At 41.1% G+C, this 1,153,433-nt stretch overlaps 17 protein-coding genes across 56 annotated transcripts in view; 7 read left to right on the forward strand and 10 right to left on the reverse strand.

Moving 5' to 3' along the window:
• Window positions 1-955: 955 nt before the first annotated feature.
• twr (signal peptidase complex catalytic subunit SEC11 homolog C twr) lies at window positions 956-4,179 on the reverse strand. The gene is made up of 5 exons (XM_022063390.2): window positions 3,988-4,179; window positions 3,052-3,161; window positions 2,707-2,856; window positions 2,323-2,500; window positions 956-1,371 (listed from the first exon to the last, which is right to left on the reverse strand). The coding sequence occupies exons 1-5, from the start codon at window positions 4,033-4,035 to the stop codon at window positions 1,321-1,323; spliced, it is 537 nt and encodes a 178-aa protein (XP_021919082.2). The 5' UTR covers window positions 4,036-4,179; the 3' UTR covers window positions 956-1,320.
• A 285-nt stretch (window positions 4,180-4,464) lies between these two features.
• LOC110829555 (ELMO domain-containing protein 2) lies at window positions 4,465-7,557 on the forward strand. Its single transcript, XM_022063387.2, has one exon. The coding sequence runs from the start codon at window positions 5,140-5,142 to the stop codon at window positions 6,076-6,078; it is 939 nt and encodes a 312-aa protein (XP_021919079.1). The 5' UTR covers window positions 4,465-5,139; the 3' UTR covers window positions 6,079-7,557.
• A 1,191-nt stretch (window positions 7,558-8,748) lies between these two features.
• LOC110829550 (diacylglycerol kinase eta) lies at window positions 8,749-74,046 on the forward strand. 3 transcript variants are annotated; one of them, XM_022063366.2, is made up of 28 exons: window positions 8,749-8,901; window positions 12,628-12,738; window positions 44,067-44,147; window positions 46,061-46,165; window positions 47,795-47,894; window positions 48,383-48,519; window positions 48,763-48,854; window positions 49,263-49,393; window positions 49,620-49,788; window positions 50,274-50,376; window positions 50,537-50,682; window positions 51,247-51,408; window positions 52,931-53,114; window positions 53,985-54,074; window positions 54,382-54,603; window positions 55,025-56,245; window positions 57,210-57,366; window positions 57,652-57,882; window positions 58,450-58,552; window positions 59,169-59,337; window positions 59,546-59,646; window positions 60,027-60,214; window positions 60,571-60,677; window positions 61,068-61,231; window positions 61,603-61,720; window positions 62,219-62,314; window positions 63,248-63,376; window positions 63,767-74,046. In XM_022063366.2, the coding sequence occupies exons 1-28, from the start codon at window positions 8,752-8,754 to the stop codon at window positions 64,058-64,060; spliced, it is 5,061 nt and encodes a 1,686-aa protein (XP_021919058.2). In that variant the 5' UTR covers window positions 8,749-8,751; the 3' UTR covers window positions 64,061-74,046. The 3 variants fall into 3 exon arrangements, with proteins under 3 accessions (XP_021919058.2, XP_087202345.1, XP_087202346.1); XM_087346219.1 differs by having other exon boundaries at window positions 50,540-50,682; XM_087346220.1 differs by lacking the exons at window positions 8,749-8,901; window positions 12,628-12,738 and adding an exon at window positions 23,351-24,451.
• Window positions 74,047-75,147: 1,101 nt separating this feature from the next.
• On the forward strand, window positions 75,148-80,096 carry LOC110829549 (uncharacterized). The gene is made up of 6 exons (XM_022063365.2): window positions 75,148-75,346; window positions 76,367-76,552; window positions 76,875-77,013; window positions 78,003-78,164; window positions 79,130-79,255; window positions 79,541-80,096. The coding sequence occupies exons 1-6, from the start codon at window positions 75,196-75,198 to the stop codon at window positions 79,704-79,706; spliced, it is 930 nt and encodes a 309-aa protein (XP_021919057.1). The 5' UTR covers window positions 75,148-75,195; the 3' UTR covers window positions 79,707-80,096.
• Window positions 80,097-80,230: 134 nt separating this feature from the next.
• Window positions 80,231-100,951, reverse strand: LOC110829548 (carbonic anhydrase 7). The gene is made up of 7 exons (XM_022063364.2): window positions 100,834-100,951; window positions 90,138-90,206; window positions 89,870-90,034; window positions 84,676-84,814; window positions 83,206-83,311; window positions 82,289-82,516; window positions 80,231-81,271 (listed from the first exon to the last, which is right to left on the reverse strand). Exons 1-7 carry the CDS (start codon window positions 100,880-100,882, stop codon window positions 81,074-81,076), a joined length of 954 nt encoding a protein of 317 aa, XP_021919056.2. The 5' UTR covers window positions 100,883-100,951; the 3' UTR covers window positions 80,231-81,073.
• An 18,330-nt stretch (window positions 100,952-119,281) lies between these two features.
• Window positions 119,282-132,447, forward strand: LOC110829547 (F-box protein dampened). Its single transcript, XM_087346221.1, has 7 exons — window positions 119,282-119,507; window positions 119,771-120,059; window positions 123,556-123,804; window positions 124,298-124,493; window positions 124,865-125,042; window positions 126,249-126,405; window positions 127,679-132,447. Exons 2-7 carry the CDS (start codon window positions 119,808-119,810, stop codon window positions 128,189-128,191), a joined length of 1,545 nt encoding a protein of 514 aa, XP_087202347.1. The 5' UTR covers window positions 119,282-119,507; window positions 119,771-119,807; the 3' UTR covers window positions 128,192-132,447.
• Window positions 132,448-133,046: 599 nt separating this feature from the next.
• bigmax (helix-loop-helix-leucine zipper transcription factor bigmax) lies at window positions 133,047-137,241 on the forward strand. 3 transcript variants are annotated; one of them, XM_022063367.2, is made up of 6 exons: window positions 133,047-133,175; window positions 133,513-133,710; window positions 134,545-134,756; window positions 134,984-135,151; window positions 135,610-135,723; window positions 136,344-137,241. In XM_022063367.2, coding segments are annotated over exons 1-6 (768 nt in total). In that variant the 5' UTR covers window positions 133,047-133,174; the 3' UTR covers window positions 136,419-137,241. The 3 variants fall into 3 exon arrangements, with proteins under 3 accessions (XP_021919059.1, XP_021919061.1, XP_021919060.1); XM_022063369.2 differs by having other exon boundaries at window positions 133,513-133,656; XM_022063368.2 differs by lacking the exon at window positions 133,047-133,175 and adding an exon at window positions 133,259-133,276.
• Window positions 137,242-138,604: 1,363 nt separating this feature from the next.
• Window positions 138,605-142,121, forward strand: Urm1 (Ubiquitin-related modifier 1). The gene is made up of 5 exons (XM_022063370.2): window positions 138,605-138,751; window positions 138,934-139,004; window positions 140,204-140,285; window positions 141,045-141,093; window positions 141,591-142,121. The coding sequence occupies exons 1-5, from the start codon at window positions 138,714-138,716 to the stop codon at window positions 141,657-141,659; spliced, it is 309 nt and encodes a 102-aa protein (XP_021919062.1). The 5' UTR covers window positions 138,605-138,713; the 3' UTR covers window positions 141,660-142,121.
• A 33,270-nt stretch (window positions 142,122-175,391) lies between these two features.
• Window positions 175,392-270,667, reverse strand: LOC110831307 (LHFPL tetraspan subfamily member 6 protein-like). 2 transcript variants are annotated; one of them, XR_015534454.1, is made up of 6 exons: window positions 269,548-270,666; window positions 229,867-229,982; window positions 214,954-215,120; window positions 181,812-181,910; window positions 180,437-180,673; window positions 175,392-180,013 (listed from the first exon to the last, which is right to left on the reverse strand). XR_015534454.1 is itself a non-coding variant. In XM_022067155.2 (6 exons), exons 2-6 carry the CDS (start codon window positions 269,647-269,649, stop codon window positions 180,555-180,557), a joined length of 603 nt encoding a protein of 200 aa, XP_021922847.1. In that variant the 5' UTR covers window positions 269,650-269,882; window positions 270,471-270,667; the 3' UTR covers window positions 180,433-180,554. The 2 variants fall into 2 exon arrangements, 1 of the variants encoding a protein (XP_021922847.1); XM_022067155.2 differs by lacking the exon at window positions 175,392-180,013 and having other exon boundaries at window positions 180,433-180,673; window positions 269,548-269,882; window positions 270,471-270,667.
• A 6,156-nt stretch (window positions 270,668-276,823) lies between these two features.
• Ipp (inositol polyphosphate 1-phosphatase) lies at window positions 276,824-284,347 on the reverse strand. 6 transcript variants are annotated; one of them, XM_022067150.2, is made up of 8 exons: window positions 284,330-284,347; window positions 282,833-283,047; window positions 282,212-282,346; window positions 281,263-281,407; window positions 280,791-280,959; window positions 280,041-280,134; window positions 278,805-279,193; window positions 276,824-278,570 (listed from the first exon to the last, which is right to left on the reverse strand). In XM_022067150.2, exons 1-8 carry the CDS (start codon window positions 284,334-284,336, stop codon window positions 278,552-278,554), a joined length of 1,173 nt encoding a protein of 390 aa, XP_021922842.2. In that variant the 5' UTR covers window positions 284,337-284,347; the 3' UTR covers window positions 276,824-278,551. The 6 variants fall into 6 exon arrangements, with proteins under 6 accessions (XP_021922842.2, XP_021922843.2, XP_021922844.2 ...); XM_022067151.2 differs by lacking the exon at window positions 284,330-284,347 and adding an exon at window positions 284,131-284,199; XM_022067152.2 differs by lacking the exon at window positions 284,330-284,347 and adding an exon at window positions 284,039-284,158.
• A 921-nt stretch (window positions 284,348-285,268) lies between these two features.
• On the reverse strand, window positions 285,269-294,074 carry LOC110831306 (mitochondrial glutathione transporter SLC25A40). Of its 2 annotated transcripts, XM_022067153.2 has the most exons (8): window positions 293,138-294,074; window positions 292,830-293,023; window positions 291,820-292,090; window positions 290,891-290,989; window positions 289,113-289,210; window positions 288,543-288,624; window positions 287,688-287,744; window positions 285,269-287,287 (listed from the first exon to the last, which is right to left on the reverse strand). In XM_022067153.2, exons 1-8 carry the CDS (start codon window positions 293,247-293,249, stop codon window positions 287,082-287,084), a joined length of 1,119 nt encoding a protein of 372 aa, XP_021922845.2. In that variant the 5' UTR covers window positions 293,250-294,074; the 3' UTR covers window positions 285,269-287,081. The 2 variants fall into 2 exon arrangements, with proteins under 2 accessions (XP_021922845.2, XP_021922846.2); XM_022067154.2 differs by lacking the exon at window positions 287,688-287,744.
• Window positions 294,075-297,878: 3,804 nt separating this feature from the next.
• trio (trio Rho guanine nucleotide exchange factor) lies at window positions 297,879-620,906 on the reverse strand. 8 transcript variants are annotated; one of them, XM_087346228.1, is made up of 48 exons: window positions 620,738-620,906; window positions 570,461-570,529; window positions 534,506-534,695; window positions 515,224-515,416; window positions 506,903-507,016; window positions 505,852-506,051; window positions 505,540-505,768; window positions 505,124-505,246; window positions 504,821-505,012; window positions 503,898-504,029; window positions 502,604-502,711; window positions 501,563-501,655; window positions 499,050-499,082; window positions 496,685-496,894; window positions 496,423-496,545; window positions 443,153-443,344; window positions 439,893-440,062; window positions 434,855-435,188; window positions 433,805-433,987; window positions 432,241-432,360; window positions 431,695-431,886; window positions 430,159-430,462; window positions 429,452-429,690; window positions 428,669-428,814; window positions 428,039-428,206; window positions 427,284-427,530; window positions 426,477-426,701; window positions 425,168-425,428; window positions 424,961-425,062; window positions 424,411-424,550; window positions 422,533-422,632; window positions 373,331-373,595; window positions 328,658-328,736; window positions 319,745-319,865; window positions 314,233-314,493; window positions 313,417-313,500; window positions 312,231-312,661; window positions 310,347-310,506; window positions 309,700-309,927; window positions 308,526-308,717; window positions 307,927-308,159; window positions 305,410-305,875; window positions 302,703-303,411; window positions 301,417-301,951; window positions 300,933-301,074; window positions 299,991-300,196; window positions 299,085-299,280; window positions 297,879-298,525 (listed from the first exon to the last, which is right to left on the reverse strand). In XM_087346228.1, the coding sequence occupies exons 3-48, from the start codon at window positions 534,682-534,684 to the stop codon at window positions 298,412-298,414; spliced, it is 9,474 nt and encodes a 3,157-aa protein (XP_087202354.1). In that variant the 5' UTR covers window positions 534,685-534,695; window positions 570,461-570,529; window positions 620,738-620,906; the 3' UTR covers window positions 297,879-298,411. The 8 variants fall into 8 exon arrangements, with proteins under 8 accessions (XP_087202354.1, XP_087202348.1, XP_087202351.1 ...); XM_087346222.1 differs by lacking the exons at window positions 570,461-570,529; window positions 620,738-620,906 and adding an exon at window positions 542,599-543,475; XM_087346225.1 differs by lacking the exons at window positions 502,604-502,711; window positions 570,461-570,529; window positions 620,738-620,906 and adding an exon at window positions 542,599-543,475.
• A 26-nt stretch (window positions 620,907-620,932) lies between these two features.
• LOC110832152 (U6 snRNA-associated Sm-like protein LSm5) lies at window positions 620,933-622,523 on the forward strand. The gene is made up of 3 exons (XM_022068910.1): window positions 620,933-621,038; window positions 621,723-621,919; window positions 622,410-622,523. Exons 1-3 carry the CDS (start codon window positions 620,993-620,995, stop codon window positions 622,440-622,442), a joined length of 276 nt encoding a protein of 91 aa, XP_021924602.1. The 5' UTR covers window positions 620,933-620,992; the 3' UTR covers window positions 622,443-622,523.
• Window positions 622,198-626,964, reverse strand: Mos (proto-oncogene serine/threonine-protein kinase mos). 3 transcript variants are annotated; one of them, XM_022068905.2, is made up of 6 exons: window positions 626,290-626,964; window positions 625,479-625,780; window positions 624,805-625,039; window positions 623,939-624,116; window positions 623,166-623,315; window positions 622,198-622,816 (listed from the first exon to the last, which is right to left on the reverse strand). In XM_022068905.2, exons 1-6 carry the CDS (start codon window positions 626,433-626,435, stop codon window positions 622,646-622,648), a joined length of 1,182 nt encoding a protein of 393 aa, XP_021924597.2. In that variant the 5' UTR covers window positions 626,436-626,964; the 3' UTR covers window positions 622,198-622,645. The 3 variants fall into 3 exon arrangements, with proteins under 3 accessions (XP_021924597.2, XP_021924599.2, XP_021924601.2); XM_022068907.2 differs by lacking the exon at window positions 623,166-623,315; XM_022068909.2 differs by lacking the exons at window positions 622,198-622,816; window positions 623,166-623,315 and adding an exon at window positions 623,673-623,848.
• Window positions 626,965-627,041: 77 nt separating this feature from the next.
• Window positions 627,042-705,966, reverse strand: Ae2 (anion exchange protein Ae2). Of its 7 annotated transcripts, XM_087346240.1 has the most exons (24): window positions 705,914-705,966; window positions 689,532-690,050; window positions 654,178-654,334; window positions 652,753-652,886; window positions 652,035-652,141; window positions 651,763-651,923; window positions 650,380-650,673; window positions 649,800-650,141; window positions 649,048-649,253; window positions 648,063-648,140; window positions 642,357-642,497; window positions 641,845-642,042; window positions 641,166-641,270; window positions 640,802-641,006; window positions 639,570-639,788; window positions 638,615-638,763; window positions 637,881-638,075; window positions 637,095-637,276; window positions 636,733-636,913; window positions 635,681-635,925; window positions 635,217-635,431; window positions 634,221-634,429; window positions 633,776-633,946; window positions 627,042-633,136 (listed from the first exon to the last, which is right to left on the reverse strand). In XM_087346240.1, exons 2-24 carry the CDS (start codon window positions 689,712-689,714, stop codon window positions 633,059-633,061), a joined length of 4,155 nt encoding a protein of 1,384 aa, XP_087202366.1. In that variant the 5' UTR covers window positions 689,715-690,050; window positions 705,914-705,966; the 3' UTR covers window positions 627,042-633,058. The 7 variants fall into 7 exon arrangements, with proteins under 7 accessions (XP_087202366.1, XP_087202368.1, XP_087202371.1 ...); XM_087346242.1 differs by lacking the exon at window positions 648,063-648,140; XM_087346245.1 differs by lacking the exons at window positions 689,532-690,050; window positions 705,914-705,966 and adding an exon at window positions 684,537-684,812.
• Window positions 705,967-712,051: 6,085 nt separating this feature from the next.
• On the reverse strand, window positions 712,052-834,888 carry DIP2 (disco-interacting protein 2). Of its 10 annotated transcripts, none has more exons than XM_087346231.1 (29): window positions 832,330-834,888; window positions 805,752-805,829; window positions 760,117-760,191; window positions 752,283-752,366; window positions 748,808-748,930; window positions 738,222-738,350; window positions 735,868-736,203; window positions 735,147-735,260; window positions 734,855-735,060; window positions 734,543-734,666; window positions 734,027-734,232; window positions 733,602-733,829; window positions 732,836-733,097; window positions 730,003-730,237; window positions 729,195-729,334; window positions 728,837-729,054; window positions 728,337-728,549; window positions 727,686-727,917; window positions 724,399-724,511; window positions 723,816-724,062; window positions 723,549-723,688; window positions 723,010-723,137; window positions 721,853-722,017; window positions 721,008-721,123; window positions 720,598-720,821; window positions 718,959-719,153; window positions 718,425-718,752; window positions 715,824-715,947; window positions 712,052-715,263 (listed from the first exon to the last, which is right to left on the reverse strand). In XM_087346231.1, the coding sequence occupies exons 1-29, from the start codon at window positions 834,011-834,013 to the stop codon at window positions 715,011-715,013; spliced, it is 6,720 nt and encodes a 2,239-aa protein (XP_087202357.1). In that variant the 5' UTR covers window positions 834,014-834,888; the 3' UTR covers window positions 712,052-715,010. The 10 variants fall into 10 exon arrangements, with proteins under 10 accessions (XP_087202357.1, XP_021924570.2, XP_087202356.1 ...); XM_022068878.2 differs by having other exon boundaries at window positions 718,494-718,752; window positions 724,399-724,529; XM_087346230.1 differs by having other exon boundaries at window positions 724,399-724,529.
• Window positions 834,889-977,684: 142,796 nt separating this feature from the next.
• Egfr (epidermal growth factor receptor) overlaps window positions 977,685-1,153,433 on the reverse strand; it is a 212,264-nt gene continuing 36,515 nt past the window's right edge. For 2 of the 5 annotated variants that reach the window (XM_022068885.2, XM_022068883.2), the window contains exons 2-15: window positions 990,141-990,476; window positions 989,641-989,966; window positions 988,657-989,392; window positions 988,330-988,462; window positions 987,561-987,843; window positions 987,018-987,356; window positions 986,637-986,776; window positions 985,183-985,462; window positions 984,604-984,889; window positions 983,226-983,456; window positions 982,706-982,998; window positions 981,968-982,349; window positions 981,552-981,737; window positions 977,685-981,216 (exon numbers count right to left, since the gene is read on the reverse strand). In XM_022068885.2, coding sequence (XP_021924577.2) covers window positions 980,891-981,216; window positions 981,552-981,737; window positions 981,968-982,349; window positions 982,706-982,998; window positions 983,226-983,456; window positions 984,604-984,889; window positions 985,183-985,462; window positions 986,637-986,776; window positions 987,018-987,356; window positions 987,561-987,843; window positions 988,330-988,462; window positions 988,657-989,392; window positions 989,641-989,966; window positions 990,141-990,453 — 4,254 coding nt within the window. In that variant the 5' untranslated portion in view covers window positions 990,454-990,476 and the 3' untranslated portion in view covers window positions 977,685-980,890. Of the gene's footprint in view, window positions 981,217-981,551; window positions 981,738-981,967; window positions 982,350-982,705; window positions 982,999-983,225; window positions 983,457-984,603; window positions 984,890-985,182; window positions 985,463-986,636; window positions 986,777-987,017; window positions 987,357-987,560; window positions 987,844-988,329; window positions 988,463-988,656; window positions 989,393-989,640; window positions 989,967-990,140; window positions 990,477-1,016,382; window positions 1,017,005-1,052,604; window positions 1,052,682-1,074,906; window positions 1,075,301-1,153,433 lie in introns of those variants that run through there. The other 3 variants (XM_022068884.2, XM_022068879.2, XM_022068882.2) reach the window with 3 other exon arrangements.

Genomic DNA, 1,153,433 nt, shown 5'->3' on the forward strand with positions numbered 1-1,153,433 from the left:
GAAATTTGCTTGGCATGGTTTTTTGTATCTTTCGCTTGGCCATGTTATGAACTTACCTTTGAATGAGCTTTACACGACCACAGTTTAATGTTCAAGACTTTCACCTGTCCCAGGGAGACATTCGACATTATTTTACCTGACCTTGAAAATTGAAATGCCTCTATTTAACGCAGTCTTGTCCTGACCTTGGCACGACCATGACCTAAACGTGGTCTCAGATACAGAGCAAATTAAAAAATTACGGAATCTGTTCATGTTTCCTATGAAGAACTGTTTTGATTTCCAGTGTCTCAAATTTTCTGAACGTAACCTGAAGTGTATCAGTGCTTATTATTTTAAAATACAACATTTTTCAGTATCTTTCTGTCGCCACAACAAAGTGATTGATCAGTCGACATCATGAAACAGAAATGAGATACAGATTTATGTAATTACTCTGTTATTTTACTCTCCCCATTAAAATTACACTCACAGAAACTGAAAACTTTAATATTATCCATCACCAACAACAGGACATTATATTTTCAGTGGTGCTAGCGTTGTTTGCACAAATCTGCATTTTTTATTGCTGATGCAAGGGGTTTGTAAATGAATTACATTTATATGAAATTTCATGAAAATCACCCAACTGGTTCTTTCTTAGTTTATATATAACAGTGATCAGTTGTTACCAGAGGTGCGGTCAGATATATGCGATAGGACACGTCATTTATTTTATTCTTGGCAGTATATGTATTTTAAAAGTACGAATACATATCACGGTTGGAACCCTGGACAGAAAAGCATGTTCAAGTAGGACTGCTGTCTTCCGAGTCATTCTTAACTCGTAATCTGTGATCGTTTGCGTGTCTTACAATTATCTATTGGTGCAAAGTATCTGCAGAGGGCAGGCAGTGGGGAGACGGATACAGTAAAGAGGAAGCTGAGGAATTATAATAAAATTAAAAAGATGACATAATTACAAATGTCTAATCCACAACGAAGATATTGTGAAGAATCTGATTCAGATTTAATGTAATGAACATTTGGGTGCCAAAGAAAAAAAAAATCAGAAAACATTTTGTACTGATTTTGTCATCATACCAAAACAACTACGTACATTCACGACAGAAAATAAGTAACTTGCGGCATCTCTCACTTATAGTGGAGGGAGCAGGGCAGATTCCACAGATAAATACAACCAGTTCTCTTTAGAAGATGTGCTGAGAGACTACACACGTCTTTGTGTAACGAAATGAGAAACGTTTTCTTCTGGTAGACACTTCTCGGAATGAAGATGCTGAAGACGTCTTGCACACACGCGCGCGCACACACATACTACTATTCTCGATGCACCAACACATACATTCCAAGGCAAGCCAGAACGGCATACTGCAAAAACAAAATTCAAATGAAATTGTCTTGTGAAATATATTGTAGTACTGTAAAAAATTTGTAATCCTATAATCATTATAATAAATTTGTTTCTTTATGGCATTTCAACCAATATTACTCTTCCATCATGGCTCAAGAAACTAGTGAAGTGTTACGTATGGAGTGTCGCGCTGTATGGAGCAGAGACTTGGACACTCAGGAAGAAGGAACAGAAATACCTGGAGAGTTTTGAAATGTGGTGTTGGAGAAGAATAGAGAAGATCAGGTGGACGGATCGAGTGACCAACGAAGAAGTATTGAGGAGAGACAACGAGCAAAGAAACATTCTGCAGGCGATTACACGAAGGAAAGCTAACTGGCTGGGACATATTATGAGAAGGAATGGGTTACTGAGTGATATCACCGAAGGCCAGGTTGAAGGAAAGAGAGGACTGGGAAGAAGATGGATACAGCTAACCGACGACCTTAAACAAGGAAAGAAGATGAAGTTTCAGGAATTAAAGCGAGAAGCCGAGAATAGGGAAAACTGGCGAACTCTTTTTGGGCAGAGCAATGGACCTATCGTCAGACAGAACACTAAATAATAATAACATGGCTCAAATATCAGCTCGATTCAATTTAAAATTGAGGGTCTAAATTTTCCTGGTGATTTGTTGAAATATCACAATTCTATTTAAGGCTGATGACACTAATATATATCACTACCTCAGCATATAATTTTAGCAGCCATTTTAAAGATTTTTGATGTATTAAACTCTTAACTTGTAACCATACGTAAAATAAATGATTAAACCAAGATCACCTCTCCATTCCTAACACCAGTAAACACTTACAACAGCAAAGTATAAAAGTATTTTTCTTTATCAATATATCAGTTCCTTTTATAAAAAAAAGATACATCAAGCCTACTGTTGCACATTGTACATTATCATGTGGTTTTCGACTTACTTTAAATTTGGGGTATTCATTCATGTAGATGGTGACCATACCAACATAAGGTAGGAACCCTCTTGCACGTCCCACGACATCCTTCTTGGTGAGCCACAGCTGTCCAGGGGCATACAGTCCCCGATCATCAACACTGTTGTTGTCGCCCTTGGTCAGGAACTTTACTGCTCCGGTCTCCCTGGAAGAGGTATTCATAATTTTAAATGAAAATATGGGTTTCTCTATACAGTCTGAGCTATTGACGACACATGCTGACGAGTTAGCACCTTGTAAATCACATATCTGGATCATGATAATGTAACTGCACGGCAGCGTTCAGAACACAATTCTGTGGTTGCATCAGTCAAATAATATGAGGGTTACATGCAGCATAATTAAACTTACTTTTCATGGAGTTTGAGGACTCGATGTACAATAGGGATGTCTCGTCCTTCCACTTTGAACACGACAATCTCACCAACCCTTATTGGCTCCTCTTTATAGTTTGTTAGAAACAGCAAATCTCCACGATGAAATGCTGGTTCCATACTCCCACTATATGAACGAGAGACTCAAAATAGACCTTAGCAATATTTTATTGAAACAGTAAATTACAATATAATCTTGAAGCTTACACTTTATACTTATAAAATTTTTAAATATGGTAAATGTAATTTCACTTTTAATTTTATAGTCATTATCAACAACAACACTTAATATAGTAAAAATACTTTAATAATGCATACAAACCTTAGTACAACAACAATTGGGCTTTCACTTCCTGTTACAACCATAAGGCCCTTCCATATCATTAATGCTGATGAAACTATCATTCCAAAGCTCAGAACCTGATACAGGAACTGAAAATGAGAAGTAGCCATTACATTAACAAACACATGTGTGTTATTTTCAGTCTGATTGGTATGATAGCACAATCTACACACAAATATATTTTATTCTAATAAGAATTAAAAGTGATTATGCACTGTTATGCCAATGGGGTGGGATCATGTCTCTGTGGTACAGAGGCTGCTAATGGGAGCATTCTCCATCCCACAGAAGAAGCAGTGGTGGAATGATATGGCAAGGGAAAATGAAAGGTCTTACAGAGAAACCTACCCATTGCCATTTTGTTTACCAGAAATCTTACATGGACTGCCCATGCACAAACTGAAGTCTGAGGATACAACTGGCAACCAACAGCCCTTGCTATGGTATGGCCCTACGTAATTATACAATAAATTGCAAGAGAAAAATAAAAATTCTAGAAACATGTTTTGACTGGAGTAGTTTCATGGCCCCAAAAAACCAAGAGTATGAAAGACTGTAGAATGCATGAAGTAAAGATATTTAATTATATAAAACTGGGAGGGGGGGAAGCTTCACCGCAACGAAAGCACCGGCAGGCGTGATGCCGACAACTCACCCCCATATATCAAGGTCAAGAGCCAACAGGGGCTATAACACCTATCCACCTTCCGTGGCGTAGAGACATAGCTTTGCTTTACTTTACTTAGCGTATAATTACCGTTAATTTATAAGAGAATAAAATTTTGTTATGCAAACGATGTCTTCGTACTAACAAAAATACCATCGAGAAGTCACTGCAACAGGAACATTCGATATATTCTATGCACTATAACCATATGCCTGTCAAAACATCCACAATGAGTTAAATAATTATACCTGGCGTTTGTTCATCCGCTGCACATCATCAAAGAGATTTTCAAACATATTGACAGCTACTGGTACCTGAATACTTTATAACGTATTTCTATTACACCTACAATACAACACAAACCCGTCACGTCCACGTCATTCACAAAACCTAATCGCAGCCGACATACGGATATACGATTCCATTTGTTTTTACCTTGTTCTTGACTACTTCGCGCAACTAGCAGGGGCACCAATTGACAGGAAATTAATTTCTAAGTGGCTATAGAATTGAAGGCATATAATGATAGCATAATAACGTATCGAGTTCATTACGCAAAATCACCTACTAATGCAACTGTGTAAAGTTTTTGTCGTTTACGTAATGTGCATATTTTATTATATTCAGAAGTTTTTCAGTACAGGCACAGATGTGATATGTTGAACAGTTTTCACATATACCAACGCTCTGTATGTACCTTCGTAACGTTGGTCACGTACAAGGCACACGGTGATACTAGCCAGAGTACCAACATCGACATTACGTTCATTTTGTATCATTGAATGACATTCCTTGAACTCCAGTTTCTTTAATTTCTACATAGCTTTGAACGTCATACGAGTATAAAGTTTGCATAATATAATCATAGTATAGGGAGACGTATTCAAGTAGATAAATATAGTTTCCAACAAGACTATTGTCATCGAAAGTATCTTGTGAAAATATTGGATGTAGAACCGCGATAACTCAACAGGAAACCAATTATTTTAATTAGTGCTCTCATATTCAAAATTTGAATTGTTAAACTCGAATGTAGGTACTAGTGCATACATTTTCCAATTATTTGTACTAATTTGCAGGTTCGGGCTATTGGCATTTGTGATCCATCAGTAATGCCAACACATTCATTAGAAATGCTCTTTGAATTGTGAAAGGAGCGATCAAAGGGAAGGCAGTAGTAGTGTGCATTGATTTATGTATAACAATTTACAATACACGTCGCTGATGGATGTGATTTATATCCATTAGAACATATATTTGAAAGAAGTTTAGTAATTCAGGGTTGAGTTAATTTGAGTCCATTGGTTTCGCTGTGACAGGCTGAAGTAAGGTTATCTGCATGCTTCGGAATTTCTATTCATTTATTACAGTTCGTAAATTTATAGGTTGCAGTGATAAATATGTTTCGGTCTTTATTGGGTATTATTTTATGGTATTTAAGGCCTCTAATGAAGTGGTTTTTGAGAAAAACGACAAGATTGTGTGAGCTGCAGAGACTATGTTATGGTGAAAAAGCTGGTGCTCCTAGATCTCTTCGCGTCGAGAATTCGCTTCTTCAGTCCAGGTCTGGTGATATAAAGAACCTCATCGTGTTTTTGGATAGAATCAGTGATGGCAGGAAGTTCATAGGCACGAACAAAGATAGTATAACTCATTATGCCATCCACACTGTGTTGAGGGTAAAAAAGATAAATCCACAAATCCATCCCCAGTTTGGGATATCTTTCGCAAAGTGCATTGAACATATATGGGGATATCGTCAGTTGATTCAAGAAGTGGAAGTGCTTCGTACTACTCCGTATGATGCCAACAACGAAAGTCATGAAACTAAATTGTTGACCTTATGGGAACTTATGATGCCATCAGTTCAGCTTGAATCAAGAGTCACCAAACAGTGGCAAGACATTGGTTTTCAAGGTGATGATCCAAAAACAGACTTCAGGGGTATGGGACTTCTGGGACTGGAGAATCTGTTGTATTTTGCACAAGAATATCCTGGTCCTGCCAGTCATGTGCTGTCACATTCTCATCATCCTCAGTATGGCTATGCATTTGCAGTAGTGGGCATAAATCTAACCAGCATGGCATATCATATGCTGAAGGATGGGTCTGCAAAATCTCATGTTTACAATGTTTCACAAGGGCTACCAACTATAAAAGTTTTCCACCACTTTTATTGTTACTTGTTCTATGAGTTTGACAGATTTTGGATTGAAGCAAAGCCTCGTAATGTAATGGATTTTTCACATATAAGAGAGAAATTTGAAAATACTATTCGTTTGTCACTTTCTAAACCTGCGTCCGTATTTAGGATAAATATATCCATTGATAATATATAAACATTTCAGTGCAATTGGTGTTTTTTGTGATCTTACAGTATTTTACACACACACTGGGCACTGGATATTGGATCAGGGCTGCCTACATAAAGGTACCCAGATGTGTCTTATTTGTTTCGCAGTTGTATTATTATTTATTGTGTTTGAATATACACTGGGACCAACATTTCAATTGTTGCTAATGCTGTTGCATATTCAAATTTGAAAGGTGTCTGTATGTTTGGTGGATTTAGATTTTATTTATATGTCAAGAAATATCAATCTCTGACCTATATCTGAGGAAGAACGTGTTAATGGAGTTGAAGCTCGTAAATATTTCACTGTTGCGTAGTATCTTTTGGAAACGTTTAATTCCACGTAAGAACGCTACAAGCAGAAAGTATGCCCTGGTACATTTTAGCAATGCTGCAGAATATGGCTTCAATTTTTAAGGACTGTTTTCCACTCGTCAGCGTGTGTCGTCCATTTCTTTTGTAAAATCTAATTGTATATGATAGAAGTCAAAACAGATGGTTAAAAACTGGCCAAAGTTTGTAGAATTATTGATGTCATGCATGTTAAAGTTCACCGTTACAAATAGAGTGTCTTTCTGAAGCTCACATGTATTGCTTATTGTGATGGAGGTGTGTATGAGCCATTTTATCTCATAATTTATGTACCCCTGAGCTTGTAATTAGATGTAATGTTGGCGGCTGTTCTTTCAGTTTTTCTGCCAGCACATAGTGACTTACTAATTAGCGTAAGTGTTCAAAACTTATGTTGTAATATGTTTCCAATACCTGAAAGTTGTTATATGTAACCTAAATATGATGAATAGCAGCACATTATTATGTGTGTCCTACTAATAAAGCCTACCTCAAGCACGTGCGTTGGCAGCTGTTCGGATGTGTTCACTTGTAGGGATATTAATTATATGAAATTTAAAATCTGCTTTATGCTCACTGCCTTAGTTAGCACAGACTTTGTCATTTCATTCACATTTAGCAGCATTTAAGTTGTGAAATTCTGTTGCAGTGACCGAAAGGTCAAAGCTAGTGTAGTATTTAAGAAACTGGTTTCTACGTCTGCATAAACACTATATTTATTATGAAAGTCTGTTCTTCTGTAATGTAAAGAAGTTAAGTTATTGAAACAAGCAATAAAAATACAGGTGATTTTTAATAGACATGGAGGTTGCATTTCTAAAAATTATTGTGTATATATATATATAAAAATGCATGTGGATTTTCTGAGTGATACACCACGAGAGGCCTTAATTTGTAGTCTCCAAAGTCAATGTGGGGTGATTCAGATAAACTGCATGCACAATTCAGTAGGCCATCATGGCAGCAATTACCATGACCACAGATATGATATTGATGCTCCTCGTGGTACTGAAGTGAAACTGTGTGTAGTGAAAGCATGTATAATGAGAGTCACCTGTAGTTGTCATTGTGCTATGAAGATAGAAATAAATTGTGCAAATGTTCTCATACTTTCCGTATGTGTTGGGACCGTACTTTTTACTACTGTATCCCATTGCATCTATGGTACTGCACTTATCATCGATACCAATGTGTGAGATTTCAGGTTTTCGTAGGAACAACATGACAGCTTTCTGGGATATTGCATCATATATGTAGTCTGATTGAAGTTGACTGGCATTTCAGAGACATGTAATGATCACCCCTCTGAAATGTCAGCCATCTTCTATGAGGTTACAAAATGTCTGATTTGCAAGAAACTAAAATTCTTACACTTATTTGGTTTGACAGATTTGCATTGTTAGTCTTCATGCACCAAAATGTAACTATTTGTATTTCTTTGTGGAATAACCTTTCTGGCATGTCATCGCACTGTTTTATGTTGTTAAACCAAATATCTCTGATTATGCAAATGTGTTTATATGCCCTTCTGTGTGATGCTCTCAAAAAGGACCAGCAGTTTTGTTATATTACTAATATGTTTGTGAGGTGTTTTTTTAATGATACCTTGAATTTTCTATAATGGCCAAAGATGATACAATTTGATTTTTGCATGCTTGTTATTTGATTTTAATCACAGGAAAGAAATTAATTTTTGTTGGGTATCATTTACTTGTTTCTTTAAGTTTATGAATAGTGTATGAATTGCAGTGGACATTTGGCATCAGATGGTAAGTTATAACATAATAATGTGGAAGGAAGCATTTATGTTTGGGACAAAGCCATAGTTACCATTCACTTGATTGAGATTTGAACCAGGCATATTTAAAAAATGCAGGAAAGCTATATTTTGGTGAAGTTAGACCTGCAAAAATAGAGTGGGGCTGCTGGTATTGGAACATTGTAGTGAGAGGACAAATGAGATGCATCCACAAGTTCATAAAATAGGACAAAATAATTAATGGGCTGTCAAGAAACAAGGAGTGTGATTTGTGCTAAGGCCTGTCATTTGACTGCAGCCCCACAGCAACTGCATAGGAACACTTGGTTGGTCTTTGAGTAAAGCCGAAGTTCATTAGTGTGAGAGGTGGTTTATACTCTAACGCTAGTGTAACATGCCCCACAATGTCTTAAATTGTAACAAATTCAGATCATTTCCATGTTCGTGCTGCCATCGTGTGGATGAGCTAAAAATAATTTTGTTCGGTGGTCGTAACTCATAACTAAAGTCATCCATTTTCGCTCAACATATAGATGGTCAGATTCAAATATGGCGTCTGGTTACAATCACAGTGGAGGTATTTCTGGCAGGGTTGGTAGCGAACAAGCAGGTGAAGAATCATCGGAAAGCGATGGTGAAGCTGAACCGGACAAATCGTTTCGGCGCAGATTATCAACGAGTGGTGAGATCAAGCGTGCTGTAAGTTTTGTTTGTAGAATTTGTATTGATCATTATCGTGCCGGTTCTGTGTTGATGGAGCGAAAGAGGCGTGGTCTTTGTTTACACACACCAGAGTTCCACTTCTATTTGTCGACTCAGCGTTTATGTTTTGCAACCTACCTTTGGTTGCATGCATTTTCTGTTTTGTATCACAAAACATTCGATAAATTATTAATTTGTGTAATATTTCGTACGTAACAAATTTCGTTCTTGGTTGTGTATAACGAGTTTGTAATGCTGTAATTTATTATTCTGTTGGTCGTTATTGAAAGTCTGTTTTGAGTATAACCTTAAAATCGGTTTAGTTACAGAGCTAACATTCCAGATCTCTAATTGTGGTCTGCAAGGTTATGATGCTGGATAGTGTAAGCGATTTGACGTGAGGTGTGAAATCCACAGAGATGTAGGTCACTGACATACTTTTTTATTAATGATGTCACGAGATTATGCCTGTGCCGAATGGGAAGAGGGGAATGATATTGACAGAGGGAAGACGAATGACAGATGAAAAACCAGTCCCAGTGCCTCGGTGGTGAGAAGTTGGTGACTAAGTGCCTGAGCCAAGGCTTTGAGACACAAAATGAGAATACATAAAAGCAGTTTTTAGATTTTAGAACGTGAATATCTAAAAGGGGTCAGTATTTATGTGGAAATGATTAAGATGTTAATGATTTTTTTGTAAAAATGGATGGTACACATATTAATCGTAAAATATTAATCCCGTAACAAGATACATGGAAGGGATAAAATTTATGTTTGCTAAGACATGCTATTTATATTTTATATATTGAATATAGAATTAATATACGAACTTTAAAATGTAATAGTTTTGGGACACACATAATAACATGCACAGCTTGTGTGACATTGAAGATAATGTAAAATGGACTGAAATATGAAGGGTAAAAAGCTGGTTCTAGCTTTTGATCTGGAGCTAATCTCCATCTACAAACTTGAGGATATGCTGTACTGTGATGACAAAGTACATCCATTCTTCTGACACAGAAGTCTCGACATATGTTGCAAAATCCATTTCACACAACTTCATTTTGCTGTGAATTGTGGTCTTTGGGTTATGACACTTGTAGTTTTGTGGTTGGTTACCTGTGGTTTTGACTAATCCTTGTTTCCACTACCCTGAAAGTTAATGACGGCAGGCTTTTTGTGTTCACAGTTTAAAGAAAAAACATATGACAATTGAAACAAATTTCTGAACACATTAAAGTAATAATCAGGGAGTTAAAAAATGTTTCCAAGTGGTTTTACTTCGAGTCCAGATGCTTTCGATGTTAAAGACTCAATTCGTGGGAAATTTCGTGCCACGTAGTCTACGTGAAACACAAAGTTGGTAAAAATCTTCTTTAACCACAGTTAGTAATTCAGGATAAGTTCAGAATGTCTTGTGAGGGAGAATCGATAAAAGGTGTTGCTAAAACACGTGGGCAGTTTTCGACACCCTTGTATGAAACCGAAACACTGAGCTTGGAAAATAACATTTGCAGCAGATTCAGATAAGCGAAACGGAATTTCCATGAGTAATCGACTTCTGTCAGTAAGGCCTGTCTGTTGCTGCTTCAGAGTATTTTGGTGGTCATGACAACAACCGCATTTTGGAGCGATGGTGACAGGAATACTGGAATCTGTAACCGTTTCCTGGCAACGGGTTGCAGGTTGCGAATCTGAGGTATTGGCTAGACGAAAGATGTTTCTTTGCCTGATGGGTTCATTCCAACCAAGTACCGTCACTCAAAAAAAATGTTACTCGTGCCTTCTAGGTCATCATCGTTGTCCAATTTGATCTCTGGAATCATTACGCAGTGGTGTTCGCCTTCAAATGGCATCGCCCCACCGTCGTGTGGTTAAGAGTGCCTCTAGACATCGCTGGTATGAGTTCTGACCTCCTCAGCCTTGCTACGTTTGGAGTTAAAGAGCTGACAACAACGCTGTATTCTTACGGCCGTGCTGAGGCTTTCTACGTCACGCAAGGGGTTCCAGGGATCGTTAAATTCCCGACGGTACTTTGTAATATGGGAGATGTGAGCACGTGCTACGTCATATGGTTATGCAATCAAAAGGTTTCCCACTCCGCTACGTTTGTTTCCATACAGAGAATTTTTCATGGTGGATATCCTACTGCCGACGAACCTGAAAAGCTTGTTACGACTTCGTTATGTAACGAGCGAAACAAGGAATTTCCAGTCTCGACGTGGGGCAACAAAGTAGAGTGGATGCATGCCAGCAGCAATTCTGCGGGCGTTCTGTAAGAAGGGCTTAAGTAAGAACTGCATTTTACTTGAATCCTTCTTACCGATCACCAAAGATTTTATCTGTAAATAGTCTTATGTCTTACGTAATGCTGAGATCTGGGGTAGGTTATTCAGTGTAGTGTCTTGACTACGGGCTGGATGACCGAGGTTCGATCTCCGGCATGGTCAAAGGATTTTTCTTCTAGTCTCTGTGTCCAGACCGGCTGTGGGGTCCACTCAAATTCCTTAAACAGTGTTTGGGGGGGGGGGCATTCTTTCCCCTGGGGCAAAACGCTGCCGGGGTGTAACGCTGATAACTTCCCCTATCCGGTGCAGAGGTCAGGAATAAATAGGACCTATACGTACCCCCGCAGCACCGCCATGGCATTTAGTGGGACAGTTTTTCTTCACATACGCCCTGATGACAGAGGCAGTATGACCTCTGAAACGTTGGTTAACATAAACCATACTACACAGCGCAACAACCCAGAAGACGGAAATCTTCATACTCTGATGATGGAGGCAGTATGACCTCTGAAACGTTGGTAAACATCTACCAGACTACACAGCGCAACAACCCAGAAGACAGAAATCTTCATACTCTGATGACGGAGGCAGTATGACCTCTGAAACGTTGGTAAACATCGACCAGACTACACAGCGCAACAACCCAGAAGACAGAAATCTTCATACTCTGATGACGGAGCCAGTATGACCTCTGAAACGTCGGCAATCTTCTACCAGACTACACAGCGCAACAACCCAAAAGACAGAAATCTTCATACTCTGATGATGGAGGCAGTATGACCTCTGAAACGTCGGTAATCTTCTACCAGACTACACAGCGCAACAACCCAGAAGACGGAAATCTTCATACTCTGATGACGGAGACAGTATGACTTCGGAAACGTTGGTTAACATCGACCAGACTACACAGCGCAACAACCCAGAAGACAGAAATCTTCATACTCTGATGATGGAGGCAGTATGACCTCTGAAACGTTGGTTAACATCGACCAGACTACACAGCGCAATAACCCAGAAGACAGAAATCTTCATACTCTGATGATGGAGGCAGTATGACCTCTGAAACGTTGGTTAACATCTACCAGACTACACAGCGCAACAACCCAGAAGACAGAAATCTTCATACTCTGATGACGGAGGCAGTATGACCTCTGAAACGTTGGTTAACGTCGACCAGACTACACGGCGCAACAACCCAGAAGACGGAAATCTTCATACTCACCGCTGTGAGAACCTCAAGTCTTACAAGGCAGAAATTTACTTTGCTTTATCTCGTTTTAGTTGAAGTTAGAACAGCACAAACAACTCTGTCATTTTCCTTTTTATGTTTCGTATTTTTATTCGGTTTTTATTTAACGGTCATTTCCTGATATTTTTTCTTGCTTGCCCAATTCTGCGTATTCATGCGACACCCGGTATATACATGTTGTAGGCGGCGACCAAGGAAGGCTTCCTGATGAAGGAAACATGGTCGTTCCAGCGCTGGAGACGTCGTTACTTCAGAGTCAGGAAGGACAACCGCTACCACGGAAAGGGCACCAAGGTAAGACGATCTTCATAATATGTAGGGCAACTGTTCGCCAAATATTATATATCAGAGTGATCACATCGAGCAGGGCGTGGGATGTGTAAGCGATGAGGTGTTGCAGGGCTTCAGTTCCTACGCGTGAAGGATGGAGTTCATAGGCTTAGATGAGAGGATAATATTAAAATTGATTTTTAGTAGGTTGGAAATGTACGAGAGATCTAACCTAGTAAACAAACGCGGTCATGAATTCTATCCCGTACGACCCAAAATCACTTACCAGCATTGCCATGGCAACGGTTATAACAGCACGCCCATTCATAAATACGTCCCTTGAGGCCGAAAATTATCATCAAACAATACTTGCTTGTTATAGAAGTAATATCAGCTCACTGGGATATTCGCTTCATGCCGTCATTTGCCTCAACGTTCCACAAAATGAAAACCCTTTTTAATATGTCCTATACTTTTAACGCTGGCCTTGTAATCCTGGGGACTCGGGTTCGATTCCCGGCGGTGCCCGAATTTATAACTTGTGTTGGGCAAGGCCGTGGTCTAGGCAACACGGAGTTTTCCTCCGTGGCATCCCAACAATTACTCCATTCATACACAGAAGAAGGCAATGGCAAACCACTTCTGGATCATCTGCCAAGAACGTATATGAACAGGTCCCAGTCCGAGAAAAGGATGGAAGGATCCTGTTCATATGGACCTGTCGTTAGACAGAACACTAAATAATAATAAGATGAGGTGGTCTAGCGGTTAGAACGCTGGCCTTGTAATCCTGGGGTCTCGGGTTCGATTCCCGGCGGTGCCCGAATTTATAACTTGTGTTGGGCAAGGCCGTGGTCTAGGCAACACGGAGTTTTCCTCCGTGGCATCACAACAATTAGTCCATTCACACACAGAAGAAGGCAATGGCAAACCACTTCTGGATCATCTGCCAAGAACGTATATGAACAGGTCCCAGTCCGAGAAAAGGATGGAAGGATCCTGTTCATATGGACCTGTCCTCAGACAGAACACTAAATAATAAAAATAATACTTTTAAGGAATAAGACTCATTACTTCTGTTTCTGTTCTTAGACGTCTTGAGACTGCATTGATTCGATGCAAATGTGTGTTATGTGACGCAGAATTTGTGGTTATTAGTCAGAGTTGACTTTTCACAGTACAAGTTTCTTCAAATTTTCCAAACACAATTTCGTGTTAACATTAAAAGTAGGATAATCGCAATGTAACGTAAATTAAGGCGCGTATATGAAAGTTCTTACCGATATTTCACAACTTTGCATGTGGAACTAGTACATTCACTTTTTAACTTCGGCACGACATTGAGGTGGATCAGCTTCACGTTTCGGGTGACTTACTTCAGGGAGACAGATCGCGATACCCAATTGATTTGAAGCTGGGTGAACCACGGTCAAATTTCAATCGTTTAACTTTCTTAAAAATTTACGAAATTCCAGAAGCGTCTAGTCTCGTCTTCATTACGAAGTAATGGTTTCTTGAAAGGGATTTTTGTTTTAAAGTTGTTGTTTGCGTAGAAACGGAGCTCAGAGTAAGTTCATTTTTTATATTTACTATCCTTATTGTTTCAATTACGTCCAAAAATCCAGAAAGACAGCGAAATACATTCGTTATTATTGTTATTGGTATAACACTTGAGTTGCTAGGATACTACAAATCATATGCCGCGATGTTGACGAATGGCCAGGGGTGTCCAAAAGTAAAACTGAGGTTTAATTTAAAGTTACACTGTTCGTGTTATATGTTAGTTTCGTCATCTTTTGCAACTCGTGAAACTCTCATTTGCAACCAGGACGACATTAACATACATTTGTAACATTAAAGCGTAAGTGTAAATAAAATGGTAGCTCTACTTTTTGGCAGGTCTGTATTTCTGTGAAAACGTAGCTAACGAACGATGCATCCTAGGAAAAAAAATATATGAAACGAGAAAAGCAGACTTTTTTCGCAAGACTGGTCACAATAAATTAGTAAGAAGGAGTTTTGTTTCTTAAAAAAATATATATATGAAATTTAAAGTCTGCCTTGTAAGGGTAAGCTACTCGGTGTCTAAAAAGTGGGATCTGTTCCTAGGGTGAATGATAAGGTACCCGGTACATATGTAAAACTGCCGCGAAATAGGATGGCACTTCGTGGTAACCTTCAGGGTGATGGGTGACAATTTTCCTTAGCGAGTCGAACCCAGTACTACGGTCAGATCGTCGGTTCTTGGCGTTACATTTATATGATCTTAGAAACATACTTCTTCTATAGTAATTATTACATTTAATGTGTAATTTTATATCTTTCAAATATTTTATTTTGTTTTAAAATCGAGGGTTTGTTTTCGAAGTTAATATGTTCAAGTTTAAAAAAAAATAGAACAAAGCTGATAATGCTCGTACAGACGTACAATTCTAATGGCACGAAATCGAGTTTAGTGTTGTTGCAACATTCAGAACATTAGCGTCGAGTCCATGAAACATGTGGTCTAGCGGTTAGAACGCTGGCCTTGTAATCCTGGGGGTCTCGGGTTCGATTCCCGGCGGTGCCCGAATTTATAACTTGTGTTGGGCAAGGCCGTGGTCTAGGCAACACGGAGTTTTCCTCCGGGGGCTTCCCAACAATTACTCCATTCACACACAGAAAAAGGCAATGGCAAACCACTTCTGGATCATCTGCCAAGAACGTATATGAACAGGTCCCAGTCCGAGAAAAGGATGGAAGGATCCTGTTCATATGGACCTGTCGTCAGACAGAACACTAAATAATAATAAGATGAGGTGGTCTAGCGGTTAGAACGCTGGCCTTGTAATCCTGGGGTCTCGGGTTCGATTCCCGGCGGTGCCCGAATTTATAACTTGTGTTGGGCAAGGCCGTGGTCTAGGCAACACGGAGTTTTCCTCCGTGGCATCCCAACAATTACTCCATTCACACACAGAAGAAGGCAATGGCAAACCATTTCTGGATCATCTGCCAAGAACGTATATGAACAGGTCCCAGTCCGAGAAAAGGATGGAAGGATCCTGTTCATATGGACCTGTCGTCAGACAGAACACTAAATAATAATAAGATGAGGTGGTCTAGCGGTTAGAACGCTGGCCTTGTAATCCTGGGGTCTCGGGTTCGATTCCCGGCGGTGCCCGAATTTATAACTTGTGTTGGGCAAGGCCGTGGTCTAGGCAACACGGAGTTTTCCTCCGGGGGCTTCCCAACAATTACTCCATTCACACACAGAAGAAGGCAATGGCAAACCACTTCTGGATCATCTGCCAAGAACGTATATGAACAGGTCCCAGTCCGAGAAAAGGATGGAAGGATCCTGTTCATATGGACCTGTCGTCAGACAGAACACTAAATAATAATAAGATGAGGTGGTTTAGCGGTTAGAACGCTGGCCTTGTAATCCTGGGGTCTCGGGTTCGATTCCCGGCGGTGCCCGAATTTATAACTTGTGTTGGGCAAGGCCGTGGTCTAGGCAACACGGAGTTTTCCTCCGGGGGCTTCCCAACAATTACTCCATTCACACACAGAAGAAGGCAATGGCAAACCACTTCTGGATCATCTGCCAAGAACGTATATGAACAGGTCCCAGTCCGAGAAAAGGATGGAAGGATCCTGTTCATATGGACCTGTCGTCAGACAGAACACTAAATAATAATAAGATGAGGTGGTCTAGCGGTTAGAACGCTGGCCTTGTAATCCTGGGGTCTCGGGTTCGATTCCCGGCGGTGCCCGAATTTATAACTTGTGTTGGGCAAGGCCGTGGTCTAGGCAACACGGAGTTTTCCTCCGGGGGCTTCCCAACAATTACTCCATTCACACACAGAAGAAGGCAATGGCAAACCACTTCTGGATCATCTGCCAAGAACGTATATGAACAGGTCCCAGTCCGAGAAAAGGATGGAAGGATCCTGTTCATATGGACCTGTCGTCAGACAGAACACTAAATAATAATAAGATGAGGTGGTCTAGCGGTTAGAACGCTGGCCTTGTAATCCTGGGGTCTCGGGTTCGATTCCCGGCGGTGCCCGAATTTATAACTTGTGTTGGGCAAGGCCGTGGTCTAGGCAACACGGAGTTTTCCTCCGGGGGCTTCCCAACAATTACTCCATTCACACACAGAAGAAGGCAATGGCAAACCACTTCTGGATCATCTGCCAAGAACGTATATGAACAGGTCCCAGTCCGAGAAAAGGATGGAAGGATCCTGTTCATATGGACCTGTCGTCAGACAGAACACTAAATAATAATAAGATGAGGTGGTCTAGCGGTTAGAACGCTGGCCTTGTAATCCTGGGGTCTCGGGTTCGATTCCCGGCGGTGCCCGAATTTATAACTTGTGTTGGGCAAGGCCGTGGTCTAGGCAACACGGAGTTTTCCTCCGGGGGCTTCCCAACAATTACTCCATTCACACACAGAAGAAGGCAATGGCAAACCACTTCTGGATCATCTGCCAAGAACGTATATGAACAGGTCCCAGTCCGAGAAAAGGATGGAAGGATCCTGTTCATATGGACCTGTCGTCAGACAGAACACTAAATAATAATAAGATGAGGTGGTCTAGCGGTTAGAACGCTGGCCTTGTAATCCTGGGGTCTCGGGTTCGATTCCCGGCGGTGCCCGAATTTATAACTTGTGTTGGGCAAGGCCGTGGTCTAGGCAACACGGAGTTTTCCTCCGGGGGCTTCCCAACAATTACTCCATTCACACACAGAAGAAGGCAATGGCAAACCACTTCTGGATCATCTGCCAAGAACGTATATGAACAGGTCCCAGTCCGAGAAAAGGATGGAAGGATCCTGTTCATATGGACCTGTCGTCAGACAGAACACTAATAATAATAAGATGAGGCGGTCTAGCGGTTAGAACGCTGGCCTTGTAATCCTGGGGGGTCTCGGGTTCGATTCCCGGCGGTGCCCGAATTTATAACTTGTGTTGGGCAAGGCCGTGGTCTAGGCAACACGGAGTTTTCCTCCGTGGCATCCCAACAATTACTCCATTCACACACAGAAGAAGGCAATGGCAAACCACTTCTGGATCATCTGCCAAGAACGTATATGAACAGGTCCCAGTCCGAGAAAAGGATGGAAGGATCCTGTTCATATGGACCTGTCGTCAGACAGAACACTAATAATAATAAGATGAGGCGGTCTAGCGGTTAGAACGCTGGCCTTGTAATCCTGGGGGGTCTCGGGTTCGATTCCCGGCGGTGCCCGAATTTATAACTTGTGTTGGGCAAGGCCGTGGTCTAGGCAACACGGAGTTTTCCTCCGTGGCATCCCAACAATTACTCCATTCACACACAGAAGAAGGCAATGGCAAACCACTTCTGGATCATCTGCCAAGAACGTATATGAACAGGTCCCAGTCCGAGAAAAGGATGGAAGGATCCTGTTCATATGGACCTGTCGTCAGACAGAACACTAATAATAATAAGATGAGGCGGTCTAGCGGTTAGAACGCTGGCCTTGTAATCCTGGGGGGTCTCGGGTTCGATTCCCGGCGGTGCCCGAATTTATAACTTGTGTTGGGCAAGGCCGTGGTCTAGGCAACACGGAGTTTTCCTCCGTGGCATCCCAACAATTACTCCATTCACACACAGAAGAAGGCAATGGCAAACCACTTCTGGATCATCTGCCAAGAACGTATATGAACAGGTCCCAGTCCGAGAAAAGGATGGAAGGATCCTGTTCATATGGACCTGTCGTCAGACAGAACACTAATAATAATAAGATGAGGCGGTCTAGCGGTTAGAACGCTGGCCTTGTAATCCTGGGGGGTCTCGGGTTCGATTCCCGGCGGTGCCCGAATTTATAACTTGTGTTGGGCAAGGCCGTGGTCTAGGCAACACGGAGTTTTCCTCCGTGGCATCCCAACAATTACTCCATTCACACACAGAAGAAGGCAATGGCAAACCACTTCTGGATCATCTGCCAAGAACGTATATGAACAGGTCCCAGTCCGAGAAAAGGATGGAAGGATCCTGTTCATATGGACCTGTCGTCAGACAGAACACTAATAATAATAAGATGAGGCGGTCTAGCGGTTAGAACGCTGGCCTTGTAATCCTGGGGGGTCTCGGGTTCGATTCCCGGCGGTGCCCGAATTTATAACTTGTGTTGGGCAAGGCCGTGGTCTAGGCAACACGGAGTTTTCCTCCGTGGCATCCCAACAATTACTCCATTCACACACAGAAGAAGGCAATGGCAAACCACTTCTGGATCATCTGCCAAGAACGTATATGAACAGGTCCCAGTCCGAGAAAAGGATGGAAGGATCCTGTTCATATGGACCTGTCGTCAGACAGAACACTAATAATAATAAGATGAGGCGGTCTAGCGGTTAGAACGCTGGCCTTGTAATCCTGGGGGGTCTCGGGTTCGATTCCCGGCGGTGCCCGAATTTATAACTTGTGTTGGGCAAGGCCGTGGTCTAGGCAACACGGAGTTTTCCTCCGTGGCATCCCAACAATTACTCCATTCACACACAGAAGAAGGCAATGGCAAACCACTTCTGGATCATCTGCCAAGAACGTATATGAACAGGTCCCAGTCCGAGAAAAGGATGGAAGGATCCTGTTCATATGGACCTGTCGTCAGACAGAACACTAATAATAATAAGATGAGGCGGTCTAGCGGTTAGAACGCTGGCCTTGTAATCCTGGGGGGTCTCGGGTTCGATTCCCGGCGGTGCCCGAATTTATAACTTGTGTTGGGCAAGGCCGTGGTCTAGGCAACACGGAGTTTTCCTCCGTGGCATCCCAACAATTACTCCATTCACACACAGAAGAAGGCAATGGCAAACCACTTCTGGATCATCTGCCAAGAACGTATATGAACAGGTCCCAGTCCGAGAAAAGGATGGAAGGATCCTGTTCATATGGACCTGTCGTCAGACAGAACACTAATAATAATAAGATGAGGCGGTCTAGCGGTTAGAACGCTGGCCTTGTAATCCTGGGGGGTCTCGGGTTCGATTCCCGGCGGTGCCCGAATTTATAACTTGTGTTGGGCAAGGCCGTGGTCTAGGCAACACGGAGTTTTCCTCCGTGGCATCCCAACAATTACTCCATTCACACACAGAAGAAGGCAATGGCAAACCACTTCTGGATCATCTGCCAAGAACGTATATGAACAGGTCCCAGTCCGAGAAAAGGATGGAAGGATCCTGTTCATATGGACCTGTCGTCAGACAGAACACTAATAATAATAAGATGAGGCGGTCTAGCGGTTAGAACGCTGGCCTTGTAATCCTGGGGGGTCTCGGGTTCGATTCCCGGCGGTGCCCGAATTTATAACTTGTGTTGGGCAAGGCCGTGGTCTAGGCAACACGGAGTTTTCCTCCGGGGGCATCCCAACAATTACTCCATTCACACTCACACAGAAGAAGGCAATGGCAAACCACTTCTGGATCATCTGCCAAGAACGTATATGAACAGGTCCCAGTCCGAGAAAAGGATGGAAGGATCCTGTTCATATGGACCTGTCGTCAGACAGAACACTAAATAAAATGGAGAAGTGCTGCGTTTTCTCCTTTCCTTCGTCTTCGAATTATGTGACGTTGCCCTCGGGTGCCTACTGGTCCGCCTTTGCGCAGTGCTTCTCAGGGAGGGGGGTGGCCAGTGGACCCCCTGGGGGGTCTGCGAGTTAAGTAGATTGTGCTGTTTGTTTGATGCTGTTTTGCTGTAAGTTGTTTTTATAGCATTTCCGCTCTCACACTGAAGCAAAATATAAAAAAAAATATATACGAAAAATCTGTATTTCGTTTAATCAAAATGTGTGAAATAATTTTGGGAAGGCGGTCCGCGGTGCCAGAAGGGCCGAGATCAAACTGGGTCCGGCACACTAGAAAGGTTGTCTTTGCTGACTTTAAAAGTAATTGTGCCGGAGATAAATCTAGACCTTCCTTCAAGTGGCGAAACTGAATTTCCAGTCACGAACACCGATCAATTTGATGTTGTTACAAGAGAAATCGCGCAAAAAGTCAGAGTGTTTACGCGGACAAATATACAAGACTGCTGACTTTAAGTGGTGGATGGAAAACAAACAGAACGTTATATAGAGCTTACATTTCTTATAGATATTATGGTACATAACAGATAAGGCGAAAGGAAATTAGATTTTGAAGTGGGCCTTGGTTACCAGGAACTGATGAAACGTAAGTTAGTTCGCAGGATTTGATGATCTCACGGCGGTGAGTACGAAGATGGCTGTCTTCTGGGTTGTGGCGACGTGTAGTCTCATTGACGTTCACGTCCAGCGTTTTTGGCCGCTGAACTTTTGTGAATTGGAACCTCGGAGCGAGTCACTTATCAGAAGTTTGCTGGAATGGATGGCACGTTATGTAACACAGGAAAGTCGATTTCACTACACTTCACATAACGAGAAAATTAGCACTGCGGAGAGTATTAGATAATTTTATCTCCTTCACAACTCTTCGGTCCTCTTCCAATTCTTCCACTCCTCACAAACATTCGCTTTCTGACATCACTCGATTCATCACTACCGCTGTTACCGTCCACTCCATTATCTTCAATTATAATACGTTCAATAGCGTCTTAGATTATGCCTTCTTGCTCGTAATAAATATATTCTGGTTTCTCCACATGCTGACATATATTATCCAATTCCTCTAGCCTAATTTCTTCGAATCTCTGGCGACACAGATGCTCGACGTCCGTAATTTAAAATGTCGTGTTCTTCCTTGCAACCCATTGTTTTGCATCTGCCCAAATAAGTTTAATGGCCTTTAAATCGGGATGGTAGGGCGGAAGTCTCAGCACGGGACGTTCTTTGTCTACTAAAATCTGATCAATTAAATAATATTTGTGCTTTGACTTATTTAATTCGTTTAAATCGTACAGTTGAGCATTCAATACTTTGCCACAAAGCGTGATATTTATTTCCAATAGCCAGGCTTTCATTTCGTCCTTCTTTGATTAAGACGTCGTTAGTTCTGTGTTACGAGGCGTTATTAATTACCTGGAAGGAGCTTTCAACGAACAGGTGTCATGTTGTTAACACAGCACACTCCCTACAAGGTCAGCGGCCATAATCTGTGGATCCAGTTCTACAGACGTGCTTACTGGCCCCGATGATGGAGGCAGCAAGGACCTCTGAAACGTCGGTAAACTTGTACCAGATTACACATCGCACCAAACCAGAAGACAACCATTTCTTTAATGAAGATGTCTGAGTAAGACTCATCGCCTTGATGATGGAGGCAGCAAGGACCTCTGAAACGTCGGTAAACTTGTACCAGATTACACATCGCACCAAACCAGAAGACAACCATTTCTTTAATGAAGATGTCTGAGTAAGACTCATCGCCTTGATGATGGAGGCAGCAAGGACCTCTGAAACGTCGGTAAACTTCTTCCGGACTACACGGCGCTACAACCCAGAAGACGGCCATCTTTAAAACTTTTCAAGCGTTGCCTGTTATTTTGTTGTGAGACGTAGAATTCTCCACCAGCAAGGAATGTTCTGTTCATAGTTTATGCAACACGCCAGTCGAATAACGTGGTATTTTATAAATAAAATTAAATATCTTGCGGCCTCTAACAATCAAATAAAACCCGCCGTTAACAGTTCAGGGAAGAGTAATCTTATATCTTTGCGCGCACAAAGAACGGCAGTGAAAGCAAGAGTATTCACTTTTGTTCGTGACTGTACTCCGTTTCATCCCCTCTCCAGGCTTTCAATTTGGCGTCAGCTATACGGGACAGGGTCTCTAAAAATGAGCGTCTCAGACTTTGTGTTTGTCATGCGAAGTAATTAACCAACTCCGTGGAGCAAAGTCCTTCAGGAACGAAGTGTCCGAGAGGAATGCAGTAGGCAGGATTACGTACGTGTTCCAGAGGTTCTGATATCTGCCACAGTTATAGAGAGCATGTGCGAGATGCTTCTGGCTTCTAAATAAGGAGCACGAGGGCAAAGCTGGAGGGAACGAGTCCCGTAAAGGTATTTATATGTACCCACCTGTTACGTAATCCCTCACTGGAGTGCATCGAGCCCCCCCCCCCCCCCCCGGGCTGCCTTTACCTGTCCCATGCGCGCGCATATAAGGGTCATCCGATCGAATTCCAGTCGGGTCACATTTTTCTGTTGCATTATTACTATTATTAAAGGACAAATACGTAGCTTACGTGTAGATTATGACAGACGTTTACGTAAGTAAGTTATTCTTACCAAAAAAGGCATAGAAACTCACAAATATTTTCTTGCTACCTGTTTCGCCATTTCACTGAGCTGATGCCTTCATCTCCCTTTGTATGTACCATCGGCACCTGACCTTTAATATACAGGGTGTCCCACGAAACTTGTAACCCGTTCTACTGCCAAGCGACGGCTGTGTGTCTGAGTTTGTAGTTTGTTCGAGGATGTTCCGGACTGTTGTCCTGGCGGGTTATATACTAAGTGGGACACTTTATGTTGGAAGCACTTATAGGCTCCGAAACGTCGGTAAACTTCTACCAGGCTACACCGCGCTACAACCCAGAAGACAGCAATTTTAGAGCTCACTGCGACAAATACGTAGCTTACGTGTAGATTATGACAGACGTTTACGTAAGTAAGTTATTCTTACCAAAAAAGGCATAGAAACTCACAAATATTTTCTTGCTACCTGTTTCGCCATTTCACTGAGCTGATGCCTTCATCTCCCTTTGTATGTACCATCGGCACCTGACCTTTAATATACAGGGTGTCCCACGAAACTTGTAACCCGTTCTACTGCCAAGCGACGGCTGTGTGTCTGAGTTTGTAGTTTGTTCGAGGATGTTCCGGACTGTTGTCCTGGCGGGTTATATACTAAGTGGGACACTTTATGTTGGAAGCACTTATAGGCTCCGAAACGTCGGTAAACTTCTACCAGGCTACACCGCGCTACAACCCAGAAGACAGCAATTTTAGAGCTCACTGCCTTGAGAACCTAAGATCTTACTTGATATTACTAATTTTACACGAAGTTTTGTAAAAAAAAATGTGTGCAATTCTGTAGTTGAAACATACGGGAATACGGACACGAACACACTTGTGGCATGCACACCGGAAGCCGACGGAAAATAGATCACAATTAAAATTTTAATTTTATAAAAATTATAACATTGACAATGTAGATTAAAATGTATTGTATAGCATACCTTTTGCAGTGTATGAGACGAAATTTTTGAAGAAAAAGTTGCTTAACGTAATGTCTCGATGAATTCACGTTGAATTTCAACGGACACTTTGCTTGTGACAGTACAGATTCAGAACTGTTAGTGAAGGTGTAGGTATATAGACAACATGTAGGTAAAACTCCACTCATTCACGGCTTCGCACAATAGAATAATGAGTGATAGATTTGTAGAAACTTGTAATGTACTGCCAGTTTGTAAGCGAGCTGCCATTCAAGAAGACTTATTCAGTCGTACCCCACGTGGACTGACCTGGAATCGATCCCAGGTTCTGACCACGCCCTCCTCATCAAAAAGTCTGGGTGGGCCAAGGTTTTGCAATGCTTATATAAAATTATGAAGGTGGGGCGCAGGGTTATGATAGCACGCGCATGCGCGAGGAATTGATTACAACCCCTTCGCTGGGGGAGGAACTTTACACTGCAGCTCGATCGTCGCTTTCGTCTGGATCACCGTAAGAGGGGCTCCGACTTCTTATCCTGTGTCCTGGGCACCCCGAGGTCCTGCTGACCATGTGCACTGCTCACCTGACGGACGCGCGTGAGTACCCTCGAGCCAGAACCCAGTCTGTGACGAAAGTTGCGTTGCTTCTTACTACGAAACTAACCCCCAGGAACTGTTGTTCAGCTGATTAACCCTCTGAAGCCCGAAGCTCGTCTAAATATTTAAGAATCCAGTCCGTACCGCGAAGAAAACACCACACTTCACCGTTAAAATAATCAGTTGGTTGACGCTGGTTTTAGAAATAATTGCTGTTTACGCTGAGAATTTTACACAGCCCTTAAATAAAAATTGAAGCGTTAATGAGTGTTAAAGCAGATATTTACCAATTAGATTAAAGACTTAATCGCTAGGATGGCACCGTCTACCCGCAACAGTATTTTATTATTCTTGTTGCAGAATGTCCCAAGTAACTCGGAACCACTAGCATGCGACGTTTGTGATCTGCATTCTGGCTTGACTTAAAATAATCTTCGTGGCTCGTGAATATGAGGAATTTGAAAGGCGCTGAATTACATGAACGGAGTGTTAAAATCTAGTTACAGATAATGTCACTTTGATCTTCGGGGTTGAGGCGTTCGGCATTACAACTGAAATAGTTCATAGTTACTCGATGACGAGAAGTGACGTCGCCCGTAGTTCGCATCACGTGTGACGCTGTTAGTGATTGGTGCGTTATGTGCAAAGTAGCCTAGTGTAAGACTCGTCAGAGTTGACGGGAACGAACTTTTTCTTGTTGAACAGTGGTACAGTTCATTGTGGCATTATCTCTGAATGTCACATTGAAATGACAACACACACACACACAAAAGTTTTTCGTAGAGTAAAGTAATTATGAAAACATCTTTGTGACGTATGAAACCAAATTCCTGCCAAACGCAGACTCCGCCAGACCCCACCGTAGGTGCCACAGTAGCATCGTGTGTATTTCTTGCTACCAGAGTCTCCACCTTCAGAACTTAATTTAAGTTTCTTCCGCATCTAACGGCGTACTTTTAAAGTCGAGGATGAACATTTTATTAGATGTGGGTATACGTAGAAATTTGTTTGAAGTAGGTACAAAGTATAGCCACGGTGGTCTAGCGGTTAGAACGCTGGCCTTGTAATCCTGGGGTCTCGGGTTCGATTCCCGGCGGTGCCCGAATTTATAACTTGTGTTGGGCAAGGCCGTGGTCTAGGCAACACGGAGTTTTCCTCCGTGGCATCCCAACAATTACTCCATTCACACTCACACAGAAGAAGGCAATGGCAAACCACTTCTGGATCATCTGCCAAGAACGTATATGAACAGGTCCCAGTCCGAGAAAAGGATGGAAGGATCCTGTTCATATGGACCTGTCGTCAGACAGAACACTAAATAATAATAAGATGAGGTGGTCTAGCGGTTAGAACGCTGGCCTTGTAATCCTGGGGTCTCGGGTTCGATTCCCGGCGGTGCCCGAATTTATAACTTGTGTTGGGCAAGGCCGTGGTGTAGGCAACACGGAGTTTTCCTCCGTGGCATCCCAACAATTACTCCATTCACACACAGAAGAAGGCAATGGCAAACCACTTCTGGGTCATCTGCCAAGAACGTATATGAACAGGTCCCAGTCCGAGAAAAGGATGGAAGGATCCCGTTCATATGGACCTGTCGTCAGACAGAACACTAAATAAATGTAATATGTACAAAGTATATCTGCATTTACTTTTTGCATTGCTGGAACTGCGTCTGTAGGACCCCCCCCCCCCCGTAACCTCATTGATTTCACCTCGCTGACCTGGTGACCTCAGCATTTTCTTTACAAGCGTTTGATGTTCCGCCCTCACATATAAATTATTTTATGAAATGCCTGACTCACCCCATGAAGCACATCTGCTTCACAATTTAATAATCGTTCAGCTAATTAGATTCAAAGTCTAATATGGAGCTGGAAGGTTAATTAATTTGTTCACAAGAGTTGGATTTTATCATAAGCCAGGTTAATGAAGTCTACACCTCTCATCCCATTATTCTGATATACGTTTTAATATTATCTTCGCTGCGCTTAGATCTCTTTAATGGCCTCGTACTGTTCTACGATTAAAATCTGTTGTGTGTTTGTTATCCGTTTCCGCGTTCTGCCCGTCTCGTCCTCATTCATTTGATCTCCGCGATGGTATTTGATAAAACGTAAAAATTGTGAACCTCTTCTGATGTAATTTTCTCCATCTTGTTAGGCTCTCCGCCTTAGATCCTTATTTTCTGCTGAGCGGAGTTGTCAGACAGCCGTAAGTGAAAGACGACTTTCCTCTTCATGTGGACCAGCTGATGGAATGCTTGTTTGATGTTTACGTGTGTGGGCGTACTAATACGCGGATGCGACAGTGTGTGTGTGTGAGAGAGAGCTTTTCGTATTTCCTGTAGAATGCGGCTGTTCGCTTGAAATGCGTCTCACTGGCGGGTCATTGAAACATAGCAATAACACGAAAACATTTTCCGTAAACACTCGTCTCTGTTCTGCAGTTCGTTTACTCCGGCTGCCCTGACGTCATTAGATGCAGCGTTTCCATTCGATCCCAGGACTCTTCGAATACGACCTTAATTTCGAACGAGAAAGGCGAGGCGATGTGTTGTCTCGGCGTTTAAAGCACTTCACGTAAGGAAGACGTGTGGGATAGTGGAAGTATTGCTTCACACATCCTTAACCTGGGATGTGAGTGCTTAGCTTAACGCTCCGTCAGCTTTATTCCGGAGAAAGATACCTCGGTATTACTTAGTAGATGTGTCCCAAACTCGGTCTTCACACGGTGTACAATAAAAACGCCTCTGCCCGCTTCCGGGAACAAACCGTGTCGTTTACCACGTAGTCTGTTCACTGTTTCCGGTACTTCGAGGAACGTAGATCTACGTTTTGCCCACACAGAGGATTTATGTGTTCGGTCCGGTTCTTTGAATGAACAGCGATTATTTCTTTTAAGACTTCTGACCAACTAATCGTAGTCATGGAGACGAGTTGTTTGTTTTTTGAGGTACGAAGTAGGTTTTTAGATATTATTTGGATGAAGACTTGAGATTCTCACAGCGGTGAGTATGAAGATATCCGTCTTCTGGGTTGTTGCGCTGTGGAGTCTGGTCGATGTTAACCAACGTTTCGGAGGTCATACTGCCTCCGTCATCAGAGTATGACGATCTGTGTCTTCTGGGTTGTTGCGCTGTGTAGTCTGGTCGATGTTAACCAACGTTTCGGAGGTCATACTGCCTCCGTCATCAGGGCGATGAATATGAAGATTTCTGTCTTCTGGGTTGTTGCGCTGTGTAGTCTGGTCGATGTTAACCAACTTTTCAGAAGTCATACTGCCTCCATCATCAGGGCGATGAGTATGAAGATTTCTGTCTTCTGGGTTATTGCGCTGTGTAGTCTGGTCGATGTTAACCAACGTTTCAGAAGTCATACTGCCTCCATCATCAGGGCGATGAGTATGAAGATTTCCGTCTTCTGGGTTATTGCGCTGTGTAGTCTGGTCGATGTTAACCAACGTTTCGGAGGTCATACTGCCTCCATCATCAGGGCGATGAATATGAAGATTTCTGTCTTCTGGGTTGTTGCGCTGTGTAGTCTGGTCGATGTTAACCAACTTTTCAGAAGTCATACTGCCTCCATCATCAGGGCGATGAGTATGAAGATTTCTGTCTTCTGGGTTATTGCGCTGTGTAGTCTGGTCGATGTTAACCAACGTTTCAGAAGTCATACTGCCTCCATCATCAGGGCGATGAGTATGAAGATTTCTGTCTTCTGGGTTATTGCGCTGTGTAGTCTGGTCGATGTTAACCAACTTTTCAGAAGTCATACTGCCTCCATCATCAGGGCGATGAGTATGAAGATTTCCGTCTTCTGGGTTATTGCGCTGTGTAGTCTGGTCGATGTTAACCAACGTTTCGGAGGTCATACTGCCTCCATCATCAGGGCGATGAATATGAAGATTTCTGTCTTCTGGGTTGTTGCGCTGTGTAGTCTGGTCGATGTTAACCAACTTTTCAGAAGTCATACTGCCTCCATCATCAGGGCGATGAGTATGAAGATTTCTGTCTTCTGGGTTATTGCGCTGTGTAGTCTGGTCGATGTTAACCAACGTTTCAGAAGTCATACTGCCTCCATCATCAGGGCGATGAGTATGAAGATTTCTGTCTTCTGGGTTATTGCGCTGTGTAGTCTGGTCGATGTTAACCAACTTTTCAGAAGTCATACTGCCTCCATCATCAGGGCGATGAGTATGAAGATTTCCGTCTTCTGGGTTATTGCGCTGTGTAGTCTGGTCGATGTTAACCAACGTTTCGGAGGTCATACTGCCTCCGTCATCAGAGTATGACGATCTCTGTCTTCTGGGTTGTTGCGCTGTGTAGTCTGGTCGATGTTAACCAATGTTTCGGAGGTCATACTGCCTCCGTCATCAGAGTATGACGATCTCTGTCTTCTGGGTTGTTGCGCTGTGTAGTCTGGTCGATGTTAACCAACGTTTCAGAGGTCATACTGCCTCCGTCATCAGGGCGATGAGTAGGAAGATTTCCGTCTTCTGGGTTGTTGCGCTGTGTAGTCTGGTAGATGTTAACCAACGTTTCAGACGTCATACTGCCTCCGTCATCGCCCTGATGACGGAGGCAGTATGACCTCTGAAACGTTGGTTAACATCGACCAGACTACACAGCGCAACAACCCTGAAGACGGATATCTTCTTATTTGGATGAACTTTGGGGTTCGAAGGGCTGGCGCTAGAGTAGAAAACTTCGTATTCTGGGTTACGAGAGTACGTATGAATGGCTAATCGCGTCATAAACACAGCGTATAGATTATTGGGAAAAGACTCCACTCATTCGTGACCTCGGCATTATATGACGGATGTCAGATCGCTAATATTAGAGTCGATCTGTGGCCTTTTACGTTCTTGCAGAAGATGTTATACCACTGACGTTAACGTTGTATCACCGAGGTCTACGAAAATCGAAAGGTCTAAAGGTCTAGAACAGACGTTCCCAAAGTGTGGGGCGCGGACCCCTGGGGGGGGGGGTTGGTTCTCTAGGGGGTCGTGTTGTTTGTATGAAAAACTTTTTAACGAAATATGGAGAAACATTTTTAACATCCTTCAGCAGTAGCAGCAGCCATCAAAACAAAGTATCGTTCTACGATGAACCTGGAAAACGACCTTAGAGCGGTCATTTCAAAACATCCATCCCACTAATCCATGTATGAAGCGTATATTTTATTACAGTTTTTTTTATTAAAATTAAATGTATTGAATAATATATGCTAAATTATAAAATAAATGTGTACTAATAGCTAAATTTTATGTGAAATCTGTTTGTTTGTACTTGTTCTGGAAGGGGGGGCGTGAAATTTATTAAATGTTTTAAGGGGGGCGCAAGGTATAAAAGTTTGGAAACCTCTGGTCTAGAATGTAGGACGTAGTCCGGAGGTTGGGGACTAGCTGTATCGATTGGTCCGAACAGAGTAGGTTTTTACCTGAGGACGGAGAGAGATATATCAGTCTCTGAAACGTCGTATTTTGGGGGGATGGGGGGGGGTAAAATTCGAGACGGTGGATGAAGTGTAGGTATTTCTTTGTTTTTTATTTTATTCAGAGTTATAAATCAGTAGTATTTGACGAATAGTTGTCTTTACTCACTCTTTCTACATTTTGTTTGCTGTAAACTTTGTTTGTTGTTGAGTAATTACACTTAGTCTTCTTTCATTATGTCAAAAAAGAATAAAAGAAAACTTGTCTGTTCAAAAGAAAATGAGAAAACTGTACTGTCTGCTGCAGACTTGAAAATTAATTAACGTTATTGTGTGCTCTGGACGTGATAACATATCGGTTTATGAGTAAGACTTTCTTTCGTTTTACATTGGGCATTTAGCCTCCGTGCCGTACCTCAGTGATTGCAAAGTTGATGCTGACGGTAATAGACCTGAGGATATTGGCTTTCAGATCCGTGGCAAACGAATCAGGAGACAACATTTAATTAGGTTACGCTTTTATGAGATTTGAGGTTCTCACGGTAGTGAGATTGTGGCGCCGCTAGGACCCTGAACATGGAGGCAGTAATGTCCTTCGAAACGTTGGTCACACGGCGTCACAGTTCAGAAGACCGACGTGGACAAGTGACGTTTATCCGCCTCGCTTTTTGAAATGTTTGCAGATGCATCGGAAGTACTTTACGTTCGTAGTAGGCTTGGGTAAAAGCTGTTTTGTGACGTCATTGGCAGTCTTAAAACGGGGTGGGGTTGAGAGGCGGCTACAGGATTTTCAAATAATCCGTGGTAAACCATCACCAAGTCGTTTGACCTGTTTACGGATGAAGATGTCTGATTAAAGCAGCAGCATATCTTTCTACCCAATATTTTTACTGCTTGTAATCAGTAAACTTGAGTTTTCTTTTTCTCAGGCAGTGTTTTGCTTGTCGAACCTCAGGTTGCACCGAGAATATTTGGTCTCTGTGGAAGTCAATTAAAATTAACGTACTTAATTAGGCCTGCTATGAGAATATCGAATAAGCAGCTCCATACGCCGTCAAGCAGTCTTTAGCTCTCTCTCGTTTGTTTATAATTGTTTAATTTTAACCGTCTAATCACAATAAAATATTTTATTAAATATTAAAATATTATTACACAATTAACATTTAATATTTAAAATATATTAAAATATATATTAAAATGATGCTCTTTTATCGAAATGTTCGATTTACAATTAGAGCATCATCTTTTTTTTCACGACAAGTTTCGGTTTTCAATTAACCATCTTCAGGTGTAGAATCGATATAAATTCAAATGTAATATTCTAAATGAAATCCTTCGTCAGATGTCCATTAAATATCGGAAAGTTATCCTCTTCTAGATCAATTGTACTTTGTTATCACATTCAATGTTGTTTCGTAAATGTATGTGATCTTGCGTGGGTGAAATGTTTGTAGTGTTTTTTTTATAATCGCTCTGTAAATTAAATAATAATGTTATAATGATTAAATGAATATTATTATTATTTAGTGTTCTGTCTGACGACAGATCCATATGAACAGGATCCTTCCATCCTTTTCTCGGACTGGGACCTGTTCATATACGTTCTTGGCAGATGATCCAGAAGTGGTTTGCCATTTCCTTCTTCTGTGTGTGAATGGAGTAATTGTTGGGATGCCACGGAGGAAAACTCCGTGTTGCCTAGACCACGGCCTTGCCCAACACAAGTTATAAATTCGGGCATTAGAGATAGAAAACAAAATAATATATTGAGAAATTTTAATTTAATTTAAAAACATACCAGATAGTTTGTAAAATAAATCTTGGGGTAAGGATCGCGATGATGTTGATTTCCGTGCCCCGATTTGAGGACCTCGAGTTTGAGGTCGAGTGGATCTCGAAACAAGTGAACACGGGAAGCGTTGCTTAGCGACAAGTGGAGACCCCTATCCCTCCATTGTCAGAGTTTTCTTCAGAGAGACCACTTTAGATATTCTTTTCGCAGCTTTGTTAAGCGCTCCTTTCCGATACCTACAAAAGAAGTGCATACACTCATAATAGTGATGTTACATTTTAGATGTTACCACTCATTGACTGATTCTTTATTTCAGTCAACTGGTATACCGTGACATCTGATTCAAATACGTGTCTACGTAATTTAAGAATCACTTCATAAATTGTGGTGAAAATATTGGAATAATTTGCGGATTTACAACGTTTGTGGTGCGCGGTGGTAATTTTGTTGTGAGTCTTCACACTTAAATATAACCTACACGGAAGTCTCGAGCAAATATAAGAACGTCATGATTAAAGTGACATATTAACGACATTCCGTTTCAGAAGAACGCCTAGCTCACCTGTTGATTTACAGCTACACAGAATGGCAGTAAAACACGTTGAGAAGTTAACTTCACCACTACAAGGTAGAAGCACTGAACAGTCTCTTTAGAGAATAACAGGAACATTGTTTATATGATGCTTATTTATTATTAGTGTTCTGTCTGACGACTGGTCCATATGAACAGGATCCTTCCATCCTTTTCTCGGACTGGGACCTGTTCATATACGTTCTTGGCAGATGATCCAGAAGTGGTTTGCCATTGCCTTCTTCTGTGTGTGAATGGAGTAATTGTTGGGATGCCACGGAGGAAAACTCCGTGTTGCCTAGACCACGGCCTTGCCCAACACAAGTTATAAATTCGGGCACCGCCGGGAATCGAACCCGGTACCCCAGGATTACAAGGCCAGCGTTCTAACCGCTAGACTACCTCATATTATTATTATTTAGTGTTCTGTCTGACGACAGGTCCATATGAACAGGATCCTTCCATCCTTTTCTCGGACTGGGACCTGTTCATATACGTTCTTGGCAGATGATCCAGAAGTGGTTTGCCATTGCCTTCTTCTGTGTGTGAATGGAGTAATTGTTGGGATGCCACGGAGGAAAACTCCGTGTTGCCTAGACCACGGCCTTGGCCAACACAAGTTATAAATTCGGGCACCGCCGATATGATGCTATATCATCTTAAATGTCCACATTTACTCGTATGTAACATTAATGCTTATCACCCATCGTATTCTGTGCTATGATAGTAGCCTACTAGGAGAGGGTTATGCGTAATTTTATACATTTCCCGTATCAGTTTATCACAGCATCTCAGAATCTTCAGACAGCATGAAATCTTTAAAAAAAAAGTCGAGATGGCCGGTCACAGGACCTTCCGATTGCGCCCAGAGAGGAGGTACTTCTCTTCGGACGTACAGGAAAACGCTCAGATGACGTTACGAGGGCGGCCGGAGATTTCCATTGTTATTTTCCTGAGATGTGGAAGGGACCGGAAACGAATACGGGGGTTGAGGGTGGAAGGAGATAAAAGTACGAAAGGGACAAAGAAGAGTGTAAGGGACTATAATGGCGGCGGGTGTAGGGAAAGGTAAACATCTCTGCTTAAGTCTCTTTGATGGATGTGCGAAAACACCAGTTCCTGCAGCGCTGGGATTTGGATTTGTGTTCTATCCCCTTGACTCAGTTGCAGGCATAAACGCTAATCGATAGATTTTCGTGATCCCATCGCTATCTTGAATATTTTAACCCCGTCTCTTTGTCGGTGATACTGTTGTTGAGTAAATCGAGTTCTCGAAGTTTTGAGTACGAGTTGGTGCCTGTATTTTTATTATTTAGTGTTCTGTCTGACGACAGGTCCATATGAACAGGATCCTTCCATCCTTTTCTCGGACTGGGACCTGTTCATATACGTTCTTGGCAGATGATCCAGAAGTGGTTTGCCATTGCCTTCTTCTGTGTGTGAATGGAGTAATTGTAGGGATGCCAGGGAGGAAAACTCCGTGTTGCCTAGACCACGGCCTTGCCCAACACAAGTTATAAATTCGGGCACCGCCGGGAATCGAACCCGAGACCCCAGGATTACAAGGCCAGCGTTCTAACCGCTAGACCACCTCATCTTTTTATTATTTAGTGTTCTGTCTGACGACAGGTCCATATGAACAGGATCCTTCCATCCTTTTCTCGGACTGGGACCTGTTCATATACGTTCTTGGCAGATGATCCAGAAGTGGTTTGCCATCGCCTTCTTCTGTGTGTGAATGGAGTAATTGTTGGGATGCCACGGAGGAAAACTCCGTGTTGCCTAGACCACGGCCTTGCCCAACACAAGTTATAAATTCGGGCACCGCCGGGAATCGAACCCGAGATCCCAGGATTACAAGGCCAGCGTTCTAACCGCTAGACCACCGTGGCGGTTTGGTGCCTGTACTGAACGATAATTTAAAAAAAAAATCAGCAGATTCTTTTCGGGCGTGTATTTGCAAAGAGAACAGTGTGGCAAGCGAGCGAAATGTTTCGGTGTTATAGTTTGTGGACGTTCTTACTTAATCTCCTCACGTACACCGACTCGTGTTCTGAAGAGGTTTGCAGATTTTGATGAAACATTTGTGTCGTCTTCTCTGAATCAGCGTGAGTAAAATTTACTAAGAGGAGAATGACGCTGACCCCCCCCCCCCCCCCCCCCAGATGGTTCGTCACAGTCGCGGTGTTGACCCTTTGTTTAAGGCTTTCCTACTTTAATACCAACCTCGTGTTCCCACAGTAATCCTCTTTTTTTTTTACAAACGTGGCTCTGACCATCGAGTCACAGTTGTAAAGCCTTGCATTTTACGTAAGGGAGTGTTTCAGTTCAAGAAACCTTATGACGAGTGTGGTGCCAGGTAACCTGGTGTACAGTAAATTCATTTACCATATTCAAGAAACCTAATCATGACGGCATTACCATTACATCTCGTTTAGAGGAACTGTTTCTTACCTGATACAAGAAGCCAAATCAACGATTATGTCATGTATAAAGTTTCAGTCAAAGAAGTTAATTTTCTTATTTACCAAATGTTTAAACCATGAAAAAGGCCACACCACTGTCATTTTGATTTGTGTTTCGTAACGCGTAGCAGTAAAGTAAAGTTTGTCCCACTATACGCCATGTAGGCGTTTGGGGGGAGTGGAGGTATAGCTCCTCTCTTCCTTGACCTCGGCACTAGATGGGGGTGAGTGGTCAGGATCACGCCCCGGCCGGCTTTATCCCGGGGAAAGGACCCCCGGTACCCATTGTAGAGGAGGCTGGGTGGGCCCCAGAGGCTAGAGGAAAAAATCCTCTGCCCCCGTCGGGTATCGAACCCCGGTCGTCCAGCCCGTAGCTAGTCACTATACTGACTGAGCTATCCCGGCTCATACTCGTAGCAGTAATGAAGTATTTATGTTGATTATGGCTGAGGAAAGCCACGATGGCGCCGGGATGCTGCACGGTGGACCATATTGAGCGATCCGTGACGTCAGCTCCGAGCCGTAGTACACACAATGCAGCCCGTTGGGCCCAAGGGGGGGGGGGGGCTGACCGGAAGAACAGCATTGAATATCGGCAGCTGTTATGTTTCGGATATCAATGCGGACGTATTTAAAAGCGCCCGTGGTTACTATGTCCGCATTGTGCTTGGCATTAATGCGTCGGCGAAGTGTCTCAAAGACTCCGGAAACACGTTAGTTGAATGCGCCGATTTGAAACGTAAGCGACTAAAGCCGATAGAGACAGTCTTTGCCTAAAGCCAGGAATGAAGAAGAATATTGCATTGTTTGATATACGAGACTCTCACAGCGACGAAGATTTTTTTTAGACTGTGACCCCGTGTGGACTTGCAGGTAGAACGAAAAACTGTGCTCCACTTATCAGGAAGTCTTCACTCGGACCAACATCCGTCCACCCTCATGTTAGAGGCAGTTAGGACCTCTGAAACGTCGGTCAGTAAAAATTAACGTTTAATGCAATTTCTCACAAAATAGTTACGCCATACGAGGTGCGATCGGAAAGTTTCAAGACTGCGCGTATAAAAACCCGTACACTTATCTCAGGTATTAAATTCATCCATCACCCTCGACGTAGTTCCCCTGGGAGTGAACACAACGATCCCAGCGCCGCTGCCAAGCCTGGAAGCATCCCTGGAAATCTTTCTTTGTCAGCCTGTCAAGCACCTATGAAATGCTAAAGCAAGCATTTGGGGAGTCCGCAATGGGTCGTGCACAAACTTTTGTGTGGCATTCACGTTTTAAAAATGGCCGAACCTCTGTCGATGATGACGAGCGTTCTGGACGACCATCTTCGAGCACAACGCCCGAAAATGTTACGAAGATTCGGCAGGCCATTCACGAAGATCGACGTCGTACCATCAACGACTTGTGCGACATTGTTGGGATAGGCTATGGGACCTGTCAGCTGATTCTAAAGGAAGAACTCCACATGCGACGCATCCTGTCTGAGGACCAGAAGCAGAATCGACTTCTCGTTTGTCAGGAGCTCAAAGATCTTGCAAGAACCGACCCCAACTTCCTTTCTAAGCTCCGTGTGACTTCTTCCTCTTCCCAAAGATGAAAATTCAGCTAAAGGGAAGGAGATTTGAGACGATAGAAGAGATTCAGGCAGAATCGCAGATGGTGCTTGACAGGCTGACAAAGAAAGATTTCCAGGGATGCTTCCAGGCTTGGCAACGGCGCTGGGATCGTTGTGTTCACTCCCAGGGGAACTACTTCGAGGGTGAATTTAATACCTGAGATAAGTGTACGGGTTTTTATACGCGCAGTCTTGAAACTTTCCGATCGCACCTCGTACAAATCTTCACTTTACGAATTATTTCCCCCTTGCCGAGTTACCTAACTTTCTTTAAGCACGACGTTTTCCATTTACGGCGTGATATTAGCCGGACAATAAGGACGCGTATTTAAATCTCATGTTCAAGTTGATTAGTCGAAGTCGTAGCAAATTATATTCTAACTTTCTGTTTCATGACGTTTCTCGGTCTTTCGCGGGGGCGTGTAGACCTCACGTCCCGTTTACCGAGAACGCTGTTCTAGGTCAGGGACGGATGAAGGGAATCTCAGTATACGGCATTTCACTTTCAAAAGCAAAGTAGAAGAAGGAGGAAATAGTTTCTGTTTTTATATTACCTAGGAGCGACAGTAACTTAACTCGTATTTCCACCTGTTCCCTAAGAGAAATTGCCTGTTGTTCCTGCGGTGAGTCGTGCATTCCTCATTAGTCAGAAGTGATCTTGAATATCCTCTTGATTCGTGGAATGCACGGACCACGAAGCTTTTGGCCTGTGTTGTGATCGTTTCTGCCCTCAAATTCTTTATGGTTACGATAATTTCTTAAACACCTAAATTTCCGTACTTTAAGCGAAAGGATCCCCTAAATTCTTCTCTTATTTGCTTGAAACATTTAGAATTCTCGTACCTTCTCGAAATTTTATACATTTGCCTTTGTTTAATTTTAATTCTTCTCGCAACAAAAATTGTTCCTCCGCTAGATTTGTATCAGCTTCAAGTACTGTGTGTGTAAAGGTGTTAAAATATTTAGAAATCGTTTTGTCATGCTTAGACGCTTGTTAAACCAATTACCCTTTACGTAGCTTCATTATTTAATATTTATTATAATTTGTATTATATGTATTTAATTTTAAAGTTTAAATGCGTCATGTTTGTGTTTTATAATTAAAATATATAATATAATTCAGGTCTATACACAAACTTTATTTACAGATGTTAAAATTTAAAATTTAAAATAAATAACTCATATGTTAATTAATTTATTCACAGAATAATGGAAAACAAACATAAGATACATAAAATCAGAAGATCAACAGAACACATACTATAATAATTTACAAAACAGATGAATAAATTGAAAAACTTGCGTTGTAATATAAAGTAGTTTTAAAGGAAAAACCTGAAGATGATGCTACGCATCGAAACATGTAGAAAATGAAGGCGCAGTATTGTAACATCGTAGTAACGATGAATAGCGCAAATTTTAAATTTTAACATCTGTAAATAAAGTTTGTGTATAGACCTGAATTATATTATATATTTTAATTATATGTATTTAGTCCATGTTTGTTCTTACCTTTGTTATCTGTACTTCGTACTTATTATATCATTTCGTATCTTTTGCTGTGACTCTGTAATTGACTCCTGTAGCTGTTGAGTCAGCAAATTAAAATTAAGAATTGAATTATTATTATTATTATTATTATTTATATTTCTGTTTTCACGCTTGTTCCTAGTACTTTTTCGTCTTGAACCCTCAGTTTTTAAGTTTCTGGTTGTACACTTTCCTTACTACTACTGATGCTTTGAAAGTTCAGAAATTTTTGGATTTTCCTCTGGATATTTCAGTTGGTTTCTTGGCTGGTTTGAACATTATACACTTTACTGAATATGTGCTTATGATGCAAAATGTTCTTATGCGTAGTGCAGATGTACATGGAAGTACGTTTATTATTATTATTGTTGTTGTTGGTGGTGGTGGTGGTGGTGAATAGAGAATTGCTGCGTGGTGGAAAATATTGAGTAATAAGATGGTAAAGATAAAGCTAATGGAATGGAAAATTAGAGGCGATGCTACATCACGAGGATAATTTATAGTCTTTGAGAACAACTGCGAGGAGCGTAGGGTATCCGAAAGGAGGAGGCTGAAAATGCAATACTCGGTTCATAAATGAATCAGTTACGTAGATTAACGTTAAGAATTTGTGGAAACATATCAGAGATACAGTGAGAAAAAAGGATTATCTACCAATTTTACAGGCTGATACAGTTTGTGGTGATATTACAAGAGTTGTGGTAATGAAAGGCATTTACACAGGAAGTCTCGACCATCTAGGACACTGGTATTCAAACTTTTTTGTTCGCGTACCCCCAGATATAATTTATCTTCAACTTTGTACCCCCAAAGTTGTTGGTGTATAATTCAAGTTATACATAGTATATAATCTACATCTAAAATAAATTAAACAAATTACATTACTGATTATTCAGTGTTTATCGTAAAAAATATTTTTTTAAAAAAAAAATTCACGTACCCCCGGGGGTACGCGTACCCCAGGTTGAATCACCACTGATCTAGGGGACTGAATTTTACAGGAAATAGGACACTTCGTCGACGGAAGAGGACAATACATCGCCAGTAAAATCTTTGAAAATGTTTTGCTCGCTTAATGTAGGGGTTTAAATATTGTTAGACGTGTAATAATAATCATCATAATAAGAATAATTGAATATTCCCGTCACTGGAAAATTGCAGTCGTCCATTCCGTTTGTGATGATAAAAGCAGTTACTGGTAGTTATGGAGGTGTCTCGTTGGTACATGTTCTGGGTAAAATTGTTTGTGTGATGTTGGCTATGCGCTTAAGGGCACAAATTACTGTCCAGATCCCATATGGGCTTTGTAAATGGTAAAGGACTATTCGTATTGGTTTAGTAATTAAAACGCGAGTGGACAAGTCTTTAGGTTGAGGACTCGGACAATGCCGCCAGATACGGAGGTAGTTTTCAACAATTTCAGGCTTTTCACTTGCGATTTGGAAAACCTGAAGGAAAGAAAGCATTTGGAAGATCTAGAGTTAGACGGGAGTACAGACTTATTGTTGATATCTGAGAATATGGCTCAGGTCAAGGACGGGTGGCGGGATTTTGTGAATACTTTAGCGAACGCCAGTTTCTGAAGTAGGGCTGTGCTCCGTGTAGTTGGTTTAGTGTTTTTTAGAAAGCCGTTCGCTTCATTGAGAGGTCTTTTGTCCAAAAAAATGAGAATTGAATTTGTAAAAGTTACATGCATGATATTAATTACTGCATGTACGAAAGAAAATGTAACAAGTTTTTGTGTCAGAATTAAACAGCTGATTTAATCGATCATATACGCGACGTTAAACAAGGACGAACCCTATGTCACATGTCCTTTTTAGTTAATACGTTTATTGATTACGTAATCAACCAATGAACAGCGGGAGGAATATTCATACCCAGATTGTTGGGGGAAACCGTTGGTTACACGCACGCGATCTGGCGGTGTCGTCCTACACTACAAATCGGTTACAACAATATTCAATAAAGCGGAAAGATACTATTTCAAAGGCGAAATTAAGTTAGGAAGAAAACTGATTATGAAGCCACAATTTGTAATATAAACGGTGAAATAAGATAGTATAATTGCGTCATATTGTGAATCAAATATTAAATTAATTATTCGGTTTTTGTCCGTCTAATCACAATTATATTTAAAATTTATAAAATAAGATAATTAAAATATCATTTTATGTTCCACATCGAATAATCGATTTACATTTGGAACATTTTTACAACATGTTTCGGTTTCATCGAACCATCTTCAGGTGTAAAATTCGACATATCGACACCAGAGGCTATAAGACGACAATAAATATTATATGTTTGGTTATGCTGAGGGAAATATTGCTTCTTGTGGATATCAAATAGGAGGATTTGGGTCATTGTAGATGAGGAGATGTGAAAATTGTGAAGGTGTGGAGAAGAAAATTGGTCCCACCCTGCGTATCGTCCATGCACCATGACCAGAAAGCACGTCGTGTGACATAACTTAGTCGGTGTCCCAGGAAAGAAGTTAACTTGATTTTCACACGTGACTACTTCCCTAGAGCACATCAAATACTGTACTGTTAAACTTCCCCTGCGTGTTCCGCTTGTCCGCACACCAGCAGTGTCCGCATGGTGACCTTTTTGCTTTCCGTCTGATCTTCCCACATGAGTCTCATTCTGTAATGTCATGGGGTAGCTATCGGTTGGCCGATAATGACGTTACGTAAACTATTTTTTTTTAACTAACAGATCTACGAGGTGCGATCGGAAAGTTTCCAGACTGTGTCAATAGATGTAGTACGAGCTTCTGCCGCTAGGGGGTGCGGCCTACATTCATAGTGAATCAGTGTGCCAGCCGGCATCATCGAATTAGCATTTGTTTCTTAGTTACGGGCGTTTTGGTAGTGCATTACACCGACCCTCCTGCGATTTCGGAATGGCGTGTGCATCAAATTTTGCCAAAGACTCGCCAAAACGGCTACGGAAACCTATGAAATGCTAAAGCAAGCATTTGGGGAGTCCGCAATGGGTCGTGCACAAACTTTTGTGTGGCATTCACGTTTTAAAAATGGCCGAACCTCTGTCGATGATGACGAGCGTTCTGGACGACCATCTTCGAGCACAACGCCCGAAAATGTTACGAAGATTCGGCAGGCCATTCACGAAGATCGACGTCGTACCATCAATGACTTGTGCGACATTGTTGGGATAGGCTATGGGACCTGTCAGCTGATTCTAAAGGAAGAACTCCACATGCGACGCATCCTGTCTGAGGACCAGAAGCAGAATCGACTTCTCGTTTGTCAGGAGCTCAAAGATCTTGCAAGAACCGACCCCAACTTCCTTTCTAAGCTCCGTGTGACTTCTTCCTCTTCCCAAAGATGAAAATTCAGCTAAAGGGAAGGAGATTTGAGAAGATAGAAGAGATTCAGGCAGAATCGCAGATGGTGCTTGACAGGCTGACAAAGAAAGATTTCCAGGGATGCTTCCAGGCTTGGCAGCGGCGCTGGGATCGTTGTGTTCACTCCCAGGGGAACTACTTCGAGGGTGATGGATGAATTTAATACCTGAGATAAGTGTACGGGTTTTTATACGCGCAGTCTTGAAACTTTCCGATCGCACCTCGTATATGATTACCTGTACAACTTTCATTGGCTTTTGGTATCTCTTCATTGCATGAGATTCTTGATTTATTTTTGTTGTTGTTGAATCTCTTGGAGCGAAGACGTTCCAATTGAACTTCGGAGAGAAATTCTGTAGAAAAGCCGACACTTAGAATGGGTTATAACGCCAACAGACACACATTAGCGTTAATCAATTAATATTACAATATGCAGTTCCTTTATCATGGGTGTGAAACTTGGTCTTCTTGTGACATCTAAAGAGAGAGCATTTGTTGAGGATGTCTGAGAACAAGACGCCGCTTGGAATACCTAGTTATAAGTGGAATTATGATTTATAAAAAGTAATTGTAAATAAAGAGTGTGAGGATGTGGTCTGTTTTTGTCTTGTTGAAGATAAGAACCGTGGTAATGATCTTCATGTTTTCTGAAGGAGGATTCTGGTCTTTGGCAGTGAGAAGTGAGGGTTGCAATGTTAAGTTACTGCGCGCACTGGAGTTTCTGTTAGGCAGGAACGTTACAGCGTATTTGGGGGTGGATCGCAATCAATGCCGAATGTAATGAACGGGCTTGGCATCCCCATAACATATGAATGTCGACAGGCATTATTGCGGAATCAATCGCATGACCTGTGACCTTTCCGAGAAGCTTCTTGAATAACTTATTTTCTCCGTCTGAAAGCGGTGGAAAACGCGGCGACGACATGATTTCCTTTCGTGTAAGGAAGAAAGTCAGAAATTTTCCCGGTTGACCGATTTTCAAAATTGAGACGGTATTTCCGAAAATGGGAACCAACATGGCGAATGCATGAAATCCATATTTTTATACTTGTTCAATTTTATCAGTCTAATCACAATAAAATATTATTAAATATTAAAATATTACAGTTAACCATTTAAATATTTAAAATATATTAAAATGACGCTCTCTATCGAAATATATATTTTAAATATTTAAATGTTAATTGTAATATTTTAATATTTAATAATAATATTTTATTGTGATTAGACTGATAAAATTGAACAAGTATATATTCAACACAATATGACGCAACATTATCATCTCATCCATATTTTTACTTCAGTTTGATGGCTGTAACTCATTATTCTCGGAGTTAGGCGTTTGAAATATGGTGTGAAGATGTGTCGTACTACAAATTAAAAATTAAAATTGTTTTAGAAGTAATTTAAAGCACAGTGATGGTATGAAAATTTGAGGTTATGTCCGATAAATTTTTACGTACAGAAAATCTGTACTTCTAACTTTAGTTCCTTGCGATAAGAAATCGAACTCTGCTATTACGAAGCCAACAACAGAAATTATGACGACGAAGATGGTGATAGTTCATTTTCGAATGTTCCGAGTTCTGACTTGTCTCGGTAGTCAAGGCCTCGTTTGTATGATTTTGCCCCTGGCCGTTTGGCAGCGTGTCATACTGCATGAACGTCATCTCAGTTTCTGTTCCGTTAATTTGATATGCTGCAGATACAGTTTCTTTGTTTTTGCAGTTTGCAACTCAGTGGTGTGAGGGTGGGACAATCGGCTTCCTAGGCTTTATATGTCTGCCTCGCTTGCGCTGTGACGTCACCAGCGTGATGTATAGTCTGTGCAAATTAAAAGGAGAGGCTTCGAACTACATATATCCACTGAGATAAATATTTATCGTCGCCCAAATAGTACTTAAAAAGTTCAGTCCGTACCGCAAAGAAAACACGACGCTTCTCCGTTCAAGTGGTTCAAGGCTGCCTAATTAAATAATGGCTGTTAATTCTCAGAATGGCACGAAACTCGTACATTCTCTCGAGGAGCGAACTGGAATTATTCATAAAAAAACTCATGTTTTCAGGGACATTCTGTAGCTACCACTGGACTTAAAAGGTAACTGAACGACAAAGGCTCTGTTCCCGTTATACCTGGGACAAAGGCTGGTTAGCTTAATGTTAAATACGTATATTAAGACGTAAAGAATGCGTGGAAGGCTGCCCCGATGCCCGACATACGTCATTAGAGCTTGTGGGCACAGTAATTTTTCTTTTGTCTGGACACACACACAGCAGTTACAAAAATATGGAGTTTCGGCAGGTCATCTCAGCGGTAACGTCTCCCGCTTCCATCATGGACGTTTTTATTTCAAGTATTGGCCTTCAGCATCCATGCGCTGAGGTTTTAAGTGGTTCTGTTGAGTTCTTACGTAAGATTATCTCCATAATATTTTACAATACGCTACGACTGCCTCAGTTTTAAAATTTCTGAACGTTTTGTTACAGTTGTTAACGCATTTCCGATATTCCTCAGGCCTTCCGGTCAAAAATCTGTAGTCGTATCTGAAAATATGTTGCTACAGTTTACTTTCCGATTCGTGATCCATCGCCTCTTTCGTCCTCTCCATCTAATCGTCATTCCACCGTCGTTGGAAGCTGATCTTTGACGGCCCCACGAGGTGTGCCTTAGCCCTGACCAAGCAGCTCATAATCATGCCGTCGGTTCTAAGTTAGGGGCCTTCATCTCTGACCTGGCGCGTCTCCCCTCGGTCGATCCCTCATACATAACCCATGAACCATCTCATCTCCCAGGATCTGGCCTGGAATTTTAACAATACGCCAATGTCTTTCAGGCTGTGACCTTTGACGACACCGACCTCAGTGACGTCAGCTTCCCAGAGTGCAACGTCAAGACCACGAACCACAGCTTCCAGGTGAGGCGAATCCTTCAGAACCCTTTGTGTGTGTCGTCGCAACCCTAGTTCTTTGCCCAAGGATGAGAAGCTAATACTGCTCTGGCTCGTTCCCGTTCAGAATTATATACCATCTTATGAAATTATGGGGTCCTTTCTAACCAAAAATTGCCAGCCATTTGCCCGTAAACGTTTTGGTGCCCCCGGAAAAGTTTTAGGATTGGGTAAACTATATATAGTTTTAACCGGGAATACTCTCCATTGCTCAGGATGGCGGGAGGGAGTGGTCGCGTTCAGATAAAGTTGTTCAGTACTAGGAACTCCCAGTTGGCAGGTTCATCTTCACGAGTTTATGTGTAGCCGCCTCATTACATTGGTGTTTTCGGATGAAATCCGTCGTCACGTCTTTCAGATCTTGGTATAGGTTTCAAGAAGTGAGGTTCAGGGACCCAATACCAGCCGCAAGGAACGCCCTGAGGTGGTATAATTTCTGCCGATTATTTACGAATGCCTGAATGGTGATAAGTTAAAATTGACGGATATTTATTAAATATATTGCCAAGATCATGCCATTATAGACCATCTCACCTCGGTACTTATAACATTTTTCCACCAGTAATAGCAATATGACTCTCAGTAGAACTTCTGAGGTGGTAGCCATCATTGGTGTCGCTGGTAGGATGAAGGCCTTGAACGTTTCTGAGTTTTTCAAAAGTATGCAACTTTTATCAAGGTGATTGCTTTGTAAAATGGAAATCAGAATGTCAGTATACAAAATTGTAGTTGGAGGGCCTGAAGAAATAGGTGTAGATAGGAGGATAATATTAAAATTAAAATTAGGTTTGGAAGGCGTGGATTGGATCGGGCTTTCTCAGGTTGAGGTCCATTGGTGGGCTGTTTGTTCTTTGTGTTTAACAAAAACAGAGAAGATTTCCGTCTTCAGGGTTGTTGCGCTGTGTAGTCTGGTCGATGTTTACCAACGTTTCAGAGGTCATACTGCCTCCATCATCAGGGCGATGAATATTCACACAGCGCAACAACCCAGAAGACGGAAATCTTCATACTCTGATGACGGAGGCAGTATGACCTCTGAAACGTTGGTTAACATCGACCAGACTACACAGCGCAACAACCCAGAAGACAGAAATCTTCATACTCTGATGACGGAGGCAGTATGACCTCTGAAACGTTGGTTAACATCGACCAGACTACACAGCGCAACAACCCAGAAGACAGTAATCTTCATACTCTGATGACGGAGGCAGTATGACCTCTGAAACGTTGGTTAACATCGACCAGACTACACAGCGCAACAACCCAGAAGACAGAAATCTTCATACTCTGATGACGGAGGCAGTATGACCTCCGAAACGTTGGTTAACATCGACCAGACTACACAGCGCAACAACCCAGAAGACGGAAATCTTCATACTCACCGCTGTGAGAACCTCAAGTCTTACAAAAACAGAGAAGTTCAGTGCTTGTAGGAGAGGTGAAAAGTCTTTCCCAGAGCGTATTTTAATTCCAGAGAGAAAGGAGTAACCATTTTGTATGTCATGAGGAAAATGTATCATGTCTGTCTGTCCCTAATTAAATTTGAACAAGTTAGACGATTGTTTTGGAAATTTATTTGAATTCAGTCACTGACAAATCTGATGTGGGAGGTCATTAACCATTTGAAATAGGACCTAAGCTAAATACTGTTTACAAATTTAGCCCATACTACGAAGAAATCACAATGCTTCTGCGTTACAAAGACCAGTTGGTTAATATGGATTTGGGAAGTAATCGCTGTTTATTTTGAGAATCTTATGAAACCCACAAAACACTGGTGAAACTGTGGAGTTGTTGATTTTCTAAAACACATGGTACATATACTTATTGCTGTGCGTATAAGGGTTAAAGGTAAGTAGTATTCGTTCTTGTATCTACAGGTGATCGCCCCACCCCGACGACCGGTCCCGTGTGCAGGGGCTCGACGTGAGATGGAAGACTGGACCTCTGCGCTGAAGGATGCCGGCAGTAAGGAGAATTGTGAGGTGGGTGGGTCTGTCTGTCCACTTGTAGTGTCATTAGATGCTTGATTTTGTTTTAATCTTGCTGTTATCCGTATCTTTATTCTTTCTGGTTCAATTTCTAAACTTTACTTTTGTATGGAATGAAAGTAGTCTTATATGACCTCCATACTGTCTGCTTCCCTGCCCCCCCCCCCCCTCCTCCGCCTTTCCAACTTTTGAGACGATATTCTTGTTGACGTATTATCACAGGATGCTAGGGAGCTGATGGGTTATGCAAGTGTTCGCTACGTATTCATTGATTCATGTTCCCTGGACTAGTATTACCAATCTCCAGAGTAAACTAATTCTTGTGGTTATTTGCGCTGTTGACTGAGTGCATACCTACTGGCGATGACAACATAACTAACCCTCCAAGTGTGATGTCCGTCTGTATACACTTAATACGTGTATTGTGTGCGAGAATTTTAATTAAATGTGGTTTGGGCGTAGTGCGTCAGGTGACTGCTTTAATGTTAATTTTAAACTTTCCACACTCTTGTTATACGAGACGGTGGTTGAAATAGTGGAGGTGAGGTGGAATGTCGTGACGCCATTACGCATGCACATCAGAATGTCCGTCTGTACGTATTTCAGTAGAGAATGACCTGACGGAAATTAATGAAATTCGGTGTTAAGATTATGCCACCGGTGAGTCCTGCAGAAACATGATTTTTAATTTACTGTACTCTATAATGAGACAGTTGCTTGACGTCGTGAGGTGGAATGATGATGAAGCCATTGCACTTGATGATCTGCGCATGTTCATCACTAACTCAACCTAACCTAGTACAACCAAACTTCACATATTTCATAATTATAGAATAACTGCACGGAAAGTAATGAAATTTTGTATGGACGTTGTGCCATAGGTGAGAGCTGCATACTCTAATTTTTAACTTTCTGTGATAGATACTACTAACGATACCGTTACTTGAAGTCGTGAGATGGAATGTCGACGCCATTACGCATGTTTCTCTGCGCATCACACATAACCTAGCTCTTAATCCGTGATAACCTTCTGTACGCATTCGTTATTGCATTGTGATTTCAAGGCTTTTCATGAAATTCGATATGGACTCGTAGCTCATACTTTTTAACTTTTACAGTTAGTAAATGCCCACTTGATGGATGCTCGAAGACAATTAACTGTTCATGAGGTATATTCTTAAATAAATGGTATAAATAAATAACAATGTAACACAATGTGAGTCAGCTGTGCTGTAGCACACTGGGCTCGTACACTTGTGTTAATGAGTTCGAGTTCCAATCGAGTACTTTTTTCATGCAACCACCGCTTGTTCCTTTGCATTGTACAAAGAATTACTTTCCTAATGTCCTTTTTTATTTTCCAAAGATCTGTAACCATGTATGATTGTATGACCTTATTGTAAATGGCGCTAGTGTGAATCCCACCTCACAAGTTCGTTCGTACACCATTTTCTTATACTGATCATAGGAAATTGGCCCACATGGCTCAACACTCATACTAAATTTATTCCTAATCCGTCCACTGTTTCTCAAGTTAATTCTCTACAGACAGACAGACGTCAGTCATATATGTGCTAGTATCGCCAACCCCATCACTTCTACATTGTTTCTTTCTCCTTTCAGGCTGGTGACCCTCGTGACTTCCTGTCAGGGCATCACTGCTGGTATGCCACATCACATGCTCGACCCACATACTGCAATGTGTGCAGGGAGGTGCTCTCAGGTGCATTCAATGCCCCAGGGGACTCGGGCCTGATTACAAAAGTAGACTGGGCTGGGGGAATTAATTTATTATGTTAATAATGTCAATATGTATTAAGACTGTGCCGTACTGATCGATAACGAGGAAAGTTTTGAGACATGGGTAGTCTAACAATATCCTTATTCAAAAAATTAATTTTTTGTCATTGTATTATTCCCCTTATTCCATTAATTTCTAATGCCAGATTTTAAAAAATGATGTCACTCATTTTGTGATTTTGCTGTAACTTTGTTTACGCACGCTTCTAGGACTTAAAAATTGGTGACTCTCAAGTCATGGAGTCACTATTGGAAACAAAAAGCTGTCATAAAATATAGTGTTTACTGTAGTCTGTATTGTGGGGTGCTTGCACTTTCTGAGTCTGGTGATGGGTTAATACAGCTGGACAGTACGGTCGTACATTCTGCATAGATATGTTGATGAAACATCCCTTGATGTGATTGGTGCAGGTGTGATGTCTCATGGACTGAGTTGTGAGGTGTGCAAGTATAAGGTACACAAACGATGTGAACCCAAGGCCATCAACAACTGCAAATGGACCACCCTTGCCAGTGTCGGCAAGGAAATCATCGAGGACAAGGACGGGGTGTGTGCTTTCGTATCTAATTTTTTTATCAGTACACCTAAAAATACTAGTGTAACATTTTGTGTCTCGAGTTTTGCGTTAAAGCAAATTTGTATAAACGTATGTGTATTTTTGAAAATATTGTACAGAAAAATAATTGTAGTTTTAAAAGTTTGGTACAGGTGCCAAACAATAATTTTCCCAATCTGTGTGTCTTTTGTGCTTTGCCGTTGAGTATAAGAGATAAAATTGCTTGTATTCCAGAACATCACAATGCCCCACCAATGGATGGAGGGGAACCTGCCTGTATATGCCAAATGCTCTGTCTGTGATAAAACCTGTGGTTCAGTGTTGAGGTGAGGTTATAATGCTAGAAAGTATAACCAATTATAAGATTAGTGTCTTCTCAGAGTAACTCACTCATCTTATCACCGTCAAATAAAATCCCATCCACCACTGGACCTAATCCTGAATCAGGTTACAGGTTCACAGCCTATTTTCTGTAACATCCACTCTAATATTATCCTCACAACTGTAGCCTCCTAAGTGGTCTCTTTCTGTGGTGGAGTCAAACAAAAATTTTGTAAGAAGGATTTTTCTTTCAAATGTTATATTCTCTCTCCCTCCCCCCACTCTCCCTGTGGTAAGATTTTTGTATGAAATATGTTGAATCATGCCAGTCTTCAGTGTGAACGTCATTGCCAGGTGACAAATTACTGACAAAAGAAATTCCAGTGATACATTGAAGTGCTTGTGCGTTTCAGACTGCAGGACTGGCGGTGTCTGTGGTGCAGAACTACAGTGCACACTGCTTGTCGTCCGCTTCACCCAATCTACTGTCCGCTGGGTCCCTGCAGAGTTAGTGTCGTGCCTCCTATTGCCCTGCACAGTATTGGTATGTTCTTCTATTTACTGTGCATGAACTTTTAAGTAGATTCCAATCTTTGTTGAGGAACATACTGCAAAGAAAGAGGTAGTATGTTCCTCTAAGACATTGGTATCTATCTACAAGTCCACACAACATCGCAACCCAGGAGGTAACATTTACATTTTTGCCGAGAACCTAAAATGTCACGTGGTTTAAGACACACTCATACATATGACGTGAATTTGCTTGGTAGGCAGTGATGAAGCTTGGGAAGCAGTGAGGCCACCTGACTGTTCCCCGTTGCTCGTGTTTGTCAACTCCAAGTCCGGAGACAACCAGGGGGTCAAGTTTCTGCGACGCTTCAAGCAATACTTGAACCCGGCTCAAGTGTTTGACCTCATTAACAATGGCCCAGGTTTTGGGTGAGTCAGATCATGGTTGCGTTATGGTACTGTGCCGGTGGATGGTCGGGAGAAAGCCTTTTCTCCACGTATACTTTTTTATATGCAAGAAACTGTGTTAAAATGCTTGTTGAATGTGCTGTAATGAATTACTTAGTAAGTGACTGAATAAGTAACTAAGTAATGAGCAATAGAACAAAATAATAATTAACTGTGGGATTAATAACTTACTAACTAAATAATTTTGTTACTAAGCAACCAACTCTTTTGTATTAGAACCTGAAGATTTAATGCCATCAATATATAAATCCGTCATTGGATTCCATAAGTGGTGAAGGCAGAAATCTCGCCATATTTGTCAGAAATTGAACTTTGTTCATGCAACCGAGAGGCAGTTGCTTAAGCGATTGAGATGTGGGGCGTATGTCGACATGACATTTTCTCCATAAGCCTTGCAGAAAGTATGTCTGGTTAGGTTACAATTGTGACGTCTGTCTACTCCGCAGTTTGCGTCTTTTCCGGCACTTCGATCCGTTCCGCATCTTGGTGTGCAGTGGGGATGGTTCTGTGGGGTGGGTCCTGTCTGAAATAGACTACCTCAACATGCATGTAAGTGCATCTCAATTTTGAATCTTTCTCCTTCAATTTTCTTCTGTTTTGGTTTAGCATTTATGGTGAATGTGTCAAGTGTTTTAGTGATTTTTTTCAGTAGAGAATTCTAACTTACATTTTGCATCAGAATTCTTCATGTCCATTTGCATGTTGACAGAAGCAGTGTCAGGTGGGCGTGCTGCCGTTGGGAACAGGCAATGATTTGGCTCGAGTTCTGGGCTGGGGCAGCTCCTGTGACGATGACACTCATATTCCGCAGCTCCTAGAGAAATATGAAAAGGCATCTACCAAAATGCTGGACAGGTGTGTGCCATAGAGCAGTTACTGTCGTGAGCCAATTCAGGTCTTTACCAAAATGACGACCCATTCTGTGAAATCCATTCTCATTTCCACAGCATGCTCCATTCTGCAGCCCACATTTGTTTCACAAATGTTTTCTCTCTCTCCATGGAGGACGTACAAAATGAAGTATACTTCTTATGTAACTGAATGTTTCCTAATTTTATAAAAATTTTGAAAGGAACAGAAGTATCAACAAGTCTCGTTTATCGTGAATACAGCACATTGTGTAGGCAAGCCCAGTATAAGAATCCAATGCAGTACCAGTTCCTCATCGTACTGCTCGTTACATGCTCCAGATTATAATGTCCCTTTGTTAGAATCATAGACAAATTTGGCTTGGAATTTAATTTTTCCAAACATTAAATTTGCTCAGTATAACCAGACATTGCTGGTCTTGCAGTGAAACCTCATTGAGCCATGAAAATAAAAATTAAGTGTCAAAACCTAATATTAGAGAATCTTATGGTGTGGCACGTGATATCGAGGTTCCATGTTTGATTCTTTTGTTGTCCAATTATCTTGCAGATGGAGTATCATGGTTTTTGAGAAAAGCATTACGATTCCAACCCGCAAGCTGTCGCAGACAGACCCAGCACTTACTATTGCAGCATACGAGGATTCAATGGTCTCGCTTCTTGCCAAGATTTTGCAGTCTGATGAATATTCTGTTGTCATCTCAGCTGCCAAGTTAGTCACGTTGTGTATTGCTTCATAACAGTGGAGGGCTTTGTTTAATTTGGGTCCCCTAAGCCAGCTAGTTCGTGTGTTGCTTAATAGCTCAGACATTCTTAAAGAGGCTGAAAAAGTGGGTACATCTGACACAAAGATTAGAAACGCGAGAACATAATAAGGTATACAGGAAAACTATCAGCTGTTAGGGTGTGTCTACTTTTGCAGCATATTTATTAATAGTCGCGGGAATCACTTCTGTTTCATTTTTTGCAATGAATGATTGTTTGACACAAAATTTTGGTTGGATAGCCCACTAGGAAGACCTAGGCATAGATGGGAGGATAATGTTAAAATGGATCTGAGGGACATTGGATTTGGGGGTATGGATTGAATTTTTCTGGCGGGACATGTAGTGCGCATGGATGGGACAAGAGGTATTGGTTGGGAAGCCTAAGGGGAAGAGACCGCTGGGGAGACCTAGACGTAGATGGGAGGATAATCTCAGGCGGGATCTATGGGAGATAGGAGTTGAAGGAGACTGGATTTTGTTGGCCCAGGACAGGGTCCGGTGGAGGGCTTTGGTTGATTCGGTGATGAACCTTCGGTTTCCCTAAGCCATCTGGTTGATTGGGTCCACTATTTGGGAAGCCTGAGGGGAAGAGACCTCTGGGGAGAACTAGACGTAGATGGGAGGAAAATGTCAGGCGGGATCTATGGGAGATAGGAGTTGAAGGAGACTGGATTTTGTTGGCCTAGGACAGGGTCCGGTGGAGGGCTTTGGTTAATTCGGTGATGAGCCTTCGGGTTCCGTAAGCCATCTGGTTGGTTGGGTCCACTATTTGGGAAGCCTGAGGGGAAGAGACCGCTGGGGAGACCTAGACGTAGATGGGAGGATAATCTCAGGCGGGATCTATGGGAGATAGGAGTTGAAGGAGACTGGATTTTGTTGGCCCAGGACAGGGTTCGGTGGAGGGCTTTGGTTAATTCGGTGATGAACCTTCGGTTTCCCTAAGCCATCTGGTTGATTGGGTCCACTATTTGGGAAGCCTGAGGGGAAGAGACCTCTGGGGAGAACTAGACGTAGATGGGAGGAAAATGTCAGGCGGGATCTATGGGAGATAGGAGTTGAAGGAGACTGGATTTTGTTGGCCCAGGACAGGGTTCGGTGGAGGGCTTTGGTTAATTCGGTGATGAACCTTCGGGTTCGGTAAGCCATCTAATTAGTTAGTTAGTTAGAATAGAGGCCAGTGGTGGGCTTGCGTGAAGATGGTAACAAACCTTTAGGTTCCATAAGAGAAGCCAAATTTGACAAGTTGAGCTTGCTGGTAGCTTCTCAAAAAAGGATCTGCTCCTTGGGGGGTAGTTAGGTGTAGAATTTCAAATCAATTCCCTAAATGGAAACTGTGCTCATGTTGTTACTGTATTTACTTGTATGACTCTTGAAATTAACACTGTCGTATCATCTCAAGAGAATCTTTTCATTAACTTATTCCAGGTAAGCCAGATACAGGAAAATGCAGAGTGGTTTGTGTTGCAGAATTCTGTTTGAGACGGTAAAGGACTTCATCATACGGGCGACAGAAGTGAGCCTGGGTCAGGGGGACCAACAGTTTGGAGACAAGTGCCAGATGCTGAAGGAGAAGTTGGATTGCCTTCTGCAGACGCTGCAGCACGAGGAGGATGGAGCCGGATTGTTGCGACAGGAGGAGCTACAGAATGTGGTGAGGTTCATCCACTGTTTTTATGATGTGCCGGTCTGGTGTAAGGCAGTGGATTTCTATGTGAATGGTCTTCGGTGCAGTTGGATCTAGTACACATTTTCTGGCTTGCCTCTAGTAATATTCATGGATTTTGTCGGTGGGTGGGGACAGAAATATATATACACACACACACACACACACACACACACACACACACAGACAGACATACACCATTGTTTGTTTTACTTTATTTTCTCTGACCTGCAGGTTTAGAAAATAAATTTCTCTACAATATATTAATGAGCACCAGACAGCTTGTATAGACTCACTCACTTTCATAAGTTTTATAATGTCAGAACTTAATAAAGGATCTTAATTTGATTCTGAAAATTAATTAACATTAATTTGTTTCGATATGAAAATGTTTCCAGTAACTTGCTAGGGAGGCCCTACCAGTAGCTCTTGGGATCACTGAGGTACTCAAGCCCCACCACCACGACAACGTGCAGGTACCATTAAGTGGGGCAAAAAATGTTTAGGTTTTCATTTAATGGAGAAGCCTCAGGATTATATTATTATTATTTTAAACTGACCCAGGATTGTGTCCTGCTACGGAATTAGCTGCATTTAACTATCTTGTCTCACAGTTAGTTATATGTAACTGTGTGTGCATATGCACATGTGTGTAAAGTTGTACGAATTTTTTAATGCTGGTGATCAGTCGAACACATACAGACATTTGAATGCTTTTGTCAGTGGTGCAAATAGTTAACTGGAAAGCAGATGTTCCTGAGAATGGGTCCCAGCTGGGTGACTTCTGATGTAAAAAGGAAGAAGTCGATTAACGTTTTGTGATCAGGGCAAAGATAGGTCGTGTGTCAACATTTGCAGGTGGAAGCTGATGTGCTGCAGGAAGGGGCAGAGAAAAGTGTACTCGAGAAGTCAGAGAAGGACCTGACAAACATCCATGAGTCGAGGAAGGTAAATTACTCTACTTTTTTCATTGAATTCTCCTAATAAAATTCTCAAAATTTACCAAATGCGTGTTCTCTGTACCTTACCATGAAATATGTCTTTTTGTCACCAGTTTATCCTTAGTTTGGACATGCACTTGTTCAGGATAATAGTATTAAATCAACAGCATTTCAGAGTGATATGTATATCATCCTTTGAGATCCCCCCCCCCCTCCTCAATCTTCATACATGTGTGTGTATATATTGCATGAAACTGAAATTCAGCCTCTTTTAGCGACTGAATGCACAGTGCTACCATTATACCATGTTGCAGTCAGAGTTTGTACAGCAGGAGGCCCTCATGAGTCGGGCCAACAGTCTCAAGAAAGCAATCCGACAGTTGGTGGAGCACACGGAGCAGGCCGTGGATGAGCAGAACAAGACACGTGCTGGTCCCAGCTTCCTGATCACGCCACCAGCCCCTGACCAGCAGCAGCGTCAGGCCAGTAAAACGCTTGACATTCCGGGCCTCTCTCGACCCATCAGCACACTCAAGGTATCTTATGACAAGTTCGTCTTGTAATTAATTATTCTGTGAAAGGTTTGATCGCACTTCTGCAGTTTTAAACACTCGGGTATTATTCTTCAAGGGATCTTGGAAAGTAAATTATATCACACTCGTATGTTATCATCAGATTCTGTAGACAGTTCATTCTCCGAATTAGCAGACCATATGTGTTGGACATGTAAATTATTATAATTCAGTAGTGATTATTTGTTTTAGTTAAAAGTAACTGTCTAAAATTCTTATTGTTCACATTAGAATGATGATTGACCCCCAAAGCTGCCCTGAACGCAATAGTAGTGAAGAGGTCATGAATGCAGTTGCTGGTTTTGTATAGTGTTTATGTATTGTCACACAAAACATTTGTCTACTTGTTTTGTTTCATGGTGAGACCCTGATCTTCATGTTGCAGGTATTACCAACTGTTGAATCTTTATCCAGCACAGAAGCTAGTCCCTGCTTGTCCCCACTCATGCTTTCACACTCCCCATCTCCCGACCTCACATCTTACTCAAACTTCCTCACAGCCATCTCACCACTGCCAGACCTGCGTCGTGACTCAGGCTGCAGCGAGGACCTCTTCACCCTACCTGTTCCTGTTGAGTTTGCAGATGAGGAGGCTAGGCGTCGCAGTCTCATCCCCCCTGAGGATGGCGACAGCCATTTTCCCAGTTTCACTCCCTCACATACAGAAGTGCAGGCTCTTGTATTGACATCTTCTAAACCTCTACAACATTTCCTCTCACTTCCCATTGATGCGATCCCCGATGTGAAAGACGAGGCAAAGAGGTCACTACCATCTAAAGAAGAGAAGGATAAGGGGAACCGCCTTGCTGCTGGAGAAAGCGTTCATAAGACTTTTGATGAACAGTTACAGTTAGCTGTAAGCCAGTTACATGAAAACTTGAGTATCAGTGTTAGTGATAGTGGACCAACAGCTCTCTCTTCACCACAAGATGTTCAGGGCAAAGCCCCCACAATGGACTTATTAGTCATTTCAGACATCCATGAAACAAGAAGATCTTCGACCGTTAGTTTGAAGGATATGGAGAAAGATATGTGCCACATAGACTCTCCTGAAGCAATGGAACCGGAAGATGAGGATGAAGACGCAGCAGTCCCAGGGTTACACTTGATCAATCCGAACGACGAAGGGGCTACAGATCTGCAAACTGAACTTGCCACGGCAGGATTTGTGGATATCAGTGGGACACTTATCACACCTTCTTCTACAGAAGATGATCAGGACGTTATTTCTCCTCTGTCACCGAAGGAGAAATCTGATTCGGAATGGGAGGAGGATAGGGAGTGGAAAAAAGTTGTGAAAAGTTGCAGCTTTGCTCATTTTGAGGCGGGCAATGACATTGCACGACGCTCATTCTACAAGCAAATAAGATCTGCAGATGGAAGAAAGGAAAAAAGTGCAGTGAACAAATTTGTGTCATTTCAACACAGTGATGTCGTAACAGAACCCAGCGAGTATCTGGATGCTGTTAAAATCCAGATTCAGGGATCGAACAATAACCTGAGTGCTGAGGCAGTGCCCATATCTCGTTCTGCCCTGGCGTCACACAGACCAAGCCTCGCGGCCTCTGAGGCAGATGACGAGGAGTTATTCCAGTATCACATACAGGTGCGTGTTTCAGTACATCTTTGTAGGGCATTGCATGCTGTCTGTCTCTCTGCCTGCATGTTTTTTTTTTTATTTCTGTGAAGTCAATTGAGAAGCTAATAGGATAGACAAATGACGGCGAACTTTATTGTCAAGATTTTGAAACAGGATATTCAGCGTGTGTTAATTACTTGCTGATGCTGTTAAGCATAAGAAGAGGCAGCACAGTAGAGAGGTCCAGTCATGCTGTATTGTGATCAGCCTGTGACATCACAGGGACTGTTCAGTACTGCATTCTGCATATAAAAAGTGATAGTGGAACCACGGTTCCGGAGAATCTGACGTAAATACGTCTATATGGAAAGGAAGTTTATATATTGGCTTTATTCTAAATATTTCCTTTATACATGCTTTACAATTGAGATAAGTTTGATTAAGACTTTGCTTATTTAACTTGAATTAGTTACGCTTAAGATGGGTCTGTGGTAGATGAATGTAATGTAATGTTTTATAGGTAACAACAATGCCATGTAAAGAATTGACATTTGCTAGGTAACATAACAATGCAGTTACACTTTTTTGTTACATTTTTGCCGAATGACACTGACCCTAAAATATAGACGTATTTACGTCAAAAATGGTTCTTGGTCCCTTTTCAAATTTGTTTTGTTGTTTACTTTCATGTTTGCATTTTGCATAATTTAGGTGTGATTTATAATTCTAACCGCAGTGGGATTTGTCCTTGACAGTATTATGAAAGGTGTTTGTTTCTGTAGGCTTTTGTGAAATATTGATGAACATATGGGTTCTATAAATGTCAGAGAATTCTGTGGCTAGGGCATCGTTGTTCGGTTCTGAAGAAGACTTCTCCGTGGCGTTTGTTAATTTGTTTCTGAGTTTCATGTATCCGTATTTCAGCTACTCATGTTGGCATGGGTGATGATTGTGTGTGGATCATCGTAACACTTACTTTTCACGTTGTCAGGCAAAGCAAAGGCAGGCGTTGGCTGCAAGGCAACCCAAAATACCAATGGAACCATTCCCTCCTATGATCAGCGTGATTGTGAACCCACCATCACCTGTGATGTCAGACGATGGTGACGAGATGTTACAAAGATTCACCGAGGACAACATGTGTAAATGTGAGCAATTTCATCCAGGCAGATGACGCAGTACAACTTATAATTAGTTATGGGTGCTCTTACATTCTTTCCAACTCATTGTTCATAATCATCCTGTTATTTCTTGTCTGCGCCATATAACCATCGACACAGTTGAATCTTTGTTTCCCATCAGGAATATATGATTACTCATGTAATTCTGTTTACCAAAACTAACATTTCTCTAAAAACCAGGTGATAAAGCATCATTTATTGTACACTCAGTTTGATTTGTGGGTGATCTTGATGCTTGCTGTTCTGTTGTAGTATCAGTGACATCCCCAACTTCAGGATTGGACTGTTCCTCCGCTCCTCCTCGGCGTATTTCAAGCGCATCTCTACTGAAGGCCCCAGATGCTGGGATAGCGACTGGTACCTCAGTTGCTTTAGGCCGGAACAGGTCATGTAGCCTTGGGAAGGACAACCGCTTTGAGGTCAGGGCCCCAACCAAGAGACTGCCTATCATCAACCCTCTCGTCCGGTTGCCGATGTGGCCAAGTAAGTGCGCTGAGTTAAGATGGATATTGCTCTGAGCCATCTTAAGTGCATTTACAGAACATGGCTTAGTATGTCTGCAGCTGTTATAAGACATTCTGGCAAAATTTTGTACTGGAAATCTGAACTAAATCTTATGATATGAAGCTGTTTTTATTCTGAACTGGACCAGTGTGATAGTGTTCTGTGTCATGTTGTATGTTTCTCCATTTTTTAATTTAAAAATAAAATAAAATGACATTTACCATTGTCATTATGTCATGCAGTGATTTTGAAAGATGTGGTGACCGGTTGCGATTGCATCTTGGTTTACTTAACTTCTAGGTTATGCGTAATATAACTGGTAGGATAATTTGTGAACAATAAATTGGGAAGGAGGTGGAAATAAGCAGTTATGGCCTATTTGAGATAACAAAACCTTTCTTGAGATACTGAGAGAAAAAAACAGAATTCCTGAGTCAGGATATCCAGCCTTCAGGTTGATGTTTTAACCGAGGACCTCCCTAATATGAAGCAGGAGTGTTACCCACTCAACCATGACATTCAGTAAAGTTGTGAGCTTTATTGCAGATGTTAGTAGAGGTGTCGGTCTCGTAAGCAAGGTGCTTCTTGCCAATGCTGGTGCACTCTGTGCTTCTGCCTCGCCTCTGATGGATCCTGAGGATACGTTGCTGTAAGTATTACCAAGAGATGAGAACAATCTGTGTTAGATTTGAGGTTTTACAGCGGTGAGTATGAAGACTTCTGTCTTCTGGGTTGTTGCGCTGTGTAGTCTGGTCGATGTTAACCAACGTTTCAGAGGTCATACTGCCTCTGTCATCAGGGCTACTTCATTCACATTCCGGCACCTATAAACATAGCCCCACACACCCTATTAACATCTACCAGACTACACAGCGCAACAACCCAGAAGACAGAAATCTTCAATCTCTGTTAGGTTAGTGACAGCTTTTGGTATTGATTTGCAAAGGAAAAATTCTTGTGGTGATTTGAGGTTTCTATGGCAGTGAAGATATTATGATAGTCTCATAGATTGTGACACCATGTAGTTTTGTTTGTCATTACCAACGTTTTGAAGGAAGATGCTACTGTAATCTTCAGGAAACCACATGGCATCACAGTCCAAAAGACCACAGTCAGCAGTGAATGCTTGCCTGATTGTTTTCTGTAGTTCATCATTCATTTGCAGATATTTAAGCAATTCTCTTAGGAATAATAATCTTAGAACAGAAACATTAAAATTGTGTGTTTGAGAGCGAGAAGAGTGATACATTACCGTCATGTTACAGTGAAGGATACTATGAAAGTGCAGTGATGAACAACTATTTTGGAATTGGTATTGACGCGAAGATCTCGCTCGACTTCCACCAAAAGCGAGAGGAACATCCTGAGAAGTGCCGCTCCCGAGCCAAGAACTACATGTGGTATGGTGTGTTGGGGAGCAAAGAATGGCTGCAGGTATGGTTCCAGTATTTACCTCGATGATTGAGGATAAACTAAGTGGTTCCTGACTTTATATTTCCACTGTACTGAATTACACTGAAATATGCTCCTATCTCAGAAGCTTATTGAATAAAATTAGATATGATGATGGTGATATGATTCAGTTTGCCATAGATGAATGTAGTTACAGACTGTGTAGTGACGATTAATGAAATTGTTGCAGAAAACCTGCAAGAACCTAGAGCAGAAAATACAGTTGGAATGTGATGGACAACAAATCCCTTTGCCGTCTCTTCAGGGCATTGTCATTTTGAACATTCCAAGGTAGGTATGAAGTAGGATTATCTTCGCTTGTAATTTTTAGCGCTGATGGAGGTATCATACACCTCTGAAATGTTGGTAAAATTGGTAAACTTCTACCAGACTATGTGGTGCAACAAATTGGAAAACAGTCAGAACCTGAAATCTCACCTCAACACATAATGTTAACCTTTTAAAGGCCAGTAGTATCTACGTGTAGCACCAGCTCCAATATTCAGTACTTCTGTTGTTTGCCCATAATTTATTTATGGGTTTTGTAAGTCTCTGAACAAACTGATAAAGGCATGCTATGTTTTCTTTGAGGTAAGAAATTAATTTTTAAATAATATTTAGACAAGATTCGGCTTCACAGGTTAACTAACTGAGCTTTTCCTCTGCTTCAGTTTTATGGGTGGGACCAATTTCTGGGGTGGTACCAAGGAGGACGACTGTTTCCTCGCACCAAGTTTCGATGACCGTATTCTTGAAGTAGTGGCTGTGTTTGGCTCTGTACAGATGGCAGCATCTCGCCTCATCAACCTGCAGCACCACCGCATCGCCCAGTGCCAAACTGTTCAAATTACGATTCTTGGTGAGTGGTCCACACTTCATATCTAGCTGGTACAATGATATAGTTTCTTTCACCATTCTTATTAACTTGAACTTTAAAAGTAAAATTTCATTTCATTTCTCATGAGTAAATAAATTGTCAAGAAGGTACAGGTGGGTGCTTCAAAGTGTGATTTTTGTTAGAGCTGTTGTTATTAAGGTTAATTCGCTCTATTAGTAAGCCTATCATACACCATAACTTCATCTAACATTTGTAATCAATGCTTTCATCCACTTGACACTCTGTAATCTCTGCATTTGAAGTAAACTGGAAACAAATAGTAAAGAAGGATAAATTGTGTTATTTGCCTTCCTATTCGTGTAATTCATGTCTTGTAGGAGAAGAGGGTGTTCCAGTCCAGGTAGATGGGGAAGCATGGATACAATTGCCAGGTGCGATCCGCATCATCCACAAGAACCGCATGCAGATGTTGTGCCGCAACAGAGTGAGTGCAGCTAATATGAGGATATATCTTATACCATCATAGTCTTATTCTGCTTTTATGGGATTTTCAATCCGTGCTCTTCCGTCAGAATGAAAAATGAAGTTTTATGCTTATATAAGTAATCAGATAAAGCTGCAGTTATAACATTTGGCTTTAATTTCTTTCATGATTACTGTCCAGGAAACACTCTGCCCCAGAATAGTTAGTTGGCTGCTTATTGGGCCAAATTTTAAAAGATTTTCATATTAAAGACACTCGTCAGTAAATAAACAGGCCAATAATATAAGCATTTTTATATTTGTAACACTTTTCACTTTCCGTAGGGTACGGTTAAGACGTGCAAAGGATTCACAGAATTCAGTAGCTTCATTCTGTTTGTTCACTGGGCAGGACCTGGAGATGTCACTACGTGCATGGAAGGAAAAACAGCGCCACCAACAGTCAGTGTCGCACTCGCAGAGCGGTGTGGAGGGCAAGCTTCAGCTGTCACCGTTCAGTAAGGAAGAGAAACAGCTTCTGCTCAACTTCATTGAGGCTGTTACCATGCTTCTCGAGTGAGTCACTGTCCTCGTTGGCATGCTGAAGTACGACATTGCGTTAATCAGTGCATCTTTGGAAGCTGATCTTTTTGTTTTGAGAGAAGAACATAAAATTAAAAGTGTTTTAAGTAAATCGCTGTGGAAAATTTTCAAACCTGATTAAGATGAATTGAAACATTCATCCTGGGAACTGTCACATGTCGTATACATTACTATCTCCCACCACCTGGAACCGTAACATCACCATTAGGTGCGGTATGGTCCCTACATAGTATGGATGTGGTTACGCTTTCTTCTATCTCATTCTTTCTTTCTACTTACAGAATGTGACATGCCGTTAATACTAAATTGTGCGCGGATTGGTTATTATATCCTTCTGGTTGTAGGTATTTGAAGATGGTGACCAAAAGACATCACATTATTGCAGTGGAGCTGTGCAAGCTGGCAGCAGAGACTGCCGTTCACATTGAGAAGCTACATCCAGGCAGCAAAATTGTTGAGGGGGTAAGTCTGCCTGACAGACAGTGTTCACACGGGAACCACATGGTACAAAAGTTGCATGTTAATGCGTGGATTCGGATACACCGCATTTAAAGATATGCGTGCCCATCAGAATAGAGAAACGTATACACCGTGAATGATCTCTTTCCAGTTCGCCTACTGAAACATTTAAACAGCCGTTGTAGTATTTCTGTAGTTGGTTTTTGTACACAAATTTAATAAAATTGGGATGTTTGCTCGTATGTGTGGTTTGTGTCTGAAACTTGTGAATGAATTTCAGTGTAATTTGATATTGGGGTCTACATTAGTTTTATAGAAAATTTTATTTCAGTCAGCATCGGTCCCATAGAGAACTTTATTTTTTCAGAGGTCACACACAAATTTGTTACATTACTTATAGCGTACAGCTGCTGTCAAGCACAAGCGTTAATCAATACTTCTATTCCAGAGTAACTTTAAGCCTGTAATTAAGATTGTACGGAGTTTTCTTTCCTGTTTTAGCCAAATCTGCGATCACAAGTGACAGAGATGGTGTCCAGCGTACGGCGGCTGTATGATGAGACGTGCAGGTTTTTGCGTGAGAAAGGCCACAACCTCGTGAGTATAAGTGGGGGAACTTTCCAGTGTTCCGCACTTGTTGATAGGCTGTTGTTTCTTGAGATGTATGTCATACCTTCAGTATGCAGTCTTATGGAAGAAAAGTTATATGTGCCCAACAGGATCCACTGTTGGTTCTCTTATTGCTGTGTTTTAACAGTTTATACCAACATTCACAAAATTAACCCTTTGTCTCAGAGATTTAAAGTCCGAGCTTGGGGTAATACGTTCTTAGTGTCCCTTTAAATTTTGCTCTAAAATACTATAATTATCATAACTTTGGAACTATATGAGATATAATTAAAAAAATTTCACTGAAATCCTCTTAAAAGATGGTTTTATTATCTTACCTTATAAGATGAACGCCCTGTGTGTGAGCAGTGTAAGGATGTGGATCAGAAGTTGAGCTTCGTGTATTTCACCGCCACCACTTTTGTCACTTTCATTATCACTAACTCCAGTTGTCACCAACTGTGTATAATTAATGTCTATTATTGCACTGTCAGTGTCCGAACTATACTCACAGTCACTTTCATCCAAAACTTCTTCTAGAAGTGCACGTCTTTCTGCTTCTGTAAGTACGCGACTAGACGAAGAGACATCCATGATGAGAATGAGAAGGTCAGGATATTATTTTTAGATTCCCAGGTAGAACTCAATGGAATGTGGCGGTGTTGCCATATGTCCACATACAGTTATCTTTTCAGAACAAAGCAGTGCAAACCGCATTCCGCTGGCGTTATTCGTTAAAAAGTTATGGGCTACAAAAATTAAGCTTGCAGCCGACGTACACTGTACCGATATCCACTAGGGGTTATTTATGCCTCACGAATTTTCACGTCGGTCCGCGCGGAGAGGTTAATAACATGTTTATATTTTTACATAACATTATCATTCACTGCCTTACAGTTGATCGTAATGTTTTGTCTACAGAGGCTGAAAGCAGACCTGGAATGCGAACTGTGCACAACACTATGCGACTTAGAAATGGAATTGCACAAGTGCGTGACATATGACAGTGCAGGCTTTGTGCACTTTCAAAAACACACGTCAGACGAACAGGTAAGAACGTGTGAAACAGACCGACAGTTGCATACAGGAATTCTTCCCTATTAACCCTTTAAAGCTGGAGCAATCTAAATAATAATATTATTATTATAATGATAATATAAATAAATAAATTCAGCTCCTCCCACAAAGATAACTGCACTTCACCAATGAAAGGATTATCTGGTTAATAATATTCGAAGAAATAATTGCTGTACATTGAGAATTATACGTAACTCTTAAATGAAAATGTAGAATTGCTGATTGTTAAAGCAGCTGGCACATATAGTTACCACTTGCCCTTAAAGCAGATCTAGCTTTCAGATGTGTTTAAACAAAAAAACAGGATGAAGAAAAACGTCCGAAAATACGTTTTGGAATACTGATATATCCTTGTGAATGTAGGTGTACAGTGAAAGGAAGGGCCGTGCTCGCGGGCCTTTCTGGCTTAAGTTTCGACGACGTGGCAGTGGAGGTGGCAGCAGAACTGCGCGTGATGTAGCCACATGGGGCGTTGCTGAGGTGGCAGCGTGGCTGGAAACGCTGCAACTGTCCGAGTATGCTGAAAGCTTCACGCGCCATGACATTCGTGGACGCGAACTCTTGACTTTGGGACGTCGTGACCTCAAGGAACTTGGTGTCACCAAGGTTGGGCATGTGAAAAGGATATTACAGGCTGTCAGAGACCTCACCATGTGATCCAAGAGTGTGTAAGTGAGCGCATCAACTCTCACTTACACTGACCAACCACACGAAGGAACCAGGCTCTGGTTCATATTAGAAAATGGGTGAATTATTACTGGTAACATGGGGCTATAACAGTGGAGTGTAGTTGATGTGAAGTCAAAACAAAGAATAACTATGAACTCTAATTTTCAGGTACACGTTGTTGTATCTACCATACTTTAACGCAGCCCAGTCTTTCATTATTATTTTTTTGGTAACATTTTCACTTGTTCAGTTTGTGTACATTTGTACAGAACATTTTTAGTGTGAGAACTATTTTATGGCAAACACCCATAGCATAAGCGAGCGTTACTGCTACATCAGCAGCTGAAGCTACCTGAGAATTGAGGTTCATGTAGCAGTGAATATGTCAGTACGTGGTGTTGTGGGTTTTTACTCCATGCAGACTTGTAGGTTGGTACTAGTGTTTCAGAGGACTTGGCCCCGAAGTTGGAGTCAGTATGTTCCTGTTTTGGTACTCACAAGTATACGTTGAATCACAACCTAGAAGACTGCAGTCTACAGGTGAATCTACAAGCAGTGTGGAGTTTCATAGATCGGACCAGGTATTATTTGAAGTAGGAGATACCCGCCATGCCGTAACTTAGATGGTTAGATGACTTGTGTTTCTCGGACAAGTACTACCTGTCATCGCTACTCATTTAGCTCTGCTGCTGATGTTTGTGGCAGGCCTGACCAGCTAGTACATTATCACAAATGACACTTTGCTAGATCCACATTAAGGAGGCGTAACACCCGCTTGCAGGAGAGAGGTACTGGTCAGGAATGTGACAGAGAAACAAAGGTGGTTCGGTAATTTGTTTCCGCCACCTTCTATAAAGACCAGACAGTTCCAGTAATAATGTACCTGTGTTAGCATCAGAGTGAGGTGTTGCTTATGGTCTGTCGAACAGTATTACGGTTTGTTATTTTAATCAACGGAAAGCAATATTTTGGACATCTAAAATAACGCATTGTTAGTACAACTGTGAGAACACATCTGTGGCAATTTGGTCTTCGGTCTTTTTCCTGTGCCTTGAGTTTGTTTGTAATGTGTTTGGCACATTTTAGAAATGTGTTTCCAGTTGTACTCATTTGGAGTTGACAAGTTGTGATTTGGCGTTTATACAAAAGGTTATCCGTGGAAAATTGTTGTATCAGTCCTAGTCAGGACAGAATGTCTCATTGTATTGAATTCAAAGGACCACAAATGACGAAGTTTGAAAAATTTGTATAATGAGGCAGTGTACCACTGTATGAATGATGCTACGGAGGGAGGAAGGGAAGCCAACATTACTGTGTGCATCACAGAGCTGTGTACTTAGGCAATCAAGATGCTGTCTGTCATCAAGTTCCTTTAAGATATAGGTTAAGGAATTTTTATCATTGTGGGGACCAAATTATTATGTGGATGAGGGCTGATGTTTCTTGTTTGTATTGTTCAAAGTTGGCAGCTCTTCCTTGAAGGAACATACAAACTTTAGTCAGCAAGTGTCTCGAATGTGATTAACGAAGCCATCAACACTTGGGGCCTACTATCAACTGTAAATTCCCGATATTTGTTGTTGTTTCTCCCGTTGTCGTACTCTTGCGAAGCAATACTTCCTGATCCACTTTCTGACAGCCACACTCGGCCTTAAGCTGTTGAACCTGTATTCCTGTTGTTATATCTTTAAAGGGAAGCTGTTTTTTACTAGTTTTGTGTGTTAGCACAACTTTTCTAACCTGTTGCACTGTTACAAGTTGTCTTCTGCCATGCATATGCAAGGCATTTGTTGTTCATAACCCATGCACCAATCCATACCTTGTTATCACCTCACAATTGTGCAGTACTTTTTGTCATAGTATTTTATTTGTGCTGTGAGGACAGTAAACATATTCTTTAATTCATGTACAACAAACTTCGGAGACTGCCTTATAATTTACAAATTTCATATGCGTCAGTTTGTAAATTGTATTTAAAATTTTCAAATGGTAGTCTAAAAAAGGATCACGTGGAAATCTGTGGACTTTAGATGTTTCATGTCTGCTTGCCCAGCCACAGAGTTGTAATTACGTAATGTGTTTAGATGCGCTTCAATAACATGGCTGTTTGCATCTAACCACAAAGTTATCATTCTTTTTAATTTTATTCAAGCTTGACCAGAAAAAGACAATTCAAATAAATAAGTATGTATACTTTTTTTCCCCCGAAAGAAATGTACTACATCATTGTGGCCCAAAGGGCTTCATTTTTGTGCCAAATTTTATTAAACCCAGTCATCTGTTAAGGGATGATGAGTTACAAAACATTTGAAAGTTTAGCAGTCTCTCACTAACAGAGGGTTTAAATATCCCATTGTTATAGCTATTTCTTGTTGTACCCATGTGAAGGTTTAGAATTTTACAAAAGCAGAAGAAAACATGGTAAAGTAGAAAAGTTTCAGTTCTCTTCTTGCCGTTAGGTCACTATATTGCAAGAAATGTGAAGCAGATTTACAGTTAACAAAGCCTCAGGCAAGGACACAAAAATAGTAAGTTATATAACATTGCCAATTTACTGTTGTTAACGACGTTGATATCCTGATTTGTACTTCCTGCCACCTTCGCTCCAGTTTTCGCTCGTACTTATTGTTTGAAATTCTGTTTGTATGTTCATGTCGTTGCTTTTCTTAAGTGCATCATACTCAATTTTGAGGTGAAGCAGAATCAGTCTGCCTTTAAAAGGATGGATACCATTCCAGCCTTAATTCTGTATTGAAACAACAGTTATTTCAACAAATTTCCTCTTTCTGTAAGAAAGTTTTTTAATTACATGTATGAGTTCAAATACGGATTTTCCTGGGACCATGGTTGCTTATACGAGTTTTTCCTGTTGAAAGAAACCTTACTTGGGGCCTTGGTTACTTCATACAAGATTCCTTTATTCCTATAGCTTGTACAAGTTTTCCTATGTGGTCACTTGTAAATGTCTCCCCATTAAAGGAAACTTATCATAGGATTACATTGGCCCCCTATGCAGCATCAAAATTCAGCATTGCAAGGTTTAAGCTGTTAACATATTATGTGGTTGATGTTGATGATAGTAATGTATTTTTTTTAAATGATCTACCTCTATACATTGTATGTATGTTTGTGTTACAGATTTTTTTAATAAGGCATCTTTTGCCTCTCCTTTCTTATGAATTTCTTGTATTTAGTGGACTAGTAGAGGTAGGCATTTTGAAAACTGTTTTACACTGAACGGCAGCGATCCCCATATAAGTGAAGTTAAAGTGATTAAGCCGGTTCACGCTGTTTAAATGATGTTCTGATGTATGTGTATATTTGTCAGTTGATTTTATGTTAAACAAGGTGAAACCCCCAGGATTCAGAGGAAAACCCAGTTATATCTTGTAAGATGTCATATGTCTTCGCTATTTCTCCACAACTAGACTAGGCTGTGAGTGTTTCGAGCATTGTACTGGCTGATTCCATGATTAACAGTACGTACTTTACTGATAATAGACCTTGTGTATTATACACTAATCTCACTTACACCTGAAACACACAATATTGGCTGTCCTAACTGTTCTTCACAATAATTTTACTCATGCGGAATTCATTTTGACAGCATGTGTTAAAGTTTTCTTTACTTTCTTGATGAAGAAACATCAGGTATCACGCTTTATGATGTAAATTCTTACTTCTGTGGGAAAACGCCTTGTCTTGCTGAGTCTAGTGGAAAAGAAATTGTTAAATCAGGTGTCAGAAGTGCACTTCATGTCACAAAGGAAAAGGTATCTGTTTTTCAAGCCTTGTATCTTGAGATAAGGAACAGCTGTTTTCTCACTTGACTTCACAAAATCTTGTAACAAAAGATTCCTGTCCCCAGTCACAAAGTTTTCTTGTTTTGAAAATCTTTGGATGTTGGCAGGAGCAAACTTTATACATTTCTATTTTCTATGATGATGAAACCACCTTGTCATAAAGCATCCTTCCCTTTCCAGTATTGATACCATCACCTTGTCCTCTTAGTCGGTGGCTCTCACATTACATTTCAATCAAAAAGTAGATGTGACGTGAACTGAAGTACAAATGTACTCAGATTTGGAATGCAGACAACAATCTTTTCCAGTTTCACAGTTCAGAGGTATGTACTGTATATGCAGGTTATCTTGGTATCCAAGTGAATGCCAAGCAAGGAGGAGAGTCGTAGCAGAAGGAGGTTTCTGTATGAGTCTGTTAGGAAACATTTGCTCTGCTGTGATCCTCCAAATACTTGCTCATAATATTGTGACTTGTGACACTCGCCAGTGATGGCTAATGCCATGACAAGCAGATTTGAGAAAGTTTATACATTTCTATCAGATTGGTGAAATGTAGCATGTATGGGAGTGATCAGAAATGCATACAAAATTTAGTTATAAATCTTGTAGGGATTTGGACGTTTGGGAGAGATGCTGGATATTGGGAAATGTGGGTGTGCACTGGATTTTTCTGGTGCAGGATAGGGTTAAAGGTGTAATTAAACTTAAGGTTCCGTGAACTGTGAGAATTTTCTTGACTAGCTGTGTAATTATTAGCATCTTAAAGTCTTGGAGTTGGTTAGTCTTACATTCCTGAAAATTTTGAAAAGTTTAGGCATGAAATAATGCAAACTGCAAAATTACAGAAATTATCAGACTTCATAATACTGTGACTGTGTACTTACTACATATTTCTTTATTAAATATGTATTCCTGTATCCAGAAAATTCTGTCTGAAGTTGTGGTCAAGACCTAAGGCTTAAATAAGTTCAACTGTTACCATTGGTTGGAAGAAATCCAGAATTTCTCCTACAGATTTTTGAACAACTCTTCATTAAAAATTGTGGGAGCCACTGTGGAGATGCCATTTTGCAAATGGTTAATAAATGTCAAACTTGATGGTCCCTCTTGCCCCTTCCCCCCCCCCCCCCCCCCAATTCCCCACTTGGGAGATTTTAACAATTTACGCTTATTAATAAGGAATATAGTAACTGTTTAATAATTTTGACATTTTCAAAGGACTACATTGTCCTTAATTATATCTGTGTGTATTCATGTTTGTTATTACAATTGTATTACTCATGTAGTAGTGTGAGTTTGTGAGTGCAAGTTATGTATTTCTGAAGTGTGTATAGGGATTTTCCATCTTGCTGACATTGATTGTAGAATTCTAATGCTAGGATCACATTGCTTTCTGTGATAAATATTTGTAGAGTTGTAAAACTTTTTAGACAAGCTCCTGGTTCCTATGCCAGCCTGACAGTGGAGGCACAGAATTATTTGAATGGTCACACAGTTTAGTTGTTTACCTTTTCATATCAGTTCTTCCATCATCACCCTTTATTCCCCAGATTCAAATGATCTCACATAATTGTTATCATCTTACTGGACATTATCATAAATTTTCTACAGCTCATATATTTTCATATATCATAAGTGTTTATAATTACATGCCAGTTTTAATAATTGCCTTATGACTTTGTATGCAGTTATTCAGGTTCATCATAAAAGTTAATTGTATCCTGTCCTGGGTCAGTTCAGTCCAGTTTACATGTCACAATCTGTTTCCTGAAGATGCATTTCATTATTACCTTCCAGTAAATGCCTTAGTCTCTTTCTTTCGGCCTTTATTGATCCTGAATTTAACATGGCTGTCACCTTTGATCCCTTAATCCCATATGATAAATGTTAAGTTTTTCAGCCAGTTTTATATCCTATTTTTTCCTCAGGTATGAAACTGAAAGTTTAGTCAATAAGTTGACGTTCATGGACTGTATAGTCAGAGTATGTTGGGATTCTCTTCTCTCCTGCCATATCCAGTTTAGCACTCTGTCGCTTAGCCAATTGATACTGAGGGTTAGAATCAACTTGAAAAGACCACTGACCTTTGTCTGATACTCAGGCTAAGAACACTTACCGTCGTACCTCCATACACACTTTCTGTGTTCAGCGTATGTTTCTTCAGCACAGGGATGATATTATGTTAATCCTCAGTCCACTTTATTTAAGCTTTATTGGTTGCATGTCATGACTTACGCGTGGTCTAAGAACTTGCACTGCTGTAAACCCTCCCACAGTTAAAATCCAACTGGCAGTGTAAATCCCTTATTACTGCATGATGAAGGTTTCCAGCTCTTGATCTTTGAAGCCTGTGATCTATTGATTTTGTCCAATTCTCTGTCAGTATAACTTCTTAGGTCTAATTATTCTCGTCAGATCTTTGTTTTTAATAATATCCTCAGTCTTTGCCTTTTCTCAATTTTAGAGGTAGAATTTTATGCATAGGGAACAGTGGACAAAGTTGCTGTTATGTATTGCAACACGTACTTTCTTCCTTGGAAAGAAGGCATGATGACAGAATTATGAACCGTATGAGTATATGCATTTTTGCTTTTATTTTTATCATGAGTATGATTTTCACATGATACTGTTACTTGCAAGTGCCAGGAGTGTGCTGTGTGTTAACATTTGTTTAACATAAACAATCATACAGTTCTCAAAAGAGCAAATACTTCAGACTTTTGCTTGGAAAGTAACTGATAATGTGCAGTGTAGCCATCCTATATTTTCTGTTTTTGTGTACTGTCAAGGAGTGATTGGAACCTGGTGCTTTTTAATATCATGTCGTCTAGGTTAGTATCTCTCATCTCCTTTCCAAGTGAGCCAAACAAATGACTAGTTATGTTTACATATTAATAATGAAGAGTGTAAACACAGTGCCAATATACTGTCATTTTTAACTCACACAGGGGTTTGCTGGAGCCCGTTCCCACCAGTTTGGCCAGACCAATACTTAAAAAATTTAAAACTACCATTTCTGATGTGAAGACACAGTTGAGAAGTTGTTGGTCACCTGTGGGTGCTCAGGCCAGATAAAGTACATTTGAAATTCCTTTGGATAACTGAATAAATTTGGCATGTGTATTGACAAAATGAAATGAAATTTCTTTAAAGCTTGTCTTTTTCTTTGATGAATTTTAGTATTTCTTTTGTTGCCTTACGCACTTCTTCATTTCATTGCTCTGCACTCTTTATTAAGTATTTTTTTCAATCATATAACTTCAATGTTTTTTTAAATATAAAAGTACAAAAAATTATGTCTCAAAATTGGTATACTTTGTTTTATAACTGCTCCTTTGCACACTAGAGTCAATCTCTTTTTCTATTGCTTATAAATAAGTAAGAAGTGATCAAACTGGCAGTTAAAACTTTGTGAGCACACCCTTGGATGTGCACTCGCCAATTAAATAGATGTACGAATCGTCAAGCTTTCCCAGCATTTTAGGGAAACGCCAGGATTTGCTGGGCTGAACACGGGGGAAGGCAACCCCTGATGCAATTGAGTAGGGGAAGCATCAGTTTTGACAATCATATTGTATGCATTATTTATCTTTACATTATGGTAGGGGTTGTAGTAATGCCAGTATTATGTTTGCAGTGCTACTTATAATTTGTGTTTCTTCCAGAATATCCTGCAGTTAGTTTACATAAAATTCCATGTTTTTAACAACTTTCATCGCTTTAAGGCTTTTGATACAACCTACAGTATTTGTATGAAGTATAACAACTGCTACTTCGTGCGGTATTTTGGTGTCTTATTTTTAAGTGGGATAGCTAAGTGGCTGTACATAGACTGGATGACCAAGGTTTTGATTCCTGAAAAGAGCATCCAGTCTTTGTCTTCATGATTACATTTACGGTGGCTCTGGGCCCACTCAGCACTTTGTCAAATTGGTATCTGTGTTAAGCGGTAGGGCTGAAGCGTGAATCTTACCTCCTAGTCTCAAAATTCAGCGGAGATTTATCCCACAGGCACCTTCATGCTTTTTCTGGAAAAACTTCTTGTTTCACTGCAGTCACAGCTGTAACATTCCTACAAAATCATATTTTCTTTTTTTGAGAATTCTTCGTACTGTACACAAATCTATGAAGTGGCCTTTGTACTGACTACATTTTTTTATGGTTTTATTCTTGAATATTCATACCTTTTGTCATTAGTTGCAAATGTCTGAAACTTGGAGGTAGGAGAGTGATTAAAGATCGGGATAAGGCAGACACATTTGTCTTTAGAATCGCAGTATTTTGCAGCCCTACTTAATGCACTAGCAATGTGACATATTTGTGATTCAATTTTCCTGTATTGAGTTCAGTGTTAATATTGGCAATACTGTGATTTAAACATAATTCACTCTTGTGAGAATAGGTGTACATTTACTTATAGAGCAATATTACGTGAATAATTCTATTCACGTTGGACCACTCGTCGCATTGTTCTTCCCTACTATTTCATAAGGTTTTAAAAATATTGCTCTAGGAAATGAAGAATGTGTTACTGTTATGGAAATGTTTGAGTCCGATGTGAACAACCATCACACGTGAGACACATGACTGTTCACTGAATTAACTCGTGTTATTATGATCACACTCGGAGTATTTAAAGTTGAAAGATGTCAAGCCACAAATTGTAGGAAGCATATGAACAAGTTTTTTAACTCAGGAACAAGTACAGAAACTACATAAAACTTCTATTATTTTGTGTGTTTTAGATTGTAATGGACTTGAATTTAATGTCCTTGAAAATGAAAAGCAACAATTTTAAGAGACCTATAGAGATGAATTAATGAATTTAAGGAGGGTTACTGACCTATTTTGTCAGCTGTTGAATGTATATGACATTCATGAATTAAGGCAGACTGAAATGCATATGGCTGAGCCAATAGTACCTGAGCCTAGTTTTGTGTATATATGTATATAAACATTGAGATTTCTGTTGAAAAATTAAAAAGATTTTTCATGTGGGTGTTGAACATGATCTCTCACAGTAAGAAAGAGCGTAGATTAAGGTCATATCCTGGTATATGCCTGGAGAGAAACCATGATAAACCTCAGCTGGGCTAGCTGGCCTCTAGGCCAAGATTTGAACCTGAGGCCTCCCAAATATGAAGTAGGAGTGCTAACCGCTCAGCCATGATGTTCGGTAAGACACGCTATTATCTCCTTGAAGAGTTAAGGTACCATCCCATCATGGTCAAAGAATTTCAGACAGGCCACATAACCAGAAGTTGAGCTGCGGCTTCGATGTTAGACATTAAGAGGAACGTCTAATTTCTTAATGTCGCCTTAGTGACATGAATTTGTGCAGTGTGTTGTGAAGCAACTCGTGTTCACCTTGTTCTGAGTTTGAAACTTGGTGATATGTTTTATATTCTAAGGAGTGAACATGTCAACATGGCCATTTGGTTTATGATCAGAACAGGAAATGCAGTTTTCTTCAAAATATTTCTAGAAGCATTTACAGAAGTTAAGTTCCACCTACCATATTATCTGTGTGGTTTTCCACATGAAAAAACTCCCGAATGCAAATTTTCATTACTTATTTGGAACAGAAGATTTACTCCACAGCTTGCAAAGAAAGTTTGATTTTGAGCCACAATAGTCTGTCAGTGTTGCCACCTCATAAATATAAAAGTTTCTCTCTTGTCTTTTGCAGCTCCTAATCTTATGATGAAATTCAAGATATTAACCAAAATTAAATCTTGATGGACAATTTTTATTTTGATCCACAGCATACAGTATTAGTAGATGAAGCAAATTCTGTAGCCACCGTTTTTATCAACTGAACCATTTGTCTGATTCTAATTAAGTTTAAAGCATTTAATCTACATTAAAAATTCATAAATTAGATTTTGAGTCACATTGGCTTGTCAGTGTTGCCACTACAGAAATGTTGACTATGGCAGATAATCCATTTATAGTACACTATATATTTTCAACCTTAAAACTGTGGATATATTAACACTAAATTAAACTGTCGTTGTCATCACATCTGAACCAGCTGGCCATCTGTGTCTCATAATTATTCTTGTTCCTGTGCTCTTTTAATTTTACATTTTGTGTATTTTACTCAGAAACATTCCCTTGTGATCACTGTTGTTTTATTCTGTGTGCTATTTGAAATAAATGCAAACTGTATTCCAAGTGTTTCACTTGTCTTCTCCATCACAGAAAGGTTTTAACACAGGCCTACAAAAGTTCAGAGCTACATAAATACAAGATAAAGAATGTAAGAGACAAATATGGGTTGGACATGTATCATAATTGAGAAAAATAGTTGTTATGGGTAACTTGCCAGTTGTATGAACATTATAGGGTTGGGTGCCTATCCAACCCTTGCACCATGAACATTGCTTGATCTTTTGTGCATCCCCGTTTGCATCAATCTGCTAGCAGCCCCATACCTCTGAAGTAGCATAGCAGGATTTCATGGTATCTTCTGTTCTCTTGCAGGTTGTGAAAATAAGATAATGCCAAGATATTTCAGTAGTGTAGACTGGATTAATGACAGGGTTTTGTGTGCGTGGTGCAAGGTAAAATATTTTTTAACGGGAACTATGATTTGGAGCGTCTTATAGTCTATCAGCAGACTCTGGAAGTGGCCTGAATAATGGTATGGTTTTGTCACATAATGTGATTGAAAATGGGATAGAGTAGAATGTATTTCTACCCAATTAATTTTGTGGCTAGTATATGGACACAGAGTCTAACACACCCTGTGAAGATTTTTACCGTTAGCAACATGACTGAAGAGGCTATCACAATCTCTTGGTTAGGTTAGTTCTGCAAAGACTTTGTTTATATGTAAGTGTTATCAGTGGCAGTATGAATATATATTCTTTAAGCAGGGTTGTTGACAGATATTAGACTAATTCATGCTATTCTTAGTTTTGGTCAATGATGGGTGAAATGTTTTCAAAAGATATATACATAAGTCTTATGTATTTATCATCGTAAATTGAATGACCATATTTAATGCTGCGTGTTGGCATATTTATAGCGTTGTTTCTCTCGAACGTAGTTTATAATATTGGCAATAGTACTATTGAGCTCATTAATATTTTATATGTGCAATAACACAGCATATTCGAAGACTTCTTTAAAAAGAATTCGAGTTAAATTACTATATATACACAACGCTGGAAATATAAATACTGTTCATATATGAAAGAAATCTATTTTACGCTTTTTTATCATCAAATTTAATAGGAAAATTAATCGTGCTGATTTGCACAGTTGGCGGCAATGTGTAGTTGAAACTTGGAATGACAGGTTGTACGGTTGACCATGCGACGTTTGATGAAAATGAATTTAATCGTAATTATATCATTGCTGTTTATGTCCATGAAAAGCGTCGAGTCGGCGTCTTTGGAAGTTGTAACAGATGATGAACTTTTAAGTCTGTTTAAGAATGAGAAATATGTTATCGTTCTGTTCAGTAAGTAACTGAGTGCATTAGATATGCAAAATCATATTCTTGTGTTTTAAACAGTAATTATGTTCGAATTGATTCTAGAAATATAAACAAATCAAGTTAAACACGAGGTGTACGTCAGTGGTTAGTAACATACGGTGGATATCAGATGTCTTGTGATTACAGTGGCAATGCTGTTAGTATTACTTGCGCATGTGGAACAGAACATCTAACCTCACTTATACTGTCAGCGAATTTTGTTTAATTGAGTTACTGGCTTTAACGGTAATCATAATAAGCAAATGGGGTGTAAAATGCATCTGTTAACCTTTATGACCTGCACATGACCAGCTCCTTGCCCATTCCATGCTAGTTGACATTTTGACCATGTGGTGATGTTGAAAACACTATTTCTAAGCAGCATGCAGCTGATGTTGCTATCAGGACATTATACTAGACTGCTAATAGTCTTCATATAGTCAATATTAATGTTTGTTAGTCATAATGTGGATGTCTGCTCTGTGAGAACTTAATGGAGAGACTGAGAAAAATCTGTAGATGGGCTGTCACCAGATTTGGATTTAAACTTAGAACGCCTGAATATTGCGGAAAGTGTAATTTTAAATTTCAATTAAATGTTATTTTTAATACTGCTATAGCAGATATATAAATTCTGTGGGGAAACATGTTGACATGTGTGAATATTGACTTTTGTATAAGCATTTAAATTAAATATGTCCAAATACCACAGACATGATATGGAACTGATGAATTTCACTTCATTTACTTAATTTCATTTCATTTGGCATTTTCTGTCTTGGTATTCTTTACCCTCCATTTCATTGTAAATTCTTTTTTATTTCCAACAGGAAGTTTTCTGTTTTCTTGCATTAATTATCTTTTCCATTTAAATGCATATTTCGAGCTAGTTGTCACACACCACAGGCTAAAATTGTTTGGCGGAATTAGGTAGAGCTTCACTTTTGTATCCTAGACGTTAGAATTGAGGACAGTATAACTAATTTAAGTGCTCTTGTTTTACAGCCAAGAAGGACTGTGACCAGTGTGATGATTTTGAAAATGAATTGATTCATTTACGAGAAGACGTGGTGGACACTCTCAATGCTTGGGTGGTAAAAGCAGTCAATAGTCAGTTGGTTCGACTTTACAACCCAAACAAGGAACCAGCTCTTGTTTTCTTTCGTCATGGTGTTCCATTACTTTATGATGGTAAACATGGTGTATGTTGTTAACATATTCAATTAGAAAAGATCTTTGATATTTCATGTGGACTGATTATGGTCTTCTGGGTTGTGGCGCCATGCAGTCTTGTATGTGGTTACTAGTGTTTTGGGGGGAGTAAATTGCCTCCATTTTCACAGGGACGTTTATGATGTTGGAGTGGCCTCCTCTGACATAGTTCATACCAAATTTCATGGAACTTCTTTGTGATATCGAAAAATTGAAAAAATGTGTTCATTAAATTCATGCACATTATTTTGCCGTCTTCTTTTTTTCCCCCTCCTTTTCAAATTTGGTTTGGTCTCAACAGGACCTGTGAATGATGAGCTGATTTTTCACACATTTACTGAAAACAAGGAACCCACAGTTCGAGAGCTCTCCGACGACAACTTTGAACACCTGACTCAGGCGTCTAGTGGAGCCACAACTGGAGATTGGTTCGTGATGTTGTAAGTTGATTACCGTTATGCATATTTATATTAAGTTCTCAAAACCCCTGCAGGGACTGTGATGTGAACTGAGAAGGTGGATTAGGACCTGTACTCATACAGATTGATTGTATATGAGAGTGAAGTTCTGAAAAGTAAACGAAGGAACAGACAATAAGACATCAGATTTCAGAGTTTCTTAATTTATACTTTTTTCCTGCTGCTTTTAACTTTTAGGCTGGGGCCGCACGACCGTACAAAGTACGTCCTTTGTCCGGTCGTGTGGCCCCAGCCTTATTCTACAAGAATAGGGGGTTTAAACCCTCATACTATGAGACTTCCAGTTGGACGTAACCCTGACGTTAAGTGGTTTAGCTGTGTGCTACCAAAACACATGGCCAGCTGCTGCGGCATATGTTCAGTAAAGGTTGAAACAATTAAATCATGGAGGAAGAGATGAGTGGGATATATCCCAGAGAGCAAGAAACCTCATCTTAGGTACCACTTTAAAAACCTTAAGCATAATTAAGAGGGTAATAAAAGTAAAGTAAAGTTTGTCCCACTATACGCCATGTAGGCGCTTGGGGGGAGAGGAGGTATAGCTCCTCTCTTCCTTGACCTCGGCACTAGATGGGGGTGAGTGGTCAACATCACGCCCCGGCCGGCTTTACCCCCTGGAAAGGACCCCGGTACCCATTGTAGAGGAGGCTGGGTGGGCCCCAGAGCCGGTCTGGACGCAGAGGCTAGAGGAAAAATCCTCTGCCCCCGTCGGGGATCGAACCTCGGTCGTCCAGTCCGTAGCTAGTCACTATACTGACTGAGCTATCCCGGCTCATATTAAGAGGGTAATATTAAAGTATATTATAATGTTGATGATAAAAAAGAATTAAAACTTAGAAAAGTAAGCTGTGAAGATGTAAATTGGTTTGAATTAGATGCATTTGTTCTAGTGGTATTAAACCCTTGATTCCGATACCGCTTGATAAGCACTATTGGTTCTGTGTTTATAGTTACAGTACAGACTGTACTGAGTGCCAGCGGCTACAGGCTCGTTGGGAAGCAGTGGGTGCTAAACTCAGAACACGTCTCAACGTTGCTAGAGTGAACAAACAGACAACGGGAGCCGTGACTGCACGACGTTTTGGAATCTGGGAAGTGCCTGCCTTCATCTTGTGAGTTTGTCTTATACTGTATCACTTTATGTGTTTTCCAGACTAGTCATGCAGCCCAGTGCGCTGTACTGATGGAAAATTTTAATTGAATGTCTTGTCGGCTTCATTTTTTTCTTTTACATGTTGTCAGCAGGCCAGGAGGGATAATTATTTATTTATAAAATAGGTTTCTTACCTGATCCCATCCCCCTGTTGTCTATGATCTACCACAAATACAGTAAAAATATTCCAAAGACTTATGAAGTTGTTTAATTTGTTATCCAGACTTGCTTCGTAATCCAACTACATTAATCTTGTTTTATGAAAATTTGATAACGTACACTCCCCTTGTGCTATTCTAAGAATAATAATATATAGGCAGGTAGTAATTCCTTTAAACACGTGGCAGAGTTTGATAATTACAGTATGTTGGAAAAAAAAGGTAAAGAGCAGATTAAATTCTGATATTGCTATAATTCAATTCAGAATCCTATGTCTTTTATGTAAAGATTAAAATATACAAAACTGTATTTTTATCTTTTGTTTGTGTCGGTGCGAAAGTTGGTTGATCGCACTAAATGATGAAATTAAACAACAATTAAGAACGGGGTGCTTAGGATATTCGGACACAAGAGGGAGGAAGTAACAGGAAGCTGGCGATAATTTCATAATGAGGATCTTCATAATTTGTAGACAGTCGTCTTTATCTTCAGTTTTATCATGCACATTTCTGTATGATTGACTTTGGAAGATTCTACAGAATTTCTTGTCATCGACAAACTATACTTCTTTAGTAAAACGACATTTTCCAAATGATATTCCTCGTTTCCGTGTTGATGGTAAAATAATTAGTTCCCATTTTCATTCCTGCTGTATCTGACACCTCAACAACCATCGACCACCCTTCACCTCTCTTATTATATAAGACATTAATTATTTGAAAAATTGCTGGTTGTGTTTGAGTGTATTGTTTGGCGTTGTTTTAGTTTTCGCCAAGGATCCATGTACCGTTACAACATCCACAAGTACGATGTTACGGCTTTCACCTCTTTCGTGACTGACTGGTACAAAAATGCTCGGAAAGAAACTGTTTCCGCCCCGAAGAGTCCATTGTAAGTGAATGGTTTTTCGTATTTCCAGTTTGGTATTATATATGTCAGATGATTTAGTGAATCTGCAGTTACGGTGTCAAGTTCAAAATATTGTATTCACAAAAACAAATACGTTCTTTTATAGTAACGGTGAGGGACCATGTGAACACATTTTTTATGTGTATACCCAGTCACGGGCATACGAGTGGTCTCTTCCCTTGTGTCCTCAACTGTTGGTAGTTAGGGTTTGGTGGTTTCCCCCCCACCCCCTCCTCCTCAAAATACTGTCATGTGTTTCTGTTACAGTGATGATTTCCTGCAGATGATAGTGGACTACTTGCGGGACAGTCCGTGGATATGGAAGATTGGGTTTGGATCAGTGGGATTCACAGTTTTATCTATCTTCATCATAATTTCAAAACTGAAAGCCAAGAAGCCACCAGTAACAAAGAAATCAAAGAAAAGCAAATAATTTTGTTGTTTTAACAAACTTTTAACTTTACAAGACAACTAAGTGTGTGATGGGAACATTGAAATGAAATATATTCAGTGCCGAGGTGTTCTCGGGTTTACCGTTTTTCACGATGTATGTTTGTGATGTTCTCGACGTTATTTTGTCCATGCCTCAATTTTGTGGTATGGAAATGCCATGTAAGCAAGATTGTCAATTTTGTATGACTTTTCATCTAGTACGCTACAGCTTTCATCTGTTTTCCCTCGTCGCAGCGTCAGTAACATCGTGTTTTCCTGTGAAGTTGTTAGAACTGTCGGAAATATCAAAAGAAACATGCGTTAAGAGCTTCAGCCTGTAATGAAGGGAATTGTTTTAAAATTAAACACTTAATATTTCTTATTGGATAAATATTTGCACACAGATTGATCATCTTACAAAGTGGAACAATTCTTCCTTTTCCCTGCAAATTAGATGTTCAAGCGAATTTTGAGACTACGTACAGATTTGACCTGGGATGTTGTCTCAAATCAAGAATCAGAAAATAAATGCAATACATTTATTTCTTGCACATTTACAGATCTGATGTGATGCTGTGCATCCACTGATACATCCTTTTTTTTTTAAAGACGTGAGATATTTTCGATATGACCGTATGGTAATAGGGTTATTAAATGGGATTTAATTGTTATCATTGCCTTAATTGTAATGCTAAATTACACATACATCATACAAGACACTGTTGCCACATGTATATGAAGCCATACCTAAGAATCTTTATTCTTTGCGGTGACTAACCAGAGTAGTCTTTCAGGCAGTCAGCTGTCTACTGTTGTTCCCCTTCACGTCATACAACTACTAAACAAATTCTTTTAATTTTGAGAAATGTAAGAACTTTCATACTTTTATTAGCAGAGGTTAAGAAATTTTACCCTATTTGATTTGCTCCTTTCAGTGTTACGAGATACACGTTTGTGTTTAGATATCTAATTATATTCTTTAAACCGAAAAAGTTCAGTGTCAAATGAGGCGGGAAAATGATTATGTACAGTGAAATGAAAAGGATTGGAAAGAATGTAGTCACGGTTTATTTCAAGCATTATCTTAGAGGGACTGAGGAAAACCATGAAATGCCTAAGGATAGCCATTGCTTTAAACTGGGTACCTCCCACATGCAAGTTACACTGCCTGATTGGTGACGTATCCCAGGGGAACTTCTACGAAACCAGTAAAAAGTTAGACGGAGAGATCAGAATAAATAGTTACTTTATGGACATTTGAAATGAGCGTTTTGGTTCTCACTGCCCTCGAGTGATGTCATCAGATTAACTGTTTTGTAAATACTCTCTCGGTCTTCCATACAAAACCATCTCGTTCTAGTAACTTTTTCATCGTTGTGGCGCTGTTAGCAGTAGCACGAGGAATGTCACAAGGCCGTAATTTATCGTAAGAGGACCGGCTGCATTTTGATGCCTCGTGTCATCGGCCACATTGAACCAAACGGGTCGGCCACTGAGGGGCTGGACCGGACGAAAGTTGTGTGTCAGTGAACCTTCTGTTGACTTCAGTTTGCGGAATGCTTCAACCTGAAATGGAAAAAAAAAAATTGATCTCATACTGCCGGTTCAGTTCTTCACGCTAAATAAAAAAGTCTTTCTATTTGTACAGATATTAAATTATGTTTAACTAATTTCATGCAGCATTTTCCTGGATTATTGTGGCGGATGGCACTTCATTACCTTGCATCATAAATTTAGTCAGTAATAAAATGGAAAGTCTGTCTTGTTTTGTCGCACAATTCGTTTGTTTTATAATAGGAGCCGAGGTAGGCGAGCCAGTAAGTCAGTCTGACTGAATGATTGGGGTTTGATCCCCGGAAGGGGCAAAGGATTTTTCTTCTAGCCTCTGCATCCGGACCAGCTCTGGGGTTCACTACCCTCCCACCCAATGGATACCAGGGTCCTTTCCCCAGCACAGCCAGGGCATGACACTGACGACTAACCTAACCGCATGTGCCTCCATGACGTGTAGCACGACAGCTTTAGTTTACTTCGTTTCGTAAGGTGAACCTTTCTACTTTTACATACTTCTTGCCTTTGAGTATTTTTACATTTTTTTGTCTGCTTGTCTTCTCTGTTCACAGGCATCGCATGTGCACAAAATTAGGTTTTATTTTCTTTTTCTTCTATGGCTCTCCGGTCCGTATTCGGTCCACGGCCTCCTCAATCCTCCTCTTCCATCCGGTCCTCTGTTAGGTCCGTATGTCCGAGGCTTTGATCGAGGTCTCGAAACATCTTTCTTTTTATGGTGCGAGGTTGTTAGCCTTGCGACCAACCCCCAACTTGGAGGAGGTTTTATTTTACCCTCGCCAAATCTTCATATTAATTTTTTCATTGCCAATTACTTTTCTTTTCACAGCAAGATTAACCAGAGCAAAGAAAAAACATTGACTGTTCCTTTGATACTGCACAGAAACAGTTTTTATGTTGAATTCATATGTGTGAGGCTTCTCGTGAATGATTTGATGTTTTCTTTTTCACTTATGGCATCTGCTGGTAGCACGTGGATGCCTCGTACCACAGTGAATCAACGTGGTTACTGACCTGGTGATGAGACAGTAGGATGGCCTGTTTGAACTCGATCCACGTGACGACCTCCAGACACGGAGGCGTGGTGAGTGACCCATTGTACGTGAAGTAGAGGTGCTTCGTCGTGGGTAGCAGCGAGGACAGTATGATCGGCTTCTTGAGGTGGCATTGCGAACTTGGCATTGTCACTAACGGCAGCATCTGAACGATCTCCGAGTACGCTTCGTTCTCTGTATCGTAGATCTGCAGGCAGAAGGCGAGGTCAGTATAATGAATTATACTAAAATAATTACTTATAATAAACTAAGTGACACTGAGTAAGTTGCGACCACAGAAAATTTGCAGACGACAAACCGCTCATTCGTGTTTTTGACAGCAATCGTACGAAAGTGGTTGACTTCTGGGATGTGTTACTGTGCAGTCTGGTAAACAGTGATTGAAATTTCAAAGGAGTTTACTGCCTCCATCATCAGGGCGTGATGAGTTATTATGAATACTGCACACTAAGGAAGCCGTAGCGTATGTAGCAGAGACAATAAATGCATATAAACTTTCAGATGGAATACCCTAGGATAAAAGACCACTTGGGAAAATTGGTGTACATGGAAGGATAATATTAAAATATGTATTAGAGAATTAGGATACAACTGACGTAGGAGTGTCTAGTGATAAAAAAATTAGGTTCCGTAAAGCAGATAATTTTTGATTGGTTAAAAAAGCAGGGAGGTGTGCCTTCATTCTTCCGCATGTCTACATCGTTAGATGCTTAAGTGACGCGGGTACAGCTTTACCGGAATAACTATAAATTGACGAAGGAAGATCACTGTGGAGTTAATTTTGCTAGTTTGTTTGTTTGCTTGTTATGCGTCAATCGCCATTGCCTAGGATGTACCAAAACAAAATCATGTCGTGTGGTTCACTGTTGGTCTCACCTCGTAGAAGACGGCAAGTACAGCGAGGCCATCTTTGTAGCGCGTGGCATTGTCGAAAGTCCCGTAATCCTTTTTGTACATGACGATGTGTAGCTCCAGGGGAAACCTGACAAAAAACGGGGATTTAATTCATTCACCACAAAGTGTTTGGTTGGTACCTCTGCACGTGGCTTCTGTTTCACAGATTTCATAGCAGCTGTACTCGTACACAGAAGAATAAGAATTATTTTTACTTTTTTAAAGTAGCCATTGGCTTATCCTGGCTCGATCACCTAAATCCTACAGCTTGTAGGCTATGAAAGTTTTTGAAACAGCGTGATATTTTAAAGTTTTCTCATTTCTGCAGTTCAGGCTAGTAAATTCAATGGAGACTGCGCAATGAAAGAGACAGAGGACACTTTAATCAAAGACTTTGTAAACATATTCAGAATCTGTGGTTCTCACGTCATCGTGTACAAACATTGGCTGTCTTCTGGGCTGGAGTGCCACTTAATTTGGTAGAGGTCATTCCCCCCCGATGATGGACCTCGGAAATGCTGGTAAACTTCTACCAGACTACATTGCGCTACAACCCAGAAGACAGCTGTCTTAAAATTCAGAATTTTTCCATTCAAAATACATGTGAGTAAATATGACTCCCCTTCAATAAGAGGTGTTGTGAGAAATATGACGTTACTTCAAAGATCACGTAAGTGAGAAAAATGCATTATGGTATGTGATTTTATAAATGATTTTTCTTCTGATTAAAATCGTGAGTAATGGAAGCATATACGACCACTCGTTAAGGAGCTAATGTAATCCTCATACAAGGAAAAAAAAAACCTGTTATAGGTTAACATGGCAGTGACTTTTTTTTGGTAGGGTTGGTAACCCATGTTGCTGCCATGTATGAGAATATATTCTTTTGTTTTTATGTATTGTTTTCTAGTTTTGTGAATGGTAATACAGTGGGATATTGTTTTGACCTAGATATGTGAAGTGTAATTAGTATTTAACACTTAAAAACTCATTATGATGTAAGAGATTTTACGTTCTCATGGCGGTCATCATTACAGTAATCCAGAACAGTGTAATTTCACAGCGTCAGGTTTTTTTTTGCAGACATGTGGGTGACGTTAACTTTTGAATTAGTGGTTGTTCATCCCTCTAAGCTCTGAGGTTACTTACCTTCACCTGCCACCGACAGTTTCATTCATCATTTGACGCCGTATAGGTTGAGTTACTGACGATGTCGATAACTGAAGCGTAGCCAAGGCTACTGACATTGGCTCAAGCCCTCGATTGCGGTCATGAGTGCATGTGACCCTACCATGTCCCTTAAAGACAGTTACTGGTCAACGGAACAATTAAAATTAAAATTTCATAAATATCTAGGAAGTTCCATTATTTTTAACCTAGGGGCCATTAGTGAGTCCCCAGACAGTCATCTGGATGGATATTATTAAAATGAATCTCTATTCAATTACTTACGTGTGGTTATTGATCGTGTCCTCACTCCCCATAGAGTCGTTGCTTCCCCAGTGGAAATGCAACTGTGTGAACAAATAATTCCCCTTGAGAGGTCCTCCAGAAACAGACGCTCGCTGGGACATGTTCATTTGTAGCATGACTGAAATGTTACGAGAACACAAGGCCGATTACATGCGCTAGCTAGGTTTTCTCGACGCCAAATTGTTACGTGTTTTGAAATTTGTCATGTGAAGTTTGTGGGAAAAGTAATCTGTGTCTGTCTGTCTGTCTGACTCATTCATAGTGCAAGAAGGCACCACAGCAGTTCATATTTCAGATGTCACAGAAAATGTTTGCTGTTTCGAAACGGAAAAAAATCTTGTAATTGAACAATAACTTAGTTCATTCCGTGACCTCGCACCAGGCTTTTGTTAATAAGGAGTATTCCGTTTGAAACGTGTTATGTTATTATCTACTTCGTCAGTAAAATGCTTCACGAACAGCAGCAAACTATTTCCTTTAACTCGAGTGTCACGGGACATTTTGGGAGATTCTGTTAACACGGAGGCAGACCTGCTTCTGATGTCTTATGTGATTTTTGTTGAGTTGCGTCTTAAATGATACACCCTGTATTATCCTCCCATTAATTACCTGTTCCATGACAGTTTAGGCTGACATGAGAGACCGTGACTTTGCTGGATATTGTTTTTTATCGACATAAAACTTTTTCTCTACCCCGAAGATCGATCTGGGGCAAGGTTATACTAGTTTGTGTACCGTTTATGAAAATTCTGTAATGATCCTACGTTAGTCTGAGCCTGTAGTGGACTCTTCTCTTCACAAAAAATTATTATACATTTATCTTCGCCGCTAACACATCATAACATATAAAGGCGCGAAAAGTATACATATTTTTAATTATTAATGCACACATGCCGCCACGGTGGTCTAGCGGTTAGAACGCTGGCCTTGTAATCCTGGGGTCTCGGGTTCGATTCCCGGCGGTGCCCGAATTTATAACTTGTCTTGGGCAAGGCCGTGGTCTAGGCAACACGGAGTTTTCCTCCGTGGCATCCCAACAATTACTCCATTCACACATAGAAGAAGGCAATGGCAAACCACTTCTGGATCATCTGCCAAGAACGTATATGAACAGGTCCCAGTCCGAGAAAAGGATGGAAGGATCCTGTTCATATGGACCTGTCCTCAGACAGAACACTGATAATAATAATAATTATGCACACATACCGAGTTCAAATATCGTCTGAATATGAGAACAGCGTAGTTCAAAGAAATGCTCATATTTTGCAACCAAAAGTAGGACAGTAACTTATACGAAGACGTTATTGTCTTCGGCCCTGAAGATGGAAGCAGTATGCCCCTCCGAAACGGTATCTACCTACAAGTACACGCGGTGTCGGAACCCAGAAGATACATATCGGTATTCAAACCGCAGTGAGAACTTCAAAAGTCAGAAACGTGGTTTTATTTTAACGCTGGAACGTTTGGAAACGAAGGGATTACGAGGAAAACGAGGAGAAACTTTATCAGTGTTCAGGTTAGTCATGTTTCGGTGTTAATTTTGTTAGGTTTTCCCTGTTTTATGTCGCGTTGGTGTATGATTATGCCAGTGTGCACCCAGTAAGACATTTTGAACAGTCTATCAGTTTTCATGAAGGTCGTTATATGAGCATTGGGGCCTTGCGAACGTCTGAGGTGGGACTAATTTAGCTTCATTCAATGCGTGTTGCTTAAATGTTATATGGTAATATCATAAAAAGAATTTATTGCGTGATATTTCTTGTCGAATGTTTGCCATTCAACGTTTGAATTTATTTTTACGTTTGAATATAACTGATAAACCACTGCCAAATGAATATGTGCGACCCGAAATTATAAGCCCTCTGCAGGTCATGTGTTTTGTTGCGTTTAAAAGTGCTAATATGGCGCCTGCGCGAATTTCTGACGTCGACTTTTGTTTTTAAAAAGAAAGTCGATTAATAACCGTTTCTACGCCAGATCAAAACATTGAAAAGGTTAGCCCAGATTAACTTATACTTTTTCATTGTAGAGATCAGCTACATCTGTTCTTAATCTCGGGGTCTGTTGATATATATACATTCTCGTTACATAAACTCGGCGTCATCCTTCGGAACCACAACCACGTAGCCATCTCTCAAGCTTCCCGATAACACACAAGAAGCACGTGTTAGTTCTGTTTATTCATCAAGGCTCCGCCTTCCGACCATTGTTTATTGGCAGCGAATAGTAAACGTGTTCAGATTATAAATCCTGGCTCCTTCCTCCTGGTTCGTACATCCGTACAAGAATCTTATTATTATTATTATTATTAAGTGTTCTGTCTTACGACAGGTCCATTGCTCTGCCCAAAAAGAGCTCTCCAGTTGTCCCTATTCTCGGCTTCTCGCTTTAATTCCTGGAACGTCATCTTATTTCCTTGTTTAAGATCGTCGGTTAGCTGTATCCATCTTCTTCCCAGTCCTCGCTTTCCTTCAACCTGGCCTTCGGTGATATCACTCATTAATCCATTCCTTCTCATAATATGTCCCAGCCAGTTAGCTTTCCTTCGTGTAATCGCCTGCAGAATGCTTCTTTGCTCGTTGACTCTCCTCAATACTTCTTCGCTGGTCACTCGATCCGTCCACCTGATCTTCTCTATTCTTCTCCAACACCACATTTCAAAACTCTCCAGGTATTTCTGTTCCTTCTTTCTTAGGAAATGTAAATTGTACGTTTAGGCCAGCGGTGGGCTCCCCCCCCCCCCAATAGGTCACCGTAGGTGAAGCTCCAAATCGAAGAGTCATACGAAGAACAAACTGTACCTAGAAACTTGTTGCGAACATAACTTGCAAAATACAGGGTGTTCTATTTAAAACGCAAATCTAACTGCACAAAATTTCGAAACTATTTGAAGTACTGTATCCCATTTTAAGGCTGTAATTTCATCTGTTTTGTCGTTCGGTGGCTCTGTCCTAAAATTTTGTTACCAGTCCACGTTTCTTTGCCTTATTCGGCGTTGCTAGATGATTCACTGGCACCAGCAAACGAGTGTGATGCGATGTAATGGCTGAGAAGGGACACACGTGCGCTTGTGCGTAAGTTTGGCGCAAATGCACTGAACAGCGGCCTAGCAACTAGGATGACCTTGATTCGAGTGTCATGGAGGAGGCTGGGGGAGTCTGTTACGGGCGGATGTGTGTTCAGATTTCATTTTTAGTGGAGATGCCTCGTGTATGTTAAGTATACGCAATTATACGAATTTTAAATTGAAACTCAAATTAAAAATTTAAAATTTCGAACATTCCTGCTCAGTTTAATATGAACAGGATCTCGTATCATCGCATCCTAACAATATATTATCGTAATTGTTACAGTGGAATCTGCTGAAATGTTGTGTCAAGGCCGCTTCATGTTCTAATGGGAGACATAATGATCCATAATAGATCATCAAATATAATTTTGCGATCGGCCCCGTGGAACGAACTTGCATCCGCACTGAAAGGTATGGAACAACGCTTTTAACCACTGAGACTCGGTTTGCTTTCAAGGCTTGTACTACGTACAAGTCAGTGGAAAAGTAGCAGTGGGACGGGTTTTTATTTTTTCTGACTTCCATAAACTTTTTCGTGGCAGGTATTATCGATATTGATACTCGTATATCGCGACCCGTCACGTGTGCGACAGGTCGGAACACCTGACATAGTATAGAGCCTACAGCTTTGCTCCACACGTGTAAAGTTTGCGTCATCCTTGTACGGAGATAGTTAAACTAACGCATTAGATTAGATTTCACGTCCTCACGGCGGTGAATCCGAATGTGGCTGTCTTCTGGGGTGTTGCGCCTGGTAGACGTTTACTGACGTTTCAGAGATACTTGTTACATCCATCATCAGGGACCTCTGAAACTTTCAACCAGACTGCACGGTGGAACAACCCAGAAGACAAATCATTTTCATCTTATGTTATCTTAGATCAGGTTCCTGTAATTATTTCACAATACGAATTAAAATAATGTATAACCTATAATTAGCGGTCTGTTATTAATTATGTAAGATTTTGCAAATTATAAAAAGAATAGATTATTTTAATGCTAATTAAACTGTCATCTTTTAGCTGATACCATCCTAATTATTATTGAAAAATTTCTGTCCGCCCGCCCGCATGTTTATTTTCAAAAGTTACTAAATTAATTTCTTATAAATTCGGGGGTTAGAAGTACAACATGAAAATTTGTTGGGCAATTTTTATTTCAGTCTGTTGGCGCAACGTGAAAGTCAATCTAGCGTTTTGAAATAAGTAAAAGAACGAAAATGCTTTTCTATGACAGCAGCAGAGTATGGGTTAAGAGAATTATATTCGCTGTTATTATTAATATGGGTCGTGGTGGGTCTCAGAGTCTTGCTGTAAACTTATGATGCCAACCGCTCTGTAACCCAAATTGTGGCGCAGGCTGTAATATGTCTGACGTCCATCTGACAGATAAATTTTGGCCAAATTACGTCACGGTGACATGAGCTCGGAAGCGATCCCCTGAATTACCAAGAGCCGTGCTCTCAGCGCAAGTCATGACTAGAGAGCATCTAGGACGTAATTGGTAACTTAATACACAAAGATGGTGAAGAAATGAGGATATGGGAGTTACAGACGAGTTTGGACGCACTGTACATCAAAGAGACCTCACAGGGCTTTCGGCGATGTTTTTGTACGGTACCCTCACGGTGGAAGTTCGTGGACCTGAGAGGATTGTCCGTCGTAGCTGTCGCGTTCTTATTCAGTTGTCTTCCCCGAAATATCTTCTTCAGGCAGAAAGTGCGACGCGTGGACTGACAGGTATCTTTGGAAGGCGATGTTATTTATTACAAAGATGGCGTCCTGACGTCATGTTCTTAAATTCTTAACGTCAAATTTTTCGCAATTTCAACTTACGAACTGTTCAGGTGGGATCCAGTTCACGGGTCTTTTCCCCTAATGGTCCTTGAGAACAGGGTACTGACCAGAATATTTTGGGGTCTCTCACCCTAAGTGGTGAACATACACTGACGGTGTTTGGACAATGACCTTCATAATTTGGAAAAAAACTTTACATATCGTCAGGTTCATCAAATCACGTAGGATGAGTGGAACATGTAGCAGACTTCAGAATCCCAAACACGTGCAAGACACGTGTCCCCACCACATACGTGGTTTCTCTCACCGGTATGTCCATTGTTGGTTAGCGTGCTGGTGGTTGGCTCGCTGTCGAAGGCATCAAAGGTCAAAGGTGGGAGTCGAACCTGCGTCACCAGATGTTCCTCTATGTCAATCGGGGACTGAAACTTTCCGGCGCACGTCTGGTAATCCTTCGCCCAATGTGAGGGACCTGTGGCACACGCGGTATAGTCACAGACTCGTTCTAAATCCAGAATTATATAAACTACGTTTGTGTGGAAAAACGAGACATTTGGTTCAATAGGAATACGTACCAGTTTCTCCGTCGTACCCGAAATTGTGTCCCGTCTTATCTTCGGCTCGGACGAACACCAGACAACCGTCTGAAACAACGAACCCACGAATAGCATTGCGAGCATCATAGCGGCTGTGTTAAGGTGGGAACACTGCAGACATTCACAGGGCGTTCCTCTACGCTAATCGTTTTAAAAATAGGGGAGGACTATTTATTTACGATATGAGGACTCGTTGTAATCGAACATGTGCCTATAATAGTTTATTTCGTCATTTTAATATTATGTGATTTAATAATGGTCATTATACAGGGTGATCCAAACGCTGGTTAAGGAAATAATCGGTATAATCCGAGAATTATACGGAACACGTCAGTGCACTGTGGGCAGAATGCAGAGTTATTTAATGTTAGTTTAGTTTTTAAAGGATTTTGGGAAAACCTTGCGGTCTGTTGAAGTGTCTGGTCTGCGGAAAATTCATCTTAATTTTATCGTTTTATTCCGCGTATGTTCAAGTAACTGGTCACTATCAAAACGGTATTCCCAACAATGTTTTGGTCTAGCGGTTAGAACGCTGGCCTTGTAATCCTGGAGTCTCGGGTTCGATTCCCGGCGGTGCCCGAATTTATAACTTGTGTTGGGCAAGGCCATGGTCTAGGCAACACGGAGTTTTCCTCCGTGGCATCCCAACAATTACTCCATTCACACACAGAAGAAGGTAATGGCAAACCACTTCTGGATCATCTGCCAAGAACGTATATGAACAGGTCCCAGTCCGAGAAAAGGATGGAAGGATCCTGTTCATATGGACCTGTCGCCAGACAGAACACTAATAATAATAATAATAATAATAAAAAAAATCCCAGGGGAATTCCTGAAGAGCTGAGCATGTATCAGGGGAAACAGGAAGCCTGTCACGTAGAGTGCGCCGTCAGTGTATCGTATAATTTCAAAATCGAGGAAATTGGAGCATGCGCAGTGAGTGTTTGAGGCGTAATGCGGTCAAGACTGTTGGTCATAAGAAATTGCCTCTAGATTAAAAACACGGATAAAACGCTGATCGTGACTGGCCGGATTCAAACCACGGTCGCCTGACAGGTCGGCCAGTTCCAGTTCTCAGGTTTAAGGTCTGACGGTGTCCGTGACGCATATCAAAGAGTAAAACTGGCCCCTGACGCCCGAAATTCGAACGAGGTTCATCAGAATATAAACCTAGGTCGTTACAGGTGGACAAACCTGCTCTGGGTGTCTTTTTTGTTTGAAGTTTCACCATGGTCGTCCACTGATTTGGCACTCTGAGTCAGAGGAAGATGGCTGTCATCTGGGCTCTAGCGCCGTGTAGTGTGGTAGAAGTTTACTAGCGTTTCAGAGGTCCTTTTTGCTGCCATCATCAGGTCGATGTTCTACCAGACTACACGGCGCTACAATGGGAACGTTTCTAACCAGTCACTTTGATATTTTTGTTAGTGATTGAGCAATGTTCTCACACGTAATGGATGTGTCAGTTTGATTCTGAGGAAGAGAAGTGTGCGTCATGAACTGCTTTACGGTAGTTTACATAATTCCTGCTACTTCAAGGGCAAAAAATGAATGTTTCTATATGAAATATTTTCCCAAATTGCCTACATCAGCGATGTCACTCGATTATGCCATGAAATGGCAGATTGTTTCTCAACAGAAATTACCAGCCACAATGAAGAGGTTATGTAAGTAGCGTATTTTCCATTTTGTTGTGGTTACTCAACAGTTGGCAGGCCTGTCTATAAACTAGAATAAACGAAGAGCGAAATGCAACCATTGCTGCTCGTAATTTATGGGTCTCGTATGGTAAAAGTGTAAACAACGATTATTACCTTAACCAGCGTTAACTAGTTCATCTTTGTAATGGTAAAGTGTTGTGTTTTCTTCGCGGTACGGACTGAATCTTTAAATATTATTTAGATGCCTACGCACTGTATCTATGAGTTTCGCGTGATTCTCAGTGTAAACAGCGATCATTTTCTTAAACAGCGTTAACCAGTTGATCTTTGTAATGGTAAAGTGCTGTGTTTTCTTTGCGGTACGGACTGAAAAGTGATCAGCCCGTCGCAAGGCCTGTATCTACATAGGACAGCACAGAACAGAATAACGAGGACACGGGTTCGTGCCCCAGATGGAATTAGAACCCATGATCTCGTACGCCGAGTTTTATAAGGTTTAAAATTTAAAATAGTCCAATTCATTTGACACTGTAAACAACCAATACAAGAGAGACTCGGAAATCCACAAAGAAGACTTTTCACTTTCTGTATTGAAATCACGTCGCTTTGAAAATATTAAATGTCTTGGTTCGTTCCCACAAGTTAACATGTGTCAAGTTTTTCTGTACGAAGTACACACACTCTGCAACTGGTTTCTATTTTATTACGCGTGGGACCTTGTGAGACTGCTGTTTTGTTGTCAGTTGTCATGACAACGTTCTACCGGCCAGGAACTCGATTTTCTGGTCTATCTTAGTTACACCATGTTAGGGGACTCACATCCACAAGTCAGAAATTTTAAGTGCCGGCTGTCCTTTGTAAGAAAAGAGACCATGCTTTCAGAGTCTTCGTCTATTACAAATTTGCCGAGAAGCCTGTAGGAAGATCGGCGTTGAATTGACTGATTTTCGAAATAAGAAATCAAAAACTTTTTTTCCGACGATTGCCTTTTGGGATCTAAGGCCTTGCGGGCATTTAGATAGATACCAATGTTTCAGAGGAACATACTGCCTCCATCTTCAGTGCGTCTTATAAAAACAAAATTTCATTTAATCCAGGTTTCATACCGAGCAGGATTTACTATATCATGTTTTCTCCCCCTTCCTATGACAATTCAGATCTTTTTTCCCGAATCGTTAATAAATAATCACGACGTTCCCCATCTTTTATGGAAACATTCGACACCATTATCCTATATCAGTAATACTCTTTTTAATATTATCCTCCCATCTACGACTGTTTCCCAAGTGGTTTATTACCCTTAAGCTTTGTCGATAAATTACCACGTTTCATGATTATTCCTATTAAGCGATCTCACTTTTATTATTATTTTAAACCAACCTGTGTGCCGCGACGTTTCAGGTGGGCCGCGATTTTTTTTTTTAAGAAATTGCTCATTCGCTCGTTACAGCCAAGAAAAGGACACGTCTTATCTTTCGTAAACAATATTCGTAATTTTTAATACGATTTGAGGTTTTCACGGCGGGGACTACAAAGATGGCTGTCTTATGGGTTATGGCAGAAGTCATCGCCCTGATGATGGAGGCAGCAAGGACCTGTGAAACGTCGGTAATGTTCTACCAGATTTCACGGCGCTACAACCCAGAAGACAGCCTGTTTTTATCTGCCTGCACGTCGTGTACAGATGAAAGGATGGCGTAGTGGTTATGAAGCTCCACTTTCGGCACGATTTTGACCTCGGCCTAGGCTAAGAGACATTAACGCCTCAATAAGGGCCTTCAGTGTAAGAGAAAGTGCGTTGTTCTGTTGTGACACACAGTACGAGCTACGTTTTATTTGCTGTTGACAAACAATGGCGTTTTTGTCTCAGCTGATCGTAACCTCTTTTCGTTTGATTATAGTGTCGCCTTAGTTTATCTGTCTGAATAATAGGTGTTGGTGATAATTTGCTGTTAAGGGATTTTGGACCGAATGTGTGGTGATTTATTTATTTAGTGTTCTGTCTGACGACAGGTCCATATGAACAGGATCCTTCCATCCTTTTCTCGGACTGGGACCTGTTCATATACGTTCTTGGCAGATGATCCAGAAGTGGTTTGCCATTGCCTTCTTCTGTGTGTGAATGGAGTAATTGTTGGGATGCCACGGAGGAAAACTCCGTGTTGCCTAGACCGCGGCCTTGGCCAACACAAGTTATAAATTCGGGCACCGCCGGGAATCGAACCCGAGACCCCAGGATTACAAGGCCAGCGTTCTAACCGCTAGACCACCGTGGCGGTGTATATGCCACTGATAGAAGAGATTATAAATATACAGAGTGTCCCAGAAACATGTTTGCACACAAAGTTAATATTCCATATTATGATGTAAGTATGTTTCTGGGACACTCTGTATATGAAGTGTTCGTCGGAAAACATGAAAGGAAGAGACACTTTGGAGGCCTAGGCGTACATGGGAAGGTAATCCTAAAACGCGGCTTACTGAATCGAAATATGAGGGGGCGAAATGGATTCGTGTACTTCTGGATGGGATCCAGTGGCAGGCTTTTGTGAACACGGTCATGAACCTTGATTTTCTTAACGAGCCGGGCTACTGTTATCATCTCAACTAGTGCTCTGCTCTATAGAGCTATTTGTTTGATGATGCTTAATCAATTGCGTCACATTATAAGATGTTGGAAATTATGAATCTGGAATTGAAAGCGAAGCCTTTGAAGCTACCAACTTTGCATCAATTAAAGACGTCACGTGAACTGAGACTCGATCCCGGGTACGAAGCAGGACTGCCAATGCCGCGGTGAGCGGCATTATAAATTTATTGTAGTTCGCATGTTTGTTTCTGATAAGGTTGTAGCACTGCCGGTTCGAAACCTAACCTACGCGTTCTGGAGTTCGCTCTACTCAACCAACCGTGCACGTGGGACAAAACCCTACGTCACAGTCCAATGGTGAACTCCTGCTTCGTAAACGGGAGCTCTCTGGTTCAACTCTCGGCCCGCAGACCAGTTATCTAGCTGACGTATTTTGTCCGGCTCGCGTATACTTTGTATAATGACCAGTTTCCACTTCTGCGTATGACGTAGGAAGTCCCAGCTTGGGCGTAAGAATGAAGTGCTGTTGTCAGTTCTGTATGGTGGGGCTACCTTATATCAGAAAACAGTATTTGTTAATGTAATCAGTATTTAGCGTTAACTATCTGTAATCAAGAGACGGACATGCGAATTGCAACACAAATTACAACTGATATCGAAAGATTACTCGTGCTAAAAATTTTATGGCTTAAATAAAATTATTAAGTAATATTTGAACCTGTTGGCTTCATCATATGAATTGTGACTTCAAGTCTGAAAATGATTGATAATCCGGGATTTACGCATTCACTCAGTGACAGAATTATATATTTTTGTCGTCAAGTATCGTTGTACAGATGGAAGCATTAAAATTAAATCAAGCATTTTATATTCGTAGAACTCGTTGTTCAGTTTCAAATGTGTCGTCACACACTTTGTCATGATTTTTGTCCAGAAACGTCTCAGCGGTTTCCTCGTCACCCCTCGCCCTCGACCATTCGGTGCGATTTGATAATACAGACGTAGTAAGCCCCAACTCAGGCGGAAGAACATAGCACTGTTGTTAAATCATTTAACGCGTGTAGCCGCTTGCAGTGGAACAAGCCAGCACATACCAGCATGTCTAGAGGGAGGTGATTCACTCGAGACGAACAGCGCTGAACGGAGGGACCTCACACGGCGGTGCTATCATAAAATACGTCATCGTGTTCAAATTGATACTTCAGTGCGCCCTCTGTCCGGGGTCCCGCCGTTATCCTTGGTTGACGCGGCTGTGGTAAAGACGTTTTAACCTCTAGGACACTAGAGACGTGTTAAAAAAATCGATCTTTCGATTGAGAGTAGCTGACATGCTGCATATCATTTGTATACTAGAGTGATAAGCAGTTGACAAAACAGTCAGTCTCTGACGATCCATCACTAATCTGTGGCAGATGACACAGATGCCACAAACATTATATCTCAGTTTACACAAAAATGGAGAGGAATGGTTATCACACGTGTGATGAAATAGCTGTCTGGTTGTGCGTCTTACGTTTTTTTTATTTTACGTCGATATGCAGGGAAATCTTTGCAGCCTGCATCTGGCGTCCCCCCCCCCCACAAAGGGCACATTGGGGCCATAGACCCCAAAAGCCCCCTTCAGTGCGGCGCGATATTTACTTCCAATCTGTGATTTTTCATTTAATATAGGCCTTAAATCACCAAATTTTTAAATAATTATAATGTTCCTGCGTAGATCTGAGCTATTGCGCTTAGTGGTCTTGTGGTTGTAGACGAGTGTTTTAGGAACATGTTGCCTCCATCTTCAGGACTGAAATGGGGGACGTCTAGGAAGTTGATGGGTCGCGTAGACATGTGGAGGATCAGGTCAGTCTTCATGTCATCCTAAACCATGAAGATGGAAGCAGAATGTCCACCCGAAAGGTTGTTAGAGCTTTGCTTAAGGTAACAGGGAAGACTAGTTTTGTTCCAAAATGTCGCTCTGTAATATTATTCTCGTTGTTATTGTTTAATTTTAACCGTCTAATCACAATAAAATATTTTAATTAAATATTAAAATATTATTACTACAATTAACATTTAATATTTAAAATATTTAAAATATATTAAAATGATGCTCTTTCTATCGAAATGTTCGATTTACAATTAGAGCATCATCTTTTTCACGACATGTTTCGGTTTTCAATAAACCATCTTCAGGTGTACAATCGATATAAATTCAAATGTAATATTTTCAATGAAGATGGTTCATTGAAAACCGAAACATGTCGTGAAAAAGATGATGCTCTAATTGTAAATCGAACATTTCGATAGAAAGAGCATCATTTTAATATATTTTAAATATTAAATGTTAATTGTAGTAATAATATTTTAATATTTAATTAAAATATTTTATTGTGATTAGACGGTTAAAATTAAACAATTATAATCATCACAATATGACGCAACATTATCATCTCATGAATATTATTTTCTTTGTCTTTAAACGGAACACTGTCGGAAAGATTAGTAGGTTTCTCTGCTCATAAACGCGTCTCATCTCCAGCGACGCGTGGAAGCTGGCCTAGGCCTAGTGTGATACGATTAATTCTGCTGATGAAAGCTGTCGGCATTCCACTGTTTTTCTTCGCGTAATTTTAAATTGCCAGCAGCTGTCACGTGACGCCGCCATGTGTCTGCGGTTTCCTGAGAGCTGGTTTTTCCCCCCTTATCTCATTATTTCGTCCATCACGAAGGACGTCGTGAGTGTACTATTTGCTCCGGCGTGTAGGGATTCTGGAGGTAAAGCTCCACGCTTTCTAGACTGCTGTTACGTGAAGGTGACTAAGTCGGCTTCACGCCTCGGTCCTTCAACTCCTGCAAAAATTTTTCCCCCGTCCATTTGTACCTCAGACACTGAATGTGATATTAGTGTCTGTATTTGGCGTTCGTCTAAATTTCTGTGGATTAAAGCTATAGTTAGATAGTATCTGAGTCAAATTTGGCAACGCTAAACTAAAACTTTTAACTCGCTAGTTTGGCGTAGCTGGATTCCAAGTCACGGAGAAGTTAGAAATGCACGTAAAATTTTACTTAATAAGCCTATAGGAAAAAAAAAATACCACCTGCGAGATCTACAGTTAAATGAAAATAGATCTTTAGGAAAAAAAAATATGTTGTGACGATGTTGAACTGGATTCATTTGCCTCAGGACATGATCCAGTCTCGGGCTTTTATGTACGCGGTAAAGAAATTTTTGGATTTCTGCGATTTATTGACTGGCTGAGCGACTGACAACTTTTGAAGATGTACCTTCTCTATAGAATTAGATGTGTGTGTGTGTGAGGAGCGTTGATCCCACTTCGATCCCCGTTATCGTACCTTATGATCTCGCACGTGAAAGTAATTAATTACGAGCTGATCGGATGTCCACGTTAACTTGAGCCCCCCATCGATTAGTCTTTTGTTTATCACGATATGCGTCGGCTACCGGTTTTGGATCACGGATGTGGTAAGTGGGCGTTCCCCTTCCAAGAACGACCGCAACTTTGCTGACGAAGGCTTATCCCTGACCGGAACCAGTTCGCGTCTTCACACATAATTGCCGCCGAGATAAACTGCTTATTACTATATCGTAACCAGGTGTTAATATGCTATAGCCTTGGCCTGAGGACCGCTCGTCCCGACTGAAAATTTTTCTGAGTTTTTTTTTTTTTTATCGTTTCCTCCAACTTGCGTCCTTTCGCGTTAATCACACTTTACTCAGGAACGAGTATAATCTTTTACACCTGGCGTGGAGGAATTTATATTGTCTAAATCCAGGTTAAATTATTCCAAGTTTACATTTTTGTTTCTAACTTAGACATCGACAAGCAGCGATTTAATCTGAATAGTCTGTATTAAACAACCATTCGACACTGAATGATCAAAACAGCAGATTGATTGCTGTTAAATAACTCGCGAATCACCATTTTGAAAATTTGTTTCACTGAAAGTCTTCTTTCTGTATAGTGAACTTAGCTCAGTTGAATAAAAATTTTTTTGTATATTATCCATCGTCTAGTAAATATAAAACGTAAAACGACGTTTCGGAGATGGGGCTCTATCTCCGTCTTCAGGTTCCTACACAGTTGGGCCCACTAGATAGAGCGACGTTTCGGAGATGGGACTCTATCTCCGTCTTCAGGTTCCTACACAGTTGGGCCCACTAGATAGAGCGACGTTTCGGAGATGGGACTCTATCTCCGTCTTCAGGTTCCTACACAGATAGAGCTAATCCCTATCTCCGGAGATAGGGATTAGCTCTATCTAGTGGGCCCAACTGTGTAGGAACCTGAAGACGGAGATAGAGTCCCATCTCCGAAACGTCGTTTTACGTTTTATATTTACTAGACGATGGATAATATCCAAGGAAAAAGTCCGGAGATAGGGATTAGCTCTATCTAGTGGGCCCAACTGTGTAGGAACCTGAAGACGGAGATAGAGTCCCATCTCCGAAACGTCGTTTTACGTTTTATATTTACTAGACGATGGATAATATCCGAGAAAATTTTTATTCAATCGACTCTTCACCATCGTCAAGAAGTTTTAGATTTGATAAACTTAGCTCAGATTGATTCGTTCATATTATGTTTCGATTCATTTCAAATGTACGCCTTCGAAGACGTTTTCCCACCAAAGCTACAAAGGTATTTCCGTTTTATTGTAAACACATGATTACTGAAAAGCGGCGCGCAATCATTATTCACTTGTCACCGCCCCCTTCAAGAACACATTCGTTATCTGTGTATTTAGCTTCGGAAACTGGAAGTGGGTTTCATAAAAGATTGGGGATTAACCTCTCAAGAAGGGCTGGGCTGAGTTCCGTACAGTTATTTCTGCTGAAAACCACTCTTAATGGTAATACCTCCAACGTCACGACCTAGTAATTTGCCATCCCTGAGTCCCCGCTTCAAAACTTTCTATCCTGACTTGAGGCATTTTTTTTTGTGATTTTCCTCAGTCCTCCCAGATTAAATGCCGAGATGGTACATTAAATTACATCCCATGATCGATTTCTTCAGTATCCTTCCAAATTCAGTATTTATCAGTCAACCTATCATTCGACATTGACGTTAAATAAAGCATTACTTTCTAGTTCTGGATTTTTAAGGCTCCTGACAGACAGATATTTTATTCTTGTATCCAGAAGCCCATGTAAAATAATACTTAAGAATAAGGCTTTATATCTAAATATATTTATTTATTAATATTTATGTTTTACGTGTGAAATCGACCGGAGGATAAACAATTCTTAATTTCAAGATCGTCAAAATTCCGCTAACTTAATGTGTTCTTTAACGTCGTGAATTTTGGTGTCAGAGATAACGATAAAAATATATTTTGGATGTTACAAAATATAAACGGAACCTTTCTTTATCTTCGAAGGTGGCTGTCTTCTGTGATGTTTCGCCCTGTGGTCTGTGAGAAGACAGCCATCTTCATAATTCGTCTCCGTGAGAACCTTAAATCTCAAGTTATTTTTTGTTCATAACACTGTCGTAAAGTCTTGCAAAAAAGGACAGAACCAAGTTTCGAACCCATATCCTCATAAAATATTCGCTGTTAGATAAATGTTTAACGTCGTATTTACACTGCAGCGGACCGTAAGTGACGCATTGCAGCTCAGAGCTGGTCCCACCCCCAAGGCGTGTGAGAAAATCCAGTTGAAATTAATAATTTTAAATGATGTTTAGTTATCATCAAGTTTACTTTATGGGGTTTTTTTTGTTATAAATCTGATGCGATGACGTTTGGCAATAACCATTTCCGTTTGAGCACACATGCAGTCGTAGAATGATTAATTAACCTAACCTAACCTGTAATGAACTTGTAAGTGGTTTGCTTTTTGTAATTTTAAGTCTTTACTGTACTTTTTATGTGGTTGGTTTGTGGGTTGTTGAATAGAATGGCTTGTAGGCGGCGTACAAAAACTGGCCGCGTATTTAAGAGTGTCTGGTGAGTGTAACGAAGTTTCGAACTCCCGTTCTTTTGTATGAAGTGTAAGAAAATTATACGTGATTGCCAGGACTTTTTAAAAAAAAAATTCTTCTGTCCAGAAACAAAAATGGAAACGTGACTCGTGGGTTGACCACTGAGTCACGTAAGCCTAAAAGAATGACACTAGATAAAAGTGTTCAGTATTCGTAAACTTTCCTTATTATGAGTCAGGAACACTTTTAACTTACCTGATAGAAGAGGCTTTTAACAAGGGTATGACCACTCACTTTTATTTTTCGACTAAACGTATCAAGAAAAGCGTTTTTAAAATCGTCTTAATTGACTTTTCGCGAGGTTGTTTGCACTATCGAGCAAGATAAAGACCTTGTGTACTTTATAGAAACGAGTTTTTGTAAAAATTGTTGTACTTTGGAGCAAGAAACGTGGCTTCGGAACTGACCACGACGACGACGACGTCTGTGTTTACCTGGTAGCAGAGCGCCGAGAAGTATTGTCCACGCGAGAAGGCGCTCCATTCCCTGGCAATTGTCGCGAGTTGACTGATCGCCCGCGAGTCGCTGCCAGCGTTTTAAGCCCGTGCAGAAGGATACTTACTACTACCTTTGATTCCTCCTTTGTTGTGTGACGTCATGTACAAGGTCGTGGCAATGACGTCGGAACCAGATTGCTAAGGGTGCACCACAAAACGGAATTAATCAACCGACTCTGGTGTTGTTATTCTTGAACTCCGAATAACCTACACGACGCCCGTGGTTAGACTCTAACCCAAGCTAAGTTGGTTATATCCAAACACCGAAAATATGATTTTATAAGACCCATATTAGTATTTTATTTTTCCCTCTAGTCAACGTCTTGATTTTCAAGTAGCATTTATACTTGTGTCTCATTTATTATACGAGCTGTTCGTCCAGTTTAATATTCCGTAAAACACTGATAGTGCCACGGTGGTCTAGCGGTTAGAACGCTGGCCTTGTAATCCTGGGGTCTCGGGTTCGATTCCCGGCGGTGCCCGGATTTATAACTTGTGTTGGGCAAGGCCGTGGTCTAGGCAACACGGAGTTTTCCTCCGTGGCATCCCAACAATTACTCCATTCACACACAGAAGAAGGCAATGGCAAACCACTTCTGGATCATCTGCCAAGAACGTATATGAACAGGTCCCAGTCCGAGAAAAGGATGGAAGGATCCTGTTCATATGGACCTGTCGTCAGACAGAACACTAAATAAATAAATAATAAAAACATTGATAACAATACTCTTAACAATGCAACTTCCTCGTTTGTGTCTTATTATTACTTTCTGTAGCACGCGTTCTGAATACATGGACCACGTTCCCAAGTTTTACAAGTGCCTTAAAAATGTGTACACACACATCGTTAATAATCCGTATTATAATGTGTATACATATTTTTGGCACATCCTATATATTGAAATATGGCAGTTTTGAAATGTTGACATTCTGTCGCATAGAATTATACTCGATAACTCTTTTTCAGATGCCCTCCCTCTACAATAAACACACAATTATAACATTTTATGGGATATTTATTGTGTGTTTAAAATATTGAAGCTAGAGATTGTGTGAATTTATCTCTCGTAACTATCAGATGTGGTCAGTCTGCAACAATGAACATCTGTGCACGGATGGAAATCCTCAATTGAACCCGGATCGTAAGCTGTATTTTTTGTTCTATAATTTACTAGTTACATCATTGGCTCTAGTCTGGTTATTTAATAACTCTGCAGTCAACACTCATTGTTGTTGTCTCGTCCACTTTATAGTTCAAAACACGAGCCTGACGACATTACGCGATGTTGAATTCAGCTGTCTGCTTGTTTTTACGGATTTAAGTTACAAGGTCGGCTGACCTAAGAGACATAAATTTTACGTTTTACGTTTCTTTCTTATTATTCCAGTTCTACCTTGGCTTATTTTTAAGTCGGTTAAAATACTACTGTGTTTTTTTTAATCCCCCCTTCAACTGCCTGTACGTTTTACCCTTCAGAACTTGGCGATGTGGGAAATTTTTTTAAACATTCCCGTTCACATTTCTCCAAAAGTATCTCTTTTTTTTATCGTGTTGGTATTGCAGGCCTGTCCGATTTTAATCGACATGACAAATCTACCTGTTTTGTTCTCTATAATTTTGGTCAGTGCTGACTCAGTGTACAGTTCTTACAAAGTATTTTGCATCCTTCCCAGATTCTCAAAACGGCTTGAAATACTTGAGTGGTAATCAGAAACATCAATTGGTCTTAGAAATATCATAACTTTCGTCAAATGAATCTACTCATTACGAGTAACAGTGGCATAAAGTGTTAGGAGCTCTAAAACATCTAAACCCAAGGCATTGCGCGAGTGTATAATCCGATGCAGGAGAATTCAGGTAATTCGATCGATTGGAGACACTGGTTCAGCTCTCGGGAGCTAGAGAGAGAATATTTGAAAGACGAAATTTATATTCTTGAAGATAACAGTATTAAAGATTATAATCGAGATGTGTTTTGAGTCATAATTACTGAAGGGCTACCAACCTACAGTATACTTATTTAAAAGGTGAGAATTATTCTGTTTCCCATTGTATTTTGAATGGATGAGAAAAATTCTTGAATCAACTCTTAAATATGCGTTGCTGTAATGGTAGACGGGCAGCTGAGTCATTAGTACTTGAGTGTAATTTTGCTGACGTTGAAATTGCCTGTTCTAAACCTGTAAGTCGTCATATTCTGATAGAACTGATCCAAGCAAGATGTAGAAAAAAATATTTGCTTTCTAAGACAGACACACACGAAGCGTTGTATTTTGAACAAGTAAAATTTCTTTGTGACAGGAATATTAAAAAAAATAAGATTCGATAATACTAATTATCAAACAGTATACTTCTTATCAACTTGAGTCAGAATTTTATCTCAAGGTTAACTCCGCTCGTCGACATAATTATTGCAGATTAGTGTAGTTTCGTCGAGAAAGGTCTACAGTTGATAAAATATTATGCATTTGTTACATACTCGAGAGAAGAAAGGGACTGAGGACAACAGTAAATTTCCCGTCAAAAATTACGGAGGAAATCTTAAACACGTATTTATGAATTTTTTTGTCATAAGGACCAAAATCGGTTAACATCAAATGATCATCAACCACCTCTGGCGCCTTATATTGTCGCTGAATTTATTATGCTCGTGAAATTAGTTGTAATAATTAAATTGCTTAAACGAAACCTATAGTAAATTCTGTGTCACTGTTATTTGTATCTTTTCTTGTAGCATCTCGTCTAGAAGGATTGCATGTCGTGAAACTGGATTCATCTCTGTTGTTTGTCTGGTTTCCCCTTCTCTTGCTCTGATTCTCATTGTTCGTGCGAGTTAGCACGTAATTCAGTACTTCCTGTAAATCATCAGTTCTTCTTTTTTTAAAAAAAAAATTGTACGGAGCTGAACGCGTCTCGTATGTATTTTAAAGTGTGTTGGCAACACTGTGAACCTTTCAAGCCGAAGTTCGCCTAAATAACATTTAAGAATTCAGTCCTTACCGCAAAGAAAACACAAAACTTTACCATTACAGAGATCATTTGTTCAGCGATGTTTATTTTCCTATGAAACACGTAAATACAAAACGTATCGTAGCGTTACTGAGTGTTAAAAGAGGTGGTTCTTATAGTAACCACTAATTTTTGTATTGTTTTGGCATACATGCCTTGTGGAAGATGATATAAAATGTCATGTTCTCGTGTACGATTGAAGTTTGGTTCACTGAGAGGCGTTGCCGCTAATTTATTCCTTTCTTGAGATCTAATTGGCTTCCCTTCAGTGCTTTAACGTCACTCTTAGAGCAGGTGTACAAAGTGGCTTACAATAAAGAATGAAAGAAATATACATAAAAGTCGGGCTAATAGGCCTTGAAGGTCCCTTTGCGTCATTCATCATTCCATCAACAGTGACAGTAATCCGTGTGTGATAATCGCGTACTCTGAAATAAGAGGCTGTCGTTTGTACGTGCTCTGAATTAAAACTTAAAAAACGAAGAACATTGGCAGAATGTCTGACTTTTATTCGTACCGTACACCAATCGTCACTATAAAATGTATTTAACGTCCGATACAGCGCCCATCTGTATACCGCCAACCTCGGAACATAAAATTCCCTAAATTTAAAATTAAATCTGCAGCTTGGAGGGGGTTCTGATTTTAAAATGTAAAACATTTCCGAGAATAAACTTTGTGCAGTGACAGGCCAAAATATGAGAATTCTTGTAGAATAATAACAGGTCCACTCAATTTTTGCTGTTTGACAATTATTTCCAAATATTTCTGTCATTCATGTAGTAAATCCGGTCGCTGTTTTGTTGATATTCTCAATGGGTAGTGGAGGGGAGGGACAGAGAGTAGAGAGTAGAAAAACACGTGAAAGTACGAAATGACTGAAGGTTGTCGTATTTTAAGACCTTCAGGAAGTGTTAGTTATTGGATATGACAAGTGTATTCGAACGATGTAAAGCAGTTGATGAAGCTATTATGGAACGAGCCAGGTTAATATGACGAATGTTATACAAAAAATTGGTATTTTACTTCAAAAAAAAATTGATTTATAAATATGAATACCGTATTAATATCCTGCCATGTTAAGTTAAAACAAAATAATTCACAAATGTATAGTTTTCTTTGTCCTCAAGATACTAACTACAATATTTAGCAATTTATTTGTTTAAATCTTGTCAGTCTAATCATAATAAAATTTTCTATTAAATATTAAAATATTACTATAATTAACATTTAAATATTTAAAATATATTAAATGATATTCTCTATCGAAATGTTCGATTTACATTAGAACATCACTTTTTTACACGACATGTTTCAGTTCTAAAAGAACCATCTTCAGGTGTATAAAATTATATAAACTTAAATATAATCTCTTAAATGCAACTTTTTAGTCAGATGTTTATCAGATTTCAAATGATGTTTTCTTCCAGATTTTATTGTATTTTTTAAATATCGTATTTCGAAGTTGTTCTGTATATGTACGTCGTGCTTAACATGATTTTGTGTGGGTGAACGTTTTGTTGTTGTTTTTGTATCATCCTGTAAAGTAAATAATATAAAGACTAAATGAATATTAATAAATTAGAAATAGAAAATAAAATAATATATTTGATAAATTTAATTTTGAAACATACCAGAAATGAAATTGTGGAAGAGTTACGTCCGTTTGGAAGTATTGCCGTGTTTGAACTGAATAGTGTTCATTATTGATCGTGGTTGTTTGTAGGGGGGGTGGTAAGTGAAAGGAGGTTGTTGGGGGGTGGAGTTATCATCTCAGTATTTAGCAAGTTATATGTCACTTTAATATAATGATAAATAAAAACGCGTAATAATGTAGTTTAAATTTACCGTCTCCCCCGATTTAACGCCATTCTTCGCGGTATCCGAAATAGTTACACTGTGATCTTGTCGTCATTTGCCCACCTTTCAGTATAAACGACATTGAGGTTGGAAGCCGATAGCAATTGTTATCTCATTGTTGGAGTACTTTTAACAGAGAGCACCCCAGTTATTGTTGAATAATATTTTTTTCGCCATTGTTAACTGGGGCATTGTTACATAGCATTATTGCAGATGTGACCTTGGATATTGTAGGATATTAAAATGGGTTTGGAAGATATTTACTGAGTCGAGATAGGGTGGATGGCGTGTTCTACCAGGTCAGTATGAGGCCGATTGTGCATACTGCAACTCAGACCTTGACCCAGAGCCGCATACCGGTTTCAGGAGCAGCTGATGGTCGCGTGTATCAGCTGACGATAAAGCCACTCGTTGTATCTTTTCAGTAACCCTCTGAACCATTACCCGCACACACGAAACTGTCCACAGACGTGTCCGTGAACTTCCTCAGGTATTGTTACTGACCCCACCTGTTCAGGGAATTACGGTACAGGACTTCGGGGTAAGAAATACAGTGCGTCAGACTACAAATACTGACTTCTCCACCCAACCCCTCCCTCTCAAAAAATCGGACACATTTGAGAGCGCACAGAACAGTAAACCTGCCTGTCCGTATCGTTCCAGATCTACTATAGAAGCTCTCTGATGAGTATAACCCATGACTGGGGCGAAGACGTCACACCTTTCTCTTTTAAAAGTGATGTCCGCGATTGAAAATAAGTTTCTGACGTTATTGAAATATCAAAAAAAGGAATAAGCCTTCGAAAACATCAAATCTGATTCTTCAAGGTCACGGCTAACTCGTGCAACGGCGGGCCCAGTGCGAGTGAGGACAGCTCAGAACTCGCAGCGTAGCAAAACTGTTGACTAACAACCGCTCGGTGGTCGTTGCGTGGCCTTGGCTGCTGCTGTGTGTATAATTTTAAACAATATGAGGAAACTGCCTCCTGGCACACGACGACACGTAGGGTATGGGGCATTTAGACGTCTCTTGTTAATGAGCTGTCTAAATGTAATTATGGGCAGACGGTGAGTTATGTTCCGTACAGAACATTTTCTTTTTTTTGCGTATGACTGTGGAGGAAATGGATGTGAGATAACATGATGATGATGATAATCGCAATGTTTGCTGAGTTAATCCGTTAGGCCCGCTATGCATTTAAGACGAAAATATTGATTTCCTATTATAAAGAAATACGTTTTGACTAGTGAATTTCACAGAACATGTCTTCAACGTGGTTTGTGTCTCTGTGGCCAGTTTAAAATGGCGGGTAGGCGCTGAAAAATTGTTCGTAACAACATTAGTGACCAGGTTAAAATACGCTACACTCTCTATATATGGAGCAGAGTCCTTCACGAGAAGCTTATGCTTATAGTCGTTCAGCTTGTCCAAAAATAACTCTTTTATTTGGATCTAGAAGGTTTATTACCGTGTTAACAGTAGCCTGTCAACAGCCTTTATCCTCAGCATGATAAGTCTAGTCCACAACATACCACCCAGTTTTAAACCACTTTAATATTATCTCCCATCTACAGCCTTTATTCGCCACTGGCCGGTCTCGTGGATCACTTTCATTGTCAACTTTCACCGATCATTCGGAATTATTTCAGCTTCATTTATAACGCGCTAAATTCTTAAAGAACTTTCAAGATTTAAATAGTTGTCAAAAACAAATAATATTATATAAATGTTATTACCTATATTTATTAAGTATTAAGTGTTTTGGCATGTAAGTTTTAACTTAAGTGTCGTGTTCTTTATTTTAATTTATAATTTATGTATATATTTATTCGCGATGCCGAGAATAGAAAGTTATAATCCATGTTACATGTTTGCACTTTTCTTTGAAAACTACGCCTGTACCATATTATTATATTCTCAATTCTATTTCTTGATCTCTGCTGTATTCATTTACATGCAAAGATATATAGAACGCTGGCCTTGTAATCCTGGGGTCTCGGGTTCGATTCCCGGCGGTGCCCGAATTTATAACTTGTGTTGGGCAAGGCCGTGGTCTAGGCAACACGGAGTTTTCCTCCGGGGGCTTCCCCGGTTTCTCCGTGGCATCCCATTCACACACAGAAGAAGGCAATGGCAAACCACTTCTGGATCATCCGCCAAGAACGTATATGAACAGGTCCCAGTCCGAGAAAAGGATGGAAGGATCCTGTTCATATGGACCTGTCGTCAGACAGAACACTAAATAATAATAAGATGAGGTGGTCTAGCGGTTCGAACGCTGGCCTTGTAATCCTGGGGTCTCGGGTTCGATTCCCGGCGGTGCCCGAATTTATAACTTGTGTTGGGCAAGGCCGTGGTCTAGGCAACACGGAGTTTTCCTCCGTGGCATCCCAACAATTACTCCATTCACACACAGAAGAAGGCAATGGCAAACCACTTCTGGATCATCTGCCAAGAACGTATATGAACAGGTCCCAGTCCGAGAAAAGGATGGAAGGATCCTGTTCATATGGACCTGTCGTCACACAGAACACTACAAATAAAAATAAAAATATATAATTTAAAAATAATCTTTCGGTGGGGGGTTTAAAAGCATATAACATAAAATACATAAGCTACCGCGCCCATAAAACATCCACTGATAATAATTAATAATTAATCGAACGGGTGAGATGGACGGATTATTAAGGTTACCCATAATTTAATTGAATCTTTGATCTTGGTAAAGAACTGTCATGCCCATATCTATGTAGAATATAAATTAATATATATTGAGATAAATGTATGAAGCATATATCAGCTTTCTGTCTGTTAATCGTAGTCTTCACACCTTGCAAAAAAAAAAGGATCTGACAGTCCTTGAACATGAGTTTATCTTTTTATTTCAATGTCCCTAATGGATTGACAGCCGTGGACACTATTTGAGATGAGGACAATTGGGGTGATGACGTGTGTGTGTGAATGTGGCAGTTCGTATGGACGCCATTGAACACGGGGAATGGCAAATATAAACCACAACATAAAAGTCTTATTTTAAAGATGTGTTCGAAGTGATAAATAAATTATGATGTCGACCATTATAATTTGAGAGTTCAGTTCGCATTCCAAGACTAATGGCCGCGTTCATAACTGCAGAGCGTCTGTTATGGTTCCCTGTCTGTCAGATCGATTTCGGGGCTGATCGTATAAACTAAAGAGAACTACGAGGCTCGTCCTTAAAGTAAGTTTCCCTGGGGCCGTTTACAGAAACAAAACACAATTTCATGGAAATATTTATTGCAACAGATACAGCAAGTGTCCAGCTATTTTTCAACATATTCGCCACCGGAATTGAGACATTTGTCATACCGTGGGACCAACTTTTGAATACCTGTGTCGTAGAAGTCTGCCGCCTGGGATTGGAACCACTGTGTGACAACCATCTCCGCCTCTCTGTCATTCTCAAAACGCTGACGCTGACCGGACAGGAATTTCTTGAGGTGTAGGAAAAGATGGAAATCACTGGGAGCAAGGTCCGGGCTGTAGGGTGAATGATTAAACACCTCCCAGCTGAACTCCTGCAGGAGACTTGCTGTCCGTCGAGCCGTGTGCGGCCTAGCGTTATCACTGACCGCACTTCACAGTCGGCGGGAGCTGGAATAAGAACCTCCATCTTCAACAGCTGCAACGATGCTACTGTGAGAACGCGGGAAGTTCCGTTAGTGCATGCGCCATGCTACGTCATTGCTCTATCACGTACGCACAGTCGCTTCGCGCAATATAAGGTTTGCTAGCTGTGGGACGAGTGGGAAACTTACTTTGTGGACGCGCCTCGTATCATGAAAAGTTTCTCGACGAGAGAATCATCTGTTATCACGCGTTCAATGTCCTGACGTTAACTATACGTCTAAGAAAGTTAGTACAGTGGAAATACCTTGCAAGATGGCTGCCAGATGTTCAGCTCTGCCGTAGGAGCAAGATTTCAATTGTCCCCCATATCATTTTAGATTTTGACCTCACGAAAGTTCCTGATAAGTGGGCACTTTTCGAAACAGTGTCCGTGTTCCGCACAGGCCCGTTCACAGTGTTCGCTCTGGGAAGTCCCTTCTTAAGTGGCATACATCAGGACATCGCCAATGAAACTTGACCGCTTGATATTTTCAGACGTTTCAGATGAGACATAATTTTCGGAGTTTTGTCAGTCTCGGAAACGTCCAGAATTACCATTTCTTGGATTTGCGCCAACGTGTTTCGAGGAAATTAAGTGTTACAAAATATATAAATACAAAAAATAAATTTGTCAATTTTTGAAAAATTATGTCGGGTACGGATGACAGCTTGACGCAAACACTTAATCCGGTTTGCACAGCTACTTATGAGTACGTCGAGGACATTTTTCTGTCTGCCCCCGGGGGAGGAACGGCTGGTTGCGATCTATGCGAAGCTCGGTTTGGAATGATGTCAGGCATTGGAAGAAGGAAAAAACTTCTGACTTTCGATGATGAGCTTCGTCAAACATTGAAAGTTATTCAAATTTCGAAGTTAAGCAATACACACTCTCAACATAAAAATAATAATATTTAAAATACGTTTGCTTAACGCTAATTACACCTATTTTTCAACACGTCTATCGGGTTTTATTAAGACTAACATTAGTCAATATAGATGATAAGGCAAGAATAAATTGTCTAGGTACCACCAGTTCGGCACACGCCTTGAATAACTGAGGAAAATCACGTGTTTGATTAGGCGTTTCCGCAGAAAAGACTGAAACTTGGTACATTTCGAATACAAGATGACCGCAATATTTCTTCAGCAGTTCAGTTAGGCCCGAGATAACCATGTGAGGATAATATTAAAATCGAATATACACGTGCAACAAGTGGAACGCAGATCAGAACTTTTGTTTTTGACATGACAAATCACATGCCTGGAGGACATAGTGCAGTTTCTAACAGAGCAAAATCAGCCTTTTTCAGAGAAGTGATAATGAGATTTAACCCCAAAGCGGCGTAGACTCGGGTTGAAAGAGCAAACTATCAGAGACGGTGGCGTTAGATTCAAATGCATAACGGCACATCCACCAGTGCTAGCTTGTGGTGGTAAGGGACTTGTGATTTGTCCTGTCCGCATACAGTAGTGTCTTAAGCCACAGAGGAATTTTAAAAGCCTCTATTTCGAAAACCCACGGACTGATGTTGTTGAGACCATGACATGACGATGACCTGTCAGTGACCTCTATCTGACGTTAATATTGCCACTCAGATTACTACTAATCGGCAGAAATATGCGTTTGAAAAAATGACTTTCGAATGGCCTTGAAAATTTAAAAGACCCCAATTAAGAAACCCCACGGACTGATTTTGTCGAAACCATGACATAACGATGACCTGTCCGTGACCTGAAAGTGACATGAGTATCGCCACTCAGACTCCTACAGTTCGGTAGAAATATGCCTTTGAAAGATTTAATTTCGAATGACCTTGAAAACTTAAAAGGCCTCTATCCGGCAAATCCTCTGACTGATATTGTCGTGACCTTGACATTAAGGTAACCTGTCCATGACCTCAAACTGACATAAGTGTTGTTTCTCAGGTTCCCGCAGATCGGCAGAAATATACGTTTTAAAAAAATGACTTTAGATTGACCTTGAAAATTTTAAAACCCTCAATTCAAAAAACCCTGGGACTTATATTGTTGTGACTGTGACATGACCTTGATTTGTCTGCAACCTCAACGACACGTGAGTATGTTCACTAAGATACATAAGGTTCGGCAGAATTAAGTGTGAGAAAGATTCGTCTTAAAATGACCTTGGAATTTTTGAATGTATTCATTCAGCAATACTTGGGGTCGATATTGTCCTGAACTTTAATGACAGTGACAGATACGTGACCTCAACAGACCTATCATATAATAAGAAAAGCTAAAACGCTACAAACCTAACAACACAACGCAACTTTACGGTCCCTAACATAACCTAACACATCCCATCCTAACCTATTCTGAAGGAACAGAGAAAGAAATGAACTTCCAGGAAAATAGTAGTAGGACGAGGAGGAAACGGAGAGGAAAACGAAAATTTAAAAAAGGACGAAGAGGCTAATTCAGGCTGCAATCAGGGGCGCCTCTTCTAGGCGTTCTGAAGTCCTGGAACTGTCGAGTCCGGTACAGGTAGAGGAGGACTGCTGGTAAATCCTTTGTTAATAAAAAATCGATCAGTTCTCATGTCTAAATCGTAGTTTACATTAGCATTTTATAATTCCAGTAGGATCTGAAGTTCTCACGGCGGTGACCACGAAGATGGTCGTCTTCTGGTTTGTAGCGCCATGTAGTCTAGTAGAAGGTTACCGACTTATCGCCCTGATGATGGAGGCAGTAACCTCTTCTGAGACGTCGGTCAATTTATACCATACTACGCGGCGCACAGTGATCCATGAATGACCACACCTCAAGTCTGTGTTCAACGAGGCATTCCTTTACGGTTAGCGCAGGAAACAGCATTCTTTTCTACCTGCCGGAGTTCTCTTTTATGATACCCGTTGCAGAAGGGATTATTCTACAGGATGTATCAGTTTTACCGTAACACTGCTCATGAACCGAAAAACAGAGGAATGAAAAGTAAATGCATTTGAGGTTTATAATTCGTGCCACCCTCGTTTCCAAATCTTTCCACCTGAATCACTGAGTGTAGTTCGTGTAGCTCGGAAACTACGCACTATAAAAAAAGAACAACGTCAAGACCAAAGTTGTTCGTTTCGGCAGAGAGGCCGAGAGGTCAACGGCCACAACCCCGGAAACTTCTGAATTCGAGTCCCCGTGAAGATGTGTAATTTAGGGATATATTTATTTTTCTTGTGACATTTAAATGTGCGTATCGAATGATCTGGCGCACAACAAGCTTCCAGGTAAGAAAGACTGAGGCAAAATACTAAATTTAGTCGAATTTTTGCACAGTTAAGTCTCACGGCATTCTGTTAGTATACACGTGAAGTCCTCTCAGTGAATTTCTTATAAACAAATAACACAAAACAGAACGACCCAAATGAAGATTAGATGGCTGTTTCAGAGGTCCTTGCTGCCTCCGTCATCAGGGAGATAAGTTGGAAAACTTCTACCAGACTACACGGCGCAACAACCCAGAAGACAGCCATCTTCATACTCACCGTTGTGAAAACCTCAAATTCTAAATTAACTTAAGACCTTTCAACGATAGTAATACTGACCGACACAGACGTCTTTATCGGAGCTATTCAGAATGGAAACGTTCAAGGAACACGCCTGAAATCTGTGTCTTCGACGCGGATTGCATCTTTGTGATCTTTTCATACAAGCGACGACCGGCTTTGCGTTTTGATTACATGCTTCTATGAATGTGAGTAACACCACATCTTTTTCTGTTCCTGTTGAATATGGTCACGTGATACATTTTTGTCCCCAATTACTTCAATTTCAATCATTATTTTCCACGTCCTTTGATGTGAACGGTTTTATGGTCTTGCCACCTTTCTCTGTTCGAAAGGAGGAAATCGGACAAGATGCATGGCCAGTCTCTTTGAAGGTGGCGAGTTGGCGTTGTTCTCCTTCTATAAGAATCAGTCTGAGACCTCTCCGGCATCGAACGGAATTCTTCAGAGGTGGAGGTTGAGACACTGACGGTAAAGGACACAGGGCTGGCGCGATGCCAGTCAGTGAGCTCCCTCTCGTCCCCCGAACCAAACTCGTTTTGAAGGTCCACCCAACCTCATAAATAATATGGCCACCATTCGATCTCGCTGCTGAGGTATTGACGCCTTGAAAAAAAATCTTAATTTTAACCTGTATTACCTCACCCCAGAAGGGAAACAAGGATCATGGCTCTGTCTGTGCTTAAGTTAAGCGAATACACATCGGTGTGTTACGTGTGACGAGCTTGCTTACATATTAAGTAAATCAGTACAGTCTCATTATTTTGTGGTGTCCTCTGTACTGCGCATGAGAGGAAGGTATACAAGAGTATTTGTATAAAGCAAGACTATGAATTCACATATCGATATCAGAAGAAGGGGTAATGACAGTATCGTTATATATCTGTTACGGGAACTCTTAACTTTTGATTATACTGAACGAAAAGCATGTTTTTTTTGTGTTGTGCTCCATAACCTGTCAACACTCGTCATATTTTGTACACTGTCAACAAATTAACCCATGCGCCCCAATTAGATTTAAGGTTGTGAGACTGGACCAGACTAAATTCGCTGCGCAGAAATAGATCAGTGGAAACTGTAAAATAATGTCACTGTACTTATGCACGTTACTGTCTCCCGGTACACCCAGCGTTCCGATGTTTTATATCCTGTGTCGGCAGTGCTTCGCTGTTACCCACAAGCTAGTGGCGTAGGTACAACGCACACACTCTCCCCGACTACAGTTTATGTATGCTCAGGCAACATGGCGATCTCGCCAGCACTGGCCGCGTGACCCAATTATGCAGCAATGCAATCGATAAGTGCAGGGCGCTATCCCTCGTCCCACGTAGCAGTGACTGAACGAACACACGAATAAAGAAAAGTGTTTTCCTCAGTTCCTGCGTCTTTCTTATTCCCTGCCGGTAAATTTGGTTTTATGTAGATGGCACCATTGGAAGAAATAACCTGTAAGATCATCAGTATGTTCGTAAACTCTGGATGTTACGTAATTTAAAGAGGGGAGTCTCAAACCGCAAACAGGGAAAATTTGTCTAGTATATTTGTATTTCTCTGTAGTAATCTTTGTTTGTCTCAGACAAATTTGTCAAATTGTCAACAAGTACTTCTGTTCATATCTTTATATGCTGTGTCATAAAATATAATAAGTGAAATTGGAACAAGGCTGAAAAAAAATTGTAGGACGTGACAAAAGTAGATGAGTTCCTTACACCAGTGACTCTCAAGACTTTCTCTGAAGACTCAAATACAGTCACCGGTTGTTGATAATCAGGCACGTCGGTTCTTAGCTGTGATTGTCGTAATAAGTATTCATAACACTGTCTGTTGGTCAACTTTGTTTGCTGGTAGCATAGCTCATTTGAACAAAAACACGTTGCAGAATTGGAATTTGTAAGTAACATAAATGCCCTTGCGAATGTCTCAATACAATTTAATTTGACCATAAACTCAAATAAGGACAGTTTAATAAGAGGAACAAACTGGCTACCACGAAAAGCTTGTTTCACACGTGCGCGCTCTTCTTTTGTTTTCCGTTGCTCAGTTGCGATAGAAATCAATATTTGAAAAAAATAATGACACATTTTAATAAGCTTGGCCAGAGTGATTAGTCAACTGTGTGTGTCTCTTTAATGAAATATTAAAAATATGTAAAGTGGTATCGAGCACCGTTTTAATTGCCGAGTCTACAGCCAATTCTTTTCAAGTGGGAAACTTCCAAACTTCATGTGGAAAGCATCAGAATATCCAGTCGATATCCAGTCGCTTATATTTTATATGCCTATATTAGCAACAACTCATATAGGTACATCCATAGCGAAATATTAATTCACTCCAGATGGAATCAAGATATGAGACCCCCATATTTATTCACAGTGTGATTAGATGACTTTTCAGGTCCTCACTGCGATGAACATGAAGCTGACTTCTTCTGGGATATTTCGCTGTTTCGTCTGGTTGAAATTTACCGACGTTTTAAAGGTGCTTACTGCCTCCATTATTATCGCCCTGATGATGGGAGCAGCTTCTACACGGCGAAACATCTCAGAAGAAGTCAGCTTCATAGTATGATTATTTACAGATTATATATATGAGCTACTGGCTTACAACCGTCTGTCTACACATGGGCAGGTGTTCGTTATTTGGTCGTAAGGTAGTTGCCATGGTAATGCTGTTAAGGGATTTCGGGCGTTATGTGATAATATTTATTACTGTGGAAAGATCATTCTCTTAATTTTAGAGAAGCAAAGGGACATATAAATAATAATTTTAACTTAAATACGTCCATTAGGCCCTCTCCTTTTGCGTTGAAACGACGGTAAGTGTTGGACTGCGAACACCACTAATTGTTCTAACTGTGCTGAATCTTAAGACACACAGGTGTGTGAGGACCCTGGATTAGCATCGCTACGGAGGATTCGAAACGCAAACTTAACATTACCGAGAACTCTTCACTCTGGGTTATACGGAGCGGGTTCTCTTAGCGTTACTGCCCCTGGCTTGCAGGCTTCATGTACAACATTTATTTATTTAGTGTTCTGTCTGACGACAGGTCCATATGAACAGGATCCTTCCACCCTTTTCTCGGACTGGGACCTGTTCATATACGTTCTTGGCAGATGATCCAGAAGTGGTTTGCCATTGCCTTCTTCTGTGTGTGAATGGAGTAATTGTTGGGATGCCACGGAGAAACCGGGGAAACTCCGTGTTGCCTAGACCACGGCCTTGCTCAACACAAGTTATAAATTCGGACACCGCCGGGAATCGAACCCGAGACCCCCAGGATTACAAGGCCAGCGTTCTAACCGCTAGACCGCCGTGGCTGTTCATGTACAGTACCGAGTTCTAATCTCGGCGTAAATACCTGGTTTGTACGTGTTTGATAATAGGCTCCTTACACTTCGTAGCTAATGACGAAATGTTGCATTGAACGAATATTGGAACGTAATTATGCGTAATTTTCATTGTCTACCGGTTTCGGCTCTCCCGTCTCAAACACTTCATTAGTATTAGCTGTCAGACTGACAGTTAAGGAAGAATTCATCTCTGTTACCAAGTTATTATTTTACATTCTACAAAGAAGCAATTCAAGCAAAATTTACATATTTTTTTCGAATATCTATTACCCTGCATCATATCAGAACTCAGTTCTTAGTGATGCTAATTGCACACCCAGCTCAGAAATTCGTGAATCCATCATGTTGTTATGGACTGTATGACATTAAAAAGTGTGATGTTGGAATAGTCTCTGATATCAAGTTTCATGAAATTCGGTCACCGGGCTGAAATATATATAGAGTGACATATATAGATATAGTACAGTGGTTTCATAAGCCTGTTTCTTTTATTTAAGAAGGGAAAGCTGTCTAGCTGCATTATTCCTTAACACTGAAGACACACACGTGTGTATGTATATAATTTACAAGTGCTGGAACGTTTAATGATGATCTTTTCTTTTAACTCTACATTAAATTGTATTATATTATTTAATTAAGCATAAATAAGTACTGGTTTCAGTTTGGTCTAGCGGTTAGAACGCTGGCCTTGTAATCCTGGGGTCTCGGGTTCGATTCCCGGCGGTGCCCGAATTTATAACTTGTGTTGGGCAAGGCCGTGGTCTAGGCAACACGGAGTTTTCCTCCGGGGGCTTCCCCGGTTTCTCCGTGTCATCCCAACAATTACTCCATTCACACACAGAAGAAGGCAATGGCAAACCACTTCTGGATCATCTGCCAAGAACGTATATGAACAGGTCCCAGTCCGAGAAAAGGATGGAAGGATCCTGTTCATATGGACCTGTCGTCAGACAGAACACTAAATAAAAAAAATAAATAAATCGTTCTTGATGGGTACTGTAGTAGTTATTATATAAATCGATAAGCGTGCGCTTCTACAGTCGTGCCTCGCGATTATTAATGAGATTCTTTACTTCTTTCATTTTCATTCTGCTTCATTGGTTTTCCATAACCGTTCATTATATTTGTTACGTATTCACTGTGTTCAATATTGTATGGTACGTAATTCTCCAGCGTGAAATAATTGGTTCGCCGTTCTGATGCGGCAACTTATCCAACACTGCATTGTGGCTTGTAGTCTAAACATACCTTGGCAGGCGTTATGCATATCCTATCGTAAATGAAACGGGGAGAAGCGCGCTGTTGTTTTTGTTTAGTGATTGTTGGTTTACGGCAGAAGACTTTGTAAAATGAAATACTGGTCCTGCCGAAACGTCATTAGGTAAAATTATGAGTATAAAAAGTAACGTGGTGGTTATTTTAAAATAGTCTGCAGGAATGTAATTTATAGTTTCGGGGATGAATGTTGAAAGTTATCGACGTTTCGGCAAACATTTCAGCGTAACTCGTTCGGCTTTTTTTTTAAATTCAGTTGTTTCTGGCTTCTTTTATCTCAGCTGTATGTCAAATATACCATAACATTTTTGTGTTATATATCATCCGAAAATTGTTTAAAATATAAAGTTTATCCTTATCAGCTTTCCGCCATTTTATTCATGATTTGCGTGAACATTTTCCTCTGTATTTTGTTTTAATTTCCTTAGATGCAATTTATAACAAATAAATACCATCCTGATTAATTAATTATACGATTATCTGTGACGTAGAAGAATTAAGTTTTTACCTAAATAAATAACTTTCATAACGTTCATTTCACGCCGCTGGGCGTCTGGTCGAACAAGTAAAACGCAGTGAGGCGAAAGTTAAACCGGCCATGCATATCACCTGCGAGGCTTTGTGACTGAACGCGGCACACCAATGTGGACACGTGGTAGAAAGTACCGTCGAGTATAAAAATATATGCGCCTTAAAGGGCTTCTGTATACATTTTTACAACGTTGTCAACGTCGAACAATTTAGCCCGTGAAGAATACATAACGCGTTTCACGCCATAACACGGGCAATTACGAAAACTCAACTTTACTTATTACGATTTATATATATATATATATAAAATATAACCTAACCTAGTTCTCAGGAAACACGTCACACAGACAGACATGGACGGCCCCATACAGTTTTCTTTGTTCACTGCTCGCGCCAGAGCGTGAAGAACGGAATTCGTTGCCATTGCCTTGTCCACAGCAAAACCGAGGATTACACGTCGTTTTTTTGGAGCCCACACAGCTCAGAATCCAATTGGCTCTATTTCAAACCCATCTCCAGGACACGAGAAGTCGACCACTGCGCCATCTAGTACTGATTCCGAGGTTACGATTGTGGCAGACTTCTTTGTCTTCTTGGCGTGGTGTTTGGGTTTTGTGGCAGTTGTATAGTTTACCTGATAATCTCGGCAGTTCAGTATGGAGACTGAGGAAAATCAAGTTAGCCGGTACCCGGTCAGGATTTGGACCGAGGACTACCTCTCAGAATAGACACAATGAGTCATAGAAAATTACTGATGGAATCCACCTTTACATTTACAGTTTTATGTCTCGCAAATTTTGTGGGCTTATGAAGACATTGATTATGTGGAGGTTATAGAAGTGAGAATACTAGCCTATTTTAAAGTATTGCCCCAATGAAGATACGGAGAAAAAGAAAGAAAGGGGAATGAAGGGGCGGTCTTTCATATTATGTAATATTTATTCGGAGATCCTTATAATGTATCTGAAAGTAACACTTTGTAGTATTGCCTATAAAACTGACTCCCGTATTCAAATGTTCGTAATTCTTGCTACTTTATCTTTTGTCTCGAACTTACAATAAGTTTAAAAAAGGCCGTCGTTTTGTTGTCCATTGTTAACGTTCAACATAATTGACGCATTCACCACGGCACGTCGCTAGCTCTCAATAAGATTTAGCGAGTTCGAGTGTGCGCTCTTCGATCCTGTGGAGTTAGTCGAAGTTCTTTGCTTTTGGAAACTCTAGGGAAGGTGAACTTTCTACTGCATATTTCAATTTTTCTTTGTGAATAGCACAAACCTTGAGGGGTGAAATTCACATCCGAATACGAGAAGAATTAATCAGCTAAGTGGAAAACATAGGAAAAAAATACGCTTTTGAGCAAAATGCTGTTTTATTCAGAATCGCAAATGTGCTGAAGACTCAACTCTGTTGGGGTATGATCATCCATTTTTTTGATGTAGCAAAGCTTTACTTCCGTGGCGTAGGTTGAGAATAGTTTAATTTTTCATTACTTTGATTGATTTCTTAGCGTTAGTAACATGGAGCTGAAGTATGGTTAAATGTGTCCATAATGATATTTTTTAAAAATAGGTTAATTAATTTTAAGCAGACCTAATTTTTGTTTAATGGCAGTTCTTTGAAGAAAACAAAAAATTGGTGCAACTGAAATTATTTGCCGTACTCGTATTTTTTGCAGATTGTACTACAGAACAAGATATAAATTCTCTGGGACCATGGTTTCAACTCGACAGTCCAGCAATGTTGGGGGTGGTGGGGAAAATACAGCTGTTGTTTCTGAGGCAGGTCCCTCGAGAACTTTACGCCACAATAATGCCCCAGCTCCTTCCTTACCAGAATCGAGCACATCATCACACGTTGCAGAAGTTTTGCCTACACAAGCCATAAACTTGATGGATCTGCCACCAGAAATTATGCTGAAGATTCTGGGAAGCCTATCATACAGAACTATTGCTTATTTACGTCCGGTGAGATTTCGATTTACGCTCATATTTTGTGTATGCTGTTGAATTGCCTGTTGGTGTAACCATATTTGTGTATTTTATACTTTGTGAGTAGATACCAGTTGCTCACGAATCAATCTAGACGCTGGAAGATTAAATGTGACTGAGGTAAGTACCATTGTTTTCTGAGAACATTGAGAGATTCCATAAAAGTTGGAAGCCATAAACATTAACAGAGGAATAACCTTACATTTTAAAATAATTTGTGCATGCTGTATATTCTGGTAAACCTAGTTGCGTGAAACTCGATGCATAAGATTGGGAAGCTGGAAATCTGGTGGCTTCTCCCACACCTTTCCATCTCCCTTCTTCCTCTTTGACCGAATGTTGTGGTTTAGTGGTTAACACTCCTGCTTTATATTTGGGAGGTCTCAGGTTCATATCTCATCCTGGAGACTGGCTATCCTGACTGGGTTTCTTGTGGTTTTCCTCATTCCCTCCAGGCAAGTGCCAGGATAGAAGCTTAAATTAGGCCATGACTTTCCTTCCACATCCTTGGAAGAAACCAATTTACATGTCTGCAAACTATCATATCCATGAATATTTGATGAACTGGATTAACCTAACCTAATTTCATGCAAATTGAGAATAACATCTGTGCTAACACATTTTATCGGAAATGGTGTAATCTGATGTAACATAACACTGTTATGGAACTACCACAAGGGCCGTTTGGACCATCTTTTAGTCTAATGCATCATGACCTGCAACATAGAACATGGGTTGTGTGGAAACATCCATTACTCACATGTAATCATTGAATGATTTCTGTAATCTAAAATTGTATCCAATATTATTAACTTGTACATCCTTTAAAATATATTTACACTTCTCACAGTGTTTTGCAGTAGCTTCAGTTGAATAAATTTGTCTTCCTATCCAGTCTTTTGATCCATATGGAAGATTAGGTCTTGCCAGTGACTTTTGTTTGAGAGATTTGTTCTTTAATGAATCATGCTGTTGTTGTAAATGTTCAGTGTCAGCTAAAAAGTACTTAAAAATGTGACAAGTTTAAATTTATGGGAATGACAATTATCAAATCATAATTAATCACAGAGAAATGAAGAGTGGATTTACATTCAAGGAATTGTTGTTGCCATGCAGTTCAAAATATTTTGTTTTTGCTATCTACACAAATTATTAATTTACTAGTTTCCTATGAGTGCAAAGTGTAGTCTCTCACCCTGAGAGAGGGCACTTGAGGTGGGGTAACAAGAAGAATATTTTGACCTGAAGGAAGTAAGAAAGTGCAGCAAAAATCTGCATAATGAACTTCATAATTTGTTCCCACTACCAAATACTAGTATAATAAAATAAAGGAGAATGAAATCAACAGGCTATGTAGCGTGCATACGAATTCAGAAATGCATACAAAGTTTTAGTCAGATGAGCTGAAGGACACACCACTTGGGGGAGACGGGCAAATACGAGAATATTATATTAAAATGGATTGTTGGTTTTGAGTGTATGGATTAGATTAATCTGGCTGTGGACAGGAATGAATACACCAATAAACCTTGGAGTTCCACAAAAGGTGGTAAAATTTTATGACTATCTGAGGGAGTTGATCTTTTATTAGTCAATTTACATAGTTCATCAACATGGCTCTCCTTTATGATAAAACTGCAATCTTCCAGGTATTTTATCCTGTAAATCCTCTTTGTTATAGTGACCCTGGATTATTATGTAAATTTTTGTGTCCAGTGTTTTGGCATTAATGAGAAAGGTGCAAGTGTGGCCTGTGCGTTTGCAAAGAGGATATAAAGTTTCGTTGTCTATTGAAAATAATTTTCCTTCGTACCACCCAGAGATGGGTTCGACATCACAGTCAGTATATTGACTAACAACCCGATGGATGATTAGGGTTCAGTACTTGGCACGGGCAACGATTTTTTAGGTACAAGTTGGCTGAGGGGCCAACCTAACCTGTACAGTGGGTTCCATGTTTGTTTCCTCAGGGGTGAAGTGGTTGGAGCATGAAATTGACCACTCACCTTTATCTAGTCCAGAGATAAGAATATGTGGACCTGTACCTCAACTCCCCCATACATCATCATGGTGTGGTGCATAAATAAACATAGGGATTCATATTTGTGGCATGGTATATATTTATACATAGAAAATGGTTGTTCAAATCTTTTAGTTTGAAAAGTATTGTATAGAACGCTGTCTTTTCACGATTGTCTACAATTTTGAGGCAGTGGTTATTTTATCTGTGTTGGACATTGTCTGACGTGTTCTGGTATATATGATGTTTTGTGAGTTGACTCTGATTTCTCTCCTTTGTTCAGTTCTCTCATTAACTGCTTTGTCATTATAGAGACAGATTTTCTAGCTTTTTTTTTTTTATTTTAAGATTATCAGAAATGTATCAGTATGTCGACCAGCCAGTCATCTGAAGACGGACACACACAAATCCAAAACGTAGACAGCTATCTTTGAACGTCCAAAAAATTGTCAAATATATCTTTGGCTGTGTGCAGTGTCAAATATACGAGGCGCGTCCACAAAGTAAGTTTCCCTGGGGCCGTTTACAGAAACAAAACACAATTTCATGGAAATATTTATTGCAACAGATACAGCAAGTGTCCAGCTATTTTTCAACATATTCGCCACCGGAATTGAGACATTTGTCATACCGTGGGACCAACTTTTGAATACCTGTGTCGTAGAAGTCTGCCGCCTGGGATTGGAACCACTGTGTGACAACCATCTCCGCCTCTCTGTCATTCTCAAAACGCTGACGCTGACCGGACAGGAATTTCTTGAGGTGTAGGAAAAGATGGAAATCACTGGGAGTGAGGTCCGGGCTGTAGGGTGAATGATTAAACACCTCCCAGCTGAACTCCTGCAGGAGACTTGCTGTCCGTCGAGCCGTGTGCGGCCTAGCGTTATCACTGACCGCACTTCACAGTCGGCGGGAGCTGGAATAAGAACCTCCATCTTCAACAGCTGCAACGATGCTACTGTGAGAACGCGGGAGGTGCCGTTAGTGCATGCGCCATGCTACGTCATTGCTCTATCACGTACGCACAGTCGCTTCGTGCAATATAAGGTTTGCTAGCTGTGGGATGAGTGGGAAACTTGCTTTGAGGACGCGCCTCGTAATAATGCCGTAACCATGTTCTTCCTCATTCCACTGGTGCCTGAATTGAAATTTTTTATTTTTGTATTTATAAATGTTTTCATCCTACTTACATATTGTCTGTTCATGACCCTTATAGCTTCTAATTAACAACATTGCATAAAGGTGAAAATTGAAATTTTCTTGGAAAGGTTTTATATTCAACTCTCTCAGCGAGGTTATGTTTGGACTTCTTATATATTGGAGACCAGTAAAACATTGGGAATTGTTTTTTGAAGGTTAATAACATGCTGAAAACTCGTGGCATATGCCTAGTTTTTGTGGTGGTCACAATGAATAGAGTCAGTCTCCATGAAGGCACATGTTATGTCACAGGTTTGTCGTAAAATGGATGGGATCTGTTGCACCATCCTGAACTCAACTTTCCAGCGTCTCCAGGCTCAAATGTTGCAGCGGTTCCAGGGTATCAAAGCTAAGATGCCACGCCGTGAATCTGCCAGGCGCAACCACCCGCTGGCCTGCGAATCCGACATCGTAGAGACACTCCACATGCGGCTCACACTATTACAGATGACGTTTGGCAAGCACATCGAACGCAAGCATTGCTGCTTCTTCGCAGGAGAGGTTCGTTTGTTTCGTCCTATGGATGAAGGTGTGGAGAGGGTTGTGTAGGATGATCGCTTCTTTCTTATGTGTATATTGGATATTTTTGGTATGTTACGCTGATGGGAAGAAAGAATTGTGAAAATACTTACATGAATATTGGTATCAAAAATTTATTTTCAAACTGTCGTTAGTTTCGAGAATCGTCTGAATCTATATCTATAAGATTGCGCTTGGGAAGACGTCTAAAATGTGAAAAAGGTTCTGTTACGGAAAACCTGACTGTGAAGATGGAGGAAGAAAAAAAGGAAGGCGAGAACAACACAAAAATGAGGGACGGCTGAAGGAATTCAAAGTAAGCTGGAACGTATCGCCGCTTAAGTACAATTTTTGTTGGTCTGAAGACGGTGGCAATGTTTTCCTCTAAAATGTTGGTATATACTTACAAGTTCACGTGGCATTACAACCCAAAAGGCCCTATGAGTTGTCATGAAAATAATATTCTGCGTTTCAGATCCTGGATGAGGTGTTTCGAATTCTTCACTACATCAAAGTGACACAGAAGTTGTCGCGCCCATACAAAGTGACCGACGAGCTATTTGACCTGTCCACCATGGCAATGGAATACTTCAAGGAACACATTGAGCCCACGTTACCAGAGATTGCATATTTTAGTACCGACTTCTTGGACTTCACTGGAACGTTTGCAAGTGAGTGTTACCACTTGGCAGGGACAAGTAATTAATTATTTATGAAATTACTAGTTTAAGAACCAGTTGAATGTCAGTCGGATTTCATCATGTTAAGCAGTTCAGTTGTGTGTCATGAGATACTTTACAGTTATTGATTTTTTCTTGTTTTTAATGTTAAGTTCCTCTTGCTTTCATCAAAGTCCTTCCCTGATGTTCACATATGGCTTCCTGTGACCATTCGACGTGATCTGGAAGACTGTCGGTATCACACTGAATTATTTATTTAAAAAAAATTGTGATTTTCTTGTGGTTTCATTTTTGTTTGTTGGTAGTAATGTTTATTTTGAATTTTAAACGGATTTGGTTGTCATTGTGTTAATTGTTTACAGCGTCCTCCACCCCAAAACCATATCTGAGCCTGGATTCTCCATCTCGCACTAGCACCAACAAGGGAGACGAGTCGCCGAACCTTGCTAATGACATTGAGGAACAAGCACCAGAACCCTTACCCCAGTCAAACATGGTGCTACGGAAGCGCATTCGCAAGATAAAGCAAGGAATGAAAAGGTGTATTTGTTATTGCTTTCTGTTCCTGGTTCTTCTTCTTTCTTGGCTCTACAACCTGGTTGTGGGTTTTCGCCGCCTCCTTTTCGGAGGTTTCCTAGTCTTCAAAGTGTGCGTTTGTGAGTAGTGAGTGACCAGCTCACTACCTCTGCACAATTTCTACTCAATCCTGATTTGACTGCTAGAGCCATCTAGTAGTGAATCAGGAGATACGGGTGAGAAATGGCCGCTGACTCTTTCTTTCGAAACGTCTTGTTCATGCTTGTAACGTTCTTTTACGAGCCGTAAATCTATGACATGGGACAGCCGGCTTTACTTCCCCTCTGAAGGAAGTTGTGCTATGGATTTTATCACCCTTAAAAATTCATCGACGTCAGCTGGATTTGAACCCACGAACCTTGGGGTCCAGTGGCAAGCACGATAACCACTAGTCCACTGAGGGCGAATTTCTATTCCTGGTTAAATGTGATAATCCTGTCAGTGGAAAGTTATAAGGCAAATGAAAAGAAAATTATTGCTTGTCAAGATAAGTTTCTTTGGTTAAGCTTTCCGCCACAGAAGTAACTTCGTTATATGTATATTACTTTATGCATATGCAAGTTTAAAATGCATCTCAGTTACCATATGTCTGTGCATACATGCATATTATTGCATTTCATAACCGCCATGGTGGTCTAGCAGTCTGAACGCTGGGCTTGTAATACTGGGGTCCCGGGTTTGATTCCCGACAGTGCTCAGATTTACAACTTGCGTTTGACAAGGCCGTTGGTCTAGGCATAATGGAGTTTTCCCCAGTTTCTCCGTGGCATCCCAACAGTTACTCCACTCTCATCATTATCTCGCTAAAATGGGGTCACAGCAGGAACGTTAAATGTCGCGGTCCCGATCGAGCGCATGTACTGAGGGGCCGTGAATCCTGCTAACCACCAATGCACACCATTCTGAATGGTGCGTACTGGATACAAAAAAAATTACATTTCATGGATCTATAAGTTAGATGACGATAGGATGTGGAATTAGTCATTACAATACAATTCATATTATACAAGTACAATTCATACTGCTGTAAAGATAATAAAAGTGAAGGGCTCACTTTCATATTGATTTGTGGCCTGCAGGGTTATACGTAATGACCAATTTATTGAAACACCGTGGCATTATAAGTAAATATTTAAAGTGCACGTTGAACATAGTTGAATATATCCGCAGATATAACAACCAACTAACGCTTATGCGCCGTGACCTGCGAAATTGCAAGGGAAAGATTGCAGAGCAGCAGAAGCAGATCTTGGAATATGCGAGCCGGATGGACGAGACCGACAAGAAAAATGAGGAGACGTCTCGCAAGTTTAGCACCTTGCTGCAGGTGAGTGCACGTGGCCAACAAGGAAACAGAATTAAAGTGTGCGATTAGTAGCAACAGAAAGAAACGCGCATATTTATAGCAAACTCGGTCATTGAGCGGCGTTATTAAAGAATTCTGCCTTCTTATTTCTTTTCATTAGTTTCACAAAAACTGGTAACCTCACAAACTTAACAAGATAGCTCTAAAATTATGTAAAATGTCAAAATATATAAAAATGTTCAGATGGGTGTAAAATTATAACCAAGCAAGGCAGAATTCCAAATTTTTACAATATAGTATATCATAACAAACTGTCCATCATTTTCTCTGAAGGCAATTTGTGGCTAGCAGAATTGAAATAAAACCTCACAGGCTTGGGCTGTTTGGTGTAATGGATAGTCTGAATCTGTGAAGAGCCCAAATTTTAGATAATTTTTGTATGTAGATATTTTCAAATTATAGCTCATAGAAACAACTAGATTTATTCACAATTCAAATTTAGATGTATGCTCTTGTGGCAACATAGGAGATGAAGACTTTATGCCCAGATGATTTTAAATTTTGTTTTATGGAGATAGATTCTTTCGGAACAAATAGGATTGAAGAAGTAATGCTTCAGAATTTTTGCTAGAGGACCTTGGGTGAAGAAATCTCTAAGTAGACAAAGATGTAGATGGCAGGATCGTATTAAAATGGATCTTGAAGGTTTCATGGTAGCTTAGGATTAGGTAAATTGGCTGGCTTTTGTGAATGTGGTGTTTAATATTTATTTTTCATAAACTCATAAATGGGGGGTCCGCAGTGGCCGCGCGGTCTGAGGCGTGGGCCTTGTGCCGCTTGGTTGCGTGGACCGTGGGTTCAAATCCCACTCAAGCCATGGATGTTTGTCCGCGTTTTTCTGTGTTGTGCTGTCCTGTGTACAGGTAGAGGCCTTGCGACGGGCCGATCCCTCGTCCAAGGAGTCCTACCGAATGTCCATAGATCAAGCCAACTAAAAAAAAGTTGGGGACCCGTAAAAGGGTACCGGAAAATGTATAAACATTGTTAAAACTGGAAAAAGGAGAATAAACTCATAAATTTCTTTGCCAGTCTAATTACTGTACCACTTAAGGATGATGTATTACGTTGAATTTCGTTATTAAGTGAATTTCATTGAACTGGTTCACAGTTGTTTTGATTGATAGCCTTTTGTGTTGTTAACATTAGGTTATGATAACAAAAATTTTGTTGGCCTCTTTCAAGCTAATACCAGAAGAAACTGTAAGTACTGTTTACTTACTTTGCTTTTCTCTAGGAACTGAACAAGTGCAAGACAGAGCTACAGTATTGGCGATCAAAGTCTCCGGCCAATCCTACATTATGTGTTTCTTGTGGAAAAGTGATGGCTCCTGTTGCTTCAGAAGACCTGATGGCCCTCGCCAACCAGGGTGTCGTGCCAGAGGGGTTAGGCCTCGAGTTTGCAGCAGAAGCAGACGAATGTATTGATTTTGTGCCAATCGCAGGAACCAGTAACAGTGACATGGCTTGGGCTATTCAGCAACAGATCTGGGATTCCTCAATTAAGAAAGAAGAAGAAATTATTGCTCCAGCAACAGTGACATCAGTGAAAGAGGAGGAGTGGCCACAACCACCGTCAGCAGTGGCCACTCAGGTACCTGCCAAAGCAAATGGTGTAGCTTCGAAGAGAAAAGCTAGTGATGAAGTATTACGTAGCTTTAAAGGAGTTGTTTCTGGAAGTGGTCCTTTCCAGGAGACAAAGAAACCGAGACGCAGTCACAAAAGTCGTAGCAAGCGCTCCAAAATCTAAGAGTTAGCATGTTTTTAAGGGTAAAACATATATATGAATACCAAGAAAGAAGTGAATATATTAATAGGCAAGATGTATTGTTATTAGAATTATTTTTTTTAACTTCTCACACATAAATTCGTTACGTAGCATGTTGCAATACCTTATTATTTATTAACATTTGCCATATTAGAAGTGGCTAATTATTGAATTCCATTTGGATGTTATTCACACATGATTTTATATGTACAGCAAAGAGGCAAGGCCTTATATCAGTACGTACTGCCACAATGTGGTGTGTGGACGTTGCGTTCCTCACACCATCTAATCGCTGCAAATCTTCGGATCATACGAGGGTTGGATTGGTAATCAGTTGTCCGTGATGTTTACATTAAAATACCAAACGGTTTTATCGTGATTTCCGATCGTTGCAAGCTGAAGAATGCCTCACGATGTAGAAGACGTCGCTGTACGAAAATTTTACAAATTTCTGACTCGCTTGATGGTGTACCGCACAAAATTCACACAGCGATGTTTTATTTAGAAATTGATACTGAAGCACGCAGAAAGTTTACAACTTTTTGTTGGTTACTCAGAGAAAATTGTTTCATTTTGTATAATTAGAAGCTTTTTTTTGAAATTTTTAATTGGAAGGGTGTAGCATGCAGAAAAATGTTTATGAAATTTGTGTAGTGGAAGGATTTCTCTATCAAATTTTGAAGCATGTATTATTATTATTACTATTACTATTATTATTATTATTATTTGGTAAATGGCATAGATGTGTACCAGAGAGCTTCTATGTCCTATTTTGTAAGTAACTTAGACTTGCGTTTTCATGCATTGATGTCTGTAAATAATAAATATGCCTTACAAACGTGTAACATTTTATGTTGTCGGAAATGGCTTAGGATTTGTTTGAGACACAGGGCAACTGAGCACTGGTTTGTTAGGCAAAAAGTCTGTTTTTGTTGCATCAGACTCATTGTTTGTGGTTGGGAAGATGGCGGATAGAAGCCCATGAGCGTAAAGTACAAAGTCCTTATTTGCTTTGAAACATAACTTTTATCCTCAATCATATTTATTTTCATACTGTTTGGTGCCAGAGTCTTGAGTGATTCGAAGGTATAGGTGGGGGAGGGGGGGGGATGCATTTATTTGGCACAACGTTGAGAAAGCACGTATCGAAACGTAAGTACAATCTCGCAAAGTATAATGAGCTTTGCCTAATGTATTTGTAGGTGTTGTTTGTTGGCAAATTGCAGTGAGTTACTGTCGAGTGTTACAGAAAGAAAAGATTTGTTGTGACACTCGAAAAGAATGTAATTCAGGCTTACTTTGTAAGTTTATGAACATGATAAATGTCATTTGGACTTGGACATGTTGCACCTGTGATAAAAGCTCATGTGATTGTAAGCATCACATTGAATTTGCCACTTCATTTTTTCATTGAAACTTGACCACGAAAGTACAGTTTAGACACAAATTAAAACCTACTGGATGTGTCTTTCTTCAAACCTGACCTGTCCAATAACACTTTTCAGCATATGATTGTGATTAGTTGTGCAGTGAGTACGACAGTATGTACTGGTGGTAAAGACAGTGTCAGGTCTGCAGTTCTGAAGCAAGAATTTATAGTGGAAGCTTTCATAAACAGTCGACTGCTACTTTCAATTTTGGGTATGATTTGTATGTGACTGTTCCAAAATGTACAAAGGGTATTCAGTGTGGAAAGGACATTTCGGTACAGCGTTTGCTTCAGAGTATGCTGAAGATAAATCAAATGAGTAGGATTTGAGGTTTTCACGGCGGTGTGTTCGAAGATGGCTGTCTTCTAGGATGTAGCATCGTGTATGCAAGATTTGTCAAGCTGTTCTGTTGAAGTGTCTAAGATGCTGAAAATCAAATCCTTTTTCATGATTTTGCAATCTGTGAACATATGTGAAGAAACTTGTCTTGCTGGTTCAGTTACATCACTGTAAAACAGAAAGTAAAAAAAAGAATCTAACATTGCATTCTTCATATGTGCTTCAGTATCAGAATCACTAACATGATAAATATTTACATTTTAAAATGTTTTTGAATATGAATATGTTTAGGATGTCTGTACCTATCATATCTTTATGTACCTAGCAATTTCAGCAAAGTGTCATGTTATTTTAATTTGTGATTACCATACAACATTAACTATCTGAGACTATGTATGGTTGAATGTTTGGAAGATTGGTGAATTGGAAATCATATGGAAGTGGTTGTGGCTTAATTTAAGGTTCTCTCCTGTCATCTTCCTGGAGAGACTGACAAACACCTGTCAGAATAGTCAGTCTTCAGGTCAAAATTTGAACCTGGGACCTCAGGTTAGTGGATTGGTCTATCTCTTCCATGGTACCTTGAACAAATGTCAAAGAAATTTTTATGCAATTCGAAAGGTCTTTCACCTTCATTTAGCATCACAGCGAGCCTCAGCCAGTTCAGTCTAGTTCACTGCCAGTTTCTCTGAGATCCAATCAAAGTATTCTCTCTTGTAATGTGGCAAATACTGTTCAGCATCTATGTTTATTCCTGTGGTAGGTCCAGAAGTGATGTCACTTTTGAGAGATACCTAGTTCAGACTTTAGCCTGGAGGTGACTTGAGGTTTTCTTAGTCCCTTTAAAACAAACCATAACTGCTTCCTTACACATTCATAATTTGTAGTCGTCTTACCATCCTACGCTACATAACATTTGCGGTTAAGAAAGTTTAATTAAATAAACCAAGAAAAAATAAATCAACATACAGCGCATGTATTTTTGCATGTGATAACTTTTTGGTTATAAGATATGGTCTCACATTTCCATGTGTTCACTTTCTTGTATTGAAACCACTGACTGTATGCAGTGTGTAACTAAAAGGTCTGGCAGTAATGTAATGGTGGAAGAGTTCCACGTCCCAGAACAATGATATAACTACTTGTGGACATAGATCAAGAAAATTGTCCTTCCTAATTTACAGCCCGCCCCCTTCCGTTTCCAAAATTTCTGTTGCCTCGTCGTATGTTCATTTGCTGCAGCCCACACGTGATGTCAAAATTGTGTTGAAAGTGTTCAGAATGTCTTCTGTGGGCTTCTGGCATCCATAGCATTGCCATTTGCATGCCCATCAAAGAAATTGGAATCTCTCTTCTTTATTGTAATAAATGAACATTAATCTTGAAGAAACACTCGCCAAAAATTGATGTTTTTAACACCATTACAGCCAGACTGTTTAAATGGTGCTTATTGCAAGATTTTTAACATTGCCATTTAATACTATTATTAAAGTAAATTAAATTTATTGGGCGGTCATGGAATTTGGATGTTGCACACTAAGCCGTAAGTGGAACAGGTGCTGTTGATACTAATGTGTGTTGCCAAAAGTTTGACTGTCCTTCTTTTGCTCCAATTTCATAGAGTTGCTCAGAGTGCAGAAGGGAAGCAACGGAATCTCGTAGTAAATTTAAAAAGGGAATAAGAGCTAGGCGTAACTGAGGAAGGAGAATTCTCTAGACCTGTATCTGTATGAAGTGTTTTTCGTTGTTCTGCGTGTAGAACTCAGGCTTATATATGTTGCATTATTCTTGAGGATACAACCTGGGGGTGTTATAGGATGACTAGGACGTAGTAGAACTATATATGATTGTAAATGTAGAAACCATTATTATAATTTTATTTCTAAAATGATATTCCCACAGTTTAAATTTTGTAATGCATAAATATTTTATGTAAATGTTGTTGATTGAAAGATAAAAATATTATGAACGCGAATCGTGACTTTTGTAAAGGGAAACTAAGAGAAAAAGAAAGAGTGGGGAAGAGAATTGTATGTTTAAAACTAAAAGTGTCAAAATAGTACATGGATATATTGAAAGAACTTGTCTAATGTGTGTGAATAGACCAAAATATCTAGAAGTGACCTTGAAATATGATTGTATTCATGTGATTTTTATTCGTGTTGACATGTTTTGAATAACCTGTCTCCCCCTAAAGCCTGCCTCTAAACATATTGTGCAATGTGAGAGCTTACTAATTAATTTTTCTGGTTACTTGTGTGACTGTCTGTGTGTGTAAGAAAAGACCAAACTGGATAATGATTCTTTATATTTTGAAATCTTATTGTTAAACAGATAAATATGTCCAAACGTGTGTCCTTGTTAATTGGGTAACAAAGTGTATGTGTGCATGCTTGCTAGCATGTGTATGTGTTTGTATGAGTGTGTGTGTGTGTATATATCATCTCTAATAAATTGAATAGAATATAATTGAAGTTGCTTTTATAGGTAAAGTGGACTCCTGATTATCCAGGTTGGTTAACTACCTGGTTAATCTGCCCTCATATAATCAGGAATCTACTTTACCTCATTTTTCATTAGGTTTTTCCAACATCATCAGTCCTCAGAACTGATGTTTATTAATTAAACTTTGTAAAAATATTTATGCACCCCGGAAGGAAGTCTTGTGTTACTGAGGAAGTTTCTAAGTCATGTGGATGTCAGTAAAATGACACTTCATATTACCTGAACGATGTAGTACGAATAGGATAGAACTTGTTTTGCATTCCCATAGATCCATCATAGGCCTAAGCCAAGGATGTAGAACATTTCAAGAGTAGAAATTGATTATTTGTTTATAAACAAATATGAATAACGTAGTATGACTAATGTACAGTCAATTTCCTCTGCAATGCCAGGGTTTCAAAATATGTAATTGATACAAGCGCAGGTCGCGTACCCTGGTTGTGATTTGGGCGGTGGGGCATGAAGGGGGCTCTTAAGGTAATAAATGTTGAAGAGCAGGTTGCGTTTATTACCGACTGAACTTTGGCTATTGTCTCCTCTCATCGTTGCCTTAACACTTGCTCAATGATAGATGGCATAACGATAGGCTACCGATCAAAAGTGAGCGCTGTGATAATCCGGTGTAGGTACGACGTGGTCGTACGCAATAACTTTTATAGCGTTTTTGTAGGACGAAATTTTTGTATAAAACAGTTAAGTATTGCATTGTAATATAAAAGTGTCAGTGCTGTTCGTTAAAGTACATGGAGTGTTATAAAATATTGTGCTTGCTACTAAAAAGTTTTACATTCATGTAACCACTTTGTTATGAGATAAACTTTTTATCATTATAGTACTGTTTTTGTTATAAAAGAATTGTATTATATCTGTATTGATTTTTATGCCTGCTAGTAATATTGTTATTTCATTAAGCAATTTTGTCAGTTGTGTTGGCTCATAACCGCAGTTGAAGCATGTGTATTGTCTCATAACCGCAGTTGCAGTCTTCACTGTTTATAATAGGTTATTAAACCGTGGTTTCTTTTTCAGTGTCACTGCCACGTGGAATGATAGACAGTGTCGAAAACATGAAGGTGGAACCATCAAGTCCAATAGATCGAGATCATTATCCATTTTCACGTAGCAGCAGTACTGGATCCCTTCACACACTGTCATCATCTGCCCACAACACAGGTGAGGGCCAAGGAGGTGTGGCCACCGGGAACATGAGTAGCAGCAGTGGTCATGGTAATTCATCTGTCATCAGACTTGTGGAATGGTGCATGATCATGATTGGTTTGCTTGGAGTAGGCATTCTCAACCTTGTTGAACCTGGGACCACTTTGTTATCAGCTTGAGGGCTGGATTATAAATGGCAAAATTTATGACACTATTGCACAGCAGTTCAAATATTACTCAGTAATTTTCTTTAATGAATTGCTTTACTTGTAATTTTTATCACTTCCTTACAACTAAATTTTTTATTCAGACTGTAACTAATTTTTATGCAGGGTGATACACTATTATAAATATGTATGCAGCCCCCACAAACCAGCAGGCACAGGTTGCTGTCCCATACCTTAGATAATGGCTATATAGAGACATACTTATGTTAGTGCAGCCACATGTTAAGAACAATGCAGGGAAAAGATAATGCACACAGAACTTTGAGAGTGTGTCAGAAGGGGTAGAGACCCCTGTTAAAATATCATACCAGTACTTCACTCAAAATAATTTGGACTGTGCTTTGTCTCACTTCACAGTTTGTGCCATTATCACAAAAGGATGTTGAGTGAGTTTTGTTACATAAGGATGTGATTACATATATAAAAGATTCTTATCTTTAGTCAACAAATTGTATTTTACTAGTGGTACACTGCACCATTTTTCATCATTTTGCATAGTTATTAAAATTCATTAGCATTATCTTCTTTTGTTTGTGTGTTTTTATAAAAGTCTTTTTTAAAAGTGAATTAAATTTAAAATCCTGATATTTACCACGAGGGATTGAGGTACAATTGGGATTCATTTTTATTATTGTGGAGTTTTCTGAAAATAATTATTGTGGAATTGTTTTCGTAGATGATGAGGACAGTGACAACAAGAACTCGACAATCAGCTACAAGGAACGGCGTCGTGAGGCTCACACCCAGGCTGAGCAGAAGCGTCGTGATGCCATAAAGAAGGGATATGACTCATTGCAGGACCTCGTCCCGACCTGTCAGCAGACAGACAGTTCTGGATACAAACTCAGCAAAGCCACTGTTCTGCAGAAGTCAATCGATTACATTCAGGTTGGTATTGACTACAAAATGTGTGATATCACATTCTGAATCATCAGACTCGGCATTTAACTTGAATCAGAGCAAAGAAGTTACTTTTAGTACGACGTGTCAGTTGCTGTGTCAAATGATGCGAGCTGAAAGATGAAACGTGCCAGTCGACAGATGCAACCATTATGTGGGAAATATCAGTATTACACTTTAATGTGGTCGTCTGCAACGGGAGTTGTGTGTTTCAGTTTCTCGTGCAACAGAAGAAGAAGCAGGAGGAAGAACGCAATGCTCTGCGCAAGGAGGTGGTGGCATTGCGCATTATGCAGGCCAACTACGAGCAGATAGTAAAGGCGCATCAGAACCAACCTGGTCAGGCTGATATGAGAGTGTCGGATGAAACCAAGTTTCAGGTGGTGAGTCGCACCTACGCCAGCCTGAATGCAGGAGTTTGACATATTTATAATAATGCTTATGTCGCATAACTTACAACACCATAAACTTTGCAAATCAAACAATCATATGTACAGTCCGCGACTGTAATCTAGAGACTTGCGGGGTGAAGGAGGAAGGAGGAAAGATAGCATCTGCCTTTAACGCTACGGACTTCCTGCATTCCTTGCAAGTCTCAAGATTACAGTCGTGGACTATAGTTGCTTTGTTGTTAGCATTGTACTATAAAGATTTGGGGGGGGGGGGGGGGGGGAGTGGAAGCACAGTTCCGTACATTATAAAACCTCGCCAGTAGACAAAAAGTTAGTGGTCAGCTTCGTGCTTCACCAACTTATCCCTGGGAGGGTGGGGGGGGGGGTGGTCCTAGATAACATGGTAAGATGAAAGATTCTTCTCAAACAATTTTGTTCTCTGTTTGCAGTTTCGAGCAATAATGGACCAACTGTTCCTCACTTTCAGCAACATCCCTGTTGCTAACTTCGGAGAGCTGTCAGGTGGCGTTATCAGCTGGCTGGAGGAACACTGCAAACCACAGGTATGAAAGTTGACTGCTTCCTTATCAGCGCATAGTTGATCATAGTTACGGCACTGTCACTGTTTATGTTGCTTTTCAGGTTTTATGGTTTTTCTGGATTTTGAATGTTATGTAGAGGAATTTTAATACAGGCAAAATAAATATTGAAAATGACATGTTGAGATGTGCTCTGTCTTCTAATTTATTAACAATTCTTCTATTTTCAGATGCTTACCATTAATAATATCATTTTACATTCCCAGAATAACTAAGTAGATCGCTTATGGAACCTGAAGGTTCATCACTGGATTAACCAAAGCCCTCCACCAGTCCCTGTCCTGGGGCAACAAATTCCAGTCTCCTTCAACTCCTATCTCCAATAGATCTCGCCCGTGATTATCCTCCCATCTATGTCTCTCCAGCAGTCTCTTCGCCTCACACCTCACGACCAATACCCGGTGAACGCATCTTGCCCCATCCATGCGCACCACATGACTCACCCATCTCCCCCAGTGTCGGTTACTGAGAAGAGTCTGAATTTAAAAGTAGGAAATAAATAGGATGTGACTTGCCTTGGCTGGAGTGGATCTATAGAGTTGCCTGACGGTGTCTCATCATGGTCCCTGCTTCTCTTGTTTTAGGCGCTTCACCAGGTGGTTGTCTCTGTTCTTCGCCAGTTGAATTCACAAGTGATGCAGGGCAACTCGCGAGGATAACTCGTACATACACACGGCATTATGTTCCTTTGTTTTGTTGGCTATACTCATTTTAAGAGACTCGCGTAATAAGAGATTGTTGAATATGGTTCCGGCATATGCTCATTCTTTTTACCTGGTTTTGGAAATTGCTTATTTGATACAGCCTGTCATTGTCTTCATTAACATTCATTTAGATCAGGGGTCGTCAACCTTTTATACCTACCGCCCACTTTTGTGTCTTTGTTGATGGTAAAATTTCCTTACCGCCCACCGGTGCCGCACGTACTGCACACCGCCATGAAAGAGGTACAGCTCGAAGACTGAGTGATGGCCTGTGGTAAGCCCTGCTCTTGTTATGCGTACTAAACTCATGCCTTTGGCTACGGAGCTCATTCGTTGCTCCCTCGTCCACAAGTATACTTCAAGAAGTGTCCGGTGAATTATTATCTATATTCAAAGTTTAGAGATGGAATTCAAAAGTAAATTGCAAAAGCATGTTTTAAAAAGTCAAATTCGCGAAGTTGTTAGCAATGTTTTCGATATATGGAGGAAGAACAAAATTTGTAACAATGGACAAAAACCCCCACCGCCCACCATGAAAGCTTGAATCGCCCACTAGTGGGCGGTAGGGACCAGGTTGACGACCCCTGATTTAGATGGATGGTAAATGAACAGTAAAAGTGTCATTGTCAGTTGTGGTGAATTCTTTGTGTATGTCCTTTTGAAATTGGCATTGAGGGTCGCTTGTCTGAAACATTTAATTTTTCCTTGTATCATATTACTTTATGTAAAGTTAAAAGATTTCCCATTTTCAAAATAAATTATTGTATGACAAAGTATAGATCTTATGTAAGATATAAAAATATATTTTGGTGCAGTGAAATTGAATAGAATATAGGTAAAAAAAAATATATATCCATCCATTTTAAAAGTGCTCCTACTATTAGAAAACTTTTATAATAGTACAAAAGGGATATTAGAATGGAGGGTGGGAGGATGAAGGATGATATGAAATATTAAGGTAATGTAGGTACAGAAAATGGGAAACAAAATGTCAGGGAAATATGTGTTCCATTTGTATCACCTTCCCACTCTTATGTTCGTCTCTGCATCTGCCATTCTACATTTTAAATTCAACTGTTCTCTTTTGTTAGAGGTGATGATAACATTTGATGACATTGACAGTGTTACTTGGACATTCATAATAATTAGCTCTTTGGCATTTTCAGGGCCATGTAGTCTTTGGGACTGGCACTGAAAGCTATAATTAATATTAAATTTTCTGTAATGCAGAGCAGCTTTCAGGTTTCAGAAGAGAAACATTTATGGAAAAAATGAGAGAATGAAATTAATGTATAATTAGTTAAAATAATATGATAGATGGATATAACAGAGCCATGGTATATCTCAGTAGCATGTATCTTTATGAAAAGTGCACTACAATTTGAATGTTGCTGAAGAAGTTTATACTAGAATCTGGAAGTGCAATGCATTGTTGTAATTGTTTTCAGAGGGTCGGCATTTGTGCCGGAAGCTGTACCATCTTTGGAACATACAGTGGTGTAGATGTAACATTGATCTGTCAACCATGAGGCACACCTAAGCAAATTTTAATTGCACATATTATATTTATGTAGGAGGTTGTAAAATAAGAATTTTTGCCATAACAGATTGGTATAAATTACAAAGTGCCCTTTGTGTGTGTCTGTTGTCTGTCTTTTGCTTATAGACTGTAGTTAGGCATGTGGAATGACAGTTTTTTCATGTAATTATTTTACAGTTACAAAATTTATAATCGAATCAAATGGAAAGAATTTATTATTCATTAACCATAATGAAGTGACCCATCCTCTCCACTGCCATTCTATGTCTAAAAGAGCATCAGGGCTATGGCAGTGGAAGCAGCAAAGACGTCTAAAACGCTGGTAAACTTCTGCCAGACTGTGAGGTGCCCCAACCCATTGGACAATGTCTTAGAATTAATTGTTAATTATAGTGATTTTAATAACTTAACATTTAGAATGTGTTGGAAAATGTTATCATTTTTAGACGTATAAAAACAAAACTGTAGCATAAATTAAAGCTATCTCCGCTGAGTTACCGTTGGAAAAGCAAATGAATTGTGTGTTTGGCAAATGTCATTTATTTCGTGAATAAATGGAAAGGCTATCGATGGTGGTTTTGTTGTGTTTCACACGTATAACGGTAGATGGCAATCCTATCCCCATTTTGTTGGTAATCTGTGTGTTTTGGGCACCGAATATGAACAGTTGAGAGGTTAATTTCTATGGTTGGTATTGTCTGTGTTTGAAGATGTCTTCCCAGTCATTACATGTTATTTTAGAGTTTGGGTAAGTTATTGCTTATACATAATTTTATTGGCGTCATATAAAGAATAGAATAGATGTAATTTTGTTCAAATTTGATTTAGTTTTGTGGAAGTATGGTTTATATTTAATGTAATCATAATACTACCTTTTCAAAAATAATATTATTGAAGAATTATATTGGTTGGTTGTATATTTCTTTATAGCGGAGGAGCGGAATTACTGTTTAATAGAGTTAAGAAGCATGATGTTATCCTTCCGGCTTTGGAAGAACCATGTAAGTTCTAAATAGTTTTTATCGTGTGTTTGTGAATTTTAGGTTAGGGTCGACTTTATAAATTGGTTTCTTTTAACAGCTCAGTCATTATAGTGACTAGCTAGGCTGGACGACCGGTGTTCGATCCCCGACGGGGGCAGATGATTTTTGACGTAAATACGTCTATATTGAAGGGTCATTCCGCAAAAAAGTGTTACGGAAAATGTGTAACATGGTTACCTAGGAAATATCAACAATTTGTAAATATGGACCATTGTCGTCGGTAATGTGTAAGATCCGTATCAACAAATCGACAACAATGTGTAAATATGAACCGACAACAATGGTCAGCTTGCGTGCATTGTTATGTTACCTAGGAAACGTCATCTGTTTACTCGGCATTGTTGTGTTACATTACTGCCATCAACAATCCGCTTTCGTAACAAGACGGATGTCATTGAAGATAACATTACATTACATTACAGAGACGTAAATATAATTTAAATACAGAGACGTATTTACGTCATTCTCCAGAACCGTGGTTCCACTGTAACTTTTCCTCTGGCCTCTGTGTCCGGACTGGCTCCCCACCCAGCCTCCTCTACAATGGGTACCGGGGTCCTTTCCCGGGGGTAAAGCTGGCAGGGGCGTGCTGCTGACCACACACCCCCATCTAGTGCAGAGGTCAAGAAAGAGTAGGAGCTATACCTCCACTCCCCCAATGTGCCTACATGGCGTATAGTGGGACGCTTTACTTTACTAAGGTGTTAATATTCAATAGAATCTGAAATTTTACTTGAAAGGAGAAATTCATGGCTGGAGTTCTATGTGTAGCTTCACTTGAATGCTGATAGTTATCTAATGTTTCAGCAGTTAGAAAGAAACTTTGTAGACTGCCTAATAAACATGCATGCATATATTCAATTTTAAGACATAATAGAAAATAATGAAAACTGGACTAATGCAGGAAGAATCATTATTTCTGTACTGTGTTGTCATTTGATTCAGTAGATTTGTTAGAGTGGAGTTAATTCTATGTCGGTGCTGCACATGGAATGACATCATTGTTATTGTGCAGTAGTCCGCAAGGTAGGAACTGTTGTGCTAGGGTATCAGGCAGATTTATGTTAACTTGATAGTAATCACAACTAGCTCCAGTAATGGCATTATGTGTTACAAATAATTTGTTTGAATATGTTTGTTTCTTTTTGTTTTTTCAGGGACAATAAAGACATTACTTGCATGGATTAAAGTTAATTTACTGAAGGAATGTCCAGAACTCTTCCTTCAAGGTGATTCTGTGTAAGTAGAATGTTTTATGAAGATTTCCGTCTTCTGGGTTGTTGCGCTGTGTAGTCTGGTCGATGTTAACCAACGTTTCAGAGGTCATACTGCCTCCGTCATCAGGGCGATGAAGATTTCTGTCTTCTGGGTTGTTGCGTTGTGTAGTCTGGTCGATGTTTACCAACGTTTCAGAGGTCATACTGCCTCCGTCATCAGAGTATGAAGATTTCTGTCTTCTGGGTTGTTGCACTGTGTAGTCTGGTCGATATTCATCGCCCTGATGACGGAGGCAGTATGACCTCTGAAACGTTGGTTAACGTCGACCAGACTACACAGCGCAACAACCCAGAAGACGGAAATCTTCATACTCACCACTGTGAAAACCTCAAATCTTACAGAATGTTTTATGTCTCATGAACGTAGAAATTGGCTGACTTAAATGTTATTACTTTTCTTTTTACTTTATCCATCGTCTTGAAAGTCTTAAAAATCGCCGTTTCAAAGGATGGAGCACAGATTTGGCATATACAGGTTCCAGTACAATGTCTTTGCCCCCTATTTTTTTTACCTGGAAATGAAGGAAGATACATCCTTTGAACAGCTCAGCTGCATGACAGTTCTGTTAATATCTACCTTGAAGATGGTTTAATGGCAGTATCAGGGGAATACTTTGATTTACTTTTGTTATAATATTGTGACCTGTAAAGGTAAGGAATTTCTCCTTGATTTCTGTATTTGTTGATATTCTTTTATGTTGAAGTATTTTTCTGTTTGCAGGAGGCCAGGAATCTTGGTGCTGGTGAATAATGTGGATTGGGAACTTCTAGTAAGTACTAACTCTTCTAACCTCTAGCAAAATGGCAATTCCACTAATGTAATCTGTATTTTTATTTAGTGTTCTGTCTGACGACACGTCCATATGAACAGGATCCTTCCCTCCTTTTCTCAGACTGGGACCTGTTCATATACGTTCTTGGCAGATGATCCAGAAGTGGTTTGCCATTGCCTTCTTCTGTGTGTGAATGGGATGCCACGGAGAAACCGGGGAAGCCCCCGGAGGAAAACTCCGTGATGCCTAGACCACGGCCTTGCCCAACTCAAGTTATAAATTCGGGCACCGCTGGGAATCGAACCCGAGACCCCAGGATTACAAGGCCAGCGTTCTAATCGCTAGACCACCGTGGCTCCTAATGTAATCTGTATAATGTTTAAATGATTTTCCTTTCAGTGAAGGAAGCTTTATTGAACGTGTTATTCTTACAGTTTGTAGCATGTTTAGACTGTGTTGGTACAGCTGGATTTATTTTGTGTTTTCTTTTATAGGGTCACTTGAACTGTCAGCTAAAGGAAAATGACAATATTGTGTTCATCTCCACTCTGCACGGAGGCTAGATACTGGTGTTCCTTCTAAATGAAGGTGTCAAGTGATTGTTTTGTGCCGTTACCACCACTGCAGCATCCATCACGTTTGTGCGACTCACAGATATGTGCATCTTATCTGAAAGATTGACTTGTACATAAGCACTTTTGCAAGAAATGTTGAAAGCGAATGAAGGATGTACCAGGCACCCACCCTACTAAACTGTAGGTTTCCTGTCTTGGCCATCATTGCCATTGTCACCCAACAATCTAAATAAACACTCTCCTTAAGGATTAATTATTTATTCATGACAAAAAAAGGCACAGTCTAAAATGGCAAGGTACGGTAACTTCATGATATCTTGCACTTAGGGTCAAATCTTAATGGTTCGACGTCACCTTAAATATCCGTAATGTAAGCTGTTGCATTTCTTCCAATGTAAACATAGGGGCATAAAGATTAAACTAGCACTACAGGACTACGTAACAGAGTAATGTTCGTGTTTGTTACTTACAGCATGAAAATGCATGCAGATTACCCACAGAAATCGAGGGAAAAGACCCTAATTTGTCAGATACATGACAACACACCTCACAGCACATACAGTGATGCTTTGAACAGTTTTTGTGAGATGTTTCATTAATAAAGAACTTTTTGTTGTCACAGGCGTCTGTTCCTATGCCATGCATCGTTCGTATGATGGCTGGGCTGTGCAGGTTATATACGTGCCTCCACACATGCCTACTGTATTTGGTACTAACGGCTGTCTGGACTGGTCCATACATGACTTGTGTAATGGGTAGACAAAACTCATTCATACATTAAAGGTATGTCTTCATAGGCGATTCAGATCCTGACCCGTGTGACGATTTTTGAAACATCTAGAAAATTTTGAAATTTGAAGATCATTACAGCAGATCCGGTCTGGCAGGGACTGGGTCTGGCAGACACCGGGTCCTTCAGATAGCGGATGTGGTAGAGACAGGATATTTAAAAGATTGAAAATTTCAAAATTTACAAAAATATATAAAATGTTACAAATTGTTCAAAAAGCGCACAAAACCAAAGATTTTTTTAAAAAATTTAACTTCAATTTTTTTTCTCCAAATTTTAAAAAAGTGTTCGATTAATACCTTTTTATGACATTTATGACCTATTTTTAAATTTTTGAAAAATTTTCAAAACTTAAGTCATTCCTCCAGACATCAGGACCGGCACAGATGGGGTCCAGCAGAGACTCGTGCCGGGAGAGACCGGTTCCCTCAGAGAACGGGTCCAGCAAAGACATTGTACGGAAATGAATGGATGGGAGTTTTGAAAAAATTCTAAATATTTTCGAAAAATCCAAAAATTCTGGGAATTGTTCAAAACGGGCACAACACCAAAATATTTGAAAAATTTCAGCTTAAATTTTTGAAATTCGAAAATATTTCGTATAATACGTTCCGTCAGAGACAGTACGGCAGAGACTGGATCAGACATGTAACGGGTGGGGAAAAATTTGAAATTTTTTTCAAACGTTTGAATCAAAAAATGCTGTAAATTGTCCAGAAGGTGCACAAAACTAAAGAATTTCAAGTTAAATTTTTTTTCAAATATTTCGAAAAATTTTGGTTTTTTTCAAAAGTTCCTATCTCAATTTTTTTTAGAAAATTTCAATTTTTCAGTTGTTTTCGTTCTTCACGTCACTTATAAGCACTTCAAAATTTATTAAAAATTTTTGATGAATCAGAAAATGATGGAAAGTGTCTAAAAGGCACACAAACCTAAAAAATTGGAACATTTCAACTTGAATTTTTTTGGATGATTTCTGAAATTTTTGGTTTTGTGCGCTTTTTAGACAATTTCCAGCAATTGAATAAAAATTTTCTAGGATATTATGCATCATCTAGTAATTAAAATAGAAAACGTAAAACGACGTTTCGGAGATGGGGCTCTATCTCCGTCTTCAGGTTTTACTCAGTTGGGCCCAATAGATAGAGCTAATCCCTATCTCCAGACAAAGTAAAAAAGTGAAAGTCCCAGAATACAAGAACATCCATTCATGGGACGTAAGAAAATAAAATAGAAATAGTAGAAACATAATTCGTTAAACATGAAAAAGCCAAATAAAAACAAAGACACACAAAAAGTGGGAATAAATACATATGACCATTAATTTGAAACTCGGTGCACAACTTGGACTTCTTCAGAGATGACCGGAATCCACATGCGAGATAAATCCAAACTAGGCTGGCTGATAGGATTGGCGAGTAGTGCCATGTGTGCCGCCTCCTTGTATTTCCTCCAGACAGTATTAGGTTCTGTTAGTAACACCCTGGCTCCATCCCAACAGACATGATGATCTTCTTCATACGCATGTTGGGCCAATCTAGATTTCTCCAGCAGGCCCCGTCTGAAGTTATATTTATGTTCCTTTATGCGTACCACCAGAGGTCTGCTAGTTTCGCCGATATACCATCTACCGCAATCACAAGGGATCCCGTACACACACTGCCTAGTCTGTCTCTCGACTGTTCTGAGTCTCATGGACATCAATAAACCACGAAGAGTGTGACTGGTTTTAAAAATCGTCCTGATATTGTAACGGTTCCCAATTCTTCTAAATGTTTCTGAAACGCCTCTGACATATGGGATAACCGCCGAACCCAGAGGTGTTCTGTCAGGAGAAGGCCGGATGTTTTTTCCCCAGACTTAATAATCGAATCGATTAACTGGCGAGGATACCCGTTCAGAGACAAATCCTGTTTGATGATCTTAATTTCTCTGTTAAAATTGTTCTTCTCTTGACATATGATCTTTGCTCTATTAACCAGACTGAGAACCACACCCCTTTTTACGTGGAGTGGGTGATTAGATTTGAAATTTAAATATCGACCAGTATGTGTGGGTTTCCTATAAACATCCATAAGTAAACTAAAACCATTCTTCACGACTAAAACATCCAGGAATGGAAGAGTACCATTGTTTTCCACCTCCATGGTAAATTGTATAGATGGACTGAGACTGTTGAGATGGTGAAAGAATTCCTGTAATCTCGCCGGACCATGCGACCAGACCACAAATGTATCATCCACATATCTCAACCAAGTGGCTGGTTTGTGGTCAGATGTGTCTAAAGCCAAAGTTTCAAAATACTCCATATAAATATTACTAACGACTGGAGACAACGAATTCCCCATCGCCATTCCCTCCTTTTCCTGATAGAATTTTCCTTCAAATTGAAAGTAGGTAGTGGTCAAACAAATCTCCAACATTTCTACCAAGTCATCGACCTGTAAAGATGTCCGGTGCGATAAGGTAGATTCCTTACCAAGTTTTTCTTTGATGACACACAGGGCCTCTTCCACTGGTACGTTGGTAAATAGGCTGACTACATCGAAACTAACCAGTATATCTCCACTTTGAAGATGGACATCCTTCAATAGCTGTATGAAATGTTCCGAATTTTTAACAAAAGGTTCCATGTCTATTGGGCCCAATAGAGCCCCATCTCCGAAACGTCGTTTTACGTTTTATATTTTATTTACTAGACGATGGATAGTATCCAAGAAATTTTTTATACAAATGAATCATCAAAATCGTCAAGAACTTTTAGATTTGAATTTTTTAATTTTTAGAAAATTTTGAATTTTTAAAAAAACTATAAATGGTTGCAAATGGCATGAAAAGCGAAAGTAACTAAAAAAAATTGAAATTTTCCTGACACGGTCTCTGCAGGATACCGTCTCTGTATTTCTCGGTCAGCGAAGACGCTTCTCCAAAAGGACCTGTTTCATTAGACACAGGGTGAAGCTTAGAACCAGTCCGGCAGAGAAAGAGGGAACGAGACCGACTCTACCATAGGCTCTGTGCTGGAGAGACTGAGTCCTACAGAGACCTCTCGAAGCAGAGGCAGTGTCTATGCTAAACTCGGTGCTGCAGAGACAGTCCAGCAGAGAAGGAGAGAGGCAGAAGCCTTGGGAAGCAGAGAACGAGTCTACCAGAGACTCCATCTTGCAGAGACCAAGTCCTACAGAGACTGGTCGAAGCAGAGAGTGTCTAGGGGAGACTCAGAGACCTGTTGCAGTAGAGACAGTTTCTATGCTAGACTCGGTGTTGCAGAAGCGGTCCAGCAGAGAAGGAGAGAGGCAGAGGCCTTGGGAAGCAGAGAACGAGTCTACCTGAGATTGTGTTGCAGACACCGAGTCCTAGAGACCGGTCAAAGCAGAGAGTGTCTAGGGGCGACTGGGTGTTAAAGCGATGGAGTCCGACAAAGACCGTTTCTGTCAGCGACCGAGAGTGTGCCAGTGACTGGTTTTCTCACGAATCAGGTAGGAAACTTTTTGAAATTTTTCAAAATTCCCCCCACCTGATACCTTGCAGACCTGGTCTCAGTCGGACTGTTTCTGATGTACTGTCTCTGACGAACGCGGTCTGTGCCTCACACCGTCCTTGACGTGCCGTCTCTGAAATCCCAGTTGCGGCAGACACCACGTAAGGCAGAGACCGAGACGGGCAGACACGTGACTTGCGACTTTTCGCGACTTGGGACAAAATTCTCCCCACCTCATGCCTTGCACAACCGGTCGCTGTCGGACTGTATCAGATGTACTGTGTCTCTGACGACGTGGTCTTTGCCTCACACGGTCTCTTGAAGTGCTGTCTCTGAAAAGCTTAGTTGCAACAGACACCACGTATGCCAGATACCGATGCGGGCAGAGGCACGGTCCTTCACACACCGAGTTCTGCAGAGGCCGGTGGCTGTAGACTCCGAAGCAGAAAGCAACCCGGTGAGACAGAGGCGGAGTACGGCAGAGAATGTGTGACGCATTCACCGAGGCTGGCATGCATCTCAAAAGGAGAGGTTTGAAAAAAGTTGAAAATTTTCAAAATCTTCGAAAAATCATAAAATGCAGGAAATTGTGTGAAAAGCGCATAAAACCAAGTCGTGAGAAGTCGCATGTCCCAAGTCGTGAAACGTCACTCGTCCCAAGGCTTGAGAAGTCACTCGTCCCAAGTCTTGACAAGTCACTTGTCCCAAGCATTGAGAAGTCACTTGTCCCAAGCCTCGAGAAGTCACTTGTCCCAAGCCTTGAGAAGACACCTGTCCCAAGCCTTGAGAAGTCACCTGTCCCAAGCCTTGAGAAGTCACTTGTCCCCTAGCTGCGTAGGCCAGTTGGTGGGAACAACGAGGCAAGAAGCAACAGGGTGAGATAGAGGCTGTCTCCGGCAGAGACAGCATGTGGCATTCATCGAGACTGGCATGCATCTCTTGAGACGTTTGAAGAAAATAGAAAATTTTCAAAATTTTCGAAAAATAAAAAAATGCTGGAAATTGTCTGAAAAGCGCACAAAACCTAAATTTTTTGAAAAATTCTGAATTCAAAATTTTTGTCGAAAATTTCGAAAAATTTAGTGTTCTTCGCGTTTCACGCCATTTGCAGCCATTTTTAATTTTTTAAAATTTCGACAATTTTTGAGAAATTTCAATTTTTCAGAAAATTTTCGAAAAATCGAAAAACGTGGGAAATCGCCCAAAAAGCGCACAAAACTAAGAATTTTTGAAAAATTTTAACTTTTAATTTTCTTTAGAATTTTCCGAAAATTTTTGGTTTTGTGCGCATTTCAGAGCGTTTGCAGCGTTTTTAGATTTTTCGAAAAATTTAAAATTTTTCAAAATTCCACCACCTCATGAGTCGCGGAACAGGACTCTCTCGGACTGTTTCTGATGTAAAAGTCACTTGTCCCAAGTCTTGAGAAGTCACTTGTCCCAAGTCTTGAGAAGTCACTTGTCCCAAGCCTTGAGAAGTCACTTGTCCCGAGCCTTGAGAAGTCACTTGTCCCAAGCCTTGAGAAGACACCTGTCCCAAGCCTTGAGAAGTCACCTGTCCCAAACCTTGAGAAGTCACTTGTCCCAAGCTTTGAGAAATCACTTGTCCCAAGCCTTGAGAAGTCACTTGTCCCAAGCCTTGAGAAGTCACTTGTCCCGAGCCTTGAGAAGTCACTTGTCCCAAGCCTTGAGAAGACACCTGTCCCAAGCCTTGAGAAGTCACCTGTCCCAAGCCTTGAGAAGTCACTTGTCCCAAGCCTTGAGAAGTCACTTGTCCCAAGCCTTGAGAAGTCACTTGTCCCAAGTCTTGAGAAGTCACTTGTCCCAAGCCTTGAGAAGTCATTTGTTCCAAGGCTTGAGAAGTCACTTGTCCCAAGCCTTGAGAAGTCACTTGTCCCAAGCCTTGAGAAGTCACTTGTCCCAAGACTTGAGAATTCACTTGTCCCAAGCCTTGAGAAGTCACTTGTCCCAAGCCTTGAGAAGTCACTTGTCCCAAGCCTTGAGAAGTCACTTGTCTCAAGCCTTGAGAAGTCACTTGTCCCAAGCGTTGAGAAGTCACTTGTCCCAAGCCTTGTGAAAGACACCTGTCCCAAGCCTTGAGAAGACACCTGTCCCAAGGCTTGAGAAGTCACGTGACCCAAGCCTTGAGAAGTCACCTGTCCCAAGCCTTGAGAAGTCACTTGTCCCAAGCCTTGAGAAGTCACTTGTCCCAAGCCTTGAGAAGTCACTTGTCCCAAGCCTTGAGAAGTCACTTGTCCCAAGCCTTGAGAAGTCACTTGTCCCAAGCCTTGAGAAGTCACTTGTCCCAAGTCTTGAGAAGTCACTTGTCCCAAGTCTTGAGAAGTCAATTGTCCCAAGCCTTGAGAAGTCACTTGTCCCAAGCCTTGAGAAGTCACTTGTCCCAAGTCTTGAGAAGTCACTTGTCCCAAGCCTTGAGAAGTCACTTGTCCCAAGCCTTGAGAAGTCACTTGTCCCAAGCCTTGAGAAGTCACTTGTCCCAAGCCTTGTGAAAGACACCTGTCCCAAGCCTTGAGAAGACACCTGTCCCAAGCCTTGAGAAGTCACCTGTCCCAAGCCTTGAGAAGACACTTGTCCCAAGCCTTGAGAAGTCACTTGTCCCAAGCCTTGAGAAGTCACTTGTCCCAAGCCTTGAGAAGTCACTTGTCCCAAGCCTTGAGAAGTCACTTGTCCCAAGCCTTGAGAAGTCACTTGTCCCAAGCCTTGAGAAGTCACTTGTCCCAAGCCTTGGGAAGTCACTTGTCTCAAGCCTTGAGAAGTCACTTGTCCCAAGCCTTGAGAAGTCACTTGTCCCAAGCCTTGTGAAATACACCTGTCCCAAGCCTTGAGAAGACACCTGTCCCAAGCCTTGAGAAGTCACCTGTCCCAAGCCTTGAGAAGTCACTTGTCCCAAGCCTTGAGAAGTCACTTGTCCCAAGCCTTGAGAAGTCACTTGTCCCAAGCCTTGAGAAGTCACTTGTTCCAAGGCTTGAGAAGTCACTTGTCCCAAGCCTTGAGAAGTCACTTGTCCCAAGCCTTGAGAAGTCACTTGTCCCAAGCCTTGAGAAGTCACTTGTCCCAAGCCTTGAGAAGTCACTTGTCTCAAGCGTTGAGAAGTCACTTCTCCCAAGCCTTGAGAAGTCACTTGTCCCAAGCCTTGTGAAAGACACCTGTCCCAAGCCTTGAGAAGACACCTGTCCCAAGCCTTGAGAAGTCACCTGTCCCAAGCCTTGAGAAGTCACTTGTCCCAAGCCTTGAGAATTCACTTGTCCCAAGCATTGAGAAGTCACTTGTCCCAAGCCTCGACAAGTCACTTGTCCCAAGCCTTGAGAAGTCACTTGTCCCAAGCTGCGTAGGCCGGTTGGTGGGAACAACGAGGCAAGAAGCAACAGGGTGAGATAGAGGATGTCTCCGGCTGAGACAGCATGTGGCATTCACCGATACTGGCATGCATGTCTTGAGACGTTTGAAGAAAATAGAAAATTTTCAAAATTTTCGAAAAATAAAAAAATGCTGGAAATTGTCTGAAAAGCGCACAAAACCAAAATTTTTTGAAAAATTCTGAATTCAAAATTTTTGTCGAAAATTTCGAAAATTTTTAGTTTTCTTCGCGTTTCACGCCATTTGCAGCCATTTTTAATTTTTTTAAAATTTCGACAATTTTTGAAAATTTTTGAGAAATTTCAATTATTCAGAAAATTTTCGAAAAATCGAAAAACGTGGGAAATCGCCCAAAAAACGCACAAAACTAAGAATTTTTGAAAAATTTTAACTTTTAATTTTCTTTAGAATTTTCCGAAAATTTTTGGTTTTGTGCGCATTTCAGAGCGTTTGCAGCGTTTTTAGATTTTTCGAAAAATTTCAAATTTTTCAAAATTCCACCACCTCATGAGTCGCGGAACAGGACTCTCTCGGACTGTTTCTGATGTAAAAGTCACTTGTCCCAAGTCTTGAGAAGTCACTTGTCACAAGTCTTGAGAAGTCACTTGTCCCAAGCCTTGAGAAGTCACTTGTCCCGAGCCTTGAGAAGTCACTTGTCCCAAGCCTTGAGAAGACACCTGTCCCAAGCCTTGAGAAGTCACCTGTCCCAAGCCTTGAGAAGTCACTTGTCCCAAGCTTTGAGAAATCACTTGTCCCAAGCCTTGAGAAGTCACTTGTCCCAAGCCTTGAGAAGTCACTTGTCCCGAGCCTTGAGAAGTCACTTGTCCCAAGCCTTGAGAAGACACCTGTCCCAAGCCTTGAGAAGTCACCTGTCCCAAGCCTTGAGAAGTCACTTGTCCCAAGCCTTGAGAAGTCACTTGTCCCAAGCCTTGAGAAGTCACTTGTCCCAAGTCTTGAGAAGTCACTTGTCCCAAGCCTTGAGAAGTCACTTGTTCCAAGGCTTGAGAAGTCACTTGTCCCAAGCCTTGAGAAGTCACTTGTCCCAAGCCTTGAGAAGTCACTTGTCCCAAGCCTTGAGAATTCACTTGTCCCAAGCCTTGAGAAGTCACTTGTCCCAAGCCTTGAGAAGTCACTTGTCCCAAGCCTGGAGAAGTCACTTGTCTCAAGCCTTGAGAAGTCACTTGTCCCAAGCCTTGAGAAGTCACTTGTCCCAAGCCTTGTGAAAGACACCTGTCCCAAGCCTTGAGAAGACACCTGTCCCAAGCCTTGAGAAGTCACGTGTCCCAAGCCTTGAGAAGTCACCTGTCCCAAGCCTTGAGAAGTCACTTGTCCCAAGCCTTGAGAAGTCACTTGTCCCAAGCCTTGAGAAGTCACTTGTCCCAAGCATTGAGAAGTCACTTGTCCCAAGCCTCGACAAGTCACTTGTCCCAAGCCTTGAGAAGTCACCTTTCCCAAGCCTCGAGAAGTCACTTGTCCCAAGCCTTGTGAAAGACACCTGTCCCAAGCCTTGAGAAGACACCTGTCCCAAGCCTTGAGAAGTCACCTGTCCCAAGCCTTGAGAAGTCACTTGTCCCAAGCCTTGAGAAGTCACTTGTCCCAAGCATTGAGAAGTCACTTGTCCCAAGCCTCGACAAGTCACTTGTCCCAAGCCTTGAGAAGTCACTTGTCCCAAGCTGCGTAGGCCGGTTGGTGGGAACAACGAGGCAAGAAGCAACAGGGTGAGATAGAGGATGTCTCCGGCTGAGACAGCATGTGGCATTTCCGATACTGGCATGCATCTCTTGAGGAGACGTTTGAAGAAAATAGAAAATTTTCAAAATTTTCGAAAAATAAAAAAATGCTGGAAATTGTCTGAAAAGCGCACAAAACCAAAATTTTTTGAAAAATTCTGAATTCAAAATTTTTGTCGAAAACTTCGAAAATTTTTAGTTTTCTTCGCGTTTCACGCCATTTGCAGCCATTTTTAATTTTTTTAAAATTTCGACAATTTTTGAAAATTTTCAAAGGGGTACCCCTTTGAGAAATTTCAATTTTTCAGAAAATTTTCGAAAAATCGAAAAACGTGGGAAATCGCCCAAAAAGCGCACAAAACTAAGAATTTTTGAAAAATTTTAACTTTTAATTTTATTTAGAATTTTCCGAAAATTTTTGGTTTTGTGCGCATTTCAGAGCGTTTGCAGCGTTTTTAGATTTTTCGAAAAATTTAAAATTTTTCAAAATTCCACCACCTCATGAGTCGCGGAACAGGACTCTCTCGGACTGTTTCTGATGTAAAAGTCACTTGTCCCAAGTCTTGAGAAGTCACTTGTCCCAAGTCTTGAGAAGTCACTTGTCCCAAGCCTTGAGAAGTCACTTGTCCCGAGCCTTGAGAAGTCACTTGTCCCAAGCCTTGAGAAGACACCTGTCCCAAGCCTTGAGAAGTCACCTGTCCCAAACCTTGAGAAGTCACTTGTCCCAAGCTTTGAGAAATCACTTGTCCCAAGCCTTGAGAAGTCACTTGTCCCAAGCCTTGAGAAGTCACTTGTCCCGAGCCTTGAGAAGTCACTTGTCCCAAGCCTTGAGAAGACACCTGTCCCAAGCCTTGAGAAGTCACCTGTCCCAAGCCTTGAGAAGTCACTTGTCCCAAGCCTTGAGAAGTCACTTGTCCCAAGCCTTGAGAAGTCACTTGTCCCAAGTCTTGAGAAGTCACTTGTCCCAAGCCTTGAGAAGTCATTTGTTCCAAGGCTTGAGAAGTCACTTGTCCCAAGCCTTGAGAAGTCACTTGTCCCAAGCCTTGAGAAGTCACTTGTCCCAAGACTTGAGAATTCACTTGTCCCAAGCCTTGAGAAGTCACTTGTCCCAAGCCTTGAGAAGTCACTTGTCCCAAGCCTTGAGAAGTCACTTGTCTCAAGCCTTGAGAAGTCACTTGTCCCAAGCGTTGAGAAGTCACTTGTCCCAAGCCTTGTGAAAGACACCTGTCCCAAGCCTTGAGAAGACACCTGTCCCAAGCCTTGAGAAGTCACGTGACCCAAGCCTTGAGAAGTCACCTGTCCCAAGCCTTGAGAAGTCACTTGTCCCAAGCCTTGAGAAGTCACTTGTCCCAAGCCTTGAGAAGTCACTTGTCCCAAGCCTTGAGAAGTCACTTGTCCCAAGCCTTGAGAAGTCACTTTTCCCAAGCCTTGAGAAGTCACATGTCCCAAGCCTTGAGAAGTCACTTGTCCCAAGCCTTGAGAAGTCACTTGTCCCAAGTCTTGAGAAGTCACTTGTCCCAAGCCTTGAGAAGTCACTTGTCCCAAGCCTTGAGAAGTCACTTGTCCCAAGCCTTGAGAAGTCACTTGTCCCAAGCCTTGAGAAGTCACTTGTCCCAAGCCTTGAGAAGTCACTTGTCCCAAGCCTTGTGAAAGACACCTGTCCCAAGCCTTGAGAAGACACCTGTCCCAAGCCTTGAGAAGTCACCTGTCCCAAGCCTTGAGAAGACACTTGTCCCAAGCCTTGAGAAGTCACTTGTCCCAAGCCTTGAGAAGTCACTTGTCCCAAGCCTTGAGAAGTCACTTGTTCCAAGGCTTGAGAAGTCACTTGTCCCAAGCCTTGAGAAGTCACTTGTCCCAAGCCTTGAGAAGTCACTTGTCCCAAGCCTTGAGAAGTCACTTGTCCCAAGCCTTGAGAAGTCACTTGTCTCAAGCCTTGAGAAGTCACTTGTCCCAAGCCTTGAGAAGTCACTTGTCCCAAGCCTTGTGAAATACACCTGTCCCAAGCCTTGAGAAGTCACTTGTCCCAAGCCTTGAGAAGTCACTTGTCCCAAGCCTTGAGAAGTCACTTGTCCCAAACCTTGAGAAGTCACTTGTTCCAAGGCTTGAGAAGTCACTTGTCCCAAGCCTTGAGAAGTCACTTGTCCCAAGCCTTGAGAAGTCACTTGTCCCAAGCCTTGAGAAGTCACTTGTCCCAAGCCTTGAGAAGTCACTTGTCCCAAGCCTTGAGAAGTCACTTGTCTCAAGCGTTGAGAAGTCACTTCTCCCAAGCCTTGAGAAGTCACTTGTCCCAAGCCTTGTGAAAAACACCTGTCCCAAGCCTTGAGAAGACACCTGTCCCAAGCCTTGAGAAGTCACCTGTCCCAAGCCTTGAGAACTCACTTGTCCCAAGCCTTGAGAATTCACTTGTCCCAAGCATTGAGAAGTCACTTGTCCCAAGCCTCGACAAGTCACTTGTCCCAAGCCTTGAGAAGTCACTTGTCCCAAGCTGCGTAGGCCGGTTGGTGGGAACAACGAGGCAAGAAGCAACAGGGTGAGATAGAGGATGTCTCCGGCTGAGACAGCATGTGGCATTCACCGATACTGGCATGCATCTCTTGAGGAGACGTTTGAAGAAAATAGAAAATTTTCAAAATTTTCGAAAAATAAAAAAATGCTGGAAATTGTCTGAAAAGCGCACAAAACCAAAATTTTTTGAAAAATTCTGAATTCAAAATTTTTGTCGAAAATTTCGAAAATTTTTAGTTTTCTTCGCGTTTCACGCCATTTGCAGCCATTTTTAATTTTTTTAAAATTTCGACAATTTTTGAAAATTTTCAAAGGGGTACCCCTTTGAGAAATTTCAATTTTTCCGGAAATTTTCGAAAAATCGAAAAACGTGGAAAATCGCCCAAAAAGCGCACAAAACTAAGAATTTTTGAAAAATTTTAACTTTTAATTTTCTTTAGAATTTTCCGAAATTTTTGGTTTTGTGCGCATTTCAGAGCGTTTGCAGCGTTTTTAGATTTTTCGAAAAATTTAAAATTTTTCAAAATTCCACCACCTCATGAGTCGCGGAACAGGACTCTCTCGGACTGTTTCTGATGTAAAAGTCAGTTGTCCCAAGTCTTGAGAAGTCACTTGTCCCAAGTCTTGAGAAGTCACTTGTCCCAAGCCTTGAGAAGTCACTTGTCCCGAGCCTTGAGAAGTCACTTGTCCCAAGCCTTGAGAAGACACCTGTCCCAAGCCTTGAGAATTCACCTGTCCCAAGCCTTGAGAAGTCACTTGTCCCAAGCTTTGAGAAATCACTTGTCCCAAGCCTTGAGAAGTCACTTGTCCCAAGCCTTGAGAAGACACTTGTCCCGAGCCTTGAGAAGTCACTTGTCCCAAGCCTTGAGAAGACACCTGTCCCAAGCCTTGAGAAGTCACCTGTCCCAAGCCTTGAGAAGTCACTTGTCCCAAGCCTTGAGAAGTCACTTGTCTCAAGCCTTGAGAAGTCACTTGTCCCAAGCCTTGAGAAGTCACTTGTCCCAAGCATTGAGAAGTCACTTGTCCCAAGCCTCGACAAGTCACTTGTCCCAAGCCTTGAGAAGTCACTTGTCCCAAGCCTTGAGAAGTCACTTGTCCCAAGCCTTGTGAAAGACACCTGTCCCAAGCCTTGAGAAGACACCTGTCCCAAGCCTTGAGAAGACACCTGTCCCAAGCCTTGAGAAGTCACCTGTCCCAAGCCTTGAGAAGTCACTTGTCCCAAGCCTTGAGAAGTCACTTGTCCCAAGCATTGTGAAAGACACCTGTCCCAAGCCTTGAGAAGACACCTGTCCCAAGCCTTGAGAAGTCACGTGTCCCAAGCCTTGAGAAGTCACCTGTCCCAAGCCTTGAGAAGTCACTTGTCCCAAGCCTTGAGAAGTCACTTGTCCCAAGCCTTGAGAAGTCACTTGTCCCAAGCATTGAGAAGTCACTTGTCCCAAGCCTCGACAAGTCACTTGTCCCAAGCCTTGAGAAGTCACTTTTCCCAAGCCTCGAGAAGTCACTTGTCCCAAGCCTTGTGAAAGACACCTGTCCCAAGCCTTGAGAAGTCACCTGTCCCAAGCCTTGAGAAGTCACTTGTCCCAAGCCTTGAGAAGTCACTTGTCCCAAGCATTGAGAAATCACTTGTCCCAAGCCTCGACAAGTCACTTGTCCCAAGCCTTGAGAAGTCACTTGTCCCAAGCTGCGTAGGCCGGTTGGTGGGAACAACGAGGCAAGAAGCGACAGGGTGAGATAGAGGATGTCTCCGGCTGAGACAGCATGTGTCATTCACCGATACTGGCATGCATCTCTTGAGGAGACGTTTTAAGAAAATAGAAAATTTTCAAAATTTTCGAAAAATAAAAAAATGCTGGAAATTGTCTGAAAAGCGCACAAAACCAAAATTTTTTGAAAAATTCTGAATTCAAAATTTTTGTCGAAAATTTCGAAAATTTTTAGTTTTCTTCGCGTTTCACGCCATTTGCAGCCATTTTTAATTTTTTTAAAATTTCGACAATTTTTGAAAATTTTCAAAGGGGTACCCCTTTGAGAAATTTCAATTTTTCAGAAAATTTTCGAAAAATCGAAAAACGTGGGAAATCGCCCAAAAAGCGCACAAAACTAAGAATTATTGAAAAATTTTAACTTTTAATTTTCTTTAGAATTTTCCGAAAATTTTTGGTTTTGTGCGCATTTCAGAGCGTTTGCAGCGTTTTTAGATTTTTCGAAAAATTTCAAATTTTTCAAAATTCCACCACCTCATGAGTCGCGGAACAGGACTCTCTCGGACTGTTTCTGATGTAAAAGTCACTTGTCCCAAGTCTTGAGAAGTCACTTGTCACAAGTCTTGAGAAGTCACTTGTCCCAAGCCTTGAGAAGTCACTTGTCCCGAGCCTTGAGAAGTCACTTGTCCCAAGCCTTGAGAAGACACCTGTCCCAAGCCTTGAGAAGTCACCTGTCCCAAGCCTTGAGAAGTCACTTGTCCCAAGCTTTGAGAAATCACTTGTCCCAAGCCTTGAGAAGTCACTTGTCCCAAGCCTTGAGAAGTCACTTGTCCCGAGCCTTGAGAAGTCACTTGTCCCAAGCCTTGAGAAGACACCTGTCCCAAGCCTTGAGAAGTCACCTGTCCCAAGCCTTGAGAAGTCACTTGTCCCAAGCCTTGAGAAGTCACTTGTCCCAAGCCTTGAGAAGTCACTTGTCCCAAGTCTTGAGAAGTCACTTGTCCCAAGCCTTGAGAAGTCACTTGTTCCAAGGCTTGAGAAGTCACTTGTCCCAAGCCTTGAGAAGTCACTTGTCCCAAGCCTTGAGAAGTCACTTGTCCCAAGCCTTGAGAATTCACTTGTCCCAAGCCTTGAGAAGTCACTTGTCCCAAGCCTTGAGAAGTCACTTGTCCCAAGCCTGGAGAAGTCACTTGTCTCAAGCCTTGAGAAGTCACTTGTCCCAAGCCTTGAGAAGTCACTTGTCCCAAGCCTTGTGAAAGACACCTGTCCCAAGCCTTGAGAAGACACCTGTCCCAAGCCTTGAGAAGTCACGTGTCCCAAGCCTTGAGAAGTCACCTGTCCCAAGCCTTGAGAAGTCACTTGTCCCAAGCCTTGAGAAGTCACTTGTCCCAAGCCTTGAGAAGTCACTTGTCCCAAGCATTGAGAAGTCACTTGTCCCAAGCCTCGACAAGTCACTTGTCCCAAGCCTTGAGAAGTCACCTTTCCCAAGCCTCGAGAAGTCACTTGTCCCAAGCCTTGTGAAAGACACCTGTCCCAAGCCTTGAGAAGACACCTGTCCCAAGCCTTGAGAAGTCACCTGTCCCAAGCCTTGAGAAGTCACTTGTCCCAAGCCTTGAGAAGTCACTTGTCCCAAGCATTGAGAAGTCACTTGTCCCAAGCCTCGACAAGTCACTTGTCCCAAGCCTTGAGAAGTCACTTGTCCCAAGCTGCGTAGGCCGGTTGGTGGGAACAACGAGGCAAGAAGCAACAGGGTGAGATAGAGGATGTCTCCGGCAGAGACAGCATGTGGCATTTCCGATACTGGCATGCATCTCTTGAGGAGACGTTTGAAGAAAATAGAAAATTTTCAAAATTTTCGAAAAATAAAAAAATGCTGGAAATTGTCTGAAAAGCGCACAAAACCAAAATTTTTTGAAAAATTCTGAATTCAAAATTTTTGTCGAAAACTTCGAAAATTTTTAGTTTTCTTCGCGTTTCACGCCATTTGCAGCCATTTTTAATTTTTTTAAAATTTCGACAATTTTTGAAAATTTTCAAAGGGGCACCCCTTTGAGAAATTTCAATTTTTCAGAAAATTTTCGAAAAATCGAAAAACGTGGGAAATCGCCCAAAAAACGCACAAAACTAAGAATTTTTGAAAAATTTTAACTTTTAATTTTATTTAGAATTTTCCGAAAATTTTTGGTTTTGTGCGCATTTCAGAGCGTTTGCAGCGTTTTTAGATTTTTCGAAAAATTTAAAATTTTTCAAAATTCCACCACCTCATGAGTCGCGGAACAGGACTCTCTCGGACTGTTTCTGATGTAAAAGTCACTTGTCCCAAGTCTTGAGAAGTCACTTGTCCCAAGTCTTGAGAAGTCACTTGTCCCAAGCCTTGAGAAGTCACTTGTCCCGAGCCTTGAGAAGTCACTTGTCCCAAGCCTTGAGAAGACACCTGTCCCAAGCCTTGAGAAGTCACCTGTCCCAAACCTTGAGAAGTCACTTGTCCCAAGCTTTAAGAAATCACTTGTCCCAAGCCTTGAGAAGTCACTTGTCCCAAGCCTTGAGAAGTCACTTGTCCCGAGCCTTGAGAAGTCACTTGTCCCAAGCCTTGAGAAGACACCTGTCCCAAGCCTTGAGAAGTCACCTGTCCCAAGCCTTGAGAAGTCACTTGTCCCAAGCCTTGAGAAGTCACTTGTCCCAAGCCTTGAGAAGTCACTTGTCCCAAGTCTTGAGAAGTCACTTGTCCCAAGCCTTGAGAAGTCATTTGTTCCAAGGCTTGAGAAGTCACTTGTCCCAAGCCTTGAGAAGTCACTTGTCCCAAGCCTTGAGAAGTCACTTGTCCCAAGACTTGAGAATTCACTTGTCCCAAGCCTTGAGAAGTCACTTGTCCCAAGCCTTGAGAAGTCACTTGTCCCAAGCCTTGAGAAGTCACTTGTCTCAAGCCTTGAGAAGTCACTTGTCCCAAGCGTTGAGAAGTCACTTATCCCAAGCCTTGTGAAAGACACCTGTCCCAAGCCTTGAGAAGACACCTGTCCCAAGCCTTGAGAAGTCACGTGACCCAAGCCTTCAGAAGTCACCTGTCCCAAGCCTTGAGAAGTCACTTGTCCCAAGCCTTGAGAAGTCACTTGTCCCAAGCCTTGAGAAGTCACTTGTCCCAAGCCTTGAGAAGTCACATGTCCCAAGCCTTGAGAAGTCACTTTTCCCAAGCCTTGAGAAGTCACATATCCCAAGCCTTGAGAAGTCACTTGTCCCAAGCCTTGAGAAGTCACTTGTCCCAAGTCTTGAGAAGTCACTTGTCCCAAGCCTTGAGAAGTCACTTGTCCCAAGCCTTGAGAAGTCACTTGTCCCAAGCCTTGAGAAGTCACTTGTCCCAAGCCTTGAGAAGTCACTTGTCCCAAGCCTTGAGAAGTCACTTGTCCCAAGCCTTGTGAAAGACACCTGTCCCAAGCCTTGAGAAGACACCTGTCCCAAGCCTTGAGAAGTCACCTGTCCCAAGCCTTGAGAAGACACTTGTCCCAAGCCTTGAGAAGTCACTTGTCCCAAGCCTTGAGAAGTCACTTGTCCCAAGCCTTGAGAAGTCACTTGTTCCAAGGCTTGAGAAGTCACTTGTCCCAAGCCTTGAGAAGTCACTTGTCCCAAGCCTTGAGAAGTCACTTGTCCCAAGCCTTGAGAAGTCACTTGTCCCAAGCCTTGAGAAGTCACTTGTCTCAAGCCTTGAGAAGTCACTTGTCCCAAGCCTTGAGAAGTCACTTGTCCCAAGCCTTGTGAAATACACCTGTCCCAAGCCTTGAGAAGTCACTTGTCCCAAGCCTTGAGAAGTCACTTGTCCCAAGCCTTGAGAAGTCACTTGTCCCAAGCCTTGAGAAGTCACTTGTTCCAAGGCTTGAGAAGTCACTTGTCCCAAGCCTTGAGAAGTCACTTGTCCCAAGCCTTGAGAAGTCACTTGTCCCAAGCCTTGAGAAGTCACTTGTCCCAAGCCTTGAGAAGTCACTTGTCCCAAGCCTTGAGAAGTCACTTGTCTCAAGCGTTGAGAAGTCACTTCTCCCAAGCCTTGAGAAGTCACTTGTCCCAAGCCTTGTGAAAAACACCTGTCCCAAGCCTTGAGAAGACACCTGTCCCAAGCCTTGAGAAGTCACCTGTCCCAAGCCTTGAGAACTCACTTGTCCCAAGCCTTGAGAATTCACTTGTCCCAAGCATTGAGAAGTCACTTGTCCCAAGCCTCGATAAGTCACTTGTCCCAAGCCTTGAGAAGTCACTTGTCCCAAGCTGCGTAGGCCGGTTGGTGGGAACAACGAGGGAAGAAGCAACAGGGTGAGATAGAGGATGTCTCCGGCTGAGACAGCATGTGGCATTCACCGATACTGGCATGCATCTCTTGAGGAGACGTTTGAAGAAAATAGAAAATTTTCAAAATTTTCGAAAAATAAAAAAATGCTGGAAATTGTCTGAAAAGCGCACAAAACCAAAATTTTTTGAAAAATTCTGAATTCAAAATTTTTGTCGAAAATTTCGAAATTTTTTAGTTTTCTTCGCGTTTCACGCCATTTGCAGCCATTTTTAATTTTTTTAAAATTTCGACAATTTTTGAAAATTTTCAAAGGGGTACCCCTTTGAGAAATTTCAATTTTTCCGGAAATTTTCGAAAAATCGAAAAACGTTGGAAATCGCCCAAAAAGCGCACAAAACTAAGAATTTTTGAAAAAATTTAACTTTTAATTTTCTTTAGAATTTTCCGAAATTTTTGGTTTTGTGCGCATTTCAGAGCGTTTGCAGCGTTTTTAGATTTTTCGAAAAATTTAAAATTTTTCAAAATTCCACCACCTCATGAGTCGCGGAACAGGACTCTCTCGGACTGTTTCTGATGTAAAAGTCAGTTGTCCCAAGTCTTGAGAAGTCACTTGTCCCAAGTCTTGAGAAGTCACTTGTCCCAAGCCTTGAGAAGTCACTTGTCCCAAGCCTTGAGAAGTCACTTGTCCCAAGCCTTGAGAAGACACCTGTCCCAAGCCTTGAGAATTCACCTGTCCCAAGCCTTGAGAAGTCACTTGTCCCAAGCTTTGAGAAATCACTTGTCCCAAGCCTTGAGAAGTCACTTGTCCCAAGCCTTGAGAAGACACTTGTCCCGAGCCTTGAGAAGTCACTTGTCCCAAGCCTTGAGAAGACACCTGTCCCAAGCCTTGAGAAGTCACCTGTCCCAAGCCTTGAGAAGTCACTTGTCCCAAGCCTTGAGAAGTCACTTGTCCCAAGCCTTGAGAAGTCACTTGTCCCAAGCCTTGAGAAGTCACTTGTCCCAAGCATTGAGAAGTCACTTGTCCCAAGCCTCGACAAGTCACTTGTCCCAAGCCTTGAGAAGTCACTTGTCCCAAGCCTTGAGAAGTCACTTGTCCCAAGCCTTGTGAAAGACACCTGTCCCAAGCCTTGAGAAGACACCTGTCCCAAGCCTTGAGAAGACACCTGTCCCAAGCCTTGAGAAGTCACCTGTCCCAAGCCTTGAGAAGTCACTTGTCCCAAGCCTTGAGAAGTCACTTGTCCCAAGCATTGTGAAAGACACCTGTCCCAAGCCTTGAGAAGACACCTGTCCCAAGCCTTGAGAAGTCACGTGTCCCAAGCCTTGAGAAGTCACCTGTCCCAAGCCTTGAGAAGTCACTTGTCCCAAGCCTTGAGAAGTCACTTGTCCCAAGCCTTGAGAAGTCACTTGTCCCAAGCATTGAGAAGTCACTTGTCCCAAGCCTCGACAAGTCACTTGTCCCAAGCCTTGAGAAGTCACTTTTCCCAAGCCTCGAGAAGTCACTTGTCCCAAGCCTTGTGAAAGACACCTGTCCCAAGCCTTGAGAAGTCACCTGTCCCAAGCCTTGAGAAGTCACTTGTCCCAAGCCTTGAGAAGTCACTTGTCCCAAGCATTGAGAAATCACTTGTCCCAAGCCTCGACAAGTCACTTGTCCCAAGCCTTGAGAAGTCACTTGTCCCAAGCTGCGTAGGCCGGTTGGTGGGAACGAGGCAAGAAGCAACAGGGTGAGATAGAGGATGTCTCCGGCTGAGACAGCATGTGTCATTCACCGATACTGGCATGCATCTCTTGAGGAGACGTTTTAAGAAAATAGAAAATTTTCAAAATTTTCGAAAAATAAAAAAATGCTGGAAATTGTCTGAAAAGCGCACAAAACCAAAATTTTTTGAAAAATTCTTAATTCAAAATTTTTGTCGAAAATTTCGAAAATTTTTAGTTTTCTTCGCGTTTCACGTCATTTGCAGCCATTTTTAATTTTTTTAAAATTTCGACAATTTTTGAAAATTTTCAAAGTCCCCTTTGAGAAATTTCAATTTTTCAGAAAATTTTCGAAAAATCGAAAAACGTGGGAAATCGCCCAAAAAGCGCACAAAACTAAGAATTTTTGAAAAATTTTAACTTTTAATTTTCTTTAGAATTTTCCGAAAATTTTTGGTTTTGTGCGCATTTCAGAGCGTTTGCAGCGTTTTTAGATTTTTCGAAAAATTTAAAAATTTTCAAAATTCCACCACCTCATGAGTCGCGGAACAGGACTCTCTCGGACTGTTTCTGATGTAAAAGTCACTTGTCCCAAGTCTTGAGAAGTCACTTGTCCCAAGTCTTGAGAAGTCACTTGTCCCAAGCCTTGAGAAGTCACTTGTTCCAAGGCTTGAGAAGTCACTTGTCCCAAGCCTTGAGAAGTCACTTGTCCCAAGCCTTGAGAAGTCACTTGTCCCAAACCTTGAAAACTCACTTGTCCCAAGCCTTGAGAATTCACTTGTCCCAAGCATTGAGAAGTCACTTGTCCCAAGCCTCGACAAGTCACTTGTCCCAAGCCTTGAGAAGTCACTTGTCCCAAGCTGCGTAGGCCGGTTGGTGGGAACAACGAGGCAAGAAGCAACAGGGTGAGATAGAGGATGTCTCCGGCTGAGACAGCATGTGGCATTCACCGATACTGGCATGCATCTCTTGAGGAGACGTTTGAAGAAAATAGAAAATTTTCAAAATTTTCGAAAAATAAAAAAATGCTGGAAATTGTCTGAAAAGCGCACAAAACCAAAATTTTTTGAAAAATTCTGAATTCAAAATTTTTGTCGAAAACTTCGAAAATTTTTAGTTTTCTTCGCGTTTCAAGCCATTTGCAGCCATTTTTAATTTTTTTAAAATTTCGACAATTTTTGAAAATTTTCAAAGGGGTACCCCTTTGAGAAATTTCAATTTTTCAGAAAATTTTCGAAAAATCGAAAAACGTGGGAATTCGCCCAAAAAGCGCACAAAACTAAGAATTTTTGAAAAATTTTAACTTTTAATTTTCTTTAGAATTTTCCGAAAATTTTTGGTTTTGTGCGCATTTCAGAGCGTTTGCAGCGTTTTTAGATTTTTCGAAATATTTAAAATTTTTCAAAATTCCACCACCTCATGAGTCGCGGAACAGGACTCTCTCGGACTGTTTCTGATGTAAAAGTCACTTGTCCCAAGTCTTGAGAAGTCACTTGTCCCAAGTCTTGAGAAGTCACTTGTCCCAAGCCTTGAGAAGTCACTTGTCCCGAGCCTTGAGAAGTCACTTGTCCCAAGCCTTGAGAAGACACCTGTCCCAAGCCTTGAGAAGTCACCTGTCCCAAGCCTTGAGAAGTCACTTGTCCCAAGCTTTGAGAAATCACTTGTCCCAAGCCTTGAGAAGTCACTTGTCCCAAGCCTTGAGAAGTCACTTGTCCCGAGCCTTGAGAAGTCACTTGTCCCAAGCCTTGAGAAGACACCTGTCCCAAGCCTTGAGAAGTCACCTGTCCCAAGCCTTGAGAAGTCACTTGTCCCAAGCCTTGAGAAGACACTTGTCCCAAGCCTTGAGAAGTCACTTGTCCCAAGCCTTGAGAAGTCACTTGTCCCAAGCCTTGAGAAGTCACTTGTTCCAAGGCTTGAGGAGTCACTTGTCCCAAGCCTTGAGAAGTCACTTGTCCCAAGCCTTGAGAAGTCACTTGTCCCAAGCCTTGAGAAGTCACTTGTCCCAAGCCTGGAGAATTCACTTGTCCCAAGCCTCGACAAGTCACTTGTCCCAAGCCTTGAGAAGTCACTTGTCCCAAGCCTTGAGAAGTCACTTGTCCCAAGTCTTGAGAAGTCACTTGTCCCAAGTCTTGAGAAGTCAATTGTCCCAAGCCTTGAGAAGTCACTTGTCCCGAGCCTTGAGAAGTCACTTGTCCCAAGCCTTGAGAAGACACCTGTCCCAAGCCTTGAGAAGACATCTGTCCCAAGCCTTGAGAAGTCACCTGTCCCAAGCCTTGAGAAGTCACTTGTCCCAAGCCTTGAGAAGTCACTTGTTTCAAGCCTTGAGAAGTCACTTGTCCCAAGCCTTGAGAAGTCACTTGTTCCAAGGCTTGAGGAGTCACTTGTCCCAAGCCTTGAGAAGTCACTTGTCCCAAGACTTGAGAATTCACTTGTCCCAAGCCTTGAGAAGTCACTTGTCCCAAGCCTTGAGAAGTCACTTGTCCCAAGCCTTGAGAAGTCACTTGTCTCAAGCCTTGAGAAGTCACTTGTCCCAAGCGTTGAGAAGTCACTTGTCCCAAGCCTTGTGAAAGACACCTGTCCCAAGCCTTGAGAAGACACCGGTCCCAATCCTTCAGAAGTCACGTGACCCAAGCCTTGAGAAGTCACCTGTCCCAAGCCTTGAGAAGTCACTTGTCCCAAGCCTTGAGAAGTCACTTGTCCCAAGCCTTGAGAAGTCACTTGTCCCAAGCATTGAGAAGTCACTTGTCCCAAGCCTCGACAAGTCACTTGTCCCAAGCCTTGAGAAGTCACTTTTCCCAAGCCTCGAGAAGTCACTTGTCCCAAGCCTTGTGAAAGACACCTGTCCCAAGCCTTGAGAAGACACCTGTCCCAAGCCTTGAGAAGTCACCTGTCCCAAGCCTTGAGAAGTCACTTGTCCCAAGCCTTGAGAAGTCACTTGTCCCAAGCCTTGAGAAGTCACTTGTCTCAAGCGTTGAGAAGTCACTTCTCCCAAGCCTTGAGAAGTCACTTGTCCCAAGCCTTGTGAAAAACACCTGTCCCAAGCCTTGAGAAGACACCTGTCCCAAGCCTTGAGAAGTCACCTGTCCCAAGCCTTGAGAACTCACTTGTCCCAAGCCTTGAGAATTCACTTGTCCCAAGCATTGAGAAGTCACTTGTCCCAAGCCTCGACAAGTCACTTGTCCCAAGCCTTGAGAAGTCACTTGTCCCAAGCTGCGTAGGCCGGTTGGTGGCAACAACGAGGCAAGAAGCAACAGGGTGAGATAGAGGATGTCTCCGGCTGAGACAGCATGTGGCATTCACCGATACTGGCATGCATCTCTTGAGGAGACGTTTGAAGAAAATAGAAAATTTTCAAAATTTTCGAAAAATAAAAAAATGCTGGAAATTGTCTGAAAAGCGCACAAAACCAAAATTTTTTGAAAAATTCTGAATTCAAAATTTTTGTCGAAAATTTCGAAAATTTTTAGTTTTCTTCGCGTTTCACGCCATTTGCAGCCATTTTTAATTTTTTTTAAAATTTCGACAATTTTTGAAAATTTTCAAAGGGGTACCCCTTTGAGAAATTTCAATTTTTCCGGAAATTTTCGAAAAATCGAAAAACGTGGGAAATCGCCCAAAAAGCGCACAAAACTAAGAATTTTTGAAAAATTTTAACTTTTAATTTTCTTTAGAATTTTCCGAAATTTTTGGTTTTGTGCGCATTTCAGAGCGTTTGCAGCGTTTTTAGATTTTTCGAAAAATTTAAAATTTTTCAAAATTCCACCACCTCATGAGTCGCGGAACAGGACTCTCTCGGACTGTTTCTGATGTAAAAGTCAGTTGTCCCAAGTCTTGAGAAGTCACTTGTCCCAAGTCTTGAGAAGTCACTTGTCCCAAGCCTTGAGAAGTCACTTGTCCCGAGCCTTGAGAAGTCACTTGTCCCAAGCCTTGAGAAGACACCTGTCCCAAGCCTTGAGAATTCACCTGTCCCAAGCCTTGAGAAGTCACTTGTCCCAAGCTTTGAGAAATCACTTGTCCCAAGCCTTGAGAAGTCACTTGTCCCAAGCCTTGAGAAGACACTTGTCCCGAGCCTTGAGAAGTCACTTGTCCCAAGCCTTGAGAAGACACCTGTCCCAAGCCTTGAGAAGTCACCTGTCCCAAGCCTTGAGAAGTCACTTGTCCCAAGCCTTGAGAAGTCACTTGTCCCAAGCCTTGAGAAGTCACTTGTCCCAAGCCTTGAGAAGTCACTTGTCCCAAGCATTGAGAAGTCACTTGTCCCAAGCCTTGAGAAGTCACTTGTCCCAAGCCTTGAGAAGTCACTTGTCCCAAGCCTTGTGAAAGACACCTGTCCCAAGCCTTGAGAAGACACCTGTCCCAAGCCTTGAGAAGACACCTGTCCCAAGCCTTGAGAAGTCACCTGTCCCAAGCCTTGAGAAGTCACTTGTCCCAAGCCTTGAGAAGTCACTTGTCCCAAGCATTGTGAAAGACACCTGTCCCAAGCCTTGAGAAGACACCTGTCCCAAGCCTTGAGAAGTCACGTGTCCCAAAACTTGAGAAGTCACCTGTCCCAAGCCTTGAGAAGTCACTTGTCCCAAGCCTTGAGAAGTCACTTGTCCCAAGCCTTGAGAAGTCACTTGTCCCAAGCATTGAGAAGTCACTTGTCCCAAGCCTCGACAAGTCACTTGTCCCAAGCCTTGAGAAGTCACTTTTCCCAAGCCTCGAGAAGTCACTTGTCCCAAGCCTTGTGAAAGACACCTGTCCCAAGCCTTGAGAAGACACCTGTCCCAAGCCTTGAGAAGTCACCTGTCCCAAGCCTTGAGAAGTCACTTGTCCCAAGCATTGAGAAGTCACTTGTCCCAAGCCTCGACAAGTCACTTGTCCCAAGCCTTGAGAAGTCACTTGTCCCAAGCTGCGTAGGCCGGTTGGTGGGAACAACGAGGCAAGAAGCAACAGGGTGAGATAGAGGATGTCTCCGGCTGAGACAGCATGTGGCATTCACCGATACTGGCATGCATCTCTTGAGGAGACGTTTTAAGAAAATAGAAAATTTTCAAAATTTGCGAAAAATAACAGAATACTGGAAATTGTCTGAAAAGCGCACAAAACCAAAATTTTTTGAAAAATTCTGAATTCAAAATTTTTGTCGAAAATTTCGAAAATTTTTAGTTTTCTTTGCGTTTCACGCCATTTGCAGCCATTTTTAATTTTTTTAAAATTTCGACAATTTTTGAAAATTTTCAAAGGGGCACCCCTTTGAGAAATTTCAATTTTTCAGAAAATTTTCGAAAAATCGAAAAACGTGGGAAATCGCCCAAAAAGCGCACAAAACTAAGAATTTTTGAAAAATTTTAACTTTTAATTTTCTTTAGAATTTTCCGAAAATTTTTGGTTTTGTGCACATTTCAGAGCGTTTGCAGCGTTTTTAGATTTTTCGAAAAATTTAAAATTTTTCAAAATTCCACCACCTCATGAGTCGCGGAACAGGGACAAGTGACTTCTCAAGGCTTGGGACAGGTGACTTCTCAAGGCTTGGGACAAGTGACTTCACAAGGCTTGGGACAGGTGCCTTCTCAAGGCTTGGGACAGGTGTCTTCTCAAGGCTTGGGACAAGTGACTTCTCAAGGCTTGGGACAAGTGACTTCTCAAGGCTTGAGACAAGTGACTTCTCAAGGCTTGAGACAGGTGACTTCTCAAGGCTTGGGACAGGTTACTTCTCAAGGCTTGGGACAAGTGACTTCTCAAGGCTTGGGACAAGTGACTTCTCAAGGCTTGGGACAAGTGACCTCTCAAGGCTTGGGACAAGTGACTTCTCAAGTCTTGGGACAAGTGACTTCTCAAGGCTTGGGACAAGTGACTTCTCAATGCTTGGGACAAGTGACTTCTCAAGGCTTGGGACAAGTGACTTCTCAAGGCTTGGGACAAATGACTTCTCAAGGCTTGGGACAAGTGACTTCTCAAGGCTCGGGACAAATGACTTCTCGAGGCTTGGGAGAAGTGACTTCTCAATGCTTGGGACAAGTGACTTCCCAACGCTTGGAAAAATGACTTCTGAAGACTTGGGACAAGTGACTTCTCAAGGCTTGGGACAGGTGACTTCTCAAGGCTTGGGACAGGTGTCTTCTCAAGGCTGGGACAAGTAACTTCTCAAGGCTCGGGACAAGTGACTTCTCAAGGCTTGGGACAAGTGACTTCTCAATGCTTGGGACAAGTGACTTCTCAAAGCTTGGGAAAATGACTTCTGAAGACTTGGGTCAAGTGACTTCTCAAGGCTTGGGAAAGGTGACTTCTCAAGGCTTGGGACAGGTGACTTCTCAAGGCTTGGGACAAGTGACTTCTCAAGGCTTGGGACAAGTGATTTCTCAAGGCTTGGGACAGGTGACTTCTCAAGGCTTGGGACAAGTGACTTCTCAAAGCTTGGGACAGGTGTCTTCTCAAGGCTATGGACAGGTGTCTTCTCAAGGCTTGGGACAAGTGACTTCTCAAGGCTTGGGACAAGTGACTTCTCAAGGCTTGAAACAAGTGACTTCTCAAGGCTTGGGACAAGTGACTTCTCAAGGCTTGGGACAAGTGACTTCTCAAGGCTTGGGACAAGTGACTTCTCAAGGCTTGGGACAAGTGACTTCTAAAGACTTGGGACAAGTGACTTCTCAAGACTTGGGACAAGTGACTTCTCAAGACTTGGGACAAGGGACTTCTCAAGTTTTGGGACACGCACTTCTCAGGACTTGGGACACGCACTTCTCAAGACTTGGGACAAGTGATTTCTCAAGATTTGGGACAAGTGACTTCTCAAGACTTGGGACAAGTGACTTCTCAAGGCTTGGGACAAGTGACTTCTCAAGGCTTGGGACAAGTGACCTCTCAAGGCTTGGGACAAGTGACTTCTCAATTCTTGGGACAAGTGACTTCTCAAGGCTTGGGACAAGTGACTTCTCAAGGCTTGGGACAAGTGACTTCTCAAGGCTTGGGACAAGTGACTTCTCAAGGCTTGGGACAGGTGACTTCTCAAGGCTTGGGACAAGTGACTTCTCAAGGCTTGGGACAGGTGTCTTCTCAAGGCTTCTGACAAGTGTCTTCTCAAGGCTTGGGACAAGTGACTTCTCAAGGCTTGGGACAAGTGACTTCCCAAGGCTTGAGACAAGTGACTTCTCAAGGCTTGGGACAAGTGACTTCTCAAGGCTTGGGACAAGTGACTTCTCAAGGCTTGGGACAAGTGACTTCTCAAGGCTTGGGACCCAGTGACTTCTCAAGGCTTGGGACAAGTGACCTCTCAAGGCTTGGGACAAGTGACTTCTCAAGTCTTGGGTCAAGTGACTTCTGAAGGCTTGGGACAAGTGACTTCTCAATGCTTGGGACAAGTGACTTCTCAAGGCTTGGGACAAGTGACTTCTAAAGGCTTGGGACAAGTGACTTCTCAAGGCTTGGGACAGGTGACTTTTCAAGGCTTGGGACAAATGACTTCTCAAGGCTTGGGACAGGTGTCTTCTCAAGGCTTGCGACAGGTGTCTTCTCAAGGCTTGGGACAAGTGACTTCTCAAGGCTTGGGACAAATGACTTCTCAAGGCTTGAGACAAGTGACTTCTCAAGGCTTGGGACAAGTGACTTCTCAAGGCTTGGGACAAGTGACTTCTCAAGGCTTGGGACAAGTGACTTCTCAAGGCTTGGGTCAAGTGACTTCTCAAGGCTTGAGACAGGTCACTTCTCAAGGCTTGGGACAGGTGAATTCTCAAGGCTTGGGACAGGTGTCTTCTCAAGGCTTGGGACAAGTGACTTCTCAAGGCTCGGGACAAGTGACTTCTCAAGGCTTGGGACAAGTGATTTCTCAAGGCTCGGGACAAGTGACTTTTCAAGGCTTGGGACAAGTGACTTCTCAATGCTTGGGACAAGTGACTTCTCAAGTGTTGGGACACGCACTTCTCAGGATTTGGGACACGCACTTCTCAAGACTTGGGACACGCACTTCTCAAGACTTGGGTCAAGTGACTTCTCAAGACTTGGGACACGCACTTCTCAAGACTTGGTACAAGTGACTTCTCAAGACTTGGGACAAGTGAATCTTCAAGACTTGGGATACGCACTTCTTAAGACTTGGGACAAGTGACTTCTCAAGACTTGGAACACGCACTTCTCAAGACTTGGGACAAGCGACTTCACAATACTTGGGACACGCAATTCTCATGACTTGGGACAAGTGACATCTCAAGACTTGGGACACACACTTCTCAAGACTTGGGAAAAGTGACTTCTCAAGACTTGGGACAAGTTGCTTCTCAAGACTTGGGACAAGTGACTTCTAAAGGCTTGGGACAAGTGACTTCTCAATGCTTGGGACAGGTGACTTCTCAAGGGTTGGGACAGGTGTCTTCTCAATGCTTGGGACAGGTGTCTTCTCAAGGCTTGGGACAGGTGTCTTTCACAAGGCTTGGGACAAGTGACTTCTCGAGGCTTGGGAAAGGTGACTTCTCAAGGCTTGGGACAAGTGACTTGTCGAGGCTTGGGACAAGTGACTTCTCAATGCTTGGGACAAGTGACTTCTCAAGGCTTGGGACAAGTGACTTCTCAAGGCTTGGGACAAGTGACTTCTCAAGGCTTGGGACAAGTGACTTCTCAAGGCTTGGGACAGGTGACTTCTCAAGGCTTGGGACAGGTGTCTTCTCAAGGCTTGGGACAGGTGTCTTCTCAAGGCTTGGGTCAAGTGACTTCTCAAGGCTCGGGACAAGTGACTTCTCAAGGCTAGAGACAAGTGACTTATCAAGGCTTGGGACAAGTGACTTCTCAAGGCTTGGGACAAGTGACTTCTCAAGGCTTGGGACAAGTGACTTCTCAAGGCTTGGGACAAGTGACTTCTCAAGGCTTGGGACAAGTGACTTCTCAAGGCTTGCGACAAGTGACTTCTCAAGGTTTGGGACAAGTGACTTCTCAAGGCTTGGGATATTTGACTTCTCAAGACTTGGGACAAGTGACTTCTCAAGACTTGGGACAAGTGATTTCTCAAGGCTTGGGACAAGTGACTTCTCAAGGCTTGGGACAAGTGACTTCTCAAGGCTTGGGACAGGTGACTTCTCAAGGCTTGGGACAGGTGTCTTCTCAAAGCTTGGGACAAGTGACTTCTCAAGGCTCGGGACAAGTGAGTTCTCAAGGCTTGGGGCAAGTGACTTCTCAAGGCTTGGGACGAGTGACTTCTCAAGGCTTGGGACAGGTGACTTCTCAAGGCTTGGGACAGGTGTCTTCTCAAGGCTTGGGACAAGTGACTTCTCAAGGCTCGGGACAAGTGACTTCTCAAGGCTTGGGTCAAGTGACTTCTCAAGACTTGGGACAAGTGACTTCTCAAGACTTGGGACAAGTGACTTTTACATCAGAAACAGTCCGAGAGAGTCCGCTTCCGCGACTCATGAGGTGGTGGAATTTTGAAAAATTTTAAATTTTTCGAAAAATCGAAAAACACTGTAAACGCTCTGAAATGCGCAGAAAACCAAAAATTTTCGGTAAATTCGAAAGAAAATTAAAAGTTGAAAATTTTCAAAAATTCATAGTTTTGTGCGCTTTTTGGGCGATTTTCCCCGTTTTTCGATTTTTCGATAATTTTCGGAAAAATTGAAATTTCTCAAAGGGGTACCCCTTTGAAAATTTTCAAAAATTGTCGATATTTTAAAAAAAATAAAAATGGCTGCAAATGGCGTGAAACGCGTAGAAAACTAAAATTTTTCGAAATTTTCGACAAAAATTTTGAATTCAGAATTTTTCAAAAAATTTTGGTTTTGTGCGCTTTTCAGACAATTTCCAGCATTTTTTATTTTTCGAAAATTTTGAAAATTTTCTAATTTCTTTAAACGTCTCCTCAAGAGATGCATGCCAGTCTCGGTGAATGCCACATGCTGTCTCTGCCGGAGACTGCCTCTATCTCACCCTGTTGCTTCTTGCCTCGTTGTTCCCACCAACCGGCCTACGCAGCTTGGGACAAGTGACTTCTCAAGGCTTGGGACAAGTGACTTCTCAAGGCTTGGGACAAGTGACTTCTCGAGGCTTGGGACAAGTGACTTCTCAAGGCTTGGGACAAGTGACTTCTCGAGGCTTGGGACAAGTGACTTCTCAATGCTTGGGACAAGTGACTTCTCAAGGTTTGGGACAAGTGACTTCTCAAGGCTTGGGACAAGTGACTTCTCAAGGCTTGGGACAGGTGACTTCTCAAGGCTTCGGACAAGTGACTTCTCAAGGCTTGGGACAGGTGTCTTCTCAAGGCTTGGGACAGGTGTCTTCTCAAGGCTTGGGACAAGTGACTTCTCAAGGCTTGGGACAAGTGACTTCTCAAGGCTTGGGACATGTGACTTCTCGAGGCTTGGGACAAGTGACTTCTCAAGGCTTGGGACAAGTGACTTCTCAAGGCTTGGGACAAGTGACTTCTCAAGGCTTGCGACAAGTGACTTCTCAAGGCTTGGGACAGGTGACCTCTCAAGGCTTGGGACAAGTGACTTCTCAAGTCTTGGGACAAGTGACTTATCAAGGCTTGGGAGAAGTGACTTCTCAAGTCTTGGGACAAGTGACTTCTCGAGGCTTGGGACAAGTGACTTATCAAGCCTTGGGACAAGTGACTTCTCGAGGCTTGGGACAAGTGACTTCTCAATGCTTGGGACAAGTGACTTCTCAAGGCTTGGGACAAGTGACTTCTCAAGGCTTGGGACAAGTGACTTCTCAAGGCTTGGGACAGGTGACTTCTCAAGGCTTCGGACAAGTGACTTCTCAAGGCTTGGGACAGGTGTCTTCTCAAGGCTTGGGACAAGTGACTTCTCAAGGCTTGGGACAAGTGACTTCTCAAGGTTTGGGACAAGTGACTTCTCAAGGCTTGGGACAAGTGACTACTCAAGGCTTGGGACAGGTGACCTCTCAAGGCTTGGGGCAAGTGACTTCTCAAGTCTTGGGACAAGTGACTTATCAAGGCTTGGGAGAAGTGACTTCTCAAGTCTTGGGACAAGTGACTTCTCGAGGCTTGGGACAAGTGACTTATCAAGCCTTGGGACAAGTGACTTCTCGAGGCTTGGGACAAGTGACTTCTCAAGGCTTGGGACAAGTGACTTCTCAAGGCTTGGGACAAGTGACTTCTCAAGGCTTGGGACAAGTGACTTCTCAAGGCTTGGGACAAGTGACTTCTCAAGGCTTGCGACAAGTGACTTCTCAAGGCTTGGGACAAGTGACTTCTCAAGGTTTGGGACAAGTGACTTCTCAAGGCTTGGGACAAGTGGCTTCTCAATGCTTGGGACATGTGACTTCTCAAGACTTGGGACAAGTGACTTCTCAAGACTTGGGACAAGTGACTTCTCAAGGCTTGGGACAGGTGACTTCTCAAGGCTTGGGACAGGTGTCTTCTCAAGGCTTGGGACAAGTGACTTCTCAAGGCTTAGGACAAGTGACTTCTCAAGGCTTGGGACAGGTGACCTCTCAAGGCTTGGGTCAAGTGACTTCTCAAGTCTTGGGACAAGTGACTTCTCAAGGCTTGGGACAAGTGACTTCTCAAGGCTTGGGACAAGTGACTTCTCGAGGCTTGGGACAAGTGACTTATCAAGCCTTGGGACAAGTGACTTCTCGAGGCTTGGGACAAGTGACTTCTCAATGCTTGGGGCAAGTGACTTCTCAAGGCTTGGGACAAGTGACTTCTCGAGGCTTGGGACAAGTGACTTCTCAATGCTTGGGACAAGTGACTTCTCAAGGCTTGGGACAAGTGACTTCTCAAGGCTTGGGACAAGTGACTTCTCGAGGCTTGGGACAAGTGACTTCTCAAGGCTTGGGACAAGTGACTTCTCAAGGCTTGGGACAAGTGACTTCTCAAGGCTTGGGACAAGTGACTTCTCAAGGCTTGGGACAAGTGTCTTCTCAAGGCTTGCGACAAGTGACTTCTCAAGGCTTGGGACAAGTGACTTCTCAAGGTTTGGGACAAGTGACTTCTCAAGGCTTGGGACAAGTGGCTTCTCAATGCTTGGGACATGTGACTTCTCAAGACTTGGGACAAGTGACTTCTCAAGACTTGGGACAAGTGACTTCTCAAGGCTTGGGACAGGTGACTTCTCAAGGCTTGGGACAGGTGTCTTCTCAAGGCTTGGGACAAGTGACTTCTCAAGGCTTAGGACAAGTGACTTCTCAAGGCTTGGGACAGGTGACCTCTCAAGGCTTGGGTCAAGTGACTTCTCAAGTCTTGGGACAAGTGACTTCTCAAGGCTTGGGACAAGTGACTTCTCAAGGCTTGGGACAAGTGACTTCTCGAGGCTTGGGACAAGTGACTTATCAAGCCTTGGGACAAGTGACTTCTCGAGGCTTGGGACAAGTGACTTCTCAATGCTTGGGGCAAGTGACTTCTCAAGGCTTGGGACAAGTGACTTCTCGAGGCTTGGGACAAGTGACTTCTCAATGCTTGGGACAAGTGACTTCTCAAGGCTTGGGACAAGTGACTTCTCAAGGCTTGGGACAGGTGACTTCTCAAGGCTTCGGACAAGTGACTTCTCAAGGCTTGGGACAAGTGACTTCTCAAGGCTTGGGAGAAGTGACTTCTCAAGGCTTGGGACAAGTGACTTCTCGAGGCTTGGGACAAGTGACTTATCAAGCCTTGGGACAAGTGACTTCTCGAGGCTTGGGACAAGTGACTTCTCAATGCTTGGGACAAGTGACTTCTCAAGGCTTGGGACAAGTGACTTCTCAAGGCTTGGGACAAGTGACTTCTCAAGGCTTGGGACAAATGACTTCTCAAGGCTTGGGACAGGTGACTTCTCAAATCTTGGGACAAGTGACTTCTCAAGGCTTGGGACAGGTGTCTTCTCAAGGCTTGGGACAGGTGACTTCTCAAGGCTTGGGACAAGTGACTTCTCAAGGCTTGAGACAAGTGACTTCTCAAGGCTTGGGACAAGTGAGTTCTCAAGGCTTGGGACAAGTGACTTCTCAAGGCTTGGGACAAGTGACTTCTCAAGGCTTGGGATAAGTGACTTCTCTAGGCTTGGGACAAGTGAATTCTTAAGACTTGGGACAAGTGACTTCTCAAGACTTGGGACAAGTGACTTCTTAAGACTTGGGACAAGTGACTTCTCAAGACTTGGGACAAGGGACTTCTCAAGTCTTGGGACACGCACTTCTCAGGACTTGGGACACGCACTTCTCAAGACTTGGGACAAGTGATTTCTCAAGACTTGGGATAGTCATGCAGATGTCGCCGTACCTGAAACCATTAATGGCTATACGGACCTCTTTACCTAACTTGCGTCTTCATTATAGGCACCCCCAGTAGATGACACGAATTTTGATCGTTTTTAATTTCTTATTTTATACAGTATTCGTACATTTTGTAATTCTTCAGAATTTAAAAAAGAAATATTTTTTATTTTTTTGCAATTTGCGGACAATTATTCTATCGTCTATGACTTTAAGAATTTCAAAATTTTGATTTTCTTAATTTTGAACAGTAACGAAATTTTATATTTTTCTTAATTCTTATGGTTTTCGAATTTTGTTATTTCTTACATACATTGGTCATTTTTGGAAAATTTTGTAATTGTAAAAGTTTTGAAACTGATAATTTTTCCAAAATTTGATGACACGAGTCAGCCATTTTTGCGTGCGTATGGCTATCTGAGAAGTCAGGCGTGGTGGCGTTTATGTTATTCATGGCTCGTGTGTTGGTTGTATAGACGCTGGCAAACATCACTGGCATGAGTATTTGAAGGTTGAGTGGCTATTAGGTCGATAATGGTTTGTTGGTGGTGTTTGGTGATGTGCAGATGTTGCGGTATGTAAGGTGGTGATTCAGTGGTGGTTGGGTGGATGATTTGTGGTGATTGGTCGGAGGTAGGAGGTTGGGTGATTTTGTGTGGGTGGTGGTGTTGGGGGATGGGTGGATTGGTGTTGGTTGGGGATTGGGTGGGTGGTGGTGAATGGGATTGAGCGGGAGGGTGTTGGTGGAAGGTTGGTGGTGATGGTGGGTGGGTGTTGGGAGCTGCGAGTTAAGTTGGTGAAGTGTGCTGGTTGCTGGGTAGTGATTGAGTGGCGGTGGTGGTGGTGGTATATGTGTAGAGATGGGTGACTGGCTGCGGTCGGGCGGGGTTAAGATCATGGGCGAGTAGTGGGCGGTGGATCGGTTGTGGATGAGTGGTGGTTGTGGGGTGAGCGATTGGGTGTTGGCTGTTTTACAAAAAAAAGCTTTACACAGAAAAGAAAACACATTTTGCTTTCATTTCCTCACTGCATAGTTCATTGTATATTTTTCATCTCTGTACATTTCTTTAACCATACATTTTGCACTAGACTCTTTATTTCACAAATATATGATAATTCAACACCAGTTTCTTCTCAGTGGTCCAGTTAAAGGGAAGTCATAAATGTTAAAAATAAGCTATAATGAACAGCGTCCACTGATTTTCAATGTCATTATGGAAACACATTTTCAGCAACATTTATACAGTGAAAGACAAGGTTTTTAATTGAGACTAGCAATGGCTATTCAAATTCAAGACAAATCCAATTTTTTTCACGATGCACTGTTGAGAAATACTATAATAATAATGTCATAAATAATATTTAAATTTTTTTCTGCAATGCTCCAAGTTTTTCAATACTGCTGTCTAATTTTCGAAGCAGAAATGGTCAACAACTTTTCCAGAGTTCTCTCTCCAAGAGAAACGTTGTTTTTTGACGTGTCCTTTGTAACAGGGAAAGGGGGAGGGGTGGACAGCTGACATAAATGCATGTATAAAATCAAAGTAAAAAGTGAAGCAGCTCCATGTATCATTCAGTTCATGATGAGTAAGAAACAGTGGAGGCCATATTTGTCTTTCATTGTTATTTGTTATTTACAATGGGCAGTGGCGAATTCCTTGTTCGCCTGCAATTGGTCCAACTATTTTTTTGGGGGGGGGGGCATCTATGTCCCTCAATAAGGAAATTGTCTGCTTAGTCTTCCAGTTTCCATTATTATTATTATTATTATTATTTGTGTGTGGGATATTTACACATTTCTATAATCTATTACTTTATAATTTTATTTTAAAATATTTCATTTTTCGTCATTCTGCTGATGATCTGTCTTCTCGTGGCCATCTATATTGCTTAAACTTTTCCTTTTCCTTGCCTGGGGTTTTTTTATTTTTTTATTTCGTAACTCCCACATAACAAGCTTAATACCTCACTCAATATTTCAAACTCATCCACTTCATTTCCAATGGTCTTTCTAGTAGTTACATTTTCTATAATTTTCTTTAAGTATAAATAGTCAAATCATCATGGTATGACAGTGTTCATACAACTTACTTAAATGTACTTCTTATATAGAGGTATAACCTATTATTAATCTATTATTACCTTGGAATGAATGCTTAATTTTCTTTCCAGTATGACACTAGCCCTGCAAACGGAAGGCTATTCTGATTGGAGGTGGTTTCTTCAAATTGCGGGCTACTTCCTTAAGAAATATATTACAATCCTTTCTTCGGTAGCGATGGGCCAAAAAATCAATGAATGAACGTTTTCAAATATTGATGGTGTCTTCTGCGTTGTAACGCAGTGGTCTTACAAGTGGTTACAAACATTTCGGAGGAATGTATCACCCCTATCTTCAGGGCATGGTAGGCGATACCACCTTACATCTACACCGCGGCCAAGACCTCCAGTTCGAATCGCCTAGCTGATCTCACAGAATGGCAAACGACATATCTTCCGACGCTGATGTCTGAAACCCCAACTAAGGAAAGAAAGGTGTTACAAATCGGCCACCTACCGCCCGATTCCTAATGCTACTCACCAAATGCTGAATGTGGGGAGGGCGCGGGTTTTGCAGGAAAAGAATTCAGAAAATTCACCTCATTTCCGGCCAAGCGACTACCTATCTAATCCTCTCCCTAAGTTTCATTCTGCAGTAGGGAATTATGTCACAGGTCATACACATGGCTTCGTTATGTACATACACAATATGATTCACTATACATTATATACAACTGTATGGTTACTATATCCCTGACTTCAACTCATCTCTCACTATTTCCCTAGTTAACCACTTATAACCTGATAATCTAATCCAAAATCATTATGAGCTTTCTATCTGAGCATGGTTTGATCTTCAATTCACAGTTAGGAAGCCTCCGTCCATTGTAATGTGTATCTTTCTCAGTATCAGACATGTCTTTCCTGTCTCATCGACGCATCAATCAGTCTCTCTGTCTGTCTGTCTGTCTCCTGTTCCAATTACCTGGGGGGAAGGTAAATTTTACTTCTGCAAGTCAGCATTTCACATAATTCTGACAATTTATTTATTTATTGCCTCTGTTTTCCTGGTGTTTGCATCCTTACACAATCTTTCATAACAACTGGTGTCGAGCCATTACATCACACATGCGAAAACAATCATGCCATGCCCAGTATACACTTTACATTTCTAACTTAATTCTATCAAAATGTAACTTTTTTTTAAAAAAAACTTTATATCCTCTTAAATACTCGATATGAGCAGAAGTATGACAAATGACGAAAAAATAAGCAATTATCTTAAGATTTATAACCATTTCTATAAAGTTCCTCCATTAGTAATGCTTGATCCAATAAAACTCTTTTTCGAAACACCTATTTTAATATTGATTCTTCAGAAAGAAAAATATACTACAGCGTCATGGCGAAACACCGCGACTACCTACACTCAATTTTCCTGTCTACGAAGCAGATCAAGGAGGTGGTACCACAAATAATATTACAATCAAGCCAATACATTTAAGTGTGCATCTCTGAACCACGCGGGTCGTTCCTAACTCCTCGTGTGCAGCAAATTTGATCATCGATTAACCCAAGTGAACGGTAAAAGGAAACGCGTACGATGCTCGCTTGATTCCTGTCAAGAAAGGATTGTTTAAGTTCCATCTTTCGCCGTTATATGCGCTGAGGTAGCCATTGTTAGGCGCGAAGTGACAGATTGTCTTGCTGTTAATCTTCCTACGTCGCTTCAAAGAAATTAGTTGGAGCATCGTTTCTTCTTTTTTGTCCGAGGGGTGGGTAAAAACAAACGTTCGTGTGACGATAACGTCTTCCCCTCTGTTGACTGACGCTAGCTTGTTCTTTCGACAACTTGGTTGCATTAATTTCCCTTTACACGGGAAGAAAAAGTTAAATCCGCCGCTGACGAATCTATCGAGATAAATCGATAAACTGAACGTCTCATGAAAACTGAGTTTTGTTAAATGATACTTTGTTCTCGTATCTTCGTAATTCTCCTCGATGTGTTAATTACTGTGCGGGTTCATTTTATATGTGGGGTTGTACAAAGAAGATAGTTTTCTGGAAGTGACGTTGAATAGTGAAGTGTGGTAAAGTCGGGATTGGCGAAGTTATGGGTTCTCAAAGGGACCCGTGACGATGAGTATGAAAGTCCCGAAATTCAAAATCCAAGAACTTAACTCAGATTCGAAACGGATACCCGAGTGTCAGAATACAGAAATACAGTCTCAACCACGCCATTATGAAGCTTAAGTGTAGAATGGAAATGCGACAGTTATATGATCAACCAACAAAAATAATTGACCTACAGAAAGTGTTTCCGAGATGGTTTGTAAATCCACAGGGCGAAACAAAAAAAAAAAAAAAAAAAACACTTCTCAAAATGAGACAGCTTTATTTTGAGTTCATAACGTATTCATATTAACTATGATAAATTCCACATTTTCGTTAGATATGTCTGCTTTATGTAAGTGGAACTACTTAAATAAATAACGCCATCAAATAAAGAACTTGGGACCTTCTAACTGCATCTTCAACTTTACCACTGACCTCCAAATAGAAGGCCTACTAAGACAGAGAATGCATGGAGCTTTAATGTTAACCCTCTATACGCCACCGCGAAGCAATGCTAACCTCCAAGGTATTAAACAGTTTCCACTCATGTACCTTAGCATCAATACGAAGTTAAGTGAGGAACTGTGGTGTTCTCCGAAATTCACTGATGGCTCGACAAAGATTCGAACATGATATTCCGAAATGGATGTTTCTAAGTTCACCACTAAATCACTGTTGGTTTCTTGAGCGCCCCCCCCCCCCACGAACTAAATTTCAGTTCTGACGGAGTTGTGTGCTCGTCGTCCGCCGACACGCAAACATCTCCAGAACTTCGCAGTGCACGACACGCCGCTGTCCACAGAGACATCAGCTTATCACATGTGAAACACAACAAAGACGCTCACTGTATGTTCCACGACATCACATCACTTACGCTCGTAATACGCTTCAATAAAACTGTCTTAAACTTGTAAGATTATCCCTTCGCTTAGGAACGACGTCGTTAAGACGTATGGGGGGAGTGGAGGTATAACTAACCTCTATGTTTCCTTAAACTCGGCAATAGACGGAGGTGACGCAGGCACGATTAAGAATTAGTTAAAGTTTTTTGAGAAAAATAATAAAATGTTTCGAGTGTGATGTCTCCGTCATAATATGTGCTGAATGTAAGGAACCTACAGAAAAACACGTCATACGGATAAAGTCTGAATCGTCAGACCAAAGACGAGAACATCCAGTTTACCAGATTTTGAGTTTTATATCTAAAAAATCAACACGACGTATAATGTGTATATGTAGATATCTAATTAATATCATCGACGTCTTGAATTCCCATTCGCCATTCCTCTCTGTCCAACCACCTTGCCCATTCTTCTACTGTGTCGTAGATCCTCTTCATTCGTCTTGTCCTTGTGGTCTCGTGTACCTCGGCACTTCGTTGGGCCGTATAATCTGTTCAGTTCTCACACATAACCTCACATAAAAGTTCGTGAACCCATTTATCTCAGATTACGCATCTTGGGATTTTATTTTCCTAAAAAAATTTCATTCCCACTGTGAAAAATGTTTGGCACTCTTCTTAAAATTCTAGACTTATAAACAATTTTATACAACATAATTTATTGTCTTGTGAATATATTTTGTATATTTTGTGATTCTTTAATGCCAAGATACAGAACAGTTTCTGGTACACAGGACCTCCTCTCCAAAATTATGTCAAATATTTTAATTAAATAGATTAAATATTTAATTAAAATATACGTAGAAGGTATTAGATTTATTCTGTCCTGAATCCAAGAATCAGTACGGACTATTTCAAAATATTAAATCGTAACTTACTGCAATTTACCTTCATAAGGAACATTCAGAAATAGGTTTCAGGATATTTTAAATACAATTTCAATTATACTGTGGGTTGGGAACATGGCAGAAAAGAAACATATCGAGTACATATTACCAGAAATTGCTTCTTGGCATGTTTAAGGTGTCTATATCCCAACACAAACATGCTTGATGTGCTGTGAACGGGTGCCAGAGTCTCACACGCTGCTTGACAGCATGCCGGCACTATACACTCAAATACGGAACGAACCGGGCTTGACTCGCGATGCGCAGAAGCTAAGTCCGAAGCACAGGAGAAGAAGTCCCACTGCACTGCCCAACAGGTACACGGACCACGATAACTCACAGGTACCTGAAACAACAGCGTTCGACTTCACCGCTGTCGTCAGGGTTGTACCGCCGTGAGGTTCGGCAAACTTCTACCAAGACTACACGGCGCGACAACCCAGAAGGAGACAGCCATGTTCACACTCGTCGCCTTCAGAACCTCAGATTCTGCTAGATTTGTCTGTTACATAGACAACAAATTTTAATGAGTTGTATATATCGGAGATGAAACTAATCAATTCTTATGTATTTTCGTCCGCTAAATTCGAAAATGACAATAAAAAGGCTTAGTTAGTTCGCGTTTTGAAGATATTTTGTACTTTGTAAAATATCACCAAAAAATTCGTCCATATGATATGCAAATGTTTAAAAATTTTCACCTACCTTATAGACGTTGTCTTTTGGCCATTCGTCTGTATATTACCTCGGGGGCATCTCTTACCACCGACCAGCAGTAATCAGCTATCATTGATGCGCTCAATTTCCCCTGATAACGCCTTTCAAGAGTAGAAATATCTTGGTGAAATCGTTCGCCATGTTCATCACTAACCAATACAAGATTATCAAGTGACAGTGGAGGAAATGCATTTTAAGAGGCATATTGCACCCCATTTTACTGTATGCTTTCAACAATTTGTCTACTAATTCCCCATTGTTTGGCGCCCTGTTGTTTCCAAGAAAATTCCCAACAACTGACTTGAAAGATATAACAAAAGTTGTTAGGATTATTGACACATCTACGCGACATTTTGTATATTTTATTCTAACAAATATCTCATTTAAGTACTCACAACGAAGTTTTTGCTGTTTACTACGTAAGTATTCTAAGACGAAGTGAAACACAAAATCCGCACTCCACAAAACATTTGTTTGCCAAACAGAACTCAACCAATTTATTAATCATCCCCTAGGGATGTTGACTAGACCTACAGGAAGCAACAAAAACTTCTCCACCCTTGTACAGGTTGTTTCTGAAGTAAGTAGTCCATTACAATTACGAAAATTGAACGAAACAGATTGGTATAAGTATCTTCGAAATGCGAACCAATCATGCAAAATTAACGTCATTTTCGTGTTTAGCAGCTCAAAATTAGTAAAAATTGGCTAGTTTCATCTCCGATATATTTTGTGCTGTTGAACAGTGTTATGGTCGCAGTTCTTACCGAGGTTGTATACGCTCGAAGAGTTTCCGCAGGACTCCAGTACTTCCCTGTTGTCCCAACCGACGGGGTAGACGGCAGCTCCGCTACACACCAGCACCGCTGTGACGTAACAAAAGGTAACATCAGTGTCCGATTCCTGAACGGGGGTCAGTTTGACGGACATCTTTAATGAGTGGTATTTCAGAGGTTCACACAGTTGGGACATAAATCCACCAGTCGCCCTGATGAAGGCAGAAGGCATCTTCGAAACGTTGGTGAACTTCTACCAGATTGTACGGGTAGACAAAAGAAATTGGAATAGACGGTTCGTGGCATTTCCTAAATCTAATCTACTCTTAAGAATATTATTTAATTAAATATCAAACATGAAATTCGAAATCAACGTCGGCTTTCACGGATTATCCGCGTCGAACTCCGCTTCAGCAAACGACACAGTTGCCATCTTAAGTGCGAATACGCACCGTAATCCAGTCAATTCTAACCCAACTGGCAGTTCACACGAAACGAGAAGTGATTTTCAAATTTTACCATTCCAAAAGTTATGCAATGTCTATCACACCTTCTTCGGAAGATTCTCAGTTCGACTAGAATCCCAGAGACCGGCAACACTGACATAGTTGTTCGTGGTTTTCCTCAGCTTCTCAAAGCTACTCTTGTGATTACATCTTACAACAGACCACAGCCTTTTAAATTCATAATCTCGTTCCCATTCGTTGCCACATAACATTCGTAACTGAAGACAGAGTCGTTAAAATCTGGAATCTTCTTCAGTCTCCCCACTCACCCACTGTTAGACGACCCGCAATACGCAAAAAAAAAAAATCCATCTCACGTCCCCTGCATCTCTTTGCAGGTATCTGTTTGAGAAATACGTAAAAAAATTTCGTTGAAAAGCACAGCCTTAAGGGAGGGACCACTCCGAAGACCTAGGCACAGATGTAATAAGAAGAATAATACTTAATGTAAAATGGCGGGTCTTGACAGGGCGATGTAATCGATGGTATCGATAACTCTGGAACAAACTTGGGCGAGAAACATGGAAGTACTTTTTCACCATCAACTAAACCAGTCAGGCCTGCTCTATGTTCTCTCGCTCAGAATATTAATTTCCTGTTTAAGCCCCAGTCAGCGGAGTGCATTCAAGTTTCCTTACCCAACACCTTATTATCATATTCGTGCCCTGAAAACAAATTGACACAGGGGGTATCAGTCTTTGTGCATTAAAATTACAAGACGGTTCTGTTTATTCTTGAAGAAACACCCACAACGTTCTGAACCCATCACCAATGTTCACTTGTTTGCAGCAAGTATCACCAGTCCGTAGCGTCTAATCATTTAAAGAATCTCATTTTACTAAAGTTGTAACGCAAATTTGTGAACAATCTTTAGTAACGACGCGTGTGTTGTGAGGCTGTGCCCTGGAAACAAGATTTGATAAGCTTTTGTTTTAGTGCGCTCTGCGCTAAAATTGAAACTGTATTGGTTTGCTAGGGCGGCAGGTCATTTACTGAGATGGAAAACTGAGTTTCCGAAACAACTTTAATACAAAACCCATTAATCTTCAAATTCGGGACTGTAAGGGTCGGTAAACGATTCCTCCTGACGACTTTGGCAGTTCTGATAATTTTATTTTGAGTCTGCTCAATCGCTCAGTAAAAATCAAATTAATATCGACCATATCGTCTCAAGTCTAGCCATCTGCTGAAATTTCTCAGAAAACGAAGGCCCCCCCACGAAGATGACTGTGTTGTACGAAACGTCGGCCAATTTCCATGATACTACACGCCACTCAACATCCCAGATTCCCTGGATACCAGCGACCCTTGAAACTCGGCAACCCCCAGAAAACGGAAACGGAATCAAACCAAACTTATCCTAAACTAACCTAATCTAATTTTTATCAGAATTATAGCTGTGATTACACGCAATCTTAGCCAGATGAGTGGGTCCTAAATACATTATAATACTCAAGCAAGACAGAGAGTCACTTTATTCTTTAAGTTAATCAATCAACCATTTCGTTCTAAACGTTACTTAGCCAGCTTTCTTATGTAAGTTAAACAGTCGCTTTTGTTCTGTTAGTTAATCAATCAGCTGTCCACCACCTAACAGCTTCGTAATGGCTGCATTCACACTTCGTTTCTCTAGAGCAGTGGTATTCAACCTTTTTTGTTCGCGTACCCCCAGATATAATTTCTCTTCGACTCTGTACCCCCAAAGTTGTTGGTGTATAATTCAAGTTATACATAGTTTATAATCTACATCTAAATTAAATAAAATAAATTACATTACTGATTATTCAGTTTTTATCATAAAATAATATATATATTTTTTAAATTTCACGTACCCCCTAAGATGTCTTCGCGTACCCCCAGATATAATTTCTCTTTTACTCTGTACCCCCAAAGTTGTTGGTGTATAATTTAAGTTATACGTAGTATATAATCTACATCTAAAATAAATTAAATAAATTACATTACTTATTATTCAGTTTTTATCATAAAATAATATATATATTTTTTAAATTTCACGTACCCCTAAGATGTCTTCGCGTACCCCCAGATATAATTTCTCTTCGACTCTGTACCCCCAAAGTTGTTGGTGTATAATTCAAGTTATACATAGTATATAATCTACATCTAAAATAAATAAAATAAATTACATTACTGATTATTCAGTTTTTATCATAAAATAATATATATATTTTTTAAATTTCACGTACCCCCGGTTGAATACCATTGCTCTAGATCACCGTTCACCAAAATGGCAGCCGTGTCCCTCGGCGGGGCGTGAATTTTTATTTTCTGGGAGGGGAAAATGGTCTAATTACAATGCATGGAAACTGATAAGAAAGGGCCATATGAAATTACAAACACAAAATAGCGTACTTGACAAATATATTTAATATTTATTAGTCATTATTATATCACGCTAGTGAATCATATTTAAAGCCATTATTATGCATAGTTTACAGACACCTAACTTTTTTATTCACTGAAGGGAGTCTCAGCCTAAAAGAGTCTCGAAACTATTGCTGTGTATTAGTCCGAGTCCTGCTAGAGGCATTTAAAATTTTCGGGAGATACGAGCATAGACAGATAGATAGATAGTTCCTGTAATTCCTAAGTGGAGCATAGGTCCTCCTATCGGAGGTTTCATAGTCTTTAAAGCGTTCGTTTAAGAGTAGTGAGTGACTAGCCCACCGACTCTGCACAAATTCTACTCACACTTGATTTGACTGCCAGAGCCATCTAGCAGTGAAGCAGTGAATCAGGAGAGACTTGGGTGAAAAATGGCCGCTGAATTTTGCTTACGAAACATCTCGTGATACGACCATATTATTTTTATTTAGTGTTCTGTCTGGCGACAGGTCCATATGAACAGGATCCTTCCATCCTTTTCTCGGACTGGGACCTGTTCATATACGTTCTTGGCAGATGATCCAGAAGTGGTTTGCCATTGCCTTCTTCTGTGTGTGAATGGAGTAATTGTTGGGATGCCACGGAGGAAAACTCCGTGTTGCCTAGACCACGGCCTTGCCCAACACAAGTTATAAATTCGGGCACCGCCGGGAATCGAACCCGAGACCCCAGGATTACAAGGCCAGCGTTCTAACCGCTAGACCACCGTGGAGGTCTTGATACGACAATATCCAATATTAATTCATAAGAACAAAGTTGTGTTGTCGTCACGTGGACGCCTGGTGTCTAGGGGTGATCACTCGTCCAAGGAGTCCTACCAAATGTCTAAACGGATTCGTAATTTCAGAAGTATATTCTAAACTGGCAAACGCAATTAAGGCCTAATCTTTAAAACCTGAAGAATAGAAACACACTCCATGTGTCTAGTACGAAAAAAAATTAAATTGTTAAACGGAATCAATTGCTGCAGTGCAGTTGCTATCCAAACGGCAATAAACTGAACTTGTTTCTCGACACTAATCGTTTGTTGCTGGGACACTTAATTTCCCATGTGAACACTAAATATCACGTGCTGCCAACCCGAGACGGCCAAATTACCATGAACGTCTGTTATTTTCACACAAAAGACGCAGCGCTGTGAAAACAAGTCACGCTGAACTATTTATATCCCTCCAGAGTGCAGCACTGAGGCTGTTTCTTAAACCTTTAGTATAAATCATGTGATGACACACAGGGAGCACTTTGCCTGTATGCTGGTGGTACTGATCATGAAACGTGGATAAATGAATTGAGTTACAGGCTTTAATATATTTCCCAGAATAACACGTTATTCGAGTGTGGTGAATGACGTTCTGATATTTAATCCTTCTGCAGCAATCATTCGAAAGCAACTACGTATAATTTTTCGCCTTTAATATCTACGAATTATCTTTGAAAAATTATTCTGCTTAATTAATAGTAGGGCATAGACATAGAGGTTACTTCAAGCCTAACCTTTCAATTTTGTTTAAAAATAATGCATTTTAAATTCGTACTTTCATTCATTTAACTTTTTCCAATCAATGCTATATGGAAAGGAAAATGTATAATTAATTTTTATTTAGGACTCCGTCTTTGTGTAATTATCCGCAAACTCCGAGGTCATCATTTAATTGAGAACTGACACTAAATACGCACTGTCGGAATCTGACGAAGGAATAACAATCAAGATGTCCTAGATATCAGGATTCAACACAAAGTTGTTACGCCATGCATTGGTCGGTTACTGAAACCGTCCATGTTATAACAATACTGACCATATTTTGCCGTTGTCTTGGTCACAATATCGGGACCGAAGAAGGCGTTTCTACACCTTCAATGTCACCTACGGCTACCGAAATCAATCAAGACGATGCGTCCTTTCGTACAACATCAAAGAACCCTGCTTTAAAAGAAAAATGACGTTGTGAAAGGACGTAGGTCAATGAATTGGTTCGGATGAAAGCCCCCTTGAAACAGGAAGCCAGTGTCTTGACATTGATTTCCTTTGTCCAGCTGTTCCTAATTTGTCTATAAGCGAGCATGTGTTACATTCAAAATACTCTTCCCATACACAATCACTGCTAAACTTCCCGCGAATAATGGCGAGAAAATCTAAATTAATAAACATACATATTATCCCGTACGGCCAAAAATACCTTAAAGATCATTACCATGGCAACTGTTATAACGTTTAAGAGATCACTTATCGCCCTGATGATGGAGGCAAAAAGAACCTCTGAAATGTCAGTAAACTTCTACCAGACCATACAAAATGACAACCCATATTCATGTAGTGGGAGGTACAATAGATCTGTGCATTCATAATTATTTCTAAAATTATTATTAATATTATTACAACGTAAGATCTGAAACCAAGTTTAACACAACTTTTGTCGCGCGAGCCGAGACCTCAGGATTACGCCATCCGCTCATATGTGAAATGACGACGCGAACGATAATGGATAGCGGATTACGGAGGGATTAAACAGAGAGTTATCGTCTAAATACACAAACTCTGTGAGGAAACACAGCTGTGTGTTGCGCTCCACAATGACAGCGCGTTCGAAGACTGTCTCGTCACTTCCGTTATCTTCGATCTCGTGTCCCTAGCGTCTCGTACTGGCGTGAACGCGTCAGACAGTTCCAGAACCTACTCCACGGATCCTCAGAGGCAATAGATGGGAAATTAGCACCTCTCGAATAATTTTTCTCAATAGGGGGTCCGAGGGCTGAGTGGTTTCTATTCTTTTCATTCGTATACTCTATCTCACTGCCATAAAGTGCTAATCAGCCCAGCGTCACCTACAGACAAGCAACCCTAGTTATCATTCTTAATGTGGAAGAAGTTTGACAGAAACGGTAACAAATCAAAATTATGTAAGACTTCATACTTCCAAGGCGCATGAATTACATTCACGAAGAAATAACGAGCAGACTAATCTCAAGTAATTCTTGCTACCCTATTATATTATTCTGTCATCCCTTCTCTTATCAGAGAATGTAAGAATTAAAACATACACAGATACGTTTTTATACGGGTGTTAAACTTGGTCTCTTACATTAAACGAAGAACAATGACGGTGTTTTAGTGCGGCCGTAGAAACATAACAACTAGTTGGGGTGTACAATTTTGTACAGTAGGAGATAATAAAAATATATTCAGATTTCTTGTGACGTAACGATGGTGCCAATAGTCCAATAGTCAAGGCTAAGTTTCTGAAGAAAGCCTATATGACAGCTTGGAGCAGCCTGACAGCAAAAGTGTACAGAAAATATCAATATTCAGGTACGCATTTACATAACCGGTGAAACTTTGTGTCCGAGGGACGCAACATCATCCCATGAATATATACAGCATTATTAAGGGCTGCACAAACATAGCTGCAAAGCTTATCAAGGTCTCGTTTCCAGGAGACAAATTTTAACCAGTCTAAAAACAGTCCTAACATGGCCTGTAGAACAAACAGCACCAGGACTGGCAGCATTTCGAGGGGAAAAAAAACTTCATCTGCTCTCTTTACAGTTTTGTATCACTGCATCCCAAACTAACCTAACCTAACCAAACCTAACGTAACGTAACCTAACATAACCAAACCTAACCTAACGTAACCTAACTAACCTAACCTAACGTAACCTAACTAACCTAACATAACCTAACCTAACCTAACTAACCTAACTAACCTAACATAACCAAACCTAACCTAACTAACCTAACCTAACCTAACATAACATAACCAAACCTAACGTAACGTAACCTAACCTAACGTAACCTAACTAACCTAACATAACCTAACCAAACCTAACGTAACCTAACCTAACCAACCTAACGTAACCTAACATGCCTACAACATTAACTTTCATGTGTATTGTTAAACAATGAGAGATTAACTTGATACCTTCACCTCCGAAGACATTCACTGCATGTTTTATCTCCACTGTTCTCAGATTCATGAGATTCACGGATAGGCCCAGATTTTAACAACACTGTACAGTCTAATGAGGCGGTAGTCACTAAGTTACTGGGGTGCTGTTTCTGCAAGGAGGCGTCATTAATTCACGAAACCATTTTTATCTACGGTGCAGAGAAGCTAATATTCAATCGGCTCACAAGGAAAATCTCGGTATTTTATAGTAGCCAAGAGCTTATTCCCTTGTTCACAAGAGCTTGTCACTGAACTCTATTCTGAACCTAATAAATACAGTCAACAGCCTCGTATCATGACATTTCGGGTTTTTTTTTTTTTACGGCGGTGAGGATGGCGAAATCGTTCTGGGTTTTGGCTCCGTGTAGTAGACTCGTCGGTAGATGCCAGAAACACTGTCTCCATCTTCAGGTCTAAATATAGAAACGAGTCTAGATGGCGCCAAAACCTACAACAACATTACCACCATCTTCTTCATATCCTACATAATTAAGATATTTTTTAATATTACCTTCAAAAATCCTCTTATGTATAAGATAATTCACTTATAAATTGTCTGTTCTCTGTGCTTTTTGTGTAAATTTACAAAACTTATTACGCACTTAAATGCAGAAACGAGTAGATCTAATTTATTTCGTAAACGCTGCAGTAGTACAATTTATTCTCTGCGCGCTAAGAAACAGAACAGGCCCTAAAAAAAGGACAGAATTAATTAATTGATGCATGAATTAATTAATTGGAGCATAGACTTACTTTCCAGCAAACTTGGTCAGGAGGGCCGGAAACTCATACCGACTCCTAGAAAAGGAGTAAAGTTTCCTTTCTCTGAATTATCAACAACTTTCACTAAGTACCGGCGCACAGTTTGATGTTTAAAGTAATCTAATCTGCTTCATGTACCTCTATATCCATAATTTAATCTCATTATGGCTGGCAGGTAATTTCCTCAAGTTCGTGGGTAAGTACATACTACAATGGCTGTAACAGTGTGCCTTTGAAACCCCTGGGGTGTCAATTTGAGTTATTGGTGTCACTACACACCAGCGCACTCTTGACGGCCATCCAATGAATCACCCTCAGGCAGCGATGTTTATTAATCACCAGAATGGAAACTGCCCCCAAAGTTTGTGACATTTATAATTCCAACACATACTCTAATATGCCTAAAAATGTAAATTCAAAAAGTAGACATTCAACTACTTTATTTTATATTTTGTTTTTGTGTTAATATTACTAACACTTTTGAGTTTTCCATACCATAACTGCAAGAATATTCGGTGATACAAATAGAAAATTAAATCTGTTATGTTGTGTAGTGAGTGATCAACTCACTGTCTCTGCACAATTTCTACTCAATCCTGATTTGACTGCCAGGGCCATTTAGCGATTAATCAGGAGATTTTTTGGGTGAAAAATGAATTTTGCTTACGAAACATCTAATTCATGCTCGTAAGGTTCTTTTACATGCCGTAAACCCACGACATGGGACCGAAGTAAGTAGGCTACGGATATCACCCTTAAAAATCCATCGACCCGCGAACCTTGGGTCCAGTGCCGAGCACGCTAACCACTAGTCCACCGAGGGCGACAACTTGCAGTCTTACCTGCTTCAACTCCAGATCTACACGTCTTGTCGAGTGGATTAGGACACGGTTCAATAGCAAGATTTTGTGGTGAGTGTCGTGAACTTTGACATTCTACCTACACGTGAAGGAAAATAGTGAAATAATAATAACGTCACCGCCTCCTTCGTACTCAAGAGGCTCTGGGTTCAAATCTGAGCTCACCGACCGAATACACTGAGATATTCCGTGGTTTTATTCAGTTCCACATCTTCCCCGCTTAATTATTCATTAACCATTCTGACATTTAGAGTCGAAGTCTCAGCTAGTGCGACTGTCGTTCAGTAAACCACAAAGATATTTTAACCGAAACAGCAACTGTGAATATACAATACGCACGAGGGAAGCTCACATTTCAGTCGGGACGCGACAGAAACACGTGATCTGGGTTTGTTACTAATTCATTATGACGATAATCGCATTGTGCGAGCCATATCCAATTGATTACTGTTACTATTAATACAATAGCACATAAAGGATACGCAAACATGCGCAAAACAGCCTATTGTGTGACCACTGTGCACTGTAACAGAGACAGGCAACTCCAAATTAATGCGAACAATATCGCTTACTCAGTGGTTAGGCTCGATTTTCGGTGCCGGTAATGACGGATCTACGGATCTACGGATCTATGGATCTGGGTTTAAATTCGTCTTTCCTCATCCAATTCACAGGGAACTAAATCAACGTCGATAAGGCCGGACGCAGGACCTTCCGGCTGTATACAGACCACCAGCCAGCAGTCTGACAAACAAAGTAACATGATTTACCCCAAGGTTCCCCAAACATGAGAATCGATGTGACTACGTTTAGTAAAATAACTCGTTTGCCACTTACTGAAATATTACATTGGCTTACATTTCTTAGTTTGTTATGTTCTGTCAAGGTTTTCTTGGTTTTCCTCCGTCTTCAAGAAAATATTAAGGTTGCTACTGCATGATTTAAATTAATTAAAACTACCCCTTGCTACGGAGCACACCAAAATCTTTAAAAAAAAAATTAATAACCAGAAAAGTTACTAAATTTGACAACCTTCACTGCCCTTATCAGAAGGACGAGCGGGCAAAACCTGCGAACCTTCCAATGACGTGACTCACTATCCCCCATGAAACAACGCGTGTGTCACGACTCATCATGCTTTTATTTCTGGTCGTAGTGTTCTGAAGTCACTCCTACAGCTTCAAGCAACGGCCTCTTTAACTCCAAGGAATAACCAACAGTAGCCACTGGTCACGAGACTGAATTTTGGACGCAGTGAACGAGAACATTTTCTGCCCTGCCGGGAACTGAATTCTGGTAGTCCAGCCCTTAAGTCCACTGACTGAGCCGCCCCGGCCTCTGTGTACCACCTAAAGGGTTTTCGTAATGCAAATATTAACGTAGGCACAGCAGCTAGTGAGATCTGTCTGCTTCAAGCCCACGGCGGCGTAGACAAACAACGTTTCTGATATGTTAATGCAAGAGTAATATACTGAACCTTGTCACAAAGCATTAAATTAATTTATACATTTATAAAGCAAATACCAGATGAAGCCTGTTAAAATTTGATAAGAGTTACATTAAGCGTAATGATACATAAATATAAAATTTTAAAATTTATTTTTGCGTGTCTTAAAGAAAATAATGATATCGCGTATTAATCCCAACATTATTTTTGTGTGTTCATACATTTTTTTTTAATTTCCAGATCCATGAATTTTGTAGCAGTCCATTTAATGTTTTGGATGTGATGTTACCGTACACACCAAAATCCGCCCTGAACAAGGCAGACAAATAGAAATTCAATATACCGGATTACTGGCGCCCAGGTTTCTAGGGCCCTTGTAGCGAGGAGCAAACGGCCCTTAAGCGGATAGCTGCTTCTAGTTTGTTGCAAGATTTACCGCGCACGTACAAAGATTTCCATGCGGATCCGATGACGTTTTAAAGGGGATGTCCGACCAATGATAGTTCTGGGTTACTTTCGGGTTTGCTGTTTAGGTTCCAACGCCAGTCCACACCATGCGGTTAAAACGTGTTTTCGCCGTCAGAACTTGACAAAAACTAATGACACCCCCCCCTCCCACCTAAATGCTGAAGCTATCAAAAGTCTTTTAAGCAATGCCCACTTTAAAGTGTACTTTATCCTGCGGAAAGAAATTACTTCGTGTCTGTAACTCAGTTCAACTTTAGAAGGAATTGGCCGATTTTAATAAAATTCATTATGAACATTATACCTCTGCTGGTCTACCCTACCTCAAAGGCGAATTTAAACTCCAAAGTAAGTCGGTAATGAAAACATGGCGGACGCGCGAACTTCGAACATGGGAGTGACACTTCATACATGATCGATAGCCTACTAAAATTACGCAACTTTTGTGGAGGTAAATTCTTTGTTGTAGCATAAAACAGGAAGACGGTGGTTTGCAAGATAATAAAGATAACCTTTAGAACCAGTGGAGAAACATCAGTTTGTGGAATATTCATCAGTGTTACGATGTGTCTGCGATTTCGGAGTCTGCCTGCTACGGGATGATCGCAGGTTCTGGCCCCTCGAGTGTCTGACACATGTCAAGGTGTGCAGAACGGAAGACACTGTCGGCCCTGCTCCGAGTCCCAGGGCAATACGCTCTTTAAACATTAATATTTCCAATATGGTTGATTCCACCGAGTCACAATGAGTGGCAGGGCAGGTGGAAGGCAATGAAAATAAAAAAATAAGAATCGCGAAAATTTAGATCTGAGACTGAACAGTTGAATGGGTAACAGAAGAGGTTATAAAGAATGGAAGATAAGGAGGAAATCATAGTAATTCCACGAAGCACAATCTTTCTTGAGAAACTAAAGCTTAGATAGTCAAGAATATCCGTTCTTTTATGGAAACGGATGTTTGCAACAGCCAGCCACAACCACTGTCAGGAGCCAGATAAATCCAATCAACATTCCCAAACCCAATTTACCTTCGGTTCATTTTAATATTGTCGTCCATTACATGTAGTCTTTCAAGTGACCTTCAACTTTCATAATCAAGATTTTTTTAGCGTTTCTCATGATATGTTTAAGTTCATTATATTGTTACATGAAAAATACGACCAAATTTTGTGTAAATCTGTGAAAGATTCTAGCGAGAATATAATTTTTTACACTGTGCCCATCTGTAATAGGCCCTATAACTACAGCTCGTATTCACACAATATTTGATTTCAGATCAAATCTGCGTGGCCTTCAGCCGCTGAATAATGTAATCATTGTCATGACGAGGACCCAGAGAAACCGAGAAAATCCCATCACACAGAAAACTTTTCCTGTAAGGAGCTTAGTGCAATGAAGAGGGGTGGAGAGGGGAACGTCGCTTCGAAACGGATCGCTCTGGAAACTTCAAGCGAAACGCGAATTTCTATTTATCAGAAATGGTATCAGACGCCCGCTGCACAAAACAGATTCAAAGGAAACAGATATCATAACATACATAACAAAAACACCAGAAGTTTTAACACAAGCCGTTAAATAGCCTGCCTGTGACTTCGTGGGGTTAAAATACCGTGTACAGGCAACTGGAGAAAAATACATAATGAAGAACTTCTTAAAGTACACTCTTCCACAAACCAATGCTGTACAACGGTGTTGATATGCTATGAACATGTGGCACGCAGGAGTTTTATTTGTAGTGTTCTGTCTTAAGACAGGTCCATATGAACAGGATCCTTCCATCCTTTTCTCGGACTGGGACCTGTTCATATACGTTCTTGGCAGATGATCCAGAAGTGGTTTGCCATTGCCTTCTTCTGTGTGTGAATGGAGTAATTGTTGGGAAGCCCCCGGAGGAAAACTCCGTGATGCCTAGACCACGGCCTTGCCCAACACAAGTTATAAATTTGAGCACCACCGGGAATTGAACCCGGGACCCCAGGCTTACAAGGCTAGTGTTATAAATAGAGTATGAATAAATAAATACATATAAGATTTTACCAGTTACAGATCTTATTTAGCACGATGATTCTAGAGTTAAAAGAATATATCTTTGAGAAAATATTTATCTTCTATAATGTTTTATTCTTAATTGTATTCAAATGTACAAGCTTTTTAACGTTACTTGAAATAAATGTGTTCCTGTTGTTACCATGTGTCGATACTCTGCCATAATACCCCTCACTTTATCAAAAATTCGACAATTTTTTCTTAAAAACAAAAAGGCGACCTATGAAATTAAACGTCTCCTTTGTTACAGTTGCGTGTAATGTAGAAGTTACCAAGTACATTCAGTGTCTCGTGGAAATCTTCCTTTCATGAATTCGCCACGCTCCTATATAGCCTTGGGTGTTCCTCACGCAATGTACTAATTACCATGGACTGCGATGGCGCCCCGTCCTTCATACTCTACAAGACGATATGAAACGTTTCGTAAAGTTTCTGCATGAAACTCAACGGCGTATCAGAGCAACAGCTAGTAAAAGGAATTTTCGAGACGTAATCAAGATCTGAAATGCTGCCAAAATTTCTTAACAGTAAACGTACAAATTGATACGACCACGCGTGAGGTGAAATCTTTAAACTACGCTTTCATCACCAACACTGTATGAGCTTTGAGGTTCTCACGGCGGCTTTTTTACTCTGGTTAATACAATTCAGACGATCCTCGATACAAGTTATAGCCTTATTTTTTCTGTTACTGAGTATTCTCCAGGTAGCTAGTTAAAATCTCTACCCGGAGAACGGCTAACCTGAATGAGGATGGATGGTGTGGTTATGCCTTTTTATTCTGGGACTTTCACTTTTTAATTTGTCCGGAGATAGGTATTAGCTCTATCTAGTGGGCCCAACTGAGTAAGAACCTGAAGACGGAGATAGAGCCTCATCTCCGAAACGTCGTTTTACGTTTTATTACTAGACGATGGATAATATCCAAGTAAATTTTTATTCAATTTACCAGGAGTTAATTTAACACACAAAATAATGGGGGGCAGAATTGATATACAAGTATCAAAAACCTGGAAAGGGCGGAAAGGTTTTTTTTAAAAATGGGGGGGGGGGAGCGAATGAATTGGGCCTTTCAGATTCAGGTTTTAAATGTATCAGAGTTGGTAAAGCGAGTGTTTCGGAGGGGCTAGTGAACAAAATGACTGGCGGATCGGAAAATAAAAGAGGAGAGAGAGAGAGAGAGAGAGAGAGAGAGAGAGAGAGAGAGAGAGAGAGAGAGAGAGAGAGAGAGAGAGAGAGAGAGGTCTTTCAGCTGCAAGAGCTCAAATCCGATATCGTTTGAGGCCACTACGGTATTCGATTTCACAGATCTAATATCTCTTAGCGTAATCCCACTTTCGGAGTTCATATGAAATTTTAAGAGGGTTGTGTTCCTCCTAGGGGCATGGCCTAAAAGGTAAAACGGCACTGTAATTACAGAAACCAACTTATTTGTACATCACAGGCCGTTGCAAGACTCCGACGACGTTTACATTTACTTTTTCGTATTTAACGATGCTTTCAGTAGGCGATATCATATAGCGTCGAATGGAATTATTAATGAATAATTGTCTTGGAAGGGATCGGTTATGGCCTTATTTAAAGTACCGTCCCGACAAGTGCCTAGAATTAATGAGGAAAACCACGAAAAACTTCTATTAGGCTAACAGTTCTCAGGGCCGAGATTTAAACCCTGAGACCTCCCGAGTACTTAATATCAGAGATTACCCTGTTGAGTTATTCACTAAGGTTAGAAACGCAGATCTCACAGAGTGTGGGAAATTGCAACCGGACCCGAGTGAATCTTTTTTTCCAGATTCCAACCCGAACCTACTCGTACTTTACCACAGCCTCGTGTTCCTCAACGCGACGGAAAGAAGCAAGAAGATTAATTTAACATCCGATTAAATAGGCGCTGTAGGAGCCGCCATCGTGTGCAATGTTCACGTTTAAACAAAAGTTTTACAATTTAATTTCGAGCTCAGCTTGTGCTGTGTACAGTTTTATGCTCAATTAACTCCTGTAAGTAAAACATCAGCGCATCTACGTCTTCATTCAGACGAAAGAGGGGTTAAAAATACTCAATTAAGTTTAACTATTTCATTACAGAGATTTACAAACAAACCATAAACGTGATAATACAATTCTTTTGCCTTCTTCATTAAATATTTATATATTCTAAACCCGTTTATCCAGAAACACTGTCTTCGGCAACAAAAATATTTCAGGTCTAAACCCACAAATTCCTCTTTACAGTACTGTAAAGAACAGGCAATCCCCATTCAAAATACGACATTAAGAATAAGTAAGCAGATAAAAAGCCGCTTTTTTACCAGAATTTCAAAACTTCTCCAATTCCAGCCAGTACTCGCTTTGAAAATTCGCACTGAGAAATTTCGCTAATCCGAAATCTTACGAACAAAATCGAGCACGTGCTAACGAAAACGCAAAGAGAGGTCGAAACGTCGCTGGGTAAGTCAAGAAAACCGGAGGGCAAACACAACGCATTTCACTATACGCTCTGCTTTCGCGCGCATTTTTGAAATTGTTTGCTTTTTTATCTTTGCTTTATATAATAATAATTATAAATGTTACGTTTCGTTTCAGACAAAAAAAAATTGTTGGTTTATACTTTCTGTTACTTTCTGGTGTTCGTAAACGTAACCCCCAATTACGTCGTAGCTCTTATGGGAAATGGCGAATCAGGTTATGAACTCTCTCCACGTGCGTAACTAAACCAACTGCAGACAGCCTCACTCTTAACCTGTCAAATGCCACCTTCATTAGCCCCTAAAACTAATTAATGAGGCATGATGACGAACAAATTACCCGCTCAGAAGTAAAAATGTCCCGAACCGCAAAGAAAACAACACAGGCATCTCAATAATGAATTTACGTGACCTGTAGACATGACATCCGCTATTCAGCTGCATACGTGACGGGCAGAATTATCGGCGTAAACTGTAAGGCGCTATTCAAGTAGCTATTGTTACAGGTTGCCTTGGTAACAGCGTCGCGCTGTTGTTCCGGTGATCAGATTATCAGTTCATTAGCCAAAGGCTAGTCTTCCAATAAAGCAGCAGATGCCTTGCTAATACACGAAACCCTACTCAGTTTACACGGCAATAACTCGACCGTGTGTGCAGAGCGACCATCTGCGTTCATTCACAAAGTTCAACGCAATTTCCACGTTCCCGAAAGGAACTGATACAAAGATAATGGACCGATATTTGACTCATGTCTCGCAGCGCTTGGAGGTGAGTCATGCAGTCCTTGCTGAAAGTCGGGAAGTGACAGTTGCTTTCAATTTTAACAGTGAACGTAATGTATTTCACTGATATGAAGTGATTTAATAGAGAATCAGGGAATATGGGCCTACCTGCATATTAGAAAGAGCACGCTACCCCTCCCCCCCCCACAGGTTAGCCGCTGGGGCATTTCATAATCACGTAAACAAACTGATTTTAAGACATTGTTATAACATGAAGAATATCGTAGGTTTCATAAATTCCTCCAGGATAGTGCGAGAATAGTTAGTTATTCATTTAGTGTTCTGTCTGAGGACAGGTCCATATGAACAGGATCCTTCCATCCTTTTCTCGGACTGGGACCTGTTCATATACGTTCTTGGCAGATGATCCAGAAGTGGTTTGCCATTGCCTTCTTCTGTGTGTGAATGGAGTAATTGTTGGGATGCCACGGAAGAAAACTCCGTGTTGCCGAGACCACGGCCTTGTCCAACACAAGTTATAAATTCGGGCACCGCCGGGAATCGAACCCGAGACCCCAGGATTACAAGGCCAGCGTTCTAACCGCTAGACCACCGTGGCGAGAATAGTACATTGAGGCAAATTGGCTTCACCTTTTCGTTTCATCGTACATAATCATATAATCTGACGGAACGAAAGTTGTTAGAGCATCGTCAGATAAGACACGCGTGAACAAGTAAGTGGTCTGACTGAGGGGGCACACTACATCGAATTTTATAGAAATTCAATCCTCACAGAAGAAGCGGGTTCAGGACAATTCGCTTTCTTTGTGGCTTTATCGCAATAAATCCAGCTTCTCGTCTCAGACACATCTCCTAGGAGACATCGGCTCGGAATCTGTACTGGATTCCGACAGAGACGAAGGGAAATGGTACACGAAACCGCGAATCTACCAGCTCAATATTCCCCTGTCCTGCGTCAAGGAAATCGAGTTCATTTGCGTTTCAAGTAAGGTGGATGCTTCCTGCAGAAACACTCAGTAAACACAAGACTGCTCAAAGAAGTCCATCTTCTGATCCAAATACCCTCGCTATGTGAAGATAGCTGCCTGCTTGGATGCAGAGTCGTGTAGTCTGGTAGACAAAGACCGATAGGGTGATCGCTCTGATGACATAGGCAGTAAGTACCTCTGAAACGTCGGTCAGCATCTACCGTCACCATATTCACCACCGTTAGAACCTGATATCTCACGAACACTACTCTGACTTACATTCTTATTCTTTTTCAAATTCATAAGATGGCTGATTGAAGATGGTTGTCGGCGTGGGAGGAAATGATAAATGCATACAGAATTTTGAATACAGCTAACTGCTATAAACATAACATTCGAATCCATTTCTAACTGCATGATTGATGTTTATGTTTAATTTACAAGGTAAAAAGTGCAAACGTTGTTTTAATAATGAACAGAAGATAAAAGTGATAGTGGAACCACGGTTCCGGAGAATTTGACGTAAATACGTCTATACGGAAAGGAAGTTTATATATTGGCTTTATTCTAAATATATCCTTTATACATGCTTTAAAATTGAGATAAGTTTGATTAAGACTTTGCTTATTTAACTTGAATTAGTTACGCTTAAGATGGGTCTGTGGTAGATGAATGTAATGTAATGTAATGTAATGTAAGGTAAGGTAATGTAATGAAATGTTTTATAGGTAACAACAATGCCGAGTAAACAGATGACGTTTCCAAGGTAACATAACAATGAAGTTACACTTTTTCGTTCCACTTTTTGCCGAATGACAATGACCCTAAAATATAGACGTATTTACGTCAAAAATGAGAATATGGATTACAAAGAAACGATAAGTTTCAAACGAGTGCATCGTCCATCCCTCGCGCGAAGCAAACCGAGACAGCAGGGTAGGCAAACACGCAGAACTGCATTTCGCGTCTGACGCTTGGCAGCAAATCTGCGAGCATATTCTTTGGCCACGTGTAGTTGACGGGTGACGTAAAACGACAGTCCGGGGCGCTCCGCCAACTACTAGCAGCTCCTTCACCAAAAAAATTCTTTAGCCCACCATTTTCGTGGCGGTGACAGGGTGATGTGTGCTCTATACCCCCGCCCCCCTTATAAATCACCACTCCCTTCTGCTAGCAACGTCTTGTGTCTATTACTACAGGGAGTTCCGTCACAGACTGCGCATACAAACGCAGTTTCTCACATGAGGTCACTGCTTCGCCTGAATCCTCTACAACATACCAAGGCAAAAGACCACGAAGCTCTTAAACCAAAGCATCGTCTATATAACACTTTAAGAACTGAGTCCCCGACCTCAAAGAAAACACCTAACTTCACCATTACAAAGCTACTGAAAGATAATAATTCGATAAATTTCCGATCTCCACATAAATTCAAACTACATATATTTCCTTTATTTTGCATTATACCCTGCAGACAAATATTTCGTCATTACCTTACGTCGTTAAAAATTCGTCATTCATTATCATATGACTCATCCAGGTGATGACTCGTAGTTAAATAAATAAATAAATTAACAAACTACTCAGTTCGTCCGAGGCTGTTATGCACATTTTGTAGCGACTGTTTCCTGAACTGACAGCAAGACGGTAAGCACTGTTTAATGTGGCATTAACGCATACACCACTGATAACAGCGTGAAGCAGCCATCCAGGTCATACGAAGCCTTTACATGCGACGCTCCAATGGTCAGATGGCTTTAAAGTCGACCCATATACAAGGGTTAATTAAAAAACACGACATAACTACGCAGGACAGAGTTAAGTCTTGTGAGTCTGGTGTTTCGAAGTGCATTTATTTATCTACAAACGTGCATACATCTCGTCTCCCCAACAACCTCAGACTTCCCACGTGAATTCGACTAACAATTTTCAAGATGCGTGTCACCGCGACAGTGAACACGACTTGCCGGCAGTCTGTAGGCCCCCGACAGCCGCTGTATCATTTTTTCTCAGTTTTGCTTTCCTCGCTATCATCTTTCATATACGTGCATGCCAACAAAATATTAAATTCATCCACACGCGTACATCGGTAGACGCAGGGAGTTTGAACACGTGACAGCATAATGCCATCACGGAAAGTGAGATTCTCTCAAATTCACGTATTTAAGTTCAACCTCCTCGTGCCCCCATCCTCTGTAAATTAAAACTTTTATCTGTATAGCTCGCAGCATATAAAGATTTAAAGCAATCTCATTTCCATTTGAAGATTTACTTTGAAGGAAGAACGTAGATTACAAGTATTTGAAAATAAAGGTGGGCCTATGAAAATTTTGAAATTTAGAATATCGCATAACGAGGAGTTGAGTGAATTGTACGGGTCACCTAGCATAGTGAGGATAGTGAAATATAGGACGATGCGATGGGCTGGGCATGTAGAATGCATGGTGGCAAGGGTTGCATAAAGAATTTTGGTAGGGAATCCTTCTGGAAAACGACCACTGGGCAGACCAAGAAGGAGGCGGGAGAATAACATCAAGATGGATCTTAGGGAGGTCGGCTGTGAGAAAGAAAAATGGATGGAGTTGGTTCAGGATCGTGGTTGGTGGCAGATTTCGATGTTGTCGGTGTTGGGCCAGAGGGTTCTGTTACCAGGGAGTTAGTTAATTAGATACAACACAGACTGAATTGCCCTGTACCTAAATGCGGGTAAAAAAATCTCCCTGCGGCAATAATTAAAGAACAGTATTTTCTATTATGCATCAGCTGCCATAACATTTAAAGACGATTATATTTACAGCTTCAATATTATCCTCACAACAAATAAGGACAGAAATGGAGACGTACTGAGTTTTCTTAGAGAACGATTTTACATTTTTAAATGTTATTTAAATGAGTTTCAGGCTTCTAATTAATTAAAATCTACCTCCTTACTGTAGACATTATTTAATTACTTAACTTTCCTAATTAACATTCTAACACTCATTAATAAAATAAAAATTAGGCAGTCTCTGTCCGAAGCTATCACAACTTATGACCTCGCAAAAATAAAATTTTATCCCCCCCCCCCCCCCCGAAAATGAAGCGTCTCTCACTTGTCTCCCACAATTTTCTCTTCCCTCCCATCCACATATTTGTGCTTCGTATTCAGAAGTTCCGGGTTGAAACCTCGGACCAGAGATCGGCTCTCCTGAGGTTTTTCATAGTTTCTCTGAGTCCATCCGGATGAATGTCGGGGCAGCACCTTCAATTAATTCAGAACTTATTCGCTGCGTATTTCTTTTAATGTATCAGTCATTAATTTCCTGTTTCAGAGCTGCTTAACCAGCTACTATTTATTTATTTTATTTAGTGTTCTGTCTGACGAGAGGTCCATATGAACAGGATCCTTCCATCCTTTTCTCGGACTGGGACCTGTTCATATACGTTCTTGGCAGATGATCCAGAAGTGGTTTGCCATTGCCTTCTTCTGTGTGTGAATGGAGTAATTGTTGGGATGCCACGGAGGAAAACTCCGTGTTGCCTAGACCACGGCCTTGCCCAACACAAGTTATAAATTCGGGCACCGCCGGGAATCGAACCCGAGACCCCAGGATTAAAAGGCCAGCGTTCTAACCGCTAGACCACCTCATCTTATTATTATTTAGTGTTCTGTCTGACGACAGGTCCATATGAACAGGATCCTTCCATCCTTTTCTCGGACTGGGACCTGTTCATATACGTTCTTGGCAGATGATCCAGAAGTGGTTTGCCATTGCCTTCTTCTGTGTGTGAATGGAGTAATTGTTGGGATGCCACGGAGGAAAACTCCGTGATGCCTAGACCACGGCCTTGCCCAACACAAGTTATAAATTCGGGCACCGCCGGGAATCGAACCCGAGACCCCAGGATTACAAGGCCAGCGTGGCTTAACCAGCTACTAGTGTCATTAAATAAAAACGTACGAAGCATTGTGTTCCATGGAGTTTGTCAAGCCGAAATCCGTACAAGGTCCGTAATGTTTTGTGTCCCTCTTACGTTTACTGGGACATTTTCTACCTTCTTAAATTTTAATTAATTCGCTAATTAAATACGTGTAGTCAGAAGAAATAATCAACGTACGCTGTAGCTACGTACTTAATTCAGCTTACCACAACTGAAGGGAATTAATTCACCGTCACTTGAGAAAGAGTTGAACGTCACTTACACGTTACGCTGCTATGAATACGAAGAATTTCGTCTTACCTGAAACAGCAAGGAACAATTACATGAAGTTACACTCAAGTTAATTAATTATATTGTCCATTACATCTGTTAACTACTCCAGTTTGCAAGTTTCATTTCACTTTCTGTCTAATACCTGTGCTTACAAAGTCAAGGGATCCGCAACTTGCTTAAGATACTGACTCTAACGTCTTGTACGAATTACGGGAAGTTAAAGCTACAACATGCGTCGAAATGGTGCGTCCTGAAGTTTGGTCGATTTCTTTTTAAAAGTAGTATTTCGAATAGGGCAAAACTATGACGTAAACCTACGCCCTATCACAATTTCAGACCACCCGACAATTCTTATAAAATTTGGGAGATAATATTAAAATGTATTTTAAGTATACAGTGCTATGAAAGCCGAATGAAATGTCTCAGAACAGAATCCAGTGGTAGTTTTTGTCAACTCGGTCTTGAAAATTCGGGCTGCACCAGCTAAGCGAGTATCAGCTTGTCCGTGGAGTTAATCAACATGGCATTTATTACGCGATGTTACATGCTGCTAAGAAAGTGTGGTTAAACAGTAGAGATTATCCGACGTCACCACCAGAGGTCGGTACGGATCAATGACCACGAAGCGTCACATTCCGAGAAGCCGTCAGTCTTAATTGTAGTAAGACGAAAGCGAAGTCGAATCCAAGGGATTCAGATGTGATCAGGAGGTGGCTGACTCGACTTGCCAGGGCGTACTGCAGACAACAGAGACGTCAAGGTTGGACTTTATACAATCCCTTGTGAAGAAGACTGATCAAAGGGGCTTCAAGCTACAACAACTTGTATGTGTCCTTCGAGATTTTCTTAGCCTGAGACCTTAAGACAAGATCAGTGAGTAGATCTGTCTGAGACTTTACTGTATCACGTTTCCGTTCACAGATAATCCTGAACCAAGAAACAATATCACATCTCCTACGTTGCTGAGGAAACCTAGGGTCGTTCACATTCTGCGCTCCTTAACAGAATCAGTGCAACGATACCAATAACTTCGGAACAAACTTTCAGATTTTCATAAAACTCTGTACTAACATTATGACATTAGAGGAGAATTTTAACCACTGCGACATTAAGACGTATGGGTAGAATTGGTATAGCTCCATGCGTTCTTCACCTTGGCACTACGTGGAGGTGACTGGTCAGCTTCACGCCCCGGCCGATTTACCACAGGGTAATTTATAACTTGTGTTGGGCAAGGCCGTGGTCTAGGCAACACGGAGTTTTCCTCCGTGGCATCCCAACAATTACTCCATTCACACACAGAAGAAGGCAATGGCAAACCACTTCTGGATCATCTGCCAAGAACGTATATGAACAGGTCCCAGTCCGAGAAAAGGATGGAAGGATCCTGTTCATATGGACCTGTCGTCAGACAGAACACTAAATAATAATAAGATGAGGTGGTCTAGCGGTTAGAACGCTGGTCTTGTAATCCTGGGGTCTCGGGTTCGATTCCCGGCGTTGCCCGAATTTATAACTTGTGTTGGGCAAGGCCATGGTCTAGGCAACACGGAGTTTTCCTCCGTGGCATCCCAACAATTACTCCATTCACACACAGAAGAAGGCAATGGCAAACCACTTCTGGATCATCTGCCAAGAACGTATATGAACAGGTCCCAGTCCGAGAAAAGGATGGAAGGATCCTGTTCATATGGACCTGTCCTCAGACAGAACACTAAATAAATAATAAATAAATAACAAGAAACTGGTACAAATTAGACATGAGGCTGGGTGTGCCCCAGAGCCGATGTGGATGCGGTGGCGAAGAGAGAACTCCCTGACTCTACCGGAAATCGAACCCACGCCATCTAGACTGTTCACTAAACCGACAAAAAATACGTGACTTATGGTGCATCCCGTTTTCCAAGAAAAGGACTTGAGGACAGAGTCACTTAGACAGATGGTCATTCACGGCAGCGGCGGAAAGAATATTGATTGTTCAAACACATCATCAACCATTTAACAGGAAGGCGAAGCTTTAGATGAGGAAAATCTGGCGCAGAATGGAGGAAAATGAAAACTGAGATGATAAAAATGTAAGGAAAGGAAAAAGAGAATGACATCAAAGAAAGGATGAAATTGAAACGTGTAATAAAAAGAAACACAGAATCGTACAAGAAAATTAAAGACAGAGAAAAATGTACAGCAAATATAAATATATAAATTCAGAAATACAACTCTTTGACTGGTGACAGGAAAACATATTACATTCCAATTTTTTGATTACAATCAGTGTTACCAACAGTTACGCGTATTTGAAATTCTAAGTTCGTAAAAATTCTGTGAAATGTTTAAACAATGGTTCTGCGATGGTTCGCTCACAAAACGTAAAAGAACTTCGGAAAGAAAACTCTTGCTTCTCACCGTGACCACTGTCTCCGTAGAAACATTGAGTCACACCCGAATCACTAAGCAACAGACACAGCGCATGATTTCTCTGGACGTAGAAGCAACCAAAATATGAAGCTGCTAAGTCCTCTCCATCTGTTGTCATGGTTTAGAATGCGTGGAGCTATCACTACACCCCCCACACACACACTTTTATGCTAAAAGTTTTCATTCAGTGCTCCTGTACGGAGCATGAGAGCCGAAAATCCCTCTCAATTTTTAGTTGAATGTCTGCCTTTACGCTCTAAAAACACCAATTAAAGTTAACATCGTATTCGAATAAACTGTAAATAGTCCTATAATTTTTATGAATCCTGACACGTATCTGTTTCGTATGTGAGAATAAAGATAAATAACACAAACTACTTAAAAAATAACTACAAATTTAATTTCTCGAAGTTCTTGGGCGCAAACATTTCGAAATAACCCCACCCAGTATCGAAAAAAAAAACATGACTGCCCACAGCAGCCATAAATGGAACCTAAAATATAAAATTTCGACTTGCCAATTCATGGAAAAAATACGACGAAGACATTTAAATAATTGAAATATCTTTATTCGTCTCCTTTCTGATTCCTGTGAGTAACTACTAGTTCCGTCAGTAATTATTAGTCCCATACAAACTGAACTAGAAATCGACTGACAAAACTCTATTCCAACAGGGTATCAGCACAGGCCTACACAGTTACAGAATCCGTCTCAGACTAACGTTTAATATTTTATGTTCTTAAAGTGCAGTGCAGACAAAATACTGGTAAGAGCCACAAGAGGCTTTCTTCTGTAAAAGCAAATAATAAAACGATTTTTTTTTGTAAAAATACTACCATTTCTATGTAAGCTATTCAGTTAAAACATCGCCATTAAGTAACTCAACAACCATCCAACCTAGACACAAGAATAACATTGCTAATAAAATACCTGAAAGTAATATTGGACAAAAGAAAATAGCACGACATAACATACGCTTTACCCCATAAGCCGTAATTAAAAAAATGTAAGAAATATTTTAGTTTTATTCAGTGCAGAGGCTACATAGGGCTGGTAGCAAGGAAATGCAATTCAAAAACACAGGTTCAGTGCAAAGCTGCGTTTCAAGTTTAATCAAAATGTGCCGAGTAGTTTTGTAAATTAAAAATAAGCTACGGAAAGACAGCAAAGACATGACCTCCTAATTAAGCGTTCACTTAATTGCCGGTGGGGAAGGAATGAAAGAAATAAAATAAAATTAAGAATAAAATAAACGGCGAAGTACTGCAGTTGGGGCTTCAGACACACGAGGGCCGAATCCATTAGGATCGTTACTCCGAAGAAAGAAAAGTATAAAAGTGACGTTTATTAAATTTACTGAAATTTTCAAAGCAAGTAGTCACTATTGTTTTTTTTCTCGCCATTTGTTTCGATTTTTAATTATGTCACAAGCGAAAAATGAAGCAACAGTAATTTAATCTGCTATACCGGCACAATACTCCACGAGATGAAATGTTTTCAACTCTAAAATACCATAAAAGATTCTACTTTTAACATATCTTGAATACAACAAAACTGAAAACACATTTCCAAAATAATTTAAGTTATTCCAGGCCTTTTATCCCTCTCAATTCTATTATATTTCTGTGTTCTTTGTTACCAGTTTCTGCACAGACAATTGGAGCATTGGGTTTTGTCTTCCATTACCACGCTCGAGTTGCCAGGCAACGCATCACACCGCATCGCATCTCAACATCATGCGTAGTGTTTTCCGAACGGTTCAGATCACTTCCAGATAGAACAAAGCATTCACTGGAAAACCAATCTCTACTACGAAATGTGTCATTCAATATTGTCAGTGACCCCACGCCCCCTTGGCAAACAGAGCATATTGATGCTGCCACAGTACCTCGCGAGGCCAAATACGAATAAAACCACCAGAGAAAAAAATATCGAGTGACCGAATCGTAGAATGAATTGAGCAGGTGACTGGTTCGGAGTAAACGCGAATGAATACGCGGGTGGGTGAACAAGACGCCAAAACAACCCGAACAAACCGAAGACGAGAGACGCAGTGATATTCGACAGGATGCCTGAAACTCGACGCTGAGCGTCGTCAAACAGTCGACTGTTAACTTTTCTGTTTGGCAGAGTAACCTGATCAAACACAATGACTCAACCCAACCTAATCTAATCTATTGTATCCTGTCCTAACTCAGCCTGACTCAACCCAATACAACCAAACCTAATCCAACCTATCCTAACCTAACCTAAAACTAACCTAACCCAACCTAATCGAATCTAACCTAACCTAGAAATAAGATAACCCAACCTAATGCAACTTATCCTAACCTAACCTAGAAATAAGCTAACCCAACCTAATCCAACCTATCCTAACCTAACCCAACCTAATCGAATCTAACCTAACCTAGAAATAAGATAACCCAACCTAATGCAACTTATCCTAACCTAACCTAGAAATAAGATAACCCAACCTAATGCAACTTATCCTAACCTAACCTAGAAATAAGATAACCCAACCTAATGCAACTTATCCTAACCTAACCTAGAAATAAGATAACCCAACCTAATGCAACTTATCCTAACCTAACCTAGAAATAAGCTAACCCAACCTAATCCAACCTATCCTATCCTAACCTAACCTAACCTAAAACTAACCCAACCTAATCCAATCTAACCTAACCTAGAAATAAGCTAACCCAACCTAATCCAACCTATCCTATCCTAACCTAACCTGATTCCACATAAAACACAACACAACCAGATGCATATCGTCGCGACGCCGACACGAAAATTCTCACTGACGAAATATGTGAAATCATTACTCAAAACGTCATGTACAAGTGCTTCGTTTTCTCTTACACACTGTGCACGGGACAGTTTTCCGCCTATATTATGGCTGAAAATTACTGTGCATGAAACAATTTCAAAGTGAAGTTAACATTAAACCAGACAAGGGACGTGCCAGACCCGCGGAGCACTTTTTTACTAACCGGCGCACGTCTGAGTAATGCAGAGATAGAAGGAATGGCCGTGTTCCCATTAATGTTGATGACGTCACTTGCGTTGTGCTCTTGGTTTCGTAAGGACATCCTCCTCCAGCTTCAACCTCTGCACTTGGAGATTCCAAGACGAAAAAGTTGGAAGCACTTTCCATTCACCGCGCTCTTAAAAGCTTTCCGGATCGGTTTAATGTACCACGGAGACGGACCGCAAAGAAAACAACGCTACCGCAGGATGCCGTTGCTAGGAAACCACGAGTCTGCAGGCTACTTTACTCTTTTCATTCTACAAAATGCTTTATGTTACTATTATGAGATTTTAATCTGCTGACGTCAAAGGCGCGGTCGTCCCCTCGTAGAGAGGTGGCCAGCTTTTCACATTCCAGACGTTTTTCCCTCTTCAGAGTCGTCATAGTGGCAGACGTCAAAGGCGAATGTAAATATCACGTGATATCAAGCAAATAGCCAGTCATTTTCTGAAAGTGCACCAACAATTCTTGCTCTAGCGGTTTATGTTTTACATCAGTTTTGGTTTTCATATACTCAGCTCTAAACCCCCCCCCCCCACACACCAAAAGCCAACAAAGTTTTTTTCTTGACTTATCACATAATATGTGAATAAAACGGATTAAAATCGAGCTAATATTCGCAGAGGCTGGTTTCAGAAAGACAACGGCTCGAGTGTCAAGGTTTTAGTCTGGTTACAATTTACGAAATTTCATTTTCACAACTCCGTCATCACCCAAAAAAAAAAAAAAATGCAACTACATAACATCATAAAATTATGGGAAAACATCAACAAAGGCATCTGTAATTGGTAGGCCAGCCTAAACAATTTCCTCGTGAAAGAACAACCAAATATTTGGACGAAGGGAAAATTCAGCTTCGTCAGAACTGAATCTGTAATTAGGATTTCACGTTCTGACGGCGTTGAGTCTGAAGATGGCTGTCTTCTGGGTTGTAGCGCCGTGCAGTCTGATAGTAGTTTACAAACGTTACAGAGGTCCTTTCTGCCTTCATCATCAGGGCGATAAATCATAAACGTTGGTAAACTTCTACCAGACTACACGGCGCTACAACCCAGAAGGCAGTCATCTTGCGTGTCTGAAATGGCTCCAGGTCCACCTACCTTACACCTAACAAGCACTGGCCTTGAAAAACGTTAGGAGACTTGAGATATATCAATGGAACCTATTCCTATGCCCTGCATCTTTTAGATGCTGTATAGGGTTTATACAAAAGCCGACTTTTGAAAAAACCGGTTTTCGAATTTCAGTATTTCCAAAAAAACCGGTTTTCGAATTTTTATAAAAAAAAATACTTCTAAAGCATTTAATAGTTTGGAACTAATTTCAGTCTTTAAATTTTTTAGTTAATTTAACAGAAATTTTTACACATTAATTCTAGAATCTAAAACCGGTTTTTAAATTTTAAAAACCGGTTTTCGAATTTTACAAAATTATCCCAAAAAACCGGTTTTTAAAAACCGATAAACCCTAATGCTGCACTCAGGGATCGGGAAGTTCTCTGTGAGCACTGAGCAGGCAACATGAAGACCAAAGGGAAATTGCTATGAAACTGGCGCGTTATCTGCCGCGAGATGAAATTAATGGAGAGGAACGGGGACCGTTCTATTGTTTCTGTCAGACCAGGGGCTGAGCGCAAAAGTGAAACAAGTCGCTTGGACCCGTTGCTGTGAATAAGCTTTGGGTTTCATACTAGCCGGGATAGGATGGACCGGATGTGACGTTATCGCAGTCTCCGTCCCATGTTGGGGCTCTATCTCGGCTGCACTCAGTGTAAAGAAGTTAAATGAAATCTCTGTGCGTGGCCAGTTACGGCTACAAGCTTTAAAGATCATCTCAAATCCTGATCATATGGCCAACGGAACAAAAACACTGTCGTTAGCAAACTGCACGTGGAAAATTATGCGCTTAGTTTATTAACGACCTGAATGTGGAAATAAATTCAGAGATAGCAACTGGAGGCCGCTTTATTTTTAAAACAGCTGACGCCGAACCGTTTGTGCAGAGACCTCTGGACTGAACTTACAAAGGGACTTCCTCATTTCTTGAACCGAATACCTACTATATTTTGCCGTGTTCATTATAACAGGCTGAATTCGGCGTCTTTCATGTTTGTGATTTTTAACAATCCGAAGTTACACAACAAGACACAGTCAGTGATCCTCTTGAAAGATAAAAGTGAAAAGTTTACGTTGACGGAAAGCGTTTGAATATCCGGTAGCAAAGATAACTAAAAAAAAAATATAAACTTGGGAGAACACTCAACATTATTCTGCTAAAAAGCCGTAAACATCCGATGTATTTAAATAAATACATAACTAAAGATACACAAGCCAGGAACACTTCCTTCCGTACCATTCACAATTAATTATTAATGAACACTTTAAAGCGTAGTGGTAATTATAAGCACCGTCTGCTTTAATAATTAATTCTGCGTGTTGCCCATAAAATGTATTTATTGGTTTTGTATGATTGTCAGAGAGATGCGCGATTATTTCCCTAAACAGCATTAACTAATTTATCTACTCCATGGAGTTAAAGGTTGTAACTGAATTATAATATTTTATAGCACGTCTTTTTCAAGGCATAGGCCTTCCTGTTTTGTCGATGTCGTCTTCTGGGTTGTGACGCTGTGCACACACGTGGGTCGGTGTCAGTGTTTCGGAGAATCACACACTGCCTCCTGCTTGCTTCCGCCTACCTTGCCTCTAGAATCTGTTATATTTTCGAGGCATGTGGGAACTAAAATCAACTAAACTTGGCACTGCCTTTCTTCATGTGAAAAGCAAAAACCATAAATGTTTCCTCCAAATCTCTCCTTCCAAGCAGGCTCGCAGTAAAATTACCTTAACAGGTTAGAAAATGCCTACAGCACGCTGAATACAGCAGATCTTGAAATTGGGTATTGATTAAAAATTTTAACATGTTAATGAAGAACACTTCCATGGAATATCTTCTGATAAGATCAAATGTTTTATTACAGATTGTATGGACATGGTCCATAAAAGCTCTCAGCCATTTGCTAGTAATTTAACGATCAAGTGTTAAGTTCAGGTTATAAATGATATATTACAAAGCACGTAATATCCTTATAATATAAAGCAGCCACGGTGGTCTAGCGGTTAGAACGCTGGCCTTGTAATCCTGGGGCCCCGGGTTCGATTCCCGGCGGTGCCCGAATTTATAACTTCTGTTGGGCAAGGCCGTGGTCTAGGCAACACGGAGTTTTCCTCCGTGGCATCCCAACAATTACTCCATTCACACACAGAAGAAGGCAATGGCAAACCACTTCTGGATCATCTGCCAAGAACGTATATGAACAGGTCCCAGTCCGAGAAAAGGATGAAAGGATCCTGTTCATATGGACCTGTCGTCAGACAGAACACTACAAAAAATAAATAAATATAAAGCATAGAATATACACCTTAATATTAGCATTGTTCCTCTGAGAAAATCAACACAAAATCTTATCCAGTACAAGAATTGTTTGGATTCTGCTCGGAGATGTTCAGGAATATAATCAGTATATCAATGAACTAGCTTGAATGTGACGAAACTAAGACCTGTAAAATTATGCATGGTCTGCAAAGAAATGGATCGTGACGATGACTCGCAGTTGCTATAGTAACGTCCCCCTTAGCTATCAGAAGCGGAACTTGTGCTCGACGGCTATAACATAACGTTTACATTGTGCTACACAAACACAACTTCATACGCCCCCGGGTTCATCTCAAAACGTTCAGAACGATTGCACTGCCCCCAATATACACAGCAGATGAAGTCTTCAATTTTCAGTTATATTTTCATTCAAGAAAGTGCATCGAGTATAAAAGCGGATGAGGACTGCTGTCAAGAACAACAGGCATTGTAGCCGTATTTTATATCAGGTCGGAACAACTCAAGCGAAATTTAGTGGACAGTTCTGGACTTCTCTATTTTTTATTTATTTTATTTTATTTTATTTAGTGTTCTGTCTGACGACAGGTCCATATGAACAGGATCCTTCCATCCTTTTCTCGGACTGGGACCTGTTCATATACGTTCTTGGCAGATGATCCAGAAGTGGTTTGCCATTGCCTTCTTCTGTGTGTGAATGGAGTAATTGTTGGGATGCCACGGAGGAAAACTCCGTGTTGCCTAGACCACGGCCTTGCCCAACACAAGTTATAAATTCGGGCACCGCCGGGAATCGAACCCGAGACCCCAGGATTACAAGGCCAGCGTTCTAACCGCTAGACCACCATGGCGGTCGAGGATGAACAAAATTCGAAGCGGAACCACAGGTCACTGGACTCTTCTCGACAGCGCTTTTGGAAGTTCTCAAACTTCCGTGTAGTCGGACAACCCCGACTGTCAAGGACGTCACGTTGGATTATCAAGCTTGGAGATCTACGTTTATCTACCAGACAACATAGCGATCATTATGTTAATCCAAGTGTTACGAAACGGACATGCCCACAGTTTAAGTGAAGGGAACATTTTCGAAACAATATGGCTGACATTTAATTAAAGCTGACCTTCTGCGTCAGACAGGTTATGAAAAGCTACAGTATGCTCCAAAAAGTAAGGGTCTTCCCAAGTAAATCGATATAGCATAGTGGGTGTAATTTTACAGCTGCAGGTGTGAGCATGGTACTGCTATGGCCTAAGAACTTAATCAACTGCAGAAAGCAAATTAAACAATAAATATTAGGCCAGTGTACGAGGTGCGATCGGAAAGTTTCTAGACTGCGCCTATAAAAACCCGTACACTTATCTCAGGTATTAAATTCATCTATCACCCTCGAAGTAGTTCCCCTGGGAGTGAACACAACTATCCCAGCGCCGCTGCCAAGCCTGGAAGCATCCCTGGAAATCTTTCTTTGTCAGCCTGTCAAGCACCATCTGCGATTCTGCCTGAATCTCTTCTATCGTCTCAAATCTCCTTCCCTTTAGCTGAATTTTCATCTTTGGGAAGAGGAAGAAGTCACACGGAGCTTAGAAAGGAAGTTGGGGTCGGTTCTTGCAAGATCTTTGAGCTCCTGACAAACGAGAAGTCGATTCTGCTTCTGGTCCTCAGACAGGATGCGTCGCATGTGGAGTTCTTCCTTTAGAATCAGCTGACAGGTCCCATAGCCTATCCCAACAATGTCGCACAAGTCGTTCATGGTACGACGTCGATCTTCGTGAATGGCCTGCCGAATCTTCGTAACATTTTCGGGCGTTGTGCTCGAAGATGGTCGTCCAGAACGCTCGTCATCATCGACAGAGGTTCGGCCATTTTTAAAACGTGAATGCCACACAAAAGTTTGTGCACGACCCATTGCGGTCTCCCCAAATGCTTGCTTTAGCATTTCATAGGTTTCCGTAGCCGTTTTGGCGAGTCTTTGGCAAAATTTGATGCACACGCCATTCCGAAATCGCAGGAGGGTCGGTGTAATGCACTACCAAAACGCCCGTAACTAAGAAACAAATGCTAATTCGATGATGCCGGCTGGCACACTGATTCACTATGAATGTAGGCCGCACCCCCTAGCGGCAGAAGCTCGTACTACATCCGGTTCGCCTCTATTGACACAGTCTTGAAACTTTCCGATCGCACCTCGTAGTACTCGTAATAAGTTTTCACTGGCATCTGAAATCCCCACCGGTACACACAGAGAACAAAGTGGGAGATATAAGAAGTTGACATGAAAGGTTCACAACGTAGTGTTGTGTTTTGACAACGAAATGCTTTCTCGCATAAAAAATTACTAAGTGTGTTCATGAATTTTTGCTATATAAAACTTCACATTCGGTCAGTTGTCGGCATAAGATAATATACAGAGTCACTTATTAAATGATTCTTACGATGGTATATTGCGATTAATATTATTGGATTTCTGGGCTTTGTATGCCAATTCTGAAACTATCTGAACATTTCGGAAACTGGATTTTCCATCCTGGAGTGAAAAAAAAATTAACCTCAGTTGGGTCAACGAGAAGAAGTAACCTCAGTCGCACAGGACAACGATTCAGTCACACAAGATTCATAACGACAATTACATTTTTTTATTCTGTATCCATTTGGTGCCATATCAAAGTCAAATTCCAACCTCGGCCACACTTTTTAATAAACTGCTGGCCGATGGCGCGCTTAAGGCAGGGGTGGTGTCACAGCGTGCGGGTCACTAGCAGAAAGAGACTGGAAAAGTTGAAATCGGAGATAAATTCTCCACCCCACGTGACAGCTTCCGGAACTGAACAAGAAAAAAAAAAACGATAAAAAATCCTGACCCCAAAACACACATAATCGACTCGAACGCACGATGACTAAATCACAACACCTCCAGCGCCCTTTATCAAAAGACGGAGGCGGTCACAGAGCGCAACTCCTCACAACTGGAATGACGTAATGAGGAGATGCGATATCGACGACCATTGACCTGACACACCGGTCAACGGGTTAATCGTAATATCCGGTCTTTCTTATCCTTTCAGGGCGTCAGCAGGAATAGCAAAGCTCGGGGAAGTGATGGGTTTCTACAGCGATCAATATAAACCACAAATTTGAGCACCCCGCAAACAGGAAGTTGTAATGTATGAACACTCAAATTAAAAAGGCGATGCGTATTCGGAATATGGTCGTCATATCGAAGCAGCAGTTGCTGCGATGTTAGGTATTAGACCCATGTAAACATGGGAGGACTCCCACAACTCCAAGTTATGAAGATCCTCATTACAGTCTTCTACGATGTTGAATCATGTGGTCTGGTACAAATATACCAACGTTTCGGAGATACTTACTGCCTCCATCATCAGGGCAATGATAAACGGTGAATAGTTAATGCATTGGAAATCCTAATGTGTTCATAGTCTGTAACGCCATTCCCAAACAGCCTGAATCTTGTCTCACCACTGACCTGCAATGAGCTGAAGAGTTCCAGCAACCCTGGCTGTGCCGGTGTGAACCACATACGTAATGCAGCACGCAGCCGTTGCAGTAATGGCTACCAGGAGGCTGAGGGCACTGCCCACCCCTACGAGTACAGTGCTAGCCTGCCACCAGGGGCTCGGGATGTCCCAGAACCTGCAATAAACGTGTCTATTAGTATTTCATGAAACAAACACCGGTAGAAAAAGCACCACCATGAGCTTTCAACCGAGTTAATTGCAAATAGTAAAGCGTATATTATTAGTTTCGACATGTCTGTCGTCTGTTCCTCGTCCGTCAACCCACATGAAATAAGTCGAGATCGGCTGAACGGCTCTCATAAAATTTCATCCATTCACACACAGAAGAAGGCAATGGCAAACCACTTCTGGATCATCTGCCAAGAACGTATATGAACAGGTCCCAGTCCGAGAAAAGGATGGAAGGATCCTGTTCATATGGACCTGTCGTCAGACAGAACACTAAATAATAATAAGATGAGGTGGTCTAGCGGTTAGAACGCTGGCCTTGTAATCCTGGGGTCTCGGGTTCGATTCCCGGCGGTGCCCGAATTTATAACTTGTGTTGGGCAAGGCCGTGGTCTAGGCAACGCGGAGTTTTCCTCCGTGGCATCCCAACAATTACTCCATTCACACACAGAAGAAGGCAATGGCAAACCACTTCTGGGTCATCTGCCAAGAACGTATATGAACAGGTCCCAGTCCGAGAAAAGGATGGAAGGATCCTGTTCATATGGACCTGTCGTCAGACAGAACACTAAATAATAATAAGATGAGGTGGTCTAGCGGTTAGAACGCTGGCCTTGTAATCCTGGGGTCTCGGGTTCGATTCCCGGCGGTGCCCGAATTTATAACTTGTGTTGGGCAAGGCCGTGGTCTAGGCAACGCGGAGTTTTCCTCCGTGGCATCCCAACAATTACTCCATTCACACACAGAAGAAGGCAATGGCAAACCACTTCTGGATCATCTGCCAAGAACGTATATGAACAGGTCCCAGTCCGAGAAAAGGATGGAAGGATCCTGTTCATATGGACCTGTCGTCAGACAGAACACTAAATAATAATAAGGACACTTCTACAAGCGTTATCAACATAATGCTATAATAGAAAAGTGACCACTTACGGCAATGTGCCTGAAAAAGTGTGGCCTAGAACCGAACCCGGGATCCCACGAATACAAACAAGAATTTTACCCCGGGCACACAGTAGAGTTTATAACGGAAATCCTCTTCCCGTCGCTCGTGTCTACTACAGCAGGCAGCGCTGAACAGCCCCAAGCCAAACAGAACGCCGTGCTCGGGCGACCACTTCTCCGACACATTCGTGTCGCGTGTAATCTAAACACATCGCTACAGGCGTTGCTGTGCAAGCTTCCTTCGAATTCGACATACTGCGAGAGCTTTGTGTCAGGCACACAGCCAGTCATAAATCTCAGAAATAGCAGGTTGTGTTGTGACAATTTTTTTTAAAATAATATCTAATGTTCTGAACTTCTTCAATCATATCCCATTTCGTCTGAAAGAATTCGTCTTCGGCAAAGCTTATATCGCATATTGTTCGGAGCTACTATTCGTTTAGATTTTGCACCCTCATAGCAACCAAAGAAAAGCTCGATTCGAATATACGAATGAACAGAACACGAAATTACATTCATACCAAATCCCAAAAAAAATACTCAAAATCTTCAAAAAGTTCCGATATTTGTCTTTTGGTTAGTAACGCCGTGTAGTGGGTAGACACCACCGTTTTGTATGAACTTACTGCATCCATTTTCAGTGCTGAAATCTTCGGAATATCGATGATTCAAGTAGGGACTGTTTAGCAGGCAAAACCACAGACTCGAATAGCCTCATTAAGAACAAACATATTCCAGGACCCGAGAAGAAGCTCACTAATATGGGATTACAGACTGTTACACGAGGCTGCCTGAGTTTTAGATTAATTATTTGGATATACAGGACAGGAGAATGACTTTTACGAATTGCAGACATTGCAGCAGGGTTTTCTACCAAAGTTAAGACATTTAGCAGAGGCAATAAAAAATAAGTTAATTTAAAAAGAAGACATTAAAACTACATTCAATTTACCATTCAGTATCCTTTGTTATCTTCGTAGAAGAATCTTTCGGATGACAGGGCCCAGTAGCGACCTTTTTTAACACAGCAATGAATCTTGTGGTTCCATAAAAGGCGGAGAATTTATTGGCTAACTGAGCAAGTACCAGCTTCTCAAAACCGTCATTGCTCCAGAGAGTCGGTTCATAACACCAACCAGGGATGACACTGTCTCCTTGCTGCACAGACATTATTTTTAATATTCGTGTCTACAAAAACTCCGCCCTGCATCCAGATCTTTTCATAATGGAGATTGGTTATGCACGGGCTCAGCTGCTTTGTCGCTCAAGCCTTTTCGTTCTCTGCGGAGGATTCTTCTCACCCTCTAACCCATTATGTCTGTTACAGTGGCTCCACTTAAAATCTTTTAACAGCATTAAATGTGCAGCCTTAACAAAACTTGCGTTGGTGATGGGAGAGTTAAGTGCCCCCAAGGTGATTATACTGAGCCGCCTAGTTGATGGGGAAGCACGCGCCCTTAGGAGCGCTGTGACACGCGGGGTCAAACTCCCATCGCAAACGATAGCGCACACGGCTGTCATTCTGGAGGTACGAGACTCGAATCCCGAGCAAGCCTTACTTCCGAAAATAAATTCTGGGGCGTTTTAAAGAATCTATGGTCATTTTCCTGGCCTTGTAATCCTGGGGTCTCGGGTTCGATTCCCGGAGGTGCCCGAATTTATAACTTGTGTTGGGCAAGGCCGTGGTCTAGGCAACACGGAGTTTTCCTCCGTGGCATCCCAACAATTACTCCATTCACACACAGAAGAAGGCAATGGCAAACCACTTCTGGATCATCTGCCAAGAACGTATATGAACAGGTCCCAGTCCGAGAAAAGGATGGAAGGATCCTGTTCATATGGACCTGTCGTCAGACAGAACACTAAATAAAAAAAATTCCCTCGAGACTCAACATACCTTATTCTATTACACCTAATTTGATTCTTTTGTACGACATCGCTTGATGGTGGACCTTAAACAGCAAAAACTAACAAATAACTCAAAGATGAACGTCTTCTGGGATTTTTCTCCTTGTCTAAAAGAATTATAGTGACTAAGACTAAATGTTCTGCGCGCCACATGCGCGTAAAGCATTTGGTTAGAAACCTTGAAGAAAACATAAACGTCAGAAGACCTATGCATAAATGTCAGGATAATATTAAAACTGATCTTTGGAAAAGGCTGTGTGGAGTGAGGACTGGTATCATCTGGTTCAGGACATGGCCTGGTGAATCGCTCGTGAACACGGTAATGGAATATTTTTACTACTATTAACTTCTCAAGAAAGATTCTGTTCCATGTAATTAATTACGATATTTATCAATTTCTGAATTTAGTCATTCTTATACAACTGTGAGACTATATACTGCTATAATTATTATTATTAATGTTATAAAAATTTATTCAGTAAAAACATAATTAATGGTGGTGGTCTCATGACTCCACTGGTCCAGGGAACTTCAAAAGTCATTTAACTTTGTTCCAGTCGTGAGTCTGGAGACAGGGATGATAAAAAATGAAAAACAATGACAAGATTTACTTATCGCGTAACTATGAAAACTAGCAAAATGCAATCAGAAGAATGTCATGAACAAGGAATGAAGAAGAATAGATAAAGAAAGATGAAATGAATCAGAGGTTCAGAGAAACATACAAAAAAACAATACGACACACTAAACTTTTTCGTTTTAAAAAGCGCAAAGTACAGAAACATCATCTAGCGTACAAATGATACCATAAAAATCCCCACTACACATGTACACATAAAACAAAAATAAAGCTAAAAATATTTTAGCTGAAAAAAGTTAATATACATTAAACTTACAAACAACTTGTAGGGGAAAAAAAAAATTAACCGTGATATGCATTCTTTACAGTCTGCACCAAAATATTATTTTCTATGAGAACGCGCCGTCTGGACTGGGAATACTAGCAAAATTTTTATCGTCAATTTTCAGACTCAAGCACTACATAATAATCTATTAAAAGTTCAGTCCCTCATCTATTTCTGTACAACAATTATAAGTTAAGTCACCTAAATTCCGGGAACTATGTAACCTTGCAAGATAAAATTTCGTCCTTTTGTAATATTCTTCCTGTAATTTTATCAGGAATTTACAATTTATTCACACTTTATCATGTATGCTGTTAATCAACAGTCGTTAAACAGGTAAAATTTCAGGTTCTCACGGCAGCGAATATGAATTTGACTATCTTATGAGATATGACGTGTCGTTTAGTAGAAATTGGTCCTGATGATGGAGGATGTAAGCACCTCCGAAATGCCGGTCAATTTCTACGGCGCAACACCCCTTAGACAGTCATGATCGAAACGAGCTTGGTCAAGCGTTTATCCCCTTCTGGAGAGCGCGAAATGAGCTGGTCCAATATCCCAGCGAAAGGTCCGTGGATCACATTTCCGTTCGGCAGGCCAGACTTGACTTGACTGACACAGCGTATCTCGTCCTCCGTGTGTGATGATGATGACGGACGGACGGACGCCAGCCCGACACGGAAATTCTATCCTGTCAAATTGAGCAAATCAATCAAGTGTTGCAGTGCGGTTGGGATATTCTATTTCAGATTCTGATTTAGACATTCCGTAGATTCCCGGGGTTTTATTTTCATTTTTCGCACTAAATACACACACACTAACCCGCAATGAACAGAGAGCCCTTCTTGAAAAGCTGACAGTCGTCAGTCTACGACGAAATTCACCTCCCTTTATGGTACCTTCAGAATCTTGAGTCAGAAGAATCCAGTACACAACTTCACATCCTAGTTAACAGCCTATATAATATAATTTACCATCTATGACTATGTCTACCAAGTGGTTCTCTCCTCGTTGTACTTGAGGATAAGCACGTTGAACGAATTGCAAATATAACTTAATGATATTTGCATGCCTCGTCGTCCAAGTGTAATAAATCATTAAACTTGGTGTGTAAATTTTGGGTCTTCCTGTACATGAGCAAAGCATATTGAGGGCAAATGCACCCAGTTTCTATGGTAACGAATATTTATAAAAGCCAAATGACGAAAGTGGTACAGATCATGTCTGCTCTCTATTAGGTCCCCTCTACCGGAGAATAAAGGAACATTCAACCAAGCAGAAAATATGACGAGTAGTGTGGGTTGCGTCACAGGGAACAAGGCTTACACGGTACGTCGCCGGTTCTGAAGCTATGCCTAACTATGAAGACGCTCCACGCCTCTGATGAAGCATCTCCCAAAGTAGCAGTAGCGATCCCCCCAGGGGAACGTAAAACTTTCTTTTGCGAGGGGGGGCAAATGATAAATTTATAACCCAAAAATACTGCTGTGAAGAAGAAACAAGAAAACTACTAACATACAGTTTAACAGAAAAGTGCTTCACATTATTAAATAGAATTATATTATTAAACATAACAATACAATTAATTATTTGGTTTTCCGTCAAATTTACAATGTATTTAAAATAAGATAATTAAAATAATTAAAATATCATTCTGTGTTCCATATCGAATAATCGATTTACAATTGGAACAGTTACAACATGTTTCGGTTTTATTAAACCATCATCAGGTGTAAAATTATATTAAATTTAAAACTCAATTACAATATTTTACAATTTTTCGTAGAGTAGTATTTTGGAGGTCGTGTCCAGATATTTTCAATATAATGGATCAACTTTATTGAAAATATCTGGACACGACCTCCAAAATACTACACTACGAAAGATGATAAAATTGTAAAAAATTGTAATTGAGTTTTAAATTTAATATAATTTTACACCTGATGATGGTTTAATAAAACCGAAACATGTTGTAACTGTTCCAATTGTAAATCGATTATTCGATATGGAACACAGAATGATATTTTAATTATTTTAATTATCTTATTTTAAATACATTGTGAATTTGACGGAAAACCAAATAATTCATTTAATCAATAAGTCACAATATGACGCAACTACACTATCTTATAACAATACAATTAAAGATATCATTAAAGTTGAAAGCCACTTTTAATAAATCATATTTAAAGTCCTAAAATTATTGTCCTGTTGATGCCATATTTTGAAACTTTAAAATTTGACAACAAACTAACTGTTAACGCTTATTTTGTATGTATGCTACATCTCAACTACCTTGCATAGAACACTCCAATGATATTTTGGCAGAAGTACAAAATGAAGCTCATTGCTACGTATTTCTCTCTTCTAATGTTATTATCTCTCTGCTGCATAGAACACACAAGTTTTGTGTCAAAAAAAGTACAGTTCTATATGCGTCAATCCATAGACAAATGCACGGGGGGACAGAAAAAATTCCAGATATACTGACGGGTAGGTATATAGCGTGTTTTCCTTCTAAGTGGCTTAGAAGGCTAAAGGCGAAATCGAAGGGTAGTCCATTTAACACCCCATTTAACATCACGTTAAAATAAACAATTCATTGTATACAGAGGGAGTGAATGGATCCATCTGTCGTTTCAAAAGAACCTACGTGCAATCACTAATAACAAGCAACAACACCTTTCAAATACCGCCGACATGTTAAGAAATTAACTCGCATTGTTTAATAGACTTCCCAAGATCGTATGGCCGTCATGTTGCTATTGGTGAGATGAAGTTAAACAGTTCTGAAGAGGTACTATTTCTTGAAGATTTCTGTCTTCTGGGTTATTGCGCTGTGTAGTCAGGTCGATGTTAACCAACGTTTCAGAGGTCACACTGCCTCCGTCATAGTATGACCTCTGAAACGTTGGTTAACATCGACCAGACTACACAGCGCAATAACCCAGAAGACAGAAATCTTCATACTCACCGCTGTGAGAACCTCAAGTCTTACGTACTATTTCTTATAGCTGATGGTTTTCTGGGTTGCAATGCCATGAATATGGCGGTAATATATTGGTTAACAACCTATAAATCCAGGACGTGTTTGGATTTCCTCTCAAGTTTTAACAGGCAGCCAGAATGTTACACACCGCCAGAATTCATGTTAAGTAAATACCGAGGACAGAGGACTGCAGTCGAGTTAACGTTAACACAGTTTCGAATAATTTGAACTATTCCACAAAAATATAAATAATTACAATAAAGAAAAGCAATTATTTTCTTTCAAAAAATTATGAATTATCAAAATAAAGAAAAACATAATTATCTTCTTCCGCACAATACAGATTTTAAACAGGAAATCAGGACAGCAAACATGTACAGGGCGCTGTGCCTTGTGACGGCAGAACATCAAATCAACAAAAGCCACCTGTTATATTTTCATCGCCGCAGAGATCACCACAAAGCTTTGATCATAAATGAAAATTACTGAACACGCGTTATTTGAAATCGCATTTGATCCATTGGGTGAGTAATAGAAATGAGACGCAATTACGCAGTCAACTCACGCGTGTCTGCGTTTTAAGTGTTTGCAGTGCTAATTCGGTACAATCCCGCAGGAATATTGCCACATAGATCACTGGATAATGGTTTCAAATGGATTACGCGGCACGAGGATTATTGTAGTCCAATTACTGTGAAAGCCAGATCTATTATTAACTTCTCATTGATGTTGGTTCAGCTTTTAGCTGTGTTTCCTTTCATTAGGCCACCTTGTCAATATCATATTAATTTGGAGGCCATCAGTCACGAATCACAGACAATACCAAGAGTTCAAAAATCACAATGTTATTTGGACACCTAATCACGGTGTGCATCCTATCGGCGACGGTAACAGATTGAAATAACAACCAGAGACCGGGAGGTGGTAAGGCCGTAGGATTACAGAGGTTAAAACCAAAATAATATAAATGCAGTTCCAATAATCAAAATATATTAAAAGTATAAATAAAAAAAGAACATACAGGAAAATTTGACTTCAAGTCTCTCTCTCTCTCTCTCTCCGGCGAAGTACCCTGCGCGGCGGGAACACACACAGACTGCCTCATAAGGGCTTCGAAGCCTGTGGCTACAAAGATCGCGGAGATGGGAAAGATAGGGCACTCCAAGTCATTAGGCATGGCATCAGGTGTCATTTTCCCCATTACTGAAATACTTTTATTCACACAAATGATTGGTTTCAGTCTGGATTCGAATCTACGTAAAAAATTAAAAAAAATATTGTTCTTAACTATGGTAATGACAATAATAAATATCAATCTCTCAGTCTAAGACAAGATAACAGTGTTCAGTGTTTGAGGACAGGTAATCGAGGCAGCAAACACCTGTAAATCGTCGTTAAACTATCAGACTACACGGTGAAATATCTCATAAGAAATCCATCTTGAGACCATGTTCCATAGCCATTCAAAGAAATGCATAACGTTAAGATTTCCTTCGTGTAAATGTTTTGTGAGCCAGATCAGATGAACTCCAGAGAAGACATTCTGCCCATCACAAATGCACTTGGACCAAAGCTACAGAGAAGCGCAATGTCTATTGTATCAACGAAACGGATGGCAACTCTGTCGTGGTTAACCTTTGTTATGGGTACAGCGGGAATCGACCGCCTATTGTTCCCTCATTTGTCCCATTACTGTAAATGGTTAGGGAGCCACATAAATGCACGCTATAAATTCCACTTCATTTCGATATATAAAAACGAAATAATAATGAAATGCGTAACATACGATGATGTTTCTATTAACTCAATATACAGAATGTTACAAAGTCACTGTCCCCTCATCACGACGGCCTTCATAATGCTGGACGCGTCTTCTACGTGCACTGCAAATCAGTGCCACTCCGTTCACCGGCCGGGCATGGCTTCCCAGCGAGGTTCGGCCAGCTTCAGGAACAGAAAATATCAAACTACGGCGCGTTCATCGATAAATCATTTCCCGCATCACTTGTTACAAGAATTAGTTTATTTTATTGTTTTAATGGAGCGATACTTGACTTGTATCTGTAAAAATCCTGTAGCTCTTGGCGGTGAGTCATGTAGTTCCTGTTTGAGACAGGAAGTAACAGTTCTGTACTTGATTATCAGTAAGCAAACCTTATTAAAATAATTTAAATTAAAATCATCCTCGAAATTAAAAATCCCTGTGCCAATTTTTCGTAGGCAACAATAATGTAACATCATCTTACTTCCACGATTGTGTCTACCAAGTAGTCTTTTTGCATGAGACTTATCTAATCTGTAATATTATATCCTCGTAACCAAAGTATCAGCTCGGCAGTCGGTTATCACGTCTCCTTTGACAAGAATATCACGTATGAAATCGACTGGACATTGTGAGGGAGTGTAAGGTCTTGGACGGGTTGAGGGAGACGCTATCTGATATGAAACAGAAGGCGAAGAACGCCTTTAAGCCCTACGAAGGTCTTCTTGCGGCCAGGTCAACTACACATGGCATCGGTCACCCTTAGCACGTACCGAATATAACAATGTTCTCAGACTGCCATATAGCTACGACATCAAAGTACGACGTGTATCCTTTTTGTAGTATGTTGTAATATTTACTAACTCACTTAAATTACATTTATTTGAGAGCTCAGTTTTTACCGGTAAAATGCCAGGATTAGTCCTTTAAATTCCAAATGTGGTCTTTCTTCATCCCACATCACAGTCTATGACGTCAACGGGCTCTTTCGCTGATAACCACAGCTCGAAAGAACTGTGGACCTAGAGCACTCTTACTCCAAAGTAACAACTACATCTAAGGTCACTGTTGCGATAATGTGATCGGAAACAACTGTTTTGAGTCCTTTCGTACTAACGCATCTTAGAAAAATATGTATTATTTATTATGTTTGTTTTCCGTTTAAACATAAATAACACGGCGGAATTTTAAATTTGGTTTCCAGTTTAATTATCGCGACGGCCGAGCGAAATTCTGACATTACGGTTGTGTCTTAAAACAGGGACCGGTGCTTATACACCGGGTTGAATTATTCGCGTTATATGAGACTCGATACTTAGTGACAAAAGCCTTGTTCCGTTATTAGATTATCCACCACACGCACAGATCTGGTCTAGGCTGAGTGGTAAATGGTGTCACGAGGGGAGTTCATAGTGGTTCATAGTTGTTAGTTGGTAACCACGGAATAAGTTTCATGATGGAGTGGAGGTGGGGTGTGATAATATCTGCAGTCCGAACTTACAACTTGTAATAACACCATCTTACGACGAAGTTACGGGACACTTCTTGCCCTGGGAGATAAAGTGTCATAACTTGGTCCCTCAGTTTACGCTCCCTCCAGCATTTGACAGATATTTACTTCTTCAAGATGTACTGTGTTCTTATGGAACCCTAAATCCGTCACCATTACCACAAAACTCCGCCGATAAACCCTATCTCAAGCAGATTCAATCTATATATTACTTCAAGACATAGACCCATATCTCAAAGACCCATTTTAATATTATCCTGTGCACGCTTCAGTATTTCAAATCGCCTCTTTCAATAACGTATTCTGACACACATATATTTCGTTCTTTCTGATCGATGTTACACATCTCATAGGTACTTCTTACATGTAATCATCATCCCCTTCCGCAGCTCCCAAAATGTAACCTCTTCTTAATTTAATTATCAATATAATTTCAATTTGCTACCCCTTACCCAATTAGCTGAACTCTTAACGTCGAGAGACAAAATTCAAATAATTGGAAGAAAAAAAAAACGGTGAAATGACGGCATGTGAGCACTTGTTTAAACTGTCAGCTTGTAACTGCCAGCCAATCAGCGACAGTCTCCCATTCATCGGCTAAAATACGCCACTGCGAGTTACAAACGTACAGCGCGTACTGTACGCGGAACACAAAATATACTCTCTTTTTCCTCGGGCCGTAAATCGATGTTTTGAACAGGTACCAGAGCCACACTGCAGACACACATGTGACGTCCATCACGTTACGTATAACATGATTTATCGGGCAGCAATAACGAACAAAAGTAGCAATTAAAAGGATGCGTCTGCCTGTCTTTCTGAATTGTGCTCATATCATGGCCTTCGTGCATGTAATATTTATTGGCAAAGCGCGCAGTTTCAGATGAAAGAGCTCGGAAACAAGTAATGACAATGAAGTCACACCAAGCGAAAAGATACGTACGAGGTGCGATCGGAAAGTTTCAAGACTGTGTCAATAGCGGGCGAACCGGATGTAGTACGAGCTTCTGCCTTTAGGAGGTGCTGCCTACATTCATAGTGAATCAGTGTGCCAGCCGGCATCATCGAATTAGCTACGGAAACCTATGAAATGCTAAATCAAGCATTTGGGAAGTCCGCAATGGGTCGTGCACAAACTTTTGTGTGGCATTCACGTTTTAAAAATGGCCGAACCTGTGTCGATGATGACGAGCGTTCTGGACGACCATCTTCGAGCACAACGCCCGAAAATGTTACGAAGATTCGGCAGGCCATTCACGAAGATCGACGTCGTACCATCAACGACTTGTGCGACATTGTTGGGATAGGCTATGGGACCTGTCAGCTGATTCTAAAGGAAGAACTCCACATGCGACGCATCATGACAACGCGCCAGCGCACACCGCCCTCAAAGTTTGGCAGTTTTTGGCCTCAAACACCATGGCCGTCATCCCGCACCCTCCTTATTCGCCGTGTGACTTCTTCCTCTTCCCAAAGATGAAAATTCAGCTAAAGGGAAGGAGATTTGAGACGATAGATGAGATTCAGGCAGAATCGCAGATGGTGCTTGACAGGCTGACAAAGAAAGATTTCCAGGGATGCTTCCAGGCTTGGCAGCGGCGCTGGGATCGTTGTGTTCACTCCCAGGGGAACTACTTCGAGGGTGATGGATGAATTTAATACCTGAGATAAGTGTACGGGTTTTTATAGGCGCAGTCTAGAAACTTTCCGATCGCACCTCGTATGTAGTCTGGGCCTACATGTATGAAGTGCACTTCAGTGTTTGTCGCACACGCAGTGCACAAAACATAGAACACGTTGCGGCAAATTTCTCTGTCTAGAAAATTTTCCACGTAAAATAAAAACGAAGATAATATGTAAAGAGACGAGGGAAAATTACGAATAAATCAAAGGAAAACATAAATAAATAATGAAAGAAAGGAACACGAAGAAGATTAGCAAATAACTCGGCGCTAAAGTTGGGCCAAACGAACTGCAGTTTTCCGAGACGCCCGATCCACTTCGCAGAAGACTGTAATTAACAGCCGAAAACCTGATTAGTCGGCAGCTCGCGGTAAATAATTCCAAATGAAACCTAACCTAACCTGCTCACGCCGCTGACGGATTTCGAGCGCGGAGTTAATTAAAGACGAGGGTGGTTCACACGACTGACGCCCTGCACTGTGGACCCTCTCGTCCTACTGATCCACTTTGTTCTCAGACGTAGCGGAGCGTGACGTCACTATAACACGACCTACCCTTCTATCGGACTTATTTTAGATTTACAAGATGGCTGCGATGATGACCGTGGTATGCCCGGGCTGTGACGACATTTGAATTTGTGATGACACTTCACCCTGAAGACGGAGGCAATATGTTCGTCCCTAAAGTTGGTAATCACCTACAAGACCATACCGTGGTCGACATTAATGTTGTATCTGAAGTTTATGCAGCAACACGCCATGAGGATGTATGGAGGGTTGGAGGTATAACTCAGCTCTTTCTAGACCTCGACATTGGATGCAGCTGAATGGTCAGATTCACGTTCCGTCCACTTTAACCACATGTAAGAAACCTTCTGTACCCATTGTACAGGATTCTAGGTGAGCTGCAGGGTCGATCTCGGCGAGGTAGTTAAGAAAAAGCTCTTTCCCTTGTCGGAAATTGAACACTGACGGAGCAATGCTATCAGCAGTAGTGATGATGTTTGATGGCCCGCGGACTGTATCATTTGCCTCAACTGTTCCTATTTTTTTATGCTGAATAATCACTTAAGCTCATCTCGGGTTAATTAGAACTCGGGGAAGACCTTCTTAGAAGCAATCACGAGAAGAAAGATAACATATAAAGATTCAAGCGTAAATGTTGCATGATTAGCTACAAATCGCGTGGCTACAGTTGTTCTGTTCTAACCTGGTAGCATGTTTACCTGTATTTCCGCGTGCTCAAATATTTAACACAACGTATCAAATACTTCCACCACACTACACGGCGCTAAAATCAAAAAGACAGCCATCATCGGACTCACCGCCGTGAAAATCTCAAATCCTACTAAGACCAGATTAAATTCAGAGAATATTCACATATCAGTGTTTCAAAACAGTGGTACACAAAATGTTTAAAATACAATTACAACTGAATAACCAGCTGTGCCATCGTCAGGGATTAATCATTCATTACCGCTACTAAATTGGAATGTCATGTTACATTCTAAAAATCTAATTACGGTCTGGATCAAAGCATTGGGGTTCAGTGGTTCTGCATCTAAACTAATTAATAATCACAACAATTTAGTTCTTATGATGAAATGCTCTTCTGATACCTATTCAATATGTAATGTTATATATAATTTTCATTTAATACTATTTAATATTATACTTGAGGTTCCAATAAAATATGCACCACTACATTTTTAGCTGTAGTTTGTGATATTCTATGCGTGCCATCATTTCGGTCCGCTGTGAATGTAACACATTGCTAGGACTCAATATATTGTGTTGAATACAATCAATACAGACTGTACAAGTTAATGCATCGTCGTTAAATAGTGACTAGCAGTAACAGTATAAAATTACGATTAGTATTCACTTTAATCGAGAATTGTTCTATATCGGGAAACAGAACCCCGTTCTTCTGCGGCAACTTCTCCGACTTTGGAGTTACGCGTGAACTATAAACAACGTTTTGCAGGCGTTCACTGCTGACAAAGTATTTCTATTTACAAAGATTATCAAAACTGCTTACAAGTATTGAAAGCGTGGATTGTAGTCCTATTGAGTTCTGACTTCGTGCAGGACTGTAGGTTGTTACCGACGTTTCGGAGGAACGTTTCTCTTCATCTATATAACTACACGGCGTATATCGTATATCACTGGTAAACGTAATTCAGACATTTCGCCACATGACATATTAGTTAATCCTTTTTAAGTCCTCACTCCTGAACGAAATGGAATTAAGGCAGGTCTAATGTTCCCCAAACTGAAGACTTCCAGATGGGAGCAAGACATTCAAAGAATTTTACACAGATAAAGCTCTCCCAATATATGCAGAAATCCCGTAATATTTTCTTGCAATGCTTACAAGAGCAATCGCAATTCAGTATTAAACCTCGACCCGACACAGTAATACTTCTAGATGTCTTCCGCTAGACACGTCATGTCTCTATCAACTCATCACCGACTAATATTGAACATCAGATGAACCACGCCATATATAAAAAACAATACCTTCGTTCTAATATATAAGAGTAATCTGATAAGAACATTTTCAACAAACTGCATAACATTGTAAATGATTGTAATTCGAGTTTTAAATTTTACCAATCTAATTTATACCTGAGGACGGTTAAATATAACCGAAACATGTCGTAAGAGAAACGTTCCAATTTGTAAATCGATCATTCGATGCGGAACGTGAAATGATATTTTAAATATTTTATATATTTTATTATCTTATTAAAATTGTGATTTGACGGAAAATATTAAAATATTACAAGGATTAAGAAAAATAAATAATCAACGTAGCCCAGATGGAACGTGGCGGAAACCTGTCACTAAACTAAGGAATTCTCTGTTCGATCATTTAGTAAACACACAAATTATACCACAGAAAGCATAGCATAACGAACTTACAAGACGAGGCATTCAAAACATACATGGTCATTTCCTGGAATATAAAGCAGAGGGCAGCACTTGCCTTGAGTAGCGACCACATTCCTCCACGATCTCGATGCCGCCCTGCGCCGTGACGCGAGGGTAGTTGCAGCGTCGGAACGAGCTGAAGTAGGCGTCAACTTTGCCGAGAAGACGACCCTGAAACGGAGAGACAGTCATTGAAATACATGAACTAACAATCCAACCGAGCACTTAACTACATTAACAACGAAGTACGTCCATTCTTGGTTAGCTATTTGTTTATTTAAAGACTTTTTTCAGCTATACTAGCAAGCCATTACGAACTTTGCCAGACATCTGTTCAGACCTGTACGTAGATACGTCATATTAAGGCATCATCCTCCATTCTTAATATTTATCATTCGAAGCTATGTGGCATGTCAAGTTGACAAACCGTCATTAACATGTTTTAATTAAGATTAAATGGGGCAGATATGTATGTAAAAATCGAAGAGAATTCAAAAGATTAGAAACAGGAATGAATCAAATTTGTTCTTCAAAAATTGTAGCCCATATACGTCATTACTGTTCCAATCACTAACAACGGCTTTTGTGGATGAGGCCATTTTTATACGTTCTTCGCAGCTCAACAAACATTGGAACAAAAAACCTGGCGTCTGCGTGTCCGCAGATTGTAAGATAAAAGAGCTCAAATATTTGTAAACCCGTTCCTTCCACCTCAGCGGCTACCATCTGAGTTGGTCTAGCTGTTACAACTAGCGATAATCCTACCTACAAAAATATGAATCCTATTTGTGAAATTTATTCAGAAAACTGTGGACTCTATGAATACACGCTGCATCAGGAGTTTTGTCGACAGCAGGGGCGGAAAAAAATTATACTATTCAAAATTCTACACTGTGGTTCTTTCAACATTTTTTTTTTCCAACCGGAAAATTATTCTTCTATCTCGCAGACGGATTACGCACAGGTTACAAAATATAAAACGAACAACAAGGTCAAACCTTCATACTCTGTAGTTTCAATCACATACGTGCATACAATAGCGCTCTCTAATAAAAACGAAAAAATATTTACACAGTAAAAGAACAATACAATGACTAGTTTATTTGGTAACACCTACCTTAATCTCTTCCGAGCTTAGCTTTTAATTAGAATAATTTATTTTGTACTGTGCGTTCATTTATTTGTTTGCAGTTTATTTAACGACGCCTTTTTCAGTAGCTCAGACCATACAGCGTCGAATTTCAGTGAATAACGAATTGGAAAGGACGTGAAATGAAGTGCCTGTGGCCTCATTTAAGAACTATCCCGGAATTTGCCTGGAGGAACTGAGGAAAATCACGAAAAGTCTAAATATTATAGAAGGTCTCCGAGCCGACATTTAAACCCAGGACCTACCAAATACGAAGCAGGGGTGTGTGTGGAAACGCGATAATCGTCCTGATCATGGCGTTAGTAAGCACCTCCGAAATGTCGGTCAGTTTGACTACACGGCGCAACGTCCCAGAAAACAATTTTCTTACTAATTTCAATGACTATGTAGGTTGCTGCCCTGCATAGAATTTCAGGGAAACAGTGCCACAATTATTACATCACCCCTGATAATAAAGGCAGTAGTATCGAAGGGACAATCTAAGAGATATTATTTTTTCACACTGCCGTGCCCGAATTTATAACTTGTGTTGGGCAAGGCCGTGGTCTAGGCAACACGGAGTTTTCCTCCGTGGCATCCCAACAATTACTCCATTCACACACAGAAGAAGGCAATGGCAAACCACTTCTGGATCATCTGCCAAGAACGTATATGAACAGGTCCCAGTCCGAGAAAAGGATCGAAGGATCCTGTTCATATGGACCTGTCCTCAGACAGAACACTAAATAAAATAATAATAAATTCTACATCGTGAGCTACAGGGACGTTACTCTACGGTTAATACCGATTATCCGGGTTGAACTACAAGAACGGAAACTTGCCTTCGTCCGCGTTAAAGCCGCCTAAGAGAAGGACAGAGGCAGATGCTCGTAATTAAAGACCCTCGGGATTCGGGGGGGTTACGAAGGTCAGCCAGGATATCCGAACAGACACTAAATAATTGGTGGTTAGCGGAAGCTCGAAGTGGATTAAGACGGATCGTTCGGTCTCATTAGCCTGCTAATAGTGGCAGCACTGGTTTGTTCCCTCAGACAAGAGAATGGCCGTCAAACCAGCCACTTTGTTTCTAAATATTCCCCCAACAACTTTTATGTATGCGTGAATAAAATATGCAACCTCATAAATCTACCTTACTCCATGCAGATTTGAAATTCAAAAGTAAAGACTGTGTACATAACCAAAAACATGTTTCATGTGTTTCAAATTTAGAGTTGCCCAGCCTGGATTGTTACGCCAAAAAGAGAAAAAAAAATCGACGCCTACGCTGCCGTCAGAAGCTCAAATCTCAGAAGCATTAAAAACAGAACGACTGTGTCATCGTGATGATTCCTGTCAGAAAAAGATCACACCACTCCACACGTACCAAAAAAAAACCCTCCTATATTTAGTGCGAACACTGTCAACGCGTGAAGATCGATTTTATTCATTTGAGAGAGAGACAGTTCGATTTGTGTGCCCTGAAATATCTGCCTATGGGATCAGAGCGCTGGGACTGGCGTGCTCATGAAGATGCTTCACGTTTTTAATTAGTTTATAATTACACGCCCTTATACTCGTGTAATATGACAGCCTCGGGACAGACATCTGCCGGTGACACTGGGAACATCTTCTGAAGCAGACACAACTCATCTGTAATTATTTGCTACGGGGCTCGATCCGTCGTTTCTGAAGTGCACATAATTACACGACGTTCTTTACTGACGTCTAAGCACACTTTAGTCAACGTTTCTGTCCGAAGTACAAAACATTCAGAGCTCACATGATTTCGATATTTCGAGGTTATGTCACGAGACTTTTAAGTAGATTCTTTGTTTTCGCTTTTTAAAAATGGTTTGTGAAACAAAAGCTATTACTTCAAGAGAGAAATTTAAATTTCAAAAAGAAAGTTCTGAGCAAAACGGGTAGACTTACGCGGGACAAGCTTGTTGAGATAATATATTACGTGAAAAGGAACCTCATAAATTGTTTATATCACCCCGCATTTTTGTGCTTATGTAAGCATACCAGAAATGCCTAACCTGTCTGAAAATGGCCACCTGAAAGACCAAAAAGATGAAACTATAATAATATTAAAATGGACGTAATGAAATACGTTCTGAAAATGGGAAGTAATCAGAAATTTTCAATGGCGGGTTTGAGTTTAAAATATTAGCGGCTGTGTACTTTCAGGTATTACAATTGTATATTAGCCATAAAACACAAAAGAATGCTGATATATATACTTTTACAAATGAACGAATACTTTATCTTAAAAGTATCAGAGGATACAGGACAGTAACACTGATTATTCTGAAGAACAAAGAAACGTTACCTTTAGACACAAGACAAAATTAAACAGCATAAATACTTTTTTATCAAAAGAGGAAACTGTTTACTGAAAACGACTGTACATCACTAATTGTACCTTTACTATAAAACAAAGGAAAACAGTAAATAGTTTATACACAAAACCGTTCTTTTCGTCTTTGTAAATCGTTTAAATTATAAAACGACGTTTCGGAAGTTGGACGCTGCTTCCCGTCTTCAGGTAAAAAAAAATCATCCTATCTGATGGGGTCCCTGGTTGAGCTGGTAAACGTTTGAGGCTTCACGTAGCAGACACCACCTACAATCCCAGTTCCCATTACTAAAAAATTGTAATAAGACCATCCATTACACGCGTGGAGATAAAAAGTCACAACGAAACCGGCCCGTTTTATGTGCCCTTCCTACCAGAGCTAATAAAACCCGCAAGAGAAGGAGTTATGACACTGTACTTTCATCAAATAAATGTTTCGCCTATAAAACAGTTCACGAGCAACATAGAAAGATCTCTGGGTTTGTTTCACTATAAATAACAGTGTCTCACTCCCTCACTTCGCCACAGATACGGTTGATCTGCCCATTTACGATAACAAAATTGTATTTCTTCTACACAACCCATCACTGAAAATAGAGAGAGAGAGAGAGAGGAGAAGGTAGCAAATAACAAACCTATAATTCTGTTTCTGTCGTCCTTCAGCTATTTGTCCAGAATATACAAGAAAATGGATTAGGAAATTCCAATTTCGTTCTTCTCCTCTCATTCGCTGGAGCTACAATTTCTACCACACATAAAACCACCCCTCTCGCGGAAAAAAAGAGAAGAAAATCTCATTTCAGCCGTATTCCTTCCTCCCTGTCTACAGCACCTAAAAGGAGCTGCAGCCCCTGGAGATCACAGGAAGTATGCAGAGAAAACATCAAAGCACAAGACAGAGACCAAGTGTTAAAGCGAACTGCTTCGAATTACATCAGGCTGCCACGCGACTTGATCAACTGCAACCGAGGGTAGCACTGCTGCTTCGAATTCATGAGGTTACCGGTTCAAATCTCGTTTCGAAGGCCAGATATCCTGACTGAATTATTTCGTGGTTTTCCTCAATCCGTGCACTCAAATTTCGGCATGGTACTACTTTCAAATAGGCCATACGCCCGCTTCTCTACGAGGTGCGATCGGAAAGTTTCAAGACTGCGCCTATAAAAACCCGTACACTTATCTCAGGTATTAAATTCATCCATCACCCTCGAAGTAGTTCCCCTGGGAGTGAACACAACGATCCCAGCGCCGCTGCCAAGCCTGGAAGCATCCCTGGAAATCTTTCTTTGTCAGCCTGTCAAGCACCATCTGCGATTCTACCTGAATCTCTTCTATCGTCTCAAATCTCCTTCCCTTTAGCTGAATTTTCATCTTTGGGAAGAGGAAGAAGTCACACGGAGCTAAGGAGGGTGCGGGATGACGTCCATGGTGTTTGAGGCCAAAAACTGCCGAACTTTGAGGGCGGTGTGCGCTGGCGCGTTGTCATGATGCGTCGCATGTGGAGTTCTTCCTTTAGAATCAGCTGACAGGTCCCATAGCCTATCCCAAAAATGTCGCACAAGTCGTTGATGGTACGACGTCGATCTTCGTGAATGGCCTGCCGAATCTTCGTAACATTTTCGGGCGTTGTGCTCGAAGATGGTCGTCCAGAACGCTCGTCATCATCAACAGAGGTTCAGCCATTTTTAAAACGTGAATGCCACACAAAAGTTTGTGCACGACCCATTGCGGACTCCCCAAATGCTTGCTTTAGCATTTCATAGGTTTCCGTAGCCGGTTTGGCGAGTCTTTGGCAAAATTTGATGCACACGCCATTCCGAAATCGCAGGAGGGTCGGTGTAATGCACTACCAAAACGCCCGTAACTAAGAAACAAACGCTAATTCGATGATGCCGGCTGGCACACTGATTCACTATGAATGTAGGCCGCACCCCCTAAAGGCAGAAGCTCGTACTACATCCGGTTCGCCAGCTATTGACACAGTCTTGAAACTTTCCGATCGCACCTCGTAATTATCTTTCTGATTCATTCGACGACACAGGCCATAAAATCAAACCATAAATAGACTTACCGACCGCACCTAGCCAATCAATCGCCTATGGGGTTCTACCGTGGGACAGACAGCAGTACAGTTTACAGATGTCTCTGCCAAACACTGGGTAAATTAAAATAAAAGACTGGCGTAACATTCCAGAAGACAACCATCTTCGTATTCATCGCCATCACAATCCCAAAACCTACTAAAAATATCTTTTCTTTACCTTAACAGCATTTAGCAATAGTTTCGTGAGAAGAGTTCAATAACCCCCCCCTAACCTCACTGGCATTCCTGTGTGCTATGCGTGATTCACGAAATGTAATTATATGCACATCAATAATTGCTGACATTTATCACCACATCAACCGCAGGTAGGATTTATGTAACCAGTCCTTAAATCGCATTCAAATGACGGCGATGCGAAAGAATTCCGTCATTACACAATACCTCGTTGCCAGGATACCGATTGTTACCAGCTTAGGAGTTCCAAGCTTGTAAGAATGTTTTAGGTACATCACAACAGGAAGACGTGTTTCAGGAGAAACCATCTTCGTCCATCCAGTGACCATGAAATGTTATATACGTGGCTCTCATTAAGAAAGAAGTCAAAATTAAACTTGTCGAATAACTTAGCCTACAAGAACAGTTATCTATCTTCAAAGCTATAACGAAGATTAATTTCAAAACTAATTCGTGTTAAACTAATCTCAAAATTATTCACATGACAAACTTTTCACGATAAGTAGTAAGTATTTCAAGTCTTGAGAAGTGGACTTCTGGAAATTTCAAACTTACACACAGCTAACACAGCAGGCTGACTGACAATTTGTTCATTTAAAGATGCTGCACCAATTACAACGATTACACAGCGCAGAATGAGAAATAAATAACGATTATGCGTAATAGGAGTGTGGGAAAAACTTGTCGTGACCTACGTATTTTAAATAACTTTTCTTTCGTTCGCTTGAAAGTGCTACAGAATCCGTAATCACGAAATTATACCGTATAATTCAAGACTTCCCGAACGCAAAGCATCTGTTCTAACAACACAATAAACAGTACAGCGCCATGGAAAAATGAGAACAAGCAAACAATAGCAGATTCAAATGTTCTTACTAATTAATCTGGCCTTCCTACCCAGACTTCTCTTTCTTTCACTGTTTCGAGCACAAGCCATTGGTATCAATACCAGAAGAGTCGTAAAAGTACCAGGAAGGATTAATAACTTGCAGTTCATTATAAAAATTACCAAAACAATAAACTTTAATTATTGTATAATTAGCATATCACACACGTGCAATTAAAGTAGAGCAAATATCAGAAGCGGACTAACACACCTAATTAATAATTAGTAATGAAGTACACAAAAACCTATCGATGATATTACGAGGCTCTGACAACATTCAGAAATCTCCATGTCCGTTTTCACGATAATAGAAATTGGAAAACTACCGTGACATTCAATTCTGTTTAATACCCTCAGATAAGCCTACAAACAAGCCAAATATTTCACCAAATTAAAAAAAATGGGTCACAGAAGGCAAATATTTTGACAAAGTGTGTAACACGTTAATATAAACACCACACATTCTAAAATATTTTTTAAGATTTAATATATTATTAATAAATCAAATGTAAAGGAGAATTAAAATCCTCATGTACAATAACGAAAGTAATGAACAGATAATACAAACATTCATACTTTGCCACTGCGTTCACCGAGGGTCCCTCCCATATAAGATTTTAATCAAAATTTGACATAATTCTTTACCTGAAACACGCGATACACATTCAAGACGTGTTTGCAGAATATGTCATCAAGTTACAGTGGGAATATCGCATGGAACATCTCAGTTTACCTACAGTGGCCTGGCTTAGAGATACCTTTCCAGCTTTTTAACTATAACCAAACGAGACACAAGAACGACTGTTCCCAGTTTTGAAAAATCTCCAAAAGCGGGTATACATTAAGAATTCTAGCGTGTTGACAAGAATCCTACCTTTAAGAACGGCGCCAGTGACGTCATCATGGAGGATTCCCCAACGATGCTACGTGAATCCCTGGGGATTGCCCACTGTAATTTACGCTCCCAGAAAAGGACGCATGTCTTCAAATAACGTATCTGGCATTGCTGTCCGATTTTAACCAAGATTTTATTTAATACGTAGACAAATTTTATATTTGTTTAAATCTTGTCAGTCTAATCACAATAAAATTCCTATTAAATATTAAAATATTACTATAATTAACATTTAAATATTTAAAATATATTAAATGATGTTCTCTATCGAAATGTTCGATTTACATTAGATCATCACTTTTTTACACGACATGTTTCAGTTCTAAAAGAACCATCTTCAGGTGTATAAAATTATATAAACTTAAATATAATTTCTTAAATGCAACTTTTTAGTCAGATGTTTATCAGATTTCAAATGATGTTTTCTTCCAGATTTTATTGTATTTTTAATATCGTATTCGAAGTTGTTCTGTATATGTACGTCGTGCTTAACATGATTTTGTGTGGGTGAACGTTTTGTATCATCCTGTAAAGTAAATAATATAAAGACTAAATGAATATTAATAAATTAGAAATAGAAAATAAAATAATATATTTGATAAATTTAATTTTGAAACATACCAGAAATGAAGTTGTGTTTAGTATAATTCCCAAATGCGAAATTTCATGAAAACTCGTTCGGCGATTCTGAAGTTGTTACTGCTAACAGGCTCACCTTTACAACGCTTAGTTGCGACCACGCCTTTAAAATTCTAGTAACTCTGGAGTTATCTGGAGAAAAGCAGCCACTTGTAGCGTTACCGATAATAAATTGACTGAGATAACGTTCCAATAACTGTAAGCTAATAAAACAAAGCTAGCCGGAGGGCCGCAGTTTTCGTATCAATTGTGCTGCTGTGTTAAAATCAAAACACGATTAACACGGTATGGCGTGTAATGTGCAAACATAACCTTTGCAGAAACACGTGCAAGCAGCAGATCTGACAGCAAGAAAGTAGCTGTCACTTGCGATCAATAACCCACAGCTTTTCATTTATTTAACGCAAGTCACGCAGACCCGTGGGTTTAGAACAAGTGACGAACACAAGGCGGGAACTGAAATTCTCTGTCTGACCGGATATAGCACAATTTAGAGACATTATTTAAAGCAAGAACAAAAGTGAAACGCCTCGCGCAGAGGTTGTGCGCGTCGAGTCCTTGGTCTACTGTCAATGCCACTGACAGGCAAGAAATATACCACTCCATCACAGTCTACATCAGTAGTTGATTAAAGCTTTAAAGTCCCAACTACTTCTGCAATCAAAAACTATTTGTTTTGCATTTGTAAGACTTGAGGTTCTCACAGCGGTGAGTCTGAAGACTTCTGTCTTCTGGGTTGTTGCGCTGTGTAGTCTGGTCGATGTTTACCAACGTTTCAGAGGTCATACTGCCTCCGTCATCAGAGTATGAAGATTTCTGTCTTCTGGGTTGTTGCGCTGTGTAGTCTGGTCGATGTTAACCAACGTTTCAGAGGTCATACTGCCTCCGTCATCAGAGTATGACGATCTCTGTCTTCTGGGTTGTTGCGCTGTGTAGTCTGGTCGATGTTAACCAACGTTTCAGAGGTCATACTGCCTCCGTCATCAGAGTATGAAGATTTCTGTCTTCTGGGTTGTTGCGCTGTGTAGTCTGGTCGATGTTAACCAACGTTTCAGAGGTCATACTGCCTCCGTCATCAGAGTATGAAGATTTCTGTCTTCTGGGTTGTTGCGCTGTGTAGTCTGGTTGATGTTAACCAACGTTTCAGAGGTCATACTGCCTCCGTCATCAGAGTATGAAGATTTCAGTCTTCTGGGTTGTTGCGATGTGTAGTCTGGTCGATGTTAACCAACGTTTCAGAGATCATACTGCCTCCGTCATCAGAGTATGACGATCTCTGTCTTCTGAGTTGTTGCGCTGTGTAGTCTGGTCGATGTTAACCAACGTTTCAGAGGTCATACTGCCTCCGTCATCAGAGTATGAAGATTTCTGTCTTCTGGGTTGTTGCGCTGTGTAGTCTGGTCGATGTTTACCAACGTTTCAGAGGTCATACTGCCTCCGTCATCAGGGCGATCTCTATCTGTTTTGCATTTATTCGTTTCGTATGATTCTTCCTGCAAACAGCGATGATTTCCTTAAACAGTATTAACCAGACAATCTTTTTAATGGTGAAGGGTTGTGTTTCCTTTGCGGTACGGACTGAATTCTTAAATATTATTCAGACGAGTTTCGGCTGCAAATTGTAAAAGAAATATGGCTATGGAATCCGAAGACACATGATCGTAACCAAATAGATTCACAACTGGAATTCTAAGCCACTTCAACCTAGTCAATATCTTCATAACCTATTTACTGATAATCCAATCCAGCTTTTATATGCTAAACTTAAAAGCCTATTCAGATGGATCTTAAAGAAACAGGTGTGGTTGAGGATGTTCACTGGGTTCATTTCAAGATGGCTGTCTTTTGGTTTGTAGCGCCCTGTAGTCTGGTAGAAGCTTACCGACGTTTCAGATGTCCTTACTACCTCAATCATCAGGGCGATGTGATTATGGAAGCAGCAATGGCCTCTGAAACGTTAGTAAACTTCTACCAGACTACAGGGCGCTACAAACCAAAATACAATCATCTTCGTATTATTATCCCATCGGATTCATTTGGTTTAATATGAGCGCCTAATACGAGTTCATCTGTACACGAAATTGACCTTAAACTTCTCAAGAAGAACTGTGCTCCGAGGAGTTGGGTACATTTGAGCTCACAAATTTGTTGCGTGAATGGTAATGTGCGTTAAAGATTCCATAAAATTCTAAGCAAGCATTAACTGAGATTTTCATGCGTTTTCTCAGACCCTCCAGACAGATATCTCGATAATATCTTTAATTAGGCTACGACCACTTCCTTCCTTATCCCTTTTCAATTTTGTTCTCTATCATTCGACACTATGTAGTCTTGAATTAAACTACAAATAGACATGGATCTTGGTTGCGTATTATTAACCACAATATCTGTTTCTGCCATCAGATAATGAGGAAAGGATAGAAGAAGTTTAGTCAGGACAACAGGAAGAGACAAAGTTTCGAGCTGAATACTTCTAAACGTAAGCGAAGTGCCGAATTCATCAGATTTAGTTAGAGATACCAACACATGGAGATGCGACAGGCGGTATCCTAGCAACCAGGCTATAACCGCGATTCGTGGAACCCTCGCGGAGATGACTGAAACAATATGTATTGTAAAATCGTTCAGAAAATAATTTACACCTGCTCGGAAATTGCATCTGTACCTGCAGTGACATATAATTTGGTTTATAGCTTGCATTACTACACATTTGCGGTCATACATAAACCGAATTGAGATCTAATTCAGTGTTGTTATATTACAGAGTTCTGTAATAACACAAAGAGAAAACAGATAGTCTATCAGAATGGGATGCTTCACTATCAGTGGGTGTTTTCAACAACAAAAAAGTGCATGGGCATATTTTAAAAGCTCAAATCTTAAAAGTATCCATACGGTGATCATATGTCTGCAGCCCTGATTCGACCAAGAGGTCCAGAGATACAGATTCGTACTTCATACGCAGAATCCCACGGAAATATCACTCGAGAGACGCGCTGGTAATACGTCACGAACAGACAGACGGCGTGCCATTCCAAGATCCAACGACGTCTATTGAAAATTCAGTTGTCACGCCTAGAAATATGTCTTGTTCCGAACTTTCTTACATCTGTCTTCCGGTTTTGACACCGTTTTGAATCAATACATTTCTCCTTTGAAATTTACCCCCAAGAGACAGCAATTACGAGTGGAGTACAGTGCTTTCTGCTTTAAAAAGCAAACAGCATTACAAGAGCGATTCAAGAGACAGTTTAATGTAAGACCTAAAAGGCCAAATGAAAAAGTGATTTTGTAGGATTTGAGGTTTTCACAGCAGTGAGTCCGAAGATGGTGGTCTTCTGGGTTGTTGCGCCGTGTGGTCTGGTAGAAGTTTACCATCGTTTCAGAAGTCCTTACTACTCCCATCATCAGGGCGATTTATTCATTGCCCTGATAATGGAGGCAGCAAGGACCTCTGAAACGTTGGTAAACTTCTACCAGACCACACGGCGTTATAACCCAGACGACCGCTATCTTCAAACAGTGGTTTATTTATTTCTTATATTAGGACTATTCATGTATTAGTAGTTAATATATCAATAACAAGTGTTTACATTGTATAAAACTATATTGTTTACTGGTTCAGTACTTAGAATTTTGAAAGCTGACCATTTAGACGATAAATTATTCACCTCAGAGCATTATAAGCTATTGCTACATATTTATTTTTATGTATCAATTCACCTGAAAATGTATAACTACCATTTCTGGATGTAGTGATTCGAGTCTTAATGACAGCATCCCAGATTTTTCAAAATTAAAAACATAAAATATCCTTTTGCTACATACGGATGGACGAAAGATTGTTTTTCACTTCGTAGTGTAAGCAGTCGGTAACCTAGCAACCAGGCTTTCGCAATGAAACTAGTACACGGTCGTCGGAGCGTATTGTGACACAAAATTCGTTGGATTTACAACTTATAGGACAGAGAAGAAAATGTTTAAAATATAAGGCAGAAGGCGTGCTTTGTGATTGTTAATTAGACAAGCATTTGGAGACGTTCAAGACTGTGGAGCTCTGGAATCGGATCACGTTGAACTGGCCGTCTCGTCGCATGGCTTCAGGTGCGATTTATATTTTAGCTTGGGGCAAAGCGGATTGCAAAACTCTCTCTGCTGCATTTCATTTCATTAAAATTAAAGCCCATAGGAGAATTTTAAAAAAGTGGAGCTCCGCTCAACACACAGAGTGTCCCAAAAAGATGTATACAAATTACAATACGAGATATACGAGGTGCGATCGGAAGGTTTCCAGACTGGGCGTATAAAAACCCGTACACTTATCTCAGGTATTAAATTCATCCATCACCCTCGACGTAGTTCCCCTGGGAGTGAACACAACGATCCCAGCGCCGCTGCCAAGCCTGGAAGCATCCCTGGAAATCTTTATTTGTCAGCCTGTCAAGCACCATCTGCGATTCTGCCTGAATCTCTTGCAAAAGACTCGCCAAAACGGCTACGGAAACCTATGAAATGCTAAAGCAAGCATTTGGGGAGTCCGCAATGGGTCGTGCACAAACTTTTGTGTGGCATTCACGTTTTAAAAATGGCCGAACCTCTGTCGATGATGACGAGCGTTCTGGACGACCATCTTCGAGCACAACGCCCGAAAATGTTACGAAGATTCGGCAGGCCATTCACGAAGATCGACGTCGTACCATCAACGACTTGTGCGACATTGTTGGGATAGGCTATGGGACCTGTCAGCTGATTCTAAAGGAAGAACTCCACATGCGTCGCATCCTGTCTGAGGACCAGAAGCAGAATCGACTTCTCGTTTGTCAGGAGCTCAAAGATCTTGCAAGAACCGACCCCAACTTCCTTTCTAAGCTCCGTGTGACTTCTTCCTCTTCCCAAAGATGAAAATTCAGCTAAAGGGAAGGAGATTTGAGACTATAGAAGAGATTCAGGCAGAATCGCAGATGGTGCTTGACAGGCTGACAAAGAAAGATTTCCAGGGATGCTTCCAGGCTTGGCAGCGGCGCTGGGATCGTTGTGTTCACTCCCAAGGGAACTACTTCGAGGGTGATGGATGAATTTAATACCTGAGATAAGTGTACGGGTTTTTATACGCGCAGTCTTGAAACTTTCCGATCGCACCTAGTATATAAACGTGTGTTGTGTTTACGAGGGGAACCTAGTGTGGCCTACACTTCATAGATGGCACAACAATATATTTGTCCATGGTTCAGACCGATGGATAGGACGCAGAGATCGCCAGATTTAATCCCACCTGACTTTTTCTTATGGGGCTACTTGAGAGACGCGGTATACAGTACAAAGCCAGCAAAACCTCAAGAGCTCCGACGAGGCCGTCCCAGCAGAAACTGTTGTGGCCGCTCGTCGCCGCTGCCACGAAGCTGACGGTGGTCATTCTGAACACGTACAATAGATTCCATAATTCACAAAGTGCCAATGCTGACGTATCTAATAGTTTAGTTTATTTTGAGATACTCTGTACATGTAATGGCTGGTTTAAGCTCAGGATCGCGGATGTGTGGGGGAAGGGTAAAGGGGGGGGGACGGTTGTTGTGACTGGGACGAGTGGTACAGTGCGTTCCGACGGTAATTAATCATTTAGGCTGATTATGTAGATCTAGCGAAGTGGAAATGACAACAGTTGAAAATTATATATATATATATATATATATATATATATATATATATATATATATATACACATATCCCAGGGGTTCATAACGAAATAATTCGAAGTAAAACAGTTAAAATATGCCTTTCTGTTGTTTGATATCCCAAACAATAAACATTTAGGAGGATGAGATGGACGGAACATGTAGCACGCATTGGGATATAAATAGACATATAGTTTTAACCGATAACTTAGCTGATAAAAACATAAGTGAAACCTAGATCAAGATAAGAGGATAATATTAAAGTAAGTTTGGAAGGAATAGGATGAGAGGTTGGGTACTGAATTTGCCTGGTTAAAAGAGTCTCGTGATGGGCTGTTGTGAACACGACAATGAACATGCGGGTTATAAAGGAAGGCGAGAAATTTACTAATTAGCTCAATTTTTTCAAGATGGATTCCTAGGAATTACTTGTTCGATTGGTATACGGCCTACAGAAAGAAAGACAGAAAAAATATATTAAAGGATCGAAAATCATATTACATTATTTTCAGTAACGAGCTTACATGAAACTAAAAGCGTATTAAGTGACGCTAGTGCGTCCCACCTCAGACATTCGTGTATGCATCACGTTTTCAATCGCAGGAGATTGGAAGGCGCGGATATGGAATGGCTTCCGATGGAATAGGTAACTTTCATACCAAATTTCCTAAGTTGGAAGGGATCATGCCAACCCGCATAGAAGGCATGTCGATCTCACAAGCAAGAAACAGGGTCTGCGTCTGAGGCTTCGATATGAAGTCAACACTATTTTGAGGCAGGTTGTAGTACCCACACAAAGTGGCGTTTTGCCGAAACAGTTAGGCCGGGGTCATGCATTGTTTGCATCAGTGCAGGAGTCTTATAATTTATTAAAGTTTTAAGTGACTTCAAAGGACGGGTGCTTGCAAGAGCGGGCTATGGTAAACTACGGGATAAAATCGTCCAGAGCGAGAGTTCTGTTGAGCGCTGTGGAGGGCGAAACCCGCTTTTAAGCTACAGTAGAGGAATAAAGAAACGAAGTTCCCTAAGGACCCTGAGGACGAGGATGAAGAAGGTTCTCGAAAAAAAAAATTAATTACACTTAGTCGCCGTGAAAGCTTCATTTCATACATGTATACATCTTTTTGTGACAACTGTATTGTATGTGCACCAATGTAAACGCCTGTTGAATTCAACGGGGAATGATTTATTCAATATCTTAATCCCTGACCTGTTTCTTCCTGCGTGCTATTATTTTATTCCCTCCTGGAACTTTCGTTACAGGAGAAGTAATATTTTTACGACACAGATACCCGAATAAGACATTCGGAAGGACATTTTCGCCTATGTTGTAAAGAAAATAAATAATTCCTTTGTTAAACGCTGCGCTTAACAGCACCGATAATCATTATTAATATCATAAAATATTTAGTCTGAGACGAGAGGATGATATTAAAATAAATTAGGCGAGAAACATTGCGAATATCCACAAGCTTGTTCGGAACAGACTAAAAGTCTTTTGCAATTTCCTTACTCTTCATATTCTTATTAGAACCCTGTCCTCGAACACATTCCCAGTGCATACACAACCTCGCGATATGAATATAAAATCCGCCACTGAAAAGCGACACTGCTTCTTCCTTCCGCATTTCCGTGCGCACACAAATGCTGGAGAAGAGGGGAGTGGGGTCGCCGAACGGTTTAAATTCCATGCACTTGTCCTCATTCGCTTCCGCTGGAGAACAAGATTCCCTCAGCATCCTTCAAATCCCTCGGTGTCTTACTTCTCCTTCATATCTGTTACAGAGCAGCTTCCTTCCTTACCGACTGTCGATAATAAAGCTTTCTTTAATACCAAAGTATTACAGGGTATCGCATTTGAATGTATCACTTATAATAGTGTTCCCAAATGTTACATGTCTGTGAGGTGTTTTATGTACCCTTATAAGCTGCAAAGGAGCTTATCTGAAAATAAGTTATTCAGGAAAATAATCGTACACAAGTGAACATAACTAAGCCGGATATGATAACGCCCGAGTGCTTTCAATTTTATAAATGTTGCGCCACCTAGCAACCGAAGAACCACTTTGAAATGAGAAACAATTTGGCTCATCGCAAAGTTAGCTCGTTGCTTCGATATTATAATATCCTACACTTTTGTTTTAAGGTTTACAGCGACGACAGGAAGAATGCGTCAGTGGCGAGTCTATTAATGCGTCCTAGTTAGCACTGTGGGTTTTTTTTTTTTAGTGTTCTGTCTGACGACAGGTCCATATGAATAGGATCCTTCCATCCTTTTCTCGGACTGGGACCTGTTCATATACGTTCTTGGCAGATGATCCAGAAGTGGTTTGCCATTGCCTTCTTCTGTGTGTGAATGGAGTAATTGAAACCGGGGAAGCCCCCGGAGGAAAACTCCGTGTTGCCTAGACCACGGCCTTGCCCAACACAAGTTATAAATTCGGGCACCGCCGGGAATCGAACCCGAGACCCCAGGATTACAAGGCCAGCGTTCTAACCGCTAGACCACCTCATCTTATTATTATTTAGTGTTCTGTCTGACGACAGGTCCATATGAACAGGATCCTTCCATCCTTTTCTCGGACTGGGACCTGTTCATATACGTTCTTGGCAGATGATCCAGAAGTGGTTTGCCATTGCCTTCTTCTGTGTGTGAATGGAGTAATTGTTGGGATGCCACGGAGGAAAACTCCGTGTTGCCTAGACCACGGCCTTGCCCAACACAAGTTATAAATTCGGGCACCGCCGGGAATCGAACCCGAGACCCCAGGATTACAAGGCCAGCGTTCTAACCGCTAGACCACCTCATCTTATTATTATTTAGTGTTCTGTCTGACGACAGGTCCATATGAACAGGATCCTTCCATCCTTTTCTCGGACTGGGACCTGTTCATATACGTTCTTGGCAGATGATCCAGAAGTGGTTTGCCATTGCCTTCTTCTGTGTGTGAATGGAGTAATTGTTGGGATGCCACGGAGGAAAACTCCGTGTTGCCTAGACCACGGCCTTGCCCAACACAAGTTATAAATTCGGGCACCGCCGGGAATCGAACCCGAGACCCCAGGATTGCAAGGCCAGCGTTCTAACCGCTAGACCACCGTGGCTTGTGTGTTTATGGTACACTCTTTTAATATTTTTTACAGTACCATACGCTATTTCACGACTCCGAAGCTATTAAAAAGTTAAAAAAGATACATTGATGTGTAAGTTATACGGAGTGTCCCGTAAGTCCAAATCCATAGGAAAAAATAGGTTATTTGGCAAAACGTATAAAAATGTAAAGAGGGTACTAACATGGCTGTCGCGCGAACTTGTGAGATAGGAGAAATGTTATCGTCGTATATTGTAGGGCCTTTACAATGTGTATGCTGATAAACTTGTGGAAATAAAAGTCTCATTTAGGCGATTTTTTTTTTACAAAATTAACAACATGGCAGGAACGCAAATTATTTGCTGCGCTGGTAACTGTAGGAATTTAACCTAATACGTCCAACTATGACGGTATGTTACAAACACATTTACTAGTAATTATAGTTGTATTACGCAACCCGCACATCTAATTAGCTCGAAGCTGCAACATGCATCACGGCACACACAAGTGTTTTACTGATTGATAAGTTGAAGTGGTTGTTAACATACAGAGTGTGGCAGATGCCCCACCACACATGTCAGTTATTTAGGGGAGGGGAGGTGACGCAGACATGGGGATGACAGCTGCCATCATTGTGTGCAAGAAAAATTCTCTCCTGATGAATATAAATGATTGGTCCTTTCAGGACTTATTTATATTCATCAGGATTCCAGATGTAACAACAACGCACAGATTGTTAGTTCCACGATTCAGAAAAATTCTTAAACGTTCACAGCAATGGTACCGTCCAGACACAGGACTTATTTAACCCTGCTGCTCCAGATAATGGCGGCACACAGAAATACTCTGGAATAAAAGTTGTCTATTTTAAACATGCTCGTATTTAAGCCACGTAATAATTTTTCTACGATCAGAATTTTTCATAAATCTATCAAGTTTAGTCCAAATCTGATCAGTAATTCGAAAGCTAATAACATACGGATAGTTTAATATAAACCCATCGTGGGTTTATTTTTATGTATCTTATGCAAAATATACTTATTTAACGCAACATACTTTAAAGGGTCTTACTCATAACTCAATAAATTAATGTTTAGAACAAAACTTCATGTTTCGTCATTTCTGAGAGATCAGAATTGATAAGATACGGAACATCTTGACAAACAATCTTTGTCAGCTCTTCTCAGTACTCCGTACACGGTCTTTCAAGATGTAATATTCTCATGTAAATTAAACAGTTAATACGAAAAAAAAACACCAACTTCTTTTATTCATAATAAACTGTTAATACTTTATCAAAATATATTCATAATCCGGTACAGCGTTAACAAAATAAAAATCCAATTTTTCACGCAGTAAATTGTAGATACATTATCATAAGTCCAAATATATTTACAGATTGGTATAGCGTCGGTAAACACTCACTAAAATAAATGGCAGAATTTCTGTGGTGGTTAATTCGCTGTTCCACTGGATACGTCGTAATTAAAGTATCAGGAGCAGTAAGGGACGCTGAGCAAAACAACAACAACAACAACAACAACAACAGAGGCTTGTAATCGACAGGTGGAGTGGGAAGCCCCGAGCTTTGTCTTAATTCTTCGCGATCGGCCCTGAAAAGGACCATGAGGACAAAAGAGACTCTGTTACAGACAGCGTCACGACCGATTAAGTTCGAGTATAAATCAAATTATATGTACGTAATAATCCCTGAGGGAGATGACTCTTTATTTCACAGATGAACGTGCCCACAGCAACGCGATAACAGCCCAAAACTTCTCTACATCTTACGTGTCAGTGGGAAATCCAATATCACCACGAACAACCAGCATCTCGGTCTGAATACGGTTAATAAAGTTAACGTACCAAGATCAGTAAAGTCAGTCTTGAGAATATTTAAGAATTCAGTTCGTACCTCAAAGAAAACACAAGCCATAACCATTACAAGGATCAGTTTTCAATGCTGTTTAAGGATATAATCGCTGTTTATTCTAAGAATCATATGAACCGATTAGCACAATCTGTGGGTAAAAACCCAAAACTATTCACTGTTAAACCAGGTATTCACTGCCAGGTTGTAACTGGTTAATAACTAACATGACCGCCAACCTTTCTTCAACGCCAAAATAAAGTTTTATCTCATTACAACAGAATTTATATTAATTTATATAAATAAATGTCACCGTACAAAACCTATTTAATGATTAACAGAAATTATTATTCATAACAACAGTCACAGCTATGGAACCAAGGCTTCCCTGATCACACACTGAAAGCAAAACTTGTTAGGAATACTCAACTCCACCGATGGCGTTACAGAGCACCCTTTTTTTTCTCCCTTGGGAATACTGTGCAAGAAATATAAAATTTAAAGTCTTCTGCACTTAGATAATCACCACGCTATACAGTAATATAGGGGACTGGAGGTGTAGTTCCACACATTCTTATCCTGGATTCAAGATGGAGGTGAGTGGCTAGCTTCACTCCGCCCGCCTGTACCGCGTTACTCTAGAAGAATGAACTCGGGTACCCAATGGACAGGCTGAGATGCGAGTCGATTTTGTTATCAAATTAAATTACTTGAATGTTACATACTTTCAAGCAAAATCAAGCTGGGGTTTTCTGTGTTTTCATTTTCAGTAATGTTCACAGGGGAAAATTGTATCAGAAACAATCCAGCGTCAGATTCACTTCACTTTTCTCCCCATAAAGGCGACTGAACTAATTAATAAAGTACTCGTTGCTGAAAGCGCACCTGGGAACGGGGAAAAGCGGATGGCATATAATGCCTTGTTTGCTGGTTGGGAAAAAGAAACTTATAACGGAGCTCATATCAGCGTTCTGGAACGCTCAAAACGTGATTCAAAATGTCTCACATCTGTGCCCTAACTACGAGGTGCGATCGGAAAGTTTCAAGACTGTGTCAATAGCGGGCGAACCGGATGTAGTACGAGATTCTGCCGCTAGGGGGTGCGGCCTACATTCATAGTGAATCAGTGTGCCAGCCGGCATCATCGAATTAGAATTTGTTTCTTAGTTACGGGCGTTTTGGTAGTGCATTACACCGACCCTCCTGCGATTTCGGAATGGCGTGTGCATCAAATTTTGCCAAAGACTCGCCAAAACGGCTACGGAAACCTATGAAATGCTAAAGCAAGCATTTGGGGAGTCCGCAATGGGTCGTGCACAAACTTTTGTGTGGCATTCACGTTTTAAAAATGGCCGAACCTCTGTCGATGATGACGAGCGTTCTGGACGACCATCTTCGAGCACAACGCCCGAAAATGTTACGAAGATTCGGCAGGCCATTCACGAAGATCGACGTCGTACCATCAACGACTTGTGCGACATTGTTGGGATAGGCTATGGGACCTGTCAGCTGATTCTAAAGGAAGAACTCCACATGCGACGCATCCTGTCTGAGGACCAGAAGCAGAATCGACTTCTCGTTTGTCAGGAGCTCAAAGATCTTGCAAGAACCGACCCCAACTTCCTTTCTAAGGTTTCCTCTTCCCAAAGATGAAAATTCAGCTAAAGGGAAGGAGATTTGAGACGATAGAAGAGATTCAGGCAGAATCGCAGATGGTGCTTGACAGGCTGACAAAGAAAGATTTCCAGGGATGCTTCCAGGCTTGGCAGCGGCGCTGGGATCGTTGTGTTCACTCCCAGGGGAACTACTTCGAGGGTGATGGATGAATTTAATACCTGAGATAAGTGTACGGGTTTTTATACGCGCAGTCTTGAAACCTTTCGATCGCACCTCGTACATCAAATTTAATCTGAATCAGATAAACTGAAGAGATACTGAAACAGACGGTAGAAGAATATTCTTCAAAACGTTGGCAGCAGTGGCCAAAAAGAATACACTCTGTCTTCAGATTTAAGAAGCCCTGTTATATCAGTGATCTAGCAACAGAGATAATCAAGGGATGACAGCATCTGGGGCCCAGATTATTTAATGTCTTAAAATAAAGGAGTTCTCACCTGGGGATCAGGTGGATGGAGTGCGAACGTGACCAATCACCTATTTCCGAGGTAAATGCTTACGTTTTTCCTCCATGCCACCCTACAAGCCTTATGGCGTGATGCAGACACTGAGGGAAACTTTACTTCCATTTCCCCTAACAAAATTAGTCAAAATTCCCAATGGAATCACTTCATTTGAGCGTGCGACTGCGGGTAATAGGCCTGCGAGCGTTTTGGTTCATTGCAACGACAATTAATTTCGATAATGTCTTAAAGTACGTAGAAGCCTTGTGGTTTTTAGTCTTGGTTCATTAAAAACGTTGTCAGTCACTGATACTCGCACACAGTCAAGAGACAGAATTATTAAAGAAATTGGAAAGAATGTGGAAACACGCGGTCGTGGCCTAATTTAAGTCAGACATTTATATGGAGAGACTGAGGAAAACCTGTCAGTACCGGCGTCCTCCGGGCCGAGATTTTAAACCTGTCTGATTTCTCTCCGAAAGAGTATTTATCTTCTCAAGAAAGGCTGTTTTCCATGGAGTCAGTTATTCGGAGGAAAAAACGCACATCCGCGCGAAGAGGTCTTTGAACACGACCCCGGTCGAACTACCGAGAAAAGCAGTTGTGAGCCGATGTTCGTGCACGGGAGCGTAAACCGCATTCAGATCGTAATTACAGCAAAAAAGAGACGCAATTCTGCCTAGCCCCAGTTGTTGCAGGTGGTTAAAACAAGATGAACGCGATGTGAGCACTGGATCGTGACGAAATCCGGGTTCAGCCATGGCCACAGGTAAGAGCAACATTTCAAAGCCGTTTCCATCTCTAATCAGTAGCGGTTCGTGAGTCTTGAGCGGTGGTAGAACTGAGCAAAGGGAAATACTCAGAATAGTTTTAAAACACATAACAATTTAGATAAATGAAAGTAAATTTACATCACGAGAAAACCAAAATGTGCTCGAAGATGTTTTAACTATTTGTAAGTCCGAAAGCGGGCGGCTATGATTTTTTACATCACGTTTTTCATTCAAATACAGTTCAGAAAAAGTAATTTGCTGTAACTAAGATGCACTGTGTTGTCTACTATTTCATCTCTGGTATGTTTATTTTACTTTCCTTATAATATTATTTATTTATTTAATTGTTTTCTATATTCATCCATATTCTTTAATGTTTCTTTGAATCATTTACTTCAGAGACCGATGTAAACATCAAAAGCATCACTTCAAACAATAAAGTTGATCCATTATATGAAAATATCTGGACACGACCTCCAAAAAACTACACTACAAAAAACTTTAAAAAATTGTAATTGAGTTTTAAATTTAATATAATTTTACACCTGATGATGGTTTAATAAAACCGAAACATGTTGTAACTGTTCCAACTGTAAATCGATTATTCGATATGGAATACAGAATGATATTTTAATTATTTTAATTATCTTATTTTAAATACATTGTGATTTGACGGAATAACCAAATAACTTAATTCTAATTTAATAAATCACAATATGACGCAACTACACTATTTTAAGATACACTTAATTTACTCATTATCATTATTAGAACAAAAAATAATCAACACACAGAATTATTGAACACTCATCAACAATAACCACGAAACAGTTTGTGATACAGAAACCAGTCTAAAACACGTGGTAACAGGCAAGCGTGTTTACTATAAGCTGGCTGCGGGGACTGCAGCCCCGATACGCACTGTACCAGTGAAATGCCCCTCACTCCACAACCCGCCGCGCACCCTAATTTTGACCGGCTAGCCGCGCTGAAATCCTTGCAGCCGGAAGATAGCCCCGTTCTACTTCGCACACGTCGAACGTGTACCTACTATCAGTTCATCCGATTAGTTGATAATGACAACGTAAGGGGCAATATTAAAATAATGATATAGAGGAAATAAGGTGTTACAAATTATATAAACACAAAACAAACAAAAATTTAAATTTTTGAAAAATTATAGGGGGGGGGGGGGCTGAAGCCCTGCAGCTCTTATGGGCAGGCCGCTACTGTAACCTAACCTAACCCAAATGCAATCTAATCCAATGTAACTTATCCCAATCAAACTTAAACGAATCCAAAATAACCGACCCGCATAGGATCAAACCCACCACAGCTTAAGAATTTCCAAATAACATTCCAGGACTTCTCCAAGATTTCCCCAGGACATCTCGAGGATTCCTCCAGGACTTCTCCAGAATTTCTCCAGCAATACTCCATGACAATAAAATTTCCGCATAACGTCTCCAGGATTTCTCCGACATTACTCTAGGACGTTTCCAGAATTTCTCCAGGAATTTTCCTGGAATTTCCAGGATTCTAAAGCACTTGTCCAAGACATCCCCACGACCACCCGATGAACACGATATAAATTCTCCAGTATAACCCAACCCATTGTTAAACGACAACCTTATATAACCTACCCTTAACTTATCTATCTTAACTAAACCTAACATAACCTAACCCAACCTAATCCAATGTAATGGTTAGCTTTACACTGAACGTCGCTGTATGTTTCCGAAACTACATTCCAGGTCAATCAGATATAGATTTTATCCTGAAGGTATCCGATCAAATCTCACTCACAGTACACGCAACCTTGACAGGCTCAGACCATAAAACAGATCAACACTGTCCTCCATATTATTAAAAATTCGTCAGCGAAATTTCAGGACGACGATGTACACCAGAGTAATGAAGCTCAGAACAGGAGTCAATGGCGGATTCCTGTGAAAAACGTAACGAACCTCCGGGTAGCATGAACAGTGACGAATTTATTAACCAACTGAGCAACTATCATTTTATCAAGAAAGTCGCAGCCGAGTGGTAGCACTTCGGCTCCGTACTGTGGACGTCTCTGCTTTAAATCTAGTCCCAGAAATTGGTTACCTTATATCGTAAATCAGATACTGTTAACGCCTTAATGCAAAGTGTTGTACCAGATGATTTACCATTCACTTAGTACACATTCTGAGCACAGTCATGTCATTATAAAACAACGTTTTTGGAATAATAATTCTGGTTCTGTATTTTGGCAAAAAAGGTGGGGAACGGGAAGACAAAAATCTATCTCTTGGGCCCCCTCGTTGAACAGCCTCAAACCTGGACCATTAGCCATCTCACCCTTGTACAATTGTACCTTCTTTGGGGTAAGGACTGAACTGAACTCCGGGCTTCAAAGGATTAATGATAATAGTATGGACTAATAATTATGGCTGTGAACAACTGTGAAGCTTAATTAACAACGTTAAGTCAAAAACTAGGACGCGACTCACCAGTGGCGCCTAGAAGGACGCGTTCACATGGCAACAACGGGAATTAAACCTCAAAGACTACTTAAGGAAAAATAAGTGTCCAATATCTCACTAATGACTGATTTTGTAACAGAAAATGAGTCACATTTCAACCTCTTTCCAACACCGGTCTGAAGTATCATTTTAATAACCTGCCAAGGCGCTTCAATAACCTATCCTCATTTATAACCCCGCGGAAAGAGACGATGAATTTAGTCTTGAAAAAGCTGAGAACCCCTGGTTCACAGCATAATTCCCACACAGACTACCGCGTGACAAATCCGCGGAGAAAAACTTTCTGACTATCGCGCCACACTGATAGGGTATTTGAAATTGGGGGGGGGGGGGTTCCTCAAAATTTAGACAAGTACATCCATTACCGGAATAAAAGGACAGAGAAAACTTACAGGAAGAGGTCGAGGGTCAGTGCACGAACAGAAATGACCCTAGATATGCTGTTATGTGTTCAGTGGATACGGTGTGTAACAACCACCATTCTTTCCCTACGTGATCGAATATAAGGTTATGTCCATGCTACAAGCATCAGTTTAACGACAATGACGTGTCTTTCCTTGGTTCAGGATTTGTGTAAAAAAGGGACGAACCCTTCCCTCGTTCGAAGTCGCAAGACAAGAAAACAGCGAATTTCTATGCTTCTTAGAGCTGTCCATTAGTCTTCCAGTTTCAGGAAGGAAGCAGGCGGGAAGATTTCAAGTGTTAGGGAAACAAAGTCCCATTTTCTTACATGTAAATGAAATCGTGGATACATGGAGCAGGTAAGAAATGCGTTAAAAGTTTTGGTTAAAAACTATGAAGGAGAAAGAGATCAACCCTGAAGCTGGGTCAAGAGTTCATGTTTCATTTTGGTATATGATAACAAAATTTTTACGAGAAGAAACTTTTTTTATATTTAGTTGTAACGATATCGTAACACTGGCCTGGCGTCGCTTAGACCAGTATTACCCGAAAGTGGAGGACGATGCATTTACCTGACAGGAAAATAAAAACAAGTACTCCCTATCAGGCCCCAAACTCATAATGCTCAAGATGGACTTCCTGATTTCGACTATTTCAAGTAAGGACAGTAATTCCTGCAAGAGAGAAAAAGTTAGGAACCCTGTAACAAGTCTATCTCTCTCTTTGGGTATTCCATCTCACAGTTGACAAAAACATGGCGCTTATTGGAAGCTACCAAATAGCACAAGATTGTACAGAGTGATTCAAAAGTGTCTGTCCTTGTACGTGAACCACCTAGTACACATCACTTCCAGCAATCGTTCTTCCAGAAACAAAGGGACTTCTGAATCACTCTGTATATAAGTTACGTATATGTTTACGTAAGTTCCAATTTTCAGTCATATTTTAGTGGTTCTTCTCAGATCCCAAGGCAAATGCCGAGATGGCCCCTTTGCTGAACCTTGAAACTAAACTTTCAATCATCAGCCAGATGAATCCACATACAGTTCTTTCAGGTAAATCTAAAAATACTCTCATCTACGCCACGGTCTACCAAGTGGTCACTTATTTCAGGTTTTCAAACAAAAATTTTGGATAAAATTATCAACTCCCCATGCGTGCTAAATAATCTGGCCATGTTATTAATATGTTTAACCAACCTAATTAAATGGCGTATTTGGTGAAGGGTACAAATTGTGAAGCTTCTCATCATCGTAGGTTGCCAGTTTGTATTTCTGCCACGCGTCGAACCACGGCCGTCGGAAACCGACTGGGTGCATGAAACGGTGAAGTGACGTGTTTTACACAAAATATAAATTTGTGGCATACTTAACTTCTTGATTGGTGTGTAAAAAATCTCTATACAAAGCAGAGTTAAATAGAAATTTTGTTCTTCCAAGGTTTAAATAAGAGAATGTTATAGCTGCTTCTTTTGAACCCAGCTCATGAAAAAAGAACGTTTGTAAGTCATTTTTAATCTATATAGCCTCCTCACCTTTCAGAGTGTGAAAAGTTGTCTAAAAACGAAATTAAATTTCGTTATCTCGACGCAGGAAGGAGAGACGTCAGGAAATAAAAAATATTATACAAGACAGACGGAAAAAAAAAAAAAAGTTTTACACCGTCTGAGTAACAAGTTCCTTTGACAGAAAGTCACAGAGTTCACGGAAAACTCTGTGCTACTCTTTCACTCGACAAAAAAAGTGGAAAGCAGAACGAAAAGTGGGGAATACAACGCAGAGGAATTATTCGGAATTAACGACAAACATCTTGGTACAGTGGTCACTCGGGACGTTTGGGTTTCAAGGTCGGCCCGGAGACACGATATCCTCAGCCTCCCCCCCAGGCAGACGCTGAATGGGGCATTAAACCAGGCTATGATTGTTTCCTTCCAAAATTCTTTCCAATTCTCAATTCATTAATTATCTTATCACTAGAAGCAAAAATACGATCTACTGACGTCGTTAAATAAACCATAAATAAATTCTCAGTACGGACTACTTGATGGGTGAGGCATATAGTACGCATGTGGAGTATGAGAATTGAGTACAAAATTTTTGGTTGGAAACCCTGAAGGGAGACTACTAGGAAGACCTAGGCGTAGATGGGGGTTATTAAATAAGGTCTAGGGGCGTGAATTGGATTCAGCTGGCTCAGGATAGGAATCGGTAGCGGGGCATTATGAAAATAGTAATCACCTTTAAATATTCTAAAAAAAAATGTAGAACTTTACTTCACTAACTGAGTCTACTATTCGCTTCTTATGAAGAAAATTTGGTACACTGTATAAGTTCAGGGTAATTTCTTAGATGCTCAGCGAAGTCCCTGCCTACATCTTCGGTTTTTATATTCACCCGAAGCGTTGCTGAAACTACCAGGTATAAATTTCATGGATTAGACTGTTTCCCCACCACTTATTAGCCGCTCTCAGGTGGTCTAGAAATTTATCGCCTTTTATGAAACCTTAAAGTTCACGGCGTTCACAAGAGCTCGCAACCTGGTCCTATAATGAATCACTACAACCCCAGACTACACCATTCATCTTACGATCCATCCTACCCTCCCATCCACGTCTATGTCTACTCAGTGGTCCCTTTCCTTCAAGTTTTCGAACGCCCAACTCATCCTTCTTAATTTAATATTAAAATTTTCGGCGAAGAATACAAATTATGACTTCTTCCATCTTAGGTTAGAATATTCTCGTCAGCGCCCTGTTCTCAGGCACCGTCAGTCTGTGTTCTTCTATTTAGGTAAAAAAAAGCGAGATTTCATACTTGAGCAATACGAACCAAAATTAAATTCGGTCGACAACTTAAGAGTTTAAACCCCAAACACCAAAATTTGTAGAAATCCGACCTGTAAAACACAAAATTAGTAGTAATTTCTATCAACAGATTTCAGTCAAGACGAAGGAATAAATCGAATAAATATACATCTTGAAGATATCCGTCTTCTGGGTTATTGCGCTGTGTAGTCTGGTCGATGTTAACCAACGTTTCATCGCCCTGATGACGGAGGCAGTATGACCTCTGAAACGTTGGTTAACATCGACCAGACTACACAGCGCAACAACCCAGAAGACGGAAATCTTCATACTCTGATGACGGAGGCAGTATGACCTCTGAAACGTTGGTTAACATCGACCAGACTACACAGCGCAACAACCCAGAAGACGGAAATCTTCATACTCTGATGACGGAGGCAGTATGACCTCTGAAACGTCGGTTAACATCGACCAGACTACACAGCGCAACAACCCAGAAGACGGAAATCTTCATACTCTGATGACGGAGGCAGTATGACCTCTGAAACGTCGGTTAACATCGACCAGACTACACAGCGCAACAACCCAGAAGACGGAAATCTTCATACTCTGATGACGGAGGCAGTATGACCTCTGAAACGTTGGTAAACATCGACCAGACTACACAGCGCAACAACCCAGAAGACAGAAATCTTCATACTCTGATGACGGAGGCAGTATGACCTCTGAAACGTTGGTTAACATCGACCAGACTACACAGCGCAACAACCCAGAAGACAGAAATCTTCATACTCATCGCTGTGAAAACCTCAAGTCTTACAAATATACATCTTGTCTTAAATAACAGAACATGGTTATCATGCGAATTCAAATGAAAGCAACAGTTGATCCATGCATTGTTAACTAACTAACTAACTAACTTCTGATCAGTGCTCTGGCGAGGGGCACAGTATGCAAACAATCATCTCAGTGACACGTTACAATAAACCTGGACGGAGATAAAGTTGATTAAATCTAGGGCAGGGCGGACTCTGTTCGTATCGGTCGATCGCAAAACTTATGATTAGAAACGGAAAGATTCCAGCCACTGGAATGGAAACAAACAGCGACCCTATAAACAGCGGGCGATTTTCCAATTGAAACGTTACGACTGCGAAGGGAAATTGACTCTTCCTTCGCTATTAGCACAGAGACCAGGACATTAAAACGAAAACCACTGGCACGGAAGGAGTAAGTAGCGTCTCAATTGTTAGGAAACAACATCCACTGTCTCAAAAAGCTTAATTTACTCGCAATAGGTTTTATGGTCTGTGAGTAATGGATTTATTCCAACGTTACAGAAAATAAACATCCCCCCTCAGCAGAAAACGCAATTATTCCACAGCAGCGAGCCCAAAAATGTAAACAGACACTAGGTGACCTTCGGTTTTCTCTTAGGGGTTATGGCGCCGTGTAATAGTAGTAAAGGTTTCCGACGTTTCGGTAAAAAAACATACTGCCTCCATATTCGGTGTACAAGTGACTAATCCTTCATAAATAACATACAGGATATTATGAATATGCGTAGATCCTTATTTTGTTCCTGGAGTTTCAAATTCCTTGCTTCTTTGATCCTTAAATGGATTCTTTCCTTTTTTATCGCAGACCCACAAACCATCTCACATTCGATCTCATTACTTCGCTTCGTACTTGTCGATTATCGTATCACGTATTTATATTTTATTTAGTGTTCTGTCTGACGACAGGTCCATATGAACAGGATCCTTCCATCCTTTTCTCGGACTGGGACCTGTTCATATACGTTCTTGGCAGATGATCCAGAAGTGGTTTGCCATTGCCTTCTTCTGTGTGTGAATGGAGTAATTGTTGGGATGCCACGGAGGAAAACTCCGTGTTGCCTAGACCACGGCCTTGCCCAACACAAGTTATAAATTCGGGCACGTATAAGCTTAGTTTATTACTGAAACGACATTAACCAATGACAACAGATTTCGCGTTCTTTGATGTCTTCTGGAAATCTGACAGAAAGTGGCCGACGTTTCAGACGCGCTTACTGCCTCAAACAGGGCAAGTAGGCAGTAAGAACTTCTGAAACATCGGTCAACTCATAGCAGATAACACGGCGCAAAATCCAAAAAGAAAAGTCATCTTCAATTACGATACTATTATCAGACCCCGGAGCGTACATGGATTGATTTGAAGACGTGAAATAGGTTGGGCAGATTCAGAACACGGTCGAATACTGGGGGTGTTGTGTCAGTGGTTTTGAGCTTTCGGTTTCCATGACAACAAGACGCGGACTTATTTTTGTACCCATAAGTTTGGAGCCACAAAGGCAACGACTCTGCTAACAAACCGAGATCTAAGACCATTAACAACCCCACGTCTCGACAAGATTCTTATATCTGTTCAAAATTAAAAACAAACTAACTTGCATGAGAAAGCAAGGATATTCTAAAGTGAACGTGAAAGAGATACATAATTATCGTGGACACTGAAGTTTACAAATAAAAGCTAAAAGAACTGGGCGACACAGCTTCATTATTTCTGTCGAGACTCAGCTGCAATAAAAAGGATGGAAATTATAAGTCCTCGGGATAGGAAGCAAAATTTAACTGCTTACATTAAACAAACGAGAAGCGTATTTTTTTCCACAATCTAAGCGCACAGCCTGCATCTATTAACTTATTTATAGTTTATGTAACAACACATCCTGCTACTCAGACTTCATGGCGTCTAACGACAGAATGATTAATTAATTAAAAAGAATACGTAAGGATGTAGCAGTATCGAAATTTAAGGTAATGTCCCTGTGTTTGCCTCAAGCTGGTTAGCCAGGCTCCGGACCGAGATTTTAATCTGGGGCCCCCCGAATAAAACACTGGAGCTGTAAGCTCTCGACGCCGACGTTAGGAATATTATTATTTATTTAGTGTTCTGTCTGACGACAGGTCCATATGAACAGGATCCTTCCATCCTTTTCTCGGACTGGGACCTGTTCATATACGTTCTTGGCAGATGATCCAGAAGTGGTTTGCCATTGCCTTCTTCTGTGTGTGAATGGAGTAATTGTTGGGATGCCACGGAGGAAAACTCCGTGTTGCCTAGACCACGGCCTTGCACAACACAAGTTATAAATTCGGACACCGCCGGGAATCGAACCCGAGACCCCAGGATTACAAGGCCTACATTAAATGTAATCCCGCATACAGACTTAAATTTTTAAGGTACGTTTTATTACATGTATTAAAGGGGGGTTGAAACTCATATAAATCTTAACATTTAAGATTTCCAACCGCGACAAACGAAATTCACTAACGGGGATTTCTAAGCTGCAGTATTAAACATGAAACCCTTACCATGGAAGGTGTACGCTGCCAATTATACATTTCTTGTATTAGCATTAAGGCACTAAGCATCAGGCAGGCAGCTGGTCGAAATCAGTAGCTATCTAGAAAGATAACTAGAGAAACGCTGATTTCTCTTTGAGGTACGGACTGAACAGATGTATATTATTTGGACGATCTTCGACATTAACGGGGTTACAGACCTAACGAGCCACTCCAGACCCCCGAAGGCGTAACGTTTGGGAAACTCAGACCCTCCAGATCGGAAAGTTAGATCTGGAAATTATCAGAGGGCGAACCACATCTGTCGACAGTGTGATTATGTGTTTGTATGTTTACATTTGAGCATCTGAAGGTTTATATTACGAGTTTTTCAAACTTCCTGCGGGCGATATAGAAACTTTTCGATTGCTATTTTTACCGCTGTCCCCCTGAACCAAATCCTGTTAAAAGATGCTGTGTTACACAGCCAAAAGCACGTTTTACACAAAAGGCCGAACACAGAAACACCTTAACAAGCACAGGAGCGTGTAAGCATACTTGGAATAGGCTTTCCAAAAGCATTATTTTCTGTTGCCAAGGAAACCAATAGCGCAGCAAATTTTCTTCTCAATCGGACGCTTACAATGCTGAAGCTATCAGACAATTTATGGAGCCCAGAGACAACTTGTTTTCACCGTGTTTTGTTCCCATACGTACTAAGTGATCTACCTATCTAACCATCATTGATTTGATCAACCTAATAATATTCCCCTTTTATGAAGAGAGCAAATGGTGATTTGAGTCTGAGTTGCTGTTTAACTTTTATGAATTTATACGTCGAAAATGAATTCTTGCCGGAGTAAAGCTGCTGTCAATCACTTCAGCGTTCAATGTTCTAGTTTCACGACGGTGCATATTTCAGTATTCTGATAACTGATCACCATTACGTATAAACAAACTGAGTCTCCACTCCATTAGTAAAATAAACAGTCAATGTAATAAAATATTCGTGCATTGTCTAACAAACATCCCAGTCAAATTAAAAACCAAACAGTACAATCGGAATGCATGACTGACCCAAGGAACGCGAACATTCGTACATCTGTTAATTTATGTCAAATAACGCTCTTCCTCAAGCAGCCTCTTCCCCGAAATTAAATCCAGAGTCAAGCCTGAGAACAAGACGCAGAGGAAAACATTTGGACCTAAAAGAGACCAAGAAACAGAAGGCTGGAGAATTTAGCATGTCCTCTTCATGTAATACTATTTATTTAGTGTTCTGTCTGACGACAGGTCCATATGAACAGGATCCTTCCATCCTTTTCTCGGACTGGGACCTGTTCATATACGTTCTTGGCAGATGATCCAGAAGTGGTTTGCCATTGCCTTCTTCTGTGTGTGAATGGAGTAATTGTTGGGATGCCACGGAGGAAAACTCCGTGTTGCCTAGACCACGGCCTTGTCCAACACAAGTTATAAATTCGGGCACCGCCGGGAATCGAACCCGAGACCCCAGGATTACAAGGCCAGCGTTCTAACCGCTAGACCACCTCATCTTATTATTATTTAGTGTTCTGTCTGACGACAGGTCCATATGAACAGGATCCTTCCATCCTTTTCTCGGACTGGGACCTGTTCATATACGTTCTTGGCAGATGATCCAGAAGTGGTTTGCCATTGCCTTCTTCTGTGTGTGAATGGAGTAATTGTTGGGATGCCACGGAGGAAAACTCCGTGTTGCCTAGACCACGGCCTTGTCCAACACAAGTTATAAATTCGGGCACCGCCGGGAATCGAACCCGAGACCCCAGCATTACAAGGCCAGCGTTCTAACCGCTAGACCACCTCATCTTATTATTTATTTAGTGTTCTGTCTGACGACAGGTCCATATGAACAGGATCCTCCCCTCCTTTTCTCGGACTGGGACCTGTTCATATACGTTCTTGGCAGATGATCCAGAAGTGGTTTGCCATTGCCTTCTTCTGTGTGTGAATGGAGTAATTGTTGGGATGCCACGGAGGAAAACTCCGTGTTGCCTAGACCACGGCCTTGCCCAACACAAGTTATAAATTCGGGCACCGCCGGGAATCGAACCCTAGACCCCAGGATTACAAGGCCAGCGTTCTAACCGCTAGACCACCGTGGCTATCATGTAATACTAGGTTGATCAAATTCAGGAGGATTACTTGGGCAAGGCATATACCATGTATGGAAAAAACGATAAATGAATTTTGGTATGGAAATCTGATGGTAAGAGATAATTTGAGAAACTTGGGTGTAGATGGAAAGGCGACCTAAAACGTATTTTAAAATGGTGGACATGTCGACTGAATCAATCTCGGCTGAAGGCGGACCCTTGCGAAAACGTCAATGTAACTTTTGGTTCCATAAGAGACCGGAAATTCCTTGACCAGCTACGCGACAAACAGCTCGTCAATAAGGACTGTGCTCCACAGAGGTACGGAACAGAGATTCTTGTAGGTGTTTTGAGATCTGACGTCGTGTGGACTTGTAGGGTGGTACCAAAGTTCCAGAGAAACATGCAGCCTCCATTTTCAGGATATACCCTGTTCATCAGGTAGTGGTCGAACTGAATCTGCTAATCACTTGCCTTTCGCATTTTAGCGTACTCCATTTCCAATGTTCTTCGCTCTGTTGTTAGTGTATTGTTGATTCTCACACAGACTTTCAATTGTTCATTGCTTGTCTCAAAGTTGTCTGTTGTTAGAAGCGAATCGTTCATATACTTGCCAGTCACCCGGTAGTTATGTTGTTGTTGTTATAAGGACTGATGCCAAGTGCACTGTACCGAACAATGAGTCAGACTGCAAAGAACTTGTGCAACGAACATTCTTCCACGTCTAGTCAGAGAAATGAACAGGATTTCCTGCGTTACTTTGTACTGCGTTATCTGCCCTACATGTCTTCGTATCGAGCAGACCTTGGGTTTGAATCTCGACAGTCATGTCACGTTTCCGCGTGTTTCAGAGTTCACACGCAAATGCAGTGCACACAGACTTCCCTATCAATCATCCAGAATCCTTCTTGTGTAACTCGCTTCGTATAGTGATAACTGTTCTGAAAAGGTTAAAGTTATTCATATTGTTTTTATAAATAAAACAACAAAGAATAGGTCGCGCAAAGTTGTTTCCAGTCTTCGTGTACTGAATAAATAATAAACACGTCAACAGATTTTAAATGTTTTTTCTTTTGTGCTGAAAAATGCAAACATGGCGACAGCGCGAAGATCAGAGATTATGTTGGGACAGGTAGTGAAAATTTATTCTAATGCACAATTTTCGCACAAACAGAGCACTGAATTCTGTGATCTCTACTTATAAAAAACCAGTGTGCATTATGTCTGCCCGGGAAGCTCACCTGCAACTTTACGTGGACGGAAGAGGCCCCGATTAAATTCAAAAGTGAAAATTATTTTCTGTATTCGCGTTCCTTACCCTTCGCCGTTTCGAACCCCTATTTCTCTCCCAACTTTTCCCCGCATTCCTGTCGCAACTTTGATCATCCACACCATAAGTATTTTATTTATTTATTTAGTGTTCTGTCTGAAGACAGGTCCATATGAACAGGATAATTCCATCCTTTTCTCGGACTGGGACCTGTTCATATACGTTCTTGGCAGATGATCCAGAAGTGGTTTGCCATTGCCTTCTTCTGTGTGTGAATGGAGTAATTGTTGGGATGCCACGGAGGAAAACTCCGTGTTGCCTAGACCACGGCCTTGCCCAACACAAGTTATAAATTCGGGCACCGCCGGGAATCGAACCCGAGACCCCAGGATTACAAGGCCAGCGTTATAACCTCTAGACCACCTCATCTTATTTTTATTTAGTGTTCTGTCTGACGACAGGTCCATATGAACAGGATCCTTCCATCCTTTTCTCGGACTGGGACCTGTTCATATACGTTCTTGGCAGATGATCCAGAAGTGGTTTGCCATTGCCTTCTTCTGTGTGTGAATGGAGTAATTGTTGGGATGCCACGGAGGAAAACTCCGTGTTGCCTAGACCACGGCCTTGCCCAACACAAGTTATAAATTCGGGCACCGCCGGGAATCGAACCCGAGACCCCAGGATTACAAGGCCAGCGTTATAACCTCTAGACCACCTCATCTTATTTTTATTTAGTGTTCTGTCTGACGACAGGTCCATATGAACAGGATCCTTCCATCCTTTTCTCGGACTGGGACCTGTTCATATACGTTCTTGGCAGATGATCCAGAAGTGGTTTGTCATTGCCTTCTTCTGTGTGTGAATGGAGTAATTGTTGGGATGCCACGGAGGAAAGCTCCGTGTTGCCTAGACCACGGCCTTGCCCAACACAAGTTATAAATTCGGGGCACCGCCGGGAATCGAACCCAAGACCCCAGGATTACAAGGCCAGCGTTCTAACCGCTAGACCACCTCATCTTATTATTTAGTGTTCTGTCTGACGACAGGTCCATATGAACAGGATCCTTCCATACTTTTCTCGGACTGGGACATGTTCATATACGTTCTTGGCAGATGATCCAGAAGTGGTTTGCCATTGCCTTCTTCTGTGTGTGAATGGAGTAATTATTGGAATGCCACGGAGGAAAACTCCGTGTTGCCTAGACCACGGCCTTGCCCAACACAAGTTATAAATTCGGGCACCGCCGGGAATCGAATCCTAGACCCCAGGATTACAAGGCCAGCGTTCTAACCGCTAGACCACCTCATCTTATTATTATTTAGTGTTCTGTCTGACGACAGGTCCATATGAACAGGATCCTTCCATCCTTTTCTCGGACTGGGACCTGTTCATATACGTTCTTGGCAGATGATCCAGAAGTGGTTTGCCATTGCCTTCTTCTGTGTGTGAATGGAGTAATTGTTGGGATGCCACGGAGGAAAGCTCCGTGTTGCCTAGACCACGGCCTTGCCCAACACAAGTTATAAATTCGGGGCACCGCCGGGAATCGAACCCAAGACCCCAGGATTACAAGGCCAGCGTTCTAACCGCTAGACCACCTCATCTTATTATTATTTAGTGTTCTGTCTGACGACAGGTCCATATGAACAGGATCCTTCCATACTTTTCTCGGACTGGGACATGTTCATATACGTTCTTGGCAGATCATCCAGAAGTGGTTTGCCATTGCCTTCTTCTGTGTGTGAATGGAGTAATTATTGGAATGCCACGGAGGAAAACTCCGTGTTGCCTAGACCACGGCCTTGCCCAACACAAGTTATAAATTCGGGCACCGCCGGGAATCGAATCCTAGACCCCAGGATTACAAGGCCAGCGTTCTAACCGCTAGACCACCTCATCTTATTATTATTTAGTGTTCTGTCTGACGACAGGTCCATATGAACAGGATCCTTCCATCCTTTTCTCGGACTGGGACCTGTTCATATACGTTCTTGGCAGATGATCCAGAAGTGGTTTGCCATTGCCTTCTTCTGTGTGTGAATGGAGTAATTGTTGGGATGCCACGGAGGAAAGCTCCGTGTTGCCTAGACCACGGCCTTGCCCAACACAAGTTATAAATTCGGGGCACCGCCGGGAATCGAACCCAAGACCCCAGGATTACAAGGCCAGCGTTCTAACCGCTAGACCACCTCATCTTATTATTATTTAGTGTTCTGTCTGACGACAGGTCCATATGAACAGAATCCTTCCATACTTTTCTCGGACTGGGACATGTTCATATACGTTCTTGGCAGATCATCCAGAAGTGGTTTGCCATTGCCTTCTTCTGTGTGTGAATGGAGTAATTATTGGAATGCCACGGAGGAAAACTCCGTGTTGCCTAGACCACGGCCTTGCCCAACACAAGTTATAAATTCGGGCACCGCCGGGAATCGAATCCTAGACCCCAGGATTACAAGGCCAGCGTTCTAACCGCTAGACCACCTCATCTTATTATTATTTAGTGTTCTGTCTGACGACAGGTCCATATGAACAGGATCCTTCCATCCTTTTCTCGGACTGGGACCTGTTCATATACGTTCTTGGCAGATGATCCAGAAGTGGTTTGCCATTGCCTTCTTCTGTGTGTGAATGGAGTAATTGTTGGGATGCCACGGAGGAAAACTCCGTGTTGCCTAGACCACGGCCTTGCCCAACACAAGTTATAAATTCGGGCACCGCCGGGAATCGAATCCTAGACCCCAGGATTACAAGGCCAGCGTTCTAACCGCTAGACCACCGTGGCGGTATATCATAAGTATACACTTTTAAAATGTTTATGCCATAGAGTGTTGTCGCTAAGAACTTCATGGGCTCTGGCAACGCATAACACCCACATCGTCTTAAACAATATCATACTGAGTCCACCTGTGATTTACTTTCTGTTAGACTTTTATTCCTAATTCTAAACTGTACTGAATCATTAAAAACAGCATCGTTTGTGTAACAAATGTGGTAAACTTCCCTCAGAAATTTCAACAGGCAATAGACTTATTTTTTTTTTTTAATAATATCCAGTGGTCTCGGGATGTACGAAAGCGCCTGAAGAAATTGGAGCCACGTTAGCTCGTTCCCTTGATTCTATATTTCTGTAATTCATCTTGCGCTGAATTACAAACGAGAGTTGGATTGTAAATCGTAAGATAAACACGAGAAGTCTGTGAACACCGTGAATCACGCAAGATGCTCAAACTCATGATCTGCTGACAAATAGTGATCTATACATCTCTAGGTGTTATCGGCTTTTCGTTTGCCTTGATTAAATTCCGCGCAGAATGCCAATACAGTCTGGAGCCTGTTTCTGCTACAGTTGGGGCCAACACACGGTTTTTTTTACAGTAATATTAATAACAAGTTCACACAGACTCTACATCGAACGAGTTAGCTGGATAAAAAAAAATCCATCTGCTATGTACTGAGTTGTTATCAAAGTCGGATATCGGCGATCCTGGCAGGATTTTTTCCTCATTTAACCCTACGTTCTTTTTTTTTGTAAGCTCTCGTGACTCGTGTAATAAATAACCCACTGAAAATTCAACGGAACATCTAATTCGACGTTTCTCTTTACAGTTTATAGTGCACTTTAATTAATAATTCATCTTCAAACGCCAACACGAAGGTGAGACAGTACTAACGCATGCATATACAGTATCTGTGATAATTTCAGTGCCCCCCGGAGGTCAGTGTCCACATAAAACAAAGACTGCAATAAATTAACACGAAAGTCACACTCATCATTAAATCTATGTTCTGGAAACTAAAGAATGTAGGCTTAAAATCATGTTACTGTATAGGCAGGTTATCTTGGCAACCAAATTATAGAAAATCGGGGAAGAAGGTCTGGTAGAAATAATGCTTGTGGTACTGTGTGCAGTGACAATACCAGTACCAGCAGCTTCAACAAAGTAATTCACAGTAATAATAACAGTATACTCCACAGATGGTTTCTTAACAGTCAGTAGAAAGCCTGCTCACCCTGAAGATGGAAGCAGCAAGCACTTCTGAAACGTCGGTAAACTTCTACCAGACTACACGGCGCAGCTACCCAAAAGACAGCCATCTGTAAGATGAGATGTTTCTAAATGGCTGGTCGGAGGACCTTCAGGATGGATACTGACAACCAGCCAGCAGTCCGGCGACACACAATAATTAACTTCCCAGGGGACTCTTTTATTTCCCCGGCAAAGGTCATACTTTCATGTACACCAAGACCGAGCCTCGCAGAAAAACACAATCTAGCTACATCGACACTGCCAAACAGCTGTTCTTATGTGATTAAATATCGCTCTGACAGCCACATTTAACTCTGTCTTGTGGGCGTGTCATGTGAGATGCGCTAATTAACAACATAAGCATTGCCAACTACATCGCTCACATTCTCAAACATGTCTGCTGTCAGCCTCGTCAACAGTAAAGAACGCCTTCATGTATGCATAACCTGTGAGAACTAGCACTCTGACATCTAATTAAGGTCTTAAAAATCAACTATTAATCATATTTAACTCTTTCAAGCAGCGGTTATCAACTCGCAGACCGTCGCTGTTTCTTGTGGGGCCTGCGTGAATGTTGGTAACATTGTGAAAGCCTGTATGATTAAAAATGTTCACCGTGAAATAATCAGAATACAAAGATTTCTGTCTTCTGGGTTATTGCGCTGTGTAGTCTGGTCGATGTTAACCAACGTTTCAGAGGTCATACTGCCTCCGTCATCAGGGCGATGAATATTCATCGCCCTGATGACGGAGGCAGTATGACCTCTGAAACGTTGGTTAACATCGACCAGACTACACAGCGCAATAACCCAGAAGACAGAAATCTTCATATTCACCGCTGTGAGAACCTCAAGCCTTACAATCAGAATACATGTTTGTGGCATCAGTGTATATTGAAATGAATATTCATCGCCCTGATGACGGAGGCAGTATGACCTCTGAAACGTTGGTTAACATCGACCAGACTACACAGCGCAATAACCCAGAAGACAGAAATCTTCATATTCACCGCTGTGAGAACCTCAAGTCTTACAATCAGAATACATGTTTGTGGCATCAGTGTACCGCACGAATTCTGCAATGGATGCGAGTCCTAACGGGAACTGAACCTGATACTGAAAGATCTAATCAATTTAAAGTAGTGTCAAACATCTCGCTGTTAAAATACTGAGGAGTATGTGAACCTGATGATTACTGTCTTCTGAGATGTTGCGAACATGGCGTATTGACGTGTTCGGTCTCGAATATTGTTACTCGTAGTAAACAAGAAACTGTTGACAGGCGCAAAGCGTTTCTGCAAGTTCTACCCAACAAATAAAATCTAAAAAAAAGTATACTGATGTCATCAAAGTTTCCGTTTTAAACGGAACACACTGTATAAGTGAGAAATCGAAATTTGTTACGACCCCAATTTCGTCAACACTAGAAATGATGCCTGTAACTCTCTGGGCGCTGAGAGATGGACTTAATATTGTGCAGTCTATATTTACAGATCACTGGAGTGTTATTCTGACTGACCTGTATCCAGAAGGGCAGATAAAACCCCGAACAGCACAGCAATGCGGCGGAGAGAGACAAGAACGCCCACAAAATGCCGACTCCAGTCAAAGACGTTGCCATGGTCACAATACAACAATACACACTATAGTCTGACAAATATATCTTGGCCTAACGCTTCCTACAATCACACACACACACGAAATAAAAGTAGAACACTCTGTGTTTCTATTATTATATTCCGGACACCAGTCACAGTTTTCCTTTCTTAATCACAAAGTCTTAGTAAACGGCGATGATTCATTAACGTATCAACTTGCTCGGCGCCTGACGTCTTGCCAATGTGACGTTGAGAACTGACGACAAACAAGCAGAACTGGTAGTTAACAACGAAGTTAAATTAAACAACGGGTTTAAGACTCTCTGATAAGTAATTGTTTCTTTGCTTAAAGGGGCGAGAGTCGAAATTAATGATGGAAACAATACGAACCATGTAATTTACGCAATACGAACACAAGTTTTACTTTATAAACACCCGGTATCACCTGCATGCCGTCATTGTGAATACGGTGAGTCACGCCGACAAACAAAACAAGATTGATAATTCTGTCATCACGTTTCACGTGTTGTAGTTACACAGATTCCATGCCATTTCTTATACAAAACAGGTCCTCGTGTAACTTACAACTTTTAGCCATAACAAAACAGAAAATTGTTTAAAAACATTATAACTTGTCTGAGAATTTAATTGGAATTTAGCTTCGCTCTTTACAATTTAAAATATTCATACTTGTATATCGTCTATCTATTCTTTTATATGTAATTCAAGCTTCTGTGGTCATTTAGAGACCATAGATTCAATACAACGAGAACTTAAAATACTGATATTTTAAAATAGAGAAGACACAGAACACCCTAATTCCAAATTATCACACGTCTCCTACCGCAAAACACACGTTTCTCCTACTGTTTCCAAAAAAAAAACACGTGTTATTCCTTTCACATCACAAGACGTCCTTCTGATTCACTGAATCCGCGTGTATTACGTGTTCTGCACGGCAGTGACGGTCGGAGGTTGTACCTCCCGACGTACCCGTAGGTCTCATGCGACTGATTCATGCATCAGGCACGACGCCTCGAGAAAGAGACCGGTTAGTCGGCGCGGGACTTTCTGCGCAGGTCAAAGAGTTACGACCCTGAAAATGCATCGCTGCCCTCTTAAAACGCGTAGAGAGGAGGAGAGCAATTGCGTCCAGACGCGTGGAACAACGGTTCCTATCCGAGCGATACTAATAAAAAGTTAGGTTTATGATAAAAGGTTACGTCGCTGTGTCAGAATGAGGAATTTCGATGTCTTTGAATGTCTTACCACGGGTTCAACCGCACGGGGCAGTCCACACACAACACATCGTTGGCAAAACTGCGTTTCGAAGGAACCGCCATATGTCTTTTAGGCATCAATCTGAGATGTGGAAAATTCTGAACCTGGTTCATGACCACAGGTAGCAAGCCTGTGTAGCAGAATAGGTTTTTCTTCCGTAGAAACAACCACTTTATTTCACTTTTCATTTGGCATGTTAATATTAACAAAAAAATAATTACCCTAAGTGAAATTTGTATCTTCCGTCAAGAAAGTTAAGTACAACTGCACTCGTGTTATCGAAGCCAGTAACAAAAGCACACTAAAGTAAATTATTACGTAAAATTTAGACGCCACGTGGTGGGAGGGAATGTGATTCATTCCGCTACGTGCAGAGTTGACTTGGTAAAATGGAACGTTCCGACACGGCACGTGAGATAGCCACAATCAGCAAAAGTGTGAAGATAACAAGATGGTAGGCAACTTTAAGACGTATGTAATGGGTTTTGAGGTATCGATATCAGGTTCTATACTTGAGCGATTCTGGAAAACTTGTGCCCGACTTCTGAGGACTGTGAAAAGTTGGGGAAACATCAACTCCGACACAGAGAGGGGACATTCATATTAAGTGCCCTTTCAGAGACCTTGTGCTCATTTTGTGGACCATATTTGTATTACGTAGCATTTTTATTATATAAAACCAAACGACTGCTATAACTCCTTAACCCCTGGAGTTTTCTTTTGCGGTAAACGCATATGTCGGAAGCCTTCTCGAACTTTCGTGGTATTTAAATAAATACATATTTGAAATAAGTCTTCGAAAAACAGTTTCTGATTTTTTTTTTAAAAAAATTCACTGCATCTGTACACTAACGTTGAAACTGATGAAGAAAGTTGTTTTTTTTAACTGTTGATTGTGGAATGTAGCAGTCGACATGAGCGCCTCTAGGCGACGGACAGAAGCAACTGAAGTTCTCATTATAAGAACCGAGGGTAAAAAGAAATAAAGCTGTCAGAACGGGAGATACAAAAACATAAGGGCCGCGGGCGGTCGTTATATCAACAGGATCAGTCAGTCATTCGTTTGCGAAACAAAAGATAAGACAAGTATCAAAGTGGCCGGAGTGTCTTGGGGGGGAAAAAACAGCAACATTTCAGACCGCGTTCAGAGCGAGGAAGGCAGAGGTTGAAGCACACGAGAGCTTTGAAGACAAAAATTCCCCTTTTCTGGATGTCGTGACGAAACAAGCCAGGTTTTCTGCGCCCCAGGCGGACAGATTTTTGATTTCAAAATACGAGGCACGCAAACACGAGGCGAATAAGTACTCTCGCACCCATAAATGGCCGAAAGCACAAACAGGAAACAGCTTGAAGATTGAGAAAAATACGTAAAAAATACCTTCATAGACAAATGAAGTAAGATAAGATGGACGGAGCATGTAGGACGCAAGGGGTAGCCAAAAACAAAGTAATACGTAAAATTTCTGCCTCGACGTCAGATTGGCACGATCAGGCTATCTGTTATCGCCTTTTCAAAAAAAGTTTTAGTAACACAAAATTGAATAAGGAACAAATATTTAAGCGTGAAGTGGCTGGATTTTAATGTTCAAGAACTGAAGACAACTTTATACTTCGCCCGTGTTTTTCAAGTACATCGCGAAAAGGCGTACGCTTTATAAATATGAAAAGAGTTTCCAAAAAGTCTGTGCCGCTCCAGATTATTCCGCAGACGGATGAAAGCGGTAGACGGTGAAAAGAGTTGGAATAATGTTAAGTGGAGGAAGGTAGTAGGACTAACTGGTCCTCCTCACCCTTGCGATATATTTCAGTTAACTAAAAGCCTACGAAAAAGCAGGCACACACACACTCCACCGCAAGTACTGTACGTATTAAAAACATTTATCTAACAGAACGAAAGCAAAACATATGAATTCAAGACCGAGAGTCTCAGCCAAGTAGTTCGTACCACTGTTTTCGTGAATGGAAGGTCCTGGTTTCACGACTCGGCCCGGACTGAGGTTTTTCTTCGTTATTTCCCTCAAAAATTAGATTAATGTGGCTAAGGATAGGAATCTGCGACAGGCTCTTACGAACACGGTAATGAACCTGTGGCTTCCGTAAAAGCACGGAATTCATTAACCAGCTGAGAGGTTGTTAGTTTCTTGGTCTCTGTCGCAGGCAGCTTTTAGTTAGTCATGAGTGTTATCCGTTCTACAAACATTACCACCCAGTTTATTTAATTTAGTGTTCTGTCTGACGACAGGTCCATATGAACAGGATCCTTCCATCCTTTTCTCGGACTGGGACCTGTTCATATACGTTCTTGGCAGATGATCCAGAAATGGTTTGCCATTGCCTTCTTCTGTGTGTGAATGGAGTAATTGTTGGGATGCCACGGAGGAAAACTCCGTGTTACCTAGACCACGGCCTTGCCCAACACAAGTTATAAATTCGGGCACCGCAGGGAATCGAACCCGAGACCCCAGGATTACAAGACCAGCGTTCTAACCGCTAGACCACCTCATCTTATTATTATTTAGTGTTCTGTCTGACGACAGGTCCATATGAACAGGATCCTTCCATCCTTTTCTCGGACTGGGACCTGTTCATATACGTTCTTGGCAGATGATCCAAAAGTGGTTTGCCATTGCCTTCTTCTGTGTGTGAATGGAGTAATTGTTGGGATGCCACGGAGGAAAACTCCGTGTTGCCTAGACCATTCGCTCAGTTTCTATGTCGATAATGTTTTTGGTTTACGTAGTATATGCGTTTGTGTTTCTTCTACCCGCAAGCTAGTGACGTAGGCGAAACTTAGAAAAATAATATTTTTTTTTTCCTTTAAGGTAGGGAGGTAGGTCGATGTTTGTGTACAATATAAAACACGTTACAAAGCATTAAAAATGGTACAGTATGAAAACATTGCGTGTCAAGGCAGAAATCGTGTATATTCTATTACAGCACGGCCTGCGAGTTTGAGCTTCCTTCAACTGTTACTAGGCCGCGTGTCTGCAAACCGAAGGCAGTTTAATGTTTATCCACTTCTGGGATAACGAAAGCAAATAGCCCTAGTTACATGTTTCTTTTTACGCGTTCAATACGCCACTGGACGCGCGTTGATCCCTTGGGACGTGGCTTACGGACAGGTTATGAGATACGAGTTCTAATTAACTTTCCTCTCACAGAGAGAGAATATGGTCGTACGTAGAGAAGTTATTGCTGGGAAGGTTAGAAAAACCCATTACAAAAGGAGGGAAAACATGGAAGAGATTGAGATGTAGAGGAAATGGAATGGAGAAGTGGTGATTATGTTAATGATAACAAGAGATAGGCGCAAAAATATCGACACACACAGAATTGAAAATACGAAGCAAAGACACGAAGACGTAGGAGAAATAAACAGACGGTGAGAGGGTAAAATTGGATCGAGATAAAAGAATATAATTGACTGAAAACAGAGAAGAGAAGATAAAAAGTTATGGAATACAAAACGACATATTACCCATCTGCCAAGCTTTCTTTCTTATTTTCCTTCTGTGGCAATAAATTCGTTTCCAAATCTTGTTAGTTTGTAGGAAGCTGAGATATATATAAAAAAAAAAAAGGCGATGGGGGTGGTTTCCCTTTCCCCAAGATAAGAGTGGCACCGGGTGCAATTTTTCATCTCCGACCTTACTACAGGCAACAGGAACACGTTGCCTTCACAGCGGCAGTCAACGCGACGTAAAACACTGCAACAGATTTGTTTGCGGGCGAAGTTCGGGAAGCCTCAAGATTGAAGGCAACACGAGCCTCATAAGAAATTGATTTAAAGGCTGAAGATTCTTGTAATCTCGACATGACTTCGTTGATAGGTTGTGTGTAAACTTTACACGCAAGTTTTCGAAGAGGCAGTGAAAAAAGTGAACCGAAGAGTGAAAATAAGAAACATTTATTAAAGTTCGGATCCGGGAAATAGGATATTGCTTGAAATTTATAATATTGCTTGGGGGGGGGGGGGGGTTATAGTATCGAGGATCCACTGGGAGAAATATTTTTCACATTTTGTGCCAAGTCCTGAACTTCATGCCGATTTCAGTTTTGGAGTACAGAAATGTATTCCGTTTGACACTACAAGAAGGATTTTAGACAAATGCCAAGTTAAAACTCTTATATTATCGTGACTAATTTACCCGAATTCATTAAAGTAAATTCACGTTGGGTGTGACATCCGACTGCATGAGATTTAAAGACGGAATGTTGTATGCCTGACAATTTCACCCAAAAGTTGCATTATGCCTAGTCCAAGATCTCATGATATCACCACCAGAAAACGTTGTGTTCAGAGACAGATATTAGCACTAAATTTGGTGGATCGATACTGCATTATATACATACATACACGGTAGTTAACACAAACAGCAAATCAGCTTATATTATGTGTGGTTTACTATAACGTCATCTAATTATATTGTACCTCGACACCTGCAAGTAGAACAGAATCGACTAAGTGAAATGAAGTGAATTATATTGTACAGTGCAGTACACATAAAACTGGCAATTCTCAGAGTACAGCCAGACCAATTCAGCATCAGACAAATATTTACCTGGACGGACTTTACTGTAAGTTTTCGTTTGAACACATTTTTACTAACATGACTATGCAGTTTAAATTCAGTTAGAATGTTGAAAAATACGTACTGGTCTCCCGAGTCATTGGTACTGCCAACTTGCTAATTGCTCTATGGAGGTAACAAGTACATCTAAAACGTTGGCAAACTCTACAACACTTCATGGCGTTACGACCCACAATAAGGGTTATCTTAGATGTACTAATTGTTTAACTAAAATCAGTTTGGAAACCATACTAGTCCGTAAAATGTGTAATAACAGATTAATCAGTACACAAATTTCAGTCATGAGTTATACTGCTAAACGAAAGTTTGTTGCTATAAAGAAGTAATGGCGGATTACACATGAGATTAATAGCAATAAATGAAGATTTAGTAAGTACAAGAAATACCGTAATATATTTTCAAGAATACTTACATATTTTCTGCAGATTAATGACAACTCTTCGTAACACTAAGCATTCCATGATCACTAATTTCAAGCACAATTACTCGTTTATGAAGTTTTAAAGACACCCGTATCCAAATACCTCTAAAACGGAAAGAAACACTGAAAACAATGCAACCAATCAAAATAAAACTAATCAGTACACTGCCATCTGTCAACACTAAGTCGAACCAGTATTAATATCTGCGAAACGTTCTCGAATCACAAGCACGTGTATGGGGTAGTCTTAACCTATACAAACCTCCTGCGTTAACGTAAATGCTTCTGCATGTCCTACAAAGTCTCTTTATAGAATTTGGTTTCTGCATTAACACATGTAGCTTCAGGAAACATAAATACGGTTTTATTATCACAAAATCAGGTTTGAGTCAACATTTATATATTGGAACTGAATATAAAACTAGGAAACGAATTTAATTCTGCAAGCTTAGGGTGTAAGAAGCTTGCACATTTGTTCAAATTTCTGTTTGTCATGCTATCATTTTTTGATACTTTCTCTTTGTTTCTTTATGTTCAGATATTTGACTGATGTATCTTACCCCAATTTATGAACCAGCCACAATTTGGGCAAAAATGGATTTATGGAAACAAAATATGTTAGACGCATAAACAGAACGGCAGACAACAAATGGGCCAAACTAGTGCCAAAGTGAATGCCACATGAAAGGAGAAAGATTAATAGTTAGATAAAGGGAATATGGATTAATGTAATGGTAAGACAAGGTAAGGCAGTGGATTAATATAAGTGAATGGGAATCGGAAGATGTTGGTAACATTAAGCAGCTGACATATATTCACATACTCAGAGAGTAAATTTAATGCCCCGTGGCATACTCAACTGAAATGACGCAAATATTGTCATGTAAATAAAAATTCACTGTATCATTTCATATTTTATAAATATATTTATACATCTTTTGTATACAAATGACATGGACACTGCCAGAATGTTCTGTCATTCTGAATTAATTTTCTCTCATGACACTTCTAGATTTGAATGTCCTTCAACCACAAAAGACATAAGAACGGATGTGTTCTGACAGACACAGCAAGAAATATGTTTGCATCTGAGTCAATAATCAAAGTTATTCAACACTGAACATTCAAGTTCATGTCATCAATACAATGAAATCAGTACAAAATACAGATAGTTAATACTGCTTTGAGCAATAATATACATTACATTTACTTCAATAATACAAAAGAACAATACCAACCATAGAACCAATTCATTCAACTACAATTTATTTATAAATTACTGGGGTCCGTTATTGTCAGATTACTCTGGCTGTAGACTACTTTCATATTATCTAAACAATGGTTATGGATAATATTTATGAACATGTAAGTTTACATTAGATATTTCTGTCATTCTTGATGGGCAATCTGCTCATAAGAAATATTAAAGATGTGGACATTTAACATAGAAAAAACTACAAGGTTCCTATTTGATTTAACATACGACTACAAATAATCGTGATTTCTAAGACATGAAAGTGAACTTATAAAAACAGGAACACATTCTACACACTCTACTAACCAAATGAATGTAAAGAAGACAACAAGTTTTAAAAGCGCATCAAGTTAAAGCTAAATTTAAAATGTAACCATAGTGTAGAGTATAAACTCCACAGAGTCTTAAACTCTGAATGGTCATCTTACAGCGGACTTTCTTCTTGCAAATAATATCAGTATCAACAATCTTACTAATGATGCATTCCAAAAAGGACCCAACTTTGAGACCAGTTTGGGGATGTCTGAACTGAAATTAATATGGATAACAACAATCACAGTACCAGCAACAATAGAAATAAAAATAATAGTAACAACAATAACAACAGTTATCTTCATACAGTGAGAACCTGATATCTCACCAAGATTAAATTATCTCTTTTGTCAACATCAAATGGTTTCCTGTGTTCACACAACTGGCAGACTCTGCTGAATACAATAATATAATGACTTAGAGAGAATCACATGTCTTTACATTATCAGCAATACTGTAGTAACTTTGACAATATTGTAATAAGGAATGGAGATTCTGTACATTTCAACAAACAATCTCTAAGGATTAAATACAATTTAATATTGCCGGCGCAGTGGCCACGCGGTCTGAGGCATGGTCCTCTTGCGCCTGGCCGCTGCGACCGTGGGTTCGAGTCCAACTCAAGGCATGGATGTTTGTCCACGCCTCCTCTTCCAGTCTGGTGGGTAAAGACTGGCCACGCAAGGCAAGGCGAAACCACCATGGTACTTTCGCGAGAAGACCCCGAAAAGGGGTCACGACGGTCAAGCTGACCATAGACGATAAAAAAAATTATTATTAACAGTCAATAATATTCTATAAGAAACACAAGATTCAGTACATCAGACGGAGGACATATCAGCATCCTCTTCCTCTGTGACCCGATAGCAGTTACGATAGTAACGTCACAGAATTCTAGACCTGAAATGAATTTTAATTCATTATACAGATTTAAGATATTATACACTACTGATCTATGCTCTACACATGCAAGTAAAAACAATCGTATTCGATTCCTGGTCCTTGAAATATCATTTAGGAAAGAAGAACATCGTGGCCTGCGCAAACTTACATCTTGTCTGTTCCTAATTCTTCCTGGCTTGCCTGGAAAGCACAGAGAAATATTACATAGACACGTGATATCTGTATGATGACATGTTATAAATACACTCACAAATTATATATGACAAAAGTAAAATTATAACATACTGGAAAGATGGCTTCAATTCAAACCAGATATGACACTCCTTTAGGTCTTAGACTATTCAACATAAAACTGGAGAACTGTCTTGCCTAGAAGCTGTTATAAGATTCAGGTAGCATTGCTCACGTACCTACATCTGTCTCAGAACCTGGATCAACTCGCACAGAAGGCTGCCATCCCTGAATGCAATAAGGCCATCATGATTACAGTGCAAAGATCCAGGACTCAGGCTTTCTGCTGTGTGATTTTCACTGTAGTTCAGTTCCGACTCCTCCAGGTTTCCATCTACTTCTAGCACTTTCTTGTAGCTCACAATTCCTCCACCAAGAGCCTGGAGAATTGCGTGAGGTCCACATGTGTCCCACCTAAATGTTGAACCTTTTGAAAGAACATATATGTCAGCATCTCCACGAGCAACACACAGTTGCTTGTAGCCAGCGCCTGTCACCTCGGATACTGTGTAGCCGGCTGAATGCAGCCGAGACTTGAGGTTCGAGCTCTCACTGCCACTCAGTACTACAATCTGAAACAAGAACCAAGGTAACATCAATGAGACGGCTGTTGGCTCATGTATTTTGCAAGTTAATTTTAAGCTGGTTGGTTTGTACGTTACCGAATGATGCCGCACTGCTTGCAATAATTATTTCGCAAGTAATGAGAATACAGGATCATTCAACAGTGTGAATGACTATGAGCTGGAGAAGTGCCATTCAATTGGCAGGAGAGGTATTTTTCTCTCTGTCACCATGTGGCCTACACAGTCTCCTCTCCAAGTTCTGAGGTTCTTTCCTTGAATCGAAATAAGGATGAAGCGCGAAGGTGACCACTCACCTCCAAGCAGTAAGAATGGTGATATTCTTCAGGGTTGTAATGCTGTGTAGATTTGTAGGTAGATACCAATATTTTGCATACACATACTATCATATCCAATCCGTTTAACACCCATTTTAATTGAATCATTATATCTAGACTTGAATCTCTCAAGTGGCTTCTTTCCATCAGGTTTTGCAGTTAAATAATAATAATCCATGGCATAACAGCCCTCTGAGAGCCAACCCGACAAGCTGGCCGCTGGCCCCACATTCACATGCCTAAGCAGAGGTGAACGATCATCCAACCAGATATAGGGTGACGTGTGGTCAGCACGATGAACCCCCGGCCATTGCTGGTTTCCATGACCGGATTACGCTACCCAATTTCCTCACGATGCTGGGTTGGCACCGGTCAAAAATCTCATGAGAAATTTCTTTCTCCGAGACTCGAACCAGCGCATTCCATATCACCAGTCCGAAGCATGATGGCTCAGACAGCGCGGCTACGGTGCGGGACAGGTTTTGCAGTTAAAACAGCTTAATATCAGCCTAGCTCACCTTTGATTTTCCAGGTTTTATATCACTCGGTAACGATGCAGAATACTTGGAATAGTCCCCAAATTTGAAACCCCACTGGCACTTTCCCTGCCACCTGCAAGAAACAGAAAACATCTTCAAGAGCATTATGCCAGATGGGTGTATTTGCATAATTAGACATATGTGGTCCAACAACATAAAATAGTGGGTTAAATGTCATATCAGAAGGGTGTAACACTCATCCTGCTCTGAACAGAGATAAAGACAAGTTACATTTGGGCATGTGAACACTAATAATGCATATCTGTCACACCAAACAAGCATGAGAGTTTAGTCTCCTGTAAAAAAGTAATTTTGTTGGTACACCTGTGTGGCATGATACCCTCTTATAGAGCATGCCATCGATATCATTTGAATACCCAGTCCATCCTTTCTTATATCTGTCATAATTTCTCTATCTGTTATTATGTCACTGTCTGTATCACACAATTACAATTCTGGATAAAATTTGAACTAAAATCATAGTATTTTGTACAGATTTAATTCATATTTGACAATGTCTGAAAAAGAATAGTAGTCCATTGTTTTGAACATGGAACAGCAAAAGAATTACGCTATGGGATATAATATTTGGAACAATAAATCTGCAGTTACGTGCTTATTTGAACAAGTGGAATTATATGTCTGCTAGAAGAGGAGGTCAACTGTAGCGCTCGTCCGCTGATGTCTCTATAAACAACTAGTCTTGATGGGGCTCTAGTATAAATTCACCTGGATCCATACTGTGTGTGGAAGGGTTGATTAACAATTCCTAGGATTGGTTGACCTGTGACCCTGTCAAACACACCAATCAGGACTGTCACACAGCGTAATCCACTCTGGTACATGTCACCCACTGATAACTTCAAATCTTCACCACTGATGTACTCTGAAGTTGAGTCTGAAGAGGAAATATCCAGTTAGATAATGAATTCCGTACAGGCAACCATTACAAATTTCAAGTTAAAAATTTTAAAAAATTATATAATAATATAGTATAATATTAATGACTACTTAAATTATATGAAAGAATATAGAGGAAGAAGTGTTGACATGTACTCTGCAAAGCCATGTGTCTTAGAGTTTACAGTAAATAGTCTGAAACAGTTCTGATTGTAAAACAAATAATTTTCTACAAAACCCAACTGATTTAGAAACATCATAAAATGCTGAGTTACATAAGTATATAAAGTCAAAATCACACCAATAGGGTCAATCCACATGCCACACTGTTCCAGTGGCAGGTCCAACAGCGGCAGATTTGTGTCTGTGTTAACTTCGTCCACACCAATATCTCTGTGGACTTCCGCAGCCAGCATTTCAGATGCCTGAGTATCACCACTCAGAACCTGTAAATAAACCGGGACATAATCCGAACATGTTCTGGAAACATCCATTTTATCTGCTGTAAAAACATTCCATGTGACATTTATGCAAGCAATTGTGCAAAATGCTAATGAATGTGCTGCGTATCAGTTGCTTGTTTATTTATGATTTATTTAATAAAGCTGTCAAAAGCTCAGAGTATATAGCATCAAGTGATAGGATTAATGAATGAATAATGAACTGGAAATGAGCCGGGATAGCTCAGTCAGTATAGTGACTAGCTACGGGCTGGACAGCCGGGGTTCGATCCCCGACGGGGGCAGAGGATTTTTCCTCTAGCCTCTGCGTCCAGACCGGCTCTGGGGCCCACCCAGCCTCCTCTACAATGGGTACCGGGGGACCTTTCCCGGGGGTAAAGCCGGCCGGGGCGTGATGCCGACCACTCACCCCCATCTAGTGCCGAGGTCAAGGAAGAGACGAGCTATACCTCCACTCACCCCAAACGCCTACATGGCGTGTAGTGGGACAAACTTTACTTTTACTTTACTATAATGAACTGGAAAGGATACCCACAGGAGTCATGGCCTAATTTAATGTACAATCCCAGATTTTGCTTGGAGGGATTGAGGAAACCCATGAAAATACTAAGAAAAGTCGGTCTCTGGGCCGAGATTTGAACAAGACACCTTTTAATATGAATCGTGAGTTTTAACCAATGAACCACAAATTTTGGTGAGCATTAGTGGTAGCAGACGAGAACGCAACAAGTGTTTTGCTTGCAGCATGCAAGTGTATGAATAAACTGGGTAATAAAAATATGAAATTACACTTCTACAAACCGTGCTGAGGAGGGTGGCTGTAGCTGTCTGATCTGCCTGCACCTCAACTGTGATGGTGTCTCCAAGAGTATTGCTGAATGTGTTACTCTCCTCCCCAAAGATGTGATCCGCAATGGCAGGAAACTGTAATGTCACAGATATCATTTAAATGAGAGCTAATAATTCATAAACTCCTGAATGCAATGTTGCATCTTAAAACTGTTTGATTCATAGATTTTCTTGATATTTGTTGAATCCTCTGGAAAGAGATTTTTCATGTTCTTAACAATTTCAATAAATATAATCTGCCTGGCAAATGCTTTATCCAATACATAACAATTGCTGTCGTCATCATATAATTCCATATTGGTAAAAATTCATGCCGGTTGCAAGCTTCCCACATCTACACCGTAGCCAAACCCACAGTAAATAGTTTTATGGTTGGCCATCTATGCCTTATTAATTTCACCAATGGAATATGCAAAGATTATAAAATGTCATATTACTTTTACAAAATAACAAAGAAAAGTGGATATTCTCAGTTGAAAATGATAGAGCATGTGTATTCCAGGTGAAGTACACAAAATGTTTGGAAAAATATTAACCAGAGCTTCATAACAGCACAAATACCTGAAGCCCTACATCATGCTTCACTGTTTCCTGTATCAGAACATCTGCCAGTGTTTTGAAGTCTTGCACAAATCTTGGATTCTTCTCTGGCCCTTTCTTCTCTTGGACCAACAACCTAAACAGATGTTCATCCTGCCGAATTACTCTAGCAATGTTGGCAGCCTTTTCTGATGTCTTCAATAGTAATTCAAGGAAACGGGTACTCATACCTTGATCTGTGAAAAATAATTAAAGAAATCACTATCTCAGTGGAGCAAAGTCTTTCTCAAGAAGATAACAATTGCTCTGCATGTCCAAACCAGTTTTCCTCTTGTTTAGAAATGTTAACAAAATTTAATTTGTAAGCTGTTAAATCAAATGTGACATATTTCAAACAGTGACACCTTGTATAAATACACATTCTGTATAAAAGGTAAGTTTTGACATGCACAGATTATTGACATTAGTTGGATAGCACATATAATTCTGGCACCATTTGAGAATTTTATCTCATAATTGTAGAAACCATTAAATTTATCTCATTAAGTTAAAATTAAAAGATTATTTTTACATTGAACTGCTCTTTATATCCCTAATTTCAAAACATTCCTCAGAAACCAATATGCAGTTGAATATCGAGAAACTGTTAGCTTATAAATTTTGTCAGTGGATGCACCATGATTCTTTGATTTACTCACTTTGCGAGCTTCCAAGTGCTGACATTCCTAATGTTTCTGATTTTGGATTTAACACCTAGCATATCAAAATTAGGCACAATGTTCTTCGCTTTAACGATATTTTCAACGCATAATCTATTTTTATCTGTCTTTGTACATTCTGCAACTACGGTTCCAAAGACAGGGCTATGTTCTTACATCTGTAAAAACTTTGTCGTCTTGTTATTGACCACTTTTTAACTTTTCGAGGGGGACATATTAAACAGTGCATAAACACACAAATGAGCGTAATGCAATGTCTGGGAGCCATTTTTACAGTGAGTCAGGAAAAAATTGCAACTATTGTGTTGCTGATTACGGAAAGATCTGTGGCACCAATTGACTGGTGTTATTATAATTAACAAACTATCGCAGCATATTGACCGCCAGCAAACACCGGAAGTTTGCCACCACAGCTGAATTTTATGCCGGAAGATTACACTAATTTGACAATGAAGTAATCATGTTAACTTCGGATTTTAATTTAATGCCATATAAAAAAATTACGTACGCAATATGATGACGAAAAATATGATATACTTCACTGTGAAAATTAATAAAACCAATCGGTCCTAGAAGACATTTTCTGAAACACAGGCATACCTGATTTTATTTACGAGCAAACTTGGTTTCTTAGATGTCAATTTTGGAGTGAAAATCAGCTGACTGTAGCCAACAGAGGAAAAATAAATCCAGAAACCGTAAATAGTAATTAATTTATTAAAATAGAAATCATACTAATTCACCGTTTCTAAAATAAATTATAAACATATTATATTAGAATATAATATTAAATACTTACTTTCCATTCAGAAAATAACCCTACATTTACAAAGAGAAGAGCTAAATGCATTGCATAACCTTTGAAGTTGGTAATGGTTAACGCGGCAAAGTGGTAATATTATTGTCAGTGTACGTTGGCAATACTTTCATCTACGAGATAATTACCACAGTTCATAAACTATGGAAATTATTTCGTTTGCTACTTCCCCAATACCTGACCTAGAATGAATTATTTGCCGACAAGCTGTTTTGGCAATCACCGTTAAAGAATAAGCACATGATAATAATGCTGTGCTATGCTATTTACTTTTGTACATTTTCTGCACTCTCATCAATAACAAATCTGATAAAAGAAAACATATTGACTTCGGCACAATGTAAATGATAATGCAAACCTCAACTCATTTTCTTAATGAGGAATTCTGTGGGGACTTTTGTTTAATGAGAAGTCTTAAAACCATTTAAAGTTAGATGTTTAACAGTGAACTCATACTTCTTTCTCTATACACACCCACTAATACCTGGCTGCAATCTACAAATGAAAAAATTTAATTATCAAGCAAGTGTTACACATGCTTAGCACAATGCATCAGTGAAAAGGGTTAAAAATTATAATAATACTTTCAGTGAGTGTGTTGGAAATATCAACATCAAAATTAGCCGACAACCATCTGCAAATGAACTCAGAATGCCATCCTGTGATCTGCTGTGTACTGCTGAAGGCAGGGCATAATGACTAATGATTGCATCTGGATAGAACTGACACTTGGAATTTCGTTCTATTCAATTCACTATTTATACTTACCTCCATAGTACAGTGAACACATAAAAATAAACTATTAATGTAGGATGGCTGTGACCGGAGCCATCAATGTTAAATTGTTAACTCAATCTTAACACTAGCTCTGTATATTAAATGATTATATCCCTGTGTAAACTGCTAATGCAACACCAGAGGAAAGCCTAAATACATGTAATATCAATAACAAATGCCCATCCATACAATTTCTAACATAGAAAATACAACAAAACTTTGCATCACAACCACAGGAAATAGTAGAGTATAAGAAAAGTACAAATATAAATCCACAAAATTCTGCACATCATACATCCCAACCAATGAAATTATATTCTACTCCTTACCTCATATATACTTAACATTTTTCAATTGTAGCTCAGTCTTGTCCAATGGTGGAGAATTGGAGAGGATCAAGATGGAGGGTTGCTGAGGTTCACATGGCTGTGCTCACACATTACAGAAAGCAGAGGGGAATGCTGTGGTACAGTGCACATCAAATATATATTAAAATCACACTTTGTACTTTAAATAAGCCAATATCACCATAACACATTGCAAGACCACTAGAAGAACACATATTCCTGATCATCATTACACAAAACTAGTTAAATATAAACAAATCAGGAGAAAGAGGCAGTCAAATTGTCTACCAAAACAAATTAAATTAACCAGCATCAGATCAGAGGGTCTTCTGGGAGCAGGCCCCAACAGACATTCAACTGGTCAAAGAAATCACTGTTCATAACCTTGTTCACAAAAGCCCTCTAAAGGATTATTTCCTGAAATGGTTCCTTTCAGTTTACATACTCACACCCTAGCTTCATAAGAACAGTTATGGTCCCTTTCCAAGATGTTTATCAACAAGGTTCGAATGCAATTCATATCAGGACCAGTGGACACAAAGAGGATGGGTAGCCAATATGGATGATGTAAAGATTACAAGTTTTGATATGTGACAAGTGTAACTGCAGTAAGCAGTTCTAGTTAAGAAATTACATGTCTTTTATGGGACCCAGAGGTTCATTACCATGCTCACAAAAATCCACAGACCCTATCACGAGGCAAATGAATCCAATCCACGCCCTCACATCCTACATACACTCAAACAAAAGTTCACTATAGGCAAAATATACACAGTCTTATTTCTATAAGCATATTTTGCTGGTTCCAGGTTGAAAATGTATATTTTCAGAAATCAGGTCCTTTGAATAAACAAGTACAAAAATCTGATTACACAATTTGGTTGTGAACTTAAAGCCAAAGACCTAGGCTTTTTAAATTAGTGTAGTATGGTAGAAGTTTACCTACTTCTACCAGACTACAAGACACCACAATCCAAAAGACAGACATATTCAACTTACATAATGGTTTCTAGATTGTAAACTTTGTGGAATTAATTACTTTGCTCAATCTACAAATCACTTAACAATTCGATTGTCGAGGGGCAATCTGCGATTATGTTTAACTCTTGATCCAAAATTACATGTGTTATCCACCTGCATGCCCTCACCACCATCATGACCATAACATCAATAAACACACCTCTACCCCAAGGTGAAAGAGCTATTTGATACCATGTTTGACAAGCATTATACTACTTTTCATTTGCATTCATTAAATTATACTTTCAGGAATATTTTGTAATAAAACTCCATTTGCAACTGTGAATTTGCTTTCTTCTCACAATGTCAACATTTATTCATACTTTCAAAATGACTCCTCAGTAAGCTTTTCATTATTCATCACTTGTTGAAAATCACCAGTCAAAAGTAATCGTATTTAAGATGATCCCAGCATTCACTCCTGTGTTGGTATATTTTTATCGGAATTCTTTTTAACATAAAATAAACAAATATATTTTTAAACTTCTACACCAAAACACTGTTTAAAACTAAACATGGTAATAGCAAATATATTGTTCATGAGTGTGGCCATCAAAAGTCTTTTGCACTGTTGTATTTCAATCTACTTCCTACAGTGAAGAGACGGACTTATAGTGGTTGTGGTTGTACCTGTGAAAAAAGTATTTGCCATACTCAAAGGTAGAGATCATGATGGCACAGGCTGGTGCGACCTTGACAAGCCGTGGTGCAAGGCCAGTGAACAACCCGCTGATTCCATTGCGACTGTAGATATTCTGCAATGTCTTAAGCATGGAGCTGCTTCGCCCAGGGGGTTCTACAACAGTAATGCAATGTGGGAGCTCTTAGTTGCATAGGTTCCTGCAGGGGGAACCCATACTTTGGAGATAGTGTCGTACAAGGCAGTCAGTATCATGAGTTGATTTATATAATTTCTGAAAGTCATTAATGCAAAATTCATTCTGATTAGACTGCTTATAATCATTAAAGTAATTCAGTTTACATCTCACAACTTCCAAAATCTTGGAAATTTATAGTAGTTAATATTTTTAAAAAGAAAAATTACCAAGTCACACAGTTATTGACATATAACTTATGGTAGTTTCTTTACACTGATGAAAGTATTTGTATAAAGTCAGTTAACATAAGATGGTGTCTGAAACTTCTATTTTCTGTAATTATGCAGCATCTCCCTGATTTCTGAAGGTGTACCATACCTGTAAAAGTTGGTCCAGTGCCAAATATTGAGTTCAGTGTTATCCTGCCCCTCTTGCCTGCAAGCCACCAGTGTCACCACCGAGAATAAGGCACAGGGATGTATTACAGATGACGCATGCAAAGCGACACACACATACATATACACAATCAACCCCATGTGGCACCCTGGGATATACAACCTGTATACTATTACCTTACAGTCACATATATCTAACCCAATCCGTACATACAAGCTGTGTTTTACATCACATTTTTCATTGTTATTAATGCCCGCTACATCATGTACATATTCAACACTGCAGACACTCCTCTAAAAAGAGTGGGCAGTCTTCAGTTCGTTGGCACTTGGTTAGTATTTCATGCAATAATGTTATCAACTGTAAAATTAAATCAAGGCTGATAAATCAAGATAAAATTAAATACAAGCATGACTGTTGTCATTTCCCATATCCTTCTACAAGCAGCTGTCTGGAAAGAACAAATATCTATAAATATAGCTGTGTTGTGGGTTGTTGCATCATGCAGTCTGGTACAAGTTTACCAATGTTTCAGAGGTCCTCGCTGCCTCCATCATCAGTGCAATGATGATGATGGAGGCAGCGAGGACCTCTGAAACGTCGGTAAACTTCTACCAGACTACACGGCGCAACAACCCACGAGACAGCCATCTTCAGACTCACCGCCATGAAAATCTCAAATCCCACAAATATCAGTAAGACATCACTTTATTTTCACCATAATGCTGTTCCACTGAATGATCTATCAGATTACAACAACAAAGGATTAAGTATCTGAAGATTTAGTTATGTGGTTAATTTCAGTCATGGCTGTACGGTAAAGTGGCGTTCACTAACCTGAATATATTTCCTTCTCGCCTAGTTCTATCTGTTGGTGAGTTTTCACAACATCAAAAGGGGTGGTTGCGACTGCAGCAATCTACAACAGACACAGTATTATTGCAAGTACCGCTATTAATTAAAAAAAAAAGATTACATCCATAATACTGCACCTACGCAACTTTCAATGTCTCCACTGAGAAACTGAGAGTACAATGTAACCAGTACAGAGGTAGAACAGTCTATAACAAGCTAAATCATTACCATCATCAATTTATTAATGCGGAGTATGCAGAAGTTGTTGCATGAAACGAGAGTTCTTTTATGACGCCTTTGTGGCATTAAGTGATTACTAACTAGTCACAAATTTCACAAACTGTACCTTGACTGTACTTTTGGCAGGGCTGCTTCTAAAATTATTTACAGATGACAGTCTGCATTCCAAAATCTGAAAGCAGTTCACCCCCACAAAACATTTCCTCTTTCAACTATCACAGCACGATCCAAAAGTCTCTGCAGCAAGCTGGCTAACTGATCTTTCACGTAAAGAAATCATACCAAACATTGGTCACACTTGTAAATACTTACTGAGCCTGCAACTGCTCCAGAAAAAAAGCTGACACCAAATGAAGGCACACCTGGTGACAAAATGCTCTTTATCTTCTCATAATGGAGCCAATAAATACCTGTCAAGAAAGATAGTTAAGCTAAAGTTACACATTAACCAAGCACCCTGAATGTGGCTGCTGGTCCGATGAACAGGCTGCTCAGATAGAATTTCTACACAGAACTATTTACCAGTCTGTGTGAGCATGTGCACACATATGTATATACCATTCCTTTTTAAAGCACTATCCAAAGTCAATAAATATCTCTCGATACAAAAGAAATGTTATCATGTTGTTGTTATTATTATTTATTTTTGACTGCAAATGGGTTTTTACCCGGTGGCAGTGGTCCTACAATAAGACACAACAAAAAAATAAGACACAACAGAACAATGAGATACAACAAAACAATGAGCCAGAACAAAACAATAAGACACAACAAAACAATAAGACACAACAGAACAATGAGACACAACAAAACAATAAGACACAACAAAACAATGAGACACAACAAAACAATAAGACACAACAGAACAATGAGATACAACAAAACAATGAGCCAGAACAAAACAATAAGACACAACAAAAACAAGACACAACAAAAACAATAAGACACAACAAAACAACACACCACACTCAAAATAAAACAACTCATAAGATTACAAAACCATATAACCTAAAGTACATAACTTAAAAATTAATACCAACTAGACATAAGACAGTAACAGTAATGAATTACATACGTCATGAACTGATGCACTCACATTTCATCAGGACCTTCTCTTCACTTCACTACACTTATGAAGCCTTCCCATCCTCACCCCAATTTACCCCCCTTCACTGCACCTCATTTATCAATTTTCTAACCTTCTTCCTAAAAGCTCTTGGTTTACAGGAGAGAGTCCCTAAAACATCAGCAGGTAGCTGTTTCCAGAGTTGGATGGTCCTATTTACAAAGGAATATTTTCCGATATCTGTTCTTTGCGTTCTGTTCCTAATTTTCCGAATATGATCGACCCTGCTCAGATAATATGGCCTTTGCAATCTGTCACCTATAGCTTTCCATGCCCGTTCTCCCGTGTACGCTTTGAAGAGAGCACATACACGTGCTATCTTTCTACGCTGAGCCGGGGTTTCCCAGTTTGAATCGCTCCTATGATATGCAAATCTACATGCTTTCTTTTGCACCCGTTCTAACGCATTTATCTGTCTCTCCCTGCCAGTAGGTGGCTCTGTCAACAACAGTGGTAGTACATCTACCTAATTCTGCTGGTAGATAACTGGGCCAACAATAAAAACATTAGCCTACATAATCGCTGGAAATAGAATATAACATTGATGCTGCTTCAACCGAATTTTGTAGCTGCATACCTCAGTCCTTGTGAAAGTTCATCCTATCCCATAAGGTACTAAATGTGGTCACACCCAGTTGTGAATGGATGCTGGGACTGACAATATTCAGCATGTTATAAAGCAGGATGCAGTTTAACAAGGACTGAGAAATGTATCTACAATATTTGATCACCACCAATGCATAAATATCAGTTTTATTGCAAAATGTCTGGGGGGGGGGGGGGGGGGGGTGTCTTATGAGGGCTAGTCTGTACTACATTTCATATTCTTATTCACTGTGACCCAAGGCACAAAATTCTGTACGATAACCTCTAGCCTAAATATTGTCACTACCCTTGCTGCAGTCGTCAATACTTTTCCTAAAATCAGTGCAACAACAAAAAATTTAAATTAAAACACAAATACCTGAGAACGGCACATCTCGGAGTAGCGTGGAACTCAGACCCTTAAACAGGCCGCGTACGCCATGGTAGTGAAGCATCGTCTTCAATGCCTGACACATCTCTGAAAAAGGAAATATGGGTTATTGATAACAAAACCTACAGGTCTTATGGAACAGGGGTAGAAACTGTAATGACCATACTACCTAAGCATGTTACATGGTTCACATGTGAATATTCTTGTAATATTAAAAAATGTTACAGCAATGAATGAAACATAAGTGTTACCTCTGCATGCCTGAAGACTATGTTAAACACTCTTAGAAACATGAATTTTATTCCACGCATATTAACACAGCACTGCTTAAAATAAAATGCTCAGAAATGCACATACCAAGGTGTCAACTTCAAAAATTATAAGGCCTGTAGACATAAACTATTAATAAGAAATAATGCTAAAATATATGATGACCTTAAACTAAAGATATATTCCACCATTCAAAATTTCTCTTTAATAATATGTTTATTCTAGGCAACATGTTTCGGTCCTGTTATGACCAACTTTGGGACTTATAAGTATAATATCTACAGCTGGATTTGTATTCATAATTATTACATATCAAGTATTGCTAATACATCTATGTTTGGTGATATAAATTAAAATTTTTAATGTTATAAGTGCAAATATAAAATAAAAATTAACTGTACTAATAAAATCTTGATGTAAGCATGTGGCAACATTAAACTGTTTTCTGGAACAAAAGTCTGTGCCAAATTTCAAATTTTCCCTGATATCTCACCACTATAATTAAAACTTATTATCTCTGAAACCACACTGTTCTTCCATTCCCTATCTGTCTTCTAAGTTTAACATAATCTTCTGGTAATGAATGTAAACTGTTCACAAAACTTTGCGGCTCTGAGTACAATCAATTATCTATCTTAATGGCTTACCTTGGTAGCTAACTTTTTTGGACTGCATTTTTGTACGTATCAGCTCAAGGGGGCTAACCAACGTTACAGACCAAACTCTCGCTGTTGCTCCAGCTACAAGGGGACCCCAGTGTGGTTGTATTCCATTATGTCTGTCCTTGATGAGGAGACGAAGATTTTCATATGTTACAAAGTACACAACTGTGGCAGGAACAGCTAACACAAGTGTAGGGCTCAGACCACTCCATAGGGACAGAGATCCCTCATTACGAGCTATCTTTACAAATGCATCCTGTAATTAGAGAAAATAACTCTTCACCTCTTTGGACTAGAAAGGAATCAAGCCAGGGTTAAAGGGCTATGACTAATGTTCCAACATAAGACACAAAGACATGCGGCAAATTATCAACCTACAAGTATCACCTGTCTACCCGATCAAGCAAATCTTATGGTACACAGAGCTCCTAATAAACAGGGCCCAAAATATTCTGAATGGTGAATAGAATTTATTGACAGTCCATAAATCCTTCATAGGCCTAAGCCAAGGATGTAGAATATATCATAATACAAATAAAATACAATAGATTAAATACAAAGTTTTTAACAGCTAATTACAGACATATCTGATATAATACACTATTGTAATAAAGTAATTACATCAAGCAATCATTACCATCATTAAATGTATTTATAATAACTGATAATTATTGTTTAAAGAACATTCTTCTACTATGTAGAAAATACTAAGATAAGAGATACTCTTTAGTGCTGGATTAAAGTACTTTTATGTAATGATTTAAACTTTTTATGGTAGGAGAAAGATTACTGAATAATTTAATTCCAATGTAATAAAGTCCTTTTTGATATTTGCTGAGGTAAGTGTAAGCAGAAGAGCTATTCCTGTATGATCACTCTTTTAAACTAAACTTAAATTTATAAAGATTATGCTAACTGCAGCTGGCTTCTGTGCACTGCAAAACTACAGCTAGAGCTGAACTATATAAACAATATAAGTTAGGAATTTTACTTACAATGGTGCCAGTGAAGTGACTTCTGCGGTGATACCACAACTGTGATGTCTGAGAAGAAGGCTGGCCTGGCCCATTCGGATTAATACATGGACACAGATGGTCCATGAGTCCATTGCAGTACAAGAAACATTTGTTAGAAAGAAGTTTCTTTTGTTGAGTCTGAAGGCGAATTTTTACCACATCAAACGGCGTCACTGAAAACAAACGTGCTCAATTTCATCAATAAAATTTTTAAATTACTTTCTGCATTCTACCATTTTCAGGCATCATGAAAAGCAGTGATGTTATACTTCACTGAGAATACTTACTCAAAAATGAGGTTATTAGAGCCCCAGAACACGCTGCTGCCATTTGTTGGGCCATAGAAATTCGAAATCGTGGGTCGTCCAAGATTTGGCATTCTCGCTCGTATTTTTGCATAACGGTTAAGATAAGAACTACCGGTTACAAAGAGATGACTTATAATTAAGTAAACGTCCACACGTTTTCACAAATAATCACAACAAAGTTTGAAAAGTATTACATAATGGGAATAAGCAACATTATCAAACCTACTAACCTCCATATTTACAACAAAGTGGTCACCACAGCTAATACCAACATTACCACCGATAAAAGAATTATAGATACCAATGTCATACATTATATTAATGTTATTAATTATATTAAAATCATATCGAGATTATTCAAGGAAAACTGTATGGTCATTACATTCAAAGTTGTACTTAATACTGTTAACGTCATCATCATAAGCTATTCGAAACATCTACAGTATCCGAATAAAATGTGCAAAGATACAACGCACGGAACAGCATTCCTTTAACACAAGCAAATGGCGTACTCTTGTGAACACATAATAGACTTTCGTGGCTATTTGCGGATTTTTAGATCTACAGGTGCAAATGCATTTCGTGCTACTCTACCCTTCTAGGACTGGTAATGGAATGGTTGTGGCACTTGTGATAACTGTAGCTCAGCCGGTATCTACTGAAAATGAACTTTTTTCAGGCAACCAGTGAAATTCAATTGGTCTCTTCTCTGGCTACCTTGCCTTTTTGTGTTATATCATCCTGATACAGATAACCTTCACCATGGGTAAACTAACAGGAGGAAGATAGTATGAGCACTGTCATTCCCACTATCAATGGCATTTCTGAGGCATGTGTACAACAGTCAGGAAACAAATTCCCAACTGTTCATTACACTTAACTTCACCACTGGACCATATCCTAAACCCAGTAATCCAGTCCACACATTCATGACTTGTTTCTTTGAAGATCCACTTCAATACTGGCTTTTCATTTACACTATGTTTTGTAGGTTTGTTACCTACGGTCCCAAAGGTTCATGATTATTCTAATGACCCTGTTACTCTTCCCTACCCTGAGACAGACCAATTATGTTTACTTTTACATCTAATATGAACTATGCTCAGAGTCCACACCACTTCAATGTGTAATAAGCTGCCTTTTAAACACAGACATCTCTCCTCTGTTACACCATTTTCTTTACAAAACATTCTGTAGAATCCAATAACGAGGTTAGTTACGGAGTATCCCTTGAAGTCTTCATTTGTATAGCAATGCAACAAAAATTTCAGAGAAGTCAGCTACATTTTATAGCAAGTACACATCCATGCTCCAGTGTGGTTAATTAATGTTAGGTTATGTAGCACCATTCGAGTTGGAAAATTGATGGTAATAAACAAGAAGGTAAGGATTCTAAAGGAAGAGGTCATGACCTCCCCAAGGTACTTCAATAACTGCATGGAGAGATTGTGAAACAATGAGAAACTTCATTTTGGATGACTTGAATTTTGTGTACTAAGCTATACCTAGAGATGGAGGAAGCCTGTTCATCTGAAATGTTGATAACCAAACCACATGACCACATAGTGTCACACCCCAGAAAATCAAAGTCTGTGCAATGGGTACCCTCCAAACATTTTTGCATCCACGTATCACACAGCGCTGTTGAGCTTTGCCCTCAAATTAAATTACTGCAAACATGTATGTATTGCCATCCACTTAAACTTGGCCTTTGAAAAATGTAAATTAATTTCAATGTTCTTTGAATGTTTGTTTATATATATTTACACACATTCAGTCCTATTGTTACATGTCTGTTAGAAACATGATGTATAAAACACATTAACAAGAATATATGTAACATTAAATTAATCTACATACACTATGAGTATTTACAAGTTCATAAGTTTCTGTGCTTTGGAAACCGATGAGCAACCGAACGCTGCACAACTGACTATATCACTGGAAAAATTATTTTCACCCAGCATAATATTTCTACATCACATACTATATTACCCCATCTACCATAAAGATATCACAAACTTTCTTGGCACACAAACAGGTATTTATGCGGTAGCAGCTAGGAGTAATGTATACAACACAATGCAATGTTTGACAATAAAATATCTGCCTTTCATTCACTTTAGTTAGTTATAAACAAAAGAAAAATAATACTAGTGTCAATACAGAAATATGCTTTCATTAAACCTACCTTCATCATTGCCTGTGTAGATGACATGAGAGAGAATAAATATCAAAATATGCAAAAAAGTAAATATCAGAATTAAAATGAAGCCAAGCCAAGATAGAGCAGACAACTGTAATGACTAGGGTTCAGATGTTCATGACATGTCATATTTTTATTGGGGCTTCTATTTTCATTCTAAACTGAAATTAAACACTAATTGGGTTATTTTAATCACAATTAGACTGTATTAATTTTGTATATAAATGCATATTTAGGTCATTCTTTTTGGTAATATTTGTAGTTAAATGCATATTTTGAGGATAAAATTCATATTTGGGTTATATTTTGAGGATAAAATGCATATGTTGGTTATATTTTGAGGATAAAATGCATATTTTGGGTATAAAATTCTTACTTGTAAGTACATTTCTCAGGCATTTACAGTGAATCCTTCAGTTAGTTAAGATGCCGAAAGTGAAGTGTTCTGAAAGTGCGAAGTTAAGAGGTTCTGTTAAAGATTTTTGTGAGGAGTATTTTATTTCTGATGGAATAATTCTGTTCTATAAACTTTGTGAAGTTAAAGTTACAGCTGGTAAGGGATTTAATGTGCAACCACATTGTGATATGGCAAAACATAAAAATAATTTGAGCCAACAAACAAGTCATCAAAGCGATCAATGACTTCTGTTCGATATCACTGCAACACCTTCACCATCAAACAAGACATCGGAGTTTTCAAATGACCTGTGTGAAATGATGGCGTCTGCCAACTGAACAAAGTGAACAATGAGCAGTTCAAATTTTTCTTGGAGAAATAAACAACTCAGTTAATTCCAGATGGATTAACACTACGAAAAAATGAAGATGTTCCGTAAAGAATAACATGAACTGTGGGCGACAATAAGATTTGGGCTTCAGTTGATGAAACAACGGATGTCTGCGGCAGATATGTAGCGAATGTCGTTATTGGCATGCTCTTTGCTGACCATCCTGGTGTCATATTCCTTCTTCATACAGTAAACCACTCCTCTACCGCTGTACTTTTCGATAATGCCATGAAACGTTTGTGATGTCGAAAGGAGCTTCTCACCGTATTGTGCGACAATCTAAGAACATTTTCATTTGAGACCTGGAAAATGCACATCGTTATATATTGTAATGCTGCCAAGAAAGGAGAATGAAGAAATATACGTGATGTTTATAATTTTGTTTTTATTTATTTATATGTAATTAATGAGTTTGATATGCATGAAAGGCTCTTCTTTCAAATTTATCTTCTTTTATAGGAGCACATATTATCAACATTTGATGCTGATCTAAAACGAGGCATTTACAACTTAAAGCGATTGAGATTTTTGATTAAAATTGCTAGGAAATCAAGTAATGTAATAGTTGTACATGCATATGTAAATAAATAACATGACTGAAATACAAAACGATTTTTTTTAAATTTTGGCGAATATTTTTTCATAACAAATTAGGTCATATTTTGCCGTTTTTGGGTCATATTTAGCTATTTTTGGGGGCATATTTGCATGCATATTTCTCGGTTTTTTAGGTCATGAACATGCGAACCCTACTTATTACCATGATAAATCATTCAGGACAGCCAATAATCTGAATCAACATCAAGGTATACATAATGGGGAGTGTCCATATTCCAGCAATGGGTGTTATAAATCATTCAGTAAACAGAATAACTTGAAGAAGTGATACGTACATAATGGAGAGCGTCCATATACCTGTGATTTATTAAATGTATATCACAAGTATACAGATTCCCCCCACCATGGCACGCCTTATGTATCTGTAAGACCAAGAGAAAAGTACGTGAGTTGTGACAAACATTTTACTAGATCCACATGCGATGAATTTCGCGAACAGATATTGAAGGAATCCAGTTCTCTACACATTAGTTTTAATTTTAAAAAGAAAATGAGACATAATTACAGCATCATGAACAGCGAACCAGTGTCAGTCCCAACACTTGACACTCAGAGCGTTTCAGAAGTTAATTTATCTACGTTTCAATCTTTTATTTATGGGTGCGGAAGCCATTATTAGCCGAATGTCTTTCAGCCGGCAGTGCTCAGGAATGGTGGAGCGTGGCAAGCGTTCCCGGATCGTATCCATGGTAACTGTGATCGTACGTCGCGGGGTGGAGCCGTTTTTTGGTCATATTTATCTATTTTTGGGGCATATTTCTTGGTTTTTTAGGTCATGAACATCCGGACCCTAGTAATGACAGTAATAAAGAATCTTCAGTTAGCAGTGACAATATTAATAGTGAGGCTGTGTCCGTACCAAGCCAATTGACTTGGCAACCACATGGCAGAAATAAATCCAGTTTATGTCTAAATAATCATGACAACACTAGAGATGGTACTAAATATTCTCTGGACAGTCTTCTACACTTGCACTACAGTGTTCGTAACCATGTTAGCCAGGCCAACAGTATGTTGATTCGTTTTGGAGCTAAAGAAGTGAGCAAACGCAAGAGATAGGGCAGGCAAGCAGGGTAGCTGTTCCTCAGTGTCTTAAAACAGAAATGAGTCCACGTGATAGAGTCTCGGTTTATTACGAACTGAACACCAGAAGTTCTGGAATCAGTTCACAAAATTAATTCTCCTCCCATGACTAGCAAAACCATGCTCCTTTATACATCACATAAATTATACATATTATACATTAGACTTCATGCTTATGAAAGTGATATTTTAACCACTGGCAGGGCAAGGGGTCCTGGTCTGCACAGTCTGTAATATCCAGCGGCAGTAGTAAATTGGAGACTGTCGTATAATCTGTTGCTAGTAGAATCAAAGAATATTTCTTTTATGCAGTGACTTTGGGGCACTGCATTGGCCAATGGTCAGCCTTCAGGGTGACATGTGAGTGCATCAGGTATAACAATGTTTGGAGACCCAAATTTATATGCTGCACCCCAGAAACATTGCTACACCACAATAATTCCAAAGACAAAGGAACTACGGTAAAAATGTAATGGCCACTTTCCAGAATATAACAGACTAATGGATATTTAATGAGGGATGGTTCTCACAATGCCTCAGATTCTATAAGAAATTAAATCAAATGTTGAAGGCGTGACCAGAATTGGGAGTGAACAGGAGGCGAGCAAGTGACTGTCTTCGTTCCATGAACGCCACCAGCCTGGATGATGGGATGGAACACGTTTTCTGCACCTGAAAAGAATAATGAGAATAAAATGCATGCACTAACTGTAGTACTGTCTGTTTAACACAAAACTTCATATTTTATACTTTTCAGTAACATAGCTTTTCTCCTGAGAAATTCTCATAAGGAGAGTAACAAAATACACAAGCAGTTGTAGGCACACTAACCCCTTCCTCTGTATGAGCCCCATTCAAGACGCTAATTTTCACTTTAACATATACTGACATATTTAAAATTTTTGGTTCATTATAATAAAAAATACAGTGACAGGGTTGTTGCACCTAGTAATATTTTGGCAGTGTGTACACAGCCGCAATGTTGCATGGAGCAACAACCCAGACCATCACGTCTTTTTCACATCACCAAGAAAATGTCAAATCCCCTACACATTAGTACCATGTATTTTAAAATTTGTGTTATTGTACAGGTCAAACCACTGTTAATTATTTGTTTTAAACAAAATGTAAACTCAATTCTGCTAAACACATTTTTTCTCAACAAGCTACTTTCAAGGAATGTTTTCATAAAATAATAATCTAATATATTGGTTTAAACACAGTGTCTTACATTTTCAAACCAAGGTGAATCTAGACACGCCTGAGCTGTCATTCGCTGAGAGGATGTGGCTACTAACAGTCCACTAATCAAGTCCTTGCCTTCATTTGAAATGTCGGTGAAGTATTCATCAGGAAAGCAGAAATCACACTTGAGTATATTTGCTGTAGTCTCTTCTAGAGAGTCATCCAAGAAAGGTGACACACCACTGTAGCGATAATAAACACACAACAAACACTAAAAGATGGTGCACAAACACAACTTTCTTATAAACAAAATTTGCATTCTTAAAGATCCAGTAAGGTAAAGGTGTCCATGATACTCGTTAAGCACCACACTATGAAGATATGTTGGGGAGTGGAGGTAAAGATCCACTTATTCTTGATCTTAATGCTATATCAAAGTGGGTGGTCAGCATCACACTTGGTACAGCAATGGTATGTAACAGAAAAAAAACATTTTTTCCCTTCCAGGTATCAAACCCAGTCATCTGCCCCATAGCTGTCACTATACTAACTGAGCTACCCAGATATACCCCAGCTGCACCTTAGTTTAATGGGATGGAAATTTGGATAAAACGCGCAGAATGTAAATACAGCAACCAGCATGTGATCTATTTATTTTACTTATTCACAGTTTATTTAATGGCACTTTAAGTATCTAGACTAAATACTGTCACATGAGATGATGACAGTAATGAACTGGAAACGATGTATAAGGAAAGCCATGGCCTAATTTAAGGCAATATCCTGGCATTTGCCGGAGGACTGAAAACAAAAATGCCACAAAAATCCTCAGTCAGGATAGCTGGTCTGCATGTCAAGATTTGAAGCCAGGACCTCCTGAATACAAAGCAGGTGAACTAGGACGTTTGGTGGCATGACGATAGTTACACAAGAATATATTGCACAGACCCACCTGAGGAAGGCATACAGGAACACTCCCACACTCCACATGTCTGTCTGACAGCCAAGAGGCTGCCCAAGTACCATCTCAGGAGCAGCAAACTCAAGATTTGAGGGTGGAAGGACTTCCAAATTCCTGATTACATTCACAGCATCCCCCAAATCAACCAATTTGAGCACAGAACTGCTACCTGATAAATCGACCATAACATTTTCTGGCTGAAAAAGAGGAACAACCAGACCGATCACAAACTTATATTACATTTGATATTATACATTGTGTGTGGTATAATTGAAACATTAAAAGTTTTGATTCCTGGTATACTCCACCTTCAAGTACTGGCTGTCATTATAATAATGGCAGATTCTTCATTACTTTTTTATATTTAATAAATAGTAATCTTCATACTAGTCATCCTAACATTACAAAGTAATAAACATTTTCATGGGCAGTACGCTACCAGATGTCACTAGAGTGCTTCTACACACTTCCAAAATATTCTACATGCCTGGTCACATAACAACATTCTCCTTCTTCTACCAGAAATGTACTAAGCTCAGTATTGTGAGCACTGAACAAGTTCTCTCAAGTTAAAATATACTCAGATGATAAAATATTGTTCTTCCTCAAAACATTCACTGCCAACAGAAGCTACTCGTAAGGAATGGAAAGTCCTCAGTGCCACAAGAGCTTGGAATGTCTTAGCTCAGATGCTGAAATATTTCATTTGTTCTTTAACAGATATCATCCAATTGAAATTATTATTGAAAGTCAACATACACACAACAGAAGTGTTTATTTTACCAATTGAGAATGTCTCTCTGCCCTAGCTGCTTGGCTCAATGGCAGCGAATGTGTTAATCTAATGTACACAAACATTTCTTAGGACATACAAATATTTTGCACTTAGAATCTGAATATAGGCCCTGTGGACCAATGAACACCATTTTTTACCTTTACATCAAGATGTGCTACACCCTGGCAGTGCAAATAATCCAGTGCTGATATCAACTGACGTACATACTGGGAAACTGTTGCTTCCCTGTATTCTTCATGCTGCTTGCATATGAATGAAAACAGTAATGGCCCATTTACACTGCAATAAAACATACCATTCTAGAGAGAGAAGTTTGTACAAACATGCTGAACAAACAAAAGGTCACTTTGTTCTAAAAACACAAAATTAAATTAAATTTTTTAGACAGCAATTCCAGTTTCATTTGTTTGTAGGTGGGTTCACATTCCTCGGGTAGCACGCCTATTAAAATCACTGTCTGTCCAACCGTATGTACGAAACAACTCAAGAATGACTTAACATCTTCATGAAATCTAATATTGTTGAGTTTCACTAACATATGTCAAGATACATCCATCACAATGCAAGTTGGTATTGGAAGGAATAAAGGCTTTACGGTATATTATTTAAATAAAAACTTACAGTTCCATGACAATGGTGTCGACACCCAGCTGTGGAGCATTGCTGAATAGCGCAAGAGCCCTCACAATATTGCTGTGTTGCAGCCGTGCCATCAGAGTGTATTCTGCCTGCGTTACATCACGTGACTGTCTTTTGCACACAATTTGCTTCACGGCTACTTCTTGGGCAGTTCCTCTGTCTCGAGCACGCCTCACAACCGAGAACCGACCGCGGCCCAACTCATCCAACTCCATATATCGCCGGTGAAACTGTTCCTGCTGCCAAGTGCTGCAACTTGTTCTTGACTGAACAATTACAGGTGTGGATGGAGGCCCTGAATTCACTCTAAAACTATATTTTACACCACAGTCCAATCCATCCACAACATTGGATAAGCCTTGAATTGGTCCTTCCCCTACAGTCACCCACATGCCAGAGTCATTTCGACAGCATTCCAGAATGTGATGCGTGCCAGGTATTCCGCCCCACTGCACAAGCACACTTGATCCAGAGAGCAGTTGTACTGAAGGAGCACTATTCTGATTATATGATGAACCTGGAACAATCATCTCAGCAGAATAGTGCAAACAGCCATAAACCAAAATCTTAACAAAAGTTTTCTTAAACTGCAGTTTGTACCTCAATGCTAGTACAGTCCCCGGATTTTCATTATTCATGCTGTATAACCTGACAAGTTCAGTGAAGTTATCGTGGACTTACACTCTACCTGGTAATATAAAAAACTGTTTTTGTGCACACTATAAACTGTAGTAATAGATTACATTCTTTTGTGGATCTTACTGACCATTCATAAAAGTAAAAAAGTAAAGTTTGTCCCGCTACGTGCCGTACAGGCGCTTGGGGTGAGTGGAGGTATAGCTCCTCTCTTTCTTGATGTCGGTACTAGATGGGGGTGAGTGGTCAGCATCACGCCCCGACCGCGCTTTACCCACGGGAAAGGTTCCCGATACCCATTGGACAGGAAGGTGGGTGGGCCCCAGAGCCGGTCTGGACGCAAAGGCTAGAGGAAAAATTCTCTGCCCTTGTCAGGGATCGAACCCCGGCCGTCCAGCCCGTAGCTAGTCACTATACTGACTGAGCTATCCCGGCTCATACTGACAATTCATACTTTTTTAAAATTATGGTAAAATCACAAGCGGTCACCAGAAGACAGGAGAAGAACCAGTTATTTTAACATTGTGTATATTAAATACAACTCAGACAATGGAGAATATCAAATACAATTACGGTAAAACAAATTAAACATTTTCAGGAAATTATAAAAATTTGTGTAGCGTATAACAAACCTGTTATACAGAGCCATGCAGAAGTCACACTGCTGCCTGCATCATTTGAGGCTACACACGAGTATTCCCCAGCATCCGTTAGTTGGCAGTTTTCAATAACAAGACTCATAAAACCATCATCCAGCATACTGATCGAGTGCCTTCCACCATTTCGTATCACAGCTGTTTCTCCGGTTTCAGTCGTACACTTGTTCCACGTTACATTTACGTCCCCCACTTCACACTGAGAACTGCATTGAAGTCTGCACTTCAGTTCCACTTTGCCACCATGTGGGACACACACATCACACAGCCTGTCCTGAAATTCTGGAGGTGGGGCAGCACACTCTGGTATTAGTGACTTGTTCCCCCTGCTACTCATAGACAACAAAGGTGAGCCCATAACGCCATCAAACGATCGCCTTTCGCCTCTCTGTCCTCCACCACTAAAGTTTGGTTTGCGAAACCGGAATGACCACGGTTTACGAGGTAAAGTCACGTCACTACCCGTTTGGTGATGGTGGTGATGAGATAAAATGTGAGCTGGTAACCAACCCTCCTCTCCATCCCCCACTCGACGTACCAGGTAACCCCGCACAGGGGAGAATGTTATTATTTGAACTGTCTCACCCCTACTTGCTGCCAGTTCATCACCCTCAATTGCATGGAAGTCTGCTGCTACTTTCACCACAGAACCTGAGGACATCATGGGTAGTGCCAAGGACTCAACCTGCAAATCAGAAATACTGATTAGCAAAAAATGCCACGACAATCAAGTGCCTTCCCATTTTCTGGTGCATGCAGACATTTACATAAATAGTATCTGACATTTCAATTCCATTCTAATCACTAATCACTTTGGTACATACCTGTAATGTATTTTAAATCAAAACTGTACCAACACTATTTTCAGTCTACAGTAAGGTAGAATTCACTGCTGAAAGTGTAAACTATGGTAAAGTGAGATTATATAGTATTAGTAAGCATTTCTTGCACGAAATATATGAAGTAGCTAAAACAGGTTTATAACATACATGAATCTCAAAACCAGATTTCATCTGCAACTTGGATCTTTTTTAACACTGATGTGGCATGCAAATGAAACAGCTTTCCTAAAAATTAACTTGCTGATGTTCCACACAAATACAGGAGATTATACCATTCCAAAGTCCATCAATGCTTCTAGCAATAAAAGAGTTGACCCCAAATTTAACAAAACTATATACGTCTTCCCACTCAATGATAACTTCACTGGTTTCTCTGTTCATGCAGCGATGATTTTCATGAGTATTTGCTACGATATGTCTGGTCAGCCTTGTTGGACTCAGACACAGTGGCTAGTGGCTCGGACATAACATAACCAACCACTTACTTTCTTCTTTTCCTATCATCATTTCAGAGATATATATATGTCGTTGCCATTACCTATTAATTACATCGACCTCCTGAAGATGACACTTGAAATGTTTTCTGAAACATTCGAAGGATCTAAATAAATAGCACGGTTGAAACTCGGAAGCTGATCTTACCCAGACACACGGGAGAAAGAAAGAGACAAAGAGATAAGACTGTAAAGGCAGTAAGAGCCTTCTGTCACTTGTTGATTCCTATTAAAATTTATTCATTTTAAAAATTCTATCACAGAAGAAGCCATATTGGAAGGAGCTATTCCATGTATTGTAAATATTATATTTTGGTAATGTAACTCCATAATCCAAGAATAAATGCAATGTAATTTAGGCTCTGAATATTTCATATTCAATTTGTATGAATGCTTACAATCTACCTTCTTAAGTTTACTCCTAGCGAACACTGTCTGTTAGTTACTGCTGTCATATTTAATGCTAAATAAAAACTGTTGGAAGATCACCATGTTGTTTTATATTCTACGATGATATTACCTAGACATAAGTTGTACATTTTTGACTATTTTCATAGATGATTTCAAGACACTGTACTAAGAGGCACAAGACTTTCACCAACCTCATAAGTTTGTTCATGTTGTTACGTGATATTGCTTATTCACTAAACCTTCCCATTAATGCAACACTTAATTTGTTTAGTACTAACAATAAATGAGAAAGTTCTTCAAATCAAACTACTTTAGATAGGATTCCAGTGAATTAAACGCACCATCCTCCCCTTTGTTAGAAATGAAATGCAGTGATTACTAATGCAATTACAAGGGTAAGTAAAACAAACACTTTGCATCTTACCAGCATTCCACCAGGAGCATACAAGCACCACCAACCCACGAAATGTTGCAAATCTTCTGACCAACACAGTTGAGGATCTAATCCACCCTGCTGTCAGTAAGAAGCAAAACTGTATTCATGGGTTTAAAACCACATGTGGGCAAAGTAACGAACCATCTACCGTCATTTCACAGAACGTTGCATGGCATCAGACGCCTCTTGTTAGTTTAAGTCAGAAAGAACAACCAAAACTGAGTACAGACATTAAATGTTTGTGTTTGAATGTTTTAGCCGAAGGCAGCACACCGTAAGAAACCAAAGCATCGTCACAAACTGCATTACCAGGCACAAAATAAAGAGTTCCAGAAAATGTCATCCGCATGCTCAGCCGTTAGATAATACACATTAACAGAAAAGAATAATTAAGTGGTTAAGTATAGTTCATGGATAGAAGCTCCCGAGATTGATTAGTTTAGACGGAATGTGGTTCCGCCATACATATCATGGATCACGTACTGTTGCTGACATCTTACCAGGTGGGGTGAGCCAGTTTCTGACCACCTCCGCATGAAATTCTTATTATCTTCACTGCTGGAACCATTGGATCTGCAGTTCCAATCACATTCATTTCCACCGCACGCCGGCACTTCATTTTTAGCCTTTGATCGCAATGTATTTCTAAACCCCTCGAAAAGGTTCAATCTGTGTTTTGTGGGGCTGTGCATCTGAGCATTTGCACCCATGACGTTAGGCTCTGGAGACCTGTCACCAGCATCGCAATGGTTGTGCTGTATCGGTGTGACTGAACGGAGAGCGTCAGGAAGTGCAGATATTGTCGAAGTAGTAGTGATGCTAGGGCAAGGAATGGTACTAGCTTTGTGCAATCGCCCATTCACTCTGCCAACGTCTGCTGAAGAATCGTGCTCAGTCTGGGGAGCTGGTTGTGACATGGTCTTCCGGAGCAAGGGATTCCACACTGTACTGAGCTCGGGGGTTGAGCTGAGATAGAAATGAATGCATCAGAAAAAAAAAAAAATTAAAACAAACAATAAAGAAGCAACATGCAACACACTGACCCGACTACCATATGAACACAAATGAAGTAGATGAGGCTTGGCTGAACATAGATTTGAAGCAGGCTAATCAAATTATAAAGCACACATACAGACTGCAAAAAATAAATGTGTATACAAATACAGATTAGAACAAAGTAGTACATAAAAAGAGCAGAAGAAATAAATTATGTACAAAATGCATCGAATCTTGGTGGGATGCTAGTAATATGTTATAAGTACCTACTGCTTCGTAATGCCAAGTCTACTAGTGCTGAAATGTGAGGAGCTACAGGACAGCCCCCTACCAGGAAATGAAGGATGTAATTTTATATGACGGGAAAACTTTCATTATTCCAGTGTTTTTCATTCTATTTAAAATGTTTTGTATTTATTATGTACAAACATACATTTTTATGTACATCATAATTTTCTCACTGTCTTTTTATTCCAAGTAAGGGGGAGTTAGGGAAATGGTGTAAGGAGCAGATTACTGGCTTTTATTATTTTTTTAATCCCACCTGAACTTGTTTGGTCCAGAACAGAAAATATTGACAAAACAGTTTTTGTTGGTGGCTTATTGGCAATGCAACAATCAAATAATGGTGCTTTAATATATTACAAGCATTCTTATTTTAATGATGTTCTTTTGCTCTTTCGTACTGATGGACTGGATTCAGAAAAGAGTAACAGTATTTATTATGCTAATGATCTTCAAGAGAGAGCTTTTAAGTAAAAATTAGATTCATACCCGTGATATTTGTTTTATCTCCAAGGGCACAGCTGAGATATGTCACAGCCCTGTCCGACAACAGTTTCCTGCAAGGCCATACTACCACCACTATCACAACAGGACAAGAATTTCTGGATCCTTGCATTCACACAGAATTACCACTCACATCTTTTCCCTTGCCTTCCAGTAGAAAAAGAACCACATGGAAGTAAAATCTACAATAATACAATTTTTTGTATTTTAAAATGTTCCAGGTGCTTATTGTCTTATGTTGGCCGCTAGGGTGTCACTAGAATGGCAGTTCTACAAAAAAAAAATCCTCGTTCTTGTTTTCCGTAAGTTGTATTTTCTGCCTTCCAGCAAGTAATAACGCTGTACTCGGCATTTTTCTTTCGAGAACTGCCTTGCTCACGGCCAAACAAGTGACACAGAAACAAGATTGCCACTAAATCATACACAGCTGAGGAAATGTATATAAAATACAAATATTTAATCAAAATGGCAGGAGTGTGCTTGAAAGGATGCAAGTACCATTAACATATAAGAACTATTTCTTCTTACACCGTTAATTCATTTAGAGCAACCAAGCTTTCAGGAGGACCTGCATTTTGTCTAATTCATTGTATAATGAATAATAACACTGATCCAGACACACAGAGCACATATTTATCAAGCACACAAAGACCCCTTCATACCCTATCAGTAATGAACAGTTCAGTACCTGCACATTACAGAAGTGATTAAAAATTCAAAGAGGCTTCATAATGATTCTCATGGGAAAATCCATGCATTCTCTGCAAGTAATTCCATATGATCATAATACATTACTTTTTCTTAAGCAGAATAAAATTTGGAGGAAGTCAGAGCACTCTAGTTGAAATAAAAGTTAGTTTCTGATAAAAAATAAATCACAAAATAGAGCTTGAAGTATCACAAAATTGTAACTCATATATTTCCATTGATAAAAATAGCTCAAGTCAAAAGTTGGTGTGTCGGTAACACTAAAATTGAGCAGTGAGAAAGCCTTGATCCATGAAACCCCTGTCCCGAAACAATCCGTACGCACCGGTCACAATCGGACCAAAAGTTCGTAAGCTTGGTTCAAAAAGAAATCTCCGTAGGAAGTTGAAGCCTTTCACTAATGGCGAGGCCTGAAACACTGTACTTTATAAACTCCAGTTGCAGACTACAACCACCATCACCATCTCAGTCACTGTCACCATCTGCATCACCAGCACCACCGGCCACGTATCCTCGATACTTACAACTCTTTTGTGAGTTCTCCCTTCTGGTACGCAATAGGTGACTGGATAGCCTTCAGGAAGTCTTTTTGCTTCTGCAGAATTGATCTAATAGTGGACACCCACTCGTCACCATTTTCTTTGGACGACGGCTGACAGATATATCCAAGATTTGGCTTGCGTGGGTCCGTTGAGCGAATCACAAACTTGCATACATCACTATCATCAACAATCTCTTCCATGCTCATCTTGTTTGCCTAAATCCCAAAGAGAGAACTACTGACAATATTGAAAATGCAAGCAAACATAGGTTATGATAATAGTCCAAAGGTTATGTAAAAATGGCACAAGTAGCTAATATGTATTTTGATACGTCACTTCAATAAAGGCAGAAGCAATAATCAAGACTTCAAACATAACCTTACATTTTTTATAACATAATTTAAAAGTTTAATAAAGTGTGCCAACACTAGCGCAGAATATATAAAATGCAATAAATATTACAGAAATTAACACTTTTTTATTTCAGACAAATACATAAATTATTTTATACCTGCAATTTGCAAAATATTTTGACAAGAAAATTCTAAATTAAGAATACATCAACAGCTTCTCAGACCAACCTGAATATGAGCTTTGTGAATATAGACAGGGTTGGTAAACTGAGTCTTCTTTCCGACGGCCTCACTGAAGATAATGTTTTGCTCAAACAGGAAAACCTGAAACTCTTTGCCCTTAAAATTAGGGCCTGCTGATTCCTCACAGCAGATAAGTGGTCCATGAAGAAGCAAGTTCCCTTGTGCAGTTATCTTGCCCTAAAGATAATAATTGGATATTACTGACTAAAGAGAGTTATGATCACATGCAAACAATATTATCGTGCAGTAGCATTTGAGGTTTATACAGTGGTGAGTACAAGGATGGCTGTCTTCTGAACTGTAGTCTGATAGAAATTTACCAAAATTTCGGAGGTCCTTTCTGCCTATATGGTGCTACAACTGAGAAGACAGCCATCTTAATATTATTGTAAAGGCTAAGGGAAGTTTCTGGTTAATAAATGAATTGTGTTGTTTGCAAGCAAAGAAGCAGTTTTGGAAGCCCACGATATGGAGCATAAATAATCAGAGTTAATAACTCATCACTGATAATATGATGTATTAACTGATATAAGAAAGCAACGACAATTCGGTACAATAATGTTCATGCATCACTGAAATACAGAGTTCAGTCATGTTGGAAATAATGTTTGTATCAGTCTTTAATGAGAAAAGCACTCTTTCCTCCGACAGCGTATTTTAATAATGAATTTTCTTTGACTCGAGGAGAGATGCAAAACGAAGTCTATATGGCAAATATTATAGAACTTTATAATTCAAACATTTCAGTGTATATAAGTTAAAACAAGTTGATTTTAAGTTAAATTGTAACAAAAAATTAAAAGCCATAACGTGGCATTTTTGACCTAACTCGCAGAATAAAAATATACCAAATAAATGCACAAAATCTTCTAAACATTCATCATGTCAAAGTTACATCATCCAACCACCAAAAGAAAATGTGAAATAAAAAAAAATTGTGACTAAGTTTCAAAGTTGAATGTGATTAGAGATCACTAACATCAACACAATTTATGCATTGGACATCTAACAGGATATGATCAGCAGAAAATTTATCAAAATATCTGAAATGAATTACTAAGAATATTAGTTTTTATTGATTTATGCTTACTGTTCTTAAGCAAAAATCAACATGAAGATGGGTGTATCGCAGTAATACTGCGAACCAAAGGAAACTCACATCAAAACCCCGCAAACGGCCCACGTCCATCATATCGTTGGCAGCCTTTGGTACAACTTGCATAACCTCCATCGCTTGACACAAAGACTCTGTTTCACTGCGTAACTTGGCTCGTTCAGTGTACTTATAGATGTCGCGGAGAAGCAGCTGGTACTTCATAATTCGCTGAACTGGCTTGATCAGCAGGTCACATAACTGCAGTCTATGCCCCAACTTTAAACGCAGTTCCTGTAAGAGTGTAACGGAACTTTAGAAAACCATTTAATCACAAGTAAAATAATGTATTAACCTACCGTTCTGTAAGTCAGCATTTTATTTTACGAAACTGATTAATATGTTTTAAAATGAGAATTATTTTACAGCCTTGAGTTTGGCCATCTTGTGGGAAGTTGTGCCATATAATCTTCAGGGGTTCTTACTGCCTCCATCATCAGGGTGATCATGACCAGAAACAATTGCCAATTTCTACAAGACTACATGATGCAACATCCCATAAGACAGTCAACTTCATACTTGCTACCATAAGAACTTTATATTCAAATTTATAAAGCAGTTGGGAAATTTAATATCAAAAAATAAACATGAACGTAGCCCCATTAACTGTTTCTGCTTGTGCAAACCAGAGATCAACAACTAAAATCACAAACCTCAAAATAGGTGTCGATGTATTCCGACACAATAAATTCTGAGACGGGTTTGTTTTGGCAGTAGACAACATACATGTAAAGCTTGCGTTCATATCGTTTGAACAAGGGACCCAATCTTTCTGGATGCTCAGTACATTTTTCCAGTGCCGTCAGGAAAAAACTGTAAAAATAACATAGAAATATCATATTATTATCATAATCGTGCTCCACAATAAACTGATCAAAGCGTCAGACCTACGTGAAAAAATTAATGATAAAACCATTTGGCTGAAATGTGTGTCATGTCACAGATTTCATAAATGGTACGCATCTCCTTTCTATTCCCCCCTCCCCAAGCACCGCCATAGACGTGTTCCAAGACAGCTTAACTTACTTACATTTGAATGGCGTTGCTCGAAGATAAATTGGTTAGTAATAATGTAAGGTGAGGTAGAATCTGACAACCAAACATATCACAAACAAGTGATAATTTTTACAATGTGACTGACAATTATTTAAGGAACTGTAAAAATTACTCATGCATTATGGTACAACACAAATGACGAAATAGAAAAACTCAAGCATTAGTAAAATATGAAAGGAAGACTACCAACAGAGTGAATATTATTAAATTTGGGATTGGTGCCAAAGCTTACGTGACAGCTTTACACCAGACAAAATATCAACAAACAACTGAAACAGTTTAAGAGGACCACAATTTTTAACCTAGACCTATTTTTGGTACCAAGCCATTCTTTTGATGAAACATTACTCAATTTAGACAAAACGTATCAGTGTAGCAGACATCTGTCTCTTATAAGCTTATCCTTTTTCAGTCCGCACTACGACAAAATTAGGCTATGCCCTGGTTATTGGCACGGACTTACCGAAACACAACTCAAGCAACAAGCATTTATGTCCCCATTAAAATTCTTAATGATCCTGTTATTTCTGGAATGCTCAAATGATTCTGTCTGACTCCAAAAAGAAAATGCTTAAAATAACTCTTGATTTCAAACACATGGGCCAGCTGTACAACATCATCCATAACATGTTTCAAGGTCTACTACGCTAAAGAAATTCTGTATTAAAGAATTTAAAATTAGTCTTGTTCTCACAGATCAAACGATAAATTTTGTTCTGATCGTTTAAGTTATATCTTAAACTTCTGGAAAATAAAGCTACAAAATTACATTATTTATTAAAATAAACGTTTCCAAAGTGTATTATGAAAGGTGAGTTAAAACTAACTTGGAAGCCTCCGCTCAGTTAATGAATATACCAGGAAGTGCGTCTTCGTAACTCACACATTTATTTTACACGAATCATCCAAGACAGGACAGAATGATCAGATATATACATGAACGAAAGTAATTCAGGTGTTGCCACTTCAGAAAGACGTCACAAGAAACACAAAGTGGAATGAATTTTTAACAAGTAGTCCCATAATTAAAATAAAAAAGTTTTGTTAAAAAGAGATTACATGGCGATGTAGGTGTATGCAATGTGACCCCTCATCCTCACCCTTTCTGAAAGGACTATCGACTTTCCACTGATGGCTCTACGCTACAGAAGGCAATAAAGTGTAAGAATATAGTATTAAAAGAGCACAAGTTGATAAAATTTTGCATACCTGAAAGAGTAAAAGCTTACATCAAATTCACTTACAAGTGGAAAGATGTCAATCATTTTTATAAATATTAACCACGAAAAAAGCCATATCTATCTCAGAAATGTAACTGAAATTGCTATAGTTCCTACCAAAAATTCATCACACATTATAACAGGCAGTATCTAATGAATACGTTCCTGTCTTGAAATGACAAAATGTTTCAACACAATTTTTCTATCATATTCATTGTTTCACTGCTTGCACAAATGAGCAATTGGGCAGTCAATACTTACTCCCTATGCCACTCATAGATGGCTTCCACATTGCCAAACACCATTTTGTCTTTGCCTCCTCTCAAATCTTCTGGCACGGGAATTTCAGAATCAGGGTCCTTCATTAGGGCCATATACCCTTCTACGACCTCATGGAGGTCATTGACATAGTCCCTTTCTGTATCCACTAGCTCACGGATCACATATTCTCGCTTCTGAATTGCAGTTGATTCGATGGAAGCGTCACTGCCATCGGTGGTACTGCCCCCTGCCACTACCACATCCCCACCGCCCTTATCTGCGCCACACTCGAATGTCCCGCCTAATGCTGACTCCAGAGTTGCACTGACGTTACTTTCCTCCGCATCGCAAATACTAGTAGCAATATCACCCGCTGATTGCAGGGCCCGGTTCAGTTGACTGTGCCTCTCCTGGTTTTCTGTGTGCTGCTCCTACAAACGGAACGAGAAATTTATATATTTACAGCGCTGTCTGAACAAAAAAAGCTGTTTATATGTTCCACAATTAAAAGTGGGAACTATTGTGTTGGGATATTTATCTGTTTTGCCCAAAAGACAAATAAAATACATTTGGGGGGGGGGGGGGGGGGGACAAAGTAACATATCACCAACAACATAATATTTACATATATAAACACTACATCGCAAACACACAAACTACGATAAAAAAGCAAAACTTCAGAAAAATTAAATATACTCTAAGCTACGAACGAACGCAATACGCCTATATTCACTACAAAGATGCGATTCAAGAATGCGGAACAGGTAAGAGAAAAGTTGAAGAGGCTTTCGTATGAAACAAATCATTACCAAATTGCGACAGTAAGTGTAATACATAGTATCTATCACCTTTATCAGATAATAAGAAACATAATCCGCAGTCTATATGCAAAACTAATGATCTTCGCAATACTGAAATATGAAGTACACAAAGCTACAAAACAGAAAATATGACACAGACAAGTATTTCTGGAACCTCAAATCAAGATTAATTTAAACTTGAGTAAGTAATTAAAACAGCTTGCGCTTCACAAAACAGGTGCTCATCTACGAACAAAATTAAAGGTATGTACTTGGTGCATAAATAAACCTACAATCATAACAACATTTCTTTAACGTCATGCAAAAATACTTCATTGCTGGGTAAATAAAATGCATTCATTGAATACTGCTCATGAAAGACACACCATTCGCTCTTTGACGATTTGTTCTATTTCCGCCAAGTCAGCAGACGTTGCTCCTTCCAGTGCTTTAAGGGAGAGGCTGGATGACTGCGAACATAAACCTGTATTCAAAAGCGATGTCTGTCGGCTGCCCGACACCCTCAACTCCTGAGGACAATCTCAATTGTGTATTGACAATTCTACATTCAGACGGACACGGATACTGGCTCGGAACTATTCCGTCAGAATGCCATCAAGCTGTCGATATGACACATTCTTTTATTACCTTAATTTGTGCTAAAACGTGATTAATATTATTCATTACACTGCTTGTCCATTTTTACTACGCTTCATGAATTTAAGTACTGTTCTATGCTAGATATTTACTAAGCAAAATTTCTTGCGTGATATTTAAGACGAATGTTTCAGTAAGATGGCAGAATATAGTACAGTATTCATAAACTAATATTAATCCTTCACCGTAACAATTTTCCTATATTTTTAAAAACATTCGTAACAGTTGACGAAGGTTAAACTTATTGGATATTTCAACAACTCCAGTCAAAAGGTGTAGCTTCTGTCCTAAATTCTAACCTTCATCCCAAAGTTCTGGTGTAAAATGGATTATTTTAATTCAAAACGAGTGTTTTGTAGCTTGGTCATGGGCAAAACATGTGGAAGCTACGGGTCCTGCCACAAAGTTTACACATACATCAAAGAAATCATGTAGACAGTGATTAACGTCCTTAGAGATATTGACTTATGTTCTTTGCTTGCTACGAAGAAACAGAAAATCCTTTCTTGGAATAAATCATGTTGGAAGCAGTTTTAAGGCCGTACCCGCTTGCCCTGGTTCTCCTCAGCGCAGGACGAGGAGCTCCCCGAGGTTACCAAGATGGGCTCCGTGATGGGTTTCATTGGAGGTGGCAGAGGTGGCAGGTCCTCCTCACCCTCCTCCCCATTCTCCTGAGACTGGTAGTTGGAGGTGACAGAGCGAGGCGTCCCTGGGACAGCGGAGATAGGGGTAGCGGCTACACGATCCTCCTCCTCCTCCGACTGACTGTGGGCCGCCTGCTTATTGCCCATGTCTCCAGATGGCAACTGCAACAACAGGGCATTTTGATTGATATCACACGGGCTAAGTCTAAGTCATTAGGGCCACATTTTAAATCCTATTCGACCGTAAATCATAAGATAAATACACTAACAATGTTGATATGAATATCATTACTGTTACTATCTTATGTCTAGTTGGTATTAATTTTTAAGTTATCTACTTTAGGTTATCTGTTGTGTTTAAATACTTGTGCCTTATGGTATTATAATCTTAAGAGTTGTTTTATTTTGTGTGATGTGTGTTGTTTTATTGTGTCTTATTGTTTTGTTGTGTCTTGTGTTTTTTTGTGTTTTGTGGTTTTTTGTCTTATGGTTTTTGTGACTTGTGGTTTTTGTCTTATGGTTTTTGTGTCTTATGGTTTTTTGTAACTTGTGGTTTTTTTTGTGTCTTGTGGTTTTTTGTGACTTGTGGTTTGTTGTCTTATGTTTTTGTCTTGTGGTTTTTGTCTTATGGTTTTTTGTCTTGTGGTTTTTGTCTTATGGTTTTTTGTCTTGTGGTTTTTGTGTCTTATGGTTTTTGTGTCTGTTTTTTTGTCTTATGGTTTTTTGTGTCTCATTGTTTTGTTGTATTGTAGCACCACTGCCACCGGTTATAAACTCATTTGAAATTAATAATAAATAAATAAAAAATCTCTACTCATATAACAATGATTTAAAACGTGTGTTTATTATGGTTGTATTTCCTTGTACAATCTGCTTAAGCATGGTAGTTTTTTTGCACAAAGCAAAGAAAGTATTTACTACAGAAAGAATAAATATTTCAATTAATTTTGTATTCAGAAACATCTGAGTAGTTCTCTGTTTCTATGTTCTGAATTTCTAAGAATGTCATTACAGGCCATGATTTGAAAACCGCATTTCTAGCATGAATATGTAGACACAAATTTCAGTTGCATACATTTTTATCCAAGTGTTTTGCAATTTCAAATTGGATTAAATTCCCATTAAGTGAACCATGGGAGTAACACAACAGAAAGTAGTGAGTACTTTGGCTGGATTATGTACAATCAGCTCAGCTAACCACAAATGACTATAATCTGATAATTATAGTGGGTGAATATTCAGTTACTGCCTGAACCACTTTAAGCATAACTGTACCAAGTGGCAGCTCATGACGTATGAGTATTCAACAATCCCTTGCCAAGGGCATGAGAGCGTTTGTTGTTAAGAGCACCGCAAATGGCAAGACAAAGCCCTTGTTTGAAATTGGGGCTTAGGTGAACTGAACTAAGACAGAAATGCCAGAGCAATGGAAGTGCCTACGATAAGACTGACCCTGGGCTTAATTAACCATTGTAAAACCCAGTGGTAACTATCAAATCAATTTTGCGTTGAATGTGTTCATGTTTCGCTTGTATCTCTGGATAAACGTGAAACGGATTTGTTGTGGTGACGAAGGAAGTGTGGTTTCCGGTTGTCCCAGCAGCTCAGGGACTACGGATCCTGAGTTGCTGTCTTCTGGGTTGTTGCGCTGTGTAGTCTGGTCGATGTTTACCAACGTTTCAGAGGTCATACTGCCTCCGTCATCAGAGTATGAAGATTCCTGTCTTCTTGGTTGTTGCGCTGTGTAGTCTGGTCGATGTTAACCAACGTTTCAGAGGTCATACTGCCTCCGTCATCAGAGTATGAATATTTCTGTCTTCTGGGTTGTTGCGCTGTGTAGTCTGGTCGATGTTAACCAACGTTTCAGAGGTCATACTGCCTCCATCATCAGAGTATGAAGATTTCTGTCTTCTGGGTTGTTGCGCTGTGTAGTCTGGTCGATGTTTACCAACGTTTCAGAGGTCATACTGCCTCCGTCATCAGAGTATGAAGATTTCTGTCTTCTGGGTTGTTGCGCTGTGTAGTCTGGTCGATGTTTACCAACGTTTCAGAGGTCATACTGCCTCCATCATCAGGGCGATGAGTATGAAGATTTCTGTCTTCTGGGTTGTTGCGCTGTGTAGTCTGGTCGATGTTAACCAACGTTTCAGAGGTCATACTGCCTCCGTCATCAGAGTATGAAGATTTCTGTCTTCTGGGTTGTTGCGCTGTGTAGTCTGGTCGATGTTTACCAACGTTTCAGAAGTCATACTGCCTCAACGCCCTGATGACGGAGGCAGTATGACCTCTGAAACGTTGATGGAAATCTACCAGACTACACGGCGCAACAACCCAGAAGACAGAAATCTTTACACTCACGGCTGTGAAAAACCTCAAATCCTACACAATACGGATCCGGGCTTCAGTTGCCAGGAAGAATGATGCCAAGATGGACAGCGTTCTCTTACTGAGTTCGGCTAATTGCATCAGTAATTACTGTGCATTTGTTACTTGCCCTTAAATTACTGCGAGCTGAAATTAGTGCATATTTCATGCAGTAAGGGCCTCTCACGCCCAATTTGGAAGCTTGAATTAGTGAACATTTACGAATTAACAATTCTACGAAACCAGCTCGGAGTCAGTTTATTGTGGTGCAGTGGCCGTGGTTGTCAACATGAGGGGGTGTGGTGGGGGTATTACCCTTTCGAAGAGGGAGGGATACGAACCGTTGGATCAAAACCAAAACTTCAACGCACGAACACGAGCTCTGCTGTGTTCTCGGATCAAACCGAGATTTCACGACAAATCAGAAAAGAAAAACTGTGTCAACTTTCACTGTAACAAACCAATTTCTTCAAAGAGTACCTTAAATTGGGCCACGACCGATTCCATCCACAACCCTTCCAATCAACTACTCGCATATCATCCTATTCAGCGCTATATAATCTGAGATATTTAAATGCGTCATAAAATAAACAATAAAAATAAATAAATTATAAATATACAGGCTGAAGGTACAGACATGAAGTTGCTGATGCATCAATTATTATTATTATGGCAGAATATAGTACAGTATTCATAAACTAATGTCAACGTAAAATCGAAAGGGCAGGATAATGTCCTTCAAAGTTGAAGGACTCAAGGACATGTTAATAAATGAACAGATGAAGAAAACGCAGTACAGAAGGAAAGTAAAAAGGGGGGAAAAAGGGATAAGCGTGCGGTTGTCCAGAGATTCTGAGGGCGTAACAATTTTTCAAAGCTGTTTACATGAATAGTAGAGATCTCTGGGGGAATTGTTGTTTGGTCTCGCAACGATCGGTTAAAGACCTTTTTTTAATTTTATTTAGTGTTCTGTCTGACGACAGGTCCATATGAACAGGATCCTTCCATCCTTTTCTCGGACTGGGACCTGTTCATATACGTTCTTGGCAGATGATCCAGAAGTGGTTTGCCATTGCCTTCTTCTGTGTGTGAATGGAGTAATTGTTGGGATGCCACGGAGAAATCGGGGAAGCCCCCGGAGGAAAACTCCGTGTTGCCTAGACCACGGCCTTGCACAACACAAGTTATAAATTCGGGCACGGCCGGGAATCGAACCCGAGACCCCAGTATTACAAGGCCAGCGTTCTAACCGCTAGACCACCGTGGCTATTTTTGAATAATTTATTTATTTATTTTATTTAGTGTTCTGTCTGACGACAGGTCCATATGAACAGGATCCTTCCATCCTTTTCTCGGACTGGGACCTGTTCATATACGTTCTTGGCAGATGATGCAGAAGTGGTTTGCCATTGCCTTCTTCTCTGTGTGAATGGAGTAATTGTTGGGATGCCACGGAGGAAAACTCCGTGTTGCCTAGACCACGGCCTTGCCCAACACAAGTTATAAATTCGGGCACCGCCGGGAATCGAACCCGAGACCCCAGGATTACAAGGTCAGCGTTCTAACCGCTAGACCACCGTGGCTATTAAAGACCATTATCGTTCTAAATTCGCCTGCTTATCAAGATGACATGAACCGCAATCAGCAAACGGCCAAAGATTAATAAACTCTTGTTCTCCTATAGTGAAAACCACTACGCCATACGCATGCAAACGGCGTCCCAGGCTTGGTGCCATTTGTATGACGACGTTGCTCGTGGCTTTGCTAGATCGTATCGATCCTTTATTTTGCAGAAATGACCTCTTATCACGGGCGGTCGTACCCGGAAACGAACATTTCCGTGTCGGTATCATAAGACTAATATTATTACACTGAAATGGTAAAGGAACGGTAGATCGTTACAAGTTCTACCTCACTTCGCCTTTGATACACTCAGAACTGAACTGCAGAGAATAATCTGGTTTTACTCAATTTGCAGCTGACCTGTTGAAGTAACAAATCTAACAAGCATATCACGCAAACACGAACGGATGGTATGAATTCTCGGAGCCAGACAGACGCGTATAAACATTCAGTTAAATGAACAAGTTCCAAGCCTCTTTGGACACGAGAGATGTTCTTCTCTCATCACCTTCTTGGCACAACTGACCAGCGACGCGGGGGGCAATGCATAAAAGAGTACATCACGAAGGCCAAGCCATGACAAAAGCCAATAAGACTACCACGCACACGAATGTAACATTAGAAACACGCGACGTTGCACTATACGAAAAGGAACATCTTTCTGTGCTTATGGAAGATTCTCAAGAAAGATAATCTAGGTCTTACCTGACACACAAAACACGCCTCATCACCGTAGCAAAGCATAAGATGGTTTAACGACGTTCAGAGAAGCAAAGGATGTTTGTTCCGGAAAACAAATCATGAGCACTCCACGTTTTTAAATAAAGTTTAAAGTACGTAATACACATGGTTACGGATTCTGCCTCGGACAGTTTAAGGACCCACTGGACCAATCGCATTCAGAAGCAGGGTAATTAAAACGTCTATTACCGTGCGATTACTGGGTCATAACTTTCTGCCTTGAACACTTTAAAATAGTAGCAACTTTCTTTCTAACACCTGCTTTAAGATTCTGTGACTTTTCATTCTTCCTACAGAGTCCATTTATTTGGCTTCTCGTGATTCTCAGAATAAATATCGACTATTTCCCTAAACAGCACCAAGGAAATTATTTTAGCCGTAAAAACTGAAGTTTTAGAGCTTCGCTATTAAAGGGCTAAGTTATTACTTGGATTCAATTTAATGTAGGTCTAGGCATGATTTTAAAATTTTACACCGTGATTATGCCTGATAATAGCAGCAGTCACATCCCGTGGTGCATTCTACAGTCGAAATAAAATATGTTTACGACGGACCTACCAGCCACTGTGGCTAAAACTTTCCCTTACGGCACGAAGCTCAGAAACCAGGGGTAAGTAAATTTGCCGTCGTACAGAGAGCACTCTGCTCGAGACTGACGGCAGTAAACAATTGGTTTTATCCATACCTTAAACCGCTTATCGGAGCTTGTCTTCTTGAGAGGCGGTCGGTCGGGGACGGTGGAGGCGGTACCCTTCTCCACTTTCCCTTGGCTCAGCTTCCGAAGAGGAGGGGGTAGCCATTTTCTCCTGAAACAATAAGTACTGTTCGTGAAGAATCGCATACTTGTCTTATCTAATCACAAACATAAAGATAGCGAAGCACACATTTCGATAAAAAAAATGGATACAATGGGCAATGTCTCAGGGTCACAGTCCTCCTTTCTTGATCGGAACACTCCAAGGGCTATCACATACGAAGTATCACATGAGAATTTGCCTCGATAGAATAAGGAAAATAAAAAATTCCAGAAGATATTCAAACTCGGGACCTTTCGAATACGAATATCAACCAATAAACAGCGAAGTTTGGCCGAGAAATTTCGTCATCCAACCTTCGTACCTTGTGCAGACACGTTCTATCTGTGATACTTTTAAATCAGGCTACTGTAGGATTCAAACAACACGGCTGTCATGCGCGCGCACACGACTGTCACATGACAACAGTACGACCAACCAGCCTCCGACGTTTCTTTTAAAGACCGAACGCCCTGGAGCGCCACATTCGCTCCCCACAACAGACTTAGTGTTCAAGCTTTCCAAACCATCTGCACCCCCAACGTCCCTAAACTGAGGTAACATTGACCTGCCAACAAATTTCCAAAATAAATTGCACATTTGTATGACTCAACAATAACTATTTCTAAATTATGATTCACAAACGCGTGAGAATTGTGACGTGGCTAACTGCATCCACATTACTTCGGATTCTTTTCGACGTGTTCTGTTTGCAAGAGACATGTGCCAATTTTATTTCTGTTCTCTACGAACAGTCACCAAGCTGTGTCAGAGACATCAAAACAGCCCCCAACAGAGACGTACACATGTCGGATAAAGCGAATCCTACCGCACGTCAAAGCTCAATAGACAAACACCACTGACAGTTCCGTGATTTTCCTCAGTATATTCATAAAATGTTCGGACTGTCTTAAGCTATGCCATTTCTGCTGCCTTCACATCTTTTCCAAATAGTAATTCACAAAGAAGCTGTAAAACTGAAATGGGAGCCCGTAACTTAAAATTACTCCAGAAACTTATTCAAACCCCGTTACGACAGAAATCTACAACTTTTGGAAAATAAAAGTTTTTTCAGCTTTACATAAACTATTGTTATTCAGTTTTTGTCCGTCTAATCACAATTCATATTTAAAATTTACAATTAAGATAATTAAAATATAATTTTATGTTCGAACATACGAGGCGCGTCCAAAAGTAAGTTTCCCACTCGTCCCACAGCTAGCAAACCTTATATTGAGCGAAGCGACTGTGCGTACGTGATAGAGCAATGACGTAGCATGGCGCATGCACTAAAGGCACTTCCCGCGTTCTCACAGTAGCATCGTTGCAGCTGTTGAAGATGGAGGTTCTTATTCCAGCTCCCGCCGACTGTGAAGTGCGGTCAGTGATAACGCTAGGCCGCACACGGCTCGACGGACAGCAAGTCTCCTGCAGGAGTTCAGCTGGGAGGTGTTTAATCATCCACCCTACAGCCCGGACCTCGCTCCCAGTGATTTCCATCTTTTCCTACACCTCAAGAAATTCCTGTCCGGTCAGCGTCAGCGTTTTGAGAATGACAGAGAGGCGGAGATGGTTGTCACACAGTGGTTCCAATCCCAGGCGGCAGACTTCTACGACACAGGTATTCAAAAGTTGGTCCCACGGTATGACAAATGTCTCAATTCCGGTGGAGAATGTGTTGAAAAATAGCTGGACACTTGCTGTATCTGTTGCAATAAATATTTCCATGAAATTGTGTTTTGTTTCTGTAAACGGCCCCAGGGAAACTTACTTTAAGGACGAGCCTCGTAAAATGATATTTTAATTATCTTAATTGTAAATTTTAAATATGAATTGTGATTAGACGGACAAAAACCGAATAATTAATTAAATTTCACAATATGACGCAACTATATCATCTTATAAACTATTGTGTAATCTTTTGGTTTAGATATCGCATGAAACGCAAAGATTTTGCAACAAAATTTACATTAATAAGCTATTAAAGTTGTTACTCAACCTACAAGACACTTTAACTTGCCAAGCAAGTTTACTATGTGGTATTCCATTCGTTGTGTACCAACATTTTATAAGGAACTTCCTACCAATAATATTAAACTTCTAATAACACATTTCTATCTATTGTTCTGTTATTTCCTCTTACGTCGAAATATTATCATCATTACCCTACTCCGAAGCAAAATTAATGCATACATTCCCTTAGGAACAGATACCACGTTTCAAACCCATACAAAAAGAAACCATAGTTCCCAAATATTTGAACTTAGAGCTTATTGAACATCTTTCCATCTTACATTCAGTCAAGTTTCTTCTGTATCTACTGGCATATCGACCTCCTCACTAGAATCGAATGAGGTCTTTACTTTTCATTAGGGCAAAAACATATTTTCGCCCGTCACAGATCGTAAGAACATTCGAAACACCAAGTCAACTACCAGCAAGTGAGACTGTACTCGTATTTAGAACCGTCTTGCTCAATCAGCTTTACGCACTGCACCAATATAAAGCCGTGGCCGATTCTTTCGGTGGACATCAATATCCAGTGACGTCACATTTTATTATTTTTTTTATTTAGTGTTCTGTCTGACGACAGGTCCATATGAACAGGATCCTTCCATCCTTTTCTCGGACTGGGACCTGTTCATATACGTTCTTGGCAGATGATCCAGAAGTGGTTTGCCATTGCCTTCTTCTGTGTGTGAATGGAGTAATCGTTGGGATGCCACGGAGAAACCGGGGAAGCCCCCGGAGGAAAACTCCGTGTTGCCTAGACCACGGCCTTGCCCAACACAAGTTATAAATTCGGGCACCGCCGGGAATCGAACCCGAGACCCCAGGATTACAAGGCCAGCGTTCTAACCGCTAGACCACCTCATCTTATTATTATTTAGTGTTCTGTCTGACGACAGGTCCATATGAACAGGATCCTTCCATCCTTTTCTCGGACTGGGACCTGTTCATATACGTTCTTGGCAGATGATCCAGAAGTGGTTTGCAATTGCCTTCTTCTGTGTGTGAATGGAGTAATTGTTGGGATGCCACGGAGGAAAACTCCGTGTTGCCTAGACCACGGCCTTGCCCAACACAAGTTATAAATTCGGGCACCGCCGGGAATCGAACCCGAGACCCCCAGGATTACAAGGCCAGCGTTCTAACCGCTAGACCACCGTGGGCGTCACATAAGCACCAAAAAAGAGTCCGAACACGCCCTACGGTGAACTGACTCTAAATGAACTGATTCGTAAGCAATAATATTTCCGGATGGGCTCACCATGATGAATCTTGTTTCCGACGCGCAACGAACTTGCTGGACGGATAAGACACAGAGCGATTCATCGGCAAAACACCAGGAACACTAACACGGCGTCAGTCACACCAACCATCCGCAACTCACAACCTGCAATTCCTTTCCATTGCTTCTCACGTGTAGACTCTCGGAGAGAGGTAAAAAAAAAGCCAGATAAGAAATGAATGCTGATAACGATATTCTGTCAAAGAAAACACGATGAACTTGTCATGTCCTGGCCTCACGAACAGCTTGTGCAAGAGAGACGATGACACTGTAACAGACTTATCCGCCACATTTGGAATTCTCGTGACAAAAGTCAAGTGTAAGTCGGATAAACCCCTACACGAATGGCTAATTAGAAAACGCATGAATTAACAGTAACACCACATCCCGTGAAAACAATAACACAACGTAGATCAGTCGGTTTAAACCTCTGAGACTAGCAAAGCAAAATGTATTAATATTAAGTATGCCCAGCAGCGTCGTATAACGCACAGAGACAAAGCTAGGCTACGGTGGAAAACCAACTTAACTCGAAGTTACAATACATGTTTCGACCTGGTACAGCCATCTTCAGGTGAAGTACATACACATAAAAATCACTACTGAATTAGGGTTGATGATAAGTATTTGACCACACCGGGTTGGATCGATATTTTTAATATGACCAATAGTTTTATTCATATCATTAAAAATTACTAAGTAAACAATTAACGTTTTTTTTTTAAAAAAATTTGGCACTACAATGATGTCGTCGCTAATACAAATGTTTATGTATTTGGTATCAGAACCACAGTTAACTTGCAAAAGTCAGTTCATAAGCGTAATCAGTTATTAAAATATTAAGACGTTGGTAATGGGAATGTTCTTGTAAATATGTATTCTTGACATATGTACAAGAAATATAGTTTTCATTTCTTTATTTGCGGTTCCTTCGAATGAAGGTCTTCATTTCTTTGCGGTAAACCCAAATGCGTGTGCCACGGTGGTCTAGCGGTTAGAACGCTGGCCTTGTAATCCTGGGGGGGTCTCGGGTTCGATTCCCGGCGGTGCCCGAATTTATAACTTGTGTTGGGCAAGGCCGTGGGGGGGGTCTCGGGTTCGATTCCCGGCGGTGCCCGAATTTATAACTTGTGTTGGGCAAGGCCGTGGTCTAGGCAACACAGAGTTTTCCTCCGGGGCTTCCCCGGTTTCTCCGTGGCATCCCATTCACACACAGAAGAAGGCAATGGCAAACCACTTCTGGATCATCTGCCAAGAACGTATATGAACAGGTCCCAGTCCGAGAAGAGGATGGAAGGATCCTGTTCATATGGATCTGTCGTCAGACAGAACACTAAATAAATAAATAAACCAAATGCCTACGAGAAAACCGCACATATGAATTTATTTTAATCCGGTCTCTTTACTCTATGCGGCCAAAAGTTTAAATAAATATGACAGTAGCGACGAGACGCCCTCCTTCAATTTCTCACGTATACACGATCTGAAACAAGTGTTTCCTTTACGCCTTCCAGGAGCGTTTCTATTACGTGTTGTAGACATTAATTTCTATACTGCTTCACATTTCGACAAAGGCAAGTGATTATCCAGCCACTTAAGAGAGCTAAAGTCACTGGCTAATAATAATAAACACGAAGATGAGGTCGCATAGCAAAGTGATGTTCCTCGCCTGATAATCGTCGCCGGCCATGTGATATAGTAACAAAGTTTAAATTAAACGTTAAAACCAACAAACACTTACGTAGGAGTCGGGAGATGTTAAATTCAGGGAATGCTCAATAGGATTAAATTTAGAATGTTTTATTTTCCCGTCTCTTACATAGAATCGTAAAGACTAAAAACACATAAAACTAATGATAACTCCTGTTTTAGAGGAATTGAACCTTTTGTCTCTTGGAATCGGCATGAGAAAATTATGTGGGACGGAACTTATTAATTAAATTCTTCACCAAATACTACCAAGGTAATGAATTCAAGTAGGATGGACTTGTCGATCAAGCAACGCGAAAGAGGTATTTGAGAAACTCGTGTAGCATTTCAACTGGAAACCCTGAGAGGTGTGACATACTTTGGTTAAGACAGGAAGATAATATTAAAATGGAAATTAAAAAAAAAATGGTGTGATGACGTTGACTAGATTCAGTTCGCTCTTGTGAACGATCATGATTCTCCAGGACTTTGCTCCACGGAGTTAATTTCTGTTGCTGTAACAAACGACTGATGATAAATACATAATGTATTTGCGGTTAGCCGCTAATGAATCACATGCAGTCTTATTCATTGTGAATGTGTGAAATGTTTAGTTAACTGTTTATTATGTGTGAGTACGTCATATTTGCCATATTCTCTGCCAGTGAGTAATGTATTCTATAACGAAAACACACATTTATTTTAAATTGCACGATTACAATTTTCGTAAATGTAATTTTTCACCGTCTAAAGAATTACATTCTTTAACTAAAATCCTACCACCATGTGTTCAACCGTTCAGGTGTATTCTGTTTGTTAGCTGAGAGTCAGAAGACAGTACAACTTCCACTTCGGACCTGGATTCTCATTTCTAGGAAAGCCGCCCTGCTTACGTGCATATTAATACCTTATTTCCTGCGGAAAGATCAATCAAAATATATAATAATTCAAGTCGTACCGCAAAGAAAACACCACACTTCGCCATTACAAAGATTGACTGATCTGAACATACAGGACTTTAATGGGTCAAAACTGTTCTGGGGTACACAAGTTAAAAACAAATCATAACAAACCGTAACACGCACAATGAACACGCAAATTATTTAAGTATATCTCATAAGTACTTAAGTAGCATAGAGAGCAGGCATGAACAACGCAAGCAACCACGAACGTGTTCGTAGCAAACCTTCTAGTATAGTGTTATCAGTCATTATGCATGGCAATTACTGCAATAGTCTTATCTGATAGAAGACTGCCTTCGCCATAAAGGGGAAAGAAATCCAGAAAAATACAAGTCGCACATCGAAGCAACAGTCTGTAGCGCCTATATACGTTTAGGTTTTACGATTAAAATTTTGCGGGGCCTTTAAATGACGTATCATTCAATCAAATGACTGACAGAGGATATAAAAAAAAAGACACAGGACTGTCATTTTCTTAAAGGTGTGCAGTGAACAGTTTTTATGTGCATAAAAGCTCCTATTCATTCTCAACCTCGGCAGTGAGTTTACCCCCGAGAAAAGATCCCGGTATCCACTGGACAGGATGCTGGGTGAGCCCCAGAGTCTGCCCCTGTCGGGAATCGAAACCCCGATACGGGAAAGAAGGTTTAATCTCCCACATCAAGAATATTTTAGTGGAATGAACGGAATCTTGATTAAATACTTGGATAGAAATTTATAAAGTCGTCATACAAGACGTCCCATAACTTCCCTATCAGTCGCTCTGCTTGAATGATCTTCACATTACAAAACTTGCGTGTTTACAACACCGTGCAAGAAGGAATCCAACCAATAGAACGAAATATAAATAAAAAGGGCGGCAGATATCGGTCTTAGACGTCTTATCAGGAACGTATAGGGCAACAGAAAATGAGAATGTCAGGAGTCACGTTTATTGTAAACTGCAGCAGGAGAAATGGCAAACTCCAAGTCAGATACGGCGTTAACAGATGAGGTCACGTGGGATAAGAACGGGCCCGAACCATCAGACGACAATAAATTCAAATCGGAATAACAATTAATACACAAAATCAGGATTCTCTTTCACGTACGACCATCACAGCAGTGACCAGGGCACGATCTTAGTAACACAAGCGAATGTACTATTATTCTGAATGCGCATGTCCAAAATGAGGATCAACGTGGTGATACGAAGACGTACCCATCACGAACTGCGTCTCTCTCTCTTGTACATTAAACGAATTTTCCCAGTAGGTCCAACCACATAAAAATTCTGATATATTTCAATACTAAAGCATATATAAAAATATTCTATTTTCAAATCGACAACATGAAACCAGCCTTCATGGTAGGGTAAGTGTAGTAAATTTGACACATAAAACTGAAATAAAAAGGGCGTTAGGCACTGAACACGCAGGTCCCATGAGGCACTGAGGATAAAACCCGCTTACAGATGTGCCAGAACTTGGGAGCTGGATACGAACACATATACGAGGTGCGATCAGAAAGTTTCTAGACTGCGCCTATAAAAACCCGTACACTTATCTCAGGTATTAAATTCATCCATCACCCTCGAAGTAGTTCCCCTGGGAGTGAACACAACGATCCCAGCGCCGCTGCCAAGCCTGGAAGCATCCCTGGAAATCTTTCTTTGTCAGCCTGTCAAGCACCATCTGCGATTCTGCCTGAATCTCTTCTATCGTCTCAAATCTCCTTCCCTTTAGCTGAATTTTCATCTTTGGGAAGAGGAAGAAGTCACACGGAGCTTAGAAAGGAAGTTGGGGTCGGTTCTTGCAAGATCTTTGAGCTCCTGACAAACGAGAAGTCGATTCTGCTTCTGGTCCTCAGACAGGATGCGTCGCATGTGGAGTTCTTCCTTTAGAATCAGCTGACAGGTCCCATAGCCTATCCCAACAATGTCGCACAAGTCGTTGATGGTACGACGTCGATCTTCGTGAATGGCCTGCCGAATCTTAGTAACATTTTCGGGCGTTGTGCTCGAAGATGGTCGTCCAGAACGCTCGTCATCATCGACAGAGGTTCGGCCATTTTTAAAACGTGAATGCCACACAAAAGTTTGTGCACGACCCATTGCGGACTCCCCAAATGCTTGCTTTAGCATTTCATAGGTTTCCGTAGCCGTTTTGGCGAGTCTTTGGCAAAATTTGATGTACACGCCATTCCGAAATCGCAGGAGGGTCAGTGTAATGCACTACCAAAACGCCCGTAACTAAGAAACAAATGCTAATTCGATGATGCCGGCTGGCACACTGATTCACTATGAATGTAGGCCGCACCCCCTAGCGGCAGAAGCTCGTACTACATCCGGTTCGCCCTCTATTGACACAGTCTTGAAACTTTCTGATCGCACCTCGTACATTCACAGGAAACTGGTGATATTTCGTAGTATCTGACAAACTGCTGGCCATAAGCAACATTTTCTGTATCCCCACCCAGCAGCCCATCCCTACAAAGCACAGAGTCCTATTTGTTTCGAACAAGCCATAAAACCTTATCAAACATTACTTTCCTTACTGTCTCACTCGCTATAAAATGACGAAATTTCCTGACTTATCGCAGTATTACTACCGCGTGTTGTCGTAACGTCCAGCTCCAAAAAAAGGCGCGGAATTGGCGACATTTTGAACCTTGTACCACCCGCTTTATCGAGGCTAACCGTGCAATTTGCCTACAAGACGCACTTGTCAGTTTCATATGATTGTCAGAGTAACAAGCGATTATGACCCCAAAACGGTATTAACCAAGCGAACTTGATAATGAAGATGTGTGTTCTCTCCGAGGTACGGAATGAGTCTTTAAATGTTACTTGGACTCTTGAGCTTTAGAGGTCTGACACTCACCCGCTGAAGACCCTACGTTTGTTGACTGGCGAACTGGTGGTCACTGTACCAGCGACGCTGCCATCGCTTGTGCCGGGTTCTGCAACAAGGAAGAACACACGACTTTCAAAACATACCAAGTCATCGAAAATTTAAAAAAAAAAATTCCATTTACCACCTCAAAGATAATTACAAAACAGGCTGTTAAATTCCAATCTCTCAAACAAGAAAATAAAGACGTTTATACATAACATGATGCCACAAGTTAAACAGCACTAACACGACGAAATACGTAGTAACATAAATTATAAAAATTAGAACCTACAGCAAAGTCCGGTTAACTTTTAATTTCTGCACTGAATAATTTTCTTTAACAGATAAGTTATTAGAATTAACTATTTTAATTAAACAGATATACATTGCATTACGCAGTGGCCACAAACGCACAGGTTGAGAACCCCTGCCCAAATGTTAGTTACTACACAATTAATTTTCTTACACGAGGCACAAAAACACGGCGGGAGGGGAAAGGTGTTGGGTGTTGAGATTCTAGGTGCAATGGGTCAGTTAAGTAGCAAGGCTGTGCGACTGAACTTCCCCACACGCCTCTTAATCTCCTTCCTTTTATTAGTGGACTCGTCCAAATATACTGCGTGCGCATCGTGTTGACAGCAGCCACGCTTAAGTAGTTGAACTGTACATTTCACTGAATTCAAAATGACCTACATCTGCTGTACGGCGGAGACCGAACCTCGGGAGCTGCAACGTGACTTCCTGGGACGTTCCAGTTCGTTATTTGCCAATCAAACAGTGCGATAAGCAAAAGTAGACTGCGATTTAGCACACTTCAACTAATAAGCTTATCGTACTTCCTTCAGCAAGCATTTTCTTATATAAAAAACAAACGAGCAACGTTATAAAACGAGACGCACTTTAAACAGAATGGGTTCATTAAAATGTAAAGGGGAAACTTAGAGCACAATTAACGGCGATATCATGGAATAAAACGAGATTTATACTTAGATAAGATACAGGAACACGCAGATAAGGAAGGAAAAGTTGAGAAATACAAAAGAAAATTCAGTGACATGGTCACACAACGCCCAAGGAAAAGGCTTCATTCGATTGAAAATTAATGATGACCCCTAAGGGGAACACTCCTTTATCTTCAGTTCATCAAGAAATTCTTCACCATTTATGGAACCTAAGGGTCCACTAAAGAGTTCGGAAGAGCCAGGCCGCTAAGAAATTACGTACCAGCAAAATACTCAAAAGAGGCTGAAATATTGAAAAGAAACACAATCTGCGAAAAGAACGAAAGCAAAATAACCAAGATGCTGCCTTGCGCTCACTAGTGTGCAATCGTTAGAGGGCGTACCTCATATTCGAGATGTCAAAGAGTTCGAATATCGACCCTTACACCGGCCCCACTGAATTTCTCAACGTTACCCTCAGTCTCCGCAGGCAACGACCTCATCAGTCACCATCTCTAAACCACCATTCACATCAAGCAATTCGAAAAACGTCTTTACGTGACCAAAGAATCGACAAATCAACATCGTTTTAAATGGCATCACAACTGCTAGATGATTCGATGTTACACGAAAAGAATATGTGAATTACGAGGCGCGTCCCAAAAGTAAGTTTCCCACTCGTCCCACAGCTAGCAAACCTTATATTGCGCGAAGCGACTGTGCGTACGTGATAGAGCAATGACGTAGCATGGCGCATGCACTAACGGAACTTCCCGCGTTCTCACAGTAGCATCGTTGCAGCTGTTGAAGATGGAGGTTCTTATTCCAGCTCCCGCCGACTGTGAAGTACGGTCAGTGATAACGCTAGGCCGCACACGGCTCGACGGACAGCAAGTCTCCTGCAGGAGTTCAGCTGGGAGGTGTTTAATCATCCACCCTACAGCCCGGACCTCGCTCCCAGTGATTTCCATCTTTTCCTACACCTCAAGAAATTCCTGTCCGGTCAGCGTCAGCGTTTTGAGAATGACACACACAAAACGTAAGACCCTGGAGTAAAAGTGGGCTAACGCGCAAAGTTGGAAAATCTGAAATAATGCAAAAGAAATGTAACATGGCAGTCGCTGTTTTTTTTATACACACGAGGGTTAAGCAACGTGTGATTCGCTGTCTTAGAAACCTGTGTCTTTCGCGGTCACAAAAGTGGAATTAGAATGATCACGACTTATCTTTTATTTTATTTTAATAAACCGTGAGTCACTGATAGGACTTGAACCTACAGATGAAAGTTTCGCTAATTATTTGCACACTCCAACAGTTTCTGCCTTTCAGAAAAAAAAGTCATGATGATTAATAACTGTTCCGATAACTAGTTTACGACAGAAACACTATCCACCGACCACGTGCTTTGTCGTCATATGGTGCGGGAAGGTGCAGGACGGTGGCTCAAAGCAGCTGACGTCTAGAAGCGCCTCGGAATATCACACTGTTTCGGTGGAATGTAAATCTCATGCAGTGTGCGGACGGGCTAAGGCAAAGTTATCCCCTACACCTGACAAAAGTGTATGAGGCAAGGCTGTCCTTGTGAGCGAAGCTCAAAGTTAAGCTGACTTTGTGATTAACTAAATACCACACAACGAAAACGTTTGAAGGAATGGAGGTACAGCGCCACACATTCTTAACCCTTTAAGACCCAGTGGTAACTATATGTACCACCTGCTTCAAACACTTAATAACTCTGCGTTTTGTATGCATGGGTTTCGGATTGTTCTCAGTGTAAACAGCGATTATTTCCTTAAACAGCGTCAACCAGTTGTCATTTTTAATGGTAAAGTGTTGTGTTTTCTTCGCGGTACGGACTGAATTCTTTATATTCAGAAGAAACTTCGGTTTCAGAGGGTTAATACGGGCCCTGCACTCAGGCGAGTGGTCGTGATCACGCCTATAGAGAAGAAGCCTCCCTGGACTGAGTAGGCCCCGGAGCTGGTGTCTACGCGGTGTTTGTCAACGTGCAAATGCGAAGGTTGGACCATGCAATAAACCTGGTCTATCAACCGACGCCATATTGGGCATCAGTCAGCGGCGCCGTGTCGGCGATAACCTAACTGGTGAGCGCCGGTGAGTTATAACGGTGATCACGAGGACGGACATAACTAGGACATTTAAATAAATAAGAACAGTGATTTCATCATAATCATCGTTTCACGTACGCGCTCTGTGGTCTGTTGCTGTCTCCTGTCGGCGCCTTCAGGGTCACCCACAAACACTTTCCTCCATTTGGTCTGGGACGGAAAATCAAAAACGGGATCCCTGGAAAAGGATGGTGGGTATTCTATTTCAATACGCATCACTCCGTTCCGTTTTAAAATTTAAAAAATTCGGAAAATGTGTTTTGTAAACTGCAATTTCAGTCGCGTTATGTGAAAACCATTCAACATTTCAGTAAAATTTCATAACCAGCGTAACTAAAAATATCTACTACCTGCTTCGACACCCAGTTACTCTCCTTTAGCACTTAAGGGGTTTTCTATCTTTATCAGCGTAAACAACAATTATTTTAAGATGGCTGTCTTCTGTGTTGTAGCCCCGTGTAGTTTTGTAGAAGTTTACAAACGCTTCAGAGGTCCTTGCTGCCTCCATCATCAAGGCGATGGGGGCGACCAGACTTCTACCAAGATTACACGGCGCTACAACACAGACAAGACAGCCTTCTTCATGTCAGTCGTTTTTCTGCGGAGATAAAAAACAAGAATAATGTCCAAAACAGTACTTAAATGATTAACTACTTATGTAACAAGAAATACTACTTCCGTCAATACGAGGCCAACTTGGAATAACCAGACCTGGTTCAGTCACTTGGATAATTACATAAAACACTGAGAAGCGTCTGCAAGCTCTTTCCTCTAATCTGTCGACAGAACAGCAGCTCTTTATTTAGATATGACGCTGAAGTCTAGTTTACGCGAGACAAAACTGACATCATGGAAGTGTTGTAACCATGCAGTTAAGCTGCACATGTCAATATACCACAATTTCAACAAACTCTGTGCACAGGCCCTTCTTGAGAAGCTTCCAGTCGCTCACACCACTGAAGAAATTCGTTGTCGCTATTCATTACGTGTTTATTTAACGACACTAACAGTAGCTCAGTAGAATTGTTGCTATCCTGAACCAGACGAATCCATAAGATGACAGCCTTCTGGTATAATGACTCCATCAACGCCGTCATGACGGAGAAAGCACATTCCTCTGAAACGTCGGTCAATTTCTACCAGACTACACGGGGGCAGTATCCCAGAAGGCTGCCATCTTCATAATCGCTGTCGTGAGAACCTGAAATCTCACCACAGCCTAATTTGCTAATAGGCTAATTACAAGCAGGCCATGAAATTCTATTGTAACAAAAAAATTTAGAACCTAAACTTAATTTGTATGGTAAAAAGTTCCTGCCATAACATTAATAAGCTATTAATCATTACGAGAGAAATTTTATCGAAAGTTATTATGTTCATAACAGCATTTACAAAGTACTCAATATTCGATAAAACAACGCATTAATTACACTTCGTAGTTTCAAGCAGTGGACATATGAAAGCCTTGTGCATCCCTGAGATTAGTGTTTGGGAGTGAAACCCCTGGTACCTACAAAATGGACGTCCGTCTACTTGAAAGCTTCAACGTCAGGTTACAAGAAGGAATTTCGAATGTGAAACAAACACCTTGAAACGACGAAAAGAAACACATTTATAACACAACACGAACACCAACACGTTAACAAACTCGCGCCGTCAGTGATTACACTATTGAGTTATTGAGGCTACTTCAGCTGTTCATCCTATCTCACTGCGCAGACTCGTGAAAGAGGAAATTGACAGGAAACTACAATCCAACATTTTTCGTTGGGTGGAACAAAGATGCTTCACTGGTTCGTGTATGACTGTAAATCATGTATAAGAAAGGAACATGTAGTTAATGCAGAGATTCCTACAATTATCAAAACACACGCACGCTGATTACAGTACGAAATCCGAGGCCTGGCTGTCTTAAGAAATTACATTCTCCAAACGCTTGCCTCCGAACAAAAACCTGGGATACAAGCAAATGTTCACTGAAAAGCTGAGAGTCGCTGAACTAGTCAATCTCATTTTATGGAACATTAAGGTTCGTTACCGTGACCACAAAATCCTTCCATCAGTCCCAATCCTCAGCCACACGACTCCAGTTCAAAATCCCACGCACTTTTGAGGATGCATTTTAATAATATAACTCCCATTTGCGCTTAAAGGTGCGTACACAACGGAATTCGCGAATTGCTGGCGCGTGGGCAGCATTACGAACACCGAAACAATGTTCGCTCAGTGTGGACGCGTTCACTGTTCGTCAGTCTCCATCTTACGGGTTATGTTCGTACCTCTGATGAGCTGAACGAAACAATTTCTTTGCTGTTTTATCTTGCTGTTAATATGTGACGTCGCAGTGGCCGCGAAAGGTCAGAGGCGTTGAAACTGGGATCGCGGGTTCGAATCCCGCTCTAGGCATGGAAGTTTGAACTAGTCTGTCTGTGTTGTGCTGTCCTGTGTAAGTGCAAACATTAGAACTAAAAGGAAAAATTATTACGAAACTCTACTGTCACCTTATGGGGAATTATCAGATTACATGGAGGGGGAGGGGGGGAGAGATAAACGAGCTCTTTTCTACTTTAAACGCAGATAAAGCAGCTTCTGAAAGAAAGACGAATACAATTTTTTTTACCACATAAGATCCACAGATGAGACCGTCAAAAGTGGATAATAAGAAGACTTTCGGAATGCGAAAATCAGGCAAGCAAGAGGCAGACGCCATCTTGACATAAGCCGCGACCACCTCCTTTCAGATACCTAACAACTCGTCAATTGTATTCGTAAAGCTAAATCAATCGATGCATACGCGACGAAAAGGCAGTTTTAAGTAATCGAACAATTAAATAAATTAAAATCAAGATACAGGCAACGGGAGAGTTGTTCTTTCCCGAACTGGGACTGACGGAGCCATTGCCAGATTGGCGGACCAGGCTGGCTCTGCAGTGAGAATGTTTTAAACGCCTTTCATATCGAAGATACAAGCGGTTAAATTTAAATTCCTGTGTGCGCTGTGAAAAAACGCGGAGCAGTGCGGCCACAAAAACTATTACGGGATTTTATGCAACTAAGACTCAAAACTTTTAAACTTAATTTTATTTTCAGCATCAAATAAACAGTAAGGCAGCACAGCCTATTCAAAATAAATACACGCAAGACTGAAATTGTGAATATACGGCATGCTGTTACGTACATGCCATCCACGACACCTCAGAGATCTTGGATGTTCAGTTGCTGCAAAGCTACGATATAAATATGACTTTGCACATGGTACATAAATTATCTTTCCTTCCATTCTGTTCTGTATCTACCATATATAAAATGTTTAAAATAAAAGGTATCTGTATTAATGGCATAATTACGTGCAGACACACTAACCTCTGTAAGATACGTCATTTTTGAGAACGAAACTTTTTTTTTTCAATTTGAGCCTCATGTAAAACAGGGGGGGGGGGGTTAAAACTATGTTTAACCCTTAAGAAGCAAAATTAAATATAACAAGTAATTTTTAGTGTATCCCCCCCCCCCCCCCCCCCCCATCGCCAAGACCGCAAAAGGGAACAAATTTAATCGAAAGTTGGAAGAACGTGACCTCCAAATGTTGAATTCACTTTGTACATTAAGATGTCCGTCTTCTGGGTTGTTGCGCTGTGTAGTCTGGTTGATGTTAACCAACGTTTCAGAGGTCATACTGCCTCCGTCATCAGGGTGTCATCACCCTGATGACCAGACTACACAGCGCAACAACCCAGAAGACGGAAATCTTCATACTCATCGCCCTGATGACGGAGGCAGTATGTCCTCTGAAACGTTGGTTAACATCGACCAGACTACACAGCGCAACAACCCAGAAGACAGAAATCTTCATACCCTGATGACGGAGGCAGTATGACCTCTGAAACGTTGGTAAACATCGACCAGACTACACAGCGCAACAACCCAGAAGACGGAAATCTTCATACTCTGATGACGGAGGCAGTATGACCTCTGAAACGTTGGTTAACATCGACCAGACTACACAGCGCAACAACCCAGAAGACAGAAATCTTCATACTCTGATGACGGAGGCAGTATGACCTCTGAAACGTTGGTTAACATCTACCAGACTACACAGCGCAACAACCCAGAAGACAGAAATCTTCATCGCCCTGATGATGGAGGCAGTATGACCTCTGAAACGTTGGTTAACATCGACCAGACTACACAGCGCAACAACGCAGAAGACAGACATCTTCATACTCACCGCTGTGAGAACCTCAAGTCTTACACTTTGTAAACGGAGTTGGATGCAGAATTTTTACAAAAAACGATTTGGCTACAGTGATCTATTCAGAAAATGGAGGAATCAGCTGACAGCAGTTCCCTCTTGGTGGTCCACACTGGAGCAATCCGCATTATCGATTTCTGTCCTTTAATACACTTCCATCTCATCGAACACGAAAAGCAGCGTCCTTGCCGTCCCTTCCGCCTTGTTGGCCACGTGTGAAACTGCGATTTTTAGAAGCCCTTTCTCTGGGTGCTCTGTGTGGATTTTTAACGGGTGTTCGGACTCGAAACAAAAGCTTAAAACCGGACAGGCGAATCACGCAAACCAGTAGAACTACGACGAAGTGACAGAATCTGAACATCAACATTTCCTCCAGATGGCGGTAAGTGACATCACGAGCTCAGTAGTTTCTGCAACCATACTTGTAGAAGTGACTCTGGACTTGGCATGACTTGATCTATGAATTTCCAAATTTGGCGAGATGCTTGCAGACACAAAACGAAACACGTCCTTATATGGATATAGCATAGGCTTTACACCAACAACAATTATTTATCCTTAGTGCTGGGCGATGTCAGTGTCTTGTCACGCTCAGATTACGAGAAGTTGCCGCTATAAATACTCAATCCACCATCTTGGTAACAAAAAAATATATACGAAAAAGTTTCTACTTGAACAGTAGCACGCGAGCAGCTGTTAACATAACGCCAAATGTCACTCGCCCATTGGTCAGAAGTATGTCATATTGTGCAATGATTGGCTAAACTATCGCGGTTTGCTATCCGTTTAGTTTACATGTCTGAACTGTTCCGCACAAAAAATATATATAAATATTCTGTATTTAATCTGTCGCATTATTAATTTTAACATCTTATTGTATACAAAAGTTTAATATCCTTTCCACTGAAAATGGTGGCATATAAAAAGTTAACGACAAGATTAAAATTTACCAGAACCGCCTAATTTTGAAATCAGGCAACAAGTTCTTCGTTTTCTTGCGTAGTGTAATTGCATGTGGCACAACAAATGTCGCGAAAGACGAACTGGTTCCTGGATTGTATAAGAGCATTGCCTAATTAGCACCTAACAGTAAGATCAGAGCGAATGATAAACCTGAAACATCCGGAAGGTACCGGTATTTTGTTTTAGAGTACCGTTCCAGGACCTGGAGAGCCTGAGAAAACATCGAGAACTCATAATTAGAGAGAGAGATGGGTTACAATCTTCATATTTATCTTACAGAAATATTCCATGAAAAACAGTTTCAATCTGTAATGGTAAAGTGTTGTATTTTCTTTGCGGAACGGACTGAATTCTTATATTATAAATACGGGCGAGCCACGGTGGTCTAGCGGTTAGAACGCTGGCCTTGTAATCCTGGGGTCTCGGGTTCGATTCCCGGCGGTGCCCGAATTTATAACTTGTGTTGGGCAAGGCCGTGGTCTAGGCAACACGGAGTTTTCCTCCGTGGCATCCCAACAATTACTCCATTCACACACAGAAGAAGGCAATGGCAAACCACTTCTGGATCATCTGCCAAGAACGTATATGAACAGGTCCCAGTCCGAGAAAAGGATGGAAGGATCCTGTTCATATGGACCTGTCGTCAGACAGAACACTAAATAATAATAAGATGAGGTGGTCTAGCGGTTAGAACGCTGGCCTTGTAATCCTGGGGTCTCGGGTTCGATTCCCGGCGGTGCCCGAATTTATAACTTGTGTTGGGCAAGGCCGTGGTCTAGGCAACACGGAGTTTTCCTCCGTGGCATCCCAACAATTACTCCATTCACACACAGAAGAAGGCAATGGCAAACCACTTCTGGATCATCTGCCAAGAACGTATATGAACAGGTCCCAGTCCGAGAAAAGGATGGAAGGATCCTGTTCATATGGACCTGTCGCCAGACAGAACAAAAAAAAAAAAAAAATCCGGGCGTCAGCTCTAAAGGGTTAATACAGTCATGTTATGCCATGGTGTCCTGTGGCCTGCGCGCGAGAGGGGAGGTAAGAGAAATGGGGGGGGGATAGCGAGACTACGAACTAGGACATTGGTTGTAGAAGGCGAGTTAAAAAGACAGTGTAGCTATAAATCGTTTGGAGAACACAAACACTTAAACACTCTTGCTATGGAGATTGACGAAAACACACCTACTCAACAAATTTGTTAGATGAAGCAAGTAGAATATTCATTAATGCGTTGACAAGCCCCCTTTCCTTGACTCTGTCCATACCAACCAACCCTATTTTCCTATGATCCACTTAATATCTTAATCTCCATCAAGGCGAGATCTTCCAAGCGGTCTATTCCCTTCAGGCTTTCCAACCAAATCTCTGTACGCAATTCTCACCTCTCATCATGCATATTTATGTAACGTCAAACTAACCACAGATTAAAAACCTTTACGTTCTAAGTCATTCACGTAAGTGACACGTAAATTATGCAGAGCGGGGTCACGCTACAAGTCAGGTCAAGGTCAGCTCAGGTATAACAATAAGACTGTACGACATTCCAGATAAGATGACAGGCGATGAAAACAACGTCTTGTGTGGGGGAATTACTGAGGCTGCTCATTAACCTTGACCCCCAACAAACAATGAAACAGAAATTATATTATTCTCTGTAGCGATGACTATTTGTAGAGTCACATGGCTTGTAATTGTATCTGTTCGAATTTCACACATAAATAATGTTAAATGTTAAATGTGCCCTCAGACACAGGGAAACCCCCGTACGAAGACCACGTACTAAACATGGAATACAAAGAATTACATGTCTCCAAGTGCGGGCCTCGAGACTTCGAACTGACGTCAAAATGAATAACACAGAAACCTATGACGAAAATCTGTACAGTATAACCCACATACACAATACGCAAAAAGAAAAATGCGAAAGCTAGAGCATTAAGGAATTTATCAACACAGATCCTTTACAGCTCTTCAGCAACGGATTTAATTCTGTTTCTTTGACGACGTCGGAACTTTCAAATAAACTGTATCTATGTCCAAGCTTTGTAGAAATAATTAAGTATTTATTAAATGTGGCCAGACCGAACGACGAAACTGTTTTACGCACAAAAAAAAAAGAAAACAGTTTTGAAAGCTCAACATGTTACAGAACCGGTTACAAATTTACAGGTTTGTACCAAGTGATAATATCCCCCCCCCTCCCCGTAGTTTTCTGCAGATAAAAACTTATCGTCAATAACATATGCACAGCAAGCAATCGAATTACATTAAAGTTAATTAAGGAAAGCTAAAAGTAGATAAAACAATATCTGACTGAACGAAAGGATGCCAAGTCATAACATACACGCAGAACAGATGAAATATTACATTAATATTCTTCAAGGACATGCGCATTTATAACCCAGTTTTACAACTACAATCAGAATGTTATGCCTTGCCATTAAAGATAATCTTTTCCTGGCTATTCAAAGCGATATTCTAGGTTTTGATGGTGCGTGAACTTCCAGGTTGGCACCGACGTCTCGGAGGAACATGCCGTCACCATCTTTCAGGCTCTTCCGAAACTTTGGTATCCAAACGGCGTCACAACACAGAACAACATCGAAGTCCTCGCCGTCATGAGACCATAAAACCTCACACAGAATACGCCATATTCTGTAGACAGTATGTAGGCCTCACGTTTGTGCGCCTTAGGGATACGAGAAATGCACAAGAAGTTTATTGGAAGCACCTTAGGGTAATATTAAAAGACTTTAAAGACTCAGGGCGTGGTCTAGATTAATCAGGTGGGACAATGGCGGACTGCTGAATCATTGGGTTCCATGAAATATGGGACGTTTCTTAAGTACGTGAGTGACAGTTTTTCTTTTCAAGAACTCTACTCGGTGAAGTCATAAAACCGAAAATATTCGACTGCAAATTCGAAGAAGTTAGTTAACACACGAGTAAACAGATCAGCTCGTATCCTATTCCAATTCGCAAATATCTGGGGTTATAAATAAGATCGAGAGATAAATTTCCCCACGACACATTTCCTCTTAAACACCACATTATCCGCAAATTATGAGTTGGCATTCTTAAAAACAATATCTTGCCTAGCGTCCCAATTACTTAAAACATTCGTTTCACGTTAAAAATGCCCAGATACAGCTTCTCCGCATTGCTGGAACCAATGTTACGATCTGCAAGGCAGTAATTTAATTCGCCACAATCTACAAATGTAAACATCAGCGTTCAATGTCATAACTGTTAGCATTATGGCACCAATTGTTTTAGTAAAATTACTGCAACGCTTCATCATTAGTTCTCTGGAGTACGCAGAAAACAGAAAGGGCTTTCGATACTGAAGAAACAAGACGTAACTTATAGAATCGAATTCAACGTTATCACATCTTGAGGAAAAGATCCGATGAGTTGATGGTGAAGACAAATTGTACAGTGCAACAAAAATCAAAGATGAGTGCACATAAACCGAGCGTCTCACCAATTTATAAACAAATTCTGCATAGAATCAACAACAGATTACAGAAATTCTCACTCATCGCATTGTGATAAATTTTAAAGTCATAATCAAATAAATACTCCAGGCTTCAAAACACACAAAAATGTTCCAGAGAACAGAAAATAGTCTTTTGGTCCAACGTCTATGGAGCCAACTGACATAGCCCGAGGAAAGCTCAAAATTATAAACGCTGTGGCAGAGGAAACGAATGTTTTTCGAATGGCTAGTACTCGGCAAGGAGGAGGGTGGGGGGATTTCCGCCCCTTGCTAGTAGACAGCTTAGATCAGCGTTTCTCAAACTTTCTGCCCTTGTGGAACCCTTGAAATAATATTCATGTCTCAGGGAATCCCTACATAAAAATTATTATATATCATTATTGATTTTTTTTTTTATAAACTTAAAGTTCATAAGAAAAACTTAATATATTTTTTTCTGATAGCTGGTTTACGCAAAAAATTACTTACGTTTTTTTTTCAAGTTTATTGGAAATACAAAAAAAAAAAAAACTGAAATCGAACTGCCTGTTCAAAAGACCTCATACGGAGGTTTTCATTCACACAAAAAATTAACATAAATAACCAATATCGTATATAACACATATAAACATATATTAACTACTACAATAACTAAATCGTTTACTGACAATGTTAAAAATGCATAAGATAAATCAAAGTAAAATGTCATATGAACAAATATGTGTCAAGGAAATGTTATTTTTGAAGCCAATTTAAATAATAAAATTTACTTGAGTCATAGATGATACGTGAATCCACCACGTAGAGCTCCTGTACACTGACCACTAAAGGCGGTTTCACGCTGGCGCCTTATAGACGTCCCTAAATATATTTCTTATTATTATTATATTTCTAAATGACATAACAGGTTGAAGACTTTATTATAATACCCAAGAATTTTCCGAGAATATGTCGTACGTGTATAGTAAAATTACGAATATGAAATTAAACATAAAAATGACTCAAAAATACATTTACATATGATTAGCCTATTCATCACGATTGCTCGCGGAACCCCGGTTGAGAAACGCTGGCTTAGATGATGCAGTTTCAGTAGCCATGGCACCGTGGACCCGCGAGCATCGGGTGTTTGTCGTTGAAAATTATATCAAAAAGTTGTGAATCCGTAATTGGGGTTCAGCGCCTTTTCCGTGAACAGTTCAATGTGGAGAGCCGTGGAAACATCCCTGATCGTAAGACGATAGATACTCAGGTGGGTCGATGCGTTTAGGACAACAGGGTCTGTGACGAATAGGAAACCACCTGGCCTTCCCGCGTCTGTGCGTACCCCTGAAGACGTTGAGAGTGTGAGATTGGCAGTTCTCAGAAGCCCGAGGCTCAACAATTTCCCGCTTCCAGAACTGCCCAGACGAAGGATAAATATGGGGCAAATGTGGTTCCAACAGGATGGTTCCACGGCACACACGGCGAGAGCATCGATGTAGGTGGTTCGTGGCATGTTTCCCCAACACGTCATCTCCCGCCTCGCTCCCCTGACCAGTCCGTATGTGACTATTTTCTGTGGGGTTACCTCAAATCAAAGGTCTACAGAAACAAACCAAGCAACATCCAGGACCCGAAAGATTCCATTCGTCAGGAAATCGCTACTGTGGGGGAAGAAATGTTGGGAAGAGCAATGCAGAATTTCGAGGAGAGGCTGCAAGAGTACGTGCAGAAGGAAGGGCGTTATTTTTCGGAAGTAATTCAAAAATGTTCAACAAAAACTGCATTGTAAAACCTTCGTTTTTTGTGTAATTAAAATTTTTGTAACTTAAAAATCAACTGAGTTATTGTTATTTGAAAAACACGCGTTTCCTCAGCAGCACCCTATACTTCAAAATAACTACAGAAAACGCTGTCAATAGCAAATCGGGTTGCCCGTAAGTAGTTACTTACATACAATAGACCTATGTGTTTTTAAACCAAACAGTTTTTCCAAAACTTTTATTCTTACATATGACTACTTGTGTTATTTATAAGCACGTGGTTTTCCTTTATTAGTTGGACGCTGTTGTACCGTGTGTAATTAAGTACTTAAGGGCAACCCGATTTGCTACTGACAGCGTTCCCTGTAGTTATTTTGAAGTATAGGCATTTGCCACACTCCTTACAATAAACCACGACTGGCCTTTTCCGAAACCTTACCGCGCACATTCACTAACAGTGTACTTGAAACGTCATTAAATAATCTACACATCAATCAATCAAGACCGTTAGTTGCAGAAATGTATCGATCCAGTCAGAGTGAAAAGTTTCTACGATTTCATATTCATTTGTGACTCATGTCTGACTTTAAGTCATGCTGTAGGTACTGCTTCAATGTAACATGAACTTTTAAGGTCTTATGACCTTAGAACTCGAGGTTAAGCACAGAGTCCCAGCTAATCGACCTTTAAAAACAGAAATATCGATTCAAGTCGAACAAATTTAATTTGCGCGAAATCGAACTCTGATCCTCAATCAACTAAATACACCACTGTTACCACGTTAAGTGCAAAACAATGGTACAGAACGTCACTTAACATCAGATTGCATTGTCACAAGTTACTTGCAACGCGGATAAAATTACCTGAATAAAGAAATGTATAAAACACAAACTCAGAAATACATACTCCTAATTTTAGTGCATAAATTACGTGAAAGTATGGCTGTCTCCTGGGTAGTTGAGCCGAGCAGTCTGGTAGAAGTTTACCAACATCTCAGAGATCTGACGATGGAAACATCAAGCACATTGGTAAACTTCTACCAGACTGCTCGGCGCAACAACCCAGAAGACAGACATCTTCTGAAACACCAATCGCCTTAATGATCGATCAATCAGCTGTTCACACGACAGAGAGACAGAAATCTACCTTGGGCATCGTTCAGTGTCCACCACATCAAAAACGATTAAAATAAAAGTATCTGACCATATTCAAATCTGTCACAATTTATTCAAAAAATTTCGTACGATGAGACATTCTGGAGAAAACTGATATGACAATGTTAATTCAGATCCCAACACAAAATTTAATCGAAATATCTTTTCGAAAGACGTATTTTTAATGCACTACGTGCCACGAACGATAATGCCGCAATATTATATAAGGCTTTTTAACTGGCTTCAGCGGAACAGTTCATTTATAAAATTTGCAACGCAATCTGCAAGCCATATTATGATTAATACTTTCTCCAGACATTTCTTGGTACATACAAAGTGCATCTGTTTTTGCGAGTTCGTAATTCTAGAACAGCAAACATAACACACTGACCCAATTTTGTTTCGTCATTAACCGCGAGACCCATCTGGCCAGTTTCATGTCGTAGAAACCGGTTTAACAATTTCCATGCCGGTCTTTATACAGAAAACCTCCGTCCGTTACATTTTCCAACACAACACAGCATCAGTTTTTGAAAATCCTCGTAGCAGCTTTAAAGTTGTTACATGACAGGAAACATTACGGTAGTATATTTGCGTCATATTGTGAATTAGGTTAATATTTTAATATTTTCCGTCAAATCACAATTTTAATAAGATAATAAAATATAAAATATTTAAAATATCATTTCACGTTCCGCAATTCAGTATTAAACCTCGACCCGACACAGTAATACTTCTAGATGTCTTCCGCCAGACACGTCATGTCTCTATCTTCTCATCACCGACTAATATTGAACATCAGATGAACCACGCCTTCGTTCTAATATATAAGAGTAATCTGCTAAGAACATTTCAATAAACTGCATAACATTATAAATGATTGTAATTCGAGTTTTAAATTTTACCAATCTAATTTTATACCTGAGGACGGTTATATATAACCGAAACATGTCGTAAGAGACGTTCCAATTTGTAAATCGATCATTCGATGCGGAACGTGAAATGATATTTTAAATATTTTATATTTTATTATCTTATTAAAATTGTGATTTGACGGAAAATATTAAAATATTAAGGAAACATTACATCCAACGATATTCTAGTGGATAAAAATAAATCAACTGACCATAGTTTCCTCTGAAATATGTATCAATGAGAATGGAACGTTGATTTTAAAAAAAAACCGAGCACCTATAAGAATTAGTTAGCATTTGCTTCTGAAAGACACACACAAAATGACGTAACGCAGCGCATGAACGGACTATACACAGCGTCGTTGCAAAATACTACCAGTTCGATTCTTTCAACAGTGAACACCTGCCACGCAAAGTCTTCAGGGGCGGTGAAGACGTCAGTGTTGGCCATCTGGGTCTTTTAGTGGCGCAAACTTGTGGGTCCAGACGGCGTCACAGCCCAGAAGACCAACATCGGCATAATTACATAAAGTGTTCGGGTGAGGAAACAAAATTTTTGGACACAGAGTGAAACGGACATGTAACCGCGCATATAGTGTGTCTATTTCTGAGGAAAATCTTAACACTAAAACAGATAATACCTCGGAATTAAAACATACGTCCAAGAGCACCTGAGCACGCGTTCTTAAAATAAACGATCCGTAAGACACAGCTGGGCCCATGTCCGAAATACCCGTCCAGAAAACACTTCTCGGTGAAATGTAATTCGAGACTATTCTTAAAGGAACATTCTATATATGTTTCTAGAAACTGAAATGTGTTCCTGTGTCTGATTTCACATTGTCACGGCAGTGAATACAAAAGAAGTCTGGTATGTCTGACAGACACAGGCGACAAGTGAACGGCTGGGATTGCAAGGGCCGCGGTTCGAACACCGTACCTGTGAGATATCGCTGAACCCGGCCGTAAACAGATCTGATATTGTTAACAGACATCCGACGGCGAGAATGTGCAGGGGACGGTGGAGCTGAGGACACGAGTGGCGTGTCCATAGTTGCAGAATCGTCAGGGTGTCCCGCCCCGCGAGATCCTCTATGCATGACGAGCATTGATGACAGAGTTTCCTCGACTTCCAAGTTCTTCAACACTGGCTTCCCGGGTTTCGTCAGCAACAGACACAGTTAATAATTTTTCCAGCAAACAGAACGAACTCGTATGCCGTAGAAACTGTCAAAACACACACTTTTAAGAAACGCAAACAGATTTACCATCTCAGTTTGAACAGAACTTCATGCCTGATGCCACTAGTGGCAATGTCATTCTGTAAAACAAATGTGTCACACACCGCAAATGATACGTGATGCAGACTTCCAGAGTAAAATAAATTCTTATCTTTCCTGGAACTTACTCGTACCCGCAAACACACGAAGTCAGACCGGAAAGAATGGAATTAGTATCCGCACTTTTCCCGCATATCATGTCCACGTACGTGAATATTATCTCGTTCACTTGATACAAAACGGGATGTGACATCATCGTCTTCCTCTCTGCCTTGAACAAGTTTAACTCTGCCACTTTCCCGTCAGCCGACACTCCAAGCACCTCTCAGACAAGAAAGAGCCCTACTGTACGACGGGGTTGCCTGATGACTGAACGCTCTGTGGCAACCGGCTAGTCCAGTCCAATGCAGTCCAGTAGGTGGGGAGAGCCCGTCCTCAGGGACCACCCACCCACCCACACAGTTCCACAGCGTCAATGTAAGCAGGGCACAGACCCCAAAGTCTGAGAAGTTTATCGCACAGGGACTGAAAATTGATGATGATGAAAGACATAATTCAGGAGTTCCGGCCGGCGCAATTTCTATGATGATTCGTAAGATTTCTACGGGGAACCAAACGAAATATTTCGAAGACGATAATAACAATTACTGTGTTTGAGTAGGGTTTCAGGTCTCCACGGAGGCGAGAATGAAGATGGCTGAATTCTGGGTTGTAGCGCCGTGTAGTATGACAGAAGTTTTACCGACGTTTCACAAGTACTTGCTTCCACCGTCATCAGATCGACGATGGACCCTGATGATAGAGGCAGCAAGTACTTCAGAAACGTCGGTAATCTTCCACCATTATAAACCAAGAATTCAACCGCCTTGTATCGAATGGTTCAGAGGTATGACATTTTAAGAAGAAAAATAGATTTATCCCAGTAGGTACGGACTTTTGGAAGCGATGGGCAAGAATGTCAAGGAAAGACAGAATTCCTGGAAAAATGTAAATAAACCTACAGAAAAAAAGTTTAATAAAATTTTATTTTATAGAAACGCTTTGAAGAGCGATATGTTATTCTCCTATCCGCTCCCGGGTCTCCCAAATGGCACATTCCTTTAAAGTTACAGCTCTTTTACGAACGTCTCTTGGTGTGCACCATTTATTGGTTGGGAAACCTGAGGGGAAGAGATAACTGGGGAGACCTAGACATAGATGGGAGGATAATCTCAGGCGGGATCTAAGGGAGATAGGAGTTGAAGGAGACTGGATTTTGTTGGCCCAGGACAGGGACCGGTGGAGGGCTTTGGTTGGTTCGGTGATGAACCTTCGGGTTCTGTAAGCCATCCAGTTGGTTGGGTCCAGTATTTGGGAAGCCTGAGGGGAAGAGATAACTAGGGAGACCTAGACGTAGATGGGAGGATAATGTCAGGCGGGATCTAAGGGAGATAGGAGTTGAAGGAGACTGGATTTTGCTGGCCCAGGACAGGGACCGGTGGAGGGCTTTGGTTAATTCGGTGATGAACCTTTGTGTTCCGTAAGCCATTTGGTTGGTTGGGTTCACTATTTGGGAAGCCTGAGGGGAAGAGATAACTAGGGAGACCTAGACGTAGATGGGAGGATAATCTCAGGCGGGATCTATTGGAGATAGGAGTTGAAGGAGACTGGATTTTGTTGGCCCAGGACAGAGTTCGGTGGAGGGCTTTGGTTAATTCGGTGATGAACCTTCGGGTTCGGTAAGCCATCTAGTTAGTTAGTTAGTCAGTCAGTTACAACCGTCTCTTATCCCCACGCATGCCACATGCTCCAGACACCTCAACCTTCTTCATTTGATCACCATTTTTTGGCGTCCTATTTGGTGAAGAAACCAAACTACGCTTTGAAATTACCTTGACATCGCCTCAGCGCCCTGTTCTCAAACACCCTCCTTTCATGTCGTTTCACAGCCAAGTAAATATATAACAACGGAAAATTGTCGTCTTATAAATCTTTAGGAGACGCGAATTTTACGAAGCACTCGTGGAATTTAACGTGCTCACCACTTCTTCGTGAACATAATTTTGACTAGTTGCTCGCGTTCCCAACATTGGAAATCTGCCACATTTTTTTAAAAAAAATATCTATTAGCTGCCTTTTATATTATGATTTTGTCCTGCATTCTGGTGACGAGATATGAGCTTATTACTTAAGATTCCTCAGCGTTTATTTTGAGATCAACCTTCTTGTATTTTCCTTTATGGTATTTTTGTCTTCACCCAATAAATTAACATCATCAGTTTCGGCCGCAAGCTTACATCAGTTATGACAACACTCTTCTGAAATAAACACAAAATCTTGTGTGTTTACACACAGTAGAGTCTGTAAATTAATAACATCTTCATGATGTATTTATCGACTTATGTACTTAAGAAATTATAACGGTAGGCACGCATTAACCCCTGGCTATGCATTCAAGGTTAAACGGACCCTTACATTAAGAAAACCAGAAGTAAAGTAACACGTGGTTGCCTATGCATACACACGCTAGATTCAGGTCTTTCAAAGTGGATAACACTAATTGCCTTGACAAATATGAATAAAATCCACAAAATCATGTTCAACCTCAAAGACGCATTCAATCAAAAGTTATAAGAAAGACTGGGTATGTAGCATGCATGGGGGGGGGGGGTGCTTACAACATTTCAATCACAAATCGTGAAGCAAAGAGACAACTTGGGAGACCTAGATGTAGATTTATTTATTTAGTGTTCTGTCTGACGACAGGTCCATATGAACAGGATCCTTCCATCCTTTTCTCGGACTGGGACCTGTTCATATACGTTCTTGGCAGATGATCCAGAAGTGGTTTGCCATTGCCTTCTTCTGTGTGTGAATGGAGTAATTGTTGGGATGCCACGGAGAAACCGGGGAAGCCCCCGGAGGAAAACTCCGTGTTGCCTAGACCACGGCCTTGCCCAACACAAGTTATAAATTCGGGCACCGCCGGGAATCGAACCCGAGACCCCGGGATTACAAGGCCAGCGTTCTAACCGCTAGACCAGGATAATATTAAAATGTAACTGAAATAAAGTGGCTTCAGGATGTAGCCTAGTTGCGGCAGGCTCGTATAGTTCAGTCGGTGTTGTACCACTAAATATAGTTCAGGAGGAATTCCGAAATCTGTCATAACGTAAGACCTCGTAGGAGGTTTAAGGACATAAAACACCTACACGGCTTAAGTGAATCTGCTACTGCGAACTGTGGTTCTTTGATAGCTTAACGCCCGCCCCTTCTTGAACGAACAAAGTTTTATTGCTAGTACGGAACTCTGGACGTAACCGTTCATTTAATAGACGAGAACACAAAGAAGCTATTATGTTAACAAACAGACTGCTAGCTTTTCTATTCCATAAATATTTAAATCAGTTTAGTGTAAGTTACTTAAGTGGGGAGCGATCTGAAGGGAATGGAATTCGTATACTTCTACTAAATTTGATACTGAGGGGGTCTAAACAGAAAGTGAAAGTTATAGTAAAGTTGCGTCCAAACTTATTTAAGCACCATTAAATGAAGATGCATGTAACAGCGAAGGTAAAGCTCCACGAAGTCCGAACTTCGGCACCAGACAAGACGCGACAGGCAAGGTTCGCGGTTCGGCCGTTTTACCCCTCGGAGAAAGCGCCACCGATGTCCACTAGATAGCAAGCTGTGAGCTGATTTAGGAAAGAAAAATCTCTGACTCTAACGGGAATCGAACCCTGGTCACTACACATGTCGAAGCACTTTCTTACGTAAATAAGATTTCTGTCCCAATGAGCGTAATACAAAGACTGCACAAATAATATTTCGAGTAAACATCTGTTTCAGTGGCCGGTTACACCGAGGCTAGTGATTCCTGACTCTCAATGCAAATTGTGGCACGCCATTAAACCTAAAACTTTACCCCTCAAGAATGACTGTAAAATATAAAGTAACCTACAGTCCCCTAAGACCCGAAAATTCTTTAACATCAAACGATCACCAACCAACACACAACTATTATTCAGAACACAAAACTTACTATTGCTTTCTTCCACACTCTTTCCAATTCATGATTCACTCACAGGCCATCCCAGAACCTGGCGATATATAACGCAGGCATTTGAAAAACGTCGTTAAATAAAGAATCAATCATTCCCGCAGAAATATCGCCCGGTTACGTACCCGAGTGTGCGTCAGGGAGGTTCAGCACATGTAAGAGACGAGAAAACACCTCAGAGGCCAATTCCAGAGATCGATCCTCAGCCGTTCAAGCTGGCCACATTTGAGGACGTATCGACCAAGCCACAAACGATGTTGAAACTCTGAAACAAGCGCGAAACGGTACCTTCCCCCCCACTACTCACCAACGAACAGGTTCCACATTATGCCAAAGCGTCTGATTTTTACGAGCGAAGTAAGGGATTCGAAACCCTGCTGCTAAATGTCATCCGACCGTCTCTCTTTTCCTTCCCCAGCCAATTCAGGGGCATGCTGGAATGGTATAATACCTCAGACTAGGGCACGAATTTTAGTACGGATTGGAAATACCAAAATTCGTCCATCGAAAGCAAAGTTACTATGTGCTTACAGTCACACACAAGCCAATATGAACAAAACATAACTGCACCCTACATTAACACACGCAGTTGATACGACTTTGATTAATAATTTACAAATCAATAACACTATATAACATCGACAGTTAATAAAAAGTTGTTAAACCTAAGACACAATGAAATAACCTCGTACGCAATTTGACAATGATTCTCACTGAGATGGAGTAAAAAATTATTTCTTAATCACCATAACCAACTGATATTTGAAACGGTTTTCTTGGCGGTACGGACTGAATTTTTAAATATTAGGACGAGCTCCGGAGGCTGACAGTCCGAACGTTACGCCGTCAAACAAGTCTGGTACAACAGCCCAAAGAGCGAACCTCCTAATTCAAGAGACATCACTGACGTCCATGTTTACGTGAGGAAGACCAGGGAATTCCTGACCTATCTGAGACTCAGTAGAACATCCTGTCTCCGGAATTATCTCAGTGCCACCCACACGGAGTTCCCCGGGATGCCGCTGCAAGACGCCAGCTTGCATCTCCATTAAAAACAATCAGCGACGCCCACACAAGAGTAGACACGTGTCCAACGCATTCTTATGGAAATAGCGGATGAAAGAACTACACACATCGCGCTTTTAAAAAACCTCAATGCATTTCTTTGTTTGCACACCCATCACGGCACATTTCAACGCACAGTTACGAAAGCCTGGATACATAAATTGTTTTGTATTTCGTATCAACAATACTGAAAAAAAAAAGGTTTCAAATAAAATCTGTATCTTAGTAAGATAAATATTTTGTAAAACGCGCCAATATTTTGTATGATGAACCCATTTTCACAAGAGTCCGCTACCAGTCCCGAGCCAGTTTCAACTAAACCACGCCATTCAGATCCAATCTAATGTCTTCGTCCCCCTAATTATAATCGACCTTCTACCATCCTCATCTCCCCATATGTCCATTTAATATTATCCTTTTGCGTCCCAATCAACTCAGCTTCAAGGTGTCGTAGTTAAACGTCCGTTTCGTATCCACGGCGTCCCAGATTCGAGCCAGGTGCAGTCTATCACGACAGGTTACATCTGCGCCGTGAGAGGTCATTACAAAAATGAGTGCACACTCCTCGAAATGTCTCGAACCAGCACAAACGTTCTTAAAAAAGGAGCCAATGTTGATTGGTACGCGAACTAGGTAAGAAAAACAAAATATAATATTAACATAAACAAGTTTTCAGTGAACGCATTTGGTTAGTGGTACATTTAATGTGTTAAATTAGAATTAGTGGTACGACAGAGAAAATGTGTGAGAACTCTCGATCTAGTGGACATTCCGAATTTCGTTCTGCTCAACACTCTGTTATTTTACATTAATTTCGTCCGTGTTACAAAAGCTTCAGTGATGGAAATAACAGCATGAATAATACCAGGAGAGTTTCTCGTAAGTCCCTTAAATCCAGAAAACATTTTCTCTTTAAGGCTCTTGAAACCAGAGAAGAGTCTCGCTTCATACAGTTAAGGCAAAAGATTTTCTTTTAATTATCTTACAGCTAGAGAAGTGTACCTTATTCCCTCAAAACAAGAGATTAATTTATTTTCTAAAGACGTTCAATCTACTCTGTAAGAGAGAAGGTGGATTATATCAGAAATTAAGCAATTGTAGATAAATCATCCAGCAGTCCAGAAAATTATTATAAATATCTTCTTCTATGGCGGTTCAATCACAAATAAAAAGTCGACAGTACGATCACATATATAACATGAAGTTTTCTGCTGAAGATTCAAGCGAAAACAGTTTGGAAATGTGTTTCTATTTGAAGAGAACACATGCTTACAACTGAAAATGTCAATGATCAGAGAACTGTGATTCTGGAACAAATTTTTCACCATGTGTGTCCCATTTCTGTGTCACGAATGGGCCAGCGCTGCCAATGTAATGTTCAGGGTCCCCCACGACGTAATGACGAAATCCCACAGCGCCTTTCAGCTGACTCAGCTTCCCGCCTTCGGCTGATTGTCTTCCATTTCAACACTGACCCCTTCCACGAATACGAATATCACGGCCCGTTGGTGGTCAGCTGCATCCATGACCTTGGGTCAAAGTAAGCATAGTTCCGACTTCGAATAATTATTCAAATCCGAGCTTCCTAATTACGGATGGTGCCACCTGTCGGAAGATTCGGCTAATTATACTGCCAGTGAACACTTTTGATTAATCTCTGAGACGAATATATTCAAAGCAGTTCCGAGCAGCGTCATCGACTGCCGGTATTGATTCTGTACCGAGACTTCAAGATTTCGCTGTTTCCATGGTCAATTTCATAAATTCTGAACGGTTCTAGGGATAAATTTAAATTATCAACTAGTAATGTGCTTAAGACCCTCGACAATGATAAGTATCTGTATGAACCGCGTACAAAATGCGTCTCTCAGAAGGTGTTCGAAACGAAGTTATGTGGCGTGTTCAAAAAGGCGACTGCTAACTTCTAGTCTCTTACGTGATCTCTATATACAAGGTGCGATCGGAAAGTTTCAAGACTGCGCCTATAAAAACCCGTACACTTATCTCAGGTATTAAATTCATCCATCACCCTCGAAGTAGTATGAGTTGTGCGAAATATATCATCCGAAAGTATGTAATATTGTAAAGTAATGGACATTAAATTAGGCACAAGACTTCAATAAACCATCAACCAGTGCTTCAGTACTAATGTGAATATGTTAAGATTATTGTGTAATTTTGTCACAGCGTCTCCATACCTGCACGCAACAAATACATTTTTAAATTTCATTAAAAGATTTGTTGTTCATAGCGGTGCAATTTAGAGTGATACAAAACGTTCAGTACACAGAAGCTTTAAAAACGTAAATTAAAATATAAATTTGTTACGATAAGAAATATTTCTCTGTGCAACAAATCGAAGAAATTAAATTTATCTATATCTACCGACAGTTACGTATCTCCAGAACTTGTGAATTTCGTTGGAACTAATCCAGCCTTTCATTTTTCAAGTATTTTCAAAAATGTAACTTTTACGACACCCGGAATAGGATGGGCTATAAATCCTTCAGGAAGAGTTGTGTAGCCAGAAAAATTGATGTGACACTGTGTTAATGCAGAGACCATGAGAAGCGATTTAGGATTTAAATATCTTTCAAATGAAAAAAAACATTTTCCGAGTCCAACTCAGACCACACGCAGAAGCTGATTTAATAACGGGAGGCTACAGTTTATCGTCGCTTCGATGCGTTATTGCCCTGCACACAATTCCAATTTCTGTACTTCACACGTGATTCCCGTCATATGTTTACGCTTAGCACCTTCCAGGGTAAAAAGTGTCCCTCAAACATGCATGAACTTGAATAACCGGGTTCAAGGATCCCACTGTCTTTTTACGTGTTAGATATATTAAAATTAAATTATTTGGTTAGTCCGTCAAATCACAATGTATTTAAAATAAGATAATTAAAATATCATTCTGTGTTCCACATCGAATAATCGATTTACAATTGGAACAGTTACAACATGTTTCGGTTTTATTAAACCATCATCAGGTGTACAATTATATTAAATTTAAAGCTGAATTACAATTATTTACAATTTTTTGTAGTGTAGTTTTTTGGAGGTCGTGTCCAGATATTTTCATATAATGGATCAACTTTATTGTTTGAAGTGATGCTTTTGATGTTTACATCGGTCTCTGAAGTAAATGATTCAAAGAAACATTAAAGAATATGGATGAATATAGAAAACAATTAAATAAATAAATAAATAAATAAACAAATAATATTAATGTTGTAACTGTTCCAATTGTAAATCGATTATTCGATATGGAACACAGAATGATATTTTAATTATTTTAATTATCTTATTTTAAATACATTGTGATTTGACGGAATAACCAAATAATTTAATTTTAATTTAATAAATCACAATATGACGCAACTACACTATCTTGTGTTAGATATAATCAAATAAACAGAATATAAAGTGGGCCGCGGTCAGCGAAATCAGAAAACACGTCAACTAAGACAGACCCTTCTAACTGAGCAGGTCAGCATTGAAATATATTACCAATAAAATATTTTACTTCTACACAATTTCAATCATATATCCTGAAATACAAAATAAAATACTGATCAGTTACCAGTTTCAGAAACAAATCTGTGAAATTACTACTACAGCAGCAACACAAATGTATTTTCATTAAAGCAGAAAACAGTTGCGCGTCGATTTGTAATTGTGAGACATAATGTTCTCACGTCGGAATAATAGCACAAGCTCCAGACCAAATTTCGTCCAAATCCGTCGTTGTTATCGATGTTAACCGAATGCAGACGCACTTGGTATAAATAGAGACATAATAACTGACTGGTAGATGGGTCGTATTTGAAGGCGATCGTTCTGAAAACAGTTTGCAATTTAGAACTAGCCTGAAAACCGAAAAAATAACGAAACAAGGGCGTGTTAATAATATTTTTTTTCAAAATCTTTGTGTGTGTGATTTTGCTGAGGGCCTAATCTAACTACTTTACATTCGCCCTTGCATGGAACTTGGCTGCCAGCATGTGACTGCCTGAACGTATTTTTCACGAACAAAATGTTCTCTGTAAAGCTGTTATTGATTAATGGAGGAATATAAAAAAGTCTTAGAACTCTCAAGCTATTCTTCTAAGATCAATGTTCATGTCACCCTCATTTGGACTGCTTCCATAATGTATTTTGCATTTATTTCTTTAAATGTCTACGTGCACTTCTAACTCATATCGTCAGCTTTTAAAACTATTCAAAATACGAAATGAAGTCAACAAACCACAAAGATTTTTTTGTTTTCATGTATCCATCTGAAGCCTAAGCTCGAACAGAAATCACATTTACACACTCAGTACAAAACGCAAAGAAACACAATGGGTCAACATTACAAAGAAAATTTGTTTATTTCAGAAATAATGCCTCTTTCAACTGAGAATTGTACGAAACGTGCATACTGTAAGGTAAAAATGTATATTTACTTGTTACTAAAGCAAGTTACGCACACAACTAATGTAGAGTTTTCATACAAAGGGCGCCACCTGCACTTCGACAGGAACCTTCCTCTAACTCCAGTCGCAATTAACCTTTAAACGAAGGGAATTTAAATGGTAAAGTGGTAACAGCCCTACGGAGTTTTTTTTCTTCAGGTTTTTTAAACTTTTGTGCACGCTCTACGGAAAACTTTAATATTATCTAAAGTAAACATGATAAATTGACGAAATAAAAGCCATATTTATTCGAATAGAACAGAGAATACATAGTTTTTTTTAAAAAAAAATGCCGTTAATATCTTAATTGCCTAAATAGGCCTTAGTAACTTTACTTTCTTTTTTTTTAAAGTTCATTCGACATGGTTTTGAACTAATGACCACACAGAATAATTTGTTTCCCTCTACTTCAGTGGATACACATTCTTTTCACAGATAATGCCGAGAAATGTGAGAAGCTTTGATTAGGGGGTCTGAAAGCGAAGCCTAAACCCACTTGACAACAACAAAGTTTATTGCTGTTTATAGTTATATTTCCCGGGTTGACAGCTCATGTTGAACTTATCACAACCCTAGAGAAAGTGATTCAATATTTGCAGCCCCTAAAATAGGCCAAAAGACGTAGCCAAGTCTTCTTACAATATCAAATCTAAAACTTCTTGACGATGGTGAAGAGTCAATTGAATAAAAATTTTCTTGGATATTATCCATCGTCTAGTAAATATAAAACGTAAAAAACGACGTTTCGGAGATGGGACTCTAGCTCTATCTAGTGTAACTGTGAAGACGGAGATAGAGTCCCATCTCCGAAACGTCGTTTTTTACGTTTTATATTTACTAGACGATGGATAATATCCAAGAAAATTTTTATTCAATTGACTCTTCTTACAATGTTGCAAAGTTTTGAGTTCCGCACCGGGAACGTTCGTAGGGCTGAGTACACACACAACTTATGTCCCAGACTGGGAACGCTAGTAAGATAAAGGTTAAGACGGTTGCCAAAATTTTATCATACGCCCTGGTCGAGCAGTGAAGTGTTTTAACCCACCATAAAATCTGACAGGTTTCGAATCATGCGTGAGATACATAGCACAAAGTCACGCAGTTTGGCTAAATCGCGATCTAGCGTGTGACAAATGCACACAAAGACCTCTAGAGATGTGTTTAAGATAGAAAAGCTTCCTCCTTTTATAACGTAGAACTAAAGGACGGCGTTGCAGTAAAATGAATGTTCCGAGTTCGTTTATAAAACCGTAAACGAAAAATGTAAAAGTTTAAAGTTTTCTGATGTCGGTGCGTTATTTTTATTATTTAGTGTTCTGTCTGACGACAGGTCCATATGAACAGGATCCTTCCATCCTTTTCTCGGACTGGGACCTGTTCATATACGTTCTTGGCAGATGATCCAGAAGTGGTTTGCCATTGCCTTCTTCTGTGTGTGAATGGAGTAATTGTTGGGATGCCACGGAGGAAAACTCCGTGTTGCCTAGACCACGGCCTTGCCCAACACAAGTTATAAATTCGGGCACCGCCGGGAATCGAACCCGAGACCCCAGGATTACAAGGCCAGCGTTCTAACCGCTAGACCACCTCATCTTATTATTATTTAGTGTTCTGTCTGACGACAGGTCCATATGAACAGGATCCTTCCATCCTTTTCTCGGACTGGGACCTGTTCATATACGTTCTTGGCAGATGATCCAGAAGTGGTTTGCCATTGCCTTCTTCTGTGTGTGAATGGAGTAATTGTTGGGATGCCACGGAGGAAAACTCCGTGTTGCCTAGACCACGGCCTTGCCCAACACAAGTTATAAGTTCGGGCACCGCCGGGAATCGAACCCGAGACCCCAGGATTACAAGGCCAGCGTTCTAACCGCTAGACCACCGTGGCGGTGTCGGTGCGTTATGCTGTCTTAAATTTCTCTTCTGGACTTTGTCTGGACTATAAAATCACGTTTCGAAAGCCAATTTATCTTCTTCCGTCCTCGACGGAAGAAGATAAATTATCTGTTGGGACCCTCTGACTGATCTCAATACCAGAGCACAGAAAAGAAGTGTATAACCTTGTCCCTGCATTAAGTGCGTTTCCTTTGCCAACTGACCTTCTTAAGCGATAAGGCTCCTCTCTGTTGGCCGGCCATCCGTCTCTCGCGAGCGGTACAAGGATCGGGTGTTTTACCCTGACCCACTTAAGGACTGACCAGAAATCAGCACATCACTACTGAAAAACTTCGCTCCCCAACTGCAGGCTATCACAGCGGTATGACACACTGGTTTACTGCGACCAGCATCTCAGTTGTAACCCCCTTCCAAAGTGACAGGCCAGCAGTTAGTAGAGTGTGGCATCTGCTGTTAGATTTCGATCAGCTGTTTTGTCGTCTGCCCACCGTTACTATGGCGACAGATATATCTTTGTATCTGTTACACAATGCTTTTTTTTTTTTGGAAGCAGCCATTTTAATTCCATCGGGAAAGATATTTAACATGTAATAATTACACCAACGTGGAGTAATATACGTACTTAAGATAAGAATCAGTGGAAGGTTGTTGTGAACCCGTTAATAGACCTTCGGTAACCACAAAAAAGATAATTCATTCTCCATTTGAGCTACTGTTAGCTTCTCGGAGTTAGTTACTTGAAATGGCAATGGTAAATCAAAGAGTTTTTCGCAATTAGAACCTTAAAAAGTGATTACTTACTTAACCATCACTGACCAGTCGATCTTTGCGATGGTGAAGCGCTGTGTTTTCTTCGCGGTACGGACTCGATTCATAAATATTATTCAGAGGAGCTACGCGCTTCAAGGGCGGACTGCACGTGTTCTCTGGAAGTGCTTTCAAAGCCCAGGAGCCAAAAATGAAACCCTGGTGAAGACAGTACCTGATAATCCTTGTTCCTCCTCGTTCGCCGTGTGCAGCGCGAGAATCTTCCTCTTCCAGCGGCACAACGCAGCACTAATACCACCGGAAACGGTCATTGCTGCCATAGCAAAACCGATCACATACACTTATCACCTATTACACAGCACCGGGTATAATATAACTCCTGTCCACCACCGCTTGTGAAACATATGCACTAAGCCCAGAGCCTTCATGCCTTTCTGATGAACGCGAAGTCGCCGTTAGCCGTCGCATCATCCGTGAAAACACAATCCAGTGGGACACTGACCATTGCACCAAACGACAGTCATTGAAGAAACAAGGAGGTAACGAACACCGCAGCTCATACATAACTCGAATGCATTTGTTCCTGTTCATTTATCAAGATTTGTGTAGCTAACAAGATTTGTTACATTACTGTATTATAATTCATCAATTGACTCTGCATTCTACATTAATACGTATCAGATAAATTAAAATCACTGTCCCACAAACAATCCCTACGTGTTGCAGCAACCATTTCTTTGTAAACAAGGCTATCCAGGCAATTCATAATAAACTTGTTGAAGTATTAATCATTTCAAAACATTTTTAAGACTCCCTGGATGAGGGATCGGCCCGTCATATTTTTCATCTAAAATTCTGTGTGCATTTCGAATTTCTCCCAATCTTGATACATGACCCGCCAATGTAACAATACTTGATTTGATCATCTTGATATCTGGTGAAGATCAACTTCCTCGCTATGCAGTTGCTGGTGGTATGCGAAGAGGTTCATCCGATCATTGACATCAACGTCCTTCTAGTCGGGCCGTGACTTGCAGCACCTTTCAGTTCCCCTACCAAACTTCGGGTGGATGAATCCGTACACGCCCTCTGGCACTGTTCTGCACATGAATGAGAATATCAAAAACGGAGCGACGGACGGTAGAGGAGAGTTGAGCGGAATTCTTCCTCCCCAAACGCAATCACCCGACTCGCCGCCGGCCGCGAGCTATTCTTATCGAAACGACGCTACTTGGTGTAACATCGAACACCAAGTGCTTGATCACAGCCGTCGCTTTCAACAGAATCTGCGGGACTTGGGCGATAGCCTAGATGGGGGGCCTGGCATAAAACAAGCGTTCTCCCTGACTACGCTACTTGTAACACGTCCTGGCGAAACTGTATTTACAGTTACTGTCAACAACGTGTCAACGTTAAAACATCTGGGAACTGGCTTACGAGTCAAAATAGCATACACGAGGGAAAACAGAATTCGGGGAACGCTTGCTACCACACGGTTCAGAATCAAATGGACCCGTTCTTCTGGGACGTCGCAACGTGAAGTCTGGTGGTATAACCGATCGACGTTCTTCAGTCTCCATCATCAAGGCTGTATAGCCCTGATATGAAATCACATGGCACAGTTGTGTTTCGCTACCGATACAGCTTTCTGCACTTCATATCTTCAAAAATTACTTCAGCCCGCAGCACGTCAGGACATTTGGGATGCGTAAGACAGAGAAACGACGTGACGTATGAGCGGGTGCCGGCCTGTGAACGACGCACTCACCAACCAAGCCAACTCCAATTTGCTCCAGCACAACTGAATGCAACCTCGACCGTCCTGAATGAACTCACAATCTAAATTAACAACTGCAATTGTCGGTAAATGTAAGATAAGGAAAGTAGCAGGCAATCGAGTGTCATCAGAAGAGATGGCAATGCGCATATGCTGAACCCACACTGCGTGCAACACAGGTCTAACAGCTTGCGTCCCCGCACAACCATTGTATACTCTAACCTGAGAACATCGGTCTTTACTTCGTGTCACAGCTGCTGTTACTAATTCGTCCATTCCTTCATTTTTACACATTGCCCCCCCCCCCATGTCTTCATTTCTGAACGTTACTGTACTCCATTACAACGTTTCTACAAAGGCTGTGTACAATCAAACCAGCAACTGGCTCTTAGTCGCTTGATTCACCGGAAATTGAAATCCCGTAACATTCACCATGTGCATCTGTCTAAATAACCATCTGTCTAGCCATCAATGTAGCCAAAATGTACTGTTTTAAATCCTAAACTTCATTCCAAGCCGCTGGTTCATCGCGATGCTAGGATTCTAAACTACTATTTTAATAACGAAAAGAATCGGCGTATATAATCCACAAACTACGGACTAACAGGAAAGGTGACTGTCCTCTGGGCTCTAGCGTCGTGTAGTCTGGTAGATGTATCAGAGGGCCTTGCTGCATCCATCATCAGGGCGAGGACCGCCTTCATGAAGCAGGTGGTACGTACTTCTACGGTACTACAACCCAGAAGGCAGTCTCATCTTCGTTATAACAGCCGTGAAAACCTCAAATCCTAAATGGGCGAACGACAAATCGATATGGCAAATGGTACCATTATCTATGAAGGCCTTTCGCGGGTGCCATATCTTTGTCTAGCCGTCCTTAGGTCCGATAATCGGGACTCTGCTGTATTTTAATTTTGTTGTTAATGAAACTTTAATTTGCACTGCGGTAACGCTGCTAAATGATCTGGCCATCGTCAACTGAAAATAAAACACGCAAATAGGGTGACAGTTGCAATGCGCAACGCGAAAAACGAGATTCACAACTTAGCTCCGTGTTACAGAATAAAAGTACTGTAAAACATCGAACCATTCGCGGATTTAATGTAACCCCCCCCCCCCCCCAAAGGAAGAGAGATACAGAAATTATATGAAATCTGAAATTCCCACGGCGGTTAAGATGTCGAAGTTGGCATTAGCTTTGAAGATGGAAGCAGAATGTTCCACCGAAACGCTGGTACCTATCTGAAAGTCCACACGGCGGTTAAGATGTCGAAGTTGGCATTAGCTTTGAAGATGGAAGCAGAATGTTCCACCGAAACGCTGGTACCTATCTGAAAGTCCACACGGCGGTTAAGATGTCGAAGTTGGCATTAGCTTTGAAGATGGAAGCAGAATGTTGCACCGAAACGCTGGTACCTATCTGAAAGTCCACACGGCGGTTAAGATGTCGAAGTTGGCATTAGCTTTGAAGATGGAAGCAGAATGTTCCACCGAAACGCTGGTACCTATCTGAAAGTCCACACGGCGTGACAAACCGTAAGACCAAAATTTCCAATAAAAGTCGAAATGGGTTCCGTCTTTGTTCTGTCACTCAGCCCTCGCTTGATTTCAACTAAACCTATTTTTAACATTCGTCTACCCCAGTCATCTTGGCAAGACACAGACCGGGACACTGCCAAGGCCATCAGAAAATGGACGTCCTGGGGGGCTACATTCATATTCTACTCAGAAGTTGCAGCCTCTCGGTGCAAAGCGATTCAGAGACATCTGACCTCTAACTCAGATTACTATTGCTACCCAAACAACCAGCCAGTCTTCACGTCAACAACGTTCGTAAAAGAAAGTGACGTCGGCAAGGAAAATATAACACTTGGAAGAAAGAAAACAAATGAATACGATAATGGATTTAAAGTATGGGCTTCGGACTTATTTTTGTTTCAAAGATTTAAGGTGTTAAAAGTAGTTACGGGGCGAGCCGAACGAAGAAGTTGGAAGGAAAAATAAATAAGAAGGAACGAGCTATATAAATACGAAGAGATTGAACAAAGGCAAAAGAGATAAAAATGAATCTTATTACTTGTAACATTCTCCACTGTTTAAAACGCGGACACATTCTGATACTGTATTCTAAATTACCACGAAGTGTCTACTACTAAAAGTAAAGTAAAGTTTGTCCCACTATACGCCATGTAGGCGCTTGGGGGGAGTGGAGGTATAGCTCCTCTCTTCCTTGACCTCGGCACTAGATGGGGGTGAGTGGTCAGCGTCACGCCCCGGCCGGCTTTACCCCCGGGTAAGGACCCCGGTACCCATTGTAGAGGAGGCTGAGGCTGGGTGGGCCCCAGAGGCGGTCTGGACGCAGAGACTAGAGGAAAAATCCTCTGCCCCCGTCGGGGATCGAACCCCGGCCGTCCAGCCCGTAGCTAGTCACTATACTGACTGAGCTATCCCGGCTCATAGTGTCTACTACTATAATGAGTAATAATAAACTCCGACGATGAATAATCTCCTGTGATTGTCCACATGTATTTGCAAGTTACGTGGTTTAAACAATAAGTATTATAAATTCTTTGCTTGTCTAACAATTCATACGATAAACGGAACCTTAAAAGACGAGACTATCTGATGGCTCACACCAGTTTTATTCTGCCAGAAACCAACAGAATTCTTTGTGAATAAAGTGACATATCCGTCGTGAGGTAAGAGCGAATGAATATTCGATAAAGTGACGGGTTTGAGAGGTGGACAGACAGGAAGGGAGAAACACCAACTTACAATCAATGCAAATTCGGTTCGCGGTCCTTCAACATCGTCGCTAAGGGATTCAATAAAGTACCAACTGGAGGGAGGAGAAGACAGACAATTCGTTTCCCTTCTGACTCGGATCCCTGTCTCCCACATACATGCAGACTATTTCAAGTCGTGCCTTGGAGGAAATACAAATCAAAGCCTTTGTTAAGCACAAATCAATTCTGCACTGTTGTGACTGACAGACACCTGGTGGAACGTCCCTTGTGGCAGGACAAAACGCTGCCACATTACCATCGCGCACCGGCGTGACCTTTAGCCGAGAACGGTCCATTCAAGTACAGCCGGGGTGTCGAGGGGAGGACAATAATCCGATGGCAGTAAAGGATGCGCGGAGAGAAGAATGCTGACAGGGGCGGGGGACATGGAAGGGCTTCTTCAAATGCAGCGGGGTCCCGGTTAATCGGGACACATCGCTACTATAACACTTTAGCCCAATTAAGCGGCTGTCCGATTAACCGGAATCCACTGTACGAAACTGTCAGAAGATTTGACATTAGCGACTTCTCGTTCGGATGACGAGCCAGACGGAGAAGGATATGACACTTCATTATGAAAGTTCGTATGAGCGAGATTTCGTAACGCGAATCTTTCAACAGCAAAGACAAGACTTTTTAAACTAGAATGAAGATGCCGGAGGACCGGAGCCGGGAAGAAAACAGGTGGATGCAGCAGCGGCAGGTCCAAGCGACCATCCGCGGTGGTAGGTCAGGGTCACGCGGAGGAATATCAGGGAGCTAGTTCCTCGTTGCCATATCGATCTCATTGCGGCAGAGACGGGAAGTTGAGAGAAAGCGACACACGGGTGGTAAGGCGTGCCATTCTTCGCCAGCATCCTTTTTCCAAGCTCGGGAAGTACATTTCGTGCCGGAAAACACACAATATCCTCATGCGTTCTTTGCAAACGTGCATTTAGAGGTATTAAATCCTCCCTGTTCAACAGCTCCCACTTTTTCCACTAGATCGCATCACTGCTCATCCATAATTTAATCATCACCGCTCGTGGGATATTCAAGAGTACGATTTTGAGGTCGTACAGGATGGCACAAGTTCCATATCAAATTTCATCCAACTCCGTCCAGTGGTTCTCGAGATATAATCGACCGGACAAATGGGCGGACACGACGAGCTCATAACGCGTTCTCATTCCGGGCATCGTTGATGTCAAACAACGCCTCTAGCCTCGGCCTCTACCTGAACTACACTCAAATCGGTAATCCATCCTTCCAAAGTCGACACTTTTAATACGAAGTTAATAAAAGCCAAAGATAACGATACTTTGACCTTCAGTCAGTACAGTGACTGGCTGCGAGTCAGACGACTAGCGTTCGATACCCGGACAGAGGCAAGGGTTGTCTTCGCCACCGCGTGGCTCACCCAGACTCCCACAAACTCATCTTCATCTGTTTCCCCAAATGGAAAACGGTCTGCGCGTGACGCTGAAAATTTAAAATTTAAGTGGTGCAGAAGTTAATGATGTATGGGGCTACATCTCGACTCCACGTTTCCGTGGCATGGCGTTTATTTAAACACAGTAATAACATCACCCATATCTGAAAGGACTTCCCCTGCGATACTACAGCAGAACCAAATACGCTCACCGTAATGCACAAAAATAATGTGCGTTCGCTGATAAAATTGAAAGTAAGCTCCCGGTTCTCCGCAGGCACTACAACGATGTAAATCGATTTCATTGGTTTTGTGAAGCGATATTCGACTCTCGTCTTAGAGAACCTTGTAGCGCTTGGCGGTAAGTTATGCAATTCCAGCTGGCAAGTGACAGTTGCGTTCAACTTTTATCTTTGGATGTACTGTTTAATGTAATGTATAATGGGGTTACGTCATAGACTGACCAAAACTTTCGCCGATGACTTAGTTGTAAGCTTAAGGCGACAGATCAGTAAATTAACAATTTATGATGACGTTTGCTTGGAACAAGGCAATACTCCCTGTTATTATATTATACGCATGCGCACGTCCTACAGAAAGGCGCCTGTTAATTCGCTTTACCTGTCGCTATGACAATAATTCGACAAAGGACATATTTCACATCGAACAAGACACATTAATATTATTATTCACGTTTCTAATTATGGTCTGTTTCATTCAGCTACAAAATGTTTGCCTGCCATCAATTACAGCCACGCGGTTCTTCAGACAGATACAGCAACGTGGAACAAAGCAAACTCCATGGAGAAAGATGTCCTCCTTGAGAAGAGGCCAAGTCACTCAGTCAGAACACTCCTGGTCCTCTATGACAGACAGAGGCTCATTACCGTGTTAACAAACGCCTGACACTGGTCCCTATCTTAAACCTCATGAATCCATTCTACACTCGATTACAGATACATTTTAATATTATCCTCCCGTCTACGCCCACGTCCTCCATGTGGTGTCCCTTCAGGTTTCCCCAACTAAAACTTTCTACGCATTTCTCAAATCCTCCATGCGCCCCGCCCATCACACTCTCCTTGATTTGATCATCCGCACTTTCTCGATTTTAAGAGCTTTAGTAAAAAAAATAATTTTTCGACATCGATTCTTAGACGCCATCAAATGTAAGACGTACACCGATTTCAGAAAATGTAAAAAAGTGAAAAATTGCGCCTTATAATCGTCGAAATACGGTATCAGGTGACGAGTGTTAAATTATGAAGCTCCCCATTATGATGTTTTGTCCCTCCCCCCGGGGGTCATTGATCCCACAGAGGTCCAAAATTCCCCTCAGCATTTTTCTCAGACGCTTCTATTAAATTAGAAGTCTGTTTATTTGAAACTTTCACTGAAAGTATCAAATCAGATGAAAAATACCAACACCATGAACTTACAAGAAATTTTTGCTTTTTTCCCAAAACGGCGGAGGCACCAAGGACCTCTGAAACGTCGGTAAACGTGTACCAGTCTATATGGCGCTACAACTCAGATGACAGCCATGTTAGTTTGCTCACCTCACACCCAAAACACTGACACATTCGTTCAAGAAAATCACTGCATGTTAATTTCAAAAGCTTTCTTAACTTGTTCTGTATTTATAAATAATTTCAAGTAAATCAGCATAAATTTAACGTCTTACCTATGAATTAAATTAAAGACGTTCAATATTAAGGCATAAATAATTCGGATAAAGCTTTAAAGTAAATATGTTTGGCAGGGAGGATGGTGCAGATGGCTGCGAAATTTATGTAGACGTCTTCTGGGTTGTTGAAGAACAGACATCATGCAGGCAGGTATCAACATTAACACGTAACTTCAGTGCATCTTGTAAAATTAAACTGTGTACACAGACACTTATACACTATACGATTCTGCAACTGTGACCAAATTACAGTAACTAACCGGTTGCAAATTACTTCAAAATTCAGAATTTACAAAACTGAAATGTTAAGATTCTTTAAATATCTCTACACTATTAAAATGATATCCCTCAGAAAAAGATTTAACTCACTATTACCAATATTTTAGGCAATTCCTCGCAACCCACTTTTCCGTCTGAACACCTTGAAGAACACTGGTAACTATATGTACCGCGTATATTAAAATTCAGCAACTCTGCCTTTCCCCAAAGGGAGAATTTAAGATTATCTTCTGATTCTCAGATAAAGCGCGATTATTTCCTTAAACAGCGTTAACCAGACGATTTTTATAACGGTGTGTGGTGTTTTCTTTGCGGTACGAACTGAATTCTTAAATATTATTTGTACGAACGAAAGGGTTACATCTGTACCTCACGTAATATGGTTAAGTTTCAGACCCAATGCTGTAGAAGATAAACTGATGATCATAACGTGATTCAACATTGTAATGACGGGGTTTTAAATATCGAACAAATGTGGAACACAAGCATAATGAACAGCTTGGTATTATTTAACTCAAGACACAAAGTTGATTCAATTTACGTGTACAAAACGGGGAGTACCAACATCACCAGACTTAACTTGAACATTTTATATTTTCTCCATAAAATATTTCGCATTTATAATTTATATAAAGTCAAGGATATATTTAATGCGGACAGATATTTGAAAACTGTCTGTTAATATGTAATCACTCAGAAAATTACCAACACAACGAGACATTTGAAATATTGTTCTGTTTCACAAGACACGTGTGACTTCTGATATAAGGAGTAGCAATATTGGAAGTTGAAAAAGCATCGTTAAACACTACATACCTTACTGGCGAGTAAACATTCTTCCCAGAAAAAAAAAGGTTTAGTAAGAAACATACATTCAAGGAATTGCGCAGACCACTTTCACTAAACACTGCAGACACCGGACAATTAATTGTGAGCCCAATATCGGGCGAAACAGGTAGCTTTGTCACATGGCAGACAATAGTCACACGACAGCTGGATGCAGGTGTGAAGACAGTTCAAGACAGCGGCAGAAACGCACGTAAACAGCTACTTCATCGGTGACAAGCAGCTATCACCGTGGGGGCCAGCGGTCCCGCCACGCGAAATGTCCGACCCGCGTCCAATGCTCACCTACCACTGTCTCACACATACACACAGATATCGACGAAATCTTGCTGCAGGAGCAGCAGCTTCCAGTGAAGGATCCCCTCCCCCCCACTCACCCCTCGCCAACACCCCACTGGAGCGATGAAACTTCTGCCGAAAGATGGCCTACGTACGCGTCAGACAGACCCCGCGTCTGTCAGGGTTTTTTTTTAAGTGGGTGGGCGGGGGTGAAACCCAACCCTGTCTGGAGTCGTGGTTTGTCCCTGGCATTGGCTCCCAAGTTCCAGGCCCGGCAGGATCTGTCCCGCACACAATCGATAACACCGCGTGTTTCGACTACTCACGATTATGCTCTCACTCTGCCCCAACATACCGACCACATTCATGCGTGTCGGCTCGGCCTACTCGCCCCCGCCAAATTTCGAGTCGAAATTCCACTCCGCATTCGCGATTTAATCTCGGGAAGACCGCGGGAAAAGAAATTCTCGGCACGGAGACCTCATGTTCTGGCACGATTCGCTCGTGGCTTTCCTTGGTACTTCCAGCCAAATGCTACAACGCTTCCTGACACAACGTTACCAGTTCGTTATTTTAACCAACTAGAGCAGAGCGCTCCTTTCGGAGCGCCTCGGAGGGATTGGTCAAGTTTCTAAAACGCAACCAACCTTGTGTAAGGAACTAAACTAACCCCCCGAATGGAGGGTTAAAACACTTGACCAACCCCCCCAAAGGGAGGGGTTTGTTGCGTTTTAAAATCTTAAGTAACACACTAAACTAACCCCCCGAATGGAGGGTTAAAACACTTGACCAACCCCCCCAAAGGGAGGGGTTTGTTGCGTTTTAAAATCTTAAGTAACACAATAAACTAACCCCCCGAATGGAGGGTTAAAACACTTGACCACCCCCCCCCAAAGGGGGGGTTTGTTGCGTTTTTAAATCTTAAGTAACACAATAAACTAACCCCCCGAATGGAGGGTTAAAACACTTGACCAACCCCCCCAAAGGGAGGGGTTTGTTGCGTTTTAAAATCTTAAGTAACACACTAAACTAACCCCCCGAATGGAGGGTTAAAACACTTGACCAACCCCCCCAAAGGGAGGGGGGTTTGTTGCGTTTTAAAATCTTAAGTAACACACTAAACTAACCCCCCGATTGGAGGGTTAAAACACTTGACCAACCCCCCCAAAGGGGGGGGGGGTTGTTGCGTTTTAAAATCTTATGTAACACACTAAACTAACCCCCCGAATGGAGGGTTAAAACACTTGACCAACCCCCCCAAAGGGGGGGGGTTGTTGCGTTTTAAAATCTTAAGTAACACACTAAACTAACCCCCCCCCCTTCGGGGTTAGTTAAATAATCAATCCATCACTTAATAAACTTCTTGTATCCGTAGCAGATCACTTCTGAGCACTTCAGCTTTAATGATTGTTCGCGACTAATGGCAAATTTTTCGCTGTTACATTTTACGTCCTACACAGCGGAAAATTCTTGCTGTGTATATATTAAATTAAGTTACAGCCTACTTCAGTCAACACAACGTGCGTATATTTCATCTGCCAACATGTTTCCACGTCATCGCGGCACAAAAGCTGTGTCTCGCAATTCATCAAAGCGCATTCCACCATTTTTATGGTACATTACTCCAACTTGCTGCAACGGAACCATTATGTATTATTTACTTACATTTTCCAACGTCTAGTTTAAAACATTCCTACGCCGACGTTTAAATGGTCGTACTCGAGGGTGTCGCGCGTTATCCATTATTTACAGAATCGCATTCCTCACTGACGTACTTTCCGCTCATTAAGTGTTTTACTCGCTGTTATGTGCGCAATCAGACGCCGTCCTGTTCTGCAGAACAGACTTCCGATGTGTCGCATTTCCCATGTGACGTCCGCGACACTTTCTCGAACTCAGTACCGCAATTTTATGTGTTTCTCGGGTTGGTTCTTGGATATGCACAGTCTAACGGGGGTGCATCTGACTTTCTCCGTCGGCATGTTTCATCTCCCTGAACATTTACACAGTCATTTAACGACGTTCGGCATGAAAGTTCCTCCCCGTCGGGTCCGATACAACCCTTACCGCTATTATAAATAAGCGTGTCTAAGATTATAGAGCAACCTAGTTCTTGCTTAAATCCACAACACGGCCCTGTGTGACTTTATATTCACTGTAACAGAGAAACTTTTGTAGTCGCCACCAAAAAAAGCATGTTTCAAGGTCACAGCAAAATCCTACAACGTTACGTAAATGGACAGTGGAACACAGCCGAGTGAATGCAGCTCAGAACTCTCTGCGTAACAAAGCTATCAGAGCTGTATTGCTGACTTCCAGCAGAGCGTAAGAAGGGGATTATGGCCTTGAAACCTGCAATTTGAAGAATTAATTGATCCGTGCTATTGTTTCACCAACAGATCGGGCGACTTTTCTTTTATGAACGAACCAATAAATCCAGATTTCGAAAAGACTTGAACCACGACGGACGATTTAGTAGTAATAAAAGTTTGAAAGACAAAATTATTAGGCTTATACCAAAATGGTCTTCACTAGAGAGCAAGAGATTAAAATGTCAGCAGCTTATTACGAAATCGGACAACAAAAATGTTGGGTTACATCGTTCAGACGTATTTCACTGTGAGAAGAACGATATTAAGTTTGTTGGTATCTGCGTGTACGTCTACAAGGCGTTACAACCCACAAGACCAACATCGACGCCCGAATTTATCGTCGTCCACGGAATTTTCACTGGAAAAACTGAGAAAAACAGCGCTGTGTTCCATGTCAATCCGCACAACCTTGTCACCTTTCAAGCATTCGAAGCGAATGAATATGGTAAAACCCTCGCCGGCGATCAGCGGCGTAGCTGAATTAAGAACCGACGTTTCAGACACCTGCTCTATATTCATCATCAGGCTTTCTTTCTGTCATCGACATTAACTACTTTTAGACCTCAAAGTGTTCAAATGGCCTCCATCAGAATTGAATTAAAAGAGAAAAAATAACACACACGAAGCAAACAGTAGTTTATTATGTTGAAAAGGAGGTCAATCTAATGTTATTCCGGTACGCGAAGAGTTTATGACACAAGATTGCGTGGAACGCGAGATGACAGTGGACAACACAAAGTACCACACAATTCTTGGTGGAAATACATCCTTGGCGCACGAATCCGCTCGTATACTTAGACGTGGCCAAAACTTCGCCTCACTGCAATGTTTAGTGCAGCGCGTGGTCCTTGGGAGACTAATGTCGGATGACAGGGCAGCTAAAAACCACGAGTTTCAAGAAATATGGCGACCTAAATAACAAACGCTTTTTCCGAATGAGAAGAAGTGAACAGAACGTGGTTCTGCTACCGCTGAATCACCATCTTAAAATACAAATTTCTGCTTAAAGTATATACAGCATATCCTTATGAAACTGTAAATCCTTACAAAGTCGGACAAGAGGATGCAAATGGTAGTCTGAATTAGAATACAATTATACATAAATACGCTCCCGTAGTTTAAAAAAAATAGCAAATTTATTCAAAAACATGTTAACTTCGAAGTATTTGTACACAAACACGATGAAAACAAAAAAAAGATAACATTTTATGAAAATGTTCATATGCAAAACAAAGTTTTTTTTAAAAAAAATCAAATTTAACAGAACAAAAACAAATTAGATACCATACGTGTATTTCAACTGATCTAAGCCGACAGAAGCTGGGAACTGTACAATTAAATTCTCATTTAGGAAAAATCTACGTTCCGCGTAAACAAAGCACACACACAAAAAAAAACATAGTCGAAACTGCAGATGGTCCGAATTAGGTGAGGATTTACTGCATTAAACATGAACCGTTGAAGCAAGGCGAACAACGCATTTTTCATATACGAAGATCATTATACATTTCCAATTCGACCATTTATAGTGTTTACAGCTTCATATACCGAGCCATCTAGCACTGCGGTAACGGGATTGCATGGTCTGATTCCCGGAAAGACACAGGAAAAACCCGAGGTCTTCCGTGCGCTGCTCGGGCAATTTCACACTGTCGACCGGTCGCCGGCGACCCAGTCGCTGAACGACCAAAACCATCAGCGACCAAACGAGGAGACCAGCAGGGCGACCATCTCAGACAGAGGCCTCAGTAAAAAAAAAAAATACTTTGGAAGCAGTCAAGCAGTATGGACGTCGAGGAGATCACTATAATGATAAAAATTCATCAAACAATTCCACAACCTCTTCCCACTGACTTTTTTTCAACTCCCTGTTTGCATAATCGGGACTTGCAAGGTCCGAAATGGCTCTTCGTGACTCTACAGCCGAAAAAAACTTTCAGTATCAAAACGCATGATATACTGATCACTTGAGTGACATGAACAAGACGGGAGAAAACAAGAAACAACGGATATGTCATCTCTCTGAGCTCTGGTCGCTGCCTGAGTCGCCCGCAATGTGAACGCGTGATTGCCATCTGTGTATCTCGTGGTCGTTGGTCTCCTGTGCGTCGCTCACTGCATATTGGTCGACGGCGGCCATTGGTCGCGGTCGCCTTGTGTGTAAGCTCGTACTTAGCTTTTCTACCTAGCGGTCTCCGGCGACCGGTCGACAGTGTGAAACGGCCCTAAACATAAAGCAGGCAAAACCCGCAACCTTCCCGATTCATGAAAATCATAAGAGCTGGCACAGTTCAGTCAGCATAGTAGACGGGCTAACGACTGGACGTCGGGGTTCGATTCCCGACAGAAACAGAAATAATTTACCTTCGCCACTACGTCCAGACTGAGCGGATCTGGGCCCCACCCAGCTTCCCGGAAACGATAACCTTCTATGGGATTACACGGCCACAGCCTTCTTCTTTACAAACTAACTGCTTCTACTGTCTACAGATGACGAGAAAATCCCTGCTGGGGGAATGTTACTTATCAGCTGGACTTGACGGCTGCTATTGGTGGGAAGTGTGACACGTCAGAGTTTTACGCTACTACACAGACTGAAAACATCAAGCAGTTAAGAGTAGCGTGTAGTGAGTGCACCTCTAATGTGTTCTGCGGGTGTTGAGATAATATTCTAGATTAAATCACTGTGCCGCTGTGAGGTAATCGTAAAGCTGTACACATTAGAACACGTGAAAGATTGTCGTCTGTTGTTCGTTCAGTGGTTGTGAAACGAATGCTTTTAGGATGGGTCGTAACTCACCGCGAAATCTTGCGCATGCGCGTATAACGAATTCCTAGCAGGGATTTTCTCCTGATCTGCGAACTGTACCATGTTCCTGCTATTCCCTAAGACAGAATTCGTCTGTCATAACAGAACCTGGTGTGGCAAAATCTATCATGGCAGAATCAAATTTATTAATTTAGTAAATATGGCTGTACAGTCGTGAGCGAACTACATAGACAGAATAAATAGAAGGCAGCAAGGTTAAAAGCTAACACTTGACTTATCTACTAATAGCTCGATTGAAGCTGACAGCTGAATTTTGCTAGCAAACCCTGCACTGCCATAGGGAGACAGTGGAAAAGAAACAGGCCATTCCGATGAGAATGCGCTATCGATCCGGCAGCAAAAAGGAACAAGACGAGAAGAGGAACAGAGCGGAGTACCGAGCGTAAGCTTCACCTCAAAACGCAGTTTCACAGTCTCACTGTTCTCGTACAAAACTCAACGCAAGTCGCATGACGCACCACGCGTTACTACGGATCGTTCGTGGACGAGGTCGCGCGTGACCCAGTGATCTGAAACGCGGGTACGTCTCCTCTGAATCCCGCAACCCACACATCAGAACGTGGGCGCCCCTCGACGGTGAGGAGTTAAAAATAAAACGTCGATGTCCACCACAACCCTTTCGCTCATGGCACCCCCAGCGCAACAGGCGGTTTAAGATTAATAATTGCCTGTTATTAATAACTATGGCTGACCAAAAGCTCAGGCGGGTTATCCGGTGTCCTACGTGAGCGATTAAATGCGTGGGTGAAGCGGAAATATCAGACTGGCTGTTTGTGTGGCGCTGTCCTATGTTACAGCGAAGCGGTCAGCGGACAAAGTCCAAGATCAAATATTTTGATATTTTCGCGCAGGTCGCTGCGCTGGCCAGTAAGGCGCATGCGCAAGGAAGCTCTGACTGTGCAGTACAGGGAAGGGGCATGCGCAGGAAGGCCGTGTGTTTCTCTCACGTAGGACACAACAAGCGATTCCCTTATGTCATATGACACCCCATGCTGCTTATGCAGCTCGCACAGTTCGCTTCTTATCGCTTACCTAGGACATTGCCTTAGTCAGTCCTCGATCATGGGAAGTCCATGTGGGATTTGTGGCGGACAAAATGGCACAAGACACAGTTTCTGTCTACGAATCCTTTGAGCTGTCTGTTCCTTGCTCAGGCCAGAGCGGGAAAGGCGCGTACAAACCCTGACCAAACCTGCGGGGAATCCCATCCCGTCGTCCTTCTAGCTACAAAGTCACCGTACCGACTGAGGTCTTCGGGTTCTGATGACGTAACTTCCGTATTTATTAAAGAAAGCTTTACTCACCAGAATCATGGTCTGACGCTGCTCGTCTGGATGGAGAAGTCTTGAGACCGGGCGGAGGTTGTTTCAGCACAGCCAGGGGCACGAGGCCCTCAGGGGGGGAGTCGACCGATGTCCCCGACGTGGGCATGCGAACGAGACACCAGTCTGGGGTTGACGTGTTCAACTCCAGGACCTCGACCTGTTGACCCTTGTGGACACTCAGCTCCTGGCTGCCCACAGCGGCCACGTGATCGGCGATCACCCACGTCATCTCCACACCGGGAGCCTGAGGGAACAGGAGTAACAGGTAATTTGAGAACACGAAAAAGATCTTACAAAGTAATCTTAAGTCTTAGTAGCACAGTATGGACCACCAATTTTACCAATCAGAAACCCTGCACGTTGACCAAAGAGTATATTTATGAGATTATCAGAACAAACAGCGATCATTCCCCTAACATTAACCAACTGTTCATTGTCATGGAAGTTTGTTTACGAGATAGGAACACACTTTTCAAAAATAGTGAGTTACCAGCGTCAGGCCCCAGAATCTTTTGACTCCGAGGAAACAGCCCTCGATTTAAGAGACTGGGAGGATAGCCCTACTGGTCTCTGCACTGAGGCATTGGACTATTAATACTTCGAGAGCCACATAATTATTTATTTAGTGTTCTGTCTGACGACAGGTCCATATGAACAGGATCCTTCCATCCTTTTCTCGGACTGGGACCTGTTCATATACGTTCTTGGCAGATGATCCAGAAGTGGTTTGCCATTGCCTTCTTCTGTGTGTGAATGGAGTGCCACGGAGGAAAACTCCGTGTTGCCTAGACCACGGCCTTGCCCAACACAAGTTAAAAATTCGGGCACCGCCGGGAATCGAACCCGAGACAAGGCCAGCGTTCTAACCGCTGGACCACCGTGGCTGTTTAAATATTCACCAAACGAATAAAGTCTGGACGGTTTTCATTCAACAAATCAGTACTGGTTTCAGACTTAACGAACTATCCACCAGAGGCATCGCAAACGACATACTGCCGCTCAGAACTTCCCTGACATCTAGTGCAAAATATTGGAACCATTCTAACATTGGACGTGACATCTAGCGGACCGGATGCGATAGTACATACATCTATCACTTGCTTCTTTGAAATTAGTTTCTTGCTTGTTATCGGAAGTACTTAGGTGGAGACTTTTATTTTTGGCAGTGAATGAAAGTAAGTCGTGCCAAAATAAACACCGTTCCAGGGTTTTGCTGAAACTCTACCAATATTCCTGGTAGTGCGAAATGAGGTCTTCTTGCTAACGGCGTCACGACCCGTAAAGTCACAATCCAAATTTTCACCGCCATGAAAAATCTAAAGACTCATATAAAGAAAGTTTATATTCCTGTGTCGTCATTTTTTACATTGCCCGTCGACTGGAACTAGGTAAAAAAATATCTGACAGGTGTAGCAGCTCCCCAAACGCAGGACTGAGCTCGTCATGTTTTATTTGTCTTTCGGGAGTTCGACACGAACAAAAGCTTAGAGGCTAAACTGTTTCGCACACATTTATGAGTTTTATGATCATATCTTAAACTTTGCAGCGTGAAACATAAAGAAAAACGTAAAAACAGCTGACCGAACGCAATCACGTGATACGGATAACTGCCAAAGTGTTGCCATGGTAACGACGTCAGGACACGTACACACATGCGTGACCTTTGAATGATGCGTGCTGGCGACTGTACACGCATCGATCCGTAATTCAGCCGACATAACGACAGACCAAATGATGCAACATACCGCTATTATTATTTTTTATATTATTTAGTGTTCTGTCTGACGACAGGTCCATATGAACAGGATTCTTCCATCCTTTTCTCGGACTGGGACCTGTTCATATACGTTCTTGGCAGATGATCCAGAAGTGGTTTGCCATTGCCTTCTTCTGTGTGTGAATGGAGTAATTGTTGGGATGCCACGGAGGAAAACTCCGTGTTGCCTAGACCACGGCCTTGCCCAACACAAGTTATAAATTCGGGCACCGCCGGGAATCGAACCCGAGACCCCAGGATTACAAGGCCAGCGTTCTAACCGCTAGACCACCTCATCTTATTATTATTTAGTGTTCTGTCTGACGACAGGTCTATATGAACAGGATCCTTCCATCCTTTTCTCGGACTGGGACCTGTTCACATACGTTCTTGGCAGATGATCCAGAAGTGGTTTGCCATTGCCTTCTTCTGTGTGTGAATGGAGAAACCGGGGAAGCCCCCGGAGGAAAACTCCGTGTTGCCTAGACCACGGCCTTGCCCAACACAAGTTATAAATTCGGGCACCGCCGGGAATCGAACCCGAGACCCCAGGATTACAAGGCCAGCGTTCTAACCGCTAGACCACCTCATCTTATTATTATTTAGTGTTCTGTCTGACGACAGGTCCATATGAACAGGATCCTTCCATCCTTTTCTCGGACTGGGACCTGTTCATATACGTTCTTGGCAGATGATCCAGAAGTGGTTTGCCATTGCCTTCTTCTGTGTGTGAATGGAGTAATTGTTGGGATGCCACGGAGGAAAACTCCGTGTTGCCCAGACCACGGCCTTGCCCAACACAAGATATAAATTCGGGCACCGCCGGGAATCGAACCCGGGACCCCAAGATTACAAGGCCAGCATTCTAGCCGCTACATTCCAATTAAATAAACTGAAGTACGGCGATCGCAAAGGCCAAGGACTGTACTGTATAGCGTGTTTCGTTGACGATATCAGTTGTGACTGCGTAGACCACAATTCAAACTAATTTATGCATATTAATCGTGCGGCCAAAGAGGCGACTTTCTGCAGAGATACTACAAGCAAACAATCATTTATATTTGGAAGGTACAAAGCTTAAAAAATCGGTCGATTTATCGACTAAACTTAGTAAAATGTTCCTTTCCAAATCGTAACTCCTTCCGATGGCACTATCGCTTCATCTCATTTGGCATTCCGTGGCCAACGAAGCAATCGATACATTCAGACAGTCTGCCCACATACGGTCAAACATTCATACACGTGTGATATGCAAATCAAATACTAAGAAGTTTTGGCTCAAGTCTTAGCTTTTGATAAATTATACAAAATATTAAATAAGTCGTAAAGCATTAATCACATTTTTGGACTTATAACCTTTCACCCTTACACATGCGAATTATTATGTTTTGGGTGTATAATACACAATGTTATTTATTCCAAACCAACGAACGTGCAATGGCAGACAAAGCGTGTCCCTTTTGTATTTCATGCAGACAGAGTTCCACATTACAGTCACTGAACTCACAAAGCGCAACTGAACATCGGTCTATTACAATTAATATAGAATGGACTACTTGTTCTCTCAACATTACACCGAAGTCTACCACACCACCTGAAAATTTTAATACAGAACCAAGTTCTTTTTTAGCTAATTCAGTGGATTTATTAACTTAATTGACTATACAAAATATTTTTGGTAAACAATAATTAATAACAGGAATATTTTAACAATCTTTAATTAAACACTCCGATCGAATCTAATTTTATGACACGCCCTGTACTTCAACCAGAAGGCCACCAAGGTCGCAAACTCCCAAGTGAAACAAATGCATCCATTAGAAGGACAACCGCCAACCAAAGATAAAAATAGAAAAATCCACACAGAAATTGCAAAGCAAATATTCCTTTAAAAGCTTACACGGCCACTGCTTTTTCTCAGTAACCTATATTATACCAACATTTGCGAAATATAAATAGGATTTGAGGTTCACGCGGTGGTCAGTCCGAAGATGGATGTATTGTGGGTTGCAGCGCAGTGTATCCTGGTAGAAGTGCATCGACGTTTCAGAGGTCCTTGCTACCTCCATCATCACGGCCCTGATGATAGAGGCAGCAAGGACCCCTGAAACATCGGCAAACTTCTACGAGGCAACACGGCGCTGCAACCCACAATACATCCATCTTCATTTGCTTGATATTAATTGAAGCAAAACTGTTTTCTGGACATTATCCATCATCCAAGATTAAATAAAATAAAATACATAAAACCATGACGTTTCGGAGAAGAGATTCTATCTCCGTCGTCAGGGCCCAATCAATAGAGCTAATCCCTACCTCCGGACCAAACTTTCAAAACTGAGTTAATATTAATTGTTCGTGGCGCCATATTTCTTTAAATAATTTTCAACATTCAAAAGTCTAGGCGTACATGATTTCTTATGCCGTGTAGTCTTGCACGTGAATAACCTACAAGTTTCACCCTGAAGATAGGACTTAAATATTTCTTCGAAGCACTGATAACAATCCTACACGACTGCTCGACACCATAATAGAACAGTAGCATTTTTACCGTCTAGCTTTGACACAAAATACAAGAGCGCTGATGATATGAAATCACTATGTTGTCATAGAAACGTCCTGCAGATAACACGCAGGAGAGCAAACGAAACAACTGACAATCCCGGCTGTTAAACGAGAGCGGGAAGTCTCGACTATTTTTTCTCAAACGACCAGCCACTACGTGAAAGTGATCCTACCGAACTAGACCGCCCACAGTGTTAGGCAGCAGACAGTCCTATTACTTTACAATCGGCCCAGTCCAAGGCAAGAAAGGAAGAAATGTAACACCGGCTGAAAAACGTAGCACCAACGAAGTAACAGTTATAGACATTCCGAAAAGTAACCGACGGAAGTAATGAAGTAACAGTTATAGATATATTCCGAAAAGTAACCGACGGAAGTAATGAAGTAACTGTTATAGATATATTCCGAAAAGTAACCGACGGAAGTAATGAAGTAACTGTTATAGATATATTCTGAAAAGTAACCGACGGAAGTAATGAAGTAACAGTTATAGATATATTCCGAAAACCGACGGAAGTAATGAAGTAACAGTTATAGATATATTTCGAAAAGTAACCGACGGAAGTAATGAAGTAACAGTTATAGATATATTCCGAAAAGTAACCGACGGAAGTAATGAAGTAACAGTTATAGATATATTCCGAAAAGTAACCGACGGAAGTAATGAAGTAACTGTTATAGATATATTCCGAAAAGTAACCGACGGAAGTAATGAAGTAACTGTTATAGATATATTCTGAAAAGTAACCGACGGAAGTAATGAAGTAACAGTTATAGATATATCCCGAAAACCGACGGAAGTAATGAAGTAACAGTTATAGATATATTTCGAAAAGTAACCGACGGAAGTAATGAAGTAAAAGTTATAGATATATTCCGAAAACCGACGGAAGTAATGAAGTAACAGTTATAGATATATTCTGAAAAGTAACCGACGGAAGTAATGAAGTAACAGTTATAGATATATTCCGAAAACCGACGGAAGTAATGAAGTAACAGTTATAGATATATTCCGAAAACCGACGGAAGTAATGAAGTAACAGTTATAGACATATTTCGAAAAGTAACCGACGGAAGTAATGAAGTAACAGTTATAGATTTATTCCTAAAAGTAACCTTTAACAACTCTAAGATTTACAGTTGCAGGGATTTCAATGTTACGTCACGAGACTTGGGAGTAGCGAGTGCACCTAAATTCTAAATTCTACCGTACAGTTTGTGTATTACAGCAGCACATAATATCCAGTATGACCAAACGAGCTAGCTGTAAGAATGTGTCGGACCTCCACGGACTTTGTAAGAAGAAAAATATTTTAATTCTTTTCGGAAATATGATTCAGAAGAAAAGTCTGAATGGATCATCACGATATCCAAAGCGGTTCCTTCACTTCACATTTTCTAGCCAACAACTTAACATGTAAACACGGCATAATAAAATGAAGAGTCGAAATATCAACAATTCAGCATCGTTATCTTTGCTAGGGGTATCCGACTTCCAAGCTGACTGCCAGAATTAGGACTACAATTGAGGTCTTTGCCCCATCTTTCTTAGTACAGCTGAAATAAAATGAACACATTATTTATCCACATTCTGCTCAAGATACTTTCTTTCAGATCGATACGTTCCACTTCACCTTGCAACCCTCTCATGCGATTCCGTATCGACCTCTTGGAAGGTACCGCAGAGAGATAAAATGTTTCCGATGTCTTTCTTCGCGATTCCAATACGAAACTCGCAATGCTACCATGCAATCGAGATCGACGCTAGCAGCCACTGCGTCTCTCTCTCACATCTAGCTCATCTCTGGATTTACACATCATCCACTTAATGCACCCTCACCAGAATTCCAAACGCCTACCTACACACAAAATGCTTCACTAACTTGTATCAAACTGCCATCTAATGAACACGACCGTCTTCTGGAATGCTGAGCCACGACGTTCGCCGACGTTTCAGATGTTACTGCTGCTTCTATGATCAGTGCGATCTGATTATGGAAGCAGCAAGCACCTCTGAAACGTCGGTAAACTTCTACCGGACAATACGGCGCAACATTCCAGGAGATAGCCGCCTTCATATTCGCTACCATGAGAACCTTAAATCTCACACACACGGTTAAGTTTGAATTTGTATTACCATTTCATTTTATTTATTTGTAGTGTTCTGTCTGACGACAGGTCCATATGAACAGGATCCTTCCATCCTTTTCTCGGACTGGGACCTGTTCATATACGTTCTTGGCACATGATCCAGAAGTGGTTTGCCATTGCCTTCTTCAGTGTTTGAATGGAGTAATTGTTGGGATGCCACGGAGGAAAACTCCGTGTTGCCTAGACCACGGCCTTGCCCAACACAAGTTATAAATTCGAGCACCGCCGGGAATCGAACCCGAGACCCCAGAACATAAAGACGGATGTAACACCATTCAGTACGTCAATCCTTTCTCATCATAATTTATTTATTTTATTTATAATTTATTCTAAACACTATTTCATTAGAAGTGACGCCAATTCCGTACACTTCATCTTCCTACAAATTTCCAAAGTCGGACACTCATAATTCAGTGCCCTGACTTATCATGCGACGTCTCCTTAAACCCACACAACCCGCACTACAAGCGTTACATTATTAGATCTTATTCAGAGAGACTTTAGTTTTTGATTTCTTCACCCCTTCTGGTCTGTTTTTAAACACCCCCTCGATTTTTTTGTAGCGAGATGCAACAGAAAAATCAGTTTCTGGCACTCAGCCAAAGCCAGGTTTAAGTTTTAATTACAGCTGACATTTTAATTTCCTTTATTGTGGGGGAGACATTAAAAGCGCTAATATTCAGAGCCACTGCCGCCATCAGCAACCCCACTGCTACCACTACAACCACCACTAATAATGAATAACAATAATAATAATATATGCAGGAAAGTAGGGGTACAGTTAGAGGAGACACACTGGTATAAACTCATCCCGAAGGCAACTGAGACTAGTCAGGATAATCAAATAACTATTTTTGGAACCGACAATTCAACAGATAGAACCATTCCAAATATCAAACCAGATAATATAATTAGAAACAAAAATGGAACTTGTCTCTTAACTGATAAAGCAATAGCAACCGATATAAATGTAATTATACCGCCACGGTGGTCTAGCGGTTAGAACGCCGGCCTTGTAATCCTGGGGTCTCGGGTTCGATTCCCGGCGGTGCCCGAATTTATAACTTGTGTTGGGCAAGGCCGTGGTCTAGGCAACACGGAGTTTTCCTCCGTGGCATCCCAACAATTACTCCATTCACACACAGAAGAAGGCAATGGCTAACCACTTCTGGATCATCTGCCAAGAACGTATATGAACAGGTCCCAGTCCGAGAAAAGGATGGAAGGATCCTGTTCATATGGACCTGTCGTCAGACAGAACACTAAATAAATAAATGATGGCCACGGTGGTCTAGCGGTTAGAACGCTGGCCTTGTAATCCTGAGGTCTCGGGTTCGATTCCCGGCGGTGCCCAAATTTATAACTTGTGTTGGGCAAGGCCGTGGTCCAGGTATCACGGAGTTTTCCTCCGGGGCTTCCCCGGTTTCTCGTGGCATCCCAACAATTACTTCACATTCATCATCATTTACTTCCGAATCATCTGCCAAGTAAACGGACCTGTTGTCAGACAGAACACTAATAATAAAATAATAATAAATGTAATTAAGAAGGAAGCTGAGATCTTGAAATACAACGAATCTGGAAAGTGAAAGCAAAAGTAATTCCAATAATTAAAGGAGCAACTGGAACTCCAAGTCACTCAAAAAAATTTTGGCCAACACCACGGGAGAGACGCACACATCATTCGAAAGACGGTGATATAAAATATATAATAAAGCCTCACGCGAAATCTGTTTAATGCATGTAACACGTGTCAGAAAAAATTCATTTCAGAAACAGCTGCTGCAATATGTAACTCAGGGGCAAGGTTTGTCTCAGGCACATTCAAGTAAATACCCTGTAAAATGGTAAAAAATAATAATACCCACGAAAACATGATCTAGTAAATCCTCCTGCCTCCATTTCCATAATTGCGTGTTCCTCCGAAAAACTGGTATCTTCCCACACGTCCACATGGCGTTTCAAGCCAGACGACGTCGTGAGAACCTCAAATCTGATCCTTTTACACGAGTTCCATACTGTAGCTTCCAAATCAGATCCCAGCCCCTATTACTGCTCTTTGTGCCTGACACCCGAAGGATTTGGCACAAATAAACGGATCTCATTAACCATTATGAAAAGCAACCAGCTGTACGGCACTCGATTCCGACCATCTGCCGCACTGCGACAATACTGATAACACATTTCGCTGATGAATAATTCACAGGAATTCACAACGCGACACTGCTGAATCTGGAGATTCACGAGAAACACAGAAGAGGGGCTTGCATTCCCATTAAAATGATTTTAGTCTCTTATTTTCCCTTCGCCCGTGGCTCCAGATTAATTCCCCTCAGATCCTGTTGTTTCACCGCTACATGCATATAAAAGGGGCTAAATTACAGTCCAAAATTAATTGAACTGACGCCATAGTTAATTAGTAAAAAAAAGTTAAAACTACTCCGTGGAATTTCTGATAAAATGCTGGGTGTCAGGGGAAAATTACTATCCCTGAACCACTATCCAATAAAAACAGCGCCTCAAACACAGATTGGCTGTGACAGAAAACCCAACTGACTCCCACGTGCACAAGTGATCGATTTATTTACGGGATGTGCAGTTATCAGACAGACATTCTATTTCGTCCCTCTGAAGCCGAAGCTCGCCTAAATAATATTTAAGAATTCAGTCCGTACCGCTAAGAAAACACCACACTTCACCATTACAATGATCAATTACTTAACGGTGTTTAAGGAAATAATCGCTGTTTACAGTGAGAATCACGCGTATCTCATAGATACAGTGCGTAGGCATGTAAATAGCATTTAATAATTCAGTCCGTACCGCGAAGAAAACACCACGCTTCACCATTACAAAGATCAACTGGTTAACGCTGTTTAAGGAAATAATCGCTGTTTACAGTGAGAATCACGCGAAACTCATAGATATAGTGCGTAGGCATCTAAATAATATTTAAAGATTCAGTCCGTACCGCGGAGAAAGCACCACACCTCACCATTACAATGATCAATTACTTAACGGTGTTTAAGGAAATAATCGCTGTTTACAGTGAGAATCACGCGAAACTCATAGATACAGTGCGTGGGCATCTAAATAATATTTAAAGATTCAGTCCGTACCGCGAAGAAAACACCACGCTTCATCATTACAAAGATCAACTGGTTAACGCTGTTTAAGGATCTGACATTTCATATAGGACAGTTTATTCGCAAAAACTAATGTAATTACACCTTAAATGTATGCACTGCTTACACTTTTATAGTTTATATACATATTCAGTATCAGACTTTTATTGAATCCTGAATTGGATTAAAATACCACTTCAGTTTAGAAAGCTTTATAGACTGGGCTTGGACGTAACCTATGCAAATAAAGCCAATATAATGTAAATGACACACGGCGTAAGATAATTAATGTATAACACAGAATATTAATACCTAAACAGAATTATAAAAATGGACAGAGCTTTGCCGTAATGCATTTCAATTTTTAACGGGGAGTACGTGTGGAGATTACATCTTGTAACAATTTTCAAATATCAGCAACAGCTGTGAGAAAGTACGAGGCGCGTCCACAAAGTAAGTTTCCCACTCGTCCCACAGCTAGCAAACCTTATATTGCGCGAAGCGACTGTGCGTACGTGATAGAGCAATGACGTAGCATGGCGCATGCACTAACGGAACTTCCCGCGTTCTCACATTAGCATCGTTGCAGCTGTTGAAGATGGAGGTTCTTATTCCAGCTCCCGCCGACTGTGAAGTGCGGTCAGTGATAACGCTAGGCCGCACACGGCTCGACGGACAGCAAGTCTCCTGCAGGAGTTCAGCTGGGAGGTGTTTAATCATTCACCCTACAGCCCGGACCTCGCTCCCAGTGATTTCCATCTTTTCCTACACCTCAAGAAATTCCTGTCCGGTCAGCGTCAGCGTTTTGAGAATGACAGAGAGGCGGAGATGGTTGTCACACAGTGGTTCCAATCCCAGGCGGCAGACTTCTACGACACAGGTATTCAAAAGTTGGTCCCACGGTATGACAAATGTCTCAATTCCGGTGGCGAATATGTTGAAAAATAGCTGGACACTTGTTGTATCTGTTGCAATAAATATTTCCATGAAATTGTGTTTTGTTTCTGTAAACGGCCCCAGGGAAACTTACTTTAAGGACGAGCCTCGTATCTCGACCAAAGGGCACACAAATGTTAGTACCCACAGTGAAGAACAAAGACGAGAATGTATTCGGACAGTACAAAAGTAAATTGCAATTCTGCATGAAACACACACACACACGAGTATGAAGAATATTTTTAATCTTTTTGTGACGTTTCAAGTTTCTGGCTACCGGGAATCCAACAAAATAACATCTGTAGCAAACAAAAAACAAATTTAAATGAGAAGATTTCTGTCTTCTGGGTTATTGCGCTGTGTAGTCTGGTCGATGTTAACCAACGTTTCAGAGGTCATACTGCCTCCGTCATCAGGGCGATGAATATCGCCCTGATGACGGAGGCAGTATGACCTCTGAAACGTTGGTTAATATCGACCAGACTACACAGGGCAACAACCCAGAAGACAGAAATCTTCATCGCCCTGATGACGGAGGCAGTATGACCTCTGAAACGTTGGTTAACATCGACCAGACTACACAGCACAACCCAGAAGACGGAAATCTTCATACTCTGATGACGGAGGCAGTATGACCTCTGAAACGTTGGTTAACATCGACCAGACTACACAGCGCAACAACCCAGAAGACGGAAATCTTCATACTCTGATGACGGAGGCAGTATGACCTCTGAAACGTTGGTTAACATCGACCAGACTACACAGCGCAACAACCCAGAAGACAGAAATCTTCATATTCACCGCTGTGAGAACCTCAAGTCTTACAAATTTAAATGACGCAAATCCACAAGGTATAAGAAACAAAAACGCATCCCCCCTCAAGGAAAATTAATCTGACTCATGTTAAATTAAAGAACCTGAACAAAAAGCCAGTTAATATATCATAAAAAGCTACAGCTACCTTTATTCCCGTACAACTTGACGGGCGTGACACTTTCCTACGTTAAACTTCTCAGGACCTGCGACAACCACGTCCTCTCCTTAATCTGTGTTACATAGTTTGTTCGAGTAGATACGAAGTATCAGTAATAAACAAGATAAAAGAGAGAGACAAAGTGTAAAAAGAAATAACACGAAAAAGCAAACTTTAATGAACAGCGAACTGTTAAAAACCACCGGAAGCTGGTGTTACGCACCGAAACGTCGTGATTATTAAACATTGCTGTATTAAACGTGTGTTAGACTGATATTACGCAGATGTTAATATGTTGGATAAACACTGCTGCAGAGATTAATTTTAATCAATATAAAATGCGATACAATAACTGTTGATGCTTCCAGAAACATGCTTTCATCCCATCAAAAAAAAAAAGACAGATTTAAAAATAAATATGTTACATGAAATTCAGCACAGATGAGTTGCTGTATGTAGCCCTGGTCTCATGTACGCTTTTATCGAGATGCATTATCGGTTTTTTTTATACGGTGCAGTTTCAAAAAGCAACAAAAACATGTACCAGTCCCATATACGAGGTGCGATCGGAAAGTTTCCAGACTGCGCGTATAAAAACCCGTACACTTATCTCAGGTATTAAATTCACCCATCACCCTCGAAGTAGTTCCCCTGGGAGTGAACACAACGATCCCAGCGCCGCTGCCAAGCCTGGAAGCATCCCTGGAAATCTTTCTTTGTCAGCCTGTCAAGCACCATCTACGATTCTGCCTGAATCTCTTCTATCGTCTCAAATCTCCTTCCCTTTAGCTGAATTTTCATCTTTTGGAAGAGGAAGAAGTCACACGGAGCTAAGGAGGGTGCGGGATGAATTTAATACCTGAGATAAGTGTACGGGTTTCTATACGCGCAGTCTGGGAACTTTCCGATCGCACCTCGTATCTCCCACTTTCGTCACAAAAAGCAGAACGTACACAAACACAGTTAAGGCTGTTCCGTTGCAGCTATCCTTTTGGGGACAGAAATGGCAAAAAGTTTTAAAAAAACCTGATATTATGGGGGGCGGAGGGGGGGAAGATTTTAAAACACTGAACATCCTCCATTTCTGAGCTGACGCCGCTTCCAAATTTATAGGATTTGAAGTTTTGACGGTGGTGAGTCTGAAGTTGGCTGTCTTCTGGGTTGTAGCACCGTGTAGTCTGGTTGAAGTTTACCGACGTTTCAGAGGTCCTTGCTACCTCAATCATCAAGGCGATCGCGCGGCGCTACAACCCAGAAGACAACCATCTTCCAAATGTGTGTTTAAAATTTGTAAACACACATTAATCTTCAGGTTAAAATATAACGCATAAAAGAATTAAGGAATTAACCACTAATAGAAAATATAAATTCTGCTCTTGGCAAAAATAAATAATTGCAGAAATATCTGAAAACTGAGGTTCTCGGGGCGATAAAGATTTTGAAATTGCTGCACTGGGTTTAAAGCCGCGTGGACTTGAAAGTAGACAGATACCAACGTTTTGAAGGAACACACGATCCCCAAAGCCCTGAAGATGTACGCAATATGTTTCCGCAACGACGTTAGCACCCAGAATACCAACATCTAGAGTAGAAATATTACTTATTCGCTAGTGACACCAGCCAGCAACTGCTCCCATATTTAAAAACTAATAAATTACCCTTCACGAATGATGGAAAAATCAAAATTATTAAACACAGTAATAAATATTATCCCATAATGCCCAATATCCCTTAACAACAGAAACAGATCAAGAATTATAACACACAAATCATAAATGCGGAGAAATCCCTTAACAACAAATGATCACCAACCTAACCTAACCAACCAATCAAGGTGAAACAGCTTATTCTGGATCGAACGGAATAAGACGTCTCACCTGAAGAAGGGTGCAGATCCAGCTCCCGAAACGTACTGGTTTTGATTTCAGTATACTGAACGATGGATCATGTGCAGAGAATCAGTAATTCAGAATGTTAACTCACCCAGTAACACGCAGTATCACTGCAGTATCTAGAACTGAAGTGAAGCGAACTGAACCTTGCCGACAGCATAGGCCTGTTCAGTGTGATAGCGTCATTACCATTATAAAGGGATCACAAAGGCCGAAGACAGCGTGACAACTCCAATAAAAATCAATCACGTGGATTTCACATAGTATTTGTCCGTGAGACTTTATTTTAAAAACAAATTAAGGAAGGAAGATTAAATCATCTGGTGTCAGAAGTACTTTGGGTGGGTGGGGGGGGGGGGGTGTATACGAATTCACGGCAGTTTCTGTACCCAGAACCGCGAATCATTTTTCTTCCCAGTAGCTCATGGTACATTTCATGGTAAAAGGAAATCGCTGACGCAAATACGCCGGCCGCTGGAGATGAGAGTACACAGACAAACAACTCAATACTTTCGCCCGTTGTCTCGATAATCAATGGGAACGAATACAATCTAGCCAAACAGACTGTCACTTACACGACACCACAAAAAACTGCGTGATGCAGAGTTACCATTTTGAAACCACGCGGATTTCGGATATTCTGGGCTATTGAAAAAAGCCTTTGGCACATCTTACCATGGCTTGTCATACATCTTATTCAAATTAAAAATTTTTGGCGACGTTAATTATTATTCATCCATCTAAGTTTGAGGTTAGGAGTAAACGACAACCCGAACCTACTAACATAGATCTGCTCCTACTACCATGTGTGAAAACATGTAAATTCCTCGATTTTGATGGAACCCAAAGGTTCACAGAACCAGATAAACCCAATTCACACCTTTCATCCGTATTTCCTTCAGAACCGTTTCAATATTCTCCCATCTGTGCTTCGATCTTCCAACCAAAATTTCGTACGCACTTTTATCTCCCCGAGGAGGCTAGGGCTCGACTTTGGGATGTTACGCCACAGTAGTAGTAGTTTATCTCCCTGCCTGTACATTCCAACAACATTTGGGCGTAGAGTACAAAGATGGATGGTTACAATGTAGACACATATACCTGAGACTCGGATGGCTGGCGTTGAAGACGCGCATGGATAGAGCCGGGCGTGTCGATGGTGTGCTGGCGTGCCAGCTGCTGATGCTGGGGTGTGAAAGAACCCTGGCGAAACCATGGCAGCGAAATCTTACGCCGAGATTTTTGTGGCTTACTAGTCGCCATAATATCGGTGGCCTTCACTCATTACTGGACACCTCCCGCACTAACATTCTTGCAGGAACCAGCCGCTGGCATTAGATTCTTTCACATTCGGATGACAAAAAAATACGGAATACATGAATAAGAATAATTTCTCGCTTACACAGCGGCAGGGACGACAAATTTAATAAAAATTTCCAGATTTGGCAGATAAACCGAGCTAAAATATTAACACCAGCATATTATTATTATTATTATTCTCACCACCATCACGTTTTAATTCTCAGCTTACGTCTTCACTTAAGTGTGTAAGTAGCATATCAGCTGCTGAAATCATACTGCAAGACTATTACTGTCATGATTATTTCATTTATAACATGGTAGAGCGAAACAAGGGCATAAATTCATCTAACAAAGTGTTCAAACATATGAATGAGAATTGGACCATATCCCATAGGAACCACTGCAATTTACATAGCATTTTAATCTGTGCCTTATTTAGAGATGTTGTTAGTAACTCTGACAATAAAGAGTCGAATTATAGCAAAAACACTCAAGAATTAATAGGAAAGGAAGCGGCTGTGGTCAAAGCTAAGATGCTAACATGACATTTGCCTGCAGAGAGCTATCAATTATTTGTTTTAATCCGTCTGATCACAATATAATTTTTATTTAAAATTTCTTATAATTAAGATAATAAAATATCATTCACATGTGTAAATATTCCGAAATGTAAATCGATCAATCGATATGGAACATGAATGATATTTATTATCTTAATTATAAGAAATTTTAAATAAAAATTATATTGCGATCAGACGGATTAAAACAAATAATTGATATAATATTCACAATATGACGCAATTACACTATCTTATGCAGAGAGCTAGGCAATGATTTGTGATCTGAAGTTTCCGCCCCCCCCCCTGGTGACGAGGAGCGCACGCTAAAAAAAGCGAAACTCAACCGGGCGTTACACTGATGAAAGTGTACTCCAAAACCTGAAAACGGCTTCAGAACTCCGACGACCGGACACAACTGAAAAGCAGCTCCTCACCTCGTCACGTGAGGACGGAAACATCCGGTTTTCGAAACGAAACGATGCACGAAGTTCAGATATCAAGAAATATAAATTGTAATATACGCAGTCAGAATCCTTTACAGGTACTCTCTTAACTAGCTGTAGACTGGCCAATATGATCCTAAACCACGAAGTCAGTTACATCACAAAGGGAATACGTTATTCTATTTCGAGCGCGTGACCTAAGGATCACGAATTTCCAGACAGTGACAGATTTTCACCAGGAAAAAAAGCTAAATACATGAGAGCATTTTCCTTTCCTGACCTACGCAGCCAACGCAAAACGCAAAAGAGACCAATATTCTCGAATACGAAGGCCGGGCACGGACTGTGATCACGTCAACTGTCAGAAAACAAACATCGCGCGCGTGAGACTAGACACACCAGGATCTTACGACAAGCATTCATACCCGGCCAGGGTCAATCCTAAAAACGTATTACATAACGACGCTGTTTCAGCTACAGAGGTTACACAACACCCAAACATGAATCCTGAGGAGTGGGAATCTGAAGTAAGGCAGTCACAGTGTACCTGAAGGTGCTAACATTCATATTCCATTCTGAAAACACTAGGTTAGAACTGGAAGAACTTCGACAGCAAAGCAAGTTCCACGGTTGTGCCATCAGAGGTTAAACAGTTACAGCTTTAAAAGCCTGTCATTAAATCGATATAAAATATCCCTATTAACTGCCTGGAACAGTCACTATAAACACGCTCTTCGCTTGGAAAAAGAGTACAGAGTAATTACGAATTCACTCAACTAACCCAACGGAGCAGAGTCCTTGAGAACCTGACAGCCTTCCAGCTGAACGACAGTCACCACGTTCTACGGAGCCCAAAGGCCTATTTCCGTATTGGAAATGGTCCGCCAATTAACCACATGCTGGGCCAGACGAATCCAATCCACATCTTCAGACCCCCCCCCCCCTTAATAAATATACTCCCACGCACACCCACGTCTCCACGAGATCCCTGCCACTACGTTCCCCAATTAGAATAATGTAATAATTTCTAACCTCACTGTGCGTCTTACATATCCCAACAAACCGATCGTGTTATAAAGCTCCTCATCTCCTTCACCTGCTGTTTATTTGAGTGAAAATTCTCTAATACACACCCTGTTCTCAAATACCGTCGATCCACAACCTTCCCTCTGGATAAGAGACTAGATCCTTACACTTCCACGAAAGAGGAGATAAGATTATAGCTCTTTACATTTCTAAACAGACGGTAGGAAGACAAACAAATTTTAAACACAATAGCTACAAACATTTCACAAATTAAATCCGATGTTTTCTTCGTCGATAAAATTATTTCCATTGGCATTTTCTTCCACAAACACTTTAAATTTGACACATTTTCGAAGGTTATATTGGCTGCCTGTACATTGCTCCGAATTCCGATGACAAGACATCAACATGTTTTTTTAGTAGAATCTGCGTTTGGTTATTTCTAAGAAAACCTCCTTACTGGCGTGAGTCTGCAGTGTTTATGATGTAAGACTTGAGGTTCTCACAGCGGTGAGTATGAAGATTTCCGTCTTCTGGGTTGTTGCGCTGTGTAGTCTGGTCGATGCATCGCCCTGATGACGGAGGCAGTATGACCTCTGAAACGTTGGTTAATATCGACCAGACTACACAGGGCAACAACCCAGAAGACAGAAATATTCATACTCTGATGACGGAGGCAGTATGACCTCTGAAACGTTGGTTAACATCGACCAGACTACACAGCGCAACAACCCAGAAGACGGAAATCTTCATACTCATCGCCCTGATGATGGAAGCAGTATGACCTCCGAAACGTTGGTAAACATCGACCAGACTACACAGCGCAACAACCCAGAAGACGGAAATCTTCATACTCTGACGACAGAGGCAGTATGACCTCTGAAACGTTGGTTAACATCGACCAGACTACACGGCGCAACAACCCAGAAGACAGAAATCTTCATACTCTGATGACGGAGGCAGTATGACCTCTGAAACGTTGGTTAACATCGACCAGACTACACAGCGCAACAACCCAGAAGACAGAAATCTTCATACTCTGATGACGGAGGCAGTATGACCTCTGAAACGTTGGTTAACATCGACCAGACTACACAGCGCAACAACCCAGAAGACGGAAATCTTCATACTCATCGCCCTGATGATGGAAGCAGTATGACCTCCGAAACGTTGGTAAACATCGACCAGACTACACAGCGCAACAACCCAGAAGACGGAAATCTTCATACTCATCGCCCTGATGATGGAAGCAGTATGACCTCCGAAACGTTGGTAAACATCGACCAGACTACACAGCGCAACAACCCAGAAGACGGAAATCTTCAGTGTTTATGATATTTCTAACAAGACGCTACATTAAAACACAGTTTGAGAACGTATCCTTGAATCTGTACATTAAAGAGACCAGTGGTACAAGGACATTTCGGCCAGTATATTAACATAACTGCACTGGCCAGAAACCAATACGCGTTTGTGAAGCTAGATTAAAATCACTCCTGTGTTACCTGGTTTCCGACGAATTAAGATGGACACATAAACTCTGCTATGCTAACAACAACAACAACAACAACAACTATCGATCACACTTCGGGGAACCTACGTTCGTTATAAGCCCGTAGCAGGACGTTCTAGTACACGCCCACAGATTATGTAATAATGAGAGTGCCAATATCATGTATCAGGCAACGAGGTTTACTTTCTGTCTAGCGACTGTGAACACGGCAGGAACCTGCCAGAACAATATTAATCAGGGGTTAACAATTTACTTTCGAAACCGTGAGCCACATTCACCCTGCCTCATAAATGAGTACAGTTAATTTAAATTCCATGGTAATTTACTGATGATGTCACATTAATCCTGTGTCCTGTTGTTAAATTAAAATTAAAATTAAATCCGTGGCGTAACAGCTCCAGAGAGCCAAAGCCGACTAGCTTGACTGCTGGCCTCACGTTCTCATGCCTAAGCAGAGATGAACGATCATCCAACCAGATACAGGATGACGTGTGGTCAGCACGACGAACCCCCAGGCATTGCTAGCTTTCCCGACCGGACTACGCTCCCCAATTTCCTCACGATGCTGGGTTGGCACCGGTCCCATACACTGGTCGAAAGCTCATGAGAAAATTTCTCCCCCGAGGCTCGAACCAGCGCGCCGGTCCGAATCATGACGCCTCAGACCGCGCGGACACGGCCTGTTGTTGCTGGAACTAATACGATTCTAAATATCAAATTATAGTATTTGTGGAAGACACATAGCTAAAGATATTTTTTTTAGTTTTCCTAGCCATTCATCTAATTATTCTCTACAAATCATTCAAAATCACCACGTCGTTGTTTTAAATAAACATGGTAAACGGTACAGTGATATAAAAGTTACTTTTAAAATCACAATTCGTTGGCGAAATAACTTATAGCAATTACGTAATTCTTGGAAACCGATATTCTTCTTTAATCCCGGGGTCAAATTAGAGCTGTCAACACCCCCACCCCCACCCCCGTATCCAACGTGGAAAAAAAACACATGATTATCAGTTCCAGGGGTTATCTAGCGTTAAACGCAGTGGGTAAGATTGATTATATTGTTTCACCGTGAGCGTGGAGATAAAGCAATCCTCGAGTAGACCACTACTTCATGTTTTCTTTCGACAGACCAACAAATATTCCACAGCCAGGGAAGTAGAACATGAATCTGATTTTCCAGACCCAATTTCACGTAACAAATATTATCAGTGGTATAATATACTTTAGAGAATAAAACATCTGTGAACGTCTAACCAATGATACGTATTTATGAGAGAGAACCACACGGCTGGCCTACAAAACACTCGTCGCTTGATTAAGGAGACAGCAAAGACCTCTGGAACGTTGGTAAACTACTACCAAACTACAATGCACTAAACCCCAGAAGGTAGCCATCTTCAATAATAAATCTATTGGCTAGAACATGCAACAGCCAAAGTTTGGGTGGAAAATGAATAATATTATTACAGAATAATAATAATAATAATAATAATATGGAGGTGAATGATAATTTTGCGGAAGGGCTTGTTTTACCCCCGGCAAAATCCGACAGAAAACTGCGTTGTCCAAAAATCCAATCTCCTGGCAGTATAAACAGAAAATGTATTTCCCCTGTCGATAACACTGTTCAACAGCCAAAAATATATCGGAGATGAAACTAACCAATTTTCACTAATTTTGAGCTGCTAAACACGAAAATGACATTCATTTTGCAAGATTCGTTCGCATTTCGAAGATATTCATACCAAGCTGTTTCGCTCTATTTTCGTAATTTTCAGAATTGTAATGGACTACTTACTTCAGAAACAACCTGTACAAGGGTGGAGAAGGTTTTATTTCTTTCTGCAGGTCTAGTCAACATCCCTAAGGGATGATTAATAAATTGGTTCAGTTCTGTCTGGCAAACGAGTATTTTGTGGAGTGCGGATTTTGTGTTTCACTTCGTCTTAGAATACTTACGTAGTAAACAGCAAAAACGTCGTTGTGAGTACTTAAATGAGAAATCTGTAACACCAAAATATACAACATTTCGCGTAGATGTGTCAATAATCCTAACAACGTTTGTTATATCTGTGTAGAAGTGACTTTTAAATCACAAAAACGAAACTCGGCCCCCATCGTTAAGAAAGCGTATCATCTTTATTTTGGTTACATAGTGGGTGGCATGGACACTCCATATTTGCTGTCTGAAGTGTTCTACAAATCTACGTGAGTAGCTAAAAGGAAAATGCCCACGGTGTGGCGGGAACCGGATAACCACGTAAACGAATGCTACTTCTGTATGATTCCTCCTGTCATCGGCATAAACAATAAGAAAAAAAACATGCTTTGATCTATCCAAACATCCCCTCAGCCATTCGTCCTATACCCCACAACCATGAACTACCTGTACCTGTCCCTCCTATCTCCTACACACCTGAAGAATTCTCACCATCACCGCAATTCCTAGATCATCGGCATCTCAAGATAAAGAGTTTGTGCCAGAAACTTTACCTTCTACATCTCACAGAGTAACTCAAAGTAAACTGAATGATCTAGTGAGAGATTTAGATTTGCCTAAGTATAAGGCAGAGTTGCTAGGATCGCGACTTAGGCAATGGAATGTACTTGAAGAAAATGTTAAAATATCCTGTTATCGCGTTCGTCAGATTCCTTTACAAAAAAAATTTTCCATGCAAGATGATCTCGTATTTTGTGATGACGTATATGGTCTTATGGATGCCCTGGAATGTCTCTTAAAATGCATTTCCTCCACTCTAATTTGAACTTTTTCCCCTGATACTCTTGGATCGGTTAGTGATAAACATGGCGAACGATTTCATGAAGATATTTCTACTCTTGAAAGGCGTTATCAGGGGAAATTGAGCGCATCAATGATAGCTGATTACTGCTGGTCGGTGGTAAGAGATGACCCTGAGGTAAAATACAGAAGAAAGGCCACAAGACAACGTCCATAAGGTAGGTGAAAATTTTTAAACATTTGCATATCATATGGACGAATTTATTGGTGATATTTTACAAAATATCTTCAAAACGCGAACTAACTAAGCTTTCTTATTGTCATTTTCCAATTTAGCGGACGAAAATACATAAGAATTGATTAGTTTCATCTCCGATATATACAACTCATTAAAATTTGCTGTCCAATGTAATTAAACTCCGGTCGCCTAGCCCACAGCCAGTAACTTTACTAAGACACCTATCCCTGCTCATATTTTCTTCATAAGTAAGTAGGTCGTAATATAAAACAATTTTAATTTTTAATTCATATACGATCCAATTATTTAATTGTGTATTCACGAGATCATACGCGGTTGCCAATGTTTCGGAAGAGCCTATCGCCACCATCTTCACGTCGCTCCTGATGAAGAAGACTACACCGCATCATAACACAATGCACCACCGTCCAAATTTTCACTTCAAACCTAAAATTCAAATTAATCTGAAGTACAATAAACCCCTAAGCACGGCGAAAGACTGCTCTAACCATCACCCACTCAACGTACTCCGTACCTGACGCCCCAAACGCGCTAACATGAAACCATAAAGGTTTGTCCCTGCCGCTCACACCTCAACATCCTTTAAATTAAAAATTCGATAGCGCGTGACAAGTCATGAACCTCACCAACTGCCACACAAATGAAGGGTGTAGCACCCCGGTAAATCCGACGACATTATGAAGTCCAACAACACTCGGCGACAGACTGTTAAGAACGCAGACGTCACGTCACGTCGCGTCGCGTTCCGGCAGCGAGGGGACACACAGCCGATCCCAAGGAGCGCGCACCTACCGACTGACTGAATGCAATGCACTGGCTGCACAGTGGTACACATCAGACCCGCGCGCCACGCCGGTCCTGGCCTGACCTAGCTCCCAGCAGCTAATGGTTCTAGCGACTGGCAGCACCCAGAACCAGGGACCAAGTTGCAGCAGCTTCTGTGGCCGTCCTGTTGGACAGTTTACACGGCTTACATGACACAGTCGCGCTACACTTCCGGTGTGAGGAAGTGCCCATAATACCAAAACATTTAATTAGTTCAGAAATTCCCTGAGGCAGTGCAATGTATCACTAGCTGATTACACAGCTGTAAGGAATGGGTGCCTGTAAGTCCGTTCCAAGCCTCACAAGCGAAACTGGTTCCTTCCGCCTGTTATTAAAACGTAACTGTATGCCGTCTTCTTCTCAGTTCTACGGCGATAAGCGCACCGCGTGCGGCTTACTCACTGCCCTGATGATGGTGGCAGCAAACACCTCTGAAACGTCGGTCAATTTCTACCAGACGGCAGCCGTCTCCATATTCGTCACCGTGAGAGCCTGAAATCTTACCACACTGTCGTTTTGATGGTTATATACCACAAATCAATTCGTTTTTCAAAGGAGGGATATGATAGATTCGTAACAGAATGTAAACCACTAAGTCTGCTGATAACGATTCACTTGTCAGATCCGACAGCCCGTGACTGTCTCGCGGGGGTTTCAGACCATTAACAAGGAGACTCCGTTCCAGCAATATACGTGACGTAGGAGATTTGGTGAGACTGGTACACGGAGGCTGCGACCATTCGTCTCCCCACTATTCTTATTATCATATTAACAGCTGACTTCTCAGCCACAATGGCGAATTACTAGCCGCATTCTGTACGAGTGATGGAGCAGGGGTGCCCAAAATAAAGACTAAGGTGGGCAGGATGTGGAAGGAACAGACAGCGTAACATATGTGAACGTTCTACCCCACAATTTTTCCGATTCAGAAGCGCAAAATGACGGACGGTCGATTGAGTTTTACTGACGAATGCTCACCTCATTTTGGCAATCCTATATCTGTACCATATCCAGATCTCCAATAGTAACGGCAAGCCTGGCAGTGTTGTCCAAATTACCCCGGAATTAAAATTTGTTCATAAATTATATTAATAACTTGCATTATAAAATCTAATTAAGACCAGTTTGTACAAAGTGTCATGTAAATGATTCCCAGTGTGCAAGAAAGACATAACAGAAACATAAAAGCGAGGTTAGGGCTCACAATGAACAGACCCAACAGGTAGGAAGAAACTGCGTACGAGGTGGAACATATGAGATGAGATCCTCAGAACGATAAATTTGCCAATTTTGGTCCCGTGGGATGTAAGGCCTCGTGTGCTTTGTAGTCACATACCGCCTCGTCTTCAGGGTTCGAAACAGTTGGCTACGTGGCTGTCCACACGACATCGACAGCTCTAATAAGAAATACATGAAACTGGGCAGCCTCCTGCAATGCTGCTCGAGTAACAAGTTCCTCAGACTAAAGGGCCCTGAACGCAGTGCAGAGTCACACAACTGCAATGAATCCGTGCAGGAAACAGCGCATGTAAAATGCATCACGTAACTGGAGCAAGACTATCCGACAGGTACACGTTACAGGACGCAGACACGAATCACAGAAATCAGATTAGGCGTCTCCCTCGTAAGTCACGAAAAGAGATTTCTGCACGGCGGTGCTCAGCAAATACAAATTTAATTCCCGGAACTTCCGACAGAAATGGAAACAGAAGAAGAGTCATCAGGCAGGAATTTCGATTGTGTGCGTTGTTATCACCGTGTAGGAGGAACGCATAACCGTCTGCACCAAACAGGGTTTTACTTGCAATCTGCCCCTTTCAGGGCTTTCTCGAAAGTTGCCCCTTTCAGGGCCTTCTCGAAAGTTGCCCCTTTCAGGGCCTTCTCGAAAGTTGCCCCTTTCAGGGCCTTCTCGAAAGTTGCCCCTTTAAGGGCTTTATTTCTCATTACTACTGGCCACCTGCAAGGCGATACGGCGACATAACGAAAGTTATGGAAGCAGCATGTTCCTCAAATACGTCGCCGATCACCCACAAGGCAACACAAGGCAATATGGGGGCAATATGTCCGAAACGTCGCTGCCTACTTACTGTCCACAGATGACGAGAAAATCCCTGCTGGGGGAATGTTACTTATCAGCTGGACTAGAGGGCTGCTATTGGTGGAAAGTGTGATACGTCAGAGTTTAAGGCTACTACACAGACTGAAAACATCAAGCAGTTAAGAGTAGCGTGTAGTGAGCGCACCTCTAATGTGTTCTGCGGATGTTGCGATAATATTCTAGATTAAATCGCTGTGCCGCTGTGAGGTAATCTTAAAGCTGTAGCCATTAGAACACATGAAAGATTGTCGTCTGTTGTTCGTTCAGTGGTTGTGGGACGAATGCTTTTAGGATAGATCGTCACTCACCGCGAAATCTTGCGCATGCGCGTATATCGAATTCCTAGCAGGAATTTTCTCCTGATCTGTGGACTGTAGACGCCCAAGCGACGTTGAATTCCAGACGACCAACAACGACAATTTGCAGTGTAACACGCGGCTCTAATTTCGAATGTCATGGCATGTTCAGATCGTGTGACAGTCCTCTTCATTGAATTCTCAGAATTCACCGTCTCCAATAATTTTCATAAAGGGAAGTTAACATACAGCTCGTAATACATTTATATGCGCGTCCTGGGACCACAAGCAGCCAAGCTGTGACTCGTATAGTATCACTGAGATTCATGTAATATGCAGCGTGCACCTTTCATTACCAAAGTGATTAGGACGCTTAAAAAAAAAAGAATGCTCTGTGTCATCAGGTCGAATTCCTTAACGTAACAAGATAAAGCATTTTAATTGCATCTTGCGTTTCCAAAATGTACCTACGCAGTGACATTTAAGATTCAGAGTTGAAGGAAAACAAAGTTCATTACATAAGCATTCAAGAAATTCCATTCGTTGCACAAGTTTTGGCTGACATAACATTAAATTCTCAGTAATATGAGTGCTACATTTACCATCAAACACTTCCGTTAAAAGCAAACGTCTTTCGTGAAATCTTCAACTTTTCCGAGGGCAAACAAAATATGTCTACACTTCAAGCTTTCATATTGTAAAATCATTGTAGGCAATTAGACAGTCGTACACATTCTTAAAGATGCTACTCCAATTTTTAAATAATTAATCTGAATTTTGAAAAAAAAAGTTAAAAAAACTGGATCACAGAAAGAAGTGGCTACAAACCAGTGAATTACGACAGATTACAATAGATGACACCAGTAACATTTTTAAACACAGCTGGTTTCAGTTTTTTTGGAATAGTGATTCTGTGCTTAAAATGTTACCAGATAATTTTAACCACACTGTACGGTTCAATAATACGTAAATATTTAGTACCTGAGGATGACAGAACTGTCGAAAGACGTCGCTATAATTAGGGTGTAAGATTCTACAACTGCGCTTACGGATAGAATAAATACATATTTTTACCTGAAAATCCATCACGATATTGATCATAAAGAAACCGCTCACAGTTCTTAGCTCATTCTAAAACACGCTGGGACAGGACATCTGTTTCTAGAGTCCTCCGCCTCCGATAACCGCACAGTGCAGTTCATTTTGTGGCAGCGTTCATCAACAAATAAATACGAATCACCGAGTAAACTCGATCATGTGGTCGAATGGACAGTACTAAGTAACGAGACTACATGAGAAGCTTAGTTACCGACGAGAGTATACGATAAAATGTATCTAAAAGAATGACTGGAATTCCGTCTTAACGCGTTTTAGAGCAATTTATTCCTTCTCCAACCTTTTTAGATTATAATTAGGCCTCAGGCCCATTATATTCACAATTCTTAAGACGTTCTGTAGAATTCCGTGCGTGGAAAATCCACCCCCCATTAAGGAAGACATTATCTGGACAGAAAACAAAATCTGCAAATGACTTTGACAAATAATTCCGGAAAAAATACCGATTTGAGGGGGGGGGGTCTCAAAAATGTTTTCGAAACGAATTTGTTCGGTTAGTATCCTGCTCATAGTGGAAATATGAGCCTAAGCCCCCATATAAATCTTCCACCAACTGGTGATATGCGATGCTTGTATACTATTTCAGCATTTTTGTGAATCCCACCCACAACGAATTTAACGATTAAAGTGTTTGGTGTGTTAAATGCTGAAATACTGCTGTTTTATGTACGGTACTTTCACTGAAATATGATAGTATGTTGCAGACCGACGTCCATTCCGTCATCAGCATATCGATAAAAGTAATTAAACATTGCAGAAATCTTTAAAGAAAACTCACACGAACAAATTTTCTGTACGAGTCAACTTTGAGAGAATCAACCACAAATCGATTAGTCTCGCGTAAAGCAGGGGGGGGGCCATACTCGACCAAATATAAAATAAATGTGAGCGACAACTTTTGTGAACACACCCTCAATTCTAAATTTCGTCGACATTCGTACATAAATTTCGGATCTGAAGCATGCGAACAGACAATGTCCCTCCATTTTATGTCTTTGAGACGAAAACATAACATTACGGAATGAATACGACGCTGTCATCTAACGAGACATCTATGATAAGTAGGATTCCTAATGCGTAAAACAACAAAGTGTGGAGTGGAGTCGTAACAGTTAACTGTTTCAACGATCCTGCAGACAAATGTGGCTGTGGGTCATTACACCGAGCTTTGGCGCCACTCAAAATACGTACTTCTATCGATCTGAGTGCAAGTACGCACAGCAACGCACCGCGGTAAGAGACCAGAGCGTTACCATTCACCACTAAACCAACTGAGTCATGGATAAATGTGTGTGTTTACCAGCAGATAGATTATATACATAAGATAACAAAAATCAAACAAATAAATAAGACCGAAATTTTGCTAACACCAACACGAATTATCAGAAGACTAAATATGACTTACGCAAGCAAAATTTACAGATGACCTTTAGACCAATTCTCTCTACCAACAGACGGTCCGTGGCGTCTTCCCACTTTCCAGCGCTCCATGATTTCTAGACTACTTTTCACCAAACATTATCTGTACGGCCAAATCAGGGAGGATAAGATGGGAGGGGCATGCAGAGCGTACGGTAAGATGTAAAAAAAAAATCGCGTACCGAAATTTATTGGAGACCCCGAAGATAAAAATCCACTCGAAGAATGGGAGGACAATATTAAAATGCATCCTGGATAGCTAACAACGGTACGTCTCGACCAAATCGATCTGGGTCAGGTTAGGGACTCGCGGCGGACTCTTGTAAACACTGTAACCTTAGGGTTCAATAAAGAACGGGTGATTCGTAAACTATTTATTATTATTTAGTGTTCTGTCTGACGACAGGTCCATATGAACAGGATCCTTCCATCCTTTTCTCGGACTGGGACCTGTTCATATACGTTCTTGGCAGATGATCCAGAAGTGGTTTGCCATTGCCTTCTTCTGTGTGTGAATGGAGTAACTGTTGGGATGCCACGGAGGAAACCTCCGTGTTGCCTAGACCACGGCCTTGCCCAACACAAGTTATAAATTCGGGCACCGCCGGGAATCGAACCCGAGACACCAGGATTACAAGGCCAGCGTTCTAACCGCTAGACCACATCATCTTATTATTATTTAGTGTTCTGTCTGACGACAGGTCCATATGAACAGGATCCTTCCATCCTTTTCTCGGACTGGGACCTGTTCATATACGTTCTTGGCAGATGATCCAGAAGTGGTTTGCCATTGCCTTCTTCTGTGTGTGAATGGAGTAATTGTTGGGATGCCACGGAGGAAAACTCCGTGTTGCCTAGACCACGGCCTTGCCCAACACAAGTTATAAATTCGGGCACCTCTTTAATGCATGAGTCGAAAAATACTTGTTATTTTCAATACATATTTCCACCATGCCGTCATATTTAATTTACTTAGTAGTAGGAAATGACCCTGTATATTTGCAGTCGTGTACTAAAGAGTCCAGTATTTTGTTTGTTTGTTACGTAACAGCCTGTAATAAGCTGCAAGCATCAACTGCTCCAATTACACACAGACCTCATTCAGCCTACACAACATGCCTGTTGTTTAAAGTCCAGCAAAATCAGTTATGTAGTTCCTGCTGCAAATCGACGTTCCATGCAGCAATCATTCACGAGATGCCAGAAGTCGCTACTTTTATGGAACCTGAACGTACATTCTGTCACTTTACCTCAAACATGAAAGTCGCAGTGCTGTATGAACAAGGCCCTCGTTGCATCCGAAGTCAGTTTCTGCTCAGTTGCAATGCTAATTTCGTTTCACATCCACGCACAGAGGAGCGTTGTGATTGCATGCAAGTGGTCCCAGAAGGCAGGTGAAGATCGCCAAGACCGGAACCAGTGCCCATGCGCAGTGGATGCTGGTAGTGCAGCTAAAGAAGACAGTTGAATGTCAAGAGTTCATGGCCTCTCAAACTGCAAACGCCATCCCAACTCGACTTGACCTAACCCGCACAACAGTGACAGGCCCCTCGGCCATTCTCGTTCGCTGAACCCGACCAACACGGTTCGCCACTCATAAATAGCCATTCTCACGGGCATCGGCAAATGATCGGAGAACCATATTAAAGACCTTACATTTAACAAATCGGTGTCAAATGTCGCATTGTCGGATAATGAAATTTATACGCGTAAACGTCATATATATATATACACACACACACAGTAAAACCTCTCTAAGTTGGACACTTGTGGTTCCACGAAAATGTGTCCAACTTACAGAGGTGTCCAAGATAGAGGGAAAGAGAAATATCAGATTGTGGTCTAATGACAATATAGTCTATTTACTTACATACACTAATTACTGTAGGCTTACTTAAATTAAGAATTAATGACAATAGTATTAATAATAATCTTTTGAAGCCCACTCCCACACATTGCACATTACACCCCAGCCTCAATAACATTTTCTAAAGTTAATTCCACTAATTTTCGCTTCCCCATCGCAAAAAACAAAAATTCCATTTCTGTTAACACAGTCTGAACTCAAACGCAAGCACAGTACTGATGGAGTTAAAACTGTGTCTTCTGCGATACTGTAGTCCAGTTAAGGGTTCAGCAAAAGAATGGTTAAACACTTGCAATGCATTCCAATGCTGGCTTCAATGTCCATAAGATATTCCTCCAGAGAGGAGGCATTCATCAGTCAGAAATTCAAAATAACAAAATATGTAACTGAAAAACTTTCCCTGAAAAGCATCGAAGTTAAGTGCATGAACCTGTCCAACTTACAACAAAAGAGGTGTTCAAGTTCCAGGATAAAGGGGTGTCCAAGATATAGGGTATTGTGGACATGTAAAATTATAGGATATTCGCCGGTTCCAATTAAAAGTGTCCAATATAAATGGGGTGTCCAGGATATAGGGGTGTCCAACTAGAGGGGTTTTACTGTATATATATGTGTGTATATATATATATGAGCAAGTTTATATAAAATGAAAGAAAGAAAGAAAAGTCATAAAAGGATGATGATATTGAGGGGAAACCATATTCATGACTAAATACTCGCATATAAATGTCACCTACAAAATAGTTACAGTGTAGAGGAATATAAAATTATAATGACAAATACTGGGCGACCGGACGATAACTTTGTTGTGTTTTGTATTCTTCATCTGCAGATGAATGCTGGACTATGTGGTAAGTAGTAGTTCTGAGAAGAACACATAAAGCCCGCTTGTTTTACACGGGTTTTCGTGGAATGATGAATTACTGGTACGAGTTACGAATGTTAGTTGCAACCTTCCCTGTAAGCGTTAACTTGTAATACGTACTTATTTCTAGATAAATATTAAACACAAACGGATCTAGTAACTTCAACAAGGTTTTGCAAATCTTTATTACTAGCAATTCAAACAGTGTTACTTTATAATCCAACATTAAAATGCAATTTAGGTCAGAGGAGAGAGAGAGAAAATGCCGAGTTTGTGAGCAGATGGTCACAGGATCAGACTCCTCTGAAGCTTGCAATTTGTTCACTACACGTACCTGAAAATATGTAATCTACAGAAACTTTTTGTCTTCATGGGAGGCATTTAATATGTAAGTATACATCCTCAGGGCGTTAAATGTAAGCTATATATAGCCACATTGCTGTCCTGACGTATAAACAATACTGTATTTCTAAGTTACAGGTGTGCTTATACTCCATCTCCAAACAAAAAATATTCCTAGCCCCATGTAAAAACGTAAAAAACAGTTGCATACTTATAATTACGTATAATTCGACACCCACCATGTTTTGTCTACTTCAGAAACTCCTTACGTCCTCTATGTTGGTATTACTGATAGCAGGAAATAAAAAAAATGTTGCGATTGTAGGAAACCTTATTTATTTATTTAGTGTTCTGTCTGACGACAGGTCCATATGAACAGGATCCTTCCATCCTTTTCTCGGACTGGGACCTGTTCATATACGTTCTTGGCAGATGATCCAGAAGTGGTTTGCCATTGCCTTCTTCTGTGTGTGAATGGAGTAATTGTTGGGATGCCACGGAGGAAAACTCCGTGTTGCCTAGACCACGGCCTTGCCCAACACAAGTTATAAATTCGGGCAACGCCGGGAATCGAACCCGGGACCCCAGGATTACAAGGCCAGCGTTCTAACCGCTAGACAACCTCATCTTATTATTATTTAGTGTTCTGTCTGACGACAGGTCCATATGAACAGGATCCTTCCATCCTTTTCTCGGACTGGGACCTGTTCATATACGTTCTTGGCAGATGATCCAGAAGTGGTTTGCCATTGCCTTCTTCTGTGTGTGAATGGAGTAACTGTTGGGATGCCACGGAGGAAAACTCCGTGTTGCCTAGACCACGGCCTTGCCCAAAACAAGTTATAAATTCGGGCATCCTTTAAAAACAAAGTTTTTTTAAAATGAAAATTCACAACGTACACACAGAACATTCCAAGATAAACGGAAAGATGCATGTGTGCCTCCGAAAATTGAAGTCACAAAATACGTTCCTAACAGTCTGACGTTGTTCAACAAGCACGTCATTCGTAAAACGAACACACGCACTCGAAAATTATCTTTCAAACGTTTGTTGCTTCAATCATAGTAGTATCAAAACGGGACATATCACTCCCATGACAGCACTACGAGGTCCTAGAATTTCGAAATAACTGCCCACCGAAGCGATAAATGAATATGGAGTAGAAATCTCTGCGGCTTTATTAGAGGGGAATATTCTGAATTGATAATTTCTTCGCTGACTGTTCCATAAATGCATGAGCTCCACTTGGGTTCTCTCGGGAGTTTTCTAACATCTGCTTTAAGCGAAATTCAAACATCTGAAAGAAAAAAAAAACATGGCTCGCGTTTTACGGCGCCTGTCGGGATTTGGATTTCAATTATTCTCTAAGAACACAAAACCCAGATGCATATTTTCGCACATCCATAGAAAGTACACCATTTTTAGGTGAGTTTTCTGCGAACTGAGACTCATTTTAAACACTTTACGACGGAAAACGCATTTCCCAATGCAAACGTTTACTCGACTTACAGATTCAAGCCACTGTCTCGTGTCAGCCATGAAAGCAACATCCAAAATCCAGCCTACTTGAAGGAAGTTTAGACAAAACCTTTTTCTTTCCATGAACAAGACATTTTTTTAAATCGCAGTCCATTTCACCTGACTCAGTGCACTAATCATCGAACCTCTGCATCGCAGACAAGTATGTTTCCCATCATCTGCTTAGACAAAGCGAAATCGGATAACTTTACCGCTAAATAAACTATGTTCAGTACATAATTCAAGCTTACTGTCTTTGAACAGAGGGACTATTGATTTGTGATGGAAATCAACCAACCCAGACCGAACGTTCCTCATCAGTAACAATCCACAACCTTATTCCGCGGGTTCAAACCTATTTACTGACGTTACAGAGGTCACTGCTGCCTCCATCATCAGGACTCACCGCCGTGAAAACTTCAAATCATACCTGACTGATATGCTTCGTGATTCTCCTCAGTCCTTCCAGGCAAATTATGAGACAGTAACTTAAATTAGACTCACTATCGCTTTCTTGGACATCCTTTCCAATTCATTATTCAGTAATCATCGCTATAATTCCACGGAATTTTGTCTGAGTAGCTGATAACACCGCTTAATAAGCCACGTAATAAATTCGCCTACTCAATGTCGGTTTATGCCGTGTTACATGTCTTCAGAGCAGTCAATTCTCCTGTCAATCCACTGATCACTCAGCCTGCGACAGCCGGAGATTAAAAAAAAAAAACGCCCCAGTTACGCACCGCAGTGACAAATGACGCTCATTAGTTTTGTGTCGAAGTCGAATGGAACGCCAGTGACAACTTCATCGTCTCCCAAGCCACTCATCGCTTACAGCAACAATAATTTTCAATTACAATAATTAAGCATCCACATGACAAGTTAATTTACTACTCAATGGATTTTTGGAGTATAACGAATCAGCACGGAGCTTCCAAACAAAAGAACGCCAACATCAACGCATCGCAACTGCAGCTGAAAACCGGACGTCCCGACGCGTCTCGTTTCAATCTCCCAGCTTTTGTCATATGAAGAAGTATCAAATGTGCCAACACGCGTGTACTAGTCCTGTAAAGCAGTGGTATTCAACCTGGGGTACGCGAAGACATCTTAGGGGGTACGTGAAATTTAAAAAAAAATTATATATTATTTTATGATAAACACTGAATAATCAGTAATGTAATTTATTTAATTTATTTTAGATGTAGATTATATACTATGTATAACTTGAATAATACACCAACAACTTAGGGGGTACAGAGTTGAAGAGAAGTTATATCTGGGGGTACGCGAACAAAAAAGGTTGAATACCACTGCTGTAGAGGACGCAGCTGATTTAACAATGGGCCGCATCTTTAAACCTTTAAATCGTAGTGGTAATTATATGTACCAACTGCTTCAACAATCTACAACTATACACTTCAGCCATAGTGCATTTATGGGTTTCATATTATTCTCTGAATAAACAGCATTTCCTTATGCAGCATCAACCAGATGAGTGTCGCTATGGAGACGAGTTGTTTCCTTTGAGGTCCGGACTCGATTTTTAAATATTATTTATAGAGCTTAGGCTTCAAAAAGTTAAACCACGTTTTCATACATATCTGTTTTACCTCGGACGAAAAAGATATTAAATAACCTACTTCCAAATACGATAAAAGCACGTGGAAGACTTTTAACAATATCATTTTATTTCAAACACCAAGACTGAAAGATATTTTCAGCCGACAAAGAGCACTTCATTCGAGGCGGCGTGCCTTGTACAGTTACAGATAAAACGCGTGGGTAAACCAAGATACGTATACGAAGTTTTTTGAACTCTGCCTGAAATTGGTTCAGGTCAATAGAGGCCACTCTGGCGCGTCACCACAAATACCTAGTTTCATTCAGTACGCGGCCTCCTCTCGGTTTATCACCTTCGATGCGACATTACGAAACCCTGGGCTGGACAACCAGCCTTGGGCTTGTAATTACTGAAGCGAACAGAGAAAGAACATGTACATCAAAAGGGAATGCCGGCCAGCACGTCAACTGCCGGGTACACCCGCTTAATATCAACCTCCAATAAGACTGCACCCTAAGGGCGTGTTTGGTTCCCATTAACACGGTGGAGGGCACCATGTAGTACCGTGAAGGGGGCACAACGCTGGGCCCTTCTGGGTTAAGACGCCACAAACACATTTACAATACATTTAACAACTTTATTTCACCGAGAGTGTTTTACAACACAGAAGCAGTCGACTGCTGAGAGAGAGAAACATCACATCGCCAATCTGGGCTCAGGCCTAATTGTTATCAACATTTTACCTAACTAAAGAGAGGATTGTGAGAAACGAAAAATTATCATACGGCTTCCAAATACCAAACAAATCGTTATCTTTAAAAAAATTATGTAATCAATAAACATGCTAAGCATTCAAATTACGTAAATATGTACCATCGTAAGTCCTGTGTCGAGTTTTCATGACAGAAATTTGGATTTCATTGTCATGTAATCAAGGAAACCAAAGAAATACTTCAGACACCACGTTCTTATACGTCATTTCCTACTTCTGAATGCTCGCTGCCCGCACCAACAAGCGAGGAAGACAAACTGGTTAGCGTCCAATCGTTCCCAGGTAATTAATGCTGCCTGGGGTAATCGGCCTCCCTCCCCCCCCCCCCCTGGCTCGAAGTAAACACAAGAAACACTAAATAATGGCGTGTGAGTTACAGCGTTGACCATGAAAATTACATCTGAAAAACAAATCACTTGTTATGTGACGACTTGTCACCACACACAACATCAGTTAAACGTTACAATCACTCCTGAAGACAGTAGGCCGCCATAACTGATCGTAACAGCGATCTACAACACTGAAGTCTACCTTTTTCAGGGCGCAACTATGACCGAAGAAGAGGACATATGTCTTCTGGTAGATGTCCACCAACGTATCAGAGGTCATGCTGCCTCCGTCATCAGGACGATTACAGAAGCAGTACGCTCCTCCGAAACGTCGGGGCACAGAAAATAACCATCTTCATACTCGTTGTCGTGAGTCTGGAATGTCACCTGTGGTCAGTCGCTCGTCTCATCAAGACGATGTCACCCGAGATCACAGCCTGGTTCACTTTACGGCAGCCATCCAAAGGGTCTCTTCAAAGTTTTAAGACTAAGTTTTACACCGGTTATTTCATCTTGCCACCCACTTCCTTATCAAAAGAACAAAAAAGTCAATATTGCGCCTTCCCATCACAGCGTTCGAAAGTCAATCGAGCACCCCAATTTACGGCGATGGACAAGAGCCTGTGTCTCTGCAGATTGAGAAAGAACCTGTTTCACATCAATTTCGTAGTGTTCGACTTCTCACTGATATCATAACCCTCCGCATGTTTCTTACATCACTTAAACGACGTTTATCAACTGTATGAATTACATTACGTCAAATGAGAATCTGTGAATGATAAACGGGAAAGCAAACATCTAATCTATCGCGGCCTATTTTACGTACGGAAAAATCTCCTACCTACTTCAATATTTGAATAAATGGGTCATATAAACGTCAGCGATAGCTGTCCTAGACATTCCCGAATCCACGACAATATTTATCCACAGAAAAAAAAAAGAGAGAGAGAGAGAGAGGGAGGGAGGGAGGGAGGGAGGGAGGGAGGGAGGGGAAAACAAATTTAAACCGTTGAATCGGATAATAAAATGGAAAAGACGAAGTTTTGAATCCCTCGTTCAGAATCCATAAACGGTTCGATACGATGTCTACGTACAGTGGACTCATTACTGCACCATTAGAGAGGATCCATCTGCCACGCAGATATCGATTTTGAATTTCTACAAAATAACATTATAACGATTCGGAACGTTAAAAAAAAAAAAAGAACGTACATTTCCTGTATCCTTAGGGGAATTTGGTAGTTATAAAAATTAATGTGTAGTACAGGTTTACACAACGTGGAATTAGCGTATGTTATATTTCAGCTGACAATCTTGATTCCCCCAGAGAATAATCATCATCATCATAATAATATCCAAGCGCGTTTCTACGAAAAGCGCATAACCAATTATTATATCATCGCTGTCCATCCGTCTTTTGAGGACATAACAGGGCCATCGTACTTGACCGATTCTGGCCAAACACGGTAGAGTAGGTAAACGTATACTAAATTTTGACTTTGTCTTAGTTTCTGTTACCTTAAGAATGATGTAACTTCAGAGACTCGTAGAATTAGTTCGTTCACAGACTATTTATATGTCTTTGTAGTTCGTTAAGAAGAGCCGATACAAATTACATCTAACTTACGGCCTCCTTACGAACCGTGGAACGTATTAGGCGAACATATAAATAAAATGATAATAAACACTAAAAAGCATTCCGCATGTCATCTAAATCAGCAACATCTCTCGCTAACAGAATAACGCGTTTCACGGCTTGACACCGTGAGACTTCCTACGTGTACAAAGTACGTTTACTTTAACTTACAAAACATATCCACTGTATCAACAAACCAAACACAGTCACTGAACACAAGCCACCGGAACGGAAAGACCTTCGGACGCCAGAAGATTTGCAGAAGCCAGATGTGACACACCTCGACAAGCGATTAGCCTAGTCCGGAAGTCGAAACTTCACAACGTTTAGACAAGACGCCTATACCGACTACAATCTAACACACAGGACTTCAAGGACCTCTTGGATGGTTATAAAATAAACATAGAAATACACGAGGAACTCGTCTTGAATGCAGTAGCAAGACCATTCCATACAAAGGAAGAGACAACAGAACATGGAAACAAAACGTGCACGAAGAATATGACTGTCTTCCGTTGTACGCCCTGATGATGGAGGCAGCAAGGACCTCCGAAACGTTGGTAAACTCCTACCACAACACACGGTACTATAACCCAGACGACAGCCATATTCGTATTCGCCGTCGTGAAAACCTCAAATCCTACTTAATGTGTGTAGACAGCAGATCGGATATAACACTCAATTATTAACGCACAGGAATAATAATAAGATAAAGACAAACGTGACGCAGGAAAGAGTTTCCTGAGGCCGGTATAGCTTATCAGACTATCTAATTCGTCAAGCCAAAGGAAATATAAAGGAGACGGCTGCACTTTCGAGCGATGGTATAATATCGTAAATGTTTAATGCAATTCCTTCAAAGTAAACGACTTGGTGTAGGTACAAGTCTCTGCGCTGGCATGTCAGAGGTTCCAGTTTCCCCATTTTGGGCTGGTTTAGAAGAATCCCAACCGAGGCTTCCGCTGTATTCCTCAATAATCCTACCGAATAACCTAACAGTGCGTTAAAACGTCCAACCATCGCCTCCTTCCACACATAACCCATCACCACCACTACCTGCAGCGCTATGCGGACCACCCGTTCATAAACTGTATTAAGTAACCCAAGAATCAAGTAATTTCTTAAACAGTATGAAAATCTGCATTAACTTTAATTCAGTTAACAAAATCGAGGAGATACTGCAAATGGGTAACTGCTGGCATGACCTACTACTACAGTCGAAATCAAATAATGCAGAAAAAGAGATCATCAAATTAGAAATCTCGCTGAAAACTAAATAAAATACTCCGTTCACTCCATCAACTACAATAAATACTCCTTCATCGTGCCTAAAACATCGGGTTCTGGTTTCAGCAACAGCAGCCCCGAGTAACACGTCGTTACGTAACTTCCAGCGATGTGAAGAGACACAGATGTTCCTACGTATTTTACTTCCCAAATGCACGAAAAGGAAAACTGCTGCCACGACATCTGTATTTGATTATCGCCGTCCCGTCTTCGCGTTTTCTTATTTCACTCGACTTTCGAGTGCACCGACATTTACACTTCCAACGAAAACACCCTTTCAGAACGACAACCCCTCAAAGTCCCTCACTTCAATTTCATTTTCTTAAACCATGATGATGTAGGGTTTTTCGGCGAGTACACTCGTCGGTTGGTCCGAACATTTCTTCAAACATTTGTTCATTTGAATCCCTTTTCTGCAGACAAGAAAACGGAACACGAAGCCCCTCACTCGCTCTGGGAAATGAACCGAATGTTAGGTGGTGCATTCTGTTACCACTATGATGTAAAGGCTATATTGTCGACGGATGCTGCAAGATCGGCTGGACCACCGCCAAGGAAAGACCCGGCAGTGCCAAGGGTCTGTGTATTGATTCTTCGGGACGCAGTGCTACGGGAACACGGCTGGGACTCGCTTGGCAGAACGCCGACATCGCCCATACTCAACACAGACCCTTGTGACTCAGCTTAGAGCAGTGGTATTCAACCTTTTTTTGTTCGCGTACCCCCCCAGATATAATTTCTCTTCCAACTTTGTACCCCCAAAGTCGTTGGTGTATAATTCAAGTTATACATAGTATATAATATACATATAAAATATATTAAATAAATTATATTACTGATTATTCAGTGTTTATCATAAAATAATATTTTTTTAAATTTCACGTACACCCTAAGATGTCTTCGCGTACCCCCAGATATAATTTCTCTTCAACTATGTACCCCCAAAGTCGTTGGTGTATAATTCAAGTTACACATAGTATATAATATACATATAAAATATATTAAATAAATTACATTACTGATTATTCAGTGTTTATCATAAAATAATATATATTTCTTTAAATTTCACGTACACCCTAAGATGTCTTCGCGTTCCCCAGGTTGAATATCACTGCCTTAGAGCCTCTGTAAACGAAGAACAGGACTGCACTGGTTATTGAACTGTGGGGTCAACTAATGTCTAAAATTATTATTCCATTTACGTGAATAATAAAAACAGTTGTTTCAGGCGAATTATCGAACTGCCGGTTGATGAAGCACATACCTCTGAAACGTCGGTCAACTTCTACCAGACTACACTGCACAAAATCCCAGAAGGCGGTCCCCTTCATCCCCGCCTTTTAATAACATAGACGTTCATTTCGTATTCACAAAATCCCAATATTCATCCCTAACCATATACATCCAGTTCAAACCCGCAATTTTTATTCCATCCAAGCCTTGGTTTCCCGAATGGCGTCTTCCCCTCAAATGTTACGACTAATATCTGACACACACTTGTAGGAGAATGTTGTGGTTCCCATAAAGTTCTATCAGCTTACACAAAGCAGTTGCATACATAGAAAATGGGCGAAGCCGCCGGGAACGTTGCATTTGGTAACACACATTCATCTTAAAAGCTCATTTGTCACTAATTCACCGCTTATCAAACAATTCCAATACAATTACCATCAATTAACTGTCAAAACATTGAACAAATCAATACACGGCTTAAAAGTGAATGCTTAACCTAAACTGCATTTCGTCAACGCAAAATTTAATGGTTGAATCGTCACGACTCGGTCGTTAGAGCCTCGGTTGTAATAACGGGGTAAACCATAAGACGATTTAACACTAAGGAAGTGCACGGAGAGGGTAAGAGGGCCCCGTAATTAGAATTCTTTTGACGCGTCGGGGTCTGAATAGCTCTGTCTTGTCATTGTAATGAAACGCACGGGAGTGCAATAAATTACCGTTTGTGACGTGAACACAACATTTGTGGGGTTTCAGATAAGCGATATCTCTGACAGAACGACTACATGTTAAGAGCGGGTTACCCGCGAGTACAGTCGGCACACTACTAGAATGGACATCACGTAAAATATGTGAGTCACTGCAGCAATGAGAACTCCTGAAATCTGAGAGAGTGAAGTCCGGTAACGGCTGTGGCCAGGGATCTCCCCAATCAGGTACTCCGTCACGTGACGACTGAAATGTGCGGATTCCCCGTCACGCTGGAAGTCCATCTGTAATTGAGTTCTGCGCCGTTCAGACATATTTAATTTATATCCATAGCTCAGTAACCGTTGAGAATCGTACTAATGTTCATACGAGGTGCGATCGGAAAGTTTCCAGACTGTGTCAATAGAGGGCGAACCGGATGTCGTACGAGCTTCTGCCTTTAGGGGGTGCGGCCTACATTCATAGTGAATCAGTGTGCCAGCCGGCATCATCGAATTAGCTTTTGTTTCTTAGTTACGAGCGTTTTGGTAGTGCATAACACCGACCCTCCTGCGATTTCGGAATGGCGTGTGCATCAAATTTTGCCAAAGACTCGCCAAAACGGCTACGGAAACCTATGAAATGCTAAAGCAAGCATTTGGGGAGTCCGCAATGGGTCGTGCACAAACATTTGTGTGGCATTCACGTTTTAAAAATGGCCGAACCTCTGTCGATGATGACGAGCGTTCTGGACGACCATCTTCGAGCACAACGCCCGAAAATGTTACGAAGATTCGGCAGGCCATTCACGAAGATCGACGTCGTACCATCAACGACTTGTGCGACATTGTTGGGATAGGCTATGGAACCTGCCAGCTGATTCTAAAGGAAGAACTCCACATGCGACGCATCCTGTCTGAGGACCAGAAGCAGAATCGACTTCTCGTTTGTCAGGAGCTCAAAGATCTTGCAAGAACCGACCCCAACTTCCTTTCTAAGCTCCGTGTGACTTCTTCCTCTTCCCAAAGATGAAAATTCAGCTAAAGGGAAGGAGATTTGAGACGATAGAAGAGATTCAGGCAGAATCGCAGATGGTGCTTGACAGGCTGACAAAGAAAGATTTCCAGGGATGCTTCCAGGCTTGGCAGCGGCGCTGGGATCGTTGTGTTCACTCCCAGGGGAACTACTTCGAGGGTGATGGATGAATTTAATACCTGAGATAAGTGTACGGGTTTTTATACGCGCAGTCTTGAAACTTTCCGATCGCACCTCGTATGTGACATTTCTGACCGGGAACATAATCAGGAATGGTATTCCGAAGAGCCGACATCGAGGCACCGAATACTCTGTCGTGTCTTACAGGAATCGAAGTCATAACAGACTAAAATACGAGATTACGAATCACAGTAATAACAGAAGCGACGGAAATCTGATTTTCATACCCTCGTTCTCTCTTCGTTAATTAGTACATGCTAACTCGTGACGTAACAAAGTTTCGAAACAAACAGCTAATTTGTGTCACACATATTCTAAATCTCGGCACCAGGACTGTCGCATTTCAAATTATAAATTACATCAGAATTTACGTCTGATGCTTCAAATCAAAACATTCATCAAATTATTACACGCAAGACCACATTCTAAACTTCGTGTGCAGTTCGATTCAGGTTTCAGTTAAAACTGAGAGTTGTTATAAAACTTATGAAATTCAGCGTGTAACATTACTAATCCAAGCTAATGCTGTCACTTAACATAACTATTAAAACATCTTGACAGGCGAGGATTTGTAGGTTTCCATATGCGTTATCCTGTAACATACAATGGTCTTACACCAACGCAAACCTTTCTCGAGAGAGAACAGACACAAAAAGTTATGAAAAGAGATGAGTACACGTCTTGTGACAAACTTGCTTTATAACATGATTACCGTCGAAGCGAGCAACACAGTTTCCCACTGTCGTGCCTTATTTATTTATTTAGTGTTCTGTCTGACGACAGGTCCATATGAACAGGATCCTTCCATCCTTTTCTCGGACTGGGACCTGTTCATATGCGTTCTTGGCAGATGATCCAGAAGTGGTTTGCCATTGCCTTCTTCTGTGTGTGAATGGGATGCCACGGAGAAACCGGGGAAGCCCCCGGAGGAAAACTCCGTGTTGCCTAGACCACGGCCTTGCCCAACACAAGTTATAAATACGGGCACCGCCGGGAATCGAACCCGAGACCTCAGGATTACAAGGCCAGCGTTCTAACACGTAGTTCCAGGTTAAAATATGTGAGTATGAATTTCAATACGAGACTTTATATTTCCATGTGCAAATTTAAACAAACATATAAAAAAATAACAAAAACAAACAACATAAAACTTTAACAACACGAGTTTCGTATGCTCTCTGACTTGAAAGTTTATACAGAGGCATAGTTTTGTCTATGATATTCAACGATAAGTCTGTGTGTCGAATGATCAGGCGTATGATAAACTTTCGGACACGAAATATTTAAATGACCTTGGAATAAAGAATTTAAAGTTACAGAAGCCAGTGCTTCAGGCTGATGTTACAGGACAGTATACCACGTACACATAATTAGAGACGGGTGGACACCGTTCATAGCCTTTCCCCTCACCCCATCCATAACCAACGGTTGGCATCGATTTCCTTCCTACTGGAATATCTACGCAGCTGAGTCAGTGTAGTGGCAATTCGGTTCATCAGGTTCGATTCAAGGCAGAGAGGCAACAATTCTCTTGTCGTCACTACTGCGTTCAGAAAGGCTCTCGGATCCAACCAGCCTCCTACCCAATTCGTACCAGAGGCGCCTTCCCCGCGGCTAAACGCGGCCGACGAGTACAGCTGATTACTCACATCCATCTGATGCCAAGGTCAGAAAAGCTCCATACGTGTTCATGGAGTGATGCCTAACTGTCAGGGCAAGACGGAAGCTCACGTGTGTAAAGTTCTATTCTATCCATTCAGATATCGTTCGGAATTTATGACACTATTTGCGTTAACAAACACACGGCAGTAAATTAGTTGTATTCATAATTATACCCCATTCACAGAACATTACTTCATTTACAAATATCGGAGTTAAAAAACGTATATATATATATATATATATATATATATAAATATTTTACATTATATAGGATACTATGCGCCACATGAAATTAAGCCTGTACTATTAAATGACGCACGTCTGCATACACGAGTATAAAAAAATCAGAAAATTGAGCGTGTATTTATACCAACATTTACATGGTGGATATTACTGCTATAAACTGCAATGAAATAATAATTTATTCAACTCCTGACCAAAAATCATTCTTTAGAAGCTAATGGTCGCTCAGCTAGTAACCGCCATTTACGAAACCCGAAGGATCATTGCCGAGTTCACAACAGCCAGCTACCAGTCTCTATCCTAAGCCAGGTAAAACCACTTCAAACTCTCCCATCCTATTAAATACCCATTTTAATATTATCCTCCCACCTACGTATGTCTTCCAACTGGTATCGTCCCTTCATGCTTTGCAACTAAAAGTTTTTAGGCATCAGAATTTGTCACCACATACCAATAGCATGTTATTAAGAGTACGAGTGGTGATCGAGACAGCAAGAACCTCTGAAACGTCGGTAGACTTCTACCAGACTACATGCCGTAATACCGCTGAAGACATTAATCTTCATACTCGCTGCCCTGAGAACCTGACAGCTCACATGGAATCCCATTTTACGAGGCGCAGTTCTCAATACGCTCTGTTCCTTTAAAGGTCAGCTGAAGTAGCGTTCCAAAATCATCCCTTTTGAATATTTACACGTAAAATACAACGTACAATTTTAGATGTCAAACAAAACATAGTTTCTCGATTCAATGCCACGGAACCCTGTCCAATCACCTCTCCGCCAATTACAGTAAACTAATGAAAACTGCAAATTCAATACATCCCGTTTATGAACTCAGAACACGAGGGCGAGTTTCTTATTATTCAGCACACGAATGCTTGCATGTGACTGTGCAGAACGCGACTAGATTATGGGGAGAGGGCATCAGTTACTTTGCCCGACTGAATTCTCAATCCGAACAAGCATCTCGGTGCAGACACAAACCAAAATTGTCTTGTTCGAAAGACTGAAGAACAAGGAGGACACGAAAGTGTGTGTGTGTGTGTGGGGGGGGGGGAACTTATAACACGACTGAATCACAAAACGAAACGTGTTTCTGAACACAGACAGCGTGAAGATTTGAGAAATGAACAATTCCTACACCAATCACAGCGATCGCCTTGATGATGGAATCAGCAAATACAGCAATAAGCCCGAACGTCGTGGGAGGTCCCAAAGTTGAAATCTCGACTATTCTGACTGGGTTTTTTCCGTGATTTTCCTCAGTCCCTCCAGGCAGATGCTGGGATAGTACCTTGAATTAGGTCATCGCCCTGATGACGGAGGCAGTATGACCTCTGAAACGTTGGTAAACATCGACCAGACTACACAGCGCAACAACCCAGAAGACAGAAATCTTCATACTCATCGCCCTGATGACGGAGGCAGTATGACCTCTGAAACGTTGGTAAACATCGACCAGACTACACAGCGCAACAACCCAGAAGACAGAAATCTTCATACTCATCGCCCTGAAGACGGAGGCAGTATGACCTCTGAAACGTTGGTTAACATCGACCAGACTACACAGCGCAATAACCCAGAAGACAGAAATCTTCATATTCACCGCTGTGAGAACCTCAAGTCTTACAAAAATATTTCTGTTGTTAAATCACAAATATTGAACGGACGAAGCATTTCACAGAAATAAATAATAATCACATACAATTACTATATTACATTAATATTAATACCATCACACTTAAGAACATTCCTATGGAGTTCCCTCAACCCTCTGAAGCGAAGTCATTACGACATAAACCACTTGCTTTAACATTCAATTACAATTCACTTTTCCCACAGAGTGTATTTATCGATTTCGTATCATTCACTGAATAAGCAATGAACATTTCCTTCCACAGCCGCCAACAACCGAGCTATTATAATAGACTTGTGTTTTCTCTGAGGCAAGGATTTTAATTTTGTAAATAGTATTCAGATGGAGCTTCGTGCGTCAAAGGGTTAATGATAATAGTGGATAAACAAACCGAAGCATTATTCCTTGCCATTATCAAACAAGGAAAACAGTGCAGATCCCACCCAGATACTAAATTACTGGAATGTAAATACTGCATGATAGAATCCCACATCGCCAGTGCAAAGAGACGAGACTAGACTCCATGCACCGATAATTTATCAGCCCTGCAAACTATTACTATACCCCATCACAAGTTTAGTTCTATTTACACAAACACACAGCTTCCCTGTTCTGAAGACTTTATGTCCACGCTGCTAGCTAGAGACGTCAGACTTGCCTGCTGACTGAGGCACTCAGACATACGCGAAAGAAACCAAAAATGTTTAAAAACTCGTTTATTATTATTATTATTATTAGTGTTCTGTCTGACGACAGGTCCATATGAACAGGATCCGTCCATCCTTTTCTCGGACTGGGACCTGTTCATATACGTTCTTGGCAGATGATCCAGAAGTGGTTTGCCATTGCCTTCTTCTGTGTGTGAATGGAGTACTTGTTGGGATGCCACGGAGGAAAACTCCGTGTTGCCTAGACCACGGCCTTACCCAACACAAGTTATAAACTCGGGCACCGCCGTGAATCGAACCCGAGACCCCAGGATTACAAGGCCAGCGTTCTAACCGCTAGACCACCTCATCTTATTATTATTTAGTGTTCTGTCTGACGACAGGTCCATATGAACAGGATCCTTCCATCCTTTTCTCGGACTGGGACCTGTTCATATACGTTCTTGGCAGATGATCCAGAAGTGGTTTGCCATTGCCTTCTTCTGTGTGTGAATGGAGTACTTGTTGGGATGCCACGGAGGAAAACTCCGTGTTGCCTAGACCACGGCCTTACCCAACACAAGTTATAAACTCGGGCACCGCCGTGAATCGAACCCGAGACCCCAGGATTACAAGGCCAGCGTTCTAACCGCTAGACAAGTTAACTAAAAATAATAAGTAACACAAAACATTACTCAACTCTGCGATACAAGATAATAAAAGATTCATCTCCACGTGCTCTAGTTCTTGTTTTGTCAGGTATGAGAAAATCGCCCTGATGATGGAGGCAGCAAGAACCTCCGAAACGTCGGTGAACTTCTAAAAGACTACACGGCGCTACAACACATTCAAACTCTCAGCCCTGAGAACCTCAGATCATACCTAAAAACACTGTCGGTTAGGCAGTTCTACCTGAATTTTGATGGCTTCGTTCTGGACCAGAAAACGTTTTCTTCTGACTCTCTGTCTCAACACTGCATAAACTTAACACCAATAACGAGCGTAATTAAAATTAAAAGTCGTAAGCGGAAAAACTCGAAACATTCGTTTATTTCCTTTGATGCTAAATGGAATTTTCAACTTGTTAAAATACATTCGCGTGTGCGACTTGCACAATCTGTTCCCATGCCAACCCACTGGGTACACCGTTGACTTCAGATCTGTATTAAGCCTATTCCAACGCAGAACTTCGCAACTTCCATCGGTTGCTGAACAAAGACAGGGGTGCCTGGTTTTTAAAGCCTTGCTCGATATTTGTAGTTATAACACCATTAATAATGATTATAATAATAATAATAATTCAAGCAAAAATAATTCCAGTAGTTATAGGGGCAACAGGAACTGTCTCCAGGTCGCTCAGGAAATATTTGGCCAACATCCCGGGCGAACACGACGTCAGGGAACTTCAGAAAACTGCAATTTTGGGAACTTCATACATCATTCGAAAGATGCTGTCGTAAAATAAAATAATATAATACATGTAATACATATTAAAAACAAAATGTATCCCGGAAATACCTGCTGCCCTATGTACCTTAGGGACAAGGTCTGTCTCGGGCACATGAAAGTACATACCCCATAAAGTGGTGAAGAGATGGGATAATAATAATAATAATAACTACTACACGAAACAGTCATTCTTAAGAAGGTTCTTGTAAGGCCGTTGCTCAAAACAGTTGCGCAAAAACTGTGCATAAGCGAACATGATGAATCCACGACTAGAGCCTGTGTTCATTCTAGAACACTACTTGGAATCAAAATCGTCTGCTTCCGTTCGTGAACAATTTAGAAATTCGTATCCTCACAAGACAGCACCGAACAAGGCAACAACACACCGACTGGAGACAGTGTTTACGGCGTCGGACAGCGTCGGCTCCGAAACGTCGAAGAACGCCAAAGAAAACTCATTTGTCTTGTTATATTGACGTCATCATGGTTTACAAATAATGGAAGAATGTTTGCAACCCCCGCGTTCGGGATTACTAAATTCCTGGACTCTGTCCGTCGCCTAGTATTCCAAAGAACACGACGTTTCGGAAACTGGGTCTGTTTCCGTCCTCAGGGTCAAATGGGGAAAGGGGCACTTACTCAGAAAGCGCTAACCTCGGTCACTGGAGCCCCTTTACACCTGAGGACAGAAAAGACCCAGTTTCCGAAACGTCGTGTTCTTCGGAATACCGGGCGACGGACAGAGTCCAGGAATTTAGTAATCCCAAGTGTAACAAATCGTCATAACCATTTAAAATTACCCCCTGCGTTACTCAGCAACCGAATAACATTTTAAGAACATTCCTCCCATCTACACCCAGGCCTCTGAAGTTAAGAACAAAAATATATTTAAGTCTATGCATTACTATTCAAGTTTTTTTCAAAATGCGGAACTGACCGACACGTACCGATGAATCGAAACCCTTTGACAGCCCAGCACAGACAACCAATGGTCGGGTAAGGCAATGAGTGACAGAGGCACTCATTTCTCATAGAGATGCCATTGATTTTCTACTGGAATCTTCAAGGCAGTGTCACGTGGCCAGTAACCACAAAGGATAATGAAAGTAACAAAACACAAAAATGTATGAGAAAACACGACCACATAAAACTCAAAGATGAAACAAAATTATGATGACAAATGACTGGAACAGTATCGCCCTTTCATTGGTTGAATTTCTGGATAAATTATTTTTCTAGCATCGATGACTTTCAAAAGAAGATACATTTTCGAAATCACGTTAACTTCGATGTATCAAAACACACTTCCAGATTAATTTGGAACAACTGAACCAACACGGACATGGTTTATTTTTCGGACAGAAAATCTGTTTTTGTGATAGTAGTGCTGAGAGTAAGTTGGAGGAGGAATATTTTCATGACAATCTATATTTGGGAGCAGATAGATATTTCCTTCTAAATGGCATCGGTTTATTTTTCATCCATAAAGTGTTCAGTTCGAAGCTCTGTTTTAACAAGTCATCATATGGATTTTTTCTCAGCGCTGCTTAGATTCGGCACGTGACACGAATCTCGGAACAGGCATCAAGAAGGCTGTGAAACGGAACCGCCGCTGAGAACGGGCAACCCTCTAAGCGTTGGTGTCGGAGAAGTTGCCGAAGAACCCGGCGTTCTACCCTGCCCGGTGTCTCGTGACACGTAATAAGAGAGAGACTGGTTTCTGAGTTATTTATTACATTTGCAAGTTCCTTATCCTACAAACATTCCTATGCGGTCAAACACTTAATGCCTTCCGTTTTGAATCAATAATACTGTTAACATATTCAATATGGATTAATACAACGCGAAGGTTAAAGGTCTTACTTTGCTTTTTATAGAACTGTGTTTTATTGAACACTGTACCGAATAACGAGGTCGTCGTATGTGATATGAAAAGATGACACTGAAATTAATCTTACAGAGAGATGCGGATTGAATTCAACTGGTTCAGAAAAAAAACCCAAATACGTTAGAACAACCGTTCATTTACACAACAGAACAGTCGTAGACAATCTGAGTGTACCAGGGAGTTAGAATGTGCGAGAACACGGCACATACGTGCGACTTTCACAGAACACAAAGACGCTTTCACAAACAGGTGATAATTCTGAGGTTCTCAAGGGCAGTTAGCTGGACGTAAATAAGTTTCTGCGGCCTTGGTTTCAAGGAACTTAAGTCGCCTGAAAGGGACATTAGAAATACCCCGTTATCTTGGCAAAGAAATGTAAATATTCCACAGTTTCGGTATCAGAGAACCATTCTTGAAGCTGATTCTCGTCCTGTTTCCCAGAATAGTTCCGGGATCATTGATGTTCCATATCGATTGATCGATTTACATTCCGAAATGTAAATCGATCAATCGATATGGAACATCAATGATATTTTATTATCTTAATTATAAGAAATTTTAACTATTTTAAATATTGTGATAAGACGGATTAAAATAAATAATTGTTACCAATAAAACAAAAAAAGTAAATTTCCCACCCAAACACTTATTTTACTTACCACTTACACCGCATATTAAAGAGTTATCTGTGAATATTACTATGAGAATTTCACATAAGCTGCAACTTAATCTTCCATTTATGTATCGACGCAGTAGCGACACGAGAAGAAAACGCATAATCCATCATGCATCAGGTGCAAAAATGGAGAAATTTGGTTTTAACCGAGCCCGAAGATCTCTTAATTGCGCAGCAATAAAGTTAATGGATCAACAGCATGTATTTTGGCACTCAGACATTTATACAACAGAACACAAGACCTGTTACGTCATGAAATTTCTGAATCCACTTCAGTATCGGTAACAAAATAAAGGGAAATGTCAGCCATCGCTATAATCCATGTGATAAATGGGCAATTGTCAAGCTAAAACAATCTTGTATAATGACAAAAAATTACTCAAAAGCTATAATAAAAATATGTTACATTAAAATATAAAATGTAATATACTTAATTCAGGGTCCGCATTGGCCGCGCGGTCTGGGACCGTGGGTTCGAATCTCACTCAAGCCATGGATGTCATTCATTTCTTTTTGGTGAACCTCAGAGCGTCCGAGTTCTACGACGTTCTTTTCTAGTCGATAACTCAATCGCCTAACGTGAAATTCTGCACTAGTCATAATGCCAAGGACTGATTAAGAATTACACGAGTCTCAATGAAAGGTGTGTACTCCCTACCTTGTCGGAGTCGGTGGTGTTGCCCGAGCCGAAGGACGCCAAAGAACCACGGTCCAGGTTTTCCACACTCTCGTCCAGCGACGCAGAATCATCCATATCCCTAAAAGAGGACAAATTTGGGTGCTTCAGATAAAACATCTTCTTCTTCTTTATTACGCCGCCTCCTTTACAGGAAGTTGGCGACATTATGAACAGGATCCTTCCATCCTTTTCTCGGACTGGGACCTGTTCATATACGTTCTTGGCAGATGATCCAGAAGTGGTTTGCCATTGCCTTCTTCTGTGTGTGAATAGAGTAACTGTTGGGATGCCACGGAGGAAAACTCCGTGTTGCCTAGACCACGGCCTTGCCCAACACAAGTTATAAATTCGGGCACCGTCGGGAATCGAACCCGAGACCCCAAGATTACAAGGCCAGCGTTCTAACCGCTAGACCACCTCATCTTATTATTATTTAGTGTTCTGTCTGACGACAGGTCCATATGAACAGGATCCTTCCATCCTTTTCTCGGACTGGGACCTGTTCATATACGTTCTTGGCAGATGATCCAGAAGTGGTTTGCCATTGCCTTCTTCTGTGTGTGAATGGAGTAATTGTTGGGATGCCACGGAGGAAAACTCCGTGTTGCCTAGACCACGGCCTTGCCCAACACAAGTTATAAATTCCGGCACCGCCGGGAATCGAACCCTAGACCCCAGGATTACAAGGCCAGCGTTCTAACCGCTAGACCACCTCATCTTATTATTATTTAGTGTTCTGTCTGACGACAGGTCCATATGAACAGGATCCTTCCATCCTTTTCTCGGACTGGGACCTGTTCATATACGTTCTTGGCAGATGATCCAGAAGTGGTTTGCCATTGCCTTCTTCTGTGTGTGAATGGAGTAATTGTTGGGATGCCACGGAGGAAAACTCCGTGTTGCCTAGACCACGGCCTTGCCCAACACAAGTTATAAATTCCGGCACCGCCGGGAATCGAACCCTAGACCCCAGGATTACAAGGCCAGCGTTCTAACCGCTAGACCACCTCATCTTATTATTATTTAGTGTTCTGTCTGACGACAGGTCCATATGAACAGGATCCTTCCATCCTTTTCTCGGACTGGGACCTGTTCATATACGTTCTTGGCAGATGATCCAGAAGTGGTTTGCCATTGCCTTCTTCTGTGTGTGAATGGAGTAATTGTTGGGATGCCACGGAGGAAAACTCTGTGTTGCCTAGACCACGGCCTTGCCCAACACAAGTTATAAATTCGGGCACCGCCGGGAATCAAACCCGAGACCCCAGTATTACAAGGCCAGCGTTCTAACCGCTAGACCACCGTGACGGTCATTGATCAGCATACTAGTTTATAATTCAAAGGATTCCATAAAAACCTGGGAGGTGCGACTCCTTATTTCCATTAAGCTGTTCAGCACCTAATTCTGCCAGCAGTAATTAGATCATATCATCCAAGGTTATACGGCACACAACATAATGACTTTCATCCCTTCTCTCGCCTCCTCTCCGATGTCTCGATACTGACGAGGTTATTACGGCACCATAATGAGCCAGGCAACTCAAACGAGTTTCACGCAGACTATCTCAACTTCGTAAAGAACTTTTGAAACAAGTGAATGGTGAACTCCTCAAAAACAGACTCCGTGGTTTCGAGACAGAGTAAATACAAGAAATCGCAAGTGAGGGCAGCGAGGATCTGGGTCAAGATTTGAACCTGGGACTTCCCAAATATAGAGCAAATAAAGAATATATATATATCTCTTAGATGGCAATTGAACGCGTTCCGCGGCTACACGCATCTAAAGTTAAGGAAAATGTAATTATGTATGGCTTTGGATAAACACGCACTTCATAATTCCTACTTAAGGAGGCCTACCTGCTGGAGCGCTGACTGCCAGCCTTCAGTTTAGCCGGACTCTTTGGCATACTGAGCGGCAGTGCTGTACTGAAGTACGTCTCTTGGATAACTTCACGCAGCTTCTTCACCCACGTCTGCTTTCCGTCAAGAGACGATGCCTAGAAAAATAAGTCGTTCAGTGCCTGAAATGTGGTCCTGATACCTACAAAACTTCCAGAACGACGAATAAAAACATCAGCAAACAATTTTTTATCAATTAGTCAGTATTTAAATTTATATCACAGAGGACGTGCGGGTGCCGACTAGATTCAACTGCCCTAGGTTGGAATTCTGAATGGGATAATGGACATTTCAGACACTTTAAACTGAAATTCCTAATTCTGACTGAAACTGACAATCACGCACCTAAGACGACGGCGCGACAATAAAATAATTCACCAGTAAGAAAAATTGCTTTTTCACAACATATTAAAATGACAGAATGAAATAGAAGCTGTGCATTTCAAGGTCTCTCAATCAAAGACTTCAAATAAAATGATTAATTGTACAATTTTAACTCGGAACTAACCTTCAGTACAATTCTGTAATCGGAAATGGGGGCTCTCCCAGTCCAAACGGCAAACTTACATTCATCACCCTCAATGTGTTCAGTAACGCCCAGCTCAGATGTCTGCGGAAGAAACAGAAATAAATAAATAAATATTTATTACAACTGCTAATGCTAAAGAACTGTTTGTTCCTGTAAATAAATAAGTACGATATTTCCAGAACTTACCATAAGTTTGTTCTTGTAAAGATACTTGGCTTTGCCACTTGAATCCTTGACCTCTTTACTGAACAGAAGATAAAGTTCAAAGAGGAAGATATGTCGCTCGCGACCCTTCCGAATTATCTGTTTCGGATCCCACACGTGGAATGTATCTTGCAGGATAACTTCCCCCAGTTTGTCGAGAGTCACATCACAGCCATCCAGCAGTGAAAGATGCATCGCGTCATTTGCTTTCTTCGGTACATTTAGCATTACTTCCAGGCCATCCTGCAAAACGAGTACTGTTATTTAAACCACCTTCGGCGAATTCTTTCGGCTCTTTATCGCGCAAACTTTTGTATTCATAATAAAATTGTGATATGAAAGAACAGTTATTAGGTTAATGAAGAATGATTACACCCAAGATTTCTAGTACCTTCAGATCCACAGATTTTATGAAACCTGATATGAGGAATTGATACCATGTAGAAGTTTAATTCACATTAATTCATTTAAAGGGCCATTTTACTGAAAGGCCTAAATTATCTTTAATATCTCATAAAATTCTGCCAACTTGTTGCTGCAGTACACTACCCCCCACTTAATGGTACCTGCACCTTGTCATGGTGGTGGGGCTCGAGTACCTCAGTGACCCCAAGAGCTACTGGTAGGGCCTCCCTAGCCAGATTGGTCGAGGGGGAGAGGTCAGACTAAGACAGGTACCCTGGTCCTCCAGGTTGGGGGTTGGTCGCAAGGCTAACAACCTCGCACCGTAAAAAGGAAGATGTTTCGAGACCTCGATCAAAGCCTCGGACAGACGGACCTAACAGAGGACCGAATGGAAGAGGAGAATTGAGGAGGTCGTGGACCGAATACGGACCGGAGAGCCATAGAAGAAGTACACATTAAATTAATTAAATTAAATCCGTGGCGAAACAGCTCCAGAGAGCCAAAGCCGACTAGCTTGACTGCTGGCCTCACGTTCACATGCCTAAGCAGAGGTGAACGATCATCCAACCAGATACAGAGTGACGTGTGGTCAGCACGACGAACCCCCAGCCATTGCTAGCTTTCCCGACCGGACTACGCTACCCAATTTCCTCACGATGCTGGGTTGGCACCGGTCCCATACACCGGTCGAAAGCTCATGAGAAAATTTCTTCTCCCCCGAGACTCGAACCAGCGCGCATTCCGTATCGCCGGTCCGAAGCATGACGCCTCAGACCGCGCGGCTACGGCGCGGGACAGAAGAAGTACACTATCACCTTTAATACTAAAATAGAAGACAGTCAAGGAAGCTTAAACAAAAGCCGCTAGAAAGAGAAAATCAACTCACTTTTATTTCACCCTGTCCCTCTTCACAGCAGGACTGAAGATCCTTAAGCAGCAGTTGATACTTGGTGATGCGCTGAACAGGCTTTATAAGATACGCTGCAATCGGGTGCTCTACCTTGTGCTTCTTCTGAAGCTCCTCAAAAAAAGAGCCTCCATGTTGCACCAGCAAAGAGTTTGATTCAGGCTTGTTCTTACAGTATTTTACGTACATGTCAAACTTCTGCGCCTGCGCAAACGACACGATGAAAATGCTGTTAAATAATGTCAATGTTTGTTGGTCTGTATTTTAATCAAGAGTGATACGAAAATGGGAACACATGTTCACTACTTTTGGCATAAATTTGGGCATTTATCTCTGACCCAGCACTTGGTTCATCTTAGCGAAAACAAAGTTTATAGTTATATTATGTCATTTAATTATAAATAATCAGTTTTACACTTAGTGTCACTATTTTTCTACACAATGCGATTTAGACCAAGTTCATTTGCTTATCTAGTGTTTTTGAAGATCACTTTCCAGTCCTGAAAGAAATTAATGCTTTAAAAATAAGAGCTTCAGACCTGAAATTATTAAATCACGGTACTTTTACATATGAAATAATGACGCTCAGTAGTGGTCAGTAATCAAAACATAACATCAGATGTGTCATCATCACCCACTAAAATTTAAAACAAGGTCGATCAGCTACCTTCATCACAATCCTCCACAAGAACAGCCCTTGTGCGCGTAAAAGTTATCTAAGACATACATATTCATGAAAACACATAATTACCAATTATGTCCCTTGGTCGATATGTGCGCACTTACCCAAGTAACAAAACAATGACCAACGTCCTCCGGCATAGTCTCATATTTCTCCAATTCCCGGAGGAAAACGTCGTTGTGAAAATCATATATCTCCTCCATGTTGCCAAATATGACATCCTCCTTTCCCTGCAACGGTGCTGGTACATTTGCGCTACCTGAACGCATTTCATCCAAGAAGAATTTTATGCACGTTTCCAGATCCTTCACGTATGTTCGTTCTGTCTGTAAGAGCTCTGCCATAATAAACCTAAACAAAAGAAAGAGTTCCAACTCAGCTGACCCCTTCTGCACTATTAACGTTCACTATTGCTCGATGCTGTCACACTAGATAAATCTCGGATCCCTTGTACGCTAAATTACGAGTTGGAACAGCTCAATCAGTACACTGACTGTTGAAACAAAATGAACAGTAAAATCTTTCCTGTTCAATTCATGTTCTCCTAAGCAATCATTTTCCAATAAATTCTCTTTATGACCAATTTTAGGTCGCTGCTTTTAGTAATGGTGTCGCTTCATCTATAAAACTCCCACATTATATTCATTATGACATATACTTCTAATTACATATTTCCTTTTGAAAGCAGAAACAAAATCATACAAGCACCTACAGATTTTTCAACCCGGTAAATCCCACAATATCAGCAACGGGAGATTAAAATGTGTCAGGTTGTTCCAAGTCCTCCTTATGTCAGATCATATTTCTCAAGTAACAATCTTCAATTTCTGCAAGTGATACAGCAATGTAGAAAACTCACTCTTTTCTACGTGCTGATTTCCTCTTCTCTTCATTCAACTCTTTCAGTTCCTTGTTTGCAGCATCTTTCAACTTAGTTTCCAATAACGGATCTGAATTTCGATCAATCGAGAGATCCTGCCTGCTCTCGCCCTCGGCTTGAATTCCTAATGATCCTTCAAGCTGTGAGCTGCAAAGTAACGACAGAGCATTGACGACCTACAATCCGACTACTCACATAATCATTACTTTGAAAATGGTACAAGTTTGAACAATGAAGTTTGTTTATGTTTACTCCTTAGGATGTCTCATAACGTGATTATGTTAGTATGAGTGTTTAAGTCAAAGAATGAATTAGCAATGCACTCAAAATAATTATTTTGACCGCCACCTACAAGCCAAAAAATGATGCATAATAGCTTCCAGATCTCCTTTTTAACTTGTCTTCCCTATAATGAAAAATGTTCAAAACAAAATATTTTGGACACCAATTAGGAAAATTACACACATTCAAATGTTTCTACGTTGCATTTATTTTTGACACAGCAACCACCAAGAACTCATGATGCTGGTCCCACTCCGATGACAATTTCATAAGTATTTCAACGTGCCGGGGTACAAGCTAAGGCCGCACATCATACGTGGTACTCACCGGTACTTGTCCATTCGAGAGCTGAAGTCTTTGTATCGGTTGTCCACGGCGGCCACCCACTGTTTGATGGTACCAGCATGCGCATGCCCTTTCTCAACAAGACTGTCTGCTAGTTGAATAAGGAGCTTCACGCGCTCTCTAGTTTCCTAAAAGAAGAAATAATAATGTAGAGGCCTACCTACGCCTGCGTCTCCCAGCGTTGTTTTCTCTCGATATTTTCTGACCACAATTTTTCATCAACCTCTGCATGCCACATGTCCAGCCCATTCCAGCATCCTTCATTTGTTCACCTTACTAATACTAACAAACAGCATGAATCTCAATATAAAATCAGTAAACAAACAACTATTAACACTATAAAAAGGACACTATTGCCATACGCGTTTCAACCTCAAGAGGTCATCATCGGTGGCGTCAAGGAAATTAATTCATATAATCAAATGGTTTAAACTGGATTTAGAAATACTTTTGCGTAACACCTTATTTATTTCTAAATCCAGTTTAAATCATTTGATTAAATGAATTAATTTCCTTGACGCCACTGATGATGACCTCTTGAGGTTGAAACGTGTATGGCAGTAGTGTCATTTTATAGTGTTAATAGTGTGTTTGTTTACTTATTTTATATTCTAAATCACTACACGGTATGCAAAGTTTTAAGCATGAATCTCTCCGTTATAAAAATTCCTACATCCTTAACTAACACACTAACATTCTACAGATAAAAAAATTCTATCAAGACATTCACCCATAATCAACAGAATGTACTTGGAAATATAGTACCTTTGCCGTGCCCTTGAACACGTTATGTTCAAACAGAAGAGTTTCCGTCTCCTCCTTGCTCTGACCCACGTTGGTGTGAGTAGACAGATAGATCTCGCCCGTGTCATGGATCCACTCGATTGCCTGCTTGGCCGAACGCTCAAACAGAATGTACTGCTGGCACTGATCGAGCCTCTTCTTGCGTTGTGTCCAGTGCTCCAGCACTCTGTTTTCCTGGCACAACAACTTCTCAAGGATATCTGAAACAGATGAGTATCAAAATGCATGCAGCAAAGTTTGAGATGAAATAAATACGCAGGCAAGATCTCTATTTTATGAACTTAATTTCATGAATTCTATGTAAAAATGTTGTATAACAACCAAATGGACATGACATCTGTGTCCTTCAAAGGATATTGAACAAAATAATATCATAAACATTTCAAACACGTCCGATAAATGTAAATCAATACTGAAATAGATTTGGCTCTGATAAATGGTGCAATATTGAAATTCTACATTTATTTTGTAATGTATAAAGCAGGATAATTTCAAAAGCTTCTGTAAACCTCAGAACATAAAATTCTGCCATGACAGAAAACCTGTTCATAGTAAAATAAGTGTTGGTGTATTTTTATTACGTAACGAAGTATGTATAATAACGTGATAATGCCTTACATAATTTCCTTTTTAGTCAAATACGTATCCAGACCCAAGAACCAACTCACTTTTGACTCTGTTTTCAGAGTTCCGCGTACTAGTTTCCCCTTGATAATTGTAGTATTGAAGACTGCGTCCTGTGTACTTGAGAAAGGTTTCAGCTGTGCGGCGTGCCAGTGTGCAGGCTTTTAGAAATGCCTCTTTCTGTTCCTGGTGTTTGTTGATAAGTTGGGACACCGCCGTTGCTTTATCTGTTCCACTAGACGAGGCATTGCTTCCCAGAGCCCCCATTTTCTCAGCAGGAGTCCCACCACCACACCAGTCTTCATCACGTTTATATTCTCGCTCAAGACTATCCAACACTGAACATACCTGCATAAAAGAATTGACACAGCCAATCAAATGACACTCATGAAGAAGTTAGGAGGAGATTAAATTCTGGAAATGCTTGCTACTTCTCAGTTCAAAATATTTAGTCTTCCCGTCTGATTTCTAAGAACCTGAAAATTAAAGTATACAGAACAATAATCTTGCCTGTTGTTTTGTATGGGTGCGAAACATGGTTTCTCACTCAGAGGGAGGAACACAGATTGCAGGTGTTCGAGAACAAGGTGTTGAGGAGGATATTTGGGCCTAAGAGGGAAGACGATGGGGCGTGGAGAAAACTGCACAATGACGAGCTTAAAAATCTGTACTGCTCCCCCAGCATTTTCAGGAAGATTAAGTCGAGATGGGCTGGGCATTTGGCGCGCATGGATGGGACAAGAGGTGTGCACCGGGTATTGGTTGGGAAACCTGAGGGGAAGAGACCGCTGGAGAGACCTAGACGTAGATGGGAGGATAATCTCAGGCGGGATCTATGGGAGATAGGAGTTGAAGGAGACTGGATTTTGTTGGCCCAGGACAGAGTCCGGTGGAGGGCTTTGGTTAATTCGGTGATGAACCTTTGGGTTCGGTAAGCCATCTAGTTAGTTAGTTAATCAAATGCTACTGAATGGGACTTAATACACAAATTAACATGATCCTTTTCTCACACATGTCTGTGCCAAAGCAAACAGACCAATTTTTTGCGACAAATCTTAATGTTACCAAATTATTTACGTCCAACATCCAACAGAAATTACTCTCTTAAGCACTGTGATGACAAGCAACTCATTTAATCAAAATTACGTTGAACACTATCCATTTCCTGAGGTATAATAAGAAATGTAACATTTCATAAGCTGGTCCCATTCACGCTTTCCAGTATTTCAGTGTCAATATTCTGGTATAACATTTTACTGTATATTACCTGTGCTATTCAAGCCACTGATTACGACTGAATCCAGAACCCACTAAATCCTAAATGTATGCCATCTTGGTTGGCTAGGATTACAAGACGAGAGCAGAAAGAGATACTGAAATGTCGTGTGTATTAAATACGCCTTACTATACAGATGATGTCCAACATTACTGTGGGTATTTCAACACAACGTTAACTCTCCGTATGCTAAAAGCAATTACAAATGCTTATGGGGTTAGGCATACTGAAACAACAAGGTACTGTACTGTCTGTTTTGATCTTGCTTAAATCACCTGTAATCCCAGTATGGAAGATAACTCACCTGTTCAGCCGTCTTATAAAAGTTTATGCTCGCAGTGACCAATTTATGCCTCTCCTCAGCACATGTTACAAGCTGTTGCCACCTCTTTGTAACCTCCTCGGCAATTTCACGGACACTTTGAGGATCATAATGGTTTGCGCTGATCAATGCTTCTGCCCTGTGCTTCACCTGTACTGCTGATGTATGTGTTTTCTGAGATCAAGAAGCAAAACAACATAAGATTAAGATAATTCACCTAAAATACCAGAAAATGTCCTCAAGTGGGTGATCGGCCATGTTTGAATTGCATTATAATCCAACATTTCAGACACTGTCTCTGCTTCCATCATCAGGATTAATATAACGAGTGATCAACCCTGATGACAGAGGCCAAAACAGTCTCCGAAATGTTAAGATACCAATGAGATTTTCACATTACCCTCAAACTCCACATATAAAGATGAACAATCTTATTTGTTTCCGTATTTTTATAACGCAGCTGTAAATTGTGTTCGGCAATCTCAAAATCAAAGCGCATGTTTGGGCATTATGTACACTATACATTACCTCAATAGCAACCTGGAACTGTTCATGCTCCTTCTTAAGCTGCTCCGCATCCTGCAGACAATTTGGGATCGCAAAGCTCGCCATAAGCATTGCTTCGCCATTACGGATCCAACTGATAACCTGAGAAGACATATATTATACACATCAGCAGGATACCAGGACACTTACAGTCAGTCTTACAACAAAAAATATTAGAAACATCAATTAATATGGAATTCCAAACCAATATTGGAGATGTTCATACCAGTATAAAATTCTTTTCAGTCACAGCTGGATGGTTAACACTAATTATTCATATTCCAGAGGTCCCAGACGTAAATATTACTCAGGAGACTGGCTAACCCGTTCGTATTTATCATTCATTAACCATTGTACATCCTATCATTTGACATTAGGGCTGTTTCACACTGTCGACCGGTCGCTGAACGACCACTAGGTAGAAAAGCTAAGTACGAGCTTACACACGAGGGCGACACGACCAGTGGCCGCCGTCGACCAACAAGAAGTGAGCGACGCACAGGAGACCGACGACCACGAGATACATAGATGGCAATCACGCGTTCACATTGCGGGCGACTCAGTCAGCGACCAGAGCTCAGAGCGGTGACATATCCATTGTTTCTTGTTTTCGCCCGTCGTGTTCATGTCACTCAAGTGATCAGTATATCATGCGTTTTGATACTGAAAGATTTATTTCGGCCGTAGAGTCACGAAGAGCCATTTCGGACCTTGCAAATCCAGATTATGTAAACATGGAGTTGAAAGAAGTCAGTGGGAAGAGGTTGTGGAATTGTTTGACAAATTTTATAATTATAGTGATCTCCTCGACGTCCATACTGCTTGACTGCTTCCAAAGTCTGGTCTCCTCGTTTGGTCGCTGATGGTTTTGGTCGTTCAGCGACTGGGTCGCCGGCGACCGGTCGACAGTGTGAAACGGCCCTTATGAACTCTGAGCCACTGAAAATACTGTTAAATAAAATACATAAATCATGTGATGTCAATAATTTTCTCTGCCCCGTGCTTAATGGTGTTTATTACATAAGAAATTGGACTAATGTGACAAATGATGCCGTATCACTACTTTTCAATTGCTCTTTTGGAAAACTTCTAATGTTTCCTTGTAAGTATTCTAAACTTCACCAAAAATGAGGGGGAAGACTTTTAAGGAAGGATTTAACTTCAGCCCATAATGTTATAACCACAAAACTGATACCACATGATCAGGACAATATACCACTGACAAATATTTCAAAACATCACTCGTTTGTGCATGGTGATAACAGCGTAACTACTATACAAATTGCTATCAAACATTCACCAGCCCTAAAACTGGTCTGCCATTTTGTTTATTAGATAGGTATAAGAAGTTAATGGCTCAGAGTCTATGTGAATCCATACAAATACTTGGCAAAGTGATTCAATCTAATATTATTTTGTAATTATATGTCTGAAAGTGGCATCTTCCACACGTGTTCCCACCAAAGTAATGAGTTCGTATAAAAGTCCACACAGTTTAGTCAGAAGTGCGCTCGACAGTGACTATCGATTCCAGGGCGACTGTTACCTGGTTTGCGTCATTTTGAAATTGGCAAAGTTGGACGCACTGCTCCAACTTGACGCGTTTCATTTCGGCCAGGTCCTCCAAGTCCATTTCTCGCTCGTGCAGGAATTCCAGCAACACCTGAACACGTGTCTGTGCAGAGTACTGGCTATCTGCCATCAGAGACATTCCTGACGTCTCAAATGCCTAAAACAATTCATAAACAACATTTTTTGAAGTTTAATTATATTCTCTACAATAAGAATGTTATTATACAGATAAAACCTATGGTGAAAGCCACAGATCATCATCTTGCATCACTTCCATTTAATCTAAGACCACAGATAAAAAGTCTCCCATGATTTTCTTCCACCTGTTCCCTCTCATCTTGCCATCTTCTAGTACATGGCTTGAAAATCTTGTTCAGAGTCACCCATTGTGTTTCTTTGCTTTAAACTGTTATTCCTCTTGTAACTCTTCTTCTGATTTCAATAACAAATTTTTTGATTCCCACTTCTTCTCGAAAGATTTCATTTCTCATTTGACACCGAGAGGAGAAGACGAATATGTCGGAGGAGTGAGTGGGAAGGACAGCAGAGGAAGAAGGGGAAGAGGGAGAGAGGGAGATATGGGAAAGGGTTGAAATGTGATGCTGACAATAATGTCTCATAAGTGAAATTTGGTGTTGGAGAAGAATAGAGAAGATCAGGTGGACGGATCGAGTGACCAACGAAGAAGTATTGAGGAGAGTCAACGAGCAAAGAAACATTCTGCAGGCGATTACACGAAGGAAAGCTAACTGGCTGGGACATATTATGAGAAGGAATGGGTTACTGAGTGATATCATCGAAGGCCAGGTTGAAGGAAAGCGAGGACTAGGAAGAAGATTGATACAGCTAACCGACGACCTTAAACAAGGAAAGAAGATGACGTTCCAGGAATTAAAGCGAGAAGCCGAGAATAGGGAAAACTGGAGAGCTCTTTTTGGGCAGAGCAATGGACCTGTCGTAAGACAGAACACTGAATAAATAAAATAGAAATAAAAGTGACAATGAACAGATCGAGATCACTGACCTGAGCAAGCTCTTGACCCAACTGCAAAACTTGGAATGTGGTATTCTGCATGTGAGAGACACTCTCGTTGTGAAGCCTCAACAACTGCTCCGCCTTCTGAGTGTCACGACTCAGTTCAGTATGCTGCAGCTCCTCGGACCAGAGCTCCAGCTGCGATGACACTTCCAGGGCATCTCGCTCAAACAGCCGTAACCTCAAGCATAAGTCCAGTTTCAGTTTCCGGGTAGCCCAGAGTTCCTGAAGCTCTTCACGCTGCTTGTTGAGCCTGTCTAGTGCAGCCTCCACAGCAGCTACTGACCCTGTAGAGTCCATCTCAGCAGAAACTCCAGCGCTCCTAAAAAAATTACTGCAAATCAGTATTACACTACATCATACCTTCCTTCCATAAGTAAATAACACTCGACGCAGCTCTAGACTTGTCTTCAGGCGACAAGTTGTCTTTATATTGACGGACACTTCATTCCCACCTTTTCAGTTCATCCCCAACTTTAGCGGCAGTGACACGGAGGCAGTATAAACAATGGCACGTACTACTACGTAATTTATTTTGGATTTTGCCCATCGTCCGATGATTTTTTTTAAATTCCTTTAAATATCTCAATGTTTCGAAGCATGGATCTTCCTCTGTTATCAGGTATAAAGGACACGACTACTGTTGGATCAGGCGGACTGATCTGTTCCCAATCTGTGGACCTCGCCCTACCGGATCCAACAAAACAGGTGGATTCTAACAAAATATTCTGACCACGAGATAACTCCCTAATGAAATCCCTGTCCCACTCCACGTATTACATACACACTGATCTCAATCAGATTAGCTTTGAGCGAAGAAAAACAGGTCACCTCTTCACTCTGAATACAAGTGGTCTCAGACATTAAAAAAAAAAAAAAAGGTGTCAACCAATTTCACTAACGCAAACATTTGACATCATGCTTGTACTGAGTTCAGAGGTCCTCATAATAAACCAAGTACAAACGAAATTCTGAGGTGAGTAATCACCGGTAGGTGACCCTCGTTTCTGCTTCATTAGTCTCACAAATTAAACATGTAGCAGGAGAGGAAACAGAACATCTGAAAATAAGGCAGCGTGTCTACAAAAGTCTCTTTCATACCCATTCCAAGCTTCAGTAAACAAATGAAGACAGAAGCCATTTTAAGCCTATTAAAACAAAGATAAAAATGAGAAGAGACTCAGGAAGATCTGAGGTGGGAGAGACGAGAGGAGAGGCTTCTTATTACATTCGACACTAAGTTCTTCTAGAGCGCCTCATTCTTTTTTTGTTTTCCTTGCGATGAAAAAGCAGTCCCACAATCTTAAATAATATCACAAGCCTCTCGAAGGGAATTCAGTAGCAAGATGGTTGGTCGCTATTCAAAGTCTTTCATTCAAGAACATGATAACACGACACTAAGTAAAGAAATCACGAGACGGTAATAAGCCTCTGAGTCTGGAGCATCTGCCTTTAACCCTTTGAAGCCGAAGATCGTCTGAATATTATTTACGAATCCAGACCGTACCGCGAAGAAAACACTTCACTTAACCATTAGAAGTCGAATCAGGCGGTACCACATAAGATTTAACAAAAGAACATCCCGGTCAAAGCCTTAAAGATACCACCCGTTAATTCTTCAGATTTTTATAACGCTGGGTGAGTGTAAGCAGAAGCATACTGGAGGACCTTACAGCCCTATAAAACTGCTATTACCTTTTTATCAAGGTAAACGCAGTGTTCAAAACAAGGAACGGATATGAGCTTCCAACGTGTACATGTACTTAATACGAAAGCGTGCTTTGTATAAATTAATTCCAGCAGTCTATCCCCACCAAGTTACAATGCATCCAGAACCTCCCATTTCTAATCTCCTCCAGAGACAGGGGTTCCATTCTCCTACACGCGTCTTCAAGACGAGATGCCCACGCAATGGGGAAAGGAGAAGCTGACGACTTCATTCACTGTAGTGCAGTAACTACGCACTTTTCGATAACACGAAACTGCAGTTTTAAGTCGATATAAACACGCACAACTCTTAAGCTTTTTCAGCTGCTCGCAGATGAGAGAGAGCAAACGAAACACTTACGGAATCGAAACCAAACGTCACACTGATGTCGGGGAAAACAAAAAAGTTCTGCGATCAGACTCAAGGAAGCTGCCAAATTGCGCTATAAATTTTAAGTAAGAATCGCTCCAGGCAACGCCGACTGAACATCTGCATCTCAGCTTGCCGTGCGGACATTTAACTTCGTCAGGGCTTTGGAAAGAACAATTTGTGTTCTGGGATGTTCCGCCGTGTATTGGGGTGAAAGTTAACGATGTTTCGGAGATGATTAGTGCCTCCATCGTCACTGCCCTCATTACACTCACGGCCGTGAAAACGTTTAATCTCACCAACTGACGTAATCGACCACACTGTTTCTATACAAGGATTATTATTATTATTATTTAGTGTTCTGTCTGACGACAGGTCCATATGAACAGGATCCTTCCATCCTTTTCTCGGACTGGGACCTGTTCATATACGTTCTTGGCAGATGATCCAGAAGTGGTTTGCCATTGCCTTCTTCTGTGTGTGAATGGAGTAATTGTTGGGATGCCACGGAGGAAAACTCCGTGTTGCCTAGACCACGGCCTTGCCCAACACAAGTTATAAATTCGGGCACCGCCGGGAATCGAACCCGAGACCCAAGGATAAGAAAAAGAAAAATACATTCATTTTTGCCCAGTTTTAAGTTTTATACAGTAATTATAACGACACTTGGACCCGAAAGATACAGACAGAAATTTTCCGCAAAGCACGTGTTCGGTGTGTTTTCTATAAGTAAAAAAAAAAGTGTTCACGGAACACTTTTATAATACTATACAACATTCGCTGTTTATTCCAAGAATCAAACCCCACGCGAGATTTAAACTTGGTATTCTTTGTCGGAGATTTAAAATAACAGTTAACAATCACACTTTAAATCAAGGAAACAAGAAATACACTCAAATTTCAATAACAAATAAACTGAGAAAAGCGGGCAGCTAGTTTTGAGTTGATAAATACATCGTCATTCAAATTATGATACACTAAACGGTTACACATAAAGATGGCTGTTTTCTGGGTTGTGGCGCCGTACGAGTTCACCGACGTTTCGGAGGTTCTTGCCGCCTCCATCACCAGGGAGATGAGTACTCCGCGGCGTGAAAACCTCAAATTCTATCAAGTACACAAAGTTCGCAGAAAATGACTTCATACTCTTACACTATAAGATATTCTTGCCGAGACAAATTTCTCGCTAGAAAATCCGTGGTAACGAAGTTACACTTGAATCTAGACGCTACGGAGGACCACACAACTCACTTCACTGCAGTGGTGGAGAGACACCACGTCCCCATTAATCTTCTCAACTTAGCCGGCAAATTACTTGCGCGCTGAACCCCTTTGACCACTTGTAACCGAGTCCAGCCTTGTTAATCCCACTTAATGATATGATCCCGAGGGACTGTGGGGTTACCTCAGAGTGAACTAGTGTCAGGGCATGCGACATGCGTCTTTCCCTGTACAGGCACTGCGCAATAACAATAGCGAGCACACCGGACGAGGAAGGAGGCAACTTGTTCCGTGCAGTTACCTGTCGACAGGCTTCGAATGTTAAACAGCAAAAACGCGGGGTTAACTGTCTTCAGCTGCGTAACTTCCAAGTACGGATTTGTTCCGTCTGTACACGTTCTTTGCGAGAAGAACGTAATAAAACGTTAGCACAATTTCTTCTCCTGAAGTGTTCAACGGATTTCAATTATTAATTTTCGTATTTGGCGGAATATTATTAAAAATGGTTGCGGGGTTGTGGCCTCATTCACATATCCTGGCAGTTACCTACAAAGACTGAAGGAAAAACATACAACCTCAGGATAGCCGGTCTCGGGGGCCTACATTTGAACCCGGGACTTCCCGAACACGAAACACGAGTTCGAAACACCCAATTGCTACTACGTTCTGTTCATTGTGGTGACGAACATGTGAATTCTTCAGCGTTTAAAAACAACTTCCTGACCATGCAGAGAGGCATGCCTGGCACATTCGTCGAAGAAGTTGCCTATCTGGCACGGCGATGCTTTCAGGTTTGAAAGAATGGTCTGTATAAAATTACTAAGGAAAATATAAATGTTACGTAACATTAATACTTTATTTATTCTTCAAGCAGATCAACATCGTCTGTATATTCCTAACACCTAGCTGACTAATTCGGAAAATAACCACCGTTTATTTTGGGAATAAAATGAAACCCGGTTAGAACGCTGGCCTTGTAATCCTGGGGTCTCGGGTTCGATTCCCGGCGGTGCCCGAATTTATAACTTGTGTTGGGCAAGGCCGTGGTCTAGGCAACACGGAGTTTTCCTCCGTGGCATCCCAACAATTACTCCATTCACACACAGAAGAAGGCAATGGCAAACCACTTCTGGATCATTTGCCAAGAACGTATATGAACAGGTCCCAGTCCGAGAAAAGGATGGAAGGATCCTGTTCATATGGACCTGTCGTCAGACAGAACACTAAATAAAATAATGAAGCAACTGTATCCATTTCGAACCAACTTGTGTCGCTCAGCTGAGTCACAGTATGTGGCGTTAACACACTACACAGAGAAACTGAATCCAGGTGTAAACTGTCGTTGAAGTAGCCCTGTCGAGTGTTGCATATCACGTTGACAAGCCTGCTACAGTACAAGAGGGAAAGCTAGGGTTACTTATTTAATCCGAGGTTAACTGTAATTGAAAGGCACTGACACTCACGTTAACACGTCATATCGCTTCAGTGTTTATTACGTCGACAGAAAACGGCGGGTGGTAATGAACGACATGCGAGTTCTCTGCCCCTAACAGCGGACAAGGGCGTAAGAGCTCGATATATATCTGACGTCTCATGGCGACATGGAGCATCTATCGACAGAACCCGCATGGTTCCAATTTCATTTCACGAGAAAACATACGGCTTTCATCTTCAGAAATACTGAAGATGGAGGCAGTGTGTCCCGGTGTATAACAAGACACAACTCACCGTAGCTCCTGCAGCAGTGTCTCGCCCCGCGCGATGGTGCTGACACAAGCGTCCAACGAGGAGTCGCGCTGTTGGCCACACTGCTCTAGTAGCCTCTCAGCTGCCTCGAGGGTATCCGCTGCTTCATCGTTCTGCAGTTCCTGGCGCAGTTCGTCTACCCAGCCGGCAAGCTGCAATACGAAATACTAAAAAAAACCGCCCCACACTGCTTACACATATTATTTGGACAACAGATAATCCCATGAAATCAGCCACAAAACCACAGTGTGTATAGTCCGTCGAAGCTGAGAATTTAACTTAGGCTTTCCGCTAATACGAGAACTCCGATTATGGAATCTCAGCTTTCAAGGATGCAAGTTCCTCAGTGACAACTGCTACTTAGAGAATACATTTGGTTAAAATACCCATTTCCATTTCTTTCTCGAAGAGTAGGAGGCAGAACACGTGTTTCAAAAGCCTCACCATAAAAAAAAACCCACAATCGGTGTACCAGACCCAAAACGACGAGCCTACGCCGTAGCGTACGAAGAAATGTAATTACTCCCCAAAAAGTTGATGTAAATTCTGTTTTTACGATCAGATATGATTTGATTTGTTTCATGATCTCGGAGTAGTTCATAGTTAAGGCAACTCGGTTGATTTTATCAGTCAACTCGTATAATTAAATTTAATTTTTACCTCCAGTAGAAGTAGAATGTTATCTACATAATTCCAAATGACCTACTTGCGTGCAAATGCATCGTCACTCATCCGCCCCGCAGCGACATTAAATAACCTACAAATTAATCAATCATAAACCCACGCACGTGTACAAGCAGCTTATTTACCAGTTCGCCAACTTCTGTAGTTCAACACCTCGTGGCCTTGATAAAAGATTAACGCTGTATCAACTTCCGATGTTACGTAGCGTCGAAAGAGACAAGGGGGAATAATTATGAACCACTGCTGACAGACGACCGGGTAATCGGGCACGGCATGCGACTTCAAGTTCTCAGGACGGCGAGTATGATGACTGCCATCTTCTGGGCAGCTGCGCCACGCAAGATTACTGGTATTTCTGGAGTGCTCGTTCCCTCCATCGTCAGAAATCGGTTTTACTTCTTCGTACGCGGCTTACTAATCGCCATGATGATGGAGGCAGAAATAACCTCCGAAACAGCAATCTTCATACGTGAAAACGCACCCTCGAATGTATAGTTCCCTTTTTACGTTCAGCTCAAGAATAATACGTGCCAACAACACAGCGTTGAATTCTGTAAACATTTAGGATTCATCCCCAACTCAAAACACCATTTCAGGTACACGACTCTGGAGATGGTGACGACAGGTACGGATCGCCGTAACTTCTCCGTCAATGGTGTGTGTGTGTGGCATGTAATCTAAACACGTGAACGCAGACATACACAGCACACGTTGAAATTAAATTACTCCGATTTATGTGGGCACTGAAATAGACTACCACTGTTTAAAATTAGAAATCACGAGGGCGGGGTCACTGAAGAAGGCACATTATTCATGTCTTTCTTTGCAAAGGCAACATGGCGCGGACTATTCGTCAAGCGTAGCAGAGGCATTTGTCAGCCAACTCCAGGTTCAGACATGACAGATGGACGTCGACTGAACGTGGCATAATGCGAGAAACATTAACCGGCAGTACTTAAATCCAGTTAAGTCGGTTATGTAAGACAAATTAACTTCAAGGCTGACATCAAGAAAGTCAATTCTTTCGATGACAACGTGAGGGCGTCAATCAATAATCTCCTTCCACAGAAAGTTCCCCAACTACTGTGAATTTTAGTGTTTTCTACGAGGATTACGAAAGCAAGATTAATTCTTAGGTTACGTAACGATGCCGTATCAACTGCAGATTTTATAAAATGTCCAATGAGAATCTAACATAGTCATGAATGGTGAGTAAACAACGCTTTAAAACGAAGCGGCCGCGTTACAGTTCAACGGGTGTCGCATGAATACCAAGAGAGACTGTGGGGAAAACCACGAAATCACTCCGTAAAGATCGCCTGTTATACGGCCGATGTCTGAACAGGCACGTTTACAAATTCACCGTTACGAGCAAATTACTTGGGGCAAAGACATCTCTGGCGTCTAGGAACTTAGCCTGCGTGGTTACACACTTGAAGCACACAACATTAACCACTTTATCTTTTTTTTTTATATATATATATATCTTAATTGCGTCATGTTTGTGTTTTATTGATACAATAATTTATTTACCGTCTATACACAAACTTAAAAATGTTGTTTAAAATTACTTAAAATCATAACATTTTTTCATTAGATACTGGATCTTGTTACATTTTATATTGACGACATGTTTCGATGTGTATTACATCATCATCAGGTCTATCAATTGTCTTGCAATCTACCGTCCCTTAATATCGGACACACAACACATCACTTACAACCCGATATAAAACATCCAAGCACAACATTTAAAGGAAGAGACTTAAAAATCAAACAAATCAATATACGCAAAGCAAGATGTGCAACAGTTTTTAAAACAGTTTTTAAAATTGATAGACCTGATGATGATGTAATACACATCGAAACATGTCGTCAATATAAAATGTAACAAGATCCAGTATCTAATGAAAAAATGTTATAATTTTAAGTAATTTTAAACAACATTTTTAAGTTTGTGTATAGACGGTAAATAAATTATTGTATCACTTTATCTTTGTAAAGGAGACGCGCAGTTCTCTTTGCGGTACGGGCTGAATTCTTAGATATTATTTAGACCAGTGGTATTCAACCTGGGGTACGCGAAGACATCTTAGGGGATACGTGAAATTTAAAAAAAAAATTATGATAAACACTGAATAATCAGTAATGTAATTTATTTTATTTATTTTAGATGTAGATTATATACTATGTATAACTTGAATTATACACCAACAACTTTGGGGGTACAAAGTTGAAGAGAAATTATATCTGGGGGTACGCGAACCAAAGAAGGTTGAATACCACTGATTTAGACGAGCTTCGACTTCAACAAGCTCTCACTAATTATCGTCCTGACGTCTTCACTCTTTCTCGTTACTTACCGGAAGGGCGAGCGAGCACTGCCTGGGAACCTTCTAACTGTAATCCCAAAGAAATAAAGTGTCACTCACTTCTCCCCCACCAATTTTCGTTTCTTTCTGCTCTCTTGCTCTCCTTCCTAACACCCTCCGTCTCTCAAAGCTTCAAAGAGTTGATGAACGTACAGTCCACATACGATGTAGTTGTTCCGGACTTACCTCCTTGTCGTGACTGTAGAAGAGCACAGCGAGGTCAAGACGCTGGCGTCTCTGCTCGACGCGGGCAGCAAAGCTTGTCACGTGACTTTCCAACTCGTGAGCCACGGAGTATATTTCATCGGCGTTGCACTCGCCCGTCTGTGCTAATTCCTCTGCTGCCGTCAGGAGCTTCTCCGCGTTGGTGTAAGTGTTCTGTGACAAGGAACAACACTGGTACGGTAATTGCAGAATCACGGACTCCATGCAGAAGCTGCACATTCACCGGGGGTGGGGTGTTACCACCACCAAAAAGAAATTATTACGAATTTGTCATAGGGTCTCTTTTGAGACCGCGTATTTGAGACACCAGAATTATGCAACTCTATACCTGACGAGTTTGAATATAAATAAGCTGGAATTTAATTGAAATCGTACTCTAATTTCAAGTAAACTTTCATTCCTGATGACGATAACAAATACGCCAGTTGTGGCACAAAGCTTTCTGTAATATATCGAGCGTACTGATAACATATTGGGGCGGTCGAGGTCTGTAGAACACACGATGAAGATGATGACTGATAACATATGTACATATAAATATAAGCATTCTTTAGGTCCATACAGTCGTAAGGTAGCAGCAGATGGACAAGAGACCAAGCTCATCAACTGTTATCACAATTTTATTAAGTCGAAACTCTGGAGTGGCATTTCAGGTTCTCAAGGCGGCGAGAATGAAGAATAATGTATTCTAGGATGTTACGCCGCGTAGCTTTGTAGAAACCGACCAATGCTGCAGAGGTGTTCAGTGCCTTAGTCATCATCATCCTGATGCTGGGGGAAGTAAGCATCTCGGAAATACTAGTCAATTTATAACAAACCACATGGCGCAACACCCCAGAAGACAGGCATATTTTTCTTTGGGCTGTGGAAACAGTATCGTCACAATTAATTGGTTATATCTTCACACGATAATCGCACAAACTATTGTTGTTATTATTATTATACTTGAATTGTTGCGTCGAGGCTTGTCAGTCGTAGCCGTTTTACACACTGCGAAATGGCCCAAGCTCTGCTTACGAACAAACGAGAGACGCGAGTTGTTCTAAACATGTCTAGATACGGTATTGATTGCCTGGAACGCTCCACTTGGCAGAGACCGCGTATTTCACAGCTGAGCATATCACTTCAACTCGAATCGTTACGTTTCAACGCATTGTTCTCAGCAATAACAAAAAAAAAAATCACCGATATCCTCTACTTACATACAGTTTAGAGATCGAAAACCTACGAGCCGTCGGTAAACGTCCACCAGGGTACACGGCGAAAAAAAATAAGATGCCATGACGTATCCGACTTCTACCATTACGAAATAAGGACACGTCTAAAAGCTTAGCAATAGAGAATGGCCGAGACCCCGAGGTCTATTAACCCTTTGAAGTCGAAGATCGTCTGAATATTATTTACGAATCCAGACCGTACCGCGAAGAAAACACTACACCTCACCATTACGAAAATCAGCTGGTTAACCCTTTGAAGCCGAAGCTCGTCTGAATATTATTTACGAATCCAGACCGTACCGCGAAGAAAACACTACACCTCACCATTACGAAAATCAGCTGGTTAACCCTTTGAAGCCGAAGCTCGTCTGAATAATATTTACGAATCCAGACCGTACCGCGAAGAAAACACTTCACTTAACCATTAGAAGTCGAATAAGGCGGTACCACATAAGATTTAACAAAAGAACATCCCGGTCAAAGCCTTAAACCATGTTTGGCGGGAAGACCCTGCCAACGCGTATCGGGTGCTATTTCCCGGGGTTAAAGAGGCTGGGACATGAATCTGACTACTCGATTCCATTAGTATCGATATTGGGATGTACGAATCTCTACGTCCATTCCTCTTTGTGCCTTCATAGCGAGGTGCTTAATTAAAAAGCAGGCAACTATTTATACTATGAGAAGGCAATTACTACGGCGCAAGGAGAAATTCGTACCTGTTCATCCACGTTTCATCTTCGACACTAATGAACGAATTTAGATTAAATTTCGTATTGGATAAGCCTACTACTAAGAGCCATTGTGCGAATTGCTGCTGGATCGGTCCATCATCACCTTTACCTTACAGGGAGATCAAAAATAAAACGTAATCTAGGCGAGAATAAGGATGTCTTCCGGTAGGTACGATTTGAGGTTTTCATGGCGGTGCGTCCGAAGATGGTTGTCTTCTGGGTTGTAGCGACGTGTAGTCTGGTAGACGTTTACAGATGTTTCAGTCCTGATGATGGAGACAGGAAGAACCTCTGAAACGTCGGTAACCATCTACGGCTCCACAACCCAGAAGACAGCCATCTTCGTCTTCCGGGATGTTGCGTCGTGTGGTCTGGTAGAAACTGACAAGACGTTTCAGAGGTCCTTGATGCCCCCAACATCCGAGATGGTAGTCATCTCGAAACGTCATTCATTCATTCATTCATATCAAGAAAAGGCTCACCGTACAGTTAGTGGGAGAATGTATAACTTGTCAAAAGATTTGTTTGACAAACATTTGCAGGTGGCGTTCAAGCACCAAGTGCTGTCTGATACGTCTCCTTTAAGTTTCGTCGAGACGCGTCAAACAAGTGCTGGCAGAAATGATCAGATTTAATTAAACGGAGGGCGGTTACGATTATCACGCACGCACAATTCGTAAATCTGAGACAAACAATGAGCTCGGGACTACGCATCACATCCCCTGTGGACCGCAACTCGAATTTCCGGGGGGGTTGGGGGGGGGCGAGAGAACAGCCGAACCCACCACAGGTACGAAACAGCACAAACGGCGGAATGTGCAAAGAGAATCCTGATACAGCGTGTGGCAGCTGTCATCAATGAACGTGAACAGCAAAGTCGTCACAGGAGTCAGATAGGCAAAATGAAACTCATGGCCGATCGATGGGTCATCGTACTGCCAGGGGACAGCCACGGCTATACAGTGGGACACTCGGCCGGTGAAGTTTGGCATTCTGAGACGCGAAATAACGACGAGAAATTAAAAACTCCATAGGGAAATAAAAAAGTTCTAGAACGAATGTAACAGGTGTGATACGACGCTCGAAATGTACCAGCAGAATGACGTCCGACTTGTGTCTTCAGGGGTTCCACCTACCTACCGACTGCTTCACAGAACCGAAGACGGACACAAGACAACTACAGCTGTTTTTGTTTACGACACCGTAATCATTCTAAAATGTTACCTTCGGAAGACCTGAAGACAAACAGCTTTTGTTCCCACAGTTAAAATTAACATCTACCAGCAAACGGAGGTAAAAACAGATGAAAATTGTACTTTGCAGTGATGGCGCAAAATGGTAGCGTCTTTCTGAAATGCCCTATACTAATGCCAAAGTTAAATCAATGTTTACAAAGCTGGAATGAAATAATACAAATAATTTGCAATTAGCTAACAGCAAACTGAAATTGTCACTGGGTTTATGTAATGTTATTTTGGGGCCTGAAGCTAGTAACTTTAATTTCAATAACCATTACCGTACATAAAGTTCAAATAAATTTTAAAAACGTCTAAAAAAAATGTTCCATTGAACAAAACGCTAATCGGCCTATAGGTACATATCCCAGCAGAAATAAAACGGTCCCTATTTAGGTGTGCAACATTAATTTGAAAATCGAGACCTTCTTTAACTCTTTCAAGTATAGTGGTACTTATGTGTACCACGTGCTTTAAAATTTAGCAATCCTGCCTTCTGCATATAGAGTTGTGGGTTTCGTATTATCCTTAGAATGTACAGCGGTTTTTTTTTGGTGGGGGTGGGGGGTTGATTCGGAAACTCAATTTATAAATGGTATTTACATGTGAAATGCTACGGTGATCTAGCGGTTAGAACGCTGGCCTTGTAATCCTGGGCTCTCGGGTTCGATTCCCAGCGGTGCCCGAATTTATAACTTGTGTTGGGCAAGGCCGTGGTCTAGGCAACACGGAGTTTTCCTCCGTGGCATCCCAACAATTACTCCATTCACACACAGAAGAAGGCAATGGCAAACCACTTCTGGATCATCTGCCAAGAACGTATATGAACAGGTCCCAGTCCGAGAAAAGGATGGAAGGATCCTGTTCATATAAACCTGTCGTCAGACAGAACACTAAATAAAATAATAAATAAGTGATAAATAAGCATCAATGCCAAAACGGAATACGCAAAATATTAATAAACATATTTGGAAGACACGTGTACTCCACAGAGTACAACATTCCACACTTGTTAACTAAATCGTTACAAACAATAAACTACACGATCCGTATGGGCAACGGGAACTGATTATGTACCTAGAAACTGCGTGTCGTAACGTCGTTTTCGAATTCAGACAGACCCTCCGGCATGTAAGGAACAAGCCTGGCAAGTGGTCACGTGGTACAAGACAGTTTCACGCCGTGATGAGAACACGAACCTACAATAACCCGCGTCATGAATTCCAATCCACTGGAACTAAAATGGTTTTAAGGCCATTAACTTCCGAACTACTCAACCAATTCACTGTAGCTGGGTTGAAAGTACAGTCAGCCAGAGGGGTTGCCAGCTTCGATCGGCCTGCTGTGGTCGGCCAGTGGCCGATAAATAAATCGGAGCATTCTTCCAACGCAAGTTTAATTACTGCCGCCTCAACATACCGTGTCTTAAGCGCTCAGAGTCACGGTTTAAAAACACTGCTGGAACTTCCGCCCGAAGTTCTGCATCACTCGCTGCGATAAATCGACGACAATTCTCCTCTCGTCTTCCTTAATTCCCTTCTTTAGCTTTCAGATTGTGTGAGGACGAATTTTGAGACTCTTTGGGTAGTCCCAAGAGAAAAACTCGGGCGTTGTTACAAAGGGAGACCCTCCTAGCCTTGTGATGTCTCCACGTGTCAAAACGAAATCAGCTCGGAGCTGTCCTTAGGGTATTCATGGTTTGTTTTCTACGTATAACGAACCGCAGTAATTAAACTTGTTTTAAAAATGTTCCGACTTGTTATCCACGTGGCTGAAGCAAGGACGTACGTTTCAGCATAATTCCTCCTTCAGCTTGCAACCAGCTCCTTCCTATATTCAAGTTACTGATTTAAAACGTTAAATTCTTCTAGTGCGAACAACTTCGGCGAAGTCATAATGCCCCTTCCTACGCACGACGGTCTAGTGGTTAGGTTACCAGCGCAGCATGCAAGAAGTCCCGCGGTTTAACACAATCTTTGACACTGATCTTGAACGTGACTACAATGAAAGCCAATGACCTAAAAACGGGAGTGAAATCAATTATCGAAACGTCCTTTCCGTGCGTGTGCATCAAACACAGCAGACAGTGAACAATGCTCATCATTATCTTTCAGATAAACTTTGATAATCGATTCTAACAAACAACTGGAGCAAATTTGCAATGGATAATTCCGGCGAATCGGGTAAAATGGGCCCAACGGCCTGTGAAGAACTTCGACGTCCAACTATGACCCCCCCCCCCACTCCCCGCATCAGAATCCGGTTTCAGCCCAGTCCGTCAGTCAATATGGCGGCGAGTATGTATCATCGTTTACCGGGAAAGCTGGAGCGACAAAGCTCTATCCCTTGCCCGTGACTACAGACCTCAAACCCCATCTGTCAGAAGCGAGTCCACCGGAAATAGACGGAAATGGCGCTCAAGTGGTAGGCAGGAGCTCGAGTGGGTAGTCTGCGCTTACGTCCATGTGGCAGAAATGTACCTTGTGGTCTCACTTTGCGGTTTCCTCGACGTGAATGCAAGTCTGAGGCCATAAGCCTATAAAAATATCTTAAATATGATTAAGAAATTTATTAAAAAAAACAATTACTAATGAATTAACAACTGTGGCCGGTTTGTCAACAATCTGTATCACTAGACCATTTGACCCTACAGCCCCGAAAAATGTTTCACTGACCCCTTGGGAGTCCGCGGCTCCCAGTTTGGGAAACACTGTTATAGTCGACTATAAAAGAGTAGATGAGCGACTTCTAGCTTCTCAAGGACTCGCAAACGACTTGCAAAGTACAATTAGAATAGTTGAGTGCCCAAAGAAAAGCTCACTGCCTTTTGTTCAGGCGCGTCGTAGCTTCTTTAAGTGGGTTTCGATCTAAGAAACAAAGAGCAAAGAACAGCTTTGGTAACACTAGCGAAGCAAAATTTGTCCTTTCTACTCCCAACGTCCGCTCACTGCTTGTGGGCTTCGAGAGGGATTACACAAAGTGGGCCTCGTAAATGTCCTTACGGAGACGGGTTTGAAGTTCCCACGTAGGAACCCCGGCTTAAAGCACGTAACGCCGAAGCCGCGTTCGGCCGGTTATAATAAAAGGTTTTATGTCGTAGTTTGGAAGTCGCATTAATATCGGAATCTCTGCTTCAGATGTTTTTACGTCCCATCTCGCATCAGATGACGGGTTATCGGTATCACGTGACAACCATTTGAAGCGTAAGACAATTAGAACATGCCAGTTCATTTGACAACAGCGCACTTGAGTAAATCACTGAAATATAATTAACATACACAATTACATATAAAAGTTTCTATTTTCACCGCAGCAGCGTTAGTGGGAAATGCAACTGAACACAAAAAGACATTTTCAGTAAACTCTGTTAAAAAAGAGTCCTTCAACTTCTTTACCGGATAATCTGTAACCGGAAGATTCTTTGAAAATTTAAAATGGAGAAGCATTGAAATAAAATATAAAATATATTAAATCCACACAGCTGAATCTGCACTGACATCCTAACTGTCTCTCAGATAGTCAATAAATTCTTCGCGTTTTATGCAACCCCGAAGATTCAATGCCGTGTTCACAAGCTCCCACATCTGGACGTTACGCTGTGCCAGTAGAATCCGGTCCAAGGTCTCGTAACACATTCTTTTACTATCCATTTTAAAATAATATTTCCATCTATGCATGATAGCTCTCCCCAGAGTAATTTTCCGCTCATGGTTCCCGGTATAAAAAAAATAATACGAATTACCATTCTCACCTGTGCATATTACATCCTTTATATATTCATGCTAATAATTTTCGCTCAACAGCTTTCGTTATAAGCTCCCCACCGTTTAATTTCCTCCATTCTCTTTCCATATTCCTCCTGTCTTTTCAGACAGAAATTTCTCCTTAGTACTGCAATCTCAAAAACACCGCGAATCCTAGTTCTTCTCTTGTTGTGAGATACCAAATTTCACACACGCGTAAAGAAAACCCAGTAAAATTACACTTCTGTAAACATTAATGTTCATGTCTTGATAGTAGACAAGAAGATAAACATTGTTTAAATCTTGTCCGTCTAATCACAATAAATTCTTATTAAATATTAAAATATTACAATAATTAACATTTAAAATATTTATATTTATATATTTATATTCTATTTACATTAGACCAATGGTGGTCTAATGTAAATCGAATACTTCGATATATAACATCATTTAATATTTTAAATGTTAATTATTGTAATATTTTAATATTTAATAAGAATTTATAGTGATTAGACAGACAAGATTTAAACAATATATATTTATTATATCACAATATGACGCAACGTTACTATCTCAAGATAAACATTTTAAAAACTTTTGGAACTCACTGTACCACGTGCCTCTACTTTGTCGTTGCAAAATTTACTTACCTAAAGAGGTGACATGAAGAATGCATGAGAGCTTACGTCCCTGGACCTCATTTGCTCATTACAATTTCAGCTGTACTTTAATTTCACTACCACAACGGACCTCATAAACGGAAGCTCCCCCCCCCCCCAAGTGATATTTATGTCGACCGTTGGACCGCGGTTTTAAGTTACACAACGAACAGGCTGGTCCCCTTCCCCCCCTATATAAAAACTCTCATCTGATTCATTAATAAAACGCAGGGTAGCATTTAGAGCTTCGCCCATTCATTTTGTCCAAGCCACACGACCCGCCCGGGTTACGTAAATAACAAGGCCCATACGGAACGAGACAGTTCCACGGCCTACCCCCTACTCTGTATCCGAAAGGTCGTCGAGTCGAACCCCTTAGGAAATTTTGTATGAAGATATCCGTCTTCTGGGTTGTTGCGCTGTGTAGTCTGGTCGATGTTAACCAACGTTTCAGAGGTCATACTGCCTCCATCATCAAGGCGATGAAACGCAGTATGACCTCTGAAACGTTGGTTAACATCGACCAGACTACACAGCGCAACAACCCAAAGGCAGAAATCTTCATACTCTGATGACGGAGGCAGTATGACCTCTGAAACGTTGGTAAACATCGAAGACTACACAGCGCAACAACCCAGAAGACAGAAATCTTCATACTCATCGCCCTGATGATGGAAGCAGTATGACCTCTGAAACGTTGGTTAACATAGACCAGACTACACAGCGCAACAACCCAGAAGACAGAAATCTTCATACTCTGATGACGGAGGCAGTATGACCTCTGAAACGTTGGTTAACATCGACCAGACTACACAGCGCAACAACCCAGAAGACAGAAATCTTCATACTCTGATGATGGAGGCAGCATGACCTCTGAAACGTTGGTTAACATCGACCAGACTACACAGCGCAACAACCCAGAAGACAGAGATCGTCATACTCTGATGACGGAGGCAGAATTACCTCTGAAACGTTGGTTAACATCTATCAGACTACACAGCGCAACAACCCAGAAGACAGAAATCTTCATACTCTCATGACGGAGGCAGTATGACCTCTGAAACGTTGGTTAACATCGACCAGACTACACAGCGCAACAACCCAGAAGACAGAACTCTTCATACTCTGATGACGGAGGCAGTATGACCTCTGAAACGTTGGTCAACATCGACCAGACTACACAGCGCAACAACCCAGAAGACAGAAATCTTCATACTCTGATGACGGAGACAGTATGACCTCTGAAACGTTGGTTAACATCGACCAGACTACACAGCGCAACAACCCAGAAGACAGAAATCTTCATCGCCCTGATGACGGAGGCAGTATGACCTCTGAAACGTTGGTAAGCATCGACCAGACTACACAGCGCAACAACCCAGAAGACAGAAATCTTCATCGCCCTGATGACGGAGGCAGTATGACCTCTGAAACGTTGGTAAACATCGACCAGACTACACAGCGCAACAACCCAGAAGACAGAAATCTTCATACTCTGATGACGGAGGCAGTATGACCTCTGAAACGTTGGTTAACATCGACCAGACTACACAGCGCAACAACCCAGAAGACAGAACTCTTCATACTCTGATGACGGAGGCAGTATGACCTCTGAAACGTTGGTCAACATCGACCAGACTACACAGCGCAACAACCCAGAAGACAGAAATCTTCATACTCACCGCTGTGAGAACATCAAGTCTTACGAAATTTTGTTGTGGGCAGTAAAATTTTAATCTGTTCCCTGTTTTTTTATATGAATGCACTTTCTGTATTCACTTTTAAAATTATTTAATACTTTTTCTTCCTGTTACGACCCGCGTCCTATTTAGCGTACCTCTATTATTTTAATTAATATCAAACGTCAAATTGATAGATTTCTTTAACAAGCGTTTCTGATACACTCATAATTTAAATATAACCCTAAGGCTCAAATACGATTGGTACTACAGAATATTTAATTTAAAACGCAACATTAAAAAAATTACACACGAACTTCACGCATAAAATTACGAAACCAACGGCAATACTGAATTCTTGCAGCATAATCCCGAGCTTCAGCAGACGATTTCGATGTCAACCGATGTTCACAAATGAACACGCGTCCTAGTCCTACTCATAAACTCACCACGTTCTCACCTGCAGATCGTTTGCCCATACGGCGTTCAGATGCGACCTAGTAACCAGGGTGACCTTGAAGCATCACGTGGGAAGTTGGGAGAGTCTGTTACACGGAGGTGTACTCGCCGTAGGACGGCGTTGTTGTAGGTTTGCGTTTTTAATGGTACACCCTGACGGCCTACTTGTGTCAACCTGCAAGTGGGAACCGGACCACTAACCATGCTCTCCGGTATTATTATTAATTCTGGGTCGAGACGTGACCCAGTGACTGTCTCGCCATTCGCCTCACCGTGAAACCGATTCGCCAAGGACTCCCCGCTGTTCCTAACACCTGCCAACAACAGCAACACAGCTGTTTCACTTTGATCACGGCATCCCCAGCCCTGTTTCTGCAAGCAACAATTCCCAACAGCGACTTTCGGCCACTTTAAAAGGTGACCAACCCTACGATGGTCGCCATATTTATTGGGCACAACAGCTATTAATCTTTCCCGTTGTTTCAATTCGCTGTGAAACATTGGGGGAGGGGGGGGCACACACTGAGGGCGTCGTTTGACAACAAACTTCTGAGGTGGATATTTGGACCTCGTAAACAGTATGATAGACCATAAAGAATATTTCATCAGTTAAACCGTTCACCTAACATTATTTCTGTTAAAATGAAATCGAATCAGAGGAGTACCATATATACCCATGCATCCAGAAGATGAGAACAGCATAAAATGATTAAGATGGAAGATGTCACTTGTTGGTGGAAAAATGATGTTGCGATACATAAGACAGCGCGGAGTGACGACACTCAAATGATATACGACAGGGTACAGAGGCGGACTCTCGTAAATTCTTGGATTTCACAACAGCCTGGCATTTCATACAAGACATTGAAGATGAAAAAAGATTTCCTTAGATTGGCATTCAGCATGCGTTTCCCCAAATGAACTCTGTGGACCTCATGTTACTGTCGGCTGCGCATACATAATACGTGTACTGTAAGTTATACATCGCATCAAGTTTCGTGATAAATTTATTTACATCACATGCTATAATTCTCCGTGCAGACAGAACCAGAATAATATTCTGCAAGACCATAATAAATTCCCTCAATTCTTGCAACTTCGAGAGAAAAAAAATCCTTGTTATTATTCTAACAGTCCTCAGTGTGCACGGGTCATCACCGGTTCTTCGTTAAACAACGCTGTTTCAACTACACAAGTCTATACAGCGTCGAATGAGACAATTACAAACGATAATCCATTCCTGGATGTGTTACACTAAGAAACTGTCGTAACCCATTCACAAACCCTCCGGCTGTATATACAGAACAACATCCGGACGTTTCACGTAGGTTACGATGACACAGCGTGGTTAAGATAGCTCGCTCTTCAAAACCCACTTTTACCGTCGTGACACACACAATGGAATGACACTCACATCCTGTTCTATGCCAACTGACAGCTGAGTTTTAAAATTATGTTTACTCGATAACCTGTAAGTTTGCAATTCGTCTAATCAAATGTCATTGTAATTCTCCAGCAGTAAGGCTTGCGAGTTCCGGCGAAAGTCTCGTGCGACGTGGGCTTACAAAAAGAATATGAATCGACATAAATTTAACATCGGTTTGTACTTACTAGTTATGTGGTTCAGAAGTACAATTGGCGAAAGGAAATGCATGTAAAAATGTCTAACAAAGACAAAACCCCGAACTAGTAATTCGAGAAAAAGAATGAATTTACTTTGGACCACGTAGAAACAAAGTTAATTTGGTTTTTTTATTATTATTAGTGTTCTGTCTGACGACAGGTCCATATGAACAGGATCCTTCCATCCTTTTCTCGGACTGGGACCTCTTCATATACGTTCTTGGCAGATGATCCAGAAGTGGTTTCCCATTGCCTTCTTCTGTGTGTGAATGGAGTAATTGTTGGGATGCCACGGAGGAAAACTCCGTGTTGCCTAGACCACGGCCTTGCCCAACACAAGTTATAAATGCGGGCACCGCCGGGAATCGAACCCGAGACCCCCAGGATTACAAGGCCAGCGTTCTAACCGCTAGACCACCTCATCTTATTTTTATTTAGTGTTCTGTCTGACGACAGGTCCATATGAACAGGATCCTTCCATCCTTTTCTAGGACTGGGACCTGTTCATATACGTTCTTGGCAGATGATCCAGAAGTGGTTTGCCATTGCCTTCTTCTGTGTGTGAATGGAGTAATTGTTGGGATGCCACGGAGGAAAACTCCGTGTTGCCTATACCACGGCCTTGCCCAACACAAGTTATAAATTCGGGCACTGCTCTGTCTGTTTCTTCCTGCATGCAGTCTACCGTAAAAGTAAATTTTCTGTCATCCCTCCGTCTAATCGTGCAGCCCATATCTTAAAAGTCGTCATATGAATCACTGTTCGATTTGTCCAATTATGATTTTAGCATCAATTACAAATGTCAAACTTAAAAGCATGAAAACGGGGCTTTATACTTCTTCGAACTGTCCTATTATGACGAAGGCAATGTACTTCCGGCGAAACAGACAGACAGACAGACAGTACGATCATAAGCAGAGAAATCTCGTGACCGGCAACACGAGTTACTGCCAGGTCCAACCCTCCCACTTAACAAAGTTCTTTCAAGTCCAGTTAATAATACCAACATAATTGCGAGCAATGAATCGGCAATTTTAAAGTATATCAGTCATGAAAAACCTGTCAGGACAGCTAGCAGAGGGGATCGAACCCGGACTTTACAAATAAGAAACTTGAAAAGGATAATAAAACAGACGAAGATAGTGGATAAAACCAAGTGTATCAGAACATCTCGACGAGACAGTAATCTCTGGATTACCAGGCTCGAATACCTAACACCTTGCCAGATATACAGACTCGCAGCTTTGGAGATCATCTTCAATGGCACGACAATACCTTCTAATAGGCAACTATCGACTCCTTCCAAATCCTTAGAAATCCATCTTTCATGATAATCTTTAAATGTCGTTCGACGTTAAACAATCCTACTCGTAACCTAACGGACTAACTGAATGGAGCAGAGTCCATTTTGAAACGCTACCAGTCGCTCAGCTAGTTAAGAAATGAACCGTCTGTTATGGAATCACAATATTCATTGCCGTCTTCACAAAAGCCTGTAATTGTTTTTATCCTAAGCCAGATTAATCCAATACACGTTCTCCAACCCAATTTCCATGTAACCGAGTTCTCATCTTATTTTCGTCTGTATCTCCCAAGTCGCCGTCTCCTTCTTTCAGATTTCCCAACGAAAATTGTGTATGCATTTTACATCTCCCCATTCCTGCTACATGCCCGCCCATCTACTCATAACCTATAAACATGAAAAAACTTAAACATCAATTAAAATAACAAAAGAATTTAAAGATTCAAATTATCCCGAAGTCTGCAACAGTACAGCCTTGACTCAAAAACTTGCTACGAAGAAGACCCTTTGTCATTACACAGCCTTCTTTAAATTGAAACCTGCATCTATCGACAAATTAAAAATTGAACTCAAACTAGAACATATTCTTTTACCTGCATACAACCTAGGCGTATTTCAAAATTTTCAAGGTCATCCATGCCTACACACCTTCAATTACAAGAACAGTTCTCAAACATCCGTGATTGAAAGCTCCTCGCCCTTGATGATGACCGGAAAACCAGGATTAATGACGTAGTTAAAACGAATGCTAATGAATAACGACAACTGATCAATTCAAATCCAACCTCTAGTTAAAAAATAAACACGCACTAGCGTCTCAACAGTCGACAACGTCAATACAGAGCATTCTCTCATCACTGGAATGGTATAATTACGTGAAGCCGAGCCACTTGTCTCGAGCTTCACCAGTGGTATGTGGCACTAACTAATGAGTGCTGACCCTCGGGATGAGGTCAGCTTGACATCAATGCCACCCTCTAGAGCCAAGGATTAATTTATTACCCCGCTGTTTGGAAAATGACGGTGACATCCACACGACAAGTAGAAAGGACAGACAGACAGCAGTTTATGAATAAAGAGTAACTTAAACATCACACACAGTGAAGCCGTTTGTATTCGGAAATAAAACGTAGCTCCGCGGTCGTAGTGGTAAGAGGCGTGGAATGTCCCATACTTCCGCCCGCTTTCTAAGAAACCCAACAACGCTCAGCGCCGTCATTCCTACAACTCTACACAAACAAACGGCACAGCAGTTGGCACTCCTGCTTCGTACACCTAAGATCCCAGGTTCAAGCCTCGGCCCAAGGCGGGTTATCGTGACTGGGGCGATCCCTCCAGGCATAATTACTTCATCAGGCCTCATTAACCCACAACCGCTTCCTTCCACATCCCTTCAAATCCATTATTCACTATCGGATCTTTCGACCCATATAATCTGAGACGCTGACAGCGTTGTTAAATAAATCACAAGCCCATGGAGTAGATTTCCTGATTCCCTCACATGTGTGAGTATTAAGTGAAGTATCATGTCGTGTCTGGATTCCATTGATAACTGTTCTAAGTCGTTAAAAGACAAAAAAACATATAACCCAGTAAATAAGTTAATATTTCTCGTCTGAATAAATGTCAGTAGCAATTTCGAAAATTCTTAAATGGACCGAAGACACGTTAAAGTATCAAATGCATTTCGAAAGTGACCAACCAACAGCCAAGCTTATTATTATATATTATTTAGTGTTCTGTCTGACGACAGGTCCATATGAACAGGATCCTTCCATCCTTTTCTCGGACTGGGACCTGTTCATATACGTTCTTGGCAGATGATCCAGAAGTGGTTTGCCATTGCCTTCTTCTGTGTGTGAATGGAGTAATTGTTGGGATGCCACGGAGGAAAACTCCGTGTTGCCTAAGACCACGGCCTTGCCCAACACAAGTTTTAAATTCGGGGACCGCCTGGAATCGAACCCGAGACCCCCAGGATTACAAGGCCAGCGTTCTAACCGCTAGACCACCTCATCTTATTATTATTTAGTGTTCTGTCTGACGACAGGTCCATATGAACTGGATCCTTCCATCCTTTTCTCGGACTGGGACCTGTTCATATACGTTCTTGGCAGATGATCCAGAAGTGGTTTGCCATTGCCTTCTTCTGTGTGTGAATGGAGTAATTGTTGGGATGCCACGGAGGAAAACTCCGTGTTGCCTAGACCACGGCCTTGCCCAACACAAGTTATAAATTCGGGCACCGCCTGGAATCGAACCCGAGACCCCAGGATTACAAGGCCAGCGTTCTAACCGCTAGACCACCGTGGCCAAGCTATCGGAACAAAAACCATTTTAATACCAATGACCTTAACAAGCACTAACGACTTAATTGTTTTCCGCTGACCATCGCACTTGGACAGTGGCGGTAAGCCACGTGAATTAACCTCATCAAGCTCAGTAGAGGACTCGAGGACAACGTGAAGAGAGGAATTTCAGTCATCTGACGGGGTAGAAATAAAGGGAAATGGGAAATGCTTACGGTCAGCCTGGAGAACAGAGGCACTTACTAACGAGGAAAGTGACTTGAAGCATGATGCGTCATTAAAAATTCCTCGGGAGTGGCTCCACAACATACCTCTTCAAAAATAAAGACATGTAACAGCGTTATATTAAAAATCTTACACGGGCCCATTCCATACGCAACCACGCTCTAGCGCGAGGGACGAACGCCTTATGCCTGTCTGTCTGTCAGTCACAGTCCTTTTATCGATAATGGGACCTCGGATCATTGTAAGAACCACTACAGTCACTGTTGAAAGACACTGTTGCACACAAAACTGGCAGGAATAACCCAGGACGTGCACAATGACCTACGTGATATGGCGTGAAGAACATCGTTGGCATGTCGATGTACTCCAAAGAGTATAATGAAGACTGTTCTTCCGCAACGCTGTTGCCACCTGCAAGTGCAGACGGCGTTACAACCCAGAAGACGTTAACATCACGACCTTCACTCGACGTGAGCGCCTCAAATCTCAATTGACCTGATTCAGTGTCTAATACGCCTTCTGGTGATAACGGAGACAGGCCAGCTTTGTACACCCCACAACCTATCCATGAGCTACAGACAACCTAATCCTGACATATAGACTTCAGACGATACAAACAGCATGTATCCACCGGCAGACAAGCGGAACATTCATCTACGGAGACAGACAGAGGCAAGAGGGGATCACGTTGTGACTGTCGGTGGGCACTGACCGACCAACTTGGTCGCCACAGTTACACAAAGCAGCAAGGGTTTTTTTTGTTTTCAATGCTGACACGACAGGAATTTCGCAGTGTAAACGTTGTAAGTCATTAGCGGTTACCCAAATCCTTATTAGCTTTGTTAGCCAGATAGACGAGACGCACGCCGTGAGCTCTTGATTGGCTGCAGCTGGCTAATGATGAATTTTATCTGATCCGTTCTGCTTTGTTTGAAGTAAGAAAGTACGACGGAAGACTTAATTTCCTTCTTTCCGCGTGTTAGCCGGGCTAACACGATCAACATGTCCAAACGCCATGTTTTGATACTGGCTGTGGTACAAATGGGTAAAACCAGTCTGTACCCTGACCCGGGCTACTGAAAAGGCGAGAAATTTGTTAGTAACTGAATAACTATACCGTCTTTTCAAGGACTCTGCTCCATGGAGATAAGAGTTTGAATCATAAGACGGAAAGACATTTCACTTTGCAATAGGAGATTTGAGATGAGGACCCGCGAACTGATATCACGGAACAGTAGGGTGTACGAATAAAACAGGAGATACGTTGTCTCCAGTGGCGAACTGGCGAAGCTCTACACTTCTAGAGATGTAAACAACTTGAAATCCTGAGCACGGATGTCCACGATGCAAGGCGTGAGTTGAGGTGAGAGAAACCTGTCGCCTCTCTCGCCAATCGAAATAATGATAATGAATGTACTTCAGGATAAGTTAGCGAAATGTTTCACGGCAAAGCGAAGAAAGGTAAGATTGTTACTGTACAATTTTAACGAATTGTATTGCATGAAATGTGAATGTGGCGCGTGGTCTGTGAGACAGAAATAATGTTACTTAAGAACACACTTAAGTCAGCACGTACAGTGACGACAGAAATTGCCATGGGCGTTCTATGCATACAAAAATCAAATTTATAGAAAATCTGTGATATATTTAATGACGCTCTCGGTATTGCAGACTATCCTACGTCGAATGATATGATTAATCAAGGATGAATCGAAAGAATTTGAAAGAAAGAGCTCGTAACTTGAGGTACTATCCCGGCAATTGCCTGAAGGGACTGAGGAAAACCACGCTGAATATCAATCACGATAGGCGATCTGCATACCGACTGTTGAACCCCGTACATCTATAATATGACGTGACGTTCGGGTAGCGAGTTTCGGGGCGGGGGGGGGGGGGGGGGGGCTAATATGAAAATAGATTTTCCACTTTCCAACTAGCACTGCCAACAAGGTCGACTAATTTAAGCCACGTCAATAATAATATAAAGAAGGAGAATGTTACGTAATTGTTAAAACAGACCACAATTAAAATTTCATCACAGATGTTAATTACATCAAATGCGTTCACGATTCTGGTCGAAAAAACGTAAGTGGGTGAGACCATCAGAAACGCTTAAACATAGGTAGGAGGATACATTAAAACAAACTTTGAAGAATTAAGGTGGGATGGTGCAAGGCGGTTGAGTGGCTGTCTCTGGTGAACACGTTAATGAACCATCTGGTTCCATAGGCGGGGGAATTTCTTGATTATCTGAGAGACTATTAAACCTCTCAAGAAGGATTCTGCTCTATGAGCTGTTTTACTTAAGTGTGTCCATGTAAATGCCAGTTTTTACAGCCTTCGACTTCATACTGAGAACCCTTCATAGAGTTTTCCTTAATCAGAATACTCACTGTGACACGAATCAACTACAACCAGAATCAGTAAGACAAATGACTCCTATAAAACAAGCTCCTCTTTATATCTCGAGGGAATATTTTATGCAGACGTCAGAGATTCAGAACGAATGATCGATTTGCGAACCCGGGCTCCGGCGAATCGGAGAGTTCTGACGAGAAAGCGGGAATTTGCTGACGCTACATTCACTCAAATACTGTTCAGCCTCCGAGGAATTAGTCCAGAGAATAATAAAAAAAAAATCCCTTTTTTAGACGCACTGGTGCCTTGCAAAATGGGAACCGAAAACCCGTGAACTCCTTCGTCCCCTTTCTGGTTGGTGATTCCCTCTTCCCTACGTCACGGGATAATATATGTTCTCTACATGGACGAAAGTGTACCTCGCCATTGTGTGGCTTGAAGTCAGCTGACCAGTACAAGGGGAGCTAGACCATTGTTCTGTTTACAGAGAGAATGGTCGCAGGTCTCTTTTTCATGAGCACCAGGACATCACAGTGGCGAACTGGCTTTAAAATTCGCGTACTGTAATTCAGTAATCCAAACATGATCCACGTCAAAGTTCTTTCCATCTCTGTACGTCATTAATCACAAAGTCTATCGTCAAATCTCTCTCTTCACCACAGTCTCGCACGCCATAACCAATTCGAATATTACAAGTCCCAGCTGTTGACAACGATAGGCGATCACAAATATCGAGGACAGTGACAAAGCCCATTCCCTAACATCAGTTGTATATTCTTTATCACAGTAAAACACTTGTGTGGGCGGACAGAATGCGAACCGCGAGTTAAAATCCGTCCTACAAGCAAGGCTCGTAATCAGGACAAAGAAAAATTAATTTATAGAAACGGCATTACAGCTGGAACGTTCAGTATTTCTTTCAGTCTACAACGGTATGATCAAAGAACTGCCTTGTTACGATGTGGCCTCGTAACACAAACTCTATCGGTATATTCAATTCACACACACAGAGAGAGAGACAGAGAGAACAAGTTAGGGTTAAAGGATAACTTCAGGAGAACTACGCCGAGCATCGTCTGCTATTCCCCGCTCGTCGGGTACCTAACAGATGATTACATCTCGGCAGACACTCTTTTGTTTTTCAACGGTGTATTGAAAGCAACGGGATTTTTCAAACCTCAACGGGGGACTTCCGATATTTTTTTAACGACGTACAGCCACTCTCTGGGAGCAGGGCCCGCTGCCGATGTGCGGATGGAGGAGACAGCTGGCCCGCTGCCGATGTGCGGATGGAGGAGACAGCTCCAAGAAACAGAGGGTGACTTCGAAACATATTAAGGCTTTGACCGGGATGTTCTTTTGTTAAATCTTATGTGGTACCGCCTGATTCGACTTCTAATGGTTAAGTGAAGTGTTTTCTTCGCGGTACGGTCTGGATTCGTAAATATTATGAAGACGAGCTTCGGCTTCAAAGGGTTAACCAGCTGATTTTCGTAATGGTGAGGTGTAGTGTTTTCTTCGCGGTACGGACTGAATTCATAAATAATATTCAGACGATCTTCGGCTTCAAAGGGTTAACCAGCTGATTTTCGTAATGGTGAGGTGTAGTGTTTTCTTCGCGGTACGGACTGAATTCATAAATAATATTCAGACGATCTTCGGCTTCAAAGGGTTAACCAGCTGATTTTCGTAATGGTGAGGTGTAGTGTTTTCTTCGCGGTACGGACTGAATTCATAAATAATATTCAGACGATCTTCGGCTTCAAAGGGTTAACCAGCTGATTTTCGTAATGGTGAGGTGTAGTGTTTTCTTCGCGGTACGGACTGAATTCATAAATAATATTCAGACGATCTTCGGCTTCAAAGGGTTAAATAAGCGGTAGCGAACAGCCGACAAAGGGTGGTTCTATATTTGGGGGTTGGGAAGAGGTAACAACTCAGACAAGTCCATAAAGCGGCATAGAAATTGTCTAAACGACTATCAGCTTCTCAATGACGCAGTTCCATGAAGTTCCTTAGTTACTAACGTTTATACAGAAATCAATACACAAAATTGCTCACAATTAGGTTCCCATTCAAATAAATTATAACTCTGAAATTAAATAGCGGCTGCCATATTGATCGCTTATAAAGCCGTTACATAACCCAAGAATCAACGCAACCAGAAGAACATTTAGAAATAAATGCCCAATCTCATGACAAATGGATGACACTCTGGCAAATCGCCAGTCGGACGCTGAACAGAACTTGCTGATATAAACGCCAGCCTGCGACTACGTAGGCCTACAACCTTCTTGCGAGTAAAAATCAAAGCCACTCAATGTACCATCACGCCAAGTTCCTGAGGCGGGTACATCGGATTCACAACACGCCCACTTGCACGCCAACCCGCGGGAAGGCAAGAAAGGCGATGGTAAGTTCGTATAATATGCAATTCATTGCTTGCAGCCAGCTCTAACCGAAACAGCGGTCCCCTGCTTAATTAGAGAGAGAACGTTTCTAGCGTGCTTTAGACGTACACAGCAGACATCAGAAACCCTACAACTTGGATTTTCAAGCCATATGTTCTGGTATAAGTGCTTTCCGACGTTTCGGTAGTCCCTGTTGCCTCCACATTTGCTCATGTGATGAAGATAGCAATCACCTCTGAAACGTCGGTAAACTTCTGTCAGTCTATACGGCCCTAGAACCCAGAAGACACCCATATTCTTGTTTCCTACACTGTTTCATTTTCTATTTTCGTAACTCAATTGTAACATAATAGTAGGTTTATCCTAGACGCTCGTGTTACGATCACCTTCATTTGCCTGTATTATTTTTTATTTAGTGTTCTGTCTGACGACAGGTCCATATGAACAGGATCCTTCCATCCTTTTCTCGGACTGGGACCTGTTCATATACGTTCTTGGCAGATGATCCAGAAGTGGTTTGCCATTGCCTTCTTCTGTGTGTGAATGGAGTAATTGTTGGGATGCCACGGAGGAAAACTCCGTGTTGCCTAGACCACGGCCTTGCCCAACACAAGTTATAAATTCGGGCACCGCCGGGAATCGAACCCGAGACCCCAGGATTACAAGGCCAGCGTTCTAACCGCTAGACCACCTCATCTTATTATTATTTAGTGTTCTGTCTGACGACAGGTCCATATGAACAGGATCCTTCCATCCTTTTCTCGGACTGGGACCTCTTCATATACGTTCTTGGCAGATGATCCAGAAGTGGTTTGCCATTGCCTTCTTCTGTGTGTGAATGGGATGCCACGGAGAAACCGGGGAAGCCCCCGGAGGAAAACTCCGTGTTGCCTAGACGACGGCCTTGCCCAACACAAGTTATAAATTCGGGCACCGCCGGGAATCGAACCCGAGACCCCAGAATCACAAGACCAGCGTTCTAACCGGTAGACCACCGTGACGGCCAAAAAATAAATCATTCCCCAAGTAAATAATCTAATCTTGCATGCCAAGTTTTGTAAAAAATAGTCGCAATACTCGCGCCCAGAAGACGTGGCAGACGGATGATCACTGCACACGAAGCGTTCATGACCCTGGTAAGCACACAGGTCATCTGAAAATCGATACAGTTACACATCCGATACTGCTTAGTTTGCAACACGGATGCCGCTTCAGATCCGCATTCGGACAGACTGGTGAGACTGTCCGTGGGTTTCCTCACTCACTCCATACGAAGCTATGACAACGCCTGCGTTCTGTTTGGCAGCAAACGTTCGTGTCTAATTCTGAGGTACGAACAAGCACTTCCTTCCTCAATTATCCAGATTTAAAGTGAAGGAAGAGAATTAATTGGTTTCTCGTCATATATAATCGTATTCCGATCACCTATTTTTAAATCATCACTACTCTAACATAAGAGTACGTCATTTAAGGGGCGGAGACTTAGATCTGATGTTGCTCCATCTATTACCTGCCCTATATAATGCTTCCAAAATGCCCAGTAATTACACATTCACCCTGAAGATGGCAAAAGCGATATTTGTCGAAACGTCAGATAATTTTAAACATCACCGAAGAAGGCCTTCTGTGGGAAGAAATATGACGACATGTATCACTCTCGCACTCAGGTAGGTGCGTGCGTGCGTGCGTGTGTGTGGAGATCATCGTGACTCGAGCAATGCGTGGAGCGACTGCAAAAACACTGACCCCGACTATACGTGAACGTCGCGAGGCCCTATAAGGATCACGCAATGTTCCACACGACGGAGCAAAGACGTCGTAGCGCGCGGAGAAGTCGACGAGAGACGAACTCTACTCGACAGACAAGATACAAGACTTCGTGCAGAACCATTCATTCGCCCTACAGGGTCCGAAGGCTTCTCTTCGTTTGCATAGGGACAGGGAGAATGAGAGACGAAGTTTGTCGAGCGTGATGGCTATTCGGCCGATTGGAAATGTTTCACCCTGAAGGATGGCGTTCTCAAAGCGACAAGGCGGTCCACAAGTCATTCAGGTTCTATCAGTGGCGCGATGTGTGACCGTGAACTCAGATTCCCAGGCTGAGGGGGTCACATCCCTTACAGAACTGTTTAGTGCAGATATTCCATGGCGCATTTCCGCGTATTCGAAATGCACCGGTTCCTAAGTGACCTCAGAGGCCGCTAATACTCGCATCTTTCCTGCCATTCCTCAGTGTTAAGGCACATCAGAGTGCGCCCCGACCGACTACGTATTTACGCTTCAAAATTCATAGTTAACCAATCATCCGAAGCCATATTAGCTTATGCAACTGATAAAGTTTCGTTAAATAAACCAATAAATATTAACAGCTGATTCTCATTTCCTGACCTCCTCAAGTCTCAAAACAATACCTTGGAGCCATAAGTTATCCGAAAGGGTACAACGAGCTCGACCACAACGGAGATCACACGACTCAATTATTGTTAATCGCCTGTTTCCAGTTCAATGCCTCTTCTGACACAGGGGAGCAGTCTAAAAAGAAGGAATCCTTACAAGAAGAACACGGCTACAGTTAACGAGAACGAGAAGAAGCCTTTCAATTCTATAGAAAAGCTTACACATTAAATTTAATTGGTAATATTGGACCAAACACTAGTTTCTGAGCGCTGTTTAGACTTGGCAGCTATACGGAGGTTTCACGGACTGAGGTATTCCAGAGTTCCTCCAGACAAATTCCGAAATTGTACATGGCTGTCCCCTGGGTTTTACCAACGTGTAGTCTGGTAGAAGATTACAAACGTTTCGGAGGTTCTCCGTAATGACGGTGGCACGATATACGACGCAACAACCATCATCGTACTCACCAACTTGAGAAACTATCAAACCCTGTTTAGGTAAGGTCATGGTGTATACATTCGTTCACAAAACACTAACAACGAGGTATCCATTATCACTGCAGGACTTTCGAGGACCATTTCATCCGTACTCCAGAACCCAGGTCGTAATTCGCATTGGGGTGCCTCGGGACAACCTTCGACAAGAACTTCAAAAACCGAAGCCGCCTCTAGAGGCCGTAATTTGTATCGGTGAGAATCGGGATAACTTTCAAGACGAAGTTGAGTGTCGTGACGCCTCGGTGAAAATGACTTTAGGTGTTAAAACCTTGCATACCGTGCAGTGTATTGAAATATAAAATCATGCATACAATCAACTTGAAAGGAAAGGAACAAAAGTAACGTCCATGCATCGTTGAAGTTCACAGGCACAGACGACGCGACCACGGCTCACCGTAGACCAACAACGGTAATCAGGCCAGTGGACATAAAGGCTAAGTACTCAATTTAATACACCAGCTCCTGTGCAATTAACGTCCAGTCAGCTGTTACCATAGTCTTTTGAATTGTATTACATGAGTTCATTTGTTTTTCCACTGACGATGACCTCTTGGGGTGAAAACGCGTTTGGGATTAGTGTCCTTTCAAGTGCAAACAGTTGTTTGTAAGCATGATTTTATATTAACTTTAAGTGTAAGAGTAATTAATTATACATCCAAACTAACGTACGACGTGCGATCGGAAAGTTTCCGGACTGTGTCAATAGAGGGCGAACCGGATGTAGTACGAGCTTCTGCCGCTAGGGGGTGCGGCCTACATTAATAGTGAATCAGTGTGCCAGCCGGCATCATCGAATTAGCATTTGTTTCTTAGTTACGAGCGGTTTGGTAGTGCATTACACCGACCCTCCTGCGATTTCGGAATGGCGTGTGTATCAAATTTTGCCAAAGACTCGCCAAAACGGCTACGGAAACCTATGAAATGCTAAAGCAAGCATTTGGGGAGTCCGCAATGGGTCGTGCACAAACTTTTGTGTGGCATTCACGTTTTAAAAATGGCCGAACCTCTGTCGATGATGACGAGCGTTCTGGACGACCATCTTCGACCACAACGCCCGAAAATGTTAAAAAGATTCGGCAGGCCATTCACGAAGATCGACGTCGTACCATCAACGACTTGTGCGACATTGTTGGGATAGGCTATGGGACCTGTCAGCTGATTCTAAAGGAAGAACTCCACATGCGACGCATCCTGTCTGAGGACCAGAAGCAGAATCGACTTCTCGTTTGTCAGGAGCTCAAAGATCTTGCAAGAACCGACCCCAACTTCCTTTCTAAGCTCCGTGTGACTTCTTCCTCTTCCCAAAGATTAAAATTCAGCTAAAGGGAAGGAGATTTGAGACGATAGAAGAGATTCAGGCAGAATCGCAGATGGTGCTTGACAGGCTGACAAAGAAAGATTTCCAGGGATGCTTCCAGGCTTGGCAGCGGCGCTGGGATCGTTGTGTTCACTCCCAGGGGAACTACTTCGAGGGTGATGGATGAATTTAATACCTGAGATAAGTGTACGGGTTTTTATAGGCGCAGTCTTGAAACTTTCCGATCGCACCTCGTATGTGCACTCAGACCCTCAATATCAGAAGTTGTAATGTAGAATAACAAGATTTATATTGCCCTATCTTTATCAATTGGAAATAAATCGAATGGAGGACAACAGTAAAACAAAAACAAGGAAGGGATGAGAAAAACAGACAACGGAAAGTTTTTCCTTGTCGGTGTATTTTGATGAGAATGGAAAAGGCACTCACCCTGGGGGTGTATGAGCAATAAATCTCTGGAAGAAACAGGACACGGGAAGGGGGGCACCTGCGGCTCTCGGGGCGAGACAAATGCGAAGTCCGGCGATTTGCCTGCGTCCTACGCAAACAGCATTGCCATCAGGACGCCATTACAAATGTGATGGATGCACTAAGACGAACAACTGCAGAGAGGGTCTTAGACCTGGGCCCAAGAGATAGGACCCCGAGAATGACAGCGAAAAACACATGGCACCCATCTTACCAACATCCATTAACGAATAACACAATTTTCTGCACAGATGATCACAATAGACGAAATGCATTACGCTAATCAAATAATTTTCGCCGATCGGAGGGCCGAATGTTTCTGGAACGTTCAAACACTGGGATCATGGGTGGAAAATCATGTGTGTTCGCATCTTTTCCTCTTCCCATGTAGATACAAGTCTTTGGAGTGGTCGAACTCCTGTGTAAGGAATCCAACCAAAACATTTAAAAAATGATTTCTTTCTTAGAATTCATTCTAAACCGCAACAACCCGGAGACACGAAAAAATGCCTTTGCTCGAAAACTTTAGTACTGAATTACAAGTAAGTTTCTAGTCGTATAGGTTCATCTCACACAGCTGCACAATTGAAGCACAAAAGATGTTTTAAATCTCAACTTCTTAATCCTCTGAATTTTTAAACTTTCGTGTGATAGTACATGGAACTTCTTTCCATACTTTGCAATACAGCATCCCGTTGTGCTGTATCGTCACTCTCAGGCAATGTATGTCAGTTTTCATTAAAACTGCACTACTGCATTATTACACTGGTTCACTCAAACAACATATTTCGACAGTTAATTAATTACTCATCTTCAAGTTCATTTTAGCCTCTAGGATAAAGGGGTGCCCAAAATACAGGTTATAGTGAACATGCAAAATTATACGATATTCGCAGGTTACAATTAAAAGTGCCCAATATAGAGCGGCGTCCAACTTGAGGGGGTTTACTGTACAAAAATAAAATAAATCTAAAATTTGAACTTCCTGGTTTATAAAACGTTAGAATTTTGAGTGCGTCTGTCGTTTGAACAACACGATATCTGAAGGTTCTGTAACTTGTCATTAGAGAAAGGTTCTCTACGTAATTAGAGCATTAAACATGAAGACAAACATGAAATAAGGCAAGTTGTCCACAAGTCACCAGTTGCATACCAGCTCTCTCTCTCTCTTTCTCTCTGCGTTTTATAATCATGGCAACGCGTGTTACACATCCACTGACCGACCATTCTCCTTTCTTACGAGGTGCGATCGGAAAGTTTCCAGACTGCACTTATCTCATCACCCTCGAAGTAGTTCCCCTGGGAGTGAACACAACGATCCCAGCGCCGCTGCCAAGCCTGGAAGCATCCCTGGAAATCTTTCTTTGTCAGCCTGTCAAGCACCATCTGCGATTCTGCCTGAATCTCTTCTATCGTCTCAAATCTCCTTCCCTTTAGCTGAATTTTCATCTTTGGGAAGAGGAAGAAGTCACACGGCGAATAAGGAGGGTGCGGGATGACGGCCATGGTGTTTGAGGCCAAAAACTGCCGAACTTTGAGGGCGGTGTGCGCTGGCGCGTTGTCATGATGCAGCAGCCAGTTGTGGTTGCGCCACTTTGACGGCCATCGAGGGTGATGGATGAATTTAATACCTGAGATAAGTGTACGGGTTTTTATACGCGCAGTCTGGAAACCTTCCGATCGCACCTCGTATGTACTTGCAGCCATTACCGTGCAAGCGAAAATTATTTCTCTATCAAACGCTTATGTACAAACCGCATTTTCATAAGTATTAGCGTCAGGATATCAACTTCCACGTGTTTCCGTATCCCTGTACATTTTCTTTCGAATGTGCTTTCTTTGCTTTTGTAGTAAATCAAACAACGCATTTAAACCCACAACACTCTCTTCTATCTCATCCTTCTTAGAGGGAGGATGAAAGTTTCAGGAAATAGAAAGGGATCCATCACAATTTTGAACATCACTTTGCCCCGTAAGAGCTAACCAGAGGGAGGGTGTGACAGACGCGAGGTGCTAGCAGGTGCGATGTGTCTCCAGGTACCAACCCTATGTCAGGCAATTCGCGGAACCTGATGATAGATGAAGCGTATTTGAGAGCACGTGTCCACCGTCACTGTGCATCGGGATATATTCCACTTTATCAACCATAAAACAAACGTTCTTATTCATGGCTTATTCTGTAAGCAGGGATAGACGAAAATCTCTGACGACAAAGTTTCCACGAGATTAAATTTACATGTATACATCCACCTTGTTTCAGTAGTAACATACACAAAATTCTGATAGATTAATTGCAGGTGCACAAAAGCAAATGAAAATAAAATACCAGAAACTACGCGAACATAGGAACACGCCACGCACAGCAACGATCAACAGTACGAGGTGCGATCGGAAGGTTTCAAGACTGCGCGTATAAAAACCCGTACACTTATCTCAGGTATTGAATTCATCCATCACCCTCGAAGTAGTTCCCCTGGGAGTGAACACAACGATCCCAGCGCCGCTGCCAAGCCTGGAAGCATCCCTGGAAATCTTTCTTTGTCAGCCTGTCAAGCACCATCTGCGATTCTGCCTGAATCTCTTGCCAAAGACTCGCCAAAACGGCTACGGAAACCTATGAAATGCTAAAGCAAGCATTTGGGGAGTCCGCAATGGGTCGTGCACAAACTTTTGTGTGGCATTCACGTTTTAAAAATGGCCGAACCTCTGTCGATGATGACGAGCGTTCTGGACGACCATCTTCGAGCACAACGCCCGAAAATGTTACGAAGATTCGGCAGGCCATTCACGAAGATCGACGTCGTACCATCAACGACTTGTGCGACATTGTTGGGATAGGCTATGGGAACTGTCAGCTGATTCTAAAGGAAGAACTCCACATGCGACGCATCATGACAACGCGCCAGCGCACACCGCCCTCAAAGTTCGGCAGTTTTTGGCCTCAAACACCATGGCCGTCATCCCGCACCCTCCTTATTCGCCGTGTGACTTCTTCCTCTTCCCAAAGATGAAAATTCAGCTAAAGGGAAGGAGATTTGAGACGATAGAAGAGGTTCAGGCAGAATCGCAGATGGTGCTTGACAGACTGACAAAGAAAGATTTCCAGGGATGCTTCCAGGCTTGGCAGCGGCGCTGGGATCGTTGTGTTCACTCCCAGGGATGGTGATGGATGAATTTGATACCTGAGATAAGTGTACGGGTTTTTATACGCGCAGTCTGAAAACTTTCCGATCGCACCTCGTATAAGCCAAACGCTTCGCAATCCAAACATCAAACAATTTATAAAACGTCTGTGCACACAAACTATGTTGAGACTACAGTCTACCCATCCGCACCGACAGTAAATGCTTGTAAGCACACGGCACGTTTTGGCCATATTTTAAAGCAATCACCAGGTGTTTTACATAAACTGTATTTTACACGTCATATACTGGCACTGCGTACCTTTTATACGACGAAAATTTCACACGAAATAATAATTTAGTTTCATAAATATTATTAACGTAAAAATAGCCATAACCATATCATAAATCCGTTGCACTAAATATTGACTATTAATTAATAACTTATACCCTGAAAAAACCAAATACTACCAACTTTAAATAAGCACCTAAAACCATATCAAATAACCCGTAATTTTAAAGCTTTGCTGGCTATGAAAGGCAAACTCCGAACGTTCTAATTATATAAATATTAATTCAGTTTCAATGGGATATCGCAGCAAAGATGAGTCCACGAAACAAAGACTAATGAATGAAGGTTTTTCACACACACAGTACGATGTGCTACTAGCAGCTTCCCGTTGCATGTAACGTCATACGAACACGATGTGAGCAACCATGTGAGTAAGGAATATCAATAACCTTATTAAACGATTCATATAAGCCGCTGTTCATAATAAGATTCTGATTTATCGTATGCAAACATAAATATCTTTCTTCTCTCTGCATATTCACAACGTGAAAATCTACAAAACAGTAAGTTTAATCTCGTTGAAAACGTATCTTAAGAGAGGTTCCGTATCCAGGAGATATTATTTATTAGAGAAGTAAACTTTTATTCAATGTGGAAAGTGAAGTAAGATGAAACTTCACAGGATTGTATGCTAAGGAGGCACTGTATTTTATTGGAAAAGTTTCAAAAAGGAAAATAACGCGACCGACATGAAACTTTTGATAATATTGACTTCAGGATTTTCGCAGCATAAGAATAATGTTTTATGAATGCAATATTAACTACGAGATTTGGTTTGATTTCGCAAAAAACCACGTCCCGGAAAGTCTTCTTCCATTAAAAGGACAACCATCTTGTAAATTTTCGACCCGAGGATGCCACGAGAATGTGCCAGTTTCTTCAATACCGTTCCAACAATAAATGGAAAACTAACCGTCAGTAAATTTGAAGTCGAGGCGAAGAAGACGGACTCGTGAATGATTCCCCCCAGCCCATTCACGTGCGATCCATCTAGCACCAACAGGCCGGTAATGGAGTCTGATGAGCCTCCCCAGGGGGGGGGGGGATCCTCAAACAAGAAGCGAGAAGACAATCCACCTCTAATTGACAGACGCAAGAAACGCACTCCCGTGTTACTGGCTCTGCTATTAGCGGGGTAAGTTCCCGTCAGCATCACACTGGCCACCAGAGGGCGAGGCCTCAACGGAAACGCAGACCTCAAGAAAATTACTTATCACACTTCGGTAAATCAAGACACGATAGTTGTCCAAAAGTTTATAACAAGACCTAAGATGGACAATACGTGGAGTCAGAGGAATGTATACTTGTACGCTACGCGATTTGCAGTCGGCTCTACGACACTGAACCTTCGTAGGCATATTCGAGATGCCTGACGGTCGACTCATCTGACCCGAGGTCGTATTCCTCAGTTTAAGAACGTAAATAGTAGACACACCTTTAGAAGCGTCATGATCTCTTCAATTCACACCCTCATACACAAGCTTATAGGCTATACGACGTGGCCGGAGAATTTGCGTCAGTACTACAGAATCTTACACTTGATATCACACTCAATTAGAAACGACATATGAAGGAACACAGGCCCGATTTTCAACGGATGTCTGAGACTCACGCAAAACATCAAGGCTATTCATGCGTCGTGTAACATCGAAAATTTGATCATGTACTCCCTCTCTCCTGTTTCCGTTACGTTCATACACCACATTTTTCACATAACCCTAAAAATATCTAGGGGCGTGAGGTCCGGTAATCGCAGTTGCCACGATCAGGGAACTGCTCATTCAGGTACTCCGTCACGTGTCGAATGAAATGACAATTATTACAGAGGTAAAATTCCAAAGTATTAAAAAAAACAGTCACTGGACATCCTGTATAGGCCCAAACTTAAGCAATTCCTACTAGGAACATTTCTAGCGGTCGTTAAACGCCAAGATCCTATACAATATTTTAGCTCTCCTGTTTCAGAATCGTGAACCCAGAACAAATTTCACATGGAACATTACACTTCATGCATTTCAATTATTTTCCTTCTACCCCGGTTCCATCCTCCATTTTCCTCTCTTTTGTTCTCTTTTCTCATCTCACGTTCCTGCTTCCCCTCTCTTCCATCCTGTCTCTCCTTTCTCACAATCAATAATATGCCCTTTGCAAATGCTGATTACAGTTTCGAGTTATTAGACGAAACTTCATCTCGTGTTGCTTTATTTTATTCTCCGAAGTTGTTAAATCGTTAGGTACCGCGGCAAACCTTCGCAGAGTACATTTACCTATCACACACAACAGAAAAGTTCATCCCCCTCAGGCTATTAGATTATCGATAAAACTTCCATCTGGTATCTTGATCCGGAAACAGGTGGTGTACTGCACGTAGTCTATATCTTATTCAGAAGGCACAATCCAGTACGTGACTTTCCTCGGCATAAATGGAGCTGAATCCCACGTGGAACAAATCTGTGCAAAATGTTGCAGTTTGAAACAACACATTTTCCAGACATAACAACACGAAAATGAAGAGTTAAAGACAAACATAGCACTCCAGGCGAGATTTCAGGTTCTCAAGGAGGCGAGTATAAAGACGACTTTCCTGTGGGAAGTTGCGACGTTTTAAAGATACCTTCGCCCTATTAACGGAGGCAGTTAAGAACCTCTGAAACGTCGATAAATTCCCCCCCCCCCCATAAGACAGTCACCTTCAAGAAAGTCAATTACTTCTTGCATGAAAACAAAGACACCATCAGTGGCTTTGGCTTTCAAGGACAATCAACCAGGTAGGTCCGTCACGTGAACGATGTGTGTGTAGAAATATCTGACCACATCCTTCAACATCACAAATCTGACACGCTCTGGTAGTGACGTATTCTTCCTGCACACACGCTGTTAAAGGCGCGAGATACTCGATTAAAACCACGTAAATCACCAAGCGTACGAGTGAAATGTGATGTGGGAGGGGGGCAGGAGACGGCCACATCCTTTTAAATCCATCACTCTTTCATCTTTTCATTAAACGGGGATTTTCTTGGCCAACTGAGTAATTATCTACGACAGGGGTGGCCAACCCAAATGATCTTTCGGGCCACTTTGGAAATGCATCATAACTCCGAGGGCCACATATAAAATTATATATCCCCATATTAGATTTAGATACACTATAGACATTTTTTGGAGTGAAAAATTGAAACATAATGAGTTATTATTATTGTGTTTACTATTATTCTTACATGTAAACATAGATAATATAATAATAATGATACTAAGCGTACATTGTAAAGAAATATATAGCAATAAAAATTAAATATAAAAAATATATAAATATGAATGAAATAAAAATAATGAAATCATTAAAAAATATTTATTTTACTAGTGCGATATTTGTTTCTCCACTCTTTCACTTAGCTTTTGCAAATCGATCTCAATTTGGGTATTTGCACATCGTAATTGGTGTTGCAGGTTAGCGTCCGTTATGTTTGAGCGTGTTTTGTGTTTGGTCAATTTCATTTTCGAAAAAAAAAACGATTCGCAGGTGTAAGTTGAACCAAAAGCGCTAACAACTTTTTGTGCCAGATTTCTCAAATTGGAAAATTTCTCTTTTGTGACGTAAGTGTTATAAAAATCTATTTTTGATTCTCATGTTTCAAAAATGTGTTTTAATTCAACAAATAATGTATTTTTTTAATACATTGGTTTTCACTACTTTGGCCATTATAAAATAAATATATTTTGTAAAAGTGTGATGAATCTCGCGGGCCGGAAAAATGTTCAAGGCGGGCCACATGCGGCCCGCGGGTTGGCCACCCCTGATCTACGATAATATTTTTACGCGCCAATCATCACATCATCGTTTTATCATTATTTCCAATATCTATGTGCTTATACATGATTTAACTTCCCATTCCTTGTATCAAATTATGAAAGTAACAAAGTTCTATGTCACGTGTTACACCTTCGGGAATACTAAATGACAGACGCAAGAAGGTACATTACACCTCTGCCTTCTCTTGTTAAGTGCCGCCGAACCTGCCCTGTCTCAGGTGCATTAAGTCTGAACATTCTCATGTCTGATATGTCGGATGTGAGCAAAATTCTTGGCGCGTGGAAATGTTTATCTCAGTTTTCAGTTCTGGACAGCAATTCAAATCGTGCCTTCGAGCCCAAAGTGTGAGTTAAAGTAAGCGTTTACTTTTTTCAAGATTTTTTCTTCTAAACTAAATCCATCGTTCTGTATATTAAAATGATGCCACTACGTTTCAGGGATTGCGTCTACTCCTATCTTCAGGTGATAAAAAACCTTCTCTGTTGAGTCCTCTAGAAGGGTCACACCCAATCTCATAATACACAGTTCTATTTGTTTTTCAATACATGGTTTTGTCGACAAAGAGTATTAGCTATATTATTTATTTATTTCGTTTATACAAGTCAAATGCGTTTTGACTTAGTAGTATAATCATCATCCAAGTCCTAGAACTATGACGTCACCCACATATCAATTTGATTGTTCTTATCTGCACCCAGAAGTGCATGGTTAGAACGCTGGCCTTGTAATCCTGGGGTCTCGGGTTCGATTCCCGGCGATGCCAGAATTTATAACTTGTGTTGGGCAAGGCCGTGGTCTAGGCAACACGGAGTTTTCCTCCGGGGGCTTCCCCAGTTTCTCCGTGGCATCCCAACAATTACTCCATTCACACACAGAAGAAGGCAATGGCAAACCACTTCTGGATCATCTGCCAAGAACGTATATGAACAGGTCCCAGTCCGAGAAAAGGATGGAAGGATCCTGTTCATATGGACCTGTCGTCAGACAGAACACCAAATAATAATAAGATGAGGTGGTCTAGCGGTTAGAACGCTGGCCTTGTAATCCTGCGGTCTCGGGTTCGATTCCCGGCGGTGCCCGAATTTATAACTTGTGTTGGACAAGGCCGTGGTCTAGGCAACACGGAGTTTTCCTCCGTGGCATCCCAACAATTACTCCATTCACACACAGAAGAAGGCAATGGCAAACCACTTCTGGATCATCTGCCAAGAACGTATATGAACAGGTCCCAGTCCGAGAAAAGGATGGAAGGATCCTGTTCACATGGACCTGTCCTCAGACAGAACACTAAATAAAAAGGTGGAAGGATAATATTAAAACAGATCTGAAATAATAACGGTGGGATGGCGTTTACTGGATTCAAGTGACTCGGGATAGCGAACACGTTGATTAACCTTCCAGTTCCTTACAAAGAAGGGCAATTCTTTGAACAGCTGTGCGACTGTCAGTTTCTAAGGATGGCTTTCTTGACGGAATTAGTAAGGAGGCAGTAACCCGATCAGTTCGCACGCTGACTCTCAATAAATTACAGTTTAGTTTCGGGTAATATAGAATCCAACGCTTCAGCACAATGTCTACACTGCCCCACGTTTCCATTTCATTTTCCTTCCCACATTCTCCCAGCGGAATTCAAAATATCGAGATGGAATACACGTCAATATGTCGATAGTAAACATGACGGTTTTATCGAACGTCATCGAGAGTCAGGGGCACTGACGTACAGAGAACTCGAACAACCGACAGGACATGCTCCTGACCCGAACGAAAATGATTAACATTTCCAGTTTCACACAAAACTGACTCCTCCACCACAAAGCAGGAGCCTTTGTTCACTGCAATCGACCGTGAAAACAACCCCCGCTGACACCCCCACACACACCCCAGCCAGTATCATTATTATTTCAGTTATAGATTAAGCGCCAGCTGGGCTCACTTTGCTGAATAACACCCACGACTGTTTCAATACAGATCTTAATTCCATACACACACACAGCGTCATTCAACAAAAACGTATTTCAGTCCCTAAAAAAACAACAAACTTCTTCAATATAATTTTGTATGTTTATTCCTCCTAGGGTTTTACCCTCAATATGCACCCTTCCGTCCCACCTCAAATGATCTTCATTCTCTTTTCCATCTGTTTTCATGTTCCCCTAACATTACCAGAATCTCTGACGACCTCCGGAACGTCAAATTTTATGCTGACCACCTTGAAATGTTCCGGTTCATATAACCGAAACGTTGTTATACACCCCCCCCCCCCCCCCCCCCCCCGAGCTTCTAACTTTGGTGCCCTTCGAATTCTGAGCTGTCTTCACTCGCCTCGGCTCCGCTCCGTGTTTCAACGGTGTAAGATTTTTCTGTGACCTTGAAACACGGAATTCGGTGGCGGCTACTATAACCAAGTAACTCTATGGACCAGAGTTCTTCCTAAGAAGCTAATAGTTGCTGAGCTTATCAATAAATTCCTTGATTCTTAAGCTTTTCGCCCAAACGTTAATTACAGCACAAACAACTCCTTTACACTGGACCCCCAACCTGAGAGTTGTAATTAACCCTTTGAAGCCGAAGATCGTCTGAATATTATTTATGAATTCAGTCCGTACCGCGAAGAAAACACTACACCTCACCATTACGAAAATCAGCTGGTTAACCCTTTGAAGCCGAAGCTCGTCTGAATATTATTTACGAATCCAGACCGTACCGCGAAGAAAACACTTCACTTAACCATTAGAAGTCGAATCAGGCGGTACCACATAAGATTTAACAAAAGAACATCCCGGTCAAAGCCTTAATACAACACAAGATACAAAACCAAATTAATTGTCACGTTTAATAACACGCAGTTCTGAGTCTACGGCGATCTAACCTCAACGGGGTAAATAAGGCCCTAATTCACTGTTTAGGGTCATTACAACTGTCCATTTACAGTCTGCGCAGAATTATGCTCTGACCACAGAGGCGATCACACAGCATGGTACAGTTACGGTGGCTGGGGTCCAATGCACCAGATGCAGATTACATGGACAAAGTCGACATGTGCTCGTAAGCGTCGTGTTAAGTACGCTTAATTTTACACAATTCACCGAATGTGTAATAAATGGGCAGGGCATGTAGAACACATGGGAGAAAAGAGCATACAAACGTTTAGTCGGAAAACCTGAGAAGGATAAAGCTTTTCGGAGGTGTAGACGGGACGACAATATTAAAATGGATGTTATGTAAACAGGGTGGAGGGGGTGAGGATTTGTCTGGATGCATCTGGCTTAGGGTAGGTCCTCTACACACGTTCGGGATCCATAAAAGATGAAAAATTTATTGACCACATTAGTGACTATCGGATTCTGAAGAAGGGCTCTGATACCACCCGCAATAATCCCATGCATCTCATCTGTTAAATAAAGATCATGACAAGAAAGGGAGACGAGCAAAATATCGTGGTTCAATTACCTATCTAAACCTTTCGCAATAAATGTGTACTTCAAAAGTGAACGAACAAAATCAGCACAAAGTATCCTAATTAATGGACACGTTCCACAAAGTAGGAGCATAGATTTCAATCACCAAAACCTGCCTCGCCGTGAGTGTCTTCCTGAAATCCAATCTGTGTACAAGACATTCTGTTCAGCGATTCTAAGGCTTTTACGTCATTCAGTTAGAATGAAACCGCGAGAAACACTGGGAGAATGCACCTGGCTCCATCACGATAATGCCAATCCCCCACATTGCGTCGTCTGTGGTGTTGGGCGTCTTTCGAAACGCACGTCCTCCTTTCTCGCTGGATTTCTATTGCGACATGTTCGTCTCCTAAACGGAATTCTCCACGTAAAGGAAGGAAAAATATAATAAGAAAAACATCATTGGAAACGCGGCGATGGAGCTGGCAGCTATTCAGAAACAACACTTCGAACCATTCACAAAAATTATGGTTGGAATCGGATTAGTTAATCTCTGCGAGTCACGTATAAAATAATTATAATTCATAGCAATAAGGAGTAACTTACGTGAGTGAATTACCGGATGAGACTCTTGGTATCCTAATTAATGAATTCGAAAGGTACTTAAATATGATTAAATTACAAGACAATCTTTGCACCTATTACCCACCATATGTACACACACTCACATGCCTTAAATTCATGAGAGTCTAGTATCACTTAATATGACTGCAGTTTAAAAATAAGGAGGCCAAGGTTGGACTTCGGGCTGTCGCGCAATACAAGAAGAGGAATGTTTAAAAATGAGGTCTGAGACTTAAATACAAATTGTTTCGTAAGACTTGAGGTTTTCGCAGCGGTGAGTATGAAGATATCCGTCTTCTGGGTTGTTGCGCTGTGTAGTCTGGTCGATGTTAACCAACGTTTCAGAGGTCATACTGCCTCCATCATCAGGGCGATGAGTATGAAGATTTCTGTCTTCTGGGTTATTGCGCTGTGTAGTCTGGTCGATGTTTACCAACGTTTCAGAGGTCATACTGCCTCCATCATCAGGGCGATGAGTATGAAGATTTCTGTCTTCTGGGTTATTGCGCTGTGTAGTCTGGTCGATGTTTACCAACGTTTCAGAGGTCATACTGCCTCCGTCATCAGGGCGGTGAGTATGAAGATTTCTGTCTTCTGGGTTATTGCGCTGTGTAGTCTGGTCGATGTTAACCAACGTTTCAGAGGTCATACTGCCTCCATCATCAGGGCGGTGAGTATGAAGATTTCTGTCTTCTGGGTTGTTGCGCTGTGTAGTCTGGCCGATGTTAACCAACGTTTCAGAGGTCATACTGCCTCCGTCATCAGAGTATGAATATTTCTGTCTTCTGGGTTGTTGCGCTGTGTAGTCTGGTCGATGTTTACCAACGTTTCAGAGGTCATACTGCCTCCGTCGTCAGAGAATGAAGATTTCTGTCTTCTGGGTTGTTGCGCTGTGTAGTCTGGTCGATGTTAACCAACGTTTCAGAGGTCATACTGTCCAATTATTTTACTTGTTATTTACAAGAGATATGAGAGCAAATATTTGTGACAATTTATGTAGGTACTGTTGGTACAACTGATCCGATTTCAATAACTTTCAATACGGTAATATTCCGACTAATACACGTTAATGCCAATTTAAACGCTTGTTACAGAAACTACATCGTGGATGTACGGGGCAGAATCATACATGGTATTATGCAGACTACAAATAAAAAAAGTAATTAACATTCTGAGCACAAACACTGCCTTTTGGAGCACAACAGAATGTCTCCGTTGTATCAACGACCTCTGATGGGCTACGAACCGAACGCTACAGACCACTGCAGTGGCATTCGACTTCCGGCCTATACATTACGCCAGACCAAAACCTACCCCATCTGATAACAGCCCCCTTATTCATCCAGCACCCTTGTGGCTCTACACAAGAACTCAATGAAATGGTCATACGGGATTCTACTTTTTTCTCTCTTTTGCCCTTGAGGGGGGCTTTAGCTCAACTTAAATGAAATCTACCCTCATGACCATTACGAAATCTATTTCCAACCCCTGTTACAGCACTGGAATATAAACGTCGAATTATCGAGGGGCACCATCCCTTTGATTTCCAACGAAATATTTGTTCCATTGACAGAGAGTCTATTCGATACGATACTGACAAAACAAAATTGCGAACATGTTTGTAATGAGCGCTCAGGCGACGTAACAGGGAGCTGCACGCATCAGCTGTTCGTTGTCCACTGAATGAAACCTTATCACGTGGTCCATTTCATTCTGCAATACGTCACAGAGTAAGGAGAAATGGATGAAAACCAAAGGGTATCGATGTTGGTCTTCTGGGTTGCAACACCGTGTCAACTTTCAGGTGCATATCAACGTTTCGGAGGAGCATACCTCCTCCATCTTCAGGGGGGGCAAACCTTAATTCTCGCATGTTGACCACGTACCTGTTCAGCTATTTGAGGTCTTAATGACGATGATTACAGACGAATCAGTATCATTACTTCGGCTCAGGTCCAAACGCTCATCAAAATATAACTTAAAAATTCAAGAAAGAAAGAAAACGGAGGACTTCACCTACGCAAACATCAACTGGTTAACGTCGTTTAAGGGAACAATCGCTTGTTTCTCTGACAATCATACGAAACCCACAAATACACTCAGGGCAAAATGGTAGGCGGTACATATAGTTACCACTGGGTTCCGTGGTCTACGTCTGGTATCTTCGTCCAAACTCATGGAATTCCACACAGGCCAGATGAGCCAGTCTTATCACCAGGGGTGAGTTAAATGAATCGCTGTAACTTAACGGTGGATAGAGTATTGTAGTTGCTTTTAAATTAAGCTGTCGATCAGAGAGAGAGAGACAGAAATTAGGGTTGGCCTGATCATTAAATGGGGGAGAAAAGATTTAACAATTACGGAAGACTCATTAAGTTGTCTTCTGAGTAACACGTATCAAGGAACGCAATTAATAAAAATATAAAAAGTTTATAAACTTTTTCTAGCAGTTACCGCCGCCTTCTTCACATCTAATTATTTCATTCACTCATTTCTTCCTCGTTTCCTTTCCCCTCTTTCATTATCCTTCATTCAGCAACACGTCCCTCCTTCTTCCACCATGAAGGAAGAGGCAGGTACGTCCTCTGAAGTATCACTTTTGTTTCTCGATCCGTCGGTAATCCAGAAGCAGTCACAACGACAAGTGACCTCCGCGAAAACCTTACATTTCCTACAAATTACGAAAGGACATCATTTTCAGCGTAGCAGCTCACGATCTGTCGGCCTATCTACACTTCAATCCTCAAAAATCGACGGGACTGGATTTCCTTTCGTTTTGGAACGATTCAATTTCATTCTGGTGTTCCTTAACAATTTCGACTTTATTTAAGTTCCTGACGAAAAACACTATCTGAAATAATGATTAGGTTCAAGTAAGGATTTGAGGTTTTCACGGCTTTGATTCCGAAGATGACTGTCTTCTGGGTTGTAGCGCCGTGTGGTCTGGTAGAAGTTTACCGACGTGGGACTAATCGCCCCGATGATAGAGGCAGCAAGGACCTCTCAAAAGTTGGTAGACTTTATCAGACTACACGGGGCTGCAACCCACACGACAGCCATCGAAAAAAAAAAGCTTTTACAGTTAGTTTCAACCGTCAGCAATCCTTGCATCTAAATTAGCCCTTAAAATTCAAATTAACTGGCAATTTATAGAAATTACAGTACAGAAGCAACATGACTGACGATCTCAGCAACGATAAAATTAGCCAATTCATAAATATCAATGCGGACATCGTATAAAACGCTGTAGACGTAAAATGTGACGCGGATTTGTGTTATGAAAAGTGAGTGTCGCAGAAAAAGGGTCTGATGTTCCTTTTGAATGAAAGCAGGTGTAGCACAAGGGAAGGGATAGTGAAATGCATAGTCCGTCTAACTGTGCTCGACGGTGGTAAGGCAAACATCCATTACACAAATCCCGTCTACACTCAAACATCGGCCGGAAAACTCATACCATCTCCAGCATGACAACGCTCCGATGATGGGTGCCTGCCGGATGTTTACAATATGCTCGAGCGGCTTTTGTCAGGAACATCCGATACTTTCAGAGGTGGCGCACGTCCACCACAATGCCGTCAGTGTGACTGACTGTGTTCAAATCGCAGAGAAATCGCCCAAGTAACAGAGGCGGATAAACCAGACCAAAGTTTCTGCACGGATAGACGAATTTATTCGACGACGAAAGACAGATCAGGAGTTAATGAGACGTTCACCACGTTTGTCGAACGTGGAAGGATCTGAAAGGAAGCGGCCATGGCCCATATCAAGATACTATCCCGGCATTCGCGTGGAAGGACTGAGTAAAACCACCTCATCCATGGCATAATGCCCACGGACCGAGAACTGAAACAGGGACTTTCCTATTCAACATTAATCCAGAATCAACTTCCCAACATCCATAAATTTATCAAATGGTTTATTTTATACGCTGCACTAGAGAATAAATTACCATCAAAAGCGGCGACAGAATGACACGTAATCTGCACGGTACAACCAGGAAACGCGAATGATCGAGGTTCTCTGCGTGCCATTTTGCGTATTATATTCTATAAATAAAAATAAATAAAACGCATAAAACATTTGACGTTATAAATAATGCCTGTGTTTGGATAAATCAAAAACAGAAAATGGAAAATTATAAGCTTGTAATTCGGAATTGTTACACCAACGGAACCTAACAAATCCCTCCTCCGAGTTCGTGTGGCCATCGTGAAAACTTCTGAGAGGCACAAAACAAGAACTCAAGTGTGTCCCTGTGTAAAATTTTCTTTTCTCACGGCTGTACTTCCGTAACAGTCTCAAAAATATCCCTTTGCTCATTCGAAATTCTAATACACAAATCCATTTGTTTCTGTTGTTCAAAATCTGAACTCAAGAGTTTTCCATGTAAATTTATGCAAAACAGAAATTATAAATATTTCTTTTTAGAGTTTCAATATTCCAACAGGAAGTACCGTGCAGAAACAGCCACCCCTCATCCATCCCTACCTTCAACTGTCGGCAGAGAACAGGGGGAGGATGGCTTGGAATGGGAAAAGGCGGGGAAAACCAACACTTTAATCAGAGAATGAGGTGTTGAATTTATTGCGTCTCTAGAGAGAGCGCGCGCTCGAATTAGGTCGACATTTTTGTCCCCGGCTGCAGAATTTTCTATTTTTTCATACAAAGAGATGCGGGAATCAAGAATAAGAACATGGTAAGTCTGGTTTCATCAGTCTAAGGTTTAGCCGTGCAGTAACCACCAGTCTGCTCATTCCTGCTTAACAAAAGTCGGTCTCGTGGTGTCTGTCATGCAGAAAAACGCGAGAGAACTTAAGCCACCTCACGATCCGTGGAGCGGAGACCTTCTTCAGAAGCTGAAAGTCGCTGAGTTGGTCTAGAAATTCCCATTTTTCAATTGAAACTCGAAGGTTCATAACCGTGTTCCCAAGGGCCAGATGCATCCACTCCACACACATTACATTTCTCTAAGATCCGTTTTAATATTATCCGCTCATCAACAAATATGTCTCAGAATTTTTTTTAACCATCCGTGTCTTCCAACTAACATTATCAGAGAGCTCAAAGGAACTCGTCATTACGAGTCTGAAGGAACACGACGCGAACCAATTGGAAAAAAATTCCAAAGACCACCAAACTCACGGAATGCATGAAAAGGGCGGAATACCCATTAAATGTAGCGTACAGATCAGCCCGCGCTTAACTATTTGTGCTCTGCAGATGATGAGCTACTGTTTCGATGACATCCACTCGGAGGAGGGGGGGAGGGGGGGGGGGGTAAAGCAAATAAATTCCACAAAAAGCAGCAAAGACGAACAGGCAGATAACACACAATAGTTTAAGCAACTACACTTTCCCCTAAGTGTAATAACACACTACCCCCTACCAAGCCTTCATTATAATGAACAGTCTTTGCGTACCGTGGAAAATATAAAAGACATTCCTTTCGTCTATCATAAACTAGAATTTTCAATTATACCCCCACACACTCAGTACTACAGTCAGATTTCATTTTCATTCGTTGAGGGTCGCAGATGATAGGCTTTAGTTTAGAGGGGAAATATAATTGGTGCAAGCAAACAGGGTGGAGTGTGGCCCGCCTTTCTCAACTTGCGCACAGCACAACTTTTTTTTCTTTCTGTAGCATTAAAAATGAATGGGGGGTTCGGGGGGGGGGGGGAACCTTGTGTTCAGGACAGCACCCACAACTTGCCCTCTGCCTGCGACCCGACTCAACCCGTCAGTCAATGAGCGATGCGGGTCCACCCAACTGCTCTGGGATAACTCCGAAATGTAAGCCGACCCGGCTGCAAGCAAACAGGGGCGGCGTACAACACGCGACAAAATGTTAAACAAAAACGCCACTGTCAACAAAACCAATCCTCGTATTTGAGTTATTTTAATATGTAAAATGAAATGACAAATAATATAATTAACTAACTCGGTTGTACAGAGTCTGTCTTCAAATGTTCACAGCTGTCAATTCAGTCCTCATCCAGATGTCAGTCTTAATACGTTTCTCAAATCTGCATTTACTTCTCATCCAGATGATGTATTCATCTGAGGTTTACTGACAAAAATTTTAACAGCATTTTTCATTTCACTAATACACCTTACATGCCTTGGTCTACTCATTAGCTGAGAACAAATGAGGAAGCTCATTACGTAATTTTCTCCATCTTTGTGTTACGAAATCATCCTTAATATATATGACAAACATTATTCTTTATCAAAGAGAAATTTACAAGTAATATCTACAAAAAATTGCTCTGGATAAATTCCGAAGAACGACTTCCCACAGACAGCCGCCGAGAACAAATTATGGAGCAGAGTGTACACTTCAGAAACAGAAAGGGCAGCATTGTCTGCCAGTTGACTAACTTACGCTTTTCGTTCAAAGCTATTTTTGGCCCTTTCTTTAACTGACGACTGTAACAATAAATGTGTTCTCCCATTTATGAAAATTAATGAAGCAAGTTTTCCAGGCAGTCAGCCAATCCTACTCGCCTTCCTCTCTCTCCAGACACAGAAGCAGTCAAATCGGACTTTCGAGAATACAGCCAACTAAACAAAATGTCTAAAACGTGATTAAATTTATATAAAAAAGTAGCTTTTCAAAAGACAAAAACATGAGACCATATACTAGAATAAAAAGCTGGTGGAGTTCATACAGGCAATTTTGTGGGAAACCACCCGGTACCCACTGGATAGGAGGCTGGGTGGACCCCGGAACCTGTCTGAACGCAGACGCTAGAAGAAAAATCCTTCGCCCCCGTCGGAGATCGAACCCCTGTCGTCCAGTCCGTAGCTAGTCACTTTCCTGTCTGATCTACGCCGGCTCATCATGATAACACGTACGAGAGAAGAATCACAAACAGTTTCCATGACAACATATTTAGAATCAGACAACAGAAATAAATAAATTCGCCTGAGAGCTTACACGCGCGTGTAACATACCCCGGTCGTAGCAACAACACGGTCTACCCACCTGCACCCGCCTACAACGTTACTCAACAGCAGTATTTCATATCAATTATAATATAAACGCGCCGATAATAACGGGTACGCACTCACGTGCGTAAGCCCCCACGCGCGAGCCGTAAAATCTCAGAAATTTGCCGTTTTATTACTAAATGAACAAAGGTGAAATCAGTAATAAAAGTATCAACACTACCGACGTCAGCCATGCTCGAGTTGAAATAAAATATAATGGCGTTAACATCCTAATACAGTTGCAACTCACAGCCGGCTCAAACAGGGGAAAAAAAAGACGTAAATGAAGCCATGAAATGAATACGCGCACTGCAGAGGGTAAATTCTCATAAGCAGAAACATAAATATTTTAACAGAAGCAACAGGTGAGATCAATTATGCTAATAAAACAGACTCCTGCTAGATTGGCCTGAAACGAGGGATCTACTTTCTGCTCTACAATTATACCTACAGCGTATAAATCCACCTACACATTAGGAGGAGTTCACGTTTTCGCTGTCGTGAGTACGAAGACTGCACGGCGCTACAACCCAGAAGACAGCCATCTTCCCACCCACAAGTTGTTTCTCGTAACTCAAAAGGTCAAGTCTAACAACAGCTCAGTAGCTTCAAGATCCGACCGCCTGAACAGGAGACACGAGTCCACATTATTTTCAATGACCTGTGCGTCTGTCTCTCACTGACACATGCACCATTTTGCTTTCTGGTGATAGCAGAAGGCCTATTTTAACACCAACACCACATCAGGGTAAAGTTTTTTATTTAGTGTTCTGTCTGACGACAGGTCCATATGAACAGGATCCTTCCATCCTTTTCTCGGACTGGGACCTGTTCATATACGTTCTTGGCAGATGATCCAGAAGTGGTTTGCCATTGCCTTCTTCTGTGTGTGAATGGAGTAATTGTTGGGATGCCACGGAGGAAAACTCCGTGTTGCCTAGACCACGGCCTTGCCCAACACAACTTATAAATTCGGGCACCGCCGGGAATCGAACCCGAGACCCCCAGGATTACAAGGCCAGCGTTCGAACCGCTAGACCACCTCATCTTATTATTATTTAGTGTTCTGTCTGACGACAGGTCCATATGAACAGGATCCTTCCATCATTTTCTCGGACTGGGACCTGTTCATATACGTTCTTGGCAGATGATCCAGAAGTGGTTTGCCATTGCCTTCGTCTGTGTGTGAATGAAGTAATTGTTGGGATGCCACGGAGAAACCGGGGAAGAAGCCCCCGGAGGAAAACTCCGTGTTGCCTAGACCACGGCCTTGCCCAACACAAGTTATAAATTCGGGCACCGCCGGGAATTGAACCCGAGACCCCCAGGATTACAAGACCAGCGTTCTGACCGCTAGACCACCGTGGCGGTGGTAAAGTTTTATACACAGAGAATAAACGTGGTTACTATAGCTACGACAGCGAGCCAAGCCAGATACGTTATAGTGCGCGCTAAATGGAAACTCGTATCGTTAGCAGACTCCCGTATGCACCGCACTTATTAACTACAAGGGACTCTGCGCTAATTAACCTTGTGGATTGTGGGTTCACTACCCCACAGACAATAACAAATGCCCCCCGTCAGTCATAGTGAGAACAGGGAATGGTTCGTTTTACGCGGGACACATAACCCAGACACCACATCTCACTACAGTCACGTTAACAGAATATGGGAACCTACTCCCGTAATGTGAGTGGTAAAGAGGAGCATAGCGGTAACCAATGCGCTCTTTGCCATTTATATTTGGCTCATATTCACAATGTAATCGTTTTTGTAAGATAAGCCGAAGGAAAAATATTTTGATATCAGGGAGTTTTGTTAGATGTGTTGACGTATTTCCAATTTTGGTTAATACCCGACAAAAATAATTGGCACGCGTTTATGCGCGTTAAAAATCAGCAAACTGCCGTTTCTACCACGGTCGCAGGTCAAAGGTTAAATTCTGGAGACAGCCCCCTAAAAACTGTTACGCTACGTGTACATTTCGTTAACTTGTATTTCTAACTGCAGCTAACAAGTATTACATAAATTCATTGCGGTAGTATTAGGCATCTGCCTTTTTATAAAACAACGTAAAAATTTGAAATTTCCAGCAAGAGAATATTTACAAAAGCAAAGTTTCATCAAGTCTTAACTACTACTTGTTCTAATCACAATAAATTCTTATTAAATATATTAAAATATTACAATAATTAACATTTAAAATATTTAAAATATTAAATGATGTTCTTTATCGAAATATTCGATTTACATTAGACCATCATTTTTCATGTTTCACGACATGTTTCAGTTCCTAAAAGAACCATCTTCAGGTGTATATAATTATATAAAGCTTCAAAACGATAAATAATTCAAATACAATTTTCATACATTATGCTAGCGTGCATTTTTATTAGATTTTTACCGGATATCAGACGATGTTATTTTTCAGATTTTTATTCCATTTTTAATAATACACTCGATGTTGTTCTGTATATATACATCATGCTCAATGTGACTTTAGTGTGGGTGAACGTTTTGTTGTTTTTATATCAGTCTGTAATGTAAATAACATAAAGGTTAAATGAATATTAGTAAAATAGAAAACAAATTAATATATATTGAAGATAATTTTTGAAACATACCAGAAATGGTTTTGAAGCTTTATATAATTATATACACCTGAAGATGGTTCTTTTAGGAACTGAAACATGTCGTGAAACATGAAAAATGATGGTCTAATGTAAATCGAATATTTCGATAAAGAACATCATTTAATATTTTAAATATTTTAAAATGTTAATTATTGTAATATTTTAATATTTAATAAGAATTTATTGTGATTAGACGGACAAGATTTAAATAATATATACTTATTATATCACAATATGACGCAACTTTACCATCTTACTACTTGTTCCTAAGAATCTTCCACTTTAACGGGCAAGTCTTAACTAAGACAAGAAACACATCAATTATTAATGACTAACAAGCTATCACGTGTGGCAATAATAACAGTTAACTAAAAACACTGAAAAAATACCGTGGGCCATGACAATTGTTTAGCCACACGAAGGCGGTGGTTTTACGGTGTCAGCATAAGCCAGAAAATCCGTTAACGGTTGCAATGATAAGTCATGCGTTAACACACACACGAATAGTAAGTCAATAACGAACCGTGTCGTATTAATATATTTAGTTCCGTTACATGCCGCACGATGTAAGGTGCGCTGGCCGCTCAACAATACGATCGTGAGTTCGAACGCCACTCGAGACACGGATGTTTCAGTTTTTATTAGTTGTTCTGTACTGTGTGGAAAGGAGCCTTGAGACGGGCAACACCCCCGTCCACGTCTTCAACAGAGACGGTCAACCTCTTTGGGGTTAGAGATCTTTCTGCCGAACGCCAAGAGCTTCAAAGTCACCATCCACTGCGTTTACGTTCTGCACAATAATCATAAGGAAGATGGCTGTCTTCTGGGTCGTTGTGCCCTGTGGTCTGGCAGACGTTTACAGACGTTTAACAGGTCCTTGCTGCTTCCATCATCAGGGCGCCCTGAAATGTCTGCAAACTTCTACCAGACATGACAGCGCAACAACCCAGAAGACAGAAATCTTCATACTCTGATGACGGAGGCAGTATGACCTCTGAAACGTTGGTAAACATCGACCAGACTACACGGCGCAACAACCCAGAAGACAGAAATCTTCATACTCTGATGACGGAGGCAGTATGACCTCTGAAACGTTGGTTAACATCGACCAGACTACACAGCGCAACAACCCAGAAGGCAGAAATCTTCATACTCTGATGACGGAGGCAGTATGACCTCTGAAACGTTGGTTAACATCGACCAGACTACACAGCGCAACAACCCAGAAGGCAGAAATCTTCAGTCTCATCGCCCTGATGACGGAGGCAGTATGACCTCCGAAACGTTGGTAAACTTCGACCAGACTACACAGCGCAACAACCCAGAAGACAGAAATCTTCATACTCTGATGACGGAGGCAGTATGACCTCTGAAACGTTGGTTAACATCGACCAGACTACACAGCGCAACAACCCAGAAGGCAGAAATCTTCATACTCTGATGACGGAGGCAGTATGACCTCTGAAACGTTGGTTAACATCGACCAGACTACACAGCGCAACAACCCAGAAGGCAGAAATCTTCATACTCTGATGACGGAGGCAGTATGACCTCTGAAACGTTGGTTAACATCGACCAGACTACACAGCGCAACAACCCAGAAGACGGAAATCTTCATACTCTGATGACGGAGGCAGTATGACCTCTGAAACGTTGGTTAACATCGACCAGACTACACAGCGCAACAACCCAGAAGACAGAAATCTTCAGACTCACCGTCGTGAAAACCTCAAATCCTAAATAAGTATATATTCCGGTGGCGGCCTTTTGTGAACACAGTAATGAACATTCAGGTTTCATAAAATCCGCCACGATTCTTAACCTGCTCAACAACTATCAGCTTATCAATAAGGACGCTGCCTCATGGCTGAAGGCACAGAAAACAGTACTGAACGATGTAATCATGTGAAAAAAGTGGTCGTGGCCTATTTTGAAGTAGTGTCCCATACAAACATTAGTTAAGCCCGATGATGTCCAAGCTCAGATTCGAACGTCGGACCTAGCGAACAGGTATCAAAGTACTAACTATTCGGAGAGCGACTTTTGCAAGAACAAAAAAATTTTCAAAAAAACAGACGAGACATAGCTGAAAGATTAAGAGACGATACGGGAGAGATTACATCTCAAATCAAAGGACGAAATATCCTAGAAAACATTTCCTTATACGGGGGTCCTTCTAAGGTAGACACGCAACGCAATTACGAAAACAAAACAAAAACTGAATGTGACGAAATGGATCAAAGTACAAGACAGGCCTAAGTATTCCTGCACTAACGCAAAGATTACACCAGCCTCCTGTCCCATAAATCCGATCATCACGGCAGCCTGACATGACATGACATGACATGAACAAATTGAAGACGATTGCAGAGTGATGTGGGAGGAGCCCTCGATATGTTAACAGCTTAAATGAGCTCGCGCATATATCACGATGAAGACTGGCATCCTATTAGCTAAGTACACAACTGAGAACACCGTCATAATCAATAGCGTGGAGAAATGGCGTTTTCAGATAGCTTCAATAAGCAACACTGAAATAAATTAATGTGACAGGTGTAAAGTAGGGGTGTACAAAACAAGCGTGCAGAATACTTGAGGCGTTAAAGCCCAGTGGTAACGATCTGTACCACCCGATTTAACAATCAATAACTCCTAATTTTATATTTACAGTTTTCGTACGATTATCAGCGCAAACAGGGATTGTTTCCTTAAACAGCGGTAACCAAGTGTTTTCTTTGCGGTAAGAACTGAATTCTTATATAATATTTAGACGAGCTTCGAATGCCTCCCATGCAGCCCTCTCAGAATAATATCAAAATTCCGCTCTATAGTAGCCCCCCCCCCCCCAAAAATTAACGTAAATTATTCCTAATGCCACCCCCAAGGCCAATATCAAAATTCAAAATTAACGCAAAGACCCGAATCAACTCCCCCCCTACCCTATTTCTTACCCCATCCTGTCTCCTAAATCCCTTGTCCTCACTAAACTTATTCATACCAGAAGGACGAGCGGGCACTGCCTGGGAACCTTCGTAGACCACAACTAACTTTATACCCCTCCCCCATTTATAACAGTAGTGCCTATCGCTACTCCCCCCACTTTCTCTCTTCTCTCTCTCTCTCTTCGGCTTCGAAAGGTTGAATAAGGACTGTTGTTAGATGTCATCTGTGCCAATTTTTACAGAGACGCGTGCTTACACATGGACTATGTTTTCATAGGGGGAGACCAACCGTAGACAGAATAATATTAAAATATATCTCAAAGAAAATGAATACGTGGTCTTGATTCACACGGTTCGGAATACGAACCAGTGGTTGATTCCTATGAATTCAGTAACGAACTTTCGGTTGGATTTCAGGTTTTCACGGCGGTGAGTCCGAAGATGGCTGTCTTCTGGGTTGTTGCGCCGTGTAGTCTGGTAGAAGTTCACCGACATTTCAGAGGTCCTTTCTGCCTCCATAATCAGCTGAAAAGTCGGTAAATTTCTACCAGACTACACGACGCAACAACCCAGAAGATATCCGTCCTCAACCCTGGGTTTGCAAATAGTTGCCTACGAAGACGAACCCCGTTCCGCGGATTTTGTAAATTGTTAGTGTAAATATCTACTCTGTACTTGTAGACAACACTGATGACGCAACGTCACACAGGGCGAGGATTATGTTTCGGCATACGACGTCAAAGTAGGAGTTTGAGACTAAATTGGACGACCCTGGAGGAGCTGGTGTAATTTACCACAGCCCCAATGGCGGAAGGAAATTAGTTCTGACAGTTCCTTTTTGTTACTCGGACGAGACTTCATCATCATTACTATCATGAAACCTTGTTCACGTTGAGATTGTTTGCACAACTGAGTAAACTTTAAACAAGAAGCCAAGTGCCTAGAACAAGGATGGATGAGCGCGCATTCACCGACATGCCCGTAATAAATTCCTACACGCGGTATAACCCGTTGAAACACGACGAAATTTTTCTTTATTTTCGGCTAAATATGTTACGCTGTTCTTCGCGAGTTAAATGTTATTCTGTCGAGACACGAAACACAGCAACTAACAAGTCCAGAATGACTCAATGAATTAATTTGCCTGGTTTAGTGAAAAAACATCAGAATGACGTAGCGAAAAAGTTCAAAGTTTCATGCATAATTTATTACAACCCAAATTAACCGAATTATTACTCATTATTCTTTGAGTTCTCCCTTCATTTCTTATAACCTCATCCTCAGAGGTCTTTGACGTCAAACATTTTTAGGTCTATCCTTTAGCGAATGTGAAGAACACCTTAAAGGCCCGACCAAGTCACATCGTTAAACAATGGTCTTGGTCCACAGTAACCTGTGACACGCTGTTGCATTTGTTGTCCTGCTCGCGTCATTGCCCGTGATGTGGCGTAAAGAACGCCTCTGAAATTTCAGTTTACTCCAAACAGGACACCTTTTAATTATGTGGGTGTCGTCCATTAAATTTATTTATACATATACATACATACAAAAAAGAAACAAACAAACAAACATACATTCATATAGTTCGCGACTGTAATCTTGAGACTTGCGGGGTGAAGGATTCCTTGCAAGTCTCAAGATTACAGTCGCAAACAGTACACACACACTTTGCATATTGGAGTCTCGTAAATCCATCGCCACAGAAGACCCCAGGTCCAAAATTGGTGAGGTTGCAACCACTAATCTTACTGAACATTCCGACGACGAGACTATCCTCACACCTTAAACACAAACGCTGTTCGTGAGTTAAAACTCTGTCACGAAAAACGCACTTTTCAATCCATATTACATTCGACCTATCAATTTACTTCAAATAAAAGTACATCCAACGAACTTATTTCAGAAAAAAAAATATTATGACGCTGGCATTTTAAGGAAACCGCTGTGTGTCCTTGGAAGCAGAAGTCGATAATAATCGCTTTTCAGTTCGACTATTCCGAACAGCAGTGTCCTTTACCAAACTCGCGAATTAACAAAAACATGTAAATATCCACAGCGTGTATAAATTCCTCCAACAATGCGTTCCTGTGTTCAAGAATAATTATCCTTGTAAAAAAAAAAACATTCCGGTTCATGAACGTAGACTGCAACGCCAATGTATTTAGGAACAGAAAATCCCCTGTCGATTCTCAAATTATGCAACTATCAGAGCAACATCATTTTCAGCACTTCTTACAAAAAAAAAAGTTTATTTTATTGATTCACGCAGTGATACTTGACTCGAAAAAATCGTTATGGCTCGTTATAATATTTAAGCCATTACGTAATATGAACCTTGGATCGCTAAAATACTGGTATCATTGGTTTGAATCCGACTTAACGCCAAGGAAGGCGGAGGCCTTGCCACGGGTGGATACGTCATCCACAGTCATACAAAGTGTCGAAACGGATTCATAGATTCAAAACTGAATTCTTAACTGGTACGGGCCAGAAGGGCTAATTCATAAACCCTGAAGAAGTAAGGACAAACTGAGGAGAATAAACTTACAATTACAAAACACATGTCACGTAAAAGATATCAGAATCTATTAAAATATTTAAAAAGTAACAGGCAAAATTTATTTTAGACCCTTACATAAAGCGACCTTTTAATTAAACGAGGATAAATTAAACGTACATTCATTCTTGGAAGGACTAAAAATAATACTTTCCCATTTGACACTCGTGTCAGTCAGCCTGACTACTAGGCCGCTGTTAATGCCAGTTGCGCATGCGCTGTGCAGACGCGAACGTGTGATTTCGCGAGCAGAACGAGCAATGATCGAGTGAAACTAATACGAAAATGCAGAAAGACTTGGATAAAAACCTATCTCAATGCCACTCGTTTACCACAAATCCCACACGGACTGGCCTGCTTTGGGGCAAACCCAAACCTACGCGGTGAGACGTTGGCGACTAACCACCTGAGCTATGTCACGGCCAGACACACGTAATTACAATTACTACCGCGCATACATAATCGTAATGTCAAGAACCTCTGTTTCTATAAATAACATCGCTTTGCTTTGCGCTGCGTGACATGGTACTACTGATCTCGCAAGTGACGAGAGTCAGGGATCAATCATTAGTTACTGTTTCCGAAAACAGAGCTAGGATAAGCTTGTATCTTCCAAACATCTCATTCATTGTTAACTATTAGCAGTAATAAATAACACTGATTATTCGTGTCCCTAAATATTTCAATGTAGTTGTCATCCTTCTACAATGTCTGGCGGTGTTCCTTGTAACAATATCCCATGTTCCCAGATGTCACAACATACTTAACAAAAACGCATCAACACATCTTACCTGAGGCCCCGCCAAAAAGGAAAAAAAAACGCAAAGTACAGCAGGTGGTATGAACTTCAGCACTCACAATGCACAAACAAATGTCGACAAACGTCACTTTAACTTATGAAACCACGTGGAGGGCAAGTCAGCTATCCGTTGCACCAACAGCACAGACCAACATCCACTCTTTCACTCCCATACCGGTCAACGACTGACGACCTACCACTGTACAATCCACAGGGCCGGCCCCCTGATGCTGGGAGCTATCAAACGACGCGGTCGCACTCTACCGACATCTGCTAGACAAAGTTGGAACTAATAGCAACACACCTCTATTACTGAATCGATTACACGTCTAAACGATAGATCGTGAACACAACGAATCTATCGATTGGCTGAGAAAAGCAGCTTACGTGAGAAGAATTTCATTAACGTCGGCTCACGGTTTGACTTTTATGATATCAGAATTTTAACACTGGCTGTTACAACATACTTTTAATCCCGAAAAATGTTTTTGTAGGTTATAGAGATGGGCAGCATTTCTGTCTGTACATAATATCTCAAAACGCTACAAAAAAAAATGAAACAGATTCCGACGCCCTTTGTCGTTTGCCGCTTCAAAGTAAATGCAACGAAGAGAATCCAATGTGTATTAGGGCGTGTATAAGGGCGCACCTGAGTCTTTTGATTCAATAAAAGGGTCTATGAATGTAGAAATCCAGGGATACATAAAGTTAGGTTCTCTTCTCAGTCGAGGGCACCGTGGCCATGTTCAACCCTATAATGCGGTACTTAATGACTTATCGCTCGTGGCCAGGCATTGATAATGATATACAGAGTCCAATCAAAAAATGTACCACACTCGCCAGTGTACCACCCTGAAAGCACTGGGGCTGTCAAAAGCACTGTGTAGAAGATTAAGGGTCCCACTTAATGGTACCTGCACGTTGTCGTGGTGGTGGGGCTTGAGTACCTCAGTGACCCCAAGAGCTACTGGTAGGACCTCCCTAGCCAGATTGGTCGAGGGGGAGAGGTCAGACTAAGACAGGTACCCTGGTCCTCCAGGCTGGGGGTTGGTCGCAAGGCTAACAACCTTGCACTGTAAAAAGGAAGATGTTTCGAGACCTCGGACAGACAGACCTAACAGAGGACCGGATGGAAGAGGAGGATTGAGGAGGCCGTGGACCGAATACGGACCGGAGAGCCATAGAAGAAGAAGATGCAGCCTGGATGTTCGGATGCACACAAAAACATTACAACAAATTCCGTACCACACGCTAACTTCACCTCCTCTAATTTCTACGACACTTTGGAATTTAATTTGTAAGCCCTCCAAAAAAACAGCAGATTATTTACAGAAGCCAAATAAAAGAACATGGATACCTTACCTGGGCGACATTCTCAAAGTGTTCGTGGCTCTTTTGGTACACTCGTGCTTTCTGTAGATTTCTCCCGATTCCGACGTTCTTCCTCAAGAAAACTTCGCCGTGGTTTGCTAGCCAATCCAGTACCTGAATTAGGACAAGAAATTTAAGAATAAGATTGATTCATTTCAATTGAAGGTAATATCAATCATCTTTCATAGAATATGTCAAGAAATTTTAACCAAAAAATCAATTAAATTTGGGGAAGATGGGAACAAGCTCACACCTGCTTCACATCCTCCTGGAACAGACGGAGTGCCAGTCGCTGATGAAGCTTGATTTTCTTGCCATGCCACTTCTGTTCAAGGGTTCGATGGTGGTTCAGAATCTGATGTATCACCGCCAGAACATGGCTGGCTCCCTCAGAGTAGTCTGCGGCAGGATTGCCCGTTTGACGGCCTGTCGCTTCGTACACAAGCTGTCCGTCTACCGTGACCTAAAACGGATGTACACAAAAGGTTTTTACAATTATCTGGAATCTGCCAGAATAGAAAATCATTAGTGATTCTGAGAAAAGAGTTGCGTTAATTTTCAATCTTTAAACAAATACAGCTCATAAAAGCTTCGCATTATAAAACTGTAGGTTTATAGTCATCTGAATATTAAATGTAAAAGAATAAAAAACAACACAAGCAGATTCCATATTGATTCTGTGTTAGTAATATTGATAATTTTTAAGTGTCAAATTGCACGTCATATTATAGAACTTCACACGAAATGTGAAGAACTTTGTAAGCAATATTTTTAAAGTTTTCATTTTAACTCTTTAAAAAATATATAAAATATCAATAAATAAAACTGAAGATATGACAACAGGGGGTAAAATATAAGGAGGTTAAAGATAATAATACAAAAATTTATCAGAGCTGATAAATTGTTTCAATTATCTAAGACAAATAATTATACTGATTGAGATGAAAATATAGAGAAGTACAACAGATTAAATGGACATATTACAAGAATTTTGGAAAGAGAAGGAGAAGTAAATATAAGAATGCCTAATGCTCTTTCCAAACCAACCCTGACGTACAGCAGTGAAACAATGGTGTTAATAAAGGAAGAAAAAGAATATAAAGATCAGGAATGAAGATTCTGAGATTAGCAAGACGACCAACTGTGAGACAAAATATTAAATGAAAGAATCTACGAAAACAAATGGAAGTAAAGAGTACAGTGATAGACATGAAAAAATACTACGAAAATGTAGAAATAACAATCCCCCAGAAATTATCATGGAAAGCATATTTTTAAAACCCTAAGAGAAGATGAATAATAGGTTGTCCAACATCAAAATTATATCGCAAAAGTAATGGAAAAAAAAATATTCTGAACTTTGCAAATTCCAATCTTACGTTGTTTCAGGGGTATGTGTCCCTGAGTTACAGTTATCTAATATTGAAGACATAGAAAGTACAGTTTGATGCGAAGAAATATTAAAAACTGTATGCCAAAAAATAAATGTTCATACCCCTTCAATCAAAAAGTGCTGTTGATTTACTTGAAGTCCCAATTATTTTATATATTTACATTATTAAATGTTCGACAAACGGAAATGGGTTTCAGATAAAATCTGAAAGATTAATGAAATAAAAACTAGTGGTATAAACATTTTGGGAAGCATAAACAGCAGTTATTATATCTCATAAAATCTCATCCTAACCTAAACTACATACTTATACCTCGTTAGTGATAAATTCATCGTGTCAACCCCACTCCTTTGAATTATTCCCCAGCAGAATTTATTCTGGAATGTTATTAACTCATGTTCAAGCAATTAATAAAACAAACATTTTTGTTTTCTTCTTCTTTTTCCGGTTTAACAATGTTTGAACATTTTCCGGTACCCTTTACGGGTCCCCAACTTTTCAGTTGGCTCGATCTATGGACATTCGGTAGGACTCCTTGGACGAGGGATCGGCCCGTCACAAGGCCTCTGCCTGTACACAGGACAACACAACACAGAAAAACATCCATGGCTTGAGTGGGATTCGAACCCACGGTCCCTGCGACCAAGCGGCACAAGGTCCGCGCCTCGGAACGTGCGGCCACTGCGGGCCCCGCATTTTTATTTTAAATGTTAAAATCCAGACTTCTAGGACATATTATTGTACTTTTCATTAAATTGCACAAGAATCTATTTAACAGAGAGAGGAACAAGTATTAGACCTACATCACACAGCAAACTACTCAGAAGTATTACAACCCTTAATATCTCTACAACACCATTCATGTAAGTACATAATAAAACTAAAGAGGTTATAAACTAAATATCTACACTTAAGTTAATAGTGTAATAATAGTATTAGACTAATATAATGATATGAAAGGACCATCAGAAATACGATGGATGATATTTTTTTACAGTTGCAACATTTGGCAGACGATCTACGGCCACAATGAATAGGTACAGTAACAGAAGTAGAAAAGAGAAATCAGTATTCTTTCGATGCTCCTTCATAATGAAGTGCAACAGTGCACAGAATATTTAGTAAATTCTAACACAACCTCAGACAGAAGAGTAATGCATATACGGTTTGTCCTATTCAAAGAGATGAGAACTACCAACATGACAGACGAAAACCCACACTTACTGATGTGTGACCCTTTGGCTTTCTTCTCGAGTTCTTAAACAAAAAAAGCGCAACATTCAAGTGTTAAAAATCTGTTGTATGCAAATGTCTTCAGGTATTGTTCTTAAAATAATTTCTTTGAATGTTTCGGTACAGTTTAAATCTATCAGAAAATTGCGATAAATAAATTAGAGAAAGAAAACAAGTGGACACACAAAAGGATTTCTGATTTTACTATATTGCTCTGTCCTAATTTTGTTAGAATCAAATCTGCTTACAAATTTGTACCATTCGCAGCAAATAGGGACCCTCAGTAAAGATGAATAACTAGGATGTAAGGATGAAAGGAGTACACCCTTACTTACCAGAGCATGGGTCCATAGAAATGATGTTGGAAGGAAATCAACAAATATTTAATTTGTAACAGTAAATTCCTTCCATATGTACGAAGTCTTTGTTTACTTCTACATTGTTTCATTTAAGAAGTTTTAAGTAAGTTATATTTTCCTTCTGTCAATGCCTCTGTGAACCCTTGTTCTAACAGGTAAGTGCTGTTTCCATTTCTCACTAGACATAATTTATAAATATAAACATGAAGTGTTAAGTTATTTTAACGCTGTCTGAAAACACAGCTATGAAATGTGTATATATTGAAGTGACACATATTTTTGTCAATTTAATCATTCAAAGTTTTTTTTGTTAAAAACATATTTCTGCTGACTAATCTGTTAGGTCCCATGGATGAACCTAACCTCAATCTCTGGTTTCAGTGATGTAGTGTACTCAACAGAGTAGGATTCACACTATTGTCTGATAATGGAAGGAGATAACAGCTTCCAAAACTTGCTATTAGAAGAAAAGTCAATTTCCAAAATGTGTCAGTTTAATAACAAAATTTCGTCATAAAACTTTAGACTAAGCTTATACTAGTTTTTTGGTTGGGTTTATATTAAAATTATACTAATGCTTACTTGAACAAACTTTTAACATTTACTTTCATGCTATGCCATTTCTGTATCAATTAAAGGCACTTATTTTACACATGTTTTTTCACAGCAGTTTCTTATTAGTATGAGTATTGACAAACATGGGCTACTTAATACTAACAAACAAAGTTAACTAAAACACTGCTCTCCTATATAGAAGCTTCTGGACTATACTTTTAAAATAAATAAAAAATAAAACTCACTCTCTTTCTCTCTGCTTCCAACAAAATGAAAAGGGGATTAAGACCTCAGAATGAATGAAGAAAATTACAATTGAATCACTGATTTCAGAAACAACATAAGTCAAAATCACTATTTTTCAGGATATAAAAATCTGGTTTTGGATGATTCATTATTGGGACTTGTGTGTTCTAAAATAAGGCACAAATTTTCAGAAAGTGAAGGTAAGAACCAGTCATTTTTTAAATTAATTAATAATCTTCCATAAGAAAGTCTTCTTTATTGTGACTTTATATGTTGTTTCTGTTCTCGGTTGGGAATCGCTGTATTTAAAAATTCACCAGAGACCAGCGGGACTTGCACAGTTCTTGAATGCAATGAGTTAACTGTATTATTTATGTTGTGCCTGCAATATTATTACTACCAACTTCATCATTATTATAAACTTTTAATAAAATTTATTGGCATTCATTATCTTCAACATACAGTTCTCCCCACCAGCAATATGCAAACAGTGGTTGTCATTGAAATACATTTTAAAATTCTATAGAAACAACCATTAGAAAATGATTTATGGCAATTAAGTTAAATTGATCACGAAGCTAATACTTCATGCTCACGTTTGTGAGTAATTCTGTGCTTGCAGTTATTCAACTTAATCCCCTTCACACACATCCATCAAACATGTAGTTTTGAATTTGTATATTACTTTAAATGAAATGTTACAAATTTTATTATGAAAAATTATTGAGTTTCTTGGGAGAAACATTTATTAGGAAAAACCAAATTTTTGGAAAGAGATAAATATAACTGAATGAAAGTACATTATTCTTCATTTTGTAAATAAGTACAATAATTTAAATATGTAGTATAGTATGATAAAGTTAGTAAAAGTCTTATCACTTACACTCTAACTTGCAGTCTTGTATAGGATACACTCTTGTAGACTAGGAACAAATCTTTTTAATGCTTTCATCACTTCGGAAATTTGTAAAATTGAGGATGAATCAAGCAATGACCATTTTACAGTAAGTTAAAAATTTTGTATAAATATGGCAGAACAGACTATGATGCATACTGACTATCTGAATCCCCTTTAAAAGAAAATAAAGAAAATATTTATAAATAGATCCCAGTGTTAATGACAAGACCAAAGCACGAAACATACTGCTTCCACCTGTATGTGAGAGATAGCATTAAAAATCAATATTACATAAGAGCCTAGAATTAGTTCATTAATACCATGAATTCCCTGCAGAGACATAAAGTCAGCCCAGCAGTAGGACCAATAAAACTTATCATACAGGTGATATTTCCATATGCCATGGTCTTCTCATCCAAAAAAGAGAGACAGAAAGATTTGCCTACGTGTTTCCGAGCAGTATGTTCCATCCCGGGCTGATTACAGATCTGAACCAGATGATCAAGTTGATAGAGCAGTTTTTTGCTAGTACTATGAACCTGTGGAGGACCCAACACCTCATTAGTAAACTGTCCTATAATCAATCTCTCTACACTCTCCATCACCAGTAACAGAGAAAGGATTAGCTTATGAAGTTTTATGCAGTGGTCCTGGGTTTTTAGGTTTTAAGATTTATACATGGCTCTCTCATTGGCCTAAGCCCCTGTCGACACTGTTTGAGTGCGTATGATGCTCAGATCAAAACAAATAGCAGCTCAAAAAATTGTATTATTTTTATTGATGCAAAGCTTCATAATTCACAAATTTATTTTGTCAGTTTGCAAATGTCAAAATCATCATTCCAAAATGGAATCATCATAATAATGACACACTACTGTTGTAGAAATGAGATAGCCACTCGTAATTTTAATACTTTCTCTAAAAGAAATAAAGAAATTCTACATTTTACAGATTTCATTCACCTTGGTGAGTAATCTATTAGGGTAATGCATTCTGCGCTTGGCAACCGACAGAGAACTGATACATTCAGTTCTCACGACAATACTGCACAAAATTAAATTTCATCCAAAATAAACTAATTTAAATAAAAGAATGTGAGACAGAATTATCATTGAAAAAAAAAACAGTGCAGAAACATGAATTTCTGCAGAGTTCCAGACAATGTACATTTGTGCTTCCTTATGCCATCAGACTTCAAATAGAAACATATGTCCTTCTACGTGTACCATTATGTACGGTACAATTTATGGATGACATCTATCATATCTGAATTATGAACTTTACAAGGCTGTGAAATTTTCTATTTTTATTCAGATCAGGCCTGCCAGGGTATAAGAAATACAACCCACTGCCCAAAACACCACAACATTCCATCACATCCCAAATTATTACCACCAAACTGAAAACTGTAAGAAAGATAGGGAAGGGGATTAGAAACCCAACAACTGTTTGTAAAATAATCATGATAAAATCAAATACTGGCATACATCATTGCTGAAAATACAATCCCTGGCAGTTCCCATCACTGGGAAACAGTGGCACACTTGGACCATGATATCAAGGCCATTGAGCAGAGCCTGGTACGAATTATACACCTGCAAGAACAACAAAACACACAAACATACACTCATGTGCGCATACACAGACAGCGGGTACTACCGACATGGCGGTGGCGGCGGGCGGCGGCGGCAGCAGAAATGTTGGCTGGCTACACAATCTGAGCATTGCACCCACATCAACTGACTACTCAGGCAAAGCCCAATGCCACGAAGGGAAACGGGTAGAGGATCGTACAACACGATGGAACATTCGGTGCAGTAACAAAGCAAGGCACCATTCCTTCTGTATGGGAGCAGCGGTTGGAGGGAAAGAAGGAAGGAATGTGAGGTGGTGACAGAACACAAAAACAAAATAGGTGCAATTTAAAGGTACAGATTTGTGCCAAGATATAACGATCCTACATTATGCAAACAAAACAAAAAAAAAACTGGGAAAATAATTTACTTTACCTAATACTGCTAATTATAGATAAAAAAGAACAAGATGTAACACATAAGAGAGGAAGAATTATCAGCTTGCCTGTGATAATTTTCCATCTGGAACCAAACAGTCCTACAAGTACATACAAAATACCACTGCGTTACAATTTGGAATGTGACAATATAACAACTTTGTTCTGTGGATTGTTACTTTAGAAAGCAGGTTATAGTAAAATGTAACAAATTATCCATATAACATAAAACAATGGTGCACTCTCAAGAATGGGTCTGGTACTAGTAGGTAAGAAAGTAATTATTACTCAACATAGGTGAAACAAATTGTGCAAAACGGGGGAGACAACGAGTGCCACTTAAATACACGAAAATGCCAAAACTCATAAGGATACTTCAATGGCATTTCAAAACTGTATATAGTTCATCAGATATTCTAGTCTCGCTTAATATCGTCAATGAACCAAGAGTATGTAAAATAATTCCTAGTGCATTTATGTTTATAGTGACACTTACAAATGAGACTTGTGTTTAACCACACACAAATATCTTCAAATTATAAATCTCTGAATTATTCTAAAAGCATCATCAAGTCCTATAAAATTAAGCCATTGCGTCCAATGAACACTGCATTTTAATGTTACTTAATTTACTTCTCTTTAAAACAATAGTAGTATAACAATTATTCTTTTTTACAAAATTCTACAAAAAAAAAGGGTTACTAAGGCAAACAGTGTGAGGACGGACTACTCTAAGACACTAACATATTGAGGTGGCATGCACTACTTACTTCAGTATATGCTTGACACATAGACTCGTACAAATTCTGATGCTGATGAATTGCAGTCTCTAATATCATTATTTCACTAGGAATACTCATATTTTCACAAGCCAGGTTCCAGTTGGATACATTTTCTACATACTGAAAAGCAATCGAGAATGCAGTGTGTAAGCAAAGTAATCATTCCAATGCAAGTTACTAGGACTAGCTCAGTTTTTCGACCTTTAACTTTCTGTGAAATATCACAGAGTATAATGTTTTAATTCTTCTAATGTTGCTGTGTAATTTTTAGCCTTGTTTCTTGAAAGGAATGGAGTTTAAGAAACGACGACTCTCCATGTTTCAATAACAAAACAAGCACAGATATGTCTTCTGAGTGTAGATGATCTTGAATACAATGATTTGTAAAATAACATGTTAAAGTTTATCTATAAGGGGATGACACAGGTAAAGTTTCTATCTGGAATAAAAAAAGAAACATAAAAGAGAAATTTCCTGAAAAAACATTTTTAAATGGGGTTCACATTATCCAGTTTCTACCTGCACCTTGTCGTGGTGATGGGGCTCGAGTACCTCAGTGACCCCAAGAGCTATGCTGGCGGTAGCATAGCCACTGGTAGGGTTGGTCGAGGGGGAGAGGTCAGACTGACAGGTACCCTGGTCCTCCAGGTTGGGGTTGGTCGCAAGGATAACAACCTTGCACCGTAAAAAGGAAGATGTTTCAAAACCTCGATCAAAGCCTCGGACAGACAGACCTAACAGAGGACCGAATGGAAGAGGAGAATTGAGGAGGCCATGGACCGAATACGGACCGGAGAGCCATAGAAGAAGAAGATATCCAGTTTAATAAGGGAGTTATAAAAGCTTCTGAATTACTGCCATGTAGAGTAACAGCAATGCACCAAACAAACAGGGCAGTGCCTCTAACTCACTTGTTCTGCTTTGTGATGAAAAAGGACAGAGAGAGCCAACACAGAGGTACGTTCATCTAGACCAGCAGCAAACTCTTTCCATGTCCTGTCAAGCCGTGCAGCTACCGTTCGGATGTGCTGGGCAGCATAATGATTGCTCTCGATCAGTCGAGACGCTACTGTCAAGATACGGTTGATATTAACGTAAACATTCTGAAAAACGAGTGATAACATAATTTAGTCCATCAGCATCTTACATAAAGAATAAGAATTATATTTTAAAATGTGTGCCAGAACTTAAAACAACATTTATTCAGAACTTACTCTAGAACTCATTGTGAAATGGTTGTGTTCTTCCTGAAGTTCTTTCGCTACCTGATAGGAATGCCCTATCTCCACATAATTCATCAGGAACACATCACGATTATGACAAATCCAGTCAAACATCTGGAAAAGACAGACTCTTTTAATACACAAGCATGCAGATTGTTTCAGATTTATGTCTTCTGGGTTGTTGCACTGTGTAGTCTGGTCGATATTCATCGCCCTGTTGACGGGGGCAGTATGACCTCTGAAACGTTGGTTAACGTCGACCAGACTACACAGCGCAACAACCCAGAAGACAGAAATCTTCATACTCACCGCCCTGAAAACCTCAAATCTTACAGATTGATTCAGTTCCAGGCCACTTTACTGATCTCAGGAAAGGCGTTTAGGCGCTCCCTGATAAAAGTCCATACCTTCTCACAGTCCTGTTCAAACAGCCGCAGTTGGAAGCACTGGTCTAGTTTAAGCTTTTTGTGATGCCACAACTGTAAAAGGTGTTGCTGGGATGTACGGATGGCTTCTAAGTTCTGCAGTATCTGTGGTACTGATGCCTGCAGGTCCGGGTTGGCCACTACCGAACTAGCCTCACTGTCCCGTCCCGAGTACCCTGAGTCATAGCCGCTGTTTGAGTCACCTGATAATCTGGACAACAAACAAGTATTTAGTTTCTGGAGAAGAAAGAATTAGTGACTCTGGCTTTATAAGAACGAACACTAAGCACGAACCTCTGCAGTAATCGCTGACCAATATGGTCAATATCCTCTACTGGAGCCTTCATAATCTTCTTCTTCATTTCACAATGCAGATCAATACCATGCTTGGCACCTGCGACATCATCTGCAAAGTCATTCCTACTCAGATCCTCCTGGAGGTCATCCAAGCGGTCAAGCAGATCGGCGGCTTGCCACATGAAGTCCTCCAGAGCCTGTATTCATATATTACAACAAGAAGATCACCTATAACCTAAATTGCTTCCCAATGATGGTAAAGTATACAGAAATAAAACAGTACTTTAGTCTGACACAATACAGCATATCTTACCACAAATTCTTTTATGAAATTACAGGTAGTTCAATGGGTCTTGAGAGGTACTCCCCAGGAAAACTCTGTGATACCTGGACCACGGCCTTGCCCAACACAAGTTGTAAATTCGGGCACCGGCGGGAATCGAACCCGAGACCCCCGGATTACAAGGCCAGCGTTCTAACCGCTAGACCACCGTGGCGGTTACTGAATAAGTTGTAACAGTACGTATGTAGGAGAAATTAAATTCAGCACAGTGAGTAAATTCATTGTTTGAAAATAAATAGTATTTTTTTTATATTTTCTCTACAAAAAAGCTTAATGCCAAAATTTCAATTTTATGAGCTGTGACAGCAAAAGTGTTTAGGTGACTGAACAATTTATTTAAACAAAATTGTACACGGTCACAAAAAAATTCAAACGATATTTACAATTACCTTCGTGTCAGTGCCTGTACAGCTATCGGTTTTCCTAAGTATTTTCTTTCTTCTTCATTTACTTTCCTGACAGGAATTTGACGTAAATTTTGTGAGTGAAAAATGCCAATAATCAACCCAGTACACTTCTCAAGACCTCCACATTCTGAATATTTCGGACACCTCGGACAAACTGTTAGAACTGCACGTTAAAAATAAGCATGAATTGTACGCGTGATTTTTTTTTTAATTTGAAGTACATGATACTATTAAATTAAATACTAGTTGACTACAATTTCTGTTTACAGCATTTTATACCATCTACATGACTGCTCACCAGTCTTATATCAATCCACTGAGAATGATCATAATGAAGAGTGCCTTCCAAGTCTGATGTCAGCTGAGTGGTGTCAATTATCTTTGGCAGGGCTTCCAAACTTATCATATTTGTCTGAAAATAAACAAGTAATAATTACTTACAATATTTACTGGTAAAAAATTTACATCAAGCTACAAAAACCTGCAGTAAACAGAACAAAGCATGTAAGATTTGAGGTTCTCACAGCGGTGAGTATGAAGATTTCTGTCTTCTGGGTTGTTGCGCTGTGTAGTCTGGTCGATGTTAACCAACGTTTCAGAGGTCATACTGCCTCCATCATCAGGGCGGTGAGTATAAAGATTTCTGTCTTCTGGGTTGTTGCGCTGTGTAGTCTGGTCGATGTTTACCAACGTTTCAGAGGTCATACTGCCTCCATCTTCAGGGCGGTGAGTATAAAGATTTCTGTCTTCTGGGTTGTTGCGCTGTGTAGTCTGGTCGATGTTTACCAACGTTTCAGAGGTCATACTGCCTCCATCATCAGGGCGATGAGTATGAAGATTTCTGTCTTCTGGGTTGTTGCGCTGTGTAGTCTGGTCGATGTTAACCAACGTTTCAGAGGTCATACTGCCTCCATCATCAGGGCGGTGAGTATAAAGATTTCTGTCTTCTGGGTTGTTGCGCTGTGTAGTCTGGTCGATGTTTACCAACGTTTCAGAGGTCATACTGCCTCCATCATCAGGGCGATGAGTATGAAGATTTCTGTCTTCTGGGTTGTTGCGCTGTGTAGTCTGGTCGATGTTAACCAACGTTTCAGAGGTCATACTGCCTCCATCATCAGGGCGGTGAGTATAAAGATTTCTGTCTTCTGGGTTGTTGCGCTGTGTAGTCTGGTCGATGTTTACCAACGTTTCAGAGGTCATACTGCCTCCATCTTCAGGGCGGTGAGTATAAAGATTTCTGTCTTCTGGGTTGTTGCGCTGTGTAGTCTGGTCGATGTTTACCAACGTTTCAGAGGTCATACTGCCTCCATCATCAGGGCGATGAGTATGAAGATTTCTGTCTTCTGGGTTGTTGCGCTGTGTAGTCTGGTCGATGTTAACCAACGTTTCAGAGGTCATACTGCCTCCATCATCAGGGCGGTGAGTATAAAGATTTCTGTCTTCTGGGTTGTTGCGCTGTGTAGTCTGGTCGATGTTAACCAACGTTTCAGAGGTCATACTGCCTCCATCATCAGGGCGGTGAGTATAAAGATTTCTGTCTTCTGGGTTGTTGCGCTGTGTAGTCTGGTCGATGTTTACCAACGTTTCAGAGGTCATACTGCCTCCATCTTCAGGGCGGTGAGTATAAAGATTTCTGTCTTCTGGGTTGTTGCGCTGTGTAGTCTGGTCGATGTTTACCAACGTTTCAGAGGTCATACTGCCTCCATCATCAGGGCGATGAGTATGAAGATTTCTGTCTTCTGGGTTGTTGCGCTGTGTAGTCTGGTCGATGTTAACCAACGTTTCAGAGGTCATACTGCCTCCATCATCAGGGCGGTGAGTATAAAGATTTCTGTCTTCTGGGTTGTTGCGCTGTGTAGTCTGGTCGATGTTAACCAACGTTTCAGAGGTCATACTGCCTCCATCATCAGGGCGGTGAGTATAAAGATTTCTGTCTTCTGGGTTGTTGCGCTGTGTAGTCTGGTCGATGTTTACCAACGTTTCAGAGGTCATACTGCCTCCATCATCAGGGCGGTGAGTATAAAGATTTCTGTCTTCTGGGTTGTTGCGCTGTGTAGTCTGGTCGATGTTTACCAACGTTTCAGAGGTCATACTGCCTCCATCATCAGGGCGGTGAGTATAAAGATTTCTGTCTTCTGGGTTGTTGCGCTGTGTAGTCTGGTCGATGTTTACCAACGTTTCAGAGGTCATACTGCCTCCATCATCAGGGCGATGAGTATGAAGATTTCTGTCTTCTGGGTTGTTGCGCTGTGTAGTCTGGTCGATGTTAACCAACGTTTCAGAGGTCATACTGCCTCCATCATCAGGGCGGTGAGTATAAAGATTTCTGTCTTCTGGGTTGTTGCGCTGTGTAGTCTGGTCGATGTTAACCAACGTTTCAGAGGTCATACTGCCTCCATCATCAGGGCGGTGAGTATAAAGATTTCTGTCTTCTGGGTTGTTGCGCTGTGTAGTCTGGTCGATGTTAACCAACGTTTCAGAGGTCATACTGCCTCCGTCATCAGAGTATGAAGATTTCTGTCTTCTGGGTTGTTGCGCTGTGTAGTCTGGTCGATGTTAACCAACGTTTCAGAGGTCATACTGCCTCCATCATCAGGGCGGTGAGTATAAAGATTTCTGTCTTCTGGGTTGTTGCGCTGTGTAGTCTGGTCGATGTTTACCAACGTTTCAGAGGTCATACTGCCTCCATCATCAGGGCGGTGAGTATAAAGATTTCTGTCTTCTGGGTTGTTGCGCTGTGTAGTCTGGTCGATGTTTACCAACGTTTCAGAGGTCATACTGCCTCCATCATCAGGGCGGTGAGTATGAAGATTTCTGTCTTCTGGGTTGTTGCGCTGTGTAGTCTGGTCGATGTTAACCAACGTTTCAGAGGTCATACTGCCTCCATCATCAGGGCGGTGAGTATAAAGATTTCTGTCTTCTGGGTTGTTGCGCTGTGTAGTCTGGTCGATGTTTACCAACGTTTCAGAGGTCATACTGCCTCCATCATCAGGGCGATGAGTATGAAGATTTCTGTCTTCTGGGTTGTTGCGCTGTGTAGTCTGGTCGATGTTAACCAACGTTTCAGAGGTCATACTGCCTCCATCATCAGGGCGGTGAGTATAAAGATTTCTGTCTTCTGGGTTGTTGCGCTGTGTAGTCTGGTCGATGTTAACCAACGTTTCAGAGGTCATACTGCCTCCGTCATCAGAGTATGAAGATTTCTGTCTTCTGGGTTGTTGCGCTGTGTAGTCTGGTCGATGTTAACCAACGTTTCAGAGGTCATACTACCTCCGTCATCAGGGCGATGAGTATGAAGATTTCTGTCTTCTGGGTTGTTACGCCGTGTAGTCTGGTAGATGTTAACCAACGTTTCAGAGGTCATACTGCCTCCGTCATCAGAGTATGAAGATTTCTGTCTTCTGGGTTGTTGCGCTGTGTAGTCTGGTTGATGTTAACCAACGTTTCAGAGGTTATACTGCTTCCGTCATCAGAGTATGAAGATTTCCGTCTTCTGGGTTGTTGCGCTGTGTAGTCTGGTTGATGTTAACCAACGTTTCAGAGGTCATACTGCCTCCATCATCAGGGCGGTGAGTATAAAGATTTCTGTCTTCTGGGTTGTTGCGCTGTGTAGTCTGGTCGATGTTTACCAACGTTTCAGAGGTCATACTGCCTCCATCATCAGGGCGGTGAGTATAAAGATTTCTGTCTTCTGGGTTGTTGCGCTGTGTAGTCTGGTTGATGTTAACCAACGTTTCAGAGGTCATACTGCCTTCATCATCAGGGCGATGAGTATGAAGATTTCTGTCTTCTGGGTTGTTGCGCTGTGTAGTCTGGTCGATGTTTACCAACGTTTCAGAGGTCATACTGCCTCCATCATCAGGGCGGTGAGTATAAAGATTTCTGTCTTCTGGGTTGTTGCGCTGTGTAGTCTGGTCGATGTTTACCAACGTTTCAGAGGTCATACTGCCTCCATCATCAGGGCGGTGAGTATAAAGATTTCTGTCTTCTGGGTTGTTGCGCTGTGTAGTCTGGTCGATGTTTACCAACGTTTCAGAGGTCATACTGCCTCCATCATCAGGGCGATGAGTATGAAGATTTCTGTCTTCTGGGTTGTTGCGCTGTGTAGTCTGGTCGATGTTAACCAACGTTTCAGAGGTCATACTGCCTCCATCATCAGGGCGGTGAGTATAAAGATTTCTGTCTTCTGGGTTGTTGCGCTGTGTAGTCTGGTCGATGTTAACCAACGTTTCAGAGGTCATACTGCCTCCATCATCAGGGCGGTGAGTATAAAGATTTCTGTCTTCTGGGTTGTTGCGCTGTGTAGTCTGGTCGATGTTTACCAACGTTTCAGAGGTCATACTGCCTCCATCATCAGGGCGGTGAGTATAAAGATTTCTGTCTTCTGGGTTGTTGCGCTGTGTAGTCTGGTCGATGTTTACCAACGTTTCAGAGGTCATACTGCCTCCATCATCAGGGCGGTGAGTATAAAGATTTCTGTCTTCTGGGTTGTTGCGCTGTGTAGTCTGGTCGATGTTTACCAACGTTTCAGAGGTCATACTGCCTCCATCATCAGGGCGATGAGTATGAAGATTTCTGTCTTCTGGGTTGTTGCGCTGTGTAGTCTGGTCGATGTTAACCAACGTTTCAGAGGTCATACTGCCTCCATCATCAGGGCGGTGAGTATAAAGATTTCTGTCTTCTGGGTTGTTGCGCTGTGTAGTCTGGTCGATGTTAACCAACGTTTCAGAGGTCATACTGCCTCCATCATCAGGGCGGTGAGTATAAAGATTTCTGTCTTCTGGGTTGTTGCGCTGTGTAGTCTGGTCGATGTTAACCAACGTTTCAGAGGTCATACTGCCTCCGTCATCAGAGTATGAAGATTTCTGTCTTCTGGGTTGTTGCGCTGTGTAGTCTGGTCGATGTTAACCAACGTTTCAGAGGTCATACTGCCTCCATCATCAGGGCGGTGAGTATAAAGATTTCTGTCTTCTGGGTTGTTGCGCTGTGTAGTCTGGTCGATGTTTACCAACGTTTCAGAGGTCATACTGCCTCCATCATCAGGGCGGTGAGTATAAAGATTTCTGTCTTCTGGGTTGTTGCGCTGTGTAGTCTGGTCGATGTTTACCAACGTTTCAGAGGTCATACTGCCTCCATCATCAGGGCGGTGAGTATGAAGATTTCTGTCTTCTGGGTTGTTGCGCTGTGTAGTCTGGTCGATGTTAACCAACGTTTCAGAGGTCATACTGCCTCCATCATCAGGGCGGTGAGTATAAAGATTTCTGTCTTCTGGGTTGTTGCGCTGTGTAGTCTGGTCGATGTTTACCAACGTTTCAGAGGTCATACTGCCTCCATCATCAGGGCGATGAGTATGAAGATTTCTGTCTTCTGGGTTGTTGCGCTGTGTAGTCTGGTCGATGTTAACCAACGTTTCAGAGGTCATACTGCCTCCATCATCAGGGCGGTGAGTATAAAGATTTCTGTCTTCTGGGTTGTTGCGCTGTGTAGTCTGGTCGATGTTAACCAACGTTTCAGAGGTCATACTGCCTCCGTCATCAGAGTATGAAGATTTCTGTCTTCTGGGTTGTTGCGCTGTGTAGTCTGGTCGATGTTAACCAACGTTTCAGAGGTCATACTACCTCCGTCATCAGGGCGATGAGTATGAAGATTTCTGTCTTCTGGGTTGTTACGCCGTGTAGTCTGGTAGATGTTAACCAACGTTTCAGAGGTCATACTGCCTCCGTCATCAGAGTATGAAGATTTCTGTCTTCTGGGTTGTTGCGCTGTGTAGTCTGGTCGATGTTTACCAACGTTTCAGAGGTCATACTGCCTCAGTCATCAGAGTATGAAGATTTCTGTCTTCTGGGTTGTTGCGCTGTGTAGTCTGGTCGATGTTTACCAACGTTTCAGAGGTCATACTGCCTCCGACATCAGGGCGATGGCATCGACCAGACTCCACAGCGCAACAACCCAGAAGACGGAAATCTTCAGAACAAAGCATTATACATGCTCATATCGCTTTTAATACTTTTGTTATTGCTTAATTTATTTAACTACGTTTTCTCAACTGTGTAACATCAGATGTGCGATGAAATAAGAAGGAGGCGACGGTGCATTTTGAGGTCTTATTTCGAAATTTACTTGGCAGAAATGTGGAGATGTAAGAAAAAAGTAAATGAAAACCTCACAGATATCAAAATACCATCACTTAACCTAATCACAGAATTTTACTTTTCTGTGTGTGTTGTTAAATTTTTTTTTATATCATTTCTACACGAAGCTCTAGAAAAGACATTCCTATTAGTGAACTGAAAGACCTGTTACTAAAACACATTTTAGCTCCACTTCCATTATTCCTGCTCACACACTACAGCTTCTCCGACAAGACAATGTGCCCATAATGCAGAAGATATTGTCTGGAAACTGGGTCAACGGAATCTTACTACTGATGGCTTCAACCATAAAGAGAGACATCAAAGTGGAACTCCAGTTCAGAAAAAAATGAGATCAGATAAAATCAGATCTACGTCATGAACAAAATTGGTGATTACTTGTTCCTCGCAGAACCAACGAGTATATCATGAAGCTTGGCACGATCCCATATTTTCACCATCATCATCACAAGAAGAAGCAACACAGTCAGCTATCATATAAAGTTGTCTCTTGTGTTTAACCAATTTATTTCTTAAAGTCATTTTCCTCTGTGAATACACAAATATCTTGTGGTCATATCTTGTTTCGCTGCGCGGTAATTAATTCTGAACAAGTCAGCGAGGAGCCAGTGTGTCTAATTTGCATCTGTAATGATCCCAGACCCAATTTTTGAGTCAACCTATAGTTCCAAATGGGTCCTCTTGGTCTCTCCGGATTGCCAGGCTAACGCCATGTAAATGAACTTCAACAATTCTCATTCTGAAAATGTTTCTATTCTGGCATACTGCGCCATCTTGTCTGATTGATATTTAACCATTGTAATGCGTGCTAATTCCCCAGCCAATCACAGCCTCGTTGATTTAATCTTCTTGCAGCAATGACGACATCAAAGGTGACGAGTGTCGTTTACGTTAGTCGGCTCTGTACCTGTGTGTGTGCTGGCTTGTCAGTTGGCTGTGTGAGCTCGGGGTCTTCGGCGTTCAGACACCACCACGTGTTCAGTCTAAAAGTAGAGCCACTGAGTAAGGGAGATGAGGGGGCGATAGGACGCGAACGACCCGCGGCTAGGCAGAGTTGCATACAAAGAAACTTCGGGAATGGGTAAAAGGATAGATGAAAACCATCACATAATTAACAGACCCGCATAAAGTGTTATAAATACCTTTTTCAGCTTCTAGACTTAGAGAGCACAAGACGGAAAACGATATGTACTATGTTTCTTCCAACAGGAGATGAACTAGAAAAACATCCTTTTCGCAAAACGAAGGTGGTGGGGAGGGGGGTTGGAGATTCCTTCACGAAACTCCGCCAAAGATCGAACGAGTTTACCAGTGCGTCATTACAGACATCGCTTGAGGCAGACACAGTCCCTGTCGGACGTCAATCGTGCAGAACGGGAAATGTGATAACATTTACTCAGCTCGTCAGCTTCTGACAGCTTCAAGGGCGTTCGAAACAAGGAAATCCGTCGAGTAGGAAGTAAAATCAAAACATGGGGGGGGGGGGGGGGGGGGTTAATGTCCTCAGAAGAGTAGAGATTTCATTCGTTTTATTTTCTAAACACCGGAAAACAGATCCTGCTTGGTTCTACGTCCTATCAATCAGTCACATGTGTTTACGTCACTTCGTGGCGGGCAGTTGGTTCATCCGCGACACAGCTCTGAATGGAGCGCGCTCTTCACGGGAAACAGACGTCCTTGCTAGTGGCAACGGCAGCTTGTACAAGATACTGACACATTCAAATACGTGGATGTTCCATGGCACATTGACAGCGAACATAAGACTTCAGCACATGAAAAGAACCCACGTTAGAATCGTTCTAATTTCTGACAGCATCACGTCTGCAAAGATTTACCGCCAGAGATGCTCCGTAAGCTCGAATACTCTGTGGTATTCCAAGAAACAGCAACCGCACAGTGAGTTTCTTCCACTCTTCATCAAATTAGGTTTCGTAACAAGATTAAAAGGCGGAGAGCCTACACAGCCCACACAAGCGTTCTTTATGTTCAAGTCCACGTTATCAAAATTCCTCTTCGCCCATGGGCAGCAAAAATCCGGCTCGCAGAAAAAAAAAGTTACCCGATACCAGGAGACAAAAACAACTTTCTCACACGTAAGTACTGAAATCGTAAAAAAATAATGACTACCACAGTTTCGAAGGAACATATCTCCTCCTTCTTCAGGGCGAAGTGTGATTTAATTACTGATAACATGTGTTTATATTGGGTGTTAGATGCGTGTGTGTGTGTGTGTTCGGTTTATCTGTAGTCAGTAAGAAAAAGCCGATGGTTATTTAACACATTTTAAACTAAACTAACGAACTCCACTGAATTTTACCCCTGAGAAGCTGACAGTCCCTCACACATTAAGGAAACCCTCGCCTTTTATGACACCCAAAGGTTCTCAATACTTGGTCAATATCTACCAGAGTACGAGGTGCAACGTCCATCTTCAAACGCCTCCTTATCTATCGCTCGCGGGACTCACCTCGAACTTGTACTTGTGACTGCCCAGGGAAGTTCGCTGTTTTTGCCAGAAGTTGTCTGGCTTGATGATATAGGCGATGTGGACGGAGCCAGGAAAATGCTCCTGCAGTACCTTCAGGATAGGCTTCACGGTGCTCCAGGTGGAGCCTCTCATGTCGACGACCACCGTGAAGCCGTGCTCTCGGACTTCGTCACTGTAATAAGCACAGGCAAACCAGTCGCAATCAGTGAATTTCTACAAGTTAACGGGCAAGTTACAAAAGACACTAAAGGCCGAGTGTTGTGGTTGGCAATTGTCGAAGCAGAGGGGGACTTATTTTGCGATACATTTACTTAATTTATCATTTTTTTGGTGGTCTAGCGGTTAGAACGCTGGCCTTGTAATCCTGGGGTCTCGGGTTCGATTCCCGGCGGTGCCCGAATTTATAACTAGTGTTGGGCAAGGCCGTGGTCTAGGCAACACGGAGTTTTCCTCCGGGGGCTTCCCCGGTTTCTCCGTGGCATCACAACAATTACTCCATTCACACACAGAAGAAGGCAATGGCAAACCACTTCTGGATCATCTGCCAAGAACGTATATGAACAGGTCCCAGTCCGAGAAAAGGATGGAAGGATCCTGTTCATATGGACCTGTCGTCAGACAGAACACTAAATAAATATAAAAAACAACACGAAGCACAATATAAAGCCCCGTCATCTCAACGAGGTTCACGCCGTTTCACAAACGAGGCTCTGAAAACCGAGTAGTGACATTATAACAATTATATCTGGTGTAGAAGACATGTAATTATTTACTCCAAGACGACCCATTAACGGCGGTATAAACATAACATCTGGTGTAGGGGAAAATTTCACAACGTGTCACAGGTGCTTACTGCTGCCATCATCAGGGCGATGACTGGTTCTGAAACGTCGGTGAACTTCTCTACCAGACTACAAGGCGCAACATCCCAGAAGACGGCCATCTTCGGATCCGCCGCCCTTAAGAACATGGCAAATCTTTTTTCTCAAAATAAAGAAATTGACGTAAATTAAACGTCGGGCGTTTGAAAACAAGCTTAAAATGTAAACACGGAAAGCATAAGTTACAATACATCAGCACAGCTTGCAGTATTAAACAAATCGAACACAGTGACTCATCGTAGATGTATGAATCTGTAACCAACATCAAGAAGCAGAATTTCTTCCTCAAGAACAGACAGTCGCTCAGCTAACAAGGGAAGACGTTGACATTTCACTTCTGGTCTGTCCTGGTGGCTCTGATGGTTCGTGTACAGGACGCCGCTCGTTTCAAAGCCCAGATTATATTCTCAACGTCCTAGGAAGAATGGTATGCATACAAGGCGAGGCACTGGGTGCCCGTATATGTCCATAATCAAATGCTGGTGTAAGAATAATCCCAGCTGAGATAACGTACATCGCGTTCTCTCATAAACAGCTAGACTTTCACTAACAAGGAAATTATACGGTTCTTGAAATAAGACAGAGGCGTGCTATGAACGCGATACTACAATGAGGTACTGTGTTATTAAGTTTTGGATCGTTAAATTTTAATTTCTAGGGACTGGGGGTGCCTTCACTTACAGTGGGATTCGCTTTAGACTGCTCTCAACACCGCCACCTAATATATAAAACCTTAAACCTCGGCAAACAGATTATTCTGAACGAGCTATAAACAGCAAAGCAAGAAATAGTTTACCGTGTTATACAGAGTGTCGCAAAGACGCGATTTGGGGTTCCGTTTTAATACCAGTCATACTAACAACAGGCGTGTTTATGACGTCACCATACACACTTTACACTTAAAGTCACAGTGAGTCGTCATTTATACTTAATACTCATTGAATACTTTACGTGATTAACATATTGTTATTTTCAAATTATCTAACAAAATTTCCGTGCTAGTTAACGTCTGAATGGTACTGGCAAATGTAAAGGAAAAAGACCACTTACGAACCCTGAGAGTAATTGGGAATAATATTAAAGTGGAAGTTAAACAGAAGTGAGAGTGTGAATTGAATTCAAATCGCTTAATATAGGGACCAATGGCAGACTCTTGTTAATATGGTAATGAAGGTTAGTTTCTTGAAGATAATTATTAAAAAAAACAGCAAAGGTATAAATTTGAAATCAAAATGGTTAATATTGTCGTAAATGGGTCACGTATTTTGAATACCGGATTGTAATTCTGGGGTCTCGGGTTCGATTCCCGGTGGTGCTCAGAGATTTATAACTTGTGTTGGGCAAGGCCGTGGTCTAGGCAACACGGAGTTTTCCTCCGTGGCATCCCAACAATTACTCCATTCACACACAGAAGAAGGCAATGGCAAACCACTTCTGGATCATCTGCCAAGAACGTATATGAACAGGTCCCAGTCCGAGAAAAGGATGGAAGGATCCTGTTCATATGGACCTGTCCTCAGACAGAACACTACAAATAAAAATAACATGTTCAAACGGGTGCCTGTGGTTCTCCGTCCGGGGAGACACCCTGAACGAACGCCCTGGGTGCACTGTTGTGCGTGCTGAAAGTCATTTACTTAAGCAGCATCGATTATCGAGGGTCGACGATGAAGTAACTTTTAATCAACAACTAAATTACTGATTAAAATCCAATAAATCAGACACACTGATTGTTTAGTGAGGTACGTCTATATACGAACAGGAGAGCGTGCGAGCAATTTTGATTGGATAACATGCGTATCAAATATGAATATCTATATTCGAACCAAAAACACGTGGATGAGTAGGTATTAAACGAGCGTTAAAAAGGATAAAATGAAACTACAAGTTACAGCATTTACATTTCACTGTTCCATCAGTACATTTCAAAACTGAGTCAGGAAAAAAAAATTACTTAAATAACGTTTGTAACTGAAATATAAGGAAAGCGATGACCTTAGAGAGAAATTTCTGCTGATGTGTTCGTGGGTGTACGAGGTGAGATCGAAAGGTTTCCAGACTGCGCATATAAAAACCCGTACACTTATCTCAGGTATTAAATTCATCCATCACCCTCGAAGTAGTTCCCCTGGGAGTGAACACAACGATCCCAGCGCCGCTGCCAAGCCTGGAAGCATCCCTGGAAATCTTTCTTTGTCAGCCTGTCAAGCACCATCTGCGATTCTGCCTGAATCTCTTCTATCGTCTCAAATGTCCTTCCCTTTAGCTGAATTTTCATCTTTGGGAAGAGGAAGAAGTCACACGGAGCTTAGAAAGGAAGTTGGGGTCGGTTCTTGCAAGATCTTTGAGCTCCTGACAAACGAGAAGTCGATTCTGCTTCTGGTCCTCAGACAGGATGCGTCGCATGTGGAGTTCTTCCTTTAGAATCAGCTGACAGGTCCCATAGCCTATCCCAACAATGTCGCACAAGTCGCTGATGGTACGACGTCGATCTTCGTGAATGGCCTGCCGAATGTTCGTAACATTTTCGGGCGTTGTGCTCGAAGATGGTCGTCCAGAACGCTCGTCATCATCATCATCGACAGAGGTTCGGCCATTTTTAAAACGTGAATGCCACACAAAAGTTTGTGCACGACCCATTGCGGACTCCCCAAATGCTTGCTTTAGCATTTCATAGGTTTCCGTAGCCGTTTTGGCGAGTCTTTGGCAAAATTTGATGCACACGCCATTCCGAAATCGCAGGAGGGTCGGTGTAATGCACTACCAAAACGCCCGTAACTGAGAAACAAATGCTAATTCGATGATGCCGGCTGGCACACTGATTCACTATGAATGTAGGCCGCACCCCCTAGCGGCAGAAGCTCGTACTACATCCGGTTCGCCCTCTATTGACACAGTCTTGAAACTTTCCGATCGCACCTCGTATGTGTGAAGGAGACAAAATTTTTATAACGCCTTATAATAAGCGATTAGTTTCGCTACAACATATTTTACATGCAATTAATAAATTCACAACGCAGCTATTAAAGGTGCGTATTTCAAATTCAAACTCACAATTCTCGCTGTTATTTTTAATCATACACAGACTTTATTCAGCTCCTTGTAGTTCAGTTCACCTGCTAAAAATATTTTTAATTAAAATCCCTTAAAAACTACTACGCCCAGAGCGAAATCTCCACCACAGAAATGTGGGCTTCACGGTTGACTAGTCATAAACGAACCACAAAAGCCAGAACGAAGCTCTGTAAAAATGAAATTCTACGTTCCGCGTGTGATATACAATCCAGGCTGACTTCAGCCTGTCAGCTGATTTCAAGAAAAAGTTACGAGACTGTGATTGCAGTTTAATGGCAACTTAGAGCGAGAACTACTTTTAAAACGCCTCTAAACAGATTCCGAAAAATATTTAAAATATGAGTTTCACTCTTCATTTTCCCATGAAATTAACTCTTTGATGCCAATTGGTAAGTGTACGTACCACCTACTTCAATCTGAATTACACAGTGCATTCATGGGTTTTATATGATCCTCATAACAAACACCGATTATTTACTTTAAGAACATTAACCAATACTGATCTTAGTAATGGAAAAGTTTTCTTTGCGGTACGGACTGAACTTTTATATATCAAATCTAAAACTTCTTGACGACGGTGAAGAGTCAATTGAATAAAAATTATCTCCGGAGATAGGTATTAGCTCTATCTAGTGGGCCCAACTGTGTAGGAACCTGAAGACGGAGTAAGAGTCCCATCTCCGAAACGTCGTTTTACGTTTTATATTTACTAGACGATGGATAATATCCAAGAAAAAATTTATTCAATTGAATTTTTATATGTTATTTGGGTGAGCTCCGACTTCGAAGGTTTGAAAGGACATCCAGCAAATGGATAAAGCCTGTTTGAAGGGATAAAATGTAATATAAAGTTCCGTAAATTCGTTCAGCAGTGCGTCGAATAGCGCCATATTGACCGGGGGTAATAAACACGTAAACTTCTACCAGACCACACGACGTAACATCGCAGATGACAGCCATCTTTAAAGACTACTAGTTTAAGGACAGGGAACTTTATTCACAAGAGACTCGGCAGAACTTGAATGTCTCGCTATTAATGTAAAGTGGCAGAACTATAACACTCAAGATAACGGAGCGCTCCCCAAACCAGACGAGCTTCTGACTTTTGCGAGAGTTTCAATGTATTCGGCCCCATTCAAAACGTCGTCTCATTGTCGTAACTACAGAATCCTCAGACAAGCGAAAACACAGAAATGTTGAAATGCCCGAGGAATCTGCTAACATTCTGTTCAGAATCATTTTTCTATCCGCCCCCTACCTAAAAAATCTTAAAGATAAGATACCAAGAACTGTAAGTAATATCATTGCCCGCTACTTCGTATAGACACAAAAATTTGTCACCATAAAACATTAACATACCTCACGATACTTTATAAGTACGTGAAGATACAAATATTTATATCAAAGAGACAGAACGGAATAATGATAAGCAGGGTCCAGCCCTGCGCCGATCTGAAAGCGGTGGCAAAGAGATAAATCTCTGTCCCTACCGAGAATCGAACCTCGCAATCAATTCAATAGCTCATAAATATACCGACTCAGCTAAAAATAGAATGACAGTTGCCTGGAATCGATCTGTAAAGTTATTGGGTAAGAGTCGATACGATCCTCGTACGCTCGCCGTACACTCGTCGCCTGTTGAGATGCTGCTGGTAGTAGAGATGTTTGTTTTCTGTATTAATCTGTGTTATTCCGTGAATTCATCCTCCATTCAGTCACAGCTCGATCAATATTTATAGGGAAAAAAAACACATTAAACCAATAGAATAAAAATTCCCTTAGATATTATCCATCGTCTAGTAAATATAAAACGTAAAAAACGACGTTTCGGAGATGGGACTCTATCTCCGTCTTCAGGTTCCCACACTAGATAGAGCTAATCCCTATCTCCGGGATTAGCTCTATCTAGTGTGGGAACCTGAAGACGGAGATAGAGTCCCATCTCCGAAACGTCGTTTTTTACGTTTTACATTTACTAGACGATGGATAATATCCAAAGAAATTTTTATTCAATTGACTCTTCACCATCGTCAAGAAGTTTTAGATTTGATTAAACCAATAGATAAAAATTGCTTTGGATGTTTTTCAGGCGAAGTATTAAAATTCGAAACTATTCCGAACAAACTACTATCACAAAGGCATTGCCCCATGAAAAATAGTAGCCCTGTCCATCACAAAGGTACGCTTTAGAAGGAAGCCAAGTGGTTCTTTAAATATTACGGAAGTAACTTCGGTGATCCGTGCAGATTTATTCATCGACCAAATCTGCCGGTCATTTACCTCAGAAATATGAATGTTCATGGTCATTTAGTTGTAAAATGTTGGCGAGCGTTACCCTGAGCACTGACCGCTGCAGAAAGATAATTGTCTCTACTGTGGCAGGTTAAGAAACCATCTAACCGTATAAAAGTCAATTTTGTCATTCACCGGGGGCAGATATGGCCACACAGTTTCACGTCACGTTTTCAATTAATACTTAACAAAACCGACTTCACCAAAAGCGCTGCTGATATGACGACTACCTTACCAACGGTGCAAACTTCGCTGAGAAATTCTTCGCATTCTCAAGGTCTCGAGTTCAAATCTCGCCCGGGGACACGCTTTCGGAATAAAATCTCTCGTGGTTTTACTCAGCCCCTCCACAGAAATGCCGGTGTACTGGTGTAACACTCGAACCGAAAGCCTACCCAAACTCACTACTACGTATAAGTCAAGTTGGAATGTAGGTTTATATTTAAACGTCTCAGAGACTTTCACCAAGAGCGGAAAATGTGAACGCATTTCCTGAACTGCCGAATTTCCTCCCTACGTGTCCGCGTGCTTAATGATTTTTCGCCATTCCGCTCACGGACCGCATTTACTCTGCGAGACTGGAAACGGCGCACAGCAGAAACTTGCACTGCAGACGGAATTACCGCTAGTTTTCCGAATTTCATCTTCATCTCTTCACCTGCAGCACGGCTCGGCCGGCAGATGGGTCCAGAATAAATTCCACACAAAACGCATTACCTTCCTCCTCGACTGCCTGCTATAAAAGGGACGCGCCCAGAGCACGTAGATACCGCGTCTTATAGCCCACAACCAACAGTAATTATATTCTGAGTCTGTTCCTGGCTTCCTTCTCTCAAAGTCGCTGCATTATTATTGCACTTGCCACTGCTCCAAAATGACCTAAATAATGTCGAAACGTATCACTAAAGTGATTAGCTGTTAATGTACAATTTAAGCCACAATTACGAGCTGTGTTTCGAAACGTGTGCCTTGTTACAATTCTCCAGAACTCGGTTCTTGGCTTAGCTCAAGCTAGTACAGCCCATGCAGACATGCAAGACTAGTTGCCTAACCATCACGGCTCAGTTTTCGTGAACCATTTCAGCAGAAGTCTATATGTAATTATTTTAATCGAGAAATGAATTTTTAATAAACAGTACAAAGCCTCAGATTTGATTACGTATTACAAGTCCGTATCACGTGTTTCCTTCCGTCCTGTGTACCTGAATCTTGCTAGGAGACCATATTAGTAATGCATAATCCATCTATGGTGATCACAACATGTCGTTAACTCACACAGCCATCTATGTAATATTTACACAAAATGTGTCATGTCACATCATTTCATTTTTAACGGCTGAATTTAAGAAGTAATAATTTAGAATTTGTTTCTCGCAGTACACTGACATGGAGTGTATATTTAAATGCATTGTTTGTGAAGTTAACAGTTACAAATATTAGATAGAATTGTAATTCATTGTTTCAATAATATCATTTTACATAAAACAGTAGCAAAGAACGAATCATTTACCTACTGATTATATTTGTAATTAATATTCATAAGCCGATGAGATAATGCATACCAGATACATGAACAAAACAATTAAAATGAGTGAGAATATATTAGTAAAGATATTAAGTTCAAATAGTACAAAAAATATTTTATCATTTCGCCCACGTTTAACATGCATGTATATATATATATATATATTTTTTTTTTCTATTATTAAACGCGTACACCCAAAAATTACACACAAAGCAAAAATGAAAAATAAATTATCTTTATAAATCGAAGTGTGCAAACATCTATAAACGCCCAAAGATGACTCGAGACCAATCAACAAAATTCATAATGCAATAACGAACTGTACTGATGGCTGTGAAACGAGGATGTAACCCACGGTAACGTCTACATTTTAGGGTGCAAAAATTACCAATTGCCTTGTTCGGAGAGCAATTTAGGGCAACGATAACAAAATTCGACGTGAGCTTCAGGCAATGTAGTGGTTTACTGGTACTACACAAAATAAAAAACAATTTTTCCGACAAATTATAATGTACATTCCCAACACCACGTTTAATCGAAATGCTAAAAACCACGCAATGTCACAGGATTCTTCTCTCACCTCACTCTCACCCTAACATGCCCAGAATCTGCCTACACATCACCCTGATAATGGAGGCAGTAAGTTCCTCTAAAACTTCGATAAATATATACTACGGTACACAGTTAAAATCCCAGAATACAGCCATCTTCACGATGTCATTTGAATGCTTGGAAATTTTAACATTTAACAATCTGTATTAAAATAAGCAACTCATAAAAGTGTCTTCGTTTCATATGTCGGGTTAGAGACTGTGGTTGAGTCCAGCAAACACCACGATGTGGCGCGATGTATCACCAACGGGCCGTAACAAGTAGAATTCCCTAATGGTACGTCTCATCTAGAAGACACATCACAATGAAGGAAGACGCCTGAAGAGAATTAAGGATGCCACCTAGCCAGGACACTATTCAACCGCCAAACAACGCTGATGAAATCAGGGATCTGTGACGTCTTACCGTCTACACATCTCAGTCCAACGCTCGCGCTGGACATTTCAGAGGATTTCTCTTCTGAATATAATACAGTCCCTTACAAAGCAACCCTCCTGACTTGTCTTTTCTTTCCTGTTAGAAAAAGTGATCATCCACTCTCTCCTCCGCATTTCATAAAAAAAATTTAAATATCTAAATGTATCCACTTCTGCTTCTCAGGAGTCCGCTCAGCGACAAATATTAATAGATTATTAATCGATTGTGAACTTCTACAGCGGAAATACAAAAAGTGACACCAAAGAAGCGATAAATAGAGGATATTAATAATATCCGTTTGTAATTCAAACCCTTGCAACAGCAGAGGCTTCGACTAGTCTTCTCGTAGAACACTAACCTATAGCCACAAGAACACAATTGACATCTTCACTGCCCTCAGAAATCAAATTTCTTTGTTTATTCAACGACTGTTTAAACTGCATACTTCAAGCAACGTCGCACGGCAAGGTGATCTGTGATTATCGAACTGAAACGGATCTGGAAGGAAACCGCAATTACGTATTTTAGATACATCAGTGTTTTCCCAGAACTGGTAGCAAAACCCGCGGGGGTCCAACACCCTCAACACCAAAGCCAACAGCCAGCCATGATCCTGAGCCAACTCCATCCACTTGCCATCCTCACAGCCAACTCCTCCCCAAGATCCATCTTGATATTATCCTCCCATCTCCTTCTTGGTCTGCCCAGTGGTCATCTTCCCAGAACGATCAAACAGAACTACAAAAACCCGCCAAGCTGTCAGTTCCACGAGCTCGCCTTCAAACTCCGTCACATGAATGAACAACTGAAGTTCTGGACCCAAGATTCTGACTTCAATACTTTCATCTGTTATTTTAGTGTAACGTAACTACAAAGTACATAGCCCCAATGCCATTGCTTGGAACGAAACAGAAGTAATGCCTAAATTACATATATTGTATCTTAATAATCCTCGAAATGACCAATTAATACTGAGCGTAAAACCATAAAACAAAGAAGGTGTAACGAAAACTGTAGAGTACGAGGTGCGATCGGAAAGTTTCTAGACTGCGCGTATAAAAACCAGTACACTTATCTCAGGTATTAAATTCATCTATCACCCTCGAAGTAGGTCCCCTGGGAGTGAACACAACGATCCCAGCGCCGCTGCCAAGCCTGGAAGCATCCCTGGAAATCTTTCTTTGTCAGCCTGTCAAGCACCATCTGCGATTCTGCCTGAATCTCTTCTATCGTCTCAAATCTCCTTCCCTTTAGCTGAATTTTCATCTTTGGGAAGAGGAAGAAGTCACACGGCGAATAAGGAGGGTGCGGGATGACGGCCATGGTTTTTGAGGCCAAAAACTGCCGAACTTTGAAGGGGGTGTGCGCTGGCGCGTTGTCATGATGCGTCGCATGTGGAGTTCTTCCTTTAGAATCAGCTGACAGGTCCCATAGCCTATCCCAACAATGTCGCACAAGTCGTTGATGGTACGACGTCGATCTTCGTGAATGGCCTGCCGAATCTTCGTAACATTTTCGGGCGTTGTGCTCGAAGATGGTCGTCCAGAACGCTCGTCATCATCGACAGAGGTTCGGCCATTTTTAAAACGTGAATGCCACACAAAAGTTTGTGCACGACCCATTGCGGACTCCCCAAATGCTTGCTTTAGCATTTCATAGGTTTCCGTAGCCGTTTTGGCGAGTCTTTGGCAAAATTTGATGCACACGCCATTCCGAAATCGCAGGAGGGTCGGTGTAATGCACTACCAAAACGCCCGTAACTAAGAAACAAATGCTAATTCGATGATGCCGGCTGGCACACTGATTCACTATGAATGTAGGCCGCATCCCCTAAAGGCAGAAACTCGTACTACATCCGGTTCGCCCTCTATTGACACAGTCTTTAAACTTTCCGATCGCACCTCGTATATTAAGGAACCGCTGCCAACGATCGATTAAAAGAATCTTAACAACAAAAGACCTGAACACACCTTGTGCTTCAGTGAAAACCTAGGGTCGATAAAATTCACACCGCGTCACGGATTAGCGGTAACCTACATTCTTCGGTTATTATCGACGAAGCTTCCCTGTTAGAGGTGCAGGCAATCCGTCTGTGTGTGAAAGTACTAACTAATGCATGCCACGTTCGGCACCACGGAGAACCAGATCGGAAGGAAACTCTCTATCAGGCGTCGGTCAGGCTAGCTCCATCTCACGGCGCACTGTCAACAACAGAACTGTCGGCAATGTGTGTGGATTTTGTAGACACCGTGGGGGCGAAAATTGGTTATTATTATTTAGTGTTCTGTCTGACGACAGGTCCATATGAACAGGATCCTTCCATCCTTTTCTCGGACTGGGACCTGTTCATATACGTTCTTGGCAGATGATCCAGAAGTGGTTTGCCATTGCCTTCTTCTGTGTGTGAATGGAGTGCCACGGAGAAACCGGGGAAGCCCCCGGAGGAAAACTCCGTGTTGCCTAGATCACGGCCTTGCCCAACACAAGTTATAAATTCGGGCACCGCCGGGAATCGAACCCGAGACCCCAGGATTACAAGGCCAGCGTTCTAACCGCTAGACCAAATGTGCGCATTTCTTAACCTCAGCATTAGACGAGGATGAGTGGTCAGCTTTACGCTCTGGTCGCCTTTACTCCGGAAGCAAAGGCTCCTACACACACACTGTTGAGGATGGACGATCGGAAGAGTAATTCTGGATGTGTAATGAACAGAACTATGAGTACATTAGCTGGGAATCGAACCCCGCAACCCAGTCTGCACTGACAGTGGTGTCCGGATCACTACGAACTACAAACACCCGAAATTTATGAGATCTGAAGTTGTCATGGCAATAAAAATGTCAACGTTGATCCCCTTCTCTGTAACGGCGTGTGGGCTTGTAGGTAGACGCCAGCGTTTCGGAGGGACAAGCTGCCTTCATCTTAAGGGCTGATATCTACACGGTGTTACAACCCAGAAGACAAACATCGACATCCAAAATTTAAACCACAAGATACCCGGACGGGGCATATCTTTTCAAGAAGTGTGACGGTGAATGTTTGTGCTCTAGCCACAAGACGTGAAGAATATTCTTCGATTCTTCAACCTTTAACGGCGACGCCGATAATCGGGCAGAGAACTCGGTAAAGAGTAATCCCTTCAATAAAGACGTAAAACGGTGCAATCTGTTTAAGTGTAATGTACATTCTACGAGAGGCCATATTGGGCGGAACGTAGGGTCTGACCGCATGTAGAGGAGTGAGAAATGGTGAACTGGGGCTTCACCGACTGCAATGCGTTTAGTAAAATGGTTACCGTCTCCACACGAACTGCATCGATCCATTCCACCTATCAAAATTCTTCTCCTCATTCGTTCGCTTCCGTTCCGGAAAGAAAAAAATTACAGTTAACGTCAAACATGTGAGTTGGTTTAGCTTCCGGGCTGCAGTTGCAACGGATGTCTTTCCAAGGTCATTCGCTTCTCCCCTTATACGCATATCTGTTTCCCCTCTTCAACAAATATGGCATCCAGTGTTAGGGAAACACTCTTGGTCTTACGGGGCACTCCTTGCAGTGGGGCAGCCCACATGCAGTGAAACATGTGAACAGACAACAGGCACTGAACTTGTGTTTTCGCTGTCGTCAGGTGTCATCATGATTTTATTCCTGATCGTTAAAGGTGAAGGAAAAGTAGAGGACTCACATGAACACGATAAGAAATCTTCGAGGTTCCAGAGAATGTGTGGAATTTCTTGGCCAACTGACCCACTAGCAGCTTCTCAATAAAAATTCTGTTCCATGAAATCTGTTATTCACAGAGGGAAAATCCCCTACAACTTTTAATATATACACACCTATTTCATAACATCGCTGATTATTGAATCAGAAATAATTAAATATATCAAAGAGAATCACTAACATTTTAACACAATACCTGAACACTAGATCATGCCGAAAGGTATAAAAAGATACCAACTTCCCTCTGATAATGTGGAACAAACCAGGAGTTAATTCGTGGTAATGATAATTCTGATATATGAGTATCCAATTGAGCATCGTAATTGTGAAGCTACTTATTTATGGACAGGAAAATTCACAGGGACACACCGTTGACCACAAAAGGACTCAATTTAGTGTTAGCCCACAAGCAACATAAATCAGCGGGACTGCAGAACTGCACCCGAGGTCAGACCTACCGATGCGCCGCGTAATAAATCTGGGACAAATTCAGATTTATAGAGCAGACTCTTTGATTTCTTACCTGGAAGCAATGTAAAAGCATTCGGTTCGATGTTCGTCGGGTGGAAAACGTGACAGTAACAGACTACTTAAGAGATGTAAGACTTGAGGTTCTCACAGCGGTGAGTATGAAGATTTCTGTCTTCTGGGTTATTGCGCTGTGTAGTCTGGTCGATGTTAACCAACGTTTCAGAGGTCATACTGCCTCCGTCATCAGGGCGATGAATATGCCAATAGGGTGTGAGGAGTTGGATTTATAGGCAGGGAAGTGAAAGGTGTAGCCTGCCCCGAGCCAATGGGAGCAGGTATGGGAGTGGACCAATGGTAGCACGTGGGCGAGAGTGGGAGAGAAAGTAGAGAAAGAAAGGTGAGTTTAGTTGTATGGATAAGGGCCCTGAAAGGGGCCGAGTTAGTGGTCTGGTTGGTTCTGGCGGCGCACTTAAGAGATGTAGGCGTAAATATGAGTATAATATTAAAATGGATATTAAAGAACCAGAGATGAGAGGGTGTTGGGCTGGATTTAAACAGATTATAAAAGGATCCGGTTTATTACAAACACGGTAATCTACCCTCGGATTTAACAGAGGTCAGGAATGTCTTAACCAGCTGAGAGTCTATCTATCGCCTTGTAAAGATCGACTTTCGTATTTGATTAGTCTCATTTTAAAATCCTAGCGCGTGCAACGGGATTTTATGCTCTACAAGAAAACAGACAGGAGCCGTGAATACTCAAAATACTCGGCAGAGATCTGAAGCGAGGCCTGTGAATATCTACTAACACAATATGGAACACGTTGTGTTTCCCCAGTAACAGCTGAAGTACGAAAATATTTCACTACAAAGAAAATTAGTCTAGCGGTACAAATTCAATCCCCAGCTAACGTACATTACAGCCACAACAAAGGAGAAAAGTCCCGGAGTGCTGGAGCAGCTAAGTTACGAGGTGCGATCGGAAAGTTTCAAGACTGTGTCAATACAGGGCGAACCGGATGTAGTACGAGCTTCTGCCGCTAGGGGGTGCGGCCTACATTCATAGTGAATCAGTGTGCCAGCCGGCATCATCGAATTAGCATTTGTTTCTTAGTTACGGGCGTTTTGGTAGTGCATTACACCGACCCTCCTGCGATTTCGGAATGGCGTGTGCATCAAATTTTGCCAAAGACTCGCCAAAACGGCTACGGAAACCTATGAAATGCTAAAGCAAGCATTTGGGGAGTCCGCAATGGGTCGTGCACAAACTTTTGTGTGGCATTCACGTTTTAAAAATGGCCGAACCTCTGTCGATGATGACGAGCGTTCTGGACGACCATCTTCGAGCACAACGCCCGAAAATGTTACGAAGATTCGGCAGGCCATTCACGAAGATCGACGTCGTACCATCAACGACTTGTGCGACATTGTTGGGATAGGCTATGGGACCTGTCAGCTGATTCTAAAGGAAGAACTCCACATGCGACGCATCCTGTCTGAGGACCAGAAGCAGAATCGACTTCTCGTTTGTCAGGAGCTCAAAGATCTTGCAAGAACCGACCCCAACTTCCTTTCTAAGCTCCGTGTGACTTCTTCCTCTTCCCAAAGATGAAAATTCAGCTAAAGGGAAGGAGATTTGAGACGATAGAAGAGATTCAGGCAGAATCGCAGATGGTGCTTGACAGGCTGACAAAGAAAGATTTCCAGGGATGCTTCCAGGCTTGGCAGCGGCGCTGGGATCGTTGTGTTCACTCCCAGGGGAACTACTTCGAGGGTGATGGATGAATTTAATACCTGAGATAAGTGTACGGGTTTCTATACGCGCAGTCTGGAAACTTTCCGATCGCACCTCGTAACGCAACGGAGCACCACCCATGTGCGAAACACGGAAATGCACAACACGAAATTACATCTAACATTAACTTGAACCAGCCGCCGTGTTCACAATGAGCAGGCAACAAATACACAGATTCAAATACGCACCGAACATGCTCGTAGTACATGAAATGCGTAGTTCCTACAGCTTTGGTGCCTGGTACGACTGCAGTATACAGGATGGTTAAATATTCCTGCGAAGAAGAAAAAATGTTGGAAGTGGGAAGTGATTCAGAGGTCCCTGAGCGCACACACGCCCTGGGCGAGGCACGAAACTCGCGTGACTACTCTACAGGAAGTCAAAACACGGGTCATCCAGCCAGCAGCCTAGGGACTTCGCTCACTGAGGGATCCCTGATCCCAAAGGAAGGAAAAGTGTGACAACCGGAGTACTAAAACGCACTGACAATAAATGTTAAACAGCGAACTGGGGTTTACTATTATACGCTGTGCCCAACGAAGGAAAATAGTAACCTTAAGACAGAAGCGTGGCTTATAGAAACCTCCGTCAATAATTACGACCGGGAACTTCACAACTTTCAAAGCTTTGAGATGATTTTGGAAATGAGTTCGGAGCTTTAGACTAACTCGAGGGCTCAGTTCCACCTCGAGGAGTGGCCTCCCGTCGATCCCACCCTTCGATTGTTTACGACGCCAACCCTTCCGCTCAATGCAGAATCTTAACCGGGTCTCGGAATTCATTTCTGAGCATGTTCACGGATACGAAGAGGAAAAAGGCATCTTTTCTCTGCGCCTCGATCAGACCGTTTCCGCTCATGTGTCGCTCAAGCTCATTACCCTGACCCCTTGTCGCATTCTACTACCCTCGCCAGATTCCAGTCAGCTGTTTTCTTCCTAACGTCTCTCTTTCAAGCAGACCCGCAACCCTGAGCTACTGTGTAACACAGCATCCGGACCCAGGCGCCGATGAATCTGTCATCACGATCACAGGAGACTCCTCTGAGTCAGCTGAAATCTAAATTTGCTTTCGCGAATCTTCTAGTACTAAATAATGTTAACAAAATATTCGCTGCAAGCAGCCTGTGATCAGCTTAACACTGGACCAATCACAGAACCTAAATATACTGTAAGGATTTTGAAGGTGATCGTGGCCTAGTTCAAGGTTTAATAACGGCATTCCCACAAAAATAATGAGAAAAAAAATTAAGACAAGTTAGTCAGTACCACACCTCACATTCGAACTGGTCTGAAAGATACCCCCCACAACCACAACTATGACGTTTCTAAGGTTCGCGTTTCATGCAATGACATAATTCTACATCATGAACTGAAAAATTATGCACCGAGGTGGCACTCAAATGTTCTTAATAATAAGATAATTTATTAATTTTTAATTTATCGTAATATTATACGGAAAATGTGACAATCTAAAAAAAAAAAAAATTCAAATCAACGTTTTGACTGAAATAAAAAGCTTAAAATCCCTATTACACTCAACCTATACACAATTTTAAATTAAACTTATAACTGAGTATAAGAACTCTTGTCAACATTCGGTTTAATGCGGGTCTTAACTACTTGAAAACACAAACCAAAGTTTCTGATATCCAGGATGAATAAATTAATTTCTGTACAGGGTTTGAGGTTTTCCCAGCGGTGAGTCCGAAGATGGCTGTCTTCTGGGTTGTATCGCCGTGTAATATGGCAGAAGTTTATCAGCGTTTCAGAGATACTTGATGCTTCCATCATCAGGGCGATGAGCTATTTTTCGCGAAGGTTGTAGGCCCGCTGTCACTTCGAAGCAGACCAGTCCCATTCTGAAAGGGGGGGGGGGAGATTTTTCTCCCATGTTTTACAAGTACTTTAGATTTTCGAATTTATTCGACGTTATAAAGCAAACGAACCCTTAACAACTTGTAATTAGAGGCTACTGCAACATAAATAACCCAATTTTGCAGCAGCATGGCTTCAGAAGGCTGTCTCTTTATAACATTACGCCAACGGGTGCACCACAGAGGTTCCCATGGGAACACAGGGCATGTAAAAACCGAACAGGACGCTGATGGTCCAATAAAGTAGGAGTCACCAAATGTTTCAACGTTGGGCCCCACATAAAAATTCTACTCGCCATTTTCTCCACAAGTGCATTCGGCAAACGACAGAGCACAAATGAATTGCACATCGGAGACGCGTTCGTGTTAACCGTGTCAGCCCGGCTAACACTGAAAAAAAGCAGTCTTTCTTACTCTCGTGGTTACTCCATATACCTATTTTTAAAAAAATAATCTTCTAAACATTTCTCATTTTAGCCCTGAATAAGGAGGCAGTATGTTCCTCTGAAACGTTAATATCCAGCCATAACATACCAGCATCTATATTGTCACTGGGGTGGGGGGTTTACACCGGAAGTTTTTGAGCAATTTTTTGTTTAACTCTTATCCATCTAATACAAAATCCCCAATTCAGCGTTACTTTAAACACGTGACACTTTTACGACACTGCAGTCAGTAGGCCTCGATTCATTGCTACGTCTGGAATACCGTAATGTAATGTGAGTTAATAAACCATTTCAGTTCAATATACAGGCAGATATGAAACAAAATCTACACAGAAAACGTTTATGTAGCTTGGAATTTTGTTACGCAGACAACCAAACAAAGCTGCTTTCAACTTTAATTACATTTCCCCTGCTGCTAAGAGATTCCGGTGCAAGTTTAGCTCTGCTGATTTTAAAATCACCAAACAAGACAAATTCTATGTGGTATAAAACGCCCAGTGGACATAACCAATATAATAAGCAAATTATTCAAAATTAACATAAACTTTAAATTTCTATAAACTGTGGGTAACAGACACAGGGACATTTGTTAAATGAGCGGGGGGGGGGGGGGGGGCTTTACTAATTGTGCCTGTATTTCGTTCCTCCAGTGACCAATAAAACTAAATGACAGCGATTCACAACCAACGCCAATTGTGGTGGAGTGGGAGGTCAAATGAAACGTTGGAAGCAATATGAAGCCATTCAAAGGGCAGCTTTCTATGCATAATGTGTACACATAACACAAACATGGCAGTAAGGCACAAAGACGCCTCAGACATGGTTTTGGTTGTGCAGACCCGCACGGCATAGTAACACTGCAGCCATCAGAGGTATTCTGCGTGACAAACGAAGGCGTGGTTTCAACGAGATGACATATTACGGAGACCGAAGAGACGTTCAAATGCGAGAATGAGCACGCCAACATCTGGGGAAAATATGGAGCGAGTAAATGAAAAATTAAATCTTGTGGATTCCAATTGGAAGAAAAAAAAAACTAATAACTTCAGTACTCGTTTCTCTAAAGGGTGTTTTATAAAACCACCATTTAATCCGTTGTGCAGTGTGGATGGGGAAAAAAATCATGAGATTGAGAGTGTTTGAGAGCGGGGTGATGAGAATATTCAAACCTAACGCTAAATGACAGTTTTTCAAAATTCGTATTACCAGTACGATAAAGTCAAAAAGGCTGAGATGGGCGGGATGAGAAATAAATGCAGAATTTTAGTCCGTAAACCTTAAGGAAAAGTTCAGTTGAGTACATGACAGCAGATGGAGGATAATATTAAAAAGAGATATCTTAAAGAACTAGTGAGTGAAGGTGTGGGCGGGATTCACATGAATGACTGAGTTTTCCAGGTTGTATTCAGTCCCTCCTGGCAAACCGGAATAAGAAGGCTGTGACTAAGAACGTCAGTGGAACGCGTAGTCTGTGTCTTACGGATTTATCTGCCTGACGACACAGATCACAGGTTAGTCGGACGAGAACATCATGAAAGGTTCAGTTACGCTCTGAACATCGATATCAAAATCAGCTCTCGAAAATCTGAACGTATCATTCGATCGGTCTGCTGAGAAGAACTCATACCGTAATCAATAAGTGTAACGGATAAAAGAACTCAATGAATCCAATTCATTAATGGTGTCTCCCATTATATTCAAAGCCTTTCGATATTATCGTATGATTTGCATAAAGAGGTTATCTAAAGATCATATGATCAAACGTCAGTGATCTTAACTCGAGTATTATCGGGGAGGTTAGGAGGGTCTATTACACGGGGTGGGCATACTTCAAATTTCACTTTTATATCGTAGTACATGACTTGTTGCGTTGCGTTGTAAATGGTACACCCTGTATATTCAGCCTTGTGCCGGTCTGTTAACAACTTACCGTAGAAGCTATGAAATTAACGAAATGTTACACATGACATCGGACTTGGCCTCGGTATAAACACAAGCGTCAGGCTCTTATAAACACGGCAGTGGCCCTGTGTTCCATGAAAGGCGGTCTGAATCGACTATGGGCTTGTCGAGCAGTACACGTTTCCACGGCAGAACGGATTCGCCAAGTCGCGTAAGATTTCCGTCCAACTTGTGCGCCAGGACGTCCTACTCACCAGGGTATGGCAAGCAGGTACTGCAGCAGACGGCGGTAGTCGTCGGGTTTGGCTCGCTCGCGACGCGGGGTGGCGGGGAATGAGAGCACCGGACCGCCACGCCGGTCCCTACCGCCGGTTAGAACAGCAATGCGCTCCTGGAGCAGCGCCATCACGTCCAATGCTCGCAGACCGTCCATCCTCCGGGCTCCTGTAACACGACGTAACAACATTGTCAGGCACAGTCTCTCCTGCCTCGGGTAAGGAAGAATTTAGTCATGATAATTAATGGGAAGATCACCTTGTTTCGGCTGCTCTGGTAGCAAATTTAAAACCCACCTGCTGCGTGCGCAAATCTGTAACTGCATACAAGAACGGTAAAGTGTGGCGAGTTTAGCATGAAAACATTAGTCTTGTATACGGACGTGCCACAGTTCAGGCCTTGGTCAATATAATTTTTTTTTTGCCAAAGTGGTATTGTGGGAAGTTTTTGTCCGATGTCAGGTGATACGAGAGTGAATATGGAGCAGCGGAGCATTGATATTGACAGGGGAAAAAACAGAATGACGTCATCGAAGAAAAACCTGCCCCAGTGCCACTTTGCCCACCATAAATCCCATAAGGGCTGGCACGATGTGCTGCACAAATTCCCCAATTTTGATACAGTTTAAATTTCAAATGCATGTCAAACAGCTATTTGCGTGAAGATCTTTTAAGCTTCAATTGAATAAAGTGCAATGAAATTAAATTCACTTTTGTGTGAGTGTGAGAAAAACAGGAAAGAAGAATTCAAGCCTGGATTTGGTAGAAATTGGCGGTCGTGATATTCCCCACCCACGTAATGACCCTGGGATCGGTCGCCTCTTTTTTAAGCAGTCCTTAGATCCCGAGTTTCACATGCCTGTTGTACCGAGTGGGGTCGTTTCGTAAATAACTTACTCCATTGAAATGAGCTTGTTGGATACACAACTTCAAATGGCAGATTCGTAATTATTTTCCTTATTTATATGAATTACTGATCATTCCGTTGTATATTGTAGGACCTGTATTGTCCTACAATTAAATCATGGGCAGAAATCCCGCTTTCGGGCTTTGAAATCTGGTCGGCGACAGTGTCCTTATTTACTTTATAATTTTACTAGGAGAACATAAAAGTAGGGCGACACGCCTGCATTACGAAGCCCTACAAAAGGCATTTACGACGAGGTTACAGTTTCCATTTCACGCCTTCTCAGAATACACTAACACTTTCAAGTCGTTTTCACCTCACTTTCTGGGGTGCAGATCTCGGGGGGGCAAACAGGGGTACTTTCCACCGAAGGTGGATAGGGGGGAAAAGTTTGAAAATGTCAATATAAAATTTCCTCTCTCTTTACATAGTCAATCTCGGTAACAGAGAGCCGCTCTGGGAGTACGCGAGTGTTCAGCTGAACTTACTTTCTTACTTTTTTTTTTTTTCGATACTTCTCAAAGTTTTCAAGACTGTCGGTCCCACATCCAATCTGTGCCTTTCATTAGTAAAGTTTCAGAGAACAGTGCTCGGTGTTGAAGAAGTACAAACTTTCTCCTTCGTAGTTCTTTGGGTAAAGATGCGATGACTCGTCAGAATAGTATTATGACAGACCCCTGTCCCAAATACGTACAGCAACTCGTCCCAGGGACACTTCAATGGCAATCCGTCTACATACGACGACTTCTGTTCGTTACATCGGGTGTGAGGCACTGATATAACCCAGTGCAGTTACAGCTTTAAGTAAAACAAGGACAGGGAAATCTGCTTCATAATATGTACTCACCACCAAATACCACAAGGACGATAAAACCATGAAGGGTGAGGCGGACAGGGCATGAGGAGACAGAGAAATGCGTTCAGAATTTTAGTCGGGAAACCAGACGTGAAAAAAGGTATATGCGGTCCAGTCCAGTCCAGAGACTGAAGACGGCGCCCCTCGGCCCATGCGTGCGTGACGCAGATACGTTTGTCGTCGTCGAATAATCAATCTCTGGTGATCTCCAATGCCCTGACACAATAGCAAGGCATCGGAACAGCAGACGGAGGACAATGATCTGCATCAGGCACTTGTACTATAACGCCCCGGCAGAATTCTACTCCATGCGACAATAGGTCGGTCAGCCAATACTACTGAATGCATTTCATGGCGACCGACCTCGGAATAGATCAGGAACAGAGAAAGTGCTGGCAGATCACCACCGTCACCAGAACCATAGTCAGTATTAAGACACGCAAAAAAAAGAATTAAAAGATATTTTCTCTGCGCGTTTTGACAAAGCTCACACCAGTTAGTTAATCTTATTTGTCGACATAATCACGTTTTCATTGAATCTGGTAAAACGGACGAAATTTTTCAGACTATCAACTGGGTGTTTGGCCAATTTCGAACAGATATTCGATGTTCCTTCACCTGCCACTTTTTACTCACACGTTCTAAGTGTTTACCGAACTACGTGTTTCGGATGCTTGTGCTCATCTTCAGGTTCGATGGGTCTACGTAGTTACTGAGTAGTTTTAAAAATAAAAAAAAAATTCCCATCATTCTTGTTAGACAACTGTTACGGAATATTTTCTAAAATACTAAGAGTTTGTGATAAAATGTACTGCTTCCAGACACAAAAATTCCCCTCAAGGTCAAATTAAATAACCTTTCCCTTTCTAACGTTATCCGGATTTTCATGAAAATATGTCATTTCGATTAAAACCTAATAGGGTGACGGACATACAAATACGACACCCTAACCTCATATTACCGTACAAACAGCGCTGTTAGGTTATTATAAGTGTTTTCAGCGGCTCGTGAACACAATCACAGAACATACTCTCGCGTGTTGTTTTGAAAACCATCCTGCTTCGTGTGTGCTGAGTGTTCCGGGCAAACTAAGAGCCACTTCCTGCGTGTGTTCACAGCAGGTATCAGCGAGGCTGTTAGTGGCACAGTGATGAATATATTATTTATAGCTTCAGAACATTAGACAGAGTGCACAGTCTCTTCCGCTACATCTCACCATCAAGGATCCCCCCGCCTTACGAGCAAAAAAAAAAACGCTTCCAAAATTAAATAAGTCAACACACATTCCACATAAAACACATCGTGCAAACTTGTTTTATCAATGTAAAATACAAGTAACGCTTTGTGGTGTAATATCTGTGGTGTGAGCGGCTTCAGATGTCTGGGTTTCTATTTGCAAATAACAGATTAAGAGATGGCTGTCTTCTGGGTTGTTGCGCCGTGAAGTCTGGTAGAAGTTTACCGACGTTTCGGAGGTCCTTGTTACCTCCATAATCAGGGTGAACTTCTACCAGCCAACACGGCGCAACAACCCAGAAGACATAAATCTTCGGACTCACCGCCCTGAAAACATAAAATCCTAAACAGATTAATACAAGCAATAAATAGACATTTTGGTCAACGGTGAATAGAACACGACAAAGATCAGACATTACAGGAAATAACTGCGAGTGTGTCACACCCTCGTTGCTAACTGAACGCACTACATAAATCAGGTATCATAGCATATTGACATCTTTAACAGATAAAATATTAAACCGAAGTCGAAAATTAATAACACATAAATACAAAATTCAATATAAAGTATCATGAGGTCTCTGATTCAAATTTCAGCCAAGACATTATCATGCCTCAGAATGTTCATGGTTTTCATCAGTCTCACCCTGCAAATACCGGGGCAGTGCCTCAAATATCCCTCCAAATACGTCACTCAGAAATTATGCTACGCCACTCTATAATTCCTCTGAGTCTTCCACGTTTGTGGAATGCGTATGGAGCAGGAATTTGAGCTGAAGAGGCGAAATTATGAGCGTATCGATTATTGTACTGAGTGGAAATTCTCATAGTACACAACGAAATAACTCGATTTTAATTTATAAAATAATTCTGCAGAGATAATGCGGTGATAACATTATTAGTGTTATCTGAATACAGAGACGCGCATAAGACAGACCTCGGTAGTGCAACACACGTAAAGTTCAAGTAATTAAATAAGGTGACCTCAAACATTATGGCGTACACTGACGAACGACTACGAAGCCTCAACACTTCTGTCACTAAACAGGTTCAAACTTGATCTATTCTGAACCAGTTTAATCCAACTTGAGAATTTTACAATTTTAACATTATTCTACAATCTCTGCATTAATCTAAATGGCCGCATTCGAAGAGGTTTAATTTAAAAATTCTAACCATTTTGAATTAACCGCCTTCGGTTACGGTACAAATCACCAAGTTCCTCGTTATGTAATTTTCTACACTCCTCATTTTTAATGCACTTTGTCAGGTTCCTAGGTACTTGTAGTATGACATGTTTTCAAACGGCTTGCTATGGACCGCAAAATTGTGTCTATTCCTTAAATGACCCATACTGTTCATTCCACTTCGCCGAAATAACACAGTTTGCTCTTTTCAGGCCCAACTGCAAGGCATGTTTTCATGATATTTCATATATTCATCAATACACATTCGAATTTTTATCAAAACCCGACAATAATAACGAATACTTACAAGCGTTTCCGAGCTCATCTCCAAAGATTCTTGCCACATATTCATCGAAATAAAAAAAAAACTCAGTTGAAAAGCTGCAGAGACAAATACAACACGCGAATGCGCCAACGACTTGCGTACATTTCCCAATTTGTTACAACATACGAGGTGCGATCGGAAGGTTTCAAGACTGCGCGTATAAAAACCCGTACACTTATCTCAGGTATTAAATTCATCCATCACCCTCGAAGTAGTTCCCCTGGGAGTGAACACAACGATCCCAGCGCCGCTGCCAAGCCTGGAAGCATCCCTGGAAATCTTTCTTTGTCAGCCTGTCAAGCACCATCCGCGATTCTGCCTGAATCTCTTGCCAAAGACTCGCCAAAACGGCTACGGAAACCTATGAAATGCTAAAGCAAGCATTTGGGGAGTCCGCAATGGGTCGTGCACAAACTTTTGTGTGGCATTCACGTTTTAAAAATGGCCGAACCTCTGTCGATGATGACGAGCGTTCTGGACGACCATCTTCGAACACAACGCCCGAAAATGTTACGAAGATTCGGCAGGCCATTCACGAAGATCGACGTCGTACCATCAACGACTTGTGCGACATTGTTGGGATAGGCTATGGGACCTGTCAGCTGATTCTAAAGGAAGAACTCCACATGCGACGCATCCTGTCTGAGGACCAGAAGCAGAATCGACTTCTCGTTTGTCAGGAGCTCAAAGATCTTGCAAGAACCGACCCCAACTTCCTTCCTAAGCTGCGTGTGACTTCTTCCTCTTCCCAAAGATGAAAATTCAGCTAAAGGGAAGGAGATTTGAGACGATAGAAGAGATTCAGGCAGAATCGCAGATGGTGCTTGACAGGCTGACAAAGAAAGATTTCCAGGGATGCTTCCAGGCTTGGCAGCGGCGCTGGGATCGTTGTGTTCACTCCCAGGGGAACTACTTCGAGGGTGATGGATGAATTTAATACCTGAGATAAGTGTACGGGTTTTTATAGGCGAAGTCTGGAAACTTTCCGATCGCACCTCGTACTTAAGAGTCAGCTAATCTTGTGATGTCATTATTATCCAACGTGCTACACTTGTGTTCGTCGCAGATTATAACAAAACTGTGCAACATTCGCGTGTCCTTCAAACGTCGCTTGGATAATGAGAACAAATTCTGCTGTTCAGTTTCAGTGCATCTAATTAGGGCGAAACAGTTTGAAATTAAGACTGCTAATAAAGGAAAGGCAAGCCCGATAAGCGACTGTCTCACTAATGAAGGAGAGAGAAAAGCCATAAGTTAGAAGAAGTAGAACAACCGTGCCTGTCTGCCTGGCTGTTAATGATCGCAGATCGGGAATTAACTTGCTACAGAACGCAAGACCAGATTTACAACCCGAAGAAAAACAGAGGTTTCATTTTACAAGAAGTCAGAGCACTCACAGTGGTAACACTGGTTCATAAAGGACGGTAGAAAATGATAATTTTATATACAAACTATGAATCTTATCAGCCCATTTCTTTTCGTACCGAAAACGAGTCGTATTCATAATCACGTGTCTCCATCCGTAATACATTAAGAATCAATGATGGATTTTCACGAGATTTAGTGTGAATATCATGCCACTACAGTCTTGCCGCAATAATTGTTTAATTTCCACCAATTTGATGGCCGTCATAACATGTGATGCAGGGTTGACATTAACGTCATTTAATATAGGGTTCTGATGTGTTATACTGCAGAATGGGAATAAGATTGGTGAGACCAGAAGCACGCAGGGGGGGGGGGGAGGATATGAAAAATGCATATCAAATTTTGGTCGAAAAAAAACCCTAAATCGACACATCCGCCTAAAAATAAATAGAACACAAACAGCGTGTATATTTTGAAATAACTTCAATTCTGTAATCGGTCTTTAACGCCGAATACGTAAACTTCTTTAATTTTATAAAATTTCAGGCAAATTTTGACGAAGGGAAATAATACCCAAAGAGTTAAGAAAAAAATCTTCGTTTCTGCCCGCGTCACGGACCATGGGGGTCAAAACGCCGGCGTCTCCACGCAAAGTTTGAAAAGCCTTAGTAGAATACGCGACGGACAAAGTGTCACTGTTGTGGGACCTCAAGCTTCTCACTACCAAGCATTATTCCATCAAACTCATGTTTCGCCGCCGCTGAGGTTGTCAGCCAGCGGGTGCCATGCCACGGTCTCACTTACGTCTTCATCTTCGAAATGGCACTTGGCGGGATTCACGGTAAAGAAATCGACTTATTAATAAACCGTTTTCAAAATAAACTCGTTCTTTGGTGTTGAAGATGGCTACCTTATGGGATGTTGAGTCGCGTACTCTCTTAGACCAATGGTATTCAACCTGGGGTACGCGTACCCCCAGGGGTACGCTAAGGGGTACGTGAAATTTAAAAAAAATATATATATTATTTTATGATAAACCCTGAATAATCAGTAATGTAATTTATTTAATTTATTTTAGATGTAGATTATATACTATGTATAACTTGAATTATACACCAACAACTTTGGGGGTACATAGTTTAAGAGAAATTATATCTGGGGGTACGCGAAGACATCTTAGGGGGTACGTGAAATTTTAAAAAAAAAAGATTTTATGATAAACCCTGAATAATCAGTAATTTAATTTATTTAATTTATTTTAGATGTAGATTATATACTATGTATAACTTTAATTATACACCAACAACTTTGGGGGTACATAGTTTAAGAGAAATTATATCTGGGGGTACGCGAAGACATCTTAGGGGGTACGTGAAATTTTAAAAAAAAAAGATTTTATGATAAACCCTGAATAATCAGTAATTTAATTTATTTAATTTATTTTAGATGTAGATTATATACTATGTATAACTTTAATTATACACCAACAACTTTGGGGGTACATAGTTTAAGAGAAATTATATCTGGGGGTACGCGAAGACATCTTAGGGGGTACGTGAAATTTAAAAAAAAAAAAGATTTTATGATAAACACTGAATAATCAGTAATGTAATTTATTTAATTTATTTTAGATGTAGATTATATACTATGTATAACATGAATTATACACCAACAACTTTGGGGGTACAAAGTTGAAGAGAAATTATATCTGGGGGTACGCGAAGACATCTTAGGGGGTACGTGAAATTTAAAAAAAAAAAAGATTTTATGATAAACACTGAATAATCAGTAATGTAATTTATTTAATTTATTTTAGATGTAGATTATATACTACGTATAACTTGAATTATACACCAACAACTTTGGGGGTACAAAGTTGAAGAGAAATTATATCTGGGGGTACGCTAATAAAAAGGGTTGAATACCACTGTCTTAGACCAACGTTTCAAAGATGCTCACTGCCTTCATCATCAGGAAGTCGGTCAGTATTTGCCAGACAACGCGGAGAAACATCACAGAAGGCAGCCATCTTCGTGTTCGTCGTCGTGAAAACCTGATATCTCACATTCGTGGAATCTTCTTCTGAAGTCAGAAAAGGACGACAAAGATACTTTAATAGAAAGAAGGGAAGTATCCTCGAAATGCAGAAAAGTTTGAAGGATGCGGGCGGATGGGCGACGCATAAATACGTACCGACGCGACTCAGCGTCTGGGTGGAACTGTGCCAGCTGTGAGGACGTCGCTTGCTACTGCTGGTGTCAGTGGCATCCACTCCGTTGCTGTGCTGCTGGCTGGAAACCCGCCCGATACAATTCAGACTACGATGATCCATTATCACACCTTATGGTGGAGGGAGGGGATCGGCGAACTCTGTTATATCACTGACGGCAACGCCAGGTCTGTGTCACGCTGATTCTGAACACGCGCCACTTCGGTGAAACCATAATGGGCGTCATCACCAATTTCATTTCATCGAAAGTGATCACTATTCCAAAACACCACCAACTTTAAATGTAGGCAAATATACAACACAATTCACTGAAACTCCGTGCGGCGTGTATAGATTTAATTGGAACCCTATCACGTGAAGCTGGACGAATTCAAATTAGGTCTACTCTATTTCGTAGACGCTTACACTAACAGTGGCAACTCGCTTCCTGCCAATCCCCATCAACTTCGTGTCGGGTTCGTAAGAAATTATTTTACGATAACTGTACTTCCATGCAGCCGAATTCTTCTCGAGAAATTCATGGTCAGTCAATGTTTACTCTAACATAACTTTGTAAAGCTCCGTATTATCACGAACTACATTTCCTTATCAACATAACAGCATTCATTTTAAACACGGCGCTATGATATCACAATAACACCACCATTTATAGGGATATATCATACCAATGTCATTCGAGACAACGGAACATTAACTGAAAAACTACACTTGTTAGCGTCCTATAAACTGCATGTACATCATTTTATCGTCATACACAAGAGAACAAGATATACTTCTAAACAAGGTACATGATTCTCCACTCTCTAGACGAAGGATATAAACGGAGAACGTTCTCATCAATTGCAACGATAAAGACATACACGGCGAGGAACGGCTAAGCCAGAGAGTATGTTGCACTCATGTGCCTGAAAAAAAAACACTGTAATCGTAAAGGCCTGTGCATTACGCCAGGTGAGTAACTGTCTGCTCGAGAACAGAAAATTAAATACAATTCATAAACATGCACTATTCCGTATAGTAAATGACTTCGAGAATAGTAATACCCGCTCTGTGGGTGATACATGATTCTTATAACTTGTAAACGTATCTACACCAATTTGTCACCTGTGATATAAACCAGTGGTATTCAACCTTTTTTGTTCGCGTACCCCCAGATATAATTTCTCTTCAACTTTGTACCCCCAAAATTGTTGGTGTATAATTCAAGTTATACATAGTATATAATCTACATCTAAAATAAATTAAATAAATTACATTACTGATTATTCAATGTTTATCATAAAATAATTTTTTTTAAATTTCACGTGACCCCTAAGATGTCTTCGCGTACCCCAGGTTCTACCCCCAAAGTTGTTGGTGTATAATTCAAGTTATATATAGTATATAATCTACATCTAAAATAAATTAAATAAATTACATTACTGATTATTCAGTGTTTATAATAAAATATTTTTTTTAAATTTCACGTGACCCCTAAGATGTCTTCGCGTACCCCAGGTTCTACCCCCAAAGTTGTTGGTGTATAATTCAAGTTATATATAGTATATAATCTACATCTAAAATAAATTAAATAAATTACATTACTGATTATTCAGTGTTTATAATAAAATATTTTTTTTAAATTTCACGTGACCCCCTAAGATGTCTTCGCGTACCCCCGGGTGTACGCGTATCCCAGGTTGAAAACCACTTATATAAACCATGTAGATCCGAATACGAATTATGAAAACCACAATTTGTCGCATTTAGAAACTTGTCTTATCTCTAACCCATAATCGAAATCACGACAGGCCTACCAAGAAAAACACTCAGCCAGTAACAATTCTAGCAAGAACTAATGTTCTGGTTACATTACTCGTCTGATCTTCGCTGTGAGACGCGGGCACACTTCTTCTGCCATGACTCAACTTCCCGTGTAGTCTCCGAAATAAGACCTGATACATGCAAACTTGGCTGCATAGAAACAGAATTTCCCAGCAGAATTTAGAACGAAACAGCTCCATCGCTATAACAGACCCATTCTCTGATGTTCTAATTGGAACTAGATGCTTCCCAGAAACAAGGTTCACCAAGTGGGACTCAAAAATGGACTGACGGTAATCGCGCCTGACAACGGAATTTAACATAAATTGGAAACAGCGTTGTGCGGCAAATTTGTATCATGCCATATCCCATTAATATCTGAATGGGAAGAACGCATTAACAGTAAGCCAACAGTTCATAAACACTCTACCTTAATATTAAAATATTTAAATATTTAAAAATAACCGTCAATCACAATAAAATTAAATGATTAAAAGATTAAAATATCATATTATGTTCCCTATCTTATTGTGATTGACGGTTATTTTTAAATATTTAAATATTTTAATACTATTAATTCACAATATGACGCATCTACAATACTCTACCTTAAATTACACGTCACCTATCAGCACACACAGTCCCCCATTCACGCATTTATCCAGTTATTTATTTTATATTATTTATTTATTTAGTGTTCTGTCTGACGACAGGTCCATATGAACAGGATCCTTCCATCCTTTTCTCGGACTGGGACCTGTTCATATACGTTCTTGGCAGATGATCCAGAAGTGGTTTGCCATTGCCTTCTTGTGTGTGAATGGAGTAATTGTTGGGATGCCACAAAGGAAGAACTCCGTGTTGCCTAAACTACGGCCTTGCCCAACACAAGTTATAAATTTGGGCACCGCCAGGAATCGAACCCGAGACCCCAGGATTACAAGGCCAGCGTTCTAACCGCTAGACCACCGTGGCTTTATCCAGTTATATCATAGTGAAAGTACACAGCGTGGAAAATAGTTCAATTTCCACCCATACTAAAGACACGTGAACACAAAATCGACCGTGTGTTTACAGTTTTCAATTAATCATTAAATGTAACCTGTCCAAACGTTGGAAGGCGTCCTCTATAAATGAATATAGAATGAATGTTTAGCTAACTACTGTAAAATGAAGTACGCATGTTTCAATATGGCAACCAAGCGTTCATAAATTTGTTAAATCAGACAACCCCAAAACGTTCGATTCTTTTCCTCCTGCAAGTATAGTTCCTTTAGGTTCGACATAAATATTTCACAAAACCTTACCGAAAACACGGAATTACAAATGCCTTTAACACAGTGCTGAATGTAGACAACGAATTAATTACCTATTGACTTAAAATACACCAGGGAACTTGAAATACAAATCTGAGACAAATGAAACGTAAGAAATCTGAACATTTCAACGTCAAGCGGATGTTAAGACACCTACAGTAGTGATACTTAACTCATAGACACTTATTTCTGCCCAAAAAACCCAATAATCATTGTAAATTAATATACTGTCACTTGCAGATATGACCACAAGAACAACAACGCGGTGTAGGTAGTGTTTTTTCCCCCATAAATCTCGCAATTAACATGCCTTCTATGCCCCAGGAATACAGATCTATCCTAGCATACGGCTTCTGTAACGATGACAACGATTTCAAGTTGATAATACAAAGACGACGAAATAAACACAGTCGTTTGTCACATCATCCAGGAGCTTCCAGGGGGAAAATAACACAACTTAAGCGACACTTTTCAAGCGCAAATTAACCTAAATTCATTTATCGTTGATTTCGACAGCGCAAAACACTTGGCCAACACGTGAACGAACACACACGCAAGTGAAGACCTTAGACGTTTTCCACATTTTTATTTAAAACAGCAGCGACACGACAAAGTGGACAGCGAGATAAAAGTCTGAACTGTCCACATATGAACGAGACGTACAGGTGATGACCGGCGCAAGGAACCACGAGGAATGTCCTCTGCCTCTCCGTGGCAAAACTCAGAACGACGAAGCTGCATGGTTCAAGAACGTAGCATGTACATCCAACCTCATATTCGGTGGCTATTAACTATTAATTAATCACTTTGTTGTACACACCCTGACATAAATTACTACACACTAATCAAGGACAAAAAAAAACAGCTGTGCAAAGAACACGTGTCGAGGCCGACTTCCGCCGAACTGCACACAATTCATCCGCGATTCACATCGCACAGTGAAACAGGAATCTCCGGGGAACGGAACATCTGAACAGCGACTATGCTCTGACTGCGTTTACCGCACGCCGCGACGGCTAGCCCGCGCGACAACAGAACGCACTTCGCGACGCGCAGACTCCGCGTGGCAGCGGTCGAACAACCGTCCGACCTCGGCGTCCCAAAAACAAAAAAAACAAAAAGGTAAATTTAGCTTACTCCGATGGAAACTTGTTCCCGTAGTAGTAATATTCACACTCACAACTGGCTACTGATAACGTCCCCCCACCCCCGGCTCCACTTCCAAAAGGCCACGGACCCCTATTCTCTGTTTTAAAGGTGACAGAACAAATTATGTTGGCAATGCAATTTAATACAATTAATTCGCATTTAAGTAATTGCATTATTGATTCCTTAAATCTTTTTGAAAAAGGTTGCTTCGGAATACGAATATTAAGTCAGCCACTGTCTGAAGTTTATTTAATTATACAATATTTCCGGGAGATTGGGTGTCACTGACTGTCATTACATTGACATTATATTATATTATGAAAATGACTGTCTTCTACGCCTTTGTGCCTTGTGGCCTTTCTGTTCTACACCAACGTTTCAGAAGGACATACTGCCACCATCTTCAGTGTGAACACGATAACAGAGGATAGTCCTTATGGACTAGGAACAGACGAGAAAGTATCAACAACACTAACAAATCGAAGAACTTTTGGTTCTACGTAAATCCATTAAGCTTATGAGAAACGGCGCCTACAGTACCATACACGAACATGTTTAAAGAAAGAAAATATATAATTTATTGGAATAGACGGAAATTATTTTTACCTTCCTTCCATCTGGCTGCCAGGGGAGAAAAGTTTACGTACCAACTCTCCCTATTTAAAGGGTACGATAATAAAGTCCACATACTAACAACCCAAGGATAAGTTTAACTCTTACCTATACATCCAAACTAACAGACACACTAATTTCAAACAAACATGTGCGTAACGTGACGTCATACAAACAAAAATACCAAGGCTGCCTGCTGTCTCGTGGAGGAGTTTCAAAAAAGGGTGCGTAAGTTAAGCAGAAGAATGTTCTGGGAGCAATATCAACCCACTGTGTGTGTGTGTGGTTCTACGGAAACGCATCTAATGCCAAGTTATTAATAGGACATTAAAACAACAGGAAGCTCTAGAGAATAATTTACGATGCCTTTCTTCACTAAATCCATGGACCAGGGTCCTTTTAAGAAGCTGACAGTCGCACAGGGAGTTATGATCTTCTCCGTCCCTGACGAAACCTGAAGATTCATTACCGTATCCACAAGAGCCAGTCAGATCCTATCCTAAACTATTCCAGCATATTTTAGATCCGTTTTAATATTATCATCCCTTTTACTCCTAGTCTCTATAAGAGGTATCTTCTCTTTAGAATTTTCGTCCACTATTCGGGTAGCGTGATACATAATCCGCCCATCTCACCCGCCTAGATTTTGTCACCCTAATCGTACTTTACGTAGATTACAAATTATGAAACTCTTCATCGTGAAATGCGTCTCCAGTGTTTTGTTATTTCATCTCTTCCAACTTCAAAATATTCTCTTGAGTCATCAGTCTACGTGACGAGGGACAAAAACTCATACCTATACGAAACAGCTGATAATACGACAGACGTAAATCAGATTTCAATTTTTATAATCTTTAGAGGTCACGCAGAGATCAAACGTAAAGATGACTGGAGAGTTCTCACTGGCCCCCATGCTGCTGTTTTACATTCTACAAACCGAACTTACGACAACAAAAGCTGCACATTTTTCGAAGACCACATAAAATTTAGAGCCTTTCATTTTCTTCAACAGGAGACGATGGCATACGAGATTAATTCTCGGACGTTGAATCTAAACTTGTGTTCAAGGCCGCCGTAAACGTTCTTTGAACACAAAGAGCAAAGTTCTGAATGAAAATTGGACAGACTCTGACGCCACCGAAACGTCATGCTGACAGATGTTCTGAGGTCGGAAGAACTGCAGAACTTCAGCCAGACGAAGGCTAAGGAAGGAAACCCGCTGTTGGCTCGCGTTTCTTTCCTTATACATTCATTTGTCTAATTTCGTCCTCACCACAGGCCAGCATCCACTCGGTTTAATATGTACAACACCGAGCGAAGCTGCCAGCCTCTCTCCCTTCTCGACCACGTCACTTATTTTCCACGGTAGGGATAGCAAGATGTCGGTGCCAAGACAAATGGAGACGCGGTCAACTCAATAAATGTCCAGGCTGTGGTCTCCTGTGCTGTCACGCCGTATACTCTCCTAGTTGCATACCGACGTTTCGGATGAACATGCTGCCTTCATCTGTTTCCCCTACCGAGATGTGAAGGGAAGACAAAGGAGTTTGAGGTTCCAACACGAGAAAAACGAGACAACAAGGATTCGTATGTAAGACTTGAGGTTCTCACAGCGGTGAGTATGAAGATTTCTGTCTTCTGGGTTATTGCGCTGTGTAGTCTGGTCGATGTTAACCAACGTTTCAGAGGTCATACTGCCTCCGTCATCAGGGCGTTCGTTAATATCGACCAGTCGACACAGCGCAACAACCCAGAAGACAGAAATCTTCATACTCTGATGACGGAGGCAGTATGACCTCTGAAACGTTGGTTAACATCGGCCAGACTACACAGCGCAACAACCCAGAAGACAGAAATCTTCATACTCTGATGACGGAGGCAGTATGACCTCTGAAACGTTGGTTAACATCGACCAGACTACACAGCGCAATAACCCAGAAGACAGAAATCTTCAAGGATTCGTACTTCTAAGTGAAATGTACCAGCGATAAAATTATATGACAGAACTTCCCTTCTAGCGGGGAGCACAACACAAACGGCAAAATTAATTCTTGGAGGAAATTAGTCTCCTGGTCCATTCCGCATCCTCAGAGGAATAGCAAGTCCTAATGAAGTTAAGAAGAGATATGTATGCATAGCGCATGGTTTAAATGGCGCGGACTCAGCATAGCTGAACATTCCCCTACTTTGAGTCGATGTTCCATAACCCATTATGAGTCACATCAGTTTCGAAACGTCTTCTTTGCTACTTCACATCGTGATTGGTCGACACGTTAAATTACTGCAGTTACGTACGGATGTCCCAAAAAGATGTATACAACCGACAATTATATTCGCCAGCATTGTGCAAACATGTTTTTGGGACACCCTGTATATACTTCAGAAGATATAATCACAGTGCAGACCGTACACAGACAATTTTCTTCGTGGAGAAGACTCCTTGAAAAGCCGACAGCCAAACATGATACGGAACGAGAGAGATTTTAAGTTAAACACTCAAAACATTAACAAACATTTCACAGCCCAAGACACCGACATTTTATACAATTTCCAGTGTTGCACAGAATGGACAATCTTTTTACGAAGTTGAATATGTAAAGTAGGGTTAATTTTGGACCGACAATTTTTGATCTGTACTCCCCACGGTGGTCTAGCGATTCGAACGCTCGCCTTGTAATCCTGGGGTCTCGGGTTCGATTCCCGGCGGTGCCCGAATTTATAACTTGTGTTGGGCAAGGCCGTGGTCTAGGCAACACGGAGTTTTCCTCCGTGGCATCCCAACAATTACTCCATTCACACTCACACAGAAGAAGGCAATGGCAAACCACTTCTGGATCATCTGCCAAGAACGTATATGAACAGGTCCCAGTCCGAGAAAAGGATGGAAAGATCCTGTTCATATGGACCTGTCGTCAGACAGAACACTAAATAATAATAAGATGAGGTGGTCTAGCGGTTAGAACGCTGGCCTTGTAATCCTGGGGTCTCGGGTTCGATTCCCGGCGGTGCCCGAATTTATAACTTGTGTTGGGCAAGGCCGTGGTCTAGGCAACACGGAGTTTTCCTCCGTGGCATCCCAACAATTACTCCATTCACACACAGAAGAAGGCAATGGCAAACCACTTCTGGATCATCTGCCAAGAACGTATATGAACAGGTCCCAGTCCGAGAAGAGAAAAGGATGGAAGGATCCTGTTCATATGGACCTGTCGTCAGACAGAACACTAATAATAAACTCCCCAGACTCCTAAATTTAAAGTAAATCCGTTCAGTGGTGGATACAAAACCTTCGGACAGACCGATGGTTCTTAACTTCCGGGCCGTGATACAAAATTCGGTCGCCATGCTAATCTGAGTGGGTCGCTAACGGCCACAGTAAAATTCTATCTTGACAAGGTAATCAAAATGGACGAGACATGGAAGATGACGTTGGACAGGGCAGAGGTGGGAAAGGGGACACACAAATGAGTACCTTCATGTACTGAAGAAGGACGAAGGGTAAGAAAAGAGGGTGGACTACAGGGGAGTGTTCACGAAATACATAATTTACCTCCACAAAGTGGATTCAATTTGTAAACATGATCAATAAGAAGTAAGCTACTTCAAAAGTTGTTGTAAAAATCTTACACATAAAAGCAAGCGATAAAACAATTAAAACTTCTGCCTCAAAGTTGGGTCAGACACATAACTAGGCGGAGTTTGGTTCAAGCAATTCCTAACCCGATTTGTACTCGATCAGTCTGAGTTAAAAACTGTTTCTCCCTTGTTTCTACGTCTCTCTTGTCATTTATTTTGCCACAATTACGTTCTTAATTTACTGTATCGAATTACACTGACTCAGGTAAGTCGGTAATATATCAATGAAATAGACCAGTGGTATTCAACCTGGGGTACGCGCACACCCGGGGGTACGCGAAGACATCTTAGGGCGGTAAGTGAAATTTAAAAAATATATATATATTATTTTATGATAAACACTGAATAATCAGTAATGTAATTTATTTAATTTATTTTAGATGTATATTATATACTATGTATAACTTGAATTATATACCAACAACTTTGGGGGTACAAAGTTGAAGAGAAATTATATCTTGGGGTACGCGAAGACATCTTAGGGGGTACGTGAAATTTAAAAAAAAATATTATATATTATTTTATGATAAACACTGAATAATCAGTAATGTAATTTATTTAATTTATTTTAGATGTAGATTATATACTATGTATAACATGAATTATACACCAACAACTTTGGGGGTACAAAGTTGAAGAGAAATTATATCTTGGGGTACGCGAACAAAAAAGGTTGAATACCACTGAAATAGACTACACGATGTTTTAACTTACGTATAATAACATAAATAATATTATCTTGTAACCAAGTACATTTACCGGGGATTTCTGATTAAAAGAAATAAATTTTCTTTCGTGATTTAAGAGTTAGGTTACTGAACTGACATTACGTGGTTTTAAATTAGGATTTAAACATTCGTAATAACAACGTATGTACAAACATCCAGAACTCTGGTCACCCCTACATGACACGACCTCGCGGCGGAAGCGGGCCTCCTCATATAGTAGCTGCTCCTCTCGCCTGTCTGCATGCCCTGTTCTCCCGTAATTTTCTACTCACACGTGTTTCCCACAATGCGAATGACGGACAACAGCAACCCGAACCAACGAGGCAGGAAAGGGGGACCACGTTGGACCCCCTCCCCATATCTGAACTGAATTCGCATTCCAAGACTTCCCTTCAACACGCACCTCTTCACGCCATCTTGGTGCTCACAATTTGGACATATGGGCCGAGGTTTTCCTATCAAAATATTGCACTACACTCTCATCTCTCCCATGTGTGCTGAATGCCCTGCCCATCTCCCAAATTAACCTTTGGCAAAGTTCCCTGTAACTTACTCACTCCTGGTTCCAGATAATTTTTAATAAGGCTGTCTTCCAGGATGTTGCGCCGTGTGGTCTGGTAGAATTGTACCGACGTTTCAGAGTATACCCACGCGATGTCTTAGAAGTTCTTAAATAATAAACTAGTTCTAAATCGTGCCCAGTTGCGGGTGGGCCTTGAATCCAACTTTTCTTTTACTAAGTACTCGGTTAAGCAGAGTTTTCTTCTCATCAACTTGAGCACGTAGTTGCAATGTCTCGCGTTTCCGCGCTTTCGATTGCGTGCTGAAGTACGAGTGTCGACGACTGCCACTATCGATTCGCTTGCTTCACTAACGCCGTATCGCAGCTATCACTAATACGAGTCGTATGAAACTCCGGTTGATGAAAAACTTCGACAAGACCATTTTTAAAACAGCGAAGATTGACAATGCATTAAACAAAACTTTCCTCGTACCAGTGAAGCAAATTTGAGAAAGCGCGTATGTTCTAATCTTCAAATCAAAGATGTATCGCTTCAGACGAACCAGGAAGAAATTTCGAATGAACACCATAGGAAATCGTTGAAGGCGCGAAATATTTCAGACAACCACCGATTATCCAACTACTCTAAACCGATGGATGAGCTTACTCCAAACATGCTTTCAGATTAAATTCTGGACTCCTTTATCAAGGAAGCCAATGACGTCGCACAAAACCGTAAACAATGAAGGAATATACTGTAAAGTAATATAAAACAATTCGTAAAATAACAGTTTTTGAACTTTCTAGTATTCTGATAAAAAAAACAAATATATACATTTTTCAATGTCGTGGGTGGTGAAAATTTGACGTAATATTTTTAAATCACGAATAAATCGCTGTACACGGAGTTTGTATATAAAATATAAAAATTCAAATATATAAAAAGGACGCGTCTCGATAATAAATATCAACTGATCAACGCTGTTTAACGAAATAATCTGTTTGATGTAAGAATCATTCAAAAACCATAAAAACACACACTGCGGGCAAAGAGTTACTGATTCTTAAAGCAGGTGGTAGACACAGCGAATAGTACGCTTCACAGAGTTAAACTGCTATTAAATACAAGAAACAATACAGGGCAAATAAAACCTTGATTACTGTACCCTGCGCACCTGCGTGGTAGACGCCCGACGACGCGCTGAGGTTTCATTACGACGACACGTGACAGACCTGAGCATCTCTCGCCAATTACCGCGAGGGCATGCCTCAGCATCAATCCAGCCCCTTAACATACAGGCCACCCACCACCCACCACCACTTCCACTCATTTAAATGAACCGTCACGTACTATCCCAATAGGCAACGCTTATTTGGAGTCTGAGCTTCAAACCTGACATGAAGACGAATATCTCACACACGTCACGAAACATCGCTTTCGCACACAGGGACAGGCGGAATGCGGGCTTGAATCAGATACGTGATACTGGCTACAAACAGAAGAAAATACCTTTCTGACAGAAGGCCTCTTAGGCATTCACCAACAATTTTTGGTAAAATATCAAATACTTTCGGCACAGTTAAAAAGCTGATGATGTTTTTTTTTGTTCAGGGTTGTAACGCAGTGTACACTAGCAGGCAGATACCAACAATTTGGATAAACATGCTGTCTCCATCTTCAGGTTATGACGCCATGTAAACTCGTAGGCAGATATCAGAGTTGAGGATAAGCAAACAGTCCACCCCAAGCCCTGAAAGTGGATACATTGTGTTTCTTCGAAAAATTGGTACCTAATTACGAGTGAACATAACGTAACAAGCCTGAAGAACAATGCCACCTTCACGCCGTAAGAAAATCAAATCTCACAACGAAACAGCAGCCATGGACATACGGCCAGTGGAGATAAAACTCCACGCATTCTTAACCTGGGGCCTAAATGGTTCTGAGCGATAACCTCGACGCTCCAGCCACTTTGCCCCCAATAAAAACTTCACACATTCGATAATCAACCTATAATTCGACTTCAAAAATCGATAACTTTGTTTAACGATCCCCGCTGGTTTATGAGGTGTATGTCCAATCTCATGGCCGTGCCTGCTGTAAAATTTGTCCACCCCTGCCTCAACAGCAAATCATGCACACAGAATGCGTATACCTCGTTCAAAGGAAATCCAACAGGACGTTGTTATAAAGCCAAACCATTCTCCGCGTGGAGCTACGGGGATATCCTAAGTGACGTCAATGTCTCATAATATGGAAACTCTACACGTGATGTGGAAACCAGCAGCTTCTAATCCTTTGATCGATTACAACCAAAATTTGTATAGACACAGTGGCATTTAAACGAAGGCGAAACGCAGTTCGTTCCACGCGATACGGAAAGAACGCGGTGGCCGAACTCTGTCCGACTCTGGCTCGCAGAAACTTGTTAACAAACTCGAACACATAACACATAACAAGTAATACAACAGTTGCTCAGATCCATTTAAAATTTAATCAAATGTCTACTTGCTAGACAAACCAGGAACCAGAGGATAAAAGTAATCATCAACTTATTACAGACTCCGAAAAATAAATGTCACCAATTCACCTCCACCTGACGCCAAGGTTAACAACTTCTGCATGAGATGGTTCTTGCATAAGGAACAGGGGCAATTTTACTTTTTCATCCTCACATAAAAGGTTACAGGATTCCTCCATATTTATCAAACGAAATCTTTCATGAGATGGTAAAGTTGCGTCATATTGTGATATAATAAATATATATTTTAAATCTTGTCCGTCTAATCACAATACATTCTTATTAAATATTAAAATATTACAATAATTAACATTTAAAATATTTAAAATATATCAAATGATGTTCTTTATCGAAATATTAGATTTACATTAGACCATCATTTTTCACGACATGTTTCAATTCCAGACAGATGTAACTCCTCTACAACTTTCATTTCTGGCTGATACAAAAACAACAAAAAAACGTTCACCCACACTAAAGTCATATTGAGCATGATGTACATATACAGAACAACATCGAATAAGTTATTAAAATGGAATAGAGTCTGGAAAAGAACATCATTTGATATCTGATAAAAATCTGATAAAATGTACGCTAAAATAATATATAGAAAGTTGTGTTTGAGTTGTTGTTAAATTTTTATATAATTATATTCACCTGAAGATGGTTCTTTTAGGAACCGAAACATGTCGTGAAAAATTATGGTCTAATGTAAATCGAATATTTCGATAAAGAACATCATTTGATATATTTTAAATATTTTAAATGTTAATTATTGTAATATTTTAATATTTAATAAGAATTTATTGTGATTAGACGGACAAGATTTAAAATATATAGAAATCTTTCATATAAATACATTCATTAGTAGGTGATAAGATATTACGCTGTTTCCTTTGAGAGTCACGCACGAAGTAATGATCCTAGCATGTTGAAAGGATAAGCAACTGTGCTGTAAAACTCTCCCTTTTCACTCCCTCGCCCCGCCCCTGAAACGTGTCGACACGTTCCGAAATCCCTGCAGTCGGCGTCAAAGAAATTACGAAAACAAGGTAGCGTCATCAAGGAGACAGAGAGCAGAGATTCAATTTAAGTGACGCTTCACGCAGCGCAAAGTCACTAAAGCGGACAAGACAGCTTCTGACGAATGTCTCGTCTTTCAACTGTTTCTGGTGTCAGAACAGGAATGCGTGTTAACAGATCACACTACCTTCTGGACGACGGTTTTCGGGGTTGAAAGCAGATAAAAACGTTTCGGAGGAACATACGTACGAGGTGAGATCGAAAAGTTTCTAGACTGCGCCTATAAAAACCCGTACACTTATCTCAGGTATTAAATTCATCCATCACCCTCGAAGTAGTTCCCCTGGGAGTGAACACAACGATCCCAGCGCCGCTGCCAAGCCTGGAAGCATCCCTGGAAATCTTTCTTTGTCAGCCTGTCAAGCACCATCTGCGATTCTGCCTGAATCTCTTCTATCGTCTCAAATCTCCTTCCCTTTAGCTAAATTTTCATCTTTGGGAAGAGGAAGAAGTCACACGGAGCTTAGAAAGGAAGTTGGGGTCGGTTCTTGCAAGATCTTTGAGCTCCTGACAAACGAGAAGTCGATTCTGCTTCTGGTCCTCAGACAGGATGCGTCGCATGTGGAGTTCTTCCTTTAGAATCAGCTAACAGGTCCCATAGCCTATCCCAACAATGTCGCACAAGTCGTTGATGGTACGACGTCGATCTTCGTGAATGGCCTGCCGAATCTTCGTAACATTTTCGGGCGTTGTGCTCGAAGATGGTCGTCCAGAACGCTCGTCATCATCATCGACAGAGGTTCGGCCATTTTTAAAACGTGAATGCCACACAAAAGTTTGTGCACGACCCATTGCGGACTCCCCAAATGCTTGCTTTAGCATTTCATAGGTTTCCGTAGCCGTTTTGGCGAGTCTTTGGCAAAATTTGATGCACACGCCATTCCGAAATCGCAGGAGGGTCGGTGTAATGCACTACCAAAACGCCCGTAACTAAGAAACAAATGCTAATTCGATGATGCCGGCTGGCACACTGATTCACTATGAATGTAGGCCGCACCCCCTAGCGGCAGAACCTCGTACTACATCCGGTTCGCCCTCCATTGACACAGTCTTGAAACTTTCCGATCGCACCTTGTACGTCTCTGAAGCAGCGCCAGACTTACTCACAGCCCTGACGATGGAGGTGAAAAGCACCTCTGAAACGTCGATAAATTTGTATCAGATTCAACGGCGCTACAACGCAGAAGACAGCCATCTTCGGTCTCGCCGCCGTGAAAACCTCAAATCTTACGAACTGCTTCCTCCTTCTCAGTAAAGTTTATTCTCGTTTCGCATGTGTAAACCTTCTTTCATCAACACACTTTATCATTACTGATCACTGACGTAGTTATAAACTGAGTATTCTAAAAACACTTCACTGGGAAGAAGATAGCAGTTATGTTCCCAAACTTTCAAACTTGAAATAAATTTTGGTATTCTTCTGGAATTTTACAATACTTTTCTATTTTCCCAGGAAACTGGTTCTTAGTACAAACAGCTTTCAACGAGCAGGGCTATCCAAAAAATATGTACACACAGCAGCAACTTTGATGACCCACGTACCTAACGGTGGCCATCTTGCACTAATTCGCTATGTACCAATGGTTCACTTTATAAAAATATTTATTTCATTCACTTAATGTGCGCATACATCCTTTTTGAGACGTACGAGGTGCGATCGGAAAGTTTCAAGACTGCGCATATAAAAACCCGTACACTTATCTCAGGTATTAAATTCATCCATCACCCTCGAAGTAGTTCCCCTGGGAGTGAACACAACTATCCCAGCGCCGCTGCCAAGCCTGCAAGCATCCCTGGAAATCTTTCTTTGTCAGCCTGTCAAGCACCATCTGCGATTCTGCCTGAATCTCTTCTATCGTCTCAAATCTCCTTCCCTTTAGCTGAATTTTCATCTTTGGGAAGAGGAAGAAGTCACACGGAGCTTAGAAAGGAAGTTGGGGTCGGTTCTTGCAAGATCTTTGAGCTCCTCACAAACGAGAAGTCGATTCTGCTTCTGGTCCTCAGACAGGATGCGTCGCATGTGGAGTTCTTCCTTTAGAATCAGCTGACAGGTCCCATAGCCTATTCCAACAATGTCGCACAAGTCGTTGATGGTACGACGTCGATCTTCGTGAATGGCCTGCCGAATCTTCGTAACATTTTCGGGCGTTGTGCTCGAGGATGGTCGTCCAGAACGCTCGTCATCATCGACAGAGGTTCGGCCATTTTTAAAACGTGAATGCCACACAAAAGTTTGTGCACGACCCATTGAGGACTCCCCAAATGCTTGCTTTAGCATTTCATAGGTTTCCGTAGCCGTTTTGGCGAGTCTTTGGCAAAATTTGATGCACACACCATTCCGAAATCGCAGGAGGGTCGGTGTAATGCACTACCAAAACGCCCGTAACTAAGAAACAAATGCTAATTCGATGATGCCGGCTGGCATACTGATTCACTATGAATGTAGGCCGCACCCCCTAGCGGCAGAAGCTCGTACTACATCCGGTTCGGCCTGTATTGACACAGTCTTGAAACTTTCCGATCGCACCTCGTACTACAAGCACACACGCACTAGACAATGCCTGCAGGCTACGTAATGACAACCCACGGACAGCCATAGAATTCGCCGTAATTTTCTTCCTAGCCTAGTGACCTGTATAAAATAACGTTACCAATTATTTCAAATGCAATGCTTCAACATTAAAATAAATCAGCTCAGTAAACAGCAGATTATCCTACAAAGCGATAGTTGCATTCCTGGAAAAGACCGCGTTGCGGGAAACCCGTGTTATAGAAATCGATGGTTCAATTAAAATTAAGGGGTCATGGGGTAGAACGGATGGTTTCACACCATCGTGCGCATTCTTTTCTAAAGCCACGTCACAGTGTTAGCCTACACCGAATGCTGACAGCTCTCTGACGGCGTAGCTGGAAGTCTAAAGAATTCACTATTGGAGTATTTGCAGCAAGGACAGAATGATTGGAGCCTTTCTTCATACCTGCGTCTACGGTTTACTTGTACAAACTTCTTTATTTGCTTTATTTTGATCGCGTTACACTCAAAAAGCAACCGCGACACGGAAATAGCTTTCTCTTATAAATCAATCGCATTATGAAAACAAGTTTTATAAGAAACTGCTGTATTTTCAAAGTAGTAGGCTGCGTGGAAACATTGAAGTTTCCTTAACTCCACATTCAAAGCCTTTCCCGACGTCTTATTAGCCGGTTTATTCATTTTCCCTCTTACTCAGCAATTAATTACTGCTTCCGGTCTAAACGAGAAAAAGTACTTGTTTTATTCAATCTTCACCAAGGTGATTTTATTATTTATTTATTTATTTAGTGTTCTGTCTGACGACAGGTCCATATGAACAGGATCCTTCCATCCTTTTCTCGGACTGGGACCTGTTCATATACGTTCTTGGCAGATGATCCAGAAGTGGTTTGCCATTGCCTTCTTCTGTGTGTGAATGGAGTAATTGTTGTGATTCCACGGAGGAAAACTCCGTGTTGCCTAGACCACGGCCTTGCCCAACACAAGTTATAAATTCGGGCACCGCCGGGAATCGAACCCGAGACCCCCAGGATTACAAGCCCAGCGTTCTAACCGCTAGACCACCGGATCTTATTATTATTTAGTGTTCTGTCTGCCGACAGGTCCATATGAACAGGATCCTTCCATCCTTTTCTCGGACTGGGACCTGTTCATATACGTTCTTGGCAGATGATCCAGAAGTGGTTTGCCATTGCCTTCTTCTGTGTGTGAATGGAGTAATTGTTGTGATTCCACGGAGGAAAACTCCGTGTTGCCTAGACCACGGCCTTGCCCAACACAAGTTATAAATTCGGGCACCGCCGGGAATCGAACCCGAGACCCCCAGGATTACAAGCCCAGCGTTCTAACCGCTAGACCACCGGATCTTATTATTATTTAGTGTTCTGTCTGACGACAGGTCCATATGAACAGGATCCTTCCATCCTTTTCTCGGACTGGGACCTGTTCATATACGTTCTTGGCAGATGATCCAGAAGTGGTTTGCCATTGCCTTCTTCTGTGTGTGAATGGAGTAATTGTTGTGATTCCACGGAGGAAAACTCCGTGTTGCCTAGACCACGGCCTTGCCCAACACAAGTTATAAATTCGGGCACCGCCGGGAATCGAACCCGAGACCCCCAGGATTACAAGCCCAGCGTTCTAACCGCTAGACCACCGGATCTTATTATTATTTAGTGTTCTGTCTGACGACAGGTCCATATGAACAGGATCCTTCCATCCTTTTCTCGGACTGGGACCTGTTCATATACGTTCTTGGCAGATGATCCAGAAGTGGTTTGCCATTGCCTTCTTCTGTGTGTGAATGGAGTAATTGTTGTGATTCCACGGAGGAAAACTCCGTGTTGCCTAGACCACGGCCTTGCCCAACACAAGTTATAAATTCGGGCACCGCCGGGAATCGAACCCGAGACCCCCAGAATTACAAGCCCAGCGTTCTAACCGCTAGACCACCGAGGCGCTACCAAGGTGATAAACGTCAGTAGATAAGTGGAAGAGATCTTTGTGTTTCTAAAGCCGATGGCTCCATAAATACAACGCCATCATGAACAACATTACTTCGAGTCCAAGCATTGTTTGTGTTTTATGAGCCAAGGAAATTATTCGCTTGTCGCGACTGGCAAAGTTTGCACTTTCCAGCAGCGCTGAAGAGGCCGACTTAATTTCCTGTGTTTTACTCGCTGTACTCTTGTGGATACGACCTTCTTCTTTTGTCATTTGTTATTAGTAACTTCACAGCAGCGCCGTCGGAGATCACTGTAGTACAAATAATCCCAAAGTCTGTGACGTGGTTACTATGGAAACGAGTTATATGCGACATCGCTCAGTTTCCCAAATAAAGCCCACGACCGAAAAAGACCGAAGATACAGGACCTACAAGAGGGAATAGATCGCTTCCAGACCAACGCAGTAAGAGTTCAACTACAGCTTTGAACCGGTATCTACAACTACATGGTCCACTCTACTAAAATAGGTAAGCTGCTTAAGACACATTCCATTATTTGGCGAAGTCCGCAACACACATTAGCATTCTTATCCATTAGTTTCGAACACTCAAGGAGAACCACCTGAAGATGACCAATTATGGTCGAAACACGTAGTGGATCTTAATAAACAATGGAACTATAATAAATAATTGTTGTGTGGACGGACTGTCGACAACTAACGTCGAACTTCACACGATAATTACCAGTTTCCAAATAAATATTTCATCAACAGAAGACGAACATCACGCGTCACGGCCATATTTAATAAGTTTAATCAAAATAATTTTCACACTTACCAATCGACAGCCCGCGCGTTAGTGCACAATATAGTCTTGCAGCTGGCTACGTGAGTTTCGGAGGCACATATCGCTTCCATCTTCAGGTCTTTCACCCTGAACATGGGATACCAGTTTCCAAATAAATATTTCATCAACAGAAGACGAACATCACGCGTCACGGCCATATTTAATAAGTTTAATCAAAATAATTTCCTAAATGTAAACAAGTTCGGACGTTCACTGAAATAAAATAAATTAAAACAACTGAACCTGAATATCACACTTACCAATCGACAGCTCACGCGTTAGTGAACAATATAGTCTTGCAGCTGGCTACGTGAGTTTCGGAGGCGCATATCGCTTCCATCTTCAGGTCTTCCACCCTGAACATGGGAGCGATATGTTGTTGCGAAGCGTTAGTAATAACTTACAAAACCAGACGGCGCCATAAGTCAGAAGAGACGATCACAGCGGTAGCGCCCTCTTTAACTTCCTTTCAAGTCAAAATATTCTCCTTGGCATTCCGCTTTTTAAACATTTAATAGGCTTATATAAAAGCTGTCAAAGTTTCAATTTTTCTCGCTCTCGTGGGTTTTGCAGGATGATTTATGCTTTAAATAGATGCAAAAATTTAATCTAACATATTAATATTTATGAAATTTGTAGCCTTACGGGTTGCCCAATTTTTTTGGACATAACAGGCTCCCCTCCTATAAGGGTGTTCTGGCAATATATTATAATTTTTACGATAAAGTATTAAGCAATGGCTATTTATCAGAGACTGTGGAAACGGTACAGTCTGCAAATACGAAGACCCACAGACAACCTGAAAGCACCTGTTTCAACGAAGTAATTAATGCAGGCCGGATTGTCCCTTTCCTTAAGAACCAGTTCAAAGACTCGGACGCCAATGAAACTGGCACAGAACTTGGCGACAGATGTAACTCATATCGGCATAAAACCCGCGCAGTAGCAATGCCTGATTATGGTTCAATTCAATTAATTTATATACGTGTTTGCCAACAGCAAGAAGCCAATAACAGGCAAACACAGATAATACATACAATAATAATGAAATAATAATGGATAATAGTAAACAAACGGATTAACTAAACTTATACATGTACAGTATTAAATGTAACTGCTAAGTACAGGCAAACCCAAAATAGAAACAATATTAATACAGAGCAAAAAATGAAGAAATATAAATAATCCACCTAGGGAACACTAATATAATTGTAAAATTTTAAAGAATATAAAAAAAAACAGACAACCTATCTAGATCATTTCCCTTGTTGAGAACGTTCGCTCAAGGGAGACAATGTTTATGCTAAATACGTCCAAAGATTTACATACGTCATTTGCAGCGATGACGCACCTCGCTGAAGGACTATGTCTTAGCGCACTGTTCACACTAAAAGTATAAAATTCTCTTATTTGCCTCGCCGGCACACGTAAACCAACAGCGTCCATAATGGAATTGCAATTTAAAGACATTAACAAGAAATAACGCATCGAGATGTCACCGTCTGGAATAAAGTGTTCTAAAATTTAAAGTAGATAAGATCAATTCATATTTTCGTGGGATATTAAACTGAAAAAAAATCGGTAATTGCACAAACTGGCAAATTTCCTTTAAAGATGACAATAATAACCGTACATACACGTACGTGGCAAATGTATTCAGTACCTTACAAAAACAAGAAAACCTATAATTCGTCTCCATTACTTTATCAGCCAAACCTCAAATTCCTTGCGGATGTCATAAAAACCATAACATTCTTCCTTTACAAGATACGTACAGTGCGTTATCCGGGTAACTGACCGAAGTAACCACCGACTCTGTTCTTCAAACTCTCGTCAACTCAACATTTAATACTGACCTCTATTTTATTACGAACAATGCCATAAAGCCTGTATGAAATTAATCAGCTTAAATAAAGTAAGAACGTCCTTAGCCTACGCTGTCAAGTTCTACGTCGAGTTCTACGCTCCGCTGTGCCATCATCCAGTCGTGCTTACAATATCAAAAGTGGAATAACAAGCAAGTAATTTAAACATACTTTTATTATAACCCTTGGTTGCAAAAATAAGAAAACATGCCACTTAGAAGCAACGCTTTGGCAGCATCAAAAACTGCATACCGATGTGTTTCGTCATTGTTCGCCCCTTAAATCATCTTTGCAGCCTTCGACTTACTTCCTCATCACTTATCTCCGTCACGAACTACTTAAGCGACGTTTCGTTATCACCGTTTACTTCGCAATTCTATTTACAAACTGGACACGGATTTAAAAAAAAGGTGGTTGTCTTCTGGGATGCTGTATCGTGTAGTCTGCTTACTTCCGCCATCATCAGGACGAAATATCACGAATTAAATAACTGGCGCTTTTATTATTTATTATTTATTTAGTGTTCTGTCTGACGACAGGTCCATATGAACAGGATCCTTCCATCCTTTTCTCGGACTGGGACCTGTTCATATACGTTCTTGGCAGATGATCCAGAAGTGGTTTGCCATTGCCTTCTTCTGTGTGTGAATGGAGTAATTGTTGGGATGCCACGGAGGAAACCTCCGTGTTGCCTAGACCACGGCCTTGCCCAACACAAGTTATAAATTCGGGCACCGCCGGGAATCGAACCCGAGACCCCATGATTACAAGGCCAGCGTTCTAACCGCTAGACCACCTCATCTTATTATTATTTAGTGTTCTGTCTGACGACAGGTCCATATGAACAGGATCCTTCCATCCTTTTCTCGGACTGGGACCTGTTCATATACGTTCTTGGCAGATGATCCAGAAGTGGTTTGCCATTGCCTTCTTCTGTGTGTGAATGGAGTAATTGTTGGGATGCCACGGAGGAAAACTCCGTGTTGCCTAGACCACGGCCTTGCCCAACACAAGTTATAAATTCGGGCACCGCCGGCAATCGAACCCGAGACCCCAGGGTTACAAGGCCAGCGTTCTAACCGCTAGACCACCTCATCTTATTATTATTTAGTGTTCTGTCTGACGACAGGTCCATATGAACAGGATCCTTCCATCCTTTTCTCGGACTGGGACCTGTTCATATACGTTCTTGGCAGATGATCCAGAAGTGGTTTGCCATTGCCTTCTTCTGTGTGTGAATGGAGTAATTGTTGGGATGCAACGGAGGAAAACTCCCAAGAGTAGGCCAACTGTCATAACGTTTACCGGCGTTTCAGAGGTGATTACTGCCTCCATCGTCAAGGCAATCACTTCTAAAACGTCGGTGAACTTCTGTCAGACTACACGGCGTAACATCCAACAAGTAAATATTCTTCATACTTACCGCCGTGAGAACCTGATATCTCACCATACAGTTATGGTCGGTGTGTCTCAAGTATAACCTCGAAGTGAATGTTTGTAAAAAAAAAATAAACATATATATTCTGTGCGAAAACTGTCAATTATTGACGCCAGCATCCGCGCATCTGCATTCACGATAATCGATTTAACGATGTCCCTCCATAACCCTTCGGTCCGAACTCAACACAAGTTTAGTTCCATCTTCTTTCCGTCTTTCCAACTTCAACTTCCATCCACTACGCCTTTTTTTTCCGTAAAGAATTCCTTTCCATCTGTTCACACCGCATACATTTCCATTACTGTACCACGCTGTTCGTTGCTTTATCCCTTTGTGTGTGTTCGTATCTTTCCTTTGTCTTCCTGGCACAAAAAGCTATCCCCTCTGGTACTAACCTAACCCACCGAAATAAATCCAACGACAATTTCTTCTCTTTTAGTTTATTTTTTCCTCCTTTCGACTTAAGTCTGTATCGTTCTTATTGGTCTACTTGGCTTCCTTTTGTCTCAGCTTTCCGTTAACAGTAAGCTGTACCGAAGAGCCTCTCGTCCGTGAACATTACAAACAACCTAGCACAATATCTACTGAGGGCCTGTTAAGTTTCCGCCCACACTTATGCTATTCACACGAATCGCATTTCGCTTCATATGAACGCCATGAACCAGGGTCCTCAGCTACTAAACAAATCCCCCGCCTTTTATGGAACCCCAAGGTTAATTACGCCCACCGCGTTAGTAACACCACATCACTAATCAATATCCTAAGCCACATTAACCCAGCTCATATATATTCACATTTCAATTCCTTAAAATAGATTTCACTAACCCTCCCGCCTACGATCAGGTCCACCAAATATTTTCTTCTCATCAATTTTACGATTTCCTGCGTGGAATTTGGTATAATGCTAGCATTTTTAAGCGAGGGGGGGGGGGGGGTCTTAGCCCCCCATCCCAACCTCCAAACCTGGTGGACAACGCCTTGTCGGATGTTCACAGCTACCTTCCGGGGAGGTCCCATCCGAAACCTAAGTACGTGCCATGCCGCGGTGATGAAGGACCCACTCTCGATTATAAAACCCGAAAGAATACTTAATATCAAGCCCTTCAAATGTCTATCACTGTCAGTAACATCTACAGCATCGACCGCGTATCTTAAGTGCCACCACACCGGAAGGAAATGTCCGGTCTGGTTAAAACTTCCCAATTCAATCAGCACGTAATTCATCACGCAGACATTTCAGTTTCGGCACTGCGATAATTCGTACCCTTCGACATGACAGCGTTTGACAGGCCTGCCATCAAAATATGGCACGTCTCACACACGTCAGCCGAGCTATAGCAAGAACGTCATTTAACCCTTCGAAAGCGAAGGACACTGGCTATTTATATTACTGAGCATATTCCGTCTGGATGATATTTCCCGGTCCATTGTCTTCGAAATTGTAAATCTGAAGGCAATAGTGTGTTCGTGTTTCAGAATATAAAATGCAAACAGAATAACTCAGTTTGCACAGCTTCCATTTTCTCGGCAGCATCAAAATGGAGCCTTGATTTCTGGTCCTTGAAAGATACGAAGGTCGGACTTGCGCTGGGCTAACCAGTCCCTCGAGAACTTGTGAAGCACTGTCAGCCGTCTGACGCCTTGAGCTCGCTTTCATAAACCCCTCTACGTTTTTACCTTTGTACGTTTGGGAAAGCGAAGGAAATTTGAATATCTTATTTCTGTATTTATCGGCAGAGACGTTTGAACCCATTTGTTTGGAGAGCCGCGGGGTTTTTCATCATCTTAGTTTTCCGGTGTATCACCACGATTCCGCAGTTCGAAGCTTCGACTGTGGCATTCCGTAAATCTTAAACAGTGCGATGCTAAGTAGTGATCACTTAAGAAAGTACATACAAACACACGCATTTCTGTTGATAAAAATGGGGCAGGGAGCAAGGTGATGGCAATGATTAATATTTATCCTGAGATTCACATGAAATCCCTAAATACACTCTGAGCAAAATTAAGAGTTACTGATTGTTAAAGCAGGTGGTATTTACAGTAACCACTGGGTTTCAAAGAGTCAACATTAGTATTCGATACAGTGTCACACACAAAAAACCTATAAACCAAGGACGTCATCTAAATCAGTGGTATTCAACCTTTTTTTGTTCGCGTACCCCCAGATATAATTTCTCTTGAACTTTGTACCACCAAAGTTGTTGGTGTATAATTCAAGTTGTACATAGTATATAATCTACATCTAAAATAAATTAAATAAATTACATTACTGATTATTCAGTGTTTATCATAAAATAATATATATATTTTTTAAATTTCACGTACCCCCTAAGATGTCTTCGTGTACCCCCAGATATAATTTCTCTTCAATTCTGTACCCCCAAAGTTGTTGGTGTATAATTCAAGTTATACATAGTATATAATATACATCTAAAATAAATTAAATAAATTACATTACTGATTATTCAGTGTTCATCATAAAATAATATTTTTTTTTAAATTTCACGTACCCCCGGGGGGTACGCGTACCCCAGGTTGAATACCACTGATCTAAATCAATTATACCCCCACCCTGCTTCCTTAGGACATTTTATGTTAGGCTTTATGCTTACCAGGAACTTAAATTTCCTTGTTCAACAAGCCTAATGCTCAATTTTACATTAAATATATAATATTCGTGTTCCAGAAACACAGATAAATGTACTAAACATCTAAAACATACCAAAATGTTAAATATACACACTGACATTAAAATAAACGTAGAATGAATAAAGAAAGTAAATAACCAGAAAAATAATAATTTAAAAGTGACAAAAAGGTAATTTAGCGATCATTCGGCAATGTCTGCCTGCGAGTACTCTCTTCAACGGAAAAAACACACGTTTCGAAGCAAAACTGATTTTGGTCCACGAATTATGGCTCTCCGCCTCTCGTAGCCTGCAAAAACGAACCGATCCTAACATCACGATCAATTCTGCGAAGTCTTGGAGAGACACTTCCTGCCCAGACTGTACATGCGCTCTTTTACTTATCTCCGATGCAGGTGCGAATAATCATTGAGCACAAACTGCAATTCTATCGACCGCTACTACAGTTTTATGCACATCTACAGCGTGTGCAGAGAGCGGTCGACAGGGGTTGTGTCGTTTCGCCTGCACCCTCACTGCGAACCGTATTGATTGCTCAAGCGCTCCCTACAGACACAGTGACCACATAAACGACGCACGGTTTGTTCACCGTTCCTGCGTCTTCGTCAGCGGGAATTAAACTTCATACGCTTTATCCAGCTTTTATTTTGATCGCAGAAATGTGAACTCAAGGCCGCGCTATGAAGACGCATAGGGAAAGAATGAGGTGCATCTCAAAGCATTCTAGACCTTGGCCAAAGATGGAAGTGCACGGTCAGACTCACCCTCTGGTCGCTTTACCCCAGTATCCAATGGGCCCCAGAGGACGTCTGGATAAAATAAAAAAATAAATAAATAAAGCTAAATATTACGCCCGCGACGCGAATTAAAACCAAGTAGTCAGGAGACAGTAAACGTTTAATAATAATAAAAAAAAACCACACACACACACACACACACACACACTAGAATTAATTTTGAACTCGTAAAAACTTCTTGCATACATTATTCACTGTATCATATTTCGTCAAGAAGAGGATACTTCTCACTAGCAAGTTGGGCTTGGAGATGAAGAAGAGACTAGTGAAGTGTTACGTATGGAGCAGAGACTTGGACACTCAGGAAGAAGGAACAGAAATACCTGGAGAGTTTTGAAATGTGGTGTTGGAGAAGAATAGAGAAGATCAGGTGGACGGATCGAGTGACCAACGAAGAAGTATTGAGGAGAGTCAACGAGCAAAGAAACATTCTGCAGGCGATTACACGAAGGAAAGCTAACTGGCTGGGACATATTATGAGAAGGAATGGATTAATGAGTGATATCATCGAAGGCCAGGTTGAAGGAAAGAGAGGACTAGGAAGAAGACTGATACAGCTAACCGACGACCTTAAACAAGGAAAGAAGATGACGTTCCAGGAATTAAAGCGAGAAGCCGAGAATAGGGAAAACTGGAGAGCTCTTTTTGGGCAGAGCAATGGACCTATCGTAAGACACAACACTTAATAATAATAATATTTTCATCATGGCGGACGTAATTTTAACGTAAATTCCTTCCCTAAGTAAAACGTAGGCGCATGTAAGATTTAATGTAATAAAGCAAAGTTTGTAGAGATGCGGCAGACAAGAGTTCATAAGCACGGGCCTATTAGGCAACAAGCCTACTAATCAAGAAACAGTGAGCTCGAGATTGCGTTCATCTACCGAAACTTAATTTTCAACAGACAACATACCAAAACAGACAGCACAGTGAAATGCTACATCAATTTATTTACAACTCCCCGAAGCGCAGTGCATTCTCGTTGACGTCAGTCAGTGAACACACGTGTTGCATTTTAATGACACAAATATATGAAATTGCTGTGTGACTGTTACCACTCTGATATCTGCAAAACGTCACTCAGAACGCCGCCTATGACTGCTTAGCCCCACCGAGGAGGCTCGTTATTCGTCTGTTTTTTAACATAACAGTCTCTTTAATTTTTTTACTTTGCAGGATGATACAAAACGTTCACCCACACAAAATCATGTTAAGCACGACGTACATATACAGAACAACTTCGAATACGATATTAAAAAAATACAATAAAATCTGGAAGAAAACATCATTTGAAATCTGATAAACATCTGACTAAAAAGTTGCATTTAAGAAATTATATTTAAGTTTATATAATTTTATACACCTGAAGATGGTTCTTTTAGAACTGAAACATGTCGTGTAAAAAAAGTGATGTTCTAATGTAAATCGAACATTTCGATAGACAATATCATTTAATATATTTTAAATATTTAAATGTTAATTATGATAATATTTTAATATTTAATAGGAATTTTATTGTGATTAGACTGACAAGATTTAAACAAATATATATTTATCACAATATGACGCAACTTTATCATCTCATGTCTCTTTAAGTAAGTGAAAATTATTTCAACTCGGAAAACGTAATTATAGCAGTAGATCTGTAAATAAATTAGAAAAAAAAACAGGCAGAAAATGTCGAGCACGTAAAGATGACTCGTGGAAGGCCATCTCGAAAAATCATCACACTTCGAAATGCACCAAAAACACAGCAAGGCAAAGTTCGAACGTATCTTTTTTTTATTATTCACTCAAGTCGTTAGCACCTGTTGCAATGCGCGTTGCTTCCACCTTTTCGGGCGTAAAAAATTTAAACCTTACGTGAATGAAACAAATACTATGTCATATATGGAGTACTTCTTTTCATTCATGTCGCCACGGACAACGTGTTTAATCACCGAACAAAATCCAAGACACAGCAGTGGGGTAAGACACCACACACATACTGGAGTTTAATCAAAATAATGTTTCTGCACACTAAGTGCAATCGACATACACGACACATTCTGCTAGAGGAAATGAGAACCTCAATAACAGAAGAAAATTTTTATCCTCGGACCTTCCAAACGCAGAACGTAAATAAATAAAAATGTGAACATTTATTCTACCTAACAATATCACTCTACGCTTTGATAAAACCATAAATAAACACTGTCGTTGAAGACTGTGGCAACCATCTCAGCAAAACAAAAGAATAAAACAGATCGATAATAACAGTCTACCACTCGACACCCTCTTCACTATCCCATGAAAACAGAAATTTATATTGATTCAACTTCAAAGACAAAACTAAGTCAAAAGCTAATCAAACACATATACCCTGATCGTCTGTCAAGAGAAAATGCATACAGACTTACCCTACGTTCCTTGATCCACGAACGTGTTGTCAAGCTCGACACGTTTCTGCATGTGGCTGTCGGGGATTCCTGTAAAACACATCACAGTGACAGATTAGAAACGCCAAGACCATCTTAGAATAAACGTGAGGAGAATGAAACTTCGTGTATTGAAAAGTAGCCTAATACAATTTATTACAGCAAAATGTTTGCAGTTCGCAATGAAAGAAACGTTATAAAAATTATTTATAAAGTAAATTAAACTTTAAAAAAAAACCTTCACGGCGACTGGAACCATGTTAATGCCAAACGCACGAAGAAGACGCCGACTGTCTGGCTCCAGACTCCCGCTGATCGCGGACTCCGCCAAAACCCACCAGAGTCTTTCATTCTTTCTTGTTTCCAGAGTCGCCACTGTCAGAACTTAATTTCAATTCTCCGCATTGCACGTGGCTTATTCATCGCACTGATGACGGAGGCAGCAGGCCCGTCTCAAACGACAGTCAATATCTACCAGACTACACGGAGCTACATCCCAGAAGAAATCCAGCTGCATCCTCGTCGCAACTGAAGCCTCAAATCTCATCAGTATAAAACGTAAATAGCCGTTTAAAACCGAAGCTCGCCTAAAACTCACATAGTAGCAATATTGAGGCAGAAGATTTCCGTCTTGTGGGTTGTTGCGCTGTGTAGTCTGGTCGATGTTTACCAACGTTTCAGAGGTCATACTGCCTCCGTCATCAGAGTATGAAGATTTCTGCCTTTGGGTTGTTGCGCTGTAGAGTCTGGTCAATGTATACCAACGTTTCAGAGGTCATACTGCCTCCGTCATCAGGGCGATGAGTATGAAGATTTCTGTCTTCTGGGTTGTTGCGCTGTGTAGTCTGTTCGATGTTAACCAACGTTTCAGAGGTCATACTGCCTCCGTCATCAGGGCGTTGGTTAATATCGACCAGACTACACAGCGCAACAATCCAGAAGACGGAAATCTTCATACTCATCGCCCTGATGACGGAGGCAGTATGACCTCTGAAACGTTGGTTAATATCGACCAGACTACACAGCGCAACAACCCAGCAGACAGAAATCTTCATACTCTGATGACGGAGGCAGTATGACCTCTGAAACGTTGGTTAACATCGACCAGACTACACAGCGCAACAACCCAGAAGACAGAAATCTTCATACTCTGATGACGGAGGCAGTATGACCTCTGAAACGTTGGTTAATATCGACCAGACTACACAGCGCAACAACCCAGCAGACAGAAATCTTCATACTCTGATGACGGAGGCAGTATGACCTCTGAAACGTTGGTTAACATCGACCAGACTACACAGCGCAACAACCCAGAAGACAGAAATCTTCATACTCTGATGACGGAGGCAGTATGACCTCTGAAACGTTGGTTAATATCGACCAGACTACACAGCGCAACAATCCAGAAGACGGAAATCTTCATACTCATCGCCCTGATGACGGAGGCAGTATGACCTCTGAAACGTTGGTTAATATCGACCAGACTACACAGCGCAACAACCCAGCAGACAGAAATCTTCATACTCTGATGACGGAGGCAGTATGACCTCTGAAACGTTGGTTAACATCGACCAGACTACACAGCGCAACAACCCAGAAGACAGAAATCTTCATACTCTGATGACGGAGGCAGTATGACCTCTGAAACGTTGGTTAATATCGACCAGACTACACAGCGCAACAACCCAGCTGACAGAAATCTTCATACTCTGATGACGGAGGCAGTATGACCTCTGAAACGTTGGTTAACATCGACCAGACTACACAGCGCAACAACCCAGAAGACGGAAATCTTCATACTCTGATGACGGAGGCAGTATGACCTCTGAAACGTTGGTTAACATCGACCAGACTACACAGCGCAACAACCCAGAAGACAGAAATCTTCATACTCTGATGACGGAGGCAGTATGACCTCTGAAACGTTGGTTAATATCGACCAGACTACACAGCGCAACAACCCAGCAGACAGAAATCTTCATACTCTGATGACGGAGGCAGTATGACCTCTGAAACGTTGGTTAACATCGACCAGACTACACAGCGCAACAACCCAGAAGACAGAAATCTTCATACTCTGATGACGGAGGCAGTATGACCTCTGAAACGTTGGTTAACATCGACCAGACTACACAGCGCAACAACCCAGAAGACAGAAATCTTCATACTCTGATGACGGAGGCAGTATGACCTCTGAAACGTTGGTTAATATCGACCAGACTACACAGCGCAACAATCCAGAAGACGGAAATCTTCATACTCATCGCCCTGATGACGGAGGCAGTATGACCTCTGAAACGTTGGTTAATATCGACCAGACTACACAGCGCAACAACCCAGCAGACAGAAATCTTCATACTCTGATGACGGAGGCAGTATGACCTCTGAAACGTTGGTTAATATCGACCAGACTACACAGCGCAACAACCCAGCTGACAGAAATCTTCATACTCTGATGACGGAGGCAGTATGACCTCTGAAACGTTGGTTAACATCGACCAGACTACACAGCGCAACAACCCAGAAGACGGAAATCTTCATACTCTGATGACGGAGGCAGTATGACCTCTGAAACGTTGGTTAACATCGACCAGACTACACAGCGCAACAACCCAGAAGACAGAAATCTTCATACTCTGATGACGGAGGCAGTATGACCTCTGAAACTTTGGTTAATATCGACCAGACTACACAGCGCAACAACCCAGCAGACAGAAATCTTCATACTCTGATGACGGAGGCAGTATGACCTCTGAAACGTTGGTTAACATCGACCAGACTACACAGCGCAACAACCCAGAAGACAGAAATCTTCATACTCTGATGACGGAGGCAGTATGACCTCTGAAACGTTGGTTAATATCGACCAGACTACACAGCGCAACAACCCAGAAGACGGAAATCTTCATACTCTGATGACGGAGGCAGTATGACCTCTGAAACGTTGGTTAACATCGACCAGACTACACAGCGCAACAACCCAGAAGACAGAAATCTTCATACTCTGATTACGGAGGCAGTATGACCTCTGAAACGTTGGTTAACATCGACCAGACTACACAGCGCAACAACCCATAAGACAGAAATCTTCATACTCTGATGACGGAGGCAGTATGACCTCTGAAACGTTGGTTAACATCGACCAGACTACACAGCGCAACAACCCAGAAGACGGAAATCTTCATACTCACCGCTGTGAGAACCTCAAGTCTTACAATATTGAGGCAGTGTGTACAGCGCTCAGTTCACATTAATGTTTTTCTGAATGGCAGCGAATAAGATTCACGTGCATGAATGACTTATGAGCCACATAGGATCATGCAGTCAAACTTCATCCGTTATGGGATTCTGTTTCAGTCACGATAAAAATAATGGAGCACAAGTGTGTGAATACGTCTCTGAGCTTACAGAGAATTTTTATTTTCGCAACCTTCTTTCGTTTCCGTAACGTAATGACTCTGATATTTACAGTTGGAAGGGTTGTATATTTCTCATCTGAACACACAGACACCCCACGGTAAAAATCGCGAAGTGTGAGGAGCAGCATGCGTAATAAGCTTTACAGCAAGAATGGTCTGTCACACTGAATAAACCCTAACATTTAAGGCAGCGCAGACACCAGGGGTATCCAATCCCGAATATCCAATAATACCGTCTTCTGAGATACGTCGTGCAGTCTGGAAGGGCGTCGAATTGACGGAATCACTAATCACGACCGAAACGTCGGTAAATTTCCACCAGACAACGCGGCGTAACACCCCAGAAGACAACCATCTTCAACGATTCTTCGAGTTTATAAAGTGGAATAAACCCCTGATTGGCAGTGAGAGGAATACTATTTCGTTCAATGACAAAAACGTAATCAATAAAAGTTGTTTGTTTTGTCGGATGAATGTCCTGGTATGAGAAAGTGTTAACACTACCCTGAAAGGCGGAATTTCGCCATAAACCACGTCTGACACAAATCGATCGAGTGTTGGCTTAGATATGGCCGTAAGGACAACGTACCTGTACAAATGATATGCACAGAAGTGGAGCCATGATTAATTCCTATACGCAGCAGTGCAATGAATGATTCACTCTTTCTCCGTTTACAGTACGAATAAAATTTGTTCCTGATGCGCGTATAAACTTTCCTGCAGTTGTTTGTGTAATTTCCGACAAGACTCGCTAGGAATGGGACAACCTACACTGTTACGATATTTACACATAAGTAGTTTACTAAACTCCAGGAACGTTGCTGAGCTACGCACACACTTTCAACAAGAATAAAATTAATTTAAAATTAAATAATAATCCCAAAGAGCCCAGTGATATAACATATTTAATAACCAACATCAGCTCTAAGCATAAGAAAGCTTCGTTTATATAAGAACAGCCTATGTCCTTCGTAGGGTAGTTTTATGATATATAGGGCGGAATATCATAACACCAGAATTTACATATGCTGACCGATACCTTCGGTGTATTTCCTCAAATGCCCCAATCCGAATTCGAACCTGCGATATCAAATGTTCGAACGGTCCAACACCGTACACGTCTTAGTACTGGCAGCCACTATGATAGGCGAACAAATAAATGTCCCGTTTAAGGCGACAGTATTCTGGGCTGAGTCCCCGTTTTGTCTGCCAACGTTTCAGAGGTACCTGCTGCCTCCATCATCAGAGCACCGATCGCCCTGATGATAAAGGTGTTGCAGACTTCTACCAGACTATCCCAAAAGACAGTCATCTTCAAACTGTGTGTAAATACATCTTTAATGCGCTTAATGACTAATTGTGCAAAAAAAAAAAGACAGCTCCCGGAGAAGAGTAGTAATTGTCGAGGAACACAAAGCACGAGAGTTTCGAGTTACTGCCATTAGAGCAATCTGGGAAAGTCCAGAACAATGGTAGATTCTAATTAGAGAGTATCACCACACACGCCGGCACAAACACACACGGAGGATTACCAGCACACAGACGGCATTCAACGTGTTTAGATAGGAATTAGAACAACGCCGTCACTTCGAGCTGGCAACCCTCAATTTATTAAGAAGAAACCGAAATCCTGCATCCTGTAATTTTCCCAGCAGATAAGATTGACATCTCTCTTCTCAGGTCAGAGCGAACGGGAAATTCGAATTACGGATTAAAAATGCGAGGATATCAAAGGCTGAAGCAGCTTCCCTAACCCAATCAACAGGTCATAGCAGATGAGATATGAAGCATGACACAGCTGCAACACGCATCTCACTAAAAACTAGACGAGATTTACTGAACACTCATTCATAACGGAGGCGTTATAACGGAAACGTACCAACTGCTGGCCTCAGCCTACAAAAAGTGACAGTGCGATTATGACAGTAAGTTCGGAGTATGACGAAACGAAGCTGTCGTGGTCTGTTGCTTAAGTCATTTGGTCGGACTGGAAAATGAGAGGAAACACTTATGAAAACCTCGTCCTGGGTAAAACCTATTTATCCGCATTATCGCGAGCGGCTCACTCACTACCCTGACGAAGGAGGCAGCAAGCACCTTCGGTGGCAAGGTATTTGAAAGATAAAACTCTCACAAAAGTTTGGTGGCTTCACGCACCAGACGTCTCTTAGCTGTGCGACAGGTGGCAGAGATCATGGGGGGGGATGGTTTGAAAGTACGTACGCCCGGTGTGTTTTTGTTCCAGTAGAAATTAATGGCGCGTATCGAAAAACGCTCACTCACTTCTGATAGGACAGATCTACAAATTCATTAAACGTTCGTGAAAGGAGTTAGTGTGACCTGACACTCTGACCCGACCTTTCATATTTTAAAACCGCTGTCTGGACGTCTCGAAACTGATGAAGCTGTGAACAGCAGATAAACGGGCGGATGGATGGATGGATGGATGCACCCACGGACGGATGGTTACACTAATAAATTTATGATACAGCATTTTAACCTTAAGCACGTGTGGCAGATTTCATTTATCTAGTAAATCCACCAGAACATACAACCGCCCAAAAAAAAAGAAGAATAAGAAGGAAGAGGAAAGAAAGAAAGAAAGAAAAAGAAGAAGGACATTTCAATTTCAACATGAAGACTGGGTCTCACCCACCCAACAGCATCTTCATCTTCTCCACAGCAGGACAGCGAAATGCGTTACGCCATACGACGCTACGCACGCAATAAGCCTGTAGGCCGGATCTGGGGATGATAACAGAAACAGCAAAAGTCTGAACCACTCTGCGTCACGCTGTCTTGCTTGTTGGCTTAGGGCCCAAGGACACAACATGCTGGGGTCAGGTCGGGATGAAAGGCGAGAGAGGGTGAACTTAACACGCACGGCAGATGACACACAACAGCTGTACTCGGAACACTGTTAACGCATCGCACAAAAACACGCGAGGAAGTACGAAAGGCCACGATCCCTTGAGCTACTCCACGATAGAAATGTCGAACATCACGATGCAGTGATTAAAAACTCTCTATCTGGGAGCTTCCGGGTGGAGTTTCGGCCCGAAAATCGGCCACCCGAACCAGTTTTCCTCAGGTTGGACAGTACAAACACAAGGCCATCCGTGTTCTTTTCAGTCGATCAATAACATCCAACATTACATAAACTGTGTACCTGAAACAGCGTCGTAAAATGAGCGAATCAATCAATCCAGAAACAAATTATCAGGAACTTTAAAGACTTTGAGATGACTTTCCATACTGCAAACAGTCGCCCGTTCTCTTGAAATCTACCAGCGCGCCTGGAATTCTTCAATAGACAACACCGCTCAACACATCTGCTGAAGAAGTGGCCGAAGGTTCACGGCGACTAAGAATATTCTAAGCATCCTGTTAACCGTAAGATACGTAAAGCAGCTGATTTGCACGCAATTTTACAGCAAAGTCTAAAGTACTCAGTTCTTTTAACATAAAAACATTATTGTTTCGTTTGCTATTAGTTACATGTCTGGAGTGCCTTAGGTATTTTATAAACTTTTTGAAAGTTTCCAAAGGATTTCATTACTAGATTATAACCTTACAGTACCTAAACATAACACTAAGAACACATGACAGATCTATGTATGACTAGAAATCTGTGCCACTGGAAAGCAGGTTTTACGACCTATTACCAAAAGATCTTTTTTTGAAAATGTTGAGGAGAGAACAGTTTTCGAGAATGCACTCACAAAAGATTATCCTCATTTCTTCTGTTCCAAGTTCGGAAGACAGCAAGCCACATCGATAAATAAACTGCCGTTCGAATCTAAATAATACCCAGCACTGTCATGGTCGATAGTCGACGAAAATGTCTTTATTTTAATTCACCCACTGATACATTTACAAGAGGTATAAGTTGGTGTGGTGAATATGCATAAACATCAAGTTTCAATTATGAAATTTAAAAATATATATATATATTAGTTCCAGAACACTCGGCAGACGAAATAGTTTCACATATTTTCCATCTCAATAAACCACGAGCCTGAAAATAATAATTTCAAGTGAGACAGAAACCACGTGTCAGATACAAAAGAACTCGACCATTTGAAGCCGAAGCTCGTGACGTACATTCATTTAATCGCATCTTCATTACAAAGATCACGTTGTTAATATCGTCTGAGGAAGTGATTCTTCTACATCTTGAGGCTCTTACGAAACCCATATTTATACTCTATGGGCAAAATGCTGACTCATTCTTAAAGCACGTGGTACACACATTTACAAGTAATCTTCTTAGGATTAATGACGTAGTCACGTGACGCATAAATATCAGTCCGGTTACTTAATTGTCAGGCCTCGTACGAGGTGCGATCGGAAAGTTTCCAGACTGCGCCTATAAAAACCCGTACACTTATCTCAGGTATTAAATTCATCCATCACCCTCGAACTAGTTCCCCTGGGAGTGAGCACAACGATCCCAGCGCCGCTGCCAAGCCTGGAAGCATCCCTGGAAATCTTTCTTTGTCAGCCTGTCAAGCACCATCTGCGATTCTGCCTGAATCTCTTCTATCGTCTCAAATCTCCTTCCCTTTAGCTGAATTTTCATCTTTGGGAAGAGGAAGAAGTCACACGGAGCTTAGAAAAGAAGTTGGGGTCGGTTCTTGCAAGATCTTTGAGCTCCTGACAAACGAGAAGTCGATTCTGCTTCTGGTCCTCAGACAGGATGCGTCGCATGTGGAGTTCTTCCTTTAGAATCAGCTGACAGGTCCCATAGCCTATCCCAACAATGTACGACGTCGATCTTCGTGAATGGCCTGCCGAATCTTCGTAACATTTTCGGGCGTTGTGCTCGAAGATGGTCGTCCAGAACGCTCGTCATCATCGACAGAGGTTCGGCCATTTTTAAAACGTGAATGCCACACAAAAGTTTGTGCACGACCCATTGCGGACTCCCCAAATGCTTGCTTTAGCATTTCATAGGTTTCCGTAGCCGTTTAGGCGAGTCTTTGGCAAAATTTGATGCACACGCCATTCCGAAATCGCAGGAGGGTCGGTGTAATGCACTACCAAAACGCCCGTAATGCAAATTCGATGATGCCGGCTGGCACACTGATTCACTATGAATGTAGGCCGCAGCCACTAAAGGCAGAAGCTCGTACTACATCCGGTTCGCCCTCTATTGACACAGTCTTGAAACTTTCCGATCGCACCTCGTATATGACCTGCTGCTACGAAGGCAACGATCAATGCGTAAGACAGACGAACTCGACTGTCTTCAAAATATTTTAAGATTACATCCGGCATTGGAAATTCCGACAGAGGATTCTGAGACAGAAATGCTCGTCGTTTCTGCAACACGTTTCGATCACCGATTTACGTCAAAATAGTAACAAGGCTGGCGTTGGCGCCAGAGGGAAGTGATTGATATGACTAACTACTAAACTTAATTCATAACAATTCTTATCACATGAAGCAGTGAATGGACCAGGTTCGCTACCTGTTCTATAAACAACTGTAATGCTATTTCGATATTCGAGCCACGTGCTTTAAAAGAGAATTCCCTGGAGGCGTCAGCTGTGTGTCACCGCTTGAAAAAGTCACGTACACATCCAGACAAAAGAAGTCGTACTGACACGTGACAGTGACGCCACGCGCGCAAGTCACGAAGCTGGATAATCGTGTGAAACAGCAATCGAATTACCGTTCATGTAACGTAGGACTGAAAGTGGACAGAACACTAAATAATAATAAGATGAGGTGGTCTAGCGGTTAGAACGCTGGCCTTGTAATCCTGGGGTCTCGGGTTCGATTCCCGGCGGCGCCCGAATTTATAACTTGTGTTGGGCAAGGCCGTGGTCTAGGCAACACGGAGTTTTCCTCCGTGGCATCCCAACAATTACTCCATTCACACACAGAAGAAGGCAATGGCAAACCACTTCTGGATCATCTGCCAAGAACGTATATGAACAGGTCCCAGTCCGAGAAAAGGGTGGAAGGATCCTGTTCATATGGACCTGTCGTCAGACAGAACACTACAAATAAATAATAATAATCCACTTTCCTTCGGGTGCTGAAAATGAAAACAAAGGCTCTCGGTTGTTCCTTTCACAAACTAGCAATATCTGGCTACCAGACGACAATGAAAACTATACGCAAACCGAACAGACTGTGTCTGCTCTTTGGATGTCAGAAGACCATCAGTTCTGCTGCGTTATTTTTGTAATTTATTTCGCAGCGACAAGACAGACCAGTTACAACACTCTGACGAGGACCGTACAGCTCTCAATAGTGCCACTGAATAAACGTCGGTGGGGAGAAAGAAACTCGAAGTGTCAGAAAAGTGTGTGCGAACCGCGTGAAAGAGAATGCCAGAACAACTAATTGTGAGCTACGTGTTTTGGCATTTTGATACGAAACTGAGCTGAGTCGCTTCACACGGATTTGATAGACGTCCCCTCAGTAACAAGCCAATAGCTCAATTTATCACTCGATCCCCGCAAGATGACAGAGAGTGATTCTAAGGAGAATCGTTGTTAACTTGAAAATGAGGGTAATTTTGGTGAAGGTCGTAGGTCTTCCAGCAGCAGCTGAAGAAAGTGACGTCACTTTCATCACGCGGTGAAGACTGAAATCCCAGCGTCTTACGGAAACCGAAAGTTCACCGCTGTGTTCAGAGCCGTGTGAATAAAATCCCTACCAAGAGTCTAATCTGACATCACTCTTTAAGAAATTTACAAAATGGCAATCAGTTTATTTACATACATCAGAAACTTTATACCCTCGCCCACCATTCAACATAAAATTCAAATTTCTCTTTTCGCCTGGGGTTCTGTTACGCTCAAAATTTGTCCCGCATATTATATTTTTCATGCAAAACAACATTTGTATTTCATTAAATTCCATGACACGTAATAGCATACCGGGCTGTTGCGCCGTGCAGCGTTTTGTCTGTTCCGGAGGGACACATTAATTCCATCTTCAGGGTCGCAGAAACCTTAAATTCCACACATACTTTGATAATGTGAGTACAAATGCCGATGAAAGCTGTTTCAAATGCAGCTGACGAAAATTGACTAGTGTAGCTTGAATTAATTAAATCAAACAAAAGAATACTTAGTTCAATTACAAAGAAGACTTGATCTCTTTAATAAACATGCATAAAAATGCACTCATACATAGCCTACAAGAAGGCGTGCCTTCCATTTCCATACAAAGACAAGGAACATTGACGCGATAATTATTTAGATAAGTGAACTAACTTGGGATATCCAAAAAGGAGAAGTTTCCAATACAAGTTGGCAACCCTGAAGCTGAAGGATATTAATCTTGTCCAAGTCTCGTCCGCTAACGGTTCAGGACCACGTGGGAAGAAGTCTCGCCCCCACACGAAATAGCTGAATTCTTTCGCAAAGAATGCAATGTCACTTCATAATTAATTGCATCTTAATACACCCGATACAGGCAACGCAAATAGACATCTACCACTTTTATCTTTAAAGCCAAATGTCAAATAGTTTCGTTCGTCCACGTGTACATACTAGCATATCAAAGTTTTGTTGGGAAACTTGGAAGACTTAAGAAGTAAATGGAAATTATAAAAAATTATCTTAAAGATGGACTGGATTCAACTGGCTCATCATAAAGCGCGGTAATGAACCTTCAGTTCAATAAAAAAAGGCCGAGTGTTTCTTAGCGACTACTAACAGCTTCTCAAGAACAACTCTGCTCCATGTAGTTAGACACAGATCTATCAGTATTAAAAACAAATGGATCTGCCCTTTGCAGTTTTAATACATGCAACAGCAAACCCGACTTTAAGCAGGTTCAACTGATATGGCCTTCAATATGAAGATTACAGCCTACTAGGATATTACGCAACACAGTTTCGTAGAAGTTGACCAACGTAGATGGCCGCCTTCCGGGTTGAAGCTCCGTGTAGTCCGTCAGAAGACAGCCATCTTCGTACTTATCGCCCTGAGGACCTCAAAAATCACTAAGTTATCCAACGTTTCAGAGATTCACTCATCGCCCTGATGCTGGAAGCAGTACGCAACTGCGAAGCATCGGTCAGCTTCTATGAAACTACAGGCCACAACATCCCATAAGGCTCACTGACACCTTCAACATATGGTTATTATTATTATTTAGTGTTCTGTCTGACGACAGGTCCATATGAACAGGATCCTTCATTCATTTTCTCGGACTGGGACCTGTTCATATACGTTCTTGGCAGATGATCCAGAAGTGGTTTGCTATTGCCTTCTTCTGTGTGTGAATCTAGTAATTGTTGGGATGCCACGGAGAAACCGGGGAAGCCCCCGGAGGAAAACTCCGTGTTGCCTAGACCACGGCCTTGCCCAACACAAGTTATAAATTCGGGCACCGCCGGGAATCGAACCCGAGACCCCAGGATTACAAGGCCAGCGTTCTAACCGCTAGACCACTGTGGCGTTCAACATATGGTATTCCCTATCAAAAGTAAAGCATTAGTTCTAAGGGAGACGTGTGACCTTAATTTTTAGCATAGGAGTTTTTGCCACCCCTGGTGACGGAAATACATATCTACACACATACCAGTGCTCGCCTACAACCTGCTCCAAACACGACAGAATACATAAGCTAATAAAAGAAACACAAGAACTTGCACTCGACAATAGTTCAGAACAATAAACTGCCCAAGTGCGCTGACAGTCTATTAAACTCTGGGCACCAAACTGCTAGGACTTGCTGACACGCTCGCTTCGGTAACCATCATTAACAGGTGTTTCCATCCAACAAAACCTGCCCTTGAGGATAATAACTTGGCACTCTTGTGCCCTTCCAGACACAATATACGTCAGGCAACACAAAGACCTAAGTTTTCGCTAGATGAACGAAAGCAAATGTCATTTCCCGTTCAATAAAAAGACCTCGGTTCTTAACAGCAACCGGGCAGATTTTTCAAAAGACACCAGTGGCACTGTTATATCTAGATTCACGTATTTCGATTAAAAGTAGTCGTCATAATTCTTTATCTCGTTCGTGCCCTCTTATAACTTTCGGAATGAACTTGTTTTAATGTGAGGGCACCGAAATTACGTATGTCTCAATTTCCCATAGATCTAAGCGTCAATTAATTAAAGGTTCTAAAATTATGGATGGTAACAGACCTTTAAAAAATATACAACTTCTATTGAGGTATATAAGATCTATAGCTTTGTAGGATTTGACGTTTTCACGGCGGTGAATCTGAATATGGCTATTAAATTCAAGGAATCAGGTCTCTGATGCTGAGGACCGAGATGGTTCTCGAAACGTCGGTTTTTTTACGACAACCTAAAGAATGTGAAAGTGCAAACATTTTTTCCAAAGCTCAGTTCGGCATCGATAACCAATTAATCATGTATTGTACGTATATATCCGTGTGACATGAACTTATTTAATTAGTTACAACTGGAAAACCCGGAGGCAAGATGGAGTAAGTTTCAGAACCTCTGATAGCGGGCGCTCACACGTTAGCTGACTTGAAAATCTGATTCCGAAAGTGAATGGAAACTGTAAGACACACACAGGCCTGTTAATATTCTGAGCGGGATTAAAAGAAACACATCTAAGCTTAACAGGATAAAGCATTTGTTTACGAAATGTAAAAAAGTAAATAGACTATTGTCTTCAAAAACCATGCTCGTAAGTTCCCAAAGCCTGTAATACAGATACAGCGATAATCGACTGTTCTACATAACGGAGCAATCCATTTACCAGGTCAAGGACGTTACAGTGGTCGGGAGCGAAACGTGCTTTTCGCCTACGTCACTAGTTTGCGGGTAAAAGGAAAACAAACTCAAATATTGCGGAAACCAAATACATCACCAACACAGGAACCGAGACAGCGAGCTACAAAGTACTATCGCTGCAAGGCAATGTTTTTAGTACGGGCGATATACGATTCTTTAGCTGCTGTTACACGTCCATTCTCCTCTGACCACCTTCACTTCTGACAGCCGTCGAACGCACGGTTTCATTCCGACTACCTGAACCTTATCCCCTTCAAGCCGGAGAGAGAGAGAGTTGGAGGGGGGATAATAGAAGAGTAGAAGAAAAGAGACAATATGGCGGAGAAATAAGATGGGCTTTATTTCCGGTGTATTTGAAGCCGAAGCTCGTCTACATAATATCTGAAGACTTCAGTCCGTGAACTAAAGAAAACGTAACAATTCTCCATTACAAAGGAAACAATCTCAGTTTGCACTGAGATTCTTAGAAATCCCACAAATACGAAATGCATGATTAATGAATGACTGTTACAGAAACTGGTACATATAGTTAACATTCGGCTTTAAAGGGTCTGTAAGGTCGGGAACTCAGGGCAGAGAAAGCGAATGACCTTGACAGAAGAAAATGAGTGTGTAAAAGTAAGTAAAGTAAAGTTTGTCCCACTACACGCCATGTAGGCGCTTGGGGGGAGAGAAGGTATAGCTCCTCCCTTCCTTGACCTCGGCACTAGATGGTGGTGAGTGGTCAGCATCACGCCCCGGCCGGCTTTACCCCCGGGAAAGGACCCCGGTACCCATTGAAGAGGAGGCTGGGTGGACCCCAGAGCCGGTCTGGACGCAGAGGCTAGAGGAAAAATCCTCTGCCCTTGTCGGGGATCGAACCCCGGTCGTCCAGCCCGTAGCTAGTCACTGTACTGACTGAGCTATCCCGGCTCATAAATGAGTGTGTACATACCACAAAAAACAAACTTGGTGCAGAGGAAAGGAAAAAAATTGTTTTTTACGTTTCATTAGCAAAGAACAGCTGTCGAGTATGGAAAATTTAACGTTGCAATACGCAGACCTACAAACAAATGCAAGAACCACGCCTGTAAGTCAACGAAACTAGCAATTCAGGCTGAGGAGAAGGTTCATGTCGATGTATAGTCATATATGAATATTTTTTTAATTAATACGCCTGAATTGTGAGACTTCTTATTTCTGTTTTGTATCCTGAACTTTTACGAATCAATTTTAGACCTGACACCCGATTTGCCCAGGATCGGGATAGACTTTGAGGCAATTCGGGTGCAATGCGCACGTAACTGCGTCTAAGGACGCCGTTCACAAGAAGAAGGCGGCTCAACGGCGCAGAAACGACTAACTCGTCTGTTTGACGCACTTTCGGAACAAGGATGACGGACGGGGGTCCTCTCAATGTTAATTGGCTTTCTAGTCGCCTCACTGAAGTGGCAGCACTACTAAACCTTTAATTAGTCCATAAACTAATTAGTTTTCAAAGGAAACCATACAGAATAATACAGAAAGGTTCAAGTGCTTTAAAGGGAAATCCGTCAAGAGCAAGACATATTCACGTAACCCACTCGGCACTTCGCCACAGGCATCCCCAATAATTTGCACGTTGAGGCATTTGTTTCTTTCCTGCATTATTTTAATTATATAATAATAATAACCTCATTGTCATCTATAGCGTTTCGGTATAAATAAAAAGTCAAAAGTCGAAACAGAGAAGGCGTAAATCAGAAGCCCCAAAAACTTCAATGACCACGCTGAACACGCCGTCGCGTTTGGTATCTGGTCCAATTTTAATCCACGTTTAAGCTCTTTGATATGCACCCCATTCCAGTTAACTAATTCCTCACGTTTTCCTACATGAACAGCCGTGATAAACCTCTTCCACCTTCCACACACACAGCAAACACAAGCCAGAAGTAATCAGTTTATGTTAACCCTGAGGACTCTGGTTCCGGTTATTTTTTATTTATTTAGTGTTCTGTCTGACGACAGGTCCATATGAACAGGATCCTTCCATCCTTTTCTCGGACTGGGACCTGTTCATATACGTTCTTGGCAGATGATCCAGAAGTGGTTTGCCATTGCCTTCTTCTGTGTGAGTGTGAATGGAGTAATTGTTGGGATACCACGGAGGAAAACTCCGTGTTGCCTAGACCACGGCCTTGCCCAACACAAGTTATAAATTCGGGCACCGCCGGGAATCGAACCCGAGACCCCAGGATTACAATGCCAGCGTTCTACTTTGGCTCCACAGTGCTGGAAGAAACTACCTGCAATTCGATGATAAACTACAAAATAGAAAAGAAGATGGAAGTAGTAGAAGCCTCCGAAACACTCTCAATACTACACTGCATTACAATAAAGAATATTCCACACTGATGTCACACGTGTTTAAGAAGCTCGCTAGTAGCGACGCCGAGCGTCGAAATTTATTATTACGTCAGACCCAGTTAAAAGATTCCATATAACGTCAAATAGGCTTTTGAATTACATACGAGATGGTGGTATCAAACGCCGAGCGTCGTGACGCTGTCGTTCAGACGCCAAGCGTCGCGACGCTAACATACCACGTCAATACATGATTTCGAATAAAGCTAAAAGAGCTTTGAGAAGCCATACGAGACACGACGCTTACAAACAGAGTCGAGCGTCGCAACGCGATGACGAACGTCGGAAAGCCATGTGACTCGATGATAGCACAGCGACGCCTGAATGCCGACAGCGACAAGGTTCCGTATAAAGCGAAGACGCATCGGGTAGTCGTCTCTTAATCGGTAAACAGTACGTAGGCCGTCCCTTGTGACACAAACCTTGTATAGCCAGCTCGCCTGTCCTAATAATCTACCAGAACGATAAATTTCTGAGGACACGAATTAAATAGAAAATCACAATATGATAATCGCATGACGCAATTAAGTGAGAGTTGACTATGGGGGTTAGACACCATGAAATTACATGATATGCGTCACAGAAAAGATTGCATACGTGAGAGAAAGCTATGGCAAGGCGGCCTCAGTGCACTGAATTCAAAACGCTGAACAGCAGTCCAACATTAACTCTTTCATTCCTCACATGCAATACGACAAAAAAAAACATACGATAAGATTATATACAGTCATATTTTATTACAGAAAGTAGTTATTAGACCAATTTTATCTTCAAACATTGAAATTTGAAAGAAAAAAAATTGTTCTGCGACACAAAACTAACACTGCCATTTAAAGTAATCATAAATGCCTTAAAACGGGTTCAAAGAATTCGAAGTAGATTTTCAAAGTGAGTATGAAGATGGACTCATTTGAACCCGAAAAGCAGAGAACCGCGTTGTTAAAACAAAGACATTGGCACAAACAAATGCTAGTGCATTAGTAGCAGTTCCATTATCTTTATTAACGCGTGGGGCTTCTTCATAAGTTGAAGTACACTTTACACCGAAAGTCCTTCCTTTGTCACCTCACAAATCTGCTTAATCTATGAACACTTTCACACAAATCCCCTTTTGAAACCCTCAGTACCCCACCAAATTTTCATTAAATACACGGCCCATGCATAGTTTTCACGGCCTGCGGCCGCCCGGTTCAACCACAACATCCAGAATGCAGGCCTCTTCCAACTCGTTATCAAATAATCAGGTAAACCTGACGTCTTTTGGTTAAATTTTGTCGAATCTAAAACACGCCCATCACCAGGTTCATTACCGTGTTCACAAAATCAAATATCGTCTACGTCCGTACCTCAAAGAAAACGCAATAATTCACCACTGAACCACAAAACTTTCTAAAAGATCACTATCCGGCACCAAGAGATGAAATGTTACCGACCTTATAAATTTTGTTCTATGATCTTAGTCAAGGTCCTTGACTGCAGTTTCCGGTCTCTGGTAGTAGAGTATGCAGACTGTCAGACGCATTTCCATGCTCTCAGAGTGTCAAATCGATTTAAGATCCCTTCATACTACTAAGCACAACAGACCTGAATAGCTCCCTTCAATTAATAAAATATGACTTCACGTCTCAATTACCGAGGAAGATAATTAATATTGCAGTTTCAAATTCACATAAACAGCTAAACAATTTAGGTACTACTGATTTCACAGTCGACATTGTAGCTGCTGTGTCGACTGAACTACGAAGAAGTCAGAGATCAAGGCCAAGAAATGTGAAAACAATTGACTGGCTTACTTGGTCAAACGGAACAATAAAACCACGGTAACAGATTACACTTCTGTCACGTCCTTGGCACCAACCACTTTTCGGTTTAAAGTAACACAGCTGTTTGAGAATTACATTTTCAGGACTTCTGGCCAAATGTTGCATCCGTGTCTTTTTAAAACCTTCTAACCTTGTAATCCTGAGGTCTCGGGTTCGAATCCTGGCGGTGCCCGAATTTATAACTTGTGTTGGGCAAGGCCGTGGTCTAGACAACACGGAGTTTTCCTCCGTGGCATCCCAACAATTACTCCATTCACACACAGAAGAAGGCAATGGCAAACCACTTCTGGATCATCTGCCAAGAACGTATATGAACAGGTCCCAGTCCGAGAAAAGGATGGAAGGATCCTGTTCATATGGGCCTGTCGTCAGACAGAACACTAAATAATAATAAGATGAGGTGGTCTAGCGGTTAGAACGCTGGCCTTGTAATCCTGGGGTCTCGGGTTCGATTCCCGGCGGTGCCCGAATTTATAACTTGTGTTGGGCAAGGCCGTGGTCTAGGCAACACGGAGTTTTCCTCCGGGGGCTTCCCCGGTTTCTCCGTGGCATCCCAACAATTACTCCATTCACACACAGAAGAAGGCAATGGCAAACCACTTCTGGATCATCTGCCAAGAACGTATATGAACAGGTCCCAGTCCGAGAAAAGGATGGAAGGATCCAGTTCATATGGACCTGTCGTCAGACAGAACACTAAATAATAATAAGATGAGGTGGTCTAGCGGTTAGAACGCTGGCCTTGTAATCCTGGGGTCTCGGGTTCGATTCCCGGCGGTGCCCGAATTTATAACTTGTGTTGGGCAAGGCCGTGGTCTAGGCAACACGGAGTTTTCCTCCGTGGCATCCCAACAATTACTCCATTCACACACAGAAGAAGGCAATGGCAAACCACTTCTGGATCATCTGCCAAGAACGTATATGAACAGGTCCCAGTCCGAGAAAAGGATGGAAGGATCCAGTTCATATGGACCTGTCGTCAGACAGAACACTAAATAAAAAACCAGTAACGTTGCAAACAAGGACTGAAATGCACTGAAGCCCAAAATGAACAGCTCACAGGCACAGAATAAAACCTTGACTTTCCTTTACAGTCGAATGCCGATGAATTTCGCATCTCATGTAATTAAATGTATGCTTCATGGCAATGATAAAGCCAGGAGATGAACGGGCAGAACGAGAAGATGATGCAGCAAATTTATCGTACTAAAATTTTCATGTTGTTATGTATACAACATTGCTTCATCTCGTTCTTACAGCAGTGACTTTAGATTGTAAAGTTCTCGCATAAAGAGAAAACCGTGTAACGCGGTACTAATGTGACTGTTTCTAAATTGCTTCATCACTACATCTGTTCCTTCACAACTGCATTATATACTAAAACAGCTCAAGATACATCAAAATCAGCTTCACCTTTCCAAACACTCCCAAACCGAAGCTCGCATAAATCACATTTAATAATTCAGTCAGCACCGCAAAGAAAACACCACACTTCAACATTACAAAGATCAACTGGTTAACGCCATATTCGATATGATTTGTTTCCGGAGACAGAATCTGTCACGAGCGCAACTACGAAAAACTTTTTCTTTGCGAAAAAGGAATGGCCCCGAGAAAGTCGGAAATGAAAAAAGAAAAACCTTTACTAGCTATAATTTGAACCAGGCCCTAACCAAGCAATTTATGTGCTACCAGGCGCAGGGCCCAACCCGTGCAGATCTCTCAAGCGACGCCCTCTGGATCGACAAATGAAATAACCAACGAATATAGGAAAGAAGACAGAGAAATATTGAGACGCAGACCTATTAGTAATATTAGTACTGTCGGTCAGCAACACAGCAATAAATTCTCGAAATGCAATAAACCACAAAAAAAAAACTTCCAACTGAGAAGGAAAATGATAAACTCTTGATTTCACTGTAAAAGCAGGTCAAGGAAAGCCAAGAGTAGAGATTTAATACAACTGTCAAATACACCGAAAAATCTATGGGGACAAACTCCAGTGGAGGGCGAAAATACAAAGAAAACGCATCTGTCAGAGACATGAGAGTAGGGTTAATAAATTATTAGGCCAACAAGATATTACGCTTAATAACAAGGAAGCAAGCTCGCCCAGATATTACTTCCAACAAACACAAAATTGGACCAATAAGTCCACATACCAACATTCTTTAATTTAGAGCTCATGTAATGATTATCGACTTCTCTTCTTCAAAAAACCTGAGATATTCAATCCGTGTGTGCATCTGTTGGGAACCGAAAGTGTCCTTTCCAAACTACCATGAATGATCACGTGGTAGATGGTATTATATTTATTTCACATAAAATTTGTTTACACACAGACTACACCTTAAGCCATGTCGTCGTTCACATGCGTGACAAGATTCCTCGCGAATTACCGCAAATAACTAATAATATTTAACTATTTAATTAATTATTCGGTTTTGTCCGTCTAATCACAATTATATTTAAAATTTACAAATAAGATAATTAAAATATCATTTTATGTTCCACATCGAATAATCGATTTACATTTGGAACATTTTTTACAACATGTTTCGGTTTCATCGAACCATCTTCAGGTGTAAAATTATATCAACAAACTTAAAACTCAATTACAATTTCTGTTGTGCAGTTTTTTGGTGATGTTCATATCCAGATTATTTTCACATATTGGAGCGAATGTATTGTTTTGAAGTGAAATGCTTTTGATGTTCTACATCGGCCTGCAAAGCAAATGATTCAAAGAAACACCAATGAATATGAGAGAATATAGAAAACAAAATGAAATAATAATTATATAAAATTAAACATACCAAAGATGAGAGAGTAGACACGTTGATGTGTCTGGAGGTGTCTAGAAGTATTAGCGTATTCGAACAGGCATGGTTCAATACTGATTGCGATTGCTTGTAGGGAGAGTAAGTGAAAGGTGGTCGTCGGGGTTGGGGTCAAGGATTTGAAGGGCATTAAAGATGGGGTTATTAAGGTAAATATTATTATCATTTAGGCAAATGTTTTGTTTAAATGTTTGCTGTATCTTATTATTATTATTATTATTATTAAGTGTTCTGTCTTACGACAGGTCCATTGCTCTGCCCAAAAAGAGCTCTCCAGTTGTCCCTATTCTCGGCTTCTCGTTTTAATTCCTGGAACGTCATCTTCTTTCCTTGTTTAAGGTCTTCGGTTAGCTGTATCAATCTTCTTCCTAGTCCTCTCTTTCCTTCAACCTGGCCTTCGGTGATATCACTCAGTAACCCATTCCTTATCATAATATGTCCCAGCCAGTTAGCTTTCCTTCGTGTAATCGCCTGCAGAATGCTTCTTTGCTCGTTGACTCTCCTCAATACTTCTTCGTTGGTCACTCGATCCGTCCACCTGATCTTCTCTATTCTTCTCCAACACCACATTTCGAAACTCTCCAGGTATTTCTGTTCCTTCTTCCTGAGTGTCCAAGTCTCTGCTCAATACGTAACACTTCACTAGTTTCTTCTTGATCTCCAAGCCCAACTTGCTAGTGAGAAGTATCCTCTTCTTGACGAAAGCTGCCTTGGCCATGGCTATCCTTGCTTTTACTTCCTTGGTGTATCTTATGAATGTTTAACTACGCAAGTTCACAAAAATGTTTATGTTGATGTGATTTATCTCAGTGAAGATGAACGTTTACTAAACGTAGTTCGCCTTTAGTTCCAAACTCAAGGGACACCTGTAGTATCGAGGGCTTCGCACTCCTCATCAGACGGAAGACAAGAAGCCTCTGTGGTCTCATATCAATGAACAGTTAAGTGCCACCCAGGGGATCAAAGCGAAAAGCCGTCAGCTCCACAACCACACGGCCAAACCTCGTCTAATTAGAACTGGCCGTCTGCAACAAGGTTTATGTCACAAGCCAGTTAGCCAGATTCCGTCTTCATCGCCGAATCTTCAACAACACAAGGAAGCCAGGGATTTTGGAATATGTTAACACGCAGGCGTGAAATTAATACCGCCGCGGTGAACGATAGAAATGATTCTTTCAGCAGCAAACTCAGAGACGAGTTTCACCTACGATTTACTCTGCTAACACCTAAAAATACCCACAACAGCTGCATCGCATTCAAAACTCGTAGCTCGCTTCAATAATCAGAATTCATTTCGTTTATTTTAAATAAACACATCAAAATTCAAATAAACAATGTTACAGAGAAACAAAATAAAATAATCATGTAGGAAAGAAGTATTTACTTTGCAAACGACTTGGTTAAGTAAATAAACACGGATGCAAATAGTCTACGGTATTTCACAAAATGTTTGTTTAAAATAGCTTTATAAATGTATAAGGCCCGGATTAAATATTACTGACTCCTGGGATATTGCGCCGTGTAACCTGGTAGAGGTTTACCAACTCATCGCCCTGATGATGGAGGCAGCAAGGACCTTTAATGTTTAAGTGTGTTTTCACAAATCAAAAATCTTTTACACACTCTAAGTCTGTTCTCAATTAATCCCTCTATCCCGTTACCTTATATTGACGATCAGTCGTTATATAATAAAATCCAATTAAATTTAGAAGAAAGCTTTAAAAAAAATTACATTATTTTAACAGTTCTAGTAGCCACTATCCATTGATACGATTAAATGTTATCCGAAATGTGTATTCTAAGTTAGGAGACATCGACCTGCGACCTCTATGATGAAAACCACCAATACTTCTTCAAAGCATCCATTTACTCAGCATAAGAATGTTTCGTAGGTGGTTATGCCATTGATCCGTTCTGACCTTGACAACTCAGTTACAAATTCTTTCAAACTCTTTCGGGTCTATTTCAGTGGTATTCAACCTTTTTTTGTTCGCGTACCCCCAGATATAATTTCTCTTCAACTTTGTACCCCCAAAGTTGTTGCTGTATAATTCACGTTATACATAGTATATAATCTATATCTAAAATAAATTAAATAAATTACATTACTGATTATTCAGTGTTTATCATAAAATAACATATATTTTTTTTTAAATTTCACGTATCCCCTAAGATATCTTCGCCCTCCCCAGGTTGAATACCACTGGTCTAGAGGATTCTGTCGCATCTCTTCCAATACACAGGCGTCTTAGCAACCCCACATCTCAAAAACAAAAGAACTGCCGGTCACCATGGCGGGTGGGTGTCAATGTCGCAACGGAAGAGCAGTTACTTTATTGTAATGTGTACAAAGTTTGTGATAAACTAAGTTCTTACCCACGGTCCCCTTAAGTCGTAAAATACGGGGCCTCACCCCTTTTCAATCGTGCTGAGGAGACAGCGTCGCATTGAAACTTTCTGGATGCTCCGGAAACATACAAAATAAAAGCATGATATATTTCTCAACGACGAAGTTTCGATGACATATAACATAGAGACCTGAATCAGCCGTAAGAATGCAAATTTCAAGACATTACACCGCACGTCACAGTCGAGTGCTCTGCTCAGTACAAGTGATGGTACCTCAATCTGTATTCCCGGTCTCAGGGCCTTGAAGAAAACGAAGCAGGAGTGTTAACTATTAAACCAAGACCACCGCGACGGCCCGGGTTCGAGCTTGGAGTAAGTCCATGTGCGATTATTTTAAAAAATGTAGCAATGGGATTGGTACATCTCCAAATCCTTCGGCTCTCCCCTGTCAATATCATTCTACCGCTATCCCATAGTCATTCATGGAAGACGGACAAAGGGTTTGTTCAGGAAAGGAAGTTACCTGACCTTTTACTGTACCTAAAATATTATCCAAGATAAACACAAAGCCATATGGACTTAATAAGACCAAAAAACACGAACGTTTCAGATTGTGAGCGCCATCTTGTCAGTCTTGTAGGATGGGTTTTGTCGGGATTCCGCGACTCCTGAGACGCGCCTGTTTCTCTGAAGATACAAGACGAAGCAACTCCTCTCCAAGTGCATTAATCGAAATTGTTCTAGTGTCAGATGAAAACGCGTAAAACTCGTTTATATCGATTGTATTTATAACTCTGTGGGAGATAAGATATTCTTTATATCTTTTGGCCAGAAATAAGAAAGAATGAAGTCTCCTGCACAACGATTTACTTAAAGAAAGACACATTTCATAACAGTCGCAAACCGTTGGAGCCCTTCCGGAACGAAAGAGTCTATGGGATGCCTCGTCAGCTCTTATATTCTTGTGACTGTAAAATGACTTTTGACTTGTCTGCGACCTCAGCGATACGTGAGTATTTTCAGTAAGATACATAAGTTTCGCCAGAATTAAGTGTGAGAAAAAATCGTCTTAAAATCAAACTCAAATAGCACCGTCTTTTGGAATGTTTTTTCCTTGCCTTAGGCATGAAGTTAATATATAACTAGCTTCAAAATAACAAGTTTATTGTCACATAGATTAAGACAGTTAGGTAGATATAACTGTCAGAAAAAATGATCTTGAACTGAGCTTGGATAATTTAAAGGCCGATATTATTCAAACCCGTTGACTTGTCCTGATCCTAAGGTGACGTTGACCTATTCATGACCTCAAACTGACATGAATATGTTCATTAAGTTTCCTACAGTTCCGCAGAAATAAGTGTTTCAAAAACATTACTGTCGATTGACTTTGAAAATTTCAAAGACCTCTGTTCGGTAAACACTCAGACTGATATTGTCGTAACTTTGACATTACACCCATCTGTCGGTGACCTATAACTGACATGAATATTGTCACTCAGACCCCTACAGTTCGGCATAGATATGCCTTTAAAAAATTCACTTTCGAATGACGTTGAAAAATTAAAAGGTCTCCAATCGGACGACCCACGGAGTGATGTTGTCGTGACCATAACATGACGATGACCTGTCAGTGTCCTCAAACTGACATGAGTATAGTCACTCAGATTCCTACAGATCGGCAGATATATGCCACTGAAAAATTGACTTTCGTATGACGTTGAAAATTAAAGAGGACTCTATCAGGCAAACCCTGAGACTGATATTGTCGGGACCTTTACACGATACTGACCTGTCGGTGACCTCAAACTGACATGAGTATTGTCATTCAGACTCCAGCGGATCGGCAGAAATATGCATTTGAAAAAAAAAAAAGACCTTCGAATGACCTTGAAAACTTTAAACATATTTATTCCGAAAACCCCAGTACTGATATTGTTGTGACTATGACATGACCTGGACTTGTCTGCGACCTCAAAGATACGTCAGTATGGTCACAAAGATACATAAGTTTCGGCAGAATTACGTGTGAGAAATATTCGTCTTAAAATAAACTTGGAAACTTTTAATTAATTCACTAAGCAAAACCTAGGGCTGATATTGTCTTGAACTTTAATGACATTAACAGATACGTATCCCATAAGAAAAGCCAAACAATGCAAACCTAACAACACAACGCAACGTTAGAATCCCAAGCCTAACCTAACATCCCAACCTAACCTTTTTTTTATTTAGTGTTCTGTCTGACGACAGGTCCATATGAACAGGATCCTTCCATCCTTTTCTCGGACTGGGACCTGTTCATATACGTTCTTGGCAGATGATCCAGAAGTAGTTTGCCATTGCCTTCTTCTGTGTGTGAATGGAGTAATTGTTGGGATGCCACGGAGGAAAACTCCGTGTTGCCTAGACCACGGCCTTGCCCAACACAAGTTATAAATTCGGGCACCGCCGGGAATCGAACCCGAGACCCCAGGATTACAAGGCCAGCGTTCTAACCGCTAGACCACCGTGGCAGTCAACCTAACCTATCCCAAACTAATCTTACTTAACCCAACCTAACCGAACCTAATCTAACCTAACCTACCTCAACCTCAACCTCAACCTCAACCTCAACCTAACCTAACCTAACCTAACATAATCAAATCAAACCTAACCCAATCTAACCAAATCTAAAAATGTCCACTTACAGTGACTCTAGCGAGACTATTCTACATGATACAAAGAAATGCAGTGTTCCAGATGGTCACCAAGATTTCGGAAAAACGTATCAAATCGCTTCCGACTCCTTCGAAGAATACTTGTCAACGTCATCCAGAGCACGAACTGATCGTGACATACGACGGTAGCAATCCGCTTTTGAAGCACGTGCGGAAGTCACCAGATGTAAGTATAATACAGCCCCCACGCGATTAGCGCACGCCACCGGGTGAACCACAGCAGCATTACGCCCAGGAATTCGACCAAGACGGCAGGAACAAGTCAACGAACACACTGCGAGTCACGATACCGAGAGGGTGGGCGAGTCTCGTTGCACAAATAGGAGTTCTGGGCCTACTTTTATCAGGGTAGTGACACCAAGGGTCAGACGGACGCGGCATGTAGTGTGCATAGATAAGACGAAAAATACTTGCAAAATGCAAGTAGGAAAACGTGGAGAGATGCGACCATGTGCGACACCTATGAATAGATGAGAGAGAGAGCTTACGAAAATCAAACAGATTACGACTCTATTTAATTTAAAAGACGAGGCTTTCTACGGATTAAATAGAACAGTACATATGGAGGCAGCATTTAGGAGCATTCCAGATTACACGCAACCTTCAAGATTCTAATGCGGCAAGCAAACCATCTTCGCGTAACCCCCACCAAAAAACTGCTAAATATCTACTCGCTTTGAAAATAACAACAGAAACGGAGTAACCAAGAAAAACACTGGGTGTAAGTAATCCAGGTCCGCCCACGCACATATACAGTTGATCTGTCTATGATGAGAACGAACACATGGGCCCTGAAATGACTCCAAAATCACAAGAAAAGATCCCAACTCAGCATTTCGCATTTATTCACATTCTTCAAACAACCTGAACACAACAACCGGGTGTGTATTTATTCTGTAACCCACAAGTGTTACTATATTATTTTAATGATAATGGAGGAAGCACCTCTGAAACGTCGGTAAATATCTACCACACTCCACAGCGCAACGTCCCAGAAGCCAGCCGTGTTCAGTAAAAAGCATCATCGTAGTATGTGTGCCCCTGCCGTGATACAGTAATACGCTTCATTAACTAAAGGTCCGGGGATCAGACATCAAAACTAGCTCCGGAACATTTTATGGCTCCTTTGGGCTGACGAGAAGATTTAATTGTACGCTGTAAACTAGAGAAAGCCATCCGCCCACCAGCCGATAGAGCTAGCGAGGACACCAACTATGTATCGGCATACAGCGATTTATTTCTAAATGTTAGGGCGTAGGTGTGATATAATTTATTTCAATTTCCTGGACGTTATCCAACGTGATGGATAAGGCCCTAGAAAGAGATTTATTTAACAATGCTGCGACAACTGCAGAGTTTATATTAGCTAGGGTGGGAATTAATAGGTTGATTAGTGGGGGTTGATTTGACAGGAAGCGCCGTGACATTATTTTAAACTATTTCATGTTCAAAAACAACCGACAAAAGATCTTAAACTCTGACGGTTCGTCACAGTGCCTTGATATCGGAGTTCTCGCCAAATTGCTTTCCAAACTTACAAATGAACACCATTCTCTGAAGATTATAGTCTGTCATCGGTTACTTGTTTTTACTAGCGTTAAAATTTTTGTTTCTTGTGCGGTGGTCTAGCGGTTAGAACGCTGGCCTTGTAATCCTGGGGTCTCGGGTTCGATTCCCGGCGGTGCCCGAATTTATAACTTGTGTTGGGCAAGGCCGTGGTCTAGGCAACACGGAGTTTTCCTCCGTGGCATCCCAACAGTTACTCCATTCACACACAGAACAAGGCAATGGCAAACCACTTCTGGATCATCTGCCAAGAACGTATATGAACAGGTCCCAGTCCGAGAAAAGGATGGAAGGATCCTGTTCATATGGACCTGTCGTCAGACAGAACACTAAATAAAAATAATAACGGGTGATTTTACTTAATTTGCCTCTCGAGACTGTTCCCTATTAATTGTAACAGAAGAAAATCGTCTAGATTTCAACCAAACATTTGTAGGGAGATACCAAAGAGTCAGAGGCACATACCGTTTCCATCGGCAGGACCGGGTACAGTGTGTACCTCCGAAAAGTTAGTCGTCAAAACCCACTGTCATCTTCACCGACGCGAGAAACTCAGATGTCGTAAGAGACAAATCGTAACGCCGTGAAACAACACCCCAGCCATCTTGCATGTAGCCGTCAGCGAGCATTTTCTCCGCATCTTTTGCATCCACAATGCGTTAACAGCCTTTCGTGGAATCACCAGTGTTCGCAAATCTACTTAACCCAGCTCGTCAATCAACGCACCCGGTAGGAGTCTGTCTGACTAAGACAGTACAGGGATTTCACGCCTTGTCCCTGTTCACTCTAGCGGAATTTCTTTAAGAAGCTTCAATGTTCCTTATTTTTCGCTCTGTTTCCGACGCGGCATGGTCGATTCAGTCGACCGTTTCCACACACAAGTAGGCTTGCACTAAAGCATGGGGCACGCCCCCCCCCCCCCCCAACATAAAAACCAGCAGCAGTTGTTGCTTTACGACTACTGAAAGCAGACTTCAACGAAACACCGAGACGATACCACTTCTTTAAGAATTAAAATTATTGGTTGCACGATGCGTGAAATTGAAAAGGGAATTCTAATTTTACTTAATCACTTAAATTTGTTTCCCCCCTTAAAAAAAAAGAACCGGAAAGCATTCCAAAGATTTGTATAACCCACGTCTACGAAAGTGTTTCAGACATACAGCCTAATTTACACTTTATTCAAACGACTAACACGAAACAACCTTTAATGTACTTGGTAAATAATTAACTCTCTCCGCAAATTAACGCGAAATTAATCGATGTGACTGACAGCTGAATCCAATTTATAAAATGTAAATTAAACGGTAACAAGTGAAACAGCAGAGTCCGTTCTGTAGTCAGAACATTTTGCCAAATGCGTTTCTCACGATGTCTGGACCTATCTGTTGCAGATAGAAATTCACTGTCGCAAAGTCTGATTCACAACATGCATCATACTGCACCAAAATTATTTTCGCTTGTATTTCGTTAAATACTTAATAGCCCAGGTAGCTAGACGCTGGCTTTTCAGCTCAGATACCCGGGTTAAATTTATTCTGTTGCCCCCCGCTAATCATCATCCCTCCATACCGAACTACCATCCCCCCACGACCAAGCACATTATCATAACCTCGGTGCAAAGTCAGGGACCTAACCTCCTACCTGTTGGGCTTGTCAGAATTAAAGTAAAATATTAAGTATTACTTTTTTTTTAATTTATATCTCAATTGCGTCATGTTTGTGTTTTATTGATACAATATTTTTATTTTTATTTTCCGTCTATACACAAACTTAAATAATGTTGTTTAAAATTATTTAAAATTATAACATTCTCAGTAGACACTGCATCTTGTTACATATTAAAATTGATAGACCTGATGATGATGTAATATACATTGAAACATGTCGTCGATACAAAAAATGTAACAAGATGCAGTGTCTACTGAAAATGTTATAATTTTAAATAGTTTTAAACAACATTATTTTAAGTTTGTGTATAGACGGAAAATAAAAATATTGTATTAAGTATTACCTATACCAAAAACATTACACACAGTTGGTAGATGTGTGTGACTAAGCCTATATAAACCACTTATTTATGTCATGTTCCAAAGTTCCCTAACATAGGTAAGCTCGTTCGTCTTATCCTGACCTGTCAGACTGCCAACACGAATCTACTCAAGCTTTGTTCCTTAGAGATGCATTCGCATTCAAACACTTACCTGGAACAGAAAAGGAATCAAACTGTAAATAAATTTAAAATTTATTGGAAATGCAATATTAAGAATCAATAAAAAGGACACTAATGCCCCCTTACATTAAACACAGGAAACAATTTTAGCAGTACGTGTCCTTAAATAATATATGAACATAAAATCTGATGTCTCGCTTTGAGGGAAGAATATTCAAGGATGTAAGAACAGAAGAAGTTGCTGAGTAGAATATTTGAACTTACGAAGACTGGTTTACAACAGGGCATTCATAATCCGAAAGCCTATAACTTCATCAAATATTATGGTGGTCAGGACACGCAGCATGCAAGGGATTCAGAAACACGCGCAATACAAAGATCTCGAGGGCAAAGACTTCTTGGGTGACCTAGGCGTAGATGGGAGGATATTATTAAAATTAATATTAACAAAATAGGTTGGGCTCAATTCAACTGGCTCAGATTCAGGACCAGTCATAAGCTCTTGTAAACAAGTTAATGATTTTTGGGTTCTGTAAAAAAAGTAATTTCTTGACTGCATGCCTTCTGAAGAACTTTGGTACCTGACCTCGTGTAATATGATGTGTGCAATAGCAGATTTTGCTAACCACAAAAATTCACAAAATGAACACCGCTTAACCCAAAAAGACAGACTTTACTAAACTAGGATGAGAATATGGAAGCAGATGCAAAGTGTTGAAAAAGTCTCGTACACTGAGGTTCCATTCCAACACACGGACTAATACATACAAATATATTATGTATTTATTATTTCTACTATTTTACTGTTTAGTCATGCAATACACGCACCACACGCACATTTACACATCACCCACCAATCCATAACTTGATCTCGATTACGTCTGGAGCTCGAAAGCGACGCCCCCCCTCCAACCGCTCCACGTTCCGTCTAACAGCCGGACCGACGTTCAGAGTGTTTTTTTAATCATTCTCATCCTGAACTACTTACAGAGTCTGGTCAACATCCATAAAAATTCTTTCATGTAAATTTCTTCATTAAAATTTCAGCATATTAACAGAGTTATTAGAATACGACGACGGGCTTTAATTAATTCCCTTTCGCATTAAGCCACGATGTGTACGCTGCATCTCCTGGGACTGTCTCCCCGCTATCAATGATAAACCGGAACGCAACTGTCACTTCCAGGCAGAAACCGCATGACTCACCACCAAGAGTTACAAGATTTGTTTTTCTGATACGAGTCCAGTATCTCTGCATTGAAAAAAAACATAAAAAATACAAGAGGTGCTGAAACTTTTGACCCCGTGACAGTTGCGTTCCGGTTTGTCAGTGAACACGCTGTGCATTCATTCAATATCTAGAACATTTTTAATAACGCGAGTAGCAAAGCTAGTTGAACGAAGAATACAGATGGTTTAACAAGAGCTACGAATTCTATTTTTATTTATTTTATTTAGTGTTCTGTCTGACGACAGGTCCATATGAACAGGATCCTTCCATCCTCTTCTCGGACTGGGACCTGTTCATATACGTTCTTGGCAGATGATCCAGAAGTGGTTTGCCATTGCCTTCTTCTGTGTGTGAATGGAGTAATTGTTGGGATGCCACGGAGGAAAACTCCGTGTTGCCTAGACCACGGCCTTGCCCAACACAAGTTATAAATCCGGGCACCGCCGGGAATCGAACCCGAGACCCCAGGGTTACAAGGCCAGCGTCCTAACCGCTAGACCACCGTGGCGGTCACGAATTCTATACGGACTGAAAACACACATCATAGTTCTAGTATATGCGTCACCTGTGCCCAATAACCAGAAATAAATATAATACACAAATCGAGAACAGTTTTCAATAGAACCCCAATGTTCCGCCTAAATGTCCCATGCGTTCGACATAATACCAGCAATGGACGACAAACAAACTATAATTTCAATTTACTACCGGGGACCTGAAAATAATAACAATAGGCTTTATCTTCGACCGCAAAAGAAAACAGCTTCAGAATTAAAAAAGAAAATCCCCAATAACGGGCTCTGCGGTTATAACGCTACGGTAAACAGTCTTCAAGGGAATATTTTCTCTGTATTCCGCCTATTATCCGAACAAAAGAAAGTTTGCAGGAAGTAATGGAGACAGGCACTGTCCGTGTCACGAAGTACACGGAAAGGCTCAATATCACGTACTTTATATTCACGCCAATTTTAACATCAACCGCCCATCTGAGCCTAGGTACCTCACATGATTGTTTTTTCTCAGGACTTACGCCTGAAATTTTGTACCAATTTCTATATATGATACGTGTCATTCCCATCTCATTTTTCTTTATTTGATCGCCCTAACATTTATTGAAGAGGGAATAATACGAAGCTCCTCATTACGCACTATCCTCCTATATCTCCTCTCTTACACGTCCAAATATTGCTTTCAGCATTCTCCTCTCAAATATCCTTCATATACTCCAAGTTGGGACCGGCATATTTTTCGTACGCAAAGACAAACTTTAAGTTCTGTCCTCAGAGTGGAAAACAATGTTTCACGTCCATAAACAACAGCATTTAAAATTCCAGGTTTTTTCAACTAACAAACGACAAGACAGAAGACTCTTAACTCAACAGAAGCTAGCATTTGTCAAAATTTAATCTGCCTCAAGATAAAACAAAATATACGGTCAGAATTCTGTACATTTGCCAAGTTATAAACTAAGAGGATCAACGTCCAGAAGCAGTAACTTTGACTGCAGAAAATCATAAGAACGAGTAGCAGTGAAACAGGCGAGGCGAGGCGAGACAAGATATACTCAATAAAACAGAGCATCAAGAGGTCCGCCTGTCCTTCAAAGTGGCCCTTCAACGTCGAAGCTTGCACAAAACATAATTTAATAACCACGGAAATCGGTATTCAGTAGGCCCTCCTTCAGCAAGAACGAATACGTGTTTTAACATGTGGGACCCGGTGACCTCATTATTTTGAAGCCCAAATAACTGAAAAGGGTCTAGTCAAAAATGAGCGTGAGCCTATTCATATATGACCTACGTATAAATTTAAAAAATTCGTAAAACCAAAACAAAACTTGAATAGCAGCAAAATATTGGCAAGGAGTTAAATGACTTCAATACATAAAGAGATAATGAACCAGTTCCCTGCAGCGGAGTCCTCCTTGACACGCTGATAGTAGCTCGCTGGTTAAGGAACTCAAATCCTATCTTCGTCAAAAGTAACCCACAAGAACCTAAACATAAACACCGCATGAATCATTACGGACTAGAACACATAAAACTTAAAACCACTCAGTTTTATGGATGATTTAACGCTAATGTGGACCGTGTTTTGGACGATCGTGTCATGAGTTGCTGATATTTTAAGAAACACGATCCACATTACCCAGTTTCGGTCGGAAACCGCGCAGTTTCCGAAACACTGATTTCAACATCCGTCAGGTCCCATCGACATTATTTACCGTCTACTCCAGAATGGACAAGAGCACAGAGAAGTGGCAAACAGTAATTCGGATTAAATAACCCTGTTATTGACTCCCGTTATGCAATCGTCCTCCTCCCCTTAGTAATGCAACTGCTTCTGTTCAATAAGAGCACATAACTACAGGCCACAGCACGACAGACTACCAACATTTGCCCTCAAACATCTCATCCAGCAGCCAACGTGGAATTAATCATTGCTTGACGTTACTGTTGCAGTATAGCCACGCTGGCCTTGTAATCCTGGGGTCCCGGGTTCAATTCCCGGTGGTGCTCAGAGATTTATAACTTGTGTTGGGCATGGCCGTGGTCTAGGCAACACGGAGTTTTCCTCCGGGGGCTTCCCCGGTTTCTCCGTGGCATCCCAACAATTACTCCATTCACACACAGAAGAAGGCAATGGCAAACCACTTCTGGATCATCTGCCAAGAACGTATATGAACAGGTCCCAGTCCGAGAAAAGGATGGAAGGATCCTGTTCATATGGACCTGTCGTCTGACAGAACACTAAATAATAATAAGATGAGGTGGTCTAGCGGTTAGAACGCTAGCCTTGTAATCCTGGGGTCTCGGGTTCGATTCCCGGCGGTGCCCGAATTTATAACTTGTGTTGGGCAAGGCCGTGGTCTAGGCAACACGGAGTTTTCCTCCGGGGGCTTCCCCGGGTTCTCCGTGGCATCCCAACAATTACTCCATTCACACACAGAAGAAGGCAATGGCAAACCACTTCTGGATCATCTGCCAAGAACGTATATGAACAGGTCCCAGTCCGAGAAAAGGATGGAAGGATCCTGTTCGTATGGACCTGTCGTCAGACAGAACACTAAATAATAATAAGATGAGGTGGTCTAGCGGTTAGAACGCTGGCCTTGTAATCCTGGGATCTGGGGTTCGATTCCCGGCGGTGCCCGAATTTATAACTTGTGTTGGGCAAGGCCGTGGTCTAGGCAACACGGAGTTTTCCTCCGTGGCATCCCAACAATTACTCCATTCACACACAGAAGAAGGCAATGGCAAACCACTTCTGGATCATCTGCCAAGAACGTATATGAACAGGTCCCAGTCCGAGAAAAGGATGGAAGGATCCTGTTCATATGGACCTGTCGTCAGACAGAACACTAAATAAATAAATAAACTGTTGCAGTCATACAACCAATTACCACTGGGTCCATCCGTCCTATGGTTAAAACCGAGTTCCATGTTCCAAATTGGATTATTCTGGCGTACGTATGCGATGAGCGGTAAGTTGCAGATGTGACAGTGATAAACAGAACGTGCAGTGTATAATGTCTGGGGGATGTACGGACTTGACATAACCAGGACGAAAAGTCATTTTATGAAAACAGAACGCACGTACACGCACACGATCAGCGTGACGTAACAGACAATCCTTTTCCATATTTCTTCTTTGATATTTTTCACGTCTCATTGGGATTTACGTGTCATGTAATAACGCTGTGTTAACTTAACCGCTGCAACGTTATAGTACAGATACAGGTGTCTCGTTTGAGAGAACCTTTGTGCGGATCGACGGTATTTGTCTCTTTTATTAATATCATGAAATATTCTCCAGATTAAAAAATTGACAGTGGAACCACGGTTCCGGAGAATTAGACGTAAATACGTCTATACGGAAACGAAGTTTATATATTGGCTTTATTCTAAATATTTCCTTTATACATGCTTTACAATTGAGATAAGTTTGATTAAGACTTTGCTTATTTAACTTGAATTAGTTACGCTTAAGATGGGTCTGTGGTAGCTGAATGTAATGTAAAGTAATGTAATGTAATGAAATGGTTTATAGGTAACAACAATTCCGAGTAAACACGACGTTCCCTAGGTACACTTGTTACACTTTTTCGTTTCCCTTTTTGCCGAATGACCCTTCCTTATAGACGTATTTACGTCAAAAAAACACTAAAAATAAAAATTGTACACATTCATCTCATATACAGGACGTTTCACAAGTCCATAGGAAAACTCATCGCCCTGATGATGGAGGCAGCAAACACCTCTGAAAAATCGCAAAAATTTCTACATGAAAACACGGTTCGACAGCATAAGAGACAACCATCTTCAGTTCCTATTGTGGTTGATAGAAGTAAACTTAAACGAACTCGAGTAATAATAAGTGAAATATCTAAGAAGTGTTAAAGGTCGTAATGGTTTAGATAGGATGAAGGGTAAATTAAAGAAGACCTACACATATATGATATAACAGACGAAATAAATTCAAGCTGATGACTCGAGCTTTTCGAATAAATGGCATTTTCGAAACAATTATTGTGGTGAACCTGCCTTCCATCGGGTCGGTTCCGTTTGGCACTGCGTATGAAATGGGCACATGGGAAGCACACACATGGCGAATTATCTTCTTTTCACACGCGTTTCGGTCCCCGAAAAAAAAAATCTACAGTTAAAAGCCGCTCAGAAAGCTTTATAGCACTTCACTAAGGACAAAATCGCTCCGGTAACAAAAACGGATCGTAGATAAAGCATCATTTACAGTGTCTGTGCTATATTCACCATCTACACAAAAAAAGCTTCGCTCACGGACAGAACCGTTCAGGAGGATGGGGTCAAATCCTACTGTCCAGGTCGATGGGACTCCGTGACGAAATCGAGTCGGAAGAAGACACGCAGAGCTTGTATGACAGAAATATCCATTCTCTCACTCTGGAGAGTATTTAAATAAACGAGATCCCAGTTACAAACAAAAGTTACATTTTACTAACAAAAGTTTAGCCCTTGCAACTGGACAAAGCAATACTTTATTTGAATCCTGGTCCTTTATAGGGCTACTTCCCTCTATTTCCCACTGCCCTATTCTTTCCACGAAGGTTTCCCGCCATCCCTGACATACGACTCGATTTCCCTCGTCCCATTCAGCCCTCTAACCCATTACAGCACGTGAACTACCTACTTTAACAATCACTAGCACGACGTTTTGCCCACAGAATACATTAATAAATCTCAGGATACTGTCAACAACAATGGCGATCTGATACTTGGCATGGCAACCACCGCGTTTTCTTTGAGGTACGAATTTTATTTATTATTTATTTAGTGTTCTGTCTGACGACAGGTCCATATGAACAGGATCCTTCCATCCTTTTCTCGGACTGGGACCTGTTCATATACGTTCTTAGCAGATGATCCAGAAGTGGTTTGCCATTGCCTTCTTCTGTGTGTGAATGGGATGCCACGGAGAAACCGGGGAAGCCCCCGGAGGAAAACTCCGTGTTGCCTAGACCACGGCCTTGCCCAACACAAGTTATAAATTCGGGCACCGCCGGGAATCGAACCCGAGACCCCAGGATTACAAGGCCAGCGTTCTAACCGCTAGACCACCGTGTCTGAGGTACGAATAGAATTATTAAATATTACTTCTGTTAACTTCGTACTCCAAAGTGTCAAAGGTCAACATTCCGTGTCACTTTCTCTTGTATGTCTCTCGACGTGTCACATGGAGAAATCCCAACCCACCAGCGGGACTTGTATAAAGTTACAGGTACAGACACGTGCAAAGAATTTGGCGTGTGTGTGACGTCACAATTCTTGGATACTGACAGAGATTCTACGAGGCGCGTCCCAAAAGTAAGTTTCCCTGGGGCCGTTTACAGAAACAAAACACAATTTCATGGAAATATTTATTGCAACAGATACAGCAAGTGTCCAGCTATTTTTCAACATATTCGCCACCGGAATTGAGACATTTGTCATACCGTGGGACCAACTTTTGAATACCTGTGTCGTAGAAGTCTGCCCCCTGGGATTGGAACCACTGTGTGACAACCATCTCCGCCTCTCTGTCATTCTCAAAACGCTGACGCTGACCGGACAGGAATTTCTTGAGGTGTAGGAAAAGATGGAAATCACTGGGAGCGAGGTCCGGGCTGTAGGGTGGATGATTAAACACCTCCCAGCTGAACTCCTGCAGGAGACTTGCTGTCCGTCGAGCCGTGTGCGGCCTAGCGTTATCACTGACCGCACTTCACAGTCGGCGGGAGCTGGAATAAGAACCTCCATCTTCAACAGCTGCAACGATGCTACTGTGAGAACGCGGGAAGTACCGTTAGTGCATGCGCCATGCTACGTCATTGCTCTATCACGTACGCACAGTCGCTTCGCTCAATATAAGGTTTGCTAGCTGTGGGACGAGTGGGAAACTTACTTTTGGGACGCGCCTCGTACTAGCCGTCAAAATGTATATGACGTCAAGAAGTGAACCACTTGAATACAAATAAACAAGTTCTCTTAGAAGTGAATAACACAGCGCAATAATACCTTCGATTATCATATTAATCGTATAACAAATATTCTCAATCCTCTTAACCAGCAATAAACGTTCGCCCGAACTGCGCGCCGTCTCGTCCACACATCAACCTCGTATTGCTTGGTGTGAAGAAACTTCCTTGCATATTCAAAGCAAACCAACATGGCATCTTAAGCCTGGTCTACACGTAACGTCTTATCGTACGTTTTGTTTGATCAGTTAAGACTCGTATCAGTCAAAATGTTACGTATGGACAGAGAAACGGACGTTTTGCCTGAACTGAATGAAGACGGACGTATCTCAGAAAACGGATCGGTTAGAGCATTGTTTTCCGGTAAAACGTCAGTCTTTGTAGCTAGAAATCTTAGAGTAGCAGTCAGTCTCTCATGGGGTGTGATAGCCCTTCTGATGGTAGTGTCCTCTCTTGTATTTCTGGAGTTACTAACGATAGTCATTTCAAATAAGTGTCCGTATCCATTCGTAAATAATTACGCCAATCTCCAGGTTCATGTCGTAATTCCCGAAGCAAATTCACATGAGAGAATCTGCCCCTCTTTAGCAACCATCGTCTAGACCACCGTGGGCGACGAACAACTTTCTTTCTTTTCAATTTCACGAGACACAATGAAATAATCGCTACTTCATCCATGGTATCTATGAAACTGCGCAGAAAACGGTAGCTAAAACGTAAATAGTGTGGACATGAGATTTTGGTCAGTTTTACCTGACCATCTTAATTGATGAAACAAAACGTACGATAAGACGTTACGTGTAGACCGGGCATAACACACCAGGAACTGAAACGTGAGTTCCACTCACGAAGACAACGACACAGCCTCCGTTCGAGGGACAGAAACAAAAAATGTCATAAAATGAGTCAGTAGCAGTACAAACATCACCACAGTTTCAGCCTGTAGAGCGAGAAGACGCTTTGCGAGTCATTATCAGTGATTAGACACGTCAGAGCCAATTACTCTTACCGCAGCTAAGCCAATGAGTCACGTCAACAGAGGAGGGTGTTTGTATGCACAACTGACAACTGCACTGAACCCCTAGAGACAGGATATCTCAAGCTGACGACCCTTATTATGCCTTATTTGCATATCACGAAGTGGACGCATTTACAGTGTCCTTGGCAAAGATCGTCTAACCCCCCAAAAAAACGAAAATGTATTTCGATTAGCAATGGCACTGGATTGGTGGTAGGATATATCGAATTTCATTTCGATTTTTAATAGTCAAATATAACCCTACTTTACATGAAGTTCATATCAAACTGTTTTCCAAAAAAAAAATATATATATATATATATATATATATATTATATAAAAAAAACTAACGTAGCATATCCCGTCAAAGTTGACGGGGTATTTCTTTTTTTGCATTTAAAAGTAACACAGTTTATTGCAGCATTATCTTTGCAAATCGCAACGAAATTGTAAAATTTATTTTAAAGCTAAACCAAGTGCCTGAGCCAAGACTCCCGCCACGGCTTCGTTTTTATTTCTTGCTACCAAAGTCGTAACCGTCAGAACGTAATTCCCTTCTCTTTTTTTACACAATGCATGAACGGCGCACTCGAACAGTCAAGAGTGACGTAAAATAACGGGCAAACGTTTTGGTTTATGGAATATTTAACAACAGTAAAAAAAGTCTGAATTTGGTATGTAAACAACTTCACACCAATTATTTGTTTTAATCCGTCTGATCACAATATTTAAAATTTCTTATAATTAAGATAATAAAATATCATTCATGTTCCATATCGATTGATCCATTTACATTTCGGAACATTTACACAACATGTTTCGGTTTTTATAAAACCATCATCAGGTGTAGAATATATCTAAGAACTTAAAACTCAATTATGATTTCTGTAGTTTTTTTGGTGATGTTTCATTACGTTTGTTTTTCCATTTTTGGGCGAAGGTGTTGTTTTTCTTAAATGTTATTAGATGTACATATCGGCCAAAGATGTAGGAGTGAGTGTCCCGATATATCCAGAAGTACTAGTGTCTTCGAATAGGTGTGGGTCAAAGACACTAGTACATCTAATAACATTTAAGAAAAACAACACCTTCGCCCAAAATGGACAAACAAACGTAATGAAACATCACCAAAAAAACTACAGAAATCATAATTGAGTTTTAAGTTCTTAGATATATTTTACACCTGATGATGGTTTTATAAAAACCGAAACATGTTGTGTAAATGTTCCGAAATGTAAATGGATCAATCGATATGGAACATGAATGATATTTTATTATCTTAATTATAAGAAATTTTAAATAAAAATTATATTGTGATCAGACGGATTAAAACAAATAATTGATATAATATTCACAATATGACGCAATTACACTATCTTATGAATAACTTCACACCAGTAAACATTGCATCCGCCACTGCCCAAAGTCTAGTCACAGGCTCGGTACTCCATTCGCCGGCTAAAAATATAGGCCTACTTCTATCAGAAACAAATGAAAATATCAATATTATTTATGGGTAATTTTAAGACGCTGCCAACAGCTCTCATTAGTGTTAATTTATAGGAAGATTAATGATTATTTGGAAAGGATGTGGCCTATTTTAAGTTACTAATGCGGAATTTCATTGGTTGACTAAGAATACCTACGAAAAACCTGTCAAAAAAAGGTCACCCACTCTTCTTATAAACGTCGATACACAGAGTGTCTTAAAAAGACACACACACACACACACACACACACACAAGGTCAATATTCCGTATTATAATGTCCACACAACCTTTTTGGCACTCCATGTATGATGTCGAGTACCTTAGAGTCTTCTGGATGCCTACGTTCCCTAGGGCGATGCCCCATCATCTTGCTTGTACGATAAGTAAGAAAAATGCGCGCAACGATTCGCAGAAGATCTCTGGGGAGTTCTGCGCAGATTTCAGCATACTTGCCAATCGTGTAAAATGTGAAACGAAATCGCACATTCGACACGTGCGTACAAAAATTGATTTTTGCCTTTCCACGTTCGTGAAAGTTAATGTAGAAACCTCAAACACCAAATCTCGGAAGAAACCATCGTTAACCATAAGGGCAGTTACTTTAGAGCACGACACGACACTAACGAGTATCTTTGTGCCAAGATCGATTAGATCGATGGCAAAGTATTTGCGGCCTGTTTAACGACGCTGAGAGTAGCTCAGACTATTCTGAGTTGAACAGAAGGATTATCAATAAATAATTAATTAGAAAACATATAGAAGGAAGCGGCAATTGCTGGATGTACTAACATCGGTATCATTTTATCTTGTTCTGATTTATTTATTTATTTATTTAGTGTTCTGTCTGATGACAGGTCCATATGAACAGGATCCTTCCATCCTTTTCTCGGACTGGGACCTGTTCATATACGTTCTTGGCAGATGATCCAGAAGTGGTTTGCCATTGCCTTCTTCTGTGTGTGAATGGAGTAACTGTTGGGATACCACGGAGGAAAACTCCGTGTTGCCTAGACCACGGCCTTGCCCAACACAAGTTATAAATTCGGGCACCGCCGGGAATCGAACCCGAGACCCAGTATTACAAGGCCAGCGTTCTAACCGCTAGACCACCGTGGCGTATTTGTTCTGATTGCAGAAGCATAATTAATTAACCTCCCCCCCCCCCACAATCTTACGATATCTTGCATGACCCACATGTCGAAATATTAAAAAAAAACTTCCATCAATCTTTTTTGTGCTGTAACAATTTGGCGATTAACTGATCAGCTTCCTGGTTTGCACGAATCACCACTTTATATCAGTTTTAAACACTCACGCACTAGCTGGCACTTCAGTGGCTTCGATTGCTATTTTCGTCTATTATGATTCTAAGCTGTTCGTAACTAAAACTCATCTTAGAGTTGACATTCAGTCCATCCATCTTCATCTCTTGTCACCCACTGGAAAACGAACTGAAACAACGCGTTCTAGCTGAAGGAACTAGTCCCGCCTGTCAACCACTGAGTTTAATTTGAAAACTTTAGAAATGGGCCAGTATCTGAAAATTAAGTTATAAGTAACTTTCTAGTAAAGGTTTAATACATCTCAACGCATAATACATCTGATTCATTATACTTTATAAGTCTAAGTACTGGAGAGGTTAGGTAAATTCCTGAACCGGTCTGAAAGACCAACGACGCGGAAAATCCCTGCCCCTCGCGGGAATTGAACCACGAACATCCAACCCACAGCCAGACACTTTACTGAAGGATTTATTAACTCAAATCTACAGCAAATAAAACAGGCTGAAGCAGACAGACATTAGGAAGGTCTCAATTATGTCCATCCTGGTTCTCGCAGTATCTGTCCCGAGGTTTTTTGTGGTTTTCTCAGCCCCCCCCCCCGACGACCGCTTCCTTCTAGATCCTTTCCAACATTATCCATAAATCATCCTACCATCTGACGTATGATCTCGGCTACTGACAGCGTCGTTAAACAAATAACAAATACATTGAAACAGAGTCGTTAAATAAAATACGGACAGACCTGCCATGTTCTTTCGCCACATAACCTGTGTATCTGAAGCAGCGTCACAATATAACCTAAAAATAACACTAAATATTTCAAATCTTACAGGCAATGTAAATTATAAAGTTGTTAGGGACCAAAAATACTGCCTTGATCTAAATAATTATGTACAAAGCGACTGGAGAAAATATAACTTCAGTTTTACTTAAATTCACAATATCAAATCCAGCCAGTAACTCTTTCACTTGAATTTTCTTCGTTAACGTATAAAGATCGGTTTCGAACGGAGAAAGTATGGTTCAGACAGCCACCGGAGGGACCAAAGACGATAATACGATCAATCAACTACTACGAATATTTGTAGAACGAATGAGTAGAAGTCAACGCGTTGATACTGGCGGGGAGGAGAGTCATCTCATGTCTTGGATGGATCCAGAGCGTTGCTCTGGATATGAAGAAGGTACAATTAAGAGTCCTTGCCGGTACTGAATCTCAGTCGTGACGGTCTTGAGGCAATTACCTTGCCTTAACCAAGTTACCACGCTTCAAGGTTCCGTCCGGAGGACAGAGGAGTACAATACAAACTTCGATGTCGCCACGTAAGTGTGTCCGGGTGCCATGCCAGATGTACGACGGTGATCGTGCGGGACAATGTCGTCTTCACTGTTCGGTCCTCGCACACCAAACTTTCCTTCCTCTAACCACTAACTACGACTTACCCACATTTTACACATTGTGTAATTCACGTTAAATGTTTCAACACTACGCAAATCATTCGGTCTCGAAATTATTTTTCTCTTTTATTCTAATACTTGTGTAAAAACTTTCGTTTCTAATATAAGAGAAGTAATAAGTTAATTAATTGGCAAATTTAGGAGAGTGCTTGGTTTAATGAAACTCGGTGTATGTTAAACCAAAACTTAAACACAAATTTTAAACAAAGGTACATCAGTAGAAGAGTCAAATCGGTTATTTAAATTTTTCCACTCCGTGAGATTTGAGATTCTGACTGAGGTGAAGATGACGGCGACCCTGACGATCAAGACAGTACTTTACTCCTAAACGCTGGTAATCAACCTACTTGCCCAGACGGCGTTACAGCTCAGAACAACATCAATAACTCTGACTCGTCTTACATTATCCTGACTGACTTTTTTTTTTCCCAAAGTCATTTTCTTGGCAGCTGCAGTATGAAGGAAGATGCCATTATCTGCATCCAGTTGCCCACATTCTGCAAAACACAAGCATCCTCCGGCATTTCGAGGAACACGAGCACAACTTGACCTCTCTCAAATTAATTAACAGTTGCAATCCTGACAGTTTAGTTCAAGCATCGCCAAGTGCGCTTGTTTGGTTTTAATCTGCCAGTATCACTGGACTCGTCACAATTCCTCTGCTCGAGGATTCTGCAAAATTATTGTGCAACCGCAAAGAGACCAGGACATTCCAATCAGCTTGAAAAACTCGAGACGGCTTGGTGGAGCGAACATAATCAGCAAACTTCTGTGTTTAAATACACCACGTTAAGGCGAGTGTTTATAATTTTAAAACCAAGTGACCGAGTCGGAATGAACACTGACTTCGAAGCTTCCTAATTGCCTGACTAATCCACAGTGTTCATCTGAGCAGCTAAATTTTATCACAAAGAGAAACTGATGACTCCTTCACTCTCATTTCGGAAAAGCATTTACAAACAACCATCACACTCTCGTTGCACAAATGGAACAGTTTTGGTCACGACCAAGCGGACAGCGCTCAGGAGATTTCAGTTTCGAATTTCGACCTGGTGATCGCCTTACACTGCCTGAGATGTTCGTGCTTTTCATCGGTCCCTTCAGGAAAATCCCGAGATCGTAATTTAAAATCAGGCCGCGGCAACCTCCTTCCTTTCCAGTTCATCATACGCCAATCATTCAATGACATATCCACAGTTTCAGTTAACGACAACATCGAAAATTTATTTCATACATGAAAAATCTATAACAAATATTATTACGACTTTCATTTTTAGTTTCATTTGTGGGAAATGTGGTTTTAGGTGACTAATTTAATACTTTTAATTTCCAGTTCGTGAAATCAGCCGACAGACCACACTGTAGTAGAATGAAGTGACCACTTGGGGGCTGCGGGCTGACATCACGGACAAAAAGTTACGATTAGCAATCACTGCTTGTACGTGGAAGGGCCTAATCAGAAAAGTTGAACCGGGTACAAGTTGCCCACACACAGGTAGGCAGCACCGCTCACGTAACTGCAAATTCCCCTCGCGTTGACATGAAGGTCATCTTGATCTGCCAGACAACAACACAGGTGCACTGTTTCTCCTTGGGACGTGCACGAGGGAGGAAGAACTTAGTCTACGTTGGTGTTTACGTGGGAAGAAACCACAGCCGAAGGTGTGGTTAGGAAAATATCTTTTTTTATATCAGTATAATTTCAGTTTCGTATCTTGAATGTCATCTTACATGTAACAACACAACATTTAATCGGCATGTTAGTGTGACACTTGAAAAGGTTTAAAATAAAGATACGTATCGTGAACCGGTTCCAAATTAATTTATTTCACGAGATCAAAAATTCAGGCATATTCATTGTTCGTCAGACCAGAAACACCGTTTAAGCCCATACAATGAACAATTTTCATTCTGAATTCTTAATAGATTTCTGTGGCGACACTCGCATGTAATTCCACAGGCCCACAGGTGATGCAAAGCTGTCAGATTCCCGCCAGTTTAAGGTACTTAAACATTATTCAAACTATAAAAAGATAACATATCCTATATTTTAATTTGATTTTCATTTAATAACACTTTTAACTGAAATATAAATTCTTAAGTATGTGTAAAAAAGCAACATCTGTTTAATTTACGTGGTCTAGCGGTTAGAACGCTGGCCTTGTAATCCTGGGGTCTCGGGTTCGATTCCCGGCGGTGCCCGAATTTATAACTTGTGTTGGTCAAGGCCGTGGTCTAGGCAACACGGAGTTTTCCTCCGGGACTTCCCCGGTTTCTCCGTGGCATCCCAACAATTACTCCATTCACACACAGAAGAAGGCAATGGCAAACCACTTCTGGATCATCTGCCAAGAACGTATATGAACAGGTCCCAGTCCGAGAAAAGGATGGAAGGATCCTGTTCATATGGACCTGTCGTCAGACAGAACACTAAATAAATAAAATATAAATAAAATTATCCTGGCATTTTCCTGCAGAAACTGAGTAAAACCACAAAAAATCCTCAGGGTAACTGGTCTATGAGTCGAGATTTGAACTCGGAATATCGATTACTATAAAGCAGGAATACAAATACATAATATAATAAGTAGCAAACATGATCCATGCCTCGACAAAAGGAAATAAGTAGGTAAGTAACGCATTTCGATGTCTATAATAAAAAGAAACTTCACCAGATACTACTGGCATCATCGAACCAATCAGTAGGAGGTGGGGGGCAAAAACATCATTTTAGTAGGAAAACCTGGCGGGAAAATATCATTTGGAACACAGAGTCAAGGAAATATAATATTAAAATGCAGCCTATATTAAAGAAACATGGTACATGAGCGGGTTCCATCAAAAGTGGTATTGTCTTGACTAAGTTAGCGACTACTAGGTTCTCAAGAATTACTGTGGCCTGTAGTGTTAATTACTCTTAGGCTGTTATACAGACTTTAGTGCATAAATCACTCGTTGTAAAAGTCACGTGCCCTGCTTCAATAGTAAATGACACGATAAAACAGCTGTTGAACTTTAAGACAAGATTAAAACGCCTTAAAAGATCAAACTATTGTCCTGATGTTGATCAAACTTTGTAAATGCATTAGGAGTAACTCAAATATTTAAATCTTAGTATAGATGGGGAATCCGGGAGTCTCCAGCCTTAGTAAGACAACTGGTACCATACGGTCTAAAGTAAACCAAATCAAAGTTGTTCTGTGTAAAAGTCAAACGCCCTAGAAGACGCTTCCATAACCCCCCCCCCCCCCCCCCCATACCCGTTGATTTCGTTAGATTGTGCATAATTCGTCATGAAGTTAACCATATTAACTTCTAACAGGGTACGAATACCTAAATGAATATGAAAATACTAATGATCATATGTTGCCTGATCTCTGTTGTAACCGATTGCCAAGTTTGAACTGGTGGCGTATGAGAACGAAGATCCTTGCATTAATAATTCCATAAACGTCCACATCCGACGAAATGAACCCGAATAGGAGACACAAAAGTACGCACAGACGACAGTAAATCTATGAGTCGACTTTGCAGACATTCGCATCACCAGCGGGACATTCCTGAGAACAACACTTCAATCAGTATGAAGATGACTGCCTTCTGCGATGTTCCGTCCTGGTGAATCATGGCCATGAAAAGACTGAGACAGCAAGCACCTCTGAAACGTCGGTAAACTTCCACAGGACCACAAGAAGCAACGCCCTAGACAGACATCCTCATATTCGCCGCAGTGAGAATCTTTGATCTCACTTTTTTTCCATCATCTGTGCTGATAAACACACACGTATCTTCCATATAATAACAAGGCTGAACGCAACTTTCTGAGAAATGAACAAAACAATACGTCGTATCGCGTCAGACTTCTCGACAGTCATTCATATGTTTCGCCTGCGGAATAACCAATTCACACTTCGCGGAAACTCAGCCCAACTCCCCGCATCCGTAGAAACAAGAGTTGACGCACAATTTCGCATCTACTGATATGGGGGGGGGGGGGGCGCCCACTGCCACTCAACAAAGACCGCTGCATCGGCCTAATGGTTCGGCACCAAATTCAAAAATTCCATACGATGAAATCCTTATTGACAAACCGACAATTATTCAAGTAGCCAAGAAATTCAACATGTTCATTACTGTGTTCACGACAGCCTGTCACTGGACCCTCGTAGCAAAACACGAAGGCTCTGAGGGTAGTAACTGGCTTAGGACCGTGTCCTAACGACGAGCTTCGGTGTTAGCAACGTAAAGCCTTCAGCAGCTGTCACCAGCGTGTTTTGCTGGACCACTACCCTATCTTAATTTACTATACACAAGGGCATCAGAATATTAACTGTTGCCCAACTCAGATTTCGATAAATTTCTACGTTTACCATCAGCAATCACAGCCGTCCGAAAGGGGGTGAGAGGTCAAGGTCAGGCTGTGTGGGACCCTTAACATTGCCGTTACTTTTACCTTTCAATTACGATGGCAAACAGTTGATGAATCTCAACGGTTTAGACGTATTAATAATAAATTACGTGAACGCGCGTTGGACTGGCAGAGATTCTAGTTCAGCATTAAAATTCTAAGGAACTGGAATTCAAAGAGCTAACACACGGATTCCTTACGCTCAAATCTGGTAAGAAGAGCAATGAGTATTAGATATTTAATGACACCGACGCGCGGGGCCCTTAAAAGGGCGGAGAACTGGTCGCCCCGACCTGCTCTGCTTACCCTATGATGGGCCACGACAAGAAGTAGGTCGACCTCGGTCGACACGGTCGGAGAAATTAGCGTGTCTTACCACATCCACGCAATGTACCGGGGGGTGGGGGTGGGGGGTGGGACCTGACTTCAGTGCTGAGGAACTCGGAAACACCCAAATGCCTCACCGACTGTGCGTTTTTAAGGCATCAGACAGGCGGTGTGACGTGAATCGAAACCAGGACTGCGTCTGTATGTTACACGAGCTGACTTTCGAAATCAAATCTAACTGCTAGACCTTTCGCCATTCTTCAACATCTTTTTTGTCCATGGCTGATAATATTCCAGTTACAATTTCCTCAATGTTGATATTTCGGTTGTCCCTGATACGCTGATAGATTTTCTCCTCTGACCTCAACAAGTCGTACATGTAATAGTATTTTTTTATTTTTTTATTTAGTGTTCTGTCTGACCACAGGTCCATATGAACAGGATCCTTCCATCCTTTTCTCGGACTGGGACCTGTTCATATACGTTCTTGGCAGGTGATCCAGAAGTGGTTTGCCATTGCCTTCTTCTGTGTGTGAATGGAGTAATTGTTGGGATGCCACGGAGGAAAACTCCGTGTTGCCTAGACCACGGCCTTGCCCAACACAAGTTATAAATTCAGGCACCGCCGGGAATCGAACCCGAGACCCCAGGATTACAAGGCCAGCGTTCTAACCGCTAGACCACCGTGGCGTTACATGTAATAGTACTAACCACAAAAGTTCGGCTGATGTTAGCTGAAGCACCACAGCAATCTTATAACTACAGTTGTTACAAAAGCACGCACGGGAGTGACGTGTACGATTTTATCAACAATATAACTCAACTGTAACAAGAATAACGTTATATGAATGTCAAGTACCAAGGTCTCTTTTTCTTCCCACAAGGGGGCTTTACACTAATGCGTCTAATGTGTGTATCTTAAGAGACACAAGACGCTGATCATAATTGAGGTCAATCACACAAACGACATCACGGACATGTTACAAGCATGTGGCGTGCATTAGTCAGTGTCTATCTCGATGTCCTGGGTACAGTCAGTAAGAAATGGACCCAGAAATTAAGACAGAACAGAACAAATACAATAATTCACGACACCTTTGGCAGATTCCGTGTCATCTGTCGAGTTACTGGTTAGCCGGTTCTGAGGAAAATATTCCTACCGTAAAACGCATGTACTAAAATATCCAATAATTTCCCCCGCTTATTTTATAACATAAATATCCAACTATTTTTCACTAAAGATTATTCAAGAAGACAGTATTTTATGATCTACCTACCTTTACCATCTGCCACGGTACCAGCCACGCAAACGATTCTATAAACCACTTCTTCCTATTTCCCATTCTTTGCATGATGTGCACGAAATGAACGCATAAGGGGGTAATAATGTTCGTCCATCAACTCACGAACCGGTGGGAAGATTTTGATGGGAAAAAAATTCATCACACAGAAGAAGTGACTATGCATTGCATCGTATATAAAGTTTCAAGGTCAACGGACACAAATGTTTAAGGTAAGTCACATTCTAATCTTCTACATTTTATTGCACTCTGCAGTTACGAAATGTCTGGACAAGAAAACAAGTTACAAACGAAACTCGTACACTGTAAACAAGCTGAAGCGTTGCTAATTCAGCAATGAACACTGTGACGAGTCAAAATGCCACAATTTACGACAAGCAAACCTCAGAATCTTGGCCTGACACCCGTAAATGCTCTGGTCGTTCGAATGGAATACTGAAACGTAGTGTTAACGCTTCCTACGCCACTGATATCCCGTTAAAATTACGTTCACGCCACGATTTCGTCTTCCAACAAGTGCGTACAAGAACAGCTGCTCCATCTCAGATCATGCGTTGGCATTTCTTTCTCTCGACAACATTTCTCCTCCTCATAGGGCGGTAACATAAGTCGGCCGGATCAGATAGGCTACAGTGAACTGACTGGCCTAACTAGTGCCACTCCGAGAAGCAAAACTCGTTCCTGAAAACCTAATAGTTCCCTCGGCTAGACGATAAATTCCCAGTCTCCTGTGGAATCCGAAAGTTCATTACAGTATTCACAACAGCCCGCCACCGAACCCCCCAATCCTGAGCTAGATGAATCAAACCCACGTCCTCAGGCCTTAATTTCAACATTATCTTCCCATCTGCGCCTAGGTCTTCCAAATGAATTTTCCCTTCAAGTTTTCCAACCAAAATGTTCACCCAGTCAGCACTACATGTCAACCACCTTGATTTGATCATCCTAACAATATTTGGTGAAAATTCAACCTACGAAGCTCTTCCACTCTCCTGCCATTTCATCCCTCTTTAGTCTAAACAAAAATAATTGGTAAAATAACAGTTCTGTACATTTCAATGTTCACATTATGTCATAGCAGACACGTTAACATAATATTATAAACTTCATGGTAGCAAGTATTCCACGAGATTTTAGCATCCTCTTAAATGCCTCATTAATACACTTTTGATTTGTTATCGTAGTGCCAAATATCTGAACTTTGACAAATTTTAAAATGATTTATTTAGCTACCGTCCTGTAATGATTGTATCCTGTAGCTTGGTGACAATACACTCTGTTTTTCTCTCCCTGATAGCGTATTCTAAATGACGGCGTCGCAACCCAGAATACCCATAATCCTCAACGCTGTGACAATCTGGCATCACTCAATTTCATACAGAGCCTCGGTCTTGGACAAATTATTTTATCAAACACAAATATAAATTCTAAAACCAATTACAAATGGACAACTCAGCTAAGGAACATGCCTATTCATATACATAACGACCTTGCAAAATTACATGCAGAAACAAAGGCAATGGATGATGGGACATGTAGTTTGCTTTTGGCCTCCACCTTCAATGCGATAACGACGGCGGCAGCAAGCACCTCTAAAACGTCGGTAAAAGTCTTCTAGACTACACGGAGCAACACCCCAGAAAACAGTCTTCAGAAATCTCATACATGTACAATATTTTTTAATGTTATGTTTACAAAGAAGAAACTTAGAAAAACTTGGAAATACAATGACTCTTCCCACCTTTTGGTAATGATAAATTAATATTACAAATACATAAACGTTCACCGAGAAGACTCATAACACCCTCTTTTCGCAAAAAAGTACGAAAAATGTATTGATAATCTTTGAATATGGAGTTCTTGGTTACATCTCTTAACACTCCCCACGTTTTCAACAGACCATGTCCAACAAGAACCACAAAATCCGAGTTCCATTATCTGGCAAAACACACTCATATCGCGTACACCAACATTCCCATATATGAATCCTGTATAAATTATATTATTTTGAGATAATGTAGTACATAGGAAGTACTTATTCTCGTTATCGGTCTGCAAAGACTACGATAAAACAGAGATTAAATAGAGAATGCAATTTCTAATTGGTAAATAATGTTTGACGTTTGCTTACGATCTCGTAAGACAGCTCCAACAGCCAGCCTTATAGTGAATTTGGCGTGTCTGTCAAAATCATAAAAAATAAATGCAGTTATATTATTGTGGACTCACTCAATTCCTGCGATGCCGTTATGCTTGGATTTCCTGACGTTTATCCATTGGCTTTTTCGGTAAATCGAATGGTAGTTATTTCAGAATCCAGCGTTTTGAGCAAAAACATTACCGCACTCACACTACTCTACTACACAACCACCGCCATGTTAGCTGAACTATGCATCATGCAACTAGTACTGCTATTGGGTAGAGCGCCAAACACTGAGAAGCTCCTCTATTGGCCAAAAAATATTGCATGTGTAGTGTGTAAATATGGCGACGTCTGTAACGACAAATCCATCTACTTTGCTTCCTTTAGGTAAAACAATGTTTTGTTTTGCACTTAAATACTTAGCATACAGGTAGTATAAGTTTGTTATTACGAAAATAGTCCAGTAAATTAGGCATAGCAATTCTTGAAGAAAACTAGTTCGTATTTTGCGATATTCAACTAACCTTACATTTTCGAACCAAGTTTCCAACGCATCTTACGTCGTAATATTTGCAAATGCAGGATTCAGTTACATTGAAATTCCCGCCGTGTTAAACTGTTAAACATATCTACAAGATTATGTTTTATGATTGTGTAGATCCAGACACATTTGATAAGTAACAGAATTTAATACTATACCATTAATCATGTCGGTTTATTCAAAACGTTCATAAAGTGTGTGATTTGAACAAAATTTTCCTACAAAATATACTGGTAAATGACAGTTTTCCCCCACAGCATTAAAACTGGCTTTGCTGCCACCCAATCTCCTGTCCACTGGGTACTAGATTTCCTTCCCTGGGTGTAAAGCAGCAGCATGGTGCAGTACCTTCGCTCCTCCATACACCTACATGTTATGGTTCTTAATTAATCATAGGGACAAGTTTATCTTTACCTTTATCTTCATATGCAGCATTCATCATTTTGATCACATTCTTCAGCATGTCCAAACACAGGATTGCTTAAAGCTGTGGAGCTTTCTTAATTTCATTTAATGTGTTTATTTTACAGAACTTGTAGACAAATGTATCGGCTCTCGAATACACATCATTATGAAAAATGATAAAGAAATTGTTGGAACATTGTTGGGTTTTGATGATTTTGTGAACATGCTACTGGAAGATGTCACTGAGTATGAGTCTACCCCAGAAGGCAGAAGAATTACAAAGCTTGATCAGATTCTGCTCAATGGAAACAGCATTACAATGGTATGTGTGAATAGAATATTTATATCACCCGCATTAAAATTTAAGCTTTTTACTGAATTTTTATTTTAGACTTTTTTTCTCAGGATGGGAAGATTCTACTGTAACCAGATCTTCCTAACCTCTCATCTCCTGTCTTCCAAGTGGCCATTTTTCATGGGGATTCCCAAGTATTTATTGTATTCATTTCCATGATGTCTGATCCAGTCTACATTATTATATCCATCCATACTTATCATATTATTTGTAGTGGTATTTTATAAGTTATGTATTTTATGAGATAACTGAATAAAAGATTTTATTTAAATTGTTGATGAAGGCACATTAACCACAGGAATACAATGAGGATGGCACAAGTTGCCAAAAAGCATCTGTGATATAATAGATAATGTTTTAACAGTGCATGAAAGTTCTAAAATGACCCTTTCAGTAGGTTACAGAGTGACATTAATATTTCTACCAATGATAAATTCACATTCTTCTTTCTTTTCAGCTTGTACCTGGAGGAGATATGCCTGATGCATGAAGAGTCTCTTTTGTTTTTGTACAAATTTAAAATGCATAAAATGTAATTACCTTTTGTAATAAAAGAATATTTGAAAAGACACTACAATTATTTCAATGCTGCTTATAATGTTATAAATCATCTTCAATGAAAACATGAACACAAATGGCATCACACGTAGAACTCTGGACATATTTAATTGACGTTCAGATGTTGCAACATTCCTATGTATTTCGCATGTTCAAAGATGCAATTATTTTCTTAAGTTCATTGATAATAGTGCAGATAGATGGTCTGCTAATAGGATCCTGGTTCCAGCAAAGACTGTACAGACTAATGAAATCTTGTAATTTAACATCTTGTATTGGCTCTGGTCGGAGCCTGCCAGAGCCTACCTGCAAAACAATTATTTATTTACTGTTCCCATGAATACTATATAATAAACAATACAAATTACATCAGTAATTTATGGTAGTGTACTAATAATTCTCAAAAAAAATTTCAAAGGCTAGTTTCAGTGATACATTTTTTTCAAAATTGGGATGTCTTGTCTTTAAGCACCTTCTTCTTTTGTTCGGAATGTGGCACACAAATGTGACACCTGTTAATAATTATTATTAATATGTAGCTTTTCATTAACTGAAGCTTCCATTAGTATGTAAGTAGAAGAAGCCGTTTTGCATCCGATAAATTTGGTGGAAAACACATGTTTTGATATGATACATGGAGAAGTGAAACACTGACCTTATATATTATTTCATGTAATGTGTATCCTTGATATGGAACTTCATGAGACAATAGTTGCCAGCATGTAATTCCAAGGGAGTAAACATCAGACTTTTCAGAGGGTAATTTACCTTGGAGAATGTCTGGGTCTGTATACATAACAGTATTCTGAGAAAAAAAACATTACAGAAGGTAATAAAACTATAGTTTATAATCTGCATTTATATTTCTTCTGTTTTTTAAAAGAAGCCTCCACAATTCACCTATGCCATTGGGAAAGCATTGTTAAATAAACTAGGAAACAGCTGATGCTTGTAATTGATAAAGAATGGTTGGCCCAGGACAGGGTCCGGTGGAGGGCTTTGGTTAATTCGGTGATGAACCTTCGGGTTCGGTAAGCCATCTAGTTAGTTAGTTAGTTATTAATAATGGGAAATTATATTTACAAAATATATTGCGTTAAAGTTCATAGTTTTCCTACAGAAACAACTGACATATATTACACTTAAAAAACTTATTATTGTTTTTTAAAATGGAAGGTGTGTGTGTCGGTAAATACTGATGCCAGTTCAAAGTACGAAAACATCTTGATCAATTAAAGGTGTTCCATCCATTACAGCTTAGGCAATATGTCATAAAGCAATTATATTTTATTTTTCACCTTTTAGTATGAATATTATTCAGCATTCATAGATCGTTTCCTGAAATTAGTCAAGCAGATCTCTGAGAATACAGTTTAAGGTATGACTCTTTCCAGTAACTGATTAACAAATAGTGCATCTGGAACTCACCATATTTGGCGACACAGTACAGTACCCTTCATCCCCTAGAACATGAGAGCTTCCAAAGTCACAGAGTTTGCAATAATCTGCTTGCGAACAAACCATGATGTTGCTAGGTTTCACATCGAGATGCAGTATCTTGTTGCCATGGCAGTGATGGAGTGCAAGTGCAATATCAAGAGCATACCTGTAAGGTGAATTATAATATCCAGCTCATTGGATCAGAAGTATTCTAACATTTATAATGTATATGCAGCGAACTTTATTTGTTTTCAGTTGTTGCTCAATTATAAACTATCTTTTGTCACCAATTTCAAAATGTTAAAAGCACTGTACAAAAATCTCTCTTATCCTTTGTATAACTTTTAATATTAATTAATTACTTAAAAATACATTAAAAACTCAGTTGTTAGTTTACTGTTCTCCTCTGCATAACACCAAAGTCTAATCTCAAGCTGAGATTTCAGGTTCTAATGGTGTGCGATCTTGTAGAAAGTGTCTTGACATTTCATAGATACTTACTGCCTGCATCATTAGGGTGATGATTAAGCCAAAATATATTCTTCAAGAGACTGAAAGCTGTGAACTGGTATAGTTAGCACTTTGCTGTAAAGATGAAGTGCAATACTTATTTAGCATTATATGATATCTGAGGATTATGAATCATGAAATTAGAAGGATATGAATCAAGGCAGTTTCTCTAATACTGTTGTGTGTACTAAGGAAAATCAAATGTCATTTACCATAGTGGTGCCCCAGATGATATTTGTACTGGAAGTCAGATACATCATTGCCAAGCCAAACCTGCTTACTTGGATGTATTGAATATAATTAACAGATGAGCTACAATACAAGAAACTTTGTATGGTGCATACCTTGTTCTCCGGGTGCTATTCATGACAGACGTTGGGTCAGAGATAACGGACTGCAAGTTTTGGCCAATGCAAAGTTCCATAAAGACAAGACCATATTCCCCCCCTGTAGGTATCACATGTAGTACTTTTACAACATTCTTATGAGACAATTTTAAAGCATTAGACTCATTTCTCAATGATCCTATGGACTTTTGAAACCTGCTTTTTGGAATTACTTTCACAGCCACATCTTCACCTAGAAACAGAAAAAAGGAATAAGCTATCCCAGGTAATGACAGTGAAGTGTCAAGATTCAGTTCACATCAAAGTAGACATATTTTTCATGCAAGAATTTTTCTGCTACTGCGAGGAACGTTAAGTCGTCTCTTGCTATAATTTGAAACAAATTCATAGAGAGGTTGATTTGGTTTTAGGTGCTGCACAGACTGGTCTGTAGATGCGAACATTTCAGAGAAATGTGCTGTCTCCATTATGCACAGAGACAGAAGGGCAAGATGGACACAATATGTTTCTGTGAAACACTGGTGTCTACCAACCAGTCCACATTGTGCCAAAACCCAGAACTTCATCACCACTGGGAAGGCCTTAAATCTCACAGACTTCATACTGTATTTATTAGGTATGCCAATAAAGTAAACAATAGTCTTTCAACCTGAAGTAACTGCTTAACCAACCTTTGTACTTTGCCTGGATAACAGTTCCAAAGCTGCCTTTGCCCAACCTTATCCAGTGTTTCTTGGAATTCAGTCCATGTGATAACAGAGCTATTATTTTCTGTGTGTCAAGTGTCACCAATGCATCTACACCACCTACAGTTCTCTCATTTGTACCAAAAGATAAAGTTTTAGAACAGCTCCTTGGTGATGAAGCAAATTCTGAACTCCATTCCAGCTTCTGAGCTGCACAGTTTCTTGATGGTGATAAACACATACCCATATTTGAACTCTTTGTTGCATTATGGGAGGCTTTTGTAACACTGCATTTGGGGAAAGAAAACACACTCTAAAATAAATTATGTTATGTAACAGACCATAAAAATATGTCATGACAACTAGTTTCTTTCATATAAACGCAGACTTTCTTTTAAAAATTACACCAAGTGTGAGAACAAGTACAAATGACATTTCTTCCAAAACTTCTCATAGCAATACCACTGACTTTTTTTTACAGATTAAATAATTGCCTTATTTATAGTAATTTCAATATTTAATTTTCCTTTAATTAATTATTATAATTAAAAATAAGCATGCGCACACACAGAGCAAGGAAATAAAATTAAACAGTACCAACAATTTGTACTACTCAACATTTATAAAGCATACATATGAAGCTCAAATTTCTGTGTTGTTTGAATAATGGATATACAGTACTGTACAGTGAAACTGTAACATATCAGGGCCTACTAATGACCCATGTTCTAAAATGTTGAGTATACATAAGAAGAACCTTGTAGAGTAAAATGAAATGTTACAGATTTTCACTTACCTCAAACTATCTGTTACTGGTGTGTACAGAGAACTATAGTATTTCTTGGAAGAATGGGGTGATTTGGCTTCATTTCTAGAGATGCACAAAGGCGATACATTTTTAGGACTAGCTAGTTTCTGCAAGTGCCTTAAACTGGAAGCCATATCTAAATGTTACCACCTGATGTCCCTCAATGTCTGTACCACAGTCCTTTACTGACTGTGGTGTTGAATGAGAAAGTTGAACTTGTGTCATATATTGTACCAACCTTAAAAAGATTAGAGATTATCAAATACATACACCAGAATATCCCTATCATTTCTTTTCTTACAATATCTCTGCAAGAAGATCAAAGAGAAACACTGAGTGGTGAAATGATGTCACAGGCATTGCAGACAGGTATTTTTTTTTTGTAGTGTTCTGTCTGACGACAGGTCCATATATTATGAACAGGATCCTTCCAACCTCTTCAGGTTGTCAGGGACCTGCTCATACATATATACATTCTTGGCAGAGATGATCAGAAGTGGTTTGCCATTGCCTTCTTCTGTGTGTGAGTGGAGTAATTATTGGGATGCCATGGAGAAACCGGGGAAGCCCCCGGAGGAAAACTCCGTGATGCCTAGACCACGGCCTTGCCCAACACAAGTTATAAAGTTGAGCACCACCGGGAATTGAACCCGGGACCCCAGGCTTACAAGGCTAGTGTTCTGACTGCTAGACCACCGTGGCGACAGACAGGTATAACAGGTAAAAATAAAATGAGAACAAATAGGACATAATTTTATTTCCTTTTTCTCCCTAGAAGTCATCATTATTAGTATTTCTTATACATTCCAAGGCAGAATCTCTGCAACAATAATAGAACACCCACCTCCCTTCCTTTAATATTCTAGAGGGGGTCTTTATGAGTGCATTTTAACATATTTATACCAGTTTTGAAATATCAGAAGAAATGTGATCTACTATTTTTATTTACACAATATTTAAACTGTATAAAAAATATGGAAATAGTTTTCATAGTAACAGGGTTAAAGTTATTAAAGTAGCAACTCCATGATCCTAGCTATAACAAGGGTTCCCATACATTATCAGTAGGTACCTGAACTAACTCCACTTTACTCCCAACCCTTTTCTCTCATTGGGAAACCATAAATTCAAAGTCTTGATATCTGCTCCAAGATCACACTAAAATATATATTTAACTCATTCATACCCTTTCACTTTCTTCATGCACTTCAAATTTACCAAAGTATACAAGATGGAAGTTACATAGTTTTTCACAGATCATTCAATTTCCTAGAGCTTAAAAATAACAATATTCCTTAAATTAAAATATATAATAAACTTCAGGTCAATACACAAAACTTCATTTAGATGTTAAAATTTAAATGTTAAAATTTAAAATTTTAAATTTGCGCTATTCATCACTATAAGGATGTTACATTAGAGCGCTTTCATTCACTTCACAACATGTTTCGATGTAATACATCATCTTCAGGTGTTGTTTTTTAAAACTATTTTATATTTTAAATTTTAACATTTAAATTTTAAATTTTAACATCTAAATGAAGTTTTGTGTATTGACCTGAAGTTTATTATATATTTTAATCAAAAAACACAAACATGACGCATGTAAACCTTAAACAATATTCCTGTTAATGAAACAGCTTTATTCCTTACATTGGAGAGGACAGAAAACTTTTTGGAAAAAAAACAATATACTTACTGGAAGTTCACATCACCATTGCTTGATGGAGCATGTGCAACTGTTATGAAGCCATTCTAAAGACAATAACAAATTCACTTATCAAGAGAATGAAATGACCGATGCACTGCGAAATGGTCTCAGGCATCATATTTCCATTGAAAGGAGCATCTGGTCCCATTTCAAGTAGGCCAACATAAACATCAGCATAATAATCAATAAAATTTGAGTGGCATAATGATTTTCATAAGGGTACAAATGTGTTAAACTCTTCAACACTTTCAATTACACAGTTAGAAATAATGTCTAGTTCATCTGAGACATGGAGACTTGCATAATGACTCAATGCAAATAAATTTAATTTTTCCTATGTGCCATAATACCATTACCTGCCCTATAACACAGGATACATAGGAACATAAAAATCAACAGTGATTTTACTAGTTTTGTCAGACATAAAACGAATTTTGACAACACATTTTTAATCACAACTTAAAACTATAAAAACACTATAATGGTTAATGAAAGTGTGGAGTTCCAATTGCCACCAGGGGTGTAAAAAAAACATATTGAAACTGCTCTCTTCAATACAGGAGCAGGTAAAAAATTTATCACATGAGACTGGCCAAATTTCAGTCAAAATATCTGTTTGGAACCTAAACCAATGACAAAGACATTTCAATGAAAACGTAAACAAGAAGCAAATGTACACCCTACTTAAATAATGTCTCTGGCACTGGTATTTTTCTGACTTATCAGCTGAAAAATAGTCCATGAATTCCAACTTTTTAATAGTTAAATGCAAGTGCTTCAGAACAAATAACAATAATATTGCTGAAATTATATTCATTATAAACGTTTTCACAATGGTTAGTACATCCCTGGACAAATGGATGCTGCCACAAAGCTTTCATTTTCAGCTACACTATTGGAAAGTACCAGTATCCCTTCAGTACATCAATGAGGAACAGTACTTTTAAACTTACCTTTTATCTATGATAAAATATGACATCATAAAATAAAGTATAACATTTAAAAATGTTATGCAATAAAGATAAAAGACTATAAAGAAGACTACAGGAAGATTTTATCAAAACTAACAACATTAAAGTGTTAGGAGAATATCACTGTAAGCAACCAGGTTAATTTAAAATAAACAGTTTAAACAGATTATAAAATATCTTCCTGAATTGCATTTCTTACCCACAAATGAAAACTGAAGACATCAATTTGTTTTTATAATAAATGTGTATACTCAATTAGAGTTTAGAAGACCTGACACAGACCAGTAAGATTCTTAACAAGGGCATCATTTTGGGAAAGACTGGCAGTGTTACATTTTTATTTGAATGCTATCAGATGCAAAAGATTTATTCAGTTTTTATACTTTTCAATGACAGTGATACATTTTTTTTCAAGACGAATGAAAGCAGATCTAAACAACTCAGTGGTCTCCTACCCAATCTCCTACACCATCTGCAGACATTCAGTACTTATCTCCATTATGTTTGCACTGTATCATAAATTAAATGAATTATAATTATTCTTCAATAAAAATATGTGGAAAATTCTATTCTTACAAGAAGTATTGAACATGAGAGAAATATGCTACATTGTTGTAATGTATAAACTATAAATTTTTATATTTAAAAAGAAGTTCTAGAAAGAACTTACACATTTTCTCATTATAAACATCTAATTAGATAGATATAATCCATAACAATTACACATACAAATTTAATGTTGAGAATTCATAGGTGTTGTTTTTAAAGCTAATTACAGTTATCTTGACAAAGATTTCTTGTGACTTTACTCAGTCTCTCCAAACAACTATATGATAATAACCCACATAAACTGATAAATCAATAAAAATGTTACATGTATAAATTGATGATGCATATGAAGAGGCCGGCCAGTTAGTTTACATCTGCTTAAACATAATCTTAGTAAATGATGCACTGTTTATTATATTCTTCCACTTCTTTTTATCCAGTCATCATTTAAATTTGTCCCCTCTTTACCTTAGAGGTTTAATGATGCCCCTGCTGATACAAAGTTTCTTTTGCAAGTATTTTAATATCACATACTGTGTCCATAATGTGTATCGCTCTTCATCTCCTCCAGTTTTCATTCCATGTTCTGTTTCATTCATACACTCATCCATCTTAGTGCCACATTCACAACAGCTGGAGGAGTGAGAACATAAAATATTGGCTGAATTATGTTAGACGTATATTTCTAATAAAATAAAATAAATCAATCTATTAAAGAGTGGAGAGAAAGATGCTAAGTATTATAAGCTGAGAATCCAGAGTAACACATATTAATACATCTGAAAATTTACAAAACCGTGATCTACGTTGTTCTTGCTGTGATGGGGTCAAACTATGTCACTGAGGAACTGAGCTGCTAACATGCCCCTTTGTCCATCCCCCAGAAGATTCATGACTAAAAATGGACAAATGGTAAAATTATACTGACAAGGGGAAATTGAAGGACTCGGACAGAATACCCCAGTACCACTTTGTCAGCCACAAATCCCACATGGACTGCCCACAGTGTGAAATCAAGCCTCCATGGTAAGAAACAAACAACTAACCCCCTGAGCTATTGCATGGCTTATGATCTATATTAATATATCAGTTGCTTTCAGACACTACACATATATATAAAAGAGTATAAATGCCAACTACATGTCAGAATACGATTACCGCAGTTGCAAGTCTACTGCTGCAAGGTGATAATGCTACATGCAACACTGCATAATAAAAAAAATTGTATTTTGTAACATATACACTACATAAAATCAAATTTGAGATGTAAGTAAATGTTAGCATGGTGCGCATTTTGTATGAAGAAATGTGTCTGTAAACTTCACAGAACTTATTGCCACTAACATTTCTGAGTGCTTTCTCTAATGTTATGGATAAAATAAGATGGTTTAGACCACAAATAACATTCTAGAAAGTGGTGATAATCTGTGCAAAATGGAGTGTTTTCCATCAGCATTGTTAACTTCGTTGGTAAAAATTTAAAAAAAATGCAGACAGATATTTTACCAGATGAAAAGCGGACAGTGAGAGGCGTTGAGTAAGATTATTGCCGGTAGCGGGACTCCAAGAAGCCCTCCCCATATTTAGATTTTCTTATGCGATTCCCAATTTCAGCCACCCTGCAATGCTAGAAGATGTTTTTACTCTGAAGCTGACAGCAGTAACTTGCTATTTCTTCTACAGATACCTTCTTATTATTCAAGACATTTCTCCCTGTACACCATATGCAAATTGTCTATTGATCTTTCTTCAGTACGGAAGTTAAAATCTACATCCTTCTGTAACGTGCATTCTTTGGTTACTTATAATAACTTTAGCTTTCTCTTTCCCCATCCATACATGTACGTGTTTCTACTTCCTCTAGCAAACATAAAATACAACTTCTAAAAACTTGAAGCAAAATATCTGTCACCATATGTGGACCCGCTGTTTTTAGTGCCTTGTGTGAAAACATAAATCCTACATGACTTTAAAATATTCTACATCATTCACTATAAAACAGACTTATATATTCAACGAGTAGATCAAGCAGAAAAATATACAATCCCTCAATGGTTCCAACCACCTCTTCACAACCACTCTAGCCATTCATAACTGATAACATTAAGAGGGAACTTATTGTAAGTCATGTTGCTAGTAACTGGAACCAATACTGACAGAATTTGCACCAACTTTTACTCCTTTCCACACAGTCATTTTATACACCTTTTTTTATTTATAATAATCACAGATAGAAATACCAGTAAAATACTTAATATCATTTTTAAAATACTGTATAGTATCTTTCACTCATCAGATAAAAGATTTTAAACTTCAATTCTAAAGCAACTGGAGATAAAATACTGCCTTTTGTAACTACTGGATTCTTTTCAAAGGACCCTAACTTCTGTGACATGAATGGAATTTCATAACCTAACCTAATACTGTTTATCTTGAACAATCTTGAACAGAGACTTGGAAATTAGTTCTAATTATACTGTTTAGCCAAGTTCCAGCAAGTGTGAACATCTTTGAAGCAGTTTTACATAACACTTGAATTTTGTGAAATAATAATGAAAAATAAAATTGCATTCCTAAAATTTCTAGCAAAAGAATCCGTGCTGTTTCATACACTGTTCGAAAAGAAAGCGCGGATCTTCTAAATTTGGATTCTTCACGAACTTGTAAGAACACATGTGGAGTATTCTTTGCATTTATACTTTAATTTTTCTGTTCTTGCTGCACTTATGATTATTCTAACCTATTAATGGACAAACAACCATCCCTGTGGCTGCAGAATAAATGTGCTATCTCAGATAAACTATCAGACATCAATACCTTGGTGTATAATTACTTAGTAGTACAATGGACCATTCTCACAATGTAAAAGAAGTCCTATCTTACATGCAATAAGTGAAACAGGTACTAGAGCTTTACATTACTATTTAGTAAGATCAAAATACTTCCTCTACTACCACTCTCTATTACTTATGTGAGCAGAACTCTAAAATGGTATGTACACTTAGACAATTCTAAAACTCTTCTCAACATGTTCACAACCCTGGTACTTTACCATTATTAATGAGCAAGCAAGAGCCACAGATACATCCTTACATGGCACAAACCATCTTGCCATAACAAAAACAACCAACAGCCTGTCATGCCAGCACTGTTAGCAATGAAACAGCAGACTGAAAATACTGAGCTGTACAAGTTAAAAAAAAATTCTCACTTCATGTCATAATCCAGCAGTTCTTTATATACAGGTTTCAGAAGTAATATCGTTCTTGCATAATAAAACCTTTCAGTATCCTAAACAAACCATTTAACAGTACTACTTCAAAGGCACTTCTATTGAAATTTCAATAACTTCTCCACACAGTTTCTAGCTCATCCCTTTCAAAATGGGTTAACCATCTTCATTTTCAATTAAATACTTTACAGTAGAAAAAGTTGGAAGTACTCTCTGTTAAATAGCACATAAAATTCTTTATTTCTTCTTCACTGTGGTACTGGGATGGATAGAGTGTTATTGACAGAAGGTCATTTAACCTGGCAGTGGTGCTTCTGTATAGAAATCTGGTTCATCTTCCAGACTATCTGAATCTGCCTCTTCGCTGTCCAGCTGGAATATACAAGTCGTAATTATAATGAGTATAATCAAAGATTTTCCAAAAGAATACTTCAGATTCAATAGAGAAGTCACAAGCTACAGTCTGATGGGTCACCATTTTGAAGGCGGCATAGTCAACAAAACAATGAATATTAGAAACCCTCCCACAAAGTTGATTACCTGAGAATACTTAATTGAGGTTAAGGTGAAGTTAAATCTTGTCCTCATTTCTTGCTTAAAATAAAATTGTTTTGTGATAAATACAAATTCGATATAAAAATGCCATACTTATAATTTGCAAAACACTTGTTACACATTTTCATTTCATGACATTTCGTTTGAACAGCAATCTTTCCAATCTACCAGTGTTCAGAGAACATGCACATTGGATAGTAGAGAATGAAACAAGAAACCAAATGAGTTTCTGCAGACACTTCCTCTGGCAGAGCTGCTCTGTCCTTGTTAAAAAAAAACTAGATATATGCACCCTGATGATGAAGGCAGTAAACTCCTCTGAAATGTCAATATCTACCAGACCACACAGCACAACATCAAAGAAGACAGTCCTCTAGGTATCTGCAGATTCTGAATAAAAAATAACATAAATATATTCATATATTTTGATTATGAATAAGGCCTACAAGTACTCACAGCTCGCAGTTCAGCAGGTGTAAAGAGACACCGAAGTTGTGCTCGAAGTGGGACCATCAGGATAAGAAAGAAAGGAAAAGCTAGAGATGCTTCTGTTGACTTCACTACCCACAGCACCGCAAGACACAGGAGTTGAATTAGTGTGAAAAGATGCATTTTCATTGAATGTACCTGAAACAAAAGAGTTGTATAAACAGCCTTCCACAAAAAAATTGTATTTTTTTAAAAAAAAATAATAAAAATGAATGGCTCATAAGATCTGAACAAAAATCCAAAATGAATAAACATAAACTTACTAATGTTCTGCACAATTTATATTACTTTCATTCATATCTGTTTATCCGTTAATTTTTGCCATTAGTTTTAAAGAATGTCTTTGTGCCACCCAGAATTGAACTTCTATTTTTACAAGAGCTGACTAATTTTAACTATGTATGATGCTTACCGTTCTAACATAGGCAACCTGTGGGTGGTGTTTTACAGGCATGAAGAACAACTTCAGCCGCTCAAAGAACTGAATTCCATTTGTCGATGAAATACCCATGTAGAGGAATACTCCAAACAAAACAGACATTGGTACCAAACGAAGCAGGGGTGCCATAAGAACCGAAACACCCACAAACACAGAAACCAAGAGGGCACTTAGACGTTGCTCTGGAAACACATACAATCTATTACTTTACAAGATGATATCAGTGACAGCACTAGATATTTTATACATACTGTGAATTATTTAACAAAGAGATGACAGAACTAAGGCGAGAATTTTGTCAGTGTGATAAGCTATTAAAACAGTTAAGCATATTTTCAAAATGCTTCTATAATATAATAAACAAAGCACTTCAAATATAAAACCAAAGCATAAAAGTAACGATGACCTCTTAAAAATAGCAGTGTTCAAGTAATTACTTACTAACAGTGTGTGCTCTGATAGGCACAATTCTCACTGCAGTTATAAATGTCTGAAAATATAGAATCTTTAATCACAACTATGTTCAGAAGCAGGTGGCTTTTCTCTTCTCTCATCTTTGACAAAGACAACATTTTGTGAATAAAATTAAAATCAACCCTCCATCAAGATTCAGAGCCTACACTTAATGAAAAAATGTTTGAATCTGTCTAAAGATACTAAGGCTTTAAATAATGTACAAATATACAAATGCTTTACTAAGCACCACCACCATACAGATGTATGGGGGAGTGGAGGTATATTCCATGCTTTCTTATCATGGAACTAGTTAGGTGGTTGGCTCCATGCTCAAAACACTTTACCCCTGGGAAAACAAGTCTCCAGAAACCAGAACCAGTTTAAATGCAGTGGGGTGGGGTGGGGTGGGGGAGATATCATTATTCCTGCTGGGAAGCAAACTCAGTTGTCCTGATCACATGAACACTGATATCCTGTTTGCACCAAGAAATATATTCTTTTTGATAACTTTACCTTTCACCTCAATGATGTGAGGCTTTTCACCCGGTGCGTGCGTGCGTGACATAACCGTGACTGCCGAAACATGCGCAATAGATCGAACTGTGGCAGCACATTGCCACGGTGCACCTATCAGTCCACAGCCAACATTTGCAATGCACACTATCACGATGTCAAGATGAAAGCCAGATCCTTTCTTCAGTTTACGGTCCTTTTTATTGACAATCAACCTGCAGAAAAAGCGTATGTTACATTCGCCTATACTTTAGATACACAAAAATCATAAAAAAAAGGCCAAATAATAGCCTTAATCCATTTCAATGTGATTATTCCAGTGATTTATATTTAACGATAATGATAATTCAGACTACATACAGAACTGAATCACAGGATGAATGGTACTATTTTGAGGTACTATCCTAACATTTTTGTTTACACCAGTAAAAATCTGGAAGAAAATCATTATGTTCAGCACTCACTCGCAGATGTGTGTCTCCATGAAGAGCAGGATGTAGACCAAGAGAGCTGGCGCGGATGCAGCAAAAATAAGCCACACATGAGTCACAACTGGAGATATAATCCAGCCTCGTTCCTCTGGACTTGAAGGGGTCAAACCTTCAGGCACCTGTAGTTTTTCTGTATATGTCTCAGGTACCAGATAGTCCAAAGTCACCATTGTGATGATGGCAATTGGCACACCAAAGTCGCCCAATGCTCGCCGAGCCTGTATGTTCAATTAGTTATGGACGATTGTCATTATACAACACTGGTAATCACTGTACCATTTTAAAGGAAATAAAAGCTACACCAGAATGGTTACTGCTGCATTTTAACAAAATAAAATGGAAGACTCATAGACACCATGACAAGTCACTCGGGTACTCTTGTTTGTTTCCATCTGAAACTAAACTGGCAAGTTATATACCACATACAAGGATATCTCGACCATCAAAACCCTGCAAACTACTTCAAGTTTTGCATTTTAGTTGTAGACCCTCATGTATATTTGTGGCCAAAATATTAAGTGTCCACTCTCCATTGTTTCTTTGTAAGACAGAATTATATTTCCTACTTTCAGTTTAACCGTCAATACATGATAATACCAAGATAGGTGCTTGAAGGTGCAAGATAGAATGATGATGCTGCTACTCAATGATCATCTGCGCATGCGCATCACTAAACTTACCTAACCTAAATCACAAAATAACACTGGTCATCATATGTGTGTATTTGCACATCTGTTAACATCACTTCTGGTTTGGGACTCACAAAGTTTAAAGCACTTGATTTTTGTTACACAGAGTGTACAATCATGGAATTTGCTTGAAGGGACTGAGAAAAACCACAATGAACCTGAATACAAAATACATGCTAACCACTTCACTCATATTTGGTTGACGACAAATGGAAACACTTTAGTTGTCATATGATAACAAGAAAGTGTCACATTCACGAGAGACAACATTCATGGAGCCCAGTGATATCCATAACTGAATATCTGTTAACATCTAATATACCACAAGATACTTACATTTCTGCCAAGAAACTTGCTATTTCGGAATCGTCTCAAATAGTACGCTATGAAGAATGTTCCAAGAGCCAAAATGAGACAAAGCAGTGCTGTATTCGGCTGTCTTTGAAAGATTTCATGATTTTCTTGGACTTCGTAAGATGAAATTGATGGCCTTCTTGAAGTATTATTCTGGGCAAGCCTATATGAAGATACGAAAGAAATCACTGCATGTCACAAGTATCTAGCAGTTATAAATCAGAAATACATTTCACACAATCAATAAAAACATCGTCATTTTTCACTTGCCTAAGAACAGATTACTCTGAGAATAGCCGCTTGTTTGTCTGTCACTTTGATATACAAAATTCAGATTTACGTACCTGAAGTCACTATAATTGTCATTAATAACTGATGATAATGATTCAATATTGCTACTGTAGATTCCAGAGCCATTTAATTCATGTGTCCCATTCTTCTGGTAACTTGCATTGTTCGTCATCGTGTCATTATACATGAAAGAATCCGAGCAATAATCCGATACCAGTGGATGCTCGTGGAATACCTGGAACAAAATAATTTTTGTTGTTCTGCTTCTGAGTTGCAAAGTTATGCAGACTTGTAGGTAGATACCAATATTTCAGGGGTACAATATGTGCAACTGGAAGTGACGTAAGCATACAATTGGCATAATAATTTCAGTATTTGTAATCTTCCTGCATTTGTCCACATGTGGCTTTTCTCTGCCTTTCATTAATTACAATTATTTATTGACCATGCATCACAGTAGCGCGTTGTTAAAATATAAAGCCCATGCTATGGGGTTTGAAACCCCTATCCCCATACAATACAGGTTAAATACATCTACAATGTTTCAAAAATAAAAGATAAAGATCTTAATAATTGTTTACATTGTATTATAAACCAGTTCTTTGTTGATGAGCACCTTTTGAGAAGATTTATAGTCTGATTTGTGTTTCACGTAGGGTAAAATTTAATACTGGGGTGAAATGAGTATGCACACATTATTAGATACGACCTCCACAATCAGCATTCACATTATGTGCTCCATGCAAAGAACACATACATATCTCTTACAAAAGAGTAAATTTCTTGATTCAACAATGTTTCTCCACTATAAAGATACAAATAGCTGAAATGACACTTACCACAAACAATTTTATGATACTCTCGACAATGTACAGAATGGAAATAAGGGCTGCAAAGATCTCTTCTGTGAAGCGAGTGAACAGTTTCACCAGGACACTACCCTCAAAACATACAACCACCAGGCCAATAATTCCCAGCCAAATGCCTATATATACACGTACCGTGAGAAAATCAAGGCCATTTGTCAAACAGAACTGAAACAAATGTAGAGTATTATTTCAAACTTAAAATACATATTTATACTGTGTATGAGGTATTCTAGATCAACATGTGGTGTTCATTTTTGACCACACATTATGTGCTACATGCTCCACCCATCACAGCCTCCTTGATTTAATAATTCATGCTAAAGACTGAAATAAAAATACTATAACATACTATGGAGTTAAGCTCTGTACCTGATCAGTGGAGGTGCTGGCAAGGAGAAAAATAGCCCAGTATCAGAACACGAACTTCAGTCAATCTGATATATCCCAGTTCAAAATATGTTGTGCTAATCAATCATTAAATCGTATTAGGTTCGGCACTATGTTACAGTGCAGCTGAAATCTCATGTTTTTAACTAGGCCTTTATGCATCCCTTCTACAAGGATAAACTCCTTAATAAGCTCTGGGAAATGTGACTTGATTTGACACTTTATGAGCACAAAGTGGTACCAGTACATTTTGATTTACAGTCGTTCGAACACATAGAAAAGAGAATGATATTTAAGTGGTTGTAGTTCAGACTTACATTGTACAGACTCTCATCAAACAGAAGCAATGGACCAGTAGCTCCTATGATGATCAGAGGCTGGCCAGCCAGTAACGCGAAGAAGATGCCTGCGGCCGATGTTGATACGAGTGTTTCCGATATGCCGATTAGATTGTTAGTCTTGTCTCCTACAAAGAAATTTTTGGAAAGTTGTTCTGTTTGTATCACACTGAAATTCCCCCACATCACATCAGCAGAGCAACCAAGAGAATAATAAATACATCAATCAAATCTAAGGTAACAATTGTATTCACAGAAATTGTAAAAATGTTATCAAAGGCCATCATTGCAACAGTGTGAACCAACAATGACAGTGGGTCATGGGGGTTGCCTAATTTCCTGGAGAAATGTGACAGATGGGCCCATAAGTTCTTCTCTGCTCATGCTAGAGTGCGAAAAACACCTAGAAAGTACTGCCACCAGTCACACACATATTGCCTCTCAGTTAATGGATGCCATAATGAACAGTGGCAGTAGGAGGGAACCAGCAGTTGATACTTTAAAAGTTGTGTGTAGCAAACCAACTGCGATGAAAGACAAGCTACTAACACAGGCTAAAATTTACAAGCTTTACAAGTGATGTAGTTCTGAAATCTAAAAATTTTACTTTAAAAGATTTATATTTCTCAAAGAACTTTTAAAAATGGTTACCAACTTTTGGACAACACTGTTGCCCCCAGCTACTCTGCATCTTGAAAATGGAAGTGATACATTGCTTCAAAATGCTGGTAACACAAGGCGTCACAACCCAAAGACCACCACAAGAACCTCAATTCTTAAAGACCAAATGTTGACACTGTTTTATTTGTCTAGAATATTCTGACGACACTGGAAGTTGAGGGCAAAGGATTCTGTTAGCCCCCTATTCTCAGCCAACATCTATTCCCTATGATACTGCACCATCTTCACATTAGCTGTCCCTTACAAAACTCACCCATGAGACCACCAAACGTAATAGCTCCTGAGAGAGCTGCGAAGTACATAAATATGGCCGCTGCTAGGCACTGCAAGTTGAATCCTTCTGTAATATCTGATTTGTAATATGGAAACCTTCGCTTCACATCATTCACCAGACCGCCAAATGGTACCTTCGTTCTTCTCAAAGGATCATCTTGTGGTGGCTTCTCGTCACCTGCCTCCAGCAGCAACAGAGCTGCAACATATACATTATTGTTAATGTTACTACATAATTAACTAAATTATGAAAATTATAAGCAATAAGCAAGAATTATTTGATCACTCAACAATACTCTTTCAAATTCATAGATTATATGATGTCAGATGGGATTGGTTGGTTGTTTCTAACTTTACTTAACAATGCATCTCAGCTGCTTAACTTTATAGCAAGATGACTGTTAATGATGAATTATGAAGGATGTATAAGGAAAGGATTATAGATTATTTTCAAAGTGATATCACACCAATGTCAAAAGGGACCAAAAAGAAACAAACAGCAAAAATAAAATTACGTATTGAGCTATGTCAAAGGACAAAATTAAAAATGAAGATATATGGAAGGAACAGGATATTTGACATTCCAGGTTTGCATAGTAGCGAAAATGCCAATCGTAACACCGTGTAGTCTTGTAACTGGTTCCCAACACTTTTGAGGAAATTATTATATCCATCAACTTTAAATCTGAAAATGGAGAAGACACTACATTCTTTGAAACATTGGTAGAGAGTACATGGCATCACAACCCAGAAGACCATAACATCAAAATGCCATAAATGGAAGAACTACAGAGATAAAATATTAGCCAACTTGAGCAGAATTAACGTATTCACTAGCACAAACGAGAAGAAAGGTCATTCAAAAGATCACAATGAAGTCTGTACAAGCTTGAGCCTTATAGACAGAAGAAGTAAACCTAGATCAAAATTATGTTTGGTACTTGTGGGTTATCGGGAAACATCGCTTTAAAAATAGGTTTGGTTAGGTTAGGTTAGGTTAGTTGTCATTTATTGAAATAAAATATAATAACTTTCAAGCATATGTCATTTATCCACACACATTAACCTAACCTAACCTAACCAAACCTATTTTTAAAGTGATATGTCCCGATAACCCACAAGTACCTTATGTTTTAATCAGTTCACATGTGCTGTTGGTATTGCGTTCATAAAAGTTAAAAATCTAATGCATGTATCAGTGGAGCTACATACCTTTCTGCATCTCATCAACTTCCAAGAGACGTGTAGTCTTCCTCCGACGAATCATCTCACTTTTTGCCTTCAGTTCACCAAAGGGAAGTAATGCCTTCCTCTCCCAGTCACCAGGTGGCAAAACGATGCTGTCATCTAAGAACTCATTGATAGCTGACAGCAGCTCTTTCCGTTCATCAGCTTTGTATGCAACTTTGTGGAATTGCTGTATGGAGCGTAAATATCTTCTTAATCTAATACTTTGCAAGCATCAGTACATTTATTATGTCAGTAGGATTTCAAAAATTGATTTTGGCAGGTATTGTTAAGGAAGGTTTCAACAAAAAACTTTTAAAAACCACAACAACTTTGACTTGTCACTTACTGTATTTGACATGAGTGTAGAAATGGATCTACCAATTTCATGGTAATCCAAGTTAGTAGTAGTTGGTCCCAACAGAATGAACAGAAACCTCACAGGGATGGTAACCTGCAAAAAAAAGGGGGGGGGGATACATTAATGTTTAATTGATTAGGTTACTTAACAAAACAGTTTCAACTGCAGTGGTTAGCGAGTGTCAAGTAAAATCAGAATATGGTATGAACGATGAGAAAGTACGAATTTGAACGAAGACAGTATTATATTTAATGGAAAAATCCCGCATTCAACTGAAGAGTAAGGAATAACAATCATACATCGAAATATTTTTCTCAGCACCCTGTTGTCAAACACCCACAATCTTCCTTACGGTCACGGATCAACTTTTCTCTCATACAAGAACACAACAGAGGTACAGCCAAGTTGAACACGAAACCTTTCCTTGTCTACGTTCACCAAGATGAACAATAAATTGTTACTTGTATTTGAGAGAAATTAGGATTCAACAGTTTAAAAAATGGAAAATTTTGTTGTTCGAAAACCCTGATTCATATCATAGCAACCACACCTCTACTCTAATGATGCAACTTTCTGAAATTATGTTAACTTTTACAATTTTTAAATACTTTATCCAGACCTCCTCAGAAACGGAATTGAAATCCTGTTATTCTTTGCCGATACTCACCTCTGTAATGGAAGGCATAAGAATACCCTCTGCCAGACGAACAAATGCAATGGTCGGCTGCTCCAGGAAATCCACAGCACCCACAAGTACTGTGGTAGCTTCAGCACCCAATGGTATCCTTTTTAGAATGCTCTCCTTTGCTGCCTTTTTCAGATCCTCATTGGACGATGTGTATGTAAGCTCCTCCTTCACATCAATCTGAAGAGTGAGATGAACATTCTGCTGAAATTTACAGTTCAGCAAAGAGTTCAAGCTCTCTTTGTAGACATAATTATACAATAATAATGATGGTCATCTTCTGGAATGTTGCAGGGCCCCGATGATGGAGATAGTAAGGTTCTCTGATATGTTGGTCAATATCTACGATGCTTCATAGTGCATCATCCCAGAAGACAACCATCTTCATACTTGCAGCCTTGAGAACCTCAAATCACACTTTTACAATAATGTTTTGGTGTTTGTAACTGGAGTCAATACTAAAGATTATCAAGCAAATGTGATGTTGTACTCACAATATGATTTTCAGGTTTGGTTTCAAATTCACCGTGACCAGAATGGTTGTTAATTGGCGGTGGTGACTTCACAGAGGAAACAGTCTCGATACTTGCAATTGATGGAACGATCTTGGGTTTGCCTTTATCTTCTGCCAAATTCTGCAGCATATACAAAACTACATTTACTATAAGATATAGTTTATATTCAGAATTAGACCTAAGAGCAATGTGAAACCGATATAATTTTGCTGTCAGAGAAATTTAATATCTTCTCAAACTGTTTGATAAATGCATTTCGTCAAAATCTTATCTTTCAAAAACATTAAAATTTCTACAATATTTTTATTTTCCGTCTATACACAAACTTAAATAATGTTGTTTAAAATTATTTAAAATTATAACATTCTCAGTAGACACTGCATCTTGTTACATTTTTTGTATCGACGACATGTTTCAATGTATATTACATCATCATCAGGTCTATCAATTTTAATATGTAACAAGATGCAGTGTCTACTGAGAATGTTATAATTTTAAATAATTTTAAACAACATTATTTAAGTTTGTGTATAGACGGAAAATAAAAATATTGTATCAATAAAACACAAACATGACGCAATTGAGATATAAATTAAAATTTCTGTTATCACATTATTCTTGTACTCATAGCACTGTTGATTTCCAGACTTGAAGATGACTGTTCTGATATGTTGTGCCACGTACTCTGGTAGAAAATGGCTGACATTTCAGGGGTGCTTACTTCCTCCATCATCAAAACAATAATGGTGGCAGTAAGCACCTCTGAAATGTCAGTCAGTTTCTACCAGAGTACATGGCACAACACCCCAGAAAGATAGTCATCTTCATACTCGCCAACATGAGAGCCTGGAATCTTACATTTATAGACTCAATCAAGGCTCGCATCTCTCTACTAACAGTTTACATAAATTATCATCGATCTTCAGCTTAATCAATGTTTATGCATATTCACATCCTTCAAGAATTTACTGTGTATCTGTATGCAAAAAATGCAATGTTCTAACCTGTTATGTAGACATTCTGTAACACTGCAGAAAAAGCCCTTGCTTCATGTAATAAAATTATTAAAATATGTAAGAATTTTAAAAAGAATGTGATTTTGAGCAAAGGCATTTCTATTTCCAAATATATTCTAAACATTAATATTTCTGGATTGAGAGCATGAAACATTATGCATGATCTGCATGTCTCTTACCACCATTACTGTGGACAATACCTGACAATATATTTACCCGTTAGTAAAGATACCTTTTTGGTGCTCAGTAACGAGGGCTTAAGTTAACAGAAATTACATATGACCTGAGCCATTCTTACCATGTACCAAAGAAATAGGTCAATACATTTCAGTGCTTCATCATTTTTGCAATCGGGATACTTTATATATATATATGTATATATATAAACTAACTTTCATAACTCTGCACTAAAAGTGACATTTCTCAGACATAAATGAGTACCATTTAACTAAGTATGGAAATTTCTTTAACAATTCTTTCAGACTGTAGTTACCCTAGTTATAGTCTGTTTCTCCAGCATATTTATTACCAACAAATTATTATAATGAATTATGTATATTATTTTAGTTATTAAACTGTACTTGTTTAAAATAAGTGACCTTAAATAAGCAGAATAAGTGAAAAAACAAACATTTCAGCCTGGAGAGTGTGAAGAAATAACATCACAAGTCAGCCAGCTAATGTCTGACCAGTGTTCAGAAAGTTATTTTCACTATAAATTTCTGGTATTCCTAGAAACATGCAACCATCCTCCACCCATCATCAGCTAGTCAGCGACCAACCATGATAAACTTCATTTCAATTGAAATATATTTAAATACAGGTTTATTCATAATTCCTTGACACATTACAAAAAATCGCTACGCTTGAATGGTGCAATGGATGTTAACATAGGACATGCGGATAGAAAGACAAACTCTCCAAGTTTATTTTACATACCTCATAAATGATCCATGTGTCAACCCATTGTGAAGTGACAGACGTCAAACCGATAATCTATTTACGCCCATACCCGTTGCACCAAGTCACGATCGATTTGTGAGATGGCAGCGATGATTCGTCTTTGCAGCTCAGCCAGATCCCGTGATAGAGGCGATACAAAGACCTGGTCCTTAACGTACCCCCATAAGTAAAATATCAAATGGCGTCAGGTCTTGTGATCGGGGTAGCCAACGAAGCAGCGCATGGTCATTGGCAGCCATGCGTTCCAACGTTGTGGCAAATGCTGATTGAGGTAGACAATGACCATGAGCTGCTTCGTTGGCCACCCCTATCACCTCATCTGACCTGACGCAATGTGATTTTTTTGTATGGGGGTACGTTAAGGACCATGACTTTGTATCGCCTCTATCACGGGATCTGCCTGAACTGTGAAGACAAATCATTGCTGCCATCTCACAAATCGATAGTGATATGCTGCAGCAGGTTTGGGCGGAAATGGATTATCAGCTTGACGTCTGCCTCGTCACAAAGGGCGGACACATAGAGCATTTATGAGGTATGTAAAATAAACTTGTAGAGTTTATCTTTCTATCAGCATGTCCTATGTAACCATCCATTGCATCATTCAAGTCTAGCGACATTTTGTAATGTGTCAGGGAATTATGAATAACCCTGTATATGTATGAATCCAGGGTAACAAGAATACTTCATTACATACTGAAATGAATAAAGGAACTTCAGTTATGTCTCATCTCTGAGACTGTGCAAGTTTAAAGCCTTTAATCTATGATGTTATCCTGAAAAGCATAATTACGTCTGAAGTAAAATTATAAAAATTCTAACTGTCCCGGAATAAGAAAATTCAAAGACTGTGCTTTTAAAAATTAAGCTAACCAGAATAATATTATTTTGCGGTTGGCACTGATCTTAACAACACAAGCAAACTTTAAATATTCTGAAACATGTTTTTAAAGATGTTGATGAGCCTAGGTAAGTTTAATGGGGTGGGGTAGGGGGAAGAAAGGAAATGACAGTCAAAGGGAATATCAGATATTCTACAAATATTAGATGATTAACCAGTTAATAAATTAGAAGTGGCTATTATCATTGTAAATTAACCTTTCTCTGTATGTAAGTTGCAGCTACTACTGAGATTTGGTGAAAGGGGGGTATCGTATCACTTTCCAAATCTTTTACCAAAATAAATTAAAGCTAAAACAAAGTGTTTATCCTTATTTCAACTTCCATTACACTCCCATTCTTAATAACAATTCTTTCCTTTTATTTAGTTTTCTTTATATAAAATAAAGGTATCAGTATGATACTGTTGAATGTTTCCACAAGTCATTATTATTAGCAGTAGTACCAATATTGTTATCATTGAAATTAGCAATTATATTTCCTCCATACAACCAAAGATTAAATTTTCTCCTTTAACTTTGCAAAATATCTTGATAATGATGAAATAACTGAAATAAATTGTAATAGAATTAAATCTGAATTACATAATACCATAAAATGTGAATACACAAAACAGCACTTGAACTGAGAACTGATGACTAGGTGCGTTCGTTAACATAATAAAAATATGTGCAATGAAAAGAACATTTTTCACAGAAATATCAAAAATTAAATGTTCTGACAAGTAAATTTCACTTAAGACATATTGCAGGCAAAAACAAAAACAAAAACAAACTTGGTGAACACGTGTGCAACAAAGATGTCAAATTGAGACTAAAACAAGTGTAATTCTAAGCATAGCAGTCTGCCTGTGCACAACTTCAAATCCATGCAGAAACAATATCAGTTGCTGCAAGCACTTCTGTACAGCCAGTATCAGGGTCAAAGTATGTGCAAGATGGAACATTATAATCTTGATCATTCAAACAAGGACAAATCACAAAACATACCTTCACTTAAACCAGGCATGCCCAAATTCTCTCTCTATACACTGCATTTTCTACTCTAAACGTACAACATTGCCATTTAACATAGTGTTGCCACTATTACGATCGGACATCATTTGTGAAGTTGAGGGCGCAAAAATTTAAGTCAGCCATAACTTTAACTATATTAACTAGAGCAAGCATCAAATTCTGTGGCAGGGATCGCAAAAAACGCAAGTCACGCATATTAAACAACTAAACAATGCAACTGTGAAAAATACATAACGTTATCGTTTTGAATGGATTTGTACTTTACCTACGTAACTGTAAGTAGTGGCATTGCCGGTATAAGTGGAGGGCAGAAATGTGAACATTTATTACAATTTTTAAAACATTACGATACCACCGACTGTCAGAATATTTATAAGACCACGATATATTTTTTTCTCGTTTAACTTCTAATTGAGCAATCACAATATCTGCTGTTGACTGTAAACTTCAGAGTTGTGATACCACGTGGTCTTATAGATAGTTATGAACCTACATGACGTCACAGCTCAGGACACCACAGTTAGAATCTTTACCATGAGAACCACAAACCTCATACAGTATATGGCAATGTAAAGAATCATCGGTGGTAGAAACAAAATAACTTTGATAAGTATCATCTATTGCAGTTAATAGGGCTACCAGATTACAAAACAATAAATCGCCATGTAGAGACAATTATACCAATTATTATTACAATTCAGATACTCTACGATACACCATATTATATGAAAAATTCAAAGGTCATTGAAAATACTGGGTCGGAGGAAATGAATCATAATTTTGCAAGAATACCCAAGTGCTGGTAGACTGTCCTTTGTTATGTATGGCAGCTGTAACACAGCAGCACATAGGTGCTGAGCACAATGTAGTGTTACTGAACGGCGCCTTCCTTGCACTGTTACTTTACTGCATTTTATTTTGTAAGTGTACAAACCCAATCAGGATTTTTCTCTTTACTGCCACGTCCAAACTGCCTGTTAAGACGCATCCAGAATCCCACCTAGGAGGTAACTGGACAAAGCAGTGGGACTACGAAGCTGTCAACTCATCTCCATTTAGTGTAAAGTTCTAGAATGTTTGGAGCTTTACTTCCACACCTCCTGTATGATTTTGGGCTATGGTGCTTAGGCACAGCGGCAGCTTTTTTTACTTATGTATATATGTCATTTTAAGAATAGGGAGTGCTCATATCTGGAGAAATACAACAATCCCGATGGTAATACAGTATATAGATTATTAAAAAATAAGATATTGCCATCGTGCGCCATCCATGATGGATGTTCTCAAGAACATGAAACAATGACAGGGCTGTAGTAAATCTATGACCTGGTATGTGCAAATTATTTTTTGACTTTTGCTTTAAAAGACGTAACGGAGAATATATTAATGACACATAGAACATGCGGTATTTTAAAAGAATTTTGTCACACTGATATAAAGTTTCATTAAGCGCATATTCAAAAGTAGTGTTTCCTTGAAAACTCAATGACGAAAGTGGCCTGTGACATACGAACACGTGAGACAAGATCTGAGAGGTAAAACTTCCCAACTGACTGAAAGAAACGTTTATGGTGTCACCCCTGACACGCCATTTTAAAGTATAAAACAATATGCAATAAGCAGGTAAAGTAAAATTCCATTCTATTTTGTAAATAAATTTAAAGAAAAATAAAAGAACAATAATATACCTGGGATATATTAAAAAAAACATGAATATAAATAAAGGCACTAGAAACCAAGTGGGGAATCAGCAGCATCATTCTACTAAGTATAACAATTAAAACAATTACACTGCTCAATGATTTAAACTCTCCGATGAACTCAAGGTATCCGCTGGTATCTTCGTCCACGTCCATCAACGACAATGACTGCCATAAGAAGAGGAATAATTGAACACACATTACTATCACTGCAAGTAAGTCTTTCAGTTTGGTAATCAGGAAGTAGGCGGGAGTTTGAGGACAATGGACGTGACACTCCCTCCATCAGGTTCAGGCGGCAACCCAACTGTCACTTGTCCCAAAATTTACCATACAATTATACCTGCCACCCAGAATGGGACACTTTGGTCACTGCTTCAAAATCCTGACATATTTTATAGTACTAAAGCACCTTAACAACCTTAGAAATAAATGGTTCCATGGAGCAGAATCCATGTTCAAAAGCTAAAAAGCGTAGATCACATCGTTACATCTACCGCCTAACACAACCTTCAGGCCATGACAGACAACTGCTTCTATGTCACTAACCTTATGACTTACAGGTGTTAGGCTTTAGAGCTATACACGTGCATGTCCACGTGCCTTGATGCCAAATGTAATGTCAATACCTGAATTTAAATTATTTAGAATAGACTAAATACGATATCTACATAGAAATAGATTTCATATTTATGTAGAATAAAAATGAATTACAACCAATGTGCTCTTTTAAAAGGAGATGATATGATTCTAGTTCAAGAACTGGGTTGCTCACATATGTCTTTGCAAATACAGAGAACTACCCTCAATTCACTTAGTCTGTTGGTTACAGTTTTCAATGAAAAACTGTCACCTTTCAGGAACAAGAAATAAAATAATCCTGCAGAGTAAGAATAAATAATTAGCATTTAGAATCTGGTAATTTTTTTTATAAAAATAACAGTAACATAAACATTTTTCCATATCCTTTATGTAATTTGTATGTAATAATTTTCAGTACATTAAAAGCCATAATTAATCTGTGCCATTCAAGTGAAATAAGGTATGATTGGAAGGGTGACCCAAAACAACTCACCTGGAGACTAGTGTAACTTGAGAAAGTTCTCCTCGTACCAAACCGGAAGCGATCATGTTCATTTACATGTCGATGTCTCAGCAGCAAAGCTCGCATTATCGTGGGTTTGTCTTCAGGTTCAATGAGTTCATCCACCACCATCTGCTCTACCACTCGATAAGCCACTCCTGGCAAATCCTTCTCCTCTAAATCCAGCAGTACCACACCTTCAGAGGCAAAGTGGATTATATCATCAGTTTAACTTATTTTGGTTCCCTGGTCCAGCATTCCAGAAGTCATGCTCTGGTACAATCCCAAACTGAGTCCAACACTTTTATAATTTAAAACAATGAAAATGTATTTGATGGTTTGTTATGCATTCAAATAAATATGCAATGCATCTTCATTTTATGGAAGAAAAATATGTTTGTTAACTGAAAATAAATTTCCCATTAATGTCAAGGTAAAAATTAAATATACTGGCCTGACAAAATACTGTACATATTTTACAAGGACAGCTGACAATTTTAAAAGCAAAAATTTGTTTACTAAACTTCCTTCAAATCTCAGGTTAATTTATTTCAAATGGAGTAATTTATTAAACTCACTCTGACATTAACACAAATCATATTTCATTCCAAATTTAAACTGAATCTAAAAACTTTAACCTTTAAACAAAATAAGTTGGACCAGGTTAGGTGTTGCATATTAAACACACTGACCTCAAAGGGGTCACATTCAAGCCTGCCACAACGCAAAAACATATATTTTACCTGTCTCCAAACAGCGACGGAGGTTAAGCAGCGAGTGAAAACTCAGGGAAGCGACATGAGGACGACCCCATCTGTCTGCACCTTCTTCTACGTCTTCTTCATACTTGATCCAGCGAGCAGTTTCTTTCCACTCCCTTTCATCTCCATCCCCATGCAACTCATCTAACTGAACAAACACTTCATGTGGGCTGTGGTCAAACATCTTCTTGAGTGTATGGAGTGGCAGGACTGTCTGTAGGGGATCCACTCCATCCTTCCTCCCAATGTGGATCACCGATGATGATGAATTTTTGGATTGGATCTTGTAGCGACGCAAGCCTTTTGCATCATCACATCGATGACCTATAAATATCCAGTAATTATAAAATGTTTGCATATATAAAATTTAAAAGAAGGACCACAACAGACTCATTCAGCACAACACAAATAAACGGGCGCACACGTCCATTCATGTACTACGATAGCAATCATAAATAAAGGTCTGTTATTCTGACAAGTATTTTAACTTTTATAATTTTTACACAACATTACCAAATTTTTTACTGCATTCTATCTACATGAAGTCAGTAAAGTTAGTTACTTGTCAGATCATCAATATCTTGCTCCTGCAGCATGCAGACTTCCTCCGGTTGAATGCTGACACGACGGGTACTTCCAACAGAGAAATCGGAACCTGCACGAACGCGACCATCATCCTGAAGACTGTACTTGCGCCGATGGTAGTGATGCCGGAGATGTTTCCTCTTCTGTTTCTTCTTCTCATCTGATTCTACACTTACAGGGTCTTCTGTTACTGAATCCTTTCTTTCTGCCTCTTCTGCTGCTGTTATTTCCTCATCTTCCAGGGCTCCTTCTATTACTGATTTTGTGTCACCTGTTTAAAATTTGTATTATTTAATTATTTTCACTGTAATATTCTGTACATGTTTGGATAGCAAGTCACAACCTTTTTAAATACTAGTGTAGGAAGTTTGTTAAGGTCATATTCAAGAAGACATTATGTTAAATTATATCCTGCTAACATAGTATGTGTAAGCCCAAGGTTACGAACAAATGACTTGTACATGTTGATTATGACAATTTCCTACTTATTTTCTGCCCATACACATGCAGTTTGTTCCACACCCTGTGCATCATTTGTAAGGCAGCCATCCTGATCACTGATGTGGAAACTTGCACATGAGCACACAACACTATGTACACAGAGCGTCATGTAAGAACTTCTTACTTATGGTTATACTTTTATGACGCATAAATTTAAATATCATGAGTTCCGAGTTCAACTTCCTTAACATTGCGAATTACAGCTGCTAACCAAGAGTATGTTTATGAAAATGATATCTTCATCTGTACCAATTAATCATCATTATCCTCCAACTTATTTAATTTTAAGCTATTAAATATTACTTAAAACAATATTTTTAATGTTGAATCATTATTTAAATTCCTTTTGTATGTTAATTTATTTTTAAATAACCAAACAGAAATCACAAATGCCAAGATGAACACTGACAAAATCTGATTAGAGATGTAATTCCCTTTATTAATAGTTTATAGAAAAAATGCCTTCAACTTGCACAGCATTTTACAGGAATGCCACTACCTTGTAAGGCATTCTTATAGATTTGTTCCAAAAATAAAAAATGTATTAATTAAACTTGTCTTTTCATTTATTTGCGTATTACAAACAGATATTCATTTTATAAAAAACTGTTCTGACTCTTAGACCTAATGGAGCAGTTAAAGTTAGACTGTAAATCTATTACTATTTTCTTGAACTATGTCATTGTGTGGAAATATCTGTACTTTACAGTCTTAACTTCCAAGTTTGCTTGTATCTGTCATAAACAAAAGTATGAAATCTATTGTAACTGTCTGAGGTATTAAATTTGTCTGTAAGATTAATTATTGTGCAGATCAAGACAGTAAGTATACAGATAAAGCAATACGTCAAAGGACACACCAATCTGAAATTGAACTCTTCTAGATGCATCAGATGGTGAACCAAACACAGGACTCTCAGAACAAGCAGCTGCCCTTTCAGAAACCTGGGCTTCAGATTCGCTACTAAAAACAGGTTCCTTTTCTTCTTCCTCAGGAGATCCACTGCCAGCAGGTTCTAAACTGTAAACATGAGCAGCGTTAAAAAAATGTCGGCTCCATCTTCAGACTCACTGTCATGAAAACCTCAAATCCTACTTGTCTTATATCTGCCAATCCGCCACTTCAACAAACCTGAGCGAGTTGTCTTCATTGATTATGGGATGAAGAGGCATGGGTGGAGGGCTCCAGCCAGTGTCAGAGTCAGTTCCAGTCTGTGACAGTTTCCTGGACTCATTTGCCTGAAACATGCGACAACACTTAACTATTCAGAGACTGGGAAGAATTGATTTCTTCGAAGAGTTGCGATTAATGTGACATAAGAAACGCAGGTTACCGGTGGTGCTAAAACAACCGCTACATTCTGATTTCAGGATATAGATTTCATTGCCTTATTCTTTCCAAAGCACATTTTTTGAGCACTTGCATTAATTAAAAATGATGCATGTTTAAAATTTTAAATATGGGAAATAAGCACAATTAACAATCTGAAAATTGTGGCTGAGAGGTTAGCACTCCTGCCCTGTATTTGGGAGGTCCTGGGCTCAAATCTATGCCTGGAGATCACAAATTCTGACTGAAATTTTGTGGTTTTCCACAGTCCATAAAAATTAGGATAGTTCCTTAAATTGGGTCATCAATGCATCCTGTCCAATTCATTATCCATTAATCATCCGATAATTCGACGCTGTAGTCTGAGCTACTGAGAGTATTGTTTAATAAACAGTAAATAAAATATATAAATAACAAATCTACTCTCAGCTTCCTACTCAAAAAATGTCTAGAATATCACTGAAGTGAAAGATGCTTAGGTGTCACATCATTGGTTTCAGCAGTAAATATGAGAACTCACTTCAATGGAAGTTCCCCCTTCTATACTCTCCGACTCAGACACGCGCGGGGAGGTGACGCCTCTCTTCCTCATGGACCGGGAGTGCAGAGATTTAATGGGAACATGCATGTGAGGGTAGCTCTTCTTGCGGTGGGCTGTGAACACGACACACCAATCACGTCCACACACAAATAAATCCTCTGAACATACTAACCAATGACGCATCATGCATTCTTATAACTGCCTCCATGGAAAAGAATCTTCCACCTACAGAACCTGAAGTTTCGATGCTTGCTACACGTCCCTGAAATCAGAACCTTTTATCATCCTAATAACATCTGATAAGCGTATGATTTATGAATGAATAAAAATTGAATTGAATTGAATTGAACTTCATCATAATCCAATATTTTAACCTCCTGTTACTTTCTATCATCTCAACACCCTGATCTAAAAATCCTGAGTTTTACATTCTGTTAATGTGAGAGAACACATATTTACAATAAGTAAAATTGTAGTTTTCTATAGTTTAATCTTTATATTCTTGTGGCAGACTGTAAATTTTGTGTGTGTCCCTGGGACGTTTCAGAGACTGGCTCTGTTTGTGTTAGTGGTGGATGACATCAGTGTTTTGTGAATTTAAAGTTATCCTAAATTGTATTTCTGTTCCATTTCTTTTTCTCTTCCTATGCAACATCATAAAAGGCACACTTCTCATAAAACACACATGAAAATTATCTAAAACTTTCCAAAATTATGTTATTTATATTGCATTAATTTCTGTTGCTCACTTTTATAAAAATTATACATTCCTTTCTTTTTAATTTTAACACTTGTTCACTTAGAACGCATCACTTCTTCTTCGACACATCCGAATACCAACACTTTTGTTTCTGGAAATATTGTTAATACCAATTTTCAAAACTTCACAACATATTATACTCCTGTTTTACGTACTTATATAATCACGTATTTCAATCAATTGAGATACGACACCTGTAAAGTATACAAGCAACAGAACTCGGTACAATCTTTTACAAATATAAATATCTAATACCTGAGTTCACTACACTCATGCTGAATGTATGAATGGTCTGTGAGAAGCTGAAATCAGATTGCTCCAGCAAAGAACAATTGATGTAATGTAGACAGGCACTTAAATTACATGTCGATAACACGGGTCAATGTGGTGCATAGCTCAGTGGAATGACACTCTACACTAACAAACGAATGTAATACAGACATACTGACTGTACCACATGTGGTGAATACAGGATGATTAAAAATTAAGTACATTAATTTGAGAGTCTGAAAACAAACCTTAATCCGAAATATCTAATGAATTCAAATTTGTCATTTCTGAATTACACTGATGCAGAATTCGTCTCCTGATAATAAAGGTGAAGAATTAATGTTTTAAAGTCCATTCTCAGATATTTTACTTACAGCTATAATCATTTTCATTGAAGCTGCGTTTGCTGGTGTTCGAGTCGGGCGATGCTGCAAATCTTGTAACATCAAAGTGATCGTCGTCTGCCATCGCAAACACTTTCTCCATCTCCTCATCCAAATCTGGACCTGTTTCCAGCCCATGGTTATCGGCCTGCACAAATAATTATAAGTATTCACATCTCATACCTGTAATTATCAGTTTTATAAATTATGGAGTACAGATGTCTGATAATTTCTGTACCTTCCAAGATGCTAAAGTACGTCCAGCAGTACTGGGATGTAGTACAGCACTGTGAAATATAATAAAATAAAAGATACTTGATATAACAACAATATTTCTGTGTTTCTCTTATTTTGTAAGGAAGGACGAGTTGGGGACAACATAAACTCTGCAAATATGTTCCAACAACTTTCGAACCAAATAACCTATTTTTATGAAAATCAGTGTGAATGTCACGCCAATGGAAATAGGAATACTTTCATACTTTATAATTTTCTACAACTGATAATTCCGAAATGGAGACCATATTTCTGATGTGGAAGAAGAATGAGAATTATTTAATGCAACGTTGCAAAATATGTTGAGTTCTGCTATGATCATTCTAGATGACTACACTCAGAATGTTGTCATCGGTGATCGGTGTGAGGGGCCCGAGTCAAATGTAATTTGTACTGACCTGATAATTACAGCCCAAACCCAGTTAACGTCTAGACAAACCTCACAGGACAGTCTTGTTGGAACACTTCTGACCACCAACTGTTTGATACTACAGGTTTATTTTAGGACTTTAAATACTGGTGTAGTTTGGGGTTACGCTCTAAATGGATCATGCTGTAGAATACCTGGGACTTTTCGTCGTTCATTAATATTCCACAACCAGCCAAAACAACATCGTTCGGACAAAACATAAAGTATTGATGGAACAAAAATAAACCAGAAGGAGGAATAGAATGTCGAGTTCTGCTAGTCGAATGGAGAGGTAGGCTGGGAGTGGCTGGCTGCCTGGAACACTAGAGTCTGAAGGGCTATTGTGTCCCATCACACAAGTATCAATTACGTTTCCTGTATTCAGGTAGCTCATACTGATGCTGTCAGGGTCAGAGGACCAAGTAGAACCCTTCTCTGAAGTTTAAAGCAACTCGTTCAGACCAGCGACGAAGTGACAGTTTGCTGAGAACCGTATTGAATTTTTTCTGTCTTTTGAGGGAAAACAAGATATACGACATTCACTGAAACTCAAATACGCCACTCATTCTCTCAGCCGCAGTAAACATTTCGTGTCTACGTATCAACTTCAAGCTAACTGGGGTTACAAATTGACTTCAATCCCAACAAGCAACACTTTCGGGAATCATAGACTGGATGAGTGACTATGAGATTCTCAAAAAGGACTCTACTCCAAGGTGCCATTGTGTTAGTTTTCACCAAATAATTTATTTTCGTATTATGTACTATACGATGATTTTTTTTTAAATCGATATAGAGTTCGATCTGAGGCCAGAGACCGATACAAATCGAGATTAAACTCTTGAAATCACCAACATGAAAACTTCATTTTAAACCTTTAGTGTAGGAGGTAAAATGCGCGGGCAATATATTCTACGCCTTTTATGGATCCCAAAGGTTCACTAATGTGAAGATTTCCGTCTTCTGGGTTGTGCTGTGTAGTCTGGTCGATGTTAACCAACGTTTCAGAGGTCATACTGCCTCCGTCATCAGGGCGATGAGTATGAAGATTTCTGTCTTCTGGGTTGTTGTGCTGTGTAGTCTGGTCGATGTTAACCAACGTTTCAGAGGTCATACTGCCTCCGTCATCAGGGCGATGAGTATGAAGATTTCTGTCTTCTGGGTTGTTGCGATGTGTAGTCTGGTCGATGTTAACCACGTTTCAGAGGTCATACTGCCTCCGTCATCAGGGCGATGAGTATGAAGATTTCCGTCTTCTGGGTTGTTGTGCTGTGTAGTCTGGTCGATGTTAACCAACGTTTCAGAGGTCATACTGCCTCCGTCATCAGGGCGATGAGTATGAGGATTTCTGTCTTCTTGGTTGTTGCGCTGTGTAGTCTGGTTGTTGTTAACCGACGTTTCAGAGGTCATACTGCCTCCGTCATCAGAGTATGAAGATTTCTGTCTTCTGGGTTGTTGCGCTGTGTAGTCTGGTCGATGTTTACCAACGTTTCAGAGGTCATACTGCCTCCGTCATCAGAGTATGAAGATTTCTGTCTTCTGGGTTGTTGCGCTGTGTAGTCTGGTCGATGTTTACCAACGTTTCAGAGGTCATACTGCCTCCGTCATCAGGGCGATGAAGATTTCTGTCTTCTGGGTTGTTGCGCTGTGTAGTCTGGTCGATGTTAACCAACGTTTCAGAGGTCATACTGCCTCCGTCATCAGGGCGATGAAGATTTCTGTCTTCTGGGTTGTTGCGCTGTGTAGTCTGATCGATGTTAACCACCGTTTCAGAGGTCATACTGCCTCCGTCATCAGAGTATGAAGATTTCCGTCTTCTGGGTTGTGTAGTCTGGTCGATGTCAACCGACGTTTCAGAGGTCATACTGCCTCCGTCAAGAGCCCGCTACTGGTTCCCATCTTAAGCCACTTCCACCCACTCCAAATCCTCACGCGCTAATTGTTATTAACGTTATCCTCCCGAACGGTTTCTCCGTCTGTTTCTCGACTAAAATTGTGTACACATTTCCCACATCCCCATGCGTCGCTACGACGTCCGAAAATTGTAGGTTACTATGACAACGTTTAGTGCAATACTGGAAACCTGTACTAAAGGCTTTATTTGCCATGTAAAGTGAAGCACCACTACTCCACGGTTTGGGATGAAAAATTTCCACATTAATTCCGTGAGCATCAGAATGTTTTTTCTTCTTAAGTGAAAAGTCTTGTGTGACCCCGAATTTGTGGATATTTTTGCTTTCACTGGTAACTCGAATCTGAAGACGCTACAAAAGTTTCTTCTCCTGCAACTACAAAAAACAAATGGCCCTCTACACGAGGATGGAGTAACTTGGAACTTTGCTCATTACGTTAGGACGTGTAAGAACAAAAAAAAAGTTCCAGAGTGTTTGGTTTCTGGCGCAGGATTTAATGATAAACAAGAATAATTCACTGGTTGTTCCTTGAAGTGCCCCGTTACTGTTGATCAATTTTATTAAATATACATCTTCTTATTCTTCTTCTCCTTCTCCTTGTTAAGACGATTCCACTTTGAGTCGCCTAACAACGAACCCCCTCCTATTCCTTCTTCTCCTTCTGTGTGACGTCTTTCCTACTCTGTTGTTCATATCTTGGTATCGGGCTCCCTGCATGATGTTCTCCTTTCACTTTCTCGTTTAAAAGACCTATTTGAAATCCTCTTTTCTCGTTTTTAATAGCGTCCTTACCATTTTATCCTATTATTTATCTCGCCTTTATCTTCATATTCTTTCTAATTTATAGTTTTCTTCAAATGTCTCCCTTTTGGTTTTTGCTCCTACATTCCTTAACCCTTAAAGTCCGGTGGTAATTATATTTACCACCTTTTATAACAATCAGTAACTCTGCATTTTCAAAAAAAAGTACCCTAAAAAGGGAAGCACACAAAAACTATATTTTTTAAAAAAAAATATATAGGTGCATGTGAAGTTTCACTTCTGTTGTTTCTACTTCTGCCGAATATCGACCGTCAAGAGAATCGAGAGGTCTGTGGCTTCAGGTTCAAATATTTTTTGGGGCCAAGTCAATTGGATTCTCTGTGACGAGTATTTTAGTCAAGTGTATGAGAATACAGAAACAACAAACAAATGTTTTCGTGTTTTTTAAACAAATATAATGATTAAAACCATCAAAATTTAATCATTACAGATTTTAAATCCCTTTCTTCCAAACCGAACACAGTCTATTACGCTTCGGTTTCAACACACGGCACATTTTGATGGTAATTACGAACTCTGACTGATTCCACACAGGTTTAATTGGGTTTAATTTCTTCACATGAACCCGCTAGTGTCTACTGCACTAACCAAATTGGTAAACTACAAACAATGTAGCCTGCGTACCTTAACAAAACAAACACAGTCTAGTTGAACTACAAACACAGAACACTGAGACTGAGTGGTTAGCACTCCTGCTTTGTATTCGAGTGTTTACAGTCTCACCCCCACGAAGACCGCCTCATTAAACATAGTTGTCGTGGTCTTATAGAGACAATCGGACAAGTGTCTTGATAGCTACGGACGGATGGATAGCGGAACATGATGAAATTAATAGGCGACTTTAACTACTTCCTTTTCAGAACGTGCCTCTTATGTAGACACACGACATTAAACATCTCAGAAGGATGGTGGTCTTCTGGGTTGTAGCTCCGAGCAGTCTCGTACTCACCGTCCTGATGATGGAGGCATCAAAATCCTCTGAAACGCTGGTAAACTTCTACCAGACTACACTATAAATTTTACGTTCGGTCCATCCCTTCATATATGGTTTACATCACTCAAATACTTATGTACTTGATAGATCGTCATTATATCAACCAAGGAACACGCACCGAATGCATTCAGTTTCTGAAATGAATGAAAGTACGCGTTCCCTTAACGATCAGACAACAGATATTTGTCATGATAAGGAAACACGAACATTGAATATAAAGATATTCAGAAAAACGCTGCATAAGCTAGAAGAGCCATAAAAGGATCAAGGCAGATCAAGACACGATACTCAGCAGAGAACCGTCGAATGAACGAAAGATATTTGCGTGCCTTCTCCAGCGGTTTCAATTTTCTCCGTGCAACCGACTGCCTTGCCAATAAGCGAACGCAGGTTCTGTCTGCATGCATCGATAATGGTAGAGACAGTTCTGCAGTCTACGACATAACATTCCACAAAGCAGTAACAAGGCCAGCCGTAACTATTTACGTAACGTCTCACACATCATTCCGGTTGTAAATGACTCAAAACAGACTTTAGGTAACTGATTACGAACAGGACATTAGAAATATCTAAATAATAGATCAGCCCGTCTCAGGAGTTTCAAACGCCTGAAGAGCAGACTGACCCGCTTCACAGTCATGATGGAGAAGTTGCCTAAGTACACGGCGAGAGATTTTCTGTAGACCTTTTTTTTTAACCATCAACAGAATATTTCGACAAGGGCACGTTTACGAGACCGTACCATGGTTCAACCTGAACAGACAAGAACGCGTATGTAGTAGAATGAGAAGAACTGTGTTTGTGAAGCCTGACTACATTCATCTTACGTTACCGTGTAATCAATTCCCCACCGAGCTTTCTCCCGGAAATATCTGTCCACCCCTTGAAGACGTTTCTGGAACAACTGTCCGACAAAACAAATTATGACAAAGAGCTCCTGTCATTACAATGGTTTAAAGACAAATAAAAGACTTGCACTTTTAATTATCTGTCCATTGACCTTTGACCATCAGGATGATATAACAACGCGTTACTGAAACCAGTTAACAGATCGGGTAATTGCAAGATCATAAGGCAGATGGCGCTAGTATGAAGCAATAGTCACGACATGTCAGATCATCCAATATTCCAACTCATCTGAAATGGTAATAAGTAGCGTCTCAGCGTGTACCATTCACAAAGCAAACCCAACAGCAAATAGAATAAAAAGCATGTCCGCCCCCGTTAACAGACTCTCACAACCTCCTCCGCGACACCCGAGTCAAGGTCACCCTAGTTGCTAGGCCGCTACTCACGCCAGATGACATTGGTTACGTCGTTAGGGCTGCATTGTAGTCTCAAAGGGTTACGTTTTAAATTAAACATTCCGTATAAGAAATGTGGTTTTAAAGACAAAAGTGCTCTGCGACATTGAAATTTGAAAATTATACACAACATTATTCAGGCTTGTGATAATAAGTACACAATATAGCTGCAGTATGAAAGGGAAGTATACAAAACCATAAAATTACCACAAAATTATTATTATTATTATTATTATTATTGAATTAGTTTTAAAGATGAAAATAACAATAAAAAACCTGAGGATGATGCAATAGCATCGAAACATGTCGTAAAATATTAAGCGCTGGAATGTAACATCGTAATAACGATGAAAAACGCTAAATTTTAATTTTAATCTTAACAACAACATTTAAAAATTAAAATTAAGTTTGTGTATAGACTTAAATAATAAATAAATAAATATATACTGAATTATTATTATTGTTGTTGTTAAAGCTTAGGTATACAATCGTCACCGTGCCACACTATGAAAGGCTGGTCTCCAACATCAGTGCTGAAGATGGAGGTAATATTTACATCCGAAACGTTAGAATCAACATAGAAGTCCAGAAGTCAACATTTACAAGAGATTAAATAATTTTATTCCTAGCCTTATTGGCTCGGCTGTACCGCCCACAGAGGTTACAGCAGAAAGCACTTGCGAGGAAGTCACACAAGACACGTTTCATGTAAATCGTAGATTAGAAGGCACTACGACGTCGAAAGGAAACAGAGCTTCAGAAGAAGCTTGTTACCTACTGGAAGCACAAAGAATGGTTTCGCCAACGGCTAGTAAAGTTATGCCAACTGTAATAGCAGTCGAGCCCTTGTGCTCCTTTGCTGTGACGTTTAACACTTAAATGTCATGGCTTAAATATATTAAATGTGTAAACAATACCAGTACAGTTTATAAAACAAACGAGACGACTTTCAGCTAAATTTGAATAGGACACAGGCACGTTTAAGTATAATACAGAAATGGGGAAGAAAGTGTTACCTTTTAACACTAACTCCAAGGTGCAGAGAGAAGATTCAGAATACGGTAATCAGTCACTGAAAAGAACAAATTCCTTCATGAAACACATCTATTAATTACCGTCTCCTAAAACTACACTAATTACATTTTGAACCAATCCAGTACACACCACTGCGTCCTTAAAACGTGTTATCTTTCCACCTACTTCTGTTAACCTTGCGTGACCCTTTGAATCCGAAGCTCGCCTATTTAACAGTTCAGTCCGTACCGCAAAGAAAACACAAAGCTTCACTATTACAAAGTTCAGTTGGTTCAAGTTGTTAAAGGAAATAATCACTTTTGCAGCAATAATCATACGAAAAAATATAAAAAAATGCAGACTTTTTTTTATCGAAGCAGGTGAGACATGTAGTTGGCATCAAACTTTAAGATTTTCCAAAAATAAAAATTCATTAGAGTCTTTCATCCATTTAGTTACAAAGATCACTTGACTTACAAGAAAATTTGTACGTAATGCGTGATGAGTTGAAAGAACGACTATGATAATTCTGTTTCTGGCACGTCCTCTGTATTTTGTTGACGATAATGACTAGGAGACGGGGCCAAGCAACAACGGCAAGGTACGCGAGATGAGGAACTGACCTGGTGTTGATGACCGAGCGATTTCCTTATCCAACGGATAACCTTCCCTCGAGCGCGCTGAAGGAAGGACTTGCCCCCGTGAGAGGTTCCGGCTGTCGGTACAGTTGACGGGGCCTGTTCCGTATATGTCTGCCGGCTACCGCCCGTACTGGAACCGGCCCGCTCTTTCATCCCTGACAACTGAGCGGACGTTTCCCAGGGTCGGGGCGGGAATGGAAAGCGAGACTACGGCAACGCCGACGCCGTGCGCCGTCGACCACCGCCGAGCCAGCCCTACCTCATATCTGTGTGCCGCGGGTCGATATTTCTACAAGCGCTAACCCTCCTGGTCTGGGATGTGATGCACCTCGCGTTGCATTCCACCCCCTCCCCTCCAACCAGCTGGTCAAAATTGCAAACCTAACTTTCAAGGTCACTTAATTATTCTTCAGCTATCATGGGTCAGGCTCTTTGGCTTATCCGTATGAACATTTGGGAGGTCTCCTTGAACGGAGAGCAAGCCATGCCATATATCAATGCTCCAAGCGGGATTCGAACTAAAGTTTCCAGTATCTGCCAGACCCGAAACCGACAGAACCTCCCCTAAACGAGACAGGAGAGCAAACCACTTCGGCAGTAGAATTGTGTCTGCAATATGTCAACACCAAGGCCAATGCGACAAACAAATGAGAAACAACACTTCTGTAATATAATACACTCCCCTTCCACTCTTGCTAGGTCTTGACATAGGATAGGTATTTTATGTGGAATTTCACAGTTGTGAATTACAGTCGTAAACTAAGCAATGCTGTGGACACCTCAGATGAGAGGACGTGTGACCGAACAACTGGACCATTTTATTTTATTATCTACAGCGGGAGACAAAAACAGACAAATACTTTTCGATAACATCAAAGCATAATTGAAAGGTATTTCTCCCGTCTGTGTGTCAGTCCACGTTTCATCAACCAAACCTACTTAAACAATGTCCGTATGCATGACGTCGCGAGTGAGTTTTATAATGAATTAAACATTATCGAACGTTTTGGCAAACAATAGAGAGAATTTTTAATTAAATGTACTCAGCGCCTTCGGTCGTCTGCCCGTGAATATGTCAACAAGCTGCTGAAAGATATAACGGGCAAATTATTGCAAAAAAAAAAATGTCACTTACTTAAATGATCACGAAAATTACATTGTGTTCCAAGATGGAATGGAACTCGTATATTTTTGTGTCTCTGTACACGAGCAACATAATGTAAATTCATAACTGGAAGGTCACGCCCTTTCGTCGTCTCTACTGTAACTGCATAAACAACAGAATGTCGAAGGTGTATTATGAAATTAAAAGGGCGAGGCACGACACAGCCGTCTCCTAATCCTAAGACAACTTTCCTGCATTTGCTTGGGAGAGCTGGTAAAATATTGACCCACACCTATTCGAAGACACTAGTACTTCTGGACATATCGGGACACTCACTCCTACATCTTTGGCCGATATGTACATCTAATAACATTTAAGAAAAACAACACCTTCGCCCAAAAATGGAAAAAACAAACGTAATGAAACAACACCAAAAAACTACAGAAATCATAATTGAGTTTTAAGTTCTTAGATATATTTTACACCTGATGATGGTTTTATAAAAACCGAAACATGTTGTGTAAATGTTCCGAAATGTAAATCGATCAATCGATATGGAACATGAATGATATTTTATTATCTTAATTATAAGAAATTTTAAATATTGTGATCAGACGGATTAAAATAAATAATTGTTAAAATATAGAAAGTATTGATGTTAGAAGGTTTCTGGCAATGAGACGACACTGTTGTTTCGATTTACTTTATCCATCGTCAAGGTGTAATTAGTCACCAGGTACGAGACTATCCCGACCTGAGGATCAAAAAGTCCAGGCTTTTGTCCTCCTATCACCTGAAGACAGAAGCAAAATAAACTTCCGAAACGATGGATAAAATAAATACGTAACACTACAGGAAACAGTTTATGACAAATGTCTACATAGCCGGTAATCGAACCCAGGGCCTTACAAATATAAAGTAGGGGTGCTAACCACTCAGAGCAAAAGTTCGATCCATGTGACCTAACCACATTATCGTTACGTCTACTTGTTTTGTTCCTTTGCAGCCCTGGACGTGTGAGATAATACGAGCGCCCGCGTAACTGCAGACGCCAGCAGCGATGGAATGCGTTGGAATGCTCTGGAATGTTCGGAGGGTTGAAGGCGCGCTTCCAGCACCGCGATATAAGAGCAAGGGTTGTTAAGTGGAGATAATGTAGTGCAGGGTGAACACAATTTAACGCGGGCAATGAGCCTTGGTCTTTTGTCCCAGAGACCATCGTACCTCAAATTAGCCCACGATCGTTTCCTCTTAAATTCTACCTAATTCATCACAAGAACTAACGCCCTCCCACTAGATGCTGTATAAATTATGTTAGTGGTCTACAAGATGCAGTCGGCTTGTATCTTAATTTATATCCCGGCCGATGAGACAGCACCGTAGGCACTGTTATACAGGGTGTTTAAAAATACCTACGCGATTATAAATGTAGTACTAAACCCAAGTCATCTAGGAAAATCAACCAAACATAATATGGTAGCGACAAGTTCTTATCATAGGCAGAACAGCTTCATGAATAGCAAAATGTCAGCTGTTTAGGACCCCTGAACCCGGAACCATGAGCTTAAACTTTGCTAAGTATTTCAGCGTAGTCAGAACCACAGGACAATATTCTTTCCATTTCAATTTAACAAACATTTTGTCCTGTCGATGATAGTCTCGTAGGTAACAACATTGTGTGACCTCTAAAGCAGAGGAACATACTGCCTCCATCTTCATGCCTTAAAGACCACTATGGACACTTGCTCAAAGCACCAAACGATTCTAAAGACGGCACATTTAAGGGTGAATAAGTGATGTGGTAGGCGAATAATGTCCATCTCGATCCATGTACACGACAAGCGAGGGGAGAGATTAACTACAGAACGAGAGTGAGTAACTGCTTTCATCACTTCAACGACAGGAATAAATGGAATTTGCACAATGAACCTTGCAGTAGTTAAACGGAGAGTGGTGAATTTCAGCGCTAGACAATCTGTGAAATGAGATGTAAGCATCCACAGATACTCAGGTAAATTCCCAGACTTGATATTCAGTGCACGTTGAATCGAGACTTCAACTGTCCCACTAACTAAATCGTCTCATACAATTAAGTGTCTCACTGTTACCCATTCAACTACTGATACGGTCCGTAAATGTTTCTGCCATTTTATGTAACTGATAATGGGCTCTCAAAGTATTTAAAGCTTTATTTCCTACATTTCTGGTCCAAAAAAATGATTTCCCACTTAAAATAAGTCTTACAAAAACATCACTAAACCACCTGACTCTTTGTAATTATGATATGCATTCCCCTTTATAAAGCGTATTAGCACGTATTTAAATAAACACGATTCGGGAATTGGTTCTAATACATTTTCAAGCTATTTTAAAGAAACCTGAAGGTTCAATGCCGTGTTCACAAAAGCCTGCCCATTAGTCGGAGCCAGATAAATCCAGTCAACACTCTCACATGGTATTTTTAAAGGCATATGAATATTATCGTCCCATCTATGCCTTGATTTTCATAATGGTCTCTTTCCTTCGGGTATTCAGACTGAACTTTGTGTGAATTTCTCAACTCTCCATGCCTACTACATGCCCAGCTCATCTAATTCCCCTTTTCCTTTATTACGAGTTATATTTGGTGCATACTACAAATTATGAAGCTCCTTGTTACGCAATTTTCTTCTGTCTCATGATAATTCCTCCCCCTTAAACCGAAATACACTCCTCAGCACTTACCAATATTGCTCCTATTTCTAAGTCACGATACAGGAATGCTGCTAAAATCTCTGAAGACTGTCTGCCCAAATAACCTGGAATTCATATGCAAATTTCCACTTATACTACGATGAGCTGTCTGAACTTGGCCGTATCTCGAAGCAAAAACACATACCCTTATTATGAAGGCAGCCATTCCTATTAGAATGTGCGGGACAAGCTAGAAATTCATTAATCATCACGAACACTCTGAGCATGAATGGGGAAATGCTCAAGAACACTGTTGCCAACTACTGCAAACAGCGACGACAGAAGGAAACTATGTGTGAGCATGCTCGGAGCGGGATTCGAAACGGCGATCCTAGGGTACGGAAGATGCTAGACCTAGCGTGTCACTTAGCGGACCAATTATTTAATACCTGGCTGACATAGAAAAGATTTAATAAAACCCGATGAAATTTTATAGCTTAGTTTCGTAACAAAACTTCTCAAATCCGAACAAAGTGTATTTATTATGAAGATATCCGTCTTCTGGGTTATTGCGCTGTGTAGTCTGGTCGATGTTAACCAACGTTTCAGAGGTCATACTGCCTCCATCATCAGGGCGATGAGTATGAAGATTTCTGTCTTCTGGGTTGTTGCGATGTGTAGTCTGGTCGATGTTAACCACGTTTCAGAGGTCATACTGCCTCCGTCATCAGGGCGACTACACATCGCAACAACCCAGAAGACAGAGATCGTCATACTCTGATGACGGAGGCAGTATGACCTCTGAAACGTTGGTTAACATCGACCAGACTACACAGCGCAACAACCCAGAAGACGGAAATCTTCATACTCTGATGACGGAGGCAGTATGACCTCTGAAACGTTGGTTAACATCGACCAGACTACACAGCGCAACAAACCAGAAGACGGAAATCTTCATACTCTGATGACGGAAGCAGTATGACCTCTGAAACGTTGGTAAACGTCGGCCAGACTACACAGCGCAACAACCCAGAAGACGGATATCTTCATCGCTCTGATGACGGAAGCAGTATGACCTCCGAAACATTGGTAAACATCGACCAGACTACACAGCGCAACAAACCAGAAGACGGATATCTTCATACTCACCGCTGTGAGAACCTCAGTCTTACATGTATTTATTATCCTGACAGTTAAATTTTTCTGTGATGTGATATCACACAAACAACGTCAATCCTCTTATGCACTGAATTAAAATAAAAATTCAGTTTCTACTTCAAAGAAAACACATCGCACCTCCATTACAGAAACCAATAGGTTGTTACTTCTAGCAAACTCGTAAATCCATTGCGTGAGGCAGAACGCATAGTTTCTGAACGTTCAGGCATGTGACACGTTTGGTTACCACTGACATAAGTCTTCAAAGAAGTATTGAGCCAGGCACCATTTTAATCATAATGACAAATCTAGCGAGAAACCGGCGCGTTACAGACCAATGTTCGTAGAAAAATTGCGTCAGGAAACGATTAGCGAGGCGCGTCAACTCTTCCGTCATTGCGCCACCTTTAGATTCCACGTGAGGCGTGGGGGGCCTTGAAATATCTGTTCTCTGCCTCATAAAGTGAAAAATGGCAGTCACGCGTACTGCGTGTAAGGTCTTAAAACTTATTAAACTTTATTTCGCGGAAAACGTAAAATAACAATACACAGCCTCGTCGCGAGACACTTGGTTTCAGGATAAATGACAGTCTATGGCGATTTGAGATTATTTCCTCTGAAGCTAGGGTCTAGTGAAACTGTTTCGTCTCACGCAAACCGACGACAGTGATTTACAACGTTGAACCAACACGTAGCTTCTACCTTTTACGTTCCAGAATTACACATCAAATACCACGTACGACCTTCACCCAAGCATTGTTCTTTTCTCCCCCAATCGTAAAGTTCTTCCTCGGCGACTTACTTTATCTAAAGAGGCTTTCTGACGTGCGAGGTGCGATCGGAAAGTTTCAAGACTGTGTCAATAGAGGGCGAACCGGATGTAGTACGAGCTTCTGCCGCTAGGGGGTGCGGCCTACAATCATAGTGAATCAGTGTGCCAGCCGGCATCATCGAATTAGCATTTGTTTCTTAGTTACGGGCGTTTTGGTAGTGCATTACACCGACCCTCCTGCGATTTCGGAATGGCGTGTGCATCAAATTTTGCCAAAGACTCGCCAAAACGGCTACGGAAACCTATGAAATGCTAAAGCAAGCATTTGGGGAGTCCGCAATGGGTCGTGCACAAACTTTTGTGTGGCATTCACGTTTTAAAAATGGCCGAACCTCTGTCGATGATGACGAGCGTTCTGGACGACCATCTTCGAGCACAACGCCCGAAAATGTTACGAAGATTCGGCAGGCCATTCACGAAGATCGACGTCGTACCATCAACGACTTGTGCGACATTGTTGGGATAGGCTATGGGACCTGTCAGCTGATTCTAAAGGAAGAACTCCACATGCGACGCATCCTGTCTGAGGACCAGAAGCAGAATCGACTTCTCGTTTGTCAGGAGCTCAAAGATCTTGCCGGATCGCCGGATTTAGCTCCGTGTGACTTCTTACTCTTCCCAAAGATGAAAATTCAGCTAAAGGGAAGGAGATTTGAGACGATAGAAGAGATTCAGGCAGAATCGCAGATGGTGCTTGACAGGCTGACAAAGAAAGATTTCCAGGGATGCTTCCAGGCTTGGCAGCGGCGCTGGGATCGTTGTGTTCACTCCCAGGGAAACTACTTCGAGGGTGATGGATGAATTTAATACCTGAGATAAGTGTACGGGTTTTTATACGCGCAGTCTGGAAACTTTCCGATCGCACCTCGTATATATGGGTCACAAGGTAAAACCACAACAGACAACGCTTCGGAGATCTAAGCATAGATGGATGTCTAAGAAGATCTTAAATAAAAGGGACGTGGATTGGATTCATCTGGCTTAATATAGGGTCAACAGATGGTTTACTATGGATATGGTAACGTACCTGGGGTTCTATGAGTGGGCTAGGTGAGTGATTATTTGGTTCTCAAGGACTGTGTTTCATGGAGACAGTGCCGGTCCGTTACAGTATTTAGGAATTAGCCAATGCGACAAGGGCAAACACTTCCTGCTGCTGAGGAACACCGATATATGTAGATTAACTAATCATCGCCCTGATGACGGAGTGCATGGCGAGGGCTCGCCATTCGCCAAACAAGTTTCATTTGTACGCGCATATTTATAGCCACTTCTGAAACGTCTATTGTAAGTTTGATTAAATGGCGCGGGACTAACGTGATTCATTCAGACGCTTTCAGTGACTGTAGCGACAGGTACGATTTAAAAACGAGTTTGAATTTGGAAATACCTCATTGGATGAAAGAACAAACAAAAGAAGACGGAAGGCGCATACAGACAATTACGCAGAACTCTGAAAGGGGTGGTATATTTATAGGGACTATTTTGTTTCCAGAATGTTATATCCTGATATTAAGTCATGCACGTGAACTTGTAAGTTTTCGCTCGCGTCTACTTTGCAACCATTAATCTAAAGTGTCAAAACCTCAATAAAATAAAAAATGGCCAACCACTCCTTCACCCGACCTACTTAACTTTAAAGTTTGCCCCTGCATGTACGGTTTAATAATTTGTCACACAGGTTTCTCTCGTTATACGCGCGAGGTTTCGTCCCTGCTTGTCGCCGCGTATATCGAAAACGCGTAAGACGGGAAATATGCCTAGAACTATATTCCCCGGAATCAAAATGGAGATACGAATCAGTGAAAATGAGCGTAGAACTCAGTGGGTCTGCACGGCGGCTTCTGCAGTGGCCGCGGACAGAATACTAACACTCTTCATGATATCGCAATAAAACTGAGAACATGTGAAAACGTGGATAGCGAAAGCGCGTATAACGAGAGTCGTCTGTTCTTGAAATGTTAATATTATAACTCAGTACTTATTGTAGCATTGCTTGAGTGTGTCTTTTCCACGTGCCATCTTTTATGAATAAATATATGAAGTGCACAATTCCTCTTGTATAAAAACCAATAATGAAAATTTGAAATTACTAGACGGGTCTCGACGTAATTTGGCATTCGGGGTTTACGCCAAACGTTGCTTCGTGTCTGTCGAAAGTAATACCCACTCTACACGCAACCCTGAACAAACGTCACAAAATTTCTCGAAACGCCTCTTCGTAAGTGAGACCAGAGAGCGATGTTAAATATTCATCTCGTTAAAATACGTAGAACGAACATTTCAGACGCCCTTTAGATATGATCTACATTTAACGAAGTACAGAGAAAACATTATGCTGTCCATAACAAAATACACGCCGAGTGTGAGGTTAATAGCCTTCTGGAATACTAACACGGCCGTCTTCTGGGTTACGAAGCCGTGAAGTTACCCATAAATGCGTTGACAAATCTGTCCAAAACGTCGTCTGCCACGAATCTCTCTTCCTGACCTACTAACGCCCGGACAACTATGACCTTGTAACCGGGTCCCAGAGCTCTGTTTCACTCTCGCTTTACGTGACCTACGCTCATATTGATCGCCAGACTTAACGCTTAAAAGCCCAGTGGTAACTACACATACCACATGCCTCAATAACATACAACTGTGCAGTCTGCCCACATGATATATTTACGGGCTTCGTGCGATTCTCTGAGTAAGCAGTGACTATTTACTTAAACAGGATTAACCAGTTCGTCTTCGTGGCGGAGAAGACTTGTGTTTTCTTTGCGGTACGGGCTGAATTCTTAAATAACATTTGGATGAACTTCGGCTTCAGATGTTTAAGTTTGTTCTATGCAAATACAGAGCGCGCGTTCTCACCCAGACAAAGGACGGATATGACGAGATGTATCCACATTTTCAGAACTACAGCGGCAAATCCTCCTCCTGGGTGGATGGATTCAGCGGGGATCTATTTATAAACGGGAAAGAGGAGCATCAATTGAGTGTCACCTCCGGATGCATATAGATCTATGTGCTTTGAACTCTCAAGAAGATTAATGCTTGCTATCAGCTTTATTCATCTAAGATATTAATTTATGTTCGCCTTATGGCACGTGCAATATTGGATCAGGAATTCAAATTAGGCTCGGGAATCTATGTACGCCTTATTGCGTCTTATTTTCTAGTTCATTAGCAGTCACAGTATTAGCCTGCGAAAGAGCGGATTGGATTCATCTGGCTCAGGACAGGGGCCAGTGGCGAACTTATGTAAATATGGTAAAAAAAACCTGCACGTTCAATAGAAGTCAAACGATTTGTTCAGTAGCTGTGCAACTATTAGCTTCTCAAGGACTCTGAGTCAGCGTTAATCTTGATAAATTATCCTTCTGCGTACTGAATACAAAATAATTTTCTAAACCAATTTACAGCAATGGCAATGCGAAATCACACTGACAGAATTGTCAGAAAAATAAGAGATTTCAAATACGTAAGCCTCTACGATATTTCGACTACGCTTCAGATGTAACAACACACAACTATTAAAAAATCTTTCAAAACTAAAAAAATTTCATATCAAACACAAACGCTGATAAATACATATCGATTGTGGTCTGCTGGATTGTGATGTCTTGTAGGTTAACTCTGAAGATGGGGGTGGCACGTTCCCCCGAAACGCTGCTAACCACTAGGAAGACCGTAAGGCGTCAGAACCTATAAGATCATAAACGACGTCTTCACCACCGCGAGAACCTCAGATCTTACATAAAAACATCAATGATTCCAAGGAGGAAAGTGTTCTGTTACAACGTGCTGAGACATAATTTCGAAATCATCTTAAAATTTCATCCCAACTTCTGTGTATCTTCTCTCTCAAGAAAATCGGCGCCTGTAGACGAGTCAGTGTTATGACAGCAAAACGACAGACAGAAAACTAAAAGCAAAACTGATATGTTGACAACAGAATAAAGGGACAAATACTCCTGTAAACAATTTTAAAAAAATCAATATTTTCTGTAAGAACTTTGTCCGATCGATCGCTTCAAAACCCATTCCTACTGTGTTTAATTTTGTATTTGGATGGCATTTCAAATGATGCTCTTTTTATTTCGGAGGTCCCATGCTCGATGACCAGACGGACGAAATTCGTCGCTTTCAACGTCGACACCCAACACTTTAATCGCAAAATTTTTCGATATACCAAATAGATTGCACAATGGAAGAAAAAAATAACTTCTGCCACAACACAATTACATCAGAAAATCGCACCGTCCTTCCACAACAAATCGAGAACGGCTGAACGGATCGTCACGAAATTCGACATTGCAAAGTTTCTGCTAAAATCTGTCCACACATTTCAATAGTCGTTAAGATCAGATAAAAGTAACTGGCGTGTGGCACGAACGCGTGCATACGTTCTTTTTTTCAAGCGGGCTACTGGGTGGGGAATCCCCTGTCGGAGAATCCCCGTTCATTCACGATCGTAAGATCCACATTAATGCTCAAATCATCACTGACCTACCTTTTTCAAACAACTTTTGTGCCATATGTCTCGTGCCATTTGCAAGCGTCGTCACATTTAACAACGATATTCATTGCTTCCAACTAAGAGCTGCTTCACTTCCACGAATTCTCGACATCCAAAGCTGTCACAGATCACAAGTGAGTGAACCGATTACTGTATTAATCTCTCTCACACATAACTACAAAATAACATATTTGTGAGGCTACATGTTTCGGCGAATTCGGATCGCCATCTTCAGGCCTACACACAAATAACTGTTTAGCCCTAGTGCTACAGCTGTTGGTAACACTGCATCAACACAAATTCTTGCATGTAGCCTTACTGGTAGCTATCTAAATTCCACGGCACAAGCAGCCTCCAAAGATTTCTCATCTTATAGTTGTGTGTGATGGCGGATTAATAAAATAACTGGTTTATTACAATACACGGCAGAATGCTTCACCATAAATCATAGACTGGCTAGATTCAGAGATGCCTCGTGTATCAAACCACAACCAATTCTGTATTGACGAACCATTCAATTTTACCCCCAGGCACCACACTCAACAACAAGACAATAACAACCAATTGCTTGATTGGATGGCATGCGACAGGTCCATTTCTTTCCAATGTGCTTGCTGCATCAGGATCTAATTTCTTCGGCCCTAAACCTTGACCCCTTCACAAAACTCGAGATCGTCATTGATTTGTTAATGTTCCAGGACTAACCTCCCTTACGCGCACTCAGCTATTCGCAGAGTGAAATAAACATCAGTGCTGCCAAATATACTGAAAAGGTTTCCCTGTTTTATCGGGAACAAGTAAATTTATAATCGACAGTTACCACAGAATAAAAATATGACGTATAAAAAAAAACAATTAATTACTTCAGTGACACGTGATCATTAACAAATATTCACAGAAATGATGCCAGAGAATTAAGTCTGAGAAAACTGAGGAAGTCGTTTATAATTACTTTCGTAACGCGTTAAATGTCTTTTCGATGGCAATATTATTTTTATTTAGTGTTCTGTCTGACGACAGGCCCATATGAACAGGATTCTTCCATCCTTTTCTCGGACTGGGACCTGTTCATATACGTTCTTGGCAGATGATCCAGAAGTGGTTTGCCATTGCCTTCTTCTGTGTGTGAATAGAGTAACTGTTGGGATGCCACGGAGGAAAACTCCGTGTTGCCTAGACCACGGCCTTGCCCAACACAAGTTATAAATTCGGGCACCGTCGGGAATCGAACCCGAGACCTCAAGATTACAAGGCCAGCGTTCTAACCGCTAGACCACCTCATCTTATTATTATTTAGTGTTCTGTCTGACGACAGGTCCATATGAACAGGATCCTTCCATCCTTTTCTCGGACTGGGACCTGTTCATATACGTTCTTGGCAGATGATCCAGAAGTGGTTTGCCATTGCCTTCTTCTGTGTGTGAATGGGATTCCACGGAGAAACCGGGGAAGCCCCCGGAGGAAAACTCCGTGTTGCCTAGACCACGGCCTTGCCCAACACAAGTTATAAACTCGGACACCGCCAGGAATCGAACCCGAGACCCCCAGGATTACAAGGCCAGCGTTCTAACCGCTAGACACAAAAATAAATGTCCCTTAACCTTTACATCGATGTCAAAATGGGATGACTTTTGGAAGCTCCAACATCTCTCACGAAATACGAAAAGAATTTTTATGTGGATTCTACTACACCTCAAAGCTGCACTCACGTCTTATTGACCCAGTTCTCTCGTGTTTTACGATCCCGCGAACATTTTCACGGCAGAAAACACAAACAAAATGTCGCTCTGATGTTTTCTGCGTATTACAAAGCACGTACTTGGATAATGACTTCGGCGCTCATGAATATGGCTTCCAGAGGCAACTTTTAAATGAAACGCTTTCAATTAGGGGGCAGATGAACGACGTAACAATCCCCTAAATGTATAAAGTAAAGCTTTCGCGGCGACAAAAGTTAATGAAAGACTCTCAGGCTACAGGCTACAGGCCACCTGACGCGGCTTCTAGCCCGAGAGTCTTTCATCAGATCCCTAAATATTTATGAGATTCACTATACCACAGTAATGTCGGTCTATGTCTGCTATGTGAAGAATATTAGATATCCACGACGTTTCGGGAATTTCTGTACAGCCGTTACCATTAACAATTCATAGGGAATTTTATTCGTTTATAAAAACGCCTGATTATATCTATAAATGATTCAGTCCGTACCTCAAAGAAAATACGACACGTCTCCATTTCAAAGATAAACTGGTTAATGCTGTTTGAGGAAATAATAACTGGTGGTTCATAGTTACCACTAGGTTTTAATGGGTTAACAATACAAATCTGTGGTCTGCGATTCCAAAAATCTTTCATCTATTTCTCAAATAATTCTCATTCCGAAACCGAATTTCGCATCTCTACAACGCAAATGAAACACGTTATAAAATTGGTATGAAGGCTGAAGGTAGTTCAGTGTAACTGCACCTTTGTTCTTTGAAATAACAGAAAAAGAGAAAACGTATCAGTAATTAGTATATATTAAATCTTGTCCGTCTAATCACAATAAATTCTTATTAAATATTAAAATATTACAATAATTAACATTTAAAATATTTAAAATATTAAATTATGTTCTTTATCGAAATATTCGATTTACATTAATATTAAAATATTACAATAATTAACTTTTAAAATATTTAAAATATTAAATTATGTTCTTTATCGAAATATTCGATTTACATTAATATTAAAATATTACAATAATTAACATTTAAAATATTTAAAATATTAAATGATGTTCTTTATCGAAATATTCGATTTACATTAGACCATGGTCATGCGAATATTTCGATAAAGAACATTATTTAATATTTTAAATATTTTAAATGTTAATTATTGTAATATTTTAATGTTTAATAAGAATTTATTGTGATTAGACGGACAAGATTTAATATATACTTATTATATTACAATATGACGCAACTTTACCATCTTATGTATCAGTAATTAATTTTTGGTGTAGCTCCTGAAGCATACTTCGTACCTCAGGTGGTTTCAGCGTGTTAAACAGCGAGATTATACTGATGTCCCGACCGAGATGAGAAACGAGAACCACAGAACACTGTCGCTGCAGGAACGACCTCTGTCGCTAGAGAGTTTGTGCTACTTCGGTTTGGTGTAGGCGATGGTAGAGCTTTCAAACGCGAATTTGTATCAACTTTACAAAGCACAGGCAAAACGCACAGAGGTTTACACTTCGCGGAACTGAATCCAGCCGAATAGTTTTCGGGAACGAGAAGGTTTACACGGTGAAAGGAAATGCATATCCAGATTGAACGACATGAAAAGATGGCTCAGAAAATGCCTTCTTTGAAGAAGCAATCGTGTAAAACAAATCGAATTTTCAGTTCAAAAGATAGACAAAATATTAGTAACCGTCATAGCAAGTCTTGATATTTGAACGCGTACATGCGAGATTACTGTGTCATGAAAACCAGGACAATGCAAATGACACATTTTATCAGCTACTGAGCGTTGTAGTAAATCAAATTCCGGGCACACGCCATAATAAAGATTATTGTGGTAATATTAGCGTGCGATGCAAATGCATGGCATTGTTTTTATAAGTTAACAAACATGACTTATAAAACGTCGACGCCATTTATTCTAGTAGAAAACTTCAGGATACGTACAAAGAAAATTAAGTCTTTCCTTATAAACTGAAAAGGAATATTTTATAAGTTACAGATTGCAATGCATAATGATGGCTTGACTCATAACTGACACTGAATATTTCAACGGACTGTTTCGAAAGACCATATTTATGTAATGATACTGGCCTCGGGTCATTTTCACTGCATGCGGAATGTTACAGCATTTATAGCTGTCTACTAAGCACGTTAATCAACTTAAGACGATGATATCTCAAAGTTGGCTGTGTAATATTTTAGAAAACGACACTAATCACGTAAACGTCAACAGACGCGAAAAGAATACAAACTCAAAACTCAGACAGGCCATTAAACCACTATTATGTTTTCTACCATCTGAATTTTAAAAATCTGGTATATGACAAAATGTAAATGTCATCACAATCTGCATCCATGGTTTTATAACCTTCTGAGTTGTGACAATATGTTGACGTTACCAGTGTTTCGGAAAGAAACATCGCTTACATCTTCAGGGTAGAATAAGGATGATGAAACGCACAGAAAACAATACAGAATGTGGCTCTATAAAGTCTACTACATGTAGTTTCATTATCTTTGCACGTTCTAACTGTTACTGGTCTTTGCATACGAAAAGCTGCAAAGGCATGGAATCCTGTAACAGGGCGCTTCGACCGGGATGCTGAGGTATCGATCATGTGGACCGGTTAGCACAGTTCACATAGACGAATGTGAGTCAAGGCCGTATCTGCCGCTCCACGGGTGCCATTTCTGGCAAGTATTCCTCGCTGCTTCCTTAGTTTGTCCGAATGAGAGCTGACAAGTATTTGTGTTCATGTCGGGGAAGGTGAGATAGACAGTGGCAGAGAACGCCCTGCGAGATTTGATGTCCTCGCGGCGGTAAAGAATGTCGATGATATTCCGGCTTGTGGACTCGCAACGTTTCGGAGAAAAATACTGTCTCCATCTTCAGGGATGAAGTACTTTCCTTTTTCCACAGATTTAGTGTTAGAAGCTTTATTGTTCGTACAGACCTCATACAACACCATGACACACAAAGACCTTGGGACGCTTCCAGAATTAGGACCAAGGTCTTAAATTTATGTTTCGAAACGTCAAAATAAAAGATGTAAGCAAGGATATTTAAAAAAATGTGGTTGAATGCCTGCACTAATTTATTTACGACGAAGAAAGAAAATGTTCCCTCCAGTCTGTACCACCCAAACTTTCCAAATGCATTCTCCTTCACTTTGCATACCTCAAGGGCCTTGAAGTCCATTCATTACACACGCCGAACGGTTGCTTTGAAATCAATCACATGAACACTGCATAGTCGTGAGTAATATTTCCTTATACAGTGAGTTTACCGAAGAAATTGAACGTAAATGTCACTTCCCGGGTCTCGGCACGAACTACTATAAAAAAAGGTATGCAGTTTTTAATGTTTTCCATGGGCCTCTGATTCGCATCGGTTAAACCTTGTAGCCCTTGGCAGTAAGTCATGCAATTCCAGCTGCAAGCCGGGAAGTGACAGTTGCTTTCAAGTTTCTGCAGTGAACACAACTTATTTCGTCAAAAACGCACAATATTAAAAGAACTTTCGACCTTAAGACGTAGATCGTTTCAAGGAAAGTTTAATTATGTTCGCCTGACACTTCTACAAGAACAATTAATCGGGTACGGTCACGACCAGAGAACGGAATACAACGAATGTTGGCTGGGGTCTCAGTTTATGCAGCTTGTCAAATAATATTTTAATATTTTCCGTCAAATCACAATTTTTAATAAGATAATAAAATATAAAATATTTAAAATATCATTTCACGTTCCGCATCGAATGATCGATTTACAAATTGGAACGTCTCTTACGACATGTTTCGGTTATATTTAACCGTCCTCAGGTATAAATTAGATTGGTAAATTTAAAACTCGAATTACCAATTTACCAATCTAATTTATACCTGAGGACGGTTAAATATAACCGAAACATGTCGTAAGAGACGTTCCAATTTGTAAATCGATCACTCGATGCGGAACGTGAAATGATATTTTAAATATTTTATTATCTTATTAAAATTGTGATTTGACGGAAAATATTAAAATATTAACCTAATTCACAATATGACGCAAATATACTACCTTGTCAAATAATATCTATACAGCCTAAGATGGCTGTCTTCTGGGTTGTAGCGCCGTGTAGTATGGTAGAGGTTTACCGACGTTTCGGAGGTTCTTTCTGCCTCAATCATCAGGACGATAAATGTTCCTGGTGATGGAAGCAGCAAGTACCTCCAAAACGTCGGCAAACTTCTTACCACACTACACGGCGCTACAACCCAGAAGACAGACATCGTCAGCCTCTAAGCTGTGAAAACCTCAAATCGTAAAACACAGCCTAGTTACAGCAGCAAATGTATTAGACGCACGGAAAGCTTTTATAAGACGTTCATTTGCGCATGCGGCGATAACTAAGTGAAAGCACTTCACCTAATGGAATGACACTCAGGCAGATCAATCACTTTTTTTTTCACCAGATAAAAGAAGACACTTGAGCTGATCTGATATGGCGTCTCACCGCGAAACTATTAGTACGTCAAATTACTCGCATTTTAGAACCTAAAGAATTCCACGAATTAAATCATATCTTGATTTTTTCGTCAATGCAATCTATATATATATATATCTTCGTTCACAAATATTTGATCTTTGGCCCTTTTTAAAAGTTTATAAGTACTTTTATATATAATGACTTTGTCCCGAAGTCCAGTGACGCAACACGCAATGGAAAAAAAAGACAAATCAAACACTTATTAAACTAAATTAAGAAGTAAGTGTAGGACGGTACAGCTGTCCCTATGTTCAAAAATAATCCAAGAAAGATAAATCGGGAGGTAAAAGTGAAGATGAGTGAATTCCTAACCTAGTCACTACGTTGACAGAACTGACCAGCGTCACGTCTCGGCCACTTGAACGTCGTCTCTGGCACACACTGGACACAAGATAGTCAGGGCGGGCTGTCAAATGTTTTCTCCTCGAGGAAACGCAAAACTGCATTTAACAGAACCCGATATCATCATCTGCCTGGAGAAACTTAGAAAACCCCGGAAAATCTGTCAGGACAGGCGTCTCAGTATCGCTCCCTCCCTGTAAACGTGGGACAACTTTTAACAACCGCAAATCAAGGTAAAGGTCGAATTGCACGCGCAAGGATATGCCAGAATCGGTTCCTCTTCCGGTCTAAAATTCAATCCATCGTTGGTTCGTGACATAAAACAACCTAATGGGTTTACGACAAATTAGATGGAAGGTCAGTTGCAATACCCTGTAATGACCGGAGGTCTGTGCTAGCGGCTCCCAGGCGACATCTTTATGAAGCAGGTAAACACTGATTTTTATCAATCATTACCGCGATGAATTCAACTCGGAAAAAATTAATTTTTTCGCCGACAGATGTCCACAGGAATTCATCATCCACATTAATAAAAGGCCACATTTATTGGCTAGATATAAATGGAATCGTCAACAGAGAGTATAAAATATATATGTTAAAATCAACAGCCAATGTTTCTGAACGAGTTATGTAGTTCATAGCATAGAAAATGCTAATACGGATATAAATTCTTGATATTTTATTCTGTAACGTTTATGCCTCGACTGGCCAACGTGGAGGTAGTTCGTGAAGTGAGTCGCTATTTCTAGAAAGGGCGCAGTTATAATTGGGTATTGCGTTCCCAAACGACAGATAAAAATTTTAAAAAAGACAGTAATTTTATTGCCTTAAACGAAACACACAGGCAAAGGAAACAAATTATCGAATATTCTACATACATAAAAAAATAACAATACAAGAAATACTGCAATGAAAAAATAAACACTTTTCTTGCCTTCATCTTCGTCTGACTGGGGGACATTGAGCCGTCTGTTCGCGTTTTCGTTAGTACGTGCTCGCTTTTGTTCGAAGATTTCGGACGAGCTAGTTCGCGTTCGGATGACGAGCCAGACGGAGGGTAAAAATTACCATGAGTGAAATTTCTTAATGCAAACGCCCAACCCGTGAGGTGTCATTAGTCTCGAGCTTGACCGTCAAGTCCTCGGAACACCTCTTGTCGGCTGTCCGCGAATTCCCTCCATATCAACCTGAGGACGCGTAATGCCATAACAACAAGAGACAATATTTACTCTAAAATTGAGTTCACTGATGTTTCTGTCATACAACAGATAAATGGCACAGCGTCATTTAACAATCACTAGATCGATCGCCGATCGTACCTGTTGTCTCACGATGCACGAGAGCTCCATGCTGTGACTTGACGAGAAGCAGGGACAAAGTGAACGATCTGAACTGTCAACTATCCTTCATTATTCTGGAGAAGCACATTGCTGTCCAATGTCTTGTGGGCTTCGCTCTCGAGGCACTATTCTGGGATTCAATCAAGAAGGCGGCGGCCGACTGTCACGTGGTCAGAAATGGACCAATCAGCTACAGTCCTCGACCTCTGTACCGATTCCTCTTGGTTACACCATTCGGTCTGTCCCCTCGCCTCACACGTCCAAACATTTTGGCAAGCCAATATTAATTTTATTTTCGGCTATACCAGTCAAATATCTACATCACACAAAATAAAAATGAGCAATGTTCTAGCAATATACTTCCACGAATGAAATGCATTAAATAAACTCTTTTAATTTAACACCAGGAAAACAAAGAACGGCCTAGCAGCATGCAATAACCACAGTCCACACAAGATAAGCAACCATAAGATACACACATACGAAAATAACGATTTTCTATTGGTATTAACAGTGCATGGAATCGAGTGTGGGGAAACGTACGTGATGAACCTGATGATGATTACATTTTAGTCGAAGCATGTAATTCAAAACAAAGACACCATTAGTCAGCTTACAAATATGATATAACGGTGTGGGGGGGGGGGGGGGGGTTTCGTGTCGGCAGTTCGATGAGAATCAATTCCTGTCTCTTACAGTATATTTCGAAACTGAAAACATTTTCTGTGCAATTAAACTGAGAGCCCATGTACGTGTTCACGGCAGAAACTGAAACTGAGGAACGTCTGCACCACACTGTATATAACTTCCGTGCATGTGAGCGCAACTTATAAATATTGCATAACTTTAAATACCACCACATTCTATAAAACTGATTAAATTAGTTTGTTCCTCGAATCCAGGTCATTAGTTTATGTGCAGGCACGCATTCAGAAAGACTACAAAAGCCACTGCAATTTAAACTTTTCAGTTAATTGCAACAGTATTCAAAGTCACTTTATTCTGATAGCATGTTATTTTGAAATGTTCATCAGTTTGAGGCAGTGGCCTAGGTCCACACAGACGATGTTAAAGCGTAAAAATCTACATATCTAGGGACTGTGGGTTCGAACTTCGATTGGGTAAGTAGACGACCATATTTCTCAAGCCCTGAAATTAGTCACGTATAATTCAACAACACCGTGTCATTATACCGGGAAGGATGTCAGAATTTAAGACAGTAAAAACGTCTTCACGCTAAAACAGGTTGAGAATATAACAATAATAATAATAATAATAATAATAATAAACTGCACTATTTTACTTGTGTGGTTCGTATGATTCTTAGAGTAAAAATCAATTATTTTCTTAAACAGCGTTAACCAGTTGATCCTTGTAATGGCGAAATGTTGTGTTTTCTTTGCAGTACGGACTGAATTCTTAAAAGTTGTTTAGAAGACCTTCAGGTTCGAAGAGTGAATCGAATGCGCAAAGGTGTCCTTAGCATTTCTCACCTGTTGTAATGTAATTACTGTATCACCACGTCTCCGACACTTCTTGAACACTCGATATTTACGGAAACAATCCATGACCTTTTCTACAGGAAACCCGAAGAAAGGTACCGATACTTATGCGCATAATAATGTCAGTAAGACTGAGGGAAGGCGACCTATCTTCTGAACAAAAGGACAATCCTCGTCATCCCGAAGATACGAATTGGAAAATCGACAGTATCTAGTATATTGCCAGTCAAACATAGCTAAACTTAATAAAACTTTTTTCGTCTGTTTAAGTTATTTTGTAAAAATTAAAATTAATTATTTGGTTTTCCGTCAAATAACAATGTATTTAAAATAAGATAATTAAAATAATTAAAATAATTAAAATATCATTCTGTGTTCCGTATCGAATAATCGATTTACAATTGGAACAGTTACAACGTGTTTCGGTTTTATTAAACCATCATGAGGTGTAAAATTATATTAAATTTAAAACTCAATTACAATTTTATACAATTTTTTCGTAGTGTAGTTTTTTGGAGGTCGTGTCCAGATATTTTCATATAATGGATCAACTTTATTGTTTGAAGTGATGCTTTTGATGTTTACATCCATTGATCCATTATATGAAAATATCTGGACACGACCTCCAAAAAACTACACTACGAAAAAATTGTATAAAATTGTAATTGAGTTTTAAATTTAATATAATTTTACACCTGATGATGGTTTAATAAAACCGAAACATGTTGTAACTGTTCCAATTGTAAATCGATTATTCGATACGGAACACAGAATGATATTTTAATTATCTTATTTTAAATACATTGTGATTTGACGGAAAACCAAATAATTAATTTTAATTAATAAGTCACAATATGACGCAACTACACTATCTTAAGTTATTTAGGTTTAACAAACGAGTTCCAACACAACTGACTGGTCTGGATATAAACCTGCGTGTTCCTTTACCACAAACGTACATTTTCTCATTATAAAGTCAGGGTACCAACAACTCCGTCCATGTCGTTAAAAATTATTACTACCAATCGGTACTACAGATTTTGTTTCTGTAATACATATCGACAACTTTAATAGTTTCTCACAGCAAAAAACCTCCCGCCATTCATTACGAATACCGGCTTTACACAGAGTCTTCACACATTCTCGTTAACAATTCTTACATTAGTATCACAATGTAAACCGATCATGTCACGGCCAACGGTGACAAATACCGTGATGGCCGCTAAATGGTGCCCTAATAAGCTAGTACACTATCCGTCATAAAAACCGACGTTTACAAGGTCGGCTCAAAGTTAAAGCGAGTTGTGATTTGAATTTCAGTCTGTCAGCTAACCCTCCCACAGCACAGACCAACTGTGATTATTAATATGTTTTTTTTTTACAAGTCACATTTGCGTTTTGAGTTCACTTGTTGAACTCGGTGTTATGATGTCAATTTCAGATGTTATCTGCTGTTACAATCCTAGGGAAATGGAAAAGATTGGGAATACAAATTTGTGACACACGCATTTACAATTCCAACCAAAAACATCTGATGAGTAAATTCCGTTATGTTCCTGCCTACGCACGAGTCCAACATGACATTTATGAATGCGTGTGTTGTTATAATCGTTTTACCAAAGCATGCTGATAAGACATTTTGGGTCTTGTGCGACAGGAATTAGTACTATGTTTGGTCGTTCATCTATGGTCTATACTACACATTTTCTTGAATTGGGGAAAATAAGAACATTTATATTTATTTAGTGTTCTGTCTGACGACAGGTCCATATGAACAGGATCCTTCCATCCTTTTCTCGGACTGGGACCTGTTCATATACGTTCTTGGCAGATGATCCAGAAGTGGTTTGCCATTGCCTTCTTCTGTGTGTGAGTGGAGTAATTGTTGGGATGCCACGGAGAAACCGGGGAAGCCCCCGGAGGAAAACTCCGTGTTGCCTAGACCACGGCCTTGCCCAACACAAGTTATAAATTCGGGCATCGCCGGGAATCGAACCCGAGACCCCAGGATTACGAGGCCAGCGTTCTAACCGCTAGACCACCTCATATTATTATTATTTAGTGTTCTGTCTGACGACAGGTCCATATGAACAGGATCCTTCCATCCTTTTCTCGGACTGGGACCTGTTCATATACGTTCTTGGCAGATGATCCAGAAGTGGTTTGCCATTGCCTTCTTCTGTGTGTGAATGGAGTAATTGTTGGGATGTCACGGAGGAAAACTCCGTGTTGCCTAGACCACGGCCTTGCCCAACACAAGTTATAAATTCGGGCACCGCCGGAAATCGAACCCGAGACCCCAGGATTACAAGGCCAGCGTTCTAACCGCTATGTGACATAAGGCAGTTTTAATTTCTGCATGCTGCTTTTTGGAAAAAAACGCACTGAAACAAAAGAATTCGTCACTCGTCCGTGACCTGCCACGTGTACACACAACGCAGCAGAACGAATTTTTCCTTTATTCCTGACTGGCAGTTTTCCACTAAATTTATATTACGCATCAGTAACACAAGATTTGTAAGACTGGGGAGTCAGTGCCACAGGAAAGTAGGCTTTATAAGAATCCTGGTGATCAGACGGCTTATCACCTCCGAGTAGCCTCCATTTCTCAAGCTGATGTTATTTAAATAGCAGATCTGTCGGAGATAGCCCTCAAAGTAAGACGCCTTGCACTAGACTTTCACGATTTGAGTTCCTTATTTTCACTACTTTCAAGACGTCGCTTCAACAACACCAAACGAAGGCCCATGCCACGTACCTCAGCACAATGGGTGCTCCATTTTTCTGAAAATTCAGCGAAACAAGACCAGAGCATTGTGTTTGCAAAACGTGGCTCGCGGATCGAAGTTCAATCCTAACCGCGAAATTTACAACCAGTCTTTGGCATACTGTGGCCGGCGGATTGCCAGTTCGACCACTCTGATTCAAAAATATAATGATCACTATATGTACCACCTATTTTAACATCCAATAACCCCACACTTTTATCACAATAAGTATTTATATTATTTCGTGTGACTCTCAGAATAAACAGCGATTAATTCCCTAAACACACGACCCACTGACCATTGTAATGAAGACGCTCTGCTGTTTTCTTTGAGGTAGGAACTGACTTTTAAAGTATTTATACAAGTATCATGCTTCAGAGAAGTCAAATCAAAGAATTAAGAAATTTTCACTGAATAATTTGTGTTAATAACCAGAAAAGTGAGACACAGAGATCCCAGCAAATACACTACAAATATGATAGTTACCGTCTCCATGGAGACGCTTGGTCGCAGATGTCGTCGTGCACAAACTATAAGGTGATGGCGCTGGAACTGGAATAAATGCACTGGCCCATACAAGACTGGACCTCCTCTCAGGCACTGACACAACAGATGGTGGGCTGGATGGATATTCTACACCAGTGATGCACAATTTGCTACCCCAGGGCCACACGCGGCCCTCCATGCTTGTGCCAAATACGATGTCAGACAATAAAAATACGTTTATTTCCAATTACATTAAAACTGTATTAAATCGTTAATAATCGCTGGAAACTGAATATTTTAAAATTTTCTGGTAGTCTTATGTGATCGCATTGACCAATGTCAGCAATTTTGAATATTTATTCGTACCTCAAAGAAAACAACGCTTCTCCATCCCAAGGATAAATCGGTTAATGCTGTTTAGGAAAATAATACGACTGAGATACAAATGAAACCCACAAATACAGTATGTGGAAAATATGATGGAATTACAGATGTTAAAGCAGGTGGTACATATAATTACCAATAAGATTTAAATCGTTAATACAGATGGTAAATTCTCAGTGCCGCTGTTTTTAATAAGTTTTCGGCTCAGTGGCTGGTATTTGCGTGGCATTTCGTGAACAGTAGCCATTCTTGAGTCCCTGAGCAGATAAGAAGCAAATTATTTCATTACATAGTCACCACCGTCAACCAAATATCATTCACCGTGTTCTTAAGCCCGCGTCACTTCAATTAACTGAACTGTCATCGTATATTTCACCAAATGAACAATGTTAATTTCTGTTTTCACTGCACTTCATTTAATTCGTCGGTCAATTGTCGTGGCTGTCTCATCGTTTGCGTGCTCAATTTCTTGTCTGGCCACCGTGAACTTGTGACACCGATCTTGTTGATTTGTTAATAAAACTTGAGGAACGCTGTCGGCTAGCTACTGTACTGAGAACTGGTAAAGCTTATAACGTAGTCATGCATTGGGCGTGAAATTCTTTACGTCCACTAATAAAATCCACTCGAAAACAAAGTAAAATGCAGAATACATACGAAATCAAAAATCCAAACTTCAACAGAAATTTACTATTGAAAAAATAAAATGCTTCAGTAAATGGATGTCGAACTCTGCGAAGCAGATTCCTTCTTCAGAAGCTGATAGTCGTTCAGCTAGTCGAGATGTGTCTCGCCATTTGCATAACTCCATGTTCAATTACCGTGTACACACCATTCCATTATTTTATCCTATCCTGAGCCCTAAAAGTTCATCCCATAACCTCCGACCCTATTTCTTCAACATGGTCTTTTCCCGTCGGGGTCTTACGATAAAACGATAAAAATGCATACATCGTTTGGTCTTACATGCCGCGTGAAACTTATCTTCCTTCACACGATTATTCTAAAAATATTTGTTGAAGTGCACATGTCTAACAAAATATTTTTTATCATGTCTCAGTACAATCGATTATCAATATTTTTTTTTAAATATTCCAGATAATAATCAAGCCATCGAGGTCTTTTTTCGTAGAAATATTTGTACCTGTTACGTAACAACATTTTTATGTAAGAACTTTGTCAAGGAAATTGAAGCAATTCGACACGAATCACATATTTTTCAGCTCTGCTGTTAAATCCTGCCACATAGCGTTAATATTGAGAAATTCGCAAGTCATGCATAACACATACAGACACACGTCATAAACAATATCCTATTGTAGGGCACAAAAACTGACGATAAAATTATCCAATAAAACATTTATTTCATGTTTCCTGCAGGCAAGTGTTCCTTTTCACGGGGGTTGTGCACCCCTGATATGAGACACTGAGATTGTCGCTCAGACAGGTATCTGCATCTTGAGTTATCTCTGTCCACCGTATAAGCTTTATCGCTGTCTTCAATTACACTTCCTGCCAGCGCAGATTTGATTGGAGTGTTTGTAACCAACTTCTGTGAGAATTTCGCACGACAAGTAACGAGGACTGAGTGATGTATCAGTGAGAGCAAAAACTTTCCTCTGCTGTGCCGTCATATTTGCTTTCAATTTCATCAGGGAATCATTCAGCCCGTCTACGTTACCTGACAAAAAAAATTGGATTTGTCAGAGTAAGGTCAAATGAACTAAACGGTAATGGAACCCAAGGTTTCACAAATGGTGGAGAATTTTCAGACCAGCTCAGGAGATTCTTAATAAAAATAAGCCTTTCACTTTCCGGCCTATAAACCTAGCACCTCACACCCTATTGGCATATTCATCACCCTGATGACGGAGGCAGTATGACCTCTGAAACGTTGGTTAACATCAACCAGACTACACAGCGCAACAACCCAGAAGACAGAAATCTTCATCACCCTGATGACGGAGGCAGTATGACCTCTGAAACGTTGGTTAACATCAACCAGACTACACAGCGCAACAACCCAGAAGACAGAAATCTTCATCACCATGATGACGGAGGCAGTATGACCTCTGAAACGTTGGTTAACATCAACCAGACTACACAGCGCAACAACCCAGAAGACAGAAATCTTCATACTCTGATGACGGAGGCAGTATGACCTCTGAAACGTTGGTAAACATCGACCAGACTACACAGCGCAACAACCCAGAAGACGGAAATCTTCAAAAATAAGCTTCATGGAGGTAGCTTTACCATCCAAAATGAACAGTCCTTTCGAGTCCGTGACTGTCTCCTTAACAGTTTTCTTTATTCTGCGAATAATTCCATTGAAAAGAGAATATGGCAGTCGATGAGTTGGTTTTTTTAACGTTCATTACCGTGTTCATAACAGCCCGCCTTGGGCCGTATCGTAATTCAGATGATTCAAGTGACGCACTCAAATTATAAATTCACATAAATAATAATGAAAGCACTTGCCCATATTGATGTTCTTGGTAGTGTCCTCGTGTGTGAGACCCTTAAAATGGACGCAGTACGTCCCTCTAAAACGTTCATCGTTGTGATAGTCTCAATACATTTCTTATTAATTTGGAATACATTCAATTTTGTAAAAAAAAAATATATTCCAAAAAGTAGGGTTTCTTCTTCTGCAAATTTTAAACCTGGATGGTATTGGATCTACCTCCACCGCAACTCAAGACAAAAAAAACCCTAAAAAGTGACTAAGTTTATTAGTTTAATTGAACGGACTTCGGCTTATATCATATAAAAAACACACACACGTGACTGAGCACTGGAGTCACCTCATAATCAAATGTAATTAGACAAGGATAAAACTAATCGAATCTGCAATTCCAAAAAACTCCTCTCAGTAGAATTGGAAAAAAGGAAGACCCGAACAGGCAAGGCCTTGCTAAGCGTCATTCGGTTACTTCAAAATACAGCGATGGTGTTGCTTCCTAGAAATATTACGTCAGGACTTGAGTAATTCATTCACGCCCTTCAATATCGCAACTCTGCAGCTCCTCCACAAAACTCCGGCATTTCAAGTATGTATTTATAAACGAGTGTTCGCCGAATACGATAAGATAGAAGAATAAATTGAACTGAGAAAAATACGTGTATTTTTATATCTGACGTTCACGTCGACATCAGCTCTGACTGTAGCTCGTAACACATCCCGGAATCCAACTTTCTTACTTCACATCACAATTCGTTCTACAATTCTATTTAATCACATTTAGTAAAGTATTTTCTAGAATTACGTACAATCTGTTATAAAAACCCGAGATTAATCTGAATTAGCAAACAATACTAATGTTTCAGCATGAGCCGGGATAGCTCAGTCAGTATAGTGACTAGCTACGGGCTGGACGACCGGGGTTCGATCCCCGACGGGGGCAGAGGATTTTTCCTCTAGCCTCTGCGTCCAGACCGGCTCTGGGGCCCACCCAGCCTCCTCTACAATGGGTACCGGGGTCCTTTCCCGGGGGTAAAGCCGGCCGGGGCGTGATGCTGACCACTCACCCCCCTCTAGTGCCGAGGTCAAGGAAGAGAGGAGCTATACCTCCACTCCCCCCAAACGCCTATATGGCGTATAGCGGGACAAACTTTACTTTTACTTTACTAATGTTTCAGCATTAGTCATCGAATTAACAACAATTTTCTAATGTAATATCAAGATGTTATTGCTCATATGATTCATAACTGATAAGATTTGTTAGGGTGTTTAACAGCCTGTAGATATTAACCGTACAAAGATTAATTCTCATCATGTATTGACTTTCCGCTGACGCCTTAGTCTTATGCAATATATCTGACTTCCTACACCGAACTCTCATTTAGTAACAGAAGGTCTCCCCTTACGACAAATTAAACCTTGACACTGAATTAGCTCTTCAAAGTTCTGTGTTCTTTTGTTTAAAGAAGGCAGACATATTGAAAACCATATCCAAATAATCTGCTTGCATATGACGAAAGGAACACGCCCACAAGCACACAATTATAAGGGGAAGAGTTATGTCACATCGTCTATTTAAACCTCAAGCCAAGGAATGGAAGGTCTTTTGGAAAATAAGCCGATGTGACTTTGGACCATTGCAGCACAGGCCTGTTGGAGTCACGAGTCGAGTACAGAAAAAACATGTTCTCGGTGTTTATATACGTTTCTTTACCAGGTGTGAAGAAATTACGTGGGGGGGGGGGCTCACATAATTTTATTTATTGTATTAATTATTATTATAAGTGCAGATTCCTGGCTGTTATTTCTTTTTCATCGTCGGCTTTCAGCGATATCTCAGGAGATGATCGTCGGCGATAGATGACCTCAAATCGCTGATACTCCGAAAACCTTTTTGCTAATGGACAATTCGACAATAAGGGGGTTCTCTCCCGTAGACCCAAGGTAGAAAATACAAACAGGTTCATAACCGAAACAGTGCTTTTAGTGCTTCCGGGGATTAGTGCAGAAACTTCTTGTAGCGCGTAAGTAACCTGCGGTCTATTCCAATTATCTTCACCGCTTGTCGGAAAAAAAGTCTGTGACCGAAGTTACAGAAGTCTCCCCCCCCCCCCCCATCTGAACACTTCGACATATTTCGCACTTACCTCACTGTTCCTCCGCAGTGGCCGTAGAAGAGAAAGTCTCCTGGGTCGATCCTCTGACAGAACCGAACTCCTCCTTCCGCCCTCCTTAAACAAAGACGCCTTCCTGAGCATGTTTTGCAACGCGGAGGAATTCCTTCGCTTCTCGTCCATTAAGGACAATTTCCTCGGTTGCTGACCACTCATTGCTGAATTTTCACAGAAGTCTAGTTTCACAGAGGTCAGAGATCAAATAGTTGTCAAGTTCTGGATGTTTCGCGGCTATTCCACTAATTATGGACTAACAGAAGTTTCGGCCGATCGAGGGGTGGTTAGCCCTTTTTCCTTGGAGCGCGACCAATTCTGAGCAGCTGCGGGAATGGCAGACTCATGAGATTACTGTGGAGCGTTGATTCTGACGGCGTTTCACCGCACGGCTTGGCCCCGCTAATCGTGATGATATTCCGCCAAAGCTGCCACCAGCAACAGTGAAGGTCGCCAAGCGGGAAGGAAACTTGCTGCAAGCAACACCAACGTAGGACTCTGCAAAAATAAAACACAGAAACGGTGTTATTTATTCTAACCAAAGGTACAAAAGTCATTAATTAATCATCTATCCAATCACAGCTCATCACTGTCCGACTCGCAATAAAAGTCACGTTTTACCGGTGTATCACCTGACGATACCAGATGATTATAAGAATCCGTGGGGACCCGGTGGCTTTTCAAACGAAGATGAAGGAAAATGTCCTATAATATGCATCATTTTTAGCAGCAGATCTGGAACTTGCCCAATATGAGACTTTCTCCTGGTGGATAAAACTACATAACAACGAGCTTCATAATTTGCAGTCTTCACCAACAATTATTACGAAGATCAAATCACGAAGGATAATACGGACGGAACATAAAGCAAGCATGCGGACGGTGATAAATACGTACAAAACTTTGGTAGAAAAACCTGAAGGGAAGAAGCAACTTGCAAGACCTAGACGCAGACAGAAGGATAATATCAAAATTCAACTTGGTTAAGTGCAGGGAAATGGTTAGCTGAGAATTCTGGAGTTGAGTTGTTAGTTAGCCAGCTGTGATATGGTCACACAGTCTACATCAATATCCTTTCTGAATCCTAAATCTTAGATCAAATCAAAAGTAAGTAGTTATTAAACTCAACTGAATAATCCTGTGGAGTCTGAATCCCTAACAATTTCCTTTCCTGCAGTATCTGCTACATTTTTCAGATACAGTCTCTAACAAGTTCTTCGCCCTTTAAAGCTTAGTTGTTCCTGTATGTACCATTTACTTTAAAATTCACTGACTGTCCTTCGAAAACAGTGTATTTTTGTGTTTCATATGAATATCACTGTAAACAGCGATTTTTCCATAAACAGCATTAACTAGTTGATCATTGCAATGGTAAAGTGTTGTGATTTCTTTGCGGTACGGACTGAATTATTAAATATTATTTACATGATCATCAGTTTAAAAGTGTTAAAGGTACCGCACTAACGTAACAACGAAGTGTTTTAACTCGAATGTCACGGGATTCGTAAGGTTTGTATGGCTTCATTTGCGTGGATAATAACATGACTCAAGGAAGCATTTGCTGATGAGGTGAGCTACTATAAATACATCACAAAGCCTGAGTACACAAGCAAAGACGCGTGTATAGAACAGAATCGTAAACGTATAAAACGTTAATGTAATATGTTACAGTGTTTGCTGTTGCGTATTATGAACACATATCGAGTTCCGCAAACACTATTGGTGACATGTGTGCGTTTCATAACATGACCGTGGAAAATTACTATAATGCAACACATATTGGTTGGTATTAATTTTTAAGTTATGTACTTTAGGTTATATGGTTTTGTAATATTATGAGTTCTTTTATTTTGAGTGTGGTGTGTTGTTTTGTTGTGTCTTATTGTTCTTGTTGTGCCTTATGTTTTTTGTGTCTCATTGTTTTTGTTGTGTCATGTCTTTTTGTCTTACTGTTTTGTTGTGTCTCATTGCTTTGTTGTGTCTTATTGTTCTTGTTGTGCCTTATGTTTTTTTGTGTCTCATTGTTTTGTTGTGTCATGTCTTTTTGTCTTACTGTTTTGTTGTGTCTCATTGCTTTGTTGTGTCTTATTGTTCTTGTTGTGCCTTATGTTTTTTGTGTCTCATTGTTTTGTTGTGTCTTATTGTTTTTGTTGTGTCTTATGTCTTTTTGTCTTACTGTTTTGTTGTGTCTCATTGTTCTGTTGTTTCTTATTGTTATTGTTTTTGTTGTCTTATGTTTTTTGTGTTATTGTTTTGTTCTGTCTCATTGTTCTGTTGTTATTGTTTTTGTTGTCTTATGTTTTTTTGTGTCCTATTGTTTTGTTCTGTCTCATTGTTCTGTTGTTTCTTATTGTTTTTGTTGTCTTATGTTTTGTTGTGTCTTATTGTAGGACCACTGCCACCGGGTAAAAACCCATTTGCAGTCAAATAAATAATAATAATATTGCATGTTTAATAGCCTGAAAATGATTCTTTCTTCCACGTACACAAACTAACTTCCTGGGAAGTTAAAAGTTGCTCAGTTAGTCAAATTCCCCCATCCCTTTATGAAACATACAGGATCATTACCGTCTTCACAACAGCCCGCCACCAGTCCCTATCCTAAGCCAGAGAAATCCAATCCCAACCCTCTTATCCTATTTATTTAACATCCGTTTTAATATTATTCTCTCATTTTTTCTACGTCTTCCAATTGGTTTTCTCCCTCAGAGTTATCAGATCAAAACCCTTTACGAGATTCTCATCTCTCCAATGCGCTCTACATGTCCCGTCCAGCCCAACTTGTTTGATTCTATGACACTAATTACGTCTTGTAAAGAGTACAAATTATGAAATCTCTCATTATAAAATTCTCTCCTCCTGTTAATTTATCCAAATAAAAAACTTGTAATTATTGTTTTAAATAATATTTCGAACTAATAACTGAGGTAGCCGAATTTTCAACAAAAACGTGCTATTAAACTTAAAATACTTTGCACGTACAAAAACTCTGACGTTAAAACGACATTACTAAAGGCATTAACAGCTTACAGGTAAATTTTGCCATAATCCGGGGTGATCTTTCTGTCATAACTTCGCTGTGCGAATCTCATGAATTCAATTCAAGTTCCTTCCGGCGTGATAAGCCATGTATGAAGTTTCGAACTAATAAGTGCTTGTCATTATTCGTTACTGTTGATATCCGTGTTAACATGAATGGTAGCCTCCAAGGGAAACCAGTCAACCATTTAATTAAAAACTGATGATGATGATGCAATGCTAACAGACAAAAAACCAAGAAGACAAGTTGTGGGAAAACTCAACTAATGACTCATCATATTCATAATTTCAACTACTACAGATTCTCATTTTATTAATTTTCCCAGATACGCTGTAACATCAAGGATGCCGTCTTATTTGTAACAATATAAATAAATTATTGTTGGTTTAATAATGACGTATCTCCATCCAAAAATTTCACGTGCTTTGCTCAATGACGAATTATTTAATAACATCAAATCATAACATAAATTTATAATTGAGATTTCGCGTGGTTGCTATGCTGTTCTTCCCACATTGACCCCCTCCCCCAAAAATACAAACGCTTCAGCACCACGTAGCCAAGTGGTTTCAAACCCTCGACCCGCTGACCCATTCTTTTCAGTAATCGTACATTTTATTAATAATGTTATCACATTGCATAATAAAAAAAATTATTTACCACATGGTGGTTTCTCGTAAACATTTAACAGCCTATGATAATAACAAGTTTTATAGTCGGTACAACGTTGTTATATTACCTTCAAACTCTTCAAAAACGTAATTTCTACACGCAGTTTTACAAGACTGTATTTTCGCATCATTAAGTCTGACACTCGTAGGCATGGTACTCGATTCAAGTACTGTGGGATGCATAGCTTGCAGGCATTCCACAAACAATATCTACTGATCTTTGTACTGACACATGCAATCGTCGGCCTGTACAGCGTAACCACAGGATATAAACTGCTCTGTGTTACCACGTGTAGCGATGAGGTAATTCCACAACATGAAAAGCATAAGGGAAATCTATCCATAAAAGACAACAACTTGTGGTTACCACATCCTTTGTATCATATTTGCTAGTTAACTACTTAAGCATAAAATTAAAACAGGTATATCACTTGGTCAAACCATAACTAATCGAAGTATTAAAAGGCGCAGTTAATCGATTTAAATGATGCGATAAGCTGAATAAATCAATGACATTCGATGCGTCAAACGCAAACGTTCGCATTCAGAAAACCTTAGGGCCTTTATCCAGTTTATTCGATCAGCGTCTTAGGCATTCAAATAAGAACGACTTTCCGAAGGATTTGTTATCTGCCTTCATATAATGATTTTGTCGTACAGTCCATTAACGAAACATGAATAAATTCAGTCTCGTTTACTTCTAGATAAAAAATTTTCTCGCCGTCACTTGAAGTCATTTTAACTTCTATCAAACCTGCATAATTCTGAATGACTCAGTGTTTACAGTAACAGTGAGATTTTGTATGATCCAGTATTTTCCAGGCTCTTATCGAAGAGTTGAAAAGCTTTCTTATATAAATCGCAAATACCCCAGTGGGCGCTTATGGGACCTCATTAACAACAGGTACGTAGCCACTAGATAAACAGGCGAACAGGAAAAGAGACCTCATCTCTTCATTTTGCGACCACTTAGCGTACACTGTCAGAATATAATTTGAGATAAAGAAGCTAATAAGCACTACACGGACTACTATCGTTAACACAGGCTCGAAGCAAAGCCGATCGTACTGAAGCCTTCGTAAAGGTACCGGGAAATAGGCTAAACGAACTCGGGACTTTCGTGGCTTTCCTCAGTTCCTCCAGGCAAATTCCAGTATAGTAAATTAAGTAAAGCCAATATCACATTCTTCCACATCCTATCTAATTCATTAATGAACACATCATCTGATGCAAAATAGTTACTAGAGTTTTTGTGTGTGCGTGTGTGTTCTGTCTGACGACAGGTCCATATGAACAGGATCCTTCCATCCTTTTCTCTTCTCGGACTGGGACCTGTTCATATACGTTCTTGGCAGATGATCCAGAAGTGGTTTGCCATTGCCTTTTTCTGTGTGTGAATGGAGTAATTGTTGGGATGCCACGGAGGAAAACTCCGTGTTGCCTAGACCACGGCCTTGCCCAACACAAGTTATAAATTCGGGCACCGCCGGGAATCGAACCCGAGACCCCAGGATTACAAGGCCAGCGTTCTAACCGCTAGACCACCTCATCTTATTATTATTTAGTGTTCTGTCTGACGACAGGTCCATATGAACAGGATCCTTCCATCCTTTTCTCGGACTGGGACCTGTTCATATACGTTCTTGGCAGATGATCCAGAAGTGGTTTGCCATTGCCTTCTTCTGTGTGTGAATGGAGTAATTGTTGGGAAGCCCCGGAGGAAAACTCCGTGTTGCCTAGACCACGGCGTTGCCCAACACAAGTTATAAATTCGGGCACCGCCGGGAATCGAACCCGAGACCCCAGGATTACAAGGCCAGCGTTCTAACCGCTAGATAACCGTGGCTCTTACTAGAGTTACTAACATCGTAATTAAATAAAACGAAGCACAGACAAGTAAAACTAAGCCAAGAAGCTATTAGAAACGGGGACATTAACGTCTTAAAAATCTAAAGGCGAAAAAACGACTTTGAATGACGAGCCTATGCCAACGTAAATATCGAGAGGCTGAAGCCTTGAAATTTGCATGCGACGTGTTCTATCTCTGTGATCGGCAGCGAGTGACCTCCACGCACACTCAGAGCGACCAGTACCCGTTTCTACGGCAATTTCAGAGGCCTGCTAGGCACGTTTCAACGAGCGGGTGACGATCTGCATTAGCAAATTTTAGTGCACATTCTTACAAACTAAATTTCCCGCAAAAAGAAGTTTGCGCCTGTTTTAAATACCTGTTATGCCATTATCGTATTTTCATTGTTTATGGACGATTACTTTAATGTCGAACACAACAGTAAACCAAAACTTAAGCTCGATTAACTATTTAAAGCAGAGTGGTAAATACATGTACCACACGCTTTAACATTAAGTATAACTCTGCGTTTTACCCACAGAGAGAGTTTCAGGTTTTATGCGATTTTAAAAACAAGCAGCGATTATTTGCATAAACAGCAATTACTAATTGATCTTTGCAAACAAAAACGTGTTGTGTTCACACTGAGGTAAAAAATTAATGTTTTATAATTTACATTAACTTTGGACTTCAAAAGGTTTAATTGATAGTAATTATTTTAGTGTATCAGACTTAATGTTTACAGTGACATCATTCTCTTGCCTTAATTGTAAATAACCAAATTTTCTCCGCACCGAATGTCAAACCCCAAAGCCTATTGCCTCGTTTGTGGTAAGATGGCGTTAAGATGAGGTTCGCTTTGAAGTGGCAAAGCGTTTAAAGCGACGTGTCCTATAATTTGCATGCCTTTGAAAACCATCAGCTACTATTTACATTTCCAGATTACTCCCCTCTTTGAAAGGATTAAAGACTATCCATAAAATGCAATGCCGTATCTGTGCATAGTTAAGCATAACATCAATAGGCAGTCTATTTACATTGGGGGTGAATGTGCTTTTGATTTCATTATTGTCCCATAATAGGCTACGTGATTGGTTTTTAGATTGCGTTTTAAATGTTATATCCAATACAATGGACAGACAATAATTGACTCAAACAAAACTTAATTTTGTTCTCTACATAGGAGTTAAGAAACTTTTGATCTACACAAAAACGTATAGAGTTTGAGGTAATTATACAGAGGCCCACTTAACATCGAACCCAAAAACAATACATAAGCACGCATAATTCTTCGGGTTGGGGGAGGGGGTTCTGCGAAGTACAATCAAATCCTTGTATAAACTGTAAGCTACTGACTCGGATGGCAAGATTCGGGCTCCTACTTTGAGCTATACATTTGCGACGAGCAAATTTTCATAAAAGGTAGCCCATCTGTCACAGAGAAGACAATACTACAGCGAGGCAATTTGTTTCTAACTGTTGAATTACGTATTGTGGTGTGTCGCGCGGTCATTGACTGTGTTCAAGGCGTCCGTCGCCTTTCTCTGACCGCGTTTCTTAAGGCTCACTGACTCTTGCCTTGATCTGAAACTCTGGATCTGATCTGTAATGTATCCACCCATCACTCTCTAGGATACGAGACAACAGGATACATTTTCTCTAATTAAAACTGAAATTATACGACCCTAGCTCCTTCGAATGACGTTCCTTCATTCAGAATATGTTAATTGAAAATCTGCACTAAGTCCAATACAAGTCAGGGAGACCCGGTCCCATGTTCTGCAGTGGGTGATACAATGCATGTTGATTTCCTTTCAGACTGTTCGTGTGTTGACACATTTAAAATCGTATAGGAAGTCAAACTACTTCATCAAAGAAAGAAAAGAAAACGCGATACTTCATCGATACGATTATTTTGTTTGCAGAAATAATCGCTGTTTACAGCGATTATTAAACATAACTCACAAACACGAAAATTGTTACTGACGGTTACAGCAGCTGGTACGTTTATTGACAATTCGGCTTTAAAGGACTGATGGAAAACACTATTTCGCGAGCAAGACATAAGGCCTTGCTCTCCCGTTTGTTAAAATCACTAACAACCAAAGATGAGACGGCGTAGCTCAGTCAGTATAGTGACTAGCTACGGGCTGGACGACCGGGGTTCGATCCCCGACGGGGGCAGAGGATTTTTCCTCTGGCCTCTGCGTCCAGACCGGCTCTGGGGCCCACCCAGCCTCCTCTACAATGGGTACCGGGGTCCTTTCCCGGGGGTAAAGCCGGCCGGGGCGTGATGCTGACCACTCACCACCATCTAGTGCCGAGGTCAAGGAAGGGAGGAGCTATACCTCCTCTCACCCCAAGCGCCTACATGGCGTATAGTGGGACAAATTTTACTTTACTTTTTTTTTTACTAACAACCAAAGATTACGGAAAATCACCATAGACAGCTACACAGGTGACTCTCGTTATAAGAGGAGCGGGGGGGGGGGGGGTGAGTTCGCTTAATAAAAATGCGTAAAACGGGAATGTTAAATGACCCGGATGAGGGTAGAGGCGATCTCATAGGACCTTGTTTTAGTACGACAGAAGTTGTACTCATGATACTAATGTACTGGAAAGCTGACGTATTAAAATTTTATTATTTTACGTGTGAACAGATTAATAACCTTGAGACAGAAGTTCGTATAAGACAGAAAAGTCGAGTCACAAGGCACGCGTCTAGGCTGCAAGAACGAAAGTGCCAATCGGCCAACCATAACCCCGCACCTTGACCTCAATCAAATAAGAACAAAACAGATAGGAACTGGATCAATCAGCGAGTGACTCACGATTTAATTCCGTATTCAAAAGGCGACTTTCCAATCAAAGCAGAAATAATAAGATTTCAGGTTCTGACAGCGGCGAACACATACTACGCCGTAGAGTCTGGTAGATTCTGACATAATACGTTTCAAAAATTCTTACTGCCCCCATCATCAGGGTGGTGAGCATAATTGTTATTAACATTATTTAATTAGGTTTCCAGTCAGGTTCCGAAGGTGGGTGGCGTGGGTGCTCTCACCTGCAATAGTCAAATCGCATATATATATATATATATAAGAAGAATGATGAAGAAGAAACTAGTGAAGTGTTACGTATGGAGCAGAGACTTGGACACTCAGGAAGAAGGAACAGAAATACCTGGAGAGTTTTGAAATGTGGTGTTGGAGAAGAATAGAGAAGATCAGGTGGACGGATCGAGTGACCAACGAAGAAGTATTGAGGAGAGTCAACGAGCGAAGAAACATTCTGCAGGCGATTACACGAAGGAAAGCTAACTGGCTGGGACATATTATGATAAGGAATGGGTTACTGAGTGATATCACCGAAGGCCAGGTTGAAGGAAAGCGAGGACTGGGAAGAAGACTGATACAGCTAACCGACGACCTTAAACAAGGAAAGAAGATGACGTTCCAGGAATTAAAGCGAGAAGCCGAGAATAGGGAAAACTGGAGAGCTCTTTTTGGGCAGAGCAATGGACCTGTCGTAAGACAGAACACTTAATAATATATATATATATATATATATATATATATATATATATATATATATATACAGACAGAATGTCTCGTTTGAGTAGTTGCAACTCCTACTCAGATTCAAGATTTCCCCAGTTCGAATGTCGACGTGCAAACCTAACCTAACCTAACCTAACCTAACCTGTGCGAGTTTTTCGTTGATGTTCTCTGTCCCTTCGGGTAAATGTTGAGGTAGTGCCTTAAAATGAGCTAAGACAATTTCTTTCTCGACTTTTCCAAATCATTTTTACGACAACGCAGCAGTGGACGCCAATCAATACGGATTCCAAAGACAGGATTTCTTACTGAGAATTTAAAAGCTGCTAATCTAGTGAAGAAATTATCGTTTTCCTTCTCATTCATTTCATAGACACCGTAGTCAGTTCCGACTCCACACACACACTCATTCCATCTTTTACAAGGTCTACCTCGACCTCAGCGTACTTTTGTTTCACACAGCACAATCTATCCCTTGTCATTAAATCCAAAAGTTTTATCCAAATTTGTCTTTCGTATGTTTTATTTTGCGGTGGTTTTATTTTCAACTCTCCTTGTACCTTCAGTCCTGATACAGTCTAGCCTAATAAGAATTTAAACGTTCTCAAGTGTATCTAATGTCTGTTGTTTTCTCAACAAATTACCCGCCGAATTTGAAATCAAAATGTTCGTTTCCATGACAATTCAGAACATGATAATTCTTATTCTTAGGGGATGTTAGCCCCCGCTGAACCTCAGCTCGCTGAAGGCCATCTGCAGCTTCGCATTCAACAAATTCGAAGACACTCACCGACCACATTTTGAAACATCTGTCCGTAACCCGAAGACGCGTCATCATTTAAATCGTAACACAGAAAAATGACAATATTTAAAGGCTGAATCGACACTACATACCAACAACGTCGACAAATAAACCGTAAATAAAAGCGATGCTGGACTCAAATTTACTTCCACTCTGAACGCTGGCCTTGTAATCCTGGGGTCTCGGGTTCGATTCCCGGCGGTGCCCGAATTTATAACTTGTGTTGGGCAAGGCCGTGGTCTAGGCAACACGGAATTTTCCTCCGTGGCATCCCAACAATTACTCCATTCACACACAGAAGAAGGCAATGGCAAACCACTTCTGGATCATCTGCCAAGAACGTATATGAACAGGTCCCAGTCCGAGAAAAGGATGGAAGGATCCTGTTCATATGGACCTGTCGTCAGACAGAACACTAAAATAATAAAAACAAATAGTCGCAAAATGTCGCGCTGCCGTGTGCCAGGATCGACTTCACCCAGTTTATGATGCAAAGTGGCGGTGTTAAGACACTGAGCACGCGCACTTCAAAACTCAGTAGGTCCTTTCTTCTTGTTCATATTCAAATTAGTGTTCCGATGCGTTATAAATCCTTGCCTGACATATGAATTACTGATTACTGTAATTCTAGACAGCACAAGCCATTAAAACCATTACCGAATAGAGCAACGTACTACTAAGAGAGAGAACGTGGCCTTCACATTATCTTCGTGTTTATCTGTCAGTCCAGACTTCATGCAGATTTCGTGTTGTACAATCTGAAACGTCTGTCTGTCTATGTGTCGTTACAAGACTCATTTATGCGACGACAGACATTAATATACCTTGCTTTGTGTTTTGGAAAACGCTTAAGACTGTCCCAAACAACGAAATGCCTTCCTTACGTACACGCTTAAACTACATTAAGTTGCAAGCAACATTTTAAATATATTCATATATTTTTCTTAAAATATTTTCTAAGTTTAAACTGCTATAAAATAATTTTCGGTACAGTCTTTGAAACTGTTTGGTTAGATCTGGGGCTCTCGCGGCAAAAAAAAAGGCGAACTTCAGCAAGATTACATGAATCGAAAACCTTAAATCAGAACGTTAAGAATTTCTCACTACATCGTTTATGCAAGCTTCGTGGATCGCAAAGCCACATCGATTAACGAACGACAGAGGCTCTTGAAAAGAAGACTGTATTTACACAGGCGACAAACAAGCATCGCAGAGCGTACTCCACAGACCGATAAAGCACATCACATCGTCCCCTTCTGGAGATAGGTCTTATCAGTCACGGGCTAAATGAGCTAAATAAGGAACTTGCCTTAGGAAACACCTCAAAGCTGGAACATAAAAACACTACAATTACCACACCATAAAAATGTACATGCTCTGCAAAGTTCGCACCTATGTACATTCATTTCTTCACCTCAAGCTGAGGATAATATTTGTTCAAAAAGCGAGGAGATGGGGGAGGGGGGGGGGGGGGAACTGCTTGTATTCAGTATGATATTATTTCCGTAACAAACTGCAGGATAGCCGGTTCTGCTGGCCGAGATTTGAACCCGGTATCTTCCGAATACGAAGGAGAGCTAACCACTCATTGGCGGTGACGTTCGGGAACAATATTATCCACAGATAACGAGTTATGGGAACACAGTTTACGCTTATCCAAAAAACACTGGAGATAAAACAGAAATGAGATTTAATTACTACGTGTGTCGTCTTAAAGACTAAACAAGCTGACATTCTTTCTGTTATCATATTTAAACAAGCTATAACTTTCAAATCATTAGTAGATAGTAACACAATTAAGATAACAGTGATTAATTAGGCCATAACTTAGAAGAAACTAATAAAACACGCCGTTATAAATCCTTCTAAAATGTGACAATCTGAAATATTTGGAATGGAAAAACAAAACCGCATTCACGAAAAGATTAACAGCAAAATACGAGGTGCGATCGGAAAGTTTCTAGACTGCGCCTATAAAAACCCGTACACTTATCTCAGGTATTAAATTCATCCATCACCCTCGAAGTAGTTCCCCTGGGAGTGAACACAAAGATCCCAGCGCCGCTGCCAAACCTGGAGGCATCCCTGGAAATCTTTCTTTGTCAGCCTGTCAAGCACCATCTGCGATTCTGCCTGAATCTCTTCTATCGTCTCAAATCTCCTTCCCTTTAGCTGAATTTTCATCTTTGGGAAGAGGAAGAAGTCACACGGAGCTTAGAAAGGAAGTTGGGGTCGGTTCTTGCAAGATCTTTGAGCTCCTGACAAACGAGAAGTCGATTCTGCTTCTGGTCCTCAGACAGGATGCGTCGCATGTGGAGTTCTTCCTTTAGAATCAGCTGACAGGTCCCATAGCCTATCCCAACAATGTCGCACAAGTCGTTGATGGTACGACGTCGATCTTCGTAATATTTTCGGGCGTTGTGCTCGAAGATGGTCGTCCAGAACGCTCGTCATCATCGACAGAGGTTCGGCCATTTTTAAAACGTGAATGCCACACAAAAGTTTGTGCACGACCCATTGCGGACTCCCCAAATGCTTGCTCTAGCATTTCATAGGTTTCCGTAGCCGTTTTGGCGAGTCTTTGGCAAAATTTGATGCACACGCCATTCCGAAATCGCAGGAGGGTCGGTGTAATGCACTACCAAAACGCCCGTAACTAAGAAACAAATGCTAATTCGATGATGACGGCTGGCACACTGATTCACTATGAATGTAGGCCGCACCCCCTAGCGGCAGAAGCTCGTACTACATCCGGTTCGCCCGCTATTGACACAGTCTTGAAACTTTCCGATCGCACCTCGTATAGCCGAGGGAAATTTACTATCTTTAATCTTCGTGTCTCCTGTCTAAAACGTAAAGGTTAGAATGAACACAGACTAGAATTTCGGCTGTTGTTGGTCTCTTGCATTCAGAGAAGAATTACGTGCACACAGGATGTTCGAGAACAGAGACCTGAGAATAATATTCCTTCAACGGGACTCGAGCCTAGAAGTTCTAGGGTGTGTGGACTTTCTTAAATCTTTTCCTGATTTCGAGGCATAAGGATGCCAATCTGGGGCAGATTTGTGGATCCCTTCTGGAGTTGTATGGGAACATACATGCACACATACACAGAATGTAATCATGTACTGTACTACGAATTTGTATTCCGGAAGTTCTAGATATGTAGCAGACCTTCTTGGAGAGGAGAAACGCCAAGTGATGTCCTGTACAAAACGTAACCTTGATGCCGAATGATTTTATGGTCGTCGGTTTACAATACACTTCGATATGACTGAAGATTACAATATTTCTACAAAATGCCTGTAATTTTCATTTCTGTGCTGGAATATGCCCACGTGAAACTCCAGGGACTGATTGCTATAGTTTATATTATGTGATGTAACTTCAGCGGTTACGTAACTTCGTCATGTACGAAACCTGATAAGGATGGTTTCCTGCGATTTCCTTGGATTACAACCTGGTACTTCCGGAATACAAATTCGTAGTACAGTACAGTACATGAATACATTCTGTGTATGTGTGCCTGTATGTTCCCTTAGAACTCCAAAAGGGATCCACAAATGTGCCCCAGATTGGCATCCTTATGCCTCGAAATCAGGAAAAGATTTAAGAAAGTCCACACCCCCTAGAACTTCTAGGCTCGAGTCCTGGTGAAAATGCAGACAGTCTATCATTCTCCACTATTTTCACTTTTTTAACCAGGTCACTGCGATTAAATGGAGGAAAAATGAAAATACATTTTCTTATCTTTCAATCCTGCACTTCTTCCAACTGTCGTTCTTTCTTCAATTCCTAATTTAATTTTCTTCTTCTTCTTCTTTAATGTCATGACTTGAATTTGTGCGTTTAGGAACGGATGCTTCGCTGCATCAGCCAAGCAGCTAAAGGGTGCAACTTATGTCCATGGCGTAGTCAAGAAATAGTGGTCTGTTGCCAGGCGACGTAGGCTAATGTGATTTGCGTAGCAGACAGTCCTGCCAACATGTAAACGCCCCTTCATTTCTTTATAAGGCTGCAGTTCGTACTCAGCAAAAAATGGAGACATCGGAGAATAAATTGTCACGAAAAGTTGGAAAATCAGAAGACAAAAGGCGAGATTAAAAGACCTAACCTAACGAAACCTAACCTAACCTAACGAAACCTAACCTAACCTAACTTAACGAAACCTAACCTAACCTAACGAAACCTAACCTAACGAAACCTAACCTAACCTAACGAAACCTAACCTAACCTAACGAAACCTAACCTAACGAAACCTAACCTAACCTAACCTAACGAAACCTAACCTAACCTAACGAAACCTAACCTAACGAAACGAAACCTAACCTAACCTAACGAAACCTAACCTAACATAACGAAACCTAACCTAACGAAACCTAACCTAACCTAACGAAACCTAACCTAACCTAACCCAAACCGCAACCTAATCCAATGTAACTTATCCCAATATAACTTAAACGAATCCAAACTAACCGACCCGCATAGGATCAAACTCACCACCGATTAAAGACTTCCAAATAATCTTCCAGGACTTCTCGAGGATTTCTCCAGCAATTCTCCACAAAAAAAAATATCCGCATAACGTCTCCAGGACTTCTCCGAAACTACTTTAGGACTTTTTCAGGTTTTCTCCAGGATTCTGCAGCACTTCTCAACCCGATGAACACGATAGAAATTCTCCAGGACACCCCAATTCTTCATAAAACAACAACCTTATATCCTACCCTTACCTGACTTAACTAAACCTAACCTAACCTAACCCAAACCGCAACCTAATCCAATGTAACTTATCCCATTCAAACTTAAACGAATCCAAAATAACCGACCCACATGGGTATAAAAAAACTGGTATGGCACAACAGTGCTGAAGCTTCGCAGACCCAAATACTGTTGAAAATAAACACCAGCGCCCTATGGGGGAAAGGACACTCCTTGCTTAGACAGGTTTGCCCCCGACTGCCGTTAGCCGTCTCAGAAGGGTAGGAGGCAGGAGCCGTTTCAGTAAGCTCCTTCGGCTTTATTGACTGCAGATGTTATGCAACTGCCAATGGTCCTGAGTTGTGAAAACAAATACTGGTTCATCCAGGGGTGTGCTGCAAGGGGCTCGGAAGTAGACTAGCGAGCCCCCTGTTAATTTTTGGCTCATTATTCTAGCCTTTTGTTATCAGCATAGAAACATTATAATACAACTATATCAAAATGATTCATCGATACGTCTTGTCCGTCCCTATTTCTAAATACTAAAATGAAAACAAAAAGGAAATGTAGTCTCTTGGTGGGTGTCGCTTGTTAGCAAATTGCTAGCACGCCCCTGATTAAATGGTTTTTAAAACTTCTATGATTCCAAAGCAGAAAATTATATCGGTATTCGGTAAAACCATTCATCGCCGTGTTGATGGAAGCATCAAGGACCTCTGTAACGTTGGTAAGCGTCTGCCAGACTACACGACGTTAAAGTTTCTTCGGTCCGGTGAAAACATGAAAGGTTAGTTTAAAACTATGGACAATGTTTAACTCTAAAACGCAGAAGAGCCAAAAGGAGAAAAACCACTGTGAAAAGGCATAGATGGGAGGATAATATTAAAAGGTTCTTAAGTCTATTGGGTGTTGGGTGTGAACTAGACTGATCTGCCTCAGTAGCAGGCTCTTGTTAGCACGGTGACGAACGAGTTCCATAAAACGCGGGGAAATTTCTGAATAACAGAGAGCCTATTAAGAGAACTCTGTTTCATTAACGAAAGCGTCAGTCAGTCACGAAATGTGTGTGAGATGGCATCTCCTTTCGCTTAGTTCTATTGCAATCCGGCTGTCCGTAGAAGCCTGCCATCTACCAGCCAGCTGCTGCATTCCATATGCTACATCTTAACTGCGTACACGCCGTTTAAAGCAGGTTTTGTGTTCATTTTAATAATATTCCTTTCCATGATATTCAAGTGCAGCTTGTCCCGTCTACAAGTCCAGTAATATTCATATTGGAACAGATGCTTGTGAAACATTTTCACTAATTTTAATTCTGTAACATATTTTATAAATATATGTGTAATTATTCCTACTGATCGATATTATAGCCAAACCCTACACATTCATAATTTTTGTACCAAATCCACGTACCTGTTGAATTGTCGTCGTTGTTAAAGAAATTGCTACATCAGTCCCCAGACATCGTTTGTTTTATTATTACGCAAATTGGCCTGTGATTGGGTTAAGGTCTATTGCTATTACACACGCCACAGAGCAAAGCCAAAAAGCTCGAAATCCAACCAACCTGCACTATTATCGCGGCGTTGCCAAATATTACGAATACCAGCATTCAAATCGTCTCAGGAATGCACGTAAGTAAAATGAACTTAAAAGTGCAACATAACCGTACGTTTATGAAAAGGTTATTAAACTCAGAACTTCGGTTCGTGAACCAAGAGCGGAGGATTTCTTTACTCACCAGCCAACACAAGCCGTCTGCCACCGTCTGTTCCTTTCCACTCGAGGGAAACCACGCGACTGAGGGACGGCTTGCAGGCAAGGTGAGTGAGTGAGTGGCAGGCCTGCCTACCTGACGCATTCAATGGCCAGCTGCCGGCATCCTCCAGTGACGAAGCATCGCGGAGTAACAATCCAACCTAATCTGCGTGATCTGTCCGTGGTTCAATAAAAGTGTATATGACGCCCGACCCAGTAAGTTATCGGCTATTTTTGTTGACTGACATTAAACTCTAATCCTTACGTAATCACGAACAGTGGTTTAGCGATCTATAATTACTCTGCAATTTCCCTAATCCAGTCTACTCACGGTCCAAAAATCCTTTCGTGGTCTATATTTCAAGTTCTCGTTGTGATGAGTCTTCTGGTAAGATATAAGTGTAGATAACTAAGGATGATCGACTCAGGCCAGGACATGTAGCACGCATGACAACTATTAAAAACTAAAAAAAAACTGTAGTTGGAAAATATATGACGAGAAAGATTCAGGGTACAAGAGTTTCTGCTTATCACGAAATACACAATGCGGTCCAGAGTTCAAACTGGCCGACTTTTCACAGGCCCTTACTGCTTTCATCAGGGCGAGGATAGTTTTATTGCGTTTTCTGTCTAAAAGTATAAACAGTTGTCACTTTATTTAGAGTATTAGGGACATTTTAACGTACGTGCCTCACTGCCTCAAGGAGATTCATCTACAAAGTGCACTCTTTCGAAACCTCGTTTTAAAACTGTCTAGTTCGATGTCCAAGAAGGTGAGTAATTCAAAAGACAACAGAACAGTAAACGCTAACGGTGAGGCATCTGAGAAAATAAAAACAAAGTTACCAAACAAGAGGATGAATAAAAATGTGCCCTTAGCAACGTTCAACAGGTGGGGAGAATTTGTGGTAAAGCACAGACGAGAAGCAATGGTCTGGCCCCCGAGCTCATGCGAACAAATCACTAGATTCGTCTTTTAAACGACAAGATCTACGAACATGAACGAGCACATAATGAACAGACTTAGGCATAGATGAATTATAATATTTTGCTACAAATTTCACGAAAAACAGAGTGTCATAAAGAGGACTGGATTGTCGTTAATTTGGCGAGTCTGTTTTCCTGCATTCTCTTAAAATTCAAAGTACATTTATTTCTGCAGTTAAACCCTGAACCCTGTTTTACGAAAATACGTTCCTTGGTCCCTTCTGCAGTCTTTCCGTGTATATTTTGCGGTCTGGTTCAAAAATTTCGCCTTATGAGCTATAATTTTCGGTTTCCCTTTCCCTCATATATCAGTTCAGAGATTTAACAACGCATTAGGACAACAAATTATAATTCTGACATCTCGTTTACTCAGCCACCCCGATTAACATGACGTAAGGCTTACCAGTAAATTGAGGATCGGATTTGACACTAAATTTGTATGTTAAACACTAAAAATCTAGTTTCAATGATTTTTTTTTCAGTTCTACTTATTTTATTGAATAGGAATCATCAGGTTAGTATTCTTTCTGTATAATAAAGTCGAATACGCCATTACGAAGGTCTCAAGACTCATCAATTTCTGGACTATGATGATCTTAGACTATTGAGGAAATACAATATCATAAAAAATACGAAATATATGTTAAATGCTACTAAGCAAGTCGGTCTAAAAGCAAACGCGGAGAAAATTAAGTAAGCTCAGAGGCCTGTGTTCATGTCTCGTCACCAGAAGCATGTAACCCTGTGGAAAAATGTAAGTTGTACCTTACTTACCGACAGAAGAGTCTAGATTAACATTTAAACCGCAATACTGGTACCTAAAATTTCAAAGCTCCAAACAAAACACACAGGAAGGACAGAAATACAATTTCTGGTTCGTTTAATCGATATCTGACACACGCGGCATAGAAATCAAGTTTGGACAATCTTAGTTATCTTATCAGAAACTATAATTACACAGCACTCGAAACGTCAAACGTAATTCAAATACAGAAAGCTGTGTCAAATCATTTCTGCTTCTAGACAGTAATTCTGTCCATAGAGACAGCAAAGTGATTTAACGAGGCAAGGGACCCACGAATAAAAAGAAATCAAGAAGTAATCAGTGGCGGTTACCTCCCCGGGATTAACACAAAGATAGGATGGAGGGCGAGGCCAAGTAGCGTATGCGAATAACCTAGTGGCGTACTGGCTACAATTAAGCACAAACTCGAATAAAACAATGTGGGCTACGCGACACAGAGAGTTATATTAATGACTATTTCCGTGTACAGAACGAGTTTTGACGTATACTAATTACGTGTCAAATGTGGCCACCGTCCCAACAGTATAACCACCGCTTATACGGCGCGATATAAGAAAAAACCCCGACTGGACAACCCACCACAATGGTCTTCTCGCTTTTCAAGCAAATCCGATACTCAAGTGTCCTCCCGTCCAACGCGTATCCGAATTCTGACGCCGGGGGTAAGGCGGATGGAGCATGAAACTGACCAATAACGAGGTCAAGGTCACATCTGCACGCCTCCCTTACCCTTGAGTGGGAGCAGACTGATAACAAACACAACGTGTCCCTTATTCGATAACACATTTTGTGCAAACAACGAAAAAAATAACACAATTTTAAGATGACATGACGCTAGAAGGAAGTGGTCATTTTCACAGCCTTCGTACTCTTGTACCCGGAGGAGACAGCCTTTCTCGAGAAAAGAGACCATTTGGGAAAACCAAGACGTAGATGGGAGGGCAATATTAAAATGGATCTTAAAGTGAGCGACAACATATACGCCACTGATGCCGTAAGGTACACAGATGGATTGGATGCTGTTGTCTTTTTTAAAACAACTTTTCTGAGGCATTTCTCCGGAGGTGGTCGTCGACTTTGGTGAAGGTCACAGACGTACAATAGGCACCACGATACAGTGCGGTACAGCACGCGGGCCAAGGGAAAATCTTCCGTGTTTGCACTGTTTGACGAATTCAGGCACAGGCCGTTATTTAAAACGTTAATATTAAAAACGTCTGCGTGACAAAAGAAATCTGGAGAAATAAACAAAAATTTTATGTGGAATAATTTACAAAGACTTCAGTAGGTAATGTAGAGGAGTGTTCTTTGTAGTTTAAGACGTTAAATTCTTAGTTGGAACAGGCCATGGGGCATGTGCGTAGAAGCTGAGTAATTCATGCCTGATGAGGTAAATTAGTTTATCACGATGTTACAGAATGCGCGTAACAAATTGTGTCTTTGTGCAAGTCGCCGCCGCCTAACAAAGCACGACAGACATTGAAAGGAAGATAATAAAAATCTGATTCATTCATCTATTTATGTCTGTTGTTGAGAAGTTGATACAAATCACGCCGATTCGCGTAAGCACTTGATTTAATAACAATTACGTAAAGTTAAATGTGAATTAAATTAATCTAATCTTATGTTTGTTCCTTTTATTCAGTCTACTTCAGCAAATCTAAAAATGTTCCAGACAACATTTGTAAATTTCAGTGAGGAAAACACAATCACCATTACGCACATTTTCCAGTAATGCCAACCATTTCCGGGAAATTGTAAGGTCTGATTTGAAAGGCCTCTTAAAACAATTTGTGACATGTACAATAAAGAAGACTTGTCTTCTGGGATACTGCGCCGTCTAGTGTGGTAAAAGTTTACCGACGTTTCAGAGGTGTATACTGCCTTTAACATAGCCCTGATGATGGAAGCAGTAAGTTAGTATACGAGTATCTACAAAAAGACTATGGACATGTAACGTTTAGACGTCACGATTTTGGAAAATACAGTAAGGCTCACTCAAAAAAGGGTAAATTTCCCTTTTCCCCACTAAACCACGCAAACGACAAAATACGCTACGGCATCGAAATTTCTTACAACAGGAAATACAAACATGGCGCGTATACTGTATGCATACAGACAGGAAGCTCAATCAGCAAGATTCACGCCCGTATCCGGTCAATAGAGATTACTGTTATGCATTTCCTAGGCTACTTGTCTATCACAAAGAATGCCTGCTTTCATAAGACGTCCAATTTCACCATACTGTCTCTTATACATGGATCAACGTGACGAATAAAATGCTGAGACCGGCAATAAACTGTTCATCCTACTTCTATTATCATTAAATTACCCTTACTGAAACACTTAAAGTTTCTTGTTTTATATTATAGCCTAGCCCGAGTTGATCAGTGTTTTGGCAACTACGTATGCAGTACACATCATACATGAAGCAGACTCACGAGTCACAACACGACACACCCTCCTGATTTTGGGTCTCACGGGATAATATTTATGACTATGTTTACTACTTTACATTATAATCTAACCCTTAACCAGCCATATAATATCAAAGAGGTTACCTGAGGCTGTAGTTGACCACTGGCACATGTTAACAACAGTCTTGCTAACAAATCTTCGCATTGAATGCAACAGGAACACATTTGGAAAACAGGAAAGCATTTACGCAACATTTCCGTCACAACAGAACACAATAACCACACTGCAGAACAAATAATAAAGGCATAACTTGCAGTTTAAACTCAATACCACCGCGTCCTAACTTTACTTCGGCCATCTGTGACATTTGCCAGTGTGGCATTTCATTTGTTTTTCACTGATAACTCAACCACACATGGACTGGGTATCGGAGATCTGCTTAATTGAAGCTACAATTAATATTTTAGACACGTATTCATAATATAAGATCGTTTCCATTACACGGTACGATATATAATTAAAAAATTACTATAATTACCTATTATTTCTAAACCATTATAATAGGATACCACTAGCAGAGATTTTACAAATGGAAAGACTCCTGTTGTCAACGATAAGTTCAATGGACTAGATTTCTTGATTTTGAAAGACGAAGGAGAATACAAAAGATATATACCGCAAGGTTGTGACTGAAAGGCACTGCACAAACAAATAAAACAGGTTCTGGCAATACAATGCATGAATCATAATCATCTTACATTTTTTGTAGGGCTAAAAAAGAACTTCTGAAGGAAAAGATATACCTGTACGTTAATACTCTGAACAAATGGAAATAAAAGGTCCCTTGACAAAAATGAAGTTATCACTGATCCTATACCAACAATTTTTGATTGGGCGTCCCAACCGAATACAAACGTCCATGGGAGGATACTCAAATGCAATGTTTTTGTGGCAAAGACAATTTTTCTGAAGAGGAAACATTGTCCTTTTCATGTCATATCCACTTTCATATTTATGAGGTATACCATGAATGAGATGTTAAAAGTATAAGATGACAGTTTTGAAATGTAATACCCAACAGTCTGCAAGATGATATTCGGTGTTGGTCATAATGCAAAATATTCACCTAACCATACAAAATTTTATTCATGGCCAAAATATAAAAAACTTCACTAACCTTTTGTGACTACAATCATTTGTGAATGCTTGTCCTTGTCGTAACTTACAAACCTGTCATTTTAGTTTCAAAATAAACTTTGTATTAAATGCCCAGTTTAGAAATATCAGTATGCCACTTTCATAAATTAACCTTTTCCAGTAATTACGACAGCCAATCGTACGCAATTCTCAGATTTTAGTAACAAAAACCTAATTCTGGGATGATGTCATCTTTCCAGAATGTAAAACAACATGGTGTTCAGACGGGTTGTCTATATCTGGCACAAACTAATGCAATATTAAATCTAGGAATGAAAAGTTTTGTATAAAAGAATATCATAAACTTACCTACAAATCATGTGTAAAGTTTGGGGTTTTACTTAAAAAATTTAACCTAGTTGCAAGTATGCCAGTGAACAATTTTAAAGAAATAGATAATGTAATTACAAAATTATTAATTCTGGTGATCCACAAGTAACAGGGCCTGAACACACAGAAGTGCAAATTTATTGTAAGGAAATAAAAACCTGCATGGACTGTGCCCCCCCCACCCACATTTTTTTTTATTACAAAATATGGAAACATTGCTAAAAGACACTCCAACGCAGTTGCTATTGTAACTGCGATCTGCGATGTAGATGTTATGCTTCACTCTTCATTGCATCCTGTTTCACCCAATTCACAAGACCTGAATTTTGCAAAATTTACAGAACATTTATTCTAAACACAATTAAGGAAAATTTACACAATCTCTCATATTTTAATTTGGGAAATTATATATTCACATTGTCTTCGTACAATTATTCTTCAGAAGTTGCAAAGTTATAGAGCTGCTTTATGTTTTTAATTCGAGGAGTTCTTACTAGAGAAATGTTAGAACAATTTTTAAAAGCAAAAGGCATCCTATAACAGACACCATACACTGAATATATCTTCTTAAAAATCAAGAGGTATATTAGCTGTGATCAACCTGCAAGAGTGAATATTTCAAAACTCTTCACAAATGTTTATATACAAAACAATTAATACAATCATTCCTCCTATCGCTAAAAACCTGCAGACAAACTAACATAGTAGTTACATTACAGAACATATACATCACCATTTGGTTCTGAAGAAAACTGGGAGCAAGTGGTTACAATATTCCATGCAAAGGTCAGTACACGTTCACGGTATCTACTACTATATAAAATCCGCAGAAACACTACCACATGAAGTAAGGGACCGTCTGGATTACTCTTAGTATAAAAATATCCAAATATTCAAAATCATTAAAGCCTACGCAAAAAAATTCCAACATATGGATTAAGTCCATCACATAATATAGGTACGAGAATATTTTTTAATTTTTTTTTACAGACCATAAAATATCTGCTTTGAAAAAACCAGTTCCACACGAATGAAAAAAAAAAGTATACAGAACACTTTATTCCCCGTAAAAGTGCCACAAATGCCTTACTCCACATGGTGTGCTCTTTGTGCAATCTCTGACGTTCCTGACACGGCTCAACCTCGTCGTCATGAAAACTAAACGTCACAAAGAAGCAATCAAATTGGTACACTTGCAACACAGCAGTGTGTGCGCACATATTCAATAAACATAAATGTAAAACATTACTGACAGAACCAAATGCAATTATAATACATTACAATTTTAAGTAAAGATCAACAAATTTACAAATGAGCTTCTTTACCCTTAAGGCTGGGGCCACACGACCGTACATATAGGGTACAACACACGAAGCACGTGCGCGTGCTTCGTGTGCTGTATGCCCCTTCATAATTCTATGACGGACGTCACGATGTGCGTTACAACGGACGTACTTTGTACGGTCGTGTGGCCCCAGCGTAACAGCTCCTTGCAGAAAGAAATTATTTCAAACTGAAATCTCTTTATGGCCTTCACCAGTCTCTCCCACACGTACGATGAAAGACGTCGGTCATTGGATCACAACACGTGGTCACGCACAGCCGTGCACAGCTCTTGTCCTCAACAGGTGCACACTTCAATGGTGACGGTGGTTGTTATGTGGTGTGGTGGTGGTGGTGGTAGTACAGTTTTCATCTCAGTTCTTCAGTACGGCAACAGTGCGCTGTCTAGGCATAAAACTAACCATGCACTGAGACACGTGTCACACTGTACCTACAGACTCAATCTTGTGACAATTATTTATATAATAATTATTAACATTCTTATTAATGTTATTTATTACATTATCATTATTATTGACTTGGCACAAGTGAAACTTATTTATTAAAAAAGCTAGCTACTTGTGTTTCAAAAATTGTGACAAATCCTCCCTCCTTACCCCGGTTCACCGCAGTCTAACACGTGAGGAACGTAGCAGGGGTCTTTCTGTCACACCAATAACATTTTTGAAACTATTAACACAGACTAGAAAAGAAGTGTTCATATGAAGGGGCAGCTAAAGCATTAATAAAATTAACTGATGAATTCGATTAATAAAAATATTGCACTAAGAGTCAGAGCTAGGAAAGATGTCCATATTTAAAGAAAATGACAGAATTCATCAATTAAACAAAACCAGTGACAGTGCGATGTTTATAAAAAAAATCAACAACATGAAACTGATGATGAAAGCACGTTTATACCTTTTTTTAAAACTTGTGCGGCTTTATATCGGCTCCTTTGCTGTTTGTTCGTGGCTATAATAAAAGAAGTGAAGCACCAGATGTTTTTGTAATAAAGACAAACGGCAGAGTCTTACGGCAGTACATAAAATGGACTTACGTTACTGTAACATGTCTGTGAATATCCCATCTGGCAGTTTGTATCTACTATTAAAGATATTCTTAAAACATTTTATACGTTATCTAATGAATACGATTATATTTGTGCCGATTCAGCAGCAGTTTCAACAGCATAAATTAAGAAAATTCATCAACTTCTCTTCCTTGAAAGAATAACTTGAGATGCTGAAGATCCATTGTGATGGTGCATATTTCATGTATATGGTTATTGCGGAACGTTAATTCTAAACCAATGCAACTGCATCGCAAAACCCGATTCAAATAAAAACAATTAATAACCTGACAACATTCACGCAAAAAACAGCGACATACCGCAATGCCATACAGATACCGTTCTACAGATGCAAATGTGACAAATTCCTTCACGTCAATAACACGTTCATTATTCTCTACTAGTTTGCGATCAACTTATTATATTATCACTAGTCAAACGCACGTTTCGTCATGCTATGTAAATGTTCATTTCTCAAACAAACGCTAGAAGTTCGGGGGCAAAAGCCTACCCATTCACCGACTAGCTAGTCGAGATGACCTTTCCAATCTGTTTCCATGGCCACATACAAACCTAATTCCAGGTGACTGTCCAGCGAATGGAATCTCATTACACTACACGCTCTGCGCAACTTTATTTCAGTAAAACACATAACAAATGCAACATATCTTACTCCTGACTTTAAAATGCAATAGGCCATCTGGTCAACGTGTATCCCTTACCTTATCATCATTTATCTTATTAAACTCCCTGTGTTCTGTACCTGGTTATTTCACCAGCAAGTGATAGGCCAAGTTGGTAACACTGACTGCAATGCAACAATGCAGACTGGCTGAATAATATCAACAATTCCAACCTGCGGTCAGGAACCAGGTGTTACTGGATGTGCCATGCACCAACGGCAAGTTGGAACTACTGTTAATACGCTCTCCATCCTCAGTCCCGGTCTCACATGTTGTAGGCGACATAGATAGGATCCAGCTGGTCCGCCAGGAAGCCGTCACGAAGATGCATGCGCTGCTTCTCACCACGCGAGTTGATAGGCACTACTCCTGGGTCGACGACGACAACTACGCCCACTATCAGGTGATGTTCCTCAAGAACTGTGTTGGTGACGAGCGGAACTAGATCCAGTGCTTCATTCTCATTGCCATCTAATTCTACGACGACGACGAGCAGGTTTGTCCAGGTGAAAACAGCACTGGAAGACATAAATTACGAGGAATTTTTAATACCACTGTGTACCATCATTAGTAAAATGTATCCTGTCTCTTGCCGACTCTGGGTCTTCTACCATATACCCATATGCCATAACTGAGGAATGAGGTTATGATAATATGTTGCTTGGTTAGGGCTATTGCACACCCCATGGGGCAGTGATGTATCAGTATGGAGCAATGGCGTAATGATCTGTGGCGGAAAATGAAGAACTCAGAAAAGAACCTGATTCAGTGCCACTTTATCCACCATAAATTTTACTTGAAATCACCCAGGACCGAATATGGGTCTCTGGAGTGACAAGCCAGCATCTAGACACCTGAGCTATGACATGGCCTAAATGAAGGTAAAGACAATAAAGAATAATTAATATTCTGTGTATAATGTAATACTTTTAAGTTGATTAGCTTTGAAATTACAGATCTGTCTGCTATAAATTAAAATCATTGTCAATATACTGCACAAACGCATTTAAAAAACAGGTTTCACTACACTGGTATATATTTTCTGAATTGTGCTTTTACTCTGACAAACATCACTCACCATTCAGCAATCTTCTTATGACAACGCATAACGCTATTCTCAATGTCAATAGGATGGTAACGCATGCCTCGCAACATCACAGTCTCATCTAGTGCACCCACCACAAACACAGCATCGTGCAGCTCTGTAACATACAGAGAAATCGTTACAAACTAATGCCAACATTTGAAAACAGTTAATTATAATACATCATGACAACTCTTTGAAGCTGTACCTAATCTAAATACTGGGATACTGGGAACGACCTGTCCTTCAAGTGCCTGAGCACTGCGGGTCCCAAATTTTCGTTGGCTTGATCTATAGATATTCGGTAAGACTCCTTGGATGAGGGATCAGCCCGTCGCAAGGCCTCTACCTGTACGCAGGACAGCACAACACAGAAAAACATCCATGGCTTGAGTGGGATTCGAACCCACGGTTCCAGCGACCAAGCGGCACAAGGCCCACGCCTCAGACCAGCCACTGCGGACCCCCATATCACTAAATACTACTTTAATATTCAGTTCCTACTGTAACGAAAACATGGCACTTCTCTATTATGTAGGTGAATTGGTTGATGCTGTTTAAGTAAATAATAGCTGTTTACTTTAAGAATAATACAAAACATATAAATACAATCTGTTGGCAAAATTCTAGATGCCATGATGTCACACTGATGTTTATTATGCTAAAGGATATTGGTCATCCACTCTGCCTGTTTCAAGTACTGAAAATCTAGAGGTAATAAATAACACAGCAAACACGACAGAACTGTTACGCTATCCACGAAATGTAATTTGTAAATTCACGGATTTTAGTATCACAGACGCAAGACGTTGAATACTAATAAAAACTAATTCCGGCTGAAACACGTAGTCTTGCTGTAGGAACAGACACCAACCTATAACTTTCATATATCTTTCCATTATTTGTCTCTAGAATAATAACTCCACAAACCATCTCACTTCCTTTTCATTCCTATCTTAGAAGCTGCTCGACTATAATTAACTGGTTTCAGCAAAAACATTTTAATATTTCATTATTCAATACGCATGTTACAATACAATGTTATAATTCTTTTATGCTGTATAAAAATGGGTTTCTGCTTCTGCAGAGATAAAGATGGCTTACCTGTCCTTCAGCAAGCAGCACCATGACGTAAAGCACATACATAAATATGTTACAGAAACGCAATAAGGGAACAAAGCAGAGACAGACACAAATAAAACATAAGAGCTGCAGTATCAGAAATCAACATATAATGCTGGATCCGCAAGAAGATATTCAAAATAAATAAAGAAACTTAACATGTTGCAGGACCTCTCATTTACACCGATCAATTTTTCTTGTTCTTCTTTTTCCGGTTTAACACTGTTTTATCCGGTACCCTTTTACGGGTCCCCAACTTTTTAGTTGGCTTGATCTATGGACATTCGGTAGGACTCCTTGGACGAGGGATCGACCCGTCGCAAGGCCTCTACCTGTACACAGGACAGGACAGCACAACACCGAAAAACATCCATGGCTTGAGTGGGATTCGAACCCACGGTCCTAGCGACGAAGCGGCACAAGGACCAATCAATTGTTTTGGCTGCAAAATATGCATCTCAACTATAATTTAGTAAACCTGCCAACCGATCCAAACCCCGAAGCTCGTAATTATTATAATGTGTCTTAAAAATATATGACACGTGAGATTTTAATCAAAAAGTAGTTTGCAACGTAATGTTTTACAAGCCAGTGGGAAAATTTCGCTCTTTAATTAGACTGTGGCATAATTTTATCAAAAATATGTTAATAAAACTGAGGCTTGGTACTTGGACACAAAAACCAAGCCACTGAGTGTAAATGGGTGTCATTTGTAAAAGCATGTAACAGAAGTACCAACCAGTACCCCCAGACATTCACAAAATATACAGTGGAATGTACAAATGTGGTGGAACACCGTATTGTAGGCATATAAAAGTCTAAGGCTGGGGCGACACGACCTTACAAAGTATGTCCGTTGTAATGCACATCGGGACGTCCATCATAGAATTATGAAGGGGCATACAACACACAAAGCATGCGTGCTTCATGTGTTGTACCCTATATGCCCCTTCATAATTCTATGACGGACGTCACGATGTGCGTTACAACGGACGTACTTTGTACGGTCGTGTCGTCCCAGCCTTAAGGTCCACAAAAGTTGATATAAACAGTAAGTTTTTCTGTTTCTTTCGGAAGGTAATGTATGTATTTCCAGTTGATTCAATGACTACAACAAATATTAATTATAACGACATTCTTTCCAAACATTGCGAACTCATGTTATAATGATCTTGTACCGTAAATTAAATATACATACATCATAAAAATTTCTATAATTCATCTACAGTTCTAATGAAAAATTTAAACGTTAAAATTGGGTAGCAAATTCCAAAATTGGTCCTTTTTGACAATACTGCTTAAATTTTGCTGCAACAGTGCTTATGATTTCATTTTTCTTATTTAAATAAGAAACTGGAAGGAAAGGAAAGATGTCAACAGGTGAAGATACGTGCAAAAAAATGCAGTGAATGTCTGTGTAGGGGACGGTTGGCAGTGTGAGTGCAGTGCTAAGAAGCCAGTGGGCTGCCAGACCTGATGTGGCCGAGGCAGCAGTAGCGGCAGCGTGGCAGTGCGCGAGGCCAGGAGTGTCATCCTCCTCACCTCCACTTGCAGCATCACCCTGCGGCTGACCGATAGCCGTCATGGAACCGCCGAGCAACGTCGTCGTGCCAGACAGCTGAGCTCCACCTTGCTGCTGTGCACACTCCGTTCGTCGCAAGAATCCCAAGTAGCCTGTCCGTGCATACACTTCACCCGTATTTCCAGTCACTAAGCTTGCGCTGAAGTGATCTGCATAGTCACTCTCATCACCGTAGATAGTGAAGTAACCACTTGCATTATGACTTGACTGCACCCATATCTGTAATGGAAAAATGTACATAATTGTTTCCGTAGTGGGTGGAGTAAAGAGAAAAACAACACATAGCCGCAAAGTTGTAAAGTTGTGTGGTGCTTAGCTAAGCACCACGCAACCTTACAATTACCTTTACCTGTTCTGTCATCTGTGATATGAAATAAGTGGATGGGCAATGAACATATAATGAAACGAGGTGCGTGAGTTCGTACCTCTCCAAGATGCGAGTCTCCACACTGGCCTTTGGTCTCAGGGTTGGCAATGATGACCTTAACTCCAGGCAGAAGCTTCCCAGATTCCATGAGGCAGAGAGAATGTGGACTACCTCTTTCCACCAAAGACACGCGGTCATTCCGCAATGCCCGTAGGTCTACGTATACTATTGATGGCTCAGGGCTTGATGCTCCCTAAAACACAATCATGTCATGTGATTACATTTTTAACTAATTAAAATTTTTTTGAAGTAAATGACTAAAAATGATTATAAAAGTTCTACATCTATGGCCAATACATCAACTTTTCTAACTTTCGTCTGTTAACATTTCATACCTTCAAATACCTGTAATGTCAACAAAATGAGCGAATGGCCTAAAGCTTGTGCCAGTCCAGGTCCGTGGTTCAATTCCCGAACGGACTGAAACTTGAGATGAGGGGTAAACCAGACTTTGGCATATTAATCTGGTTTATATGAACGAAGGAGGTGTGATTAGATGATACTTGGTACACCTCACTTCATCAAAATTTGAGTGATTTTATTAAGTTTTGGCTTTGTCCAATGTATCACATTGGGAAAGAGAGTGGCGCCATCCTGGCGTGTGAAAGTCTCTTCCCCCAACATTCGGTTTAGTGACCGTTGGTTTGGGGCGCCCTAGTAGGTGTGAAGTGACGATTGCCAGATGACCGCTGCTCCACTACGACTCGGACCAATGGAATTTGAATGTGGCTGTTCGGCACGTTTCCGACGTCATAAGAGACTTTTTGGGGGACGAATCGGATTGTCATATTCAATTCAAAATTCAAAAACTGTTACGATCCGGGAATATAAAAAGCGAGGTTGCGTTGGGGCTCGCTCTCTAAAAGTTCGGTTCTTAAAGGCAAGCAGACAGTTTCTCCTCGATTCATTAAACTTCAAGATCAAAATACAACAGCCGAATCATCGCGCTGCCCAAAAATAAGAATAACTTGTTAAAAGGAATTAAAAGGTGAAATATTTCCAAGGTGACTTCGGTGTGGTCTGCAGTTTGTCATCCCCACAGATTTCACGTCCTTGGCGCACGGCCGCTCCAACTATCACAGTCCCCGTATGATCCCTGAGGGTCGGAAAATCTTGCTCGCCGACAAACCTTACCCCAATTATTATCCCTTATATCCTTCCGCTTTATATCAAGCTGTAACCGCGAGCAAACCGGGCACGCTACTGGGTTTGATCCCGGGGCAACCAGAGTGAGAAGAAAAACAGTCAGCGAAAGGGCGGTTGCAAGCTGTCACGTACATCCATGGGTTAACACGGTTTAACCATTTTCTCTGTAGTCATCAAATCTCCCATTTACTAAACAAATATTTAAAATTATATAAATTTTTAAGTCTGCCAAATTTCATACATACCGCTTGAATTTTACACCCTTAAAATATTTATTAAAACAATACTAGTAATATTAACTCTTCTTAGCCAAACTGTGAGACAAATTTTTAAAATTGTCTGCTTTTACTGTAGGTAATGTATTTGGGGGGAGGGGGGGGGGGCAGTAATAGAACCACTATCCATACACTATTCTGAACTGTTAGTTGTTAAGACTGGTCAAAAACAAAATTCTGCAAAATTGCGAAGTAACGTAAGATCACAAGACTAACCTGTAGACATATCGCAACATTTACACGACAACCAAAGCTGGTGGACACAGCCCTTGGACTAAGCCCCAATGCAGAGAAGAGCTTAGAGAAGCTAGTTGTGAGCGTGATACGTGGTCGCTCCTCTGCTACAACAACACATGTTCGTACACAGCCCAGATTCACACCTCTCTGCTTCAACTGATTTACTGACGAACCTAGACCTTTTGTGCATAACTCCATTACACCTGCAATGATAAGAAAACCTTATTATATTCAATATATACGGTAAATATTGTCACTTACTTCTCTAAGATACGTAAGCAAATTATGAACAGTGGAGATGAACATCAACATCTTCACCAGCATGAAAATGTCAGATCGCTGACAACAACATTCTCTTAAATGGATACGAGAACAGTTCAAACACTCACCATAAGAACAGAACGTATCTCTAACCCTATACTGGCTAACAGCAGTCAACCATAGTGCTGGGTTCACCTCCACTTCCGAAGGAGGAATTAGAATGGAATGATGACCAGAGTAGATGCTGCAAATGAAGTCAAAAATCATCATTAAAAATCAGAGTCTTCAGAGACTTAAACTTAGACGAGCTCCACCATCAACGACGCACAGAGTTTAAAAACAAAAACAAGTGCGTGGCAAGGATATATTGAATTAATTAAATCTTCCTGGGGCACCAGCCATGTCAGCTGGTTAAAAATCAACATTTCAGGGACCAACTCATTCCCCATCAGGATTATGACGTAACAGTTCATTCAGACAGTCCCACATGTTTATCTGTTACATCATAATCACAACGATAGTGACACAGGTGGTTCCTGAAATGTCAATTTTTAACCAACTGATACAGCAGACAGCTCAGGAAGATTTTATTATATCAGTCGCTATAATAGCTTCAGATTGTATGAAAAGGTGCTTTAAACAATTTAACGTGGTAGAAACAGTAAAAATTCCTCAGTATAAACTGCTGTTAACCTTAAATCAAGGTCCTTAAAACGAGACACATTAAAAATGTATAAAACTTCTTTTCCTTCTTGCCACAGACACATTTTAAAAATCATCAAAGAGCGAATCCAAGAAGTTTATAGACATGAAAGTAAAAGGAAACTGCCTAAAAGATTAAGATCAACATAGGAACAACATGGAAAGAAACTCAGGAGGATCTGTAGGAAGAGACAGACAGATGACTCATAAAAAAAGAGAAATGTGTAAATATTTCATTAATATTCAAAAGTAAAGGAAGAGCTGTACTCACCTACTCAAGCACCAGAGCGCAAAGCCAAGGCCACAGTAAGGATCTAAGCAGAGGGCGATGTGTCGTGAGGGGTAGAGCTCGCAGGCCAGCTTCATGGATCTACATAGCGATGTTACTGCAGCATGGGACATTTTGATGCCTGCCAACATCCCTGTAGTTGACACACTACGCACAAGCCATGACTTTAGCCACTACTCGACAGCCAACATACATTTACATTTCTACTTTATGAAATTCTACCATCTTTTCATAAAACGCTAAATACAACACAATTTCATACGGAAGTATACGTTTGTAGTATCATAGTCTTACGGTATTACTCAGATTTTCATAAAGCTTGGTATGAACACCATGCTATGTAATCTTCTTCTTTTTCCTGTTTAACAATGTTTGAACATTTTCCGGTACCCTTTACGGGTCCCCAACTTTTCAGTTGGCTTGATCTATGGACATTCGGTAGGACTCCTCGGACGAGGGATCGGCCCGTCGCAAGGCCTCTACCTGTACACAGGACAACACAACACAGAAGAACATCCATGGCTTGAGTGGGATTCGAACCCACGGTCCCTGCGACCAAGCGGCACAAGGTCTGCGCCTCAGACCACGCGGAGCCCCATGCTAAGTAATAAAGGCACAATTCAGTAGTTTAATTTCCTAAAATCAATAATATCAACATGGCGGCCATCCAAACTTCTCACAAAGGAATAATACCAGAACCAATGCTACCATATTAATGTTGGTTGATAACATTTTGTGTGGTAGTAGATCATAAAATATATGCCAATAGTATGATTCTTTCTGTAGAAAATAAAAAAAGGGGGGGGGGGGAACCTACATTTAGCTTACACTCTGATGGGAACAACTAACAAACATTTTAGGCAGTATATGTTAAATTCTGTAAGGCAATTAAATGTACTAAAAACTCTACATAAAACCCTTTTCTACATATCATGTTATGAATAAAAAATAAGGCAGCAATATTTAACATTGAAATTACTAGCTGCTGACAAGAAGCTTTTATAAAAGTAAATCTGTAAAATGTCTGTATTAATTTAATCGATGATGAAAAACTAAAAAGTTCTCAAAGGTATCATTTAAAGAACATATCAAAAGTAGGTGTACCATAATCTTCAGCTGAATGCTACCCTAATACCCACCTGAAGTCAAGGTACGCCAGCATTTCAGCTGTGGGTGCTCTGTACGTCACTGGCAGCTTTTTTTTGGGCATGTCGTCAGTATCTAGAGTGACGGGCCATGACTTGATGTCCACAACATTGCTTGCCTCCTGCAAATATCGAGATACGTTACTAAGCTCAGCTACACGAAGCAAGTGTCACACTGGCAAATAAACAAGTTAGAAAATTTAAAGAGTGTAAATATTGATGTATCCGCCAGAATATGGCCTTGGACAATTTTGAATATCCAGGATATTCCATCTGTGGATTTACCATGCAGGAATTCCCACCTCAGTCACTTTGGAGTACAGAAATATATATATATGTCTTCTCATAAAGGATCCAATACTTCCGTCTGATTTTGACCAAAATTGGAATGTGTTGCCAGTTTTAGTAAAAATACTCAATATAAAATTTCTTAAAATCTGTTCAGATGTTCTGACGCTCAGTAATTGGTGTGGAAAGGCAATGTTCACTTGTAGAAACCAGGAAACACATCGATATTACTTATTTAACAATACCTTGGACTTGAGCAACTTCATGACATTCTGGTTGGAAAGAACAAGTACGGATTTGCTAACGTCGACAATCATTCGCACTGTTGGCAGTGTCGTCTGCAGGTTCTGTGGATGTGGTGGCCGGATTGTTACTGGTACTGCACCTATAACATAAGGTATTCGTTGTGAAAAATGCTATCCAGATGTGTATAGAATTTCAAAGTAAAAATTTTAATAAGCAGTTTTCCATTCAGTTCTTTTATTTCCTGACTATCTCTCACATGAACTTACCAACATACAGGCAGCCATAGAAAGCACATATGAGATCAATGCCTGGTGGAAATATGAGTGCAACATGGTCTCCTGTATTGATCTTCCCCTTCTCCAAAAGAAGATTTCCAACGCGTTCAGCCTTTTTGTGTAATTGTGAACACGACAATGTTGTTGCAACAGCACCTTTAGAGTTGAGCAGTGTGAAGATTACGTGGTCCGCTGTGCTCTGAGCTCGCCATTTCAAGATCTCAGAGATGAACTGATACTGCAAGCAATACCAAAGTCAAACTACAAACTTCTATAAAAATGTGAAGTGACGTAACTGAACATAAATTTATTTTATTATTTTGTGCTATTTATTTTCTTTTCTGTCCCCATTATTCCATGGTTGTGACCAAAAAGGGAATATCAAGAAGAAGAAGTATGAAAAATTATAGCTATGCTAACATAAATAAACAAACACCTTTTCCCCCCACAAGCAGCACGAGTAAGGAAGTTTAGCAAAAACATCTCGTATCACCCATCACCATTTTAATAGCAAGATTTTGCTTTCCTTTTTCCCCAGAACAATAAAAAAGGAAATCGTAACTTTCTGTCTCACCTTGCGAGCAGAGTCAGACTCCTCATCCACAATGCCCATATCCCTGCCTTGCGCAGAAGCGAGGCGATTACCCTGAACTATGTTGCCCACCATGACAGAGGCAGGGCCAACGTCTGTAACAAAGTCAGCAGCTAGGAAGCCACATTACAAAAAAATGCTGTTGTAGCACATTTCAAAACTGAAAGAAGCACACACAATACAACAGTCCATTCATATTGTCAATTTATTTCTCACATGGTTGTCATTTCTGGGAAATATGCCATGTTTATAAAAATGCAGGCATGTGAGAAATTATTAAGAATTATGAATGGGCAACATGGATACAAAAGTTCAAACTGTGCAAACGCCATCAAAATTGAAATGTTTAAATTACTATATACAAAACCTCACAAGTTATGTAAATAATATCCCTTTCTTAGGAAATGTGAATATAATCTTATAAGTATTTTAAACGCAGAAATGTACATAATTTCAGTGACTCAACCAATTCAAACATGGCAGACCTCTCGAATACAAGTTAGAATTGATATAAACTGAACAAATCTAATCAGTGACAAGGAGAAATCAAGAAATATGTGAATAATGTATGCATACTGACTGGAATGTGACTGTTCATGCCATAATATTAACTGCACAGTTATAAATTTTCATAAAACAAATTTATGTACAAACTACACAACACAGCTACAGATTAACCAGTTGATATCTGTACCGATAGAGTTACCAATGATAATAACTACCACAATAACTATACAGAAGACATAAAATGCAGAACTGGTCTTCAACTCTTTAAGAATTTACTTGATACTTTTACACAAGCAAAAACAATTACAAAACTACAAACATTATTTACATCTGATAATTGGGAATGAAAATAATAAATTATTTAATGGATAAATATTTACAATTCTGGAAGTTAAATTAACTTCACTGGATAGATATATTATTAAATACACGTGAGACTAATAAGTGTGTATGATAGAATGTTTAAATAATAATAATAAATTTAATAAAAGGCGTGTCTTCATAAATTTTATTCTCCACCACACAAAGGACTTCTGCGCTCTCTCAGCTAAGAAACAATCGATACGAACAGCAAAACACAATTTCTCTACTTCTACATACATCTCTTCACTGTGAAAGTAGAACAAAATTTATGATATCTTCCATCAGTGTTACTATGACATTAACTCTGTTACATTCTCTCTCTCCTTTCCAAAATTAGCAAGTGTTTCATATTTTTTTGAAAATACATGGAAACTAGTTAGCGAAGTAACTGTATCTGATAAGCCAAAAAGGTTCACAACTGCTACTATTGGAAGAGCAAGATACGCTGGCATTAACAAAACATCATCCAGTACGGTATTGGTACTGGTAACAGGCCACTAAACTAATACAGTGAGTCAAGTCCTTTTGATTACCGACTGCACTGTATAAATACATTTTAGAAACAAAACCATGCTAATAGCACAGAGCTGTGTCTTAGAACATGTGTCTGGCAGAGCAGCGAGCGAAGTGTCAAGCAGCTAATCAAGAAGAAAAATACCCATTTAGACGACGCATTTGCATCAAGAAAAGTTGTGCTCGTGTGTCTTATTGGTACATTACAAACATTAAAATAAACAGTATGAGGTTTCATTAGCTGCCATGCAGGGGTTGAAAATTTCAATAGCACGGACATGATTTTCTTATCTTTTGTATCTGTAGGTCAGCGTCTATCTTGAGTGAGTGCAAATTATTAATACGATCGATCAATAATTAAATCTCTACCGCAGGTAGAAAGCGCTGAGTCAAGCAAAAGAAACAGATTGATTTTATTTCAGTATGATCTGCCACTCGTTAACACTCACTATATTTGTTAAGACACTTCTAACACTCTTTGATTTTGCAGCGTTGTTTGTGTCTCTGTTTCACTATGTACGCACACATAGGAATTCAGAGTTGTTCTGTTTCAACAGGATTTAAACTCAAACGAGACTATACTGCACTCCAGGTTACTCTGCGCAATTACAAATACTTCACAACTTTCCATTAGTGAGGTGATGCTATCTCTGGTTATCACCGTGATGATGATTTGATCTGAAATTGTTCCAACACGGCGGTCTTTAGTGAAGTATGAGAAGAATATTAATTTTTACTTATATACTGCATATTCTACTGGAAATAAGATATTAATTTCATTAAATTAATTACTGTGATTATTAATTTCACTAAATTCTTCTTCTGCCTTCTTCTTTTTCCGGTTTAACAATGTTTGTACATTTTCCGGTACCCTTTATGGGTCCCCAACTTTTCAGTTAGCTTTGAACTATCAGACATTCGGTAGGACTCCTTGGACGAGGGATCGGCCCATCGCAAGGCCTCTACCTGTACGCAGGACAGCACAACACAGAAAAACATCCATGGCTTGAGTGGGATTCGAACCCACGGTCCCTGCGACCAAGTGGCACAAGACCCATGCTTCAGACCACGCTGCCACTGCGGACCCCCATATCCCTAAATTGAAAATTTAATTTCATACTGTAAGCTTTGTTATGTATTATATAGCGTTGAATTGCTGTAGCTCCTGAACTTACATAAGTGAAAATAATAAGGCACAAGTGAATATTTTACTGCAATTATGTTGGGTTATGTTCAGTGCCTAAATTATATGAAATATATGCGACACTTTCGGAACTGGCTCTACTCATAATCTTGAAAACTGGGTACCATTATTCTGACAAATATTTCTTACAGTTTTTGTGCTTCCTGTGTTAATGTCACTGGTCAAGACTAAACCTAGAACTCTTTAAATACTAACCCGCTGTCCTACGTTAGCGATTAAATGCGAGCGGTGCGAGTTGAGTGGGTGAAGCGGAAATATCAAACTGGCTGTTTGTGTGGAGCTGTCCTAGGTTCCAGCGAAGCAGTCAGGAGAGGGAAGCGGCCAAAGTCCGAGATCAAATATTTTGATATTTTCGCGCGAGTCACTGCACTGGCCAGTAAGGCACATGTGCAAGAAAGCTCTGATCGTGTAGTACACGGAAGGTGCACGCACTTCTATTGCGGTCTCTCATGTAGGACACAACAAGCGTTTCCCCGCTTCATATGACACCCCATGTTGCTTATGCAGCTCAGGTAGCTCGCTTGTTATCGCTTACGTAGGACATTGAATCAGTGACTGTGATATTTTTATACAGAACAACTTATTTTTTCAGTGTTTCTGAAGTTACTCATAAGACCATTTAACTGTTATATAATCTAAGCAAAAGCAGTAATATATTATAGTGGCTGAATAAGCAACATACCTGAGTGGACCTCACGAGGTTTTGGTAAGTTGGTAACACAAGTGTGGGGACAGAGCAGCACATTAGCTGGATGCAGCGTTCCTTCTAGAAATCGATGCTTAGTCTCCGAGAGATGAATTCCTCCGAGCGGTGTCTTTGGGAGATAGTTTGGTGGGACCAGAGCCAAGCAATATATTCCGACTTGATGGATTGAATCGACTGCCTGCAGGACACGTGACATCCACTGGAAGCTCTGCAAATATCATACACACACACAAGAGAATTACCCACGTTCCTCAATTCCATACTCTCATCCCATCTATATCTCTCTTGTTCAATCAATGAAACTGGATGTTGAGCCTATCAGAAATTCCCTTTAACTCTATTCAAGCTGTCTTACGTAATAACCTCCATTCCCTGCTACTTCTCTCTCCTGGTCCAAATATTTTCATTAGTATTTTAATTTTTAGATACCAACAAATTGTGTTCTTCATTCATTCAGAGTGAACGATGACATTTCACACAACTACTAAAATGGTTGTTCTTCCTAACTAATTTTTAAACAGAATAAAATTATAATATATATATATGTAAATTTTACCTGAAAAAAAAACATGCAAAAGGAAACTAGTGTATACACAAACATGCACTTTAGACTCTTTGACATTTTACCTCCTCCTCGCTGCAGTCAGGTCGCTGTTCTGCTATGACACAAATCCGTTCGTCACGAAGCACGCGTATACTGAACACGGCAATTCGCCCACGGTAGATGAATTTCATGGGTTCCACAGCAAGCACCGTCGCAATGATATCATCGGCATTATGTTTACGCCCTGTTACTGTCATCAGCCCATCACGTGATCCACAGACAAACACCAAGCCACCCTTTAGCAAAAAGAATAAAGATCCACTATTAAGTGACCTGTTCTGCATAAAAATACCGTAGCTTCAGTACAGACATGACGCAGGCTGTACATTTTCTACATTTTTTTTTGCACAAAGGAAAGATCATGTCTGCCTTGTCTGTCTGCACATGAAGATTGGAACTACAAAGAACACAAAAAAACAAAAAAGAACATATCTCAATTCCTACAAATGAATCGTTGCTTTTCTTCTGAACTTTAGATTACTATCACGTAATTGCACAGAAAAAGTGGAAAAAAAGTACTTACAGGGCCAAGGAAGCCAAGGAGACCACTGCGCGTGTACTCAGCTTCTCCTATCGGTTTTCCGTCGCTACCGAGCGGCTGAACTCTGAAAGCACTGTTGGTAAGACCTTGCAGACCCCAATACTGGCTTCCTGTTGCACCTGAATTTACACAGATCTCCCCTACCTCATCTGTCTTGCAGAGGAAAGACGGACCATCCATCCTCACAACCACAATTACACCTACAACACGATGACACATGTAACAGTTAACACTCCTGACAATCTCCTGTCCTGTAACACAGTAATTTAAACAGACATATGGCCTCCATCTTCAGAGTTGACACTGTTAGAAATGCAGAAAGAAGTAAAAAAATACTTACAACCAGGCATGACTTGCCCGCAGTCTTGTAAAGTAAGTGACGTAAGAGAGTTCTCTTGATCGACGCGCACAACGCCATAGCTGAGGCCCGACATAGACAGTACACCTCTTCCTGTAGCATTCACCCCTGCACGTCCTGGCCTGAAGGAACATCACAAATATCAAAATAGTGTAAGGAGGAAACTGCCCTTGTGTGGGTGCTCACGAGTTCCATAAAACCAAAGTCAAGGTACTAAAAGAGATCACGGACACTATCAGAAGATCATAATGGAGAAACTGCAAAGGTTATCTGCACCCTAAGCCTGATACACATAACCCCATGCCCTCAAAGTCTACCAGAGATGTAAAATATTCATTTATTTATTTTCTGCAATTTGCAAAGTAGGATTTTTTTCTTCAGACAGTGCAAAACATCATTTAAAGGCTTTAAACTCCAGCGCTACGGATGGAATTTAAACGACTGGCAGTAAATGTGCTTATGTCAGAATGAAAATGACATGAAAACCTAGAGGTTTCTATGCCTTAGATATATTTCACAGCAGTACACAAATGTTTATTAGTGTCCTGTGAAATAGGGGTATTTCTTATAAATTTTAATTAAATTTTGAGTTACTAAAATGTAATTTTCATCCACTCTATACAAAATGGATGCACAACCTGCAGTTTCTCTTCCCTACGACAGTCACATGCACATTGTTTTAACATAAAATTAGTTTAAGGCTGGCGTTCATAACATAATCTATCATTACGGAACTTTACCAGGGATAATGTGTGACAAACCCCGAGTAACATAATACCACAAGGCTCACCTCCTCACAGAGACTGTGAGACATTCACTGGAACTTGCACAAGGACAGATGGCATCAGGCCTAAGCCCTTTGGCCTGGAACACACTGAGGAACTGATCACATGATGACAATGACCATGGATTTGCCCCGTCTGCTACAAGGAGCAATCGTAGCGACGATAAACTCACTTCCTTGTGGTCCTTGGTTGCCAGCAACCCCCAGTGCAGGTCCCGTGACTTCACCACAGCTACACTAGCTGCCAACAGAATGCGACAGAAGTTCAGTCAAAGTATGTCACTATTCCTATTTGGTCCTGTGACACATTCACGTACAAAAAGCCTGGTTACCTAATGTGCAACTGTACACACCACAGAACATATTATTTAAATTTCCATGTCCAGCACTGTTTAAGATAGTGAGATACGCCCACGTGTCTTAGAAAGATACGAAGGGCAGGCATTTTTCAGTGTTAATTCGCTGGGGTCACAAGACTTATACGTGAACTAAGGACAGCCACGATTAAGTATGCAGAGATGTATAGGCGTATGTTGCATAATTATGTGAATGGACATTGTACTGTCAGAACATAAAATGATTTCTGTCTTCTGCGTTGTTGCGCTGTGTAGTCTGGTCGATGTTAACCAACGTTTCAGAGGTCATACTGCCTCCATCATCAAGGGGATGAGTATGAAGATTTCCGTCTTCTGGGTTGTTGTGCTGTGTAGTCTGGTCGATGTTAACCAACGTTTCAGAGGTCATACTGCCTCCGTCATCAGAGTATGAAGATTTCTGTCTTCTGGGTTGTTGCGCTGTGTAGTCTGGTCGATGTTAACCAACGTTTCAGAGGTCATACTGCCTCCATCATCAAGGGGATGAGTATGAAGATTTCCGTCTTCTGGGTTGTTGTGCTGTGTAGTCTGGTCGATGTTAACCAACGTTTCAGAGGTCATACTGCCTCCGTCATCAGAGTATGAAGATTTCTGTCTTCTGGGTTGTTGCGCTGTGTAGTCTGGTCGATGTTAACCAACGTTTCAGAGGTCATACTGCCTCCATCATCAAGGGGATGAGTATGAAGATTTCCGTCTTCTGGGTTGTTGTGCTGTGTAGTCTGGTCGATGTTAACCAACGTTTCAGAGGTCATACTGCCTCCGTCATCAGAGTATGAAGATTTCTGTCTTCTGGGTTGTTGCGCTGTGTAGTCTGGTCGATGTTAACCAACGTTTCAGAGGTCATACTGCCTCCATCATCAAGGGGATGAGTATGAAGATTTCCGTCTTCTGGGTTGTTGTGCTGTGTAGTCTGGTCGATGTTAACCAACGTTTCAGAGGTCATACTGCCTCCGTCATCAGAGTATGAAGATTTCTGTCTTCTGGGTTGTTGTGCTGTGTAGTCTGGTCGATGTTAACCAACGTTTCAGAGGTCATACTGCCTCCGTCATCAGAGTATGAAGATTTCTGTCTTCTGGGTTGTTGCGCTGTGTAGTCTGGTCGATGTTAACCAACGTTTCAGAGGTCATACTGCCTCCATCATCAAGGGGATGAGTATGAAGATTTCCGTCTTCTGGGTTGTTGTGCTGTGTAGTCTGGTCGATGTTAACCAACGTTTCAGAGGTCATACTGCCTCCGTCATCAGAGTATGAAGATTTCCGTCTTCTGGGTTGTTGTGCTGTGTAGTCTGGTCGATGTTAACCAACGTTTCAGAGGTCATACTGCCTCCGTCATCAGAGTATGAAGATTTCTGTCTTCTGGGTTGTTGCGCTGTGTAGTCTGGTCGATGTTAACCAACGTTTCAGAGGTCATACTGCCTCCATCATCAAGGGGATGAGTATGAAGATTTCCGTCTTCTGGGTTGTTGTGCTGTGTAGTCTGGTCGATGTTAACCAACGTTTCAGAGGTCATACTGCCTCCGTCATCAGAGTATGAAGATTTCTGTCTTCTGGGTTGTTGCGCTGTGTAGTCTGGTCGATGTTAACCAACGTTTCAGAGGTCATACTGCCTCCATCATCAAGGGGATGAGTATGAAGATTTCCGTCTTCTGGGTTGTTGTGCTGTGTAGTCTGGTCGATGTTAACCAACGTTTCAGAGGTCATACTGCCTCCGTCATCAGAGTATGAAGATTTCTGTCTTCTGGGTTGTTGCGCTGTGTAGTCTGGTCGATGTTAACCAACGTTTCAGAGGTCATACTGCCTCCGTCATCAGAGTATGAAGATTTCTGTCTTCTGGGTTGTTGCGCTGTGTAGTCTGGTCGATGTTAACCAACGTTTCAGAGGTCATACTGCCTCCGTCTTCAAGGCGATGAAACGCAGTATGACCTCTGAAACGTTGGTTAACATCGACCAGACTACACAGCGCAACAACCCAGAAGACAGAAATCTTCATACTCACCGCTGCGAAAACCTCAAATCTTACAACATAAAATAAGCTTAACAGTAAGGTTTTCTTGGAAACTCCCTCACATTGCCATATTGCAAAAACATGTAATTACATGTAACTGATTTTGAATATCGGGATATTATTATTTTAACACTTTAATATCAGTTTTACAAATAACTGATGAACAACACACATTTTTATAATTGGATACTGTGACATGCGAGACAAAACTAATAAGAAAACAGACCAGTGAGATCGTAATATACTTCAAATGCACCAACTCAATAATAATTGTCACATATGTTGATGTTGTGTAAACACTTTGTTTATTCAAAGAGTTTGATGAACACTACATTCTACGGTATGAGTATATCTCCTCTCCTATAGTGAACAGCATGAAAATTTAATTAAAAGCCACATTTATGACAGAGTACAAGTTCTCCGAGCTTAAAGCGGTAGTACCTGTACAGAACTGCACGTACCTCTGTGCTTTGTAATCATCTGCATCCATGAGGCAGGGTTGACCTTCATCAGCGCGTAAGGGATGAAAACAACGTGCATTCCATTGAGTACACTGGTCAAAACACTGTGCCATAGTCCAACTTCACGCTTGAAGTCCAACACACACACCATGTTCTCCCCTTCTGTGTAGTTGCATGCCATTGTCAGCGTGCGACAGTGAGCCAGCATGGCCGCTCGTGTCACCGTCACTCCCATCACGGAACCATCACGATCAGTTGTGTACTACGAACAACAAAACAAAATTAGTGTAAAGGTATAATCTACTAAAATCGTGATTAGCTTCGTGGCAGTAGATTTATATCTTCTTCTTCTTCTGTGGCTCTCCGGTCCGTATTCGGTCCATGGACTCCTCAATTCTCCTCTTCCATTCGGTCCTCTGTTAGGTCCGAGGCTCTGATCGAGGTCTCGAAACATCTTTCTTTTTACGGTGCGAGGTTGTTAGCCTTGCGACTAACCCCCAACCTGGAGGACCAGGGTACCTGTCTTAGTCTGACCTCTCCCCCTCGACCAATCTGGCTAGGGAGGCCCTACCAGTAGCTCTTGGGGTCACCGAGGTACTCAAGCCCCACCAACACGACAAAGTGCAGGTACCATGCCCAACTCAAATAATTTATTAGTTATCAAAACGAAATCTAAACACTGAATTTGATTAGCTACCACATTATTAAACCATTCTTAAAAAAAATCACAAATAAAACAAAACAGAGTCGGCAGAAATCTGCTTACCTCTATGTAAGCCGGAGTATCATCAGTCAGTCTTGGAGGAGGTAACCAGTCTTTGGGAGTTTTAGCGAGGTGTTCTGTGACAAACCACTGCAATTTTGGCCATCCTTTAAATGCCACCACCTCTCCAGCAGCTGTTTTGGGCAATCCCTTCAGACAAGCTTCAGATGTCAGAGCCACCTGGATACCACAGCTACCTAGCAGGAAACCAATCTGTTGGGAACCCGCATCCTAACAATAAAAGCAAAAAAAAAAAAAATCATTATAAATAATCATAAATTTGCCTATTAAAAGATTTTAATTGTCATGTAAGAAATGACAAGATCTATTATACTTAATTTCTTAGCATAAGTTGTATGTTTACAAAAATTATTAACGATAATAAGTACGGAGAGAACTAAATCAAAGTCCGAGAAAACGATACGTACCCTTCGCGTTAGCGGCACTTCAATGGGGACGGGAACGATGCCGGCCTGAAGGCAACCGTAGAATGCACAAATAAAATTGATGGGGTCGTTGTTGGGGTAGACGAGGGCGATGCGGTCACCCGATTTGAGACACGTCTCTCCTCCTTTGCTGAAAGCCTTGTTCAAAAGCGTGTAGGCAATTTTTTGTGACCGACTGAGAAGCTTGCCTGTAACATGTCATAATTATCAGAATATTGTGACAATATTAATATTGAAACAATTTTTCTATTATCAGGTATTGCTCATTTATGAAATACACAATTCTTTAAGTATTTTTAAAATAACAGATCATACCAAGATTGAAAATTACCTTCTATGGTACGTGAAACTGAAGGGGGGTGGCGGCTAATTAAAAGATCTATGATTTACCTGCCTCACAATGGCAAAATTCTACAGAATATTAATTATTCTCTTAGTAACAACCACCTCTGCAAAAAAAAAAGAAGCCATTAATGAAGTATGTTCCAAGATTCTTACCATAAGTGAGTGTTATGGTAAGTTTTCCATTAGGATCCAAAACAGTCGCAATAGGTGCCTTGTAAGTAGCTGAGCCGTACCTCTGGATCGCTGCCTCAAGGTTTCTGGGCAGACCAGATGGTACCTGAAACAAATAATATTTTTTTTTGTTCCAGAAAACAAATATATCCCATGTAACTAAAATCAACGTGTGTTAAAAATGGTTGTGACAATAATATCAATAATCTATAAACCCGTGACTAAACATATCCGCTCGCTCCTTATATATCTAAGTCTTTACGTTCTCTAAGGATTCACATGCGCTGTACACACCACAAGTTGTTCGCCAACTGCAGAAGTCATTGAACTGCCTTCTGGCTTTGGGGCATTAGGGTCTTTGGGGTTAGCTGCAATCTCCAGCTCGATGTCATCATCTTCGTAAAACTCGGGCAGCGGTCTTCTCTTCGGTCGCTTCAGAGTGTTTAGCAGCTGCTGTATCTTGGCAGACACCTTCCACCTTCCAGTACCTGTGACCATGGCTGCAATAAACCAGTCGGTCAGCGTTAAAAGACACTAAGCGCCCTCTTCTGCTACAGACAGTCTTAAGCTCCGATCCATAACGTACCCATATCATCGGAGGCAGAAGATTGGCGAGACTGCTTATATCTGTTGACCCTATCGGCAGCCGTCATACGTCGTGACTGAGCCGTGTTGTGCGTTACATCTGGAGGTTGTGTGTCTGCAATGGAAGGATAGTAAGATATTGGCATCGCAAACTCTATAGCTATCGTGACTTATCCGAAAGAAGGCAAAATATTAATAAAAAGATGGCTACTGTACGGTGTTATAAATAGGACTACACAAATTTGTTTTGTGAATGTTAAATTGATGCATCCTTGCTTTAATACTGTGGACAAAATAAATATTCCTTTTACATAAATATAATGCTGTGTATTCTACTCAAAGCTATAGCAATTTTTGTGAAGTTTGTCTCAATGTTCTGCCCTCGTTAATTACATAAATATCCGTCACCACCCATTATGCCATACGGTACACACAATTTTATTTTTAATACTTCCTCGTTTTGAAATTTAAGATTAATTTCTGTTCACTATTAATAAATAACTAAAAATTTATCTACATATTTACATTTCTTTATTGCTATTTATAGATTATCCCAAATTCTTCCATTTAAATCAATCGAAAATTTATTTGAATGTAGTAAAGAATTAACTAAGGACTGATGATTGAATCATCGCTAAGCATACAAGAAAAAAATTAAAGTAACTCTTGAGATAGGAAGTTTAATCAATATTCTAGAATACTGTGACAAGGCCGAAACTTACAAGGCCTGAGATTTTGCATGACGTCAGCCAGATCAGTTATTTCTGCCTTCGTCATCCTCTTACGATCATCCCATCTGGGTCCTCCTACAGGGATGGCATCACGCTCTTCCCAGACAGTGGTATGACCTGGTCCTGGACCGCCGTTCGGAAGCCGCGTCTGTTGGCGATGGATCTGTTGCTGCCGTTGTTGTGGTGGTGTTTCACGAGCTGATCCTGTACTAGACGTGTCAGACTGAGCTGTCTGTTGCTGCTGAGGTGTTGTTCGCACTCTTTCTCGCTCCGGTGTACTCTGTAAATCACCCTCGTTCACGAGACTGTCCTCATCGGAACTAGATGCTGAAAAACAATTGTACAATTATTTAAACCACAATGCACTGTAATCCTGTTATCTACACACAATGTCAGCGTAGAAACATATGAACAAATGCGGTAATTTGACTTAAAATAATACAGATGGAAATTCATAAAGTATTTTCTTTAAGACTCTTCTACTGTCCACAGATAACGAGAAAAACTCTGCTGTGGGAAGTCGTTTCTGGTCGGTGCGGGGGGAATGTTTACTGCCTGGTGGACTAGAGGGCTGCTATTGGTGGGAAGTGTGACACGTCAGAGTTTTACGCTACTACACAGACTGAAAACATCACGCAGTTATGAGTAGCGTGTAGTGAGCGCAACTCTAATGTGTTCTGCGGATGTTGCGATAATATTCTAGATTAAATCGCTGTGCCGCTGTGAGGTAATCTTAAAGCTGTACACATTAGAACACGTGAAAGATTGTAGTCTGTTGTTCGTTCAGTGGTTGTTGAACGAACGCTTTTAGGATGGGTAGTCACTCACCGCGAAATTTTGCGCATGCGCGTATATCGAATTCCTAGCAGGGCTTTTCTCCTGGTCTGTGGACAGTACCATGTACCTGCTTCCTATAATACGGAAATTAAATGGCACCAGAGTACTAAATATTATGAGTCAGAGAACAAGGCTCATCGCTCCATCCAGGCCATACTCAATAATTTTACTGACTGAGGTAATGTACCTCTGATAATAAAACGTAATGATTCTTAAATTTCATTATCAATAAATAAAAATTATAACAAACGCCATGTATCGGCATAGAAGTTCACGGAATTATAAAAATAAAAACTAATAATGTTTTAAATGTTTCTATTCATTTCTATGAGGAATTGCAAAAAAAAAAAAAAAAAAACTGTTTGGGGCAATCTACTGCAATTCTACATACAATATCTTACTCCACACTGACCTTACATTTACGGTCATCAAGGATCATAAATGAACACGTAGGTGAATAGCTTAATCTGGGGAAAAAAATGCAATAAATACTTATATTAAGCTTACGAATGCAGGAGCTCATGCACTGGGCTATAATGCTTACATATCTAATACAGTTGCATTACTTACACAGCCGAAACATAAAAATCCGTAATAAACAGTAACCCATCTCCTTTTGGAGACGCGAACATAAGAGACCACTGGAATTACTGTGCAGCATCCAAAAGTGACAAGATAACAAAGGAGACAGTACGCTGCATATGGTGAGCCGTACAATTTTCTGCTCGTGATTTAGATTAGAAAAAAATTTCTAATTAAGTGCGCTTGTGAATTACTGAAAAAGTCAAATGTCATTCAATACTTTTTACTTTAGTTTCATAGCGACACGGAAATATTCGCTTTGCCTTAAAACCATTTTATCACAGGCCAGATTTGGTCCACTGTCATGGATGACGCTCTAATATTTATTTTTTATTTATTTAGTGTTCTGTCTGACGAGAGGTCCATATGAACAGGATCCTTCCATCCTTTTCTCGGAGTGGGACCTGTTCATATACGTTCTTGGCAGATGATCCAGAAGTGGTTTGCCATTGCCTTCTTCTGTGTGTGAATGGAGTAATTGTTGGGATGCCACGGAGGAAACCTCCATGTTGCCTAGACCACGGCCTTGCCCAACACAAGTTATAAATTCGGGCACCGCCGGGAATCGAACCCGAGACCCCAGGATTACAAGGCCAGCGTTCTAACCGCTAGACCACCGTGGTATCAGACAATAACGTTACAAAAACAGGCCGACGTCTGGAATCATCATCACTTGACACAGTCATTTATGAAGAGAAGTGCAATGAGCGAGTAGAAAAAAAGCTACATTTGCTATTAATAATTAAATGACAAACAAACTAGGCAACATTTTGTGATCACAAATTTATTTACGAAGGTCACACAAATCACAAGCCAAACTGCTCAAAACTCCTACTGGGATTCAAGCGGCTTGACCAAACAATACAGTCAGTGTCCTGAAGTCCATGTGCCATCATCACACAAAGAAGGGAATGAAATATACCCACCAGAGTCATGGCGTTCGCGGTCTGGGCTCTTTGCCATGACGGAAGTTCTCTTTGAAGGCATGGGCAACGAGGGTTTCGGCCGGTTTTGCATCGCCGCCAGTGCCTGCTGCACTGCCTCCTGGCGCACTTCTGCTCATGCGCACACCCACACCAGACCAGCCATCACCACAATCAAACAAAGAGAAGAAACAAGCCGGCCAATTAGAACGAACTCAGCGCTCATCGAGCAAAAACTTAAAAACAAGCAAAAATTCGGCATCTCATTCATGTTACGCTTGAAGTCACAGAATCTGTATTGTGTCATGACACTTCTTTTGGGTAGCAAATGAGTGCGGTTACTGTGACTGTCAGTAATTCTTTAAATTTCTTAGATAGGAAGGACATGGAATAATTTAGTTCCTGAGATGCCTTATTCTGTGACTTCATTATCATCCATAACCTTTCAACAACAAAAAAGGAAAAGCCTGCAGTTTTTTTTACATCTGACTGGAGAGCTGTGATTCAGGTATGTCCCTGTGTATTTGTGTTTGTGACGATTATCTAAACATTTAGACAATGGAAGCATAAAAAAGTATGGGTACTTGTAGGTTATCGGGACACAAAACGGGAGAGTCGAATATCTGGACTTTGATTGGACGGAAAACTGCGCATGCTCTGTTGTTGTTATCTGTTAGTTAGTTCAGTTATTTATTGCTGTTCGGTACCATGTTAAAAATTTGGGAAGCATATCCAAATAAAATATAATACTTTGTCATTTATTGAAATAAAATATAATAACTTTCAAGTATATGTAATTTATTCACACACATTAACCTAACCTAAGCTAACCTAACATAACCTAAGCTAACCTAACCTAACCTAAGCTAACCTATTTTTAAAGCGATGTGTCCCGATAACCCACAAGTACCAAAGTATGCTACAGCCTATGATATGCAAATATTTTCCAGAGCAGTTAACAATTTATGAGACTTGAGAACGATGAATATGTTCTTCTGGGTTGTGACACCACATATACTGATAGGTAGACGACAACATTTTGGAGAGATATACAGACCCTACTTTCAGCCTGAAGTTAGAGATGGCATGTTTCTCCGATACATTAGTATCTGCGTACGAATCTATGCGTCATCACAACCCACAAGAATAACATCACCATTCTTAGTGCCGTGAGAACCTCAATCTCATATGTGAGCTTTGAGGTTAGGGCAACACATGCCTCTGAAACATAAATAAAGATCCCTCATGGCTACACAGCCACAAATAATCGAGATGACCTCACGTGTAATTTATATTCAATCGAAGCAAACAAATAATGTTTCACAATCATATAAAGCAGCTCGTAAAACGCTTGCATTCTTCACTGAAAGCATTTATGTAACGCTGATTTAAGAAATCTATGTAGCATTGCTGATACTAATTACTATACTTTTTTATGTTCTGATTAATGTATGAGAACATTCTTTATATAAGCAACCAAAAATCTCGGAAAAATATTCCACGTATTTTATGATTTACTTGTGAAATTCATGCCTCTTCTCCTGTAAAATATACGTATTGGCAGAACACAGGTGCACAGAAAATCCAGGGACAACATGAATCATGTCTCTTGAGTTTAAAATTAATATTTAAAGCCAACATAACAGAATAATTTAGCAGCTTGACAACCATAAAATCGAACACTCATTTATCAATATAAATCAAAATATTTATGCATACATCACCAATATCCAAAAGGCTGATAACAGTGCCATAAAATACGAAGTAACCAATTCAACTACCAATATACACACAAAAAGATAAAAAATACTATTATGCTAATAGACACAAGCAAGAACAAAGAATTAGAATAAAGTTAGACACACAGCTTTATCATTCAAGGAGGAATATTAAAATTTAAAATTAGATTGAATGGGTGTTATTTTACATTGGTTGATTTCTTAATTAATTCCTGATGACTGATAACAGCTGCTGTTAAGAAATCTCACCTGACTGAAGCAAATGGCAAGATAAATGCCATTATGTCATGATGTAACGAATCGCTAATGTAACACTACAATATCACAACACAAAATACGTAACACACGACATGCAACTCACCTCAATGATGTCAAAGTCACGACTAGCTTTAAATAAATCAGAAACAATATATAGTAAATAAAATTCTTCCCACTCATCACTTAATGAATATTAAACTACATGTTTTTGTAATTAACTAAATGAGTAATATGACAGATTAGTCTGAATATTGCTTCATGTTCCATCAGCACACAAACAAACATTACCAAAAATTCCACCGAACAAAAACCAACTAAACCTAAGCTAACCTAACCTAACCCAACCTAACCTAAGCTAACGTAACCTAACCTAACCTAAGCTAACGTAACCTAACCTAAGCTAACGTAACCTAACCTAACCTAAGCTAACGTAACCTAACCTAAGCTAACGTAACCTAACATAACCTAACCTAAGCTAACGTAACCTAACATAACCTAACCTAACCAACCTAACCTAACCCAACCTGAAGGAATCTGAACATCAACGTTTATATAGAAATTAGCAATGACCACCCCGCCATCAATACTCCACCTCACGAATTTGAGAAACGTCGCGCTGGTATTAAAGCATGCAGAAAATTAGGCCAACGTTTTCAAGGTAATCAATCACCCATGGCATACCATCAATAAAGAAATTTCATGAAAATTATTACACAAATTCGCAAACTTAACGAACATAAATTACCACAAACCCAAACTTTACAGTTTATAATCGGAAACTTCCGTTCCTGCGATTAAAGAAGCTTTACAGAGAACAGAAGAAAACGTCACGAGATTGCAAACAATCAAGTCACAGACATGTAACATTTATCGGGCAGTCCATATGTAGCGTCCTTGAGCACGCCGTTGCTCTCGTCATAATTTTCCAACTCCTATTCGGATGCTACAAGGTTTGGATCTCGACGCGGAGACCGACTATTTTGATCGAGATTTTTCATAAGTACAGCCGATCAAAATGTGAATTAATACATTAAAGTAGGCCACAGCCGCTTCCTTCCATATTCAATTCCTTATACATGTCCAACCCATCTTTCAATAGTAGATCATCGGCTTATGCGGACGAAGATATGTCTTTAAACATCAACTTCTGCATTATTAATGGGCAGAAAGAAACCTGTTATTTTACCCCATCTGGCAGCTCACACGTGACTTATCATCCCACTTGGTGGACAAACTACCACCTCCTTCCAAACGAGAAGAAATTGAATTTCCAAACTTAAAAAAAAACTAAAAAAAACTTCCGGTTGTGAAAACTTCTTTAATCGTGCTTAGTTTTAGGTGGCTTGTAAGAAAAACTTTACCCGCAAAAGGGTAAGGAGGACATCTGGGGGTAGAAACTGTTTATTATTTCCATGGCGTCTCTCGTCCTTGTAACTTTCCAAGAAAGCATTACGGACGCCTACCAAATCTCGGGCGTATTTAAATTAGTCTGGAAACTTTCCGATCGCACCTCGTATACTTCAACAATTTACGTTTTTAAATAAAGCTACTGTTTATCCTTCGGACTCACCTTTCATAAACATCTTCATGTCTTCAACACTTAACAGTTAATGATGATATTAAATAATTTAAGGAATAAAATAACACTTTTCGTTGTCACGACAGTCATTTCTGAATGGGCAAACGAATCTACAGTCAATGATAAGAGAAACTGTAATCTGTACGTTGAGCAAGGGACACGCAATGATCTCCCGGTCTGGATACAGAAGACTCGACCCATCCCAAGTGCCCTGCTTCTCCTCTTGTCGCTGGACCAAATGCAAACAGATGAAAGCGACACGTAAACAAGAAAGTTGACGTACACGACCGGTCTTTAAAACGTTACATGAAGACGACTGTCTTCTAGATACTTACTGACGCTCTGATGATGGAAGCAGTAAGCACCTACGAAACGTCGCTCAATTTCTGCGACACTACAACATCCAGCATCTCGGTTTATTTTTATCAACTACATACACCAATGCGGGCGCATAGATACCCGGACTCAATGGCAATTCCCTGAATTTGTGGAATTGTAAAAAATGCTAACAACGTAACTATGCACGGAGCCAAATGAATTCAAAGTTCATCCACGCGAAGCATAGATAGTATCATCGCCTGTGTAACGAGACGACCATCGACTTTATAAAATACATTAACTAGCCAACAGTAATTATTCTGAGTGGAAAGGACCATAAAAGTATTCTCTCGCTGCCAAGTAGAGCAATATGGACGGAGGCAGCAGTTAGAGTAATCTTATGGAGAAGCATTGGGAAACTTAGCACAGCGCGACTAATTTGGAAGCACCTGTTAACTTTATAGTCATTTTTCAGGCAGAATTTAGTGATGACAGACAAAACTCCATAGAATAATGAGTTTCATAATATGTAGACCGCCCTTCAAATATTACGACGTTGATCAACTTAAAGAGAAAGATATGAAAAGGACATAAACGCATGGGAAGATAAATGTGGACAAGATTCTAGAAAATTAAGAACTCTGAAAAAAATATCTTGGGTTCGAGTCCCAGCTAAGATGTTTTCTGTACCTTGAAAACTAATGATGACGGAACAACACCGACAAGACACAATTTTTTTTTTGGGGGGGGGGGGGGGGAGAGGAAATTACTGCAACGTGAATTACACTAATTTATATTAATAAAGGAAATTTGTCTAAAATTTTTTTGGATAAGCAAAATATGGTACAGCGTAACATTGGAGCGAATTTGAAATATCAGCGAATCAGAATGGTCCAAGTTCGCAGTTCTGATTACGTTCTTAATAATGACTATCAGCATTTTCTTTACGATAAACAAAAGTGTACTGCAATACCCCATGTAAAAAGGTAAGTGACTGTATATTTAAATTTCAGTTCACTTAAATACCACTGCACTGTTTTGTTAGAAACCGTTCTTAACCATACATAAGGTACCAACAGTTAAAAAATTAATTCCTTGGGGATTACAAATGGATCAACGATAATACACACAACGAACTGAACTCATTTGTCAGAATGTAGTTAGTTCACTAATAAATTTACAGAAAAAACAGAGGTATCACGTAATTGTGTGCTTACACTGTGATTAACTATTCTAACCAACAGACGTAATAGAAAAATGACCACAAGACACGAATCACAAGAAATCTTTGACCTCGTGGTTAGTCATAGGACATACAATTGTAAGCGAGAAAACTGAGTTACGTAACATGGAAATCCTTACAACCAACTTGAGTTACATATCACGCGATTTTTCAAAAGGCTGAGAAAACTTAAAGACTGCACACTGTCGCCACAGCGGAACGAAATGAAACTTACTTCCAAGTTCCAATGTAAATCGATAAATCGATACTGGTATTTGAAGCTCGAATAACGGTATCTGGCATGCATGACAAGATTCGACTAAAGCTACGAAACACGAGCGATCGAACCAGGAATGTATTTGAATTCCATGGAGACCGATTCCTGCTTTCACTTCAAAATAATTGTAACAATTTCAGAAACGCGTTCATCTGCGTTCCGCACATCCTTAATACTCGGAATGTACCAACCTGATGTCAACTCGCAATTTAGAAATGTATGCAGTTGTTCCTAAACTCGCTTACCTTACACGTTTTGAGGCTACTTAAAATGACGTTTCAACTGCACAAATCATCTAATTGTATGATATTTGAATGACGGATCGGTCGTATCCTTTCCAATTCATACGACGGACGTGTGAACACCAGTTTACAAAAGGACAGATTTTTAACGCCTAATATGACAAACTGCTTTCTCCATCAGCATCAGTACCAAAAACTTTCTTACGTGTACCACGTACATACGAGATGCATCTTGAAATAAAAATGTTATAGGAACGAAGGGAATTATAAATATTCGCCAATAGGGGTGACCCATCGCTGTCTGCCTCTGAATCGGGATGTATACAGACCAGAGGCAAAGATTACAACATAACACAGGCACAGAGTTTAATCAAAGTTTCTGCTATTTCTGTTACAAAGATAAACCTGTGTCCATCCATGAATGGACTGACCAACTGTGACATTTTATACACACGGTCAGGACGGGCAATTATTGATTTCATTATGACGTGGAGGGGTGTACATTCCTGCCTTTAACAGAAATGAGCTTCGCGTTAATAACACAGCACGTATATATTAATGGTCTCTTTAGTGATTACACGCAAATTTTACGGCCAGTAGCATGACTTACAATATTTATCCCGAGAATAACTACTTATTACTAACTCAATCTGGGCATATAAAGCAACTCAGAATAAAATACAATGGACTGAACACTTCAAAATAAAAATCCCTGAACGAGTCTAAAAATTACAAGAAAAATAAAATTGGCCGTTCACAGAGGTCAGCAAAGTCTTCAACACTGAAGGTGGAGCCGACATATTCCTCCGAAACGCTGGTATCTACAAGATTACACGGCATTACAACCCATCCAAAAGACTGCAATGGACCAATGACCAATAAGACCACAATTTTTACAGCCTAACCTTGTATTTTAAATAGAGGCGCGAGACAATGTGTTTTTAAGATACTGAATTAAATACCGGACGTTTCATGTAATCACCTACACGGAGAAAAATCAGAAAAATTGTCACGTTTTCCGTTGCGTTCTATATGCTCGGGGATGTAATGCATTTCCATCCGAGTTGCAAACTTCCGACGTTTTTCCAGTCAGTAGAGTGGTCATTTTTATGGTACGTGAATCGCCTTTAAAATTTCTCAATCTTAACAAGCAACCGAAACTCTAACCACACAATCAGCTTATACAGTCATTAGGTACGTTGAGGAAGTGACACAGACTGTACTTTGGCATTAAAGACGGGGCGCGGAGTGGGGGCGGGGGCCTCCCACCCACTAACTTCGAGATAAGTCTCTCCTTGCCTGTGGATAGTTTTTGGCTCCCCACAAAACTCTTCAAAGCATTCTTCAGCACTTGTGGCAGACACGGGCTGTAAAAACTTTTACAACGAAACAGCTGTTAAATGACGCCTCGAAAGTACGACAAACTTTAATACTAAGCGTGTCTTCCTGTATTCAGAGAGGACTTCGTCATCGGTGTCCAACCAATAAGAAGTTGAACTGCGGCGCTGAACGTAAACAAATCTTCGAGGGGCGACTCAGCTTCTCCAAGAATTCACGAGTCCACTCTGAAGGAGATCACTCATTCTAAAGTGTTCTCTGCAATAACGGGATCGCTTTTTCCTGTATTTGTGCCCTAATTATTCTATTTTACGCGTACTGAGATTATAAGCTTCTTCCAAAACGCTAGAAAATAATCGGGACATACATCTATGTGAGCAATTTGGAATAGACTGTATGGAGGGACCTTGTGACATCTACAAGGTGGCGATGGGCCGAGTAAGTGGCTAGGATAAGGGAGACAAGATATGCGAACAGAATTTTGGTGGGGAACATTCTTCGAAAATTTCCACGCAGAAGTATGTAGAGATGCATCTCACTTTGTATCATGTCCAACGGTGGACTTTGGTATTTACGATATTCAGCCTTCGGACTGCGATAATCACGACTGACTGACTGCATTGGCTGGTTGGATGTAAAATACATTATCGACTTACATGGACAAAAACATTAGCAGACCATACGTCCTATGCCACCGACACGAAATTTAAAAGATCATTCATCTTTGCACAAATGGACTAACATCCACAGCTTGGGACAATAGTTTCTACAACTTTATCTCGGCACGTAACTAAGATATATAATTAGTTGTACCCTATTAATAATTGTTAGGGCTATAATGAGAAGATTTTGGTTATTACATTGATACATCAACATCGTCAGAAAACAGGGATTAGGCATAGGAATAAGGTAAACAAAGAACTGCCCACTGTCTCAGAACCTCAGGCAGTGGGCAATATCCAATCCTGAATCAACCATCATCAAAAACATTTACAGAATTATTAAAAATTAATAAATATCATCACGGAATTAAAACAAATCCTCAGGAAATAAATTCGAAAATCAATTAGTTCCTTGGCTGCTCTCAGGAACACTTGATATTGTGGGCAACAAAAACACAGCGTTTCTCCAGCAAAGTTACAGGTGCGCCTGCTTGTCTGTGGCTGCCTCGAAATTGATTTTCTTTGCGCCATGTTGTATCCCCCATCCCCAACCCTAACATCTCTCGAGGGCCAGGCGAAACTTTTGTGAAACAGAGTGAAAGAAACCTCCAGCAGATAGACGACTTTATTGTTTCCTTTCAGTGCCACTTCTCCCTTGACGAAACGAATCTGAACAAAACACCTCCTTCAAAGGGACAGAAAAGACAGTTTACTTTTTTAATTCCCCGCAATGCGTTCTCCACCACGTACACCAGAGACATCTGTCTGGTGTATCTAACTGCGTCACTCTCTTTTAACGCTACGATCAGATTCTATAAACAATATGCATTGTGATGGCTGTTTTCTGGTAAAAGTTTACAGACGTTTCAGAGGTCCTTGTTGACCCTATCGCCCGGTTTTCGGCTGAGTCTTCTGTAAACAGAACTCTTTCAAAAAAAAATCTACTGATTTACAGACACATGCCATTTGAACATCAAAATCTGTATTTCAGTTGAATGATATTTTATTATCTTAATTATAAGAAATTTTAAATAAAAATTATATTGTGATCAGACGGATTAAAATAAATAATTGTTATAATATTCACAATATGACGCAATTACACTATCTTATACAGAATTATGTAAATATCTCGTGGTATTCCATATAAATGCTGGGCAACAGCTCTTCCTTTCACATTGAGCTATTTTAAAATTTAAAATTTGAACATCTAATTCTTCCTTGTAAGGAACAACGGGTTTGACATGGTATATGCGTTCATTTCCTTGGCATCATGCAATGAAAGCACTAAGACGCTTTCAACAAGTTCAACCGAGACGGAAATAATATGACAAACCGAATATCACAAGGCTCTGTAGGTTTCACATGTTATGTTAGGAAATACTTGTGATTCGTATTTTCAAGTGGTTTGTGGGTTAAACTCTGATTACGATAACGGTTCTGCGTAGTTCAGGTAAAACGTAACATTGAGTCTAGTGCCACTGTTCCATTTCCCACCTTCCAACCTAGTTATGAAAATCCACTACAAATTTACACTGCCCAAAATAAAAGCTATATTACCATATTTGCGATTCAAGCTGAGTCTCGTTTGCTTCTAATAGCCAGCATTCCGTTATTTTCATAGAAATGCAAAGGCTAAAAATTATCATGCTATTACCTTAATACGCAACCCAAACACCTTCCCAATTTATACACATTCCCAAATAAACACTGTTTAAAGTACACTTTTAATTGCGATTAACCTATTTCGGTAAAATATATTTCTAAGATTTATTATGAGGATCTCTGAAACAAACAACCGCCATTCATCCTTCCACAGGTCTGAGCAAAATCGAGCAATCACGACGTTTCACGTTTCAGAAACATTTTTATTTTACGTTAAGGAATGTTACATCCAACTTACTTTGGGCACAAGAGAGTAAAGGTTTACTCCGAACTTGGGGCACGAAAGCAATTGTCTCAGAATGGTGGCCGGTGGCCGGTTGGGTTCTTCTACAACAAATTTAAATTTTTAAAACGCTGTGCCTTTCTTAAGGTCGACAGTTATTATCCGATATGTTCATTGTGAATAAAAGAAATCGCTTGTTAAGCGCAACTGATAATTAATGTAAATTAATTAATACTCATAAAATCACAGCATTCGTCAGAAGGTGTGGGCAGAGTTCTGTTAGATCCACCACACTAAATTCAGGACACTGCATTAATAAGCGCCAATGTTGCTCTCACCTCAGAAGTTCGTACTAATGGCACGAAATTAAACAAAAGTGCTGTATTCTCTATTTTATTAAGTTTTATTAAGACATGATAACTGGTTCGTGACATTCTATGGAGAACATTTTCAGGAGCGTTATAAAACAGAGGGAAAAGAATACATATATTTATTTTGGCCGTCTATACACAAACTTATTAAAATGAGTTGTTAAAATATTATAACATTCACAATATAAATATATAATATATAAAATACGTTATGTTATGTTTTGGTGCTCTTTTTATCGTATTACGATATTACATTCCATTTTGGAACCTTCATATTAGAAACGACATGTTTCGATGTAATAAGACATCATCTTCAGGTTATCAATTCTATTAATTTTACAAACTATTATATACTAAGCTGTGTTGCATTTATTGATTTTATGCGTTTGTGAATCCATCCATCTTCATGATTTTATATATATTTTATATTTATATTGTGAATGTTATAATATTTTAACAACTCATTTTAATAAGTTTGTGTATAGACGGCCAAAATAGATATATGTATTCGAATCAACACAAACATGACGCAATTGAGATACAAAGAGGGAAAAGATTAAAATTAAGACATGTGACAATTTATAGGACTCAGATGTCCCAGAAATGGTGCCACAGATGCTGAGAACAGTTTAGAAACAATGAAACATCGTCTCTGTCGGAAGGAAGACTCATTTTGTTTCGTTTTTTTAACTCACCTGAGTGGTAGCGACTTTCATTGCGTGTTAAGCGACGGTTACCTCGCCTTCTCACCCTGGTGCTGGGGCTGGATGACCCCCCTGGGGGCCCCGTCGACGACGGGGGTCCTGCGCTACTACGAACTGGAATAACAGACACACAAGCGTGCTACTACATCACAACAGCACACAAGCGGACATTCCACATGCTGGACTCCCATCAGACAGACAGTCCCGCCATCACGTCAAAGTCGTCTTCAAAATGAAAGCAACATCTGATCGGGCTCAACCCGCTGTCTCCAGAATAATTATCAAACACGTGGAACACAAACCAATTCAACATTAGCCATAAATTAATATTACTTTTCGAAACACTAGACCGCATATGTATCTTCAAATTATATAATACACTGGAAAAAAAAAACTGTATACCGATGGGCCATACGTATTTTTACTGATAATGATGATGATTCAGGTGTGCTTACGACTAATTCAGATTATGTACATTCAAGTGCTTAAGTTCATGAGGTAACTTAATTCAATTTCCAATATTACGCAAAATCATTACATCATATTCAACTTCCAAAAAAAGTGTTGTTATTTGTTCCCCGAACTAAGGGACTACGCGGGAAATATGCCATGTTACCGAACATTAAAACAGGTGGTACACATAGTAACCACTACCCTATAATGGATTGTAAACAAAATACGTCTGAACGCATTTTCAGACATACTGTAGGCTACTGAAACACAATTTGTTTGTTACGATTGCATAAAAGAGTTTGCAGAATCCTCTCGCTACACACGGATAGTCAACACGTCAGAATCAACAAATTTCAAAATAAACATATTGATTTGTAGCACCACCATGTCACTTAGACTGATCAATAATGGCGGAAGTTCGCCGTCTGAGCACGTTTCAGTACCCCTTCCTCTCTCTCTCTCTCTCTCTCACACACACACACAAGGATACAAGGGTCCTGGCGGACATACAGAATCAAGCATCAGGGTTTTCGTGGTCCATAAGCAATTCTACATGCAATATGCAAGAAACACACAACATGCAACCTCTGGAGACATGCAGTAGGTTTTACCCCACGGACAGGGCGTGCCAAGACGTTAAAATGTACTCCAGCGTCCACAGGACAGCGATGCAGTGTCTATAAGAATATTCGAACAAGAAAATTAATTTTCCTTTAAGGTACTTGAATGAACACTCGTTAAGACAGTACATAAAAGAATTGACCGGGGCATAATGTGATTTTACTATCGTCATAAAGGGACACGATCCATCACTTTCTTTGATACACGCCCCATTCAAAATAAAAGTATTTTTTCTAACCGTAATTTAGCGCTCTGACTTAAAGAAGTAATTACAACTGACAATCTCCTGCCGTTACAGGAAGTGCCAAGCCTCTACTAGAAAGCGTTAACAAGTCATTTCCTCAGCGTGAAACCATAAATTGAACGTGCATCACTTGTTTCGCTATTAAAGCGACTTATTAACACTTTAAAGCCCAGTGGTAACTATAAGTACTACCTTATTTAACAATCAAGTAACTCTACATTTTGTATTTACATGTTTTATACGATTCTAAGTGTAAACTGCGATTATTTCCTTAAACAGCGTTAATCAGTTGATCTTTGTAATGGTAAAGTGTTGTGTTTACTTTGCGGTACGGACTGAATTCTTAAATATTTTTAGATGTGACCAGTTGATCGTTGTAATGGTGAAGATTTGTGTTTTCTTCGCGGTACGGACTGAATTCTTAAATATTTTTGGTGTCTCTAATGGTGAAGTCTTGTGTTTTCTTCGCGGTACGGACTGAATTCTTAAATAGTTTTGGTGTCTCTAATGGTGAAGATTTGTGTTTTCTTCGCGGTACGGACTGAATTCTTAAATAGTTTTGGTGTCTCTAATGGTGAAGTCTTGTGTTTTCTTCGCGGTACGGACTGAATTCTTTAATACTGTTTTTAAATGTGACCAGTTGATCGTTGTAATGGTGAAGATTTGTGTTTTCTTCGCGGTACGGACTGAATTCTTAAATATTGTTGGTGTCTCTAATGGTGAAGATTTGTGTTTTCTTCGCGGTACGGACTGAATTCTTAAATATTTTTGGTGTCTCTAATGGTGAAGATTTGTGTTTTCTTCGCGGTACGGACTGAATTCTTAAATAGTTTTGGTGTCTCTAATGGTGAAGTCTTGTGTTTTCTTCGCGGTACGGACTGAATTCTTTAATACTGTTTTTAAATGTGACCAGTTGATCGTTGTAATGGTGAAGATTTGTGTTTTCTTCGCGGTACGGACTGAATTCTTAAATATTGTTGGTGTCTCTAATGGTGAAGATTTGTGTTTTCTTCGCGGTACGGACTGAATTCTTAAATATTTTTGGTGTCTCTAATGGTGAAGTGTTGTGATTTCTTTGCGGTCCGGACTGAATTCTTAAATATTATTTAGAAGAACGTTGACTTCAAAGGATCAATGGGTCGTACGCTTAACTATCGACCCTGGTCACTTGGGTTCACATTCGTGTTTAAACGGCGTTCTCGCGTAACTACAGAAAATGGAATAATAATAATAATAATTGCACGAGAAAGTAATGAGGCGACTGAAGGCGTACTAGGTCAGAGGTTATAAATACACCGGCACGATCATGTTTTTATCTCCTTCCTAAATCTAACAGCTTCAAAATCTAAACTAATTTATTTTCAATCCGTATCAGATGCTCAAACGGTGATCTGACTGAGCGGTATTAAAACCGATGATTGTGATAAATATTATTATCTGTAGATATATGTGCGTTGATCGTTTTCAAAATGTTATCACTACAAAACATAAAAATCAAGGAAAGAATTATATTTGTAACTACTGAACAGGTTAAGTGAGAAATATCCTGAGGTTTACAGAAACAAAGACGACTCTGTGAAAAAAAGAACAGCAGGTACATGCAGCTGAACAACCTGGCAACACCGACCATGCTACGTGACACACAAACAGTCCGAGGTCCGGAACATCGGAAGGAAGAACCCTGGCATCCATCTTGTTCAATGTAATTATCCAAAGGCCTAATTTCACGGTGTTTTTGAAGCTGTGTCTTTTGCTCGACACAATAAACGAAAAAATCTCTGAGCTTTAACTCTCCGACAGTCTGGAAAATATTGTGAACAGAGCCATGAAATTGAAACTTTCCTGGGGCAAAACGAGGCGGCCAACTACGCATGCCCGCCATTGGCAGCCTCACTTTCCTTTTACCCAGGGTCCTTGTCGATTTCATATTTCTTCCAATGATTTAACCCAGTTCTTTGGGGTCGATCACTTTCCAATCGCTGAGCCGAACCACCTAAAGAAGACAGGCAGGCACCAGAGGACCATCAGGTGGCCATGCGGCCGCCTTCTCTAGATGGTTCTGTTATTCAGGACAGACAGTGGATGCTTCCTGATGTGTCCGGTGGGAGCTGCTGCAAGGCGTAGAATTGCTACTGGTGGAGGATGTACCTGAGTGGTATCTCTTCTCGTTGTGCGTCACACGGCGTTGGGTACGGCGGGGACGGGGCTGCTGGCGACCCCCGGGGGCAGGAGCTGCGGACAATAGGGGGCAATAATAACTCAGCAATCTTATCTCAGTATACTGGAAGGAAGCGACGGTTGCTATCCGCATGCCCGGCAAGAAATACAGGTCAAGATGTGCATTACCGAAACGTCCTTGTATAGAATGACCGCCAACTACACATACAGGGGCACGTACGATCCTTATGCGATTGAAAAAATGCCCAATTAGTGGAAAATGACATCGTTTCTGATTTACTTCAACATGAATAAGTAATTATATGAAGAAGAATCTTGATGAGAAACTGATCAAAATATTCCGTATTTAACTGAACCTGGAGATGCATTAACTTGCATACAAGAGCCAGGAACTGGAGTCTATTCTAAGCCAGATGAATCATGCGTTATTCATCCGAGACCTAGTTTCAGCACTCATTCCTTGTTTAAGGAATGAAAGCAGGCTGGTGTGATCACAATGCGTCTTCTGAGACTATCTGTACAACGCTTCAACTTTTAAGCCAGTTGGCTACTTCTCATGAAACTTGGAACAGATGTTATTGGAAGCCATCCCAAGTACGTATATTATAATTTCCCAAAATCTGTAACAACAATAATCCGGAGGTGAAAGAGAGACCTGCGTCATTAAATGTAAGGCCTCGAAATGATGCCGCCTATTGCAAAGAATACTGAAAAGTATAGGAATTTGTTACGTCATATTTTTGTAAAACGTAAAACAAGGCAGCCATGTGGAAACTGTCTTTTAATTCGCAGTATAACAGCGATAACTGGACCCAGACATGTGTAGTTTCGTATAGGAGGCAGATCACAACCACATATGCAAATTACGTACGAAATATTCTTGTTAGTCAATGAAACTTTGACTTTATGTGGCGCCTTAGGCCCTGAAAATAGAGACAGTATGTTTCTCCGAAACGCTGGCATCCACCGACGAGTTACACAGTTCCAAAACCTAGAACATCGCGCCAATCATGGGACGCAAATCTTCCATATTTACATATTTATAATCTGAGCAATACAAACGTCGAAAACCCTCTGTGGGAAACGTGGCTCACAACACAGCAACTGAGTCGTCTGACTGAAGTGTTTTAAAGTCTTTACAACTGATATTGCAAGAGCTTGGCAGGTAGACAGACAGGCAATGAACTTGTCCTCAAAATGTGTGTCGGCGGATCAAATTTGGTGTGTGTGTGTGTGGGGCAAAGCGGCTCTGAGCCGCCATCAGCCATCGTCACCCTTGTATGCAGCCAACCAGCACGTCACTCAGCTCGCTTCAACCAAGTGTTTTTACTTCTCTCCTTTATTCAACAACCAATAACTTTAACAGCTGACAGTCACTCCGTCGGTGAACACGTTCCGCAGATTTTAAGTAACCTTAAGGTTCATTACCGTGTTCTGAACAACGGAACACTGGACCCTATCTTCAGCCACCCGGTCTCTCGGCTATGTAACAGTTGTTATTGACTCCGACGACGTAATCTGTGGGAGCAATGACTTCAACAAGGATTATATTTTGCTCCGTGACACATTTTACTTTCGATGATAAGTTACGAAGTTTTAAATTGCTTCCAAACGCTTTCACCAGGAAGGACCAGCGGGCATAGCCTGGGAACCTGCACATCCTGTACAATATCTGATATTTCCCCGCTGTCCCTGTCCTATTTTCATTCTCTCTTCGTGAAGGGTTAAGCGAGTTTCTTCGAGGAAATGAGGTAGCAGTTCCTTCAACCGGGACACGCACCATCTCATTCATCTCACTTTATCATCGCCCTCATATCACCATCTCACCCCAACTGTAACGGGAGGTACCTGCTTCGTACCTCCGTCTGGGGGACTTGCTGTATGTACTGACAGGTTTCCACTGTTCCTTCCAGTCTCTGCACGTAAATTCTGGGACGGAAACTTCAATCCTTAAACCGTGTAGTTCTTGCATTTCAAACACCGGATATCTACCTTCAAGAATACAGAGTGTCAATTCTGTTACAAAAATTAATCTGCAAAATAATCGCTGATTATTCTGATCACCAAATTAAACTCATGATTTCACAATGAGGGTAAACTTCCACGTCAATACGTGTTAAGAACGCAGGCTTTTCACAAATCGCCTTCTTTCAAAATTCATCCCAACTCACAATTCATTATCATCATCATATTTATCAATCGACGTTATGTAACGATGAACAGTTGATACAACGTCATGAAACGCATGAAGAAATATACCCAAGAGCGCTTTAAATAGCCCACGAATCAGGAAATTTCCATCTCTGACGGAAATAGAATCTCAGACACGCAACTTGCGTTTCGCGGTGCAGATACACATCAGATGAAGGTAGCAATACCAGCGCGCTAAGCACCGTGGTCGCAATTTGTTTACCGCACTGCAGACAAGCGGAGACAGGCTGTGAAAAGAATAACAGGCTTCTCGCAATGGACTGAAAAGCCGCTACCTCCATCCCGACGACATTCTTCCACCAGAAGAAATAGTCCCTTTAATCGGAATAGTCCATTCCCTCTTCGTATTATTTACTTAAAGTAATCGGAGAATCTTTTCCGTCTCCTGTTGTCCCCCGATTGGGGAGAAAACAGAAATAATGACGTCATCTTCTGGGTTTTAGCGCCGTGTAGTCTGGTCGACGTTTACCAACGTTTCAGAGGTCATACTGCCTCCGTCATCAGGCGATGAGTATGAAGATTTCTGTCTTCTGGGTTGTTGCGCTGTGTAGTCTGGTCGATGTTAACCAACGTTTCAGAGGTCATACTGCCTCCGTCATCAGGCGATGAGTATGAAGATTTCTGTCTTCTGGGTTGTTGCATTGTGTAGTCTGGTCGATGTTAACCAACGTTTCAGAGGTCATACTGCCTCCGTCATCAGAGTATGAAGATTTCTGTCTTCTGGGTTGTTGCGCTGTGTAGTCTGGTCGATGTTAACCAACGTTTCAGAGGTCATACTGCCTCCGTCATCAGAGTATGATGATTTCTGTCTTCTGGGTTGTTGCGCTGTGTAGTCTGGTCGATGTTAACCAACGTTTCAGAGGTTATACTTCCTCCGTCATCAGGGCGATGTCTTACTGATTAGAATACGTACTACGGCCGGCAATTACATCAAACGCTTACTTATACCAAACTGACTTGAATTTTGTTACAAAACGATGGTAATGTTATTAACAAAATTAAACTACTATAGTTACCTGCTAATAACACAATACAGACCTGCTACTATAATGATAAAACATCAGAAAAGAGGACTTGTGTTAAAACACGAAGAATGTGTCAACGCGACGCCACGTAGCACACGGAATGAGCAACTCAGCGTATTCTACGTTCCGGTACTTCACAGTTTTTTTGGGTTAGTCACACTATTTGCAAAAAACACTTGTTATTCAAGATTAGAGAAAGGTTAAGTACTTCTACCCACATAGAAACAAAACTCTGTAGATATAACAGGGAGTTAGTTGAAGTGAAAAAGATATAAAATTTTAATTCTCAACAAACAGAAACTCTTATGTTAATCTGGCTATCTTAAACTCAAAGGGAAGTTCAAATAGAATTATTTTAGTTTACGTGTAAGGGGAGTACATGGGATGTAATTTATGGGAAGGGAGAATTATAATTTTAATCGAAACATAAATCTTCAGAAAGTAACTATTCTTCACAATACATTAATTCACAATGTGTTTCAAGTTAATTTACTGCAAATAAAACGACATTGCTGCTAACCTAATCGCATCACAAAAACAGAACTGCACCGAGCATTTTATTAAATATTCGCCATACCGAAAAATATTCCAAATAAAAAGTTCTTAATCTCAACGAAGTCCGTTTTATGTTCGAATCTTATATGAGGAGGCATTTTTAGAAACCTAATTTCAAGTCACTTTTGAGCTTTGTGTAAACTGCGGATTTAGTTGGGACGATATGAACTAAAATAAAATTCGCCCGACAGCCAATACCAAATTTCTTCTAGATCCGTTCTGTATTATCAGAGATGAAACATTCGGGCAAGCGAACGAAAGCAACTTACCCCAATTTTGATTTAACTTCATGGCGCCGACAGATTCTTTATGAGCATTCATCTCCGCGGTTTTTAATTTACCATGAAGATACCAGCGTAGCGTATTACTCATCAAAGTTGATGAGATTAAATCGTTTGTGTGTGGAACAGTTAATACAATTTATTACAGTATTAGTAATGCAAATCGCATTGAAGGTACAACTGTAATTTTTTTTTTACAAAGTAACTTCAATGTAAAAAGACAGATGTCCCAACAGACAAAGAACGAGGCTTTGACGTGTACGTACGAGATGAAGCACAGTGCCCTCGTTATGGAAGGAAGGTCTTTATGCTGGGGGGAAAGGATCAGACAGGATAACAAGGTTCAGCAATCCCCATTCATGGTCTGCAGCCCCAGAGACCCTTTGTTAAGAAACCTGACACCTTGGGCTGGAATAGAATCCTTACTGTCCAAAATCTTCAAGGATATTCAGAGTGGACGATAAATAACAGGGGGGGGGGGGGGAATGATTGGCTCATCCTTCACTCCAAATACGCCATGCACACCATCTTCCACGCAAAATCCATCCACACGATCGGATTCAAGAAACACATTTCCTTTTGCTAAAAGTTCGCATTGAACTGAATTGAAAGAGAACGGCTGGTTTAAATATAACCCCCCCTCCCCCTTCGACCCCATGGTTTTCTTCGATACGAATGGGATCATTAGCCTCGCGCTGAACTGAGAAAAGCTTTATTCAAGAACAGTTGTCCTTCCGCACAATAGCCACTGAATTTCTAGAAGCGCAAACATTGAAACACTACCAGAACCCTAGAACCTGTTAACCAATACCATATAAAGTGACGTCATCGCTCAATTAACATGGACAAATACTGACTAATCCACTTTAGATTCTCCAATACTTCAGTTACAGCGCAAACATTCACTTAGAAGTAGACATGAACGCATGCCAACTTTTTTCGTCATATCACAAAGCAAGAAACTCGTATTTCAACGAAGTGTTATCCCTTTATCACGGGCGTGACTACGGAAAACAAATCCGACGTTTCGGAGATTTTGTTTTCAAGGATTGATGCGGCTCCTGGCTCTCAACCTAGCGGTAAATTACATATACTTTAAGCGTGTGTAACTTAGAATGGCAATTACATGTATATACATTTACATATTCATGTATAAACTACAAAGCTTATAATATTTACAAATACGATATAGGTTTGTACACATATAAATCGTCAGTTATGTATATTGTAGGGCATGTGCGCCTTGCATCATCATCGATTATGAAAACTAGAGAGTCTCCGAAACGTCCAAATTTAATTCCGTATTGACGCGACAGACCGCTCCGCTGTATCGAGCAGTTGTCAAGGAGTTAAACACAAACCAAGGTGTCCCTATTGCAATTAACATATCAAACCATTTAGCAGGACACAAATAGAGACCATAACGTTTTCACAGGAACGAACATTTCACGGATGCAGTCGCACAGTAATCACCAAAACTGTTACAGAGTCCAAACCCAGTTTCACAGTAACGTAAACGCAACTACACAGAGAAATATTGTTACACTAATGGCATTTGGCATGTCTCCAAAGGGAGATTAAATATTCTGCACTGTCTAGCAATATTAAATACAATTCGCAGTGTTAATTCGTCTGAATGCAATTGTTAGACGTTTCTGATAAATAAAGACAGGTCCATATGAACAGGATCCTTCCATCCTTTTCTCGGACTGGGACCTGTTCATATACGTTCTTGGCAGATGATCCAGAAGTGGTTTGCCATTGCCTTCTTCTGTGTGTGAATGGAGTAATTGTTGGGATGCCACGGAGGAAAACTCCGTGTTGCCTAGACCACGGCCTTGCCCAACACAAGTTATAAATTCGGGCACCGCCGGGAATCGAACCCGAGACCCCAGGATTACAAGGCCAGCGTTCTAACCGCTAGACCACCTCATCTTATTATTATTTCGTGTTCTGTCTGACGACAGGTCCATATGAACAGGATCCTTCCATCCTTTTCTCGGACTGGGACCTGTTCATATACGTTCTTGGCAGATGATCCAGAAGTGGTTTGCCATTGCCTTCTTCTGTGTGTGAATGGAGTAATTGTTGGGATGCCACGGAGGAAAACTCCGTGTTGCCTAGACCACGGCCTTGCCCAACACAAGTTACAAATTCGGGCACCGCCGCATATATTTAAATTTAAATAACACAGCAACGTTTAGGTCATTATGGTTGGTACGAATCTGGAGATATCATTAGCTGACACACAACGCCACCAAACTGGGGGGGGGGAACTATTTTTCGACATGTTTAACGCCTTCTGGGACCCAAGTCTGTGGATCAATCCACCTTCAGCAAACCGGCCAATAATGAATACAGATGCAGTAAATCCACGCCAGCCTTTTGGCTGAGCGTTTAAAGAGTTCGACAAGGAAGGCAGACAGATGTAAAAGCTAATTGCTTATCGCACCTGCTGGAAATACATATTAATTAAAATGCCATGCACGTTGCCCACGGGGGTCGTTCCGAAACGCGAATGGAAGTTTACAGATGGCGGCACGTGCCTTTGAGACAACATCGAGTCCCACGAAAAAGCTAAGAGAGCCTTCGCGGTATTTCTCAGTCCCTCCACGCAAATCCTGGGAAACAGAACAAGGGAAAATCCTATCAATTTCTCACACACCATTCATTTCCATCTTGGCAGTCGAGGAATCACCCAGGACGTGACAGTGAAGAGCTCCCTCGCTGTGAGTTAAATTTCGTCCATCAAGTACAATACGAGTAATCGAGTTGAAGTCAGTCTGAAATGAACAATGTCTGACCGTATCTGACACCGTTTCCATCGAAGCGAACTTATTACAAAATAAGAAAACTGCTTGCGGTCGCCCAGTCTGCCAAAGAAACTTCTAACGAGATTTAACTCCAAATGTTCAAAATTCGAACTTTTTTTTTAAATTACACAGAATTTAATTTAACGCCTGAAAAATAAGGGGGCGAGAAAGGACCGACAAGACATGTCGAAGAAGTTCAGAATAATAAGGGAAAAGTGGACAAGGAAACGAATGGGAAAGGAATCAGAAAGGAGATAATGAGAGTTAAGAGAGAACAGAAACAGGATGTGGGCCTAAGGTTTAAAAAAAATTGTTCCACGATGAATTTCAACGGGATTTTACATCGAACAGTTAATAAATTGTAACGCAGTGCCGAGGCGATACAGTTTTTCCAAACTTTCAGGGGCAATTGCTGCCTTCATCAGTACGATCATACTCAGCCTTAAGATGGGAAAGTAAAAATGTCGGCAAACAAACGAAGGTTTCTTTTTAAAGCTGACACTGTCTTATATTTCGATCATGTCTTACGTAAATCTTTTCAATTAGGAGAGGGTATGGCGTTGTGTCACAGCTGATGAATCCGGTGAAGGAGAGAGATAACAAAATCTTTCGACTATAAAAAAAGTATTTTTTTATAACAACATTACAGAAATGCATAACAACTTCCTGCTCGCACGTATGCACTCACATACGTGCCCAGTTTCATATCTGCGTGAACACACGCGTCTTCGTACGAGATTGTACGCATTGCTCACATAACTTAAGTTGTTGGAGCGATTATTAAACCTAGTAGCCCATTTGCGTACGTGGCACATGTATCCTGAGCCATTACACTGCGTACATACCAAAAAGCAATACGTATTATCATATTATATATGATCCCAATTAATCATACAATCGACACTCCAAGAGCACGTACCTTGAGTCTGTTTGGGAACGTAAGGGGTGAGGAGGCGCGTTCGCTTCTTTTCATATCCCTTCTGGGTGATGTCACCTGTAAAACAGAACACACGGCTTCATTAGGCACGGTTCATAGCGGTCTCAGACTCCATAACATTAATAAATTGAAATTTACAACACATTGAGATGTCACGGAATACAGGATGATTAAACAGTCCCTGTTCGCACAAACGCCCTAGGCGGAGCACGTAACTTGTGTGTGCCACACACGGGTCATATGCGCCATCTAGAACAAGCGTGTGCACAGAAATTTTTGAATCACCCTGTATCATTATCACTCATACACCCGGGTTTTTTTATTCTTCAGATTTACACCGAATTTACAGAATCCATACAATATTACTGAACTGTTAACAATTTTATACTTCATTATTTATTTCATTACACATGACTTCATTATCATCAAACATTTCAACTTTCAACCCGAAATATTTATTCTGTTATTTTTCCATTATACTGGGCTCACACTATTTAAAAGTACATTAAAATCTCATTCACACTGCCTAAATAAAGTATTAAAAACGTTAAGATTTGCTATTTTCACGTCAATGTGAGTATACATGTGTCTCTACGCCGTGTAGCATTTCGAAGGAACACACCATCTCCATAATGCCTTGAAGATGGAAGCAATATTTTCAACCGAAACGTGGCAGACATCCAAAATGCTACACATACAAACAAACCAGAAGACGACCACGTACAAAGCAGTATATTAAATCGCACTGTTAATTCTAATATCGTTATGCCCCTTTAAATTAATTAAGAAATACGTGTCCATTTGTGACATCTGTCACGTTTCCTTAATCCTTTCTAGGAGGCTGAGAGAGATGGACTGGAGAGATAGGAAACATTCCTAATGACATAAGAGCATACGTCAGTAATACTGACACGATGCTGTAATCTCCTGGACAAAGAAACCAGTTAATACACAGAAGTCAGGCGACGAACAGATGCAATACTTGGCACCGATCCCAAAACAAACGGACCGCCACAAGACTTAATGAGACTCAGAAAGGGTACGAAGGGGTGTTCAAAAACGTTTCCTCTTCCATCTACAGAAATTATATCTAGACTATGGCCTATGGAATACGAAAGGACTAATCTAATGTTCATTATTATAACCGTAGAACTAAAGGATATAAAATTAAATTTAATATTGTAAATAAGAGCGTTAAGGATATGGCAATTTAACTTCAGAACGTACTGGAGCGTCCGGAGAGGGCCATATCGTTACTAGAACTGCAGACTGTTTGAACATTTCATTAAGGAAATATAATGAATTTCGTTATCCAAACGAAACAGCATTCCTCCGATGTCACGGAGCTTCATTGTCTGGTTAAACATTACGCTAGTAGCCGTCTTTACAAGAGAATTTTGAATATTCCAATTTGTACTTCTTCATAACGATGTTATGTGCGTGTTATCGTATTTATAATGGCTTTAGTATAAAAGTAAAGTTTGTCCCACTATACGCCATGTAGGCGTTTGGGGTGAGTGGAGGTATAGCTCCTCTCTTCCTTGACCTCGGCACTAGATGGTGGTGAGTGGTCAGCATCACGCCCCGGCCGGCTTTACCCCCGGGTAAGGACCCCGGTACCCATTGTAGAGGAGGCTGGGTGGGCCCCAGAGCCGGTCTGGACGCACGTCTGTCACGTTTCATTTTGAAAGTTCTTAAAACGACATGTGCCAATAACGAGAGAGAAAATCAATTCTACTCCACATCAGAGGCGTTATCACTAATATTTTAGTCTGACATGTAAATAATCAGAGGCTGAAAGGGGGAAGTGGCCAATTCTGTAGCGGGGAGAAAAATGAGACTAGCTTCTAGATACGATGAGTGGAAACTTGAGGGATGTAGAAAGGAGTCAGACGAGAAGGAGTGTGATCTTGCATGGGGTATGTTATTCGAAAGCTGGGAGAAAACGTACAAATCACTTCTGGAAAATAAATTAGTTTAAGAAATTTCTAAGAAAAAGGGGAAATCTGAAAGATAAGGACGTTGAAAAAAGAAACAGTGACTAATACAGGTCTCAAAAAATTGGATTTAAACATTTCTGGATTAAGCACCGCTTGTTGGGACTCAAACCACTGCTTAAATTGGCGTGTAACTGTACAACCCACATCTGCCGAGAGGGGAAGAAATTCGATAAATAGGTGTTTTGTATTTCTTTGACCTTAGATTGTAGTAGAAAATGTTACCCGTTGAGGAAGCTCGTCTTTTGTGATTCTAAGACTCTTTGACAATGCTTCATTGGCATAATTATGCTATTTTCCTTGGACTTTATACGCTATTGTTATTTAAACACCACAAAGTAGGAACCATCTTCCATGACACGGAAGCAGAGGCATTCGAATCGGAGTAGGTTTTATAATTTTAATATAACACAAAGTGCATATTTCAAAGCAGAATATAGTAATAATAATAATAATAATGTTCCGTCTTTATCCGCCAATTTGCTCAGCATAGATTCTTCAAAGATTTGTCGTCCCGTGAAAAGACAATACCTGGACATAGGCCTACATGAAGAACCACGCGTTGGTGCTTTTGGCCGTCGTGATCCTGCGTCCATGAGCTAAAGATCAGTAAAGTTGTGCGATGAACAAGCAGGCTGAAGCCAGAAATGCAGGCGCCAGTCTTTATGCAAGTCCTTGGGGGTAGGCGTAATTATCAAGATTGTATGTACACCTAGCAGAGAATGTTACAATAGAATTCCACCGTATCTCGCGTTACCAGCTGACATTATCGCAAGGTTCCCAGCTCGCTGCTGCAAAACTTGTGACTACTTCCTTGCGTGTTGAGGTTTTGCGTGAAAGAAATTGCAGTATTTATTACTGAGTCCGTAAGCAGGCCGTTATGACCTATTCTGCGACCAAATCATCAAAAGTATGTATTATATATTCATATGACTGGGAACTAAAATTTCTTATGGCTGTTTCTTACAATAAAATAATAGTTTCGTTGACATTTCAAAATTACAGTGCTACTATGACACCTTCTGGGTGGGTCACTTTATCGTTGGACCGGCTCCTAGCCTAACCTCGGTGACGAACCCCTCCGTCATGTGGGAGGTCCACTGGCTCTACTGCGCTCAGGCCGCAAATGAACTGAACACTCTTTACAACTCTTCACGTCACACCGCTGAATATTCAGAATAAAAAAAAAATATCCACTATGACACATTAAATAACATAAGGCGCCCGATATGCCCACTACGCTCAAGGGGAGAGGGGTTGTAACACCGCTGCTCCTCCCCATTTTTAGGGATGCAGAGCCGATCCCTAAACACATCGTCATCATAACTCAGTCGGCCACAACATTAAACGCAACAAAATGGAAAAACGAGAGGCGAAGTGATGCTTAATTTATTATTATTTATTTAGTGTTCTGTCTGACGACAGGTCCATATGAACAGGATCCTTCCATCCTTTTCTCGGACTGGGACCTGTTCATATACGTTCTTGGCAGATGATCCAGAAGTGGTTTGCCATTGCCTTCTTCTGTGTGTGAATGGAGTAATTGTTGGGATGCCACGGAGGAAAACTCCGTGTTGCCTAGACCACGGCCTTGCAAAACACAAGTTATAAATTCGGGCACCGACGGGAATCGAACCCGAGACCCCAGGGTTACAAGGTCAGCGTTCTAACCGCTAGACCACCTCATCTTATTATTATTTAGTGTTCTGTCTGACAACAGGTCCATATGAACAGGATCCTTCCATCCTTTTCTCGGACTGGGACCTGTTCATATACGTTCTTGGCAGATGATCCAGAAGTGGTTTGCCATTGCCTTCTTCTGTGTGTGAATGGAGTAATTGTTGGCATGCCACGGAGGAAAACTCCGTGTTGCCTAGACCACGGCCTTGCCCAACACAAGTTATAAATTCGGGCACCGCCGGGAATCGAACCCGAGACCCCAGGATTACAAGGCCAGCGTTCTAACCGCTAGACCACCTCATCTTATTATTATTTAGTGTTCTGTCTGACAACAGGTCCATATGAACAGGATCCTTCCATCCTTTTCTCGGACTGGGACCTGTTCATATACGTTCTTGGCAGATGATCCAGAAGTGGTTTGCCATTGCCTTCTTCTGTGTGTGAATGGAGTAATTGTTGGCATGCCACGGAGGAAAACTCCGTGTTGCCTAGACCACGGCCTTGCCCAACACAAGTTATAAATTCGGGCACCGCCGGGAATCGAACCCGAGACCCCAGGATTACAAGGCCAGCGTTCTAACCCCTAGACCACCTCATCTTATTATTATTTAGTGTTCTGTCTGACGACAGGTCCATATGAACAGGATCCTTCCATCCTTTTCTCGGACTGGGACCTGTTCATATACGTTCTTGGCAGATGATCCAGAAGTGGTTTGCCATTGCCTTCTTCTGTGTGTGAATGGAGTAATTGTTGGCATGCCACGGAGGAAAACTCCGTGTTGCCTAGACCACGGCCTTGCCCAACACAAGTTATAAATTCGGGCACCGCCGGGAATCGAACCCGAGACCCCAGGATTACAAGGCCAGCGTTCTAACCCCTAGACCACCTCATCTTATTATTATTTAGTGTTCTGTCTGACGACAGGTCCATATGAACAGGATCCTTCCATCCTTTTCTCGGACTGGGACCTGTTCATATACGTTCTTGGCAGATGATCCAGAAGTGGTTTGCCATTGCCTTCTTCTGTGTGTGAATGGAGTAATTGTTGGCATGCCACGGAGGAAAACTCCGTGTTGCCTAGACCACGGCCTTGCCCAACACAAGTTATAAATTCGGGCACCGCCGGGAATCGAACCCGAGACCCCAGGATTACAAGGCCAGCGTTCTAACCGCTAGACCACCGTGGCGGTACCAACCATTAATCGCTTACATGAAGAAGAAAAAAAAACTAAAAATAAATCTCAGTTATAAAACAGCAATTTTACAATCATCGTAAAATAATATAAAACGTTAACTAAAACTTACGGATCGTGGGCCACCAGCTGAAAACAGTGATCTAGTCCAAAACACATACAGCATGAACTGAAGGCTGTGACGTCACTAGGTCTAGAGGGCAGTGCCAATCACAAGACCACTCAACAGGCAATCAGAATGCAAATACTAAGTTACCTTGGCGAAATGAAGATTTTACACGTGTTGAAGTCAGCGCTACTGCTTATTACAATTCCAAGGCCTCATTGGCTCGCGTTTCTTTCCCTGGTAACAAATCTAGAAAATGTCTCAAAAGGAATTTGAAATGCTATGACAGCATTCTAGTGGCGAACTACGGCAAATGGCGCCGAGTCTACACAGGACAAAAAATATAGAAGAAAAACCTAAATCACTGTGAAGAAGATAATTACTTTTATATTCTATAAGTAATCATGCAAGAGACTCGATTATTCTTTCGGGCCTCTCCTTCAACCAAGTGGCCTGAACTCGGCAATCTACTGCGAGAAGACTGGCATTTTACGCGGAAATAATGACGGGACCGCACCTGATTTTAGCCCAAGTTGTATAAACCAGTTTTACGAATGCAAGGACAACAGAAAATACATCAACAAACAACAGCTTCCATGAAAAAATTTGCCTAGTTTCCAATACGGCACAAATAATAAACGTAATACGGATTCAAATAATTCTAGGATTGAGATAAGTGTGGCCTCCAAACTTTGACACACACAATAAATTCCCTGTGCAGGTGACAGCTACTAATCGGGTTCGTTGTGTCTGGATGTAGACTAACAATGGATGTCATTTGTATATATCGACTGGGCCCGTGCCAATTTACATGAAATGCGCAGAACACACTAGCTGAATGGAACGGGCTCTGTTAAGCAATTCACAAATCCCTGATTACGTCTACCAACAAATGCAAATCTTTTTCTCCTTGATTTTATTATCACAACAATATCTGGTGGCAAGTACATATTATGACGCTCCTCAAAGTGCAACTGTCTTTAGATTCCTGCCGATTTCGCCCTTCTTCGAATAAGCCCTGTGGTTCCTTTAAAGCCGATAAAGTTCGTGACCGTCTTTTTGAGGACAAAAAAATGTTGATCACTCATGCGCACAGATCAGATATTCTGGCGTGAAAATCGCCAAGCTCATTCGAAGTTAAAATTATTATTAGACTTCAGAATGACGTCTGCCCACTTGCTTCATTTCTTGTTTTTAATATGTTATACGTTCTTTGCAGATGATCCAGAAGTGGTTTGCCATTGCCTTCTTCTGTGTGTGAATGGAGTAATTGTTGGGATGCCACGGAGGAAAACTCCGTGTTGCCTAGACCACGGCCTTGCCCAACACAAGTTATAAATTCGGGCACCGCCGGGAATCGAACCCGAGACCCCAGGATTACAAGGCCAGCGTTCTAAACGCTAGACCACCGTGGCGTAGATAAAAAGCTTATGATGAATCAAAACTAGCTGAAATATCAGTCCAATAAGATAGGCTGGCAAACACAGGTGTAATTGTTACCTGAACACAATAATTACCACAGTTGTGACGATTACAAAAATGCGGGCTTAGCCTGATTAGCAGGTGTCCTTACCACATCAATCAATCCAGTCCATTAGCCAGAATTCAATACGCAACATTTGAGGATAAGGCAAATTATTTTACAGAGTACTGAATAGTGAACCTGTTTCGTCTTTATCTGCGTGAAAATAAACATCCTGGCGGACGTATTAATTCAACCCCTATGTCACAACAAAGAACCAGATGGCAGCCATCTTCATACCCGCCGCGGTCAGACTCTGAAGTGTCACCAAGTTCACAGATAATTCCTTTGTTCGGTCTTTTATCTATACAAGAAATGTCAAAAGAAAAGTATAAGGATACACTCCCAAGTGTGGAGAAAAAAAGGTCCACATTACGGAGGCTGCAAGCCACAGGTAAACAAAGAACTAATATAAATAAATAAACAAACAAAAACAAACACGGAGAAAATCAGGTTTTCTTCAATTAAAAACCGGTCTTGCAAGCCAAGTACTAATTTTAAACCGATAAAAAATATATTCTATCTTCGTATTAAGAAATCGAATGAACATACTTAAGCCCCAAGGTCAAGGCTTATGATCGAGAGGTAACGCCTTCGGAATTACTCGATTCGAATCCCGGTAGAGGAACAGACCATCCTAGATGATAAATTTCACCTCGACTTTCGGTTTGTAACAGGAATAGTCATCGTTCAGCTTTATTCTACTTCAAAATTAAATCTTAGCTGGGTTTTCAGTTAAACCTCTAAAGCCCAGAAACTCTGTATTTTGTTCATAGAGTGCACTTACGGATTTCGTATGATTCTCAAAGTAAACACCGATTACTTCCTTGAACGGCGTTAACCAGTTGACTTTGTAATGGTGAAGTTCAGTGTTTTCTTTGCGGTACGGACTCAATTATTAAATGTGCTTTGGCTTCAAAGGACTAATCTCTCTTTTGTCGACTGATAGCACGGAGGTTACGAGGGCTTCTTGTTACAGAATTCTTCGGAATCCTTACAACACGCAAAATCTTAATCTGTTCATGCTCGCAGCCTGAGATTCGGGGTAACCCAGTTACGTCCACGGGCAATTAATTCACTGGAAAAAGGTACGGAAATTTCGACCAATGAGATATTAGTTCTTTACTTTTAACTAATGAGCCGGGATAGCTCAGTCAGTATAGTGACTAGCTACGGGCTGGACGACCGGGGTTCGATCCCCGACGGGGGCAGAGGATTTTTCCTCTAGCCTCTGCGTCCAGACCGGCTCTGGGGCCCACCCAGCCTCCTCTACAATGGGTACCGGGGGTCCTTTCCAGGGGTAAAGCCGGCCGGGGCGTGATCCTAACCATTCACCCCCATCTAGTGCCGAGGTCAAGGAAGAGAGGAGCTATAACCCCTCTCCCCCCAAACGCCTACATGGCGTATAGTGGGACAAACTTTACTTTACTTTTAACTATGCAGCGATATTTTGGAACATGGTAGCAGTCAGCTCTTATTCAATGTGTGTTTTTTTTTTATGTTCGTAAAATTAAAATATCTTACACAGCAGTGGTCATATCGAACCGACACAAACCAAACCTGAATTCACCCGTTAACGATTAGTGGCAACATCCAGGTCTGCAAGTTACCTTCTTAGATTACATTTCTGGATGGACGGACACACGTCACCCTCCCATTATGCGAGCATTTCATGTACTTTACGCAAAAAGTTCCATACGCAGCTAAAATGGGATAATGGTTACAAAAACAGTATCATCAGAACACACTTCGCTTCACCATAATGATACATAAAAACTAACAAGGCGTACCTGAGGGTACTAGACCGAACACTTGTGTCACGAGAGATACCTGAGAGACAATGAGGAACGCTATTACGTTTAGCCAGCAAGGCTCTGATGATATAAAAAATAATGAAGGCTTTATTACTGAAGCAAAATGAAAACTTAGTCCGAGAGAGTAAATTATGAATTATTTTCTCTACCATATGATAATTAAGCCACGGTGGTCTAGCGGTTAGAACGCTGGCCTTGTAATCCTGGGGTCTCGGGTTCGATTCCCGGCGGCGCCCGAATTTATAACTTGTGTTGGGCAAGGCCGTGGTCTAGGCAACACGGAGTTTTCCTCCGTGGCATCCCAACAATTACTCCATTCACACACAGAAGAAGGCAATGGCAAACCACTTCTGGATGATCTGCCAAGAACGTATATGAACAGGTCCCAGTCCGAGAAAAGGATGGAAGGATCCTGTTCATATGGACCTGTCGTCAGACAGAACACTAAATAATAATAAGATGACGTGGTCTAGCGGTTAGAACGCTGGCCTTGTAATCCTGGGGTCTCGGGTTCGATTCCCGGCGGTGCCCGAATTTATAACTTGTGTTGGGCAAGGCCGTGGTCTAGGCAACACGGAGTTTTCCTCCGTGGCATCCCAACAATTACTCCATTCACACACAGAAGAAGGCAATGGCAAACCACTTCTGGATCATCTGCCAAGAACGTATATGAACAGGTCCCAGTCCGAGAAAAGGATGGAAGGATCCTGTTCATATGGACCTGTCGTCAGACAGAACACTAAATAATAATAATAATAATAACCATATGATAGCAATATAAAATATATACATAATCCACTTTAAAACCCAGAGTGGGAAAAACGTAAAATTTAACTTCATATGGGTGTAACCGCTACATGTAATAGCCTATACAACAACAACAACAACACAATCTGTCAGTTACTGCTCGTGTCGACAATTTGCATAAATCAGTAATAATCTATTTCTGATGAGGCATAAATAACTCGCCACGTCAGAAACTCGTCCACCCACACTTCTCGCGCCGACCCTACCACAGCCTATGGGGCCCCTCGGAGCCCAACAAACCTTCTGAATAATAAACACTAATAGTGCGACAGCCGAATCTCGGCGAAGAAAAACGGACACAAATGTAGCGGGTTATCTCAGCGATAACGAATCGGAAGCCAAAGCTATTACAATATCCTTGAATGGTCCTTTATAAACCGACGTTTCATTCATAGTGAGATAATAATAATAACGTTCTTTATGAGTTTATCGTGTTTCCCTTAGTTTTTATTCAGTTGTCTAATTAATGATAAATGAATCTAGAAGACAATGTTACACGCTGCCACGAAATTTAGAATACGCTTAGTTTAAACCTACACAACTGGGTACAAAACCAGAACAGAAGTACTAACAAGTGCCTTTATGGTTTTAGGATCCGGATGTCGGCTTCATAACTAAGCGAAATAATGAAAGTCATTAACTGGAAGATGGGGGGGGGGGGGCCGGGGGGGGGGGGGTAAACGTCAAGCGAAGCATATCCAGACATTATGTACCGCGTGGGAACAACATTTGCGTACAAGGTTTAAGAAAAGCAAATCACAGAACATGAAATATCTTTCAACGTCTGCTACAGGTCCAAATAACCTTTCAGCACAAGAAACCTGCAACGTTGAGAGGTGACTCTGAGAAAGCAATGGACCTACAGTAACAATAAAATGTACAGTTATCATTTTCCTACCACTCACAACAACAAGTTTGTGTGCACAAAGAACGTTAGAAATACAGAACTTCACATGACGAACTCCAAGAGACAGTCTCAGAAATAACAGCTTCGAATCGCCGAGGAGATCAAGAAATCTCACGTCTCATATGGAACCCCAAGATTCACAACAGCTCAACAAACAGTCCGTATCCCGATCCAGATGAAATCAACTCTAATCCTACGACCATATATTATTAAGATCCATTTTAATATTATACTCACTATATTATAAGCACTGGAAGTACGCAATGAATTATTAGCAAGGGCAATGTCGCAGTCTGCATTTCGCCCACCTTTTTCCAATCAGAATTCGTAATGGTCTCTTACCTTCCGGGCTCTCCAAACAAAAACATTTCTCATGTTCCCTATGCGAGCTACATCACCCGCCTATCCAATTCTCCATTACTTATTTAATATTTAGTGAAGACTACAAATTAATTCACCTCCTCCTTACGCATTCCTCCAGCCACCGTGATTTCAGTTCAAATAATCTCTCCAGCATCCTGTTCTCAAAAACCCTTAATGTGTTCTTCCCTTAATACGTAAAACCAAGGTCAACACCCAAACACATTTTTAGAGCTGCATTTCATTCATAGCATGAAAGGAGTGGCTAATGAAGTTCTGAAAATTGTTACAGGTACGAAGGAGTGTGACTCATTTCAACTACAGATGACAGACAACACGCAATTTACTGATGTGGTGTATCGCTTTATAAAATCTCCAATAATTCTTTCTCGTTAAGAGATGGAGACACAGCAACCTAACCAACTGCATCCGGACAAAAACGGCTGCCACATCGACACTTCAACGTAGGCGGTTTTACATATTCCGTCCTAGGCGTTGCCATGGTAACCTTCAGTGTGCGCTTATTTTATTGTCTGCATTCATTTCTAGTTTTGTGCGTGTTAAATCCTTACTGAAGTAGCTCGCAGTGGTTGCTAATAACCGTCCGGGCTGCATCCTGCAGGCGACTACACGCGAACACATCGCGACGCCCTAGACGAAAATTACCGCAGCGGGGAAATGCGCTGAACGCCGAATCATCGTCAAAAAGTATGTGCTGACAGGTTTCTCGCGAACTCTCGCAAAATTCAATATTTATTACAGCTCATCACCAACCACCACTTCCATGTGCCTCGTGCCACGGTTCCGGAGAATTTGACGTAAATACGTCTATACGGAAAGGAATTTTATGTATTGGCTTTATTCTAAATATTTCCTTTATACATGCTTTACAATTGAGTAAAGTTTGATTAAGACTTTGCTTATTCAACTTGAATTAGTTAATCTTAAGATGGGTCTGTGGTAGATGAATGTAATGTAAAGTAATGTAATGTAATGTAAGGTAAGGAGAATTTGACGTAAATACGTCTATACGGAAAGGAAGTTTATATATTGGCTTTATTCTAAATATTTCCTTTATACATGCTTTACAATTGAGTAAAGTTTGATTAAGACTTTGCTTATTCAACTTGAATTAGTTAATCTTAAGATGGGTCTGTGGTAGCTGAATGTAATGAAAAGTAATGTAACGTTTCCTAGGTAACAACAATTCCGAGTAAACACGAGGGAACACTTGTTACACTTTTTCGTTACACTTTTTTGCCGAATGACCCTTCCTTATAGACGTATTTACGTCAAAAAAGATTACGCTGTACACAATTTGCCTAATAAACTGAAATAACACCCACAATTAAACTACTTTCCTTATTTATAGGAAATACGAGCTATGGCATTTTCATGTTCGTATCGCCCTAATAACTGCGAAACCAATTAATGGATCTTAGCAAAACTTGGTATGCACATCTTCAACCTCAAGGACATCGGGGCTTTGCCTTTCCTAAGTCACTAACTAAATAACTAGATGGCTTAACGAACCCGAAGGTTCATCACTGAATTAACCAAAGCCCTCCACCGGACCCTGTCCTGGGCCAACAAAATCCAGTCTCCTTCGACTCCTATCTCCCACAGATCCCGCCTGAGATTATCCTCCCATCTATGTCTAGGTCGCCCTAGTTATCTCTTCCCCTCAGGCTTCCCAAATAGTGGACCCAACCAACCAAATGGCTTACGGAACCCGAAGGTTCATCACCGAACCAACCAAAGCCCTCCACCGGACCCTGTCCTGGGCCAACAAAATCCAGTCTCCTTCAACTCCTATCTCCCATAGATCCCGCCTGAGATTATCGTCCCATCTACGTCTAGGTCTCCCCAGTGGTCTCTTCCCCTCAGGCTTCCCAAACAATACCCGTTGCACACCTTCAGTAATTCCCTCATGCTCGTGTTTGATTACTGCTATAAATGGGGGGGGGGGGCATAAATTTGGTTTGAGGCCACGAAGGTTCGCAGGCAGTGCCCGATCGTCCCTCAATTCAAAGCAGATGCTCATCTAAATAATATTTAGGAATTCAGTCCGTACCGGGAAGAAAACACGAAACGTCTCCATTTCAAAGATTAAATGGTTAACGCTGTTTTAGAAAATATTAATAGTTTACAGTGAGGATCGTACGAAACCAATAAATGTTAAACAGCAGCGATGCAGACTCCTAAAGCAGATGGTACATATACTTACCACTGCTGAAAGCATTCTGCTGCACAGCGAAAAATATTTTTCAGTTGATGCTAGTGTTACGAGTTTTTACTCTGAGTGGACAGCCAGGTAGATACCAACGTTTCGGAGGAACACGCTGCCTCCATTTTCAAGGCTAAAATAATCTACTTTGAAGTCCGCATTGCGTTACAACCCAGAAGACGACCATCAACATATTCACTGCAGTTAGAACCTTAAATTACAAATATTCTTTTTCTGATTATAACATAACTGCCTACGCAACACGAAAATATAACCACTTAGCAATTATTCTGGAAATATTTACGTTATGTTCCGTGTGCCAAACACTTTATGCCGCACCATATTTTGTAGATTTTTACACAATTTGTTGTGAATGTCGGACGGCATTTTGACCGGAAGTAGAGTCCGTGAGCAATGACAATATAATTTCCGTTCAGTTGCCAAGGATACACACGTATAAACGTCAAAAGGCGGGTGACGTAGTCCAGAGGACACTGAGGATAGCAAAATGGCCGAACAACACAGGGCAGGATACGGCCATCCTGTGTTTTAAAGCATTCCATCACGCCACATCTCGCATCACTACGCTGTATCAGTGCACACTAATCAGGACAGAGCGAACCAACGTCCCAAGCTATAAACTTTAACCAATGAACACACGGCACAGTTGACAACAAATCCACTAAACTAAACAACTGAAGCTGCTTATTTATTACACCGAAGTGTTTTGTGAGGGCTCAAAGGGAGACAACAGTACTAATATTTTATGTTGGCCGCCAAGTTTCATCCGCGCAAGAAACCTGATCGAGGGCAATATAAATCACAAATTCATCGGAATTAAAAACAAAAGTATTTTACAATGACCTTTGACCACTTCCATGCTATGCACGGAACATGTCACAGATTGTTCAAGTCAAAAATAACGGTCTTCTAGGACAGTAAGCCGTGTACTCCAATATCCCATAAACCAACTCCAAATATTTTTAGTTACATTGCATTAGTAATGTGTATAATGTAGCATAACTGCCTGGGGTGAGGCGTGTAGTCTAAACAGAGCCGACAGGCGCCACGCACCAGAGATCATATAAATTAAACAGAGTTTCGGTACAGCTGGTGCAGATGGATATGTGAATGCAAGCTTGCATCTTTGACACAACCCATGTGCAAATCATCCTGGTAGAAATTAAGCAGGGTTTACAAACAAAATAGCATATGTACACAGCTGTAGTCTGTGGAACATAGCAGTCCTCACATAACTACCACCAACCAAATACTTGTCTTTTCTCATCCTCCCTGAAGAAGTACGTGACAGATGTTCTTTGTCTCATGCAGTGGGTGAAGAAATTGAGGAAAACTATAAGGGGCGGGGATATGTATGAATCTTAGTGCTACTGCAAACAGCTTTTGTACCAATATGACAACCAAGCCCTTGGATCAGGGTGAAGTTAATTAACAGAACGCTCAGCTACTCAACACGTCCCACGCATTTTATAAAACTCAAAGGTTAATTACTTTGTTCACAACATCCCGTAACCGATATACATCCCAAGCCACAGTTATCCAATCTTACCCAAAAATTTATTTAGATGGGCGGGACATGTAGCGCGCATGGATGGGACAAGAGGTGTGCACCGGGTACTGGTCGGGAAGTCTGAGGGGAAGAGACCGCTGGGGAGACCTAGACGTAGATGGGAGGATAATCTCAGGCGGGATCTATGGGAGATAGGAGTTGAAGGAGACTGGATTTTGTTGGCCCAGGACAGGGTCCGGTGGAGGGCTTTGGTTAATTCGGTGATGAACCTTCGGGTTCGGTAAGCCATCTAGTTAGTTAGTTAGTTAGTTAAGACCCACTTAAATAATCGTCCCATCAAAACCAAGGTCTTTCGAGACGTGTCTTTCCTTCAGGCTTGCCAATCAAAACCTTCGTACGAACTCATTTCCTCAAGCTGGCTTCATGCCCTAAACATTTCATCATCTCACATCGCCATTAAATTACGAATTCCTACTATAGTCATTTCTCGAAAATTACACAAGGCATGTCCACTACAACGAGATTTAAGCGCTTCAGAATATTTCTGAATGGCTAAAATAATCTGAAGCAACTACATTTTAATTGGGTTCTCTATAATCCGGAAACAGAGAATGCTCCAGTAATTGATATTCAACAAACAGACTCGAATACGCCCCATGTTATACAGCATGGTTAGTTAAGCTTCAGAGAGAACACGAGGTAGCAATTTAAAATTAGCTACTGTATTAATAAATAAAGAGTCATTACATTATTCAAACGAAATGGACTATTCGCTCGGCTGGCTTTGCTGCTTCGCACGCAGCCATGTCGGAGTCCACCGTTCGCGCTACAAGGGCTTAAAAATCCCTCCCATCCTCGATTCGATCAACCCAATTAATGCATAGCAAAGATTAGAAACTATAAGGCTACTCATGCGAAATTCTGATGTGTTACCGTAGTTTCGAAGTGCACATTCCCAAAAAAGACTTATAACAAGCAATCGCATAACAGTACCTGTAACAAACATGTCGCTGTAATCATCGTTATGATGCACCTTGTACATACAAATGACGCCATAAGGCACTTTTAAATTACGTCATGACATTAGTTGTGCTAATATACGTATAAATGGCTGCAGTCTGTTAAAACTCAGACCACTGTTTACGACTGCCAGACCCCTGACATAACAAAGCCGCAATTTAAGAACAAATCATATTTGGACAGAATGTGATGTCTTTTTTAGCATAGAACAACACTGAAAAAAAAAATACTCCTTCAATTAGAAAGTATCAATTAACTGACCAGTAATTAGTATCCCCACTCATCTTCAAAACACACGTAGTAAATGCAGTGAGAGTAATCCAAAAGGGATTAAAAACATTTCAATGGACCGGAGACCTACCTCAAATACTGATGGATGCAAAGCTAGTTTACAACACTTATTTATTTATTTATATTTATTATTATTTAGTGTTCTGTCTGACGACAGGTCCATATGAACAGGATCCTTCCATCCTTCTCTCGGACTGGGACCTGTTCATATACGTTCTTGGCAGATGATCCAGAAGTGGTTTGCCATTGCCTTCTTCTGTGTGTGAATGGAGTAATTGAAACCGGGGAAGCCCCCGGAGGAAAACTCCGTGTTGCCTAGACCACGGCCTTGCCCAACACAAGTTATAAATTCGGGCACCGCCGGGAATCGAACCCGAGACCCCAGGACTACAAGGCCAGCGTTCTAACCGCTAGACCACCGTGGCTATATACAACACTTATCGCCTACAATAAGACTCGAAGTTCATTACAGTGTTCACGAAAGCTTTCCACTCGGGCTTATCTTAGGTCAGTTCAATACAATCAACACTCTCAAACCGTATCTACCTACGAACCATTTTAATACCATCCTTCCATCTACTCTTACGTCTTCCAAATGGTCACTTCCCTTGAAGAATTCCGAATTAAATTTCTTGATTTGATATTACTGAGAGAACAGATGGAATACGTTCATTGGCCCTTATAAGTCGGTTCGACGTCCCGAGATTATGTCATGGCACATATTATGATAATTACCGTGTACAATTTGAAAAAAAAAACCCTGTAAGATTTGTAATTTATAATCTCGGCTGCCATTCTTCAAACTGAAGCTTTTGAAAGAAAGTTACACGTATGCCCGCCTTTCCTTTAAGGCATCGTCTTGAATGACGTATTCTTACTGCCAAATATCGCCATCAACTGAATGATTTACAAGTCTCTGGAGATAAAAACTGTCAAAGCAACTCGCAACAAGCAACGAGCCATTCCATAAAATTTATTAAAAGTAAACACACAGACGTAAATGCACAGTAAATCACAAGTAATTAATAAAGACGTAATGGTAATGTATCACATTAACTACAGACCTCGCTATTACGGCACGAACCGCTTGTGTGTGTGTAATGTCGTGGTGTGACGAGCTAACAACCACCAATTCAGACCAAGAATAAATGAATGAGCGTTGGTACAAAGACGTTTCAGGCAACACAGGCTAAAATAAAATGCTATTAGAGTTAGTAATGCAGACTGTAATGACTGAACAAATAAAACTGGCATGATGGATGGCATCAGAAATGAAATTTCATACCACAAACATGACCAATAAATCATTCGAACATACGACGACGTTCACATATTTGCGTACGACACAGAGTAAAAATACATCCGCACCGGAGTTAATACCAAAGGCCTATTGGGCCCAATAAATTTGTGGATCTCAGATCAAAAACCTATACATCTCCTTAGAAATGAGAGTCGTGATGAAATCAAAATAAATTCTGACCATACTTCGTTTTACTCACCTCAAAAAATTCAATTCGTCCACCGGCACTTTTCAAAATAACTAAAAGGTGGGATGAGAATGCATACACAATCTAAGTACGAATGGTTAGTGAGTACTTGAGATGATAATATTAAAACGGTCATTAAATAAACAATATCTGAGGGCGTGTGACTTAGAAACTTTCGGGTTCCATACAAGACCGGTAATTTCTTAGCATATTATCAGCACCTTAAAAAGTTGTCAGTGGAACCACGGTTCCGGAGAATTAGACGTAAATACGTCTATACGGAAAGGAAGTTTATATATTGGCTTTATTCTAAATATTTCCTTTATACATGCTTTACAATTGAGTAAAGTTTGATTAAGACTTTGCTTATTTAACTTGAATTAGATACGCTTAAGATGGGTCTGTGGTAGCTGAATGTAATGTAAAGTAATGAAATGTAATGTTTTATAGGTAACAACAATTCCGAGTAAACACGAGGGAACACTTGTTACACTTTTTCGTTCTCATTTTTCGCCGGATTACCCTTCCTTATAGACGTATTTACGTCAAAAACAACAGCAGTAAATGTATTTTGAAAGATCAATGGAGCAGGTTATGAAGCTCTTTTAACTGTCTGATTATAACTAGAGCGTGTGGCTATAACAAACGTCAATTCAAAAACCATCAGATTTAAGAACCGTAATACAGCTAACAGTAATTCAACTGTGACAGCTGGCGTTCCACTGGTATAACACATAATGAAAAGATGTATATACACTCCAATCTTCATCACAGCGAGAACCTCACATACTTTTTCTTTCAACATCTTCCAAGTGTTGAAAACGAGATGGCGATATCTCATTTGGGGAAAGGGGGGGGGGGGGAGCCGGCTTCATCTCGAGAGTATGACAATCGCTAGACTAGTAAATAAATTAGTCTTCTATGTAACTAAAACGTTCATTACCGTGTTCACAAAAGAACTCTAGAAGACAAATCCGGTACGCAGCTTTTACGATCAATTCTTATCACGAGTCGTAACAAAAAGGGGTCTCTGATAAGAGCTGATAACCAGCACAAACCAAAAACCTTACAAAGAACAAACGGCCATCTTGAAGGCGTATCTTTGCGATTCGCCAGTGTTTTTGTTTGGGCTCAGTTTGAGAACAAAGATACACACGAGACACGCTCGTGTAAGCCAGAGTCTTGTAATAACAGCATGTTCCATCCCTTAAAGGAAACAAAACAAAAAAAACTACGCCCCTCCCTAATGTCATCTCAACCCCTTCACAGATGAGGACAAACAGAAGCTTTCAAGTTGTGCAACAGAGTCGCCAACCTAACAAGTTTTGGTATTCAGTGGAAGCCAGTACTTCCGCGGCCTTACAGCGTGCAATTTGGTATTATTATTATTTATTACACTTCAGGAGGGTAAATCGAGTTTCTGGGAAGCAAGCCCGTCATCCCAGGTACCATGTCTCATCTAGGCTTATACTGTATCAACAAGGCAGTCGTTGCCATGAGCAACCAATCTGTCGCATTCAGTGAAGTTTACTGCATGAATAAGCATATCATTTATGTTGTAGGCTGTCCTTCTGTACGCTCCAGTACGCAGTTAGTGTTCTAACAGATCGGGTCTAACCAGCCTGAAAATTCCTAGTAACAGTTTCAGTGTTATTGCTACAGGAACGTAAAGCCACACGCCCTACACAATGACAGTCTCCTTTCCGACCCCCAGCTTGTGTACATGTGGTGGCACAAAGGAGTGTAACCCGACTCAACTAAGCATCACATCCGGTGTGTCAGATCTGCCCAAATTTTCACTCTTTCAACAGTTCGCTCCATCTGGGCTCATAATATTCTTTTATATACAAGTGCATACCCGCCACGGTGGTCTAGCGGTTAGAACGCTGGCCTTGTAATCCTGGGGTCTCGGGTTCGATTCCCGGCGGTGCCCGAATTTATAACTTGTGTTGGGCAAGGCCGTGGTCTAGGCAACACGGAGTTTTCCTCCGGGGGCTTCCCCGGTTTCAATTACTCCATTCACACACAGAAGAAGGCAATGGCAAACCACTTCTGGATCACCTGCCAAGAACGTATATGAACAGGTCCCAGTCCGAGAAAAGGATGGAAGGATCCTGTTCATATGGACCTGTCGTCAGACAGAACACTAAATAATAATAAGATGAGGTGGTCTAGCGGTTAGAACGCTGGCCTTGTAATCCTGGGGTCTCGGGTTCGATTCCCGGCGGTGCCCGAATTTATAACTTGTGTTGGGCAAGGCCGTGGTCTAGGCAACACGGAGTTTTCCTCCGTGGCATCCCAACAATTACTCCATTCACACACAGAAGAAGGCAATGGCAAACCACTTCTGGATCATCTGCCAAGAACGTATATGAACAGGTCCCAGTCCGAGAAAAGGATGGAAGGATCCTGTTCAAATGGACCTGTCGTCAGACAGAACACTAAATAATAATAAGATGAGGTGGTCTAGCGGTTAGAACGCTGGCCTTGTAATCCTGGGGTCTCGGGTTCGATTCCCGGCGGTGCCCGAATTTATAACTTGTGTTGGGCAAGGCCGTGGTCTAGGCAACACGGAGTTTTCCTCCGTGGCATCCCAACAATTACTCCATTCACACACAGAAGAAGGCAATGGCAAACCACTTCTGGATCATCTGCCAAGAACGTATATGAACAGGTCCCAGTCCGAGAAAAGGATGGAAGGATCCTGTTCATATGGACCTGTCGTCAGACAGAACATTAAATAAATAAAAATACAAGTGCATACACTCGATCTATGCATTCTATTGTGGACATACTGCAAGTAACAAAACTGGGTCACAGTCGACACAGATGAAACACGTTTGATACTACACAGATTAACGATGTTCCGACTAGAAACAGTCCGACAGCCGCTGCATTAGACATTCCAACCACGAACTGTGGCTGTTACCTTGGAGACCAGTCCCTTTCGATTTCGACAATAAATGGATACACGCGCGTTCGCACACACACAGAATATAGGGGGCCACGACCCTATAACCCCCCTCCCCCCAACTGTTATACTAGAATCCAAACGTGACGGCAGGTAAATGACGATTTGTCGCGCCGAGAGAGATTCAGCTACAATTTGCATTGTTACAAGATATCTGTTTGAACTTGTCCATTCTAACGCGAGACAGTACAATGCAATTAGAATTTTTTTTTACGATTTGGCAACGACGTGGACAGACCCGCCAACAGAAATACCTTTTACGCACGACAGAAATTGCTAAGTCATTCACTTAACGAACACCAAACAATGAAATATTTTTAATCGAATTCCACAGACCGTACATGCAGAGTCTGGTAATTGGGGTCATTGTTGTTCCATTCTTAAAAATATTTTATTTATTTGTAGTGTTCTGTCTGACGACAGGTCCATATGAACAGGATCCTTCCATCCTTTTCTCGGACTGGGACCTGTTCATATACGTTCTTGGCAGATGATCCAGAAGTGGTTTGCCATTGCCTTCTTCTGTGTGTGAATGGAGTAATTGTTGGGTTGCCACGGAGGAAAACTCCGTGTTGCCTAGACCACGGCCTTGCCCAACACAAGTTATAAATCTCTGAGCACCACCGGGAATCGAACCCGAGACCCCAGAATTACAAGGCCAGCGTTCTAACCGCTAGACCACCTCATCTTATTATTATTTAGTGTTCTGTCTGACGACAGGTCCATATAAACAGGATCCTTCCATCCTTTTCTCGGACTGGGACCTGTTCATATACGTTCTTGGCAGATGATCCAGAAGTGGTTTGCCATTGCCTTCTTCTGTGTGTGAATGGAGTAATTGTTGGGTTGCCACGGAGGAAAACTCCGTGTTGCCTAGACCACGGCCTTGCCCAACACAAGTTATAAATCTCTGAGCACCACCGGGAATCGAACCCGAGACCCCAGGATTAAAAGGCCAGCGTTCTAACCGCTAGACCACCTCATCTTATTATTATTTAGTGTTCTGTCTGACGACAGGTCCATATGAACAGGATCCTTCCATCCTTTTCTCGGACTGGGACCTGTTCATATACGTTCTTGGCAGATGATCCAGAAGTGGTTTGCCATTGCCTTCTTCTGTGTGTGAATGGAGTAATTGTTGGGATGCCACGGAGGAAAACTCCGTGTTGCCTAGACCACGGCCTTGCCCAACACAAGTTATAAATCTCTGAGCACCACCGGGAATCGAACCCGAGACCCCAGAATTACAAGGCCAGCGTTCTAACCGCTAGACCACCGTGGCTCTCTTAAAAAGATACGAGGAGTAATCAGTAAAACCAAATAACCACCTGAAACAGCCGATGTATATAAGTTGTGTAAGGCAGAAGAGAAAACTGATGGCACGCTGAACAGTTTAACTGTAACCACGTGATAGTACCTGATACTGCAATACTGTTTAAATCGTATAATATTCGAGATCGTATGCCCCGACGTGGTGTTACACCCTGCTCTCGTCGTCTATACATTTATTTTTCTTTGAGGTCTCCCTCACTCCACCTTGCCACCCTCACATGTCAAGCTACGGAAGACGCGATGGGAAATCTTAACGCGTAGAAACGCATGTCAAACCGCATTTCTGATGTCAAGGAGAGGAACTGTCCCATCTCCCTTAGCTTCAGCAGTAGAAAGATACAAGAGGAGAAGATCGGAGGGTGCCCAACATGAAAAAAAAAAACATTATAACATCAGAGCAGAAGAAAACTCACATCTTTGAAAAGAAGGTTCTTTCTTAGAACTTCATACAATCAGATTTCAGTAACTTCTTTCTAACTGGATGTCACCAGATCTTCCATGGACATGTGATAGTCACACAGCTGACAAAGACGTTATCTGACTTAACAAGAACCCAAATTTCACAAACTTTCCCCACTCAAGATCTCCAAATAAATCTCGCTAATAACCCATTTTTAATTCAGTCCGCGATTCGTGCCCTATTTATCCAATTTTAATATTATCCTCTCACAATAAAAACTATGCGCACTTTACTGCTTATACGTTGATTTAACCTAACGATGTTACGTGAACGCAGACGCTACAAATCAAAAATTTCTCTATAAGTAAATTTCTCACTCCACTCAATTCCAAGTCTCTTTCTCAGTACCTCGTTCTAAAACACGAATAATGATCCCCAGAGTGCGATGCAACAGATTTCAGTAAAGGGGCGGGCGATTCTAACGATCACGTTGAGACGACGCCTATAAACCATAAGGTAGGCCGCACACCGTCATGCGTCAAGACATGTAACAGTCAAGACACGATGTCTGCGACATGACGCAAAGAAAGGAGCACAGTTGAAACGAATGAGATTATGAAAACCGCCGCACACCGGTCTGAGTCATGATGCTGACGTCAGCTTCATGCTGCAGACACGTGTTCCTTTTCTGTGCGTCAAGACTGAGACATCAGTACTCTAGTAACAGCACCAGTGTACGTTATCGACATGAGTGACGAGCAAACAAATAATTAAGATAGTGCAGAAGGTTGAGAAATTCCCGGTAATATACGATTATTCGTCCCCGGGCCACTCAAACAAGGAGGAGGTTGATAAAGCTTGGCATGCAGTTTCAAAAGAAGTAAACGTAGATGGTAAGTGCACTGATTAATTTTATTTTAATGAGCTAATGACTGAATTAACTATTATACACATTGAGCTTAAGCTCGTTTCGTACGAGTCTGCTCTCACTCACACATAAAACTGGACGACGTCATGTCATCAACTAGAGAAGATATGATAAGACGCAGACACGTGCTACTCGAGTCTGAATAACGAATGAAGCAAGACTGCGTCTTTTGTCTCATGTCTTGATGGTTGTCTTGACGCAGTTGGTGTGCGGCCGCCCTAACGTTTAACGAGATACTATCGCAAACTCGGTCTTAAGGACACTTGCCAAATTTGTTTTTTTTTTAAAAAAAAAAAAAATGCACGCATAACGCATCGACTAATAAATATTTTTCCCATCCCAATTACGAATACAAAACAGCTCTGAGACGTCGGTCAATTTATGCCAGACTACACGGTGCAACATAAAAGAAGAGCTTTCTTCGATTTCACTCTAATTCTGGAAATGCAGATTATTTTGAGGCTTCAAAGTTATTGAATATTATATTCTTGTAATCGTCCCGTAATTTTTAATAACAGGATCATCTGAATTCGGCAATACGTTGTGGGCTGTTATATAAATGGGTTCACCGAAACATACCGATACCAGATTTCTTTTGCTGTGAACTCAAGATGACTGTCCTCTGGGATGCTGCACCGTGTCGTCTGCTCATGGCCAACGTTTCATAGGTGCTTACTACCTCCTGCGATTAAGTGCGCATGAATAAAATATGAGTAATGATAGCACGTTTGGATGTTCAAATCAAGGGGGTAAGGTTTGAGATAAAATATTAGAACAAAGTTTTGAGTTGGAAGGGAAGATCTAGGCGTAGGTGGGATAACATTAACATGGATCTCACGGAAACGGGGTAAGAGGGGTGGGGGGGGGGGGTGGAATGGGTTCATCTGGTTCAAGACGGGGACCTGTGACATTCGCGTTTCACAAAATGTAGGAAATTTCTCGACCAGCTAAAACTTCTCAACGAAGACTGTAGCATCTAACCGAAAACAATTCTGCGCATAACAAACAGACGGCATATTACTGGGTGATATGAATTACGAATAACAATTACTACGCGACAGGCAACACTCCTGTCCGTCTATTTAACCAATCAATTACTACAGTACAGTGGCAACTAAGTGCGTTTCCTCGTTTGCAAACCCCCCCCCCCCCCACAACGGGGCCTCTACTTCATTATGCAGTTGCAGAACTCCAAGCCAGTGCTGCCACTTTGTCACAGTAACTCGTTCTTTTAAATTTTAATGACACTAGTGTATTCTCCTTATTACAGAATTTTGTTTGGATTTCATCCATTGTCTACCATAAAAAATGAAACATTCTACAAGTCACTACAATTCGAAGATTAACCTACTGAATAATAATGACCTACTGAAAGGCGCCTGCAGAAAGGGCATCGACTTTGTTTTTTAACTGAGGACCGAAACAACCTGTCAGTCAGTCTTTATAAAACGCGCTCATTTCTATTCTTTAATTTCAAATGGAAATAATTCAAATAAAATGTAACAATAATATCAAACCCTAACAAAATGCCAGGCTTCCCATCCATCAAAACTTTCACAGCTGACAATTACGGTTACCCGTTGTTTCTGTGATATGTCAGCAGTCAAAACAAATTAAGCTTCCCCCCGGCCCCACCCATCAGTCCCTAGAAGGTGCATACACACATTAAATAAACGAAATAAATACATTTTAATAAACTAAACCATTTCATACGTCAGCATTGGTACTTAGTAAATTGGCGAATCCGGTGCATGTGCAAAGTGTAGACCACCCTAGGCTGCCCTCGTAAACACAACACAAGGAGAATGATAACAAGGATAACATTACGTATTACAAGGCGTATATTTTTGGGACGCTGTGCAAAAATGTTCTTGGCCCGGACAGAAACGATGTGACGGGAATCGAACCCCAATCGTTAACACCAACGGCCGTAGTGAGACGTATTTGTGGATACAGGCAGAACAAGAGAGGGCTGTCATCATCTTCTGAGTGGCGTCGAATCACAATGGACATCCACACGGTGCTTCGTGACGTCATCGTCATGATGGAGGTGAAATGGGATATGACTGAGAACTGGTTGACACAAACTAGACAGAGGGCAGACTTTTTATTTATAGAGACATCGTAGAGTAGCCGTACAAATGAGGAACCATGATTATTCAGTTTAAAATGGAACAAAAAAAGGCTTCTTCATGCAACAGCTGACGGCTAAAAGCGGTTCTTCGGCAGTCACCATGACGAAAAACAAAAAAACTGAGGAATTTGATAAAGATTTGAGAGGATGAGACTGGATTGAAAAGGAAAACATCACATTTCGTTATTAAACAGACTGAATTTTTCAGTACTCGTGTGCATATAAGTGGGCTTTAAGAGTAAATTTATTGTTAAAACTGGGAAGATATCTTGCAGTCGAGGAGAAAAGACTACATCAAATAGTTTTTTAAGAGTTATATTCTCAGTCGAGAATTGGGGCAAGGCAGAAATTTCGGGTTATCACACGACGAGTACGGATATGTCTGTCTTCTGGGACGGTGTGCCGTGCAGACTCCTAGAAACTGAATGGCGTTGAAGAGGTGCTTACTGCATCCACCATCAGGGTACAAAGGCATCAGTCTTTCTACAGTGCGATGGAGGCTGTAACCATCTTTGTGAAATGTCAGTTTCTACCACACAACAAGGAGAAACATTCCAGAAGACAGGCATACTCCGAGGTAAGGTTATTTTCACTTTCTTAACCAAACAAATGAGATTCACACGCCATCCGAAGTGAACGGACGATTACACTGTACATTCTGGTGCATATGTAAGCAAATCAAAGTGGATTCTACGAGATTAAAATCTGCATAAAGGGTCACACGAGAAAAAAGTTGCAGCTATGAATTCATTTGAGCTCCCAGAGGGAAGTTGTCGCGTTACACGACAGTCCTGCAGCAGAGCAACTTCAACCCAGCCAGCTCGATATATCCCCATTATAATCATCGTTTGAAATAAAGTAACAATCCCATCTGAACGGATAATCCAGATAAATTCGTGTCAGCGAAAACGAGGACAATGCGGGCTGAATGGTGTTTAATTAAATTGCAAGTCGCCCTTTCATCATGATGTCTCCGGGAAATGAGAGTCGAGTACAAACAGGGCGAATGAAAAATGAAACGCTTTCACGACCTACCGAGATCTCGAGTTAGCAGCAGTGCACTGGGCAAACGAGCTAATGCTCTAGTGGCTGGGAAATTAATTCCCGCCCAAGGCACCTTCAGTTTCCGGAACACAAGAGACAAAGAAATGAACGAACACTATTTGTAATCGCAACCCGTCATGTGTCGAAACGTCGTGTGATGTCAGAGGGTACAGTCCACGGACACAAGCAAGAGTGTGTATTTAAAATACTAGGAATTCCGTAAACGACTGTTTCTGTGGCCCACTGATCGTCACTCCTGCTTCATGCTCGGGGAGGTCCAAGGTTCAAATATCAGCCGGCATATCAGCTGTTCTGACCGAAGTTTATCGCGGTCTTCCTCAGTCCCTTCAGGCAAGTATCGGGGATAATAAATGACGCCAAGGCCGCGTTCTTCTATATCCTTTGCAATTCACTGCTCAAAATTCAACGATGTACACGAACAGGCTACAATGAATTCCCAGGAGACAAAGTGAGCAGCCATGCACAAAGCACAATCATCAGGTGACTTAAATAGTGGAAGGATGATAAAAGGCGAAGAGGAAAAATACAGTCTGAACAGAATATTCGGTGAAAATTAGTCTGTCTCTTTTTAGTATCATTTCTGTCCTACACGCGCCCACAGCAAAGTCTTTTTCTTCGTAAAAAAATAAACAAATACACATACGTGATTAGGGTACATGAAATAACACAAAATATAATACAATACGACACTTTCTAAGTGCGTCAGTCCGTCCATAAAACTTTAAGTCTAACCACAGAAGAGATTCAAATTAAAAACCAATACTTCAGATTAAGTTACAAGGTGCCCGAATTTATAACTTGTGTTGGGCAAGGCCGTGGTCTAGGCAACACGGAGTTTTCCTCCGTGGCATCCCAACAATTACTCCATTCACACACAGAAGAAGGCAATGGCAAACCGCTTCTGGATCATCTGCCAAGAACGTATATGAACAGGTCCCAGTCCGAGAAAAGGATGGAAGGATCCTGTTCATATGGACCTGTCGTCAGACAGAACACTAAATAATAATAAGATGAGGTGGTCTAGCGGTTAGAACGCTGGCCTTGTAATCCTGGGGTCTCGGGTTCGATTCCCGGCGGCGCCCGAATTTATAACTTGTGTTGGGCAAGGCCGTGGTCTAGGCAACACGGAGTTTTCCTCCGTGGCATCCCAACAATTACTCCATTCACACACAGAAGAAGGCAATGGCAAACCAGGTCCCAGTCCGAGAAAAGGATGGAAGGATCCTGTTCATATGGACCTGTCGTCAGACAGAACACTAAATAATAATAAGATGAGGTGGTATAGCGGTTAGAACGCTGGCCTTGTAATGCTGGGGTCTCGGGTTCGATTCCCGGCGGCGCCCGAATTTATAACTTGTGTTGGGCAAGGCCGTGGTCTAGGCAACACGGAGTTTTCCTCCGTGGCATCCCAACAATTACTCCATTCACACACAGAAGAAGGCAATGGCAAACCACTTCTGGATCATCTGCCAAGAACGTATATGAACAGGTCCCAGTCCGAGAAAAGGATGGAAGGATCGTGTTCATATGGACCTGTCGTCAGACAGAACACTAAATAAATAGTAAGTTAAACAAACGGACAGCGGACTGGTCTAACCTAGATCACGATAAGGAGCAAGTGGTTGGAAAGTTTCATAAAAATCTGAAAGACACAGCTTCTCAAGATGGACTCAACGCCAAAGGCTTTATTTGATCTGCAACAGGTTTACCTCGGGAGTACAATATCTCAGGCTTAACCGTCGAAAATCATGTTATTAATTAAAATGTATTACGAACACAGAAAGTTTCCTTTGTGCATCCAACCATAAAAGATAAAAGAAAAAACATTATTTGTTTACCTTTGGGAATACCTCAAATTAAATAATTAGATCTGATGTCAAATTAATGACTCAACAAATTTAAAACATGAAGGAATATGACCATACACACAAGACGCAATTAGCTGGTCGTAACCTTGTGCATCCTTACAGTTATCTCACGCGACCTTTCGCTTAAACCGAGATGGCCGACAACCACGCCTGACCTCCTCGAGAACAAAACAATCTTCATCACGAACATGACCACATCTCCAAGAGGAAAAACCAAGAACCAACGGTCTATAACCTCTAATTCAGAACCACTATAATAAACCAGTCTCGCACAGGCACACAACAATGAAGACTCGAGTCAAAGGACTGTATAGTCCAATGGTATTTGTGTGGACACGTTGCTCAGTGACAGCCTTCCTTTCATCAATAGAATTTCCTCTCATTATCAATGTCATTGACACTGCCGTTCAAAAGGGGAAATATATAACTTCCATTTCTATGAATTAAAATATACTTCGATATTATTCGCTCCCGTTTCTTAGAAGGAAATTAAAAAAACATATACGCCTACATATTTATGAGACTGGCTCACTGACGATGATGATAGAGGTGGTGATGATGATGATAAATCTTTTAATTCCAATTTGCAGTTAACGTGAAACTGAATCTTCTGACAATATCATTACACACTTCAGACTGAATAACTGCACTAAATTCCCCTTAAAATAACTTAAGGGACATTCCAAATTCGTACATTAGCACACAGGCCGATTCAACATTTCTCGACCGCTAAATTGTACTTTCGATCTTCATTACAGACCCAAAATACAATTTAGCAGTCGAAATCGATACAAAGAAAATCAGAAACCTATAAAAAAAATGCATGACAGATGTTACCAATACGAAGTTTTGTACGATCTGAGGTTTCCACGGCGGTGAGTACGAAGATGGCTGTCTTCCGGGTTGTAGCGCAGTGTAACCTAGTAGAAGTTTACCGACGTTTCAGATGTCCTTGCTGCTTCCGCCATCAGATCGACGAGACAGCAACCTTAATGAGATGAAGTGGCTAACAAATGACATCTCGAAAACGCGCTACGGTATGCAACTATACAACACTCTGAGCCTGTTCAACTTTCCGAGACACGTAACTGAACCATCCAGAAGCCATAATATTCCACAAATTCACGAGCAATATAATCATCCCGCACAACTTCTCAGCCGACGACACAGGCTTCAGTTGTAACCTCTCTGCCCTGCAGATTTGTAACAGGTAGTCAGTCTGCTCAACCAACACAGGCCCATCTACGTCTTTCAACAAATCATCTAAATTGGTATTATTATAAACAGAAAAGAGCGCGATAGAATGTCTTTGAGATCCCCGACCACAGTTCCCGCGACAAAGCAATCTCTCCTGGGCTGCCAAACCGAGTTTGCTATTTGCATTTTCAACGATTACTCTCTACGCGGCCGGGGGTGGGGAACAATGGGTGAATAATTTATTGCTACTTTATATAATGACTTCCCGGCTTGCATTCACCCGATCAATAGCAAACAGTTTTTTTTAACAGGCTACAAATTCTTCGATAATTTCTACCTTACGAACATCCCGACGTCAATGACTAAAACGTCACGTAGAGGGAGCTGGCCGCCTGCCTCGTAAAATAAAGTTTGTCCCACTATACGCCATGTAGGCGCTTCGGGTGAGAGGAGGTATAGCTCCTCTCTTCCTTGACCTCGGCACTAGATGAGGGTGAGTGGTCATCATCACGCCCCGGCCGGCTTTACCCCCGGGAAAGGACCCCGGTACCCATTGTAGAGGAGGCTGGGTGGGCCCCAGAGCCGGTCTGGACGCAGAGGCTAGAGGAAAAATCCTCTGCCCCCGTCGGGGATCGAACCCCGGCCGTCCTGCCCGTAGCTAGTCACTACACTGACTGAGATATCCCAGCCGCCTGCCTCGTATACCCCTAAACTGGGGACCGAATGCGGACAAAGGAACTTCCGTATTTATCTCAACTGCTTCGGGGCAAATTCTGCAACAGTACCTTAAAACAGGCTACGACGCTTTCTGACACAGTTCCAAATTATTCGCACAGTCAACTGTTTGGTGACATATAACACACAACTGAAAAACACTTGTTAAATACCAAGAGAATCAATCAATCGACTTGCAAAATGTATATAATGAGTGGACTGTCTACTTACTTAAATTATAATATACTTTACGTAGCGCTCAGTAGCTCAAATACGATAGTATAATTAGTGAAAAGGATATGGGAGAAAGCAGTCGTGGCCTAATACAATGCACTATCCCAGCACTTGCCCTGAATGACTCTCAGGAGGGAAACTGACAAGTAAACTGATCGTTTAAAGCAGAGGTTATCGACCTATTCCACGTTCAACTTCTCTTATGCACGCATTCCTCCACGTGTTCGTCAGTAAGACGAGTCCTACTTCTTGATTTGACGTCTGTCGTCGAGGTCCCTGCCAACTACTGACATTGACAAAGCGTGTTTTGATATCAGGTTAAATATTTTTAAACATTCAGGTAAACACAACGTTACAAAACACATGGTGATTCAATTACGTCTTACCGAAAGTAGGATCTTCAAGCTGTTGAAGCCAAACGTACAACTCCTCCAGATCGACAACACTCTGTTTCTTGGCAGCCTCCTCATTATCTTCCATGATGACAGACAGGGTCGCTGACTCAATGAAGTGCGGACTGTATCCGAGTCACTAGGAACACGTGTTACGAACACTTTACTAGCATTCTTGTGCACTAAAGCCAGTTCTCCACAGCTGGCCCTTCATTGAGCGCCCGACAGAACAGACGGAGGATTCTTGCTTCTCGCACAAAGAGCACGGAAACCAAACTTGAAATTCAGTCGACAGAACGCGGATGTCTTATGCGTCACACGTGTGTTTTAAATTAGAAATCAGCTAACAAGCGGTCAAGATTTCTCGGGTTACTGACTGACATCTGCGTTACAAATCCGCTCCCCCTGTTCCAAATAATAAAAGAGAACAAACAGACCGCGGTCGCTGTTGTAATTCATGTGTCATCCATTGGCTTCGTGGCAGGGGCCACATTAACACTTCACGTCTTCCTGCCAGTGCCTTAATCGGCCACGGAAAGGACAGTAGAAATGAAACCGGATCTTCATGACTCTACTTCCGGCACATCACTTTACAGATACGAAATACTGATATGAAAAATGGGCGGGGTTACTTGATTCTATAAAGAAACAGCTGTCAGTGATGACTGAATCATAAACGCTTATGAGAGATTTTTTCCAGTTGACGCAACACGAAACTGTGTGAAGCTTTTAAGAGTCGAAGCATCGGAGTAAAACAGCCTTGTTAGTTTCCATGTAAGTCTCATTCATCACGTGGCAAATTCATTGGCACCTAACAAAACAACGCTTCTATTAGAATTAAATTATTCCTAACAAACGTCATTTTATATTTAACATAAGCACATTTAACGCAATGGAACAACAACACACAACTTAACCATTACGTAAATTCTTTGAAAGGAACACTTAAATCTCGCTTTCGCGAGGAGTCGAGAAAAAAACAAAACACGTTTATTCGTGACGGGGAAATCGTTCCACTCCGGTTTCATGAGCGCCTAGACGCGTTTCCGGCTCCTCACGCATCGCACAAAACACAAAACATTCAGCACTTCATCTCGTACCAAACAAATCGCATTTACGACACGGCCTTCACTGTCAGAGAAAACGATAATTGTCGCCACACTCAAAATAATCGGTCATAGTGCACTTGGCTAACACCCTGGTGAAGGAATCTTCACAAAATTGCCTTTAAAACACGAAATCAAGTGTTCATTGTCCTGGCTTTCCGGAAATGAGTAAAGTTGCTGGCCGATGCAATCTCCGAAGTGTTTTAAACCTCGTCAGGTAGCCCGAGGGCCGGGAGCGCAGCGATAAGACTCCGGCCAACAGTATCGACTACCCCGACCGCACTGTTCCACCCACACCGACCAGCTACTGCTCTGCTAGTGAGACTGAACGAAAGACACCCTGGCATCTCACTCTCGCGACGCCGAACGCTGCGCGGACAGAGTAGTAGTGCGGGAGGCGTGGATACGATCTCATGACTACTACTGCAATAAACCAATTTCCGGTCCCGCGAAGACCGGGCCTATACTTGATTTATATCGGATAAAGCATCGTAATGATGAAATTAAAATTACTTCTGGATTTATGGAAAAAAACAATCATGTGTTTTAACCGCTTTACGGCATTCCTTTAAGATTCTGTGCCTGTTAGGTTTTTAGTTCATTTAACGACGCTTTTTATATATTTAGGTTTAAGACATGTAACGTCAAACGAGTTATGAACGAAAAATTTGGAGGAATCATGGCCGTGAACAAATCAGGGTGATATCGAGATATTCGAGTGAATGTAGTAAGGAAAACATCGGGGAGCCCTCAAAGAGAATAGCCGGGAACCGGGACGAGGGTTGAACCTGGGAACACCCGAATACGAAGCAGGAGTACCAACCAACTAACCCCGACGACAGGTGGAGGTCAAGTTTCGATGTCCACTCGCAGCCAAGACTGAGCTATATCAAATTCTTCCATTTGAGGACTCTGATAAAGGAATAATAAATTCATTATTTCGTTGGTGTATCTACAGTGCAGTTTAAATGCTACATTTTACAGAATAACAAATAATTAGTTTTAAATCCTGTCGACCACAAGCGATTCGTGATCTATGATTGGGGATCGCGGGGTAAAACCCCATTCCAGTCACAGATGTAGGATATACCTGTGTCCGCGTACATACAGACAGAGGACTTGCGAATACCGGAAAATATCAAAGAATCTAACCGGAGAAACAGAGAAGATTAGTGTTTCTGAATAAAATACCTTGTTAATGGAACAAATACTAACCGTGGTATTACGGTTTAACACTCTATGGAATCGCATATGTCTGCCCTGAACTTTATTCGGTCAAAAACACAGGATGTATAAACTAGATCAGTGGTATTCAACCTGGGGTACGCGTACCCCCGGGGGTACGCGAAGACATCTTAGGGGGGGTACGTGAAATTAAAAAAAAGTATATTATTTTATGATAAACACTGAATAATCAGTAATGTAATTTATTTAATTTATTTTAAATGTAGATTATACACTATGTATAACTTGAATTATACACGAAGAAATTTGGGGGTACAAAGTTGAAGAGAAATTATATCTGGGGGTACGCGAGCAAAAAATGGTTGAATACCACTGCTGTATAGGACCAATTTGATTAGTTTTCTCCAGTTCAGAATAACTACATGCTTTTACCGAAGCCGATGCGAAACAGAGCTGAACAACTTTTTCCGTTGTGATGATTAAATAAGCAGATACTGTGAACAAGGTTTTCATTAACATCACCAATTTTGATGATGGCTGCTGCGGGGAAAAGTTAAATGCGTTCTAGCTACGCGCGATCCCACGTGACTGCCAGGTTTTTCCATTTATCAACCCACAGCTTGTTATTTTGTTTTCGGGAAATTTGGTTCAAATATCTCATTTTTCTATGTATTCTTCTTTGCTGTGTATTATCGTGAACATGCACGATAAAAACTTTTTTTTTGTGAGAAATACAGCGTGTCCAGAAATGTCACATGAACTCACGTTCATCTGTCAAATGTTACGAAATTAAGGATAATCAAAGGCGACCTGAAGGACACAAAACACGATTAGACCCACAGATGAGAACCTGAAATATCACATTCGGAATCACGTTTAGTAGGCCAACGCAAAGAACTCATCTGTAACAGTAGAAATACGTAACACGTACGCGAACTGACATTCTTTCTAGTCTGATGGAACCGCTCATGGGGTGTGGTTACTAACAGAACACAGGCTATTTGGTACGATGCTACAGTGAACCGAAACTTCAAATTTACAGGAATATTACCGCAACAGCAACGTCATTATGGTGGCACATCCGCCAACCGGAAACTTCATGCGAAGTTATTTGAGCACAGGAGCACAATCGACCATGGGGCGCGTAGCTCTGTGTCATTATACAGACCTCACGACATATGTGACAAATGACATCATTCAACAGATTTCACAGGAAGTATCTACAGTCATAGACATAAAATTGTACACATTCCACACACAGTTTATGGGTATGGTAGGTGCAAAATGTCAGTGTGACCGAAGACACATTTCAGTTTAACATAAGCTTTGAAACCAGGTAGACAAACTTTATGGAAATTCTATGAGCATCCAATGTCTATGTTCTCAGTTACTTCCAATTCGCTCTCGCCAAAAGCAAACATGGCGACAAGGCGAACTTCTGAAACAGATAGTAGTGTTTGAATGTTACGCTCTACTTCCTGTTCTAAGCTTTGTGTCGAAGTATTTACAAAATAATGCTGGCCTTGTAATCCTGGGGTCCCGGGTTCGATTCCCGGCGGTGCCCGGATTTATAACTTGTGTTGGGCAAGGCCGTGGTCCAGGTATCACGGAGGTTTCCTCCGGGGCTTCCCTGGTTTCTCCGTGGCGTCCCAACAATTACTCCATTTTCATCATTTGATACTAAGCACACAGAAGAAGGCAATGGCAAACCACTTCTGGATCATGTGCCAAGAACGTATATGAACCGGTCCCAGTCCGAGAAAAGACAGAACACTAAATAATAATAAGATGAGGTGGTCTAGCGGTTCGAACGCTGGCCTTGTAATCCTGGGGTCTCGGGTTCGATTCCCGGCGGTGCCCGGATTTATAACTTGTGTTGGGCAAGGCCGTGGTCCAGGTATCACGGAGTTTTCCTCCGGTGCTTCCCTGGTTTCTCCGTGGCATCCCAACAATTACTCCATTTTCATCATTTGATACTAAGCACACAGAAGAAGGCAACGGCAAACCACATCTGGATCATTTGCCTAGGAAACATATGAACAGGTCCTTATCAGAGGGATCTTGTCCATAATGTCACTAGGGGTCGGCTCCGACCCGACGATACAAAAAAAAATACAAAATGGCTGCTGTTAAAAAAATACTTTTGAGAAACGAGATGGCAGGATGGTCACGATGAACGCTACAGCTCCCGAGGAAACTGTGAAGAACAAAAAATTTAGGATAGCCGGTCACCCGGCCAAGATTCAAACCAGGTACCTCCGAACACCGCTATGGAAACCCGCTCGTTGTGGGTCAGTACACTGATGTTGCGACTGGTTATTAACTTGCTCCATGGAGCAGAGTCCTTCGTAACAGGCTGACATCACAGTCAGCTAGTCCAGAAATCACCCGCCTTTTATGGAACCCCATTGTTCATTACAGCGTTCACAGAAGCCCGGCAGCTGACCCTGTCCTGAGTCAAACGAATTTAATCTCCAGCTACAAACAATTTCCCTAACATCCACTTCTTTTTTTTGCAGTGAATCTATGCCTACGCCCTTCGAGACTTTTCCAGTTCTATACACTCCCATGCGCGCTACATGCCTCGTCCATCTCATCCTCCTTAGTCTGATCGTCTTAATATATGGTGAAGATCATAACTACTGAGTTCCTCAATTTGCAAAATTTCTCCATCCTCCCGTCACTTTATCCCTCTTAAGTTGTTAGGCGAATTTTAATGAGACACAGTTTTAGAAATGGCATACAGAATGAGTTCCCAGTCTTCATATGAAACAATGGCGTCACTATGGTGCCTGTGTACATGGTGAGAACAGCGTTATGAGACAGACTCAGCTGTAATCAGTGGATACGTAATTCTAGCAGCGTCGAACAATAACCTGGCAATATTCCCAGCAACTATGACATAGGGCTGTGCTTAACTATGGCTTGCGTTGTCACAAGCAAGGCCGTGATGAATGAGGATGCCTACAGCTCGAAACACCTCGGAATGGTTCTCAGGGGTTCATTACCTCACGCACAGCCTCGTGGGTAACACTTCACGCATGGCCCAGGGACTGGTTATATGGACCCAGTAATAGATAACACAGTTGAAGTTCAACCCTCTGAAACACAAAGACCACCTAAATAATATTTAAAAATGCAGTTCCTACCTCAAAGAAAACAGCGTCTCCATTACAGAGATCAATAGGTTGAAGCTGTTTTGGGAAAATAATTGCTGTCGAAACGATAAAAAGAAGATTATTTCAATTTCCGAAAGAAAAGTTGAATAATTTTTTTTGTAGCAGTTTTTACGAAAAAATGCCCGCGCTTAACAATATGAAAATATTAACTTCCACGAAGATATTCTCTGTTATAAGCAAGTCAGCACTGACTTCATGACACAGTCTTCGTAGAAAACGCGACAAATGGGGCTTTCGTTTGCAGAACAAAAGATTGTGATTACGCCTTATTAGAGAACTATTTATTTATTATTTAGTGTTCTGTCTGACGACAGGTCCATATGAACAGGATCCTTCCATCCTTTTCTCGGACTGGGACCTGTTCATATACGTTCTTGGCAGATGATCCAGAAGTGGTTTGCCATTGCCTTCTTCTGTGTGTGAGTGGAGTAATTGTTGGGATGCCACGGAGGAAAACTCCGTGTTGCCTAGACCACGGCCTTGCCCAACACAAGTTATAAAGTCGGGCACCGCCGGGAATCGAACCCGAGACCCCAGGATTACAAGGCCAGCGTTCTAACCGCTAGACCACCTCATCTTATTATTATTTAGTGTTCTGTCTGACGACAGGTCCATATGAACAGGATCCTTCCGTCCTTTTCTCGGACTGGGACCTGTTCATATACGTTCTTGGCAGATGATCCAGAAGTGGTTTGCCATTGCCTTCTTCTGTGTGTGAATGGAGTAATTGTTGGGATGCCACGGAGGAAAACTCCGTGTTGCCTAGACCACGGCCTTGCCCAACACAAGTTATAAATTCGGGCACCGCCGGGAATCTAACCCGAGACCCCAGGATTACAAGGCCAGCGTTCTACATTAATAACGAAACTTCAAGGAAATATTTTCCCACAACAACAGATTATTTACATCTATTAAAGCGAGCCTTTTTTTTTTTTTGTAATTCGGCGGAACAACATTTGTTTCCGAGAGAATGGCGAACATAAAAACGCTAAACGTACTAATTCTTCCAGGACTTTTTAGACTTGGTGTAGGCGCTTCAGGTCTTTAAAAAATACCAAGCGTCTTCGTAACAGGACAAAAAACATTTCACAGTATACGTGTATGATGATAAGGGTGCTTTTCCGCTGTTGCTGAAAAGACTCAATTATCTGACCGCCTCGGAAAAAAAATAACACGGGTTGAGGGAGCGACGTTAACGAGACAACGAGGAGCACGGCATTCTCTGGAGTCAGCAACAAGAGGGCAAACAGATAAACTGGACGAAAGGATGTGGAATAAAAGACGCGAGAATCGGGAAGTTATGACGAGGGAGGGTGCGTAATTACACATCCCCTGTGAGGAGACGGTGAAATTCTAAAGGCACGCAGCAACATCTCCTTGCAGATTCCCTGCGAGGCCCAAACTCGGTTACGCTTCCAAGACGCCATGGAACTCGAAATATTCCCAAGTTTATCTATCATATCCATAGGCAGAGGTTTTTTGGGTTGTTGGGCCGTGTAGTATTTTGATTGCATAAGAACGTTTCGGAGAAATATAGCGCACCTATCTTCAGGACTGAAGTGAGGAACGATACGAAATGGCCAGGAGGAAAATGAGGCCAGGGACACCGCCCTGATGATGGAAGCAGCAAGAACCCCTGAAACGACGGTGTCCTACCAGACTACCCTTCGCAAAACCCCACCTTAGACGTTTTTCGGTATTTTATTCAACCCCCTTCAACGGGACGCTTCAAAATTGCGTTAACAGAAGCCACATCTTCCCTCCAAATCATTAACAATTCATTCCTCAAGGTCATGCTATGGTTCGACGTTACATAACCTACGTAGCTGAAGAGCTTTTTTTAAACAACCAAAAGACGGGTCAGTCAGATTCTTCATAATGCCAATGAGAACATGGTATCAAACAGAAGACAATATTAAAATGAATCTCAGAGAAACAGGTTGGAGGAATTGATTGGATTCATGTGGCAACGAAGCGACGTGAGAAGAGTAATGAATGGTCAGGTTCCATACAAAGACAATTTCCTGTCACATGACGCATCCTTACGCCTCGCACATTTCCAATTGTTAGCAGTTTCAACATCCTACTGATTGAAACGAAAAATTCAGGAGGCCCTATCAATTACGCATGAATTCACTGCAACTACTCTCCATATTCGTAAGCCATGTGCAGGCAGGCAGGTAATCGCTGGCTCAACGTGTTTTCCACGACGTCACCCGCAGAAAGCAACGGAGATGACCCGGAGCCACTCCACACTATTCAAGAGCCCCGTCCAGACTAAATTTCCTTCAGCAGAGCGTGCCAGTCGGCCTATATTTAGCGCAATGGCTAGGAAGTGGGATCAGGTCGGTAATGTTACCACCTGCCTTCGCACAGTAGAATTTTCAAATGGAGAAAAAAACAAAAAAAAATTTACGTCTCTCATTACGTAGCACCCCTGCTTCGTACTCTGCAGGTCTTGTGCCGAGATTCGAACCCGTGTCCAACATATTATATTTAATTATTCAAATATTTCACGATTCCGCATCAAGTTTTGTACATTAAATAGGAAATCTGTGAACTCTTAATTATTACAGGCGAGATGTATTGAGTACAGTGTGAAAGGAAGATATCATACATGGTCTGCTTCAGACACTACCTCGGAATTCGCCTAAAGGTGAGAGTAAACCAAAACATCTGTCAGCCCAGACGATCAAATCGCGGGATACGAACAGCTTACCTCCAAGATACAAGTCTATAAGCTTCATATATGAACTTCTACTTCTGGGTCCCTACAGCAAGGATTGACCCCGATAAACAGTAAGCGTGATTAAGAAAAGTCATTTTATAAAATAAATTTCTCCCTGTTACCATTCTGGGGTGGCTAAAGCTAAATTGGTTCCACATTGTATTTCTTCTCCCGTCGTACGCAGATGCTGAATAGGATAAAAGTGTAATGTACTGTTTCACAAAAACCGTTCCAACCAACACGCGACTACAGATCGGAAACAATTCTTCCTTCACCCTCCCCAGAAACAGCATTTACAGACATACACACCCAGTTACACTTTTGCTGCAAGTAACATTAAAGAATCATAATTTATTGGTCCCACAATCGGCGTGAAAGCTCAATAAGACCGAGAAATTCAAGCTAAACCTACACAGAAACGTACACATTATCGTCCACAGTTGTTACATTTGTACGAAACGCGCGATGATAATTCACAAATTCAATATCCTAAATTTCCTTTAGATTCCTGTAAAAGTCCGCAACATAAACGTAAAAAAAAAAAAAAAACTTTCGAGACATACAGCCAACTTCTCGAGATTCGAACTCGGGGTCTTCGTAAATAGAATTCAAACATAACGGCCCCTCAGTAACGGCAAATAATTTTGTAAATGATGCGAAAAACAACATCGAATTATTGATAACAAACCAGGAATAAGATAATGGTATTAGAAATACGTACCAGACTTGCTGTGACAGCGGCAACACATTCTGTACCTGTGTACGGCGGGTCCACGTATGCCCCAGGCGACGAGGAGAGCTTGGGGGGCGAACGCCAGCACAAACACACGCAAAGGGGATTCCATCGCGTGCCCCGCGAATGTCGTCCAAACAGTACTTATTAAATCAGTCCGTACCGCAAAGAAAACAACATTTCACAATTACAAAGAAAAACTGGTTAACGCTAAGTATAATTTGAGTCTGCCACTCCGGCGATTATGAAGACTGTTCAAGGAAATAGTCCCCATTCACACTGACATGTACGTGATACCATAGCTTGCATTGGTGCAAATAATGCATAACAAGGTTTCGTAAAACGTAAAATTCTGGGTACCGAAACTCCTTTTGTGCGGATAAAACAGACGGTGATCACACACTTCCCCCTAGTACTGAGCTTAAGAATGGTGGATCCAGACTCTACTCGTGACGCGGTGCGTGATTAAATCAATTATCACAATCTAAAACCTAAACCGACTTCAAAGAGGTTCTGATTCAACAATAAAGTCACTGCAAGAGTGTGCCATTTCGCGATTCTATTAGACTACCATCTAACAGCAGTCAAGTTCCTAGTCCTTTCCAAATATCACCATTAATCACCAGCGTAATTAGCCCCCTTTCACGAGTTGTTTGTGCAACGACGTAGCTAAAAAATCCAGACAGTGGCTCACACACACACAGAGGTAAGCCTAATGAAGAGGTCAATGGAGCAGTTACTTGAGAAAGGCTAGGCCGATACACTTTGGGCGGGATATGAATCTTTACATTCTTCTTCACACACCTTCCTGTCTCTCTTTATCTCTGAACTTCTACCTCCGAACACCACATTACAGCGCAGAAGACTGCTCAATGTCGAGATTATTAGCTATTCAATGACTACAAATTCGTTTCATGACAGTGTACATTACCGTATTCAGAAAAAGGCCACCAATGGCCCCTACCCTGAGCCACTCCACACCCTCATCACACTATTTTGAAATCCATTTTAATATTAACCACTCACATACCAAGTGAAAAAGCATCTTATTAGTCTGAAGATTTCCGTCTTCTGGGTTGTTGTGCTGTGTAGTCTGGTCGATATTAACCATCGCCCTGATGACGGAGGCAGTATGACCTCTGAAACATTGGTAAACATCGACCAGACTACACAGCGCAACAACCCAGAAGACAGAAATCTTCATACTCTGATGACGGAGGCAGTATGACCTCTGAAACGTTGGTTAACATCGACCAGACTACGCAGCGCAACAACCCAGAAGACAGAAATCTTCATACTCTGATGACGGAGGCAGTATGACCTCTGAAACGTTGGTTAACATCGACCAGACTACACAGCGCAACAACCCAGAAGACAGAAATCTTCATACTCTGATGACGGAGGCAGTATGACCTCTGAAACGTTGGTTAACATCGACCAGACTACACAGCGCAACAACCCAGAAGACAGAAATCTTCATAATCTGATGACGGAGGCAGTATGACCTCTGAAACGTCGGTTAACATCGACCAGACTACACAGCGCAACAACCCAGAAGACGGAAATCTTCATCGCCCTTATGACGGAGGCAGTATGACCTCTGAAACGCAACAACCCAGAAGACGGAAATCTTCATACTCACCGCTGTGAGAACCTCAAGTCTTACATCTTATTAGTCTCCTTGCGAGTATGTCTAAATTTACAATTACATTAACTTACAAACCACTCTGTATTATTAATTACAAATCATCGTGTAATTAGCAATATTAATACTTTATTCGTGGCAACTATTAAAAAATCTTATGAGGCATTACATGTATAAAGGATTAAAAGAAATGTTCACAGCAAACTCTTAAGACATTCCGGATAAAAAAACATAGTTCCTATAATTTCAATATCGCAAGCAGTTCTGACCAGACTGGCTGAATCTTTCAAACGGGCGTTTTTTTGTCTATATTATAATTTTAGTGCGGTACGTACACAAAAATCTTTCGTTTAATGCGTCGAGATACATATTCCATTTTTAAAGGATCTTTCCATAAAACTGTTGTTGAATGGATCAAGTTGCTACATCATGCATTTTTCGTGGAACTGGGGAGCCTAGCAAGCGAATTTTCCTTGAAACCTCTTCTTCATGGTTTTCCACTTCATGCCATGTTAGAATAAATTACAGGCCAACGCAGGCAAGCTGAAATGCTCATAAAAATGCAACATTCATGCTCTTCAATACAGCATTATACTTACAACTGTGGTTCATACATTTCAGCCTGTCTTTTATTTTAAAATGAGACGAGCGTGTGTGCGTGTTTGTTCGTTTGTTTGTTTATTCGTTTACTGCAGAGAACTTTTGAACCAATCCACGGATATACATGAAACTTCGTAGTATTAGTTTTTCAGATCAATAATTCTCAAAATCGTGTTCGTGAGAGCTTCTGAGGTGGAAGTATCATTAGCGCCAATGAGAAAGTAAGATGAAGATTTCGGTCTTCTGGGTTGTTGCGCTGTATAGTCTGGTCGATGTTAACCAACGTTTCAGAGGTCATACTGCCTCCGTCATCGCCCTGATGACGGAGGCAGTATGACCTCTGAAACGTTGGTAAACATCGACCAGACTACACAGCGCAACAACCCAGAAGACGGAAATCTTCATACTCATCGCCCTGATGACGGAGGCAGTATGACCTCTGAAACGTTGGTTAACATCGACCAGACTACACAGCGCAACAACCCAGAAGACGGAAATCTTCATACTCTGATGACGGAGGCAGTATGACCTCTGAAACGTTGGTTAACATCGACCAGACTACACAGCGCAACAACCCACAAGACAGAAATCTTCATCGCCCTGATGACAGAGGCAGTATGACCTCCGAAACGTTGGTTAACATCGACCAGACTATACAGCGCAACAACACAGAAGACAGAAATCTTCATACTCATCGCCCTGATTATGGAGGTAGTATGACCTCTGAAACGTTGGTTAACATCGACCAGACTACACATCGCAACAACCCAGAAGACAGAGACCGTCATACTCTGATGACGGAGGCAGTATGACCTCTGAAACGTTGGTTAACATCAACCAGACTACACAGCGCAACAACCCAGAAGAAGGAAATCTTCATACTCTGATGACGGAGGTAGTATGACCTCTGAAACGTTGGTTAACATCGACCAGACTATACAGCGCAACAACCCAGAAGGCAGAAATCTTCATACTCTGATGACGGAGGCAGTATGACCTCTGAAACGTTGGTTAACATCGGCCAGACTACACAGCGCAACAACCCACAAGACAGAAATCTTCATCGCCCTGATGACAGAGGCAGTATAACCTCCGAAACGTTGGTTAACATCGACCAGACTATACAGCGCAACAACACAGAAGACAGAAATCTTCATACTCATCGCCCTGATTATGGAGGCAGTATGACCTCTGAAACGTTGGTTAACATCAACCAGACTACACAGCGCAACAACCCAGAAGACGGAAATCTTCATACTCTGATGACGGAGGTAGTATGACCTCTGAAACGTTGGTTAACATCGACCAGACTACACAGCGCAACAACCCAGAAGGCAGAAATCTTCATACTCTGATGACGGAGGCAGTATGACCTCTGAAACGTTGGTTAACATGGACCAGACTACACAGCGCAACAACCCAGAAGACGGAAATCTTCATACTCACCGCTGTGAGAACTTCAAGTCTTACACAGAAAGTAAGATACTGAAATGTTGGTTAGGCCTGCAAAAATTTCCCAAAGTTTATGAACCACGTACAAATCAAGGGCTCAGCATCACTACATATGATACATAGAAATGGATTCACCTGTCTCAAGATGGAGTCCAATCACAGGCTATTATGAACACGGCTATAAAACTTGAAGTTGCATGAACGCAAGGAATTTCTTGATCAGCTGAGTAAAAGGAACAACTCAAAACAAAGAGCGTTATCTTTCGAGGAAAGGCGGTGGTACCTCTGCTCTGTATGTGTGTCAGTGAGTTAACAGTGCACACACATCGGCCGATGAATGACGACTCACGTGATCAGCAAACGATTGCAATTCCTGAACCGTAAACCGCCTCGATTTCGCGGTCCCTGCCCTGGTAACTAACATGAGCGTCTCGATGAAGGATCACCAAGTCTTCTTGCGGGTAAATCCTTTTAAACCCACTGACAATGGCACAGCTGAATCCTGACTAAATCCAAAATATATAGTTCTTACATCATCATAAAATCGTTGTTTCTCAGTTTGTGTTGCAAAACCTTAGGTTAAACGGTGTAGAATAAAATAAAACAAAAATTCCTCATTTCTTAAGTAACACCCAGTGCTAGATCCGAGGAGAGACAAAACTAAGGACTTCTAGTAATGGATACACCCTTATGATAAACATTACTAAGAACATGAAATCGTAATCGAAAAACCTACGAGGTGCGATCGGAAAGTTTCAAGACTGTGTCAATAGCGGGCGAACCGGATGTAGTACGAGCTTCTGCCGCTAGGGGGTGCGGCCTACATTCATAGTGAATCAGTGTGCCAGCCGGCATCATCGAATTAGCATTTGTTTCTTAGTTACGGGCGTTTTGGTAGTGCATTACACCGACCCTCCCGCGATTTCGGAATGGCGTGTGCATCAAATTTTGCCAAAGACTCGCCAAAACGGCTACGGAAACCTATGAAATGCTAAAGCAAGCATTTGGGGAGTCCGCAATGGGTCGTGCACAAACTTTTGTGTGGCATTCACGTTTTAAAAATGGCCGAACCTCTGTCGATGATGACGAGCGTTCTGGATGACCATCTTCGAGCACAACGCCCGAAAATGTTACGAAGATTCGGCAGGCCATTCACGAAGATCGACGTCGTACCATCAACGACTTGTGCGACATTGTTGGGATAGGCTATGGAACCTGTCAGCTGATTCTAAAGGAAGAACTCCACATGCGACGCATCATGACAACGCGCCAGCGCACACCGCCCTCAAAGTTCGGCAGTTTTTGGCCTCAAACACCATGGCCGTCATCCCGCACCCTCCTTATTCGCCGTGTGACTTCTTCCTCTTCCCAAAGATGAAAATTCAGCTAAAGGGAAGGAGATTTGAGACGATAGAAGAGATTCAGGCACAATCGCAGATGGTGCTTGACAGGCTGACAAAGAAAGATTTCCAGGGATGCTTCCAGGCTTGGCAGCGGCGCTGGGATCGTTGTGTTCACTCCCAGGGGAACTACTTCGAGGGTGATAGATGAATTTAATACCTGAGATAAGTGTACGGGTTTTTATAGGCGCAGTCTAGAAACTTTCCGATCGCACCTCGTATAGGAAAAAATGAAACTTCAGGTTCCATTAAAGGCATAGAATTCTTAAGTATCTGAGCGATTAGACTATTGCCTTCTTGAGAATGACTGTGCTCCAGGCAGTGACTTGGTACATCATCTGTTATCTTAAACGACTTTAGCCAGCACATTTCATTTAAGATGAATTACAATGACAAGGTTCTTTAGAGGAGCGTGAACATGGCAAATGCTGAAACACTGCCAACTACCATTTCGTTTAATTAACACGAAGAGACTATGCATTTCCGGCCTGTTAAACCCTTTAACGCCGAAGAAGGAGACGGAAGAGGGAACAGTAAATAACGCTACATTTACCGGTGATGAGGGTGGAGGGAACAGAGAAAATTGTTCGGCTATGAAGGTTCCCAGACAGTGCCCGCTCGTCCTTCTTGTAAAAGTAGGTTGACGAGAAGGTAAAGCGTTCGGAAATGAAGTCAAAATAATGAAAATGTAAGCCAGGACAAAAGATGAACAGGATCTCCCTGCATTCGATCAGAGGGAGAGAGGGAGAGAGAGAGAGAGAGAGAGAGAGAGAGGGGAAATTGGTGGGGGAGAAGTGAGAGACACTTCGATATCTGGGGGGGGGGGGGAGAAAGAGCATCTTATAGCTAGAAGGTCCCCAGGCAATGCCCGCTCGTCCTTCTGTTAAGGATAAAGTAAGAGTGAAGGCGTTAGTGTGATGATTGGCATAAAAGACGGAATTTTGAAATTTTGTATTAGAGAAAGCTGAGGCTATTAATTTGGAAGTTTAGTACATAATTTAGAAGTTCCTGCTGAGGGGGGGGGGAATTTTGATTAATTTAAATCGGGAGGGCTGCATGAGAAGCATGCAGTGGCAACTTGGAACTTGGGAACCATCCCAGCATTTGCTTGAAGACAGAGGAAAACCAAGGAAAACCTGTGTCGAGATGGCCGGTCGCAGGACCTTCCGGGTGCGCACTGACTACTAGCCAGCGGAATTCGAAGTCGAAGCTCGTCTAACATTCAGTTCTTACCGCAAAGAAAACACAACACGTCTCCATTAGAAATATCAATTCGTTAATGTTGTTTAAAGAAACATCAGGCAATAAAAGACGAGTTTTTAATTGTGTGTCGATATGGCGGAGGAACCAAGCATGGTCTTTACCATCTGGTTTCAACTGACTGTATCGATGGTTTCTGTGAAGAACTTACTTGTTTCCGGGGTGGCAACAGCGACAGCATCAGAACTGTTGCCCGCAACAACGAACCGAGACGAGGCCTTACACTTACCTGGAAAAAGACAGAAATTCACTAATTATGTTCCGTGCCAGATATTAAAATAATAATGAGACAACATCGCAAATGAGTTAGAGGCTTATTATTTTGACGGAATACGTTCCTGCATTCACGCTGCATAAATTCAGACATTTGAGGTCCAAACTTTTAACACCTCCGAAACTGGAGACTCAGTTTTTTGATCAAGAATACGTAAAGGTACGTGTTGATAACCCTACACCCGCCCTGTAAATTCACTCTGGGACATGAGCCCCATTTTTAAAGTTGAGTCTACGCTCATGTACCAGATTTCTTAACACACGACGTTTACCACCGATCGAAAAGTACAGCTCGCATAATTATAAACTGATTCACAAAGTCTATTAATCTTCATACTTGGGCACTCTTGCCGAAGAACCCAGACGTATAGTCCCTGTGTGTCTATGCGGCAAGAGAAGGGGGCGAGGGGAGCGGAGTCCCTGCCTTTCATGGGCTACAAGTCATGCTTAATAAATGACCACACCTACAAGAGGAGAGTCCCTTAATTTGCCAACAGAGCAATGACACTGCAAATTGGTGAAGCAGTCATCATCACATTCTCGGATGCAAAATTATGCTCCGAGCTCAGCCAACAGCAACTTTACGAACAGACAAGCACCTCGAGAACATTATCAAAATATTAACGTCTTTAACTTTCATCTCTCTATCAAACTAATGAGTACTTGGTGACGAGTAAAAATTATGAAGATCCTCATTATGCAAACAGCAGAAACAAGAAACTTACATGACGCGGTATAAATATATTTAACTGTCGAACCGTTTTCATTAATTATTTGGCTAAAACTTAAAACATCGCAGTAAAAGGATAGGTAGAACGTTGCTCTGAATATTTTTCCGGATCATACGCGGAGAAGGCACTGATATGGTAAACCGCCAACTTCCAGTATAATAGACAAGGTACATATGAAAATCCGCCATTCCGAAATCGCAGGAGGGTCGGTGTAATGCACTACCAAAACGCCCGTAACTAAGAAACAAATGCTAATTCGATGATGCCGGCTGGCACACTGATTCACTATGAATGTAGGCCGCACCCCCTAGCGGCAGAAGCTCGTACTACATCCGGTTCGCCCTCTATTGACACAGTCTTGAAACTTTCCGATCGCACCTCATAACATTGCTACCAATATTGGATCATCTGGAATCTGATAAGATAATATACTGCCCTTATCAACTCAGGGATCTCTTTGTGGACATACATATTCCGGCCACACGCATACAGAAACATTACGACGACCCAAACACAGAAATTTGACAATGAAGACAATAATGACTAAGGCTGATGACCGCAACACGCCTGTCAATTAGGATTAGGCCTACACAGAAAGTTTCAACATCAAGCTGAAACAATGAGAAGCATTAGATACACTCGTGCTAAATTTGTCAGAGTGTACCAACCATTCCTACTGTCGATGAACGCAACCAGCTCACTATTGTCTCACAGGGGTCACAAAAACACACAGCAAGCTACACAGAACACAGAATGACGAATCGCTCATGTGGTCATAACACCCTGCCCAATACAGCGAGTTCTAAGATTCGCTTTATTTTATAGAAAATAAATAAAATACGATAATACTTCCAGACACATCGGAACTCATCTACACCTCTCATCTTTGGCCGATGTAAGAACAACAACAAAAACATTCACCAACAAAAAAGTTTACTTAAACACTACGCACATATGTAAAACAACTTCAAATATATAAAAATGGAATCTGGATGTGAACATCACTATTAACTGATAAACAACTATAAAAAAGGTTGCATATAAGAAATTACGATTAAGTTTTAAGTTTATATAATTTTAATTAATTTTTATACACCTGAAGATGGTTCATTTAAGAACCGAAACATGTCGTAAGAAAAAGATGTTCTAAATGTAAACCGAATGTTTCGATAGGAACATCACATGATATTTTAATTATCTTAATTTTAATTTTAAATTTTAAATTGTGAATAGACGTACAAGAATAATTAATTAAATATATATTTTCACAATATGACTCAACTATATCATCTTAGAAAATAAATACTACAGAAATGTAATATCAATCTCAACGATGGTCTGGTCTAATGGAATCGGTCCTTCTTATGAAATTCCATGAGAACAGGTTAAAAACAAATTAGATCTGAGGTTCCAACAACGGCGAGTATGAACACGACTACCTTCTGGGTTGTTGCGTCATGTGGTCTTGTAGACGTTTACCGACGCCCTCAAAAGCGCATGTCTGGTGCTTGCTGGAGGCAACAAACACTTCTGAAACGTCGACAAACTTCTACAAGATCACCCGGCCCAAGACCTCAAAAGACAGCCAATTTCAGGTTAGAAACAACTCCTTTATGAAGCACGGTCCATGTGTTTCCTCAGTTCTTCCAGGGATATTGTAGAATTTTCTTAAAATAGGAGGCAACGCGTTCTTACACAGTTCGGTGCCATGATGCCTATCAAGCTGAAACATGAAAAGCTAACCAAGAGACAAACTAATCAGCACATGAGTGACTTAAGAACAACGCTATTCTAAAGGACTATACAGTTTCATTGCTGTTTTTACAGACTGGAGCGAAATGAGTAAGAAGAGGTGATTACACAGGAAGTCATCACGTTCATGAATTGAAACGTCCCCAATCAAATTACTTGTTCGGTTGATAACCTAGTGACAGGTCCTTTGCCTGTGACTGCTTTCCCTTTTTCCCAGGATCATAACCGAATCGCTACCGAAACCAATGAGTCGTCACCTAGCAACAACTACTTAAAGCATTCGCTTCTTTAACAGAAAGAGCGCGTTCAGCCAGTGACAACTGGCAGCTTCTCAGTTCACTAATTCGTGGCTTATTGAACGACGCTATCAATGACCCAGATTGGCTGGAATGTGGAAGGAAGCGGTCGTGGTCTAATCAAAGGTATTCCCCACGTATTTGTATGGTTAGAGTGAGGAAAGTCACGGCAGGTACCACTCACAACACCAACTAGTCGCCGGGCTGACATCTGATCCCGGGATCTCCCAGATATGAAGGAGTGCTAACCACTTGAAAGGGACGTTCTGTCAATATGTAATTTAACTGTTCGAAAAACAGGCATTTCATGATATTTCCACGGAAAGCGTATTAGCACTTTAAAGCCCGGTGGTAATTATGTGTACCACCTGCTTTAACAATCAGTAACTGTGCATTTTCCACTTCTCGGTGTGAAACAGGGATCATTTCCCCAAACAGCATAAATCAGATGATGTCTGTAATGATAAAGTATTGTGTTTTCTTTGCGGTAAGGAGTGAATTCTTAAATGTTATTTAGACGAGCTTCGGGCGTCAAAGCCATAGCATTTAATAATCTGGCTCTTATCCATTCTTCTTGTATTTATATAAAACCCGTTTCGGAATCTTGATTTCTTTCCGTCAGTTGGAATGGCTATAACAAAATCCTGATGAACAGTGGAGAGTGTGGGCCGTCTTATATACGCGTTCCAGTTTTCAATGCCAATAAACACAATGGCGATGGTTCCAGTCAATAAGTGGGCGGAACCTTGCAGCAAAAACTCATCTGTTCATTGAAGGCAGACAACTCTTATGGCGCCCGTCAAATACAGACACGTCCATCGCCGGCTCGTTCCACATTTAACAGATCGGCGAATGTCAAGTTAAACGCAGCAATCTATTAAAGGCGACAAACTTCCCTGATGATGGAGGCAGCAAGGGCCTCTGAAACGTTTGTAAACTTGTTGAATAATTCTTCCTTTAGAATCAGCTGACAGGTCCCATAGCCTATCCCAACAATGTCGCACAAGTCGTTGATGGTACGACGTCGATCTTCGTGAATGGCCTGCCGAATCTTCGTAACATTTTCGGGCGTTGTGCTCGAAGATGGTCGTCCAGAACGCTCGTCATCATCGACAGAGGTTCGGCCATTTTTAAAACGTGAATGCCACACAAAAGTTTGCGGACTCCCCAAATGCTTGCTTTAGCATTTCATAGGTTTCCGTAGCCGTTTTGGCGAGTCTTTGGCAAAATTTGATGCACACGCCATTCCGAAATCGCAGGAGGGTCGGTGTAATGCACTACCAAAACGCCCGTAACTAAGAAACAAATGCTAATTCGATTATGCCGGCTGGCACACTGATTCACTATGAATGTAGGCCGCAACCCCTAGCGGCAGAAGCTCGTGCTACATCCGGTTCGCCCTCTATTGACACAGTCTTGAAACTTTCCGATCGCACCTCGTATAAGCTTTCTTATGTTTCTAGTCTGTCCTGCAGACGAGAAATGAAAAAAAGTTCTAGGGTTATTCTTAATGGTAATGTTTTCACCCAACACAATATCATCGATAACAGGCAATCGCTCGTTCCATCCAATTCTGATTTTCTGGGACCTTCTCAGTGGTGCTTACTGTAAACACCAGCTTACAAGACTGTTTGTTTGTTCTAGGGCGACCTAGAAGTTTCTGATCTGCTTCAGTGCGTTAGTGATAAAAAAGACTAGACGCCCTTTCTTACTACCCGAAGATGGATACACAGCCAAGCTCCGAAACATCGTATCCAGACAACGAAAAAGTTCGAGAGCCTGCAGTTTCTTGTAACTCCGATAGTGATTGCAGGCCGGGAACCGGTTCACTGAGCAGTGTGGTGAATAAACCACTTGTTGCATTTCCAGTCAGAATGGATTGTGACATACGTCACAATCCATTCAGAATGCATCACATCGCGACAAACGTTGACTACTCAACGAAATAGGCTGAGTGGGGCGATGTTTTTGAGCCATCACCTGACGCCATTTACAGATGTTGACACGAGACAATGTTTGCAGGAGAAAAACGGTACCACCGGAGCGGAACTGTGAGCCTAAATCTTACGCGGATTCCATAAACGCGGGTCGGATCATCGCAAGGTATGTTCCCAGGACATTACAGAAAAATAAAAATCCAGGCGCGAGGTGATTCAGAACACGTAAGCCCTGTGTTAGAGAGCTCCCAACACGACGCACGCCACAGACATTCTCGTCAGTAAATTTCTTGCAACCAGGACTGGCCACATATTGCATTACGTTAAACTAAAAGATTTAAATTCATTATAAACTTTATAAATTAATACGAACGAACGGTAGACGTCTTAAAAATATCAGCAGTGTACAAGCACAAAAACAATGTATGAACAACAAAAATCTTAGAAATAAAAAGCATATCTGACTATTGAGGCAGCATGTTCCTCCTAAACGTTGATAGCCACTTATATTACTACACGTGTAGCTCAATAGCAAACACACACGATTGTCTTACATACAAACGACTTCATAGAGACAGCCCTTATTCAAATGCTTCGCGCTGATTTAACAAGTCATCATGACTCTCTATTGTCTTTGCCTGCAAGGTCCCGTTTCTAACTTCCAGTCCACGATCTTCGTACGTTCAACAGAATACAGTCTATTCATTAATATCCTCATTAGCCTGTTCATTAACTTTCATAATCTGCCATAACGTGAAGTCAAAATAACGAAACAAAAACTTACTTCTGATAAACGGACATTTGCATTTACTCTTCCAGACAACGCAGAATATTGTAGTTGGCCTTACCTCTAAATCGTCTGCATGTAAATGTTCACAGCCGAAAATGCAATTTTATACATGGCGTCATCGCAGACTGAAATGACGGAAGAAATCTACAACACGCTTCTCTACACGGGCCGACGATAACACCTGGATTCACGAGAGACGAAGGACAGATAAAAGTGAAAAATTCTGAGCTTCGTAACTCCTACTCTTCACCAGATATTATATTTCGACTATGAAATACACCAGGTGGGCAGAGAATATAGCACGCATGGGAAATATATAAAACGCACAGATAATTTAGATGGAAAACTTGTAGAAAATAGCCCTAGGTGTAGATAGGACAACTTAAAGTCATTAAATTGGACGATATGACAGTGTGAATTGGATTCATATGGTTCAGGAAGAGTCCGATGGTAGGATCTTGTACACACGAAACGACGCTGCGGGTTTTCAAAAAGTCGGAGAATATTTTTCAAAGCAGAGTACGGTATCAGGTTTTCAAAAACACCGTTCCATGCAATCAGTTAATAAGTTTGTTCGTTGGCGACAAAGCCATCCACCAGTGATGGTGGTAAATCATGCTTTTGAGGAGAAAATATCTAAATGGTTTCATATTAAAATTACGTGGTTCTAACCTACTAAATCCTATACCATTTCATGTCCCGAAACTGCTTGAAAATAAAAGCTTTAAGAAGTGTCAGAGACGATACTAACAGGACAAAATTGACCACTCCTCCCCGCAAATCAATTCTTCCAACGGAGTTAACACAAACTCAGGTTTAATTAATTTAAACACTAACACGAAGGATCAGCATATAATATTTAATTCTAAAGGTTAGTTTGTACTCCCTTACTGTAAACCGACGGTTTGGCCACGTTAACAATGAAGAGGAGAGTTTACTAGCTACGAAGTTGCGTACCAACTATAATAATTACAGAAAGTGCAGAGTATGCTTCATATTTGTGTGTTCCTGAACTAAGTTCGTACAAACAAAGTTCTCTGAACCACTTTCAAGATTGATCTGCAACCCGTAATGCGGCCACAATAGAATTTGCGACTCGATAAACCGAGAGCTAGATCCAGCGAAAGATTGAATCAACATCAACCAGATCTTTCATCACTTACATTTCCTTCGATTCAGGACGGATTTGGCAACGCATTTACACAGACATTCTTTCGTCCCATCTAGAATAATATGTTAACAACGGAGGAGAATTCTTCAAGTAGAATTTCAGCCTTTGTTAAGTTACTTGCTGTAAACTGTTGTTTTATTGAAAGTCGTTCATCTGCGGGGTGTAAAAACTATTTCTACCTCCAGACTGTAACAATAAGCCTTGTTAAGTGGACCAATCCGCCACGGTGGTCTAGTGGTTAGAACGCTGGCCTTGTAATCCTGGGGTCTCGGGTTCGAATTTATAACTTGTGTTGGGCAAGGCCGTGGTCTAGGCAACACGGAGTTTTCCTCCGGGGGCTACCCCGGTTTCTCCGTGGCATACCAACAATTACTCCATTCACACACAGAAGAAGGCAATGGCAAACCACTTCTGGATCATCTGCCAAGAACGTATATGAACAGGTCCCAGTCCGAGAAAAGGATGGAAGGATCCTGTTCATATGGACCTGTCGTCAGACAGAACACTAAATAATAACAATAAGATGAGGTGGTCTAGCGGTTAGAACGCTGGCCTTGTAATCCTGGGGTCTCGGGTTCGATTACCGGCGATGCCCGAATTTATAACTTGTGTTGGGCAAGGCCGTGGTCTAGGCAACACGGAGTTTTCCTCCGTGGCATCCCAACAATTACTCCATTCACACACAGAAGAAGGCAATGGCAAACCACTTCTGGATCATCTGCCAAGAACGTATATGAACAGGTCCCAGTCCGAGAAAAGGATGCAAGGATCCTGTTCATATGGACCTGTCGTCAGACAGAACACTTAATAGCCGCGGTGGTCTAGCGGTTAGATCGCTGGCCTTGTAATCCTGGGGTCTCGGGTTCGATTCCCGGCGGTGCCCGAATTTATAACTTGTGTTGGGCAAGGCCGTGGTCTAGGCAACACGGAGTTTTCTTCCGTGGCATCCCAACAATTACTCCATTCACACACACAGAAGAAGGCAATGGCAAACCACTTCTGGATCATCTGCCAAGAACGTATATGAACAGGTCCCAGTCCGAGAAAAGGATGGAAAGATCCTGTTCATATGGACCTGTCGTCAGACAGAACACTAAATAAATATATATATATAATAAGTGGACCAAAACATTGCACCCAGCAATATGCTAAATGGAATTGTGTTGATAAGAACAGCATGTGAGCTGCTGACCTAATTAGAGCGGCTTCGTGTTATATTATCGATTTTCTGACTCAATGTAGAAGCAAACAAAGTATGCATATTGATTAGACACAATTTCTCTGGTCATTATAAAATCTAAACCACATAAAGACAGCTTGGGTTTACACAGAAGACCAGTCCACAAAGAGTCATGGCTCCCTCCCTCTGTGATTCACTCACTATCCTGGAAGATAGAATGATTCTGGACTCTTGGCTCATCCTGTAGTCTCACTCGTGTATAATAAAATATCGATAAAATGTGAGTGGCAGTAAAATGTTCAATATAATTTCCTATCTGATAACATCGCAAAGGAAAGAAACTGATTAGTACTTTCGACCACACCACTGATCCAAAGCCTTAACTTTCCCAAACTGCAAAATATTCACTTTTATTGTAGCACATAATAGTGAAAATGCTTTTGGAGCGTGCTTTATCAAAAACATTTCAACTACCGTAATTCAACCGCCATTCAACTTTTTAGAAGTGATCACGCTATAAACTCCTTTTCATTTAGATTGCTAGGAATATCTACTCGCCCTGACAACATAATGCAGGCTAACAATACATAAACACACACTAAAAGAAAACATATAAAACACACTACATCCCTACACATTTCTCAACAGCTTGGCTACCATTCTGGGTCTTTTCCTTGATATCTAACATATATGGTTTAAACAGCAGAGTTTAAAAGAGGCATGATTTCTTTCGAATCTTCATCCCGTACCACAATTCTTCCTTATATTTGTAACTTTCGAATCCATTACATCCTTCTTTCTAGCCTATTCCTCTACCATCCCTTTCATACGAGGTGCGAACGGAAAGTTTCCAGACTGCGCGTATAAAAACCCGTACACTTATCTCAGGTATTAAATTCATCCATCACCATCGAAGTAGTTCCCCTGGGAGTGAACACAACGATCCCAGCGCCGCTGCCAAGCCTGGAAGCATCCCTGGAAATCTTTCTTTGTCAGCCTGTCAAGCACCATCTGCGATTCTGCCTGAATCTCTTCTATCGTCTCAAATCTAATTCCCTTTAGCTGAATTTTCATCTTTGGGAAGAGGAAGAAGTCACACGGAGCTAAATTCGGCGATCCGGCAAGATCTTTGAGCTCCTGACAAACGAGAAGTCGATTCTGCTTCTGGTCCTCAGACAGGATGCGTCGCATGTGGAGTTCTTCCTTTAGAATCAGCTTACAGGTCCCATAGCCTATCCCAACAATGTCGCACAAGTCGTTGATGGTACGACGTCGATCTTCGTGAATGGCCTGCCGAATCTTCGTAACATTTTCGGGCGTTGTGCTCGAAGATGGTCGTCCAGAACGCTCGTCATCATGGATAGAGGTTCGGCCATTTTTAAAACGTGAATGCCACACAAAAGTTTGTGCACGACCCATTGCGGACTCCCCAAATGCTTGCTTTAGCATTTCATAGGTTTCCGTAGCCGTTTTGGCGAGTCTTTGGCAAGAGATTCAGGCAGAATCGCAGATGGTGCTTGACAGGCTGACAAAGAAAGATTTCCAGGGATGCTTCCAGGCTTGGCAGCGGCGCTGGGATAGTTGTGTTCACTCCCAGGGAAACTACTTCGAGGGTGATGGATGAATTTAATACCTGAGATAAGTGTACGGGTTTTTATACGCGCAGTCTGTAAACTTTCCGATCGCACCTCGTATGTCCGTCTTAACACCATTCTTCTCATTTCATCCTTTTCTTTATCATACCTTTGAGTCCTCCCCTTAAAAACACGCCGTTAGAGAAGGAAGGCGAAACAGGCCTGTATTATTTGATCTGAAAGGTTTCGATGAGGAACCCATCCATTTATAAACAGTGTAAGAAAGCATGAGACTTTTCGATATAATACAAATAAATCCAGTATAAATGTAAAACAGATACAAAAACAGAACAGCCGAAGTTCATCTAAATAATATTTAAGAATTCAGTCCGTACCGCAAAGAAAACGCCACACTTCACCATTACAAAGATCAACTGGTTAATGCTTTTTACAGTGTCTTTACAGTTTTTATACGGAATCCACGACAAAATAAACTACTGACTTATGAAGCAGATGGTACGTAATTTATCAGTGCGTTCTAAAAGGCTAACAGAATCACCTATATTTAACGGATACGCAAGTTTTGGAGTCCCTTGTGAATTCAGTACGGATTTGGTTCAGTGCACTATGTATAGCCCAACTCAGGCAATGGACAACGTTCAACATAACAACTACTTTATGCTCTACAACTCCTCGAATTTTGCATACGTATCTATGAATCTTGTAAACACAGGCCGCAAACACAAGCCTCGTTCATTAGCCCCTCAGCGCCCACCTTATCTATAACATTGCTAAGTTAGCTACAAGCTATACTTGTGAATACATGACACGGGCCATTTGCTAATTTCCCCTAAGAATACGCAAACAAACCGCTGGAACAAGAAATGTCTACTGTATCCCCTGCATTGTGACTTCTTACTATACATTGCAATCATACATGTGGTTAGCAGCACGCGATGTTATCTGTACACAGCTACGGCCGTCTTGCCACTATTTTAAAGACAGTAGCCTTGAACAGTAGTATTCAACCTGGGGTACGCTACTCCCGGGGGTACGCGAAGACATCTTAAGGGGGTACGTGAAATTTTAAAATATATATATATATATTTTATGATAAACACTGAATAATCAGTAATGTAATTTGTTTAATTTATTTTAAATGTAATTATATACTATGTATAACTTGAATTATACACCAACAACTTTGGGGGTACAAAGTTGAAGAGAAATTATATCTGGGGGTACGCGAAGACATCTTAGGGGGTACGTGAAATTTTAAAACATATATATATATATATATTTTATGATAAACACTGAATAATCAGTAATTTGTTTAATTTATTTTAAATGTAATTATATACTATGTATAACTTTAATTATACACCAACAACTTCGGGGGTACAAATTTGAAGAGAAATTATATCTGGGGGTACGCGAACAAAAAATGTTGAATACCAGTGGCCTAGAACATGCGAGCCATTTAATCTCTGTTTCTGGACTTTACCAAAAGTCTTAACTAATCACGTTTTAAAGGAAGGACCTTCCTTCGTCATCAATTAAAGAAGGGAGACTTTGCAGGTATGTGGTAATTCTGGCTCGTTTGTTTAAACCTGGAACCGAGTGACACTTTTACTTTTGGAACTACGCGCCTTGGACAAAGGCAGATGTCGGAAAGTGTTTCTTAACGGAAAAAAAACGTTGTGCAAAGTTCCGCTTTAATGATCCAGCTTCCCAGTTAATAAACCCACCAAGTCCAAGGGAAAACCCAGCCTTGAAAATTTAATATTAATACTAACTAATAAGATTGCTTCAAAATAAATCATTCAATAAGGTCTTAATCAGGACCTCTGTACACATTTATTCTCATTCTCTTCCAGTGACAATTTTTCAATTCACTGTGCCCTTTAAGGGTCCAGAGTAAACGTCTCATCTTTTGTCAAACGCCCCTGCTTCCGTATTCCGTGCCCCAAATTAACAAAATATGTTCCTTTACCTCTCAGCATTCGCCAAACTATATAAAACCTCGTAACCTATAAATCACTCTTCTTGTAATCTGTGAACTACCTTCCAACCCCCCTCCCACCGCCAAGCTGGTGACCAGCAGTCTTGAACATCCTTTGTTGCTGTCTTCCTAGGGGCACACAGACGTATACAGGATCCCCAGGGATCACTCTGTCTGAAGCACTCACCCGCCTGGTGCCACAACAAATTGCCATTAGTGTTATTTGCTGTTCATCAGGACTGAGAGATGTAGTTCACAAACGGACACCGCTGTAATATTGGTCGAAAGAAACGGCTACAGCACCGGATGGATGCAAAGAGACTGACTGGCTGAATGAGGAGCTTCAAAATTAGAAAAACTATGGACAAAGAATCACTCTCAAAACTGTTTACCAAGTGAAATTCAAGCCAAGAGTCCCCGTACTTTATACACTGTCCGCCCAGCGTTAAAAATGGGCGACAAACCAAAGAACCTTTGAAGATATCCGTCTTCTGGGTTGTTGCGAAGAATCGTCCTGATGACGGAGGCAGTATGACCTCTGAAACGCTGGTAAACATCTACCAGACTACACAGCGCAACAACCCAGAAGACAGAAATCTTCATACTCATCGCCCTGATGACGGAGGCAGTATGACCTCTGAAACGTTGGTTAACATCGACCTGACTACACAGCGCAACAACCCAGAAGACAGAAATCTTCATACTCTGATGACGGAGGCAGTATGACCTCTGAAACGTTGGTTAACATCGACCAGACTACACAGCGCAACAACCCAGAAGACAGAAATCTTCATACTCTGATGACGGAGGCAGTATGACCTCTGAAACGTTGGTTAACATCGACCAGACTACACAGCACAACAACCCAGAAGACAGAAATCTTCATACTCTGATGACGGAGGCAGTATGACCTCTGAAACGTTGGTTAACATCGACCAGACTACACAGCACAACAACCCAGAAGACAGAAATCTTCATACTCTGATGACGGAGGCAGTATGACCTCTGAAACGTTGGTTAACATCGACCAGGACTACACAGCGCAACAACCCAGAGGATGGATATCTTCATACTCACCGCTGTGAGAACCTCAAGTCTTACAAAGAACCTTTACCCCGAGTGAGAGATGAAGCCTCTAATTTAGGACCGAGGGTGCCATGTGTTCAATGTGCCTTATGAGGTGTTTCTTTAATGGGGTCAAAGTTAAGCAGTTATATTTTCTGTCCGGGAGGGGGGGGATCCTTTGCCACTGCCGGGAATCAAACCCCGGTCTTCCACTACGCAGACATATACTGAACTCACTCATGTCCTTACAACAACGTTAAATACGAAATAGCAACAAGTGTAGTTTTTATTAATCACATTCATGACATTAACAGGAGCTCCATGTGACTGTATCATTAACAAGCCACGACTATTTCCAATCAGCCTTCACCAATCCACAACTCACAAATGTATTAACACTCGTCAACAAAAGCGCGGAGCGGAAAGCTGTATTAGCCACACTGCTGGCAGACTCGATAACATCAGCTTCACTCTATAATCTACAATGATCGTCCGGGGAAAAAAGAAACGACAAGCAAAGACGTCATTTCGCATGAACTTCTTGGATAAATGTTACCTTAGACAACTTTCCCTAGAGGGGCTTTGGATCTCCGACAAGCTTTGCCTTCGCCTCAAGTTAGATCAAACCCACTGCACTGAATCCGGTGCTCACTGGCCTGTAAATCCAAGCGTCTACTTCCCTGTGAGTGCAATGTAGACCACCCGTAACACCGCACATGTATTGTGTTGCTGGCATACTAAAAGTACAGTCCATACATCGACCCCACGCCAACTGTTACGATAAATATATCAGGATCGCATCGTACGCGACATATTTTATAACTAAAAGCTACGAAATTAAAGAATGTTTAATTCATATTATAATGTATTTCAGTCTACGAACTTCCTCGGAAGATAAGAGTCACAATTTGTTATTTTACTTATGCGCCATAACACTATGCTTTCAGACGTGTCGAACAAGATAGGAAATACATGCACAGCGTAATGACTTGGGGACGTTCGTTCTGTAATTGGTTCTTGATCACTTGACATGGAAATTCCAGTCGAAGGTAACTTCCTTGATCATTATCGACTTTGATATTTGGATTGAACGATCAATTTTAAATGCTCGGAACATTTTTCGCTTTGGCGTGTTGTACAATGCCTCTTAAGACTAAAATTTTGTGTGATTCTATTCTTTAACGAGACTTCTACACGATACGAAACAAAATACTAGCCTTTTAAAGGGAGTTACGCTCTGTGACAATGTAGTTATATACGTGATGTTACTAAGAGTGGGTATAATCCCCTTTAATGAGAGTCTATGAAGTTGCATGTAGAAAAATCGGATAATTACTTATGGAAAATGCGATGGCATGTGTGAACTAAAAAATATATGAGATGGTAAAGTTGCGTAATATTGTGATATAATAAATATATATATTTTTTTTAAATCTTGTCCGTCTAATCACAATAAATTCTCATTAAATATTAAAATATTACAATAATTAATATTTAAAATATTTAAAATATCAAATGATGACGACATGTCGTGAAAAATGATGGTCTAATGTAAATCGAATATTTCGATAATGAACATCGTTTGATATTTTAAATATTTTAAATGTTAATTATTGTAATATTTTAATATTTAATAAGAATTTATTGTGATTAGACGGACAAGATTTAAAATATATAAAAATATATATATATATACATTGTAGCAACGAAGTGTGAGAAGCGAAGATAAGACAGATATAAGGAAAGGAATGAAATACTGGTGTAAGGCAGGGCGTAAAAGTACGTCAGGAACAAAAGAAAGAAATAACGGGTCAGAGAAATTGAGATAAGACGGAAAAAGGGTGAGTGATTACGATACGAACAAAACATTCGCAGTTGAATTTCAACGGGCTTTTACATTAATACATACGCAACGAAATTCTTCAATATAACGTTAAACACCAAGGTCGAGGAAGAAGGCAGCAGGACACAAATTCACACAGTCCAGTTAATGAATAGCGTGTTCGATTTGACAGAGTAAAACACAAACGGTCTGATTCATTTCCACTGCAATAATTTACGTACGCTGCGCCGATACGTTTGTAATTTTGTCACGGTCTCTTAGCAGTTCCTCGAGAAAACCTTTGAAGAAATTCCGGTCGTAGGTTCAGACTTTTAACAGTACACACAATGGGAGGATATTCTGGTTACCACAGGAAACGAAAAGGACAATATGGTAACACCAACAGTTCTTAAAACAATTGTCAGCGTGCATTAAAGCAACTATCCGATCACTCACGCAGTTATTCCCAGAGTTTGCATACAAAGCGGGTCCCTTTGAATGACCCATGCTCTGAGTAATAAGGAAAAAAATATGCAGACTCTTTCCTGTGTACATGGAAACAAAACTGATAATAAAGTGGCCATTGCGGGTTGGATCAGCCAGAACGTCGACAAACATTTTAGACAGGAAAAAGGAAAAGAGGCGAGTGTTCCAAGTTCCCGTGATTGTTTAAAGTACGTCGGCTCATTCGACAGGAAATTCGTAAAGTTGTTGGGGAAACAATAGGTCCGATAAAAATGGGGCGAGGAGTGCATTGATGTGATGTGATACTGCTAATTCTTTTCACCACAAACTAGTTTGACCGCGGAGGCACGGGTTAGCCCCCAAAGCAGTCCATGTGGGATTAGTGGTGGACGAGGTGGCAGCGAGGTTTTTCTCAGGGCCCTCCTGTTCTCCCCTGTCAGCATCATTCCACCGCTGCTCCATATTCACTCGTATCGTCCAGAGGATGGACCAGAGGCACGGTCTCACCACATCACAACAATAAAGGAGAAAAATATGATTCGTTATACGTCGGGGATTCGTACCGGTGAGTCTCCGTGAGCTACGAAAACGGGAAAAACGGACACGCACTGCCCTAGCAGTGGATTTTCAGAGTGATCTATCGCGAGATGCCTTAATCTGCACTCCTCGGGGTGAAAATGGTGGGGGCGAGTCAGTGGAACTGACCGCGGACAGAATACTGAAGTTCATGATACTTCAATAAACAGTGGAAATGCGAAAATGCCGACGTAACGAGAGTAGCCTGTGTTATCAACGCATTCACCAGACGCAGCTGAGGAAACCAAAGATCCTCTCTCTCTCTCTCTCTCAAGACGCAGCGAGAAGAACTTGGAAAAACCGCCTGCCTCAGGAATGCGACTCACTAACGAATTCCATGCGAGTGCCTGAGGCAGATATGAAAATCTCGGAAGCAGGAAAGCGTCGGCCATGACTCAGGTTCACATAACTGCACACAGGGGGGAAACACCGTCAACTGAGTGGGCGGGACTCGTTAATATTCAGGTCCTGGTGACCTTCAGAACCCTCTACTCTACGAACCGGCGTTAACGGAGTGTGGCAAAGAGTACATCATCATCTCGTTCAATCTTGGCATGGCTGACATACGCATATCGTATACCGTCCAGCTGCTGGGATTTGCCTCCGTTCACTTTCTGGACCACTTTATTCGCGGGCGATGTAATACATCCGTTTCACTTTTTTAACAGACTTCGATGTTACGTGATAATCTTATGTACGAGGTGCGATCGGAAAGTTTCAAGACTGTGTCAATAGAGGGCGAACCGGATGTAGTACGAGCTTCTGCCGCTAAGGGGTTGGGCCTACATTCATAGTGAATCAGTGTGCCAGCCGGCATCATCGAATTAGCATTTCTTTCTTAGTTACGGGCGTTTTGGTAGTGCATTACACCGACCCTCCTGCGATTTCGGAATGGCGTGTGCATCAAATTTTGCCAAAGACTCGCCAAAACGGCTACGGAAACCTATGAAATGCTAAAGCAAGCATTTGGGGATTCCGCAATGGGTCGTGCACAAACTTTTGTGTGGCATTCACGTTTTAAAAATGGTCGAACCTCTGTCGATGATGACGAGCGTTCTGGACGACCATCTTCGAGCACAACGCCCGAAAATGTTACGAAGATTCGGCAGGCCATTCACGAAGATCGACGTCGTACCATCAGCGACTTGTGCGACATTGTAGGGATAGGCTATGGGACCTGTCAGCTGATTCTAAAGGAAGAACTCCACATGCGATGCATCCTGTCTGAGGACCAGAAGCAGAATCGACTTCTCGTTTGTCAGGAGCTCAAAGATCTTGCAAGAACCGACCCCAACTTCCTTTCTAAGGTTTCCTCTTCCCAAAGATGAAAATTCAGCTAAAGGGAAGGAGATTTGAGACGATAGAAGAGATTCAGGCAGAATCGCAGATGGTGCTTGACAGGCTGACAAAGAAAGATTTCCAGGGATGCTTCCAGGCTTGGCAGCGGCGCTGGGATCGTTGTGTTCACTCCCAGGGGAACTACTTCGAGGGTGATGGATGAATTTAATACCTGAGATAAGTGTACGGGTTTTTATAGGCGCAGTCTTGAAACTTTCTGATCGCACCTCGTAAAATTACTTCAAAGCAGGAACTGTCTTCAACACATCCGTCCACCTTCTTCACACCTAGCGCCACAACGATGAACCAACTGACGGCTGGCCACATTTCTACCACAAAAACATAGGAACGTGCTATATTCCTGAGATATTGACGCGAATAACACTGACTGTGTTCTTACAAGGCAGTGTCTGATATAAACACGCTACTAAATTTGGTAAGTTCAGTGTTAAGATCTCACACACAGAGAAGAAGGAAATTAATAACAGCCATACAGGGAATCCCATTGGACATGATGGACTTTCATTACGTAATTTACCTACTCGTGGTCTGACGTAAGTCTCCAGACTTTATAAATATTTAAGAGCATTGTGAAACATCAAGATTTCATAGTCAGAATTTCCGTCAAAGTTCGATTCGGTACAGTAATGCCTAAAAGCAAGTAGGCCACTAATAGTCTCTTAAACCAATTGACACTACATCGATGGTTAAAGTGTCCAACCGAGTGCATCTACACCGTTAACGCGCCTGGTTTACGTTCGTGGGCACGGAATTATGCATCCATTCGGCACTCTTATTTTGTATTTCGGAGGTTTTCCGTTCGCTTCTCGGAATGAAAGTAGGAAGTTATGGCTGACGTTTGCCGATCATGTCTGCTTCATAAAACATTAAATATCGAACTTCTTGATTTTACCATCCTAAAAAGAGTCTGTAAAGAACACAAGTTATGGAGAAGAACTTCTCTGTGAATGTTTTGTTTCCAATATCTAGCAACGTCACCTCTCCTGAGTTCCAAAAATCTTCCTCAAAACTTTGTTCTAAGACGCCTTAAACCCATCCTTTTCCCGAAAAAGTGACAGTCGAAATTTCACGTGCCTTTAAAACACACAGAATTAAAATATTCATACATTTTAATCCCTAAGGATTTCATATGGGTCAACGTTAAATAACGTAAGAACGAATTTAGTAGATAACTGTGTTGTGAGACACAGCTGTAGGGCACTTAGTGCAAATAGTGCACTAGAACGGATGTTCTGTGATACGATGTCAACAAAGAAAGTAGGATTCTAGGGACGTTATCAGAACGGCGGGTTGGTTTGTTCCGGAAAAGATAACGTGTTCGACTTGGAGATTTGTCACCAAGAGGCCGTACGCCTTTATTTATCCACCATATTTGTCAACACTTGTCAACTTCAAAGGAAATAACAAAATATTATTAATAACCGGAAATTCCTGAAATTGTCGAGGTATGCACCGGAAGTTCGGACTAACGGAGTTTTTGAAGTATTTTTCTTATACACTTCCCACGAATCAGTGCTGGTGTAGCTGCCACATGAAGGTCCCTGACGTTAAATCGCTTGTCCTCATCAGCAACCTTGACGTCTTAAATAACGGTGGGCGAAAGAGAGGAAAGTTCGTACGATGCTCTGGTCAGTTGCACTACGGAGCGAACACCGCCGTGAACGATGTTACGGTATGCAGACACCGAGCAAACTCACGCAAACGATACTAGTTCGTAAAATTTGAGGTTTTCACAGCGGTGAGTATCAAGATTGCTGTCGTCTGGGTTGTTGCGCCGTGTAGTCTGGCCGATGTTAACCGACGTTTCAGAGGTCATACTGCCTCCGTCATCAGGGCGATGAGTATGAAGATTTCTGTCTTCTGGGTTGTTGCGCCGTATAGTCTGGTAGATGTTAACCAACGTTTCAGAGGTCATACTGCCTCCGTCATCAGGGCGATGAATTTGCAAATTGGGTGCGTGCATATTCATAGCCCTGATGACGGAGGCAGTATGACCTCTGAAACGTTGGTCAACGTCGACCAGACTACACGGCGCAACAACCCAGAAGACAGAAATCTTCATACTCTAATGACGGAGGCAGTATGACCTCTGAAACGTTGTTAAACATCGACCAGACTACACAGCGCAACAACCCTGAAGACAGAAATCTTCATACTCTGATGACGGAGGCAGTATGACCTCTGAAACGTCGGTAATCTTCTACCAGACTACACGGCGCAACAACCCAGAAGACAGAAATCTTCATAGTCTGATGACGGAGGCAGTATGACCTCTGAAACGTCGGTAATCTTCTACCAGACTACACAGCGCAACAAGCCAGAAGACAGCAATCTTGATACTCTTATGACGGAGGCAGTATGACCTCTGAAACGTTGGTTAACGTCGACCAGACTACACAGCGCAACAACCCAGAAGACAGAAATCTTCATACTCATCGCCCTGATGACGGAGGCAGTATGACCTCGGAAACGTTGGTTAACGTCGACCAGACTACACAGCGCAACAACCCAGAAGACAGAAATCTTCATACTCATCGCCCTGATGACGGAGGCAGTATGACCTCTGAAACGTTGGTTAACGTCGACCAGACTACACAGCGCAACAACCCAGAAGACAGAAATCTTGGTACTAGTTCGCATCTTCGTGTTCAACTTTCACGTTCTCCGTCAAAAAGTGGACCTACCAGTGGATATAACGAAGTAGCCTGGAACTTGACACCCCTGTGTGGGTCGTGTCAAAGACGATGGGAGAAAGTGGACGCGCCCTCGTGATGGACAGCGTTGCAGCTTTAACACTCCCACACAAACACCGCCTTATCGTGTCTTGAAACGACGGTTCACAGATAGGATGTATTGCCTTCTTACCTTGGCACATACACGATCAGCAACCCTTCCAGTATCTACCGAGTTTGTGACCGGATTGAAGGCCGATGTATTTTCTCCATAACCTCACCCCTTTTACTTAAGATCCATTTTAATATTATCCCCCCACGCATTCAAAACTCACGTGTGATCTCAATTCAGGTGATAAAGGACGGCATGATACCAACCATTAATAAGCTCTTAATTTTGATTTGTTACTCTCGTTACCAAATATTTCCTTCAGTACGTTTGACCTGCGTTCACGTGATGATGTATGAGCATTGGTTACGTCGATTTATCTGCATTTACTCCTGGACCAACATCCTTACCAGTTGAAATATGAAACAGACATCTCGTCTTGCAGTAATGAATAGATTCTTCAAACTGTCCAGATACGCACTTCAGTCCACCTAGAAGGTAAACGACCTTGAAGTACAGATTCTTCACACCTGGATGTGAAATTTCTAGTTCCTTTGACAATGATACTTTCAGTTATTAGAGGAGAACTTTGAAAGAAAAGAGGGAACACTTCTAAAACAGCTGATCTTAAAAGCCAGGTGAGATCCTTATTGCCTATTTGTCTGTAACTGTTCAATAATTGTATTTGAATCAAAATTTTTTGATAAAACCAAACACTTCGGCCCGTCACTTGATATTCTCCATCAGCTTCAAGGATTATGTAGTATGACCCGTATCGATTCCGGTTCAATAAATAATTAGTACGTACATACTGCCTCCATCTTCAGGGCTTCGGACCTGTGGATGAAGACACTGTGTTTTCTGTACTCAAGGCCTTAAGACGGAGGCATTATGTTTTACCGAAACGCTGCAATCTACTGACAGGTCAACAGAGCGCCAGAATCGAAGAGAACATCATCCTCACTGCCTTGAGAACCTCAAATCTCGCATAATACTGTTCCTGTACTTATGCAACACGCAATTAAGACACAGGCGTGTGGGGGAGTGGAGGAAAAGCTCCACGTATTACCAGCTTTACAATTGGAGTAAAAAGCCGCCTACAACCATTGGCAAGAGGCAAGGCAGGCCTTGAGGAACTCGGTGTCGTCCAGGACGCGGTAATTTTGACTCAGAAATCTCGGCTCTAGGCTGTTCGATGGAGTTAAAAAATTATCCCAAACACAAAACTTACAGCGGTGCTCAAATTTATAACTTGTGTTGGGCAATGCCGTGGTCTAGGCATCACGGAGTTTTCCTCCGTGGCATCCCAACAATTACTCCATTCACACACAGAAGAAGGCAATGGCAAACCACTTCTGGATCATCTGCCAAGAACGTATATGAACAGGTCCCAGTGCGAGAAAAGGATGGAAGGATCCTGTTCATATGGACCTGTCGTCAGACAGAACACTAAATAATAGTAAGATGAGGTGGTCTAGCGGTTAGAACGCTGGCCTTGTAATCCTGGGGGTCTCGGGTTCGATTCCCGGCGGTGCCCGAATTTATAACTTGTGTTGGGCAAGGCCGTGGTCTAGGCAACACGGAGTTTTCCTCCGGGGGCTTCCCCGGTTTATCCGTGGCATCCCAACAATTACTCCATTCACACACAGAAGAAGGCAATGGCAAACCACTTCTGATCATCTCTGCCAAGAATGTATATGAACAGGTCCCAGTCCGAGAAAAGGATGGAAGGATCCTGTTCATATGGACCTGTCGTCAGACAGAACACTACAAATAAAAATAAAAGAATGAAACGCACAGCACAGGGCACCAATCCCTTTTCACCACTGCAGATGTACAAGGGAAAGTCGAAACGCGCGTTGTGCAAATAGCAGGGGTAGACGGGTGAGGCCAAGCCGGGTCGGTCTGACCGAGAACTTGCGAGAACAATCATTCCCTCATTAACGATATGTGACAGACAAAACGTAGGATTACATTGTGCTTTTCTCTAACCGCGGCGAAACTGGCAATCATCCTGTCGTACAACCTCAGTCGCCACTAAACACTCAAATGCTTACAAAATTCTTCACGGGCTACCGACCGTGTCAGGTAGCTGAAAGGTTAAAAAACCATTCATACCTAATATAAGGCAGTTCTCACAAACATTTACGTTACGAGGGGCTGGTGAAATGGATACTGTTCAGAACATATCAGAAGCTGTAACCAAACTGCATGTTTAAACATCACAGAAACGTCGCACAAGACGAACAGCGCCATTCAGGCGATTGAAGACGGCACAGAACTCTCGGCGTAACAAAGCTAGCACCGCTGTACTCGTGACGTAGAGCCGAGCGGAAGGGCGAAGGGGTGTCTAAAGTCCTTCTGTGGACCTGTTTGGCGACGGGTCCGACAATGTCCTACCAAAAGTATAAGGTGCTAAAATGTTTGACGGACTATACAGAAGTTTACCGACGTACAGTTTTTAAATCGATGTTACAACGACGGGCATGGCAACGGTTGCATTTATATGTTAATTATCTTCATTTGCCCGTAGGAAATGGACACAGGACATTTGTTCCTTCATGTTGTAAGCAATTCTCGTCTCCCTCGTGCGTACTACATGTCTCGCTCATCCTATCCTCGGTACGTTTTAATAAATTTGGACGCAGAACAGCTAAGTTTAGAAAACAAGGTTTTTCAAGCTTGATCACGGCAAGTAAAGAATTAAAATTATACAATGCAGTCAGCCAGTTAATGTGGAGAGATGCTAATTCTTTTGAGATGAGGACGCTAATTTATTCGCATCACGACTGCCAACTTTACTAGTGAAGACGTGTACTGGTCTGATCTTCCTAAAATCACGTTACGTATAAGTGGTCGTATTTCTTGTGACGCCGATTTACGTATAATCGGAAAACGAAGCCACCAAAGGAATTATAAACAAAACGGATGGTTTCAGTATTTGTAAAGAATTAGCTATTCGTAGGACTGTAATGTTTTCAAATTGGTCCATTCTGCATTTCAAATTTTGAAGTACGAAGTGCAAAAAAAAAAAAAAACATTTAAGAATTCAGTTCTTACCGCAAAGAAAACACAACGCGTTAATACTGTTTGTGGAAATAATCCCTATTTACACTGAGAATCAAACGAAACCTACAAATACACTCTGTGCTAATGCGGGTTCACTGAACGTCAAAGAGGATGGCACTTGATTCAAGACTAAAGTCGAAACATGCTCATTCCGCGTTACTTCAAAGCAAACACCCGTGGGCCTTCGGAAGTTAATCACTGGACATCTACGAACCTCTCCAAGCCATAGTTTGTCCATCCCTTCAGTCCTTATAAACACGCCTCGTGGTGCAGCGGTTATTGATAATGCAAAGTCAAAGGAGTTGACTGTTCTCCTAAACAAAAGAGCCTCTCGTTCTACTACATTTAAGTGCCTTCCTACTTGTGTTCACGATTACGTGGCAGATCCACTAGACCAAACGACAAGGAAATGTTTCCTCAACTGGTAACTTTGTTGAAGCAACCCACAGACACTTGACTTCATTAAACGCTTCATTAGACAGTGAATGCTCACATTTATAAAAACTCAAAAATGTATTAATACAGGTGCTCTCAACCCGCTGTCGTCGATGTATTTTTGTGTGTACAATCCAGACGACAGTAATTTTCAACATTTTTCATATTCGGAAGGTCCCAGGTTCAAATCACGAACTCGGAGACCAGATATACTGATGTAAGACTTGAGGTTCTCACAGCGGTGAGTATGAAGATTTCCGTCGTCTGGGTTGTTGCGCTGTGTAGTCTGGTAGATGTTTACCAACGTTTCGGAGGTCATACTGCCTCTGTCATCAGGGCGATGAAGATTTCTGTCTTCTGGGTTGTTGCGCTGTGTAGTATGGTCGATGTTTACCAACGTTTCGGAGGTCATACTGCCTCCATCATCAGGGCGATGAAGATTTCTGTCTTCTGGGTTGTTGCGCTGTGTAGTCTGGTAGATGTTTACCAACGTTTCGGAGGTCATACTGCCTCTGTCATCAGAGCGATGAAGATTTCTGTCTTCTGGGTTGTTGCGCTGTGTAGTCTGGTCGATGTTAACCAACGTTTCGGAGGTCATACTGCCTCCGTCATCAGGGCGATGAAGATTTCTGTCTTCTGGGTTGTTGCGCTGTGTAGTCTGGTCGCTGTTTACCAACGTTTCGGAGGTCATACTGCCTCCGTCATCAGGGCGATGAAGATTTCTGTCTTCTGGGTTGTTGCGCTGTGTAGTATGGTCGATGTTTACCAACGTTTCGGAGGTCATACTGCCTCTGTCATCAGAGCGATGAAGATTTCTGTCTTCTGGGTTGTTGCGCTGTGTAGTCTGGTCGATGTTTACCAACGTTTCGGAGGTCATACTGCCTCCGTCATCAGGGCGATGAAGATTTCCGTCTTCTGAGTTGTTGCGCTGTGTAGTATGGTCGATGTTTACCAATGTTTCAGAGGTCATACTGCCTCCGTCATCAGGGCGATGACGGAGGCAGTATGACCTCTGAAACGTTGGTTAACATCGACCAAACTACACAGCGCAACAACCCAGAAGACGGAAATCTCCAGATATACTGATGTGTGTCGTGATTTTCATCGGGATTTCCAGACAAGTGCTGTGATAGAAAGCCAACATTATACAGTACTCCAAATATTCATTTCCGATTTGCCATACACAGTTATTCTACCATTCAACGCTATACTGGTCTAACCTAGGCAATATAAAACAACCTCAGAACGAATCGACTTGATGGGATTGTGGTTTCAGGTATGAAACTTCACACGAATGGTTACACAAATAGGCCTCTCACTGCAGTGATGTTTATGAAAAAAGAAAGAAAAATGGAGCACAACGACTTCTCTCTTGAAAATCACTGCAAAAAAAAAAAAACAATGGCAGTCGAATTGAATACCAAACAGTTCCACTTGACACAGCCCTCGTTAGGTGCACCATCAGCACAAGTGGCCCTCATCGTCATCATTAAACTCAATCACTTGAAAATTCGATTCGATGCGAAGCAATCACGTTTAGTGACCACTTTCACTGACTGTCACTCACACAGTATTTTGGACACCATCCTGAAGCACTTGTATTACCAGAAGCAATGTGCGCACGATGAAACATAGTCTTCAAGGAATCTGAACTATAATGACAAACCTTCTTCAGTATACGAAGCACGTACCACGATCCATAAGGAACTAATGACTGAGCAAAACATAGGCATGCATACGATATGACCACATTTCAATTATAAAAAAAACACACTGATGATGGACTATTTTATACGATATTCCGATATCAACATTAAGGCACTATTTCAGGTTCTCAAGGCGATGTCGGTCAATTTCTACCAGACTACACGGTGCGACATTCCAGAATCAACACACAAAATTGTTTCGTGTGGATATGAAACGAGGTCAATTACTTTCATGTAAGAAAATGCCTACAACTGAACACAGGGTGCTCATAAAAACATCTGGAACCGAAAAACCACTCACAGCCAGCATCGTTACCGAGATACTTGTAATTCACATTACAACTAATACAGAACTGGAAAGACACGATGTGGAAAATCATTACGATGCCTTATGATCCTCAGGTTATTGGTCACTGAGGAAGGATCTATTAACAGAGCTTCTCACCTACGTGCTACTGTCGGGCCTCTACAAAGCTGCTGGAAAAGAACGGGTGTAATTGGATGGCTGGCTAGCAGCTTCATCTACTGGGTGCTGACTGCTTCTCGCTCTAATATTACACAGTTACACATGATTACGAAGGCAGTAAGAAACGATTACACGGTTCGCGTGTATAAGGAAGTGGGAGACGGAAACTAATTTCCGTAAAATCTTGTAAAGAGACTATAACGATATTCGCTTCACAGACCTGATGAAAATGTACGTACCAAAATGTGCCATTTATAAATAACTTGTCATAATCAAAATTATATTATCAATAACAGTCTTGAATAACGGGTACATCGTGGCAGTCTTAAAATAAATATAAATTGCAACATTTAAGGAACATGTAAGAAAATCTGACTGGGGGCTTTAACATTTGCTGTGCACTGTCAGTTCTCAGTTCCGTTGACATAGCGTGGGTATACTTATAAGAATAGTATTCAATTACCAATCACAGTTTTGGCAAAAATAAGGTTTATGAAGATTACAGAAGTTTCAAAATAAAATACGCAAACAAAAAATCGAATCTTGCAGAAATTTGTTACATAACTTAATTAGACCAATATATATTCACCTAATTGCATCACGTTATTTCTGTAACAACACAGTGCGTTAATTTCCAATTTAATCTTAAAAACCGCGACTTATTTAATAAGCATTACTCAAAGCCGACTTATAAATAGCCTGTTTACTGACTGAATTGAAATTAAATCCTCATATCTGAGTGCAAGTTAAGTTGACAAAATTCGTGTTCATGTTTACTGAAAGTAATTGAAGACAAAATGTGAGGATTTTTTCTTTTTTAGAGACAAACGACAGACCGACGTCAAAAACACTGACATTCAAGTATCGGTTACTTTTTATTCGAATGTGTCGCAACCCTGTCAGAAGATTTCATGTCCGTTAGATCTGATAAAGAAATTATTAGACATAAAAGAAATAAAGTGAAACCAAACATTTTATGGCAACTTCGCAAATGAGGATACGAGTGGGTAAAAATTTAATATTTTATCATTGCATGTCAGGCCATTTTTCAGATCATGTTCAACAGAAAGTTAACAGCGGCTCTGTTATTTCATGTAGGTAACAGTCCATTCCTTTTCTTTCCTTTTTTATATATCATTAAATTGTACCACGTACAAATAAAAACTTATGAGTTGAAGAGAAGACATTGACAACTATAATCTCTGAACCTCTGCTCCTAGGCAGATTGTGTACGTGATCGTAATCCAAAGCTAAATAAACTCGTGAATAAAATACTCACAACTGGTCTTCTTCGCCATTCTCCTGCTGCGCCTTAATGTTGACGGCGCACGGTGGATGCTCGGTCTTGCCAGATACTTTACATTTCTACGGGCCGATTTCTTCCTACGCACCGGACGGCGGCGAGGCACTGGTGATACGCCCAGAGGCACGTGAGTCTCATTCTCAGTGTCACTATCACTGTCCGGTGGTAAGGCAATTGCAAGTTCCTCTTCAGTAAAACGATCGTCTAAATCCAGTTTCTGTTCAACCTCTACCCGTTCATTGAAATCTCCGGATATGCATTCGTATAATCCCTCATCCTCGTCTTCGTCGTCGTAGAAATTTACAGACGCAACGGTTGTGTCTCGGGGCGAACAGTAGTCGCGAATTTCCTTCACTTCGTATCGACGATGCTGCTCCGGTCTCCTCATGCTAGTTGCTGGCTTCCTCTTCTCGGGTGGCACAAATATCATAGGGTCCAAATTTAGAGACTTCAGTGAACGTGGGGGGCGACTAACCACCACCTGGTACATGTCTGAACGAGCGGTCCCACCGTGAGACTTCTTCTTACTTCGCCCCCCCGATTTCTCCTTCCGGCTACTACTGCGTCGCACCGAACCTCTGCGAGTCTCAGTGACATTCACGGCACCGCTGGTCCTTTTAAAATAGCCATCCCGACTAACGCTTGGCTTCGGTTTCACAGTCTTTTTCTTTCGGAAGAAACCTCCACCGCCTCCTCCCGCCCCATTTGGCGACGTGAAATCCGTCAGCTTCGGTATAGAGATCGAGAAGGAAAACCCAGAATCTTTACTGGAGCAGATGGGATCGGCTGAGCCCCGAGAGGACAGCGTCTTGCTTGTTGAATTGGTCTGGGTAGACGAGGAGAGAGTTCTACTGATCAGAGACGTATTAGGTACTATAAAGGGTGTAGGGGATAAGGGACGTGTCGGGTAGTTATGGAAACGGCGACTGCAGAGCATGTGGTCTTCTCGACGCTCCTTCAGCGCGCTGTCTAAGGAATGGTGTGCTCTCCTGCCGTTGCCACTCACCTCTACACCACCTGAGCATGAAGGTGAGGGTAATCGTGGCAGTTCCAGGCTGCGTGGCGCCATAACCAGAGGAGCGTCCATCCAAATGCGACCCAAACTTACGCTGAGCGCAGAGTCTGCCCTACTCCCTCCACACTCCTCCCCTTTAGGATTCAACACCAAAGATGAAGGCGGTGGCGACGGCCTAAATCTTCTGCGGGAAAATATGGGGGATCTTTCAAACCTGAGAATTTCCACCGACGAAGAGTCGGTAGAAGCACTATTCTTGTTCCTAGGAGGTGGAGTAGGCGGTCTCCCGTCCTGGGGTGAGATAACTTTGCTGCAGGTCTCGACAGCCGGACAGTTTTCAGCCTTCATGCCGCGAATCCATTGGTTGTAGCCAATCACCAGAGACTCGGGTCCCTCATCCAGGACAGCAGAATTCACCACCAAAGGCTGTTTCGCCGAATTCGATTCAGACTGGTTCACTGCAATTTTACTGGCCTGTGTAGCCTGCTGAAGATGCTTCGACTTGCCACCTCTGTCCAAGTAGTTCCTTTTGATGGATATCCTCCTGAAAGAATCGCTCCGTTTGAACGACGACTCTGCGCGCTCTTTCTTCTTTCTTCCTCCGCCCATCAGCCGCCGTAAATTTTCGAACGTTATTGGCTTCATGACTGCCTGTCCTTGTTCGTATTCTTTTCCTTCCGACTACCTACACGTCATTCTAACGATTTAAAATTATCCTAGTTTCGTTACAACGCTTATTATGTTTAAGGTACAGAACGAACACTTCCCACATGTACACATCACCCACGAATAAAAATGTTGACCATAAAAAGCTCAGAGCTACAAGACCCAGCGGCAACAGCGATGGTATCGAGGGTGAATACCCTTGAGGACCCCGCATCGTGAGGCCATTACCATCTGATGCTGGGGCGACAGTGGAACCCCTCCGGCGGTCACTTGCATCGCTGTCTCAGCCGGCCAAGTGAACAACTCGGCAGCAGTCAACCACAGCACAGCGTATGACGGCAACAGGCTTAAGAATATGAAAACGAACACATTTCTCCTGCCACCAATTTCTTAAACACTTGAACGCACCTGCAGAACTAAGAACGGCGGACACCACCATTGTAATCACCTTGACCTTACAGACCAGACAGACAATCAGTACCGCCTGAGGGTGTTATAGCCACATCTTGAGACACATTTAATTACAAAACTCATTGCCCCGCCGTCAAATCAAACGATTTAAACCCTGTCACTCGACAACAACAATATTTTAATAGACACACGCCAACTGTCGCTGTTTTACCCTAAGCACTCCACACCACTGCCAACCACATCACCGTACAACGGAGTCGCGTCTTCCGCAACTCAAAGGTAACTGCTTTGTACTCCTGACAACCACACGGATGAGGTCGCCGCAGACTACAGTTCAACTCAGAACCTGCTGCAGCTGGCTGACTGGCACTAGTGAAAGCTGTGCTCTGTCCGTCTACCAAGCACCGCCTCACTCACTAGTTGTCGCCAGCACTCGGCCAAGCCGACTAAGCCCAGCAACCAACCTTCATGCAGCTAAAACTTCACGAGAGTCATCCTCAGATGCCTAATCAACGCGAATCAAAACCCACTCTTGCTTTCATTAATAAAACCGAAAATCAACATATGGAGATTCTTCAAGGAAAAATCGTAATTACCACGGACGACAAATGCCCTTCGACACGCGCATTGTATGATTTACTGTGCAAATTTTGAAGTTCTCCGTAACATGATGGAAACAGATACAAGATGACAGACAGCTGTTACGTGCCGGTGAAATAGCGGATGCAAGATCAGAAAATTGTGCAAACGTTAAAATACAGAGCGAAGATGCACAGTTATAAAGACCTCAGCAATGATGATGGCAGGTTCTTCCATCATACGTTATTTCGAATATGCAGTTGGGTAGACTCGCAAAATGCTTAACGGACGCCCGAGGGTCATTAAATTAATTAATTTTATATAACGTATGCATATCTAACGCAACAACATACATACGTAATACTTAAACAGGATATTCCCCGCAGAAAGCAACCCATTCACGAATCTCGCGGTAGATGGGCGATTAATATACAAGGGAGGTCAGTCAATCAGCTGCGATAACACAGGTGTGGTTCAGCTGACCACAGAATTCAGTGACTGGTTATTATTAATGTGGCGATTGGCTATAAGTCTGCGATCTCATTAATAAATAAATGACGGGCCACTGCCTTTATATCCGTGAATCTTATCGCTTACATCACCCGTGAATCCGCCAGATACATTCCTTTGTCAGACAAGTTACATCCATAATGATAGGCACAATTGACAATAAATGCACGCGGAATTTTAAAAAACAAGAGAGGAAATGCAGTAATTACCTTTGCGGCCTGTACACTGTGATCAATCTAGCTCTGCCGGTGTGTGACGTCATATACAACGAGAAGTGGATAGAGATAAAAGAATACGAAGGTGTTAGTAGTGTACCTCATATAAAACATTCCTCCAGACTGTGTACAAACGGAAATTAAATCAATGTTACGCTGTTACGGTAAGAACAATATCGGCCATGGGAAGATTGTTTATAAACTTGTGAAGGTCTCGGGAGGCACAGCTGGACTGAACGCACTGTAAGTCTGAGAGCAGTAATGTTAAGGTGGCGACTGACTTGTAACATTTGCCTGTAATGTAACGTGTTACAAATCGAGCATTACACAAGTGAAGACAGCGAACGGAGCCGCTCACGCTCGCGGGCGCTCCATCGTGTTGTCGGTTTTTTCGCGAATCCCTTTGAGTGTTACATTACAAGTCAGTCAGTCAGTCGAGCGGCGTCGTAACGAGCATTCACGAGTTCTTTAGATAAGAGTAGCGTATTAAATGAAACAAAGATAACACAACCTCCACGTCCGACATATTGAATGAAATGAATGGAGCACACATGAGCACAGTCGAGCCGAGCGTTCAAAACGAGCATTCGATGCGCCTCACCAGTTGTGGTGTAATGTAACATGCTCGCCGCGAATGTTACATTACGAGTAAATGTTACAAGTCAGTCGCCACCTTAAGGCGTTCACAAAAGAGAGAAGAGGTCATTAATAAAACACGAAACAGCAGCTAGAAATAACAGTGGAGTTGTCCACGTGCCGAAGCACTACACGATGAAGGCGCATGGAAATTGAAGAAAGGCTCCACCCATTCTCGCAAGATGCAGCTTCACAATCAGTCCGAGCTTTACCCACAGATCATGGCGCTGAATAACTTCCGGACGCTGTCACGGAAGGGAACAAACCACGCTCCTGCTGGGAATCAGATGATGGTCGTACAACCAACCCACAGCAAAGTTCTCTGTCCCTAGAAAACAACTAGGCCCATAACCAGAAAAACCGCAATGTGCCAACAAAATATAACCAAATAACACTACAATCAGCGCACGACATTTTACTAGAATTCAAAACTGATCTCTCGCATTAAGGGCCTTAGAAAAACAGCGTTCTCATGAATATTTTTAGCCCAGAAACACAGTAAATAATAGAAGACCAGATAACGGGGGGGGGGGCTATATAATTTTAACTTTATCTATATTATCACGTGACGGAAGATGTGATGAGCAGGTGATGAACCACTCGGGGGGGGGGGGGAGAGAATACAAACAAAACCCGAAGGAAAGAGACCACTTGGAGAGGCCAGATTATTATTATTATTATTATTATTATTATTAGTGTTCTGTCTGAGGACAGGTCCATATGAACAGGATCCTTCCATCCCTTTCTCGGACTGGGACCTGTTCATATACGTTCTTGGCAGATAATCCAGAAGTGGTTGCCATTGCCTTCTTCTGTGTGTGAATGGGATGCCACGGAGAAACCGGGGAAGCCCCCGGAGGAAAACTCCGTGTTGCCTAGACCACGGCCTTGCCCAACACAAGTTATAAATTCGGGCACCGCCGGGAATCGAACCCGAGACCCCAGGATTACAAGGCCAGCGTTCTAACCGCTAGACCACCTCATCTTATTATTATTTAGTGTTCTGTCTGACGACAGGTCCATATGAACAGGATCCTTCCATCCTTTTCTCGGACTGGGACCTGTTCATATACGTTCTTGGCAGATGATCCAGAAGTGGTTTGCCATTGCCTTCTTCTGTGTGTGAATGGAGTAATTGTTGGGATGCCACGGAGGAAAACTCCGTGTTGCCTAGACCACGGCCTTGCCCAACACAAGTTATAAATTCGGGCACCGTCGGGAATCGAACCCGAGACCCCAAGATTACAAGGCCAGCGTTCTAACCGCTAGACCACCACAGCTATAGATACTAATGTAATAAAATTAATCTTCAAGATACAGCGATGTGGAATGGATTCATGTGACCCCGGGCACTAGTGAATACGGTAATTAATCTTAGCGTTCCATAATACGTGGGCAAATTCATAAGCCACTCTTAGATTCTGAAGAAAGACGAATTATACTTGTTCTAGTTATTTCTAGGTCTCAGAACAGAATTAGGCAGTTCAGAATGACGCATCAGTAAGCAGGCAAAAGGGTCTGCTGGAGGGACCGTCCGATCTTCCACAAGGTCATCATCACAGGCCGGGCCGGGCCTCTGCCCACAATTACATTACGAGCAAGGATCCCTCGTCGTCTCGGCTACAGCACAGCATCCCAAACAAGAAGACAACCGGCCGGACGGCCAGTCAGCCAATGCCAAGGGATCAAAGCACTCCTTGTGATTAGCTACACTCAGAGGCATGCAACCAAACTATGAGCCCTGCCAACCTTTTCACCAGGACGTTGGTCGTTTAACCCTTTAAAGCATAGCGGTAACTATACATACTGTGGTGTTTTCTTTGCGGTGCGGAATGAATTCTTAAATATTAACACAGTTTAATGGAGTTTCAGCTTCAAAGGGTAAGAGAAAAAGACAACACATAATGCTCACACACTTTAAAATATCAGTGAAATATTCCAAACACATATAATCTGTGAAACTATCTTCGTCTTTCGTAATAAAACTTCTTCGTTTATTTAACAACCCTACCTCAACTGTATGTTATAAAGCGTCCCATAACCTACACAAAGAATCAAATACAGAACCTCCCGAATACAGAGTACTAACCACTGAAACAGGACTTACATTTCAAATAATGTAATAATCTGTAAAAAAAACATTTTGGTACGAATAGGTAGCATACAAGCTTACGATTCTTTTAAACCTTATCCTACGAGAAACAGGCAGCTTTATGGTTTCGTGTATGTGTGCATCCTAGCTCGTAACTTCTGAACCCGAGACCAGTAAATATGCTGTTAGGGATTTATACAGCTGAAGGATATCCCTAAGTCGCGTTGCTTAGGTGCTATATAGCAGTGGTATTCAACCTTTTTGGTCGCGTACCCCCAGATATAATTTCTCTTCAACTTTGTACCCCCAAAGTTGTTGGTGTATAGTTCAAGTTATACATAGTATATAATCTACATCTAAAATAAATTAAATAAATTACATTACTGATTATTCAGTGTTTTTTTTATTATTTATTATTAGTGTTCTGTCTGACGACAGGTCCATATGAACAGGATCCTTCCATCCTTTTCTCGGACTGGGACCTGTTCATATACGTTCTTGGCAGATGATCCAGAAGTGGTTTGCCGTTGCCTTCTTCTGTGTGTGAATGGAGTAATTGTTGGGATGCCACGGAGGAAAACTCCGTTTGCCTAGACCACGGCCTTGCCCAACACAAGTTATAAATTCGGGCACCTCCGGGAATCGAACCCGAGACCCCAGGATTACGTACCCCAGGTTGAATACCACTGCTATATAGGAATTACGACATACAGATGAATGCGAGCAGATTAAGATAATCTGTAATATATCACAATAAAAACTTGAACAAATACACCGAGAGAGGGCTTCGTCTTCAAAACCTACATCTATAAATTACATTTCATGCATGGCCGCACACTGTACGGCATATTTCAATCTTAAATTCGGTCAATACAACTGATTTTTGCTTTACGTATAATAAAATTTTGCTTTCTACAAGACTACACGGCGTCATACACCATAAAATCACAACCCACATTTTCACCGCCATAAAAACCCAAATCCCACGTTAATTCCACATGTTCATCAAAACCAACATCGAGACGATTGTAATAATTATTGTCAGTATGTTACAGCGAAATCTAGCGAGACTCCGAGGATGACGACGACAATCAGAAGCAACGGAGTGGAACGTTGCGCCGGTTGGATGAAACAAAACCCCCTCATAAAACCTAATCGGATAGAAAGTGACTCCGCTGAAGCGTCAGGCAAGAACGACGCGTTGCCCATCCTGAAGCGAAACAGCTGCCTAGGAATCTGCCACACAGACGAGGTCGCCCACCGTGTGTCGATCTAGATCTTCTGGGCCGTAACACCGCGTGGATCTGTACGCAGATACCAACCACTAAGAGCAACGCATTGCCTTCATATGCGGAGTTAAAAATATCTAGCTAGAAGGCCACGTGGCGTTATAACCCAGAAGACCAACATCGACATCTTCACCGCGGTGAGAACCCGAGTCTCGTATCTGGACTGCGAAAAGGGTAGCATACACAGGCAGTCACAGTTTCCTCTCTTATTGAAATTCCCAACTTATGAATCACATATTCGTAGCATTTCTGGTTACAGGCTGATCCAGAAATATCACCCTCGCGTATCTACGCATCTAGCCCATGTCAACAGAAAGCTGTACATTTCCACTTATTCAGTCACTTCCTACTGCACGTAAGAGATTCACTGATTTGTTGTTCACTTTGAACTATCTGCCTGCTGACATCAGTTTCATGTAAATCTAATTTTAACTTCGTGATGGCTAAACAAAATTGAAATTTACATTTATTCAACAACCCGTTTATAAACCGTGTCACGTTCCAGAGGCATTGTATTTACAAAGCCGTATCATTCTACAACCAATATATACGAAGACAGTGTGTGGCAAAAGGTAGTTATAATTATGTTTTGTCCCATCGTCGAATTCTAACATAAAACTTAAGAAAATATTGTGGAAAAATTTAACTCCACTCGCCAACTATGAAACAGCATTCCTTCTTCGCCAACAATATCTTCTAGCAAGTCAAGGTTTTGTAATAAAGCAGTTGCACGCAATTGAACAAGGAGAAATTCCAGAGAATAATAATCACAAAACAATGAACATAACAACAACAATACTGTGACTGTAATTACAATTGATCTCTTACCAAGGGATGAAACGTTTAAGAATATAGACAAACACGCACTCGGCTTACCTGAAAACAGAAAGAAATAACACAATGTAAGCGTACTTTAACTCACAATTCCTCTCATAACTATAAATACAACTATTAACAACAATAAATGAGATACGAACAAAAAATATTACTGACGGGCCGGTGTGAACGTTCGGGTTCCATAAACGGCGATGAACTGAGTCCCTGAGAGACTATTTATTACCTTCCAAAAAAATCTCTCTACTCAATAGAGCTAGTAAAGAAAATGAGGTTGATCGCCCTGATGATGGAAGCAGCAAGGACCTCTGAAACGTCGGTAAACTTCTACTAGACTACACGGTGCAACAACCCAGAAGATAGACATCTTCAATATTAATTACATTTGTTTGAAAACAGAGTACTCAGGAAAATTCTTTACCTAAAATAAATGACGTTATAAATTTTGGATATTATACACAGAGGAATTTTTTGATTTGTACAGATCACTCTGTAGAGGTGTCAGGACTCTGAGATCAAGGGGATACGGTGGCTCGCACATAAACATGGCATGGGATACATGTCATGCACACAGAATTTTGAGTTGGAAACCATTTTAGTAGGGTAATAATATTAGGCAGGATCGATCATACTTTAATCGTGACTCTCAGTGTACTCTAAAAAAATTACGCACAAACTCATTTGCCGTGGAAGGACACACAAACATCTGATTGAAATTTTTTACTGTCTCACCAACTTAACTAAAGTAATCTTTCACGGTGACTGGGCAAACAGCGCGCAGCAGAATTATGTATGTTGGCCACTAAATTATATAACGAAACGTAACAAAAAGCCATCTCCCTTTCACAGTTTCCCGTGGCGAAAAAATATTCCACGTTCACAAGTTCCACAGTTTTACAGATGGATTCCAATTTCCATTTCTGCCTGACCTCGAGATATCTTTTTTTTTTTTTCATTTCGCTTTTTCACGTCCGTGTTATTTTGGTTTGTTTTATCATCAGTTCCCTTCGTGTCTCCTGCTTTGAATTTAACGTTCCACAGATAAAAATACACAATACTTTAACGTTAAGAATTAGACTGATATTTACGAACTTGTGGGGGAGAAAATTAGAAAGCGCTGTATTATTATTTTAAAGTAATTTTGCAATATAAAATGTAAGGTCCTTGCGGTGGTGAAGACGTCAATGAACGTTGGCCGTCCGGCTGTAACGCGATGCAGACTCAGGGCTGAGCTGTGGGCAGTGTGTCCCTCCTAAACACTGATATCTATCAACCTTCTGGTCCACAAGGCGTTGCAACCCAGAAGACCAATATTAATGTTAAAATGTTCGTGAGAAATAGAAAATCAGAACAGTGAATATCGAAATTACACACAGAAGCAGTTAAGTATAAAAAGATTATGTTCAAGTCTGAGGTTAAGTTAGTTTACGTTTGGATGTGTTTAAAGTTTTTGAAGTCGAAGCCAGTCTAAATAATATTTAACAATTCAATCCGTACCGCAAAGAAAACATTTCGTTACACACGTACGTTGCGAGTGTCTTGGTCGGCTTAAAACACTGGTGAACCTGATGGCACAGTAGAAAGGTTTCACTGTCCAGCGTCAAAAGTCGAGTCCATTCCGAAGACCGGTCAAGGGAAACAACCTACAGCAACTCTTTTCTTTTCTTTTCTTTTCTTTTACTTGTCTTCCTTTTATCTTCCTTCCTGTCAAGTTCTCTATCCTTTTTTAATTGAAACTAGCAAAAATGTTTTGTGCAGCTCCAGATCTCCTTGAAGATCGTAATACTGTGTCCCACCTTCAGGCTGTCGACTGAATTGTTCGCCTAACGCGAAGTTTAACTAATACCGAGAATTTACGCCGACGAAGGTCTGTTATTGGATGAGAAGAAAAAAGGATGGACGAAAGAGAGCAAAAATTTCACAAGCTTTAAAAATTACTCAAGTACTTACTCGAAGCTATCCAAATGGATTCTAAATTATTTATTATTTTATTTAGTTTTCTGTCTGACGACAGGTCCATATGAACAGGATCCTTCCATCCTTTTCTCGGACTGGGACCTGTTCATATACGTTCTTGGCAGATGATCCAGAAGTGGTTTGCCATTGCCTTCTTCTGTGTGTGAATGGGATGCCACGGAGAAACCGGCGAAGCCCCCCGGAGGAAAACTCCGTGTTGCCTAGACCACGGCCTTGCCCAACACAAGTTATAAATTCGGGCACCGCCGGGAATCGAACCCGAGACCCCAGGATTACAAGGCCAGCGTTCTAACCGCTAGACCACCTCATCTTATTATTATTTAGTGTTCTGTCTGACGACAGGTCCATATGAACAGGATCCTTCCATCCTTTTCTCGGACTGGGACCTGTTCATATACGTTCTTGGCAGATGATCCAGAAGTGGTTTGCCATTGCCTTCTTCTGTGTGTGAATGGATTAATTGTTGGGATGCCACGGAGAAACCGGGGAAGCCCCTGGAGGAAAACTCCGTGTTGCCCAAAACAAGTTATAAATTCGGGCACCGCCGGGAATCGAACCCGAGACCCCAGGATTACAAGGCCAGCGTTCTAACCGCTAGACCACCTCATCTTATTATTATTTAGTGTTCTGTCTGACGACAGGTCCATATGAACAGGATCCTTCCATCCTTTTCTCGGACTGGGACCTGTTCATATACGTTCTTGGCAGATGATCCAGAAGTGGTTTGCCATTGCCTTCTTCTGTGTGTGAATGGATTAATTGTTGGGATGCCACGGAGAAACCGGGGAAGCCCCTGGAGGAAAACTCCGTGTTGCCCAAAACAAGTTATAAATTCGGGCACCGCCGGGAATCGAACCCGAGACCCCAGGATTACAAGGCCAGCGTTCTAACCGCTAGACCACCGTGGCTCTTGGATTCTAAATATACCGCATTAATAAGGTACTAATTGTAATAACTAACTAGATGGCTTACCGAACCCGAAGGTTCATCACCGAATTAACCAAAGCCCTTCACCGGACCCCAATTGTAATGAGAATCTATCACCATCTTCATCGCCGGAGGAAAGCAAACTTTTTAAACGGTGTTCTTCCTGAGCAGAATAATGTTGGGGCAAACCAACGGAAGTCACTGTTGCAGAACGCGCGTTTCTATCCGAACAATACAGAAGTCCAGCATTGTCCAAAACCGACACCGTTTTGGTCACACTGATCATGCGTTACGGATTTAAGCTTGGATGAAAACGACGCTGTTCCGCGTTCTACAGTGCAATGCAGTGCTATGGATTCATGATACCTGTTCAAGTGGCAATACACGGAAATATCTGCAAATACGAAATAAAGATATCACAAGCGGTTAGGGCACAGATGGAGTGGCCAGGCTGGAGCTGGAGTGATGGGCACGCGCTAGGACGGACTGGCGCACAACCAAATCCGTAGACTGGCAGATAGATAGATAGATGGACAGACAGACAAATTCAGACACCAAATGTACATATCAGACAGTGTAACTGACTTCGTTCTTCATGGAAACAGTTCTGAAATTTATAGAATAAGAAAATTTTGTATATCAGTGGGGAGAGAGTAACCTGCAAATAGACACAAAGTTTAATTCGTTGTGTTAGAATGCAGTGCGCATGAGCGGCTTTCTTCTAGTAAGCTCAACTGAAAATCAATTAAACACACCAGATGAGAATACGAAGAGATACTGCCGGGGCTTGAAGTGTCAATATGTAGCTAGCTCGCTACGAATGGTAACTAATAAGAAGAAAAACAAAGCACGGTGACGTTCATTTGCGCCATTGTTTGAACTGTGAGTGTGTGTTCAGCGATGAACCAGTTGTGAAGATGAGGACACGTAAATCATATTATTCGCCAGGAAGTCTATCTATTTAGCGCAGACTGTACACGTCAACAGGATTCAACACGAACAACAACCTTACATAACCTACCATTAACTTGCCTGACTTAACTAAACCTAAACTAAACTAAACTAACGTAACCTAACCCAACCCAACCTAACCTAACCTAACGTAACGTAACCTAACCGACCCTAACCCAACCCAACCCAACCAAACCTAAACTAACCTAACCTAACCGACCCTAACCCAACCTAACCTAACCCAACCAAACCTAAACTAACCCAACCTAACCTAACCCAACCAAACCTAAACTAACCTAACGTAACCTAACCGACCCTAACCCAACCTAACCTAACCCAACCAAACCTAAACTAACCTAACCGACCCTAACCCAACCTAACCCAACCCAACCAAACCTAAACTAACCTAACCTAACCGACCCTAACCCAAATGCAATCTAATCCAATGTAACTTATCCCAATCAAATTTAAACGAATCCAAAATAACCGACACGCATAGGATCAAACCCACCACCGCTTAAGGACTTAAACATAACCGTCCAGCACTTCTCCAGGATTACATCACTTTCCTCACTCAAAGACAATTTAGAAAAAATAATTTGCTGTAACTATGATACAATTCCTTTGCTCATTGTCATTATCAGAACAAAAAATTATCAGCACAGAGAATTATTGAACACTCATTAATAATAACCACAAAACAGTTTGTAATACAGAAACCAGTCTAAAACACGTGGTACCGGGAAAACGAAATCATTACAGTCAACAACACAATTTTAGTTTTCCATCATAACAAAATTATGGAGGTGGGATAGGACATAACGACCTTCTGAACGGCGGCATATTTAAGGCTGCCACAGGCATATGACCTTTAGAACGGCGTATGTTCTAAGGGCAGCCGAAGGGTCACACACTTAGGTTAAAAAAAAAAAAAAAAACTAAATACGTATTTAAACTTAACAAGTTCCGATCTGTTTCACATCAGTTATCTATTTCATATACGGAACTTCATACGATAATACATTTCACTCTACACACACACACACACACTTTCCTTATGACTACAATATGTTTATTTTGGCTGACTCATAACAAAGCATACGAATTTATCAGAGTAATTAATCTCACGCAATTAAAATATCCTTGGAATTACAAACTGTAAAAGTAATTAATCTATTCATATAACTTTGTAGGCAGCTGCGTTAATTAATATCAATTATATTACTCTCAAGTGGTGAACAAGATAATGAACCTTCGAGTTCCATAAAACGCGGAGAGTTATTAGACTAGCTGGTCGACTATCAGCTTCGCAAAATGGACTGTTACTCATAAGTAACAATGAGAGAAACGAGTAATCGAAAACCCGGTTACTTGCCTGAGGGAAAAAAAACGAAACTTTTAGGAGGGGATACTGAGAATTGTATGGAGTTTCACGTTAGCAAGTTGGCGAGATTGATTTTATATTACTGTCATGTTGTTTACGCTTAACTTCGTCAGTCCAGTCAGTCGAGTTTTTCGAAAGTTCCTACCTCCCTGTATTAGTTCCTGTCCGACAGCAGATAATTAAGTACAGAGTTAATTTGTGTTACTGAACGATTTTGGAGTCACGACTAAAAAACAGGATACAGACGTGTGCCGTGAAAACCGCGTTTACTCAAATTCATAAATAACTGAGTAATGCTATCGATTTTCATCAACTTTGTTAACACCCTTCAATTAATACCTTTTATTGCTAAAAATCAAATTTTAGATTTTTCCCTATTTCGCCCGTTTTCTCCCAGTCTGATTTCCAATTGAAGACGCCTGGAATTTTACATCTATAAGCAAATCAAAGTTAATATTATAGGAAGACAAGCGAGTGACTACTTGGGCGACAACACGGTTCGAACAGCCGGTCACGATTGCCCAGTTCATTAACGCGACGTTTTAAGCATCACTGAGATGTTTCAGCTACTGTTTGATTTAATGAACAGAAAATTTTCATGTAACAAGTACCAGGAGCGTTTTTTACTTAACATCTCTTAAGGTACAATCAAAGCCAAAACACGAAAGCTTAACAGATGTATGATATATCAAGCCCACCGAAAACAACAACTTGGTATATAATACATAAACAAATAACGTATTAATAGTATAGCATTCCTATGCAACTTGGAGACCGTGAGAGCCATTTTAATATCTACAAGCATCTGTCTGTCTGTAATAACAAAGAACAGAGCCCTGATGACGGAGGCAGTATGACCTCTGAAACGTTGGTTAACATCGACCAGACTACACAGCGCAATAACCCAGAAGACGGAAATCTTCATACTCTGATGACGGAGGCAGTATGACCTCTGAAACGTTGGTTAACATCGACCAGACTACACAGCGCAACAACCCAGAAGACAGAAATCTTCATCGCCCTGATGACGGAGGCAGTATGACCTCTGAAACGTTGGTTAACATCGACCAGACTACACAGCACAACAACCCAGAAGACGGAAATCTTCATACTCTGATGACGGAGGCAGTATGACCTCTGAAACGTTGGTTAACATCGACCAGACTACACAGCGCAACAACCCAGAAGACAGAAATCTTCATCGCCCTGATGACGGAGGCAGTATGACCTCTGAAACGTTGGTTAACATCGACCAGACTACACAGCACAACAACCCAGAAGACGGAAATCTTCATACTCTGATGACGGAGGCAGTATGACCTCTGAAACGTTGGTTAACATCGACCAGACTACACAGCGCAACAACCCAGAAGACAGAAATCTTCATCGCCCTGATGACGGAGGCAGTATGACCTCTGAAACGTTGGTTAACATCGACCAGACTACACAGCGCAATAACCCAGAAGACGGAAATCTTCATACTCTGATGACGGAGGCAGTATGACCTCTGAAACGTTGGTTAACATCGACCAGACTACACAGCGCAACAACCCAGAAGACAGAAATCTTCATCGCCCTGATGACGGAGGCAGTATGACCTCTGAAACGTTGGTTAACATCGACCAGACTACACAGCGCAATAACCCAGAAGACGGAAATCTTCATACTCTGATGACGGAGGCAGTATGACCTCTGAAACGTTGGTTAACATCGACCAGACTACACAGCGCAACAACCCAGAAGACAGAAATCTTCATCGCCCTGATGACGGAGGCAGTATGACCTCTGAAACGTTGGTTAACATCGACCAGACTACACAGCGCAATAACCCAGAAGACGGAAATCTTCATACTCTGATGACGGAGGCAGTATGACCTCTGAAACGTTGGTTAACATCGACCAGACTACACAGCGCAACAACCCAGAAGACAGAAATCTTCATCGCCCTGATGACGGAGGCAGTATGACCTCTGAAACGTTGGTTAACATCGACCAGACTACACAGCGCAACAACCCAGAAGACAGAAATCTTCATACTCTGATAACGGAGGCAGTATGACCTCTGAAACGTTGGTTAACATCGACCAGACTACACAGCGCAACAACCCAGAAGACAGAAATCTTCATACTCTGATGACGGAGGCAGTATGACCTCTGAAACGTTGGTTAACATCGACCAGACTACACAGCGCAATAACCCAGAAGACAGAAATCTTCAACAGAGCAAACATTTACTTCAGTTTGTTCAGCAGTATCTTCAGACCACATGGACATCCAGCATTGGAATAATACAAAGACTGGCAATGAACTACGTAGACTAGCTACATAAGGATCTACCAAATAGGGACCATGCTCTTTTAATAACTCCCACACAATGCAAAAACCTGTTCAGCGAGATGAAACAAATCATCCGACTATTTTAAATCTCAACTCAGAAGATACGATCCGACCTTACGCTCTAATCTGTACGGATAAACGCGAATGAACCCTTCCACGTTCCGACCACAGATTTCAACTGTTTCTCATTTTCCTTACGGCTACGCCCGGCAAAGCTCCTAGAAACGAATTCCATTCGCAGAATACGAAACGGGAATGCTAACCACTCGGCTGTGACGTCTGACAATTTCTGCACAGAAAGCTACGGATGAAACCGAGGATTATTTAAGTTATGTTTAAAACCCTGAAAATAACATGGTATACTAAGTAGGATTTCAGGTCTTCACGGCGGTGGCTTCGTGTAGCATGCCACCATAATCAAGGCAATCGCCCTGATGAAGGTGACAGCAAGAACCTCTGAAACATTAGTGAACTTCTACCAGACTTCACGGCGCTACAAACACAGAAGACAGCCATCAACATGGTATACCGTATTCTTCCTCTTAAATCACACGAGCGACGACGATGGAGTTCAAGCCAACTAAACAGTTCGCAATGGATATAAAACAGCCGGGTTCCGTAATTGGTGCATTTCAAGCCAACGATTGGATGCGAAGTGTTGGTTGTAACGGCATACTTAGTTACAAAAGACTGACTGACGACAGACGCCGGCAAACGAAGGGACACTTAAGCAAGCGCGATCCTACAGATGACGGCATCAATTACTGGAAAATTGACAAGTCTTCTTTTACGTGGTGCTCCAGAACATGTCCGCCCGACTTGTAGCTCGAGGGTTACTTGTTGCCCGCGGAGATATCTAAAATAAGATAACGTCTTTCAACTCCCTGACAACGGCGCGACAGAACGCCGAAGCAATTCCACCCGTTTCATGGCAAACTATGCAAGAAATCTTACCACCACTTCCAAATTCCCAAATGACCCTAAAATAAAACCTTGTTGTTAGGGGTTGTTCTTTCCCCCGGGTTAAAATAACTTTGTCGACGATTGCTGACGTGTATTGTGCAGGCAAACTCAGCGGTTTCTTTCTGATATCTTTATACATTCCACAGTTTATGTATTGAACTTCATGTTGTCCGCAAAGCAGAAAACGCTGGGCAGGCCTGCACTAGAACCAACTCCAGGGAGCAGCGTCCCTCTTGAGAAACCAACAGTCGCTCAGCTAACCAAAACATCCCCGTTCTTATAAATCCCAAGGTCACTACTACATGCTGCTGTTCTGTCAGACGACCAGCCTACACAATCGCACTCTATATTTTACAAACCACTTTAATATTATCCTCCCATCTATGTCTGGTGTACCAAGGTATCTCAACTTCATGCAGTTATCGCGAACCCTCGTTCTTTTTCATTTGATATTTGACGAAGAGTACAAATAATTAGCTCATTATTCTTTAATTTTTTAGATCAAAATATTCCCTTCAGGACCCTGTTCTCAAACACTTTCTACACAGGATGACAAGGAAAGTTCCACACTCATACAAAACAGACATACAATGTTTTTTATATTTCTATCTTTACACATGTTCAGACACAAGACAGGGATACGAAAGCTTCTGATTTGGAGAGAAGCCAACGTTTTCTGACTCTGATCATGTCTTGATATTTTTTTTTCGTGAATATAATTTAGACTTGTCAGTGTCGTTCCAAAATACATCTACGAATAATTTATTTCGTTGCTCTATGCTTAATCTTATTTTTTGACAATGTATTTTTAATGTATTCTGTGGTAAAAGAGCACGTCTTTTTAATTTGACTGTATATTCCTATGCAAACCCAAGAATTTGAGGACGGTAGTTGAATTAGTCAGACTCAAATCAGTTTCCGCAAACCGGTTACGAAAATGTGAATTCGATTTTAAATTATTACAAATTGGTACTGAAATTAACCCGACTCCATTATCGTAGCTCTTGGAATAAACAATATATTTTTTCAAAAATTATTATCATCAACACGAAGGGGCAGTAATATTAAAAATACGTATCATATAATTTTATGAAAGTTCTTTCACAACAAAACAGATTGCCTTTCGTCGTACACTGCCTTCGCGGACCACCTAAAGAGCCTGATAGAACCACACCCTAGGTCGAAGTCCTGAGATCGAATACTTGATCCAATACCTCAGTCTAACACGCCAGTGTTGCACAAGTAAACTCTCTTAAACACGAAGCCAGAGGTGAGATGCTGATTTACGGAGCCAACTATTAAGGCTACCACAGTGAGAAAACTTGTATTACTACAACTATGTATCAATGCAGAGTACAATAGATAAACTTTCATCCGACTGCTATAAGCCTACTTAATCATACATTACGAAATACAGTTTCAGTACAAATATGGAGATGTCACGCGGTGACAGCACATAACAAGGAAAATACATAATCGACAGTTTTATGTGTCTATGTTTATACATGGAAATGCGTTGATACACAATTTTTAACTGACCAATTTCAAATCCTAGAGTTATACTGAATGTAAAAAAAAGGTACCCGACACTTTGCGTAACATAAAAGGTAAAGAATATCTTACCCGGGTGAGCGACTAGAAGATTCTCGAGGACATTCCTCCCTTGAAGCAGTTCTTTAGCTTCTGTATCGAGTGTTATCGTGGCTTATATTAATGTAACGAGAGATACATGCTATTAATACAGCTAAACGTAATTCAGTGACCTGACAGCTTACAAATTAACCCTTTTTAAACCAAGGATTATCGAAATATTTAAGGATTCAGTCCGTACTTCAAAGAAAATCCTTCTCCATTATAAATATTAACAGGTACAGTCCGCGACTGTAATATTGAGACTTGCAAGGAATGCACAAAGTCAATTTCCTCACCCCGCAAGTCTCAAGATTTCAGTCGCGAACTATAAATGACGTTTGAGGAAATAATCCCCGCTTACCTCTAGAACCATATGAAACCCGTTATCCAAAATGCAGCATTACTGACTCTTAAAACAGGTGGTATATATAGTTATCACTGGGCTTCAAAGGGTCAAGAGTTTAATCACAACCTCTTGAGTTCAATATTTCTTAGCCATCCAGACTGATTACTGAAAACGTATTTTATAAAATTTGGGGTGGTATATCTATAACTAGTAGCACAGAGACTGATTTAGTCATTCTGAACATAAATGAAGGGTTCCCTAGGACGTAACATGGTCACCGAACACGGAGGACCGCAGCATCCCATCTTGAGGGTCCCGCTTTCTGGTTCCGGCATGCGAGTCAGTCACCACAACGGGGCAGGCACCGCCCCAGGGACTATGACAAAGCGAGCGGCCTATCAGATGACGGCTTCATTGAACACCGCTTCTCCCTTGAAGATCTATAATTAACTCGGTTTGAGTACACAATGCACCCGGAAACTTGATGAAGACAGTCTTTCAACGCGAGAAACAAGCCAGCGTAATGTGATAATGGATCGATTTTCGGTTGTCTCACATTTTACTTGTCAAGCTTTCGTAATATATTTGACGTCGGAAATTGTCTCGCGACTCATAAAACGAATTTCAACGTCCAAAAACGGAACAAAATGTAAATAAATTCGAATTAGTCAGTTTCATATTTTAGAATAATCAAGTTCAAATTCCTTGCACTTGTATTAACAGTGCACTTGAGAGGACGATTGCGTGAATGACGAAATGGAAATCTATGCCAGAATATGCATGGAGGGACTGAGAAAAACCGCGAAAAAACAACAACCACGATATCAGGACTTCGGCACGAGAACTGATACTGATTTCCTCAAATACGGGTACAAAACTGAATAACACTAATCACAAACATTCCACTTCTTAAAATCTTCAAGTTTCTTCATTCTAGAAAATTCCATAGAATGTAGTTATGTGTGATATTTTTAATTCAAATGCGTACTTGTTCCGAAGAAAAAATACATTACGCTATCAGCAACAGGACTTTCGAGGACTTTTGAAGTCTGGGGAGTTACTACACCACGCCTTGCTTCATAATAACACTCGGCCTAGGACCGGTCCTGCGTCCATCGTGCTTATCACCACGACGTCACGACGAATGACGGAGATGGGTCATACCTCCACTTATTAGCCCGACCACTAGCAACACTATCAGAGCCCACAGGGCAATGGCCCTGTCTGTAGAGGACAGTACAAGCCAGCACGTGGAATCCGGAACACGAACTGTTGTTATTATAACAACCAGGAGAATTTCAGCTGTATCATCCCGTATTCACGCATTTAAAGGACAGTCGTAACGGGAACTGCGTTCAGTAACAAGACACAATTCTAACAGACAACTAGAGTCAGCAGCCTAAATTAGTTCTGTACAGAATGTCCCAAAAATCTGTACACACATTCAATAAACGAAATAAAGACTTTTAATAAACTAAGCCATTTCATGCGTCAGAATTGGCACTTAGTGAATTAGCGGATCTGCTGTAAGTGTTCAAAATGGCCGGCGTCAGCTTCGTGGCGCAGTTGAATGACTGACAGGCGGCCACCAAAGTTGCTGCTGTGTATACATATTTTTGGGACAATCTGTATATTAACATTAAATGTTTGTGGATACTACGATAACACTAAGTAATTCATAAGATAGTGTAATTGTAATCATATTGTGGATATTATAACAATTATTTATATTAATCCGTCTGATCACAATATAATTTTTTATTTAAAATTTCTTATAATTAAGATAATAAAAATTCTTTAGTGTTTCTTTCAATCATTTACTTACAGGCCGATATGTACATCTAATAACATTTAAGAAAAACAACACCTTCGCCCAAAAATGGAAAAACAAACGTAATGAAACATCACCAAAAAACTACAGAAATCATAATTGAGTTTTAAGTTCTTAGATATATTTTACACCTGATGATGGTTTTATAAAAACCGAAACATGTTGTGTAAATGTTCCGAAATGTAAATCGATCAATCGATATGGAACATGAATGATATTTTATTATCTTAATTATAAGAAATTTTAAATAAAAATTATATTGTGATCAGACGGATTAAAATAAACAACACTAAGTAAATTAAATTAATCCTATGTTGTTGAAATCTTCACCCACACGTCAAACGTTAAATTTTCTACACACTGTTAAAATACTTAAAAACATATTTAAGTGGGGATAAAACTAATGTAAACTGAAAATAAGCCACGTTTCCAAGGAATATCATCGTCGGTTACTAGTCTAATGAATCAGGCGAACCAAGAAAGAAGAAAATTCGCTGAGAATCCAATTACTGTGTCTCATTATCACGTGCTCACATCCCACATTATCCAATATGATGCGTTACAGCCCACATTCTAGTGTATAAAAATCACTGCCACATAAATTAACCACACTGTTCGGCCAACAGGCGACATTAACGTCAGGTAACATTTAAACAGAAGGAAGGTCACGTGGATTTATTTACAGAGCATCTTAGATGTAATTACAGTTATTCCCCTCCGATTCTTCAACACGAACATAAATATCAAAGCGCTAGATGTGATATTTCGACTCAACAGTGTAATAATTTACAATGAATGAATTTGCGTTGTGATTCCACTTACGTGCAGGACACACCATTTAAAAATCAGCCTTTTACTACAGATAAACTCTCGTTAAACGAGAAGCATCATAATTTGTACCTCGAGTCATGCTATTACGGCGAAAAAATCAAGGAGGATTGAATGGGCAGGGCATGGACTTACTGAGGGTAAGATACCCTATGGCTGCCTGGGTGTAGATTGCAGGATAATATTAAAGCGAATGTTAAACAGTGTGTGAGGATATGGGCTTATTTAATCTAAGGGGAAGGGCCAGAGTCTGGGTTCAAGAAAAAGACAAGAATTTTGAGCTTAGCTGAGGGACTATTTGCTTCACAGGAACTTTGCTCCAAGCGGAGTCACTTAATTGGACCAATATAACAGCTGCTGTATCTGAAGTTCAAAACGAACTTAACACTTCTCTCAAATTGGCTCATAGTGCATAATACTTGTATACAATAGCACGTAGGCGGCACGTTCTTCCTTTCTGAAAAAACTGACATGACATGAGTTCGAACCTCGGGATTTATTCTCTAAGATAGATATTTCATATGTATGTACTACCGAGAGAGTAATAAACAAAATAATTTTAAATTTTGTGCTTCCCTAAATTTAACTTAATTTGTCTATGTATGGAATCAGTTAATTTTGATATTCCTTTATAATAAATTCTAGGCGGGCTACCAGACGTGTCAGGTGGTTTAACGGAGTAAACACCAACGTTTCGAGAACCATCCTCGTCTTCAGGGTACCAAAGTTTGATATGTCATGTCAGGAACAATATGAATATAAATCTAAAATTTTAAAAAATAAATTACTTTTTGCAACAAAGTGGGTATTTTACGTAGCGGTTCCAGTGGTTCACATTTAATTCGTTAAAAAGAGAATACGAGACCACAAAATGTTTCCGATGTCACTGTCACAGAAATAACTGAAAAGTGTCCACGAATCAATGTCTTCCTGGCACGTGCAATGAAGATAATAAAAAAACTCTATAGAACGCTAAACGCACAGCTTTCTTTCGATGAGGTACACGCCACAAATACACCTCACACAATCGATCAATATATCTGTAATTCGCATCAGGTTTAAATTCAACATTACACTAACAACGTAATCGTTTCCGGAAGTCGACAAAGAATGGGAAAAAAACAACAAATTTATAAAAAAAATTGATATCAAATATCCAGACGTCTCTGTTCTCACGTAGATCCTAAATCTGTGAAAATAATTGAGTAGCAGAAATCCTTAAACGATTAATTTTAAATTATGCTCATTCTCACGCCGATGACTACACCAAGTGTCCATCTTCCGTTCTAAAACTCATCAGAAGATACAGCATACAGTTTGGAGTCAAAGATTTAAAACTTACTAATTTATTAGGTGAAATGCAGAATATTTTAGTACTTTTACGTGAATATGATTCTAGACCAAACCACTCTCACAATTTGCAGACCGGGGGGGGGGGGGGGGGGGGGGGGAAAGCTCAGAGAGAGCATGATTGATACGAAGAGGTCGTCATGGTCAGCTGCTAAGACATTTGTCACCGATGCAAAAACCCCTTTCGCTAGACTGACTCGCTAATGTACGGTTTGTCCCACTCTTCAAGTGGAACATACGCATCGTATCAACTACATGAGGAAACGAGGAAGTCCATTCAGCTGCAATCTCGCTGAAACTATAAAGAGAGTGCGGCATTCTGAAAAGTATAACTTCTCACGACTAACACAAGAGAAAGTGAATTATGGATAGAAACACGATGAACTTGAAGACGTGTCCTCCAGCTAACATGCCATTTATACGGTGTGCCGCCTGCAAGACAAGGCCCTGATTCGTTCCAGAATAATTTATTTTTCAGGAACTATCATCAACTCGTATACTTTCCAAAACACTGAAAATCTAGATATACAGAGTGATTCAAAAGTCGCTGTACAACTGTAAGCAGATCAGGTGGTGGAAGGAAGTAGGAGGTGTTTAAAAAATATGTGATATGCAGAGGTCAAGTGCGCCACCTTGGGCACATGTGCTCACAGTCTTTTGAATCACTTCCAAAAATCGATCTTCTCACAATCCTTTAGCAATATTTGCATACCCTGTACAAAACAATTTTGTGCAGTTTAAAAGGGTGGTATTTTAAGTCAATGCTAGCTTTTTGAGTAACTGTGTGCATTTGTAGGCGCATACCAAAGCTTCGGAGGTATATAACGACTCTATCTTCAAAACTGAAGATGGAGGCAACATGTTCCTTCTAAACGTCGATATCCAGCTAAACGTCCAAGCGATGTTATAACCCAAAAGACCAAAATCTCCAACTTGAAAGGCAGCAGCAACTTTGATGTCACATGTGCTAATCCTTAGCGGTTTGGAAGCAAAGTGCTCCAGAATCATTTGGACTTAAGTAGCCGACGTAACTAGGCATCACTATCCTAGCAATTTCAAGAATTCTATTTAAATCATGCAGCTTCCTGTGAAGTAAAATCCTCTTGACCTCAATTCGTACATCGTACGTCTGCATATTTTCTTCGATACTTTGTTTCCAGTCATTAGAATTATATTTCACTCTTAAGTACACGACTACACTTCACAAACAAACGTACAAGAAGGAAAATTTTCTGTTGCCTTGGGAACGGGGGTTTGGCTAAAAGGTTCTCCGGAATGTAAAACGGACATTAGGACTCACGACACCTCGGCAAGACTCGAAACTCTCACATTCAACCCACTGTTAAGCTGAAAATTATAGCAACACAAAATGTTAACAGACGACAGAGTTTAATGAGTAAATAACTTACAGTTACCGCAATTTGCATTTCCTTCCATCATCTGAAAGACCTTGCCCACGTTGCGTTTCACTTAATTCTTGGCCAACGTCCATACAAATGTCCATTAACATCTGAAACAACGTCTCCAGCTTATGACTAACTGTTCTATTGTACAGAACGACAATGTTACGATTACTGAAGACGTGCTTTATAAAAGCCGAAGGCCACTCGATCCACTGCACAATCTGTCCTATGTTTCATCAGGCTACTTACAAATCTTCCGCAGAACACGAGCTTTCATTTCATTTCATTTTGTTAACAAAGAAATGACTTTTCCTTTACTCCTGCAGTAGATTATGTTCTTGTAGGTTTCGGGGCAGTGAAAAGTCGTAGTACATGCAAAACTACGAACTTCTTAGATGGGAGTGAGGGACACTACTTCCATCTAGTGTAAAACTCTGAAATATGGTAAAGTTGTAGATCTTCGAGAAATGTTAGCTTGTGGCCAGAGAAATCTACAGCCTATTTCTTTTTACCTGTCCGATAAAGATAATGCTAAACAACTGAAATCATTATAAATAATAAAAATACGCACAAGATTTTGTATGGAAAATATTAGGCCTAAACATTATTAAGTTTACAAATTTTCAGATCGCGTCAATGTCTCACAAATTTATAGGCTATTCGGTCTCAAAATTTGTCCTCTATATTTTATTACTCTGTTCGTATGTCTACCAAATATTTTTACATTTCTGTATTTCTCTCAAATATTTAAGCTACTCGCGTATATTTAAAATTGCATATGCGTCCCAAATCTAAGGCTACACGCATATCTCTTAAACAACGATGCCACTAAAATGTCTCACAAGTGTACGTTATGAAAATCTATAGTGGCCGAAGGTATGAACGGAGAGAGGTAATTAATTCCATATACATGATCATTTATGTATCACTTCCTCTAGCTTAAACATGAAGACGGAAGTATTAGTTGTTAGTTATTCCAGGGCCGTAACGTCAGACACTACTAAGTAACAAAATATGAAGTAATGTTCAGGACATTCCCCACGTCACGTACTTTTAAAGTCCTTTCCTATTTGAACAATAAGGTTTATAAAATAAAAACAAAATACAAATTCTATATAAAATAAACACAAAAGCTACTACTAATACATTTTACATTTTTTCCTGGGTATTCATGGACACACAAGGCGCATATGTCTAAAACTGTCGCGGAGTAAATAAACTAAACTATGCATACACATAATTCTTATACGAACACAGTTTTAAAAAAAACGACGTCCATCCATAAAGGCCAAATGCTGTTACAGTTTAAAAGAATTCTGAATGAAAATGTTTTTGTTCTGCGCGCTTTGGTACTAATGAACGGTCGAGTAAAAATTAATTACAAAGACGACAAAACAATACACATTATGTACAGCGCTGCAAAGTAATTGCTTCATTCCAACAGCATACGGACCACATACGAGGTGCGATCGGAAGGTTTCAAGACAGCGCGTATAAAAACCCGTACACTTATCTCAGGTATTAAATTCATCCATCACCCTCGAAGTAGTTCCCCTGAGAGTGAACACAACGATCCCAGCGCCGCTGCCAAGCCTGGAAGCATCCCTGGAAATCTTTCTTTGTCAGCCTGTCAAGCACCATCTGCGATTCTGCCTGAATCTCTTGCCAAAGACTCGCCAAAACGGCTACGGAAACCTATGAAATGCCAAAGCAAGCATTTGGGGAGTCCGTAATGGGTTGTGCACAAACTTTTGTGTGGCATTCACGTTTTAAAAATGGCCGAACCTCTGTCGATGATGACGAGCGTTATGGACGACCATCTTCGAGCACAACGCCCGAAAATGTTACGAAGATTCGGCAGGCCATTCACGAAGATCGACGTCGTACCATCAACGACTTGTGCGACATTGTTGGGATAGGCTATGGGACCTGTCAGCTGATTCTAAAGGAAGAACTCCACATGCGACGCATCCTGTCTGAGGACCAGAAGCAGAATCGACTTCTCGTTTGTCAGGAGCTCAAAGATCTTGCAAGAACCGACCCCAACTTCCTTTCTAAGCTCCGTGTGACTTCTTACTCTTCCCAAAGATGAAAATTCAGCTAAAGGGAAGGAGATTTGAGACGATAGAAGAGATTCAGGCAGAATCGCAGATGGTGCTTGACAGGCTGACAAAGAAAGATTTCCAGGGATGCTTCCAGGCTTGGCAGCGGCGCTGGGATCGTTGTGTTCACTCCCAGGGGAACTACTTCGAGGGTGATGGGTGAATTTAATACCTGAGATAAGTGTACGGGTTTTTATACGCGCAGTCTTGAAACTTTCCGATCGCACCTCGTACGTTCGACCCCCACAGAGAGTACGAAACTGTTGTGAGCAGTACGTTGTGTTCATCTATAGTCAGATTTTTAAGGTCGCGCAAGTGAGTAGAAAATCTGGGCAGGTAGAATGTCCTTTCCTTTTTCAGCGAGGAGTCTGTTTCACAAGTTTGAAGAATGAGGCTGACATTTAGTACTTGTATAATTCAAGTCTGAAAAGTTCATCGTAAGCCTGCAAGTTGTTTAACCAGACAGTGGCTGATAGCTAGTTACCAGCATTTAGCTCGTCCAGATAATGAAAGAGATACGTAGAATACGGGCCTGGCCAAGAAACGTTGTGCGCACTTCAAAATGCAATATTTGGAAGTTAATTCGTTATTCCTCCTGTCTCCCACACTCAAGCGATCAATAACAAATATTCGGAGAACTTCGGCACTGTTCCCCAACATTTTAAAATTATTTATCTCTTCACATTTCCAACTGTGACGTGGCGTGCTTTCTTGGAGGCAATTTTGTCAATTTGTTTATTGATGGTTTATTCAATGATGCTATCAGTGACTGAAACTATGCGGGGAGGGGGTACATTTTTCAAATATTATTCCCATGAGACTCTTACTATATAGAGTTAAGTTATTTTAACATTTTAGGACGCAATCCATGTCATATCTACGTGTTTCTGTTTTTGTTACTCCACTTTTAAATTATAAAGAAATCCCAAGTCACTTAGTGAAATTACGTACGTGAAATATCTTCTTGCTTGCGATTCTTTCCAATCTTTTCTAACAACGCAATTTTGAGTAAATCGGTGTAAAACTGTACAGTATTCATTATGCCTGGCGGTTTCCGCTACCAGTCGGGTGGAATGTGCTCTGACCGCTACAAGCTAGCAACACCACGCTTCCGCGTTTGGCAATCAAATAAAGAACAAACAGCGTCATATCATTCCGCACGAGCTGGGACTTGCTACGTCACACGCAGACGGGGCACAGGGATCTTTAAATCGCGACGCTGGAAAAGTCAAGGTATTACGACGGTCAAAGCGAATCCTAGAAATGTGATTTACTGCAGCACAGCTTTTTCTAACTTTGCGTCCCATAAGAAGTCACACCGCCTGGAGTTATTTTAAAGGTTTCTTAGTACGTGTTTACCGTGACAGTGTGACGGGGGCACACTCCGTGAAATAACCCTCATACAGTTTTGCTGCTGAATTCCCTCACAATATTACGTGGACCTCGTCTTGTCCTCCAAGGGCTCTTGGGAACTGTTCCGCTCTGGTCTTGTTTATGCACGACGGATGCAAACGTCGTGTCTCGCGAGATACTCCCTCTTCCTTCCCAGCTTCCTGCTTTTGTGCACGTCAAGATCACCGAAGTTCCCAACCTTTAAAACAACTTTACGAAGTACAGTGAACCAGACCGGTGTTAATAACTAGACACGATGGCGTAACAGTGACTAGCATCTCAGGCAATGGCTAATGCGTAGCTTTGACAAAATCCAAACGTCAGTATAAATAAAAACAAAGTCCCTGTATCTGAGCATAGCACCCACAAGCACGGTCTATAGTATAAGGGATCGGAGGTAAGGCTCCACGTATTCTTTAGCCGATTTTTAACCAAAATGGCAATGAACGGTAAAAGAGCCATCCACCCTACCCGCCTGTGACGGCGTTTATATTCGCAGGGAGAAACGTACTGCTTCCATCTTCATGGTATCGACAAAGTAAAACATCAAATATATATTTATTATTCAAGTCTATACACAAACTTTTAAATTGTTGATGTTAAAATTTAAAATTAATATTAATATTCTGCGCCATTCATCGTTATTTCGATGTTACAATATTGCGCTTTATACTACTACATGTTTCAATGTCATAGCATCATCTTCAGTTTTTTTATCTTTAAAACTACTCTATATTTATTAATGCAAGCTTTTCATTGATTGTAGATGTAGATTACTGTTGTGGGTGTTCCTTTGATCTTCTTATTATTTTGCATATTATGTTGCATATTATGTTAGTTGTTCATTATTCTGTGAAATTATTAACAATATAATTAACATTTGAGTTTTTAATATTATTTATATGAAAATGAGTTTGGATAGTGTCATAAAAATTCTTTGTAAAAGTAGGAACAACTTGAATAATAAATATATATTTGAATTTTAAACACAAACATGACGCATCTAAACTATAAAAGTAAAACATTCCAACATAAACAAATCTTTGTGAGAAATTAAAATGCTCCCGAACACAATATGGTATTCAGAAGTGACAAACACAAATCTCACGTCAACGATTTAACGTCTAGACAGGTAGGTACAGCGTTCTGACGACACAAAACATAGAAATAGGCGTATATACACGCATCCCGTCAATGTTAAGACTTATGGACACCATCGTTTCTGAAAGAAGCAGACGAACATCGACATGTTCATCATCCTGATAATCTCGCCTCCTACTGGTGCACCCTGCTTTTTACCGGCTGTGCCAGGAGGTCTGCAAAACTTTATTTAAACTCTCCCAACACAACTAAATTCACAAGCTGCCAGTCGTTCACCTGATCAAGAAATTCCTCGCCTCTTGTGGAACCCAAAGATTCATTTCAAGGGCTTGCCACTGAACTCTACGTTCAGTCCCCTTCACTTCTTAATACAGAAGCCAGCCATTTTGTTAAAATCCTTCCATTTGCGCCTAGACCTATCAAGTAATCTCTTGCCTTCGGATTCGCCTATTGTACTATGCTACATGCCTAGCCACTCATGGCCTTATAATATTTGGCGAAGAACCCTTTCATGTGATTGTTCTCCTCACTCCTCACTTGCCTTGCCAACACATGTTCTAAAGCAGTGGTATTCAACCTGGGGTACGCGAAGACATCTTAGGGGGTACGTGAAATTTAAAAGAAATTATGATAAACACTGAATAATCAGTAATGTAATTTATTTAATTTATTTTAGATGTAGATTATATACTATGTATAACTTGAATTATACACCAACAACTTTGGGGGTACAAAGTTGAAGAGAAATTATATCTGGGGGTACGCGAAGACATCTTAGGGTACACGTGAAATTTAAAAAAAAATTATATATTATTTTATGATAAACACTGAATAATCAGTAATGTAATTTATTTAATTTATTTTAGATGTAGATTATATACTATGTATAACTTTAATTATACACCAACAACTTTGGGGGTACAAAGTTGAAGAGAAATTATATCTGGGGGTACGCGAAGACATCTTAGGGGGTACGTGAAATTTAAAAAAAAAATATATATTATTTTATGATAATCACTGAATAATCAGTAATGTAATTTATTTAATTTATTTTAGATGTAGATTATATACTATGTATAACTTGAATTATACATCAACAACTTTGGGGGTACAAAGTTGAAGAGAAATTATATCTGGGGGTACGCGAAGACATCTTAGGGGGTACGTGAAATTTAAAAAAAAATTATATATTATTTTATGATAAACACTGAATAATCAGTAATGTAATTTATTTAATTTATTTTAGATGTAGATTATATACTATGTATAACTTGAATTATACACCAACAACTTTGGGGGTACAAAGTTGAAGAGAAATTATATCTGGGGGTACGCGAACAAAAAATGTTGAATACCACTGTTCTAAAAAACCCTCACTTCACACTCCACCCTTATTCGAGACGAATTTCCAAACCCACAGGAAACAAGACAGCTACCCAAACAGTGGTAAAATATATCGGCAAAGAATGCAGAGGTTGATATACTCCAGCAGCGTACATTGACATTTTTAGTTTGTGACGAAGATGACTGACGAGATACGAAGCATAAAGAAACGGTCATCGCCACATAAATACAGCAAGAGACCGCGGGACTTGTTCAACCGGCGTTACAGATCGTACCGAGGCACGCAACGCGTTAAAGTACCGCATCTATTTCACACTACAACGAAGAATATGACTACAAACTCAAAGGGCAGTCGCGAATAGCCTATACTAAGCAAGCAGTTACAGACAGCTGGAATTTGGGGGCTGGATCCCCTTAACATAGAATATCTGTACGATATTAGGACCATAAAGGGTTTCAGGCATGAATGGATCCTTCAATAACCTGAGGTTGTGAAAACTGAATAATAAAGACCTTCATAAGCAGTTCTCTTCCATAAATATTACGTCAAGTCTAGGACGGGTTGAATATATAGCACGCACCGAGGGGAAGTACGAAGTGCATACAAATTTTAATCGCGAAACTTGAAGGGAAGACACCACTTCGGAGACCTAGAAGTAAAATGGACGATAATATTAAAAAGGAAAACCGCTCATCTCGCTCTGCATAGGGCCTAGTCTGGGAACCTAATAGCTGTGAGCTTTAATTATCTTGTCCAGCAAATGTTAAATTCTCAAGAGACCTCTGTTCAGCTGTTCTGTATATATGACACGTAAAATGTATTCATATTACAAAGAGCTTAGGCTATTTCCATTTAATATCGTGTATTAAGACCTGTGTCAATTTACGTGATACAGTGAGATTAACTCGTAAATGGGAAATTTAATTCAGACACGACATTTGAAGGTAAATTAAAGCATAGTATTATTTGGTAAACACGAACATTCTATAACATAATTAAAAACAAAGTTCATAACAACTGATAGGTCAAAATACGTAGTCCAGCTAGCAGGCCTGCGTCTTAGTCCACTTTTCCCTCTTCAATTTCAGTCACTGTAAAATTTCAGGGGCTTTGTAACAAACAGCACAAACAGCTATATACATATAAATTTCTTTTAAAAACTGTTTTACCAGCAAAATAATTTCAGCAAAAAGTCAAATAATTAATTAATTAATATCAAACCTAATTAGAGAAAACTGGGAAAGTATGCCAAGTGACACAATCGTATTTTGTTTCAGAAGGCTGTACTGAGAGGTTGTTGAACTCTCCAGTCATAAAATATGCACAAATGCAGTCGTGCACTTGTCAAAAAAACATTCAAAAATCTTATGTACCAAAACACAGCCACAGAAATAAAGTGCAAATCGATACGTCTTCCCTACAAAATATTTCTACTGTTCCCCGGGTTTCTTTCCACTCTGTCCACCCGGCAGTTAAGACTAATACATCATAATGCATAAAGCGATCTACGCCTATGTTTGTTTCGCCACAAGGCAACCAGCCATACAAGGTTGGTTCAGCCCACTGAACGAGGCGATCAGTCAGGCACATTCGAAGTTTACTACTAACCGTTCGCCTCTAGAATCATAATTGAATTACACGTACGAATAATAGAGTGTTTGTTCTCGTAGTGAACTAACTTTCGTGTGTTCGTTAAGAGATTAAAGCATCCAGTTATTATTTGCATTATTTATGAAGATTATTGGACGTAAACAAAAGAAACGTTATAAACATTAAGTGTATTCATTGGTCTAGAGTCATTTTAATACAAATTCAGAGGAATGGCGGGTATTTCAGCTAGTACAGAATTAAGTGTATTCATTGGTCTAGAGTCATTTTAATACAAATTCAGAGGAATGGCGGGTATTTCAGCTAGTACAGAATAAAAATAAATAAAACATAACGTTCCCGTCGATTAAGTGTGCTAGCCAGATGTTCCTTATCAAGCATCAGAGTAAAATTATAAAGGACGAGACTGAGGAATTTCATGACACACTTGAAAGAACTCTCTCGGAATTGTCCTGGAATTACTGAGAAAATTACTGAGGAATGTAGCTCACGATAACGACCTTCTGGCAAGGTCTAACAAGACGTCGTGTTGTAAACTGTGGCGACACACTCAGCACTCTCACAGAACTTTTCACAGGTCGCATACGACAGAGATGCCAACATAATGCAGACATAATGCGCCACATTTTTATATCACAAATGCGCAAATATCCCTTATTTCATACAAGCGGATAAACACTACACTCTAGCAGGATTTGAGATTCTTGCGGGCGGTGGGTACAAAGATGGCTGTTTTCTGGGTTACAGCGCAGTGTAGTCTGTTAGATATAGGCCTTATCGCCCTGATGATGGAAGCAGCAAGGGTCTCTGAAACACTGGTAATCTGCTACCACACTACACGGAACTACAACGCAGAAGATAGCAATTTTTCATTACTTTTTCGAGGGTATCTCAAAAAGATTTGCAGAAATTAGCCTTTCTGCTTACGTGGGTAAACAATAGCACAGATGGATCTCAGCTAACTGCAGTAAGCATTAACCACAGTATCAATTAATTAAAATTAACCGAAGATGACGTCACACGCAGTTCAATTCATTTTTGGTCCTGAATTAGGCGAAACCTTACTTTCTCTCACCACGTGAAAAAGATATCTTCCTTAGGAAGGCAAAGCTCATTCCGAACCTCAAAGGAAACAACACTTAACCATTACGAAGATCAACTGATTAATGCTGTTTCGGGAAATAATCACTGATTATTTTGAGAATCATAAAATGAGCAGCTGACACATACACGTACGTAAAGGCTTAACAATCAGTTCAGTTACCATCAATTTCTCTTCTTAGCAAAGGTCAACAGCCCGAGACTCGGCAGATTAAGTTCTAAGTTAAGGAAGAAGCAAGGATATGTCAGCGTAGCTCAGATGAGCGTATGTCGACGGCCACGCAGCGTTAGTTAACAGCAGATTGATGACTGCTGGAAAAGTGGGTCAAGGCATGTGAACTGCCAGGACAGGTCGCTCGCGACGGCGATGTGACTGCAGCTAAAACGCCAAATAAGGGCAACAGCCAAGTTGCTGTTTCCAGCTGCACAACTGGACGCGAGTTCATCATTAACCTGATTCCAGGCAGTCACTGACGCAAGGTATAATTACATTCCACAACAAAAGTCTGCTGACTGGATGGCTTTGAGTTCAATCCCCGACATAACAACATCCGCTGGGACTTCTCTAAAACTTCTGTCAATTTCTACGAGGTTATATGGCGGTACATCCCAGGCGATACTCAATGTCTTGAAATTTTAACTGAAGTCTTGTATCCTACAGGCACGTCCGATGTTGTGTCATGAAAATACGGAATCCTGAGCGGCCAGGATTCGTGATTCGTATTCCGAAGGTCCTAGTCACAATTCTAGGTCGGAGGTCTGCTATCCTGAGACATTTCGTGGTTTTCCTCAGGATAGTACGCTGAAAGAAACCACGATCTCTACTTATTCATAATTCACAGGTATCCTTTCATTCGACCTATACGAAAAATGTAGCTGAGGGAGTATCTTTAAATAAGCAATGAAATCAACAAAATAATACAAATTTAAGAAAATTTAAAGCGTCGTTCTGTAGCATTTAATCTGTATCGGATCTATGGCTGTCTTAATCGCAAGTGTAACGCAGGGGTAGCCACTGCATATTGATCACACGCAGAGCTCAGACCACGTGTCCTAACCCACACTGTGCCTTAAAGTAGACCCACCAATGCATCATGCTGCCTTGTTCCGTGAAACTTCCTTCCCATGGGTTCAACCTGTTCCCCTACTGGCTCATCGTCGTTACTACAACCATTCACAACATGGGTAAGATACGTTTTTAACATTCTGAATCCGAAGCTCGCCTAAACTGCATTTAAAAATTCAGTACGTACGTCAAAGAAAACACAATTCACCATTACGAAGATCAGCTGGTTAATGCTCTTCAAGGAAATAATACCTGTTTATGCCGAGGGGCGTAATTTCTCTCTACGCCACTGCGTCCAGAGCGGCTCTGAGATCTACCCAGACAGTTACCCAATGATCTCCTTCCTCTAGGGACAAGGAGGCCGGGGCACGAAGCTGGCCATTCACGCGAGTAAAACGTTCCAGAAATATGTGCAACGCCAGTGAGTGCCAACTTCATAGCGGTTGCAACTAACATTTTAACTATTAAAATCTCAAATGCAAATATATGATCTGGGGTGTGGGCCTCTTAATACAGTATAGCGCACACCCAAGCCAATTCCAGGGCTGTCCAACAGGAGTGTCAATTTTCTCACCTAAGTAGACAGGGAACCCTTCTCCTGAGAAGGCCAAATCACAATAAGAGCTCGTCATCCAACATCGTTATTGAGTGGTTGGCACTCCTGCTTCTTATTCTCGAGGTACCAGGATAAAATCTCGGCTGAGAGACCAACTAACCTAAATAAAGTTTTACGTGGTGTTTCTCAGCATATGAGATCTGAGGTTCTCACGGTGCTGAGATGTCGATGTTGGTCTTCGTGGTTGTTTGGACTTGTAGGAAGACAGATACCAACGTTTCGGAGAAACATACTGACTCCCTCTTCAGGGCTAAAGTCTTCAGCTACAACTGTCACCGGCTATTTATTAGTAATATTATCACGAACGATAAGAAATTTAGTCAGTAACCCAGAACAGAAGACAAAAGATTGAATAATCGACGTGATAAAGGCAAGTATACAGGATTGAAAATGCATGTGAGGAGGATAAACAGTCTGTCAGAGGTCACAGTGGTAACAGAATACTACAGCCCTGAAGGTAGAGGCGGTATGTTCCTCCTAAACGTTGGTATCCGCCTACAAGTTTATATGGCGTTACAACCCAGAAGACAAACATCGAAAATATCCAACATAATTACGGACTTGTGGTATGATGTAATAATATCTCGGACATCTTGTGGTTAGCCCTGTGGTGGGTTACGTCCGAAGCCCAGACGATTAGGTGTGGATACAACGTACTGGCACCAGGGCGTTCCTCAACAGCACGGCCTCTGTACGATGGGTGACGCAAAAACTGCTCTGTTCCATTATTCTAATACGGACTTCCTCACGGAACTAGCGCCCATATATTACCCGGCAAGGCGACTCCCTTACACCAAGTGACGGCGACATACGTGTCGACTAATACCCACCCACCGATGTGCAATATGAAAACTGGGTACGTACTTAAACCAGGGTTTCTCTACGACACAAACATTAAGTTTCGTCTATCACTATGATCTATTTATAACATCTAAAACTTAGGCGTATATTTTAAATATTCGCCTCAGGATGAATCGATTTGAACAAGTGCACAACCACGATTCATAAACTTTCGTAGGATTATTATCGCAATTACATCTAAAAAAACCATGCGACAAGCAATTCTGAAACTCATCTATAAAGAAACATTTCTTATTATTCGTGTTTTTTCCGTCTAATCACAATTGTATATAAATAAAATAAAATTATACATAAGATATTAAAATATCATTTATATATTTGGTACAATTTTTTACTACATGTTACGGTTACATTGAACCATCTTCAGGTGTAAAGTTAAAAGTTAAAAATTATAATCTTATAAACTAAAACTTAATTACTGTTGTTGTGTAACTTTTGATGATGTTTACTTCCAAATTCATTGGAGTGAGGGTATATTTTGAAGTGATAGTGGTTTAACATTGGCCTGTAACGTAAATAATTTAAAATATTTTTAATTATTACTGAACTTGAAAGAACGAGTATAGAAGACAAAATGTAATAAGGTAAAAATATAAATAAAAATGGAAGGTAAAATGTAAAAATGAACATTTAATTCACAATATGACGCAATTATATCAACTTATGAATAACAGTTCTTATGTTAAAAAGATTCCGAATCCATCATGTATGGAAGACATTCATGCATTCAAATGCCCTCAAACCGCTTACAACATGTAAAAATCATACACAGAACACGTATTATAATGAAACGTACATAAAACTTATATACATGAGCATGTGAAGTAACCAACAGTTGCCGCATGCACAATACGACTAAACGTAACAAGTAAAAACGTAAGCATCTGGGTACAAAAATTCAAAAACAGAAGAAATGAGAAGTCCGTGTGTAACAACCTTTCTACAATGAGATTGCTTTCTAGATACTTCCAATTAAGGTGAGTGTAAGGCAATGGGTTATACTGGATTCCCATCAACGGAGATAGTACAATCTAAAAGAATTAGTTCCACGGAAGAAAAGGGCGGGACGTGTAACGAAACAAACAATTTACGAAAATATATGTAAAATGTGTACTTTTATATACTATTTAAGGTTTTTTTAGAACAGTGGTATTCAAACTGGGGTACGCGTACCCCTGGGGGTACGCGAAGACATCTTAGGGGGTATATGAAATTAAACAAAAAATGATAACCACTGAATAATCCGGGCCAGATTTAATAAATTATTTTGGATGTAATTTATTTAATTTATTTTAGATGTAGATTATATACTATGTATAACTTGAATTATACACCAACAACTTTGGGGGGGACAAAGTTGAAGAGAAATTATATCTGTGGGTACGCGAAGACATCTTAGGGGGTACGTGAAATTTAAAAAAAAATATATATTATTTTATGATAAATACTGAATAATCAGTAATGTAATTTAATTTAGATGTAGATTATATACTATGTATAACTTGAAATATACACCAACAACTTTGGGGGTACAAAATTGAAGAGAAATTATATCTGGGGGTACGCGAACAAAAAAAGGTTGAATACCACTGTTTTAGAACACTTAAGTATTATATAACAATCCGGAATTAAACTACGTGTAAGTAGACATTGGAAATTAATATATTATTAATTTCGCGAGCAGTGACGAAGTACTCTTTAACATGCCAAATGAGAACACACACGCAATGTCGGAACGTTTGGTGACTTTTTCGTAAATCAATTAAAAACACTTTAGCAGGCGTTTAAAGTTTCATCACAACGACGTCTAATGCAGTTCTTATGTCTTCAAGTGGATAATGGGCCTGCCGAGATTCAAGCCCTTCGAGTGTTGGTAAAATTTATCCTTAGGGCCGTATTCATATCGGGGACGTATTCTGCAGGCCACATATTTTACGTAACAAACATAACCCCCCCTTGCAACTATGTGAAAGTTAAAGCAACACTTCTGCAGAACATAAATGATTTTATGATCAATGCAAGTGTCTGATACATGCAGAGATGTTATCAACATCTGGAACTAATATATCAACGTCACTTTTGAATAATAATTTTCTCCTAAAAGATATATCTATTAAAAAAACAAACAATACAAACACCAAATGAAAATGCAAAGATGGAAAGATGTTGAAGTTCTTGGAACCAAGAAATCCTTCCAGACGCGTAAAAGGAAAGGAGATTCGAAAAACTTTTTCAAGGTTCTAATAACACGTACCGTAACCAACGGAAATTAAATTTTTATTCTATTTTGACTTTCATTCTAACTTCCATCTCATTTCAAGTACAGGTTTTTTTTATCAGTCCGCGCTGGTTTCGTTCCCAATATTCTACTTCTGTTAGTACAAATATAGGCTACGGGCGATAGGCCTCAAACTATTATAAGGTACCTTGAAGTGCTGCCCAACTTTGGCGTGGCTAATTACCATGAATACCGGATTGCGAGTAGCGATTGTGCTGACTGACTTGTACATTACAGTGGTTGGGTGTCAGCCTGCATTCTTCATGACTGCAACAACGATACAACTGTCCCTGTCGACTTCTACTTGTTACTGTTGTTACTAAGAGCGAGTTGCCTCAATCTTCAAGTTACTGTAAACTAAGCAATTGCAAAATGCCAGATAGACAGAGGGTCTCGTACACTGCTTGTTACTCTGACTGCGTGGAGGGTAACACTTTCGAATAAAGTAACTGAACGTGTAGGAACACGGGGATCAACACAACGACATCAACATGAAACAGCCAGCGCCCCCAATCTTGTGCAACTGCACGTCACCCGATTATCATCAATGTCTCCGACCTTTCGGTCAACATTATATCCGTCACCATTACTCAATTCTCAAGTCACTCAGCGTAGATATTCAGATTCATAACTGGGAAATTCACGGGCTCTCATCAACACGGTAATAAACCTTTAAATGTCGTCTAAGATCTGTAATTACTTTAGTACCTGAGCGACTGTTAGCTTCCGAAGAAGGACTTCACTCCGTGGAGTTCGTTTAATGTTTCCTCAGTGACAAGCAGAAGAATTCCTAAACCCCATCATTTCAGACCACTGACAGAAACTAACTAACTAACTAATTAGATGGCTTACTGAACCCGAAGGTTCATCACCGAATTAACCAAAGCCCTCCACCGGACCCTGTCCTGGGCCAACAAAATCCAGTCTCCTTCATCTCCTATCTCCCATAGATCCCGCCTGACATTATCCTCCCATCTACGTCTAGGTCTCCCCAGCTGTCTCTTCCCCTCAGGCTTCCCAAATAGTGGACCCAACCAACTGGATGGCTTACAGAACCCGAAGGTTCATCACCGAACCAACCAAAGCCCTCCACCGGTCCCTGTCCTGGGCCAACAAAATCCAGTCTCCTTCATCTCCTATCTCCCATAGATCCCGCCTGACATTATCCTCCCATCTACGTCTAGGTCTCTCCAGAGATCTCTTCCCCTTAGGTTTCCCAAATAGTGGACCCAACCAACCAGATGGCTTAGCGAACCCGAAGGTTCATCACCGAATTAACCAAAGCCCTGTCCTGGGCCAACAAAATCCAGTCTCCTTCATCTCCTATCTCCCTTAGATCCCGCCTGAGATTATCCTCCCATCTACGTCTATGTCTCCCTAGCGATCTCTTCCCCTCAGGCTTCCCAACCAATACCCGGTGCACACCACTGACAGCAAACCCGGCTGTAATATTTTATCGTATCAACCCTGAAAAAATCCCCAAGCACTTGGTTTTCTCAACAGTGGTTCGAAAATTCATTGGTGCCCTCATTTAAAATTCATAAAATAGAATTCAATGTAACACATTTTACGACTGTCAATAACCTCTAATCACATGCTACATCGTAAAAGAAGACTGCATTCCTACTTTCTTAACGCAAAACTGGTGGTGGTTACAGACAGGTTAAGTGGTTGACGAAACCAGTTCCCGAGGTAAGAAAGCCTTGCACAATTCGTGTGGCAATATCACGAATGCAATGCCATGCACAACGGCGGACGGTCATCCAGTCTTTTAACTTTCTGTTACAACACTAAACAACTTATAAGGCAACAGCTTGATGCAAACTTGTACAGACAAGAGTCTCGGGACGACACTTCGGCCACTGACTGAACACACGAATAAAAGACACAGATGCGGTATAAATGTAAGAAGACCAAGGTTAATGTCAACACGAAGATTACTGAGAAACAAATAGAAATTCAAGCAACTGGAAACTCATGAAACTACGTATGTTCTCTTACAACAACGAAACCATCAAATATAACCTTCTTCAAGAATTTAATTTTCTAGAAGGTGGTAGACGTGTAGCAACCCAGGCACATGTATGCAGTTTCAATGCAAAGTACGTCTCTTGTCGTTAGGACACGTTGCGTCCTCAGGTTACGGATAGAGAAGACGGCCTTCAGACATGGAAGGCACAAGACATACTGGTTTCCTGAATCAACAGTAGTGGATAACCAGCCAGAGACTCTTGTGAACACGGTTATAAACCACTGTGGTAAATTGGAAAGGGGGTGAGTGGGATTTCTGACTAGCTGAGCGACTACCAGCTTCTCCAGAAGGACACTACTTCAATGGGGTCAGTTAAACGGTGTTTACAACCGTCATTGGTTAACATTTGTTAATAATGCTTACCAACTTCATTCTGTAAATATCTCTTAACGTCTGTACATATTTTCGTGTGTGCGTGCGTGCCTAGAGTTGTTTGCTTTCGTGCTCTTGAAATGGAGAACACAAAAGACGATGCATCTTGTGTACTCGATAAGAAGGGTTTAACTCAATACAAATTACGTTTGGCTTAAGTCACTCTTACACAGCACTTTTCACTGTTTCAGGCAGTTGAATAAACTATCTTGTAGATGGTTACAGTAAACACGAATCGTTGAGGAGCACAAACACTTGGTGTGGAGAGCTGAAACGTTGCAATTGATTCAAACACCGAAAATCCTAAAAAAAAAAATCCTTAATACGGCTGCCCTTCAATCACACTCCATACGAGGTGCGATCGGAAAGTTTCAAGACTGCGCCATTTTTTTTTAAAACGTGAATGCCACACAAAAGTTTGTGCACGACCCATTGCGGACTCCCCAAATGCTTGCTTTAGAATTTCATAGGTTTCCGTAGCCGTTTTGGCGAGTCTTTGGCAAAATTTGATGCACACGCCATTCCGAAATCGCAGGAGGGTCGGTGTAATGCACTACCAAAACGCCCGTAACTAAGAAACAAATGCTGATTCGATGATGCCGGCTGGCACACTGATTCACCATGAATGTAGGCCGCAACCCCTAGCGGCAGAAGCTCGTACTACATCCGGTTCGCCCTCTATTGACACAGTCTTGAAACTTTCCGATCGCACCTCGTATATTTAACTGTTGTATGACAACCGATATTCTTAAGCTGGTTCTGTCCTTAAAATTCCGACACTGATTATCAGAAATCTCATATCTGCAGATTCAGTTTCACGTGTATCACACGTGCTCAATGCTCAATTTTCACAGCCACGTGTCAGAAATGGAAATGCCATAACTCTATAAAAGTTCAACTGCGTATTTCTAGCTAGTTTAATTCTAACGCTTGTATGAATTATCCCACACACGGAACAGAACTTGTCTGTAGTAATTCCATCACGTATCACTACAAGAAACGGAACTTCCAGACTGCACTTTTCTGATTAACTCACTCACGAGTATGATTAAAGAATTGACTCCAGACACGCAGACAAAACTTCATGCAGCTCAGATTTCAGCACGTTCGTGAAGCTTTGCAGTGTTACGCATACCCATAAACCCTACACAATTCAAAACTGTCGCTATCCGCAACCCAAGAATTTAATTAACGTTTCCAATTCATCACATCTGCTGCCGCAGTGGCGGACTGGCTGTATGAGGCGAGCACTGCAAAGCAGTCGCATATTAATACACCCTACACCATCACCATTTTATAAACATGAGTTGAAGTCAAAATAGTAACAAAATCGAATTCGGAAAAAAAAAACCCTACTAATGCAACGATGACGAATCAACTACGACACTGACGCTCCTAAATGGCAAATTAGGCGGCCGAATTTATAACTTGTGTTGGGCAATGCCGTGGTCTAGGCAACACGGAGATTTCCTCCGGGGGCTTCCCCGGTTTCTCCGTGGCATCCCATTCACACACAGAAGAAGGCAATGGCAAACCACTTCTGGATCATCTGCCAAGAACGTATATGAACGGGTCCCAGTCCGAGAGAAGGATGGAAGGATCCTGTTCATATGGACCTGTCGTCAGACAGAACACTAAATAATAATAAGATGAGGTGGTCTAGCGGTTAGAACGCTGGCCTTGTAATCCTGGGGTCTCGGGTTCGATTCCCGGCGGTGCCCGAATTTATAACTTGTGTTGGGCAAGGCCGTGGTCTAGGCAACACGGAGTTTTCCTCCGTGGCATCCCAACAATTACTCCATTCACACACAGAAGAAGGCAATGGCAAACCACTTCTGGATCATCTGCCAAGAACGTATATGAACAGGTCCCAGTCCGAGAAAAGGATGGAAGGATCCTGTTCATATGGACCTAATAAATAAAATAATAAACAGCAAACTGTATGGTCTTACAATTACTTAGTACAGTGTCTGTTGATAATAATGCCATGCTAGCACAAAAGTCACAGAGGCCACGCGGTCTGAGGCGGCTTGAACACTATGAACATGGAAGTTTGTCTGCGTTCATTTAGTCAACAGAGACGCGACGTTCATACAAAAACAACAATTCTATCTCGAGCACTGAATAATAATCCGTCTAATTAACTAATTCTCTGAGAGAATCAGAGAATTCGCCGGAAAAAAAACCAGCCACTAAACACAATCTTTAATGTCTTGCATTCAACTCTCAATCCTAACGAAATTGACCTAAGACACACAACGACCCTTCAAAGTCTCGTAGTAAAATTGTGTAGCACGTGCTTTACAATCAGTAATTCTGCGTCTCATATATACGTGATTAGTGTAATTCTTATTGAAAAAAGTGATTACTGACCTAAACAACATTAACCAGTTGATGTTAGGAAATAAGTGTTGTGTTTTCTTCGAGGTACAAACTAAATTATTTAATACCATTTAGATGAGTTTCGGATTCGAAAAATTAATGATATAATCGCATAATCTTCTTAATAACTTTGCAAGTGGTTTCCCGCTTTGAAATTGTCTGCATTTCTTAAATGCTTTTCCCATCATCCATCATAACATAAATCTCATTATAGGCCACTGGCAATACGAGCTGACCTGTACATGCCTTAACACGTTGTCCGTCGTTAAGCAATAGACCAATACTAAACCGGCTTACTTCATCCCTCTTAGAGTTAAACGCAAATATTTTCCTGAGACGTTTGTATTGGATTCTATCGGAATTCGAAAAGCAAAGAGTAAATTCCCCACCTTCCACCGCCGCAAAGAATTTTATGCAACAGAGTTTGTCTGTGTTTACAATTCCCCAATTTCGAGAGGCCGCAAGTTTTCGTCAGAGTTGACAGGAGAACAGAAGAGTTGAAATTCCTCAGAAAGCCAATAAATCCGATAGGAGTTGCAGGCCAAAGCGCCTGGATTTAATTTCGGTTTCGCAACGAAACTTCGGTTTAACCGATGAAAATACCTTCTCTCCGGAAATCAATTATTTCGGCAGCTAAAAATGGGGAGGAAGGCCAACGCCCACACATCTCAGCATCACCAGGGCGGGGACTCGCGGGAGATAAACCAAACACGACAAAATAAACTGTTCCAGTCCCAGCAGCTGATTAGGAACCAGGAGAGAAAAACAAAAGTCTACACGCACAACTAAATGTTACCGTAATTATTTCGACAAAATGTCTGCCCACCTGACACTTCCTTTCTGACCAAGGCTCTGAGGAACAAGTAGACGATTTCTCTTGTCTGAGAAGACCTTGTGTCAGGATACCATTAACTTCATGTCGCAACATAAATAACGTCTACCTGAAGGAACTGTACAAGGAGATCCATACAAAGGCGTTATAATCTCTCTCTCTCTCTTTAAACCAATGGCAAGTTTGTGTACCACGTTACGTCACGTCACACAGGCCAAGAAACTGAAAATAACAAATAAATAAATCCAAAAAAAGTACCATTATTATCCGTACCGTAGCTAACAGGCTTACTTCATTTGCAGACTGGCTCCGTGAAGTAAGAAATTTTCCTGCAAAGTTCACGGTGACTCAGCTGATGAAGACGCTTTCAGCTTTTAAGGGACCTGATTGTTCATTATCGTGTTCGCAGAACAGTATAATCCATACCCGACACTGACAAAAACCACTGTGTGTGTTACTTGCAGACACCAAATGTATTATCACAGAACACAACTTTCTTGTTGAAAAGCCAAAGCTATCGGATAAGATGTTTCCATAAAGTTTTGTTAATCTTCCTGCTACTGTGTACATTAGATTATTTTGTTATCCTGTTTGCTATTTAAAGATTAAATATATGACAAATCTGCCTGCTGTTTTGTATAGTGTCAAACTTCGTCTTCCGAACTGAGGGAAGAACAGAGTGAGGGTATTTGAAAACAGGGTGTTCGGGAAGTATTTCAACCTTGGAGGGACGACAAATAATTCAGTCTAAACCCACAATTTATATTTATTTTATTTAGTGTTCTGTCTGACGACAGGTCCATATGAACAGGATCCTTCCATCCTTTTCTCGGACTGGGACCTGTTCATATACGTTCTTGGCAGATTATCCAGAAGTGGTTTGCCATTGCCTTCTTCTGTGTGTGAATGGAGTAATTGTTGGGATGCCACGGAGGAAAACTCCGTGTTGCCTAGACCACGGCCTTGCCCAACACAAGTTATAAATTCGAGCACCGCCGACCAAATTTAATCTAAATCGATGTAGTAGTTTCGAAAAAAAAAACATGCTGATAAAGTGGCAAGTTACAGCTATTATGCGTTCATTCAAATAGGAAATTTTTCCAGCCAAAATGCTAGATACCTCTTTTGTTACATCACTCCACAATACGAAGATCCGAAACAATTGAATTTATTAATAAACAAAAGGTTGAAGACACATGGGGGTGCAGCTGGACAGCTGTGGAGCACGTGTTCTGCATAAACTTCACACTGACATATGAGAATAAATTGGAATGCCGGTGTTCTGACCATGAAGCCAATACAATGCACGTTAATCTTCTGAAGAAAAAAAAAGTGATTTCACCTACGGGTTCGCAGTATAAAAATCTTTCCATTTTCTAAGGAAACAATTTTATGGCACCTCGCTTCTAAGCATATCATTACACATGTCTGAAATAAAACATACCACTGTTCATAAATTCATCTTCAAAACGTGGTCTGGTCACTGCTATAACCCGTGGCATTCGGTAGTCCACCCTGAACCGCAACTCAGAGCCAAGCCAATTAATTAGCGAGTCGACCAAAAACAACTAGATGCCTGGGGACTGCTGTCGAGATAATGTAGCCGCGAGGCTTGCATGCATCACGCCACCACTCTTGCGATGACAACTATGAGAGACGATCGCTTACAGAACTAATCGGTCCTGTTTTGATTTCCAAATTGTCACCGCTAACTTCCTCTCTATGCTGGTCACACTCATTTACTAGACGAAAATATAGACAAGAAGTTAGTTTAGAAATTAATGCAAAAATAAGATATAAGTCTAACGACGTTTAAGAGGTGCTCACAGTCTCCACCATGATGGAGGCAGTACGCACCTCTGAAACGTCGTTCAACTGCCATTCGACTACACAGCGCAGTATTCCAGGAGGCTGCCATCTTAATACTCACCACTGAGAGAACGTGAAATTTAAATTTAAAAACATGGGAACGTGGCGTTCGGTTGCACTACAATGCAAGAAGGTCACTTGCGACATTGCCAGCGTCAGAAATCACGCTTATGGCTTGGGAATAGACACACAATAGGCAGCACGCGCTAACAATCCTGTTCAAATGGAATTTTCAAGAGATTATGCAAGAAATTATAATGGCGCTGTTTAAAAAATTCTTATGATAAAAGAATCAGAAGTTTATGTAGGTCTCAGACAGGCAATTGTTCCATTCAGTAGCGTGTTACACTGAACAAGAGGTGTTTCGTTACAGGCAAGACCGAATGCCGACACACGCCCAGGTAGCCAGCCAGCCACTGGGGGGAGGAGAGAGTATCTTAGAAGCTGTACACATACCAACCGAGACGAGTCCAGAAAAAAAAATTCTACCAAGTTTTCTCGAAAACTATATCTTGTATATCACAGTTACAGGATGCATAATGTTTATTTCATCAGCAGCTACTATCAAATTGCCTGCCAAAATACTACAAAAAATCTTGTCATTTACAGTCTTACATTTTTCACAAGATTTTTTTTCCTGAAAAATAAATCTTAAAGCTCCCCGTGGTTAAATATAAGGAACAAAATTTATGAAAATAGCTGTCTTGTAGGATGTTGCGCCCTGTAGTCTGATAGACGTTTTCCGACGTTTCAGATTATGATGCAGGCAGGAAGCGAACATGAAACGACGACAAACTCCAGTAATGTTTAAAAAAAAAATAAGCTCACAGTCCACAATACAGTCATCTTTCACTTTTACTTTCGACAACCCAGTTCTCGTTACAAGGTTACAAAAGTAAACAACTGTGTTACGAGATTCTGGCAACCTTCAACTGCGCCATGGCTTGAAAAGAACACCAGCGACATATTCTGCAGTGTCCAAATCTCTTATCGTAAGACTGCAAATAGTTCAGTGCTGGCAGTAACCATTTCAGGAAACGAACACCGACAGGTTAAACCAATCGTTAAATACAACTCGTTTAAAGAACAATCCACACCCGTGTGTAACAATGAAAATTGAATTAAAATATATAATAAAATACAGGCCAATACACAAAACTTTATTTGGATGTTAAAATTTTAAATTTTAACATTTAAATTTTAAATTTTAACATCCAAATAAAGTTTTGTGTATTGACCTGTATTTTATTATATATTTTAATCAAAAACACAAACATGACGCATGTAAACCTTAAAAATGAAAATTGAAATTTAAACATTTATTCGATTGAAAACATAGAAACAAAATGAATTACAATAAAAACATTCTGTAATTCTTTACAAGTTTTGGAGAACTGCTTTGATATTCCATCTGTAACCAAACTACAATTCAGCTGTTAACGTAGGCCCTTTCGCTCCAATAATTTTGTAATTCTGGTCCATGGGGTTTTCGCGGCCAGCTTTGTGGGATGTGCAGAGTCGAATATCGAAATGTATTCGTTTCCGCAAACACTGCAGTTGCGATCTCCATGGTGGATATACTAGTTGCGTTTTATGGAAGCCCAAATCCGCAGTCTATGGTCTACACAAAAACCTACGATCTATCGATCTAGGAGGAAATATATTCGAACCCATTACTGTACACACCGCTATATATCTTCAAGCTCGAGTGTTTTTGTAAGGGCCCAGTTAGTCTAAGTGGCGTAATTTAATTGCACGAGACGGGCACATCTGAAATACGACTGGTTCCCTTGAGCACGCCAAGAAAAATAGGGACAAATGAAATAATATCTTGTAGACTAATGTTACTACGCCCGCCTCTAACGTAATACCAAATATTTAACCATTAATTATCACATTCCCTGCACATAAACTTCGAGAACTCAAGTCTTACAAACTAGAAGTAATAATAACAGCTCTTACAAGCGGATATGTTATTATTCGTATGCAACGTTTATTATTATTTTATTTAGTGTTCTGTCTGACGACAGGTCCACATGAACAGGATCCTTCCATCCTTTTCTCGGACTGGGACCTGTTCATATACGTTCTTGGCAGATGATCCAGAAGTGGTTTGCCATTGCCTTCTTCTGTGTGTGAATGGAGTAATTGTTGGGATGCCACGGAGGAAAACTCCGTGTTGCCTAGACCACGGCCTTGCCCAACACAAGTTATAAATTCGGGCACCGCCGGGAATCGAACCCGAGACCCCAGGATTACAAGTCCAGCGTTCTAACCGCTAGACCACCTCATCTTATTATTTAGTGTTCTGTCTGACGACAGGTCCATATGAACAGGATCCTTCCATCCTTTTCTCGGACTGGGACCTGTTCATATACGTTCTTGGCAGATGATCCAGAAGTGGTTTGCCATTGCCTTCTTCTGTGTGTGAATGGAGTAATTGTTGGGATGCCACGGAGGAAAACTCCGTGTTGCCTAGACCACGGCCTTGCCCAACACAAGTTATAAATTCGGGCACCGCCGGGAATCGAACCCGAGACCCCAGGATTACAAGGCCAGCGTTCTAACCGCTAGACCACCGTGCAACGTTACAAAATTATTAATATTACAGATGTTAGATAAGATATTTGTAAACGTGACGACGCTGGAAACACGGAAATCTCTAAGCCTGAAAGCGGGACCGCTACTTCAGTAGACGAGTGTTTAATAATGAATTGCAACACACGTGGAGAAAAGAGTCCTGGCATATTATTAAGACTTAACAGACGGCGAAAATCAACTACAAACCTCAGCCAGTGTTTGGGCCAATAACCGACTACGGGCAAGCTTGAATATCATTAACGGCAATGATCGTTACTTTACTTGATGTGGACGGAAAGACTCAAATCACATCTTGAACATCCTCAATCTGTTTCAATGCCTGTACAATGAAACCTGCCATTTACAGTTTAATAAGCAAACAACAGCTTCGTCATCTGTTTCGTACGCACTAACAGAGGGTACAGCTCACAAGGAAATGCGACAGCCTGGCACTGACCGGCGTTCTGAAGCGTAATGAATAACATAATTATAGCGGAGTACGTTCTTGGAAAGTTGTTGCCTGTCCTCGAAGAGGTGCGAAGTCAGCAACGGTTGATCGGAATAATGATAATTAAATAGCACACGCCACAAGCCGGCGAAAGTGGATCTCTGCTATTGAAAGCGAATGAGGAAGACGTCGTATCTGCCACTGTAACAAATAACAAGAAAGTACGTGGAGTTTCTCTACTGACTTTTGATCTGTAACACTGCTGGTTTAACACTTTTTTTTTTGTACGATGCTGTAATCCCATGCGCGAGTCACGAATATTTCCCGGCTACATTTATAGAGCTTCGCCCAAACAAACGACCCGCGAAATCTAGTTATGTGACTAATTACTATTTTTTATATACAGCTCCTTATGTACTACATCATCTCATGTAACAGAAAAGTAAATACCTCAGAAGTTCAGTTTTTAACTTGAAGACAAAATTCTGTTCCTTAAAGTCGTCACCAAATCTATTGGGAGGCCTATATTTGACAAATGCTCTTCGGATGATAATTTTTTTAAAAAGAGGATGGTTGTCTTCTGGGTTCTTGCGCCGTGTAGTATGGTAAAGTTTACCGACGTTTCAGAGGCCCTTGCTGCCTCCATCAGGACTCACCGCTATAAAAACCTCAAAACCTAAAATTTTTGAAAACATCTGTGTGTGAAAATCCATTCCAGTATTTTTTTACAAAAACAGTATACAAACAAAGTAGCAAACGGCTCAGAAGTTAATTAATGCGCGGCATATATTTCGGCAGCGCTATTTCTCATACCACGCGCTTGAATAACGATCAGCACCAGAGACTTAGGTTGTGTGGGATTACGTAATAAAAAAATCGAAGTTACTGAACAATCACCTTGTATAAATACGCGTCTATCTGAAAGACGGTAACAAAAGCCACTGTGGCTTGCAAAACAGTGAGGAAATCCACAAAGCGAGACTATTTCATTCACCGTTCTAGCCTTAACCGTAAATTCGTGGACTAAACCATCATTACGCTGATGGTGGCGATATAGCCCAAGAATTCGACTTCTTTATACGCTCTACATAACTGATATTTTCAATGGAATGGAGCGAATTACGAATTAAGGACCATTAATACAGACCTGCCGCTAATTACCAAATATATTAAACGTCTTCACAGTAGAAAATGCTAGAAAACACAGCGAATCATTTCACCCCGGACTTTAAGGGTCATAACAAATGGGCGTTTACAAAATGGGTAGTTTCAGGAAGTAATTGGGTGTTATAAAGGCGAGAGATTCCACCTTCTGTGGATGTCCGTGAATGCCACCTACGTGCGTGAACGGAGTGAGGAAGGCTTTCTTATAAATCGTAATTAAATTTTGCGGTTCAGGTTCACCGGGAACATGCACTTTGATTCCCGAACACTAATCACCTGCTTTTGTTAACAAATCAGGAAACACTTGATACATTCAAGCCCCCCACCCCACCCCACCCCAAGTATCACATGCCAGCAATCTTTTGCAGCATCCATTACAATCGAGATATGGGGGAAATTATACGAACAACTACAGAACCGAATGACTTGCTATTCCCTCGCTCTCTTGTCTGCCACAGCCAAGGATCACGTTTTGCTGATGTTCTGAAATGTACAGTTGCGGCTAGCAATACGAGATGTTATGTAAAAGAAATTTTTCCCGATGCAGTCTAAACCTGCTAAAGCTAATTCCAATCTCATATATTCTTCTATTTGTTTTTATTTATTTGTAGTGTTCTGTCTGACGACAGGTCCATATGAACAGGATCCTTCCATCCTTTTCTCGGACTGGGACCTCTTCATATACGTTCTTGGCAAATGATCCAGAAGTGGTTTGCCATTGCCTTCTTCTGTGCATGGAGTATGGAGTAATTGTTGGGATGCCACGGAGAAACCGGGGAAGCCCCCGGAGGAAAACTCCGTGTTGCCTAGACCACGGCCTTGCCCAACACAAGTTATAAATTCGGGCACCGCCGGGAATCGAACCCGAGACCCCCAGGATTACAAGGCCAGCGTTCTAACCGCTAGACCACCGTGGCGGTACTATATTCTTCTATCTAACAACAAAGAAATTCCGACTTCGCGCTAAAGATGAAGACTACTAGGTTTTCCGAAACGTCGGTACACCAGCCTAATAAGGTAACTGCGTTACCTACAAACTGCCGTAAAAGAATGAAGTCCTTTTTACATCACTAGTAAATTCCCGCCAAGAACCAGATGAAAATCCAATGTAATAAACATACAGTCATAAATATTACACCGTTAGACCTAAAATCCATTAACAGCATTACCATGGTAACGGCTATAACACGCGTATATCCAATATGGCACAAAATCCCTTTGCAGTAAATGATCACCAGCCAACTAAGCAACATGCAGATGAAAGGTACAAAGCCCAAAATCCCTTAATAGCGTTACCATTGCAATAGCACGCACACACACTCGTAAATATTACCCCGTAAGGCATAATATTCCTTAACAGCAAATTAACACCAACCAACACTCGCTTGTCGTATAGAATTTACTTCAATTTCATAATTACAGAGTAAAAAGATTTTCAGTTACCACGTACAAATACTTCCACAATTTCTATATCAAGAAACTGCTTCTGAAATGAGTAGAACACTTCCTTTCCGAACCGACATTAATTCTGACACGAGTATTCAATTTGCGCGAGGTCTCAACCAAACCACGCAGAGTGTAAGTTCAACTGGTACTAAACAGTATCTAAGCAAGGACTGTTCACTGCTGCTCGTATCCTCTTGCAACTGAAAATTCGACGCATTAACTACAAAAGTCAAACGTGTGTTGCACCTCACCATTTATTATTTCAATCTTTTTAATCTTCAGCGACTTTTGTATGCAGCGTATAATTACATGGTGGGTTACAATAAGGAGAGAAAATGTGAGAGAATTATATGATGTTACATACGATGTTAAACATAATGCCAATTTATATGTAAACTCAATTCTCAGTGTCTAACAGAAACGTTCAACGCAGCTGATTAGAACTATAGCCTTAAATTCCGTAACACTGCCAGTTTGTAATACTGTAAGAACAGAAGACAACTCGTCAAAGAATTGTCAAAAGAAACGAGGAGTTTAACTTATATTCCGTGTGGTCTTAAAATACGTAAGCATATGCTTAGTTCTCTGGGTTGAATCACGTAGCTTGCAAGCTACGCGATGTTTACACAAACATTTCAGATTTATGGCCAATTAATTGGGTAATATAAGCATATTTTACGATGCAACGTTTATTATTAAATGAATGTTAAACGTGTTATAAGACATCTGAATTCACGAAAGATTCGCTCAGAAATAAAGAAATAAATAATGAGAGAAGGTATACGAAAATGGTAGAATGCAAAAAAGACGTAAGTACGACTTTAAAATTCACAACACTTCTTGAACCGACAAGGAATAATATTATTATGACCCCAAGGAAAGTGTGTTGCAAAAAAACTACTAAAAATACATTTAATCGTAATGAATTCGTACAGGTTAAAAACGAAACCACCTCTACTCCGAAAAGTGTCGTGTGCCGGGTCACAGATAAAGCCCCTAACTTATGACCGAAGGTGTGACAATGATGAAGGCTCGCACGCACCTCGTGGGGTGGTGATGGATGGATATGGAGAAATAGCAAAACGCAGAGTTAAAACGCAGAACTCGGAGAGAAGCTTAGTCCAGTGCCACTAGTTCTCATGCACTAAAGTGATTTAATATTTTAATATTTTCCGTCAAATCACAATTTTAATAAGATAATAAAAATATATAAAATATTTAAAATATCATTTCGCGTTCCGCATCGAATGATCGATTTACAAATTGGAACGATCATTCGATGCGGAACGCGAAATGATATTTTAAATATTTTATTATCTTATTAAAATTGTGATCGATTTACAAATTTGAACGTAAATCGATCATTCGATGCGGAACGCGAAATGATATTTTAAATATTTTATATATTTTATTATCTTATTAAAATTGTGATCGATTTACAAATTTGAACGTAAATCGATCATTCGATGCGGAACGTGAAATGATATTTTAAATATTTTATATTTTATTATCTTATTAAAATTGTGATCGATTTACAAATTTGAACGTAAATCTATCATTCGATGCGGAACGCGAAATGATATTTTAAATATTTTATATTTTATTATCTTATTAAAATTGTGATCGATTTACAAATTTGAACGTAAATCGATCATTCGATGCGGAACGCGAAATGATATTTTAAATATTTTATATATTTTATTATCTTATTAAAATTGTGATCGATTTACAAATTTGAACGTAAATCGATCATTCGATGCGGAACGTGAAATGATATTTTAAATATTTTATATTTTATTATCTTATTAAAATTGTGATCGATTTACAAATTTGAACGTAAATCGATCATTCGATGCGGAACGCGAAATGATATTTTAAATAATTTATTATCTTATTAAAAATTGTGATTTGACGGAAAATATTAAAATATTAACCTAATTCACAATATGACGCAAATATACTACCTTATAAACTGGTTTAAATGAAAAGGGGTTTTCAGATGCGAAATCGAACCATGCGATTTTGAGTTAAAAGGAAGCCGTGTTCTCGTTGTCTGACACCAAGACAGGAAGTAAAATTCAGCTACTCTAAATGAAATTCCAACATGAATAACGGCGACATCATCACTCACGCAAATTGCAAGTCACCAGCACCCGCTAGACGAAAACGAGACCATCAAAAAGGCGTATCCAGCAGCTGAGAAATTGATTCTGATATAGCCGATGTTCTCCAAGACGCCTGGTCTGTCATACAGCAGACGGAGAAGCAAAACTGCGAGTGAAGCTGTGATTAGAATTTCACCAAAGAAGAACAAGAACTCTTCCAGTGGATGCGCTGGATCTTAAGCCTTGGCGTTAAATCTTAATGTGGTTTATTGGGGGGCAATTATGGAAACATCAAAGCCCGTAAAAACACCTCACAATATGTCCTACAGAGTCACCAGCATAATAAAAATGTCTGCGTATCTCTTACGACCTGTGGTCCTTGTACCATACCATATGCTTATGGTGCAAACTCAGAGTTACCGGAAAAACTGGCTTAGATTGTCGAAAACATGGAATAATATCCACTAACTCCATGGAGCTGAATAGTCCTTGAGAACCAGATGCATTCAGATCACATCGCGTATTTTTTTAGATTCATTTTAATATTATTGTACCATACGGGCTTACACCTCGGTGTCCCAAATGGTCTCTTCCCTTCAGGTTTTTTTTGACTAAAATTTTGTACCTATTTCTCAGTTCCCATTCGTGCTACAGAACAGCCATCCCATTCCAAAAAAAAAAAAGTACCTCAGAGCAATGCTGGTGTGGGTTCCTAACAGGCGATGAAACTCATAAATACAATCTGTGGATAAAATGCAGAATGGTAAAACTCATTAACAGCGAGAAAATGGTCAGGGAACGGTGACTTATTCAAAACGTTATGAGTAAATTGCGTGCTTTATCGACTATTATTACGCACTCCCCAACACGAAGTGACTGCGCGGGTGTGCAAACTGTCCTCATGGATGAAAACATTTTCGAATTAAAACTCTCTGTACTGAAATCACGAGGTAAGTGAGAGTCAGTATATAAAGTCTGCCCTATCCTGTACGTATCTGCTCACAGCCGGACACTCACAGAATAATAAAGAAGTTTCTTCCCCACACTTGCATCGTAAATTTATCTGGAAGTCGAACCAGTTTTAACAATCTCCCAGCTCAAAAGGCAGACCCATTCATTCGTTCTTTCAACGTAACTTATATTGATATACCATCCCAAGAGGACTTAATTTTTTTAAGAACACCTGAAATTCAAAGAATGCTTACCACCAATCATAATTCAGACCGTTTCTCCGTCTCCCTGACTCCCATCTATAAACCACTAAATTAAATAAAATAGAACAGACATTTATAACTATCCTTCTTGTAAAGTATGGATGCAAAATTCGATCTTTCGACCTAAGTGGAAGAATACCGAATAAGACACGATCCTAATGTCCTGTTTACTAATAAAGAACGCCAAAAGAAGATCTATAACGCGTTTTACTCGTGGACTCTCAGAGGGATGCAAGAGTTAAATTAGATACTTTAAGTTTCGTCAAGTGTCAGGTGGCTCTCTAGCAAGTGATTTTGTTAAAGCCAATTATTGAACAACATATTAACGTGGTTGTAACAGCAGGTTGGGAGCATCTTTAAAAAAAAAAAGTTTTCAATAAATCGTTCTCATTTATACGCCGGCAACCCGCAAATCCATAACAAAGTATGGGATAAACGTGGCCACAGGTCTCGAAAGATTGGATACTCCTGAAGTAGACGACGAGGGCAAACGCGGGTACAACCGCGGAATATAAATTCAGGAACACACAACGTATCTCGTTTATGCACTCATTCTTCAGTTCTGTAGTTACCATAGAAACGGTCGGACATGCTGAAATTCCTCATCCCCAATGGAGATCGGATACCGCAATCAATGGGAAAAACATTTCCCCCTTATGCACGTACGGACTACTGGAGTTAACTGCTGTATGGACCGAGAGGAGAGAAATTATTCTATACACTGCAAGGAAATTGCCTAGAAGTCAATAAATAAGTAACGAAATATAACAAATATAAAAATAAGCAAAATCCGCAACTATAAATCATCTCAGAACGTTTAAACATTTTTAAGTACTTGGAAAGAAAGATATATAAAGATTAAAATAAAGTAATTCTGTACAACATAAAATAAATAAAATAATTACTTACATCTTCGCTTAATTAAAGAATATAAGCCGGTTTTAATGCACTGCAATCTCAAATAAGATCTAACACCGAGGTCATGTTCGTAAATGATCACCAAGCAGCGCTTGGTTACCATTTAGACAGATTCTGGTTCTTATACAGGAGCCCTGAAGCCCTGGCATCTTCAGACGATCATCAGACGAACGCAAATTCCAAACCTTTTTTATGTTCTATGTAAATTTCTGTCCTGAAGATAAAAGCGAAATCTGCATTAAGCAGCTCAGCCAACAAAGGCCGAAGCCGCTACTAACTTCCAAACAAACACGAGACACTACAAGCAAAGCATTCGAAAAGAAAATAACTTGAAAACTACACGTCCGAAACCTCGCCGATTATTTACACAAACAAATAAATTGCATTCGGGTAGGCAAGTGAAAATACAACGAAAACCAGAATGTCTGCTATGGTAAATTCGGCGGGGGCATCAAGATTCTCCGAAGAAGAATTAAAATCAGTTGAACTCCGAAAATTGTAAAAAAAAAAAAAAAAAAAAAAAAAAAAAAAAAAAAAAAATGGACAATCACAATCATACGCTAATCATCAAAAGCTAAGCTTATAAGACCGGATTAAATGGGTCGATGCTTTCTACGAGCACGCCATTGTTCGTGCCGTGCCTAACAAATCCATTCCACACGCTCACAGCCTACTTCTCTAACATCTATGGCTGTCCTCCCAACTACGTGCCGTTTCCTAAGTGGATGGACCTTTCCTTATAGCATTCCGTCCAAATCTGTTTTAGGCATTTCTATTTTTTCTTTCAATTTGTGTAACATGCCCCCCCCAAAATCCGTCTAATCCTCCTGCATTTTACAATCTTATCACCAGGGTAATAATATTTGGCGAAGAGTATAATCTGACGAAATCCTCACTAAGATTATCTTCTATCTCTCGTCACTTCTGATACTTTTCTCAGAACACCGGTTCTCAAATACCTTCAATCTATATGAGACTTTGGGTTCTCATGGCGGCAAATATGACCAAAATTTTGTACGCAGTTCTCGTCTCACCCACACACACTAACCCCCCCCCACCCACTTCATATAATAATCATAATATTTGGGGAAGAGTAAACATTATCGAGCTCCTCATTACGCAGTTTTCTCCAGTCACTTCAACTATCTTTGGTCAATATATTCCCCTCAGAACCCTGCCCTCAAATACCCTCAATCTGTGTTCTTCTTCATTAAAGAGACCAAGTTTAGCACCCATACAAACCAGCTGTTATTAATCACAACACTGACAACGAATATCCGAGAAACAGTTCCTCTATCCTCCGATATGTATTAAAAAATATCACCAGTGATCGTACACGTATTTAAAATCAGAGAGTATAAATGCCTACAATTGTTTTGGAAGTACGCTACTAAAAACCCCTCCCGGTATATTAAAACGATTGCAAAATATGGGACAGAACGTGTTTAAAATGTAAAAATATGAAGTCTGAGCGAGAGAAAGTTGAGGTATTTCAATCTGCGGCCGCCCGCTTGTCCTCCTGGAATGAACATAACGTTAAAACAAACTTCACCTTCAGCAGAGAACGCGCTCCATCCTCCACCTGAACACGACCAAAAATATACGACGACGGAAAGAGAGCCCCTACATAAGAATGTCACCACATTGATAAATTGTTGGCCATGCCAGGCAATTTGAACTCCACGGGACTTTTAATAAATTCCGTCTCCCGGGAAACTAGCTCGCCCCATTTCACGTGCTTTACACAAAAAAAAAAAAAAAAAAAAAAAAAAAAAAAAAAAAAAAAAAAAAAAAAAAAAAAAAAAACGAACTTTTTGGCACGATCCGCAAACAACACTCAAACAGCACTTATCAGTATTGCTCACATAAACTGCTTCGTTTTAGTTTACGAATTTCAAAGCATCGGTTTAAAAAAAAAGGCGTACAGAAATTCACGGGTAGAAGAAATCGATCAACGTTGGAACCACCGAAACAATTTACTAGAGCAGACGTTTCGGGAACAAATAAATAATGATTACGTTACAGAATGTAACTGAGAACAAAAAAAAAAACATGTTCATAAACATTCTACTTAACCAAATCCTGACAATTCCAACAGAAACAAACTCCATACAAACCAAACACCACCCGGAGGCTACTTCAGCAACACAGCCTAAAAGGTGGTGGTTCACGCAGATTCGAGTTCGCAGGAAAACCTGAAGAATGGGAACACCAGGTCAACGACGGAAATGAGGGTATATTTGTCTAAAGTAAAGTTTGTCCCACTATACGCCATGTAGGCGCTTGGGGGTGAGAGGAGGTATAGCTTCTCTCTTCCTTGACCTCGGCACTAGATGGGGGTGAGTGGTCAGCATCACGCCCCGGCCGGCTTTACCCCCGGAAAGGACCCCGGTACCCATTGTAGAGGAGGCTGGGTGGGCCCCAGAGCCGGTCTGGACGCAGAGGCCAGAGGAAAAATCCTCTGCCCCCGTCGGGGATCGAACCCCGGTCGTCCAGCCCGTAGCTAGTCACTATACTGACTGAGCTATCCCGGATCATATATTTGTCTAATGGGTTCCAAATAAATGGAGAAGTAGCCGGACACATACAGAAAAGAAATTGATGTGGGAGTCAAACTGGTATCCGACAGCAGTCATGGATTACGTCAAGAGGGAAATGATTTATAAGGCCGGCAGCAGTGCACGCATCTATAGTACACTGAAACTAAAAGGACAAAATCCAAATTCAGAGTCACAATATCCCCAACTATAAGCGACAGTTATGTTAGCGAAAAGCCTGCCGTTATGTGACTAGGCCACCGGGCTATGAAGGCCTATGTATGAAGCAGATGTGTGTAATGAGTGTAATTTTCCTTAACCCTCCAAATCCCAGCGGTAACTATACGAAGCACCTACTTTGATATTCAGCAACTCTCCATTTTCTATTTACGTGTTTCGCACGATTCTCAGAACAAGCAGCTACCATTTCTTTAAACGGAGTCGATCCTTGTAATGGTAAAATGTCGTGTTTTCCTTGCGGTACGGACCGAATTCTTAAATATTATTCAGATGAGTTTCGAGCTTCAGAGCGTTAATACCGTTTACATTTGACAGCTTGCCATTCTTAAGCACTCTTCCGTTATTCTTTTTAATCAAAACGTCGACTACCAGAAGGCGCTTTGACTCAGGGTAAGACCCCCTGCGAGGCTGACCGCACCACAGCGATAACGTATACGACATTTTCCCACAATGCACGAGACTTGCACTAATGTGGAAAATGTTTTATTCATTGCGCTCCTATAAACGGTATAATAAAGAATCCTCATTGCTTTAATAACAGCTCCCTGGTGGCTATTAATATGCCCAGATATTTTACGTAACGTTTTTAAAAAGCATTTTCCTAGCTACAGCTCCGACGTGGTTCTTAGCTATTATGATTTTATAATCCCAACCCGGGCTCTGCCTCAGGCTCTTACAAACCTCGCTGTTAGCTCTAGTTAGGGTTACAAGACCAGAGGGGTGGTCAAACAGAACAATCCGGACATGTAAAACACAGTTGTACCTTATCTTCTTTAGAAGAACACTAGTCGAGGAGTACGCCGTCGTTTATGCAACCCGCATTACAGTGTTCACCAGAGCCCGACACTGGAATTTATCCTGAACATGTTACATACAGTCCACGTGTATTTTAAGTAATATTAATCAGGGAGAAAAGCTTGCCCTACAAATCAGATGGACTACCTTAACAATAAATACATATAAAGAATCGGTAGAGGATGATATTAAAATGGATCTTAGGCAAAGATAATGTTAAAGTGTGGACAGAATTCAACTGGCTAAGGAAAGTGACCGGTTGTGGGCTTTCGTAAACGCGATAATCAACAGTCAAATTGTAATAAAACGCGAATATCTGACGGTCATGAGATTCTCAACTGCTCCATGGAGTTATTATTAGTGTTTATGTAAAATAAACGAGCAACACGTGTGAGATTTTGTAAAATTTCTAGCTCACACGAATGTAACACGATGTATGACGTGACACAGCACCCAGGGCTGAGCGTTGTGGTAAAGCAAAGCTTGCGTTGCCAGACAAGGGTGAGTAATGAGCACATAATAAATCTCTGTAAAGGATTGTTTCTGCAGTGTCTGCCCAACAAACCACAGCAGTAAAATAACATCCATGCTGTCTGCATTTTACTCTGTACGAAAGTAACAACAGTTGCATTTTCTATAATAAAACCAACTCCATGGAACAGAACCCTTGAGAAGATAATTCCCCCAGCTAGTCAAGAAATTCCCTGCCTTTTACATAACACAAATTTCAATGCCGTGCTCACAGAAGCCCGCCATCGGTTCATGTCCTGAACTCGATAAATCCAACCCAAATCCCAAACCCTACTTCTTTTAGGTACATTTTAATATTATCGTCCCATCTACGTCTGGATATTCAAAGTGGTCCCTTCCCTTCGGGTTTACCAACCAAAATTTTGTAAACATTTCTCACCTGCCCCATGCGCGCTACATGCCCAGGTCATCTCATCTACCTTACTAATATTTTGTGAAGACTACAAATTTGTAAACTCCTCATTACGCAGTTTTCTCATCCGTCCCCCAATGTTCGATCCTAAGTCTCCCATCACCCCCGCCCTCTTAGACCTCTCTTTCTCGAAATCCTCTCTCGATCTTAAAATCCGGTCAGGATATTCACATCATGAGATCTGGACGAGAAAACGGACCGAGGTGTGGTGAGCGATTAATGTACAACTTATTAACATCAATTTTAAAACACCGTGTGGACTTGTTGGTAGATATCAACGTTTGGGAGGAACATACTGCCTGTATCTTCGGGGCTGTAGGTAGACACCAACCGTACAGATATTACACTGCTGTCAATGTTACCAACGCTAGAAATACAACACTGTAAGAAGAGAAAGTAGGAGTATTTTGGTCGCAGGCTGTTTCTGGGATCCCATCACCCTATCCAGTGCATACAGAAGTTCCTTCCTCAGGGGATAAAGAGGCAGGAGCGTTAAGCTAGCCACTCCTGTTCCGTGCCGACTGTCCCATACATCTGCAAGTGTGGTGCGTAATTAAACATCGGTGTCAGCTTTGCCTTTATAGTTTTTATTTAAATGTCACCACTCCTAATAAGAAATACATTTATACCACGCGAATATGAAGGTTTTGGGAAAAATAATTTGAATTTAGCGTATGGTGATGTAGGAGTTGTACTGAGCTCGTACGATAAGAGAAATTCATCCTGTAGCCTCAGTGTTGACCCCCCAGTACATTCATCAAAGAGATCACAGAACAGATTGAGACAAAAGTTAGAAGCAAAACTCCAAGGAAAATATATTCCAATACCGAAGCAATCGTAGACCGCAATAATATTAAAAATTAATTTCACTAATATCTTGCGTAACTTTCAAAGCCTTTTCCCTTTTATCTGAACGTTCTCTCAGCGCCAAAAAAAAAAAAAAAAACACTCAGCGAGTTGGGGCCCTTTATTTGGCAGCAAGTCGCAAACCAAAGAGCTTACAAACCGGAAACACCAATGAATTCCAAAAGCGTGTCCCTGTGGCCAATTACATCACGCAGCCATAAGATTAAGTAGTCTCAGGGCCCCATAAAGTATGTTACATTAACGACATCGTTTCGTCTGCTACGTGACTCCATTATAGGACGGCAAGATGGCCAAGATCCTGTTACTTCATTACGTTAAATTACTAATAAATTCTCGTCCGAAATGTTGACAGAAATTCTTTCACTTATTGCTTACCGACATTATTACTTACAGGTCACAAACCAAAGTTCTCTAATTAATTTGCAGGGTCGAAAAAACTGAAACTCTCTATGAGAATTTGGATGACACAAAATTACAAGCGCCTGCTTCAGAATCGATCAGTAACTTACCCTTGGAATATGGAAGGCATAACTACCATCGCCAATCCAAGTTCATTCATGACGAAACTAAGAGCGACTCAGGTTCTCATGGCAGCGAGTACGGACATGACTAGCTTCTGGGACGTTACGCGATGCAGTCTGGTAGAAACCTACCGACGTTTCAGACGTTCTCATTGCCTCTATGATCAAAGTAATGATGGTACTGAAACGTCGGTTAATATCTACCCGACTATAAGATGCGACATCCCAGAAGACAGCCATCTTCAACTATATACTTCCAACTTCGCGAGAGGAAAATAACCTATCCACTCACAGGCGGGAAAAGCTTGACAGAACTGTCTGGAGTGGATACAAGAATTGGCCCGGCAGCCACAAGTAGAAGAAGACAAGAAAAGGTTAAGTGTTATCCATTATTAATAGCTCTGGCTGTCTTGGGAGTCAGCAGTTAATTACTCTGCAGCAACTGAACCCACTCCTTCCATCATATTGATCGAAGCCATAAACTGCTATTAATCAGTCGCCACCTTCGCCTTGGCCTTCCAACAAGCGAAAAGACACGAAGACAGGATAAATCACCAACAGCAAGTAGCACCATGTTTCACCAATGTCACAGAACAGGCCTAAGGGCCAGTGAGAACCATCAACCCTTTGACAGAAGGAAATATTCGCTGTTTATTTCGAAAACCATAAATGCACCTTTGGCAAAATGCAGAGTTAATCACGTTAATCCTCGCATTTCTACGGAGGGTCTGAAGAAAAACATGGAAATATCATATCTAGATCAGAGATCTCCCGAATAGCGAGGGGTGCCAACTGCTCGGCCGCGACGTTGTCCGACCTAGATTTTGAGGAGGAAATCTTCAAACACAGTGCTCATTAAGAACAAAACTAAGCAGACTCCACGTCACGAGATCATTTTTTTCTTTTAGTTTAATTTTTATTTTAATTACATTATGTTCTCCCTCCTTCTGGAATGTAAAATTTCCACTTGTTCCTCACTTCGCTATAAACAAAGGAGAACAAGACTTTCTTTGCCGGGGCAAGACCACAAATAAATGGACAGACAGCCACGTACGGTTGCAGACAAGGGACTCAAGGCCAACAAGTACACTCCTGAAAGAAACACGACGCCCAAGATAACTTGTGGTCCGCGACAACTCCTCCCACGTCTACAAATTTACTGCATACATTGCTGTCCAAATGACTGGCGAAAAAACCCACCAAGCAGCGCATTCGAGAAAACACGGAGAGGACTTGAAGTAAAACTCCGAACAGCGACATTCCAAACTTCAACAACAAGTTCTGGGAAAAACTGGCAACGCCTATTATCTTTAAAATATTTCAATCCTTTGACTATCACCTCACAGGTTCTGGCTGTTGAATGCCGGCAAACACCTGCAGAATCCAGCTTCCGAATAATTAAAACTTTATTATTCTGTAATTCTGAAGATGTACAAAGTCCAAGAAAGCAATTTCACAGTTTATAAGACACCAGGGTCACAATCTTTCGGACTTCATCTAAATCTCACAGCTTTAACGGAAATCTGTGGTCAAAATTACGTACTGCAATGGACAACCAACTGTACCTGCGTAATGCAAAATCTGTAATTCCTGCCAGTCATTTGACAAACAAGTATTTATGTGCTAGAAGGAACCTCGGCATAATAAATAGTTTCCATAACTCCCTTTTGCGTCAAGGTTACAAATATCTCATTAGTCAAGTACCATAATATTACAAGAGGTTTATAATTTTAACGAATTAGTTAATAACATGCTGCGTGTAAGTTATTAGTTCCTCTGACTGTACAACGGAATTCAAGGTTCAAAAGACAGCTCATAAGAAATGTCAATTTTTTTTTAACTTAGCCCCGAGGTTGTTACAAGCTACCATCTTCTGCATCTGTCTACTCCAGTCCGTTCCGTGACCACAGCATGTGGCCTGACTCACGCATAGGAAGGTGTGGTTCCGCACAGGAACAACTGCTGGGTGCAGCAACCAGCACCATCATCAAATCACCGAAACAGTGCTTGAGCGTCTCTTCCAGCGACCTTTGCCCCGAAAACTCTTTTCAACTTCCATATTCGATCACACATCCCAAAAGCCAGGAAACGCACACGAATTCAGCGCAGATGAAACAAGGATTTGGGATCCTCACGGTGGTAAGTACGAAGATAGAGGTCTTCTGGATTGTATCGCCGGTGAACAGCCCAGAAGACAGCCATCTTCACAGGTTTATTTTATTTATTTAGTGTTCTGTCTGACGACAGGTCCATATGAACAGGATCCTTCCATCCTTTTCTCGGACTGGGACCTGTTCATATACGTTCTTGGCAGATGATCCAGAAGTGGTTTGCCATTGCCTTCTTCTGTGTGTGAATGGAGTAATTGTTGGGATGCCACGGAGGAAATAACTAGAGGAGTGTAAGGTCAAAATTTGATGAGAACTTCGTGTTACAGTTCTTCCAAAGTATTTAACTTTTCAACAAATCGCTGGAGATTCCGAAGATGGATAAAAATGTACACCCGATTCATATCAAGAAACGCAATCCTGAACTACGGAAGAACTACCATCTGTTCAGAGTTCCCTAACAGCAAGGGCGCTTACCAATATCACCTCGTGTACACTTTCCATAGATGTAACACAAAACACGGAGGGCGTTCATCCCACGATAAATTAGTTTCTAGCTCAACCAACAGACTGTAACACACGCATGCCTTGCTATAATTGGTTCCAATAATTAATCTTTCAATACAGACAGATTTTAATCAGAGTCAGACTTTAAATTAATCACAAACACATAACCTGGCAATACGTCCAAAATAAACTACCTGCCTATGTAACTAACTTGTCAGACCCACATGATGATGGCGATCATTTAAAATGGCTGAATGCTTATCTTTGCCAAGAGAACCTCAAATCTCAAATAGCACTTCAGCATTACAAACATTAACAGGTTAACGCTGTTTAAGAAAATTATAATTATTTATTCTGAGAATCACATAAAACCCAGAAATAAACTGTGTGCAAAATGAAGAGTTACTGGATGTTAAAACAGGTGGTATTAGCTTTAAAGTGTTGAAACAGAAGAAGGCTGTCTTCTGGGTTGTAGCGCCGTCTAATCTGGTAGAAATTCACCAGCATTTCAGAGGTCATTGCTGCCTCAATCATCATGAATCGCCCTGATCATGGAGGCAGCAAGGACCTCTGAAACGGCGACAAACATCTACCAGACTACACAGCGCAACAACCCAGGAGACAGAAATCTTCATACTCTGATGACGGAGGCAGTATGACCTCTGAAACGTCGGTAAACATCGACCAGACTACACAGCGCAACAACCCAGAAGACAGAAATCTTCATACTCTGATGACGGAGGCAGTATGACCTCTGAAACGTTGGTAAACATCGACCAGACTACACAGCGCAACAACCCAGAAGACAGAAATCTTCATACCCTGATGACGGAGGCAGTATGACCTCTGAAACGGCGACAAACATCTACCAGACTACACAGCGCAACAACCCAGAAGACGAAAATCTTCATACTCTGATGACGGAGGCAGTATGACCTCTGAAACGTCGGTAAACATCGACCAGACTACACAGCGCAACAACCCAGAAGACAGAAATCTTCATACCCTGATGACGGAGGCAGTATGACCTCTGAAACGGCGACAAACATCTACCAGACTACACAGCGCAACAACCCAGAAGACGAAAATCTTCATACTCTGATGACGGAGGCAGTATGACCTCTGAAACGTTGGTAAACATCTACCAGACTACACAGCGCAACAACCCAGAAGACAGCCAACTTCGGACTCACCGCCGTGAAAACCTCAAATCCTACGGCCGAAACACGAGTTGCAACGAAGGAAACCAATGCTCTCCTGTGCCAGGGAACGATGTTCTGACGCCTACAGCGTCCGGTTACTGAACTCGAAGTGATCGAACCTGAAAGCCGGCATTGACACACCCGAATAGGGAAGGAAGCCTCTCTGCCTCGCGATGCAATCTAAGGGGCCCACAGACTCATTGCAGTCGTCATCACAAACAATTAGACCTTACTAGGCGTGATCCATCATTAGCTGCCTGCTGGTCGTAATTAAACTCGCATCTCTCCAGCCAGTTTTAAGAGACTCGAACGCCAGTAATTTGCGAGGTAGCCCAACTGGGTCCTGATAGGATTTTCTGGCAAATATGAACTCAAGTTACCGTAAGGGCGTGGTCTGAATGGACCATGAAGACGTTGTGGTGGATAATGCCGCAGTACTACTGTGTCCCGTGAAAAAGTTGTCGGAAAAGAGACGATAAGACAATACATTTATTAAAATTATAAAACGACATAACAAGCATTAGTCCTCCGCTGTTTTCAACAGAAACTAACCTAACCTGAACTGGAGTGTGTTCGGTGGCAGTACGAAAGGGGAGGGGGAACACGAAAGTAAAGTATGCATCCCAGGACCCAAACGGACCATGGATATTTAAAAATTAATAACCGCTGGAACCAACTGGCAATCTTCGACAATTGTAATAGCGAGCTTTAGGTTAGGTAGGTACTATGATAGTGTACTGTCCACAGATGACGTGAAAATCTCTGCTGGGGGAATGTTACTTATCAGCTGGACTAGAGGGCTGCTATTGGTGGAAAGTGTGATACGTCAGAGTTTATGGCTAATACACACAGACTGAAAACATCAAGCAGTTAAGAGTAGCGTGTAGTGAGTGCACCTCTAATGTGTTCTGTGGGTGTTGCGATAATATTCTAGATTAAATCGCTGTGCCGCTGTGAGGTAATCTTAAAGCTGTACCCATTAGAACACGTGAAAGACTGTCGTCTGTTGTTCGTTCAGTGGTTGTGGGACGAATGCTTTTAGGATGGGTCGTCACTCACCGCGAAATCTTGCGCATGCGCGTATATCGAATTCCTAGCAGGAATTTTCTCCTGATCTGTGAACTGTAACCTTGAACACTACACTAATTAAGAGCTGGTGACGACTGAAAGGCATCCAGTGACTAGGCACACACAAATGAACTGCTTAACATCACTGCAATAATAAACGTAACAAGCAAACAGGTAAAGTAGTTACCATATCTAATTTAGCACCACGCTCTAAAGACTTATGGGCGAGATGAGATAAAGCTCCACGTGTTATTAACCCTGGTGTGTGATACACGTGACCCCACACTTCAGTCACTTTGCCCTACTGGAAACAGCCCTTGTACAAGAGAACATGTGCAATCCAATAGAAGTCTAGGCATAAGTGTCGAGTTAAGAAACAAACACGGCGATATTGCAACACACCTTGTGTCTTATGTTTAAGAATGTACCCAGACTGCTGTCTATTAAGCTGATGAAGCTACTCTAGTGTAATTAATGCAGCAACTGGAGACAACTTCGTGGTGCATGAACGCTACGGTACGTAATAACGTTGCGTGGTCTGAGAGTCATCTCAGAAGAGTCGATACGTGGCACCAGACTAGCAAACGGGTGGCTCACCGAGCGAACTCCAGACCAGAATTCCATAAAACCATCGATACAATCTACAACTTCTCCCGGAGAATATTGTCAATCATATAGAAATAAAGAGAAATCTGGTGAACAAGCCTTCGGCAGGCTCTGACGTAAAATAAATCTCCCAAACGATATATTCTATATATCGATGGAAAGAAGTCACAGATGAAACAAACAAGCGTCCGTGACCCCCACAGATCAGGAGAAACAAATCCAGACGCAATTTGAGTGGATCTTAAATACACTAAAGTTGAGTTAACAGCAAAGTATAATAATAATTATTATTATAATATAATCGGCATTTTTATTTTTTAATTTCCGGCTCAGCAGATGGACTGCTACACAGATTTGTGTGAAGACAGCCTAAGTATGTTTCAAGATGGCTCTGTGAAAGTTTCGTGAACATATCGTACGATACTATTAACTCCAAGTCCCTCGATTTGTTCTCCAAAGTGACCCGGTACGATTTTTCTGAGACGCACAGTACAAAGGGCACTGCGAACCAACCACACAGAATCACCTTCCATATTCACGATACAAACAAGCCGAGCGAGTTTATCTGCAAGAGACATGAAATGTCGCACAAATTATCTGATTGGCTACATCACAACCATGTGGTTGCACGTCTCTCTAATCTGTACAGTCCCACTGTTTTTACCCCCACGCTCTGCCGGTGTTATTTTCAACATGTTTTGTTACACATGAATGAACTAACACACACAGCGGCAACACAAACTTTGACGTTGCTTATATTCAAAATCTGCACCGCTTTACGAGAAAGATTAATGCTATCTTCGGACACATGAAGACGAGAGTAACAAAATGTCAACGTAATTAGACATCCAGGATCATTTAATTAAATTACGGTATGAAGATTAAGAGAGTCACTATTAGCAGTTTCTGCAAAATTTAATACATTAGAAAAGTTTGTTCGAGAACAACAAAATACTAACACTTTCATTTCATAAAGTACGTAAAATTAACGTCACATTATCATCGTACGTAATCTAATCGATATTATATCGACGATCTAATAAGAGCGCGCTATCAACACTTGTTTTAATTACACGAAGCATAAGCCTCTCAAGCGATAAGCACAAAATAGAACAAATACAAAACTTTTTATCACATAATATTAAAGTTTCAGATGAACTTGAAAAATGTCTCCATCTGAAAACAAAGCAATGCAGCTATAGTTCGCGACTGTAATCTTGAGCCTTGTGGGGGCAAAGGAGGAAATACATCGTCCGCCTTTAACTCTTCGGACTTCCTGCATTCCTTGCAAGTCTCAAGATTACAGTCGCGCACTGTAGTTGTGTGCGTCGCTGGATTCACTTACAAACCCCAGGGCGTATGGATCATTCGCTGGAAGAAAGGCAATATGACGAGCATGGTATACGCTGCGATCAGTACCTGATCCTTATATGTGGATCACTGCTTAGAACGAAGCTGTGGTCAGTTTAACCCTTCTACGTAGCGATTGCCCGACAGGAGAGCTCACAAACTTACGAACTCTAGCGGAGAGAAAACTAAACAGAAAATTACGTGGCTCGATTTGATTGGATAGACCTGTACATAGGCTTTCGAATACGTGAGATTGACGTCAGCCCCGGAAGTGAAAGTCAGTCGTTATTGATTTTCGTCGAGAGGCAGTGCAGTCTCCGTGATTCAATGTTTGCCTTGGAATTTAGCGAACAGATATTCACCTTCTTAGTTTCAAGATTTCGGACGTTCGCACTCAAACAAATGCGTTCATCTCGATAATTAACAACATTTATTTCCTGCGATACATAATAAACTACTGTGTGCTTCGTACAGAGAAGACGAGAGGACAGTTCTCCTTCCAGTGTCGTATGCAAGATGGAGTCAAGTAGAAAATTACACTTACGGTCTGATGTACGTGAACGTGTGAATTGCCGAATTGTGTCATTGAACTCCGTAAATTTACTTTCGACATTACACGCGTGGATAAAAGCGGCGAGAGTTTCTTATGGTGACAGCCAATAAATTCCACATGTGCCTGATTCACTGAAGTTGGACGTGCCTAAATGTGACGTGTGTGTGCATATGTATACATATATATTTCTGACAAGCCGGATCTTTGTAATATCTCCATACACTTTAAAATAAAATCTTGACATATGTATTAATGATTCCTAAGCGTAAGCAGACTACAAATGCAATTCAACAACTACAATTGCGTAAAAACATACACAGGTGATGTGAGCCAATACTCTTCCGAGGTCAACAATAAGGTAACCAATCTATAATTTTTGAAGTGTAAAGCTATGGTAGTAACTCAAACAAAAGATTGTTTTATAATTTGAGAACATTGAAATATTTGATTGTTTAATATTCCGCACTCAATATTAGAACTCATAAGATGCCTTAACATAGACAATTTGCATCACGTCACTGCGCATCAACTTCAGCGCAGATGACCCATTAACCTAACCTATCTGAACCAAGGCAACCGAACAGGGGTATTCTGAGTCCGCGGAACATGGTGACCTGCGCACGAATTTTCGAAAAAAAACCATGGATGGTCGGAAATTGCTGAAATTTTTTATGGACGTCGTGCCACGGGCAAGTAATAAAAATACATGCACTTTCGTGCCACAACACTTGTAATAAATTCACACGAAGGCATCAAAGTCGCGAGGTGGAAGAAACGCGAAATTGGCCACGATCACCAACATCGACTAAATGATGAAGGAGTTATGCACTCGAAATATTTTAAAATAAAATTTTAACATGTGTATTAACATTTCTTAAGCGTAAGTAGACCACACATGCAATTCAACAACAACAACTGCGTAAAAACATGAATAAGTGACGTGAGACTGTTGTGTTGCGAGTCCACAGGTAGGCAACCAATGCAAAATTTTTGAAGAGTAAAGGTATGGTAGTGACTCAAAAACAAGATTGTTCTATAATTTGAGAACATTGAAATATTCGAGTGTTTAATTTCCCGCAATCGACAACAGAACTCATACGATGCCTTAACATAGACAACTTGCGCACGTCACTGCGCATCATCTTCTGCGCAGATGCCCCATTAACCTAACCTAACCTAACCTAACTCAACCCTATAGCGGTAATCTGCGTCAGCTGAACATGAAGACCTGCGCACTAATTTTCGAAAAAAACCATGGATTGTCCGAAATTGCTGAAATTTTGCATGGACGTCGTGCCACAGGTAAGTAATAAAATTTCATACTCTTTCGTGTCACAGCACTTGTAATAAATTCGCACGAAATTAGCAAAGTCCTGAGGTGGAGAAACGCGAAATCGGCCGCGATCACCCAACATTCGACTTTATCAACAAGTAATTACGCAAAAGAACGTTACTTTATGTTTTCTAACTGGTGCCTATACGTGCACAGATACGTCATAAGACTAAAAAATGCACAAAATGAGTGTACAAATATTTTTATGGCGAAGAAACTGATAGTGACTAAGGTTATGTAAGCGCGTTGTAGCTTCATACGTAAGGATTGAGGCACAGAAATCACCATACGTAAATAAAGGTGTTACAATTGATTCCAAATACATTCACGTGACGGAAATTAAGAAAAACAACAAATAAATAAACAATATGAATTGCGAAAATCAAAAAATATTTCGAAAATTATGCGATTGTTCTTACGCACTGATTGTAGCGTAAAGATGGCAGCATGTGTAAAAAGACTTTCCGAATTAGACTGGTGATGACGTGCTGTTGCAGTCAGGTAAATCAATAACCCTTCTACGTAGCGATTGGCCGACAGCAGAGCTCACAAACTTACGAACTCTAGCGGAGAGAAAACTAAACAGAAAATTACGTGGCTCGATTTGATTGGATAGACCTGTACATAGGCTTTCGAATACGTGAGATTGACGTCAGCCCCGGAAGTGAAAGTCAGTCGTTATTGATTTTCGTCGAGAGGCAGTGCAGTCTCCGTGATTCAATGTTTGCCTTGGAATTTAGCGAACAGATATTCACCTTCTTAGTTTCAAGATTTCGGACGTTGGCACTCAAACAAATGCGTTCATCTCGATAATTAGCAACATTTATTTCCTGCGATACATAATAAACTACTGTGTGCTTCGTACAGAGAAGACGAGAGGACAGTTCTCCTTCCAGTGTCGTATGCAAGATGGAGTCAAGTAGAAAATTACACTTACGGTCTGATGTACGTGAACGTGTGAATTGCCGAATTGTGTCATTGAACTCCGTAAATTTACTTTCGACATTACACGCGTGGATAAAAGCGGCGAGAGTTTCTTATGGTGACAGCCAATAAATTCCACATGTGCCTGATTCACTGAAGTTGGACGTGCCTAAATGTGACGTGTGTGTGCATATGTATACATATATATTTCTGACAAGCCGGATCTTTGTAATATCTCCATACACTTTAAAAAAAAATCTTGACATATGTATTAATGATTCCTAAGCGTAAGCAGACTACAAATGCAATTCAACAACTACAATTGCGTAAAAACATACACAGGTGATGTGAGCCAATACTCTTCCGAGGTCAACAATAAGGTAACCAATCTATAATTTTTGAAGTGTAAAGCTATGGTAGTAACTCAAACAAAAGATTGTTTTATAATTTGAGAACATTGAAATATTTGATTGTATAATATTCCGCAATCAATATTAGAACTCATAAGATGCCTTAACTTAGACAATTTGCATCACGTCACTGCGCATCAACTTCAGCGCAGATGACCCATTAACCTAACCTATCTGAACCAAGGCAACCGAACAGGGGTATTCTGAGTCCGCGGAACATGGTGACCTGCGCACGAATTTTCGAAAAAAACCATGGATGGTCGGAAATTGCTGAAATTTTTTATGGACGTCGTGCCACGGGCAAGTAATAAAAATACATGCACTTTCGTGCCACAACACTTGTAATAAATTCACACGAAGGCATCAAAGTCGCGAGGTGGAAGAAACGCGAAATTGGCCACGATCACCAACATCGACTAAATGATGAAGGAGTTATGCACTCGAAATATTTTAAAATAAAATTTTAACATGTGTATTAACATTTCTTAAGCGTAAGTAGACCACACATGCAATTCAACAACAACAACTGCGTAAAAACATGAATAAGTGACGTGAGACTGTTGTGTTGCGAGTCCACAGGTAGGCAACCAATGCAAAATTTTTGAAGAGTAAAGGTATGGTAGTGACTCAAAAACAAGATTGTTCTATAATTTGAGAACATTGAAATATTCGAGTGTTTAATTTCCCGCAATCGACAACAGAACTCATACGATGCCTTAACATAGACAACTTGCGCACGTCACTGCGCATCATCTTCTGCGCAGATGCCCCATTAACCTAACCTAACCTAACCTAACTCAACCCTATAGCGGTAATCTGCGTCAGCTGAACATGAAGACCTGCGCACTAATTTTCGAAAAAAACCATGGATTGTCCGAAATTGCTGAAATTTTGCATGGACGTCGTGCCACAGGTAAGTAATAAAATTTCATACTCTTTCGTGTCACAGCACTTGTAATAAATTCGCACGAAATTAGCAAAGTCCTGAGGTGGAGAAACGCGAAATCGGCCGCGATCACCCAACATTCGACTTTATCAACAAGTAATTACGCAAAAGAACGTTACTTTATGTTTTCTAACTGGTGCCTATACGTGCACAGATACGTCATAAGACTAAAAAATGCACAAAATGAGTGTACAAATATTTTTATGGCGAAGAAACTGATAGTGACTAAGGTTATGTAAGCGCGTTGTAGCTTCATACGTAAGGATTGAGGCACAGAAATCACCATACGTAAATAAAGGTGTTACAATTGATTCCAAATACATTCACGTGACGGAAATTAAGAAAAACAACAAATAAATAAACAATATGAATTGCGAAAATCAAAAAATATTTCGAAAATTATGCGATTGTTCTTACGCACTGATTGTAGCGTAAAGATGGCAGCATGTGTAAAAAGACTTTCCGAATTAGACTGGTGATGACGTGCTGTTGCAGTCAGGTAAATCAATAACCCTTCTACGTAGCGATTGGCCGACAGCAGAGCTCACAAACTTACGAACTCTAGCGGAGAGAAAACTAAACAGAAAATTACGTGGCTCGATTTGATTGGATAGACCTGTACATAGGCTTTCGAATACGTGAGATTGACGTCAGCCCCGGAAGTGAAAGTCAGTCGTTATTGATTTTCGTCGAGAGGCAGTGCAGTCTCCGTGATTCAATGTTTGCCTTGGAATTTAGCGAACAGATATTCACCTTCTTAGTTTCAAGATTTCGGACGTTGGCACTCAAACAAATGCGTTCATCTCGATAATTAGCAACATTTATTTCCTGCGATACATAATAAACTACTGTGTGCTTCGTACAGAGAAGACGAGAGGACAGTTCTCCTTCCAGTGTCGTATGCAAGATGGAGTCAAGTAGAAAATTACACTTACGGTCTGATGTACGTGAACGTGTGAATTGCCGAATTGTGTCATTGAACTCCGTAAATTTACTTTCGACATTACACGCGTGGATAAAAGCGGCGAGAGTTTCTTATGGTGACAGCCAATAAATTCCACATGTGCCTGATTCACTGAAGTTGGACGTGCCTAAATGTGACGTGTGTGTGCATATGTATACATATATATTTCTGACAAGCCGGATCTTTGTAATATCTCCATACACTTTAAAAAAAAATCTTGACATATGTATTAATGATTCCTAAGCGTAAGCAGACTACAAATGCAATTCAACAACTACAATTGCGTAAAAACATACACAGGTGATGTGAGCCAATACTCTTCCGAGGTCAACAATAAGGTAACCAATCTATAATTTTTGAAGTGTAAAGCTATGGTAGTAACTCAAACAAAAGATTGTTTTATAATTTGAGAACATTGAAATATTTGATTGTATAATATTCCGCAATCAATATTAGAACTCATAAGATGCCTTAACTTAGACAATTTGCATCACGTCACTGCGCATCAACTTCAGCGCAGATGACCCATTAACCTAACCTATCTGAACCAAGGCAACCGAACAGGGGTATTCTGAGTCCGCGGAACATGGTGACCTGCGCACGAATTTTCGAAAAAAACCATGGATGGTCGGAAATTGCTGAAATTTTTTATGGACGTCGTGCCACGGGCAAGTAATAAAAATACATGCACTTTCGTGCCACAACACTTGTAATAAATTCACACGAAGGCATCAAAGTCGCGAGGTGGAAGAAACGCGAAATTGGCCACGATCACCAACATCGACTAAATGATGAAGGAGTTATGCACTCGAAATATTTTAAAATAAAATTTTAACATGTGTATTAATATTTCTTAAGCGTAAGTAGACCACACATGCAATTCAACAACAACAACTGCGTAAAAACATGAATAAGTGACGTGAGACTGTTGTGTTGCGAGTCCACAGGTAGGCAACCAATGCAAAATTTTTGAAGAGTAAAGGTATGGTAGTGACTCAAAAACAAGATTGTTCTATAATTTGAGAACATTGAAATATTCGAGTGTTTAATTTCCCGCAATCGACAACAGAACTCATACGATGCCTTAACATAGACAACTTGCGCACGTCACTGCGCATCATCTTCTGCGCAGATGCCCCATTAACCTAACCTAACCTAACCTAACCTAACCTAACTCAACCCTATAGCGGTAATCTGCGTCAGCTGAACATGAAGACCTGCGCACGAATTTTCGAAAAAAACCATGGATGGTCCGAAATTGCTGAAATTTTGCATGGACGTCGTGCCACAGGTAAGTAATAAAATTTCATACTCTTTCGTGTCACAGCACTTGTAATAAATTCGCACGAAATTAGCAAAGTCCTGAGGTGGAGAAACGCGAAATCGGCCGCGATCACCCAACATTCGACTTTATCAACAAGTAATTACGCAAAAGAACGTTACTTTATGTTTTCTAACTGGTGCCTATACGTGCACAGATACGTCATAAGACTAAAAAATGCACAAAATGAGTGTACAAATATTTTTATGGCGAAGAAACTGATAGTGACTAAGGTTATGTAAGCGCGTTGTAGCTTCATACGTAAGGATTGAGGCACAGAAATCACCATACGTAAATAAAGGTGTTACAATTGATTCCAAATACATTCACGTGACGGAAATTAAGAAAAACAACAAATAAATAAACAATATGAATTGCGAAAATCAAAAAATATTTCGAAAATTATGCGATTGTTCTTACGCACTGATTGTAGCGTAAAGATGGCAGCATGTGTAAAAAGACTTTCCGAATTAGACTGGTGATGACGTGCTGTTGCAGTCAGGTAAATCAATAACCCTTCTACGTAGCGATTGGCCGACAGCAGAGCTCACAAACTTACGAACTCTAGCGGAGAGAAAACTAAACAGAAAATTACGTGGCTCGATTTGATTGGATAGACCTGTACATAGGCTTTCGAATACGTGAGATTGACGTCAGCCCCGGAAGTGAAAGTCAGTCGTTATTGATTTTCGTCGAGAGGCAGTGCAGTCTCCGTGATTCAATGTTTGCCTTGGAATTTAGCGAACAGATATTCACCTTCTTAGTTTCAAGATTTCGGACGTTGGCACTCAAACAAATGCGTTCATCTCGATAATTAGCAACATTTATTTCCTGCGATACATAATAAACTACTGTGTGCTTCGTACAGAGAAGACGAGAGGACAGTTCTCCTTCCAGTGTCGTATGCAAGATGGAGTCAAGTAGAAAATTACACTTACGGTCTGATGTACGTGAACGTGTGAATTGCCGAATTGTGTCATTGAACTCCGTAAATTTACTTTCGACATTACACGCGTGGATAAAAGCGGCGAGAGTTTCTTATGGTGACAGCCAATAAATTCCACATGTGCCTGATTCACTGAAGTTGGACGTGCCTAAATGTGACGTCTGTGTGCATATGTATACATATATATTTCTGACAAGCCGGATCTTTGTAATATCTCCATACACTTTAAAAAAAAATCTTGACATATGTATTAATGATTCCTAAGCGTAAGCAGACTACAAATGCAATTCAACAACTACAATTGCGTAAAAACATACACAGGTGATGTGAGCCAATACTCTTCCGAGGTCAACAATAAGGTAACCAATCTATAATTTTTGAAGTGTAAAGCTATGGTAGTAACTCAAACAAAAGATTGTTTTATAATTTGAGAACATTGAAATATTTGATTGTATAATATTCCGCAATCAATATTAGAACTCATAAGATGCCTTAACTTAGACAATTTGCATCACGTCACTGCGCATCAACTTCAGCGCAGATGACCCATTAACCTAACCTATCTGAACCAAGGCAACCGAACAGGGGTATTCTGAGTCCGCGGAACATGGTGACCTGCGCACGAATTTTCGAAAAAAACCATGGATGGTCGGAAATTGCTGAAATTTTTTATGGACGTCGTGCCACGGGCAAGTAATAAAAATACATGCACTTTCGTGCCACAACACTTGTAATAAATTCACACGAAGGCATCAAAGTCGCGAGGTGGAAGAAACGCGAAATTGGCCACGATCACCAACATCGACTAAATGATGAAGGAGTTATGCACTCGAAATATTTTAAAATAAAATTTTAACATGTGTATTAACATTTCTTAAGCGTAAGTAGACCACACATGCAATTCAACAACAACAACTGCGTAAAAACATGAATAAGTGACGTGAGACTGTTGTGTTGCGAGTCCACAGGTAAGCAACCAATGCAAAATTTTTGAAGAGTAAAGGTATGGTAGTGACTCAAAAACAAGATTGTTCTATAATTTGAGAACATTGAAATATTCGAGTGTTTAATTTCCCGCAATCGACAACAGAACTCATACGATGCCTTAACATAGACAACTTGCGCACGTCACTGCGCATCATCTTCTGCGCAGATGCCCCATTAACCTAACCTAACCTAACCTAACTCAACCCTATAGCGGTAATCTGCGTCAGCTGAACATGAAGACCTGCGCACTAATTTTCGAAAAAAACCATGGATTGTCCGAAATTGCTGAAATTTTGCATGGACGTCGTGCCACAGGTAAGTAATAAAATTTCATACTCTTTCGTGTCACAGCACTTGTAATAAATTCGCACGAAATTAGCAAAGTCCTGAGGTGGAGAAACGCGAAATCGGCCGCGATCACCCAACATTCGACTTTATCAACAAGTAATTACGCAAAAGAACGTTACTTTATGTTTTCTAACTGGTGCCTATACGTGCACAGATACGTCATAAGACTAAAAAATGCACAAAATGAGTGTACAAATATTTTTATGGCGAAGAAACTGATAGTGACTAAGGTTATGTAAGCGCGTTGTAGCTTCATACGTAAGGATTGAGGCACAGAAATCACCATACGTAAATAAAGGTGTTACAATTGATTCCAAATACATTCACGTGACGGAAATTAAGAAAAACAACAAATAAATAAACAATATGAATTGCGAAAATCAAAAAATATTTCGAAAATTATGCGATTGTTCTTACGCACTGATTGTAGCGTAAAGATGGCAGCATGTGTAAAAAGACTTTCCGAATTAGACTGGTGATGACGTGCTGTTGCAGTCAGGTAAATCAATAACCCTTCTACGTAGCGATTGGCCGACAGCAGAGCTCACAAACTTACGAACTCTAGCGGAGAGAAAACTAAACAGAAAATTACGTGGCTCGATTTGATTGGATAGACCTGTACATAGGCTTTCGAATACGTGAGATTGACGTCAGCCCCGGAAGTGAAAGTCAGTCGTTATTGATTTTCGTCGAGAGGCAGTGCAGTCTCCGTGATTCAATGTTTGCCTTGGAATTTAGCGAACAGATATTCACCTTCTTAGTTTCAAGATTTCGGACGTTGGCACTCAAACAAATGCGTTCATCTCGATAATTAGCAACATTTATTTCCTGCGATACATAATAAACTACTGTGTGCTTCGTACAGAGAAGACGAGAGGACAGTTCTCCTTCCAGTGTCGTATGCAAGATGGAGTCAAGTAGAAAATTACACTTACGGTCTGATGTACGTGAACGTGTGAATTGCCGAATTGTGTCATTGAACTCCGTAAATTTACTTTCGACATTACACGCGTGGATAAAAGCGGCGAGAGTTTCTTATGGTGACAGCCAATAAATTCCACATGTGCCTGATTCACTGAAGTTGGACGTGCCTAAATGTGACGTGTGTGTGCATATGTATACATATATATTTCTGACAAGCCGGATCTTTGTAATATCTCCATACACTTTAAAAAAAAATCTTGACATATGTATTAATGATTCCTAAGCGTAAGCAGACTACAAATGCAATTCAACAACTACAATTGCGTAAAAACATACACAGGTGATGTGAGCCAATACTCTTCCGAGGTCAACAATAAGGTAACCAATCTATAATTTTTGAAGTGTAAAGCTATGGTAGTAACTCAAACAAAAGATTGTTTTATAATTTGAGAACATTGAAATATTTGATTGTATAATATTCCGCAATCAATATTAGAACTCATAAGATGCCTTAACTTAGACAATTTGCATCACGTCACTGCGCATCAACTTCAGCGCAGATGACCCATTAACCTAACCTATCTGAACCAAGGCAACCGAACAGGGGTATTCTGAGTCCGCGGAACATGGTGACCTGCGCACGAATTTTCGAAAAAAACCATGGATGGTCGGAAATTGCTGAAATTTTTTATGGACGTCGTGCCACGGGCAAGTAATAAAAATACATGCACTTTCGTGCCACAACACTTGTAATAAATTCACACGAAGGCATCAAAGTCGCGAGGTGGAAGAAACGCGAAATTGGCCACGATCACCAACATCGACTAAATGATGAAGGAGTTATGCACTCGAAATATTTTAAAATAAAATTTTAACATGTGTATTAATATTTCTTAAGCGTAAGTAGACCACACATGCAATTCAACAACAACAACTGCGTAAAAACATGAATAAGTGACGTGAGACTGTTGTGTTGCGAGTCCACAGGTAGGCAACCAATGCAAAATTTTTGAAGAGTAAAGGTATGGTAGTGACTCAAAAACAAGATTGTTCTATAATTTGAGAACATTGAAATATTCGAGTGTTTAATTTCCCGCAATCGACAACAGAACTCATACGATGCCTTAACATAGACAACTTGCGCACGTCACTGCGCATCATCTTCTGCGCAGATGCCCCATTAACCTAACCTAACCTAACCTAACTCAACCCTATAGCGGTAATCTGCGTCAGCTGAACATGAAGACCTGCGCACTAATTTTCGAAAAAAACCATGGATTGTCCGAAATTGCTGAAATTTTGCATGGACGTCGTGCCACAGGTAAGTAATAAAATTTCATACTCTTTCGTGTCACAGCACTTGTAATAAATTCGCACGAAATTAGCAAAGTCCTGAGGTGGAGAAACGCGAAATCGGCCGCGATCACCCAACATTCGACTTTATCAACAAGTAATTACGCAAAAGAACGTTACTTTATGTTTTCTAACTGGTGCCTATACGTGCACAGATACGTCATAAGACTAAAAAATGCACAAAATGAGTGTACAAATATTTTTATGGCGAAGAAACTGATAGTGACTAAGGTTATGTAAGCGCGTTGTAGCTTCATACGTAAGGATTGAGGCACAGAAATCACCATACGTAAATAAAGGTGTTACAATTGATTCCAAATACATTCACGTGACGGAAATTAAGAAAAACAACAAATAAATAAACAATATGAATTGCGAAAATCAAAAAATATTTCGAAAATTATGCGATTGTTCTTACGCACTGATTGTAGCGTAAAGATGGCAGCATGTGTAAAAAGACTTTCCGAATTAGACTGGTGATGACGTGCTGTTGCAGTCAGGTAAATCAATAACCCTTCTACGTAGCGATTGGCCGACAGCAGAGCTCACAAACTTACGAACTCTAGCGGAGAGAAAACTAAACAGAAAATTACGTGGCTCGATTTGATTGGATAGACCTGTACATAGGCTTTCGAATACGTGAGATTGACGTCAGCCCCGGAAGTGAAAGTCAGTCGTTATTGATTTTCGTCGAGAGGCAGTGCAGTCTCCGTGATTCAATGTTTGCCTTGGAATTTAGCGAACAGATATTCACCTTCTTAGTTTCAAGATTTCGGACGTTGGCACTCAAACAAATGCGTTCATCTCGATAATTAGCAACATTTATTTCCTGCGATACATAATAAACTACTGTGTGCTTCGTACAGAGAAGACGAGAGGACAGTTCTCCTTCCAGTGTCGTATGCAAGATGGAGTCAAGTAGAAAATTACACTTACGGTCTGATGTACGTGAACGTGTGAATTGCCGAATTGTGTCATTGAACTCCGTAAATTTACTTTCGACATTACACGCGTGGATAAAAGCGGCGAGAGTTTCTTATGGTGACAGCCAATAAATTCCACATGTGCCTGATTCACTGAAGTTGGACGTGCCTAAATGTGACGTGTGTGTGCATATGTATACATATATATTTCTGACAAGCCGGATCTTTGTAATATCTCCATACACTTTAAAAAAAAATCTTGACATATGTATTAATGATTCCTAAGCGTAAGCAGACTACAAATGCAATTCAACAACTACAATTGCGTAAAAACATACACAGGTGATGTGAGCCAATACTCTTCCGAGGTCAACAATAAGGTAACCAATCTATAATTTTTGAAGTGTAAAGCTATGGTAGTAACTCAAACAAAAGATTGTTTTATAATTTGAGAACATTGAAATATTTGATTGTATAATATTCCGCAATCAATATTAGAACTCATAAGATGCCTTAACTTAGACAATTTGCATCACGTCACTGCGCATCAACTTCAGCGCAGATGACCCATTAACCTAACCTATCTGAACCAAGGCAACCGAACAGGGGTATTCTGAGTCCGCGGAACATGGTGACCTGCGCACGAATTTTCGAAAAAAACCATGGATGGTCGGAAATTGCTGAAATTTTTTATGGACGTCGTGCCACGGGCAAGTAATAAAAATACATGCACTTTCGTGCCACAACACTTGTAATAAATTCACACGAAGGCATCAAAGTCGCGAGGTGGAAGAAACGCGAAATTGGCCACGATCACCAACATCGACTAAATGATGAAGGAGTTATGCACTCGAAATATTTTAAAATAAAATTTTAACATGTGTATTAACATTTCTTAAGCGTAAGTAGACCACACATGCAATTCAACAACAACAACTGCGTAAAAACATGAATAAGTGACGTGAGACTGTTGTGTTGCGAGTCCACAGGTAGGCAACCAATGCAAAATTTTTGAAGAGTAAAGGTATGGTAGTGACTCAAAAACAAGATTGTTCTATAATTTGAGAACATTGAAATATTCGAGTGTTTAATTTCCCGCAATCGACAACAGAACTCATACGATGCCTTAACATAGACAACTTGCGCACGTCACTGCGCATCATCTTCTGCGCAGATGCCCCATTAACCTAACCTAACCTAACCTAACTCAACCCTATAGCGGTAATCTGCGTCAGCTGAACATGAAGACCTGCGCACTAATTTTCGAAAAAAACCATGGATTGTCCGAAATTGCTGAAATTTTGCATGGACGTCGTGCCACAGGTAAGTAATAAAATTTCATACTCTTTCGTGTCACAGCACTTGTAATAAATTCGCACGAAATTAGCAAAGTCCTGAGGTGGAGAAACGCGAAATCGGCCGCGATCACCCAACATTCGACTTTATCAACAAGTAATTACGCAAAAGAACGTTACTTTATGTTTTCTAACTGGTGCCTATACGTGCACAGATACGTCATAAGACTAAAAAATGCACAAAATGAGTGTACAAATATTTTTATGGCGAAGAAACTGATAGTGACTAAGGTTATGTAAGCGCGTTGTAGCTTCATACGTAAGGATTGAGGCACAGAAATCACCATACGTAAATAAAGGTGTTACAATTGATTCCAAATACATTCACGTGACGGAAATTAAGAAAAACAACAAATAAATAAACAATATGAATTGCGAAAATCAAAAAATATTTCGAAAATTATGCGATTGTTCTTACGCACTGATTGTAGCGTAAAGATGGCAGCATGTGTAAAAAGACTTTCCGAATTAGACTGGTGATGACGTGCTGTTGCAGTCAGGTAAATCAATAACCCTTCTACGTAGCGATTGGCCGACAGCAGAGCTCACAAACTTACGAACTCTAGCGGAGAGAAAACTAAACAGAAAATTACGTGGCTCGATTTGATTGGATAGACCTGTACATAGGCTTTCGAATACGTGAGATTGACGTCAGCCCCGGAAGTGAAAGTCAGTCGTTATTGATTTTCGTCGAGAGGCAGTGCAGTCTCCGTGATTCAATGTTTGCCTTGGAATTTAGCGAACAGATATTCACCTTCTTAGTTTCAAGATTTCGGACGTTGGCACTCAAACAAATGCGTTCATCTCGATAATTAGCAACATTTATTTCCTGCGATACATAATAAACTACTGTGTGCTTCGTACAGAGAAGACGAGAGGACAGTTCTCCTTCCAGTGTCGTATGCAAGATGGAGTCAAGTAGAAAATTACACTTACGGTCTGATGTACGTGAACGTGTGAATTGCCGAATTGTGTCATTGAACTCCGTAAATTTACTTTCGACATTACACGCGTGGATAAAAGCGGCGAGAGTTTCTTATGGTGACAGCCAATAAATTCCACATGTGCCTGATTCACTGAAGTTGGACGTGCCTAAATGTGACGTGTGTGTGCATATGTATACATATATATTTCTGACAAGCCGGATCTTTGTAATATCTCCATACACTTTAAAAAAAAATCTTGACATATGTATTAATGATTCCTAAGCGTAAGCAGACTACAAATGCAATTCAACAACTACAATTGCGTAAAAACATACACAGGTGATGTGAGCCAATACTCTTCCGAGGTCAACAATAAGGTAACCAATCTATAATTTTTGAAGTGTAAAGCTATGGTAGTAACTCAAACAAAAGATTGTTTTATAATTTGAGAACATTGAAATATTTGATTGTATAATATTCCGCAATCAATATTAGAACTCATAAGATGCCTTAACTTAGACAATTTGCATCACGTCACTGCGCATCAACTTCAGCGCAGATGACCCATTAACCTAACCTATCTGAACCAAGGCAACCGAACAGGGGTATTCTGAGTCCGCGGAACATGGTGACCTGCGCACGAATTTTCGAAAAAAACCATGGATGGTCGGAAATTGCTGAAATTTTTTATGGACGTCGTGCCACGGGCAAGTAATAAAAATACATGCACTTTCGTGCCACAACACTTGTAATAAATTCACACGAAGGCATCAAAGTCGCGAGGTGGAAGAAACGCGAAATTGGCCACGATCACCAACATCGACTAAATGATGAAGGAGTTATGCACTCGAAATATTTTAAAATAAAATTTTAACATGTGTATTAATATTTCTTAAGCGTAAGTAGACCACACATGCAATTCAACAACAACAACTGCGTAAAAACATGAATAAGTGACGTGAGACTGTTGTGTTGCGAGTCCACAGGTAGGCAACCAATGCAAAATTTTTGAAGAGTAAAGGTATGGTAGTGACTCAAAAACAAGATTGTTCTATAATTTGAGAACATTGAAATATTCGAGTGTTTAATTTCCCGCAATCGACAACAGAACTCATACGATGCCTTAACATAGACAACTTGCGCACGTCACTGCGCATCATCTTCTGCGCAGATGCCCCATTAACCTAACCTAACCTAACCTAACCTAACCTAACTCAACCCTATAGCGGTAATCTGCGTCAGCTGAACATGAAGACCTGCGCACGAATTTTCGAAAAAAACCATGGATGGTCCGAAATTGCTGAAATTTTGCATGGACGTCGTGCCACAGGTAAGTAATAAAATTTCATACTCTTTCGTGTCACAGCACTTGTAATAAATTCGCACGAAATTAGCAAAGTCCTGAGGTGGAGAAACGCGAAATCGGCCGCGATCACCCAACATTCGACTTTATCAACAAGTAATTACGCAAAAGAACGTTACTTTATGTTTTCTAACTGGTGCCTATACGTGCACAGATACGTCATAAGACTAAAAAATGCACAAAATGAGTGTACAAATATTTTTATGGCGAAGAAACTGATAGTGACTAAGGTTATGTAAGCGCGTTGTAGCTTCATACGTAAGGATTGAGGCACAGAAATCACCATACGTAAATAAAGGTGTTACAATTGATTCCAAATACATTCACGTGACGGAAATTAAGAAAAACAACAAATAAATAAACAATATGAATTGCGAAAATCAAAAAATATTTCGAAAATTATGCGATTGTTCTTACGCACTGATTGTAGCGTAAAGATGGCAGCATGTGTAAAAAGACTTTCCGAATTAGACTGGTGATGACGTGCTGTTGCAGTCAGGTAAATCAATAACCCTTCTACGTAGCGATTGGCCGACAGCAGAGCTCACAAACTTACGAACTCTAGCGGAGAGAAAACTAAACAGAAAATTACGTGGCTCGATTTGATTGGATAGACCTGTACATAGGCTTTCGAATACGTGAGATTGACGTCAGCCCCGGAAGTGAAAGTCAGTCGTTATTGATTTTCGTCGAGAGGCAGTGCAGTCTCCGTGATTCAATGTTTGCCTTGGAATTTAGCGAACAGATATTCACCTTCTTAGTTTCAAGATTTCGGACGTTGGCACTCAAACAAATGCGTTCATCTCGATAATTAGCAACATTTATTTCCTGCGATACATAATAAACTACTGTGTGCTTCGTACAGAGAAGACGAGAGGACAGTTCTCCTTCCAGTGTCGTATGCAAGATGGAGTCAAGTAGAAAATTACACTTACGGTCTGATGTACGTGAACGTGTGAATTGCCGAATTGTGTCATTGAACTCCGTAAATTTACTTTCGACATTACACGCGTGGATAAAAGCGGCGAGAGTTTCTTATGGTGACAGCCAATAAATTCCACATGTGCCTGATTCACTGAAGTTGGACGTGCCTAAATGTGACGTCTGTGTGCATATGTATACATATATATTTCTGACAAGCCGGATCTTTGTAATATCTCCATACACTTTAAAAAAAAATCTTGACATATGTATTAATGATTCCTAAGCGTAAGCAGACTACAAATGCAATTCAACAACTACAATTGCGTAAAAACATACACAGGTGATGTGAGCCAATACTCTTCCGAGGTCAACAATAAGGTAACCAATCTATAATTTTTGAAGTGTAAAGCTATGGTAGTAACTCAAACAAAAGATTGTTTTATAATTTGAGAACATTGAAATATTTGATTGTATAATATTCCGCAATCAATATTAGAACTCATAAGATGCCTTAACTTAGACAATTTGCATCACGTCACTGCGCATCAACTTCAGCGCAGATGACCCATTAACCTAACCTATCTGAACCAAGGCAACCGAACAGGGGTATTCTGAGTCCGCGGAACATGGTGACCTGCGCACGAATTTTCGAAAAAAACCATGGATGGTCGGAAATTGCTGAAATTTTTTATGGACGTCGTGCCACGGGCAAGTAATAAAAATACATGCACTTTCGTGCCACAACACTTGTAATAAATTCACACGAAGGCATCAAAGTCGCGAGGTGGAAGAAACGCGAAATTGGCCACGATCACCAACATCGACTAAATGATGAAGGAGTTATGCACTCGAAATATTTTAAAATAAAATTTTAACATGTGTATTAACATTTCTTAAGCGTAAGTAGACCACACATGCAATTCAACAACAACAACTGCGTAAAAACATGAATAAGTGACGTGAGACTGTTGTGTTGCGAGTCCACAGGTAAGCAACCAATGCAAAATTTTTGAAGAGTAAAGGTATGGTAGTGACTCAAAAACAAGATTGTTCTATAATTTGAGAACATTGAAATATTCGAGTGTTTAATTTCCCGCAATCGACAACAGAACTCATACGATGCCTTAACATAGACAACTTGCGCACGTCACTGCGCATCATCTTCTGCGCAGATGCCCCATTAACCTAACCTAACCTAACCTAACTCAACCCTATAGCGGTAATCTGCGTCAGCTGAACATGAAGACCTGCGCACTAATTTTCGAAAAAAACCATGGATTGTCCGAAATTGCTGAAATTTTGCATGGACGTCGTGCCACAGGTAAGTAATAAAATTTCATACTCTTTCGTGTCACAGCACTTGTAATAAATTCGCACGAAATTAGCAAAGTCCTGAGGTGGAGAAACGCGAAATCGGCCGCGATCACCCAACATTCGACTTTATCAACAAGTAATTACGCAAAAGAACGTTACTTTATGTTTTCTAACTGGTGCCTATACGTGCACAGATACGTCATAAGACTAAAAAATGCACAAAATGAGTGTACAAATATTTTTATGGCGAAGAAACTGATAGTGACTAAGGTTATGTAAGCGCGTTGTAGCTTCATACGTAAGGATTGAGGCACAGAAATCACCATACGTAAATAAAGGTGTTACAATTGATTCCAAATACATTCACGTGACGGAAATTAAGAAAAACAACAAATAAATAAACAATATGAATTGCGAAAATCAAAAAATATTTCGAAAATTATGCGATTGTTCTTACGCACTGATTGTAGCGTAAAGATGGCAGCATGTGTAAAAAGACTTTCCGAATTAGACTGGTGATGACGTGCTGTTGCAGTCAGGTAAATCAATAACCCTTCTACGTAGCGATTGGCCGACAGCAGAGCTCACAAACTTACGAACTCTAGCGGAGAGAAAACTAAACAGAAAATTACGTGGCTCGATTTGATTGGATAGACCTGTACATAGGCTTTCGAATACGTGAGATTGACGTCAGCCCCGGAAGTGAAAGTCAGTCGTTATTGATTTTCGTCGAGAGGCAGTGCAGTCTCCGTGATTCAATGTTTGCCTTGGAATTTAGCGAACAGATATTCACCTTCTTAGTTTCAAGATTTCGGACGTTGGCACTCAAACAAATGCGTTCATCTCGATAATTAGCAACATTTATTTCCTGCGATACATAATAAACTACTGTGTGCTTCGTACAGAGAAGACGAGAGGACAGTTCTCCTTCCAGTGTCGTATGCAAGATGGAGTCAAGTAGAAAATTACACTTACGGTCTGATGTACGTGAACGTGTGAATTGCCGAATTGTGTCATTGAACTCCGTAAATTTACTTTCGACATTACACGCGTGGATAAAAGCGGCGAGAGTTTCTTATGGTGACAGCCAATAAATTCCACATGTGCCTGATTCACTGAAGTTGGACGTGCCTAAATGTGACGTGTGTGTGCATATGTATACATATATATTTCTGACAAGCCGGATCTTTGTAATATCTCCATACACTTTAAAAAAAAATCTTGACATATGTATTAATGATTCCTAAGCGTAAGCAGACTACAAATGCAATTCAACAACTACAATTGCGTAAAAACATACACAGGTGATGTGAGCCAATACTCTTCCGAGGTCAACAATAAGGTAACCAATCTATAATTTTTGAAGTGTAAAGCTATGGTAGTAACTCAAACAAAAGATTGTTTTATAATTTGAGAACATTGAAATATTTGATTGTATAATATTCCGCAATCAATATTAGAACTCATAAGATGCCTTAACTTAGACAATTTGCATCACGTCACTGCGCATCAACTTCAGCGCAGATGACCCATTAACCTAACCTATCTGAACCAAGGCAACCGAACAGGGGTATTCTGAGTCCGCGGAACATGGTGACCTGCGCACGAATTTTCGAAAAAAACCATGGATGGTCGGAAATTGCTGAAATTTTTTATGGACGTCGTGCCACGGGCAAGTAATAAAAATACATGCACTTTCGTGCCACAACACTTGTAATAAATTCACACGAAGGCATCAAAGTCGCGAGGTGGAAGAAACGCGAAATTGGCCACGATCACCAACATCGACTAAATGATGAAGGAGTTATGCACTCGAAATATTTTAAAATAAAATTTTAACATGTGTATTAATATTTCTTAAGCGTAAGTAGACCACACATGCAATTCAACAACAACAACTGCGTAATAACATGAATAAGTGACGTGAGACTGTTGTGTTGCGAGTCCACAGGTAGGCAACCAATGCAAAATTTTTGAAGAGTAAAGGTATGGTAGTGACTCAAAAACAAGATTGTTCTATAATTTGAGAACATTGAAATATTCGAGTGTTTAATTTCCCGCAATCGACAACAGAACTCATACGATGCCTTAACATAGACAACTTGCGCACGTCACTGCGCATCATCTTCTGCGCAGATGCCCCATTAACCTAACCTAACCTAACCTAACCTAACCTAACTCAACCCTATAGCGGTAATCTGCGTCAGCTGAACATGAAGACCTGCGCACGAATTTTCGAAAAAAACCATGGATGGTCCGAAATTGCTGAAATTTTGCATGGACGTCGTGCCACAGGTAAGTAGTAAAATTTCATACTCTTTCGTGTCACAGCAGTTGTAATAAATTCGCACGAAGTTAGCAAAGTCCTGAGGTGGAGAAACGCGAAATCGGCCGCGATCACCCAACATTCGACTTTATCAACAAGTAATTACGCAAAAGAACGTTACTTTATGTTTTCTAACTGGTGCCTATACGTGCGCAGATACGTCATAAGACTAAAAAATGCACAAAATGAGTGTACAAATATTTTTATGGCGAAGAAACTGATAGTGACTAAGGTTATGTAAGCGCGTTGTAGCTTCATACGTAAGGATTGGGGCACAGAAATCACCATACGTAAATAAAGGTGTTACAATTGATTCCAAATACATTCACGTGACGGAAATTAAGAAAAACAACAAATAAATAAACAATATGAATTGCGAAAATCAAAAAATATTTCGAAAATTATGCGATTGTTCTTACGCACTGATTGTAGCGTAAAGATGGCAGCATGTGTAAAAAGACTTTCCGAATTAGACTGGTGATGACGTGCTGTTGCAGTCAGGTAAATCAATAACCCTTCTACGTAGCGATTGGCCGACAGCAGAGCTCACAAACTTACGAACTCTAGCGGAGAGAAAACTAAACAGAAAATTACGTGGCTCGATTTGATTGGATAGACCTGTACATAGGCTTTCGAATACGTGAGATTGACGTCAGCCCCGGAAGTGAAAGTCAGTCGTTATTGATTTTCGTCGAGAGGCAGTGCAGTCTCCGTGATTCAATGTTTGCCTTGGAATTTAGCGAACAGATATTCACCTTCTTAGTTTCAAGATTTCGGACGTTGGCACTCAAACAAATGCGTTCATCTCGATAATTAACAACATTTATTTCCTGCGATACATAATAAACTACTGTGTGTTTCGTACAGAGAAGACGAGAGGACAGTTCTCCTTCCAGTGTCGTATGCAAGATGGAGTCAAGTAGAAAATTACACTTACGGTCTGATGTACGTGAACGTGTGAATTGCCGAATTGAGTCATTAAACTCCGCGAATTTACTTTCGACATTACACGCGTGGATAAAAGCGGCGAGAGTTTCTTATGGTGACAGCCAATAAATTCCACATGTGCCTGATTCACTGAAGTTGGACGTGCCTAAATGTGACGTGTGTGTGCATATGTATACATATATATTTCTGACAAGCCGGATCTTTGTAATATCTCCATACACTTTAAAATAAAATCTTGACATATGTATTAATGATTCCTAAGCGTAAGCAGACTACAAATGCAATTCAACAACTACAATTGCGTAAAAACATACACAGGTGATGTGAGCCAATACTCTTCCGAGGTCAACAATAAGGTAACCAATCTATAATTTTTGAAGTGTAAAGCTATGGTAGTAACTCAAACAAAAGATTGTTTTATAATTTGAGAACATTGAAATATTTGATTGTTTAATATTCCGCAATCAATATTAGAACTCATAAGATGCCTTAACATAGACAATTTGCATCACGTCACTGCGCATCAACTTCAGCGCAGATGACCCATTAACCTAACCTATCTGAACCAAGGCAACCGAACAGGGGTATTCTGAGTCCGCGGAACATGGTGACCTGCGCACGAATTTTCGAAAAAAACCATGGATGGTCGGAAATTGCTGAAATTTTTTATGGACGTCGTGCCACGGGCAAGTAATAAAAATACATGCACTTTCGTGCCACAACACTTGTAATAAATTCACACGAAGGCATCAAAGTCGCGAGGTGGAAGAAACGCGAAATTGGCCACGATCACCAACATCGACTAAATGATGAAGGAGTTATGCACTCGAAATATTTTAAAATAAAATTTTAACATGTGTATTAACATTTCTTAAGCGTAAGTAGACCACACATGCAATTCAACAACAACAACTGCGTAAAAACATGAATAAGTGACGTGAGACTGTTGTGTTGCGAGGTCCACAGGTAGGCAACCAATGCAAAATTTTTGAAGTATAAAGGTATGGTAGTGACTCAAAAACAAGATTGTTCTATAATTTGAGAACATTGAAATATTCGAGTGTTTAATTTCCCGCAATCGACAACAGAACTCATACGATGCCTTAACATAGACAACTTGCGCACGTCACTGCGCATCATCTTCTGCGCAGATGCCCCATTAACCTAACCTAACCTAACCTAACCTAACTCAACCCTATAGCGGTAATCTGCGTCAGCTGAACATGAAGACCTGCGCACGAATTTTCGAAAAAAACCATGGATGGTCCGAAATTGCTGAAATTTTGCATGGACGTCGTGCCACAGGTAAGTAATAAAATTTCATACTCTTTCGTGTCACAGCACTTGTAATAAATTCGCACGAAGTTAGCAAAGTCCTGAGGTGGAGAAACGCGAAATCGGCCGCGATCACCCAACATTCGACTTTATCAACAAGTAATTACGCAAAAGAACGTTACTTTATGTTTTCTAACTGGTGCCTATACGTGCGCAGATACGTCATAAGACTAAAAAATGCACAAAATGAGTGTACAAATATTTTTATGGCGAAGAAACTGATAGTGACTAAGGTTATGTAAGCGCGTTGTAGCTTCATACGTAAGGATTGGGGCACAGAAATCACCATACGTAAATAAAGGTGTTACAATTGATTCCAAATACATTCACGTGACGGAAATTAAGAAAAACAACAAATAAATAAACAATATGAATTGCGAAAATCAAAAAATATTTCGAAAATTATGCGATTGTTCTTACGCACTGATTGTAGCGTAAAGATGGCAGCATGTGTAAAAAGACTTTCCGAATTAGACTGGTGATGACGTGCTGTTGCAGTCAGGTAAATCAATAACCCTTCTACGTAGCGATTGGCCGACAGCAGAGCTCACAAACTTACGAACTCTAGCGGAGAGAAAACTAAACAGAAAATTACGTGGCTCGATTTGATTGGATAGACCTGTACATAGGCTTTCGAATACGTGAGATTGACGTCAGCCCCGGAAGTGAAAGTCAGTCGTTATTGATTTTCGTCGAGAGGCAGTGCAGTCTCCGTGATTCAATGTTTGCCTTGGAATTTAGCGAACAGATATTCACCTTCTTAGTTTCAAGATTTCGGACGTTGGCACTCAAACAAATGCGTTCATCTCGATAATTAACAACATTTATTTCCTGCGATACATAATAAACTACTGTGTGTTTCGTACAGAGAAGACGAGAGGACAGTTCTCCTTCCAGTGTCGTATGCAAGATGGAGTCAAGTAGAAAATTACACTTACGGTCTGATGTACGTGAACGTGTGAATTGCCGAATTGAGTCATTAAACTCCGTGAATTTACTTTCGACATTACACGCGTGGATAAAAGCGGCGAGAGTTTCTTATGGTGACAGCCAATAAATTCCACATGTGCCTGATTCACTGAAGTTGGACGTGCCTAAATGTGACGTGTGTGTGCATATGTATACATATATATTTCTGACAAGCCGGATCTTTGTAATATCTCCATACACTTTAAAATAAAATCTTGACATATGTATTAATGATTCCTAAGCGTAAGCAGACTACAAATGCAATTCAACAACTACAATTGCGTAAAAACATACACAGGTGATGTGAGCCAATACTCTTCCGAGGTCAACAATAAGGTAACCAATCTATAATTTTTGAAGTGTAAAGCTATGGTAGTAACTCAAACAAAAGATTGTTTTATAATTTGAGAACATTGAAATATTTGATTGTTTAATATTCCGCAATCAATATTAGAACTCATAAGATGCCTTAACATAGACAATTTGCATCACGTCACTGCGCATCAACTTCAGCGCAGATGACCCATTAACCTAACCTATCTGAACCAAGGCAACCGAACAGGGGTATTCTGAGTCCGCGGAACATGGTGACCTGCGCACGAATTTTCGAAAAAAACCATGGATGGTCGGAAATTGCTGAAATTTTTTATGGACGTCGTGCCACGGGCAAGTAATAAAAATACATGCACTTTCGTGCCACAACACTTGTAATAAATTCACACGAAGGCATCAAAGTCGCGAGGTGGAAGAAACGCGAAATTGGCCACGATCACCAACATCGACTAAATGATGAAGGAGTTATGCACTCGAAATATTTTAAAATAAAATTTTAACATGTGTATTAATATTTCTTAAGCGTAAGTAGACCACACATGCAATTCAACAACAACAACTGCGTAAAAACATGAATAAGTGACGTGAGACTGTTGTGTTGCGAGTCCACAGGTAGGCAACCAATGCAAAATTTTTGAAGAGTAAAGGTATGGTAGTGACTCAAAAACAAGATTGTTCTATAATTTGAGAACATTGAAATATTCGAGTGTTTAATTTCCCGCAATCGACAACAGAACTCATACGATGCCTTAACATAGACAACTTGCGCACGTCACTGCGCATCATCTTCTGCGCAGATGCCCCATTAACCTAACCTAACCTAACCTAACCTAACCTAACCTAACTCAACCCTATATCGGTAATCTGCGTCAGCTGAACATGAAGACCTGCGCACGAATTTTCGAAAAAAACCATGGATGGTCCGAAATTGCTGAAATTTTGCATGGACGTCGTGCCACAGGTAAGTAGTAAAATTTCATACTCTTTCGTGTCACAGCACTTGTAATAAATTCGCACGAAGTTAGCAAAGTCCTGAGGTGGAGAAACGCGAAATCGGCCGCGATCACCCAACATTCGACTTTATCAACAAGTAATTACGCAAAAGAACGTTACTTTATGTTTTCTAACTGGTGCCTATACGTGCGCAGATACGTCATAAGACTAAAAAATGCACAAAATGAGTGTACAAATATTTTTATGGCGAAGAAACTGATAGTGACTAAGGTTATGTAAGCGCGTTGTAGCTTCATACGTAAGGATTGGGGCACAGAAATCACCATACGTAAATAAAGGTGTTACAATTGATTCCAAATACATTCACGTGACGGAAATTAAGAAAAACAACAAATAAATAAACAATATGAATTGCGAAAATCAAAAAATATTTCGAAAATTATGCGATTGTTCTTACGCACTGATTGTAGCGTAAAGATGGCAGCATGTGTAAAAAGACTTTCCGAATTAGACTGGTGATGACGTGCTGTTGCAGTCAGGTAAATCAATAACCCTTCTACGTAGCGATTGGCCGACAGCAGAGCTCACAAACTTACGAACTCTAGCGGAGAGAAAACTAAACAGAAAATTACGTGGCTCGATTTGATTGGATAGACCTGTACATAGGCTTTCGAATACGTGAGATTGACGTCAGCCCCGGAAGTGAAAGTCAGTCGTTATTGATTTTCGTCGAGAGGCAGTGCAGTCTCCGTGATTCAATGTTTGCCTTGGAATTTAGCGAACAGATATTCACCTTCTTAGTTTCAAGATTTCGGACGTTGGCACTCAAACAAATGCGTTCATCTCGATAATTAACAACATTTATTTCCTGCGATACATAATAAACTACTGTGTGTTTCGTACAGAGAAGACGAGAGGACAGTTCTCCTTCCAGTGTCGTATGCAAGATGGAGTCAAGTAGAAAATTACACTTACGGTCTGATGTACGTGAACGTGTGAATTGCCGAATTGAGTCATTAAACTCCGTGAATTTACTTTCGACATTACACGCGTGGAAAAAAGCGGCGAGAGTTTCTTATGGTGACAGCCAATAAATTCCACATGTGCCTGATTCACTGAAGTTGGACGTGCCTAAATGTGACGTGTGTGTGCATATGTATACATATATATTTCTGACAAGCCGGATCTTTGTAATATCTCCATACACTTTAAAATAAAATCTTGACATATGTATTAATGATTCCTAAGCGTAAGCAGACTACAAATGCAATTCAACAACTACAATTGCGTAAAAACATACACAGGTGATGTGAGCCAATACTCTTCCGAGGTCAACAATAAGGTAACCAATCTATAATTTTTGAAGTGTAAAGCTATGGTAGTAACTCAAACAAAAGATTGTTTTATAATTTGAGAACATTGAAATATTTGATTGTTTAATATTCCGCAATCAATATTAGAACTCATAAGATGCCTTAACATAGACAATTTGCATCACGTCACTGCGCATCAACTTCAGCGCAGATGACCCATTAACCTAATCTATCTGAACCAAGGCAACCGAACAGGGGTATTCTGAGTCCGCGGAACATGGTGACCTGCGCACGAATTTTCGAAAAAAACCATGGATGGTCGGAAATTGCTGAAATTTTTTATGGACGTCGTGCCACGGGTAAGTAATAAAAATACATGCACTTTCGTGCCTCAACACTTGTAATAAATTCACACGAAGGCATCAAAGTCGCGAGGTGGAAGAAACGCGATATTGGCCACGATCACCAACATCGACTAAATGATGAAGGAGTTATGCACTCGAAATATTTTAAAATAAAATTTTAACATGTGTATTAATATTTCTTAAGCGTAAGTAGACCACACATGCAATTCAACAACAACAACTGCGTAAAAACATGAATAAGTGACGTGAGACTGTTGTGTTGCGAGTCCACAGGTAGGCAACCAATGCAAAATTTTTGAAGAGTAAAGGTATGGTAGTGACTCAAAAACAAGATTGTTCTATAATTTGAGAACATTGAAATATTCTAGTGTTTAATTTCCCGCAATCGACAACAGAACTCATACGATGCCTTAACATAGACAACTTGCGCACGTCACTGCGCATCATCTTCTGCGCAGATGCCCCATTAACCTAACCTAACCTAACCTAACTCAACCCTATAGCGGTAACCTGCGTCAGCTGAACATGAAGACCTGCGCACGAATTTTCGAAAAAACCATGGATGGTCCGAAATTGCTGAAATTTTGCATGGACGTCGTGCCACAGGTAAGTAATAAAATTTCATACTCTTTCGTGTCACAGCACTTGTAATAAATTCGCACGAAGTTAGCAAAGTCCTGAGGTGGAGAAACGCGAAATCGGCCGCGATCACCCAACATTCGACTTTATCAACAAGTAATTACGCAAAAGAACGTTACTTTATGTTTTCTAACTGGTGCCTATACGTGCGCAGATACGTCATAAGACTAAAAAATGCACAAAATGAGTGTACAAATATTTTTATGGCGAAGAAACTGATAGTGACTAAGGTTATGTAAGCGCGTTGTAGCTTCATACGTAAGGATTGGGGCACAGAAATCACCATACGTAAATAAAGGTGTTACAATTGATTCCAAATACATTCACGTGACGGAAATTAAGAAAAACAACAAATAAATAAACAATATGAATTGCGAAAATCAAAAAATATTTCGAAAATTATGCGATTGTTCTTACGCACTGATTGTAGCGTAAAGATGGCAGCATGTGTAAAAAGACTTTCCGAATTAGACTGGTGATGACGTGCTGTTGCAGTCAGGTAAATCAATAACCCTTCTACGTAGCGATTGGCCGACAGCAGAGCTCACAAACTTACGAACTCTAGCGGAGAGAAAACTAAACAGAAAATTACGTGGCTCGATTTGATTGGATAGACCTGTACATAGGCTTTCGAATACGTGAGATTGACGTCAGCCCCGGAAGTGAAAGTCAGTCGTTATTGATTTTCGTCGAGAGGCAGTGCAGTCTCCGTGATTCAATGTTTGCCTTGGAATTTAGCGAACAGATATTCACCTTCTTAGTTTCAAGATTTCGGACGTTGGCACTCAAACAAATGCGTTCATCTCGATAATTAGCAACATTTATTTCCTGCGATACATAATAAACTACTGTGTGCTTCGTACAGAGAAGACGAGAGGACAGTTCTCCTTCCAGTGTCGTATGCAAGATGGAGTCAAGTAGAAAATTACACTTACGGTCTGATGTACGTGAACGTGTGAATTGCCGAATTGTGTCATTAAACTCCGTGAATTTACTTTCGACATTACACGCGTGGATAAAAGCGGCGAGAGTTTCTTAAGGTGACAGCCAATAAATTCCACATGTGCCTGATTCACTGAAGTTGGACGTGCCTAAATGTGACGTGTGTGTGCATATGTATACATATATATTTCTGACAAGCCGGATCTTTGTAATATCTCCATACACTTTAAAATAAAATCTTGACATATGTATTAATGATTCCTAAGCGTAAGCAGACTACAAATGCAATTCAACAACTACAATTGCGTAAAAACATACACAGGTGATGTGAGCCAATACTCTTCCGAGGTCAACAATAAGGTAACCAATCTATAATTTTTGAAGTGTAAAGCTATGGTAGTAACTCAAACAAAAGATTGTTTTATAATTTGAGAACATTGAAATATTTGATTGTTTAATATTCCGCAATCAATATTAGAACTCATAAGATGCCTTAACATAGACAATTTGCATCACGTCACTGCGCATCAACTTCAGCGCAGATGACCCATTAACCTAACCTATCTGAACCAAGGCAACCGAACAGGGGTATTCTGAGTCCGCGGAACATGGTGACCTGCGCACGAATTTTCGAAAAAAACCATGGATGGTCGGAAATTGCTGAAATTTTTTATGGACGTCGTGCCACGGGCAAGTAATAAAAATACATGCACTTTCGTGCCACAACACTTGTAATAAATTCACACGAAGGCATCAAAGTCGCGAGGTGGAAGAAACGCGAAATTGGCCACGATCACCAACATCGACTAAATGATGAAGGAGTTATGCACTCGAAATATTTTAAAATAAAATTTTAACATGTGTATTAATATTTCTTAAGCGTAAGTAGACCACACATGCAATTCAACAACAACAACTGCGTAAAAACATGAATAAGTGACGTGAGACTGTTGTGTTGCGAGTCCACAGGTAGGCAACCAATGCAAAATTTTTCAAGAGTAAAGGTATGGTAGTGACTCAAAAACAAGATTGTTCTATAATTTGAGAACATTGAAATATTCGAGTGTTTAATTTCCCGCAATCGACAACAGAACTCATACGATGCCTTAACATAGGCAACTTGCGCACGTCACTGCGCATCATCTTCTGCGCAGATGCCCCATTAACCTAACCTAACCTAACCTAACCTAACCTAACTCAACCCTATAGCGGTAATCTGCGTCAGCTGAACATGAAGACCTGCGCACGAATTTTCGAAAAAAACCATGGATGGTCGGAAATTGCTGAAATTTTTTATGGACGTCGTGCCACGGGTAAGTAATAAAAATACATGCACTTTCGTGCCACAACACTTGTAATAATTTCACACGAAGGCATCAAAGTCGCGAGGTGGAAGAAACGCGAAATTGGCCACGATCACCAACATCGACTAAATGATCAAGGAGTTATGAACTCGAAATATTTTAAAATAAAATTTTAACATGTGTATTAATATTTCTTAAGCGTAAGTACACCACACATGCAATTCAACAACTACAACTGCGTAAAAACATGAATAAGTGACGTGAGACTGTTGTGTTGCGAGGTCCACAGGTAGGCAAAAATGCATAATTTTTGAAGAGTAAAGGTATGGTAGTGACTCAAAAACAAGATTGTTCTATAATTTGAGAACATTGAAATATTCGAGTGTTTAATTTCCCGCAATCGACAACAGAACTCATACGATGCCTTAACATAGACAACTTGCGCACGTCACTGCGCATCATCTTCTGCGCAGATGCCCCATTAACCTAACCTAACCTAACCTAACCTAACTCAACCCTATAGCGGTAATCTGCGTCAGCTGAACATGACGACCTGCGCACGAATTTTCGAAAAAAACCATGGATGGTCCGAAATTGCTGAAATTTTGCATGGACGTCGTGCCACAGGTAAGTAATAAAATTTCATACTCTTTCGTGTCACAGCACTTGTAATAAATTCGCACGAAGTTAGCAAAGTCCTGAGGTGGAGAAACGCGAAATCGGCCGCGATCACCCAACATTCGACTTTATCAACAAGTAATTACGCAAAAGAACGTTACTTTATGTTTTCTAACTGGTGCCTATACGTGCGCAGATACGTCATAAGACTAAAAAATGCACAAAATGAGTGTACAAATATTTTTATGGCGAAGAAACTGATAGTGACTAAGGTTATGTAAGCGCGTTGTAGCTTCATACGTAAGGATTGGGGCACAGAAATCACCATACGTAAATAAAGGTGTTACAATTGATTCCAAATACATTCACGTGACGGAAATTAAGAAAAACAACAAATAAATAAACAATATGAATTGCGAAAATCAAAAAATATTTCGAAAATTATGCGATTGTTCTTACGCACTGATTGTAGCGTAAAGATGGCAGCATGTGTAAAAAGACTTTCCGAATTAGACTGGTGATGACGTGCTGTTGCAGTCAGGTAAATCAATAACCCTTCTACGTAGCGATTGGCCGACAGCAGAGCTCACAAACTTACGAACTCTAGCGGAGAGAAAACTAAACAGAAAATTACGTGGCTCGATTTGATTGGATAGACCTGTACATAGGCTTTCGAATACGTGAGATTGACGTCAGCCCCGGAAGTGAAAGTCAGTCGTTATTGATTTTCGTCGAGAGGCAGTGCAGTCTCCGTGATTCAATGTTTGCCTTGGAATTTAGCGAACAGATATTCACCTTCTTAGTTTCAAGATTTCGGACGTTGGCACTCAAACAAATGCGTTCATCTCGATAATTAGCAACATTTATTTCCTGCGATACATAATAAACTACTGTGTGCTTCGTACAGAGAAGACGAGAGGACAGTTCTCCTTCCAGTGTCGTATGCAAGATGGAGTCAAGTAGAAAATTACACTTACGGTCTGATGTACGTGAACGTGTGAATTGCCGAATTGTGTCATTAAACTCCGTGAATTTACTTTCGACATTACACGCGTGGATAAAAGCGGCGAGAGTTTCTTATGGTGACAGCCAATAAATTCCACATGTGCCTGATTCACTGAAGTTGGACGTGCCTAAATGTGACGTGTGTGTGCATATGTATACATATATATTTCTGACAAGCCGGATTTTTGTAATATCTCCATACACTTTAAAATAAAATCTTGACATATGTATTAAGATACGACCTCACTTGGTGTGTGCCTAACACACATAACAACGCTAGTTGAATAGGCGTCACTCTAACACCACGAGCATAGGCGAGGAATCATTTTTACTGAATGGTACAATCTTACTCCCAGCAAAGGATCTCTCGAGAAAAACTAAGTACTTTTATATATCGAAACAGCGGAAGGGCCAAAATAGCATTATTCATACATAAAATCGAACATAAGACATAAAGTTGGCGTGAACGAAATTTCGCAAAGCGCGGAGTGGCTGCAGTCTGTAGGCGGTTCGCCACCCCCTTGCCCTCAATCTGAGCCAGAACGGCTACACGGCACTCCAACGAACAACGGGGAGCCGTCGTGGACAGCCTCGGCTCGACTACAGTGCCGTAGAATACATTCGCAACGCGAAGTTGAGAAGCCGCAGTTCGGTGACCTGTGATTTCTCAAGGTCACGATGGAACATTCACCGGGGAACATACAGACGCCTGCAACAGCTATTGACCGAACCAGACTCTGCCATCTAGCGCTGGAAAGTTGAACCACCATCTTTCAACCACTCCCTCTACGAACAGAATACACGATCACTGATTGCTAGGCAAACCACCAAGCAGCCGAACACAGCACACAGCCTACACTGCACAAATGAATTCGAAAACAAAATTGAGTAAAACTACTTCAATACGGTTGCAAGGAACCACCCATTCTATCTACTCAGGCTTTCGTTTAACATTAGAACTATTTCATTAAAAAATTGCATACCACAAACATTACAAAAATATTTCCTCCTCCGACATATTCCAAGAAGTACTGGACAGACCAAAATTATGTGTACAGGAAACACATAACCAAGCATGAACTTTATTGTTCATATCGATATTGTTTTGGGGCCCTGGCCACCTTGTGGAGGCGGACTGTGGAATCGACATTTCATAGGAACATACTGCCTCCATCTTCGACCATGAAACTATAAAATAAATTTAATATTGTGAAGATATTAACATTATAGAAAGTCACGCAAATCACGATACTTTGTACTCCGTTTGGTATTCACCACACCGAAAAATGTTACAATACAGTTTCTGTGTTATGTACCAAAGCAGGTACATACCGAATAATATTCTTCACGATGGTGTTCGCTCCACTGATACACGTACTCGCTCCTCAAACTGGGCGTATATCGGAGCATGCGCACAGCGTGTCATTCTTCAAGACGCCAAGATAAATGATGCGAACAATACCCATTGGCCCACAGCGTTTCTGATATCCTGGTCCACAGCAGCTGTGATATCAGATCCCATCGGAGGGAATTCCTCGTGCGGAACTATTCATCAAACCTATCACTCCCTTGACACAGATGACTGCAAACAAAGCTTAGATTACCTCTTACTGTTTTGGTTCTGAGACTGGAGATACGGTCCGCTTTGTCGGATATCGATCATCGTGGCTGAGTCGTGATCACCACACGCTTTCTGGTACATGACACATGATAACAAAAACGGCTTTGCTATCGGTCCTGGAATGAAGATATGTCTCGTAGGTGACTGGAGATAGGACGGCGGGGGAGTGCGGAAACTACGCCTAACTTCAGATAAAAACAATAAGGCCGTTGGGAATTGTTCATAAATATGTTTTATCACCATCTGATGTGGTTAATTTTCTGTCTCAGAAACGTGCAAATAATAACACCAAAATACAGGGTTTAGGGCTTTTGTAACATTTCCATTAAGTCGCCACTAGAGTGTTATTGACACTCACAGCTTTGTTAACAGTAGAATATTTATTTGCTGGGCTGTGTTGTGGACAGAAATTGAGTGTCGATACGACGTGAGCCATGCTGTTGACGGCTCACAAATTGAAGTCGTGTAATTTCGTTACAAGAACTTTCCTGGTGACTAAAATCAACCTCAACTCAACGTATAAAAACCTTTTTACGTTGCCAAACAAAATGAACGAAAGTACATTCACTGTACAGTCAGAAACTGTTTTTAAACAGTCCGCTTACAAAACCCCCACCATTCATTTGTGTAAGCCTTTTAACTAACTAAACGTAAACGAAGTAAAGATTTCACGCTACAAGTCATGGGGCGTTTGGTGGGCGTTTGGATCCTACCCGCTCTTGACCTCTGTAGTAGACGGGGGTAAGTGGTCTGAGGCTATAGGAAGAAACTCCTTGCCTAGGCCGAGGATCGAATCCCGGTTGTACATTCATTTGCCACACTCTACTATAACTGAGCAACACTACTTCTAGAATAACTCAGGGGTAACAAATCTGTTTTATATTCAGATCGTAACAGATCCAAATCATGATGACAGATTGAAAGTTTTCGTGATTTGTTTCGCTTACTTCAGGAAGACGCAGTTGTAACACTAGGTCTTCTGGTAAATGTTTCCTTTGAGGTCGTCGATGGTGGGAGCTTTGTTCGTGAAGACCTCTGTCTTCAGTGGGGCCCACAGGGGAAAATGTGCCTGGGCTAAATCTGGGGATATTTTGACCAGGGGTATTTCGAGATATCCCAGTATCCAAAAAATGTGGAGCATCATCATTCTTCATTCCGCCCGACTACCATAATGGTAAACTCTTAGAGTTACTGAGACAAAATATCACGAAGTTACGAACTGCAGAGGTTTCAAACACCCTCGAATAAGTGACCACCAGTCAGCGCCAAATCTCCCAAGTGGCCTGTAATGAAGACAAGCGATCTTATGCTCTTTTCTCTGGTTCATTTATATTAATCTACGTACGAAAACAAAACTCTAAACGTCTCCAGAAGCACTGCAGTAACATCCTTCGTAGTCCTCGGGGGAAAAAAAGGAGGGTTCTTTCAAAACAATGGACGTCTGAACTATACACATCGCTCTGCGTCCAGCTATTATGGACGATGTATTCTGGAACATTTTAGCAATCTAACAGGCAAGGGGGCAATAAACATTTAAAACAACTAAAGAATGCTTCAGCTATCTAGCGCACCATTTTTATCTTTTAAATTAATATATTTCACGAGAAATAAGGCTAGAAATAGCAGATGCATCTATACAAAGCTAAGATTATACGACATGTTTTTGGATTTCATTCTAGTAACAAACGCATTCTTTACTGACCACAGCTCTCCACTGCCGTCGGCGAAATATAAAATGGATCCTGCGTATCTGAAAGCTCAAGATACCTGTCACACTCCTCTACCGGCTGTTTGGCGGCAATAAAGTTTGGCAAGAGGAAAGGAAATCTAAAATCCCTCAAAAGGCAGTTTTAATAGGTGAAACTCTTATTATATGCGCAATTCTGTTTCCCTTTGCTATCTGGAAGGGCAAGGCGCAATTCCTGATTGAAATGAGAGGGATTTCAGTTCTCTTCATACGCGACGACGTATTCAGGACGAATCACGAGTTAATAAGTGAGTAAAATTTATTTTCGGGCAAAATTACATCGCGTTCAACACTGTAAAGCCTGACCATGAGCGTCTTCCTGCCTCCAACATCAGGCCGATCTGATGACTGAGGTAGCAACGACCTCTGAAACGTCGGTAAACTTCCACCATGCTAGACGGCGCAACATTCCAAAAGACAAGAAGACTCTTCATACCTGTCGCCGAGGTAACGTGAAATCTTAATTATATAACCTGTGCAGTTGAGGTAAAAAGGTAAAGTAAAGTTTGTCCCACTATACGCCATGTAGGCGCTTGGGGGGAGACGAGGTATAGCTCCTCTCTTCCTTGACCTCGGCTCTAGATGGGGGTGAGTGATCAGCGTAACGCCCCGGCCGGCTTTACCCCCGGGAAAGGACCCCGGTACCCATTGTAGAGGAGGCTGGGTGGGCCCCAGAGCCGGTCTGGACGCAGAGGCTAGAGGAAAAATCCTCGTGCAGTTGAGGTAGTGTCACTAAATAATCGAAGATACAATCAGCAGGTGACAAGATGCTACAAGATAATACAGCAGGATTATTAACTTTCTTACTTGAAGTTTCAATGCGACTTTCAATGAAAGTGTAGCTAATTCAGTCGACCACGAAGCTGCCTTCTTGACACACCAGATGGCTTCTCTATTTTAGAGATCATCGGCAGAAATCCAAGTAGTGTCACTTACCTGCAAGAAGGAAAAAAAAAATTCAAAACAAAGTTCACAACATAAATTCCGATTACTGCCACCCAACTTCCGAACACCATATATTTGACACAGCCTCAGACAGGTTCTGAGTTTACTGCCAGCTTCCCGACAGATTTACGTAGCACAGACACCTCACTCGATTAGAACAGGGTGCCAACTTTTCTCTCATTCGACTTCAACATTTATCAGTGTTGTACTCGTCACTGAGGGGGTACCACAATAACAACGAGAAAACAAAGCTTTTAGCAACTTCTCTGTTGTGCGATATTGAACAGATACAAATATCTGCATTACAGCAAGGCACTATCACAATGAACCGGCTATTATACCCATGTTCTGTAAAAAACATATCATATAAAACAGGTTTTAAATAACAAGTACAGGTGTGAGGTTCTCAAGGCGATAAAATTAACGTCGATACCAACGTTTCAAAGAAACAATGTCTCCATCTTCAGGGATGAAGTGGTGATGCTGTGAAGTAGAGAGATTTGTACAGGGGGCAGAAGAAGGGCAGGCTAGTCAAGAATTACCCCGAATTTGACGAAAGGCGAAATTTCGTCTAGTTTAAACACAACAAACCCTCAAGTATCAGTCTGAAAGTATATACAATTGACTAATGGGTATTCGCATATCGGTAATCCAAAATCAGTACACACCTCACTGTCTAGAGTTATAGAGATGTAATAATCTGATTTAACAAAAAAAAAAAATAACAGAAGGTAAGCAGATCTGAAGTTCGGTTAGTCAAATCTTCCTATCGGACGGGGTTCACAACTGTAACACACACTTCCTCCTTCGTCTCCGACTTCTAGATCTTCCGGACTACGTCTTGTACCCTGTTCCAATTCAGAATTACCAAAAAGCACACAAGAATTATAGCCATAACCCAGGTTCTTCAATGACAAAACTGGTAGAACAAACATTATAAAACTTGTTCAGACATGACGTGGAGGCGAGAGATAAAAGGATAATGGGACTGTCTGGTTGCATTATTAATGGCCATAATAATGCGACTGATTTTATGCAAGGTTAATAAATGCCATTCAAAACTTACGAGGAAGGGGGGGGGGGGATACCTGAAATAAACGTAGGTCACACCGTCTATGAATTATTCAATCGCATATTCAATTACCGATTTCTTTATTGAATTTGGCACGTCATTCATGGGCGTAATTCGAGCACAACAGTGGCCATTAAAGACTGTCACCTTCGTTGAAGTCAGAAGTTTGTAAAAAAAATTCTACATTTTCGCATGTAAACTCTGTTGATGCACCAAATGCCACTTACAACTACGGGCGAATTTTTCCTCAAGGGGTCAAGACTGCTGCTTGCAATTTACTGAAAGGTGTAACGAGTTTTAGCTCCTAATATGTCACTGGATTATTTTACCCTCGAACAAATTACAAAATAAAAGACGAAATAATTGCATTTTGACGGCAATCCTTGGTAAAACCAGGCTCGATACACAAAAACAAAATCATAAAACGCATTGAATCTTTATCAGATCTAAAACTTCTTGACGATGGTGAAGAGTCAATTGAATAAAAATTTACTTGGATATTATCCATCGTCTAGTAAATATAAAACGTAAAATGACGTTTCAGAGATTGGACTCTATCTCCGTCTTCAGGTTCCTACACAGTTGGGCCCACTAGATAGAGCTAATCCCTATCTCCGGGATTAGCTCTATCTAGTGTGGGAACCTGAAGACGGAGATAGAGTCCCATCTCCGAAACGTCGCTCTATCTAGTGGGCCCAACTGTGTAGGAAGGAACCTGAAGAGGGAGATAGAGTCCCATCTCCGAAACGTCGCTCTATCTAGTGGGCCCAACTGTGTAGGAAGGAACCTGAAGAGGGAGATAGAGTCCCATCTCCGAAACGTCGCTCTATCTAGTGGTCCCAACTGTGTAGGAAGGAACCTGAACACGGAGATAGAGTCCCATCTCCGAAACGTCGTTTTACGTTTTATATTTACTAGACGATGGATAATATCCAAGAAAATTTTTATTCGCATTGAATCTTGCTTCCATCACAGGCTTCTGATTCGACCCGTACATATTACATTTCACTAACGCCCTCTTCCCCACAGCTCCTAAATTCCAGGGCACAGTAGGACGAAAGTCTGAAATTTTAATAACTGAAAGGCGTAACAGAAATACGGCGCCCCTACGCGATAAAGTGTATAACCACACAACAGAAATCTCTACAGCTTAGCTGTTACCTTGAAACACAAGGGCACAAAGCAGGAAGTATCCTGCAATTATAAGCATAACTTATGCTCTCCACAGCTTTAAAAATGTGAAATATCATGCAGTTTCAACCAAGCACCTTGCAACAGGAAACAATTTCTCAAAGGGAAATAAAAGAACAACGAATAAGGAAAGAAATTTTAAAAAATGTTCGTTACCAAACACTCCCGCATTAACTTTCTGACGTCATCTCACACTTTCAAGACTTCTGATCACATGGAAATGGTAATGAGTCAGTAGTGACGTAAAAGTTCCCGCACCAGCTGTACATGAAGGTCGCTGCGTTACCGACATGTGGAACAAAGTCCGTCAAGGTATTTTGCCAGAAATATAGATGGCGCAAAGTCACATTTTCTCAGACGCTCCACTACGTGCCTACCGGCGCATCAATTTCTCGGAGGCAGTATTTTGGACCAACTGATGTTCTCCGTCTTATGCTATCTTCTGTATGCGTCAGAACAAGTTTTTCTGGATACAAAGGCAGGCTGAAGGCCTATTACAGATAAGCCCTCCACGCAGAAGAATTGACTTCGGAAAAAATGAATTAACTTATCTTAGTCTAAAAGCAAAGAAACCACTTAACAGAATTACTCACTCAATAAACTGTTTGAATCAAGGTTAAGCAAATTAATGGTTTAAGATTGCAGATAAAACGGAGGGCATTAATAGTATTTGTTCCATCGCCAGTCTGTCAATACATCTGCCCATCAACCTACATGTTAAATCTCCGAAATTAGTGAACCAGTTTTTATAAAATTCGGCACTGCCAATTTACACTAAAATTCGTCAAAACTAAGTACATGTTAGTATCTCGTCATCAGAAGACAGGCGGGCAAAATTATCTTAGGGTAGCTAATAAATCCTTTGAAAGGGTTACAAAGTTCAAATATCTGGGAACAACAATAACAAATCAAAATGATACTTGTGAGGAAGTTAGGAGGAGACTAAATTCCGGAAATGCTTGCTACTTCTCAGTTCAAAATGTTTTGTCTTCCCGTCTGATTTCTAAGAACCTGAAAATTAAAGTATACAAAACAATAATCTTGCCTGTTGTTTTGTATGGGTGCGAAACATGGTCTCTCACTCAGAGGGAGGAACACAGATTGCAGGTGTTTGAGAATCGGGTGTTGAGGGGGATATTTGGGCCTAGGAAAGAAGACGATGGGGCGTGGAGAAAACTGCATAATGATGAGCTTAAAAATTTGTACTCCTCCCCCAGTATTGTCATGGTGATTAAATCGAGAAGAATGAGATGGGCTGGGCATGTAGCGCGCATGGATGGGACACGAGGTGTGCACCGGGTACTGGTTGGGAAACCTGAAGGGAAGAGACCGCTGGGGAGACCTAGACGTAGATGGGAGGATAATCTCAGGCGGGATCTATGGGAGATAGGAGATGAAGGAAACTGGATTTTGTTGGCCCAGGACAGGGTCCGGTGGAGGGCTTTGGTTAATTCAGTGAAGAACCTTCGGGTTCCCTAAGCCATCTGGTTGGTTGGGTCCACTATTTGGGAAGCCTGAGGGGAAGAGATAACTAGGGAGACCTAGACGTAGATGGGAGGATAATCTCAGGCGGGATCTATGGGAGATAGGAGATGAAGGAAACTGGATTTTGTTGGCCCAGGACAGGGTCCGGTGGAGGGCTTTGGTTAATTCAGTGAAGAACCTTCGGGTTCGGTAAGCCATCTAGTTAGTTAGTTAGTTCGTCCGAATTCAATTTCGGTTCGTACAGCAATATCATATCTTCAGTTACGGGCAACCTTATTTAATAAACTAATGTAATTTGTAAGCTCCTTTTATTAACACTTTTTATCATTTCCATAGAAATCAGAAACGGAACTTCGTTGAATTTCTATCAAAGGCCAGAGAAAAACGACTAGCCTAACAGTATAAGTCGGAAGACAATGCTCGTTGGTTTTTATTTCGCTGTAACCCTGCTATTAACTGCCCACGTTAGCCCATTCGTTTCATGAAAATATGTTTTCCCCAATTACAGGCAGTGCAGAAAGACAGAATCTGACCCGCTAAAATAAATTGCTAACACAATTTATAACCAGTGACGCACCTTGGACGTCTTATAATTGGGGTAGATTAAAGCAACGTTAATTAATCACTACGCCATCGCATGACCTGGACTTCGTTAAGGGGGGCGGGGGGGGTTGTTTGTTACGCTCAGTGGTAACAGATAAATGGCGGGAGGTAGCGTAACAGAACTGAAAACGCAGTGACATTATTTATAATTAAGATTACAGTATTATGCCTATTGCAGCTGTCAGCTCTTTTACAATGCATTGTTTGTGTCCAAATGTGTTCCACCCTAAAGTTCTCCTCGCTACTCTTTCGCTGTGAGGAATTGTTACGTGGAAAGGTCCATTAACCTGTCTACAGGTTTAAGTGAAACATGGTCAGTCAATTAGAGACATCTTTATGACACATGCACTTAAAAACCATAGGCAATCATCCAACCAGAAGTTACGAGGTCAAACGCACACTTCTGGGGTGGCATACGAGAGGCGTCTTTTGTTTACCCACTTACTGACGTCTACCTGCTGTGAATGTATAACAATCAGTTCATACATGATAATATTTCTAAATCCTGTTTATCGAATTTCCTTTGAAAGGGTTAGAAAGTTCAAATATTTGGGAACAACAATAACAAATCAAAATGATACTTGTGAGGAAGTTAGGAGGAGACTAAATTCCGGAAATGCTTGCTACTTCTCAGTCCAAAATATTTTGTCTTCCAGTCTGATTTCTAAGAACCTGAAAATTAAAGTATACAAAACAATAATCTTGCCTGTTGTTTTGTATGGGTGCGAAACATGGTCTCTCACTCAGAGGGAGGAACACAGATTGCAGGTGTTTGAGAATAGGGTGTTGAGGAGGATATTTGGGCCTAAGAGGGAAGACGATGGGGCGTGGAGAAAACTGCACAATGACGAGCTTAAAAATCTGTACTGCTCCCCCAGTATTGTGAGGGTGATTAAGTCGAGAAGAATAAGATGGGCGAGGCATGTAGCACGCATGGATGGGACAAGAGGTGTGCACCGGGTACTGGTTGGGAAACATGAAGGGAAGAGACCGCTGGGGAGACCTAGACGTAGATGGGAGGATAATCTCAGGCGGGATCTATGGGAGATAGGAGTTGAAGGAAACTGGATTTTGTTGGCCCAGGACAGGGTCCGGTGGAGGGCTTTGGTTAATTCGGTGATGAACCTTCGGGTTCGGTAAGCCATCTAGTTAGTTAGTTAGTTTATCGAATTTAATCAAAATCCGTCAATACATTCAAATGATACACATTACAGTTTATTTAGCCACGTTGGACCTTAAAAGTAGGCCGTAAATTCAAGGAAACGAAACACGCACAAGTTTAAATGACGTATATGAAGTTTCGCCAAGATCAATCAACTCATAGAACAAATTTAAAAGTTTATTTTAGACCTTGAAGTGAACCAGAATAATCCAGAACCAAATGGTTCAATAAAATCTGCTGACGAGTCTAACGAAATCAGTGCGGTCGCTTAGACACTGTAACTAGCGGGCGGACGTAATGGGTGGTTATTTTAACACGCTTGTATTTCTCTCTCAGCGTACCTGAATATCGCAAATACGTTCAAATTGTGATAGGTTTCAACATTTAGATCATGAAGTCGTTGTTGCACGAATTATTAACGCGTTTAATGGCGTAACAGACGCACGCTACACAGCACCAATTGCTGTTATTATATTTCCAACTGACAAGATACAATTCGTTTGATTCCTAGAATTCCTTGAACTGCTGGTCATTTGCATTTAAAGCCTGCAGGAACTCAGCACAGTGACCAACAAGAAGGAAATCCACGTTTCACTATGACGTCACAACTCAGGATCAGCTGCAATAATATTTCAAGGTTCAATTAAGATTGGAACTTTCACAAGTTAAAATTAGAATACAGGGTCAGTTTAATGCCTCGCCAGTGCAAATACCAGGGCAACTTCAGTCCCCAGTCGCAATTAGTCCTGGGAAGAGAGCCCCCAACAGGGGCCCAATTTGAAAGAAAACCCCTTTAAGAGTCAAAACCCCTTTAAGAGTCAACTGAATAAAAATTTCCTTGGATATTATCCATCGTCTAGTAAATATAAAACGTAAAAACGACGTTTCGGATATGGGACTCTATCTCCGTCTTCAGGTTCCTCCGAAACGTCGTTTTTACGTTTTATATTCACTAGACGATGGATAATATCCAAGAAAATTTTTATTCAATTGACTCTTCACCATCGTCAAGAAGTTTTAGATTTGATATACCCTTTAAGAGTGTCTAAAGTAAAGTAAAGTTTGTCCCACTATACGCCATGTAGGCGCTTGGGGTGAGAGGAGGTATAGCTCCTCTCTTCCTTGACCTCGGCACTAGATGGGGGTGAGTGGTCAGCATCACGCCCCGGCCGACTTTACCCCCGGGAAAGGACCCCGGTACCCATTGTAGAGGAGGCTGGGTGGGCCCCAGAGCCGGTCTGGACGCAGAGGCTAGAGGAAAAATTCTCTGCCCCCGTCGGGGATCGAACCCCGGTCGTCCAGCCCGTAGCTAGTCACTATACTGACTGAGCTATCCTGGCTCATTTGATAAAGAAATTTAAAAAATGCATAACTTTCAAACTACACAACCCTAACAACGACAATGTAAACAATTGAATGCACACAATTGTAACCTAACCTGCCACGTTCAATCGTATGACACTTGGTCTTTCACCACAAGGAAAAAATAGAGTAAGGACCAAATCGACTGTTATTTTGGACATTGTCCATCCATTGTCCATACGACGTTTCGGGTACTGGATCGGTGATGTGAGAAATATAAACAAAATTTTAATCGGAAAAAGAAAAGAAAAAACAGCTTGGCAGGCATAGACTTACGTGCGAAGACAAATACATTCCACACTCAGATTAATATTAAAGTTGTTGAGGCCGAGCAAACAAGGACCGAAAAAATCACATCACACTGTGAATGATTTCCCCTCCAAGCCCAATCCATTTTAACACGACGTTTTAAGAGGTTCATAAATATCCCCCAATTTAAAACCAAGCAAACTCCTTTAATCTCGTACCTACAAGATATTTATAGTCTTACCTTTGGAAATATGGCTACACCATCATCAGACAAGCGTTAATAGCACTTTGCAATTCAGATGCTTCATATGAATTATTTGAGTCTATAATATTACGCCCTATTATGTGTAGGCTTAAAAGGTGATGGAGAAAGATGAACTGAAATGAGTACAAACTGACCACTGCGTATTTTTTAGATTTAAAACACAAGTTATTTTTGTTACGTGCTTCGCACTGTTACTTGTCTTTCGGAGCACACACGTTGGATAACAGGACGATTAGCGAATGATTAATTGCAAAGCATGTGGAACGATTACGATGTGGTATAATTTAAAGTGACTGCCATGGTGGTCTAGCGGTCAGAACACTAGCCTTGTAAGCCTGGGGTCCCGGGTTCAATTCCCGGTGGTGCTCAAATTTATAACTTGTGTTGGGCAAGGCCGTGGTCTAGGCATCACGGAGTTTTCCTCCGGGGGCTTCCCCGGTTTCTCCGTGGCATCCCAACAATTACTCCACTCACACACAGAAGAAGGCAATGGCAAACCACTTCTGATCATCTCTGCCAAGAATGTATATATGTATGAGCAGGTCCCTGACAACCTGAAGAGGTTGGAAGAATCCTGTTCATAATATATGGACCTGTCGTCAGACAGAACACCACAAATAAAAAATAAATAAATAATTTAAAGTAATGGCCACTCAGACGCGACTGAATAAGGAACAGCGGAATGGAACGACAGAATCCGACAACCCAGACCACTTGCTCTTAATTTTCGACCTCCTGTTCGTCAAAGCCCCTATTTACTTTCCAAAAATTTGTTTTTATAAAATACATTTTTGTAAATTTTTTAACTGTGCTTTTAAATAATCTCGAATTAAAATTTTACTGAGCGCAGAGACATATCGCATTTCAGTCGCAAAGATGAAAAATACAAAAATATTAATGTGGTTTAAATAGTTACACTAAGCAAACGATTGAAGCTTTTGAACAGTAAAATACGTGGGAAACACCCAAGAGGTAGACCGAGATCAAGATGGGAACAGCAGATTAGAAAAGACGTGACACAGGAGGAAGGAATACGAAGGGAAGAGGCTGACGTGGATGAGCTGCAGGAAGACAGAGCCGGATGAACATGCTTTGTTATCAGACGAGTCACTTAAAGTGGAAATGTCTCAAGAAGAAAAATAAATCAACTGCACAGCGACGAAAATAAAGGAAAAACAAACATCAACAGTAGAATAAAAATAATTAATAAGACTTCCAAAGTAACATAAATCCTCTTTCGCATGTTCAGTTGGAAGTAAATCCATAAGCGAATCCGTTTACGTCTTGAAGCAAAATTAATAGTGTTCCAAAATGCTTCGACCCCCCCTCCCACACTCGCCCTTATTTCTAAACAAACCAACTTCGGGTTAGCAGAAAAAATTACAAACCTCGAACAAGAGGTTTTAATTTGCATGATCTATCCCCGTTTGAAACTTTCGTCAATGACGCGAATACGACGTCTGTCTGACGCCAGACACCAGATGAGATAAGCAGCAAGAACTCTGCGTCAAATATCTCGTAAACCTGACCTCTGGTCTCAGAGGCCTGAGTTATGAAACAAATTGTAGCGTCACTCTTTAAACAGCCATAATGAGAGCGACGGACGCAGACAAACTGATCACCTCTCGTGATCACTGGTCATCCTCTACAGCTGCGAAGGCTCCTGAGACTCGGTCGCCATATTTATAGTTGGTGACTGTCATTAGCAATTTTCTATACAAGTGGCCGTCTTCTGGGTCTCAGGTCCATACATTCTCTTCAGTACCCTCGTTTCAGACATCTTCGATCTAAGCAGTACGTTCATCACTTGATTAAGGTAAAACCACGATTCAGAGAGAGAGAACAGGAACGTATTTCTGAATTTTTTGCGTTTTTGGGTCGGAAATGGGAAGACACGTTTTTTGAACTGATCTTTATTTCCTCATGGATGTTGAAGTTACAAAACGCAAGAATTTAGCTAAATTCGTAAACAGTTTAGATTCGTCTGCGTTTACCTGAGATCAAGCTCCTCCTTGCCAGTGTCTAACAGGGCTTCTGCGAAATAATATTCCGAAACCTAAACTTATACTTGCCAGTGTAAAACAAGTGGTTTGTGCAGAGTTGTGAAAACAACGTCAGTCCTGTGTACACTCTGCCCCTTTTGACACTTCAGTCCTCGGGACTACTAAACCAGCCTTCAGAACTTCATGAGTCATTTACTAAGGGCCACTAAGTGGCTTGTAAACAAGAAGATGGGGGACAGAATAATTCTTGAACAGGACACGCTCAGACAATTTCTAACGATTAACTGTCACGCGCTCGAAGTAGGTACAAATGGGCGCATAATAGAAAGGCCGCGTGTTCATCCAAATATATTTCAAATTCGAAAATATTAACACATTTACTTTAGATCGCCGGGTGAGAAAGAGTGTGTGTGGGGGGGGGGGGGGGGGAAAGTTGAGGAGGGTTTTACTGCGTTTTAGTTGGTCCATCCTCAAGACAACATTTAAGAACCCCGTCCGTACCTCAGAGAAAACACAGCACTTCACCATTACGAGGATCAATTGGTGAAAGCTGTTCACGAAAATAATCGTTGTTTATAGCGAAAATAATAAATACATTAATACAAATACAGAATTACTGACTGTTAAAAGCAGCTGGTACATATAATATCAGTGTCTTTTCAAGGACGAACCTGGAAATAAAATTATATATTTCCCCAAATAAAGCCTCGCCTGTCTCTAATCTCGTAAAATAAAAGAAAAGGTTGCATATTTTAAGTACTTTTTTAAGCTCCTACGACACCGTTCACATTCAATTACGTGTTTGAAAGACGTCACAGGGACATGACACGTGCTGGGGGAGATATCAGTGCCAACGAAGTCCACGAGACGTGTCACGGGATCAGGCCTGTTCCCTGAGGGCATCATAACACTCTCATCCCATATACAATGAACATGACAGCTCTGACGTGGAACGACGCACTCCCAAAAGCATCAATTCGTGCGAAATGTTGTCAATAAATAAACTGCTACAACATGCCGTATGCAATCAGGTCAGAGCAACGACAGAACAAATGCCGTATTCACAGATCCACAGAAGAAATCAGAGAAGTAACAAAGAGGCATTCTGCAGTTGTAGTCCACAAAGAAATTAAGATTCAGTTCAAAATATTTTATCTTCACATCTGATATCGAAAAATATGAACATTACGAGGTGCGATCGGAAAGTTTCAAGACTGTGTCAATACAGGGCGAACCGGATGTAGTACGAGCTTCTGCCGCTAGGGGGTGCGGCCTACATTCATAGTGAATCAGTGTGCCAGCCGGCATCATCGAATTAGCATTTGTTTCTTAGTTACGGGCGTTTTGGTAGTGCATTACACCGACCCTCCTGCGATTTCGGAATGGCGTGTGCATCAAATTTTGCCAAAGACTCGCCAAAACGGCTACGGAAACCTATGAAATGCTAGAGCAAGCATTTGGGGAGTCCGCAATGGGTCGTGCACAAACTTTTGTGTGGCATTCACGTTTTAAAAATGGCCAAACCTCTGTCGATGATGACGAGCGTTCTGGACGACCATCTTCGAGCACAACGCCCGAAAATGTTACGAAGATTCGGCAGGCCATTCACGAAGATCGACGTCGTACCATCAACGACTTGTGCGACATTGTTGGGATAGGCTATGGGACCTGTCAGCTGATTCTAAAGGAAGAACTCCACATGCGACGCATCCTGTCTGAGGACCAGAAGTAGAATCGACTTCTCGTTTGTCAGGAGCTCAAAGATCTTGCAAGAACCGACCCCAACTTCCTTTCTAAGCTCCGTGTGACTTCTTCCTCTTCCCAAAGATGAAAATTCAGCTAAAGGGAAGGAGATTTGAGACGATAGAAGAGATTCAGGCAAAATCGCAGATGGTGCTTGACAGGCTGACAAAGAAAGATTTCCAGGGATGCTTCCAGGCTTGGCAGCGGCGCTGGGATCGTTGTGTTCACTCCCAGGGGAACTACTTCGAGGGTGATGGATGAATTTAATACCTGAGATAAGTGTATGGGTTTTTTATAGGCGCAGTCTTGAAACTTTCCGATCGCACCTCGTAAAATATACGAAAGAGCTGGGTAGCTCAGTCGGAAAATAAATTAAGGCTACAGGCTCAGATTCCCCCCACAGCGTCCACCAGACCACTTCATAACAGATCTACACACTGGCAATTAAAGTACGAACTCCACACCTGGTCATCTTCACTGGTGGTAAAATGATTTTTACAAGTCAGACCATACCCATGAGCGCACCTTGGGCAAAAAAAAGAGTCAACGATGACTAGACAGGTGTGAGGTTGTTCCGTTAAAAGAATTCAAATTAACTATTGTTAGTTTACACCAATACTATTAGAATAATTAGGCATGTCCTCCATCACATGAACTTCGCTCCATACGGTGTAGCACACGGGAGGCCAATTACCACGCAGTCCAAATCAAGTTGATTAACCAAAACTCCGGATTTAACTAACCAACTTACGTACGTCACGGCGAAGTGATGAACACTCCTACTCCGTGTTCTGGGGGTACCGGGTTCTATTCACGGCTAGATATTCTCACTCAGCTTTCTGATTTTTGTCATTCCCCCCCAACCAACGCTGGAATTTTAAATAGGTCACGATCGCCCCCTTTAGGCACACACTTTCCATATCATTTACCATCACATTGGCATTCGCCGCTGTATAAACTATGCACCTGGGAAACATCTTTAAGCACACACAGCCTCAGTAGCAGAACTACAATGTTCGACGGCCTCCTATCCAATTACTATGGGATACATTCCTATGGGGTAATGCGGCCGGCGTGTGAAGATAACCACTTCGAGTCTAGTTCCGACGTCAATAATGGATGGACCTACACCTTCACTACCAACATGTCCTTACAACTTGGTGTTTAATTAAGCAAAAACAAAACTTTACCTTTCTGTAGTAGCATTTAGATAGTTGGACTGAGGAAAGCCACGAAACAGGGATGGTAAACGATTGACGGTGAAAATCGAAGATCTTATTACAAATATGTGATAAATCTGATATTGGTTAGCAATGAGACCGCTTCATCGTATGAACTGACAAGGTGTGAAAAAAGATGGGAAATCCGATAAGCATGAATGATGAATTGGAATAGATGATGAAATGTTCATGGTCCATTCTAAAGTACTGCTCTGGTATTTCCATGAATGGAATGACAGAAACGCGAAACAAAATTTAAAATATCCTTAATCAGACCAAATATTCGAGCCGGAAACCGCACAGAATACGAAAAAGGGGGCATTAATAAATTTACCAGTCTCAAAGAATGAATGCAGAAAACAATCTTTGTGTAGTTGTCAGTTGAACAATAAGGCAATTCGGATGGTAGGAGAATGCGATGCGAAGGACAGAAATAAACTGATATACATTTTGGCACCGAATCAAAGATTTTCAGTCAAAACTTCCGGAGACGTCGCTGTCACTAAAAAAACGAGCGAAAAAGACATCTGTAAACATATTTCGTCTGCAAAAGCCGCCGTTACTCAAACCGTAATGCGTCCTTCATTGGCGAGGCAAATTAAGTGTTCGGGGGGCCCATGAAACATCGGGGTTTTTTTATGTTAAAAAATGAAACTTCAAATGCTACGAAGGCGCTCGGCAACTCAAAGAACACAGAGGCGCAACTCTAGCTGCACTACGGTCCTGGGTTCAAATGTTTATTCAGGCAGTAAGCAGCCAGATGACCAAACAATACAATTATTAATACTATCACGAACGCCTATCCCAAACGAGTTCAATTTATATGGAAATATGAACAGTGGAAATTAACCGTGTTTGCTACCATGAGATTCTAGTCTGGCAGCTCTACCGCAAATGCACCCGCACCTTCTCTGTCTCCACACTACGATATTATTGAGCCCGAACAAGTGCGCGTCGACTGTGCCTTGGCGTATATAACCTGCCTGAGCAGGGAGTGCGTTGAGAGCTCTAGTTTTCGCGGCGTTGAGTACGAAGATGGCTGTCTTCTGGGTTGTGGCAGACGTTTACCAGCGTTTAAGAGGTCTTTCGCCTGAAGATGAAGGCAGCAAGGACCTCTAAAACATTGGTTACCTTCTACCAGACTACACGCACGGCGCTCTATTCGTTTTTTTTCATCGGTACTTGGACTCTTGAGGAAATGACAAGGAGCTGGCTGTATGTACAGACTCGCCAAAAAAAAAGCCTCAGCACTGTTGTGCACTACGTCATTTCTGTACGAACACGGGCTTTGTAAAGTGTGTCGCTCTTAAAAAAAATTATTTCTGATTTCCGTCACATCTAACGTCATCATCGACAGAGGTTCGGCCATTTTTAAAACGTGAATGCCACACAAAAGTTTGTGCACGACCCATTGCGGACTCCCCAAATGCTTGCTTTAGCATTTCATAGGTTTCCGTAGCCGTTTTGGCGAGTCTTTGGCAAGTTCATCCGCGGTTTTTTTTTCAATTTACCATAACTATGCTAAACGCGGGGATAGAACAAAGTGATGAGTAATATCCTTTCAGCCGGGACTGTATCCCACGAAAATCTTTCCAGGTTACGTTGCTGGGAACAAATCATGAGTTGTTACAGCCGCCACATGCATTCCTAGGTCAGCCACGTTATACCAACAGACAGACAGACCGACAGATCAGTCCAGTTCACGCGCACCTGCTGGGTAGCTGCAAAACCGCGGAACTAGTATCCTCGTAATCCAGCAACCTGTGATATAAAAAGCAGGAAGGCAGAGGAGGAGGAAACATGGCAGCTGCTTCCCTTCCACATGTGGTTAACAAATTCACTATCCTTTGTGTAAGGAAGGTGAGTCACACAAAAGTCATGCAATATGTATTTCACTTTAACAACCCAGGCTTCCATTCGCAGAAACCAATGTGTTGCAAGACTTCACACACAAACCACCATTCACAATAGTCTAACTAACTAACTAACTAACTAGATGGCTTACATAGCCCGAAGGTTCATCACCGAATTAACAAAAGCCCTCCACCGGACCCTGTCCTGGGCCAGCAAAATCCAGTTTCCTTCAACTCCTATCTCCCATAGATCCCGCCTGAGATTATCCTCCCATCTACGTCTAGGTCTCTCCAGCGGTCTCTTCCCCTCAGGCTTCCGAAATAGTGGACCCAACCAACCAGATGGCTTAGGGAAACCGAAGATTCATCACCGAATTAACCAAAGCCCTCCACCGGACCCTGTCCTGGGCCAGCAAAATCCAGTTTCCTTCAACTCCTATCTCCCACAGATCCCGCCTGACATTATCCTCCCATCTACGTCTAGGTCTCCCCAGCGGTCTCTTCCCTTCAGGTTTCCCAACCAGTATCCAGTGCACACCTCTTGTCCCAATGTGTTCAATTTCTGAACAGAAGACACACGGAATTTACGAACGCACCCGTTCACAGCTTCGGGAAGTTACTTTCGGGACGAAACCTTACGTTCCACGTCAGTTAGGAAAAAAAATGGCAGAGGATCAGAGGATTGGGAGGAGTAACAGATAAGGAAATATATACTAACCATTCTGAAAACATTATTTCCCAGCGGCTTTACTCTGTAGCACCTGGCTCGGTTCCTACGACTGTAATGTCTTCGATTTACACAGTATCTGCTTTCTGTTTTCCCTCAGCCTGAAGACCAGTGACGCAGGCAAAACGCACGGTTTGGTACAAGCTCTTTGGGAAAATACGCCAGGGTAATAGTCATATTCGATAACAAACAGATTCGTGACAAATGAACTGCAGGAAATCATGACGAAAGTGGTTAAGTAAGCCGTTATGAAGCGACCTCTCGAAGACCGAAAACACTTTCCTACTGAATTATCTGGCTGGATTAAGAAACAGCAAATCTTCAGTGTCTTGGCCTGAAATCATGGCTGTGCCTTCCAGACAGAAACTCGCGGCGGAAATTACAAGAATAAAATCAGATAACGTAAACCTGTAATATCATAACGTTTCATAGGCACTGCAATTATCTTCGCTGACTCGTCCAACAAGAAATGTTGGAGCTTCTAATTTCCTCTGCAGTTTCAGGAGCTAATAGAGGCCAAGCTTCTGTTCCCACCGAAGGCAAAACTGGTATTCGTTCGAAGTGAACTGAACATTCAACTTCATACGACGCTGCTTCGTCTCCGTTACAAACACCAACTAATTAACCCTTCGAAGCCGATGCTGGCCTAAATAGTTTTTAATGTTTCAGTCCTTTATTTATTTATTTCGTGTTCTGTCTGACGACAGGTCCATATGAACAGGATCCTTCCATCCTTTTCTCGGACTGGGACCTGTTCATATACGTCCTTGGCAGATGATCCAGAAGTGGTTTGCCATTGCCTTCTTCTGTGTGTCAATGGAGTAATTGTTGGGATGCCACGGAGGAAAACTCCGTGTTGCCTAGGCCACGGCCTTGCCCAACACAAGTTATAAATTCGGGCACCGCCGGGAATCGAACCCGAGACCCCAGGATTACAAGGCCAGTGTTCTAACCGCTAGACCACCTCATCTTATCATTATTTAGTGTTCTATCTGACGACAGGTCCATATGAACATGATCCTTCCATCCTTTTCTCGGACTGGGACCTGTTCATATACGTTCTTGGCAGATGATCCAGAAGTGGTTTGCCATTGCCTTCTTCTGTTTGTGAATGGAGTAATTGTTGGGATGCCACGGAGGAAAACTCCGTGTTGCCTAGACCACGGCCTTGCCCAACACAAGTTATAAATTCGGGCACCGCCGGGAATCGAACCCGAGACCCCAGGATTACAAGGCCAGCATTCTGTCCGCTAGACCACCGTCCTTAACGCAATGAAAACACAACGCTTAACCATTACAAAGTTCAACTGGTTAACGCTGTTTACATCGAAAGTTATAGAAAACCAATAACCAAACAAAATGCAAAATGAAGTCTTACTGCTTCCTGAAGCACGTGGGAGCTTTAAAGGATTTTCGGGAAATTATCACCGTTTAGTCTGAGAAACACACGTGACCCACAAATGCACTCTGTGACTTAAATAAACGTAACTCTTTCTGCGATGTGGCATGAAGTCTGGTAGAAGTCTACTACATTCCAAAGGTGCTTGCTGCCTCCATCACCAGAGCGAAGAGTGATGATGAACGCAGCCAAGTAGCTCCGAAACGTCGTTAAACTTGTACCAAACTACACGGCGCAACATCCCAGCACAGTCATCTACAGACTAACCGATGTGACAACCCGAGATTCTCCAAATGAAGTGTTACTTAATGTTAATGCAGCTGTAACACGCAATAAACACGGCACTTTAAAATGTTAACTGAGATCGTAACTATTACCAGACGGGAATGTGGATAAAACGCTTCGTCCGTATTTGATATGAAGCAGTAGGTACTGATCTCTCGGAAACGCAGTGAAACATCAAACAGGCAGTTCACTGCAAGCCTCTTTTAACTTATTCAACAGGTCTTGTGCTGAAATTCCACCTGGAACACTCGAGGAATGCAGACGCCATCTGTCGCAGTCTGACAGTCGTGTGTTTCATGACATACGAGAGACCAGGGAAAGCAACAAGATGTTGCTAGAAGAGTACCAGCAGGTTGTTGGTTAATTGAATACGTTCACTTCACGGAAGACGTCTAATTACAACGTAACCTGATGACGAGGTGAACATCCTACCACAGGCACATGCTCAGACAGCGTTTATCCTTCTCAGGCGCTGACCATTGTTTCTTAGGCCGCTTTTACAGAACGCTGCATTACCGATAATATCACACGTGCTTCTAATTTTCAACCAATAAATAATTTATTACGTTCTCTGCCATTTTATTCCGTGCGCATGTGTGGATATGATACCTACAATTTCATGTTTCTTACAGAATAGAGCAGAGTCCCGATTATCCGACGCGCAGTGTCGGAACGCTCCGTTTTATGAACAGCAGCGTGCTTTCGTTACAGGCTTCGACAACACGAATGTAGTCGTGCGTAAGTTTATTGACGGAAGTCACTAATTTCATATAAAGCGGTGATTTTTCTTATTGGCATGCCAAGTGAAGAGAGAAATCAAGTGGCTGTTTCTGTGGAACAAACAAAGGCCTTGACAAAGGCTAGGTGAGGGCGAAACTATGCAAAAAGTGGCAGAATAATAATACGGTGTCCGCCTCGTCATTTTCATTAGTTCTCCGTATTATTATTTATTATTATTTAGTGTTCTGTCTGACGACAGGTCCATATGAACAGGATCCTTCCATCCTTTTCTCGGACTGGGACCTGTTCATATACGTTCTTGGCAGATGATCCAGAAGTGGTTTGCCATTGCCTTCTTCTGTGTGTGAATGGGATGCCACGGAGGAAAACTCCGTGTTGCCTAGACCACGGCCTTGCCCAACACAAGTTATAAATTCGGGCACCGCCGGGAATCGAACCCGAGACCCCAGGATTACAAGGCCAGCGTTCTAACCGCTAGACCACCTCATCTTATTATTATTTAGTGTTCTGTCTGACGACAGGTCCATATGAACAGGATCCTTCCATCCTTTTCTCGGACTGGGACCTGTTCATATACGTTCTTGGCAGATGATCCAGAAGTGGTTTGCCATTGCCTTCTTCTGTGTGTAAATGGAGTAATTGTTGGGATGCCACGGAGAAACCGGGGAAGCCCCCGGAGGAAAACTCCGTGTTGCCTAGACCACGGCCTTGCCCAACACAGGTTATAAATTCGGGCACCGCCGGGAATCGAACCCCAGGATTACAAGGCCAGCGTTCTAACCGCTAGACCACCGTGGCGTTTCTCCGTATTACTCGAAATTTTCGATTTTCAGATCGCCCTTCGGCCCCGTTAACGTCGGATAATTTGGAGTATAATAAGACCACTTCGCTTGACACTACAGAGCTCCGCTACTAGCACTGGAATCTGGTGACTCATGACATGCCCAGGAACCTTGAATTGCTCCAACCGATGCGAGGGATCACTTCTATTTTGAGAAGTGATAGCAACGCAGTGACCCCAAGGGTCTGACAAATATAATTCAATGCCGTGTGGGTTATTTAGCATCTCTGGTTGAGCCACTGTGTTGGCATGAGGCAGGAGAAAACCTGATAACAACATGAATATGCGAGATGAAAGAAAAATTGTATCAAAAACGAGTAGCTTCTTTAATTATTACCATCTTCCAATTAATTTAATTTTAAAAATACAGTACACCAATTTACAACGATTTCTGCTGTAAGTGTTATAAGAGAAATCTTCATATACAATTTTAGTAATTTACAATAAAAAAAATCTAAGTGGCCGTGACAGAGACACTTTTAAAATTAAATAAACTAAAAACAATGACTGTTCTAAAATATGTTTCTGCGTTCACGGGTTAATCACAACTGCACATTCATAACAACACTGGAAATCAGTGCATTTTAAAATTTATGTTAGTGCATTTAAGACGTAATTTTATGCATCCTTTGCGGGAAGTGTTTTGCATAAAAGAGACGTGTGATGTTCGTACACGACCATGTTTCGTCTTCGAAACTGCGCGATCGAATTTAAACATACCATGTTCGCTAATAAACGTTCTCCGACTGAAAAATGTGGGAAACAAGTTGATACATTGTGCGGATAAAATGCGAAGTTTATTTAATATTAAAGCAGGTGACAACACACCACTGGATTTAAAAGGAATACGTCATGAGGCAGTACGTATAAATTGAAGATACAAATAGTTTAACAACGCATTTACATTTTAAAAGTGATAAGATCAGTATTGTAATGTTTATGTTAACTCCTTACCTGACTGAATAATGAAAGGAAACAAAGAATAACCACTGAAGACACAATGAATATGCATTTTGACGTAAATACGTCTATAAGGAAGGGCCATTCGGCAAAAAAGTGTAACGAAAAAGTGTAACAAGTGTTCCCTCGTGTTTACTCGGAATTGTTGTTACCTAGGAAACGTTACATTACATTACATTAAATTACATTACATTACATTCATCTACCACAGACCCATCTTAAGCGTAACTAATTCAAGTTAAATAATCAATGTCTTAATCAAACTTTACTCAATTGTAAAGCATGTATAAAGGAAATATTTAGAATAAAGCCAATATATAAACTTCCTTTACGTATAGACGTATTTACGTCTAATTCTCCGGAACCGTGGTTCCACTATCATTTTTTTAAGAAGAGCCAAACAATCACATTTCTTAATTCAGCGCCATTAACTGTCTGATTAAATTTTTCCATTCATATTTATCTCGTCCAGTTCCAAGTGGTATGCACAAAGGATTGATAGTTCGCAAGTCAGACACAATGCTAGACTGATATCAACAACAATGCAAACACAGCTTATCCGAGGTTAGGAACATCTATTATTATATTTGTGATACTACCGAGCTATCTTAATATTGATGACGAACCTCGCTTTTATGACTTCACAGAATGACATCAATATGAGTTTCGATCGCAATTGTGTTTGCGTACGGTGACCGCAGTCAGTCAACAGTCATTTGTCACGCTGGGAGTTGCCGGTTGGCATGGATACGGCTCACTGTTACTCCAATCAAAGCCAATGGTTAGGTACCGAGTAACGGAACTATTCATTCGACAGAACGTGTCGCTATTCGACCTTAACCATTCCGTTTATATTAACCAAAGTCTTCAGCGCTCTGGCAATCTCTGCCCTTTGTCGAGATAGCATCAACATGGATGTTATGATTTCATATTTAGTATTTAAACAACCAACAGATGACTGCATATGCTTTTAAGTATAATCCACACCATAAGATACAAAAAATACGTAGTAAGTCAAAATGTCAAGGCGATGAATACAACTGCTTGAGATAATATTAAAGTCCTTGGCTAAAACATCAAATCCCTACCAGTTCCGTCACGAAACTAAACCACTCGCCACTACAAAGTCATCTCCGATGTCTCTGAATGCCCATAAGTTTTCTGGCCTACTGAAGCCGTTACAGACAAGACGCTGTTTAGAAGTGCAGTCATCTTATGAACGTCAACGAACGTGACGTAATTCAGGTTAATTAGCACTGCGTTCTTACATACAAACTGTTTAATTTAAAGTCGAAAAATGAACTGGGGTTTGCAGTAGTAATAAACCGGTGAGAGTTTTGAGGTAGACGAAAGCAAGTGTGAGCTTAAAGCGGAAATTATCTACCACTTCCGTTTCGAATTTCCTTTGAGCACACTTCGTGTTCTAAAACATGACAGACCTAGAAACTGTAAGTGGAGAACACGTCATAGCTTCTTGAGTCCACTTACCTCTTTAAAGCGATACACTACATTTAAAAAATGTCGACACCGCGAAAATCTGGGCGCTTAACCTTCTGAAGCCGAATAGTATAAATGTTTAAAAATTTAGTTCGTACCTAAAAGAAACCATAACACGCCCACATTAAAAAGACCAATGGGTTATGATATCCAGGGAAACCATCACTGTTTACACCAGTGGTATTCAACCAGGGGCACGCGTACCCCCTCCGGGTTACGCGAAGACATCTTAGGGGGTACGTGAAATTTAAAAAATATATATATTATTTTATGATAAACACTGAATAATCAGTAATTTAATTTTTAATTTATTTTGGATGTAGATTATATACTATGTATAACTTGAATTATACACCAACAATTTCGGGGGTACAAAGTTTAAGAGAAATTATATCTGGGGGTACGCGAAGACATCTTAGGGGGTACGTGAAATTTAAAATATATATATATTATTTTATGATAAACACTGATTAATCAGTAATGTAATTTATTTAATTTATTTTAGATGTAGATTATATACTATGTATAACTTGAATTATACACCAACAAAGTTGGAAGAGAAATTATATCTGGGGGTACGCGAACAAAAAAGGTTGAATACCACTGGTTTACAGCAATAATCACATGAAACCCATAAAATGCAAAGTTATTGATGCTTTAAAGGTGTTGAGAGATGCTTATGCACAGTGCTAAGACGGATAAGACCACTGAAAATCTATCTGTACGAGCAGTTGAAACTACGAAACAATCGGCGATTAATAGGAATTTTGGACCTCAGCTCCTGTAATAAAGTGCGTGAAGGCTGTGCATGCAGTGCTGCCATGCCATTAACTGCCCGCCATTGAAGATGAGTATGACATTGACGGCCTGACTTCACCTCGAGACTGCAGAATCACTGTGGGTTCCGTGACAACGTGATTCATACGCCAGGGCTGGGACAGCATACTAATGCGGGCCGACCTCAGGGGTGGGCGAACTGATTTGCCGTGCCGTGGTGGCGGCCGCCGAAACGTCTTCGGTGTTTCGCGAAAAATTATTAATGCCTTATTTTCAACTAAGCTCAACAGAATCATAATTTTAACTCCTTTTGTATGATTATGATACTTCGTCTTTCACTCTCGGGAATAAACAGAAGCCATCCAATCAATTCCTCCTTCCAAACGCGGTCTGCGAGACTCTCCAAAGGCTGTTGTTCATTCCAAACTCCAGTGGATGGATGTTCATGCGCCTTAACAAAAGCAGGAGACTGTAAGGGAGGGAGGGAGGGAGGGGGGGACTTCTTGTTTTGAGGGATGCGTTACTACTCCTACTTCCTCTCAGCCGCCTAAATATACATCATCACCACATGGAACTACAGCCACGTCTCGTTCAGTCAGCCAACTGCCGCACGCGTGGCCGATAGACTGGAACACCTCACGCACTTCTACACGTTCTGCACGAAAGGACAAATTAAGTATAAACCAGTAATTTCCTCCTCGACAGCAACACGAGTCCCATTCACAACAGCGGAACACACAACTTCATCTCTACAAACACAAAAATGGTCTTCACAGATTTAGGATGTCCTCAGAACAGACAGCTGAGGATGATAACATTTGGACCAGCATAGGAAGAAAGCTTCATAGTTCGCACACTTCAGCCAGCTTAAACCAAAAAGTTTTTTTTTTTTGTTAAATCTGTTTAATAATAACATAGATGAGATATTCATGGAGAAAGACAGGACAGGGACCAGTGGAGGGAGCATCTTGAGACCATAAGCTTCTCAAACTAGGCTCCTTCTCCACAGAGCTACGAGCAGATATTACTCAGAATCATAACATGTATGACAACATATCTTTGCAAACTTTGCCTGTTTTGAAAAAAACGTATCAGAAACATTTTTCAATGCCCGTTCAAGAAATTCGCCTGAAATAACATAATATGACAAAAATAAACCTCCGAGATTAGAACCGTGTACCTCCTGATTGCAAGCCAGACGCGATAAGTTACCTGTTCGGTAATTATAAATACACGGTAACACGTTACCGAAACGCGTACAGTACATGGCATTAGCATCACACACCTTCTTCGACTGTGAAGTTAGTTAACGGAGAGAAAAAAGTACAGAGTTCATAAAATATTCATCTTCTGGAAGAGGCTGACACGCTGCATGCTGAAACACTTATGATCGGCCGCGCTACTGTTCCAGTCGAGATGCTGACGATAATAATGTGGTCAGATGTGGGAGACCTCAAACCGACTAGAATAAGCAAATAATGAAGTAAACTGCACAGCACAAATTATCGGCCACGGCCCCAATCAGTCTGTGGTCCTACAACAGACAACTTCTTTTAGGTCGACTGTCCAAAACGTTTTTGGGCATAAAACGCGCCTCCGTGACGTATCCGAAACAGACATGGGACAGACCGCAGTTCGAAGACCACTAAAATTAAGTATGTGGATGCCATAAGTGGACTTATGACTAATCCAGATTAAACGCTCCACACGCTGATCCTTCCAGGCAATTCCCTAAATGAACAGGTGACGTTAAAACGAGAAAATACATTCCGCATTTTACTGTCTGCCTTCACAGGAGATTCTGAAGCCAGGTCACGGAGGGCAAAGTCATAATGAAACAAGCCAGAGTACAGCCACCACATTTGGTTTCGTATTTGAGCAATAATAGACTAGACCTGCAGTGCAGCCATTATGTGTTTAAGACCATCTCTGAACGTCAGTGTGACAGAAAATCGCTGTCTACTGGCATGCATTCACTGCAGAGCCCACATGCTGAGGATCATCGTACAGGTCAACCCACGCAGAGAGCTATTACAGTTGTTAAGCCTTGCCCTGACCCTATAAAGACACGACCCACTCATACACGTCCTCCAGCTACTTAAAACGATATTTACTAAAGCAGCAATTTTTTCCCCCGTCTCCAAAAACTGAGTCTCATTGAGCCACGATTCGTCCACAAAGTACAGAACGCTTACAGAAACAATGAAACGCCAACTACTACAAGTATTAACACTGATACTGAATATAATGAATGGTAAACGGACATGAAGCTACGTCGGAACGCCCATGGACATACGAGGAAACTACCATCTCATCACTAGAAGCCAGCACAAAACCGTATTGCAAAGAAAGACAATAATAAATCCCTCGAAAATCAAAGCTCGAACTTAAGTATTGATGAAATTATAAACTCAAGTATGCTCAGCATGTAGCACGCAGGAAAAAGGTGACAAATTCGTGCACAATTTAAACTGAAAACCATGGGTGAAAAAGTGGGCACTTGGGAGACCAAGGTACCTAGGTCTCCCAAGTGCCCACTGGTCTATACCAGTGGTATCCAACCTGGGGCACTCGTACCCCCGGGGGTACGCGAAGACATTTTAGGGGGTACGTGAAATTTAAAAAAAAAATATTATTTTATGATAAACACTGAATATTCAGTAATGTAATTTATTTAATTTATTTTAGATGTAGATTATATACTATGTATAATTTGAATTATACACCAACAACTTTGGGGGGACAAAGTTGAAGAGAAATTATATCTGGGGGTACGCGAAGACATCTTAGGGGGTACGTGAAATTTAAAAAAATATATATATTATTTTATGATAAACACTGAATAATCAGTACTTTGTTTAATTTATTTTAAATGTAATTATATACTATGTATAACTTGAATTATACACCAACAACTTTGGGGGTACAAAGTTGAAGAGAAATTATATCTGGGGGTACGCGAAGACATCTTAGGGGGTACGTGAAATTTAAAAAAATATATATATTATTTTATGATAAACACTGAATAATCAGTACTTTGTTTAATTTATTTTAAATGTAATTATATACTGTGTATAACTTGAATTATACACCAACAACTTTGGGGGTACAAAGTTGAAGAGAAATTATATCTGGGGGTACGCGAACAAAAAATGGTTGAATACCACTAGTATAGACTATGTTCCACGGCTTTAGATACAGCACCCCCCCCCCTCCCCTCGGTCCAACAACATGGCTGATGGAGAAGAACGGATAGTGGTTCGTCCATGGCGGCAAACGCATAGCAAAACAAATGGATAAACCGGTCAAGATTTCGGGCAAAGGTTTCACGGATGGAGGACACTCGAGGCGCTTTAAAACATGAGTTAAGACGGGAACAGTGATGATGCTTGCTATTCGTGTAGCCAGCAGAACAGAAGTTGGACCAACAAAATAAATGGTACTTGCGTACGTGAGGAAGAAAGACTTGCTTATCCAACGACACGTGTCTGGTAGACAGAAAAGCTTATAGTGGACATGGCGTTCCTCTTCCAATGCGTACACAGCTAATGAAAACATTGACGGTCTCAAGGAGATCAAACACACAGAAATGTGTAACGTAACACATGATACGAAAACCCAACAGCATAGTAATGTAATTTCCCAGTGTTACCCTCAAATCAAAAAGACTCTGCAGTGTGATTATCTGTACTTGAAAAGCAACATCATTTAAGGATGGAAGACCGGGGCTTAAGATAGTGGACGATTATTCCACGTTCCATAGGAACGGTGGTATCTGCCTACACGTCCACAAGGCAGTAAGATCCATAAGACCAACACAGGGAATGCAACCGTCGTGAGAATCTCAAATAGAATTAAATATTACACATCACCGCTTAATACAGCCAATGGAATTTACGCCTAGCCAAGAAATATCGTTAATATAATGCGTGCGAGACCGCGTGGAACTCAATAAATTAACGAAAATAAATAGATCATGTCACACCAAAAACTGCCACACACGTAACTCAAGCACTAGGTGATGGCCACCCCTGTTTTCCAACACTGGATAAATTCACAGGCAGACGCGTGAAAAAGTTATAAATTATTCATTCGCCAAACTGGCAATATGGATCTGCACTTCCAAACCGTTGAATTTTGGAACATTTTATGTCGTCCCAAAACATGAACCCACACTCACTCAATTGTAATCTCTGCGTGCCAGTCAGATGAGATCGTGGTGGTGGTGGTGGGGGGGGGGGTGTTTGATCGTCGTGTAGGAAGGAACACGCGTTGCCATGGCACTCACTTTCGTGATGATTCGTATGCAATGGCCATCGGGAAGGGGTAGAACCGTGGCAACCAACGGTAGGAACGACCTAGTTTCCGTGTGGTTCAGACTTCCGGAGAAACACATTTTTGGGCGGCTATAAAAAGAAACACCACGAACACGCCGACACAATGCTAACAGAGAGGATCCTCCTTCCTCACCTGAAACAGTACCATAAATTGTGGAATCTAATTTGTATAATAAAATACATCATGACAGGGACATAAAATGTTCATCAATACAACATTTCCTCGCAAATGTTGGTGTACATTCTTGGTACAACAGCACAGCACAATAACTTCGCTTTAAGGGGATCCAGAATTTTCATTCTACTTTTTTTTTTCAAAAATAAAAGTACACATCGCAGGAACACCGTGTGTTTGTGGTACTACGTTGTCCCCTTACTGACTTCCTACAGCTTCCTAGGGTACAGGACACAATATTAACTCCTGAGGAATGTTGGTTCCTCTTCCCACGTCTTCATACAAAGCACAGCAATCTCAATATACATTCATTTCTGTGCAGTTTTATATTTCAATTATAGACAGATCTGTGGGTCTGTGAGCTGTAATTTAAAGAAAATTTTTAGACTGGTTTTCGTAAGTTAAAGGTTTAGAGAAAACTGTACACCGCGTACGCCTGAATTTCCCTAAACTTCAAAATGAATCTGTCAGATTTTTTGTAATCGTGCAACGCAAATCAACCGTCACTTTACGTTCTACGAAAGCAAAAACAACATGGCGACTGCGTGTGTATAATTTAATCGGTTGTGCAATAGCTTTTCGACTATTCTTAAGAGTCTAAAGTAGGAGTAGGCAAAAATTCGTGCGCGTACACAGGAAGGGTTCTTCGTCTCCTATTGCCACCTCCAACCGCTGTGCGGCCACCGCATCGAAAATGAAGCATGTTGCGGCAGAAAAACCGCTGAGGCCCAAACCGCTCGTACGCGCAGGCTGTAATTGTGGGCGTCCGTCATGTCACGTAAAGTAATGTAACGCGGAAAACTGAAGATAAGTTTAGAAGGATTCAGAGTAGCTAGAATCAATTTGTTTTCAAGGTGAGTTCATGGTTTCTTTTCGTCTATAAATGCGTTAGCTGAAAAGTGTATGGATGGCTAGACAGTCTCAGGATCGAAGACCAGACTTCAGGGTGGCCTCCTAACGTCTCTTGGTCTAGACGTTCTTTTCAAAAGAATTACACAGATTTAAGCTACAATGAGACCTGGTAGCTTGAAGAATAATAAAGAACATTTGCACTGGCGAAAACAGTGCACCGTATGCAAAGTAGAATACGACAGGACGAATAAATTTTTTTAAAAAAAATACACGCGTCATCCATCAGTAGTATAATGCCCTGACTAAAAACATCAGTCACATAGTTCGTTTTGCTGTAACAGTTCCGTATTCTAACTCCTTTGTTCAGTATTCCGTCACTCATTTGTGGCTCTTAACCTCTGCCTCGTATACTGAACAGCAAACAAGTCTGCTCCGGGTGGACATTCTAGAAGTTACGAAAAAACGCTGAAGATAACAAACATACAAGAAAACGAAAATCACAGGAGCGCAGACTTTTTTGTTAATTCTAGGCCATTCCTTATGGAAACATTCAAGTAACGTTTTCCGTCTCCTACGTTCGAATGAAAGATTTCTCTACAATCTTTTTAATATCACAACACAGAGTTAAGAACACCTAACTGTCTGGCATGTCACAGTAATACCCATTGTCCCTAATCAGCGCATATCGTGTTGAGCACTGTAATACAAACACCCTGTAGGGTCAAATGCTGTCACGGAAAACAGAGTAAACATATCAGGATTATAGTTCAGGGGGCAATAACAGCTTGAGCATTCTCAAGAGACAATCGGGCACAACCACACGAGTGTGGGGGCTCCATAATTTGTACACATCACCAAGGCGGGTGAGGGATGTAACGCATGGGGAAACGAGAAATGTGTTCAAAAATTTAGGTTTGGAGGTCTAAGGGGGAGGGGAGATCACTCGGAAGACTTCGGCGTAAATGGGGGGAGGGGGGGGGGTAAAAGAATGAATGTTAAGGAAACAGGGTTGGAAAGTGTGGACTGAGAAACTCGTCGACGCGTACATAATAAAATCGGACGAGTTATGTTGGAACGTGGATCTTTTATCACTCTCCGCTGTGATGATGAAGGTAGGGGAGGACCCCCTGATATGTCGGTAAAATTCTACCAAGATTGTCTTCCCAGTCCTTTGGTTTTCGCGGCTGAAGTTCAAAATGAAACTTAACATGACAACCGCAACTCTTGCCGAAACGTCGGATAACTTTCAATCTCTGTCGCGGCTGGTCCCCGAAAGCCAAAGGTTTTACATATAAGTGTCCCAATTCAAATTCACCAATGTACTTAAACACAACGGATTAACTAAGTCCGGGGTAGCGAACTCAAACGATCAATGAAGGAACGGAGTTCTAGCGAACGCAAGCACCAAATTATGGATCTCTTGCAGACTCGGGACCAACCTTAACAGCAGAGATGCAGTGGAATACGATGAGTCAGGTAATGACTCTGAGTCATGTAATGTGTGTAAGTAAGCATCGTGTGTTACAAAGCTATAAGCAGTTTATAATGTCTCACTACTGAAAGTCATGTCCTCTAAATCAGCGGTTCCCAGACTTTTATTCTGAGGCTCCCTTCATGCGAATAAAAAGTTGAAGGCTCCATACTTTAAAAATGATTTAAAACGTGAATTAGCAGTAACAAAAATAATTACCAATGAACCAAATACATCTTCTATTAAAATGCATCCTTTATAGAAATGAAGATAGTTATATGATGAGGGAAAAGGGACTTTTTTATGTTGTACAGTACTGCATTTAAAAATCGCATTGAAAACACAAATTTTATTACAAGTCTTTATAAACTCAATTAAATGTAAAGGCATCTTCACGGTCAATGCTAATGTCACCGACAGCCTGACTCCAGACTCTAGTCAAAAGCAGACTCCGCCAGACCCCGCCATAGGCGCCGCCGCAGTCGTTTGCACTTCTAGATTCCAGAGTCGCCACAGTCAGATCTGCCTTTCAATTTTGTTTCCTAACCATACGAAACGAACTCGATGAATATCAAGCGTGACGGACAATGGCTATTATATCATTAATAGCAGATGTAATTACACCGTTTTTTTGGGACTTTGATGAGATCAATACGAACACAAACGTAATGCTAACAAAGGTAATTAATTAACAGAGATTTTAAGCGAGTGCAGTACAAATACGCCACTAAAAAAGTTAATAACAATTCGACAATATAGGCGACATTTTATAATGCATATACATATATACACAGGCGCGCGCATCAAAATGGTTTCAAATGCAAATTAATGGCATTAATGACATCCATGTCTGATTTAGTACGACAGTAATGAAGTTCTATTTCAGCCTATTGTAGAACTGGAATTATAATAAACCAATACGGACAAAATAGAAAAGCTGTCCAACTTTTTATGCTAGTGCTCCATACAAATCTTCATCGAACTGAGACGAAACATAAGGATAAATAGGCAGACGCCTTACGCCTAATTTCATGCACAACGCCGCATAAATGTTTGCCGATTTATAGGCGAACCTCGACGTTTGACGTTTAAATTATCAAACGGAAAAATAATCCATTTGTCTAGGTTGAGTAATACCATGACTTCCGGTAGAATTAAAAAGAGAATCATTTATAACCCATACAATAAGGAATCTGTAGCCTTGATTAGCTTCGCATTAATGGATCTGTATCTGCTGTACCAGCGAGGATTGCAAAATCTAATAGAAGCAAAGCACACTGACTGCTTTCCGATATTTTTCTGGCAACCAGCACACGGTTGGGCCTATATATAAACTCCGGGTAACAGCCATTCCTCAGAAGCTGCTAGTCATTCAGGTATTTAAAAAAAATTCTCCGTAATTTACGGAACCAGGAGGTTCGTCATCGTGTTCGCAAAAGCCCGCAACAGGTTCCTATCCTGAGGCAAATTAATCAGCAAACACCCTGCCTGTTTCCTTAGGAACCATCTTAATATTATTCTACCATCTATGACCAAGTCTTCTCGCTCATATAGAATTATCTTTTCTGTGAGGCTTAAAACAATTGCCATCACTTCAAAAAGAGATCATTTTAAAAATATCTATAAATAAAATATACCATTCCTGAAGTCAGCGACCTAGACGTGATGTGTGGCCTACCGCAATTTGCCAAATTATGTATGAACCCAGTCCAAAGGCAAAGGCGGTCAATGCCATGAGAGTAAACAACGAACGGCTTCACTGTTTACAGTCGTAAACAGGGCCACGGCCATTCTCTTCAAAATATTCCCAACATCCTATCAGAAATGCATACATAAAACGGACTTCACATGTTTTCCAAATGCGTCAATTGGCAGACTGCATACCTCAATGATATTAATTTATTCTCAGTTGACTAAACGGCAAATTTTAACTGCATAATTTACGAAGTGTCAAATATGAATTTTGGAAGATCTGGACGGAACTAATCGCGGCCTATTCTCGGATTTTCCTAGCGTTTGCTTGGAAAAACGGAGTAAAATCACAAACATAAGCACGGACGACCACACTTCGTCCGCGGGCGGAGACCCAAACCCGGTACGACCGACATTTCAGACGTGCCTACTGTCTCCGTCATCAGTACACCACTGAAACGTCCGTCAATTTCTACCGGACCTACAACCCAGTAGACAGCCGTCTTCTCGTACTCAACACCATGTACAGTCCGCAGACCAGGAGAAAATCCCTGCTAGGAATTCGATATACGCGCATGCGCAAGATTTCGCGGTGAGTGACGACCCATCCTAAAAGCATTCGTCCCACAACCACTGAACGAACAACAGACGACAATCTTTCACGTGTTCTAATGTGTACAGCTTTACGATTACCTGACAGCGGCACAGCGATTTAATCTAGAATATTATCGCAACACCCGCAGAACACATTAGAGGTGCGCTCACTACACGCTACTCTTAACTGCTTGATGTTTTCAGTCTGTGTGTATTAGCCTTAAACTCTGACGTATCACACTTCCCACCAATAGCAGCCCTCTAGTCCAGCTGATAAGTAACATTCCCCCAGCAGGGATTTTCTCGTCATCTGTGGACAGTAGTTGTGGATTAGTAACATCTGATCACAACACAATTCTTATCACATAGGATTTGAGGCTTTCATGAGCTTCAATAAGGGGCGCTGACAGTTGCTTTCCGGTTTATCAGTGAATGCACTGCGTTTTGGCACACTATTATGAGTATGACATAAGTATCTTGCAGTCCAGAGCTGAAGAAAACGTCGTTTAATGACGCAAGACCAAGATAATTTCCAGCGAAGGCTCAAGTTTTGTTATTCCCCGCTCCCACTAACCCGCGGGCGTTCCTGTCCGGTGATGTCATTCCACGGAAATTCCAAGAAGTGCTGGAAGATGACAGACAGAAGTGACCAATGAACACAGTGGTACAGTCAAGTTTACAAAAACTGTAGCCTTCGGATGGCAGAAAACGCACATCACGCCTCAGTACTGTTCACGGAAAAGACTACAGAGGACTCTGACAAGTTGTACCAAACATTCTACCTCACGGGTCAAAGATCAAACCGCTGTATCATCTTTCATGTGTTTATTTTCCGATTTATTTAACGACACACTCGGTAACTGAATAATATACAGCGTCAGATGGCAGGATGATAAATTTAAAACGAATTTTAAAGACAGCGGAAGCGGCCGTGACGGGAATTTTAATTACTACAGTAGAGTTCGTCTGTGAGTACTAAGGAAACCCCAAGAAACATCGGTCAGGATAGCCCGTCTCGAGGCAGAGGTTAGAACCACACCTCCGGAGTACGAAGTGCCAACCATTATGTTTCGACGTTCGGTAACTACCGTCCTGATTACGTACGCGTCCTCTCACTGACATTTTCCAAAATTTGTTTACAAAAGCTGAGTTTTACCACCTTTAAATACGTACTGTACTCATCATTAATTCCCTTCCTGCAACTGCACGTAGGCTATATGAAAGAGCCAATACGTTCAAACACGGCTCACACTTAAGTAGTCTATACCAGTGGTATTCAACCTTTTTTGTTCGCGTACCCCCAGATATAATTTCTCTTGAACTTTGTCCCCCCCCCCCCCTCAAAGTTGTTGGTGTATAATTCAAGTTATACATAGTATATAATCTACATCTAAAATAAATTACATTACTGATTATTCAGTGTTTATCATAAAATAATATATATATATTTTTAAATTTCACGTACCCCATAAGATGTCTTCGTGTACCCCAGGTTGACACCACTGGTCTACATTAATTTGAACATCACGTCGTGAACCAAATAAGATCATATTACGCTCTAGCTTGGTGGTCGACTGAACCGGTCAATGTTATGGAGGACAAATAATTTAAACGTCGATTTAAAATCGCGGGGAAAAAAAAACCCTCAACAAGAGTAAAAATTGTGGCCAATTTACTTGTACGATCCGGGGCATGACATTAGTCCGGATGTTACGGACGATTTGTCTCTGTCCTGCTCATGACAGGAAGGGTGTGTTCTGCTTGAATCACGTCTAACTGTGACAAAAGTACACAATCTGAGTTCGAGATTAAAGAAAATTAGAACAGTTCAGCTCTCTATCCTTTCAATAACGAATGCTACACAGACATTCAACGCCCAAGGTTCGCAGAGCCAGGCAAATAATACAGTAAGGCCTACGTCAAACCTTGGCCAGTTCTTCAGAATAGCACGTGGTGGCGGAGGCAAATACTAATTCTGGAGGCACCCGGTTCACATCTCACATTCTCTCGTGTAGGATGACATGCTAGCACGACCAACTCCTTCCTAATCTTTACCTATAATAATTCATAATCACCCAATTTTATGACGATATACGCTAAAACTCTGCAGCTGAAATAACGTCGTCATAAAACCTAAGAATCGATCAATCTTCGTGACAAGTTGAATGGATAAATTAATGCATAAATAGTGAAGATTAATTACACGTTGAGGTCGAACGAATGACTTAGATTTACGTATTCCCTGATTTTTGAGCTCAAGTTAAAATAAAACGACTTATTCTCGGAAAATAACAATGCCTTTCATTGGAATGACCCGCAACAGAAGGTTTTACCAAATAATTCAATCCGATGGCATTTATATATGAATTACCTTCTTAGCGAAGCCCATAATAATCTTACAGGTTAATTAAACCCGACGCAAAAACCTTTAAGAATAATACAGTAAACAAAACAATACAAATGCCACAAAGGATAATTAAAATAAACGGTACAGGTGAAGGGGATTAAATATTACTACAACTTCCTATTTTATCTCTCTCTCTCTCTCTCTCTCTCTCTCTGCCAATAATCACTCTGTGTGAGCCACACGAGTTCTGATGATGATGATGGATCGATAGGAATTTCGTCTCTTATTCCCCACCAGAGAGCGTGATGGGATTAAAAGAAGAAATTTCGCGCTACGAATGGCCTCGGAACGGAAATCGACTAAGGAATGTTCGCTTGCTGATAACGTAATAACAAATGAGACATAACATTATTCAATTACAATTTCCTGTGTGATCCGGTCTGGGACTGAACTCACTACCACGGAGCTCTGCGTAAAGTAACCATGTTTCTCGCTAATGCTAACTTTAATTCATCAATGACCGCGTCGCATGACAAATGGTACGATAATTATGAACTACTCCACCACGGTGGTCTAGCGGTTAGAACGCTGGCCTTGTAATCCTGGGGTCTCGGGTTCGATTACCGGCGGTGCCCGAATTTATAACTTGTGTTGGGCAAGGCCGTGGTCTAGGCAACACGGAGTTTTCCTCCGTGGCATCCCAACAATTACTCCATTCACACACAGAAGAAGGCAATGGCAAACCACTTCTGGATCATCTGCCAAGAACGTATATGAACAGGTCCCAGTCCGAGAAAAGGATGGAAGGATCCTGTTCATATGGACCTGTCTTCAGACAGAACACTAAATAATAATAAGATGAGGTGGTCTAGCGGTTAGAACGCTGACCTTGTAATCCTGGGGTCTCGGGTTCGATTCCAGGCGGTGCCCGAATTTATAACTTGTGTTGGGCAAGGCCGTGGTCTAGGCAACACGGAGTTTTCCTCCGTGGCATCCCAACAATTACTCCATTCACACACAGAAGAAGGCAATGGCAAACCACTTCTGGATCATCTGCCAAGAACGTATATGAACAGGTCCCAGTCCGAGAAAAGGATGGAAGGATCCTGTTCATATGGACCTGTCGTCAGACAGAACACTAAATAAAAATAAAGAAATTATGAACTAAGAATACAGAAACAAAACCACAGAAAGTGGTTTATTTCAATGTTTATCGTCTTACCTTTACATACATCTGTTCCGAAAATGATTACCTAAAATTTATATCTGAGAAGGTCTTACCCCGAACAGTAGACAACGTAGTCGCAGAGTAAACTAAATACACGAAAGAGATAAAGTGGGAGGAACACGGAAGAAATACGAAATATGTGAGGCTCGGCACGTGTCCTGGTGACATAATCTGGGTCACAGATTCATGCAATACTAATCGCAGAAGACGCTTTTAGAAACGTCTGCAATTAGTTATTCAAAAATTGCGTCTGTCAGCTTCTCCTTGTCTGTCAGCAAGAAATTTATTCTTACTGGGTTACTTTACACCCAAATTCACTGCATGCCACAATCCAGAGTCAGAATTACATTCGTGTCTGACGATATACTCCCCGATATGAAAAATGTTTCAGGAGAAAAGTGCATACCAAAATTTGTTTCTTATCTTATTCAACTGTAAAATCACACAGTCAACATCAGACGTTTCGATGATCACGGATAAGAAATCAAGCGGAAGGAATCTTGGCCTTAGAAAGGTTGGTATACTTGTGGGTTATCGGGACACATCGCTTTAAAAATAGGTTAGGTTATAATTTCAATAAGTGACAAATTTTTATATTTTATTTAGATATGCATGAGATGTTAATTATTGTTACGCGCAGTTTTCCGTCCAATCCAAGTCCAGATATTTTCTCCTACACTTATTTTTTTTTCAAATCAAATCTTTCTGCGTCCCGATAACCCACAAGTACCGAAATGTTTAACTTGATCCTAACTTGTCCTCGAATATAAATTTGATTCATTATTATCGTTCCAAAGTATTTGAACTGTTCCACATTTTCGACAGATATAAAGGTCATCTTTATATGAAGCCCAATGTTCCTTTGTGTATTTATTTGTAGGTTGGTACACACACACAGCCAGCCAGCTGACATACCACTACCTACTTACAGCTTATCTAAACAAAAATAACCCCCCCCCCCCCCCACCCACGACGTTCTTTATACACAAGCTCGTAAAAAGAAATCCCTTCATCGCCATTAACATTCTTCCATCAACAAAACATTGCTCGGGAGACCTCGTGTTCAGTTCCGTCGAATTAAGGTACCGCTGGTCCCACCTCGCTCAAAACCTCTTAAATATGAACAATAAAACGTACATAAGAAAGAAGAATGTTGCCAGGTCGAGCAGTTATCGATAAGATTAAGGCAAAGTGCTACCGGCTAAATGCGTTTCTCAAACTGCAATCCACAAAACAGTGAAGCTTACATCCAACCACAAGTGCGGCCGTGCAACTGACGGAGTACAATCCCTACTTAGAAGCTAACAGTGGCTCAGCTAGTCAAGAAATTGTTCACCTTTTACGGAACCTTAAGGTTCATCACCGCATTCACACAAGTCCATTAATGGTCCCCATCCTGAACCAAACGTCTTTTGTACGTAATTCTCCCACAAACGTCTACTTTCAGTAATCATCTTCTTGGGGTTGCATGAACAAACTTACCACTTCTACTCTGAATGTGGCCAGGGTATATTAAATTGTAAATTTGTTCGGAAAAATATAATAACTGAGCGACACAGGCCAATACGTCTGGGTCGTCAAAAACAAACCTTTTTCCACCAATTACCTCAAAATAAGTAACCCTCGCTTAGAAGGAAGTTCTTTCTTCTCCATTTTACAAAACCGAAATAATTTCCTCGGATATACCACCATATTTCAAGCACACATCGAACGCGTTCCCTTCCTTATAAATCGTGATTAACACTGGGACGAACGCTCTTGGATTTGAGGGAAATCATTCTGGACCTATGACGACGTTTTGGGAAAATTACCTTCGAACTAGAGTGACCGTGGACCTGTAGTCAAATGCCCTTGGATTCGGGACGGACGGTATTTGTCTGGGACCAACGACCTTGAAACCGGGCTCCGTGGCCTTGGCCTATAGCCTCCATCAAAAATTCATATCAATCTTGCATGAGGTTCCCGACATTTTTGCTCGATTTTGAATCGTGTCTACAACTGTCAGTAAAAGTACTCAATATCGATTTTCACGATCTGTTCATTTGTTCTCGGGCTATTGCAAACATGGCGAAGGTAACATTACTTTTTTAAGCTTATAGCTGCAAAGACACAGGTGGGGGCAATCCAAATTGTATTACCCGGTTCCACTGTGGACATATCACATTCGACATACAGATACGTTGTGTTGAATTTTGCCAATAACTGTGCAATTACCAGAGCTTCAATGTGCGCACAACACAGGCTGTCAAAAGCTGAAAAGTGTTCCAATACACACATACTTCCCACAATAGCCCATTGTGCTCAGACGAGCAATTGTTTACAAGTTTATTAACTTCAACGTGTGCGTGTTTACGTCATCAAACATCAAAGTAGGCCAACTGACTAACAAGAAACACGTTGACTCCATACCTCGAGACCGATTTCCATAGATATCCTGTAAGGGTCACAGATACATTTCCTATTGTGAACAGAAGTGTGTATATTTTCTGAAATGGGATCACCAAATCCGTAACACACTAAACATCGTGCAGCTGATAATAACAGAAAATCATGTCAAAACCAACATCCTTTTTGTAAGATATTGTAGGTGCGTCATATTGTGATTTTATTTAAAAATAGTATTAAAATATATTAAAATTGTCCGTCAATCACAATAAAATAATATAAGATAATTAAATGGTTAAAATATTATCCTTTGTTCCGTATCGAGTACTCGATTTACATATGGAACATTCTCGACATGTTTCGGCTTTCATAGAGCCGTCATCAGGTGTATGTTATAAACTCTTAATTCAATTACTAATTTTTAATATTCGTATCATATAATTTTCTTATAACATACACCTGATGACGGCTCTATGAAAGCCGAAACATGTCGAGAATGTTCCATATGTAAATCGAGTACTCGATACGGAACAAAGGATAATATTTTAACCATTTAATTATCTTATATTACTTTATTGTGATTGACGGACAATTTTAATATATTTTAATACTATCCTTTTTGTGTTTGCCAAATCTTCGTTTGTATCGAAATTAAAGGCGTATTAAGTTTGAACTAGAAGTGGTTAAAATTAGTTGTATTTCAATCACCAAGTTACAAAACACCTACTACTAAACCACACCAGAAGAAATACCCTTTAATTCAGCGATGAGGGACTCACCACCCTGATGATGGAGGCAGCGAGGACCTCTGAAACATTGGTAAACTTCTAACATACTACACGGCGCAATTACCCAGAATACGGTCATCTTCGAGTACCAACACAAGTTTACGTTAAAAATCGACGTGAAGGGACCAACCACTGCCAATAGAAGCTGAAATATTTTTTCGCAAGACGTGTGAAAGCAGGACTTTCTACATTTGGACCAAATACAACATACACTGCCAGACGGGAGCCCTTCAAACGGTTCTGTTCTCAAGCATCCCTGCAAGATATGAGAAGCTAGCATCACAAGCAAATGAGAACGGAATTTAGAGCAGAGTCGATCCACTTCCACAGAGGGAGGAAACTGGAGAATACTGATTAATGGAATCTTCAAAATGTTTCCTCCGCACCAAATATTATTACAGTGATCAATCACGGAAGTGTTGGGTGGGGCAGGCATGTAACACGCAACAGAGAATTAAAGAATTGATACGAAAATCTAAAGAGACATAGACGTGAAGGGAAGATAATATTAAAATGGATTTTAAATATACTTGCTACGGGATGAAAAACAGGGTTCATATGACTCAGAAAAGGAACATGGGCTCGTGCATAGGCGGTAATAAACCTACAGGGACAATTCTTGACCAAGTCAGCAGACACCAAATTTTCACGCTAAATTCTGCACCACAGACTTTAATTTACAAGTAGGTAATTACGATGTTGAATCATCCAGTTATAATAAAAGCTTTATGCCACATTAAACTTCTCTGTCTGCAAAGAACAAACTAGAAATATCGACGTCAATATCGGGCACCACAGCCCTTTAAAACCCGGTGGTAACTACAAGTACCACCTGCTTTAACAATCGATAATTATCCGTTTATTGCCTTCGTGAAGTTCTCAGAATAAACAGCGATTATTTCCCGACGCAGCAAAAACAAGTTTATCCTTGAAATGTGAAGTCTTATGTTTTCTTTGAGGCAGGAACCAATTTTTTATATAATATTTACATGAGCTACATATGTGATCCCAGAGCCACGGTGGTCTAGCGCTTAGAACGCTGGCCTTGTAATCCTGGGGTCTCGGGTTCGATTCCCGGCGGTGCCCGAATTTATAACTTGTGTTGGGCAAGGCCGTGGTCTAGGCAACACGGAGTTTTCCTCCGTGGCATCCCAACAATTACTCCATTCACACACAGAAGAAGGCAATGGCAAACCACTTCTGGATCATCTGCCAAGAACGTATATGAACAGGTCCCAGTCCGAGAAAAGGATGGAAGGATCCTGTTCATATGGACCTGTCGTCAGACAGAACACTAAATAAATAATAAACATATGTGATAAACCTATTGTATAAACAAACACGTAAACAGTTTCAAAATAAAGCAGCAACGCAGATAGGGACTACCCTGGGGTTCGCGTATTCAGACGTCTTAGACTACTGGCTCGAAGTGAGTAAACATCTGGATGACCCTGTAACCGACCAACTCGATTAAGTTTTTCCGTGGTTTTCTTCGGCTCTTGAAAAAATGTTGAGTTGGTACCCAAATTCCACGTTGCACTGCATGACTCCCACACAACCCTTCCGATATTAAAACAAAAATTCTACCCTAAAATATCCCCCCTCCCAAATACATCAAAACCAAAAACTCCGATCGAACGCGGGGAGACCATGTTCAAGTCTCTCCTTGTTCCACTTCTCGTCACCCTAACTTCACCAAGTCCGAAAACCTTACGTCTTCAAATTGCATTTGCCGGAAAGACGAACGGACAGTGCCTGGGAACCTCCGGTCAGGTATTATCAGAACAACACAACCCACAGGCAGTCGACTGATAATACGTTCAACACATGACCTCGTGCACAAGCATTGAACCGAAGCCAACAATAACTTTAATGTGCACAGACGCGTCTAATTATTTACCGCGAGGGTCCCTGGGTTCAACTCGCGTGCAAATAATTTCAAGATGGCTGCCGCTGCTGTCTTAAGGGCCAACTTCGTTCAAACGTGTTTAATTCGGCCCGGAAATGGGAAAGTCTAGTTTGAACCCGGCAAAAAAAACAAAGGTAATGACCAATGAAAACATAAAGATAACAGACCTTCAGTGATAACTCGTTTTTTAAATACATTTTATGAACTTCCGTTCGTGTCTTATCACAAAACCTTTTTTTTTTACAGAACACAATGTTCATCGAAAAACAAAGGCGTGCAATACTAGTTTCGATGGGTGTACGTACACGATCATACGGGTCTGAATCCAGTGCCCACAGGGTCATTATCGCTCATAAGAAAAGACTGAATTCGGTCAATGACTTTTACTGTTACTGTAATACTAAAACGTGATCCCATGGTTTAACAGCCTGAGTAAATCACAGGCTGCAGTTACTCTACACGACTACATGAAAATGAATCACTAATTATCTCCATTTGTAAAGAAACAGTTATACTTCTCACCTTCCAAGTTATTCAAATTCCTATACTTTCGGCTGCAGTTCTACGCTACACGGTTTTTGTCTTTTATTCTCAGTCCGTTGGAAAAAAAAAAAACGTCTCCCTGCATTCTAGAATTTATTTTCAGTCCACACACAATAACTTTTACCCTCAGGCGATATTATTAACTCTGCATTACATTTACGGAATCAAATGACGCAATGCAATCATCGAGCTTGAATTAAACAACATTGTTTTTGATCAGAAGTGTGTCTAATGTGTGCCGACGTTTCAGAGATGCACACAGCATCCATAATCACCACGAAAACGTCGGTAAACTTCTACCAAACTACGCGGAATAACATCCCAGAAGACAGTAATGTTTCTATTCTCATCCGTCAGAACCTAAGATCTTACCACAAAATTGAGGTTGTGCTTTGTTCTTTTGGCAGTTGCAAATTAAATAAGTTACTACGGTCTCCTTCGTAATCCTCACCAACCGCCATTTAATTACGTCGTATCCAACAAAAACAATGCTATCCAGGAAAACAGCAAAGTACGTTTAATCCGCAGTGGATGCAAATATGGATGCGATATTCCCTTAATAAATCACACGGCAAACATTTAGTGACATCACGTCCATTAGAAAAACCAACTTAGCCCCTTTGACGACGAAACTCGTCTGAATAATACTTACGAATCAATTCCGATGAGTAAAAGATAACACAAAACGTAACAATTCCAAAGACCACTTGGTTAATGCTGTTTAACTGGGCTTTAAAGGTGTTAAACTCGTCAACTTCAACCCTCAAGATGGAGGAGATACGTTCCCCCAATACATTGATAACGACCTACATGGCTGCAGGGCGTTATCTAACAAACACATTCTTTCGTTTGTAACGTTTTTAAATAACCCGCAACAAACAAAACTAGGATTAAAAAAATGCCCTGTGTTTGTTTATTTGGTGCAAAACAGAGCCAAGTATTGCATGTGGACAAAGGTGTATCACAACAGGTCAGGCACCCAGCACATGGCACTGCTGATGGCAAAACACCCACCTTTTCTTATCAAACAGAGAACCAAGATTATGAACAATGTATAAGGACAATAATTTCCAAGAAAAAGTTGAAGAGGTTTATTGTACAGCTCTTATATCAGATGCAACGGATTATTCTTGTTTCCTTTATACAATGAACTTCAATAATTGATACTGATTAACAAGACACAATGCTTGTAATCTAAATGAACACACATCCACTTTACAAGTTAGAAATGTAAATTATAAGCAGACCCTAATTTTATATTACAAAATACAATAACATGGCAGTGGGGGAGTGGCAGTACTATTTAACCAGGCATGCACGTTTAGATGACAATATTTCTACCAATCATTATGTTTCATATATATATATGGAACTGGTGAACAAAACAAATTTCTAATGGGGCTACAAATAGAATCTCAAAACATCAGTAATATGGCAACACAGTGCAACACTGATGTCCACGTTTTGAGATATTCTACACAACTGATCATGTCAATAAGATAACAGTCTGTATGCGTAGGTCATGGACCATAAAACATGAGAACAAGGCAACAAAAAGTTCAAATCTAAACTTGACAGGTCACTTTAACAGGACACAACTATATATTCTTCATCAATTAACTTGTGCTAAATCAATCCACATTAACTGTATAATATGAATAAAGTATACTCATTAAAGTGTAATATTACACAGGAGATGGTCTTACATTTTTGTAAAACTGTCAAAAATTCATTCTGCACAGCGCAATGAAGATAAATTATTGATTAAAACACACGAATTTCGTTGTTCACTATAATGATTTCGTCAAACCAAAAGGTATGGAGCTTACCTTCAGATAATTCTAGGTCCAATTCTGCTAATTTGTCCCTCACGTCCTCCGGGAGTTTGGATATGTCAATATTAAATTCAGCCATGGTCAATCCATTCAATAACACACATAAATTAAACAGTTATCACTTAACATACACACGGAACACCAACATCACTGGCCGATGGCCATCTTGAATTTACGAAAAATAGCTGTCGTCAGGTGTCACCACAAGGCAATGACGCATAGTATCGACATACAGAACATTAACTACTATCGACTTTCAGCGGATTAGTGCAACGCTATGCTATTGGCTGGCAACGTAACCTCCATACGTGCTGCCATCTGTCGGTCCAACATTGGCAATATTACAACAAAGTTGGAGGTACGGCAGTAGCTCAAGTAACAAGTACATGAATAGATATGCGCTTGTAGTACATATGGCTGTCCGGAAGACATCGCTACTTAAGTTACCTCGTTTTCTATGACGTTTCATGCTGCTACAGATTGAATCGTCAGATGTCACTACCAAGCAAACGAAAGCATAAATTACATAATTTAAATACCAATGTTGAATTTGAGGGTTTAAATACGCCTAATATTTTGGTTAAATTGTGGTTTTAAATAAAACCAGATTTCAATCTATTGCTGTAATTGATGAAAATGTGAGGATCAATCCTCATTGAACTTTATGCAGTTATAAAAAAAGGCATTTAATTCTGAGAGTTTTATCTTGAAAGTTTGTTACAAATAAAGCATAACAATACTTGTTACCTTTCTCACACTTTTTCGTATGTGGGAAGAACGAAGCCCTGTGGAATGGACGAAGGAGACAAGTTTTCTGTAATTTTTATGTCTTTATTACAAATATAGCAATAGGTACAATATTGTCCACAACCAATACATATGATGATCCTTGCAAAAAAAGTGGCTATTTCTGGAGATTTTCAAACCTGTAGTACAGTTAAACACTCATAATTCTTTTTGCATGTACGGTACCTGGAATTGTGTGCTGAGAATATTAGCTATAGCTGCAACTGATGGTTTTCATTGCCTGAAGACTCAAGTTTCAAGATTTTCTTTCCTGTAAATGAACTGATTATGACAAGAATTTTACCTGGCTTGGATATTCCAGAACGTACAGTTTACATTTATCACTAGCATATTTTTAGTGATAAACAAGGTATTATCCTCTATTAGCCAGAAAAATTTGGAGATTTCTCAATTTTGATCAAATATAATTAGTGTCTGGAGATACACAAAGCTCGTTCCAAGAGACTTGAACCCAAAACTGCAATTGTCAACCCAGGAACATTGAACATTTATAATAATTCTGGCTCAGAATAAACACTTAGCTACTGGAAATATAAGAAAAACATCTCAGATTATAATTTATTTGCTAGCCAGTCAAGGGAGAGTGTGAGAAGTCAAATATTAAAATAATTCTGTTTGACCATTTAAAAATACACTGCAGCACAAATACGGTAGCCAATTTCAATAGCACATTTCAAAGAATTGTCTGTTCTCTGTTGCGATAACAGTCAAGTTCTCGGCACAGCACCGTAACACACGTTCATAAGATTAGCAAGTATCAGCTATAACATTTGTAACAGGCATTCTGACCTACTGGATGTCAGATACAACCATAGCAACTATCACCATCATATGTTTGCTGTTTCACTTCCTAAATAGAATCGCTTACTAATCCCCCTGTATTTTGAGAGATACACAGTTTATTTCCATTTCATAGTAATAATATTCCAAATTAAAACAGATATTTAATTTAATTAAACTATTTTTACAGTAATTTTTACTTATAATTAACGTACTTCAGTAAGTAAACCGTGTATAAAAATTAACGAGACCAAATGCTTAACCCACGATTGGAAAAATAATGGCACTGACTATCTTCTGTAAAACACTTCGTAAAATATTTTCATATCATACATCATAAAATGGAATGACACTTCTCTTTTAAAACATACTTTTCGAACTGGATTTTCTCCAGTCCATCGCTGAACAGGAATGGACTGGGACAAACATTCCTTTTGACAGTACGAGGGCTCCATAATCACATGAAAATAAAAACAAAAATTATGCACAAGTACCTTCCAGCTGATGGTGGTAAGCACGGGGTCCTAATTCAGGAACTGTTCGTCATTTTGTACTAGAAATATACTTTTATAATGCTGCACGTGCTGAGCTCAAAACTGTAGCCCACCGCACCGAAAGTCTTCGCACGAACCAAGTTTTACTTCAGCGTCATTATAGATCCTTATAATGATTAAAATGACACAAACAACGCGGCTAAATTTCTTATTCTTCTGCACGTGCCTTCACAAGCCAGATACTATTCTGGTACTCAAGGCATGAAGCAGACTGCGTATTTATCTCTCGCCGTCTCCGCATCGCCCGCCTTTCTCCGTGTCGGTCAATTTTATTTTTTGTTTATCCCTGTGCACTCCTCTTGACTTTCAAATACTCTATCTGGTTTTATCTCCTCGTTACTTTGATTATTAGCTATATGATATTTGCAATAGCTTCCCTCAGAGCTATTCTTCTCTGAAAATGGAGTGTACGTGTCTCCGAAGTATAACATTGGTCCCAGAGAGAGACATTAAATGATTCTCCTGCTTTACAGCTTTTCCAACTCATGTACTGCTGGACATTACAGTAAGAGAAAAATTACATATCTCTTTAATATAAAAAGTATCACAGTCAAAAGTCTCGATTGCAGGATAGTGTGCTTCAAGGGAAATTAAAATGAAGATCAGAACTGCTCCCCACTTAATGGCACCTGCACCTTGTCGTGGTGGTTGGGCTCGAGTACCTCAGTGACCCCAAGAGCTACTGGTAGGGCCTCCCTAGCCAGATTGGTCGAGGGGGAGAGGTCAGACTAAGACAGGTACCCTGGTCCTCCAGGTTGGGGGTTGGTCGCAAGGCTAACAACCTTGCACCGTGAAAAGGAAGATGTTTCGAAACCTCGATCAAAGCCTCGGACAGACGGACCTAACAGAAGGACCAAATGGAAGAGGAGAATTGAGGAGGCCATGGACCAAATACGGACCGGGAAGCCATAGAAGAAGAAAAAGAAGGAGGAGGAGGAGAGAGTTCAAATCGGGTACCACAGTCTAAAGTTATACCTGAACTTCATCATGAAGGCCAAGTTTTGCCCTTTGAAGAAAAGTAATCCCTCGTGTGCCAAAAGCTCTTAATATTAAATATTTGAATCCATGTGCAGCACTGGGAATATTCTTACTACCTTCCAGATTCTGGTACAATTTTGTCAATGATCAATCTGATAATTTAGACAGAACGCCATTTCAGATTAATTCTATCCGCACACCATCCTGCTTGAAAATATATTTTTGAGATTTAAGAACTTATCCTAAGAAACGTGCATGCGATGTCCATGCATTTTGACCACAAAACATAAGATGATAAGTTTTATATAAAACAATATACAAGCCACAATGGCACAATAAGACTTGTTTGCACTATAAACTGATTTTAAAAAAATTCCTGTTTCCTGATATCATTAAAAATACTATTCATATTTTCCTAACAGGGTTTCAAGGCTTCATTACCTCATATTTCCCTAAAATTGAGTTCTGATGTGTTTTGCATTCTTAAAAAAAAGAAAAAAGAAGCTGAGTAGGAACAATTCCTTAGTCTTTTCTTTATTACAGTCAATCACCCGTCATGATCCGTCAACTGTAATATTAATGGGATAAAATAACTGTCAATTCTTTAACGTTCATAGTATGCGGTGGTGATACCGCAAACTGGTACTGTCACTATCACCACGAGCATGACGTAACTGTGAGCCCCACTGTGGTCACGACTGCTTCGACCACAAGAACGAACTTCTGGAAGGTTCCGTTCATTTCAGTCACAAACCAAGATTACGGACGAACACGACGAAGTCAGTACAGCAGATGTCTACTCACTTTACACAGTTCCACGTATCCTGTAACATTACGTGTCTGAACCTTGCGTTGCAATCCGCACGCGCCTTCTTCCCCATTAGGATCACTTAACTATCACACTGTGGTCTCATTTCTTCGTAGTGGCTTCAGGGGCTGCAACTCTCGCTGCAGCCTGTCAAAGTCATTGTAATATTCATGATCCGACTCCTCTTCTGATGATTTCTGCTGCATTACACACGGTCGCTGCCCAGCAATGTTCCCATTGCATGCAGCGTGAGTTGCGTCTGTGCCGGTCGGTATGCCTATTGTATCCACGTTCTGATGCACAGGAATGTCAGTGTTCATTATGTGGTATTCTGGGTTATCGACGCTCGTTTTGGAAATTCCTCCCAGTTGGAATAAACCAGGCTTGAAGACACCATTCCGTGGTTCAGCATTGTCTACAACAGGCAGAATTTGTTAGGGATGAGCATAAGGGGTCCACAAATTGAGTACATTCCACTCCTTTATCATTTTATCATTCTAACATGTCAGCGACTACCAAACTAAGAGACGTTCCATTACAAAAGTAGCAGAGCAGGTATGACACATGAATAAATTTAATACAAAATCAGTAAGTGGTGGAAAGTTAGATATATATAAATCTTACTTTCATAAATTTAACTGAATTAAATGATTTGGGAAAAAGAGCAAAGAATCATCACGCGAGAAAACAAACAATTCAGTATATGCAATTGCCTGATATTTCAAATACTACAAAGTTTAATAAACCAACCTGGTAGTCTGGAATCACCAATAAGATCCATGTACATGGTATTATTTTGGTTCTGCTGGGCTGAGGGCATCAGATAATCATCCTCGTCTAGTGGCAGGTCCAGCTTGAGTCCGCCCACTTGCGCCTCCCGACCGTTTCCCGTTACCGCTCCAGAATCAAAACAGTCCTCTTGTGGCACATCACAATCTACAACAATGTGTAATGTTGTATTGCAACTCAATTAAACACGAACCATTGCCAATACAACGAGTATAATCAACTTGCAGATATTACTAGAAATAAAATCAATACGTACATATGGTACGATTCATTAGATGAAAAAATTGCAAGAAATACATTTCAATTTCTGTACACATTACCACTCTTTTTACAGACTGGTTTCCCGAGTTGCAAGGACGGCGAGAGATTGAACTTACCTCTGTTTCCAACCATCTTGAGAGGATCACTGCAGTAGCGGGAGCTACTACTCTCAGAACCATGGTGATGATGGGCCGGTTGTCCGTTGTGATGTCGCATCACTGTAGCGCGTACGTCATCGGGATGCACACTTGCATATCGCATTTGCTCTCGGTCCCAGTTCTGTTGATTCTGCGGTGTAGGAGACTCGGCAGGCACGGGTGTACCCGCAGGCCAGCACGTCTTGACAGGCGTGCGCGGCGGAGACGAGGAGGAGCTAGAAGTTGTCAGTGCTGGTGCGAGCGGAGTGCGGGATTTAGGCTGGAGGTATTCGTCAGCATCCACAAGGGCTTCAGGTCCATCCACGGCTGGTGAGAGGTTGCAGATAAGCTCCTTCTCATCCTGCAAATGGCCGAGGTTACGTCGTAAGTTTTTAGGTTATTTTAACCTTCTTGTCCTTAGGTTTTCACAGATGCAGTTTGATGCATAACATCAGCTTTAAAGGTTAGGCCACACCAAATGTTGAATATTATCAAACTTTTCGGTAAACATAGCAGCTGCCATCTTCAGGATAAATGTAATGTTTCTGGAAGTCCTATATAGTGCAGGCAGTCAAGTGAATTTAATGGTGCTGTTTTGTGATGCAGAAAAATGGGCTGCTATTCATTGGTACTCGTTTGCTACAACAAAGCGCCATCATACCCTCGCAAAACTTAGATATACGAAGAACCAAAAGTAAAAATGAGGAGCCGACTTACATTTCGTACCTGGGACGAGTAGGACGGAAGCCGCATGAAACGGTCACCCTGGATCACAAGATACCGACCGGGATCTCGAGCCATTTTAGCAAACTCATCGGCGAGCTCCTTGAAATTGGGCCGACTCTCCGCGTCCAGCATCCAACACTTAACCATGATCATGTACACATCTATCGTACAGATTTCTGGCTGAGGCAACCGTTCGCCCTTTTCCAACAACTCAGGCACATCACGCGCAGGAACATTATCATATGGACGTTCTCCGTACGTCAGCAGTTCCCAAACTGTGACGCCTGTAAGAAACCGCCTCCGTCAGTTTACAAGAAGCCAACATGAGAATAAATAAATAAATCCATTATAAGAACAATCAAATGTCAAATATTATTTGTCTGTGGTTATTTGTTGCTGGATTCATCTGTCTTACACTGAAAAATCATGCCATTTTTGTGCTGGTCCAGTTACTAAGAACATTATTTCGGCCATTTTCCACCATCGTCTCAATTTCCAATGTACAGCTTACCAAAAGACCAGACGTCACTCTTGTGAGTGAATATCCGATGCTGAATGCATTCCAGAGCGAGCCATTTAATGGGCATCTTGCCGCCAGCAGCCTTGTACTCGTCCTCGTTAATGTCGAGCAGCTTTGCTAGACCGAAGTCCGTGATTTTAACACAGTTTGGGGTCTGCACGAGCACATTTCGTGCAGCAAGATCTCGGTGTACCAGGCGTTTCTCTTCTAAGTATGCCATGCCTGCAACAAACAAAAAAATAAGTACTTTCCTATCATTTTAGACAAATTACAAGTCCATAAACAATTATTAATAAATATTGTAAAAAAAAGCTAAAAAATTCTTGCCAAAAGCAGAAAAAGTTTGATAGGAATCAGTGAACGTCGTCAAGAAGCGTAACTTCCATCAAGATGTCTGAATACGAAATAAACTATATTCTTTGACGTGTTTAATTCACTGCAGATTTTAAGAAGATTCTAACCCGTAGAGCAGAACTAGTTTATTGACACAATCACCAATATATGCAGATGACATCGTGCTAACAGCGGAAGCCTAAAAATAAATAGTACTAAAAGTAAAGTTATGAAAATTGGGAGACGCGTATTAGAACAGGAAGAAAGAGACGTGGAAATGAGAAATTGGAACAAGTAGGAACCTAAGAAAACTTGGGGGGAAAACTGATAATAAGATCCTAAATACGGTAAAGAAGGCAAATAATGCTTATTACTAATTAAACAATAAAATATTTGGAAAGAAAGAATTGAATATAAAAACCAAAAAACAATTCTACCAATCAGTTACAGAACCGACGGAGCCGGCCAAACTTAAATGAATATTCATGTAAAGTTACGGCAGCGGAAATGAAATGTCTCAGAAAATAAGGATAAGGAACACCAAAATTAGAGACGAGGTGGGAATTAAATCACTTAAAAACAAAATTGGAAGAAAAACAACTGAAATGGTTTGGACATGTTCGAATGGCGGATGAAAGAAAGACGAAACAGTTTTTGGAAGCTAGAGTCAAGGGTACAAAAGGAAGACCTAGAAAGAGCTACTTGGATACGATTAGAGAAATAGGACAGGCAAAGGGGAAAAATTTAACGCAGATGAAATTCTTAGCAAGGGATAGGAAGGAATGGAGGAGGTGGACCGAGCGATCAAGCCCGACGCCACAAAGGCAAAAATGGGAGATGAGAAAGAAGAAGGATCAGAACTAGTCAAGCCCCTCGTGGACACTAACCTGTGCCAGTTGAATCCAGTCCACAAGATCACACCCTATTTTTATACAAATTCTTTTCTGATCATCTTAATTATTACGACAGAATCTACAAATGAATTTGAGACCTAACGCTCGAGCCGGACCGCTTATTCTGAGACACGCAGACTTACCTTTGGCAATCTGCGTGCACCAGTTAAGAAGAGGTTTAGACCCGATCCTGTCACGGTGACTCCGCACGTAGTCGAGCAAGCAGCCGAGAGGCATTAGCTGCGTGACGAGCATCATCTGCGACGTCATGCACACGGCCAGGAGCTTCAGAAGATTCGGATGCTCCACTGTCGCCATGATGTAGGCTTCTTCGAGGAACTCTTTGCTCGTGTTGGCACCCGTACCTTCGCGTAGGACCTTGATCGCTACGGGAATCTTCACATTTTCACCGTCCGGAAGCCACACACCCTGTGAATCAGAACACATATTCTTCATGCACGTAGCAGTTTGTAGTTTGTTTAGCGACGCTTATTCGGTAGCTCACACTACACAGATTCAAATTTTAAACTTTTAGTTAAAATGGGGGGGAGGGTGTGTGTGTGTGTGTGTGTGTGTGTGTGTGTGTGTGACTGGCAAATACAAAAAAATATTATTACGGAGATGTTTTGAAATAAAAATGGGCAGCCATGGAGTTAATTGGTAATGGTAGTTGTTGACTCATTAACACGCTGCCTTCATGAAACAGTCTGAGAAATTCTTACCTTAAAGACAGTGCCGAAGGCACCGTAACCCAAGATGCCGCCTTTGCGCATCTCTGCCTCCTTCACTATCCGAAGTTTGGCGAGGTTTGGTTTAACATTCGTTGGGTGCAAAGGTTCGTTGTCCTCCAAGCCTGTCAATACCATCGTCATCTTCACTGTATTCTCCTTGGACTTCGCTCGTTGACGCCACTGGCAGATCACCACGGCCAGGAAGATTAAGACGAGCACGACGCACACCAACACACCTCCCAGAATCGCGGGCATGTTGTCTGTTTCCCCGCTGTTACAACACACAAATTTTTTGTCAGAAAAAAAAAACTCTCTTCAAATGCCATCCGTCGTCTTGGACATCGTTTGCCCCGGCGTAAGAATCGCATTAAAACGAATCTTAGAGGAATTGGATTGGAGGGTGCAGATTGGATTTATCTGGCTCAGGACATAAAAGTGACAGCCTTTTGTGAAAATGGTAATGAATGAATTTCATATTAGCGTCTCTTGGCCTATGCTACATACAAGTTAAATAAATTATATTTATCAGTCCAGGTGAGATTAACCCTTGTCCATCCCTTCTAAGTACACTATGACTCTATTTAAATGCAACTATTATGAACTGTTTTGAATTTAATTTTAACTTGCATAAAACGGAAGACACTTTGCTAAATACGGTGAAAATGCGTTCTGAGAGGATCACAGTTCCTCTCGTTTGAATACTGACACTGTGAAATATATTTTTTCACAGACTGTACCACTGTGGCTAGTGAGTTGCGTAAATAAGTGGTGCCTTTCTGCTGCCTGTCGTCCTGTAGAGAATAAAGCAAGCCCCAATTCGGTAGATAAGACTTTGGCGACGTAAACATCTCTTATTGCATTCAGCATTGGATTTCTTACTCTCAGAGCTGTGCTTTCTTTCGTGATGATTGCGTTCGAAAGATGAAGACCAAGTTCAACACAAGGAAAGTGAAACAGAATGCTTCATAAGACGACGAAAGAATACGCACGTGTCAGTGGTAGATTGCTCTACACGCCAAAAATAATTTTAAAAAATATATAATTTCCTACTGGGAAGATGGAATATTTTTTTTATAATTTTATCAGATATAAAATACTTTTAATGAAAGTAAATATGACAGCTACACACACGACCGTGTTCCTTCGTTATATGATGTATGACAAAACACTTGGTGTGGATTCCTGGCTTTTTTTGGACAGGTTTCAGAACAATAGGATAGAACTGGTGCAAAGATGAAGGCTTTAATGATATACTGACACTGTTTTCCAGACTCAGTTTGACTCCAGATCACGTAAAATATTCGTAAAATACGCGGCGGACTCAGTCCGACATCGAACCGGAACGCGGGTATTTAAATTTCGGACTCGGTCCGACAGAGACCGCAAAGGGTTAAACTATGAGGAACTCAAGAATCTTAAGCGGAAAGACACATTTTTATACTTACAACATAGAAGACTGTCCAAAAGGTTCAACTGAGCAGAATGGTTCGTCATTGCCGTCCTGAGAAAAAATCTTGTGGGGCACCTCAGAAGGGCACGTGCCCGTACAGTTGAATGCCGTAGAATTGTCACCTTTTCCTCCACCCTGCAGAGAAAGAACCTCTGAATGATAACACACCTCTAACTCTTACACAACATTAAAATTGCTGGAGAGATCGATGCGGGAACAGGCAGTGAACAAAGGCAGAGGCAGCGTGAGAAACACGACGCAGGAATAATTAGGTCACGTTACCAAAAAATATACAAAAAGCGGAATATTTTGTTACGAAAATACTTCCAGTTACCACAAGACCAAAATAATTCAGGCAATTCATCACCTTACATACCAAATATATTTTAAAATTGCGGCAGGTATCGCAGTTGGAAGGACCGGGACCGCGGCAGCCCCGACACTCATAATGGCACTGGACGCACTCCTGAGTCGCCTCTTCGGCATAGTGATCCTGAGGGCATTCGTCCTCGCACTGCTCCCCTCGTTTGTACTGCATACATTCCTGGCAGACCTGTTCATGAAACCCGTAGCCCGTGCAGATGCGACACCGAGGATGACATTTCCGACAAACGGCTTTGCCTGCCAGAGGTTTCAGTTCTCCTTGCTCTTGTGGGCCTACCCACTCGTAGTAGTAACCATCTGGGCACGATTCGTTCTTCCTTAGACAGCTCTCCTGGAATGTAAGAATGATTTCTGTGGTTTTCGTTTCGATAAAATGCGAAAGTATGAGCCCGGACACCTGTCATGCTTCGGACCGGCGCTGGTTCGAGTCTCGGGGGAGAAGAAATTTCCTCATGAGCTTTAGATCAGTGTATGGGACCGGTGCCACATCGTGAGGAAATTTGGGAGCTACACTTTTGCCAACCGATGTACTTACCACATTAACATCTCCATTGATGATGGCTTTCTCACACGAATTGCAGCCATTCGGACCGATGGCGTTCTCGGGGCCTCTGCAGCCATCGACACAGTTTTCGTGGCAGGGCTGGCATTCCCCTGCGGCGTCGTCGTACTTGCCGGTGGGGCAGGCTGGTATGCAGAAGGGTCCGTCTTTGACGTGTTTACAGCCAGTGCAGTTCCCTGGACCTGCCCCGTGACATGTCGAGTTGCATTCGTCATGGCAGAACATACACACATTTGCTTCTGCTGCTTTGTACATACTGTAAAGAAACACGCATCAGTCAACAGAACGTCCAGTGCCAAACAACTGGTAGATGTTTACCAGCATTACAGACGTATTTGCTGCCTACATCATCAGGGAGATTCTACCAGACTTCACGGTGCTATGACCCAGAGGACAGCCGCCATCTTTGGTCTCAAAAATTGCGTAGATTTTTGTGATTTTAGTAATCGTAATAAAGTTGCTGGTACGGGGGATCTGATGGAGCAAGTAGGATTGGAAGACGAGATCAAAGCATCAATAAAAAAATCCTACAGTTAACATCAGTCCATAACAGAGTACGAATAAATGTACAGAATGAGCAAATAATTAGGAAAAAATGTCAGCTGATACGAGTTGTAGAAGATTTACCTTGAATTGCGTCTCTGGTAGCATAGGAAAAAAGAAAAAAACATAACACAGTAATTATATCTGAGACGTATCCAAAGAGCTTTCTGGTAAGTCAATGTATGTCAACGGTATTTACCCCGAAACAGAGTCACAGTCTGGCAAACACCGGTTACCAAGCCGAAAGTGTGCACAGGAGAGGCACTGATCAGGGCCTGCGCCCCAACACCCTTCTTCAGAACATTCAGCATCACACACCAGCCCTGCTTTTTCTGGAAACAAGAAAATAAATCCTGAGTTCCGTCTTCCGCCTGCACGACACGACCTTCGTTCATTTTGGTCCATGTGCGAATTAAGAGCTGTAAAGAATGCAGTGTCAAGGAGCCACAGCCTATTCTAAGATAATATAATTATTATTAATTATGGATTTGTGAATTATTTCAATGATGTTTCCTCAAAGACTTACCGCAATCACTTCGTGGCTTATTATTCTGAAGCATGGTTTCATGTTCACTCGACTTCTTAATCTTGTCCCACGAGATGCCCTGGGCAAAGCACAGCTCCTTATTTTCCAAGATGGCCACACTACCAGAGTGAATCTTCTTGAGTGATCGTAAACCTAAAGACTTGAGGGACGTCTTCACAATGTACAGTGAAGCAAAATACTCAGTCAAAGCTCGCCCTCCGATAGTCTCCAGATTCCGAAAATATGATAGGTTTGTAAAATCAGGATGTTCGCCCTGAATGTTCACGTATCCGGTCACTTCCTTCAGCGTACTGAACACCTCGAGACGATCCGGATGCATCTGTTGGTACCGAGGGCCAAAACTGAAGTTATGGTACACTTGCTGAAATCCCCTAAACGACTGATCAAGGATTGTAAGAGAACCTTCAATGATGGTACAGTCCCGGAAGCCGTCAATGTTACCAGAATGTATTTCGTTGACACCGTCACAAGTTTTGGGACACGGCCCATCACATGGAACGCACTCGCCATTTTCAGCCTTCTTCTTGGGAGGACAACTTCTTACGCATGCTCCGTTGTCCTTCAACAAATGCTCTGGGCATTTCTTGACACACGTAGCCCCATACGCGTATTTGCCCTGCGGATTTGCTTCCCAGGAATAAGTTGTTGGATTGTACCGCTGCATAGCCGGACACTCCTGAGTACAGACGCCATCGTCGTAGAAATTACGACATGCCTGGAACAAGTTCATTTCGCAATCAACAACGAATATTAATTCCTGGACCTATCTGAAAAACAATGGCCAACATTTTAGAGCTGATTACTGATCTCCTGATGAAGGCGGTAAGCGCCCCCTGAAACATCGACCAACTTCTAGAAGACTGCACGGTGCAGCATCCCAGAAGACGGTAATTTTCAAGGACCATTTGTCAGTAAAGTCATGAATAAAGGCCACACAGAGAAAGATGTTTAAGATTCACTCACCAAGCAGTCACTCTGTTTCGGTCCCGTGCAGCCACCAGCACAAAACAGATGGCAGCATTCACGAGGGTTGGAGCCGAAACATCGGCCCTGCCAACATTGCGGGCTGCAATTGATCTTGGAGAATCTCTGGCAGTTCTCGGGGCCTTCGCCCCAACAACCTTGTTTGCAGCTGTTGTGGCACGGCAAGCAAGATCGCTCTGGCAATGAGAAGTTGTACACGTACACGTACTTGGCTTCTGGCCCCGTTATGATCTCGTCCCAGTTGATGGTCTTGATATGACATAAATTGTAGTTGTTGAACAGACCCACACTTCCGCCAAGGATATCTGCAAGACAATCAAAACATCCGGTCAAATTGCAAGTCTTACATTCCTGCTAAAGACCACGGAGGTGTGTAGTGTCACTGTGTACCTACTGTCCCCATCATCGGGGTTTCTACCGGACTCCACGGGGCAAAATCCCAGAAGACAGTCCCTTCAGAACCTAAAATCTCGACTAACCTCTTAGCGCCGGCATTTCCAGGTTGTACATCTTAGAGAGTGTCACGAGAAGAGCGAAATCCTTGTCGTGGATGTTGAGTTTGAAGAGGGTCCGTCCTCTGATGATCTGGAGTCGTGGCAGAACGATGCGGGGAACGTCCACGTGCGAGATGAGCACGTAGCCGGTCACCTCGCGGATGTACTGAAGGAAGCTGAGGTCCTGGTTCTCGTCCTTTATCCACGTAAGTTCCAAGTTACCGTCCACGTACGTGCAGTTGGTATACCTGTCCCTCAGGTTTCTGTAGTGGTGCTCCCGGTTTGAAGGAACGGACATCCGGCCGTTCGTCCCGATGCAGACTGCAAAGACACAAACGACGACCATCAGCGTATGTACTGTGACGGAGTGTACTTCGTTCGTGATAAAAAAAAATACAGTTGTAGCCAAAAAGAAATAGCTCACGAACTCAGAATGCTCAGTGACACTAAGCCGAGTTCTGGAATACGTTCAGAAATGTTTAAATGTAAAATGAACGACAAATCAACAAATCAGACGTCGAATCTGTCGCATAACCGAACATAAGTTGCGTATTTTTTTTAAAAAAAAATCTATTAACATGCATCACTTCAAGACTTTGTATTATGTCGCTCCCACCTCAAAAGTTCGCGAGTCTCTGTAATGTTGTTGTAACTGATTACAGGATATTAAAAAGTATAGGTTGGAGAGGCCTCTAATGAACCAACATTAATGCCAAGTTTCGCAAAAATCGGTCAATCTGTTCAAAATTTAAAAGCTGGGACACACACAGAGAACATGGTGATGTCATAAGCCTAATTCTTTTCTGTGAACAAAGAGAGATAGGCTAAAACAGCAGAGAAATATGACAGTAAAAAAATGTCTGGATTAGATCTTAACGTGTTTCTACTGAGGCTAAGAATAGAATCTCCAATGGTCACAGAACCGGTTTCTACAAACTCTCTTCTGGTGAGTGGGCGGAACATTCTTCTGGTGAGTGGCTAGAACCATCATCTGATACAGGCAATACCTAGACCGTCATTTACCCGGGAACTCCAAACCTGGTTCGTGAGACGTGGCTTCTTGCTGGTGCGAAAAAACACACGGCGTCATTTTACAAGAGATAACGAACGAAAGAACAGACTTAAGTATGGTTCCCCCGGAGTAAAGAGAGTGTTAACACCGAAGTATCGTCGCCAAAGCCACTTTCGTCAACACAGGGTTCCAGACAGGAATAAGAAGTTTAATTTTGTCCTTTAATAGACTATTTTCACATTCCTAGAAACATTATTTTCTCGTGCAATCACACCAGACAAGTCTTTCTGTAACGACTGTGAAAGTCTTTCCTTCTCGCTATGTGACCACATTTACAGACCTAGGATTGACTGTCGATTTACGGATTATGTAATTATTTTAACACAGCGTTAATCATTAGCACCCTCCAGACTGGTACTCAGGAAAGTACTTGGTTTGAATCCCTGTAGGGTTACCGGTTCAGTCATCCTTACTCTATCCATGTCAATTCCACTACTCGCGAGCAAATCCTTGCAGACAATTTCCTACTCATCACAATCTGCCCCTGAAGACAGCAACCCTGCATTAAAACAAACTATCGTCATTTCCGCATCATTCCCCGTTCGTCCCATCATCTAATCCAGCGCAATGTATAGCCCATACAGTTCTTAAGGCGTAGTTAAATGAACACGTTAATCGCGTTATTATATTATTAGTGTTCTGTCTGACGACAGGTCCATATGAACAGGATCCTTCCATCCTTTTCTCGGACTGGGACCTGTTCATATACGTTCTTGGCAGATGATCCAGAAGTGGTTTGCCATTGCCTTCTTCTGTGTGTGAATGGAGTAATTGTTGGGATGCCACGGAGGAAAACTCCGTGTTGCCTAGACCACGGCCTTGCCCAACACAAGTTATAAATTCGGGCACCGCCGGGAATCGAACCCGAGACCCCAGGGTTACAAGGTCAGCGTTCTAACCGCTAGACCACCGTGGTTTTTTGTTAACCGCGTAAAGAAGGAAAAAATACGACGAAACGTTTTAATTAGCTCAAATGCGTGAAATTCCACTTAGTGTGAAGGACGCTATCTGCTAGATTTGTATCAGAAAAGGCGCCACGAGAGACGCTCGTCAGAAGCACAGTAGTGGCGGTGTTGCGCAAAACTGCGCACGAGACGCGTCAGGTCGGTCCAGTTCCAGCGAAACACCCAAATGCCTTGTTTGCGGCGTGTGAAAACACAACCCGTAGCGAGCGGACCAGGTGTGGATCGAGACTCGTTTCACACCTGTTGGCCACGTCCGGGTCATCTGTTTCCACCTAGACTGAACACGAGAACCAAGATGTTCACTTTAGCTCCACAGATCAAATGAGCTAAAAGATGCGAGGTTTGAGGTTCCCGCGGTGATCCCAATAGTCAGCATTGCTAAACCGCGTAATATCTTAGCGGTAAGAGGATCAACGCTTCGATGGAATATACTGCTTCCATCTACAGGTCCGAAGTAGTAACATTACATGTGCGTGCGTGTGATAAGAGTGCGCGGGGGTGGGGGGGCAAACGCTTATAATCTTACGAATAATCGGCAGCCCTGCCGAAATTGTATCTGGCCTTAGAGTTACAATTTTTAATTAACAAACAAGGTGTTTCTCCAGCTGGGAAAGGTGCATGGCGGAGGGGGGCAGTAGGCTTTTGTGCGGTGACCCCTCAGTGACGTAAGCAAAGGTCAGCCACGGAGCATTCATCATTCACTCGGTTCTTATTGAACATGACAGACTTTTGACAGGATGAATGAATACGTGTTTGTGTTTGGATGGATTCCATCTCGAACAAACACTACACCTTATGAAAAAGATTCAGTTATGACAAACAAAATATAAACTCGTATCCAGGCAAATGACTGTGGTCACAGCGTCGAAATAACACTTCAATACGTATCATAGTCAGTATCGATTAAAATCGATATCGAACCAGAACAGCGTTAAAGATACGGCCTGCGAGGTGTTAGGAGACAATTATTCCTGGACTCCAGAATGTCATGGACCAGGATGCTGCAGTACTAACGCTCTAGAAATGCGTTCCGGAGGTACCGTGTTCGAACCTCGGATAGATTATCGCCTATTCTTGTCGAGATTTCCGCCAAACGTCGAAATCTAATGACAGGTACTTTTTATTCTCATTCGAATCACGGCCCAGTAACTGGTCATCCTGAGATATTCCATGGTTTTCCTCAGCCTCCGCGAATGCTGGGATAGTACCTTAAACCACGATGACCTCATTGTACGAGGTGCGATCGGAAAGTTTCAATATTGTGTCAATAGAGGGCGAACTGGATGTAGTACGAGCTTTTGCCTTTAGGGGGTGCGGCCTACATTCATAGTGAATCAGTGTGCCAGCCGGCATCATCGAATTAGCATTTGTTTCTTAGTTACGGGCGTTTTGGTAGTGCATTACACCGACCCTCCTGCGATTTCGGAATGGCGTGTGCATCAAATTTTGCCAAAGACTCGCCAAAACGGCTACGGAAACCTATGAAATGCTAAACCAAGCATTTGGGGAGTCCGTAATGGGTCGTGCACAAACGTTTGTGTGGCATTCACGTTTTAAAAATGGCCGAACCTCTGTCGATGATGACGAGCGTTCTGGACGACCATCTTCGAGCACAACGCCCGAAAATGTTACGAAGATTCGGCAGGCCATTCACGAAGATCGACGTCGTACCATCAACGACTTGTGCGACATTGTTGGGATAGGCTATGGGACCTGTCAGCTGATTCTAAAGGAAGAACTCCACATGCGACGCATCCTGTCTGAGGACCAGAAGCAGAATCGACTTCTCGTTTGTCAGGAGCTCAAAGATCTTGCAAGATCCGACCCCAACTTCCTTTCTAAGCTCCGTGTGACTTCTTCCTCTTCCCAAAGATGAAAATTCAGCTAAGGGGAAGGATATTTGAGACGATAGAAGAGATTCAGGCAGAATCGCAGATGGTGCTTGACAGGCTGACAAAGAAAGATTTCCAGGGATGCTTCCAGGCTTGGCAGCGGCGCTGGGATCGTTGTGTTCACTCCCAGGGGAACTACTTCGAGGGTGATGGATGAATTTAATACCTGTACGGGTTTTTAGAGGCGCAGTCTAGAAACTTTCCGATCGCACCCCGTATCTTCTAATACAGGAGACCAACCGAGGGAGATTCAGGAGCGTTAAGAGTTCTTCGTCCTGCGAGATAGGCCCCTCTTACACTGTTACAGCCAATAATAAAACTGAAGGCGAGGCTTTGTTCGCGTGGGCGAAGTAATCAGGTCGTGGGGTCCCTCTTGGGACACACTTTTGTGTTTAAATGCGTAACGCTAAATCCTACGCATTCTTTCCTGCACTGCGATCAGTGCTGACTCACGCACGGCTGTTTGTTGCGTTGCACTCCGGGAACAGAGCGGACAGATTAATTTCACGGATCGGCGAAAGAACGTGTCTGGATCACTGGCCGCAATGCGCGTTTTCGAAGTGACGGGCGTTCTTTGCACCGGGTGGAATAAATCGATGCACAGAGCAAAATTTCCCAACGAACCCACGTTCCACCCACTGAAACCTAGAGATACTCTGTTCAGGAGCCGGGACAAATGCGTACGTTTAGCCCACGTCATAAGCTTGAGGGGAGAAACACGAACTGACACGACAAGCTATAACAAACTACCGCCCCGACTACTGTACCAAAACAGCGATCGTTTCCTTAAACAGCATTTGAAGTGTTGAATAAAAATTCCCTTGGATATTATCCATCGTCTAGTAAAATATAGAACGTAAAACGACGTTTCGGAGATGGGACTCTATCTCCGTCTACAGGTTCCTACACAGTTGGGCCCACTAGATAGAGCTAATCCCTATCTCCGGATTAGCTCTATCTAGTGGGCCCAACTGTGTAGGAACCTGAAGACGGAGATAGAGTCCCATCTCCGAAACGTCGCTCTATCTAGTGGGCCTAACTGTGTAGGGACCTGAAGACGGAGATAGAGTCCCATCTCCGAAACGTCGCTCTATCTAGTGGGCCCAACTGTGTAGGGACCTGAAGACGGAGATAGAGTCCCATCTCCGAAACGTCGCTCTATCTAGTGGGCCCAACTCTGTAGGAACCTGAAGACGGAGATAGAGTCCCATCTCCGAAACGTCGTTTTACGTTTTATATTTACTAGACGATGGATAATATCCAAGGAAATTTTTATTCAATTGACTCTTCACCATCGTCAAGAAGTTTTAGATTTGATATGTGAACTGTTGTTTTCTTTTCGGTACGGACTAAATTCTTAAATATCACTTACACGAGTTTCGGCGTCAGAGGGTTACTATCAGAAAATACCGAAATAATTTCGGTTAAACATCGTTTTAGGTGTCTATAATGAAGAGATATCGGTCAATACCTTCGGTCCACTTCACACAAAACTTCTTTGTTGGGGAGTAGCGTGATTTGTTTTCGCAAAAGTAAATTCTCATCCGCAATAAACAGAGATCAAATCCAATGACGTATGGAAGAACGACATAAGATGTGATTTACTCCATGTCAACACGCCATTTTCTACGCATTTTCCTACGAGAGGCACAGCCAAACATTCTGGTACCAGGTGGAACGTGGTCTCCCACTATACAATAGTGACGAATCGAAGAGACATCAGAACACCGCCCGGAGCAATTTCATTGGTTCTCTCTCTGGCGACTCGTCAGGTGAGAGAGACAGCCCAATGCCTTAAGAGACGCAAGCCTTGGGAGGAAACCAACCATCACACTTCAACCCAATCAAGGGACATCTAGGCCCGTTAGCTTTGCATCAACTAGCAATGCAGATTCATCTGACAGAACGCGTACCCACAACGGACTCAGCCCAGGGTAACACTAAAAAAAATTGATACGCAGTCTAGCGGTTAGAACGCTGGCCTTGTAATCCTGGGGTCTCGGGTTCGATTGCCGGCGGTGCCCGAATTTATAACTTGTGTTGGGCAAGGCCGTGGTCTAGGCAACACGGAGTTTTCCTCCGGGGGCTTCCCCGGTTTCTCCGTGGCATCCCATTCACACACAGAAGAAGGCAATGGCAAACCACTTCTGGATCATCTGCCAAGAACGAATATGAACAGGTCCCAGTCCGAGAAAAGGATGGAAGGATCCTGTTCATATGGACCTGTCGTCACACAGAACACTAAATAATAATAATAAGATGAGGTGGTCTAGCGGTTAGAACGCTGGCCTTGTAATCCTGGGGTCTCGGGTTCGATTGCCGGCGGTGCCCGAATTTATAACTTGTGTTGGGCAAGGCCGTGGTCTAGGCAACACGGAGTTTTCCTCCGTGGCATCCCAACAATTATTACATTCACACACAGAAGAAGGCAATGGCAAACCACTTCTGGATCATCTGCCAAGAACGTATATGAACAGGTCCAAGTCCGAGAAAAGGATGGAAGGATCCTGTTCACGTCAAAAAACAACAGAATATCTTGTCTTAACTCCATGCATTGGAACACAGCAAAACCAATCGGACAGTCGGCATTGTTAGCCAGGTGGTTGAGGCTTACTCTAGCTTTCATGCACTATCATGAGTAAGATTAATCCCATCCACTTCCCAAACCCTACTTCCCTCATATCCATTTTAATATCCACATCGATGGCTACGAGAGAAGTTGTACGTTACCACAGGCAATCAACCATTTAAAGCTTAATCAATCAGTCTGAATTTATTATCTTACGTGTTTCGTATGATTCTCAATGTACACAGCTATTATTTACCTAAACAGCATTAACTAAGATTTTTTTGTAATGGTGAAGTGTGGTGTTTTCTTCGCGGTACGGACTGAATTGTCAAAAAGAAATATTTAAGGCGAGCTTCGGCTATAAGGGGGTTACACTACAGCCGACTTTCCATGATTGTGCCATATCGTATTGAGCACAACGTGACATCCACGAAAGGACAAGCTAAGATTTCTGTTTCGTCACGTGATATCGGTGCAGCGTGTCGATTAGTTTTTAGCCCGTATTGAGATTATCTACTGCTAGTGGACCAGCTTGGGCAGGTTGACACGCTCTGCGTGACCGAACACACGTCTTACGGCGCCAAAGTCACAGACGCGCCCAGAGCAAAATGGCAATATTGTGTCCAGTGGCACGCCTTTGCTCACTGACCTCATGAATTAATAGTAATCCACGCTCACACAAATGATTCTTCAGAAGATGATGAACTACGTACGGGATAAAGGCAACTGGAATGTAAAAATCTCCTGTTAAACAAGAAAGTGGTACAACTGTGTAAGCCGAAACGTATCCAAAATGTTCTTTTTCGGAAGAAAGTAGGCCTGATTCTAATTCCGCATTGCAACACATCATGACCTCTGAAACGTTGGTAAACATCGACCAGACTACACAGCGCAACAACCCAGAAGACAGAAATCTTCATCGCCCTGATGACGGAGGCAGTATGACCTCTGAAACGTTGGTAAACATCGACCAGACTACACAGCGCAACAACCCAGAAGACAGAAATCTTCATCGCCCTGATGACGGAGGCAGTATGACCTCTGAAACGTTGGTTAACATCGACCAGACTACACAGCGCAACAACCCAGAAGACAGAAATCTTCATCGCCCTGATGACGGAGGCAGTATGACCTCTGAAACGTTGGTAAACATCGACCAGACTACACAGCGCAACAACCCAGAAGACGGAAATCTTCATCGCCCTGATGACAGAGGCAGTATGACCTCCGAAACGTTGGTTAACATCGACCAGACTACACAGCGCAACAACCCAGAAGACGGAAATCTTCATCGCCCTGATGACAGAGGCAGTATGACCTCCGAAACGTTGGTTAACATCGACCAGACTACACAGCGCAACAACCCAGAAGACGGAAATCTTCATCGCCCTGATGACGGAGGCAGTATGACCTCTGAAACGTTGGTAAACATCGACCAGACTACACAGCGCAACAACCCAGAAGACAGAAATCTTCATCGCCCTGATGACGGAGGCAGTATGACCTCTGAAACGTTGGTTAACATCGACCAGACTACACAGCGCAACAACCCAGAAGACGGAAATCTTCATACTCACTGCTGTGAAAACCTCAAATCTTATTTAAGAGACATATAGGTAAAATCACATTCTAAGTTTGTAAATACGTAATTTCAACACATGTTGAAAGTGTCCCACCCCGGACATAATTCATCCCGTGTCAAAAAATCGTAGAAACTCTGCGAAGACCGGCGCCGTTGATTGACATGTCGAAAGATGGTTGACTTATGTGGTACGGCTGCGTCGGGGAAGCGAACCTGATATTCCGCTTAAACTGCTTCGTACGACCGCGTTCGGAAATGTGTAAATAATTTTAGCAAACATCTGACGAACACCTAGATTCTTTTCCTGTGAAACTGTAATTTCGCTGCAGTGACGTACTAGGCAAATGCACTAATGCGCGGTTAGCAATCTAGATGCGAGTGCTTCTCTAACTCCATGCAGTGCATTAAGATTGTAATCACAGGCGATTTAGTATGCAGCCGAGGTTTACCACATCACGGAGTAACATGACACACGTCAATCTCAGCCATCCTGACATATCTTGCAGACTATAGACAGGTCTATTACAATTTGTTGTACAAAAACTCGTTAAATTAACATTTACTGTTTACAGCATTTGAATGCAACCCACGTTACTTAAAATGATAAGGCAAACTAGTCTCCACTCTTACGGCCACAGATTCTGGAACAATGAGAGACACCGGATAAAAAAAAGTTGATAAGATTCTTAAATTATTCTCCTCAACGACGCTGTACTGACGGCGTCGATTCAAACAGAAAGACAGATTGAATAAAAATTTTCTTGGATATTATCCATCGTCTAGTAAATATAAAACGTAAAAAACGACGTTTCGGAGATGGGACTCTATCTCCGTCTTCAGGTTCCTACACAGTTGGGCCCACTAGATAGAGCTAATCCCTATCTCCGGAGATATCAAGTGGGCCCAACTGTGTAGGAACCTGAAGACGGAGATAGAGTCCCATCTCCGAAACGTCGTTTTTTACGTTTTATATTTACTAGACGATGGATAATATCCAAGAAAATTTTTATTCAATTGACTCTTCACCATCGTCAAGAAGTTTTAGATTTGATATAGAAAGACAGATGTTTCACGCTGATAATGGACTCAGTAGGCGCCCCTGAAACGTCGGTCAATTTCCACCAGCCTGCACGGCGCAACATCCCAGGAGACAGACATCTTCGCCCAGAACCTGAAATCTCACCGCAGCATCCAGACTTGGGTCCAGCATCCGCCACTGCGGGGTTGATGACAGGCGAGCGCGCGCTCTTTTGCTGCAGAGAAGCGACTGGCTTGGCGCCAAGGACTTGTTCTTAGCAACGTCGATAACGGGACCTCTGCATTCAAGGAATGTACGAAGTGTATCGAACTGCCGTATATGACAACCTCCACCCTTTCTTGTTCAACTACGGCTCTGCACAACAACGCGGGAAACTGCCCGACAATGCGACCATTCTTCAGAACTTTTAAACGGTAGCCAGAAGTCACCGTGGCAACCAACTACAATTCATCACAACAGCCTCGTCATTATCCGTATTCCAAGTCACTTGAATCTTGTTCGCGCCTTAATTCCTTATTTATATAACATCCATTTTAATATCATCCCGTCATGGCTAAAGCCTGTCTCCTTCCTTATCTATCCCTGCTCACAACACGCCTTCCAGTACACTTTCTGATGTCGAACTAACAGCTTAAAGAGAGTAATTAAATTCTTATTTAAGAATCAGTCTTAGACACCTAAAATGAAACGCATCTTAAAATAGCCTCGAGCAATATTTCGCCTTTAATGATACGTTTATATGCGCCAGTGAATTTAATGTGTAGTGGTAACTATACATACCACAGTCAGTAATTCTACATCTTGCCCAAAAAAGTGTATTTATCGGTTTCTAACGATGCCCGGAGTGAACAGCGATAATATTCTTAAACAGAATTTTCCAGTTGATTCTTGTAATGGTTCGGCCTATGGGTTGTGTGATTAACGGCGTAACCCGGAGGCTTGTACTGTGTTAACACTCCTCGTTGCTATGACACAGATTGGAAAGGAACAAAGGAATAAGTTGTGTTGCTGAGATGGTATAAGCCATAACTTCGCCTTCACTTGAAAACCTATTAAGTAATATATGCTCAAGACACGTGATAATTCTGCGAAACTCGCGTAAGAAATAATAAATCCACACAGCGTTTGAAAGAACTTTCCTCGAAATGACATACGAAGAAAACCACAGAAAATAAAAGTAACTTTTCACAGTACCTGAAAACTGAAGGGATATACCACCCAAATTGTAATTCATAACCATCCTACCATTAAACGTTGCTAAAAAGCATTTCAGAAAACGTCTTTAGACAAATCAAGATTCATTCCGAAACGTAAAAACAGTTGTTTTGTAAAATAAAGCCAAGATATTTTATAAAATCCATTTATTAATGTAACGACATAAATGGACGAAAATTAATATTTATCGGGTTTTCTTAAGGAATAGAACATGTGCTCTACATCAGTTTAAAGTCACTTACGAAATGGGATTATTAAACTAAGCTTATTTAAAGAAAGTTTTTTAAAGTTTCAGACAGAGCTAAAATTATAAACTGCAGAAAAGAGAAATTTATATCGAAATTCGTTAATAGACCTACGACCGTCATCTAATTGACTAAAATTACAAGAATCGTGCAGAAAACTTGAGTGCTCTCGGAATGCATTGCCGGTACGCATTGCCACGTAATTGTATTCACAACTCTCCAGGGGTGACCTGGCTCTGCTCTGTAATATGCGGTGTCTGAAGGCCCAATCTAAAAGCTACTTACTAAGTAATCTGGAATTCTTGAAAACCTCCGCCTACTTCAGTGCCTTCAGGCGAGAAAACATTTTCTGGAACACAAAACCAAACCCCCAGACACCCTCAGACAACAATAATTCAAAACCCAAATAACAAAGAAGGTCTGTTCCTTTATTTGGAACCCTCAAATAAAATAAAACAGTAAATTTAATGAACTTTAAAAGTAAAACGGTTGAATTTTTAACCTGCAAAACCACAAATCTAAGCGAATAAACCAGATTTGGTAACGAAACAAAACATACAAAACTTTCACATTTTTAATAAAACAGCCACATCACTGCCGATGCTACGTGGGACTGTGTACAGATTTATCATATTCTGAGACTTCTTTTCGGCGGTGCGCCTGGGACGCCTTAACCGACTGGCTACGACCTGGAATATCCGGGTTCGAAGCCAACTCAGGGCAGGATTTTTCTGTTCACCGCAACATTCAAACCGGTTCTGAAGCCCACCTAGTCTACCCCGGGGTTCAAGCGGCCGGAGCAAGAAGCAAACCACTCATTCTTATTTAGTGTACGGGTAAACAATTCAATGCGGTATATTCAGAATCCAAGAGCCACGGTGGTCTAGCGGACAGAATGCTGGCCTTGTAATCCTGGGGTCTCGGGTTCGATTCCCGGCGGTGCCCGAATTGATAACTTGTGTTGGGCAAGGCCGTGGTCTAGGCAACACGGAGTTTTCCTCCGTGGCATCCCAACAATTACTCCATTCACACACAGAAGAAGGCAATGGCAAACCACTTCTGGATCATCTGCCAAGAACGTATATGAACAGGTCCCAGTCCGAGAAAAGGATGGAAGGATCCTGTTCATATGGACCTGTCGTCAGACAGAACACTAAATAATAATAAGATGAGGTGGTCTAGCGGTTAGAACGCTGGCCTTGTAATCCTGGGGTCTCGGGTTCGATTCCCGGCGGTGCCCGAATTTATAACTTGTGTTGGGCAAGGCCGTGGTCTAGGCAGCACGAAGTTTTCCTCCGGGGGCTTCCCCGGTTTCTCCGTGGCATCCCATTCACACACAGAAGAAGGCAATGGCAAACCACTTCTGGATCATCTGCCAAGAACGTATATGAACAGGTCCCAGTCCGAGAAAAGGATGGAAGGATCCTGTTCATATGGACCTGTCGTCGGACAGAACACTAAATAATAATAAGATGAGGTGGTCTAGCGATTAGAACGCTGGCCTTGTAATCCTGGGGTCTCGGGTTCGATTCCCGGCGGTGCCCGAATTTATAACTTGTGTTGGGCAAGGCCGTGGTCTAGGCAACACGGAGTTTTCCTCCGTGGCATCCCAACAATTACTCCATTTACACACAGAAGAAGGCAATGGCAAACCACTTCTGGATCATCTGCCAAGAACGTATATGAACAGGTCCCAGTCCGAGAAAAGGATGGAAGGATTTAGTGTTCTGTCGTCAGACAGAACACTAAATAATAATAATAATCACGAAAAGGAATATTTTCCGTTAAGAACTATATTGTGATAATTTATAGGAGTAGCGTGTAAGAAAAGATTAATCGATGGCGAACAAGATATTATTATTGCAGAGAGCTGTAACACCGACAGAATTCATGCTACTCGCAAGGTACAGTACGCGACTGTTTTCATGTAAGCGATGACTCAACTCTTCCGAAGAATATGTATTTAGAGTGTGTTACCCCTGGTGGTAGGTTGGCCGCAGAGCTATGATTAACTTTCCTTTGTTCAGGGGTTCCACCAGCCACCTGCAGAACTGGCTACGCGGGCAAAGAAGGCTGAAGACATCTCGCTACAAGATGTCGATGGCATTCCACAGCAGCGGGCCGTCACGTGGGAACACAGAGTACCACGAAGAGGCCATTAAAACCTAAAGCGAGACACCATTAAATGGGACAGTGCGCCTAGCAACGAGATACAGCACACATTGAAGATGGCCGACTTCTGGGTTGTTGCGCCGTGTAGTCTGGTAGAAGATTACCGACGTTTCAGAGGTCATATTGCCTCCGTCATCAGAGTATGAAGATTTCCGTCTTCTGGGTTGTTGCGCTGTGTAGTCTGGTCGATGTTAACCAAAGTTTCAGAGGTCATACTGCCTCCGTCATCAGAGTATGAAGATTTCTGTCTTCTGGGTTGTTGCGCCGTGTAGTCTGGTAGAAGATTACCGACATTTCAGAGGTCATACTGCCTCCGTCATCAGAGTATGAAGATTTCTGTCTTCTGGGTTGTTGCGCCGTGTAGTCTGGTAGAAGATTACCGACGTTTCAGAGGTCATACTGCCTCCGTCATCAGAGTATGAAGATTTCTGTCTTCTGGGTTGTTGCGCTGTGTAGTCTGGTCGATGTTAACCAAAGTTTCAGAGGTCATACTGCCTCCGTCATCAGAGTATGAAGATTTCTGTCTTCTGGGTTGTTGCGCCGTGTAGTCTGGTAGAAGATTACCGACATTTAAGAGGTCATACTGCCTCCGTCATCAGAGTATGAAGATTTCTGTCTTCTGGGTTGTTGCGCCGTGTAGTCTGGTAGAAGATTACCGACATTTCAGAGGTCATACTGCCTCCGTCATCAGAGTATGAAGATTTCCGTCTTCTGGGTTGTTGCGCCGTGTAGTCTGGTAGAAGATTACCGACATTTCAGAGGTCATACTGCCTCCGTCATCAGAGTATGAAGATTTCTGTCTTCTGGGTTGTTGCGCCGTGTAGTCTGGTAGAAGATTACCGACATTTCAGAGGTCATACTGCCTCCGTCATCAGAGTATGAAGATTTCTGTCTTCTGGGTTGTTGCGCCGTGTAGTCTGGTAGAAGATTACCGACATTTCAGAGGTCATACTGCCTCCGTCATCAGAGTATGAAGATTTCTGTCTTCTGGGTTGTTGCGCCGTGTAGTCTGGTAGAAGATTACCGACATTTCAGAGGTCATACTGCCTCCGTCATCAGAGTATGAAGATTTCTGTCTTCTGGGTTGTTGCGCCGTGTAGTCTGGTAGAAGATTACCGACATTTCAGAGGTCATACTGCCTCCGTCATCAGAGTATGAAGATTTCCGTCTTCTGGGTTGTTGCGCTGTGTAGTCTGGTCGATGTTAACCAAAGTTTCAGAGGTCATACTGCCTCCGTCATCAGAGTATGAAGATTTCTGTCTTCTGGGTTGTTGCGCCGTGTAGTCTGGTAGAAGATTACCGACATTTCAGAGGTCATACTGCCTCCGTCATCAGAGTATGAAGATTTCTGTCTTCTGGGTTGTTGCGCCGTGTAGTCTGGTAGAAGATTACCGACGTTTCAGAGGTCATACTGCCTCCGTCATCAGAGTATGAAGATTTCTGTCTTCTGGGTTGTTGCGCTGTGTAGTCTGGTCGATGTTAACCAAAGTTTCAGAGGTCATACTGCCTCCGTCATCAGAGTATGAAGATTTCTGTCTTCTGGGTTGTTGCGCTGTGTAGTCTGGTCGATGTTAACCAAAGTTTCAGAGGTCATACTGCCTCCGTCATCAGAGTATGAAGATTTCCGTCTTCTGGGTTGTTGCGCTGTGTAGTCTGGTCGATGTTAACCAAAGTTTCAGAGGTCATACTGCCTCCGTCATCAGAGTATGAAGATTTCTGTCTTCTGGGTTGTTGCGCCGTGTAGTCTGGTAGAAGATTACCGACATTTCAGAGGTCATACTGCCTCCGTCATCAGAGTATGAAGATTTCTGTCTTCTGGGTTGTTGCGCCGTGTAGTCTGGTAGAAGATTACCGACGTTTCAGAGGTCATACTGCCTCCGTCATCAGAGTATGAAGATTTCTGTCTTCTGGGTTGTTGCGCCGTGTAGTCTGGTAGAAGATTACCGACATTTCAGAGGTCATACTGCCTCCGTCATCAGAGTATGAAGATTTCTGTCTTCTGGGTTGTTGCGCTGTGTAGTCTGGTCGATGTTAGCCAACGTTTCAGAGGTCATACTGCCTCCGTCATCAGAGTATGAAGATTTCTGTCTTCTGGGTTGTTGCGCTGTGTAGTCTGGTCGATGTTTACCAACGTTTCAGAGGTCATACTGCCTCCGTCATCAGAGTATGAAGATTTCTGTCTTCTGGGTTATTGCGCTGTGTAGTCTGGTCGATGTTAGCCAACGTTTCAGAGGTCATACTGCCTCCGTCATCAGAGTATGAAGATTTCTGTCTTCTGGGTTGTTGCGCCGTGTAGTCTGTTAGAAGATTACCGACGTTTCAGAGGCTCTTGCTGCCTCCGCCATCAAATCCAGCATTTATCGCCGTTTCTATTAATAATGCAGGGAAATGAAACTGAGGAACACAATTCTGTAAGCTCATCTCGTGTGTAAAGAAAAATATCGAGCTCTTCTGTTTATAGCTGGCTTTGAAAGAATAATGCTCTCCAAGGTGAACCTGGTCCAGACGCGATGGATAATCTTCCATACCTTCAGGATGGATGCGGTCGTGACCAGGGCAAGGAAATTAATTACGTTCAGTGTGCGGCGGTGAATGGCATGAATGGCAGGGACTCGGCAGTCTCTGGGCGATCGGCTTGCCCTTGTTACGGCAAGGGACTCACACGCTGAAGAACCAATGGAGCCTCATCAGACAACTGTTTTACTACGAACCCTTGCACCAGGGATACAGTCATAAAGAGGGGAACAAAGAAGACAAGCGCTGAGGTGCGGAAACTCTTTCTTTCTGTTTCTGACAAAATAAGGAGAAGATTTCTGTCTTCTGGGTTATTGCGCTGTGTAGATGAATATCATCGCCCTGATGACGGAGGCAGTATGACCTCTGAAACGTTGGTTAACATCGACCAGACTACACAGCGCAATAACCCAGAAGACAGAAATCTTCATATTCACCGCTGTGAGAACCTTAAGTCTTACAAAATAAGGAGAGAGAGAAATCAGAAAAAATTAAATAAGAGAAGCAAACGAGGGGGAAAAGACAAGGATAAACATATGAAGAAAGAGAGGGCAGGAAATGAGATAAATAAAATAAGAAGAAGGGAAGAAAAAGACAAATATACAAAGAGGAATGAAAGAACAGAAGCGAAGGGAGGTGATAAGCAAACATGAATGAAAGGAGCCAAAGGATGGAAGAGAAATGGATGTAAAGGAAGAGAAAACATGCAATTACATTTAAAAAGAATAGAAGAAAATGAAGGCAGAAACATGAAAGAGAAAAAGAAATAAGGAATGAGAAACGTATAAACAAACAAAGGACAAAGAAACAAGGGAACAACGTGAACATTCCGATGTGAATTTGTACCCGAGAATGGCCGAGATAACGAACGAAGTCGGCATCACGATTTCAAGTCGTGTCTAACATCTCACGGCGACAGGATCACGAGCAGGTGTGGGTGTGCGAACCACGGACAACTACGTTGTTGCCACTCCTTCGTATTCCCTTCCCAAAAGGCGGATCTGCTGTGAATATTCTTGTTTTGGACTCCAAGGAGCACAAGTGCGAGCCATCAAAGTCTCGGAATGACATACACATACAGGGGATGATAATATTAAAAATGATCCTGAAGTGATAAAGGGTGAGGGTGTGAACTAATTTCAACCGAGGACAGGGTGATGTAAAGAAACGAAGGCAGGTGCTTTCGTAAGTGTCTAAACCAGTGGTGTTCAACCTGGGGTACGCGAAGACATCTTAGGGGGTACGTGAAATTTAAAAGAAATTATGATAAACACTGAATAATCAGTAATGTAATTTATTTAATTTATTTTAGATGTAGATTATATACTATGTATAACTTGAATTATACACCAACAACTTTGGGGATACAAAGTTGAAGAGCAATTATATCTGGGGGTACGCGAACCAAAAAAGGTTGAATACCACTGCTCTAAACGGTCATTTGTTTACGACGACAGCGTTTCATGAAATTAATTCGCTAGTCAGAAGCAAACTTTCCTTTTATTTCCATAGTAACGTGAAATTAAAGTTGTTCATCAACCACAAGTAATTGAAGTAAAATTACGAAAGGCACGGGGCCTTGATTTCACGACTAAACTACGTGGAACTGGACGTCAGTGAAGACATTTCAGCATCTTAAGAAACCCTCAAGTCCACTACTAAGCCCACAACAGCCAATCAGCAGTCACTATAGTGAGACAGGTGAATCCAATCCACATCATCTCACCCTATTTCCCTAACATCCATTTTAATATCATCCTCCCATCTACATATAGACTTTCAGAGTGGTCTCTTCCTTTCAGGATTTGCAAAACCAAAATTTTGTACGCTCATTTCATTCTCCTTGATTTTATCATCTTGATATCTGATGACGAGTAACATCAACTATAATAAGACATCACATTCCAAGCTGAACACAATAGGGAGTATCTGAACGAGATATGTCGATATTAGCAATTAAAGAGTTAACTACAACCTCTATAAATGGCTAATTAACGCTCCTCAGCTAACTAAGTCTGAAATAAAACAACAAAATGGGAATTACTGAACTCGCCAGAGGGCAAAGATACGAATGAATCTGTGGTACGGAAAGAAAGTCAGGTGAGTCTGAAGAAGAGACAGATCTTTCCGTGAGGAAAAATATCTCCGCGGTCACGTGACGCCCTCATCCATCAACAGTAGACACAACTACTCAAATACGGTCGACCATCTGTGCGTGAGTGCGCGCGTGTTGGGTGCTCCGTTCAGTGACATCCTGTGATGTAATTATTATCCTGAGCGACAGAACCGAAATCTCGACTTAACCCAGGGATGACCCAAGGCAGCACAGGCGAGCTCCGATACTGGGCTCGCTGAAATTAAGTCGGCGGTGGAACAACGCTGTTACTCAACCAGGTGTCCGCGGAACCCTGGAGGTTTTACCCCTTTCATTTCAATACTGTATTGACATCCACACTAGAGTAAGAAATCATCACGAAAAAACTAGACCTTCTATCCAGAACAATGTCGAGGCAGGCCTTAAACTGGATCACTACCACTTCCTTCCGTATATATTTTACCTGTTTACAATTCACTGCCTCCTACAACCTCTGTACTTAAGGCAGTGTCGTCAAACAACCTAATCGATCAGAAATTTTATGGCAACGAAACAAATTCACCGCCGCAGAAAATCTCAAATCCTGCCAATTTTGATGCCTGTATGGGATGGGCCCACGCCACGGTGGTCTAGCGGTTAGAACGCTGGCCTTGTAATCCTGGGGTCTCGGGTTCGATTCCCGGCGGTGCCCGAATTTATAACTTGTGTTGGGCAAGGCCGTGGTCTAGGCAACACGGAGTTTTCCTCCGTGGCATCCCAACAATTACTCCATTCACACACAGAAGAAGGCAATGGCAAACCACTTCTGGATCATCTGCCAAGAACGTATATGAACAGGTCCCAGTCCGAGAAAAGGATGGAAGGATCCTGTTCATATGGACCTGTCGTCAGACAGAACACTAAATAAATAAAATGGGATGGGATGTTGGTCACCCCTGTCTGAACTCACGAGGGACTTGCCAGCCAATAGTCGGAGGAGAGATATGTAAATAATATTCCCTCCATCGGTACGCGGACAAATATTTGGGATAAACGGCCGCATGTCTTGAGCAAATAGGGCGAGAGAGAAGAGTACAAGAAGAATAGAAGGTCCATCACGGGCATTCCAACGCACGGCTCGCACTCACAAGAGGACGCCACCAAATTCTTGTCCCCCGCGCTGCCTCCAGCGTTCCACGCTTTTAATCCAAACGGTTCTGTATCTTTATTTTTTCTACATCATTTCTTTCTCCCGCGTAAATTCTTTTTAATTCATTATTTTAATTGTTTGTTCCCCAGCGCAGATGTTGCTGGATGTTCGACGGAAAGTTCACAACCAAATCTGCTCTGTCAGTCTGAGCAGTCACTCACTCGATCTAACCCCACCCCCCACGGTTTTCCTATCCAAACGACACGCGGCTACACTACACGAATAACAGAAACACAGATTTAGCGTTGCGTTCGTGTTCCTTGGTACTGGCCACTGCTTGGTGTCGAGGTACAAACTCTCGGATCGCCTGGCACTGATAGTTCCTTTTTAAAATGTTCGCGTGTGAACCTAGATCCACTCACTGCCCGTCCGACGGCACAGCCGAGTGCACAACAGTTTCCTACAGACGACGATTAGTAAAACCTTCAAAGAAAGTACTTGTCCTTAGGTCTTCACGGCTGAAGTTCAATGTGTTGCAAATGCAGTCAACATCATCTGAGTGAATTCACCCTGAAGATGGCAACTGCGATGTTTGACTAAAGTTTGAAAATTCTCAACATTCGTCGCGGTTGAACCCCGAAAGCAGAAGGTTGTGGATTTACTTTCTAGCAGGTAATTAAGCCACGGTGGTCTAGCGGTTAGAACGCTGGCCTTGTAATCCTGGAGTCTCGGGTTCGATTCCCGGCGGTGCCCGAATTTATAACTTGTGTTGGGCAAGGCCGTGGTCTAGGCAACACGGAGTTTTCCTCCGGGGGCTTCCCCGGTTTCTCCGTGGCATCCCAACAATTACTCCATTCACACACAGAAGAAGGCAATGGCAAACCACTTCTGGATCATCTGCCAAGAACGTATATGAACAGGTCCCAGTCCGAGAAAAGGATGGAAGGATCCTGTTCATATGGACCTGTCGTCAGACAGAACACTAAATAATATAATAATAATAATTAATTGGTCATGGCTTAAACTACAGGTGTACTTAAAAGGTTGGGCAGAAATCCTGCACACACAAAATCCTGTCATAAATCAAGCGATTCACAGTTTTAAAAATTAATTCTGAGTAATAACAGCTCCATGACAACTGAAGACGTGAAAGATTTTCGACGACCCTGGATACTAAATCCAGTTGCTTAGAAACTTGCTTCATTGTACAGTACGTAACACAGCAAGGAAGTGATGTGGCCCTCCAGATTTATCTTTCTGAAGGGGCACATTTCATCCGTACCAACCTATCTCAGTAATACATTCAGGGATTATCATCCAACATCAGCCGCAACGTCCGATCCTGTGCTGCACCCTGCCGGCATTTTTATTAACCTTACAGAAACAAAATAAACAAACAATTTTAATTCTTCGTCTGTCATTCTGTTAGTGACGTTCCCTGTAGAGGTAAGTGCCACTTGATATGAGAATGGAACGAGACGACAAAGATTCTGATGCTGTGGTCCAGAGCCAGGAAAAGCACGCTATGAATCCGACAGTCCAAAGCGACAGATGTCGGATCAAGAAACCATATATGCGTTACACTAAAGCAATCCTGTCCTAAGAAAATAAGTCTTTGTTATGGAAGCCGATTTACACTTGTTCACTGTCGATAGACAGCATTCATCAACGATAACACGTCGACCGAGACACGCCGTTATATTAAGTACCCATCAAGAAACAATTCTTACGTGACGTCGCAACGATTTGAAATTTAAGTCACACGTACTTAACACAAGGCCATAAAACTCTGTTATGACTTTTTCTGGAAATTCGCATAAAGGGTTTGTTAACGTTGTTATAAGGATTAATGGATCGAGATGGCGTACACTCGTACACTGCTCTGTTTGTTAGATCATGTTATTTTTCTCACACTTTTCTACTGTAGCAACAAAGGCTCACTGCAGACTTAAAATCAAAATTCAAAATTTTTGATTCACAAACGAGACATTAAAAATAACTCTAAAAATTGCTGTCTTATGGAATGATTCAGGCTTCAATCCCGTAGATATTAAACGACATTTCGGAGTAGCTTACTGCCTCCATCATCAGAGCGGAACGCAATAAGCTTCTCTAAAACGGCAGGCAAAATCTACAAGATTACATGGCGAAACATCCCAGAAGCCAGCCATCTTCAGATGTCGCCCGTTCTTCCTTCACGCTCACATTCGACCAAAATACCTGCAGAGACCTTGTAACAAAAGTTGCATTTCCTTCTTTATTCCTCGTTGCCTTGACAACCATTTGGGAAGGCCGGCGAAGCAATCAGGTGGGATAGCAATTACAGCCGGACAGTTTTTGCACTGCGCTCTAAATAAGTAGCATTAGTCATCTGCAGCTTCCACTCAGATTACACGAGCATTTCAATGCGCGTTGGAACACTCACGGCCCCGGACGTCCCACTGGTGCTAACGAAGTTCCACCCATGATCACCAACTCTCGGTTTCAAGAACGGACTAGCGGTGTCCGTGCGCGTATTTCTCTTCGAAACCAATCTTCAGCTTCTCACGGTGCAGAAAATGTCCACGTTCGTCTTCTGGGTTGTATCGTCATATGGGCAATAACGTTTCGGTAGAATATATTGCCTCCATCTTCAGGAATGAAATTCTACGTCACAACCCAGGTCACAGTGGACGGTGGAGACTCTGGTAGCTAGAAATGCAGAGTCTGTGGAGGTACCCAAGGCATGGTCTGGCGATCGGTTTTGTGTTGGTCCATGTGTCAAGAACCTGGCTTCAGCAGTCGTGAATGCGTTATCACATTAAATTTTAGTTTAAAAAGAAATTGTACAAACTTTGCACTTTCAAAACGATTACGCTGAAATAAACTGCATTACGTTGGACAGAAAAACCTTTCATTCCCGATAACTTCGACTGGTCATACGCTGATGATGTCAAAATTACAACACAAATCTCATGTGGGTTTGAACCCTGGACATCGCGGTGAGCAGCAGGCGACTGGCAGCCTCTAAACATCGCGGATAGCGGACAAACTTCGATGATAGGACGTGGACCCTGAGATGTAGCCGTCCGAGGATTTGAGGTAGTAATTATCTGGGCCTGCAGCTAAACGCTGACTGAGCGTACAGATCACGTATAACGAACGTTCTACCAGGTTCGTACTTAATAGCTACGTAATAACGAAGGTGGCATTTTAGGCAACACGAGAACGTATCTAAAGAGAATTATCTTTTGAAACAGTTGAATTTTTAATAGCGCTCGTGTTCCATGCATCTCAAATGCCCTCTCCCAAATTACAGCTTTTATTCGGCATAAAAGCACGGCACTGTAGCAGCTAATTCACTACGTCGTACAGTGTAATCCAAATGTTATTGGCCCAACGGTAAAACTTTCCGAAAACACGACGCAGACTAAAGGAAATCCTGTCCTTACAGGAAAATATTCTATGGTCCCTCGACGCAGAGTTAAAACCAATGAAAGATTGATTACATCTAATAAACAAAAGAGGACCCAACTATCGCCCTTTTGACAAACATTCCACGTTGGCCTTCCTTTGACCTCCGACCCAACTGCAGTACAATACAGGCCACGACTTATTCCTTCCCAGTCCCTTCCAATTTATTGTACATCGTTAACCTTACGCCAACAAATAACCTTGCAGCCTAAAAATGGACCTTAAATATTTAAATGTTAATAATAGTAATATTTTAATATTTAATAGGAATTTTATTGTGATTATACTGACAAGATTTAAACAAATATGGACATTAAATGTCTGACAACGAACAACTAAATAATGCTACTATCTTATTATTGATCCTGATTAATAAACTTAAAAGGCACGATAAAATCATGGGAAGAAAATCATCATCATCATCATCTCTTAATTCGAACCCCGTGTTTACTGGTACGACCTTGTTTCAAGATACACAAAACGGCCTTGGACATATTTCCAAGTTTGCTTACATACGCATTTTCAATTTTTGTTTCCCTGTTGTGGAGAACAGAAAATTCTACTCGTGCAGTCACCGAAGTGTGAAAATATGTTTCCCCGACCCACGTCCCGTACCTAAAACCGGTCTCGAGTTCGCAACCGATAAAACAGCCTGGTAACACGCACAGTTGTCAAGCCGGAGACCGCATCCGACCCCACAGATAGAACAGCCGCGAACTCTAAAGCAAGAACGAATTCTGGTTAACACACAAATTTTCAAAATATGCCCTTTGCTATTTCTCATGCTTCAACGGCCTTACTCCACACAGAACTACAAACAAACGAACGTACCCGTAACAGCTACGACAAATTTCAAGCACAGATTACTTTGCTTTCCCGCGTTTATCGAAAACGCGTAAAACGGAAACCGTACGATTGACACACCATGAGAGGCCTTAATTTGCAGTTACCGTCGTCAAAAACAGAGGGGCGAAGTCAGTGGACGCTGGAATAAAACCGCGGATATGCAAAACCTCGTATAACGAGAATCGCCTATACCAACTTGAAACAAAATAAAATGACGTAAAATCTGCAGCGCTCACTTTTGCCACGATATCGAAAATTTATTGACAATGATGGCATAGTTCTAGAATTGTATTTGACAAAAACGGGGTCGAATCTCGACCGGGCAGGCATTTTATCACTGTGTTCTTGGTTTACTTCAGTCTCTCCACGCGAATACCGAAATATCTTAGCGAGCCACAACTGCGTTCTTTGCATTATATACTGGTCTAGCGGTTAGAACGCTGGCCTTGTAATCCAGGGGTCTCGGGTTCGATTCCCGGCGGTGCTCAGAGATTTATAACTTGTGTTGGGCAAGGCCGTGGTCTAGGCAACACGGAGTTTTCCTCCGGGGCATCCCAACAATTACTCCATTCACACACAGAAGAAGGCAATGGCAAACCACTTCTGGATCATCTGCCAAGAACGTATATGAACAGGTTCCAGTCCGAGAAAAGGATGGAAGGATCCTGTTCATATGGACCTGTCGTCAGACAGAACACTAAATAAATAATAAGACGAGGTGGTCTAGCGGTTAGAACGCTGGCCTTGTAATCCTGGGGTCTCGGGTTCGATTCCCGGCGGTGCCCGAATTTATAACTTGTGTTGGGCAAGGCCGTGGTCTAGGCAACACGGAGTTTTCCTCCGTGGCATCCCAACAATTACTCTATTCACACACAGAAGAAGGCAATGGCAAACCACTTCTGGATCATCTGCCAAGAACGTATATGAACAGGTCCCAGTCCGAGAAAAGGATGGAAGGATCCTGTTCATATGGACCTGTCGTCAGACAGAACACTAAATAATAATAATAAGATGAGGTGGTCTTGCGGTTAGAACGCTGGCCTTGTAATCCTGGGGTCTCGGGTTCGATTCCCGGCGGTGCCCGAATTTATAACTTGAGTTGGGCAAGGCCGTGGTCTAGGCAACACGGAGTTTTCCTCCGTGGCATCCCAACAATTACTCTATTCACACACAGAAGAAGGCAATGGCAAACCACTTCTGGATCATCTGCCAAGAACGTATATGAACAGGTCCCAGTCCGAGAAAAGGATGGAAGGATCCTGTTCATATGGACCTGTCGTCAGACAGAACACTAAATAATAATAATAAGATGAGGTGGTCTTGCGGTTAGAACGCTGGCCTTGTAATCCTGGGGTCTCGGGTTCGATTCCCGGCGGTGCCCGAATTTATAACTTGAGTTGGGCAAGGCCGTGGTCTAGGCAACACGGAGTTTTCCTCCGTGGCATCCCAACAATTACTCCATTCACACACAGAAGAAGGCAATGGCAAACCACTTCAGGATCATCTGCCAAGAACGTATATGAACAGGTCCCAGTCCGAGAAAAGGATGGAAGGATCCTGTTCATATGGACCTGTCGTCAGACAGAACACTAAATAAATAAATAAATAAACATATACAGAGTGCCCACAAAAGATAAATACACTGTTGAGGTAGTCGATCTCTGAGCTGACAATTGAATCCAGGACCTTCCAGACACGAAGCATGAGTGCCAACCTATGTCGCGACCATACAAAATTATAGTTTTGTTAGTAAACACATTCTTAAGTTATTTCAACTGGTATGGAAAAGTAACCACACGACTTCAATCCAATAAATAACCTTCGTAAAGCTACTCAGCCCGCACAATCACTCCATAACTCCGAAAGCAGTTACAGAGTCTCCGCTAAACATAAAATCCTACTGCCGACTGTTTAAAATTTTTCATCTGTAAAATTCGACCTAGGGCTCCCTTTTCGCATCCCCGGGTATAAGTATTGATATATGCCAATTAACGTGTCTTAAAACAGGCCACGACTTCAGACACTTTTTTAATTTTTGGACGATCCCCCGTAAGGCTGAGGTAAAAATTTGTTTTTATTTTTAAGAAACTGCACCGAAAGTAACCTACCTATATTCTTGAGAAAATAAGTGCCTTTTTAAAATTTAAGAGATAATTTCCAAAAGGCAGACCACCACCGAAACTTCCAAGTTTTTAAACGTCTTCATTTCCCTCTTAGCGTAAGACCTCACGAAGACAAACGCCTCTTAATGACTTATCGTTGTGGTGTTCCTTTCGTGTACAAAATCTAAAAGAAGGATAACAAACACGTAAGAAAACAAGCTGTTAACACGAAAGGAAAATATTCAAGGAAATTAACACTCGGCACAAAGTACCTACTTCTCATTTCCAAGGTCCATCAATTATATACAGACGTGAACTTTGCACGCGAGGATACGAACGGAATGAATACGGCGTACCTGTCGAGAGGCCTCTGTTACCGTCAAGAGCAGCTGTCGAATGATACTGAAAAGTCTGGGTGAAATACCTATCTCGACGCAATTTCATCGACCACAAATCTCATATAGACATCCCTGGTAGCGACTCTTGCTTGCAAAGCTGAGCGAAAAGATTTCAAATAATAAAGAATATTCCATATGTGAAGTGGATGATTCTTCAGCACACGTAAGAGTTAAGCTCGGACTGAGGCCTCTTACCTGTAACCTCCAGTGACACGGAATGACGAGTTGCTCACCTGATACGGTGTGGTCCAGCGAAGGGCGTGACTAGTTTCGACGGAGTCACAGCTGTTTGAAACCCGGTGCAATGGCGGCACGAACAGTTAGACATCCACCACTGGTTCAACACAACGTTGAAGCAGTGGTGGATCCCTGCACTACACTACACTATTATCACTACCAAGTACGTAGTTACACATAACACTACTAATAAAATTAGTAAGTCTCTTTGCATCGTGTGAACACTCAGGAAGAGTACAGAATGGGTTGAGTAGTAATTGATGCATATGGCACAAAGTTTTGTACGAACAGAAATGCCACGTGCATGTTGAAAAGAGCAATTGTAAGCAAAGGGTTTAGGAAGGATTAATTACGTTTTAATCATCTTTGTTAAAAAAACTGTCACAGAAGGATTCTGTGATTTTTGGAGATCGTACATCGAATCTCTGCAGATCGAAAGCTCATCTTGATCCCAGAATTTCTTTTACCTTTAAAAGATAAAAGAAATCTTGTCAGAATTTGATGCTTTCAATAACCATTTCGACTATTTTCCGGTTGTAAGAATCAAGGTGAAGATATTTAACCACTGCTCCTTAATAGCAATTAACACGTTACACTCATGTTAGTAAACATTATTACAATATGGCTCTGATGATAAGGTGTTCCTTAATAAACTACCCTAAAACATATTAAAACAGTGTACAGGCATTTCAACCCACTTACTTTTTCCTTTGACGAACTCAGAAGATTTGTCTGCAAGGACTGCAGTTGATGCCAACAGGACCAGCACCAGCCAATTGTTGCGGATTGCCGCAGTCATTGTCGCCACACCTTAACAGCGCGTTACTCTGTCCGCCACACAGCACACAAGCATCGAACATTCAGCAACGCCAACAAATTAATTAAAATCAACACATGCACAAACGTAAAACCATGCAGCTAGCGTATGAATCGTTCTCAGACCAAGTCACATCGCTGAGGTTACACGCGTTGGCGATAAGACGTATCCCGTCAAACAACCGCCAGGCCCTCGGTTCGACGCCACTACGTGGTCATGGTCGGACCGCGCTGACGAGGGCTGAACGGTCGCGTTCCTAGGGGCGGACCAACAACCCTGGTGATACTGTAGCCGATGACACAGCACGGGTCCTTCCGTGGCCATTCTAGAGCGTACTGAGTAGAATCTTCGCCCTGGTGTCGTATGTCACTGGGCTGGGTTTGCGCAATGTACCAAATATGTAGGATTGTGTTGGTATCCACTGAACTACGAATGGATTCTCCGGTGGTCTGGCCCCATGACGATGGCCCAAGGGTCTGGGCGACGAACAGCTGCAGGAACTCCACTCTGCAAGCAAGTAGAATAACCACTGGTCAGCTACAACACACAGCCTTGCTGTAGGCGCTCGAAGAAATCCGCCTGCTTAGCGCCTTTCGTACTGACGTTAATATCAAGGTAGTGAGAACAGGACGGAGACAAGATCCCAGCCTCCGGCAAGGAGCTACCTGCCAGGTGAGAAGGTGGGAGAAAGCTCGTGAGAAGAGGAAGGGATAGAAAATAAAGACCCTCGCGGGGAAAAAGGGCACATGGGTACAAGAAGAACTCTACCTTCAAGTATAAACAGTTACCTGAGGGCCGATATTCATTACGTTAAACACTGTAACATTATCAGTTCGTGTGAGGTTGTAATTATGTGCCTGGCAGAATCTGATTTGCCACGACGAAGACAATTTACAATTAAGGTTTCTAGACCTCGCCTGTAAATATTAGTTTATCTGTTACAAAGCAGTTCCCTACCCAACAGCCACAAGAATTCAGTCAGCACCTCCACACCAGACTTCATGGGGGTACGTCCTGATACCGTCCTTCCATCTACACCCACGTATTTCGACAGAGGTCTCCCATCATGTCTCAACATCAGACTGGACCTTGATTGCATAATGGCCTAAATGCAAATGGGTCTACGAATGTCGAGTGCAGATATACCCGTTTTACACTGAGGCCCTGGCATTTCTCTCTCTCTACGCGTGTCCAGTCGCCCAATCAGCAAGCAGAGAGGCGGCCAATCGGACGAAGTCTATCCACACCTCGACCAAGGCGCGAATCTTTTTAAGAACAAGTTTTCGAATCATCAACAATGTTTCACTAAACGAATTGGTGATAGGGAGGTCAGACAGGTGTTTGAGTGCGGTGGGGAGGGAGGATCTGTTAGGAGCATCATTACATCGGTCAGGTAACGGGGCGGCGGTGGTGGAAGGGGGGGGGGGCTCTGAGGTGAGATACGTAAGGGATGCTGCAACGCATCTTGACCTTGCTGGGCTGGACACGGGAATGTAGTCAAGGTCGTTCTGCGGACAATTGCCCTCATTTTATGGATTGAGCTCTTGCCTGTTCTCTCGGGTTTGAAAGAATGCGAACACCAGGGCGGAAGGACGAACGGTCAGAACAACTCTTAAGGAATTGATGTACTGTAAAAACCGCCATGATATGAAACAAGATTTCTCGCTCAGAAAGACCAGCTTTTTCGCTGGTAGCTCCATGCAAGAAGCCACGGTGGTCTAGCGGTTAGAACGCTGGCCTTGTAATCCTGGGGGTCTCGGATTCGATTCCCGGCGGTGCCCGAATTTATAACTTGTGTTGGGCAAGGCCGTGGTCTAGGCAACACGGAGTTTTCCTCCGGGGGCTTCCCCGGTTTCTCCGTGGCATCCCAATAATTACTCCATTCACACACAGAAGAAGGCAATGGCAAACCACTTCTGGATCATCTGCCAAGAACGTATATGAACAGGTCCCAGTCCGAGAAAAGGATGGAAGGATCCTGTTCATATGGACCTGTCGTCAGACAGAACACTAAATAAATAAATAAGCTCCATGCACCGCCCGCATTAACCTTCATCGGCTTACATATCGCTCGCAGATTTTATTTATAGGTTCAATTCTGGTGTCCAGATCAAAGGATAAAATATATTATGAAGATCATGATCGTTATTTGTAACAGCCCTGAGACGCGTTATCTTCGAGGTAGACGCAGCGTCCTTCAACATACAGACCAGTTTTCTCCATTACAGGCTCAATACATCTATTGGAGAGTCCTACTAAGCAAGTCATAACGTAACTTACATAGAACAAAATAAAAATCAGCATGTGAACGAATATAAAGTTGAAATTACAGCCGTGGTTCAATCGTAACACCACAAATGTTTATAGGGGACGTGGAGGCAAGGCTCCACGTAGTGTAGCGCCCCGGCCGACTTGGCCCTGCGAAAAGACCACCTCCCTCCCTCAAGCAAGCACAGAACAGGAGGCTGCAAGAGGCCCCATAACCGGTCTTTATATGGTGAAAGAAATCCTGCCTGCCACGGGAATCGAACTCCGGACAGCCATGCCGGCAGCAAGTCACTCACTAATGGCACGGCTATTCCGCGTGGGGAAATAGTTCTTTCGTGAAGAAGGGAGACGAGAAACTAGACGGGGCAGACGTATCCAAAGACAAGTAATGGGAAATAAGCTGAAATATAACAACGCAATCCGAATACCTTTCATAATTAACATAATAACATTACAGGAGCCATGACTTGTGAAGTGTAAAAATAAATATCAGATCTGTACACTATTTGGAGGTCAAGTCTGTTTTCTGAGTGTGCGAGGACAACGGCTTTGAGGATTCAAGCACAGAGCTGCCGGTATGTGACAGATATTCCGTACTGACAGTAATTCAGAGCTCTGTCTAAGTCACGGTTACCCATCTGCACACCACAGACATTCTCTACTGACAGTTATACTCGCATATGTCTGAATTTCACAAGTACTGACACTCTGATGTAAATCTTTGTACCTCAGACACTGACAGTAAAGCTGGTATACGAGGTGCGATCGGAGATTTTCCAGACTGCGCCTATAAAAACCCGTACACTTATCTCAGGTATTAAATTCATCCATCACCCTCGAAGTAGTTCCCCTGGGAGTGAACACAACGATCCCAGCGCCGCTGCCAAGCCTGGAAGCATCCCTGGAAATCTTTCTTTGTCAGCCTGTCAAGCACCATCTGCGATTCTGCCTGAATCTCTTCTATCGTCTCAAATCTCCTTCCCTTTAGCTGAATTTTCATCTTTGGGAAGAGGAAGAAGTCACACAGAGCTTAGAAAGGAAGTTGGGGTCGGTTCTTGCAAGATCTTTGAGCTCCTGACAAACGAGAAGTCGATTCTGCTTCTGGTCCTCAGACAGGATGCGTCGCATGTGGAGTTCTTCCTTTAGAATCAGCTGACAGGTCCCATAGCCTATCCCAACAATGTCGCACAAGTCGTTGATGGTACGACGTCGATCTTCGTGAATGGCCTGCCGAATCTTCGTAACATTTTCGGGCGTTGTGCTCGAAGATGGTCGTCCAGAACGCTCGTCATCATCGACAGAGGTTCGGCCATTTTTAAAACGTGAATGCCACACAAAAGTTTGTGCACGACCCATTGCGGACTCCCCAAATGCTTGCTTTAGCATTTCACAGGTTTCCGTAGCCGTTTTGGCGAGTCTTTGGCAAGAGATTCAGGCAGAATCGCAGATGGTGCTTGACAGGCTGACAAAGAAAGATTTCCAGGGATGCTTTCAGGCTTGGCAGCGGCGCTGGGATCGTTGTGTTCACTCCCAGGGGAACTACTTCGAGGGTGATGGATGAATTTAATATCTGAGATAAGTGTACGGGTTTTTATACGCGCAGTCTTGAAACTTTCCGATCGCACCTCGTACTCACATACACATCAAATACCCATTAGATAACTTGCTGTGAACTTTAAAACGACATTGCTAACTCAGGCACAAGAGCTCCTTGGCGATGCAATGCCAGCAACCATGAAACGTTTAACCAAAAGCACGGTCGTACTTTCGTGGTATATAAAATTACACTTGTAAAAATTATTACCCTGAGTGCCTGGCTGAAATAACTTGCAGTGAAATGTTCTATGTGTTTATCTTATTTTCTTCTCAGAGAAGAATGTCGCTTGGGAACAGTTGCTACAGCAACCAGTCACCAGATGGCTCACTGAGATATTTGCGTGATTGTGTATCTGCATGCATTTCTCTTCTTTTGTGCAAAAGAATTTCATTTCTTGATTCTGGTACCTGTATGACTGTCCAGGCGCGTATATAAATGTTTTTAAAAATCGCGTTTGAAACAAAACAAATATATAAATTGTCTGTAAAATGCAGAGATTACTAACACTAGCATGTCCTTGATGTGCCGTTGAGACGTAGAAACACAAACATTTTCTCATTACAGTATCAGAACAAGATTGAGAATTCTAGGAACGCTACGTTCATTCTCTGAAAAATTCCAGTGGTTAATGTTTATGGACAAAACAAAGGTCAGCGTGGCCCATAATAAATGCGGTTCGTTCCACTAGATTTAATTGCTGGACGTACTACGTAAAAACTAGTTCCTGCTTAGTTGAAGCCATATGTAGTATCTTTATACATCCACCGATCAAATTTGAGTAGATTGAGTTTCAGAATCACAGAGGACAGAGTCAAATACTGTGTGGTTCATTACTAAGTAGTGTCTGGCAAATACATTTGCTGTTATTTAAGTACTACATTATCATGTCTCTCAAACCATGTGCTGTTTTCAAATTCCAAGCTAGATTGTTTGCCAAATACGTCATGGAGATGCTCTTGAAATTATCGCGTTCAGGTTACAGTTGCATCAATAATAATCATTACTAACACGTCAGCCACGGTGGTCTAGCGGTTAGAACGCTGGCCTTGTAATCCTGGGGGTCTCGGGTTCGATTCCCGGCGGTGCCCGAATTTATAACTTGTGTTGGGCAAGGCCGTGGTCTAGGCAACACGGAGTTTTCCTCCGGGGGCTTCCCCGGTTTCTCCGTGGCATCCCAACAATTACTCCATTCACACACAGAAGAAGGCAATGGCAAACCACTTCTGGATCATCTGCCAAGAACGTATATGAACAGGTCCCAGTCCGAGAAAAGGATGGAAGGATCCTGTTCATATGGACCTGTCGTCAGACAGAACACTAAATAAATAAATAAACTAACACGTCCTGGATTTCAATGTCTTTGTACAGCGTGTACGAATAACTTGGAACCCGCTGTAACAGCCGGACAACGATTGGGAAATGAGTTTACTCTCAACGCGAAACACAGCTGATGGGTTCCAACGTAGGACATTCTGTACAATTTTTCTCTCTGATTCTTTCTTCTATACATTCCTATCAGTTACTATGGAAACTTCATTTAGTGGACATGTTATTTTCTTATGTCGAAGTGTGACATTGGTTTATCGCAAGGTATGGTTCGCTCACTTAGCTTCATCATCATTAGCTGCTCATTACTGTACGAGTAATACTGAACAATTTATTCTCGGTTCAACGAGACGAACAGAAACGTTCAATTCTGGTGTCGCATCGCGAGTGTCGTATTTGAGCACGCAGATTAAAAGATATTTCATTTAGAATAAAGTTGCAACTGCACTTAAAATTCAGAAAAAATTATTCAGTAGTTTCTTTTACAGAAAAACTCGATTATGATATAAATTTGGCCTCTCTCCTTCGAGAGACTTTATAATAATTCACCGGTCTCATTCCTTCAAGAGACGCATTTGTAACATAACAATTGTAATATGAAAACGTCTTCGCACGTGTGTATTGCGTTATAGATAGTACTGTTAAATTCAGCATTAATATTACACATATATCTTGTGATTACGCCTCCTGCGATGATGAAGCACTTTACTTTTCGATATCATTTTCTGTAACGAGATCACTTTCTCACGAGTAAAGCCACACGGGAAACATCAGCATTCTTTTGAATTGATAAGGAGAATGACAGTATCTCATGTGACTATTAATCATTCACACCCCCTTATTGGATTTAATAATTAATTAGTGTTCTGTCTGACGACAGGTCCATATGCACAGGATCCTTCCATCCTTTTCTCGGACTGGGACCTGTTCATATACGTTCTTGGCAGATGATCCAGAAGTGGTTTGCCATTGCCTTCTTCTGTGTGTGAATGGAGTAATTGTTGGGATGCCACGGAGGAAAACTCCGTGTTGCCTAGACCACGGCCTTGCCCAACACAAGTTATAAATTCGGGCACCGCCGGGAATCGAACCCGAGACCCCAGGATTACAAGGCCAGCGTTCTAACCGCTAGACCACCTCATCTTATTATTATTTAGTGTTCTGTCTGACGACAGGTCCATATGAACAGGATCCTTCCATCCTTTTCTCGGACTGGGACCTGTTCATATACGTGCTTGGCAGATGATCCAGAAGTGGTTTGCCATTGCCTTCTTCTGTGTGTGAATGGAGTAATTGTTGGGATGCCACGGAGAAACCGGGGAAGCCCCCGGAGGAAAACTCCGTGTTGCCTAGACCACGGCCTTGCCCAACACAAGTTATAAATTCGGGCACCGCCGGGAATCGAACCCGAGGCCCCAGGATTACAAGGCCAGCGTTCTAACCGCTATCTTCTACATTTTAAATACCTAGTTATTTAAACTTATCCGCCAATCCGAAATACTACCAACATCCAAGGAAGCCGATTACCAACTTTACCTCAGGCACTTCCAAATGTATTACACACTCATAATGATATCACTTCCTCCTTCGAAGGGACTTCACCTCAGCTTGCCAACGCAGCACTCTTTTTCAGAACTCCAATACACAATCATATACAGTTTGATAACAAGAATAATGAACGCAGTGTGTAAGCATACGGACGTGAAAACAAGGTCCTGCCGGTTACATTCTAAAACCCCAAATTATATACCGGCGTAGTGTTACACGGGGAGTGGCCTAACACCCCCAGTGCCCGGTATGATTTACAGGCACAGCCTAGGGAAAGTGGAATAGAACCGTAGACCCTGGCGCCAGACAACATTAACGTCGTCGGTGTGCTTGGGAGAGGAACAATGTACATGTCCCCGTAGTGCAGAAACCCTGTTGTGCGGCCAAGACTTTCTGCACTATACGATGTGTTACACATCATTTTTAATCGAGGTTTGAATGTTTCTGATGTCCTTGCAACCATTTCTTTTGATTTGTCCATCGTCTAGGTCAGTGGTATTCAACCTGGGGTACGCGTACCCCCGGGGGTACACGAAGATATCTTAGGGGGTACGTGAAATTTAAAAAATAAATATTATTTTATGATAAACACTGAATAATCGGTAATGTAATTTATTTAATTTATTGTAGATGGAGATTATATACTATGTATAACTTGAATTATACACCAAGAACTTTGGGGGTACAAAGTTGAAGAGAAATTATATCTGGGGGTACGCGAAGACATTTTAAGGGGTACGTGAAATTTAAAAAATATATATTATTTTATGATAAACACTGAATAATCAGTAATGTAATTAATTTAATTTATTTTAGATATAATTATATACTACGTATAACTTGAATTATACACCAACAACTTTGGGGGTACAAAGTTGAAGAGAAATTATATCTGGGGGTACGCTAACAAAAAAGGTTGAATACAACTGGTCTAGGTGTTATTAAAACTGCAACTTTTCGGAAATTCGGACAACTTCAAACGTACGGAGGGCAAAAACCTAATCTGTCGGGACCCTCGACGAAATTGCCTCAAACTTGGTTCAGGTTACTTTTCTTTAGTAGTATCTAAAGTTTTCACAGCGCCGAGTATGAAAACTGCTGTCTTCTGGGCTGTAGCGCCGTGCAGTATGGTACAAGTTTACCGACGTTTCAGAGGTACTTGCTGTCCGATGATGGAGGCAGTGAGCGTTTTATCTTCAAAAGTGGCCGTTTAACGAGATACTTCGTCACCACGTACGCAACTAATGTTTACTGCAAGGACATGTGTTATTCTTTTTTAGTTTCAGCCGACAGACCTACGTCATCTTAGGCAGTAACACATTCCTTTGCTGTAATAATCGAAGATCTGTTCCAAGGTTTGACCTGAGGTGATCCTAATGGGAGAACACGGATCCCGCTGTGAAGAAAATAGGACGGCTCACCCCGAGGGAACAACTTCAAAAACATAGCATCGCCGTGTCTCCAGACGCTGTTCAATCTTGTTTACAAATGGATGCCACAACGGCGCCGATATACCTGAACAGGGGTAGCAACTGACGAACATAAAACCACGAACCAGCGCAACTGCACGAGACTCAGACCAGGAGAGGAAACTAAAGTGGAGGACGAAATCAAACAACGTCGAAAGAGAGAAAATGGAGCACAGAGGAAGGTAAGACACAAGGAGAAACAATGGATCAAAGGAAGACGGACAGAAACTGAAGGCGGAAGGTACAGAAATAAGGGCTGTGTGTGTGTGTGTGCACGCCACAGGCTGAAGGTAACAACAAGAGACTGTCGACATGAAGGATCTGTATCAATAATAACTAACTAGATGGCTTACCGAACCCGAAGGTTCATCACCGAATTAACCAAAGCCCTCCACCGGACCCTGTCCTGGGCCAACAAAATTCAGTCTCCTTCAACTCCTATCTCCCATAGATCCCGCCTGAGATTATCCTCCCATCTACGTCTAGGTCTCCCCAGCGGTCTCTTCCCCTCAGCCTTCCCAAATAGTGGACCCAACCAACTAGATGGCTTACCGAACCCGAAGGTTCATCACCGAATTAACCAAAGCCCTCCACCGGACCCTGTCCTGGGCCAACAAAATCCAGTTTCCTTCAACTCCTATCTCCCATAGATCCCGCCTGAGATTATCCTCCCATCTACGTCTAGGTCTCCCCAGCGGTCTCTTCCCCTCAGGCTTCCCAAATAGTGGACCCAACCAACTAGATGGCTTACCGAACCCGAAGGTTCATCACCGAATTAACCAAAGCCCTCCACCGGACCCTGTCCTGGGCCAGCAAAATCCATTCTCCTTCAACTCCTATCTCCCATAGATCCCGCCTGAGATTATCCTCCCATCTACGTCTAGGTCTCCCCAGCGGTCTCTTCCCTTCAGGTTTCCCAACCAGTACCCGGTGCACACCTCTTGTCCCATCCATGCGCGCTACATGCCCAGCCCATCTCATTCTTCTCGACTTAATCACCCTGAAAATACTGGGGGAGGAGTACAGATTTTTTAAGCCGCTCATTATGCAGTTTTCTCAATGCTCCATCGTCTTCTCTCCTAGGCCCAAATATCCTCCTCAACACCCGATTCTCAAACACCTGCAATCTGTGTTCCTCCCTCTGAGTGAGAGACCATGTTTCGCGCCCATACAAAACAACAGGCAATAATAACAATAATAATAACAACAATAATAACAACAACAACAAAGTACGCAGTGTTGGGTGGAAACGAGAAGCCTCTCCGACTTCTTTACGAGATTTTCTCGTCGAAGCTTCGCGTGTTCTTATGTTCTGTACAGTTTGCGAGAAAAATTCAACGCGCTACGGCCTTGAATTCTTATCTGTACTGCTGTTTGAGTAGTAGAAATACGTTTTATACTACCATATTATCATTCCTTTAGTTTTCTCAGAAATTTGAACATGAGACGTTAAAAGCCGCTATAAATTTTATTTGTTGCCTCATACAGCATTTACTAAGGTTCGTGCACATAAGAAGAAACATCCCGTTGATATTCAACGAGGAATGATTTATCTTCCTTCCTGATCCCTTTCGCATCTTTATCCAATTCATTCTGTCGTCCTACGTTCCATTCCGGTCCCTTTGAATAAAGAACAATAATGACCCAACAATTTTACGTTTTTGAGTACTTCTAAAGGATGTCTAATGATAGCAGCGTGCGTCAAGCAGAATTGTTACTGAGAACGTGCTCAGTCATGCATAAAACGCAAACTCAGAGTCATGAAGCCGTATCTTACTGCATACCACGATAGAATATTCAAGACGAAGTTAAGCCAATATACACAAAAGGATTCATTTCTATTTTCTGTGAATTATCTCTCAAACTTTCCTAATTTATTACTGCGACATTAAGCCAAACAGCACCAAACGGCCCGAGATTAAACAAACACCACGCCATGTCCTGAGGTTCTAGCACCCGGTCAAGGAATTCCCCAAAGTCCATCGCCTTCTGATTCCTCGAGGTTCCCCCGAATGCGAGTACGAAGATGTCTTGTCCTGTACTCTGGTTTCAGACATGCCTGTTCCAAAACATCATCAGTGTTATCAGCACCTCTGAAACATACCATCTTCGTTCATTGCCGTATACACAACAGCCTGACAATTGACAGTCCACGCGAAATCTACAATTAATTTCCTTTAGCCAATATTAACACTTCATCGTGCGCGCGTCTCCCAAGCGGAAACTTCTCAAGTCTTCGACTAAAATGTTGTATGAATTGCTCGTGCTACATGCCTGCCCACCCGTACTTCTAAGTTTGATCCCCTCATTCTCTTCTTATTTTCTGTCTTCCGGCCTCCAAATGCTCTCCTTAGCTGTCCACGATCGATCATTAATTACCTGTTAACTCTCGTTAACTCATTGAGAAAACTAATTTACTTTAAAGACAGTTTGGTGTTTAGAAATTGTACACGAGTTTTAAACGTCTGCGCCTCCAAGAACAAGGCGACCTTAAATCTTAGTAGAGGACAAAGAACAGCCTCTTAAGAAGAATCTCTCTTCCCCTCACGCAATCACGAGGCGAAGAGATGTTCGTCTGCCCTCGATTCTAGTTCCAGAAAACAATTACACAACGCAAAGCGATATAACTTTTTTTTTTCTTCTAAAATCTATAAACTCACGACGTTTAGCGTTCTGCCTTCTGCCTTCAGGTAAAAACTGGCAAAGAGGACACCCATCTGTTGGGCCCTCTGGCTGAGCTAACCTCAGGTCTGAGCAATTTCACACACCACTTCCAAGTTACCAACTGATGAAAGCTTTCAAGACGTCTCATAGTCACTTTCTTCTTAATGATGGAACCAGAGAAAAGGCTCTTAAAATTCCATCATCCCGCAACCTTCATATAATAAAAAGAGAGCTTATAGTTTTAGATAAAAGCCAAAACGTGATCTGTAGCCAGCTCCGGCCCGAGAGTTAAAAACTTTCTCACGAAACAGATGGGCTCCAGCTATAGACTATCTTGTGCAGAGGAGTACATAATTACAATCATTATAATTAATTGTGTAAAATACAAGTAATAACTACGAACGCAAGGTACTGGGCTGTCTTCAAAGACGACTAAACTGAATCTTTCGGAAGATTCAAATTTAAATCAAAAGTTCTGTCAGGAAAAAATTACTGATTACAACTGAATGGTCATACATATATTTATTCTTCAAGTCTATACACAAACTATTTTAATATTGATGTTAAAAATTAAAATTGATATAAATATTTCGCGCTATTCATCGTTTCCTCGATGTTACAATCTGCGCTATATATTACAACATGTTTCGATGTCTCAGCATCATCTTCAGGTTTTATTTTTAAAACTATTCTATATCTTTTAATGCACGCTTTTCAGTATTTGTAGATTGTAGGTTGTAGTTGTGGATGTTCCTTTTATCTTCTGATTCTTTTGCATATTTATGTGGCGTATTATGTTATTTGTTCGTTATTTCTGTGAAATTATCAACAATATAATTAACATTATTAATATTATTTATATGTAAATGAGTTTGGATATGTTATAAAAATTCACTATAAACATAGAATAGCGCGAAATATTTATATCAATTTCAATTTTTAACATCAATATTAAAATAGTTTGTGTATAGACTTCAAGAATAAATATATGTATGAATTGAAATCACAAACATGACGCATCTAAACTATAAACTGAATGGTCATAGTTTGATTCCCGGCAAGGACACAAACCCTATTCAGGGCTCTTTACCCTGGGACAAGAGAGACAGAAGGAGAATATGAATAGTTAGTCCAAATTCCTAATTGCTACTTCAATTAAGCTCAACTTAAATATCTTCAACGCTGTAAAGCATAGTGGTGTTTCAACTTCAACATTAATTCTGCTCCGATTACTTCACTACACAGCATTGAACAATATACTTTCAGAAAATTTAAGGGTTGCGTTTTCTTTGAGGTAGGAACTGAATTGTTTCAGATCGGCTAATATTTAGACGATCTCTGAGATCTTAAGACGTAAACGGTACATTACGCTCTAAAAATCTTTTGCGTGGTAAGAAAAAGAAAAAGTCTCGCTGAAATCTGCAGAGTTTCCTTTTGAGATCTATTTAACGTAATGAAAGTAAGAATATTTTTATTTCATAAGAAAATGCAATATTTGTGTAAACATGTTTGTATTTAACGAGACACACGAGGGCAACGCTGTTCGTAAACAAGACTGTAAAAAAGTTGTCTTCTGGGTTCTGATGTCCTGCGATCGTTAACTATTTTATCTACGAACACATTCTGTAATTCTGATAAAACAATTAGACCACGTAATCTGGTAGAAGTTTACCGATGATTCAGAGGTGCCAAATACGTTCATGTCGCTCTGATGATGGATGCAACAAGCACAGCTGAAACGTCGATAAACGTCTACCAGATTACACGGCGCAACAACCCAGAAGGCAGTAATCTTCTTATTCACCGCGTAAAATCCTATAAATTCGTGCAGAATGACCGATTATAAATATATAGCACGATTATGTATAATAATCCGAGCTACATGAAAGTTTTAAACAGTCTACAAATTGTTAGTAGTTCTCGAATTGTTCCATCAGTGCAGACAGATAAAGGGACATAGATTTTAGGAACTCGTCGGGGTTACAACTTAAAATTGATTCCCCTGAACTGCCTCATACGTTTACATTCTAGATAACAGAACACGGTATACTAACCTTCTTGTTAAATACTTCCACTCAAATATATATATATATATATATATAATATATATAATATGAAACACAGGCTTTTGCGTCACTAACACTGAAACACCGCCCGAACACTGCGGGGAAATTAGCAGGGACTCCTGAGAGTATCTTGAGAACCCTACGTTTCGAGTAGACTCTTTTTAACTTTTTATTTTTATTTTTTAAGGTACGCCTTCAAAAGATAAGAGTTACTGGAGAACTGAGTGTCAACTGTTCTCGTCCGATCCCCACCAACAATGCACAACATTCATTACTCTTATCTTCGAATTCAAAGTGACTCTATTGTTAACACTCAGATACATTCAGATACTGATCTCAAACATGTAACAGTCCGCGTATTCACGCTCTGCATTACAAGAACTTGTGTTGTTAAACGCTGAAGTTATGAAACTTAAATACTCTACTTTCATACACAGTATGAAATGGTTTCTTCTCTCGAAAATGCCTAAGGTGGTAATATGATGATTCGTGTAGCAAAGAGAGCCTAAGGAAAACCAAGAAGACGTCAACCAGGAGAGATGGAAATCAGAAGAGTTTCGAACAGGGTAAGAGACCTAACTCTACAACACAAATCAAGTCTTACCGCTACACTCCCATTTAACCCACTTAAAAATAATCCGGATTGTTCCATCAGATTTTCGCTGTAAGAGCCAACAGCTGGCCAATAAATCTGTTGAAAGGCGAACTATGGTTACAGTGAGCGCCGGTTTGTTTCAGCGCGTACATAGCCAGTGTCTCTGCTAATGAAGTTGTGCAATGCTGACTAATTAGAACGCAGTTATGACCAGGTAGTTCCAAGCTGTAATCCCTACCGAAAGAACACAAATAGAACACAGCGCTCCACTTGCTTTATAAGAAATGTTGGCCTCCACACCCGAGCAATAGGTTTGCTATCTTTTAAACACACGTGCGTTTCGCTCTTAGGAAGAACACAGTTCAAGCTTCGCGTCCCAGTGTGTACGCAGCTCGCTTCTCTAGAAAGGCAAAGGAAAAGATAAGGTGCCCTATTACGAGAAGAAAGTTTCACTTCCTCAGCTTCGGACTGGCGTCCTAGCTGCTTAGATCATCAGAGGGATGAACCATAGTCGGTACACTTCTACCACACAAAGCGCTAAGACCGCCATCTTAGTCTCTGGGATGTTGCCCCGTGCAGTCTAGTAGAAAATTATCATCATCATAATTTCTTGGCTGTTATGGTTATAATCTTCATTAAAACAAAAGAGGATAGCATATTTCCCGCACTTTTAGATTTCCACGAAGATATACCAGTTTCAAACCTGGGTTGGGACACAAGCTCTGCTGTTTCGTGGTTTTTCTCGGCGTCTCCATAACATTAACGAAAAACGTCTTCGCCTCGTCATAACCTCTGCAGTTGACACAGCGCAAAACCCTTTCCAGTTCTTACAAGGGCCTTGTACGCGGCCATAAGACCGCTCAATTCCGCAAACAGAGACGAACATGCACTCATTATTTGTACTGAAGCCTGCCAACTCATTGTAATTTGCCTTGTTGTTCCACCAAGAGGCAGGCCCGGCCCATACAAACATCATCACATAGTCAGGACACGTGCAGTCACAGTCACGTGACTTCTCGAGACAACATCAATGAAGCAGCCCACGGAGCATTATCACAACCCCCCCCCCCCCCGGCCCCAACGCATATTCCAGCATCCGAGCACGTAGCATGTCCCGAAAATTCAGCGCCTTCAAATTTGAACCAAGGACCTACAACAGAAACATCTTCGAAGACGGAGAAACAGTCTTCCCATTTCGAGGCCCATTTTCGGAACAAACATAAAAAAACATAAGAAAGTGGCGAAAATTACGTAATAAGGAACTTTAATTAATTATTCTTGTCCGTCTAATCACAATTTAAAAATTTAAAATTAAAATTAAGATAATTAAAATATCATGTGATGTTCCTATCGAAACATTCGATTTACATTTAGAACATCTTTTTCTTACGACATGTTTCGGTTCTTAAATGAACCATCTTCAGGTGTATAAAAATTAATTAAAATTATATAAACTTAAAACTTAATCATAATATTTTAATTAGCTTAATTTTAAATTGTGATTAGACGGACAAGAATAATTAATTAAATATATATTTTCACAATATGACGCAACTATATCATCTTAGTAATAAGGAACGTTCAACTGCGCGTTCACTAATAAAGCGGACCGCAAATGTCACAGAGACTTCTAATTTCGTTTTTGTTTTCATGAAACGACACTCGACTCGTATTGGGTTAAAATCCCGTAGCCCTTGGCGGTGATTTATGCAATTCCTGCCGGGAGCCAGGAAGTGACAGTACCGTCTACTAGTCACTTCTAGTCAAGAAACGGAAGATCATTCACAGACCTAGGAGGATAATATTAAAATTAATCTTGGGGAAACAGACTAAACTGAATTACCTCAGCACAAGGTGTTGTCAGAAGATAGTTAAGGAAATGCTTGCGTCTTGGGAAGTCAATACACTACTATCAGACCAAAAGACGTCGTGCTAGATCCAATTTGATGTAAAGTTTAAGAGGAAATACTTTTACGCCAGAGCTATTACGAAATAAAATACATTTATCATGATACAACGAACAGCCGAGTCACGGAAAGCAACAGAACACGTGTGGAATCTTGTACTAAGGATCAGTGTTCTCCACTAAGGAACAAGGAGTTGACGCATGAGTGAGCTGTTAAACACCAAAATTTCTCAGTTCTTGCACTGTTCAGAGTAGGCGGGGGATGCTGGACGGGGACATGTATTGTGGACACGCTGTATCAGGTCTCGTCGCCCGTAGCACGAGCCACAGATCGTGGTGAGAACACGGACGGACAGACAGACGGACGATTATTGAGCAGTCAGCTCGTTACAGCATTGGCGACTTGATCGGTACAGAAGTAACTCTGCCTTGCCACCACTCGATACTGATCGTGTCCGGAGACTGGAGGAACAACTCCACGGATTCCTAAAGATGTGCAACCCAATGCAGGTTCGTGGTTAGCTTCACGTTCTGACCACTTTACTCTTATAAAGACAGACGCCCGTACCCGAGAAGAGACGAATTCTGAGACTACAGTGAATCGAACCCTCATCATCCAGCCAGTAAACTTAATGAATATCTCAGCTAAAAGGTTAAGTCTGTAGCAGCTCATATTTTGCAATGGCGTGGTTATGGGCGCGCGTTCATTCAACTCAGATATCCAAGGATCACCAGTTTTTGTTCAGATCAATTGACAGGAACATTTCTGTAAAGGAGGATTACGATAAGAGACGCAAAGCTGAAACTATTTGTCCATTAAACTTACAAGTGTGAAGGCATATGAAGGCATTTCAGAAGAACTGAGATGTGTTAGTGATAAGTAAAGTACGAAATTACAGGAAGAAACTGGTAGAAAGTAATTGAATGTGAATCCAACAGAAAAGGAGATAACGCACATTGGAAGAAAGGATGGGAAGATGAACTTCAGATGCAACAGAGGACGGAGTCTAAAGCTTGAAAGAAGTAAAACTTTTGGACCGAAAATAGAAAGGTGAATGAGCCTCGGAATTACAGAGGTTAAAGGTCAACTGAATGTTCCCATATTAATTCCCAGGAGGAACAGCCCGTTTGTGACACAGTCGCCCGAGGAATTCTCCGGCTCGGGATTCGTCGGCCTTTAATCTTTCACTTTTGTCAAATTTCAACCAAAATTTAAATGTGCCAACGAATTTTGTTTTAACTCCCCAACAACAAATTTTAATACGTATATATTAAATCTTGTCCGTCTAATCACAATAATTCTTATTAAATATTAAAATATTACAGTAATTACCATTTCAACATTTTAAAATATTTAAAATATTAAATGATGTTCTTTATCGAAATATTCCGATTTACATTAGACCATCATTTTTCATGTTTCACGACATGTTTCAGTTCCTAAAAGAACCATCCTCAGGAACTGAAACATGTCGTGAAACATGAAAAATGATGGTCTAATGTAAATCGAATATTTCGATAAAGAACATCGTTTGATATTTTAAATATTTTAAATGTTAATTATTGTAATATTTTAATATTTAATATGAATTATTGTGATTAGACGGACAAGATTTAATATATACTTATTATATCACAATATGACGCAACTTTACCATCTTATGAAATTTTAATACGTTCACTTGTTCTTTACGTACAGACGACGAAGACGAAAAGCGGAATCAACTTGAGAATAATTTTGCATTCCTTCTTACTATGGGTCCATTTTTCTTTATGTACACACACACACACATGAAAGAACGTATGACGACAACACAACAAGCCCTAAAGTTTATGTTATGAGTAGAACACAATCAGAAAATCTCTACGCCTCCTGTCTAGAACACAATAAATCCAAAGCACACACAGACGGACGGACGGACGGACGGGAGGGGCATAGAATGGTACAGGGTAAAATTCTCACCCGGTGGGCTGAAAATCACGATTCTTAATTCGTAATGCAACACGAATTCATGTTATACATCCATCTCTGTCTTCATTTTTCCAAGAACCAGGTGCTGAGAGTAATAATAAAGAAAATGTTCTACAATAAGGTTTAGTGCAGCGTCATGGAACACGGTATGGATTTATTTCTCTTACTATTATGAAAATGTGCTGATCATTTCTCGTCGCTGTTGGCTGAAAGATAAATAAACTTGACGGAAACGTAGAGAAGAGATACGAGGGTGGTTCAGCTTTCTGGAATTTTCATTGTTTCAAGTAAACAACAACGTGGTTCGGTGTCATCTTTCGACATGTATACATGTGTGAAGGGAGGCCAAAATGGTAACTATATGTACCGTCTGCATTAACAGCAAATAATAACGCACTTTGTAGTCGTAAGTTTCTTATGTTTCTCACTGTAACCTGCGGTTATTTCTCTGAACAGCATTAACCAATTGATCATTGACATAAGACATGTTGAGTTTTATTTTTATTATTATTATTATTCAAGATTTATCACAAATAAACGAAATATATAACGCCCTATGTAACTCAGAACCCACCTCCTAGCATGTGATGTCAACGTTCAAGACTAACTTGCTTCCTGGCAGTTGCTACGGCACGCTGTTGTGGTGGGTTCCACGTTAACCGGGACACATATAATCGATAAATACATCAAATTTATTCCTTGCAATATAACCTAATTTAATGAATATTAGTAACAATCCTCGAGTGTAATATATAGTTTAAAACATGACGAAAATGCCACTCACGACTAAGTTTACTTAACAGTCCAGTCCTACATTTTTTTTTTTTATTAACTGGATGGATCTGGCTCAGAAAGACCACTGACGGGCTCTTGTAAACACATTAACGTACATCTTGGCTCCGTGAGAGGCGAGAGAGGGGGTAATCTGCTAAATAGCTAAGTAAATGTTAACTTAAAAACGGCTCTAGTCCATGTTATCAGTTAGATTGGCTGATACACTGCTAAATCCAGAGTTCAAAGCTGCAAAATGGTTCTTCAAATTTTCCGTGGCTTACATAAATTCCATGACCACGTGACATGCGCAGTTTCTTCCACCGTGACACTCAATTGCCTCCTCAGGAGACAACCACCGCGAGATGCTGATGCTTACGGCGAGGCGGTCATATGTAGACGGAATGCAGCCTGCCCGTGGACAGCTTTTTTCTCGTCGACAAGTCTCCTTCACATGCAATCATCGCCCGTTTCTCCTCAAGCCACAGACAGCAGCGAACTACTATACCCACAGTTATGTCCAGTTCCACACACACACACACACGGTTTTCTTCGAATGTCGAAGTACAAATTTTATTGAAATTCCTGAACCTCAACACGACTGGTCTTCTAGGATTTTGCGCCTGATGATGGAGGCAGTAAGTACATCCGAAACGTCAGTCAACTACTACCAAAATTGACGGTGCAACATCCTAGAAGTCAGCCATGTTCAGATGTTCGGATGTCGATCCGGAGACGGGCTGTCAACACTGAGAATTTCAGACGTTTTTCCGTAGTCATTCCAGGAAGACGTTAATCCAGTGCCTTATACTGGACCACGACCGTCTCCTTCCAAATGCTTTCCAAATCATTAAACATCAATCAACCCACCATCTGACACAGCAAAATCTAAGGTATTTAAAGCCTTGTTGAACAAAAACGCACAAGGGAAATTGCAGGGAGATTAACCGTAAGTCACTTTAAGGTACGAAGTCAACTTGCGCGCAGATTTCTTGAACTTAACTGACACACGATCCAAGAAAGTCTTACAACTAAACCAAACGAAAAACGAACAAACCAACAGCCGTACGGAAACCAGACAACACGCACGACCTCATATATATTCAAATTTTACTTTTTTTATAAAGAAACGAGACTACGTAATACTCAAGTACGGGGATCGGAGAAGTTAATTCGAATTGTGTAAGGAGAGATAATTCGAAACTGTGGGGAGGGGGGGGGGGTCAACCAGGGCCACCAGTACAAGCATTCAATCTGATTTTGGGATCGTACGAACACGAGCATAATGACTTGACAGGACTGGTTCATTGTTATTTGCATATTCCTGTCTACACTCAACTGTTCACAGCAGCTTCCTTCTTGTAGCCTACGCACGCACGCACTCACAGCCTATAAACAATGACATCTAGAGACAGTCCTGGTGTGCCCCCTCGTAACAAGGAAAAGGCTAATTTATAAACTAAAATACTGTTATCCAATATAAAAAATGATATGCCTTCCCTGTGCCAAGTACTAGCTCATGAAGACGTATAGGGGCGTGGAGGTAAAGCTCCAAGCATTCTTACTCTCAGCATTGGAGATGTGGTCAGCTGACGCGTGTATCACCCCCGGCATCAACTGAATGGACTGTCTAAGAGGCGGTCTGGGTGTGGTCAAAAGTTGAATATGCTTGTCTCTACACAGCAACGAGTAATTAAATGAACTACAGTGGATTAGGTACACCATGCACACTTGACTAACATTATTAATCGTTTAAATTGCTTTGAGGAAGGTGATAAAATATAGGATAAGCAAAGAATAAGGGTTTAGAACGTATCAATGTCCCACACTCTCGAAGAAACAACTGAGAGTATTGTCAGTGGAACCACGGTTCCGGAGAATTTGACGTAAATACGTCTATCCGGAAAGGAAGTTTATATATTGGCTTTATTCTAAATATTTCCTTTATACATGCTTTACAATTGAGATAAGTTTGATTAAGACATTTCTTATTTAACTTGAATTAGTTACGCTTAAGATGGGTCTGTGGTAGCTGAATGTAATGTAAAGTAATTAAATGTTTTATAGGTAACAACAATGCCGAGTAAACAGACGACGTTTCCTAGGTAACCAGGTTACACTTTTTCGTTTCCCTTTTTTGCCGAATGACCCTTCAATATAGACGTATTTACGTCAAAAAACAACAATCTAACCAGGCAACAATTATATTTAGAAAGCAAAAGGATTCTTTTACCAAAGAGAAGAAAATGTGTTGATAAGAACATTCACGAAAATTTTGTAACAGGAGAATTTTCTTTGTACACAAATCACGAATATTCCAAGTAAACATAAGTCTGCAGTTTCTGGTTCTTGCCCTGTTATCTTTGATACTGCAGTTTTCGTACGGCAACTTGTTGCACACGGATGTATAGCGTGTAATCTACACGAGAAACAACAGGCATAAAGTCACTGGCGAAGAGTCGAGCAACATCGTACAGCCAACGTAATGCCCGTCAAAATTTCAACTGGAAATGTTACGCCTATTTATGTTCAAAACATAACATAAAAGGAAAACCGACAAAAATCAACAAATACGCGCTGTGTATTAGTAGTACTGTAATAAGCACTCCATCTCGCACTGTACCACGACTAATATTTCAGTTACGCAGCAAATTTATTTGTGTGGTTCCCACCAAAATCAATTCAATGTCATCCGCGGATGCCTGGCTTCTTTCTCATGCTGTGTAAGCAACAAAGAATTTAGGACCAGTTTTCAGTGCGCCTAGTAAGGAACTTGCTGTCTGGAGCCACTTGTCACGTAATGTGAAAGTGTAATGAATTTGCTACAACGGTCCCACATAAACCCGAGCAAATGGATTAAAAACTTATCTACGAGGTGCGATCGGAAAGTTTCAAGAATGTGTCAATAGAGGGCGAACCGGATGTAGTACGAGCTTCTGCCGCTAGGGGGTGCGGCCTACATTCATAGTGAATCAGTGTGCCAGCCGGCATCATCGAATTAGCATTTGTTTCTTAGTTACGGGCGTTTTGGTAGTGCATTACACCGACCCTCCTGCGATTTCGGAATGGCGTGTGCATCAAATTTTGCCAAAGACTCGCCAAAACGGCTACGGAAACCTATGAAATGCTAAAGCAAGCATTTGCGGAGTCCGCAATGGGTCGTGCACAAACTTTTGTGTGGCATTCACGTTTTAAAAATGGCCGAACCTCTGTCGATGATGACGAGCGTTCTGGACGACCATCTTCGAGCACAACGCCCGAAAATGTTACGAAGATTCGGCAGGCCATTCACGAAGATCGACGTCGTACCATCAACGACTTGTGCGACATTGTTGGGATAGGCTATGGGACCTGTCAGCTGATTCTAAAGGAAGAACTCCACATGCGACGCATCCTGTCTGAGGACCAGAAGCAGAATCGACTTCTCGTTTGTCAGGAGCTCAAAGATCTTGCAAGAACCGACCCCAACTTCCTTTCTAAGCTCCGTGTGACTTTTTCCTCTTCCCAAAGATGAAAATTCAGCTAAAGGGAAGGAGATTTGAGACGATAGAAGAGATTCAGGCAGAATCGCAGATGGCGCTTGACAGGCTGACAAAGAAAGATTTCCAGGGATGCTTCCAGGCTTGGCAGCGGCGCTGGGATCGTTGTGTTCACTCCCAGGGGAACTACTTCGAGGGTGATGGATAAATTTAATACCTGAGATAAGTGTACGGGTTTTTATACACGCAGTCTTGAAACTTTCCGATCGCACCTCGTGTCTTTGGTCTTCAGTCGTTTCGATGTTTTATGTCTTGCTTTAATTCCCAAGAACTGGATTCGTCTGTCGCAATCGGCACAGAGGTGATGATACCAGCACAGGCTACCTTAAGCACGCGAATTGCAGGACGACCTAACCTCACTAACAATTAATTACGTTACGTCGGTTTATGACAAGAAATTCCTCTCTTTTGAAACGGACGCTGGCTTATCGCATGGCTTTATGACTACTCACACCTTCACGTCCTCTAGCGTTACATAAGACAACGAAAGAAAGAAAATTCTGAGGACTTAGAAGGCAAATGTTCTCGTGCATGGAGTACGACCGAACCACGAAAGTAAGACTCCTCATTTTTTAATATCCACTCCACCTCAAGCCCGACTTGAGTAAACATACACGTAAAGAGGCCCTGAGATATGTTTTTCACACCTATACACGACAGGTAAAATCACACTATATACTGGACATCCCCCTCATATTCTTTAACCAAAAATCTCCTCTTACTTTGATAATTTCTTTCCAAACTTTTATCTTCTGTGTTTATTCTCATTTCTCGCCCTCCAAAAATGTTCATATTTTTATCGACAAATTACCTGACCTTTAAAATCCTATAACCACCAGTGTATTCATTAAAATGATCGCCTGTAAACTTGATATAACCACTTATATTATTATTAAGTGTTGTGTATTACGACAGGTCCATTGCTCTGCCCAAAAAGAGCTCTCCAGTTGTCCCTATTCTCGGCTTCTCGCTTTAATTCCTGGAACGTCATCTTCTTTCCTTGTTTAAGGTCGTCGGTTAGCTGTATCAATCTTCTTCCTAGTCCTCGCTTTCCTTCAACCTGGCCTTCGGTGATATCACTCAGTACTCCATTCCTTCTCATAATATGTCCCAGCCAGTTAGCTTTCCTTCGTGTAATCGCCTGCAGAATGCTTCTTTGCTCGTTGACTCTCCTCAATACTTCTTCGTTGGTCACTCGATCCGTCCACCTGATCTTCTCTATTCTTCTCCAACACCACATTTCAAAACTCTCCAGGTATTTCTGTTCCTTCTTCCTGAGTGTCCAAGTCTCTGCTCCATACGTAACACTTCACTAGTTTCTTCTTCATCTCCAAGCCCACTAACAAGATTAAATTCCTGTCTTAAATTTAAAGGCTGATTAATGTTAATAAAATCTATTTAATTCATGATATACGCCCACACATTATAAAAACTGAATATTAACCTCATCTGAACACATCTTTTTGGGACACTTGCAGTTTTATCTGCTCGTTTTTATGTGTGAAACTGAAAGATAAAAAATTATCGTCGGGATCTTTCACGAAATTTAGTAAGGTCTTAAAACTCTCTCTGCACTTAACAGAGGGTCATACGCGCATGAATATATACCAAGTGTTGAATACCATAGAAAAATTCAATTTTAAAGCAAAGCACACCAACAGTAGACCACTTCAGACTCTGAACGCAGTGAAAACGTTTGTGTCTTAAGTCGACTGTACTCCTGACGACGCACATAAATACCTGCCATATAAGGCTCACCCCTCCAGCAGGCACAGACCAAGGAAATGACGTTTAACATCACTGGTTCTACCTTTGACTCACATACACGTTACATTTAGTTTTTGTGGTAATCTTTCCTTGTCCACAGCACGATATGTTGTATATATCAACTTGCAGGATTCCTTCCCATCATTCCTTGCGCACAAGTACATTCACGTACAATAACACACGGGGCGGCCTTGGTTTTCCATAAAGACTTGTCTTACGCTTGCGTTATCACCCACGGTCGCTTTGTCAAGAACCCGGAGGACAATGGGAGAAAGTTCAAAGGCCAAAGTAGGGCAATGCAAACTAGATTCAGGAATAAAATGAAAACGAGGCACAGAACTGTATGTGGTTATTCGATTCTGTATTAATACGCTCTATTGTAAGCAGCTGACGACGCTAAGTAAGCCTGTGGTGTTTCATAACAATTTTACAATAAGCAGGAAGGCAACAAATTACATTAACATTAAGTAGGATTTGAGGTTCTCACGGAGGTCAGTACGAAGATGGTTGTCTTCTTGATATGTAGCGAAGTGTAGTCTGGTAGAGGTTTACCGACGTTTCAGAAGTCCTTGCTGCATCGCCCTGACGATGTATGTAAGAAGGACCTCTAAAACACGGCGGTACAACCCAGAAGACAGCCATTTTCGTACATCAACATTAAATAAATAAGAACAAGTCGCCTTCCTCTGCAAATTCTTCGATTACCGCAGAGGACTGTAGCATGTGCCCGAATTTATAACTTGTGTTGGGCAAGGCCGTGGTCTAGGCAACACGGAGTTTTCCTCCGGGGGCTTCCCCGGTTTCTCCGTGGCATCCCAACAATTACTCCATTCACACACAGAAGAAGGCAATGGCAAACCACTTCTGGATCATCTGCCAAGAACGTATATGAACAGGTCCCAGTCCGAGAAAAGGATGGAAGGATCCTGTTCATATGGACCAGTCGTCAGACAGAACACTAAATAAATATAATAAAATAAATATATATATGTATAAGGTGTCGAAATTAGGAAATAACGCCTGTGAAGAGGCGATAACTTTGAAGAGTGGTGTCTTATACTTCGATCCCTGAGGCGCAGCGTTAAAGACAGCCTAATTCTTTGTGAAATTTCTATTCTTTAGAACAGCGTGGCTTCACATTTCTGTGGATAATTGATCCGACACAGCTCCTTTCATATTGCAAAGACAGACGGGACTAGTGTTTCAGTCTGGAAAGAAAAATTTTGAGGCCACCAACTTACTGAGAAACGTGGCACCCTACAAAATTCAAAGTTATAATAAACTCTTATATTTCTCATATTCTCTGGGCCAATTTACGCAGTCTACAATTAAAGGAAATGGTGTCATGCAGCCTATATAATTAAAACAGCTGATCCTAAAAACTTATTCAGAGATAAAAAGTTTATCCACGGCAGGGTAATTGATTTCTGGATAATATCTTTGTAGAATAAAGGTTTCTATAAATTATTTTGAACTGAACGTGTTTTATATTTCCCATGGTCCACACACTCACGTTTCAGACGTGATATGTAACAGCACAACCGAGTTCTTACCACTGCGCGCGGGGACTTAGCGTGTGGTCGTCCTTGTAATTATCGCCTCGTTCACGACTTCGTGCTTGGCGCGACGATCGCACTTCGGAAACAAAACAGCATCAGCATTCTGTTAATTAGCGCAGCCCGCAGTACCGACATGCGGCAAACAAAAGCTATTACAGAGTAAACGGGGAAAAACTAAACAGAAGACAAAGATCGAGGAAGAAAGTTAAAAAAGCAAAGAAAACCATGACAACGATTACTGAACCATCACAATTTCCTCATGTACGGGTAAAGGCAATTCTTATCCGCGGGATGAAGCTAAATCAGTGTCCATCTGTGCGTGATTTTCCTCAGGGACACTAAGGGACAACAGATTTGAGGGTCCCACGTCGACGACAATGAAGATCACCGTCTTCTGAGACGTTGCTTCGTTCCATCTAGTAAAATTTTTGCCGTTTTTCAAATGTGTTTAACGCCTCCATCATCAGATCGATGTTGATAATGATGGAAGCAGGAATAACGTTCGAAACGTCGGTTAACTTCCACCGGACTACACGACGCAACATCCCCGAAGACAGACATCTTAGGGACAACGAAACCTTTCTCTCGTATTTCCATAGCAGACAATGCAAATATGTTCAAGGTTAATCATGACAAAAGAATGCGCTTCAAGGATTGGACGGAGGATGCCCGATAAAAAGATGTACAGTCGTGTTCGATACGGAGTCAATAATTTCACTTTGTAAGCTTAATCCACCAAAATGATATGAGACGCGATTTCCTAAACACCTTGTATCATTTTCTTTCATCTTGGCGTTTTGTCCCACAGGGAGTCTGGCGGGAACTTGTTCCGGAACGGGAGAAGCCGTGGCTGGACCTCCTGATGGAATGTGCCTCTGCCCGCCCCCACGTCACGATACGAACTCACTCACGGCTTCCCCAAGGTGCCCGAGATCTCGTTATCACCTTCAGCACGAACCACTTTGCTACGATACATCTAAACCCCCAGTGAAGGACAAACACCTCGGGTCGAGACGTCTCGGTCTGGTCATGTTCTTACAACAAAGGAATGTCTAAAGCCGATACAGCAGAGCGGATAGCTCGGTCAGAGTCCTAACACTCTGAAGCCGTAGCTCATCTAAATAATACATAAACATTCAGTTCTTACCGCAGAGGATAAAAAAAAGTCTCCTTTGCAAAGATGCGGGTTGGAGAAGCGTTTGCTGTGCGTACACGTCAAAGTACATCGGTCCCCTGGTTGACGACAAGCGATTCCACGACGACCACCGTCAAATGAAATTATGTAAGACTTGAGGTTCTCACAGCGGTGAGTATGAAGATTTCCGTCTTCTGGGTTGTTGCGCTGTGTAGTCTGGTCGATGTTTACCAACGTTTCAGAGGTCATACTGCCTCCGTCATCAGGGCGCCCTGATGACGGAGGCAGTATGACCTCTGAAACGTTGGTTAACATCGACCAGACTACACAGCGCAACAACCCAGAAGACAGAAATCTTCATACTCTGATGACGGAGGCAGTATGACCTCTGAAACGTTGGTAAACATCGACCAGACTACACAGCGCAACAACCCAGAAGACAGAAATCTTCATCGCCCTGATGACGGAGGCAGTATGACCTCTGAAACGTCGGTAAACATCGACCAGACTACACAGCGCAACAACCCAGAAGACAGAAATCTTCATACTCTGATGACGGAGGCAGTATGACCTCCGAAACGTTGGTAAACTTCGACCAGACTACACAGCGCAACAACTCAGAAGACAGAAATCTTCAAATGAAATTATCTTTAATCGAATATAGGAAATAAACGTTCGCCGTTTCCACAAACAACGCACGTGGAACTCTGAGAGGCAAGCCAGTTGAGCTTCACCTACGAGCGCTCTGATTGGCCGAAAATGGGGGCAGTGTGATGTCATAAACATATCGTTAACATGTCATTAACTGAAACAATGGGACCTTAACCGGTGGTGGGACATTAATCGACGGCATTGTAAACCGAGAGACCATTTGCGCGTAAATTTGTGACTGGGAAAGAAAGTCTTGCGCATTACAAAAGCATCGAGAAAGAGTGCTGGGTTCGAGTCCCGGTAAAGATGATTTAGGCAGAACATGTCCTACATAAGACCGACAGTTTCAGCAGAAAACAAACCAATACGGTCCTTTATCAAGATTCTTACTTGCTCGTGTACAGTCTACAAGGACAAAACCTGTTCACGATGATCATAGCGTTAATGTAAATCCAATATTTTATAACATATGTTAATAACCCTGTGAAACCCAGTGGTAACTATACGTACCACCTGTTTTAATAATCAGTAACTCGGAATCTAATAGTTATGATACCCAGAATGAGCAGTGCAAATGGCATAAACCAGCTGAAGTTTTTATTGGTGAAGTGTTGTTTTCTTTGCGGTACGGACTGAAATTCTTAAAAGTTACTTAGAAGAGCTTCAGATTGAAAGGGTTAATGTTAAGTTTACTAAGATAAAGTCAAAGCTCAGCAGTCCAAGACGCGATTAATCACGTTTCAACACCAAATCGATTTTAAGATACTGTCTTCGTATTAATTATTAATACTTTTATAGTTATGACTTTTCGTAATCCACAAATACGTTCAGTCAGTACAGAATTTAGTCTCCAGATTCTCCTATTCGACGCCACTTCTTTTATAGAAAAACATCTGGCCCCCGGTTCATAAAATTGTTCATCCCTGATGCAAAGAGATGATACGACACAATTAGACGGGATACACCCACTGGAAATCAATCGTGTATGCTGATCCGAAGGGGTTCGGCACATCGCCCAAAAAACTGTGACTTTTAATCAGCTTACGATGTGCTACAAGAGTATAAGAAGACAGGTTATTCATTCAGACGCTGCAGCATTTAAGTGAGTCTTATTTTTTGGTTCAATTGTAATATAATCTTTACGTCGCTGGCATGTTTGTACCGGCTAGAAATGAACACAAACTCCTCACTCGATTCGACAATCAACAACACTCCATTTTGTATTTACGTGTTTCGTATGATTCTCCCTGTAAATGTACATCATTTCCTTAGACAACATTAACCGATTAATTTTTGTAATCGTGAAGTGATGTGTTTTCTTTGCGGTACGGGTTGAAATCTTATATATTATTTGGACTTGCTCCGGGTTTCAAAGGGAATTACGGGAACTTGGCACGTAAAATTTCTGTGTGCAGACACGCCAATAACACGCCTATTAGATTCTGAATCAAATGTTCTATGCGGTAATATTTACAAACATGGTAAATGCTCGAAACTCTGATATATCTGACGCATGGTAGTGGGAATTTATGCTAAAGGAAATTGTGTACAAAATTTTTATACTAATCTATTTTTCCCAGTCGCTTCACCGATTGAAACATGTGGTGGGCAGCGTCATCAAACTTCACTCCCAGAACTTCTCATGGTTTCCGTTTTCCCACCAAACGGGAACTGGTGCTGAATTCCCTTTAGAACGACGCTTTCACAAGACCGGCAAAGCAGTTGTGGCTCAGAGAATGTAAATTAGCCACTTAATTATCTAAACTGACAAGCCAAGAAAGTAACATTGCAACATCCAGCATGTCAACTGAAAGTGCTCTGCGGCATTTTGCCAGCGACAGGTTCCTGAAGCCCGCTCAGGTCGTACATCCACGTTCCTCTGTTTCCACATCTTCTTCAGTCACAGCTCTACTCTTGAATCGTCAGCGAGTATGGTGACAAATGCGAACGATTTGCCAAGCACACAGTCGTGCACTTCAGAAGCAAACAAGTAAACCATACGAGGTGCGATCGGAAGGTTTCCAGACTGCGCGTATAAAAACCCTTACACTTATCTCAGGTATTAAATTCATCCATCACCCTCGATGTAGTTCCCCTGGGAGTGAACACAACGATCCCAACGCCGCTGCCAAGCCTGGAAGCATCCCTGGAAATCTTTCTTTGTCAGCCTGTCAAGCACCATCTGCGATTCTGCCTGAATCTCTTCTATCGTCTCAAATCTCCTTCCCTTTAGCTGAATTTTCATCTTTGGGAAGAGGAAGAAGTCACACGGAGCTTAGAAAGGAAGTTGGGGTCGGTTCTTGCAAGATCTTTGAGCTCCTGACAAACGAGAAGTCGATTCTGCTTCTGGTCCTCAGATAGGATGCGTCGCATGTGGAGTTCTTCCTTTAGAATCAGCTGACAGGTCCCATAGCCTATCCCAACAATGTCGCACAAGTCGTTGATGGTACGACGTCGATCTTCGTCAATGGCCTGCCGAATCTTCGTAACATTTTCGGGCGTTGTGCTCGAAGATGGTCGTCCAGAACGCTCGTCATCATCGACAGAGGTTCGGCCATTTTTAAAACGTGAATGCCACACAAAAGTTTGTGCACGACCCATTGCGGACTCCCCAAATGCTTGCTTTAGCATTTCATAGGTTTCCGTAGCCGTTTTGGCGAGTCTTTGGCAAAATCTGATGCACACGCCATTCCGAAACCGCAGGAGGGTCGGTGTAATGCACTACCAAAACGCCCGTAACTAAGAAACAAATGCTAATTCGATGATGCCGGCTGGCACACTGATTCACTATGAATGTAGGCCGCACCCCCTAGCAGCAGAAGCTCGTACTACATCCGGTTCGCCCTCTATTGACACAGTCTTGAAACTTTCCGATCGCACCTCGTATCAATGTCACTTTGCGAACCAAAACACAAAAGCTGTACCACATCCAAACCAAAAACAAGATAACTGTGCCGCTGGAGTACTGAACGACAATACATCCGTACCAAATGCGAATCAAATAGAGCCAAAGTTGCGATATTTATAAAGCAAACGCAAATTCAGCTCACTCGAATAACACACAGCAAAGTCGTGCCACTTCGAAAACAATCACCATCAAAATTGTAACGCTGCAAACCAGACAAACATACAATCAAATACATGCAATTCTTTCTCTGGAACTGGAACTACAGCTAACCTACCTCGGGGTTTCCTTGGCTCTTCTGGATGCAGAAATAAGACAGCACAGTCGAGGCCAGGCGATCATTGAGATACGTCTTGTCTGACGAAACGGAACGCGCGTGTGGTTTGCTGTACATTACGCAAATCTGATTATCATAATCAAAATGCTTCTAATGCACAGTTACATGCTGAGAGATGAAACATGATACGCAGAGGGAATTAGCATTGCGACAGCTACGCTGCAAACAAGTGTAAAATCGAGAAACTGTGCAAATGGACCAAGACTACGCAAAACCAGGGGTGGGGAAAAACGAACCGCGAACCAGACGTTCCCCCTGTAAAGGCAATCCGGAGTTGAGACATTCACGTCCACCGTACAGAGAAGGAATTGAACGTGCAGAAGTAAACTAATGAGGCAAACAATAATTAATTAAGCAAAATATATATTGATGGATATCAACGTTTACTGTTTAACAGTATCAAGCGCACGCAGTTCTTAATTACGATATTCAGCCACGGTGGTCTAGTGGTCAGAACACTAGCCTTGTAATCCTGGGGTCCCGGGTTAAATTCCCGGTGGTGCTCAGATTTATAACTTGTGTTGGGCAAGACCTAGGTCTAGGCAACACGGAGTTTTCCTCCGGGGACTCCCCGGTTTCTCCGTGGCATCCCAACAATTACTCCATTCACACACAGAAGAAGGCAATGGCAAACCACTTCTGGATCATCTGCCAAGAACGTATATGAACAGGTCCCAGTCCGAGAAAAGGATGGAAGGATCCTGTTCATATGGACCTGTCATCAGACAGAACACTAAATAATAATAAGATGAGGTGGTCTAGCGGTTAGAACGCTGGCCTTGTAATCCTGGGGCCTCGGGTTCGATTCCCGGCGGTGCCCGAATTTATAACTTGTGTTTGGCAAGGCGGTGGTCTAGGCAACACGGAGTTTTCCTCCGTGGCATCCCAACAATTACTCCACTCACACACAGAAGAAGGCAATGGCAAACCACTTCTGGATCATCTGCCAAGAACGTATATGAACAGGTCCCAGTCCGAGAAAAGGATGAAGGATCCCGTTCATATGGACCTGTCGTCAGACAGAACACTAATAATAATCCGCAAATGGGGGAATCTATAGTTGTTTTTCGAGTGGTGACCAATAGCATTTTGAATAAAAACATAAACAGTGTTTTCTATCCCAGAACGCGTTTTACTGGAGCTTTTTAATTTCATTATACATTTATAAATAAAACTCTTTTTTAAAAATTGTACTGATTCGCAAATTTATCTGAATGCCAAGATTTAACTAATAACGGTAATACTGATTACCTTGATGCTGTGATAGTCTCATCACTAAAATTTAATTTTTTTAGCTACATTATGTATCTTGCAAGTTTCTCTCGCACCAGCAATTATTTATAGCTCACGAGCACAGGGACCGGTGGAGGGCTTTGGTTAATTCGGTGGTAAAACTTGCACAAAACAAGACAGCCTTTCCTTTGGCCTTTGCCTTTCCAACAAATAATAGGATGTCCGTCGCCAGGTAAGTGACTTAAAACGCCTGATGAATATCTTCGGCGTCTTCCCCCGAAAAAAAGTTTTCCTCTGATTGATTGAACAGTTCTGTCAGACACTAGACTGTTTTGTGGGGGTCGTATACATTTTATGGATTTATTAGGCGATGTGCATCATGTCTCATAGATAGCGACCAAATGTGGTTAGCAAGGAACACAAAATACCGACGACAGAAACTGAAAACACGTGCTGAGGGACTGGGGTTAAGATAAGAAATCTAACCCGTAGGAAAAAGTGGATGAAAGAAAACCATTTAAAGTTGATAAAATCTTTTTTTTTAAAAAAATATACAGTATAGTGAAGGGAAAATAATTCCACGGTACGTGTTTTCATTCTGTGCCACAAGATTGTCTCTCTAGAAAACGTCTTTAAATAAAATTCTCACTGTACACTCCGTTCTAAAAACGGTAAGAGGGAGGCAAATTTTTACAGCTCAACATATCTGGACAAGCTTTTCAACCCGAGTTCTACGTATCTGCTCGTCACGAATATTTACGCTGATGGATAAAAATTCACACACCTGAGTCTAAGCTGATGAGAAGGAGTCGCTATGAATATCTAACCACAAATTCGTCTATCTCTGATCAGAGGGCAAATGGCGAACTCTTTTGAACACCGTAATGAACTTTTCGAGTTCCAAAGAAGGGTAACTCCTTGACTCGGTAAACATTCTCCTTTCAGGTTCTCAAAACTCTACGCAATTAGGAATTCTTCAGAGATTGAAAGATGGTAAAGCTCCTTACAGACTGGACAGGTCGGGCTGTTTCTACCTGCATGCCACCCTCCCCGTCTTTCAAGGTCTACCCCCTTCAGGAAGACAATGCACAAGTTGTTTCTTTGCTAGGTTATTCAATTGCAACGTATCAACTACATAGACTGTTTTCTGCCTGAACGTCCTAATTCGAAAATCTCTGGTTGGTTCCTAGCAATGACGCTATATCTGGCCAACAGTAGATGAAAACGACGATTGTAATGTTCTCTGAAGTGGCGCCGTGTGGCCTTGTGAGGAACATGCTGCTTCCACATTCAGGTACCAACTACACCGACCACGACCGACAAACGAGTCGCGTGATAACATTAAATATAAAAAGAACCACTCTCGTGTTTGAAACCATAAGATTCCTACGTTACGCCATGTGACTAAATTACCCATCTCCAAAAAAGAATAGTCCATACTGAGAAGCTAACAGTCGCTCAGCCAGTAAGAAAAATATTTCCTCACGTACGAGTTTTCTTGTACGATGGGCCGTTTTATTGCAAAGTATAGGTTTACAGCAGACGATAAATTCAAATGGTTATCCCTTATACGAAATTTAATTTAAATCCGTTAAGTAATTCCGTAGGCAACAGTCACGCACTAATTACACCTTCTAAACGAGGAAAACAATTCTGAGTTACCCACAGTTCAAAGAGGCAAGGCAACGTGTTTCAGATGCGGCAGGATTTACTCTATTCTCGGTATTGGTCCAGTTCCCTCCCCTTCTCTGCCCCCCGGCACCCAACAGCATCCGATTAATGCACGTAAAACAAAAATAGTCTTGTTCATCGAATGGGGGCGTGGAGCAGAGGTGAGAGCTGGATTTGGGGGGGGGGGGGGACGTAGTGCGGATAATAACAGGGGCTGCCATCACTCCTCCAAAACCACCTCAGAGATAAACTGTTGGTACTGGCTCGAGAGGCCAAGGAAGAACAAAGGCTGGAGAGAGACACGTCCAGGAACAAAAGAAGGCGAGCATACGCTGTTTTGCTGGCACCAGTAAACAACTGGTTATATTATGATAGAGAGAAAACACGAAAAGAAATCCATTAATCGTGTCATTATCTACTAAAATATCCATGGTTCGAAAATCGGTACTAAATAAAGGTTACAATACTGTTTCAAAACGTACGTTCCAAATACGATTCCCAGCGTGAAATACAGTGTGTCCCAAAAACAGAAGTTTATGTATGCAAATAAAATTTACAAGACCAATTTCTAAATAACTGTAAACATGTTAGATTTTTGTGTGTCATGTGATAAATAACTACTCGCTGACTTCATGTCAGGACTCGTTTCTAATCTTATTCCGGACATATAAACCTCCCATTACAGCACCATGAATCTGCTGGCTGAATACAAATACTTTACAGGTCGTTAAACAAAAATATATCATCCTACAACACACTCAGGTTTGTCGAGCTATTTCAATGCGAAGAAACCTGTACACAGCGCCTGGAAGGGTATACAACTCTTACTGTACTACAGTTAGTCGGATTGCATATCTGGTCCAGCAGGGGACATACAGCATTCCTTGGCGCGAGTAACGAGTTCGCTGAAAATCAATTCTGTGCACATATCGAAGCGGATGCTAATAATTAATATAAGAATCAGAATTGTTCCAACTTTTAAAAACAGTCGATCTTGACTTGACTATAGCAGTGGTACTATACCGAGAAACGCTGGCGGATAGTAGACAGTAGCAAGTACAGATGGCAGTCAATTGCCCCCGACTCAGACACTGGCGGGCAACATACCACGATCGACTCCCATACAAGGTAACAGAATACGCAACATCCACGTTAGCAGTTTCGCTCTGCGGCTTGAACAGGGCACCAGAGCTAGCTTTTTCCAGGAGGTGAATACCAAGAAACCACAGCCTTAAACTCCTTTAATTTGCCGATAATTTGTACATTATTTTAAGGCGACAACAGTTCCCACGTTCGCAATCATAAGTCTGCCATGCGTGCAGTCATTTCATACGCAGACAAAGATTAAAATCGAAATTAAAAACCGTACATCGATACTGTTCCAGTCTTACCACACACAAAGTGAAAACTTCCCCTGTACTAAACATGCCGTAAAGACGTATTGGGGAACTGAGGTATAGGTATATATATTCTTAACCTCAACACTAAATGGCGGTGAGTGGTTAGTTTTACGTCCTGGCTAATTTAACACATATGAGAAACACCTGGGACTCGTTGAATAGGAGGCTACACGGTCTAGACACGATGCTGCGAAAAGAAAAATTCTGGCCCACCGGGAATCGATCCCTAGACCTTTTATAGACAGATCAGAAAGTTACAGTGGAACCACGGTTCCGGAGAATTAGACGTAAATACGTCTATACGGAAAGGAAGTTTATATATTGGCTTTATTCTAAATATTTCCTTTATACATGCTTTACAATTGAGATAAGTTTGATTAAGACATTGCTTATTTAACTTGAATTAGTTACGCTTAAGATGGGTCTGTGGTAGCTGAATGTAATGTAATGAAATGTAATGTAAAGTAATGAAAGGTAAGGTAATGAAATGTTTTATAGGTAACAACAATGCCGAGTAAACAGATGTTTCCTAGGTAACCATCTTACACATTTTCCTGTAACTTTTTCGTAACACTTTTTTGCGGAATGACCCTTCAATATAGACGTATTTACGTCAAAACATGCAGGCAGACTGAGCGTTTGATCTTGCCTTTCCCGACACAAAACTCGGGTTGAAAACTCGGTCAACCTGTGTGGAATGAGTATGGAACAAATCGATCGAATTGTCAAGGCACAGATTTCTAATCTCACGTAGACGATACAGCGTAAATAAAGCTTTAGTGAGTATGTCCTTGTGAGCGCCTTTCACCAGGAAAATAATCCGCTGTCACCAATGCAGAAGTTTCAGGAATGCACTCATTACCAAAATAATTATAGTCGGTTGTTATGTTCACCGCTTAGCATCAGAGTAGGCGGATCAGTGACATCTGGTGGGCGCCTGAAGGGCAACACAGCGCGACAAGGCAAACCAGTCCATCGCGCGACGAGGTGTTCTGTACCAGGGCGCCAACTACAGAACCGTTCGCTTCAATTTCCTACGCGGTCGAACCAATGGCCATTTCCACCAGATCCCGTTTATGCTAAACCAAAACTATGAGACACGATAAAGCAGTGTTACACGAGAATGGCTAGTAATTGCCAGCAAGTTCTTCCCACGCGCATTCCGCCCTCGTATTTCGAATTCCGACAATACATCGCCCGGACCATGATGTACGGAGTTCCTCGTAAATTGAAATCGTTTATTTCACTTCTCTGGGCTGCCATAAACCACTCGCCATGCTGGTTTTTTTAAAGAAAGCGTTATTGTTTCTGTCTGTCCCAGGCACCTCGAGAGATTTACATCTCCTGATGGACCATCACGGTCAATAACTGAACAGAGCAGAATGTTGGTATTCACGTTCAGAACCAAACGGCTGAGGGGAGGAACAAGACAACTTCAAACATCAGTAGTTGATACAGTAACTGAAGTTCTGGTGGCGGTGAAGACGTTGGTGTTGTTATTTTCGGTATTTACACAAATATTAGCAGAGTTTTGGAGGGACATACTGTCTTTATCTTCGGGTAAGAGTAAATGCGATGTCATTTGATTACGAGCGGGAGACGGCGCGAAGCTCCCGAGAACAATTATTTCTTCCCGTCTGTTCCACATTTCGCACTGACGCCGAGAATTTAAAATGCATCAATAAGGAAATCGATTAAGTCTACCATATAATATATAAAATAACTCACCAACTGATGGGCTAAGGTAATTCCTCTTCCATAATATGGTACAGCTCTCTGACACGTCAAGCCCAAACTCGGAGAATCTGAAATTACCGAAAAATTTTAATAAACGGATCATGAAACCCCCCCCCCTCCCCCCCTGCTATTTAGTTTCACATATTTTAAAAATTTGTTGATTACTTTGACAAAGACACGGGATAAATAAAATGGGGAACACTTTTAGCAGTCATTCTTTGTTAACAAGATAAATAGGACCACAGATGCAAAGAGTACAACTTCAGAGAAGTAAATTACCATAATCCGACCAAGTCAATCTGTGAATACAAAGTCCCCCATACAACACAAAAAAATAAACGAAAGGACGCGGGTCACCCTTTCATTTCTACGGTCGTGTTTGTGCCCCGCGTAACAATTTCTTTTATATCCAACCCCCCCCCCCCCCCCCCCCCAGGCACACACACACACAACCTCGCCACGTGCCGACAAAACTGGTCTGATCGGAGACTAGAAAGACTGCACTGAAATGCCATCAGCTCTTTTTTCCTACGAACTGTTTTGCCGCTAGACTCAATGCAACATTCGCGCGCCAAGATAATCAGAATGGGATCCGTCATGGCCCAGCAGAGTTACAATTTCATTTGTGGGTGGAGATAAAAAGGGCTTACGAACATATAAAAATATCAAAAACAGATAATTTCTTAAGGTAGTATATTTGCGTCATATTGTGAATTAGGTTAATATTTTAATATTTTCCGTGATCGATTTACAAATTGGAACGTTCCAATTTGTAAATCGATCATTCGATGCGGAACGTGAAATGATATTTTAAATATTTTATATTTTATTATCTTATTAAAAATTGTGATTTGACGAAAAATATTAAAATATTAAGATAATTTCTTGTCGTTAAAATTAACACATCAACTAACAGAACTGATATTTAATTTGTCTCCACTGACACAACTGACACAACTGACGAAACAAAAGGTAACTTGTAGAAACAGCAGGTGTAAGTAATGAGAAACATGCCGCAAGGACACTTTCCCAGCCAAACAGCACAAGAAGAAGACCCCAAGCTGATAGGAAATTTAAAAATTCTGCTCCGCATTCGGGAGATCCCGGGTTCAAATCTGAGTCCAAGGCTAGCTATCCTTACTGAAGTCCTGCGTGGTTTCCCCAGTCCTCGGAGGCAAATGGCATGATAGTGCCTTAAAATAGGCCACGACCCTTTCCCTGCACATTCCCAATTCATTAATCATCTCATCATTCGACGCTACTTACAGCATCGTTAAATAGAGCACAAATAGAATTCTCTAACTGAATGTCATGGCAGTACCCTAACGAAGCTCGTCTAGATAGTATTTACAAAATTTAGACCGTACCTCAAAGAAAACACAAAACTTCATTACAAATATTACCTCGTTAAGGCTATTAAAGGAAACCTCTCTTCATTCCGAGAATAATATGAAACCCATAAATTACAAAATTCGGTGTTAAATGATTGTTAACGATGTTACATACAGTTAACAACTTGGTCTAAAAAGGCTGACGGAATAATAAGGTGCAGAACACATGTCCGACGGTGATGAGATTAACAACCGTGACAGGATCTATGGATTTATTCAAGGACTCGATTTTCGTAAGTCACACGTCTTGACACTCCTATAAGACGTGAAAAAGGTGGAAGCGGTCAGTACCACATTTCAGTTTGCGTGACTTCCTGACAGTGACGAAACTAATTGTAACGTTGCAAGTAGAAGAAAAACGTACTGACCCATTACGACTCCATCCAAACAGTGTCGAATTATGACAATTTTACTTCTTAATGTGATCTTTTTTTGTCCATCACAGGTAGTACAAGACATGAGAAACTTCCGACCCCGTGATGACACTAATTGCAACATAAGAGACAAGCGAGGTACACGTTTTCCTGTCAAGTAAAGCTACACGCCATGAAATAGTTTGGAGGGAGAGCACTTCAGCTCCTATTCATTCTCAACTTCAGCACCAGATGGGGTGAGTGGTCAGCGTCACGCCCTGACAGCGCTTTACCCCTGGGGAAAGGATCCTCGGTATCTACTAGACAGGAGGTTCGCCATAAAAATACGCAAGAGAGGTTTTACGTGTCAAACAGATCTTAACGAGATATTTTAAACCAAGTCATCGCCCTGATGGTGGAGGCAGTAAGCTCCGTAAAAAGCGTCGGTAAATTTCTACCAAACTACACGGTGTGCAACATCCCATAAATCAGTCTTCTTCATGAACGTCGCCGACAGAACCTGTAATCCCGTAAAGTTAAACAAAGTTTTATGTTGGTACGAGTCATATTTTACGTTATACGGAGTTTTCCTCCGGGGGCTTCCCCTGTTTCTCCGTGGCATCCCAACAATTACTCCATTCACACACAGAAGACGGCAATGGCAAACCACTTCTGGATCATCTGCCAAGAACGTATATGAACAGGTCCCAGTCCGAGAAAAGGATGGAAGGATCCTGTTCATATGGACCTGTCGTCAGACAGAACACTAAATAAATAAATAAAATAAAATAAAATCAGTAGGAATAAATAGTTGATTTTAGAAAACTCCTGTAGTACGTTTTGAACTTCACGTCAAGTAGTGGCTGTATTGTACAAATATGGTCGAATATTGAATTCGCAAGGAAACATTTGACGTGTACTTCCGATATCACATTACGTTAATCGGAATTCGACGGGAAGAAATACGCAGACAGGGCCAGTAAAGACCTTCCAAGAAAATGTCCATATCAGTTGCTTCGCTCAAGAATAAACTAAATTGTATCACACAGACAACCTTCAATGTTTTTAATAAACTGTAGCTTAGAGGTTGTTAACTGTACCAAGAAAACTTTTCTATTTACAAATTCCCATCAACAGGCAATGACCTGTAAAGCTCAATAAACATTTAATGTTTCAAACGTCTCAACAGGATTTATTGCAAAATTGTAACAGAACTTTTTCCAGTTCGTGAATCCACGAAGATCGTATTTTAAAATACTATGAGAAAGAATTTCTGAATCGTTAAAGAAAACTTATACATTCTGTAGCAATCACCAAGTAATCATTACAATTTACTGTTGTAAAAACAGCATATCTTTACATTTCAGAACAATACACACAGTACGAGACAATTACATTTAGGAATGCCTGTCTCCACTTGCAGAATTTGAAGCTATCATTCGTTCTCTTTTGATATTTTGTAGAATTACTGGGAGCCGGAGTTCATTGCCTATGCGTTAGATTTGCTCATAACTCAGATATAACAAACGAAACTGGATTCCTTGACATTCTTTGCAAAGAAAAAGATCTCCAAGTCTGCCAATGGTCACGACGTCGCAAGGCAGCCTCTGTCAGAAGCGCGGAGAGCCAGAACGCAATGCCATCAGACGCGTTACTCCTCGACACGTTCTTTATGCGGTTCAACTAACTTCACACCACGCCACGATGTATTAAGTTGTATGACGAAGTGAAGGTCCAGCTCCATGCATTCTTAATCTCGCAGCTAAGATTTCTTGACGAGTAAAGTTAGTTACACGATTATACAACATTGGAATTACTTCATAATAAATATATATTATTTAAATCTTGTCCGTCTAATCACAATAAATTCTTATTAAATATTAAAATATTACAATCATGATGGTTAATGTAAATCGAATATTTCGATAAAGAACATCATTTAATATTTTAAATATTTTAAATGTTAATTATTGTAATATTTTAATATTTAATAAGAATTTATTGTGATTAGACGGACAAGATTTAAATAATATATATTTATTATATCACAATATGACGCAACTTTACCATCTTACTTCATAATGTATCTTTTGCTTATGGACCAATGGAAGCGTATTGTAGGGGCGGTCAAGGCCTGTAATAATCTGTAGAACCCGTGATGATGATGCTTCAACTTCCGAAATCGTCGTTATTTGTCAACAAGAAGTCTCTAGGATCGCCGTGAGAAATCCAATGTGATGCAGAAAAAACCACAGACCCTCGACTCCTTCTTTGGACCTTGCTTGCTTTCTGTAACTTCATATACAACTGAAAAATGGCGTCCAGTTTTTATTTTCATTTTTTGTGCCCAGTTCTAGCTCGTTTGAGGCCGACTACGTCATTACCGCACGCCATTCTGTACTTAAAACACTAGCTTTCTGTTTCTTTCTCCTGATGACCAGACGTGAATAAGATATTTGCAAATAACAGAACCCCACCTGCAACACGCCATGAAAATAACACAGTACTTGAACAATTTAATCGACGGGGCAGAAAAAAACACATCTGAAACGTCGGTGAACTTCTATAAGACTACTCGGCGCAACAACCCAGAAGACAGCCAACTTCACTTTCAAATCCCTTTCTCATAAACAATATCTACATCGTATAAAACCGCACGCAAACTTTCCCAACGACACATAAAATCAGATTCATCGACTACAGTCACACGTTTCGAACACATTTATCTCCTCCTTCTTCAAGGTAGATGAAAAATCGTCAAAAACCGAAAAGTCCATCAGAACCTTAAATCCAAGATTCGACAAATTGTAACTGTGACGTAATACAAGAATTTACATAAAGACACAACTTGCACACAGCTGCGTCCGACTATTGCCCAGAGGCACGAGAAATATCACGATTTCCGAAGAGAACACACCTGAGCAGACTACATAAATTTTATACTCTCGAAGACATCTGTTAACAGAAAGAATCAACACTCGCAACGCCTCCAAGAACTGTACAAACTCTGACGTCACAGCTATTCAAAGCTTGTCATGGAGGCATAAAACATCATAAACAAGAATAGATTCAACAGCGAAGACACTTCCTTTTCAGGATGACTTTTGAAAGAGCAGTACACACTTCATGCAGTCACTCCCCCGCCATTTTGAATCTCACATCGAATTCAACTGTTTGACCAAATTCGGTTCTTGCAGTGTCCATCCAGACCTCGCGATAACCAACGCAGAAAAGACGGAGGCGTAGCCACCTGTAAGATCACACAGCGTAAAACGCCGTCTACACCGACGTAGAACCTCGGCTTTCAGGCGCTCACGTAGCCTTGACGAAATGCGACGACAGAGGCAGACGCCTTGGAGCGTCTCTTTAACACTTCATTTGTTCATAAAAAATAAGCAGAAGACAAATGCAACACGGAAATAAACCATAGCCGCCTTACTGATACACAATTAAAAAAATTTGTCAGTTGAACCACGGTTCCGGAGGATTTGACGTAAATACGTCTATACGGAAAGGAAGTTTATATATTGGCTTTATTCTAAATATTTCCTTTATACACGCTTTACAATTGAGATAAGTTTGATTAAGACTTTGCTTATTTAACTTGAATTAGTTACGCTTAAGATGGGTCTGTGGTAGCTGAATGTAATGTAAGGTATTATTATTTTATTTAGTGTTCTGTCTGAGGAGAGGTCCATATGAACAGGATCCTTCCATCCTTTTCTCGGACTGGGACCTGTTCATATACGTTCTTGGCAAATGATCCAGAAGTGGTTTGCCATTGCCTTCTTCTGTGTGTGAATGGGATGCCACGGAGAAACCGGGGAAGCCCCCGGAAGAAAACTCAGTGTTGCCTAGACCACGGCCTTGCCCAACACAAGTTATAAATTCGGGCACCGCCGGCAATCGAACCCGAGACCCCCCAGGATTACAAGGCCAGCGTTGTAACCGCTAGACCACCGTGGCATTATGTAAGGTAAGTTAATGTAATGTTTTATAGGTAACAACAATGCCGAGTAAACAGATGACGTTTCCTAGGTAACAAAACTGCTTGAATGCTTAACTTGAATTAGTTACGCTTAAGATGGCTCTGTGGTAGATGAATGTAATGAAATGTAATGTAATGTAACGTTTCCTAGGTAACAACAATTCCGAGTAAACACGACTTTTTCGTTTCCCTTTTTCGTTACACGTTTTTGCCGAATGACCCTTCCTTATAGACGTATTTACGTCAAAAATCATATTGGCTGTAATTGTCTGGATATGGAGGTCGGGAGGGACAGAAAGGTGGGAATAAATACAAGCTTAAACAATCAGTTCCACGGTACGTGAGTCTTCCTGGACTTGGACAACAAAAGACACTCGTCGATCTTGTAGAACCCAAATGTTCGTCACTGCCATTAAGAAGGCCTGCCTGTCGACCCAATTCAGACAATTTCACATCTTCGCATTCCATCAAGTTTAACATTACCTTCCCATTTATAACTAGGTCTACTGAAATATACGGTACAGTACTTCAAATATATCAACCGTAGACAACAGAAGTCCTATAACAAAGCGAACAACAGACATACGTAAGGCACCTACATCGATTCTTCAAAATTCATGTACAAAATGTAAACTTTATTGACTTGACTTCAGTTGACTGACTGTGATTGTTCAGTGGTTGAGGACAGCCGTTTCCAAGGGACACTAACGAGTTGGTACACCCTAATTTTTCACCCGAGGACGGAAACATATCAAGCTTCCGAAACGCCGTGTTCTAGACGATGGACAAGAGTGGACAAGCCCATACCACGCGGCCTTTCTTCCAGCTAAACGAAAATTCAGCCTGTACAATCTTTACCGTTGCCAAGGAGACCGATCCACCAACGCACTTGCATACTCGACCCACGCCCTTCCGCTGCGAACTTGGAGATAAAGGAGGATGATGATGAAAACAAGATATCACAAGCGCACAACAGGCAAATGTAGTTTCTGTAGACAGGTTCTGTCGTGCTTTGACGTATTAAGCGGTGGTAGAAGGAAGGAGGAGGTTTGGTGCGTCGCAGGATGCAGCGTGCCAGAAGGAGTTGTCCGAAAACGCTTCCAAAAGGGCCTTCGAGAAATTTGTGACGGAATCTGGCAGGAAAAATTTTCAGGTGCCAAGCTCACCAATTCCAAGACAGACCAGTCATTAACATGCAAGATACGTATTTTTACGTCGCATCAACTGTCGAAGTTATTCGGCGTGGATATAAACCTCATTTCCGTGTTGTGCAAAGGCTGGGCTGTGGCTATTCTGTGGTGGTCACGGCCCGACACATTTGTAATAGAAATTTCGTTTTATGAAGATTTTTTTAATATTTTCCAAATGAGATGATAAAGTTGCGTCATATTGTGACAAATATATATTTGTTTAAATCTTGTCAGTCTAATCACAATAAAATTCCTATTAAAAATATTAAAATATTACCATAATTAACATTTAAATATTTAAAATATATTAAATGATATTATCTATCGAAATGTTCGATTTACATTAGAACATCACTTTTTACACGACATGTTTCAGTTCTAAAAGAACCATCTTCAGGTGTATAAAATTATATAAACTTAAATATAATTTCTTAAATGCAACTTTTTAGTCAGATGTTTATCAGATTTCAAATGATGTTTTCTTCCAGATTTTATTGTATTTTTTTAATATCGTATTCGAAGTTGTTCTGTATATGTAGGTCGTGCTTAACATGATTTTGTGTGGGTGAAGGTTTTGTTGTTGTTTTGTATTATCCAGAAATGAAGTTGTGGAGGAGTGACGTCTGTCTGGAAGTATTGCCGTGTTTGATGTTCTAATGTAAATCGAACATTTCGATAGAGAATATCATTTAATATATTTTAAATATTTAAATGTTAATTATGGTAATATTTTAATATTTTTAATAGGAATTTTATTGTGATTAGACTGACAATATTTAAACAAATAAACAAACAAATATATTTTTCAAATGTTCAAAAAATGCTGTAGGGCGCTAGTTTTTGACAGGACGGGAGATTATGATATTAGCGAAGAAGCACATATATTTGCAATCAGGGTACAAAATAAATCCACACGGACAGAGCCGAATTGGAGATTATCAGAATGTATATTCAAATTACTGTCCACGAGAAATCCGACACAATTTGGTGCACCGCGTAAAAGGTAACCCTCCGATCGAAGCTGTAACGCTCGATCCTTGAAAGATTGGCGGGAAAAATGAAGATGGCTTCTTACCAGGTAATTCATCTGTGCAGAATCACAAGTCGATACTGTTCCCGACACAGACGGAATTTCTGTTTCCATGTGGTAGGGCATGTAAGTATCAAGCAGGCGTGACAGTGGGACGGCGAAAAATTTGCAAATCACCCTGTAACCGCTCCCCATTGTCTTTACTGCTTTATGCAGACTGCGGGTTAATGGTTGTACATAGTGTCATAGTTACCACGCTGTACATGGAATTTACAAGACCCTGCGGCAGCATTAGGTGGCCATGATTCAGGGGTGCCCAAGTGTTCATGAAGGAGCCTGCTGATGCTTCAGAGCGGAATGCAAGTGATGGGCGAAAAGAAACACGACGTTTTCAATGCAGATGCAACGAAGAACAGGCCGACACTTTTGGTGATAAAACAATGCGTAACTTGAGTAGATGTAGTTCTGTCCCCCAACCCTATTGGCTTAACCGTTCAAATCCTTCTTCAACTTATCGCCGCCATAAGTTAATTAGATGAAGATTAAACGTTACAAGACTCTTCGTTTTATAATTATCACTCTGCTAGTACAAGCAGAAGGAATAACAAATTTAACGACAAAACACTCCCCTAAGCGAGTTCCACCCGCTTCCCACCCTTAAAATCTACCGCATTCCCCAGTAAGATTTTTTTTCTTCTAAATGCTCCCCCTTTCACCTTCGTGTTCATAGAAGTGGACAATTTTCATGTCCCAAAAAAAAAAGTTCACAATAATTTTGTCTCCTCTTTTGCGGGCAACTGTAATTTCCCAGACTTCCTTGGTGACCCGTATAAAACACGAATTTCCAATTATTTACTTTTTCAATGTTATTCATAATCTATCTATTCCTTGCAGTTTTCGTTATTAAAGTTCTCCCTCGAGTATAAACGTTCTACTACGCGAGTTATTCCCGCATACCTCCAAACTCGGACGAATAGACGAAGTTTCGCACCCACATAACTGAATTTATACTGACGTATACTGCGAGCTTCTCGTGAAATGGATTCACAGTTTCAAAATGATCCGGGTTTTTTTTTAAAAAAAAATCGCTGAACAATTCTTAGGTCTTAAACTTTTTTGTGTGTTAAATAAAGACCTTGAAAAATAATCGCTTTGTCTAAGTTCGTGTCTCGTCAACAAGAGTATAAAACACAATCATAAAGAAAGGCTCCATTTGATAAATCCTTTCAAAATGTAGCGAAATGTAAATTACATTTATAATAAAATTAAGAGTAGAATATGAAGGCAAGAAATTCTTGCTACCATTAAAGTCAGAATATATAATTTTCCTGCCTGCTGACTGAAGCCTTGAATATTTTAAACATACAAATACATGATCGTACCTCTTTTTTTTTGGCTTTCAACTATGAGAATCCAACTCGGCATCCATTGCCAGTTTCAGTTCAGGCAAAGGCAAAATTCGAATCGATTGTTTAAAACAATGCGTGTAGGAGGAACACTTTCACCCGAGAACATCTTCATGTACACTACGCCCATACACTTACGCTTACATAAAACCAGCATAGCCGTTAGAACTGACGTATACGTACAGCATGGTCGATAATTAATTCGGTCTATTGTAATATCGGTCGCCAAAAATCTTGTCTTCGTGACTCAAGGTGAAGTGCTATTGTTTTGTTAATTAGTGTTTGTGTCTCGACAGCCCAGTAGAGGACCGGCTGACGACTGTCTTCGGTGCAAGGACTCTGTATGGCGTCAGAACGACTTCGAGGCGCCTTCTTAGGTCTCGGAAAATCCGCATAGTTTGCTCACAAAATGCTTCGTACAGTATCAGTCGTTTGTTGAAAGGACATCCCATAATTAATGCTTTGCTGTTATGTTATTACTAAGTAAATAGCCATCAACACGTCAACTGCTTACTGAACGAACAACACGTCACGTGATTGGCCGACTAAGAGTGGAATTGAGAATATTCCAATATCAGATATAAAACAGTAAACATCTTACATTCGGAAAAAGTTATTCTCAGCATTTAAAGTCTAACCTCCCGTACTCCCAAGACAAAAAGTTGACAGTGGAACGACGGTTCCGGAGAATTAGACGTAAATACGTCTATACGGAAAGGAAGTTTATATATTGGCTTTATTCTAAATATTTCCTTTATAAATGCTTTACAATTGAGATAAGTTTGATTAAGACTTTGCTTATTTAACTTGAATTAGTTACGCTTAAGATGGGTCTGTGATAGATGAATGTAATGTAAGGTAAGGTAATGTAAAGTAATGTAATGTAAGGTAATGAAATGTAATGAAATGTAATGTAATGAATGTAATGTAATGTAAGGTAAGGTAAGGTAATGAAATGTAATGTAATGAAATGTAATGTAAGGTAAGGTAAGGTAATGTAATGAAATGTTTTATAGGTAACAACAATGCCGAGTAAACAATTGACGTTTCCAAGGTAACATAACAATGAAGCTACACTTTTTCGTTTCACTTTTTGCCGAATGACACTGACCCTAAAATATAGACGTATTTACGTCAAAAAAAATTAATAACACTCATGAAAATACGGACTTAATGACCACCCATGAGAAACATTAGACCAGGCTGAAGCGATTTACGTGGCGAAGGATTCCGCCTCTCGAAACGGTCGCTCACGGGCCAAGTACTTTGCCCATATCTACACCAACATTCCCACTTGATATTCTATAACACTGACGTCGCCTGCTTTGTACAACCCTGGCAAGAGAAAGGCAGGTAAACCAGGTAGGTAGAATGGTTGCTATACTAGGTTATAGTGGGCGGTAAGAGGTTCGGTTATTTACACCGCCGTCTGGTGGCGCCACGGGTTGTTAACACAGTGTTGCCACTCTGACAGGGCACAACATAAACCTCCCCTTCTTTACTCCAATACAACCCCCCACCCCCGGCCCAATAGCACTTTGTAACACACAAGGAATGGGAGCACAGTTAACACGTAAGGGTATCTCTGTGACAAAACACAAGAGTGTCGTGTTCTATAAAGCCTAAACACCAGGGATCAACAACGCGGCCCGCGTACTTTAAATTAACAGCTACATAGCTCATCTAATCGTGTTTTATGCTACACAGTTCTGAAACAAGAGACTTTCGTCCTTAATCAGAGGACCCGAGCCAAAAGGTGACACCAACTTACATGACGATTAGAATTATCACTCGGCAGGAACCATGGGTGAACACAACAGTGCATAAAAACACGTCTTCTTATTGAAAATCATTAAATATATTTGCTTAATTCGAATTTATAACTTGTGTTAGGCAAGGCCGTGGTCTAGGCAACACGGAGTTTTCCTCCGGGGGCTTCCCCGGTTTCTCCGTGGCATCCCAACAATTACTCCATTCACACACAGAAGAAGGCAATGGCAAACCACTTCTGGATCATCTGCCAAGAACGTATCTGAACAGGTCCCAGTCCGAGAAAAGGATGGAAGGATCCTGTTCATATGGACCTGTCGTCAGACAGAACACTAAATAATAATAAGATGAGGTGGTCTAGCGGTTAGAACGCTGGCCTTGTAATCCTGGGGTCTCGGGTTCAATTCCCGGTGGTGCTCGAATTTATAACTTGTGTTGGGCAAGGGCGTGGTCTAGGCAACACGGAGTTTTCCTCCGGGGGCTTCCCCGGTTTCTCCGAGGCATCCCATTCACACACAGAAGAAGGCAATGGCAAACCACTTCTGGATCATCTGCCAAGAACGTATATGAACAGGTCCCAGTCCGAGGAAAGGATGGAAGGATCCTGTTCATATGGACCTGTCGTCAGACAGAACACTAATAATAAATAAATTCGATAATATAGTACGACTTAATGCAGTGCAAATAGAGTTTAATACTTAAAATTATTTGTTGTCAGGACTTTTACCATCGTCTGCTTTTAAAATTCACGACAGAGGCTAGCACTTTCTAAGGGACCCAACAGAGTAGTTAACTCACCTGAAGACAGAGACGGAACCAGCCACCGAAACGTCGTGAATTTTAAAAAAAAAAAACAGACGATGGAAAAAGTCCTAACAACAAATAATTTTAAGTGTAAACTACCGTCGTCAAAATCCTTTCGAAGAGAATTTAATAAATCACCAATTAACACAGTTGCAGATGAACGAATCAGAACAGAAGAAGAAAAGTTCATGTGTTTCGGTGAAACATGTGGAACGTATACGTAGGTTAAGAGTCAATGAATAAATCTGATGTTGAAGAGATACTCCTATATTTTTACATTGCCTGCGGTCTTACAGGGTTTTAAAAAATGATCACCAAAAGACACTCGCCTATTATAAAGAAATATTGGCATTCTTAGACCAGATCTAGCAGAATTAGTTTTTGAAACTGAGAACAAGTTTCCTGAACATACCAAGCCACACGCTTTCTGCAGTAGTTTTAAACAAACGTAATGCGAATGATTAGCTCCACTGAGCCAATAGAACAAAACAAAACATGTTTGCTGCAGACCACTTTCTGCGTGTTAACCTCGTTCTGGTGGCCAGTGTCGATGACGTCACTAGTTTCCTTTCGCTCAACGATGTCCACTCCGGGCAAATCGTCGGTACTGCAGTTCACGCCTTTACCACAACGAGGGGTACGAGAATTCTGCGTGCCTTTCTCTCTAAAGTGTAACTCCGGTTTGTGGAATCATGAAAAGACAAGAAGAAGCCTGTCTTCCGGGATGTAAGCGCCGTGCAGTTTAAGTCCACCGACGTTTCAGAGGCGCCTGTTACCATAAAAATCAGGTCGCCGGACGCGACTTCCTCATCGGCCTCATAACGAAGGCTGCAAACACCTCTGAAACGTCGGTAGACTTCAATAGGACTGCACGACGCAACATCCCAGAAGACAGTCAGCTATCTTCATACTGTACTTGCCGCCATGAGAAATTTCAACAGGTAATAATCGGAAAACTTGAAAGGAAGAAACCATTTTTAGAGACCAAGACACAGATGGACTGATAATGACCCTAGAAGAAGTAAATATGATTGTGTGGACCGGATTCATCTGGTAAACCATAGTGTCCAAGTGGCAGGCGACTATGAACGTCGTAATGAACTTTAGGTTACCATAAAACACGGAGAATTTCACTAACTGCACAATTCGCTTTACAAGACGGACTCTGCTCCATGTAGTGGATCACAAAGCCAGGAAACAACGCACTACTACGGTTCTGTTAATTCATTTGAGGAAGTAATACATCTGCGAAGATTAATTTGAGCCATCGTCAGCTTACTCGTAAACAGAGGCGCTAATCAGAACAAAACGTTCAAGAAATTAAGCCGAGTGGTTAGCATCCATGCTGAGCTTTCACGAGGTTCCGGGTTAAATATCGATCAGGACTCCCCAATTCATGATTCACCAACATAACCGTCACACAATTAAACTGAGAGATAAGACTAACAGTAACACAAATATATTATATTTAACATCAAAGAACAGGATTCAACATCGATCAGAGTTGTCGAACGGTGGACAGCGCGTTTATGGGCCTTACGAACATCTAATCCCTAGTCCAGTGAGTTCTAACAAAAGCCTGAAGGCTTAGGGCGACCGCACACCAACTGCGTCAAGACAAGCATCAAGACATGAGACAAAAGACGCAGTCTTGCTTCATTCGTGATTCAGACTCGAGTAGCACTTGTCTGCGTCTTATCACATCTTCTCTAGTTCATGACATGACGTCGTCCAGTTTTATGTGTGAGTGAGAGCAGACTCGTACGAAACGAGCTTAAGCTCAATGTGTATAATAGTTAATTCAGTCATTAGATCATTAAAATAAAATTAATCATTGCACTTACCATCTACGTTTACTTCTTTTGAAACTGCATGCCAAGCTTTATCAACCTCCTCCTTGTTTGAGTGGCCCCGGGACGAATAATCGTATATTACCGGGAATTTCTCAACCGTCTGCACTATCTTAATTATTTGTTTGCTCGTCACTCATGTCGATAACGTACACTGGTGCTGTTACTAGAGTACTGATGTCTCAGTCTTGACGCACAGAAAAGGAACATGCCGTCTCGCTGTACGTGTCTGCAGCATGAAGCTGATGTCCGCATCATGACTCAGACCGGTGTGCGGCGTTCATAATCTCTTTCGTTTCAACTATGCTCCTTTCTCTGCGTCATGTCGCAGACATCGTGTCTTGACTGTTACGTGCCTTGACGCATGCCGGTGTGCGGCCTACCTAACTTCTGAATTAGTACAGACCATACAGCAGAAACCACAACACGTAAACAGGAAAAAGAAACTATTGACGCTGCTACCAATAGAACAATAGGGCTACCACTCGTAAGCATTGTGTGATTTTCCACTCAGCCTACTTGCATCTGATTTTATTAAACACGGTGAAAAACACGCCTAGAGATACCGAAACAAATTTTGTTTTATAACCATTATTCTTTCCAAGATGGCTTCTTGCCATCAGCGATTAAAGTTACAATGATCGGAGTTCGATCTCAGCGAGGACAAGACGTTTTCTCTGCGTAGGATCTGAGGTTGTCACGGCGTTGAGTCTGAAGATTGCTGTCTTCTGCGTTGTAGAGCCGTGTAGTCAGGTAATACTTCACCAACGTTACAGAGCCCTCATGATGGAGGCAGCAAGGACCTCTGAAACGTCGGCAAACTTCTACCAGACGGCGCAACAACCAAGAAGACAACCATCTTCATGAGGATGTCTCTTCGCCAAGACATCCAAACCACACCGGAGCTGGGACCTAATTATCGTCAGATCCAGCGTCAACAAACAAGTTTTATCTTCGTCTCGAACACACGGAGCTTCAACGCCTCGCCCTCAGGGACGTGTAGCTTAGGGCAGGAGAAACTTTATGTTTACAGTATAGCAATACAATGGTATCTTACACCTGACAGTCGGGGGCAGGGTATACGCCGACTGATGCATTGTCCTGCCATCACTTCCTATTAACCACTGTCGTTTCCAGACGCAAGGACCACAGACTCCAGACGACAAGCAAGGACAACAGAACAGACAAACAAACTGTGAACTGGATGAGGGCATAAGTGAATAGACGAACGGTTGACACAACATGTCACGGATAACTCAGATGCCATTCGCTCGCTCCCTTATACAATGAAGTAGATAAGGCTGATACTGGCTCGTAGCTGAGCTACGATCAGGTCAAATGCATTAAAATAAAACCCACTTGTGAACGGCGCGAACAAAATTCAATTCTGACACTGGCTGCTCGATTGGTCTTCGTTCTAAACCCTTCCTTCTTCAAGTTACCGCTTGTCATTACAATATTATTCGCTAATGGAGTGATTACATGAGGAAGAAAAGATGGTGAAGAAACAAATAGAAGAAAGGAAATTATTTAAATGGTATGGATATGTAATACGAGTGGAAAAAGATACGAGGTGCGATCGGAAGGTTTCCAGACTGCGCGTATAAAAACCCGTACACTTATCTCAGGTATTAAATTCATCCATCACCCTCGAAGTAGTTCCCCTGGGAGTGAACACAACGATCACAGCGCCGCTGCCAAGCCTGGAAGCATCCCTGGAAATCTTTCTTTGTCAGCCTGTCAAGCACAATCTGCGATTCTGCCTGAATCTCTTGCCAAAGACTCGCCAAAACGGCTACGGAAACCTATGAAATGCTAAAGCAAGCATTTGGGGAGTCCGCAATGGGTCGTGCACAAACTTTTGTGTGGCATTCACGTTTTAAAAATGTCCGAACCTCTGTCGATGATGACGAGCGTTCTGGACGACCATCTTCGAGCACAACGCCCGAAAATGTTACGAAGATTCGGCAGGCCATTCACGAAGATCGACGTCGTACCATCAACGACTTGTGCGACATTGTTGGGATAGGCTATGGGACCTGTCAGCTGATTCTAAAGGAAGAACTCCACATGCGACGCATCCTGTCTGAGGACCAGAAGCAGAATCGACTTCTCGTTTGTCAGGAGCTCAAAGATCTTGCAAGAACCGACCCCAACTTCCTTTCTAAGCTCCGTGTGACTTCTTCCTCTTCCCAAAGATGAAAATTCAGCTAAAGGGAAGGAGATTTGAGACGATAGAAGAGATTCAGGCAGAATCGCAGATGGTGCTTGACAGGCTGACAAAGAAAGATTTCCAGGGATGCTTCCAGGCTTGGCAGCGGCGCTGGGATCGTTGTGTTCATTCCCAGGGGAACTACTTCGAGGGTGATGGATGAATTTAATACCTGAGATAAGTGTACGGGTTTTTATACGCGCAGTCTGGAAACTTTCCGATCGCACCTCGTACACACCAAGCTCTGCAGACGAATGAGGAGTGGAGGTACAGCTCCACGCTTTCTTAACCACAGAACGAGATGGAAGTGGGTGGTCAACTTCATACTCCGGCCACATTACCATAAGGAAAGAACCTCCGTGCAAAATGGCCGGGGTAACGGCCTGGACCTTGTGGCCAAGAGAAGAATTTCTGCGCTAGTCCCTGTAATGATTAAACTATTCTACTTACACACTGAACCATCAGGTAAAGTGGGGGAAAAAAGAATGACCAAGGAAGTTGTATGATAATTAATTCTAAAGCCATAACTATTACAAGCATGCAACACGGTGCTGCATAAGACACGAAGAGATGGCGTTCGGGTACGACAAGGCGACGAGGAGCCCGGTCAGAGCTACTGGTCGTAACATAAGAGCGGAAACGAAAGACTTTCTTTTAAAACAAGCTCGTTCAATGATCAGACGCAATTCTCAGAAATAATCGTTGTGCGTTAGATTTATTGAACGACACTACTAAGCCTCAAATACGGCAATCGATGAATAATAAAATCGGAATAAATGCGGAAGGAAGCGGTCGTGGCCTAATTTAAAGGGTTATCCCGGTACCTGCCGGCGGAACTGAGGAAAATCTCTGTGAAACAGCCGGCCTCTGGGCCGAGAATTTTTTAATTCTAATATCAAATGGTCGAGCCTTGAACCCGGTACGTCCCGAGTACAAGAGGCACTCGACAGTGACAAAACTACTCAAAAGAAAATTCAATGAACTTCAGCAAGTATCGAGATATTTTTTTAAATTAACGATGCATAAATGAGATTCACATATTTTAAAATTCCGTATAATAGAGAAGAATTTAACAGATTGGAAAGACGCTTTGAAATATTCTCAGAAGAATGGCACGTAACGCCATCCTGTTTGCTAGGAGGCCTTCATGAAAGCACTTACACGCTCAGAAAAATTCTATTTGTTTAGATCAGGTGTCCCTCAAACGTCACACCTGTGTGCAGAGATGTGGTTTCAGGCGTCTTACAATAATCGATCGTTTACCTTCCACAGCCCTGTCGGAGAAGCTGAGGAAAACCTATTATTTTACGCTGTTTCATTTGGAGTAAAACTTGGTCAATAATTAGAACGTAAAAACCATATCCAGGGCCACCGGAAAAGAGGTTGAAATGTGAATATCTGAACTTAACAGACAGGAAGTAACAGATAAATTTCATCGGACGCAATTACAAACATGCGTGTTCAATGTTATTTTTAGCTTCCGGACCTTAACAATTAATTTATCCAAAACACCGTCGATACGAATTATTTTATTATTATTTAGTGTTCTGTCTGACGACAGGTCCATATGAACAGGATCCTTCCATCCTTTTCTCGGACTGGGACCTGTTCATATACGTTCTTGACAGATGATCCAGAAATGGTTTGCCATTGCCTTCTTCTGAGTGTGAATGGAGTAATTGTTGGGATGCCACGGAGAAACCGGGGAAGCCCCCGGAGGAAAACTCCGTATTACCTAGACCACGGCCTTGCCCAACACAAGTTATAAATTCGGTAACCGCCGGGAATCGAACCCGAGTCCCCAGGATTACATGAAATAAAAGTCATTCACAGTACAGACACACGCACGCCTACGGAATACATACACAGCGTTTCCCGTCACATTCAGACATGTCTCGGTCCGTGTTTGATCAGTACGTCGTTTAAGACTTCCCCGACTTTGGCGTACGAACTGTGTTCTTGTTTATTAACTCCAGAGCGTAGACGACACCAGCAATCACACGGAGTGTTGAGCGCTGGGGGTAAGTGAGGAACTCTTCACACACAAACACCGCGTGGCTCACGGCTTCCCAGTGTCCTTGTCGTCAAAATGGCCGGCCAAAAAAACATCCTCCAGTAAAAACGTACAGTGTGTATCAATGTTAAATGAACCACGCGTAAACAGACTAAAAATTCCCAAATTGTATGTGGGGGGGGGGGAAATTTTAATTCACTTCAAAAGTGCGTCGCTGAAAAATATGGCGGATGGTCAGAGACTCTGAAAATTAGTACAATTTACAGATAAATGTATAACCTACTCGACTTCCCATCCCAACTTTTCCACTTCCAAATGCCTTTACCTTACCAAAAGGACGAACGGGCACTGCCTGAGGACCTTCGTAGCCGCAAATCAAAATTTATGCTCCGCCCCCTTTAAAAACAGTATTGCCTATCGATTAAACCCCCCCCCCCACACACACACACACACACTTCATCTTCTTTCGCTCTCTCTTTCGGCATCGAAAGGTTAAACAGTTTCAACAACTGGTTCTTGAAAACACGGTAATGGACCTTCGAGATTTTTTTATATGGAAGGGAATTTATGGAATATTTCTTCACTTAGCAACCGTTCAAGGACACTGGTCTTTGCAGTTTATTAAGCGTTAATATATATATATATATATATATATATATATATATATATATATATAAATATATATATATATATATATATATATAGTCTGAAGGATATGCAGACAGCAAGTCCTCGTAACTTCGAGGAATAAAACTGTAAAACTTAAAAAACGTCATCACATTTTAAACACTTTCCTACCAGATAGGCCTATGTATAAAAAGAATACAATAATTAGTGCATATATCTGTGCTGCGTCAAGTATTGGTCGGGAATCCTGAGGGGAAGAGACCGCTGGGGAGACCTAGACGTAGATGGGAGGATAATCTCAGGCGGGATCTATGGGAGATAGGAGTTGAAGGAGACTGGATTTTGTTGGCCCAGGACAGGGCTTTGGTTAAGTCGGTGATGAACCTTCGGGTTCCGTAAGCCATCTGGTTGGTTGGGTCCACTATTTGGGAAGCCTGAGGGGAAGAGACCGCTGGGGAGACCTAGACGTAGATGGGAGGATAATCTCAGGCGGGATGTATGGAAGATAGGAGTTGAAGGAGACTGGATTTTGTTGGCCCAGGACAGGGTCCGGTGGAGGGCTTTTGTTACTTCGGTGATGAACTTTCGGGTTCGGTAAGCCATCTAGTTGGTTGGGTCCACTATTTGGGAAGCCTGAGGGGAAGAGATAACTAGGGAGACCTAGACATAGATGGGAGGATAATGTCAGGCGGGATCTATGGGAGATAGGAGTTGAAGGAGACTGGATTTTGTTGGCCCAGGACTGGGTCCGGTGGAGGGCTTTGGTTAATTCGGTGATAAGCCATCTAGTTAGTTAGTTAACGCATTTGGAAGACATGTACTCCAAACAGGAGTGTTCTTCTCTAGTCTTGCTACGTAAACATTCAACTATGTTTGGCTTTGTCATTTCCATGACACCCGTTCATGACATCTAGGAACGCATATAACAAAGCACTGATGGCCAATTAATGAAAGTTATGTTGGATTTGATCGCAATTCAGATGTAACGATCACAAACAGGCTCTGATAAAGAAAGGACTCTGCATGCTTCCAACGCACTGGAATGCCATCTCGAATGTGAATGTGGCTGGCTCCGAGAATAATCACAAGTCCCAATCAATTGCTACAGATCGTGGATTTATTGTAGACAATATCTCTCCGGAAAACTCGTCATTACCGATGGCATACAATAAACAATGTGACCGGAAAGGAGCAAAAGGCAGTCAATTCAACGATACATTCCTCTGTAAGGATCTCAGACGTACGCTTATGGAAATAAGCAGCATGTTACTGACTCAAAGTTTAACATCATACGTCACTCATTATCAAAGCGTTTCTCAGCCAGCGTACCGCGATATTCAATTTTCAATTAAAATACGTTACAACACATTTTACAATTACTGACACACGTAGAATAATTAATCAATTAACAAGCTAATAAATACGAACAGCCAAATAGACTATTGTTATACGAATATGCGAGCAATGTAATTAAATAATAAGAAAACAAATAATTATTGCGTAGTTGTTCCAACAAATTATGTTTGTCAGGAACGTTTACGAAGGGCACCAGACCACAGACCAGTAATGTGAAACCCTACAGTGGGGGCAACTCTTAGACACTAAATTAAGTTTAAAAGCCTGTAAAGAAATAAATTATATATATATCTGAGCTGTACTCCATGAAGTTTCAAAGCCTCAAGAACTTGAGTGACAGTTTCCTATATCTCAAGGAATGGGTTTCCTTCATCCCCACATTATCCTCTGTCTCAGTTATAATCCTCAGAACCGTATTCAATTTAAAACTGTGGAGACTGAAAAGGTATAGAGTTCTGTAATAGCGGTTAGCTATAAAGTTTACGACTTGGTGGTCAAACTGTGTTGCAGAGTTGCAGTACGTCCCCTGCCTACAGAGAACAGCAAATGTCACGGCTACAATATTTGTAAAAAAAAAAAACAGGCAACAATTTACGACGCCTACGTCACTTAAAATTCTGAAGTATACACGAAGAGGCTAGCAAAAACCACAAATAATTAAACAACTCCGTAATTTATCTCTACTCATAATTTCTAATGTTTCTACGTCAAATTTGTCAAGTATAATCACAATGACTTACGCTGTTGCCATGGTTGGTTTTTAAATCACGTATATTACGAGTAGAAACATAATCAATTTCTTCAGGGAGAAAAAAAAAACATTATAGAAATAACAAACAATGAAACCAAATAAATAAAACGATAAATATTCAAATTGCAACTCTTAACATATATAATAGATATAATTAGGTAATCCCTTAAAGCCCAGTGGTACTAGTTGATGTTCGTAACGGTGAAGTGTAGTGTTTTCTTGGCGGTACGGACTGAATGTCATTTAGACGAGCTCCGGGTTCGAAGGATTAACAACTATCTCAAACCTTTGAACACATTACGACAGACTATTTCTGCATTATTCCCCACACACGCTGAAACCCTGGCAACGTCATTCAGGTGACGTAACCTTTGACTATTTTTTAAAAAAGAGCCTCGAAACCAAGAAATAAACAATTTTTACTCTTCGATTTTTATTTGGCGACAAGATAAATGAAAAAAATTCTCGTTCTCTCATCTCCCTCCTCCTTCATCCGGTCATATTTCACTCTTGTCTTCTACTTCTTGTACTGATTTTGTCGTCTTAGGACAGAACTGTGGACGCTTTGCCCGTCTGAGCCGTTTTTGAGATGACATCTTCACCCCACAGCAACAAAAATAAAACCAACTTATCATTTTTCCTGATTTACATTTGTAATTCAAGCATGTGCATTCTGCAGTCTGCAATCTGAAATACGCCTTTAGATAATATCCCAAGACCCGGGAGACAAGCATTCCGTGCGCATGCCCCTCACGTTGTCTTTCCCGCAGTTCTCATTCGAAACATGTTTTACCACAAAGAAGTATGTGTCAAATATTTGTCTCGAGCTGGAAAACAGTGCATCATAAAAGAAAGATCATTTAACGAACGTCAGGCGAAGTACTCTGATGTGGAGTCCTCGGTTCTGCACCCTTCACTGGCCTTTTGTCACTTAACTACGCTCCACGTCGTGTCGACACATGGGAGAGCTGAGGTATAACTCCACCCTCTCTTAACCTCGGCACTGCTGTCTTCTGGGTTGTTGCACAGTTTAGGGAGCGCATGCTGCAAGGACCTCTGAAACGTCGGTAAGCTTCTACCGGAGTCCACGGCGCAACAACCCAGGAGACAGACATCATCACAGGTTAGAAATGTTTATGTGGCGTGTAATAGGCGAACTAAACAGATTAGACGTCTATTTCAGAGGCAAACGTACGTCGTCAGAGTGAAATTGTTCTTCAGCGTTTTAGAAAGTAGACGTGAACTGATTAATTACCACTGATCCTGGTACCATCTTACTCGTACTTCATTAGGCATATTTAAATAAATGGAATGCAGATAAACAGTACTGGAAACATCGACAACATTACTAAACGCACAAGATGTCAGACATCGCTGGAACACGATATGTTACGATACACGCGCCCACTGCAAGAACGCGACCCACTTTGCAGGATACGGCAAGAAACTTTCTTACTTCCATCACAAAAGCCAAGCACTTCAGACAAACTGACCATACACCTAGCACAGAAATCGTAACAGAACACTTTAAAAGTGTCACGATCGACATACCTCGACTGTGAATGTCTTCGACGTCACGTTAAGCTTAAAACCGCCGTTACACAACTTGCGTCCTGGAAACTAACTCGCTGGCTCTGTCTTCCTGCAATGTCCATCCACCGACACTGATTTTTCACCAAACACAGGAAACACGAAACAGATTAAAACATGTAACTCACATAAAATCTTCAAGTTGTTGTTAGCGAAGCACCTTATTCACTTTCATTGTTACTGACAACACTTTTACCAACTGTTAAGGCTGGTGGTTTTTTTAACAACTTGTTGGACGCGGGTGGAAGGGGGGAGATATATAAAAAATGGAATCGTAGCAATAAGCTAACCGAACAGAGCTGGAGCCGAGCGATACAGCCTCCCTACCCTAGGCTCTTTACTCAGTCACTAACTCCCTCCTACTCCAGCAAACAGGTACAGCCAGCCATCTTACAAGAAAGAGCTGGCGAAGGAGGAGAGAGAGAGAGGAGAACGAAAGGAAAATAAAATGTTGTGTTGAGGTCGACTGCTGGATACCTGGGCAAGGCAGAGGATTGCCTTCAGCTACGATGGGACCAAGATTACAGTAGAGGCTAGGCTAGCGAGTCAGGTAGAGAGAGACCTTCTCTCTCTTTCTCTGAGAGGAGGCCAGCCAGCCAGCCATTAACTGCCATAACAGGGGAAGCAGATCACTTATGTACAGCCTGCGTTGACGGAAACATGGCTGAACAGTAAAATTCTTGTTTCGAGCTGTCGTTATACGGCAAATAACTCGTGTGGTTATGTTGCGGTGAGGGGTGAACAAGAGATTATGTAAAACCACGAAAGCAAACTCTGCAGAAATGCATAAGTAATGTGTAGTGAGAGTCGGGATACCTCAGTCAGTGTTGCGGGCTGGATTAACGGTGTTCGATTCCCGGAAGGCCGTGGTATTTTCGTCACAAATTCCCGACCGGCTCGGGGGGGGGGGGGGGGGGGGGGGCAAACCTAGTCTATCTAGTGGGTACCGGGGACAAATTTCCTTGAGGGTAAAACTACCGAGGCTGATTGAAAATTCGCCTCTTCTAAATAGTGCCGATGTAAATTTTCTTGGATCCACGTGATGATTATGCAAGCGAAGGGAAGGCTTTATGATATCTTTGTCGTCTGTCGCGAGATAATGTACTATAATTTAGTGCGCCGTCATCTGGGAAAATAAAAACTCTTGTCGTGGTTTCATTACGCTTCAACAGCGAATGTCAACACTGCATCGCAGAAATTGTATATTCATGTCTTATTAACATGTAAATATTAAATATAGGTTGATACAACGTAGCTGACAGGCCTCTGGATTCGAATAGGGGACTTCCAACACTGCACTGAGACGAAAAGTTGTCTTCCTCGGTCAATAAGACACGTCATAAATATAAAACTATGTGGTAAGTAAGGATTATACAGGCTTGGTAAGGAAAAAAAAAACTTACCATGGATTTGAAGTTCTCATGGAAGTGAAAATGTCGATGTTGAACTTCTGGGTCGCAAAGTACTTCTTGCAGGTGGTTACCAACGTCTCCATTTTCAGGGTAACATGTCACATTCCTCTTCCTTTACTCTCTTTCTTCGTAATTATTCATATGCAAATTGAAAGTTCAACCCTAACAAGGAGGCAATACATTCCACCGAAACGTCGGTAACCACCTTTGAGACCAATAGGCGCCAACGACCAAAAATTTCATTCGCTCGAAGAATTTAGTACGGACCCCCCAGTACTAAACATAATTTAAATCCGATCGGCGGTTCCAGATGCCCTCGCCATAAAGGGATTTCACGAATTCCATGCAAATAACGCAAACCGAACAAGAAGAAATGCTGGAAATCTCGAACCAGGTGCCGACCTCATGATGTTTGTGCGCATGTGCGCTGCCGTTGAACCAGTGAGGACAATTGGCTTACACCAACCTGCTTTATCGACGTCACCTGAACATATTATCTGTGATCATCACACAGAAAATAATTATGAATCTTTAATTAGACAATATCCGCCACGGTGGTCTAGCGGTTAGAACGCTGGCCTTGTAATCCTGGGGTCTCGGGTTCGATTCCCGGCGGTGCCCGAATTTATAACTTGTGTTGGGCAAGGCCGTGGTCTAGGCAACACCGAGTTTTACTCCGTGGCATCCCAACAATTACTCCATTCACACACAGAAGAAGGCAATGGCAAACCACTTCTGGATCATCTGCCAAGAACGTATATGAACAGGTCCCAGTCCGAGAAAAGGAGGAAAGGATCCTGTTCATATGGACCTGTCGTCAGACAGAACACTAAATAATAATAAGATGAGGTGGTCTAGCGGTTAGAACGCTGGCCTTGTAATCCTGGGGTCCCGAGTTCGATTCCCGGCGGTGCCCGAATTTATAACTTGTGTTGGGCAAGGCCGTGGTCTAGGCAACACGGAGTTTTCCTCCGTGGCATCCCAACAATTACTCCTTTCACACACAGAAGATGGCAATGGCAAACCACTTCTGGATCATCTGCCAAGAACGTACGTATATGAACAGGTCCCAGTCCGAGAAAAGGATGGAAGGATCCTGTTCATATGGACCTGTCGTCAGACAGAACACTAAATAATAATAATAATAATAAATTAGACAATAAAAAGTCGATTATAAACCGAGAGGAAAACCGACTAAAAATATGAACATCAATTTGCGTTAACACAGAATGCAGTTCATGAAGAAATGACCAACATATCTGTGTGTTTGCTTAACGACGTTTCGTTCCTTTTACGCGCATATTTCCATTGTTCTTAAACCATGTAGGTTCTTTTGTTACGACGAAATACCAAAGTTTCACACACAAGTAAAAATGATACGGTATCAGACAAGAAACGAGATCTGTGATTCTGATCTGAACGATCGTGTGCGTTCTGCAATCTCAATCCGATCTTCATTTATTCGTGAATATAATTCTGATTCCTTACTGTCGTTCATAAATGCCTCAAATTGTTTTCTGATATGACAACGTTGCAATGTGAAATAACATGATAACACAACGTAGCATTTTAATAGCTATTTAAAAATCGCATATTCATCGTTGTGTAGGAAATGATTCGAACAGAGTGGTCTTCAAAGCATCCAGCTTATATCAAAGTAGCGTCTGCTTTCCTACATGTTGTGTTCTCATCACTTACATGAGATTACAGCATTCTGAAAATGCCATCGCTTTTTAAAATCTGGTCCTGAAGCCAGACGATTTCCATGTAAGGAACATGTTCAACATTTATAAAGATTTCTGTGTTACGTTAACAAAAAATCTCACGGCCATCCAGATCGTTTCAAGTTTTATATCTTCCCGCGTTACAGTCAGGCGACTTCTCCGCACAGATCTCACAAATATGACAAAACTATACAAACTTCTTTTGAAATGCTAATGCACCTCATAAGATGGCAGTGCTCATCTTATTTTCTTCGAAAACTGATACAGAAAAGAGATCAGCATATGGTCCAATGAAGAGGAATTCCTCCTGCATGTACATATCTTGATCAGGGGTGAACAAAGGTCCAGCTCACTAACCAGACAAGAATATCTTAAAAGTACCTAACATCACTGCCTTTCCATAGTTTTAAAAAAAAATAACGATACTGGTAACTACCGATTGTACGTACGGACTGAACACACGTTCCTCCGAAACGTCGGTATCTAAAAATAAAATTGGATGCAACGCTACACCGCGTCATAACCCATAGGACAGAAATCCAATTTAGAAAATATTTGCACTAAAACGTCAGGAAGCTGTTCTAGTGCTATACTAGAAAGCTAACTACTGAACCAGGCGCGATTATGGATCGTCGTCACTGACGAAACGTCAGTGTCATGACAACTAATCGTCTGAAGGATTCCCGAAACTACGTGTAATTCAAATACACCCTAGACAATGCATAATGTCCAATAAAGTTGTTTTCTATAATGAGTCGACCACCGTCACAAACCTTCACGGAATCTCCGTCTTCTGTTACTCGTGCCTGCTCACGAGACGAGATAAATCTGTCTAGAAAGATTAAATTAAGAAACTGCTTTTATTCCGAGACCAGCCAAGAGTTGCAGGCACAAGACAGCTCAGTCCTCGTAACATTAAACTACAGTAGAACGTTACAGTAGCATGGCTCGAAGAACACTCGACGTTTCGACATAGAGCATAAACTTGCGTCGACGTGAAGGTATCGTTACCGTCTTCCTCCTCACATACAACTGTCAAGACTGCGGCCTGTTTAACTGTCTTCCCACGGCAACGCAGTTCTTGATCCATATCTTAAAAAAAACTACCTACAATTTCTTTGCTTTATTTTTGAGCAAAAGAATCACGAAAAATCTCTCTCAGACTTCTCATTCCTACACCGCATTTGGCAAAGAACTGCTGATTCCGTTCCGTTGATTCAGACTTTTCTAAGTAAATTGTTACTATAGTCACATTAAATCTGTTACTGTTCTCATAATTTAAGACAGCGACAACAGATGACAGAAGACCATTACATTTAACTTACAAAACGAAGGCATGCAAGAAACGAAACAGATTCCACTGTACAGTCACTTAATTAAAGTTTTATTCAAAAATGGGATAGAAATATTGATTCTAGTTCTCAGACAGGTGGCGTTTATAATGAAGAAGACGTGGACAATACCGCAGGCAGTCACTTTTAAAGCATACGCCCATAGTGACTGAGAAAACCTACTGAAACCTCAGAGGAAGAGACCGTTTGCAGGCTCAGAATCAAAGACAGCAACTCACGGAGTTAAAAAACTTTATTATTATTAGTGTTCTGTCTGACAACAGGTCCGTTTCCTCGGCAATTATGATTCAGAAGTGGTTTGCCATTGCCTTCTTCTGTGTGTGAATGGAGTAATTGTTGGGATGCCACGGAGGAAAACTCCGTGTTGCCTAGACCACGGCCTTGCCCAACACAAGTTATAAATTCGGGCACCGCCGGGAATCGAACCCGAGACCCCAGGATTACAAGGCCAGCGTTCTAACCGCTAGACCACCTCATCTTATTATTATTTAGAGTTCTGTCTGACGACAGGTCCATATGAACAGGATCCTTCCATCCTTTTCTCGGACTGGGACCTGTTCATATACGTTCTTGGCAGATGATCCAGAAGTGGTTTGCCATTGCCTTCTTCTGTGTGTGAATGGAGTAATTGTTGGGATGCCACGGAGGAAAACTCCGTGTTGCCTAGACCACGGCCTTGCCCAACACAAGTTATAAATTCGGGCACCGCCGGGAATCGAACCCGGGACCCCAGTATTACAAGGCCAGCGTTCTAACCGCTAGACCACCGTGGCATCTTGTTCTACGCTGTACAGCATCTAGCGGATTGTACTCGTACCATATCTTCCATCCAACATCATTATAAAACACTAAGCACTGCAGGAGACCATTATTCTGTCTCCTTTAATGCGTTATTAACATCCGATGTAAAAAAAAAAACAATTTTTGGGACATCCTGTATAAGAAACAGGTGTGACTCCACTGCGAAATTCAGTGCTTGCATTGTGAATGGAGTTCTGTTTGCAGGTTCGCTATGTGAATTATGGGAAATTGTGTGTCTGGGATAGAAACGGCGAGGTCACACATGCAGAGAGATAAGCATACGACATGGGACTGAGACTCCTTTTTAGATAATTGTGGAAATCCCACGTTTATCCTCCAAATCGCTTCGGCAAGCCGGTTTCACAACTCAAAAACATTAATTCGAAACTAATCTGTGGCAAATCAGAGCAGCAATACAACTTAATAAACAAAAATAAATAAAATATATTCAGCAAAAGTTACATTTTTGTTATTTAAAATACTGAAATATTGAATAAGAAATATCTGGCTTCAGCAAAGCTAATAGATACAAGTTAGCGAATACCAGCCACTTGAATTTTTCTTATTTATTATTTCTTGTTAGGTATACATTACAAGTGTTTCCATTTCGTATACATCACACCAAGGCGACGTTCCGAAAACTACAACTTACGTTCTGCTGCTGTGCTACATAAAGGCTTAGATTGCTTATGAAAAATTTTAGTGTGAAAGGTGGTTGAATATCGGATATGATAAATGAATATGGAAAGGTTCGCCAGCTGCGGCTACACCAGTTACAAGGTGTCAACTTGTCAGCCTGCTATACAATATTTTAATGACTGTTACCTTTACAGTGAACATTTCCGAGAAGAGACGATACAGTACAAGAAATATAATCAGGCAAAGAGAGGACAGAAAAAGAGAGAACGCGGATGAATAAAATAACGAAAAGAAACACAAGGCGGAACGAGAGAAAAGTAAGATCGAGTAGAAAATAGAAGGAAAAAAAACACGTATATGAAAATTAAAGAGTCAAACAACATATAATAAATAAAGTGAGAAATAGAGGGGGAATTGTTAAATTCTTTTACGTTGGTATTTCTGATGTATCTGATTAATTTGCTAGTGGTATTCAGAGATAAATGAAGGACAATTATACCTGATAACACCTGTCTTTGTGCCACGGTGGTCTAGCGGTTAGAACGCTGACCTTGTAATCCTGGGGTCTCGGGTTCGATTCCCGGGGTTGCCCGAATTTATAACTTGTGTTGGGCAAGGCCGTGATCTAGGCAACGCGGAGTCTTCCTCCGGGGGCTTCTTCCCCGGTTCCTCCGTGGCATCCCAACAATTACTCCATTCACACACAGAAGAAGGCAATGGCAAACCACTTCTGGATCATCTGCCAAGAACGTATTATATGAGCAGGTCCCAGTCCGAGAAAAGGATGGAAGGATCCTGTTCATATGGACCTGTCGTCAGACAAAACACTGAATAATAATAAAAACACCTGTCTGAATACAATTAACTTGCTTCGTATCGAAATACGTCGTCTAGAAAGACTGATAGATGCCACTACAAAAACTCCAGTTATAAACAAATTTCCCATGTCTGTAAATATAATTTCGTTTTTAAAACCAATTAAAAATGTAAATTTTCATATTTCAAATAGGAAAAAACGTATTTAGACGGCCTAGTAAATGTACAGACAAAAATATTTATTTATAAGTGTACAATTTGAGATAGATAAGGTATACCTCGACCAAGGATAAGAGACATTTTTCATTCAAAACAACAATCTTCATTGTGAGGCAGAGACTACGGCGCCCTCACTGGCCAGATAACCACTGGCCTTTGTCGGGATATAGGCCTTCCAGTGACCGAGAATCCTCGTTCTTTAAATCAGAAGACACTAGAAACAGACCTACCTAGGAGCAGAGCTCAATGACAAAAGCTAAAAATATGTCAAAGCATGCTGATTCTTTTATTTAGTCCGGTCTAACTGTCTTATCATTTCGAAGATGACAAATGGACGGACAAGAATGCCTGGACAAACTCGATGTGACTACAGTTTATGAGTTACATACAGCCCACTTATACGAGGTGCGATCGGAAAGTTTCAAGACTGTGTCAATAGAGGGCGAACCGGATGTAGTACGAGCTTCTGCCACTAGGGGGTGCGGCCTACATTCATAGTGAATCAGTGTGCCAGCCGGCATCATCGAATTAACATTTGTTTCTTAGTTACGGGCTTGGCAGCGGCGCTGGGATCGTTGTGTTCACTCCCAGGGGAACTACTTCGAGGGTGATTGATGAATTTAATACCTGAGATAAGTGTACGGGGTTTTTTTTTTTTTATAGGCGCAGTCTGGAAACTTTCCGATCGCACCTCGTATGTACACAGCAGCGGTGTGTGTGTGGAATTCAACACGCATATACGAATTAATTTTTCTTATTTTTAGCAAACAAATCAATGTGTAAATACGTGGACGCCATTAGCAAGCGTCGAACAAGCGTAAAACCTTGGAAGTAATTTGACCTTCGAAACTGCAAATATGGATATCAGGAGAGAAAAAAAAAATGTTAATTCTAAATGAGAAAAGAAATCACAGCGGGTAATAAAACATTATAACCGAAGATAAATGAAGTTATAATGTTTACAGCGCAAGTATCATAGAGGCAGTGAGAACTCTTGTCAACACAAAATCAATTGGGGTCGTGGCAGCTGAATATGGAGGTTAATCGCAGACATTCCTCAGGGCTTTACCACCAAGCGTGTGCACTTTCACGCATGAAAACTGTCAAACAGGCCACAATTATGTAATATACTGTAAATTCGCCCAGGCATACTTGAAACAACCGACGTTTCGATAAGTCCGTTCTGCTCCCATCTTTACGCGACCTTTTGTCAGTACACTGGCTGTTCTGTTAAATTTAACTGTCGATATCAATAACAGTAGTAAGAATCGAAGCATTTGAAAACTAAACTAAATACGCTTTATACAGCGTGTCCCAAAATCACACGACCCGAAGTTTAAAAGTAAATATTTTGTTGGTGAGATAGGGGAAATTTAAAATTGTCACGCCCAGTGGTACCACTGGATTCCTGGTACCCACACAAGTCCGTGGTACGTCGCAGTTTTTTAGACAGATGTTTGTATAACAAGAATTCCGTCATTCCCAACAAAGCAGCGTGTTTATTGAACATTATTTCCGAACGCGGTCGTACGAAGCAGTTTAAGCGGAATATCAGGTTCGCTTTCCCGACGCAGCCGTACCACATAAGTCAACCATCTTTCGACATGTCAATCAACGGCGCCGGTCTTCGCAGAGTTTCTACGAACATGTTGAAACTATCAACAGTTACGTCTACAACAGGGTTGGGTGGGGTTGAATGGGACACTTTCAACATGTGTTGTAATTACGTAATTATAACCTTATAAGAATGACATTCATATTTGGGTTGAGTGGTTTTAGAAATGCACTGTATTAGAAGGGATATTTTCCGTTTCTGTCAAAATGACCAACTTTATCAAAATGGAGACCAGCTGAAAATACAGGCTGACCAACTTGTCATTGCTAACTGTAATTATTCACATCAGATTCCAGACCAACCAATGACGTACGCTAATCTGTATCTTTATCTGAATTAATGATTACATCGCATGCAAATTAAAAAATGTCCCGAGCGCCTCAAGTATGGCCCATGTTTAATATACATAACGTTTCGAGAGCTTGCTTCACGTTCATCTTCAGGGGGCTAATTGTCATCAGACTGATGTTTGTCTTTCACTATCTATCACGACGGTTGGCTCCTCAAAGCCTGTCCAGATATTAACTGCGGGCAGAATTCATATCACTCGAGCAAGTCGTTCTTGGAAGCAAACTAACAGAAGACCGGGGTTCGAAACCTTATCAGTACGAAATCGAAAAGAGGACCTGATTGCGAATCAGATAGGTTAATTTTGCTGCTCACAGAATGCTTCCTTTCGCTACTATAATTCTCAGAATAAACATCGATTATAACCTTAAACAGGGTTAACCAACTGAGAATACAGTTACAGTTTCTTTGAGGTAAGAACTACATTTTTAAACAGCATTTAGACGAGCTTCATGCTTCAAGGGGTTGATGGTTTAGTTATTCATCGGCTGGTGAGAGTTCAGTACACTTTACAAAGCATGCCGACCCGTCGAGCAGCTAGGAGACGATGGTACGAAGCTCACATGGACCCTCACAAGCTGCTCCTATAAACAGGTATTGTTCAGGGGTACAATCATAGAGCGCGGTGTCGAACGGGCAAAATTTAAAAATCGACAAGGTATGAAAGAAAGAATACAGAATTAACAACGGAGTCAGAAAAGAAAAGTGTATGAAAAAGTAACGGGTAGAAAGACACGATAATTCAAGGTCATGTATCAGAACAACAGATTTCTTATTATTTCGAAATACGTATTCATTTTAGCTGTATTCTGTTGTACCCAGTTAACGAGTAATCTCTGGACTCTCGCATTCCAAAGAGTGCGTCGCGGCTCCGCTGAGGTGGTAACTGGTTTCCAGCACCGACAGCCTGTATATCTGTGTCTTCTACAGCTCGTACCTTCATTAATTACATTGCACACAAAAATGAGAACGTGGCTTGTGAAGAAACGAACGTGAAAAATATATAAAAGAATAATAACCATATTTAATTAAAATCCAGATACGATTAAATTACATTTTTTTTAAAAAAATAATATTTATGCCAGCTATAAAGATACGTTTTACATCCAATAGATCATAATGCAGATAACTGACGCACCTTGCATACTATATGAAGTTTTTTTTTATTATTTTTTTTTTATTATTTATTTGACTGCAAATGGGTTTTTACCCGGTGGCAGTGGTCCTACAATAAGACACAACAAAACATAAGACAACAAAAACAATAAGAAACAACAGAACAATGAGACAGAACAAAACAATAAGACACAAAAAAACATAAGACAACAAAAATAATAACAACAGAACAATGAAACAGAACAAAACAATAACACAAAAAACATAAGACAACACAAACAATAACAATAAGAAACAACAGAACAATGAGACACAACAAAACAGTAAGACAAAAAGACATAAGACACAACAAAAACAATAAGACAACAAAACAATGAGGCACAAAAAACATAAGGCACAACAAGAACAATAAGACACAACAAAGCAATGAGACACAACAATACAGTAAGACAAAAAGACATGACACAACAAAAACAATGAGACACAAAAAACATAAGGCACAACAAGAACAATAAGACACAACAAAACAACACACCACACTCAAAATAAAACAACTCATAATATTACAAAACCGTATAACCTAAAGTACATAACTTAAAAATTAATACCAACTAGACATAAGTCAGTAACAGTAATGAATCACACGTTTCATCAGGACCTTCTCTTCACTTCACTACACTTATGAAGCCTTCCCATCCTCACCCCAATTTACCCCCCTTCACTGCACCCACTCATCTATTCCCTTTACTTCACCTCATTTATCACTTTCCTAACCTTCTTCCTAAACGTACTTGGTTTACAGGAGAGAGTCCCTAAAACCTCAGCAGGTAGCTGGTTCCAGAGTTGGATGGTCCTATTTACAAAGGAATATTTTCCGATATCTGTTCTTTGTTTTCTGCTCCTAACTTTCCGAATATGATCGACTCTGCTCAGGTAGTATGGCCTTTGCAATCTGTCACCTATAGCTTTCCATGCCCGATCTCCCGTGTACGCCTTAAAGAGAGCACATATTCGTGCTATCTTTCTACGCTGTGCCAGGGTTTCCCAGTTCGAATCGCTCCTGTGATATGCAAATTTACATGCTTTCCTTTGCACCCGTTCTAACGCATTTATCTGCCCCTCCCTGTAAGGATCCCAGCACTAGTGAGAGAGTCCTAAAAATGTTAATTACCTTCTTTTCCCTTCGGGTGTTACAAGCGTAACAATTCTCATGTTGTAACAAAGCTCGTCTTCAGTTTCTGTACCCTACAAGAAGTATAGCAATCTGCCAGTGCAAACTATCGAGGTCGTCACTTAATGCGGGACCAAGACACCGTGTGTCTTAATCTTCAAAAGATACGCATTTTTTATTAAAGTAATAATTTAGTCATGTCTCCTGAGAGTATTCATGATAAAAAAAAATTTCCGCCGAACACACTCGTTGAAAATTTCCCCAATTCGTTTGTGACATGCCGGGAACATTTCCACAAAAGGAAATTATCACGAATAGTCAGGCCACTCCAGGCACGTAACGTCATTCCACGAATCCGCTCGCAGCTCCATGAATATTATTACCGCTTTGAACAGGTGAGCATGAAATCAAGTACCATAAGCTTTCCCAGGCTTCACGAAACAAAAGAAAGTGCATGGATACGCGCGTGAGGAGAGCACAGCGCGAACAATTTGTGGTGGCTGCCGATTTCATTGCGCAGGGAATCTGGACAAGTCCACGCCCACACACATGAATCTCAGTGATTATGTCGGCCATGTGCATACGACAAACAAGGCGAAAGTTTATTGTTTCAGTTCAAACACAACTGTCTTATGGGTGATCACAGCCCTGACGAAGGAGGCAGCAAGTACATATGAAACGTCGTAAGCTTCTACCGGAAACAATAAAGACAGGAGAGAAATTGAACGAAAACATTAAATGTATTAATCGGTGTTGCTCCACTCATAAACAGATTATTCCCGCCATAAAAAAGACGTATCTTTAGAAATACTTATCCAGAAATGATAAATGGCCATAGTATATACTCAGATAAGAATTAAATTTAAATGTAGAAAATTTACATATTATTACAAATTTACTTTTGAATCAGCTTGTACTAACTATTGACAGATTGCAAGTGATCTCGGGCCAGAGGTGGTCGGTGGGCCGCCAGTTGGGCTCGCCGATCTGTAGGTATGTACCGAATATGTACTGGAAACGTTAAGTGTTCAGGTGTAATGCAATTTCGTCGAGAGAATTCCATTGCTTACCGAACTGGTGATGAAAAGTAGACTAATTACGACCTTGTTCTGCAGACATCGAGTTTCGTGAGTATTGGCACAAAGAATTCAGTAATTCAGTGTGAAATTATGGTCGCATGCAGTCTTAAAATCAGCATACTACAACCTGAATTTTTTATCATGACTGTCAAGTAAGAATGGGAAAAAAAAATCATCAGAGTAGAACTTACTAGAATAATAAGATGCAAAGTGACTGGTGAATTCAAGGAACATTCCGCAAGATGAAATCTAATGCCAAGAACGTCAAAGTGTAAAGAAAACATGATTACTCAGTGCGATAATTTGTTTTGTACGTGATGAGCAGGACATGTTTTGCATTTATGTTTTTGTAACGTGTTATTTGCTTATAAAAGAAATATAATAGTAATGGAAATAATGCTAAAGGGTGTCTGTTTTTCAAGGTTCTTGCATCTTGAAGATATTAACCCGGCCATGACTCCATCATATGAATACGAAACAGCTCGGACAGGGTACATAAAATTTAAATCTCAATTGCATTAAGACCTCTTCCTTTCCCTCGTCCTCAGCATTAATTACCTCAGTATCACAGAACGTAAATTGTTAACTTACAGTCATTAAGTAGTATCTTATTTCATGTTACAATTCCACCTCAGTTATAACAGAATTCGAGGGTTATACATCGCCAATATAGAAATCGGCAACTCAACAATTATCCCATTGTAAAAGCAGTAATAACAATTTATTTTAAACATTATTTTCGTATAATATCGTCCACTGTATTCCGAAATACCAAATTTCAAGAGATCCCCTACTAAAATTTCGAATACATTACTTGTCTCGCCTGTTCTAACGATTACGTGACCTGTATGAATAACTTCCTCGTTATATGCCGAAATATTTCACCTTGAAGCACTAAATACGTGATTAATAAGTGAATTCATGTGTAAACGAAATTTGTATACACCTTGTACGAGCTGTTACCTCTGTCTCAACGATCTTCAGCTATGGAACCGGAGGCCTTCGTCCAAAGTCTTACCGTACAATCTGATGAGTCGTGATATTACACCCACCCCCATCACAAGAGACTAACCAACCGTGAACACACACACACACAACCGAAGAAAAATGTTTGCACGATCTGGCTAATGGCCATTATAAAGCAACGTGATGTTGGTCTCTGCCATTTCAACAAGGGAAGTGTTGAAGATGTAGTCCCGCCAACTGTAGTTAGTACCCTGATGGTCAATACGGAATCTGAAGTACTTCTGTCACTTGTATCATTAAGCTCAATTTCGACACATAACCATTAACATCAACTAACGGCCTTGTAATCCTGGGGTCTCGGGTTCGATTCCCGGCGGTGCCCGAATTTATAACTTGTGTTGAGCAAGGCCGTGGTCTAGGCAACACGGAGTTTTCCTCCGGGGGCTTCCCCGGTTTCTCCGTGGCATCCCAACAATTATTCCATTCACACACACAGAAGAAGGCAATGGCAAACCACTTCTGGATCATCTGCCAAGAACGTATATGAACAGGTCCCAGTCCGAGAAAAGGATGGAAGGATCCTGTTCATATGGACCTGTCGTCAGACAGAACACTAAATAAGTAGTAGTAACACAAATCAGGCGTACATATTTCACAGCGAAAGCGACTTTCAAAATAAGACTAGAGTGTTCAGGAAATTGTAAACCAAAATACTGCGAGCAGCAAAAACGACATTTCTCTCACCCGGGTAACACAAGACGAAATCAACACCGAAATACAGACATCAAAGCAAAATTCTAAGCAACTGACGGCTCATTTCTTGACAAGATGAACAACTAAACGTTTCGCGGTGAGGATTCTGTTACACGGACGCGGCGTGCCTTTAGTGCAAATATTTTATAACATTATATTTGAATCTGATGTACGCATTATGTTAAATCAAGGAGAACAGAAATTCAAAAGGATATCCCACAATTGGAGAATGCAGACTTGTGTTATCCAAACTGGAATCACCTACTTCACTGATGTGTGACACTAAGGTCCTATAAACTTGTTCACCTGCAGACAGACACCTATCTATCTAAAACCAGCGCGACGTTAAGACAAACCAATCGATCAATTCAGATCTTACCATCGGTTTGACGTCGGTGATCAACATTCCTATGATATGTGGGACAGGCAACAACGTAATCTGTATATATTGGTCCAGAGGTGTGGAAGAGGGAAAGGTGTGGTCCCTGCTGCTGAGACTAACAAGACACGGTCCATCAGTTAGTGGAAAACCCACCAAACCTGACACCCAGACAAATAAGACACGCAGTTTTACAAGAACGCTGCCTTGCTTCAACTGTTTTTCATCGTTCGTGACGTATAATTCGAAAGCATGAAAAATAAAAACACACTGGCACGATAACTTCATCCTTGGTTGCAAAGAGGGGCAAAGGCCTCAGAGGGCTACACGCTGGCTCCACAAATCAAAATCATAATTATATTATATAAGTTATTTTCAGTAAACACATCGGTATCTTTTTCCTGTATTTAGGTCAGCTACAAACTGTGGCAAAACCTTCTTCAGAAAAGAGAATGGAACCTTATACCTGCCTGCAACGAATTAAACAAAATTCCCATAACGTCTCGGGGTTGTATACCATCAGCATGAAGATTTATCTGCAACAAATACTCAGAGTTTGATTCTACTATGAACGCCAAACTTCCTCATAATTTCCAATGGCGAAACGTATAAAACTTGGATAGCTTGAATTCGATTATTACATCGCCAAAAAGATTGCGATAGTTAGGAGGCAATGGGGCTAGTTTCCATTGTTACTATCATGTGTCTATTTTATTTCCTTCAGACTTTATGTTTTCTGCAGGCTGCTATGAAAGAGTGTGTTGCTCACGAATTTGTCTTAATATTATTACTACTTTTACTGTTTCGTGGTGTGATTCGAAAGGAAAGCAACTTCCCTCTTCGCAGGAGGCAGCGTGACGCGCATCGATAAGTAGGCCCATCGGAGCAAAGCGCTTGAACGTCCTTGAACCACTGCATCAAAGTCAGGCGCGGATCGCTGTCGGCTTCCCCCGAGTGAGTCCTGTTCGTCACGGGAACCCCGTTCCCCACCACCGGCAACGAGGAACGCACTACCCGTTATCCTCAAAACACAGTTCTCCACCTTATTTATTTTATTTAGTGTTCTGTCTGACGACAGGTCCATATGAACAGGATCCTTCCATCCTTTTCTCGGACTGGGACCTGTTCATATACGTTCTTGGCAGATGATCCAGAAGTGGTTTGCCATTGCCTTCTTCTGTGTGTGAATGGAGTAATTGTTGGGATGCCACGGAGGAAAACTCCGTGTTGCCTAGACCACGGCCTTGCCCAACACAAGTTATAAATTCGGGCACCGCCGGGAATCGAACCCGAGACCCCCAGGATTACAAGGCCAGCGTTCTAACCGCTAGACCACCTCATCTTATTATTATTTAGTGTTCTGTCTGACGACAGGTCCATATGAACAGGATCCTTCCATCCTTTTCTCGGACTGGGACCTGTTCATATACGTTCTTGGCAGATGATCCAGAAGTGGTTTGCCATTGCCTTCTTCTGTGTAATTGTTGGGATGCCACGTTGTAAAACTCCGTGTTGCCTAGACCACGGCCTTGCCCAACACAAGTTATAAATTCGGGCACCGCCGGGAATCGAACCCGAGACCCCAGGATTACAAGGCCAGCGTTCTAACCGCTAGACCACCTCATCTTATTATTATTTAGTGTTCTGTCTGACGACAGGTCCATATGAACAGGATCCTTCCATCCTTTTCTCGGACTGGGACCTGTTCATATACGTTCTTGGCAGATGATCCAGAAGTGGTTTGCCATTGCCTTCTTCTGTGTAATTGTTGGGATGCCACGTTGTAAAACTCCGTGTTGCCTAGACCACGGCCTTGCCCAACACAAGTTATAAATTCGGGCACCGCCGGGAATCGAACCCGAGACCCCCAGGATTACAAGGCCAGCGTTCTAACCGCTAGACCACCTCATCTTATTATTATTTAGTGTTCTGTCTGACGACAGGTCCATATGAACAGGATCCTTCCATCCTTTTCTCGGACTGGGACCTGTTCATATACGTTCTTGGCAGATGATCCAGAAGTGGTTTGCCATTGCCTTCTTCTGTGTAATTGTTGGGATGCCACGTTGTAAAACTCCGTGTTGCCTAGACCACGGCCTTGCCCAACACAAGTTATAAATTCGGGCACCGCCGGGAATCGAACCCGAGACCCCAGGATTACAAGGCCAGCGTTCTAACCGCTAGACCACCTTACACAACAAAAAATAACCCATTAACTAAAAAAAATCCCCACCGACTAATTTAGAATTCCGTTCTGCAAAAGTCAAGAAAACCTCTGTTATGTATGATCTGAAGCCTTTACGGCGACTGATAGGGCGTCTGAGGACGAAGATGGTTCTCGAAACGATGGTGTTTTCGCCTTTCAATCATCTGACACGGTTGGTAGCCCGAGAAGAATTCAAAGCCTCTGTTATCTGAAAATCACAGCTGCTTCGCCAACCAAGAAACACAGCGTAGGCTAAAGAATTCAATTTTACACCAGCCAAAAAATATCCGTTATCTGGAGTACACGAATCCGTATCTACACACCTGCCATTATCTGTAAACATAGTTCCCCATCAAACCAACTTTTGTAACCTAGATTACCCAGTTTTGCACCAACAGCAAACCATCCGTTACCTGCAGAACAAATTTCTCCGTTAAACAAACCCTTATCTGGCGTCGAGGTTTAGAACGTGGGCAGCTTTACTTGACAATGGTAAAAAAGTTGATGCAGGAAAGATCTTAGAACTTGGATGCAGTCTCCAGCATTTGGACTCGTCAGATCAAAAACGCCTGACAGATAAAAGACGTGTATTTCTTAAAGGTCCTATATTTTATTTCAATGCTAAATGTAATTGGAATAAGAGAGTGAGGCTGTTTAAAATAATCTAGCAACAAAAGACTTGTGTATAACCACAAAAATACATTTTTTCCCCCTTAAGGCACTGCAGTGATGAATACAGTTTTAGCTTGGAGGATACAATTTGACAAAATTCAAGACAGATGTTATATTTTGTCTGAAAGCAAAGAAAATTCTAATAATTGTTCACAATTTCTACACGCGATCTGTCTCTTGACTACGTAGCCTCTTCAACGGGGAAGTCCGAGATGGGGTAAGATAGGCTCAGTCAAGAGCTAATGAACCAGTTAACGACATCACCTTCAAAGGAAAACTTTCGCCAGAAACAGAATTCTCAACATTACGAAACTTGCTAACCAGTGTTTTGAACATCGTTGTTAGTTTTCTGGGTAATTACTCTGTGGACATTTTTCACAGGAGAGACGCAATCAGTTTCTTAATTAAAGACACATCAGCACTGCTCATGACAAATTTGAATTTTTCCGACGCTGACCGGCCCTAAATAAGACCCGGTGGTTGAGTCTCTGTCACAGAGACATACCTGCCACTGAAACTTCGTACATCTGCAAACGAAGGACAAGGCTTACACGAGGTTTTAGGTTTTCAAGGCCGTGAAGATGTGGATGTTTGTCTTCCACGTTGTAACGCCGTGTGGACTTGGAGGAAGATATCAATGTTTCGAAGAAACATACTGCCTCCATCTTCAGGGTTTATGATCTAGGCAGTCTTCAAAGTGTGATCCGTTTGTGGGACGGCCGATAAAACTTTAAGAGCCAGAGAGACAAAGTGTAGAAGCCGCGGTCAGTGCGATTTATAAGACTGGCTAACAGGAAATGTGTCAACGTGAATCGCCCTTTCTAGAAAACCATCATCTTCACGTCCGCAGGGAAAACTCGGGGCGTCAACCAAGATCAAGACGAATTCAGTGACGTCATGTTTTGCACGAACACGGCGTCTGCATGGTATATTTATGGTGGTGCGAGGGTCCAACCACAGCAAAACGTTATTTCTTATAACTCTATTAAATGAGAGTAGGCCTACGAGTGTTTTAAAATATCACTTTTCTTGTCTGACCATTAACAAAGAAGTCGAAACGTGACCTACCAGCAGGAACCGCCACGTACGTACCCGTTTACTGTGCAATGGAATTCGCCTGCAAGTACTGAAGAGCCCCCCCCCCCCGCTTCTAGACGACCGACTCCTACACATTATGCAACCCGAGCATTAGTTTCTGAAACAAAGATGGATGTCAACCTAACACGAAGCTTGTCTAAGGAACAATCAAAAATACTTTTCGTGCAGCAAAGGAAATACGTGCCTCGGTGAGATTTCAGGTTGTCACGGTGAAGAGAATGAATATGACAGTCTTATGCGATGAATGATGGAGCAGTAAGCACCTCTGAAACGTCGGTCCAATTCTATTACCTTCACAACGCGTCTCCTTTACATGGAACAACTGGTTAACGCTGTTTAAGGAAATAATCCCTGTTTAACGCGAAAATCACACGCTGTTGGCAAAATGTACTTTCATCTTGCGTACCGTCCAAAAACAATTTCCTACGACTCTTAAAAAAAAAACGATCGTTTCCAACTTTATTCGTCCTCGAATTATTTATGACAGACGGTTCCCGTTTTAAACATCTCAGACACAAAATCGCCCTGAAGCTGGCAACTACAATATTCACCGAAAAGTTGAAACATTACAGAATATGACCCAGCTAAAATCCGAGAGTCAAAGTTACGAAATTCCAAGAAAGGTCCCACGGACACTAACGTTCAGGCCGGCCAGAGCATGAATCTCAACATAAACCTGCCGAGGTTACGAATACGTGGAGTCATACCTCCACTCCTCATGTTTTCAAGGCGTTGTCCTTTATTAAACACAGACATAACATTGCCTTTCAGACAGTGTCTTGCAAGTTGTAAGCAGAGACTGCGACGAAAACGCTCAAACTTTTCTGTCATAACATTTTCATCGCTTCTTTCCTGCAGCGCACTTACGGCGATATCCGTAACGACATTTCTAAGCACTAATTTCGTCTACGACATTGTACACGAAAATCAGTATCATTCAAGGAAAGCGATTACAGACGCAGGAGTAGAAACTTAAGCAACAACCAAGAGTAACACCAACTTTCTCTCGTTACAGTGTACGACAAACACGGAATTCTTTTAACATACGAAACCCATTTCTACGACACAAAAACATGGCAAGTTTTCATTCCCACAGCAGAGGTGGGAAAGCAATCCCATCTATCCACAAACGAAAATCGTCAAGGCCACGGGACACAGTCATACGTCGAACAAAGTATACAAGGAAAGGCATTGTGCTAGCCACGATAAAGGTGATAGATGTGTCGTTCTTGCACTCACCTCCGCAAACACAGTGGCGTGCCAGCGTCACGATTGTCCTCTGCCGATGTCTGTCCGTCTGTCCAGCACGTAACAACAATTCTGCTGTCCTGCAAAACTAAGCACTCGCTGTTCAGTTGACAAGTGGCCCAGCGATAATGGATTTTGCAAAAAAAAGCAAACGAGTTCTTGGATCCAAAGACACAATATTACCGTGTCAAAAATATGAAAATTATTATTAAAATTCGTGTGTACAATTATACTTGTCCACTGCACTGGGCCACTTTACAGACACACACTGAAAATCACCTTACATGAACATTTTCCTCTACCAGTAGCAGGTGACTGTATTTCCAACCTACCGGTTAATGTGGACTTATGAGGGAGGGTATTCTTACTGCTCGTAATACAGACACGTATCCCAGATTAAGAGGTGATAAGTCACACTAACATCCCAAACTATTTAAACCTCTGAAACCTTGTGGTAATCATATACCGCCCGATTTAACAGTCTACGACTGCGCTTTGTGTTTAATACTTCCGAAATGATTTTCAATGCGTAAACAGTAATTATTTTCTTAAACAACATTAACTATCTGATCTTTGTAATGGTGAAGATACGTGTTTTCTTCGCGGTACGGCCTGAATTATTACATATTATTTAGACGAGATTCGACTTCAATGGGTTAAAAATGCTACTAGCTTACTGTCGTATGTCGGTTCAAATTTTACTCTACAAAATTTTCGTGGGATTCGTATGACTCAAAATATACGGCGATAGTTCCCTTAAACACTGTAAAGTGGACTCGGGTTAAATTCGATTATCGTAAATTTGTAAAACTTGGTACTAAAATATGAGACGGTTTACCACAGAACAGGTAAATACAGTCACCAATTATCAGACCAAATATTGTAACAACATTTTTAGAGACGGCGCCCATACCATCTTAGCTAAAACTGAACGACCCGAATGTGGGGGGGGGGGGGGGGGTGTCCCCGACATGAAAAAGCGAGAAAAGGTTAGAGGCAACTTAACCAACAAAACAAAATTTATAACACAAACAAAAATCATTGCTGTGAGACGAAACAAATAAAACATAAACAAAGGACAAAACATTCACACACAAAAAATTTATACAAAAACCAAGAAAATAACACAGATTATTATACAAGTCAGAAAACAAATAAATTTAATAAAAATCACCAGGCCTATTTTACGCCTTCAATCATAAAGAACAACACATTTAATAACAGAAGGGAATACACGATGCAAAGGACTTAAGAATACTTAATGCTAATTGAAACAAGCCACGATCCATAAAAGCAAGCTTATTACAATAGACATCTTTTAACGTCCGTCATGTAACATACATACGCCAGCATCTCTACAAGTATCCCATAAAGATTACACTGCAAACGTTAACGAAGGCAGTGGAAATCAAGTTCACCCCCCCCCCCTCCCCCTGCCGCGACTATCTGCACGGGGGAAATCCTCCGGCGTTACACTTCGAACAGGAAGACGGGTTGTCCTCAAATTTAAAATTAACACACTCGCAAATAAACTAGAGGAAATCATTTTCACTGCTGACTAAATCAGTGTTAATAGCCACGTGCAAAAAAAGTCAATAACCGCTTCGTTTTCTAGGGCATCCTGTTGTATCAGGTTTTGGACCACAGAGAGAGAGAGAGAGAGAGAGAGAGAGAGATGCTATTCAGAGCGTGATCTTATCCAAGACGGACGATTAATAGAAAAGGGTACAGAGAGTTAGGTGCAAAACACCTGACCTTGCACCAAATTTGGAGTCGTAACAGCAGAGAGTGTCGTGGCTTGTTTCTTATCAGGGGTTCTCGAAATTTCGATTCCTGCAACAGCCAACATTTCTAACTGTGCCGCCGGCCGCTGATTTCCAAATGATCATAATTTAATCAAACTTCGCGTCACTTCACTGAACCCTTTAAAGCCTAATTTTAACAATTTTATCACCTTCTTTAGCAATCAGCAAAGCTCCACTTTACATTTACAGATTTTGTATGATTCAAAACTTAAACAGCGATTATTTTATTAAACACCGTTAACAAACTGAATTCTTTTAATGGTGAACTCCTGTGTTTTCTTCGCGGTACGAACTAAATCCTTAAATATTATTTATAGTAGTTTCCACTTCAAAGGGTTAAAAATGCTATTAGCTTACTGCCATATAGGTTCACATACTACTCACGGATTTTAACAAGTTTCTGATTTGTAGTCATTTGATGACAATTAAATGCCGGAATACGAAAAATGTTCGCGGGCCACAAAGAACGGCACCGAGCTGAGAACCCCTGATTACCCTTAACAGTATAAGAAGTATCACAGAACTTCCTGTTTGATTTCTATTATCTCAGTGTTCAATATCACTTTACACCTTTCATTACATTATATAAAGTATTCAATTAAATCATGTAACTTCAAACTGATTAAACACTTTAAATCTGAATACTATTGCGGATGTGTCTCATATAAAACTTAATCCCACAGTAATAACCTATCTCTTACAACAAAGACAAAGTTACGAGTAATTAAAGATCAATTTTGAGGCAAGATACTAACCTAACCTTGTTTCTCACGCTTTAAATTACAGATCAGGGCATATTTACGTTATTTCAGGTGGTCTGGTGGTCCACGCTTCACATTCGAGTTTCTCAGCTTCCCAGCGCTAAGTTTAAACTTTGGCTTTGAAGCATGAAGGGGATTACTCCATTCCACGAGAAATTATATAAAACTAGAAATTCTGAACAAATAATTTTTGAAATTATGTTGATTAAAAGAGAAATTTGCAAAAAGAGTAAATTTTAAATCGATTATTCGATATGGAACAAAGAATGATATTTTAATTATTTTAATTATCTTATTTTAAATACATTGTGATTTGACGGAATAACCAAATAATTTAATTTTAATTTAATAAATCACAATATGACGCAACTACACTATTTTAAGAAAAAGAGTCATGCTTACAAAGCAGGTTTTAATCATATTTCATAGCTAGTACTGAGCTCTCAGTTTTGTAAGAATTAAGGAGACTTGGAAGAATGTGGCTTGTTTCCCTTTTCTCGTTGGTCTCGGGCACAAATCGATCCGGATTCTTAGAGGAAAATTGAAACGACCTGTGACAAACAGGCCGCAAGCAAATCTGTCGCGACATGTAGGGCTCTCCCTTTCTGCACACGGTACACAACCCAGTTCTTTTGCTATTGTGTTCTGATCTGTGGTGTCGTATTTCCTTCTAGAGGGTCCACAGCTAATTTAAAGTAACTTCAGCCTCGAAAACAATACTACTGCATCATCGGCTCCACAGTTTTTTTTATTTTTTAAAATATTCTCTGTTGAACTTCCCTACATTATTTAAGTATACCCGCAAAGTACAAAAATTCCAGATTATTTTGTTGGTATAATCACTTCCTGGACGTAAAATTTGTCCTTGAATCGTGGTTACATATTCTTATACAATTTTACACTACCTCCTCAAGTTCAGTGTGATGGGGCAGGCACCCGTTACATGCATATTTATTCACAAACATTTATTCCAGAAAAAATAAAAGGAATTTAATCTGTCGGCTCAATTATCTCGTTGGAATTCGATTAAGAAACTTAAAACTAGTCAGGGCAGTATGTATTTTTTCGTGGAATTCAGGCCAATCGATATGTTCAGTGACTATCGGAAAAATTATTTTAAATTCCATATCCTACAAGAAACAGTTTAAAATAAAATTTGCATATGTGTATATTAACCTACATTTTACGCGATGTATCTTGTACGATTTTGACCTTTTTCGCGAAAAAAAAACAGATAATAAAATTTCGACTTGTGTGAAATCACACTGGGCCGATACAAACCAAAATCAAATTCTCCCGGAAATCATCAGTGCAGGACTATATTCTCAAATCCAAAGTATCAACTAGTTTCGCAGATGAAACGTGACCCCGGAAGGACAGAAAATTTAAGAACTTTATTCAGACAACTGTACCACTTTCGCACTGTATTCCCGGATGCAAGCGGTGGGTCATTATAACGGCCTCCATAACAGACATGAAGATCGGTCGATCCATTTACAATGGAACAATTTTCCGTGCGTGCTCTAGTAAACACCACGTGGCCTACCCTTTGACTGTCAACGAGAGTCGAGTCAAGTCAAGGAGCTGTAGACAAGACAGGGTCCTGCGCCGAGGACAAATAAAGAAAACCTCATATATCGAATATCACACGTTGCCTATTCTAATTTACAAGACACCAGTACCCCCTTAAACGTACGTGCACTATAATTGCATCGCGTTTTTTTCTTGGTTTTATGTTCTGGCATGAATATTAATCTCGTGCCTTCTTGGAGTCTTAAGCCTTGATCACAATGGGTCGTCGCATCACGAGTTAGCAGAGTGCGAGTTGAACAAATCGCCACTCGACTGTCAACGACAGTAGAATGATAGGACCTACCTATTCAATCGAGTACCCAAATTTCTAAGAAGTTTTTTTCTCTTTACATAAAACGTCGACCTTGGTGTCAAATTTATTTTGATATGAAACTGTTATTGTGGATAAATAATCTACCGAGGCGAAGTGTTCTTCAGAAAATCGGTAACGAATGACGAAACCAAGTAAAATACCTCTTTCCCTCTACCTCAAAGCTTCGATGATCGCTGCTGAAATTTAAATATATTTTTTTCGTAAAATTATTTATCATTATTTAGCTACAGGTCGATTAATTTATTTATTATATGTAATGGGTGCATTAATCTGTCTAGCCACACACACATACAGACCTACGTTTGTATCAATTGCTATCAATAGTAGCAATTAAAATTAACACACAAATTTGAAATTCTGTACGAATGTATTTAATATAATGTCTGTTTCTCGCAGCAAAAAATCACGCACCTTCATTACAACTTCTGTTTCATCCAAGAAATAACCCTGACGTCATCTTGGTCGTAAAATCTGTTCAATTATACTACAAGCCTCATCTAAGAGTTGCTAATTAATTTTTTTTAATAGAGCGAGCGATAAAATGAATGTTAAGCTAGAATTTCAATCTCATCTTCTTGGTCCTGCCCTTCAACGACAAAGACTCGAGGAAAACAAGGCGAAAAATTAAACTGAGGCAACATTCAGGTGACAATAGGAAATACACGAGGTTTTTGCTTTGGTTGTTGAAGACTATTTAAATAAAAAATGCAAAAACAAAACTAACAATAATAAGCAAACATATCTTTTACATTTTCTCACTGTTTATTATCTTTACTCTAAACATTATGCAAATGTACACATCAAATATTGGAACTGTCGCCTCAACATAATCTCAACGTTTACTAACAATTTTTATTCACGGATGTTCTAAATAAAAATCGGTAATTTCTGCAGTGCGTAAACATTATTTTCCTGTATTCTGTTACAAAGCAAAAAGCACTGCCTTGCAAATTTGTACGAAATTTCACAATTTCTTCAAACAGGGCGTCCTGTGCGATAATAAAACAAATAACAACCATGCATGTCGTACTTACAAACACAGTCGATGTGAACCGCCCCATCATAGATCAGAGTATCTTACCTAGAAAGAAAGAGACAGTGCGTCATGAAATGGCTCACTCGTTTCATTACGATAACAAATGGAACAATTATTCATAACACACGAGAATTTGACTTCTTCTATCCGTACTAGTCGTCGAATATTTAAAGCAATATTCTCACCATTACGATGAGAATATTCGAAGACGGTATGAAAACAAAATTACAGATATTTGTTCGACTCTCTGATCTCATTTATTTTATTTGTAGTGTTCTGTCTGGCGACAGGTCCATATGAACAGGATCCTTCCATCCTTTTCTCGGACTGGGACCTGTTCATATACGTTCTTGGCAGATGATCCAGAAGTGGTTTGCCATTGCCTTCTTCTGTGTGAGTGTGAATGGGATGCCACGGAGAAACCGGGGAAGCCCCCGGAGGAAAACTCCGTGTTGCCTAGACCACGGCCTTGCCCAACACAAGTTATAAATTCGGGCACCGCCGGGAATCGAACCCGAGACCCCAGCATTACAAGGCCAGCGTTCTAACCGCTAGACCACCTCATCTTATTATTATTTAGTGTTCTGTCTGACAACAGGTCCATATGAACAGGATCCTTCCATCCTTTTCTCGGACTGGGACCTGTTCATATACGTTCTTGGCAGATGATCCAGAAGTGGTTTGCCATTGCCTTCTTCTGTGTGTGAGTGGAGTAATTGTTGGGATTTTGTTGCTATATTGTCATTCAAATTTTTTTTAAAAAAAATCGTAATTTTAAGAGCACTTTTCATGCTAATTTTCTTTTCATTATTTGCTATTGTCGTTTGCCAAATTAACTTTTTTTATTATTGGTTCAATCTCTTGTTCCCCCTCGCCCTGGAACGAACATGAAACAGGTTATCAGCTCCGTGTTTCGGTGTTGGAGAAAGAAGGGCTATTAGAAAATTTCCTAGATCGTAAATTTCTAACAATTAAATAAATTTATTTTACAAGTAGAGGAAGTATTTGTGTTGTCGAATCCGTTAACCAATTCGACAAGTGAAAGTATAACTCATAGACTGACATTCATTCCACGAGCCACGTGTCGCTTGCTTGTCGTCTGGCTTCTGATTTATTACGAACTGAGGAATGAAATGTCTCTAGTGGTTATGAACGAAGCTGAACGTGCGAGGATTTGCTGCACCAACCAAAGTCCCCGAGATCTGTGACGCTCTCTGTAAGATCAGTAGCATCGCTGTGGTAGGTACTGTGTTCGAATTTACGTCAGAGCACTATATATTCTGATTAAGTTTTCGTGGTTTTCCCTGCCACTCCGAACAACATTTCGATAGGAAGGATGGCAAACGAGTAGAGGTAAAGAGAACACTATAGGAGAGAATTTCTAGGAGTGGGAAAACCATTTTACTGCTAGGAGATTCCCAGGCAATACCAGCTCGTCCATCTAAAAACGGCAACATGGCAGTGTAGACTTTAGGGTGATAAGTAGCGACAGACTGATAACAAAGACGGCGGAATTTTAATTTGCTTGTTGATGAAAGTTTAAACATTTAGAAGGCCAAGCAATTTAGTGTCCTCTACAGTAAGGAGGGAAGGTAACACGAGGAGAAACCTGTAGCATATACAATTACGGTTCGCAAGAATAATCCTGCGCATCAGGAGTTGGTAATTTCTGTGCGTGGCCTTTCTGGATTCAGCTGTATTTATTTAGTGTTCTGTCTGACGACAGGTCCATATGAACAGGATCCTTCCATCCTTTTCTCGGACTGGGACCTGTTCATATACGTTCTTGGCAGATGATCCAGAAGTGGTTTGCCATTGCCTTCTTCTGTGTGTGAATGGAGTAATTGTTGGGATGCCACGGAGGAAAACTCCGTGTTGCCTAGACCACGGCCTTGCCCAACACAAGATATAAATTCGGGCACCGCCGGGAATCGAACCCGAGACCCCCAGGATTACAAGGCCAGCGTTCTAACCGCTAGACCACCGTCGCATACAAAACGAACGGTGACTTGAAAATTTAGAAGGTACACGTCAAATAAAAAGTAGAAACATCACGAAACACGAAGCAGCGACACAAATGATTTTCTGCACCGGTGGGTGCATTAATCATAATAAAATCAAACAAAACTGTGATAAAATTGTAATTTACTCAGAATGATGCTACGGATTTATTATTCCTGTTTTAATAACGTGGGGAGAAGAAACATTTGTTTTCTCGGTTTGTTTTTATGGTCACGCAACGGCACTGAAGGCAGCCAGAGAGAAGCACTTACAAGCCACTCAGACTGCATTCCATACCACCAGTTCCTCAGTCGCTCTTTCTACGCTGTTGCGAGAACGCTTCCAGGACGCACTTAAACATTTTCGGGGTATTCTTTGCTCTTACAACGACGTGAGATGGCCACTGTCGCGCAAACGGGATATTTCTGCCTACAGTGTTTCGTCTTATTGTTTTGTTCTGTCTCATTGTTCTGTTGTTTCTTATTGTTTTTGTTGTCTTATGTTTTGTTGTGTCTTATTGTAGGACCACTGCCACCGGGTAAAAACCCATTTGCAGTCAAATAAATAAATAAAATAAATAAAATAATGATATACTGTAATCCAACAAGACTAATCAAATTATTCAGAACACGTGAAGGCAATGGAATGTTATGTAAAGACGCTAATTCGTAAGGCATAACGCGAATTTATGCCCACTCCCACGTTCATCAAATCGTCAAGGAAGGCAAGTCGTAAACACTAAGACAATGGCACAGATAGGAAACGCGATTTTCATCTTCAACGTGCTGTCATCATTATCGTTAACATTGCTTTCAGAAGGTATCCGTTCTTTTATATTTCTTCTGGTCAGTCATAATTTGTTTTAGAAATTTCTAGAGGTGTTTTTCTATTTTACACTTTTCATGTATTTTATATTGGTCTGGAACAAGGAAAGAAGATGACGTTCCAGGAATTAAAACGAGAAGCTGAGAATAGGGAAAACTGGAGAGCTCTTTTTTGGGCAGAGCAATGGACCTGTCTTCAGACAGAACACTGAATAATAATAAATAATTCAATTCAATTCTTTATTATTTGTGTGCTGTATCAACAGCCTGATGGCCAATTACAGATACAGCACAGAGATAAACTCACAAACACAATAAAACATAAAAGGTAAAACAAACAATATATAAAATACATTAAAACGGAAAAAATAAATACACTAAAAATTACTACTAACTACATTAGGATATTTATAAAAATAACATGAATCAATTAAGTAAATTATACTATTATAAAATGTGAAGAAGTGTGACAATTTTCGTCTCGAATATGTCCAAATCCCTGCAGATGACATTAGCAGCTGATAATAATAATAATAATCATAATCATAATCTAACTGTGTCAACTGACCATCAAGTGGCCACCAAAATTGCTACTATATACACATAGTTTTGGGCCACCTGTATTTCATAATTACAAGAAGAAATATCTCTTACAGGTTTGATCTGAATGTTGTCTAACCACAATATACATCTTCTCCTCAAGTTCTCGCGGCTAGAATAACACACAGTACGCATAATCGTTGGTTTTCCAGAGACGAAAACGGAAAACAGGAGAGTAAAAACAAAAATTGAATACAATGCGTAATGGCGTTCCAACAGTCGCAAAGAATTTTCATGGACAGAAAAAAACTAGTTTTATATTTTTAACTTTCGCAGCCTTGGTGCATCACACAACAAAATGGCGCTGCTAGAAGACTATTAACTTTCGTAATATTTTATTTCTCTTAACGCTGCATCGAGAAAGGGTGGTGGATGGACGCCCAGGGGCAAAAGGAAAGGTGTTTCGCCAGCTGAGATGTTTCTCAGATGAATCACAAGGCTACACAGTCTGTTCCGTGCAATCTGGAAACTACACGGCAGTTCACTGTTCATGTAAGTGGTCTTGTAATTACACGGTGTGGTCATATTTGCTTTGCGTCCACAGAACACAAAGAGCAGTCGAAGAATCCACACATTTCATTCGCACATACGCATACTTCGGTTTTCTTTAGTTGTTCATAATTCATTTGCATTTGTTACAAATACAGACCTAAGTTAATATTACAATTTCAAACACACTACAATGTTCAGGGCCGGAATTCTATTGTGAAACTAATAGTCCTTCAGCTGGAGACGAAATTCACAAAAGTTTATTTTTATTTATTTATTTAGTGTTCTGTCTGACGACAGGTCCATATGAACAGGATCCTTCCATCCTTTTCTCGGACTGGGACCTGTTCATATACGTTCTTGGCAGATGATCCAGAAGTGGTTTGCCATTGCCTTCTTCTGCGTGTGAATGGAGTAATTGTTGGGATGCCACGGAGGAAAACTCCGTGTTGCCTAGACCACGGCCTTGCCCAACACAAGTTATAAATTCGGGCACCGCCGGCAATCGAACCCGAGACCCCAGGATTACAAGGCCAGCGTTCTAACCGCTAGACCACCTCATCTTATTATTATTTAGTGTTCTGTCTGACGACAGGTCCATATGAACAGGATCCTTCCATCCTTTTCTCGGACTGGGACCTGTTCATATACGTTCTTGGCAGATGATCCAGAAGTGGTTTGCCATTGCCTTCTTCTGTGTGTGAATGGAGAAACCGGGGAAGCCCCCGGAGGAAAACTCCGTGTTGCCTTGACCACGGCCTTGCCCAACACAAGTTATAAATTCGGGCACCGCCGGGAATCGAACCCGAGACCCCAGGATTACAAGGCCAGCGTTCTAACCGCTAGACCACCTCATCTTATTATTCTTTAGTGTTCTGTCTGAGGACAGGTCCATATGAACAGGATCCTTCCATCCTTTTCTCGGACTGGGACCTGTTCATATACGTTCTTGGCAGATGATCCAGAAGTGGTTTGCCATTGCCTTCTTCTGTGTGTGAATGGAGAAACCGGGGAAGCCCCCGGAGGAAAACTCCGTGTTGCCTTGACCACGGCCTTGCCCAACACAAGTTATAAATTCGGGCACCGCCGGGAATCGAACCCGAGACCCCCAGGATTACAAGGCCAGCGTTCTAACCGCTAGACCACCGTGACGGTTAAAAGTTTATAGAAACCCGAAATTCATTATAATAGCTTAGTCACTGATCCACAATAATCTTGTCCAAACCTTCACAACCATTCAAGATCCAGTTTATATTTTCCTCGCACATTCGACAGTCTCTCCCCATCAGCGTCTCCTGTCGAGTCCTGCAAACATTTGTGGTATTTCAAATGTACAGATTCAGAGTAGATAAGGATTTCTAATGAGATATTTCGGTTTCTCACGTACGAAAGCGTGACTTTTTCAGAGTGATCGTAAGAAACCCTATCGACTGTTGACAGGGAGAAAACTCTCTAAGACACATCACCACGAAATCCAGCTGCTCTCGATACCCTGTTGCTATGGAAACCGCGATTCCTCGCTAAAACCAACCGTGGGCGAACCACAGATACAATAATTTGTATGATGGATGCATCTGTTACTTATAATTGGTTTGAGGTCCAGGAGGTGTTGGGGGCCACTGTTATTGCTTCAGACCGCAAGTAATTACTATCGTTTGGGTTTCTCTCGCTTGTATAAATTTTAATTCTTTTTGTTATGTTTCTGTCTGCCTCAACTAACCACTTGAGTTGAGGTGAGTTTTAAATGTGTCATGTAACCCGCGATCAGGCCATAAAGTACGTGATGGAACGAGAGAGCAATGGCACACGCACAAAGGAGCTGCTTCGTTTAGATTACGTCGTACCTTGGCCTGCTTCGGATGCAGCTAGAAGAAAGCGATGTCGAGAGTGACAACCCGTGCTCATCAGGTTTACATCTAAAATTTTTGTACAAATTTCTCATTTCATCCATGCATGCTACGTAGGCCTATGCTATCTCCTTCACCGCTTTAAAATCCAAGCTCGCCTGCATAAATTTCCACATGAAGTTGTACCACTAGGCTCTAAAGGGTTAACAATCTTCAATTCTGCATTTCGTCTAGTGTGTATTTATTGGTTCTTATGGCTCTCTGGACAACCAGTAATTACTTCCCTAAACACAAACTCCGTGATGGGCAAGGCCGTGGTCTAGGCAACACGGAGTTTTCCTCCGTGGCATCCCAACAATTACTCCATTCACACACAGAAGAAGGCAATGGCAAACCACTTCTGGATCATCTGCCAACAACGTATATGAACAGGTCCCAGTCCGAGAAAAGGATGGAAGGATCCTGTTCATATGGACCTGTCGTCAGACAGAACACTAAATAATAAAATAGTCTAGCGGTTAGAACGCTGGCCTTGTAATCCTGGGGTCTCGGGTTCGATTCCCGGCGGTGCCCGAATTTATAACTTGTGTTGGGCAAGGCCGTGGTCTAGGCAACACGGAGTTTTCCTCCGGGGGCTTCCCCGGTTTCTCCGTGGCATCCCAACAATTACTCCATTCACACACAGAAGAAGGCAATGGCAAACCACTTCTGGATCATCTGCCAAGAACGTATATGAACAGGTCCCAGTCCGAGAAAAGGATGGAAGGATCCTGTTCATATGGACCTGTCGTCAGACAAAACACTAAATAAATAATAAAAATCTGTTTTAGCCAGGGTGGTCTAGCGGTTAGAACGCTGGCCTTGTAATCCTGGGGTCTCGGGTTCGATTCCCGGCGGTGCCCGAATTTATAACTTGTGTTGGGCAAGGCCGTGGTCTAGGCAACACGGAGTTTTCCTCCGGGGGCTTCCCCGGTTTCTCCGTGGCATCCCAACAATTACTCCATTCACACACAGAAGAAGGCAATGGCAAACCACTTCTGAATCATCTGCCAAGAACGTATATGAACAGGTCCCAGTCCGAGAAAAGGATGGAAGGATCCTGTTCATATGGACCTGTCGTCAGACAGAACACTAAATAATAAATAATAATAAACACAATTAACAAATTCATCTTTTTAATGGCGAAGTGAAGTTAGCAACTGAATTTTTAAATATAACAAGCATGCCTCGAAGGACAAATTAATACTTCAGACAGTACGTTTCCCGCTTTTTTTACATTTGTAACACATCTAATTTTTAAAACATTCACATTAGCGGAAATAATTCTCTCTTCCACGCGCGCGATTTATTACCCGTTCCTAAAATGAAAAAAAAATCTGTTAAAGTCGTTCTACGAAGTGTAAGGACTGTTAAAAAGTGCAACCGAAAAGTGTAACGAAGTATGAGAAATGGAACAATTCCTACACGCCATGATTGTTACGAGCCAAACGACCTGGATTCGATTTCCAGCGGGGGGGACATTCAAGGTCATCTCTTCTTTATCCGTGGTACCGGGGAACTTCTTAATCCTTTAAGGCGCAGTGGTAACTAAACATACCACCTGTTTTAACAACCTAAAAACCTGCAATCTTTCGACAGAATGCGTTTATAGATTTCGTATAATTCTCAGTTTAAACGTCGATAATTTTCCTAAAAGTATAAACTAATTTTTCTTTGTAAAGGTGAAGCGCTGTGTTTTCTTTGCGGTAGGTACTGGACCTTTAAATGCATTTAGCTGAGATTTTGCTTCAACGGGTAAAGGTAAATTCCGAACCTGACTAATTACTTCCGTCTAATGCTGAGGTTAAGAATACGTGGAGCGCTACGCCTCCTTTTCCATACGTCTTCACGCAGCGAAGTGCAGTACAGTTTGGCTTTTACTTAAATAACTAACTAAACATGCAGAATATTACAATAAAACATGTGTGGTCTCAGACACGAAGTATATTTTAGTAAGGTTCAAAATCGCTGGTTTTTCAGATTGCAACACAGACTCCTCTGAACTCTATGTTCATAACGTCTTGAGTATACCAGAATACCGAAGGCATGTGAAGAAAGGTATGCCAAGGCAGAGAAAACCCCTGATGAGCCAATGAATTTAAAATCAACAACAGCATTAATAATTTTCGACGGGTTTCGGTCCAGGTGCACTCTGTTGTTCGTTGGAATATCGCTAGTCACGATTGGCTGTCTCTACGCGACAGACGGATGGACAAGAGGCATTGAATTATTGCGAACACATCTATCAGCACCTTCGGCATATTTACAGATTCATTATGCATTCGGGTTGTACGCACGCAGTAGTCACGGTCGCTTTCATGAACCACAAACCAGTCACAGCGCAGCTACGAGAAATCCCAATTTCCACATCTGAAAGAAAATGTATCTCTTCAAGGGTATTTAACATTTGCAAACACCCTATAACGCTCTACCATTTTAAGACTGTAAAGTGTTATAAACCACATGAGATATTTTACCTGTGATTGGCATCGTCTTAAAATATCGTGATTAATTACCAATTACACAAGGTCCCATCAAAGGCCCCTAATCTAAGCAAGATTAATCCAATCCAATCCCTCCCACCCTCTCTGCGGTGAGAACGAGGGTTGATGTCTTCTGGGTTGCAACGCTGTGGTATGGTAGAAGCTGATCAACGTTTCAGAGGTGCATGCTGCCTCCATCATCAGGGCGATAAGTCATCGCTCTAAAACTGGACGGAGGAAAGATAAAACGCATTCCTATCTCTGAAATCGAACAAGGGACCACGGTTGTAAAATACTGCGAGAGCCAAGCAACGTGTAATGTGGTAATAAACATGGCTTCCAGCACCGTCAGAAACAGCAGGTGGGTAACAAGCGAAAGGCAGCCTCAGGGTTCTTTGGCGAATGAAGGGACTCCTTCGTACCGGTTACTTCTTCTGTTATGAAACGACGCTGGATAAAATTAAGAGGTTATAAGAATTGGGAGGTTTCGACGTTGTCCTCTGGTATGTGACGCACTGCTGTCTCGAAGGTCAAAATTTCTAAAGATGGGAGAAGCCTGGCAACTGTGGGATGGGGGGGGGGGGGGGCTTAGTGGTATAATTCTATACATACACATTTATAACAAATGTACAATTATTCCATAGATATATTTAAGGTTATAATTTGTTCACCTTCTAAAGTCGACATTTAAATAATTTCATTGACTGAAAAAATCAAACTTATTTAATCACATCAAGGGAGCTGTTATAGGCGAATCCTGACTTTTTGGGGGGGAAAGTCAGCACTCGATCGCACGCATCACCGTATAGACGATAACCATCAACAGCTTTTTACCTTGAACCTCAAATCTCAGACATACGCTCATGAAGTGGGGAGATGCATTTTTTTATTTAGTGTTCTGTCTGACGACAGGTCCATATGAACAGGATCCTTCCATCCTTTTCTCGGACTGGGACCTGTTCATATACGTTCTTGGCAGATGATCCAGAAGTGGTTTGCCATTGCCTTCTTCTGTGTGTGAATGGAGTAATTGTTGGGATGCCACGGAGGAAAACTCCGTGTTGCCTAGACCACGGCCTTGCCCAACACAAGTTATAAATTCGGGCACCGCCGGGAATCGAACCCGAGACCCCACGATTACAAGGCCAGCGTTCTAACCGCTAGACCACCGTGGCGGTTGGAGATGCATTAGTACTCCGTAAAGTGAACACTTTACATCTTAGAGACAAAGAGACTCGAAAAAGATTGGCTAATGCCAAATCCCGTCGAAACATTAGTCTCAACTGCGTACTGTACCGATTATATCAAAATTATTGAAATGTATATTTACGGACTGCGTTTTTCACAACTCAATGACGCTCGAACGCCATCGTGCTAAAGAGGCAAGTGAGACACACAAATGTAGTTCTCAAGTCATAAATAGGTGTCAGCAGTATCATCCACTTTCCTTAAAAATATTATACAAATATCTACTATTTACTTTTCACACGGAATAACAAGTGGACAGCTCAAGGGGTATACAGTTCTGGCTACAGACTGGACGACAGGGGTTCGATCTCCGACGGGGGCATCCAGCCCAGTTCTGGGGTCCATCCAGCCTCCTATCCAATGGGTACCGGGGTCCTTTCCCGGGGTTAAAGCGTGACCGGAGCGTGAAGCTGACCACTCACCCCATCTAGTGTCGAAGACAAGAACGAGTAAGAGCTATACCGTCTCTCCCCCCAAGCCACCAAATGGCGTGTAGTGGGACAGCTTTACTTTACTTTCTGCGGCAAGTGAAGAGACTTCACGGATCGGGGAGACGAGAAATGCATACAAAATGTTGGCAGGAAAGGAAATCTGGCTCCTTACATGTCATTCGTGTCGCAAGAATGAAGCATGTTTCTATGGCGAAAGGTAGGACCTAGCTAATAGAAACTGTGGTAAAGGAAGGTTCATTGGAATGGATCAAAATTCTAAAGTATTTACGTGAAACCCCCTATAATACAGCCTCTCTACATCCCTTTAATTTGGGGTTGCCACTGTCAAAATTCGTAGACTGTACAGGCAACAGGTGTGGACGAGTGATTCATGCACAAATGCGGCATCATGAAGCATTTTAATAAAAATTACTGGCGGGAGAGGACTGGAGCCGAAATAAAAACAAGAAACGAGTCACGGGAGAGACATTTTTACACGATAGGAAACAGTCGTGACTTGAAGGACGCGGTTAATAATAAGGCTTGTTTCTACTTCTTTTAGCCCGGAGTTGTGACCTGTACGTGGTAGAAGACTTCACCGGCTGTCAGGAAATGCATGAGCCAGTAACTTTGTACCTTCTACAAAATTCGCACCACAACTTTTTCTGCACATACAATCTGTCTGTCTGTCTGTCTGTCTGAATGGAAAATTTTGAAGTTACCGCAGATCGGACCGACTTTCTGGAGGTTCGCCTCCGCAATCACGACCTGATGATGGAAGCACAATGTACCTACGAAACGTCGGCTAATTTTTACCAGACTACAACATCCCAGAAGACATAATTTCATATTCGCCTCTGTAAGGACCTGAAATCTCACAAAAAAATTATTACTACCGGCTGGAATACTTTCTATTATAGTTGGTATGCACTGTATTAAATTCTATATAACATACTTTCTGTTATCAGCAAAACTTTTTATTTCATTTTGCGGGTTATTATTCGACGTTTGGATTATCCGGTTTAATAAATTTCCCAACGAACCTGGACAATGTAGTAAATCTTAATTTTGCCCACAGTGTGTATTTACGTGTTTCGCACGATTCTCGCTGTAAACAGCATTAACCATTTGGTCTTTGTAATGATTAAATGTAGTGTTTTCTTTGCGGTACGGATTGAAATCTTGCGTATTATTTAAAGCAGCTTCGTGCTTCAAGCTTTTCAGCAAAATGTGATGCTTTGAAATGAATCAAGTTTGCTGGAACCTGAGACTTACACTCGGTTAGAGAGATCAGACTTATTTATTTCTTACAGATTTGCGTAATGCTAGCTATTATAGCAAGGTCATTAATCGGCTACATCTAAACGGAAAATTATACCCTGTAAGTTGATACCAGACTTTCGGGGGTGATGGTTATCCGACACATAACCTTCTCAATAGAATATGGGTGTTAGCTTGGGGTGGGACGGGAGACAGCCAATTCAGCATGGCCTTCATTCCTAAGATCTTGGGTTCGATTTCTCCCTCCGGCAAAGATGACTATATACGGCTTCATTATTATCCGTTAAATTTATTACTTATGACAACAGCATTTACGCCTATGGGCCTACAAATGTATAGTAGATTCTTATGTAAAATTTGACTCAGTTGAAAGTAACATCTGCTGTAGAAGACAAGTCAAAGCTCTATCAGAGCTTAATGTGAGCTTGTTTAAGAGTCTAGGACCTAGACTCTAGGTGAGCACATGTCGGGTATATTTACTCTTGAGATTTTTCTCAATAATTACTTGCAATAGAAAAACCAAAAGACTGACGTGATATAAACGATTTATCATCAACACTAACAGATTTTATTTTCAATTTTTTTTTTCACTGACTGGGCAATTTCGTTCTGCGAAAAACAGATTCGTATCTGTAATTAACAATCACAAAGGCCGATAAGGTATTTAAACCCACAAAAAAAAAAAACGTTTGGAGAAAAAACACGTAAGACATATTTTACTATAACATAGTTTCCACTCTTGTATTTTAATTCATTTAATAATCCACCGGCGGAAAAACATTTCTGGGACACGGAGAAATCTGACGAAGCCGACATCGAGGCTGGAACTATGACGACTAAAAATGTCTGGCACGTGATTGTCTCGGCTGACGTTCGCTTTGATGAACCGTGCTCAAACGAAAAAACACGAAGTTCAGAAACACAATTAAGGTCCAATCTACAAGAGTGTCTGTCCCCAGAGGACGGCCCGCCAGAAACCGTTACTTCGTAAAGCCTTGCCTCAAGTACAACACGCAATGTCTTTGAAGGAAGTACAGATACCTTTCGAGTTCAAATTCAATACTATTTATTCCAGTATCATCTTTGCTAACAGCTTTGAAAGTACAAAATTTATAAACCTTCTTTTACAAACGAATTTGCACCTCAAAACAGGTTCACACCAGCGCAAAACCGACTCCAACAAACGCAGATTCAGCACGCCACGTCAGCCACTAAAAAATGCAAAGTTACTGGATGTTAAAACAGGTGGTACATATAGTTACCACTGTGCTTCAAAGGGTTAATTACAACTGACACAAAAAGTTTAACAGCGGGTATACAAATATTTCGGAAATGCGTTGTATCGCAGCAGTAATGGCGCATCCTTCATCCAAGGACAACGAACCAGGCCACCAGCGAAAGGCGGGGAAATCAAAATTACAAGTGTTGCACCTGTCATTTTCTCAAAACGCCTTTCCAAACCTTAATGTGTATGATTGCTTGAATGATTGCCGTTTAATTGATGTACGCCAGGAGTCGAATCGGCTAACAAACTCTACCACGCACCATCATCCTTCGATCGACGTACTGCGGTGTTATTTTATGGAGACCGCCAAGTTCTGGCTGCGTCAGAAAACCGGACAAGTCCAACGCCACAAATTCAGGTCTCCGGAGGGGAGGCCCAGTTTGCTGGTAGCTGGGTTTGAAGGTCCAACTCAGAAGAGAGAGCACAGATTCACATGTTGCCAGAAAAGTAATTAATTTCATAGTGCCCTTCTTGAGAAGCTTAGAATCGTATCCGCTAGTCAAGAAACTTCCTGTCTTTTTACGGAATAGAAGTTTCATTACCGTGATCACCAGAGCACGCCATCAGTTTCTATCCTCAGTCATATGCATCAAATCTACGTCCCCAAACCGCATTTCCCTAAGATCCATTTTGATAATATCCTCTCATTTATGTCTAAATCTTCAGGATAACTCATGTTAAGTAAACGACAAGCAAAATTTACTGATGCCAGACTAAAAAAAAAGGTGTTAAGTCGTTAAAGTTCACAACACGAAAAATATGTTTCCGGAAAGCTTTCGTAAATAAGATTTGTTTTAATTATGCAAATATGCACAACTATTTATACACGAGGTTCTAACTACTTTGAATTACAGGTGGTGTGAAATACAGAATCTACACTAAAAACGATAGACAACGCACAAGGCAAGAAATGACCCCAAAAATGTATTTATTAACGCTTTGCCCAACAGATTTCTTGCCTCAGAGTTATTGTCTCCTCATACTACCGATATTGAGGCTCAGCGGTTTCCTTTCTCCCACTACTCTTCTAATCTTACCATCCCTCTGCGCAGAATTCTAGACGTCATCAAAAATTAGTAAGACGATACCTTTCCTGATACTTACATAACCAGTTACGTAACATTCTACCAGTTATTTGAATTAAAGGCGGCATTGTACTCTCAGACGCCACGGTGGTCTAGCGGTTAGAACGCTGGCCTTGTAATCCAGGGCTCTCGGGTTCGATTCCCGGCGGTGCCCGAATTTATAACTTGTGTTAGGCAAGGTCGTGGTCTAGGCATCACGGAGTTTTCCTCCGCGGGCTTCCCCGGTTTCTCCGTGGCATCCCAACAATTACTCCATTCACACACAGAAGAAGGCAATGGCAAACCACTTCTGGATCATCTGCCAAGAACGTATAAGAACAGGTCCCAGTCCGAGAAAAGGATGGAAGGATCCTATTCATATGGACCTGTCGTCTGACAGAACACTAAATAAATAAATAATAAAATAAATTGTACTCTCCTTGCCGATCCCTTTCCCCCCGGGTGTGTAGTACTGGACATGACTACCTCCTACAGTCACATGGAAAGAATAGGGCTGGACTGTAATTGCACTATATAAAGCCTGAACGCAAATAATCAAATTCAAGTAAGTACAAAAGTCTGTTAACAAATCCCACATGGAGTGCCTTGGGCGCTAATCGGGGCCAAACATCACGAGCTACAGCACGACCTGCGTATATTGTTACATTTCTTGTTTCCTGACACTTCTTACACAAACTTCACTTCTCGGTAGCAATACGCAGCAGTCACTTCAAGGCCACGTGCCCTACACGTGTTTACGTTCACTATATGCTTATCGTACGGTGTTACAATATTGTACACGTGTATTCCATGAAGTACACTGGCATTCCTAAAGCGTAATCCCTTGATGCACTAACGTGATCGAAGCTTCATTTTGCTCCTTACCTGAGGCAAAGACGACGAGGTACTTCAAATGGCAAGCAAATAAATATATATTATTTAAATCTTGTCCGTCTAATCACAATAAATTCTTTATCGATAAAGAACATCATTTAATATTTTAAATGTTAATTATTGTAATATTTTAATATTTAATAAGAATTTATTGTGATTAGACGGACAAGATTTAAATAATATATATTTATTATATCACAATATGACGCAACTTTACCATCTCACGCAAATAAAATTAATAAACACTTAAGACATACGTCTCTCAGGAAATGACGTCTAGCAATGAAATTGTTGGATAAATTATCTTAAAGTGCACAAATTGGAATGAGGCATGCGTTCTGCCTACAAATGTTACTTACTGCACAGTTCTGTTGCAGTAACAAGAGATCGAGTGTCCTTTGCTATCACAGCTCTGAGACAAGAGGAATTAGACATACAAAGTTCTATACAGAATTCAAACGCAAAAGAAAACAAAGGGAAAAAAAAATAAGACAGGATAAATAAAAGCGAGATCACGAAGTTGTACGTTCAGCAAAAACAAACTAAATAAATCGGTAACTTTTATGGAGATTTCGTGAGATTGTTCCCCAAGATAGACGAGAACACTGGACCTGCAACTTCTAACAAGAAACGAAGCGGCGGGAATGCATCTCTTGTGTTAACCTTTTGAAGCATGAAGAGGCAGGAGTTAAGAAGGGGAAAGTAGAGGGTGGGAGCACAAGGTTCCCAGACCTTGCCCGCTCGTCCTTCCGACAAGGCATGCCTGCAGTCTGGCAAACAAAGCGATGTAAAAGTCTCCCAAAATTTCCCTAGCATACGAACCGTTGCTTTACTAATAACTATCAAATTATAATTGTGTTACATGTTTTAAACACAAGAATAAGAAAGCACGTAGACTCAATTCCAACGATACATCTGACACCACATTCGTATCTGGAGCGCAATTAGCTTTGCAACAATGAATTTGTATCTACAACAAACGAACAACAAATCCGATTATATACGAAGAATTGGAGAAGGGCACATTTTCGCCTTTTAATCCTGGGGTCTCGGGTTCGATTCCCGGCGGTGCCCGAATTTATAACTTGTGTTGGGCAAGGCCGTGGTCTAGGCAACACGGAGTTTTCCTCCGTGGCATCCCAACAATTACTCCATTCACACACAGAAGAAGGCAATGGCAAACCACTTCTGGATCATCTGCCAAGAACGTATATGAACAGGTCCCAGTCCGAGAAAAGGATGGAAGGATCCTGTTCATATGGACCTGTCGTCAGACAGAACACTAATTAATAATAGTTTACCAGGAACACGCCGAGGTATTAACACGTACATTCCCGACGACACTTCTGAAGGCCATGCATCGCAAGATTTGCGCTAACCAAGAGACACAGCCCGGGTCAGCCACTCACTCGGCTTCAGAAGCGTCTAGTCTGAGATTCAACACTGCACCGTACAAATCCCATTTATTTACGGATTCACGACTCAATCACGTCAGAAACTGACGATACACACGTTTTCCCACGTCATATAAAATCGGTAGTGATTTCAGACACGAAAACGTTATGAACTGAAATGTACGAACTTTGACCAGTTTGGAATTTATATAATAATTCACATGACACAAATAATAAACTAAGTTCTATGGAAATTTTTCCTAACAATTTTGTGGTAACACACTGTTGACCTTAAGATTTAAATCTTTGTAGACGAAGCTCATCAGTCCGTACCTCAAAGAAAACACTTCACCATTGCAAATATCGACTGGGTAATCCCTATTAGCATCTAAAATCATATGAAACCCGCAAATAAAAATGAAGAGCTACTGATTATTCAAGCAAGATGGGACATATAGTTACCACTAGGCTTTAAAGGGTTCATGGTGAGCCAACTGCACCCTTAGTCAGTAAAAGTCTAGTGACTCCGTTATTGAGCAACAGACCTACACATTTTCAGTTTTCGTTTGTCTTCCTGTACGAGGTGCGATCGGAAAGTTTAAAGAGTTCGCCTATAAAAACCCGTACACTTATCTCAGGTATTAAATTCATCCATCACCCTCGAAGTAGTTCCCCTGGGAGTGAACACAACGATCCCAGCGCCGCTGCCAAGCCTGGAAATCTTTCTTTGTCAGCCTGTCAAGCACCATCTGCGATTCTGCCAGAATCTCTTCTATCGTCTCAAATCTCCTTCCCTTTAGCTGAATTTTCATCTTTGGGAAGAGGAAGAAGTCACACGGCTAATAAGGAGGGTGCGGGATGGCGGCCATGGTGTTTGAGGCCAAAAACTGCCGAACTTTGAGGGCGGTGTGCGCTGGCGCGTTGTCATGATGCGTCGCATGTGGAGTTCTTCCTTTACAATCAGCTGACAGGTCCCATAGCCTATCCCAACAAAATTTGATTTGTTCATGAAAATCCGCCATTCCGAAATCGCAGGAGGGTCGGTGTAATGCACTACCAAAACGCCCGTAACTAAGAAACAAATGCTAATTCGATGATGCCGGCTGGCAAACTGATTCACTATGAATGTAGGCCGCACCCCCTAGCGGCAGAAGCTCGTTCTACATCGGGTTCGCCCTCTATTGACACAGTCTTGAAACTTTCCGATCGCACCTCGTATGTTCTATTTTCCTTTACTCTTGCCTCTTATTAATGCCCACTTTCTTTGCCTGTTTCCAGCTTTCTCTTTATTTCCTTCTTCTCCGATATTCGTCTCACAAGGTTCACACTATTTTGTAACTGGGGCGGTTGTTTATTTCGTGTTATATTAGCATTTTTAGTTGTGCATGAGCAGCGTAAAACAAAACACTGCACGTGCTAGCTCGTTTTGGTTGACCGACTGTCATTTGTTTGTGGTGGAACAGATTGGTACAACTGATTTGTGTGAACGTGTTCCTGCTTGTGGTGGTGGACTCGTGAAACAAAACTGTTTAATCACTGTCGGAAATTTGGGTCTCAGTTACATCAATTATGATCTGTCGACTAAACACAGTCTCCTTATAAAAGAATCCCACGGAACCTGAAAAAAATTTCCGTGTCTCACGGAGTTCCAGAAAGTGACTTCCAGATACAACAGAATATTGAACAGTATAAACGTATGTATCTCTTACCTGTTTCAGAGCAGTGGTATTCAACCTGAGGTACGCGAAGACATCTTAGGGGGTACGTGAAATTTAACAAAATATATATTATTTTATGATAACACTGAATAATCAGTAATGTAATTTATTTAATTTATTTAATTTAGTGTTCAGTCTGACGACAGGTCCATATGAACAGGATCCTTCCATCCTTTTCTCGGACTGGGACCTGTTCATATACGTTCTTGGCAGATGATCCAGAAGTGGTTTGCCATTGCCTTCTTCTGTGTGTGAATGGAGTAATTGTTGGGATGCCACGGAGAAATCGGGGAAGCCCCCGGAGGAAAACTCCGCGTTGCCTAAACCACGGCCTTGCCCAACACAAGTTATAAATTCGGGCACCGCCGGGAATCGAACCCGAGACCCCAGGATTACAAGGCCAGCGTTCAAACCGCTAGACCACCTCATCTTATTATTATTTAGTGTTCTGTCTGACGACAGGTCCATATGAACAGGATCCTTCCATCCTTTTCTCGGACTGGGACCTGTTCATATACGTTCTTGGCAGATGATCCAGAAGTGGTTTGCCATTGCCTTCTTCTGTGTGTGAATGGAGTAATTGTTGGGATGCCACGGAGGAAAACTCCGTGTTGCCTAGACCACGGCCTTGCCCAACAAAAGTTATAAATTCGGGCACCGCCGGGAATCGAACCCGAGACCCCAGGATTACAAGGCCAGCGTTCTAACCGCTAGACCAGAACAAAATAGGTTGAATACCACTGGTCTAGAACATCAAATCTTCTCATATTTATTTTTTATAGATAAAATAAGGGTGCAGAGACAACTATCGATTATAAAATATTGTTGTCCACACACCTCCACCTACCACGGTTACGAATGCAAGTTTTACCCCCACCTCCCCTCCGTCCATACATCATGATGTCTCAGGCTTAAGTTTAGGCATGACAGGAGTAACGTCACTTTCGAATTCAAGACTGGAATGCAGTTGCCATGTCATTGACACTTCCGACGAGAAGGTCTACATAACTCACAAACTCCATGGGGCACAATTATTCTTGAGAAGCTTACAGTCGCTAATCGAAAGCAATTCCATGCCTTCTGTGAATACAGATCTTGTGCTGGTAACTCTGACGAATCCAGTCCATATCGTCAAACACTCATACATCCAAAAATCCATCCAAGTCCTAAGCCTCGCGCGTGTGTGAAAGGTTATTAGCCTCAGTTTCAACTACGAAATTTGGTTTGGAATTTCATAATAACGAGATTTCCCAACCGGCGCTCAGCTGAAAACATCTGTGCTTTCAGAATAAAGCCTGCAGAATGACAGTGCTTATTATAAAAGGCCGACAATCTCGTAGATTCGTGCGCGAGGCTTTGATCTGCCGTGCTTCAAGAGTCCTCTTACTTCCCATGTTGTTTTAATCAAAGCACAGAGGCGGCATACCCACTGAAATTAATCTCAGGCTAATCCAATGAGTAATAAATTGATTTCTTAAAATAACTTCTTGCATAAGCGAGTTATGTAGACCTTGAACACACGGCAGGGTCAAACATTTTGAAAGGTCAGTGACCACTGTGCAGGTGAGTTTCATTTCTATAAGCAAATCATTTTCGTTTCTGCCATCTAGTGAGCAAATGAAGTACCAACGGGGGGAAACGTCTGGTTTCTTTCTTCCTTATACGGATAGCTCAGCGGTTCCGAATGTTAGACGCCGCCTGACATTTTGATTGGACTGTATTTCACGTCATGAGCAAACTACAGGCAGAAACTAGTACGGTATTATGCAGTCTATCCTGAAATACTTTAAAATACCAATAGGTTGACGGTGGCAACACTGGGGAGAATTTTCTGGCCTAAAATGAAAGAAGTAATGACGATGTCGCGTAGTATTTGATCAAGAAGGGCGAGATTGACAAGACATGTAGCACACACGTTGAAATACATAATCGCAACATCTAGGAACACAGAAACTCATGACAGACCACTTGGGAGACATTTACTTAAACTGGCTGAGGACTTGGATACCTCCGTGTTTACGGAACACGGTGATGAACCTTCACGTCCCACAGAAGACGATTCAGATATCCCGAAACACTGGTTTTGTATCATAATCTTATACCAACATCCCCGTTCCATCGTAGTCATGTAAGTTACCGCAATTTAGATTTCCATAATTTTCTTAAATTTCTGAAACAATATGGAATATTAACGCTCCAAACCTCAGAGATAACTATAAGAACCACTTACTTAAACATTAAATATCTTTGCATTTTTCCCCACGTAATATATTTATCAGTTTCGCATGATTATCAGTATAAACAGCTATTATTTCCCCCACACAACAGAAACCAGGTGATCTTCGTAATGACGGCACGTTGTGTTTTCTTCGCGGTACGGACTGAACGTATAAAAGAAACTATTTAGATGAGCTTCTGATTCAAAAGGATTAAATTCGAAATTTCAGACGCTTCACTAGTCTACGTTAACGTACAGCAACAAACATGGAACACTCATTGCATCGGCAGGGATCGAGCATTCTAGCCTGGAAGATAGCAGCATTTTCGCTTGCCATAACACGCTCCATCCCACTATCCCTGTTTTTCAAGCACTAAATTTTACTATTATCCTTCACTCCCCACCCTCTTAAATAAGCAGATGACAATCGAAATAAACACATCGTAACATAATTTATCCTTCTATCAATATTTCAGTCACCCAAACTGACTTTACACGCCGCGACTGGGGTTGTCTACTTAACTTACTCGATAAAGCAGAGGCCTGCATCGAAATACCACGAACTTGTCCACGAATGGCCGAGCTCGACAACAGACAGGTGAGGAATGTGCCAGGGCAGGCTTTCACAACGGTACATTTCTATTTTTTTACCGATAATATACACTCAGATAGACCTTGAGTTTGGTCACTGTACGGGAGACAACTTCCAATTAAATTTCAACCATGTTTAATATCTCAAAAAGACTTAATATGTGTTATGTATTATAAAAACGACATAACATAGTAGGACAATCTTTCAAATACCTTTTAAAAATATTCTCCAGAACAAGTATTAAGCTTTGTTCGTTCTTGTACTGTTTCCAAGAAATGTGACTTAGGCTCTAACGACTGTTTTCAAGGTAGATTTACGACATTCCTTAGACAGGATACCTTACGACCATGGCGTGAGGGGGGGAAACAGGTAAAACAAAACATACCTTCCAGCCATTTACACAAACCTGCCATCTACCACAAAACTCTCACTACTACTTCCATCCAGCTACATAACCAAGAGACATCTACTGGTGCCGACGTTAAGTTCTTGAATCTGAACACAAAGTCAGATTCACTATAATGGCGGTCTTATAGTTGGATGCCAATGAGAATTAATCGCTGCATAATTAATACCATTTCAATGCAGGATAGGTTTTTAAAATATTTCAAGAATAACTGCAGTATTCTAAAATTTTATTCTTTCTTTACACGAAGCACATAAAATCGATAAGAAAGATGGCCAACATAATATATGTAATAATAATTTGGACTCATACATCAATGATATGCAAAGCATATGAGGGGACACAATATCTACCTCCTGTTTTAACTTTACATTTTACAAAAAAAAATGTATTTATCAGTTTCATCTGATCCTCAAAATAAACAACGATTATATCCCTGAACAGCATAAACGTAATAATCTTTGTAATTCTGGAGTGTTGCGTTTTCTTTGCGGAGAAAACTGAATTCTTAAATATCGTTCAGATAAGTTTAGATTTACAACAGCCAATGTTGTTTCTTTTCAAAATAATCAGAATGTTACCACAAAGGGTAAACAATACCTGGACAACGGTAGGTGGGCCACAACACGTCATTATTCAGCCTTCTACTCAATCTGAGCAGAGGGTTAATGGAATAACGAAAAGCACAGAAGGTGAATCACCTGTTGCACGTCACGTATACTGAAGTCCTAGTCGTTCAGTTCGTGCCCACCAGATGGCAAATAACTCTCAAGTCCACATACATAGCGCTACAGGCGGCGAAGTGATGAATTAATATAAAACAGGCAACACCTCAAAACGTCTTGGATTACGGACACAGGATTGGGAAACATAAGCAAATGGAGGCATATTAAAATTAATCTTAAACCAAGATGGGGACTGAATTTACATGGCTCAAGATAGTGAATTCATTAATGAACCTTAGATTTTCCATAATAGCCTAGAAATGTTACTCGCTGAGTAACTATCAGCTTTTTAAGGAGTCTGCAATGAATAAGAAATCTGTGTACACCTCACAGCGAAAATTGCCATCCGGGAAATTAAGGTAACCCCTCCTCCCACACTTTATTTTTTCATTCAACTGGGCCGAAACAGAGATTCGAAGCAAGAGACGTTTCTACTTGAATTTATTTATTTAGTGTTCTGTCTGACGACAGGTCCATATGAACAGGATCCTTCCATCCTTTTCTCGGACTGGGACCTGTTCATATACGTTCTTGGCAGATGATCCAGAAGTGGTTTGCCATTGCCTTCTTCTGTGTGTGAATGGAGTAATTGTTGGGATGCCACGGAGGAAAACTCCGTGTTGCCTAGACCACGGCCTTGCCCAACACAAGTTATAAATTCGGGCACCGCCGGGAATCGAACCCGAGACCCCAGGATTACAAAGCCAGCGTTCTAACCGCTAGACCACCGTGGCTCTACTTGAATATCCTAACTCAATACTTTCACACCAAGCCGAAATGAAGCCCACTCTACTTCGCGAACCGACTGTGCAAATGTGTTTACACAAAATAAGCTACACGTCAGAAGTTCACTGTGTGAGAGCTATCGGCTTCATGATGACACAGTACGCGGAGGCAGAACTGATGCTGCTGCGTTCGATTCCTGTGTTCGGTCACTGACCCCATATTGTGGCCTATTTCTCGGTTAGACAATGGATTTCGTGATGAGCACTGACAAGTCCATGACGCGGTCGTCTCAAGTCCTACAGATTACTCAGAGCGACAAGAAATTCCCTATTTTTATAAAACGCGCACACATCATCACCAACAGAGCTAATTCCTTTCAATGCTGAGCGATTTCAAGGTAAACACGGCAGTGAGTATGAAGACGGCAGCCTTCTAGGATACTGCGCCGCGCAGTCTCGTAAATGTTGAACGACGTTACGGAGGTGTTTGCTGCCTCTGTCATCAGGGCGACTTTCCGTCTCAGTCACATCCAACGTCTCAAGATTAATTTATTCAGATTAATCCCGAAACAAAACAGATCAAGGGACCTAATCCGTGGCTTTAAAACATTACACTGATGTTTTCAACACAGCTGTTCATTGGAGTTCTGTGACCTTCTACTCACGTGACCCTTGTAAACGACAGTAATTCTGGATTAGCAACGAAAATCTCTTCGCCTCGACCTGCGAGTTTCATTTTGTGAGTTCGCTGAACTTTTCACAAAATTAAAGAAAATAATTTTATCGCATTCACCCCCCCCCCCAAAAAAAAAAAGTCAACGGCGTTAACAACAAAGCCAGCCGCAGAAACTGCTCAGATTAAATTCTTCAACGATCCAAAAAATAGTCTCTTGGCACAATAAATGTGTAGCCCTACGCAATATAACATAGATCTCAATTAGATGTACACCTTTTACTTGAAACATTTTTTTAATATTATAAACATTTAACTAAACAGACCACCACCATCCTCCAACATCCAAGAAGCAAAGTTTCTGATTGAGACACTAACAGTCGCTCAACTAGCCACAAATTTCCTGACTTTTATGGGACCCGAAGGCCTACAAGGAGAAGACGAAATGGTCACCATTTCTGTTGTGATCGGTTTTCGAACATTTTCGAAACAGGTTATTTTTATCCTAATACATAAACATGTATGAATACCTAGCCGTTAGATGAAGATATTATTAAAATTGAGCACGTGGACTGTGTTCATCCATTTGTCAAAATAGCCTCCAATAACGAGCTTTTGTGATCACGACAGTGATATCTTGACTACATGAGTAACTCTCAGTTCTTCAAGGACTCTGCGATATGGAGTTACAGCGTTTATTCATTCACACACGGCACGCTTCTTAATGTACGTGCATTTGGGTTGATAATTAACTTCAAGAACAGCGTAACACGTGCGCCAATGAAGAGGGAGACGTGAACGCACGTCCAGCAGCTGAATACATGAAGTGGTACAGACGAGAGGTCCTCTCGCCCGGATCCGCGGAAACCGGAAGGAAGAAGTGTTCACATGGGATCACATCACTTCCGGGATTATCTCTGGGAAGACAGGAAGATGTCCCACACCGCGCCAACCAGACATCGGAACGTAAATGTCGGCAAGAAAGTGGGACCACGCGACGTGATTTTTCGTAACCAGATCTAGGTTATTAGTAAGTTATTCCAGACCGTTAATAAAATAACTGCTTGTAGGATTTGAGGTTTCCATGGCGGTGAGTCTGAAGTTGGCTGTCTTCTGGGTTAGCTGGTAGAAGTTTGCCGACGTTTCAGAGGTCCTTGCTACCTCGCTCATCAAAGCTCTGAGACGTTGATTCTCAGAATAAACAACTATTGTGTCCTTAAAAAGCATTGACTAGTTGATTTCTGTAACGGTTGAGGGGTGCGTTTTCTTTGCGGTACGGACTGGATTCTTAAATAATATTTAGATTCGCTTTAAAGAGTAAACCGAGGAACACGGCAGAATGAATTCCAATTTTTGCATTTTCTTGGCAAATGCTTTGCTCCCAGACCTGAGAGTCTTGTACAGTATTACGTAACAGTTTTCAATTACCCGTGAGGTTATTACGACGGAGCAAATTTAATGGGAATTACTGAAGGTCGTGCAGTTTCTCAGTAGCCTTGTGTCACAAGATAAAAACGACAGACGATAACTGAGCACCACGGGACGCTGCGGTATGAGTGGTCACGGGAGACGACCACTCTTAGATAAGCGCACAGGAGGACAATTCCTGTCATCTAGCTGCAGCGTAAGATAATCTCTGAAGAAGGTAATGTTCAAAGCGGACGTACAAAGGCTCTTGCCGAAATAAACCGTGAAAGAAGAAATTGGTTTTCTGTATCTGTTTGTTAACTACCAAAATCTTGGAGAGACCATGGAAGCTAATCAGTCCATAGCCAGACATGGTCACCTCACTTAAAGTTCATCTCATAACTGTGTTGGACCGACAAATAAAATGAGACAGGTAATTAGTACGAGCTTGGCGGCCACCATGTCAAGAATGCGTGAAGCAACTCCTTCACTCCCCCATACGTGGAGTCTACTTAAGCACCATGGACAATTTTACTTTTACGCATTTCTTAAGCATGAGTTGTTTGATAAAAACGATACAAAACACACACACATGCGTCTGACGGGTGCAAGTGTCTCTCCGCGTGGGTCAGCAGCAGCTGCAAATGGTCCTACAGAGGTCGGTGGGCTCTTGGCAGGAGAGACGCCGACCGCAGAGCGTCGGAACACCTGTTCGAGAACAGCAACGCGGCCTACCGAGCTTATTTCGACTGCCGTGCTAAGTCTCATGGGCTGGAAGACATCCTACACGACCAGCGATTCGTGCCATGGTTACAGGGACCCCTTCACACTGCCAGAGTCGGGTTCCTCTCTAGACACAATTGTGTAAAAATGGTACTTTGGACTTTGTCCATCGTCTATTTTATTTATTTAGTGTTCTGTCTGACGACAGGTCCATATGAACAGGATCCTTCCATCCTTTTCTCGGACTGGGACCTGTTCATATACGTTCTTGGCAGATGATCCAGAAGTGGTTTGCCATTGCCTTCTTCTGTGTGTGAATGGAGTAATTGTTGGGATGCCACGGAGGAAAACTCCGTGTTGCCTAGACCACGGCCTTGCCCAACACAAGTTATAAATTCGGGCACCGCCGGGAATCGAACCCGAGACCCCAGGATTACAAGGCCAGCGTTCTAACCGCTGGACCACCGTGATCCCATCGTCTATATTTCAACAAAATTACGTTTCGGAAGCTGAAACTTTAGTCTTCAGGTAAACAGGGGGGAAGACAGAAGAAACCTGGCTACTGGACCCCTTGGTTAAGCTAGCCTCAGACGTGGACAAATGTCGGGGATCGAACCCCGGCCATCCAATCCCTAGCCAGTCACTAAACTGACTGAGCTACGCCGGCTCATACTTTTCCTAAACAGCGATATGAAAATTATGACGCGAAACCGAAAGGAAATTTGGTTTGTGGGTGGAACCTAACGACTGTTCAAACAATAAGCAACTGTAAAGATGACTGTCTTCTAGGATGCTGCCAGACTAACTGGTGCACCCGCCCTGAGAACCTGGCATCTCGCCTGACAAACAGCTAGAATTTAGCTGCTGCTCTGTGGAGGTGAGAAATATGCTCCCTCTCCCCAAGGACGAGGGCGTCTTAAAACAGGCTGCTGATTAAAACGTAAGAAGAAAGCAACACGACGTTGCAGGACGAAAAGGTACTTTTCGCCAAATATTATTAGGGTGATCAAATCAAGGACAAGATGTACGGGAATGTAGCACGCAAGGGGTTAACGAATTCGGAAAGCCAGGAAAAATGACGGTGGGACTGTCCTCTGCACAATTCGCAGTGGGTCCTTAGTTGAGACGCATTCAACCCAACCAAGGACGAAGAAACAGATGAACGACAAAAAATACGTAAAACAAAGAAAGGAGAGAAAGAAATTGACGAAAACACACCAAAAAAAGACATCGTAAATTCAGAAACTAATAATAATAATAATAATAATAATATAAGTTTAACATAAGAAGTAGTTTAAACAGGAAAGGGCTTAACCTGTCTCTGTCACTTCGTTCTTATTGCAAGCTTATTTTAACCTTTCTCAAAACGTTATATCGCTTCGTGACATCTTGGGTTTCAAGAAGACAAGGTCAGAAAACGATCATTTCTTGTAGAACCTGAAACTGAATTATCAGTTTCTGGATCTTTCACTACAGCAAGCTACCACAGTCATCCGCCATCTTGTAAGAACTGAGAAAGAGAGCGTCAAGTAGCCACTTCCGGTTTCCAGTAGTGGCCGTGATTGCGCCCAAGATGTCTGCTGCCATCATCCCCTCCCCTCGGAGGGCAGTGACGCACTCTGCAATACCGGCAGCGAAGGGAAAGTGATATTCAACCTGGGGTACACGAAGACATCTTAGGGGGCACGTGAAATTTAAAAAATATATATATTATTTTATGATAAACACTGAATAATCAGTAATGTAATTTATTTAATTTATTTTAGATGTAGATTATATACTATGTATAACTTGAATTATACACCAACAATTTTGGGGGTACAAAGTTGAAGAGAAATTATATCTGGGGGTACGCGAAGACACCTTAGGGGGTACGTGAAATTTTTTAAAAAATATATATATTAATTTATGATAAACACTGAATAATCAGTAATGTAATTTATTTAATTTATTTTAGATGTAGATTATATACTATGTATAACTTGAATTATACACCAACAACTTTGGGGGTACAAAGTTGAAGAGAAATTATATCTGGGGGTACACGAAGACATCTTAGGGGGTACGTGAAATTTTTTAAAAAATATATATATTAATTTATGATAAACACTGAATAATCAGTAATGTAATTTATTTAATTTATTTTAAATGTAGATTATATACTATGTATAACTTGAATTATACACCAACAACTTTGGGGGTACAAAGTTGAAGAGAAATTATATCTGGGGGTACGCGAACAAAAAAGGTTGAATACTACTGCTCTAAATAACCCCCATCCTGTCCAAAAAAAGGCGTCTTTCAATCACCTGTGACCACGAGATGGGATCAAGAAAAAGATCACGATCATACGTGAAAAGGAAAGCAAAGATCTTATACTTTTTTTACGTAATGACAACGGTTAGGTCTAAAAGATCGTACAGCACACAGTAAAATTCGGCTGGGAAGCTACACTCTTTGAAAGACACTTTAATTCCAAAGATGTTCTTCTGCAACGTCACAGTTGGTGACGTCAGAAGAGCGACCAAGGCAATAACAGATGGGGCAGTGATATGAACGGCGAAAATGGTACACAAGGTAAATGTACAATTATTATGGTCAGAATCAACTCAAAACAACAATCGAGACGCTCCTACTAACAAAAGAAGGCAAGCAAAACCAAAGATAATAAACTCTCGCTAAGGAAATAGTTCGACACCGCATCTACGAGGTGCGATCGGAAAGTTTCCAGACTGCGCGTATAAAACCCCGTACATTTATATCAGGTATTAAATTCATCCATCACCCTCGAAGTAGTTCCCCTGGGAGTGAACACAACGATCCCAGCGCCGCTGCCAAGCCTGGAAGCATCCCTGGAAATCTTTCTTTGTCAGCCTGTCAAGCACCATCTGCGATTCTGCCTGAATCTCTTCTATCGTCTCAAATCTCCTTCCCTTTAGCTGAATTTTCATCTTTGGGAAGAGGAACAAGTCACACGGAGCTTAAAAAGGAAGTTGGGGTCGGTTCTTGCAAGATCTTTGAGCTCCTGACAAACGAGAAGTCGATTCTGCTTCTGGTCCTCAGACAGGATGCGTCGCATGTGGAGTTCTTCCTTTAGAATCAGCTGACAGGTCCCATAGCCTATCCCAACAATGTCGCACAAGTCGTTGATGGTACGACGTCGATCTTCGTGAATGGCCTGCCGAATCTTCGTAACATTTTCGGGCGTTGTGCTCGAAGATGGTCGTCCAGAACGCTCGTCATCATCGTACGTTGCTGACTGACTGTGACCCATTTCTCCCGCCCGCCTGGTCAACGGTGCTCAAGAGCTCTCAGACTGAAATCTTCCCAAAAGAAAAACTACGGCAGACAGTCTCGAGTCCACTCAAACACTTGTTGCAGTGTTCCCCATCGCAAACCGGGTTGATCATTCGAATAACAATTTTCTTGCTTTACTCAGAAACAAATCTGCCTCCCACATCTGCGCTGCGTTTACACACTCTGAAAGCTTTTTATGGCTTAGTAAATAAGCAAACACAAAACTTACATCTTGTTGCATCTAATTCTGGATATTTATGTCACCAGTCTAATAGCCTGCGTGTTAAAGATTCCGTCTTCCAGAACAGTTTCCAGGAATTCAGACTGGAGTGTTCTGGGTCAAGACGACACAGCGCTTAAAAAAAACACCCAACCAACACACATCCACCCTGAAGATGGCAACAGCAACGTTATGCGAAACGCATAACCTTCAACTTTCGACGCCCGGAAGAAAGAATTCGCACATGAAATGCGTGCAACAGCTTTAAACGCAAAAGATAAAATTTGAATGAGTTAAGGTTACTTAGCGATGCTGCTAAATTATATACGAATGTGGGACGTAGATAAGTCAAGAAAGACAGAAACAAAGAGTGTCTTTAAAGAGATAAAACAGCAGAAAGGATTACTAAAACAGCTGGTGACCGAAAATTATACGCATCGCCCGTGTTTGTTGTAATTATAGCGTCAGATTTTTAAATGCCTTCCGAAGAAGGATTCTAATCATGAAGTTATTTCCATCACGAACATGCAAAGTTCACGCGATAGTCTGGGAAGTCTGTCTGGGCCTTTGCCTGTTTCTTCCTGCATACAAACTGCGTAGTATTCCGTTTGGTAAACTGTGTGCATCATTTGTTTCCATAACACGTCCTTGGAAACATATCGAGCTGTGTTATGGTATGCACATGTGTTGTGCGAAAAACTACTGAAGCAAGCAATTCAGAAACAATGGTTCGTGGCGGTGAGAGCAAATTTGCCGGAAACTGGAAGGCTGATTGGAAGCACACAGCTCATTACCGTGTTCACAAAAGCCCGCTACCGATTCCTATTCCGAGTCAGATGAGTACCGTCCATAGTTCCCATTTTAATATTATCCTCCCACGTATTGAAAGGTTTTCCGAGTGGTGTCTGCGCTGGAGCACCGAAAACGGATGCAGAACGCTTTCGTGAAACGTTTTCATCGGACTGCAAGTCCACGATGGCGTTAGAACCCAGCAGACCATCCCGAGCGCCTTCGCCGTCGAGAGGACCTCAGATGTCATGAAGCAAAGCCACTGATCATCGTCACATTTCTGACTGTGGTTGTGGACAGAGTTTTAAATACACACATTGCAACAGAGCAAAGTACGACAAAAGCACAAAGTTTGAAGTATTGCTTGCCGCTGCGAAAATACAAACTGAAAAGGATAAATGGAAACCTTGGAACAGCGGAAATCCTTTTCGTTTAACTCTGGAGTAGACGTCATTGTCTCAATATGATCCCACAGTTTGTTCTACAAGAAGTGAATAACCGAAAGACGTATTTGAGTAGTTTACCTCTCCTCTTATTCAGGAGGTCCCGGGTTCATATCTCGATTGACCGGCTATCCTGACTTGAGGTTTTTCGTGATTTTCCTCCGCCCCTCAGGCAAACTGCCCGGGACAGAACCGAAAATGAGGCCATGACCGCTTCCTTCCACATCCTTTTGAATTCATTATTCACTGACATCCTCTCATCTGACGATACGTAGTTCAAATACTGAAAAGCGTCTTTATGTTCAACCTTTTAATTGGTATCTCCATGTAGCCCTGACTTAAATAACATAAACCTTACCACACTAGCATCAGCTTACCATTTCAACGCGGTAAAACATGGAGAGGCGAAGATCTCACCCGGCAACAGACAACTTCGGAAGAATCACCCAGTGGACGATTTCAATACTTTGCGCATTCTTCATCTCGCAAGGAAGAGACAGTACATGAACTAGGCCTACAAATTTCAGACAGCGGAGGCAAAATCTGTCCTGCCGTTTCTTAATCTCTCTATCTCATTTCATTGTATTACGTCATTTCTCTCTTGCTTCCGCGTATTGTCTTTCTTTCCGTCCGTCTTGTTCCAGGTCCTTGCTGGTACGACCTTCGAGGACACAAACCGCGCAGAACCGCTCATGACTGCTGCTGGCTGGTTCACGACACGGCACAGCCGACAGTTGCACCTTTCACATCGCAGTACAAAAGCCAAAAGGAAATTCTGGCTGGATACACAAACACACTTGTTTTCAAAACAAGCAGCTTCATGAACCCCCGGAAGACCACTCCAGCTACCTGCTCGGAATTCGATATTTGATAATCGACTACACAATGAACCAGAAAATCTTCAGCATACGTGGTGCACTGCGTATCTGTAGGGAAGAATTAAATGTGCTCTAATCCGTTTCATTATAATAATACTCTTATCACTATGGATTTACGTTGCAAACAGTCGTCGTAATTCAGGTTGATTTGTAGTTGTAATGAGTGTTTTACTGGCGAAGTATTTCTTTTAATGAAAACGGCGTTTACATTAATCTTTCAGCAATAATGACTTAAGTTCTTGGGGAAAAAATAGTGATTTTGATGGGCCTTGGATCTTCCAATGTGACAAACAGACGATAATCTCCTGTGTCAGAAATCGTAAAAAAAACCACCTCGTTCGAATCTATAAATTTACAAGACAATAAATCTGATAAAAGTGTTCACTCGCTAATGTGAATATATTACCTATATCAGCCCGGTTACTCGTCCAAGACATCGTATAACGCTTACAGTTAAGAAAGCATCGTCAAGCGACCTACGAAAGGAATGAGATCCGCCACTGTTCGTGGGGTACCATTGGAAACCTCCCCCTCCACATCACAAAAAAATTGCAGGTTGGATGGTTGCTCCCACAAAACGCGCACCTGGCATTCTGCGCCATGCAGGGGCCCACACATGGCCTCTACCTTCTTCAATTTCTCTGTAACTACATGCCTTCACTCCTTGCAGCATAGGTTATCAAACCGCGGTCCGACGATGTCTTTCTTCCGGCCCGCGTCATCCTGTACTATGAATAAGTACTCGCCGCATAAATTATATATTTAAATTGCACATTATATATACGAACATTAAAGTTTCCTAATGTCTTTATATTTACCTTTTGCTTATTAACGTAATTCATTCATGTGTGCGCGTCACGTCCTGAAACTGACAAACTTAGAGAACAAAATAGTTCTATTTCCCGCGCACTTTTTAACGGGCCCGACTCTGGACATGACACCCGGAGCATGAACTTTTAGAAAGTGAAATACACACTGTCTTCTGATGCAATAGGAAACAAACTGGTACCCCCAACCAAAGTAATTAAATATCGCCAATTGAATTACGGTAAAATCACGACTCATTCTTCACGCAACGAGCCACCTCCTTGGAACTCGTTTCGGTGCTGGTCCAGTCGAGTGACGCAGACAACTGGACCATGAATTCTGGCCACATTAAGGCCAACATCACGGCGCCAGATGATAGGGCTCCAATTTCGTTCATGTTTCAAGTTGCGGCTAAAATTATTAATAACACTTCACTACCGGATTGCACGTTTCCGGTCCAACGGCGACCGAGGAACGAACATCATTTGTAAGAATAATACGCGAAAAGTTAATATAATTTTCCTTAAGAAAGATAAAGTAATCGGAAAATCGAGGAAATTACATTAGAACGATTTCCGTAATCTGTAATATCGAAGAAGATTAAATAGCAGGACTTATATAATACAGGGGGGTGACGAGGTTTTTTAAAAGCACTATTAAATTTAGGCTAAAAAATTGCAGTCCGGTGTAGTTTCTGGACTCATACACCTCCCCCCCCCCCGCCTCGAGTTAGGGGATAATTTGTTATGGGGGGGAACGGATCACGCAGTTTCTTTTTTTATTTTTATTATTAGTGTTCTGTCTGACGACAGGTCCATATGAACAGGATCCTTCCATCCTTTTCTCGGACTGGGACCTGTTCATATACGTTCTTGGCAGATGATCCAGAAGTGGTTTGCCATTGCCTTCTTCTGTGTGTGAATGGAGTAATTGTTGGGATGCCACGGAGGAAAACTCCGTGTTGCCTAGACCACGGCCTTGCCCAACACAAGTTATAAATTCGGGCACCGCCGGGAATCGAACCCGAGACCCCAGGATTACAAGGCCAGCGTTCTAACCGCTAGACCACCTCATCTTATTATTATTTAGTGTTCTGTCTGCCGACAGGTCCATATGAACAGGATCCTTCCATCCTTTTCTCGGACTGGGACCTGTTCATATACGTTCTTGGCAGATGATCCAGAAGTGGTTTGCCATTGCCTTCTTCTGTGTGTGAATGGAGTAATTGTTGGGATGCCACGGAGGAAAACTCCGTGTTGCCTAGACCACGGCATTGCCCAACACAACTTATAAATCGAACCCGAGACCCCAGGATTACAAGGCCAGCGTTCTAACCGCTAGACCACCGTGGCTAGTACGCAGTTTCTAGCCCAAGAGAAAGAATTGCAGATATTGAAATGGGCTGATCGAGCGGTTTAGGTCTTTGACCCAGCAATTCGCTGCTCCCTCCACGATTCCACTGTGTCGCAGTTCAGATCTTACGGGTGAAAGTTTCTAATCCCCATTTCACCACCTTGGGGCCGGATATACGCGTTTGCAAGAAAAACGGTGGTACATACCGAACTAAATGTGAAGTGAGCTGACTTGGTTTATTATAAAACTGGGACTTCCAACATGTGTCTAGGTACTTCTTGAGAACCTCGACTTACAACGGAGAAAAATATAAAAATGTACGTTCAAGAAATACAACGACATGGTGTGGGCTGGATTCATCCAGCTCAATATTAAATTTTTAAATCTTATCTGATCTTGCTTAATTCACTGAAATTATACCACCACGAAATACCTCCCACGTGTGGTGGAATCGGGCTTAAACGATCTTCACTCACTCCCAACTACAACACTTCTCACTTACTGAAAGACTGTGGATTCTACGAGTTACGTATAAACATTTGCTGAAGCTAAAATATACACACGACGCACTTACGTGGCAATATCAACATTAATTGGTATCGTAGCAACTAACTTCATGGATCTTGTCCCTGAGAAGCTAGCAGTACACCAATTAGTCAACACCGCCTTCACAACGGCCCGTCACCTGTCTCTATCCTCAGCCAGATGAATCCACTCCACCGTTCAATCCCCTTTTTCCTTAAAATCCATTTTAATATTATACTCGCAACTATTCCTAGGTTTTCCGAACACATTATTTATTTATTTAGTGTTCTGTCTGACGACAGGTCCATATGAACAGGATCCTTCCATCCTTTTCTCGGACTGGGACCTGTTCATATAGGTTCTTGGCAGATGATTTAGAAGTGGTTTGCCATTGCCTTCTTCTGTGTGTGAATGGAGTAATTGTTGGGATGCCACGGAGAAACCGGGGAAGCCCACGGAGGAAAACTCCGTGTTGCCTAGACCACGGCCTTGCCCAACACAAGTTATAAATTCGGGCACCGCCGGGAATCGAACCCGAGACCCCAGGATTACAAGGCCAGCGTTCTAACCGCTGGACCACCTCATCTTATTATTATTCAGTGTTCTGTCTGACGACAGGTCCATATGAACAGGATCCTTCCATCCTTTTCTCGGACTGGGACTGTTCATATACGTTCTTGGCAGATGATGCAGAAGTGGTTTGCCATTGCCTTCTTCTGTGTGTCAATGGAGTAATTGTTGGGAAGCCCCCGGAGGAAAACTCCGTGTTGCCTACACCACGGCCTTGCCCAACACAAGTTATAAATTCGGGCACCGCCGGGAATCGAACCCGAGACCCCAGGATTACAAGGCCAGCGTTCTAACCGCTAGACCACCGTTGAGCCGTTCCGAACACATAAGACAATATAAATCTGAAATCTGAACAATCAGTATCCTTAAACACGTAAATTTGCTTGCAATGGCACTTGGAAACCAGCCGAAATATGAGTCCCATCTCTTTCCAGTTTACGCTAACCGCAGGCTCTCCGAAGATGACTGCTCTCTGGTCTTGGTGTACGCCCTTCGCCTCATGAGACTGGTGGCCATTACTCAACGCCCTTCAACCCAGCAGACATGATCCTGCAACACTCGCTGGATGATCCACCCACGCACGGACGAAGTCATCTTCGTCACTTGCCCCCTGCATCATTAATAACGCGCTCACAAGATGCAGGCGACATCTGCTGAGGATCGTGATTTATTTATCAGGATAAGACATCAGGAAGCTGCAAATTTCAAACTTACTGTGCTGAAGTTTATAGTAACGTGACAATGTGTGTTCAAAAAAAGAATGTTTTAACCTCTTAAACGCTTATCCCAACATATCCCGTTCACAAATATTACCGCCTTCAGATCTGAATAACCCTATCTAGGATACGTCACAAATACAACTTGGTATGTTTTTCATTATATTTTATATTTACAATCATATTAATATTTATTCATTTCCTATGTCAATTCCATACTCATTTGCATAATAACACTCGGAAATTAATTCCACAGATAATGAACGTCTGAATACAGACACCAGATCATTATGAAGACGGAAAATTCTACAAACATACTAAAAAATCAATAAATGCAATGCATCAAAATGTATAATAGTTTTTAAAATAATATAGATTGATAAACCTGAAGATGATGTCATAAAACATCGAAACATGTCGTACAAAAACAAAAATAAAAGCGCTGAATAATGTAATGTCGTACTACGATAAAGGAGCGCCATAAATATAACATAATATACTTTATACTGTAAATGTTATAATATTTTAACAACATTATTTTAAATAAGTTTGTTTATAGACTGTAAAATAAATATATGTATTTAACCCTATCTATGTCTGTAATTTTAACAGTCCCAGTGGACTGAATATTTGCGGGTATTTGAACAATGTAATTAGCTGGTTACTATCGTAGCATAGAAACAAAACAACTGACTTTCAGTTTAAAATTTTCGGCAAGAAAAGGACAACGAAACAAAATTAATTGTGCCTTAATATTCACAGCTTGTATTAAGAAATGTTCCAGAGTCAGCAAGCGATTGATTTTATTGAATTAAAAAAAATATTTTGCAGATACAAGATCTTCCACGCTGACGGAAGAACACAGATTAAGGATGCCTGAGACGAGGGTATTCAGCGAAATAATTAGACCCAAGTGGGGTGAAGTCACAGGAGATTGGAGTAAATCGCATGACAGCAGCTTCATAATTTGTACTTTTTACTAAACAGCTTTTCCGAAAAGTAGAATGATCAGATTTCATGTAAAACTTTGCCTGGAAAGCGTGAAGGAAGAAACCTCTAAGAAGAACAAGACGTAGATTTAAGGATATTATCTTTACTATTAGTGAAATGGGATGTAAGGGTGTAGATTTTATTCGCGTTGTTCAGAATAGCGACCGATGACGGATTCTTATGGACACGGTCATAAACCTACTGGTTCAGTGAAGGATGGGTAATTTCCTGACTAGTTGAGGACACTATAACTTTCTCAAGCTGGACGCTGCTTCGTGGAGTTAGTTACAAAAACTCTTGTTAAAAATAAACATACGCGTCTCGACCGCCGCCATGTCCTGAATGTATAAAAGATCATTGGTAGTGATCCTACCACACCAAAGTTACCAGCCAAAGCAGCACTTGAAGACACTCCTTTTTCTCGTACAAGACTTTTATTTCCAAGTGTTGATGAAACGTCGTGGTTACGCCCGGAATGTTCCAGGCGGTGGATAGTAACGAGTATATCTCGTATCCACCCACTGCAGATGCAAGTCACATAACACAGTAAGACGAATTTCACAAGACGAAAAATCACTTCGGCCAGAAACCCACAAAAGTAAGATTTGAAACTTTCATGGCGAATGAATGCAATGAAATCCTCCCCGGCGATCAGCTAGTCGGTGCGGACTTAAAAACTGCGTTTCGGAGACTGTCTCTGTTTCCATCACCAGGGACGCTGTGAGGCTTTACCACAAGTCGCTGACATACAGTCCTATCTTATCAGCGCGACATTAACTTAACAAAACGTGGCGGTTTCTGGGTGTTTACATAAGAAAACCAGACGGTTGGTGAATGAGGTTTTACGGAATGCAAATAAATGTTTCCAGTTCGTCAATTACATCGACTAATATCCCTAGATCAACGGATCAGATGTTGCGCTGACATAACAGGAAGGATAATGGGAAAACAGACCGTTCCCATAGTTACCGAGCGGTGGGTATGGCAGCCATCTTGCTCTTCAAGAACGAAGAAGAAGAAGAAGAAGAACTCATTTGCTCCGGAAGTAAGACTAGTCCGACCACACAGTCCTGTACGACATTCCATCAGCTAGCCCTGCAAAACTAGTCTCTGCCAGCGTTCATTATACATTCACATGACATACCGACTCTAAAGTGGTTTGCGTGTTGCCCAAAGCTGGTATTTTGACGGTTATGAAGCGAGCGTTTTCGTTTGTTTCTGGCGACGAGTTGCTCCTATGTCCAAACACAACGCCATGACAGCGTATTGGGGAACCGGACGCAAGACTCCAGGCACTCTGGACAGATAAACGCTCCTGTCCCTGTGTTCGATAAAAGCTGGGTGGATCCCAGAGCACACCTGAACGCAATGACAAAGGCGAAAATATTGCCCTTTGCCGCAACTGACGTTTCTGAACCTGAAGACGGAGATAGAGTACCATCTCCGAAACGTCGTTTTACGTTTTATATTTACTAGACGATGGATAATATCCAAGTAAATTTTTATTCAATTGACTCTTCACCATCGTCAAGAAGTTTTAGATTTGATATGACGTTTCTCTACTGGTCCGTACGTAATGGCTGCTCCCTACTGTCTGCATTACCTCAAATTTCGACGTTCAAAGAACGCCTCAAGTTTTTTAAATAAGACCTGTCAAATTTGACACCTGAACTCATACTAATCCTCAAGGTCAACCCAAAAAATATAAAATGTTTAACCAGAACCCGAAAGTTCCGAACTATTAACAAAGCCCATTTCTTCTTGTTCGTCATTTCTGTATACATTTATTGTTTCCTCCCATCTTGAAGGCATTCTCACCCTCCTCGTATAGTAAGCACGCCGTTTTGGCTTTCAAATAAGCCTGAGGCAGGGAAAACGATCAACAGAGCTGCGTTGTACTATAGAACCTTAATATGCAAGATAAGAATGAGGATTCAGTAGGCAAGCAGTCGCAGATTGGAATGTGATGGCGTGGTTGAAGCAACCAACAGCGACGCTTTGTCACGTAGCACTGCTACTGCAATACGCAGAAGAACTGGTTCCCCTGCTCATGATGAGTGCCACCTCGTTGCCATCTCAAACCGACTGACAGGTGTTTGAAGTTTAAACTGTACCCTTAGGCTTAAAGAAACTTCCTGACAGGACAGTCTTCGTCATCCTGGGTTTGTTCCGCACATGTCTTAAGTTCATCGATTGGAGTACGTACGTATGGCCGTAAACGATGTGTTGGAAAATCAAAATTTATTTTTCTTCTGTTAAATACCCGGAGATTGAAACTTCCAATCTGCTTCACGTTTCAGTATTTGATTTATAGTTCTTGTCAAATTCGACAGTTTTTCTAACATTTTAAGCAATATAAAATAAAAAAATAATTATCATTAGTTAAGGGCAAGTTGTGGAGCCACGCTGGCCTTGTAATCCTGGGGTCTCGGGTTCGATTCCCGGGGGTGCCCGAATTTATAACTTGTGTTGGGCAAGGCCGTGGTCTAGGCAACACGGAGTTTTCCTCCGGGGGCTTCCCCGGTTTCTCCGTGGCATCCCAACAATTACTCCATTCACACACAGAAGAAGGCAATGGCAAACCACTTCTGGATCATCTGCCAAGAACGTATATGAACAGGTCCCAGTCCGAGAAAAGGATGGAAGGATCCTGTTCATATGGACCTGTCGTCAGACAGAACACTAAATAATAATAAGATGAGGTGGTCTAGCGGTTAGAACGCTGGTCTTGTTATCCTGGGGTCTCGGGTTCGATTCCGAGCGGTGCCCGAATTTATAACTTGTGTTGGGCAAGGCCGTGGTCTAGGCAACACGGAGTTTTCCTCCGTGGCATCCCAACAATTACTCCATTCACACACAGAAGAAGGCAATGGCAAACCACTTCTGGATCATCTGTCAAGAACGTATATGAACAGGTCCCAGTCCGAGAAAAGGATGGAAGGATCCTGTTCATATGGACCTGTCGTCAGACAGAACACTAAATAAAATAATAAGTACAAGTTAAAATATCTGACAGCAAACTTCATAAAATTGGCGGTCTAGTGGTACACACAATGGAAGTGTGTAAGTAAGTGGCCTTCTTACTGCGATGAATTTCCAGTCAAATACGAACGCGTTGCAGTATTCCTTGGGGACGTGAAGTAAGCCACAAAGGATCCCCCTTTCAGGATAACTGGCCCGCAGATTCAAAGTTCATCCTGAGACTCTAAGACATAACTACAGGGCCAACAAAATTGTGCTGAACGAATTTTGAGCACTGTACAGTAACTACTGTCAGTGTCATTAATATATGAAACATAATGAATGTCAACAAGCTGTAGATTTCACTCGGCAAGTTCCCCAACAAACCCCGAACAAAGCAGCGCAACTTTTCCCACCAGGTTGAAGTGTCACAATCTCACAGGATGATTATCAGGCCAAATTGTACCGTTAGCAACGTCAGGGCCCTGCCGTTATCAGCACCGTCTCCTGTCTTGAAAAGACGAGACCCTGCATTTCAACTCAAGTTTTAGCAAACTGACACGCATTTCGCACTCTATCATTATCGTAGCATTTCCCCTCACTGTTTCAAAGCCGTCGCAAAGAACTTTATGCTAGAGGCAGTGTTTGGCATAAGAAGGTCTCATCCCCTTACACCATTGTCCTTTTAATTCAAAAACCATCCCGTTATTAAACGGTAACAAACAGGAATTTTTCTTGAGAAGGCTTAGAGACCATTTGGATGTGTAATAGAAACTGAGAAAAGGGTTCCAAAGAAAACCCACTTTCAGAGAGGTTTTCTATCCCAACAAACCCATCATTCAGTGGGAAAGATCTAGGTCTGAAGATTGCCAACCACCCCTTTACACAAACAGAGATCTTAGTAAAGAAACCTACACAACAAAGTGGTTGTTATATCAACCCTTAACATCCAGTTCTTTTAAAAAAACGGAACACAAAAACACGTATTGCAATGTCCATCTCTCGAATGAGACGGCGTGTGGACACTTATGTGAGTGCAGCTATAATGAAATCACATGTCCTCGACCTTGTTTATGGCGGCCTCAAGAAGGGCATGCGGGCTTTGTTGTCTCCCCATTAAATTCACTGACCCGTCTTTCTCTAACCCACACAGCTGATAATCTGCGGGGTATGAACGCCTGGGACTATGGGTGATACGATGTACTGAATATTTGAAAGCTAGGCGGCTGTTCACGACGGCACAGATACAACTCGATTATTCGGTCTTCGTGATGGGACTGAGTACCAGTAACTTCCGAATGATACAAATCTAAGGCTAAACTCTACTTTGAAGACTGAACGCAGAGCTCCCCGGGTTAAGCAGGACCTTTGCCCACGTCGGGGAGCGTCTGTACAGGAAACTCGTTAAACGCATATCACCGCGTACAACGAAAACGCGTAAAATATATATACACACCTGTGGATTGTGAGTGATACACCATGACAGGCCTTAATTTGTAGTCTCTTGTGTTAAAATGGCGAGGTTAGTCAGTGAAACTGCTCGGCAGCTTATACCGTGGCCGCGGATAGGACACAGACTTATTCTCATTTCATGATTAATACGACGAACGACTAATTTCCAAACACCAAAATATCCTCAAAGTTTAATGGAGTACGCAGAGCGGCAGAAGGCTTTTCATTCCTGGTAGGGCAAATCCTCTCTAACGATGCCATTTTACAAATGTGCATGATATTCTTTTGTCGTTACAAAGACTGTGAATGGCGAAGTGGAAAAGATGTTGAGAGACTTTAAGAGAGTACGCTAACACAAAAGCCGCTCAGACTAATTCATTCTCCTTCAGGGGTTTCGTGCTTTCACTGCGCAGAACCTAGAAATCTACATACGAAACCGGCGGTTATACCGAACCTAAAATTTTGAAGCAGAACCGTCGGTGATAAAAACAAACAAACAAACTGATGGGAACTCAACAACTCTCATCAGAACACAAAAACAAAAACTCTTGGATTTAAAAAATTCAGATCAGTTATAATACATTTATGTACGCCAATATTCGTTCTATATTTCTACATTCCGCGATGCTGTGGGAAATTTTTATACCCCCAAATTGTAAATTCCATTAATCGCGGCAAGAAACTGATTTAGTACCACAAGAACATGTGGCCCGAGGAATCTGTGTATTCCAAACAGTTTTTGTGCCTAGCGTCTGGTTGCGTGTTGAGATACGTGGGAAGATGAAGATGACGACGAGGGGCGGGGAAGGGCGACTGAAGGGGCTGCCAGGGTCTTGAGAAACACGACGCACAAGTAGTAGAAGTTTTTGAACCTAAAGCCCAGATGTTGTTCTGAGAGAATGGATTCTCGTCCCCCTGTCCTATCATACTATGCATTTACTTCATCTCTCTCTCTCATGCAGGGATAACCAACCTGCTGTCATGACAGCCGCATTTGTCTCGCGGAGTTAACAAGAATTAGATCGGTAAGATGGGAGTAAATTCGTTCACGGCAATGAATTATATAGCGTACAGATAATGCTCCTACGCCTACTTTCCGGAACTACTCCGAACTTAGACTGGGTTAGAGAATATTCTGATGAAACAGAATTTCCTTGTACGTGTAAAATAATCCAAAGAGTCTATCTTACAATCTCGTTACCAAATTTACCGCTGATGATGAACGTGTATGTTTTAAACATGTTGGGAAATGTCAATTACATAGATTTCACAGTAGTCAGGACGAAACCGCGTGTTCCACGACCTCTACAATACGAATGTCTGTCACAGGAGGGGCAACAGGTACAAATGAATTTTATTTATTTATTTATTTAGTGTTCTGTCTGACGACAGGTCCATATGAACAGGATCCTTCCATCCTTTTCTCGGACTGGGACCTGTTCATATACGTTCTTGGCAGATGATCCAGAAGTGGTTTGCCATTGCCTTCTTCTGTGTGTGAATGGAGTAATTGTTGGGATGCCACGGAGGAAAACTCCGTGTTGCCTAGACCACGGCCTTGCCCAACACAAGTTATAAATTCGGGCACCGCCGGGAATCGAACCCGAGACCCCAGGATTAAAAGGCCAGCGTTCTAACCGCTAGACCACCTCATCTTATTATTTATTTAGTGTTCTGTCTGACGACAGGTCCATATGAACATGATCCTTCCATCCTTTTCTCGGACTGGGACCTGTTCATATACGTTCTTGGCAGATGATCCAGAAGTGGTTTGCCATTGCCTTCTTCTGTGTGTGAATGGAGTAATTGTTGGGATGCCACGGAGGAAAACTCCGTGTTGCCTAGACCACGGCCTTGCCCAACACAAGTTATAAATTCGGGAACCGCCGGGAATCGAACCCGGGACCCCAGGATCACAAGGCCAGCGTTCGAACCGCTAGACCACATCATCTTATTATTATTAGTGTTCTGTCTGACGACAGGTCCATATGAACAGGATCCTTACATCCTTTTCTCGGACTGAGACCTGTTCATATACGTTCTTGGCAGATGATCCAGAAGTGGTTTGCCATTGCCTTCTTCTGTGTGTGAATGGAGTAATTGTTGGGATGCCACGGAGGAAAACTCCGTGTTGCCTAGACCACGGCCTTGCCCAACACAAGTTATAAATTCGGGCACCGCCGGGAATCGAACCCGAGACCCCAGGATTACAAGGAATATACAGCCCAAACTACAAACATTATTTCCCAGCTGCAACACTTCGTAGCTCGCCGTCTTAGGTACTGTTCATGGTGCACATAGTATATTGCTTGCTTGCTTTCCTTCAACCAGCAAGCTAGTGACGTTGGCAAAATGAACGGTTTGGTCCCGGCTACTACACAAGTCGTAGTACTTACATCCTTTCCTAACTTATCTATTATTTACGTCCGATCCTCTCTGTTTGTTTCCGTTTAACCTCATTTTTTCGTAATTTTTTTTCCAGAATTTCGATCACAAAAATTTGCGAGAGGAGGCTCACAATCTCTGTTCACATCAGCTGCTCACGTTGCATAACCGACATTATGCAGCGCGACTGATGCACATCTTGTGGGAGGTGTTCAGTTACTGCTCCAATGCTTCATTTCATAATTATTACCCTTAAAGCACCCACAGCCAGTACCAAGTGTAGCTCACACTGTCACCAACCTGTTGACAGTACGAAACGATTACAGCAGCATTCTAATACGTCTTCGGTCGGATTAAATTCAATTTGCAGGTCTTAAAAATTTCTTGTAGTGACGTGCAGTGTTTTGTAGGAACAAAAACACTTTTCAGCTTGATGTAAAATAGGGATAACAACTTGCTGCTTCGACTCACCGCCGTGAAAACTTAAACGTACGACACCAGCGACGAATTTATATTAACTATGATGGTTGGTACAGCCACAAGAACTGCTCTACTTTTCAGAGGAATGGTTGCTCTGCGAGGCAGCATTATGTCCCTTCCCTCACCACACGTTTTCTCCTTTCTAACGAGTCTTTTTTTCTCTCATATATTTAAGTACTAAACTGAGTTAAGCGACTGTCGCGTGAAGATTACTGTCTTCTGGGCTAGCTGGTTGAAGTTTACCGACGTTTCAGAGGTCCTTTTCTCGTCTGTTTAATATTTCATTTATTTACTACAATATTAACGGAGATTCCTTAAAAATAATTATACGCGATCAAAAATATTATGCAACAAAATGTCCTTGCATGGGTTCAAACAAGAATTTCAAGATTCACGATTCCAGCAAACTGGACGCTGCCATTTACCGCTTCAATATGTTGGCAGAATCTGTGTCATTATTCGCTTTATATCAGCCGTAGAGTGGTTTAAAATATTTGATACAGATAATGTTAAAACTCCCAAACAAGACATCGGTATTTTAAAGGCAATGATATGACCAATAAATAATTGGGTTTTAACCCTCTGAGGCCAAACCTCACCTTAATAATAGTTCAACATTCAGCCCGTACCGCAAATAAAACACTGCATTTCACCATTAAAAAGATTAACATCTTTTGTTTCCTTTTGAAGGAAATAATCTATGTTTACTTCGATAATAATATGAAACCGATAAATACACTTTGCGGGCAAAACGCTAAACTATTGATTGATAAAGCATGTGTCTCCGATTTAAGTGGTAGTCGAGAGTAAGAAAGAATTGGCCTTGTTCAGGAAGCCCTTGAAATGCCAGCAGTTTCTTAAACTCATTTAAAATCGGAGTGACAACAGACAGCGCCATGTCACTGTCTTGATCTCGAGATGTCGCCACTAACGTCCTGAGAAATCTTCCCGAAACCAAAGCGCCTGAGAGTGGAGAGAGATGTGGACCAGATGCGTTTGCTTCTATCAGAATCTCTTTGGGTCCAACCATTACGCCGAGTGAAAGAGTGGAAGGGGGGCACAAATCTTCACCTACGAAGATTCCTTCCATCTATCGCCGAGCTATACCTCAACTCAATTGCGTAGTACTTAATTAAGTGCAGCGAGAACTGAAAGTAATCTAATTCTGGCCCTCCAAGTTACCATAAGTCGCTACTGGCTTTGCAATCGTGGTCCACTGGCAACGCGTAACTTTAATGCGATGACGAAATGACTCGAGACGCAGGAGAGCGTGTGGAAACTTGACTGTGCAGAGACTATGCATTTCTAAGCCTGCAAAAATACAAGGCCTGTATATGAAGAGCATTAAGCTGACAGCTCGGAAAGCCAAAGTATACATGAACCGAACGCACGTGACAATCTGCAGGTAGGCTTAACTATCAGGACGGATCTGCAAATCTAATTAGCAGCGTAATGTCTCATGTACTGCATTATATTAAGTCAGCAACTCTTTGGAGTGACGAAATGGCTATCAACTCACCCGCGTACATTTCTTGTACGAGTGACGTACTACATTATGAAAAATAGTTAACATTATGTAAAACAACATGTTTATCAATGTCGTCAGTATTTGACAGTAACTGTCGATGTTTCCTTGGACAATCAGACCGTGCGTTCGAATCCCACTCAAGCCATGGATGTTTTTCTGTGTTGTGTTGTCCTGTGTACAGGTAGAGGCCTTGCGACGGGCCGATCACTCATCCAAGGAGTCCTACCAAATGTCTGAGGGTACGGAACAGCTATAGCAGCACACGGTCAGACAACTAAAAGTGTTTCACTCTCCGAGACAACAGCGGAATAATAATATGATTATATTTTGGCAATGTGGAGCGATTTTTTTTTTTTGGGGGGGGGGGGGTTACGACTCGCTGTTGCGCCGAAATACGAAGCAACAATGCCAATTTCTAGCTCTGCACAGTGTGATAGCTGTGGTGTTAATAGCATCGTAACAACGGGTTTCAAACTAAAATAACTGAACATCAGAATCAATGACGATGCAAAATCACACAAAGATCGAGTCTGAAATACATGCGTACTCCAGCGGAGTGCTTCTTCCCACTCATACGAATGATTATAATGGGAACGGGAAGGATGTGACAGGCGAAAAACCAAACGGGTTTTTCATCCGCCACCAGCAGACAAGCTATAGCTGGACTTGTTCACGGCGCAATAATTAACCAAGGAAGATTAAAGATACCAACCCAACAAAAAGAAAGAGACATCAAATTATGGAACGAATAAAAACAGTAACGCCAGTTAATTGGTTTATTTAAAAGTTTTAAAATTTTTCCTGAATATTCCTGCCAGACTTCGCTCGCCAATCAAAAACAAAATTGATTATCTGCAACTGAAACGCAGGTTTACTCAGCCCTCCCCCTAATTAATACGAGTCTGCAGTATGTTCATCTCAATTATCTTTCCAACATAATTAGGACTGCATGTCTTAATAAATTCGATTCAGTAACCGTAATTTTTTTTAATGAGACTGAGATAGCATCTTAACAAAAAAAAAGGAGGAAAGGCAGAAGTCTGCATAGTCAGAAATTATTTGTCCTTGTACTTAATGAAATAGTCACTGAACTAAAAAAAAATATTTAAAAATAGAACTTGTACATCTTGTGTCCGATACGTCTAATTTGCAAGTAGAGCCGAGTTTAAGAAAATCAGTGAAATGATACTCGACCTACAAGAAACAAAATTGAAGGCGACAAACAATTTTCATTGGTTTAATACCTCCAACACAACATTTTGTAGGAATCTGTCCACTACTTTCGGATTTTTTAATTTCCTGAACTCACGATACCAACACGAGTACAAAAACTTGGTACAAAAAATATTAAGGAAATAAAAAAACAGCAACATGACGACACCACCTAGTTTAAAACTTGCGCACTACCCACCAAATTAACTCTCTCTCAAAAAAAGATAAAAGTTCAATATATGAAAGCTTAAAGCCGAAGCTCATGCAAATCATAATAAACGATTCCGTCCGTACCGCAAAGAAAACACAACTCTTCACCATCACAAACAACTGATAGATGCTGTTCCAGGAGAAATCATCCCCGTTCTAAGCGAAAACCACACGAAACCGACTCATACAAAATCTTACTGATCATTAAACAGGCGGTACACACAGTTACCATTGGATTTTAAGGGGTTTATACCATCGTCCGGTCATCCAATACTATCCTCCTCCTACACCCATTAATTATTTCCCAGAATACATCATAAATTTATACCCTCTTCTCGCCTTCTCTGTCTTCCAAGTGGTGACTATCGTAGAGGTTTCCCCACCAAAAATTTTTATACATATTTCTTATCACCTTTATCAGAGCTATACGACAAGACCACATGACCTCAGTGATATGACTATTCTTTACACTTTGCAAACCAGTATCATAATTACCCATTTACATAATTTATTAACTCTACGACACATAACAGTTTCGCTACGTTCGCATGGCACTAATCCCAAGCCAATCCACAATCTGCAAGGATATTTCTTCCCCGAGACCTGCAGCAAATTATTATCAGCTTCTCTTCGGATATGGTGTCCTCCGTCTGCCCCACAGAAGGGAAACAGGCAACCAAGAATGGGTAACAAACCCAGGTCAGGGTTGAGGTCATCTGGGAGTGTGACGTCATCATTGAGGTTAAATGACTCTATCAGATGTCAAACAGACAGAAGCTTGCGTCTCCGAGGTTCTCGCGTGTTGCAACACTCCACGGGCAAAGCAGGGAAAAAGTCGCATTCTCTCCTCTGGATGTGAAATTTGGACTCTCGCCCTGAGGGAAGGCCACAGATTCATGGCGTATGAGAACAGAGTGGTGAGGAAAATATAATGACCTTCGTGGCCCACGGGAAAATTATACGGACCAAATAATTCGGAAATTTGACATTGAGATGTTTTACCAAATATGGAAGAAGTTATTTTTCATACTTTTCTTCGTTTTCCTTCACTTAAAACAGACTCTGGTCCTTCATCTCTAGTCTTTCCACATCCCGTCACCTCGTTCGACGCTAAAACGGGCTCCCGCACTGCTACGTCGTCGTCAAACAAGCTACAAACTTACCACCCTCCACTACGTTAATTTTCAAGTGGTCGGGCGGTTTTAATTCGTTCTTTATAACCAAGCATCGCGAAGAGTGGTCGAGAGGCTGACAGCACATGGGGAAGACAATACCCGGATCTCGGGTTCCTCTTAATCTGTGGGAGGACCCGCATGGGGAACTCCTCCCAGGAACTTCACGACGAGACGAACATTCCAGCCCCGAGTTATAATCGCTTTTATCACTTACCATCCTTTCATCCCATACAGGCTACCGAGAGAAAATATCCTTCCATTAGGGCAAGGAACAAGTGCATATGCCCAATACATATTTTCCAAATTTCAAGTCCTTCAGCGGTTTCTCGGACATTAGCTTAGTTTGCGGAGAAACATCCATTGTCATTAAAGTAATCGCATTACAGATATCCTATCTTTGCAGTCATCAAGAGTCACGACAGAGCAGCTACCACTCCTGCTTTATTCAGGGGGTCCTGGCTTCAAATCTCAGCCCTGAAGCTGGTAATCATTTTTCATCTTCCTCAGTACCTCCAGGTAAACACCGGAATAATATCTTAAATTAGGCCACGACAGCTTCGATCCACATATTTGCAAGTTCATGATTCATCAATTATTCTATTATTAGACACTTACCGACAGAGTCGTTACATAAACCAATAAATACACACAAAAATTCGTGCTAGCCTCAAAATCCAAGCATCTGAAAGAAGATTCTGGGTTCCGACGACGAGTAGATTAGTAGATAAACACCAAGGTTTATGATATACTTAGTCTCCATCTTCAGGGCTTAAGTTGAAGACAGTGTTGCTACGTAACGTTGATATCTACCTACGAGTCTGCATGGCGCCACAACCCATATCGTCATGCAGGAAAGTGGAGCATTTTACAAGAACCTCTGGTGGACAAGAGGCCCGCACTTAGCACACAGGGGAAGGCACAGAACGCTATGGCACTGAGCCACAGTGCAACTCGAAGAGAGGGAGAGACCAAGCGTACGAGGTGCGATCGGAAAGTTTCAAGACTGCGCGTATAAAAACCCGTACACTTATCTCAGGTATTAAATTCATCCATCACCCTCGAAGTAGTTCCCCTGGGAGTGAACACAACGATCCCAGCGCCGCTGCCAAGCCTGGAAGCATCCCTGGAAATCTTTCTTTGTCAGCCTGTCAAGCACCATCTGCGATTCTGCCTGAATCTCTTCTATCGTCTCAAATCTCCTTCCCTTTAGCTGAATTTTCATCTTTGGGAAGAGGAAGAAGTCACACGGCTAATAAGGAGGGTGCGGGATGACGGCCATGGTGTTTGAGGCCAAAAACTGCCGAACTTTGAGGGCGGTGTGCGCTGGCGCGTTGTCATGATGCGTCGCATGTGGAGTTCTTCCTTTAGAATCAGCTGACAGGTCCCATAGCCTATCCCAACAATGTCGCACAAGTCGTTGATGGTACGACGTCGATCTTCGTAACATTTTCGGGCGTTGTGCTCGAAGATGGTCGTCCAGAACGCTCGTCATCATCGACAGAGGTTCGGCCATTTTTAAAACGTGAATGCCACACAAAAGTTTGTGCACGACCCATTGCGGACTCCCCAAATGTTTGCTTTAGCATTTCATAGGTTTCCGTAGCCGTTTTGGCGAGTCTTTGGCAAGAGATTCAGGCAGAATAGCAGATGGTGCTTGACAGGCTGACAAAGAAAGATTTCCAGGGATGCTTCCAGGCTTGGCAGCGGCGCTGGGATCGTTGTGTTCACTCCCAGGGGAACTACTTCGAGGGTGATGGATGAATTTAATACTTGAGATAAGTGTACGGGTTTTTATACGCGCAGTCTGGAAACATTCCGATCGCACCTCGTACACAGTTCATACTACGATAAAGCGTCTTGTTCTTCAAGTCGTCCTGGGTGAAGGTCTACAGGTAGAACACAATGCAAAGTCCCAATGCCCTTCACCTCGCGTGATGGATCAAGTCGAACATTGCAAACCCTTGCACTGCGGGACCTCTCCGACTGTTTTGGCTGTGATCTGAGACCACAGGCGCTGTGTCCCATCTCCTGCGAATGCATGACACTACAGAAATTACAAACAGCAAAACACGGGAGCAGCAGCGTGGACTGTGGTAGACAAGCAATACGGACGAGAGAACACGATTCGTATCATTTCAGTGCGGGAAATTCTTGGAAAACACGCTTATAAGAAGACCGAGGCGGGTTTCAGTACAGGCGGTGTCGAAACTTCGTGTGTGGTGGTCAGCATCACGCCCCGGCCGCGCTATGGCCCAGGGGAAAGGACCCCGGTGCCCATTGGACAAAGGGCTAACATGTCCTTCGCGCTAGAAACGGACACCGGCAATTATTCATATAGTTTCATAAGTTCATTATCCCCGGTCTCGTGGAATGAGACGGTGAAAATAAACTAGGTCAAAACCTAATATCAAAACATCAAATTACGTAGATAGATAGATAGATAGATGGCTGTCTTTTACGTTGTAGCGTCTGGTAGAAGTTTACAAACGTTTCAGAGGTCTGGTCATGGAGGCAGCATGGATATCTGAAACGTCCGTAAACTTCTACCAGACTACAGGGCGTTATAACCTAGAAGAGAGATACCTTCGTCAAGAGAGAACCACAGATTCCACCATACAAATACATCTTTACTTCATTTATTATTTATTATTCTTATACTTGTTTTGTGTGTATGACGAATTTCTCTCATTAAACAGTAACTATCATCTCTCCATTTCCTTACGCTCTACACACCACATGTAGTTAAAATAGCTTCATAAAATAATCATTCCAAACAGGCCTTTTATCAAAAAAGAACTTTGTGTGATTACCTTGTCCCACGACTGCTAGACGTGGCCCGTCGTGTCTCGAACATAGGTCCCTTGGTGTGAGGTTGACTTTGATATATGAACCAGTGATTACTGAATGAATGCAGCGTTGAGGCATTCCCTTCAAGGGCGCCGACTACCGCCTCCGCAGTCAGTGTCTTGCTGGGATCAGAAGAGCGGACCTCTCGATTACACGACAGATACAACCCACTTTATGACTTCAAGGAATATAAGACTGAGAACACTTGCCTCAGAAATACAAGTGTACAGTTCTATTATTTAACGGTGGCTACTGATAAGACTGCGCAGGAAATACTGTCGAGAATTATCGGCTATGAGTGTACCCATGCAGCGACCTCTTATCCTTCTGGTAAAGATAAGGCATTGCGAAGTGCAGGAGATTCGAAATTTATCTAAGAATATGTAAAAACTTGTTTCCTACCGCAAAGAAAACACAATATTTCCATTACAAAGATAAACTGGTAAATACTGTTTAACGAAATAATCGCTGAAACCCAGACATACACACATTGTACGGGCAGAAACAGAGTTACTGATTGTTAAAACAGGTGGTATATATAATTACCACTTGGCTTTAAACGGTTAATAGGCTTGTATTCGGAGGGCAGTGAGGTTACCATTTCGTTGCTACTGAAGCATTTTCTTGGAAGAAATAGCAGACATCTTGTTTATGATAACCAGTCTTGGGGACAGAACTGGACGCGAGGTAAGAGCAATGACCATTACATCACAGAGTCGTGCATGGACGAAGACTGGCACATGGGGGTCTAGTAAGTAGACTGACAATTACAGCGAAGGCAGAAAATTAATTGGCACGGTCAAAAAGAGTGGCATAACCATAATGACAATATATTTGCACGCACTTCTCCAGGATTTCTCCAGCACTTCTCCAGGATTTCTACAGCATTTCTCCAGAATTTCTCCAGGATTTCTCCAGCACTTCTCCAGCATTTCTCCAGGATTTCTCCAGCACTTCCCCAGGATTTCTCCAGCACTTCTCCAGGATTTCTCCAGCACTTCTCCAGGATTTCTCCAGCACTTCCCCAGGATTTCTATAGTACTTCTCCAGCACTTCTCCAGGACCAATAAAATTCCACATAAACTATCCAGGACTTATCCTACACCACCCTACGACTTATCCAAAAATTTTCCAGGAATTCTCCAAGACTTCTCCAGAACATTCCCACGACCACCCAATGAACACGCTAGAAATTCTCCAGGACAATCAAACCCATCGCAAAACAAACAACCTTATGTAACCTATTCAACCTCTGTCTAGGGACGTATATTCAAGTTACTGGTTAATTAAAAATGTGCTTTCAACCGCGTAAAATGGCAGACAGACTGGAAATGACTGACCAGGATGAACGAACAAGGAATACGCTGAGGCTCAGTGAAGTTCTGTTCCCGCATATAAAACGATGGGATACGAATCCCAGACCTCCAGATTACGTCGTAGAGTTCTATGCATTCAATCGTTATGTTTGATTTGTTAACCTGAAACTATCCAGTGAAGAGTCCTGTGTTCTATGCTAGTCAAGTGAAAAGTTAACTAAATATGGAACGTAATCGAAACTCGGTAACAAAAACCAAGTTTTGCTAATACTCGACGTGCATTGTAGAAGAATTTTATTGGAGCAGACAGGATGGAGCCGCCTCTGCGCTGAGAAAACCTGTTCGCCCAGACACTGCAATTATCACAACATGCCATCCATCCCGCCAGGTCACGCCGCACGTTAATTTGATCGTAAATTTTTTTTTTCCATCTCGTCGTTGATAATCTTACTCGACTTCTTATTATTTGCATTTCAAATAACCATAACCAACATCTGTTTTAACAGCAACGAACGATGGTCGTGAGACTCAATTCAGCGCCCATATAGTAAAATCTTATTTGTTCACATCCAGGGACATTCAATCTCGGTTTGTCAATGTCCCTACGCAAATGACGGGAAAGCTAGCGAAACGAGGATCATATAAAATGTGAGGCGAAAAATCTCGTTCCGACACAACTGTCCATCACGAATTCCACACGAAATAGCCTCTTTATGAGAGGATAAGTGGCTTGAGGGAGTTGTCTTGTTATTTCAAAGATGTTATGTATTTTGGGTCAAACATAATTCAAAGTTTGTATTTCATAAAATTACAGTTATCCCATTGTATCGTGTTCTTCTGAGTTACAGGACAAATTTTTGAGTTTTTAAATCTCACGTTACATAAATGCTATTATTGTCATTAAAGTAAAAGTAAAGTTTGTCCCACTATGCGCCATGTAGGCGCTTGGGGGGAGAGAAGGTATAGCTCCTCTCTTTCTTGACCTCGGCACTAGATGGGGGTGAGTGGTCAGCATCACGCCCCGGCCGGCTTTACCCCCGGGAAAGAACCCCGGTACCCATTGTAGAGGAGGCTGGGTGGGCCCCAGAGCCGGTCTGGACGCAGAGGCTAGAGGAAAAATCCTCTGCCCCCGTCGGGAATCGAACCCCGGTCGTCCAGCCCGTAGCTAGTCACTATACTGACTGAGCTATCCCGGCTCATTATAATTATTTCTAAATCAAACAGTTTCATCACAGCAGACAATTGTTACTAAAAACACAACATTCATTGCCGATTGTTTAAGTTTCTTTTCGCGTCTTTATAAAGGGACAAATATGAGATGAAAGATTAACTGGTACCGTCAGGGGCACATAATGAAAAATAAATTATGATGTGATTGTTACTGCTATAACTAAAGTGTAAATAGTTTCGAGTAAACTGAAACCTCCGTAGAGGTCCATAAATCCGGCAGTGAATCGTTCAAAGTCGGAACAAAAGACGACATCCCCAAGGATGCCGAAGTTCTTCACCCCAAAACACCCAAGCGTTCATTTTATTTTACACCTTTGTTGTGATCCCCCTCCCGTAACAATAAGTCAGCTCCTCCTGGTGAAGGTACACTGTCAAAAACATTAATTCTGATCCGTGTGTCAGCTTGACAGATACAGCGTGTCTCGCATTCTGACCCAAACTCTGGAGGACACCCACAGAATGCAGAGCGGCCATCACAACGCACGTCACGGCTTCAACAACACAACTTACATACTGTCCAATGACTTCGGAGAATGATCACGATGATACGTGAATAACAGATTTGAAACGCAGGCTATCGTGACACATGGTACACGGTTGAAATCCCGGTCAGGGAGGGAACCTCAGTAATGTATTTTATTACTTTTACTCAGTCTCTCCGTGAGCCGGGATAGCTCAGTCAGTATAGTGACTAGCTACGGGATGGACGACCGGGGTTCGATTCCCAACGGGGGCAGAGGATTTTTCCTCTAGCCTCTGCGTCCAGACCGGCTCTGGGGCCCACCCAGCCTCCTCTACAATGGGTACCGGGGTCCTTTACCGGGGGTAAAGCCGGCCGGGACGTGATGCTGACCACTCACACCATCTAGTGCCAAGGTCAAGGAAGAGAGGAGCTATACCTCCTCTCACCCCAAG

The sequence above is a fragment of the Zootermopsis nevadensis genome, unplaced genomic scaffold (assembly GCF_977971745.1).
Source record: "Zootermopsis nevadensis isolate Lab colony 2312 unplaced genomic scaffold, Znev_1.0 Znev_ptg000010l, whole genome shotgun sequence".
NCBI classification, from domain to species: domain Eukaryota; kingdom Metazoa; phylum Arthropoda; class Insecta; order Blattodea; family Termopsidae; genus Zootermopsis; species Zootermopsis nevadensis.

Bases quoted from the DNA above. Each gene is read 5' to 3' on its own strand.
- twr (XM_022063390.2), bottom strand. From the start codon at position 4,035: ATGTTTGAAAATCTCTTTGATGATGTGCAGCGGATGAACAAACGCCAG. The intron at 3,162-3,987 runs GTATAATTATTT...TCTCATTTTCAG, and splicing joins AGCGGATGAACAAACGCCAG to TTCCTGTATCAGGTTCTGAG. The intron at 1,372-2,322 runs GTAAGTCGAAAA...TTGTTTTTGCAG, and splicing joins ATGAATACCCCAAATTTAAA to TATGCCGTTCTGGCTTGCCT.
- LOC110829555 (XM_022063387.2), top strand. From the start codon at position 5,140: ATGTTTCGGTCTTTATTGGGTATTATTTTATGGTATTTAAGGCCTCTA.
- LOC110829550 (XM_022063366.2), top strand. From the start codon at position 8,752: ATGGCGTCTGGTTACAATCACAGTGGAGGTATTTCTGGCAGGGTTGGT. The intron at 49,789-50,273 runs GTGAGTCAGATC...TCTACTCCGCAG, and splicing joins AACAATGGCCCAGGTTTTGG to TTTGCGTCTTTTCCGGCACT. The intron at 54,075-54,381 runs GTAAATTACTCT...ACCATGTTGCAG, and splicing joins ACATCCATGAGTCGAGGAAG to TCAGAGTTTGTACAGCAGGA.
- LOC110829549 (XM_022063365.2), top strand. From the start codon at position 75,196: ATGCGACGTTTGATGAAAATGAATTTAATCGTAATTATATCATTGCTG. The intron at 75,347-76,366 runs GTAAGTAACTGA...CTTGTTTTACAG, and splicing joins ATATGTTATCGTTCTGTTCA to CCAAGAAGGACTGTGACCAG. The intron at 78,165-79,129 runs GTGAGTTTGTCT...GCGTTGTTTTAG, and splicing joins GAAGTGCCTGCCTTCATCTT to TTTTCGCCAAGGATCCATGT.
- LOC110829548 (XM_022063364.2), bottom strand. From the start codon at position 100,882: ATGGAGCGCCTTCTCGCGTGGACAATACTTCTCGGCGCTCTGCTACCA. The intron at 90,207-100,833 runs GTAAACACAGAC...TCGTTGTTTCAG, and splicing joins TCTCGGCGCTCTGCTACCAG to ACGGTTGTCTGGTGTTCGTC. The intron at 81,272-82,288 runs GTCAGTAACCAC...TTTCCATTTCAG, and splicing joins TCCTACTGTCTCATCACCAG to GTTGAAGCATTCCGCAAACT.
- LOC110829547 (XM_087346221.1), top strand. From the start codon at position 119,808: ATGGTTTCAACTCGACAGTCCAGCAATGTTGGGGGTGGTGGGGAAAAT. The intron at 124,494-124,864 runs GTGAGTGTTACC...AATTGTTTACAG, and splicing joins CTTCACTGGAACGTTTGCAA to CGTCCTCCACCCCAAAACCA. The intron at 126,406-127,678 runs GTGAGTGCACGT...GCTTTTCTCTAG, and splicing joins AGTTTAGCACCTTGCTGCAG to GAACTGAACAAGTGCAAGAC.
- bigmax (XM_022063367.2), top strand. The intron at 134,757-134,983 runs GTTGGTATTGAC...TGTGTGTTTCAG, and splicing joins AGTCAATCGATTACATTCAG to TTTCTCGTGCAACAGAAGAA. The intron at 135,152-135,609 runs GTGAGTCGCACC...CTCTGTTTGCAG, and splicing joins ATGAAACCAAGTTTCAGGTG to TTTCGAGCAATAATGGACCA.
- Urm1 (XM_022063370.2), top strand. From the start codon at position 138,714: ATGTCTTCCCAGTCATTACATGTTATTTTAGAGTTTGG. The intron at 138,752-138,933 runs GTAAGTTATTGC...ATTTCTTTATAG, and splicing joins CATGTTATTTTAGAGTTTGG to CGGAGGAGCGGAATTACTGT. The intron at 140,286-141,044 runs GTAAGTAGAATG...TTCTGTTTGCAG, and splicing joins TTCCTTCAAGGTGATTCTGT to GAGGCCAGGAATCTTGGTGC.
- LOC110831307 (XM_022067155.2), bottom strand. From the start codon at position 269,649: ATGGCAACGTCTTTGACTGGAGTCGGCATTTTGTGGGCGTTCTTGTCT. The intron at 181,911-214,953 runs GTCAGTGGTGAG...GTTACGTCACAG, and splicing joins AACTCTTCAGCTCATTGCAG to CGGTGCTGGTGTGTAGCGGA. The intron at 180,674-181,811 runs GTAAGAACTGCG...CTGTTGTTTCAG, and splicing joins TTCGAGCGTATACAACCTCG to GTACCTGTGAGTTATCGTGG.
- Ipp (XM_022067147.2), bottom strand. From the start codon at position 283,534: ATGTCAGCACTTGGAAGCTCGCAAA. The intron at 283,048-283,509 runs GTGAGTAAATCA...TATTTTTCACAG, and splicing joins AGCACTTGGAAGCTCGCAAA to ATCAAGGTATGAGTACCCGT. The intron at 281,408-282,211 runs GTAATTTCATAT...GTTTATTTACAG, and splicing joins TCAGCACGGTTTGTAGAAGT to GTTCTGAGTGGTGATACTCA.
- LOC110831306 (XM_022067153.2), bottom strand. From the start codon at position 293,249: ATGCAAAAATACGAGCGAGAATGCCAAATCTTGGACGACCCACGATTT. The intron at 293,024-293,137 runs GTAAGTATTCTC...GTTTGTTTTCAG, and splicing joins TCTAATAACCTCATTTTTGA to TGACGCCGTTTGATGTGGTA. The intron at 287,288-287,687 runs GTATGGTACACC...TTACTGTTGTAG, and splicing joins CACTGGACCAACTTTTACAG to AACCCCCTGGGCGAAGCAGC.
- trio (XM_087346222.1), bottom strand. From the start codon at position 542,737: ATGGATCATCGTAGTCTGAATTGTATCGGGCGGGTTTCCAGCCAGCAG. The intron at 506,052-506,902 runs GTGAGCAGTCAT...ATATGAATACAG, and splicing joins AGTGGATTGATATAAGACTG to GCTCTGGAGGACTTCATGTG. The intron at 496,895-499,049 runs GTAAGTGTGGGT...CATCCGTTTTAG, and splicing joins AGCCAAAGGGTCACACATCA to GTCACGGTAGACGGACAGCT.
- LOC110832152 (XM_022068910.1), top strand. From the start codon at position 620,993: ATGGCGACGTCTGTAACGACAAATCCATCTACTTTGCTTCCTTTAG. The intron at 621,039-621,722 runs GTAAAACAATGT...TTTATTTTACAG, and splicing joins ATCTACTTTGCTTCCTTTAG to AACTTGTAGACAAATGTATC. The intron at 621,920-622,409 runs GTATGTGTGAAT...CTTTCTTTTCAG, and splicing joins ATGGAAACAGCATTACAATG to CTTGTACCTGGAGGAGATAT.
- Mos (XM_022068905.2), bottom strand. From the start codon at position 626,435: ATGGCTTCCAGTTTAAGGCACTTGCAGAAACTAGCTAGTCCTAAAAAT. The intron at 625,781-626,289 runs GTAAGTGAAAAT...CCCCAAATGCAG, and splicing joins CCAGTAACAGATAGTTTGAG to TGTTACAAAAGCCTCCCATA. The intron at 622,817-623,165 runs GTCAGTGTTTCA...ATTGTTTTGCAG, and splicing joins TACATGAAATAATATATAAG to GTAGGCTCTGGCAGGCTCCG.
- Ae2 (XM_087346240.1), bottom strand. From the start codon at position 689,714: ATGAGTGGTCAGCAACCGAGGAAATTGTCCTTAATGGACGAGAAGCGA. The intron at 652,142-652,752 runs GTGAGTTCTCAT...CGCATGTTTCAG, and splicing joins AAGGGGGAACTTCCATTGAA to GCAAATGAGTCCAGGAAACT. The intron at 634,430-635,216 runs GTAAAGTTATCA...ATGTGTTTCCAG, and splicing joins TCACATCATTGAGGTGAAAG to AGCAACGTCTAAGTGCCCTC.
- DIP2 (XM_087346230.1), bottom strand. From the start codon at position 834,013: ATGAAGCCAATAACGTTCGAAAATTTACGGCGGCTGATGGGCGGAGGA. The intron at 734,233-734,542 runs GTAAGAATCTTG...GACATGTTACAG, and splicing joins TACCATAACACTCACTTATG to GCAAGCTTCTCAGTCGGTCA. The intron at 733,098-733,601 runs GTAAGCAGATTT...TGTTGTTCGTAG, and splicing joins ATACTCCGGCTTACATAGAG to TACACAACTGATCGTGATGG.